This window comes from Apus apus, chromosome 4, assembly GCF_020740795.1.
Source record: "Apus apus isolate bApuApu2 chromosome 4, bApuApu2.pri.cur, whole genome shotgun sequence".
Lineage (NCBI taxonomy): Eukaryota > Metazoa > Chordata > Aves > Apodiformes > Apodidae > Apus > Apus apus.
Genome location: NC_067285.1, coordinates 111048161 through 112201593, shown reverse-complemented (window position 1 = coordinate 112201593; position 1153433 = coordinate 111048161). Strand labels below are relative to the sequence as shown.

Sequence of the window (1153433 nt, the reverse complement as noted above, 5' to 3'; positions counted from 1 at the left end):
CCCTCTGGGGGAACTGAGAAGAGTAACTGGAGAACTTGTATGTCCTGAATCCAAATGAATGTGGGAATGGGGTGCATGCTAGAGGTGGAGGGCATCTCAAACTGTGCCTCCTCTGACCCTCCCTGGCCGTCAGTAGGCAAGGAGAAGTCAAAATGGTCCTTGCAGTCTCTTTTTGATCCCCCCCTCAGGCACTATGAGCTGCAGCATCACTCCAGGCTAATAGTTCAGCATGGTTTCTAGAGATGAGCTGACTCATGCTGGGGTCTCTTAGCTTGATAGACATTCTGATCTCAGTTGTGGGGTTAAATGTAGATGCAGTGGGCTTGTCAGGTGTCTGCCCTGCAGAATGTGAGAGAGAAACCCAGCCATGAGCTGCAAACGTTCGTAGCTTGTCTCAGGAAGCCTCTCCCAGGGGTCCAGATTGTCTGGGCAGGCGTTTAAAAGCAATTTAAATAGGACTTGAGTGACTCACTAAGGGGAAGAAGCAAGGACTGGGATACAGGGAAGGTCACGTTGAAATTCAAAAAGGCCTTGAAGGGAGATTGGGAGATCTGCAGGTCACTCCTCCTTCCATGTGTCCAGGGGAAATTAGGTGGAAATGCCATTTCAAAGGAGGATAATGAAGGTTCAGGGGGATAGTTCATGACAGGAGAGCATGGACCCAGCAGCTTGTGGAGAAGAATGGTCTCACAGAGGGATGGAGACTCAATGACTGTGTCAGGAAAATGCTGGTTGAAGGAGACTTGGTGGACATGGTACATTTGGATTCCCAGAAGGTCTTTAACAAGGTCAGACTAAAGAGCCTTCTGAGGGAGCTCAGGGGCCACGGGATGAGTAAGAAATAAGGAGGAAGCAAAGAGGAGGATCAAATGGTCAATTATGGCAGAAGGTCACAGCTCAGTGCTTAGTCCCAGGCGTGCTGTGCTGGTTAATGTGCTGATACATGGCTTGGAAACAGAGGAGATACGAACCCTCTGAAGATGCAGAACTAATTTAGGGAGTCAAAAGCAAGGAGGAACTTCAAACCCACCTAAACAAGCCAAGGGAGTCAGCATCACCATAGCAGAGGAAATGAAGCCCTGACAAAATGCAAGCTAACACAGAAGAGAGGAGAAATGAAGCAAATCCTGAGCAGGACAGGGTTCTCAGGTAACCTGTGGCTGGTTGAGAGCGACACCTCTGTACAGGGACAGACGGTTCAATACAAACCTCTTTTCACTCTGTAATTGCAGTCAAGAAAGCAGAGCAAACTGTTTTATAAAAACTCAGGTGCCAGCCGACGCTGATGGCGTCTTCGCGTAGGAATCAATGTGCAGTCCTCAGAAAAGTAAGGGCAAAGTCACCCAGATGGTGGCAGCTGGGACCCAGGACCTCGAGACACCTGAGCCACTGGGAGAGACTAAATCCCCTTTGTGTTATTTACAACACAAGTGAAGGGCTTCTTCTGTGAAAGTGGATGAGGTAATAGAGCCTGTTTGATGTGACAGGGTGTAGAAGACCACAGGTGTTCTGGGACTCGCTCTCCTGCAGACTCCAAATGAAAGCAGCTCCTGGGATGAGGTGCCCTGGCCAGCTCTCCTTCCAGAGGAGACCAAGAAGCATGGTGGTGGGGCTGCTGTGCCTTCCTGCAACACCTCACTGGGCCATGGCAGGGCAGGTCCTGCTCCCACTGCCAGAGAGAGGTGAGTATTTTTATCTCACATCCCTTCTCCTCAGTGCCTGTCCTCTGCAGGTGCCAGATGAGCACTGAACAGGCCTTGTGAGGAGAGGCTGAGGGAGCTGGGGCTGTTCAGCCTGGAGAAGAGGAGGCTGAGGAGAGACCTTATCACCCTCTACAACTACCTGAGAGGAGGTTGTGGTGAGGTGGGTGTTGGGCTCTTCTCCCCAGTGACCAGCGATAGGACTAGAGGAGATGGGTCAAGTTGCACCAGGGGAGGTTCAGACTGGATATTAGGAACAATTTCTTCACGGGAGTGGTGAGGTCTTGGAACAGGCTGCTCACAGAGGTGGTGGTGGAGGAACCATCCCTGGAAGTGTTAAAAAAACAGGTGGATGTGGTGTTTCAGGAGATGGTTTAGTGGTCACGGGGTTGTAGGGCGGATGGTTGGACTTTATGGTCTTGAAGGTCTTTTCAAACCTTGATGATTTCATGGTTCTATGATGGTGGCAACCCCTGTGGAACCCAGTGTGTCCCTGGTACAGGCTGTTAGCTTCTGAGAGCTGCACAGTGCTGCTGCTCTGACCAAATCCAGTTTTTAGGTGCTTGACCATAAGCTCTGGCCCTCTTCCAGACAGTCGAAACCTCTGGTAGGAACAGCCATCTGACAAATTTGACAGCTTCTCTGCATATTTTGAGCCAGCCATGGAGGGACAAAGATGAGCTTTTCTGGCTCTGGTTTTCTGATGTAGGCACTTAGTGGTGGATCTGGTCTCAATTTTGTCCCTTTAACTTTCTTCACTGGTGGGTTTGGGCAGGGAGTTGAGTGTGATGATCCTTATGGGTCCTTTCCAACTTGAGATACTCTATGATTCTATGTGGGTGCAAGCAAATGTTGAAATCCCTGTCATGTACTTGTCAGGGAACTCAGCCCATGTGGGTGTCTCTTAGCTTGTTGGACTTTTGTGATGTTTGATTAGGTCTTCAGCAGCTGCCCTTCACTCTGCTCTGGTGAGGACCCCCCTGCAGTACTGTGACCACTTCTGGAGCCCCCATTACAGGAAGGACATGGAGCTGTTGGAAAAGGTCCAGAGGAGGCCACAAAAATGGTCCGAAGGGAATTCTGAGAGTTGGGCTCCAAGGAGACCTTAGAGCACCTTCCAGTACCTGAAGGGTCTTCAGGAAAGCTGGGGAGGGACTTGGGACAAGGGCAGGGAGTGATGGGATGAGGTGAGGACGAGGAGTTTTCAGCTGGAAGAGCAGAGTTTTATATCAGTTATTAGGCAGAAGTTCTTTACAGTTAAGTGCTGCATGTTGGACCTTTATTGAACTACAGCTATTTTAGGTCAGAGCAACAGCCTTTCAGTAATTGCAACAATTTTCCTCTTCTTAGGTTTAGAGTCATTAAGGAGAATCATAGAATCATGGAACAGTTTGGGTTGGAAGGGACTTTAAAGACCATCTAGTTCCAACCCCCCTGCATGGGCAGGGACACCTCCCACCAGCCCCGGTTGCTCCAAGCCCCATCCAACCTGCCCTTCAACACTGCCAGGGATGGGGCAGCCACAGCTTCCCTGGGCAGCCTGGGCCAGGCTCTCACCACCCTCACAGGGAAGAACTTTTTCCTAATGTCCAACCTGAATCTCCTCTCTTTAAGCTTCAAACCATTGCCCCTTGTCCTCTCACTACACACCCATGTAAGAAGCCCTACTCCAGGATAAAGAGAAGGAGAAGGCCAGGAGAAATGAAGTTGTGCACCTCAGCAATGAGAGGCAATTGGTGTCACTCCAGCCACAGGTGACCAGGGACAAAGAATCACAGGATTATTTTGGTTGGAAAAGACCTTTCAGACCAAGTCCAGCCATTAACCCAGCTCTACCAAGTCCTCCACTAAACCATGTCCCCAAGCACCACATCTACACAGATTTTAGAGAAAATGGAGGTGTGTACCTATGTGAAACAAGATTTATATAGCTGAGCAGGTATCTCTGCTTGCTTTGCTAGAAAACAACACTTCCCAAAGAGAAAGGAATGGAGAGAAGTTATGGAAAACAAAAATGAGAGAGAAAAATAAGTTTTTCTGAATAGCTGTCTACATATGTAGGGAATTTGAAAGTGCTTTTATCATAAAGTTCAATTACAATAAATAGACCATTTTACGTATTCACTGGGGAGGTCTGATGAAGATGTATTAGCATAAAAGTGTCTCAGTCTCTCTAGGTCTAGATGCTTATGAGTGCACCCCATTTATTTTCCACTTTTAATGACAAATTTCATGTTCAGTCCTCAGTCGTTTTTTTCTAGCTGATGACATTTACATGCCTCTTCTTTTGGAGTTGAGAAAAATCCAAACAAGGCTGCTGGTTGTGGCTGAATTTCTCCATTCTCTGTGCCCCCAAATGGTGGTGGGTCCTGGTTCCCAGGCCATGCTGAGCTCAGGGACATGGGCTCTGGGAGGTGTTGACTGACACCCATGTGGGGTGTCCTGGAGAAACGAGTCAGAGCCAGCTCCTGCCATGCACCTCTGGTTCCTCTCCTACCTCCTGGTACCCCCCTTGTAAACACTGGGATACCAGGGTGGGAAGGTCTTTCCCTTGGACGTTCATCACTTGACCTTGGTGTCCTTTTTGTCACCATTTCCTTCTGATGACAGGACGGATGCAAGGAAGAGCTGCAACCACTCAGAACAAAGTTGGGTGATGAAAACTTAGGTCATGAATGATTTACAAGCAATGTTGGGGGGCAGGGTGTGCTGAGCTCAGGAGCACATCTGAAATGAAACAGCAGGGCCTGTGTTTTCCCCTTGATACAAACAAATCAAAACCAGCAGGGAGGAAGAGTAATTTCTCTATAACTTTTTTTTAAATTTTGTTTTTAATATTCTGGACAGTGGCCAGTGTATCTCAGTAGAGGGAATTTAAAAAATGTGCCCAGCCATCCCAGAGGCTGTTGAGGGTTGCACATGTGGCTGCTCTGCAGCTTGGTAAGAGCAGTTTCTTCTAAGGCTGTTCAGAGCCTCCTACCCTGCCCTCCTGGTGCTTTTCTCCAGAACATCCGCTAATGGCCTTTGAGAATTCCTCTCTGGAGATATCATCTATCCCTCTTCATCTTCTCTTTCACTTCTAACCAATATTGCCTTCTTTTATGAAGGATCCGTAGTATTTACAGTCTTCTATGTTGAGAGTGTTGGGTGATGAGAAGCTCAACATGAGCTGGCATTGTGCTATGGCAGCCCAGAAACCGTGTCCTGGGCTGCATCACCAGCAGCGTGACCAGCAGGGCTGGAGAGGGGATTGTCCCCCTTTGCTCTGGTGGGACCCCCCTGCAGTGCTGGGTTCAGCTCTGGAGCCCCCAGGGGAAGAAGGACATGGAGCTCCTGGAGGGAGTCCAGAGGAAGCCATAAAGATGCTCAGAGGGCTGGAGCAGCTCTGCTCTGCAGACAGGCTGGGAGAGTTGGGCTGTTCAGCCTGGAGAAGAGAAGGCTCCAGGGAGACCTTAGAGCACCTTCCAGTGCCTGAAGGGGCTCCAGGAAAGCTGGGGAGGGGCTTGGGACAAGGGCAGGGAGGGATGGGAAAGCACAAACAGTTTCAAACTGGAAGAGGAGAGATTTAGATGAGATCTTAGGAAGAAATTCTTTGCTGTGAGGGTGGTGAGACCCTGGCCCAGGTTGCCCAGAGAAGCTGTGGCTGCCCCATCCCTGGAAGTGTTGAAGGGCAGGTTGGATGGGGCTTGGAGCAACCTGGGCTGGTGGGAGGTGTCCCTGCCCATGCAGGGGGGTTGGAACTAGGTGATCTTGAAGGTCCCTTCCAACCCTGTCCTGGTGTGAGCCAAACCAGTCTGTGATTCTATGATTCTATGAATATTCAGTGGTCCATGCTGAAAAACTTCCTGTCTCTCTAACCAGTCATAGGAAAAGGTAAAAGGTTTTTTGGTCTAACAACAGGTGGAATAAACAGAGAAGAAGGGAAAAAAATGTTACTATAAAGAGTAATTTCTCACAGGGGAGGAAGTTCATTAGATATTACCTTAAGGTAATGCTGGATCCCATAATAGTCACTGTATTCCAACAAAATCTGGGAAAAGGTGTTCATGGGCCAGTGACAGTTTGCTGACAGTTAATCAGGGCAGTCAAAATTCGTGTTAAATATGAATATTTGTGGAAGAGATGCCATGATGTTGGATTAGCAGGTGGTGAATTTGATACTGATGAATGCAAAATGATGTAGATGGGGGAGAAAAGTCTGCAGGGGGTTTCTGAGCTCGAAAGGGGTCCTTAGCATTCAGGAAAGAGATAATGGATTGTTGTGAACAGCTGAAAGAGGAACCTCAGATTCGTGGTGGAGAAATAGGCCAATAAAATGTTAGGAGTTACTAGGAAAAGAATTGGGAATGAGGAAAAATATCCTTATGCCATGTGTAGGAGGATGTTGTGCCCTTGGTATTCCTGGTGGAACTGCCATGGAAATAGTCAGGTTAACTTTGGCCACAGAGTCTCAGAAAGGATTTAATAGAACTGGAAAAGGTCAAGGGAAGGAGAGAATTAAGAGGTCTGGGAAAGCTCAGTATTTAGGTAGGATAGGGCTCCTCCAGGAGCAAAAAGATGGTGAGGGTGGACATGATGGTCTGTAAACTGTGAATTAGTTACACCCAGAGACAAGTAGCAGGTAGGGAATAGTCATTCATCTCATGTCAGAGCTCAAAATGGGGAAGCACTGGGCAGCCCATCCACAAGGGCCAGAAGTTGTTGCCACGGGGCCACTCGAAGGCTGAAAGTAAAGGTCAGATAAAAACAGATTAGAAAAATCCACCAATATGGGACCCCTTGGTGACCACTTCTTTACATGCCCTGAGTGTCACAATCCAAATCACAGAATCACAGAATCAGTCGTCATGGCAATGGATTCAAACTCGAGCGCAGGAAGTTCCACCTCAACATGAGGAAGAACTTCTTTCCTGTGAGGGTGACAGAGCCCTGGGACAGGCTGCCCAGAGAGGTTGTGGAGTTTCCTTTGCTGGAGATTTTCAAGACCTGTCTGGATGCCTCTCTGAGTGATCTGCCCCAGATTTAGTCCTGCTTTGGCAGGGGGGTTGGACTCGATGACCTCCGGAGGTCCCTTCCAACCCTGACATCCTGTGATTCTGTGATTCTGTCAAGGTTGGAAGGGACCTCTGAGATCACTGGGTGCAACCATCAACACAAAAAACCCCAAACGAACATCGACAACCACACACATTCCACCAAAACCCCCCACAACCTCAGCCACTAGAGCATGCTCTGAAGTGCCGCATCTACACATTTCTTGAATACTTCCAAGGATGGTGCCTCCACCACCTCCCTGGGCAGCTGTTCCAGTGCCTGACCAGTCTTTAGTGGAAGAAATTCTTCCTAAGATCCGATCTAAACCTCCCCTGCTGCAACTTCAGGCCATTTCCTCTGGTCCTGCCATTATTCACTTGGGAGAAGAGCCCAACTCCCACCTCCCTACAACCTCCTTTCAGGCAGTTGCAGAGAGCAACGAGGTCTCCCCTCAGCCTCCTTTTCTTCAGACTGAACAACCCCAGTTCCTCAGTTGCTTCTCCTCTAGCCCCTTTCCCAGCTTGGTGGCTCTTTTCTGGCCCTTCTCCAGCAACTCAACATCCTTCTTGCAGTGAGGGGCCCAGAACTGCACCCAGTGCTCAAGGTGAGGTCTCACCAGTGCTGTGTACAGGGGCACAATCACTTCCCTACTGCTGCTGGTCACACTATTCCTGATGCAGGCCAGGATGCCACTGGCCTTCTTGGCCACCTGGGCACACTGCTGGCTCATGTTCATCCAGCTGTCCACCAGCACCTCCAGGTCCTTCTCTGCTGGGCAGCTCTCCAGTCACTCTTCCCCAAGCATTGCCTGGGGTTGTTGTGACCAGATTGCAGGACCCTTGGCCTTATTGAACCTCATTCAATTGGCCTTGACCTATCAATCCAGCCTGCCCAGGTCCTTCCTTGGCTTAAAGAGAGGACAGTGTGAGAGAAAGATCTCTCAGGCTGCCTGTCAGGCTCCTTTCTCTGCTAATAAATCCCTCCAAAATAAATACCTAGATGAAAAGAGTAAAAAAATAACTTTTCTGGCCAATTTCCATTTGCTAGAAATAGCTGCAGGGGCCTGTGATAGAAAAATGTAATGCAAAGAAAATGGATGCTAAAAATAAAGTAAGAAACAAACAAATGAGTCAGAAGAGAGAGGAGAGGAGAGGAGAGGAGAGGAGAGGAGAGGAGAGGAGAGGAGAGGAGAGGAGAGGAGAGGAGAGGAGAGGAGAGGAGAGGAGAGGAGAGGAGAGGATCTTTCCATCCAGGTTCCTTTGGGTGAGTGGCAGATGCCTCAGTGTGGTGTCTTTCCTCCTTTCAGCAAAACAGGTGTTGTCTTTGGGCAGCATTTTAAACTCAGCAAGACTTGCCAAGCCAGGCAGAAAAGCATTTCATTTTAAGGGCAGACAGCATATTTTGATAATTTAGCTTGACCTCCTGTATAAACAGGCCAGGAAAGCAAATTTTTATATTAAGCTCATTACTCCTTCCTGAGCCAGAGTGTGCATGATAACATAATTTCTCCTTCTCTTCTCTCCCAAGTTTTGCCTTTCAGGAACCCCTCACATCTTTTAGAAAAAATTGTTAATCAGTCTCCATGTTCAGTTTGCTTTTAATTTTAATTTCCCTAACCTCAGCTTCCTGCCAGTGGATTTACTAGCCCTTTGGCTGCCCAATGAAATCATCCTGCTTGCCCAAGTCCCAAGATGCTGTAGATGTGGTGTTCAGAGAGAGGAACCTTGTTGAAGCCTGGATGACTCTCAGGAAAGCACTTGGACCAGAGGAAAGGTGATAATTCAGAGGCTAACAGGAGAAAGCAGTGACTGGAAAGAAAAGCTAAACCATGTCTACTAGTAAATTAATTAACAGGGAAATATTTATTCCTTTTTTAGAGGCAATTTCTTAGCACAGATGTTCACAGAGTGGTTGGACACTGGAACAGGCTGCCCAGGGAGGTGGTGGAGTCACCATCCCTGGAGGTATTTAAAAGAAATGTGCATATAGTGCTTAGTGACATGATTTAAGCACTGAATGGGTAAATCAGGTTAAAGGCAGGGGTTTAGGTGATGGTTGGACTTGAAGGTCTTTAAGGTCCCTTGCAATCAGGATGATTCTATGATTCTGTGATTCTATGATCCTTGTTCAGTTTGGAAAGCTGGAGGTGGGGTGAATACCTAGAGTGCAGCCTGGAATAGATGACAGATTCACAACACTTGAAAAAGCCTCCATTTTTAATTCCTCAGGGGTAGGTTAAGGAGAAGAACATATAGAACAACACAGAATGAAGAATGAAATGACTCATAGGAACCTCAGAAGGCTTAAATTGCCCCACCATCTGCAGCAGGGTCTGTCCTGTCTAAAATGCCACCAAAGATTTGCCTGAACTCCAGTGATGGAGAATCCAAATCCTTCCTGGGGAACTGATTTCAGCAATGGGATATCAGGAAACTCATGAAGGATTTCTGCATCACCCACACGGTGATTCAGCAGCTGCACTGCCCATCCTGACTTGTTGGGTAGTAGCTTCTGGCTTGGGAGGACACTGGAGACAGTCTGGGTATGAAGTTAGGCAGAGATAGAAAAGTTCTTTTGGCAAGAGAGCACAAAGAAGTCTTTGAAAGCTAAATCTGTGCATCTTAATACGTGTATCTCTTTATATCTATGTAGACATCTCTGTTTTTTCACATATATGAATAAATACCTCTATAAAATCACACTTCTACACTGTCAAAACCCTCATTCCCAAAAGCTTTGAGAAGCAACATTTAAACTCAATGTGGTTAGAAATGAAAACACTGCAGCAATCAGAGTTAAATTGGATTTGGGGCTGTGAATCATCTGTTGAAGACTGTGGTAATAAACATGCAGAAAACAATGGCAATTTCCTTCCAGATTAACATTGGAGCTGTCAAGGTAGAAAACCTTTTCAAGCCATAAAACTATCTGGCTGTGATAAAAACAAGGTTACCTAAGGGCATTCCTGTTTTGTTTTGTTTCCCCAATAATTTGTTGAGAAATTCCAATCTCTGTCAAGGTAGCTTAGAAATGACAAAGAGCTTTTGGGATAGCTCCATGTAGCTGTAGGTTTGCCTTGCATGTTCAGATCAGACTGTGCTGGGCTTTGGGCTGGTTTGGGTCTCTTTTATTTTTGTGACTTGCCAGGTTTTTGTATTTGAAACAGCTTCTGTGAAACTCTGGAAATGGAAACTCTCCATTTTTCAAGGAGAAAAGGCCTGGGAATGGTATTCATCTTCTGGCTGTGCCACCTGAAGCCTGCTGGCCATGGGCTTTGGGGGTCTTCTCTTTCCAAAAACACCTTCCTGCCATAACAGAACTCAAACTTCTGACCCAGGTGTTACTGTGTCAGGCTTTAGATCAACTACAGATCTGCAGGAGACAGCAGTGGGGTTTGGACAGACAGTGCTGTGTCTCTGAGCAGTGGTGCTGCTACTTCATTATGGTCAAATTTCAAGGATATTTCAGAACCAGCTACAGCCCTTGGGTAGTATTTTATTTTTCAATCCAGAAGAAAGCAGCTGTGGATGAAAAAATAGTGAAAAATTCATCATGGGAGCTGGAAGAGACTTGATTTATTTTTTAAATATTTTTTAATTTTGTGAAATAGCCAAATGCTTTCTTGAAGATCTAGGTAGGACTTTTGGCATTGGTCAGATGGACCTATTAAGGGCAGAGACTCTGTCTTGCTTCAGTCTTTCTGAAGGTAAAGGAGGGAACTGCAGCAAGTCCAGCAATTTCCAAACCATGTGAAATGTCCTGCTTGAGGCTGTGTTGTGAAAATGAAATTGGAGAGCTGGGGATAATAAATGGTAGATCATGTTTCCAGAAAATGCATAAAAATTATTTTTGATGCCTCCAAGTCCCAAGGCATCTATTATCCACCAGCACTGCTCACAGGAAACCTTTAAACTTAGATCAGTTTTGTTTATTGAACTTGACAGAACGGAACATTTTGCTCTAAACCCTTTTTTTTCTGGCCTCATGGGATTTCAAGGCAGGTTACCAACTCTGACTTGTCCTTCCCACCCTCTTGGCAGGGCTCAGTCTTCAGGATGCCATAGGGACAGGGTGGTGTTGCCCATCCACAGGGAAAAAAATCTTTGCTGTGAGGGTGGTGAGACCCTGGCCCAGGTTGCCCAGAGAAGCTGTGGCTGCCCCATCCCTGGCAGTGTTGAAGGGCAGGTTGGATGGGGCTTGGAGCAGCCTGGGCTGGTGGGAGGTGTTCCTGCCCATGCAGGGGGGTTGGAACTGGATGATCTTTAAGGTCCCTTTCAACCCAAACCATTCTGTGAAATATCCCTTAAATATTTCTCCCAGCTGACAATAACTGCTGCCTCAGGGACTTCTCAGTTCTAAGATTACAGAAGTATTTCCATCAGCCCTTGATGGGCTTCTCCATCATGAGGGCCCATAATTGCTGTTCTAACCCCTGTAGACTTTTGGCAGATGCAACATCTTGTGGTGATGAGTTCCACCATTTAAATATGCACCATGTGAAGAATTACCTTGTTTTGTTCATTTTGCTAATGGGTTTGATGTCATGTAGTTCTTGCATTATGAGAAAACCACAGACCGTCCCCTATTCATCTTCTCCCTGACACTCCTCATTTTATAGACCTCCACTGTGTTCTTCTCAGTCATTTCTGTTTTCCAGGAAAGTGCCCTTTGATTTAATTATTCTTTGGATGGAAACTATTCCATATCTTTGAACATCTTTGTCAGCCTTTTCTGAACCCTTTCTGTGACCATTCTATCCTTTCTGAGCTGGGCTGCTCAGAAGAGCACAGTCAAATTACAGGGACATCCCAGATTTATTCAGAAGTGCAAAGATATTTTTAAGGTTATCCTCCATCTCTTCCATTCTCCATCTCTTCCATCCTCCATCTCTTCCATCCTCCATCTCTTCCATTCTCCATCTCTTCCATCCTCCATCTCTTCCATCCTCCATCTCTTCCATTCTCCATCTCTTCCATCCTCCATCTCTTCCATTCTCCATCTCTTCTCCAGAATTCCCAAACAAGCAGTTTTCACCTGTGACTTCCATCGAATATTGATCCATATTGTTTTCATATTATATTCCCTTTTGATTTTCCCTTTGCCTTCGTGGCATTCAGGATGTATAGTGCTTGTCTCAAGCAATCCAAGAGATAAGTGATGGACTAAAGAGATGTCTCAGCAACCCACCCAACCTTTTGTTTCCCCCCCTGCGATGTGTACCTGAGAACTGGGGAGTTTAGTGTGGGACATGCTGAGACAGGAGACAAAGGAGCTCTACAGCTGGTGCTGGGAGCAGAATATCCAGGGATAACCAGGCCTTGATATCTCATGAAAACCATCGACTTAGCAAGAAAAGATAAAGAGTGCCAGTCTCAAGCTGCCTCCTAGGACTGAACCTCCTCTCCAATAAACTAATCCTGTGGTGCCAGTTGTCTCAACCTCCTCTTTGCAATGGCTGATCTCATCAATTAGCCAAACAAAGACTATCTGCAGGACATAGCCCTGGAGCCATACCTACCCCCTCCTATCTCGGAGGAGCACGGAGAAGATAGAAGGATTTTTTTCCAGTTATTCAGGGAGAAAAGTGGGGGTGCAGTGGGCAAGAACTGTGTAAAAATCTGGGACACTATGGGTGCAGGGAAGAGCTTCCCCGCCAGGAACCACTTTCCCACCGACGACATCGCTGGACCGTGGTGGTAGCTGTTCTCTCGCTTGCTGTCCTCTGTGTCTCTGCTTCTCCTTGCTTCTCTGTCTCTGTTTTCCTCCCTGTCCTATCTGCTCTAGGGACTTTGTTGTGTTACTCTATTAAAAGTTTGTTGTGTGTGTGACATCTGAGCTCGTTTGTGTCTTCATTTCACCCTTTGGGATCACCTTTAAACTTCTTCTCAGGCCCTGCCGGGCAACAAAGGGAGCAGCTGCTGTGTGGCTCATCCCAGGGGAGGGAAGGCAGAGTCCAGCCTCACCAGCCTCCCCGTGAGGTGAGGAGGGTTAGCAAGCAAGGAGGTTCTGCCCCACCTCTCGTAAGACCGCACGCCAGCCCCGGTGCCTCTTTGTGCACCCGAGGTTGTGTTCTCTTTGTTTTGTCCTGGCGAGATGGTAAAAAATTGCCGCGTATCCAAAGACCAGATGGTGACAGCCTTTTCATATCTCAGATATATCTCATATACATTTGTATGTGTGCATGTCTCCTGTATCCCAACAGGTGATCCTCCACAAAGCCTCTGCAGCGTTTTTGTTAAGCTCTTGCAAGTTCTCTGCTGTCCCTGGCAGGATTTCCTGCTGAGGTTCCCACCTTGTGATGTACAGGAAATGCACATCATCGATTGGAGAAGGACCCTGTGGGCTCGGGCAACCCTGAGGTAAAGCTTCCTAGATGGGGTCAGAGGAACAAAGCTGTGGGACTTAAGTAGGCAAAAATAGTCCCTGGAGATGAACTTTTACAAGGGCATGTAGTGGTAGGATGAGGGGGAACAGTTTAAACCTGAAGGAGGGGAGATTTAGATTAGAGATCAGGAAGAAATCCTTCCCTGTGAGGGTGGTGAGACCCTGGCCCAGGTTGCCCAGGGAAGCTGTGGCTGCCCCATCCCTGGCAGTGTTGAAGGGCAGGTTGGATGGGGCTTGGAGCAACCTGGGCTGGTGGGAGGTGTCCCTGCCCATGCAGGGGGGTTGGAACTGGATGAGCTTTGAAGTCCTTCCAACCTAAACCAGTCTGGGATTCTATGTTTCTACGAAAACAGGAGGCAGAAGAAACAGAGCAAGACTTTGTAGAGAGATGACCTGTTGAGTGTGAGACCAGCCAGGTCCAAAGAAATCTACTGGAGGAAACAAAGAGAGACCAAGAGGAGATGAGAAAGCTTCCTAGGGGTGTCCAGACAACCCCCCAGATGGGAATGCAGAATGGATCCAGGTGCTACCAATGTCCTTTGCTTTCTGAAGAAGTGACTGGCTTTTTGCAGTGTGTCTGGGCTGTCTTCTTGGATGTGTCACTGGTAGGGCAATCTACAGGCTGCTCATTAGACTGGAGGGGGGTCTGGAACAGAGCAGACTTAACTTCTTGGGCAGCCAGGTGGCCAGTTGGACTTAATGATCTGAAAGGTCTTTTCCAACCAAAAATCTTTCCATGATTCTATTAAATATTTCTGGGATACTTGTCACTGGATTTTTTTCTGAGCTCTGTTTCTCCCCTCCCTACATTTCAGACTCTGCTGTATGACATTGCTCTAGTGTCCTTGAGATGAGGCAGGTGTTTTGTCTTCTTTTGGCATTCTCCCCTGAGCACTTTCCAGCCCTGAGTCCCTCCTGTGATACCCAGACCTGAGACATCACTGTCCAGCGTGTAGTGGTGCCACCAGGCTGCATTTTGTGAGGTAGAGCACCTGGAGTGAGATGGGAGCACAAGAAATTCTGTTGCCATTTCACCTGGGGTCATGGTTTTGTGAGTGATGCTGGAACTTTAACTTCAGAAAAAAAAAAAAAAGAAAACTTCCCAGAGAAATCTTCCATGAGCTGAAATTTCAGTTCACACCAACCTTCCCTCCTCCTGCCCTCCTGCCCTGTCGTGGGTCGTGGCTGCATCCAGATTCCTCTTGCTCCAGGGACCATCTTGGAGAAGAAATGGCTGCTATGACTCCTTCACCCCTGCAGGGCACAAATCTGAGAGTCTTCTCTTCTGGCTTGTTCTTATCATCAATTCTTGCCTGTGGAAGAAGCTGGAGGTTGGACTAGATGACCTTTCATGGTCCCTCCCAACCCAAACCACTCTGTGATTCTATGAGATATCCTTGTGAAATTACAAATCCTTGAGAAAAAAAACAAAACAGGGGCAGATAATTTGCAAGTTTTTCTTCCTCCCTGTAGCCCCCGTTTTAAAAATCAGACACAGCAACATTTTAGACAGGTTTGTGCATGTATTTGGTACAAACAGACAAAAATAGGTGCATTCTGTTTCATAGAGCTTACAGCAACCTGACAGAACTCGAGTCACAAAACAGAAATACTCTGGCTAATAAATACATCTGGGGATGAAAAATAAAAATCTAGACATAAAAATTTCCAATGTCTGCTAAAGAAAATGTACACTTATATACACACTGTAAACAATAATAATGCAACCCAACTGCAGGCCAGCTCAGGCTGACAGGGACCTTCTTTCCCCCTTAAATGTGACTCCTGAGAGTCTACAGGCATAAAAGCTGCTCTTCACCATCCCGCACGCTTGGTTTGTAGAAGCAGCAAGGTCTGATGATGCAAAGGTGACACAAAGGCAGAGCCATGAGGTGAGAGGTGCTGGATAACCAAGGTACGGGTGCTTTGGGAAATGGGCTCCTTGGTACATGTGGAGAACTGGGGCCACACCCTCAGGTGGTCGCACCCGTGCGGATCCTGAGCAGTCAGGGGGATCAGACCAAATTGACCTCCTGAGGTCTGAGCCCATTTCCCCAAACTTGGCAGAGCTTGGAGATTAAGGGAATCAGAGGGAAATGCACCATTTTAGACACTCAGGTCATGTTTCCCACAATATTGTCCTTCCTCCCCTGCCAGCAAGGGCAGCACCACCTGCTCTAAATGAAGCTCTAACAAACAGCCTCAGAATCCAGTCCTGGAGCTGCTTCCTCTGGTGCAAGGTGGGAAATGCAAGGGGGATCCAGGCTAAGGTGAGAAACAAGTATTTTGCCTGAATGCAGCTCGGAAGAGCTTGAGACTTCCCCACAGCACCTTCTAGGCTACCTCTCAGGGCCTGATCAAAAGCAGTAAGTAAATGAGCCAGAGCTTGGGCATTTCTGTGTGTGTGCAGGTGTGTGCTTAAATAGACTTTATCCTCCTTTTCTTCCCCACAGGTCTGCAAAGAATTGGGATGGTGAGGCATTAAACCTGCAGACTGACTTTTCTTTCCCTTCTGGATGCTTTCCAGGGGCTGAAGGCTGTAGATGCAAGTATTTCAAATATGGAAAAAAAAAAGGAAAGAATTCTATTTAAAAGGGAGAACTGTAAGTAAACATTTCAAGTCATTCTTGGGAATGAGCTTCTTGCCAGCAACTCCTAAAAGCGCCTGCAAAGTCTCCATTTCTAGGAGGATGTCTGCCATTTTGGAGAAGACTTTTATGGATATAACTGCAGCAAAGTGTGTGTACATCTGTATGGTCATGGATGCTCAAGTTACTATGTGCTGTGAGTGTCTGGCTGTGGAGAGGCACCTGATAAATCTGCTCCTGAGCACCAGAGAACATTTAATGGCAAATATCCACCTTTCTCCTTGATTAGACTTTGACTTCTTGATGAAATATATCTCAGCTCACCCTAAGCTGTGCCCCCAGATTGTCTACATTATGCAAAGCAGTGTCACCAGAACAGGGGCCAAAATTCAGATCTGGGTGGATTTACTCCCTCTGAGAATGGCAAGTGTGCACATGCATCCTGGAAGGGAAGGAGTCATGATTTCACCTTGACCTCCCAGGCATTTTTGCTCTTCAGTGACTGCCTTCTCCCTGATGCCATCTCTGTTACATCCCAGTGCCAGCAACGTGCTCTCCCACCAGAATCCCCAAAACACCCAGGAAACCAGTGGCAGCTGCAAAATGACTTTCTGTGTCACCCCATCATCACTGTAGGGTCTCACTTCCCTTGAAGGCCCAAGAAATGGGGGAAAAAACAGATGCATTTCCCCACAGAGGTTCCCATGAGCTAGCAGGCTCTTGCTTTGGTAGGGTTGAACCTCTCCAGCTGGTAGCCTCTTGCTGATTTTGCAGACACTTGTCACCTGCTAAAATACAGGCAGTAACGAGTCTGGGTTCAGTGTGAGTGCAATGGTGCCCACGTGCTTTGGTGGGATTTGCTGCTGGGAGGAAAACAGGTGGACAAAATCTGCAAGACTTTGTGCAGTAATTCATCCAGTTGGGAGTCTTGCATTGAGAAAAAAAGGGTGTTGAGATAGGCCCAACTGCAGATATCATGTCTCAGGGTGCACTGAGTAAAAAAATACAAGCAAGTCCAACTTTTCCTCTGTATTTCTTTTAAAGCAAATGGTCAGCAGAAAGAAAGGTGAAAATGTCTTTGCTGCATCTAAGAGCCTTTAATCTCCTTTGATAGTCACTCTTAAGAGGATGTGCTAGATGTGCTGGAGGCACATTCATGAAAGACTCTTGCTGGGTTTGGGGAACAGTGCTGATGTGGATGAGTTTCCACCCAGGACGTGTTCAGTGTCATGTCTCCATCCCTTGACTTCATGTTCCTGTCCTTTACTCACCTGGCTTGAGACACTGCACCTCATATCCAGACCTCACCTCCATTGCCTACATGTCTCCTAGCTCTGGCCACAGCTTAATCTAATGTCTCTCCATGGCTCGCTGCCTGTCTGAAAGTGAATAAAACCAGTGCCTGCAACACATGGTCAGGTGGAGTTTGGGCAACCACTTTTCTGAGTCACAAAGCACAGTTTGTGTGAGCCTGAGATAGCTCCAGCCTCCCTGTGGTCCTCAGAAGAAGCCCCTCCTGAGGGGAGCTCACACTCTGGGACTGTGAGTGAGAAGGACAAAACCCCCCTTATTCACATAGGTTTTCACCATGGTAGCAGGCATAGCCAAGGACAATTGTTGGTAGCCACCAAAGGCTGGCTGGTATGTGAGAAGCCACTTGGTAGAAGAGTCATGGGCATGATCCTGACTGGGGAGAAGATCCATTTACGTGAAGGAGCTCCAAGTGCCTGTCAGCATTACTTCAGCTTTGCCTCTATGGGTCCCAAACTCAGCCATCCCACCTTTCCTGAGCCATGGCACAGGTTGACTATGGACCTGAGCAAAGCCTTGGGATGCATCTTTATTCCATGTTGTTTGAGAGAGACAACAAGAAGAGCAAGAAGGGGACAGAAAAGCCTGGGGATGACCAAGACCAAAAGGAGGTCCTTTCTCTCTCTGTATCACAGAGAGATGTACTCTACAGGAAGGTGGGTTTCAAGTGTTCCACTGAAAAGTGAATTGAGAGATGGATGACAGGTTGGAACTAGAGAAGAGACACCTGCACACCCATTGACATCAGCATATCCATCTAGACTGCTCCTCTGGCCTAAAACCAGGTTATGTGGAAAGGGCAGAGCTGTGGTCACTGCAGACATGGTGCCTGAGAGCCAAAATCCCCCCACCCAGCTTGGAACACCACAGTCTGCTCAGTCTCCAAAGCCAAGGCCTTGGCTGGAGGTCCTGCCCAGCCCTGTAGACCTACAAGCTACTAACCCATTACCTAAAGGATCATCTGCCAGCTACTGCTTGTCAGTGTCCATTCTGGATGCTGCCTCTGGATGGACACATGATCACATCTACTAAGGCAGGGTTGGCATCTTTTGGGGTTTGAGCTTTCTGCTAGATTTTGTGATGGTGTTTTTAAGGCAAAGGAGACATCCTGGTTTCCCTTCACTGCACAGCTGCTTCCAACATCAGTGAGAACCATCTACTGGAGGGAACAGCTCTTGCCCTAAGGCCATATCCACCCCACATCTTCCCCTCCTGCTGAGGCTCATTAAAATGGAATATGCCACTGGCTCTTACTTGAGGAACCCATAATCCCAGAGAAGGGCTTGGCCTCTGCATGGGGGATACTTGGATAACCTTTGGGCAACTGCATTTTATACCTGATTGCTGCTTCCAGCCTGCCTGACAGACCCACAGATGGTGTCCCTTCACCTTTCTGCTAGATATTTCTAAAGAAACCACCCACAGCTGTCCCAGTGGCTTCAAATATCTGTCTCTCTCAGCCTGCAGCAGTCTGTTAAGTCATAGGTTTGGTAGTCAATGGTTTCCACGAAGTCATGAGGGATCCCAATGGAGACAGACTCCACCTCTGTTTTGTAGGTGGCTGTCACCCCTCCTTTGCTGGAACCACCCCGGATTTTGTTGGAAAGGCTGTTCATCTTCTCCTTCAGCTGGGTGGATGCTGGTTTCTGGAAAGGACTGAGCATTTTCCAGCCCTTGAAGCTGAGCGTTCGCCTCTTGTTGGCTCTCTCCTGGGAGGAGGGGTGAAATATGAAGGAGCTGTTCAGGGTGTTAATCCTGGGCCTCAGGTCTGCCTCGGAGTCTTGCACTGAGCTGTTCATGGAGGCCCCTCGCCAGTGGTGGTCGTAGACGCGCCAGATGGGCCTTCTTCTCCGGTGGCATTGGCATTTGAGCAGCCTGATGAAAGCTCTCTTGAACTCTTTGCTGGAGCAGGGGTAGATGATGGGGTTCACGCAGCTGTTGAAGTATCCCAGCCAGAAGATGATCTTGAAGACCATTTCGGAGGGCTTCAGAGATGGGAAGAAAGAACCTTGGGAGAGATTAAGAGAAATACGATTAGAGGAAGTGGGAGGGTTAGGGGGAGGGTGGCAAGGGGGGTGGTCAACCCAGTCTAGAAGACACGAGACCTGCAGAAAGGGCTGGAGGTGTGAATCTGCTATTGTCCTTGTCTAGCAATGCCATTGCCACCAGAGTGAAGATCTGGCCACTGCAGGACAGCAAGGCACTGACCCTCAAGTGATAATGATGGATAATACCATGACTTTGCACTTACTGCAAAAGGGCTCCTGGCAATGGACCCAGCACCTTCAAATGCAGCTGTGAACCACCATGGCAAGCCCACACAGCTTGAAGAGAGGCTGTTAATTGTTGCAGCAGGCACATGAGCTTGAGGGTTATATGTGGAGTGGTGGATTTTTCTCACCATTCTTTCCTGACCACCACTGAGCTAACCCCCTAGTCCAGCATGCACTATGACTTGAACAGGATTCGCTCCAGAGGATGGGCTGAAAGTCCTCCTGCAGGACTCAACAGGCCTATGGCCAAACTGGTTTCCCTCACTGTGGGTTGAGCCACCCTGCTCTGAACTGATGCAGGATGTTTGCACTCAAGAAGTATCTTCCACATCTGGGGGCTGGGGCCAAATAACAGGAGCTGAAGGCATAATTTTGGGGAACAGGTTCAGTGATCCCCAAGTTTCCTTGCTCCAAGTTTCTACCTGCTACTTGAAAACTCTTTTGTCCACCCTAACCTCTATTTATGATTTTGTGCTGGAAGTTCTTGGTGTTTTCCTCAGTGAAAAAGCCAGAGTATTTATTTTTCTTGCAGCCAGAAGATGTCAGTGTTGCTCTCACATGGTCCCATCGCAGCGTTCCCCGCCCAGATCTGAAATATCCTTCTGACTCAGCCTTAATTTCTTTTAATTTTAGCTCTGGATGACAAATCGTGCCATCATGTGACCCAGTGTTAATTTGTATTTTAGTAAATAACATTAGCTCTGGATATTATAATTATTTTCCCTGTGCTCAAAATCCTGATGTCAAAACAGGTGCCAGAAGCCAGAAAATTGGGACTGACACTGCATGAAAACTCCCCAAGCTGTTGGCTGGAGGAAAACCACCCTCCAGAAAACCCAGCACACTGGTTCCAGCAAAGATTTCTTCCTCCTGTCCCTGAAAAAGTGCAGGAATTACAGCCAGACTCAGCAACAGGTTCGTGGGCTGCTTGACGTGGGTGACTAAAGCCAGAGCTCAGCATTTTCTGGTGGTTTCTGGTGGCAGGGAAAGCACAGACACAGCTCAAACTGAAGGGCAGCCCAGGTGGCAGTCAGAGTACAGGAGGTGGCTTTGAACATGCCCAGGAAGCAGGACTGGTCCCTCAGTTCTGGAAAGACCTGGGACCTTCATGGAGGTAACAGCATTTGCAGGTGGATGAGCAGCCAGTGGTGGTGCAGGCTCAGGGGTTCACAGAGGCAATGACCCCACCTTGGCTGTTTTGATGGACTTGATGATCTTCAAGGTATTTTCCCAGCAAAACCATTCTATGATTGAAGGGTGAGCTGTATAGGTTGGTACTAGGCTTCTTGAAACACCCAGTTTGAAACACCACCCCTAAGTGTTTACAGAATCACAGAATATTAGGGGTTGGAAGGGACCTCCGAAGATCATCAAGTCCAACCCCCCCTGCCAGAGCAGGAATAAAAAAACACTAGGTCAGATCACTCAGAAAGGCATCCAGACAGGTCTTGAAAGTCTCCAGAGAAGGAGACTCCACAACCTCTCTGGGCAGCCTGTCCCAGGGCTCTGTCACCCTCACAGGAAAGTTGTTCTTCCTCATGTTGAGGTGGAACTTCCCGTGCTCCAGTTTGACTCCATTGCCCCTTGTCCTATCACAGGGCACAAGTGACAAGAGCTTGTCCCTGCCTTCTTGATGCCCTCATGTATTTATAGACATGAATTAGATCCCCCCTCAGTCTTCCCCTCTCTAGACTGAAAAGCCCCAGGTCTCTCAGCCTTACCTCGTAGTTTAGCCCGGTACTTCTTAACATCTCAGTGGTGCTGAGGTCAATCCCTCTTTGCATTGCATGTAGCATCTCCTGCCTTCTCTGCTTGACCGCAGCTTTGAGCCTTCCCCTTTTCTCCCACTGCACCCCACCCACCACCCTGGACCTGCAGGCACCATCCGATGCTTTGGGCAAGGTGGATCAGTGGTGGGTTTCCAAGCCCAGCATTAATTCCCCTCCTCTCAGGTTTAACAATATTGGATGTGTCTGTTTTCCAACCCAGGTTCTGAGCCCTAAGAGTTGCCTCAACTTGACCTTGCCATATCTCAACGTGAGCATTTGGGTCTAACGCAGCTCATTAAGCATCTAATCCTGCTCATACTACTGCTGGGGAGAGGTTCCATGCCTCAGTTTCCCCACTGGAGAGTGGGGCTAATTACCCTGTTGGCATCACCCCTGTGTTCTCAGAGCTGCAGATTCAGGCAGCATTTTTTGAATGTTAAGAGAGAGGAAAAGAAAACAAAAAGCGGGGGTAACAAAGCAAACAAAAGAAGGGTCTCTTTAGAAATGAGACCAGCAATTACTGCTCGAGCCAGGCTACTTCAGAGACTGGTGCTTGCTCTAGTAGCCTGATGGTTCCTGAAATAATCATTTCTGTGTAGTGTTCAGTGGTTCATTGCACTGTGCAGTTTCTGTACCGCGTGTTTTGTCATTGGCATCCAGATTAAAAAAAAGACAAATTGAAAAGGAACAAAAAGAAAAAAAAAATGTCAAAGGAAAGAATTCCCAGAGTTTCAACTTTGGCCGATTTTCACCCTCTAGAACCTTGTGTACATCTGAAGACAAGGGCCTCACTACCATCCTCATTACCATGCTACTAACTGTGCCCCTTGGAAGAGACGTGTCCTGAGTGCATCCACGGTTTCTTCATTTGATCACCCTGGGATGAAGAGAACAAGACAAGGAATCTCCAGAACAGGTCCTTGGCTTGTAACTTCAGATGCTGGAGCATCAGGTTCTCTTGATAAGCACTGGGAGGCTGCATGTAAAGAAGAGCTGTGGGGGTTTTTTAGGGATTGATTTAATAAAACAGAAGAAATAAGCTCTTGTTTTCATGCACACGATATGCAACAATATTTTGGAAGAGGAAAGGCTTTGGGACTGGGCTTTGCAACAGTTACTAAATAGGACCATTGATGTTAAGATGTGTGGAAGATAGTACATGAGTAATGGAGATCTGAGGAAACACAGCTGGATTCTTCCAGGGTCCAGAAATAGAAAATGAGAGTGAAACATCAGGCACAGCATCAGAGAGTGATGTGCCAGCACTTTAGCCTGATGTGTCAGTCTAAGAGCACTTTTGGATGAGCTGGCCCCAAAGCATCAAAACCAGAACAAGGGCAATAGCAAAGAACAAGAAACCCAAACATTGTAGGACTTGTGTCACAGTGCAAGTTTGTGAAACCTGGTCTCGTTTCAAAGAAGAGCTGTTGCTACTCACTCCAAATCAGCCCTCTGGACATCTCTCTTGGGCAGCCAGCTCAACACTTCGTGGCAAAGCTTGGTGCAGTTTCCATCCACAGGGTGGTCTTGGTGTGGTGAGCAGTGCAGTGTGTGTGCTGGGGTCCAACAACCTCTGCCATGCTGGAGCATCTGAGACTCCAGGGTCCTCACAGGGAGAGGACATTAGAGACGTGACTTGCCCTGCTTGAACAGGACTTCTGCATTTGGGGGTAGGAAGCTCAGCAGGGAAGTCTCCACCCAACCTAACCAAATCCACTTGTGAAACACAGAGACAGTCTGTGCAATAGTGACAGACCCCTGAGGTGTCCATCTTCCACCCTGACAGCCTACTCAGTGATGCTCTCTCTCCTGGGGGGGTGGAGGATCCTGGTTGTATCTCAGTGTAGGATGATCCCATGCAGGGTGGGATGCAGCTGCCTTGTGGAGAAGACCCTCTGTTCACCTATGGAGATCCTGCTGAAGACTTTGTCTTCTCTTAATAGATCTAAATTTTATAGTAATATTGCTGGGGGGCTTGAAAGTCTGTTTGGAGCCTTAGTGCCTTTTGTCATTTTATAGAATGTCCTTCCACATCTCGCAGAGTCTAAATCCTAATGATAGAGCTGAGTCTGAGCAAGGACTGCAGGTCCTGTTGTAACCCTAGATAATTATCTTCAGGATCATTCAGAAATTAAGAAAGCTGCAAATGAGCTCAGGCAACACCTGCCCCCACCATGCTAAGTGACCAAAGTTGCAGACTGAACATGGTCTGAAGATTGAATTTCATTTTTGTGGTGGTGCCAAAGCCAATCAGATGTGTGTTCTGAAGTGAAAGCAAATGAGCAATTCATCTGGTGTCCTTACAGTGCAGAGAACCACAGAATCCCAGACTGGTTTGGATTGAAAGGGACATTTTAAGATCATCTAATTCCAATCCCCCTGCATGGGAAGGGACACCTCCCACCAGCCCAGGTTGCTCCAAGCCCCATCCAACCTGCCCTTCAACACTGCCAGGGATGGGGCAGCCACAGCTTCTCTGGGCAACCTGGGCCAGTTACACATTTTTCCTCTCCTCATGTCACCCTGCTCATATGTGGGAAAAAATCCCAGCAAGCTGCAAATCTCTGAAGCCATGGGTATGGTCCCCAAAGCTGTGGTACCCTGGGTTGGCTGGCTAGTGGGTGCAATCTCCCCTCCTCACATCCAAACACATACCCTGTTTTTTTTTTTTAGGCTGGTTGTGTGAGCAGAATCTGCTGATCTGTCCTTGCCTGCACTTCTCCACCCTGCCCTCCCCATGACTCACTTGAAGGTGATATCACTGGGTTGTTTGGAGAGTTGCTGGTCCCAGTCTGCAGCACTTCAAAAAATGAAGCAAAACAAGAAAAGAAAAGAAAAAAAAAAAGACAAATGCACAAAGGAAAATGGACCCAGTCCAATCTAAATTCTGGCTCTGGCTCCCAGGACGGAGCCAGAATCTGGGAGCAGGCTTGTTTTCTGCTGCAGTTGGCAGGGACATCTTTGTTTTAAAAGGTTCCTGCTTTACAGCATGACCTGAATAGTCCATGGCACTAAAGTGCTGCAGATGTGACAGCAGGTGAGAAAAACACAGTGACAAAGTCATGCCCCAGTGCTGTCACACCATGAATGGGAGATGCAGGGACCAGCAGGATGGTTCACACCCACCAGGAGCCTGGCTGCTGCTTGGTGTGGGCTTGGCATGGAGAATGGTCCTAGACAAAAACAGCTCATGGAGAGCTGGACCTTGCAGGTGTTGGTGGAATGGCATGGAGAAGGTCAATAGGGAGCTCTTATTGACTGTCTTTTCCACTACGAGCAGGTGATGGAGACTGATTGGTGGCAGGTTAAAAGCAGAGGAGAGGAGACAGATCTTCTCACAGCATGTTGCTCAGCTGTGGGTGTCCCTGCAGCAGGAGGCTGTGGATGCTAACAAATGATTGGCCAAACTAGTGGAAGAGAAAAGCTCTCCCAAGGTGCAAACCACTCTGCAATTGAGTTAGGAAGCTCCAGAAATTCATATATAGGATCAGGCCCGTGGTGGGGACACGTGTCATGTCACCCAAACTTCTCCTGAATGTGACCTCAGAAGTTATGAGGGGTCTGAGGACTCACTCAGGATGTGTCAGAGCAGCAAGAGAATTGCAGCTGATATAGGAAAACCCCTGATGCTGGAGGCACCATAGCTGCTGAAGCTCACTGTGGGCTTTCCTGGCCACTGAAAGAGTCAGTCTCTTCCTTCTTTCTGGCTCTCACAAACTAGATTAACTAAATCTGGTCCAAAGCAACCATGAGTTGCCACTTTCTGTCATGTCTCAGCTTGCATTCCTCCTTGCCATCTTCTTCCTGGGTCCCCATGACGGGCAACCTCCCTGATGCAGCTGCCAAGCTATGGAAGAAAGGGCTGGATACCAACAAGGCTTTCTGCCTATGTGTGGGACTGGGAGTCTCAGCTTCTGACCAGTCTTTCCCACCCTTCACCTCTACCTGCTGCTGCTGACCACCTCTACTGGGCACCTCGAGGTGTTTCAGGATCCCCAGAGGGTTAACACCTTGCAGCTGGTGGCGTGTCTTGGAGTGATGGGGAGTTCACTGCCCTCCTAGGACAGCTCCAAGGGATGCTTGACGCAGGGAGGAGGACAGCATGTCCACAGTGCCTCTGGTGTTTTCCCTGGAGGACGATGGCGCTGGGATATCAAATGGAATTCCTCAGGCCTGTGAGCCTTCCAGCTGACTCCACAAACAGTGTCACAGATAAGCGACGGGTTCCGTCACGCCAACAAAACCCCCACCAAGCTCCCTGTGGGCCTCCCTGCACACAGGCATGGCTGCTGGCTCCAGCTCCTGCACCCTGATCCAACCAGGAAGAAGCATCATGGAATGATGGGATTGTCAGAGTTGGAAGGGACCTCTAGGCATCATCTGGTCCAACTCCCCTGCTGAAGCAGGGAGAAGGCAGTGCTTTCCCTGCCTGCTACAGAATCACACAGTCATGGTTGGAAAAGACCTTTAAGATGATCAAGTCCAACCATCAGCCTGTTTCTACTGAGTCCACCACTAAACCATGTCCCTCAGCACCACAGCTACACGGCTTTTAAACACCTCCAGGGATGGTGATTCAACCACCTCCTGGACAGCCTGTTGCAGTGTTTAATAACCCTTTCAGTGAAGAATTTTCTTCCAATATTTGGTCTAAACCTCCCCTGACACAACTTGAGGCCATTCCCTCTTGTTCTGTTGCTTGTTCCTTGGGAGAAGAGACCAACACCTCCTTTCAGGCAGCCGTAGAGAGTGAGAAGGTCTCCCCTCAGCCTCCTTTCCTCCAGGCTAAACAACCCTCATCTTAAGACTTGTTCTCCAGACCCTGACCTTCTCAGCAGTGTTCCGTTGTCCCAAGATGTTGGTTGGAGAGGCCATTCTGGAGAACCCCTGGCAATGCCAAAGCCCATGGTGAAGTGTGTGGGATCCTCATGGGGAGGGAGGGCAGCCTGTGGGTGGTTTAGTCTGGGCATGTTGGGGAGGTTGGAAAGGCAGGAGAGGCCAGCCTGGGAGGGGATTAAGGCTTGGGAAACCACCAACACTCTAAAGAAAGATCTAAAATTTGGGGACTGAGTGTGGTTTGCCTGTCAGCAGGAGAAGGATAATGTAGCAGAGTCTTCTGATAATTTACTGGTCTAACTCACAGTGCCCAGATCTTCACCCTAATCTCTAGGCAATATGGTCCTAGTGATATCTCTAAAGCTTTCCTCTAAATTGCAGCATATCAGTAGGACTTTGGCTGAAATTGTCCTTCATCCCCCTCAGAGCTCACCCTGGAGCTTTTCTCGAAGCAATTCCACCAATTTGAACCACTAATGACCAAAGTCATTGCCATGAGGATGCTTCCAAGGCACCAAATATCCTGAAAATTGTGGGTACCTTCTGTGAGTCACCTGATTTAATTTAGGTATCTGGGCAAGTCCTCCTCCTCCTCCTCCTCTTACAGTCAGTGGTTTAGTCAGTAGACTCTGTGGGGAGCAGGCAATGTTATGTCTCATCCTAAAGCATGAACCCCTACTGGGTATGTGGATAATAAAAGGTCACTGACTCCTGGCTCATGGGCATCCACACCATGGGCATCAAATGTTACTTCTGATGGATTTCACCCTTAATGTCATTGGCATCTGGTGGTCTTCTCTCTTGAGAGGGTCTCAAAAACCTGCCATGGATCAGTACCTCTCCTGTGCACTGTAGGACTTTCTTCACTGAAAGAATTTCACCAGGGAACCCTCCCATGGTGGTGAAGGGTGGCAAGACCCAGACAGGTACCTCTGCAGTTACCTAATAGCTAATGAGTAATCTCAAGTCCTGGATAGTGCACAGTGCTAAATTGCTTAGCATGGTCCAGCTAGAATTTTCCACATTTGCTCTGGGAAACAGTTCACTCCAGAAGCAATTCCCAAAAGGCCATATAGATTTGACTATACAGTCCCCTAACATTGTCCCAGCAGGCTCTGTACCCTTAATTACCACCATATGCCCTCATGCCACATCACAGGGCATGCAATGCAACTCATCTGCTTCAGGCTGAAGTTCCACTCTGGTGGGCTGCCATCCAACACCCCCTGCTCTTCCAGACATCCACTACCCCCCAAGAGAGTAACTACACCATAGGACCACTGGGGCACTGCATGGGGCCCATGAAAGCCTTTGGTCCAGGTGCTACAAAGTACTTAGCCTGCTCTAGCCTGCTCTACAGCCCTTGTCTTTGGGGTTTGTGACCATAATCTGGCACTTTTTTTCCCCCCCCTTCTATGTATTTATTTTTTATCAGCATAGAAGACCTTTAGTTGTTAGCTTAGTTCCTGAGAAAGCTGCAGCTAAACTTGTGACTTGCTAGATACCACTGGGAACATGCTTCTGTGATACTATGGACAGGCAAGGGGGGGCCAAAGAAGGTTCAATATGCCAAGTTTCTTGGGAGGACACTGACCCTTCATCTGGGGACACGCAGCAGCAAATCTCCAGAAAGTCATCACATTAATTGCCTTCTCCTTCCAAGGACCCAGATGTCCCATGCTAGCACCATGCACAAAGTTTCATTGCCCTGAACTAAAGAGGTGGCTTTCCATCTTTCATCAGGGGTCTAGGAAGAAGAAAGTCATGCTCAAGATGATAAAGGAATAATTAATTTATCCCTAGGGATTGTGACCTGCCACGGCACAGAGGCTGATCTAAAGATGTTTAGAGCCCTGGGTCTATAGAAAGACCAAGAAGGGATTCCCTTGTTTTCCAACTCTGCAGCCCTGTGGCATGATGATAAAATGATCCTTTTAAAATATATATGTCAGCAGGATGAGGGTTGAGAGTTTTTCCCTGTTTCTTGATTTTTACCAGGAGCTTTGTGGCCCCTACTGGGGCAGGACCAGACAGAATAAAGGGAGAGAAATTTTGAAACCCCACCTGGGCTTGGATACTGCAAAACAAGTTTAATCTATCAAAAAAGCTTTTAAAATTATTAAGGCAATGCTTGCATGAGGGAATGAAGAGCAGGACCAAGTAACTCCTTTGCACATTGTGGAAGGCACTGTAGGTCCATCAGCTTTCTCATGCCTTTGATGAAGCCAGGACTTGGGCTCTGTCTGAGAACTGCTGCTGACCAATAATCCTGGGCCACCTGATGAGCTCATCATCATGAATTCTCTCCTTGCTCAAAGGGCATGGCTGGTTCAGTGTTGAAAGGGGACTGCACAGAGGGCCTGGTAGCCCCAAGCTTGGTATTAGACATTGTCTTCTCCATGCCCTCAAGCCAAACTGTCCATGAACTCACCTCAACATTGCCCTGCCCAGGATCAACCTTGCTGCTTGGTTCATCCTCAAAGGAGAAGGGCTGGGGCAGCAGACTCAGGGCCACAAACAGTGCTGAACACAGCATGATCAGCAGGCTTTGAAAATGAGTTACAAAATTAAAAAGAAGACCAAGGTGTGGGCTTTTTTTCACCTGGCTTCTAGGACAGGCTCCCTTAAAGGTAATATCTTTGCAGTGTTTCTCATGCTTGGGAAAAATATCCGTGTATCCAACTGCCTGTTCCTTAACAGGTCACAGCTAACAGCCTGACTCCAGCCCTGAAGGGGACTTTAAAACAAATCTTAAAATCATGAGACTCAGCAAAGGGACATAAATAAAATCAGGAAAAAAAAAAAAAATCTGGAAGTTTGGCCAATCTGGTAAATCCGAAGGGAGATATGAGGAAGGTTCTTATTTGCCAGATGTAAATGAAGGCATAAAAATAATATGTCTCATGAGAGAAGGAAAAAGTCAGGGCAACTGAGCTGCTTGTCAAGAGCTCTTGTCTTGCTGTCTAAGCAGGAAGAAGGCTGGAATCCACGTGATGGTGTTGGAGTGAGCAGGGCAGAGACCACACTGAGAATTTTGCCTGGATGGTTGAAAGGAGGAAACGCACTTGGGGAGGCCTTTGAAAAGAAAATTTCCATCTGGCTCAGGATCTGAATGAACACAATGGCCTTGTGGGGTTGCTAGGCTCTCTCCAGGGCAGTGCAAAACTCGGCATGTCATTCAAGAGAGGAGCACTCCTGTGGGGCACTGTTCTGCAAAGGCAGGAGTATCCTGAGCATGGAGGTCTTGCTCCATCTGAACCTCAGAGCCTCCTCTCTGTATGGTGGCACCTCGGGCACACGTCTGGGTAACATAGCCAGTACAACCAGACATCAGGGAAGGGAAGTAGTTATAGACAGGGAAGGGAAGCATTTTACATGCGACTTCTGAGATCCCACCTGGAGTACTGTGTCCAGTTGTGGAGCCCTCAACAGAAGAAGGACATGGAGCTCATGGAGAAAGTCGAGAGGAGGGACGCAAAGATGCTCAGAGGGCTGGAGCAGCTCTGCTCTGGAGACAGGCTGAGAGAGTTGGGGTGTTCAGCCTGGAGAAGAGAAGGCTCCAGGAAGACCTTAAAGCACCTTCCAGGAAAGCTGGGGAGGGGCTTGGGACAAGGGCAGGGAGTGAATGAAGGGGTAATGGTTTCAAACTGGGAGAGGGGAGATTTAGATTAGACATTAGGAGGAAATTATTTGCAGTCAGGGTGGTGAGATCCTGGCCCAGGTTGCCCAGAGAAGCTGTGGCTGCCCCATCCCTGGAAGTGTTGAAGGGCAGGTTGGATGGGGCTTGGAGCAACTTGGTCTGGTGGGAGGTGTCTCTGCCCATGCAGGGGGGTTGGATCTAGATGATCTTGAAAGTCTCTTCCAACTCAAACCATCCTATGATTCTATGACAAGCTGACCAGCTGCCATCTGCAGCAGAAATAAATCATAACTAGAAGGTCTTATGGGCAAAAATCCAACCACAGGCATAGGTTACAAATGATAAGGGTTGGTGCTGTTTATTCAAGTCCTGTGTGAACTTACCAGTAGCTTGAACTGTGTAAGTTCTTGGCATCAACTAACTTTGTCCTTAACTGCTGGGTTGCATAATGCTCTCTTTTGGTGGACCATAGCTCTTTGCAGTAGGAGGCTACTTCCTCAGCTTCCTGATGCTTGCATTGCTGTCTCCCTGGTTGCTTAAACATAGGAGGCTAGAGCCATTTTAGAAACCCCTAGTGTATCTTGGTCTACTGCTGATGTTTCAAAAGGGTCTCTAAATTGTCTCATATCAGCCAGGTCTGTGCAGGAGCCTGAGAGATGCTGGGGTGGTTCAGATGACACTAGAGACTGGAGTTTAGGCTTTTAATCTAGCACAAATCTAGCTCAACAAAGTGAAGCTCATGTGAATGGTGACAAAAAGGACTCTGGGCTTTGACCCACCCATCTCCCACGTAAACCTGTGCTGTGCCAAGTCCGTGTCAGCACCACAAAGGCCTTCAATCCAGCACTTTCATGCACAAAGCATCAAGGGAGATTGGCTCCTATTCACTCTTTGCTTTGGAGTCGTGTGGCAGCTGGTTTGGGGGTGCAGCAGGTCACCTCCACCACAAGCAAAATTCTTTCTCTCCTCACTCCATGACATGAAGAATTGCCTCAACTCATCCCTTTTTAGGAGACAGAAGCAGAAGGCACCCAGCAACAGAGAACATGACTGCCATTGGTGTCTTCTGCTGGTTTCTATTCCCTTCATGATAGGCTGCAGGATTAGTCAGGAAAGTAAATTCTCACATGGGATTTCTCAGGAGTGGAGGCAAAATTCATCATGGGATTGGTTAGGAATATGGCCTTCACATTGCTGTCTGTCCAAAGCTCCAAACCCCCTGTAAAAGGAGGTGGGTGGGTTATGGGAGAATTGCTACTTCTTTGAGGTCCCAACCAGCAGAGAACTTATTTAAATGTACATTGAACTAAGAATAATCCCCAATAACCAAGGAGGAGAGGTGTCAGAAAGGACTCTGGAAGGTTAGTGGAAGATTCACCACAGTGATTTACTTGAGGGCATGGTGGTTTTTTTCTGGGTTGATGTTTGGACGCAGTGATCTAAGAGGTCTTTTCCAACCATGATTCTACATGATTCTGTGATTCTGTATAGTGATGAGAGAAGCAATGATGAACTTCCCAGCAGGGTGGGGTAGTTGGTGGAGGCACTGCTGTCACTTAGCCCTATGGTAACTCCTTTGACACATGTATTTGATGGAATGTCCTCTAAGCTTTTGGGTTTTTTTTGCAAGAAGATAGCAAAAATGTTTCTTCAGCCCTCGCCATGAAGAGCTCTCTGGTTCTGTATCTATAAACAGTGAATGGACATAGCACAAAGCTTTAGACCAGTGGTTCTCCAACTTTTCCCTACCAAAACCTGTTAATCCTCGTAATTTTTTGCAAAGTTCTCTTATGCTCTGGTTTTCCATGAACTGTTTGCAAACCTTCATGACCACCAAGATCTGGAGACCACAGGTTGGGAATTGCTGTTCTAAACTACTGGTTCTTGCACGTTTTGGCAGGCACACTTAATGGTGAGCACTCCAACTGGCTTCTTCTGTGCAATTCCTTTTAATAGCTTCCTTAAAAGTCCCTTTGCAAGTCGCTGCTGCACCTCTGTGGCTCCTGCAGACAGAATCTAAAAGGCTTCCAAGATAAAACGTCCCTCCCTATCAAGCTGTCTCCTCCACTCTGGTCAGAAACATTGAGGACGTGTATTTTTTTCCAACTAAAGAGCAAACTTGGGAAAACCTTTAGAAAAGGAGTGGAGGGGAATGATTCTCAAGCAAGTCATCTGAGTCTTGGAAAAACCACTGCATTTGCTGGGTCGAACCCAAGACTACTCCTTGTTTTTCCAACTCAGAGGTTCTTTTCTCTGCACTTGGTTTTCTAAGAATGTGAACTCACCCGCCCTGTCCTGTTTACGAGCTCGTAAATATGTAGATCAGATTTGGCTGCGGGGTAGGTCTTGGAAGGGCTGAATCCTGCTGGGAACACATGGCATTTCTGTACAGAGAGGCCAGATCCGAGCGGCACAAAGGAAAAAGGCAATTTCTCATTGGGCCCAACCCGGGAAAAAATCCCCCCCTCTGATCGAAAGGCGAGAGTCCTGACTTCTCATTTACGACACTGGGTGAGCAGGACTCACCTTGGATAGGTGAGCATTACTAGCACCCAAACACAGAGAAGACTTGATGATCTTAAAGGTCGTTCCCAACCAAAATGATGATTCTGTGATCTTCCAGTGGAAGATTTCCTGAAGCTGATTGGTGGCCATGCTGGTCGCTCCAGGCCTGGAGAACTTGCCAGTGGCGGGACGCCAACGTTTGGCAAAGGCGCTATCAAGGGGAGGTGTGGGAGCTTCCTCAGGGTGTTTCCACCCCACCAGTCCTAAGGACATTCTGTTTGTATCAGAACTGGGCAGACAGCACGTCACCAGCCTTGGAGCTTGGCACAGCAGCACGCCCAGCCTGTGTCCCCCTCCTGGCGTCACCGGCTGTGAGGGATGCGGAGCAGCATCCTCTAGAGAGCCCCGGCCGCTGTGACGTTGTGGAGGAAAGGGTGGAGAAGAAAGGCTGGGGGAGGTTGATATTTTCAGCTCTGATGAAAAACTGGGACCGGCTTTGCAGGCTCCAGAGGGGTTATACAAGACCAGCCAGCCAACTTCTTGTTTCTTTTCAGGCTTGGAGGGGAAAATCCAATGCCTGCCTTGTTTCCGCACCCAGCTCCAAGGCACAGCCCTTCTGGTGGTAACTTGTATGGAAAAACCTGCAGTTTCTCATTTCTTTCTTTCTTTCTTTCTGTATTGGGTTTTTTTTTCGGCTGTTTGTTTGCTTTTTTGTTTTGGTTTTGGAATTTTTTGTTTGGTTTTGTTTGGGGTTTTTTGTTGGTTTTTGTTTTGGGTTTGTTTGTTTGTTTGTTTTTCAATCAGAAGGGAACCTTAAAAAGAATTAATTATATTTCCTTCTTCTCCCCCAACCTGGAACTACTCAGGGGACACAGGAAGGCATTGCTGTGTCTCTCCCCAGCCCTGAAAGCCAGCTCTCAGCTGATACCAAGCTTTAAAAACCTTGCACTTCAAAAAGAGACATTTCCCCCCCCTCTCAGAAAACAATGGGTCAGTGTAACAGGGCTCCAAAAATACAACAGGAATGGTGAGATAACCACATCCTCATCACTCCTGACAGTTCCTGAAGCCATTAACTGGAAGAGATAAGGTCTCCTGTTTAATATCACATCAGTTGTCTGCAAAGGATTGCTCTTACTTGATCCTTTCCCCTTCTCCATGGGGAAGGTCATGTCATCCGTCTGGTGTGACCGGCTGCACGTTTCTAATCTGGTTACTCCACAGTGATGCTCTTCAGCCATATCTCTGCTGATACAGTGAACAGGGACAGGATAAGGAGCCAGATTTTGACTGCAGGGCACCCAGGCTGTGAGCAGGGCTCTTGGCATGGCTGTAGGCAGGACACGGTGCAGTGGGCAGCAGAACCTGCAGATCCCTTCTTGGGAGGGTTTAGCTGAGGCAGTGCCAGGCACATGGCTGACAACTTGACCCTGATCCCTCTTATTTGCTGTCATTTATGTAATGGGGAGACCACACGTTGTTCTTGGTGCTGCACAAACACAGAGTGATGGGAAAAAACAGCCCTGAAGGGGCTGATTGCTCCCTAATGCTGAGCAGGGCTGTCCTGCACGCCCACAGCACACACAGGGTTGGTACTCCAGGATTTGTGACCCACAGCAACAATTCAGGCAGTGTGGATGGGAGGGACTGAATGGTCTGTGCCATATTAGGACAGGGAACTGCTTGAAAGAGCCCAGCACAGAGCCACAAAGATGATGAAGGGAGTGAAACATCTCCCTGATGAGGAAAGGCTGAGGGAGCTGGGTCTCTTAAGCTTGGAGAAGAGGAGAATGAGGGGTGACCTCATCAGTGTTTACAAATATGTAAAGGGTGAGTGTCAGGAGAACAGAGCCAGGCTTTGTTCAGTGATGTCCAGTGACAGGACAAGGAGCAATAGGTGCAAACTGGAACATAGGAGATTCCACGTAAACATCAGGAAGAACTTCTTTCCTGTGAGAGTGACAGAGCCCTGGGACAGGCTGCCCAGAGAGGCTGCGGAGTCTCCTTCACTGGAGACATTCCAAACCCGCCTGGACACGTTCCTGTGTGATGTGCTCTGGGTGACCCTGCTCTGGCAGGGGGGTTGGACTAGATGGTCTTTCCAGGTCCCTTCCAACCCCTAAGATTCTGTGATTCTGTGATATTAGGAGAGGACAGAGCTTGGGAGGTCTGGACTAGAGCAGTGCCCAGCAGATCATGATGTAACCATGCACAGGTGTGTCAGTAGAAAAGGGTGAAAGACCCAGAAAACCCAGACTACTAATATTTTTTGTTACCTGAGCAATCCACCTGGAATACCAGGGCTGAGTAGAAAGTAAAATGACACAAGAGACTTCCTGGTTGTCTTAGCCACAGAACTGAGCCCACGACAAGCATGAAGACAATGCTGGGAAGGACCAAGAAAGGCAGCAGCAAACCAACCATCGTGTTATGGACATTTTGCTTAAGCTTCATAGCTCCATTAGTCAAATAGAGTTTTAAGGAGACATTTCAGGAGAGAGAATGAAAGAAAGTTGCTGTGTTGCCCAGTTTAAATGTCTGCACAGGGCAGTGGGGTCTCTGCTGTGAAGAGATGAGTGTCTCAAAGTGCCTCATTATGGTGATGAAGCTCATTCACACTGACGTGCCTCCTGCTCCATTGCTGCCCTCTCTCTATTTCTTTTTAAATCTTTGGTTCTGAAGGGAAAGGATGGAAATTTGTATTCAGCTTTCATGGCAATTTGAGTACCTCCCATGAGATACCTGTCTGCCTCTCTCTCGCTTTATTGTTAGATAAACAAACCTTTTTGCCTTCACTCACTGCTTAGAAGTAATAGATGTGGGATCTAAGCTGCATTTCCTGTCTTAATGTGGCTTTGACTCCGAATTAACTTTTGGATATGCTGATCTTACATATTCACTTCTTGTTCCAGGGAAGAGACCCTACGTGGACTTTCCAGTCCTCAGGAAAGTTGCTGCTTTTGTGGACAGCCCCAGTCAAGACTGGTGTCATCACAGGTAATTATTATTTCCTCTTCTTCCACCATCACCATCTAGTTTCTGACTTGCTACTTTCCTCTTAAGAAGCTTCGGTGGGTCTTCATGTCAAGGCAAGAAAAAAAAAACATGCCATGTAAAACTTTCTTGGCTTGTGCAATTCCAGCAGCAGGGTTGTCTAAACGTGGGGAGTCTTGGGGGTCCAACAAAGGAGTCTCTTCCCTACAATGCAGGTCACCTACAAATTACCTCCAGATATTCAAAATGCTAAAAAGAGCAATTTCTCTGGCAACTGAAGCCATCTGTCTCAGACAACACCAGAAACATGTTTCTATCCTCTTGTTTGTACCTAGACAAAAATATCTTGTAACACTTGATGAAGCTGAGCCATGTGAGCGTCCCTGATATAAATGTCATTGTGCTGATTTTAAAGGCAGCTACACGGGGAACTCTCCTTAATCTCATGGATATTAAGCATGACAATATCTCCTGAACATGAGGCTTCCCAGTATCAACCCTGGTATTGCATACATCAGCAATGCTGCCAGTTCTGGATCAGTATTCGTGGGAACATTTTGGTGAAATGGTTCTTCAGGGGAATCAGAGAATCATAGAATCATTTAGGCTGCAAAAGACCCTTGAGATTATCAAGTCCAGCCTTTAACCCAACATTGCCAAGGCCACCACTAAACCAAGTTTCTCAGCACCACAACTACAAGGCTTTTAAATACCTCCAGGGACATCTTTCCTCCCAGGAAGAGCTGATGACTTGCTCTTAGAGCTACCTCCCTCACAGAAAGGCTGTCAAGGCTGTTGGCAAAAAAGACATGTGTGATCCACATAGAATTAACATTTCACAGAGCGTTAGTAATAATAACACGAGCTCAGATCATAAAAAAGCCAACAACAGGAACAGATGAACCAGATCGTGAAAGACTGAAAAATGGAGATTGCTCATATGGAAAATCATGTCCCATTTTGGTGCTCACAGTGCAGAAAAGAAGCCAAGGAGACAGAAAATGCTCTGAGGAGCTCTACAAAATAATGCAAAGTCTGGAAAACTTGACTTAGAGCATGAGATTAAAGGATCTGTATCTCTTGGCATTATCTAAGAGAAATTGAAGTGACTTGCTCATGCAATGCAGTGGAATATAGGGGAAGCTGTTTCTGATAGCAAATCTATCTTTAATTTAGTCAAGAATGGTAGAAAAATTTAATGGCTTGACATTATAGCTAGAGAAATTTACCCTGGAAAGAAAGCAGTCATTTTTAACAGCAAGGATATAAAACAACCAGAAAAATCATAACTAGAGATAGGGGTTCTCCATTATTTGCAGTCCTGAGTTAATGCTGTGTATCTTTCTAAAGAGAAAACTCTTTTTGAGTAATGAAGGAGTTGAAGAAATTATTAAATGAGGTGCTTAGGGTTGCAGTCATCTGTAAATCACAGCAGGCAGGCAGAGTGGCCCCTTCTTGCCTTGCAAACGAGGATCAGGAAACTATTCCAAAATGTGGTAGGTCCTGAATAGAGAAGAGTTGTAAAAAATCATGTCACAGAGGGTCTGCAGACACGATGAGTGCAAACACTGTTTGGGAAGCAGTTGATCTGTTCCAGAAACTGTTTTAATTGGGAATAGCAGTGGACTTTTATTCCTCACTGCAAGATCTTTCCCTGGCTTTGACACACATATGCTGTGATGTCTACATCTCCATGCATTTGCTCTCAATTAGAGGGACTGACAATGAGTCAAGCATTTGTGTCAAGGGGTTTAATTGAGTATAATGGAGGTTTTGATGGTTGAGGATCATGTCAACATTTAATTAATTACAATGAGCTACAATGTTGGTAATTGAGACCAGTTAGTCTCTCCGCACGCTCACATCCAGAGCTAATATCCTTTGGTGTGTTAGTATTTACCCAGAGCAAACAAAGCTGGGGAGAAATAAGCACCACAGAGTGTTTCTTGTGTCCTTCCTCTCCAAGCAAGCTGCTGCCTCTTGCTGACACCGATGGCAAGGTCTGCATGGACCTGTGGTTGCCATGAGCAGGGACCTGAGCCAGCTTTGGACAGTTGTTCAGGTCTCAGCAGCATTAAAGTTCATTTTTTTTGTGCTACTGAAGAGATCCTTGTGTGGTGTGTCAGTATGGCTTTGTAGCACTGGGGACGGATGGTGGAAGCAGCCTGGAGGGTCCTTGTGCTGTTTGGTGCCTGACCACCTGCCCTGCCTTGTTTTTGGGGGGCTGACAGCCCACCTAGGAGTGGTGCTAAGGACCCCAGGGGAGCTGGAAGAGCAGATGTATTGATGTAAAGCTCCATGGAAGAGAGCTTTGCTAACAACACCCCTTTCTCCTGTGAGCTTTCCTCTCTCAGTCCAGCAGAAAACATATAATCCAGATCAAGAGAAGGAAAAATCCTCAACCGACCAGAATGGCTCATTAAAACAAGATATCTCCCTTCTCCTTCCTACACCTTTCTCTGTGGAGATTGTCCTAAGGCCCCCATCAAAATATTCCCTGTTCCCTGTCAGGACAAGCAAATGGTCTCTACCCATGACTCTCTCCTGTGCCTTCCTCTCTGTGCTTGTGTCTCACAGGGACAGGTGCCAGACGACACAGGCTCATTCCTGGCCATGCCCAAAACCAAAGGCAAATCAAACCCAAGGTGGCCCTGCCTACAAGCACGTGGCCAGCTCTGCTGGTGGCACAGTGGTGCTGGAGTCCTGCACAGCACCAGTCCTGGGACTCAGGAGGCTTTGAGCTCCAACACTCCCATCACCCTGCATTGCTTCTCCTCTTGGTGGTGAGTAGGTGACTGCCTTGTTTCTCCACTCCCTCTAGCTGATTCTTCCCCATAAGGTGTTTCCAGCTTATTTCCTTGGCTTTCTGCCAAGGTTTCCACCTTATTTCCTTGGTTCTCCTGCTCAGTGCTGGCTACCTGTAGCTTTTTCTTTTGTCACATCCCTGACACCCATTAGAAGTGAGGGAGACATCTGCTAAGAACCTCAGAAATTGAGAAATTGAGCCAGAATCCAGCCTGACTCCTCAAGGTAAGCCACAGGGACAAAAGCAAGTGATGGGATGGCATCCCAACTGCTGTCCTGTTTTCCCAGGAATATATTTGTTTCCCTCAAAGAGGATGTCTCAGACCCATGAAGGTAGGTCAGGGAGGAAGCAAACAAGCTGTCCTCCAATGTCTCTCAGGGTGAGTGCATTTGTCCCTTGCATTTGTGACTACATAGATCCACACAAAAGGAGGTTGTTACTGTGACATTTTTCATCTTAGCTGAGTCCACTGACTCCAAGTGTCAAACACCTTGTAAGAGATACAGACTTTCCCATAAAAGATCTCAAATCCCATGACAGTAGAACAGAGCATCTGGAATTTTATTTTCTCCTCTGCAGCTGTCTTTACTAATCACCACCTTGGTTCTGTACTTGAGAGGTTCCTTTACCTCCTGCTGGCCCAGAGAAGATGGGGCTGCTCTCCTCACTTGGGTTGAATGTCACCTGAACCTCTCGTTGAAAATGTACAGGGAAATCCTTGACAGATGGTACTTTCAAAACCTAACTGCTCTTCTGGGCCACATGGGGCAGCCAGAGCTTTGCAAAATGAAATTAATATTAAGAAAAGAATAAAACAGTTTCTCTGATGAGTTGGACAGGATGCTTCTTAAGTTATAGAAGAGACAGCTGAACACCTGGATGTGAATGCGGAAGCGCAGTGGCTGGGACCTGGGGTTGTTATGTCCCTGGGAAGCATGTCAGCATGAGAGAAGAGGATGGATCTTTGTCAGTAAATATCTTGAAAGGCACTGCAGGCCAACACAGAACCACTGCAGGCCATGAAGATGCTCAGAGGGCTGGAGCACCTCATCTGTGAAGACAAGCTGAGAGCGCTGGGGATGTTCAGCCTGGAGAAGAGAAGACTCCAGGGAGACCTTAGAGCACCTTCCAGTGCCTGAAGGGGCTCCAGGAAAGCTGGGGAGGGGCTTGGGACAAGGGCAGGAGGGAGAGTGGTTTTAACTGGAAGAGGGGAGATTTATGTTAGATATTCGGAATAAATTCTTTGCTGTGAGGGTGGTGAGACCCTAGCCCAGGTTGCCCAGAGAAGCTGGGCCTGGCAGTGTTGAAGGGCAGGTTGGATGGGGCTTGGAGCAACCTGGTCTGATGGGAGGTGTCCCTGCCCATGCAGCGGGGTTGGGACTAAATGATCTTGAAGGTCCCTTCCAACTCAAACCAGTCTGGGATTCTATGATTCTATGAAGCACATTTTCCTGGGTGCTAGATCTCCAGCTGGAACTGCTGCAATGCTGGACTTGTCCCAGATGCCTGGAAAGGGGGGAGCATGAGGCTTTGAAAAATCACACCTGTGCCTCAACATTCTTCCTCTCTAGCAGTCAGCTCTCTAAGTCTGCCCAGCACTTCCCTCTCACTGCTGTGCTCCATTTTTGGGAGGAGCAAACTGTTACGCTGAGGATCCAGTGGCAGGTTTAAGAAGCTTTGCACAGTTACCCCAGAGCCTGGCCTGGCCTTGTGCCTCCAGTGCCTGCCAAGAAGTCACTGTTGATGAGAGCCTCAACAAATATCCTTTATTCCAAGTGTACCTTGGATGCTGAGCTCTGTGTTGGGCTGAGCCCGATGACACACGGAGTGACCTCCTGGCACTTGCCTCAAGAGGAGAAGAGGTAAATCCCCTGATCCCAGCTCTTCCAACACTGTATATACCAATGGATGTACCTCCCAGTGAGGCATCAGGCCATGTAGTATCATTGGAATACTCTGGTCTTTTCAGGATATGCCCCTGACTTCCAGAGTATGTGACCCAAGGGAGCAGGGAGTGGGGCAGGAATTGCTGTTTGCAGCCAGAAAACTCCTTTGCTATTAAAAAAAAAATTGCTTTTCTAACTGAACCAAGCTCTGACTTAAAATCTCGATGTGTGTGTGTGTTTGTGTGTGTGTTGGGGTGTGTGCATGAAGAAAAAGGTGTCTGGGCTGCAAGTCCTGTGTATGGGGCCTGAAATACAGAGAGTATATGAAGCTTAGCCCTTCTGCTTTCAACCTTGGGTATCTGGAGGCAAGATCTTCCTTAGCACCCCTGAGCATGTTTATGTTCTCCCATTGCACTTGGAAGGCCCGAATCACTTCACAGATGAATTTTTATGTGAAATTAGGGCTTATTTGGTTCCAAAACTGCATACAACCACATGCTTGCTTAATGTCTAATGTCTTTTCAGGTGTTGTTTTTTTTTTACTGTCCTCCAAGCTTGAAAGTTCAGATGAGCTCATCTGTGCTTGTCCTGGTCTGGTAACCTCTTTAATACCTCTTAGAAGTAACTACAAAACATCAATACACTGCCATTACTAATAGCATTAAGCCCATGTCTGAGCAGAAGAGAAGGAGCTCCTTGCCAGGCTTGGAGCTGAGCCTGGACTGATCCTGGATCCAAGCAAACCCCCTTTAGATGTGCTGACAGGTCTCTGAGCACAACATCTTGTTTCAGATGCTACATTGATGCAGGAATAGATAAACAGGACTGACCTGAAGTGCATCAGTAGTAGAACTAGAAGTAGTAGAACAGCAAAGAACATTAGGTTGCAGAAAGTGAGTTAGAGGCTCCCATGGACCTCCATAAATCCCTTGGAAGAGAAAAGATCAGCTTGTAAGAGGCATTTCAAGCTGTTATGTTGCTCAGGTTGCTTCTGAAAAAGTACAGCCCACAAAGCTTTGTTGTTCCTCCAAACTCCTTCTCCTATGAAGCTCTCTCACAAACCTGAACAGCAGCTCAGAGCAACCACAAGTTCCATTGCAGGCTCCCTGAGCAGTAGGAAGGTTGTCCCACTAGGGCAGTCAGATTGTCCCCCCAGCTCTTGTTTGCAGGGGAGTCCTAGGATAAAGAAAGCCAGTTACAAGAGACTGGGGCAATGGAGCTACTGGAAAAGAGGGAGCAAGCTTTGCAGAGGCTGAAGTTGTTAATCAGGAGTTGGATTTAGGGTCAGTTTATGTCCCACAGTTTTCACTTGAGCTGCTGTTGGGTGGTGGAGCTTTTCCTTAGTGATAACCCACACAAAATAGACTCGTGGAGATACAGATGTATCTGTGTATGTGTGTGTACATATATATATGTATAATTATATACAGATATTGCTGCCTGGACTACATGGAGCAGCAAAGGCAGACCTGCAGACTGGAACCAGTTTCACAGCCCCAGGGCAACCAGAAACTCCCATGTCATGGGAATACTCTCCTACATAATCATTATATAGGTCAGATCCTTTTTCTCTGACCTGAGGTCCAGGGAGGGACCAGATAATCTCTGAAGACAATTTCCAGCCCAAATCATTTATATTTCTACAAAGCCAGTGGAACAAATCCTCATTATTTTAATGGGACAAGATGGAATTGTTAAGGCTCAGTTTTTGCAGAGTGTGTGAATCCATGCCCAGGAGCAGAGCTATCTGAAAATCCAGATGATTGGTTTGTGGGAAAGTTCAGTATTTGATATTGGTTCTCTTTCAATAAACAGAAAGCAATAAAAAAAAAATAATGAAAATTTCCAATGAACTATAAACTAAAAAAAAAAAAAAGGTTACTAAGAACTTCCAGCACACACTGTTATCTAAAAGGGATGCATTTGTGGGAACCTGACAACTACCAGCTGACATGGAAACACGTGTTAATCCATGGAGACACCCATGCCAATGGTCAACCACCACTAGATGGGTCTCCACTGTGGGCAGTCTCTCCCTCTCCTTCTTCTCAAGCCTTCCCTGTCACAGGGTACAGAAGGTGCAAGATCCTGGGCCAGTTACATTCCTTGGGCTTTCCCTGGGCTGAGCAACGTGGGAGATCAGGAAATGGAAGTCCTGCAGTCCGTGGAATTCATGAATGTGGGAATCTGGAGTGTCTTAAAGTCTCCCAAATTAACAAACTTGTAGAGGGAAGCCTTGAAAAATGAGAAAACTCCTTCTGGAGCCAGAGTGCTCAGGGCTTCCAGGTTGCTTGTGCCGGATCCAGGAGTGAACCCGGGTTAGTGCAGAGCTGCCAAGGATTTCACTCTGCTGGTTGTGTGGTAAGAAAGCTGTGGAAACTTGGCCTGAACAGCCTGTCCTGGAGCTACGTGAGGTGGTTGAAGTAGAAGTTATTAAACCTGGGACATTTCTGCTCGGTTTTCCAACTGGCATTTGCCAACTAAATCCTCCTTTGCTGGCCAGCACCCAGACTTGCTACTTGGGAATCTTGTGAGTTCAGTATCTGCTTAAAGAGTTGACTTGCTCTGGGCCACTGCACCCAGGAGAGGGGCAAGTGCTTTGCAGGATGGGCAGGAGGCTGAATCCATGCCCCAAATGTTACAATGAGAAGGTGAAACACCACCAGTTTGCATTTGCTGCTGACTCTGGATTGACCCTGGAGAGCACAGGACCTTCTGGCATGACCGTGTGAATGAAGGAGAAGGGGGGGGGAGGTTGCACAGATGGATCTTTTATCCATCCCCACTTTAACCTCTGCCTAATTATTTTCTTGTTTCTCACTCCTCCTTTGTCACTTATTTCACACCATTTCCCAGCAATTTCATGCAAAATAAGCAACCAATCCTCTGCAGGCTGTTAAACTGCCTTTTTTGTGTCTGGAATAGACACGTTCAGGTTTGCAAAGGCAAATGCATGCAGGTCTGCATGGCAATGTTTGCCCATTGCAGCAGCATGGACACCATCAGCTCTGGAGCCCCCAGTACAAGAAGGACATGGAGTTCTTGGAGTGAGTCCAGAGGAGGCCACGAAGATGCTCAGAGCAGAGCTGCAGCTCTGCTCTGGAGACAGGCTGGGAGAGTTGGGGTGTTCAGCCTGGAGAAGAGAAGGCTCCAGGGAGACCTGAGAGCACCTTCCAGTGCCTGAAGGGGCTCCAGGAAAGCTGGGGAGGGGCTTGGGACAAGGGCAGGGATGATAGGATGAGGGAGAGTGGTTTTAGCTGGATGAGGGGAGATTTAGGTAAGACATTAAGATTAAATTCTTAATTCTTCAACTCCATGTCTTACATGTGCTGAGGATCCCAGAAACAGATCCAGCACTGCAGGGGGGTCTCACCAGAGCGGAGAAGAAGGGGACAATCCCCTCCCTTGACCTGCTGGTCATGCAGCCCAGGACATGGGTGGTTTCTGGGCTGTGAGTGCATGTCACTGGTTCATGCTGAGCTTCTCGTCCATCAACACCCCCAAGTCTTTCTCCACAGGGCTGCTCTCCATCCTTTCATCCTACAGTCTGCACTGTGATCCTATCTTGCCCTAGCACTGGTGTGCTCGTTTGGGCTGGGGCAGATTTAATTCTCTTCACAGCAGCTAGGATGTGGCTACGTTTTGGAGTTGTACTGAAAACAGTGTTGGTAACACAGGGATGTTTGAGCTGTTGCTGAGCAGTGCTGACACATAGCCAAGGCCTTTTCTGCTCCTCACCCACCTGGCATGTAGGCTGGGGGTGCACAAGGAGCTGGGAGGGGACACAGCTGGGGCAGGTGACTCCAGCTGACCAAAGGGATATTCCATACCATATGACATCATGCTGAGCAAGAGAACCAGGGGGGAGGTTCATTTTGGGGTGGGAGGGCAGAGCTTGGGGACTGGCTGGGCATCAGCCAGCTGCTGGTGGGCAGTTATTTTCATTTAGCATCAGCTGTCTTTCTGGGGTTTTATTTCTCTCCCTTTGTTATTTTCCTTTTCATTTCAACTTTACGGTTATTATTATTGTTGTTATTTTCTTCTAATTATTAAACTGTTCTTCTGCCAATCCTTGAGGTTTCTCACCTCTACCCTTGCAGTTCTCTTCCCTCCCTCCTGCTGGGGGTTGGAGTGAGGGAGCAACTGTGTGGTGCTTGGTTGTTGGCTGGGATCAAACCATGCAAACTAGTCTATTCAGTTCAGAAGAGGAAGAAGTTGGGTGACAGGAGATATTTCCCTGGGTGCCGGGGGATAAATCAGTCCAGATTCCACTGATGGACTCTGTCCTCAGAGAGGGAGATGGGTATTGGACCAGCTGGGATATTGCTCTCCAGGGGAGACCCCAGGGTGAAGGTGGTCTCTGCCCTCCTCACACTCCAGGACATGCATGATCCTTTGTTCATTCTACTTGACCTCCTTGGCTTGGTTCCCTCAGAGACCTCCCTGAGGAACAGAGTCCTGGTATCAATTAGCTGCATGAGACAGCTGGCTGCAGTCTCCTCTTTGATGTTCTGGTATGGAGAAATCCCTGGATACTCCTTTTGAGAGAGAGGAAACAGTCCAATTTATGGGCTGGCTCTGCAGACTGTCAGGACTCTCTTGGTTCTTAGCCTGGGAACCTCCATGGTCACAAATCTGCCCTTGTTCCTCATCTCCTGCTCCACAGGTGTCCCAGCTACGGCCCATATGAGGAGGTGTGGGTGATACCATCTATGCCCAGAGCTCCAAAGTGGGATTTTGGACTTACACTGGGAAGAAATTGGTTCCATGGCTGAGCCTGACCTGGTGCCTGCCCCTCAATGCTGCTCCCACAGCCAAGTGCACTGACAACTTGCAGGCCAACAATGTCAAACTGACCCACCCTGCCTGGATTTTGGGATAGCTCAAGGGCAATTATTTTTTTAAGGGATGGATGACATCCTTCCTCATTCTCTGCCACTGCTAACAGTCCATGACTTTCCTTTGAAAGAGGCCACTGGCTCCCCTAAAATGACTTTTGGGATACACGGAGCAAGAAGGGTTCAGTCTGGGGCTCGTTCTGCAAAGGGAAACCAAAAAAATGGGTACAGCCAAGAAATGTCATGGTTGTTCATAGCAATAACATTTGTCTGCTGTACTATCAGACCTTCTTAATCATCTTATAGACAGAGATTCCCAAGAGCTTTCCAGGCTGCACCAGGATATGTCCCCTGACACCATTCTCATGCAGCCTGCCAGAAAAAAAAAAGGACATCTGATTATATCAGGGCCAAAATACACTGGGTGCCTCTTTCATTCACTGAAAAGGAAGAGCCCAAAGCAAAATTTTCATGTAGGGCAAACTCATCAAATTATTTTGGCCAAAGGAGATGAGAGGGAAAGAGGGTATATGAAAAACGATATGAAAATATACAGGGTATATGAGAAACAAATGCAAAGGTTCAATATTAAAACTTCTCTCAGCAAAAATTTTTCTTTTGAGGGAGGGAGGAACAGGCATGACAAAGTACTGGGCATGAACATTTGCTAACATTTGAGTTTAAAAACCAAACCTAATCAAAACACAAAAGGAAATACGACACTAGGGCTCAAATTGAAAAACAGAGCTCAGTTTTCTTTTGTTGACCCAACAATTATCTCTCTTCCTTCACTAGCTCCTAAACTTGATGATAAAGAATCATTACCATCCTCCTGGATCTCCCTTGGGTAGAATCATAGCATCATAGAATCATCCAGGTTGGAAAAGACCTTCAAGATCATCAAGTCCAACTGTCCACCCTACAACCCCCAACCACTGAACCATCTCCCAAAGCACCAGGTCCACCTGTTTTTTTAACACCTCCAGGGATTGTGCCTCCACCACCTCCCTGGGCAGCCTGTTCCAATGCCTCACCACTCTTTCTGTGACAAAATTGTTCCTAATATCCAATCTGAACCTGCCCTGGCACAACTTGACTCCATCTCCTCTTGTCCTATTGCTGGTCACTATGGAGAAGTGCCCATCACCCACCTCACCACAACCTCCTTTCAGGCGTTGTAGAGACCTGAAACAAGGTCTCCCCTCAGCTTCCTCTTCTCCAGGCTGAACAGCCCCAGCTCCCTCAGCCTCTCCTCATCAGACCTGTTCTCCAGATCCCTCATCAGCCTGGTTGCCCTTCTCTGCACCCTCTCCAGCACCTCCATGTCCTTCCTATCCTACAGTGCCCAGAACTGCACCCAGTGCTCGAGGGGCAGCCTCACCAAGGCTGAGTAGAGGGGCAGGATCACCTCCCTGGTCCTGCTGGTCACACTGCTCCTGATGCAGGCCAGGATGGTGTTGGTGTTCTTGGCCTCCTGGGCACACTGCTGGCTCATGTTCAGCTGCTGTCACTCAGCACCCCCAGGTCCCTCTCTGCTGGGCAGCTCTCCAGCCACTCCTCCCCCAGCCTGTAGAGCTGCCAGGGGCTGTTGTGGCCCAAGTGCAGGAACCTACACTGGGCCTTACTGAAACTCAAGCCATTGGCCTCGACCCATTGATCCAGCCTGTCCAGATCCCTCTGCAGAGCCTCCCTGCCCTCAAGGAGATCCACACTCCCACCCAGCTGAGTGTCATCTGCAAGCTTGCTGAGGGTGATTCAACAATCTCATGACCCAGCTTTGTGCTGAAAACATCCCCATTTTAATGCCTGATATTCTTCTGTGCACCTGCTGTGGACCACTTGTGCTAGCCCCCCAACCTAGTGGTGGTCAGAGGTCAACAACTTGCACAGTTAAGCTCCCCAAACCAAGGCAATAAAGTCTTTGGAGTGAGGAATTCCCTTTTTGCTATGGGTATTCCAGCTCCTATGTGAATGCTCCTGGGTGTAACTGCAGCACAAATAGATTTTAGCAGCAGGAAATGAAACAATGAATCGTTCCCAAATGATCACATTCTTGTGTCCTCTGCTGCCTGTGTTTGTTTTTTTGTTTTGTGGTTTTGGTGTTGGGTTTTGTTGTTTTTTTTTTTCCATTCTTTCTGTTTGCTAAGGGCACTAAACTGCTCAGTTTCCTTCTGACCTGCATGGTTTTGGAGGCATTCCTGAATTTCATGGAAATCCCTGTCTGCTGGGATGCTTTTTGCTCCTTACCAGGGGGAACAGAGGCACAGCTACTGCTCAGCACTGAAGTCAGCCTCGGTGGTTTCTGCCAAAGTCTGCAGGAATCAAGCTCCAGTTCACCTGTTAAAACCTGCAATGACATTTGTGTTTTGTCTAGGGAATGAAAGGGAGGAACATGAAATATTGAAAACCTGCGAGAGGATGAAATCAAGGGAAAACTTTCCAGTGCTGAAACTCCCCTGAGCGAGCAGCCCAGCACCAGCAGGGTTGGTTAAAAGGTGCATTCAGAGTGGGGTGGAGACCCACAGCCACTAAATGAAGAAGGATTCAGCCTTGTGAAGGAAGGAAACAAGCTCTTGCTACAAGGATCTGTGCAGGTATCAGAGTGATAACAGCAGTGACAAAAGTGGTGACCACAACGCAGACACCTGAATTTATGGTAGCCCAGGCTAGCTTCCAGTAACTGTCCACCTGAGAACCTTAGTGATGGGAGTACTTGATGGAAAAAGAGTGGGGAAACCAGGTCATGATACCATCTCTGGCTGGCCCAGCCCCTGTGGCTCTCTCTTCACAAGCAAAGTGAACTCTCATGGACTGTGACACCCTTTTCAAACGCAAGTGGTGGAATCGCCTCCTTGATGGCTGCAGTTTGGATTGAAATAAACACTCCTTGGTCCCCTGGAAACTGTTTAATCCTCAAAGCGCAGGTCACTCCTGAGATGGAGAAGGAGAAGGTTGACAAGCAGCCATTTGGAAGTGACAAGAAATAAACAGGGAGAAAGAAAAATGGACTTTCCCAGATAATTCTTCTGAGGTGCTTGACCCAGTCACCATGGTGACCATAAGCAAGTGTTCAAGAGGCAGGATGACTCATACCTGGCACTGGAGCAGCATTTTCTAAGCCACGTTTCAGCACTGGCTGCTGGGGACCTTGTGGCTTGGAGGTGTGCCCCCTCCAGTGACCCGAGGAGCTGTTACCAGCTGAGTTTGGAAGGAGAGTCCTTTGGAGAGTCCCTTGCAGAGTGAAATGGCAGAGGACAAGACCAGCTGATGAAATAAACCCTTTGGTACAACCCTGAGCACACACTTGGGCTTGTTAGGTGGCATCCATTTTCAGTTTTAGACACTCTTCTTTGGACATCTTTGTGGCATGACCCAGAAGAGCCCAAACTCAATGTTGACTGAACAATCAGAGCACCAAGCTGCGTAGGTTGCACAGTGGCAATCACAGAGGACATCTACCAATGCAGTGCAGGTGATTGGATGCAAACTGGAGCAGTGGGTGCAAACTGGAACATAGGAGGTTCCATGTAAATATCAGAAAAAACCTACTTTCCTGTGGGAGTGACAGAGCCCTGGGACAGGCTGCCCAGAGAGGCTGTGGAGTCTCCTTCTCTGGAGACATTCCAAACCCACCTGGACACGTTCCTGTGTGATGTGCTCTGGGTGACCCTGCTCTGGCAGGGGGGTTGGACTGGATGATCTTTCCAGGTCCCTTCCAACCCCTAGGATTCTGTGATTCTGTGATTCTGTGATTGTCTTCTCCAACTCCTTTCCAGGTGGGAGATGTGATCTACCACTACCGTTGCTAACAGGGGTATCAGGATTACCATGAAGGGCTGCTTGTCCAGGCACCAACTTGTCCCCTGCACCTTCAAGAGTTTGAGAGTAAAGCACAACATTGGTCTCTCAAAGCATCCAAACCATCAGTGGTCATCTCCTAAAGGGGGGTAAGTCCAGATGGACCAGTGGAGGAATATGGATGGTAAAGGCAAAAGGGAATTCATTAAGTGGGATGAAATTTCACGTGCTCAATGCAGCAAAAAGAGGCTATGGAAGAAGAAGACCTCTGACCACCTGTCTGCCAGGAGGGTGAAAGCCAAGGAAAGAATGTAACTACTTAAGGAAGAAGATGATCTGGCCACAAAAGTAAATGATTGCAAATGGGGCATGGATATGTTCCCACTGCAAACAAGCAAGTTTCTGAGAGCTGGATGCAGTAATATCCAGAATGGCCTCTCCAAAAGCACAGACAGCAGAAGGTCAGGGATAGACACACATGAAGCCTGAGTGATTGAACAGGATCATGCAACATGGTGACCTGTGGTGGCAGCTGTTCCCTTCTCATGATGGTGAGGATGCCCGTGGTGTTTGCACAGCAGAGCCACAGAGGGGGATAGGTAGGAGGAGGGACAGGGAGAGGAAGATGAGGAGCTACAGAAGAAGATGGTGCTTGCAGGGCTGCCAGTGCACTTGGTGGGATAGCAGACGTGATCACATTTCTGGCTGTGTTGCTCCCCACTGGCTTGGCTGAATTCTGCTGTGAGTCACCCAGCTCCGTTTTGAGGGAAAAATGCCTGTTTTGGGAACAAATTATTTTTGTTCCATACATTAGGCTGCTAATTTAATCACCCATGGTTTCTCCAAGTGCATACTGATTGGTGTGCAGCTAGAGTACACAGAGAGAAGGAGCAGACCTTTTCCAGCTGAATGTGTGGAACAAATCCCCATGGACTGAAGGCCACATTCAATGTAAACAACCTCCACTGAGCCCACTACCCTCGCTGCCTTTGACTCAAACAGCCTCAGACACTGGGAAAGTTTTGTTTTGAATGTAAATACTTTCCCTTGCCTGGTCATAGGAGCAGGAAAATGAAACCGCCCACATCCTGATTCCCCTGACCTCTGGGGGAAGTTCATGGATCCATTCTGTAGGACAGGAGTAGCCATGCTGCCCACTGGGATTATCAAGGGATGCTAATGAAGCCCAGGAAAGACCTGCACATCATGTGTGTCTTTCTGTGGGTTCTCATGTCTCAGCATTAGCAGGTGGGCTAAGACCTAAAGCTGTGATGGGAGAAGTTTTGTGGGCACCACCACCCTGTCCAACAGCTTTGCTGTTGCTACGTGTCCTAAAGAGAGAGGCCAATCACATCACTGGCACGTCACTCCATGTCTTCCATCTATATGGCCAGATCCTACCTGCCCAGATACACACACCAAGTGATGGAACCTTCAGTAGGAACAGTCACATGAGATCAGTGAAGTCATTTAGATGGTATTTCTTCTCTGTCTCTGCCCAGCAGCAAAGATTAAGCCCTTTCTTCAAATACTTTTCTACATATTTTCTAGTACTCCTGCCCTGAAGAATTAGGTGTGTTTTTAAATGCTTGACAGGGATGTAAAGGAAGCCAGACTGACTCCTCACAGGCCACCTCAGAGAGCATCAGTGACCCTTGTATTTTTATTTTCAGGACACAGCTTCAGAATTAGCCTGGGGATGGATGCATCTGAGGGGAAGATGTGGACAGACCAAGACACCAAACTTCAGGGCACAACCTGCACTCCAGTTTCTGGGATAGAGAAAGAAATATTTGTGTAGGCAGGTCACCAGGAGCATTTTCCATGAAAAAGCCTATGTTTTGTTTTTTCTTTTAAATTTCTCAGGAAAGAAAGCCAGGGTGCAATCCAGGTCATCCCAAAGTAGACACTGAGGCTGCCTACTTATCTTGTACCAGTGGAGATAAATGTCCTGGGATGTCCCTTCTGGTTTCTGGATGTCCCTCTAGAAGAGTGCAGGGCTTCCTTAGGCCCTTTCTTGCAACCAAAACCCCAATGTTGTCTCATCGACAGCTACTCCTGATGTTGTCTCATTAGGGGGTCTTGGCAAGCATTGGGCATCTCTTGGGGAAGTAAATTTCACTCCAAATCAGAATAGCAATCCAGCTTTCTAGTCATGGACAATAATGGGAGCTGAGACATCCAGCTCACATGCAGCTCACACCTACCCACAGACAAAATACACAGAAATCTTCATCTGTGACTCTGGTCCTACTCCCCATCTCTTTGCAAACCAGAAATAATGACATGTTGTCCTCTTCCCTGAACACCAGTGCTTCCCTTCCATGCCTGGGGACTCGGAGAGGGAGGATGGTGGCCAAGGAGGTGACGAGAAGCAATGGGAACCAGGCCTTTCTCCCTTGTTGCCTTCTGAGCACAGCAGAACCTGCCTGCCAGTACTTGTACCCCTATTTCCCACCCCTTGGTCTGGTTGCCATCAAAACTGCAGTCTGCCTGCACACAGATACCACGGGGTGCCCTCCTGCCCTGCATCCATCTGGATCCACTACATGGAGCTCCTCTGGGCTAGAAACAGCATTTCTGTTTGTACTGCACCTGACACCAGAGGGGCTGAAGCCCAGTGCTAAGGGGCTTGTGTATTGTCAAGGATCTCAGCTGGACCAGCCTGCAGAGAGCTGAGTGAAGCCACTCTGTTCTGTTTCCCCAAATCCCCAGCTTCAGAGCCACGTTGAGGGAGGCAGACAAGCCCATGGCTGGCTGCCAGCTCGACTTCACAACACATCCTCACAGCTTTCCAGATAATTCCTATGGAAGGAACCATGGGAACAGAAATAGCCTACAGCTGAAAAACTGTGCTGGTGCAGTTTGACAAGTTTCTCCAAGAGAACTTGGCTTTAGAGGCAGAGGTTCAAGAGCTGGCAGCTGCTCTGAACCCAAGCCTTCTGTTCCCTCTGCTCAGTGACCAGGTTGCAGAGCAGCTGATGGTGTCTTCTGTGGTGTGTTGTGCAGCTACAGGTGAGTGATGCCCCTCTAAATTGTGATTTTGAAATCACATGTGGGGTGGGAATACACATGTCAGGGACTCAGATGAGAAGGTCCTCACCTAGGACAAGAAATAGCACCATTGCCAGCCTCACCTGGTCACCTCAGGGCTCAAAAGCCTCTCCATTTCAGGCTCAGTGCCCTCCACGTTTGCTATCATTACCCATGGGCTGATTCTCAGTGACCTGTGAGGCTGGTTCAAGGAAATCTGCAGCTGGAAAACAGCCAGGGATGAGATGTGGCACCAGCCCCCTGTGCTGGTTACCTCCTCCCCTTGGCCTGTCCTGGGGTAGCAATGGCTTGCTCCAGACCAAACCCCTGCAGCAGGGAGGGTTCCTGTCCCTTTTTGGTTCACATTGCCCTCATCCCCTCTTGGCTCATCACCACAAGACAAGAGCACCATGCCATGAAGACATCCCATTCCTCACTCTCTCTGTACTAGAAATAAGCTGCTTCTGGTTAAGATATAATTTTCCACCTAAACAAGTTTCTTTGTTAGCTTTCCCCCATCCAAATGCTTTCACAAAGGTCTTGTCAGTGGCAGACGACTTGGACCCAGCTCCAGTACAGCCCCAGCAAAGATTGGGACAGCTTTCATGGCCAGGGCTGCCCCTGTTCAGTGTTTGCACAAGTGATCCTGGCACAGGAGATCTCTTGCAGGGCTTCCTTATGTATTTCCCCCCCCCTCTTTGACATCCTTTGGAGGATTTGCAGCCTGGCTCTTGCTGCTGCTTTCTCAGCACATGCAGTCTTGCAGGGGAATGCAGCCAGAAATTTTGGGGTCTGGTTCAAGGCTCTGAATCCAAGTGGCACCAACCATCACTTCTTGGGCAGATTTGTGTTGGAGAGAGCAGGGAAGGGAGATCTTGGGGTATTGGACTGGGGCCAGTCCAGTACTGGCTGTCTCCCACTGCTCCCATTTCACTGTGGGCCATCAATGTACCCACTGTGAGCAATGGGAAAGGGGGCTTGGACTTGTCTGGGGCAGGGATTCTTCCCAGCAGAATCCCTTTCAAATGGGTAAAGGAGTAAAAAGAAGGAGTAAAAAAGAAAAGTTGCATTTCAAGGGCTTTAATGACTGAGTTGTGAATTGCCTCTGGTTGGACACTTCCCGGGAGGTGGAAAAGCCCTCTCTTTAGTGAGTTGGCACTTGGGTTTCTGCCACTGGACCTGGTGGTTTTCTGGCTTGGCTCCAAATGCATTAGCTAAGGAGCCCTCACAGAGAAAGGCTATTCATTAGGAGTAGCTAAAAAGCCATAGCCTGTTCCAGCCACTCCAATAAATACAGCCTTGGGTTAATGGCACCTATAAATTATGGTGCAAGGAGAAGGACAGTTTTCTGTTTGCATGTGACAGTTTTACACTGAAACAGAGAAAGCTACAAAACGACCACAGGTGTGCAGGTGTTGCCTCAGTTTCCCTAGCCACAAATCACAGAATTATAGAATGGTTCTAGAGAGGGATCTTTAAAGCTTTGAAAGCTTTAAAGCTCATCTAGTCCACCCCCCTGCAGTGAGCAGGGACATCTTCAACTAGATCAGGTTGCTCAGATCCCCATCCAACCTGGCCTTGAGTGTTTCCAGGGATGGGACATCTACCACCTCTCTGGGAAAACTGTGCCACTGGTTCACCACCTCCATTGTAAAAAATTTCTTCCTTATATCTAATCTGAATCTCCCCTCTTTCTGTTTAAAACCATCACCCCTTGTCCTGTAGCTGCAGGCCCTGCATAATTGTGAGGTGACTGCTCTCCTGTACTCCACAGAGAAGACCTTTCCCAAAGGGAGTTACCACCCAACATGGTAACCTGATGGGAGAGAGGGTTGGGTGGGTCCCATATGTAAGGTCCTCCTGATAGATAGGGCTCTTGGATTACCTAAATCCTTCTTTGATGGGTTGCCAACAACCAGGATGTTATTGTAGACCCTTTTTGCTTTAAAAATGCCTCAAGATAGTAATCAAGTCTTAGAGCCACTGAGATACTTAGTGAAATTCAGAGGTGTACAAGCCTCCTCCACAGAGAAGCAGCCCTGAGTTAGGTGGGTGTGGGTCACTCTGCACTGTTTTGCTGGGGAAAGTGCAGGGTTTGCTTCCTGGAAAAGGTGCATTTATCTAATGGATATAGCCATAGTGATAGTTCTGATGTAGCACCTGCTGTGAAGAACCAAAAACCAACGCCCTGGACTTCACAGTATCCATCCTCCCCAGGGCCTGGACCATCAGTAACAGTCACTCATGCCTGCACCACCTTTTATCAGCCAATGCACAGAAGAATAACTCACTGGCTATCCTGAGAAGAGCTCTTTTGGGTTGATGCATGCAACAGATCTGCCTTGATGGCAACCCAGGAGAAAGCAAATGACAGCCTCAGGGTTATGAGACCACACTGAGTCTTGCCTCATTATCACATGTCAAGGAAAGGAGGTAATTACTTCACACTGTAGAGTGGAAAACCACATTTACAAAGTGTAGTTAGTACCAGGCTTTCCTGGGAAAAGGTCTGCACAGAGAACAAAGATGATTCATAACCTTCAGAGAACCTACTCAACACAAGAAAGGTCAAGTTAAACTGTAAGTAATGATGGACAAAAAACCCCACATTGAACTCTCAAAGCTAGACACCCTGGGAGGACTTTGAAATTTTGTGTGCAAAAAGACGAAAGAGGTGGAAAAACTTTGGCTGGTCAAAAAAAGTCTAAATATCTGCCAGCTGGCAAACTGAATTTCCACTATTTGCATTTCATGCCAGAAGTTTTTCCAGCCTTGTTTTGCCCAAACACCAAGCAAACCAACCCAGAAATGTCTTCTATTTTCAGTGACAATGTCATTCTTCTGAGACTTGCAGTTCAGATCCTTTCCAGTTAGTAGTTGTTTGAAGGATGGTGTAACCCATGATGCAACACAGGCTTGCACTTGTACCTTGGCTAAGTGGGAGACAGTGGGGAATGCAGGAAATTCCTACTAGGAAATGTAGACTGATTAGGATGATCATCATGTAATGGACAGTAAGGATAAGAGGGCAAAGATAGATCAGATAGATCCAACGGTGCCATGCACCACACAGAAATATCCAGGGCTAGAACTGTCTTCTCCTGGATTGAATTTATGTGGAAAGAGAAATTGTGAAGAAAAATCTGGGTTTTCACTGGAATTGAGGAGTTTATATGACAAAGAAGATGTTGCTGAAGGCATCACTCCAAACCCCACCAGCCTCCATGGAAAGGTGACTGCTGAAAATGTGGTGTCTAAACCACAGCCTTTGCAGCTGCTGATTCTGGGCTTCAGCTGGTGTAAGGGTATATACAGAGAACAAGTATTTTAAGAGGTTTTGACATTATTTGCTTTGCAATTGGGTTGTGCTCCAAATTGCAGTGTTTAACTCCACCACTGTGGTGAATGCTGGTTTCCACTGAGCACACAAACAGCAGCTTCCAGGGAAGATATGCTGTATCCTAGATAATAACACTTCTAAATTAATACTAAGGAGGTTGCAAAGTTAAGGACTCAAGAGTTGGACAAGGTTAAATACAAATTATCTTTGCAAAGCTTTGATTTCTTACCCTTAAAGAGTTTAATTTCAGGTTCAGGCTCTTCTGTCTCTGCAGTCTCCCTGTTGTACCAGTTGCAAGGACAGGTAGGGGCTCAATTAAGTAATTACTCTGATGAGCTACTCCATTATTTCCTCACTGGTCAGTATGTGGCTCCACACTTGACAAACTCACCCTGCTCAGCTCCAGTCTGATGACAGAACTGTGTTTCCTCATGGATATCTTACAGTTTGAAACCATTACCCCTTCATCTTCTCACTCCCTGCCCTTGTCCCAAGTACCTCCCCAACTTTCCTGTAGCCCCTTCAGGCACTGGAAGGTGCTCTAAGGTCTCCCTGGAGCCTTCTCTTCTCCAGGCTGAACACCCCAACTCTCCCAGCCTGTCTCCAGAGCAGAGCTGCTCCAGCCCTCTGAGCATCTCCTCTGTACTTGCTCCAACAGCTCCATGTCCTTCTTGTGTCAGGGGCCCCAGAACTGGACCCAGCCCTGCAGGGGGGCCTGCTTTGTCTAATTCTTGCCCTGTCCTGACAGAAAACACCCCCCAACCCTGAGGAAGTAAAATGCCCTGTTGCTGCTTTGACATGTGGTACTGCCAGAGCTTTTTAGACCCCAGGCTGTCCTCATGATACTTCTTTACAGGAACTTAACTCTTTGGTGGTTTTTTTTTCCATCATCTTTTTCAGATATGACTCAAATTTTGCCTCACATGTGGCAGAACAAATTCAGCCTGTTGCAAAGACATGGAATGGAAAACTTCACCTGGTAGGTACCAGAAACTGGGACTTTATTCCGGAAGAGTCCCATGGTGCTTATAGGTACTATCAGCCCTGGCATACAGCACAGTAATCACATCAAGAGAAAGCCCTGATTGATCAGTCAGAAGGTATTTCAGGTTGCTTTCCCAAACAAATACACTCATTTTCTGAAGAGCCTTGAGCAAAAGTGCAGCACATTCTCACTGAAGTGAACACACTTCTAATTAAACCCCCTCGAGGTAGCACAAAGCTTTTACATTGCTGCTTGCTGAGATGACACCACTTCTAGTACCTAGTTCATGATGTTTGTTGTGGTAAAACCAATTAAAAACAAGCTGGTACCCAGAGATTAAACAACCACTTTGCATGATCATACTATTGAGCATCCCCACCCTTCCACTCCATCTCCATTACATCTCATTAACCAGATCATCAGAATTAATGAGCAAATATTTATCCAAATATAAATTAATGAAGATAGATCAGGCTAATTAAAAGCTCTTTCCTAGAATACCCAGGACAAAATTTTGTGTGTGCAAACACGATAAAACAAGCAGACCCAGATTATTATAGATACATTTAACATTATGTGGTGTATTTTGGTACTGGTTCCAAAACACTCATTGAGAGATTTTATAACATTTTGCCCACTGAATCAGAGTAGTTTTAAATTTTTCAAGACCTATTTCTTCCCCTGTTTGTGGTACATCCATTACAGCAACTGCCCCCAGATGCATCAAGATCCTGTAACATAAAAACAGACTTCTGGCTTTAAATAGTTTTATTTGGTGGTGTGGTGGGTGGATTGGAAGCAGAGTAATCCCACATGTAGGTCATGGGAGATCTGGGTCTTATTGCCAGTCATTACACTGAATCACTGCAAGGTTTGGCCAGGCAGAGGCAAAGCCTGTGTTCTTGGGTGCCCAAACCATGATTTGAGGTCCAGAATGCTACATTTCTTCTAACAAGGCAGACAGCAGAAACTGTCCTAAACCCTCCATCTGGCCTTTGGCACAGGGGAATGGGTAAGAAGGAAACCACACAGACACATTGTAGTGATGGGACAAGGTTTTAAGCTCAAAGAGGGGAGATTCAGATGAGATCTTAGGAAGAAATTCTTTGCTGTGAGGGTGGTGAGACCCTGGCCCAGGTTGCCCAGAGAAGCTGTGGCTGCCCCATCCCTGGCAGTGTTGAAGGGCAGGTTGGATGGGGCTTGGAGCAACCTAGGCTGGTGGGAGGTGTCCCTGCCCATGACATGGGACTTTGAACTAGATGAAGGTCCCTTCCAACCCAAACCATTTTAGGATTTTACTACTGGGGCTCCAAGTAATGACTTTTTGCTGGGTATTTCTAAAGAGATGTGGACCGTTTGTCTGCATCTCTGCACTCTGATGGCTTCTGCACCAAGATACAAAGAGGGAATCAGCACAATTTACACTCACAATTGCTACACAATTTACTTGCAGTCTCATTATCCATGTTCCTACTTGTCATTCTCTCCTGTGCCCTTTTGCAGGATGGCAACATGTTTTCCCTGGAGACAAACCCAGCTCACGGGTTGCTTTTCCACCCTGTTAGCTTAGACAGGCACAATCAATGCAGATGACTCCCTGTGCCTGGACTTTTCCTCCAGTGTTATCCCAGTAGGATGTCCACCCCCATGAGTCCCTGTGCCATGCCCACCACATACATCCCTGCTATCATCCCTAGGAATGTTGTTCTGCTAGGCTGCAGCACAGCCCAGAGAGGTGGTGGAGTCATCATCCCTGGATGTGTTTAAAAGTTATCTAGATGTGGTGCTTGGGGATAAGACTTAGGGATTAACATGGTAGAGAAGGGTTAAAGGCTGGACTTCATGATCTTGAGGGTCTTTTCCAACTTAAATTATTCTAGTTTTCTATGATTCTAATGCTACTGCAGGCACTCTGAACTGGAAAAAGAGCAGCAGAAGTCCCACACTTGAGGGCTGCTTAAGCAACAGCATCATTTGCCTGAGACAGCAATGGATTTGCCTTCACTGCAATGCTTTAAGCATAGCCTTGAAAAACAGATCAGGAGTTGTCTGGGAGCATGGGATCCTTCCCTGAGAAAGTTGGGCTGGAAGGCAAAAGGGAGATGAGAAGGATCTTGCCTCTTGCCTGGATGATGTCTGATAAGTCAAACTGGTGCCTGGTATCTAGCAGCTTTTGAGATTCTGTGTCCGTGTTGTCACTGGCATTTTTAATGATTGATCTTGATCCAGTGGACCAAGATCAATGAGGGACGTGTGGCAGATGGAGTAGTTCATTGGATTGCTCTTTTTCCAGTTTGCTTTGGTGCTCTGGGCTGTAGCTGATTATTCCAAAGCAGTTGCCCATTCCTTTTTCCATGCCAATTCCACAAGTTCCACCACGACTCAGAAAATGTCAGGAGATAAAAGAGACTGCCCTGACAATGAAAGCAGTTGAATGGTTTGCCTTTCACCCTCCTCCTTTCAAATCACACTTCCCATCAGGTCCTCCTGTGCACAACGAAACTAAAGAAGTTTGATTTTCCGTTGAACTGTGTCTCGTGGTGGATTTTTAGTGAATATTTTCTGATGTCTGAGCTCACTCTGCAGTCCTCAGTCCCTGAGGGAGGGTACGAAAGCCCCCAGCCCTTTACCCATCTACCCATTTTTATAGGAACTTGATATATTGAGGACTTTTAGCCCTTTGGGATTGAAACTGATGAAAGAGTTCATCAGGTGGTGGGGAAAGGCTTCCACGAGCACAGGCAGAGAGTGATGACCTAAGTCCTTTTTTCTTAGGACTTCATGTTAAATGCTCTTATACCAGGATAGAATTAGATTCTCCTCTTCTACCAGAACAGACTTGGCCTCATCTGAAATGTGCTTTTACCTGCATTTGTTTTACAAGTGACCAAACCCTGAGAACTACTATGCCCTTGTGAGCTCATCTTCTACAAAATGTTTTGCATCAGGACCTCTGCCCTGTGAAAAACAACACCTACACAAATATATTTATTTTGGCTTCAAGGAGATCTTTCTGAGCCTGGTTTGTGCAACAGCTGCTTTTCCTTCAGGATGCAGGTTAAAAAGCCAATACACTGTGGTTTTTGAATCATACCTGGAAATGAGTACCAGCTTCCACTGCACAGACAGGCAAGTCACCATCCCAAGGCAAACATGAGACCCTGAATATGAGGGTTTTGGTCATGCTGAGGGATCTCTCAAGTCATTCCTTGTCTGGATAACCTGCTGTTGTGGGGGGAACAGAGTAAAAGGAGCCTTGGGTTCTGGTCTTTGCTCTTGTGTGGCACTAGCTATGGGTGCTGCTGTGCCTTTCTCACACTGAACTTGATTTCATAGAATCACAGAAGCATTCAGGTTGGAAAAGACCTTTGAGATCATCAAGTCCACCTGTTAACCCAGCACTGCCTAGGCCACCACTAACCCATGTCCCTCAGCACCACATCTACAGGGCTTTGAAATCCCTCCAGGGATGGGGACTCCCCCCCTGCCCTGGGCAGCCTGGGCCAGGGCCTGACAGCCCTTGCCAGCAAGAAATTGTTCCCAAAATCCAATCTAAACTGCCCCTGGCATAACTTGAGGCCATTTCCTTTCACCCCATCACTTGTTACTTGGGAGAAGAGACCAACCTCCCCTGGCTCTAACCTCCTCTCAGGCAGTTGCAGAGCCAGAAGGTCTCCTCTCAGGCTGGACACCCCCAGCTCCCTCAGCTGCTCCTCATCAGACTTGTGCTCCAGCCCCTTCCCCAGCTTTCTAGACCAGCCTTGATTTCTAACAAATCCCAAAGAATAACTAACATGGGAGCCCACCACCTGGACTAAACTAAACTAAGCCATTGAGGGGTGTAAATCACCATCCTGGGTACTGGGTAGTGCATCCTTGATCCCAAGGGATGGTTGTTTCCTCTTGGATACTTTGGGGTAGTGGTGAAGAAGGTCTTTGCCTCCACTGCTGAGATGGTCCCATTTGGGCTCCCACTTTGTCTTTGCATGCTCCCCAGCCACTGAAGAGTGGATGGGGAGCAGGGCTCCATCTTTCCACCTGTTCTTACAGGATCAGGTTTGAGAAAGCAGGTGACTATCTATCTATAGGTGTTACATCACAGAATCTTAGGGAGTTCTGGTTCCTTGACCCACTGCACAGATGTCCTGGTGCGAGGACAAATCCAGCACCTAACTTTCAGCAGGGTTTTCCATCAGCAGAAGAGCCAATGAAGCCTCTGTGGATGTGTTACTAGAGTTTCTCTGTCTGTTCTCTTCCTCTAGTAAAGGTTGGTCTGACACAGGACTGAGCTTTCTCTCACCTAGGCATCTTGCTCCCATTAGACTTAAAAAAAATTAAGACTAAGTTACATCCCACCTCTGCTAATACCTGCAGTGCAGACACCATCAACTGGTTAAATTCCTCTGGCTGCAGTTGTAGCCAAGGGAGAGGAAGAGGCAACTTGACACCACAATTTGTCTCATCCTAAGCAGGGTGTCCAGAATAGGTCAAATGAGTCACACCTTTACGAACTGTCCTTGGAATGATGAAGGGAGGTTGGGGTGAATGTGACTGACTGATCAGCTATGTGTGTGAAGTTGCTCAGAGAGACAGCTGGAACTTCAGAGGTCCCTTCCAACAGGCTTCTCCATGATGCTATGACTAGCTAAGATGAAGGCACAGACATCTGAGACAACCAAAGGGACATTAATCCTTGTCCCCCATCTCTGAGGAGCCTCCAGCAATGTTCTCTGGGCAGGTCTTTGCTAAGGGAAGGGTCACCCTTCCATAAAACACACAGTGACCCCCCAGGATCCCCAGGTAAAGTAGCTCAGTTGAGCTCTACTGCACACCCAGCAGAAGACACAACCCACACAAGAAATGTGTGGGTGGTTAGGGTTTCATCTCTTGTTGAACAACCAGCTGCTTAAAGAGACTCATTAGCCATTGAAACTGTTAATTGTGTTAAAACCCCAGGTGATGGCATCCTGTGCTTGTAGATGTGTACCACAAACCCAAGAGTGAGCTAAATTATTTAGCTGATAAATAGACTGTGAAAGTATTGGGGAGTTTAACTGATTTAAAGAACAATCTTTGCAGATTATTCAAGCATGGAGAAACAGCTGACACCATTTGGCACAGACATAGGTCCTGTTATTTAACAGTGTTGGTTATTTCAGCTTCAGGACACTGATGGGATAAATGTTACTCATTGTTAACTAACATGGAAACTACCCTGCAGAAAGATGCAAAGGTGTGTGGACTCACACAGAAACCAGCAACAGCTGATACAAAAGTTTCTGATTGCTAAGCCCATACTAAGCAAAGCTGGGAGTCTTTTTTTCAGTCTTTTTTTCAGTCGAGAAATTCACTTATCCCTTAAAAGTACAATCAGCCAACAGTGTAAGCAGCTCAACTGCAACACCTTGCAAATCCATGTCAAATAGGAAAGAAAAAAAAAGAGTCAAAACATTTCAGTATTTTCAGAAGAAAATAGATCACTTATTTCATTTTATCATGCCAGTTAGTTTTGAAATATATTTAAGTGCTCATTTTAAAAAATAAAACTCCATTCACTCTCTTCTTAAATTGAAACATGTTTCACTTCAATTGAAAGTGCTTTCAGTTCCCCACCAGTGTTTAGTTTCCACTTAAAATGTGCATCAATTACACTTCCAGTTGCCCCCAAATTCTGATTTGTCTAATGAGTGAATCAAAAAGCCTTTCTGTTCAACCATTTCCAATCTTCTTTTCGAGGAGAATTTGCCCCAGAATGCTTCAGTCTGTGGATTTACAGTGAAGTTTGCTGGTTTCTCTGGGTTTCAGACCTCTCTCCTGAGCTGCAAAATCAGAGATTAGACCTTGCAGAAGTTTCTCTTCCCCTTCTAGTTAGCATTGAATGATTCTCAGATTTGAATAGGGCAATTAATAAAAGGAGGGGGAAATCAGAGGCAGCATATTTTGTAATCATAAAATAAATGAACTTTCACTGTGTTTATATTATGTGTATAATACAGCAGGAAGTAAAGATCAAAGCCATGTTTGTAAAGAACTTGGCAAGTTCTGTGCTTGGAGGAAGCAAATGGGTTCACTGGAGGTAGCTAAAGAAAAAAATTTGGATTTTTAGCTGTTGTAAATCAGTGTCTCTCTTGACTTGAGTGCAAGGGTGATGATTTACATCAGTGAGAAGTTGGGTCAAGAGTTTCAGAGGAGGATAAATATGGCAAAACAAGATAAAATATTTTTTTCTGCTGAGAAGTATCTGCCTGATGTTTATTCCTAAGTGCTGGGAATAACTCAGACGAACAGGATCCCAATTCCCAGCTTCATTGGCTGCAGGGTGTAAAGACAGGAATGAGGTTTGAAGCTGGTTCCTGCCCTTCTGATTAGCCAAGGAGGCAAGTGTCAGAGTGGGGCTGCCCAGAGAGTTCAGCTTTCCAATACTGGCATCTCCATGAGCCCCACAATTCCCCAAAATACTTATTTGCAGGCTACAAAAATCCCCCACTGCATCTGATGGGTGAAAGAGAAACTGAGGCATGGTAAGACAGGATAATTCATCTTGGTACTTGTTGGAGAAGTTGACAGCATCCTTACTGCTCCCTGCCTGAGTGATACCACAAACCCTCATGCACACAACAGGGTTAAAACTCTTCACAGCAGCAATTTCACCCCTAAACCCAGCAAAGTCCACCCTCACCCAGGGAGAAAAACCGAAACAGAGAGAGACAAGGTACAAGAGGAACAAGAGGTTTCCCTTGCTGCAGGGTTAGTTGGACCCAAGTCCCCAGTGAGCTGTGGGACACCAGAGTCCCACCCAGCAGATGGAGGGACAGATCTCTCTGCTTTGCTGAGCTCTGCTCAAAGGCAATTGTCAATATTCAGAAATTAATCTCCTTTTCCCCCCCTCAGTTCAGCTACATCACTCCAGAGGGTTACTCAGGTCGCCTGGGTTGGGTGCCTGTTGTTGGATGAGGTGGTGATGGAGAGCACTGGCCCTCCTGCACTGTAGGGGCTGCAGGTAGCCCTGCTGTTGGAAGGGGACAGTGCCTTGGACATCATGCTCTCCTGTGAGCTCTGTGCCTGCTCAGCCTCCTCTGCACCAGGGGGCAAACAACTTGCCAAAACTTTAGAGCACAACCTACCAGACAACCCCAAATGAGCCCCCCGTGACATGGGCACCATGGCAGGGAACCAAATGAGCCCCCAGTGACATGGGCACCATGGCAGGGAGCTGAAGGCACGACTCCTGGAGGAGGTGGATTGGTCCTGGGAAATCACCTAGGACTATCATCCTTGCAGATGAACCTGGTCCTGCTCCAGGTCCCTGCACAACGTCAGCGGGACTTGGGCTTCAGACACTGACACCCTCCTTGAGGGGATCAAACCTCACTTATCTCCAACATCTTCACCAGCTCACAACAGAGGTGGGAGCCCTGGGCCCACAGAGGTGGATCCAGGTGCCCTCATCCAGAATGGGGGGAAGAGAGACTGGGGACAGGGATGGCAGAGCTGTCTGGAACCCACTGTACCACAGCTACAGCCTGCTGGAAACAGAGCTGCTTCCTCCTTTGCCTGAGCTTCGTTAATCAAGCTGCTGAACGCAGAATGAATTAATGAAACCAATTATTATGCTGCTTTTTTATTCATGTGCTGTTTACTTTGATTGATGCTATGAGCCTGATTAACAAACACTGAATATGCGTTAACTAATTGAATTAATTCATCACTGGTTTATCTGCTGATCAGTTACCTATCCCTCTCCTCTGGGCCTGAGTTGTGTCCTGAAAGTTTACCCCAAGGAGCAGGTTCCCAGGGGCTCAGGCACAGGCAGCAGGGCTGGGATGGGGGACAGGGTCACTTACCGAAAGGCAGGACAAAGAAGAAGGGGAACCAGCAGAGGATGAAAACCCCCACGACGATGGCGAGAGTTTTGGCTGCTTTCTTCTCACGGGAGAACTTGAGGAGCCGCACAGAAAGGGAGCTCCTGAAGTTGTGCCCCTTGCTCCTGGTGCTGGAGAGAGGCTCCTCCAGCACGCTGCGACAGTGGATGCGCAGTACCACCTCCATGGATTTGTTCCTCTCCTTCTTGACCCCTGCCTCCAAGCTCCGGGTGGTCCGCCTGGCCACCACGTAGATCCTGAAGTACATCACCAGGATGACCATGAGGGGCAGGTAGAAAGAGAAGAGGGAGGAGAACAGGGCATAGCCTGGCTCCTCCGTGATGCTACAGATGCTCTCATCTGGCGGTGGCGGCTCCTTCCATCCCAGCAGGGGCCCGATGGAGATGACCATGGAGGAGAGCCAGACCACCACGAGGATAACCCCCGCCTTCTTCTCGGTCATGATCGTGGGGTACTTGAGGGAGTACTTAACACCAATGTACCTGTCCACCGAGATGATGCACAAGCTCATGATGGAGGCAGAGCAGCACAGCACGTCCACAGCTGCCCAGATGTTGCAGAAGATGCGCCCAAACACCCAGAAGCCCAGCACCTCCAAGGTGGCCGAGAAGGGCAGCACGGTGGTGCTGAGCAGCAGGTCGGCGATGGCCAGGTTGACGATGAAGTAGTTGGTGACTGTTTGCAGGTGCCGGTTACAAGCCACCGAGAGGATCACCAGGATGTTGCCCACGATGGCTGAGAGGATGAAGACAGCCAGGAAGACCCCCACGCCCACCGCTTGCACGTCCAAGGCGAAAGTCAGGGTGGCGGTGCCGTTGCCCTCGGGGGTCTCCTCGCCTTGCAGCCCCCAGGACCGGTTGGCACCGCTCGGGCTGCCCTGGCCCGTCCTGTTCCCACTCAAGCTGCCATTACTCAGCTCAGGGAAAGTCATTGTAGAAAAAGCCCGGGCTCCATGGAGGGCGAGGAGAAAGCGATGCCGAGGCTCAGCCCCCCCGGCATGATCCCCGCTAGCCCGCCTCCAAAACTCGCTCAGCACCCCGCTCCCCCTTCCCGCCGGCAAGGCTGGCTGCCCGCAGCCGGGATGGAGGGACGGAGGGCAAGCAGGGTGCTCTGCTCCTCGCCCCCCTCCCCACCACCCGCTCCGGCCGCCGCTCGGCCCCGCCGCCGGCCCTCCCGGGGGGGCAGCGAGGTGGGTGCCCCCCGCTGCCCTGGCATGCTCCGGGGGGGCTGCGCTGGGCAGCGGCCGGCAGCGCTGCCGGCTCCTTTCGCCTTCCCGCTCCTACGGGAGAGCTCCGGGAGGGGCGAAAGGAGGGAGGGAGGGAGGAGGGGTGGGCCGAGCCGGGGCGGGGGTGGTGTCGGGAGCCCCGAGCTTCAGGTACCGCTGGAGGAGGAGGAGGAGGAGGAGGAGGCAGCAGCGCTGCTTGGCGGGACCAGGCGAGCCCGGGGCAGGGTGAAGCCGGGAGCTTGAAGACCCAGCAGAGGACGGGGAGAGCTGATGGAGGAGATGGGGGGAAAGGGGGGATAGGCACGCACTTGGGGGGCAGAGACGCCGTGCCGGGGGCCGGGCAGGCACCCCTGGGGCACCCGGGGAACAGACGGAAGGGGCAGGCACCCAGTTTTGGGAGGAGGTACCGCCGGCACCTCCTGGTGAGGGGGAGAGCGGCTGTCAGGACTGGGGTGCAGACACCCCGTGGGGGTGCAGACAGCACAGGGGGGTGGGAGGGTCAGGTAGCCGGGGGGTGCAGGTAGCCGGGGGGGTGCAGGTACCCCCGCTGCTGCCGTCCCGTCCCGCCGCGCCGCCCGCCCCCGGCAGGGGGCAGCAGAGCGCAGGGTTTGACTGCCCCGCTTCCCAGCCCGGGGGTCCCGGGGCTGCGAGGCAGGGGGGGCTGCACCTCCTGACGGGACCCCCCCCCTCCCCCCCGCACCCCACCTCGGACAGGCTGGCCGGCCCTCCCGCACCCAGAAGAGCACCAGGAGGGAAGGTCTGAAAGGCTGAAGGTCCCCCCAGACCCGGCAGCCCACCAGGAGGGGTGCTCTGTGAGACTGGCAGGACGCTTCAATCCCTGCAACCCACCAGGAGGGATGCTCTGCAAGGATGTCAGACCCCCCCCACCCCCCCCACATGTCCCCCAATTCCCGCATCCCACCACCAGGAGGATGCACTGCAAGGCTGTCAGGTCCCCAGCCCCAGCATCCCACCAGGAGGTTGCCCTGCAAGACTGGCAGGTCTCCTTTCTCTCCTCCCATCCTGCCACTCCAGCTCAGACGTCCTGCCCGGGCTGTGAGCACGGGCTGCCCCTTACTAATTCCCTGTAAAAGCAGAAAGGACAATCAGCATCTTGCATTCAAGGACAGCCTGTGGTCGGCAGCTCGACATCTGTGACTTAACCCTGGCTGCAAGGCTTGGAAACAGCAGCTTGTGATTAAAACATATAGGCACATATTTATAGCTAACTTAAACAGGGTTAGGGTTCTTTTTTTTTTTTTCCCCACTGATAAAAGCAGATCCTGTTTATACTCGTTTCCTCCCAGTGACCCTGCTCTCCTGCCTCCATACATTGTGGTGGGGACTGACCCCAGCGTGGAACAGGGGCTCTCCCTCGGCTCCTTTCTACTGTACACAGGAAATATTTCCTTGGAGTGTGTTTATCCATGATTTTTCAGCTTCTCTTTCTTAAAAAAACAACTTTAAAGGGCAGTCCAAGTGGACATTGTTGCTCTGTCAGAGCATGGGAGATCTGTAGCTCCACTGGATATGACAGTGGGTAACAAAATGTAATAGTACATTTATTCCTTTATTTTCCTTGACAAACGTTGCAGGAAGTGACACATTTTTTATTTTGTTTATTTCTTTCATGCACTTCTCTTTTCCATTAGATTTCACCCTCCTTCCTAAAGCTGGGGTTTTGACCTGGCTTGGAACAAGCAAAGTCAAGCAACGGAGAAGCCCAAGTAAACAGGAACAAATACTGCATTACAGAACCACAGAATGGTCAGAGTTGGAAGGGACCTCTGGAGATCATTGAGTCCAACCCCCCTGCCAGGGCAGGATCACCTGGGGCAGGTCTCACAGAAACACATCCAGACGGGTCTTGCAAGTCTCCAGAGAAGGAGACTCCACAACCTCTCTGGGCAGCCTGTCCCAGGGCTCTGTCACCCTCACAGGAAAGAAGTTCTTCCTCATGTTGAGGTGGAACTTCCTGTGCTCGAGTTTGAATCCATTGCTCCTCGTCCCATCACAGGGCACAGCTGAAATGAGATTGACCCCTCCTTCTTGAAACCCACCCTTCAGATATTTATAGACCTGAATTAGATCCCCCTCTCAGTCTTCTCTTCTCCAGACTAAACAGCCTCAGGTCTCTCAGCCTTTCCTCATCAAGCAGCTGTTCCAGCCCCTTCATCATCCTCGTAGCCTCTGTTGGACTCTCTTGAGTAAACCCCTGTCCCTCTTGAACTGGGGAGCCCAGAACTGGACACAATTCTCCAGGTGGGGTCTCACTAGGGTAGAGTAGAGGGGGAGGAGAACCTCCCTTCACCTGCTGGAACCCACTCCTCTTAGTGCACCCCATGATACCATTGGCCTTCTTGGCCACAAGGGCACATTGCTGCCCCATGGGTAACTTCTTGTCCACCAGGACCCCAAGGTCCTTCTCCACGGAGCTGCCTTCTAGCAGGTCAGCTCCTAGCCTGTACTGGTGCATTTTGTTGTTCCTACCCAGGTGCAGGACTCTACACTTACTCTTGTTGAACCTCATTAGGTTCCTCTTTGCCCAGCTCTCCAGCCTGTCCAAATCTTGCTGAATAGCTGCACAGCCTTCAGGTGAATCAACCAGTCCTCCCAGTTTGGGACCATCAGCAAATTTGCTGAGGATACACTTTGTCCCCTCATCCAGGCCCTTGATATGCAAAGAAAATGTTCAAAAAAGAAATGTTTTACTTAAAAAGAAAACAAACAAAAACCAAACCCGTCCTACAGACATTTTGATTTTTTTCTTAATGTGAATTAAAAAAAAAAAGCCCAGACACCCAACACTTGAGGTCAAATTACTCCCGTGCCTCATGTTTTGATGAAAACATGTCAACCACCAAAATGAAGAATCATTTCTTACTGGGATGCTAAACTCAGCAATGGGATGATCTCAGCCCATGGAATTTTGTAGCTGTATCTTTGCAGCTCTACAGATTGCTGTCTAGATAAATATATCTCATCTAATCTATCCAGTGACATGGGAAGATAAAGAAAACATGTGCTTTTCTCCAAAGCTAAGGCTGGACTGAGTTTCTCTTGTTCAGTGAGATTTTACCCACCTTTTTGGTCAGAAAAGAAAGATTTTTCCTGAATGATATGATAGGAAATGCCATGAGGGTGAAGATCGTGTCTGCCCAGCCTCTTGCCCTCCCTGGGTGAGCATTCCTGCTCTCCTGACCTCTCCGAAGACAACTTGCCCTGATTGCTGGAGCTGTCTTGGACCACAGGGAGCGAAGGGGACACAGGGATGGGATAGCTGAGCTGAAGGGGCATCCTTTGGTAGGGTTAGGGCCACCTGGTCTGCTGCTGAGCACTGATGGACCTGCCCCAACCATGCATAAAACCTTCGAGGTTGCACTGATGCCTTTCCCCTCCCAACCAGGGCAGGGAGAGAGCACACCCTCTGCTGTCACCATAACTCAGCTAGCAAATATCAGCTCATTAAGGTCCAGTTACCTCCTTGCTTTCCATCTGTCTCCTTGTTTCAGTCTAAAGCAGGGCTATTACGATTAATTTAAACTAATGAGGAACAGGTTTATACTAATGCACTTAATCCCAAATAAAAATGTTTTGGGTAGGTCTGCATGGAGGAACTGAAGAGCTTGAAGTAAACACACATGGAGATCTGTGAGCACCTGGGACCTTGCCAATCTGTTGAGCCTGAGCTGGAAGGAGGTACAGCTCCTTCTCCTCTTGATGTGTTACGTCTCTTTCTTCCCTCTTTTTTACCTTCTTTTACCCTTTTGAGGCAGAGTTTATCCTTTTTTAGGACTTGGGCAGTGTAATAAAGTGCTGTGAATAGGGCTTTTAAAATAAAAAGACACATCCACCTGATGGGCAGTGATTGTCACACTGTAATACACATCACACCTGAGTCTTGAGAAGGAAAGGGAAGTTTTTGGTGCAGAGGACCACAGCTTTATGGATTTTGATCCATATTTGGATGCACTACAGGCTTCTAGGAGGCACAGCAAGGAGGGTCAAGCCCTGGGTACATCCCTGCTTTGCATGCTGCAGCTGCCTGCAGCATCTCCTGGGTCCAGAACTGGAAGAGATGAATCCTGCCCACGTTCGCTGCAGGACAGTGCTGAAATGATAATGTTTAATGGATTATAATGGTGGGCTTGCCTTGCTTTGGGCAGGACATCCAAAAATCTTCTGGGAAGCTGGGATCGGTCTTCACTGCACGTCCCTCTGAGACCATATCCAGCTGGAGGAGGCACTGATTACTGTGTCCAGCTGACCCCAGGTCTTCAAGCTTATTAAAAAATGGGCCAGAAGTGATTGAGGGGAATAGTTCAAGCCTGCACTGCTGTTCCTTGTGCTGCCCAACTTGGGGCTCTTGGTAAATTCAAGATACAGGCAGTAACTGGGAGAGGTAGCAGGCAAAACATGGGCTGGACATGGGCCAGAGAACATTAGAATAATGGAGATTTTTTCTCTTTTACTTGTGGTTCAAGGCTGAGGGGTGGAGTGCATGAGAATTGTCCACCTTTGTTGATGTTGTGATGGTGTTGTTTTAACTTTTGATGTGGGCAACTCTTTGTGTCGAGGTAACTGAGCTTTGTGAAGTTTGTGTGATGAATGCATGTTTTAATGGCAGGGCTGTATTGCTGCAATTTGATTTGTAGTCTAGGAAAAATCAGGCTACACCTGGAATGTTTATGTCTTAGTTAAGGAGACGAGAAGGATAAGGAGAGGAAATAGCTTATATTACCTGATTGATAAAGGTAGGGGGAAAGAAAATCAGACAATCCTCTTATGACGTCTACCTAAAATTGCCCAGACATGGATTATACTTTCCCTTTCCTCCTGCCTTCCACATCCCCTGTAGTATCCCAGCTACTATCACAGCAACACCATTGCTACATTTGCTGCCTCTGTCAGTTCTTTCTGTTGCATGTGAACGTGTGTGCTTGGGGTTTGCTTGGGTTTGTCTTTTAACTGTTTGCCACCCTAATGCAGTTCTGGTGACCATCAGTGGTCCCCAAGCCACAGATGGGAAGGAGAGTGGTGATCTGGCCCAAGCCCCTTTCCTGAAGATGAATTTGGCTCTTCCAAACCCAGCTTTCATGGTAGCTTTCTCCTCCTGCAGTGGACTCCTTGTCCTCTTGGTGAGGAACTCTCTTCTGATCTAGCCTCAATTTTCTCTGCTATTTGCTATGGCTTGTTGCCAACTGATGTAGAGAATTGTTTACTACCTTCCTCTCACAGGTTTTCATTTAATTGTGGAGTGACTGAATAGAAAATGGCAAAATAAAGGGAAAAAGACAACAACAAAGGAAAGGAAAAGAGTTATCAAGCACATTAACTTGTTGTTTTGTTGTTTTTGGTTTTTTTTTGTTTGTTTGTTTGTTTTTTTCCTGAACACTCTCTTTGTGCAGTGAAGGTGCTTTTTCAGACTCTGGCTGTGCTAAACAGTGAAGACTCTCAGAAGCAGGAGTTATTTTGGTTTATTTTGGCTGACACAGTGAGTGGGGCAGTGAGGCTGAAGCCAAGAGGAGCCCCTCGAAACTCAGCGTGAGAGGTGGCATAGACCGAGGTGGCAAAGCATCTTTGAGGCCATCAGTAATCAGTGCCTCTCAACACCCGTGGGCTCTGGGCATCTCAGGAGGAACAAGCCTCCTCCCCCTCCAGATCTCAGGCACAACCTGATACAGTGGACAGGAGCCAAAGAAAGAGGCCAGAGTTTTTGTGTGCAAGGAGAACAGCTCTGAGAGCCGTGGTGATATCTGGGCCACCAAGGCAGGTGGGGTGGGTAGATAGAACAAGAAGATAAGTGTGGTTTATAGGGCTGGTTGAACATGTTTGTTATTTCAGTGGGAATGTTGATGTGTCCAAAATGAAGCATTCCTCAGGGCTGCTCTTGCTTTGTCTTTTGTTTCATTAAGAGCCATATAAAAATACTTCAATACCAAGCAGAACATTCTAGATCCACATTTCAGAACACTTCTCTTGTTCAGGGAGGAATGTGCAAAAAAATTAGGCAAATTGCTTCAGAAATGGCTAACAGAATTAGCAATTAGCAGATCACTTGTTAATGACAGTGTAAAAAGAGCAGTCACTGATATATAGAATCAAATAAATGATGGCATGAAAGATAAATCACAGCAGGACTAAATATATAAATAAAAATGCTACAAAAGGTCAAAATTGCAACGAAGGGTTTCTTTGTTATCACAGAAAAACATTTCTCTTGGCAGTTTTGTTTCTTGGATAACTTCCCCCAAATGTCAGCATTTATTTTTACCATTACTGTATTTTTTCCTACCACTTAGAAATTCAAACCACCAGCCACCTCAAATGGCAGGTAGGGTTAGAGCCCTGGACCAAACCCATTCTGATTCACTAAGGTCTGCTTCTCATGGATCACTCTTTTACTCATAAATAACAGTCCTGAGAAGCAGTTTTTGGAAATATCAACCTAGGATTTGGTCCACAAAGAAGTCACCATGATGTCATTCCATCCTGGCAACCATAAAATAACCATAAAACTTGAGAAAGTCATTGTCCCATCAGGTGCTTTTTAGATGAACAGGGAATATAGGAGTTGGATAGAGAAATGGAGATGCCAGGACCACTAGGAGGAGTGGAGGGTTAACAAAGAGGATCCTGAGAGTTGGACTTGAAGACTTCCCTTTGGCAATCAAGAGCAGAGGACATTTGTAGGGCATGAGGGTCTTTGGTCTTGGAGACCACATAGTGTCTGGCATGGTGCACGCATGTGAAGCCACCTCCCAGCTTGGTCCTGCTATAGACTTGTCCATGTGTCATCCTGGATATGAGGACATGGATGTGGACAAAGGGGATGGTGGGGAAGGAGGAGCTGGAAAGCGGTGTGGCCACCAGGAGAGAAGAACATAGTGCAGAGCACGACATTCAGTGGCCATGGGGTTGCTCTGTTGGCAGAGGTGGGGAAAAAGAGTGAATTGACCCATGTGTGTCAGTCCAGGTGACGAGTGGGCTTTAGGAGCAAGGTCATTACCTTGATTCCAACAAAACCCAACAGCCTGAAAAAGCTTGGTAATTCAGTGTGCAAGACACGTAAATATAAATACATTTATATTATTTCTGGAAATCCAAATGACAATGTAATTTCTCTCAGTAGCTTGTTTACTTTCTTAAGTAAAACTACAGACCTCTCAGGCTTCCACCCTCTAATTAAGCACAAATAAGCACAAAATAATATAAATACATGGCATGAGAATGAGTAGCTTAAACTCAGACTGAAATTAAACTCTGCAAACTTGGTGCTGTTCTTCAAATTTTCCTTCAGTTAGAAATAAGCAAAGATACTTTAGCAGCTTCCTCATGACTTGGTACATCTGAATTCAATATGTGTGAGGTTTTGGGGTTTTTTTATAAGCCACCTAAAATATTCATAGAATCATAGAATCACAGGCTGGTTTGGGTTGGAAGGGACCTTAAAGATCATCCAGTTCCAACCCCCCTGCATGGGCAGGGACACCTCCCACCAGCCCAGGTTGCTCCAAGCCCCATCCAACCTGCCCTTCAACACTGCCAGGGATGGGGCAGCCACAGCTTCCCTGGGCAACCTGGGTCAGGGTCTCACCACTTTCACAGAAATACGAATCTCCTCTCTTTCTTTCTGAAACCATTTCCCCTCATCCTATCACTCCCTGCCCTTGTAAAAAGCCCCTCCTCAGCTTTCCTGTAGCCCCTCCAGGTGCTTCAAGGTGCTGTAAGTTCTTCCTGGAACCTTTGTTTCTCCAGGCTGAGCTATTAAGCATGAGTCATAAATATCAGACCCATATATTTCCATGGCACCTCAGCAGGTTTCCTGACTGGCTTCCTCACCTCATGTCCTTCTCAAGGTAGGAGTCAATCAAGTGTGTGCTTGAAGGTGGGTGTCTGTGTGCAAGGCCACATGGTGAAGGTACAACAGGACTTGAGGGTGACTCTGTGAAAATCCTCACCTGAAAGAAAATCTCTCTCTTACATTACAACCTTCAATTGCCAGTGTTGTGTCCTATTTGCTGGTGGTTTGTTGGTTTTTTTTTTTCCCCCTATTTCCTTTTCAATGCAATGCTCTGCATTTTACAAATGCCATATTTTAAAGACTGGAAGTTGAGCTTGTGCTTCGATAAAAGCACGAGTGTCTTGTCTCCATGAAATATTTGCAAAGCAGAAGGGAACTTTGGGAAAATAACCCAAATAAATCATTATTTTTCTTGTTTTTCATGCCACCAGTGAGTGGAAATTCTAAGGGAGATTGGTTCCTGCAGTCTCAGTACAAATAAGGGCATTTACAAGATCTCTGGGAACAAATTCTGACACTTTTTCCCCCACAGAAATAAGGCACCATCTTGTTTTACAGCTTCTGTGAAATTTGGCCCAATACATGAAGATACTGTCCAGCTGGCTTTCTTCTTCATCCTGCTCAAGCAAAATCCTTCCTGGCAGAGGTTTATCTTGCCACTTCTGGTGACATACAGCACCAGCCAGCCTGGGCTGTGCTTGCTTACCCAGGGCTAATGCTCCAAATGTGGCTGTTTCAGGATCTCACAGGCTGCCTGGGGGTGTGCAAGGGCTGGAGTGAGCTTGGCCACCTCTGTGCTTCAAAATCTTAAGGACGTTTTTGGGTCTATAGCATCAGTGATTAGGGACTGAGAGGGTTACATCTCTTCTGTATTGCCTGTTTTTTTTTTTTCCTTCTGTTAAAATGAGATCCATCACAAAGTGGGAGCCTGTGGTAGCACTGAGAGCAGGAGGAGCACACGTCCTGATCCCATTATATGAGGACAAGAGGAAATGGCCTCAAGTTGTGCCAGGGGAGGTTTAGACTGGGTATGAGGAGTAATTTCTTCACAGAAAGGGTTGTCAGGCCCTGGCCCAGGCTGCCCAGGCTAGTGATGGAGTCCCCATCCCTGGAGGGATTTCAAAGCCCTGTAGATGTGGTGCTGAGGGATGTGGGGCAGGGGTGGCCTTGGCAGAGCTGGGTTAATGGTTGGACTCAATGATCTTAAGGGTCTTTTCCAACCAAGACGGCTCTATGATCCTATGATTGCACGATTCTATTCCTGTTTTAACACCTTGTTGATGATCTCAGCCTTCCCTGGCCTCCCCACGGAAGTCCAGAAATGCATCTACAGGCCTTTTTGCTTGAACCCTCACGTAATTTGGCTCAGCTCCTGCCAGTTCCCCTGTAAACCCACGAAGAGTGTCCTCATGAGTGATACAAATCTGACAGTTTCCTAATCTCAGAATATTATTTCCAATAAGGTGGTCACAGGTACAAATATCCAAAGTCACTAGAAGTAGAGGACAATAATATCTCTAGCTGCTGGTCCAAATGTTGCAGCCTGATGCAACCTACAGGGTGAAAAGTGAAAATTAATTTAGCAACAGATGTAGCAATGGGCAATGTAAAAGCATTAGCCAGATGTTTGCTTTTAGCATGACACATGTAGGATAAGCTCATTCTCTCCTCCCTGGCTCTAAAGTGACTCTGTGACTGCATTCTGATTTAGAGGCCAGAAGGGGAACACCAGCTTCATCTTGGCTGGTAAAAGTGAGAAAACATTGCTGATAGCTCCCTAGTTTGGAGGTGAGCTAGGTCAGAGTAGCCCCATTAAGACAGGTTTTGCTGAAGGAATGACCTTACTGCAGTGGCTGGGCACGTTGGAAGGCAGCACTGGCTTCTTATTAGTTGTTGCCAAGTGATTCTGTGCTGCTTTGTCATTGCAGTCAGTGGACTTGACCTTCCAGGGCAGAACTTTCTGTTAGCAGGCAAGGGAGAAGAATAGGCAGTCATAGGAAAACATATGCCTGGACTCCAGGACTTGAAATAACAGCTGCTTTGGGAGCCAGACACCACATGCAGATGTATTTTCCAGGTGAATGGCCATCCCAGGATACAACAGATATGTAAGCCCTTCTAAATGAGATGCCTTGAATCATTGTTCCCTGGTGTTTAAGGATGTCTCTCCAGATGAGTAGTGGCATGGAGCTGAAGTTCCCAGGTTTCTGCACTGGTGGCTTTGTGTCTGGATATGAGTCCTGTTTCTGCCAATGGACATCCATGGGGTGGAAGTCTTCCATGTGGTTCCCAAGCTCCATGGATGTTCAGCAACCTTACTGGTGGCTGTGACACCTGGCTGCTGTAGAGAGGGGGAGGTAGTAATCTCATCTTCTCCTCCTCTGTGCTGCTCCAAGGTGCTTTAGACAACACTGTCACGTGAAATCACCTGGTAATTTAGGCATATGCCCTATTTTCTGATCTCCCAGGGAGAAGGGTGGGAGATCCAAACCCCAAATGTGGGATCAGATCTCTGTTCCAACTGGTAAAGAGCTAGCCTCATTTACTGCGGGTGACTTTCAAATTTGTCATCCTGACTGGAAGGAAAGCTTTAGAGATACAGTTCAAAAATATTTTACATATTATTCCCCAGTTAAAGACAAAGAAACAAAGGTATTAACCAGGATCTTTCAGGGAAAGGATCCAAATTTTCTTCCTCCACTGCTGGTTTTCCTGGATCACCATGGTCCCTGGTGAACTGGCCTCATGTGCCCCCCAAGGCTGCAGGTTACAAAGGTTGGGAGAGATGGAATTCAGTCTGAAGATATCTTGGCCATGTTCAACGTGCAAACAGGCATCATCTCACGGGGGCTGTTTTTTTGCTTGGGGTTTTCTCACATGCATTCTGCACTTCTTCCTTTTTGGACATTTGCCTTGCTGTGGGGACACTAGCAGAGGGTGGCTGTCACACAACCTGCCAGCAACACACTAGGTGTTAAAATAAATATCTCAGGGCACTTAGTAGGGTCTTCCTTTCTTCTGGTGATAAATCCTTTGGCTCTTTGTGCATTTCTACCTCTCAGGAGAAATCCAGCTCTGACATGCAAGTCAGGAGCAAACTCCCAGAAGGTACTATCCAAATCAGTCATTAGGCATCCTTAAATTTAATAAGTCAATCAGACAGAAGACATGACTCCCAAAGACTGATGGAAATTACTTTGGAGAAGACAATGAATAATCTTCTTGCGTCATCTAGCCAAAGCGCTAAATCAGGTCAAGGAAGATCAGTCATTATTAAAACTATCATCATTATTTTTAGTAGGGACTAGAATATAAATATACAGAGAAGAAAAGAAAAAAGACACTTCCAGAAAAGTGTGTGTTATGAGCAGTTTAACAGCCTGTGTGTCACAGATTAAAGGCAACACTCTGGAAATTAGTAAAATTAAGAAATGGTAGGAACCCAATGCAGGTTTTTTTCCTGCTCTGATCCAGGAAGGAAACAAGATTTACTGTTTGCTGTGCAGTGTTGGGAAAAAGAAGCATCTATAAAATCCAGAGAGATGTCTTTGCTGTAAAAGATGCATTGCAATTCTCTTAGACCGGGGCAGCCTTGAATGGTTTTGAAGTCTACAGAGGCTTCCAGCTTCTGGTTCGGGGCAGTGGCTGATCACGGGCCATGATGCAGGAGCAAAAGGGAAGTGCAGTAATCTAATTCAGATGTTTCTGCAGGGATTGAATCCTTGGTTTTGACAGCAGTTCTCTGGCATTCAGGAAATTACTGTGGTTGGAGATGAATGCTTTCTACTGCTCTGCTTTCCTTCCAGGATGAGGGAAATTGAAGCATGAAAAATGAATGCGGAAGTCATGGAAAGCTGAGGGGATGTCTTAGAGTTTGTTTTTCCCCCTCTGTTTTTTAAAGCCATATTTTCTGGGAAAAGTGTGAGAAGTAAATGTTTGCCTTAGATTATATTTGTTTATGAAGAACATAACAGCTAGAGCCAAGAAAGACCAGAACTCAGGTCCTCACCATCCAGAGTTGCCTCTTAAATCCAAATAATTCCATGTAATGGGAGTTCTTCAGCAATTCAGTGAAAGCTCAATAGAATAAAACAAAAAGCAACACAAAATTTAGCCATGGAAATGAAAATCAGAGCATTATGACATGATGTACAAATTCTAAATATTTGGGTTTTCCCACATCTTGAATACTATGTGAGTTTGGCACCCTTATCTCAAAGGAGATGCAGGAGAACAACAGAGGAGGGACAACAAATCCGTGCAGCTTTTAGCAACAGTTTTTCTGTGAAGTCTGATGAAGTGGGTTAAGACTCCTCAGTCTGGGAAAGAGATGCTTAAAGGTGAGGTTCAAAACTCCAGGGTAATGGAGGTGGTAGAGAAGAACCAACTATTCCTGGTCTCTCCCAGAGTAAGAACTGGGGGCCATTGTATGACACTGGTAGATGGCAGATTCAAAAAGGACAAGAGGAGGTGGCCATCTATGCAACAGGCTTCTATGTCAGAGGATCTTGTAGTAGAGGAAGTTTATATGGTTCCTGGGAGAGTCTGAACAAGTCGTTGAAGAAAGAAACTACAAAATGAGAAAACTGCATCAGATTGAGGAAATCTTCTGAGCTGGAAGTCACTGTAGACAGGGGGAATGTACAAGGGAAGTGCCATGGCTTTGTGCCATATTCTCACTCTCTCTGACACTGTACAAGGCTGACAGAGAAATGTGGGCTACTGTGACAATTCTAATGCTATTTCCAGGAACATGACCAACAGAGGATCCTTCCCAACCACAGGCCCACTTTTGATGCCTCTCTGTCACATTGGAGACATGTTGTTACTCTCAGCAGTGCCCTGTTAGGGCGGATGTGCCTTGCTAACCTGTGCTGCCCCATCCATGCCCTGGTTGACCCCAAAGAATACTGTAGGACAAGAGTGATGGGCACAGTGCTCTGAGGCTGTGGGCACCAGGAGGAATGGAGGTGGACCTGCCATCCTACCGGCACCACTCATGGCCCCACGACAGGCTCAGTGAGCGCTCATCTCTAAATGCCAAGCTGAAGGAGGTTGGATAATGGAACACCCTGCTGGGAAGTGGCCTTCAAGATCTGTCATGGGACTAAGACACAGGGTCCAAAGCACTTGTCTGAATTCTGCCTTGGTGACCTTCTCTTTTCTGGCAGTAAGAGTTGTATTTTTCCCTGACGACTGGTTCAGGATCACCAGACTGGCTCATGAACTGGAACAATTTCATAAGCGTTGAACCCCACCTGGAATTCAGCCAAGAAACATAAATGGTTCAACTACCTGATTAAGAGATGAGCTGAAGCCAATTTGCAAGCAAAAACAAGGTCTGTGGGATTTAAGTCAACTCTTATCACCGTCATCATCTCAGGACATGAAACGTAAGAGAGATGAATCTCCATGTGGTTGGCAAAGATGAGAAAATGTGTTGTTTCCTTCCCATATGATACTCTTAATTCCTAAGTATTCTGCTGGACAGCTTGAGTGGATTCTTTGCAGTGCTGAGTTTCCCAGAGCCATGCTACATCCTTCAAAACAATACACTGAAAGCAACATGTTCCTACTGAGAAAAATCTACACAGCTGAGATCTTTGCCTAATTGGAACTTCCCTCCAGAAGCTAAGTCAGCTCCACTGTCATGGTCTTCTAACTGAGTTGTGTAGCCAAAGCAGAGCATGCCAGGCAAGGCCTCCACAGGGTGTGATAGGTATTCAGGCTTCTGGGACATTTGTCCAAATGAGGTTGAACAAGATGACCAGCCCAATACTTGCTGATCTCTTTGGTACATTTGCATCGTGTGCTCACCTTGAACTCTTGGAACCACAAGCATGAATCGTTATAGACACTTAAACTACTTTTTTTCATCAAGATGCATTCAAATCCAGAAGAGACCAGCATGGCTCATCTGGCCAACTCATAAGTTGCACGATCTCCTGGTCTCAAAACTGACAAGACATGGATTTGACAGATGGACCACTTGGTGGATAAGAAATTGGCTGGGTGGCCGCACCCAGAGAGTTGTGGTCAGTGGTTCAGTGTCTCAGTGGAGGCAAGTGATGAGTGATGTTCCTCAGGGATTAATACTGGGACCAGTGCTGTTTAACATCTTTGCTGGAGACATGGACAGGGGGATTGAGTGTATCCTCATCAAGTTTGTTGACCACACCAAGTTGTGTGGAGTAGTTGACGCCCTAGATGGGTTCCATCCAGAAGGACCTTGACAGGCTGGAGAATCCTAACTTTTTAAACATCAACATATAAGTCTAGTACCAATGGTGTATTTAGGAAACAAGTTTAAGAAAACAACAGGCAAAGGTTCCATGCACCCAGGAGAAGGGGAAGGATGAAAACAGTAATGACCATGTAAATTATGTGTGTGTTATTCTCATAGCTCACTGCATTACCAAGAAGGGCTCAGACACAATGGTGGTGTGCATGGTATAGATGAGCATACAGAACAGAAGGAGCCAGAGTAGCATTCACCTTTTAAACCTATCAAAACAGCAGGATCCAGCTAATTTTCCTTTTATTGTTTCTGTATCCGTCGAATGCAGCACCTTAAATTGGAATTAAAAAAGTGTGAGAAAGCTTCAAATTAAAGCATTACAAGAAATTTCCTAGAGGATATTGAAATACCCAAGAATCAGCTTCTAGAGGAAATACAATGCAAAGAGATTCAAGCACTAATTAAGCAGACAAATAAACCACAAGGAATATAAACAATCCAGGCAGCAAACTGGGAAAAAGCTCTTCCCCGTGGAGCTTGGCCACAGTCTGTGCAAAGCTGTGTAGCCAAGAACCACAAGGAGATTTGGTGCCTGCAGATGGAACAGGCTTTGGGTTTCCTCTAAAGCCAGGATGAGAATGACCAGCCATGGCTCAGTGCTGTGGAAAGCAGCTCTTCCTGCTGTGTACCACTTGGCTTTATTTGAGGTTTGAGTTGGTTTTAGTGTTTTTGAGAGATGCCAGAATGGATCTGTTTGTAGAAAGGTCTCTTGTGTAGTAACAATTCCCTTCTTTGCTAAACAGTGATTATATCTTGGTTGTGGGCCACAATCACCATTCAGCTCTCAGTGTGAACAATTCCCGTTACAGCTTTGAATCAATTTCTGTGAAATTAACAGAATTAGTCACAGCAATATCTACTGGTAGCAACCAGGGGATGTGAGAAAGGAATTCCTTGCCCTGGATGAGTCTGGATAAAAGGGTAGAGCGGTGTATGTAAGGAACCCAGAAAACTCTAGATGTTAATAAGCATCAATTTTTGATGCCCCCTCCCTGGGGGTGTTCAAGGGCAGGTTGGACAAGGCTTTGTGCAGCCTGGTCTAGTAGGAGGTGTCCCTGCCCTTGCAGGGGGGGTTGGAACAAGGTGGTCTTCTAGGTCCCTTCCGACCCAAACCATTTTATGATTCTATGATGAACAACACACCCAACAAAGAGAAAAGGAGATGTTATGACTTTTAATAGAATAGGCAGGAACAGATGGAGAACATGAAGGCAGAGGAGAGATTAGATGAGATTGAAACAGTATGGATGGGTCTTAGGAAAAGGAGAATGGATATGGAAAATGGTCTTCAGAAAAATGCATTTCCTCAAATGGAAGCAGTAAAGACCCAAGAGGGAACTCTTTTAAGGGGAAAAATTGTATAGAACTGTCAATGCCTTAAGAAATTTCTGTTAAAGGAAGACATACAGGCTATCCCAACCTGAAAAACAGCTTTAAAAAGTTGTAAGAAACTTACTTGGCCAAACAGACCTTTAGAGATCTCACAGACAGCTAGAAAACATACAGGATGGAGAAACTTCATTGAAGCACTATGGACAAGTTGGTTAGATAAGCACAAATACATAGGGACAAAAATCAGAGGGACAAAGAGGAACAAAAGAAATCTGGTGAGTATATGAAAAATGAGAAGAATGTCCATGTCACAGATGTTCCTCATGTCAAGGGAAAGGAAGATGTCAAGCAAAGACATTAAAAAAAAGGGATTAGTTCCTTGGCACAATTAGCAGTACAAAAAATAAATGAGAAGTGAGGCTATAATGGGTGATAAAAGGTTATATAGCAGGTAGGTGATACAAACAGTCTGGATTTAAGTACATTCAATGGTGTGTATTCTGGGAGACAGATGGGAAAAAACCACAGAAATGCTGCAGTAACCTTTGAGAACAGGGAGTGGGGGATGAGGTGGGAAAAGACTAACCCAGTGCCAGACTTCAGAAAGAAAGATAGGTGGATATGGGGAGTTAGCATAATTTCAGTTTTCAGAATAATATTTTAAAAATACTCAGTGTGTAAGTGTGAAGAAGACAATAGAGGGATGAACAGGAGCCAAAATATTTTTTTTTAAAGGATAACCTGTGTTGAAGAATTTTTTCCTGACAGAGTTATCATAGAATCATAGAATCATAGAATGGTTTGGGTTGGAAGGGACCTTAAATATCATCAGGTTCCAACTCCCCTGCATGGGCAGGGACACCTCCCACCAGACCAGGTTGCTCCAAGCCTCATCCAACCTGCCCTTCAACACCTCCAGAGAAGGAGCATCCACAACCTTCCTGGGCAACCTACTCCAGCCCCTTACTACCATCATGTCGAAGAACTTCTTCCTGATGTCTAACCTAAATCTCCCCTCTTTCAGTTTAAAACCATTACCCCTTGTCCTGTCACTGCCCTCTCTGGTGAAAAGCCCCTCCCCAGCTTTCCTGGAGCCCCTTCAGGCACTGGAAGGTGCTCTAAGGTCTTCCTGGAGCCTTCTCTTCTCTAGGCTGAACATGCCAACTGTCCTAGCCTGTCTTCACAGCAGAGCTGCTCCAGCCCTTGGATCATCTTCATGGCCTCCTCCAGACCCTCTCCAACAGCTCCATTTCTTTCCTATGCAGAGGGCCCCAGAGCTGTGCACAGCACTCCAGGTGGGGTCTCACCAGAGCAGAGTAGAGGGGCAGAATCCCCTCCCTGGCCCTGCTGGCCACACTTCTTTTGATGCAGCCCAGGACACAACTGGCTCTCTGGGCTCCAGCACACACTGGAGCTCATGGAGCCTCTCATCTCCTCCCACCCCCAAGTCCTTCTCCTCAGGACTGCTCTCTACCCTTCAGCCTGGATTTGCACCTGGGGTTGCACTGACTGGAGGATAGGAAGCAAACAACAGATGTCAAATATTGTGACTTAATGTCTTAATATTTTTTCACTATGGAGTCTGGTAAGTAATTTTGGGAAACAATAATTAGATAATGCTACTATTTATTATACTGGCATTTCACTTGAAAATAACAAAGTGTTAATAACTATTCACTCAGAAACATCAGAGCAGTGCATTAAGAAACAAAAGCATAAATCTGACACAAGACAGGTACCAGGTAAATTGTTTTGGTAATGACTTTGAGATGGTAAAGATTGATGGCATTTCCAACCATGGCAACAAACAGGAGGACAAGACTGAAATCCTAAATTGTCTTGTCAGGTTGGAAAAATTGTCTGGAAAAAAGAAAAAGTGCAATTCAAAGAAGGCCTCAGAAGGGATAATCAGGTGTGTGATACAGGAGAATGGACAAGGGGCAGCAGCCATGGGAGGAGAACTGAGGCCATGGCAGGCACCAAGGAAAGATTTGTCTGGAATTCACACTGCAGAGCTGGGAATGCACCAGGTTTGAAGCAGGTAAAAATGAATCAATATGAGAGCAACTCTTTTTCTGTCTGAAACAATTCTAACACAATACTTAAAGTGCATGGAAACATGGGGGTTGGACTAGATGATCTTTCAAGGTCCCTTCCAACCCCTATGATTCTATGATTCTATGATACTGCTGTAAATGTGTTGGAAATTAACCTAATTTTTCACTTTCAGGATTTGGGATATTTTTGTTACCTCTTATTACACTTTTACTTTAGATACTAACTGAAAAAGAATCCAAGAGAGATAATGGGAAGGTTTTTAATTGGTATGGTCGTGGCTAAGACTGATTTTGGCACAGAAATACTGGGAACTTTGGTCTACAGAAAGTTCATGGTTTGTGCTGAGCTCAACTATTAATTCAGATAGCAGATGGCATAGGACTGCTGGTAATGGGTGACATGGGCTTTCTTTAACTCAGTAATGTGGGCTGGTCAGCTGGTGTCCCAAATTCTGGGTAGTGCCACACTCCTATGAATGGGGCCACATATAGCTGAAGGAGAACAAGGTTTTAAAAGTGAGGCAGCATGTCACACTCATAGGACCAGATTCCTCAGGTCCCAGTCACTACTGGGAATAAAGATGTCTGGCCAGTATGTGGATACTGTCCATCCAGGGAAATGTAGTTTAGCTGGAATTTTATGGAATTGCAGCATCAAATTTTGGGTTGGAAGGGGCCAACTCCCTGCTCAAAACAGGTTTCACTAGGTCAGGTTGCTCAGGGTCATGTCCTTTTGACTCTGGAGCACCTCCAAGGGCAGAATATTTGTTTTATCACCTGTACTTTTGTTTTTCCAGTGATTATTAGAGGGACTGAAGGGGTGAAAGTGAAGGTAGTTTCAATACCATGGTGATTGTGAAAGCCAAAATTCAAGGGCTACAGGCTGAAATACCAAAAAGAATGAATTGCAAGTGTAAAATAATTTAAGCAAAGAATGAAAAAGGATGGGAGGCAAGGGGAAAGAGTTAATTCCTCTTTTTGTATGGATTGCAATACATACAGACAAAGAGATAATGGGGTGCTGATGTCCCAACTTCTTTCATATTTTGACTGGTATGAGCAAAGTAAATAAGTCAGATATAGTTAGAGCTTGTTCCTACATGTCCAGACAGCTCTGTAAAAATGTAGAAATTTAAGGAAGGTTGAATCCTGCCAGCACTTCCCCAGACATGTTAAGCTGCTGAGTTCAACACCACCACTTTGGTGAAGAAAAATGTCCAAGCCAGTGTGCCAGGCATGTCCCTCAAACAGATGAGTCAGTGATCCTTGGTCAACACTCTTTCGAAAGCACATCCGATTCCCAGGCCCTTTGGAAACCTTACCTGGCATTAATTCCATGTGTGTTTACAGATGCTGTAAATTATAGGTGCCACATGGACTGATATGTGCAAAAAAGGCTGTTATTTTTCAGACTCTACCATCAGGAAGAACAAGACTCAGTACGGGCCAGAAAGTATGATTTCCCATTTGGAAGAATTTAAAGAATTAATTATTTGGCAGAACAAATGTACTTGTAAAATTAAGCATCAGAACACATTTTGCCCTTTGATTCCCCCTGTAATTCTCAGATAAACCAGCTTACCCAGATACACAAATCATATACATCAGCTGTCTAGCAGGGAAAAAGGAATGCTGGGCACAAATGAGTGAGAACTCTCTGGATTCTTAAAGCAAGAAAGTAGCCTGAGTTGCCTGAAATCTTTCTTGAGCCACAAACAATTTAAAAATGTTTGAAAAGCATATTTTTCTGTTCTTTTTTTTTGTACATGTTTTTCTGTGGTTATCAAAAGCTTTGTGTCTGGAGTATGTGAGAGCTGTTCAGAGGCTGTGAAGTACATGCAGCCCCTTCTAATCCAGGAATCCAGAAAATATCTCAAGAACTTGTTAGAACTTGAATTCAGTAAGAGTTATTCCTGCTCCCCATCACTGTGTTGAGAATCCCAGCAAAGCAAATAAGGATTTATATACATACCTGCACATACTCATGTGTGTACACATTTAAAAAGAGAATGATTTTTTGCTTTGGATCGATTGACCATAGATTACATCAAGCAAAATGTTGGTTTTAGGTTTTTTTGGTGAAACTGGGACAAAAAGGCAGAAGACAAACTGGAGTTCACAGAGGCCAAGAACTGTGGCATCCACTCTGTCTTTTGGAAAACCTAAAGATCCCCAAGGTTCCTCCCAAACAACAACAGTGATAAAAATCTTTGACCCGTGATACATTTTGTGGTACATCTCTAACCTGGCTGGTGCTGCAGGACTTGACCTTTTTCTTTTACTGTCAAAGTAATTGTTTGGACCGGGTAGCCTCAATATTGTGCTGTCAAAAATAGGACTATATTTAGATGTAGATCAATGCATCTGTACCCAGAGGGTTTTTTTCACAGCTCATACTAATCAGCCTGGTTAATTAGGTAGTGATCGATGAATAAGGTGCTAATAGTGTTTGCACTGTGATTACAATTTGGTAATTATGGGTTATATTTGCATAATCACCCAGTGCAAGCCACACTGAGCTGACGTTGACAGAACTTGCAATAGGACCAGGAGGAATAAATAACCAACTGATCGAGTTACTGCAGCAAAACTCTTCTATTGGGTAAAAAGCCTTCCAGACGTGGGTCACACCACAAGGTTTTACAGCATTAAAGTCACAAAAAGAGAAGAAAGTGAAGCACAACTTCCCTGGAGGGCTTTGTGCTTTACCCCACAGCTGGCCACAGGGGGTATTTTTGGTCACAAAAGATACTGTCTTTGTAGCCTGCTGAAAACAAAGTGGGGTGGTGGTGGAGAAGGTGAAGTCCAGGGACAAAATAAAAGGTGACAGTCTGCTCTTTGAGGCTTTTAAGAACATGAGGAATGAAAAAAATGCACTCTGAAAGAATGAAGAAATCTTAACACCAACTCATAGTCTGGATAGAGGGGTCAGGGAAAGGCAGAGGGCACGAAAACAAGCACAGGAGAACTTAATCCTGGGGTTGCATTGATACAGCTACAGAGATGGGAGGAGGGAAGAAAATGTGAGGGCAGTCACTCTGTCTCTCTGCTACCTGGCGTCCCATTTTTGTACAATTTAGGATACTTTCTGTGAGGAAAAAATAAAATGCCTTTGGACATGTAAAAGCAGATATAGTGGAGGTTTTGTTTTCTTTTATAAAGAAGCTACAATATGCACTCAGAAAATACAATTGTGGGCAGATAACAGTCTGGAAAATTCAAAAGAAGCTGCAATATCACGTTTGATCCTGTACAAAATAAAAGGATGGAGAATAAATGTGAGAACAATCTTCATTTGTTGTCATTTGTCTTACATTGTTGGGTCCCTTATAATCTAGAAATAAAATTATCGTCTTTGTAGATATGATTGTGTGTGCCTGGAAACCAAGAGAGATGGTCGTGGTGCATCATTGGAATCATTCCTTACAGCTGCAGGGATGGGACCTGAGATGATCGGGATGGAGACATGCCAGAGGTGGTATTTAGGAACATGAACACCATGAACTGCAAGTCTGTACCTAGCAGAAGTTTCTAGGAACTGCCAACGCACCAGGTTATGTTCACAGATCCCTTTCAGTTCATCATCTGGGGTCAGTAACAGCACAGTGTAAGCTGAGGCACAGGTTGTTGCAAAGGCTTTTGCTCAGAATCAGATCTCTGGTTATTTCTTCAATGGCCACCAACTAAATTTGGTTGCCACTGTCTGTGACAGGTGGGAGAGGAGAGGAGAGGGGAAGAGAGGAGAGGAAAGGTAAAAGGGAGGAAAAGGGAAGAAAAGGGAGGAAAAGGGAGGAAAAGGAAAGAAAAGGGAAGAAAAAGGAGGAAAAGGGAAAAAAAGGGAAGAAAAAGGAGGAAAAGGGAAGAAAAGGGAAGAAAAGGGAGGAAAAGGGAGGAAAAGGAGGAAAAAGAAAAGAAGGGGAAAGCAAAAATAAAGGTGAAGGAACAGAGAAGGAGAATAAATAAGAAGAAAGAGAAGAGAAGAGAAGAGAAGAGAAGAGAAGAGAAGAGAAGAGAAGAGAAGAGAAGAGAAGAGAAGAGAAGAGAAGAGAAGAGAAGAGGAGAGGAGAGGAGAGGAGAGGAGAGGAGAGGAGAGGAGAGGAGAGGAGAGGAGAGGAGAGGAGAGGAGAGGAGAGGAGAGGAGAGGAGAGGAGAGGAGAGGAGAGGAGAGGAGAGGAGAGGAGAGGAGAGGAGAGGAGAGAAGAGAAGAGAAGAGAAGAGAAGAGAAGAGAAGAGAAGAGAAGAGAAGAGAAGAGAAGAGAAGAGAAGAGAAGAGAAGAGAAGAGAAGAGAAGAGAAGAGAAGAGAAGAGAAGAGAATTATCATTAATAAATAAATGCTAAAAATGAAATCCTAAATTTCTTTAGCTTTTTGTTTTGTTTTGTTTTTTGTGTCTTTTTTTTAGAAGAGTAGCACTGCAGAGGACATCTGGATCTACCAGAGGTGGTGAGGTTTCAACCAGCTTCTTGCCAGAGAGATTAATTCCTGTACCAATGTGATGGCTTTGGCATGGATCAACATTAAGAGTGTCAACACCACTTACCTGATAAACCTCTCCTAGATTATATGACCTGGAGGGAGAACAGGTAGCAGATAGAAGAAAGTCACTGAGATTTTATACATCCATCTCCCCTGCAAAGAAGTTCTCCTGTGGTTCTGTTTTTACTCCATGGGCACATAGTTGAATTTGCCAAACTGTAATCATGCCAATATTAATTATCCATAATGAACCAGTCAGGCAAATGGAAACCTGACCACCAGGGAGATATTAGAGGTGATGTACATATTTTTTTTATGTGCATTTCAATCAGCTAACTTTAAAGAACATCGTTAGACTGTAAAGACACTCATTATTAAGATCAGGCTGAAACTTATAAGGCAGAAAAGATGCTGGATGATCTCATGAGGCAACAGTGATTTACAAGTATTCATTATGAAAAACAGAGAGGGGTTGTGTTTCAAGACTTTAATGATTCTGTAAACAGCATCTGATTAACTTGTATTAATCTTGTGTTTGCTTGTTTTCTTGACCTGTGTGAGTGGCACAGGATCTTATTAGCATTTGTCATTTATATCCATTTAGTAAATGTGTCAAGGGGATAGAGTAACTGAGATTGCAGGGCTGGGAAGGGAAGATATGACAGCCAGTGTCTACTTAGCAGAGTGTACTCAAGCTACACAAGTGACTGACTCAGCCATGGGATGATTTTTCAATTATGTTAAACTTGTCTGCAAAAGCAGCACTTCTCAGTCTTCAGTGTGACATCAAGTGGGTTTCTCTGCTAGTACTGAAAACAGGTTTGTTATGTTAATAGGTAATTAAATAATCAATATATTTGTGGAGTTTGAGAAATGTAAACGTTCCCCCAAAGACAAATAAGATAAGGGTATAATCTGAAGTGTTTCAGGAATCTTGTGGCAAAGTGCTTAGATTAGGCCAAAGGGATAATCATGCTCCCTTTTGGAGCATCCTTTCCTGAGCAGATCTGAGATAACCCCTAGGACTCTGCTCTCCAAGGAGTTATGTCTAGTCCATTGCAAAACTCTCTGTGCCTTTTACTGAAAATCTAACAGACCAAGCCCAGCTCTGAAATTTCAAGTGTAATTCATATTGAAGCATGTATTTATGGTTATTAACATAATATAAAATAATGCCAGTTCACAGTGGCTGATGAGGTGGAGAGTGGAGGGTGTCTAGCAGAGAACAACAGAGGAATTATAAGAGCACCTCAGTGTACAACCAATAACTATTAAATAGCCAAATGTATGGGAGAAATTTGCAGAAAAAAACCAACCAAACAAACAAGCAAACACCTTGTATATAATAATGAGTCTCAGCACACAGGAGATGGAGCTGCAGGTAGTTGTGGAAGTGTTAGGTAGCAGACCACTTGGAGGTCCCAGCGTCAAAGATGAGATGCAGCCTCTCTGAAGAGCTCTAACAGTGAAGAGAGAGCTAAATGGAAAATGGAAGTCCTCTCAAATCATTGCAGAGTGGGCAGGGAGAAGATGGGCTCTTGCTGGGCTTCCAGCTGGGAAGTCACACGGAAGGTGTCTCGTATGCTCCATACAGTGGAAATCATGGAAGAGAGCACCGTGACTAAGACTTGCTTTCCTCTGTTCATAAGTTGTCTTCTTGTTGCTAATAAGCCTAGCAACCACTTTAATTAACAGACATGAAGATGAGCTTTGAGTAAATCAGTTTCTGGTCTCTGTGAGACTCAACAGTCAACATTGCAACATCTTGACTTTGGACAAGAAGGCTGTTTCATGGATGAATGGGTGGAGGGATTAAAATATCAGTTCACAAATCCAGTTTAATTTATAAATATGAACATCTTTCTGACTGTTAACCACTCCTCCAAAACCTTTGTCATGTATCCGAAGCTCTCTGTCCCTTCCCTCAGCCATCCAACCTAGCAGTCACCACTGTCCCTTCAGCAGCTGGACCTTTCACAACAAAACAGAAATGGTTGGGCACCAAAAAATGCCCCCCAGATGGTGCCTTGGGGGTTGGTCTCTTCTCCTAAGGGACAAGCAACAGGAAAAGAGAAAACAGCCTCAGGTTGTGCCAGGGGAGGTGTAGATTGGATATGAGGAACAATTTCTCCATGGAAAGGGTTGTCAGGTCCTGGCACAGGCTGCCCAGGACAGGGGTGGGGTCCCCATCCCTGGAGGGATTTCAAAGCCACCCCAAAGCTGTGGTGCTGAGGGACATGGTTTAGTGGTGCCCTGGCAGTGCTGGCTGAACAGTTGGTCTTGATGATCTGAAAGCTCTTTTCCAACCAAAGTGATCCTGTGATTCTATGATTTTACCATTCTGCATTATAAAATCTGCCTAGGCTAAGTCAGCTGAGCATGTTGTGGAGCTTGCTGGGTTGACTACAGGGTCTAAAGGATGTGGTGGGGTGTGAGAGCTGGGGCAAGACTGCACAACCCCAAAGCTTCCTTCCTGCCCAGAGTTCCTATGAGAACATCCTGACCTCCTTCTCCCTCTTCTCTACCATCCCCTTCCCCCCCCCATCACAGTCTGCCCAAAATTCAGCCCAGCCTGGGTCTACTGTCACTTGAGCATGCAGCAACGGGTCCCACCAAGGCTCTTGCTGGGCTGTGCTTCAACTCCTGCCTCCAGCACATCTCTTGTTCAGTAGAAAAGCAGAGACCCATCACTCCTCACATATTTTTTTTCTCAATCCTCCCCGAAAGTCTTATGTTTTCTTTTCTGCTCCTAGTTTCAAATAAAAAGATCTGTTAGTGGCCAAAGTCAAACCTTGGGAGTTTTCAGTGGGAAAAACAGAAATTTAGGGGACACTTGAGTAAGGAAAGCAGGGTAAAAAGCTAGAGGTGGCATTTATGTGTTGTTTAAAGCTGTCACTGCCTCTGTGGCTCTTTCTTTCTGCCTCTGAGGAACAGCCATGGGCAAAATGCTTGAAAGTATCTTGCTTTAGTAATGCAGATTTTTTTTATTTTGATCTCATTTTTTGCTTTTTTTCTTAATCAGCGTAACTCAAAACATTTCTTTAAGTATGGAAGATAAGATTCCTTGTCTCATTTAACAGTAGGTGAAGCCAGTTGTCCCCAGTCCTGTATTTTATGCCATTTTCAGAGCTGGAAATAGAACTGAATCTCCTGGGCAGTGCACTGCCCACCCTCCTCCACTGTCTGAAAAGGCAAAAAATATCCTTTAATTCCCCTGAATACTTTATAAATAAATGTTCCATAACACATTGGCATGAAAATGGTCATTTGTCTCCTGGCATTTGGTGATTAGCAGGCTCATAGTCACATCCAAAATGCCTTTGTGTCCTCAGTGCCCCATGATGCAACAATCTCCATATCCTGCCAGGTTCTGCCCATGAGGACTCATCACAGGAGCTGCAGAACTGGAAACAACAGTAGAATTTGGGCAAGGTAGCTTGAAAATTATCTCACTTTTGCACATGTGCACAAACCCTGGGGGAGATCACCACTGGCCCAGAGTGGTCACAATGAATATTTCATGGACCATAGAGATTATAAGGGGCCATTGCCCATTTCTCCCACAAGTTCCTTTCCAACCCAGGGCAAAGGCTAATTTTGGCAACTGAATTCTAACTACTTTCTGGCTGCATGGCATAGTGGTAGAGTTGCCTACTTTATTTTCCTTTTAGCCTACTACTGACAGATACCTGAGGGGGGGCTTTTCTGCTTCATTTCACACACTTGCACAACTTAGCTGGCCATGAGGGATGAAGTAAAGAAAACTGAACCAAAATTTGGCACAGAAGGTCACGTTGCTTCACTTCAGAGAAGCATTCAGTGGCAGTTGAAGCAGAGCATGGGGAACAACCCTTCTCCATCTTAAATACACTTCTGTTTACTTTAAAACTCTGGTTGTCACTTCTGTGCCTTCCATTTAATCTGCCTCCAACTCCCCAGCACTGCAAACAGTTACAACTAGAGCAGGGCAGCTCGAATGGAGCAACATTTTCAATGCTTCCAGTTTTCTGTCAACAGCCTCTTACAAATGCAACAGAATTTTGTCCCAGAAGAGACATTGGGTTTACTGGTGATTTGCATTATTTCCCCCTCTCTTGTACATGATGAGAAAATAAGGACAGTCTGTGGTTTTAATTTGCTTTTCTCTCCCTTATTTCAGTAGTCTCCAGAGGCAGGAACGAGGTGTATAAAATTCCCAGGGCAAGTTCTGCTCTCTGCCAGAGTATCATCAGTCCTAAATGACAAATCCTGCCTTTCTGTTTTAGGGTTGGCTGCCTTTTTATGGCAGAGATCTTGAGGCCAAAGCTGGAGTTAATTAAAAGCTCCTCAAAGGCTCTATCACCAGCAGAGGCTGAAGGCTGCTGTGCGTCGCTGTGGGCAGCCAGGACTTGTTTCAGACCCCAGGACAAGGCTTCTCCATGTCCACACATCCCTGCACTGTACAAAGAGGTGGTTTAGGAATGATGTCATGCACTGGTGGACTCTATGTATTTGAGTCCCTAAAAAGTCCCAGGGTGCAGCCTCCTGTCCTGGCTCACCATCTTGTACACCTGGGTGTGATCTTACCTGTGTTGGTGTTCTCCTAGAGAGGAGAGCCAAGGGCAGTCCCAAAAGGCAGGACAGACAAAGATAATCCTGTTTGGGGAAAAAAAAAACATGTGTGAACACAATGTAGGCCTTGCAGCCAGAAAGCAGAGTCCAGCTCCTTTTACTCTCCACCATATGTGTTGAAAAGATAGAAATAATGTGTGAAACTTGTGTTTGTGCTTTCTCTGCTGCTGCTGACAGCAAAAAGAGCACCTGAGGGCAACAGGGTGCTCAGCACCTGGCTGAGCATGGTCTGGCTGGGAGTTAATTTGACTGCACATCTCCTTGGCAGACACCTCCCAGTCCAGCCTCCAAGCAGAGGTGTTCAGGACAGAGCACAGCAAGGGCAGGAAGCCTTGAAGTTCAGCTCTGAAAAAAGGTAGATCATCCATTAGAGCACTGCAACTACATTTCCTGCTTCTGCAATATTAGCATATTAATTATTTTATTTTATTTTTTTAAATGAGGGTGGTGAAACCCTGGCCCAGGTTGTCCAAAGAGGTGGGAGATGCCCCATCCCTGGAAACATTCAAGGCCAGGTTGGACAGGGCTCTGAGCAACCTGGTCTAGTTGAAGATGTCCCTGCTCACTGCAGGGGGGCTGGACTAGATGAGCTTTAAAGGTCCCTTCCCACCCAAACCATGCAATAATTCTGTGATTCTGTGGTTCTGCAGTAAATTCACAGACTGCCTCTACACCTCCATTTATCCAGGAGCAAAGCAGAGACAATCTCAGGCTGTTAGGACTGTGCATGCTGACCTGGCCATTAGCAGGATGGTTCTGCTTTGGAGATTCTCCAAAACGGTATTATTGATTTTCTGCATCATGCAGCAAATGTTTAGCACAGCTCTTGAATGTTTGAAGTCCTTTCATGCTTGGAAGAAAGCATGACTGTGGGAGTCCCATCCACAGCAGAACAGAAAAGGGCTTGAAAACCATTTACAACAAAAAAGGGAACTTTTGGAAATGAAAGCTTTTATTTTACCTCCTTATGTTTTTAATTTGCCAGACAAGTGGGAGAGAAGTGCTGAGAAAGACAACAGCATGAATAATAAGGCAAAGATAAAAGCCACACTCTCCTCTTGCTTATGCTTTAATTTTCCTTAGCCTTTGGCTCCCATCAGAGCATTGTAGCACTTTGCCATTCTGGGCTAAAAATGATCAGCAGAAAATAAAAGCTCTTTATTATTTATTTTTTTCCCCCTTAAAGAGCAACAGTGACCAGGTGGTTAGAGAGCATCTTGCTCAGATGGAACAGGGACACAAAGAGGAAGTCCAGATAGTGTCCAGCTCTTTCTGAATGGAAAAGTTGATATGAAACAAGTTACAGACTCTCTCACTCACCCCACAGAGGCACTGGGGAGAATTTCCACCTGGTGTTTTAATGACCTTTCTATCTTCAGTGTGACAATGTCTTTCGGACCTTACCCTGATTGTCCAATTGGGTTAACACTGTAAAAAAGGGATAAAACTGTTTTAGAACTGGCATAGGAAGACAGAGAACATACACAGTCAGACTGTGCAGCCTTATTTCCTTAGGAAAGTAGCCTAAAAAACTAGAGACCTGGCTCAGGATATTTTATTACTCAGCTTCTCTACTCTGCAGGGATGCTATAAGATATCCTTCCTTTTTTAGACCAGTGAACAGAAATTCCTTGGCTACTGCAAATCAATACCACCAAAACTGACTTAATGTAGTTTGTTCCTTTGGCAAATGAGTAAGGTACCCTCACTGGAGCTCTTCTGATACATATGTCTGCAACATATTGTTATAATTGCCAAACATCTGGCCTTGCACAGGTCTGGGGACTTCACAGAGCACTGCAAAAGTTTTGACACAACGTCTGAGGCTCCAAGAAACCACTTCAAGCATGCAGTTCCTCCACCCTTCAGTGCTGCATATCAGCAATACTTTTAATTCATCTTCCCAGGACAACATTTTCCAGTGTCTCACCACCCTCACAGGAAAGAATTTGTTCCTAAAATCTCATTTAAATCTCCCCACTTCCAGTTTGAAACCATTCCCCCTCATCTGATCACTCCATACTCTTGTAAAAAGCCTCTCCCCAGCTTTCCTGGAGCCCCTTCAGGCACTGGAAGGTGCTCTAAACTCTCCCTGGAACCTTCTCTTCTCCAGGCTGAACAACTCCAAGTCTCTCAGCCTGTCTCCATAACGTTCAGAGCTGGGTGATGGACCAGAAAGCAGGGATGGGGAGAGAAAAAAAAACAAACCCTAGTCTTAAGAACAGGGAGAAATTGAAGATGATGTTTTACAGTGGTAATCCAGCTGGAGGGAAGACACTGAACTCAGCCCCTGGGAAGATGCCAACCTGCATATCTCTGCTTGCAGACAGGGAAAATCTGCTCAAACAATGGATGATGGATGCTGCCCACAGGCCAGCTGGCTGCCTTTTGTGTGACTGGGTCATAACTGGGGCTCTAGCTGTCTTGTCTGACTGCTTCATCTAAGCAAAACAAAGGAAAGCAGGAGAGGTCTAACCTCATCCCAGCCCAAAGGAGACAGGTACCAGCCTGAAACTGGCCCAAAATAGCCCTTGTCATGGCACATCAATAGGAGTTGAACTGGTGGTTGTGCAGCAGGGAGGTGGAGGTCACTTCAGATGCTGGAATTCTGGAGCTATATGGGTGTATCTACCCTAAGTCTGTGGGGACTTAGGTCCCTCACAGCAGCCCATGCCAAACTGTTTTGAGTCCTTCCTCATGTTGTGGAAGGGACAGGCCCAGGAAGCAGTTTGACCTCAAGTTTTGTCCTTAAGAGATGCATACAGGAAAGGAGAAAATCACATGCTTTTGAAGAGATGAATGGATCAAAGAGCTGGTTGATGGAGCAAGAAAGATCAGAGAGGAGGCAAGATGCCTGCAGAGAGGCAGCTGAGGCAGGGATGGGTTGTGTTGGGTTTGGAGAACCACAGCTGCAAGGGGAACAGGGCCTGGAGACCAGCACGCCCAGGAGATGCACATAACTCTGCAGCCCAGTCTACAGGAGTTTTAAACTGGTGCTGGTGAAACCCTGGTGTTTCACAAAGAAAACTTGACATTGCATCTTACCCCTCTACCTCAAACCAATTCAGTGGAAAAAAAGCCCAAAACAAATTAAAAAAAAAAACAAAACACAACAATAACATAATTTTTTTTCTTTTTCCTAATATCTCTTTTCTTTCTGAAGTGGTAGAAAATGTTCTGATTTTATACTTTTCCCTAAAAAAGACAATGAACCCTCCTCTCCCCTTGTAAAAAAACAAGAGGAATGCAAAATGTGAGTAGAAATGACACATGCTTGAACATTTTATGTGTAGTTCACGGAGCAAAAAAGAGAGAAAAGGAAATTTGGGGCTATTTTCTCTCATTTTCATGCCCAGTTTTTGCTCTGAGAAAACAAATAAGTCCCTCTGATCAACAAGGCATGTTCAGAATGAAAATGTAGGGATCTGATTCTCTCCTCAGTAACATTCATCTGGAGAAACTGGGAGCTTGAAGGGTATGTCTGTGCTGGTAAATAAAAGAGGACCCAGGAGCCTGAGCCTTGAGGTCATATCATGCAACTTTGCCTCATCTCTGCACTTCTTCATCTTAGTCCTGTCTTGAACAGACCATCTCCACACCACAGTCCTTGAGTGCATTCTTAATGAATAAAATTACTGGTTGACATTAATAAAAGCAAGATTAATAAAGTAATATTTTAGTAATATTAATAAACCAATGTGTAAACCTAACATTTATATCAATTAGTGCCAAGTACAGGATCTGCTTTTCAGGCCCTCCTGCTATGGGAAGTTCCCCAGGGATATGTAAGGATGCAAAGCCAAGCAGTAGTGTTGGAAAACTCTACAGAGGGAGGAAGATGGATCTCAAATCCAGTCTCACTTATGTTGCCTGCTGGGAGAGGTCCTGGCAGGGACCTGCTCACCAAACCTGGTTTGGCTTTGTAGAGAGCTGGAGTGATCCAAACCAGAGCCAGGGATAAAAACTAAGGATGCTCTGGTGTGGGCAGCTGGGGAACAGATCTCAAGTTCTCTCTTTGGCAGAATTTATTCAGCAATGTTGATAAAACTTATCACACTGGGGCTGCCAAAATTGATGGAGAATCACACGCTAGAGGAACGTCACACCTTGCAGGGGAAATGTATGAAATAGAAAGAGAAAACTTAGTATTGGGATAAAATGTGGGTTATATTTATTGTGCAATTCAGTGATTTCCCATCTACCAAGGAAGTAAATGAATCCATCTGCAGCTGTTGGTGTCTGCACACTGGATGAGCATGGACCAGCTGGGAAAAGCTGCATCATTTCATTGAATGGAGCAGCAAGAGTGACATGTGGAGGTTTGATTATATCAGTTACACTGCAGGAAACTCACAGAGGCAGAAAAGGTGCTTGGGGCTGCACAGCATATTTGAGAGGAAACAGGGAATGCTTTTCCCAAGCCATTTTGGGAAAGATCAACAGGAAAGCTAAGGTGACAGTATGAAAACCTGGACATCCTCTGAATGCAACCAGGGTTGCAGGAGAGGTGAGGACCAAGCAGGCTGCAAGGTGGGAGCAGACAGATGGTCTGTCCATTTGGGGTGCCTGCCCCACTCCTGCAACTCACCAGGACTTGGGGGCTTCCTTCCCAGCTCCTTTGCTGAGACATTTACCGTCAGGAAGATTGTCTCCATCTCTAACCAAAATCTCCTTTTCTGCAAAGGAAACTGATTACTTCGTGTCCTGCCCCAAAAAGTATTTCCTGGGCACAAAGAGCAATGATCACGGGCTTTTTCTATGCAGTATTTTTTTCAGATGAGCAGAACATTGTGTCCTCCCTTCAGACTTCTTATTTCTAGGCTGAGAAAATCTCATTGCTTTCCCTGGTTCATTCAGATCACTTTTCAACATACCTGACACTTTACTGAACCCTGGACTCCCTCCAATTAATTTCTGACTTTCTTAAAGAGAAGTCCCCTGGGCTAGATGTGGGATTGAAGGTGAATCTTCACACCTTTCTCAGCATGGAGAATTCATTTATTCTCATCTCTAACACACAGACATTTTCTAAAAGCTCAAAAAGAGATTTTTTTTAAAAATATTTGTATTTTTGTTTTTGCAACAGTGTGGAAAGAAACAGAAAGGAGGCAGAGAAGAGGAGAACCCTTTTCACAAGTCATCCTGCCACCTGCAGCACCCCTCAGTGCAAAATGTTGCAGAGGCTCAACTTGTTGACCTGGCTTCAGAAAGCAAATGGATGGAATTATGGAAGAAAAGAAACAGTTGAAGAAATTTCCACCCAAGCTTATCAAAGTATGAGACCCATCCTGCCTGAGGGGGGTGTATCCACAAATGCTTGATCCATTCACAGTCAGGCCCCTTCCTCAACTGACTGAGAAACTGTGAGCCCGTGTTTGAGAGGTAAATTCAAAGGTCCATCACCAACCATTGCCTTGTTGAGGGACATTGTCTTGGTGCAGAAGTATTCCAGGCATCCCAATGCCTTACTGGGAGACGTCTGACTATTTCCAGGTCAGTGATGCTGGGCAGGTAAAAGGGGTAGAATGAAAAGCAGAACGAATGAGTGTAGTGCCTGCAGCCCCTGACCTGTGCCTGCAGCCCACTTCTTTCATTACTTCAGGAATTTTCTTGCACGCAGAGGTGAGCTGTAACTATTAGTTTTCAAAATTTCTCCCACCACAGGAATTCAGGTGTTGGTGATTGGACTCTTATTCTCCTCTATTTCCTGTTCCCATGAAGGCACAGCCAGCTGGATTTGTCATTTGAGTACACTCAGTTTTTGTTCTTATTACAAATATCTCACTTTAGTGTCCTCAGATGCTTCCTTGTCTGGTGTATAGAATCATAGAAGCATAGAAAGGTTTGGGTTGGAAGGGAACATCAAGATCATCCAGTTCCAACCCCCTGCATGGGCAGGGACAACTCCCACTAGCCCAGGTTGCTCCAAGCCCCATCCAACCTGCCCTTCAACACTGCCAGGGGTGGGGCAACCACAGCTTCTCTGGACCACCTCTTAAAGTGCTGCGAAACAAGCAAAGGGCAACCAGGCAGGCAGCATTTTCCTTGTTCTTAGTGTGAAACACTCATTTACATTTTGAAAGCTGGGGCTGTCTTGTTCACCCTCCCACCCTGACTGTGCTGGGTAGTGGTGTCTCCTCTGCAGCTCTGATTAAAATGTTTTCTACCAACATTTTATGGATGTTTTACTATCTTACAGAAAACCTATGTCTACAAGAGTAAAAGCAACTTATGGGAGGAGGAAGAGGAGGGAAATCCACCTCCACAAGGGAATGGAATATCTCCCTGATGAGGAAAGGCTGAGGGAGCTGGGTCTCTTTAGCTTGGAGAAGAGGAGACTGAGGGGCGACCTCATCTGTGTTTACCAATATGTTAAGGGCAGTGTCAGGAGGATGGAGCCAGGCTTTGTTCAGTGATGACCAGTGATAGGACAATGGGCAATGGGTGCAAGCTGGAACATAAGAGGTTCCACGTAAACATCAGAAAAAACTTCTTTCCTGTGAGAGTGACAGAGCCCTGGGACAGGCTGCCCAGAGAGGCTGTGGAGTCTCCTTCTCTGGAGACATTCCCAACCCCCCTGGACACGTTCCTGTGTGATGTGCTCTGGGTGACCCTGCTCTGGCAGGGGGTTTGGACTGGATGATCTTTCCAGGTCCTTTCCAACCCCTAAGATTTTGTGATTCTGTGACTCTGTGAAATACAGTGTTCCAGCAGCAAACTCGCTGATCCACAAGGGAGCAAGAAAACTTCTGCCTCAAAGGAGCTGACATTTCATTTACAAGGTACAAATGAACCTGCAACAGGGAGACCAGGGAGCAAACACAAACATAACCCACGAAAATCAGTGCAGGCTGTAAATGACATCAAAAAATACTCAACAGTAACAGTCATTCAAATCCAAGAGCTATCATTTCTGCTGGGAAATTTTCACACCATCAAGGTAAAAACAAAGTGCTGGGTGTGTTTTGCAGAACATCACAGCAGGTAAAACCTGAGCTCATCCATCGATGGCAAGGGTTGCAGAAGTGCAGCCATCCTGCAGGGCTTGCAGTGCTCTAGGAGGAAGAAATTAAATATTCTGGTTATTTGAAGGTATTAAAATTAACAGCTCAACGGAAGGTAATGCTGATTTCTGTAATTTCTGCACTGGCCCTGGTGCAGAAGTTCCCAACACTGTTTTGGTTTGCAGGTATCTTGGCGTTTTCTGCTGAGTGGTGGATCCCTGAATAGCAAACCTGAGCTTGTTGACAAAAGTTTTGATTTCTTAATTGCTTTTCATGGGCTCAGAGACAGTCCAGAGACCACGTTTCCCCTAGGATTTGTAGACAACAGTCGGAAGGCAACTGACAAGTTTATTAAAAGTATCTGCTATTACTCTGAAGCTCTGGAGTTCCTATTAATAGCCTAATGATACTGCATATGTGCTTAGGGGGAGGAATTTGCCCTCCCTCTCATCTTCTACTCTTGAGTAAAGCTGGTGGGGTCTGATGCTGTTCATGACTCTGTGGAGGATGGGGCATTGCAGTCTGAGCAGCTTTTCATGCTAGTACAGCTGATCAGCTTTGGGAAGGTTGGGAGCTCCTGCCTCAGCAGCCTGGCAAGACCAAGCATCTGACTGTTTACACCAAACACACAGGCAACTTTGCAGCATTTAGTCAAATCAGACAAGATGGTGTTTAGCTTAACCTTTAGTTATAACAGGAGAGAAAGGGCTTCCTCTCTTGACTTTGGAACTGAGTCCAGTCATCTGTTTTCTTAAGCAAGTACTTTCAGCCACGTCATTCAGGCACATTAGTGAGACTCCAGGACTGGAGGGGCCAACTGCCACAGTCCTTCAAGATTGTCTTTAACCCTCTGCTCTAGCAAAGGGGGTTGGACTAGATGATCTCCAGAGGTCCCTTCCAACCCCCACAATTCTGGGGATTCTGTGTCGAATGGTTGCTAGAGTTATATTCTAGTTGGGCTCAATGATCTTAAAAGCCTTTTCCAACCAGAGTAATTCTGTGACTCCGTGATTTTCAGAAAGTTGAAGGACAGAGTCAGTGTCTTCTCTCTACTAAGGGATGTGAAGGAACCCATCAAATGTTCTTGTTTAGATCTTCGTTAGACTATGAAGTAGTTTCAGATCCAGGGGGTGAATTACTCAGAGCCTGCAATGAAGCCAGTAATTTGCCTTATTACAAAGGAGATCTGTTCTCTCAGGAGCACCTGGTGCTTGCGTCTTCTCCTCCACTTTGCTTTTCATGCTTTCAGCATAAATCAGCACCAACCTCAGCTGGTCAAAGTAATGAGAAACACGCATGGAGGAAGGAAGGGAACCTGTGTCCCTGGCTCTGCCCTTTAGGTCTGATTCTCCTGGAGCAAATCCCAGTTTCACTTACACCAATGTGTTTGTGGGGCCGACATTACTCTGCCCTTTTCCCAGTGAGGCTGTGAACAGAAGCTGGCAAGGGCCTTGAGATGGAGCAGCATTCCACCCTTTTCTGGCACAAGCACTTTCCTGGCAACAGCTGCACAAGGTATGTCAAGTAGCCAGGCCCAGTGAGACTGGCTCCTAGAATTTCTATGATCTGTGCTTATTGGGAAGATCTTCAGCCAACCTCACTAATTGCAAAACAATATATTAACTTGAGGATTTCTGCCCCAATTAAGTTTCATGGCAGAATTTAATAAATTAAGGGTACAGACTTTTGTTGAAAGGAGGTCAGATTATTAAGTCCTAAATAAAGAATCTTATTTCCTCAGGCTGTGGCTCATGTAAGAGATAACATCTTACCCCAGCCTCAGCTAGTACTGGAAGGTTTAATGAGAAAGATGCTTTCAGGCCCTGGAAAATGGACTGTTAGCCACAAGCATGGTTTGGGATTATGGTGTTTTTCAGGGGTTTTTTGTATCTTTCTTTCTTTTTCAGTTGCACTACCTGACATAATAAGAAACATTGCCAACATTCACAGACTGTGCCTTTTGTATGTCCTGTGGCCATTGCATGCACTTCTACCACCACTTTGCCAGACAGACCACTGCCACCATCCTGTGGTGGACCACCAAGCAGTGCCTAGCATTATGAATCCCACAGTTTGGTCTCTGCAAGTGACTGCAAGGTGGAAAACAACTGCCCATCCTTGTGATATTTCAGCCTGTGCTTGTTAGAAGCTTTTAGCCCAAGAACCAGGATGTTGTTTCTTCTCTTTCTCTTACTGCATTGATTGAAAGTATGAGCCTTTGTCTAACATGGGAGTGGATTCTGGAAAAGGTGATGCTGAGGGCAATTTTGCAGTGCTGGGGTGAATACCAGTATGAGATCATCTCCTTCCTCTCTATATATTCTATTATTCAGCATCACAGGCTTGATTTTTCTAAAGCTCTCAACCAAATGCTCACTTGCTCATCACCTACCATCAAAGCAAGATTTTGAAAAGAGTTCATCTGCCATTTAGACTCTGAAACAAATGCCCAGAAAAACTCCTATTTCCCTCCCCACTTCTAAGCCAACCCCTCTGAAAACCAGCATCGTGCTGAGGCAAGACTATTCCAAGAGTCTTCTGGAAGCCGAGGCTGGAAGAAAAATTGGGTATGTATCAGAAAAAGTGCAGGGATGGATTTTCAGTGAGATGTCTTACCCCTTTCCTGCAGCTGGAGTGTCAGCATTTCTGTTTCATCCTCCCTTCTCCTCCAAGAGTTTTCACATCCATCGGTGCTTGCGGTGACAGTTGTGAGGAGAGGTGGGTTTCAATTTGTGGTGAGCAACTCTCAGGTGTCCCAATAGTGTAGGAGTCCTGAGGACTCTCTCTATTACCCAAAACCTTCCTCTCTCACCTCAGAATAAATTTTTACTTGTAAGATTTCCAACTGAAAAGGAAAACCAGTCGATTGTCCATGGAGCAGGAGCACCAGTCCTTGGTTTTTAAGGGAGGTGACACAGTAGAAAATATTGCTGGAGCATACATAAGTCCACATCTGTTGGCAGCTAATAGGTCCTAAACCACACCATAATCACCAGTAAAAAAACAAAAAAAACCCCACCAGTCCCCAAACCCTGCTGCAATTACAGGCAGACATAGTGAACTAACTTCAAAACTGATTTGTTCACAGCTTGTGTCATCCTCCAGGTTGAGTAGGAGATACCATTTCTTGTATATTCTTCAATAAATATGTAGCAATCCCCAAAACAGGAACAGTGTAATTATTCTGGGTAATTTTTTGAGCTGTACCTGGGATGAAATATCACCCAAAATACACCCACCCCCACCCTCATGCCTTGGATCTGCTCTTCTTGGATTCAGGCTGCAGAGGAAGATCATGGCAAGAATGTCAACTTCCTGGTGCTTCCAGTTTCCAAAGAAATCCTTAATCACCCTTGGTGATCTGAATTTGGCCTGGATCCTTTGAACTCTGAGCATTAAAATTCAAGGCAGCTTTTATTTTTCAAAGGCAAGTGCTTGTGGATGGGCTAAAATAGTTGCCATTTTCCTTGTTCTCCTATTGCTGTGTGTTTTCTGCCTATGCCAAATGGAAATGAGGAGCTGAGGATCATCCTGAGGTTTCTTGTTTCTGAGATAATACAGTCTCAGAATGATCATAAATAAACAATAATAATAAAAAAAATTGTGAATGTTAGTGAATAGTGAATAACTTTGTTTTGGTGGTTTCCACACTTTACTGTGTCCTCCTACCCTGCTCTGGTTCCTCCCAGGAGCTCTACTCAGGTAGCTCTTGTCACAATTCCTTGATGTTTTCTGGCCCTCACAATCAGCCTGCATCTCCCAGGGTGTCCTACAGCTTCAAGGGCAGAGAGTCTTCTCTTTTGGTAAGGGGAGGCAAGGAAGGAGGGATGTTTTGGAAAGCAAAGCATCATCAGATGTCCTTACCTATAGAGAAAAAAAATATAAGAGGTGTTTAGATGCAAGTCTGAGGTGTGCCAAGTGTTCCAAAGTAAAAGAAAATGTTACTTCCTGCTAAAACTTGTTAGATTTTACAGACAGAATATCTATCCTTTGTGTGATCATTCAGAACTGGTCCAACCTAGAGTTGAAATCAAGCTTATAAACAACCTGGTGTTTCCCTAACAGTGTATCTGGTCACCAAAACATGTCCGTTCTCTTGGCTGAAAGACTTTTTTCATCTGCTGTTTCCCTTTCCCTAAGCCAGAAGGGTTCCTGTTGCAATCCTCTCCTAAAAGAGGGGTCACAGTGAACCCTGCTCTTCTGAGGCAAACCTGATGATGGCAGCTGTCATTATTTGAGCAAAGGAAGCTTTATCCTCCCTCACTTTTGGTTTTCTTTTGAAGTGTTTTCCTGGTCACCACTTCCATTTGTGCTGCTGATTATATCCCACAACCACATCAATCACATGTTCTATGCATTCCTTGTGTTGTTGGTGCAGGTTTGGTTTTCAGATGGAGGAAAAAAAGAACAGCAAAACCCACAAGCAAGCAACTTAGCAATTAAATGCCAAAGCCATCTGGATTTAAAGGCAAAGGCCAGACCAGCCTTAATACCTGCAGCGACTGTCCCATGGGGATAGGGAATAGTTCTGGTTTCCCCTCCACCCTTCCAAAGCCAGTCAGAAAACTCCCCCTAAATAATGGGCACATGGAAAATAGGGGAGACATGAAGAACAACCCTCCCATCAAGTCAGTTCTCTCCCCAGCAATGCTTACTCTGCCTTCTGGCCCCAGCATGTACAGCTCCTGTCAGCCACAGTCTGGCCAACCACCTGGAGCACGAGGGTGGGAGCTGGTTAGTGGAGATACTCCTCTGACCAGGATGGTGGGGCTACACAGGCAGAGTGGGACCCAACGAGCCAGTGGGAGGGACGGGTCAAAGGCTTCATGAATCAATGTTGAGGGGCATTGCCCATTTCTGCAGAGAGCATGTCAGGCTGAAGGGATGATGTGAAGCTTTAAGCTATACTGATGGGTTTTGATGGGGGTTGGACTAGATGATCTTTCGAGGTCCCTTCCAACCCCTATAATTCTATGATTCATATGATTCTATGATTCTTGCTGTTAACGTTGGTTTCAGAAAGAGAAATGGGGACTGCTGCATGTCTGACAAAGGCAGAGCAGCTGACTGTGTACAGGATGGTATCTCTACCACAAGCAACACCTTCCTGAGGATCTTCAGACCGTGGGGATTAACAGCAATGCTGCAAGGCAATGTGAATGCTGTTGAAGGTATCCTAGGGTCTGGGTTCAAATTATGTGAGTCATGGGAGTGGGAGAGAATACAAGCTGCCACAATCCATCTGAGCCCAAGCTCTGCACACACCCTGTGACAGATGAGAAACTTCCATGGAGCATGCTCGACCTATTATAAATGACCTACAAATATCCCTACAAGTAGGTTTTCTTTTGATTTTAAGTATCTCTCTTTTTTCCACTTGTACCCACACATATTTCTTGTCAGTATAATAAAGGTATTTGCTCTATCATAGCTTTGTTGTTATTGTCCTGAAGGCTTGGAAACCTTTTTCTCTTCTCCTTTTCTTCTTCTTCTCTTTTTCTTCTTCTTCTCTTTTTTTTTTCTTCTTCTCTTCTTCTTCTCTTTTTTTTTCTTCTTCTCCTCCTCTTCTTCTTCTCTTTTTCTCTTTTTCTCTTCTTCTCTTCTTCTCTTTTTCTCTTCTTCTCTTCTTCTCTTCTCTTCTCTTCTCTTCTCTTCTCTTCTCTTCTCTTCTCTTCTCTTCTCTTCTCTTCTCTTCTCTTCTCTTCTCTTCTCTTCTTTTTTCTCTTCTTCTCGCTCTTCTCTACTCTTCCTTTCCACCTCAGATATTATAGTTGAAAACCTCTAAAGAAATTCTTAGAAAAGGTACAGAAAATAAGAACATAAAGCTCCATCCCTGCCTATCAAGGTTGTGAGACCTTGTTTTCTTAAACAAGAAAATACACAAGGATGGTATTGTTAAGAATTGTATGTAGGAGATTCCTCATCACCTGACTTGCCATGCAGATTTATGTTTATAAATAGACTGCAAACAAAATCAATATATAAATTTGTCAGTTTAATGATGTCTGACCATTTCACATTCCCTCTTAAAAAGAGGAAATTCTTTCAAGTGGAATGTTCAGCAAGAGCACCCAAAATAGGACTTTTTTTCCCCTCTAACCAGCCTTGGCTTCGAGCTTCAGACTCCTCCCAAGCATATTTCATGCAAGGCTCCAGGCCGTCTCGTCCCAGTAACTGGGCACTGGATGGCTTGGCTTGTTTGGAAAGACAACAGGTAGTCAGACAGGCTGAGGATTGAGGTCCAGGGCCCCTTCCAAAAATCCAAGGGAGCTTTTTCCTCGGCCAATGCGCGGTCTAGTGACATTAATGAATTGCGTTATATGCAGTGAAATGAAAACTCATTTTGTTTGGGCAATGGTATGAAGAGATTAGCTCGTGGGGTGCCTGAGAGTCCTGAGCATGAGTCACCAAGGTCTCACACAGTCCTTTGCTTTATGACTACATAACTAGAAGCTCAGGCTCATATGTGCTGGAATAAATAGTTGCACCGAGGCCAACTTATCGGGTACAACTTCTTCTCTGACCCTGTTTATGAAGCCATCTTTGTTGGACACAATTTTTGCCAGTCCCCTCAGAGGCTGAATAAAATATTTGTGCAATTTCTTCTGCCTGAAGCCATGGGAAAGCTCTGCAGTTCTGGAGGGAATGGAGCATCAGGTGCAAAAAACAGCACCTCAGAACCAAAGATGAAAAGCTCCCAAACCCATGGAAAGGACAGATGTGGAAAAAGTCTAGAGAAGAAACATTTGTACCACCTGCAAATATGGAGAGGATAATTTCTAGGTTTAACACCTCTACCCCTTTTTATGTGGGGATAGAGTGGAAATATTACAGAACAAGAAAACTAAGACTGGGTATGCCAGGTTCACATCCATCAGCATGAAAGCTGTTAGCTCAGGTAGCCCTACTTGGATAAAAAAAAAAAAACAACTCAAAAAAGCAGCCCCAAACCAAGGCCTGTGTCCTGAATGCACTTGAGAAAAAGGAGGGCTGAAAGGGGACTGCACAGTTGTATTTTCACATCCACGTTGGAAAAGAGCATCCTCTGTTGTGAGAAGGCCATAGGTCTTCATCTGTGTGACATTATGCACTCCTCTTGCACAAAGACCTCCTGCAGCTGGTGGAAAAATCAACTCTGTTTGGCTCATGGGACTGAAGAACTGGGGGAAGTCATATAATTTCACTACAAATCTGTATGTGCAAATAACAAAAATGCTGCTTTTACAGGATGTGTTAGGATGTGAGGAGGATATGTGAGAAGGACTGTGTATCAGTTGTATGCACCAACCTGAAGGATTTCCCAGGAGAAGGGGAAGGATGAACACAGCACCCTGGTAAATCTGTATCTGACAACCTGTTGAATTCTCTGTAAGGTCTGTAAAAGTCATCCCACATTGTGGGTGATGGCAGAGGAGAGCTATGACTTTATAAAGATATTACCCATCTTCAGAGAAGCCCTAAGCCACTGCATGGAATCACAGAATTGTCAGAGTTGAAGGGACCTCTAGAGATCATCTAGGCCAGCTCCCTTGCTAAAGCAGGATCTCCTAGAGCACATTACCCAGGGCTACATCCAGACAGGTCTTGAACATCGCCAGAGAAGGAGGCTCCACACCCTCCCTGGGCAGCCTGGCCCAGGGCAATGTCATCCTCACCCTAAAGAAGATTTTCCTCATACTTCAATGGTACTTCCTGTGTTTCAGCTTGTGTATCATTCCTATGTTCCAGTCTTGTTTTCCTGGATTTCAGGGTGTGTCGCAAAGCCCAATCAGGACATAAACTTGGTGACTTAGAATCATCAAATAATTTTGGCTGGAAACGACCTTTTAAGGTCGTCGAGTCCAACCATTAACCCTGCACTGAACCATGTCCCTCAGCACCACAACTACACCTCTTCTAAATCCCTCCAGGGATGGTGACTTGACCACAAAAGGTGTTTCAGCTTGCTGGCTTACAGAGATTTTTCAACAGATAATTCTTCGGGTAGGAGGTTACACAGAAGAGAAAGTTCAGTACAAGTGCTTTGCAATGTGTCCTTTGAACAAAGAAAAGCTGAGGCCGTGCCTTGAACGTGGATGCATGACAAAAGTAAATGAGTGTTATCAAAAAGGGACACACTGACTGTAGTCATCTTGGATGGCAGAGGTGGGTTGTCCCCACCATCTGACACAAGGAATGCAGCAAGGTCCTCTTCTCTTCTGGATGGCAATATTTTGTCTGTCTGTTCTCAGATTAGGAGCAGACTTTCATTGGTCCTAAAGATATCAAGGCCCCAGTCCCTGGTGGGATCTCAGAACACTGCTGGACTCCTGATGAACGAGGATCATTCCCTTGTTGTTCTCTATAAACAAACCTAATCTCTCATCATGAAGGAAGGAATCATTCGGAAATTTCCATCTCTTACTGTCTCCTCTGGTAATTTCTGTATATTTTGTCTCCAGTGAGCAACCCAAGCATCTGACAGCAGTTGAGATGTGAGCTCTGAAAAAAAAAATGTGCCTTGGGATTTCAATCTTCCTTGGGACACTCGCTTGCAAACATCTGCCTGTTTGTGCAATCTGGCTCCTTGCAGCAGAAAATTTGTGCTTCAGACGACATTTTGGTGAACTCTGGGACTCTGGCATGGGTGGTTTGTCTGTCCCCAGAGCAAGGGGAGGGGTGGGAAAGGGGGGTAACTCTGGCAGATGCAGGGAAACTAGTTCTGACGTTCCCATCATTTCAGGGTGGGATGTGAGCAGAGGGTTTCCCTTGGGCTTCATCTGCAGCATCCCTGCCTCCCCGCACCAGCAACGGCGTAAACAAGAATGGCTCCAAAGTCAGAAAACTTGCAGCTGCATCCTCCAAGGGAACATGTCAGTGAAGTCACCTTGCAGGCTGTTGTGGGTAGAAGGCAGCTGAAGCAGAGCATGTTTGGCCAAGAGCAGGGCTGCCTCCTGGTCCCACTGGAACCTGACTCATCTTCAGCGGGTCCTGCCGGCTGCACTTGCTGCTCCAATTCCCACACAAAGTGCACCAAACACACCAAATACACTGATCTCTAGTTGAGGAGAAGAAACCCCTGGCAGAAGTGGGAGTGGTTGAGCAGACTGATGGGGTTCTGCTGGCGGTGAGGGAAGCAAGGAGTCCAGAATCAATGTGATTGATAAAGCAAGCTTCGATTTATTGAATACACAGTGTTACTTTTATACCCTTTTCCAAACCTACTTGTAGTGAATTCATTGGATAGTAACTACTTGTAGTGATTTCACTGGATAGTAACTACTTGCAGTGATTTTACTGGATAGTAACACACACACCGAGTTCCAGGGTTCTTCCTTGTTTTCTATCATTCTACTTCTCTACCTTGTCCTTGAGTTAGTTTAAGCTAACAGAGAGATTGTTTATACTTGTGTTAGGCTAAAAAAGAGATTGCTTGTACAGCTGCTATTTGTGTTAAACTCTCAAGGCCTCTCAAGGAGATAGCAAGGACCCATGGCCTTGCTGCTCAAGCCATTTTGCAACAGGGTTCTCCTCCACAAGTTCAAGAGCAGAGGGATGATGCTCCACCAAGGGTAAAGTGAATGCTAAGTGATCTCCTAAATCAGAGTCGTTATTAAAGGCAGACTTGAAGACCCCTTCAAGACAGGTTCCAGGGCTCATGGCAGCAGAGGGAGGGACTGGACAGAGAAGATCTGCTCTTCAAATTCCCCACCACCTCCCACCACCTACCTGACAATAATTTCCATCCCTCCAGGCTGGCTCCCAACAATGAACCTCAGCATGGCTGCACAGCAGTTCCTGCTCTCCTGGCCAAGCACTCCTGCTCACTGCAGACCTGAGTGTCTTGTTTTGCAAATCTTCTGATGAGACCAAATCCATGAACAAAGATTTATCTGATTTTATTAAAGCTGAGGTGACATGTATTATTATAAGTAATATAGCTTTCTTCCATGAAGCTTTCTTCAAACATTCACTGCTGACGCTTCCCTGAGTTGCACAGAATCATTATTCTAATGTTACAGATATGGGACCAAGGAGAGTTTACATGGGGGTATTCATCTCCCTTAACTCTTAGAAATCTAAAATGAGTTGTCTTGCTCTAAGCCAGTTACTGTGACCTTCCATTAGAGTGAAAAATGAGACACTGGCACCTCCAGGGGAGAATTCATCTGACAAACTAATGATAATCCAGTTTAAGACGAGATGCATCACCCTCTGCTACGTCTATATAGCTTTTCATGGATGCTACAGGGATCTGGGGGTGACTAACTTGCACCATGCAAATGATGATGCTCACTTAGACTCCCCTGCTCAGTCTGGAACAGACTTCAGAGCCTCCAAAGCCCCATCTTTATTTTCCAGAACTACACAACTTCATCTCAGCACTCAGCAACATGCCTGAGGATTTGAGACAGGCATCCAGGCTCTGCTCCCAGCTGACTCAAATCACTCTCTGTCTTTTATCTTCTTAACAGAAATGAAACTGAATCTAATAGGGCTAATATTGAGAATAAGGGTTTGTGTGGTCTGAAGTGTGATGTCAAACTGCAAAAAAACAAGAAAAGACCTGTTATTGCATGGCTGAGCAGTCATACTCTTTGTCAGTGCAGGATTCTGTGCTCTGGTGTTGATTTCTTTACTGGTGCTATGCTGGGGTTATTCTGCTTTACTTTGATTGACATCTGACACAGCCTCTTGTGTCAGGTTTTCTGGACACCCAACTCAAAACCCAGGAGCCATTAGCTTTGGCAAAATACTCACTTGGCTTGCTGCAGAGAAGCACTGACTTGCTCACTGTGGAAGAAGAAACTGGGTGAACATTATTCCCTGTTTGTATTTTCTGCCTTCTGCTTAGTGGGATGTGTTGGCCTGGCAGATTCAGACATGGAAGGTTTTCCTCCTTCTTCCATTCTAGGATACAGTTGTACCTGTGCCTGGGCCCCTTGGATGTCTACATCACCCCTGTGACCTCCAGGGGTGTCTTACAAGAGCATGAAAAATCTGAAAAAGACCAAGACAGGCAGATGTAGCAAAATGAGAGACAGATTCTGTCTGATTTGGTCATAAAAATCACAGCCAGTTCCTAAATAGCCTCACTGTTTACAACCTGCCTCCAGCTTCTGGTCTGTTTTTCTGAAGTTGCTGTTGATTCTTACCAGATCCTTCTCTTCCACTATCTTGAACTTCACACAAGAAGTCTTGGACTCCCTCTGTGTCCATACACAGAGATGGGAGATGCCCTTACTGCTGTGCCAGCTTGCTTCCTACCCTGGAACTCAGCCCTGGGTCACCTGGCACCAAAACCACAATTTAATCCTTAATATGAACATCTTGCACCTTCTTTCCAGTCAGCACAGCTCAAGAGAACAGACAGAGTGAATGAAAAGGCAGAGATTACACAGATAAATGGGCAATGGTTGCATGGTCCAAAGATGACAAATCCTGTGAAAATCTGAATAGCTAACATCTGCTCCTCCTCAGTGTTCCTGCTCATTCCATCTTCATCTAACTGAAGTCCACTGGGAGTCATTGCAAAGAGGAGCTTGAGGACAATTTCAAAACACAAGGCAGTGTCCTTAAAGGTTGAGTCAGGTCTGGGACACCAGCAATACTAACAGAATCATTTTTATTTGCCAGACAGGGTTCAGTGACAACGAGTAGAAGTGAAAGAAATGCTGAAATCCAAGCAGGGTGATGGACACCCTGGCTGAGTGGTTGAGTAGTGTGCCTGGAAAAGTGAACCAATGTGCAACTTTTCCCACTACATTCCCAGCTGGAGGAGTGCTTTGTAGCTCTGCTCTACTTTTGCAAGTTTGCAATGCTGAAAACATCAAAACACAGATTAACCTGGAGAGCCTTGGAATTAAACTTTAGATTGTTGTGAAGATCTCTTTTGAGGTTAAATTTCACTTTCAGTCAGGTTTCTGCTTTTAGACTGGTTTGTTCTAGTACTTCCAAAAACTCAACCATTAGTGTGTTTTTTTTTTTAATTTGTTACATATTTGGGAGAAAAGGAATGTTTATAATTTACAAATCTGAGTTACAGTTATCCAAGTTCAAGAGGACTCATTAATCTTTTCAACAGATATGGACAAAACATGCACTTTCAGAAGATGGAGAATTATTTTTCATGTCCTGCAGAAAACTTCTAGCCTACATCAGGGCATGCAAACCCTGCTCTTACATAAAGACTCAGCAAGGTAGAATTATACTTAGTACACAGACTCTATCTTGATTAACAATAATTAAAGTTGAGTGAAGATTCAGCATTGCTATGCAGACACCAACCTGGATGAAAATCAAAGACTCAGACTATTCCTCTTATAACTGGTTCCCACCAGCTGAGGATGAGTTGTCCCACCCTGACAAGAGAAGCTCACCTTTAACAATTGATCTCCCTGCATCAGTCTGGGAGGAAAACATCACACTTGTTCTGCTGTCTTGCTGTTTGCCCAGGCTTCCCTGCTCTCTTCTGTCCAAGTAGACTTCAAGGTCTTTAGAGCATAGTCCTTCCTGCCAATTTTTTTTCTGGGAGCCCGTGGGATGAGACCTTGATAGAGTCTTGGTCATTTTCTGGTAGTGTTGTGCCATTGATATGGCTTCAGGAAAGAACCAAAGCACCATAAGAAGCTGGAGGAGGATTGTGTGACAATGAAGAACTTCTCAGAGCTGGAAGAAGAAGGGGCTGGGATGGGATAAAAATTTTGCCCAGTCCCACCTTTATGCCCCTTTCTCCTGGTTTCCCCTTGCATCAGAGCTGCCTGACTTGGTATCATGTTCTTCACAAGCCATTTCCTTCCCAGGATGACTGTCCCTGAGCTTTCTGTGTTGCAAATCTAGCACATCTTTTGCCCTAGAAGACTGCAGCATTGTTTACAGTGCAAGATCTTTTTGGAGGTATGTGGCCATGCACACTAGCCCTAAAGCATGTGGAAAAGGGGATTTGAAAGTCAACTGGTATTGGGATGATGCATCCTGAACTAAAGTGGATGTTGGTGCAGGCACTGACCCACCAGCTATGCCCTCACCCACCATACAGTGGGTAAGGTGAGAATTACTCAGCCAATATGCAACCCACTTGGGATGCAACTTTCTCTCTCCTCAGTAACCTGTGTTTTGACCTTTTTTTTAATTATTATTTTGGCATTGTTTCATATTTTAGAAGGTGAAGCGAGTTGGACACAAGGCTGGAGATCACCTTTTGTTTTGTGCCACTTTCTGTGGGTCTCTTCATGCTAGGTTCAAAATTAGGAGACTAGCTTCCAGTGGAGGAGCGTTAAAGAGCTGCAGTTGCTGATTCGGGGTAGATGAATCAGATTTAATGCCCCCAAATTCCCATTCTGAGGAACAATTTTCTTCCACAAACAATATAGAATCAGAGAATCACAGACTGGTTTGAGTTGGAAGGGACCTTCAAGATCATCCAGTTCCAACCCCCCTGCATGGGCAGGGACACTTCCCACCAGACCAGGTTGCTCTAAGCTCCATCCAACCTGCCCTTCAACACTGCCAGGGATGGGGCAGCCACAGCTTCTCTGGGCAACCTGGGCCAGTGTCTCACCACCCTCACAGGAAAGAATTTCTTCTTAATGTCTCACCTAACTGTCCCCTCTTCCAGCTTAAAACATTACCCCTGGTCCTATCACTACAAGCCCTTGTAAAAGGTCCCTCTGCACAGAACATGGAATCCACTATTAGCATTTGTTAACTGCCTACAGAGGACTCTGTAGAATATCCCCAAAAAGGGGGTTTCTTCACCAGAAATAAACTTCCTGGGGTAAAATAAAATTCTAGCAAACAAAAATAATCACTAATATACATGCTTTCTATTAAACAAGCCCCTGTGGCAGAGGCAAGGATGCAACGTGTTGGAGGCACCATGGTCTGGATCAGAACAAGGTTGCTCCTTTGTTCAATCTGTGCTTCTGGGCAGCCTGAGGAAGAAATCTGCCACCACCTTCCAGCCTCCCTCTCTCCCTCACAAACATTTTGTCCAAAATCAAAGCAGAGCACAAATCTGGCTTTGTGCCACGTTTGTTTGCACTCAGGCCTTTGGCTACATGAATAGTGAAATGTTCACAAAGCTGTGGACTTTGTGGGTACTGTAAGAACCAAGCCTGCCAACCTGATGGCCTGATCTATCAACCATGGCTTGAGCAACATTGACCTTAGATGCACTGCAGCTCTGCAGCAGAGTCTTGTCTGCCTGGCAGATGTGGCTCCTTGATTAAATATGTTGTGTTGAACAGCCCTGAGTACAAAGGCACATGATGAGATCTTTCCTGATACAGCCAAGGAGAGAGGGCCAAGTCTGCTGATGTTACAATGGAGTACTATCAGCTTGCATCAGCTGAGCATCTGGACCTTGTGATTTCCAACTTTCTCCAGCTTGCACAGCTGTAAAATTACATTAGTGGAGCTAGAGGCATCTGTGTTATGAATTTCACCAGACTGACAATAGGTACGGACCTTTCCCACACCCACCAGAGAGGTCCATGAACTCCAGCTGAAAACAACTGACAAGCCAAGACCAATGGTTCTCTACTTCCACTGACACTAATATTAATTAAAAAAAAAAAAAATATGGAAAACTTCCAGTTTCACCTTGAGTAAACAAAGGGAGACACCAAACCCCATTATTTTTTATGGCTCTTTGTTCACACAGTGGTTTTTAGTCCAGCTGATGGTCTTTTGATGTATCCAGAATGTTTAATTAAACACATTCATCAAAGTGAATATCCCAAGGAAATTTCTGTAGGCACTCCTCCATCTAGCTTGTCAGCTCCTTGCAATGACCACTTTACATATCACTCTGGGAATCCAGGCATGGCCTTTGCTTAGTTTCTTTTTATTATTACTAGTATTTATTTATTTTTAAATCATTTGTAACTAAAAGAGTCATCACACTCCTCTCTCGTTTCTGGAATCAAAGCTCTTCCAACTTGGGTCACTACAGCTCTTCCCATCCATGATCACTGGGGAAACATGCAGGAGAAACAAAGAGAGGAGCCACAATATCTGCTTAACAATGATCATAGAACAGCAAGATGGAAGGGACCTCAAGGATCAACTAGTCCAAGTTTCTTGGCAACACCAGGATGCGTTTATGACGCACGAGGTACTTGGTGTGTTACCTGGTGCTTTCTAGACTGTGTTTCAATCCCAGACATGCTTCTTCTATTATCCAGGCTCCTATCAGTTTTCTAAAGTGAAGATATGTAGGATACAGAGATGATCATATTTCATGGTGTCCCTCAAATGTCAGAGTCCTGTTAACCTACAGGGGCAAAAAGTGTCTACCCGGGTCTGCAGCAGAGGGGATGCACAGAAACACAGCAGGAATGTCTGGAGGAACATCAGAAGAAGCAATGTGCTGAAGTATGCTTCATCTTCTGCAGTAAATCTACACCTAAGTGTTCACAAAGAAATGAAGGACAGACAATATGGATGTGAGCACAACCACAGCTGATGTCTGAGTTGGAGCTTGTAGCACCACCCCCTGTCCCAGACTGGTGTTTCCACAGCCACGTAATCCATTTAAGGTGAACCTGCTTGCAAATTCACCGGACCAGATGTGGAAGGTGCTTCATATCAGACATGGAGGGAGTTTCCACCGTGGTCTGACTTCATCACACCCCAGAATGGAAGGCAAGAACCACCCTCTGAGGCAGTGGCATTGGCCATATATTGTTGTCACTGGTGTTGCCAGGTTCAAGCTGGGATACTGGATAAAACAAGAGGACTATGTTCAGAGGGCTTGAATTCCACCTAGACCATCTCGCTGCCATTCATGGGCTTTCACCTAACTGGCCTGGGGTTTTTACATCCCCAAATAGCCCATGACTTTCTTTCAGCTTTAAAAGACCTCTTTTCTCGTCTTGCAATCATTTGTAAATGCATTTTTAAAGCTCTAAATCATGAAGACCCATCTCATTCCTTGAGACTGTGCAGCTTCTGAAGCAGTGGCATATGGACTGTGGCAGGGGGAGGGAGTGAAAGATTTAAACACGACCTTGCTGACTCCACCACAACCATGGAACACTGCAGACTAAATCCTCCCTCCTCTTTCCCCCATTTCAGCCCCCAAGGAAGCCAGAAAGCCAGGTAACAGCACTAGTGTTCTTTTGTTTGAGCACAAGCACAGGATTTACTCTCTCCTGAGCTTAACCTCCAGGCTGTTAGGAGCTCTGGAATCGCAGCCTGGCAAAAGGCCAGCTCTAAATAATAGGTCTTCACTTCAGCTCGTTTCCAAAGAGAAAAAAAAAAACCACCCCAAAAGAAACAAAACAAGAAAGCTCCACCCATCCTCTCTGTAATTCCAGGCATTGAAATTTTCAGGGCAGGCTTCTTCTCCAGACTTTCTAGAAGACATTAGAATATGGCAGATACACACAGAGGGGACACAGATGCTATTTGCTCTTCCATGCTTCCTAGGAATTTATGTTGAAGTTTTTTTGGGCTCTTGCTTCTTTTTGCCTTTGGTAGGTGGATAATAAAAACACAACACCACACCCAGGTTTTTTTCAGCTTCTAAACCTGGTATCTCCTAGGATGTGTCTGGAAGGGAAAGAGACCTTTTGCTTCTGTATACTGGAGCATCTCAATCAGAAGGTTAAAACTCTCCTGAGCTCCTCATCTCCCTGGCTCTTGCAGAGCTCCAGACCATCAACTGGAAGCAGGTGCTCATACAGACCTGCACCAGAGTCCACCACAAATAAGGGGCTTCAGCTACCAGGGTGACAGACCATTAGGTGGCCCCATGGCATGGTCAAGCGAACCTACCTCTGTGCTTCCATGTTTAACCCTGAAGCTCTACCACTGGGTTAGCACTGTCTTTTCATGAACAACACCTTATTGTACACTGGTGAGCATGACAGGAAGGGCATTGAGACACAGGGAGGATTAAGTAGGTGGACATCATGTTTTTCACCCTGAAGGAGCCAGAAGTATTTTGTAAGCTATAAACAGTGCAGAAATACAGCTGCCCCAGGGCTGGGAACCTCAGAGAAGAAAACCACAGAAACCCTATCCAGTTAAATCCTGAAGTCTAGGGTGGAAGAACAAAATATCACATAGTACAGCAGGTTTTATTTTCATTGCAGACTGAGGTTGCTAGCAGAAGTGGGTGTTGAATGGGTCTGCTAGGGGTTTGCTGATGCAACTGTCTGCATGTACTTCAAAGCTGTAAATGACTCTGCAAATCACAGGCCATCTGCAAAAGAGGAGGAAAGATGGCTCATTTATCCCTGTTGCAACCTTTAAAAGTGCATATTTGTGGGAAGCACCAACTGTTTTGTCATGAAAGTTTCCTCCATATGAGAAAACATCAGTATTTCTTGTGGAAGTGTCCTTAGATGGGATGCAAAATATCATCCAGTTTTCCTCGTGTTCTCTCACAAATTTTCACTTCAGAAATGAGGCAATTGACTGAAATCAGGTACTTCCTGTAAACAGTTTTGATTGCACAAAATTGATGTACTCCTGAAAAGAAAACCGAAATAGCCTCACTTCTACCCAGTGGGATTGTTGTCTTTGGCAATGTTTGATCAACTGAAATGTGGGATAAAGGATCCAAAAAAACCCCAGAGAGTTTTGTGTAGAACAAAATGCTGCTTCGGCAGTAGGTGACCAATCTGAATCATATGTACAACGTTCTCATTCAGCAATTATGCCCCTAAAATTGGTAGTCACTTGAGGTCATCACGATGTCACATTATTTTGGAGGAGCATGGTTCTTCCCCTGTAGATGTGTAATGAACCAGTTTCACCTGGAATAAGGAGGCTCCTCAGATTTAGAGCAACTTTTTCTCCTTATCTTGATGGATTTACAACACCATCCAGACATACTTTTCTCCCATGGCTTTGTGGTGAAATTTAGGTATTCTTCTTTTGCAGAGGCCTTTTACTAGGTTGTGTTTTGAGGTGAACTGGGTTATCTTCTGGAACCCAGGGAGTAGTTTGTGAGATGCAGGTTGGCAGAGGTTGTGGAAGAGGAATGGTCTATTCAAAGACATGGGTGGGACAGGAAGGATCACAAGGAGCTTGAGGAAATTGCTTTGGTGTACCAGGCTCCACCTGGTGTCCTTCCCACTTCAGCCATTCTGTGATTCCATGGTTTATTTGTCAACCCCAAAGTCCACACTTTCACACTTGCAGAGCACACAAATGAAATGGTGAGACATAAACACAGAAGACATCTGGCTTCTTCTGATCTCAGTTCCATTGGCACAACTCTGGAGCTGTACTGCTGAAATCTGGACTGCAAATAACCAAGGTGAGAACCCAAATCTTGCCCATTGGTCTGATGTCCACCTTGTACTAAAAAGGTGCAATGTGATTTTTTTTTTCCTTTCAAATCTGAATGCTATTTCACTTTATTTTTTTTTTCCTTGTCCTTCCTTCCCCACCACCCCTTGAATTTCTGAAGTAGGGCTGAGATAGTTCAGAGAAGCAGCTGTGGGATGTAGGAGGTGGTGTGGGTGTGATACCTCCAAACCACGTAGGCAACAAGGTGCATTAAAAGCAGTATAAATAAGACACTGACAAACTCCTTTTGTAGCCTCCCTGATCATCACGTCTTACAACCTGGTGAGATTGTTTCCCCCACAGAATGTTTGACATCAGTTTGATACACGTTGCTACCATGGCAACAGGTCTTGCTCACACTTTGTTTTGGTTTGGTTGTTTCTTGAAATATCTTACCCTTCTTCAAGAACTAACATTGGCTCAGGGGTGCTTATCCCCCTCCTCCATCTTTTCAAAGGAATGAAGATGATGAGTGAAAACTTCTTAGCTTAAATGCATTTGAATTCTCTCATCAGCTTCCAGTGTTCTTCTGGTTTTAATTGACAATATGAGGTAAAAAGAAAAAAAATAAGCCCAACTTAGGGCAAAAAAAGCCCCTTAATCTTAGTGCATTAAGGGGAAGAGCTCATGGAGCTCTACGTGAAGAGACAATGTGGTGTGTTGAGCTATGGACTGGGACTTGTCCTACACCCTGTCTGCCCTGATGGGAAGCAGAGGAAATGCCACCAAGATTCTGGATGTCAGTCCCTTGATCAGAGCAGGTACTTCACTCCTCTGTTTATCATGTTCTGACCATGTAAACATTTCTCTTACTCTATATCCCTTGATACCACCCTTTCATGCTTCATCCCCTCATCTAAATATAAACTCTGCTCTTCACCATGAGTGCAGACTTCATGGAATGGCAGAGTATGGATGAAGAAGTTTATTTCATGACCTCTAACATCTTTTGGTAACCTATAGGCTCAGTCTGCCTTCCTTCTCTGCCTCTGATGGTGATGGCAACAGGACTCTAATGTTTCTGTGAGGAGACCAATATACACCTCAGAAATACAAATGTGGTGGTAGGGCATGTGATTGCATCCACCAGCAGGAACCTTCATCACAGCACCAGCACTAAGGAAAAGCTTGTTTGCTTAGTGACCTACAGGAAAGCTGGGGAGGGGCTTTTCACCAGAGAGGACAGTGACAGGACAAGGGGTAATGGTTTTAAACTGAAAGAGGGGAGATTTAGGTCAGACATCAGGAGGAAATTCTTCACCATGAAGGTATAGGTTGCCCAGGGAGGTTTTGGAAACCCCATCCCTGGCAGTGTTGAAGGGCAGGTTGGATGGGGCTTGGAGCAACCTGGTCTGGTGGGAGGTGTCCCTGCCCATGCAGGGGGGTTGGAACCTGATGATCTTGAAGGTCCCTTCCAACCCAAACCAGTCTGGGATTCCATGATGGTTCCAAAACTGCAAATGACATCAAGATGTCACCAAGTGGCCAGGCCTGAAGATCCTAAGGATCTATTCAGAGAGTGTGAAAGGGGCAGATACCAGAGGGAAAGGAAATGATGAGGATGTCCCTCTGGGGACAAACACACAGTGTGTAAGGAAATGTTTCATAGCAGTGAAAGCTATTTGGCTGCAGAGCTGGCTCCCAGAGGAAGTCCTCTTGGAGGGTCTCCAAACTATCGCATGGGGCTGCACAAACTTCACAGGAACACACTTTGGTCAATATTATTATTGATCATGTTTTCCATGATGGCACTAAAGAAATTAAAACAGCACCCAGTGCAGAAAAGACCCTGTATGAATGCAAGGGCTACAAAGAGCCATGGTGAGGGTGGACAGAAAGGAGCTGTGCAGCACCACAACCCTCCTCGTCTCATGCTTTGCCAGACTTGTGAATCTAGGACATCCTCCCCAAACAGATGAAGCCACAGACAAAGCAGGTCACAAAGCCTGATCACAAAGAGATCAAGTCACAAGCCCACCCAAAAAAAAGCAGGTTAAAGAATTCTGGTGATGTTTGGAGAGCCTTCTCCTGCCCTTCAGATGCAGCCTTGAGAACCTGCCATCAGGATCCAGGTTTGCAGGGTGGGATGGCTGGGTCCCTCTGGGCAGTGATGTTGTGGGAACTTGGTGGAATAATTAGGAAGAAAAAAACAAACAAAAAAAAGATGGAAAAGAACAAAAGTGTTTGAAAGGTGGGAGCAATCGCCTTGCTGCAGTAACTGTCCTCTCAGGCAGCTGGAAACCTCTTTAGGAAATGTTCTAAGACACCATCTTCTCTGTGTGCTGTGCAGCTCTCCTTGCTGGTGATGGATTGCTCTTCCCCAAACCCCTCAGCTCATGGGCAGAGGTGCTTTGTTCCTCAAATCTAGCTAGAAGTTCCCTTGCTCTCACTGAGCAGTTGTTATACAGGTACGGATGAGAGGCTGTAAAGAAGGGCTTGGTGGCAAAAGACCCTAAAAATATAGAACTCCTGAGCATTGTAAGTTTTGTGCTTTTGCAGGCTCATTATTCTCCTACTCTCCCTGTTATTTGTGGGAAGAGATAAAATCAGCTGCTTCATTCCACCTCAGAATGATTTCTGCACAATTTTTTAAAGCTCACAGAACAGTCATGAGACAAGGGAAAAAAAAAAAACAACAACACAAAAGATCTCACACTGGTGTCAAGCAAAAAATTGTCTTTCCAGTTGCAACAGGTTTATGAGGAACTTTAGTCTGGACAAGGTTTGACTGCTGGGCACCCAGTAAAGTGCCTCCCCTGCACACACACAATGCACAAAACCAGGTCCTGCCAGTCTCTGTCACTTAGTGGGGTCTTCCTGGCCCTGTCCCACCCTGAAGCTTTCATCTGAAGAGGGGGAAATGTCCATTTTTGTGGAATAACTTTGTGCAGCAAGTGAGGCACAAGCAGAAAAGCGAAAGTGTGATGGGACAGGAGTTCTGGATTCAACAATTTGCCTTTTTTATCCTCTTCTCCAGCTTTAGGCCTTTTCATTATGTATTGCAAACAAAGGCTCAGAGCTTCCTATATTATCTGCTACTTTTTTCCCCATGTAAATGAGAAAGACAGACTTTGGGGACTGAAACTAACTGGATATGAACCTTTCAGTATGGTTGCTTAAACACATTAAGTTGAATCATTTTCATGGCTTTTCTTAACACAGGAACTAAAATTGGTGTCCTTGTGCCTTCCCAAAATGGAGAGTTTGTGAAAAGAGAAGCTTAACAACAGACACGCTCTGTGCAAGTTGTCCTTTCATGTCCCCAGGCCTTCCTTCAAAAGCCATTCACCCATTCTTGGTCCTGAGAGGTTCTTCTTAACAATGGGCACACCCAGCACTCAAACATCCTTTGCCCTTGCAACACTCCTGTAAGGTAGAGCAGAGCAACAGTTGCAGCAGAGGTATCACTGAGCACTGCAGAAAGCAAGGACAAAGCCAAAGGCACATGTCTAAATTCTGCTTTTGCATTTTTAAGCAATTAAGAAGCCGTGAAGAGCTTTATTTTTTATTTTTTTTTATTTATTTTTTTTTTCCCCTCAGAAAGTCTTTGACAATTTAAATTCTGCTTCTCAGCCTGGCTGGAGACGTGACGAAGTAACTCCACAAACTATATCGAGCCTAAATACTCCTGTGATTGGCAGAGTAGTTCTTTCTGCCCAGGTTGCCCCATGAGTGTGATCATACCACGTTTACAGACTGATGGCACTGAGTGGAGCAAAGAGCAGGAGCCACAATCCCTCTCCTTCAAGCCATATCCAAGAGCAAAGGAACTGGTTCCTTTTTTGGAAGCAGTGGTTTGGGTGTTTGAGCTCTTCCTTGTCTGGAATGTCCTCCTTAACCTGAAGCTTTGAATCTCCATCTCCAAAAACAGTGTCCAGGACAGTGAACAGTAATAGGCTGGAACACAGCTGTGATTCTTTCTGCCCAGTCAAGTGGGCCACCAGCCATGGGACACTGAGGAGGAAAGAAATAAAAGCTGCAGGAGCAACAGCTCTTGCTGGCCTACCAGCCCTGAGAACCTTTGACAGAGCTAGCAGCAAAAAATTACTGTATTTCCATCACTTCATTGACAACTGCACATTGTCACAGACTGCTCAACAGCTGGTTCTGGTGAGGATGGTGGGATCAGGGCACTTCAGGAGAAGAAACGGGAGAGGAAAAAACCAAACAAGCACTCACCTTGTTAATGTAGTCAGGATTTATGAGCAGAGAATGCTGAGCAGGAGCTCCTTTCAGTCTGTTTCTACCTGTAAGCTGTCAGCTGTCAGTTTTATAGCAACAAGGACAGCAGGTGTCTTGCAGCTCCTACAGATGATGTCTGCCACAGTTCATGGCATCACAGAATCTTTAGGGGAGGGATGACACCCTGTGCAAACATTTTCTGTGTAATTGAATGGAAACAGCTTCTGGATCAAGCAAACTGATCCAAGTCAGCAGCTCAATGTGAATACCATCAGCAAGTCCATCTTAGAGATAATGATTTGTCCTGGCACCCTCTCTTCCCTAATTTCTGTGCACAGATACATCATTAAACTTACCAAAAGCATCCTGTGCCACGGGGAAATAGTTGAGCATTTGCTCTTCCCAGGCCCTCTAGGGCTGATCAGCATTTTGAAGGGGTTGGCACAGAAGGGTTAGAGGTGCTGCTATTGCAAGATGTTAGAAAAGAGAACAGCTTTAGCAACTGCCCCCTCAAAAAGCATGAGCCTTTTCTCAGGACAAAGAATATTAACAGTTTACTAAAACTTGTGCAACCTGGGCTTTTGCTAACCCATCACATGGGTGTGAAAATAAACTCATCCCATGATACAGGACATTACAAGTGGGTGTGAGACATTGTAGGGTTTCATCTGCTTTTGAAGCAGACAGCACTGATCAGAGTGCCACAACAGTGGTAGGAGTCTGGAGAAGAGGAAAGAGGGGGATTTCTGAGAGCTCCACAGACTAATTATGCTGAGAACAGATGATCTTGCATGCACTGGAGGTGCTGTGTGCCTTTAAGCCCCCTCCTGTTAGTGGACCATCTGTCTTTGCTTGGAAATTCCTCATTTGCAGCCACCTTGATAGGTCCATACTAAGATGGCTCAGGTTTACAGATCAGAGAAAGCAATGCCTGTGCCATTTATGACTTGACTTCTACCAAAATGAGCTTATTTGTCCAAATTAGGTGCTATAGCCAAGTATAAATAGATCCTGTCTAGACAGACAATGTAATAGAGAAGTGAAATGAAAGGTTTTAACTGTACCAGGCTCCTCACTTAGGATCCTGATCCAGAGGTGCTTCCTGACTGAACTAGGCTACCAAGAAGGAAAAGTGGAAATGCTTCACTATGCATTCACCTCTTAGGTTTCTGTTGCTTGAATTAAAACACTCTGGGAGATAAGACTCAAAATAAAGGGGACTCCTCACAACTAGTGTGATAGCCAAGGGAAACGAGATGATTGGTTATGTGCCCAAATCCCAAGCATGTCAGCGTAGAACCTAGAGCCCAAGAAAGAAATAGCACTGCAATGTCTCTGCTGATTTAATTTAAAGCACTCCAGATTTTAGGCTGAAGTGAGATGAATTGTCAAGAGGCTGATGGGTGTAGGAATGTAGGAATCCTGCCTACATTCCCATATAGGTGGGACTTTTTGTAGCCAGGCCAGATCACCTTTCCAGGCAGTTTCAGGGCAGGAACTTTCCCATAACTAACCAAGGAAAGGCATGAACAGTAACACCATCAACAACCTTGGTGTCATTGAACCCTTAAACACAGCCAGAGTTCATAGACAGTAGGATTAAGCTCACACCTTCTTTCAATTTATCTTCCACCCATTCCCAAGTAGAACTCATACTTTCTGCATTTGTGACTTTATTCCAACTCTGTGGGAAACAATTTTACAATTAACAAGGGGCAAAACCACCAGCATTTTTCTGCATCTGCCTGCTTGTGTGAACCATTTCCCTCTAGGGATTTAGAAGTTCAGCACTAAATTGGTCCATAACATCTACTGAGGGTGACATCTAGGCCATGGTGGGAAAGCAGAGGAGCATGGAGCTGTTTGCATACATGGCCAATGCTATGTTTTGACCTGCTGATGGCTGATTAGCAGGTAGGTTATTTTGTCTTGAAAGCAGCCTTAATTGGACAATTACAGACATATTTAATCAAGCCTGATACGTATATTTCAGTGAGAATACTGAAAAAAACTGTAAAGGACCTTTTTTAATGCATCAACAAATGTTCTTTACATTTCAAGTTTAATCAAGAGATTTGAAAGTGTTCTCTCTTCAGCTTCACCATGAGAGTTAGGAGGTGACTTGGTCTTGTTTCTGCAAGTATCTCTACAGAATTACCATTCTTGAGGGAATACAGCTCTTTAGTCCAGGAGAAAAGGACATTGTGATGAGTGGAGGCCAGGCTAGAGTGAACTGCTGGAGAAATTCAGAATAGCAATAAAGAAGTGAGATTTTAATAGTAAGGGCAATTAACCATGGGAACAACTTCCCTAGACTTCATGATTCTCCATCTGCTGCTTTTTAAAAATCATTAGGGATTTTTTTTCCCCAAAAAAAGTATCCATTCACTCAAAGGGAAACTGTAGGCATTTTGTCACCTGCTTATATTAGCTGAGATGGGTCAGGTAGTGTTGGCTGGAATAAAGAAACAGCTTTTTAAAATAGAGGGGTTTGTATAAGTCAGAAATTGCACTGGGAGCTCCAGGAGTGGTCATGAGTGAAGTAGCAAAGATGTTAGCAAGGGTCTTGTCTGATCTCAGGAGTGCTTTGCTCATTGGTACATGGCCTTGAGTGCCTGTGGGTCCTGGCTTTGACTTTGCTTGCATAGATAAGAATATGAAACCAAGATTTCAGTGCCTTTCAAATATGTAAAGACAGCTTTTAGTTTTTGAGGCAGGAAACACTGATTACCAGAATAAATTAGAGCCGTAGTTCTAGGGCAAGAAGAAGCAAAAGAGCCACAGAGGGGAAAAAAAAAAAAAAGGTGTTTTTTTTTCCTGGCAGTTTTAAAGTGCAAATCAAAATCAGCAATTGAAAAAATAATAATAAATTAAAAAATTGTATTGGAATTTCATAACACACAAAAAGTAAAAAAGTCTCATTTTTTCTGCTTCAGCTTTTAGCCTGGGCAGCCTGGAGCAGTAAAATCACTTTCTGATGTAACCACACTCTCTAGATTGCCTGGTATTGTGCAGATAAGGTGGCAGGCAGGGTGACTCACTCATCAGCCAGTGCGTAGGATCCTGCATGCACAAACAAGAGATAGTCCCAGAAGACATCCCTGAGATGAAGATTTCAAAGTCAGTTTATTTCCATTTAAACTATTCCCAACCAGATAGTAAAAATAGTTCTATACCTGGTCTCACTGGAGCTGTTCAGAAACCCAAGTAGGTTAATGAACATCGTCTAAAAGTGATTTAGGTCCCTACCAACCCAAGCCATTCTATGATTCTGTGATGTATTCAGAAAGTTGTTATCCTGTTAGCAATATTGCTTTGAAGATGTAAAGTAATTAGGAGATGTGGGGTTGATTCCCCACCACAGTAAGCACTGCTTCATTTGGTTGTTGAAATGGTCTTTGAAATAGAGCAACGAGTTTCCTGGGACACATTTTCATATCCCTGATTGTCCCAGCATTGTAAGAGATCAACAAGTGGTTACCATGGGGGAAAAGCTGATTCTGATCAAGAAAAATGAAGCCTGCTTTTAAATACCTCTGGAATCTTGGCTATGGGAATGGATCTGAGCAAAACCAACTGTCATTATTATTCTGCTCAGCACGATGACAACTTACCAGTCAAATAACAGAAGCTTCCAAAAATCAGCTGGAATAGTTTCTCCAAGGAATATGGAAGAGTTTTATAACTGATTTCACAATCACTTCCTGAAATCAATTCAGGTAGTTTAGCTGATGGATGGAAATGGCTGAGGATAGACTCAGTGTCCTGCAAGGCTGTTTCCCAGAGCAGTTGTGGCAGTTTGTGGTGTGATTTGGAGTGGGGAAAGAGTCTGATATTTGAAGGTATTTAATCTCTCTTCCTAAGCCCATAAGTACTTTTCAGCCCATGTGTCAATAACTGTTGTCCCAGTGCTGGGACTGTGATTGCAATTAGCAACCCTGAAGATGTCAGAGGAAGGCTGAAAGCCTCAATCAAGTTAGGAATAACCATGACTGTACCAGCATTGAAGGAATTATGTGGATTTAACCCAGCTGAGCATCTGAAAAAGCTTGTTATCTGTGCTTGTTTTGAAGGAGCTGGTTTCTTTCTTTGTTATTACAAAACAAAATTATTTGTTGTTACAGTACCTTTTATTTAAAGGTTGGAGATGAAACAGAAAGGACAGGATGATGGATGAAATTCTGAAGGTTTAGAAATCCTTCAGAAATTGTCTTCCATGGAGACAGGATTTTGCCTCTCATATGCTAGGCAAAAAAAAAGGGATTGTATAACAAAAAAACCCACTAGACAACACTTGACAAAACAAATTATATATATCCCCTTTCAAGTCTGATTTAGAGGCACTGTTTTAATCAAAAAAGATGTGTCTTCCATCTGAAATCTCAAGCACAGAGGTCTTCAGGTTTATTCCTCCTTCCCCCATAAACTTGATGATTCACCAAGCTGGGCCTTTTAGAGATGGCAGGGCTGAGTTGTGAGACTTGCCACTTCAAGCAAATACTTCTCTTCCTCTGTTTAGAGGGAGGAACATTTTCCCTTTCTTCTGTTTGGCTGTAGGAAATTAAAATTTATTTTGTATTCATGTCTCGTCAGTGGTAACTATTGAAGTGTGGCAGCACATTTTTGGAAGGCTGAATGGTTAATTTTAGAATTCTTAGTCTAAAAATACCCTCATGCATTTGAAACACTGCAAAGTCTTGGCAGATTCATTAATAGAACATTTAACCATTGAGATCCCTTTCCAAACAGGAACCATTGAAAGAATGGTTCTTTCCATTCACAGCTGCCCTGGCTGTGAAGTATTGATGAGTGAAAAATGGGATAAACACAGAAGCTAGGTGTCCCAGACCAGGCCTTGAGCTTGAGATAAACCAAGAAGAGCCCAAGTTTGGCCTCTTTTGTTCTGTGATGTCCTTGTTATTGTCTTGAAACAATATTCTATAAAATCTAAATTTCACATGAGCTTTAAATGTCTGTGGTTAATGGCCCAAGTTCCACTGTGGTCTGGAGGAGAAGATTGATTGCCATTCAGAACATTATACTTAAAGCTGCTTCTACACGATGCTTTGCACATTTCATGAGCTCAGAGTGTTTTCAGTCATTCTTTGTCCACATGCAAGCTTTAATGTCTGAGGTTAAGACCTAAACTCTGGTCTTCTGAGGATGTCTTGGGGCAATAAAGGCTTCACATAAATCCCAGAGTTTTCTCCATTGCTTTGTGCTGGCTTGAAGCTCTTGCTGGGCTGGATATGCAGGATTTGAGATTGTCAGAGGAACTTACACCAAGAGATACAGATGAAACTTGGCCATCACTGCTGGGAGTGCACCAAGATGTTATTTTATTTGCTGCACCTGAAGATGAAGCCTTGCAGTGTATGCTTACCATGCTTGTTCCACCAGAAAGCCCTGAAAGGCTTTAGGGTTTCTGCAACCCTCTGAAATGCTTGATGTGTTATATAGAGACAGGTGTTAAATGTGTCTTTCTATTTCCACAGGCTGGCAGTGCTTTAATGACTTTCCTCCCCTTCTGCAGCATCCTTGTGTCTATCTGGATCACTCTTCTTCCCCTGCCTGAGAACGTGTTTTGTTGGATTTGGAAGTGAGTCATCATAGAATGGTTGGGTTTGGAAGGGAACTTCAAGATCATCAGGTTCCAAGCCCCCTGCATGGGCAGGGACACCTCCCACCAGACCAGGTTGCTCCAAGCCCCATCCAACCTGCCCTTCAACACTGCCAGGGATGGGGCAGCCACAGCTTCTCTGGGCAACCTGGGCCAGGGTCTCCTCACTTTCACAGAAGAGAATTTCCTCAGTTGATCTTTCGAGGTCCCTTCCAACCCCTATGATTCTATGATTCTATGATTCTATGATTCTATGATTCTATGATGTTTAACCTACATCTCCCCTCTTCCAGTTTTAATCCCTTCCCCCTTGTCCTCTCACTACAAGCCCTTGTAAAAAGCCCCTCCCCAGCTTTCCTGTAGCCCCTTCAGGCACTGGAAGGCCTCAAAAATATCTCCCCAGAAGCTTCTCTTCCCCAGGCTGAAGAACCCCCACTCTCTTTGAGAGCTGCTGGAGTTCCACCTGAGGCTCCTTTCCTGAAGCTTTCAGTGTCTTGTGTCCAGAAGGGCTGCTCTTCTGGAAAAGCCATTTTTATACCCTCACAATATTTTTTGGTTCCTCTTGTTTAGGGGAACCATGAATTGTAGACTCCTTTGTAGCCCTGGCTACAGTCCAGGCAACTGCTTGATGAGCTCCTGTCTCTTTGGTGCTTTCTGGTTTCCTCAGGAGTTCATGGTTTTGTGCCATCACAGGATGCTCTTGCATCCAGGCAGTTTTGCTTTGGCTAAACACTGTGTTTGGAGGAAATCAGGGAGTTTCTGGGACAGAGATAATCTGCTTTTCCTTCCCTGAGGAGGTTTCTCTCCCCTTCTGAGACTATGAGGTTCCTTCTCTGATCTCTTTTACTTTTAAGAGACTATTAGGAAAATTTTCCAACAAGTCACTGTGGAGAAAGAAGGGAGACATTTACTGGTGGCTTAGCATGCAACAAACTCCAGAATACTTCTTGGTGCTTGATCTCAGGCTTGCAGATGAAATATTCAAAGGCAGGTACACATAGGGAAGGAAGGAGTGAACCCATTTTAACCATTTTTACCATTTACTTTGGAAATCTGGTGATCTCACCTGCTTCCTGGAAGTAGTGATAAAAACCCATGAGAAGGGAACTTTGTTCACATTCGTGAGGCCATTTTAACTCAGCTAGAAACAACCTGCCAAAAGGAGACTGGGCATGAGGGAGAGCTCGTGGATATGATACTCCATACAGAGCAGTGATTATCACATCTCTTTGACAGAAAGTTTAAAAAAGTCATTCAGAATATCCATGGATGAAGGATTCCTTGTTATTTTTCAGAAGTGCAGTAATTGATCACCAATCATGTAATTATTTTAATTGGAGAAAATTACATGCCTGGCCCCTCTTGACATTACACCTGCCACGAGCTGTTAAGAGTCCTGTGGTCTGATTCCAAGTCTGCTTCATCTAAATCATGAGTGTTCAAAAACTTCACTGCATCATGTCAAACCCTTATAATTCTTTTTAGTTTTGACTCCTTCTCTGCTGTTCTGTGCTCCTGAAAGAGACTCAGCCTCTTATTCTCCTCTCCAGCCAGCAAATAAAATGTTATTAGAAGAAAAGAACTAAGACGTGTAGTGAAGCCTCTAGGGCAGTTCATGAGCAAAGGAGCAATGGAGACAAGTGATAGGTGGATTTTTGTGAGCACTTGGGTGGGCTCTTCCTTCTGAGAGGACATTAAATGGAATCTCTTCTGTCTACTCACATATTTACAAAGTGTAAGAAGTCAGATATCAGTAAGAAATTCTTTACCATGAGGTTAGGAAGGCACTGGAACAGGTTGCCCAGGGAAGCTGTGGCTGCCCCCTCCCTGGAGGTGTTCAAGGCCAGGTTGGATGAGGCTTGTGCAGCCTGGTCTAGTGGGAGGTGTCCCTGCCCATGGCAGGGAGGTTGGAACTAGATGATCTTTAAGGTCTCTTCCAACCTTCACCATTCTAGGATTCTAAGTTGTAATATATCTGAGACTTCTATCCATCTATAATATGTTATTGAAGTTGGCTGGTAGGTTCAAGAGCTGGAGGGTAGGGGGAACATCTGTCAGTAATAGTTTCACACACACATTTGGACTTCCACATTTTTTTGTTGTGTTTTTTTTTTTTTTTTTCCATATCCAAGACAAGCTTGAAGAAAGATGGTCAACTATCAACAGCTCTGAGGCATTTATTCCAGAGACTTGCTCTCCCAAATAACAGCTACACCTTCATCTTAGTTTGGTATCTCATTGAGTAAGATATAAAAGAATAAGAAACGGATGATTTCTTGATGTTCATAAGTTTCATGCCACTGTTACATTTCTGAGGTAGATAAACTAAGAAACAACACATTTTTATCCCCAGACAGCTCCACTGAAAGGTTTTTAAGATATTCCCATGATTGTTGCATGTTTTTCAGAGCATGTTTTTCCTGCTGTGGGGAGTTCTTTTTACACCTGAACAGGGGCAGAGCTGGATCTGGACATGGCAACATCCCCACTGCTCAGGTATTTCTCTGTCTATCTGGAGAACGTTGTGAAAAACCCTCTGTGGTGCAAAACCATCTGGTTGTAGTGTCACCCAAAGACTTGGACAGTGTGAGAACATCATTGTTCCTGGGTAAATGCCAGAACTGTAAAAATGTACCATCAGTCTGGTGAAGAAAGAGAAAAGAATAAAATAAAACAATAAAAAAGTGTTGGCTGTGAAGCACAGCAGGAGAAAAGCACCCTGAAAGACTTACCATGTAATTATAGACTCAAAAAGAATTTAAATGAGGAAGGGGTGGGGAGGAGGCATATAGGTCTATTTATGTGTGAATAGAGAAACTCTGTGAAAAACACTTTTGACTATAAATGAAGAGCTATCAGTGGACCTGCAGATATAAATTTCCCTCATTTCTTCAAGGATAATGGTACCAAGGGATGATAAAGGTACAAGGGACAGAGGGTTCACATGTGGGTAAAACAGTGCTGAAAGGAGGGGTAGGGGAAGTGAAGGTTCAGGAAAGAAAAGGTGCTGGGAGAAGCCAGGGTATCTTCTCTTGAGCTTTCAGCTTTGCTTTCACCTCTGCATTTTCTCTGTCTTCATAGAATCCCGGACTGGTTTGAGTTGGAAGGGAACTTAAAGACCATCTAGTTCCAACCTCCCTGCATGGGCAGGGACACCTCCCACCAGACCAGGCTGCTCCAAGCCCCATCCAACCTGCCCTTCAACACCTCCAGGGATGGGGCAGCGACAGCTTCTCTGGGCAAACTGGGCCAGGGTCTCACCACCCTCACAGTGAAGAATTTCCTCCTAACATCTAACTTAAATTTCCCTCTTCTTCTTTAAAAACATCACCCCTTGTCCTCTCACTCCCTACCCTTGTAAAAAGCCCCTCCCCAGCTTTTCTGGAGCCCCTTCAGGCACTGGACTCTAAGGTCATCCCAGAGCCTTCTCTTCTCCAGGCTGAACACCCCAACTCTCCCAGCCTGTCTCCAGAGCAGAGCTGCTCCAGCCCTTTGATCATCTCCGTAGCCTCCTCTGGACTCTCTCCAACAGTTCCGTGTCCTTCTTATGTTGGGAGATACAGAACTGGACACAGTACTGCAGGGGGAGGTCACACAAGAATGGAGTAGAGGGGGAGAAGTGCAGTAGAGGGGGGAAAATGCCACCATACCGTGTTCATTTTTTGTATCTCCCCAAGAGCTGGGAGGAACAGATCTCATCTGTGCAGGCATGACAGTGCAGTGCTAAAGGGCACCCACCACCCTCTGCTCTGAAACACCCCCCGGACATGGGTGCTTGCAAGAAACGGCCTGTGTGTTCCAGCATCTCTTTATGTCTTCACAATATAGTTATCATGGAAAAACGTAGCCATGTGTCTGCAGGGTTTGAGATGGGAAGCCCTTCTCTTGAGCTTGTTTGAACACTGTAAGCATCCAAGAGACTCTGTCCACAACCACAGGGAAAGCTCCTGTCTGGCAAAGCAAGGATTGTTCCTGTGATAACCTTGGAAAGCTCATCGATAGAATTGTAGAATGCCAAGTTGGAAGGGTTCTCAAGGATCATCTGGTCCAGATGAAACACAGCTTAGATGAGCTGGCCAAGCCCCTTCTCCAACTGAGTCTTAAAAGCGTCCAGTGTTGGGGAATCCACCACTTCCCTGAAGAGATTATTCTGATGTCCAGCTGTTCCCACGGTGAAAAATTTTCTTCTGATGGTCAATCAAGATCTCTCCAAGAGTAGCTGCCAGCTGTTTCCACCTGTGGACATAGTGTGTCCTGTCTGTGAGGTGCCTACACTGCCTGCAAGGACAGAGATGGAAGGTGAGGCAGTTGCCTCCAGGACCAGTGCTCCCCTTCCTGCATGGAGAGTTGTTTCCTTCCAGTTTTGAGGCAGGCCAATAGCTGACTTTTTGGTAGGGCTGACCATAGAGAATTAAGTATGTGCTTCTGTGGACATCAGACTCATTATCTCAGTTCTTGAATTCTTCGATCATTTGAACAATGAGACTCTTGATGCTTCAGTAGAAAAATACTTTCTTTGTGAGGACATCATGAGAGAGAAAATCATCCCAATGGGTAATAGTGCTAAGCTGAAGAGTAAAAATCCAAACACTGTTTTCAGAAGAAAAGGAGAAGTCTATTTTTATTATTTCTTAGAGATCCTGTCTTGCAACATACGTTTTAAAAGAAAACAATCAATACATGCAATAAAATTCTCTTTAAACAAGGCAGAAAGATCGTTTCATCTGTGAACAGATTGATGTGCAGAGAAGTAGTCATCCAAGCAAGTGACTACTGAATAGGGGTTTTCAACAAATATATGTGTGAGCTTTAAATATCAATCTCTTTAACATTCAAAGATGTTTATGTTCAAAGTCAGAAGTCCCCTGGACTGACTGCCCTATTCAGGACCAAAGCAGTAGGGGAAATTTCATCGAGTTTTAAAAGAAGTAAATGGTTGAGCTGTGTCATGTTATTTTAGAAAACTAACCTCTCTTGATGTAAAGACTTAAGAAGAAGTGACTTTGTTATGTCCCATGGAAAGCTAACATAATGTTTACTTACTTTGGAAGGCAAAAATGAGAATCTTGGTCTTCCATCTGAATTTGCTCAGTTTTCCTGGCAGACACTCAATCTTGTGAAACTTTTTGATAAATGAAAGTGTGCAGTCATATCAGAAATCTTTACATGGCTTGGCCAAAGATATGGTATTAGAAGGGCTTCTAGCTTTCTGCAGGATAAATTAAATTTACATCTATACTCTCTCACAGCCACAAACGTCAATGACACTTCAGTGTTTAGAGGAACGAAGAGAAAAACACACAAGAATTAGTATTGCAGCACCTTAAAGTTCATCCAGACCATGATTTTCACCATGATTGCTTTCCTAAAATTGTTTTTTCCCATTCTTTCTATATTATCCTAAGCATCTGACAGTGATCTGCCCCTGTTTTGTCACTGTTAGTGGCAGTTTTAGATAGACCACAGGCAGAAAGGGGTCATATCTCCAAGTCAGGCATGAAAACCCCTTGAAAGGAGACACACACTCAGTCCCTAGGAGGCTGTGGAGAGCCTCAGCAATCTGCTCAGCAGTGTTGCTATCATCACACTCAAGAGCAGGAAAATCAAGAGATAAATACCAACCTATTTTCTCAGTCCTTGCACTGAGATGTGATTGCCTCCTGTCTCTATCTTTAGAAACTTAAAACCTAGTCTCTCAAGCCCTCACAGATCAAGGACACTCAAGATGTCCCCTGCCTTGTCCTTCAATGCCACGGACTTGTACTTGGAAATATCCCCCAGTTCCATATCCACTGGTACAACAGTCTCATCCTCTTTGCAGAGGAGTCATTTTTCACCAGTGACTTCAGCACCAATGACCTTAAGGCCACTAGGGAGAGTGTTGCCACGCAGAGCTGCTGGCATAACCATGGCTGTGTTTAGGGCAAGGAGCAATCTGGCAATCCACAGTACAACTGAAATCCTAACATCGGATTTATTAATATTACTGCTGTACAAACAACAAATTCATATTGAAATCCACCCCCAGCCCCCATACTCTTCAAAATAGCAGAACAGCAGGAGGAGGAACAGCTGGTGTAGTACTTCTTTTTTTAGGTCATACTGGGGAATACAAATTCTGAACTCACCTGACTGTTTTCAAGGCAGGATCATGCCAGTGCTTTTTGTTTTCCAAATTGATTCCTGTGATCTTTCTGGAATGGAAGATGCAGAAAATGATGATGCATTTTTTCAGGAGTTCCAATTTGAAGGAGCTGGTACAGTTGAAGTCAGAGGGAATCCCACTCCTTTCTGGTGAATGCAAATGAAACCTCATAATGGTGTGCAAAGTGTAAATAAATGCCAAATCTCATAATTCTGGATTTGGTTTTTGTGTCTCTGTTCTAGCATGGAATCGAGGTATAAAAAAGTAAATCTATTATTTTTTGATAAAACTATTTTCAGGAAAGACTGTGAGTTAGTCACAGATCAGATTCCTGCCATCAGCATTTTTAAAGATGTTTGACACTCTTTCAGTCACTGCAGCTGTGGGCACAGGGAACTGGGAATTTTCACTCTTGAACATGTTTTGGAGGGAGGCACCTGAGCCCCAATCCCTCTGTTAAAATTTGTGTCAGTAAAGAATGGAAATGACTCGAAAGCTTTTCAGTCCTGTTAGACTGAAATTGCCATTTTTTCCACAGAATTTGCCTTCTGCCTTCCCTTGCCAGCTTGCTTCAGCATCCCATCTTGGGAATATCAGCTAAGATAAGCACAGCAGAAGACATGGTGAGTTATCAGCAAGGTTCTTTGTCATAGATTTATCCATGAATATTTTCTTACAAGGTGGATATCTGTGCTTCAGAACTCGGAGCAAGGTAAAATTATTTCCAAAGTATGACACATGTCCTGGATAAGGGTCATTGCTAATTAATCTTCTGTACTAGTTTGCAAAGCCATGCATTTCACTGAGGAGTGTAAATGAATTTAAATCCATTACTCTCCTCAGCTGCAGAAGAAAACTCCTGTGAAACCAGTTGGTCTGATTGCTTATAAAGCAATAGTCACTGATCCTTCTGTTCTCTCTAATGACTTCTTTTCCAGGAAAACACAGGCTACCAATTCAGGGACTCTCATGTGAAGGGAAATGTAACAGCATTTGGTGGGTATTTGTGCTAGTGGTGAAGTGTGATTAGGAAAAATCCCAACTCTATCATAGCACATGAGAGTTCCACTGGTTCAGCTTCCAGCTCATTACCCTTTGCAGAAGAGCAGATTAGCAGCAAACTGGAGCTTGATTCACATCTGTGTACTAGTGAGATCCAGAGCCAGCAAATCCTAGCACCCCCATGATAGAAGGGGATTAATATTTATTTTCCAGCCTCAAGTCACCTGACCTTGGTCAGAGCTACAAAAGTTGACTTACTCTGTCACATACATCACTTGACGATGTCATTACTTTTCCCCCTCCAAAAACTTTGAGAGGGAACACCATCTCCTTCATGTTTTTCTTCTGATAAAACACTAATGAACTACAAGTGGATAATCTTCAGCTGTCAGTGAACGGTATATTTATTTGGACAGGTCTCACTTCTTGAAATGTCTGTGAGAAGCTTCCAAGGAAAATGCCTGGCTTTTTTTCATGTTTTCATCTTCTGGTCCTCTTTGAAATACAAAGCAGAAATCTCTGGCAAGGATCAAGACACCAGTAAACTAGATGTTGAACCTGAAATCACTGAAACAAACACAAAAGTCATGTGTAAATTTAGTTTCTATGCATAAGGTCTTTGCTACTAGGATGTGTCTCGTCCTAGGATGAACTGATCACAGAATCAGAGAATGATTAAGGCTGGGAAAGACCTCTGAGATCATCAAGTCCAACCTATGACCAGCACCACCACGTCAGCTAGACCATGGCACTAAGTGCCACATCCAGCCTTTCCTTGAACACCCACCTGACTGCAACGTCCCTTCAGGTAATTGTAGAGAGTGAGAAGGTCCCAAGTCTCCTCTTCTCCAGGCTAAACAACCCCAGCTCCCTCAGCCTCTCTTCATAAGACCTTCACTCTGGTCCCTTCACCAGCCTTGCTGCTCTCCTTGGGACCTGCTCCAGCACCTCAAGATCTTTTTTGAAGTGAAGGGCCCAGAGCTGGACACAGGACTAGAGGTGAGGTCTCACCAGTGCTGAGTATGGGGGAAATACAACTACTTCATGGAGGGCAAGGCATCCATCAGAGTGACCTACGCTCAATAGTTGGAGGACTTTGGTAGACCTGGAGTCTTGATGTTTTCTTCTCCCCTCCCCAACAATCTTTAAAGATATTTATCTCAAAGTGATTCTTTTTTTTTTTTTTTTTTTTTTAAATCATTGCTCTTCCAGCAACCCCAAGAGCATTGAGCAATGTGGAAATGGCAAGCAATGAATCACATGGCACGTTTAGCCAAGATGCCTTGCAAGCTCCATGGCTTCCCCAGAAGGTCTTTCCATTATCCGGGGACTGTTCTCACGCTATCCAGGCGGTAAACTTGAAGTCACATCTGCTTTGCTGACCTTGCCTGGAGACTGAACATTGTTTGCATGTCCTCTGAGCTGGAACACGCTGTGTAGCTCCTGAAGTGGGAAGGAAACATTTTTCTCTATTTCCTGTGTCCTGTGTGAACTTTTCCATTGTAAAATATGTGCTGTGTTTTATTAAAAAAAAACACAACTTACATAAATTGACTGGAAATCAATATTTTCCAGCTGATACACACATTTAAAATTCACCCACGGGAACTCTGTGGTTTTCAGTTGGTACAAGAACTTTAATAAAAAAGCAAATCAACACATAATGGACAGGGAGGAGACTTGGGACCAGCCATAATCATCGTTCATTGGATAACATATAATTTGTGTTATTAAAGTGCCTGCTGCAAAAGCCTGTGGATGTATCACTCTTGACACAAACTGAAGGCTATAGGGCAGTGAAAAGCAAATTGTCTTTCTTTAAAAACAAAATGGGTTTGAAGTGAAAAATGCACATCTCCAGCCTGTCCCATTTCTAAGATACAGATGCTGATGTGCCGGCAAGTTTGACACACACTTACTAAAAGACTACTCTGCCATGGGAAAAAAGCCATCTAAATAGAGAAAAGAGATGAAAATCTGGGTGAGTTCAGTCATTTCTTCTGTTTTTATAGAAGCCTCACTCAACAAGCTAAAGGGTTAAATCCAGAAGAAAATAGGTGCTCTCAGTAAGATTTCTCTCACGTAAGTAAAACTTCTTGACATAAGATGCTGGGTCTGATATAGTCTTTGTGAGGCTGGAAAGGGACAGAGAGAAAGGGAAAACCTCTAGATTTCATCTAACTTGGGATACAATCAGTCATGCCCTGGAAGGGCATCTTTCTACACAAACCTTAAGTTAGATAATGGTCTTTGATAAAGGGCCTACTTTAAAAGGAGATTAAGAGGTGAAATGCAACTCAAATAGTTACAACATCTAACTTGGAGCTTCTTGTCTCCTGAGCTGGTCCACTCAGCCTCAGAGTCCTAATATGCTCAGGAAAAAGAGATATTCAATGTCAGACAGACTGAGGGTGGTAGACATCAGAATAACCTCTGAAATGTCTTAAACTCTTCCCTTTCCCAAAGTTTGTTGTGTGGCTTTTACACACAAGGAGAGCCTGACAAACTAGGCCAACTCTTCCAGCACTGTTGTACACATTTTTGCTTTTAAAAGAATGAAACAGGCTCTTTCTGCTCCCTTTTGGTGCTGCAAAAGCAGCAGATAATTGCTGCCCCTTGTCAAGTGTCTTCTGAGAAATGGAAAACCTTCCAGCCCCTGTCATCTGTGGAGGTTCAAACTCTCCCACGAGGCTCCACTGATGACTTTGTCAGCAGACAGCCTACGTGTTGGGGAGGCAGGGAAGAGCATTCTTTGCCTGTCTTGCTAAAACCAAACCTTTATGCAGCAGGTCTGGGATAAAATCTCCTGCAGATCGAAGAGGGGTAGCAGGAAGGCCATCTGCAATCAGGCCATCACCCGTGATGGGGAGGCCAGTTTCCAGTTCCTGTTCCAAGGGCTATATATACCTTTTTATCTAGTAACTTTGAAAGGATTGATTATGATTACGTGATGTCCTTCCTATGCTCCACAAATAGGTCGGAAAGCCTGGAGTTCGGATATCAGCCAGTCCGTGTTGGAGAGGCAAACTTGGAGTCAGCCTGGAGATCACACACCAGTGCTGTCTCCATCTGACTGGAATGATGTGATAGAGGGGCAGGAAATCTCTCACTCTTGGATTTTCAATCTAGTGACATTTGCTGGAATAAAGCCAAGTTGCATTTAGAAGCTGGAAAAGATCACATGGGCACAAGCTGCAGGAACAAATTTCTTTCCAAAGTAAACCCTTATGGAATGAAACTTGGGTTTCTGGTCATGGGAATTTCTTATACAGTGAAGTCTTATAGACTGGGAGACATGGTGAGGTTGGGATGACACCTCCCATGCTTTTCTGACATGGATCTGAAGTCTAAAGGCTGTCAAATAAACCACTTTCTTGTTAAGTTAAAGATCATTCTGTTTCTCCTTCCTTTATCACTTGAATCAAAGTTAGATACTTGTCAACCAGGTTTATCAGAGCAACACTGAACAAAGCAACTGCTGATCAAATCTTGCTTTCAGTGAACTCAGCTTGAAGACACCTAAAGATCTTAAGCAAAGTTGAACTAAAAAATTACACATGAACGAAATAAAAACTATGGACACTGCTCCACTTCTGGGACTCTGCTTGTTGGGAAAAAGCAAACCAAACCAAGAGAACTTCTACAAAGTTTTATTAACAGTTTCCCATGTAGAAAGTGTTTGCCACACATGGCCACGAGTACGTTTCCTACAAGAGTTCAGTGAGTAACAAGCTCAAAGCCAGGCTTTAAAACGCATTAATTACTGACCTTTTTCTGATTTCAGATTACAGGGTCTTGCCTGAGCTCCTTGGAAACTTCCGCAGAAGATCAGCAGCATGGAAGGAAGGCAGCTCTACTGAGCTGTTTTGCACAGACACCTTTGAGAGACTGGGAAAAGGTCTCAGAGCCACATGGAAAAAACTGGAAAAGTAAATTCTTTCCCTTTCAACTTGGGGAGGGGAATGGCTGGGCACTGTGGAGGAAAACTGAGGTGGAAGAAATGCTTCAACCCCACTCAGTGTGATGCTTGAAGAGTGAGGAACTGGCCAGGCTGTGTTGAAGCTTGAGGGCTGGGACCTGAGCACACCCTGTCAAAAGCAATTTTGGTAACAAAAGTAGCTGGTTTGGAGTCAGAAAGGTAGGTGCAGGAGAACAGTAGTTATCATTCAGCAGGACATTTAAAGGCAAAAAAAAATCTGAATTTCTTTACTGAATACTTCATACAGAATAGTGCAGTGCGGAGATGCTGGAGAGCAAGCTGAAATTATGCTTCCAGCAGAACTGTAGGCAATATCAGGATTGTACTTAGGATTCATGTCTCTTTTGAGCACCTAAAGATTATTTTTATCTCGCATCTATTGTGGGATTAATGCTGGCTCTATGAAACACAGCTTCTAAGGGACTGTTAGCTGTATATGTGGAGAGTATAGTTCATCTTCAAATCCTAGTTCTGTCTGTTCCTGAAGTTGTAAAGTGCATCATGTCCATCCCTAGAACTAATAAAACAAGCTTGCATAAACAGATTTATATTAATAGAGCCCATTTAACAGCAATTGTTAAAGTTTATTCACAAATCAGAATGATTTGTTCCTGTAAAAACTTTTTCAATTCACTTTAGGAAATAAAAGATGTCTTTGAAGGTATGAGAGCTGCTAAGTGCCACTTTCAATAGTGCATGCAATTTTTTTATAACTGAAATGAATGTGAAAGCAGTAAAAAGGTACGTTATTAGAATGATTTCCCTTACTTTCACACAGGTGTGAGCATGCACAGAAAAACAGTTTTATTTTTCTCTCACCCTATAGAGATGATGACTGCACATGGAGGATGCAGGAACTCGTTCAGATGGAAGAGCCAGAAATCACAGGGGGAAAAAAAGAAAAAAGCTGGCAGGAAGCCATAGAGATTGCTTACTCTGTCCCCCTTAGAGAGGTGTGACAAGCTTGTCCCCTTTCCAAGGGATTCCTCTCCCTTCTGGTGCTGTGACTCCCTGTAGACACAGCTTTACCCAGAAGGGTTTATTTGAGCCTCAGGGCAAATGAATTCTTAGGCTCAGGGTTTTGTTCATGTTTTGCTATGTGACATGCTCTCTCCAGTGACAGGAGCATAGTTTTACCAATTAAAGTAATCTATGGAAGTCAGGAAGTGGGGAGGACTCCTTGTCCCATGGCTCTCCTTGTTCCTGCTGAGGTTTCATAATGTCAAACACAACTGTGGGGCCGTGGCTCCCGCAGGGTGGCTATTTAAACAGCTGCAGACTCCTGGGAAAGGCCATCCATTCAACTTATCCTTCTCCATCTGACCAGAAATATTTGGAACTGGCTGCCCAGAGTCCATATCAATTAAGATGGACCCTGACTGTCCTGATCAGATAAGATGTGCTCCCCAACAAGGGCTGCTCTCTGCGTGACAGGTCTAGTCTCTCATCATGGAGACTATGGATGCACCATCACCCATACCACTTCCACACTGCAGATCACACTTGAGTTGAAAAAATAGATTTTATCATCATTTCAAGTCTATAAAGTCATCTTTTTTTTTTTTTTGCAGACCTTTAGTCACTTGATGTGACCCTGCCCTGGTCAATCATGCCTAGTACTTTGCTGCATGTCCTGGGTGCACACTGTGCAGGGTGCCCTAATAAGCTTCTCTAAGCATGGGAGCTGTTAGGAAGAGAGCTTGGTTTGGACTGGTGAATTATTATATTCCTATTTTCTTCTTCTCAGTTAAACAGCTTTCACACAGTGGTGGTAATTTGTAGTTTATTGGCTGGCTTACAAATATAATAATAATAATAAATAATAATAATAATAAAAAAATAACCTAATACAAGTTGGCAGTTTCTAAATTCAGTCTCAAAGGCTTTTATGTTTTATCTTCAACTTGTCTAAAGACAATAAACACTCACTGCAAATAAATAATTAGGTTGTGCTTTGCAGCAGAAGCCCATAAAAAAGGACATATTTTCAAGTGAAAACTGATCTTCTGAAATCTGAAGTCGCCCTCTCACTTATTCCAGGCAGAAGATGAGACACGATAGGACATCTTTATTAATGTTCTTTCTGTCAGGTAAGTCCAATCAACTGGCAATGACAATTGTTCTGCCATTAGCCTCATGCATGTGCTGGTTTTGCTAAAATTGATCACAATCACTTTTCATCTCAGAACACATAGAGCAATATTCTGTTTAAAAATAATTGAAGGTATATAAGCTTTGCTCTTTGCTCTGTATCATAGTCAATCCTTCTCCACAGGGTGTGAGTGCTCAGATATTGTAATGGACAGGTCAGGGCAGTGTCTAGATACACCTTTAGACAGCTCAAGCTGTGCTTCATACATTTTACAAAGTCTGAGTCTTTCTGTGTCTATCGAGTGTCCTCACTTATTCCCACTATTTCTAAAGGTTGGAGCACAGGAGCCCATCCTGCTGGGCAAGATAACAACAAAGGTTGACTTTTGCTCAGGTAATATGAGGTGATCATCTCATGGGCCACACCAAGAGAACCAGAATCCTGAGGCAGATATCCTCCAGCTGGGATAGTTTAGAGAGAAGAAGGCAGAGAAGTTTACCCATCCCAGTGTTTTTCCAAGTCTACAAAGACAAGAAGGAACCAAACTCCAAGAAACATCAGAGGATAAGTTGTAATAGCACCAAAGTATCCAGCAGACCCTTTCCACATTTCATTTAGTCCATGCTGAGCCAAAATCCAATATTCTTTGTCTGCCTAAGTAGTTTATTACACCAAGAGCTAAAAACTCCTCACAATATATAACTTAGGGCTAATATTTCAAAACAATTCTTGGAGACTTGAGAACAAGGAATCTGAAGCAAAATGCCATTCCCTCTTTCCCTTCTCTTTTATTCAGTGAAAATGTAAATAATTTACTAAAGTGTGTTCACCAGTAACCACAAAGAACCAGCATGTCCCACGGCCCAGAGTTTTTAATCACTTCTTCTAGCAGAAGTTTGATAATTCAATTCAGAACTTCGTGTTAGGAAATTATTCAAAACACCTGAAATCTTTTTTGATCCCTCCCACTACCTTGTGCTCATCACAAAAATCTTGACTCATCTGTTTTACAGTCAAAGAACCAGAGAGATACTTGATAACTGTGACTTGTCACAGACACAAGAATCAGGGTGAGCACAAGAACTAAAGTGCAAAAGCTTCTGCCTCCAAAAAATGGTTTCAGTCTTTGTGGCTACCTTAAAATAATCATCTCTTGCAAAGGACATTTTGGGTTTTGCTCATGAGAGTCCTGTATGATGCAACTTCTTTCCTGGTCACAAGAGTCAAAGGTAACTAAGGCCACTCCAATTGCTGAGACACTGGCCAGCTGTGGCTGGTGCTTGTGGTGATGGAGTGGAAAAAATTCCTGTAGAGCTGTGCTTGTATCTTAGGGGAAAAGCATCAAGAAGAACCTGAAACTCAGGTTAGCAAGGCCTGCTCCACCTGTAGCTTCATGCCTTGTCTTCTCCTTGGTTCTGTGCCTCCTGTGGCAGAAGTATCCCCTCAGTCAGATAACCAAGCTCAAAGCTGTCTCTGGCACATGGAAATGCAAAGCTTGAGTGGTCTTACTGGGTGGTGTAGTTAGAATAAACCATAACAGGAGGAACATTTGAGGATCTATTTACTCAAAATATTAAAACTAACCTACAAATCCTGTATAATTTGACTTTCTCACCAATAGGTGGTGCCAATCATTTATGCATTCATGTCTTCTGCTGGGCAAATGTCAAAAATAGATACTTTAGCTGCACTGACTGTGAGCACACCAGCTGTAAGGAAGACTTTTGACCCAGTAATCTACTAGGAAAATGGATTTATTGAAGTAGCCACAGCATAAAGGTGGAAAGCAGAGAGGAGAAAACCCTTATGTTTCAGGGCAAGAGTAATACGGTTAAATTAGAATCTGCTTCCTTTGCAAGATTTAGAAAAAAATAATTAAAATACCTCCATGGCAAGGCACAAATCATTGTGTGCATTAATCAGCACAGGGCTTTCAGAAATGCAAGTCAGCTTTAGCCCTTTGCACTAAGTCAATAGTAGCACGTCAGAGAAGGCAAGAAAGAGGTCATTCAATGAAAGGAAAAGCACTAAAAAATCTCTTTGACAAAGCTTTTCACATTAAAAACCCACAGCTGGCATTTCTGTTGGGGGACACATCCATTTTAACTGGACAGCAAAATGCTGAGGCTTTCTTCTGTAGGGTGGATATGAAATTCCTTACTTAAATTAATTGACATTATTGCATTTTTGGTTATTTGAGGTTGTGTTGGTTTTTTTCTGCACGCTTTTGGGTTAAACCTGTTCTTAACCCTTTCCCATCATAAATTTGTGACCTTTGATCAATGATATACTGTAATGAAATGTCACTAATTACATAAAAGGTAAATTATATTTAAGTAGCTTATATATGTGTGTATATATATATATATATATATATATTTCCACCCAACATATCCAGTATTTGATGGGAGAAGGAAGGACTAGATAATGCCAGGAGAAATTTAAGAGTGCCAGAAAGCAGATTGTAGAAGCTAAATCCTTAACTTCAAAATTAAGTCTAGTTGGCTTTGAGAAGTCTTCACTATTAGAGATGACTGAGTCTAAATTGAATGAGGTATACATGGGAATTTGCAGAAAGGATACCATTCCCTGGCAGGAAGAGGCATTAGACAAACTCTCAGCAGTAATTTGTATCACAAATGAAAGGTACTGTGAGTTTTGCCCTCCCAAAATGAGTAAGGAGGAAAGCCTCTCCTCCATAAACTCCTGAATTTTTTTTTTTACTATTATTATTATTTTTTTTAACTTTGGAAACCTTGTTTCTTTGCTTCCCTCTCATAGAAAGATTCCCATTATGTCTTTAGTGCCATTAATTAAAAATCAGTGCCCTAGCTCCTGTGTTGAGTGTTGGGGGCAGGAGAAACTATGATCCTATGTCTTGGCCAAATTCTGTTTTCTGGCCTAGTGCCTTGATTGGCAAACCTGGAAAACACAGCACTTTTGTTGTTGTCAATTCACTTCTAAAATAAGCTTTCCCAGTGCCTGTGGTTGACTCACAGTGTACCAGGCAGATTTTGCCAGCTATTTTTATGACAAACTCCCAGCAGATAGACTTTTTGAAATGAAATTGTACATTCACACTGGGAGAGAGGCTGTAGGGAGACAGGGCATGAGCTCATAGCCTCCAATGCAAAAGTGTTTTTACCATTCAGGCAACAAGTCTAAGTGTTAGACAACCCACAACCAGGTTGAGGCATGAGTGGAATCACAAGAGGTCTTGCAGTGATGATGAATCAGCACATCCATTTGTTTCTGCCACAGAAACTTGTGGGTTACTGGTTCATATCTGAAATATTTATGACCCATTTCTAGACATATCAAAGAAGGAGGAACAGATCTTTAGAGGATGTGTCACATCTCAGTCTCTATCATTAGCTGGTTTCTCCAGTCCTTTTCTTTGTACTCACTAAAGACAATCCAGGCACAAACATCTGTGACTCCCTGCATTCTGATGGCACAGAAAATCTGGGTATCCAACAAGTGTCAAGAATTTTTACTTCCCCCTGTTCCAGTTCCTGACCCCAACTCTAATAAAGAAAAATATTTCTCTACTCACAGTTGAACTCCAGAGAATTTTCATGCTATAACCTCACCCAGCTTCCAAAACGAAGGCAATCTGATGTCCATGGCTGTAGCAGCAACCTTCATAGATGTGCTCTTAATTAAAAAGGATTTAATTGAAATGGAGCTTTTGAGCATGGAACTTAATGGAGTTTTCCTTTAACACAGGTATAAGTCTGGCCCAGTGACCATGGCTGTATTTAATTTTGGCTGCAGAGTACTTGCTAACATGGGATATGTTTTACAGATTACTTCTTAATTTTTAACCTGTGTTTGAAAGCATTAATAGCTCTTTACCTTTTTTAATGTCCATTTGTGTCAACCAAGTGTGAATATTGTCTGAGTTAGTATTGAATTATTTCTTTTGGCTAGACTTGATGATGTTACAGATACCTCACATTTCCTTCAAATATTGATCTCTGCAGCTCCCAGGGGAGCTGTCTAGAGAAAATCAATGAGCTTCAAATAAAGAAAGGAAGAGGAGTCTGAAGAGGCAGTGTTTTCATATACGTAAATCACCACCTTTATTCATCAGAAGGAATCAAAGCAAAAGGTAAAATTAAAGGCTATAGGAGCCTACTTTCTTAAATCAAATGAATCTCCTGTAACAAATAATAAATAATACATAACAGATTATGAAAAAAGGAGGGGAGTCATTCTAAATGCAATTGAAGTCACTCTTCCACAGAAAAACACTGATCATAAACTTTCTGTTCTAAGTGTATAATGAAAGTAATAAAACACATGCACAATAAATATCTTAAGTGAGTAATCTTTTGCATCTCTAAATATAGTAGCTCAGTACCTTTGGAAAGCCTCAGTCAACCCAGTCCCTGGCCTGAGCAGCCCTGCAGGTCCTGCCTTTAGTGGCTGCCTCGTGACTTCCAGCTGTCCTTGTGGTTCTGTCTGAAGATATCCAGTAACATTGGCTGGGTTGCTCTTACAAATGTGACATCTATGTAGTAAAGGCCTCTTTCAAACCTAGGTTAGTGCAGTTGTTGTTAGCATGTCCTATCTTCTTTAACCTGCTGGGCTGAATCCACTTCTTTTAACAGTAGTAGAAGTTAGGAGGAGTTATAGGAAGAAATAATAATTTGTCTGCTGACTTTGCCTGGAATACCCCAGACCATCATTGTGTTGTACCAAGCTATTCATTTTCTTCCACAGGTAAATGTATTTTATTCAGTTAGAGTTGTTGCTGAGAGCTACAGACCAAAACACCGTTTAAGATATGATCCTGCAACCGGGATTAGAGGTGTGTGAGCACATCTAGGAAATATCATTGCTTCCCTTTTCCAAAACCTTACAAGCTCCCAGCTCTGCTTTATCATCGTGAACAGGAGTGTGAATACTTTGCATTCTGCCACTTATCGTGAGGAGCAGGAGCATGAATCCCTGTCTCCCATCAAGCAGTCACTTTCTACTCCTTGTCTTTCTGAGCTAAGCTGTTAGAAAACATATACACGTTGGCTCGGAGCTTTTTGATTCGTCATCCAGTGGCATGAGGACTGAATTTGCACCTGCAGCATAGCAGTGCTCAGCATTGTGTTGTGACCCTCTCTCAGCTGACATCTACATGGCTCCCAGGCATGGCTGGATTTGCTGAATAAGGTCCCTGTGACCATGCTATCCATTTTAAGTCCATCCCTATTCAGTCTAATACAGGTCACTCAGGAAACCTTGCATCGATTTCCAGCTTAGGTAAAATGTCTCATTTTAAATAAAGTTACTATCCCCGTCGCTGAAATGTGTGACCCTGTTGCTTCTCCCACATCCCAGCTACTGGATCTTGTTGTGGTAGTTTAAATGGAAGAAGAAATAACTGAGCAGAAATCTCCCCTGTGCTCTGTGTGCCAAGGAAGAACAACTACATCAGCTTGGAAGTGGTTAAGGTCGAGCAGGTTTTTCAAATCCTTTGCCATAGGGAGCTTGTTCAGGAGCTTGACAAAGGTTATAAAAGCTTCCTTCTGTTACCAAGCTCCCAGCTCTGGCACATTCCTTTAGTATCCACAACACGATCAGGATGGAGATCAGGTTGCCCAGGAAGGCTGTGGATGTCCCGTCCCTGGAAGTATTCATGGCCAGGTTGGATGGGGCTTGGAGCAACCTGGTCTAGTGGGACGTGTCCCTGCTCATAGCATGGAGGTTGGAACTAGATGATCTTTAAGGTCCCTTCCAACACAAACCAGTCTATGACTCTACGAGACGGGACAGTGAGCATAGACTTACTCACTGCTCTTCCTCAGAACCTCAGGTTGACCATAAGGTGACTTTCTTTCATTTCTCTATCCAGACCTTGGACAGAAAAGCTACTCTGTGCTATTACTACTTCTTCGCAGTCTCCTGGCAGGATTGAACAGTCCTCAGAGAAGGAAAGAGCCACCCAGATCATTCTTTTCCTTCTCATTGAATCTCCTCCATTTATGGTGTCAGCTTTTTGGGCCAGGAGCTTAGCTACTCTATTGTTTGCTGTGTGTATCATAACTGGGATGAATTAGACTGGATACAAGCCCTCTTCTCCACTCTTAGCATGAACCCAAATACTCACAGAATTGTAACCTTTGATTTAGTCTTTCCTGCTAGCAACTGCTGATGCAACCTTAGAATAATACAGTGATTAAGTCTTGCAAAAACTCCACAGAATATTTTGTTATGAATCAGGTCAAAAGATTTTTGTGACATTTCAGGAACACAATCAATGCTCCTATTCCTTTCATTTGCTTTATTAAAAAAACAAAACACCAAAAAAACACACAAGCAAGCAAACAAATATTCCAAGTGAAAGACTTGTGTTAAGTTATGAGAGGTACAATGAATGGCTATTTTAGGACCTCTGAGAATAGCAGTGTTTTTAAGGGTGAGCAAAACTATCCTGTTGGTTCCTCAAAGAACAACATCTCTCATTGAAGGTAAAGACAACTGCTGTGGGAGTTGTCCCCTAGAAAGCAGAAATGTGCAGGAGAATGAACCAGATAAGAAATCCTAGAAGGCAATGCTGGTCTTGTGCTGGTTTGGTACACTCTGTTCTTAGCTTATGAAAGCAAAATGAGACCTCATTAAAAGGTCAGCTTGGAAAGAGAGGAAACAGGCCAGTTCTCAGGAGGCATTTTTGTCAAACTTCCAAGAATCCAAAGGCAGTTTTGTCTGAGAAAGGGCCCTGTTCAATATCATAAACTTCTAGAAAGGAACAGGCTGGTGAGAACTATGTCACTATGTGTTTTTGTCACCTCTGAAAGATGCATCATGGTTGTTCTACCAGAGTTCCCTCCCTCCGCACCTCAGTGCATCTCTCCCAGCTATTTATATTCATCATCCAACCCCCCACATTCTCCTAATTGTTTTTTTCTTCTATCTTTCTGCCATTCAAACGTTACCACCCGTTTAGGAGAGCTACCACTCCCCAGTCTTTCAAAGATGAACAATTTTTACGCTGAAGAGTTCACAGAATCACAGACCGGTTTGATTTAAAGGGGACCTTCAAGATCATCTAATTCCAACCCCCCTGCCATAGGCATAGACACCTCCCACTAGACCAGTTTGCTCCAAGCTCCATCCAACCTGCCCTTGAACACCTCCATGGATGGGGCAACCACAGCTTCTCTGGGCAACCTGGGCCAGGGTCTCACCATCCTCCATGGAAAGAATTTCTTCCTCATGCTTAATCTAAATCTTCTCTCTTTCAGTTTGAATGTGTTCCCTCTAGTCCTAATGCTACATTGTCTTGTAAAAAGTCCCTCTCCAGCACTTCAGACTGTTCTTTCATGGACAGTGTCTAAGGAGGAGAAGGAAGAGAGCTGACTCCATCTCTGGTTCCTCTCCACTGTCTCCTGGATTGGCTGAGGAGCTAAGTGCTATTACTTTGGAGGGAACATTTAGCAATCAACCAACCATCTCCTCTTACTGGGTATTCTACGACTTCAAGAAAGACTGATGACTGGGGGGAGGGAAGAGCTGAGAAGTTCCACCAGCTAGAGATGTGGTCTTAATCTCTATCTACTGTGGACAAGAAGGGAAAGAAAACTGCTAGCAACTTCCTACCATCTTTTGGATTGTGTCCAACTGGCAAAGGATCTTCTTTAAAGACCTTGATGTGCAACATCAGTGTTAGCCTTCTGGCACCAAAGAAAGCAGTTGCAGAGAACTATACGTGAATAGATGATGTCTTCAACTTCTTTTAAAGACATTAGTAAGCACAAGTATCCAGGTTAGTAGGTCCAAGTGCAACTGTATTGAAATCTATGACATGCTACCACTTACAACCATTGGGGATCACCATCTGATCCCTGATGTTTTCTGAAATATTGAAGTGAGGTACAAGCAGTGAGATCTTGGCTCTATTGAAGTAAAGGAGAACCAGTAGGTGTCCAGATTCATACAGGAGGACTCTGGAGGCTCTGAACTGCCCTAGCCCAAACCCTGATGAATCCCACTCACCTTTACAAGGAAATAGAAGAGAGGAGTTTAGATTTTGAGCCTAGTTGCTAAAGAGAACTTACTGTTTTAGGAGCTAACCCAAGTTTCACTTCCATGAGTGTGAATCAGGAGGAATACTGCAATGGTCAATGGCTAAGTTTGAAGTCTGAGTCAAATCAAAGAAAAAAATAGGGACTGCAAATTGCTACAATCAAGTTAAAGTGCAATAATTTAGCATGTGACACATGCTAGCAAAGATCAGGTTTTCTGAAGTGCTTATGCATCTAGAAATGCAAATAGAAATGTCTTTCAAAAGTAACCAAGCTTCTTAATAATGTAGTACTACTCGAGGAGGAGGTCACATACCATTAGAGTCTAAGTATCACAAAAACTCATGGAGCTGGAAAACACGAGCATTTCCATGTTCCTGAGAGCATTCCTTATGTCTCATCTTTACTACTTTACAATAAGCTGTGAGCCAAGAGTGGAAAATGAGGGAATATTATGGCCTGAGATCAGTACAGAGCCCATGGACTCAGGGTTTTGGTTTGGTTTGGTTTGGTTTTTTTTTCTGTGGTAGTAAGAGAGTGATGATTTATATAAACTGGACTGACAAAGGTGCTGAAATAAGGAATGAGACAGATCAGTGAGAAACCCAAGCAGGAACAATCTGTTGAGGCCTCAGCAAAGAACACCAGCTGAGCCAGGAATAGGGCTCAGTGACATAGACCTTTTCAACCATCAGTATCTTTGATCAGAGACCTGAATTGGTTTTAAAGTGCCAGTTTTCTAGTAGCAACTTCAAATTACAAAGCAGAAACAGAGTCCACGGCAAGACAAAGCTCCGTTTAAAGGTTAAGGGAAGGAAGTGACAAGGCTCATTCTTCTCATTCCCTGTTAAAAAGTATTCTGCTGAAGGTGAAAAGCAGGTGTGAAATGTTAGCTCTCTTCTCTTGCTTGCAAGGTGGAGACATTCAACAGGAATCTGAAACGTCAAGGCCTGGTAAAATGCAACCTCAGGATACAATAATGTCTTGTGCTTCCCCAAAGCTTTTCACCCACAGAACTTCCAGTACATCCATGGGGCTCCCTGAAGCTCTCTGGAGAGGCAAGCAGAGCACGGGGAGAAGTCTGAATTTTAGCAGACCATCATCTGTTAGTGGGGCTGCATGAGGTCAGTTTGCAATTAGATATCACTGTTAAAGCTCATATTAAAAAAAAAAAAAAAAAAGCCAACAGTCAAGAATGCCAGGCTGCCCACACCCTGGAAGTGTTCAAGGCCAGGTTGGATGGGGTTTTCAGCAACCTGGTCTGGTGGGAGGTGTCCCTGTCTATCTGGAGCTTGATTACCTTGAAGGTCTTTTCCAACCCAAACCGTTCTATGATTCTATGAACACTGAAACTTTGTCACATATTCTTTTGCAAACTGTTTCTAGAACTGATTTTGAACTGAGATTGGGAAAATAGATGAGGCAGAATCTTAGGGAGGGTAAACTGTGCAGAGCTCTCTCTACAGCATCTGTCTCCAGGTGGTAATCAGCTCCAGATTATTTTAAAAAACCTCCTAGCTCTAATGTGACTATGAAGCTTTTGCAAGAAAGTGAGGCATGGTGCTTTCATGCTCCTTTACTGAAGGCTACCACCCTGGAAAACTGTCCTTGTGGTTGTTCAGAGCATAGTCGCTGCTGTTTACAGAAACCTGAACAGAGTTTCAAAGAATCACACAATCGTTTGGGTTGGAAGGGACCTTCAAGATCACCAGGTTCCAACCCCCCTGCATGGGGAAGGACACTTTCCACTAGACCAGGTTGCTCCAAGTCCCATCCAACCTGCCTTTCAACACTGCCAGGGATGGGGCAGCCACAGATTCTCTGGGCAGCCTGTTTCAGTGTCTCACCACCTTCACACTAAAGAATTTCTTCCCAATATCTACCCTAAGTCTTCCCTCTTACAGTTAAAAAAAACATTTCCCCTTGTCCTATCACCACATGAAAAAAGGAGGAAAGAAGGACTGAATCCTCTCCTTTACCTGCTGGACATGGTGGTGGTGATGCAGCCCAGGACATGGTTGGTTTCTGGCTGCAAGTGCATGTTGCCAGCTCTTGTGTGTTTTTTTCACCCACCAGCACTGCCAAGTCCTTCTCCACAGGGGCTGCTTTCAATTCCTCATTCCCCAGCCTCTATTGATAACCATGGGTGACTTCAACCCATGTGCAGGAACTTGCACTTGGCCTTACTGTGTTTATATATATACTTGAGAAAGTCCGTTACAACTTAAATTTTACTCTAAAAGTTCTGAAATACTTTAAAATTCTCCTAAAATATTCTCCAAAATATCCCTTCCAGAGATACTGATACTCAGGTTTTGGACTGGACACCTTACTTGAGGTTGGTTTAGAGCAGAGCAGCAGAGTTTTGTGGAACAACTGAGACTGGGAGACTGCCCAGAAACATTCTCCTCCCAAGTTCTTACACATCCGTGTGGCAGCACATCCAGAAAACACTTTTCTCTCTGCTCATGATGGTTCTAAACCTCTGCAACAGAACTTCATCAACATTCTCCACACTGAAGCTGTGCTGTTGTTATTACAGAGAGATATTCCAAGAAAATGGTCAGATACACTTGGAAGCTAAAGGTCAAAATAAAAAGGAAAAAAAGAAATCAAAACAACAAAACCACTTTACCATGTACATGAGACTGCTGGAAACTTTTGCCTGGTTCCAAGTAGAAGTTTCCAGCTACCTTGTTGACCTTTAGGAAGATTCTGTAGAAGGAGAAAAAGGAAAAATGGCAAAGTTACAATTGGAAAAGGCTAAATCTCAAACCATATTTATTTATGCCTTCTTTAAGATTATAGAATCACAGAATGGTGAAGGTTGAAAGGGACTTTAAAGACCATCAGGTTCCAACCCCCCTGCATGGGCAGGGACACCTCCCACCAGACCAGGCTGCACAAGCCTCATCCAACCTGCCCTTGAACAGCTCCAGGGATGGGGCAGCCACAGCCTCCATGGGCAACCTGTTCTAGTGCCTTCCTACCCTCATGGTGAAGAATTTATTCCTGATATCTGATTAAATCTCCCCTCTTTCAGTTTAAAACCATTACCCCTTCTCCTATCATTGCCCTCTCTGGTGAAAAGCCCCTCCCCAGCTTTCATATAGGTACCATTTTGTCCTTCTCCCTAAGTATGAGACCTAATAGCCTTGAAGAGGAAACACAGGATGATGGTGTCACCATCTCCTCTTCATCTTCATGGAAGTCATGAGTGCAGCCTGGGATGTGTGCTTGCTCAGAAACCTAATAGAGCTATTGAAAGCTACCCAAACAAGCACAAAACACACTTGTTCTTCAAGTGCTGGAGTGAGGCCAGAGGGAGGAAGAAGACAGAAGAGAGGAGAAGAATGGCTGTTTGCAGGAAAAAAGTAAAAATAATTGTACTCTTCCCAGGACTGAGAGGCAGTTTCCATCTGGAGAATGAGGTGACATTAACTCACTGCCAAAGGGGGACGTGAGCTGCTCTCCCAGGTGCAGCTCTGCTGCTAAACTGGAGAAGACCTGCCCTCTGCCTTTAGTCCTGCCACTCTTCAAAGAAATGCAGCCAAGCATGTTTGCAGAAAGGATTTTGGCAGGAGAGGGCTGGTATGGCAGCATGTGTGCTCTAAGGATATATTCTTGAAGGGACATGCTCCTTTCTTGCAAAGGTGAAAGAAAAGGAAAAAGGTGTGATTCATCTTCTATCATTGGCTAGAAGACAGATTGGACATTAGGAAAGACTTCTTCACTGAAAAGGTTGTCAGGTCCTGGCCCAGGCTGCCCAGGGCAGGGGGGGAGTCCCCATCCCTGGAGGGGTTTCCAAGCCCTGTAGATGTGGTGCTGAGGGACATGGGGCAGTGGTGGCCTTGGCAGGGCTGGGTGAAGGGTTGGACTTGGTGATCTTACAGGTCTTTTGCAACACAAGCAATGCTGTGATCCTATGATTTTAGATGTCTAGAACTTCAACATCTAGCCTAAGTGTATCATCCAGGATCTCTCTGTAAAAAGGGGAAAGGACAGGGCTCTCAATGAGTTGGCTCCAACTCTCTTTCTTTAAGGCTGATATTTCAGACTTAGTTTTCTTTTCTAGAGGGCTCCTTTTCTCCCCATTGGTTTTCAAGGTCTCTGATATTAGATACATCAGAGCTTTTTTAGGCTGAAAATTTGGTAGGGTTGCTCCTATATGTAGGGCTTGATTTAAAATGTGTCATTGTTAGCCAGTCTGCAGTGGATGCCTAGTTTAACATTCACCCCATCAATTTCAGAGGCATCTGGCATATCACAATGTTTGATAGGTCCTGACCTGAAATGATCAGTGCTCTCTTCAACTGAGACATCATAGTATTTACAGAGACAAAGCTGGGCAAGCAATAAGGATTCTGCTCACCTCACAGAAACAATATAAACTGGTTTATTGATCCTGAAAATAAAGCTGCATCCAGCCTCTTTAGTAGCCATCCTAGAGTTGTAGATGAGCAGGGTCCATTCCACATGAAACAAACACCAATACCAAAGTGACCAGTAAGCATTGCAATGATAATAGGTTTCTTTTTTTATGGTTGGTAAGGTTTTTTTTATGGGTGGTATTTTTTTTGCTCATTTGTTCATTTGTTTTTATATTTTCCTTTTATTTATTGAAATGGAACACTAATCAAGGGAATCAAGGGATTAAAATCATCTGCTCTGGCTCACTCAACCTGATTTGATGTTAGAGTTTGAATCTCATGTTTAGAATACAAAGAGTTTTCTGAGCAAGGATGTTTTGCAGTGTGTATTAAAGACCTCCAGAACCTGTGCCTCAGTTCCCTACTCCACCTTTCTTCTCCATGCCACCCCTCTTCTCTCATTCTCCATGTTACTTCTCTTTTGCTGGTTTAAATCCCACAAGAAGTGAAAGAAAAAAACAAAAGGTGTGAGATGAAAAAATGTTAATAATACTGAGAGAATTAAAAAAATAATCACACTTTTTAAGGAAAGCAAGCCAAACCTCACCTGAGCTAACCTTAAGTGGCTTGCCTGCCCTCTCACATTTAAAAGACCTCACTCCCAAGCCACAGTTGGCTCTGCTACAAGCCATGGCTACAAACCCACTCCAAACTCAAGCACTGCTTCTCTTCTCCCTGTGCCAGTGCAGGCAGCAGGTTCAAGAGGAGGAGAATGAGCAGGTTCAGTTATGGATTAGACAAGAGCACTCAAATCACATTTCCTACTCCCTAGAGAGCTGATTCAAGAAGAGGGAACTCTTTTGACTGTTCTTTCCGACCGAGGGTATGAAAACTGCTGCTACTTGTTGGCTGGCCAGGGGAAAATGTCAAATGCTCATGTCACTGTCTCCATATTTTGTGCTGACCCCCAAACTCATTCCCCATTTTGTTGTTCATTTTCTTGTTAGGTTTTGGCAGCCTTACTGGCTACAAATTTTCCTGTATATCCACTGATTCTGGTGCTTGGCATGACATACTTGAGGGACTCTCCTACCATTAGTTGTCCTTCCAGAAGAAGGTTTATTCTCCTCCATGTAGGCTGAGATCTGATCTTCAGTGCCTCCAGGTGTTCAGATAAAAGCCATCATATCCTGTAGATATGCACGCAGGTATGACTCAACCTCTGTGCTTTTAGACCTTTTTGTTTGTCAAGGATTAGTGAAAAACTATCCAACCAAGCACGTATGTTTATGTAGGTTGTCAGGAGAATCTCCTGCTAGACCAGCAAAGATGAGAATATGCAATATCTAAATGTCTAACACACCATTAATTAGGTGTATTACTAGTGTAGAATTAGCAGCCCCAAGATCAAACATTCCCAGACTTTCCTCAGATGAGCAGAGTATAAGAAATAGAAGAAATAAGAATATAAGAAATGTCCTTCTAGTACTATTACATACATGTGCCTTAAAAAATCCTGAATCATAATTTAATGGAGAATTTCAGTAACAAGTTGGATACTCATTTCCCAATTTGAAATAGTTCTAATTAATGCACTTGAGATTTCTGCTTTTGTAGTCACTGGGTTCAAGCTGTTTCTCCCTTCCTTCCCACTATAACTTTATGACCTTGTGTCAATCTTGCAATGCAAAGATATATTCTTGTGTACACAAGCAGTAAAATAACCATGGAAATACATTTAAGTTGCTTAAATGAATTAAAAGAAAAAAAAAGACAATAAACCCCAATGGGGCGTTCAATCTCAGATAGGTTGAAAGAGCATTCCAGGAGAACAATGGGGACTGTTGTACAGGAGAGGTCTAGGAGCAAGTTTCAAAACTGACTGGAGTTTCAAGCCCTAATTTTTTGAAAAACAAATCTACTATTTAATAAACACTAATAAAACAAAAGCTAAAATAGTTATGTGAGATAATCTGCCTTGCACTTGCATGAATGTGAGCACACTGCCATATACTATAGATCAGCTGCTATGCAATAAATTTAGGTCCTCCTGGGGACCTAGAAGCTCTCAAGAGATACGTGAGCCACAAAAGAAAGGTTGAAAGGAGACAAATCTTGAGTCAGCTGATTCATGTCTTCATGGAAGGAGTGACTCTCTGAGCTGATTTAATAACTGACAATAGATGTCTTCTCCCTTAAGTCTGAATATTTATCATCCAAGACACCCTTTGGTGAGGAGTTCCCAGGTCTACTGCATAGGGTAGGAGAACTCTCTTTCCTCCCATAGCATCAGCTACATTGGTCCTTGAATTGCATGAGAAAACAGAAGTCATTCCCTAGTCCTCTTTGTCATGACACCCACAATTCTGTAGACTTCTGTCAAGTCACTGAATTAATCTTTTTTTTTTTCCAGGATGACAAGACTCAGTCAATGCAATTGCACCTTGTGTGAAAGCCACTCCATGTCTTGAATTGCCCTCATTGCCCTTCTCAGCAGCTGTTCTGTTTATAATATCTCACTTTTGCACACTGAGAGTCAGAATGGCTCAAGGCACTCAGAGTCTGGGAGAATCACAAATTTATACAGTGGCATAATGATCTCTTTTGCTTTCTGTTTCTTTCCTAATGATTCTTAGCATTTGATTTAGCATTTTTTGATTACTGTTGAGCTCTGAGCTGATGTTTTCATGGAGCTGTTGCCATAACATTGAGCTCTCACTTGAGTTGTAATGGTTTGATGAGAGCCCATCCAATTTGTTTTCAGGCATCCACCCTCACATTCATCTCCTCCTTCACTTCACATTTAGCCACAGTGAATTTATTCTCGGGTTTTATTTCTCACTCAATCTTGTAAAGTGTTTTTCCAGTTCTTCACAGTGGGTTGTTGTCCTTATTGCTCTATAATAGCTTTATATCAGCAGCAAATTTAGTCAGCCTCACTGTTAGTACTTCTTCTAGGTCACTAATGAATGTGTTCAACAGCAGAGTTTCCTGCAGAATCCTTTTTGTTACCTCCCTCCATTATGAAAGTCACTAATTTACTCCTAATATTCAGTTCTGCTCTTTTAACCATATCTGGACCATCCTTCCTTACATTCTTGCACAGTTCTTTTCAGGTATAATAGGAGAACTATCCTCAAAATCATCTGAAGTGGCTCCTGCTGCCTTTTAGAGCAGCTCATTAGGTTGTTTATTCTGGCAGGTAGATAAAGGGTTCTTATCCCTGCTCAACTTGCTGAAATCCTCAGGAAATCTGTAACTAACCAAATCCCTTGTGGTTTTTGGAAGTTTTTGGTTTAGAAGTGAATTTTTGCCACATTCTCCTCCTGCCTCACTCTGTGTATTGCAAGTTTCTCACTCTGATAGCTGGAGAAATCCTCACCAACACAACAATGTCCCTCCAGCTACACTGTCAAAGCATCTCCAGGCCCAGATTCATATTGGATCAAGTTATTTTATATTTTAACTTTCATATTTCTAAGCTCTCCTGTGGTCTGCAGCAAAAGGAGGTTCTTTACCCTTCCACCTATTTTGGGACAAAAGAGGTATCTTAAAAGGTGCTTATCCTCTATTGATTTCAGGGATAATTTTGGCAGCTGGCTTAACTGACAGAGCTAGTGTCCCATAAATGTGGCTGTGATTAACCCAGCAAAAATCACACTATGTAGGGCTTTAGTGAAGTGAACCTTTCTGATAATAGCACAGCTTTGCTGAAGTAGTTTTACACTTCACAAAGTGTCTTCTGCTGTCAAAACTTCTCCAATAGTGAGTTATATTGTGTCTTGCCTAACACACAGAGTTGTGCTGGCAGGAGGTACAAGTAAACTAAAAGTCTGTTTACAGCAACTTTTAAGAATTGCAAAACCAGTGTAATTTATTTCAAGAACATTTCAGAGTGCCTCACTGGCTCTGGAAGAAAGGTCTTATACAGGAAAAGCATCATTGTTCTATTACAGAGCTTGCTGACAAACAACTGTTGCAGAAAAGTTTTATGCAACCCTTCTGGTTTCCTCAGTGGGAGGAAATCAGCCTGTTACAAAAGGAGATCTGAATCTGTCCCCTCAGAGTAGTAATTTGAAAGTCAATAGGAACTCATTATGTAGCACATATCACAAGGAGTCTTTGATGCAATTATATTTACAAAAGGAGTGAGGTTTTATTCTTGGCTGTGAGGGTGGTGAGACCCTGGCCCAGGTTGCCCAGGGAAGCTGTGGCTGCCCCATCCCTGGCAGTGTTGAAGGGCAGGTTGGATGGGGCTTGGAGCAACCTGGGCTGCTGGGAGGTGTCCCTGCCCACGCAGGGGGTTGGAACTAGGTGATCTTGAAGGTCCCTTCCAACCCAAACCATTCTATGATTCTGTAAGTCTGGCTTTCGGTTTTGGAAGTCTGCAGAAATCTGGCAATAAATTTATTGCTGTTCTTTTTTAAGGTCTTGCTCTAGTTTGCTTCAAATGATAGAGTGATTGCTCTTTGAGAGTTTCTGTGAAGAGTCATAAATACGCAGAATGAAAACTAGTTCTAGCCATACTTAGACCTGAAGCAAATCCTGTGTGATGAGATGATAGTTCTGGCATGAGTATTGAGATTTCAGGAGCTTAAGCTGTATCAGCTGGGTTCCCCTCCAAGCCTTGCTCGAGATAGGAGAAACCCTCTCTACTAGGCATCTTCTTCAAGACCTCATCATTGATGTTCTGTTAAGCTACAGTTAAGTTTCTGCTGTGGAGCTGCAACTCCAAGTACAATGGCTCAATGGTGAGGCACAGACTGACAAAATCTCTGCCAGGAGATACAAAGTCGTGAAAACAATACACTAGCTCCAGTTCCAAACAGGGGCAGGAAGGCTGACAAAGTATTGGGGAACATCTTACATTTGTTACCATCTTTAACTTGAAAGGATGTAACTCTTTATAAATGGAAGTGGTCCAAATAATGGGATCAGAAGATGTTAAACATGAAAACCCAGATGGGGTCAGGACAGCTGGCTGGGGTTAGAGGGGGCAGCTAGGAGGGGCAGTGTAGCTAGGAGATTTCTATATTTCAATGTCCCCTGACTGCTTCAGGGAGTGTGGGGGAGCTCTCAACAGATGCTGTCCAGGTCCAGTCCCTTGCAACAGAAAAGGCTTTCTTAGATCCCAATTTCTTACTTGTGCTGGAGGAAATTCAGTCCTGAATCTCCACGTGAGGATGAAGTGCCATAACTGTGCCAGGATGCAGACCTTTTCACCTTACATGGCAACTCATGGAGTCTGCCCTCTTTCTGTTAAAGATAACAGAGAACATCCTTGTTATTGCTCCATGCAAATCCTGAGTTTGTAGTCAGATCTGTTTGCTTTTTCTCTCTGTGGAGATTTCTGAGCTTGCCAAGCAGACTGGACTCTCCACAAAAAAGCTGCCAAAGCCTCGTGCAGTCTGTCCTTTAATAAAGAGATAAGTAGCATGTCTGATCCATAATCCACTCCTGCTGGTTATTCTCTGGCAGAGGTGTATAAAATGAATATCACAATAAGCTTCTGAAGGTTTGGGAGTATCTCCATCAACTGGCTCTGGGCCTGATACTCCAGCTCATTGTCACTATGAGCAGCTGGAGTGAGCACAGAGAGCACTGAGTGAGAGGGAGCACCATCATTCCCAAAACACTTCCCAACAGCCCAGTGACTCTCTGAAACTGTACTTACTTGTGAGAGATGTTAGAAGATCTGAATATTGCCATACAGCACCCAGAGGGCAGCAATTATCAAGGGAGGAATGGGTTGCCACAGACAACATGTTCTTCTGAAATTAAAAGCATTTCATAAAAGTTGGTGAACAGATGGGATGGGATGAAACCACGGGACTGCAATGAGCAGTGAAGATTTCACAGGTATTACATCTACATGAAACAGAGCTGAGCAGTGAAGAGATTTTACCCACCTTTGTGAAGCAGCCAGTGCTCAGGAGAATAGAGCATCTGTGCCAGATTACAAAGAAATGCTACATTCTGTTGCTGGTTACAAATCAATAAATAATATCAACTGAAGTACTAAGAAGGATATTTAGAGAATATCTAGAGCATTTTTGTGTTATCTGACTGAGATTTGGCACTACACTATGTTTAAGACTCAAATGATATAATTAGCCTTGACTCATTTAGGTGGCATGGGTCACAGAATCACAGAATCAGAGAATACTAGAGGTTGGAAGGGACCTTCAAAAATCATCGAGTCCAACCCCCCTGATAGAACAGGACAAAACCAAACCAAAACAAGCAAACAAACAAAAAAAACCCAACAAGGGCAGGTCACTCAGAAAGGCATCCAGACAGGCCTTGAAAGCCTCCAGAGAAGGAGACTCCACAGCCTCTCTGGGCAGCCTGTCCGAGGGCTCTGTCACTCTCACAGTAAAGAAGTTCTTCCTCATGTTGAGGTGGAACTTCCTGTGCTCGAGTTTGGATCCATTGTCCCTCATTCTATCACAGGGCACAAGTGAAAAGAGGTTGTTCCTGCCTTCTTGATGCCCTCATATATTTATAAACATTAATTAGATCCCCTCTCAGTCTTCTCCTTTCTAGAGTGAAAAGCCCCAGGTCTCTCCAGGTCTCCCAGCCTTTCCTTGTAAGGCAGGTGTTCTGGTCCCTTTATCATCCTTGTAGCTCTCTGTTGGACTCTCTCAAGTAGATCCCTGTCTCTCTTGAACTGAGGAGCCCAGAACTGGAGTCAGGTGATCAAATGGCTATGGGTTTTTCTAAGCACAAAGTCATTCCACAACTTCCATATTCATCTTATTTAATAACAGTTGCAGAAATGCTGGTTGAAAGGGAACTCTGGGGAGCTGAAATTAGTCTTTACAAAACCCATCTGTTCACAATGCAGATATTTCAGTGTCCTGACAATAAATTAAATGCACATTTCTTAGCCAGGTACAGAATGCAAGTTAGCATTCATAAGTTCAGCTTTCATTTCCATAGAAATAGAAGACTGTTCTAAGGAGAATCAGCCTTGGACTGTTATAGAAATCCTCATCAATAATGCATCTTCAGACACTCCCAGTTTCAAGGAAAGAGCACTGTGTGCTCTTGGCTCAACCTAAAACTTGTTATACATCACAGGAGTGTCAAAACTTTGGTCGTAATTACAAAAGTTAATCAGGACATAGTCATTAGAGGAGGTACAAACCTCCTCAGAAATTGACAGTGTGAATTCCCATTTCAGGATGCTTTGTGTGGGTTCAGGAGCTGCCAGGGTCATTAAGCACAGCCAGCAAATTAGCACACACCCACAGAAATAAAGACAGTCTAGCTCCAACATGGGCAACTAGCAGCTTTGGAAATCAAAAGGATTCAGCTCCCTCCTCTTGGCATTCAACCAACATCAATGGAGCTGTTCCAATTAATACTGGCTGGTCCAAAGCTTCCATCCACTGACCATATGCAGCATAAATCCATAGAAATTGTAGGGGCCATCATTTTAGTGGCTTATCAATCTTCCTGAACTGTGAGATGGAAATATAAAAGTAGGTATCTGTGGAGAATTACCAAAGCATCCTACCATAAAAAACTTTGTCTTTTAGGGCAGGGTCTGTCTTTTCCCTACAGAACCTGAAGGAATGTCTTGTAGCACCACAGAATCACAGAATATTAGGGGCTAGAAGGGACCTCCAAAGATCATCGAGTCCAACCCCCCTGCCAGAGCAGAGTACCTCTTGTATTTGCAGGAACTTCAGACCAAAGTCTTTCAGAAAACAAAAGCAGCCATAGGAGACCAGTTTTGATGACCCTACTGTGTTGCAGTGTGAGAAAGTCTCCAGTCTGGAACAACCATGGTGGAGGTGCTGCAGACACAGTAACGAGGATGAAGCTGAAGAACAGAACATTAATAACACAGGACCATGATATTGTGGAGCCATATGTTAAAGCCAAAACATGATAGAGAAATCTATCCAGACAAGACAGTCCAACTGTTCCCTGGGTGTTATCTGGAGTTTAAATCCCTCTTGTTTCTTTTGATCTCTATCAGAAGGGATAGAAGGAACAAGGCTTGAATCATAGAATCATTTAGGTTGGAAAAAAACCTTTAAGATCATCAAGTCCAACCTCTAACCCTGCTCTGCCAAGTTCACCCCTAAACCACATCATCAAGCATCACATCTAGATGACTTTTAAACACATCTAGGGCTGGTGACTCTACCACCTCTCTGGGCAGCCTGTTCCAATGTCTGACAACCCTTTCAAATGAAAAAAAGAATTCCTAATGTCTGACCTAAATCTCTCCTGGTGCAGCTTTAGGCCATTAGAAAACTGAATTTGTGTCACTTTTGGAAGAAGCAAGAGAAGAAAATGTCTTCCAAAATGTTTTCCTGTTTTGTTTTGGTTTGTTGTTTTTTCCCCCCCCTGTGTAATTCTAAAACCCAGAAAGATTTGTAAGGTGGCAGTGTAAATAGAAGGGGAGTGAAAGGAATATATGTACAGACACCAACAACTCCAAGGATATATTGGACAACAATGACCCTCTGCAAGACCATTTCTGTAGTGCAAAACTGAAGCCACTTCCAATAATAATACTAGAAAAATATAATGAAAAAGATATCACCAGCCCCAATGAATTGGTAATGCAGGCAGGAGACTGAGAGTCAGAAAAAAAAGTAATGTTGTTAATTGCAGAATTTCTTGGACATTTCACAAAAAAATAGAGGTGTTAATTGCAGAAGACAATAATATCACTATGTATAGTGATCATTACTTTAATATACTCTTCATGGAGGTTGTTTCTACTCCCTCTGAGAAACTACCATCACTTGGATTCTGTTATCTTGGTCCACTAGTCTAATAAACATTCATATTTCCCACTTCTTTCCTCCAATCCGGAATGCTGTTTTCTCTGGTGTAATTCCTTTTAGCAAAAAGCTGGTTGCAGAAGCATTCCTCAAAGCTGCTGTTTTTATTGCCCCATTCATCTTTGATGTCTTTCCTTTGCAGCTGTTGATTTGAGCAAAAAGTCTTTCCCACTTCCTCAGCTCACTCGTTCTGCAATTTGTTGTAATTCTTAATTGTATTACCCCTTCTAAAGAATTTTCTCTAACACCATAAAGATTCTTGAGTAATTTTGCATCACAGACAGCATTACAGATACTGCAGTTACTCATCTGGAAATCTCCAATATGATTCCTAGGGTAAATATTGATTTTTGTACATTATAACCTTCTGTGTTTCCAGGATTACTGCTCTTTGATATCACTTGGACTAACGTTTCCACAGGATGAATGCAAGAGGCACATGTCTTTTCCCTCTCATGTCTTAGCACCCAAAACTTCAACTCACTGCAGTCACAGTTTGCTCTACATTCACCAGGTAGATTTCCAGAGAAATAAATGAGCTGTGCATGAATATCAGGTAAAAGTTTTAAAACACAGGAAAAGCTTGTGTGGACTAGGATGAATGGCAAGCTCACTTTGGGGGATATATTTGTTAACAAGGGGGAAGAAACTCTCTTGCTGCATGGGATTGTCTACCTGAATTGAACATTGTGAAGAAGGAGATGAAAGAAAGAATCATAGAATGGTTTGGGTTGGAAGGGACCTTCAAGATCATCCAGTTCCAACCCCCCTGCATGGGCAGGGACACCTCCCACCAGCCAAGGTTGCTCCAAGCCCCATCCAACCTCCCCTTGAACACTTCCAGGGATGGGGCAGCCACAGCTTCCCTGGGCGACCTGTTCCAGTGTCTCACCACCCTCACAGCAAATAATTTCTTACTAAGATCTAACCTAAATCTCCCCTCTTTCCTTTCCTCTTGTATTTGAAAGCTTTGAAAAGCTTAAGGGAGTGCTAACAGCCACTGGAGACTCAGACTCACCCTTGGCTGTACCTACATTTCAGAAAAGAAAAAAAAAGAGAGAGGCTTAGACATGCTGAGTTTCATGAGTGAAGGACTTTCCAGAGACCTTTCTGGTCTGTCCTGTGACTTTAAAGTTTCTGCACAATGCTTAATTGTCAGCAGCATTCATGACTTTACCCATGCCCAGGCTGTCCAGGTGTCATAAGCAAGCACCTAAGCCTACAGTAAGAATCCAGGTACTTGCAGCAGTGCAGCTTTTGGGAGCTGTTGCCTCCCTACATCTTTGGAACACCTTGGGAATGTGCCACGTGCATTCTTTCAGTGCCACCTTCTCTGCCCTAAGTGAATGATCTAGGGGAAAGGGCAGAAAGCAGAGTAAGCATTCATGAACCAGCCTATATCCATGTGTCTGGACTGTCAGCTTCAGTATTCAGGTGCAGTTCTAAAGAGCTGATGGATTTTAGGAACGTGACCAAGTCTGTGAAACACTAATAATGTACCAAATTTGATGGGACCAGTCAAAACACACAAAAAACCAACGAAACATCAAGGATCCTTGGAATCCTGTTCTGCAATCAATGAGCAGTTGTTTCCATTCATTACACGTATCCTGTGGAGCTTTTTATTTCTCTGGCAAAAGCACTGCTGCCATCAGAAAAGGCAGATCAACCCCCTGAAGCCAATTGCTCTCCCTCCTCCCCACAACGGTCCCATTGCTACAGAATAAAGACCAGAAGGTGAAATAACTGTGGGTGTCCGTCTAATTTCCCCAACCCTTTTTCTTATTGTGCCTTTAAAATGGGGTGACTATTAGTGTTCATGAAAAAAAAGTGGATCTGCAGCCTTTACTGGGAAAAGCTTCCTCTTGTTCCAAAAATAATGATGAAAAAGGCCAAGGCTATTATTTAATGATGAAATTCATTCAGTCTTGTGGTACAGCCTTTCAGCAGCAGAGGAAACTCTCTTATCAGGCACCTGGAATATATTGTCCCCGAGGACTCTGAGATAAGAAAGCACATTCTCAGCTTCACATTCAGCCATCCTGTGATTTGAAAGGTGATAACATTTCTTCAGCTGGCTGTGAGAATCATTCTTTTATTATTCAGCCCTATCTCCAAGGCCCCTCAATCAAGGGTCTTTTTCCTCTCTGTCAGCCAGCTGTTGTGTTACATGCTCCTGAATTTTTTACATCTCTGTCTTGAGAACTGTTATCTCTTCCTTAGACTATCCCAGTGTTCAGACACAGGGTCCTTATTTTACCTTTGGAAGAAGAGACAGGGTGAAAAGCTATTATGCAATGGGTGTTCAGTGTGTTTCTGGGAGCAGTGTTGCTCATTTCAGGTTTGGACTTACTATTTACTAGAATGTAAAAAAAAGCAAGAAAACAAGCCAAAAAGGAAGCTGCTATTTTCCAACACTTCCTGGAAAACCCTCCACCCTTTTCCCTGACTCTGCAGCATAGTTGTTAATGATGTTTCTAACTGCTAATTGCTCTCATCAGTTTCATCCCCCCAAATCCCACTTGAAGCTCCTTCTGTGATTGGAGAAAAATGAAGCAGTTTATTAGTGCCAGGGTGAGAGTGGAGTGAGTTGTCACTTCAAAAGCCTTTTGTGACATTTCAAACGTGTTTACAAAGAGTAAATATCACTCTAATGTATTTTAATAGAAAAATGGATTTATCCTGATGGCAGATTTTATTCCTGCTAGAAAGAAGTGAAACTCAGATTCTCTTTTTCCTGAAGTTTCCTTCTGAGGCCACTCTCTGACATCTGCAAGGGTCTCAAAGCCTTCATAACCCTCCAAGAACCACTCAGCTACAGAAAAGGAGTCAGACAGCTTGCAGGAGATGCAGGTTGAGGTAATTATATGCTTGACTAATCAGTCTCGGCAGATGATGTTGAGTTGTCCTCGTAAGCTGGACTGAAGTTCACATTTAAGTGCATTTGGAGGTAGCAAATGAAATACCTACATCAACCTGTCAAAGAAAATACCTCTCACACCCTGCAAACCATGAGGGTATTTATGTGCAGTGTTGCTAAGGTTTGATTTCAGAAGGAAGAACATTGAGGTGGGTTGGTTATTTTCCCATGTTCAAGAAAAATCATGGAATCACAGCGTGGTTGAGGTTGGAAGGGACTTCTGGAGGTCATCTGGCCCAAACCCCTGCTGCAGCAGAGCCACCTAGAGCTGTTTGCCCAAGACTGTGCCTAGATGGCTTTTGAATATCTTCAAGGACAGAGACTCCACAACCTCCCTGGGCAATCTGTGCCAGTGCTTGGTCACCCTCACAGTAAAAGTGTGTCTCCATATGTTCAGATGGAACCTCCAGAATATCAGTTTGTGCCCATTGCCAGTGGAGGACGATGTGTTCATTGCCAATGGAGATGGACAAACCTACCACCAAAGCTTAAGGCAGGACTGATTTCACATAAGTTCTCAAAAAATGGTTTTGAACATAGATGTGCACTCTTCAGTGTGCTAATCTGCCACCAGTTTTCTTTGCCTGAGTCTGCACACTCTGGACAGTGGATACTATTTAGGCTTACAGAAAGACAAAATAAAAAATACTGAAGTTTTAAGAAATTTGTGCTTACAACTATTCTCTTTAACAGAACTTTGCTTTATCATGAGACTTCATTTATCATCAACTCTGTAGAATCACCAAATCACAGAATATTAGGGGTTGGAAGGAACCTCTGAAGATCATCGAGTCCAACCCCCCTGCCAGAGCAGGACCAAAACCAAAAGTAAACAACAAAAAAACCAACACCAACTAGGGCAGGTCACACAGAAAGGCATCCAGACAGGTCTTGAAAGTCTCCAGAGAAGGAGACTCCACAACCTCTCTGGGCAGCCTGTCCCAGGGCTCTGTCACCCTCACAGTTAAGAAGCTCTTCCTCATGTTGAGGTGGAACTTCCTGTGCTCGAGTTTGAATCCATTGCCCCTCATCCTGTCACAGGGCACAAATGAAAAGAGCTTGTCCCTGCCTTCTTGATGTCCTCATGTATTTATAGACATTAATTAGATCTCCCTTCAGTCTTCCCCTCTCTAGACTGAAAAGCCCCAGGTCTCTTGGCTTTTCTTCATAAGGCAGATTGTTCCACTCCTTTAATCAGAAGCAAAAGAACAATTTACATTTTATGTTTTCTCGTTCCGTATCATTGTCACCTTATTAGAAGACAGTATTTATTTATAATGTCTAGTTTTACATTTGCATACTGTTCAGTGCATGCTGCTACCCATGGTAAAAGATCTTTGGGTCAAACGGGGCCCTCAAACACTCTTTGTTTAAGGATATGCTGGCAAGAACAATCCAACAACCTCATTTAGAGGACAGTGAAGTATTGCTGGATACATATCCTGACATATTGTTGTTCTGACTATAGACTCATAGAATCATAGAATGGTTTGGGTTGCAAGGGACTTTATAGATCAATTCCAAACTCCCTGCACTGTCAGGGACACCTCCCACTAGACCAGGTTGCTCCAAGCCCCATCCAACCTGCCCTTCAACACTTCCAGGGATGGGGCAGCCACAGCTTCCCTGGGCAACCTGAGCCAGTGTCTCACCACCCTTACACTATGGAATTTCTTCCTAATGTCTAACCCCAATCTCCCCTCTTGCAGTTTTAATCCATTCCCCCTTGTCCTCTCACTAGAAGCCCTTGTAAAAAGTCCCTCCCCATAAGGCTTGTCACCTACATAGATTAAATGTGTCATACAAGGACTTATCTTTAAGCCAGCTGGTGCAAAGCCATTTGGTTGAAGCTGCATGGAGGTCATCCTAAGGAGCTAGTTTTCCCCAGGTTTGCAAGGCTGATCATTTCTGCACTTCCAGTTCCTGCCCTCTGCCACAGTTTCCACATCACCGCATCAGCCCTTTTCTCACCAATCCCATGCATGTAGTCATGATTGCTTCTACTGGCCTTAAAGCCTTCTCTAAGTCATTGATTTCCAAGTGAGACCCACCAGTCTGAAGCTAGAGTCCACATTTTAGCCTCTGAGAAACCTCTGGTACACTCAGAATCTGCCTTAGAGAACAACGACCTGGTGAAAAATGGAACAGAGATGCACAAGGTCCAAATGATGATGGACGGATGTTAATGACAGATTTCCTGTCCACACTTAATCATGCTTCCACCACAAGATGGTCTATTTCATTTAAAGCATACAAAAAAACGTTCTCAAAAGCCCTTCTTCCAGAAAGGCTGAGAAGAGTGTGTAAGAATCACATTTCCTGTTTGTTGTTATCAGTGTATTGAACCACGTAGTTTCCCTCCAGAGTTGGATCCAAGGCCACCAAGGAAGATGCCTGATTGCACAAACAGTTTTGCTCACAGTTCACAAACCAACCCTACTGGAGAGATCCCAAACGCCCTCAGAAAAATCTACTTCCAGTTTCCTATCATTTTATTTAAAGCATCCTGCTTGGGACTGTGCTGTCAGTTTAAAAAAAGCTCCTGCAATGACCCACAGTCGTGATCAACACATGGCGGGTGATTGGCCTCAAATCAACTCGGTTTTGCCTTGGTCATTTGTCAGTGGCTCAGTTAACTGCAGATTCCACTCTTGCTGGCCTACAGCAGGAAAAATTGAGTGAGAATATTGAATTGTCATGGGATCTCAGAGATGACTCCCTCTCAGTGAAAGCATTTTGTATTTCCAGCTTCTCTAACATGATTGTTTACCTGCAGAGAGAATTTTGGCTCCCTTTGGTGCCTGTATTCCCTCTTTCCTCCCCAGATCCTTGCCTCACTCCCTCCCTTGCCACAGTGAACATAATTCTGGGCATCAGCCATGCCACTCTACTTGTACTCAGTAGCTGTAGTCATTGGATAGCATGAAGAAGAGTTTTGCTTCTTGATTACACTATTATAAAAGCAAGATGGCAAAAGAAATTGGAAAAGTTATTACTTTAAAAGTTAAATCCTCATGTACTGGTTAGCAATGAGCAGATTACAGCTTCATATATGCCTTTAATGCATGGAATCACATAAATATTAGTGTGAAGAAGCTTCTGGAGCTCTCTAGTCCCAAAATTTCTCAGGGGGTAAAAATACTCAGTGGTAGCAGAAGGAGGTTGGTAGGGTTTTGTCTTGCTGCTACGTTAGGACTATTTACAGCAAAACTGAATCAAGATAGTGAGGGTTTTCTTTACTGAGACAAGAAACAGGATCTGTGCTGGGTGAGATAGCTGCATGCCCATTACAGGGAACTGCAGGCAACAGGAGGTGTTGAGCTTGTTGCTGTCCCTGACAGCCAGATCTTCTCTGTTGTTTATTTTTTCATTCTCCAGCAATGATACCTAGCACAAGATTTGCACTGCTTCCAGTTCCCTCCTGATATGGACTTTTCCTGGGGACTCAAATGTCAGCTCATTGGGTGTTTGGGTCTCACTACAGCCAGTGTGCCATGACATTTGTACCAAGCTGAGAGCTTGGCCTCTAAGCCCTGCGGGTGTGTGAAGGCAGGGGCATTATCCAGGCCTGAAGGATTTTATCAGTGATAATGAAGCAAGGGTTCCATAGGGTATTCAGGGCCCATCACAGAGCAGGAAGGACATGGCCACTGTATAAAGTCTTCCATGCACTAGGATGAACTGTGTTTAAATTCAGATCAGCCCAAGTCACCCAAAATAAATTCACTGGAGAACTGAGTTACTTCAGCACTAACTGCCTCAAGGTATCAATCTAGTCCTGTCTTTCCACGTAGGCAGATCAAAACTGTCCAAAAAGGACAATGAGTCTCTGAGGATCTTTGTGGTACTTTGAGGTTGGAATGAGCTTGAAAATGAGCAAAGAAATATGACTTTTAGAAGTGATCTTGGCATAAATATCAGGAAAAGGTTTTTCACTCAGAGGGTGGTTGAGCACTGGAACAAGCTCCCCAAGGCAGTGGTCACAGCACCAAGGCTGCCTGAGCTCAAGAAACATTTGGATGCTCTCAGGCACATGATGTGATTCTTGGGGTGCCCTACACAGGGACAGGAATTGGACTTGATGATCGTGATGAGTCCCTTCCCATTCAGCATAGTCTATGAGTCTATATTCTGTGATAAATGACCCACTACTCTCTCAGTAGCCTGCAGGCCAAAGCAAAACTGTCTAATTTCATCTTTCCAAGCCACCATACTGCCATACCTTCAAATGGCTTGCCAACTCTGCCCTTAATTGTCTGGCTTGTAATGTAATTGGGAACCTGTCTGGGAAAGTTATAATGGATTGTACCTCAAAGCTGGATGTAATCCAGCTGCTAGATGGTAAATTAATAGCTCTGGGGCTCCTTTTTGATTCTGTAATTCTCAGTATTGAAATGAAAATCCTCCAATCCAACTGCTGCTTCCAGGCTCCAAAGTGATGCTGAAAAAGACTGCAAAATATTCAGTCAAAAGGGAATTTAGGGTGTTCCAGTTCCTTCTTTTCAACATGAGAATCAAGTGTGCAAAGTGCACAGCAATTTGAAGAAAACAGTTTATGGGCTCAAACATCCCCTAAATCAATTGCATTTTCTTCTCCCAGTCTTGGTCAAAAAAGCATTGTGCTGAATTCTACATGTTATTCTACACATTCTACATACTTAATTCTACACATTATCTAATTGTTTGTTTTTTTTCCTCTAGACACAAAAGAGATAAAGGATGCATTTCATATCTCTTGCTGTGCTACATGACATGCTGTCATTGCATCTTCAGGCATTAATAACACAAATATCCTTGTGAAATCTTTGTATCCTCACTTTTTTTTTTTTTTTCCCACCAGTCAAACCTCCCTGCACACGTAGAGACCCTTTGCTCTGCTCCCAAAGTAAGGAAGTGCCTTCCAAATAAGGGTGATATTCTCTCCACATTATTTAGGTTCATAGCAAGTGCAGCAGAAAGAAGGACATAGAGGTGTGATGTATCTCTGATTCACTTGAATTTTTGGTAACACACTCTTGAAAATGGTAAATTCCACTGAATATGATCCAATGAATCAACAAAAAGAACTAGATTGTCATCTAGGAAAGCTTTAACAATTAGAAGCATCATATTCTACCTGAAGTTTCAGATTCTAACAGCCTTAAGATGTTACTTCAAACTGATACTCATGCATTTGAGATTGTAACCTGGCCCAATATTTTCATACACTACCTCCTCAAATTTATTTTTCTTCTGTTCTAGCCCCTCTGAGCAGCTCTCTGCAAGCTTATCTCCATTCCTTCTGGGCACAATTTAGTTCTTGATAAAAATAAAGCCTTTTAGACATCTACACAGCAGCTCCCATTTTTCTGTTTGACTAATCCTGAAGGTAACTCATAATATTTTGAACATTAAAGTGCTCATTTTTAGAAACAGTCACAGGAAAAAACCTTTTCTTCCAGAAACCAAGAATGAACAGAAATAAAATCAAGTAGGGTGATTTTATTCTTAGTGGCAAAGTTACACCTTTGGAAAAATGCTCAGAACAAAGTTATTCTCTTTTAACACAGGGAAAAGGTGGATAATAACTACAAGTCTTCCAGCAAGGTGTCCTTCTTTGCTTGTTCTGTGAACAGCAGATATATAAAAATGATTTTTGTACATGTAAAGGGAAGTTACAGTAGGGGCAGAGAAACCAGATATAGGGAAATTTCCACTCCTAGTCTTAGTTAAACTTTGACCTCAAATAATTGCCGAATTGCTGTGCAGTGACTTTGAAACTTGTTAAAATGCTGAGCAAAAACACCTTTTAAAAAACTTGCATGTGGCTGAGTTACGTGAATGGTCCCTCCTCAGCCATCACAAGAGCAGTTTTCTGGAAGGAAACCATCCTTTGACATCCCTGTCAGCCTGAAGAAGTGGGTTTATTTTGCTAGACCTGTGGACAATTAGAGCATCTCACTGGCAACCTTTTGGCTTTCAGCCATGCCTTAGAGACCATTCACCTAAGAACACCACACATAAACCAGCAGGAGCTACAAACAGGTTACTCTTTCTACCAGGTTAACATGCATATGTTTAGACATGCTCTGAGGAACAGAGAACTGCTTTGCTTTTTCTGTATGTCTAAAACCAAATACTGTTGTCTATTGTCATAGAATTATCTCCATACTAAAACTGTGAAATACTGTGTGTAATTTTGACCACCTCACCTGAAAAATGTTGTGTAAAAATGTAATCAAGAAGAGTAACCCGGAATTGAAGAAACTCCCCAAAAAGGGAATCCTTCCCTGTAACTGATCTGAATAAATGGAAATAAAGCAGAAGTGAAGGGCTGACCTTGTCAGATCACACGCTTTCTGGGAAGGTCTTTTTGCTCCTGAATCACAAAACCACAACAAAATAATAAGAAAACCAGCAATAATTTTTCCAATGAACAAGAGGAAACACATTTCTCCCTGCAATGCTACAAGCAGTAGTAAGATCCTCAGCATGTTAAATATCTATTGGTATATGCACCTGCTCTTGGAATAAGTCCCACCATTGGGTGATGACTCCTCCATTCCCATGTCTGTACTGGGCTGGAAAAAGTGCTGAAGAGCAGGTTGAAGTAGGAAAGCAGTTAAGGCAAATTATAATGGTTGTTTGTTTTTTTTACTATTTTACTAAATTAATCTCAGCCATAGTCCTTATTTAAACATAGACCTAGAATAAACACTGTGTTTATTTTTATCACACGACATTCAAATATAGTATTTGTGACAGATACACTGGAATCATTCCACACTGCATCTAAGTGGTTGAACTCATTTAAGTGATGCAAATGGCCTTTAGTCAGAACAACTAAGTTAATCACATGCAATGACAGCAGTGAGACTGATTAGGAAGAGTATTCTTCTTCTCCTCAAGATGCATGAGCTACTGAAGTCATGTTGACCCATCAGTACCACACGATGTCCACCATCCCAGGTGGTAGTGCAGAGACATGTCATCTGGCTTTGTTGAATGAACACAAGAACCCTTACAGGAGAAGCAAACCAGCCTGTTCTCAAGCAAATACATTTCTAAGACAGTTGCTTGCAGAGTGGTTCTGTCGCCTAAGGGATTTTGGCCAGGCAGGAACATCAGCTGTGAGAACTGGCCTTGGAAAAGCTGTTGGAAGAAGTCATGTGAGAAAGCTTGCACTTGGGCATGCAAGAGCACAGTGGTATGGAAGGAATCAGGGGTAGGGGACAGTGGAGCACAAGGTCAGGGAATGGATATCCTGTGCCACTGGAATATGGCTCCGATTCCACACAAGTCCCCATTTCCTGTTAGTTAACTTCAAAAATGTCTGGCTAATAGAGAAAATCAGACTTGGGGATTTTAGGCCATGTGAAAATAGATACATGTGATAAGATCATGGTTTTCCCCTTAGTGCTAGCTGTGTCCCAAATGGTTCGGCTGCTCTCACTGGCCAAGGAACCAGCAGAAAGCACAGGGAGAAGTGTGAAGGGTTAGAAGAGCAGGACTGAGCTTGTGTTTGAGGATCTGGTGGGAAGTTGCCAGCTCCATCTGTAGGTACCACAGTTACCCTCAGTGCCTAAACAGCAGGAATTAGAAAGAGGACAGAGTGTTTTGGGGATAGCTGTACAGTGTCTGGTTCTTGGTAAAGAAGCAAGAAGGAACTAACTCAGGCCTGAACACTGTGCCTGGAGATTGGCACAGGAGACAGAAAGGCTTGTGGAGAACAGAAGGCAAAGGGTATGAAGGGCTGCACCCAGCAGCATTGACTCCAGATCCTCACCTTACATTTCCAACACTACCTTTGAGCCCTGGCTCTTGTCCAGCTCCTAGGATGTCATTGCAAAGGGACCAGCTATAAACTGTGGCTCAAGTACCCAAGAGTGAAGTTGTTTTCTGTACTGTTGTCCTGTGCTGTGCTTAATTTGTGGCTTTTGGTCTTTCATTAAGGACTTTCTGACTGTCTACACAGTACTGCAGTGTATTTCCATAGCTGAAGACATTTATGAGCTATATTCTGAGCTGCAGTTTTGTCACCAGCAGCCAAACCTCTCAGACAGTGCTTTGTTATGTGCTTGCTTTCCACATCCTCCTCTACTTATCTTCCCCCATTGTAAAATTAGAGAAGTTATTTTGGTTTATTGAAGGTCATGACTTGGCCCATGTTTGGCAGAATTTCTTCTCAGATCTCTTGAAGCAAGGCTCTACTACTACCTATGCTTTTGGCTATGGGAAGTGTCTGCATTGAGCTTTGCCCCCCTTACTACAGAAGGAGAATACATGTTCACACTGGTACTTGGCTACTTCACCCCACATTGTAGTCCTTCTTGTGGATCATTTACTGTTGGCTGGGCATGAAACAGCTTGCATGCACTTTATTTCCTCAGTTTGTTCTCATTGTTGACAGCTGCTGGTGTAGGCTGCATTTGGAAGCCTTCTGGTCCTTAAAATGGAAGCTGTGAACAGGGGTTCCCATCCACTTGTCCAATCCCAGAGGATGAGACACAACCTCTCCTACCAACTATTACAAGACCGAAAATTCTGCCATGCCCTTTCTCAACAAAGAGACTGCTCTGCTTGTTATGAAGACTCTTTTTATAATCCCGTCTGATACTATTCACCATGAATGCATCTTCCCACTTCAGTGTTCCAAATTGCACCAGCTGGGTGTGCAGGGAGAAGGACACTCTTTAAATATTGAAATTATCCCTGGAGCAGCTACCAGCAAGTCCTCAATCCCAGAGGGTCAAGAAGGGCTCAGATGCCTTTTGGTAAACCAAATTTCCTACACATTCCAGCTGTCAAAACAGCCATTGGCCTCTTGAACCAGCTCTTGACTGAATATTTGTAATCATTCCCCTGAGCCCTTTTCAATGGCAGTTAACTTGTCCCAGGAAGGTTCAGTTTCACTCTTTACAGAGGAAATTACTATCAGGCTTGTTAGCTGCTTGTGGTGTGTGTGGGAACAGTTTACAAAGACAGCTTGAGGTACTTTTCCTTTGGGAGCCACTGGAAAAAAGGAAAGTTTAGAAAATTCATTTGCAAAATGAGTGTTTTGGATCCCTGATCAGCAGACATTTGGTTTTACTGCAGGATATTTTTGTTACTTCAGATAATTGAATAAACACACTGCTCACACCACTTCTTATCCATCTCTTTGGAGGAGAGTGTAACATGAGTGTTGCTGCTTCCTTCCAGAGTAGCTCATCCCAGCCCTGACTCAGCAGCACGTGGCTCAAAGACAACCCATGTACATCATCAGGCCACTCATGTGGGGATGCAGGTCATGATTTTCCCAAAGCCTGGGATGCTTTCTGCAACCAGCCTCATGCATCCGTGCTGTCCCCAAGGGCAGCCAGACTGCAAGTTACACCAGGCACCCAGAAGGGTGAGGACTTTTTACAAGGGCTTGTAGCAAGAGGACAAGGGGGAATGGATTAAAATTGGAAGAGGGGAGATTTAGGTTTGACATCAGGAAAAAGTTCTTCACTATGAGGGTGGTGAGACCCTGGCCCAGGTTGCCCAGGGAAGCTGTGGCTGCCCCATTCCTGGCAGTGTTGAAGGGCAGGTTGGATGGGGCTTGGAGCAACCTTATCTAATGGGAGGTGTCCCTGCCCATGCAGGGGGGTTGGAACTAGATGATCTTGAAGGTCGTTTCCAATCCAAACCATTCTATGATTCTATGATCCATGAAGAAATGTCCCAGTGTTGTGGTTTCTTGTCTCCCCCAGAGGCACAGGGGGATGGGGATGGGGTTTAGAGTCAGGTCACAGGCTGGTGGTTCCTGCTGCTCCTTCCTCCTCAGGAAGAAGGATTCCTCACAGTCCTGCCCTGCTTCCCCACGGGGTCCCTCCCATGGCAGAGAGTCCTCCACCAGCCTCTCCTCCATGAGTCCTTCCCACCAGGCCCGGAGCTGCTCCAGCCTGGGCTTCCCACAGAGTCACGGCTGCTTCGGGAACAGGCACCTCCCCTGGCCCGGGGGCTTCCATGGCTGCATCATCCCAGGCCACTAGCACCAAATCCAAGTTCACCCCTCCTGGTGCCTTCAGGGAATGTTCCACCACGTTCCTCCACGAGTGCAGGGGCACAGCTGCCTTCTCGCCACGGGCTGCAGGGAAACTTCTGCTTGGGCACCTTCTTCCCCATCAACCACCAGCACTGCTCTTCTCCCTTAAGTCCTTGTCTGCTCAGGTGTTGTATCAGTTCTTTCCTATGTTAACGGCAGAGGCATCTATTGTTCTTCTGATGGCTCCTTGGCTGGGTTTGGAGCAGAGAGAGTTTCTCAGCTTCTTACTGGAGCCACTCCTGTGGCCATTCCCCTGCTACCAAAAACCCCACCAAACCAGAACACCCAGGATTGGCAAACTCCTACCAAATCTCCCCTCATGGTGTTGTTGGTCACATGAGACAGGATGCTAGGTCCATGGGCAGGACAAGTGCCTTGAAGTTATTACAAGAGCAGAAAGAGACCAACTATTCCCTTCTAAAAGCACATGCAAGTCACTTAACTCTTTGACCATACACTTCTGACCAATGTATAATTTGACCTAGGAGCAGCCTCAGGGCCACTCTGACCCAAAAGCACAGGAAGGGTTTATTTGTACAAGATTTCTCACATGCTCAGATATCCACGTACTAGTTGACATCTCTTGCTCAAGGGACTGTGAGCCCATGGGCTCCAATTTAGAAAAAAAATATAATCATCCCCTAAAGCTGCCTTAGGTATGCTCACACTGTATGTGCTCTTGATGTCTCTTCCACCATTTTATTTCTGTGTAGCAGAAACAAATAATGAGCTTGGAAAAAATATTTTTTTCCCCACTGGAGGTGTCAGTTATTAATACCCTCCAGGATCCACCACCACAGCAGGGACAGCTACATGATGACAGTAGAATACATCTCAATAGGAAGAGATGAGTCAGGTTGTTTCTGTGAAAATAAATTTACCTATAAGCTCATTTTCAATAATCATTTATTTATTCAATGGTGGAAAACCCAGCTTCTTTCCCACTGAAATTAGGTTTATGTTATCAGTACTACAGCATCACATCTTGAAAGCTCTCCCCATCCTTCCAATAACTGCTTGATTTCCTCCTAACCATGCAACTGGTGACTGTGCATTCACTTTTGGAGCCACTTAAACAAAAAATATAGTAACAGTTGTAAAAGAAGCCCAGATTGCTGTTTTCAAACTGCTTTTTCTTCTTCCTTACATCTACTCCAAAGGAGATGTAAGTGTAGAGTTGAGATACACAGTAGGAAGGAGAAAAGACCAATGTCAATAAACTGAAAAAGCTGAAGAATATTTATTTGTATATATATATATATATATATTATTTTTTTTTTCCTGTTGAGTAGGATGCACTACTTTTATTTAGGTTTTCTGAATACTCATCAAGTGACTTACAGTGCAGCTCTCAGTCTTAAAAAATAAATCCACGGACAAGTCCCTCATGGCCCACCTGCCAGTTTTCTAATCCTTGCTATTCTACAGCCTATTGAAATCACATTTGGAAAGGAAAAAACTGCAGAGGAATATTTCAATGATGGATACTGGCTCAGTCTAGACTCCAGGTCCAGGAGTCTGATGTTAATACAAGCAAATCAGTCTACCTGATTAAGTCTATGTGGAATTTTGGCTCATGTATCACAATGAACAGAATAAGATATAACTGCATCTGGAAAAAAACCCACTTTTCCAAAGCAACAGCAAAGAATGGGAAAAACACTTTTTTTTTTAACTTACTTAGGTATTTTCTTCTTTCTGTTTGCCTTATACAAAAGAGCTTTCATAACTGGAAATCAAAACCCACAGCGAGGAAGAAGCATTTTCCATTCTATATCTGACTGCTCCCAGCTGAGGAACTTGTCAGACACAATATAGCTCTGCAATTACACAAGCCTTTAAAAGATGCTGGCAGATGTTTTGAGAGGCTGGCATTCTCTATCAACAAGCAAACAAACCCATGACAGTTTCCCATCAAGTCAGAACAATACAAGAACAGGACAGGATATTTTTAGCATAGCTACCTTCTGTACTACACACCTTAGCTTACTGCTAAATAATTTTCTCTTTTACTTTGCTGAGTTTTCCACTAGAATATTTACCAACTTATCATCAGATTTAGTTGGAATTCATCAAGATCTTTCTCCTGTGGATTATGTAAAAGACTTAGGGCTCTAGTAATATAATTTTTTCCTGCATTGCCAAGGAGAATGAAATAAAAAACATTAGCTATTAAGGGTCCTACCCTCAAGGACATAGGAGAAACCCAGGGCCACCCAGTGTGGCATCTCCATAGCTCCTGGCATGTCAAGGTCTTCTGAAACTACTGGTGCCATTTTAAGTTCTTGCCAAGAAGATTAAACTAACAGTCAGCACCGTGTCTGGAAACTGGATGAAGATAACAAAGAGGAAGAACTTGGTCTCCAGTGAGAATTTCCTACAATAAATTAACTCTTTCCCCATTAGGATCCTGGTTAGAGCAATTGTTGGGTTCAGAGGGGAATCACCCATGACTGTGATCTGTTTTCCTACATATAGTTTTATACTTTTATAGTCATATACATCTGGGTATATGAGATTCACCTAAAGCTATATCTTTGCTCTTGAGGATATGTCTCTAATCAGCCTTTGCATTTTCCCAATATTTTTACCTTGACGAGCTCCAGTTTTTCAAATACAGCTTCTTGTGTTGTTCACATACACTTATTCTCTTGTTTTGCTTAGAAATGGTTCAGGGGTGGCAGCAACAAAAACTAGCTTTCGAGTCAGTAAGTTTATGATATGTTCATATTTTGAGAAGCAGAATATATCTTCAGCAAAATACAAACAGCTTTGGCACTCCAGAGGTTGTTATTCCTGTTTTTCTCAAGGCAGAGTGTGGCTAGAAGTTTAAGCTAGAGAAGCAATGACTTGAATTCAGAGAAACAACATGAAGCTGAAAAACACACAGAGATTCTGAAGAAGCTACTGATTTCACTAGGCTGGAGGAGATGCTAACAAGTTGCCTGGAATAAGAGCATGGTTAATTCATGGAATTGTAGAATTTAAGTTGGAGAAAGACCTCTCAGATCATCAAGTCCACTTGTTAACCTATCACACCACCAAGGCCACCACTAAGCCAAGTCCCTCGGCATCACATCTATGCAGCTTTTAACCCTTTCCAGAGTTGGGGACTTCACCACTGCCATGAGGAGCCTGTGCCAGGGCCTGACATCCCTTTCAGTGCATAAATTGGTCCTGACATCCCAGGGTATTAGGCCAACATCTAGCAGTTAGAACACTGACAGGAAGAATCAAGGAATGTCGTCACCCCTTCCCAGCAAGGCCATTTTACCACTGCAATTCTGAGAAAAGAAAAGATTTAGCTAGTCTCCTCAGAACAATTTCCCAGAATTTTATGGAAAATAAATCACACGTGGGGGAATAGTCCAGATGTTAGCTGTGTATTTTTAAAAAACCCGTGGGTGAAAAAATAACGTATCTTGCCTGTGTTTACTGAAAACTAAGGGGGTTCTGTACTTCTAAGGTTTTATTCCACATCATTCCCTCTGTTTTTAACCTGAGCACATTCAGCCTTCCACTGGGTCACACACTGTTTATGTGATCAACTATAATTTTTCCCAACATTTTTCACATTTCCTGGTACTATTCACTGCCTTTCTCCTCTCTGGTGTGTGAGTTGGCCGTTGCTCACACCCTGAGGACAATTCTTCAAGGGCATCGCATTCCTGAGCTGCACCCTCTTATCAACAGGATAGTGATCCCCAAATTCTTGTAATGCACAAGAGAGGAAAAGAAAAGCAGGCAACTCATCTCTCAGATGCAACTTTTGCTGACACATTCCTTTTGTATCAGAATGAGAGCTGACCTATTCTGCTTAGCAGCAATATCTATTCCTATTTACTGCTGTGCTCAATTGCATCAAGAATTCAATACACTTGAACACAAACTGGAATTTATTCACTGTAAATACCTGTCTCAACAGAGAAGCTGAGAGTTGTCACCAGCTGAAGCTCTAGTTTTTGTACAACCAGTTATTTACTTAAGAGAATCTACTGATTCCTGTCATTAGAAAGTACAGTCCAGTGAGCAACTTCATTTTTTTTAAACACTGTTGATGATCAATACAAAAGCCTCACCCAAACCCCTGATATGTTATATAAGTATAAACCTCATATACACCTCATATACACCTTGTATCTTTGCACTTAAGTCAGCATCTTGATTTTTGGCACCTTTCTTGTAAGGGGAGAATAATTCTCAAGAGCATTTGTAGTTTGCACTGACTTCTGCTTTGAGTAATGGTGGAAGAAAGCAGAACTGTCTTCCTCCAAATGAAAAAGATTGTTTCCTTATAAAAGTACTACTCTAATGTTATTAAGAAACACACATGAAAATGTCCTCTAGTTCTGAGTACCTGCCTGTTCTTGTTTGGGTTTTTTTTGAGGGGAGGGCTAGGGGTGGTGGGTGAGAGGGAGTGCTTCTGGGTTTGAGGGTTATTTTTGGGTTTTGGAAGAACCAGAAAGAACAACAGCTTTGTGGAAACCTTTGCTCTTGCAACTGCTTTGCTTAGGGTTGCCTGGAGGTTCCATGCTCAGGAGAGTTGCAGTGGTGGGACAACATTTTTTTAGGTAGTCAGCAGTCATCACCAAATTGTGGGTGTGGAAGGAGGCAGTGATAGCTACCTGTGGTGAAACAGTTCCCACACCTTAGTGCTGTTGGATGACCTACAATTGGAAGTGCTTATTGCCTGGGAATCCTCACAACCTACTCAAGAGGCTAACCAGTGGGACAAGGACAGCTATGTACATGGCAAAGTCATCATCAAGGTCTTCAAGGTCTTTCTCTGAAGTTCCTTCACATAATGGGGACTTCTTACAGGGGTTTGTAGTGAGAGGACAAGGGATAATGGATTAAAACTAGAAGAGGGGAGATTTAGATTAGATATTAAGGAGAAAGTTCTTCACTGTGAGGGTGGTGAGACCCTGGCCCAGGTTGCCCAAAGAAGCTGTGGCTGCCCCATCCCTGGAAGTGTTGAAGGGCAGTTGGATGCGGCTTGGAGCAACCTGGGCTGGTGGGAGGTGTCCCACTTTAAAGTCCATTCCAAACCCAGCCATTCTGTGATCTGTGAGTTTATGATGATGCACGGGGAGGTCTTGAAGCATATCCAAGCCCTTGCTTTCTGTGCATTCCCAAGCCATCATGGGCTGTGTGCGTAGTGGGATCCAGTGTGGAATTCTGAGCTTTAAAAATAAAGTTTTAGATTCTCAGCAGCCCCTACAGCTATAATGGGAAGGGGGAACACTGAAAATGCTTTCCCTTTGAGCCTGCAGGGCCCCACGTGTAGGTATTATTTAGAGGAACTTCACAGCTGCTCTAGCTTAGTGAGAGTTTCCTGTGGGGAAGCTCCTCACCATTGAGCATCTGAACATCTCTCTGTGTTAGAAGTAGCACAAGAAGGCACACAACTCTTAAAAAGAGCTACTGCAAGTGCAGTCTAAGAGGTGAAGAACTGGTGCACATTTCTGACCAATCACACCACTGCAGAAATAGGAATTAGTAGAAATATCCCCAGAAAAGCAGGGCTCTTGCAGGACCATGATGAAACCTGAAATACTGAGCAGCATTTGGTGTTTTCTACATTCAGGAGAGTATTTGCTGTCTGAGATTAGGCAGCCCAAGGAGTTTCATTTGTTAAGGACAATGGTTCTCTTTATTTGCCTTTCTGTTTACATCTAAGTTGAGGCTATCTGGGCAACATAAGCTTCTTCTGTCCCCAGCAAGGCCAAGTTCACATGAGGATACTTTCAGAGAGCAATTAATCTCACCTGACTTAAAAAACACTCTACAAATTAGATCCGAGTCTCTAAAATTTACATACTGAGTGAGAGACAAAAAGTCCTACCATTATTTTAAGTACATGACATGATGCTGGCTGTAAAATCTGCAGTGACCAACTAAATATCAGGAATAAAGAAACACAGTTAAGGGCAAAGATGGTACAAGAGTAGATAAAATAAACTTGATCTGAATGAGCTGGCCCGGAAATTAAAAGCTTTTGTGCCAGTTGAATGAGCAAAACTCCCATTTTTGGAATTGAACTGTTGGGACACACCTTGCTTGACAGAGAAAGAACAAGTTAGCTGGACTTATGGACATGGTCATATGCCATGGTTTCATCACAGGAATAACTGACAAGGCTGAATAACCTGGGAGGGATTTTTCAGCTTTATATCAAACCACTGTGTTTCCTGCCCTCTGTAAAAAGCAGGTTAGAGAAAGTGACCTTGTAATATAAACATGTGAAACAAAATACCTAGAAGAAATGACAGTGATGACTAAGCCTAACTGTTATGCAACATCCTGTAAACATATGCAAAAAAACTCAATTAAAAAAAAAAAATCCCTTTGAGGATATTGAACAAGCTCCTCAGTTCATTCAAAAATAATTAATGTATGACAATAATTAGCCTTTTTAGAATTACACTGTAACTGTACTTAATGAATCTTCTGTCACCTAATCAAGGAACTCATACCAACATTTTACAATATAGTTAAAACTTCCTACACAAGGTCATCTGTCTGAGGAGCTTTCTACTTACAAACCTCATTGGAGCTAAAATTAAATTAGTGACTAAGTCCATATAATTTTTTCTAAAACGCAAGAATATATTCTTGTTCCCCCACTATTAGTATTGAATATTTATGCACTAGTTCAGACATCACCCGTCACTTCTTGCTGAGAAAACATTTACTTTTGATTCAAGCAGTTTCACATGGAAGTGTTAGCAGAAGAGAAATAAATTTAATAAAACTCTGCTGAGTAAAAACAATACATTATCTTTTTTAAGAATCAGGAGTTAATTCCATTATACATTTGATGAATAAACCTTTTAGAAGGAAAATAGCAACCATTTATATTTCTCATTATCATTTCCTCAGTGGTTTAAAACTTGATGGCATCGAAACACTTGTGTGACCTTATGGATTTTTAAAATATGCTAATAAAGGTTAATAATGTCCATTATATGGTACTTGAAATCGTTAACTAAACCAAAAGATGTTGTTTCTCAGAAGTGTCTCATAGTCTCCATCCTTGGAGACTTTCAAGACCAGATAAAGGTCTTGAACAGCCCAGATAACAGCCTGGTCTAAGCTCAGCATTGCACCTGTTTTCAGCAGGAGGTTGGATTAGTGACATCTCAAGATCCCTCCAACTTGAATTATTCTCTGGTCCCTGCTTTAGATATCAGGGCCAGCCAAGTAATGTTTCTTCAGAAGAAGGTAAAACTACTATCTACCCTAATGTTTCCACAATCAGCTCAAAATAACAGAAGCTCTGTTCCAAGGGAAGGAGGCAGGGCAGCGCACATCTGTGCTGACAGGTTAAGTGCTCTGATTAACACAGCTGGAAGCTAAAGGTTAGAGTTGGCGTGTTCAGCCTGGAGAAGAGAAGGCTCCAGGGAGACCTTAGAGCACCTTCCAGTGCCTGAAGGGGCTGCAGGAAAGCTGGGGAGGGACTTTTGACAACAGCTTGTAATGAGAGGACAAGGAGTAATGGTTTTAATTGAAAGAAGGGAGATTTAGGTGAGACATCAGGAAGAAATTCTTTGTTGTGAGGGTGGTGAGACCCTGGCCCAGGTTGCCCAGAGAAGCTGTGGCTGCCCCATCCCTGGCAGTGTTGAAGGGCAGGTTGGATGGGGCTTGGAGCAACCTGGGCTGGTGGAAAGTGTCCCTGCCCATGCAGGGGGTTGGAACTAGATGATCTTTAAGGTCCTTTCCAACCCAAACTGGTCTGGGATTCTATGATTCTATGACTGCTCCAGTTCCACTTGCTCAACTATATATAGTTAAAATTTAAAACCCTGAAAATTTAGGCATATTTCTAACTATCAGAAGGTCTCACAAATAAATATTGGTGAAAAGGATCCAACATATGAAGTCTAAAAAGTTTTTTTGTGCTCAATTATGTGCCCCAGAGTCCTTCCTAACACTTAATGCAGTGAATATCACGTTATTAAAAAGATTATCACTGCTGAGAGCTCCTTGGATGCAGAATATTGACACTTTCACAGGAGGACTAGAAAAATTGACTACAACAATTTGAGCAAAACTAGGAAAACAAGTCTGAAAATATGAAAAGCTGAAAGGTGTTGTGCCTGGTCAAATGGAACACAGTTGTTGTTGGGTTTTTTTTAAACTATTTAAAGTTTTATTGATTCTTTGGCTTGTTGAAAAACCTACATGCTTTCTGGCCACTGGGAAAAAGGTTATGGGGGATTTTTTAAGGGTTTTTTTGTTGATTGTTTAGGGTTGTTTCCTTCCCCCCCTTTTTTTTCTTTTGACAAACAGGTTGTGGGAAATTGTTTTTGTGCAACAAGACATGAAGAGAGGGCTGTGTAAAGTGACACATGGAGCATCTGCCAGGAGTCAGTCAAGGCTGTCATCATTTCTTCATAGTAAAATCTTACAGATATTTTTTCTCCATCTTTTGCCCATTTCTCTCACAATATTCCTGCCAGTTCACCGAGGCAGTCCTGTATGCAACAAGAATGACTTTCTTTTCTCTCTTAGAATTAAATTCTATTGCTGAAACTTCAGGAAAAACTAGTGTGGCATTATAATATAATTCTGCTTTTAGGATTTTGGCATGTATCTGATTATTCACTTCTGAAAAGTAATGCCTTTGAATATCTCCCATTCAACAGGCTTTCAGCTTCCTTCCTGCTTCAAGAAACACCAACCCTTTCCTCCCTGAGAGTTAACTAAAGCTCTTGAAATAAGGAAAGATGGCCTGTATTTATGAAACAGGGGAAAAATATAAATAAGGAGCCCTCGATGACATGCTAATGTGTTTGAGCATCAGGAGGAAACTTTCCTGTACAATGGGGGTTATAGAAAGAAATGCCAATAATAAGCAACATTAAGATTTGTCCAGAAAGCCTTTATTCCACCCTCCTCCTCATACACATCAGGAAATTGGTTTTTAACATGTTTACGACGTTTACTCCGAGCAAGTGTGTCCTTTAATGAAGGGCTATTTATTCACAGACTATTCTGGGGGCTGAGTGGAGGCAAGTCAAACTAAACAAAGACCCTGCAAGGATCAGAGGCAGGGTGCTTGGTGGATGCACCCACCAACGTGGGGAAGAACAGACTCTGTCAGATTGGTGACTCCCACCAGCACTGAGGGAGAGCCATTAGGCCATTGTCCTCCTTGTGAATCCCACCACAGTCAACCAAAGAAACTCCCTCCAGAGTGCTGCACAAGCTACCAGGTGTTGTTGCCCAGAGGAGTATAGGGTTAATTATGGAATACAGGGAAAAACAGAATTTGAATCACAGAATTGTTCTGGTTGGAAAAAAACTCTTTAAGATCATTGAGTCTAACCATGACTTCACTCTACCAAGTCCAGTGCTTAAACTGTGTTCCATCCAGACATCTTTTAAACATCTCCAGGGATGGTGATTCAATCACCTCTCTGGGCAGCCTATTCCAGTGTCTAATTAAGCATTCAGTGAAGAAGTTTCTTCTAATATCTAATCAAAACCTCCCCTGGCACAACTTGAGACCATTTCCTCTTGTCTTTTTGCTTGTTACATGGGAGAGGAGATAATTTGTCATCACTCCTGGTGTGGTTTGAGATGGTTTCATAGCTGCTGAGAAGAACTCAAGGCCAAATAGATCTGGTCTGGCAGGTTGATGAACAGAAGCCTGCATGCAGAGTTCCTGGGAGTAACCAGGCAGCAATTGCTGACTAAGAAATTCATTTGGGCACCTGAACTGCTTGGCTGCAGAAAAATCCGGGCTGGGTTACAAAATACTTCTGAATAGCAGATTAAGTTAAGCCCTACCAAACTCTGTGTTGTAAAGGCAAAGCTGACAACCCCCATGAGCTTTACCCAGCTCTAACTCAATGGGACAGAATCTAGTCTGTGACTAGTGGAGTCCCTCAGGGGTCGGTACTGGGACCGGTGTTGTTCAACATCTTCATCAACGACCTGGATGAGGGAACAGAGTGTGCCCTCAGCAAGTTTGCTGATGACACTAAGCTGGGAGGAGTGGCTGACACACCAGAAGGCTGTGCTGCCATTCAGAGAGACTTAGACAGGCTGGAGAGTTGGGCACAGAGAAACTCAATGAAATTTAACAAGGGCAAGCGTAGAGTCTTGCATCTGGGGAAGAACAACCCCATGTACCAGTACAGGTTGGGGGCTGACCTGCTGGAGAGCAGTGTAGGAGAAAGGGACCTGGGGGTCCTGGTGGACAGGAGGATGACCATGAGCCAGCAATGTGCCCTTGTGGCCAAGAAGGCCAATGGATCCTGGGGTACATTAGAAAGGGTGTGGTTAGTAGGTCAAGAGAGGTTCTCCTCCCCCTCTATTCTGCCTTGGTGAGGCCACATCTGGAGTATTGTGTCCAGTTCTGGGCCCCTCAGTTCAAGAAGGACAGGGAAGTGCTTGAAAGAGTCCAGCACAGAGCCACAGAGATGATTAAGGGAGTGGAACATCTCCCTGATGAGGAAAGGCTGAGGGAGCTGGGTCTCTTGAGCTTGGAGAAAAGGAGACTGACAGACGACCTCATCTGTCTTTACAAATATGTTAAGGGCAGTGTCAGGAAGATGGAGCCAGGCTTTGTTCAGTGATGTCCAGTGATAGGACAAGGGGCAATGGGTGCAGACTGGAGCATAGGAGGTTCCATGTGAATATCAGGAAGAACTTCTTTCCTGTGAGAGTGACAGAGCCCTGGAACAGGCTGCCCAGAGAGGTTGTGGAGTCTCCTTCTCTGGAGACATTCCAAACCCACCTGGACACGTTCCTGTGTGATGTGCTCTGGGTGACCCTGCTCTGGCAGGGGGGTTGGACTAGATGATCTTTCGAGGTCCCTTCCAACCCCTAGGATCCTGTGATTCTGTGTGATTTTCTATCAGTACTTGCAGCTGATCATATATATAAAGTTTAAGTGCTGTATGATGTGCAGAGTCACTACAGTCTGCCCCATCCATAAAGTAAAAACACCAAAACTTCACATAAAAGGTGTATATAATAATTCATTGTGAAGGTATTGGCAGAGTAACTGAAAGCCAAGATTCACAGCCAGCAAACTATACATGGCATCCATGTCAGTGTTTAAAACTGCAAATGAATTAAATTCCTTTCCAAAGCAATGGAAAAAAATATCCCACTGGAGTCAGAAAAAATCCAGCTTTTTTTTCATAAGATTGATCTCTAGCTGAAGAGGCTAGATAGATACATCTTGCTTGCATTTTAGGGCCTTTTTGTGATTCACAGGCTTCCCAAATAGTTTCTAAAGGAGATGGGGCCATAGGGAATTTAAACCTGTGGATGTAGTTTTCCTTTTCTCTCTCCTTGACCTCAGCTGTAGTTCAAAAGCTCCCTGGAGCAAGACTGTAGGTAGGATAGCAGCAATCTGATAACATCAGCTGTATCAGAAAAACATCTTGCTGAGCTGCCAGTCACCACTGATCATAATTCTCCTTAGAGCCCTGGGGGGTGCAAGTTAAAAACCAGAACAGTTCTTCACATTTGGGGACAGAAATCTCAAAATCCATGTGAGGGAAGATTCAGGACAAAGGGCAGGTTAAGCTACTGCCAGTCCTTTCTTACTGAAAACAAGCACTATTTTAAAAAGTGTGTCAACTTTATTAGCAGGATACTGAGAGATAAAAATGTGGGATTCTTTTTACTTGTCCTCTGACTCTAAGGCCCTTATTTTACCTTTTCTTATTCCACAAGACTTCAATTGTGGGCTACTAATTGTAGGCTATGGAATTTTGGAACCACTCCACATTTCAACTGGGGTCACATCAGCCAGGACTTGCACCCCAGATGTCATGACACTTACAAATATCACAAACACAAACACATTTCTAGAATTATTTGCAATCCAGACAAGAGGAGAGGAAATAATTAATAACACACTTAGATTTCACACTTGCTTCAAGTATTTTAGGGCAAAGATTGAAATCTTCATGGTTTTCACACCCAGGATTTAACTACTGTAAGAGCATTTTGTTCTATCAGAGAAACTGCAGCTCCCATGAAATCCTGCTATTTAGTGGGATACAGCTGGAAGTCTGACAAACAATCAGATACTTCTTTACAAGCCTGATTCAATCACAAATTTAATTTTTCTTCTAAAAAAGTAAATTTCAGGTGCCATTCCTAGATTCTGTATAAACAAATAAGCCAAAAAAATCAATGTGGCTCATGGGAAAAAATAGCAAATATTAGTGAAAACTTGTTATTTTAAGTGAATTCAGGAATTCAGCTATTTTCTACCTTTGCAAGAGCTAGCCCAGCAAGTTTTCTTTCCATAGGTCATGCTGGGTTTATGTAGCTGATGGTTTGGGTTCCTCAGTGTTACTGAACTGCCTGGCATGTGGCCTTGGAGTAAATAACCAGAGCTCAAAGCCCTGGTCTGTATTTCACTTCTCCAGGCTGTTTGACAAGTGTTTACATTGCAGCCACTGTGCATCTGGTCTACATTCTTTCTGGCATCTCTCCTCTGTGGTTTCTACAGGAGGAGGAAGGGAGAGAAAGCTCTGCAGATGGTGTGAAAGGAGACCTCTGCTCGTGAGAAGAGATTTCTTTTTCAAGGCATTAACTTCTCAGACATTTATAAAGCATCACATGCTGTGACAGGAACTTTTGCCTCCATCAGCAAACCCTCATCTCGTGGGAAAGCAGCTTGCTCTTCACCTCTCAGAAGACGACAGTTGATGCTCAGATGGGGTTATGACCAGGAGAATGTGTCTCTCCCTCGGAAAACAATACCCTGCCAATTAGGCACCCCAAGTTGTTTTTTTGAGAATTGGATCACACTGATAATCTCTCTGGGGCCAGGCAAAATGAAGCCATTCCCACCACAAAGACACCTTAACCCAGAGTTCCCATGAGGATAAACTGCAAGCTAATGTGTCCCATGTGTCACCCACACAGCCACTCTGTCCCTATGACAGGGAAGAAGGAGCCCTTACAGGTACCTGGGGCACCCAGAGCTGAACAAAGCTATGGAGAATCACAGAATCACCTGGAAAAGACCTTTGAGATCATCAAGTCCAGCCTACAACCCAACACCACCACATCAGCCAGACCATGGCACTATGTGCCATATCCAGTCTTGCCTTGAACACCTCCAGGGATGGTGACTCCACCACTTCCCTGGGTAGTGAGAAGGGCTGCAGGATCTTTGAAATCACACAAGTTTGGTTTTTTTACTGCCAAGAATAGCTTTTTTTCCCAAATAAAAGAGCTTTACCTCCACCAGAAGTGAGAAAGGTGAGTCACCTTTCTGGAAGTACCTCAAAGGATCTGTGCAAAAATCTCATTTCCATTGCCTACTTAACCATAGCATATGCATGTTGACAGCTTGGCAGGGCCCCAAGAGCACCTGTAGGCTTGAATTCCTGGAGTAGTCTCCCCTGAGGCTCCCATCTAATCCTCTGCCTGTGGGTTCCAGAACCCCTTACAAACCCAGGTTCAGACACCTGCTCATCATTGCTCAACTGGTCCCTGGGATTGCTGCTCCACCTGTGCTGGGAGATCATCTAGAAAAGGAGTATTTCAGGTCTACTCACTAATTCCAAACAGTGACACCTTCTTTCTACAAATCATCCATTCCCCCACTGTCAGTCCTCATTGAAAAACATGTAGTCAACTGAATCTTGTTCTGGGAGAGGAACTGACCCACAAACAAAGTTTCTAACCATCACTGAGAGGCAGCAATTAGTGAGGCCAATTGTGTCTGCAACCTGATCATTAACATCACATGCAGGTTCCCTTGAAGGTCTTAAGGTGCTTTGAGCAAACTGGTCCTGATGCTTGTAGGTTACCAAGTCAGTAATCCACAGGGAATACACCACTTTGTATGTTCAGATGAATCAGTGACCAATTCAAACCTTAGGAAGAAATAACACTACTCTAACCCTTATTCAGTTCTCAAGATAGTTTTAAACAGAACAAACATGAACAAAAAAACCCAACACACTCTGGACTATAAGTTGCCTGTTTAAGCTGAAACTAGACCACCTGTTTTCCCAGTTATTAAGGGAAAAAAAACACCCATCAGGGACTTGGAAGTAACTGCTGAAGTGGGACCCAGGCATCTGAATTTCACATAAAATTGAAAATTTCAATCCCATGTTACCTACCCACTTGCCTTTAACTTCATGGACTCAAGGCTGTGCTACTTCCATGTATCACCAAACACCAGAGTAGTGTTTCTCTCCTATCTCCAGTCAAACTTGCTAAGAGAATGTGTTCAGACCCCATGTTTTGCTTAACTCTGCAGGCTCAGGCCCCTCTAACACACATTTGTATTTAATCTTATTCAAGAGGCAGGACACTATCAAGTTCATCACTTAGACCCAGTAAGAAGAACACTTATTTTTCATTTTCCTTCACTGTCTAACATTGCCTAAAAAACTTATACCACTTGAAGACTGCAATTAACTACATCTTTCACAAGTTATCTGGTCTGTTTATCTTTTTCAATCAGCCAAGGGTAGAATGTGAAGTACCCAGTTAAATTATAAGATGATTACTTAAATTGCTACAAGTGTGTTTAATGCTGTTCAACTGAACCTTAAAAAAAAAAAAATCTACATTTTTTCAAAGTCTCCTCAATTTGCTCCCCAGTCTGATGCTTGAGGGAATTTCTTTAAGCTCTAGAATAAAAGGTAGACAATGCAAGGCACATGCAAATTTATACAAGAGTCTTAAACTGTTTTGGGAGATGGCTTGAATAGAAGTTTAACTATAGAGTTAATTGGCTTTCATTTCCAAAAAGTGAACCAGAAATGGTTAGTCTGAGCAGCTTTTCCTATTTCCCATTTCCTAAGAAAGGAGAGGATACCTATGCTGGAGGAAAACTGGCATTTCAAAGCAAGAGGCATCTGTCTAACGTGACTTTAGGTGCAACCTGAGAGAAGGTGTTCAAGAATGGAACACACTTAAAATCTTTGCTGGAGACACTTGTAGAAAGTCAACTGGATTAAACCCAACCTTTTTGATTTAACTCTAGCTGAAACAACTAATGCCTACAAGGGAATGAGATTAGTTAGATTTTTGCCAGCCTGTCTCTACCTTACCTGTAAGAACAGGGTTTTGCTGTTGATCTCCAAGGTGCCATGCAACAAAACAAAGGTGTGTGAACAGCCTTTTCTGTTGTCTGTGCCTCCTTCTCCACAGGAGGAAAGCACAGTCCACTTGATGAGAAAATACTGTCTTTATGAGTAGAAACACAGGTTTTCACTGGTCTAATTGCAATGGGTTTGACACAGAACTTGGCTGAATCTGTTTCTTGTTGCAGACTTCTTCCACAAAGAAAGGGGACACCCAGGGTGGTTGTGGAAACATTCAAGGGCAGGTTGGAGGGGGTTCTAAGCAACCTGGTCTGGTGGAAGGTGTCCCTGCCTATGGAGGGGGGTTGGATCTAGATGATCTAGAAGGTCCCTTCCAACCCAAACCAATCTGATTCTATGAAAGTTATTTTACAGGTTGTCTTCCACCTTACTATCAGGAGACAAAAAAAGATCTAGCAAGGTATTTCCTTCCCAGCTGAAAAGCATTGTTTCTAGACAAGGATCCTGTGATATTAACACAGTCATTTCTCTACTACAATAACATAACCAAACTGGCCAGAAAAAAAAAGCTGTTGACTCAAAGGTGAGAAAAGAAACCTATTTTCTCCTTACTTTGGCTCCCCATTTATAAAAATTAAAAACCTGGAAGTCCCTAAGAAATTTTAACAGCAACTAGAAAAGTCTGACACAAGCATCATGTCCTTCATACATTGCAGGTCACCAGAGAAAACCTGTCATGCCTGGAGGTTCAAGACTGAGGAAACAAATACCCAAGTACTGAAGCACTCAGCTAAGGGATGTTACTTGTGAAAGAAAAGAATAAAATACTTTAATTCTGCATAGGTTAGTGTAAAATTAACTAGAGACTGGAATAAATTCATGTAGCCTAGAGAATATTTTGGCAGTTAAAAGAAGATATAATTGACCAATAAAATAAAAGGAGGAGTGGTATACCAACAGAAAAGCAACAGTTATTAACCATCCTAACTTATGTCTATCATAGATACCTTCTGATTTCCTCAGTTAGTACAAAAGAAAAACCTAAGAGCAAGTCCTGAAAAATCCCAACAAAGTCACATTATAGATAAAATAAAACCACTTGGATTCTTAGGAACACATGTTTTGTTCTAAGAAAGCTTGGAACAAAGCTCCCGCTTTTCTACTTACCCTCCAAGACTTTCACAGGCAGCTGAAAGGTCCTCCACCAAAAATTGCAGGCAACTGTAGCTATTCTCTCTATATATACTGACTGACTTAATTGTCAATTAGTGAAGCTCCTCCCAATGGGGCTTTATTTTATGAATGTGTTCTTCTGTCTCTGTAACATATTTTAGTTTGTTGCATGTAATCAAGGTAGGCTGCAAATGGGTTGTAGTGGAAGCAAGCAAGAAAAGAGAAGCTGCAGTTGAGTTTCTTCTTTCTTATCATATTTTCAATTAGTTTTTATATTAGATTTTGCTAAGCACTTTTTATTTAAGATTGGAATTTTAAAATTGCTTTTTTAAAAATATAAAAATGTATGGTTCTTTTAGGTAGAGATTTTAGTAGGTGAGCTAAGATCTTTCGTTACTTCTAAGTTTGGGTGCAAGAGTAAAGGAAAACAACTTATATTACATGAAAAACTAAAACCAGCTTTTATTTTGGCTAATAAATTTATTTTGAGCATTATTAAGATAAGATTAAGGACTTAGTGCAGGTAATGGTCAATCACTGTTGAAATAGTTGTGGCAAAGTTGTTGAAATATTTTGAGTTCCAGGTTGCAGGTAGGATTTCCAACTTACTGAGACACAATTTGCCTTAAAATAGAAATTGGTTTTACTTGTTTAATTGTGAAGAACTATTGTGTACATGTAAACACATCTTGTTTATTTGGCATTATTTTCTAACCTGTTAGAAATTTAGTTTTAAGTGTCTCAATATTAAATAATAACATATTAAGATAATTTATTTTCTTAGTTTAGATCTAAAGTCCTTTATCAAATATTAATACAGCTAGGTCCCTGATTACAAATAGTTTTGAACAGGTAGTCAATTAAGAAGAGGTACTTATAAGAACTTATTATCCTGCATTACTGTGGAGTTGTTCTAGAACTGGTGTTCAGATTAGAGACAATTAGAGACAATTAGATGATCATGATGTAGCCTGTTGGCTACAACTTCCCTGGAATTATTTCAAACCAGAATTATTTCATCTGACCTGAGAACTGAGGAAGAGCAGATGCTCCTGTTTTAGGGCTTGAGTTCTAGACCCATAGCATCTTGGTTGAAGGTGCCACTACAGGAGGTTTTACATCCCAGGTACAGGGAGAATGGGAGGGGGGAAAAAAAACATCTCCAATATTTCACATACTTAAAAGTAAATAGGGTATATAAGGTATTCAAAACCAGTCTATGAGTATTAAATTAAATTCAAAAACTTGGTTCCAGATCTGCTAGATGGTTTTCCATCAAGCTAGGACTGGAGGGCATTGCAAAAATCTGCATTATTAAAAGAAAACACAAAGCCCTGCAGATTTGCTCATTCCTGGAAATCAGTCCCTTGAAACTACAGGCAACTGCAGACAAATAGTTGCTACATTGTTGGACAAAACATTTAGTATTTACACTTGTGTCTCCCTAATTATATTTGCATAATGCAATTAGTATAATTAGACATCATGTACATTGCCAATCTCTTTTTTTCTCACAATACAGCTTCTTCCTTTTGGTTTCTTGGGGGGTTTTCTTGCTATTAAACAAGTTCAGTTCTAAGTGTGCTGGTGTGCATGCTCTTGTGAAAATTCCAATCCCCCTTCATTTCTAAGACATGAATCCTCTGTAATGTTTGATGCTCTTTCATGGTGAGCATGTAGTGACTGTGTAAGCCTGCTCTTCTCAGAAAGTAAAATCCAAGGGGGTGGGACTGACCAAAGTAAACCCATGGAGAAGCTCAGTGTGAAGATGTAAAGCAAGCTTTGCAGCTGGAGGAGCTCAGATCACCCCTCATGACTGTACCTGCCCTTCAGGTGTTTGAATAACAAAATTATACAAAAAGATGTAGTGAGGGTCTGGCTAACCTCAGGCTGTATTAAAAAAAGGAAATAATCAAGGAATGGTCCTGGCACAAATGCAGCAGTAAGATTTCTAATGCTGAAGGTCAGAGTAAACAGGGCTTTAAAATCTGGGTTTCAGACTGAATTTTTATTAGTGTTGCACTTACTGAAACCCCGGGGTCAATAAAGCCCAATGCAGAATGTCTAGCTCAAGTTTTCAGATGCCCAGACTTTATTATTAAAAATTCATCAAGCTTTTGTCATAGACATACTTGTTATTCTACATTCTTCTTCACATTTCAAAATACTGCTTCATGTACGTATTGCTGTGAGGACTGAAGTTCAAAGCCAAATATCACAATATAAGCCTTGCAGTAAAGCTGTGAATGGTGACAACAGTGACCAGAGGTACATTAACTAAAGCTGACCTTCAGGAGAGTTATTTTAACACAGCTTTAGATTTTCAGCACCTGAATCTTTTCTGCTGTGGCATTAGATGTTATTTACACTCTGGCCAGCTACCCAAAATTCTCAATTTATGTTCTGCCAGTTCTTAAAGGAGAACTTTCTCTCATGATTCATCTCGTGTGTTTGAAGAGCTGCAGATTTCCTGCTGTGAAGTAGCTTCTCAAGGTGAAATGACAACTGGACTTCTGAAGTATTTCTTGTTCTGAAGTAGTTCTTACTCTTTCCTAGAGATTTACTGAAATCGGTGGCAAAGGATAAAAATTCCAGATCAAAGTGAAAACCACTGCCAATCTGAGAAAACTGATTCTTAAAGAAAATTCTATTTACAGACTGGATTTGTGTTCTTAGAAGTCCCATTGCAGCCTTAGTTGTACTTCGATGGTTTTGTAACTGGATCTTCTGCTAAAAATATTCTTAACACTTAAGTGCTGTAAAATTATCGACTCGTTTGTCATTAATTCCCAAATTAATGTTTCTAGACATTCCTCTACAAGCCTTCCTGAGTATTACATTCCTTCAGCTAGTGAATAATGTTATTAATTATTCCATAATCTTATAGATGAGTGCAATTTCATCAGTGTAATATAAATCCCTACAGAGAGCTTCAGGGCTTGGTTCCACTCCATCATTTTATAATTAGAACACTTGTTGTTCTTGCCTAATGCCTGCCTTGTTCAAACAAGGATGCCAAGGCTAAACCTGGCACCTCAGGATCTCATTTGGGTGACAGCCTGCTTGGATGCTGGTGTTCAGATACAAAAACAATGTTCCTCTTTTTTGAAATACATTTCATTTTAGAAATACAGCTGCTGTTCACTTCCCATGACCATTCTGTTTCTTGGGCACCTGACAGATATCTCTGTTTCCTTGTATCACAATGGAAAAGTCTTCCTTTTTTTTTTGCTTATGTGCCCAAACTTCTTGACATGAATATGACCTCTTGTCTCATCAGAATCCCTCTCCCAACCTCATTACTCACTGGTGCTTGTTCTGATGCTCATATTTTTGCAGCAGTGGTACCAGAGGGGCACTCACATTTCTAATGAGTTTTACTTAACAACTTTCCAAGGGAAACAGGCTGCTGTTGAAGAAAAGGAAAAATGACTTCTGTTCATTGCTTGATACCTTCCCCTGCTGACTGAGTGAAGTTTACAAAATAACATAAAATAAACATGACCAGCAGGTCGAGGGAGATGATTCTCCCTTTCTGCTCTGGTGAGAGCCTCCATGCAGTGCTGGGTCCAGCTCTAGTTACCCCAACACAAGAAAGACATGGGGCTGTTGGAGAGAGTCCAGAGGAGGCCATGAAGACCCTCAGAGGGCTGGAGCAGCTCTGCTCTGGAGACAGGCTGGGAGAGTTGGGGTGTTCAGCCTGGAGAAGAGAAGGCTCCAGGGAGACCTTAGAGCACCTTCCAGTGCCTGAAGGGGCTCCAGGAAAGCTGGGGAGGGGCTTTGGACAAGGGCAGGGAGGGATGGGACAAGGGGTAATGGATTAAAACTGGAAGAGGGGAGAGTTAGGTGAGACATCAGGAAGAAATTCTTTGCCATGAGGGTAGTAAGGGGCTTGAATAGGTTGCTCAGGAAGGTTGTGGATGCTCCCTCTCTGGAGGTGTTCAAGGGCAGGTTGGATGAAGCTTGTGCAGCCTGGGCTGGTGGGAGGTGTCCCTGCTCATGCAGGTGGGTTGGAACCTGATGATCTTTAAGGTCCTTTCCAACCCAAACCATTCCATGATTCTATGATAGGAATACCCATACTTTGGATGTCAAAGTAACCTGAACCAAAGCCATGTATCACCATTATCTTTGCTATTGTGAACATACTTACTTGGAAAGTTAAGCAACTACTGGCACTGCTATTATCAGTGCATCTGATTCCAGTTTATACTTACCTAATCTCAACAATCTAAATACGAGACAAATGGGGGATGTAAGGCACTGGGACCCTTTTATAGTGCATGGGAGAAACAGGCAGCTTAGGAAGGTTGTTCATCCCACAAATTATTATTTTCTGGCTGATTATTTTCATTCCCTTTGGTTTAGGATACCTAAACAAATTTTACCTGGTTGCTTATTCTTGAAGTTTGATCAGAAGAAGAACATGAGTTGATGAAAAAAATATCATTTTCCTACCCTGTGAGAGTCCTGCAGGCACAAAAAAGTGTAACTAAGTAAAATATTGCTTTGAGTGGCAGACAGGTTAGTATTCCAGATCATGTCTAGCTGTGTTGAACTTGGCCGGGATTGTTTCAGGCAGTGGTGGCATCAGAGGGGAAAAGAAGAAAACAAACTACATTTTAATTTCTCCACAGTGCTGGACTGCTCACAGATAGTCATCATGATTTGTATGCAGGGATACCTGTGAAATCCACTGTTCCTGGGAACAAGTGTGTGCTGCATTTCAAGTGTTCTTAGGCAGAGATGCAAAATTAAGCTTATCTCTTTCAAAACCAATACTTCTTAGATGTAAACCAGAAAAAGAATTACTCTGCCTAGCATGAATATAGCTTGCAGATGTTTAATATTTATTTTCAGATATCCTCAATATCTCAGTTTGACAGTTCCATAACTGGTTTACGTCTTTCAAGAAGCAGCATTTTCATTAATTATATTTATTATCTGGGGAATCTTCTGGAAATTTCTCCTCGAGTTTTTGTGCATGGCAAAATGAAGAATAAGAAGCTCTTCCTCTAAGTTCTCAAAATTTAATATATTTTCATCATAACTCCCTGAACTCATCTCCTCTGTAAACAGTCATACAATCTTTCCATCTCTTTTTATGAAATTTTTATTCCAGGATCCCGATCATTTTCATAACCAGTTTCTGAACCCCTTGTGATTCTATGATATACTTCAGGAAGCTCTTTTGTATTTTTTTATGAGAAGTAGGATAACAGCATCTTTAACTGCTGTTTATATTTAATCTACTTTCCAGCCACAAAGTATTTTCACTGTTCACTACCTACTCGTGACATTTTACTCTTGCTTTGTCCTGCACATGCTCTTCTCTATTTCTAAACAGAAGATAGGATTTGTGTCAGCTGTTGCTAATATCTTTAAGTTAAACATCTCCATTTAATTTGCTGGTAGAGTCAGAGCAGGTTATATAAATTTGCCATTTGGAATTGCCTGAAATGTTTACTTTAAGGTGAAAAATATTTAGTGCATGTATGATCAGGAAAGCTGAATGGAGAATAAGAGCAGTTAGTGTTTAGCTATTGATAGGTAGGAGCAGGAGAAAACCATTTTAGAGAATTCAATATAGCCTGATTTAATGTTAACATTCTTGAATATTTCTTATATCTAGTTTCAAGAATTGACACCCAGAGCCTGAACTTAACAGTACCCATAAGAGACCATCTAACCTCTTTCCTACTCCAAGGTGTGATCACCTCTATTTAAATCCGTTTCTAGCAGATGACTTTCTAGATGTTTGTTATTAAGCACTTCTAATTATGAACACACAATTTGTTCCTTTTAGCTGCCTAACTACTTTCACTTGGAAGCTTTTACCTGTTGTCTGACCAAATCTCCCATTCTCCATCTTTTACATTCCCTCTTGCAATGTCCTCAATAGCTACAAACAGCTTCTGTTTTGAAAGCAATCTTTCAAAAATTAAAGACATTGGATTGCTTCATATGTCACCTTCACTTGAACCCATTACAGAAAGAAATTAGCCTTGACATTCCTTTCACCAAACAGAATTCCTTAATTTCTTATGTTTATCTTGTCAATGTTTTGAAACAATTTGGTGTGGGGTTTTCTTCTCTAGTATTTTACTGGGAATGGAAGTTAAAAAGCTCAATCTGTGATTCTAATTCCTTCTTTTCTCTGTTTTTAAAGTAAGCAAATGTTGGGTTCTTTCCCAGACTTCAAATTCCCCCTCACCTTCCCTGCATTCCTAAGAAAGCCGATAGAAAGAACTTTGGTTGTTCTGCTAAATCTGAAATCTTGGAATTACTTTCTTCAAATGCAGCATAACTGAAAATATCAGATGTGACCACGTGTTCCCTGCCCCTTCTCACTTACATCTTACACTGTGTTCCTTTGATGGTGCTAGCTATATGAAAAATTGTCTACTTCTTCCACTTGATCTTGTATATGCAATTGTAATTGCAAGCCTTTAGAAACCTGTCTGCTTGTAGATCTCATCATGTGTGCTTTTATTACACCAGAGAAATTTGAGGTGTTGAAAGTGCAAAAAATGAATTTATGACTGTGGGGAGGAGCATGCCCATGTACATTTTCAAATTTAGGTAATAAAAGAACAGGGCTGAGACAGGACAGGGCAGCCAGTCTGACTATATTACAAGTCCAGTGTGAATTTGTATAACTAAAAGATTAAGAATGCAGGAAAGCATGGTCGTGTAGATGTCTTTGATCCCTGTGGCCAGTGGAACATCAACACTTGGTGACATCAAGTTTTTCCTCTGCAAAGCTCGATGGTCAAACACAAAGTGGGAAGGATCATTTTTGTTACTTTGTTAGTGGGAAAACTGACCGAGAGGGAAGTAACTCACACAATATCATTTCATTTATCACTCTCACAAATAATGAGATTTCGTGGCACATTTCTAAACAATCTGCAGGTCATATGGGTAAATCTCAAAAACCTCAAATATTTTAGCTTCAGTGAACTGACCCTTTTGAATCTGCCAACTTTCTGGAGCGTAAAGACAGCACGATGGAATCAGAACTGAGCTACTCCCCAGGTCTTTTAACCTAGGAAATTATGATAGAGAGCCCAGGGTTTCCCTTGGAGCTTTATTTCCAGTACTGGGATCAGCAGATGCTTTTGCCAGCCACAAAATCTCACAGAGAATATATATTGATGCTTTCCATCCCTTAACCTTTGTGTTCCAGGAGTTAATCCCTGTAAGCAGTTCCTCACTCAACCAATATCTTTATCTTACAGATGGATTTTTTTTCATGCTTGCACATGTCCAGATACCTGGGACAAGACCAGAGTGGAGTCTCCACAGTATTTAAAATGTGACTGAAGACAATGGTGTCCCAGAGGGAGATAGTTGAAAGTCTATTTGTTCAGGTAACAGCAGCAACAGAAATATAGTGGTATGGAAAGCGACTCTAAAAATCTCAGGACTAAAATTTCTTCCAGATCCATGTCTCTCACATCTTCCTACATGAAAAAAGTACTCCAACTCTGAATCTATCTTGGAGAAGATAATTTCAGAATTATCAGAAGGATTAAATTCAGTTCTGCTCAGTGGACTAAAGTGAAGAGAGACACCAAGTAGAGGAGCTGCTGAGGAACTAGGGTTGTCCAGCCTGGAGCAAAGGAGGCTGAGGGGAGACCTGCTGGCTCTGCAGCTGCCTGAGAGGAGGTTGGAGCCAGGGGGGTCGGGGGTCGGTCCCCAGGAACAAGGGATGGGACAAGAGGAAACGGCCTCAAGTTGTGCCAGGGGAGGTTTAGATTGGATCTTGGGAACAATTCCTTCCTGGAAAGGGTTGTCAGGCCCTGGCCCAGGCTGCCCAGGGCAGGGGTGGAGTCCCCGTCCCTGGAGGGATTTCAAAGCCCTGTAGATGTGGTGCTGAGGGACATGGGTTAGTGGTGGCCTTGGCAGGGCTGGGTTAACAGTTGGACTTGTTGATCTGAAAGGTCTTTTCCAACCAAAACTACTTCATATTTCTAAGTTGGTTAGTGTGTGCATGACAGAGAGTACAAAAATCTCTGCAATTACAACATCAGAAAAGAATTTTGAACACAAAGGGGAACCCCATCATTATGTTGGTTGGGTCTTTAGACATGTCTACACACAGCCTTTGTAAAAACCATTTCCCTTTAATATTCACTGATTGTCCTTAAACACATTGTCCTGGGATTATTCTGCAGCCTCTCAAGTACTTCTGTTCTTTACTATTCTTTACTTCTATTTCTTTACACCATTTTAAACACATCATGGGATCTTGACTGATAGTCCAGGTGTAAAGGCATCCAGAAATGACTGAGCCTAAAGAATAAGGTTCCCACAGAAACAGAGCTAAGGTTCAAGTTCAAGGTCATAGGGAATTGATGCATACTATAAAGATGAACATTTCTTCTTAAAATACATTTAAGGGTTGGAGTAATGGTTATTATTTCATTGGTCATGTATTAGTTCAGATTCTTCCAGCTTTCTCCTCCTATTCTTCTATTCACAGCAATTTTAAAAGGAAAGCAAGAGAAAAGTGTGGCAGAAAATTTCTAAGCAGATTAGCTTTGGGATTTAAGTGTGGGGCAGCTGCAGAAAAGAACTAATTGGGAATGGTGTTAATGATGAATCAACACATTTCTATGTGATAGAGGAGGAAAAAGGAAAAAAAAAAAGAGAGAAATATTTATTATCTGACAAATGATGCAAGGTTTCCTGTTTCTTGATTGGTACTGGAAAATAAAATGAATCAGTTATTCTGCTGATGTCTGTTGGTATGAGTCTGATCTCAATGGCAGACAATGATTTTATATTAACTTGAGGCTTTGGCACAGTGGATTCATTGTATCCCAATGAAAAGGTCTGTCCCAGAATGATTGTTCTAACAAGGAGGTGTTTACAGCAGCAATGAGCTGCTAAAATAAATTAATTATTGATCTGATTACACTTCAGCTTACTTCTTGCCCTGAATGGATGAAAACTATATAAGGAAGCAGTGTCCCAGCCTTTGCTGAATGGGTCTGGTGACAGAAAACAGATGCAGAAAATTATTTTGAGATGATTTTTAGAATTTCTTTTGTGAGCTCAAGAAAGAACTAGTTGCTGATGAATTTGTATCCAGTGGCATCATCTGCATTGTTAAGACATCAACAGTACAAGAAGTTTTTCTGGCAGCTGTTCTGGCTGTGCTTTGCATCTTAATCAGGCATGAGTTTCCAGAAAGTGGTCAAATAGTCAGCAGCTGAAAAAAGGAGGAGGAGGAGAGATGTGCTCCTTTCATATTGGAAAAGCTTTGTATAATACAAGTTTTTAGTGTTGATCTCCATCTTCTCATTGCCCTTGGTACATTTCAGTTTATTCTTCTGGTTGAGTTTTGTAATCTTCTTTATAATCCCTTAGATCTGTGCTGTCTGAAGTGTGTAAGATGGGCCTTGATCTCTTTGGATGTGGGAAAACATCGTTACTAGACATGTCTCCATTAAACATACTCACGTTGGGTTTTCTATTTTGTGATCTCCTCTAAAGATGACCAGTCATTTCTTACTACTAGCCATTTCAGTTTTCATCATTGAACCTTTTTTTATGTCCCTTTTCATTTTAGTCTCATGACATTCACCTGTTCCTTCCTAGAACCCCAGTTACTAACGACCTTTTGATTCGCCTCTTTCTTTCATCTTCCTCTGTTCAAGTCATATTTCAAAGTTAAATATGGTATAGAAGATGATGTGGCAGCAAATAAATGAGTCATCTGCTGGAACAAGGACTGTTGTTTTTTTCTATCCTGCAGAGGGAATTTCCTTGAATTAAAAGAAAAGGTCAGAATTCAGTGAAGAACAGGCAAAAAGAATGCAGTGAGTAATGAATCTTGGTGCACGGTGAAAGTGCGTGTGACTGGGATTTAAAGAGGGGGAAAGTTTGGAAAATATTTCTTCTTTTCTTTTCTTTTTTCTTTTTTTGCAGACTTAAGTGACTAAGAACTAACATCCTGAGCCTGCTGTTAGCTGTATGTATTGTCCTTTTATTCACACACAAGTTCTCCCCTTGCTTCCAAATGTTTTTTTGGAGTCACTAGCTTTGTCCTCCTTCAATCTCTTCTATCTGATGTTCTTGTCTCTCCATGGCAGAGCCTTTGCTTACAGATGTTTCCCAGTTGATGGTCTTTGGCTTTTGTAAATGGTGGCAGAAGGAACTATTCTGGGTAAATATGTAAAACACACATGCATTTGCTTTTGAAGAGTAGCCTGTCTTTCTTTGCATTCCTTGTTCCAGATAAAACCAGCTTCGAATAAAATGGACATTGGAATGAGGAAGAACAAGACAAAAGCAGTAATGAAGCCCAGTAGCCTCACTTAGCACAAGAAACGCCAGGCTGATGAAGAGTTTTTACTCAGTATTTTAATTACAGAGTTAGAACAACAACAGGACATGGGGATGTGCTGAGAGCAAGGAAGAATTGGGAGGGTGAAAACGTGCAACAGCTTCTCTAGCATGAAGGTGCTCAGAGCCCTGAAACTGACCTAGCTCAGCTCCAATCCTCCCAAGAATCATAGAATCATAGAATTTTTTTGGTTGGAAAAGAGCTTTAAGGTCATCAAGTCCAACCAGTAACCCAACACTGCCAAGGCCACCACTAACTCATGTCCCTCAGCACCACATCTACAGGGCTTTAAAACCCCTCCAGGGATGGGGACTCCACCCCTGCCCTGAGCAGCCTGGGCCAGGGCCTGACAACCCTTTCAGTAAAGAAAAAAAAAAAAAGGAAAAAGACCCCTACTTGTTCTTCATGTCATTCCAGAGCTTGTGTCCACTTTGAGCCACAGGCACTCACCACAGGCTCTTTGAATGCCTGTCAATCCTTTGCCTGTCAGGCAGTAACAGATCATGATAGCTCTTCATGGCTCTAGCCAAAGGGTTAGGTAACCTGTACTGTGTCTTCTAAAGCAATAAAACAAATTAAATTAACGAGAGGCTTTTAAAATGCATGTTTATAATAATGAGGTGAGCCTTTTAAATCAGGTCTGGCCCAAACACCAGTTATTTTAGCACATGGATCATGGCCAGCAAACTCTTTCTTGGGCAGAAAAGTCCTCTTTCCTCCTCCAGTGCTTCAAAACACCTTCAGAGACAAACTTGGAAATGGCAACTTGCAACTAGAAGTTTCACTAATAAATCAAAAGAATGAAAAACAAAGAGAAAGTATTTGAATATCTAATTTAAAGGGAAATGACAAGGTTAAATGTCTTGCTGGCATTTGGATATTGTGCTGGGTGCATTAGAAATGCAGATGGATTGCTGGGGTGTTGAGAAGGCAGCAATCCTAGGAAGTAATTTATAACCTGTCATATTAGAAATTATTTAAAGGAAGAGGAAACATGTCTGGAAATCTCAGTAATGTATATAGAAAAAACATCAAGAAGCAGTGAAATTTAGTAAAAAAATGGAAGTCTTTCGATTTAAAGTAAAAATTCAAGTTCCATTTAAATATCCATGAGAATTTTTAAAAAACAATTTGCGTGACTTACAAAACCTAAAGAACTAACAAATATAAAGATAATAAAGGTACAAGAGATGAATAATTCCCTGAGCAGCAAAAAATATGGTATGATGTGTACTTTAAGAAAGCTGGTGACAGTAGAGCGATAGAGGTATTAGCATTGTTCAGAACAACACTGACCAAATACACAAACAGGAGTGGAAAAAACATAAATTACTGTAGGTTGCACAAGCTTTAACTCACCTCTCTTTGGAATTGAACTCTGGTTACATTAAAGTTTGAAAGATAACTTTTAGGTGGAACCACTTTTCAGTGGTGCCCAGTGACAGGACAAGAGGCAACGGACACAAACTGAAGCACAGGTGGGTCCCTCTGAACATCAGGAGGCACTTTCTGCCTGTGATGGTGGCTGAGACTGTTAAGTCTCCATCCTTGGAGATGTTAAAAAATCTGCCTGGACACAGTCCTGGGTAACTGGGTCTAGGTTGGACTGCTTGAGCAGGGTGGTTGGACCAGACGATGTCCAGAGGTTCTGTCTAATCTCAGCCATTCTGTGATTATTCTTTTGAACCAGAGTTTAAATTATTGTTGGCAAAACCTTCACATTTGTGGCCTAAATATAAATAGAAAGAGAACAATAAGACTCTATAATAAAAAAAAAAAATATAAAAATGATTCTATGAAAAATATTGAAACTTTACTTTTCATTATTTCCTCTGGAAAAGGTTTTCTTGTTCTTCCTTGCAAAATTCTGGATTGCAATGAAATTTTATGAGCATAATTACAGATATTCAAGTTGGTTTTTTTAATGGAATTGTTTGGGTCTTGGAGCAAATATTCCACAAGCAGATACAGAATGAGAAGTCAGGATTAGTCTGGTAGCCAAAAGATATATAGCTGCAGATACATTGCAGAGCCTCTTATCAAGAGGAGAAAGATCTTAGTCTAGGCTGAGGACTGTTTACACCACTTCTGGTTGGTTCAGAGCACTGTCAGACTGATCCCTCAAAAGACCACTTAGATAAACCCTTGGAAACATCTGTTTAGGAATATATTTTATTAACATGAGAATTATCTGCCCAGAGAGCAGCCCAGCTTGTATCTCAAATGTGGCTCCAGCCTTTGGAGAAATGATATTTTGCCAAAGTTTGTTCATTAAATTTTTCTTATTCCTTGTGTGGCATGTTTGAACAGCTCAAGACTTTCTTTAGGTGTTGTTCCTCTGCAAAATATATTGCAAATACAACCTCTGGGGTTTTGGATCAACAGCAGAACATCCTTACTTGGTGAGCAGAGTTGCTGTTCCCCTCTGCAAACCTTGTTTGAATTTGGATTTTCTGTGTAGGCTGCATGGCTCTTGCATGGTGTTCTGGAGCTTTTCCACTGTGTGTGCATAGCTGAAGAGGTGATGGGAACACCAACAGCTTTTTGTCTCCTGAAATGCCTACACAGACTCAAGGGATGGCTGTGTTTGAGAGCCATTCCCCTTTTCCAGGTGGCATGAAGTACTGGCAGGTCACTTGCAGTTGAAACAAAAAGGAGCTTGTGCTACTGCAAAATGAGGAAATGTTTGCCCTTTGGAGGAGCTACAGATGTTTAAGGGAAGTCCCACTATCAGACGTGCCAGGAAGGCTTGAGCTGCTCTAAATGAGGCCCCAGTGCAGTGGATTTTTTTCAAGTACACACCAGTAAAAAGCATATGTGTAACTGCAGAGCCCATGCTGGAAAAAAAAATAAAAATAAAAAATGGGTGAATCTCCAGAGCTCTCAAGAACTCTTAAAGAAATCACAGAATCAGAGCATCAGAGAATCACAGAATATTAGGGGTTGGAAGGGACCTCCAAAGATCTTTGAATCCAACCCCCCTGCCAGAGCAGGACCAAAAAACCACACACTACTAGCACGGATCACTCAGAAAGACATCCAGAGAGGTCTTGAAAGTGTCCAGAGAAGGAGACTCCACAACCTCTCTGGGCAGCCTGTCCCAGGGCTCTGTCACCCTCACAGGAAAGAAGTTCTTCCTCATGTTGAGGTGGAACTTCCTGTGCTCGAGTTTGAATCCGTTGCCCCTTGTCCTATCACAGGGCATGACTGAAAAGAGGTTTTCCCTGTCTGCTTGATGCCCAGCCCTCGTGTATTTATAGACATGAATTAGATCCCCCTTCAGTCTTCTCCTCTCTAGACTGAAAAGCCCCAGGTCTCTCAGCCTTTCCTTGTAAGGAAATCTACCTATGGCATTAACTATTTCTGTGGGACAGAAGAATAATGGCAAAATGCTTCCTAATAATTGCATTTATGTAAGTTGACCAGTACAAAGAAATATGCTGTGGCTTTCCATCCCCTTCCCCCAGCCCCTGGCAAAATGTGACAACAGAACAGTTCTTTGGCAAGAAGAACTCATATTTCTTCATAACAGACTCCTCTGAGTATGTTGAAATGGCAAAATCAGAGAAAATGTTCCTGTTATTGAAAAAGAAACTCCAAGCAATTCAAAACTCAAGGGCATTATGATTGACAGGATGCTGAAGAGTCACTGACACTAAAGGATTTGACAGCCTTTCAAACACATGTTTCAGATGATAGTTTTCTTTCCAAATGAGAAATTTGCTGGTAGAAATCCAAAAGGGTCAGGAGATACTGCATTTCAGAGTTTAGATGCTTCTCACTTCTCATCAGTTTGTCTTGAACACTGAGTTTTGGTGCAGCATCTCCTCTTTGCTCCTGCTGAATCTTAAGCAGATGTCTTAACTCCCACCCTGCAACATCCACCTCCATCAAAGTCTGTTGTACTTTTCTGAACTCTGCATTAGAAAATCATAGAATTATAGAATGGTTTGAGTTGGACCTTCAAGATCATCTAGTCCCAACCCCCCTGCACGGGCAGGGACACCTCCTACCAGCCCAGGTTGCTCCAAGCCCCATCCAACCTGCCCTTCAACACTGCCAGGGATGGGGCAGCCACAGCTTCCCTGGCCAACCTGGGCCAGGGTCTCACCACCCTCATAGTGAAGAACTTTTATTGGCAAGATTCTTCTGAGCCTTGTCTTCATTTATGGTGGGAGGGACTTTGTCTCCCTGAGCTCTGTCCTGTGGGCCATCAACTTAAGCTTTCAACCTGCTCATGGCTATTCTTTAGGGACAACATCTCCACCCTTCTTCTTCCTCTCCTGTCCCTTCTGAACAGCTTGTAGCCATCAATAGCCACACTCCAGTCACAGGACCATCCCACCAACTTTCAGTAACTGCCACTATGTCATAGCTTTCCTATATCACAGGAGCTTCCAGCTCCTCCTGTTTGTTGCCCAGGCTGTGTGCATTGCTGCAGAGGCACTTCAGCTGGGCTGCTGGCCCTGTCACCTTCTTAGAGGGACACTCCTTTATTCCCCCAAGGCATTTTGTGGATGTTACCCTGCTGTCACCAATTACCTCAGGAGCCTCATTTTGCCTTGGAAGGTAATTTTTTATCTGCTTGCACTGTAGATGACCGAGCATTTGTGGATTTTTTCACTCCCTCCTTTGTGCAGAGGCCCAGAGCAGAGCTTGATGACTCAGGAGAGGGACATGCTATACCCTCCCACATCTTCATGACTGAAACGTTAGAGAAAGGAAAGTCACCTGGACCCACACTCCTCAAAGCAACAAAGGTCTGTGGTGTGTAGGACCCTACAGCTGACTTTGGCATCCAGATCTGCAGTATCTTGGTCCTAGAGCATAGAACAGGATGTGCTCTTTTCTAAGGCATTGATAAATGGAGAGCTTGACCACCTGCTAACAATTCAGAACTGCCTTTCAGGAAAAGTCGACTCCAGAATAAAAGAAACTTCTGAATGTTTTCAGCTCAATGGATTATTGCTTGTACTGTGCCCTGAGGTCCCACAGAGCTCTCTGGTACCATCATTCTCTCTGGTGACCAATGGTAGGAACCAAAGCAGTGATAGGAAGATGGGCAGAGGGAGGTCTAGGTTGGACATTAGGAAGAGATTCTTCACCCAGAGGGTGGTGGAGCACTGGAATAGGCTCACCAGGGAAACAGTAATGGCACAGAACCTGGCAATAGTCAAGAAACTTTTGGACAACACCCTCAGGGACATAGTGTGAACTTTGGGGTTGTCCTTTTCTGGGGCAGGAGTTGGACTGGGTGATCCAGGCTGTCCAAGAAGGTGGTTGAGTCACCATCTCTGGAGACATCTAAGAAGACAGATGTGGTGCCAGGGGACAGGGTTTAGTGGTGGACACTGCAGAGTTAGGGTAGTGGTTGGACTTGATGATCTTGAAAGTCTTTTCCAACTGTGATACTGTGTGATAATGTGATACCAATGAGTACATGACATGCTGGATGAGGACAGTCAGTATCTGTTATTCAGTATTCTGTTATTCTCCCATGCCCCTTTTTTCCCAAACACACATGAAAGGCTTAAAGAAACACTGGGTGGTAATCTAGGCCTTCTGTCCCCTCGAGGCAGAAACAAGAAGAGCTGGATCTGTTTCTGACATGTTTGACAAGTCTGGATGAAACTCTCCCATAAAGGAGGAACTTTGGCCACCCCAAGGCTATTGGACTTACTTTGCTACTGTTGTAGTTTGGGGTTTCTTGTTATTTTTACCACCTCAGCCTTTGCTGATTAGACTGATTTATCCTCACTCTGTTTCTCTTTGGGAATGCTGAGGATTCACATAATAATACCACACATACACAAAACCTGAAACTTTCCTCTTAATCCTCTCCTTTCTAGACTAGACCAAAGGAGTTCCTCCAAACCTCACTCCATAAGCCATTCTCTTAAACCACTTCTGATTTTCAGGACACTTCTCTGAACTCTCTCAAGTATGAATCAATTTGCAATTGCAGTTCCCAAATCTGAAGGCAGCATTCCAGCTGAGACTGTACAAATAGAGAGTAATAATTACCTTATACTAACATAGTCCAGGCTGGAATTCGACTTTCCCAGCAGGAACCATGTTGATTCTATTTCGTCTGTGTTCAACCCCAATCTGCTGGGGAGGGGACACTCTAAACCCCCCCTTTTTTTTTTAGTGTGATTCCCCTTGCTTCACTTTCATACCAGTTTGTATGGTTTTTAATTGCATGTCACCATGAAGATACTTGAATTTGTGACAAATTTACTAAGGTGACTTAAAATTCTGGTTCTGTTTTCCAGAGTATTTTAGGTTTTGGTTTGTTTTGTGGGTTTTTTTCTAACTTGTCAGCAACAAAGGCAATCAGATGACTTTGTATCTCCATAGTCAAGCCATGAATAAAACTATTAAATTAAACCAGGTTCAGAGCAGACTCTATAGGACATCCACATGAAACATCCTCCCACATTCAGAAAGCCAAAAGGATGTCCTTTTCTTCTCCCTCAGGTTTTTAGGCAGTGATTTTCTGATTTCTGTGTCAAACACAGGCCAGATTACCTAAGTTGTTTGAGAACTTCATCCCAGAGCAATATGAAAAACTTTTAAGACTAGTTGCCCCTTCTTCTTTCTCTCCATTTCAGCAGGCTAAATTACCAGAGAGGGAAATGAGGTTGCTTTAACAGAATTTATTCTTAACTCTTCCACTTTGACCATATTTTTATCACCTTACTATGACGAAAGTGCTTATGAAATATTAAATTAAATTAATTTAATTAATTTAATTAAATTTAATTAATTAATTAATTAATTAATTAATTAAATTTAAAATTAAATTTAATTAATTAATTTAAATTAAATTAAATTAATAATTTAATTCCACTGTTTCCAGAAACTGAAGCTTAAAGTGTTTGAGGTACTTCTGATCCCTTTTTAAATACATACCACTATGTTTTCTGTTCTCTTGGATCTGCTCCCCTCTCCCTCGAACCATGAAAGGTGATTAATTTTGTTAGGAACACTCTTCAGTACCACCTCAGTCTTCATTCCCAAATCTCAAGCTCTTGAGCTGAAACTGAACTCTTTTTTAAAATGAAAGGGATTTTTTTATTATTTCTTTTCAATGTAGGGAGTTTTTTTGTCATCTAGAATTTCCTCGTGCAATTTAATAGTGCAAAAAAAATCCTCATTAAAAACAAAACTTAAGTACAGAAATGTGGTTAGTAAAGTACCCTTCTAAGGAGACTGCCATGAGTTAGTATGCAAGGGGAGTCTGGATAAATCTAACACTTTATTTCTTATAGTCTGCAGGCATATGAACTTCTTCTCTTTATTTTAAATAACACTAAAGTGTATATTTATGAGACCCACCCACTCCATCCCTGGAGAAATTCAAGATCAGACTTGATGGGGCTCTGAGCAATCTGTCCTAGTGTGAGATGTTCCTGCTTGTTGTAGGGAGGTTGGACTAGAAGACCTTTAGAGGTCCCTTCCAAACTAAGACATTCTATGTTTCTATGAAATATGTTTGAAAACCCTCTAAAGCCTGCAGCAAGGAAAATATTTTAGACCCAAGAACTGAAGATTCTAAAAGAAATACACTTAACATCTTTTTCAGTGTTCCATGAACAATTCCCTCTTATAAAAACCAACAAAACCAAACCAAAACAAAGTAAAAGAAAACAAGAGACCTGAAATACAAGGAAAGAAAAAAACTTGTAGTGCCAAATAAGCAAATGAAAAGGTGAGGTATAACCAGCTGCTTGGATCCTAACCACTCTTTTTTTTTTTTTTGTGAGAGGGGAAGTGCATGAAAAGTGTCTCCTGAACTGAGTTGGTATTTCTCTTTCTTTTCCACATAATCACAAAATCACATAGTCACAGAATTGCTGGGGTTGGAAGGGAGCTCTAGAGATCATCCAGTCCAACCCCCCTGCCAAAGCAGGATCCCCTAGAGCCCATTACCCAGGGCTGCATCCAGGGGGGTCTTGAACATCTCCAGAGAAGGAGACTCCACACCCTCCCTGGGCAGCCTGGCCCAGGGCTCTGTCACCCTCACACTAAAGAAGTTTTTCCTCATATTTAAACAGAACTTCCATGGAACAGAACTGGAACAGAAATCAGGGCAGACATTCCTGAGAAGCCCTGGGGTGAATGCACACAACTAAATGTTGTTCTGGCAGGAGAAGAGTTTGACCAGAACCAGTGACAGAAAGTTCATAGTTCATTCCAGCCAATTCCTAAGTTAGAAAGCAAAAAACTGATGAGGGATTTTCTCTGGGTTTGGGTTTTTTTTTTCCCCTCTACGGTGGATTTTGGAAAATAGACTTTTACTGAAAACTTTTACTTTTCCAGCCAAAATTTCCCAGTTCTAAATTGAATGCTAAAGCTGCACATTTCAGGTCAATATGACTGACACTGAAATATTTCAGTTTGAAATGATGAACTGATTTTTGCTGCAAGGCAGCTGAGGTCCCATCAGTGATCTCTTGGGAATCGTTGCCCTTCAGGAGCTTCAGGAGCTGCTTTCCAGGAGCACTATGTTCTTTTCTTTCCTAGTCCTCTGCTGTTCTCTTTCCTTCACTGCATATGGGACATGACAGTTCACTGCTGGTGGGCTGTCTACAGTTGTACCTTGGGTGCTGAAAAGTGAAGACAGGCTGAGGGAGTTGGGGCTGTTCAGCCTGGAGAAGAGAAGGCTCCAGGGAGACCTTAGAGCACCTTCCAGTGCCTGAAGGGGCTCCAGGAAAGATGGGGAGGGGCTTTGCACCAGAGAGGGCTGTGACAGGACAGGGGGTAATGGTTTTAAACTGAAGAGGGGAGATTTAGGTTAGACATTAGGAAGAAACTCTTCACCATGAGGTTAGGAAGGCACTGGCCCAGGTTGCCTAGGGAGGCTGTGGCTGCCCCGTCCCTGGAGGTGTTCAAGGGCAGGTTGGATGAGGCTTGTGCAGCCTGGTCTGGTGGGAGGTGTCCCTGCCCATGCAGTGGGGTTGGAACTGGATGATCTTGAAGGTCCCTTCCAACCCAAATCACTCTGTGACTCTATGATTCTATGAAATGTATTGCAAAATGTCATAGACCTGAAAAAGAACCTAAAAGATGCAGCAATGGACTCATCATTGTTAGAAAAATTAACCTGCAGCTTTTAAGACTGCAGAGTCTGTAATGCTTACCCTTTTCCAATTCCAATTCTAATTTTGGAAATACCAAGTGCTTTAAAATGTGCTCAGTCCTGCAGTGAAGAGAATTCTGGTTTTCTGCTCCAAAACCAACTTCAGGCTTTTGAACGTCAAATGTTGAATGATTATTGGAAAAAAACCCACTGAAGCAACCTCTGGTGGATTCTGATGGACTGCCTCTGTAATGAAGATTTCAAGACTTAACTCTCCATCTGGAAATAGTCAAATAGAAGGAACTGCACTTTTTGTGCAAAGATGAACTTTTCTGGTTGTATTTTGTAGATCTTGCAATGCCATGTTAAGGTAACTTCTGGCCTTAGCATGATCCTCCCTCATGGATATCTGCTCCTTATGGCTCAGCTGCCTAATCTTTGCTCTGAATGGAAAGGCACCTTTGCCAGCCTCAAATGTAGCTGGGATGGACTCTTCTCATCCACCTTCTTAAGCTCTGACAATATTTTTACAGGCAAGCAAAGACTCTTTCAAAGAAATGGAAAAAACAGAGAAAAAAAAAACAACAAAAGGAAAGCAAATAGACAATCCTGAACCTTTTTTTTTTTTCCTTTTTTCTTTTGAGCATCTTGACCTAAGTCCTGAATGTTTTGCAGAAGCACCAAAAATATGCTTGATCTCTAATGGTGCAAGTGTTCTGGATGCCCACAAAAAAGCTGTTTTGCACTTTGCTGTAGGTGGAATGTGAAGTTTTAATAAGCTGTACCATTCTAAGTCATTCTAATCCTATTACCTATCAATCCTCTTGGGATTCTGTACACATAATTACAGAATCACAGAATAATTCTGGTTGGAAAAGACCTTTAAGATCATAGATTCCAACCATAACCTAATTCTACCAACTGTTGCCTTCAATCTACCAGGTCCATGTTCTCAGATGTTGGACTGATGTTTGATTATTTTCCATTCAAAATCACCTCTGTTGCTTTCACACTAGCAAAGAAACGTAGTGAAGTCCCAGTGTTCTGCTCTCCCTAATGCTAACTGTGACACAAATTCCTGAGCTTTGGATCTGGGCAGAACTACCCCTGAGGCAGCCACATCTCCTGCCAGCACAGCTGGGGTGATGCTCACATTGTGAGGACAAAGTGGTGACTGGAGAAGGCTCAAAATATGTTATCATCTGCCCATGAGGTGATCTCATTCTTCTTCTGTTTTACTCTAATACTTGACTATTTTTTTTCCCCAGTGACCTACTTGCTTGACAAATCAAAACAGAAAGAGTAACAGTGAAAAGATCCACATATTTAATGTTGCATACTGAAAGATAACACCTCTTGCTGTTATGTTTCTGACTTCAAATGTGCTCCTATTATCAGTGATTAACTTTCAAGCTTTTCCATTGTCAGAAAATTATATGTTAACAACAGCATATTTTTCTATGGGGCCAGTTTAGGGCTATTTCAGTGTATAATTCCCCTCCTAAGGTACCATAATCTTTCTGGTTGAATAAGTCTATGTCCTTGTACACTTGAATATCATGATAATGAAACAGAAATGATAATGAAATAGACTGGAATGTCTAAATGGAAAAGCTGAATGAGGCATTACACTACCAATAAACATTTATAACACCCTCAAGTGGCAGGTTTGCAATTAGCATGGGAACTTGGAGATCAATTACACATGGAGTTCTCACTTTGTGGTCATTAATCATCATGCTACTGAACTTCTTAAGTATATTACATGATATTATTAATTAGAAATGACAGAGAAAATTGGATAACTGCTTATTACTGTGTAGAAATGTCTACAGAAGCTCCAGGGCTGCATCTATTTGTAGATAAGCTTGAGAAAGAGGGAAATAATTTTTTTGTGTGTTTTGTTGCAAAATCAATACCAAGCCACATTTCATGAATGATGGTTGTCCTGCTTCTATCAGCTGTTCCTTTTATGATATGGATGAAGTTTGATACATTAATCCATATATGACTCCTTCAGTCCCTTGCATCATGAACACAATCTAAAATGTATGCCCACCACATGTACAGTTTTATTAAGAAATATTTCTCTTTTATTTATTTATTTACTTAGATTTTCTAAATAATAATTTGGCACAAGTCCCAGATAAATTGATAACAACAGGATGCCTAACTTAATAATAAGATAAAAAAAGACTAATCAAGTTTTTCAGACCTTCAGCGACTACATTTACTTGAAACAATGTTCTGTTTCCTAAAAAGAAACTGCAGTGAGTTCCTCTGTTATTTTTTTAGAAGCTCTATTTTTTTAAGATATCAATCATTCCTATTTCCTTTTTTAAGACTTTGAATCATCCACATAATACTCTGTGATTCCCTGCAATGAACTCCATCCTATTAACTTCAGAACGTATTGTTAATTTGCTCAGATCATTTTGGATGTTATCCCTGTCTCCCTCAGTTCTTGTAGGATCTGAGAGACTTAACTAGTTTATTATCTTTTGCAAACTAATTGGGATGCTCTTGCAAGTCCTAAAGGGATGCTGTTCCAGAAATTCATTGCTGTGAAATGGCAAAACCTTTCTAATTTCCAGCTCAAACATATTACTGGTCATGTCTGTTCTTGTTCCTACCCTGTGTTAATTGCACAAGTGATTTCAAATCTAGCCCAATATGTTTATGCATATCAGATCTTCCATTCAGCTTCTCACTGTCATAGATTCAATAAAGAAAAACTTTTTGATTTCTTCTGGTGGGGTTTCCATTCCATCTCCCAGAACTTCTGAAAACCTCCTGCAGTTTGACTCAAGTTTTCCTGACCTTGTGAGAACAATTGCTGAAATCCAGCAGCTTGTTCCTGTATTTTCAGTTGCAGCCAACATTTACACATAACTTATTACACACACATTCATTCTAGAACTAAAAAAAAAAATAATAGGTTATTTTTAAATTAAAAAACCCCTCACCTCAACTATTCTGGATCACATGGAGCTGATTCTGGCAGTTCTCTATGTTCACTTTGCAGATTAAGTGAATCATTACATAATACTTTGAAGTCCATATAGAGTCCTCTTGAGTCAGGAAAGGTATTTTTTGACATAGAAGCACAGACCATAATAGAAACGTACAGATCTTCAATGCCTGTTCTACTAACTTTGGCAAACACTTGGCATAGTCCCCTGAACAGGCTTTCAGAGATCAACAGGATGGATGTTTTTTGATGGGAAGACTCCTCTGAAGACATAAGTCCCTGCTCTGTTCTTAGAGAAAAGCATGGGCAGTAACTGTAGGTTTTCTTAATTTCTGGCATCATGAGGAGCTGGGCTGAGCAGGGAGCATTCAAAGGCTACATGAGAGAAAGACTTTCTGGTCCTCACTCGATCTGTGAAGCTTCCAAGATTTGCAAGTCCTTCCTCTCATTTCAGATATATCTCAATTTCTTCATCACTGTTGAGTCTGTTCTATCTACTTCCTATGGCCAACCATGACCCTCAGCAGCTGTTTTTGGTGAATTGGATTGTTTAGCTAAACTCAGACCTCTAACACTGTTCAGTCCTCATAAATGTGGACTTAGAGACTTCAGCAATTGAAAGAAATAAGAAGCAATCCCAGAGCAATACTCCAACAGGTCAGAACTACTATGGCTTTCATGGATATTGATTTAAACAAGTTCCCTCTGGGTTGTCTGAAGTCAAAGTAGCAGAGAAGAAATATTGATGATTTCAAGGCCTCTCTGAGCAGCCATCCAGTCCCAGTGGATTGATTTATTGATCTTTCTAATTGTTCCCAGGTAAACCATCTTTGGGGCTTGCATTTTAAATGAGAGGCAGAAATGGAATGAAGTTGGATGATGGATCTAATCTGTGGAGATAAATGGATTGTGTTTCCATCTCTGGTAACTTCTCTTGTTGGAATATTGGGGAGGGACTTTTTACCAGGGTGTGTAGTGATAGGATGAGGGGTAATGGTTTTAAACTGGAAGAGGGGAGATTTAGGAGGAAATTCTCTGCTCTTAGGGTAGTGAGGCACTTGAACAAGTTGCCCAGAGAAGCTGTGGCTGCCCCATCCCTGGAAGCATTCAAGGGCAGGTTGGATGGGGCTTGGAGCAGCCTGGTCTGGTGGGAGGTGTCCCTGCCCATGCAGGGGAGTGGGACTGGATGATCTTGAAGGTCCCTTCCAACCCAAACCAGTCTGGGATTCTATGATTTAAAGGATCCCCTTCACTTCTTCTCTGCTATTTTTGAACACACATCCTGGGTTCTCTTTTCCTTCTTGGTGTAGCTCTTGTTCAAAGGAAATGAAGCTGTAAAATTCAGTCTCAGACTGCAGCTGCTTTAGATGGATACTATGGAAATGTATGAGAAGTTCTAACATCTGGGCCTTGCCTTTCTGGGAATAGTCTTGGGGGAGAGAAGAGCCACTTCGTATACAGGAGATCTGTAGAAAAGTTGGAAAGGTAAAACAGAATGACACAAACCCCTCCTGAGTGGGAGGGAACCATCAGCTGCAAAAATGTTTTGCTTTATGCTTGGTCCTTTACTGTTGTTTTTATAAAAACAAAAGAAGTTTTGTTTTCTACCAAAAATGTGTCAGCAGCATCCAAACCCTGCTTGAACTTCCCTTCAGTTGTGACAAGATTCCTGGGAATCCTTCTTCATAGTTATGTTGTAGCTGTGTTGGACATCAATAAATGGTGTATAATGATCTAATCTTTTCTACCTCGAAACCTAAAACAAGATTAAGTCACTAAATTTCATTAACTCTCAAAGAAAGCAAAATAAAGATGCCACTAAGGCTGAAAGTATAATCAACAATTAGAAAAACAGTAAGAAGAGAATCAGGATGTGTTAACTTCCAAAATTAAGCAGAATTAAACTGGAAAGTGGAGTTAAAAATGTGCTTAGAAATACAAGATAAGAAGAAAAAAACAGACTTAAAAAATCTTGAATGTGAATCACAGTGGAATCAGGTAATTACAATGTAATTAAAAGTACTAAAACCAGACTTTTTTTAGAGAAAATTAATTTTAGCTTCATTCATTGTATATATTCCCTTGTCATGACATCACATTTTGCAGATAGAATTTAAAAAAAAGCTCAGAAAGAACCTCTGGATGTCCCTAGTCAAACCTCCTTTCTTGCTCAGCTAGGCTGACAAAGACATGCCCCATTAACTTTTGACAAAGAGGGCTCCTATTGCTCTCCAGCTGCTCAGAAAATAAAGATCTTGCAGCTCACCATGCAACCTGCCAAATTAAAACCAAAACCTATCACTTGTGCTGACTTTGACTTATTAAGGTCCGAATGTTTCTCCTGCCTGTTAGAAGGGAAAGCTTTTGACCAACACATAATCATTGTAGTTCAAAAGGTCCCTCAAACTCTTGTCACTGTTCTAGAATACAACTATTTGCAGCACTGTCTGTTTAGTGGTGGTTGCCCTCTCGTGCTTAATATACTTTTTTCCACCATGAGGACAGCCAATCATTGGAATAGTCTCCCAAGGGAAGTGGCAGATTCCCCCACATTGGACAGTGTTAAGTCTCAGCTTGACAGGGGGCTGAGCCACCTCATATCAACTAGAGCAGTACCTAGAAGGGTTGGAGCAGGTGATCCTTGAGGTCCCTTCCAACCTGGCATTCTTTGATTTTATGATATTTTGTTTTTTCAGCTCCCTTTGTCTTGGGGATTAGCACCCTTTAATGCTCTCAAGAGTGATGACTGTGATCAACATACATTGAATAAATGTGCTAACACTGCCTTTAGGGTCCTCTTAACATAATTTTTTTTAAGATGGCTCTGCCTAGAATTTTTACCCATTTCACCCATAATTTGCTGTAATTATACATTTGATTCCTGAGTTGTCAACTACACTGCCACTTGACAAACATTATTATTGCTTTCTCTGAATTTTAATTCTGTTTCATAAGTTTATTTATCTGATATGGAAGAAACACCTTTCAGAGATGATGGCATTTATTGTATATCTTCTAATTTCTCTTTTTTTTTTTTTTTTTAGTATGTGCCTTCTCATTTGTTTTTTGTTTTAATCTCAACAAGTCAAATTTTGATTTTTTCCCCCCAACTCTATTCAGAGTAACTTCTTGCAGGAAATCAGATCATATGTCAATAGATGCATTTATGATTAAGGGCTTAGTTGGTGGATATCAGAGAAGGTGTTTGCCAACAATCCTGTGTTTAGGGAGGTTTTATCAGTTATCCCACATAAAAGACATCAAAAAATACCTCCCTGATACCATCAGGGAGTGAGTGGCCAAGGCAGAGTTTGTGGAGTCTCACCATATTAGATGAGATGGATTATTATTGGAGAACATCACCAAGGGAATCTTTGGTCTCCTTGGTGGGGATGCAGCAGTAGTATGATTGGAGATGGAGATATGGCCACTTATTTCTGGTATGAAGAACCTGTTTTCTGTATTTCTGTGCAAGTCATCTGACTTAAAGACAGTGCTAATATGTTTCATCAAACTAGATGAGGGTTTATGACCAAGAAGTTTATCTGATCCTTCAGCTGAAAGGATCTCCATCTCTATCAATAGTTTATGTATCTATTTAAGATAGTACTGGCAAAGATGTTCAGTTTTAAAGTCAGAAGCATATTTAAGGAGAAACAGTCTTATCTGAAGACACTGTGCAAAGTGCTTATTTGTCTCAGTGACCCAACTGTCTTTTTTCCAATCTGACTGCCCACTGCTGAGGACACTGGCAAAGCCTTCTTTCTTGGAGTCTGTGTAGACGATTTTTGAACCAACGATGTTCTTTTGAACCATTATTTGAATTCAGAATTCTTTGCTCAATTCCAAACAGCTGCTAAGGCCACTGTCAGGGGAAGGATGGTTATTTTTCATCTACTGCAAGATCTGACACAGCTCCTATATATAATCCAGATTTCATTAAAGTATATACTTTCTACATATGCTTACAGCTTAACAGTAACATGCTAATCTGGTGCTTTGCCTGGTGTTATTTATGTCTAAGATGGATGTTAGGCACTGTCTTGCTGGGCAACATACACATTTGCATATATATTACTGTCCTTCTCCCAGAAAGATCACACAAGACAAAGCAGAATATATTGTTGAATAATCAGTATGAAAAAAATTACACTTCTGCTGTAATAAAACACAACTTTTGCACTGCAGCAATGGACTCACCCCTTTGAGTTTGTTTCCTTCTTCACTAGGCATTTTGAGAGCTGGATTTAGAGGACAGCAAGGTGACTGTGTGGGTATTTACTGCATTCTTCCTACTCTTGAAGGCAGCGTGGGAGAAAGCATGACAACTGCTGGGAATTTTGAAGAGCAGGTCTGTGAGAGGGCAGCCAGCACTTAGAAGTCAATCCCACCTATGACTAATCAGCTGCGACTCGTCAGAGGCTTTGGTTTCTTTTATTAAGGCTTTTCAAAGCATTCTGCATCCTAGGAAACACACGGGCAGCACACAGGTACCATTAAGCCAGAGCAATCCACAGGCCTACAGGTTATTACAATAGATAACATCCATAATTCTCCTAAGTCCTTGTGTGCAGAAATAGCAAAGGAAGATTAATAACTTCAGGAGCTGTCAGCCCCAGGTATGATGGCATCGTGTCACCTCAAAAAAGCCCTGGTATCCTAGCAGCAAACTTCCTTTCTTCCCAGTGGAGACTCTGTTCTGGAGACTCCTAGGTTGCACAGTGCTTGTTGTTGGCATCACTGTTCAGAAACCATTCACCAGATCTGAAGGTGAGGGCTGAAGGAAGCACAGACTTGTGACTCCAGAGTGTCTGTTCTTACCCAACAAGTCTGACCAGTAGCTGCTTTTTTTTCTACCTTCTTTCAACAAAATCACTTTTGAAAGTCTACCTAATACTTTTTATAGTTTGTCTGATTTCCAAAGCTTTAGACTGTCTCACGCTGTCATTCCAGACTTCTGCTTCTTCAGCGCATAGAATAAGATCTATTTGATTAGAAAATAACAGCTTCTCCTTCAACCCTGTCCACACACAGCTCTCCTCAGACAAATTCAGCATTACTTTACAACTCAGACCAGTGATGGAAAGTTAGAGATGTTCAGAGCAGACTAACTAGGAACCTGTGTTTTCTAGAAGGTGTGTGATGCTTGCCTACTTCTACAGTTTCCTACAACTTGACACCTCCAGTGCCTTTTCCTACCTGAAGCTATTTTCCCTGACTTCCAGCATTTTGAGCTAACACAGCAGGTCATGTAGTCAAGGAAAGGTCAGCTCATGCTCCTCATTTCATTAGGCTATTTGGTTTTTGAAGGCTGAGACTCATCCTTGGAACACTCCCATTAGTGTCCAAGCAGAAATTGAGGGGGTTTTGCATGTCCTTTGGAGCTGTGACCATAACTGAAATGCTGAAATCAAAGCCACGTAGAACAGAACTAAAAAAGGTCTGCTACTGCTGCCTTGAAGTTGCTACTGATCTTCGGATATGAGAAGATGCTGAGCACACCTGCTGGGACTGGATCTCCATATCCACACCAGAGACAACCCATACAAGGCTTAACAGGTGTCAGGAAGAGGGGTCCAGTCTCTTTTCAGTGGTGCCCTGTGACAGGACGAGGGGCAAAGGACAAAAACTGAAACACTGGTTAATGGGCATTCTCCTTCCCCTCAGCTCTCTGAAACATGTTATATACCTCGTGATCACAGGAAAATTTCAGGACTGGAAGGCTGGCCTGCCTCTGGTCTTGATGATCAAACAGTCCTTTTGAAACTCACTGTGTAAATTTGTTACTGTCAAATGCACACATCTCAGCTGAAATCATAGAATCATAGAATGCCAGGTTGGAAGGGACCTCGAGAATCATCTGGTCCAACCTTTCTAGGTACTACTATAGTTTATATGAGGTGGCTGAGCACCCCGTCAAGCTGAGACCTAAAACTGGCCAATGAGGGGGAATCTACCACTTCTCTTGGGTGATTATTCCAATGTTTGACTGTCTTGATAGTGAAAAATTTACCTCTTGTGTCCAGTCAGCTAATAATTATTTTGACCAGGGAAAGGAATTGTTGTCCTCAATACATTCCTAACTCATTTTACTCTTCTATATTCTTTTTTTCTTTCAATAAAAAGTGATGAAATGCAAAGCAATGCTAGTAAACTAATTTCCTTGGAATTTAAACATCTGCTTAGGTTTTAATCAGATTATGGGATATCATATGTCTGGAAAATACAGGTGTGTCTAAGCCTTCTAGCTTATTATGGATGAGCAGATATGCAGGCAGGACACGTGTTTAAGCTGCTGAATGCTCTTGGGACTTCCATGAAGAAAGCTCAGAAAGGAGACAATAACACATTAAAGGAAAACCTCTGGTTACTGAAATGTTAGCAATGCATTAAAGTTCCCCAAAGATACACAGACACCTCTCACCTATGGACACATGATACTTGGTGCACTCTAGGGAGGACTACACTGCCACTTCTGACACTGTGTCTGCAGTCGGATGGAAAATACCTTCAATGGACAGAAAGAAGTTTGTTGCTTGTTGTTGGTTTGTTTGTGGGTTTTTTTGTGGCTTTTTTTCCTTTCTTTATTTCTTTTTCTAAAGATGAAAGGTGGCTCCATGTCTCTGGGTTGGGTTCACTTAATCCATGTAGACAGTCTCCACGGTACAACAGTGTACTGGGAACAGTGCAAAAGTTGTTACTGACCTTTTCCAGCCTTTCTCTTCCCCATCTTTTAATCTCAAGGTCCAAACATCTTCCCATTCCTCCCCTTTTCCCCTTTAGATACAGACATTCTCCTGTATTTGGCTACTACAGAGAATCTTTTTCAATCTTCTTTTGCCTAGAACAAAACGCTTCAGTTCTTTCAGGCTTTCCTCATCAGACATGTTTTTAGGACCTACTGTATATCTCACAAAAGTAATTTCCTCAAAGGTTTTTAATGTGTTGGGTTTTTTTTTCTCTGTAGACCTAAAGAGAAACACAGAGCATAAACTGTTAAGCTTTCAGAATTGGTTCTGTGTAATTAGTGGTTCACCAGAGAGATTCCTTGGCCAGATATTCAAGGAAAAATCACTTATGATTGCTACAGCATGAAATCCCAGGAAGCCACAAGAGCAAAGAAAATTTCCTGGCTGATACTGTTTTCTCATGAGACCAAACTTATTTCTATGCTCTGAAACCACTGAAAAGGCATTAAATTAAGCCCTGAAAACCGAAAGGAGTGTGTGTCTGGAAGTGACTGGAGGAAACAAGGAAGATGTAGTGCCAATGGGCTGGTCGAAGGAAGATTTTATGAAGAGTTGCCACCTCTTCAATCTCATTATGTGCTCTCCTCATTTTAGTTTCACAGTTCTACAAGTGTGCTGGTATTGGTCATCTTTACACACAGCTGGAAACTGAACATTATTTTGGTGATCCTGACATGGCTCTATGGGATTCAATTTCCAAAGCGGTTTCATGACCTGTGGAAATGTATGAAAGACCCCAGAAGGGCAACAAGAATGTTTCTTAACTTAATCTCCAGTTTTGCTTACCAGTTTTCCCCTGTTTTCATTTTCCAACTGCAAAGAGACTAAGAAGTCTGCCTTTTTTATATGTATTCTTTGCACTCACTTAAGAAAGACAAGAATGTCAGCTACAATTTATTAGCTGCCCACTTCTCAGGCTCATTCTTATTTCTTACCTAATTAACCTTTAACCTTGAGATTAAAGGCCTTGTTGATTTATTTCCCTTTGTTTTTGGTTTTGTTTTTTTTTTTTTCCCTGAACCTGTTTTTTTAATCTATGGGTTAAAAAAAGAGAGATTAGCATTAGCATCTCTATACAAATCATGATCTTCACAATGAAAAAGCCTTTCTCTGCAGTGGAAAAGTGTTAGACTGCTGACCCATCCAGAGCCCTGCCAGTGAGTCACACTGTCTCAAGGGGCACAAGTGGCATTGATTGGCTTTAGGAAGGATGCACAATGCATTAGTAAGAGTTATTAACATGCATTGCTCCTGGACAGCACATCCCTTATTGCAGCCAGTGCTCATGTAACCTTAGATTCTGCTGTTTCACAGCCTGAGGGCAGTTTAAACCGGTATGTTCTCCCTCCCATTTGCAGCAGTGCTAAGAACATGGCCACAAGTGTTTGCTGTGACCCAGAGGAGGGCAAGTGATCCATTAAACTGAAGCAATTTGAATGCTTATGGCCATAAATCCATGAAGTTAGGTTGGAGGAAAAGCAACAATTTTGATTTTTTTTTTGTATGCAGCACAAACACACTCTGGCTTGACAAAGTGGAGTTAGATGGTTACTGGGGTGTTCATACAGATATTTCACTCTTTTTTGCACTCATTTCAGGCAGAGAGCCTGAAACTCTCATGTTACTCCACTTTGTGAAGGCAGAGCAAGTTTCTTCAATGAAGAAAACTGTAACAACAGGAGTCAGAGTCCACTACTGCAGCTCTGGTTTATGTAGATGAGTTTATTCACCTTAAGCTTCCCAGTACAACCACTGGAGGAAGTCAGGCACCTCCAGAGACTTAGATCTCACAAGGGTTAAATCAATCACCTGCCAGAGGGTACTCAATAGAGAGAGGAAAAACAAACAAACAACAAAAAACAAAAGAAAGGAGACTGGTGTCCAGATTTAGGCATCTGGATTTGGATTTTGAAAATATGAAGGTGGAAAATGTATCTCCTTCCTTGTTGGTTTGCCAGAGTAACTCATCATTCTGCAATGAGTTCCATAAATCCCAGCAGAGAGCTGAGTAGTTAGAGCTGAGGGCAGCAGCAAGAACAAAAAAGTCTGGGTGCTGGGAATGAAAGCGAACAGATTACTCAAAGCAAGGTATGAATGAATCCATTCAGGTCTTAATTGCCTTACGCTGAGGAGTGTCATTTGTGAAGGCAGCAAGAATCTCCTCACTTCACAATAACCTTCTAGTTGGCCTGACTTTCCCTGATTTTCCCCCAAATGGGAGCAGAAGTAATGGAACAGAGCTCTCAAAGACAAAGTGTAGCTACAGGACACAACATTCTGTCTCATCAGCAGTTCTCCAGCACACAGTGTCAGAGTTGCAATGTCACTGGTTAGGGAAGTCTGACAGTCCTGCAATTAAAACTCCTGGTAACTGGGTAAGTAATACAACAGAGACAATGGTTTACACAAAAGTAAATGAGGAAGTACAATTGGCTTGAACAGGATTTATTAAAAGACCTGTTTGTTTTCATCTTTGGGCCAAATTCCTCACTGGCTCCAGTAGTAAACTCAAAGTCTCATGTTTATATGTAAAGCATATTTATTTTAGTATCACTAGAGAGACTTCAAGGAGACAGAGACCCTGCAACTCAGGCCCACATCTCAGACACTTTGTATTTATCATCACAAATACTTCATTTCCTTCTTTCAAATCTGTCCCCAACACTATTGCAGTGGAAGTGTTAATGTTCCACATTCCTGCTCAGAAAACTAGATTAAAAGACTACAGCTTTCAGACCAACAAGAAACCTTTTCAACCTATATGTAGTACATAATACATGAAAATTAAGACATAAAGTCTTGTCGATTTTTGACAGTACAGAGTTTATGTGCTAGAAGATTTCCTTGAGTTTTCAAGTGATTTTGGTAGCCTGCAGCCTGCTCCAAATGCTCATTGGTGAAGGCTGGGCTTTAAACAAGACCTAAAAAGTAATGAAATGATAACATTAAATTTATGTTGTGCCATACTAAGGAAAAACCTAACTTCAAACAGTGCTGCTGATTTAGCCCACAGTATCAGCAAAAATAAGTGAAAATTAGTTGCTTACTTCTAGCTCACAGTAGCAACAAAAATAAGTGAAAATTAGTTCAACAGATTTTGAAATCATTAATTTATTTTGGAATAGGAATTTTATGACTCGTTTTCTTAAACCAAAATTTGTAAGTTGTTTGACTTTACAAGTTGTTACTTCTGGGTTTTTTTCAACCATGTGAGGCACTTGTGCAGAAGAGGCTGCACAGGATGTAAAAGAGAAGGACAGATCTTTGCCTAAAAATGAACCTCTTTATTCCCAAGGAAAAGCAAGCATAGTATCACATTTGCAAGAAACAGATGGACTAGATGAGGGCAGAGTTTTTAATTCCTTGTGCACAAACAGTATGATTTTGGTCCAGTGTCTCCACGGGCTGGTACAAGAGCTTTCAACAAGATAAGTTTAAGTGAGGGCAGCAGCAAAGTCACTGATCCCAACCACAGGTTACAGAAAAGAAGCAGAGTTGAATTCTGCTCCTTCCCACTTAATGAGTAAGAAATTTCCACAGCTACCCTCATGATCATCCAGAAGCTTCCCTGAATGAAGACACGATTTCTTTAAGGTCCCTTCCAATTGAAACCATTCTTTGATCCTGTGAAACCAGTTGCCCTATCCAACCTGGCCTGCTATGTCATGTCCCAGAGTGACACATCTACACATTTTTTGAACACTTCCAGGGATGGTGACTCCACCACTGCCCTGGGCAGCCTGTTCCAATGCTTGACCACTCTTTCAGTAAAGAAATTGTTCCTAATTTCCAATCTAAACCTCCCCTGGTACAACTTGAGGCCATTTCCTCTTCTCCTATTGTTTGTTCCTTGGGAGAAGAGACCAAGCCCCCTCCCTCCAACCTCCTTTCAGGGAGTTTTAGAGAGTGAGAAGGTCTTCCCACAGCCAGACTTCTCCAGACTAAACAACCCCAGTTCCCTCACCTGCTCCTTGTAAGACAGTTCACACCTGAAGAAAAATAATTGATTTTTGCAACCATGAACGCAGGGTTTAAATCTCAGATGACACAACCCTGCAATAGTGTGATGATGGGATCCTGAAAGACCCCACACTTCTTCCCAGGGTTCTTTAGAACCTCTTAAAAAAGCTGTAAAACCTCTGTTTTAATAACTTGACATTGGTGGTTTGGTTGCAGGTGGGATAACTTGTGACTGGTCTGGTCCGGTACTGGTAGGAGTTGCCACACTTAATGGTTTTGTTTGTCATAAACCTGAAAACATCTTTACAGGACTGTTAATTATGCCTGATTTAACCAAGTGGAACTGCACTTCATGGCACTTAAAGACCAAATCTAAGCCTTGCTCAGTATAAAAGCTGCATCAGTATCTATTTCATCAAGTGTTTTTTTTTACCTACCTTTCACAGAGGTCACCACATTTCTAAGTATAAAACACCAACTCCATGACTATCAAGACATGGATTGATGCAGCTCTGTAAAGGTTTACATTTTCTAAAACATTCCCTGAAACTAACTGGTCTCAGAACTTCCACTGCAGTTTATAATTGCATGATTTTATGTATCAGTATAAAAACATTAAAAACAAGTTTAAAACAATCTGATCAAAGAGGGCAGAAGAAGCACCTGGGTTGGGGCAATCCTAGACACAAATACAGGCTGGGTGGAGAATGGGTTGAAAACAGCCCTGAGGAGAAGGACTTGGGGGTGATGGGTGAGGAGAAGCTCAACATCACCTGGCACCGTGTGCTGGAGCCCAGAAACCAACTGTGTCCTGGGCTGTGTCACCAGCAGTGTGACCAGCAGGGCCAGGGAGGGGATTCTCTCTGGAGACCTCATAGCAGCCATTCAATATCTCAAAGGGCTACAGGAAAACTGTAGGGGGACTTCTTACAAGGGCTTTTAGTGAGACGATGAGGGGTAATGGATCAAAACTGGAAGAGGGGAGATTGAGGTGAGACATCAGGAAGAAATTATTTAGTGTGAGGGTGGTGAGACCCTGGCCCAGGTTGCCCAGGGAAGCTGTGGCTGCCCCATCCCTGGCAGTGTTGAAGGGCAGGTTGGATGGGGCTTGGAGCAGCCTGGGCTGGTGGGAGGTGTCCCTGCCCATGCAGGGGGGTTGGAACTACTTGGTATGTAAGGTCCCTTCCAACTCAAACCATTCTAGGATTCTATGAAGGAGCTTTCCTGGACAGCTCTTAGCTGTGAAACTTTGTGACTTGCAAAAAATAAGTTAACTGCTTATTTTAAGGGGCTGGGTAACCTGGGATTTTTCATGAGTGAATAGTACAAAGACCTCTGCCAACTGACACTCCCTGTAAAATTTAGACCGTCCTTTCTTGGTAGAGACATCTATATTTGGTTCACCCAAATTTGTGCAAAGAGTTTTTTGAGCTTATAAACCCTGGCTATTGCTGAGCCAATCTGCCAAAGGAAGAGAGGCACTTTCCTTCAGTGTCAAAAGCAAATTCAAACCATAATGCAGCAGCAAGCCAATGAATGGAATGTAACATAAACTCATCTGAAGATTTTCCTTCAAAAGAATGGTATTCATTTTAAAATCCTTTGTTGAAAAGACCTCAGATTAGATTTTTGGTTAAGGTTTTCAGTACTGAAGTAGATTGATAGGGGCTTCAAACAAGCACTCAGCAGAAAAAGATTTAGAATGAAAATATCCAGGTTTCAATCCATTGTCTTCCAGAACTCATTTCAGCAAGAGAGAAACTGCCAGTTTGAAATATTTTGTCAAAAAGCAGTTGTCCAGATTTAGGCCTGTTAGTATCTCACTGGCTTTACTGGTTCATTTTTCAGCCCTTAAATACTTAGAAACCCAAGTGCAGAGAACCTGAAACAGGTGCTAAAGCAAACTGTTATGGAGAATAAAGGTAAAGCTCCATGAAATACTTCAATTTTTAAAACTACACAAGTCCAAAATCTACAGAAGTCTCCAGTGATATACAAGCAGAACTTGGAATGAGTATTTTTAGTGATGAGAAAACGTATTTTCTTTTTTTTAATTCATGTAAATGTATATATTTTTTTTTTGTTATAAACCCATAATACCAATTAAAGTAAATCTGTTAAGTCTTAAACTGAGTATTCTGAAAGTCTGTGATCAAGAATGATTTTTCATTGTATTTTCCAGGCTCTTGATCTGTAAAACTGGATGTGTCTAACAAGGAAAGGATGTAAGTAAAACAAGGTTAAAAAAATTTGATTTGCAAGAGGGTAAAAGTTGGGGGCAAATACTATGAAAATTCAATACCTTGTGATCACATTTTGATCTGGAAGTCAGAAATAAATCAATTCAGAAGCCTTGATAAAAACAGCTTTGAAATCTAAGTGAAGAAACTTTCTGTTTCTGAGATGGATCAGGGTCCACATCAATTAACCCTGTCTCCTTCAAAGACTGGCACATTGTCCTTATCATTTTCTCTCACAGTTTTGAGTGAATCTGATGCTCAGGAAGAGTGAGAATAGGTGTGAGACACTGAGACTCTTTGTGTAAAACGTGGTAATTTCTAGTCACAGACCAAGCACTGGCAAAACAACAAGTACTGCTATTCCCCCATATCAGCAATAAACTTTATCTGAATCCCTGAAGGTGGCAAATGTTACTGCCTAATGTGACTAATTACAAAAACACTTACTTCAGTATCATCCTTTTTTCATATTGTAAATAATCAAGACTGCAAAATGTAGTCCTGAACACAGTGAGAGGAACAAAAAGTATTTTGTTTCACATATTTAAGACAGGCCTTACTTGAGGAGTCATATCTCAAGTCCTCCTTGCCCTTCTGTTTCCTGATAAAGACAAAACGTCAAGCTTTTCTCTAGTGTCATTTTATATTTTTCTTTTCTTTTAAGAATGAACCAAGCAATCTGTTTTGGAGCTCATAGTATGTTGCTCTCTAATTGCATGAGTCTATTGATTTTGAACAGTTCTCAGTCTCTCATAGGCTGATGATTTTAAGTGTAATGCTACAACCACTGAGAAATGCTAAGGTCTTCTAGATGTTTTTCTAGACAGTTGATTTACTTTTGCCTGAGGAGATGAAGCATTTCTGACCTTAAGTGCAGAATTGAGTTGCTTAACGGATTTTATCATAACTGTTTCATACCAAGCCATAGGTAGTTATGAAAATGTCTTACTGAAGTATAGAATCCCAATACCTGGATCTGGACATATTTCAAATGATCAAAATGTCAACTTCTTTTTAATTCTCATTTGCACCTTGAAGCACAGCTGCCAGGCTTATGGAGACAAACATTTCCCTTTGGTTTTGCATATCTCTTTTTCAGGCACTGATCCATAATAGCTAATTAAACTATGAAGGTTTTCACAACTACTACTAACAAGCATGTGGAGGAGGAGATATTTGCATGACAATTTGCTTTGAGAACTGCAAAAAGGAATTACAGCTTCTTTACTTTTACTTTAGTTATTTTTTTTCTCCATTGTAGCCTCCCAGCTAGGAGCTCCATGCAGGATTTTTAGGAAGGTGAATGCTGCCTGACCTGATGTTGTCCTGTCATCACATGAAAGGGTCATAAAATGATTTGGGTTGAAATGTTGCCCAGAGAGGTTGTGAAGGCTGCATGCCTTGAGACATTCAAAACCCACCTGGACACCATCTTATGCAACCTACTCTAAGTGAAGCTGCTTGGGCAGAGGGATTGGACTAGATGATACCCAGAGGTCCTCTCTTAACCATCAACATTCTGTGATTCTGTGATTATGTGGAAAGGACCTTAAAGATCATTTAGTTCAAACCCCTTGAGGGACACATCCCACTAGACCAGGTTGCTCCAAGCCCCATGCAACCTGCCCTTGAACTCTTCCAGGGATGGGGCAGCCACAGCTTCTCTGGGCAACCTGGGCCAGGGTCTCACCTCCCTCACAGCAAAGAATTTCTTCCTTGTGTCTAATCTAAATCTCCCCTCTTCCAGTTTTGATCCATTTCCCCTCTTCCTCTCACTACAAGCCCTTGTCCAAAGTCCCTCCCCAGTTTTTCTGGAGCCCCTTCAGGCACTAGAAGGTGCTCTAAGGTCTCCCTGGAGCCTTCTCTTCTCCAGCCTGAACACTCCAACTCTCTCAGCCTGTCTCCAGAGCAGAGCTGCTCCTGCCACCTGATCACCTCCATGGCCTCCTCTGGACTCCCTCCAACAGCTTCATGTCCTTCTTGTATTGAGGACCCCAGAACTAGACCCAGCACTGTAGAGGGATTCTCAGAAGAGCAGAGTAGAGAGGAAGAATCCTCTCCCTCGACCTGCTGGTCATGCTGCTTTTGATGCAACCCTCTACTCGCTATCATAGGTAGAGTTGACAGTCCCAGCCACTATTAAGGTATGCACTGCACACAATAGGCCAACATCAGGTGTATCATCTTAAAGGGACATAAGTTTGGAACTCGTGATCAAAATCCTACTAGTTCTGCTTAACCACAGCTTCCAGTTCATTCTTTGGGCATATGAGGGAAAACATCTCAGCAGGGGTTGGGTTATTGATGTTCTGAGGGTCAAGGGCAGAGTAACCACACTCATTGTGGTAGTTCCTAGGGAACAAATAGATCCAAAGTATCACACTAGCAGGCACAAGCCTTGCAAAGAGATGATATCTAAGTAAAGCTGACACAGAGAAAAGAGAAAGGATAGACATTTCAAATAGAATGAACTGTGCAATGACAGCGAACGTGGCAGCAGCTGGATGAGTCTGTTTAGGAAGTGAGAAGACACTGAAGGCAAGGATGTGCTCAGACAGAGGTGAGGGCAGAGCCCAGCTCTGTAAGCACACCATTGCCTGTACTGATTTTCCAATCAAGGGTTCAGTTTTCTGTGCTGAAGGATATCTTACACTGAGAAGCTGAGACAACGAGGGCTTTGACAGAAGCCAGGGGTGGATCTGACTGGAGATGGCAAGCAACTGTCCAAAGCTATGTTCATATTGGTCTGACCTGTAAGATCTGAATTGCTTTGTCAGCCGTCATACCAATTTACACTTACAAGGTAGGTTTGTAGCTTAGGGACTTCATTTTCAATTGGTTTAATGTCAGCTTGGATCATCCTTTCTCATTATGTTCTTTTTCCCTGTGCCAGCACTAACTGCTGGTGTCAGCCAGAGATAATTGATCTCTCCTGTTCAAACTCCAGCTAGGTTGCTCCTCTTGGCAGTGATAAAATCTTGCAAACTCTATGTTAACTTAGAGAGCTGGGAAGAAGGGTTTAGAGGAGGCAGTGCCACGTCATGAAAATGGCAAGACACTGGCTGCTGCAAACATGTCTGGAGGTTTCTGCAGCAGGTTGCATATTTCTTTGGATCCTGAAAAACTGGGTTCAGAGCCTAGATTTAGAAACCAAGTCCCTTGTTGGGAGCGCTTAGAGAATCACTGACTCATACATACAGGTAGACACAAGCTCAAAAGACAAGCCTAGTGCTTCTAAATCTTGCTGAAAAGCTGCAACATGAAAAAGACTCTGTTCCTAGTATTTCTGACAGAACCCCAGGGACCAGTATCTATGGAAAATTGGGTTGCAACCCTTTGATCAGAATTTGCAATACAGACCAGTCAGTGCTATATACCAGAGCAGCTTAAAGCAGGAAAGGCAGCACAGCAAATCACTGCATCACAGAATCACCAAGGCTGGAAAAGACCTTTAAGATCATCAAGTCCAGCCTACGACTAACACCACTACATCTCCAGACCATGGCACTAAGTGCCACATCCAGCCTTTCCTTGAACACCTCCAGGGATGGTAACTTCACCACTTCCCTGGGCAGTCCATTCCAATGTCTGATCACCCTCTCCGTGAGGAAGTGCTTCCTGATATCCAACCTAAACCTCCCCTGGTGCAACTTCAGGCTATCCCCTCTTGTCCTGTCCCTGGCTGCCTGGGAGAAGAGCCCAGTCCCCACCTGACTGCAGCCTCCCTTCAGGTGGTTGTAGAGAGTGAGAAGGTCCCCCCTGAGTCTCCTCTTCTCCAGGCTAAACAGCCCCAGCTCCCTCAGCCTCTCCTCATAAGACTTTCCCTCTAGTCCCTTCACCAGCCTCGTTGCTCTCCTCTGGACCTGCTCCAGCACCTCAAGATCATTCTTGCAGTGAGGGGCCCAGACCTGCAGACAGGACTCCAGGTGAGGTCTCACCAGTGCTGTGTACAGGGAGAGACTCACATCCCTACTCCTGCTGGCCACACTATTTCTGATACAAGCCAGGATGCCATTGGCCTTCCAGGCCACCTGGGCACTCTGCTTTCTCATGTTTAACTGGTTGTCAACCAGCACTGCCAGGTCTCTCTCTGCTGGGCTGCTCTCCAGCCACTCTTCCCCCAGATATTCTTCAGAAGAGCATTCACAGGCTGCTCTGTGCTCACAGGCAATTGCCAGTTTATACTGCCTCACTATCAGAAATCCCCGTGGTGATAATTGCTGGTTTTCAAGATCTGAGAATAACAAACATGTCCTTAATTTTCCCACTGCTTGCATCCTATAATTACATTAATAGAAAAGTCTGGTTGTTTGATGTCGTAATGATGACCTGCAGGCTACAGTGGCAGGTTTCTTCTGAAATGGAAGATGCATGGGATGGTTTCATGTAAAAAAAAAAAAAAAAAAAAAGGATTTTGGAGAAGTCTAGAATATAAGCAGTGCAGACAGTTGACCCCTCTTCCTGCCCAGCAACAGCAATGAAGTATTCCTTTGTGTGAATGTAATTTACCAAAAGTGCCAGAGATTATAATGTTTTTTATTTACAAACTTTTTTTTTCCTTTTCCAAATTTATTTTTGCCTCTGTTAACTGAATGGTACTTTGACAATGTGTTTGTGTCTAACTTGTTATCATACAATGATCACTGGGAAGTTACTGAAGGCAGAGAAGCAGCTCGACATCACAAGTATCTGCTTAAATAATGAGGGGAAAGTCTCCAGATGGAAGAGGGCCATGAAAATGATCTGAGGTCTGGGGCACCTCTCTTATGAAGACAGGCTTAAGGAGTTGGGGTTGTTCAGCCTGAAGAAGAGAAGACTCTGAGGTGACCTTATAGAAACCCTCCAATACCTGAAAAGGGCCTATGAGAAGGCTGGGGAAGAGCTGTTCAGCAGGGCATGTAACAGGACAAAGGGTGATGGTACACAACCTAGAGGAAGGTAGATTTAGGTTGGACATTAGGAAAAAGTTCCTTAATATAAGGGGGTGGATCACTGGAACAGGTTGCTTAGAGAGGTGGGGCCCCATCCCTGGAGACATTCAAGGTCAGGCTTGATTTAGCTCTGAGCAACCTGATCTAGCTTGAGGTGTCCGTGCTTATTGTAGGGGGTTGTACTGGATGACCTTTAAAGGTCCCTTCTAACCCAAGACATTCTATGATTTAATGATTTTATTATTTTTGTCTTTCAGATAGGGCATGAGTGAGTTACTCAAGGCTCTCTTAAGAATTAAAGCAGAGAATAAGCCAATTTTAAATAATGAATCATCAGATCTACTTCAAACACCTGCATCATGAGCTGACTCATCCGGCCAGATGCAGTTTTGAACCATTTCCACCATCCTATCACTCGATTCCTGGGAGAAGAGGTCAGCACCCCCTTCTCCACTTGCCTTTCTCAGGGAGCTGGGGAGATCCATGAGGTTGTCCCTCAGCCTCCCTTTCTCCAAGCTAGACAAACACAGAGTCCTAAGGTGCTCCTCATATGGTATTTCTTCCAGCCTGTCACCAGCTTTGTTGTCTTCCTCTGGATGCCTTCAAGTACCTAAACCCCTCTGTGATGAATCCCACCAGGCCTCATGGACTTATGAACATTCAACTAATACAGCTGGCCCCTTACCAATTCTGTGTCCACAAAAGGAAAGTCACTGTTCCTCCAGTCGTGGGTCCTCCAACTTGGAGGACTCAACAGCCCAAGGTCTATCATAGGTATGAAAGACTAAGGTAAAATAAAGCATTAAATGCCTCTCTTTTTTCTGCATCCCTGTTTACCAGGGGACCATCTTCATTAATCCAATGTTGTCTTTGGATGTTCTCTTGCTATGAACATACTTTTGAAATCCTTTCTTGTTTTCTGGCACAACAACAGCTAGTTGTAGCTCCAGTTGAGCTTTGGCCTTTTGTGTCTTCTCCTTGCATGTGCAAACCACACACTCTTCCTGCCAAGCCTGGCCTTGCAGATTCTAGAGCTCATTCAAACTCTTTTCCCTCCTGAGTTAAAGGAGAAGTTCCCTGTTCAGCCAAGCAGGTCTTCTGCCCCCCCTTGCTCGGCTTGCAACACCAGGGGATTGCCTGCTCCTGGGCTTTTGAAGAGTGGTTCTTCAAAACTGGCTAGTGGTTGTGGACCCCATGAGCCCTTAACAGATGATTCCCAGGGGATGCTGCTAAAGATCCCTGCACAGCCCTGCCCTGGTGCTGGGGAGTGGGAAGCTGGGAAAGCTCAAGCGATGCTTTGCATGTTGCAGCATTTGGATGAAAGGAAATGGTGCACTCAGAGAAGTTCTCCCTTTGGCTGAGACAACCTGATAACAGGCTCTCCCCTGACCCAGCTTTGAAGAGTTTCTACACGTCCTTTCACTGGATACTGGGGAGAAAATATCAGCACCCCTTTCTGCACTGTGCCTCCTCACAGAGCTGTTGAGAACAGTGCCTGCCTGCCAGCCAGATGTAATTGCCATTCGCTACAACCCGTCAGCCAGTTCTTCACTCAGAGCACCATGAATCTTCTCATCCCACAGCTGGATAACTGTCTCTAAGGATGCTGTGAGGAACAGTATTAATTTTTGTATTTAAAGTCCTAAATCCAGGCCAATTGTTCTGGCTTGAAGGAGAGATGTTGTGACACAGACTTTTGTATTCTTAAACACAGGTCCTGTGATGACATATCAACCTGTCAGTCTAATTTTTCAACTGTGGTGAGGATGATGGGTTTTGAAATACTTTTTTTCATCCCACAAGTGGGGCTGAGCTGATCAATGTTCATATATTGAGCAGGGCTGGTACTTGGGCTGGTGCTGTTTAACATCTCTGTCGGCGACCTGGACAGTGGCACTGAGTGCACCCTCAGCAAGTTTGGAGATGAAAACGAAGTGTGTGGTGAGGTCAACATGCTGTGGGGAAGGAAGGCCATCTAGGGGGACCTTGACAGGCTGGAGAGGTGGGCTCATGCAAACTGCATGAAGTTCAACCAGACCTAGTATAAGATCCTGCACCTGGGTCAGGGCAATCCCAAGCACAAATACAGAGAATGGATTGAAAGCAGTTTGGAGGAAAAAGACTTAGAGGTGATGGTGAATGAGAAGCTCAACATGAGTCAGCAATGTGTGCTTGCAGCCCAGAAAGCCAACCATGTCCTGGGCTTCATCAAAAGAGGAGTAGGAGATGATTTTTCCCCCTTTACTTGGCTCTTGTGAGACCCCACCTGGAGTACTACATCCAATTCTGGAGCCTCCAAAGTAAGAAAGACATGAAGCTCATAGAGAAAGTCCAGAGAAAGGCCATGAAGTTCACTGGGCTGGAGCATGAGAACAGGCTGAGAGAGATGGGGCTGTTCAGCCTGGAGAAGAGAAGGCTCTCTGGAAACCTTGTAGAGTATCCCAGTACCTGAAGGGGCTCCAGGAAAGCTGGGGAGGGACTTTTTACAGGGGCTTTTAGTGAGAATACAAGACATAATGGATCAAAACTGGAAGAGGGGAGATTTAGGTTAGACATTAGGAGGAAATTCTTTAGTGTGAAGGTGGTGAGACACTGGCCCAGGTTGCCCAGAGAAGCTGTGGCTGCCCCATCCCTGGCAGTGTTGAAGGGCAGGTTGGATGGGGCTTGGAGCAACCTGGTCTGGTGGGAGGTGTCCTTGCCCATGCAGGGGGTTGGAACTAGATGATCACTTCTGATTCAGAAACCATTCTATGATTCTATGAACTCTGAGCACTTGGAAGATACTGGAAACTGAGCATAATGGTAATAAAATAGCTTTGACCTTGGCTTTAAATTTTGCTAAGGTGACAGAGAAGTGCATGAACCAATTAAAAATCATACCTAGATAAGGTACAATGGCTGCAGTTGGGTAAAGTTTAGAAAATGTAGAACCAAACATTTCTAGCAATCACAAGGAACCAGCTGCTTTTTCTAGGACATTTTGATTAAAAAAAAAAAAAAAAAAAAAAGGAAGATGTGCAAGATAAGAGTCATTGAATAATCCCTCTGCAGGTGTCCAAAATTTGCTGACATCAACTGCTCTTGAGAAACCACTGCTTTTGGGATTCAAGACAAGGCACCACAGATGAGAGGGAATGGGGGCAGGATAAGGACTTGCTTTCTCAGAGGGAAATTCCTGATGGTTTTTGTGGTTTTTTTACAGAGCTTCTTCCTTGTTTTCAGAGCTGTTGTCATTCCCATCTGGCAGATCTGCACCCCAATCACTTCCTGCAAGAAGAGCAAGTAGAAAGCACAGCAAGTAGAAAGCACGTGGGACTTCTGTTGCTCACCATAAAAAATGCAGAGGCAGACAAGAAGGTGCCACCATTGTAGTGACAATGACAAAACAATGTCTTTTTCTGAGGTATTTTTTGCATGTTAATATAAAGCTTTCAAAACAAAGCTCTGTAAGGCCTCCTGGAATACAAACACAAGTGGTTTATAACCTCTTCAGTCCTTTGAAAGTGATTCTTGCTATTTAAAATATGACTGTGCTTAATGTTGCATATTTTCAGATCCCTCATCATGACTTGCTTTAAATGGATGCTGCATTTAGACTCTTGTTACACAGAGGACAATGTATTCAATTTATTAACTCTCATAGGCTCTCATAGGGATATTAATATAGCATTGCAAAGGGTGCTTGATGCTACATACAGCTCTGCAGAGCCCTGGCCCAGGCCCTGAAGAGACCGAGTTTAATGGGATTCTAGAGGTGACATTAACAACAAGCTTGGGGCAACAAAGCACAGAGATGACAAGGTGCTTGGATAAAATGTGTTTGATTAATGTGTTTTGGCTCTGTGTGCTCTCCTGCAGCAGAGTCTTTTCCTACCACACTCCCATGCCTGGAGGGGAACTGTAAGAGTGAGCAGGAGATGACAACAGTCCTGCCCCACAGCATTCAGGAAGGCTTTGCTGACACCCGGGCTGTGCATGTCCATCACTCTCTGCTTTCTGTTCTGCTGCCACCAGGAACAGCCACTCACCAGCTCCTCAGGCACTTTAAGGTCCTTCTCCAAGGGAAGCTGGCAACAGGTTTGGCTTGAAGGTCACCTGTGCTGGTGAAGGGTCTGGAGCACGAGTCTCATGAGGAGTGGCTGAGGGAACTGGGGGAGTTTAGTCTGGAGAAAGGAAGGCTGAGGGGAGACCTCACTCTGTAGTTGCCTGAAAGGAGGTTGGAGTGAAGGGGCGTTGCAGTGGATGGATGCATTGCTTAGAAGAGGGAAGTGAAGGACTGAGTTCTTTGTGTTATCAAATCACGGAATCATAAAATCACACAATGGTCAAGGTTGGAAGGGATATTCAAGATCATCATGTTCCAACCTCTCTGCTATGAGCAGGGACACCTCCCACTAGACTAGGCTGCACAAGCCTCATCCAAGCTGGCCTTGAACACCTCAGGGAGGCGGTATCAACCTCCCTGGGCAACCTAGTCCTATGTCTCACCAACCTCATAGTGAAAAAATTCTCCCTAGTATGTAACCTAAATCTCGCCTCTCTTAGTTTAAAACCATTACCCCTTGTCCTGTCACTGCCCTCTCTGGTGAAATCTCTCCCCAGTTTTCCTGCAGCCCTTTCAGGCACTGGAAGGTTCTCCAAGGTCTCCCTGGAGCCTTCTTTTCTCCAGGCTGAACACCCCAACTCTCCCAGCCTGTCTCCAGAGCAGAGCTGCCCAGCCCTTGGATCATCTTGGTGGCCTCCTCTGGACCCTCTCCAACAGTTCCATGTCTCTCCTGTGCTGAGGACTCCAGAGCTGTTACTGTGGGCTCCACAGTGTTCCTGTGTTACATGAAATCACAATTAAGAGGTCTGTACAATTCCATGGTGTTTGTCTAAAAAGTTCCCTCCTCCTTAATAGGACACATTGTGCCAAATATGCCAACATTTATACTCATTTTAGATAAAAAATAATAAAAAATATAGCTTAATTTTCTATAAGCAATTAACTTCTTTTGAAGACTTAATCTAACTTCCCTGAATCTTCTCCTTCTAGACTAAGCAGTCTCAAATCTTTTCTACTTCTGAATTGTGATTTCTTGGAGCAAAAGTACCCATCACATCAAAGGTGACTTCAGGGGATATTGAAGAAATCCCAGTTGATTTTGTATTGGACATCAAGACAGTCAGAAAAAACTTTCTGGTTAATAAAAGGATTTGACAAGAACTTGCTAGAAAATTGTCATTTTCTGATAAACAGGAGAACCTGGTTTTGAAGCACACTTGAGAAAAAAGACCTATAGGCCTTTTTGTTTGCTTTGCATTGATTGCATCTGACTTGTCATTGAAAGTAAAGGAGATGAGAATAAATTAATACTACCTCTCCTTTTAGTTCTGTCTACAGAAAGGATAAACACACTTTTTGGACTAAACATTTTTTGAATGTCTGAGGAACTACGATAAATCTCAGATAAATCTCAGGGACAAGTGTTATGATGACTTTTTGGTTTTATAGCAGAATTTTTAGAGTGAACCCTGACTGAGCCAGTATATTTATTATGAATTGTTCTCCTGCAGTTGTTCAGCTACCCTCATAGTTAGCATATTTGTCTGAAGTCACTGTAAGGAATATCTATTACAAAAGCACCATGCAACTTTAAAAACATTTATCATTGGCAACAGCTGTTGAAGAGAGAAAGAGTGTTGTTTTACTCTGTTGGTTTCAAGAGAGCAATAAGGCTGGTGTTGGGTAACTTGTCAGATCTTTTACAGGAACATAGTGGTTGAGCAGTGAATTAAATGCAGGATTCCCATGTCCTGGGTTAACATCCTAAGGTCAAGAACATTTTCCTCTGTGTATCAGTGTGTCTCTCCAGTGTGTCCATGTGAGCTCATGAGGATGAAGACCTAAAACCTGCTGCTGTGGGGCACAGAAATGACAGGAAATCAAAGTACCTTTCTTTTTGTGTTCATTAAAGAACTGATTGCATAGTCTGATGCGTGTTTGCAGGAGCACTCCTTCCTGCAATCTGGAAAATCAAGCTGGAATCTCTGCATTTCATCTACCAACATATATACCCAGCATATATCTAAGTAGCATATATATATATTCATCTTTACATCCTGTCTGTATCTTCTCTTGTGAAATGTGCATTTCACTTCCATGGTAGCTATTGATCACTTTTTCTTTTCAGTTATTTCATTAGCTCATGGATTTTAAGGGGTTTTTTATATTTCCAAAGAGTGAGATGGTGTTGGTAACTGACTGATCTGAGGTGGTGCAAGGATGTGCCCTCAGATGCTGAATGTTTAGTGGATTTAAAGCTGTACCAAGTTCTGTGGTGACTAAGGAGACAATTAAATCCAGCATTTCCTTTGGAGTTAATTGTCACTTACTCAGATTTATTTATATTTTTTCTTCACAGTGAAGGATATTATTTGAAAATTAGTCAGAAATACACTAAATAAACTTTATAGCTATTGCAACTAGTCTGACATAAGTGCTTTGAATACACAAACACATCCAATGGTTTTTGCTCCTGAGATAGCCCACCTAGGCATTAAATACCAAATCTTTAGCCTAGAAGGAGGTATCAATTTATGCATATCCATGATGCATAAATTAAAGGAACAAAGGCACATGGTCTTAGCAACCCACTCCCAGTTTAGTAAGGTGTTCCACTTGGGCAAGGGAAGAGACCTGGAGGAAAATCAAAGTCCTTGGAGATACTGCCTCTACTCCTTATTTTCTGCTGAAATCCCAAGGGGTAGAACTGAGAGATCACCAGAACCACCACCTGAGACCTTCTGTGGTGTCCCAGAGATTAGGCAAAAGGAGTAGGACACTATTATTGTCAGCAAACACTAATTCACTACTAGGTTGAAGTGTTTAGGCACCACAGAAGTGCCCACAGGAACAGACTTTGTTTCTCTTGCAGCATTAGTGAATTGTTCAAACTAACTGAAATTCAACAGAAATAGTTACTTGGGATATTTTGACCTCTATTGTGTAAATCATTGTCATAGTAGTAAAATCTAATACTCATTATAACAAGGTTACTGATGTTGGTCTAAATAAAAGTTGATCTGTATCATTAACATAACCTGTAACATGTGTTTAATGCAAATCATAAACTTGTGTTCCCTGATTTTGGTCTTTATGACTCAGAATCTGCGCAGGTCTTTCTATGCACAGGAATGAGATGCAGAAACAGACCTGAAAATCACAAGAGGATTGAGAAGGATACAGTTCTAGAAAAGTCAGTAATGCTTAGAACCACAAGAGCTGAAAAAAGGGGAAGAAACCCAGTCAAAAAACAGTCTTTGTGTAATAACACATGCCCACAATACCCTCCTCCTCTTACTTTTCAAACAACACCTTCCCAGGTGCAAATTTACAAATGGAAAAAGGCAAAGGAAGGAGCTCCTGGTCATCTAATTCCAGTTCCATTTTGTATTTTGAAACTAGAGAATCCCATCTTTCTTTTCTTTTTCTTGCAGGAGCTCTGCCTCACTCCTGGCCTCAACTGGACGACATTTCCTAAAACAGAATCTACTCATTATTTATCTTTCCTCTCACCTCCCCACCATGAGTGAAGCTAATGCCTTATGGACCACAAATGGTTCAAACCCATCAGTTTTCTCCTGCTTTTTACTGGGAGTCTCACTGATACATACTCTGTATTTAATTTTCACAGTGCCTAGCACCGGCTCCCTTATTACCAGGCTTATCTGGCAGATGAGAAATTTAAATGCAAGAAGATGAAGGTCAAATGTATGTACTGGCTTTGCATCATAATTTTAGGACTTGTAATATAAAGGAGGTCAGAATAAATGTCATGGTCTCCCCTGGCCTTGAGCTTTATGAAAAGATTGGTTATTAAATCCTATCTGGATGTCTTTTTGTATAGAATCATAGACTTTTTTGGCTTGGAAGGGATCTTAAGGATCATCTAGTTCCAACCCTTCTGCACGGGCAGGGACACCTCCCACTAGACCAGGTTGCTCAGAGCCCTATCCAGCTTCAGGCAGATGCAAAGTCACTTCTGACTCAGCAGGACAGAAGCCAGCTCCACACCAGACTGTGTACCAATGTACTTAGGCTATGATAATTTGAGTACAGAAGCCATGTATTTTTGGGATTGAGGCCTGCTCATGCCCAGCTGGTCTGAAAGAAAACAAGTTTGCTTCTGCCTACCATGTGCCATGATTTTAGCTTCCTATGAGTCCAGTTACTGTGGAATGAGATGCTTTTTGATTCTCAAAGGGCTTCTCCAGTGTGCTGTGGGCAGGGGGAAAACCAGGGCTGCTGCTGGAAAGAGCAGGTGGGAGATGCCTGCAGGATCTGAGCAAAGAAAGAAGGTACAAAAGGTGGATGGCAACAATCCTTGTGATTCCTCCCTGAATCCCAGCCTGACACATGCTGCGAACACAGATGTGAGTAAAGCCTCTGAGAAGGTTTGTTGTCTGTCTGCTGGGCTGTACACAGACCTGAGCTGTTCCCTGCTCTGCCTCCAGCTGCAGGCAGTGAAACCAAGCCAAAACAAATCACAGACACGCAAATATGTCTGCCCAGTTTTGTACCAGGGGAAATTTAAATCCTGATCAACTCACCCAGGAGACACAAAATTCTGAAACATGAATATTCATTATTATCATTATCTTAAAGTTCAGCAGAAACTACCCTGAGCATTTTGAGGGCAATGCAGGAGATTTTGTTCCATCTCCAGTTCAAGTAATTTAACTTATAGAAAAGATTAGTTTAAAAATACAGATTGAAGTAATTTTTGTCTTCAATTAAATTATATTGACTGGGCAGTGTTAAGCTTAAACTGAGATGTTTGTTAGAAGAGTCAAAACCACCATGTAAAACAATTACTTTGTGACCTTTTACCCTAACTCAATTTCAGTTTGAAGATCCCAAATAAATGGGGTGAATTAATTCAGTGGTTAGCTAATTTCCTACAAAGACTTGCATGTTGGTGTCACATTCAGTTTTCCTGGTTCTAACTCCAGATTCTCAGCCTTGTGATGCTGCTGTGTGTCTCCTTAGAAGCCTTCTAGTGTCAGGTACCTTGTCCCTCCTTAAAGGGAATTATTTCTCCTCCTAACATCTCCATCAACTGAACTACTGGATTAACACCTTCTCAGTGTCAGGCTCACTTTCCTCACATTAAATTCTTGCCACTGCTCTCCTGAATGTTAAAATAGGGATGCCTGACTGGATGCACCATTCTAACCATGGCAATCTGTTCCTCAAAGTTAATAGCACGTTTTTGGTATTAATTAGTATTCTTTGTTACCAATACAGATTTCTATCTGTGCTTCCTTCCATAAAACATGTGCCTCTACCTTAATCACAGTGAAGACCTGAAAAAAGAAATGTGTGGGTAGCACAGGTTGTTTATCTGCTTTTTTGTTAACAGATTGACCTGTTAATTACCTGCTCTTATTCAGTTTGTCTGTGAAGAACAATTGGTTTCCCATTGTCTTCCAGTGCAAAATGGGGCTGTCTTTAATATCTGCTGCATTATTTTCCTGTCTACTCCTGAATTACACCTTAGTGAGCAGAAATGCTGGCAGACTTAATGTGCAATGTGGGTTGAACTGGGAAGATGGGAGTGAACACTGAGATGAGGGCAGAGACTCTCACTGCTGGGACTCGTGCAGAAAGGCAAAGATGGGGCTCAGTGATGTTGTGGAGATGCTCCAGTTGTTGGGCAACTGAAGGAAGGAAGCAGGGAGGATTGGATTCCTCTACTGAGGTCTGGTGGGGCTGTAGGAAAAGGATTTTATGAAGCTGAATCTGAAGAGAGGGCTAGTGTGTGCCTGTACTAGCTTTGTCATGCCTATCCAGGTGTGGTTTTGTCCACCTGGACATCCAGCTGGCTCATTCCAGATTTGAGCCCAACAGTAAATACACAAACAGTGCAAAGGATTAGAGAGCTCAGCCTCACATCTGTGAATTCTAGATGATCATTCGAGGTCCCTTCCAACCCCTATGATTCTGTGATTCTGTGAATTCAAATGCTTACCTGACAGTGAAGCTGCAACTTCATCCTCATTAATGTAGTAACGGACACCTCTACCTACACTAGCTTTCACATTCCTTGTTGGAGATCTAGTGGCACAGCAGATAGGGCAACAAGCAGCTTGCTTCAGGCTATAAAAGTTCAACATAAGTCTGTATAAATGCCTGGAGAGACCAATGAAAGAAAGCAGCAACCTCCACAGCAAGAATGATGAGGCTGTCCTAGCTCTCTCAATCTATATTACACCTGAATCATTGCAGGATCAGATGTGCTCCTAAGGTAATTTTAAAACCATTGAGAGGTGAGATGTGAATTTTCTGAGGCCTTCAGGAGACGGTCTATAAAGATCCACCTCTGATGTGTCTATATCTCAAATGCTTCAGGTCTTGCCAACTCACTGGAACAGAGCTAAGAGGTCTGAGGGACACTCTGGAGCCCAGGTTCCTCTTTTACAAGGGACCACTCTGCTTCTAAGTCTGGATTGTTATTTCCACCAAAGAAACAAACAGACAACATGTTTGCACAAACCTTGCACAATCGTCCAAGCTTCCCCATTTAATAGTGGCATTTGCTGGAAAAAGATATTTCCTAGTTTTAAAAACCTTAACTTTGGGGTCAATGAGGAAACTCTTACCTAAATAAAGAGTTTTAAGAGCAAATGTGCCATGTTATGGTTGTGTCTCTGTCCTTAAAATAATAATAATAAAAAAAGTATAAAGAGCCACTAAACAATTTATTCTTGGTGATGACTAAAACAATTAAAGATTACTATTTATAGCATAAATATCTTAGAGTGAATAATGTTTAGTTTTCTTTTCAGTTCTGTCCCCAGCATTTGCATTTGCCTGCTCTACTGGTATGTTTTGGCTCTTTCTTTTTGTCAGAGAAAATAGTTATTTCTGACAACATTTCAGTCTCCTCAGGGTAGAATGCTAGCAGCTAAGCAGCTGGTCCTCTCATGAGATTTTCTAAGTCCATATCAAGTTTCCTTGCTGTTAACCAAACATGTTATGGATGCAGGGCCATTGGAAGGAACCCACTGGTAGAGTTCCCTTTAAGAACAAAGCCATTTCATGCTGTGTATTGTGTAATGCACAATTACCTCTATATTTATAGATTTCTGTGTGTCCAGAATTGGGTATCTTAGTACACACTCCTGCTTCTTTCAAAAATTATTAGTTTTTATATTAACCAGAGACATCACGGCCAAGTTTCTTTGCATCAGTCCACAAACAAAGGAAAATTATGTCTCCTGTACCTTCATGTTTTTCTGAAGGTAGGGAAAATCTCATTAATCTCTGGAGTAATCTGAAACATGACTGAAGGGAAAGCACTGAGCAAAGCTCTGCCTGAACTCCTGATTGTAGCATGAATTTGTCACCTTACATCTCCAGTGCATGCCCTTAAAAACTGCTTGATGAGGTTGTCTAGATTTCTGAGGTTTGAACCTCTTTTTTCTTTGGAGGTTCCCTCTTCCTGATACCCTCTAGAAAGCAAGGCAGAATTCTAGTGAGCCAGGTGGTCTCAGGCATAATTTTTCTTTTGGAGAATCTCTACAGTCCTGGATATCAATAGTCTGAGATATCAGGCCAAGACATCCTTCTGATGTCCACCTTGGCCACGAATCAGAATGGTTGTGAAAGTTTCTAAAGCAACTTGTTTACTTTTTGCCCTGCAATGTTATTGGAACAATGCTGATGATTACCTAGCAGAATTTGCAAGGGGCACCCACAGTTGATTCCTGCCCTTGTGTTCACACTTAGAAATGACTTCTTAACCATTGTCTGGAAAAATGGTTCAACTTTCCGTCAGTAAAACCACAAAACAGAGTTTTGCTCCAGGGATAATCACTACCTGCTGATTCGTGGCAAGGGGTGCCTCTGCTCATAGAAAGCTTCTCCAAAAAGTATCTGCAGATCCAACTCTGTCTCAGTTAAAGGTTTTATTTCTACCTGACTCTCGCAACTTTGTCTTTTCTCCACAGAAATGCTCCAAACTTGTTAATTCCTTTCACACAGAGAAGAAAGAACAAACCCTATTATTATTTTCCAAGGTAAGGCCTTAACCCTACTAAATACCAGGCATTAACAACCTCCTTACTTCTTGACAGCACCAGGTGAACTGTAGTTTTTTTCTTTAAATGGGTCTATTTCTTTAGTCTTGCTGTTTTTCCATTCCTGAGATGAATCACTCTTCATGGTAAATGTAAATACAACTGAGACCTTGAAACAGCCTTTTCTTTGTCTGCAGTTCCCCAATTTGTGTACATGATTGTAGCAATTATTTGGGCAAATCAAGAGAATGGGTCTGAAAAAAGGTTCAGTGAAGATATTGACTGGGAAGGGCTTTATTTCTCATTTGAAGGTGTTGATGCCAAGAGATATCAAACTCCCTCAACTTTACTTAACCCCAAGGAGAATCAATGTAAGGTGGCACTTTGCTGCAGTGCTCCCACCCAGGCAGGCAGCATTGATTCATGTTCATTGGCACCTTGATATTCATGGGAGGACTGAGAAGAGCAAGGGTGGAAGGACTTGGGGGTTGATTGCTCCTTTGAACTCCAGTCAATTTTTCACTCCAGATAAATTTGCCAATTACCACTTGGATCTCGTAATGTTTTCTCTCAGCTCAAGGCAATCAGTGGACAGAACAGAGAGAAAGAAGTCTGAACAGAACATTTATTTTGATAACATTCAGTGTGCCAGACTTCAAGTTATAAAAAATGTCTTTCCAATTGCTTTAATGCCTTTTAATTTGTTTCAGCAAAGCAAGCAGAGTTAATACTTATGACACTGCATAAGCCAGGATACAACAGTGCGTTCCCAGTTCTTGAATATTTTACATCTATTTAGTGACTCTTCAACACTGGAATTGAGGATGTATGACCTATTATGGCATCATGTAGATCGGTAGATAATATTTTATCTGGACTAGTTTGTCTTATATTCTGCTGCCAATCAAATAATTTTATTAGTTTATTTTAAATTGTCCTCACATCGGTTGATGTTCACATCACAGAGCTCTTCATCTTCCACCAGTAGCTTTTTTCAATTGCTGTTTCTACTGGTAATAACTAAATGGAATTAGTTTTTCTTTTCCCTTTTGTCTCTGGGAAGCTTATGCATCCTGGTTTTCCTATTTGGAATGACAGATCCCAGCACTGTCAAACGGACTGATCTTGGTTTCATCATCCCTCAACTGCAGACATTGGGCCTCTTGCCTCCTGCTGTGGATGTCTCTGATAGAATCATAGTATCATAGAATGGTTGAGGTTGGAAGGGCCCTTAAAGATCATCAGGTTCCAACATCCCTGCATGGGCAGGGACACCTCCCACCACACCAGGCTGCACAAGCCTCATCCAACCTGCCCTTCAACACCTCCAGGGAGAGGGCTTCCACACCCTCCCTGGGCAAGTTCTTCCAGCACCTTCTTACCCTCATGGTGAAGAATTTCTTCCTGATGTCTAATTAACCTGTGATGTCAGAATATTGTAAGATACCTATTAATAAATCTCCTGGACCATAACTCCTGGGGTTACAGAGTTAAGGGACTTTAGGTGTTAAGAAACTTAAAAGATCTAGGGTCTGTTTGCAAAAGACATTTTGTAATTACTTAAGTAGTAAATATTTACTAAGTTAATAAATATTAATAATTAACATTATCAGCAACAATATAAAGAGTACTTAATAATATAATATCAACACAATCTAAAAGTAAAATAAATAATATTAATAACATTTGAAGTAGTAAATATTCATTGATGTAGTAGTACAAAGAGATAAATTAGGTGAGTGTTGCTGTAGGGACTTATCTTCCTGATCTTTGGAGTGTGACTCATCTCATCAAATTCTTCATGTCAGTGATGTATATGTATGTGTCTGGGGTTAGATTGTCCTCACACACTGTGGGAAATGGACACTTCCAGGGCACAATTCATTTCCTCTCAAAGTAGAGTTCTCCAATATAAGAGTCTTTCTTAGTGGTTAGAAAGGAAAAATCGCTGCTGCATCTGTTCATCTTCAGGGACTCTGGCAAAAAAATTAAATCTGTGCTGAATTAATGTCTCTGAGCTAAGCAGCACAGCAATGAGGAAGCCTGACTGTTGCAGAAAAGGCTAACGAGCTTTGGTCACAAAATTTGCACAAGGAAAATACATTTCAGAGGGCAAAGGCTTAAGATGAGAACATACTGGAAATAGTTCAGCATTGACCTGGTGGCATGCTCCATTGTGTCTTCACACTGTCATCCCTCAGAGTGTGGTAGGAAAATGAGTGACTGAGGTTAAACAGCTGTCTAGGTACTACAATGAGACCTAACAATTCATGAAATATTCTTATTTCATACTTATCCTGTCAATCCACAGCAGATCCACATTGTTAAATGCTGCTGAAGATCCATCCTTATAAACATTAAATGTTTCTTGTCACAGTTCTTAAAATGCCATATGTCGTGTTCCTTCCTCACACAGAGTGTAAGCAGGATAATCCTTTTTTGCTTTTTAAAATAAAAAAAAAATAGAAAAAATATAAAGTACTGCAGCAATCTGGGTATACAGTTCTCATATTCTCCTCTGAATGGTTTGCTGTTGATAGGCCTTGCTTGACTAGCCTGCCACGTTACAACCCAATAGGTGGTGGCATTTGCAGGGAGGAATTAAAAAACATCAAGACTTCCTCCCCTCCAGTGCTGCAGTCCCCATTGCTGTGTCCACCACGGTAAATCTGGTGTTGAGTCCACACTAACAAGTGTAGTGAATTAGGGGCTGACAACCAATAGCCCCAGCAGCTCAGATGTCTCTGTGCTGGATGCAGCCCAGTATGCTCCTTTCCTGGGAGCTCAGACCTGGGAGGGCTGAAGGCTTCATGGTGTGAGACATGTGAAAGCCTCCAGACATGAGCTGTCTCAGGGTTTAGAGAACAAGTCCTAGGAGGAGAGGCTGATGGAACTGGGATTCTGGATGGAATCTGGAGAAGAGGAGGCTGAGGGGAGACCTCGTGGTTCTCTACAACTACCTGAAAGGAGGTTGTAGGGAGGAAGACAGTCGGCCTCTTCTCCCAAGTGAGTAACAATAGGACTAGGGGAAATGGCCTGAAGCTGCACCAGGGGAGGTTGAGATAGGAAATTAGGAACAATTTCTTTACTGAAAGAGTGGTCATGCACTGAACAGCCTGCCCAAGGAGGTGATGGAGTCACCATCCTTGGAGTTATTCAAGAAATGTGTAGATATGACACTTCAGGGCATGCTGTAGCTGACATAGTGAGGTTTTTGTGGGTTGTGTGGTGTTGTTGGCTTTGTAGGGTGTGAGTTTTGTTTTTATTTGGGTTGGGTTAGGGTTTTTTATGTTGTTTGCTTGTTTGTTTTTTTTTCCCCCAGGGTGGATGGCTGGACTGGGTGGTCTTAGAGGCCTTTTCCAACTGTGACAATTCTGTGATTCTGTGAATCTCTGGCTGTGGGTGAAAGGCTGCTGTGTTTGCATAACACTGTCTGAGCAGTGGCACAGACAGTCCACTCTACAGACCACAGACCTGGCTGTACCTAATAAAAGAACACAGTGTTAATTACCCAAGTGTAATGAGGGGACTGTGAGGCAACACAGCTATGAACGTGGAAACATGTTATTGAAGAACATGTTCTACACATTGAACTTCCCCAATACTTGTAACTGTTCACCTTCAACATGCTGGAGCTCTGTCATAAAGGCTGCATGTATAATTAACATGACAAGTGATTGCAGCCACCTCATGTAATGAAAAAAGTTGTTCCCCTGGCTTTGCTACAGGGAGTTCTCAGGCAGCAAACATATTTTGGCCGATCCACCATGCCAAGAGTCAGCAAAGGTGGCAGAGCTCCAGAGAGGTGACTTGTGACTTTCCATGGAAGTTTTAAACTCCTCTTGCCTCCCTGTGAAGGTTTCCTAGAGGTAGTGGGTGTTACAAGGAATGGAGACCCTCAATCCTGCTCCAGGAATCCCAGCTCCTGGCAGGCTCCTGATATCTGTCTGCTGGGTAGGAAATGGATCATAGTGACTTGGAAAGCAGTTCTTAAAATAGACCATGTGTTTGTCAGCTTCTATTTGCATTCCATAAATCTTCAGCTCAATCCTTGATATTTCTTTCTGTGTACTGTGGAGCTGGGATTTCTCCCTCCATCTATTTCATTGTGCATATACTTAAGTCTGACACTGAAACGTCTCATTTTGGCTCCTACCTCTGTAAAAATAAGACATGTTTCTTGTATTATCCCTTGGGAAGGCTGATTGATATCAGAAGGGTCATATTTCTTACTTCATTGCTATTTTCCATAAATCTTACAGGTGATATTAATGTAAGAATGTTAAACAGGCAGTGAATTGACTTTGCCTTGAAAAATACTAATTCTGAGGTCATAACCAAAAATAGCTGTGTTTTTAGAACAAGCTCATAACACCCATGTTTTTCTTTTATCATGGTACATAATCCTCTTACATTAAACAAATAATCCAAATGAAAAAAAATTCTTAAAAATAGAAGGTACAAGACATAATTATTGACTCGATTTGGCCTGAAGGAACAGAATTCTGTTTCAGCCAAACAAGATAGCATCAAATTTTTATTCCTTGCATTTCGTTACTTATGACTCATCTCTGGCCAATCCAATTATCCTTCTAAATATTGCAACTCTTTTCAAAACTTATTTCACATCATTTTAGGCAACTTCCCCTGTACTATGTACCAAAATCAAACAAGTTGTAAGTTAAAGTAAGATGCACTACCAATGCATTAAGACTGTTTGAATTGTGAAGTAGTTTGCCCAGAAAAACATGGAAAATCTGAAATAAAGGAGAAGGTCCTGGAGTCTGAGTTAAAAAACAGGTGACAGCAACAGCCACAGGAATACTTAGAATATACTTCTTTTTCCTGCACAGAAGGCTATTGAGAACATGTTGTTTCTCTTTAGGAAGAAGGAAATGAAAATATAATAGAAAAGATAAAGAGTGATTTCAGTAACATGTCATGAGATTTTAAGTTTGGGCAACTTTTGAAAAAGTTATTGTTTTGGCTTGGTTTGAGGTACTTTAGTTTGTAGTAGCTGTGAAGCTGCAACTGTGAAGCTGTCTTTGCAGTTTTGAAAGTCTTTCACTCTATGAGCAAGAGTGAAGGTGACAGCACTTGGAAGCAAGAGCTTGGGCAGCCATGTTCCTGAGCTCCTTGTCATCTCAGTAAGTAGCCTAATCTTTCACTTCATGCAGATCCTTAAAGCTGATGCAACCGTTTTCCAGCTCGCTGTGTAGGAAGGGAAGGATGTTTGGGCTGCTGGCAACCAACCCCCATTACCCCAGCATCTCTGCGCTGGACTGCTTGGAGTGAAACCTGTGACTCGTGTCAGGACTGCTCCTTCTGCTTCTTATAGCTCTTTTCTAGAGAAACTCATCAGGAGATTCTTCAAACAGGAACATACTAAACATATGGTTATAATTTAGCCTGCTTCTGTGCTATCTATTTGGGCTTCCTTTTCTTTTTCAGCTCCTAATCTTTGTTATCCAGCACCACTCAGAGTTGGAACTATAAAATATTTCCATCTTTCCTGGCTGTATGAAGATTTAGTGGGCTTTCTTTTTGATTTTGCCTAAGACACAAACCTTCTCTTTTCCCACAGCAGAAGAACACAGAAGTTAGCCACCATGAATATATAGAAGAAGATATGAAAACAGGGTTCTGGTTCATTGTTGTGCATCCTCCAAATTCAGCAACAAGCCTAAGTACTCAGAAGGAATGACATCCTCATGCAACAAAGCAGTACAGAGCATCTGGTGATCATATCATTCAAGCTGTTGTTTAGTCCTAGAAGCTTATAGGGACCTAACCAAATTGTCAATAGAAAGTTGTAACTTGGAAGCAGTTTTGAAGCCTTTTGAAGGGTGCTGTAGACAGGTTGAGTCAGATCTGGACTTTCCAAGAACACAGGCAGGACTTGCAGTATCATCTTGATAAATCTAGATTTTTTTCCACAAAATAAGCTCTGTAGGGTGTGGATTTACAGCTCTTAACTCCCTTCATTTTTCTAGTCCTTAGGCCAACTCAAACCAATTTTTTTCTGGTCCTGGAGAGCCTGGTAACCTACCCCAAATTATGGGACACTTTTTGTTTTTTCTTTTTAAAATTAAAAACTATGCATGAGAACAGATATTGTAAGATAATTAACAGGGAGAAAATTCATACTTAATCGTTTTACAGTCACTTGTTTCAGTGGCTTGACCTCATCTCCTGATACTTACTTGAAATAGTATCTTGTGTAGGTACTGACTGAGAGCTGAAAACACTACATGACTTTTGCACCCTTGCTGTGAAATGGGGAACATTTTAGGCATTGCAGACAGAACAAAAATCCTTAGAGGGTCTCACTCTGACACACTGAGAGTTTTATAATAATTAACTGACTAGATGTGCTCATAAATATAACAAATAAGTGTGCCAAATGTGACAATGGTTTCAATTTCCCCTGGGAGCATTACCTGATTAACATTGATTTACTATCCAGGTCCCTGTCTGATTAAATATAGTTCTCCCAGACAGATCATATTTCCAGCAACTGTAGTAAACCCCCTAAAAAAAGAGAAAGAAAAAAAAATAGCCATGAGTCATGCCTTTTATTAATTACCCTGAAAAGTTACGATCCAGGATTCTCATAAAGCCAAATGACATTTTGAGAGGAGAGATGTACCAGAAAATACAATAGAAATCTTTTCCAGGGAGCTGTTTGGGTAGCTATGACTGCTACCCCACACCGACCTGCTGCTCCACTTGGCACCACAAAGACAATTAAATATATTGTTTACCCAACTTCTGCGAGACAATATTTCTGCAGAAAGAGCTGGAAAGGGACAAATAACATTTTTAGCAACACCAAACTGGCAAAGAGTGAAATCTATTTCTTTACATAAGTAGATGGCCTTTTCAATGACTCTGATCTCCATGGCAAGTGCATTTCACAGTTGAAGCAAAGCAATAGCAGATATCATGGTTTGAAAAAATAGTCTTTCAATTGCTGTAGAAGTTGGAAACTTCTTGGGAAGGACTGTAAAGGTTAATAAATACATTATCTGTGATAACAACTTTAAGTGCTTTCACTTGGCAATGACCAAAGATAATTAAATCCCGCTGAGAATGAAGTCTAAATCAGACCAAACAGGAAGATTACATTGGGAAGATGACACAGCAAGGCCAGCCACAGCCCTCAGCCCCTGATGCATCTCCTTGCCTTCATTTTTTGGAAGACTAGGGCTGGAAAGTAAGCGGTTGTTAGGAGCAAACTTCTCCATATTTGCACCAATCTCCTCCTAATCAGAGTCTGTGATCAAAGTAAATCACGTAGTCTCTTGCAGAACAGTGATCAGTGGCCCCTGTTACCTCATCTCTTCTGAAATACTTCTCTTTTGAATGTAGCTGGGTTTTATTTCCTGCACTTTCTGAAAATACAAGACATCAAGGTTGTATTGTGAGCTCTAAGAACCCCTCTAAAGAACTGATTACTGACAGCTGACCCACAAACAGATAAGCAAACAATCTGCTGCTCAGCTAATTAAATATCTGAAAATATTCAAATTTGGTCTTTCTGATCAGCTGGTTGTTAACAGGTTAGTGATACGCTCCTGCCTCTGAAATTAGAAAGAGGCAGCTCCATGATATAACGTTGGATGGTTATTTAAACCAAATTATTCACAAAGTAAAAATTTTACAAAGTAAAATATTTTTGAGCTAACAGACCCTGGATCTTTTAAGTTTCTTAACACCTGAATTTTCTTAACTCCATAACAGCAGGAGTTATAGTCCAGGAGATTTATTAGTAGGTATATTACAATATTCTGGGATCACAGGTTAATTAGACATCAGGAAGAACTTCTTCACCTTGAGGGTAGGAAGGCACTGGAATAGGTTGCCCAGGAAGGCTGTGGCTGCCCCCTCCTTGCAGGTGGTCAAGGGCAGGTTGGATGAGGCTTGTGCAGCCTGGTCTGGTGGGAGGTGTCCCTGCCCATGCAGGAGGTTGGAACCTGATGATCTTGAGGTTCCCTTCCAACCTCAACCATTCTATGATTCCAGGATTTTGAAAGAAATCTGCACCCAGAGTGTTCAATTTGGGTGACTCGTGGTAGCTACCAATATATTTGTACTTTATGTTGGCTTTAATAACCAATAGCCTCTGTCTAGCATTCAAATTAAATTCATACATTTTTTAGGATAAAGGCCCTTTTGTACTATGCTAAGTTAAAAATCAAATTTCCATAATGCTTAAATACATGTACTAAGAGGCTTAGCTGAAGTTTATATAACCTTTAGATTGCCACAGGGTCTTAAAAATCTGTTAAAGGGAGATTTTTTTATTATCAGTTGATTACAAAGTGGAGGTTTTTGGTGGTTTGGGTTTGCTTTTTTCTTATTTTAAAATAATGGATGTGGATAAAAGCAGAATATTAGTTTCTTAAGTCTTGCTTTAAAATAAAGAGAGGGCATTTGCTTAATTCTGTGAAACCATTTGCTGCAAACAAGTACAGAGCAAAATGTTAAACTCATTAGTTTCTTAGTTACTGTGGAACCTCAGCTGGCTAAAACCCCACTTTTTCATTAGCTATGGATGTTTACAGGAACAAGTAGTAAAGCACTTAAATTGTATTTAGACTTTTGGGCTTCAGTGATGATCAGGTAACTGTAATCACTGGAATGACATTTCTGCCCTTTCACTGTCAGGCTGCAATGCCAGCAGATAACATATTAGGAAAAGGTTATTGAATCATAATATCATTTTTGTGGGAAAAGACCTTTAAGAGCATTGATTCCAACCCTTCCCCCAGCCCTGCCCAGGCCACCACTGCCCCATGTCCCTCAGCACCACATCTTCAGAACTTTGAAATCCCTCCAGGGATGGGGACTCCACCACTGCCCTGGGCAGCCTGGGCCAGGGCCTGACAACCCTTTTGGGGAACAAAATTTGTCCTAATATTCTGTCTAAACCTCTTCTGGCACAACTTGAGGCTTTTTTCTCTTGTATCACTTGTTACATGGAAGAATAGACCAATAAACACCTCGTTAGAACTGTCTTGACCATTGCATGTAGAAAAGACACTCATAAAGAATTCAGTTGCCTTTTCTACACACTGAAAATATATATAGGAGGTTTTTTTGCATGCATTTTAAGATAATCAATAACAATGAATAGTGCATGAGGGGACTGGACACACAGGATCCTCACCCATCTGTATGTAAGACCTGAGCAAAGATCCCAAGGCAAAGACACCCTGTGCAATGATCTCAATAAAATACAAGTGGATTTTCAACAGACAGAACCTGTGCAACAAACTGAATAATTATTATTAACCTAATAACATTACATTCAGTTAATCTGCTTTGAGGGAAACAGGGTAAAGCTGGGAGGAAAAAAAATATAAATAATAAATAATAATAATAAAATAATTAAAAATATAATAAAAAATAAAATACTCTTATTTTCCCCACTTTTGTATTGCTGCTTAGGAACTCCATATAAACATCACCCTCAGCAGTGAGGGAAACAAAGCATATGTAACCCTTTTTCTTAGGAGTCTTCAAAACAATTAGCAGACTTGGAATAGGCTGTTTTAAAGCAGGGAATTGTTCCTCTGTGTTAAAAAATATTGGTTACAATAACCAAAGCATCCAAAATAGAGATAGACTTTGTTCAATCTGAGTCTCATGCTGCTCACTCCTTGGTGTGAAATGACCCCCACATGACCTATTCTCATTGTCTATCTATTGCAAAGCATTTATGCTGCAATAAACTATTTTTTTTTCCTTCTTCTTTTCCTTCTTTTTTTTTTTTTAATTTTACTTGCTTATTTTCTTCATTTTCTTTTTTTTTTTTTTTTTTTTCTAATGTGATGGTTAAGTTAGCAATAATGTCAGACTAGCCCAGCCTGTGACATAAGCTTAACAGCATGAACTAAACCAGACCAAAGCCTGTCCATGTAGCACCTACAAATATCCATTAACAAGGAAGAGTGTCACCTGCAAGTCGAAGGAGGTTCTCCTCCCCCTCTGCTCTGCCCTGGGGAGGCCTCACCTGGAGCACTGGGCAGTTCTGGGCTCCCCAGTTCAGGAGGAACAAGGAACTACTGGAGAGAGTCCAGCACAGGGCACTGAGGTGATGAAGGGGCTGGAGCATCTGCCTGTGAGGAAAGGCTGGGAGAGCTGGGGCTGTTCAGCTGAGAGAGAAGGAGGCTGAGGGGGGATCTCATCAGTGCTGATCAATATCTCCAGGGGGTGTCAGGAGGATGGGGCCAGACTCTTCCCAGGGGTGTCCTGGGACAGGACAAGGGGCAATGGGCACAAACTGGAGCACAGGAGGTTGAACGTGGAGATGAGAAAATCCTTCTTTACTCTGTGGGTAGTAGAGCCCTGGGACAGGCTGCCCAGGGAGGTTGTGGAGTCTCCATCCCTGGAGACATTCCAAAGCCACCTGGATGTGTTCCTGTGGGATCTGCTCTAGGGGATCCTGCTCTAGCAGGGAATTTGGACTAGATGATCTCCAGAGCTGCCTTCCAACCCTGACTATTCTGTGATTCTGTGATTCCATAAAGTCATCTACCTGTTGGAACAATGTAACTTTACATTAACAAGTGAAAAGTTTGTCCAGACAAAGACTGTAAGTTTTGCAAGAGATTGTAATTTTTACCAGAGTAATATTTATGTCCCCAGGATCAGCACAAAACAAATCTGATGCTCTTACATGGGGCTCAGGTGAGAGGAAATCTAGTTGTGAAAGCATGAAAAATTCTCCACTAGCAGGTCTGTGTGAGCAAGAAATGAGTCATCATCTTGCAAGTACTTTGTGCCTTCCCTTCATTGTAGGATTTTAATTGGCAAAGTACTTCAGTGCTTAACGACTGCAGATGCTGGGTGTTATTTCTGTTTCCCCACCTCCTGAGCTAAACATATCATCACAATCTTAATTATTTCCCATCCAAGCAGTATTTGACATTTATCACTACGATTTAAAACTTTTCTACCTGCATCTACCTGCTAATTCTTGTTGTCAAATAAATCACAGTGGAGCAGGAATATGCCAACCCACGGCGAGGAAAGGGAGATGAGAGTGTTTTGACTACTGTGTTTAAAAGTCATTAGGTAAAAAGTATCTAATATCTAATATCTCATCTAAATCTCCCCTCCTCCAGTTTAAAGCTGTTCCCCCTCATCATCCCACTACAAGCCCTTATAAAAAGTCCTTCCCCAGCTTTTCTGGAGCCCCTTCAGGCACTGGCAAGTGCTCTAAGGTCTCCCTGGAGCCTTCTTTTCAAGCTAAACACCCCAACTGTCTCAGCCTGTCTCCAGAGCAGAGCTGCTCCAGCCCTCTGTGCACCTTTATGGCTTCCTCTGGACTTGCCCCAACAGCTCCATGTCCTTCTTGTGTTGGGCACCCCAGAACTGGACCCAGCCCTGCAGGGGGGTCTCACCAGGTTGGCACAGAGGGGAAAAATCTCCTCCCTGGCCCTGCTGGCCACACTACTGGTGACACAACCCAGGACACGGTTGGTTTCTGGGCTCCATGGTGCCAGCTTATGTCTTTGTCTTGCAACAGCATACTGGCCTGTAGTAGAAGTAATATGGCCAGGAGGACCAGGGGTGTGATTATCCCTCTGTACTCAGCACTGGTGAGGCCACACCTCGAATTCTGTGTCCAGTTTTGGGCACCTCAAGACAAGAAAGACATGGAGGTGCTGGAGCATGTCTGGGGAAGAATGACCAAGCTGGTGAAGGGCCTTGAGCACAAGTCTTATGAAGAGCAGCTGAGGCAACTGGGGCTGTTCAGTCTGAAGAAAAGGAGGCTGAGGGGAGACCCCATCACCCGTTACAACTGCTTCATAGGATGTTGTAAAGAGGCAGACACTGGTCACTTCTCCCAAGTAACTGGTGATAGAACAAGAGGAAATGGCCTCAAGCTGCACCAGGGGAGGTTTAGACTAGACATTAGAAGGAACTTTCTCACTAAAGGATTGTCAGACATTGGAACAGGCTGCCCAGGGAGGTTGTTGAGTCACCACCCCTGGATGTGGTTAAAAGTCGTCTGGATGTGGTACTTGAGAATATGGCTTAGTGCTGGACTTGAGAGAGCAGGGCTAATGGTTGAACTGGATGATCTTGAAGGTCTTTTCCAACCCAAATGATTCTATGATTTTTAAATAATATCTGATTGCTTCTTATTCAAGCTGTGATATAATAGAGAAATTAATTAAACCAAATGTCACTGTAGCCATATCTGTAATGAATCTCAGTGTCCTAAATCACTGCAAAAATTGACACAAGAGCACAAGAATTGTATTAAAAAGCTATGACATTTAGTTAGTACTTGATAAAGGATGATGATGTAAGTCACAACAGCAGTTTTAGGTACTCAAAATAATTTATGCATAGTGTGGGGGCCCTGGCTGGGACTGTGATCCACTGTATCATGTGCTGTGCAGACACAGGATAGGATGGCTAATCTCTCACATTGTTCCCAGTACAAATAAGCCAGACACCAGGCTAAGTGTTGGTGTACAAAGTTCTTGACTTCAGAAATTGCTGCTAAAATCCTCAGCTGGCCACCAGCACCTACCTGCAAGGGCAAGAGTGATGCTAGCAGCTGCTCAGAAATGGGAGCTGATGGCAACCCTTGAGGAGTCCCCCTCTCCACTGTGGGTGAAGGGATGCACAGGGTGACTTGGAAGTCCATGATGGCTCATTTTCCTGGGTACCCATACCCCCTTGAAGGGGAAAAATGATAGGGAAGCAGCTGGGTCATTAGCTCCACTCCCTGATGGGTACTGACCACAAGGTAACAGACATTAGGCCCAGCACCATCCCTAAATTGATGTGATTGCCACAGCCCACAAAACATTTCTCAGGACATGACTAGTGTGAAGCTTGCAAAATTCTCTGATCATTGAAGAGATAGTAGAGGGTCAAAAAGCAAAGAATTTGTAGAAATAGCTTTGCATTCTTCATCCCTGAGAAACCCAGTTTTCATTCACTTCTCACCTGCAGAACAAGTATTTGCTGTTGCCTTGTAAACTGATGTGGACAGAACTGCAGTAGACATGACAGCCCATTTTTAGCCCTCCTACCACCACTTCTCTGCTGTCCCTGGGATCTCTATTTTTCACCTCTTCAACAACATATCTGTGTCTACACAGGTATGTGTGTGACCACACAACAAGCAGCAAGTATGAAGCAGCCTGGGTAGCTTTGTTGTGTTCCTTCCACTCTTCAGCAGGCAGTGATACAACTATGCCTTGGGAAGCTTTCCTCTCTTCTGGCAGTTGAGCAAAAAAAATGGAGCAAGCTTAGCACTCTCTTTCACACACTCTGGCTCAAACCCACTTGTTTACCAAGCACAGCTCTACAGAACTCAGCAAAACTCCATCTGCCTATTTAAAAAGCACCAAAATAACTAACAGACACAAATTATCATAACTGGTTTCCATATGGCAACTGTAAAAACAGAAATGGGAAAAGTTCAAGGCAAAAAAACTCATTTAAAAAAAAAATCACCAAAAAACTTAAGAAATCTTTTGCACAAGTTCTTAAAAAATATAACTAATCTCCTTGACACAAAGTTGCCTAAAAACTTAGTTTTGCATGAGACAGGAAAATCTTTTACCTTTATAAACTACCCTTGTTAAATATAAACATATGTATAGATATTTAAAGACTTCAAAATATCTTTAAAATACATCTCAATGGCTATTTTTTTTACTTGGCTCTCATGAAACCCCACCTGGAGCACTGCGGCCAGTTCTGGAGCCCCCAACATGAGAAGAACGTGGAGCTCAAAGTCCAGAGACGGGCCATAAAGATAATTCAAGAGCTGGAGCAGCTCTGCTCTGGAGACAGGCTGGGAGAGCTGGGGTGTTCAGGCTGGAGAAGGGTCCAGGGAGACCTTAGAGCACCTTCCAGTGCCTGAAGGGGCTACAGGAAAGCTGGGGAGGGGCTTGGGACAAGGGTAGGGAGGGAGAGGATGAAGGGGAGCAATGTCAAGCTGAAAGAGGGGAGATTTAGATGAATGTTAGAAATTCTTTGCTGTGAGGTTGGTGAGACACTGGAACAGGTTGCTCAGAGAAGCTGTGGCTGCCCCATCCCTGGCAGTGTTGAAGGGCAGGTTGGATGGGGCTTGGAGCAACCTGGTCTAGTGGGAGGTGTCCCTGCCCATGCAGGGGGGTTGGATCTAGATGATCTTGAAGGTCCCTTCCAACTCAAACCATTCTGTGATTTTATGATTCTATACTAACAGAAAACAACATATGTTATATGGAACCAGCAGAAATTCTTCTCTTTTCCAGCTTAAAGATATTTCAGGTTGGTTTATATCCATCTTCATTTTCTGTCAAAATTATCCTTGAATTATCAGGATGTGCACAGACTTTTGGAGTCAGGGCACTGGAGCTGCACTCATGGCTGGAAATGTAAGTTAGAGTCAACATGAGAAGAGAGGAAGTCAGAGTATGAGTTGGAATGGAAATGTCAAACGAAAAAGGTGGATCACATTTTTCCTTTCAAATTACTCAACCTGGAGAGTGACAAGCAAAGTTTTACACTTGAAAGACCTGAAAGTTTTTTAGCATCTAAGAGTCCTGGGTTCTACTGGAAACTCTCTTGCTTCTTTCAGCTATGCTGTAATTTTCACAAGAGGCAGACAGCTTAACAATAATGTTTACCATGTCATGCAGTTTTTCCAAGTCTTGCACAAATAGTAAGGAACCACCTGGAAGATTAAGAAGAAAGACATAGTTAAACACACCTGCATCTTAGTTAATATTTGTAAATGTATGTATTTGCAAGAGTCATGTAATTAAAACTAGGAGGAGGGAATTCTCCTCTCCCTATGGAGTACAGTTGTCAGTCAAACCATTTTTTTAGACCTTGGTCTGAGGCTGTGTCTATGTATATTACTTGAGATTGACAGGCAAGTTCCATCTTTGTGGATGCAGGGACCTATTTCTGTATAATCATGTGGGTTTTGATTGGCAACTCAACAATGGCAGAATTCAGCCTTCCATGTACCCTTTTTCTACCCTGGTTATCTGCTGCTGCACCACTCTGCTGTAGCACACACCCAAACTGTCAATAAAAATGGGTCTAGTGCTCAACTGTACCCAACCAGCACAGACCAGAGGGTCTGAACATCAAAATAAGAATATTAAGAAACAGTAAAACAGAATAAAATAACATGAAAAATTAATATTCTGCCCTCTGTGACTGTTTTGCTGCATCCTGAGCAGTATGATTGATGCTTGGTGTACTTTACAAAGTATGTCTTTGGCAGTACAACCCCAGCAGTGATTTTAATGTCAAGGATCACAGAAAAGAAGCCCAGAGAGAGATGGAAGTGAGTTTCAAATGTTTGGTAAAGGCCCAATTCGATATGTCTTACTACTCACATCACATCTGTACGCTGAATGCAACCTGTTGCATGGCTACAGTGCAAGGTTCTGCACCCGGGTCAGTGCAACCCCAGGCAAAAACACAGGCTGGGGGGAGAATGGAAATGGACTTGGGGGTGGGAGGAGATGAGAAGTTCCATGTGCCACCAGTGTGTGTTGGAGCTCAGAGGGGCAATTTTGTCCTGGGTGGCATCAAAAGAAGTGTGGCCAGCAGGGCCATGGAGGGGATTCTGCCCCTTTGCTCTGGTGAAACCCCACCTGGAATATTGTGTACAGTTCTGGGGCCCTCAGCACAGGAGAGACATGAAGCTGTTGGAGAGGCTCCAGAGAAGGGCCATGAAGATGATCCGAGGGCTGGAGCAGATCTGCAATGAAGATAGACTGGGAGAGTTGGGGCTGTTCAGCCTGGAGAAGAGAAGGTGCCAGGGAGACCTTAGAGCATCTTCCAGTGCCTGAAGGGGCTACAAGAAAGGTGAGGAGAGGCTTTTCACCAGAGGGGACAGTGATAGGACAAGTAGCAATGGTTTTAAACTGAAAGAGGGGAGATTTAGGTTAGACATCAGGAAGAAATTCTTCACCATGAGGGTAGGAAGGTGCTGGAACAGGTTGCCCAGGGAAGCTGTGGCTGCCCCCTCCCTGGAGGTGTTCAAGGCCAGGTTGGATGAGGCTTGTGCAGCCTGGTCTAGTGGGAGGTGTCCCCCATAGCAGAGAGGTTGGAACTAGATGTTCTTGAGGGTCCCTTCCAAGTTTAACCATTCTATGATTCTATGACTCTATGATTCTATGATTCTACGATTCTATGATTCTGTGATTCTACAGCAAACCCAAACCTCTGATCTTCACTGCTCAGTTTTGTCACAGCAAAATCATTATTTCATTTACTAGGAACTTTCTTCTCAGGTTTTGTAAAGTTTAGAGAAGTCAAGCTTGTGGTGTCATGTTGTTCTACTGTGGACAGAACATCATCTTTCTTGGTTTAACAGATCTTGGCTTGAGTTCTGGTACTAGAGATGTTGGCATGCTGAGCCATGCCATGCATTTTGAAAAGCACTTTTGTAAAATATTAATCTTTATATCTTTGCCAGGTAGTAATGTTTATGAAAAATCTCAAGTTTGTGTCTTTTCAGAGGATGTAGATTAAAAAATTGGTTTGTTTTGTGTTAGGATTTTACTGCCTTGTAGGAAAGATGATGCTGTGGCCAAAGAAGACACATAATTTTGCACATTCCTAAATGTCAGAGGGAATATTTCCACATGACTTAAATCACATGGTGTCTTACAAAGTTGAGTTCTACCACAGATGGTGGAAAAAACCTCCACTGTTTTTTCTAGAAAGTGTTCAGCTTGAAAAAATATTTTTTTTTCAAAAATTCATTGCTTGATTTTTTTCTTCTGGGTTAAATATTGACTTATGTTTTCCAGGAAGGCTGCAAACTCCTCTGAAATATGCAGAAAACATTTTGAGACCTTGAGTGATTACAAACTGTAGTTATAAAAATAAAGATAAAACGTGTTGGAATAAAGTGCTTGTACACTTATCTTCAAAATTTCAATACTTTCAAGCAAAAAGGTTTTCTTTTATTCTTTTTAATTAATGTCTTGACTACGAATGACTGATTTGTATCTTGCTAACACAAGTTTAAATTGAGAAAAGATAATGCAGAAAACATAATTAAACCTGACAAATGTTAAGGAACTCAAAATTGCAGTGGGATATAGTTACATTTGGTGATATTCCCTCAATACATTCAGAATTTAGAGTGATAAATGGTTTTTTTTTGCTAAATACTGCCAGAGTTTATGTAGAAGAAAAAGCATTGCAGCAAGCAGACTCACAGTTCAGTGACTGTGTTTTGTACTTACATAAAAACCTGTTATTTCTTTTCATTTCCTTGAACAGCTCAGATTAGGAAATGAAAATAAAATAATCTAATCACATTGAGTTTGAATTATGATGGACTTACAGGTTTATAGAATGTACCAGGGCTTGTACTCATCTACCACAGTGAACTAAATATTGCTAAAAGTGAATGGAGAGATTAAGAATTTTCACAACAAATAATGAAAGTGACTATTTTTACTTGATAAATATAGCTGATAAATAATGTAAACTCTGGCAAGCAATTGGTCTACATACAGATTAAAGATGTAACATTTCTGACGTTAAGGAATGAATGTAAACTCAAACAGTAGAAGTCTTGAATTACAAGGTCTTATCCCTCTGTATAATCCATCTCTTATGAAGCACAAAGGCTTTTTCTCCATACAATGCTATTTGAATTAAACTGGTTACAAAAACAAAAATTAAATACATCTGTAAGACTGTTGGATTTTTTTTTGCAGTGATGTTCTGGTTCCAGTCAAAATGGTGAGGCTTCTGGGGAAATCAGAGTAGATGACTATGAATCTTCCTTTGCCCATGAGATTGAAGACTGACAAATTGGTATATTGAAAATTAGGTGAAAATCACTATGGAAATTTGAAAGGTTTTGTAGTAGGAAGAATCATAAATATAGAAACATTTCTTTCAGGATCAGGTTGGCAGTTTTCAGGTAGTGATGGAGATGATCTTGTGAATCTCTCCCAGAACTATTTTCTACTATTTCTGTAGTTAAAATTATATCAGACTTAATAATCTTTGTTTAACATGTTGCTTCAGTATTTCTTTGATCTTTGAAAAGATAGGTAGCACATTCCTCCAGAATCTGATGTGTTTTTATGACCCCAAACATTGGAACTAGATGGTCTTCGACGTCCTTTCCAGCCAAAACCATTTTGCCATTCTATGATCTCTTCTTACATACTTTGAATTTGTATCCAAATGCTTTCTTGGCCAGGATCCCTAAAACTTTTGGCTTTGATTACACACCAAATCCATTTCCCTTTATTTCCCCAGAAGCCCCTACTTTGATTTTTCAAGCTGCTCCAATGGAATATCTCCTATCTATTCTCTTCCCTGCTTCTTATATTTAAGTCACCTGTTGTGACCACACTTAACTGATTTCTCTTCACTCAGATTTACTCAAGAGTTTTTGAACTGAAACCGTGAATGTCAGAAAGATTTCTGCTGAGAAGACAGACTTTCATTTTCATTTGTTTGCAAGCAGAGTTATGGTTACAGAGGAGCTGAGGTTTCTATTCAACTTGCTGTGTTCTGTGAAAACTCTACACTTCATTATCTTCACCTTGTTTGGATTTTACATCAAGTCCTATAACTCAGAAACTTGAGTGAGACTGTTTTATTTTCCCTAATGAAGATCTTGGTGATGGAAATATGGTGGAAAAAATGTAGTCAACAAGGTTTCCTTAAAAGTCTGCTCTCATTCTTTGTGTTGATATAGGCAACAGTGCTTGCAAAAGTTTTAGCTGCTCAGGGTTGGATTCTTCATCATGCAGAGTGGTGGGAGTATATTATTCATTCGACCTTTCAACTACACCTGCAGCTACGCAAGGGTGTTCTTGTAGTTATGTTGCAGGAATTATGTGAGAGCTGGTACCCTTATCCAAGACATGATCACAGAATCATAGAATCAAAAAATCAAGGTTGGAAAAGACCTTCAAGATCATCAAGTCCAACCGTCAGCCCTTCACCACCATGACCACTCCCAAACCATCTCCCAAAGCACCACGTCTACCCATATTTTTAACACCTCCAGGGATGGTGCCTCCATCACCTCCCTGGGCAGCCTGTGCCAATGCCTCACCACTCTTTCTGTGAAGAAATTGTTCCCAATATCCAATCAGAACCTCTTCTGGCACAACTTAACCCCATTTCCTCTTGTCCTATCGCTGGTCACTGGGGACCCAACACTCACTTCAACGCACATCCTTTCAGGCAGCTGTAGAGAGCAATGGGGTCTCCCTTCAGCCTCCTCTTCTCCAGGCCGACCAGCCCCAGCTCCCTCAGCCTCTCCTCATCAGACCTGTTCTCCAGACCACTCATCAGCCTTGTTGCCCTTCTCTGCACCCTCTCCAGCACCTCCATGTCCTTCCTATACTGGGCACTGCACCCAGTGTTGAGGTGCAGCTTCACCAAGGCTGAATAGAGGGGCAGGATCAGCTCCCTGGCCCACTAAGGTAAAACACCAAGATGCTGAGTCAGAGGAAGGGGTATGAAAGCAAAAGGTTTGTAAAGATCTCCTCCTCAAGGATGGCTTATTGTCCTCCATGATGTGCAAAGCACTAGCCAGTCCTTTCACCACATCTCTCTGCATTGCTCATATGTGAGTTTTTAGATTTAACAGAGGCTCCAGAGATGGGAATGGAGATTGCAGGTCATATATTTACACTAAATGAGTAACTGTTGCTTGTCTGTAAGTGATGGTCTTACTTGGAGCAGGCTTCTTTCTGAGTGTCACCACGGGCTGCATTTTTGATTTGGCAGCTTGGTTTTTCCAGCTTTGGGAAGTCTCTGTGTGCCTGTCTGCAACTTACCTAAGCACAGGAAGATCCTGGCACTGCCTGAAGTCTCTGAGTATCTTCTAAGTCGTATCTTCTGAGTTTTGAACCTTTTCAGAGAGCATTACATTTAAGCTCTATTTTTCTCTTCTGTATTCCTGGCTTCTGAAGTCTGTAGTACTCTCATTGGTTTGACTATTCAGTCCTGTGAATAATGGCTCTCAAATGACACTCAAGTTGACCACATTTTTGTCTCTTGCAGTGGCTGTGTACAGGCACAAACCTTGGGGAAGGAAGAGGTAATAATGCCATGACTGTGCAAGCTTGTGTATTTTCAAAAGCTGGTTCCAAAAGATGTTGTGGGCTAATTCTCACATTGAACTAAGTCTTCCATGCTCCCTAATTCACACCTTATTTGAAGAGACTGTAAAGTTTTATGGATATCATTATCCCTTTTTCATTTAAAAGCCTGTAGGTCTGAATATGACCACATTGTGAATTCCCAGCTCATATATTCAAATTTATCTGTTTCTGTGCACACCTATAAATAGTGTGTCTGGTCTCAGGATCTAGGAACCACCAGACAGGACAGAATAAGAGACAATGCCCTGCATTACCCAGGGTCTGAAAGTAACATGGAACTATACAGAACACCCCATTAATCTTTGTTGCACTGAAACTGCTAAGAAGTTTCTGAGGTAAGGTAATTTAGGATGATGAGATTTGATGGTAACTAACTCTGCAGAATGGATTATCTAACCTTTAAGAGCTCCTCTAAGACCTTTCCCCCCCTCACAGTTTTCTGCTTGCAGTGTGTGTATGAGTCTCTAATCCTTCATGGAGTTCTCTAAGATCTTCGGAGCTAAAGATACTGTGAACTAAGCCTTCTAAGGAAACATTTCCATTCATTTGTTCTCTTCTGATTCCTGCACTTTCCTTCCTTCTCCTTGTTGTAAGAAAGGAGGCATGTAAAGGATGTTTTGCCTTCATTTGCTAAAGAATTTATTAGTTTGTGTGCCTTTTTCTTGAGCCCCAGCCCTCTCAAAACCAAATACTGTCCATGCAAACCCAGATAATGACAGCACTCCAGGATTTGAAAGTTCCTCTCATTTCTCTTGCCCTCCAAGATTAGCCTTATCACTTTCTAATCCATCCCTTTTTTGCTGCCTATGATTTAGTTATCCAAGTCCAATTGCATTTATTTCCACTTCATCAGTTATTTTATGGTCCAACCCCAGACTGTCACTTACGAGAGCTGATTTTTCAAAGTGGTTTAAATCATTTTAATTAATTCCCATGTAATCCCTCCGAGAAACTTTGGGGATGCTACTTCCTACACCAATTAGCCTGTCAAATTACTGGCATGTGCTTGTTAAGAAATTTGCTCTTATCTTTCATTTCCTATGCAAATAGCTCTTGAGTTCATGACCCTTTTGATAGTGGAGTAAACTTGCAAATTGTGGCCCATGGGCTGCTGCTCTGCCTTTCTGTTAATCAGACAGATAGATTAATGGATACTATTTTGATACTCCATGTGTTAATTTGTGTGTGTTTATATTTCTATATCTATAAATACATATTAAATTAGTATTTATTATCCTACGTATATAAAATATGTCTAAATAAAGGGATATACAATCATCTTCCCTTATTATTTGCAACACTGTCACCTACCTTCTGTAACTAGAAGGTTTTAAGCTTTGCATCTCTGTCAGTTTATGATCTTCTATTGATTTAGACTTATTTTGGATTCTCAGCTAATCTGACTGACCAGATGACTCCACTAGCACCCCAGTGTATTATTATGATTACTTTAGGCAGAAAGAGGAGCTAACTACAGCACAGAAGAGTGAGAACAAGGCAGACTTGTTCCAGCCAGGCTAGAATCCTACCTGGAGATGGAAAACAGAGGAAAAAAGAGAACTATACACTGAATGTGGGAGAAGCAACCGTGCAGCAGACCAGAGATCATGGTGATACGTCAGTGTGATGAGTCAGTGTTGGTTTTATGCACCTTGAATGATTCTGTGTGATTAAATATGAATTGTGTTTAACCCACTGCTTGAAGGAATTATTTCCCTTTGGTATTAGAGGCCTGTAGCAGGAAAAGGACAGACACTCCCCCTAGTGTGCTACTATTTAAAGCAGAATAAAGTTCAATATCTTCTTTTTTGGACATTGGCTCTCATCTTCCCTGATTTCTCACTTGCATGCTGATTCCAGCCTGCCTCTTGAAATCTTTCCCACCCTGATTGCTCCAAACTGATTGCAATGAAATGAAAGAAGAACATCCCTGCAAAAGTCTCCTCTGAATCAGGAAAGGAACTAGTGGTAACAGTTGTCTGTTGTGTTGTAGGACTTGGGCAGCCTACTCAGATGCCAGGATGGCCAGCACCCTAAAAACCTGGAACAAAAAAAAACTGACCCTGCTAGAAGGAACTTATATTTGATAAGCAAAGAGGAAGGGAAATTTCACAGAGTCAAAGGGAAGTGAACCAGTGTTTGACTGCACACTCATACTGGGATCTGAAATGCTCCAGGCTGGCCAATAAACACAGATTGATGGGGTTCAGCCTGCTAAGGAGAACTGAGGTGTCTTCCTGTCTGCATTAGTACCAGATGCTTTACACCCTGCACAGTGCCCTAGCTCAGGAAAGAGCTATTTTTCACTGTGCACTGGGATTTTGGTTTGCTTTTAGCACTGTCTACTTCTATGAAAAAGCTAAGCAAATCCCTGGGCCATGAATTCCACCTCCATGTCACTGGAAATGTTTCTCTTTGACACAAGATCTGGGATAAAAAGGAGACTTTTGCATGCTTTGGTTAAAAATATCCAAAATTAACAATCCCCCAGTTCTTAACAGCTGCTCAGGTCAAACTTGCTTGTTCTCAGTATTCTGTTGCTGTAGTTCTTTGTGTAGGTACATTTTTGTTTAAGTCAGGGGGTTAAGGAACCATTGTTTTTCCTAAAAACAGTCTTGTTCAGCTGTGGAGGGATTGATTTATCTGGAAGCAAGAGAAGTCTTTGTCTGTTACTGACTATTCATCATGTTTTAATGTAGAAGTCCAGGGAATAGAAGCATAGCATAAGGTGACTAACACCCCATTCTACAGGCAAGAGTGGTAAAATTCTGTAGCTGAGCAATTTATACAATTGGATATTTCTGCCTTTGTTTCTCTCTGAGTGGGTGAGAAAGTAGGAGAATTGTAGAGAGTAGGAAAGTCCTGAACAAATAGCTTAGGGACACCAGCCTACAACTTCAAAAATTATAGGATAACTCTCAGAGGAATAAAAGAGAAATAACTACAGACATTGTCACATAAATGTCACCTAACTAGCCCTTTTCTCTGAGGTGTTTGCAGAACCCAATTGAAAGTTGCAAAATTATAACATGAAATAGTGAAAGTTTAACAGTCTCCAAAGTGTTTAAAAAACAGCAACTTTGCAGCTTTCAGATCACTTTTGTGTCAGGGCTTGTTTCCTTACTTCAGTGAGGATGGACACACCTTTCTTCTTCCAGTAATACTTTACTCGCATGGCCTGACATTCATATACAGTCAAACTGGTTCCCTCTCCTGCATGCTCTGGGAAGTGGATGAGCTTTTTCATTCCCTCTCATCTTTTGCTCATCTGATTATCCCTGTAGGGAAGAGGGACACAATAATTTTCAAAGCAGTCTCTCGATGTCACTGGGCACCAGCAGAGATGGAGATACCAGTCTTCAGAAGTGGCTCTCAAGTAGCAGCAGCTCTCTGGCCCTTTGCAAAGGTCTGGTCATGTCTCCAGACACAGAGGACCTGGAAGTGGTCCATCTGGCAGTGCTGTCATGGTGTTTGGTCACCCAGCTCACAAGCTGCTATGGCAACTGGCTGAGCACAGTGTCACAAAGAACACAAGTTGGGTGGGAGTGCTGATGTGCTTGAGGGTAGGAAGACTCTGCAAAGGGACCTGGACAGACTGGATCAATGTGCCAAGGCCAATTGTAAAAAGATTCAAAAGGCCAAGTGTTGGGTCCTGCACTTGGGTCACAACAACCCCAGGAAATGCTCCAGGCTTGGGGCAGAGTGGCTGGAAAGTGCCCAATGGGAAAGGATTTGGGGGGGGTTGGTTGACAGTGGCTGATATGAGCCAGTGTGTGCTCAGGTGGACAAGAAGGCCACCAGCATCCTGGCTTGTGTCAGCTTTGAAGACAAGCAGGCATGGAGAGGCAGGACAGTTGTATTGCCATGGAGCTTTCATCATCCAGTTTTGCTGGCCTTCATTTGTTGTTGTTTTCCTCTCATCTGGCTGTAGCTATTTCTCAGTGCTTTATGTGCAGCCCTTCTGGATGAAATCCTACAGTGAGAGCACACTCTGGCACTGGAGTCATAATAACCATGTCATTTACTTATCCAAATTTATTCAGAACTAAGACAGTTTTGCTTCACAGATATCTACTGCTGCAAACTAGTTGAAATCCATGTCACACAGAGGCCCAGCAGTGTGTTATTTTTAAAGGCAACAATTAACCATTCTGATTTTTCAGTTTAAATTTGCACTATCCCTCTTCCTTCCCTGTGCTTCCCCAGAGGTGACTCTTTGGCCATGTTGCCCCTTGGGAGTTTTTGTCATTCAGGTACAGCAGAGACTTTCCAGCCCAGGCAACAACCTCACGTACTCCCCTTTGTGTAATGTGTTTAACCTCTATTTTAGAAGTATCCAAGGCTTTCAGTTTTATAATTTGGAGTTGTATTTAAACTGACACAAACTGCCACCTATTTTTTTCCTCACAAGTCACTGATCTGCAAAATGCTTATTTCAGTCCTGGATACTTCTTCATTTGGATCACCTACTCAAACACTCCCAGTTGTGAACAAGTAGCATCACCCACATGTCTGGTTCATCATCCCACACCTCCATATATCTCTTCCCACCTGTGCTGGTGTAACAGCAGAGGATTATCTTTTCCTATAATTTACCTTTTTCATCAGAAGCTTTGAGAAACACCCCAGGGAGAGGCAGTTTTCAACCCTGACACAGGTTTAGCCAATAACCAGGTGACAGATGCTCACTGTTACTCCCCCACCACCCTCCAAGGGGAAGATAAGAAGGGAAGAAGGGAGAGAGATTCAAGTTGGAAGAAAAACCTAGAATAGGTTTAATGAAGTAGTAATAATAATAGTGATGGTGAATGACAAATACATACAAATATGTAAATATGGAACCCATGCTCCTCTGTTGGTAATTACTTCCCAAACAGAAAAGTCCCAAAGTGGCCTCTGCAGCAGATGGGGGAGTCTGAGTCCAGGGTCCCAGTGACAGCCCAGAACAGACTTGGAGTGGCCGAGCTGGTTCTGCTCAGGGGGGCAGGAGAAAGTGACTTGTCTTGGTGAACTGAGTTCTTCTCTGAGGAGGGAATGAGACTCAGAAACAGAAGCAGGAAGACAGGGAGCCGTTACCAACAGCACCAACCCAGCAGCAGCCCAGCCAGAGAGGCCAGAGAACAGCTCCCTGAGGTGCCATTTTCTAGTGAGCCCCTCAGGCCCTGCTGCCACCATCACTGCCACAGACGTAGCCTGGCAGCATGGGAGTTGGTCCTAATTTTTCTCCAAAAGGGATTAATGCTTAGACCTCCTCCTTGTTAGGTATCATAGTACTTCGATGGACAAGAAGAGCCAGGGGTGCACACGGGGACACTGCACCTGCAACATGCCAAAGCCCCTGGGTGTCAGCTTGGGAAAAGCTGCTGCTCCCAAGAAATAATGAGTCTGGTCCTCGCTGATGTCTGCAGCATCCTTGTCTCCAGTGAGCCCTTCCCCAACACGTCTTCCTTTGCTAATAATCTCCTGCTCTCTGGAGCAGCAGTGGGGACATGGTGAGAGAGGCAGCACTATCTCTGGCAGCATCTCCTGGCCCTGAGACCCTGGTCCCTGAGCATCTCCTCTGCCACATGCCTTGGTGCCTCTCAGGTCAGCCTGCCAAAAAATGAGTGGTTGCCCTAGTGGAAATAATCCCATGCACAAAATAAGTCTCCAGGAAATGGGTTTTCTAACCTGCAGGCTTAATACTTCAGAAATTACTGTGTGTGACTAAACTGCCTGTTAGCACTGGGTACCTGTATCTCTCTCAAATTATCAGTTGTCTCTCCCCAACCCCTAAAAGTAGAGATGTGTGCCCTCTGGAATGGGAAGACAGTAATTTTTCAGCAAAGTTTCTCTGAAGTCCCGTCACTCTGAGAGGTCTTTGGATCTTTAAATATTTACAGTCTCCCACTGGCACAATCTCAAGGGTGACACTTTTCTCCTGCACCCTGCCCGCTTGCTTATTTTTGAAGCCACTAGCTGGGGTGGCTGTGTGCCACAGTGTTGCTTATGGCAATAAGTTAGTTGTTGTTGATGATTTTCTGTTAATTATTGCTCCCTCCCCCTTCTGTTTCCTTTGCCCTCTGTTGATTTTATGTCCCTTCTTCTGGTTTTCCCATTGCAGTTGCATTTTGCTGTGAGGCTTTATTAGTGTAAAGATAGTTTTGTTGCTAGATACTCATTCCTTGCTTCTATTAGCCATCACAGTAGGACCCTGGGAAAGCTGGGAAAGGGATGCATAACACTGAGGATCTAGAGACAGTCTGTGCACAAATCTGAAATAATTAAAAATAAATATATATACATGAGTGGGAGAAAGGAAATACTGTTATCCCCATTTTATAAGCAGCAAATGAAAGCCCAGTGAACCATTCAAGAAAGCTGGTAGCTGAGTTGGGAGCTCAGGTTGGTGCTTGTGGGTCCTGGGGTGTTGCCTTGTAAAGACCAAGTTACTTCATGCCAGCTGAGCCGTGGGAACTGGCCACATGCAGCCATCGTTTTACAGCTTGGAGACAGTTTTATGAGGGGGAGAGAAGCTCTGAGCAACTCATAGAATCATAGAATACTTTGGGTTGGAAGGGACCTTTTAAGGTCATCTAGTCAGACCGCTGTGCAGTGAGCAGGGCCATCTTCAACTCGATCAGCTTGGTCAGAGCACTAGTATTACACAAAAGTATGGATATTTGTTTATCAGATAACTTTACGGATGGTTTTCCTATGCACAGTGGGATATGGGGCTACGGGATGGCATGAGCTACCTTGTGACTTGAGCTGCTTTCTCCCCTGAGCTCAAGGCTTGCTGGGCACAGCAAGGCACTCAATCACAGTTTGACCCTTCTGCTCTTCTTGACCAGGAAGATCAACTTCCAATACAGTGAGAACTGTGTCTAGCTTTGGAGTCCCTGACGTAAGGACATGGAGCTGTTGGGGCAAATCCAGAGGAGGCCACAGAGATGATCCGAGGGCTGGAGCAGCTCTGCTCTGGAGACAGGCTGGGAGAGTTGGGGTGTTCAGCCTGGAGAAGAGAAGGCTCCAGGGAGACCTGAGAGCCCTTCCAGTGCCTGAAGGGGCTCCAGGAAAGCTGGGGAGGGGCTTGGGACAAGGGCAGGGAGTGATGGGACAAGGGGTAATGGATTTAAAATGCAAAAGGGAATATTTAGGTTAGACATTAGGAAGAAATGCTTTCCTGTGAGGCTGCTGAGACAGTGGCACAGGTTGTGCAGGGAAGTTATGGCTGCCCCATCCCTGGAAGTGTTTAAGGCCAGGTTGGATGGATCAGGTGCAGTCTGTCCCTGCCCATGGCAAGGGGTTGGAATTAGGTGATTTTGAATGTCCCTTCCAATCCAAACCATTCTATGATTCTGTGATTCTATAATTCTATGATGCAGGTATCAGGCTCAGCTTGTCAGTTGGCTATTAGGATGGCATTCAGCTATTTCTAAGTCAAAGTCCACCCTGTCTCCTCATTGTTCCTCAGTCTTATTGTGATTCCATCCCACATCAGGGGATAATTTCAAGCAAAAGTTTGGGCCCGGACAAAATTCCTGGCAGACAAAATCATCGATCCAGGGTACATTTCATTTACACACTGTCATTCTCCCTCCTCTCTTCTCATTGCCATCTGTACTGCAAGAGCAGCAGCTCAACATTTAGATGTATCTTGTGAACTGAACTATGAAAAACAAGTGACTGAGAGTGATTAAAATGCTCTGGGAATCAATAGTGTTTACGAAGGTGGAAGTTTTCAGGATAGCTATATAACTGTTAGAGCAGGGGGAAAAAAAACAGTCTGCATTTCTCAAAAGCCAACAAATTGTCTTTATTTTGCATCATATAGGGGGGAAAGAGGGCTCACAAATCAGCCTCATTCAGCTGGAAATTTTGCCTTAGTTTCTGTATTCCTGTCTTGTTGGGTTTTTTGGTCCAGAGATCAAAATTATTAGGCCAACACTTTAAAGATTTTCTAGCTAATCTTCCTAGATTTACTGTGCCAGGAGAGGATTTTTCTACAGTTTTTGTTACAATCTGGCAGCACCACAGTTTGTTAACATTTTAGATACGGCGAAGACATATGAGTCAAGTTTTTATTAGGAGAATTATGATGGATTTATTGTAGGCTAACAGAAAACAGAGTTGAGATCATTTATTTCTAAACTGGGGTTTCACTCAAAATGCCCCAAGGCATTTTGTAATATTCATAAGGCTCCTTCTAGGGGCCCTAGGCAATCCCCAGAGAGACTCTCATTTTGATTTATTTTGAATGTAAAGTCTTCAGGGCAGGTGGCAGATCTTAATCTGTGGCCTCTTGAGATAAATCCACATTTTCCACTTTGAACTATGGTTCAAACTTCAGTTTGAAGCCAACTCGCAGCCTGAAGGTCCTTTCTTTTTTGCTTTATCATTTCACTTTGGCTTTTGATTCCATTAGCTGTTGGGTGCCATATCCTCTGTAGTTTGTTATTTCTTCACATGTCTAATTTGTCTGCTTCATTAAAATATAAAAATGAATGGCAACCTCTCTTGCAGCTTAGGGCACAGCAAGTTTCTTATATTATCATGATTATCCATTTTCTGTTTTCACCTGGAACCTCATGAGTGCCAGCAAAATCAAAAACCTTTCCCAGAAATATGACTCTTTTCAGTAAGAGGACTTTTTTATTGTATTTACAGAACTCTATCTTGTAGATTCTCCTTTAAAAAACAACTTGGAGCTTTCTTAATTTGGGTCTAAACACTAAACTGATTCTCTAACTGCTACTGCCTTTGACAGTTCTGTGATATGTGGCTTTCCTGCATCAGAAAGTCTTGGAAAAACCTATGGGAGATTATTCAGAAAAGAATCACAAAAATGTTTGTAAAGATCTCACAGTGAGAGGGGGGGAAAAAGGTCAGACCTTTAAGTTTATCAGAGAAGGTGGAGACTTGCATAGGTTAAAGTATGCAAGTACCTACACAAAGACAGAACACAAGGGAATAAAATATTTTTCAACTAACCAGAGAAAATCTGCACAGAGCAAACTATAGCCTGATTCAGAAGGGAATTACAGCATCTATTGTAGCAGTAACTGGAAGTGTCTACCCAGGAAAACAGAAGCTTTATCAACTTCAGGGGAAATCTATCTCAGTTTCTACAAGATAAATATTAATCAGGAGCAATACAGAAGAAGGAATCATGGGATCTTTTCTGGCAGATCTGTCCAAGTGGTACCTCACAATGGTTTAATGAGATTTCCAAATGGTTTCCAGCAGTGCCAGGACTATGTAGGTTGATGTTGACAGGTGGCTTTTGGTTAATTACTTTCTGAGGAAGTAAATTCAGGAGGAGCTCCCAGGACCATGTCAATCCAACCCCACTGATTAATGGGCACTCTCCTTTCCCTCAACTCTCTGTTATAGAAGTCTCGTGGTCACAGGAAAATTTCAGTACTGATCTTGATGATCACATGGTCTTTTTGAAACTCACTGTGTAATTTCGTTAATCTTAAATGCACATGTCTCAGCTGAAATCATAGAATCATAGAATGCCAGGTTGGCAGGGACCTCAAGGATCCCCTGCTCCAAACTTTCTAGGTACTACTCTAGTTGATATGAGATGGCTCAGCCCCCTGTCAAGCTGGGACTTGAAACTGTCCAATGTGTGGGAATTTACCACTTCCCTTGGGAGACTGTTCCAATGATTGACTGTCCTCATGGTGAAAAACTTACCTCTTGTGTCCAGTCGGAATCTCCCCAGGATCAACTTGTGCCCATCACCCCTTGTCTTTTTCATGTGACTCCTTGTAAATAAGGAGTCTCCATCTTCTTGGTAACCCCTCTTTAACTACTGGAATGTGGTCATAAAGTCTCCTCTAAGCCTTCTCAAGGCTGAACAAACCCAGTTTTCTCAGCCTTACCTCATATGCAGGTCCTCCAGTCCTCTGATCATCCCTGTGGCCCTTCTCTGGACCCTCTCCAGCCTGGCCCATCCTTTTTATAGATCAGGGACCAAAACTGAACACAATACTCCAGATGTGGTCTGACAAGCTCTAAGTAGAGCAGAATGATGACTTCTTGATCTCTGCTGCTGATGCCCTTGTTGATGCAGTCCAGCATCCTGTTGGCTTTCTTTGCCCTGCAGCACTCTGTTCACTCATGTCAAGCCTGTTTTCCAGCAAGACCCCCAGGTCCCTTTCCCCAGGGCAGTTCTCCACCCGGGTGGATCCCAGTCTGAACTCCACTCCTAGGTTATGTGTTCCCAGGTGCAAGACGTTACATTTCTCTCTTGAACTTCATAAGGTTCCTGCTGGTCCATTCCTCCAGCCTGTCTGGGTCTTCCCGGAGAGTGGCTCTCCCTTCTGGAGTGTTGCTCTGGTTTGGTTTGGTGGGTTGAGGAGTTGAGTGAACAGCCATGGGGCTGTTCCTTTGTTGTTGTGTTGAGCCCCAAACCATGACAAATGTCAACCTTCCACTCATCTTGGTGTCATCAGAAAACCATCAGGGTGCTCTTGATCCCAACATCCAGGTCACTTATGAAGATGTTAAACAACATTGGTCCCATTATCAATCCCTGGGTGACCCCGCTTGTGACTGGTTGCCATTTTGAGGAGGAACTATTTACTATCACTCTCTGGGTAGGGTCTGTCAGCCAGTTCCCCACCCACCACAGAGATGACATGTCAAGGCCATAAGGAGTCAGTTTCTCCAGGAGGAGGCTGTGGGGACAGTATCAAAAGCCTTGGAGAACTCCAGGTAGACATTGTCCACCACTCATCCTGCATCAACTGAGGGGATTCCTCTGTTGTAGGAGATGATCAGGTTTGTCAAACACGATTTCCTCCTGGTAAATCCATGTTGGCTTTTCCCAATCATGTGCTTCGATTATCTTGTGATAGTCCCCAGCAGGATTTGCTCTATGACCTTTCCAGGGACTGAAGTGAGACTAATGGGCCTGTAATTACCTGGGTCCTCCTTTGAACCTTCTTACAGATGGGGGTGACATTAGCTTTCCTCCAGTCTTCAGAGACACTTCCCGATCTCCACGACTTCTCAAAAATTATGGAGAGCAGATTTGTAATGACATCTGCAACTCTCTCAACACCCTAGGGTGGATGGCATCCAGGCCCATCAATTTGTATGGGTCAAGCTGCTGTAACAGTTAACACACCAACTATTCCTTCACTGATGGACGGTCAGTGTCTGCACCAACCTGGATTTTTGTTCCTGTGACCTGGGACCCAACAGCACCAGTAAAGATAGAGGTGAAGGTGTTGAGCATCTCTGCCTTTTCAGCATTGTTGGTGACTAGTTCACCTCTCCTGTTTAACAGTGGGCCAATATTATTCCTCTGTTTCTGCTTGTTAATGTATCTGAAGAACCAATTCTTGAAGTTTTTTGGTCAACGTCAGCTCAAGCTCCTAACTGCATCTCTGCATGCCTTGGTAATGCCTTTGTAATTTTCAATAGGTAGTCCCTCATGTTTGGCCACCTTCAGGACATTATTTCCATCAATAAAGATTCTCTTTTCTGATTTGATTCAGAGCCACCAAACAAAGAGTCTTTGTTTGGATGAAATACCTCTCTGGTCATGCTATTTTACAGTGGCTTGGTTGTACTAAACCAGAATTTCATTGCAATTCTTACTTTATTATGTTTGTAGTTTGGTCCTAAGTGAGTTCCTACTGAAAATCTAGCTGAAGAGCAGTGCCAGTTGACGAAAATGCTGCCATTATTTCCTAACCCTAAACAGTACATGGATCTGTCTCCTGAGATGAGTGAGTTAATTGCTGCTGTCCTCAGGTTCCCAGTGTGAAAACTGTGTTTTGTGGTAATTTGTTGTCTTCCTGGACTGGAAGTTGTCTCTGGGATAAGTTTAGGACTGCTATTCAGCTGAAAAAAGGGAGAGATGAAAAAAATCCATCATCTCCTTCCCAAAGCAGAGGTGGAATTTCCTTTGTATTTACAGTGCATCCAGAACATCCATTGGATCTACATCCAACAGAAAAGTAGAATTGGATCTTCAAAGCTGCTTTGTTACTGTGCTTTCAGGATCTTTTGCCTCATACATGCACACACACAAATCCATCACCTAAAATCCTAACCTTGATTAAGCCTATATCCTGGATTATTTTAAGCAGATTTAAAGCAGCAACTTTATCCCCATTTTATTTAATTTTTCTGGTCCAGTCAACTTCAAATCTTCAGAAATCATGACCAGCTGGGTTGGATCAATGCTATCATTCTGACTTGTACTGACATTTGCAGAATCGTGTTTTCAGTTTTTATTGTCAAGACCTTCTACAGCTGAATATTTCTATTTCTTAAATGATATCAGGAATCTTTTGAGTTAGGGCATGGTTTATAACACTAAGAAATCTCTAATCAAATTTGGAGAGCAGGCAGTTCTGCCACTCCACTTATTTTCAATGCACTGTAAATGGCAAAATAGCCTATGATCCCTAAACTGATCTAAAACCAGGGAATATTGTAACTGTTGCTTTCTTCTCCCAAGTATTGATCTAAACCACTTGCTTGAAAGTACATCTTTAGTTTGGATTTACAACATGTCTTGTATCCCTGATATAGAAACACTTCAACCCTTGTGAAGTAAGCAGTATTCATTCACATCTTTAGCCTGAATTTTCAAGGTTCACAATTAAGACAAAGAAATATGATTTACTTACATATAGGCCTTATTGAAAGACAGGAATCATCAAGCCTTTTTTATTTTTTGTAATTGTACTTTTTATAAAGATGCTCTTCAAACAAATATCTATTTTTCTATTTCCTGAGCCACCTGTTCTAAATGTGAGAAGCAAATAAAGAAACAGAAGCACTGAAGATCCAGGTGCTCTCTCTTTTCCAGTTCCTAGATCAGCTGGTTGCAGTACCTGTCTCTGAAATCCTGTTTTGGATTATTTGATAAAGAAATAAAGTCTCATTCCAATGCTATATGTTTCTAAGAATCACTGGTGAATTGCTTACAATGCACAAAAGCAAGCACAGGAAGATAAATTAATATTATTTTGAAGAGACAAAGATATAAAAGATATAAAAAGATATAAAAAAGTCACTCTACAGGTTAATAGTCAGCACCAACTGTTTGAATTGCAGGTGGAGATAAACTCTGCAATCTTAATATAGAAAAAGACCAAGAATAACTGGGCAAAAAATACTGCTGGGAAAGATACATGAAATGTTTTGTTTCAATAGTCAACTAAAAATTATCTGTTTGCACAAGAAATGGAAACTGGGCTAGAAAAACTCAGGATGAGGGAGTTGGTACATGAGTTATTCCTAATGAAACACAGCAGGTGTTCCTCCAGATGTTTACACAGCAAATAGTGTTTCTGTACTGGTTTGGTATGATGAAAGAACATACGTAATGTGTCCTGATCATTAATTTTTCAATCTGAGAATGCATTTTCAAGAGGCCATTCTTTACTCTTCAAAGCAAGTGACAGTAAGCATTAAGGAAAATAGACCTGTCGGGAAAAACACACTTCCATGTTGTGTTCCTTGAGAGGCAGTTATTTCAGCTATTATTGTACAGCACATTAAGTTTCCAGTCTTGCAAAAATACAGGCACAGGTGGTCCCCTTGCATTTATCTGTAAAGAGAAGCACAGGCTGATGTCCCCAGAACCCAAATGCATTTTTGAAGTGGATCTTTAAATATTTTAAAAATCATGTAATAAAGACGATAAGGGGATTTTTAGCTCTGTGTTATCTAAAAAAGAAAAAAACTATAATCATTTGTCTGTACTCTGATAAGAGATAGAAAATATCCAGGGAAATAAAGAAGCTTACAGCAAAAGTAAGCATCTATGGAAATTATCACAATAGAGGCTGAAAAATTATATGCAGGAGGGAGAATCTGAGCATCTCTTTAGGATAAAAGGTGGTGATCTTCTCTGGAGAATATGAATGGGCCAGACAGCATCATAATAGTGCAATCATTGCAACTGCCTGGCCATATACCAGTGGCAACACTCAGGGACTTTCTGTTCTTTAAGTGACTTTTTCTTTAAAATTGACTATATAATCTGCACTGTTTTAACTGGTAAAATAGGAAGAATTGATAGATTCGTAGTCCTCGGCTGAAATAATCCCAAAAAGTAACTTCTCAATCCTGCTCTGTGAAATAAAAGATCTTAGCTTTATTATCTCCCTTAAAAAAATCCATCAATTATCCAGAAGCTGACTGGATTGACTTTGAACATGCTAATATCTATAAATATTTTGGCTCCAGAAGTCACTGTGGTGTCAGTGAAGCTGTTCTGAACAGTGCTACACCTGAGCTCATGATGCTTTCACTGAATGCAGCTCCTTTTAAATAAACCCTAGACTGTATTTCTCTAAGTCTGGTTCAGTTTGGATGGGGTCATCTTTAGTCTTTCAGTTTTAATTTTTTTCAGTCACTTGACTTTGATCCTCTGGTGAACTTGTCAATTTGAAAGAAAAAAAAAAAAAAGGAGTTTGAAAAGGAAAGAGTGTATAAGAAGCTTCAAGCTGAACCAGATGTTATTCAGTGGACATTGAAACAGCTGAATTGAGCAGAATCTAAAGAAATATGTCTCAGTTATAGAAAGAAAAGATGTGTATCTCTAGGAGCTCTCCTGCTCTTGGCTATATTCTGTACACGAAAAATACTTTAACATTAATTGCATAATATACATGAGATATACTATATGCAAGGTTATATATTATAACATGAAAACAGCTGTAGCCAAAGGTCCAGCTCATCCTTTCTTCTGTTTTGTAATGTGTCCAATATAATATGCCTAGAGATATGTATTGATAAATGGTGATACTAGCTCCATCTTCCAGATTTTAGCTGTCTGCTTTTGTTTCCTTGTTCTCTGCACCTGATGGGTGATCTCTGTGATGCTCAACTTGCTTCCAAGCTCTGAAGCTGAGGATGAATCAATTGCTTAGTACAGTTGCTGGAGCAGCTGTGATAAGTAATCATTTTCCTCCCTGTGAATATTACACATAGATCAAGAAATCTTTTCTCTTCACAGATGACAAGAGATGTTCCATTTTATTTGCAGGCATTGCAGGGCATGCCCTTCTTCAGTGTTTCATAAATGAACAGAGAATTTCTGGGCTTAAATTTGGACTGTCCTGGCATCCCATCTGACCTTTACCTGGTGCAATTTGTGCTCCAGCTATCTTTGTGTTCTTTTTGCCTTTGGACTTTATTCTCTTCTACCCACTGAAAGTGAACAAACTGGTCTCATTATATTCTTTTCTGATTAGGAAGTATCTTTCACTAGCAAAAAGTCAAACCCCATGTTAGCTGAAGCCCTGAAGGCCAACAGATCTATTCAAAGAGGACAAATTAAATAGTAATTAGAGATGAAAGCTTTGTGATGCTTATGTAACCCATAATAGCACAGTTTTCCCATGACTTGCTGCTTACAAGATAGCTGACCTTCTAACAGTTAGCCACTTCTTCACAAAGCTGCACAATGTGCTTTTAATTAAAACTTGCCTTTGAAACTAGGTCCAAATGAGTTACCCTTCAAAACAAAACAATGAAACGGGACCCATCTTTCTAGTTTTATTCTAAACCAGATCCTACATAATCTATCCCCACCACAAACATTCCTCTCGGTGTCATCCTGCTAAAACAAAGCTGTAAACTGAAAGTCGGTCTCATCTGTAATAACAGTGACAAGAAAGGGTTTTTGCTTTGTTAAAACCAGTTAGCAACCATGCAAGGCCCTCTAATGATGGAGAGAAAGAAGGAAGCAGGATAGTGTTTGGTGTAGGTTGTGGGGTTCTTTTACTTTCCCAACTTGCCTCTAAAGAATTTGATTTTTCCAATTGCTGATTGTCAGGGATACGGGCATGGGAACAGGACTTTGAGCTCATCAAATAAGGAAATCATGATGGAAAAACAGGAGATGAAGTTTAAGAAGAGCATTCTGGAAACTTTTGGTAAGAACATATTGCACTTTTCAGAGGTACTTGCAACAATGAGTGACATCTTAAAGAACAGGTGACCAGAGATCCAAGTAGCTCCAGGAAAACAGAGGAGAAGCAAAGGATGCAAAGTAACGTGAGTGAACAGCTGTCAAAGTGCATTATTTCTACAAGCTTCTCTCTAATTGAAAAGAAAAAGCATCTAGTTCAGCTTTTCCTTTCTTCTAACAGGTTCTATGTCTTTAAAAGTAATAATGAGAGGGCACTTACATAGTCCAAGTGTGAATCTCTAATATTTTTCCCAAATGCCCAGTCCTCTGGAAAACACCAAGTTTTGTTCCTTGTCATCAGTGTAACTTCAAGGTCACATCACAAAGCACATTAAAAACCTACAGTGACACTTTTCACTGAAACAGAGAAGAAGAGGCAGGAGTCAGAGCTGGCTGGAGTGGCATTATAAGGAGCAATGAGCCGTGTCTGCAGATATTTAAGACAATAAACCTAAAGGGAACTCAGTTAAGTTAATTGAAAAACAGTATTTTAGGAACAAAATCCAACTGGAAGTTTAGACTGTGGAACCACTCACTGCCTCTGTTCAGCAGCACCCAGGAGCAGAGCATGAGTGAAGTAAAATATAGGGTTTGTTCTAGTGGCTAAGAGGGCATATTTAGCCAATATTTTGTTTATGTATATGTTGATTTGTGGTATAAACATCTGAACTTCTTTGGCAGTTTAGAGGAAATCCTGATCAGGGAGGATGGATCGGGGTGAGACACGTAGGAACTCATTAGCACAGGTAAGAAAAATGGGTCTTCTCATCATGCCATACTCTAAGAGGGTAAGAGAAAAGTTCTGGAAGTGCCCTTTTTTTCCATGTTATTATCTGCCAAAACAGCAATCATTTTTTCATTGCTCTGCAGATTCAGGGATAAGCATTTAGCCAGGAATTCCTAAAAAGATATAACAGTACTTTGCTCAGAGACCCCCTCCTGTGTTCTTGTGCAAGAGATGAAAACTACAGTTGAATCCCACATGGCAGTTGTTACAAAACCATTTTTTCCTCTCTTTTCTATTCATATACTGTTCCAAAACTTCACCAGTCTTACTGCATGAAATCAGATCAAAGGTACTCATAACAGTTAAATCCAGTTGTTGTTGTTCCAAGATTGTTCTTTAGATTAAAAAGATCTTTTCTTTCCCTGGAATTCATTCCACTGGAGTACTGAAAGAGGACAATCAAATCCCTTCTTGGCCTTCCTTTTACTTGACATACCAAGGCTGGTTTTCCCTCACCCCTTCATCCCACAAGAGGGTTCTCAGTCCCCTTGGCATGTCTTCAAGGCTCAGTCTTTCTTGACAATGAATGGCCAGATTTGAACATTTCCTTTCACACGGCATGTCCTCCTTTCCTGATACCAGGGCATTAATTTTTCTGGAGTCTATTAGAAATAGTTCTTGGCTATTGCATTCAGCTTCCTCGTTGCTGACAACACACCAGCACTTCATGGTCATCCTGTTGTCAGCTGCACTACACCAGTGTTTCTCACTCATTTCCAACAGGTAAGCTCAGAGCTTGCAACAGAAATGCCCACGGTCAGTCTTTGAGTATGCAATCTTACATTTTATCCTATTAAATCCCTTTGAGCTTTCTTTTAATTCCAGTTTTAAAGGTCATCCAACTTTTATGACTTATATAAAGTCATGATTTTTCTGTTAGTAGAAGATGCCTTCAATTAAATTCAATGGGAAATGGAATTAACAAAGTCTCACTTTCTGCCAGCTCACAAAAACCATGAAGTGAAATGAGGCCTGAGTCTTTTTTCTTGGGCAACTTTGTCAGCGGGGGGACTACAGGAAAGCTGTAGAGGGACTTCTTACAAGTGCATGTATTCATAGGACAAATGGGAATGATTTTAAGCTTAAAGAGGGTAAATTTAGATTGGAACCATGTTTAGGAAGAAACTCCTTACTGTGAAGATGGTGAGACATTAGAACAGGCTGACCACAGATGTTGTGGCTGCCTCCTTCCTGGAAGTGTTCAAGGCCAGCTTGGATGAGGTTTCCTCTAACCTAGTCTAGTGAAAAGTGTCCCTTTCCTTGGCAGGGCTGTTGGAACTAGAGGATCTTTAAAGTCCCTTCCAGTCCAAACCAGTTTATGATTTCTTTACCTGCTGCCCGTTGCTGTCTCCCCTTTGTCTGGTGTCTCCTCACCCCAGAGTTCTGGTCGTTTCTCCATGGCATTGCATCAGATGATATACCCACACTCAGCTGGATTAAATGTGTAAACCTTTTCCCCGAAAATCTCTTCTGTTTCCAGAGAAAAGCGTCAAGTTATTCTGGCATTATCTACCCACAGTAAATTCAGTTTGTATTTATTTTATTTTTCATTTGTTCCTATCTCTTTGCATACAGTGCTCCAAAGACTCCAGAGTTTCACACAGTCTAAAAGTCAGCTTCTCTAGCATGATAAAACAGTTTAGGGAAAACTCAGAATCAGACATATTATCAATGACAAATTTAGTGCAAAACCTCCCTCATGGACCTTTGGGTATTTTTCAGAAGGCTGGAATGGAGATTATTTGAATCTTCAACTTGACATGAGCTTTTCTTACCCTTGGGGTGCTGTTTTTTCTCCTTTTGTCTGGATCTTTCTGTATTTTCCAAGGTGCACACTAAACACTTCAAAAAGGTTTGTCACTTAGCTCATGACATACAGTGGGTTGGAAAATGATAGTTCTTCACTGATTATGAGGTACTTAGAGATACAATAAAAAAGAGCTTTAGACGTGGAAATTGTCCTGTTCATTGATGAATCATAGACTTTCAAGTCTGGATGAAGTCAATATTAGATGGATCTGCAGCATATTTGGTTTTAAATTTGCACTGTGCTCCATCTTTATTGATCAGACAAGCAAGTATTTTATGAAACAGCTTTGTATTATTGTGGTCCATACAGTGAAAAATTTAATAATACTTTTTAAAAAGCTTGCCTGTGGATATCCAAATTGAGTTTCTAAGTGAAAATAACAAATACGTATCGAGGCAAGTAAAAGAAAAAGTATCATTCTTTCAGAAGACCTGCATCATTCCCACAACATGACAGTACCAATTGTTTTACAAGATTAGGAGCAGATCTCTGCTTTTCATCAGGGAACAGCAGCAGTGTGTGTTTCTGGGAGGAGATACCAGATAGAAATCTCATATCCAGGTATGTGCAAGGACTCCAACCCGTTCAGGGGGTGTGTCTGCTGCCACAGCATCTGCAGAGAAGAAACTCGTTATTTTCTTCATTTTTGCTTGTTTGTTTGTTTTAATATTTTTTGGTTGTCCTTTTGGGAGGCCCCAGTTCACTTTGGGAGGCTCTGAGGACCAGATGCACTGAGGCAGCATAGATGGCAGTCACCTTCCTTAGCTACTGCAAACACTAAAGGTCAAATACTTTGTTTACTACCTGTTTACTGCTCCATCTGAGCTGCAACAAGGGACACAACAACAAAAACTACAGATACTAGTTTACTCAAATATGAAAGTAGCTTTCTGCCAAAATTGTTTGCTAGTGCAAAACCTTTCTTTAGGGTTTGGGAAGTGGAGGGCTGCCTGGAAATACAGACATTATCCTACATGCATTGATGTTCTCTCCAGTTTTAGGGTGGCTTTTACCATCTTTGAAAGCTCAGTCATCATCCATAAGCAGACAGAAATAACTTGCAATGTCTCTTTTACCATCTTTGAAAGCTCAGTCATCATCCATAAGCAGACAGAAATAACTTGCAATGTCTCTTAGTTCTGTAAGTGTCCTAGAGTGAAGTTAATTTAGCCCAAGCCATTTGAAGACATTTAATGCACAAAAGAACAGCCGAGTCTATTTCTTCCTTATCAGAGTCTGCATCTTTCCTGTGTGTTACAGTGCTCCACTACAAGAAAATGCTGTTTAATGGCAAATGTTTCTGGAAGTTTTCTCAGAACATTTTGTCCCACAACTTTAAAAAAATATTTAAAACTTTCAACAAAGTTTGAAATATGTGAATTTCCTACATGCCTCAATCTCCACAAGCCAACAGCCAAACCAGCATGAATGGGTAAATAACAGTAAGTCACCAACACTGATTCTCCAAGAAGCAAAATGACCTTTTGGGATGATGGGTTGACCCTGGCTGGTTGCCAGGGGCCCACCAAAGCTGCTCAGTTCAGGAAGACCCTCAGTTCAAGGACAGGGAACTGCTTGAAAGAGCCCAGCACAGAGTCACAAAGATGATGAAGGGAGTGGAACATCTCCCTGATGAGGAAAGGCTGAGGGTCTCTTGAGCTTGGAGAAGAGGAGACTAAGGAGCGACCTCATCCATGTTTACAAATATGTTAAGGGCAGTGTCAGGAGGACAGAGCCAGGCTTTGTTCAGTGATGTCCAGTGATAGGACAAGGGGCAATGGGTGCAAACTGGAACATAGGAGGTTCCATGTAAATATCAGAAAAAACTTCTTTCCTGTGAGGGTGACAGAGCCCTGGGACAGGCTGCCCAGAGAGGCTGTGGAGTCTCCTTCTCTGGAGACATTCAAGACCCACTTGGACACGTTCCTGTGTGATGTGCTCTGGGTGATCCTGCTCTGGCAGGGGGGTTGGACTGGGTGATCTTTCCAGGTCCCTTCCAACCCCTAAGATTATGTGAATCTGTGATTGATGATTTTAGAAGCTGTTCAACTCTGTGTTATGCTGAACATGACTAACAGACATCCATGCATTTTCCTGGTTGAAGAGAGTGTGAAAAACATAAAGACATGAAGAAGATCAGGAGCATAGCCCTGAAAAATCAGTGTCAATTGGTCATTGTACACAAGTCTTTCTTCTCAGTCACTTCCAACCAAGATCTGGTATTGCATCAAACATCACCATTATTGTAAATTCAAAGCCTTAATTTATTACTGTTACATTTTGTCCTGCTGAGTATGCTATGATCAGGTTAACTTTACTTCCCTTCAACCCATAGAAGTGAGATTGAAAAGAGAACACAAATCATTGTAACATTGTAGCTTTGAATGTGTTTGAATGAAAACTTTGACTTGACCACTCTTTAGAGCAGTGTGAGAAACACTGCCCTTTCAGAGCTGGGGGAAAATGCTTGTGTTTAGTTCTTTTAAATTCTGAATTTAAATTAGTACTTAATTATATACAGGTGATTTTAAACTCACAGTGACAACAAGTTATAAAAGAATTTTTTTTAAAAGACTGAAATTTATTTAAAAAAAATGTGATCCATATGCCTGAAGATGAATTCTCAAAATCTGAAACCACAAAGGTTTTGTTTTGAACTGGTTTGCTCTTCCTTTTCATCTTACATTGTAAAATATAATTTCTACATTCTGCAAGGAAGAATAGAAAAGAAAAAAGAAAGCCTCTTGATTGACCCTCTGGAATAAGATAAGAATCATGTAAAGCAGCTCTGAAATGGGAAGATTTCTTTAAATATACTGATGCAGGTAGGGAGAAAATGTAGCAAACTCACTTCAGCAGAAAAAAACCCAACAAACCATCCAGACACTATTGTGGATATATTGCATATATTCTATTCTTTTTCAAGGAATGAGCTAAATTTATATGCTGCAAATACATCTTATCGTTCCCTGTCTTTTAGGGAGAAGCTGTGCTCCATACCAGAGTATTCTGGAATGTGTTAATTTTACAAAAGAAATAAATAGTCACCAGATCATACCTCTCCTTCCTTCCTTCCTTCCTAGTTGAATTCTGCAACATAAAAACACTGCAGCACGGTTGAATTACCCCTTTCTCAGCTCCTTACTTGGGACTCAGTTGGAAAGACTTCAACACGGGGAAAAATTATATGGAAACCTGAAAAAGGAAAAAGCAAATCCTACATCCTGACAGGCACATTCCAGAGTGAAAGTCAGATGACAAACAGGATGTACAGACAGTAGAAAACACAAACATAACCAAAAAGCAGGTTTGCAGTTGGCTGCAGGTCACTGGTCCTATCTCTACCGTGCCCAAAAATGCAAATAAACTCTCTGAATTATGGGGAAAAATATAAGTGAAGCAGTGTTTTCTGTGCTTGCTGGGCTTCCACATGAAACAACTTGTCACTTTGACTAAATCAGTAAGACAGAAGAACTGGATTTCATCTGTGATGAAGTAACAGCAAAGGGTCTCTCAGCAATCACAAATACACCCCAAAGTGTTAGGTAGCAACCTAGGATAAACCAAATCCAGGTATGATAAATAAACAAAAAAAGGTGACAAGGATCTTGGAAGTGCCACTGCAGTCCTTAAAGGAAATAAAAACCAGAATTCAGTTTAAGAATAAAATAAATCAGCTTTAAAAAAAGATATTTACTTCCTACTTACATCTATAAACAAATACAACAAACCATTGATAAGCTACTCAGGGCTCCTGATCAGAGAGTATGTTAGACCATTTGTTCAGCAAGTTAGGAGGAGAGATAAAACATGTATGGGGTTTGTGTAGCAAGGTTTTGGTAGCAGGGGGCTACAGAGGTGGCTTCTGTGAGAAGTTTTCCCCAGGTTGGATAAACCCAATGCCAGCCAGCTCCCAGATGGACTCACTACTGGTCAAGGCTGAAGGCATCAATGCTGGTGGTAGAGACTCTGGGGTAACATAGTTAAGAAGGGAAAAAAAAACAACCCTGGGCAACTGTAGCTAAAGAGAAAAGTGACATCATGCGAGAGGAACAACTCTGCAGACCCAAGGTCAGTGAAGAAGGAGAGGGAGGATAAGCTCCAGGCACCAGAGAAGAAATTGCCCTGAAACCTGTGATAAGTCCATGGTGAGGCAGGCTGCCTCCTGCAGCATGTGAGGGTCCACAGTGGAGCAGATAACCACCTGCAGCCCATGGAAGAACCTACACTGGAGCAGGTGGATGCCCAAAGCTGTGATCCTGTAGGAAGCCCATTCTGGAGCAGGTTTCTGGCAGGACTTGTGACCTCGTGAAGAGAGAAACCCACACAGGAGCAGTCTGCTCCTGAAGGACTCACCTGCACCTGTGGAAGCGACCCACACTGGGTCTGTGAAGAGCCGCAGCTCATGGGAAGGACTGACTTTGGAGAAGTTTGTGAAGGAATGTCTCCCATGGGAGGTACCCCATGCTGGAGCAGAGGAAGTGTGTGAGGAGTCCTTCACCTGAGGGGGAAGATGCGATGGAAACAACATGTGATGAACTGACTGTAACCTCCACCCCCCTGCACCACTGCTGGGGAGGAGGTGGAGACACAGGGAGAGAGGTTGTGCCTGGGAAGAAGGAAGGGGTGGGGGGGAAGTTGTTTTGAGATTTGATTTTCTTTCTCATTACCCATCTCTGATTTGATTGGTAATAAATAAAATTCAGGTTATTTATTCCCCAGCTCAAGTCTGTTGAAGCCCAGCATGGCAACTGCTGAGACATCTCCCTGTCCTTATCTCCACCCACAAGACTTTGTTATATTTTCTCTCCCCTGCCCAGATGAGGAGGGGTGTGACAGAGCAGCTTTGGTGAGCCCCTGGCATCCAGCCAAGGTCAACCCATCATCCCAAAAGGCCATTTTGCATCTTGGAGAATCAGAGTGTTGGTGACTTACTCTTATTTACCCATCCATGTTGTTTTGGCTGTTGGTTTGTGGAGATTGAGGCACGTAGTCATCCATGTTTACGCTGCATAATCTTCAGACACTGAGATGTAATTATCTCGAACATAATCAGAGCTTTTGTGCAAATTCTACTCTTCCCTGGAAAAAAAAAACAACAACACAAAAAATCAGCAACCACCACCATTGATTAAACATCAGCAAAGGCACGTGCAGCAAAGGAAGCATGAAGCTTGTAATTAAATCTGACAGGAAGTAAAACTAAGTGCTATTTATACATCATTAACAAGGAGCTGCTTAAATGAACATAGTCAGGTGTCGTGAGAAGTTAAGTGATGCAATAAATGAGAAAAACATCTCTAAAGGTGGGAGAGAAATTCTGCAGTTCTCCAGAACAAGGAAAAGACCTAAGGGACTTTTCCCATTTATTCCAGAAGGATCTGGATCAGACATGCAGGAGTTCAGAAACTCATCTTCTACCTTCAGAAATGATATGAAAACCAAGTAACCAATGTCATTATGGTCATTTCTGTGCAAAAGCAGGTCTGAAGCTTACACAAATAACCAAAATATCTGCACTGAATTAATTCATATTGAATCCCAAGCCACAGGGTTGGAGGACAGGGAAGCTATGAGGATCCATTGGCTTCTACCCTCCTAGTGAGTATCAATTTCCAGCAATAGCCCATATTTTAAAAAGTTACCCAATACTTTTTTGCATTATGATGCATGAGCCAGTGACCAGAAAAATCTCTCAGGTTCTGGTCAAACTTGAATTATACAATTGTACAAATAAAGTGCTGGAAAAGGAAATATTTCATTATATTGCCTGTTTGCACAGAATTTCCTGAGACCAAACATGGCACCAAAATTATAGCCCTCTGCTACACTCAACTATTCACAAGGATGTTTGATGAGTTTAGTACTGCTATAAGGAATCCTGGTTGATAAATTAAGATTGGTGAGTCTTTCTGATAAGAAATGCAAAGGGAGGGTTTTTTTCTAATGACTCAGTGGAAAATATATCTGTCCTCTCCTGAAATTAAAAAAAGGGAAAAGAAGAAAGAGGCTACTAGTTTTGCCATGTCAGTAAGTATTAAATATTAATTCAATTAGTTAGGCCAAAGTTAAAGATAGTAGAAGTTTGTGACACAGAAGACTAGTTAGTGTATGTCCACTGCAGAGTGTACATTGTCTTAGAAAAGTTATTTTTTTTTACAAGCAACCTCACTAAAATACCACTTATTTCACTAATTCCTTTTTTAATTCTCCAAAATTAAGAATATCACAGTACGTTCTACTGTATCTTCTCAAAATTTCCCTGGACTTGTCACTTTCTAAGTCTTTAGCTGACCTAAAGTTCTGTTATTGTCATGGTTTGACTCCAGATCAGCAATTAAACCAGTGACAACAAAGCTCTTGATCCCCTCCCACCTGGGCAGGGAAAGGAGAGAGAGAATGAGGAGAGAGACTTTCTGGATTGAAAACTGAACTAGACAGCTTGAATTAAACACTAATGATAAAGGAAATAGTTACAAATATATAGAAATGTGTTCAGGAATGTGCAAAACCCCTGTTGCCTCCCCGTGCCCCCAGCAACTCCCCCAGGATCTCCTGAGCTGTGAGCAGACCCAAAATGTTCTGGACCACTTCAGAGATAGGGACAGAGCAGACAGGAGCTGAGGGGAGAGTGATGAGAGGCAGGAATTCATGGGCCTGGGGATCAACAGGGATGGATGGATGGAGTCCTCCCTGGATGCTGGCCATGGATGGAAGAGAAGGGAAGAAGAAGCAGGAAAGAAGTTGTCTTCTGTGATCTCTGGCCTTACACCAAGCTTATGTAGATACATGGAATGGAGTATCTCTGGCCAATGTTGCTGTCCATCTAGTCCACTCCTCCCTACAGGAAGGCTGTTGATATGACTCTTCTGGTGACCTTGCAGTCCCAGCAGTAACTTGAACATTCCAGTGCCATTAGTTCACTGACTGGAGAACTTTCTGCTAGTTAAAAGAGAGCTCACTGAAGGAAAAAAGTCAGAAAAAGAAAATTGGCTTCATCCTGGCTCAAACCAGGACAATTATACATCCTGTAAATATGAGGTTAATTGGCCTTGGGAACAGCTAACACCAAAAAAAATGTATCCCCTGATTTCTATCTCATTTTTACACACTTAATTTTACATCCTAGACACCCTGGAGCATCATCTGGCTGTGTGAGTCACCCACTCTCCTGTGCCCATGTCTGATGCAGCCTGGTGCATCTCTAATGGTTCTGCACGTCTATGTTTACACAACCAGGCTGTTCCTTACATTGTTTTTCTAGGTGAACTGGGGCATATCTCTCAGGGGATGCTTAGACATGTTGCTCAGCAGGCAATGGGATAAAGATCTATGACATGGCTGGTGTGTGTCAACTTTAAGTGCTCAGAAGAGTTCCCTTTGGCCTTGGGTGATCTCCAGATGTGTAAACCCCCTGATGTTTCAAAGGTATAAGTGTATTCAGTGCAGGTTCAGTTTGTTTTCTTGTCTTGGCAAGCTAGTAAGAAACTGTTCCACTCAGAGAATGGGGATGTTTCCTTAGGCAAAGGATTTCTCTAAATCACAGATGAGCTGCTAGAGAACAGAGCTCTGCCAAACAGTGTGGGACATCCTACTATCTTCTGACAGCCTGAACTAGCAGTCCTGTTCTCCTGTGATCCTTGAAGGTTTTAGTGTTTTTCTCTAACCAGTTTGAACACACTGTGCTCATGCACACCTGGTTCCACTGCACAGGATCTTCACTCGTAATATTTTTGGCTATAGAGATGATTCAGTCATGCCCAGATCATCTGTGCACAAGGACAGAGAAGAGGGTGGCCTTTGCAAAAAGGAAAAGACATTTCCAGAATGAAAGCTCATTCATAATGAATAATGAATTGTAATAACTGTAATTGTCCAAATAATGAATTGTACACAAAAAGTTATCTAAAAGAATGCCATGATGTCCTCTTCAAGAGACACAATATTGACACATGTACTACTAAGAAAAGCCAGCAGCACTGCATTCAGAATGTCACGATGATGACTTGTTTACCATCACGTACCTTGACTGGTTTCCCAGGATTTATCCTGACTCAAATCAGGCAAAATCCCCATTGACCTCAATAACTTCTTCCTAGCAAGGATCTGAAAAATCCCTGAGGAGATGTAATTTGTTCTCTTTCCATCAAGAATATTTATTGCATGCAATGAACAAAACTGTGGACTGTATTGAGGTTTTCCGTTTACATTTTTTGAAGGTGAATTGATTTAATTTGATTTATACCAATATTCAATTGAGGGAAGTCTGTTAATTCAATGAGCTGGTACCAATCATTTAATCTATGATTGATATTTATTAGAATTGATGAAGGTTCAAAATCTTTGTGATTTCACTTTCACTAGCCTCACGCAACGAAAAACTGATTGGTATAGAAGCAAGACATTCTTCACTTGATTTAACTCAAAATTCATGGGCTTTAGTTAAGCAGTCAAGGCAAATTTCTTATCTGGAAGGTGAGTAAGTAACTGTCTTTAACACTGTACTCTAGGAGTCAATTTTCTTCTCAGTCAAGCCTTGGTCTTTTCTGTCATAAGTTTCACGCAGGCAGAATTCAAGGATTTCTTAAGAAAAGACTCAAAGAGCAGGGATAACAACAGTCACAATTACTCATTTTTCCTCCTGTCCTTATTTTAGCTCTCGTAATTGTTAAGGTCATTCTCAGTTTTAAACCCTGGTCTCCCTCGTTGTGTTCTCTGCTCTCCTCTCACAGAGGGGAACCACCACTTCAACAGCACTTACCCTTGACAACAGGATGGAGCTTTGAAATGCTGCATACTTAGGAACTAAAAGCATGCATTTTCATTAAAGCTTCTGTATCTCAGTGATGAAGAACAATTATACCATGACTCAGCCTGCATAACTGTTATCAAATGGCAGGAAAGAACCTCATTCATAGAATTCCCCCAACCTCGTATTTTTTTCCGAATTAAGACACAATGTTTCGTGCTAACACATCTTCCTATAGCAACAACAATATCAAAAACTGGAGTGAATAGAACTGTGTTAGGAAAAGCACAGGAATGCTTGCTGAATCCTGATGACTGGTGTGGCCAGATAAAGAGTCCATTTCAGCACTGCTCACTCAGACAGCTTCAGCATGACAAATCATGCAAAAATGTCATCTAGCAGCCATGCTCGTTGGTTATTTATGGAGGGTGCAGCTCCTGTCCTCCCAGGAATCTGCTGTGTCCTATCTCTGTGTTGAAATCCTTTCTGTTGTCTCCATGATCCGTCTACTTCTGATCAAGAGGAGGCTCCAGATGGAGATACAATTTCCAGCATGCTCCTGTCTCCTGCATTCCAGAATTTTCTTCTTTGCACCTCAGAAGGACTCCAAAGACCATCACATTATTCCAACCTATGCACCTCTAGACTTCAGCTTCATGTTCAAATCTACCAATTCTGACTTTACAAGCTATGATGTTATTTTTAACCTGGTTCCCATAACCAACTTAAACATGGTTCTCATAACCACTGGTTTGTCACATGGTTCTCATAACACTAGTGTGGTCATTCTCTTTGGGAGCCATGAGTGTCACTGGTTTGCTTTTTTCTTTGCAGAAAATTGCCCACTGTTGAGTTATGTTCAGCCCCCTTGCCCTTTTGTTCTATCTTTCTTCTAATTGGTAGCCAAAAGGATCTCCTGATCAGAGGAGTCTGACTTTCTTGATGGTATTTTGTATTGGAGCTCAGATTTATTTATTCTCTCTGCTCCTGGACAGAAAATAATCAGACTCAAAGTCAGTGCATGGATCTCCTGGCTACACTGAATGAAGGAAATTGCTCATAAAGGACCACCACATAAAGGTACTTAAGTGCCAAAATAGCAACAGATCTACCATGGAATGGCCAAAGCTTTTAAGAAGATGTCTACCTGCAACTTTAAAAATGAAAGGGTAAAACTAATTAAATAGGAAAAATCCAAGGAGATGTCTTCTTAGAGTTTTCTCTGTGAAAGAGTAAAGTCCACCTCATTATATTTTCCAAGATTCAGTTTCCACATAAGACTTTCATTTCCATACTTGATGTGTGTACTGGAGACTGTAAGATCACCAGAGCCCATGCTGACATGGTGTAGGAGCCCATGTCTAGATTTGAACTGCCTTCCACCCTCCTTTCCCTCCTTTCTAGAGATGTTCCTCATGCTTTTCCTAACAAGTTAAAGAAGGATGTAACACTATGATTTGTGAAGACAGGCTGAGACAGTTGGGGGTGTTCAGCCTGGAGAAGAGAAGGCTCCAGGGAGACCTTAGAGCACCTTCCAGTGCCTGAAGGTGTTACAGGAAAGCTGGGGAGGGGCTTTTCACCAGAGAAGATAGTGATAGGACAAGGGGTGATGGTTTTAAACTGGAAGAGGGGAGATTTTGTTTAGACATCAGGAAGAAATTATTCACCACGAGGGTAGGAAGGTGCTGGAAGAACTTGCCCAGGGAGGCTGTGGCTGCCCCCTCCCTGGAGGTGTTCAGGACCAGGTTGGATGAGGCTTGTGCAGCCTGGTCTGGTGGGACGTGTCTCTGCTCATGGCAGGGAGCTTGGAACCTGATGATCTTTGAAGTCCCTTCTGGCCTTAACCATTCTGTGATCCTATGATCTCTTCTGGGAGATCTAGTCTATCTCTTCCATATCTGTAGAGGCAGCCATTAGAAAATGCTAGTCACTTCCCTCCAGCCATCATCCAGCCCACAGAGACTTCTGAGATAACACCTTAAAGAACCAGTTCCTTTTTGTATCCTAATGATGATGCCACTTCCATCCTTTGTGCATAATTACACAGTGGTCCATGGACATACCTAGGTCATGGGACAACTAGCCTCTTAGCCACTCCTCTAACCCAGGAACATTCATTTCCCACCTGATGGTGGGTGTTAGAAGGGTAGTCACTGTTCACCCCTGCTGACACAACAGCCTCTTTCACAGCTAGGAAAACTGAAGGGTGCTGTGCATGTTGTATTTTAATAGATCTGTTATGTTTAATCTGTTCTGGATTTAAAAAAAACACATGTAAACACTTCCGGACACAGGGACCAAACCACTGAGTTTTGGTGCTATTAGATGAGTGACATAAGCTGAAAGCAAGATCTCCCCTGACATCCCCACAACCATGCAAAGGAGATGACTGACTGGCTTTCTTTGAGTCCTGGGTGCTACTTTCAGAATGAAACTCCATCTCACTGAAACCAAACTCTGCAGCTACACTGGATAAAGGAGCTTTTCAGGATTTCTTGTTTCATCACAACATTCTCATGTTGTGACTGGTTTCCAGAGCTGAATTGAAAACTCAAGGTGAAAGCAGATTTCCAAAACTTTGTGATTTTTGCAGGAAAGAGGGGTTGTTTTTATCTTAGCCTGTATGGACGACTTCAGAAAAGCTTAAACTTCCTTAAAAGGAGGGAAGCCTCATTTGTTTGCATCAAAAATCAGGGCTGACTGTGCCTCGTGCTGGTGTTACCAACCAGGCTGTGACAGGAGCTTTACTCCACCGTGGTTTATTTTACAATGACTCTAACATGTAAATGTGTGTCTTTAATTGTGCAAATGTTTAGTGCATTTTGACAATATCCTGCCATCTGCATCTCCAACTTGTAAATGGTTCACAACCTTTTTTCTCCCACCTGTTTCCTGAGGAACATGAAGGTGGGCAGACAGCACCCTCTGCAGTGAACAACAAGAAATGGGAGTTTGATGTTTGCCAGGGACATTTTTTTTTAATGTTGTGTTGGATCTGCCTGCTCAGAGCCCTCATCCACACACTGCTTTAAGTGGACAAACAATGGAGTTTGGATCTGGTGTGAAAGCTAAGACAGGCAGAGGTATCCCAGGATATCTTGAAGCACGTGTGATGTTCAAGGAAGGGCGATGGTGCCTAAATTGATTTCAAAATATACAACATTTTACGGCACGTGCAGTTTCAGATGCTATTTTCTCCTTTCTCCTTAGGAGTTGTCTTTCTGTTTTACAAATACAATCCTGTCTTCTGCTACAACTGTGAAATTTAATACTTCTTTTTTTTTTTAAGCTACAGCTCTTTTACATGCCATGTATTAAAGGAATCACAAAAGAGATGTCTCTCATTTGCAGAATGAGAATCTGATCCAGACTCCAGGCAGACCTGTATTGCCCCAACTGTGGGCAACCCCGTGGTTTTGTCATCTTTCCTACTAAAAAGGGCAACAAGAGCTGCAGACACACTGACAGCAAAAATTTCAGAGTAGTTTTTACCCGACCTCAAAATAGCAAGATGATTTTCTCCCAATGAGAGTGGCAGCAATGGCCCCATCTACTTCCATGTTAAAACAATCATGTTAAAATGACCTTTCCAACAAGGAAAACAGCCTTTTACCTGGACCAAAAGTTTAATACCATCTTCCAAACCTTCTTTTCTTAGAGTATTATCAGCTGATTTCCAACAAACCCTGGTCCAGCTCCCAAACCTACAGCCTTCTTCCACTCCAGCTCCCAATTAAAACAGGTTGGAAGCAGGTGTAGACCTCCAAAATTGGACCATTTTGAGAAAATACAGATATTTGATGAAAACAAGAGGTGGTAATTTCAGGTATCATGAGGACTAACTGATAGTGTTTCAAGTTACTTCAAGGTCAGAAGAGTCCTGAATATAAACCTGAGCCTTGCACACAAGTGCGTTCTAATGGGAAGCAGCTCATTTTTTTATTGTGGATTATTTTGGGGGAGGTTTGCCCAGATGTTTAGAGCAACCATTTACCATGTTGCAGTCAACAAATGAGAAAAATCATAGAATCTTAGAATGTCTTGGGTTGGAAGGGATCTCCAAAGGTCTAGTCCAACCCCCTACCACAAGCAGGGACATCTCACACTAGGACAGATTGCTCAGAGCCCCATCAAACCTGACCTTGAGTGTCTCCAGAGATGGGGCCCCCACCACCTCTCTAGGCAACCAGTGATCCACTCCCCTCATATCAAAGAACTTTTTCCTAATGTCCAACCTAAATCTATCCTTCTCTAGCTTGAAACCATCACCCCTTGTCATATCATTATGCCCCAATGAACATCTCTTCCCCAGCCTTCTTAAAAGCCCCTTTCAGGTATTGAAGAGAGTGGGGTTTTGTTTGATTTTTTTTTGTTTGTTTTTTCTTTGGAGTTCTTTTTTTTTTTTTTTTGGTTGAACAAAACAGGAGTGATTGTTCCACACATACAGCAAATTATTTTTCTCAGCACTTGAAAAGACTAAGGGCTGTTGATGTGCACTTCAAGATACTCATAAAACACATTTTTACAAAGACTGTAAATGCAGCCAATTACATTGCAGTGAGAATCAAAGTTTTAGTTGGCTAAAAATATTCCAGTGATGGAGGCAATTAGTGGATTTAATCATGGTGTAATTTTTTTAAATGACAGGCACCATTGTCTTAGGGTGATCACATTCAGGCAGATTCCTAGGTAAACCAGCCATGGGCAGAAGGCTGTTACAAGGTCAAGGATGGATCCTGAGTTACCTGGAAACAATTCAGGATGGACAACATTGTACCATTCTATATCTGGAAGGAAAAAGCCTCCACAGAAAGGTTGTTTTTCCTGGTTTTGCTCTGATGAGTCACTGTAAAGACAAATAAATGTCATTTGCAAAGTAAAAAGGGGGAAAAGTCACCTGAAACAGTTTTGCAAACTGCTTAGAATTGCAAATACTGTTGATGGACAAAAGAAGAAAATATCTCAAGGCAATTCCAAGAGCAGGCTACTGAGAGATTTCTGCTTAACATCCTCTTTCAGGTGATTTTTAGAATCTAAAATGGTGATAATGGTGTGAAACTCCTGTGTAAAGTGCTTCGCAATTTTCTGATGACAAGGAAAGTATGAGCTACATTATTATTACTATTACTATTATTATTATTGTTATTATTTATTATTGTCATTATTGTCATTATTATTACTACTACTATTAATATTCTTATTCTATATCTACTGTGTACATCAAATGGCTACTAAATACATCCTATTTCTATATAGTATGTACATAGTTTTCTATTAACAAACCAAGAACTTTTCCCTTTTGAACTTTTCTGTCATTTTTCCCTTGTTTTATGACTGGACAAGATCATAAGAAAGCAATCAAGGTCCTAGCCTCTCAGAGCCTACTAATAACTTGTGAAAGATGTAATACTATTATTCTCTCTCTCCAAAGTCCTTTTATAATGTTGATTTTAGGTAATTCAGTGCAGTCACTTAGGAGGCAGCCATGTCTGTCACTCCCCTGTCATTGTCAATACTTCTCTCTTCTTGCTCCTATGTGAGTATTTATATTTTTCCCAAGGTTTGGAGCAGCCTTACGCACATCAGCCTTGTTCTTTGGGGCAGCTGCTAAGGGACCTTCAATGATGACAACAAGCTGGGCACATAAAACCTTCCAGTACAGAGAGGTCCAAGAGATTAGATTGCAGATACATCTAAAGTGATGATTCCCCTGTCATGGATTTCAGTAACTAAAACAGCAAAACAAGCATCTGTATACCCTTAAGGATTCCTATCCCTGGCCTTCTAGGATGCTTTGATTTCTGCCAACTTCTCTTTTACTTTCTTTCCTTTTAGCTCACTCATTCTTCTTCTCCTAGAAGACTGTTCCACTGCTAAATTCATCAGCTTCTCCTGACACTTGGAACTGGCAGGACAGCTCATCCCAAAATCCATGATGCAGTGTCTGGGTGAATTACAAATGAGAATTCCTTTATTAATATAGTTATATGTGTTCTTGACTAGAGCTCATAATGGGGGACAGAGAGACACAGTCCCTCATGAAATATATCAGCTCCCAGAACCTTGTGCAAATAACCCAACAAAGCAATTTTTTACTGTCCTAAAATCTTCCTCATGGGGTTTTTTCAATAAAAACCCAAATAAATCCCAAACTATAACTGGACTGCATGAGCATAACAGTACCACTTGGTAACATGAAACACTATCTGGATAGCCCAGACAAACAGATACAGATCCACGACCTAAAGCTGTGCTCTAGCACCCCAAAAAAGACTTGAGGATGCTGTTTGTCCCAAGCTTTATAAATTATTTATGACACAAATGTTCTGTCAATCTTTTGTCCAGGATTTTATCTCCTTCTTGCAGCCTATGAAATCAGCCCATCAGGATAGCAAGTATGTAGGAAAGGGATGCTACTCAAAGTAGAAATCAACTGCCCACCATCCAGAAGAGAAGAAAAGACTGGATCTGTCATCTGAGGTCCATTTTGGGAATGACCTTCTTATTTATCTCATGTCCTTTGTAAGGGTAAGATAAACATTTCCATACATGGAGTATTTGGGTACTTAGGTTCCACTACATAGAAATGTAAAAATGAGACTCAAAACTTTGAAAAGACACAGATTTATACTAGGACTAAGGACTATGATTCTTTACTTGGACACTTTCTGCTACTTTTGAAGGAAGTTTGGAGCTATACAGCTCAAGCAAACATTTGTAAGAATTCCTTCACTGTAAGGTTCTCCTTGTGAAACACAGGCCAGTTCAAATACAAGTGAATTAGGCTGTAAAATCCTGTATAACTTAAGTTCTCCCCTCTGCCCCAAGCTAAGTGAAGCAGGCAGGATCACACTTTTTCTTCTCTATGCATTTTAATATTGATTTTTATTACTTTCTTTGAATTCCTTGATGCAGCAGGATACCTGATGCCCACTTTGGGTGTTGTTCCCCAGCCTGCCAACATTGATGATCTCTTCTTTGCTCCTCCATTTACTTTGCCTATCAATTAGGCTGTTATTGCTCTGTAAGTTACAGTAATTGGCAAGTTTTGCAGGCACAACCAACAGTCACTGCCTGAAAGGTGGGGGAGTATGAATACATTTTAATACATATGCATATTGAAAATGAGTGCCTAACAACATTAAATATAGACAGCCTTAAAATAACTTCTACAATACACACCAGTCAAGGAGAATAATCCAAAGCAGTCCACTGACTGCAGTCTGAGAAGATCAGAAGGAGACAAGAGAAGTATCCAGCAGCCATGGATGTAGGAAAATGTTGGGGCATTTGGTTTCTTGTATCCAATACATTTCATCTGATTCTTTGCTAGGCATTTCTTCTTTCATTTTCTTCTACTGTTATTTTTGGAAGGATGTAAGCAAGGTTGGGCACTCATGTTGATTTGGGTGCCTTAGTGCCTCTCTCTGAAGTGGGAGCAATACTGCAATGCTGGTTGCTATGAACTATCCCCTTTGCAAAGTCAGCTGTGGAAACGGGCCTCGCTGTGCTGGGGGACATTCAAACAGCCAACAGGAACATAGTCTAAAGAGTTTATGGTCAGGATATGTGCATAGAGGTTATGAAATGCATGGATAGTGCAGCAAGAACAACTGTGAAGTGTCTTAGCTGCACGTACCACACATTTCTCAAGGCATTTCAGCATTGCCTGCTGTGGCATTCTTCCTATAGGGTCATCTAATCTGAATTACTAGGGAGTACAAAACCCTGATGTTCCTACCAGACCTACTTTGCTCTTCAGTAAAACTCTCACTGAACAGAAGAGCCAATGCAACTGGTTTATATCTCTCACCAAATAATAGGAAGTGGACAGCAATTAAACCCCAGTACTGAATGACATTCTATCCAGACTTTGATGGAACTATGATATTAAGTTGCTGAGCCTTCAGGTGGGCATGATGCCTGCTGTGGCTTGTACATCAGAATTGCAGAAGGTGGAAACCTGCTTTATGGATGCAATAAAACCCAAACAAACCAGAGCAGTCTGGTTTTACTCAGAACTGTCTGTGATTGCAAGAGCTAGATTTAGAGGCAATGAAAACATACAGAAATTCCATCAGCCTAGGAAAAAGATGAAAGATGCTAAAGCTAGAGAGGAAAGAAAAAAGCAACAACACAGAAACAAATGAAAAAATTGGGGTAGGGGCTTGACTGATTTAAATCTTTTAAACTGGGAAATACCTTGTATCTATTCATTTATCCTGTATATTGAGGATTTCTCTTGGACAGGTTTGGCCATCTACTTGTTTTTAACCTTTACAGGTTTTATGGTAAAGTTGGTAACATTCCTTCCTCAGGTGGCTTTGAGCTGACCTGACAGGAGAGTCAAAAAAGGAACTTAAAGAAATAAGTTCAAAAGTGAGTCCTACAAAGCTGCTTTTGAAGATGAACAATTTCCTGCCTCCTTGGGTGCTCCTGCTCCTACAGACTCAAGGGAACAGAATCATTTGTTGAGCTACAGCTGCAGCTGGGATTCATAATAATGGTTCTGGGGACTGTATAATATTTCTTGTCTTTATAATTCTGATTCCAGGGATTGCTAATACTTCATGTCTGCACATTTTGAAAGTTTCATGCATTTGACCTTGCCTGGTTGGAGCTGGAGTTTTGAGAAACAGAACTGGGATCCCAAAGTTTCACAGAACAGAAGCCCAGGTTTATATTTCCTAGTTTAATTTAATTTCTAATGTAGACTGTTGCTATATGCTCACATGTTGACATGAGAAATTCCTAAAAGTTGTTACAAAAAGATAAATGATGAGGGTAGTTGGGATTTTCCTGCATCACTTCTGTACATACTGGCACAGCATAACAAATTCAAAGGAAGCTGCAAAACTGGGGGACCTCTATGTCTTGTTCTCTCCCCTAAAAATGTTTGTCTTTTCTCAGAAATGAGAAATGGAAAATCTTACCAATCAAACAGTAACATAAGTAACAAGTCAGAAAAAAATGGACCAAAATTATGTAAGAGAAAAATAACTGCTTTGCAGAGAGAAATAAAATAATATTTTCTGAGAATCTGTGTGTAAAGACAATAGCCAAAACACTGCACTGCACTGTCAGTATTTGTTTGCATGAAATCCCCTAATAATACCAAAGCTCTCTAGATGGCAATGTCAACATGTATTTCAGGATATCATGCAGGTGTGTCCCTCTATCCATTACTTACCATTTCAGGCTAGAGAAATTGCCTGTCCTAGATTTAAAATTGCTAAAATAAGGTGGATCCCACAAACAGAAGGTAATATAAATGTAGATGCTGATTCAGAACAAGGCTCAATGTCTGCACTCCTGTTTCATCATGTCATTATCACAGAGTCACAAATCACAGAAGGGTATTGGTTGGAAAAGATCCTTAAGATCATCAAGTCCAACCATTAACTAAGCACTGCCAAGGCCACCAGTGCCCCATGTCCCTCATCACCACATCTACAGGGCTTTGAAAACCCTCCAGGGATGGGGACTCCACCGCTGCCCTGGGCAGCCTGGGCCAGGGCCTGACAGCCCTTTGGAGGAAGAAATTTTTCCTAAAGTATAATCTAAATCTCCCCTGGTGCAAACTGAAGCCATATCCTATCGTCCTATCATTTGTTCTTCAGAAGAGCCCAACCCCCCTGGCTCCAACCTCCTCTCAGGCAGCTGCAGAGCCAGCAGGTCTCCCCTCAGCCTCCTTTGCTCCAGGCTGGACACCCCCAGCTCCCTCAGCTGCTCCTGCTCAGACTGGTGCTCCAGCCCCTTCCCCAGCTCCCTTGCCCTTCTCTGGACATGCTCCAGCACCTCAATTCAGGTGTTTGTGCCATACTGATCAATATTTATGCCATATTGACTCCATGTACACCTAGACCTGAGCTTCAGTACCCAGCCAAAGGAGAAAACTCCTTCACAAGAATCAAAACGTTGGGTCAGAGGGAATTAATGAAAAGTGAGTTAGTCCAGAGTGGTTTTTGTATGTTTGCTTGCTTTGTGTGGTTTTGCAATGATCAGCAGTTTAATGGGAGTTAAAGCAAAGAGGTGAAAATCCAGTGTGACCTTTTGTAAGAAGGAACTACAAATGTTCTCTTCTTGTTTGAATGGGATTCATCATAGGTTTAAATACTTGGGTGATAAAAATGTATGTTGAATATTTGATGAGGTATTTTTTGATTTTTTTTGGGCCAAAGAAGGAATGGTGATCTCTGAACATTGTTATTATTAAGCACAGCTGCAGTGAAAACAGTGGGTTATTTCCTTAAAGGAAATTGTATTAAAATCTCAATAATGCATGAACTTTGGTATGAATTTTTAGCACAGTGAAATAGTAAGTTCACACTCGACTTCCGTTTTCTTCTTTTTCCTTCCCCAGAGGGAAATGTCCTCAACATTTGCTTAATATCAGATAAAATTGCTTCTGCATGGACACGGAGAGACCAGGCTCTGGTGGTGTCCCAGGGAAGATGTTACCATGGGAAAATGTCAGCCAGTTGCAGGCAATGATCACAAAACCCAAACCAAACCAACAAAACCCTCAGAATTAACCAAAGAAGATAGGGTAGTCAATTTGGACACCAGTAATCCTTCTGATGGAAGTGAGAAAAACAAAAAAAATCTCCAACAACTCTTTCCAGAAACTCATGCCAAGACTCATATTCTGCTGTTTCCCTTTTATGCTTAATTTTTACTCTGAAAGTAATAAAGAGAGGGGACAATTGCCCTCCTGAGGGCTCATAGGAACATGGTGGTCCTTTGAGCCCTCGGGTGAAGTGTGGGACAGAAAATATTATAGACAAGCAAAGTAATATGAACTAGAGGGTAGAAACCAGATGAAACTGGAATTGGCTACTGGACAAGCCCCATATTCTGTTGACATGAGTCAATCACAACACCCTGGCACAGAGTGGCCAATCCCATTCAGAGTGAAGTCTCTCCCAGTCCTTAGATTTTAGACATCTATTCCTGACAGGTGTCATACAGTCCCTTACATTTTTTTTTTAATCACAAAGTTCCTCAAAAATTGTCTCTAGGTGCCAGCTTTTCAAAGATTTCAAGTCTTACCCATAAATACAGTGCTTTTTTGGTTATTTTTCTTTTTGGTGATGGATATATTCCCAATTATATTTCTGTGTTTGAAAAATTGACCTCATTGACAACATCCAAAGTGTCCGAGATCTTTAGCATCTGATGTATGGGGTTTTTTTTTTGTTCCTCTGCATGTTGAAGATTTATAATATCACTACTTGGAAGGCTGTTACCTGAAGAGTTCTTAGGACTTCAGCATAAAGCAGATAAAATTGCCATGTTAATATTAGTAAATCCTTTTCCTCTGATACAGCTGCCTGGAGGGAGGTTGTAGCAAGGTGGGTTGGTCTCTTCTCCAAGTAACAAGCAATAAGACAAGAGGAAATGGCCCCAAGTTGTGCCAGGGGAGGTTTAGATTGGATCTTGGGAACAATTTGTTCCTCAAAGGGCTGTAAGGTCCTGGTCCAGGCTGCCCAGGGCAGGGGGGGAGTCCCCATCCCTGGAGGGGTTTCAAAGCCCTGTAGATGTGGTGCTGAGGGACATGGGGCAGTGGTGGCCTTGGCAGGGCTGGGTTAAGGGTTGGGCTTGGTGATCTTAAATGTCTTTTCCCACAAAAATTATTCTATGATTCTACTGATCAATATGAACTGCTCTCAGCTTGTTGCAGTATTTGCATTTTTAAAGTCCTGAACATAAGGGACTGGCTGATTGCATCTAGAAATCAAAACTGGTGTGTGCTCTGAATCCACCAGTTCACACCTGCTCACTCTCAATGCCCACGCAATTTTGGTTTTTAATCAGAAGGTGCAACTGTCAATGATTATCTCAAAGAAACAGACTTATTCTGCAGCAAATCTTTCATTATGCCTTCATTTTTATTGCAAGGTTTAACAACCTCATCATCTTAAGTAATAGCCTGGGAAGATGCAGATAAATCAGAAGAGTGGGAAAGTGTGTACACACACACACACAGAAATGCCAGAAATCTCTTTTCAGTGTTATGATTTTTGAGGATTGCATGAGCCAAGATCACTGTCCATTTACCCCTTACTGAAGATACTGCCTTTTTTGTAATTCTTTTGCACACATCACAGTTCAAACTGAAGCTCAACAAGAGGTTTGAATTTGTGCTCATCAAATCATGTACCATTTTATGCTCAAAGGCTTCTAGTTGACCATCCTTGATGAGGAGCCTGAAGTCACCTTAAAATTCTCACCCCCCTCCTAGACTTTTCTACTCACAGGATAAACCTGTGCCTGCTAAACAAACAATAAATTGAGGGGACATTGCAGAGTGTAAGATGTCACTTTTACAACAGTGTCAAAGGAGAAGCATTTACATCCTTTCAGAGTGACATAGGAAGAGGCTGTAATGAAGTGGTCACAGGGGAATGTTACCATGCATGTTTGGAGCAAATGAAGGATAGTAATGAATATACTTTGAGTAGTTTGCATCCCTTCATAAATCCCACCTGCTAACAAAAATAATGTTTAAAAAGCAAACAACAACAAAAAAAACACCCCCAAAAGACCCAAACCCACACAAAAAAGCCCAAACCAACAGGATTTATTGTGTTCTGCCAGCATGCTGTGACACAGACAAAAGCTGCTGGGGGTGAGAGTTTATTATGTAGATCAACATATTCTGGGGAAAGGAACAGGGAACAAGGAAAGAAGAAGCAGGGGTACCCTAAAAATGATCCTAAAGACTAAGAAATCCTAACCCTAACTGTGAGAACTTGTAACAGCACAGAAAATGGACAAACCATAGCTCTGTGTGGTTTGGAAGGCTTACTTCTCATGCAGTCATTTGTTGATTAGCATATTCACCCAGTGATTAATGTTATAATTACATTGTGCATTATTAGAGTGCTCATTACATAGCCTGTCAAATAAGGCAAACAAACATTGAAAAAAGTGCATTTTAAACTGCAGAGAGAGATTTGCTTGATTGAATGAGTCAGGTAACAAACAAATAGAGTTACAGCAGCAAAAAGAATCCCTCTATTGCCCAGGATTTAAAGCAACTTCATATACTGTGGCTAGGAAAAGGCTTTCTCAGGAGATGGTTTATTCTGCATCTTCTCGTGCAGAAGTCCATCCAGTTTGTTTTCTCGTGCACTTCTCTGTTCTCAAAGCTACAGCACAAAATGAGTAAGTAGCCTGGTCCACCTTGCAATCCTGTTTATGGTGCTACATCAGGAAATCACAGAATTGTCAGAATTGGAAGGGACCTCTAGAGATCATCTCGTCCAACCCCCCACTAAAGCAGGATCCCCTAGAGCCCATTACCCAGGGCTGCATCCAGGGGGGTCTTGAACTTCTCCAGAGAAGGAGACTCCACACCCTCCCTGGGCAGCCTGGCCCAGGGCTCTGTCACCCTCACCCTAAAGAAGTTTTTCCTCATATTCCAGTGGAACTTCCCATGTTCCAGCTTGTGCCCATTGCCCCTCGTCCTGTCCCTGGGAATTACTGAAGAGTGTGTCTCCATCCTCCCTGCACCCACCTTTTAGATACTTGTAGGCATCAAGGCTTCAGTTTATAAAGATTTCCAACCAAGCCACTAACACTGAGCTTGGGAGTGTGGCTAAGCCATGTTACTCATGAACTTGAAAGCAGGCATGAGGAATCCTTGGTGCCAAGTGATTCTTTGGTCCTTTTCTGAGCAACTAATGAGCTGGGACACAGTAATAAGATTTCTAGTAATAACCTATCAGTGCATGTAAGCAAGTTTCCTCCAAAAGCTTTGCAGATAAGCATTTGCATGTACCCATGAGCTTGCCTCTGAGGACAGGGAAATCTCTCTTCTCCATGATCATTTGTCTTTAATAGTAGCTTGCAATTATGAATCTAGTTCAAATCCCATTACAATCAACAGGAATCTTTTCATAGACTTGGGTGAACATTAGATCCAATATTTGGGTGTGCTGGATGGATGGATGGACCAATCTTTTTGAAGGTATTTTGGACTTGCAGTGATATATTTTTCTACCTTGATCTTATTAGGATTCATATAATCATAGAATAGTTTGGGCTAGAAGGGACCTTTAAAGCTCATATAGTCCAATAGTCATTGTTAATTGAAGTATCTTTACGTATCTTACACAATTTGATTTTGTTAACCAGTGGGAGATTAAAAATTAAATGAATATATAAGGAAATGATAACAACTCTAATAACCTGTTTGGCAGCAGAAGGAGTACACTCTACTTCAGGTTCTCCCTCATGATGTTGTCTTGGTCTTGGAACTTCAATTTATAATTTTTACTTCAGTATAGACACCGAAGGTGTTGGGGACCATGGTGGCACACCAAGGAAAAGAAGAAGGTAAAAGAATGGGACAATTCTCTAACCTATTTTAAAGGAATTCACTGAAATTATTTTCTTGGTGAAACCCAGACTTCAGAAATAATTATGGGAAAATGGAAGGGGAATAATAGATTTATTTTTTTTCTATCATCTTAAGATTGATTTTTTTTTTTTTCCAAGGCAACAGATACTTTTGGTCTATTTTTAGGGGGTTTTTTTAGCTGGTTTTAAAGCCATTGTTCTTGAGGAAAGTTCTCTCAAATCTGATTTAATCACAAGGTTTCTTGGGTCTGATGGGGTTGTTTTTTTTTTTTTCCCCTCTAGATCTTGATGAGGAAAGCTAAAAGGCAAGTGTGACATTAAGGACTTCTGACAAATAATATTAATGAGGAGTTTTCTGTTTCATTCCTCTGAGAACCAGCTGCCCATTTTGAACTGCAGCTGATGCTGGAGGAAGAGCAGATGAACCCTGCTACACCAGGATACTGTCCCATCTCCAGTGGACTCCACCTTGTGCTACAGGGGAATTGAGATGGACCAGAGGAAGAAACAACCAAATTCTCCATCTGGTAGAAACAGCAGCAGGCAAAGCAAAGACTCAGAGGAAAAATAAGATTTCAAAAGTGATTAGCTAAGGTCATCCCTCTTCCCAACAACTCAATGGGTGTGGGGTGACATTGGGAAGAACACTAGCCAAGCCACACACCCTTTGGAAACACCAAGGACTGGATTGATGCCATCTAACTTTACATATCCACCTGAGGCCCCTGTGTCAGGCAGGGTGTAGTCCCTCTGGAGCTGGTCCTTTGTCAATGGATACAGAAAAATAGGTCTGAAGGAAGGATATCTTTAGCTTCCATCTCCATCCATTACCTAAAGCAAATATAAGGCAACAGGGTCTCTAAAGAAGGTGCCTTGCTGAAATGACTGATTTAGTTGGAATCTATCTGGATTGAGACCTCTGGATCCAGGGAGCAATTGAAATTTTCCACTCTTTTTTCCCCCCAATTATTCCTTTGATTCCTTAGTCCTTCCCTCTCTTAACAGTTCTCTACCTTCCCTTTTTTTCTACCTGATTCCTTACCCTCTTTCTGTTCCTCACTGTCTGCTTGTCCACACATGGTAAAAAATCCTTTTCCTCTAAAAATGACAGGCAGGAATGAGAGAAGGTTGGCTGCTCTCATGCTCTGTTTGTGTATTATAACCCCTTTTCCCCCTGGCTGTGACATTTCTGCTTAAATCATAAGCTGCTCAGAAGCACTGTCTGCTCTTCTTAGTGGAATGCCAAGCACAACAGGGACCTCTAAGTCCTTAAGTACAAACACAACAAAAGCAGTAATAGCAATAAGTGAGTGAGGAGGTCAGCCAGCTTCCCTTTTCCTTTTACCTTTGGGAGCTGGAAGGTTCACACCAGCACAAACAGGAGCACAGATGAATGAGAGCTCAACTTCCACTTGGCCAAATGTCTACAGAGAAACTGCAGAGCAGGTGTTCAGAGGAATGAAATGATTCAGAGTAATTTACAGTGTCAGGAGCATCAATTTGAGAATTGCTAAAATGTGGGTACAGAAACATCATGTTTTATTACATTTTCAACTAGTAAATGTCAGCTGCTTTATTGGCTTTAACTGAATATCAGGTGCATCCATAAATTTACAAAACATACCATTTGGATTTCCAATAAGCATGGACAACTAACCTCAGATGCCATTAATTCTGCTTCATTTGTGAGTGCCATGAAGTTAGAGATGTATTTCAGCTGTGATTTATTATCATCCTAATCAGTTCCATAGCAATTCATAATACAATTTCAATGTGTTTGGAACAAAGTGTTACTGGTAAATAGGTCACAGTGCTTGTTCTGGTTTAGGTTTTGTTCTATCTTATCACTCAGATGTAGAAAAATAATAAAGCTGATTTGCAAGCTAAACAACTTGGCTTTCAAAGTTAGATAATAGAACAGGCACTCCCTAAAAAAAAAAAAAAAAAAAAAAAAAAAAAAAAAAAAAAAAAAGGCTTGGCATTAAAATAATGAACTGGTTAAGCAGTCAATTAAAGCCTTGATAAATGCCAAAATCAATTATAACAGCATATTGCAGAGTCTGATCTTCATCAAACAAAAAGAGAATGTTTCCTATTGCTAAAAAGGATGGGAAAAAATATCAACAAGAGCATGGAAAGGCTTTCATTTAATGCAAAGTAAAAATTCATGAGGTGCTTGGAATCAGATTTTGATGCCTAAAGACAAGACATCAAACCAAGGTCACTGGGACGATTTTGATGCTCAGTGAACATGACACTGACCCTCTCTGCTGGCACCACACATTGCACTACAGTTCAGGGCTCTCTCCCATCACTGGAGCCCTTTTCAGTCATGCCAAATTATTCTGCCAAATTATGTAATATCGTTATGCATTGACTGAGTCTCTCACCTTGGAGATATTCCAGAGAACACTCTATACCATAGAATCAAAGAATGGTTAAGGTTGGAGATCATCAAGTTCCAGCCTCCCTGCTCTGAACAGGGACACCTCCCACCAGACCACGTTGCTCCAACCCCATCCAACCTGGCCTTGAACACCTCCAGGGATGGGGCAGCCACAGCTTCCCTGGGCAACCTGTGCTAGGGTCTCACCACCCTCATGGTGAAGAATTTCTTCCTGCTGCCTAAACTGTGTAACCTTATCTATGTAACACTCAGCCGAGGAATTACTTTAAGCAAGAGTGACTTGAAGGTGTCTTCAGAAGGAGGAACACACTCACCTTTTGCATGTTACAGCCTCACTGTGAGTCATGTGTGAGCTGGAAGGGGGAATGGTTTGGATTGCTATTTCAGGGGAAGTTCATGGGGGTGAAGTGTTGATGGTGAGTCTACATAGCAACTAATATGAAAACTTGCCAATTACAACACTGGACAGAATCTTTTTACTCCTTGTTACGCTTGCTCGAGAGAATGTATTGAACTCAGCACTATCCAAGCTGTTACTTCTCTTCCTAACGCGAAGGCAGGGTGCCACCTAATGAGCACTAGCAGTAATTCCAGCCTTACTGCAAGTTTTCCTGCCTCAGACAGTTTGCTTCTACCTGTAGGTTCAGCAGCTCAGCTGCTGATGATCATGACCCTAAAGTAGGTATTGGTATAAGGAGCTGACTCCTGATGAGGCACATGGGGATAAAGGTGCTGCCTATGAGCTACTAAGTATCATCTGTGTCTTTTTTTTTTTTTCCTTCTTGCAGCTCAGTGGGTGTTGTGAGAGTGTTTTTGTTGTCTTCTTTATGTCACCTTTAGCCAGCCTGACATACAAACATACTCACAAGGATCTTACTGCAACAAAGAAAACCACTGTAACCACCCTGAGGAACTTCTACAGATATCAGCTCCTTGCAATTTCCACCTAGTGCTGAACAATGTAATTATCAACACGGGTGGGATTTTGTGTGTGTGTGTAAATAACCTTAGTGAAAAAGCTTAGAGCCTTCTAAGAGTGAGGAAAGCATAAAAAATTATGGTGTCCAGGCTGAGCTCTCCACTACTAGTGGACCAGCAGAGTCTCTTATATGAGCCACTTGCTTTTGTGAGGACATCAGGAGCTCCCTTCAATGTGTAGCAAAGAAAAGATGATCCCCAGCTGGTATCTCCTTGTCAGGCATCACTCAGCAGGCTCTGTTGTGTGCCCTGAATTTTCACATATGGAAAGTGTTCTAGTAAAGCGAAGTCAGAAATCTGGTTCCATGTTTGTTGTATACAGAAAAACAAAACAAAACCAAAAAACCCCACAACTGGGAAGCTTAAACTGCACCCCCACCAATATTAATAAGAACTTTCTAAAGGTAGGGATAGTCAAGTGTTATAATAAAATATCTGGGACACTGCTCAGTCTCTAGCATTGGGATCCTTTGAAAGCAGGTTGGCAAAACACCCCATAGGGTTGGAAATCATCCTTGGTCCTACCTTGGAGCAGACAGACCAACTCATCTCTGGAGGCCACACATATTATATGTATGATCCTGGCCTCAAGTGGATCAGTAATGGAAAAGAGGCAAGACGGAGGGATTTTATGGACATCTTTCAGATTCTTTAAAAAGAAAGAATAAATTAAGTTCAAAATGAATCTAACTTATCCCACGTACTTGCGAAAATGTGGCTGCTTTATTGCCAGGGCTTAACGCTCCTTTTTTTATCCAAGAGAGTAAACATCACTGACCTTCAAAATATTTCCCACCTCATGGCCATGCTCTGAAGCATCCAAAGCTCCCAGATCAAAGGCACACAGCTGTGTAAACGGGTCATCACGGGCAGTGTAGTGCCAAGCTGCCATGTTTAGGCAGCAGCTTGCAGCTCTGGCTGAGGTAGTTCCCTCTCCTTTCTTCAATCGATCAAAATGAAACTCTCTGCAAGATCAATTTAGGAAGTTATTTTCATTTCAGCAGGGCTGTGATCAAGTGACCTCTAAGGGTCCATGTTAATATTCACAGGTGCTGCCACCACCTTTCTCATATATTATTTTTTTTTCCTGAAAACAATACTGAAATTGCTGCCATTCTTTTGGGGACCATGATACCAAGGTACTTGACTAATGCCAGCTTGTACAAAGGACTCCCTCTGGAAAAAAGAAGTAGCTTTTAATCCAGCTCATAACACAGGAAGGCTCTTGCGTTTTGTTTAAAAGGAGAGATTCTTCAGCCTTTTCACTCAGCAGGGACCAGGGCAGTCCCTAGACTGACAGATTTATTTTTCTTCCTTTGTGGTGTCCTCAGAAAGTGATCTCAGGCCCTTTTTAGCCAGCCCTTGCTGTCCATGGGTGCCTGCCTCAGGCAATGAGCTTTAAATAACTTCCTAACCTTCACCACTCTGTTCCAACAAATATTTTTCCCAAGCTGGAGCTTTTCTGCAGTTAAGGGTGAGCAAACTCATCAACCTTCAGCAGAAACATCAACCCAGAAGAACACTGTGCAGAGGAAGCAGCACTCTACAGTGGATACAAGAATGATAAAGCTGACAAACTCCTATACATACTGCACTAAAAAAGCCTAAGAATCAGGAACAGCAAAGTGGTTCTGTCACCACTGAGTGAAGGCTGGTAACCCTGGTCTCACTTGGCATAAAATGCAGCTACAATTTTTTCACCCACAGTCTGAAACATATCTTTACTTTTTGTTTCTTTTACACCCAGGCATTCTTACTCTAAACTGATTTTTCAGCAATAAACTGATCAGATTAATTGGTTGACAAGTCCGTGTAATCCACGAGAGGTCTGAAAACTCCTTTTGGGAATCACGGTGTTATTTACTGGACAGATGGATGTTGAACTAGTGAGTGATGGTGCTGCCAGATTTCAAATGATGCCTGGTTCTTTCTTCCCACAGCTGCACTGTAAAATATCTGAATTTATTCCTGCAAAGGTTGAATCTCCACACTTGGCAGCTGAACCAGGACAGTTGTAATCCACATAGAAAACACAGCAAGCCCACGTGCCTGGCCAAATGGTACAGCTACACATGCCACTCAGCATCAATATTGTGGCTGAAAATTTCTCATCCCCTTTTAGTAAGCAATGCTGAAGACACATTATTAGTTAAGCCAAAGCACTATCAAGTAAGGCCAGAAAAACTGCAATTTTACTTCAGAGTGCAGGAGAGGTCCAAATGGATGAGGAAAGACAGCCTGGCATTTTCTTGCAAGCCCATCTCTCAAAGGTTTGGACTTAGAGGTCTTCAGAAGAAAGTGGTGGGGCCCAGCAAAACAGTGGAGCTCCCAGGAGCTGAGCCCACAGGAACAATGACCTCTATCTAATGTGCTTTTCAGTTTTCTGCCTGTCTTTTTATGGCAGTGAAGGCAGCAGGAGTTGCCATTGCCTGTAGGATGGAATATTCCCCAGAGATGATAGCCCAAGGTCAGCTTCCCAACTAGCATAGAGCAGAGATCCAGGAGACAAGACCTTCTGCATCTATCAATCAAGGTGGAGTAAGCATTACCTCTGTCCTGTCAGTTATTGCAAATCACATCTTAAATTATACATTCCTGTGGCTTGAGAAGGTGATGGAATAATCAGAACCAAAATTAGGTAAAGATACCAACTATAATAAGAGAGAGAAGAAGATACAATGAGAGAGAGAGAGAGCAAGATAAATGACACGTCAGTTGTGGGTATCAAAAGTTCCAACTGACAGACCAGCAAGTAGGACTTTCTGCCTAAAGCTACAGGGCAAAAAGTGGCAGTCAGAAAACATAAGGTTCTTTAGGGTTCTCCCATGAGATAGGATTCAGTGGGAATTAATGATGGCTTGGCAAAGCGTGATGACAGTGTTCCCAAAAGGGCTCTGACATGAGGTATGACTGCAGCACGGGTTGATATGGACAGGAAACAACAAAAAAGACACAAAGTGTGGGCATCAAGGGCTGTATTTTCTGATCTCTGTGAAAGTGGTGAACAGGGAGGGAAACTTGAAGGCATTATTCTGTACCTGTGCTGCCAGCCCATGTGGACTTCACAAGTTACATCCATCTGAGAAGTGCAAGGAGAAACACAATACCTGTTCTAGGAGATGAGTCAGTCAGCTTTGGATCCTTCACCAAAGCACCCTCTAGGGATGTCAAAGCAAATATTTTACTATAGTTCTGTAAACTATTAGCAAAATGGAGTTACAGAAATAAGAGCACTTCAAAATAATAGCAAAGGGACTGCAGCATCAGCCAGGGACATGGTTTGATGGCAGATTGTGCCCGTGGCATTCCATGTAGTGCTGGATTTTGAAGTTCAGAGTACTTAGGTCAAATCCAAATCTTCTAGCAAATGCATATGCCAAGCCCACTGTTGTCTGTCTCTGGCCATCCAGGATATCTGATTTGTCCCCTTGTTGTTCAGGCTGACAGCAGTGTTATTCAGAGGAGGAGCTGAGCACTATCCCAGTTGGCCATACTAAGACACAAGCTTCTGCTTCCTCCCCAAAAGGAAGGTATCTGGGGGAAGTGCTTAAATGTTAGAGGTGCCTGAGAGTGGCCCACCCTTGTAGCATCAACTTCAGCTATAGATATGGCAGGAGGAAAAAGAAGGTGTGCTGCTGTAGACCTGGTAAAAATGTCACAATTCTTTAATATGTGAACTTAACTATTACATCACTCAATTGTAAACCAGTCCATGAATCAAAGACTGGCCACAGAAAGGGTCAAGATCCAGCATCTTCCCCATCCTATCTGAGTTCCCAAATGATGGGGAATGTCTCCTTCTGAATCACCTTCTCTCTGTGGTTAGGTGGCTCCCAAAATGGCAACAGCCCCAATCCCAGGAAGAAATTCTTCACCATGAGGGTAGAAAGGGGCTGGAGCAGGTTGTTCAGGGAGGCTGTGAAAACCCCCTCCTTGGCTATGTTCAAGGCCAGGTTGGATGAGGCTTGTGCAGCCTGGACTAGCGGGAGGTGTCCTTGCTCATGGCAGGGAGGTTGGAACCTGATGGTCTTTAAGGTCCCTTCCAACCTTCACCATTTTATGATTTTAAAATTGTTGTTCTGAGTGGGAAGGAAAGACATTGCTCTTTAAAAATGTTAACACAAAACAAAATTATTAAAGACATATGTATAATAGACATAAAGCATGTGCATATATATTTATTAAAAATACATCTGCATCTGTTTAGCTAAAACAGTTAGAATAGAAAATAACTTTTTTATATAATAACATTCTGAAATGAGTCAGTGTAAAACAATGAGATGTTTATTTCCTGCATAGTCAAAATGTTCCATTTCAATTGCATGAAAATTTAGGCATTTAGGCACTTTTTCAGAATGAGAAGTGAGACTATAATCAACTCATTTTCATACCAAAGTATATTCCACAGAAAGCTTTTAGCTAGGACTAATTTTAAATTCTGATTTTGTTCAGGGAATATCAGCTCCTCTGGAACTACATATTTACTGGGTGTAATGTTCAAGGAGAAGCTTTCTCTTCCCCTTGCTGTGACATCTCACTCCTGGCTTGCAATCTCTGTTTTACCTGAGATCTGAGCAGCTTTTGAAACCTATCACACTGGCTTCTGCTTTGTCATCAGTTAAAATCTGATGAGGTGCCTCTGAAATCTGGCAGCAGATACCTACTAACACAGCTCAACTAACCAGGAGGACTTGGTGCTGAAATTTGAAAGGATCCTCCAAATAAATTGGGATTTTTTTTTTGAAAAATTTGCTCCAAAAACTGAGTTTATCCTGAGACTCAGAAAGGTTGATGCTCAGTGCAGCAGTGTTAAGCTTTTCTGCACTGTTCTTGGAGTGATTAAAGGGCTCTAAAGTGTGTAAAAGTGTCTTCTGACACTCACATACATGACTCGCTTCTCCCCCTCTAGCAAAAAAGCTGCAGCCTTGCCAGGCTGCAATGGGTTGGTGTCTTCTTGGCCATCAGCCTCTGGCTGGAGATGACTTAAGATTATTGAAGTAGAAGCTCAGGTGAGCCCGGAGAAAGGATGGATACTTCTACCTTCTATTATAGAAGGTACTTTCTGCAAGGCAGCATTTTTGCTAGCAGGGCTTTGCTCCAGGATATTTGAAGAGACATGTCCTACAGAACTGATCTGGGGCACAATACACAAGCATGGGAGTGCACTGGGCTTTCTTGGGTGGATGAGCCTGGGGCTTCCAGGCAGAATTGTTGGTGTGGGGGCAACCCAAAGGGCATGCTGGTGGGCTGTGTGACAACCAGGTTGTGTAATCCTCCAGCTCAAATGGTGGTGACATGGGCTAACAAAACCACACATATTTATGAGCTGAATAAGGTGGTGGGAACACGGTAGATCTGGACTTTAGAATGGCCCAGGGATGTTGCTACTGCAGTGTCAGTGTGGCTTTTGGACTGACTCCATAATGAGCTGGAAAAATATATGTGTGTGTGTGTGTATACATATATATATGCGGGGATGAGAGGGATGACTTGGGAGACAGTTGCTGAATGGCTTTTTTTTCTGCCCTACACCTCTGTCTGATATCTACTTTAAAAAAATTACTATGCCAAAGCTGTGTTATTAAATCCTCAGAACATGACTGTGCAGGTTTGCCAAGCAAATAAGCTCTAAGTGCAAATACAGTTTGTTCTTCTCTGTTATTTCTGTCATCTTCAGTTGCACTGTTACATCTTTAACAGACCAAAAAAAAACAGGAAACTGGGCAGGGTATCCCTTCTACTCCTCTCTGTATTTTATATTTGTTAGCTGCGTGTCTCCAAAGTATCTGAGAAACAAATGGTCCATTTCACTAAAATACTCCTTTTTTTTTTTTCATTAAATGTTAGCACTGATCCAACAAGCCTTATAGCAGAGAAATGCTGCATGTCAGGTAGCAAGGACTGAGCAGTCACTCCTTTTCACTTACATTTCTGTTCCACCTTTCTTCCTGTGACAGTCAAAGCAATTTATTGGAACAAAGCAAGTCCTTTGGGACACATCAAAGGCCTCCAACGTTGTCTTTGAGAAGCGAGCAAGATACCATCATTACACATTGTCTTTATTGATACATCAAGGTCTGGAGTGGTGTGAAGCTTCATCCACCTCAGGGTAAAGCTACCTTCTGGTGCAGCTTGGGCAGAAGAGGTGAATGACACAGGGTGTCTCCAGCTGAGGGGGACATGGTGGACCCATGGCACACACACTGCTGAGGGTTACACAGCACAGGCTGTGCCTATCAGGAAGACTGAGGAGGTAGCTGAGATGAGAAAAGCCAAATGTTTCATTTTTGTTGTGTAAGTGAGGGAACATTTCCAACTTGCTGTCCCAGATGTCTTTTTCAGAGCTTAAATTCTGGCAATTCGAGCTTTCCTGTTGGTTGATCCTCTGAAAACACAGGTTTCTCCTGCTACTGCACATTGCTGGGCTGCCTCTTCACCTATGCCAGTGGTACTTTAACCAGTATATACCTGGAAGGATTTCTCTCTTAAACCAGATCCAGAAACTCCCTGGGAAAATGTTCTCAGGCCTCCAGGAGACTCACTTTGCCTTGACTGGCAAAAGAAGTGAATGATGATTTGCCTGTAGCCCCATTTTCTCTAGATCTGTTCCTTCTTCAAAAGCCATGTCCTCACCTTCTGATACTGGGGCATGCTGAAAACATGACTTACAGGAGAAATGGAACTAAAAAAGATCTACATTTAGTAGAACAAAATTGGAAGAAGTGCATGAGAAATAAGAAAGTACAGACTCAGGGTGTGCATGATTCAGTTTTGCATTCCCAGATGTTGCTGAGTTCACTTCATGAGGTGTATCCGAGACCCAAGACATGGCCCATAAAAATGCTTCTATTCAAACTGTGGGTTTGGATTTCAATCTAAAGCTCTTTTCCTCTCAACCTTTCTAAGTGATAATGATGATAAATGATATTTCAAAGGATCTATTTTTTTTTTTTTAATAATATACCTTTATTAATTTAGAAGAGCTTTTTGCACAGTGTCCTTGTTTTCAGCTACTTGGCATGAAAGTGAAGGGTTCCTCCTCGTATTTGATAATGAATCATTTGTTGAGATGTGATCAACTCTGTATTACATTTTTTTTTCCCTACTCCCATCCCCCATTTACCTTCTTTCAGGAAATCTAACATACTGCATTTGTGACAAAGGTATCTTTTATATTTTCAAAATCATTGTTGTAACCATTTCATGACCTTCTGTAGTTAGTTTTCATAAAGACCAGATGGAATATTCCCACCCAACTGTATTCAGGGACAATGTCACTGGAATATAGTTCTTCTAGAGCAACCCAGGGGAAGACCTACTTGAATTAGACAGCACCAGTTAATAAGATCATTGGTTTTTATTTTTTTAATGTTCATAAAATGAAACTAATGTTCTGTGATCTATTGTCGGAAAAATTATATAGGAGGAAGATCTTTGAATTGTGACAGAGTAGGATGAGAAATAGAATTATTTGGCCTGATTGACCTCCTGACAGCACGATCAGCAGAGATGAGCAGAGGTTTACAGGGCTTAAACCTTCACATCAGGGATGACTGATGACAGAGGAAGTTAATAAATGACAGAAGGAGTTAATTGGTGCTCTTGGTTTCAGCAGCTGCCATGTCACAGGTATTTGCAGGAATTTCCAGCCTTGCCCTTGCAGTCTGCTCTGCTGTTTTACATCTAATTATGGGGAATTTCAGCAGGTTCAGAATCACTTGTTGTTTTTTTTATTTTATTTTTTGAGTTTCAGAGGGGGGTAGGGTTAGTGGCTTTAGATGAGAGAAATGGCAGTTTCTGTGAATTTTAACAGATTTCTGACACAGCAATTAGGGGGCTGTGGAAAAGCACAGCTTTAAAGACACAGAGATACCTGTTCAGTTTTATGCTCTATACTACCATGAATATATTTTTTCCACAGTCTGGCTTTTGGTTTTCTCTGAGGCTAAAAAGGAAAGGAGAAGTCATTTTGGCAAATTTTCTGCGTTGGTTTATTAGACCAACTAATTCCATTATATTTTAATTCTTTAATGACATGTTTCTCAGATCATAAAATTAGATCATCCCATCTGACATTTAAATAACAGAAACGATAGTATTTTCTCCTATGTGTCCCCTCAACAAGCCCACATCATGTGATTTACTTGGAGCCAGAACCTGCAGTTAAAGACTTCACATGACAATGAATTTCACACAGTCTTTACTAAAATGTTCCCACAGTTAATTGAAACAGCTGTAAGAAATATTCAGGCTTATTTACAGGTCTGAATTTTCCTAGATTTCGTTTCCAGTCTTTAAATCTGAGTATGTCTTCATCTGCTAGATAGAAGGATGACCTACTTGATGTTTTTTACCTCCAATTTTGAGGCCTTTGCTGATGTTAAATCAGACTGGCAGCATGTTTAGCCCACTAAACTCAGCATCTAAAATCAGTGGATGTTATTTGGGGAAAAGAATTTAGCTAGACTGTGCTGTAGAAATGCAAAATATTTCTTGGCTTATATTTTTAAATTACACTACATGAATTATTCAATGCTAACAAAATTGCTTGTTGAAGCCCTGTGGGAGGTAGCAGCCTGGGTGGCACAAGCCTGTCTGAGGACAAGTGCTACTTTGAATAGCAGGTGGAAGAGTCTTGATGAATAATATAATCTGATCTTGCACTGGCCCTTGGAAGTTACTTGAGGACAGCAAAATACCTAATTCTATCAACTGCCACCTCCAAAAACTTAGCAGCCAAGAAACAGGTAACACCCTAACATAGCAGGCATCTCTCGGACCATAATCAAAGCTCAGAAATGTATATTTCATTAGATAATGTCACCAATATTTTCATACCTTTTGAAGGTGGACGAGTAATGTATCTTGAACAGCTAAGCACTAGAACTGAAGCAACACTTGTTTTTTGGGTTGTTGGTTTTTTTTTTTTTCAGACGTGGAGTTTAAATTTGAAGCCTGAAACCACCAGGGTTTTTAATGACACAAATTGCCACAAAATCGATTTTCTAACTTTTAAGATCCTTTTTCTCATAAACTTAATGCAGAAACTGGCAGGATCTGCAATTAGCTTAGCAGGACAGAAAGCAAACACTTTTCCAAAGCACTGAGAGAAATTCTCAACTTTCTCTGTGTTTGCCTTTTGCCTCCAAGCTCCTCCATTCCTTGATTGCAATTAGGTGTTAATCTCAGGGAAGTTTTCAAAGAGCCAGCAACATTTAGCCAGAGGAGGGAAGTAACAGAGGACCTACCATACACAGAAAAATGTCTTTGAAAGCAGGATAAGCAGTTTTAGATGACAAACCAAAACAACCACCCCACCAGGTAGAAGGTCTGTTAAACGCTCTGTGGTTACCAGCTACATGAGAGCTGTGTTGTCACAGTGTTCCTTGCAGTTGGGAAGGAGCAACAAAATGCACCAGTACAGGCTAGGAGCTGACCTGCTAGAAGGCAGCTCTGTGGAGAAGGACCTTGGGGTCCTGGTGGATAACAAGTTACCCATGGGGCAGTAATGTGCCCTTGTGGCCAAGAAGGTCAATGGTATCTTGGGGTGCATTAGGAAGACTGTGTCCAGCAGATTGAGAGAGGTTGTCCTCCCTCTCTACTCTGCCCTAGTGAGACCTCAGCTAGAGTATTGCATCCAGTTGTGGGCTCCCCAGTTCAAGAGGGACAGGGATTTACTTGAGAGAGTCCAGTGGAGGCTACGAGGATGATTAAGGGACTGGAACACCTGCCTTATGAGGAAAGGCTGAGAGACCTGGGGCTGTTTAGCTTGGAGAGGACTAAGAGGGGATCTAATGAATGTCTACAAATACATGAGAGCTGGGCATGTCTGGAGAATCTCCATCCCTGGAGATATTCAAAACTCCCTTGGATACAGTCCAGTGTAAAGTGCTCTGGATTATCCTACTTCATTGGGAGAGCTGGACTAGATGATCTCTGGAAAACCCCTCCAACTCTAACAATTCTGTGATCAAGAAGGAAGGGACAACCTCTTTTCACTTGTGCCCTGTGATAGGACGAGATGCAATGGATCCAAACTCGAGCACAGGAAGTTTCACCTCAACATGAGGAAGAACTTCTTTACTGTGAGGGTAACAAGAGCCCTGGGACAGGCTGCCCAGAGAGGTTGTGGAATTTCCTTCTCTGGAGACTTTCAAGACCTGTCTGGATGCCTTTCTAGGTGACCTGCCCTAGCTGTTTTTTGGGTTTTTTTGGTCCTGCTTTGGCAGGGGGGTTGGATGTGATGATCTTTGGAGGTCCCTAACACTTTTCTGTGATTCTGTTGACAAGTCCAAAGCAATTCAGCCCCCTTAACATGTGGCAGTACTTCTGGCACTTCTCTCCACTGACTATTGGAGAAACCCAGAGCACCTAGACCCCAATTTGGCAATATCTGTCTATATATTTAGGCATATTTGCCTAAAATTAGATGAGATGAAGCTGTGCTGAGTGCTCATGACCTTAATATATATAAAATAAGGAGGGCAATCCAGATGTCAAGCATAGCTCCGTGAGGATCATGGTTAAGTGAAAACTGTCATTTCTTCATGATAAATATGTTAAATATAGACAACAGGTGCATCTATCTAAAGATCTTATTCTGACCATCAATATTTCAGATTCTGTGGATGCCATCTTAACCAAAGGTTGTCTTATCTTCCTCAAGCCACATCAAAACACTGCTTCATAAAACTACATAAGCTTTAAAAGCCAGCAGAAAGGGAGGCTCTGGAAGATAATCTGCTGCATTTTCTATCTGTAAGGCAGATAGTTCTAACCAAACCATTTCTGAACTCAGAAAAAGCAATACCTTTTTTTTTATTTCTGCTTGTTTTCTACACTTTTGGTGAGCATTTCACTTCTGCTTGAACATCTCCCAGCCAAGTTTCAATTCTGGTAGAAAATCAGATGTCATCTGCCTTTCTGGGTAAATATAGATTTAATGTCTCCATGTTTATTTTTCAGTGAGCATATACACTCTGAAGAAAGCCAGTCACACAGAAAAAAGAGAATTGTCATTGAGTAATAAATGTGATATTTACCTCATTTTGTTTTCCATCTGGAAAGAGCTTTCCTTGATACACAGGCAGGAAAGAGTGGGTGTAAAGGAGCACATAAAGGCAACCTACTTCTTAACTCAATTGGAGTGGAAGTTTAATTTAATGCAAAGAAAAAGAAGGGCTTTCTTTTTTTCCTAACAAGTGCATAAAGAAGCTGAATTTATCCTTCATTTCAGCTGTGAAAATCAATGAACCAAATGCTTAAAACAAATTTCCTTTAGCTTAATTAATTGTACCAGTCCTCAGACAAGTGCACTCCAGTGCTATGCACATGGAATAAAATGCTGTATCATTTCAGATGCAGCTCTCTGAGGATCACTTTGTAAGTGCTGCCAAAAGGAAAGGTCAAACAATGCCTTGATAAAGCATAGAGTAGAGCTGGTGTAATAGAAATGAAGTTCTAGACTCTTTTCTTTCTTGTCATTACTTGAAATTTTGGTGTAAGTTCTCAGGAAGTCCCTCTAGTAGTTGTGCTAACTCTGTTCCTACCCCTAAGCCTGGTTTCCACGTGACTTAGGAGCCTTCAGCAAAGAACCTACAGGCTTCCACACGATGATGAATGATTAGCAGAATAATAAACCAGTTATTTATGTCATTCCAAAGAGCTTAGACGACACAAGCAGTATTAAAAATGACACATTTGCACATGAGCTCTGCAGACAAGCAGGAAAACAAAGCCATTTGCTGCTGCAAAGATTTTCAGGGCATTGAACAGATGATAAAGATTATGCAGATGGTGATTATTGCCACTGCCTCAGTCTGGCAAAATTCATAGATTCAAGTCAGAGGGGAAGCAGAAAGAAACCAATTAATCACCCTGCTTGACCTCGGGGATAACATCACCCAGATAATCTCATCCATTCTTTTATGCTTTGCTTCTGGATGAAGTTTACCCTCAAGTAAGGCACCTTCACATGGGAAATTCACTGCTCTTGTCATGCTTTATTTCAGCATATACCTTCTTTCTCATTTGCATTTGTCCTGTCTTACCTTCCAATAGGTGGGCAAAAACCAAAGTTGTATCCCAAGGAGATTTTGCTGTTCTGCAAGGGAGAGAAATGTTACTTAAAATCATAAGGTGGGAATAAGACTTTGTACTTAAAAGAAGACTGAGGCTGCAGTACATGGTGGGTAGATGTAAGACAGAGAAAGGGCACAAGTTACAATATTTTTTGTGCTCATTTAACCACCAGTTCATGTTTTTCTTATAGATGCTTGGTTTGACTTTCAACAGCAGAAGGCTGAGTTGAAAGCTGAACTGTTGAAGAAACTCAGAAAGTATATTACATTTTAATTAACCTCATAAGTTCCTGGTTAATGAGAAAACCTGGTGCTTTCTTTTTTTTCCCCTCAAAGCACTTTTCAACACTCCTGACTTATTTATTAAAAGAAATAGGTACTTTGCAACCACTTGCCCTGCAGGAAAATTACAGTAATCATATGGAAGCATTCAGATATAGGCTGGTTACCACTTACAGCATGACTGAATGAGACACTTAAAGAATTGAAGATGAAGAATACAACATTTTAGATCTGAAGTGGAAATGGTGGATCTGTGAAAAATAGGTAATATATAGAGGAGGGGCAAACCATTCCTAAAATAAATATTATTTAACTTTAGAAAATGACATAACAAGTGTATCTGGATTAGCACTGACATATTAATTGGACAATACTAGATTATACAGATTTTACTTGGCTTGTTGTTACCTTTTCAGAAAACTGCATATATTCTTAATCAATTTCTTGTTGTCACTAGGCTGTGAGTCCTTGAAGATCCTTTTCAACCCTTAGGAAGCAGAGGGATTTTCAGCAAGCACTCAAGCTTTTTATAACAACACCTGAGCTAGAAAATTTTCCTGTTTCTTTCCATTCCTCCCAGAATCTCTTTAATAAACAGGCAAAGTTGCTGGGGTTCTAAAATGGAACATCAAATGTTTCTCTGAGACCTGGCAAAGTTCCTAGAGACATGATAAAGAAAATGACCAACACACAAGGGATAACATTCTGCATTGACTCAAAACCTGTTTTACTCTGGCAAGGCATTAAACTTATACAAAGGATGACAAACTTGGTCTTTTATGGATTAAAAATGAGAAAGCTAAAAAACCCGGCAACATACAAACAATGTTACACATAGATACAAATGCTAGGGAAAATGGGAAATTCTGACTTCTGATGGGGAAATGAAAGAATAAATACTTCTGCAACTTGTGTGTCTCTCTGAGATATTGAACTGGTATGAAGCCCATGACTGGTGACTATGTGATCATGGCATAAAAATTGATTTCACAGAACCATAGAATGTCAGGTTGGAAGGGACCTCAAGGATCACCTGGTCCAACCTTTCTAGGTACTACTCTAGTTGATGGGAGGTGGCTCAGCACCCTGTCAAGCTGAGACCTAAAACTGTCCAGTGTGGGGGGATCTGCCACTTCCCCTGGGAAACTGTTCCAATGTGTGACTGTCCTCATGGTGAAAAATTTGTCTCTTCGTCCAATTGGAATCTCCCCAGGAGCAACTTGTGTCCATCACCCCTTGTCTTTTCCATGTGACTCCTTATAAATAGGGAGTCTCCATCTTCTTGGTAGCCCCCCGTTAACTACTGGAACGTGGTTATAAAGTCTCCTTGAAGCCTTCTCTTCTCAAGGCTGAACAAACCCAGTTTTCTCAGCCTCTCCTCATATGGCAGGTCCTCCAGTCCTCTAATTTATTTACCTAGGACTCTGTAAAAGGGAAAAGATATGGTCCTAATATATATGCATAGGATCCTAGAGCCACAAGGAATGGATCAGCTGTGATTTATCCTCCATTATTTTACAAGCTGAAACCCAGAATAGCAAAGACTGAAAAACAGGGAGAAGAAGGGAAATATGGGATTCAAGAATCTATACTTCTTGGAAGGAAAGTAATGATTTCCATGTAAATAACCAACCCTATTTCTCAGGAAATGTGTGGTTGTGGGACATCATAGTAAAAGGCCAGAAATTATCTGATCTTTGTTAATATTTTCATGAAATTGCATGTATTCCCAAAGCAGCTACAGGAGCCTACAGGAAAGCTGGGGAGGGGTTTTTCACCAGAGAGGGCAGTGATAGGACAAGGGGTAAGGACAAGGGGAGATTTAGGTTAGACATCAGGAAAAAAATTCTTCACCATGAGGGTAGGAAGGTGCTGGAACAGGTTGCCCAAGGAGGTTTTGGAACCCCTCCCTGGAGGTGTTCAAGGCCAGGTTGGATGAGGCTTGTGCAGCCTGGTCTGGTGGGAGGTGTCCCTGTTCATGGCAGGTGGGTTGGAACCTGATGGTCTTTAAGGTCCCTTCTAAACTTCAGCATTCTGTGATTCTATGATTCTATGAGTTTAAAATGCCTAAACACCAGGATCCTGTTCCACTGGAGAAGAAATCCCACACCTGAGGCAATTTACCTGATCAAATTAAACTGAGATTGCAGTACTCACCCTTCTAAATTGATCTGGCTTTGGGGAGAACAATGTTTAACAAAAGTCAGAATGTTACTAAAGATGGTCAGGCTGCAAAGGTCAGTAGTTATCTTGTTTTTGAGACTGGCCAGGGGTGTTATCTGCACTTTGGTGGAGGACAGATTACCACTGAGTTAAGGTAAAAGGTGGAGACACACTGGAAAATCAATTTTATAAAAATCTTGGAATGAAATCCATGTTTATCCTCTGGTCACAATCTTATCAACAGTGGTCTGGAAACATCTGTGATAGAAATATGTATATATATTTGGGATGAAAAACTAGGTAGTTCTGTGCAGAATACAGAAAGAAAATCAACTAGTTTGACCAAAGCTCTGCAAAACCTCTAGAGGTGGAGCTGGGATGTTGTTCCAAGCTGTTATGGTGGGAGCTGTGAAAACAGTGTTGGTGGTAAAAGAACCTGTCATTCTCAGAGAGGTTTGAAAGAATACTGATCCAAAAAAAGATTTTCAGCTCAGGATGAGGATCTTTTGTTCTTGTTAGAAGCATTCTCAATCAGTGTTATTCATGCAGGCAGTTTCCTGATTGACTATGGGATGTCTCGTTCAGCTTCTGGGGGACTCTATTCATGTAACAGGAGAGCAGATGACTGATTGGTTGGACACGTGTAATCTACCTGGTAGCACAAACTGTATCAAGCAATTAGCATAATAAATGGTCTTGTTCTTTTGAACAAAGAAGAGGAACACCTTCTGCTTGGGTAGGCTTGTGATTCAGTCTTGGCCCCCAAGAACATTTAAATCCAAAGCAATCTTGTAATCTCCACTTCACACGCAACTCCTTTTGGAATTTTAAGAAGTGTGAGTGTTTGTGTATAAACCACACACACCTGTATCTAAGTGTACATATACAAGTAGGTAAGTTTGAGCACTTTAATTCTTCACGTGTATATTTCAGGCCAGATGTCCTGGGTAGAGATAACACAGAGCAAAAAAAGATCCAGGTTGTCCAGTTCTCAGAATATGGCTGAATCATCCCAAAACTTTCTCATATGCACATGGCCAAAAGAAAAGAGGTTCTTACACCTTATCCCTTTTGCTGAAGTTGACTACCTTTGGCTGTAGCCAGAGCCTAATAAAAAAGAAATTGTGTCTGCTCTGAAACAGAATTAAAAGGTCTACAGCCACACTTTGGAGGAATGAATGTCTTCACCTTGAGATGCAGCAATTAAATATCTGTGAGCTTTTCTAGTCCAAGAATATCCATTGGACTTTGCAGCACACTGGGAGCAAGGCTGCACAAAGGTTTCCCTGGGAAGTCTCAACTCATGTGAGCAAGTAATTGATTTGTAGGAGGGTCTGAGGTATTGATTGTCCCTCAAGAGCTCGTGTTCTGGCCTTTCAGGCTATGAATGGTACTAAGTTAAATATTTGTGCTGTGCCAGAAAAGGTGTTTAACTGTGTGATTTCTGGACAAGTCCTATAATTCAATGAGCTCTTGGCTTCTTGGAATAACATTAAAAAGACCCTGGAATAGTCCTCTGAGCAATGACTTCCATTATTCAGTTTTAGCTGAAGGGACTTCTATTGCTTGCCCAGTAATATATATATACACATATATATATTTATATATATATATATTTATATATATACATATATATATAAAAGGACTCTGATTCCTCATAATTGCACAGAATTCATGCCTGTAGGATGTAAGTTGGAAGTGTGACCACTTAAAAATATCCTGCTGAATATGAAGTCTCTCTGTGCCTTGATAACAAAGCCATGTAGGCTCCATGCTTTAAGCTGTTTGTAAACTGCAGTGATCTGTGTCCTCCTACAGCCTTGGAATAATGTTTGTAAGTTAAAAATAAATGATCATGGCAAAGAAAGACATTCATAGAAACTCGGGCCAGCAGGAATTTTCCTTATTCTCTGGTTCCTTCTCTCCAGAATGACTTTCAGTAGTACAGATGGGGCTTGTTTGATATGTTGTTAACATCAAACTCCAGCTTTTGAGGGGCTAGCATGTTAAAAATCAGTGACAGCATAAGAAATACTCTCTCAGAGAATACACTGAAAGGCTTTCAAGATATGAAGCTGCTTGAAGGAGACTGTAAGGATAATATTAAAAAGTCAATCTGGTTTTCAAATTTGGTCAAATGACCCCTGATGGTTTTCTGAAAATTACAATCCCTCCACTAGTGAATGTGTGGAAGGGAATTGTTGGCCATGGTTCAGTCTCAGGTTGTCAGAGCACTGAGCACCTCTGTGACCTTCAAAACACACTGAATCCCTTAAAGAGAACTTTCTGGAGAAGCAGGTGTCTGTGATGGATGCCTGCAGGGTATGAACTTGGAAAAGGAAGAAGGAAGAATCAGGAAATTATTATATTCTGAAAAAACAATAAGTTGTCTTGTTCCCAATAATAACAGCCTCAAATTTGCAGAAGGGGAAATGAAATTATTGCAATTAATATGAAATTTCCAGAGAGGGTTGTGGCAGCCAGATCTTGGCTCACGTACTACAGAGAAACACTAAACTGAGTCTCTGCCCTCAGCAGCTGTAGAAATGAAGATATTCTTGGATGTTCCCAAATAGTGGATTGCTGGAAAATGGCAGGAGACAGCCAGGAAACAGTTGGTTGTATTTTTCACTTTCTTACACATTTTTTATATAGTTGTTAATTATCTGCCCCAAACAAGAAACTGGGTTGAGCTTTGGAATTTTTTATGAGAAAAATGAATCAACAACTTCCATTTCCTGTCTTTTTAGAAGGATGGAGAAACTCTTCAGGTCCAAAAGCTCACGTTTGGATTCATTTTCTTTCCCCAGCAACCAGAAAATACTGTTCATTAAAACAGGTCCCCAAAGGCAAGGATTGTTGTGTTAAAAGCGGGGAAGGGGAGGGAAAGAACCTGAATAGTTTTAAAATTCATTTTCATCGAGTGCTTTGAAATCTGATTACTTGTTCCCAGAAAACGCCATCATTGGGGCCAAATATTCAGGTGGTGTTGATCAGTGTGGCTCACACTGCAGGCACGGAGGCTGCTGGAATTCACTCAAGCTCCGTGTGCCGCCTCTGGCCGTGCTGGAACTGTGAATTAAAGTAAGTACCATGAAAAAACATGGCACCAAACTGGAGACTGACAGGCATCCCGGACTCAATAACTTGTTTTTCATTCTTGTTGGCCAAAGTCACTTCTGATTCATTTAATATGTGTTTCCTATCTCCACTCCCAGGAGTGAACTGTTGTTTTATAACCCCTTCTTGTTACTGCACGTTTCCTGGTTCTTTCCCGCTCTTATCCTTGTTGCTCCATGCAATGAAATAAAAAAAATGAGCATAAAATACAGATTTATTTAACTGTGTGATTTCTGGACAAGTCCTATGATGCAATGAGCTTTCGACTTCTTGGAATAATGTGAAAAAACCCTGGTAGTCTGCTCAGCAATGGCTTTATTATTCAGTTTTAGCTGAAGGAAATTCAGCTGCTTGTACAGCATGAAAAAAAAGAACCCACAACAAAACAACAACAAAAATCAAAACAAAATAAACCAACCAACCAACCACCAAAAAAAAAGAGCAGGACTCTAACCCTTCACAGTTGCACAGAATTCATGCCTGTAGGGTGTAAATTAGAAGTGTGACCATTTAAAAATATCCTGCTGAATGTGACTTCTCTCTGCCTCCATAACACAGCCATGTTTGCTCCATGCTTTAAGGTGTTTATAAACTGCAGTGATCTGTTTCCTCCTGCAGCCTTGGAATGATGTTTGGAAGTGAAAAAGATATGATCATGGCAAATACAGACATTCATAGAATTAACACACAAAGGAAAAGGAGTTGCTTGAAAGGAGAAGGCCAGACAGTGACAGGACCATTGGAGAAGGCACTGATCTGAGGTCTTTGCTAAGGAGGTTTCTTATCAAACACAGCATTTCTGTAATGCTGTCCCAGGTAAAATGACAAGGCTTTCTGTGGATTTTGGTATGGGAAAAAGTCAGTCTCTCCCTAGCCTGTTTATTAGCTTTTATTTTATTAACCTTTACCAGCAAATTTCCTTCTCTTTTTGGAGAGAATCAGAGTATGATTGCATGTTCTTTCCTATCCCAGCTGTTACTTCAGATGAAACCCTTATGTTTCATAGGAATGCTCTCTTTAATGGGAATTCTGGTTAAATGTTGTGATATACCCCAGTGGATATCACAGTAAGATTCAACTCACTGGCTTCCAGCAGCAGCATTTTGTTTTGGTTCAGCTAACTTTGAGGTGGCAATAGCTCATTCCTCCTCATTCTTTCTGTGTGATGCTGTTTTCTTTAATGGCAGGAAATAGCCACAGAGGAGGAAAGTTCTCCTCTTAGCTGGTGCTAGTACTATAAAACTTCTGATACCTGTGAATAATAACTGAGGTTGAACATTTCAAAAGACAAAAAGATTATGAGTATTTTACTCCAGGCCCTAAAGTATAAGGCAGCTCTTATTTTAAAGAACGTGTCATATTTCTGAAAAAAAAATTATAAAAATTGTATTAATCCAGTAAAATAGTTTTATTGCTTTATTTTACACTTTTGCTCCATTTTAGTACACTGATACCCAAACAAATTTATCTGCAATGCTTGCAAGATATTAGTAACATGTTTTCTGATCAGCCAATAGGGTCGAATCAAAGAAATACACCTGGCATTAATACTTCCCTTTTTTGATAAAACAAATAAACTAATCCTGAATAATAATGTGGGACTTTCTGGCTTGTCTGCAAAGGGCTTCTTGCCATTCTTTTCTTTTTTTTTTTTTAAATAAAAAAAAGAGCAGAATTTCCATCTGAGATGCCAGGAGTGCTCTCTTGATTTTGTTCTCATATATAATTAGAATGTCAGGAAAAGCACAAGCTTGCAACTAATTCAATGCTGAGACCAGGGTTTTCTCTTTTGGAGGAGCAGAACACAACATCTTCATTAAGATTAAAAACATTAGTGCACAAATGCTCACTTGAAAATCCTTCATGTCAAGTGTTCTTAATGGCACAGAACTGTTTCCCTAATCAAAGCACTTTGAAGTTCAAGGGTTTAATTGCAGACGTAGCCAGTAGATATGGAAAAATTAGGCAGCAGATTAAAATCTGCTAAGAGAATGTTATTGATTAGGTAGATATGATTAATGGGATCTAACCTTGACCCCATAGGTGAAAAGGAATGGGTGTGTGAAATAATATTTGTAGTTGAAAGGTATGTTTGTGAGGGAGATAAAAGTTGAGAAGTACCTGACTGGGACACAGTAAGTTTTACTGGGGTGTCAGAGGTGGTGCACCAAACCTGAATTCTTCCTCACCCTCCTTGTAGGTCCCACTTTGCCATTTTCTCCTTTGCTAATCTTGGCAACTATTACTACTTGGTAAACCACATTTTAGCCCATAAATCTATCACCATTTTTAGGCTCCATCTTCACTGCAAAAGTTCTGCCAACACGTTGTTATTGCAATGGTTGGACGCAAGCCAGCAAAACACAGTCACTGTGTGGCTCTGGAATGAAGCCCCCTGCTCGAATGAGAAAGATCTTTGACTGAACCACAGCTCCTGGCAACATTTTGGAGCAACTGTGCCCTGGTGAAGTGCATCTTCCTATAAAACTGAGATCCTTTCCATGGAATGATACACAATCCACTGACACACTGACATTTACAGCCTTGAGGAGAAGGACCTGGGGATGTTGGTTGATGAAAAGCTCAACATGAACCAACAATGTTCACTTGCAGTCCAGAAACCAACCCTGTCCTGGGCTGCATCAAAAGAAGTGTGGCCAGCAGGGCCAGGGAGGGGATTCTGCCCCTCTGCTCTGCTCTGGTCAGAGCATACCTGGAGAACTGTGTCCAGCTCTGGAGCACTCAGCACAGGAAAGACATGGAGCTGTTGGAGAGGGTCTGGAAGAGGACACAAAGATGCTCGGAGGGCTGGAGCAGGTCTGCTCTGGAGACAGGCTGAGAGAGTTGGGATGTTCAGCCTGGAGAAGAGAAGGCTCCAGGGAGACCTTAGAGCACCTTCCAGTGCTTGAAGGGGCTCCAGGAAAGCTGGGGAGGGGCTTTGAACAAGAGCAGAAAGGGATGGGATGAAGGGTGATAGCTTTAAACTGAAGGAGGTGAGATTTAGATGAGATATTATGAAAAATTCTTTGCTGTGAGGGTGGTGAGACCCTGGCCCAGGTTGCCCAGGGAAGCTGTGGCTGCCCCATCCCTGGCAGTGTTGAAGGGCAGGTTGGATGGGGCTTGGAGCAACCTGGTCTGATGGGAGTTGTCCCTGCCTGGGGGTTGGGACTAGATGAGCTTTAAGGTCCCTTCCTACCCAAAGGAGTCTGGGATTCTATGACACAACCCCTTGCAACGAGGACACGCTGAACTCCAAGTCACAGCAGCTGTTATGGTGGCTCTAAAATAGGCTGGCTGTAAGACTGTCTACTAAACACATGGTCCATGCAGACAAACAAAATTTCTGTCGTTAGAGCTGGAGTCATACAACTTTGGTAGGTCAAAAAGTCTAAAAAGGTTGACTTAACTGCTGTGCTCTGGAGAATGTAATGCCTAATATACACACCATGTGCCATTTTTGAAAGTCTGCAGCCCTCATGGCATTTTATCACAGAACTTATACTTGTATTTGCCTTTTTTAGCATCATCCCAATGAAGGCATCTTCCAATTCTCAGTTATTTTTAGAATTCTCCCAGAGGCCTCCAACAACTGAAGCTCATCCACAGATATTTAACGCTTTGTTATGTAATTGTCAACAGATTCACCAAACATGTTCTAAAGTCCTGGTCACTGTTTCACAAAATTATCTCTTGATAATAAAGAAGAGGAAAGGGAAAAGCACTCTAAACCCCCAAAAGCTTCCTAACTATATTTCAAACTGAGAAATGTTGCACTAAATCTCTTGCCAATATGGGTATGTAAGTATAAATATATACCCACAGTAGCAGCAGGTGTTTTCGAGGCAGAAAATTTACAGCCTGAATGAAAAGGCTCTGCACTGCTACTCCAGTCCTTTCTTTTCTGTGAACAGTCTGTTTCTGAGTCGGGAGAGCCCTCTAGGGTTTGTTCCTGCAGTCAATGTTTCTCTAGTGACACCTCAGAGAATCACAAGGAGCAGCACAGGAACTCTCTCACCTCACAGCTGGCAGGACACGGGCACTTTGGCCCCCAGATACAATATCTGAGCAATCTGCTGCTGTAAAGGACACATCCCTGTGCTCCTAAATCCACAACTTAAAGCAATTTAGTCTTAAAGCCATCATTCCCCTTTCCTAACAAGGTGAGACCCATTTCTGATACTGCTACAGTTATTTGCCCCCCTGCATTTTCTAAGTTCTAATCTTGCTACCAAATTTTAATGGGGTTGTAACATTTCTAATCTTGCTGCAGTTTTTTCTTTCCTATTTTTTTGAAAGTTTCTAATCCCGTTACCAACTTTCATCCGGGCTGCAGGAAAGAGGAATCTCTCTTGGTGGGAGAGATGGGAAGTTGAGCAAGTGGCACTGATTTTTAGGAGCTACACTTAGGAATTTGTGGCTCATATTTTGTCAGTTTTAAGATGAGAATAGTTTTCCCCTATTTATCCTGATTTTTATTTTTTTTTTCAATTCTAAAATATCAATAATGGCATACAAAATTTCCTAGTTCAGGAAATATGAGGTTGGACTGTAGTTCCTGGCAAACACAGGTCCTTGCAGGACTCTTCCATGCAAAGACAGAAAATCTGACAGGCAATTCAAACCACAACAGCCTCAGAACAGGCTCCTTTCCAGCCTTTAGAAGTCTTGTTTTTATTTCCTGCTTAAATCATCAGCAAGGATGCCCACAATTCAGAAAATCAAAAGCAGTAACAAGCAGCACAGCAAAAACAAGTCCAGCTTTTCAGTTATATAGATACACAGCAGTTTGTCACGTACCATTACAAGCAAAAAGTCCCAAATACCTCTGGTTTTACTGAAAATGTGGGTTACAAGCCCATGTCTTTCATAGGCAGCCATCTCAAAATGTAGACAAACCATTTCCCTGGTGGTTTGTCTTTTTGTGTCTCAGAGCTTATGCTCCCTACTAGCATCATTTTGGGGGAGTTTATTGCCAAATTCCCTTCTAAATGTCACAGATCTGTAAACCAGGTGTTGGGAAGAGGAAGCCAATCCAAATGAGTGAGCTTGTTCCTCACAGCTTCATGTCTAACTTCAAAACACACAGAAACTTTAGTACTGTGGGGCACAGAAGTCTGATGTTGCTTTTTTTGTAAATCCAGATGTTAACAGCTGTAACCTTCACATTTTTTAATTTTTTATTTTTTTTAAAGGAAATAAAACTACTTAGAAGTTTGCTTGTGAAAGAAAGGCTCAGAAAGACAAAGGTAAAGAGAAAGAATCCTAAATGTGCTCTTTGCATCAAAATCTCTAGAGGACACTCACATTCCCATCTTATTTTACTGGCAGAATGACTTATAACAGAATTTTTTTAAAGTGCAGAGAAGTCTTTGTGGTTATTTTACTGGTTGGTAACTTAGTAACTAAGTTGTAGAGTTTCTGAGCCCTTGGCAAGCATGTACAATGTACAAGTTAGCCAGAGCTGAGCATTGACATTAGGACATCCAGGATTGTGACCTCTATATGTTTCTCCATTCATATTTCTGAATCTCCTTCATCCTTTTATATCCCCTCTGTGTGTATCAAGGAGATATCTGCTGTTTCTCAAAGTTTCAAACCCGTGCAGAAAAAATGGGAGGAGGGTGGAAGAGATAAACTGAACATGCCCACTGCTGTGTGCTCCTTGCTGGTACTTCCAGACAGGTGGTGGAAAATAGTTTCTGGACACGTTCACTTCATCAGTGGACATCTCCACTTCACCCACGGAGGTGTCCATATCACCACTGTCCCACTCACCCCCTGGCAGCAGCTGTGATGATGTGCTGCAACACATCCCAGATACAGTGTGCTCCTTCAAGCTGAGCCAGAAGAGGGAGACCAAGGATGCACTAAGCCAGATGCCAGCTTCTTTCCCTGCTGGCCGTGCCTCGGCTCACTTTCCCATTCAGGAAAACCTGATTGCAATTTTTGGAACTGCATGAACTCTAATTTCTGGAATGTTATGAGTCTAGAAACTTTAGTGATGAAGTTGTGCAACAATACTAACTTTAAAAGAACTTGACAGGGTCTAACAGCATTTTCAAATGCTCGAGAATGCCAAGGTACAAAAAATGCCTGGATAATCTGCTGGAAATACAGCAAAATTCCCCTAATAAATATTTATTTTTAAAGATGGGAAACTTAAATGCTGGTACAAGAAACCTGTTTGGTCTTAAAAGGAAGTTTTGAGGTGTTTGTGAATAAGATGACATTGTCCTACTGCCTGCACTGTTAGAAACAAGACCACAGCAAGTCAGAATATTCTTGTCATTTATTTGTTCTTAATATTTGGGCTTCTCTGGGTCTGCTTTAACAGCTTTCTGTCTGTTTGAACAGGATTTCATATGCATCCTCATTCTTTTCCTCATTATATTGTCATCTTTTTATATTCCTAACGGTTCTGGTTCAGTGAAGCCTAGAAGCCACAAAAATGGATCAAAGCCCCTCTGTAGTGGCTGGCATGGAAATACAGAATAAAAAGAAAGTTCCTGCCACTTAAATCCTGCACTCTAAGCAGATTTATAACAAGAGTGGACAGAAAGATGGATGTTCAGAAGGGTTGTAAGTGCCAGCAAAGATCCTGTGATTCTGTAGCAGGGTGTTCAGATATTCTCCTAGCACATCAGCTGCTCAAGGCACATTTAGGGTTACATGTGGGAGTACCTGAAGGTATCTTACTGGAAAGAGCAAACATGGTTTCCTAGCCCATTATGCAGGATCTCAGAGCAGCACAGTGCAGAAATGCAGCTCTATTGTAGCTTGAAAAAGACTACAGTGTTAAAATAGAACCAATCTCCACCATAAGAGATGCAGTTTTGCATCCCCTCCTCATAACAAAAGAGAAAGTGCAGTATTCTCAGAGGAATGAAGAGGAAGCAGCAAACAATCCAGGTCCCCATAGTGCTGCTCCAGACTTCAGCCAAGATTTATGGGAACGTTTCTTAGAAGAAAGAACTCCTTGAAAACTTGGGGCAACATTGGGAAACCTTTTGGGACCTCATTGAAGGATAGGTTTGCAACAAGACGTGTTTCTAAGTGTCAAAATAAGCCCCTTACAGCAGTTCCAGCTGTGACATTCATGAGTAGAATTTCTGTGCAATGACATTCGTTGCAGATGCTTGGATTATTTATTTGCACCTTAAAATTCTTATCCAAAGTCCACTGATAGCTATTCAAATGTCTCCTATTGGTGGATTTTGAATCTGGTCAGTTCTAGACTGTATTTCCAAAAGGGCAATTTAGTTCATTCATGTAGCCATGAACATGCTAAAGAGAATGGTTCCAGGTTCTTCTGACTGTAACCTGGAAAATGCTTCCAAAGATTGAGCTCTCCCAGATTTTTTCTCTCTCTAGCCTGTCCCAAGAAAGTTAGATGCCTTGCACAATGCTGGTAAACAGCCTTGAAAGACCAAGGCATAAAATCATCTCTTTTGTTTTTATCCTGGTGTAATTTTTGTTTCAAGTAAGGCTATGCTTGAAATCTAGTGCCTGAAAGAGCTACAGGAAAGCTGGAGAGGGACTTCTTACAAGGACATGGGATGAGGGGGCAAACTGAAAAGGGGTGATTTAGATGAGTTATGAGGAAGAAATTCTTTCCTGTGAGGGTGGTGAGACACTGGCCCATGTTGCTCAGGGAAGCTGTGGCTGCCCCATCCCTGGCAGTGTTGAAGGGCAGGTTGGATGGGGCTTGGAGCAACCTGATCTGGTGGGAGGTGTCCCTGCCCATGCAGGGGGGTTGGAACTAGATGATCTCTAAGTCATCAGCCCAAAACATAGATGAATATTGTAATTGTAGAGGTGTAGGGTTGGCATATGAGGAGACAGAACTAACTAGAAATGACCCACAAGCAAATAAAGGACAGAGCAAAAGGCACTAGACAGGCAGAAAATATTTCCATAAGGACCAGTGGAGAAGGTTTATTGGAAGAGTGCTGGGATGTAATCTTCAGGATCTGAGGAAAGCCAAGATAATCTCTCCTGAGCAGAGAGTCTGTGTGTGCACTTGCTGTAAATCAGCAGCCTTGCAACAAAAGCAAAGTCCGAGGCAACGTCAGGTCCTCCTGGTAATGGGAACAGCAAGACTGACTATTGACAAACTAAGTGTTCAGATAAAATGCAGAGAATTGTCATTTGGGTCACCAGGCCTGGAGTCACAAACCAACTGGTGTCAAATCAGTGCACGACATCATGTGTGGATTCAAGCAGCACAAAAATCTTTACCTGATCTGCATGGGTGTAGCAAAGGGAAAGAGCTACCTTACAGCTATCTTAGATGCTGAAGCCTGATCTTTAGGTGCAGCCAAGATTTCCAAATCCCACTTCTTTTCCCAGGTGATTTATGTTCCTGTAATATCTAATCTTCTGTCAACAGTCTTTTCCAGGTCCTACTGTCTGCCAGTGGGCACGTCCTCCATCATCCAATTGCTCATGCTGCACTAAGACTTTGATGGCACCCCAGCAGCTCTGGAAGATCTTATCTTCTAGGAATTCCAAACATATTGCTGAGACATCACTGTACATAGAGAGAAATCTGGGATAAGCCCTTTCAAGAGGGACCTGATTTGATTTTGACCCACTGTTCAGGAGTTAGAGGACTCATCTGGGATTTGCAAAACCTGTTTTTGTTTCCCTTTGCCGCTTGATTTGAAGCAGAGAAACTCACTGGAGGTTTCCTGCTGTCCAAGAAGTTACTGTAATGGCTGGTGGGCCAGTTTGGTTAAAATAATCCTACTGCAGTTTCCCTGGTTACTATAAATAATTTGATATTCAAAGCACCTAAGAGTGAACAAACCAAAAAATGAAATTAGTGTCTGGTTATTAGAGTACTGTCCAGAGATCTGGAGAGAGGAGGCAAGGCCAGACAAACATTCCAGTGAATATTTACACAGAAAGGAATAGCTCCAGGCAGAGGTTTTAAGAGATGTCTTTATACAAAGGACCAAGACTCACAGTTCTTTTCTGGGATTTAAGAAAGCATCTTTCCAAGTTGAGATTTGAGAGCATGTCTTCAAGTGGTGTCTCTTCTGTTCCTTATCCCTCTGCCTTCTTATCTTTTTGCAGGGTTAAAGGCTTCTTTGGCTTCAGCATTAAACACCAGCTGAGAGTTTGCAGATGAAAATCTGAATCAAGGCTAAGTTCTAGATACACACTGGTTTGATTTCACTGATTATCAATTGCCTAAATGCCTTTAAATCTGCACCTAAAACTGTAAGGATCAATAACTAAAACATCATGTAAAGGCTGAATAACGTTTCTAAATGTCTTTAAGGTATTTATCACTCTTGGTTACGTAGTACAGCATTAATTTCTTTTCAGTCTCACCTCTTACTGCAACATTAAACACTTTTTTGTTGTTGTTGTTTTTTTTTCCTGAGAAAATGATGGAAAAATTAATGAAGGGGTTGCACAACCTAACAAGGCAAGGAACCATTTCACCAAACAGAGAAAAACACAATGCTAATGGAAGAAATTATAGCAAAAAGGGGCAGTTACAGACTGCATTAAACACACATCAGGAAGCAATTTAACAACTGAATAAACCGAGTCACATTATTCAGACTGGATCCCCACAGAAATGAAATATTTTACTCTGCTGACACCTGGTGCACAAATACACTTACTCAGGAAGCCACAGCACCCCACTATGCCCTCTTAAAGCAGCTTTCCCATGCAGAGGGGTTAGTCCTAAGTCTTGGTAATCATCTGATGTTTGCAAAGCACTTAAGAGACAAGCAAAGCTGCCTGGGACTGATGTCTTCCTGAACAATTCAGCACAATTAATTTTCATCTGTTTACAAGACCCATCCTGCTACATTCAAGACGTGATCAGAGGTTTGGGAGGAGTTTTTTTCTAAGACATAAGTGGCGGTGGAAGGGCTTGATTGAGGAATATGCTTTGAAGTTGATTGACTTTGCTGCTTCTTGTTTAATTTAGAGGTTTTGAATGTCAGAGGCTGATGGGGCAGATCCTTAAGTCCTGTCTGGCCCAGGTTGCTCCCTGGGGTTAAAGCCAGACACATGTCTTGGCCATCCCCTGTTGTGCCCCATCAAGCACCCAGCACTAGTTTTCAGGCAGGAACCAGCCTTCTCCATAAACATGGCCCACATCATTCTCTGAATGACCCAGCCCTTTTCCTCTCTGTGGGCTGTGTTTTCACATGCTGCACAACCAAGCGGCACCTCATTTAAGGGGCTCAGGCACTTCTGTGATAACTCATCATAACAAACACAACTTCCTGAGGAGCATTTCTTAACCCAAGTGATGTTCCTACAATCTCCCTCTCACTGCCACTGCTACCAGAGATCCACATGCAGTTCTCTCTCTTTTGGCACTGCTTTGAGCCTTTCATATAAACACTATCTTCCTTTTTTTAAACATCATAAACCCTGTTGGATTTCCTTACTGGTACTTTAGATACTTGTATTCAGGGACTGCAAAACTTCATGTAGGTGAAAGAGAGGCCCACCAGAAAGCCTGTAGACTTTCCATGTGGAGATTATGCCTCTTTTTTCAGCTAAAATACCTAATCAATTCAAATAATACATTATAAATATTGCATTTGCCAACCTTCCTTCTGGTTAGTCTGGCTGCAAAATGGACACTTGATCACTGAGTTTGGGAAGAACAGATTCACCTGGACGTAATGCTTTTCTGTGCTGTGGGAGGAAGCTACTCTGTAACCAGATGAAACACATGGCCTTGATTCTCATGTCTGGATGTCCTTATTCTACGTTCATCTCTTTAAAACCCCACACCCTTCACCAGCCTTTTGCTCTTCCAAGTTCCAGGATGGAGTGGTGAGAAGCTGTGGCAGTCTCTGTCAGATGTATCCTGCAAATGAGAACAGTTCACTGTAATTACCTATGCAGTCATGGTGACCTAAAAGGTACCTTACACCAAGAAAACAATTTCCAACAGCATACAGTGTGCTTGTTTACTTCCCTGGAAGCTTGTTAGGCTTAATTTTCTTCTTTTTTTTTTCTTCTTTTTTTTTCCTCTTTTGGCAAGTTGATTTATAACATCAGTTTCAAAACTGAAGCTCCTTCTTTTCGTTTTTTGAATACTCCACATTGCAGAGTGCTCTTTGCTCTGTTTTTAAGGTAAGGTTCAGTTGGCACATGGAGAAGAAAAATAGCTGCTTGTTAAGAGTGTAATGTACCTCATTTGATATGGAATTGAGAAGCAGCCAATATATTTCAAGAGCCTCATTTAATTACCTCTTACCTGTGGCTTTCTTAGGGTATGTGTAATGATTAGTTGACGCTAAACATGTTTAACACAAAATGACTAATATTCCCCTTGGAACCCTTCAGTCCTTTTTTTTTCCTTAATCCCTTGGAAACTTCCACTCATTCCCTGGGGTCATCGCTGCAGTGCAGAGCTGACAACAAGCAGAGTTTTAGACATAGCCAAAGCACCTTTCAATGAGATGGCTCAGCTACCTGCAGCAGTCAAACTGGATAAAGGGTGGGAAAAGCCCTGGGGGTTATTCTGTGATGAGCCTTGTGCTGCACTGACTCTTTTACAGCTCTTTCTCACTGCGTGTGAATGTTGCAAATAGAGTAAAAGTTGATAAATCGTGGGCTTTTATCTGTGGATTTTGGTGTCAACCAGGGTCATCTCTGAAACTTGCTGGTGCTTTCAGTGTGATATCTCTAAATCACTTTGTCATCACCACAGGAGAGCTAAAGCTCTAGTGGTTTCATGTCTTGAAGATTAAGAAGTGAAAAGGTTGTCACATCTGCACAGTTTTCCCCTCCCATACTTTGCTGGACTTGGGGCAAGACCATCTGAGCATGTCACTTCTTATTTGTGCCTAGTCCCTTTTACTGTAACGTAAAAAAGCCATTTGTCTCCCCTTACATGCTGAGCAACAGCCTCACAGTCTTTTCTCCTTCTTAACCTCCTATTGTTTATTGCCATGGAGTTAGATGGAAAAAAAACCCAGGTAATCTTTGTACTCTGTATACGAATAGCTCAGCACAGTGGGACAACACTCAGAACCAGAAGGTGCAAAGATGCAAAATAACCCAAGTCAAAGACATGGATATTTTAGTGTGTTGCTGCAGCATTTTACTCCTGTGGCAGCAGAATTTTAGCTATGCCACGCAAATTGTGGATGTTTGGTTCAGGGTATTAAACCATCTGTACAAGCTGTTGCTAAAGCAGATGCTGGAAAGGGGCCAGTGGGTGTATTTACATGCACCCAACTGTCTTCACTAAGGACTTAGTCTGCTCCGTGTGGAGCAGCGTGGTTACCAGCTCTGGTCCAAGCCTGAAGGTGTGTCAGGAAGAGCTCTGCGTGTCCCCTGCCCACTGCATGCTTCTCTTGGAAGGGAAGCAGGGCAGAGAAGTGGCTGGAGAATTGCAAGGTGGGTGATGGTTCGACATGGTGCACGTGTGTTGCAGTTCAGGAAAGATATGTTAATGCCCATTAGTGGCTAAGTTTTGTCAGCATCAAGAGTTGAGACTTCAGGGTTTTCTTGCAGGGATCAGAGGAGACACACTTTCCCTCTCCATCCCAGCAGGGAAAACGCTCACTCCTGCCTCACACCATGTGCTGCTATTTGCCTGGCTGCTGTGTGGACCCCAACTGAGTCTCAGCTGCTTTCCTCCCCATTCAGCAGCACAAACCATTTGTACAACCCTGTCCTTATTAAGTGTTTTTTCCCACTGCTCTGAGATATTTAAAGGAGATGCTCAATACAACAGCTTTTAAGCTGCATATAGTGCTGACTCCAGTTTTGCAGACATTGATGAAAGGTAACAGAGGGAATGATGGTTTTGCCTCATTTGTAAATGGATAGACCCAGCAGAAGTTAAGTTTCTGCCTGTTAATCTATTGACCAGACACAATTTGCCTCCAAATCATGAGCTGCTCCACTAAAACAAAGGTTGATCCCCACCCTCTGTGCACCTGCCCATGCACACATATTTCTTGTACTGATTTGAGCACACTGCAGAGAAGTTAATATCAGAAGCAGAGCCCAAGGTTATTCTCTAATCAGGCTGGCATTCTGGGAAAAAGGATTGTGAGAGCAAGTCATGTGTGAAATAAATTAAATACACAAACTACCTCTGGGTCACAGATGGGGCCAAGTGGGCAGCTAATTAACATCCCACTGTCACCTTGTCCCTGCCTGACTCTGCCCTCTCCCATGTTACTGAAAACACTGAACATTTCAGAGACTTGATCCTGTAGTTTCATACTTTGCAATCTGAGCAAAGAAAAGCAATAGATTTTAAAGATGGGAAAAGGGACCTTAAGCTGTTTACTTTTTCTTCCCTGAGCTGCCAGTAACCTAAGTTGTTCTTGCAGGAAATAGCAGCCTACGTGGACATTCCAGCATTTCAAGACCCTCAGAGAAGCTAATGTTTATTCAGTGAGCAGGTGACATCCATCTCTGTGTACAGGGATAAAGGATGTGCATCTATTGAAGTCACCACTCCTGAGATCCCATCCTTCACACAAGAATGGTCTGAGATCAGTAATAATCACAGCTAAAGCTGGTGTGTAAATGCAGGTCAAGAGATGGTCCATACGATATTTGTAGAAAGGTTGACTATAGCTTCACCCTGATGCTCATGGTTTCAGTATTTTCTAGGTCAACATTTCCCCTCCACCAGCACAGCTCACAGATATCTGCAGTGGGAAGAGCCAAATCTGAATTCTTGAATGGGATTTACATTTCTGCAATTAATAAATCCTCAGCAAGAGATGTCATAAGCTCTCTGGAGCTTTCTTCTTGGATGCTTCAAGATCTGAGATCAGCGGGGGAAACTGGTGACTTCTGCCCTTTGCCCCTTTTGAAATCACTGGGGAGTGGACTCAGCACCCCATTAAAATAAACAGTGAGAACTGGCAGTGCTTTCCTCATTGCCAGGAGCTTCAGAATCGAGCTCTGGGGGAAAATACAGTTAACCAGGTCACAAGAGTGTGGGCAGCCACATTTCAGTACATGGTAAGTGTCCAATACTGCTGTGGAAAGAGCTAAAATGGGACATCTTCTGACAGTGAGTGCAACGAGCTGCAGGACTTCAGGCATTGTCCCTGAATGGCAAGCTCAGTCCTCACCTTCTACCTCCAGCTTTCATACTGTTGTGGTATAACTTACAAGCAAACAAATAAAAACATGTCAAAATGCTAAAGAACCAACCTAATCCTATGTTCAGTGTGGTCAGTCCATGTACGACCTTCTGGAGGATTTGGGCTAGCTGGGGCCACGATAAGCTATGATTTATTTGTATTTTATGTCAATTTATGAGATGAGTTTTGGGCTATTTCACTCCAAGTTGGGTAGTTATGGCTATTGACATATCTGCTGCCTAGGAAGCTGATGGGGACCATATCTGGTAAGACACCTAGTGTACAGGATGTTGCCTGGTGTAGGACAATTTATCTGGTCTCACGTCATCACAAAATCACAGAATCACAGAATTGTAGGTGTTGGAAGGGACCTCTGAAGATCATCAAGTCCAGCATTATTGCCAGAACAGGACCAAATCTAGGGCAGGTCACAGAGAAATGCACCCAGATGGGTCTTGAAAGTCTCCAGAGAAAAAAACTCCACAACCTCTCTGGGCAACCTGTCCCAGGGCTCTGTAACCCTCACAGTAAAGAAGTTCTTTTCTCTCAACTTCCTATGCTCTAGCTTGAATCCATTGCCCCTTGTGGTATCACAGGCCAGGTTGTGCCCTCCTTCTTGACACTGAGCTCTCACATGTTTATACCCATTAATTAAATCCCCTCTCAGTCTTCACCTCTCCAGACTAAACAGCCCCAGTTCTCAGCCTTTCCTCATAAGGCAGGTGTTCCAGCAAATCTGGCTTTCTGGTCCACATCAGGTTAGCTCATAAAAAGCAGCATAAATGTTGCTAGAAATGTCAGTGTAGAAAAGAATGCCAATGCTGAAATCTCATTAAGTTTGACTAATACATGGTGCAAATTAATTTACATTATTATTTCTGAGTCTCCATTTAGGTATTTCTGGTTTTGAACAGAGCTAGAAAATGTACTGATGTTTTGCAAGTACACAGAAACCTTCCCTTGCAAAACTAGATAAAAATCCCAAACCATGCTTCTGAAGTGCTGTACTTTTTTTACCTTAAATTTATCAACAAAGACTTGGGGGTGAAGCTCAACATGAGCTGGTACTATGCAATAGAGCTCTAAAACCAGTCATGTCCTGAGCTCCATCAAAATACGAGGGGCCAGCAGGTAAAAGGAAATTATCATCCCCCTTTACTTGGCTCTCATGAGACCCCACCTGGAGAACTGTGTCCAGTTCTAGAGCCCCCAACATAAGAAGGACATGGAGCTGTTGGAGAGTCCAGAGGAGGCCACGAAGATGCTCAGAGGGCTGGAGCAGCTCTGCTCTGGAGACAGGCTGAGAGAGTTGGGGTGTTCAGCCTGGAGAAGAGAAGGCTCCAGGGAGACCTTAGAGCAGCTTCCAGTGCCTGAAGGGGCTCAAGGAAAGCCGGAGAGGAACTTGGGACAAAGGCAGGGAGTGAGAGGATAAGAAGTAATGGATCCAAACTGGAAGAGGGGAGATTTAGGTCAGACAGCAGGAAGAAGTTATTTAGTGTGAGGGTGGTGAGACCCTGGCCCAGGTTGCTCAGGGAAGCTGTGGCTGCCCCATCCCTGGCAGTGTTGAAGGGCAGGTTGGATGGGGCTTGGAGCAACCTGGGCTGGTGGGAGGTGTCCCTGCCCATGCAGGGGGGTTGGAAGTGGGTGATCTTGAAGGTCCCTTCCAACTCAAACCATTCTATGATTCTGTGATTTTTATTTTCCCCACTCTGCAAGCTACAATCAGAAACCTGTAATTAATTCTTCAGAATATTACAATTCTGCGGTAGAGGTACCCTGTGAATTGACCAGGATTGTTTGGATATCAGGCTTGGTTGGAATGGGTTTCAAAATCTCTTTGAGATTGGGGTTTTTCTTGTGAGCATCTCTTTTGAAAAGCCATTTGATAGCAAAAGGTTTCCTCAATATATCTTCATACATCTCACTATAAATATATATCATTGTAACTCATTCCTACTTCCCATCTAGAAAGATTGTGTTCCAAAACTTATTTGCTTTATAAAAGTGGTTCAGTTGTCTGTTCTTCACCAATAATTTAATGCATTGATCTTACATTTTCCCTTAAACCTTGCCTGGGGTTCTGCTTTTGCCCATCTTGTGCAGGGCTGTCCCACAGCTGGTGCAGTGGTGCTTGGGTGCACAACTCTTCAGCTTTCACAGCCAAAGGGAGAGTTGAAGTGAAGGGAGATAAATCTCATTGAACACATCCAGCTGGTCTATGTTCAGGTGTCTCCAGGAAACTTTTTAACAGTTCCCAATTGTACAAACAACACCGACGTTGAAAGAAATAATAATATTTGCCAGAATAATCAAAATTCATATCACTGAGCCTGGATCCTCTACTGCAGGCCTTCCAACCTCTCATTTTGACTGTCTTCAATTTTATGCTCCATTAAGCAGTGACTGTGTCTTTCTCTGTTGTGCAGATCAGAACATCATGTGATATCAATTAATAATAAAATGAGATCTGCAAGCAAATGAACCCCTATTGAAGGGAGAAGAGTGATGGGGGCTATATTATGGTGAGTGCTGCACTATATATGTGTGTATAGATACATATATATATAAAATTTCCACACACTAAACCCTCTGCAGAAACAAGTCCATTGAAAGATAAATACTGAGTACTGAGCCAGAAAACACCTTTCCTTTCCTTATGTTTTACTGAGGTCAGTGGTTACCTTGCATCAGCACTTCCAGGGTGAGCTGCCCCTGTTCCTCAGGGTCTCTGAGATACTCCATCTCTGGTGACTGAGCCCTGTCACTGCTCTTCTATCAGGCCCAAATCCAAAAATTTCTGGGTCTTATGGCATGTTGTTAAGATGTTTTACTCAAATTTATAGGATGTGTTTTTCAAGCAGTTCCAGCAGGTTTTGGAGCCTATAAAAACCTTTTCCTTTGGCAGTTGTGACCCAAAGGAAGATGTACTGACTCAGAGCAGCCTCTTTGAAATATAGCACTATTTTTATATACTGAAAGGAACATAACATTCCAGAAAGAAAGGTGAAAGCACCAGAGGGCTTACAAAGGTTTGGTTTTCCAGAGGCTCACCTCAAAAATGAGGTGCACCTAGGCTCTCTCACATGCCACTGCTTCCTGGGTACAGAGTTTCACCTGCTCCTCTATATTTTGCATCCCATCATTTGCTTGATTCTGCTTTTTGACCACCTAATTTTCCCATTCCTTGCCCTGGGGTTCCAGACTCAATTTGGTCAGTTTATGAAGTCCAAAAAGTGACTTCTAGTGGTGCCTGTCATGGAAAGCCACAGCTTGCTTTCCTACCTGAACTAACTTTGTTGCACAAAATAGCAAAGAGTATAATAACTCTCATAGAGACATCCTGCTCTTGAAAACAACATAAATCACAACCATCATTTTCTCTGACTTATTCTAGTGAGGCAGGGTCATGTGTAGTCTATTATCTTGTCTTTCAAGCAGAAAACTATGAGCTATATTAAGGAACACACAACAGGAAGTCCCGAAAGGAAGAACAATTCTTCTCTGTGAGGTGTTTGCTGCATTTAAAGTAATTTTGCCAATCATGCCTTCTCAGGGAAAGTGGTCTATTTGTTTCTCAGGAAGTTTTATTCTATTTAATTTCTACCTGTTTCTTTCTGAATATCCTACTGGATCCCTCAGGAAGTGTGTCTGGATACCAGCAGTATCATTATAAGAAAAAAAATGTCCTATAAATAGATAGAATTAAAAATATATAATATGTATTTCTGTTAATCTGCTGAGGTTCAGCTAAAGAAAGGAAGAAAGGAAGAAAGGAAGAAAGGAAGAAAGGAAGAAAGGAAAAAGGAAGAAAGAAAGAAAGGAAAGAAAGGAAGAAAGGAAGGAAGAAAGGAAGGAAGAAAGGAAGAAAGAAAGGAAGGAAGGAAGGAAGGAAGGAAGGAAGGAAGGAAGGAAGGAAGGAAGGAAGGAAGGAAGGAAGGAAGGAAGGAAGGAAGGAAGGAAGGAAGGAAGGAAGGAAGGAAGGAAGGAAGGAAGGAAGGAAGGAAGGAAGGAAGGAAGAAAAAGAAAGAAAGAAAGAAAGAAAGAAAGAAAGAAAGAAAGAAAGAAAGAAAGAAAGAAAGAAAGAAAGAAAGAAAGAAAGAAAGAAAGAAAGAAAGAAAGAAAGAAAGAAAGAAAGAAAGAAAGAAAGAAAGAAAGAAAGAAAGAAAGAAAGAGAAAATTCAGATTTTCTAATTTCAAAAATAAATACAAAATTACCATTAAAAATAAGTTTAAATTGAATTTTTTAATTTTACAGTTTTAATTTCTTCCCCTTTCTTTACCTGTCTTATCACACAAAGAAAGGGTCAGACTTCACACTCACACTCGTTTGACTTTGAATCCCTTCCCAGCAGCTTCAGAACAGAGAGAGAAATTTGTCATGTATGGATTTGGACTGACCTTTCCATCAAGACCTCATTCTGCTTGTTATTACCAAAAAGTCTCACAGCCAGTTGCATGCACTGATTTTGTTTGCAAAAGGATTTAGAGGGTAATAATTGGAAAAGAGATTGATGCTGACAGAAAGGATCTGTGCTGCAGATGAAACCAGCTCTTTGAGGGTTTTTTTTAATGTGACCTGGAAAGTAGAATTCCATTGCATCAATAAATTCGAATCAAAAATTGCATTAATAAAAATTGTCTTCAATGGAGGAAGAAAGAAAGAAAAAAAAAGTAAATTTTAATATTAAGAATTAGAGTAGATTTGCCATAATTTACCTCAGTCCTAAACATCCTCCTTCTCTTCTCTTCTTCCTTTTGAGGGAAAACATCTCTGCATCCTCCTCAGGTAAAAGCACAGAGCTTTTGGAGAAATAAACCTGTTTATTCTCCATTTTACAACCACCCCCCACTTTTGTTTTATGTTTTTTTTTTGTGGAAAAGATTAATCATTCTCCCATCAGCTCTGCACTGACACTTAATTATGTCTCTGCAGCAGTGTCCCTTCTAGAACAGAAAGCTGTCACTCCAGCTCCTCATGGGCAAGCAAACAGAACATATTCTCAAGGTAGAATTTTTTATTCAGTTTTAGTCTTTTGATGAACTGCAAACATGCCATAAGTGACAGACATTCCTTTCTCACTTTGCCAAGGCAAGTGGTCTGCTATGAACACAGGCTGGGGCTGTTCAGCCTGGAGAAGAGAAGGCTCCAGGGAGACCTTAGAGCACCTTCCAGTGCCTGAAGGGGCTCCAGGAAAGCTGGCGAAGGGCTTTTCCTCAGAGAGTGCAGTGACAGGACAAGGGGTAATGGTTTTAAACTGAAAGAGGGGAGATTTAGATGAGACATCAGGAGGAAATTCTTCACCATGAGGGTAGGAAGGTGCTGGAACAGGTTGCCCAGAGAAGCTGTGGCTGCCCCATCCCTGGCAGTGTTGAAGGGCAGGTTGGATGGGGCTTGGAGCAACCTGGGCTGGTGGGAGGTGTCCCTGGTCACAGCAGGGATGTTGGAACCTGATGATCTTTCAGGTCCTTTCCAACCTGAACCATTCTGTGTTTCTATGATTCTATGATTTCTGTTCCTCCTGTAATAACAAATGCACATCACCCTTCAGCAAAGAGTTAGAGATAATTGGAAGAGAGAGAAAACCCACAAAAATCACAAACATTGTTTGGAATCTCCAGCCTCTTTACAACAGGAAAAAGTGACCTCTGGAGCAACACCCCCCTACAGGGTTTCATTAACTCAGTCAATGGTCATAGTAGCAGTTAAGGATAATTTTTTTTTATAGATTAAAAAAAAATAGGTGCTAGAATAAAAAATTTGGAATGAGTGGGCTGGTGGAAGCTATATTTGTGAGACAGAACATGGAGAACATTGTGGGACTGGCCTGACATCCTTCTTGGTTCCATTCCTTCAGTCTCCTCTACTGAACCATGTTTGCACAGCACTGGGTGACTTCAGGAGTTTGATCCCCATGTCCAGGCTCCTTTGAAACCCTGTGTCACATACTATAGGAGATGGTCTTTCAGGGAAGTCTCAGAGTTGTCCCTCATTCCTAGCCCAAAAGCTGCCTCTGGAATAAGCCTGGCTTTGAAGAGCCATTTGAATCTCAAAGCCCAGTGTTGAGGTGTGCAGCAAAAGCCAGAATTGGCCCAAGGAGTGTGTGAAGTGCATAAACATCTACACTGGAGGACACATAAGTGTTCTAACAAAACTGCTCTAGTGAACACACTAAGACAGAATCAGAAATGAACTGAATTCCCAAATGGGGCTTTGACAGTAGGACTGCTTTTGTCCAATAAGTGTACTGGCTTGTCCTCATTAACCAGCTAGTTTCTTAAAAGATACTTAACAAAGACACTTTGAACACATAAAATACAAAAGCTGGCTCAGTTGCCTTTGCCTCACCAGGGATTTCAGCCATGCAGAAGGACAATTTCATCTATGTAGGCATTAAATGAACCTATTGAATGAACCTTGGGAGAACTTTGTAGAGTAGGGATGATGGTTGGACTTGGTGATCCCAAGGGTCTTTTCCAACCTGAATAGTTCTATGATTCTATGATAAGCCATGAAGTAGCATTTGTTGGGATTCCTATTTTGCTTTAAATCACCTTTTTTCTTTGTTTCCAAGTCTTTCAACTGCAATATAAAATGCTTCTGACATTAAAAACAAAATAAAGAAAAAAATCATGGTAGGAACCAAAAATGTGCAAAAAAAATATGAATAGGACAGTTCTGGGTAAACAATTTCTGCTTAATTCTTGTGGGTGAGCAATCCTCTAAGTTTCAAAGATGACTAAGCCTCCAAAGGCAACATTTTCCCCAGATTTATAGAAAAAGTCTACAAAATACACATTTTCCACTGTTCTTGCTGAAAGGGGTTGTGAAATGGTGAGCTGAGCATGGCATGAGGATGGGGTGCAGCCTGTAACAAGCTGCAGAGGCAGGGAATTCTTTTGGGCAGGGGCTTGATGCCAAAAGCCTTCATTTGGTCTCATGCAGACACATGATACAATGTCATGTGTATGAAAGTGGCTTAGGGCAAGTAGTGCTTGGAGTCATGGGTGCTTCTGAGTGCTGCTAGGGTAAAATGGGTTAGAAAACATGAGCACAAATAAGGTAGAGACAGGGGAAAGGAGTATGTAAAGTTGGCATTGAGAACACTACAGGAAGGGTATTGAGTTGCTGGAACATTTCCGGAGAAGAGCTACCAAGCTGGTGAAAGGTCTGGAGAAAAAGCCCTATGAGGAGAGGCTGAGGGAACTGGGATTGTTTAGTTGAAGAAGAGGCTGAGGGGAGACCTTCTTGCTCTCTACAACTGCCTGAAAGGAGGTTGTAGGGAGGTGGGAGTTGAGCTTTTCTCCCAAGTGAATAATGACGAGAGGAAACGGCCTGAAGCTGCACCAGGGGAGGTTTAGACTGGATATTAGGAAGAATTTCTTTACTGAAAGAGTGGATGGACATTGGAACAGGCTGCCCAGGGAGCTGGTGGAGTCACCATCCCTGGAACTGTTTAACAGAAATATAGATGTAGTGCTTAGTGACATAATTTAAGCACTGAATGGGTAGATTAGGTTACAGTAGGGGGATTTATGTTAAGGTTGGACTTGATGATCTTCAAGTTCCCTTCCAAGCAGGATGATTCCATGATTCTATGGTCACATTCTCACTGGAACAAGCAACTGCTGCCACTGAGTTCCGGGTGCAGTGAATTCAGGTGTGCACAATGACTTCTGAAATTCTTGTTCTAAAATGTCTCCATAACAAACCCATGTTGAATCAATCACACTTTGAAAAAGGAAGACATGATGGATTTTTCTTCTTTATTGCCATATAATACAGGTGATTTTTATTAAGGAAAAGTAGTACAATGCAACCTGAAATGCTATATAAATAGTTGGGGGTTTTCTGATACAAATAATAACATTTTGTCTCTGACTGATGTGTGCATATCATAAATACCCACTTTCTCTATGGTCAAACTCTTACGAGAAGTTTTTGGAGTTTTGATTTAAATAATAATAATTTTAAAATCCCATTTATGTCAATATTTAATTGACAATTAAATTGGCTTATTTCATCACTCTTAATGAAATGTATTTCTAAAAATGTATGTGATAATACTATAGATAGGTACATCAGCAAGACAGCTCATGTAAAATTGTTGAGACTTTATTATAAACGTTCATAGGAGCATGTGCCTGCTCAAAAAAAAAATCTCAAGGAAGCTTAAATACCTACAGTGTGCATTTCTGTGTCACCCAGCTGCTCTGATTCATGAGACCCCTCTGTGTTTCTTCCAGCATCAGAAATTAGTGGCTTGAAGGAGCAACATTCCCAAACAGGGGTCACCCGAGGGCTGCTGGGTTGCCCCTGGGAGAATGATTTGGGATAAAAAGGAGAAAACAGAGTTCACATCCCCTTGAATTGGTAGCAATTGTGCAGAATGAAACAAACTCCTGTGTCAGGACCAGTTGAATAAGGCAGGACTTTTCTGACTAAAGGGGCACCAAGGAGGAGTGTGATATGGATCAATAAAGTCATGACCAGCATAAAGTTGATAGACAGGGAGTGAGCATCTCTAATGAAACTATTTCAAAGAAGGGTTTTTTTCTGCCCTACATGCAGTGAAGATGTGGAACAGTGATACAAAATGTTTACAAGGAGACACAGAAAGACTGGAAAAAGTAGTGGAGAATTAAATTCCATTAAAGTTCCATTATAATTGCAATTCATTTTTATATTTTTATGGACCTTAAATAAATTCTGCAGAGAGAAGCAATGTCTAGCTGAGGAAGTCTGGAGGCTGAAAGAGATACATCTTGGCAGAAACACCACTTCTGGTTGGTTTTCTAGTCTTCCAGAGAAAGGTGCCTTTAGGTGTTATTGAAGTCAGACTACCTTTGGTCTCACCTAGTGTGGTTGCTCCTCTATCTTTATTGTTTCCAATAAAATATTAGTTAAGATTATTCTCACAAGCCTAGTCAACTAAGAGTCATCTGCATGCTAGAACCTAATTGTGAAGATTTGCTTTATGACTAGGGAGAGAGACGTGCACCAGAAAATGATTTATTCTCCTTATTTTAGGAAGGGATGAATCATCAAGTCAAGATGTCTGTGCGTCTCTGTTAACCAAGATCAAAATTCTCACAAAAACTGAACACATGGACATAATGTCACCATCACACATGCATAAAATAACATTTTGAGATTTGCTTTCTGACAGATTGCAATCTCTGCTTTATTTTACAGATGATCTGTTGATTTTAATCCCCCTGAAACTTTTGGTTTGGTTTAGAAAGTTGTTATCTGAGACCATGAGTGCCTCATTTGAGGTGCTAAGATCTAACTTAATAAGGGTAATCACTTTGGGATGTAGTAAACTTTACAAAGTTTAGGATCCCTCTAGAAAGCTTGTGAATTGGTAGTTAATGACCAGCAACACCAGCCAGTTTCTCCATAAGAAATGGGATGGTTTGCCATTCCTATAAATCATTTATGTAGAATGGATTATGTAGCAAAATGAAGAAAGGGCATGAATCTCTTCTCTAAGTCTTCCAGACAGGATGCTCAGGTGCCAAACTAACCAACTGCAGATGAGAGACTTCATATCATGAGCCCAATCTACAGAATGATGAGGCAAGGATGAGAGTCCCAGGTTTGGCCAACCCTCTTTCACTCAATAATATTCTGCAGTTACAAGCTACCCATAGAGCACTGGTCACACACAGAATGCCAGAGCATTGGAGATAGTCACAAGGCCTAACAAGCTCCTGGGGATCTTATGGGCACTAAGGTTCAATGAGTCAATTCAAATCCTGACATGTCAGCATATATTCAAAAAGAAACCTGAAAAAACACGGGATACAGGAGACCAAATATCTCTTCCCAAATTTGTGAACCCAAAAACGTAGCATGTAAGTCCAGCTGAGTTACCCTGATTCCTTTTCTAATTACTGGGGTGAGAAATGGATTTCTAAGAGTAAATGGCCTGTCTTAGGTACCTGTCTTAACATCACTTACCTTGGAATTTCTTTATTCTTCCCATGAATTTTGAGGAAGATAAGGCTTAGAAGTCACCTTAGATTCTGGCTTGTAAGAGGTGGATGTCTCAACTAGGAGCTGGGAGGAAAATCACTTGAAGAAAACAGTGAGCTGGCCATTTCAATAACTTGTAACTTCAATAACCTTGACTTTGTCCCCAAAATCATTTTCTATAGATAATCTGCCTCTCTCTTATTATCCTGTTCATTTTTTCCCCCCCTACAGACAGTTACCAAGCCTGTGGGTATTGCTTTTTCTGATCCTCCCATGACTGTCACCTTTTTGGCATGCACTCACACTGCTTGAAAGAGAAGTGTCTTCTTCAGTCAGGAGACAAGAGGACTTGATGAACCCTGTGAGAAAATTGCAGAGCAAAGAATCAGATTCCGATTGCCTAATTTTCACAAAATACAGGCAGATAAAATGCATTTTTATAAAATGTTACCCATAATTGTTATACAAGCCCTGAGAGATCAGAAGAGGCCAAGAAAGAAGCTCTGTGGGACATGGATGGTTAGGCTGTCAATCCCATTCATACCCAGGGAGTATTTAAACTCTGGTGTGATTATGCACAAAAGGTAACAGGACTCAGTCTCTACCATCAGGATGACTGTGAGTTACAGTTTGCCTCTTACAATGAGAACTGTGATTGCAGTGTCAGAATTCAGCTGTAAATCAGAAAGTACAGCCCCAGTTAAACAGCTTCTTATCCTTGAGGAAGGTGATGTGATCAGTACATACAAGCTGAACAGCCAAGGTCTAAGGTCAAGGCAGGGGTTTAAATCAGAACTGATTTTCTTCAGAATAATTACCCGATACAACGTCAGAAATGAATTGGAAATGAGTAAATGCATCCCATTCCATCTTTAAATTGCAAGTTGTCTTGAAATAATGCAGTAGTTTATTTAATTTTATCGAGCTTTTGAATGCCAGACCTATAACATTTAACCACATGAAATCAGAGCTGAGATCATAAAATGTGCGATGTAACTGTCACCGTTTGACTCAGGTCCGACAACAAGGCTCTCTATCCCCTCCCCCTCCCACCCAGGTAGGGAAGGAGAGAGAGAAAAAGAGAGAGACTTGGCTGGATTGAAAACTAAACTACACAGTTTGAATTAAACACTAATGATATAAGAAAATATATACAATTATATACAAATACGTGCAGGTATGTGCAAGAGCCTCTCGCCTCCCCCCACCCCCAGCAACTCCCACAGCATCTCCTGAGCTGGAGCAGTCCCAAGAAATCCTGGAGCTGCTGGAGAAAGCACAGAGTGATGAGGGTCAGGAGAGCTTGAGCCTGGGGGGCGACGATGCTGGATGGATGGAGTCCTCCCCAGACGCCGGCCATGGACGGGAGAGAAGGGAAGAAGGAAGGAAGGAAGGAAGGAAGGAAGGAAGGAAGGAAGGAAGGAAGGAAGGAAGGAAGGAAGGAAGGAAGGAAGGAAGGAAGGAAGGAAGGAAGGAAGGAAGGAAGGAAGGAAGGAAGGAAGGAAGGAAGGAAGGAAGGAAGGAAGGAAGGAAGGAAGGAAGGAAGGAAGGAAGGAAGGAAGGAAGGAAGGAAGGAAGTTGGCTTCTGTGATCTCTGACCTTCCTCTGAGCTTACATAGCTATATGGGATGGAATATCTCTGGCCAGTTTTGCTGTCTGTCTAACCCAGCCTCCTACGGGGGGGTCACAGATCTCCCTGTAGTGTCTGAGCCGGCAGAGTGAAGGTGCCACCTTGAAGCCCCAGCAGCTACAAAAACATTCCTCTGTCTTATCAGCTCTAGCTAGAGCACACTGTTGCTAGTTAAAAGAAAGCTTACTGAAGAAAAAAAAAATCAGCAAAAAGAAAATTGGCTTCATCCTGGCTCAAACCAGGACAGTAACAATCATTGTAACACTTAGTATGCAAAAAGATCATCCTTGTGTCTTAGGACATGAAGGATAATGAAGAAACCCTTCCAGCAAGGAGCTGGAATTTGTCAACATTCATCTAATACATCTGAGGCATTACTGGGCTGCTCTCCATGTTATGCAGAGTCTCCTGGGACAATTCTGGAGAAATAAAGAAGTGAGCAGCAAGAAGCTTTGGAGGGCTGTGAGAAATGCCATCCACTGATAGACTCTCTTATCAAAAAAGAAATCTGAGAAAGATTATCAGTATTACTTAGTTTGGTGGGGAAAAAACCAACCCAAATACAAAAAAATCATTTAACTCAGGAAGGAAAATATTTGTGAGAAACAAGAGCTGGAAAAAAACCCCACAACCAACCAACCAAAACTAGAGGTATTCAAATTGCCAGCAGGACTTACACTTTGAACAGTGAAACAGGCTCCCAAAGGAGGCAACAGATTTTCCATCTCTGGGTATCCACAGATCAAGACCAAAAGTATTTCTGGAAGTGGTGCAGAACAAGTGGGTGAATTCTCATGAGCTTTGTTTTGCAAGATGTCAGACTGATTGATTTGTTGGTCCCTTCTGGCCATTAACTTGAGGTGTATTAATCATACAGAAATTTCTCAATTCCCAGAGCCCTGCTCCAGCAGTCTGCAGAGTTCCATTAAAAATCTGTGCTGGATTATCTGGGATCACTCTCCTTCTGTGATTAGTCTAGCTCTGTGGGCCAAAAAGCAATACATGTTCACAGCTCACCCTTCTCTAAACACTAGAACATTATTTCAATGTGAAGTTTCATGTTGACCTGTTTATTAACCTCATTGTTTTTTTTTTATATTGATTTTTGTTTTTCCATTTCTTATCATGAAGGTCTTTTAAGAGTTATTTGTAATTGGATTACAGATGAACTTTTCCCCTAATAATCAGATTTATTTATTTATTTTTCCCAGAATTACTAGCATTTAAATGAAGTGTTTCTCTTCATATGGAAAAAAAGAAAATAAATAAAAGGTTGAGGAGGAGCCCCAAAAAAATCTTGTGCAGTGACAAGTGTAATGGAAAATTTAGGAATGTTTTTAGACCTTCTCTATTGAAATCAGATATTTATTAACAGTGGGCAGCAGATGGATAATTCCTTTCTGGTTGGACACCTACCACTTTCTCCATCAGTAACCACATTTTTCAGTCAGATTGTACCCCAGAGTGGAAAAGGTTCCCTGTGCAACTGCTGCCAGAAATTGAAGTTTGCTAAAGAATTGCAAACTGCCAGTGGACACAGTATTTTCTATCAGCAGCTTCCCTCTCTAGCAGGTAACATCTACTTCCCCAGCAGCTGCACATCTGTGCTGAAGTCCTGGGAAAGGTCTCCTGATGCCTCTGCATTCTTTCTTCAAACCAGCTTAATTATTTTCTTGAAGAGATGCTGGAAATTAATTCACTGCCCTTGTGGTCACCGTGATCAGAGGAAGAAAATTAAACTGGGGCAGTCAGCTAACCAAAATTCTCTTCTCCTTGGAACTTCTCTCTTTCCACTGAATTAGCCATGCTTATCTTTATTTTATTTTATATTTTAATTTATATTTTAATTTTTATTTTATTTTATTTTATTTTAAATGTCACTGGATGAAAACAGTAGAACTTTTGGTTACGGAATTTAGTAGATGCAGCTGGGAAAGTATGAAATTCTTCAGCTTCCTCTATGCTTTTTTACTAATTTCAGGATGTGTCTCCAAGCAGATGCCTTCAAAGATTTAGGTTTTTTTTTTAACTTATATAAAGATGGAAAAGCCCATGGTGTTATTTCTGAACAAGACTTTCTTCTAGTTCCTTCCTGATAATGACTCTGGAAATGAAAGTAACTCAGGCTGACAGGTCCTCACTGCTTGTACAGCATGCAGAGAAATAGCAGAAGACTCCTTAAATGCAAAGTGATGAAAGCCATGACTGCTTCAGAACCACACACAGCAGAGGAACATGACTGGTACTTGAAGAAGAACATATTTCTTGAAAGAATCTGGCTCCAGGTGGATTAAAGTTTGTGTCATTCCTGTTGCATAATTTCACTGTAGCGTGTGTGAGACTCCTGAAAGTTTTACTCCTGCAAAGCTCTTCTGTGACTGAAAGACTGGAGAGAGGGGGATTAAAGAAATATCCCAGATACTCTGAGCAGCATAGAGTTCACATGACATTTCAGAGATTAAAACAGAGCACAGAAATGTATTTATTTTTTGAATAAGCTCATTGATCAAAGCAGTTTAGCAACAGGCAGGAGGGAACTGCCTTAAGGATAAACAGAAGACATTGAAACCAGTTGCTCTACCCCTGCAATGCATTTCATAGACTGTAGAAATAATATAGATAAACCAAATTACATGTGAAGCAGAAGAACTATGAAATAAAATCTGGATATCTCAGGCTACACCCTGCAGTCTTTACTTTGGAAAAAAAGAGAGGAAATACGTGGCTGATCGAAATAATGGTTTCATTTGAAGGAAAAGTGCCAGGTTGATTGTCAGATTTTCTTTCTGTACTTGTTTTCTTTGCTGAAATAATTTCTAAAGCTTTCCTTGCTGTGGTAGGGAGTGTGGTCCATACTCACATGGTCCATTTTATTCTCCAGGTGAAGAGCACAGCAATACTTTGGTCTTGGCCCATAGCTCTGGGCAGTGGGCAGTGACCGTGCTCCTGAAATGTACTGGAGGTGTTTAGGAGGTATATAGATGTGGTGCTTAGGAACATGGTTTCAGCACTGGACTTGGTAGAGTTGGGTTAATGATTGGTGAAGTTAGGTTAGGGTTGAACTCAACGATCTTAAAGGTCTTTTCCAACCAGATGAAAGAACTTCCACGGCATTCTTATCCCCACTCAACCTTGACAAGGCATTGGGAGAACATGTAGAGATTGTGTGCAGTTGTCACAACGAATCATAAAATGTGTCTCAATGAAGCTTATCAATTTTGCTTCTGATCCAGTGGAGACAGAAAAAGGTAGTTATGTGAACTTAAAATCTTCTGCAATGATTTATACAATAGTTTTTTAATCCGATTTCTTAGTTGTTTCTTTCCAGTCCTGGGAGGCTGGTTGCTGAGAAAACATTTATTGAAGGGATTATTCTTTCATCTTGTGTAGATGGCTATCAAATCTCAGCACTCATAAGTGTGGGAGAAAGTTCCACATATAATCTAGTACATACAGTTTATAGACAGGATAATGAGAGCAGAACTATTTGCAACCATGGAAGATTTTTTCTTTGATCTGTTTTTTTGGGGTTTTTTTTACCACTTTCCCCAGAGATTTAGTTACTCCTCTCAAGCAGAATCCAGGTCTGTAAAGATAATTGACACATGGAAGGATCTTCCATAAGGTTCTGCAATGTCTGGGAAAATAATAAAGTAGCCCAAACTGCTCCCATATGTGATGCCCTTTTCTGGAGCTTTTCTTGACCTGACTAATATCTTACCCTCCAGGTGACAGACATTCTTGTGAGAAAAGCTACCTCTCCCCAGGAAAAAGTGTGTAAGTATTGTACCCATGAAAACTGTTGAAGCAAAACATATTTTAATACAATGGCTGAACAATTGGCTGACAGTAATTAATTTCCTTCCCTTCTTCCAGGGCATTTTATAGAAATCCCATAGGGATTTTGCATTTACTTATTTGGTTGCAGATGATTTTGCCACATTTAAAAAGGCCTTCAAGACATTTTTAGAGAGCTATTACTCAATGTCAGGCTTGCAAAGATGTTATAGACAATGAGTGTTCAGCACCCACAATGAAGATTGTGGCAAATTGGGCTGAACTATTAGGAGATGCAAAGGAAAAGCATTAGTAGTGGGAAAGCAGCCAAGCTTCTTAGAGGAGCAGAGGTAATTATTTCATCACTGTCATTGCTGGTTCCCAAGTCAGGTTGTGTTTATTGGAAACAGGGGAGTTGATTTATAAGGAAGCCAGAAGGTATTTTGCTGTGCAGTCTCAGAACTTAGACTTGTAAGATACAACTAACCTGCAGGACCATGGCAATTAGCATATTGGGGTTATTTCACCTTTGTCTTCTTGCAAAACAAGGCCCTTCCAGTACTTACTCTTTCTCTCTCTCTAATGCTAGCTCATCTCTTTGAATCTAGCAGAGAGCACAAACAATGGAAAGACTGTTATTTTCCCCCAAAAAAAATAATTCACTCCAAGTGTTGTTCATTCAGTGCTGAATCAGCTTGGTAGGAAAATCTTACAAGGAGGCTGAGGGAACTGGGGGTGTTCAGCCTGGAGATAAGGAGGCTGAAAAGAGACCTTCTTGCTCGCTGCAACCCTGAAAGGAGGGTGTAGCAAGGTGGGTGTTGTTTTTTTTTCCCAAGTGACAAGAGGAAATGGCCTCAAGTTGTGCCAGAGGAGGTTTAGACTGGATATGAGGAACAATTTCCTCCCAAAAGGGCTGTCATGCCCTGGCCCAGGCTGCCCAGAGCAGGGGTGGAGTTCCCATCCCTGGAGGGGTTTCAAAGCCCTGTAGGTGTGGGGCTGAGAGACATGGATCAGTGGTGGCCTTGGCAGTGCTGGGTTAATGGTTGGACCTGATGATCTTAAAGGTCTTTTCCAACCAAAACCGTTCTATGAATCTACAAACCTCTGCACAACACAAATGGGTTCAAATTGGCTCTTTGGAGGTCTTCCTGGGGTTCATGTCCCACTAAGAGGACTCACTCAGTCTCCCTCTTTGGAGAGTTGAAGGCTGCTGTCTTCTTGAGGCTTCTTTCCTGCCAGCAGTTCAGAATGTATGGAAAATTGTGAAATAACAGCAGTGTGTTGTAGCATTGAGTTATGAATCAAGAGAGAGAACACCTGTCAGGAAGTGAGAACGTTAGAAGAAAAAATGGGTACACAACATATCTGGGACTCCGAGTACTTTCTCATTACTGGGCTCCATCAGCAATAAAATTGCATCAAGTCTAGAACATTTTTACTTGGAATCACAGAATCATTGAGTTGTGTCAGAACTGCCCCACTGGCAGAAGCAGTTGCACATGAAAAATGGGAGACATTAAGCTACATGTAAATGTAATTTTGGTGGGGTTTTTTTTAAGATTCAGGAGTGATTACTTTTATTAAGTCCAAAGATTGGACTGAGAACCACATGGCAGTTAATGGGGCTGCTCTTCAGGTTTCAATACCAGTCAAGCCAAACTCACATCAGGGGGAAGAAATTCATACCAGCCCACTCCCTAAGTCTGGTCACAGTGTTTGTAATGCTCTATATTTTGATGAGCAGACTCCCACATTTTCCAGATTCACTTTCATGGTCACTGCAGATTCTGTGTTGTTTGCTTTGAACTAATCGAGCTTCTTGCTTTTGCTGGACAAAATGGGGTGTGACCATTTCCAAGTAGCTCTGCAGGATATTTATTTGGGTAAAAAAGGGATGTGGCTTTGCTGAGATACTGGCCCTGCTACTGTTAGTTTCCACTCTTTCTCTGTAGCACAGCAGCCACCATGCTGAGATAAGGGAGATGAGGTCCAATCCCATTTGTGATTCTGACTGCAAACTTTCAAACAAGCTCTGGTGCAATCCAATTAGGAGAGGGGGGAACCAGAGCAAGAAACTTGATTAGCATTTACATGCATTAACATTTACAGTAGACCAGACACAGTAATAAGCTCTTCCCAAAATAAGCAGATGATGTGCATGGCACATGTAAAACAGTGCAGATGATTCAGATCTTGCAGCTTCATTGCCAGTGTCTACATGTTAAAAGTCACCTCCCAAATTGTCCTCCTCCATCCTCATTAATACCATGGTATTTCACATTCTCCCTGCATGCAACAAGGAGATCTGTAATAATTCTTTAGTGACACCCTCACAGATTTCAGTGTAGTTGGAGCACTTCATAAAAAGCTGGATTATGACGAGTTTGTCTGTGGTTTCTATTATTATTGTGCATACTATGAGCATAGGACTGATCTAAGCAAGTCCTATGCCTGGTATGGGAAAACTTCATAAAAAGCTTTAGGAGGGACAAGGAGATAGGATTTTAGTTTTTAGATAGGTAATTATACTTTCACATATGCCTGAAACTGACCCATGCCCAAGATAACAGGATGGAAAGTCTGCACTCTGCAGTGGACCTTCTGCAGGTCCCTAGATCTGTCAAGTTCTGTTGGACTGGGCTTGCTTTTAAGTGAATTGTTCTTAATCTAGGCACTTGTTTCCCACTAGTTCTCACAAAGACATTTCTACCCAATATACTTGTTGCTACTAAATGTCAGCCAAGGATTCTGCAGCTGTTTATTCTGCTCAGGACACATTGTCCTCTGTGTTCAGTCTAGATGGGACAAGATGTCTTACATACCAGCTGAGGAAAAAGCCCTTCAAGGAGATTTACTCCTCAGGCTTTGATATACCATTGTTATTCTTAGAGTAACATCCCTTGGGAAGAAAAATAAACCTCTATCCTGAGGCAAACTTTACAGCTCAGAGTGATACCAGCCTAAAATGTCTTCTTGGAGCTTGCTCAGAAAGGAAAGTCAACCCAGACCAAATTCATGCAGGCTTGGGCTGTACTAGTTATGAAACTCCCAAATATCTCTAGCCTAACACTTTCTCCTATAGTCATTTGAAGACTTTTAATTTTGTTTAGATGCTGCAACAGCAGAGACTGTTCAGATTTTCTCTTTTGGCTCAAACATAACACCAGTTGTGCTCCTGAGAAAGGGGAAGATACAGGGTCACTATTGCATTGCTCCCACTTGACAGGAACCAAATACATTTAAACAAATCAATTTCCAGAATCTTTGCCCATTTCTATGATTGCAGAAAATGTAATGGTTCAGGGCAACTTCTTGTGTGTCTACAAGAAGCAGCTGACATTTGATTCTCATGGCCAAGAATGGGATTCTGACACAGTTTCTCCAGTCTTGTGGGTTTGCATGTCATTATTTTTGAAACTGAAACCTGCATATTCCTTGTTGAAAACTTAGAGGAACACAATCTAAACCTTCTTCTTGACAAACTCTTTGGAATATGAAATCTCTAGATGTATTTTGCAAGCTCAATCTTTCCATCCATGTTTCTCATCTCGGTGGTTCTAGGGTTTGTGTGGGTTTTTTGGTTGATTGGTTCTGTTTGTGGTTTGTCTGTTTGTTGTTTTATTTCTCTTGTTGTTTTGTTTTTTAATCTCTTCAGTAAGAGCAGACCCATAAATTCAAAATTCCTGGCAAAATTCCATCCTTGCATCCTTGCAATTCCACCCTATGCCATCTCTGGCATATTCTGAAAAAAAAATAATCTCAAAGAATTTAGAATTTAGCTTTTGCCATTGATTTGCCTCACACATATGACTTTTGAGGGACTAAAATTCAGCTATGATCCAAACAGTAAATTTGCAAACAGTAAATATTACTTCTATTTTTCTTGATCTAAAGGACTTAATAATGAGAAATAACAAAAGAATTCTGTTGCAGTGTTCAGTGGAAAGTACTTGTCCTTTTTCTTTTCTAAACAAGTTGCTTAGAAAAGTGATTCTGTCTCTGTGTGGTCCCTTTGTGTTTACAGAAGGGATAGCAACATATTTAGGCACTCCAGGCTGCTACTGTGTTTCTCAAAAGCCCCTCCTTCAGGCAGCTTTTCTGTGGTGTGGACATGGATTAAATGTCAAACCCAAGCATAAGGATCAGGAAGGAACATAAAAACTGATTAATACTTCCCAAGAGGCAAGAGCTCCTTTATAAAGTATCTCTTTTTAAGGATGTGGTGAAGACAGTCAGATAGTAAATGTTAAATAATGATTACTCATTGGTTTTGTGTTGTTTTGGGGTCTGTGTTGTTCTTGGGTTTTTTGTTTTTGTTTTTTTTGGGGGGTATATGAAATGCTGACTTTCACATCTGCAAAGTGCTGGCCCAAAATGACCATCTTATCCAACCAAAGGTTTTTTTTCTAGAATCCCACCACTTGATTTCTTATTGGGATGCATTTGGCAGCTCACAAAAAAAAAAGTGTTTGCACCATGTTTTTCTTCTAGAGAAACTAGAAAAATGATCACTAATTCACCTCTGGTGGGACCCTCTAAACTCAAGGCCATGTCTGCTGGGAAGGGCAGGGGACCCTTGGCCACTGTGAGTCACTTCACTTTATGTTGATTCTGAAAAAGATGTTCTATTTGCAAAGGAGACTGAAACCATTCCTGCCATCCTCAAGTTGAGGAATCATATTCAAGCTCTGAGTATCTGCAGTTTCCATGTTGTTCTTGTTATCAGATACCCATTTATATTTACCAGTGTGAAAATAAGAACTTGAGTGAAATGAGCACTAAAAACCACTATAAAGGAGAAGACTCAGAGTTAGGTTGAAATATCTAGGACATTATTTTCAATTCAGCTTTAGCTTCCTGTTTTCTTTTATTCCTGGGAAAAAGTCTTGTAAAATAGCTTATATTTACTCTTGAAGGTAATTGAATATACTGGTCATGTAGCTGGGCCAGTTTGTTTTGTGGAAGAAGAATTTATTTACTGAGAAATCGAGCAATTAATTGCTTTATTGTGAAGTTCCATCACATGTTCTGCTGACCAGGTTGTAATCTCACTTCAACATGCTGTATTTTTCCTCTGCCTCTGAGTCATTTGTAAGAGTTACAAAATCACAGCTTCCTGCTACTAGTCGTGAAAATGTTTTCTGAACAACGAAATGAAAAACTTCTAAACCTCAGCTGTTTATTTTCCAACTTTCCCTCTGTATTCTTGCCCTTCAAAATTGAATACAGCAACTGAAGCTCAACATTTCTGTGTACTCCAAAGCACACGTGTACTTACAGTATTGAGTTCAATCATAAGGTTTTGGCAAGAAAATTCAAATACTAATCTTACTCATCTGACTTATTGTCTGTGCCCCTGGGACCTTTCACCAGGTTCTGACCTTTGGCATGTTTAGCAAATCAGCTTCTTAAAGTACCTGTAGAAACAGCTTATGGACACTAGAGACTTTCACCACCAAAGCACTGGAGTGGTTTTGCAAACCTCTTTTGTCCTGTTACAGGAAAGATTGCACTTCCCACCATCCACTCCTCTTGTCTCCCAGCTTGCTTGTTTCCAGCTCCAGGTTGTTGCTTCTGTGTGTCACAGGTTACCCTGTTGTGGAGGGAGAAAATAATTCATCCAGGACATCCAGGATCTTGGAAAAATGATGCTTCTGTACTTATATCTTAAATAAAACACATGGAATCATAGAATCCTAGAATGGCTAGAGTTGGAAGGGACCTTAAAGGTCACTTAGATCCTTAATGTGCTTACTTGTTCTGGAGCCTCCATCTTTTGCTGTATGTACTCATCAATATTCTGTGCACACTTGTGGTTAGAAAAAAAATAATCAGTATAAACCAGTGGGTATCACCCCTTGTTTGTTTTTTTTCTAGTCTTATGTATGGCTCCTGTGTGTGTGTAGTATCCTCATATGTCATAACAGCACCACCTTTGTGTCTTTCCTACTGGGAATATAAAATCTTGGAAGCAGGATGCTTATTTCACATCTCTATGGGTGTCAGGCTGTGACCCCAAGACCTATTCTAAGGTTACTGTATTCACCAGAATACTCAGGTTAGTGGGTGAAGGGGTCTTAGGAAAGAAGTGGCAGAAAGGAAGCAGAAAGGAAGAATCTTAGAGTATTTTTTTGTTGTTGTTTAAGAAAACTTGCAGACTTGTCTTCATTGCTACAAGTAACAAGAACTGAGCTCTCCCAAGGGAAAAGCCTCTGAGAACAAGCACTTACTGAAAGATGTAAAAAAAAAACAACCTCCAACTCATCATTGCCTGTGAGGCCTCCAGTTCTCTCATAGATTCAACAAATCTGAGTGAAGTGCCTGAGCTTCCCACACAGAACTGGGGGAGAAGGTGGCAGGTGTCAAACTGTTCCAAAGGAGTTGTATTAAAAAGTTAGTACAATTTCCCAAGTTGTCATCTTGCTAGATATGGTTGCAGAGGCAGCACTTCAAATCAAAAACCTGGTGCAGAACTAGGTTCAATTTTAAGTCCTGTAGCTGAATTTAAAAAAAAAAACAAAACAGTGCAAACTTGTGCTGATGTTTCCTACCTGCTGGGTCTGTGCCTGAGCCCTGTGAGCTGCATGTTATTGTGAAAATAGCATCTTTTTTCTCTTCCAGCTAGAAGTAATTAAATAATTATTGGCAAAGGGACTCGTGCTGAAATCTCCTGCTGCCTAGGAGAAACAGCTGAAGCTGAGCTGCAGAGGAAGCAGCCCACATTTGGCCTAGTAAATACTTAATATTATTAGGGATATATGAAACACCTGGGAGCATGTTATTGCTTCAAGCCAAACTGGGGTTCCTGCATTGAAGACAAATTTACTGCTTAGTTCAGTCGAAGGAAAAAGTGCACAACTCCATCTGACTGCTGAGCTGTGAGGCTGGACTGAACCCCGCAGGAGCTGGAGGCTGGGGACAATGCAGAGCTGTGGTCCAGCCCCATGGCCATGCAAGGTTAAGCAGGTTATGTGGCAGAGATGTAAATACGTTTCTTTGCACACCCCTGCATAATGTCATGTGAAATCAAGAGCCTGAAGGTCTCCATCAGAGCTCCAGTTCTTTGGAGATATCTGAAGTGAGAGGACAGTCATGACAGAAGAGTCTCAGCAAAGCCAGTCCTGTTTCTGTCATCCCCTCTGTGCCAAGCCACTGGTGATGGACAATATTTCTGAAGATTGGGATGCTGGCAAATCCCTGGCAGTGCTGGCAGTGCAGTCGCTGTGCCCTGACCCTTTCCTCCTACCTTACTGATATTCAGGATTTTTTTTTCTGTGATCACTAAGGTGTTGGGTTTTTTCTTATCTGTCCACTGGGCTTCACTTAATGTTATGCTACAGTAGGATACTGCAACACACAGCAGACCAGGGGTTTGCTGTTTGTATGCTGCAGTAGTTCACTGACCATCCTCCTGCCTCTTAAAAAACCCTACATTTCTTGCCTACTCACCCCCAAGTGTCTGAGCACAAAAGTTTTGTACAGCACCACAGCTCACAATTCCCCCCTGTCAATTCGAACCTTCATGTCCTTGCAAGCCTCTCTGTAAAGAAAGGGGATAGCTGCAAAATGGGAAAGCAGAGATTCCAGTAATGATTCCTTAAAACTTCACCTTCAGCTTCCAATAGTTTTCTATAGCTTCCTCTAGAGCGTCAGCAAAATCTGGACAAGTAATACATTACAAATCATTGAATTGTGCTCAACTTCTCTTGCTATATTTTACAAACCCAAGGGACTTCATGAGATGGGATCAAGTGACAAAGTTCTGCCACCTCAAATCTTTGTTTCATGCATTTAGTTCTTCATTCCAGGTCTAGTGATCAAAATATAGAGCAGTCCCTGAAAGATCTCTTTCCTGTGGCCAAAACAAAAGACAGCAGAACAATTCCATCTATAAAAACTGTATCAAGGATTCTTTGGTTTCAGCTAAATTAACTGTTCCTCTTGACTCATATTCATCTTGTGGGATATAATTAATTTCTTTTATTATCAATTTTTCTTGAAATGCCATTCATTCATTTACTCTCAGATGATGCAAATAGCTTAGGGGTGTGTGTTTTTTAAATGGAAGTGGTGGTGATTTAATTTGCTTCCATTCTTGTCATGGTGATTACATTAGGCAATATTTGCCACATAATGACATTTTTTTTTTACACAGTTATTGTAAAATTAATTTTTTCCTGTAATTGAGACTCTTCTGAAGTTAGACATTGCTCTTGTTTATAATTTCAGGAGCCTTCATTGTGAATGCACAGCTGGTTATTCAAACCTATATACATTCTAGAATTTCTTTTGATCTTTGGCTTTAAAAAGTGGCTGCTTTCTAATTCTTTGATGTTTATCAAATTCCTAGTCTAATTGTAAATATCACTGCTGGTTTCTTCTCTAATTTGAGCATTAGAAATGAATGCCACCAGCCCTCTATAGAAGAAACAGAGAGAACAAGTTACCCCTTAGCAGCAGGGTGCAGAAGGAGCTTGCAGTATTAAATTGTATTGTGTATAACAGGCAGTGAACATTTGGGTGAGCAATTGAAAAACAAATGCTATCTGCAAAGATATGTCACAAAACACGATGGCAGATTTCCTGAGGAGCCTGGTGGAAATATCACACCAGCATGAAAGTGCCAGATTTCTAAATGCCTTGGCCCATGGGAGTGAGCATTCTGAATTGCAAGTGAAGCCCCTGCAATCTGCTTTCCATATTGCAAGGAATAAAATGGCCATTATTTATGCTGGATGAAGCCCATGGAATGAAAGCTGTTGGTTTTGTAACTGCCCTGGGTTTTGTGCTGTTTTACCAGTGCATCCCAGTGTCAATTTGCTATCATTTATGGATTTATTGCAAGCCGTGGGGAAATCCATCACAACTCAACAAGGAGGCAAGTGAAAGAATTTCCAAAGCAACTGATTAATATGTCTGAAAGTGGTAGTAAAATAATTGCCTGCACATTTGAAAGCAGTGATGTGGACTCCCAAAAGAAGAGTACAGTGCTGCAATGTTCCTTCTAGGTTGCACCTTCCCAAGTTTTCTGTCCCCAGTGAGCCCCAAACCTTCAAAACAAGAAAAAGAATATATGTGTTGAACCCCATCCATCCACCCCAAAAACATTTTCTGTCATCTTTTACAAAAGAGAAATTGAAATGAAATTGAAATTAAATATGGAAAGAGATTTTAAGTGATAATTTAGTATACCTCTTACACTCAATTATCTGCTTAGTTGAAAATTATTATTCTTGAGAGCTCTTGTCTTATCTCCGTGTATGTTTAAAACAATATGTTCCCTTTGCAGTTTTCTCTGATGTGTCTGAAGATCCTCATCATGGTCTCACCTACTGTTTTCCCAGGCTCTGTCACTCCAGTTCCTTCCATTTTTCCTTTTGGTGTGTATGTGCAAAACTTCTGATCTTTCTCTTTGTTCTGTGGACACAGAGAGAAAAGACAGATCTTTACTGAGGTGTGGCATTCAAATCAAGGTCAGAATATTCCAGAGCAGACTTTATAAATGGCAAACAGGATAATTTATTTTGTTTTATAAATGATACTCATGTTAATATAATCCAGTATAAAGCCTGTCCTTCTCCAGAATACACTTTTTTTTACTGTGGGTTTACTTTAATGGTTGTCAAGTTGAAGTTCAGCAAATTCTCATTTCAGTGGATTTGCTGTCTAACTGTTTTTCCTTAGTCTGCGTTTAGAAAGAGGATTATCACTGTCTAAATGTAGAAACTTGCATTTATTTGTAATGAATAGTACCATTTTCCCCCTGTTTATCAAGAACAGTCAGAATTCTGCTTATCCCCTCCAGTATGCTGACAGTCTGCCTTTGCTACAAAATTTTAGAGTGCCTACAAAATTAAAATAGAATTTTTTTATTAGTCAAGGTTACTGAATAGCTGTAATAGCACCAAACCCAAGAGACTTTCCAGTGCCACGAGGCTCTGTCTGAACTGGCAGTCAACCTTTGCTAATCAGAGAGCAGGTTTTTTTCAGCTCATTTTGTAGCATCCATAGAGTAGTTAGACATTTTGCACAGCCAGCTCATGCTTTTGTGTCTTACCTCTGAGGATGTTATAAGGATGACACAAAAAACCTTGTTAAAGATACAAAATCAACTGCTTTTTTTCTGAGGAACACACTTGTATATTGACAGGAAAACAGATGGGTTTGAAACATTTTTTTATTCTGGACAGATTCATGTCAGCTTTTGAAGTCCCTGATTTTCTAGGTATCTGCCAATTGTTTATCCTTTGCTAGCTTTTCTTTTCTTTTAGCACCTGGAGATTAAGGTGGGTGATGATAATTCCTTAGCATTGTGCTTAGCTCTTTTAAAAAGGTAATCAATATGGTTTTTAGTTGTTGTTTTTTTTCCTCCTTTCCAGTTATTGAGACTTCAGGTATTCATTCTCTGGAAGAATCTCCAGCTGATTTAATATTTCAACCAGTTTTCTTTCTGAAGGCAACGAAGCAATTTAAAGTTAGATGAGATCTTTTAGTATCTCCTACCACTGTTTACCTGTTTTCAATTTCTAATCTTAGTAACCTCTTACATTAACTGGGTTGACCTTTCTGCTCTGTGCAACTTGGCCAGTGATTCCGGCCAAAGTTAATTATTTAGTGAAGGCTGAAGCAAGAAAGACACAAAGCACCATGACCTCTTGGCATTAGCTGTTGACAACTCCCACTTTCTGTTGAGCAGGATGAAAATTTTCCTTGTTTTTTTCACTTGCTACTAATGATCTTACAGTTGCCAAGATCATATTTTTGTGACTCTTGATACTTTTTCTCCATGATGTATAATCACCTTTTTGATTTTCCTTTTCTGTCTTAGCTTTCCTTGTCAAATCATAGAAACAAAAAGCTTTGGTCTAGCACATATATTAATTAATTTTTAGGTACAATAAATCTAATTAAGACTGTTTAAGTGGTTTTGGAAAAGAAATATTTGAAGGATTGCAAAACAGATTGTGGTGCCCTCTTGGGACATCTTCAACATACAAGCTGAGACAAGGGGACCTATGACTTTTGAACCTGCTCTCTTTAAGAAGGAGACAGCATATCCTAGTTGGTTGTTTTGAGTGGCTAAGAGTCTGAGCTTGCCTGTAACCATTATTTTCTGCCTAAAGCATTCAATAAAAACTTCTCTAACTGAATTAGTATGAAAGGTAGCATCATGGAAATTCATCTCTTCCTCTTCTAATCCCAAATTACAACATGGTGCTTTCAAGCTCTGCATTAAGATTTCTTCACCACCTGCTCTTCTCCTTCCCAATCCCTTCTTTAATGAGATTTCATTTTTTAAAAAAAGAACAGAAAAGAAATAAAAGTAAAATGACATGTGAAAATGTTGGTTTGTTCCATGAACTTCACAGAGATAAGGCCTATCCTGATGGAAAGAGAATCATGTGGATACCAATATTTACAGTGCACAGACAGGCCCATTGCATTGCAATGAAGTGGTTATTTGTTCCTCCTTGATGATATTGAATATTAATTACTGGTTGTTGTATGGGTCATGACATTCATGGGGTTTTATTCCCTGATCTGCTACTAGTCTGCAGATTATACATTTTATACATCACTTTTTACATTAGGAAAATGGGAATCAAACACAGCTATTAGGGGGATATTGTAAAGTTTTGGGGAAATCATAACTGGAATGGTGCTTTAAAACTGTGTTGTACAGAGCAGTTTTTCAGAGAAACTATGAGATCATTGATTAAATGTAAAACACATAAATTAAAAATTTGTTTAGCCTTAGAGCACAGGAAAAGTTTCCAGTCACTTCCATAGTCCCAAGCCTTGAATAAAGGAAACTTCATTTCCTTCACTATATTTTTCACACAGAAGATCAGATATTTGCTTAATGCTGGATTTTTTTGGTGTAAATCAAATGTCTGGCTGGGTCCTTCTTGCACTGACTGTGATGTAAAACTCTCCCTTCCCTTTTTTCCACATGCACACACAGACACACTCAAATCTGCTCACCAGAAACCCTTGGCAAGCTCAAGCAGGCACCTAGAATATGTCATCTGAAATAAATTCCTGTAGTGACTTGCACTAAGCTTGCTTAAATTGTGAAGGCCTTGAGGCAGAACAGAAGGGAATAAAGTCAGAAAGGAAGAACACGGAAAAAGGATGGAGGGGAAAGGAAAGAAACTTGGGGGACTGAAAGGATTTTAGCATCTTGGTGATCTTGCTACCACACACCCCAAAATTAGGCTCTTCTTCTTTGGAGGCACAATTAAGACAAAAGTGGTCTCAGAGCATACCAATATCCTGGCAGAACCCAGAATTTCTTTAGATATAAAGGTATTTTATCTTTCTTTTGAAACATGTTCACCCTAATTACAGAAAACATCTGATTACCACATTCACCCTGACTAGGGCTCAGTTTCCTCTGTGTCCTTCTGGGACTTCAACTCAGATTGCTCATTTGACAGGCAGCTCAAACATTGAGTGTGGGTCCAAACACCAGCTCCTTGGAAAGCTGTCAGAGAAAGGACATCCCCTTTGCATTGTTTGATGGCCTCTGCACTTCAGATAACAACTAATTATCCATCACTTTGTTCAGGTCTTGGTACTATAGGTGTAGCCACAAACTTTTGCATCTCAAGGCTCAAGGAGGACATCCCCAAGTGAACAGAGATACCTCCTGGAGGCCCTCATGCAATTGCTTGAGGGATCTGAGACATCTTCATCTTGCTCATACGCTGTTTCTACTTTAAGCTTCCCTGAACTGCTGAAGTTGTTTGTTTGGGGCCTCATTCTGAAAGATTTAACTTTCCCCCTCTGCTGCAGGAACTGGATGTGCCTAACACCCCTCACTTCTGGGATCTGTTTTACAAACCATGCTTCTGAAATGTATATGTAGCAGCATCAAAATTGCAGCATCTAAGATTTTTTTTTACTGAACAATTTCTTAATTTCTCCATTTCAGCCCCCTGACAGTAAAAGACTGGGATAACAACTCTTCCTGTTGAAATATTGATGTCCCAGGATAGGGATGGTTCTTCAGAAGGCAGCACAACAGGATCCTTACAACAGAATGGTAAAAAAGTATATCATGAAGACAACTGATTTGAATTAAGAGCACAGCCTTGCCTGTACAGAAATATCTCCCCAAAATTTCAATTTTGCCAAATAATCTGCTTATAAATTAACAAGTAATAACATTTTTTGTTTTGCCACTGTTTAAAAGAAAGCATCCACTGTAGAATAGCCAAGTCAAAATATACATTTCAAAATATTTATAATCTTACTTAAATAAGAACTGTGTCAATGTCGCAATTCAAAATGACCTTGTGCTTTGCTCTAAAGAGTTTTTATAAAGTCCAAACTGAAAACTAGGTATTTGATTTTAAGAATTGAGAACCTACATAATTCTAATAGGACTGAATTAATTTTCAGCATTGCTAGCAAGCCTGAGGAATCCCCGAGGCACCTACACATTGTAAATCCAACTGCAACACAAAAAAAACCCCAAACCCTCACACAACTATTCATGACATATTGGAAGTGAAAAAATAGACTAGGAATGTGAGGCCTATTTTGAGTCCATGTGTTTTTCTCCCATTTCAGAGTGAAATCTCCCTGGCAATAGCAGCTGCAGTCATGCAGGACGTGTTAGGGATGGAGAGCTGTGATAGCTGCAGTTGGAAACAGATCCATGAAGTCAGGGCACATTGTGACAAAGAATATAGGACATTGTGAATGGGTTTGGATAAAACCCAGCCCCAGTTCTGCTGGATAAAATGTGAGAAAACATACATCCTCCAACTCCAGACTAACCAAAGTTTGATTTTGCACAGCTCATGCTGCCATGGGAGAGAATGATATTAATGATGTGGAAAAAGACCAGCCTGTCATTTCTGCTGCAAATGATAAGAGAAAACAATTCCTGGAACAGTTGAAAAAACACTGCTGGAGCAACTTGAGGAAAAAGAAGATTAAATACTGGTTTCTCAGTCTGGTGTCCTCCACTGCTGGGACTGATAATTTATAGCAGTACTCCATTGCTATGTGAGAAGTAATGTCAGCTCAAATCCCATTCAGCTTGGTGAAGGCTTTTTGCTCTTAAGAGATCAGGGTTAAACCATGAGTTATTGTTTCACAAGGCTGGTTCTAGTTGTAATCAAAGTTAACAGCTCTGTAATGGGAGAATGTGTCTCTTGGTCTTGGATACTCCAGTGTCTTGGAGTACTGGTTGCTGATGCCATTGATGGGGAATCATGGCACAGTTTGGGTTGGAAGGGACCTGCAAGATCATCTAGTTCCAACCCTCCTGCAATGAGCAGGGACACCTTCAACTAGATCAGGTTGCTCAGAGCCCCATCCAACCTGACCTAAAATGTTTCCAGGAATGGGCCATCTACCAGCTCTCTGGGAAACCCCTGCCACAGTTTCACCATGCTCATTGTAGAAGATTTCTTCCTTTTGCTAACTCTAAATCTCCCCTTTTTTAGTTTAAAGCCATCACCCCTTGTCCTGTCACAACAGTCCCTGCTAAAAAGTTTGACCTCCAGGGTATATGGGGAACAAGCTACTTTGGATGAATGGCCCCTACAGAAATTAACATCCACATTTTCTAGGACTCTCCCATCTTTTACAACTTTATCCATCTTTTTCCTGGCTGTTAGCAAGAACTGTCCTGAGAACACCAATATTCAGCATTACAGTGCTAAGAAACTTACGTTGTTATGTAGGTCTGAAGATGAGCAGGATAACATTTGAGGTGCCTCTCAGATGATTACTACAATGAGGTTTTCATAGACTAGTTTCTTATAGAAAGGCCCATTTAATAGGCTGTGAGTATTAAAAAAGAAACATTTCCACTGTGATTCAGGACAAAAAAAAAATAAATAAAATGAACACCTTTAAGAAGTGAAATAAGGAGAAAACCAGGTTGACTTTTCGGAAGAAGTAACATGGAGCCCAATTATTTCCAAACACAATCAGGCTTTTTATTGAGGACATTTCAAGGAAGAGTTCATCAAACATGACAGGAACTCAGCAGAAGTCTCGATGGGGTCAAGCTATGGCATTTTTCAGCTACCACATATTCAAGCACATACTCTAAAGCATTCTGACAAAAACTCAGAGCAGTCAGGAATGCTTCAAAAGTTCATCTTTCAACTCTATTAAATAAGAGGTTGTTATCCTCCTCTCTCTTCTCTGTCTCCCCTCCCATACCCCCATATCTTTGCACAAGGTGGCTTTCATTCTGTTCCTCCCTTCACTCAGAACCATCAAATCTCAATCCAAGGTCTGTTGAAATCAATGGGAAAAAAAATTGACTTCAGGATCTTAATCAACACTGTTTGGATCAAAACAACCAGCTGTATCAGTCCTTAAGAGTGGAGACAATTGCAGTAAATTGGTAGCATACGGTGCTTGTGCAGAACTTGGCAGAGAAGTGCCTGAACTTCTGGAAGCAGTTTGTCACTGAGAAATCACAGATGATCCAGCTCAAAACAGGCTCCTAGAATTTAGAAATGCTTTTTCTTCTCCTTAAGGCTGTACCTTACTGTCATTATCCTTCTGCAGGAGAAGTGAAAAAGGGGGATTTGTGTGAGGGTTGATCTGAAGGATGTGCTGAAAGACTGTGTTAGCCCAGTCTGGAACTCAAAATAGGACCCAGATGAATCTGAAAAGCTTCGGTCTTGGGAGTGAAGTCAAATGTGATACAATGTGTACAGCTCCCAAACCTCATTACTTCCTCCATATGTTTTCCTTAGATGTCCCAGCTACCTACTTGAAACCCCTGCAAGCCTTTGTCTGGAGATTCATTTGGGTAACAAAAGGCTGAGAAAAGAAATATGAGGGCTTCTTTAACACTGAGAAAACACATGAGGGGGGTTTAGGTAATGAACTGATCCCTTTATCAAATAGTGTTTCAGCTGAGGTTGCTAAGACAGAAGAGGTGGAAATGTTGTGCCAGAAATCAGACTAACTTTCTGATCAAACACAAGGATTTAATGAAAACTGAGTAATACGACTTATATGGAGACCTGGCACAAGTGACTGAGCTGCAAGAACTGGACAAGGAAAATATTACCCAGTAGCATAAAAATGAAAAAAAAAAAAGTTAAAAAAAATATTAATATGTAAAGAAAAAGAGCTTCACAATTAACAAGATGACTTAAAAACACTATAGAATCACTAGTAGCTTCATGTAGGAAAACTCAGGAAACTACCACATTAATGACAACAGCTGCATTTAAATGAAATGTTGTCTGTTCAAGGTCTTTTTCTGTCTCCATGGTTATCTTTTCCTTCCATAATCCCTTTGGGAAGAGATTGTCATCTTAGATAATTAGATAGTAACTGGCACTTGAGCATAAAAGGTATTTCATGACATTTTATGAGACATATCTCAGATTTCCAGAGGAATTTAATACTCAAGTACTTTAAACTGAACTGCAATAAAAAGCAATGTGCATGTTGTGTCTATAACTGGTTATTAAACTTGAGGTCAAGCTCACCTGGCAGTTTTGCAGGTGGGGAATGAAAAAGAAAACCAGCATATGAAAGCTCAGCTGCAGGATGGACTTTTTGCCATAAAGAAGGTGCACCTGCCCATTTTAATGTGAAAGATCTTGCTGGTTATTTGACTAAAATTTGAGGACCACTAGAGCCTAAACTACTAGAAATCAAAAGCAGGCTCCTGTGGCTGAATCTGTATATTACACTGAGTCTAAAACTCCAGAACAGGTTGCAACTGCAGAAAGAGTCAGTTTCTGTGCCCAGGCCATAGATGATGGAATCTGTCACCTTTCAGGTCAACACAGTTTAATGCTCTTACCCCAAATTATCACTCCTTTATCTTACGCAATGGCCTCTAACTACTGAAGGAGCAATTCTGGGAAACATCCATACTGATGGTGAGGCTTCCATGTGTACACATAATCTGAAAACATCCCATTTTTCCCCAGCAGGCTTATTTATAGACAGGCAGTGTTTTAACTGTCTTTTCTAACAGCCTCTGAGGGTCAGACTTTTCAGAAAGATCATATTTTCTGTTTACTCATCTCAAAAAAGAAAACAAAAGCAGGTTTGTGGACCTCAGTGAATCAGAAATCAGTGTATTGTAGATTCCTGGATTTAGTTATCTCAGGTAGCTTAGAGGGGGAGTGAAATGAAGGAATCTAAGCTCTGCAGTGCTTGAATGCTGGACACTCATTCACAAATACTCAACTGAAGCACATTTTTGCTCATTTCCACAAAGTCTTTGAGACTCTCCAAGCATGATTATTTCAGACATGATCTCTACTATATTCAGACAGTAGTAAATAAGTGTGAAGAAGAAAGATGGCTTTTTACTGTTTCTCTTGGGAAAATCCACCAGACTAGTGTTTTTACCAGTGTACAGGGAATTCCACATTCATAGCTCACAGAACTTCCCCTCCACAAAATTGAAGAAATTAATCTATACATCTTTACATTGATTATAGCTTGCAGTTAGAGAGAGGAAAAAGTAGAGCATTGTTATAATAACTGTATCAGAACTTCCCCTGGCGGATAGGACTTAACTCTAACATTTTAATATATACTAGACTGAGGTGTTCTTTGTAGGACAGCTGATGTCCTAGAATTGTTTTACATTGAGTAATGTAGCATGTCACTATATTTATAGAGGTAGTTGTTGCAGGTACTGCTAATGAAAGGGGACCCTGTTCTTCCCTTCTTGGTAATTCTTGCTGAAGGTGTTTGGAATTAGGACCATATGTCAGACCTATAGTATTAAGTTGTCCATTTTGTACTTAATCAGATTTTTGCATAGACTGTTCTTGAGTCAAAGGCTACCTAAGGATCTTCCTGATCTTTTCAGCCAGCTCTGCATAAACTCTACAATCCATTTCTGAGTGGATTCAACAGTGAATATGTCAGATATGCTAATCCAGAGTGAGCACCTTATAAAATCTCAACATCCCATTTAATACGTTAATGTGGCTTGATTAAAAATTACCACCCCTGGTTGGATGTGACACCTTTTTGAGGGGCATTTTAAAAATCAACTCTGTTAAAAAGTAGTGATGGATCATAAACATTGAGGATGGAAGAGCCCTCTTATATCATAGTTTGTTTCTGTGCCCATGATAGGAGACACTGGTAGTACAATCTCAAAACAGGCAAAAGCCCAAGAAAAGTATACAGATCTCAGCAGGCACTGACATGCTCACTAGTGGAGGACAAATGTACCATGTTCAAAGTGCAGGGTCCCTAAAGAGTAGCTGCTCAGACACAAGAAACAGTCTCTGCCTTAGCTTGAGATCTGACCTGCTCAGGAGATGCCTTAAAGAGCAGATCAAACACATACAAAGTGAAACCTTTCTGCTCCTGAACACAATGAAGCAAAAACTCTACACCTAGAAAAAAAAAAAAAAAAACACAACAAGGAGATGTGGGGTTAAAACTCTGGCTAGGGGATCCTACCCAGCAGAAAAGATTGGGCTCCTGTTTTGAGGATGGATGTCCATATACTTAATCCACAGACTGCTTAATCTTCCAATGAGATTTCCATGAACCAAAAGGTCCAGATGACCTTTTAGGTTTTTTTTTTTTCCTGTTTCATTCTAATGGAGTTGGCACCTGTTTTACAGCTGGTGACATTTTCAGGGGCATTTTAGAAATGCAAATTATCCATTTGGGGTAGAATTTTTTCTTCTGTTTTTCAGAGGAAATCACATGCCACATCCCTTGGGGAGGAATGGGATCAGTGTTTCAAAATTGTAGGAGGAAGAACACCAGCAGGAAAGACTCTGTCTTTCTTTTATGTTGCAACAAATTAAAAATTAAGCCTATCTTTTAAGAAAATATTTAAAAATACAATAGCTATTGTGATGAAAAAACACGAGTGGTTTATTTCTGCCATCACGTGTTAGTTCCTTCTCTGTGATCTGCCTTCTCATGGGCTGAATTACCCATCTCTTTTTTTTTTTCCCACCTGCAGATCTTTTCTCCTGCAGTCTGCTGGGGCCTCCTGGCATTAGAAGGGCTTCAAAGAGGCAGCTGCTTGTTAGCAGTTTTTCTGCTCCCCTTAGTATTTAGACATTAAGGAAGGCAGTGGCTGTAAGAAGCCACAGCTGAGTTTATTTTATCTTAATGATGCAGCCTGAAGCCTCAGCCCCGTAGAGCATGTACCCCTGAGGCTGATGGTAAACACTGCTCAGAAGCCTATTGCTTGTTGAATGTATCCATCAAAAGATTATTGTGCTTGGCCAAGTTGCTTCACTTTCTCTTTGCTGAATGTGTAAGTCCAGGAATCCTCGGCTCCACTGGTTGGATTCAATAGAAAAGGCATTTTTTGTTTGGTTAAACAAACATTTGTGTAATTGCAGGATTAGTTCTGGAGGGAGATGTTGCTCAGATGGATGAGCAACGCTCTGGAGTAGTGGCATTTGTTACCAGACATGTTTCCACTGCTGGTATTTTATTTTCTTTTATTTTTTGAGTAGTCATTAGACACTTTTCTGCTCGGACTCCACAGCCTGATGGAAAATACAGGCCATCCAAGGAGAGGTCAGAGCCACTGTGCTGGGTAACCTAGTACAGCTCATACTTGGGTCACACTGTGCTGAGAACACAAATCAATACCTTAACCACTTGACCTGCAGCAGAACAGAGAGAGATTTCATTTTCCTATCCACTGTTCTCTAGAGCTCCTTACTGATCCGAATTCTCAATGACCCAGCTGATTTACCTGGTTTCTCTTAAGGACATTTTTCACTGACTTTGGTGTGATAAACTGATTTGCTTCTCCTGCTCAAGTTTAAATAGGAAGATTGACTTAGGTACTTCTGTATCCACTGCTCTCAAACTAAGGGGCAAGAAGGAAGCTGTACCCTGGCACAGAAATTCCCTACTTTTATTTTTCCGCTTCTCTTTTCTTGTCTCTTACTCTCTCACTCATGCACCCAAAGGCCTCTCTGGAGTGTCACTGCTAGTCACTGAGTTTAATGCTGGAACACACTTTCCAAAGAGGGAGGACAGGCCATTTGATGGGGCTGGTATTCCTTTTATGGCTTGACCCACCCTTCCCCTAATTGTAGAATCATAGAATGGTTTGAGTTGGAAAGAACCTTAAAGATGATCTAGTTCCAACCCCCTGCATGGGCAGGGACACCTCCCACCAGCCCAGGTTGCTCCAAGCCCCATCCAACCTGGCCTTGAACACTTCCAGGGATGGGGCAGCCACAGCTTCCCTGAGTAACCTGGGCCAGTGTCTTAATCTGAACAATAATTTGGTGAGTAGAATCGAGGTGGACTTGATGAACTGCAGTGTTTGCAGCAGGTCCATTTTCACTTCCAGCAGCTTTTGAAGAGTGGGGCAGGACAGGGGGAAGCAGTTCCTCTGGGGGTTTTAGCAGAGGTGTGCAGGGTTGGAGGTGAGGAATGGAAGGCTGATGAAATGTGGAGATGAGGCTGCTGGGGCTAGAAAGGACCAGACATGCAGAACAAGTGGTGGTGCTTGGAGTTGCTCTGCAAACCAGAGACTGAGCTGTTACATTTGGCCAAGTCAGCTTGAATATTTTAAAAATAGCATAGTCCCAGCGATACAAGTACATAGCCTTGCTGCTTTGGTTAACTCCCCAAATTCCAGAGTCCTGGTGCTCAGTCATCAAATATGAGGTGGAAGAAGACCCCAGAAGCATGCCAATATAGAGACAGGTTCACTTCAAACCTGTAGCTGTGGAAACTGAGAAATACAAAGTGTTGGTTTACTGCCATGGGTAAAGCTGGAGTTGTATGACAAAGTGTAGCTGATCTCCTATTTAATGCAGATAAACCCAGACATTATTTTTTTTTTCCTGTGGTGAACAAAATCCCAGAATCACAGAGCAGGTTGGACTTAGTGAAACCTCTGAGGGTCAGGTGGCCCACCCCCTACTGCTCTTTTTAAAGCCAGACAAATGACAGTCACTCTGCCTCTCCTTGTGTTTTTTATTCTCCACCACCTTCACTTACCCCAATAGCCCCCTCTGGTCTCACTCTGGTATGACACGTCTGGTGCTGGAGAGCCCCAAACTGGGCACAGCACTCCAGGTGCAGTCCCACGAGCACCAAACAGAGGGCAATCACCACAAGGAAAAAAAAAAACAACACAACATTGACTTAGAATTATATGGGAACAAGACAAGAAAGAATTTGCTTTGTTGACATTCATTATATCCTCTGTCTAAACCAGTGTCTCAATAGATCAATGCCATCAGGGCTATTAATGAATTTAAAACTGTCATGGCCAATATTGTGGAGCTCTTGTTTAATGAATAAATGAGAAACAGCAGCTTGCAATGGTGATCCATCACCCAAAGGATGCAGTTAACATGAAGAACAGCACCAACACAACACATCTTCTGCTCAAGAAAACAAACACTCCAGCCCAAAATACGTACAATAGGGAAAGAAAACATGTCCTGGTGGTGGATTTGCATAGTTGGCCTTGATAAATGAGGGACTGATTATATGAAATCAGTCTCACAGGTAACAGATGCAGAGTCTCTGAGCAGATTTTGGATCCAAAATTGTCACAAAAAGCTGAGAAAATGATTCTACATTTCTATGAAAACACCTGAGCTGGCCTCCCTGGAGCTCTGGTTACTGGTGCTTAGCCTAGTACCTTAATCCAGCACACACCAGTAACACCAGGAATTTCTAACAAGTAAAAAATATCTTCTGTCAGGATGTATATTCAATACAGAAATCATTCCTGCAACCCACAGGTGGACACCAGTGGGATACGGATTAATGTGGAGGTATCTTTATGAAATCACACAAGTTTTGTCTTCAGTTTTGAGCCTATGATCACAAGCCCTGGATGACTCTGCGGATGTTCACAACCCAGTCAAACCAAGGAACAGCAGGAATCTGTTCTCAGCCTCTCGTGCAAAGTCATTTACACCAAGAAATCACATTAAAAATTCTTTATTTTCCAAGAAATACACAACTGTGCTTGATATAATCAAGTAGGAAAGTGCAGGATGTGGTCTGACTGTTTCACAAAGACTATGGAATACTTTGATTTCTCTCAGGAGATCCCCAAACCCCTTAAACTATTGATAAATTAATTTTCCAATGGGTAAGTCAGAAACATTGTGTTCATTTTATAGCCAGAGACACTAAAGCACAAAAGCATTAAATATCAGCTAAGGTTTAGGTACAAGATGAAATTAGGTGACAAATGCCCCTACACCCAGATCATCTATCCCAACAAAAATTTCTGGATGCCTTTATCTACAAAATTGTACAATAGCTTCTTTTGATCACAAAATCTATTCAATGAAATGCTTGCAAGTACATATTGAAGGTTTTTTTATTGACTTCTCAGGCAAGGCTTTTAAAACATGTTTTTAACTTAGATCTGCACACTTGTATTCCCTTATTCAGTACCTAAAATGCTTGTGAGTTATTCAGTGGAAAGTTTTGTTCTTGATCAGCCATTCCTGGGATGGGGTTTTCTAGATTTTTAGCTAATGCTTTTGAAATGAAATGAAGGAAATGGGCTAATGAAGTCCACATTGAAGCAGAGAGTTTAGTATTAGATTTTGAAAATATTGGCTTTAGGTGCTGTATAAACCAGCTGCCAAGCTTCCAATTTATAGATGTCCTTCCCACTCAGACTATCTTTGGTTATCAGGGACTGAGAGTAAAAGATCTGCTGTAAAATGTCTTTCAAATTTCCAATATTTTCTTTTTTCCCTTTGAATGCTGTGGAAGCTCCAAACACCTTGTAAACATTGCACTCAAAACAGTCATCAAGATCCACATGTAAAAAAGTATATACTGTTGTGTGTTTTTTTCTGAAGTAGTTAGTGGATATTAATAAATCATTGATTCATCAACTTAATCAAAAGACGTATTAATGATCATCTGTGGTGTTTATTACTCTGTATTAGGTTTGTGTGGCAAGGTTTTGACAGCGAGAGGCTACAAGGGTGACTTGTGTGAGAAGCTGCTAGAAGCTTCCACCACGTTGGATAGAACCTACACCAGCCAGCTCCCAGGCAGACCCACTGCTGGCCAAGGCTGAGTCCATCCTCGATGGTGGTGGCACCTCTAGGATAATATACTTCAGAAAAAAAGGAAAAAAACTGCTGTGGAACAGTATCCAGGAGAGAAGAGTGAGAATATAGGAGAGGAACAACTCTGCAGGCTCCAAGGTCAGTGAAGAAGGAGGGGAAATAAGTGCTCCAGGTGCTGGAGCAGAGATCCCTCTACAGCTTGTTGTGAAGACCATGGTGAGGCAGGCTGTCCCCCCGCAGCCCATGGAGGTCCACAGTGAAGCATATATCCATGTACAACCCATGGAGGACCACATGCCAGAGCAGCTGGATGCCCAAAGGAGGCTGTGACCTTATGGGAAGCTAAAGCTGGAGCTGGGGCAAACACCTTCTGATTTTTCTTTCTTTAGTTGGTAGTAGTATTGTAGTTACACAGAAATAGAGGCTCTCTCTAGCTGCTGGAAAGGAGTAAGCATCTTTGGGATGCTTTGGGATGAGACAACCCTCTCCTTTAAAAAAAAAACAACAACAAATAAAAAACAAAACCAGAAGTGTCTGTATCCATGATCTTGTACCAGCACCAGGGAAATGCTTAGCAGAGCTCCTGGTTAGCAAGGGGTAGCTGAGTCCCATGTACTCATCTTCATTGCTCAACAGTGACAGTACAAGTCTCTCTAGACCTAAATCAGGGATGTCACCACACTGAGCCTGCTCTTGGCTTTCTGCTTCAGCTTTCCACAGATTATTGAGCCAGCCTGAGGGTGCCAGCACTTCAGTGGCTCAGGTGATTGGAAATATCCTCCACACTCCAAGATGAGCACAGTGATTAAAAATGTTGTTGTGTTTTTTTTTTCCCCTCTGGAAATGAAGCTTGCTCCAAAAGAAAGCACAGTCTTTTGTGCAGTGGACTGAGGTCTGAAAAATGAAAAAAAATGGCATAAGAACATGAATTCAGTGAAATGAGAATGTGGATGCAGACTTATTGCTGCTTTCAAGTTAAGGTGAATTGCACTGAATGCCCATCATGTCTCTGTGCTGCCATAATATACAGTTCAATTAAAAATTCCCTCTCTATTTTGGCATTTAAAGTGCCTCCTTAGTGCTACAGTGGTGGTAATTAAAGTAATTACTTTAGCACACAGCCAGGACTGAATGGCTTGCATTGCAAAATCCAAATCTCAGTTCCAGAGGATTTACCTCAGTTGATTTGCCAATATTCCATTGATTTCTCATTGAGTCTTACGCGTGGGAAGTAGATGAAGCCATGGAGAGTGGCAGTGTTGATACTTGTCCTGCTGCTGCAGAACTTCCCCTGAGAAATCCCAGTCTCAAACTGATGTAGATCTGGGTTTCTGAATATGTTATTTAATCTGCCTTGGATGTTCAGGTTGAAGTGGACAGAAAGGACCTAGAGGAGCAATCTGAGTTCACGGAGGAACATAATGGAGAAATTAGAAATACCTGTGCTGGGCCCTATTGATTGGATGAATGTCCAAATAACAAACCCTAATGTCCATGCTCAGCCTCTCTGCAATCAGAGATTTTACTTGTGTGAGTTACACTGCATTGTAAGTCACAGCACAAATTTAATTAAATCCTGATAAAATCGATTTGCAGTTCTGCTGTTGTTTAAGTCAAGAACAGGAAACTCCTGAGCCAGGCACCCAGCTGGGGAAAGTTCTCAGGTAGAAAATTGCAGCTGTATTTTTAAATGTTCATCTTATTTCATGTGCAGGAGAGTTCAGCTGCCAGTGGTGGGACTGTGTTCACTCAGGCCAGCTGAGGTCCACCCTGCCCCCATGTGGATAAAAGCAAAATTGGTGGGTTTGGGAAATCAGCACTGGCTACAGACTTGAGCCATGGCACTGGACCTCTGCCTTGTCTGTTATATAAAAGTTCCATCCAATTTGATGACTCAGTGTTGTTCCTGTCTCCAGTGGCAACATGATGCCCTTTGGGACATACAAGAATTATTTTGCTGACATAAGAGACCCACCACTTACACCACAGGAAAAGTCTTTTGACCACCACTGGGATTTCAAAGGACGATATTAAAGACCTGATGATTTCAAGACAAATCACACAATATTTCAAAATCTGGCTCCAAGGCTCTCAACGCAGCTGGGACATAGCAGACCTTAATAATAAGCAAGTTCTCCCTGGTTTCTAGAGCAGAAGCTATCACTTGAGAGATACAGCTATAATAGCAGCTGACTGGGGGACCTGGGACACTTGAATTCTTGGTCTAGGTCTAGTCTGGCTTCAAGAAGGGATAAATGAACATCAGGGAGCAAAAAGGGTTGGTTTTGTCAGCTTTAATGACATAAAGCACCCTGGTTGTCATTTTGTGATAGGTGAGAATCCTAGGGAGCATCTTTGCTAACTAGTCCATAACTGGAATTGGGCAGCCCTCACCCTAAGGAAGACAGAGAGTTTCTGAACATGACCTGTCCCCTCTGAAATAACTTGCCTGGGATTCTTTGTCTTTTTATTCATTAGCATGCTGTTTGGCTTATTCTTTCTGCTCTGACTCGGACTGAGCATTGTCCTGCCTTTACAGAGCAAGACTACTTTGCATGTACTTTGCGAATCCAGATGCACGGTCCCTCATCTTCTACCTGGAATGCTGATGGAGAACTCAGCAGTGCCTCTAATGCAGCTTCCCTGTAAATAACAGATGCAAATCAATGGATAGATTTTAGAGCTGCAGTCCCTGAGCTTCAAGTGTTTCCATGACAGCTAAAGTGTTTCTGGACATGCTTATTGCACCCTCTTGTGTTTGTTCACTATAAATGCATGATTTATTTATTCAAATCTACCCGTTTTGAAGATGTGTCTGTTGGTCTCTAACACCAACCTGGCCCCTGTGCATCGCTAGTAGAGAACAAAGGACTGGAGAAGTGAATAAGCATTTTGGGGGATGGGGATTCTCAGTCATGTTTTACCAGCTAGAGGTCTGATCAGTAAGATGATCAAATCAGCATGGTTTTGTTGTTTTGTTGTGTTTATTTTTTATTTCTGTAGCACCCATTAAGATGATGGGCCTTGATACAATTGATAGAAGGCACAAAAAATGTATCTCGCCTAGGAAGGAACTCTGCAAGCAATAAAAGTAATTCTTTAACATCACTCTGTAGCTTATGCACAAGGAATTGAATTTACAGCCACTTTGCCTGTCACTTAACTGAAAGGCTCTCTGAGAGGTGATGGATGGCATGTGGGATCTAAAGAGCTTTTCCAGGTCTTCTCACTTCTTCTGTGGTGGGCAGGCTGCCCAAGTCCCTCTCTTCCTTTGCTTTGTACTTTCCCTGGGCAAGGAAGAAATCCTTCAAATAATTATTGATTCTGATGCATAATTTCTTCTAATTGATTTTTCCTTCTAGGCTTCAAGATTCTTGCAGATTGAGGCTTTCTAGGGCCACCCAACAGACTGACAGCTTTGAAAGAGCAAAGGCAACATAATCTTCTCTTCTCTGCCATATTACATGGAATTTTAAGCTCACCTTTACAAGGCTTTACAAAGGATAGTAGATTTTATTTTTTTCCCCTGCTTTGCCTGCGATGAAAGCTCCAGTCCTATAAAATGACCAGAAAGACAACCAGTCTGTGCTTTGCTGTGGATGTGGATGGCAGATGGTGAAATTACAAGGGGGGGACAGAGGACAAGAAAAGGTCTTGTACGTATTTTTAAAGCAGATTGTTGAAATCCACACTTTCCAGGCACTGATATAATGGTGATGTTATAATGATGAAGCCTTTGAATTCCAGTTACAAATCAGGGTTAATATCAGGACCCTGCTGGAATGGCTCCATTTTTAAATTTTCCAGGGGAAAGCAAGTGAATGCTTTGAGAAAACGGAGGCAAAAAAATGTCCTTATTTTCAACCTGTGTTGCTTACACGGCCTTGATGACATATAAATGATTTTCCACCTCCTCAGCCCTATGCTCCTGCTCAAAGTGCTCTGGGATGTGAGGAACAAGGTGTGCACCTGAAGGAAACTGGAGGTTCAGCAGGAAAAAGCCTGGTCTATTTTGCCTGTAGAGAACTAAGGAAACTGCTGGCTGGGTCCAGATCAAAAAGTAAGTCCCAGGATAAAAACATGGCTTTGAGCATTGTTATTATGAGTATTTTGTTATTGTCTTATTAGCTTGTCAGCTAAGCAGGTTATTTTCAGCCAGGTGGGAGCTTGGTGCAGAACTGTGAGTTTTGTACACATACATATACAGGTATGTAAGTAAAAAGTAAGGTGCTGAAATTCAGATAAAATGAATATCACATGGCATAGCTGTTGCCACTGTTGCTGTGGCAACCAAGCATGACAATGTGTCAGACAAGTTAATTTTAGACAAAATAAACTGTTGCTTGTAGCTGCTGGAGAAACAGATGTGTTTTTTTTCTTAAAATGGACTCTTGGACATGTGCTTTTTGAAAGGACTTAGAGGCAGACCAAATAAATACACATTCACCTCATAATAGCTTGCTCAAATAAAAGGGCTGTCCAGATGCTTTTGGACCATCTTTATTACCTTACTTGCTGAAGTGTTTCCCTGTACCTTCCCAAATGGATGTGTGAGCCACCTGAGAAGACGATTTGATTCCTCTTTGCTGTATTTCTGCTGGGTTGCTTGGCCTACATCCTCAGCACCCTCACCAAGATCATTGAAAGTCTCCATTTTCCACACTTATTTTTCTGTGTGAAGTGTAGATTTAACTATATACTGAGATTCTTCCTAGTGTCTTTACCCTTGCTTTTAGTTTAACATCCTCCAAGCTGCTTCCATCAGCCTAGGCTTAATTTTCAATCATGAAACAGTACAGAGAATGCAACTCTATTTGGGACCTGGGTATGATGACTAAAAGGGAATTAATCACTGGACTAGCTGAAGATGGTTGCTAAGGCACCAGAGGTCATGACCTGATTATGTGCAGGATAAATAAAGGACAGTCCTAAGCAGTAATATTTTCACTTAGTAATTTAAAAGGGCCATTTCCCAATGCTGAGGTAAAGAAGGTAGGAATCAAAATAGGGAGAGAAAAATCAGTTTCTTTTAACGAAGAGGTTCAAACTGAAAAACAAACAAAACAATAACACCAAGATCAAATAAAAAAACCTAAACTGGTTAGCAAGATGAACAATGGCATCTCAATAAAAAAAAGAAAAGCATAAATTGAAAAAAAAAGGGTCTAACCAAAACAAATATGAACAAAACCTGAAGCTAGAAGAAATGTAAACAAGTGGCAGTTGCTACCATCAAGAATTTAGGAAATTAAGATAGCTGATAAGAAAAGCTGATGACATAAGGGGCAAAAACTGCTGGAGACAGTTATGGAAAATTTGAAATATCTTAAGACCAAAAGAATTCTTAAGAGGAATATAATGGTTACCTCTCTGATTTTACAAGGGAGAGGGGTAATCATAAATAATATTGCACAACATCAAGAAATTCTTCCTGAACAATTCCATCTTGAAAAATGACAAGAAGATTTTGTCTATTTTTGGTGCTGACAGCTCTGTTTGTGTTTTAGTAAATCAAGGAATAAATAGCCAGTTAGCAAAACCCACCCCTTTTCATGATCGGCCAGTTCAGACAATTTTCAGAAGAGTCTGATAGAGTTAGCAGAAGAGATGGTTGATATGCTGCTGTGAATGTTAATAAATCTTTTCATTCCACCAAAATTCCAAAAGATGGAAAGACTATATAAGAGATGATATTGTGTAAGGCACACAAGAAGATGGAGACTTGACATCTATCACTCCCAAGGAAAAGAATGGAAAAGCTTCTAAGAGATTCACTTGGTAGAGACTGTGAATACAATTAATGCCAATCAAAACTGTCTCTGGAAAATGGGTCTTGTCAAACAAACCCAATTTCATTCTTTAAGGAGATCACTATTTTTGTTGGAAAATGGGTTGATAATTGTAGCAGACTTTCCTAAAGAGCTTGCCTTCAGATTGCACAACTTCCTGACTAAAAATACAGCACTACAAAAATACCATTACACCCCCTCAACCTAATGGGCACCATGAGAAGTCACACAGCAGGGAAACAAATATAAAATAATTGCTACAAAACACAGATTGCTCTGCTGATTACAGGAGTAAAACACAAAGGACCACAAGGTGTGGAGGTCAGAGTATATGGTTTAATTACAGTCTGACCTACGGTCCCTCTGCACCCTTCCTAAACTTACTCTCACCAAGTAGAGATATTCTCCAAAACCCAGCAGAGAACTCCAGAAATTCTGCCTGACTTGTTACAGCAAAGATCCAGCAAAAAAAGGAAATTATAGCCCTTCATAGCAGCCCAACTGCTACCCCATGGAGTGGTACATGATGGCCACAAAAAGCGAGATGCTTCTGGATTAGCTTCTCCATTTTTGGACAGTATGAGAATGAATCCTAGTGTCTGATGGACTGAAGAATATTTCCAAGCAGTTATGACTACTACCATTTTGAACTGTACTCAAAAGACATTTAATAGTGCCCCAATGGTCCTGGAGTCTCCCAGGGGATGGTGTAATGAGACTGAGCATCTCACAAGCAACACTCAGCATCTTGCAGGATCAAGTCTCTATTTCTCAGTAGGAGAAAAGCTAGTCCTACTGTTGAAGCCTACATTCTCTATCACTTAATTTCTTCCAATTATTCTTAATTGTGCCCCCAGGAGTAGAGCTCTGTGAATAATTGATTTTATTTCTTTTTTTTTGTTTAGTTTCGTTGCCAAACTGGGAAGAGGGAAATTATTCAAGGTTGACTGAAAATGAAAAAACTGTGATTTTTCTCACCATAAAAAAGCCCCCCTTCCCTGGCACTTTTCAGGTCAAATAAAATAGTTCTCTTAATGGAATCCAAGGTATTTAGGTTTCTTTTCTTTTTCTAATTGTTGTAAATCAAGAAATGTAAGTGTATGCAACCTTAAGGCAGCATTCAAAATGTGAAAAAGTAAAAAAAAAGAAAAAGCATTTAAAACACTGATCTGCAATGTTTCACATATAAAGAGCTTGAAGCAAGGAGTCTGGTATAGATCAGATTCAATCAAAATTAGTGGAAATATTCATTTCCTCTCTCAGTATGCACTTCCAGTGACTGAATTGTTTCCTCCCATTCTTCCTCCCAGATCACCCAATTTTGCAATGATCCTACTTAAACAATCCCACCTTGGAGACTGATTTGGTATTCAGCTTAAAGACGTAGGTAGGTTTACAACCCTTTCCTGGGCATCCTTTTAACTGAGCTCTACCTAATTCGTTCTTCAGATCTTCTCTGAGAGGCAGTCCCTTCCTCCTACTAATCATTTTCCTTCTTGGATTTGCCTTTATCAACATGTGCCTGGACAGGAGCTGCTAAGAAGTGGATGCTGTGTTAAATTGCAACCCAATGACAATGACTACCTTTCACAGATAGCTGTGTTTTGCTGTTTTTTCCTGCAATTACCATTTTTGGCTCATGTTTCTTTGCTTTACCAATCTCCTTGAAACACATTTCAAGCTGGCAAAGGTCTGTCTAGTCCTTTTTTTGTTGTTGCTTGTTGCTTTTTTTTCCTAGAAAAATTGGAAGTAACTCATTTGTAGGCATGGATTGGCAAAGCACGCATCCTGGATGCTCCAGCACCTTTTCATAGTTCATAGTTTCTGAATCTCTTACATTCCTGTGTTCAATAAAGTGCCTATTCATGCCCAACTCAAATATTCATCAAATTTGCCTAAGGCAAAAACTTAATACACATACTTGGTACCTCCAAACATGACTTAGGAACATCTGCGTGCGTAGATGCCTGAGGCTGTAATAAAGCCAAACCTGTCTAAGTTAAATATTGCAAAGAAAAACACTGCAGGGTCACCAAATTAGAAAAAGGGAAGAGAAAGAAAAAAACTACCAGCATTTTCCAGCACATTCAAATGTCAGCTGTGCTCTAAAACCCTCCCTCACCCACAATCTCAAAGCAAATTTATTTGGTAAATAGTGAGGGACGGGTAAGGATTGAGTGCTGGGGAGAACCAGGCATGGGAAGAGTTATGAGAAACCTGTGCACGTTTTCATAATTCATCTGAGCAGAGCATTATTTACTGTCCCTCTAGGTGAACCAACACCGTGTCCTTCTGCCAGGATTTAGTCTTTTCAAAAACACATGAAGGCTGGTGATGAAAGTGCTAAACCTGCCAGTATTTTTTCTGCCTTTTTCATTAAGAAATGTGTCATCCATGCTCACGTGTTTGTTCACCACACATGCTTCATTGATTTATATTGTATAAACCTACCTTAGCTGTGTCTTTAAAACCTCATTAATGTCTGCTGAATATTCATTTAAATCTGAATTTTATTCATCAATGCAAATTTACACACATTCTTAATTGTGCGTCATGCATCAGTGTGATTACAACCCCATTTCCTCTGTTTTGACACAATGTGGATTTAATATTTTGCAAAACCACCAGCCTGGATAATGCATAATGACTTACCATTTATGCAGATGCAAAGGTTTCCTATAAGTTGTATAAATGGTCAATCCCTACTGAGAAAAAAGACATTCTGCAATTAGCAAGACTGAACTAACAACAACCTCTGTTGTAGTCCTGTTTAAAAGCAGCACAAAGTTTACTTTCTAATAGGAATCAGAATATATTCCTTTATTTAGGAAAAATGCAATAGTGAACATGTATGCTTTGCATTGTCTACAAGGAACTGATTCCTCAAAGCTTTGACATTGTTAGATAATATTAAATAGAAAGTAAATGAGTAAGAGCCAGTTAAGAGTAAAAATATAACGTTGAGATTAGTGTGATGTTGTGTTTCTGGTCTTCATTTTAACCTCCTCTGTCATTTCATCTCCCCTGTTCCTCCCATGTTCTACTTTTCTCCCTTGATTCTATAATTCTGAAAATTTACTGTCACCAGTCTTCACCTTAGAGTGGTCCTGGCTCTAGCTGGGTGGTGGGCATGAAGAAACACCAAAAAAATAAACTTCCACCCCACATACTCTTCTCCCTGGTGACATGGACCTGAGGGAATGGATGCAAGCTGCACCAGGGGGAGGTTTAGGTTAGATATCAGGAAGCATTTTTTCACTGCAAGGGTTGTCAAGCATTGGAATCATTTATCCAGGGCAGTGGTCAAGTCACCATCTCTGGAAGCATTTAAACAGCATGTGGACCTGGTGCTTGGGGACATGGTTTAGTGCTGAGCTTGTGGTGTTAGGTCTAAGGCTGGACTGGATGATCTTGGAGGCCTCTTCTGGCCAAAGACATCCTCTGATTCTGTGATTGTGAGATCAGAGTGAAGTATCCCAACCTGCTGGCTCTGAGAGTAAAGGTCTGACTGCTACAAATCCTGTCAAATCACTTTTTCCAGTGTTACAATGACTATTTGCACTGATCCTCCTGCTCTGTTACTGCTTCATCTGTGAATCAGAGCCTGGACCTGACATGAGGTTGTGCAGTTACAATCCAAATTATATTTTAATTTCTCAAAAACTGGGCAGGCAGCAGGAAATAAGTACAAGCACTGGCTGGTTTGTCTTATTGAAACTGCTGGTCTGCTTTGTGAATTCTGTATTTAAAGCTGCCCACCTTCTTTGATGACATGATGGCACTGAAAAGAAAGTGCTTTACCTTCCACAAACATCTAGATGTTTTATTCTATTGGGAAAGCAGCTGGTGATTTTAATTGCTATTGATTTTGGTACCTTAATATTTAATATAACTTAATAATTTAATATAATTTAATATAATTTAATAATTTGTTTTTCTGCTTCCCTTTTTTTTGGCCAGCGGGTTTTCTGAAGCTGTGCCTTTCTTGGTAGCCTTTTTAGAGCAGGTCTGTCTCACCAGGATCAACAGTGTTGCTTGCTTCATAACCATTTAGGACTGAAGATAAAGGACTGATTCAGCTGTGAGAGTCAAGTGAGACAATCAGCTTCAAAACACCCTATTACACAATGTTTTCCCTGTGATAAAATTTTTGTAGCACCCCTGCAATCTTCATATTGCACTTCCCTCAAATTGTCTAATTTTAATTGCAAGATGGTCCTTGTCAGGAATACATCCTTTCTTTTTTGGCACTTTTGAGTTACTTCTTTTTTGTCTTTGTAGGCAGGATGATGGACACTTCCCCTGTCATTCAAAGCCTACACAGTGAAAAGCAGCTAGAAAAACTGAATTAGCAGCTCCAAATTCACAGGTAATCATCTTCCTTGCTTCATGATTGTTGGAACTTTCTTCCTTTTTCTTTAAAATATATACTTATTCTTCTATTGAAAGAGACTTTTGCTGCTACTGCTACATGCAAGCTTCTCATTTCCATTGATTCCATACCACCTGCAGGCTGCCTATCAGAGGGCTGGAGCAGCTCTGCTATGAGGACAGGCTGAGACAGTTGGGGTTGCTCAGCCTGGAGAAGAGAAGGCTCCTTGGAGACCTTTTGCAGCATTTCAGTACTTAAAATGGGCCTACAAGAAGATGGGGACAGGGGGTAACATCTAAACTGAAAGAGGTTGGCTTTAGGCTAGACATTAGAGACCATTTTTTTTCCAGTGATGGGGCTGAAACACTGGCACAGGTTGCCCCATCCCTGGAGCCATTCAAGGTCAGGATGACCTTCAAAGCTCCCTTCAACCCAAATTATTCTGTGATTCTATGATTCCACATTCCCCAGCCCCATTGTGAGTTGTGTCGAGTAAGGTGCAGGTTCATACTGAGCATCACTCAAGAAGTTGTGCCCAGAAACAAGGCTTCAAGGAGCTCCTTGTCTACAGATAACTGAAGGACACTGGAGAAATGCCAGCTAGTTGTAAGGTGGAGAGGGGACATCCATCATGTTTTTTGTGAGAGATAGAAAAGATGGCAGAAACTTGCTAGTGATGCTGAGCTATTTCCTGTACTACAAAACGATTCACCTGTGACTGAAGGGCTCAAATTTAAAGGAGACTCCCATCATCAAAAAGTTAAGAGTATTCCAAGTGTTAATTATTAAATAGAAACATACACAATATTTCTCAGAAATCACCTTCTGGATACAAAGTTTGGCTTTGTCCCTCTTTCCATACTGTGGAACACTCACTTGTCACCCATATTCGAGGTATAAACTTGCTGCTTTCTTAACTCAGACTGTCTAAGTGAGTTTTGACAATGTATTGGCTCTTCTTTAGTTATACTCTTTATCAGATTTTTCTCTGGTAGCTCCTTTCCAAACCTTTTTCAGCTTGTCTCCATGCTTTGCAAACAGTGGCCATCTAAATTTAACATACTCCTTTAAGCCTGTGCTCCAGACAGAACATGGAGGTGCAGAAGAAATGTGCAAGGTAATTTCTGTTTTTCAACAGATTTGCTATGAAATAGTCTGGGGGGGGGGGAAAGAAATGAAATAAAAAGGATTCACTTAGTCCTCAGAAAAGGCAGTTGAGCCTGATAGCCTTGCATGTGATTGTGGCTTCAGAAGGACAGCTGAACTGTTTCTCTTCTTATTTTCTCTGATAATTACTTCTTTTGCAGATTTATAGCACAGAATCACAGAATCATAGAACTATTCAGGTTGGAAAAGCCCCTTGGGATCACCGAGTCCAACCATCATCCCTACTCTACAAAGTTTTCCTCTAAATCATATCCACCAACACCACATCCAAATGACCTGTAAACACATCCAGGGATGGTGACTCAACCACCTCCCTGGGCAGCCTGTTCCAGTGTCTGACCACTCTTGCTGTCATTTTTTTTTTTTCCCAGTATAGACAGTAGATAGTGTGTATCTTGCTGTTATGAACCTGTGGAGATTTGAAAGTAATTAATCATGCTGAAGAGTCTTGCTGCTAGGGAAGAAAGAATTTACAGTTCTGCAGGCTGTCAGTCAATAAAGAGGGACTTTTGAGGCATTCTTAATTGACTACCATTTGTCACCAATTTAAACACAGCAAACTTCCATTAAGGATACCCTTACAGGGTAGATTGGCAAATCAGAATAAAATAGAACTTGCAACACCCACCAAGTAAGATTTCTGTTCTCATTTCCTCCATCCACTTCCCCTTTTGTCAGTGGGTTTTTTGATGTGGGAATTTATAAAGAAAATACCTGTAGGAGATACGAGCACTTGTAAATCTCTAGCAGGCTAAGAAGTATGTAAGAAACCTTCAAGGAAAAGTGCCAGAGAATAGGTGGGAGACCTATAAATATCTCCAGCTAGTCTGAAAAAGTGTTGACTCAATAACTGTGAAATTCCCTGTTGCACAGATAAACCTGTTTAGTCTCTGTCAGGAGTAGAACATGAACATTTATCCTGGGAACAGTTGTTCTCATGATGAAAAGGTCTGTGCAGACTTTCACAAGTGATGGGATGAAATTAGAGAAGAAGAAAGTAGGTATCAAGAAAGATGTTCCAACACAGTGAGATCTGTAAGACTGCAAAATAATCTCATAAGGAAACTGATAGAAATCCCATTGCTCAACATATTTAAAATGAGACTAGCTGCAGCAGGTGTTATGTATCTCTGCTTCTGCAATAAAAAATAATACAAAGATATCACCGTGGCACAGCCTGGGACATAAATAATTGTTTAACTCACAAACAGCTTAAAAGGCTACCAGTGTATGTATTCCAAAAAATGTACCACAGTATGGATCCAGTGGAATGCATTGCAGGGGCAAATCTTGGAGGGAGATGGACTCTATACTCTGGTAAGTGCTCTCTCTTTGGATGCCTGCTAGCGAAGGTGGATCTTTTCTTCGGATTTGCACTTTGTTCCATAACTCCATATATATGTGTTTCTAATGCCTATATTTCCACATTTCTGCCCACTTGCATAGAGTAACTAAGTGTAATGGTTTGGTCCTGCATTCCTTTACATTCCCAACTTCTAAGCCTTTGGAAATGATATTGCTCTCCCAGTACCCTCTTTCTTGTCACTTGTGAGCTTCACAATGAAAATCTTTCCTCTTTTCCTCCCAAATTTCTCTGTTGCTACATATCTCAAAAGACCACAAACTCTCAAAACCAGTGATGTTAAGGCTCTAATTTGTCAGAATACTCACCCATGAGCAACTGAGAAAGGGAACCTGCCAGTTCTTGGGGAAAATGTGAGAACACAGAATTAGCCACAGTTACTTCTGTTTCCATTATGGTGCCCATGGAAAACCTGGTAAGATGGACCCAGTATGTTACATCCTGAAACAGTGAAAGCATTTTGAGAAAGTCTCTGTGTCAACAACCTGATCAGAGTTTCATAGGCAAGCTAGCCACAGTGTGGCCATGATGTTTTTCTTTAGTAAGGCTTACAGAATCACAGAATCTTAGAGGTTGGAAGGGACTTGGGAAGACCATCTAGTCCAACCCCCCTGCCAGAGCAGGATCACCCAGAGCACACCACACAGAAACATGTCCAGGAAGGTTCTGAATGTCTCCAGAGAAGGAGACTCCACAGCCTCTCTGGGCAGCCTGTCCCAGGGCTCTGTCACTCTCACAGGAAAGAAGTTCTTCCTGATGTTCACATGGAACCTCCTATGCTCCAGTTTGCACCCATTGCCCCTTGTCCTATCCCTGGACATCACTGAACAAAGCCTGGCTCTGTCCTCCTGACACTCACCCTTAACATATTTATAAACACTGATGAGGTCACCCCTCAGTCTCCTCTTCTCCAAGCTCAAGAGACCCAGCTCCCTCAGCCTTTCATCACCAGGGAGATGTTCCACTCCCTTCATCATCTTTGTGGCTCTGCAATGGACTCTTAGCCCAGTTGGCTTAGCCCAGCTAGCTTCTGCTGGGATAGACACCTTTATCATTGCTCTTTCTCTGTAAATAATAATAATAATAATAATAATAATAATAATAATAATAATAATAATAATAATAATAATAATAAATAAAATAGAAGGGAGAAATTGTGAATTGGCTGCATGTGTGAAACTAACACCTTCTGCAGTTGTTCAGCAGATAGGGAGGGTTTGCCAGGCTTGTGCAAAACATCTCAGCAGCTCTGTTAATCTTCCTGCCCTTCTGTTGGGTGCATGGTAAGTTATGTAAGTGAAGATGATGCTGTCTTGTTGCAATGGAGAAGTATTTTTTTTTGTTTTAATATTGAAAAGAGGAATCCTTCAAGTTAAAAACCTGCAGCACAAGATTGTTGTCAAGGCAGAGCAAGCTCTGTAGGTAGTAGGAACAACCTTCCTTTAGCTTCACACACACACAAAACCATATTTAACATAATGATCCAGAAAGGAGACTTTGGAAGCAATTGAGTATATGGTTGTTTAGTTCTCTTAGGAAAGATAACCTGCAGAAATCTGCAGTAAGAAATGTCTGACACAGAGGTTAGAGTACAGCAAAATTAATGCATGGGGGATGCAGGCAGAGGTGGAGCTGTAGGTCCATTGCAAGACACAGTATATTTCTGATTCAATGTTGTTTATCTATTCTGGTTTGTGTTTTTTTTTTTAAACAAACATCATTCTCCTGTGCAAATGTAGGTAACTCCTGAGCACTGTTACTGCAGCAAGTAGGAGGGAAATGGGTCATGCAAACACAGCTCATTGCAGCCCTTCCACCAGCCTGGCAGACCAACCGCTTCTGCAGCTTCCAGCCCCACAGTGGCTCAGCTCTGGAGCCTCACTCAGCCAGAAACCCTCCCACCCCTGTGAATTATGCAGTCTGCCCAGTTGCCCAAGGCTGTTGGAATGGGGTGGGTACACAGAGCACAGCTGGCTTTGTGAGACTCCATGCAGCAGGCAATGAAGGTGATGAAGGGTCTGGAGAACAAGTCTTATGAGGAGCAGCTGGGATTGTTTAGTCTGGATAATAGGAGGCCAAGGAGAGACCTTCTCACTCTCTACAACTGCCTGAAAGGAGGCTGGAGCCAGGTGGGTGTTAATCTTTTCTCCCAAGTGACTAGCAATAGGATGAGAGGAAATAGCCTCAAGCTGTGCCAGGGAAGGTTTAGATTGGATATTAAGAACAATTTATTTACTGAAAGAGTGGTCAAGCATTGGAACAGGCTGCCCAGGGCAGTAGTGGAGTCACCATCCCTGGAGGTGTTCTTGAATAAAAGTTTGGGGTCTCTGACTCTATCCTGAACCCAAACCTGCTCCTAGGGAGGATCCTAATGGCTTCACAGCACAATTATCTGCTTTTTGCACTTTTTCTGGACAATAAACACTTCATATCTGTACAATGGAAACTTTCAGCAAAATTAATGGGAAGTTGTTCATTTACCTTGCAGCATATGCCTTGAACATCAGATACATGGGTCTGAGCCCAACTGATGGGAAGAGACTGGCACTCTGATCTGCTCTGTTTCTCCCAAGTGCTCTGATAGCAGAACTTTTTTGAAAATATGTAGTGGAAACAACCTGCTGTGCAGTCAAATACTGCAATAACACTACCAAGTTCCGCCAAGGAAGGACCTCAGTTCCTACTTTCAGAAGAAGGGTTACCATCTATCAGTCCTAAATAAGAAGGACTCCCCTGCAAATTAAGTACCTCAAGAGATGGGGGTTATTAAGGTCAATTCTTGCCCTCTGCCTTTCTCTCCCTGCAGAGCACTCTGAATCTGACAGCTTTCGTCTCACAATGCTGCTTTTTAAGAATCCCTTTCTGAAACACCTTGCTCTGGCACGTGTTACATAGAGCAAACCACATGGCTGGTTTCTCAAAGCCTTGGATGCTGCTCTGTCAGGTCAGGTGCTGGTCTCCTGCAGAGCATCTTGCTGTGCATCCCTGTTATTTTACTACAACAGTTGTTTACAGGCACTCTTTTGGTCTTTTCTGTTTTCTTTTGATTTCTTTTCTGTTTAATAGCTCCTTTGATCACAAAGTAAACAGATCAAGCATTTTCAATTGCTTCTTGGCTTTCAAATATACATATTCCCCACTCATTTGTGATTTTCACCTCAAAGTCTTCTAAAATATGTAACAGATCTCTACTCTTATATAGCAGTTCTAACTAGGAAGCAAGATTTCTGGCCTTCCTTTTCACTGATGTGTTTAACTATGGCCTGTTAAACCTCACATTTTGAGAGAAAGCTGAGTTCTACAAAACCTCTGGATAGCTCCAGGGGGACAAGTTTCAGCTACCTCAACTAAACGCCAAGGAGAGTGAGCCAAGGTCCATCAGACTCAATGAGAGTCTTATTTTCATTGACTTCAATGGTCTTTAGATGCGGAATTGAGCTCATTTGCTAGAAGCAGTAGTAAATTGTCAAATCCCTTCTGCAAACCTACCACAGGGGAGGAACCAAGTCCCAGAGCACTTTAATGAGAACTGTGTGGACTTAAAAAAGCTGTTTATATTGGACACTGCTGCCTTCAGACTTCTACTTTCTGCAAGACTTTTCCTTTTATTTCCATTGTTGGCTGCAGCCAGATGTAATATTTGAGGCCCTTTTGCCCCTTGATCCATTTGTTTTGTTCCCATTTGAAAGACAAACTCTACCTGCACTTTTCATTAATTAAAGTTTTTAACTCTGGCCTGTAAATTCCATCTGGTTAAAAGCAGTTCTTCGTTAAGGTCAGGATGGGGAAATAACAAGTTTGGTGATTCAGTTACCACTTCCAGTACATCTGTGGGTCTTTCACAAATTTTAGTCAGCAACACAGACATCTATAAGACAAAAGAGGGAGGAAAATGAAATTGAGAACTGTATGATTCAGGGAGGTAGAATCAAACTCCTATTCATCTGCTGTCACAAACTAGTGCACTTCAAATCCACAGAAATTTATGTTTTTTTCATCTGAAAATGTTCAAAATATCCAAGTCTCTGCATGTGTTTGTAAGTGTATTGTTTTTGCTCAAGTGGAAGAGCATGGTTGCCAGTACTTATTTCACATCTAATCCTCATATGCATCTCCAGATTACTTACCAGCATTCTTCTGACATTGCCTGGGGGCCTCAGTCATTTACACAAACACCCAGGAGTGCAATCAGGAGTGAGTCTGGATCTGGAAGTTCTCCTTCTGGAGAAGGAAACCGGAGACCAATCTAGTGGGCTGATGGTGTCAATGGGAGATCAAAGCACTGGAGCAAAAAGAAGAACCTTACAAATCAACCCACTGAGCACAAAACTGAATTGTTAAAGCACTTCTCCAGGTTTAATTTTGTTCTCTGCTTGAAGGGATTTGAACCTTCATCTCCTGTGAGGTGAGAATACTCAAGCAAACCACTTGGTTGTAAGTGGAGAAACACAGCAGAGTAAAAATGGACATAATTATAAGTCTTCTCATTCAGCCTTGCCTTCATGGTGTAAATAGTCAAAAATTATGAGAGTGGAATTTTCTAAGGGATTCAGATTTTGGTGCTGAACAGTTCTGTGGTGCAACAAAAACTCTCCTCTCACAAAATAATTTAAGACATGGATGGAAGATGATGATATCACAAGGATGCAGTGAAGACTTCAATGGCCCTGTCCAGCACCTGTCTCCAATATCTATCTCAGCACAACAGACATGAGATTCATCAAGACAATTTTCTGCTGAACTTCAGCAATACAAAAGACATGAGAAGAAATTGAATGAAAGTCAACAGCTGAGTGATGTGATTCCTTACTGATGAACGCTTTGTGTACTTAATTGTAATTGAGACTAGCAATGGCAGCCTTTCTCTGTACCTACTTTCAAGCCATAATATGAAATTTAAGCATGTAGAGGAGGCTTCTGAGGAGTGGGAAAGGATGTGATGCAATGACCAGTGCTTGAAGGGAGACTGTGAGCAAACCCATGTGCTTGAAGGCAGCATAAAGCCATTGGGGTGCACCATAGAGGGAAAGGATGTAGAGGAAAGTCAGGTCTGAGATCAGAAATAAGGATATTTTGGCATGGAGGTTAGTATAAATAATCCAAAAGAGTGACATGTCAACTGAGGTCCATTTTTCACCTTCCATTTCCCAGCCTTGTCTAGCTAATAACATTACAAATAAATGACAGCTAAGTTGTTGTCCAAGGTGCAAACAGAGGCTGAGTGATGAAAATAGAAGAATCATTTTCATTGCCATTATAATCATAGAATCATAGAATCATAGAATCCTAGGGGTTGGAAGGGACCTCGAAAGATCATCTAGTCCAACCCCCCTGCCAGAGCAGGGTCACCCAGAGCACATCACACAGGAAGGCGTCCAGGCGGGTTTGAATGTCTCCAGAGAAGGAGACTCCACAACCTCTCTGGGCAGCCTGTTCCAGTGCTCTGTCACACTCACAGTAAAAAAGTTTTTTCTGATATTCACCTTAAACCTCCTATGCTCCAATTTGTATCCATTACTCCTTGTCCTATCACTGGTCATCACTGAAAAAAGCTTAACTCCATCTTCTTGACACTCACCCTTTACGTACTTGTAGACATTGATGAGGTCAACCCTCAGCCTCCTTTTCTCCAAACTAAAGAGACCCAGCTCCCTCAGCCTTTCCTCATAAGGGAGATGTTCCACTCCCTTAATCATCTTTGTGGCTCTGTGCTGGACTCTTCCCAGCAGTTCCCTGTCCTTCTTGAACTGAGGGGCCCAGAACTGGACACAATATTCCAGATGTGGCCTCACCAAGGCAGAATAGAGGGGGAGGAGAACCTCTCTTGACCTACTAACCACACCCTTTCTAATGCACCCCAGGATCCATTGGCCTTCTTAGCCACAAGGGCACACTGCTGGCTCATGGTCATCCTCCTGTCTATCAGGACCCCCAGGTCCCTTTCTCCTACACTGCTCTCCAGCAGGTCAGCCCCCAACCTGTACTGGTACATGGTGTTTTTCTTCCCCAGATGCAAAACTCTACACTTGCCCTTGTTGAACTTCATCAGGTTTTTCCCCGTCCAGATCTCCAGCCTGTCTAGGTCTCTCTGAATGGCAGCACAGCCTTCTGGTGTGTCAGCCACTCCTCCCAGCTTGGTGTCATCAGCAAACTTGCTGAGGGTACATTCTGTGCCCTCATCCAGGTCGTTGATGAAGATGTTGAACAACACCGGTCCCAGTACTGACCCCTGAGGGACTCCACTAGTCACAGGCCTCCAACTAGATTCTGCCCCATTGACTAGAACTCTCTGACTTCTTCCTTTCAACCAGTTCTTGATCCACCTCACTGCCTGATCATCAAACCCATACTTGATCAACTCATCTACAAGGATGCTGTGGGAGACAGTGTCAAATGCTTTACTGAAATCAAGATAGACCACATCCACCACTCTACCATCATCTATCCACCTAGTAATTTCCTCATAGAAGGCTATGAGGTTAGTCAAACATGACTTACCCTTGGTAAAACCATGTTGACTGCTCTTGATGACCCCCATCTCCTTGATATGTCTAGAGATAGTGCCAAGGACAAGTTGTTCCATCACCTTTCCAGGGATGGAGGTGAGGCTGACTGGTCTATAGTTACCTGGGTCCTCCTTCTGGCCTTTCTTGTAGACTGGAGTGACATTTGCTATCCTCCAGTCCTCAGGCACCTCTCCTGTTACCCATGACTTACCGAAGATGATGGAGAGTGGCCTAGCAATGACCTCCGCCAGCTCCCTCAGCACCCTTGGATGCATTTCATCCGGACCCATCGATTTATGGATGTCCGGATTACTCAACTGATCCCTAACCCAATCCTCATCTACCTGGGCAAACTCCTCCTTTATCTTGACTTCTTCTGGGGCTATATGAATCTGGGGCTCATGGGGAAAGCCTGCAAGAGTAAAGACAGAGGCAAAGAAGGCGTTCAGCACCTCTGCCTTCTTTAAATCCTCTGTCACCAGGGCACCCACCTCATTCAGCAGTGGGTCTATATTGCCTCTGGTGTTAGATTTGTTAGCTATGTATTTCAAAAAGCCCTTTCTATTGTCCTTAACCCAACTTGCAAGGTTAAGTTCCAAGGAGGCCTTAGCTTTCCTAGTTGCCTCCCTACATTCTCTGACAACAGTCCTATATTCCTCCCAAGTAACCAGCCCCTCCTTCCATGATCTATAGATTTTCCCTTTCCATTTGAGTTTGCCCAGCAGTTCCTTTTTTAACCACGCTGGTCTCCTAGCTCCCTGACTAGATTTTCTACCCATTGGGACACACTGATCCTGTGCTCGCAAGAAGTGGTCCTTGAATGTTGACCAGCTATCTTGAGCCCCTTTACCTTCTAGCACTCTGTCCCATGGGACTTCTTTTAACAATTGATTGAGGAGGCCGAAGTTTGCTCTGTGGAAGTCCAGGGTTCTGGTCCTGCTGGGTATTCTGTTCCTCCCACACAGGATCCTGAACGCCACCATCTCGTGGTCACTGCAGCCAAGGCTACCATTGACCACCACTGCTTCAACAAGGCCCTCCTTGTTGGTGAGCACAAGATCCAGCAGCTCTCCTCTTCTAGTCAGCTTGTCCACCATTTGCATTAAGAAGTTGTCATCAATGCACTGGAGGAACCTCCTAGACTGTGCAAGGCTGGCTGTGTAAGTCTTCCAGCAGATATCGGGGTAGTTAAAATCTCCCATGAGGACCAAGGACTGTAATTGTGAGGCTACTTTCAGCTGCCTGTAGAAAGCCTCATAAGGGCAAAAACAATGTAGCATGAAAAAGGGCTTGTGGGAAAACACTAAGACTTTTCAACCAACATGCACTTCTCCATGGAAAAGTTTTCCAGCATCTTGAAAACACAAGCAACAATTCCAGCACACTTCCAAACATATCTCTTACTAGTAGTTTAATAAAATATTTCCCCGACTCTTACTCTTATTGGAGTTGGGGTCAGGCCTGAGGGGCAATTTTTTTACTGACACTAAATTTAAAGCTCCTTAACACAGATGAAGCAGTAGATATGAGCTCAGGCTGAGTGTGAATCAAAGAATCACAGAATGTTAGAGGTTGGAAGGAACCTCTGGAGATCATCAAGTCCAGCCCCCTTGCCAGAGCAGAAGCACCAAAGAATCTAGGGCAGGTCAGACAGAAAGACATCCAGATGGGTCTTGAAAATCTCCAGAGACGTAGACTCCACTATCTCTCTGACCCTGTCCCAGGGCTCTGTAACCTTCACAGTAAAGATGTTCTTTCTCACGTTGAGGTAGAACTTCCTGTGCCCTAGCTTGAATCCATTGCCCCTCATCTTATCACAGGACACAAGGGAAAAGAGGTTGTCCCTTCCTGCTTGACACCCAGCCCTCATATATTTATACACACTAATTAAATCTCCTCTCAATCTTCTCTCCAGACTAAACAGCCCCAGGTCTCTCAGACTTTCCTCAGGTGTTCCAGTCCCTTAATCATCATTTTAGACCTTTGCTGGACTCTCAAGTAAATCCCTGTCCCTCTTGAACTGGGGAGCCCAGAACTGGAGACAACACTCCAGGTGAGGTCTCACTAGGGCAGAGTAGAGGGGGAGGAGAACCTCCCTTGACCTGCTGGACACAGAAAAAAAGAAGAGTTTTTCTGCAGAAGTTCCCTAACCCTGTGAGGCTCCACCCTGTCTTGAGCTGCAACTAAAAGACCTGGCTGCTCCAGAACCTTCAGGCCAGAGGGTGAAGCAAAAAGCTGTAAACAGGTCTAAAATATTGATCAACTAGCAAATTTTAGCCTTGAAAATAAATGTAATCTATGTAAGGCCATCTCTGTGTGGGTTGGCAAGGGCCAGGAAGATGATCCAAGGGCTGGAGCAGCTCTGCTATGAAGACAGGCTGAGGTAGTTGGGGTGTTCAGCCTGGAGAAGAGAAGGCTCCAGGGAGACCTTAGAGCACCTTCCAGTGCCTGAAAGGGCTCCAGGAAAGCTGGGGAGGGGCTTTTCCTCAGAGAGTGCAGTGACAGGACAAGGCGTAATGGTTTTAAACTGAGAGAGGGGAGATTTAGGTTAGACATCAGGAAGAAATTTTTCACCATGAGGATAGGAAGGTGTTGGAACAGGTTGTCTAGGGAGGTTGTGGAAGCCCCCTCCCTGGAGGTGTTCAAGGCCAGGTTGGATGAAGCTTGTGCAGCCTGGTCTGGTGGGAGGTGTCTCTGCTCATAGCAGGGGGGTTGGAACCTGTTATCTTCTAGGTCCTTTCCAACCTGAACCATTCTGTGATTCTATGATTATTAGGTGAAGAAGAAATAATACCCTATGCTATCTCACAATGCTGTGGTTCCAACACAAAACCTATTAAAGTATATGTAAATGTTTACATTATATTCATGTCCTCCCTGCTGATGCCTGAGCACATTTGATTATAAGTTTGCAAAAAATAACTATTCCCCTTCTCAAAGTGAGATCAGTTGTAACCAGCACTGAGCAGGGTAGTGGGAAAAGTACCCTGTCACCTTGAATGTACAGCTGTGTATTAGATGGAAAAATCACATGCAAAACATCATAGTTCAATGTCTGTCAGCCTGAAAGTAGAAAACAGAACCTGTCTGGTTATTTATGTCATCTGAGTCTGCCTTCTTTGAACCCATTAATTGGGAAAGCAGAATCCCAAGGCTGGAGTAACCCAGGGGTTGAATGGTTCTGACTGTGCTATGCTGGCAAATGAGCTCTACACCACAACTTAGAACATAGTCTGTGCAGATGAAGGTAAAAAATCATTACCTGTTGACGAATAACTATTAGATCTGCATGAAAATGAGCTCACGGGTCTCAGTGCACCTCCTATTTCATAAGCTACTAATAATGCTTACACCTTCTTGGTCTCCAAGCACCTTCTAATCTTTATAGTGTGTTTATCTGCATAACACTTTTGTGAGACAGTGATGTGCTATTTCATCCTGCTTTACAGATGGAGAAGATAGGTCATGTAAATAGGCCCCCACAGGTCTAGGGACAACTCTGTAAAGGGTTTTTGCATTCAACCATGCAACATCTCACTTGTGCCTAGTTTTCTTGTACAGGAGAGATAAATTCTGGCACAGTAATTGATGGTTCCTTGTAATACAAAAGTAGGAAATGTGTAGGAGGTAAGTGGGGTTTAGATATCCCTTAAGTACCATTACAGCTTCTTCCTTGGGTTTTGTCATCTGTCAAGTGGTGTGGAGCTCACCAGTAGTCACCAAGGATATCAACAACTTTCTTAAAAAAAACCTCTCAGGTACTGAAAACTGATTTTCCAGCCAGAGACATGGTGACCACAACCTGTGTCCTGATGACTCTGCTCAGTGCTTGCTCAGCTGTCAATCTGATATTTCTCATAATTCCAAAATTGATTTAAAATGAACCAGGAATAAGGAAAGATCCCTCTGCCACATGCCCAGAGTGTATCAACTGGCTGAAATGAGCCTGCTGAAAATGCATTGTGCATTTTGTGGAATCACAGAATCATAGAACCATAGAATCCTAGAATCCTAGAATCATAGAATCATAGAATGGTTTGAGTTGGAAGGGACCTTAAAGATCATCTAGATCCAACCCCCCTGCATGGGTTGAAGGCTGAGCCATAACCAATATGCCAGGAGTGTCTGAAAGCACATGAAAACCCTTCTTGGCTGCAGTGGGATGATTTCTTGTATCAACTATGGGCCCATCTATTTTGCTTTCAATAAGAGGGCATTTGGTGACCTTGTGGTTTAGGCAAACTCCAGGGTCTTCATTTAGCAAAGGATCATTTCTAGTCTTGTGGAATCAGCAGCTCTCCTCTCAGCATCATTTTATTGACAACTGGTCTGATCAAGGGTGGTCATTTTGGGATCTTTCCTATTTTTTATGTAGCACTACTGTCAAATCCTGACTTGCTTGTAAGCAAATGGGAAGTGACAGTATTCTATGTTATTTATATTACTTCTTCCTTCTCTCAGCTCTACTCACTTGTCCGTTTCTTTTCCTTCATCCCAAGCCTTTCTAGTCTCTCTTTTGCTTCGTCTTATACCTGTTATTTTTGGTTAAGTCCATCCTCTATGTAACTGCTTCTGAAAGGCTTAAGGTAAACACAGAAGAGCAGTCTGATAAACAATTGCTGCAAGAAAGCCAAGAATAATAAAAGATAGCAGCAGGGAGCAATATTTAGGAGTAGGATGTAATTTTAAAGGTCAATAATGCACCAAGGTAATTTTGCCTGAGGCACAGCTCACCTTGAACACAGAGAGTTGGTATCTTTGGATTCTTGTTCTGCTAAATAAGTTTAATAGGCTGCCTCTGAGTTTATCTTTCTATCTTCCCCTGCTGCAGGCTTCCCCCCCCCCCCCCCTCTTCTTCCCGTGCCCAAATCCCTTCGTTCCCGGTTTCTCTCCCTCCTTCCCCCCAGCGGCACAGGGGGATGGGGATGGGGTTTAGAGTCAGGTCACAGGCTGGTGCTTCCTGCTGCTCCTTCCTCCTCAGGAAGAAGGATTCCTCACAGTCCTGCCCTGCTTCCCCACGGGGTCCCTCCCATGGCAGAGAGTCCTCCACCAACCTCTCCTCCATGAGTCCTTCCCACCAGGCCCGGAGCTGCTCCAGCCTGGGCTTCCCACAGAGTCACGGCTGCTTCGGGAACAGGCACCTCCCCTGGCCCGGGGGCTTCCATGGCTGCATCATCCCAGGCCACTGGCAGCAAATCCAAGTTCACCCCTCCTGGTGCCTTCAGGGAATGTTCCACCACGTTCCTCCACGAGTGCAGGGGCACAGCTGCCATCTCGCCGTGGGCTGCAGGGAAACTTGTGCTTGGGCACCTTCTTCCCCTTCTTCCTCACCAACCACAAGCACTTCTCTCCTTCCCCAGCACTGCTCTTCTCCCTTAAGTCCTTCTCTCCTCACGTGTTGTATCAGTTCTTTCCTATGTTAATGGCAGAGGCATCTGTTGTCCCTCTGATGGCTCCTTGGCTGGGTTTGGAGCAGGAGGAGTTTCTCAGCTTCTTGCTGGAGCCACCCTGGGACCCTTACACCACTACCAAAAAACCCACCAAACCAAACAAAAACATAAGTGCACTTCAAAAACCTTGAAACACATCTCCTTAATATTTTTTTAAATTATTTTTCCTGTCAGGCCTTCTGCAGGAAATGTTTGGTGTATTTGTATTCAACAAATAGCAGGTTTTTAATTTCCAGGTAGTGCTGCCTGTTGGATAAGTATCTGTATTATCACAGTTCAATTTTCTGTGTCTCCGTTTGTGTGATCTGAGAACAAACTGCTTGGACTTTTTGTGTTTGTTTCCATCCCTTGTCCATTTTAGCAGTTTCACACAGAATCACAGAATCATGGAATTTTTTTAGTTGGAAGGGACCTTCAAGATCATAGAGTTCCAACTGCCCTGCATGGGCAGGGACACCTTCCACTAGACCAGGTTGCTCAGAGCCTCATCCAGCCTTTCCTTGAGCACCTTCAGGGATGGAGCACCCACAACATCTCTGGGCAGCCTGTTCCAGTGTCTCACCACCCTCACACTGAAGAATTTCCACTTGATCTCCAACCTAAATCTCTCTTCTTTCAGCTTAAAACCATTACCCCTTGTCTTCTCACTGCAAGCCCCTGTAAAAAAACCCTCCCCAACTTTCCTGTAGTCCCTTCAGATACTGGAAGGTGCTCTAAGGTCTCCCCAGAGTCTTCTTTTTTCCAGGCTGAACAACTTCAACTCCCTCAACCTGTCCTCATAAGACAGATGCTCCAGCCCTCAGATCATTTTCATGGCCCTTTTCTGGACACATTCCAACAGGTCCACATCTTTCTTGTGCTGTAAATAAAACATAAAATAAAATTTTTGAAAAAGGTAGTAAATAGATTTCAGTTTTTATAAGCCCAAAGTTTACATTTGCAGACTGCTTGCTGCCCTGCAGTTCTCTGTCTGTCAGCATGGACAGATTCCCTCTTTGGCAAGTGCAAGTAAAAGATGGATGAGAAGAGCAGGGTCTGCCTCTCCTCCTTGTGTGATTGAAGACTTTGAAGGGGTTTTTGCAGAGTGTCCTCTTTGGTCCCATATGAAACCCATTCAGGACTTCATCAGTGTATCCATAAATGACAGCACATATTGCTAGGTGGTGAGGAACTTCAGTAAGTACCTGTGCAATGTTCCTCATGCTTATGCAATGCTTCCCTGGTGTCCTGTGCAGGCCAGGATAGAGTGCCTGCAATTAGGACTTCTCAGGCAGGTCCTTGGCAGGCTCTGTGTTTACAGGATCCATGATAAATCATGATGGTTTTTCTTGCCCAGGTTGTAAAAGAGATAACAGAAAATGATTGCACCAGGATTTTCTGGCTTCTGTATTTATAGAGTCCTGAGCTATAACAACATGTATTTCAGAGACACAAACCACAGCCCCATAACAGGCTTGATGCTATGGGCTGAGCTTACAGCATTAAATTGCAAGTGCTGGAGAATGTGCCATCAAATCCAGCCACATCTGGGGCTGAATACGGGGTTTTTTGCTCCCCTCTCAGCTTCTGTAAAGGCCAGACTTAACAACATTCCCACAGCAAAACATGCTGATATTCTGATACATGTGAAACGAGTGCTGCCCATCCCTGATGCTTTATTATCTCTAAGACAAAATCAGAAGCATCTACAGCTCCATGGGGAGAATTAGGAATGGGGGGGAGGGAAATGTCTTTTTAATAAAGACTTAAGGCAGAATTCTGATCCAATTAAAAAATATCCCTCCATAAAATATTAAACTAGACCCGGTTATTATTACAAAGTTTGAACACGAATACTAAAAGTCTCCTTGGGGAGATTTTTGAGACTTTTCTCTCACAAAGAGCTGGTGTGTCTCTGAACCTCCACTCCTCAGCCTTCCCCAACCTTATTTCTGAAAATGAAGATCAGAAAGAGATCACATTTGCCATGTCATTCTTGCCACATTTGACATGCCACCACAAAAGGCAATTAGTATCATCAGCTACAATTAACAGTGCTGAAAGAACAATGTCCAGGAGGAAGCCACATATGGATATCAACACAGGCTGCTGATTTTAATAAAGAAGGACTATTTTCTGGCATTAACTAATTATGTGTCGCTCTAGGTATTTTCTCTCTTTTCTTGCAAGTAACTTGTACCATGAGGAGGAAGGAAGCCTTTCTTTTTCCCAGTCTAGAGCTCTAGTATCAAAGCCCGACCACTGCAAAGAGGATAATGTTAAACTTTGCCAGTTTGCAGTTAACCATGAGCCAGCAGTGTGCCCTGGTGCCGAGAGGGCCAATGGAATCCTGGGGTGCATAAGGAAGAGTGTGGCCAGCAGGTCGAGGGAGGTCATTCTCTCCCTCTGTTCTGCCCTGGTGAGGCCACAGCTGGAGAACTGGGACCAGTTCTGGGCTCCTCAGTTCAAGAGAGACAGGAACTGATGAAGAGGTTTCAGGGAGGACAACAAAGCTGACTGGGGGGTTGGAGCATCTCCCTGATGAGGAAAGGCTGAGAGAGCTGGGACTGTTCAGCCTGGAGAAGAGAAGGCTGAGGGGAGATCTTATCAATGCCTACAAGTATCTAGGGGTGGGTGCAGGGAGGATGGAGCCAGACTCTGCTCAGCAGTGCCCAGGGACAGGACAAGGGGCAATGGGCACGAGCTGGAACGTGGGAAGTGCCATGGAAATATGAGGAGAAACTTCTTTAGGGTGAGGGTGACAGAGCCCTGGGCCAGGCTGCCCAAGGAGGGTGTGGAGTCTCCTTCTCTGGAGATGTTCAAGACCCCCCTGGATGCAGCCCTGGGTAATGGGCTCTAGGGGATCCTGTGTATAAATCTAGTTGCTTGTTCAACCTCCATAGTTCCTGTCATATGTGTCACACATCCATAAACCCTCTGGCTTTATTCGCATAGTTTTTCCCTCTGTTAGTTCCCAAATAATAGGAATGTGGACCATAACTGAAGGGAGTGAGTTATTGCTCGTTGGCACATCCCTGACAACCTCCAGTTGGGTTCTCAGTCCATCTCAGTTGCAAGATAAAACACACTGGCTTGAACTGCTTTTCTAGTGGTTTTACGACATAATTCCATTGGGCTAAGAGTATTCCAACTATTATTATGAGGCTGTGAATTAAACCAGCACATTGTGCTGTTCAGGATGACCTTGTAAGATATAACCTTCTGAAAGAACTGTACGACTTCATTTCTCTAAGATATCGTGAGGCAAAACCACAGCTGATCAATCCAAACAATGTCAGTCCCCCACACTTCCCACTTCAGCATACCATTTATATGCATATTTTATAAGCATATATGCAATGGTGAGGACCTCAAACACTATCCCTATATATGGGTGATTAAATATGGGGTTCAAACCAGAATTAAATTCTGACTCATTATAGATGTGATCTGCAAGGCAGAACCCTAGCATCATATGTCTCCAGTGCAGGAGAAACTCTAAAACAACCTTCCTTACACCACTCTAGGTTCATCTTTTCCTTCTTTTAAAATCAGTCCCTTCACCTTAATCAATAATTTCTCGTGCTTGTTTCTGGGTGTCATTTGTTCTACCTCTTCCCAGCATCCCGGCATCCTGAACTAAGACAGGACCATTCATCTTCCTGCTTTGTGGTTCTGAATAAGTGAACCTAACAGCTTGAATATTTATTGGCAGTTTAGAAACATCTAAACACAGTCACATCCCTAAAAAGTAGCCAGATACTGCTTTTCCATGGCCCTTCAAGTGTTTCTTATCTCCCTGAAGTATTTAGGGCTCAGCTGAAACAACCAGGTGTTTTGCTGTGGAGTCCAAGAGGCCTTTAGTTTAGCTGTCACTCCCTTGATAAAAGGAACATTACATTCTCAGAATGTAATGACATAAACATGCATTTATCACCTGCTTATCATCCTTCTCTCCGCTCCAATTACTTTTTGTGTAACAGACTCTACACCAGAACCCAAACCTAAAGGAAGACCAACTGAGCTGGAGTTAAACCAACATGAAGAGCTACTTCCCACACAGTGGCACTCCAAGGGTGATGCAGGACTTGCAGCTCTTGCACAGATGGCTTCCAGTGGTGCAAACAGAGATTTCTTGTCTCTTTGCTTTGTTTTAGTCAGGCTTCCACTACCCAGGTTTGCTGCCTTTTGGCCAGGAATCTGCCCAAAAATGCTTTTTGTCCCCCTGTGCCAGGGCCCCTTTTACACCTCAAAGACTCCTTTCTCTTTTTCTAACTGACCTTCATTTCTCCCTGTCCAGCTGAATGAAAACTCTAACATTTACTGGCTATATTTACAGTGTCATAGAAGAGATCTTGCAGAGAGATATGTGTTCCCTGGTATGATTCCATTTAGGGTAATGGCAATCCCTTGTGCAAGAAAATAACCCCCTGATTTTCTTCTTGTGCCCTCGTCTTTCATGTGTCCCACAGTCTTTTAATTAAGCAATAATTTGGAAGCTCTGTAAGACAGGGATATATCTGTCCTTGGTCCCATAAAGTACTTTATAGCATGTTATAAAGACAGGCAGAAATTTTGCTAATCAATCTGTTGGCATGACACCAATATACTGGAATTGAGTTAACAGTGAGCTCAGGAAATGCATAGCCCTGTGAAATCTAGTTTGTTTTCCTGAGATTTGTTAATATCTCTTAAACCCAGTGTGCTCAGTTTGTGTCTATCCAAAGGACTTCCTAGGGCAGAGGTGGGTAGACTCTGAAAACATTCCTTTCTTATTAATGCCACCCGTGGCATCATATTATTCTCAAAGGCAACTATGATTTGGTTTATCCCACGCTGATCCTGAAAGAGGAACCCAGACCTTAAAAATGAACCAATTTTCTCTTGAGATTATCAGGAAAGGATTAAGGTTGGAATAAGGCAGCTCAAGAGAAGGAGAACTACAGAAAGGGATATTTGTGACCCAAGGAAAAGATTTAGGAAATGTCTAAGAGTACATGAGAATAGTGATCTACTGGAAAAAATACAAAGGCAAAAAAATGCCAATCTAAATTAGGAATTTAATTTAGACTAATGACTTTTAAATGACATTTAACATGCCAGTTAATAAATCCAACATGCAATTTTTGCATTGTCCCATCTGCTGTCAAGGGAAAATTGTGGGAACTGAGCTTATGACAATCCAAGGGTTTAACAAATCCAGCCAACAATGGCTCTAATGAACTTAACCTGCTGGATAGGGGGAAAATGTACCTCACCTTTCTTCTGTTTGAATTATTTGATTTCCACTGAGACACACTCAGCACAAGCTGTGTGACATTTTGCTTTGGAAAAGTAAAAGAGAAAATAAAGGAGGCAGGGAAGATATGTGCATAATCATTCCTGCATTGGCCATTTATCACCTAGGATATGATTGCATGAAAGCCACCATGCTTCACTTTGAGCCTACATGCTCTGAGTGTAGACTAAAACCTCTTGTGCTACACCTCATCATTCCAGATCCATTTGGGTGCAGTGGTCATAGATAAGCAGGGCCCCTTGGTGACCAGGATAAACTTGCAGAGACAAAGAGAAGACCCAAGCTCATTAGGCAGTAGGCTGCTAGAAAAGGGAAGGGAAAGTAGATTTTCTGGTCATATTTGGCTCTGTGGTATGAATAGTTTCCTTACCCCATTGACCAGAACTGTCTCATTGAAGTTCTTCTGTACTATTAGTCTGCAAATATCTACACATTATCAATTATCTTCATGTTAACTCACAATTTATCAATAAAAGAACACTTCTTGGTCTTTCCTGAATGACATTTAGCACAGGGAGCACATTTGGCCCTCATTTGTATAGTAGTGTAGAAATAACTTGCATTTTTTGACATGACCCTCACCTCTGTGTCCTCTCTGTATTTGGGATCTTCTCTTTCCTTTCAAAAACTATGTGCCCCGTTGGGTGCTACTGTATAATCACAGCTATTATAAAATGTTCTAATAAGTGTGCTAGAAGGAGTATTAAGGTAGTTAGAGGGAGTCAGAGGCAATGGGAGTCTGGACAAGAGGGAGGTGAAATTCAGCGTGGAGAACAAGAGATCACAGTAATTAAAAGGGAGAGGAGAGCAGAAAGAAATTAACTCAATCTCCAGTGAAAGGGAGGGAGGGACATCTTTAAAATCTGTTAGCAGTTTACAAGTGCCTCCAACCTCTCTGGTAATGTTAATCATGGGTACCAGTTTCCTCAGCATGTGCATGTTCTGGGGAGCAACACATTAATTAATACTAAGTACCTAATCCATGGCCTGCCTCAGCTTTCAAGGCACATTATAAATATTGGCAAGAAAGATCATTAAAAGCAACACAGATCGAATGTTCAGCTTGATTTGTAGAAATTGCCTAGCAGCAAAGGTGCTGTGAAGATGGATGAGTTTGTTAAAAGGGAAAGAAGATTTCAAATATCATTTTGTAAGGAAATGAATAGCTCCTTCCTACCTCTGCAGTCTGGCCACAAACACAGGCATCCAGAGTGAAGGGGAAAAAAAAGGAAGGAAGGTTTTCTCATTCTTATGGGCAGCTCACAGACTGCTGAAAAATAACATTTGGTGCTGCCTCTTGACAGGAATTTTTTAAGGACTGGACCACAGTTACCAGCGATTTCTTGGGCTACTCTATCATCTTTTTTTGCCTGCTGCTTTCTGCTCCACCACACGCTGAGCTGTTTCTATCTCTTACCCCCAACACTGATGGGCAGGGTGAAATCCATCAGTGAGACTCTGGAAACCTGCAGATTTCCAGCCCTGGGACAATGTATGATTCAAAGCCTTTTGGTTTAGGATATTTAAATGATAAAGCATTTGAAACATTTAAAAGGGAATTTTCAGACCACCTGGTAGACTTAGAAGAACAAGTTCTTTTAACAGCCGGGAGGGCATCTGTAAAGCCAGATGTTTTTACATCTCTGATCTTACTGCAAGGATCTTCAGTTTCCCAAACTTCAAATGTACTTAGAATCACAGAATTACTGCCTCCACTTCCATGTCTGTTCATCCAACCCACACTTCATCACCTGCTTTGTGAGATCCTATGGGAAAAAGTGTCAAAAGCCTTACTGTCTAGGTAGACAATGTCTAGGTAGACAGTGTCCACCACCTTCCCCTCATTCATCAAGTCTGTCATTTCACTGTAGAAGATCACCAGGTTTGTCAAGTATGACTTCTTCTTTGTGAATTCCTGCTGACTATTCCCAATGCCTTCATGTGCCTTGATGTGCTTGAGTACTCCTGAGGTCCTTCAAGGATCTGGAAATGTTCTCCAGGATTATCTGCTCCATTATATTCCTGGGGATCAAGGTGAGGTTGGCTGACCAGCTGGTAGTTGCCCGGGTCCTCCTTCCTGTCCTTTTTGTAGATAGGAGTGTCATTTACCTGCCTCCAGTCCTCATGCACTTCATCCAGTCACCCCAATCATCCAAAGGTTATTGGCAATGGCCTTGCAGTGACATCAGCCAGCTCAGCACCCACAGGTACATCTCAACAGAACACATGGACTTCTACATGTCCAATTGCCTTAAGTATTCTCTAACCTGATCATCTTCCACTACATGCGTGTCTTTCTTCCTCCAAACTTTATCCCTGGTTTCAAGCCCCTCAGATTTCTAAAGGCCAGTCTGATTAGTAGAGGCTGAGGCAAAGAGAGCATTCAATGTCTCAGTACCACGAGGAAAACCTTCCCTAGAATTCAATTAACTTCCTATCCACAGTCAAATTCTCCCAAGATCATGTTTCTACTGAACCTCCTGACCTTTTGAGAGGACACTTGTGGAGTATTTCTAGAAGTCAGGATTTTTATCTATAAGGATTTTTTTCCTTGAGGTTGCACTATCTTTTCCTGCCAAAGGTATTTTTTGTTTTTCTCCTCAACTACAACTTCTGCCCTAAAAGTCTGGGAGTAACCAACCCCTCTTATAAAAAAAGATTTTTCTCCTCTGGGATCTTCTTTACACACATAGAAAAGCTTATTCATCAGAGAACGTGACCTTCAAACTTGATTTCATGCCCCCAAACTCAGTAATACAGTTGTAATTGACTTAAACAGCAGCCCTCCTCAGGAAATCCTGGTGCTGTAATCCTGGTGCAGAGAGAGGGACCAGGAAGATTTAACCAACACCAAGATTTGTTAAGAAATCTCTAATGCTCATGTGATCACTTGGAACATGCTTTTCAGTTTCACAGAAAAAAACTGATACATCATAAACTGTATAGAATTGTTATTATTCTTATTATTGTTGTTGTTGCTGTTACTGTTATGATTATTCCAGAGAGTGCACATAACAGGCTCTCTAACATCCTATAAGATAAAACTGTCAAAAAAATTTAAGGATACTTAGACTCCTTGTTTTAAAAAGAAAAAACCCCCACTCATTCTTTTTGTTTATGTGTCATTCCTTGCACCCTTCCACTCTTTTTTCTCCATCAAGTCTCCCTTCCTGTCTTCCCAATGGGTTATCTGAAATTGCTGTAATATATAAAATAAGGATTTTAGTGCCATTTGGATAATATTTCCCTTCTTCTCCAATTATGGGACAGATATTTTCCCCAGACAATGTAAAATAACACAAATCTTCAGATGACAGCCTGGCAATAGCTCAAAATCTGGGAAGGGAAGGCAGTGAATCCTCTGGGGAAACTGATGGAAATGTCAAGGATACAGAAGGAAACAGATAATGTCTCCATTGCTGGAACATGCTCACCCACTGCTGGATTACAATTTACTGTGGATAGAAATGATTGCATAGATGTTGCAGGTCACACAGAAAATGGATGTGCCCTCTCTGGAATCTCACTGCTTTTAAAATACAGTTGGAGCTTTATCACAAACCTATCCATGATTTTGACACCAGTGCTAAATGTGCTGCCACAAACCCCAAAATCAATAGGCTGGAAGGAGACCCAATACTTCAAACCACCCCTTGGCTGTCATAGTCACTGCTGTGTGACCACGTCCTCATGGCTACAGCTGCCAATGATGCATGCAGGAAACTTGCCTGTCAGAAACATTGAGGAGTTCTGTATGGGTTCAGGGGACAGAACAGAGTCAATTATTTGCCTTGCAACAAGATATTTCAGGCTTTGAAACCTGGAGAACCAAAAGTGGTGAACAGGGCTGTCCTGAATATCCAACACACCTTAACTTTTAAAAAGTGCTTGGAGGTCTCTTAAGTGCTGAGTAACTGTTAAGTGCAATTACATCTAAATATTTAAGAAGCATCATACTACTAATACTATTTTTATCTTCCAAAAAGGGTTGCAGAATCAACCCTTTCATTGTCTGTAATCACTTAAGATTCTGAGTTACTTTTGCTCAAGAGGGAATGATATCTTTGGTGTCTGGGCTAAGATCCAAATGAGTAATTACATTCTGCAAGCCTACATTCATCCTCAAGTTTTATATTAGATAAAGTTCTTTTCACTTAGCAATGTTTCTTTTTAAAGACTGACATCTTCCGAGCTACAGGCATCTGCATTTCACTGATGAGTGAAATAATTCCTATATAAACATAATTTGAATAAATCAAGTCCTTTGTGGTTTCAAAACCCACTGTCCGCTCCAATTCATGTTTTCCATTTGTTATATGCACAGAATAAAAACCTGTAATGCCAACAAAACAAAAATCCATCAAATCTTTGATTTCAGGGAACAGCCTAAGCACAGGCAGTGGGGGAAAATGCTTTGGGCAATTCAAGTTTGCTTTCAAGTGTTTTGCTCATAAACAGCTTTTAATGAAATGCTTTTTAAACTGAGTATGATGCATGTAAAAATAAAGCACCTATTCACCTGCTGAAATTCCCATTAACAAAATTCCAAATAAGATTAACTGAAATTAACAAATCTGTGAACTTCCTTGAGATACTTTTTAGAAGTCTCAGGCTCAGTAAATAATTAATTGGTATGAGTTTTTGCATCTGTTCAGAAATACAAACCCAGCAGCACAGATTAAATGTGCTTTACTTGCTAATGATTCTCAGTGCATCACAGCTGAGCAGTAGGAAGGCAGATGAACTGAAATGAGTAAGTTAAAGGCAAAAATGATATTGCCAGGCTACATCAAGTTGTTTGCAAATCAGATCTTGAACCTAAAATACAATTTTGTTCACAATCTTCGGTTCAGAAGAACTTGCTATTGGTGACCTGTGGAACATTACTCAGTGCTATGTTGTTATATCTGATGTTTTATTTCAGATGAGTAGTCATGACTGAAGATAGAGTGAGTAGTTTCCTCTGGAAGTTTTTCCCATGAATGATCCTCTTACAAAGAAGAAAGGGAAAGCTGGTCACACAGCTCTGCTAGGGACAGGGAATTCCCTCATTATTTTTTAGGATGAGATCTATACACAGATCCCACATGGAATGAAAAAAACAAAAAACAAACAAACAAACAAACAAAAAACACAAAAAAGATGGGAAACTCCTTTCTAAGGTGGTGTTGTCTGCACCAGGCTTTTTTCTGTGATGAGGGTGGTCTTGGTTTATTCCTGCTCACCTTGGATGTGCTGTCACCCCACTCATTCCCATCCAACCTCCATCCAGGCCAGGAGAATGTAGTTTTCTTGTGGGACCACCCAAATGACTGTGCCCACTAGCTCTCCTCTGTCATACTGCTTTGCTGAAAGACATAGGTTTGTTGGACTAAAAACTTAGAGGTTAAACAGAATAAATCATAAACAATCATATTCTTACCAGGCTAAACCTTGTTATTGCAAGTTATTGATTAGACCGGTCAAATCTCTTATAGCTTAAAGGATTTTACATCATTTACAGTAATTGCAGTGTCTTCCTAACAGGTAAATCTGTCTCTGAACTCCCTGAAGGACATCCTAGCTGGGCAGGAGTGAGCAATAACTTCCCAGTTATTTTTGTGAAGCCGGGATTTTGCCCGCTTAAGGAAGTGGAGAGGATTTTCTATTTGCATCTATGTTTCTGTGGGTTCTACTATCCCAAACCAGCTCAGTGCCTGGGGGAGCAGCAGCCTGGGCCATGGCATCACAGTTACCACACTGTATAACCTGGCACATGCCTGTTCTCCAGCTGCAGGGAAATCCCACACGTGGTTTTGGTCACATTCAGTCTGAAGCTGAAAAGGTGAAGACACTTCACGTTCCCTCAGTTCCCTCAGACTGAGATAAAACCACTGCAGCTTTTTTCTGCTCTGCCTAAGCTAGAATTTCATTCTGGAAGTTTACCTTCCCAAAGGCTGTTGTGTCCTGCTGTGACTGGGATCATGCACACCATTTAAATTAAGGTACATTAAGGTACCTTTCCACTCAGGAACTGAGCTCATTTTCCCCAGATGAACAGGTGGTTTTCATGTTCATTTTAGACACAAGTCTAACTGTGTAATCATTGTAAAATAATTATACTTTTCTTACAAAGCAATCACAGGCTAGCACTCTGGTAGTAAATAAATTTATCAAGGCAGCAGGCTCAGTGAGTTATTTTCATTTGTCTAAATGACAGGCATTGACACTAGAATATTCCTTGGGACATCTTTTCACTCTTAGTAAAGCAACTGAGTGAAAAGTGCCTTTCGACTATGGATTTTGTTCCCAGCTCATTGACACCTCATGATGGTGTTAATTGGTACGTGTTGGTACCTGCAAGACTGGGTTAATATTTAGTGAAAGGTCTCCACTGGTATCTCTGAGATAGGATCAGGTCCTCTAGCTGTAGCACCTCAAATTCTTCTCAGTGAGTACCTTCTGACATGTGGATTCTTTTGTGAGGGTGTATTGAGGAGCATTGTGACTCTTCAGGATAGTAAAAATGTACAATATTCCAAATAACAGGAAAATAAATTTCAATTTTAAACACTTTTCTTCATCTGGTTCTATGATCTGAATCAAGTAAATAACTACAGCGAGTCTGGAGCAAGGACACCTGAAATCTTCTCCTAGCCCTGGCAGGGATTTGTCTTATGACCTTGGGCAAGGTGAAGTTCAGATTTTCTGTACCTCAGCTTCCCCATTTGCAGAATGGTAATAATAATTCTTACTTCACAAGAAGACCCGTGGGGCTTAATTGCCATCCGTAAAGCACCTTGAAATCCTTAGATAAAAGGTTCTGTAAAAGGGCAAATGTAATTACTGTTATTATAGTGGTGCAGCTATAAAATATTCATGGTATAATGGCAAGTCTGGTGAGCAGTCAGAAGCTTGTAAGATCAATTGCTGTGCATGAATGCACAAGCACATTAGCAGGTTGTACACGATGCAGGGCAATATCCTGCCAGCTACTGGGGTCCTGTCCTGCAGAGCCTCAGTTTCCCACTGAACTCAAGGGGAAGCCCTGGCAAATGTGAGTTCAAATACGTTGCAGGATCAAAAGTTTACCGAAAGCAGTAGAAATTTTCAGAATGGTTGTTTTCCTATTGATCAGAAACATTCTAGGAAACTAGAGTGAACTGTTGTGCTGGCACCCAGCACCAGGGAATGGAGAGCTGGATCCACAACTGGTAGAAATCATGGCAGCTTTTCTAAAGTCAGTGCAGCTCCATTGGTTTGTGGCAGTGAACTACTTAAAAACACAAAGCATTCTGGAGGGGTTTTTTAAGACACAAATGAGGACTATTACACCAAATTAAACTTGCTTTGAGTTGATAAAATAAATAAATAAATAGATACATGTTTTTTTTCAAGATTCAGTTGCTACATAAACAGAGAAAAGTGTCGAGATTATCTCTGAAATATATAGGAAAAAAATAATTCCTTAGGATAGGACTTTCATAGGCTGGACTTGATGATTTTAAAGGTCTTTTCCAGTCTTGGTGATTTGATGATTCTGTGATTTAGATTAGCAAAGGGATACACTGTGGATTTAAATTATTACTATTCCCCCTGTTCTTGCATTTGTTGTTGCTTCGAGGTTCACAGAACCAGGTGTTTTGCTTTGAAGCAAGTTGTCAGTAATGAACTTCCAACCAATGAGAAGACACAATTAGTAACTGACAGTGCTTTTGTGCAATGCAGGTAGTTAAGGACTTCTAGCTCAAGGACAATGCTAAAAGTCATAAGAAGACTAACCAGTGCTGGCACATTGGCTGGCTGCACTTTCAAAGATAATCTAGCCTTGGACACTTTGTAACACTGGCATCATATCCCACCTTTTCTTTCCACCACACCTGAGCTCATGTCCACTGTTTTCAGCAGACATAAAAATTCATACTGTCTTCAGTGTCCATCTGAGCCTTCTCCATCTGTGCTTTGGCACCTTCCTTAAAATTCTTTCCTTCCAATATTCATTTGGCATGTCCTCAGATTTGAATTGATGACAACATAAGATTTTTTAAAATATGAGTCCCAGTGCTGCAAAGGTAATATCAAAATGAGAATTTTCTCCAGTAAGATGTTACAGGAATTTAATTTTTGAGAGGGACAGAACGTTTCTCTTCAGCCCTGTGCATGTATCTCAGTAACCTATGCAAAGGAAATTTCCCAGTGCAAAAGAATGCAGCTGAAGCAGTCAACATTTGCCTTGCATCCCTTGTAAGCCCAGTGTAAAGGCTGGGACTTGGGATATCCCCCTGAAGCTCTGGGGACACTCTGTGAAACTACGGTTAGGAGTTCTCTGAGCAAATGTTTCTCCATTAGAAGTTATGGAGCTGAAACTTCAATTAGAGGATCTATTTTCAGTGAAGACCAGGAAAATTGTGCCTACAAACTGATAGTGAACTTTGGCTCTTTGACTGCCTGAAAGATTTTTCAAGAAGCTCTGAGTGTGAATGACTTAGAATCAGATGTTTCCAAGCTTTCCATGAGGTCTCATTTAGCCTCTTTTCTTAGAGGAGGTACATCAGAACTTCAAGTCCTTTGAGTAAAAATCAAATTTCCCAGCCCACCAGGCATTTGGCAGCAAACCTGGGTAGTTTCCAAGCTCCCAGTTCCTTGACAGTCTCTCTAACTGGTTTCCCCAGATGAGAGAGTGTGTGCAGATTCTCTTTCTCCAATCCATCCCCACAAAAAGGCAGGGAGAGTTGAAAGCACACTTTGATTTTGGGGAAACAGGAACAATCTTGGTGTGATCAGACTGCCTTGGCGGATTTGGAATTAAATGCTGGAACATTTAGGTTCTGCAGAACAATAGTACTGTGAGGAAAAATAGAGCAATGCATTCTCCTTTTTGCCATTGATTTAAGAATTAATTTTTTCCAAGATGCCAGTATAATCTATGGAAGGTAAATTTTCTTTTCCAGGCAGCTCTTCCCTATGGTATGACACACAGGTGACCTTAACAAAGCTGTCTTGGAGTACAGAGCCCAAAACATTGCTTTAATTTATGGTAGATGTCCTGAATTTCTGTTCATAGGTTGTCCAGCATCAGTGGTTCTTCCATCCTTCCAGTACATGAAGGGGGTCTACAGCAAAACTGGAGAGGGGCTGTTTACCAGGGTGAGTAGCAATAGGATGAGGGGCCATGGTCTTAAAGTAGAGCAGGGGAGATTTAGATTTGACATTAGGAAGTTCTTTACAATGAGAGTGGTGAGACAGTGGAACAGGTTGCCCAGAGGGGTGGTGGAGGCTCCATCTCTGGAAAAATTCAAGGTCAGGCTCAACTAGGCTCTGCTCAACCTGATTTAGTTGAACATGTCCCTGCTCACTGCAGGGGGGCTGGACTAGATGACCTTTAAAGGTCCCTTCCAACCCCACACATTCTGTGATTCTGTGATCTTGGTGTTTCTTCAAATCACGTTACATAAATAGGCAAATATGAAATTAAACCCGTGGGAGGACTGAGGCAGAAAAGATGCACAAAATGAGGAATTAAAGTATTTAACTACGTAGTGAGAAAATATTAATGATATGGGGATATTCAAAACAAGAAAATGGACAAAGGAGTCTGTGCTGTGTACATCAGTACCTAGTAAAAACTGTGACTTGTGAGAAAGACCTTCCAAAATTCCAAAATACTCAGCATCCTCAGCTTTTTAAATTAATTACATGACCTCAGAAAACATTTTTCCTAGGAATTTTTTATACAGAGTTTGATTGATTTCTTCCTTTCCTTTACAAGGATATTTAGAGAATATATTTGTCCTTTTTTAGCATAAGGCTGCTTATCTCTGTATGAATAAGAGTGGAAAGTCAGAATCCTCAAATCCATTAAAAGTGCTACAACATCTAGAAACTGCAAAATCTAAGGTTTAAAATATATATATTTTTAACACCTAAGGCAAGCACTTCACAGCTGGTGAGGAGAATTACCTATAATCCTTGCCCCAGAGAAGTCCAGCCCATGCAATGATTTAGACCAATTCTTTGGTCCTGCTAGTATCAGTCATAATCAGTGGGACTACTGGCAATATTCAGATTAGCTGGGCATAAATCTTTGCAGAATGTCAGATCTGACCAAATGAACAAGCTCAACAAGTGGCAGGAGGGAGGCAGGGGGAGGGAGAAGGGATGTCAGGATCTCTGCACTTAAGCAGATGGGATAATCCATCTAGTTCACCAGGCTGGTACCTGCAGTTCTTCCCTGCAAGAAGCAGCTGGGAAGGAGAGTCATGCTCTACCATTCAGCAGCATAATCCTCACCTCCAAATACCATGTGTTTTGCTTGAAAATTTTGCACATTGCACTTTCAAAATGTTCCCATCCTACATGTATGTCTTTTGGTCTGTTCCTCATACACTCAAGAAATTTCATCTTGTGGTAATGAATTCACTGAGTGAGTGTTTGAACAATCAGACCTTGTGAACAATAAGTTTATGCATATGCATTAGCTGTTCCAAAAAGTTCTGTTTAATGAATAATCATACAGATAATGTAACTGATTTCCTGATTCAGGAAGAGTGTCATTTTAGGTTACGGGCTTAAAAGATGTGAAAAATTAGGACGTTCCAGGCATGAGAATAGCACCCAAAGTGATGACAATGGAAATATCAAGTCTGAAATGAGTGATAGGATAGATGAGATCACTGAGGAAATTTAAGGAGGGCAAGAAAGAATAGGAAAGAGGAAACTTGTAATGGATTTGATGCTTAAGATAAAATATAAGAATACTAGATTGGATACAGAGTGGAAAAAGCAGCTTACATCAGAAAGATGAAGGATGAAGATAGTCAGCTAAAAGCACCATTTCCAGAGTCAGGCTTTAGAAGGATCACTTAAAGCAGAAGAGAATAATTTGGGAGCTGCAGTTTATCAGAAGCAGAAGTGAGGATGGATGGTGCTACACTGGCATGCAGAATTGGCTGGGTAGGTCAGTGACAAGAGGTTTAGTTTGTCTGCAGAAGCCTGGCTCCTTGAGATGTGATGGATACAGAGCCAAGAAGTCTTGCAGCTAGCCTGGATGTCAGAGGATGATAACAAATGACAGCTGCCCAGTTGACAGAGTATATCTTGCAGGAAGGGGGATGGTGATGGAGGAAAGAAAGGAAGAAACCAACAAGCTTAAAATGGGAAAATGAGGAGTTAAGAATAGGCCATTATAAAGCCATCCAGAAGAGCTGTCACAGTCTGATACATGAAGGTAAGGTTGAGGGAGATATATCACAGGCTGAGAGTTGTGAGGTTTCAGAAAGATGTTCATAGCTCTCCATCTTTCATGTAGGCTGGACATGGACTGAAGTTCCCTGAGCAAAATTTGTACTCTACAGTGTGAATTTCATCCCCCATTGAGATGCTTACACCTCTCTGGTGGGTTGGCCCATTTCATCTCTCCTACTAACACTAACACATAGCTTTGGAAGAGTAAGCAGAGAGTCATTTCCCCTCCTTGAAGCTATTAAAGTAATTTATGTGAGGAAAATGTAATTATACAAACTGAAATGCAGCCAGCAGACTGGTTTTACATTTCTTTTGAAGCAAAGCCACCAGAAAAAGGCAGGATTCCTCCTAGCATGAAGCTGGAGTATGGCTTCAATCCTGACTCAAGTGGAACAAGACAATCCTGAAGCACTTTCCTTGAAAGGTGCTGAGTTAACTCTGCCCTCCCTTTGTCCAGCATGACAAGGGTGCTCATCACCTTTTGTCATGCCCTGATGCAGTATCAGGGCAATTTGAAAAGCTGACCTCTGTGAAGACAAAGGGAGATTTGCTTGCCTCTTCTGTGGGTACAGGATTTGGCCCAAGAACACATTCCTTTCTGCTGCCAAAAAATGTCATGTGTGGATCGATCCTGACCCTGCAAAGGAATCGGATTTAACAAAATCATAGTCCCAAATGGTATAGCTGGAAGATGGCCAGGGCATAATTCAGGGTGGAAAATCTATAGGATTCACAGACTGTGCTTGGACCCCTTACCACAGGTGGTGATGAGAAATGCTGTAATCAAGCCAAAAATTTCCCAGACAAGAATTCCTTGGGAGGTTTGCATGCCAGGCCCCAAGGCAGGGGACCTTTGCTGCAACCTGGCCAGATGGGTGAGTGGGTGGAAACTGGAGCAGACGTGCTGGGGGCTGGGATACTTCATGTGGTTATCCCCTGCCATAGCAACCCTCCCCTGGCACATCTTTGCTGAGCATAAGGCACAGTCTTGCCTTTGTAGATAGAGATAAAATGGGAGTCTCAGAAGCAAGTCTCCTGAGCATCTGTGTCACTGTGTATTTTACTGTTTCATTTGTTCTCTGCAGTGTCCCACGGAAATAAGTGATTTCTCCTTAATATTTTACATCACCTGTAGGATTATGGTTTTTTTACAACATGCCTTATCTATCATGTCACAGTTGTTCCTCCTTTTAATGGATGGTACCAATGAGTCCCTCTGTGGAATTACTCCATGAAAACAGTCCATTACAAAAAATGAAGAAATTCAATATTTACTGACATATCTGTATAACTATTCTTTCCCTCTCCCTGCTCCAGAGTGTTATCACAATTAACTAGTTCTGAAAATACAATGTGTTACATAGCTGGAATTCACCTGTACAATTCTTGTTGTTCATAGTATCATAGAATCATAGAATGGTTTGGATTGGAAAGGACTTTAAAGATCATCTAGTTCCAACCCCCCTGCATGGGCAGGGACACCTCCCACCAGACCAGGTTGCTCAGAGCCACATCCAGCTTGGCCTTGAACACTTCCAGGAATGGGGCAGTCACAACTTCCCTGGACAAAAGTTGGTTTCTGGGTTGCCAGCACACATTGCTGGCTCATGTTGAGCTTCTCACCTTTTCTCATGCAGCCACACATCACTAACCTCTCAACTGGACAGTCACAAAACACTTGTTCATGTCTATGCTTTGAAGTCGTTGCTGTTGCAGATCGTGTAGATCCTGCCTTGCTTACTGAACTTGGATAAAAAAGCATCAGTCCCTCAAAAGTAATTCAGAAGCCTTCTATATGCTGGTTGTCCATCCTCATCTGCAAGGCTGCCTTGAATTTCTGAGGCAACTTTTCTTAATCCAGTTCAATGTAAAAAAAAACAACAAAACAAACCTAAACCAAAAGCAAAACTGTTTAAAGTTTATTCCTAACTCAGTTCTTGTGTCTGGCTGGAAAGAGTGTTTTATGGACTGCCCTTCCTTCTGCAATTAGTGTCTTTGGTAAAACCTTACCTGTTTCTCTTCTGGGCAATGTGATGAGGGACCAACTACATGGTGTTGTAAGTGTGATGAAGGATGGTGCTTTCTTCCAACTTTAACATGTTCACTCCTGATTTTATCCCAGATGTTTCACTTGGAGCTCCAGCTCATTAGAACAGATTCTTTGACTGCAGTCTCAGCTTTGCTTTAAAACACAGATTGGCTGCTCCACAGATGGTGATGGGAGGCCTCTCTCTTTCTGCATTAGCAACACATAGCTCCTGGCATCTTAGTAATAGCCAGAACAAACCTATGTGAAATTCAGAATGCAGAATTCTGTGTATTTTCAGAGCTGAAGGAAACTTTTTTATGGTCAGGCAAGGAAGCTACGGTCTTAGGTAGGACACAAGAATTCTTTCAAGCACATGGTACCTACTGGATTTCCTCTTGCTTTGCAAAATTACCTACATTGTTTCTACAGAAGCTTCTACCTGTGCAGTCAATACTTCAAGCCATACAAGATATTAACCTCTGAGTGAGATGTTCAGCCTTGGTCAGAAGTCTGATCCTGAGAAATACATTGGTTTTAAAAGGACTCTATAACACAGACTATTTTAACACATTTTCGCAGCTGAATTAATGAGGTTGTCTGTAGATAAAATGAGAAGATTTAAAGCTTTTTAGAGTCTTCTAGGGAATCTGTTTCCTTAGGGATTTTTCCATGTGTCTTAAAATAGTCTAAGTTCTCTTCTGAGGGTATTGACTGCTCTAATTTTGCATTCGGGGATTGTCGTATTCCCAAGATAACACAACGCTCTGATGGTTTCCCTGGCTGGGCCAATCAATCCAAGTTCTTTATTTGCCACTGCTGAAGAGCAGCTGAAGCATGACAGATACCACCAGGTAATACCTGTCATCAGTATCTCATTACAACCACTCCCCTAATATATATGTTTTCTTCTTTCTTTGCCTGAAACTAGGTTCTCCATTTCTCCAGACCCCCTAGACAGCCACTGCATCCTCCCTGGGACAGATTCTAATCCTTTGTCTTTTTAGCAGCATTTCTCTACCCTACACACAACCTGCTTAATTTCATGGAGCAGTGATCTCTGTCTCATTGAGTTTCTAATCTAAAAAACAAATTACGCCTGGGTTTCATTTTATGTGTACATGTACTGAGAAACAGAATTAAAGGCAGTTTTTCTTTCTGAATGGTACAATGCTTAGAGGTTTCAAAAGATGGTGCAGAAAGACAACTTGCTGGAAACAACTGGAAGATTTTTGCTGTGATTTTGCAGTTCTGGCACTGTTTGCATTCTCAGTTGTTTGAAATTGATTCCTTCCCTTTCCCTTCCCTTCCCTTCCCTTCCCTTCCCTTCCCTTCCCTTCCCTTCCCTTCCCTTCCCTTCCCTTCCCTTCCCTTCCCTTCCCTTCCCTTCCCTTCCCTTCCCTTCCCTTCCCTTCCCTTCCCTTCCCTTTCCCTTTCCCTTTCCCTTTCCCTTTCCCTTTCCCTTTCCCTTTCCCTTTCCCTTTCCCTTCCTTTCCCTTCCTTTCCTTTCCTTTCCTTTCCTTTCCTTTCCTTTCCTTTCCTTTCCTTTCCTTTCCTTTCCTTTCCTTTCCTTTCCTTTCCTTTCCTTTCCTTTCCTTTCCTTTCCTTTCCTTTCCTTTCCTTTCCTTTCCTTTCCTTTCCTTTCCTTTCCTTTCCTTTCCTTTTTCAGTTCACAGCAAAATCCAAATAACAGATGTCTGAAATACTGTTGGACTAATTTTCAATATTTAATTGGAAACCCTTTTTCTTCCTTTTTTTTGGGTCATAATAACATTGGGTTTTTAACATAATTTCTTTCAAAGAAAGAAATTTCTTCCTTTTCTACTTGATTTCATTTTCAATTCAGAAGGCCAGAAACTTTTGAGAAAAAAATGGAAAATGAAAAAAAAAAAAAAAGAGATTTTGACAACTTTTAAAGAAAACTGCTGATTTTTCACTTCTTTTTCCAAAAGGAAACTTTTTTCTTGGGCAAAAATTCAACCAGCTGTACAGACAAACCTAACAAAGCAGCACAGGCTTTTGTAAATTCATCGTTTAAATGCAAGATCCAGCAGGGTGAAATGTGGCAAGTGTTTAATAATGCACAGCAGCACTGTACAGTAATTTCAGAAGAAAAGACAAGAAGAATGACACACGGAATTGGAAATGCAGCCCGAGTGTTGGGAGGCAAAATGTAATCATCTGAATCTGAATTTTGCCACGGCAACAGAGTAGGCATCCCTGCACTTACAGATATTGCCATGAAATCTTTAATGACAACTTGTCAAGGTGGTTTTTAATGTCTCCTTTTTAAGAAATGACATCCAAAAACACCTTGACCCTAACTTCCCATTTGAGTATTGGTTCACAAGTCAGAGAAAAGAGCTGCCCGTGGTGAATCATTAGGACCGTTTCTTTTTGATAGTGGTTGTATTTTTGGAGCTGGCTCTGACTGGATGGCATAAACACTGTTTAGATCTTGGAGCACCTAAGCAGGTCAAAAATGCATCACAATTCCATTTTAATGTGGGAGGGTAGGGACGAAAAGTCACATTTTCACAGTTCTTCAAATGTGTTTTGTATTTTTTTAAATTTGAATTGTTTCCTCCCTCCTCTGTTCCTCTAATGGTTTCCTGTCAAGCCTCATTGGTTTCTCCAGATGTGGATGAGTTTATCTTGCTGCTGGAGTGCCAGTTCAAAGCCACAAGGGATGGATGACCTGGTGCAGTTTTTAATTCCTTCCTTTTCATTTATTGTCTGTAGAAAAGAAAATGAAAGTCCCTTTGTCCAGCAAAGAAAATATGATTGGGGGATAGAACTATATTTCATCTCATTGGGTCTGAATGCAAAATGCAGCATATTTTAGGCTAAAATAAGTAAAAAAGAAGCACCAGCTGAAGGACCAAAACTTATAATAATGTATTAATATTGAACAGAAACATTATCCAAGGATTAGTGATCTATTCCTATATTTTTAGTAACAACATTGAGATACTTAATAATATTCTCTGAAGAAAACATCTTCCAGTTGCAATTGTTTAATGGGGAATCAAAACATGGCTTCTTTCTTCCATAATGTTTGATGGATTTTGTTAAAAATAAATAAATCAGAGGCTGAATTTTTTTAGAGGAGCAGCATGCAAAGTCTCTAGGCACCTTGGATGCAGAAAGACATTACCAGGACATTTGGAAGTGCCCAAGAACTTGCTGCCAAATTAGGGGCAGCCATTAGAACTTTGGAAAAACCTCAGGAAGTGCCTCTCTGATCTTGGCTGGGCTTTAGACAATAACAGATCTGGAAAAAAACAGCCCAGAATTAATGATCTTTGGAATGGAAATACAGTTGTTTGGAGGATGCTGGACCTCAAAAAGCACTTCATTAGAAGGATATATTAGAGTCCAAGTCAGATATAGAGCTTGCTATTAGAAATCTATAATATCATGCCTGAGGTGGTTTTCTCTTTTCTGTCTTATTCTTCTCTCTCCTCTCCTCTTCTCTCCTCTCCTATCCTCTTCTCCTCTTTTCTCTTCTCCAGCTCCAGTAGCCAAGATTTAAGCTATGAAGTCTGGTGAGCTTTGTACTTGGAGCCTGTATTTCCACAAGCAGACAAGTGTATTGTAGATACCTACACTCCCTTCATAGTTGATGAAGACAAAAAGGCATTTCAAAGCAGTCGTTCACCTCTTCCAAGGGATATGTATAGAAGGAGTAACCCCCTCAAGGAGCCTGTTTCTCTCTCATAAATAAGCACTAAGCCTTGGAGGGCCTGGCTCATATGTAGATGTCTATAATACACTGAGGTAGAGCCTGCTGTGTCTGAATAAGTGCAGTGGGTGATAAAGCCATGAAATAAGCCTTGGGAAGGAAACTAATGAGTGGGGCTGAGGGTCATTCCTTCACACTTCTTCATCAGGCATCATTGCTTCTCTCTTTGCTTTCTGAGATAAGTCATTCTCAAGAGTAAAAATGAGAACCCTCCAGTTTGTGAGTCATTTGAGGGCATAATACTGCTTGCAATGAGGGTTGGTTGAGAGGCCTGAGGCAAGGCTTTTGATCAGCTCTGCTGGGACTGGGGAGTGAGGAAGCTGGTGAATGGAGGAACTGGCTGGGAGTCAGACACGGAATTAGTCATCTGTTGTGATGAGGAGTAGGAACTAAGCAGGTACGTTATGGCATCAGCCTTCAGTTTGCCAGACTCCCATTTCCATTTCCTCATGAAAAATGAACAAGCAAGCAACTAAAACTTCCAAAAACTTTAAAAGGCCAAACAAAATCTGACAGAATAAAAAAAAAATCTACAGCACTTCAGAAAGTACTGGATATCTAAGCAGATGGTCTGTTTGCTTTCCTGAAGAATAAAAGTTAAATTGATGTTTCTAAAGTAGCATCCAAGCCTTTAAAGAGAATAAACAGACACAATTTCACTTTCACTGATGTGTAGGAAACTCTGGTAACAAACTGTGGGAGCAAACTGGGTCCAGTCCACCTCCTATGAACCAAGAGATGTCCAGTCTTATAGGTACAGATGGCACAGGCGTGTTTCTATATCTCTTTAATTTAGTAAATACTACACTTAATGGTCTGCCATTAAATGCTGAACATAGCAAGTTTATTCTGCATTTAAGTAGTAAAACTTCAAGGAAGTTCATAATTGCATATCTACTTACCAAATGACAACCCATATGCCAGAAAATTTCAAGCCCCTAATTAAACAAAACATTCCCAAATGTGTTTTTTAACAAATACTGTACATTGTTATTTAAATTCAGGGCCAATCCTGTTCTGAGCACTACAAATAGCTAAAATGGTGTTTTAATAAAGCACACCATCTGCATTTCAAATTGCTGCCACCCACTTTTCAATCTCTTGAATAATCCCACTGAACAGTTAGTGGGAAAAAAAAAGAAGGGATTCATGGCTCTTTCTGTGGATCCTATACCACCGCTCTGGGCAATTCTTGTTTGGTTATTAAACTCAGTAGTGTAAAACTGCCAAAGTGCTAACTGCCAGCTTCCAGATTACACTAATTGAGGAGTGTACACACCAAATTGAACTGCCCTTTAAGAGCTCTGAAAATGGAGTAATTGGACATAAATCAAAAGAAATGTGAGGTTGTTTCTCTCTCTCCCCCCTTCCTCCCTCCCCCCCCTTCATATTTGCTACTCAAGCTGCTCACTAAGCCTGGTAACATATGGAACCCTACAGATTGTATAATCTCCAGATAACTGCCAGGGTCATCCCTTAATCATCTGAGATGCAGCACAGTGGAAGGGAATGCACAGAATAAACCTCAAAAGGGGAAACGATGGCATTCGGACATATAGACATTTTTCCACCTCTCTCCCCTCACCCCTCCTCAAGAGAATGAGCATGAAATGCATCAGCTGTTTGGTTTAGCATCCAAACAAACCACAGTGGGTTTGCAGGTGTTCAGAGTCCAAAGCACATTGCTTTATATATGCCAAGACAGCTGGTGTAAAGTCATGGGCTAATTGTTACAATTCTTCTACCCAAGGAACTAGGGGGGATAGTTACCACAATTAACATGGCAGAAAGGGAGCCAGGGAAGGGAGGGACTTCAGCAAATACATCTGCTGGGAAAATAAAGTCAGTACATCCCTTTTCTAATTTTGTTTTGCTTTGTTTTCTGTTTTTTGTGTTGTTGTTTTTTTTCCTGCTCCACAGCTGATGTTTTCTTGTGGACAATTACACTCTCTCTCAGATTATTTATCAGTATGCTGTGAAAACTACTTCCAGCAAAAGCTATGGGATTGTCTTAAAACCTCTGAGAGCTTGGAAATATAGCCAAGGCTTCTGTTCTACCTGGTTGGGTCAGAAATATATTGAACTACACCCAGAAGATTAAGCCAGAGCTGGCCCTGACTCTATAAATAGCAAAGCAAAGAAGCAGCTCAAGGCTTCTGTCTTTCAGTATTAACTGAATTTATTTTTTGTGATTTAGAAGGGTGGCATAAAGATGAAATGTATCATTTATATCTGTGGTAGGAAGGGCTCTAAAATTTCTGTGCAGAGCCCCATTAAACTGCCTCTCCTACAGCCTCTGCAGTGGCAAAGGCACCGTATGTTCTCACAGGCATTTGGCCCGTTAAGGACACACCTGCCAGGACAGTTGCTTTATTTTATGCTTTCTTCACAACCTGATCTCTTGGGAATGAGTCCTCTGTAACACACTGTGTCTTCCACAATGGTAAAGATAAACCAAATGCACCTCTATAGCAGAAAGCACAGCTTGGCTCAAAATGTTGAACCACCAGCCCTGATGCTTTGAATCCCAGTGAATTTTATGAGTTTTTAAGATCTTGGTTGAACCATCTTTTCTGATGCTGCAATGTAGTTCATCTCTCTCAGCTCTGTACAGGACCCATCTGTGGTGTTTAGTCCATCCATGCTTTCTGGTTTTAACTTTGGATTTTCAGAGGCCAGAGGTCAGGAAGCTATTACTGCCCTTAGAGGATTTTGTCAATTGTAAATAATAAATCCATTAAAACTTTCTAAATCCACACTTGCAGTATTTATTTGCTTCATTTCAGCTTCCAGACACAGTACTTGTTGTCTCCCAGTTTCCTTATATACACTCTTAATGCCTTTTTCTGCTATCCAATCTGAATTTCTGAACCCAACAGCAACACCTCAAGAGAATCCTTTGAAGTCCACAAAACCTATCCAGGGTGTAGATTTTAAAGAGCTCAAGCCAAAAAAGAAATAAATGGAATTGAATGGAAACCACAATTTTAAACACCTGGCAATGCTCTGAAAATCATCCCTTGATGACAACACTCCCTTTGGGAAGGATTTTCAGAAATGCTCAGTGATGCTCTACTCTGTTCTTAATGGGTTCTGGGGGAGTTTTACCACTGTCTTCAGTCAAAGCAGAGTTCAACCAACATTGGCTACTTCTGAAAATCTCATCCTTCTTATATCAATGTATCAATTTTTAATTAAGTACAACGAAGGCTATAGTCCATATTATGGATTAATGGTCTGGAAGATTTCATTTAAATTTACATAAGCCAAAGAACTGATAATAAAAGCAATAAATCTAACAGTACTGGTACATTTTGTTTTCTGTCTTTATTCCCATTGTTCCCTTTTCTTGCATTTACATTCCTTGAGAAGCAGCCAAATAGACATTCTTCATTTTCTTTTTTAAAAAAATGAATTGCTGAGTTCAGCATGGAGTCCATATTGGCTGCTAAGTTATGAACCCAGGGTTAATTCTAACAAGATTTTAAATGGAAATATCAAAAACCTTTTAAGCTTTATGGTGGTGCAAGCCAATATCCGTGGCTAAGAAAGAAAAAGAATGAATTCTCTGCAGTAAATAGAAATAGTTTAAAAAGCAGAAGGGAAGAAGGTTAGCACACAAAAACTAGTTAACTTAATCAGCTCATACAGCACTATTTGCTTTCATCATCTACTTGGAGACTTCAGTTATGATGATACACACCTGACTCTACCAAATCTTTAACAAATCACTTCTTAAAATCCTTCTTTTCTGTTGCATTTCTTAGAAATCAAATAAATACGGCTAACCTTGGTCTATCTCCTTCCCAACAAGCTGACCTGTCTATCCTGGAACTTCCCTGCCTTCTTCAGTGTGCTCTGCAGCAAGGTCTGCCACCAGCTCTCTGCAGGTACCACATTTCTGCTCCATCCCTGGGCTCCGAGTCATTGTGGAAAAGTAAAAAACAGCTACAGTGATCTCCATAAATAGCTGTAGACAACTACAACCACAGGGATAGAGCTCTGGTGAGAAGGCACCATTCAAAAGGGTTGCAGATATTGCTCTATGAACCCATCACAGACAGGACTTTATCCTGAAAATTATTGCCATTTCCAAATCTTTTCCAGTAACCTTTCCCATTCAGACTGGTTTTGTGGGTGAGCTGCCTGCTGGAACCCAGGCTGCTGTATGAAACTGTTCTACATAGAAAGCCATGTACAGAGGCACGTGGTGCCCTTTGGTGTTCAATGTGGTCCTCAGTGGTCCTTAGCAACCCTTATTAGCTCAGGAAAGCACATTTTGCATAGCCTGTGCACATAGGGACTAGTCAAGCTCAACTTATATATGAATTTAGTAGGTGCAGTCAGGGAGACCAAGCAGCCTGGAATGCAGAACAGAGAATAATGGAATCATTTTGGTTGAAAAAGACCTTTAAGATCATCAAGTCCAACTGTTCCCCCAGCCCTGCCCAGGCCACCACTGATCCATGTCCCTCAGCACCACATCTCCAGGGTTTTGAAATCCCTCCAGGGACTGAGACTCCACCACTGCCCTGGGCAGCCTGGGCCAGAGCCTGACAACCCTTTTGGGGAAGAAATTATTCCTAATATCCAGTCTAAACCTCTCCTGGAGCAACCTGAAGCCCTTTCCTCTCGTCCTATCCCTTGTTACTGGGGGGAGAAGAAACACTCCCACCTCACGCCAGCCTCCCTTCAGGTGCTTGTAGAGAGCAAGAACAGACAAAGAACAACCGCCTCTGCTGCTCCCTGCACAAAGTGCTGCCCCTGGCAATCCCAAATTGTGTGCCTCACCACGCTCACCAGCACCCTGCCTACTGCTAGGACAGAGACCAACCTGCACCACAGCCTCAAAGGCAGGGCCTTGCAGGGATTGCAAAACGGGCCTTGAAACTTATCATCAGGAACAAAAAACTCCCCCACTCGTATCCAGTTGAAACAGGCAGGGTCAGGATCATACACAAGAGCCTTGCTTGAGCTGGATTTTCCTATGCAATATCTGCCAGCACACACTCACATTCAGCCACTTGTCCATGACATGATGTATTGTTCTGTAATTACTTTTTTATGCCATGCTCCAGCCACAGCCTGAATGTCACACTTTTTAATTAGCTACAAGCCCATTAAAATGACGCCTTTTCAATCCCTGTGCCCTGGGAAGGTTGGGCTGTTTTAAAGGAGGGACTGAAGCTTGTAAACACAAGCAATATGACAAAATTAACTGCACTCATTGTTTGTGAAAAAGCACAACTAACAATCTGTGAATAATTATTTTCTTCCAACAAATGGTACCCCAGGATATTCTTCTGACAAGACCCTCTCCAGAAATTGGTCTGCATTTCAGTATGTTATGGTGTGGCTCTTTTTAGGTAGTGTGACATTCTTTTAATAAGTCATCAAGTTACACCTCATGGCTTCCCTGTTTAAAGATGAAATGGACCCCTGACACCTCCAATAAATCATACCAATTACACGCAAACATCTAGAGAATCACTAAGCTTCAGATCTTAATCTAATTTCTCTTCAAGTTTAGGAGAATGCAAAATGCTAGATTCTTCCTTGTTTTCCCAGGGCTGGATTTTTAGACTGACCTTGAAAAAGGCTGAGGAAGGGAGGAAGGGAGAAAGAGAATCAGAAGGAAGAAAGAAGGAAGCACTGTGGGCTGGTTGCAGGAACACATGAGGCATAACTGAAATTTTCAGGGGACAAGGATGTTGCACAGAAGAAATGGGTTGGATTTGTTCAGCTATGCCTTGTATATCATAGGATCATAGAACCATGGAATGGTTTGGGTTGGAAGGGACCTCAGAGATCATCTAGATCCAAACCCCCTGCATGGGCAGGGACACCTCCTGCTAGATCAGGTTGCTCAGAGCCCCATCCAACCTGCCCTTCAACACTGCCAGGGATGGGGCAGCCCCAGCTTCTCTGGGCAACCTGGGCCAGGGTCTCACCTCCCTCACAGGAAATAATTTCTTCCTACTGTCTCACCTAAATCTCCCCTCTTTGAGTTTAAAACCACTGCCCCTCGTCCTATCATAACACACCCTTGTAAAATCTCCTCCCCAGCATGGCTTCATTTAGTAGGATAATGGAGTTTTTTTTGCTCTTAAACAAACAAACAATAGTTTGTCACATATGGAAATTAAAGATTTAAGATGGAAATTTATTTAGATTTAGAGTTTTGTTTTGTTTTTAACAGACACTGTGAACTCCCTGCAGAAAGGAAATACTTTTCATTTTTAAAGTATGTTTAGTTGATGATTCAGTTTTCTATCACATGGATCTCTGGGGAAATTTCTAATGTGGTCTCAAGGGACAGAATTGCTGCCACCACCATGAGTCACAAAGCAAAGTTACAGTGGGGGTGAAGGGAAAAGAAACCAGGATGCCAGGTGAGTGCTGACAACTGTCTGCCTGTCATGGATCCCAGCAGATAACACTGACTGATAAAAGCCCTGTTAACATCAAAAAGGATGGCAAAACAGGCCTTCAACCTGAGGGATCAACACTCTTGGGTTTTTGCACTGGCATGGTAAGAACAAATCTTAATTGAAAATAACTGCTTATCGAACCGACCTGAGGAGAAAGTAATAAATTCTTTCTTTCTTTCTTTCTTTCTTTCTTTCTTTCTTTCTTTCTTTCTTTCTTTCTTTCTTTCTTTCTTTCTTTCTTCTTCTTTCTTTCTTTCTTTCTTTCTTTCTTTCTTTCTTTCTTTCTTTCTTTCTTTCTTTCTTTCTTTCTTTCTCTCTTTCTCTCTTTCTCTCTTTCTCTCTTTCTCTCTTTCTCTCTTTCTTTCTTTCTTTCTTTCTTTCTTTCTTTCTTTCTTTCTTTCTTTCTTTCTTTCTTTCTTTCTTTCTTTCTTTCTTTCTTTCTTTCTTTCTTTCTCTCTTTCTCTCTTTCTCTCTTTCTTTCTCTCTTTCTCTCTTTCTCTCTTTCTCTCTTTCTCTCTCTCTTTCTCTCTCTCTCTCTCTCTTTCTCTCTTTCCTTTTTTCTTTATTCTGTTTTTTCTTTTTCATTTTTCATTGTAATTGTTTTTCTTTCTGATCCTTTCTTTCTGCTTTTTTATCTTTACCTTTTTCTTTTTTTTTTTTTTTCATAAGCTGCTTTTTAATGGCAAACAATTATTATTACTGAACCCCAGACTATGCCTCCTTCTGCCTGCCTCCCTTTCAGACCCCATGTTCCTGGTCGTCAGCAGTGAATGTATAATCTTATCTAACTGTTCAGCTCCAGCAAAGTACATTGTTAGTATTTTAAATATTAAGGGAAAATTGATTTTCCTGCTTAAAGAACTGTATTTCTGTGTGGTGGTGATTAGGTGTGAATATTCCATTACCCTTTCCCAGATTAAGAGAGCCTCTTGGGAGTGCTTCAGGGGGAAGTATTGTGCTGTAATGATTATTAGATGAGTTCCACCTCCTCAATATGGAAGTGAGCAGTCTGCAGTGATGCAGTTCATTTACTAAGTAGTTGTTTAAATAAATAAATAAATATTTTAACAATAACGTGGATGTTTCCACCATGGAAGAAACATGACAATTGGGTAAGAAATGGAAGGGCAAGAAGTTAATTTGCCAGCAGAAAGCATCATAGAAGTTTTCCCCAAAACTCTTCAGGATTTTAAATAACTCACTGTGCAGCTGCAGCCAAATAGAAAACAATGAGGAGAAAGAGGAGAAATAGTTGCAAAATAGCCACAGCAGGAGATGTTAACCAGCAGTCCAGGGCTTATGGCATCAGCCCACAGATGAAAACCTAAATCCAAATCCATCTTCTCCTTGAAGAGGTTTCAACCCCCCTGTCCCTGAGGGGTGTCCATGGGGCTGTAACGTGGCATATTCCTATAAGGGAGAGGGAACATTCCGTGCCTCCTGTTGAGGCAGTTCCGTCTGGTATTGCTAATTAAACTCTCACCTGACATAAGTTTTGATTATTAATTGTCCTGATTGCCAAGCTCTTTCCTCTTCCCTGCCTTAGTGAGAATGAAATAGTGAGGTGGTGGTCCCCAGCTCAGACTTGTCTGCACCTCCATGGACTCAGCAGTATTCCCTGGAGGCTGGAGTCTTTGCTTTACATCGACATGCTGCTTGTTTCAGAGGCTGCAGCCTCGGGTGAGTGCTGTAGAGCTATTTTCTCCTTCAAATTCTCCTGTCACAGGGGTTCCCTTTTCTGTTCAATATCCCCTGAGCCCAAGAGTAAGCAGGGGCACACACACAGGAGGAGAGATACCTGTCTCCTAAAACCTGCTCCTAGAACGTGCTAGTAAATTGGAAAAGTATTAACCGAAGGAATTATGCCCCAGATACCTGACAGCAGAAGGATGAAAGGATACAGAGATGTGACTTTTCCACACACCAAAGCAAAAGCAAAAGAAGTGAAATCTATGCCTCCTGCAGCCAGGGTCAGTGCTTTGGCAACAGGGGCAAGGAAAGATCCCCTTTTCTCCAGTTAGGAAATATGGTCTTTCATCTCCTATTTTCTCTTACTCCTGGTGATTCAAATTACAATTATTTATTTATTTATTTATTTATTTTTCAGCAAGAGGATTGACACCAAGTGAACCTGTTCCTGTTGCCTCATTTATTTCATTTCTCATCAAATTGATTGATTTCTTTCCCAGATCATTATCACTTTTCTCTCCACTCTGGTAGCTGAATCTCAGATCCCTTTGTGTGTGGTCCTATGCCCTCAGAAGCCATTCAGTCTTGAACTAGAAGGTAGCCTTTCTTAAAATTCAGCCATAATCAGCAATAACCCTTGCCTTGGATGCATTGTCGGAGCAGCATGGAAACCTTGCCCGGGATCTGCCACAGTCTCCTAAATATGTTCAGCATGTCATTTCACCTTAGTCATGTTGGTGGTCTGGCAAAGACAAGCAAGACACGTTACCACCACATCCTCCAGGAGAGGAAAGGCTTGTTTTGGGTTTGTTCCATAGTGATTTCTGTTTTCCCACCGAGCAAACAAGATAGCACTAAATAGCTGGTATTCCACAAATATGTCCCCCAGGAGATGCAGCTGCCAGTGACTGTCACACATGCAGACAGACACAGTCTTGCACAGTTTCTGAATATACAAAGAGGCAGAGCTTCAGCTGCCTGAGGCTGTACAAAGCACCCCATGAAGGTCTCTGTACCTCCAACAGCTTCTTCTAGAAAAGGAGCCCAGTCTGTAATGATACATCTTGCTTTAGAAGCCATGTAGTTCAGAGCTTTTTGTGCAAAGCATGGTTTAACAGTGTTTGAAGAGGTCCTTCCTCCCTGCCTTAGCAGGAGTTACCTGCTCACAAGAGGTCTGTGGGCACAACCCCAGCTGTGTTGACCCCTTTATGGAGCTCCAACAACTTCACTCTTAGCAGTGTTATGGCTGTTCTTTGGGGTCCCATGGTGGTGGCAGAGTAGGGCCAGTATCCCTTGTGTTGGTGAGAGCTGTGTGAGTTTTGTGCCACTACAGTCAAGGCAGACCCAAGCCCTATTATGGAGTTAGAAGCAGACTCTAGAGTTGGAGGCAGATGTTCTGACTTCATGTCTCTGAAGACTTAAACCTTCTGTGCAGCCTGAGGCACTTTGGTCAGAATCCCTCACACCAGCTTGGTTATGTCTTTTTCTATTCACCAAGACAAGTGTGAACATTTGACTGAGTCAAATTCAACTTGAGCAAAGAAATTTTCCTCCTGTTGGCTGCAGGAAGAATTTGCCATTCCTTTAAAAGCACCTTCAGATTAAAATTCAGCTTTAACGTTGTTGTTCTTTTAGGACTAAATTGACCTTCTCAGAAAGGATTCAAGACTGAAGGATATGGCAGGTGCATGAAGATGCAGACAGTGAGAGTTTAGCAAGGACCTGGAAGGCTACAGGTCAAGGCTGGCAGGCTGCTGAAGAGAACAGATTTTGTTGAAGCCCAGAAAACCACTGAGCTGACTGAAATAAAAAGGAGAAACAAGGACACAGTGTCTTGTTAAAAAAAATTTCCTGTCCTTCCTCTGCTTTACCTAATTGCTTTGAGTTGTCCTAATTAAAAAGGTAATTAGTCTAGTCTGTGTACAACTCAGCTTTTTGAGTTTAAAGTGCAATGTGGTCTTCATGGGGATATCACTAAATTTTCCAGACACAACCTTCTGAAAACTTGTGCTTGGTTTATGGTCTCATCACAGTTGTGAAGCAAACCCCACAGCAAAGCTTTTCAAGCTGACTTAGAGTGCTGAGGCCACAGGTAGAAATCAACCTTGTTAATGCTGGCTCTGGGCAAGCCATTTTTTTTTTTCTCTCAGCTTTTCTCACACATAACTGTGAGGTTTAACAAGAGGAATTTTGAAGAACAGCAGATGCATAGTGACAGGTCGTTGTCTCCTCGTTCATGAACTGGATGGTTGCTCCTGTTAACTGTAGCCTGAAACATGCAAGTGTTCCCCCAAAGGAACACCCTTCTGTGTGAGCTCAAGGGCTCACTGTGTCCATGGTCCAAATAAGACCACAACAGATGAGAGTGGCATTAGCTTGAGGAGCTACTGCACCTTCTGCCTTTCTTCAGTCTTCCCCTTCTGGGAAATGACAGCCAGCAAACAAGTGAGGTGGCCAAGGTGGCAATCAGGGTGATGTGGACTTTGTAATCAAAAGTATAGGATTGAAGGAGGCCCACTTCAAGCCTATGGAGATAAACACCAGTAGACCTCTTCTACCAAGGTTACTGGTGGAATGAGATCAGGTTAAAGAATACTTAAGAAAATTGGACATGAGGAAGTCCATGAGCCCGGAGCTGGTTGAAGAAACTGCAAGGCCACTCTCAATAATCTTTGGACTATTGGGTGAAGTGCATGAGGACTGGAGGAAACCAAATGTCTCTCCTATCTACAAAAAGGGCAGGAAGGAACATTCGAGGAACTACAAGCTTCTCAGCCAGCCTCACCTTGATCCCTGGAAACATGATGGAGCAGCTAATCCTGGAAAATATTTCCAGGCACATGAAAGACCCCAGGAGTAGTCAGGCACTTGAAGGCACACAAAGGCTTCAGGAGTAGTTAGCATGGATCAACAAAGGGGAAGTCATACTTGACTCAATGAACTTCTACAATGAAATATCTGACTTGATGGATGAGAGAAGAGCAGTGAATATTATCTATGTAGATAGACTTCAGCAAGATATTTGACTCTGTTTCACTTTATAGAGCAGCTGATGAAGTGTGGGCTGGATGAGCAGACACTGAGGTGGACTGAATACTGACTGAACTTCTGGGTCTGGATATGCTGTTGTCCAGAGGGACCTTGCCAGGCTGGAGAAGTGGGCTGACAGGAACCTCATGAAGTTCAGCAAGGGGAAGTACAAAGTCCTACACTTGGGGAGAAATAACCCCATGAGCCAGTATGTGCCAGGGATTGACCAAATAAAAGCAGCTTTGCAGAAAAAGAGTTGGAGATTCTAGTGGACACCAAGCTGGCCATAAGCCAACAACAACAACAAAAGCCAACATCCTGGGCTGCATTAGCAAGATTGCTAGCAGGTCAAGGGAGGTGATCTTTCTCCTCTACTCTTCACTGGTGAGATACATGTGGAGTGTTGGGGCCAGTTTCAGTTTCCCAAGTACAAAAGAGGCTTGGATGTAGGTCCAAGCACATCTATTAAAAGGTCACAAAGATGGCTTAAGGGATTGGAACATCTCTTAGTGAAGAAAGGCTGAGAGAGATGAGGCTGTTTCAATTTGAAACATCTTTCTTATAGAGGATCTTCTCAATGTGTATAAATACCTGATGGGGGGGTAAAGAAGCCAGACCCTTCTCAGTGGTGCCCAGTAGCAGGACAAAAGACAACAGTCAAAAAATGAAATACAAGAAATCATTCAAATATAAGAAAAAAACAGTTTTACTGTGAGGGTGACTGAACTGGAACAAGTTGCCTAGGGAGGCTGCGGAGTCTTCATCCTTAGAGATTTTCAAACCCAGCTGCACACTTTCCTGGGTGAGTTGCTGTAGCTGGTGTTTTTCTGATCACAGATGAGGTCCTTTCTGAGCTAAACTCTGTGACCCTGTGCTCAGCCCCTCTACGTACCAACAACCAGGACCTCAGGTGCAGTGCATTTTCCTAATTACACCAAACCCTCCCCCCCCCCCCCAATAAAAGGAAAAGAGGGAGGTTATGTGTAACCTCCTGTGTAATTGCAATTACTTCCTTAATGGCAGTAACCATGATGCTAAACCAGGAAGGCTTGCCCTCTTTTTCCACTGATAAGGGTATTACGGAGCTAGGGATCATTTTTTTTCTGTCTGACATCCCACTCTCCTTTTTCCCTTCATGCTTATGGGAAGAAGATTAATCTTTCCATCTGTGAATTACCCAATATAAATTATTCATGGAGCACTTTTATCAACCCTATTAGCTGCACACGAATCTAGGTAAATGTCAAGTCATCTTCGTTAAGCCTTCACTCAGGCTGTTGGACGCGTTACGGCACCGAGCGGTAATGCCTTTGACCTCCTGGAGTCTTCACTTGGCCAGAGAGGCACATTTTGATGAGAAACTCGAAGTAGTTCTCTGTGGCAGAGCCTGGATACTATCTTTTCTGAACCATCGGGTAGTTGGAGGTGGCCCTGATGTTTGCGTTTTTTCTTCTGGATCATGTATTTCAAATGGAGGGGAGAAGGACCTATTATCTGATGTCCATTTGTGTAATGCCTCCCCTGGTGCCAGTGTCCTGCTGTCTAACAAATGTGAAGAGCTGCACTGCTTTGCACTTCTCCTCTGCCTTAGGAGATGGCTTACTGTCTTAAATCTGGAAGATTTTCCCAGTAAGAATACATCCAGTGGAACTTAGTCTTTTCACTCTAACCCTCAAACAGCTTCCCTGACTTCAGCAGGCCCACTGCAGTGGATTTAAAATCATAGGATCACAGGCTGGTTTTGGTTGGAAACGACCTTAAAGATCCTTATTTCCAAAGCCCCTGCCATGGGCAGGGACACCTCCCACCAGCCCAGGTTGCTCAGAGCCCCATCCAACCTGCCCTTGAACACTGCCAGGGATGGGGCAGCCACAGCTTCCCTGGGAAACATGGGCCAGTGTCTCACCACCCTCACAGCAAAGAATTTCTTCCGAATGTCTCACCTAAATCTCCCCTCTTCCAGTTTAAAACATTCCCCCTTGTCCTATTGCTACATGCCCTTGTAAAAAGTTCCCATCCCCCCAGCTTTCCTGTAGCCCCTCCAGGTACTGGAAAGTGCTCCAAGGTTTCACCAGAGATTTCTCTTCTGCAGACTGAGCAACCTCAGCTCTCTCAGCCCATCTCCATAGCAGAGCTGCTCCAGCTGTCACTTGCTGTTATCCAACACAACAGCTTTCCTTCCACAAAGACATGAATTCCCTGGAAAGAGACTTCAGCCTAAACCTGCAGCAACTGGCAAGCAGCTCTCCAAGTGCTTATGTTCCAAGGACTTCACAGATGTTAAGGTGCAAAATATATATATATACTAAGGTACCTAAATTGGAACATCAGTGGGATATTTTTTTTAGTGTATACTAGCCTCCATAGCCCATCAATCCATAGATGTACTTTGCAGTGTGTTTAGACACAGTGGATTTTTAGTTACTTCCTGGGTGCCGACATGTTTTCCAGAGGTGGGGTGGAACATTCCAGTAGTGAGGACACTGGCTGCATATGTGGGACACATGGAGACAGTGATACCAGGGCTGGGCCACGGGATGAGGTGCATGTAAGTGTTCCATCCTGCACAAAGTTGGGCTTGTTATTTTTAAATCGTGCCTCCAAACAAACAGCTGTCATGACTGCGTTTGATGGATATCTAAGTCCCCCTGGTCTGTGTTAGGTACAGGTTGAGAAGACAAACTTTTGAACTTTGGGGTTGTCCTGTTCTGGGGTGGGAGTTGGACTTGATGATCCAGGCTGTCTGAGGTCATTGAGCCACCATCCTTGAAGACATCTAACAAGACACATGTGGTGCCAGGGGACAGGGCTTAGTGGTGGATGTGGCAGAGGTCGGGTAGTGGTTGGACTCCATGATCTTGAAGGTCTTTTCCAACCAGAATGATATTGTGATACTCTGAAGTCTTAAGGGAATGATTCCTTACATGAGAGTTAGAGATGGTTTCTGCACCAGCCAGGCTTGGGCATGGAATGGGTGTCATGTCCCTCAGCCCAAACAGGGTAGATGTATCTGGGGAAAAATGCAGAACTGGAACTTTTGAATGCCTAAGGAATTTTTAAGTTAAAAACTGCAATATCTTTAGAATTTAGGAGTCCGAAGAACAGAATTTTTTGTGAGCATAGCTTAGGATTTAGGAACCTGCTTTCCCTGCTTACTTTCTTTCTGGTATTTTTTGTGCCTTGCACTGAAGTCTGGCTTGGAAACATCCCTGATTCTGCCATCTTAACTAGATGCAGCCAACTTTGAGAAGTCTACACCAGCTTTCCCTCTGACCATCTCTATGTTCCTTTATGTTCTGTATGGAGGTGTCACAACTCACCTGGTTGTCCCTCTTGCAGTGTTTCTTTGCTTGGTGTGGTCACACCTTATTGCTTCAGATCTGGCCCAAGGCTACACGGAGAGTCTGTGGCAGAGCAGAAGCACAAACGCTGGCTGGTGCCCAAACCATTAATCCATCCTTCCTGTGTGTACTGTAGCTGTCCTGCAGGCTGGCACTACACTCAAAAGAATGAAACCAGCCAGACAAGATGCTTTTTACTTCCAGGCTTCCCTGGTCTCTCTTTTTGCATCTCCCTTGTTGATCCCACATGTAAAACATAGAGTAAATAGCCACTGATGCCAGCTGGAGTGTTGCCTCAGTACAGACGTGAATTGATGCTTCCCCTTGGTATCCTTCTTTTCCATAATCCTTTCCTAATCTGCTGGCAAGGAAGGAAAGACCACATTGGAGCTGCAGCTGCCCCTCTCGGGTGGATATAAATACACAACTTTGCACATACGTTGCTCTGTTTCTGCTAACTCCACAACAACAACAACTTTTACTATTTAAAATAAGAGTGGTGGAAGCAAAGCCCTGGGGCAGGGGGAATAGATGACTTTGCAAAAACTTGTAGATATACAATGGGCAGCAAAAGTGTCTGAAATGGGCTTGAACCTTTCCTATCAAATAAGTTGTGAGGCGTGCAATTAATTCCAGTATTATACATCAAACCTGTTCCTTTCACACAGTTGTCAGCAGGCATTTCAAACTCAGCAGCTTCTCCTTCCTGGCTGCAGGAACCCAGATTATCACACAGAATCACACAGAATCATAGAATGTTAGAGGTTGGAAGGGACCTCTGGAGATCATCGAGTCCAACCCCCCTGCCAGAGCAGGACCAAATCTAGGGCAGGTCACTCAGAAAGGCATCCAGACAGGTCTTGAAAGTCTCCAGAGGAGGAGACTCCATAACCTCTCTGGGAAGCCTGTTCCAGGGCTCTGTCACCCTCACAGTAAAGAAGTTCTTCATGTTGAGGTGGAACTTCCTACGCTCGTGTTTGAACCCATTGCCCCTCCTTCTATCACAGGGCACAAGTGAAAAGAGGTTGTTGTTATCTTCCCTGCAAAGCAGTATGGCTTTCTCAACATCAAACAAAGTACGTCTTCTTCATCCATCCATCTTTTCTGCACAGCAGAAAACCTCTCCCATGTGTCTGACTAAGCATTTCAGGAGTATTTTCGAACTGCCTATCCTGAGTGGACGTAGGTGGGCCCATATTTACACTGATGAATTAAAAAAAAGATTCCTAGGAAAAAAAATGTCCTACATTGAAGCTAGTTAAATATGAAAACATTTAGCACAGCTCTAAGCCACAAGCTGATAGAGATTGAACAAGTCCTCTGTGGAAGCAGGACGATATACACGCCTGCTCCTCCCGGACATCCAGAGGTGATTACTATCTGAAACAGGAGGATTTTTAGTCTGACCCAGGATGGTCATTCTCAGTCTCCCAGTAATGGCAAACTGTGCAGAAATAGCCAGTCAGAGAGCTGAGAAACCATTGTGCCAAGTTTGCATTTGAGCAGCTGTAGGAAAAAGCCATAGAGTATCAAGACCAGATCCTTAGGACTTCGCTGCATCTCTGAGCAAGTCAGAGATGTGTCCTGGTCCTGGGCTGTGCCAGCTGGTGTGAAGGGAGCTCTGACTCAGAACTAGGTTGTACATATGGTGGAAACTAAAAGCACTATTAAAACTCTCACTTGGAGAGCCTGAAGGCTCTGGCAGGTGAAAGTTAGTGCTACCTTCTCCTTTAAAAGAGTATTTGCCAGGTGAGGCGCGTTTTTTATGAGCTGTGTGAACACTGAGAGCCCCCAGATGAAACAACCAGCACTGGGGCCTCCTTCTCTTCTCTGCCTGGAAAGGAGCTGAACATTTCTTCTGGCTTCTCTCCTCTGTACTGCACTTGTATTTCTTTTGCTAGTTTAATTCCCCTTCACATCTATCAACAATTTATATCTTCAGCTAGACCAAGAAGAAAGCATTACAAGCACTCTCTTGCCTTGACTGGGCCATCAGGAGTGTCAGTGCTACCGTGGCTTGTGTTTAGATGTCATGATTATGTTAGGGCTTTCAATCTACCACTATACACAGTCCTATCTTATTATCCATACTTCATGGATAGGGAAATGAGCATGTTGAAAACCAAGATGCCTAAAACCCTGTAGAGAGGGGAGAAGGCAAGAAGCCAAGTCTTCCTTCCAAGTAGAAAAAAAGAACCCCAGAAATAAGCAAATTAAACTGGCTGATAGGATATACAGACCACATTCCAAATGATATGCATATACAAGTTTTAGCTCTGCAACTATCTCGATAAGTTTATCTGGTAGTGGCAGCTGATCCAGTGACATGTGCAAAGCTCAAATCCACCAAATATGAGAGTACACTTTACATTTACAAAGCGTCTTTCCCTGAGGATAACATACCATTTTGCAACTATTAAATATTAACTTGATATCACACTAGCCTACTGCATGGGTAATGTGTCAGGGACCAGTAAATGTATTTTTTATGAGACATCCAAAAGCAAGGACAGAGAGACCCACAATTGTGGATTATGCTTCCTGCACCTGTCCATTGTAAATGCTAGAGACTATCAAATCTACTTATAATTTGACACAAGTGTCAGAACGTGCCTGGGGTGGAAGAGTCTGAATAATCCCAAATGGAAAGCTGCAGAAAAGAGACTGGGAAAAGACAAATGTGTCTCCCACTTCTGACTCTATATCCCCATGTTATTCAGGGAAGATTGCTCAGCCTCTCCATGCCTGTTTTCCATCCCTGAAACTGGTATATAAGTCTACCTAGTCACAGTGCAGTCCCCCAGGATGGAAAGTGGTTATTACTTTGAGTTTGCAAAGCCCAGAGCATGGAAGGGCTCTAGGCTTCAAATTATACACTAGTGCAGGCAATAATAAAAGTCAGTTGTTTCCTTCTCAATGCACTGAACTGGCCACAATGGGGGAAATAATGGCTGGTTTGCTAGTTCTAACAGGTGGAAAATTCTCACTTCTTTCCCAAAGGATTTTATCAGTAACCAGGAAATGAATCTCTCCTTCTGGAAGACCAGCTTGTGTATCTGGTGGAAAGACACAACTACATTTCATCCTGAAGCCAAACTACCAACACCTGATAGATGAGTCTTTGTCTCTCAGGTGTGAGGGGCTCCAGGAACTCATGCCCATTGAGTGGCCAAGCGATCATCCCAGGACAGCAAATTACAGGAAATGTTTGTTGCAGGCTAGTGCTTCAGAGAGATCACAAGTGCTTCCTGCCTCCAGATTGGGAAGGCTGCAACCTGCTCCACAGAGAACAAAAAGACCATCTTTTAGCCTGTCAGCAGTGAGGAGACAGATGGTCTTTTGTGCACTAGGGTTTCTCCACACCCCTAGAAAATCAAGGGATTTTGTCAGTCAGGAATTAAATGGCCAAACTCACTTAAAAGAAAGTATAACAAAATGATTTGGGTCATTATGGATTAGGCAAGCTTCCCACTTCTCTGGGAAACTAAAGAGCTCTTGAAAAGAGCTGTGTTAGACACAATCCTCTTTGATACACCCTGTCCCGTGTTGGCATCTCAAAAGGGACTGTACAGAGAGAGTGCCTGGTTCTCCTCCCTCTCACACCAGTGATGATCAGGGGGAATGTTGTTATTGGGAATACATGTGGGCATTGGGTTCAGAGTGTCTGATGGGACTGATCTTTGGGTGGAAGTGGTGGCACTGAGCAAATATTACTCAAGGGGTGCTTATCATACAAGAATCTAACAGCAGCCTCCAATTTTCTCCTTTTTTTCTCTCCCCTTCCCTGTTGTGGTCTAAAAGGTGTTGGAAATTGAGTCTCCAGAGACAGAAAGTTGAAGCACAAATGTGCTTTAGCCACCTTGTCTTATTTGCTTCTCCCAGGAGCTCCCTATTGTAAAAATTTCATTCATCACGTTTGAAATCCCTTCACTGTCAATCCCATCCAGGAAAGGAAATCCTTAGAGCTGAGAAAATGATTTCATGATAACTGACTTATTCAGTGAATTTACTGTACTTCACAGTTGCCTCTTCTGAAATGTGATGCCACAGGCTGATCAGGAGCATTGAAGTCTAACTCATATTGCTGATGGCTGTAGAAGCCACGTTGCCTTGATGCAGCACCTGGATAACCATGACCAGCCAAACATCAATTTCTACCATCCACCAGCACAGATCGTTTGGGAATTCACTTTATAATCACTTTTGATCTGTATATTTTTTCATAACTTCACAGGATTTCAAGCCAGAGGGATTCCAGAAGTTGCCTAATTTAAGTTTCCCAAGTGTCACCTGGTTTCCCCTGAGTAAGTTCCATAGCTTCTCTTTGATGAAAATGGGTATGATTTCTGGTCCAGTAACAAAGAGAGGTGGCAAGAAGTTCGATGAGCAGAGGAGCAAACAGAACCACCTTCTTTACAGCTTTGTGCCTTCACGGCACTAACTCCAGCTCTCCCTCTGAGACTCTCAGTGTCTTGCTGCATGAGAAGCACCGTGTGTTGTGCCCATTTCAAAGCCACTTGTGCCAGACACTGGGCCAGTACCTGAGTGGCTGGCCAGCTGCCACCTCAGAAATTGGTTAATGTGAGTTATTCTAGTCTTTTCAATTTAAAGGGTGCTAATTCTTTTCTCTTTCCTTCACCCAACAACAGATTTCACCACCCTTTTGGACACTGACTTCTCTCTGAATCTCCTAGCTCTTCTTCAAGTTTGACTGGATTGATTAATGAGTTTCAAAAGTCAGGAGGGAGGAGCAGGAAGAGAGCTGGCTTTTGTAGACATAAGATCACATAGCTGTGCCTTCCTAGGAAATTAATAATGAACGCAAAGATGACTGAAGAAGGAATTAATTAAATTAATAGAAGAATGTTCATTTTTATTCTTCAAGCTCTGGAGAAAAAAAAAAAATCACAGAAAGGAAAAAAGCCCATCTCTATTACATTACCTTCTGTTCTCCAGCAACTGGACTTTGGCACTGACCCTCAGCCAGGGTAGCTGGCCCTACCCATACTCAATTTATGGATATATCTCAATATGATAAAATGAAGAGCAAATCCTTGCTGAACAGCAGATCAAAAAGGCAGTAGGCAGATTTATTTATTTATTTATCTTCTCTACCGATTATTTATTTATTTTTCTTTCTAGATATGTATTTGGGAAGACTGGTTGCTCTATTTTTAAGCTGCTAATACATTTCTTTAGCTTTATGTATTTTTGAGATCTCTACACTGGATGCACCAACCACTGCAATGCTCCAGGGATTCCTATGAGCCCCCCTTTAAGAACTCAACATTTGCCATGAATTCATTCCCCTCTCCTGCCCTTCCCACACTCTGGTTTCACAAGCCCTGCAGTAGCATTGTCAGAAGCACTAACTTTTCACTCAGATGGAGGAAAGACCACACAATTATGTTTACCAACAAAATCACAGGCAGAAGGAAATCAGCTAGAGGCAAAGTTATTTTGCTACAATCCCAAAGTCAAAGTCAGAGCAAGCCTTGCAGAACTGTCTGGGAGGAGGCTGGAAGGAGACATGATAGTGAGTCCATATGCAAGCATGGAAAAAAAAACTCCAACACCTCTATAAAAGGTTCTCTCTGGAAAAGGACACTTGGTTTCACAAGTTTGATGTTGTCTGACAGTAATGCCCAATGCCTATGTGAGAAACGGAGAAAATTGGGGCAGACTTTTACTGCAATAGTGGCACTGAGCTTGGACCTGTTGGGGGGCTGCTCAGTGACCCAGCACACTCAGTAGCACAGCACTGGTGAGATGCCTGTTGGTTTAAGAAACCAGAAATTTTATCAGCTTTATTTTTGGCAGCTCCTCTTCTGAGATGCTCCAAGAAGAGTTAAACTCTAATAAGCACTGACTATAACATAGGACACAAAAACCCCCATGTGATTTTATAACATCACTTTCTCCAAGGAACAAAGACTTCTAGAGGTAAAGAGCTTTTTTTCTGCCTTAGGTTTCTGGCATTGATGTTCCTGCATTGCATCCATCATCGTGTTCCATCAGCATTGCACAAACATAAACCCATATTATAGAGATGTGCTGCAGTAGTGAGAACAGGATTTCACTTGAGTGTCCTCTGGTGTTTCCCTCTGACAGCCCAGAGTAATGAGGGCTTGGACTGAAACAGTCACATGGGTCTAGCTGAAATTTTGATTTAATGCTACATTTTCAGTTGTCCATAATTCAGATCTCTGAAGAACCAAGGGAAACTAAAATCAAATGTGTAAAGCTGAACTGCATTTGTAGCAGTCCCACTAGTGACAGCCCCAGATCACTTCAACAAAAAGGCAGGAAATTCCTTTGGCATATGATCATAGAATCATAGACTGGTTTGGATTGGAAGGGACCTTAAAGATTGTCTAGATCTAATCACCCTGCTATGAGCAAGGACACCTCCCACTAGATCAGGTTGCTCCAAGCCCCATCCAACCTGCCCTTGAACACTTCTAGGGATGGAGCAGCCACAGCTTCCCTGGGCAACCTGTTCCCATTGTCTCACAGCTCTCATAGTGAAGAATTTCCCCTTAACGTTTAATCTAAATTTCCCTTCCTCAGGTGCTAATTTATTACTCCCCTCTCATTCCCTGCCCTTGTCCAAAGTCCCTCCCCAGCTTTCCTGGAGCCCCTTCAGGCACTGGAAGGTGTTCTAAAGTCTCCCTGGAGCCTTCTATTCTCCAGGATGAACACAACAACTCTCCCAGCCTGTCTCCAGAGCAGAGCTGCTCCAGCCCTCTGAGCATCTTTGTGGCCTTCTCAGGACTCGCCTCAACAGCTCCATGTCCTTCTTATGCTGGGGACTCCAGAACAGGACACAGCCCTGCAGGGGAGGTCTCACGAGAGCAGAGTAGAGAAGGAGAATCACCTATGATGGGCTGCAATAGCAGCAGCAGATCACTGCATAGAGCAATTTCATGTACTTACCAAGCTGAAACAATCTTTGTATATTATATTAACATTTGTTGGAAGTAAGCCAACGATGAAACATATGATTTAGATAATATGGCACCAGTTCAAATTATTGATTTCCTTTTCAAATGAGTGAGAACTTACAAAGGAGTTCTGAGCTGAGAATTGGATTTCTAATAAATAAATAAATAAATAATACCTCCTGCTTTCAGTTCTCAAATGGTGCAGGATTTTTCAAGTAGGCATGCAGCAAAATCAGAATTAGCAGCAGATGCTGCATTGCATGATGTGAGTCAAGGGGAAAAGCCTAGAGACAGAAACTTGCTTTATGCCTTATTTATAAAAAGGAGAAACTATGGAATCATATTATTTTTCAATGTAAAGTGCTGCAGAATTTGAAGTAATATGCCTTGAGTGCTATGTTACATTTGATCTGAAAGGGTACTGCTTAAAACTGAGGGTACTGTGGGAGAATTTCTCCTGTCTTCAAGGGAAGAAAATCAGGAGAGAATCTGGCCCAGAATCTGCCTGCCTAACTGACTGTCACCTGGACTATTAATTTAAATATTGTTCTGCCTTACTACAGCTGAGATTTCTTTTGTACCTTCAAATTGTCCTAGAAACTTTAATCATTGCACAGATTACAATAACCATTTCAAATTAATACTAGAAGTCAGTGCATACAGGTTTTCAGAAAACATGATAACTCCTGCAGAAATGAAAACTGCACAGCCCTAAGTGTAATGTTGCTATCATTTAGCTTTAATTAACTGCTGAAGATCTGACTTACATTTACAAAGACATAGGTCAAGTTAATGGTCTTGTTGCTTAGCAAAGGAGAAGGAGAACTCAATAGGGTTACTGAAGCAGCAGCTACCTATGGTTAATAAAGATTTTGAAATACTGTTTTCTTGAGACTAGTACAGCTTCAAAAATATGATCTCCCAGAGCCTGCAGAGTTCCTGGAACAATTAATTATTTCCAAAACATCTGTAGATGAACAACGAAGTCGCTGCAATTATGTCCAAAAGGTGTGGAAAAGAGCAACACAAAAAAATTCAGTAGGCTGAAGATTCACAGACTGGACCTCCTGTGTTTACTCAGAACAGCATGCACAAAGACCAGACGAGCTTTATTTAAACATAAATAAATAAATGTACCCACCTATTTTAAATTATCAGCTTATTTTCCAAAGGGAACAAAGAGCCAGTCTCCAGATGAAGTATTATGAGTGAGACACCCAGGATTTGGCTGCTAAGTCCTGTTGAAATGGCTGTTTTACTGCTTACACTAGTTTAGCTGTATCTCAATAAGGGAGTGGGGGTTTAATACTTTTTTTTTAGGTTAGACAAATCCTTTTTCCACTCAGGCAGGAACCAGGATGTCAATGTCACTGTCCTGGTCTGAATTCACAGAGCTGACTTGAAGGGTTTAATTGCCCTTTGTCAGCAAGTCCATGGGACTTTGGAGTTTAAATCCCTGTGTCAGTGGAATTTAGGTTGCTTGAAGACAGGTATTTAAAAGTAGGAACCTGCCTATGTCTGTGGGCAAATACCTGAGCTTCAAAAACACGTTTACTAATCGATGTGAGTAAGGATGTCTATAAAAATCTGCAATTTGTTAATCCTGCAAAAGTGTTGTATAGAGGAAAAATATTAGAGACAGGCTAATTAATACCCTGGTTTTGTACTGACCATCATTGCTTATGCAGAGCAGATGAGTTTACTTCCATACATATAAAGAAGCCAACTAAAGCTGTAAAATGCATAACCCTACCAACCAAGCTATTTCTCCAATAGAATGGAGAAGAAAAAGAAAGAAGGATCTTGCTGTTATTTCAGCCTTGAAAGCTGCAGAGGTAGCTGAGGATCCAGGGGCAAGACAGAAGTCTGGAAGCAGCTAGGTACTGGTGTCCTACAGAGCTACAAGTGGGTTTTGGGCCCACCACCATCTTCTTCATGGAAAGGAATATTTAAATTATGTGTAAACTAAAGCTGGAAGAAAACAGGCTAGACATGAGAGGAACAGTGTTAGCTGGATCTGTTTTTCTGAAGAAAAATTATCTACCTATCACAGACATCTGCTTTAGGATAAGAAGCAAATCCTCCAGAGGTTTTCATTTCTCTACGTCAGCCATTGAGAGTTTAGATAACCACCTTGCAAGGTGCCACATTTTTGGAGAGCTGCAACCACTCAAGAGCAGATCTGATCCCCTGAGCCTCCCTGCCCTACCCTTTCATCTTCACTGTCCTTTGTAGCCCTTGGCATGGTCATATAGACTGAATAATCCTCTTACTTGGAGGGACCCCATAAATTCAGGAGGATTCTTTTGCTGTGCTTTCCTTCTCCTGTTTGTAGTTTTCATAAAGTTTCTGGAATACACACTGGTGATGTGGTTTTATATTCCTTCACCCTACCAGAAGCTGGCTGCAAAGAGATTTATCTCACTGTAGTATAACCAAATAAATTAGCATCCAAAAGAACTTTCTATCAAAGCCTGCAAGCCTGGAGGCCCAGGAAAATGTTATTACTGCAGAAGACAATTATTTGGTTTAAGACGGATAAAGATCCTGCAGGGATTTGATACTAGCTTAAAATGTGCAAGGGTGTTACAGCTATAAATCAAGAGGAAAGTAAAAAGGCTCAGATGGTCCAATTTGATGGCAATTTTTCCTCCACGTTTATTTTTTTAAATATATCTAATAACAAACGAGGTTTGTTACTGTTGGATTTGTTTGTTCTGTGATAGCAGCTGAAATACTGCTGGAAGCTTTCCAAATTCAGTGTCAGTTTCTGTGCCACTCTGCAAAGTGTACCTTACATCTCCTTCATGCATCTCAGAAGTCTTGCACGAGAAAGAAACCTCATTAAAGGACCAGGTACTGCTGTCCTGACTTTGAGCAAATACTGGGATGTGGATCCTAGTCCAGGTTTTGGAAAAGCAATTAATTATTGCAGGTGCTTCAGGTATTAGGTGCTCAGCTAGAGACACCTTGAAAAAGGCTGAACTTCAGAATGTGCTATGCTCTGAATATAATGAGGGGCTTACAAAAAAATCTTGGCTTTCCTGGTGCTCTCTGAGGACTGAGTCTTAAATTTCCATGGATGGATTTATTATATCAGCTGTTTGGCTTTTATGTATTTGTTGGTCTGCTATAATTTGGGCTAAGTTTTTATAGACACCAGGACTGAAGGGTCATTCCTAGAAGGCCCTATTCTATGTTCCATGTTAAGCATTTATCCTAGTGAATAGTAATATTTTCAATACCCAAACATGGATCATTTTGGTTAAAAGGAGAGCTGAATTGCAAATGTCTCTCTGACCCCTTGTCACTGTTTGACTCAGGTCTGACAACAATGCTCTCGATCCCCTCCCCCTCCCACCCAGGTAGGGAAGGAGAGAGAGAAAAAGAGAGAGACTTGGCTGGATTGAAAACTAAACTACACAGCTTGAATTAAACACTAATGATATAAGAAAATATATACAATTATATACAAATATGTGCAGGTATGAGCAAAAGCCTCTCGCCTCCTCCCACCTCCAGCAACTCCCACAGCATCTCCTGAGCTGGAGAATTCCCAAACAATTCCGGAGCTGCTGGAGAAAGCACAGAGTGATGAGGGTCAGGAGAGCTCGAGCCTGGGGGTGGACGGTGCTGGATGGACGGAGTCCTCCCCAAATGCCGGCCAGGGATGGAAGAGAAGGGCAGAAGAAGCAGGAAGGAAGTTGTCTTCTGTGATCTCTGACCTTCCTCTGAGCTTACGTAGATATATGGGATGGAATATCTCTGGCCAGTTTTGCTGTCTGTCTAACTCAGCCTCCTACGGGGGGGTCACAGATCTCCCCGTAGTGTCTGAGCTGGCAGAGTGAAGGTGCCACCTTGAAGCCCCAGCAGTTAGAGAAACATTCCTCTCTTATCAGCCTTAGTTAGAACTCACTGTGACTAGTTAAAAGAAAGCTTGCTGAAGACAAAAAACAAATCAGTAAAAGGAAAATTGGCTTCATCCTGGCTCAAACCAGGACACCCTTTGATAGTAGTTATAGTGCTTTCTCTTTCCCTTTAAATGGTTCATTTTCCAGTAAAATAAAACAACAACAAACCCATCTCTGACAGTTTTGTGATCTGTTCCAGCAGGGCAGATCTGTATAATTCTCATGTTGGCATCATGTTGTATTTCTGCTATAGAATTAACTACTCAATCATCAGATAATACCCTGCTAAACAATACTTTTTTTTTTTTTACTACTGACATTTTTTACTTTTTTTATTTCAGAGAAGCCTAATTACACTCTTCTGTACCCTCTTAAGACACACAGTACAATTTTGTTCTTGTAAGCACCGTGCTCAGAAAAAAGTCTTACCCAAGATTTATGAAAACCTCAAGATAATTTCAAAAGACTTATCACTGCCTACATTTTGTCCTGATACTAAGCTTACCTTCTTGTATCATTTATCATAATTTCCTGGCAGTAAGACAAAGGAAGCCACTTGGGGATTTATATAAAATGAACTTGGATTTTTAAGTTTAAAATTAACTTCTCTATGTCCCTTACACCCTTCAAACTGAATGCACATGAAGATGTAATATCATGACATAACATTGTCAATTTATGGAACTGTTACATGTATGACAAAAACAAGGGGGAAATTATGAGCCCACCTATTTCTCAGGCTCTTTCCAAATGATCTTTTACTGCAGAACATCACTCCTCTTGGTTTCAGTGCATGTCCTAGCTGCCACTGGTGTGTCTTACATCGTGTTAGCCAGAAACAGTACAGACCTTCAGGAAAAAATTATTTTCTCCCTTCATTTGCTCTGTTGCAATGTTCCTATCAGCAGGACGTAGAGCATGGAGTGGTTGTTGCAAAATGTCATAACTGGAAACAGTGGAATATCAAAGCTCTCTCCAAGCACACAGTGGATGTCATGGGGACTTAGGGTGGGAAGTGCAGACTCCTTTATGATTGCACTCGTTTAAATGTCTTCTCTTGGTGCTCTTGAAGGAATTGTGCTTTTTTTCTGCTTTAGTACTGCCGACATAACCATCAGAGGTTTCCTTAAGGATCTCAGGTAATCTGAGGTTGTTGGGCCACTTTACAGCTCTTTAGTGACTTATTTTCAAAAAACGTTGCTTGAAACTCATCTAGCATGGTAGACACCGTGGACCTTCAGCTGGGAGCGTGTTGGAGAAGGCAAGTTCTGCCAGAGACTTTCTGGCTTGTTTCCAAGCCTAGGTTTTTGTGAGACTGTTAACTCTGTCCATGCTGTGACCAGCAGTAAAAATCCACCTTGTGTGGATACAGACGTCTCCCTTGAGTAGCAGTGTAGCCATGGTAACATGGAGCTCAAGGTCTGCTGCCCACCCAGCACCTCTCTGTCTTCTCTTTTTAGCTCCCTTGAGGTGAGATCAGTTAAAAGGTAAAAAGTCCCTTTGTCTGTGTTCTTTATTTAGATTATTTGACTTCACAGCAAGCATCTCCAACACTGCTTGCCTGGATTTTATCTGTGTGTCTGTGCCTCTGTAGTAGCAATGACCTGGCCATGTGCAACAGGACGGCACACAGAGCTGCTCCCACCCAACTTTGTGTGACAGCTCATTCTGAAGACCATTCTGAAGGCAAGACAGACACCTCCAGCACAGAGCAACCTCTTCAGTTCTGAATCACCAGCCAAATGTGCCTCTTCCTCCCAGCTGAAAAGATATTAAACTCTGTATTAGATTGTCCTTGTTTTATACTTGCTAGTTGGAATGAGTCTCCTAGTCATTGCAGGCTAAGAGTATTCCTCCTCCTCTCACCAAAGAGATGATTGTCACGTTCTAGTAGCTACTTGTGACATTTTAGTCCTCAGTACACAAGCTGGTAACGAGAAAAGTGACCTCAACCCTGCCTTGAAAGCCTCTGAATCCCTTCAGGTTGACTCAGTATTAACCACTACCCGTATTCAAAAAGTCATGATCTGTGCCTCAAAAATCAGTGCTGAACTCTGCCACATGAATACATCTCTGTCCTCAGACCAGCAAAGGAAGAGAAATGTATCTTCTTCTGTAAGTATCTCCATGTTATTCAGGTTGTGACCCAGACAAAGGTCCCATGCAGACATAGTGCTGTTGTTCACACTGGAGGTCAGCAGAGACACCAACTGCGTGAGGTGCCAGCAGATAAGTGACTAGCTCAGTATGGTTGCAGAGCTGAAGGAGGAGGTGGAAAGGCTCAGGAGTATCAGGGAGTGTCAGAGGGAGATAGACCATTGGTGTCACAACTTAGCCTCCCAACAGTCAGGCAGGGCACTCCCTGACCTCTCTTTGCCTGGCCGAGCATGATGACCTACAGGACAGGGAGCACTGGTGACACGTTCCTGCACAGCACAAACGGTGAGGTAGGTCTGTTCCCCAGGTAACAGTTCCAGCTCCCGAGGTAACCTTGCAACATAGATGTGAAATGTGTTCACCTGATTCGTGTTAAAATGGAACAATGTTAGAGTCACAGGGTGAAGAATAATTCTTTGTGGAACAATGTTAGAGTCATAGAATGAAGAATAATTCTTTGTGGATAGTATGGCATATTTTTGTACACAGTAAAATCTGTATCTTTGCTTGTGCTGCCTGTTTTTGTATGGTGTAACAAAATTTTGTATCTTTTGTTTGCATGTTGCTCTTTTATTGTGGATCTTCTGCTTGCATTGCATGTGATTTTTGTATTGTGCAGCACACATTGGGCAAACATCTTAAAGATATTTTTTTAGCATAGACCGGCTTTGTTGCTAACTGCGAGAATGTTACAAAGCAGATTCTTGGAAATAATTAACATAAGCCAACCCTTTTCTTGAAATAATAATGCAGATGTATTAGTCAAAAAGATAAAAACTGAGAGATGGAACTGTTTGGTGCCTGTCTTGGTGGAGTGGAGACTCCTGGCGTGCCCAGCGCTGTTTGCTGGCTTCCGTTCACTTAATAAATTTGTAATTTGAATAAAGATCCCATGCAAGGGATTCCCATGCAAGGGGAAACCCAATAGTGATGTGGATGATGGTTCATCAGACTTGGAGGTGCCACCAAGGCAGTCAGAACAGACCTTACATCAAAACCACCTCGGTTAAGAAAAAAAGGCAGGTACTTGTCATAGGTGACTCCGTTCTAAAGGGAGCAGAAGGCCCTATATCCAGGCCAGACCCCCTTCTTAGGGAGATCAGCTGCCTCTGTGGGGCCAGGATTAAGGATATATGCGGAAACCTCCCTACCCTAGTTCAGCCCTCTGATTGCTACCCATTACTGATATTTCAGGTAGGCAGTGATGAGGTAGCTTACAGGAGTCTCCTTCTCTGGAGATACTCAAGACCTACCTGGATGCAGTCCTGAGTAATGTGCTCTGGGGGACCCTGCTTTAGCAGGGGCGTTGGACGAGATGGTTTCTAGAGGTATCTTCCAACTCTGACAATTTCGTGATTTTGTGAAAAGGTCACTCCTCACCTCAGGCTTTCCCTAGTTCTTCATTTCATCTGTTCTTCCTACTCTTTACTCTGGCTTTTCCTGCTCTTTATCTTTCCTGTATTCCCCTTTGTGGTTTTTTTCCCTCTGTTTGTTGCAGTCGGAGAAAGGCCCTTGTGATGACACAGTCAAAGAGCTTTGACACTCCAATACATAAAGGGCAAGGTCTGGGAAGTGGTGCAGCACAGATTCTGGATGTCAGATAATATTATCAAAGAGTAAAGTTGAAGATAATTCTTAGCATGTGTTCTACCTTTCAAAACAACTTTTGCCCTAGACTCCATTCTGTGCTTCAGATAATGATCAACCAGATGTATTTGTGCTCTCAGTGTTTGGAGTTAATAAATCTTTTTTGCTTTCTCTTTCCATTCCACTCTAGCTTCCACTCTGTTATCACCTTCCAGTCTCAGGAATTAGAGAAAACTGACAGTTTACACTTGGGAGCTGTTGGTCTTTTCCCCTTGTTTGTAATTAGACTTAAATATTAACTCCTACCTTCATTAAGATTAGGATTTTAAAATATGCAAACATAATTGCACCTCTTTTCATAGTTACAGGTCCAAGTCAGTGCATTTTAGAAATGATGAGACTTTGTAAGTTTACATCAAGTCATTATCTTTGTCATTAAAACCCATTGTTTTGCATAGTTTTAATCTTGCTTTGCATTTTGCATAAGCCATTATGACCTGAGGACAAATTTTTCCACAGCCATGCACAAAGCTAGGCACCCTCTCCTACATTTAACACACAGTTCAAATTATCTAGTTTTCAAAGGTGTTGAACACCCTTAGATTTTTGTGCTGTTTCTGGGGTCTCCATATGCTCATTTCAACCAAAACTCGTGCAATGTTTAGATAAATGGATTAAGGTATCTCATTTCTGCTGCCTAAATCCATACCTAACCACTGCATCTAAATAATTACTCTTTAATTTTGTAATACTTTGCTAGTGCATAGTGAGTACATTGAGGAAAACCAATACTTCTTTTCAATGACACTCTTTCACTACACTCAGTTTATTCAGGCCTATGAGTAATTGCCAACACTTTATTCCTCTGCTGCAGATGTGTTCCCAAATATATTTAATGGATTGTTGGAGTGCATTCCCAAAATATCCACTGAGGATGTCCAGTCTTACTTAAGGAATGAATGAAATCTTTCCACTGAGTCATGGTTATATTTGACAGGAAGGTATATATTTGTCAAGATGTCCTGGTTTTGGAGCTTTTGGGTCATCCAAGTCAAGGTGGTTTATCCCATTCCAACCTGCTTTTGACATCTTGATAACAGCTAAACCACAGAGGAAGGAAATTACAACGTTCACAACTGCTTAGGCCTTGTTAATGCTCTTGAGTATAGTTCTTATTGCAAAGAATACACTCCTGAAATATTTAAAACATAAAAAATAAAAAATTACACCAAATCCCATCTCTGCTGCCATGATGTTCAAGACAGGCACAGCACAGTGTATTTACTTGCCCTTTTTGCTTCAGCACCGTTACGGTTTAAGGGGACAGAAACTAATTTCATGGCATTGACGTGATGATCTCTGATGGCCAAGGCCAAGAGAGACAAAAAGTGTTACTGAGGACCCTGAGGATGTCCAGAGAACAGAACAGAGAAGGGTCACAACACCTCAGTATTCCCTCTCATTGTCTGCCACACGATATCAGACTCCAGAAGGGCGAGAAAGTTGGGCCTTGGCTCTTTTCTCTCTTCCAAAGTACATGTGGGAAGGAGGGTCCTGGCTCCCTACCTTCAGCTCACCACGTGCCCTGCAGAATCCAGCTCCAACCAGTTGCTGAGAAGAGTCCTGGCCCTTTTTCTCATGTCAGCTCTGCCTCGAGGGACCTTCAGACTCTTACAGTAGCTGCCATTAACATTGGGTTTGTACACATCTTATGTATATGTATTTTTCATTCCATTCCTACTTGTTACTATTCCTTCCACATTCTGATTTCCAGTCTTGGAATCTCTCTTCCTTACTTCCCTTTTTATCTTCCCTTGGGAGTAGAGGTTGCAGTAATAAGAGGTATTTGGTTTTCTGTGTTTTAATCCACCCTGAACACTAAACCGAGACAAGCACTCCAAAAAAAATTTCCACTTGTGCATTTTGATTTCAATTGTGTTAAGATTTCTTTGCTACAAATTGCAAATATGTCAAAGGCACTTCCACTTTTCTGATGTCTTTATGCTCCTAGGGACTTACACAACCCAGTATCTGTACATTTGTTGTTAGCTGTAGTCAAAGTATCGTTAGTAGAGCTCGTAAGAGTAGATACCAGCCACAATAAATATGCTTTGATACTTTATTTGATGGGAGGTCATGAGGACTCTTTGCAAGCATGTGAACCTTCAGCAGGTTGGTCTCTACCAGCCCAGTGTATTAAAAGCCCAGTCTTCAATCATAGGATGTAAACTTGTTCATATCAAAGCCTTCATGTGCCAGGTTTTGTTCTGACAGCGCTTATGTTTGTGGCTTTTGTAAATGGTTTTTCTCCCTGGAGACAACTGAACTATACCAGCTAGCAAAGGTCCTTGAGGAACCATTCATTTATCCAGGGAGCTCTGCTTGTCATCTTCTTATCTCACACGGCTTCATGTGTCTTTCTGCCACATCTAGCAGTTGAAGGAGATACATCATCCAATTATGCCAGCTCACCACTGGTAGGACTTGGATGTCAGATGGACATGTATGGCTCATATCCAGGATATCTGCAATGCAACCTCAGTGCAAAGGGATCACACTGGAGGAAGAATCAGGCTATCATTATTGGTTAAAATGAGCTGTAGATATTAGGTCAGTTTGTTCATCAGCATTGAGCCCTTGGTTTCAGTGACAGGTTTTGATCTGTTATCTTTAGATCCCAGCTGGATTTTCAAAGCTAATTGTTGACAGCATATTAACTTCATTATGCTTTTCAAGCCCTGCAAAAGGTCAACAAGGAGAATTTTTGGGGTTTAGTACAACATTTTTTCCATTGTTACACTCACCTTTATTCTATTATCAGCTCTAAAGAAAGGCTACTTCCATTCACAGCAGTGGAAAGCAGGTTGGCAGACCTAAGAGAGGATCACAGTAAACAGAAAACAGAAATGTACTGGCTGGGTCACAGATGTGATTTGTGCAGATTTGAACCAGGTTTGAATATACAGTAAAAACATTTTATCCACCATTCTAACCAACCAGACTGCAAAAATACTTCCTTCTTCGCTCAGGAGCCTGAAAAGGATCTGTCTGCTTCTGAAATTAAGTGCTCAAGAGCTTTCTCACAACCATCTAAGGCAGTGGATAAGACCTCTCTTTACTTCAGTGTGACCCCAAATTAGTTTTTTTCTGTGATGATCTTGCATGCTTTGTGTTTTAGACATGACAAGGGGAACCGTGGCAGTAGCACAGCTCTGCTGACAGTTTAGGCACTACTCCAGGTAAGTGTGAAAGAGCCAGAAGTTAAATCCAAATCATAATTCACATTTTCTTATTGCAATCCTAACTTAAATTTTGACCCCCAGTGCAGAAAAAATAAGGTGTTATTCTTGCTCCTGCTAAAGATATCCATGAGTTTCTCAGTTAACATTATATACTCTGGTCATTTCAGCAGCCAGTGTGATTTAAGAATGACCTAGAGCAAATCATTACTTGGAAATGATGCCTCTGGTAACAGGGATGTACATCCATGCTGCAGCTTGACAATTTTTTATCTCCACCGCAGGGAAGAGTTTAACTTTGCATCACTCCCACATGACATGACTGGACAAACACATTCTACTAAATGTTCTTGAACTTCTCTACTAAGATCCTCCCTACTGCAGCTAAAAGGACAAAAAGCAAAGAGGACATTTACAGCCCCTCCTGCTCCAGGAATGCACAAAACAAATCCCATCATCACTTTCTGTCTGTAAAGCAGCACGTGGCTCAATTCCCAGACTATCCTGCTGATTGCACAGGAGGAAGGGAAAGCTCTCCTTTGACTAGAGAAAGCAATAGAAAGCCTTGAGAATTTACATAAAAGACCACCCATTTATGTAGATGCATCTACAATTTCAGTCCCTGATCTAAGGCTGTTGTCTGGGTCCTCTCATTAGTCAATGGAAAAGGATTTTGGTACCTCTGGATGTATGATTCATCCCATGTTAGATATTGGTTTCAAATAGTCATGGTGTTGAGTTTCTTGCTGCCTGTAGGTGATATGTGTTATGCAAAAAACTACAATAATGCTATTTCAGTAAAAATATTTCTGTATCTATGCAGTACCTTCATAGATAAGAGGTCATCTGTTGGCCTAGCAGAGCAGTCCTGTATGGTCTGCCAAGGTGGATTAAAAGAAAAGGCTGAAATTCTTTTCACCTACTGAATAAACCCCTGGTGGCTTTGAGTCAGGCCTTCAGTTAGATACATTGAAATATTCCCATTTGCTAAAAAAACCACCATCTGACACGTCATCCAATCAGCAAAGATGGGAGAATATACATAGAAGGAAACAGCAGCAACAAGTCTTCAGCAATTATGTTTGCCACAAGACTGAAGGGTAGAGTGAGCTGTGAAAAAGGAGTCACAATATTTCTCCTGCTTGTATGAATCTTGAGGTGACGATGGTCAAGCTTTGTGGGAGGTGTTTCATTTTTGTACAGTTTTAATCTCATTTGATTCAATTTTGCTTAGCTCTTCCATTTCAGCATGAGATGCCAGCTTGTTGATTGAAGGTACCAAAGCTTTGGCAGCAGCTTCCTAAGGAAAACACACCAAAATTCATAGAACTGTGACTCAGAATTGCCCTGCACCTGGCAAGGTGATGCAGCCCAAGAGGTAGCTTTGTGATACCTGCATTTCCCTTTGCACACTTGTACCTTCACTCCTGCTAAGAATTATTAGCTCAGCAATACCTTTAGGGGGCATACTCCTTTGCCACCATATATTTTGCTGGTAAGGCTGGTGCATGCTCCATATCCACAGTTTCTCCTAAAACCCAGCTTAGATCATAGTATTTGTTTTTCTTTGTCACTTCTGTTTGTCTCTCCTTGCACCATCCTGCATCTTGCCTTGAGGTGAAGTGAGATGTGATGTTTGCTTCCTCGTGCAATTTCATCATGCTCTTGGGTACCCCAAAGGGTTCAAATGTGATACTTCTATCCAAGGTCTTTCCTGCCCTCACTTGCAGAGACAATTCTTCCTTCAATAATAGGTGTCAAGAAGAGTGGCTCATCTTCATCTCCAAGCATGGTAACTCAGAGATATCATGGCACTTGTGGGGTTGCAGAAAGAGTTTATAATAGACATAGGACCACCATCAGGAGCTGTAGACTCCTTTTTTGGTCAGCTTTATCCAAGGAGGTCGTCTCAGGCTGTGTTCATAAACCCACAGGATCTTCACAGACCTTTCCATGGAGGTGCCAAAAGCCTGAAGATGGAACATCATTCATACCTTCCAGGTTGCACCTCATCAGTCTATTCTCTATGGCACATAAAAACTGTATTACTTGTCTGAGAAAGGGCAGGCAAATGGTGAAGGATTAAAAAAAACAAAGGGAAGGAAGAGCAACAATCTCAAATTTCTGCTGAAGTTGTGCATTCTATTGTGAAGAAGGCTCAATACAGATGGTTTCATTAAGAGTGTGCTCCAAAACTGTTTGAAGACAATAGAAGAATTTCCCTTGATCTCGATGAACATTTTATTGGCTTTGGAACCTGTGAATCACAGTGTGAGTCACAGAGTTGGCAGGGCTGGAAGGCAACTCTGAAGATCATCTAGTCCGACCCCCCTGCTAAAGCAGGATCACCTACAGTAGATCCCACATGAACACATCCAGATGGGTTTTGAATGTCTCCAGAGAAGGAAAGTCCACAAGTTTCCAGGAAGCCTGTCCCACTGCTCTGTTACTCTCACAGCAAAGCAGTTCTTCCTCATGTTTAACTTGCACTGGTGTGGATCACCAGTATGATCAAACATTTGGGGAAATGAGAGGCTTTTGTAGATCCAGATCAGTCAACATATTCCATAATCCTAAACTTTCAGATTAAACACAGATTGAGCTGAGGGAGCTTATAAAGGTTTGTAAATAACTCCTCTGATGTGTGATTGTGACCACAGCATGCGTGGCATCTCCGAGCAGGAGGGCAGCTCTTCTCATCCACTGGTGTTTGAATAATTGGAAAATCACTCACCCATTATTATTTTACTGCCTCAGCCACAACCCTCCCCTGAGCTGACACCCCAGCTGGGGCTGCTTCGTTTCCATTTAATAGGATGGAAACCATGTGGCTGTGAATCATCTGCTTCTGTCTTTGCCACCCTAACACAAGCACGTTCCCTGTGTTCAATCAACTGTGCTAGAGTTTAAATTGATGGCAGGGCTCACACCTCATTTCCACACACAGGGGCTGTGAACTTTCTGAGGCTGTGAACATTCCCCTTGCCAAACTCCTCAGTTTTAGAGGCCTCATTTTAATTTATTTTTGTTTTCTAACCACTACTGTGTGCCAGATCCTTTGCAGACAGCCCAGGTACCATCATTTGCTAGACCTTTTGTTAACAGTACTTTTTCTTTCTGTCCAAGATTTTCCACCACGTTTATTATCACCAGTGTGTGTGTGCATTAAGATGCCCATAAATCACTGTGCAATCCTAACCACTCTCTACCAGTACAATTCCATGGTGCTTTAGCTCATCTAAGCCAGAGCAAGGGGTTTCCTCTCCTTCACTCCCAGCCTCGTGTTCTTACCTTCATCTTTGAGCTGGTACTAGGAGGTTTCTTATAAAGGTTAATATTTTGTGCAATACCATGCAACGAGCTGGCTCAGGGAGCTGGTGCAGTTAGAAATCAGTCAGGACAGTTTTTGATCCCTTTTCCTGAGCTATGTCATTATCCTGTACTGATAAAACAAGTCAGGGGATGATACCTCATAGGAAAGGATGGGACTGAGGATAGTATGACAGCAAACCCAATTCAGAGTGGCTTGAAGTTCCCCAGTGAGTCTCCTCTGCAGACGTGTTTGTGGCTGTTTAGTTCTAGGTACACAGGAACAAAATTCTGTGGAGCAAGTGTTCCTAGACTGTCACACAGAGCACTGGGGGGATAAAACCCTTGAGGAAAAGTTTGAAAGATCCCATTAGGAGGCTTTTCCAGGAGCTGTAAGGTGACACTTGCCACAAAGGCAGGCAGCAGTCCAGTACTAATCCTGACCTCCCTGGAGGGGCCTTTGGGTGAACACCTCAACACTTTAGTCAGTCAGTCAGTGATTAGCACTGCTCAACTGATGAGGAGTAATGAGCTGTAACTACTACAGCTTCACAGTCCATTCTATTACTGATGGGATGGACATAATTGGAGCCAGCACAGGTGTTTCATTCTGAGGATGCAGGGACAGGGTCTAGGACAAGTGCCTGAAGTGGTGATGATGAGGCTAGGCTGTGTTTTTTGGAGCTGGAGGAGAAAACTAGGATAATGGAGGGATTAGACTTCGGGTGACAAGCAGAGGGGAAGATAAAAGATGTGCAACAGAGATCTTGGTGTGAAATGGCGGAAAGATGTGCCACATAAATGTGCTGGATAAGCATACTAGATAGACATAGACAGTGGCCTTCCAGTACTTGAAAGGGGCTACAGGAAAGTTGGGGAGGGGCTTTTCATCAGAGAAGATAGTGATAGGACAAGGAGTGATGGTTTTAAACTGAGAGAGGGGAGATTTAGGTTAGGAAGAAATTCTTCACTCTAAGGGTGGTGAGAAACTGGCATGGGTTGCCCATGGAGGTTGTTGATGCCCCATCCCTGGAGGTTTTTAAGGCCAGGTTGGATGAGGTTTAGTGCAGACTGATCTAGTGGTAGGGGTCCCTGCTCTTGGCAGGGGCATTGGAACTTGGTGATCTTTAAGGTCCCTTCCAATCTTAATGATTCTATGATTCCATGATTGATTCTATGACATGTTCAGCATGGTTAGCGTCCTAGTCTGCAAGGGCAGGAGACAATGAATAGAGATGTTCATTTCTGTTTACACTTTTCTAAATCCAGCTCTGGGAATTGCTAACAGAGACTGCAGTTCTGCCACTTCTGCTGGGATTGCTCAGACACTCCATGGTTGACAGCAGCCAAGTAGCAGGTGGCTGGGTTATGTGGCTGTAGGCTACAAGTACACAGGGCCTTGCAGCTGATGTGGTGGAAACTGGGATACCACTGTACCAGGTCTGGGTGCATCCAGCCTTCGTGGTGCTGTAGGAGACACAAGGCCTGACACCTCTTTTCCTGCTATGGGGAAAGTGAAGGCAAACCACCTCCTTCCACCTGGTCACAGTAGTAGTAATTCCTTGAAGAGAAAAACAGCAGTTTGATGACCTTACCAGGTAGTTCCTTCTCACTCATTTCTTTTCCTTTCTGTTGTCTGTATTGGTCGTGATTTATTTATTTCTAATATTTTCCACAACAGTAAAATTCTATTCCTCTGCAAACATCTGCTAATATTGATTCAGCCTTTATAACAAATGCATTAGTTGTGTTACTATTGGCGTTATTTAAACTCTTACTCCTGCTTCATGACCCACAGCTAAATGAACATTTCATCCTCTCTCTGCATAAGATATTCACTCACTTTTACAGCATTAATGCTACACCTCCCATGTAATACAAAGTCTCTTTCCTTTGCATTTTTTAAGGTTAGCAGTGGTTGTGGATGTCAAAAACAACTTGTATTCCCTGCTTCTGAAAGCCATTAAGTTTTGCTTCATGAGTTGGTAGTTTTTATTCCAAATTTTGAGATCAATATTTTGTAACTCATTTTGATTAATGCTTGGAAATAGTAATCATTGATGAAATAAGGGGGGAAAAAAGCCATTGTTTTTATATGATTGTATTATATTTTCATTAAATACAACAAACATGCAAAATCTGTGACAGAAAAGGCTCTTCTGGAAAGGTGAGTTTTAACTTCCTAGACAATGAATTAATCTTCCTTTCTTCTTCTTTCTTTCTTCTGTGATCCCTCTGGGCTATCTTCATTCTCTATAGCCATACTTGTGCTCATCTATGAATTCAAACAGCATTTTCTGCTTGTGTCGTCCTTCAGGCAAGGAATTTTGGTTGGGAGTTGGAAGGACTGATCCTAACATACCTTAAAATAAAAACAAACAAAAAGTCCCATCCTTTCCTGCTTGAGTTCAAGGCAAAATTCTCATTCAAATTCCCATCACTTGGGACTCATCTTCTCAAGCTTCCACAGGTTATGTTTTCCTACTCTTCAGACAGACAGGTAGACAGGCTGCTGTCAGGATAATGTGATGGTGAGTGTATTCCCAAATGTGCTTCTTTCCTCTGGGAATTCAGAGGAGATGGTCCCCTGTCACACTGAAGTGTACTATCCCTTTCTCTCCCTCTAGTTCCCAGGGTAATGGTGCTCATTTCTCTTTGGTCTCTTTTTGCACTGAAGTTTTCTAGGGAAAATCTGCCTTTTCATTGGGTGTTTCCCCAGTACCTAACACAGGAGAATCCTGCTCTGGTACCACAGCTACTTGCTACTATGATAAGATAAATAAATAATAATAAATTAGGTGTAGGAATAGGATCAAGCACATATAAGTCCATGTAAGAAACTTTCCTTAAAAAGTAATTGACCTCAATGTGCAGCCAAGGATTGACCTGACATATGACTCCTTCCTGTCACTCCTTTTTCTTTCAACCCTCTTTCAACTATCAGAGATTATTATTTTTTTTTCATCCTAAGAAAAAACTGTGGCAATATTTTTTTCTTTTGGAATTAGAATCTGTTTTAATCTACACAACATTTAGCTATAATAGATTATAAAAAGACTTATTAAGCAACATTCTTACATTGACCATCATCCCATACTGACATATTTAGCTACTGGAATAATTTTTTCCATCCTTTTCCTTATGTCTGATTCAGTTGCTCCTTTGACTGAACTGGCCTCTAATAAATGATTGCAGTTTGTTTTGAAGACCTTGAAATATGTTTGACATATTTCAGTACAACTTCACATGGACTCCTTTGTCTAACCAGACTGTCAGTGAGAAAGCTGAATCTCTCAGCATCTGTCAAATAGATTTGCATCCAGAATTTGCTGACATTTGAATGTTCCTGAAATTGTTGAGCAAAGGCCACTCTCAATATCAAGACTGTAGACTGCATGCAGAAATATAAAATGGTCTCCTCACAGTTCGTACCATGGTTTTCTATACGGCCAAGATTTCATCATTAATCTTTGATTAATATGTGATTATTCTCCCTCATTGAAAAGAAAAATGAAAGAAAAAGAAAAAATAAAGAAAAAGAAAAAGAAAAAGAAAAAGAAAAAGAAAAAGAAAAAGAAAAAGAAAAAGAAAAAGAAAAAGAAAAAGAAAAAGAAAAAGAAAAAGAAAAAGAAAAAGAAAAAGAAAAAGAAAAAGAAAAAGAAAAAGGAAGAAGGAAGAAGGAAAAAGGAAAAAAGGAAAAGGGAAAAAGGAAAGGAAAGAAGGAAAGGAAAGGAAAGGAAAGGAAAGGAAAGGAAAGGAAAGGAAAGGAAAGGAAAGGAAAGGAAAGGAAAGGAAAGGAAAGGAAAGGAAAGGAAAGGAAAGGAAAGGAAAGGAAAGGAAAGGAAAGGAAAGGAAAGGAAAGGAAAGGAAAGGAAAGGAAAAGGAAAGGAAAAGGAAAGGAAAAGGAAAGGAAAGGAAAAAAGGAAAGGGAAGGAAAGGGGAAAGGAAAGGAAAGGAGAGGAGAGGAGAGGAGGAGGAGAGGAGAGGAGAGGAGAGGAGAGGAGAGGAGAGGAGAGGAGAGGAGAGGAGAGGAGAGGAGAGGAGAGGAGAGGAAAAGAAAAGAAAAGAAAAGAAAAGAAAAGAAAAGAAAAGAAAAGAAAAGAAAAGAAAAGAAAAGAAAAGAAAAGAAAAGAAAAGAAAAGAAAAGAAAAGAAAAGAAAAGAAAAGAAAAGAAAAGAAAAGAAAAGAAAAGAAAAGAAAAAAAGAAAAGAAAAGAAAAGAAAAGAAAAGAAAAGAAAAGAAAAGAAAAGAAAAGAAAAGAAAAGAAAAGAAAAGAAAAGAAAAGAAAAGAAAAGAAAAGAAAAGAAAAGAAAAGAAAAGAAAAGAAAAGAAAAGAAAGAAAAGACCCAAGCCTGAAGTTAAGAGATATTGGAAAATATTGTCAAATTGGGACCTGCATCATCTTTGTGCAAGGGCAAATCTAGTGCTTTCACACCAAGTGTCCAACGAACAAAGAGCAATTTCCGTGCTGCAACTCCACGCCCCCAAAATTTCTCTTTCTTTATGATGCATTTTACAATTCACTTCATTTCCAACACTATTCATTATTCATCCTTGAGTGAACCTGGCTGGTGGTGTTTTAAGAAACAAATGTTTGACCCTTCTATGCGAGTACTTGGCCATGCTGGTTTAGACTTACAGAGAGGTAATAATTACCCTTATTGAAAGGAAATATCAGTCAAGAGTTGAAAGAGCAGCTCAAATACCTCAAAAGAAGGAATTAAACTAAGTATGCTACCATGCCCTTTCAACCACTCACACAAATGTTTGAAAGAGAAAGGGCTGTAGTTGCTGATTCAGTGCATGTTCACTTTACAGCATAAATTATCTTTATTCACCCATAGTTAATTAATTTATAAGAGCTGACATTACTTACATGCCACAAATAACTTCTCACCCCCCAAAAAGCAAAGAATACTTTAAATAAAAGCTTTCTTTTCTGAAGGTCATGAGTCTTTGTTTAAGTATACAAGCACACACTTAACATTAATTTCCTTTGATGGGATTCCAAGTTAAGCATATGATTAAATGCTTTGTGATGGAAGTAGAAATTAAATAGATTCTTATATGTCCTGAGGAACTGAGCCTGATTCTTAGGTTATTGGACTGACCAGAAATATTCCTGCCCCTTTTGGAACCACACAGTGGCATGCTGGCACTAGGAAAACCTAACAAGGAAAAAGGTGTTGTGTTTGTAATGAGATCAATGCAGACAGATCCTGAAGTTTTTGAAGAAAGTTGGGGAGTGCTAGAGCTGAAAGCTGAAAGGATCAGAATAGGGGTCAGAATTTTCATTGAGGTTTTTCTGCATTAATAGATTCCCTGCTTTTGGGCACCAGTTTGGTGGTGGCTGACACAAGGCTGAGACATGTTTGTGGTATGGCTGGCTTGTTTGAGACCAGGGGCAGCCCTGATGAATTCTTTGTTCAGTCTTCGTATATTTTACATTCCCCTGCTTCAATGTGCATCAGATACAGAACCTAATGCAGAAAACAGAAACATGTTGATCACTTTGAGACAATTGTAAACACCTCAGGTAATGACAGGACAGCTGTGAAATGTGGATTGATGGAGACGAAGCTGAAAAGAAGGAGGGGGATTTAGAAGCAGGCAAACTTTGATTGCCTCTATATGAAAGTAAACACTCAATTGAGCAGCCTAGCACTGAAAGGTGCTTCCACAGGCTCTTTAACAGCAGAAAAAATAAGACCTTGCTTATTTACACACACACACAGAAGAGTGGAGGCAATTAGATGACATTCAAGCCATGCCTGTATTTGAGTCTGGGTTCATCTAGCAGTAAATGTTAAGGTCATTCCCAATTTCAAAGATTAGTGCAAGACTAATCATAAACTGAACTCCAGGCAACTGATAAAGTTCAACATAAATGTGCTTCGCTGACACTGAAAGAAATTCAGGCAGGGAATTGGCAGACTTGAATCTATGCCCTTATTAAAGTCTGTTTCTCCCACATGGCTTCAAAAGTTCAACTTTTTAAATTTTTATTTACCAATCATAAAAGGTGGTTTGAGGTACAGGTTCTTTCACCTTGGTGACATCGTTGTCTGCAAAGGGGTATCTTTTCATCTTCATAAATAAAAACATAACATTAAAAAAGGAAATAGAAAAAGCCTGGTATTAAATGGATACAGACCTCTGCTATGAAGACAACCTAAGACAGTTGGGGCTGTTCAGCCTAGAGAAGAGAAGGCTCCAGGGAGACCTTAGAGCACCTTCCAGTACTTGAAAAGGGGCTACAGGAAAGTTGGGGAGGGAACTTTTCATCAGAGAAGATAGTGACAGGACAAGGGGTAATGGTTTTAAACTGAGAGAGGGGAGATTTAGGTTAGATATTAGGAAGAGATTCTTCACTGTCAGGGTGATGAGGAACTGGAATGGGCTGCCCAGGGGTGTTGTTGATGCCCCATCCCTGGAGGTTTTTCAGGCCAGGTTGGATGAGGTTTTGTGCAACCTGGTCTAGGGGTTCCCTTCTCATGGCAGGGGGGTTGGAACTTGATGATCTTTAAGGTGCCTTCCAACCTTAATGATTCTATGATACTATAAGATAGTCAAGGAGCACATATTTTTCTGGGACTGCTGGGAACGGAAAAGAGATGTAAGGGTATCTTTAACCTGAACTTTCTTACTACCTTCTGAAAGCAGGTAATGAAGAAGAAAGGCAACCCAAGCTCCCTTCCTGCCTTGGTCTCTATGGTGTTTTAACATCTTAATCCAGTATTTACCTGTATGTGGTGCATTGACCCTGGCTGGATGCCAGATGCCCACCAAAGCTGCTCTATCACACCCCTCCTCAGCTGGACAGGAGAGGGAAAGTATAACAAAATCTTGTGGCTGGAGATAAAGACAGGGAGATATCTCAGCAATTACCATCATGGGCAAAACTGACTTGACCTGGGGAATTACCACACAAGTCAGAGAAGAGTAATGAGAAATGAAACGAAACGATAAAAAACTTTCCCCACACCCCTCCCTTCTTCCCTGGCTCAACTTCATTCCTAATTTCTCCACCTCCTCCCTCTCAGTAGTCAAAGGGGACAGGGACCTTCCCAACATAAAAAATAAAATAAAATATGAATGCAGTGTTGCAATAGGTGTAGAAGTCCTACTTTTGAGCTGAACTGTGATGTAGCCATTTATCTTCCAGTTCACTAGAGAGACCAACTTCTGGGAGGTCAAGGAGACACGTACTCTGCTCCAATGTGCAATATGAGCATACTCTAAGAAACTAAAGAGCTATAAGAAAACAAGAAATTAAAAATGACAGGTCCAAATGCAACATTGAATGAAAAAGAAATGTCTATTGAATATTGTATCTATAAGGGATGAAGATTCAACATGTCCCCACCAGAGAAGACACCTGTTCAAGATTCACCATATCCTTGTCGGGATGATAATTAGAAAGATGACTTTTATGACTGGGATGCTAATGAGCAAAGTCACACATTTTGCTGCAAAGTGTTCCCAGATTAGCCTGGATAACAAGTGAGCTGAACTGTTACTTGTCACTATAGGAATCAGAGTCCAAAGTCACAAGAAACAAAAACTGTGAACACTAAATATACAGGTGTTTTCTTTATCTGGAAGAGCAAAAAAATGTTTGGAGCACTCTGAGCAAAGTCTGGGGTCTGAGTGCTTCATTCTACACATCTGAACTGATTATTTGTGACTGTTTTATTACTTAGAAAAAAAGCACAAATCTAATAATCTTAGTCTGTTAACAGGGCATTCTTGCTCACTTATAAAATAAAATCCTTCACAGATGAGAGCTGAGTGTGATTCACACAGGATAATAGAATCATAGAATGTTAGGGATTGGAAGGGACATCTGGAGATCATCTAGTCCAACCCCCTTGCCAAAGCAGGATCACCTAGGGTAAGTCACACAGGAGCATCTCCAGACAGGTCTTGAAAGTCTCCAGAGAGACATAGGAATGTCTCCAGAGAAGGAGACTTCACAGTCTCTCTGGGCAGCCTGTCTCAGGGCTCTGTCACTCTCACAGTAAAGAAGTTCTTCCTCATGTTGGGGTGAAACTTCCTTTGATCTAGCTTATACCCATGGTTCCTTGTCCTATTACTGAGCACCACCAAAAAGAGACTGGCCTCTTCCTCTTGTCACCCACCCCTCAAATATTTATAGACATTAAAAAGATCCCCTCTCAGTCTTGTCAAAGCTAAACAACCCTAGTTCTCTCAGTCTTTCTTCATAGGAGAGATGTTCAAGGCCCTTAACCATCCTTGTAGCTCTCTGTTGGACTCTCTCCAGTAGATCCCTGTCTCTCTTCAATTGGGGACCCTGAAACTGAACATGATACTCCAGGTGTGATCTCACCACGGCAGAGTAGAGGGGGAAGAGAATTTCCCTTGACCTGCTGGACACACTTTTTCTTAATGAACCCAAGGATATCATTGGCTTTCTTGGCCACAAGGGCACATTGCTGACCCATGGATAACTTACTCACCACTAGGACTTCAAAGTCCTTCTCCAGAGAGATGCTTTCCAGCAGGAGAACCCCTAATCTGTACTGGTGCCTGGTGTTATTCAATCTGGTGAATCTTCAATCAAAACTCCAGACACTTTCCTAGATAGTACAATCAGAGCCAGGGGCTGAGACTGTCTTCATGTACATGAAAAGTTCACAAAACCTCGGTCAGAAAGGAGGTCATGTTAGATGGGGCATGACAACCACATTTAATAGACCGTGTCAGAAATATTGTAAAATCTCAATGGCTGATCTTGCCCTACATTCATCATAGACAAATTCCCAACAGTTTCTTTTATCAGATTGCCTCTTTCAACACTTTCATGAGCATTGTTTCAGACACAAGTTTTCTTGTGAAATTCTTTGCAGTCCTTAGATAGAAGATGCAAACAAAACTATGCTTGTGCTTTATTATTACATACACTTAGATTTTATGGTGAAGCTAGAATCTAGTCGATTGTTTTAAAGTAATTGAATGCTACTATTAGAGAGAGTGAAAGGCTTTCACTGCCTGTGGTTGTTGAGAAGAGCTGATATAAAATCAGAATTAACCACGAAACTATCATTTAAGTATTCCCAGTTCTGTAGTAGAGGCCACCTGGCAAGACCTGAAACATTCCCTGCCATACCTTGTGAAGAAGAAGAAAGCAGTCTTGTGTGAAATGCTCATGTGAGGTGATGAAAGAGAAATGACCTTCTGAAAATAAATTTGGATGCAAGATTTGCCCTGACAGATGGGTATGAACCTTTGGCTTCAGTAATTCTGATTTTAAATTGATACAGTATTTCTCAGCCTGGGTCCCACAGAGCCCTGTGTAGGTTTACACCGTTGAGGTGTTGACACTTGTGATAGTGGGACACCAGCCAGCTCAACTGAGGCCTGTGAAGTGTGGCATTGAGGAAAAGAGAAGAAACTGTGATGAGAATGAGAGCTTGCAAATGTAACCCAAATGCAACTGCAGGGCTGGGAAGAAGGGCCACAGATCCTACCTAACGTGTTATTGGTATGTTACATGATCAGAAAAAAGGTATTCTCAGCTCTGCACTTCTATTCAGATAAAGGATAGAAATGGGCATCTTCTGGTGGCAGCTCCAATTTTGGATGAGTTTGTGTTCCTAACCTCACCTCCTGGTTTAAGCACCAAGAGGTCAATGTGTTCAGGTACCTGCAGGTGGCCTACAAGAAAGCCGGGGAGCGACTTTTTATAAGGGCATATAATGAGAGGACAAGGGGTGATGGTTTTAAACTGGAAAAGGAGATCTTTAGGTTGGACATTAGGAATATGAGGGTGGCGAGACACCGGAACCGGTTGCCCAGGAAAGCTGTGGAATCCCCATCTCTGGAAGTGTGTAAGGACAGGTTGGACAGGACATTGAGCAACCTGGTCTGGTGGGAGGTGTTCTTCCCCATGCAGGAGGTTTGGAACTAGATGGTTTCAAGGTCCCTTTGAACCAAAACTATTCTATGATTCTATGATGAGACCCAGCCTCACTGGGTGCCTTTTTCCTTACCAGAGGCTCAGAGGGACATAGGAACAATGTTGAAAGACTGATGATCATTTATTTACCCACTGATTGTGTTTTATCTGTCTATCAAGAGGTACTTGAACAGTGTGGACCAATCCAACCAGAGAACCTTAAATTTCCTTTCCAAGAGAATGTGTCTAAAGATCTAAATTTGTTATAATACGCTAATAAATAACCACGAGAGAAGAACTTGTGTGAGTCAAATGAAACTTGAGATCGTTTTGAACCTGAAAAGGCAGATGTCAAATTTAAAACTCTTGTCTGCAATGTGGAGCATCCTGCAGGACTAAGATCCTGGAATAATTTTGCTAGCAACCCATACTGTAGCAAATTTTATTTCCATTGCTTTTGCTATCAATAAGCAGATGTTTAGAAAGGCACCAATTCTAAAAAAAAAAAAGCAGCCTGATTTCCTTCTACATTTCAGGATTTACTTTTATTCACCTTAGCTTACAACAGAAAAAAAAACAATCAACAAGAAACTCTCTGAGGGATGTATTTTGAATTCCCACAAAGGGTGATCTCCAGCATTCTCTTCTAGATGGTACTTAATGACAAAAGGACTTGCTCTTTAAAACAGCAAGAACAACAACAAAACAATCAAACATGCTACACTTTCATAGGCATTTTGAGGGTAAGGAGCAGAGAGTTTGGGAATATGCAGAAGAAACATTTATATTTTAACTTTGCTAGGAGAAAATGTGCTCTAATGAGATGGCAGCAGGCTTGCAATATCCACCCAGCCTTACTTGAATTATTAATATTTTAAGCTAACTGGGACCCATCATTCATTCCCTTTTTGTGCTTCACAGGTTACAGACAGGTCTTCACTTTCCATCTGTATAAGAAAAAATCAAGGTCATTACCAAACATTTTACAAAGAAAAATGGGAATTATTTTATTTTTTTGCCATAGAAAGGGAAGGATTATTGTTTACCCACTGCTGGGACATTTACTTATACTGTGAATTATAGAAAATTGCCTTGAAAATTGCTTCAAATTATATGTATACAGAAATACTAAATTTGTGTGTGTGTAGAGGAGGGTGGCTGCAATACATCTATTTTGCAGCTATTTTTATATGCATTCTGCTATCCACAGGTTTAGTTTGGAAGGTCAGAGAGTATCATTCCTCATTTTAAATTCAAAGGGGTAAAATTACCCAGCTACCTATGGCCTACAATTTCAGGAGTGCTTGCCCAGCTTTCCTTCATCTGATGCTTCAAGATGGCATTTTAAAATGGATTTTAGCATTTTGCCAAGCACCTGCTCATGTAGGGTCACCACTAAACTGAACTCCACCATGAAAATGCATTTTCTGCATAGATGTAACTGTTTGGATTTCCTTTGGAAAGGAATGGACCGAGAACCTGGTTTCATTAGTTCAGTGAATGAACATTATGCACACATGAGCCTTCCCTGGAATTCTAATAAAAATGGTGTTTTTTCTTTAGAGACTGACACATGTAGGGTTTGAAAGGGTAATGAAACCTACAACTGAAGTGGTCAGTTTTTGGCTAGGGAAAAGCTTAACATCCAAAAGTTTCTTCTCACCTTGCAGTAGTAAACTACTTGCTCATGGTTTTCAAGTGTGAGCATTAATAGAGATTTTTAAACATACTTTCCACAGAGGATGCAAAGCCAGGATTTCCCTGGTTTACTTCTGACACTGAGATACACTGGGAAACTTAATGAAGTGGAAGTGTGTCAGAGCTTTTGGTTTCTAAAAGCTTGTCCTGACAGCCTTGTTGGGCTGTAGGAGGCAGGTGGGTACCAACAGACCCTTGATGGATAGAAGTTAGTGGTGAGGGATGTTCACTTACCCCAAATTCTTGCCCTGTAAGTAAAAGAAGGCTGCAGGGAGAGAAGCAGGGACAAAATTTTGCTGGGAAAGAGGGCTGTCGATTAAAATCACAGAGCAGATATGTAACAAAACAGCTGAGGCTTTTATTCCAAGTGCTTCCATCCAGCTTGAAGGAAGCAGATATCTGTCTCTTTCAAATATTATTCTGCTGGGCAAAGTTCTTAGTCTACAAAGGCTTTTCCTTTTCTGCTAATTCCTGCTCACTTTTCTCTTTCCTATGATTGTTTTCTGTTGACTTATTATTCCCTCCATCTCTGTCTATCTGTTCCTCCCCTTTACTACTTCAGGAGAAAATCATGTTGGACTTCTGTTGGAGTAGTTTTTTCTAGTATTAAAGTGCATTTGCCTTTCATCTGCTCTCTCCTTTAGAGGGAAGTTTTCTTTCAAATTTGGTCTTTCTTCAGCTTCCTACTTATCCTTTGCATTTTTTTCCTTTGTAGGTAATATTTTGCTCAGATTTCTTTTGACTGTTGCACAGTTAAATTGCTGCTGCTCTGTTAGGCCTCTGACCTTGTAAACATCCATTTTCTTTAGCCATCAAAAAGATCAGAGAAAAAAAGGAAGAAAAGGGAAACTCACTAAGAGGGATAAAAATCGATACATGATATGCATGACATTCATTTGTGGGAGCTGAGGTGATTCTGCTGTATCTGTATTATTGTAGCATCTATGAACTTTACTGGGATCAAGGTCCCTTTGTGCTTCATGAAAGACCATGCTTGCCTTAAGGAATTTGTACTCTAAGCAAACAAGATGTGCAAACAGTAGAAGAAAGGCAGGACAGCTATCTGTCTCATCCAGATGGAGGATTGAGATTAAATAAAAAAGCTTTCCAAAGAACTCAGATACCATTTAGGAAGCTAAATAAGTCTAAATTATGCTGAATGATGCCTTTGTCTTCATCCCTCAGCCTGATACGTCCTTTGGGCTGGCTTGGGTCCTTCATAGACCACTAATATATGGACTTGAGTGAAAGTCATGCAAGAAGAATGACTTTAAAGGACAGATTTCCTGGGGACATTGGATAGGAGGCAGTGAACTAAGCTAGAAAATCTGATCATAAATGTCAGAGAAGAACCGAGCAGTTCTGAATTTGTGGCTTCCTGCCTGCAGAGCAAAGCAGAAGAGAAGTCCCAGTGACTGGCTGGGGGGTATCATGGGGGTCTCATCTTTCTGAAACTTGGTCGACTAGAAAGGTTGTGATTACTTGGGGAAGTATCTTGAGCAGGATTTGTGTTTGTGCTGGTTTGTTGTGAGAAGTGTTTGTTCCTCATGTATTTATAGGATTTGAACAAGAGGAGAGGGGAGGAGAGGAGAGGAGGCTCAAATAAGCCTTCTAAATCTTCATTGCAAAAGAAGATTCATATCAAAAGAAATTTAAACAAGTCTCATATGAAGACTTCTTCCCTTCCTACTTTTCCATGACCCCATGATGGCATTCCTAACTGTCAATCATGTAAGAGAAATTAAGGAAAATTATAAGGAACAGATTTTGTTCAAGAAAAACATGGAGTATTTTTGTTCCTTTTGTTGCTTGGGTTTTGTTTGTGTTTTTGTTTGTTGTTGTTTTTTGGAGGTTTTTTTTAGGTAAAAAACAAAACCCCCAGGACTTTCAATGAAAGTAGTTTTTAAATAATTCTTTCCACAAGTAATGTTATAGAAGCTTCAGGCTCATTGGGTAGACTTTGAAGAAAATCCAGAGTTTGACTGACAAGATTCCTTGAAAAAAATTGTTTTCTGTTGTCTCTGTTCAAATAATGAAAGGACTTCAATTGGGGGGGGGGGGAAAGAAAAAAAAGAAGAAGAAGAAGAAAAAAAAAGCAGCCAATTTAACACTCAGGATTTTGCAGTGAATCACAATGTGCCTCTGATTCAGTGTATTTATCACCATGTTTCACTTGAGTAAACATGCTGCTGATTAGAATCCAGGCCAAATGATCAGGCAGCTTGATGTCTGTTTTCATGTTGAATTCACACCGTATTTTATTTAAGGACAAAAACAATATTATGGGATTTACCAGCATCCTTCCCTTGTTGCAGGAGCAGCCCAAGCTTTAGCATCCCTGCAACACATACATGCTGAGTAGGTTACTACAAGCTGCTGAAGCTGGTGAGTTGTTTGGCAAAGCCAGTCTTTAACAAACAAGCTTTCTATATTTGTTACTGGAGTTCACAAATCTGTGTCTTTGAATCACTCCAGTCCAAAAGCAGTTTGTAAGGCTGCAGTGCAGCTTCCAAACATATCTGGAGAAAAACCTCTCTTCCTACCACATTATATGTCATCAGTGTAAGGGGTGAACATGACAGCAGGAAAGTTCATGTAATAAGGTTAAAACACCAGGCAGCATTTTTAAATGACCTTAGGAACAGGTTGTCATAGATCTCCAAGCTTCTACAGATGCTAACAGACACATTCTGGGATTTTCTGAGCATGCCCATGCCTACACATGTTAGGTGTCTGAAGTACTGTCAGAAAAAATAAGTTATAATTGGGCCATTAATAATTTTCTAACACACATAGAAGATGATTTGCAAGTAATGACGTCTGTGAGGGAGGAGAAGTGGTCCGATTTTTATATGTCTTCTCTATGTGAATATTCTTGGTGATGTGTTAGTTTAGTCTGTCTTTTCAAACTGTTCACTTTGGTAGGATTTATCCAACAATCAGACTCCTCCCCTCCTCCCCCTCATACTTTCAGATAATATAATTGCACTCACAACTATTAGTCTGGGTATAACTTCAATTAGATTAGAAATACCTTATAACACTTGATTTCTGAGTGTCAGCCAACCAGAGGACCAACAAAGGACTGACAGATTCTTCTGTTACATTCAAGAACAAACAAAAAAAACATTAAGGGGGCTGTACATTTATATTGCTTATTTTTGCACTCTTATATTTGATGACTGCAAATACTTTATACAGAGGTGTCTAAAAAATAAATATTACATCAGTACATCCCAATTCATTTTTCCTTGAACATCATAATAGACAAAAAAACCCTTTTCCTCATAATTATCATAAAGAATGCACTGCTGTCATTCTTAGAAGGTCAAGCAGAAATGGGAGCCTCATTTTGTGAACTACTCTACCAACTTGGAGACCCCATCTCCTCAAAATCTGAGACAAGAGAAGAAATGTAAGCAATCTATTTCCTTTTGAAACCAATTAATTGGTTGTAAGGAAGATGTCAGTTGGGTTGTGGACATTAAAAAGTTTAAGTAGGTCCTAGTATGTGTGAAGAAGTGGATGATGTAACAAGTTTGTAGAAAAACCATCTATTTCAGACAGGAATTGGATTACACACAAGAGAAGAACACTCTTCCCTCCTTGGTCCTGACTAAGTCAGAATATAAAATCTTCAGTAAGTCAGTTCAGAATGAAATCTTATTCAAGAACTACTAAGAGTTTTGGGGTGTTTTTGTTGTAGTTTGTGGTTTTTTCCTTTTTTTTTTTTACATTAATATACACAAAGTGCTTCAAGAGCTTGATGAATATTTATAAATAGGATCTCTAATCTTCTGTGTCCTCCATATTGACATAACTGGCCTTGATTTTGATTTCTTATCTTGACCTAAGACTTGAGGAGCTGGTCTCTCAGATTAAACACTTGCTCAGTACTTTGCATTTGATTGTGCAGCTGGCATTAAATGCAGCTTGAGGGTATGTGTTTATAGATAGGAAGTCACTAAATCTAATTTTTTTTCCCCTGTAATTGCATTTTGTGCCATCAGCTGTGAGAATGTGACCCACAGAATCTTAGTGCTCCTGCCTGCATTACCTCACCTCCCATGTGGCCCTGCTTGCTGCCTCCTTGTCAAATCCAATTATAAACTCCAACTTGTGAGAAGAGTCTGCTGCCATTCCTTTTTTTCCCCAGTTAAACTTACCAGGAGTTTGGTTGTAACTTTCCAGATTACCAATAGTGAGAGGCAGCACATATTTCTAGAAGAGGTGGTTTGGCAGCAGAGCCCTGAGCATCCTTTTCATCTCTGTCAAATCAGGATTTGAGATGTAGGTTGATTATGCGGTTAAGTTGATGGGTTTGGATGAGCAGGTTACAATTATCTGTGACTTCAGGTAACTCACTCATGTTGGCTTTCAGCTGTCCAAAGGCATGTCTAGTGGGAGGTGTCCCTGCCCATGCAGGGGCATTGGAACTAGATGATCTTTAAGGTCCCTTCCAACCCAAACCTTTTTTGATTCTATCAATCTGCAATGCAACTGTCCAGTAGGACTTTGGACACCCCAAAGAGAGGTACTTGTCTTCCAGCTGTCTGTAAGACACTGTGACATATCTGCCAGTCCTACTTGGTATCTCACAGACTCAGGGTCATCTCAGATAGTGTTGGCTTCACCCTTAATTCCATTCTTTCTTTGTAAAATTACTGAAGTAGTAGTTTGTGCTGGTGTCACTGTTGTTACCAGAGATGTGTTACAAAGGGGCACAGGCATGACATAACCTTGGCAAGCAGTGGTACCACCCTGGATATTTTTTATTTAAGCATCAAATGCAGAAAACAGTCAGTTTTCTGACAGCGACTGCAAAGGAAGGAGAAGAGTCTTTAGATATGTACCTATGTAGGCCAGATGTACCCTGGAGATGTTTGGGACATAGAGCCATGATGCAGGAGTAGGTAACTCTCCCCTCACAGCAGAATCACACACATCAGAACCACCACTGACTTGGCTGATGAAGAAGAACCTGTCAGTCCCCAGGCAGCAACTTACAACTACCATGAATTAAATAGGGAGGGGGAAAAAAAAAGTCTGCCTACAATTTTTACCATTATAATGAACAGGTCAGAAAAGACACAGTGTGACCATTCCTTTCAATGACTGCAAAACAATAAGTGAGTGTTTGCTGCATTCATTTTGATGCTTTCTTGAAGCTCTTGCTTTGCATCAAAATGAATGCAGCAAACATTCACTTATTGTTGTTATTTATGGTATGAAGATGGATTTGTCACTTGTGCCCTGTGATAGAAGGAGGGGCAATGGATTCAAACTTGGGTGCAGGAAGTTCCACCTCAACATGAGGAAGAACTTCTTTACTGTGAGGGTGACAGAGCCCTGGGACAGGCTGCCCTGAAATGTTGTGGAGTCTCCTTCTCTGGAGACATTCCTGTGTGATGTGCTCTGGGTGATCCTGCTGTGGCAGGGGGGTTGGACTTGGTGATCTTTTGAGGTCCCTTCCAACCCCTAAGATTCTGTGATTCTGTGATTCTATTTAATATTGCTGAAAATGTGTCATAGACATGCAGGGTAGGTCGAGTGCATCATCAAATACCCTTGACAGAGGGTATTGCAGAGGCAAGTGCTTATCCAGGTGGGAAAGGGCTCCCTGAGGGCAGAGTTGTATCAGATTTACAGGAACACTGAACATTTACTGTAGACAGTGAGTGCCATCCTTGTTTTGCTCACCCGGGAAGGAGAAACTTTGCCCATGGCCATTTCAGAGCTATCATAGCCAACATTTCAACTCCACTGCCACTGAAGGGTGGGATGGTAGGCAGGGAAACACCTTCCATCCAAGAGACACTGGCCTTGTTAGGGCTTTTTGACATTACACCTCCTGCCCAGCTACTCTGATGTCTATGCCAGCTTGAAGCACACTTGCTGAAGCCACCAGTGCTGGACACGGCTGCTTTGTGGGAAAGGGCCTGGAAAAGTCACACTTTTTTTCCTCTGTAGCCACAGCAACCTGCTGTGCTCTGAGGGTCCTGAGCCTGGCACATGCCACCTGCATCAGAGGATGTACCCCCAGCCCCTGGGCTGGCTGCTCCTCATTGATACCACCCTGTGCTGCTTCTCCAGAAAGGCTTGAATTTGAAGTGGTAACCTGGGCAAAGGTGCCCAACTGCCTTCTCTGTGACAGGGTTTTACCTCCAAGTAATGATGTCAAGTTAATTCAAGTTAAGAACAAGTCTTTATTTGTGTTTTCTTCTCTTTCCCAAGTGAAAAGGAAAGCCAGATCACAAAGATGACTTCTAAAGCAGCATTGTTTTCAAAGCAAGCTTGAAGTTTATCAGCCAGACTTCTCTGTGCTGTGCAGTAACTTCCCATTTCAACTTCATTCTGTGTTTATCCCTGAAATTTGTACATCTCAGGCAGGCAGGCAGGCAGGCAGGCAGGCAGGCAGGCAGGCAGGCAAGGAAGGAGGGAAGGAAGGAAGGAAGGAAGGAAGGAAGGAAGGAAGGAAGGAAGGAAGGAAGGAAGGAAGGAAGGAAGGAAGGAAGGAAGGAAGGAAGGAAGGAAGGAAGGAAGGAAGGAAGGAAGGAAGGAAGGAAGGAAGGAAGGAAGGAAGGAAGGAAGGAAGGAAGGAAGGAAGGAAGGAAGGAAGGAAGGAAGGAAGGAAGGAAGGAAGGAAGGAAGGAAGGAAGGGATACAAAGCCACAACAAAAACCTAGAAGTGGTGTCTGGACTTATCTGGAATATCAATTTGTCCACAACAAAGGCTCTTTGTGAGTTTGCCCAATCTGCACTGCCAGTGCTCTTCATTCTGCAAACTCTTCACAACTTCTTGTTTTCTGTGCTAAACCATGGTTCTATATATATATTAAAAAAAACACAAAAAAACCAAAAAACAACAAGAAATTAATTATCTGCCTTGTGCCTGAAAACTGATCCGCTGAGATGCAGAGATGATGGCTCTTTTATAGCTGTGCAGCATTTACATACACAAGCTGTAGGAATCCCTGGCATGTTGTTCAAGAATTAAATGACATGGATTCATCAGACAATGGTCGACTCTTGTACAGTAAGAGAATATTCAATCAGCTGAAACAGATGCTTGGAGGGAATCTCATTCTTGAGGCAACATTATGTTACTGACAGGTGCATAAAAGAGTCTTAACTGCACAGACCAAAGATTCAAAATCAAATGTAAAATCCTTTATACTCTTTTATTTTCCTTCTTTTTCATTTTTCTTTTTAGTAGAGATTAGTAACCATCACTTTTCATGGGAAGCCATGGCCATTTTGCAGCTGATGTGTTTTAGTTGCTTCAATATTTGATCCAAAATCTCAGCCATGAGAAGAGCAGTGCTGGGAAACCTCTCTCATCCTATGAAGCGAGGAGTTCCCAGTCTTGGTGTGTCTTATACCCAGCCAAGTGTTAAAAGGGGCTCTCAGAAGTAACTATATGGGAGGAATAATTAAAAAGAGAAGAAAAATTCCAGTATGCTACTCCATACCATTCCTCACGTAAGAAAAGAGCTGTTGTGCTTTCCATATGTGGCTGATTCACTAAGTGCTGTAGAGGAAAGGTTAAAATCTACCTGTATTGTATACGAGAGGAGAATGGATTTTAGAGATAGGGATGTCACCTTCATGATAGCTTTGGGAGGCAGGGAACAACAGCTGATGGCTGAAGCGTGTATTGGGCAAGGGGATTACTTGGATTTGAACTCACTCCTGAATTTTCATAGAATCATAGAATGTCTTGGATTGGAAGGGACCTCTAAAGATCATCTAGCCCAACCCCCCTACAATAAGCAGGGACACCTCACACTAGAACAGGTTGCCCAGAGCCCCATCAAGCCTGAGCTTGAGTGTCTCCAGGGATGGGGCCCCCACCTCTAGGCAACGTGTTCCAGTGATCCACCTCCTTCATATTAAAGAACTTTCTCCTAATGTCCAACCTAAATCTCCCCTTCTCTAGCTTGAAACCATCACTCCTTGTCCTATTGTTACATGCCCTGGCGAGCAGCCTTCTTGTAGGCCCCTTTCAGGCACTGGAAGGTGCTATAAGGTCCCCCTGCAGTCTTCTCTGCTCCAGGCTGAACAACCCCAACTCCCTCAGCCTGTCTTCATCAGAGAGGTGCTCTAGCTAAGTAACAACTACCTGAAGCAACTGAGGCAAGTCCCTTACTGTTTTCTGCTGTTGCTTTTAACAGATGGCTACAGGTCTTCTGCATGCCTTGGCACTCCCACCCAAGCATCACACATTTCTAGGCCCCTTTCACAGCTGAACAACTAATCTGGGTGTTACCTGTATGGTAAAACTCTGGACATGAAGAAATACGAAGAAATCAGATCATGCATCAGAAAGGAGACAAGAAGGAGACAAGATACTTCCAGAAAAATAATTAATTTTGGGCAAAACAGCATTTTCAAAGAGGAAAGCATTCTTTCAGAAAAGATCAGACCAATTTTACACAGCAACTGCATAAATTAATACCAACATTTTGCCAAGGGGCAGGGAATGTGAGAAGCCTGTTAGTGAAGTTCACTCGTTTTCAATTTTTTTCTTCTTTTTTTCTAATTCCCTCCAGAATATCAAAGACTTTTTTTCCAGGGCATGAGAAAAGAAAAATTCACACTTGTGTCTTCTCTGATTGCAAGAACTCTCAGTTGCAGGGAGTCGACTTTAGTGTCTGTCTTCAGAGGGCTCCTTCTGCTTCAGAACTGCAGGGTTTGGGCTGGGGGAGGTTGGTCTCTTTTTTTTTTTTCTTTTCTTTTCTTCTCTCCTCTCACTTTTTTTTTTTTTTTTTTTCCCCCTTTCACGCTGTGTTTTACATTTTAAGAATTTCTTGGGGATAGTCAGAAATGCCTGCTGGTGCTTTCAGTGGCTCTCAGTGTCTCCAGCAACAATTATCCCAGACCTACTCCATTCCAGAGTATCATAAAAATATGCTTTGAGATACAGTCTCTTTCTCACACAACTGTCATTCTCTATCAATTATTTTCTGTGGGAAATTAACTTAGTGCAGGAGACAGGGCAAGTCTCATTGAAGTCATTTGTGCTGAATGGTTTCTTGGGGTGGGATTTTTTTGGTTCTTTTTGGGAGCAGATTCAACAGATCAGTGGCCAAGACTGTATTGTCTTAATTTTTGCATGCCATTGGTGAACTTAACATTGTGCACTGGTACTTAGAGATATGTGCCTTTTATAAACATGGGCTAGGGATGGTGATGCAGATGTCTTTCCATCTGAACAGCTCAAAATGCTTTTCAAGCTCTCATTGACATGCAATGCAGCTTTCACCACTATTCTGGCACAGTTTTGCTTGGAGCTGGGTGATGCTTGCACCAAATGTAAATCACGACACTGACCAGCTCCACAGGCCTCATTCTCAGCTGTGCTGTAGCTGTTTTGCAACTTCTTGCCAGTACAAAATAGCCCCAAGGTCACTGGCATCACAGGAGGACGATGGCAGATTTCTAAAAATCTGCATGGCCAGAATAATGGTGTTATGGTTTTATCCTGAGCAGGACGAGGGATGTGGCTGAGGACAAAGGGCTGTTGCTGAAAATGCACACGTCCAGATTTGGCTTGTTGGTGTCCAGCTGCCAGAACAGATTTTGGGGGAGTTGGCTTAAATTAAAAGCAGGAAAAAAAAAAACAAAAAAAAAAAGCAGAAGGTTGTTTTCATTCTCTCCACTAAACTGGGCTATTGTCCACACTTTTAAACCTATTTTGCTGTTATTCTCAGTATTACACATTTGAAATCTCCATGCTGAAAGATATTTAATTGCAATGGAGGAAAAGAAGAGACTCATTTGCGTACAGGAGCTGAGGATTTGATCTTGCAGGACAAAATCTTTCAAATCATTCCTTGTCCAAAGGACAGCTGAGTAGCCATGGATGACTGCATTTTGTATGGTGCTCCATAAATGCTCACATTTAAGCAAATATTTAAGCACTAAAAAAAATGTTCTGCTGGATAAGAGCTTTATCTTACTCCAAAATAAAATTTTACTCTTTGAGATGGATCAGTCCTGAACTCCAGGGTGTCTTGGAACATGATCATGGCTTCTGGGTGCTTCAAAAGGGAAATTATAATCACCAGTCCTCTGAGCTAAACATACTCTTGGGACTGGCAGCTTGTTCTCTCTGCAAGCTTGTGCTGGTCAGCAGGGCCAAAGCTTCAGAGATCTTTGTATAGTCACTAAGTGCTGAGACCAGAGTGCTGTCAGGAAGCTGCAGTGGGATGCTCTCAGCTGGGTGAAAGCATTCAGTCTTTCTTTTATCCCTGTACAGCACAGCTTTGTGCATGTTGTCTCCAATGCTTTCAGTCTGTTAACTGAAAGGATTCTCCAAGTAGTTCAAAGGGACACAGAAATTCTTTTCTTTTTCCTTTCCCCTCCCCCCCATGTTCCTGATGGGACAGCAATGCTCTGAGCCCCCTATGGTTTGGGTGGGAATAGCATCTAAACACATGGTCAGGACACGGAGGCTGAGTCCTGCAAAAATTGCTACTTTGCTCTTTGGAAAATGCCACTGACCTTATGAAAAACAACCTTCTGACACAGGCTAAAGGAGCAAATTAAAGTACAAAGTTCATGTCTGATACTAGTAGTAGTATATAAACCAAATGACAGAGTGGCAAGGTTGGCCTCTCTTCTCACCAGCCCCCTATCAGCCCAATGTAGCATCGTGGGGTGCAGCCTTCTCCTGTTGATTCACTGTCACGGTGAGGGTGCCTGCAGAATGGGTAACCCCAGCAGCAAACAGCAAGTTGGATTTTAGCACTGCCTCTGCCATCAGAAATGATGGTGATGGGGGCCATACAACCACCTGCCTCCATACATCCCAGCAAATATCCTCCCTGCTACAAGGGCTCAATTCACCTGCCAAGACACAGTGCCCTTGTGCTGTGCTGGCAGCCGAGCACACGTGGTGATGAGGATAAATGCCTCCAAGTGATTTTTATTCTTTTCATCAATGAGTTGCTCCTTTTCTTCCTTCTGTCTTTGTTGACTCTGTTCCTGATGCTTCTTTGGTGACTGTGTCTGCCTTATCTCCCTCCTTGTACTAGTGCCATAACCACAAAATCCTCTCTCAGCCTTCTGGGCATTAACTGCTGTTGTCACCAGCTACTTCTTGTCAACATTACTCGATGTTCTTTGTGCTTCACCCTGTCTTGATTCATTCTACCTGAAATTAATCAGTATATGCAGGGACCAAGATATGAGGAGAAAGAATTCTGCCTTCCCATCCTTCTTTATTTGGAAAAAAAATTTCTGCCTACATGCACAGCAGAAAGAGGAATTGATTTATGTAGCTGTAACTCCACTGATTCTACCTGAAGTTTCCCTAATTTCCACTGGTGTAAGGGAGATTAAAATCCATCTCAGAGTACAGTACCTCACTGCTGCACAATTGCTTTTGACTGGGTGAGAGATAGGAGACATATTTCCTCCCTGCAATACATTCTTGTCATTATCTCGTGCACAGGGCTCTAGGAAAGAATGTTATTGGAGCTCCCTACAAATCACCTGCATTAGTGATAATCCTTCAGCAGCAACAAAATGCTGTATGGCACTGGGAGCAACTTTTATGCATGTCTTGGATGCAGTGGAAGCACAAAAACTGGCTTCCAGATGCACACCCAGCACAGGAGCGTCCAGGAGTTTCTCCAGCTCAGAGAAGGGCAGAATTCAGACTCAAAGGGGCAACCCTGCCATGTGATTATCACTGAATTGCAGCCACAGTCTGGCTCTGGGTTACCTACTTAAGATTAAGGCTAGGAACATGTTTGCAAAGTATAATGTAGTGACCCCACTTGCTGTGCCACAGATGCTCCATATATCTTGGCATCTGTTTTCTGTGCTCTCCCACTGACTCATCCAATAACCGTGCAGATCCGTTACTATTTCCAGACCTTGGCAGGAGCAACAATGCTTTTTTTTCTCAATCACCTAACCCGAAAGAGAGATAGGAAGAGGGCAATAGGTCCAATCCCTGATTCACTGTTCCCTTTAGCTATCAGTTTGCACCAGATGAAAGCACAGACCGTATCTTATTGGTTTCCTAGAATATTCATTTATACTTCCTTCATCACAGATTCTCCAGCATTTCTCTCCAAAAGGAAAAAGTTCTAGTTCAGGCAAAGTTGTCCATCTGTTTCTCTGCCTTACCAGGAGTCTCTCCACTCCTTTCTTCTCACCCATCAACGGCCAAACAGGTCACACCACCCTGAGCCTTCACCCTACCTGGAACCAGCAGGTTTTCTTCTCCACCTCATCCCTTTGCTCACTGTTGTTACATCAGCTGACCACGGGTGAAGCAGCCACTTCTTTGCTGTTTTTTGCTTCCAATAAGGCAAAAGAAAAAAAAAAAATGTAGTCACATTCACATTGCAAAATAAATGTGTGACATCCTTATAAGTGTGAGGGTTGGTTTGGAATAAAGACAGCAGGATGCCTCAAGGGATATGGCTGTGCAGGAGTAATCACACCTCTTGGGTGGCTGAATTGATTTTATTCATGGTTCCAGACATGCTGAAGGCATGCAGTCCCCTTTAGATAATGTGTTGTCCCAGCTTCTGAGAAGTATGAGAAGAAGTGAACTTCTGGAGAGTGTGATTCCTTGCTAGGAGAGAAATGAGTCAGCAAAGAGTCTGGGTATTGTTTAATTGATCTCAGTACTTATGCCAATAAGAGCAGGAAGGTGAATTCCAGGCGTCATTCCCACTCCTGAGCTGAAGTTCTTTGGGCTCTAACGGACATGGTGATGGGAATTAACACTAATAATCAACCCAAATAGGGTTATGTAAGGCCCAGACTCCAGACTGGTGTCTGATTGTAGTTTGTGGCTGTAAGTCATTATCTATCAAAAGTAATGTGTTAATGTACAGTTCTCACATTCAGACATTGCTAGGGGGTTATACTTTTTATGCTGTAAATATATCAGTGTTAAATGGGCTCACCAAACACCACAGACACCCCCAAGAGCAGCAGTAGATAGTCTTGGCTAGCAGTATGCAGGTAGAAATGTAGTTCTTGGATTCATTTTGTTAGTCTCTGTTATTTCTGTCACTTTCTGCAATACACACGCATTTTTCGATCGGTTCAGTGACTCATTATAAACCATAAAAGCTGCAGTTCAGTAAGTGAGAACTCAGTGCTGAAAAGGACACTCTTGTACCTTTCCTCATCATTGGTGTGAAGCCTCAAACTGGGAAGAGTTTTCTTTACTCTCAGAAGAATTGTCTTTACATTTTTTCTTTACTTAGCAGCATAAGAGAGCCAGAGGATTATTGCACTGGGTACTGTGCAAATATCTGACCAAGAGGGAGTTACTGACACAGAGGTTGGACATGAGACTGTGTAGAAGGTAGGAGAACCATCAAACAATCTGATCAGCCTGAATCTACTCTGTGAGTAGATTGTGGAGTGGGTTTTACCTACAGAATTACAGAAAATAGGATTGGTATGGAGTTGGGGAGATCATCTAGTCTGCTTGCCCTTCTCTAGTTAAGAAACTGAGGAGAAGAAATGAAGAAAAGAAGTAGCAAATATATTTAAGAGTTAGTAATGAAGTTTGTAGACTCTGCCAAGGTGGCAATGCTTCAGTAGGTGAAGGAGACCAGCAGCAGGCGTGGGAGGTTTAAATACTGGTAAGGCTGATTCATTCCCTTTTGCTCAACTATTTTAAAGGACAGACTGCCAGTTACTGAAACACTGACCCTAATATTTATTTTTTCAGCAAGTGAGACTCCCATTCCCTTAGAAACTCTGCCTGATCTTCTTTGGTTTGAAAATGCTATGAGAGTAAATTATGCCAGTGACTTGCAGAATTCTGAAGCACAGAAAATATATAAGCCCATAACCTACTGTTTACAAACACATTTACAACTCTTTCAATCTGGTAATGTGAGGGAACGAGCAAACAGGATCAGCAGGCACTTACCTGATTTCCCTAGCATATTTAAGAGATTCAGTTTATGCCAAAAAAGCTATAGAGGATAAGATAAAAGAAGCAGCTCATCCTGGTTCTAATTTCAAAATATATTAAATGCAAACACTTCACTTGTATGAAAAAGTTTAACATTTAACTCTGTGAATATGAATCTTTGGTAGCAGCTCAGATAAAGATGATCATCTTTCAGTCTCATCACTTCTGTCACATCTATTAGGTAAGGTCCTTTTCTGTCATCCTTCCATCCAGCTCAGGATATGAGATGAAATTAGCACAGGGCTATAAATTCTCCCTTCTCTCTGATTCTCTCTTCAGCAAATGTATTTTGCTTCCTCAATTCCATCTCCTATTTTGTTGCTGCATTATATTTCAGAAATAACTTGCAGCTTTTTTTTTCTTGGGTTTGTTTGGGTTTTTTTGGTTGCTCTTCAAACAATTACCATCCTACAGCTAAAAAAACTGCCATTTGCCTTCATGTAAGAAGCTTTCTTCCTAAGTGCCACCACGTAACACTGTAATATGCTGCAAATCCTTCATTTCTGTTTAGCTTTGGAGTGTGCCTATTAGTTTCTAGGGAATAAATCATGACTGTCTGATGACTGAAATGACCTTCAGTCTCTATATTCCCTTACAATGAAGCTGAGTTGATTCTCATTTAAAAATAACACCTGTAATTTTGCTAAGCATTTCTGTTAGTTATCTTCTTTGTTGATACTGGATATCATTTCCAACCCTTTTCTGCAGCTAATAATCAAACTGTATTTAGTTTTACATCTGAGTGATGCTGCTGTGCATATTTAGAAACTGCAGCTACAGTAGTAAAATATGTTCTCCTCAAAGAACTTAGAATTTTCTGGGAACTGAATTTGACCTTGAATCACATGATCTGTTTTATGAGCTTTACCTTAAAACCTCTTTCTCCAGAGTTTTGTGTGGGAAATTTCTCAAAACTCTCTATGTACCATTACCTGGTATCATTGCTTATGGTATTTAACCTCTCACTGCTTTCCAGACAACACATACATTGACTATATTACTGATGCTGATTTCCTGTCATCAATGATCATTTAAGCTACTTTAAGCACCTTCAGCAGTAAGACACCTGAAATCCCCACACTGCAGAAATTTTATGGTTTGAGAGCCAAGTTTTTTTATAACTCCTAAGTGCACTTTCACTTTCTTTATTGCACCAAGTATGAAGTTAAATTTACCAAGTAGCATAAATCTCTTTCACCTGTGCACACCACGGGAAAGAAATTATTAAAGGGGCATCATCAAATCGTACATTAAATGTGGTGAAAGGAAGAATGAAGATTGAAATAAAATCTTCACGGGTTGGTGTATGGATTTTAATATCCAGGACAAGATGTATCTCCTCAAATTTCAGGCATCTGTGGTGTTGACACTCATCCTACACTCCTTTTAGAGGTATGGACAGAAATACGCCCTTGTAGGGGAAGATTCTTGTGAGCAGCTTTAGACAACTGCTTAAGGATGAGATGATTCATTCCCTATCATGCCTCTTCTCTCCATTGACTGAAGGGGAAATGGACAACCAAGTCAAGCAGAAATATCCACATTGTTTATCTGAAGTTGGGCAAGGTGAATTCTACAGTTACAACTGTATTTAAAAATATGACATTGAACCCAACCTAACAGATAATCAAGTCTAAATGTATCCCATCTTGCCTTTCTAGGTTTGTGTGATCAAAGTCTTCAAACTGCCTGTTCTTTAGAAGATCTGAGTGCTCCTGGATCCCATCAAAACAAACACAGGGACATACAGTCTCCTTGAAAAACAATGTCTTGGCTCTTGGAATCCATCTAGTTCTGCCTCCCCTCAGGCCAGTTCTAAAATATTGTTTTAGGAGAAAAATTTTCCTATCTCCAAGCTTTAAATAGTCACTTTGGCATGCTTCCCTAAATCCATATTTTTAGGCATCAGCCTTAAAATGTACCCACTTTCAAAAGCTCTGCTGGCATTAGCCAGAAACCTTTGTAACAACTACCTTTGGTTGTGATGATTATGCTGCTGCTTCTAACTTTTTCGTTACTTTTCTCATTTTTCTCTGTTTAACAAAATTTAATAAATGTGCCTCAATTATGAGCCTTGCTGAATTACCAGGCTTGTGGGCTGTTTTGGGATTCTAATACTGCAAAGAATGTTTAAAGTAACAAGAAAATAATGAAAACAGATGTAAGCATAATAAATTGGCAAAACTTAATTCTTTTATTTTTTTTTTCTCACTTTTCTTTTTTAGGCTCTGCTTTGGTGACCTACCTACTTGGCAAAGTTCTTCTAATAGTGAAGTCGTTTTATCCTCAGAGGAGTTTTTAATTTAAACACAACTCCATACATTTTGGGAAAAAATGAGCCTGTGAAATTAACACTATTTTGGACAGCAGCAAAAAAAACCCCTGGAATCGTCATCTAAAGGCATTTGCAAGAGTTCCAGGAACATTATTACATATATATTTTTAGTCTCTCTACTGGCAGCAAGAGCAGTGTAAGACAAATTTGCATTTCAAGGCTGGAACCAACTGCATTTCACATGGATCTGATAAAAACATCAGAGGAACAAGGAGATACTTTGGCACACGTATGCATTGCCTAAAATGACAGGAAAAATGAGAATTTCAAGGATGCATTTCTACACCTCCCACTTCAAAGTTTTGCTACTTAATCTCCCTTAAATAAGCTGCAAATATGTCTGACCTCTTAGGAAAACTCATTCATTTATGTGGGTTTTTTCCATGTAAACCCCACAAAAAGGACTGTCTCCGTGTGTTTACAGCTACTCAGGAAGAGTGCAGACACCTTTACATTTCTATTGATCCAACACCAGTTTTCACAACTGTAACAAATGAGACTTTTTCATGAAATCTGTCCATACTGGAGCCCCACAATACCTGCTTCTCAAAACTGGTCACAGCACCTGATCCCTCCCTGGCTCCCTACAGTAAAGGCTGATCAAGAACATACCCCATGGCTTGCAGACTCAGCTCCTAAGGTTGTTCCAGTGTAGACTTAATAAGCACTAATGGAAAAGCTTTCTGTGCAATCCAGAGGATGCAGAGGGCTCTAGATCAAAATATACCATTTGAATCTTTCAGCAGTGCTCTCTGGAAATAATAGTAAGGTGAAGATAGAAAAGAAGTTATTTGCATAATGTGCCTCACAGCTCAGAAAACTTCCTTTGCTTTTTATTGCACTTTCTGATTTTGGAAAACCTCAACCTGCATGTGATGGAAGAAGACATTTAGTTTTCCAAACTGTTTGTACAGAAGAGATGTGAACAGATAATAACTTGTCTCTTGGAGACATTTTGTCCTTGAACATAGGGTTTTTTTGATCCCAAGTAAGTGATGTTGGGTTGAAAGTACACGCTCTCTACTGCCTTCAAACAGCATATGCTCTTTTAGTGTTGCAAGCTGAAAAAAGAGTATCAGACAGAAAACATCTTTATTTTTCAGAGAAAAGCTCAGAGAAAATAAAAAGCTTATCTAAATATAAAGTAAATACCCATGACTATTGGAGAATATAACTCTTTCACTTAGGAAGGTACTAGTAAGCCTCACTTGACACATGCTCTTTCCAGCATCAAAAATACATTAGCAAACTTTATTAATATAGCTACTTAGCAGCTTTTTCAAGTTCTCAGATGTCAAATTTGGGCTTCAAGCCTGGCTTTCCCCCAGCAAACCTACTGATCCACCTCCTCTGCACTCAGTCAGGCATGGCTCTGCATCTCTCACCATGCCTCTCCAGCTGGCTTCAAAGCCAGGCAGGGGGCAAGTGAAGAGCTGTCCTCATCAGTGGCATATTTCTGGCTCCCCATCCAGCCAGTGCTGGAAACGGTCACCAAATCTTTTGCTATATCCCAGCTCTGGTGGTTTTCTGGTACCAGTCTCCTTAGAAACTATTCCAGGATGAAAACTGAACTGCAGCCTAAAGCAAATTATTAGAAAACCCTTTACTGAAAAGGTTGTCAGGCCCTCGCCCAGGCTGCCCAGGGCAGGGCAGTGGTGGAGTCCCCATCCCTGGAGGGATTTCAAAGCCCTGTAGATGTGGTGCTGAGGGACATGGGTGAGTGGTGGCCTTGGCAGGGCTGGATGAAGGGTTGGACTGGATGGTCTTAAAGGTTTTTTCCAACCAAAACAATTTTATGGTTCTGTGCTTCTGTATTTCTCTAGGGACAACCAGGACTCTTATCCTAATTTCTTTTGATCTGATAAGCTATGTATCTATTTCTCTTTTGAACATCTTGCTCAGTTTCAAGCAGAGAAGTCTCCAAGCTGTCAAGATCCAGCAGCCTTTTGGAAAGGAAAAAGAGAGGGAAGATTTTGTCAACATGTTCATCTCATCCCTTTAGGAAATACTTATAAACTATTATTATTCTTCTAATGGAAACTGTGGGCTTAAGATAAATATTCATCCTGGTGAGACAGCCTATTCATCTGTGATCTCCTGAGATTCATTTTTATATCAGCAAGAGATTTGAGTAACAGTCTGAATGGCTTCATAGCTCTTTTTTTTTTTTAAACTAATCTCCTTGCCCAAGGTTGTCCAGAGAAGCTGTGGTTCCCCATCCCTGGAGGTGTCCCTGCCAATGCAGGGGGGGTTGAGATCTAGATTATCTAGAATGTCCCTTTCAGCCCAGACCATTCTATGATATTATATGATATGGTCTTTAACCAGAATCCCTAAAATCCCACTCACAAAGCAGCACCTATAGCAATGCAATGTCCATCCTAACTTCCAGGCTAAGATTAAATATATCTTTTCTCACTTTCTTCTCCAAACTCACTTGATATTTACAATGGAGGGGTCTGCAGAGCCCATGTTGTTCAGAAGTGATGCAAGGCCTGATCAGAGTTGCATCCACAATTCACACAGAGGAAATGTTATATTAGCTGCATGCAGAGGAGCAGCCTGTGCCAGCAGCTGCTCAGTTCCCCAGCATCTGACAGCTGCAGACCAAAACCAAACCAGTGTCTGGAATTGACTTGTCAAGAGTTTCATTCATTTCCAGTATAAAATCACAGAACCATTTAGGTTGGAGAAGACATTTAAGATCCCTTAACCCAGCCCTGCCAAGGCCACCACTCACCCATGTCCCTCAGCCCCACATCTACAGGGCTTTGAAATCCCTCCAGGGATGGGGACTCCACCCCTGCCCTGGGCAGCCTGGGCCAATGCTTGATAACTGATAAACTGAACTCAGGTGCAGCTTCACCAATCCTGAGGACAGGGGGACAATCCCTGCCCTAGTCCTGCTGGCCACAGTATTTCTGATACAACATATGCACTATCAAAGAACACAGCTGGTCATTTTTCTTTTAAAGTTACTATCCAGGAGACCCAAAAAACTTGAAGAATGCATTGGTTGTTAGTCTATGTAATATAATGTTAAATTTAGCAACAACTGTGCGTATATTTTGGGGGTATTTACCTAAGTTAATGAGGAATGTGATCAGTATTAATGGGGAAAGTGCTCTGTTTTCATATGTGGATGCAAATGTAAGTAATTAGCATGTGCAAACGAGGAGCAGGTGTCCAGAGGAAGGTTGTTGTTTGCTTTCCATCACTTGTGTGTGTTAATTATCCAAATAAGATTAGCAAATGGTCCTATATTTTTTTATTCCAAGGTTAATAATACAATTCAGTGAGTTTTAAAAGGCAAGGCTTGCATTACAACTTTGGAAAGTTTCCCAAAATGTTATAAAAACTCAGAAGCTTTCATGATTTAGGACCTTTACATTCTTCACTTGACAAGAAACTGTCCTTTTTCAAGACATGGGCAACTGATCTGGACATGTGTGAATCTTACATGGATAGTACTATCACAGAATCATAGAATGCCAGGTTGGAAGGGACCTCAAGGATCATCTGGTCCAACCTTTCCAGGTACTATTATCTGTACCACTATAAGGTTTGTCAAGCACAATTTGCCCCTGACAAATCCATGTTGGCTTTTCCCAATCACATGCTTCAATTGACTTGTGACAGTCCCAGGAGGATTTGCTCCATGACCTTTCCAGGGACTGAAGTGAGACTAATGGGTCTGTAATTACCCGGGTCCTCCTTTGAACCTTCTTACAGATGGGGGTGACCTTAGTTTTCCTCCAGTCTTCGGAGACATTTCCCGATCTCCACGACTTCAAATTTAAACCCAGGTTTGAATTTAATGTTTAAGTAAAACCAACCCCAGTTTTCTAACAAAGGATTTAATTATGGACAACTTATTCATATTTATATGCCTGATACTGACTGCCCACCAGTGGGTAATTTGTGAGGGGTTTCTAGAGCATTTCTAGAAATACAGCCCTGAGACATCTCATTGTTCTTGGAATCAAGGACATCTCAAATGCTTGCACACAATTGCCTAACTTGAAGCTCCCAGATTAGAAACTCGTGATCATGTCAAGTTAAGAAGTTTTATCTGGGAAAAAGCTTTTGACTCCTATGAACCACTTTGATTGCATCAGCCATGAGCACAGCTCTCCTATAAAGAAATTGAGACTATCAGACATGATTCAGCTCTGAGCCTGCTCGACCTGCCAGCCTGCTAGGTAAGTGTGTGTCACAAAGAGGCTATGTTTCAAATATTCCAGGAAAATTAAAGGAAAACCCCACAAAAGGCTATTAACTTCTCTCTAAACCCCTGCTTTTTGGTTTTAAATCATGACTACCTGTAGTATTTATTTTTGAGCAAGTCAGACTGAGTCCTGGCCAGAGCTCATGATTATGAAAGTTTACTACTGTGAATGACAATTAAGCAATCAAGTTAAAAAAGAGCTGAGGATAGAGAAACATTTGTAAACCTCTGTCAGGCTGCTGTCAACCAGCTGCCAGGAATTCATTCAAACCAAATCCTGTAACAGCTCCTAAAGTTACCAGTACAAGTACAACCTTACGATGTCCTGGCATGAAGAGCCCACATCTGAGTGGCAGCCTCACACTTCATACCTCAGCATGTTAAAGCTCCTTGCATCAAGGGGGCGTAACACACCCTTGTACCTACCAGAGACTAGAAGGTAGAGATGGAGCCAGGTTTGCAGTGAATAAGGGAGTCCAGTCTGATTTGTACTAGGTTAAGCGACCCCTCTACCACAGAATCAGAGATTGGTTTGGGTTGGAAGGGACCTTCAAGATCATCCAGTCCCAAGCCCCCTGCATGAGCAGGGACACCTCCCACCAGACCAGGTTGCTCCAAGCCCCATCCAACCTGCCTTTCAACACTTCCAGGGATGGGGCAGCCACAACCTCCTTGGACAACCTGTGTTAGTGTTTCATCACCCTCACAGTAAAGAATTTCCTCCTAATGTCTAACTTAAATCTCCCCTCTTTCAGTTTAAAACCATCACCCCTTGTCCTGTCACTGCTCTCTCTAGTGAAAAGCCCCTCTCCAGCTTTTCTGCAGCCCCTTCAGGCACTGGAAGGTGCTCTAAGGTCTCCCTGGAGCCTTCTCTTCTCCAGGCTGAACACCCCAACTCTCTCAGCCTGTCTCCAGGGCAGAGCTGCTCCAGCCCTGGGATCATCTTTGTGGCCCTTCTCTGGACTCGCTCCACGAGCTCCATGTCTTTCCCATGCTGAGGGCTCCAGAACAGGACACAGTCCTGGACATCCATATTCCTTGAAAACTTCAAAACCTTAAGACACAAATTTTCCTTTCTCCACAGAAAAGTTTTGCACACGTGCATCTTGCTGTATCCAAAGCAAAGTTTGTCTGTTGGCTGGAGCCCCAGGACTGGTGAAGGATTTAGGAATGTGAAAGGCACTTGCAGAGGCAAACACCTTATGGGAGGCATAAACAGGCCTTGCTGCTCCACTGAACACCATGTCCAGTTATGGATATCATTACTGAAGAAAAATATGGTCCAGCTGCAGGTAATTCAGACAGGAGAACTGAGAGTGATCAGGTTGCTAATTTAGTTGTTAAGCTGAAGGAAAAAGAGGCTGAGAGTGACCAAGAGTGACCACAGGACACCTGAGGCATTTAGAGAGACAGTGAAGCTGCCACTACAGGATAATTTTTTAGAACAAGGGGGGTCAAATATTTCAGAAACAGTACAGAAAGAGTCATCCTGATCAGGGAAAGGGCCCTTGTATTTCACATAACCATAGAAAGTCCCTCTCTTTATTTGTTCCTGTGGCATCCTATAGTCTGATGAGCATCTATCTTATATGATAGTCAAGGAGAGAATGAGGGAATTGGGTTTGCTCGTTTTTCAGAAGAGAAGTCTTAGGGTGGATGTTAGATGTCCTGAATTACATAGTGGGAAGATTTAGGAAGAGACAGAGCCAAATGTTTCTTAAGGGTGCACGGTGTGAGGACAAGTTATCCAATGAGACAGAAACTTTCACGACCATGAAGACTGACAAGAATCAGCACAGGGATCCAGAGAGGTGGAGTCATTTCCTTGAAGATATGCAAAATTCAACTGGCCAAGGCCCTGAGGAACATGACCTAATTTGGCCACACCTACACAAGATGTCATCAGCTGCACCATGGGAACAAATCAGATGCCATGGGAACAAATCAATACCTTCCCCTGTTAGAGGCCAGACACTGAATGAGAAGAGGATTTTGGGACTGTAACCATCAGCACTGGGTATGGTTTGAAGTTTGGTAACCATCTCAGGAACTAAAGGTCACACAACAGAGCAAAGCACTTCTGCAGCTACACGAGCTCTGGGGGAGCACTAACATCCTGATTGAGAGGCTTGGCCTTGACACAAAAAAAACCAAGAAGAAATATCAACAGGAGGGGTTTTGCCAGCATTTCAACCTGTCTCTTGCATGGCTGAGGCCACGTCTCCAAGGGCTGCAGCTGCAGAGCTGTGCATTATTATAATTTAGACCTAAAGAGCAGGAAACCATTTCAAGTTGCTTAAGTCAGTATTTTCTCCAACTGATTGCATGCTTTGCCTTATATAATTATTTGTTAAAGAAGCAGAAAGGAAAATGAGGAGGTCATACCAACCTGCTTTCTTTACCCCTACCTAAATGTCCTAACCAGCAGGCTACAAAGTCACAGCTCCTGCTCATGGGAATCAAGCAAGCCTTGCTGGCTGCAGGGGTCTCTAGTTGAGTACACTTATCAGTAAGGTCATCTCAGCAAAAAGTGCACATCAGCAGCCTCCCAACAGCAGCAATGTTTAGATCAATAGCCCAGGAGACAGCTAACATCACTTTAATTTCCATCTCAGTCCAAGGAAATAAGAGGCTGTGTCTTTCCACAGCTGGGCTTTAACCACCCCTTGATTGGATATTTTGCAAGGAGGCAAGTTCTCCCTTCCTCTTAGTGTTGATGTCTCAAGGATGAAGGGAGACCCTTTAATCTAAAGAAAAGCCTTTTCTTTTCCTACTGCAAAGGACAGGTGGAAGAAGGGAGGAAGCTGTCTGAATTACTCAACTCTGGTGAAGCAGAAATGTATCCTAGAGGCCAAACAGGAACATATGATATTTTAAAAACACAGGTCGCCCTTTCTGGCTCAATATTAAAAGTGAGTCAATGCACTGCAGTGCATGTTTTCCAGGGGCTCAGGCCTCAGGTCATATTTCTGTGTCCCTCAACTCCTGCTTAATCAGTTAGGGTAAGTAAGCCCTGTGAAACAGGAGCTTAACCTACCTGTCATCATTAAGAATTTAGCCACATTGCTCAAGTATACAGTTTGCACTTTATACTTATGCAGACAGATCCTTGAGAGGTGACCCAAACAATCTGCAAAACAGGGATCACATCCCAGGAAAGTGATTTTCAGGCAAAGACACTTTAGCCAAGCTTCATTGCTATTGCCAGATGTTTTTCCTCTTGTAGTGAGCGGGTTATTGCCATAATAATATAGAGATACAAGCAAAAGCCTCATCCCAGGCTGCTGGAATTAAAAATGCAGCAAGACTCAAATCAGCAGAAGGATGGCCTTGGAAGAAAGCATTACATGTTAAAAATGTGCTTGTCTATCTGGACTGTCCTTTAAAATGCTATGTTGGAAACATACTGTAAATCCATAGGAACAAATTTACATTTTTCTGAATGGCTTTAAAGGAAGATACAGTTGGTGTCCCTGGTCGTGTCCTGCTCACGTCACCTCATTCGTGCAACAACATGGATTAGGTAAATAGCACTCAAGATTATGTAAGACAAACTGTCTTTACCTCAAAAGAAAAGTTTTACTAAAACCAGACCTTGTTCACCTACTCTGTGTCATGGAGTAGGTGGGGTTTTCTCAAAGAACCTTAGTTCTGTGGGTTTTAATTTTCCAAACATATCTTGATTTTCTTCAAGTTGGTAGTTTCTGATTTAAACCAGACCTGTCATTGCAGATGCCCACATCATCAGCATGGAAGTCCAGGAGCTCCAGGGTGCTGCCATATATCCACAAATCTTAACTCTGAAGCAGTTCTGAAGGTGTGCCCATGTATATATTCTCGAGTTTTCCCTAAAATTTCTCCCAGGCAAATCCTCAGCAGCCTGGAAAAGAATTTTTGGGACTGTTAAAAGTTAAAAGATTCTAGCTATATTTAAAAGGCTTCCCATGCTGACCAACTTTTTTTTCCCCTAGGGAGATTTCAAGGACACACACAAAATATATAGTCATAAAGTAAGCTTAACATTTAATTCTTAAGGTTTTTATCATCTCATTCATAAATCAGTCAAGTTTGGAAGCCAATTAGGATTCATGCTGCCATCCTTTTTCTGGGAAAGCTCTGACACACAGTCACCGTCTTCTCGCAGTTAGAAATTGTGTTAGGATTTCCACCCTAAATTTATTCAGGTTTGAATAATTAATTGTGATTTTTCAGCCCATGCAAGGGCAGTAGGTAGTCTACAGAGAGTTTCTAGAGGTCTCTCAGCCAGCACAGAATCAATAGATATGCATTAACTTAGCAGGATTCACAGCTCCTCTGGGAAGCCTTTAGGTGCCCACCAATGGCACACAGAATGAAAACTGGGTTTGTTCGAGTTTTTTTTTATGTTAATCTCATAAATGAAAAAAAATGTCTATAAATATCTAAAGGGTGGGTGTCAGGAGGATGGGTCCAGTCCCTTTTCCACAGTGTCCAATGACAGGTCAAGGAGCAATGGGCACAAGCTGGAGCAGAGGAGGTTCAAGTTAAACATAAGGAGGAACTTCTTTACTGTGAGGGTAACAGCACTGGGACAGGCTGCCCAGAGAGGTGGTGGAGTCTCCTTCTCTGGAGACATTAAAAGACCATCTGGAGGTGTTCCTGTGGGATGTTCTGTGGGTGATCCTTCTCTAGCAGGGGGATTGGACTAGATGATCTTCAGAGGTCCCTTCCAACCCCACTGACTGTGACTCTCTGACTCCTGTGTCAGGCATTAAGTGTGTTACAGCTCAAACAGCTGTTCCCACTCCCTGCTGTTGAGCTGTGAAGTAGCAGAGCGTGGTGCAATGGTACTGGGGATAAGAAGCCCTTTTACCTTCCTGTTATACCACATTTCGTTCACCCAGTTGTACTCTTAGTCACTCTCTGCAGTTGCAGAATAATTTTGAGGTGTCAAGGCTTTACACCATATAGAGAGAGTGTTTTATCCTGCCTAGGTGTGATCAATAGTGCTGCTAACCATTTGACAACATCACTTACTGCAGTGTCTGAGTTTTCCTTGGGGAACACTCTCACACAAGTATTACTCAGGCTCAGCACTTCAACCCTTGGGAATATGGTTTATAAAACACAAGCTGCAGGAGCTGTAGCAGATCCTAATGAAGCATTTCAGGTCATATTGATATTTGACTACATCTTTTAATAATTATTGGTCGGGTGCACAGCAACTATTAAACCATACAGCCAGATATTTTTTTTTTCTCCTCTGCAATAACAAAAGGCCATAAAACGCTCATGTCTATTAATTCATTCCCTTGACTTTGCTATGGTTAAGGGCAAAAAAGCCCAGTAGTATTTAGAAGAAAACCAAGTAGACTTAAAAGAGTGTTGTCACCAGCATGTAAAACCTCTTCTCTATGATCTGGCTAAATGTAACCAGCACAATACCTGGCAATGCCTACCTAAAACTCTCACAGAGAGATTTAGGAAATCCTGATGTGTTGGAGGGTTCTTCTTTTTTTTTTTTTTTTTCTCAAAACCAACATCAGTTTGTGCCTTAAATAAGAAACCAAGTCCATAGTAACAAGCTTGTACAAGTGTTCATCTTCAACAACATGATTTGTAGAACTGGTCTAAACCAATTTTCAACTAATGAGAATTTCTGATGAAAAATAGGTTTCTTGAGCTTTATTTACATACACTCTCTGGATTTTTATCAGAATATATATATATTATAAATTATAGATATTATATATATTTATTACATATCAATTCTATATCATGACTATATATATAATATATATATTTTCTAAGAAGAACAAAGCATTTCAGATGAGCTAAACATCTTTTTTCCTTTCAAGATTGTATTTAACTGCTGATTTGGATTAAGGTGGACAGTTTCAAAATATGGTACTTTCTTCTCAAAGGGAAACAAAATATTATTAAAACAAAACGAAACAACGAAACAATTCTTAGCAGGAAATTAATGTTCTTGCAGACAATTCTTCATTTTAAGAAGAGGCAGAATCTTTAGTATGAAACTGTATAATGTCTGACAATTAACTTCATTAATTCTGCTATTAGTGCATTAAGTTAAGCAGGTGCTCACCCCTCACAGATAAAGTCTTGAATTGATGTAAAACATCTACTTTGGTCTCAAGCGTGATAGGTGGTGGTAAAGGGGCATTTTAACAAAGTCAGACCTTCTGAATCTCATGAAGGATTTTGATGTTCCCTTATTTGACCCCACACTTCATCCAAATCTTTAGAATTTGTTGTTATACAGTTAATAACTATTACAAGTTTTTTAAAACATAAATGAGGAATGGTTGTTCAGAAAGATAAATTTTCTAAAGGATCACAAACCCAACATCAGGCTCCTACAGAATTAAATATCTAGAACAGAGAAGTTCAATATACTTTTTATCTATTTTCTCAGCATTCCTGTTATTGCAAGGTTGTCTCTTCAGGCTTTTCTTCATTTATTATGAGAACAGCAGGTTTTATTTTTTTCTAGGAAAAAGCAGAGATTTTCTCATACTTCATTACATTCCAAAATTGGATGCTTTAAGAAACACCAGTAACCTGATGTTAATCATGTGATGAGACTGAAGAAATAACTCATAACCTCAACTCATTGAGGGTTTTGCTTCAGTAAAGAAGGGTTGCCCAGAGAAGAGTGGCTGCCCCATCCCTGGCAGTGTTGAAGGGCAGGTTGGATGGGGCTTGGAGCAACCTGGGCTGGTGGGAGGTGTCCCTGCCCATGCAGGGTGTTGGAACTGGATGATCTTTAAGGTCCCTTCCAACCCAAATCATTCTATGATGATTCTGTGATGATTCTATGATTAAGAAATTCTTGAGAAACCCACGATATGGGACAAGAATCCTGTGTCAACCCTTTGTGAAAACCAGGCAAACTACCACAAACAACTTTCTTTACCTCTCACCTTTTCAGCTTTGAGTTGACTCAAGTTAATGTGTAGTCACAGAGCACTAATAAGCTGTGTAGTCACAGCTATCAAACTTACAGAACTCCCAGCACTTCTGAGCTTCTCCTTTTACAGGGACTTTTTCCTGAGAGGCCTTCCCAAAGATCATCATGGATGTCTGATAAAACTAAACAGCTTCAACCCTTTAAAATAAAGACTTAGGTTTAGTTGTGTGTCTTGTTATTTTACCTCATGATTTCAAGTATATTTTCTGGCTGATATTTAGTAACTTTTTTTGCCCTTTTTTTTTTTTTTTTTTTAAATCAGCTGAAGTTTAAGATAGTCTTTCTCTCTGCTATCTCCAACTTTAGAGAAGTCAAGGTCTAGTTGAAATCTATCTCAGTCACTGCATAGAAAGAAAGCACCTCCAACAGCCTCACAAGGTAGACCCTGTAGGGATTCACTGACTCCATGATTTCATTGGCTACTGGGGAAACCCAGACTAAGCACCCCATCTCTAGCTGTTCAGCAATAGGTAGGAGGATTCTCATCCTTACATTTCTTAAGTGCAAACTGTGATTCCTCCATAATGACATGACTTTTGGAGATGTGGCATTAAGAATGACAACATCTCTAGAGCTGGCTAAACCAGTTTAGTACCTTCTCATAGCTGGTAAATAAACTGGTTATGCTTTTCAGGTGCAATAATTTGTTATGATATGTGCAACCTTTGGTCCCACCCTGCTTTCAAAGTTCACATAAACATATTTCTTTCCTTTGTAACAGGAAAAGCTGTTCACATTCATTACTCTGACCATCCAAGGATGGCTGCAGATTTCAGAGTGGATGTAGAAGCTGCCAGCAAAGATGCAGAATGAGGGCTAAGTGCATGAATAACTGGATGCATCCAATTACAATTATTGCTCAAAATTGACCCTTCCCAGCTCTTTAGTCTCTCCAAGCTGAACATTCCTTGGTAGATTCATGTGTGTTTTAAAGCTTTTTGGAATAGACTTCCTTTCCCACAGGCTATAAATCTTAATTAATCAAACACATTTTTCCAGTGCTGGAATTTATAAACCCAAAATTAAAATAGAAAAAGAACTTCAAAACAGCTGTATAGAGCCAAATACAAAACTCATTGAGGCCATTTCTTTAGCTCTATTACTGGTCAGTGGCACAACCTTAGGGAAAGTGTGTAACTAAGAAGACATTTATAGTGAAATCTTTCCTCTGGCAACTCCTTCATTCCTGGCAGTCAGTGGTATAAGGACTTGCCACTGCACTTAATAGCTCCTAACTGATATAGTGTAATTGAAAGAGTCTAGTCCATTTTTAAGCACATTCATTCAAATTTCCACAACTTTCTAGAGCAATTTAATCATGCTCCATATGAAAAAGTAGTTAACCTTTTCTGTTTTGAACCGGTTGCCTGGTAATTGAATTGTGTGTCACCTATTCTGTGTATTTCAACAAAAGAAGAATAATGATTCTCTGCTCACTTTTTCAAAGTAATTAATTGTTTCCCACATCTCTTATCATGTCCGTCCCAGACATTCACAACCTAAAGAGACTATATTATAGATCTCTTACTTATGCTGATTTACGTATTTCTGGCCATCTCTGACATCTTTGTGTGGTTTTTTTTCCCTTCTACTTCTGAGGGGAACTATCCATTATGAGATAACATCATTCTCAGGAGACACTACATGTATAGATTTATACAGAGTTGTGGTGGTGGTTCAGATTTGCATTCCCGTCCTAACTATCCCTGTGATCTCTTCTGCCTCTAAACATTTTCTAAGTGCTGTACCACTCTGGGACATCTCCAAGATCCCTGCTTTGAGTGGCAATACCTAACACAGAGCCTTTCCCTGAGAATGGATATTTATAGTTGCTTCTTTCCACTTGGGTTACTTTACGTTTAGCAGTGCTTAATTTCATCCACCATTCCTTCTTCCAGCCACCCTTCTCATATTTTAAATTTTAAAAAAAAACCTAAAGGAGTCACACTTGTTCTTACACCGCTTCTCCCATTGTCCACTGAGGTCAGCAGAGAAAATTAGATGGGCTTTCAGCTGGACCCAGATGGTATTAACTTGCCAAAGTATTTTGACAGTATTTTTGAAGTGGAAAACCACTTCTGAAACAGAAATGTTTTCCAACCATGTTCAGCAGCTGAGCTGCACATTCTGGAGATTAGAAAGGGGCTGTCTTGCCCGCAGAAAGACTGGATGGCAACACCACAAAAAAAAAAAAGAAAGTGGTGCCACAACACAGTTATTCACATGCACTTTAATTCAAATTGGATGGGACTGCAGGGGAGGAAATGCTGAAAGCCACAGAAATAGAATTTTTCCTCCCTTGCTTCAGCTTAATTTAAAACATCAAACCATTTTTAATGAGTTTTAGTGAAACCAAGTCTTGGCTGTGACCTTCTATGCCAAAATTTAGCCTGGAGAAATTTTTCAAAGCTGATTTATATATCCTATAAAACCAGGAGGTTGATGGTGGAAACAATGAGCTGAGGACACCAACAAGTTATACTGTTACTGCCTTATTTTTAACTTCTAACCTGCAGAGAGGCTCTTTAAGGAGTATTTACCTTGTGTTTCAGTGCTGAAACTGCATGAAACTTTGTCCTTACAAAACTATGACTTTGATATTTCGGACTTGTAGCAGACGGTGCCCTCTCCTAAAAACGACACGGCTCACAAGGCAGTGAGGGAGCACAAAATGGCTGCCCATGAGCTGTATGGGGACTGTGCCTGTCTCCCCTCTCCTCCCCGCCACAAACTGCAGACTAGACTCCAAGGAGACAGAGAATCCTGTGGCGGGAATCCACCAGAAACCTTGTTGTGAAGTGCAGCCCAGAGACCACTGCCAACCCCTCGGTGATTGGATTATAGCCCCGGGAAGAAGGAGAAGCCCAATCCAGCACGGGGAAATACCTTGGGACAACTTATAAAAAGGACTCCAGACTCTGCAGGCCCTTTTGGTGTGCAGCGGAGGTGCTGCTGGTCAGTGTAGAGAGAGGTCTGCTGGCTCTCTGGAGAGACTAAGGGAGATATGGTCAGTTAGCTTAAAGGAGTGAAATCCTGCTGTTCCCTGGGAGTGCTGGAGAAGGTCTTCCAGTTCCTGTGAGCTCCTGGGAAACGCTGCGTGCCTGTGAGGAGGACGACGAGTGGCTGTCCACCTGGATGGCAGACCATCAAAAAGGACTCTTCTGTCACTGCTCTTCCTGCCCTCACGACACAGTTAAACCTGTCCACCAGTGAGGCAGGGAGACTCTGAAAAGCTGTTAAACAGCTGACCATCTTGGGACTTGGGTAAAACCAAGTATCTCCTTGCCCTTGATTCTTCCTTACCCATTTACCCAGCCCCCATCCATATTCCCTCCACGATCCCTTTAACCATCTGTTAGGCACACCCTCCACCTCCTCCTTTCTTATTCCTTTCCTTTCTCCTTATTGTTATTGCTATTGCTTAAATCAATGGGGTGTTGTTGCTGTTGTTGTTAATTGAAATTACCTTGACATAGTATTACTGTGGTTTTCCACTATTCTTCATTATTATTATGGCTACTGTCGTTTCCTGGTTACCCTCTTTGAACCTCCTGTCCCAAATTGGTTTATTTATCCCATTAATAAACCGTATATTGGTAAATTCCAGTTGGGAATCATCTGTTTTTATTAGAAGCATTAGTGAGTATCACACAAGTGTCTCACCCAAAAAGTCAGTGCTGAAGTTCACTTCTCCTCTGTGTGAGGCAAGTGCCCCTTGCAGACCCCTCGACAGATCCTGATAAATTAAAATCTCTCCAAAAAGGGAGATAAGCAAGTCGCAGATCGCAACAGCACTTTTTTAGATTCAAGGAAAAAACCATGTTAGCAAAATAAAACATAAAGAAGCATGTTCCATCAAGCTCTTCAGAAGAAGGACCTCGTTTAAAGTAATAAACAGCAAAATGGCAACTAAGCTGCTTGTGTGGAAGGGCAGCTTCTAGTCTTCTGTTGGTCATCTGGGTTTTGCACCCATTTTTCATTCTAGTTATAGGGCTGAACAAGGTCTTCAAGGTACAGGCTTCTTCACCATCAACATGGACTAGGCTTTTCCCTGCGAACACTGTAGGATCTCAAGGAGATAGCTGACATGCAGATAATTAGGAATGACTAAGTTACATTGGTCATTTTTAACTTGAGAGTTACTAATAATAAGAGTTTGCATTTATCAGCTCTGCTGTGCAATGTTGTCTTATTGATTTCCTTGTCAACAGTTAACACAACCCTTGGGAACTTTTGTGTCAAAATGTAATTTGAGTTAAAGGTAAGGTCCATTACCTCATAGCCTCTGGCACTCTGCCTTGTAGAGGTCAAGGGTACAGGTACATCGTATCACACCACCCATGGATTACCCGTCTGATCTACTTAGTATTCTGCACTGTTTCCTACCAACTTTCCCAGCCCCTTCATGTGCCTTTGGTGGTGTGGTCTCCTATGAGCTACCTACCTACACATGCTTTATTTTCTCACCTAAGTGATTCTCCAGTTTTACTGTAGTCCTCTTGGTCCCGAAATTTAACACCTCTTGCAGATTATAGCAGGTCTCCAGAGCTTATCATTGCTTGGGAAATTTCAGTCACTCCCTTTCCAGCACATTCTCCTCAGTCTTTGCTTTCTTGTAATGATTTCTCCATCCAAATCTAAAGACATCTATAGAATGCACATAAACTCAAGCAAAATAAAGTATTTATAACAAGCCAAGAAATACAGTTGAGGAAAAAAAGCTGTGCAGATAAAGGAATTTTGGTTGGGATTCTCTTTCCTTGTAAATTTTTACTTTAGATAGTGCTTGTGTCCACATCTGAGTTGGTAATTTAAATGACTTTCACAGGAGGTCACGCTATAGACCATGACAGTATGGATTTTAAGAATCTACTGGTGGTGAGATAAGCTTCATGCTGTAGGAGCACTTCTCTCTCTGTATTGACTGCAAAGGGATGTTCAACAGCTTGCCCAGAGGTGAACTACCTGCCTTGTCAATGCCTCAAGTCAGATGAGCTGTCTCTGTCCTTCATTTCCTTTCCCCACGAACACGACACGATGCTGTGACTTTATCTTGCTCTGACCCTGTTGAAGGCAGTTTGATTGATTAAAAACTGAAGTCTTGTCTACTTAGTTAATAACAAGCTGTATTTATCAACTGTCTTTATAAGAATTTCAAGCAAATGCTGTATGCACAAACCTGGTAAAGCACAGATTTTATAGCCCTTCAAATCCAGTTTAAAGGAACAACCAGTGTGATTACACTGAGTGAAGCAGAGAGAGAAGTTGAGCAAAGCTGATGATGAGCAGCACTCCAGGGAACAATATGAACAAAATATTTTTATTCTTCACAGAGTAGGACTAGTGAAAGCTGCTCCAACTTCTAAAGAAAGCGTGTACTTTGCTGAACATATTGGTGCTGGAGGTGGGGGGGGGGGCAGGAATATTTTATGATTCTATTGTTTTCTTTGTGTACTTTCTACTTTTGTGCTTTGTTTCCAAAATAAGTGGATGGGAGCCTGGAGACATGGTGAATATTCTTAGCTCCCTTGCTGACTTGCTGCAGTAAATGAAGAGGTTTCTTAACCTCCCTGTACATCAAATATCCCATTTGGGAAAACAAGGCTTGCCCTTTTACCTCTGTAAAGCACTTTGGGACTTAGGAGGACCACTAACACTGTGCCCAGCACAAAGCCAACAGCTCAAACCAAACAGTGCTGATACTGGTCCTCACACCAGCTGTGAGGATTGTCCCTACCCAGAGATCAGGCTGTGAAAAAATCTCGGCTGTTTAAATATACTATCTGGTTTTCCTGTCCGCCCAAGAAAAAAAAAGAGGGAGGGAGAGGAAAAAATAAGCACTTCAAAGGGCTGGTCCCCTTGCCCAGAGCACTGAGATCTTAAAGCACACTGTACAACACGGCTACAGCTCCCAAGCTAGAGAGAGATCAAAACTGCAGCTTCACCAGCTCTTTTTTACAATAAAGCTAATCACATTAGCTACTTCACAAGAATAAATCTTTCATTTCCCTTTCACTTTGATTTTCCCTTCTCATTTTTATCTTCAATGGGCAATGGTTTGAGCCAAAATTTTTAGGTACAGGGAGGACAAGCTGGTTGCAGAAGGCATGTCTGAGATGAGACTAAAAGGTGGAGGCTCTGGGGAGGTCACCACCCATTCTAGTTTGTGCCTAACATGACAAAAAAGAACCAGCCATGTCTCTGCTCACTCAACTCCCCCTCTCACTCACACACTGGGATGAGGAGGACAAACCCAGCTAGAAGCTTGTGGATTGAAACAAGGACAAGTGCAAGCAGGAAAATACTTCATTTTTCACTGCTATGAGTTTTATCTTTGCAGAGAAGGAAGAAGTCTGACCTGGTATTGCCTGAATCACCCAATAAAAGCCAGCGACAGTGTGCCGAGGAAGAAACAAACCAAATAAACTAAAGGTGCCATCCTACCCTTAACACTTCAACTCAGCTGTTGATTCTGTACCAGTTTGTACACTGAGACCTTTAATGAAGGAGTCTAGATATCCCCAAAGGAGGATCATCTACTGACTGAGTCTCATATTTAGTCCTTGCCACCTAATTTGCAATGTTTTACATAAGTGTGTGCTGGTTTCTTCTACAGAGGCAGGCCTCTGATTTTTGGTAGACTAACTGTGAAGAAACAGGTTAAATAAATGCAAATATACAGTTATGTGCTTGGCATTTAAGACAAGTTTTTCTTCTCTACATTAAAAAAAAATATATTAAAATGTTTCTGCATTAATTACTTCAGCAGGTAGCTTCACAGTTTCCAAACCCTTCTGCTGGCTTGTTTTCCTGACAAGAGGTGGGGTGAGGAAGGAAATAAAGAATTACTCTAGAAAAAGCAGCAAATGAATTCCCAAGCTCCACAAATCTTTTCAGCTTCTGGTATGCACAGTACATCATCCCAGTTTGTTTTCCCCTGAAGGAAGCTATTTATTCATTGCAATATCAATCATTTTTTTTCCCATTGTTTTCTCACCCCGTCGCTTTCAAAATCATTCTTTCCCTACCTCCTGCATTTTAAAGGCATTAAACAAAATTTAACCTAAATAGTCAAATTATACCATCAGTTTCTTATTGCAGTGTCATGCAAATGAGTACCTGAGAAAATTGTGCTCAGTTTAAGAGGACTCACATGCTATAATCTTTTAGCTTGATTAGAGGTCCACAAGCCTGCATGAAAAAGACAATGGTGTGTTGCTGTGTTGTTGTTGTTGTCGTCTCAATTGTTTCTACATCTACAAGTGCAGTGCAGGGCCAGAAACTTGTTCATGAAAAAACAGAATGTGCAGCTTGTTGTCAAAGGAGCTGAAGTTTGCAGAGAGATGTGAAGATCTCGGGTTCTGTGATTTGGGGGGGTGTGTGCCCAGAGTTTTTTCTGTCCTCGTGATGAATACAAAGGTTTAAGGAGGTGCTGTTGTCTGGGTCCCTGGTACAAAGGCAGGGGGACTTGTAAAGCTCTTGTCACTGCCAGCAGTCAAGAGGTGATTTCAATGAGGACTACTAGGCTAGAAAAAAAATCAGCTACCATCAGATACTTCAGGCAGGTGATGGCAGGAGGGGTTTCCAGGTAGACCTAGTCTACACTGATCAAGGAAATTAGAAATGGGTCTGGCTGAAGTCAAGTGCAAAATTATTGGTATAGGAGTGTGCTTTTTTCAGGGTGCTGTGCCCTTCCTAAGCTGGGGAGGGAAGGATACAGGCTCTTCACTGCTCCTCTCAGATATTTGGTCAGGGTTGGAGTTAAGCAAGTCTCCTATCCTATATTAATAGAAATGTGGGCATACCTTTCATATAGGCCACACGTCCAAGCCAGTATCAACATTGGTTCTACTTTGGAAACGAGGAAACTGAGGCACAAAGCAGCCAAGTGATATGGTCTGATTCTCATCATGGGACAGGAACAGGATTCTGCTCCATTTCCACTTCTATTTCATAGCAGAAAAAAAATAGAGAAAGAAAACATTAACTGTTATTTAAAAGAAAGAGGAACCCATTATGGTATTTTTTCAAAAAGCATAATTTTTCTGTCTTTTATAATTTAAAGAATTAATAATATAAGAAAAAAACAAACATTTATGTGTTTTATGTATCTGAAAATTACTGGGTGGCATTAATATGAACAGTTGAAATGGGTTTACAGTCCATTCAGAGGAACTCAACATGGAAATAGCTCTAAAATTATATAAAGTACAGGCTACTCAAACTCCTAAACATACTAGAGCAACAATGTGCTATACAGTGTTTGAAAATGTAAGGATAATGACAGGTCTCTGCCTGGAGAAATGTAGTATGACTCCAGCATCAAAGGTTCACAGATATGTTATGATAGAGCTGTCACTTTTTAATATGTGATGCCAAAAAAAAAAAAAAAAAAAAAAAAGAGAGAGAAAAAGATTCACAGCTCCCTTCTCAATTTTTATTTGACTGGGGGTGGAGGAGGTTGGCTGTGGAGGTGGAGCCACCATATGCTGGTGAGATCTGAACATACACAGACAAATACAATAAAACATTGCTATTTCCGTGTCTATGTCTATTTGCTGCCCTTTTTCCAGTACACATTTAACAAGAAGGTCAGTGGGGAAAAAAATAAAACAAAAACACAACACTGCAAGCAGAATCTCTATGTCTAGTCTGGACCAGCTGTCTTGACTCAAAATCTTGGACAATTACCCAATATGTGTATGATTTTTAAGGAAGAGGTCCCTGCTCCTGCAAATTCAGACAGGTTTGTTTAGCCTCCCACATACAAATAATTTAATTTATTTCAGGGGGGCTGCTTTCACTGCAAGCATTGAACATCTGCTTCATGCTTGGAGGAGCAGCACCCTAATTTTCTTTTCCAAATAAACTTTGTGACGCATAAAGTAATAACTGACAGGCAATAACTGTGTAAAATTAATTTGCTCCATATGTGTTTACAAGGCAAAGAAAGAAAACTAATCGAGAGAGAAATGGAGTGTTCAAAAATCTAGGAGAGGTAGTTCCACTAGAGATTCATAAACCATCTTACGAGCATTCTGAGTTGTTTTGTCAGGGCATTTGTACCGTGCTCATCCCTGGGGTAATCCTAGTGTTTGAGGTAGGAATTAAGAAGGAAAAGATTGTGGGAAACTTAGCAGAATGATCCCATATCTGTGACAGCAAATACCTCTTGTAGCCTTGGGAGTTCCTTTTCTATAGACTGTAGGAGCAGCATTCAGTTACTGGAACTCTGGATGCCTCACAGCAGCTCCAGCCCCCAGAAATCCCATGGAAAACACTGCTCTTTTCAACGGGACCTGTGGAAGGATGAAAAGATTTCTACTGCCACCTTCCACTTAATTTTAAACAGAGCTTTCTCACACAAGGGCTAAAATAATGTTAAAATCAGCAATACCCTTGGGTCTCCTAATTTCACTGTAAAATTTTTGCAAGGCATATTTTAGCCTTACCTTTGTTTTTTGGTTTATTCATTTCTTTTGTTTTATATTATTTTTTCAAGAAGGGCAGGAGTTGAGGACAAGTGTGACAGCAGGCTTGAAGACTCCAAGTGAAAATAAGCAGACTGTGGAGGTGGAGATTTTTGGAAATGTGATACTTTTTAGTGGTGGCACAAAGAAGGAAATGGAAAGGGCATAATTGCAACATGTGCCTTTGGAAAACAACATCAACTAACTGCAACCCAGGGCACAGCCACAAGAGAGTCAAGGTCAAGTTGCATGAACAGCCTTCACTCTGGCATTTCCTGAGTTTCATTTATTTGACTTTACAGGCTGAGCTTTTTGTTCTTCTAGTTATTTTCTATTACATATATGAAACACATTCAACCTGCCCATTAGTCATTAGTAGCTGGTGTTTAAAGGAAATGGAATAAAACCATGTGGGCCTTACATGTTTGTGTGGCAAAAAAAAAAATATCACAAGGGGAATCTTGGTAATATTTCTTTAGCCTTTTGTTTTGAGGAACCACAGAGTGAAATACTGCATTCAGGACAGGAAAAAATAAAAAAGCTGCCTCAGTGTTACAGGAAGAAATTCCAGCCTTTAGCTGCAGGCATTGCATAAGCCTCTGTCCCTAGGCAATGTTTTCCCAGGTTTTCCCTCCCTCACTATTTATAGGCTGAGAGACAGTGCAGTGTGGTATGTTATACACACGTGGTGGTTTGGTTTGTGTGTCTGTGAGGAACATGGGGCTTGTTTCTAACAATTCAGGCAGCTTGATTTTATGTTGTGTGAATATGGACTTGCAGAAGGCTTTTTCATAACCACTCTAGACGGAGTGGTAAAAAAGAAGTTTCTCATATCAAATCATTCTGGGGAAAAAAAAAAAAAAAAGAAGAAGAAAAACCCAACAAACCACCAAACAACCCCCCCAAAAAAAACCAGCAGAAAATATTTAGAAAGCTTTCCTTTTACATTCTCAGTCCTGGAAGTAAAAAAACCACATCCATCCAAGAAAAAGTCAGTTGAGGCACCCTAGTGAAGGTTTACATGGATGTAAGTGTGATTCAAAATCAGACAGCTTGTGAAATACCTGGTACAGTGGGCTATGCTAAGGAGGGACTCGTTTGACCAACATTAACCATGTGAAGTCACAGCTAATCTAAGAGGGGGTCTTTCAAGTTTCCCCCATGGAGTTAGTGAAGAGTGACTGACAACTCAACCCAACTGAGAATGTATACCTAGCAAGCTTTGTCTTTGGAGAAATGTCTTTCTGTCAGTGATGTGGGTAACCTGGAGCCTAGGTATATTGCTTCTGGACAGATGAAATAAAGCAAGATGTGGGTTCACAGGATCATAGGAAAGCTGAGGTTGGAAGGACCATCATGAGTCTCTGTTTAAAGCAAGATCTACTCTGATCAAGCCAAGTTACTCAGGGAATTGTCCAGCCTGAAGAAAGGCTGGAGATTGTGCAGCCCATCTGGAAAGCTTGATCTTATGGCTAAGCAGTAGAGCCTTCTTTCTTTCCTTGTCTCTCAAGACTGATTTTTTATCACATAAACAGTTCATTTTGAAGGGGACTTCAGGGATTTATGTAGTCAAAACTTGTTCTCAGAGCATATGTCATCTTTCCAAGGGGACACAGCACTGTATGGCACATGTCATCAGCTACAGACCTTGATATCACAAAGGGAAAAGCATTTTCTCCTTTATCACTGATATGGAAAGAGTTCTTTTCTGTCACATATATTCATCTTCTGGAAACTGCTGATTTAGATGTTAGATTAACTCATTTAAATATAGTTAATTTTTTTAGTAAGATGTTCCAAAGCAAGTATTTAGTTGGGTGGAAGAACAAGGGAAGAGCAGTAGTTACAAGGTTAGTAAGAGGATGAGAGGTAATTTGAGGATGTCAGTGGACTGGGCTGAAGGAGAAGAGGCTTTCTGAGCAGATTTTCGAGTATTGGGTGCTGGCAAGGATCTTGTTTAAAGCTTTCACTAATAAACTTGACAAAATTAAGACTATACTAATTAAACTGATTACAAATACTGGGAGACATCATTGACACAGAGGAGGGCGAACTACTGAAATAATTGAATGGGAACTGGAATAACAGAAATGGGATTAGATTTAATACTTTGAAGTTAAAAGGTCACACACTTGGAGACAAGGAACAATTCATTTAGTAAAGCCTCAAACTGTACAGTACAAACAGCTGAGAGGAAAATACATGGTATATTAATCAATCAGAGCGTGGCTGTGAGCCACTGACACATTGTGGCCAGGGAAAAGACAAATGTGAATCTAAGGAGTATCAGGATGAATATTTAAAATAGATACAAGGAGATATTAATTGCCCTTTCCAAAGCAATAGGCTTTTCTCATCTGGAGCTGTGCATACAGTTCTGGCCACTCCTGATCAAGAAAGATGTTCAACATTTGACATTACATTCTTGTTTGGTAGAAGAAGTAAATTAAAATGAGATGCAAGAGAGCATGGCTCATGATATAGTATGAGACCCAAGAAGATTTGGACTAGGGAGAAGAAGACAGCCAGGCTTTAAATTTTTTATCTATTAGAGCAGCTAAGAAAGCATGATCTAAAATTGCACTTCATTGGCCCTTCCTTAACATTGCTATAAATGGCATGTATGCAACCAATATTCCAGTGGGGAAAAAAACACCCAACTTTGTTTTCTTAGAATAAAATGTGTGGGTTTTTTTCTTTAAGTTCATCTGATTTAAGAGAGCTCAGGTCAGTATGACAAGCGTGGACACACAGAATTTATTACTCAGCAACAATAGGTTCAAATGAAACCATTTCACCACCAAAATCATGGGGTTTGAAAGCTGGGACACGCTGGAGATGCAGGGAGCTGGAGCCTGGAAAAGTCGGACAGTGAACAGAGAATAATCTCTCCTGATAGGGTGTCAAGTAATGTACAATTTACCAAAACATCTTGGTGGGCTAAAAGAGACACATCCCACAATGCCAACTAGCTTCTGAGGCTTCTGTCTTATTCCTCAGTTAACCCAAGTTACACATTTTTTCTTAAGAAGGCAATATAGTCTTTGAAATCCTAGAAATTAGTTTCTTTTCCATTTTTTTTTTTTTAGTGTTTTCTGTCTTTTATGGGGAAATGATAACTGAGAAAAAAAAGAAAAAGACCTAGGTTGCTGGTGGTCTCACTGTGCTCAAGATGAGGGTTGAACTGGTGGAATAGGTGATAAAAGTGGTAAAATCCTTGTGGCTGGAATTGCATAATTTTTAAATCAAGTTTTATACACAGAAGAGTCCAGTTAGATAATGAGAAAGCTGGAGATTAAGGCAGGGACTGAATGCAAATAAGTGACTAAAACTTGCCAGATGGGATTTTGATAAATTAAAGAAGAACTTACCTGGCCATTCTGGGTTTTATTAGATTGTGTTTAAACAGTCATGGCCAGTGAAAGGATAAAGTAACTATCCAAGTAAAAAACCAACAAAATAAACCCAAACCAAAACCAAAACCAAGCAGGTCTGGCATAGGTGTAGATGGAAATAATACTTTTAATTTGCTTGGAGGGAGGTGAGGGAAGGTAAGTTTCTACTTATTGTTGCAATAATGATAGATATAAGGTCAAGAATACCTTCCCAGCAGGAGCAGTCTGGGCTGATATGCTGTGCTTTTTACAACTCAGGTCTTTTTCTTGAGCATTTTAAAGGTTTCACACTCTAAATTTTTGCCTTTTTATAAACAGCTCATTGCAATGGTAGGACAACAGCTCATTTACCAAAAAGCCTTTTTGAAAACAAAACAAAACAACACAACAAACCTACATTGTCCATTGTGCACATTTTCAGACGTATACCATGAACATACTGGCAGATATCTGCCAAAGAGCACTCAAGTGTATTTTCTTGAGAGAACATCCAGAGAGGAACCTAGGAAGAAGAGCCAGGGTTGAAGATCTGCAGTTCTGTCCTCACTGTAGTCTTACATTGGGGCCATCCCACTAAATTCAGGATCCTGACTCCAGGCCCAAAGAAAAGCAAGGCCTGAACAGTGCTGTAATGTTGGTGTGAATTCTGGAGGAAAGGAAAAGGAAAAGAAAAAATAAGTTCAGACATATTGAAGGTTACATTTTGGGTGGAGAATGACAAGGACTCGCTGCTAAAGTGTATGTTCAGTCCATACTAATTTTTCTTTCTGTTAAATTTTGAATATGTTGCACAAAGAGATGATGACATTGCAAATTATCTGGAGAGAAAAGCAATATTCCTCCCTCTCTCTTGAGGAGCAAAGCCTGTGTACAGTCCACACAGGAGAGTAAGAGCAAATGCACAGACCTCAGAAAAGGGACAGAGACCAAAATCCCCAGCCCAGACTTCACTGCATGTCACAAAGTATTTCACTGAAATGAGAACTAAGAGGAACTGAATGCTCTCAACAGCCATCTTAGGCAAGGAGGAGAACAGCAGGGGAAAATAAAAAGATATTAACAGGCAGAAAAACAGACAAATTGAGGATAACAGCACCCGATGCTGTAATCAGAGCACCTTGAAAGGTCACATGTATTTGGATCCCACATGGGTCCCAGATGCATTTATTTGCACGAAAAGCCAGATGGCAGGACCAACCCCCTCCATTCACACCCACTCCCATCTCCAGCCATGCTTGGAGTTCCCAAGGGCTCTGTCACCCTTGGGTTGCCCCAGACCTCCTGGGAGAATCTCACTATCAGCTACAGCACATGCAGCCTTCCCTGTGGTGCTGTGCCTCCACGTACTGCCCTGCCTTCTCTAGGCAGTGGCTTAAACATCCAATTGGGCCTCAAATGCAGATTTTTGTTTGTTTGTTTGTTTGTTTTTTAAGGCAGCCACTAGGCTAGGATTTATTGATGAGCGCTTTGCAACCAACTGATGGAACAGGTTTGATGTGGATTGCTGGTGGACACATTAAACAGAAATGCAGCATTAACTGAACTATGCTGTGGTCTGAGATAGATCACTGCATCCAAAAAAGCACAGACCTGGTGGGGATCATCTTGTTAGAACTAGAGGATCTATAAGGTCTCTTCCAACCCAAACCCTTCTATGATTTTATGAGTTCTTACTTATCTCAATGTGTAAAAGGAGCTGCAGGTTTTGCACAGCAGTTGCCCCTGTGAATGCTGCTTCATCACTTCTGCATTCACAGCAGAAGCTCAGCACAAATAAAAATGAGCTTAGTGACAGGAGAAAAGAAGTGATGGGAAATGATTGGCCACTCTGTTCTCCTCTTAATTTTTTAATTAGTTTTCTTTTTAATTTTAATGATCAGTGCTTTACTAAATGTTAATGGCAAAAAAAGTCTGAATTAAGTGGCACATCAGAGCCTCACATCATGTCTGTGTCCAGTAGCTAATGTTACCAGTGTCTGCCAAAGTCTAAAGCTCAAAGTCACTTAAGAGATACTTGTTAGGTGTTTAGTGAAAGCCAAGTACCTGTGCTCCTTCTCTTTTCAAATGAGAGCATTAGGAAATTCCAGAGGTGAATTTATTTTGTCCTTAAAACCAGATTTCCATCCAGGACAACCACTCACCCATGGACAAGTGGGTCACCTGAGAAGAGGTTGTGACACAAATTCAGAGCACCATTTGATTTTGCACCTCTGAAATGTTTTTTAACTGGTTTGTTGCTATGCCCTCACGATAACTAAAATATGGAAAATATTAATTTAACATGAAAATGCACCTTTCTAGGCACCTTTATTATCCTGGAATTAAGATAATTCTGATGATAGTGAGTCGTTCTTTCCATTTGCATTTGGTCTCCAACCAAAAGATCCTCAAATGAGCTCGGAATACCCCAAAAATTGTATGTTCAGAGAACATGAACCGAGGCAACAGGTATCTCACTGTCAGTGGCTGGGAGAGAGGATTAAATACAGGGGCTCAGACTTTTTCAGCAGCTTTTTGGAAAGCACAAATTAACTGAAGAAAGCTTTACTGTATCCGTATGCACCAAGACCTGATTTTCTGCCATTGTGCTCCCATCCAGAAGTTGAATAACCACATTATCATGCTAGTACTTCTGGAAAAGCCCAACTGTGTCAGAGTTGTGAGCTTTATGGTTCCCTGACAGGAGCTGGCTCATACCCAGCCAGCTAAGGGCTTGGGCAGTGGAGGCTGGGACAGTCTGTGCTTTCCATGAAGGCACGACCTTGGTTACACTTAAGTTTGCAATGAAGCATCTGAGCCCTTTTAAAGAGAGACAATACACAGTCCTGTTGTTTGGCCGTGTTGTCGTAGCAACTGTAATTTAGCTCATAAAGGGAATGAATCCAATTTGCCAAGTTCTTGCTGTCCAGCAAACAGTAAAATCCCTGTCTGGGTTTTAAGCACCAGCTCTGAGCAGTGAGAGCAGCCGAAATGGCAAGTTGTGCATCTAGGCATGGGTAAATGCAGGTGGACAGATATGAAATTAGTGTCAATTAAAAGTAGGATATATTAAAGTTAATAATAATCATAAAGCAAAATGCAGAGAGGATCTACGTTTTTCCAGACTGGACATCTACCAGAGCAAGTCATAGGCATGAAGAGAATGGGGGAATCACCTGGGGCAGGGAATGAAGTTCGTTAGTATTAATTGCAGTCGAGGGCATTTTCAAAAGCACCAACAGTGTGTTTGATGCTCAGCCCCACTGTCTTTGAAGCAGTCAGTCCCTCAGAAATCCCCACTTTGTTCCTTTATAAAGCAGTTTATACCTATGATGCTGAACACATTTTGCAAAGGGAGGCATTACTCTCTGCACACGCTTCGGGGAATCAAGGCACAGGCAGGAGAAATCCTCGGTGACAGAATTAGAAATCAAATAGGACTTTTAGCCTTGTCTCATCCACTTGTCCTTACCTTGCTGCCAATTCAGATACCAAACCCAGACTGTCACACCTGCTACAACACGCAGTGAAGCCTCCCCTGTGGCCTATATGATCATTTTCTATCTGTGAGCTGTACACTTTTCTGTGACATTAATTACACTTCAGAATTTTCTTCTGCCTCTTATTGGTTCTGCTGGTCTGTCCTTATAAGACACAGCCCTATTTTTCAAAATTATGACTATGATATCAAAGTGGTCCCTTCTGGCTTGAAAAAAATGTAAGCTCATGGGTGTTTCAGACTGGAAGAAATGCTGTCACTGAATATAAGCCAAAGTTTCTTTCCTCTTCCTTTCTTTTTCAATTTTTGGTTTCACTAGATGCAGGAAAAGCTTGGTCTCTCAAGCTACAGCAGCCAGGCCCAGCAATGAGACTGCATTTCTGCTTGGGGGATGGTGATGTTTTTCATTTCCAACCACGTGCACTCGCTGTCAAATTCCATGTCATTTTTATTTAATCTAATTCTCTATCAGGCTGATCCTCTGTCTCCCAAGCCTTCCTGTCTTCCAGCTGGGCTTTTTTTTTTTTTTTAAAGCAGCAATTTGCAAAACATTAAAGAAGGCACATAAATAAATTACTGTCTGGAGAGTGAGTCATCATTATTTAGTAGGAGACTGCATCATAAGTGGTGGCTCCTGGTTGGCAAAGCAGGCTTGTGCTGCCCCCAGTTTTCTCTTGCTGTTCTCTGCTGCTCTCCAGCTTTCAGAGGGCTTGTTCCCTTTTATCACAGCCCATGATATTTTGCCTCCTGGTAAATGAGGTTCTTGCTCCAGACGCCTGGGGTTACAGGAGCTAAGGGGAGGACAGCAAAGGCCCACGAAGGCACAAAAACTACCTTGCTGTAATGTGGGTTCAGAGGGGACACTTTATGCCTAGGGCCCCATTAACAACTCATTGCTGGTGAGCTGAAGGGCATCCAGAGCACATGGGTGAGAGCCTCTGTGCCCAACAACCTGTACGGGCTTCCCCAAAAGAAATTATGGCCTGTGACACATCCCTACTCATGAAACATTCACTGGCCTTGGGAACAGGCTGGGACCATCTTAACTAAGGGCTCCAGTCTGGCTGAAAATCACAGTTGCATCTTCATTTCTATGACGTTGGGACCTAAATTAATGGGATTTATCCTAAGAAAGATCTGATGTGCTTTCACAGCATGCAAATAGAGCCACAAAGATGCTTAAGGGAATGGAACATCTCCCTGATGAGGAAAGGCTGAGGGAGCTGGGTCTCTTTAGTTTGGAGAAAAGGAGACTGAGGGGTGACCTCATCAATGTTTACAAATATGTAAGGGGTGAGTGTCAAGAAGATGGAGTTAAGCTTTTTACAGTGATGACCAGTGATAGGACAAGGAGTAATGGATACAAATTGGAGCATAGGAGGTTTAAGGCGAATATCCGAAAATTTTTTTTTACTGTGAGAGTGACAGAGCCCTGGGACAGGCTGCCCAGAGAGGTTGTGGAGTCTCCTTCTCTGGAGACATTCAAAACCCACCTGGACGCCTTCCTGTGTGATGTACTCTGGGTGACCCTGCTCTGGCAGGGGGGTTGAACTAGATGATCTTTTGAAGTCCCTTCCAACCCCTAGGATTCTATGATTCTATTCTATGACTCAAAAGAGGTGAGTAGTGCAACAGGGATCAGTTTGTACAGAGACAGAAATTCCTCTCTCTTCTGCTAGCCCCACTCAGGTCTCCCAATATCTCTACAGAGACTGAGCTTATTTCTTCATGTCCAAAATTCTGCTACAGAAGCAAGCAGGGAGGATACAATTAAAATAAACCTCAATCACTAGTCTTCCTGCTTCTGTCCCACTTTATGCTTGCTGTAGCCTAGTTCCCAATTATATGTGTTTAAACTCCACACAGGAGTTGTACAATGATCCCATCTGCAGCTTCACTTCAACTTCTCCTTTCTCCCCATTACAAACTTGAACTTCTGGCTCCCAGTCCCTCAGCACTGCTGGCTCCCAGTCCCCATCTTACCAGAGGGAAAGTTCCAGTCAACTAGAGGAGCTGCACATTACTACCTTTAAAAATAATGCAGCAAAACCTCCCAAAAACTCACATCGTGCAGCCAAAATACATCCATTCTTCATTTCAAGGTCTTCATTCATGACTCTTCTGTAAGAGCCTGGGTTACCTAAACCCATGATAATATCTCATATATGGGGGAGGGTTTGACTGTTGATGCTATGCTGACAGGCAGAGTTACCCCTGGGAACCACCACAGGGCTAACAAATCCCTTTTTATTCACACTGCCTTGAAGATTCCACCCCATCCTTTCTGTGTGTGGAACAGATGTGACTTCAGTGCATCTTTTTTAGAGCCTCAGTAGCATTTGATGAGGTATGAGATACTTCCTAATGAGAATGCTAGCTAGAAAAAGGATCACATCTAAATCTGGTGTCAGCCTCTGTGATTCCTGTGAAGTAAAAACCCAAGAACCATTAAAAGCCATAGTAATTTCCAGCATCTGAGGACCTGATCTAAGTGTCTGCGCATTTGCATAGGGCCTAATACATCTAAAAAACCACCATAATATGAACCAACAAGTGCTGATTAATAATTTCCTATTTTTTTGGATGGTGATTTTATTTTACTTTTCTACTTAGACAGTTTTCTTCTAGAGGTCACAGAGCAGGATTTGCATAGGTTTTCTGATCAGCTGTACTCCTGTTTTCCCTACAATGACTTGTAAAGAGAAGCCATGGGGGTTAGAAAGAGGACAGTGTGAAGATCCAAGAAAAGGTTTTGTCAGAAACTAGGAATGCCATTTCAGGTTTCTCCACCTCTGTTTCTTTTCTGGGTGAACAAGGCCAAGTTCTTGCTGTGTGTTTATACCACACTTAGCTGAGCAAGACCCTGATCTTAAATGAGATTTTTTGACAGGCTCTTATAAAAGAGAAATTTACTCCCCTTTAACTTATGTACTAATGTGTAAGTTTATGGCTCATGGGGGCTCCAAGGAGCAGAGCATCTAAGCCAAGTATATGCCTCTCTCCATCACTTACATGTAGAATGAAGATTAAACACTTAATTCCTAAATGAAGCATCTAATAGTGAAAGTGCCTTTCTCCATAAAAAAGTGACCAAGAAGCAACAGGAGGCAACCTATGAACCCTGAGTTACGGTGCTTTGAGCAACAAAAGGAAATTGGGAGAAATTCCAACATACAGGACATTAAATCAAATTTGGCTCGGAAAGGAATCCAGTTCTTAGCAATGAGAGTCAACTGACAGCAATGGTGATATTGGATATGTATGGCCAGGTATGGCAATCCTTGTACCTTGGTTATGACCATTTCTCCTACTTGGGGAATGCAGAACAAAGAGATAGATAACAATTATGCCTTTACGCTCAAGAAGGCTACAGATTGATCACCAAGGTTTTCTCTCCTTTTACCCTCCAGCTTTTTCTTCTCTTTGGCTAAAAGCCAGGATTGAAAATGCATTTAGTCTCAGCATAAGGAAAAAGGCTTGTTAAAGTAAGCAGAAAAGAAGAAATAATTAGTGGCCCTCGCAAAAAAAATTAATTTGGGCTAAATCATTTTTGACTAGTAAAGATAATGATCTTAATAGGTAATTTTTATTTGGTTGTGGTTTATCTGAAGATGAGAATCATTAAAATGCCGTGACAATAGAACAGCCAAAGCTACTAACAAGGTGTAATTATAACATAAGATATATATAATTAAACATTATAAATTGGTAAGTCCTTGACAGCCTGTAGTGAGCTAATCTCATGGTATTGCTCACAAGTGTTAAGAGTATTCAGTGCCCTTTCTGAGCTAAATGCACATTTGGATAATACATTTTCCTTTCCCAAGCTCTTCCTGAAACTAGATAGCACATTCTTCACTTCCTGGCAGTATTTACAATGGAATTTTAAAAGACCCATTGAAACCTATTTGTCCTATAGCTCATGGTAATGACCCTTACTGCAAAATGAGTATATATATTTGATATACTGAGAAATGACAGTATCTTGTATCCTAATGCACTTGCATCCAGTGCTAAACTACTGTGAAGGCTGATGATGTTTAGCTGGAAAGGCTGGGGAATATGTGCATGTCTCATTTTAAAACCCACCTGGTGTTGATATTCATGTAAACTTCATAAGCAGGTGATAAACTGGATTTTTATGCCGTGCTCACCTGCACTCTACCCTTTAGTCTGTGTCTTTCCCTGAGTTCCTTCCAAGTCTAAAATTTCTTAATGGCTTCAAGCAGCCATTAGATGAGTTTAAACATAATCCTGAATGTGGAATTGTTCTTGCCTGTGATTAGGGTGCTCTCACTTGCATGCAGGATGAACAATAGTATCTCTGTGCAAGTTGAAAATCAGGTATCTTAGGACACACTGAGTCTGTGAGCAAATAGAGGAATTTTGTCATTGCTTATTGAAGATCACCAGCTCCATAACAGAATTTACCACTAGATCCCAAACTATAATGCATAATGTATGTTGTCCTCCAATTACAGAAAACTGTTTTAGCTTATTTCACATTAAAGTGTTTTCAAACAACAGGTTAGATTTCTGCTGTCTCTTCATCCCTGCTAGCTGGACTAACAGTAACCAAAGCACGTGACTGCACATATGGAATGAAAAAGGAGTCACCAGAGGCTCTGAGCTGTATTTAATCTGTTTTCCCTAATCACAAATGACCCAGTACTACAATTGTGGACAGCCCTATTTCCCTCTTGTGTGTGTTACAGAATTGTCCAAAAGTTAAGAGCTTCTGCAAGTAGCAACATAGAGCATTTAATTTGTCCTAGTCATAAATAGTTTATAAAGGGCTTTCTAGCTTTCAAGTTACTCTTATGGCTTCCTATGAATGCTGGTTTCCTACTCACTGGCAGGAAAACATCTGTGGTCAGAACCTCAGCTGGTGCAAATAGGTAGGTAATAGAGACTGGATGCTTTTTTGCCAACTGATGATCTGAAATAGGATATTTCAGCCTTGAAAATCTTCCCTTTTTGTTTAGACAGAGAAGAGCAACACTGCATGATGTGAAGACCAGCTCTTGAAAGTATTATTTTGAAGTTAAAATGGGGCAAAAATCTTATTTGTGTTTCACAAGCAGACTTGAAATCTCAGGAGTAGATCAGAATCACTTTTCTTCTGTTTTGGAGTCTTTTATTTAGGTGCTGAGATCACCTGCAGAACATATGAACACATTCCAATACCACACTGAGCAGGATAATATCTTTTGTCATGTTTGTCTCCTGTTTCTGTAGCAAGACAAGCAGGTGCAGTGAAGTGCCACCCTTTTCAAAGGGTTCTGGCCTTGGTTTTGGTTTCATTTTTTAGTATGTCTTTTTGAAATTAGAGTACATGGAGGCTGGGTGTCTTTTAGTAAATGGATTTATTTTAATGGAGGAGTGAAAAAATAGGGAGAAAAAAAAGCAAGTTCCTGACACATTGACATGAATATGATAAGATTTATAAGGCTACTGTCCTGGCCTCAGTGAATTTACTGTACATCTGACCTTTTACTATATTGAAGAAAGTCATAGTGTGGCAAAGAATTGATCTTTTTGGCCATGATATTTACTCTGGAGGTTTACATGGTCTATTAGGTATTCTGAGCCTCCTTCTTAAGTCTTGAAGATGACAAGTGAGTTCATGAGCAGAAAACAATATGTCTTATTTTTTTGTTTAAACAAAAGAGAAAATGTCTGATTAATCTATTGTAGTCAAAAAGCACAGTTCCTTTTAAAAGAGAAAAAGTGTAGCTTTCTTAATGGTGAAAATGAGGAAAAAATGAAAACTTTCATATGTCCTTACTTTGAAAATCCTACTCAAAGAAATCAGGAGGAGAAGCAAAAATGTCTGCAGAAAAACAAAATCATAAAACGATATTTACATCATAAGAGAGAAAGGTGGAAAGAGAGGAGAGAGAGATATGAAAGCTGAGTATCAGATCCAGAAACTGTATGAGAGCCCCTGGGCCAGTTTTTCATTCAGGAGTTGGTCCCCTCAGAGCATGTCCCAATGTGTAAATGCTTTGCTCCCTCCAGTCCCTGAGGAGGGGAGGAACAATTATGTTGCCCAGTATTTTCTAATGGAAAAATGCCTGGATTTTGCCCTTGGGATGAGAGCACTGAACGCACCATGGCTGACTGATTCACTCTGTGGTTCTTGCACTGCTCTTCTGTGGTCATTCTGAGGAAATCCTTGCAGAAAGCCAGGCTTTGGCTGATACCAAGAGAGGACAACAGATGGAGCAGTCACCTGAGAGCCCTTTTAAACCTCTGGTTCTTTGATCGTCACTCACGGCTTCCTCATGAGGCTTCTCTAAATCATGAAACTTTACTGTTTGACCTGAAGATCCTTTGGCAGCACTGTGGGACCAGCCAGGATTCGTCCTGTGGGCTTCTAGAAAAGGAACAAAACAATTGGACAAAGATTATAATGTAAAGGAAGAAAAGGAGGTCCAAGAACTTCTTTTTTCATATACAGCTCCATTGCATCAGAAGTAGTTGCATTTTTTAGAGCTTGGGAGAAGGGGACAGAGAATCCTCTTGAAAGAGAGGAAGGGGGTGGATCGATCCAGACCAGCTCATTTTCAATCCACTCTTTCAGCATGAGCTGATAGAACTCACAATGACAACTATGGGACCAAAGGAGCACAAGCCACGTTAAGCCCAGTCAGTAAAAAATAAACTATGCTACTATTTTGTTTCTGTGCATTGATTCATGTCACCTTTTTTATTTTCTTTTTCTTCTTTTTTTAGTTGTCTGTATTTTAGGAAGAGAAACAAAAGCTGTATTTATAGCAGAAATGTTTTTTTGCTTGTACGTGTGGGTGGCAATTCCTACACCAGTAAATCCTAATAGCAGTGTCTATTAATTTCATTTTACCAATTTGGTTTGTATATATAGCCAATTCAAGCTATTGTACAGGAGACAAAAATATGCTGAGCATTCCCTAATTTACAAAAACAGTGAATAAACTCAGTCAGGATTCAATAAAGTCTGCAGAGGTTAATTAAATTTTTATAGCTTTATTCTTCATTCGGTGCTGTAAAAGGCTCTCCTCTTTGGCTATCCTTGCCAAGTTGGTGATGGGGGAAGTTGAGAACTCTGATCCACATCAATCTTCTGTTTGGCCAGACACTGAAATAATTTGTAGAATATTGGGGAAAGAAGGAATAAACAGAACTACACCTGAAAGCCATTTGGGTGATCTGTGGGCTATTGTGAATGTTAGACCTCAGCAAGCACAGGTGACATATTGAAACCTTCTCTCCCTGGGAATCAGCTGCAGAAGAATGAACACTTTTCATGTTGCTTTCAGGCAAAATGGACAGATGCTTCTCCATGAGGAGTGGAATTTGGCAATCTCAGTTCCATGAAGATTCTACAGCAGTAATTAAAGACACAGGTGGGTTCTCTACCTTTCCAAATTACTGGAAAGAATGGTAGCTATGCAGTTACTAGCATACAGATACAGCATGAAGTTCTGGGTATCCACAACATCTTATCTAGAAAACCCAAGTGTGCCAAGGTGTTTTCTTGAACTAGGTGGCAGGCGGACAGGTAGCAAAGGAGTCCATGTCCCAGCAGGATTACAAGCAATGTGCTGCATGCACAGCAGGTGGCTGTGATGAAAACAAAATAAGACAAAAAGGTCATTGAATCATAGAATCATAGAATGCTTTGGAAGGGACCTTAAAGATCATCTAGATCCAACCCCCCTGTATGGACAGGGACACCTCCCACTAGACCAGGTTGTTCCAAGCCTCATCCAACCTGCCCTTGAACACTTCCAGGGATGGGGCAGCCACAGCTTCTAGGAGCAGCCTGGGCCAGTGTCTCAGCACCCTCACAGAAAATAATTTCTTCCTAATGTCTCACTTAAATCTCCCCTCTTCCAGTTTTAATCCATCACCCCTTATCCTAGCACTGTCTTCTCTGATTGAAAGTCCCTCCCCAGCTTTTCTGGAGCCCCTTCAGGCACTGGAAAGTGCTCTAAGATCTCCCCAGAGCCTTCTCTTCTCCAGGCTGAACAACCAAAGGTGGAGGCTAAGAGAGTAAGACAACAATATAGATAATACTTCAAACATGAAAGTCTCTGCTCAGCTTCTGCTTAATCTGCTCAGTAAGTCACCTGCTCAGCAAAGTTGGAAACATGCTGAAGTTCAGCTCTCTTCAGCAAAGCACTGCAGCATGTGTTGGGTTTCAGCTTGGGATAAAATGATCTGCTGAATACAGACTGACTGCAGAATCTGAGCCTGAGGTTGTTAAAATCGTGGTTAGAGGAGATAAAGTTTACATTCTTTATTAAAAAGCTTTTAACAGCATTCCTTATAAAAAGCTGCTTAAGAAACTTATCTGTCATGAGGTAAAGTTCTGCCTGGGGTTAAACACTGGTAAAAAGATAAAATAGGGTCAGAAATTATAGTCACATTTCATCACAGAAAAACAATTGTCACAGGAGGCCACAACAGGATTGAAACTCTGAAATGTTGCCTACAGGGATACTAACTATGTACACTGAGTACCCTGAAGTATATCTGGGAACACTTGGGTTTTTTTCCCAAAAGTTATTAAAAATTATAACTTACCTTTTTATGTTTTTTTATTTTTTTGAACAAGTTGTATGTAATGATCATCCTGAACATTCCAGTGATGTTATGAATCCCTTGTCTCAAGACTGTGTCTAAGAGCTGTCCTTCAAGGATAACTTTCTGTTTGACTAGGAAACCATCTTGCATAGTCTGGGCAGTATCTGAGACAGATACCAATAAAAATTATTAATAATCTGGAAGAAAGCCTTGAGCAGCAAAACATTTTATTTTTTTTTTTCCCCCAGGAAAAGTGTATTTTGTGTGATATAATTTAGATCAGCCAAGACTAAATAAGACTTTGGAGAATTCTAGATGGCCAGACTAAACTCTCTGCACTGCCTTCATGATGGATGAAAATCACTGCAGATAAATTCAAGGTGATACATGTTGGAAAGGACAACTCAACTGCTCATATGCATAGCTGAGTTATAAATTAACTGTAATAACTCAAGAAAAAGATCTTGCTGTCACTGTAGACAGCTCCATGAAAACATCTGCACAACAGTGATCAAGAAGCAAACAAAATGTCAAGATGAATTAGGAGAGGGTTAGGGATGAGGCTGGAAGCATTATAATGCCCTGGTCTAAGTCAATGGTGTGCAGCCACTTTGTGACCAACTGTGTTCACCCCCCTTCAGAAGTCATTTACTGGAAACTGAAAGGATTTGGAAAGAAATGGCACCATCTTTAAATTAGAGCTTAAGAACCATTAAATTAGAGCCTAGGGTAACATTAAAATAAGCAACATAAACATATGAAGCTGTTTCTTCTCTCCTTCAGCACAGTTAGGGGGTTAACCACTGAAAGTCAAAGTGACAGAAGCACCTTTTTGAGATTTTTTTTTAGAATTAACATGTGCAACCTGTTCCTAAAAAAACCTCAGTTCAAGAGCTTAACCACTTTCAAAAATAACTGTCAATAGCATTCAAACTGAGAGGCAGGTATCACTAAGAAGGGCCACAACTCTCCAGAAGGATGCCAGCCAAATGGCAGATAAGGATGTTTGGAGGAAGCATCCCCCCTGGCCAGTTCATTGAATTTAATTCATATTCATTAAGACCAATCTGTTTTTTTACCCTGCAGGTTTTCCAGTTTCCCCATCATATCCTTGAGAATTTCACACCATTTGCAAGGGATGTATCACAGGTGCAGGTGTATTTAGCTAGCACAGGTGAAGGTGCAGAGCATGCTGACTAATCCTTTTGCACTATTAGCTATTATATACAATTACTATATCCCATTACTTTAAGGTTTTTGGCCTACTGCCAAGATTCTTTAGTGTGCTATGTTCTGGTTTTGTGCTGGATTATTTTAGAATAACCTACCTGATTGGTGAATTAGCATTGCTCTATACAAACATCTTGTGAGAGAATGCAGCATGCCAAAATATTAAAATAAAGATGTCAAAATAAGGGTTAAAATAAGGCAAAATCAGAATATAGAAGGACGGGTAAAATCAAGACCAAAAGACTTGATAAATTAGATGAAAGTTCATATTCCTCAGCATGCAAGAAGTGTAAGAAAAAAGTTAAGTGAAGGAAAAGAAAGATTAGCCAAACACAGCCATGGGAATTATTTCCCAACAAAAACATTTTAAGGATCTGAAGCACAAAAATCTATTTTCTGCTTCCCTGTGCAGTTGATCATGTGTTCCTTCAGGCAGGCAAATCCTATTGACTAAACAAGATCTATGTACAGAGAGCAACAATGGGATCAGAACTGAGCTACCAGCCAGTTAATAGAGAGCAGAGCAAGAGACAGTTTTTCTGTCTATGCAAAAATGTGATTTGAGGAATGGCACCTCTGTGTATAGAGATGAACTCCAAAACAACTTTAACTGTGAAAAATTAGAGAGAAAGAGAAAGATTTCTTTCCCAGGGAAGTCAGCTGGTTTGCAGGCTGGAAAGGAACAGACAGCTATGTCCCAATATGTTCTAACAAACATTCACTCAGTTTCATGGAAAGTGAAATCCAAGAGATTTCCAAAATATTTCATGATATCAACACCTGAGTGGTTCTGACATGATCTCAAGGGGAAATGGCAGGAGCCTACCAAAAAAAAAAAGGTAGAGGAAACCAAGTGGTGTCACAGGTTGCTGCTTTATAACACCCAGACCACTCCAAGTTACCTGCATCTTATGGATGCAAGACACGGTGCCTGGTAACTCTTTTCCATTGAACTAATGACTCTTTGGAATAGCTGATGGTGTATCTGTCCCTTATCCTTGCTCCTTTTCAGTTTGACTTGAAATTCTGCCAGCACCTTAATGCCTTTGCTGAGAAAACAGATATCTAGTTTGCTTCAAGGAAAAAGAAAATAAAATTGAAATTACATTTCATCAAAGAGAAGGCAATTTTTTAGAAGTGTCCCAGACAGCTCTGGGCAATACTTTGTTTTCTTTCTTTAAAGAAACCTGCCTCACCTTAAAAATATACACACAGTCAGAATACCCTGCTGACCAGCTCTTCTTTCAGATATGTAATCTCTCCATGTCCACTTGCAGCTACTCCTGTACATAGATATAAGTGGTGGAGCTCTATTTTGGTGTGTTCGACATTTATGAGATCACCTCCCTGCAAAAAGGGACTGCTGTCACCAATATAACCTAGTTTGTACTAAATATGTAGTGTTAAAAATTAAAGCTGCTGTACTGCAACTGTACTGGAAGTAAGAAGGAACTCAATTTATGAAGGCTACTGTATAAGAACCCGATTCTAGCCCATAGGATGCTTGGTTATTTACTTCAATTACTGTAGTGCTCATTTTCCTTTTTTTCCAGTAGCATCTTGAGGCTGTAAGCTGAGTCAACAGTCTCTTCAGTTAAATATTGTCTGTAGAGGTGGGTCCTTCCAGAAATATTGAAGCATTCATGTTACTGTGGTTACTGCAGTGCCATTTACCACCTAAACTACACTCACTGCTCTTTTGCTTACTCTTATCCCATTGCAAATACAAGGTAAAACAAGTTAACTTAAGCCACCTCACTTTAAATTAACACATTTTATTTCATAGGTGCAACATATAAAGGTCTTGAACAGAGGCATACACTGTCCTTGAAGAGCTGAACAGACAAAGCCTTGAGGAATCTGGTCTGATCTCACATCTGACCTTGCTCTGAGCAGGAGGTTGGACTAGAGATCTGAGGCATCATCCAACCAGGGTGTTTTAAATGCAGTAACTATTGTTGAAAGAATAGCCTATAACTCATTGCAAAGCAGCTGCAGGTGGTTGTTTACCCATACCCTGAGTTTGACTAGAAGGGGGGGAGTGAGTTTATTACACATCACTGAAAACTAATACAAATTGACTGTCTCAAGATTGAACATTTGCCCGGACAGTTCAAGAAGTTGACTAATTAAAATAAACTTAGTCCATTCCCCACACTTCCCAAGAAGCTTAGTAAGACACAGTTCACCCCATGGCATTGGGTTTGGTACTCATCTCAGCATATGATTTCGAGAACTCAGCACTTTGCAGTTGGTGGTTTCTAAAACTAGAAAAAAAAGATGTGTTTTTCTGATTTTACTTCCTCTGAAATTTTGCATATTTCTCTTGTCATACTTCTATCCAACCTTTCTGTCATTTTTCATCTCAAAGTCAGGGTGAGAGTGATGCAGTCACCACGAGGCCATCCTGCACCCCAAGCCAGCAGCAGCTACTGTGAGCAGTGGTGACCTCATCCCTGCACACAACAGGTCCCTACGAGGACATAAATAATGTATTGAAGAGCATCATTAAAGAGGAAGCAGAAGCTTTGGTCTGAAAGGACAGTTTCCAAGTTAGAAAATTCCTTCATGGGGGATGACTGGAAAACTGATGTCCCACTACTTTGATAACATATGAGCCAAACAACATGGGGATGATACTTTATTAACCTTTGTACTCTTTCTCCTCCTCATCTCTCATATCCTGCAGATGTTTCTCTGTCCTCTGGTTAGTATGACACAACAGACAACTGCCATTAATTATGCATTTAGCACATCTTACTGCTGGTTTAGGGGGATTCATTTTCCATTGCCTCTTGCCATAAAAAAGGGAGAGGAAGGAAAGAAACAAGGGAATAAAAGAGGATGCTAATCAGTTTATACATTTTTTATTTTTTTTTCAAAATCATTATGAATCATTAATATTACTGTAGGTACTTAAATAAAATAAGAGGTAAGTTTGGATTATAGCCCCATGTACTTCCCTATCAGGCTGTGATTCCTGTGGGTGAAGGCAATGATTTGGTTTTATTCAATAATCACTATTCACGATGCAACAGTCCTGCTAGCTTAGAATCATAGAATCATAGAATGGTTTGGGTTGGAAGATCAAGATCATCTAGTTCTAACCCCCTTACATGGGCAGGGACACCGCCCACCAAACCAGGTTGCTCCAAGCCCCATCCAACCTGGCCTTGAACACTTCCAGGGATGGGGCAGCCACATCTTCTCTGGGCAACCTGTGCCAGGGTCTCACCCCCCTCATACTAATCAAAAAGGAATCATGTCACACTGTCTTGGTTCAGCTTGAAAGCCATGCTCCCATTCAGTCCCTTCAGAATCCCCTTACATCTCCTACAGGTTGAAATCCCATTTGGAAAACACTATATGTATCTTGTTATAGAATCCAGTCACAGAGGGAAAACCATTGTGTTGAGGAAAAACTGAATGTGTTTTAACAAAGTCTGGTTTAACCACTTATTTTAAGTATATAGTGATGATGAATCCATGTTCTTCCCTGCTCTGACACCAAACTATCTCTAGTAGGAAGACTTTTCTACTTCTGGACCAATCTTCTTGAGGAGAACATAGCAGATTACCCATGGCCCATCTGTGTAGGATATATCACCATCCTTGTATGGCATATTTCTAAGATAAATTAAAAAAACCTTCTTCCTTTTTTATCCCCTCCAGATTTCCAGATAAGTTATGAATCAGCTGTTTATTGCAAACTGAATGAAACTTTGAAGGTTCTCAGCCTTTAGCATACGTGACTGATCCTGTGTGATTATTCCCAGAATACAACTCTATTTCCCTCTGTTCCCCCTTTGACCACCCCGTGATGCAGCCAGGGAGCAACTTCTGTCTGTCCCAAAATCATTTTCACTGACCCACAAAATCTAATCACATGCAAGGATGAGATGTGGCCACAACATGATATAATCCACTAGCAAAGTGGATTATACCTCTCTTTGAAAAGAGAGCTTTCCAAAATGTTTATGAGAGCAGTCCCATTGAGACCATTCTGGCACGCTCACAGGATCTGGGAAGCTTTTGTTTTCTGCCCACATTGTGCTAAAGATCAGTGCATCCACCTGAACATTCTTGAACAAAACCGAGCTACAGATATCTCAGCAACCAACTGGTCAGCCTTTTCTTTCCATTAATGGTCAAAATAGTTTCCCCCTGTTTGTCCCACACTGTTGCAAAATGCTACCATTCATTATGCTCATATCAAAGGGCTCCAATGAAACTGCTTCAGAAAAAAAAAAAATCTGGTCATTGGCTTCATTTATTCTGTGTATTTCTTGGAGGCATTTTTTCTGGGGCAAAAATCTGATTTGTCACCTTGTAGTTCTGAATGGAGAATTATTTGTATACGTTTTTTCAGAGCTGTGTTAAGTTGGCCTTTTTGAGGCCAACTGTTATAGTTGGAAAATATTGCAAAAATGGGAGCATCTGCCCCTTGGAAGACAGAACATGATTGAGCAGTTTAGTATTATATTATAATCTGATCTAATAATGCCTCACCACTGACCTGGAGAACCTGCCACAGAACTGCATCTAATACAAAATTACTTTCTTTCAGCATAAGAAAAGTGAAACATATGGACACACTGAGAGCCAGCAAAATGGTACCAACTCCTTCAGTGTGGCAATTGGGCAGAGTAATTATGCTGCACACACTGCACAGAGAAATAACAAAAAATAAATTAAAAAAAAAAAATACACATGCCCTGGAAAATAATTTGGTAGTTAGTCCACCAGTATCAAACCAGAATTAAACTTGCCAAAATTAAATTTGAATACTCTTCAATAAAGAGTATCTTTGACAAAAATGACCAGTGGACCAGGCAACTCTCTCCTAGGGATAGCATATTCAACAGAACTCTCCTACAGTCCTTAAAACTCTGGAAAGCTCTGGTTCCCACCTGGAAGATTTTCATCAGAGCCAATGCAAAACCATGTTAGAGGTGTTACATACACTGTAGGAGGTAGAAAAGGTGTTGAACAGTTGATGTAGCAGTAGAGGTGCCCAAGCTTGGGTGTCCGTGCTCCAGCTGCTGCTATTCAGCAACACCAAGGATCCCAAAGGTCACCCTCTGACTCTTGCAAACCCTGTTTTCTAGCATCTGGCACTTTTTTGGTCTTGCAAGTCACCTCAGCCTTCTGCAAGTTCCCAGCATTTTAGGGGAAGGGACAGCCACAGAGAGATGATGAGGCAGCAGATCAGAAGAGGAGTGATGGTTTTAAGGGATAGGATGAGGAGGGGTAATGGTCTCAAACTGAAAGAGAGGAGGTTTAGATTGGAAATTAGGAAGAAATTATTTCCTGTGAGGGTGGTGAGACCCTGGCCCAGGTTGCCCAGAGAAGCTGTGGCTGCCCCATCCCTGGAATTGTTCAAGGCCAGGTGGGATGGGGCTTGGAGCAACCTGGTCTTGTGGGAGGTGTCCCTGCACATGGCAGGACAGTTGGAACTAGATAATCTTTAAGGTCCCTTCCAACCCAAACCATTCAATGATTCTATGATCCTATGACTGTGCCCATCAATCCAGTTATTTGGCAGCACTAAGCTTAATGCATTACTTTTCTGCCTTCAAAGCTGCTTCATGGATGATGAACTAGTCTGTGGTTTCTATATTTTAAATGTGAATTTGATTGTCTCTAAAACATATTCCACTGGGCCTTTCAGTGTCTTCTTCATATTCTGAAATCTCTGACCAATTCAGCCTCAGGCAGTCAGTACTATTCATCTGGCATGGTGCCTCAGACTTAAAATAATAGATTGCCTTTCAGATCATTGAGTCCAACCCTTCACCCAGCCCTGCCAAGGCCACCACTAAACCATGTCCCTCTGCACCACATCTACATGGCTTTGAAATCCCTCCAGGGATGAGGACTCCACCCCTGCCCTGGGCAGCCTGGGCCAGGGCTTGACAACCCTTTGGGGAAGACATTGTTCCCAAAGTCCAATCTAAACCTCACCTGGTGCAACTTGAGGCCATTACCTCTTGTCCTATCTTGTAAGGAGACAGAGCAAACCTGTTGCTGTGGAGGATTACTCCCTGTATAAATGCCAGAGCTAGATGAATATGGCAGGTTCTTGCATTCAGAATGCACAAATATTTAACCTGTCCTTGCACAAAAGGATTCTGCTGCAATAACTTCCCCCACTTTGAAAAATATGACCAGAGTTCACTGCTGCCTTTTAAAACTGCTGAGGCTCACCTTCCAAGTTGTTTGGTGATGGCTGAAGAATTCAGCATGAAAGCAGGAGATTAGTTCACTGCTGCTTTCATTCACAAAGGGTTCCAGCCCATATCCTTCACCTCACACAAAAGAAGTTTAATCGTTTTCAACTCTGGGTACTTTGTACTTGTTAATGCTGCTACTCAGTACATGTGTATAGGAGAGAAAAATGGCACAAACAAGTCTCCAGCCTGGTGATTCCTTTCACATGGGAAGGTCTGGTTTGGTGTTTCTTCCTGGGACAGTTTCTGTAATTTAGCAGTCATCATATAACATCCTTAAACTGTTCAGCTAAGATGAAGAGAATCAGGAATTAGCTTTCTCTTTTTTATGTGATTACCTTTCCTGTCCCCCTAACTTGTGCACTCTTGGCTCCAAACAGTAGCAGCTTCAAAATAGCATGATGGCAAATACCTCACCTGCAAGGTTCCAGTGTAATCCCATATATGATTAATATATCTCTGCTCTTGATTATTGCCATCTTGTGCAAGGCACATCAGATGAACTGTCAGGCCAAGGACGGATTTTAGTTCAGGACCTCTTGGATGAATGTACTAGTCACTGAGTTACTATATTTTAAGGCAGAGATCACAATCACATTAGGCCTTGGGTATCATGTGAACGTGTTTTTTAGTTGGGGGTCCTCAATATTCCTTAACTGTATTCCAGCTTAAGTTTGAGACAGATGTTAAAATTCTTGTCACAGGACAGGTGGATCTGTTTGAGGCCATGCATGTTTGAGATGTTTTTAGGCAGAGTTAAAAACAGAGATAGGGATTGTAGGGATATGTGCTGGTTTGGTTTTGTTGATGGGATTTTTGGTAGTGCCGGAGGGTCCCAGAGGTGGCTCCGGTCAGAAGCTGAGAGGCTGCCCCTGCTCCAAACCCAGGCAAGGAGCCATCAGAGGGACAATAGATGCCTCTGGCATTGACATACAAAAGAACTGAGGTAAGAGCTGAGCAGTTAGGAAGAGCTGAGCTGGAGAGGTGAAAGGCAGTGCTGGGTGAAGATCCCTAGGTTGGTGAGGAAGAAGAGGAAGAAGGTGCCCAAGCAGAAGTTTCCCTGCAGCCCAAGGCGAGAAGGCAGCTGTGCCCCTGCACTCATGGAGGAACGTGGTGGAACATTCCCTGAAGGCACCAGGAGGGGTGAACTTGGATTTGCTGCCAGTAGCCTGGGATGATGCAGCCATGGAAGCCCCCGGGCCAGGGGAGGTGCCTGTTCCCGAAGCAGCCGTGACTCTGTGGGAAGCCCAGGCTGGAGCAGCTCCGGGCCTGGTGGGAAGGACTCATGGAGGAGAGGTTGGTGGAGGACTCTCTGCCATGAGAGGGACCCCGTGGGGAAGCAGGGCAGGACTGTGAGGAATCCTTCTTCCTGAGGAGGAAGGAGCAGCAGGAACCACCAGCCTGTGACCTGACTCTAAACCCCATCCCCATCCCCCTGTGCCGCTGGGGGGAAGGAGGGAGAGAAACCGGGAGCGAAGGGATTTGGGCGGGAAGAAGGGAGGGGTGGGGGTCACGTGTGTGAGCCCTGCTCTGTGTGTGTCTGTGTCCTGTGGGCATTGGATTCCTGTTAGATTACATTATTCTTTGCCTCAAGTTCAGTCTGTTTTGCCCGGGACCTTAATCGGTGAAGAACCCTCCTTTTCCTTTGTCTCGACCCAGGAGCTTTGTCCTCCCCATCCCCGAGTGTGTGTGGAGGGGGAGCTGAGTGAGCGGCCACAGGGCTGGTGTTTTGTTGTCCTGTCAGGCCCAAACCACGACAGGATCATAATTTGTGAGCTATGTTCTCTAACTGCACACGAGTTCTCTGAATTTCTGTCCCGTATTGGGCCCTGCCCTCCATCATCCACACCAGGAGTCACCCTCACCAGGGTGTCCCAGCTCTTGTGCCAGTGCTGCATATCGGATGTGGGGTTTGCCAAAAGGCAGCAGTCACCCAGTAGTTGAAAAGCCTGAAGTGGAAATTGCTTCAATAACATCCCTGTGGCATATCTGTGATTTTTTTTATATTTTTTTTTTTTAAATCCTGTGTACATCTGTTCATATTTAAAACTTGCAGATTTTCTTTTTATCTTCACATCACATCAAGCTCCAATTCATGCTTCTGACTTTAAGTACCTGCAAGAGTATTTTCTTTTGCTTTTCGTATCTTTTCAGCTACATTAGGGGGTTTATTATTTCTTCTTGAATACACTGGTTCTCCTACCAAGAATATCCCAGGACTACTAAAAATTAGCAATTCAAAAATGTTGGTTTTACTTGAACAATCTTAATATCACAGAAGGACCAGATTTTGCCTGACCTCAATTGCTCCCATTGCTGCCTTACATAACCTGGCAGCTCAGGCTTCTGATTAGGCTTTTTTTTTTTCTCTCTTTTTTTCTTTTTTTTTGACATCTCTAAGTGTAACAAGTAAGACCACAGAGACATTATTTGCCTGAAAATTTAAGTGTTTTCCATTTTTTGTTGAGTAGAATCAACACATACTTTTCTTTTTTCCTTCTCACATCCTTATGTGTTTGCAGTGCTGTGTACTTTGCTGTAGTAGATTAACCTTGTATTTGCACTAAAAATATTTGCACATAAAAATATGGGCCACATTGCAAAAGTCAGTAATTTCAAAAGACATTTTATTTTTTTCTCAGAAGAGGTTTGTTGTTTTTTTTAAACCAGCCAGTTTTCAACAAGGATGTTGTATTCACAAAGAAATACAAAAGAATACAAACTAAATCTGGTTTAAAGCTTTTGGAATATCTAAGCTTCTCTTGCATTACAATGATGGAACATCACTTTTTGGAAGGGAAAGTCAGTCTGGGAAGAGTCAGTCTGAGGTTTTTTGGTTAGTGGTTTTTTTTTGGGGGGAGTTGGTGCTTTGTTTTGTTTTGTTTTCCTTTTATGCTTTATTTCTTCTAGTTTTAGTCTTTTCAGAGAGGGCTTATCATGCTGGGGAGCTGTGATAACAGGCTGATGGATGCTGGGCAGGCTCAGGGGAACCTGAGAAAAGGGGCAATTCTTAACGTGTGAGGTTATGCTCTGGCATCTTTTTTCTTCTTCATTTTTTTTTTTTGTGTGGAGAAGAGCTTTCACATAAATAAAAAAACAAACTAGCAACGATCCAGGAACATGTAGCTGTATCCCTCTGGAAACTGAGACCTGCTGATGGCTACAAATCTGTTTAAGGCTGGAAAATCTGCAGCTGGCAGAGGCAGCGCTGGGGCTGGCAGGGCTGCCCCTGAGGCTCTCCAGCTACTGATGGAACCATGCAAAGGTTGGGTGAGCGAGGACTTTCAGGTGTCATTCAGCCCTTCTTCCTCTCAACAAGTATTGCTTTCTGCTGGAAATCCATCCCTTGAAATCAGCCACAAAACATGGATCATGGTGGGAAGGAGGGCAGCTTAATCTGACCTGAAGAGAAGTGACAAAAAAAACTGTTGCGCCTGAAGGAAGCTTGACACAATGTGAAGGCAACCTGCAAATAAATCAAAGTAAACTCAAATTCATTTGCACAACTACATGAAACCCCATTTCTCATTATGTGAATTATCACTTGCCATTTTCCGCCTCTCCAAACGCACGAAGGTTAAGTAGGTGTAGCAGGATTCTTCATCTCTCAATATGCCTGCCTTAGTTTCCCTCTATGATTCAACTGCTTTTCATCTCTCATTTTTGCAGGCCCAGGCCTGGAGTGGAAAGATTCCCACGAGAATGGAGAAGGCCTAGCAAGCTCTGAGCTATTAACAACCCTGAAAGGTACAAACAGAGGCCAAGTAGGTGTTGGTAACACCAGCTGCTCTCCAGTGTTGAAGAGCACAGAGCCCAGCCCAGCCACAACCAGGCCTGAAATGGAGATCAAGTAAGAACGAGCAGATAAACAGAGTTTGCTTGGTGAGAACAGGGCCTTCATGGTTTTTCTACTGTTTTCCTTTTATTCTCCAATGAGAGATCTTGGAGTTATGGCTAAATAGTTAAATGACAGCAGTCAATCCACCTCATTCTATAAAGCCTGCTCCCAGCTTTGATCAGGAGGACTGCTACACACTTTCCCTGGAGGTTGCTGGACCTTGTCTCCAACAGGGATGTCTGCCAGAGAGATTGATTCTCAAGAATAAGACCCTCCCAGGGACACCCAGCTGCAGCCAGGTAAGGGTAAGAGACACTAACTCTTTTCTTGTCTTTATTAGCAAACTTAATGTTAAGTAATTTTCATCATTAAGTTTTAAGATTATAGAATCCTTTAAAATTGACAATTAATGTTCTAGGCCTAGTATAAAACTTGGTAATAAATATGTTGCTTGCATTTAAATGGTTAACCTTTATTGCTTGTTCTAACTACAAGCAGTAAATTTTAGTGTTAAGATATCTTTTGCATTCAAACTTGTGCTTGTGCCTTCTACTTTAAGGAGTCAAGACCCTGGTGTCATATGCAATAGATCTTGATCTGTGCTCGTCTGCAATCACATCCTGCTCTGGATAGTAGGGCTGAGATTTTGATGGAGATGAACAGTTTTCAGCTGCTGGTGGGTGACTTGCAGACAAGCTTGCCCATAGCCCCCCACGAGGAGGTGATATAAGGCTAAATTGAAGAGTGGGTACTGCAAGAAATGTGACAGGATGCTCATGTGAGCTGCTGCCACCATCAGTGCTCAGGGCTGTGCCCACTGCTGAGGCCTCATTACTCATGACTCCAAAACTTAGCTGAGAAAAAGCACTTGGTTTAAATTACTGCACTTGCTCTGAGTGCAAAATGCTTTGAGTTGAAATGAATCAAAGGTGAGGAATACCACTTATCTTAGGCATGGATATTTCAGTCCTTCAGAGATGAAAAAGCACTAATACTTAATGACAGTGTGCACTTGAGTAATTACTAAAGAATAAAGCCTGATAACAGTTTAAGAGGAAATTCAGGTTATGTAAAACTTACATTAAATGCAGGGAGTTTTGGGGGAAGAAGGATGTACATTCATGGTTTCTTTTTCATTTGCAAAGTTTTATTACTGGTAATGGAAATATGCTGTCTTTCCTTTAAATAAAACAGAAAATGTGCCATTTCCCTAGAAATACTTCAGAAAAACACTTTTCTCAGTTTAAATCAGGGAGCTTGGACTCTGGATTCTTTTCCCGCTTTATAATAACATCACTTCTATATTTCCTTGACAGAATCATTAAAACTGTAAAAATCTAGAAAAAAACCCTCTTGGTTCTGGATGCCATGAAACACTGAAAAGGCTGCCAGTTTCCAAAGCTACTCAATGCCAACAAATTTGGTTGGAACCTGTGAAGCCTGCAGATATTCACAACCCAGTGAAGGCAACGGGTGTACAAAAATTGAAGCAGTTATAATTAGTGGGGTTATGTGAAAATGGATCCCCACACATGCAATGCAGTGTTGAGTAGAAGTACAAAGGGGAAAGGACTGAATCAGAAGAGCTACCCCAACAGATGCTGACAATTTCATCAGATGAATTCACTATCCCCCCAAAATGTTAGTAATATCCAATTTATTTTTCCATTACTCCAAATATTTGGAACTCTTCCAAGCACCTTTCGAGCAGTAATTAATTCTTTTTGCATCCCTTTGATCTGAGGTCCATCTCCACCTTCTGTGTGGAGAATCAAGGTTGTAAAAGGTGAGACCACAAGCCAGAAATAGATTTGGGCTGTTTGCCAGCTCCTGCTTTCCTCCTGGGACTGGAACAACAGATTGGCATCAGAGAGGGATTCCTTGCTGGTTCTGTATTTGTGCTTCCATGAGGGTTTTCTGTCTTCCCATCACTCAGTAGTGTTCAGGCATAAATTCCTTGCTCTGTCATTGCCAAGAGAGAAGCCTCTTGATGTTCTCAGGCATGAAGGTGATGAGTGCTGTTTATTTGAGGGCATGGCAGGATGCCAGGCAGGTGGGTGGATGCGTGGGCTGGAGGCAGAAGCTGCCAAACACACAGGAGAAGGTACCTCAGGAAGGAAATCTCCAAATCTTTCCTGTGTCAGGCTGACCCTCTCCTTTGAAGATTAAATTAAAAACAATGCTCTCTCACCCCTAACACACACAGATCCATAAAGAAATTGACAGCTTTGAATTCTACTTGCAATTTTGGGCACCACAATGTAAAAAGGACATCAAGATACTGGATAGTGCCCAAAGGAGAGCAACGAGGATGGGGAAGGGTCTGGAAGGGATGACTTATGAGGAGCAGCTGAGGTCACTTGGATTATTCAGCTTGGAAAAGTGGAGGCTGAGAGGTGACCTCATTGCAGTCTATGGCTTCCTCAGGAGGGGAAGAGATGGGCAGGTCCTGATCTCTTCACTCCTGTGACCAGTGACAGGACTCAGGGAAAGGGCAGGAAGCTGAATCAGGGCAGGTTTAGGTTGGATATCAGGACAAGGTTTTTCACCCAGAGGGTGGCTGAGCACTGGAACAAGCTCCCCAGGGCAGTGGTCCCAGCACCAAGCCTGCCTGGCTTCAAGAAGCCTTTGGATGATGCTCTCAGGCACGTGGTATGACTCTTGGGGTGCCCTACACAGGGACAGGAGTTGGACTCGATGATCCTGGTGGGTCCATTCCAACTCAGCATATTCTATGATTCTATGATAAACTTTTTTCACTACTTTTTGTTACAGGAAAGAGAAGTGCTATAGCAGGATAGTTTCATTCTATCTCTGAATTCCTTTGGCATTTAGATCTTTTTATTTCCTTAGGACACCAGGGATGCTTTTTTTTGGAGATGCCCATGACAGATTTTAGAGATTCTATTATTATTTTCCCTTCATTTTCACTTTGTGAGAAACAGTAGCAAAAGAGCCTAAAAATGCCATAAAATCTCAGTGTTTTGATTTTTTTTTAATGTAAAAAAAAACATTACATTGTAAAAAAAACCCAGTACATTACATTACTTTAATGTAATGAAATATGTAATACAATGTAATATAAGGGGGTGCGGGGGAGGAAAAATTTTAAAAGGCAGAAAGCAGGTCTCCTGAGTGAGTAAAAAATCAGAAATGCCAAAAAGTGAGAGGGGAAAATGCCTCACTCGGAGGTCACACAACAGCTTGTGAGCAACAGAGGTGAAAAAGAATGTGAAAATCCCAGTTCGTTGCCCTAGAGAGAGGACCCCCATCCTTCCTGGGCATCTCTGGAAAGTGGTTGGGGAATAAAAGCATTTCTCCCTGCCTGTTTCCTTGGAGATGGCTGAGCAATGTCTGCAGCAAGCGTGACGGGAAGTTGCTTTCTGGCAAAAGGAGCCAGGTATCGTCTGGCCCTTGGCTGGGTTGGATCCACGTGGGCAAAAGACTCCCAAAAAAATAAGTGTACAAAAAGGAGCTTTTTCAAGTCAATGTGTAGGACATGGTAATAGGGGGTGAGGTTATTTCTGAGCAGGATGTAGAAAATCCAAACTTAAAGCTAAATCTCCCCCCAAAGCCTGTATTTTCAAGATGCTAAGAGCAAGGTACATTGAATATGCAGGAGACTGGGAAAGGAAGGAGTTTGCCAAGTTATGTAATTCAGTTGGATGTTCTCACTCTTAACTACTGACCTGGCTCAAATCTGCTGCCAACTTACTTGTATAGAAGCCAGCAGCTGGTTGTAGTTCTGGCCTGGGTCATGTTACTGTGTTCATTGCATGCATTTTCCAATGGGAAACTTAGGAGAGACATCAGAGAATAATATATTCTTTTACAGATTGTATTTATGGATAGATATATATGTATAGCTATACATTAGAGCTAAGAGGATTTATTTTTATGTGCCTCCGTACAGTTTTGTGGCTTTTGGCATTTTGTGCAAGTCTGTGTGTTTGTTACAGGGTGTTTCATGGAGGAGTTTGTGTCTTGTGATGTGCGGGAGTGACAGGAAGGGATGTGAGACTTTGCTGGGCTCAGGAACCTGCTGCCAAACCGCCCACGCCAGGGGCCTGGGCTCCCAGCACAGTCTGTTCCAGGACCACCTTCTGAAGAGCTTTTCTCCTTAGCTCCAGTGTGCTGTGGCCACACATTCAGAAAAGATGCAGCTCTGACAGATTTATAATATGTGTTGGTATCACACTGGCTTTTTCCAGGCAGCACCATTTAGCTCCTTGGTTCAATTTCTTTTTCCCTTTATTTTCTATTAATTTTCATTTACATGACCAGATGTTTGTGTAGACTGCAGTCACTATTCTGGCTGGCTGCCCTATACCTAAATCTTCTCTGGTGTGAAATAATCATGCTTTGAAACTTCTCCATCCTTCCACTACCACCACCACTTGGTTTCGCTCAGTCACCTCAGCTGTAACAGCAACACTGCCCTAACATCTTTGCATTGAAGTCAAACTCATTACTCATACTTGAAGGCAGTGGTAACAATTCCAAAGAATCATTGTTGCAGATAAAAGGGCAAATGAATTTATGACAGCAAGTTAAAGCACAATTAATAATTAAATGGCTATGTGAATTCCTAACATGAAAGGTGGTTTTTCTAGAAAGAAAACTGGCATTTGACTGTGGAGTCTGTGGCTAATTGTTAAATAACATAGCACACCAGAGGAGTGGTGTCACTCCACCAAAGTTAATGAAATAGTACAGTGGAGTCTGGCCCATATTGCTCAGCTTCCAAATAAAGTATAGAGATTTTAAAAGAATACATTGGAATAGAAAATAAGTAGCACATTTAGGGAGTGTTTTTAGTCCTGTCTTTAACAGAGATGTCTCTGTTGAACCTCTGTTGGATTAAGGTTTGGCACAGGCTTGCAAAATAGTCACAAATGAAACAAAGAAAGAAAGAAAGAAAGAAAGGCAAAAAAAAACCCCACCCCTGCATTATCAGTATACTTTCCTTCCTCAAGCATTTAACTTAGGAAGGCAGATCTACAGACAAGACAGAAGGTTGCAGATGAGGTTTTGGCTACCACAGGAGTATGGAGGAAGGAGATACACTGAGGATTATAAAGCACTGCCTCCAGGAACCAAAGCTCATGTTGCCCAGAAGAGAACTACAGACACATCTGTGGATATCGTTGAGTCTCTGGACACCAAGGAGTGTAGAAGACATGAATAAGAGATTTTATTAATGTCCTTTTCCTGAACTTTTCTTATGGTAGGGAAACATCTACCAGTGACATGGTTGTTCACTCTCCCCAAAGCTTCACATTTCAGAGGTGCTACTGTTAGGTTGTTATTCCCCTCTGTTCTTCTGCTCCCTGTTTATTTTTTAACAGCTTCCCCTTCAAAATTTTAAAATAATTGTATCCTTGCATGCAACCAGTATGAAAGCATCATCTCCTACATCAACCCATGTGGTTAGGAGCCCTTAGTTAAAATGCGTTCTCTCCCCCTGCCTCCTTCCTGTACAAAAACAACCCAAACAAACAAAGGAGACTTTCTTGGGAAGCTGACAACAGTTTTCTGAGCTCCCACTGTTATTTCTTCTTTAAGATCTTCAACTTTCTAAAGTGCTCATATCTTTAGGCCTTCCTCATTTTATTGCTGAAAACCATGAGAGCTGTTATTTGTTCCAGAAAGCTGATTTATTATTTCTTCTCTACCTCAACTATGACTTTCCTTCAATCATAAGTAAAAAACCCAATTTTCTCTTCCAATATGTACTTCAACTCCTGTGACTTAGAGCCCCAAGCTGTGAAACAGCAAATCTTTGGTGGGTTGTTGCACTTGAAAATCAAGAGTGGAATGCATTCTGTAACATTTAGGTGAATCATGCCACAGAGAGATGCAGTCTCATCAGTTCCAGAGGATGGCCTAATGATGTGAGTCAATATGCCATAATATAGGATTTTTAAAAAGGGTAAATACGTGTTATGCATTACCTGAAATCATACCTTGTCAGAACAGAGCTAGCTGAGAAATTTGCAGATAATAACAATTATGTGGTAGATCCTTGAAATTTTAGTGAGGTTTCTGAAGCTCAGAAGCACATCTCACAAAGGCCAAGGGGCTGTAGTTGTTAAGGAGCCTTGCTGGGAAGTGTGTGAGTGGTTTGCTCCACTGCTGCCTCTGTCCATAGAAGAATGTGCCACTGTGCCAGAAGAAGCCTGAAGTGATACCTCGGGATAGCAAAGAACAGCAGGCATGCACAGAGGGGAAGAGAACAGAGGCACCTTCACACACACATGCATACAGGACTTGAAATCATTTGTCCCAATGAAAACTTTCCCAAGGAGTGCATTTACTGCAGAGAAAAAATGACCCCACCCCAATGCAAATTTTCTTAATATGCCACTAGAAAAACGCCCATTATGGAATCATAGGATGGTCTGTGTTGGAAGGGACTTTAAATTTAATCTAGTTCAAATCCCCTGCTGTGGGCAGGGACACTTCCCCCTAGGCCAGGTTTCTCCAAGCCCCATCCAACCTGGTAAGACACTTGCATTGAAAATTAAGAACAGAATCATCCAGGAGACTGTGAAAAGGTGAATGCCCAGGACCACTATTTTCTATCCCATTTGAGCAGAGAAGAAATTTGAATCCAGTCACCTGACAACTCAGAGTAGGGCTCAGGACACCAGACTGTCAGTGTATTCTAAGGAAGGCAAGGGGTTGTTTTGCACATGGAACTGAAAACACATTTGCAAAGCCTCAGTTCTGTTCTGCATCAGAGTGGAAAATGTATTTTGAAACCTGCATTTTCCACTAACCACAATTCTGCACTTTTTGCCATTCTGCTTCAGAGGCCAGCATGTAAAACTGTACAATGGTCTTTTGATTACCTACAGAATTGGTTCATCTGTATATGTAAAAAGGTAATTCAAGTCGTTCAGTCGTAAATAGAAAGATGATTTCTGGCAGGCACTGAAATGCATGTGGGAATTTATTTATTTTCTACACTGAACAGAGTTCTTCATGCTAACCTTTCCTACCTAAAATGCAGTCACAGCTAGTGGCAGCCCAGCAGTCACCATGCTATTCTTTTGAGATACAGAAGCATCATGGCAAAGAATACAAAAAAGAATTAGGATAAGAAAGCCTGGGTAAAAAATGGGTTCTCTGCTGATTGCATGTAAAGATTTTCAAAGTTAAAGTGCTCAGGATGAAAGAAATTCTGCTTTTAATGAAATCTGAGTTGTGCACAACCACTTTGACAAGAATAAGCATAAAGCCAACAAGCTGAAATGTTTAAGGGTCCTGATGAGTACATAATAGTACTACAGGTTGCAAAATCAAAATGTTGGAAGTTAAAGTGGCTTCTTATATTCTTCATGACTTTTCTTTTCTCTGTGAAGAAGTGTTTTAAAATAAAAACTCACCTTAAAGCAACAAGGCCCTTTTCCCCAAATGTTGGTTCTGGGGCAGCCTTGGGATTGTTACAATTTTGCAAGGTCTCAGTAATGCTGAGACCCCTCCTATGGCAAGAGGGAATCCATAGGAGAGTGAAACAGGTAGAAAACAAGAGATGGTCAAATCAGGTACCTTTGCAGGGGTGGCTCAGGGAGCCATCCTGCTTTCCTAACATTTTATCCACACATTGCACAACAATAAATTAATGTATAGTTCAAGAAAATGAGGAGTGTGGGCTACTGCCTCTACAAGTGTACGTGTGGAGGTGTCTTTGGGGATTTTCCTTCCATCATTTTGCATCCACTGACTTTCCTGTGGGAGAATTCTTGTGTTCTGATGAGTCACCTGAGCAGACCAGGATTTCTTCCTGTAACGGTATATTTTCTGCAGTCTTGTGTTTCCCATTCTGTTTCTCTTCTTAATTCTTCTGTCTCATGTCATTGGCTGCTTAGGAAATGCTACAGATTCCCTGGACATTAACTGATACTGCTGTTTAAACTCATCTGGGGAAAAAATGCCTTTTGACCAGGTAGGTACATACATGGCTGATCTACCAGCAGTTCTGAGGTTTGTCTGACAACAGTAAGAGGTCCTGTCTCCCCCTCACACAGTGGTGACAGAGCTTAACACCTGAGGACCAGATATGACACTTGCAAAATTATGGCTTCTCTGAAGTCAGCAGAGATCTAGTAACTAAAGACCACAGCTTCATTTTCTGGAATCATTCTGAGGAAGCACTTTGAAGTCAAGCTGAAAAGACAGGAATGCAACCAAAGGATAAGCAAAATGTGTAATAAAAAATTGTGAAGGACATATATTCTCCCTTGCTGTGTGTCTTTTGCAGTTGTTACCTTGAAAGGTGTTCAGAGGAGAAGGAACCTCAGGTAAATTTGAAGGATGTTGTCCTCCTTTCCACAAGGGTAGTTGAGGGCTATCTACAAAGCTAAAGCCTGAGCTGAAATTCATCTCCTCTCTCACTCGCTTACACAAATACATGGACACACTTTCATCAAGCTCATTTACAAGAAGAGACCCTAAATGTTTCTAAGTGCTACAGTTATGTTTATTGCAACACAAAACCACTAAACTAGAACAAGAGAACTCTCTGCAGAGGGAAATCTCAAGTCTGCTATGTGAAACAGATGACACTAAAGACTGTAAAATTGCTTGCTCCTTATGTCCTTGCAGGATAGGTCACTTCCCCCAGTACTGATTTCCAGCTTTGCTTTTTTACCTGCTTTGAAAAACTTTTCTTGGGAGTCTTCCTTCTCCCATCATCTGCAAAGGCTAACTTGGGGTCTCTTCCAACAGGATCTCCACACTTCCTGGAGGTCTTTCAGTCTGCCCATAAACCACAGTTAAGTCTCTCTCTGTCACAGATCCATCGTGTTTCTCCAGCCTGGACATGTTCAGCTGCCCTGAGAAAGGAACACCAGCCTTCTTTTCCACCCCCATCCTCACAGTGTTTAAACAGACTGTAAAATGTCTATGTGCTAATAGAGTAAATCGTACAAGGACAAATCAAACATCTTTACCATCTGTCACAGATGTAGATAACTGGACATGAGGCAGTTGGAACTACAACAAAGATGAGAAAAAAATAGAAGAAAGTGATTCAGTCCAACTCATGACTCCAGACTCATCGGGATCTTCCTTATAAATAACCAACTATGATGTTGTTTTCATTTCTTTTTCTGGAGCTTGTCAGTACTCCCACAGGCCTGTAAATGTATTCCCCACAGAGTCTCAGAGGAAAAAAAGTCTGATTTTAATGGGAAGAAACTGTTCGAGCAGTCCCAGCTACAATCAGATCAAACTACCCGGAGAGGAGACACTGTCTTGTTTCCTTGCAAGAAATGGGATGTAGCCATTGCCATCAAGGTGAGGATGGATACCTGGGTAGGGGCTGGATGCAGTGAGGAGGAGGAGGATCTGTGTCCTCCCCTTTCCTTTGCCTATGCAATTTCACCAGAAAGATAATAATAATAAAAAAATCTTATTAAACTGCTGTATATTTGCCCTGTCTACCCCCAAATCACTAGTGAGGAAGGGTCTGATTTCTGTCACGTAGTTGCTGTTAAAAATGTGTATATGAGTCTGCTATTTCAGCTTCTCTCCCTCAGCATTTTGAGCACTGAGTCTGAGGAAACTAGGATCATACGTTTGAAAATATCAGCAGCAGCCATTGATTTTTCTTCCTTTAAGAGTTGTCTGAAGCCTCCTAACATGCCATATGAAACAAGCAAATAAAGTTTCAACCAAGCCTGTCTGAGGCAGCCATCCAATATCATCTTCTGAGTGCATCCCTATCTAAAAAGTAAATAGAGCGGTGTTAAGTCTGGGGGAATGGAAGAAGAGCTTAAGTTAAGAAGGATTTTAAAGTTGTTTCTTCTTTGAAGTGGTTCTATTGCAAATCATCTTACGGTGTAAAACTCAGCATTAAAACTTGTATCTTCTCAGATCACCCATGTGGAATTCACCCACACTTTACAGAACCAAAAAGCACACTTTTTACACCATTTAAGTATTGCCATGTGACTAGATGTTTCCTAATCCATGGATGGTATCTGCTTATCCTCTCAGATCAGGCCCAAAGAGGCTGTGTGTCCAGTTTGGATAATCACTTGATTTGGAGCTGAACTTTCTCCACTTAGTACATGGTAGTGCATGTCATGGGCTGACTTTGGAGCAGCTGCTGCACATTATGTTTGGAAGACTGACATTACTCCAGCATGAAAACAACTGAAATTTATACAGCGTGGACACTCCCAGGTGCTAATATTTCACCCTAGAGATCTGTTGTTATAGTATCACATTACTTGGCAGTGCAGAAATGGCCACAGAACATCCCAGAAAGCCCCAGATGGAGAGGAACCGTGGTCTTTTTCATTAGTAAAATCAGTTCTAGAGGGATGGCAGCAGTGCTAGGACCTGAGCACTGAAATGCCATTGCCTATTCTGAAGGAATACAATGCATCCTCACTACTTCTTTTTAAAAAACTGGAACACTAATTGAATTTCTCCGCTCATTCTTAGTGGGATCATGGTTTGCAATTGTGCTCTAGTTGCATGGCTGACTGCAATTTTCCTTTCCCTCACAGACTGTGATTATGAAAACCGGCTGCATGGTGTACAGTGAATCATGCTGTGATTTACTTTGAAGAGGTCAGCCTAAAAAAATTCCTGAGAGGAATCTGATTAGATGCAAACAGCACCATGACGGAATGAAAATGCAGCCTAAGTCTTCCTACGTCCATTTCATCAATACCAGTACAATTCTCTCTCTGTTTCACCATTACAAACTGCTTGGAGGTGTTTGGGTTTTTTTCTTTAAAGTGGATGGGTCAAAAAGAAATTTTCTACAAACACAAGGTCAATTGTGTTGCACTGAAAATGATAATGAACAGCTCCAAAGCCTCAGTTACGCTCTGTGGTAAATGAACAAGATGGACAGAGAGTGTAATGGAAGGGCAGATGTGGGAAGTATCATTTAGGAGTCACTCAGCCCAGAGCTCTGCAAGCATCTTTACCAGCTGGCATGAAATTATGGAAGCCACTGTATGGTGGAACAACCATTTCTCTCTTCCATTTGAGCCAGACCCTCTTAAAACACAAATCTGGGCATATTTGGATAAATTTCTTTCCTGTCAGAGTGGACCGTTGGAACAGGATGCCCAGGTCAGTGGTGGAGTCACCATCCGTGGAGGTGTTCAAAAAACAAGTTGATGTGGCAGTTGAGGACATGTTTTAGTGGGCATGGTGGTGTTGGATTGATGGTTGGACTTGATGATCTTAGAGATCTTTTCCAACCTTAATGATTCTATGTCTCTCCCAGGGACATGGAATGAATCAGAAGTATTAATGTAACACACAGTAAAATTTAGCTGTCTGTGCTCCGTGAAGCAATGGCTGTTGCACCTGGTTTCATCAACCAGCTTCCACTTGAAGAGAAGACCTTCACCCAGAATTTTTTTATCAATCCTGTAATGTCTGTGTGAGACATTGCAGATTAATATCTGTCTTTCATTCAAAAGTAGTAAAGGAAACCCTGTCTCATGTCTAGAGTAGCCAGCAAAGTCCATCATCTTCCCATGGTAGCTGATAAATAAGGTGTAAATAGATGATACCAAAACCAGTGCAGGATGAGTTTTTGGTTTGTCAGTACATCTGTTGTTCTGTACCAGGACTGGATGCCTTTTGCCAATCTACACATGCTCTTATTGAATTTTTTTTTAATCATTATTGTTACTGAGGATACTGCAGAGCTATTAAATAACATAAACTCCTCTGCAGCTGTGGCTGAACTGCTGCCTTTAATCATGTCACTCCAAAATGGTTTATGTAAGTCAAAACCTGACTTGAAGCATCCGTTCATCTCTACTAGTTGAGATTGAGATGGAGAGGGGAAATGCAGTATTTCCTGGCATGACATATCATCCTGGCAACGTGCCTGTAGACCTGGCAGCAAGTGGATGAAGACACCTGGCAGAGGGAGAGAATGAGGAGGTATTTTTAGGAGGTATTTATGATGCCTTTTTTTTTGCTTTAAATGTAGCAGCGGTGGTACAGTATGAAACATGGAAATGCTTCTGTACACACATGCATTTTGACATGCCCTAATTCTATACATGCCACCAAGATGCAGAAAATACTTAGTTACTAAAATGACAATTCAGATTATTTTCTGAATTCTACATATTTCTGTTTCTTGAATTTTCCATGTTCTGATTTCTTTGGAAAACTTTATGTGTATCTGTAGCTGAATATTTTCTGTGGCTCATTAGTCAACATTTGATTGTAATAATTCTGTATTCAAAGACTCAGTGATGCTCAAAGACTTAATTTTCTATGCTTAAGATCAGTTTTTGGATGACTGTAAATCATAGCAATAGGTTTCTAATGAGGCTGTTACTAATTTCTAAGATTATTTCCAAAATTCTGCTTCTACAGTTGCCAGTGAGAATGGAAATTATTGTAAAGAAAATACAATAGTGATTTAAAAAGCACTTACAACTAAAATATTCATGCAATCTTCCCCTGATACTTGCCCAACACAGATTTAAGAGGCCCCAGCTTTCAATTTCTTTCATTCACAAAGCCTAAGGTATTTCAAGGTGTATGATTAATTGATTTTAGCTTTGTTAATGCCTGTACTAAACCAGACCTTTCTCTCAGAATGGCAACATTAAAAGTCAGGGAAATACTGTTATTTGTCTAAAGATGTGGTTGTATATCATCTGCATATAATTAGAAGCAGGTGCACTCTCAGGCAACAAACTGGTAACACTACAAATTCAGTCAAAGACAAGTATGAGATGCAGGTAGAACTTACAGAAGATAATTAATCAGCCCAGGCAACCATAAAAACAAATTAAATGGGGTATCTGAGTGTGTTTGGAAAGTTCATTTGTAAATTTTCCTGAATGACTTAAATAACAACTGTGAAAGTGCCAAGAAGGAAGGCCTAATTCTTTTCATTTTACATTTCATTACTTCCTTTCTTGACCCAAAGTTCATTCACATCAATGGGGATTTTTCCACTGACATTCAATGGGTATTGGATCATACCCTCATTTCTTGAATTCCCAAGAAAGTAAGGTTAGAGCTGTTTAACTGCTGTAAACTCTGCAGTCATAAACACCCATTTAGGCTCAGACTGGCTGTTCAATTCAGCCAAGCCTCTATCCTTTCTTCTTACTCAAAACTGAATAATCAGGTATTTGCCCAACAAACAGCTCTTCTGCATCTATATTCTTATTCTATTATTGTTACTTGCCATTTATTTTCCACCTATGAAACATGACTGATTGTTTGTCTTTTTTTACAAAAAAAAGTCCTACTTTTTCCTTAGCCCAGCATTTTGCAGTCATTGTTTTTTCAATTAGAAAAACAAGACACACCAGGATTTTAGCTCTTATCTTCTTTATTTTTCCCTATCTTTCTTTTCCCCATGATTTTTAAGAGGTAACAGGGAAGGACAATGAAAACCCAAGTACATTTTGTCTGGTCAATAAACACAACAAGATGAGCATTCCAAATGAATTACTCTCATTTCTGTTTGAATCATCCCCACTTTGAAACTTTCAAAGGAAGAAGTGTAGCATGTCAGAAACAGCAAAAAACCCTTTAAAATCTAAATAAATAGTGCATGAACAAGACATCATGAGCCAAAATGTGTTTGGGTAGATGAGTCATTGAACAACTACAAACAAGAAATAACTATGCAAGAAAATCAGTGTGATTTGCAAATTATTTGTGAGCAGAAAGAGAGCAGCCAAATACACTGGGTAACTGATTAATTGTAATTACAATGTGGGCCCTTGATCATGTATAGCAAATTTGCCCCTGATCTGATCTCAATGAAAACAGGTTTTGGTCCACACTAATGAATTCTTTCCTCAAATCAATTTATTTCAGTTCTCCTAAGTATTTGGTTCACTTCAGCAATAAAAACTATCCTCATTACCTAAAAAGTTTCATTAGCATTATCTGTTATTTCAGTAAGAAATTGTAACATAGAGAAGTGAGAAAAAAAAAGGTGGTTCTACTAGGACCTGGTGATGTGTGTCTGACAAATGTACTGGGATCTCTGGTAGCACAACACAGGTGGGCATGACAGCATCAAATGCCCCAAAGAAGTGCATATTGATGGATTTATTTTATTTGCACAAATGTTTTGCATCAAAATATTCAGAGATGTCTTTCTCCATTAGTCCAACAGTCCTGCAGCAGCATTTGATTTGATCGAGAACTGGGTACAGTTTTGGACACATCAGTATAGGGCAGACATTGAGGTGCTGGAGAGGGTGCAGAGAAGGGCAGCTAGGCTGATGAGTGGTCTGGAGAACAGGTCTTATGAGGAGAGGCTGAGGGAGCTGGGGCCTGGAGAAGAGGAGGCTGAGGGGAGACCTCATTGCTCTGTACAATACCTGAGAGGAGGTTGTGATGAGGTAGGTGTTGGTCTCTTCTCCCTAGTGACCAGTGATAAAAGGAGATGGGGTCAAGACAAGTTGCAGCAGGGGAGGTTCAGATTGGATATTAGGAACAATTTCTTCACAGAAAGAGTGGTGAGGCATTGGATCAGGCTGCCCAGGGAGCTGGTGGAGGCACCATCCCTAGTGGTGTTGAAAAAACATGTAGACGTGTAGCTTCAGAAGATGGTTTAGTGGTTAGGGCTTGTAGGGCTGATGATTGGACTTGATGATCTTGAAGGTCTTTTCCAACCTTGATGATTCTATGATTTGTCTAGAAAATCACAGAATCACAGACCGGTTTGGGTTGGATGGGACCTTAAAGACCATCAGGTTCCAACCTCCCTGCTATGAGCAGGGACACCTCCCACCAGACCAGGCTGCACAAGCCTCATCCTGGCCTTGAACACCTCCAGGGATGGGGCATCCACAGCCTCCCTGGGCAACCTATTCCAGCACCTTCCTACCCTCATGGTGAAGAATTTCTTCCTGATGTCTGACCTAAATCTACACGTGGCTTGATAGAATCAGCATTTTTTGTCCAGAATACTGGACTCCTGGTCCTGTTCCAGCTGAAGCTGTCAAAGAGTTTTGCTCGTGACATCTTTGAGAGCAAGAACAAAGGCCTACATTCCTTACAAATAATGGATCTATGAGTTCCTTGAAGCCCAGAGCCATTGGCAGTTTGCACAAACATGACAGTCTGGCAGAGCAGTGCACTTGGCAGGTGCCTGTCCTCCCTCTGCTGAAGAGCATCCGGATGGGTTAGCAAACTGCCAGGGTAGGTGATCTGCGGTGTAGTAATTGCAAAGTAATGAAGAGAAACTAACCTGAATGCACCAAAATTGCTCCAAAATTCAGATGTTTCCCTTCAAACAAGTTGATTCAGTTACATTTCCATCTTTCTTACATCACTGCTCAGTCTCTGAAGAATCACATGAAGGTTTGGGCATTAATTTTGGGGAGCGCATGGGCAAATGAGACTCACACTTGCAGGTCTGAGAGGAGCAACATTGGAAATCACTACTGTTAAATCTGAGGTTAAAATTACTTTTGCTTCCTACTGTGTGTAAATGTAGATTAAACAAGCAGAAAAAAAGGAAATGCTGCCCAGTTGGAAGCAGCAAGTTCCTAATATTCCAGCCCTAAAGATGAAAGACTTCGTATAAGGACTTAGAGGTGGAATATGTCCACAATTCTGATTCAAGGAATTAACAGCCTGAAGATGTATTAATCACTCAAGTGTTATCACAGAATTCCTGAAGCACAGAAGTCATCCAGGGAATGATTAGTCCAGTAATTGAGCCTGATTCCAGTTTAACCATGAAGTAACAGCAATGGTTTGCAGACGCATCGAGGCAGCACCTGGCACTGGGAGACCCACTGGAGTTCTCACAAGGAGCACAAAAGGGAAAAGTGCATTTAAAAAACCACAATCACTCAAGTAGTTGTGGAGAAGAAAAAGGTTGTGTGAAATAAAATGAAGTGCACTGAAGCAATGCACTGCAAAGCACAATATTGCAGAGCTCTGACGAGCATCAGAGATAGTCAGACTTGTAGTAAATAAATGTTATTACGCTGCCACAATTACAGCATCTTTCCTGTTTCCAGCCTGGTTGAGCCATCTGGCGTGGGCATCCAGATAAAAGTTATGAAATTATTAAAACAAGCTAAATTAAATTAATTTAAATTAATCACAGTGTACGGAAATAACCGGCCAGCAGCATCAAATGATAGTTGTTTTGAACATGATGACCTATTTTTCTGTTTTGTTTTGTTGGGTTTTTTTTGCTGGGCTTTTTCTAATTATGAGCTAACATGCTGTCTTTGAAACCAGTGGCAAAAGTCCAGTTGAGAGAAAAGAGAGATTTATGCAGGGCACTGCTTCCCTGCTACACTAGCAGTGACAAGCTTCATTAAACAACATGCACAAAGAGCACCTAATGAAGGATACAGATAGTTTTTCATTACTGCACTTTGGCCTGTCATGTAGGCTGTGAAGTTACTACATTACATCAAAATGTTTCCCAGGCTATTTTGGGAAGGTCTCAAAGACTTTTTCATTCCTTTCAATGTTATCAAAAATTTGTGTCCTTCAAGTGATTCGCAAATAGGTTTGGTTTTTTTTTATTTTTTTAGTTAAATGTTTCCAAAGGGATTGTCTAAATGCTTTATTTGCTGCAAATGAAAGTTTGCTGGTATAAATTCAGCCAATCTTTTGGTGACAACGTGTTTAAAAAACAGTGTGAAAAATGACTAGCTGAAAATGGCTCGATTTAAAGTGCTGAGGAAAACGGGAAGGCATTCAAATAACAGCCTCCCAGAGCTGCTAGGAATAAGAGCAGTTGAGAAGGAGAATCCCAAGGAGAATCCTGAAGCCTTTATTTCTATATTTACCAAATCTGCTTGCCAGTAAATGGAGGGTAAAGGCAACATCTTGCCTACTGCTTGGTCAGAGGCAGCCTGGCTCCAGGTTTAGGAAGATTTTTGTGTCCTTCTGATTTAACAGGACATGTTTTCCATACGCAAGGCTCCTGATGTTTGCCTGAATCCCAACAGCAGGTGCACTGAGGACAGAAATATTGGAGCTTCCACAGCTCAAGTTGTGAGGACCCCCAGATTTAGCTGCAGCTCCCTAAAATTCTTCCCTGCATTGTAATAACCCATTTAAAGACACCCAGCAAGGATGCACATATCTTACACATATCCCTCTCTTTTGCCATTTTTTTGCCAATTCTATTGCCTTTAGGTAAACCCTTTTATAAAAGATCTTCAGAAGTGTAACTGAATGGAGTAAAGAGCCATTCCCAAGGAAATAAGAACAGGACCAGAGGAAATGGCCTGAAGTTGTGGCAGGGGAGGTTTAGATTGGATATTAGGAAGAATTTCTAAACTGAAAGAGTGGTCAGGCACTGGAACAGGCTGCCCAGGGAGGTGGTGGAGTCACCATCCTTGGAGGTGTTCAAGAAATGTGTAGATGTGACACCCTGGGGCATGCTGTAGTGGCTGAGGTTGTGGAGGTTTTTTTTTATGGGTGTTTTCTGGTGGGGCGTGTGTAGTTGTTCATGTTTGTTGGGGCTGGGTTTTTTTTGTGCTGATGGTTGGACTCTGTGAAGTCAGAGGTTCTTTCCAACCATGATGACTCTGTGATACAATGAGCTTAATGCATTGGATTGGAATCTGAGTAACAGATAAAACATGCTGTTTATTTGTCTTTCTGCTCCTGGTGTGATGTCCCCCATTGGGCAGAACCACATGTCACATACTGAAGGGAATTTTGAGGGATGCAGGGAAAATCTTTACTAGATATTGACAAGTATTTTATTTTCAGAAATGTTTAGGGAGGAGGTGGAAGCTGTTTTAAAACAAATCATTTTTCCTAAGTAAGGTACCTGCTTCTCAGAACAAAGCATAGGCAGGGATATTTATCACTGGCTTTTTTTCTTTCTGAAATAGGAAATGGTAAAACTGCATTCACTGCAGGGTTCTGTTTAAACACCTATCTTAGACTTGCTGTTCATCATTTAGCTCCTAAATTAAAATGCAGAGGAGCCAATAGTTGTAGAGAAATCCAAGTGTGGCATATGTGGCTTGAGCCAATTGAAAGAAAATGTTAGGCAGAGGACTTTGTCTAACTGGAATTAGGTTTTAAGCTTAAGTAGCTGCAATTTTACAAATGCCTCCCCCTTCCAAATTATGAAGAAACTCTTTTGAGTAAAGCTAACAACCTGCATACTTTCAGTCTAAGCAAAATAAAATTAATAAATTATTCACCAAAAATTACACAGGCATTTACAATAGGAGTCTTATCTCTAATAGCATTGTTATTACCCTTATAATTGTTACAATAATTTTGTTTTTAAAATCTCATCAGTCTGTTTCTTGTACGGGCATTTGATTCAGATTCCCTTTCAAGTTAATATTGTGCTTATTATGCTTAGGCTTCAGTAGACTTGCCTGAAATCTTCCTTCATAAGCTCTCACCTGAGAATGTTCTTGATTCTCAGAGGTAACATGGTTATCTAACTGGGAGAGGGATTAGGAGCCTGGAGATGTAGTCCTAGTTTTGGTCCTCACACTTATGATTTGTGAACTACAGAAAAACACCTTTAAAAAAAAAAACAAAAACAAAAACAAACAAAACAAAAGCTGAAAGTCCACAGAAGTGCACTTTTTTTTTATTCCAGCATCTGCGTAGAAATGATCTCACTGGACAACCAAATACTGCAACAACCTTTTCTATTTCCTCATGTGGTTAGTTCCAGTAGGATTACAGTTATTTTAGAATATTTTAAAATATATCTGAAACACAGCAGTTATTAGCAAAAGCCTTGGAGGTTTGTATTGACAGTGAGGATCAGAGGGTTAAAGGCAGCTATTTGGAAAAGTCTGGATATAAAAACACCCACCAGACACATCAAATACTGGGGTGTGCATACAACAGAGCATCATGTCAGCTGCCTGCATTTGTAAGCAAATAAAACCCATGCCCAGCTATCTGCTTTATATGCGTGCCTTGGGGTTTACACACATAAAACATGGCAAGGACAAAAAGATAAACAATTGCATTTGCCTGGCTTTGAAAATCTGCCCATTAGGATCCATCTGTGTGTTTTGAGAAACAACTCACCTTCCTCCTGAGGGAGGTAGCGACCAAGTTAGCTTGGAAGCACAGTGAAAACAGGTGAAGAAGGGGGCAAGACAGAGGATTTCCCATCGTAGGATCAATCAGACAAATGAGGCTTTGAAGAGAGCTCTTTGCATGGAGCTGAGTTTTCTAAAATATTATTAAGTAATTGCATTATGAAAATAATCAGCTGCTCTGCATTCTGATCATTAGAAGCTGATGATGTAATTGTGTTATAATGAAAAGCAATCTGGTGATTACTCCATAGAGAACTTCTTTGCAGATAATATTCAAATTTACTTTATTTTGGCATCATTTCAAAGAAGCTGAAAATCCAATGTAAACAGCTGGACTGTGAGGTAATGTTATTATAACTTCTGAAGTATGTCCCTTTTTAAAAACTATTATCTTGGAAAAGTTCTTCGAGTTTATCTGCATAATGCCAGCTGAACTGTTTTCTGTTTTATAGTGGCTCATTAAATAACTTTGTTCTACATTTCCAACAGGAACCAGCAGTTTTCTTCTTCTTCTTTTTCTGAATAATTAATCAGAAACCATCCCAAAGCCATAAAGACTCAATAATACTGTAATTGTCTCATATCCTGAGTGATGTTTTATCAGATATTCTTTTCTACTGTTACCTTATGACAAATCTTCACAGCAGGTACTACTGGTGACTCTCATTTTGGGCATTTTGCAGGGTATAACACAAGTCAGATCTTCCTCCACTGTTAACTTCACTATTGTCTCAAAATAAGCATGCTGGTTTTTCTCAAGTTAATCAGCAATCTCCAAACTAGGCATCTGGTACATAAACCTCTTGTTTAGGTGAATGAGGATCACCTGCCCAGAACAGTTCAATCCATTGAGTTTTGATGGGACAAACAACCCTATGGAAGAATTTGCTTTCCTATTGAATTTCTGACAACCTGGGCCTGTGGGGAAATTAATCTCCCAGTCAAATAAGAAAACTAAGTTATTCTGCTGCCTTGTTAAAAGCTGAGTGTTTTTCTGCTATTTCTACAGTATTTTAATGTACCTTGAACAGTAAATATCATTTTCTGCTCTGCTGACTATATTGCTTGCAGGGAAATGCCTGGGCTACAACATCAGCTAATCTTTGACTTGTAACAAGTACTTTGTTTTCATCTCACAGTTTTTTCATTATTCTTCCCCAAGATAAACATGGAACTGCAGTCCTATTTGATGGGTAAGGGCAGTGAGAAAGCAGAGGTGAACACTGTACTGCTCATGAAGACCCATTAGTTTCCCTTTGCTAGAAACATTTCCCATCTCTGAATTTCCCAGCTGATTTAAATCCCCTTCCTGCCTTTTTATCCATCACACACTTGGCTGTTTTTTGAATTTTGTTCTTCAGTGCAACAACAAATTGCCAATTTGGTTTGGCTGAGGGAAGAAAGGGAAACACTGAGTGTTCAACAGGGAATACTGAGATTTCAGTCTCAAATGCCATTCCGTATGGAAAATGTCACAATAATTACAAAGTTGTTGCTAATTGCAATGGCCTTGCATTATTATAAATAATAATGCACATGTGGGCTGAGGGTATCTTGAGTCCTTTAAGGATTCTGTTTGTAGTTATGGTCTTGCTTAGCTGACCTTGCTCTGTTTAGGAGGTCAGTGTGCTCTCTGGGTCAGCATGTGCTTGTTCTGCCTCTACTTGCTGTAAAACCAGAGCCACCAAAGGGTTGTAACACCCTCTTCCTGCACTAGATCAGCTTGCTCTGACTGTCTCGTTCACAGGTCTTTGGAAAGTGCATTCCCATCTTCACCACCCTGCACCTGTGATGTGCTGAATCAGGAGAGAAGGCTGGAATAAAATGCCTTGTTTAATTTGATCATGTTTTTACAGGGGAAGTAAAAGCCTCTACCTCTCATTGACTCTAATTAGAACAGCACTTAATTGGCAGTGCCAGAAATAAAGCCACTAACACAGATGTTTCTTGTTGTCTTAGAAATTTAAAAGAAGGGGGGGAAAAAAACCACCCCAAACAACACAGTACCAGAGCTTGAATAGTATCTGTAGGCTTCTGAAAGGTATTTAGTTGCCTTATTCCAAATAGTTTTAGTAAGATTTAAGCAACTAAATACACTTGAAGCTGTATGGATCTATTTGCTTCTAATTACAAGAGAAGGTAATAACTAAATCTTAGCTCCTTTAAAGCCAGAACTCCATTTCCTGCTTTGCCTGTGAAGTGCCATTGCCAGATGAAAAGAGGTAGAAAAAGCCAACAGGACAGAAAACTGTTCTCCTAAAGCCTCTGTAGTTCAGCCAACAAAGAGAGCTTCTGCAGACGCCAACTGAACTAAAGCTGGAGTTGATGTATCTTAGGGAAGTTGATTGCTGACTTGCCCTTTCTTACTTTCATGCTGCAAGGGTCTCAAAATGGCATTGGTATAACAAAGTGCTGTAACAAGGGCTAACAACTGTGACTCCCTGGTTATTATGCTGGTTTTTTGGGTTGTTTTTTTTGTTTTTTTTTTTTGCAAGGAGCTGAATTTTTCATGTAACTGCAATGTAAGTTTTAGAGATGCTGCTTTTTCAGAGCTTTTTATTTTACTGCAGTAATCAAAGAGAAAAATCATTTCTTTGACGTGTTATGTGAATCCAACAGAGAAATGCTGGAGGGAGGCTTTGGGAATTGCTAGCTGCATATTCTACTAGCAACAGATAGGAAGGACTGGGATAATTCTCTGGATATTGCTGAATCATTGAGGCCATGGAACTTCCACATGGAACTTGTAAAAAAAGCTGGGGACAAGGAGCATTTCTGTCTAAAATTTGCCAGATTGAATCACGATGATTTTTAAGCTCCCTTCCAACCTTAATGATTCTATGTATTGGATTAACTTTTTTGTTTCCTTTTTAAAATGCCTTGGAGAAGATACCCAAGGTATTTTCTCACCCCCACCCCCCAACATATCTAGAGACATAAATGGAAGCTCTGGATATGTGGTCCTTCTAGAAAAAAATAAAATATATATATATATATTGCAACTTTACATTGATTTAGAAATGTATTTACCAAACAGCATAAAGTAAAAGTAGTTTTTGCTTCTTATAGGGTATCTACATCTCCCCCTTGACATCTTTATATGGAACAACAGAAGTAGATCTGTGAAGGTCCAAGTGAGATAGTAAGAGGAGCCATGGTCAAAAGCCAGGGTGTGGGAGACATTGGTGCTGCTTGTAGAAGACACAGGGTGTAATAATATAGAGAACTTATACCTCTGTCATCAGCTACATCTATGAGCAGTGTCCTCAGAAGAACTATGGCAGAACATTCCTATTTTAAAACCAGATCTCTGCCATGGCTATGCTTGATTATATTATTATTGCAACTACTGCTGTGGCACCTGATGCTGGTAGTAGTAAAACACACAGCTCATCAGCCAAGCCAGCTCCTCATTCTTCCATGTGCCAGCCAAATGACAGATATGGTTAAAAAACAAACCCTCATCATTCTTACTCCTAAACCACCCAGTCTAAACATAATGCATAGCAGGGGTTTAGCAACAGATGGACTGTTACAGTGTATACCATGAATACCTACTGACTACATTTTGTATCAATGTTGTGGTTAGGAAATAACAGTTTCTGTGGAGAGTTATTCCTGTGAGTAAGCCATATGATTTGGTGGTTTTAACTGGGGGGTGGTGAGGAATAACAAAAGCAATCCCTCCATGTAATGGAATCACTACCTGCAACAGCTCTGTTCACACAGGCAGTCAATTCTAAGTAGCACACGAAGTAAATTAAAGGAAATATTAAAGGTTCACAGATTAAAACTTTGCAGAAGAAATTCTTAGTGCACAGGGAACTTTTGCACTGTATCTAAAAAAGGTGTTCATGGAAGTTTTGAAAGACCCATAGTTAAGACAGTTTAAGAGAAGCCTTTGCAATTCATACTAATTTCTAAAAGCATCATGCAGATCCTCAGTATCTGCCATAATGGTAATTATAACTAACTTCTGTGTGAGTCTCCATATCTATAAAGCTTAATGTTTCACATCCCATATCATGCTCCCCTAGTAGCAGCAGCTTGCTGCTACTGTTGGCTCTGCTCTGTGGCCCACCATTACCGACCATGCTCTGTAATTGCCCATTTCCTTCTTTCCCTATCCCTAATTTAAAAGCAACCGTTTTTTAACGGTTGTAATGTGCATGTCAATCAGAGCTGAAACATTTTGCTTAGGGCCAAGTTCTGGCCTTCATTGACGGGAAAACCCCCGTTCACATCACTGAAGCCAGAACTTGTCTGCAGCTGTTGATAGCTCATTTCATTTTGAAAAGCGGGCTAGGTTTGTGCTTGGTGGCTTGGGTATGTCCTTCCAAGAAGCTGATAACCTTTCTACAAATGTCCTTCCTTAAAGGAAACAATCAGCAGATTGGGAATTAAAATCAGTCGAAGCAGAAAATGAATCAACCAGGAGGCAGTAATGGATTAACTCATTTCCAGGCAGTGTCCATTCCCAGCACCCTTCCACCTCTTCAAGGACAGGGTGAACACGAAAACTGTCCCCTAACCTGGACATCTGCTAGCTTAGCTGGTCAGAAAGCATGCCCGTTTTCTAAACAAATGATCATTTAATCTCCCATCAATCAGGACATTTAGGCAAGTGCTGAACTGACCCCCAGGACTTCTTTCTCTGACTCCTGCAACCAAGTGCTGAGAAGACTTAGATACTTTGGGCTGTGCAGTTGATCTCATAACTCAAGTTTTATTATTCTTGCTGCATTAAAATCAAAGGTGGCCACATGACAATGTTGTATAATAGAATATCTGACTCACCATTATAAATATCTTTAAGAGATTTGCAAGCCCCAGGACTTCTAATGTTTAAATCAGCAAGACCAAAAAAAAATAAAAAATAAAAAATCAGTTCTAGCACTCAATTTTTTAAGGAACTCGGTGAAAAAGAAAACTGGTAAAAATGCTTCCCACTCTTAAATCCTGTGCTGTGTCACAAACTGAATAATTCTAAATTCCCATGAACTCTATTTGTTTCTGAAGGAGATCATCTATCAGCTTGTTGTATTGTGCTTGCAGGTTAAATAGTCACTAATGGTTTATTAGCACATATATTGTAGATGATCAACTTTGATTAATGCCCAAGTACCACAGTTTCTCATATTTAATAAATATTTTCAGTGCACCCTTATTGCTTTATCAACATACATTACAATAACTCTAATAATTGTAAATCAATATGAGCTCTGCAGTAAATCATTCTGAAGCAGACAGCTGTTAGAAAGTGAAATGCCAATCCAAACTTCTCTTTCACTGTCTTTTTAGACTTTGCTGAGTATTTTTTCTTTCTGAACTCTCAGCAACACTAGGATACTATTGGTTGAATCACCTCACTTGGACACAGTTTTTCTTCTTGTCTGAATTCATTCAGATTAGGATAGTGTTCTTATTTTTGAAATAGGCTGAAGAGGCCAGCGTGATTCTTGAGGTTGTGTGGTTAACTTAATTTAACTTTGCCTCTGGCTCTCCCTTGCTCTCTCTTCTATTTTGTTATTTTAATTGAAACTTATACATGCACAGAAACCAACACACCCTTGTATGTCTACCTTGAACAGACAGACCCACAGATCCTTGGCTTCAGCACACAGTGGGCCTTAAGAAGAGACTTGTCTAGACTTAGGTTGGCAGATGTAGCTTTCCAGTGGCTGCTTCCCTGGGTGTTCTCCACCAGCAATGGAGAGAGGGAAGTCTTCTTATTGAGCAGTTCCTAAACTTGCTATCTAAAGCAGACAGGATACATCTTCCTCCACATGTGACAAAAAAAGGGATGACAAATTTTGATTCATTGGGATGGCTAAAGTTAAGGAGGATGAATCATGCTGTCAGTATACGGGTCTTCCTCCACTTCATAGAACAAGAATTCTGTTGTTTCTGTCTTTATGTAGTCCTTGTCCCAAAAGGTCTACTAGTTTTATGATCTTCCAAAGCCACATTTTACAGGATCATGCTATGCAGTTGAAATCACAGCCTGAATTCTAGGCATGTGGAGACCCAAATTCACTGGATTTAACTACAGGATACGTTATCTGGTGAACAGGCTTTCAATACATTTCAGTATGGTTATTTGCCCAGAATTGGCCAATCTGTTTAATGCTTCCTGCTCTTTCAAAGTGGGCCATAATGTCTGGGATGACTTCAGGTAGTCAGGATCTTAATGTGACTGAAAGTACTTCTAACAACAAAGCCTTTACTGTGCCGGAGTGAGTCAGTCACTGCCAGAACTGTTTCTTAAAATTACTACCAGTTCCTACATTATTCGTTAAAAAGCACTATTCACAATTCTATTTATGAGCACTGCTGTTCCCTCTCTGAAGATTTCTGCTGCCAGACCTCTGCTTAGTAAAATCTTGCAATGCTTGATAAGTAGAACTTAATTTAAGATACCTTCCACACACCCCTTCTGTCTGATTATCAACACTTGCTTTGCTGTATGGAAACAGCAGATTCTTATTTATTTATTTATTTATGTATTACTGAACTAAATTATTAAAAACCACTGATATTAGCCAAACCTGTTAAATTCTTGCCTGCTGCTCAATAAACTGACCTGACTGTCAATCTGTTTCTTCTTAGCAACATCCTATAATATTGTCACACAGATTGTTCCTGACTGGGACTTTTAAAACCACATCCACAACTTTAGCTGCAGGCAATAGATGCAGAGACAACCCAGCATATCATGGAAATGAAGTTTATCAGAGACAACAACCAAAAAAAAGAGAAAAATTAGGTGCATGGGAGAATGAAGGACATAAGATATTAATTCTTAGAGCCAGCAAGCCATAGTGTACAAAATGAAGCCCAGGAACATATGCCACATGTTCACAAAGTGCTGAATGCCACCAGCTCTCCTTTTCACCAGGTACAAACAAGCCAGGTAGATTAGAAAATGGTATTAAATAAAAAGGAAAAGAAAACAATAGAATTATCTACTTCATTTTTCCCCAAAGGACAATGCAACCTATCACAGAAGGAGGGCCTAATATTGAAGATGTATAAACACAGAGCACACCATAATTTGCCCTGACTCCGACCTTTGGTACTGTTCATAACATGCACTTTCAGTGAGCCCATCTTCCATCAAGGCTGTAACTTCTGGCAGTGTCAGGACTCTTTTCCTAGGAAAACAACCCAACAGAAAGACTTAAAATGATGGGGAATCAATAATATGCTTTAGTAATTTGTTACACAGAACTCCCATCGTTTAAAAATGTGTGGTTTATTTCCAAAATTATTTAAATTATTTTGTCCTTTGGCTTTTGCTATGTTTCTGTCAACTAGATTAAAGAGCTTTCCATTATCAGAAGTCTTCCCTCCATGTTCCTACTTATAGATCAGGTGACTTAATCATAATCTTTTCCCAGATAAACTAAACATATAAATCTTGTTTAGTCTTTGATTGTAAAGGCTTTCCAGACCTCTATAAATCCAAACCCTCTTTTAGATTCTCTGCTTTGAAAGATACATTCTCTTATCTGAAATATCTGACATTTTCTGCTTCTATTTGTATGACTTTTCCTGCTTTTACTGAAATCTCTGTAGCTTAAATCAGGCCACCTCATCAAATTATCCAGAATGCTCTGTGAAATCAGCCTTTCATTGCAATTATTTGTTATAACTCAACGTTCTCATGGATAATTAGTGTAGGGATGATGTCTGATTACTTGCCCCAGATCTACAGTGCAGGACAGTTATGATACAGATTTTGTTTAGGTTTTAGAGATTTAAGATGGACTATGTACACATTACATTTGCAAAGATTCCTCTCAGAAAAAAAAAAAATAAATTCTTCCTTGTATTTATTTTTATCACAGTTCCACATACTAGTTCAGCTTTTCACTTCTGGATGGCCTCTTCATAGGCAACTTCTGATGGCAAAGCAGGGAAAACACTATGACTTGATTTACTTCTCTATTTGCTTTTTGATTAAACAGGCTTGGTGGACTTGTCTAGTTTCAATGACCAAATACCTTCCATTAAAATGTACCAAAATAGCTGGTAGAGAGTTTACATACTGATTGGTCAAAGGATGCAAATACCACAGACTACTTGCTTCACTTGCACACAGGAGAGGTGCAAACATAATTTGTGGCAGCACATGGGCTAGTTTCACATATTTCCAAGCTACATCAAATGGTGGAGTAGTCAGATATTTTGACTTTGCTACTCTATCATGTGCTGGTTTGGTTTGGCGGGATTTTTGGTAGTGCCGGAGGGTCCCAGAGGTGGCTCCGGTCAGAAGCTGAGAAGCTCCCCCTGCTCCAAACCCAGCCAAGGAGCCATCAGAGGGACAATAGATGCCTCTGGCATTGACATACGAAAGAACTGAGCTAAGAGCTGAGTAGAGAGCAAGTAGTTAGAGAGAAAGAAGAGCTGAGCTGGAGAGGTGAAATGCAGTGCTGGGGTGAAGATCCCTAGGTTGGTGAGGAAGAAGGGGAAGAAGGTGCCCAAGAAGAAGTTTCCCTGCAGCCCACGGCGAGATGGCAGCTGTGCCTCTGCACTTGTGGAGGAACATGGTGGAACATTCCCTGAAGGCACCAGGAGGGGTGAACTTGGATTTGCTGCCAGTGGCCTGGGATGATGCAGCCATGGAAGCCCCCGGGCCAGGGGAGGTGCCTGTTCCCGAAGCAGCCGTGACTCTGTGGGAAGCCCAGGCTGGAGCAGCTCCGGGCCTGGTGGGAAGGACTCATGGAGGAGAGGCTGGTGGAGGACTCTGCCATGGGAGGGACCCTGTGGGGAAGCAGGGCAGGACTGTGAGGAATCCTTCTTCCTGAGGAGGAAGGAGCAGCAGGAACCACCAGCCTGTGACCTGACTCTAAACCCCATCCCCATCCCCCTGTGCTGCTGGGGGGAAGGAGGGAGAGAAACCGGGAACGAAGGGATTTGGGCGGGAAGAAGGGAGGGGTGGGGGTCACGTGTGTGAGCCCTGCTCTGTGTGTGTCTGTGTCCTGGGTGCGTTTGATTAGTGTGAAAATTTCATTTTCCCCAAGTTGAGTCAGTTTTGTTCATGACCACAGCTGGTGAGCAAATTCTCTTGACCCACAAGTTTCTGGTTGGGTTTGTCCTCCCCCCCCAAGTTGTGTGTGGGGGGGGGTGGAGCGAGGGGCGACATGGCTGGTTCTTTGTTGTCGGGCTAAGCACAAACCACGGCACGTGTATATGAGGAAAGGCTTTTGTAGCTCTTAAGCCTAAACGAAACAATTTAGGGAAGAATCTTGCTATATTGCCAAATTATTATTTTATTTTTTTAAAACCTTCCTTCTCATTTACATGTGTTTCAACAGTCTTACAGAAGGTGGTAGCAGCTACCCTAAAGAAAGCTTTGTGCCTCTTCCATCCTTTTATAGGAAATACATGGGGTTTTTTACAGTTGGTGACCACTTTGCTCTTTAATCATACACAGTTTTTATATAGGAAGCAGTTGAAGTAATTCTTCTCAAGTGAAAATATGTTAAGGAATAGCAACATTTCATGTGTTGTTCATGTGTTTACGGCCAAGAAGGCAAATTTAAATCAGAATCTCAGCACCACAATCTTTTAGCAAATGCTACCAGCTGTTCAGTTCCACACTTTATTCCTTCTAAAAGCAAGTAAGAAAGTGAAAATCCATCATAGCAGTCAGCTAGTGGTTCCTAGTACCCTTACCTTGACAGGTGATACATCAGAGTGCCTGTCTTTCAGGAAATTTTCGTTTTAATGGTCTGGGACCCATCTTCCTGCAAATACTAAACTAAAAATATGCATCAAGTCATTTATATGTGACTTGAGCCTACCTATATAAGCTCACTTTTTATCTGTTCTTCTGAGAAGTAGCACTTAATTTTCCTTCTACACCTATTATTATGTCTGAATAATTGACTTTTTTTTCTTTGAAAGGGCCAATGAAAGTGTCATGGATGCTCTAGTATTTTGATATCCTTCCCAGTGCTAAGAAGTGTGAGTGTTAAAAAAAAACAATACAAAAAATGTCGAGATGTATAATATTTTAAAAAATTCTGAGAAATTTGCCAAAAAAATCATTTAAGGGGATAAAAAAACCCTGACGAAAGTATTTTCTAAGTGTCACAGTGAATGGGATTCCAGATAAAAAACTCCTTCTTTGTGCCTATTTCTGGATGATATATAATTCTAAAATATATGTATATAATAATATAAAAAATACTGTTCCAAATGTGCCTAGTCTGCATTCTCCTGTCATAGCTATGCAGAGTAGAATGATAGAGTACTGATGCTAAGCATAATGTTAGATGCTACTGTAGTAAAGATCAATATATAAATTTCCTATAATAAAGACAAATAAATTATCTGGGGGTGAACATGGATTTTAAGCACTATAATGTTTGCCCACACAAAAGCAAAACTGTGTTCAACTCTGAACAGCTAAAAGACATGAGGTAAAATAGCCTCTGTTCTAGGCTTTTTGCCAGATAGGTGTGACCTTGGTAGCAATGGGAAACAGATCACTCTGTACATTTCTGGTACCATAGAAACAGTCCTGGAAATAGTATTTTTGAAATTTTTTCTCCCCTTTGGCAAGTAAGAACTACTTGGAAAAGCCAGTTGAAACTGGACACCCAACCTGGGTAGCCTAATGCCACTGGGGTTTTTTGACAGCAGAACTGGAGTGAGGAAAACAAATGGGACATATTTTGTACTTTGATTTCTTACATGCAGGGGTTTGCCAGATATTAGAATCAGGCAGACGAAAGCTTACGTTTCACATCTATATCACTTAATAGCTTCTTGGCTTTAAAGTCAAGCCCCTTTGCCATGCAGCTCCAGCCTGTTTGACCCATTAACCTGTTAGGACACTGACCTTTCCCAGTACTCTTAGAATTTACTGTCCACCATCAACTTATTCTGCATATCCAGACTTTCCCTTGTGTTACTCTTCAAACACAGAAAAAGCTCCATAGAATCACATAATGGTTTGAGTTGGGAAGGGACCTTCAAGATCATCCAGTCCCAACCGCCCTGCATGGGCAGGGACACCTCCCACCAGACCAGGTTGCTCCAAGCCCCATCCAACCTGCCCTTCAACACTGCCAGGGATGGGGCAGCCACAGCTTCTCTGGGCAACCTGGGCCAGTGTCTCACCTCCTTCACAGCAAAGAATTTCTTCCTAACATCCAACCTAAATCTCCCCTCTTCCAATTTAAAACACTTTCCCCTTGTCTTATCATTACACACCCTGGTGAAAAGCCCCTTCCCAGCTTTCCTGTAGCCCCTTCAGGCACTGGAAAGCCACTATGAGGTCTCCTGAGAACCTTCTCTTCTCCAGGCTGATTTGTTACCTTCTCGTTTTTCAAATCCTGATTTACAGCTCATCTCTCTCATGTAACATGCCCATATCTTCCTTTTTTGCTGCTTATTTACTTCCAACCTTTACCCTTGCATTAGCAACAACAAAAATGCTAGAAATGCATGAATACCTGATGTGATTTTTGTTATTGCCTGCTGACTGAAATGAAAGAAAAAATCAATTTTTTATTTTGAAAATTAATTTTATTTTCATTTCTAGTCAGTCTAGCAAAAATGAAAAGAAAGATGAAATTATTTTGAAATGAAAAAGTATTTGCTTGACCCTAAACATTAGAATTGTTTCTTAAGCTCCATTTTTTATTATAAAGGAATTGATTTTTTTAACATTATTTTTACTTTTAATATATTTTTTCCAGCTCTTTCATTTTTTATTATTTTTTTTTTCAAAAGGTATGCACATATTTTGGTTGACATGATTCAGCTTCTTTTTATTTCCATCAAGAAGCTTTGACAGGAAAGAATTCACATACTCAGAAATGAAATGAAACAGAAAACATTGTAATACTGCTTTGCTGGGTTAATTTATGTGCAAATTCAAGTCCTATTTCATATGTTTGTGCCTCAGTCTGTGATGTTTGCTGGGCAATGATGCCTCCATTTAATGTTTGTGCAACTCTTGCCACAAAAACGGTTTGGACCTTGGTGTGGACCAAACCAAACGCCAGTAAGGGATGGAAATCACCCACCTTTCCTGCCCTTCCCAGATTTAAACTTTGATCAGGCATCCCACAACAAATATACTGAATAGAAAAATTAATGTGAATAAAATAATAGTATTTATATAGCCAAGTGGAAGCACCTAAGGGTTGTTTAATGTACAAGTACAAAACTATTGACCAGAACATAAATTTTGACAAGAATGTTGGCAAGAGATTATGCATTCCTTAAAGGATTTAACTAGACCCATCAGTTTAAATCCTTAGCAAGACAACATCAGAAAATTTAGTTAAGGTGTCAGCTTAAGGTCTGAAAAAGGCTGGAGAAGCTTTGGACAGGAAAATCCACCTTCTGGTAGGTTTAAATGGTTTCAAAACCAAAACCCTCTTGGGCACAAGTATGCAAGTACTTGAGGAGTATTGAACTGATTGCACATGGCTGCCGTTGGAAGATGAAACAAAACATCTAACCAAGGAGCAACTCACTATCTATCCAAGGATCTAATGCAACCAGATACAAAGTGGGTAGAATATATCTCTGTATCTGTATATATAGATATCTTTTTGAATTGGCATTTGGAAAGACAACACTCCCATTGAGTCAGGATTTGCTCTCACATGTCTATCCAAATCTGTTGGTGCTCTGCACCCACTCCTGGGCTGCACATGGAAACCAGAGACTATGAAGTCATTGTAGGCCTCTGGAATGATGGCTAGCTTCTTCATGCCATCATAGCCAGATGGACTATTTAAGAACTAATAGATAACGGCACAGTATCAAATTTATCACCTATGCTCCCCAGCTGAAGCATATGACATGTTCAGCAGACTCAGGACTTCATAGCTCTATGGGAATGTCCCATTCAGTGGCAGAAATGCTGGTGGGGAGCCATGGTCTCAAATTTCTGGTCTATTTTCAATTAGGATCTGCAGTGTCCTTTCCTGATACCACACAGAGGACAAGGAGTTTCAGTATATCCGCAGGATATCACAGAAAACAACTGCACTAATTATTCCTAGCTGAATTATGGAATGAAGTGATCCTTTTAAAATATATTTTTCCCCTTCCCACTCTGATCCTCCTCTGATCCTGCAGCACTTTGCAGGTTTGGGACTATGATCAGCAATTCTGTGTGAAAACTTATCATCTGATTATGCACTGTTGGTTCAAACTGATAGGAAGGATTGCCTAAAAATAAGGAATCAATTCTGAGCCAAGTGTTGTAATTTTCAAACCACTACTTAAAAAGTATACGGTAATGTAATTAGTAAGGGATGTAATTAGAATAATTTCAATGATGGCTTGAGTGAATGACATTTCTTGCTTAGCTGTGCATTTTGGAAATGTTACAAACAGAATCATAGAATTATTGACTCGTTTTGGTTGGCAAAGACCTTTAAGATCAAGTCCAGCCATTAACCCAGCACTGCCAAGGCCAGCACTGCCCCATGTCCCTCAGCACCACATCTACATGGCTTTGAAATCCCTCCAGATGTGGGGACTCCACCACTGCCCTGAGCAGCCTGGGCCAGGGCCTGAAAACTGTGAGGAAATTGTTCCTAATATCCAATCTTAATCTCCCCTGGCAGAACTTCAGCCCATTTCCTCTTGTTTTATCACTTGTTACTTGGAAGAACAGAGTGACCCCACCTCGCTCCAACCTCCTCTCAGGCAATTCATTGTAGAGAGTGAGAAGGTCTCCCCTCAGCCTCCTTTTCTGCAGACTAAACATCTCCATTTCCCTCAGCTGCTCCTGGTAAGACTTGTGTTCCAAACCCTTCCCCAGATCCATTGCCCTTCTCTGGACACACTCCAGCCCCTCAGTGTCCTCGTTGTGAGGAGCCTAGAATGGAGCAACCCAATTTGAGTTCTCAAAGTAACTGTTGTCAGGAACTTTGTTCGCTGTAGGAGTAGAAAAAATAAGTGGCAATTCCTTTGACTCTCCCTCAAAATGCCTCTACTACAACATTGCTCTTGTATCATAGCTTTTATTCAGAACAAAAAGCAATTTCAAGTAACTCAGCTTTATGTCACATTGAGCAAAGACTACTCAGACGTTCAATCTTGAAGATGCTCTTCAGGGAAGTGTGTTACACAGACACACTCAGCATGGTCTGCTCATTAGCTTCCCATTTCTCAGCCATGGAGTAAAGCTTCATGGTGAAGTAACCATCCACTTAACATGTAATCAGGCATGACAGAATTGTGGTTTATTGTCCCTGTGAGCATCCATAGCAAATGCAAGTTAATTTGACTTAAGCCATCCTAGGATGAAAGAGAATCAAACTTATCTGCACTGCTTTCCTTCTTTCACAGGGCAGGGGCACACACATGAAGAAACATCACACTGTAACTTGTAAGGCTCAGACCCCTTGGATCTGAACACTACATTACAGATTGGACCAAGGAAAGCAATACTTGGCCTAGGACTACTAATGTTCAAGGATTTGGCTGTGGGATAACTTAACATCCAAGATCATTGCTATTTTGTGACTGAGACTTGAAAGCTTACAAAATTAGGTGGTACCTTGTAGTTGCCTGCTGTAGTGGAGGTTCTGCTGCCAGTCAGAACCTAATTGCTTTGCTGGAATATTAATGAAGAAAGATTCTTTCTGAAAAGGAATTAATTAAAAAAAACCCAAAAGTTAATAAACATGAACAGAGCAACATGAAAGGGATGAGGATAGAAAAGACTTCACTAAGGATCAGAGTAATGGATGGTTCTGCATGAACATTAGGAAAGAAAAAAATAGCTTGGGATAGATGTTTGGACAACAACTGCTTTATCTTTAAAAATACGTTTTTAAATAAAACAAATTTCCTTGGTATATTAGAAACCTGTTCATTCTAGGAGAAAACAACTGATATTTTAAATGGCTGCCTGCTCAGAAACAGCCTAGTACACAAAAAACTTAGATGTAATCTTGCTTCTGTGTACACAAAAGAAAAATAGGGTATTTTGAAGGTTGTATAACCTGTTCCTTTTTTTTTTCCTCTCTGTAAAAGCTGGAAGGATAGACCTCTGTCTAATTTTCCAAATCGAATGTTCTTTCACATAGTCAGTGATGGATGGAATGTACAGATGTTTCATCATAATTTAATATTGAGTAAACATCTCTCCAGAGTTTCTGTGGATCTCCTTACATTATATACTACCCTGTTTAAAGCTGTGACTGATTTTTGCTACACTAAATCCTTTCCACAGAGTGACTATCCTTAAGAGTATGTCACAGATTATTTATCCTCTGGCATTCTGTTTTCAGTTTTTTTGTGTCTGGTCTTCAGGTTTTGTGTTTTGGTTTGTTTTTTTTTTTGTATTTGGATGGGTTTTTGGGTATGACAAGTTATTTTGGGATGAACCTGTCTTTCACTGGAAGGTGGTATCAGTTAAAAACCCTTCTATCTGTTGTGGAATTAGTATTTATTGTGACTCAGCTGAGCACAGGAAAGTGTTAAACAGCTGCATGAAAGCAACTGTTTGGCACAGAGCAGTGAGTCCACAACTCAGATGACACTGGGAGAGAGGGACAGTAACAGCAGCCTGATTAAATCTCAGTGTTTGGGAGGAAAGCTTTGCCTTGCAACCCATGACTTTTGTCTTGCTTGTGCCACCTTGCAGATTTTTGTTTAAAATGTGCATAATTTTGTAGATACAGTACTAACAGACTTTAATCAGCAGTCAAGATAAAACAGTATTGCTTTTGTTCCCCTGCTAAGGTGCTTTTCCTGGAGCATCACTAGCTGCTCAACAGCCACATTTATTCTGAATGTCTTGTACAGCCCATCCAGTCCATGGGAGCAAGACTGTTCCTCATGCTTTTTTTCCTACAACAAACATTTTTAACACATTCTCTAACCCAGGTTTATGAACCACAATTAATCCTGCAGTAACATCTGTCCCAGCTTATCCTGCACCTGTGCATGACCCCCCTAAATGTCAGAGCACAACTCCCTACTATTCCATAATCCTCTCACTTTCCTGATGGTCCTGATTTGGATAAAAACTCCAATGAGGGAATGGTGGAGGAGGAGGTCAAATTGATCCCTAACAAGACAGTCCAGACAAAATCACACATGAGGATTTCTTTTCCTTTCAAACCTGCAGTCTATGGCTTCTTCAGGAGGGGAGGAGATGGGGCAGGTCCTGATCTCTCCACTCCTGTGACCAGTGACAGGACTCAGGGAAAGGGCAGGAAGCTGAATCAGAGGAGGTTTAGGTTGGATATAAGGAAAAGGTTTTTCACCCAGAGGGTGGTTGAGCACTGGAACAAGGTCCCCAGGGCACTAGTCCCAGCACCAAGCCTGCCTGAGTTCAAGAAGCCTTTGGATGATGCTCTAAGGCACATGGTGTGATTCTTGGGGTGCCCTACACAGGGACAGGAGTTGGACTCGATGATCCTGATGGGTCCCTTCCAACTCAGCATAGTCTATGATTCTGTGATTCTATGATTCTATGGTTCTATATATGCAGAAGAGAACTAACAAGTGGCAGATATAAATCTGGTACAAACTGATGTTTTTTTGAGCTGAATGGAGTCCCACAGCTTTCTCCCATCTGATGATGTGGCCCTTCATTACTTATTAACATGAAGAAAATACTTTAAAATAGAGGGGAAAAAACCCAACAACAATAGCTCTGAAGACTATTCATCAGTTCTTGTGTAACACCACTTGGATTAAGTTAGGAAAACTTAATTAAAACAAACAAACAAAAATATTTTCTCATGAGAAATTAAGTGCACTACCTTCTCTATATATATGTGCCTGACCCTCTCATTATTGTTTACTTTCTGCAGTATTGGAAATTATCTGAACAAAACTGAATCAGTGGGCTATAGTTATATGATGCTGTTTACAGATAAGTAGTTTTGTGCTGTCCTCATGGTAGAGGGACAGGCAAGAACCTGACATTTACCTCTGCTGCTTGCCAACAGCCAGCTGGTCCAACAGCATCTGTGCATTAGAACGACAGCTGGCATAGGTAAAGCTTTATGTAGCCTGTGACATTTCTTGCAATGAGAGGGCCAAAAAGCTGGACACAATAAAAACTGAGGATCCTTTTAAGATTTAGAGTAGCATGTATAGAAAACACAGGACAGAAATCCACAGATATGTAAGTCTGTATTATTTATGGAAGAGGTTATGGCACTTTATACATAAATAACTGAATCTTGTCCTTTAAACGTGAGCTTTCCTGGAAAAGCTCCACTGCCTTGACTGTCTTAGGGTCTCTCCTCATTAAATAATTTTGAGGTCATTTTTATAAATGCAGAAAAGTCTATGGCTGAAACCTTTTTCTTCCTCGTATTTAAATTTGCAGCACAAAAAAAATGATGTTTCCCATTCTCATTAGTAGAGGTTTTTGTCTGGGGATGGGTGTTTGCCTCTACAGCCCCATGAAGAATTTGGCAAGAGGGGATAAAGAATTTGGGTGAATTAAATGTTTACTTGATTGTAAGACCCAATTCCTAAAGGATAGTTCTATCTAGCCAAACTGTTTTGGTTCCTAAGAAGCTAGAAGTACGTACATCCTCCCCCCACAGAACTTACTTGACCACCTAAATTTCTCCTCAACTGCTCAAAGCATGATCATCTCGATCACATCAGTGGCTATTTGCAGCCCAAAGCTACATGCAATTTAGAAACATACCTTTGAATCACTGGAGGAACCTGAGCTGATGGATGTGTTCCAGCACAGGATGGGTAGGACAAACAGCAGCAATCAGTCACAGCCAGTTTCCCTGGTAAGCCCAGTAAAGGGACAGAGCCAAGCCAACCTGCTGTTTAAAAGCCTGGGAAGGAGATCTGGATTGGAGGCCAGTCTGTCTGAAGGATTTCAAACTCACAATCTGAAAGGACTTCAAGGAGTTCCCACTTGAAGGAGTGGGCACAAAGCTGGAAGTGCTGTCATAACTGTTGGAACTGCTTGTCCTGCTGTAGCTGAACCTAGGCACATCACACAGAAATGCATAATTTTGGGACTTTCACAGACCAAAAAAAGAAAAAAAAAAAAAAAAGGCAGAAACCTATTTTTGTAGCATTTGCTAGAGCCTTCTTGTTCACTGAGTAGACTGCAGGAGGTGAGGGGAAGGGGAGCAGTCCTTAGTCCTGCTTTTTGGCATGAGAAGTGAAGAACTCGGAATCTATTTATTGCCTGAAACCATAGTCTACTGGTCTGCAGCCCACTTTTCCTTTAGCATTGCAAAGCTGGTATTTCTAATTTCCATTTTACTGACACTAAAATGGTTCTGGGAAGAAATGTAAAGGCACAGGAGTCTCAGAAGGTGCATATGAGCCAACACACGGGAGGTCTGCATAACAGCCAGACACTGCTCCTCCTCTCCTGTGCTGCAGCCCCAGGGCTGAGCACTCTGTTGCTGTTGCACTGCTTCAGAATGATGGAGTCAGTTTTACTTCAGCTTACACTTTGGTTCAGATAGCTAACACTGATTTTTAATTTCCTGTCCTATCATGACATAATTTTCCAAGTGTACATCATTATGGTCATTTACTTCAGTCATTTGAATTGACTCAGTAAATCGTTTCCTTTCCATCTGTACAGACCAATCCTATTTAAAGGCTCTATTACTTAACATGCACCTACCAGGACTACTCTGAATGTTCTTGAAGGGCAGTTTAGTTCTGTTCCAACACATTTATCTAAGCATCTAAGTCTCATTTTTTCAATTACTATTCTGGTCACTTTTTGAGTTTCATTATAAATTATAGTGACACAGTTTTCAGGGTGAATCCAGAGATAAAACAGAGAGATGAGGCAATTTTTCAAGAGATAACCACTCTCACCCTATAAAGAAAGACTGTTATATAATAGAAGTCCTTAAGGTATTAGAATGTATTGGAATACTTAAATGTTTGTTTACTAAGAAAACACTCCTGAAACATACTGTTTGGAAACAACATTACAAAAAACCCTGGGAGGAAGAGGTGAGATGCATAACGTGACAATATTAGAGCTTATTTACTCAATATCTTAACATTTCAGCTTAGATCTGACAGAGCTATAACTCATCAGACTATCCTGCAATTTACATCTTTGTAATTCCCTGCAAATAATAAAAGGTACAGCAATTAAGGTCTTAACAGCTGGAGGATCTTTGCTCACTCCTTCCTTTTTGACTAGTTATTAGCATTAGGTGCTTCATTATGTTGAATCCAGATCATGCTACTCCTTTGTTCTTACACAATCTTGCATTGTGGGCAGTAACCTGGCAGCTTCCCACATATCATCAGAGGCTCCCTTGTCGTTCTTGTATATGGGAGAGTGAATTTCATCTGGAGGATGATAGAGGAGCCACTGTCATCATCATCACCATCATGCTCCTGCAGCACTGAAGACAAAAAGGGTTGAAGACAATTTGTCATTTATATCTATACTAGACCCCATGCTGTGGCTATTGCTTCAGGCTTAGGTAAATCACAGACAAAGGAGATCTCACTTAGGATGTACAAGACTTTGAACCCTTTGTTGTGTTAGCTCCTTCTGTAGGATTGGGTTTTACTTTTTTAAGAGGAACCCATGTCATAAATGCAAGCTCTACAAGCCTTGACCCACTTTTGGGGGAGAGATGTTGTTACACACTAACTATAAGGAGCTTTAAATATTTTTGCCCACTCAATAAATAATTAAAATGTATATTGACTACTTTACTGCAGCCTAGTTAATATTCTAAACAGGTCAAGGCACCTGTTTATTTTTAAATAATGCTCACCTTTTCTGATTGTTTGCAAGTTTTTTTCTTAAATCAATTGTAGAATGTTTGAAACATTCATAGAGTCAAATGTATCACAGATTTGAACTACTTGACAGCTTTTTACTTTAGCTAAGTTGAAAAAGTATCAATAACATGCAGCTTGAGCACCCTTCATGGGACAGCCTGAACTGGCCATCTACTTTTGGAAACTGAATTATAAACTTTCCTATTTTTTTTGCCTTTCCACATCCTCCTGAATATCTTAATTTTTCATTTGCTCTTATGATGGGTATATTTCTATGATTGTGCTCCCTCAAACATGTTCATAGCAAGTGTACCAAATACAGATATTATTAGGTTTTATGTCCATTTTACCACATAAATTGACACCTGTTGAGTCTTTAAGCAGTTTAAATTGTGTTATTCACCTTAACTCCCAGTTTTACACCATTTCTCCATGTCTAGATCATGAGTGAATGCAGAGAAATATAGAATCACACCATGGTCTGGGTTGTTAGGGACCTTCACAGGTGATCTAGTGCAACCCCCTTGCAGTGAGCAGGGGTATCTTCATCTTCAACTAGATCAGGTTACTCAGAGCCCCATCTAACCTGACCTTGAATGTTTCCAAGGATGAGGCACCTCTCTGGCCCTCCTGCCAGTGTTTCACCACCCTTGTTGTAATTTTTTTTTTCCTTGTATCTAGCCTAAATCTCCCCTCTTTTAGTTAAAAACCATTTACCCCTTGTGTTCTGTTGCTATGGGCTCTGCTAAAAAGTCCCTGTTTTTCTCATAGATTCTCTTTAAATATTGAAAGGCTTCAATATGTCCTTCCTGGAACCTTCTGTTCTCCAGGCTGAACAGTCCCAAGTCTCCCAGCCTGTCTCCAGAGCAGAGCTGCTCCAGCCCTCGGATCATTTTTGTGGCCACCTCTGGACCCAGTCCACCAGCTCCATGTCTTTCCTGTGCTGAGGATCCCAGAGCTGGACACAGCACTGCAGAGGGGTCTCACCAGAGGGGCAGAATCATCCTCCCTCCCCATCACCTAGTGCACGATGGCTCTGATTGATAGCAGAAGTCTGTCCAGTGTGCTGAAAAGCATAGCAAAATCCATAATAGAAAGCATCTGATACATGGTGGGTTTCTGTGCACAGTGCAGAACAGTGTAATCACAGACACACCTAAATGAGTGTGCTGACAAGTATGTTGTCCTCCAGCCAAACGTCCTTTAACAGTCAGAGCCCTCACATAAAGCACTTGTTTTCTCATCAGCTTTATACAAATAACCAATTTCCCAGGAGCAATTTCCTCTTTCCTTCCTATTACTCCAAGCTCTCCCAAACCATACGAATGTATAACCTACTAACAGGACAAAAACACTGAAGCATTCAAATAAAAGCATAAAATAAATACATCTTGCTCCTTGCAAGTCAACTACAAAAGTCCTATTAATGGCAGGGGGAAGGGAAGAGAGAAGTGAGCTGGGTTGAATATAAAGAAAAAACAAGCTGGAGTTTCTCTGTCATTTCATGATAAGGGTAATTTTTCATAGGACTGCATAACATTTCATATAGCTCTATGCATAATTTTTCTCTTCCATTCCCAACTGCTTAACATTTCTGAGACTACTCCACAGTTTGGGAGAAGAAGGAGCAAAAGAAAATTCTGTATGTGTCCTGGTTTGAGCCACTGTGAAGCCAATTTTCCTTTTACTGATTGTTCTTCCTTCAGCGAACTCATTTTTAAGCAGCAACTTGCTCAAACTAGCAGCAAGTTTTCCAGCTAGTGGACTGATAACGCCCAAATGTTTATGTTTTCTGCTGAGAGACCAAAGTCACTTTGCTCTGCTTGTTGAATCTGCTGCTTTGGACACTAAAGGAGCAGAAGGGCCACATCTACAGCCCTCCTGTGGGGAGGAGGGAATGAAGTGGAGGGCAAAATTGGTGAAATAAATTATTCCATCTATATATTTATGTGGCTTTCGGTATAAATTCAGGGATTATGGGAGTCAAGCCAGCCATTCTTCTTCCTTATTCCACCCATGGCTGGTGTCTGGGGACGACTCCATCCATCCATCCATCCATCCATCCATCCATCCATCCATCCATCCATCCATTCCCATCGATCCCCAGGCCTGTGCATCCCTGCCCCTCCTCACTCTCCCTTCAGCTCCTGTCTGCTCTGCCCTCTGTCCAGCAGATCTGGGACATTTTGGATCTGCTCACAGCTCAGGAGATCCTGGGGGAGCTGCTGGGGGTGGGAGGAGGTTATGGGGGTTTTGCACATTCCTGCAACTACTTGTACATATTTGTACAATTTTCTTTTATCATTAGTATTTAATTCAAGCTGTCTAGTTTAGTTTTCAATCCAGAAAGTCTCTCTCCTTATTCTCTCTCTCTTCCCTACCTGGGTGGGAGGGGGAGGGGATACAGAGCATTGTTGTCACTGGTTTAATGGCCAATCCGGAGTCAAACCAGACCAGTTCTAACCCTTCAAGCACAATGCGATTCAACATGTGCTGAAAAAAGTGCAGGTGACACTGGCTCCTGCAGTTCCTCAGCTCATCGACCTTAAATAATCTCTTTTCTACCTGCTTTTTCAGAATATCGTACCCTCTGCCTGCCTCTCCCTCCTTTTTCAATATGCTTTCCAGTTATCTTCTTCCTTGCTTTGGGACATTCCCTTTTCCTTCTTTCTTGGCAGCCTCAGAGAAAGAAATAAGCTGACATTAATCAAATTATTGCTAATTTCTTGACAGAACTCAGCCATATATTGCTGCTATGTAGCAGTGCTCGGATCACATTTTAGAAGCTGTGGCATAAACCAGCACAGATGTCAGCCACTCTAAGGAGATACAATCAATCTATAACCAAGAAACTCCTTTTAACATGCTTGACTGACCCACAGGACACATCTGAGTTAATTTCAAGGAGGCATATCCATGAATTTTAATTAAATATATTTAACAGTAACTTATAAACTTTATTGTCCCACATTATGGTTGGCAGCTCCTTCTCCAATGTTCTGAGGTTATAAAAATCTAAAACCTGAAAGTACATCCTCTCTACACATTTGTATGTGAGGACTCAGCTCCCAATGGGGTAAATAACATCCCCCTTAAAGAACTTGGAATTAACTTGATCCTGTTGTAAATACACTGAGCCAGAAAGCCACTTCTTTTGGGTGGGTTTTTTTGTGTTTGGTTGTTGTTTTTTTTAAACTTGCAGTATTGCCTAACACTTTCAGTGGTCCACTGGCACCAATATTAAATTAGTTCCTTCTGTAAGATCTCATCAATGAAGTCTGTATGATAAATCTGTTCTGGTTTTATGTCTGTACCTTTGGGAGTTCACCTGTTTCTTATTTACAAAGGACTAGATGCAATTCCCTGTATCCACTTAGATTTCACTTGGCATTGTGCTACTGGAACAAAAAGCAGAACCATTAATGTTTTCTGGCAATGACTTGTATCTCCACCATTGACTTGCATTTCAGAGACCACTAGAAACCATGTAGCCAATGTTAAGTGTCATTTATTTTTCAGTCACTTGTTACACAGAGCAGCAAACAAAGTCAATTAAACTAACAATACAGTATCTAATGACATTACTCATTTAGAAGACTAAAACCATGTTCTCAGGGGTTTATGATTATGCAGATGTAAGTTGGAGCATTTAAAATTAGCCTTCATCTTGACTTTGACAAATACTGAAAATTAGGGAATTGAAAAAAATGCCTGGAAAATTCTCCCAACAGGAAGAATTTCTATTTTGGCAGAAATGGCTTCATCTTGACATATTTATAATACAAAACAAAGCTAAAATAGAACCATTTGTAGGAACTGTCATAGCGACCTGTTTTGATTTAATTTGCCAAAATCATGTTACAGAAATTAATTAGGTTTTACAAAGTATTTTATGTAGTTTACATGAAATGGAATGGACTCTGACAGAGTAGTTTCCAAAACAGAATAGTGGTAGGTTTTTTTTCACCCCACAACACATTATTGCAAGTCCTATGATTATTATAGTTTGCTAGGTGTTCTTCAATAGTTCTGAGCAGGCTCATTAATTTAAGGAAAAAATATTCCCTGTTTCCTTTCTGTCTTTTTCTTAAGGGATGGTTTATTCAGCTGTCATTCAAACATGAAGAATGCTTTGAAAATTTAAATATTCCCACATTGGTGTTCCCATTTGAGGTATGCATTATGTAAGGCATGTAAGGCCTTACATAGCTCTTGACCTGCTTGATCAAGAGGTGCCACCATTTTCAGAAGTAGTAAAGTGCAAAATTCAATTTGAAAGTGCATAGTATTTGATACTGAAATCAAGATTTTTATTCACACTGGCTGTGACAAACAGTAAAGCATTTGACACTGTCTCCCACAGCATCTTCATAGAGAAACTGAGGAAGTGTGTTTGTGATGGTCAGGTAGTGAGATGGATCATGAACTGGTTGAAAGGAAGAAGTCAGAAAGTTGTGGTCAGTGGGGCAGAATCTAGTTGGAGGCCTGTGACTAGTGGAGTCCCTCAGGGGTCGGTACTGGGACCGGTGCTGTTCAGTATGTTCATCAACGACCTGGATGAGGGAACAGAGTGTGCCCTCAGCAAGATTGCTGATGACACTAAGCTCGGAGGAGTGGCTGACACACCAGAAGGCTGTGCTGCCATTCAGAGAGACCTGGGCAGGCTGGAGAGTTGGGCACAGAGAAACTTGATGAAATTCAACAAGGACAAGTGCAGAGTCTTGCATCTGGGGAAGAACAATCCCATGCACCGGTACAGGTTGGGGGCTGACCTGCTGGAGAGCAGTGTAGGAGAAAGGGACCTGGGGGTCCTGGTGCACAGGAGGATGACCATGAGCCAGCAATGTGCCCTGGTGGCCAAGAAGGCCAATGGCATCCTGGGGTGTATTAGAAAGGGTGTGGTTAGTAGGTCAAGAGAGGTTCTCCTCCCCCTCTATTCTGCCTTGGTGAGGCCACATCTGGAGTATTGTGTCCAGTTCTGAGCCCCTCAGTTCCAGAAGGACAGGGAACTGCTTGAAAAGAGTCCAGGGCAGAGCCACAAAGATGATGAAGGGAGTGGAACATCTCCCTGATGAGGAAAGGCTGAGGGAGCTGGGTCTCTTGAGCTTGGAGAAGAGGAGACTGAGGGGCAACCTCATCAGTGTTTACAAATATGTTAAGGGTGAGTGTCAGGAGGATGGAGCCAGGCTTTGTTCAGTGATAGGACAAGGGGCAATGGGTGCAAACTGGAACACAGGAGGTTCCACGTAAACATCAGAAAAAACTTCTTTCCTGTGAGTGTGACAGAGCCCTGGGACAGGCTGCCCAGAGAGGTTGTGGAGTCTCCTTCACTGGAGACATTCCAAACCCGCCTGGACACGTTCCTGTGTGATGTGCTCTGGGTGATCCTGCTCTGGCAGGGGGGTTGGACTAGATGATTTTTCTAGGTCCCTTCCAACCCCTAGAATTCTGTGAAACAGACAAACAAACAGGAATTCTTTACATCATTCTTTTAACTGTCAATGAGAAGTGAGGACAAGGCAAAGGGGTGTGAAATACTCCAGGGTTATTGCTCATGATTTATTAAATTGTTCATAATCAAAAGTGCTGAATTTCATGGTGCTATATTGCTACTGCAGATGGTAAAAGACTTCTTCGTTGAAGTACATGATCTTTAGCAGAAAAAAAGGTCTGTTTCTACAAAAATTAATTAACAAGAAAGACTCATCAGGTCAAAAAGTCTAGTAACATGCAACAAAATTTCAGCTTGCAACCAACTGCTCACAATCAGTAGCAGTTGTGTCACTGGCTTTCCTTTATTTATTTTTTCCATAATTTTTCTCCTCTTTTTTACTTACAGCTGATGCTCCTTTAGAAAAATCAGCTTTCTGTCATTTTCATGATTCATCAAGGCCTGAAGGAAAAGACCAGGATCATCCACAGTCTTTTAATTAGTGACGCAGACTACTAATGACCTCATTAACTTTCTTCAGGCTATGTTTTAGTCAGAAATCTTCTGTGCATTTCTGCAGATGTTAATGGAAAGATGCACTGTCTTGGGCTTCTGTCAATAGAAAAAAATAAATAAATTAGCAATTTTACATACTTCCAGATGTGAGAGACAATTTCTGTAAACATGATTGTATCTAAACCAAATCTTGATTCTATCTCACCACTGCTCTGTGCTCACAGGATACAAAATATATTTAAATCACTGCATTTCTTCTAACAAAAAAAATGTACAACAAATAATAAATCACAAGTCTCTATTTTAAAACTTAATTAAGTACAGAGAATCTTTAATGTAGTGCAAACCAGATATTATAAAGAAAAGTGAAGGTTAATCAAATGAAAAACAAAATATATTTTTCTTGTAGACCAGAAATTCTGGTCCTAGAATGACCTCTAGATGCAACATCAGATACCGATATTCCTTGCCATGTTTTGTCTACTAAAAGTGTCATAAAGACAACTGGAGTTTGTATATCAAGACCTGAGAAAGGATCAACATTTAGCCCAGTACTCTTAAAGGACACTGCAGAGAAGTACAATGATTCAGGAGGAATCCAGCAATTTTCAGGTGGATGAGCAGGTACCAGACATCATTCCATTCCACCTCATATGTATAGGAAGCACAACAGGATGTTAAAATGGAAAAAAAGAGAAGGTTAAGGACAGTAATTTCCATCAAGTGGATCAAATCCATTGGCTGTTTCCTTCAACAGAGGAATATTTAATGAACTGCATTGGAAGCCATGGCAGCACAGAAAACCCTTCTGTTCCTTAGACGGAAAATTTTGAAGAGAGTTGTTCTTAGCCTGGGACAGCTCTTAGGATCCGGATATGAATCCTTCTCCCTGAGCTTTTCTTTGGCTAGGAAAAGGAAGGAATTCCAGCGACAGAGCAGTTTCAGAAGACAACTTCAACTAGTCCTGCAAAGGCACAAGCCAAAAATACTTACTGCAGTTTTCAATCTGTGCACCTTCTGCCTAGCTCCTCTGCCACCTCCTGTCCCCTCTCACACTCTCAGCCCAGCTCCCTCCTTTGATCTCTCTCTCACCTCTCTTGTTCCCCCCAAAGACAAGACCACATGAACATGAACTCTGTGTCCATATGAACCACATTCCCTTACATTTTGCAACATAACTGTTTTAAGTTTCATTAATTGAGATTCCTAGCAAGAAAAAAAACCCACAACCCTTTATTCTGGCATTACATAGGATTCACAGTCATGGACAGATTTCCTGTTGTTTGATGCAGTCTCAAACATAAGGAAATAGAGCTTGTTTTCCAAGGAGCTACAACATCAGCAGCACAAGACATGAAGTGTTTACAAACAACAGATGGGAAACAGCTAGAAGGTGGTGGTGAACATGAAAAGCAGTGCTCTCTGCTTAAGAGCCGCTTACCTGATCAAGGCTTTTGTAGGAGGGAAGAGCTTTAAAGAAAGATTTTCTCATATCTGTATAATTAAGACAACTTAGGTGCAGAGAAAAAAAAGGTAGCTTTAAAGAAGTCAAGTCAGTTATTCAAGGTTTGAGGAAGCGCTGAGAAAAGAAGTTACATATTCCTGAGACCCCTTCTTTTTCCCTAGCTGCTACCCCTGTCCAGATAGAAGAGATGAATAATTTTATAAATGTGATTTTACAGCATTTGAATTGAATATTCAGAAGTTTATAGCACATCCTCTCAATATATGCAAGATTTCTAAACCTTTCTTTCTCCACCCCCACTTCAAAATATGGAGGTGCAATAAACCTAGAGCACATTGCCCTTCCTGCAATGACAGGATGAGAAATGACCTTGACAAACACACACCCTTGCCTTGCAAATAGTTGGCATCAAAAGTTTAAAATAAAATTTGGACAAAATTTAAAATCTATTCCTGTGGTTTCGAGAAGTAATCATTTCAGGAAAAGCCCTTTCAACAGTCTGCTATGGTGGTCATTAATCTAGTCAACATTACTCCAACAACTAGAAAGAGCAGATGTGTTTTTTTGTGTTTTCTTTTAAATCTTTAAAGTCAGCTTTCTGACAGAACTGAAGGCAGCTGCCCCTTTTTCTCCAGGATAAAAAATGGACAGATGTACCCCCCGTGTTTTTTTCAATACAAACTGCATCTGCTGCTTGCCTTCTGGTTACTTCAGAGATAGAACTCAGGTTAAATCCCTGGATGCTCTGACTGGCAGATTCTTTTGAGCCAGAGAAAAGAGTCAGAAGGGGTGGCAGAGGGCATGGCAGGCAGGAGACTCTTAGTGTCAGAACCCATCTTGCATATGACTCTTTATATAATATCCAATTTAAATGACCTGCAGGTTGTGAAAGCTTTACTGTTGCTCACTGTGCTGCTCATGCTAATGTCTAGCACAGACTGTAGAGCAGAAGCAAGAAATATTTGCCAACTAGTACTCAGGCAAATGTGCCCAAAATGACAGACCTAAATCAAAATACAGGTCTCTAAAATACCTAAATGAGAAGTACACAAATGTGCTCAGGGAGCGTGAATGGTTGTAGTCAATCCCTGGATATTTATGTGCACTCAAACAATCACAGAATCATAGAGTATCTTGGGTTGGAAGGGACCTCTAAAACTCATCTAGTCCAACCCCCCCTACAGTAAGCAGGGACATCTCACACTAGAACAGGTTGCTCAGAGTCCCATCAAGCCTGACCTTGAGTGTCTCCAGGGATGGGGGCCCCATCACCTCTCTAGGCAACCTGTTCCAGTGATCCAGCCCCCTCATATTAAAGAACTTTTTCCTAATGTGCAACCTTAATCTACCCTTCTCTAGCTTAAAACCATCACCCCTTGTCCTATTGTTACATGCCCTGGTGAACAGCTCTTCCCCAGCCTTCTTATAGGCCCCTTTCAGGTACTGGAAGATCACTATAAGGTCTCCCTGGAGCCTTCTCTTTTCCAGATTGAACAACTCCAACTCTCTCAGCCTGTCTTCATAAGAGAGCTGCTGCAGCCCTCAGATCATTTTCATGGCCCTTCTCTGGACACACTCCAACTAGGTCCACACCCTTCTTGTGCTGGGGGCACTAGAGCTGGATGCAGTACTCCAGGTGAGGTCTCACCAGGGCAGAGGAAATCAAGTCCAAAAGGTAATGTCTTATTAATCCAAGGCATTGTAATATCTTTCAGAGCTGCTGACAATCTCCCTTCAGCACAGGCAGGCAACTATCTACTTTACAGAAACAACCTATTATTAGATGGTTTGTCTTTAAAGATAACTGAGCCTAAAAGAAGCTTAAAGCTTTCTAAGCTCCACCTGCAGCTTTCAAAGTCTCATCAAGCTGCCTAAGAAATACAGATCCTCCTCAATATCTCACTCAGATATTAGCTAACTGATTCATTGCAGTAAAAACCCTGCTAGTTTTAGCTCTCCTGTTCTCAGAAATTCTTTTCCAATAAAGCAAAAATGTTGTCCAAATAGGAACAGGGGTTCTGGAGTAGCTGGTGAAAGAAACAGAGCCCATCTAGACACAAAGAGATACTGAGATATTAACAGAGGAAATAACTCAAAAAAATTGAGGTTCTTTATGCAAAAAATCAAGATAATTTTTAGCAATAATCTCTCTTCATGTAGAACAAGTTCTACAAGAGAAGATGAGCAAAAGGTATGGAAGAGACAATGCTGAGACTTTAAGCTGGGCTAAGGGAAATAATTCCTGCTGTGGCATTTCATGAGAGCTAGATGTAAAGATAAAAAACATACTTTGTAATAGTTCAGGAAGTAGACTAACTGGAAAAGTGTCAAATATTAGGTCTTACTGAGGAAGTTCATATTGTACAGTATCTGGATGCTAGAAAAATAAAAGAAAATAGAGAAAAAGGGCTAAATGAAATGACACATATATTACAGTGAAAGCTAAATGCCCAGTAGTTAAGAAAAACATGGGGGAAAAATAAGATCAACTGATTGTTACATAAAAATAAATAAATAAATTCACACCTCCCCCCCCAGTTAGCATGAAGACATACTATTGTATTTATAAATATGCTCAGATTAATTTTATGTCTGCTATCAGTAAAAATTCCTTTTGTACTCTGGAGAACATAAAAATTGTAGATTATTAGCCCCACTATCCCAAAAAAACTTTGTTAGAGAACATGTGTCATTTTATGGAGAAAACCTGTATCTGCTGGATATAAAGTGACAGCTGTGGTAGTAAGAGGTAACAGACTATGGCTTGATTGCTTCAGATTTGAATGGTATGCAGAAGAAAATTAATTCCAGTACATGGTGTCAAGGTACCTGCCATCTAACGTTGTCATTTAAAGAAAAATATTGAAAAGATTATTTAAAGAGTCAAGTTCAGATCTGCTTGGGTATCAGTAAACTTTAGGTCAGTATTTGAAAACCAGGACTGCTCTGTGCTATGAGAGGCTCTTGGAACCACAAATGCTAACAAATAGCTCTCTAAGCAGAGAAATTTACAAACCCCATCATTTTCGTCACTTTTTATCCCAGGGATCACAGTCCTTTTCTTCAAAAGCAGCCAAGAGCACTGCACTTACAGAACCCCAGGGCTCCTTCTGCCACAAAGTTTCAACATACACTGCAAATTGTCTGCAGAGGCCACAAGACACCATGGTTTCTCCTGCACATCTACCCTCTGGTCGATGACACCAACTCTACAGATCCAGGTCCTGCATTAATGACTTTGAACAATGATCTCACTCATTTCCTGATGGCCTTTTTATAAAGACTCCTACACCCATGTGAGGTGACTGGTCACAGAGAGTTCATCTGGCACACGGTAGGCTGAGTCTGTGAGATGCTGCTCCAAGTACACCAGCTCTCCCAGGACCTTTTACCCAGGTGTATTTTTGTGTCTCTGAGTGTGTGTTCTCCCCAGAATTATGTCTCCCTTTTACTTCCATCAGCTGCTCCCAGCAAAAGCTACAGTCAATGCAACTTGTATCTGACTAGTTACTCCTTCAAGTAACTATGCCTTGCAGAACTCAACATGAAAATCTTAAGTAAAGGTGAAGATCACTCAGCCAACAGGGACCAGGCTCATTGCTTAAAGTGAAGTATACCAGTTTTTTCTCTAGTTCTTCTTCTAATCATTCTTATTTTCCACGTACATGCTTAATATTTGGGTTCTGTGCTGTGACAGACAGTTCCACAACTAAAAAAAACCCAACACATAATTACAAAAATCATCCATGCCTGTTTCACTTAAGCAGAAGAGCCTTTCTGTCTGTCTAGTTAATCGAAGTGCCCAATATTTCTGATGCTTTGGTGATGCCCCTTTTCCATACGTGGCTGAATGTTGGCAGTGGAAATCCCACGGCAGTGCAAGCATTTGAGGAGCTGTCAGTTGGCTTCTCTTGGCTGGTTAGAGATACATTCATTTATAGAGCAGCTTAGCAGCTTATCTCAGTTTTTAGTAAACAGTGCTAACAAATTCAGATTTCTTCCCTTCCTTTGAGACAGTTAACAGTGACAAAAAATAAGCGTAGTTTCAAAAATCGGTTAATAACCAAAAGACATGAAAGAAATGTCTAAGCAGTGGACAGAACCCTCTTTCAGGACCCTGAAAAGAATAAGTTCATACAGCTCTTCCAAATTTCTTTATCACATTCTGGCAGACCTCTTAGCAACAGTCCAGCAATCCATGTCTTCTGTTTTAGATAAAAGTAATCTGGACTAGTTAAGTAATCTGATTGGTTTATTAAATTGATACACTTTAAACAGAAACATGCACTGATAGCTGAATGAGTCCTTTGGTTTGAATTTACAAGGGATATATTTGCAACTTAGTTACTGGTGAATGGAAGAATTTATGTAATTTTTCATAATCATGCTTCTTTACTATTTGTGGTTCTTATACGTACACTACAGCTCATGCTTATTTTAGTTAAATGCCTGAAGAAAGATTTAGCTGACATTCAATTAGTGATGTAATGCAGTGTGATAAAGGAGTAGGTAATTTACTGTGTTCTATTTGGAAATCTTGCTTGTTTGCATTAACATTCTCAATAGATTAGCCAGTTACAACAAAGTAAGGCACTGCCCCCACCTCAAAGAACTGGCAATCCAAAAGATAATGAGTACAGAAAAGAAGGCAGAAACAGACAGTCTGTACATTAAGGTTTCTTAACATCACAGTGCTCCATTCAGTAGGATGGGAAAGACAACACCAGTACCTAGAGAAGTGATTTAACACAACCTGAAAGCCTGTCAAAGACACACACTAAATGCCTAGGTTTGCCTCACAGCAATAATTTACACATCATCATAAATGGGAGGTCAGCCCTGGATAATCTCTGTTTACACATGCAGAATAGGTCATGTTTCAGTCCTAAATGATATGGCAAGGTTACAGTAACTCAGAGTATTTCTGCACACTACTGAGAGTGACTGCTTAGATCTGTTACATGGCTGTATCAAGTATGTGCCATGATGTGCCATGACACTTAAATTCATATTTAAATTATTTCTTCCCTAAGAATGTTTCTTCCCTGCTTCATACTCTCCCTGGACTCTGTTTTGCCTTCACAAAGGGAATTAAGGTTCCAATTCAGCTACCTTCCTCATTTACTGGTTGTAAAAATTCATATAGATCCTGACTACATTTTTCTCAGGGTGGGGAACAGAGAAGAAAAAGACTGACAACTACTGCCTCTACTTGAGGCCTGATACATACCTGCACTACTAACATCATTCCCTTACAGGCTGAGGCAGGGAAACTGTTTTGGCAAGTTCCCTCTGAGCCTAAAACAGGCAAGAAAAGGCAAAAAGAGTGGCAGGAGTCACCCCCCTCTCCCCCCCTTGCTGCCTGTGAGTTTAGGTGGAAGCTGGGGAAGCAGATGGATGCCACGAGAAGTGCAAAGGATGGGTGGAACAACAGCCTGCCGGTGGGATTCACGACTCCACAGGGATCCTCCACCACGGGGGTTTTACGGGACTTCAGGCTGAGCGGCTGTGCGAGCGGGACGCTGGCAGCACGTTCCACCCGAAGGCAGAAGCAAGGTGCTGCAGAGCACCGAAAGAACAGCCTGGCACAGATTAGCAGTACCAGCAACAGGGACAAGAAAAGCGCAGGGCTTTGCGGAGGGAAACAAAGCCTGACGTTTGGGAATGCAGGGCTGCAAAGCGCCCAGGAGAGCCGTGAGCAAAGTTTGAGAGAACAGCAGAACCCAAGTTCCCGCGGCCGGCCCGGACGGCGGACTCGCACAGCCACTATCATCCCCCCCCGCCCCTCGCGTAGCATCTGAAGCGGCACAGGAGATCGTTACCCGCACCAACCCACCTACACTCCCTCTCAGCTCTTTGTTCCCCTCCTGTCGCAGCTGCCAGCGCTGTCCCTCGGCGACCGGGCTGCGCTTAAGGAGCCCCCCCATTACCACGGGGCAGCCCCTCCGCAGCTGCCCCCCCCCCCCCCCCCCCCCGGCCTCCCCAGCCTTGCCACCCCCGCAGGACGGACACCGCCCCCCCCCCCCCCCCCCCCCCCCGCCGTGTCGGGACGCGCCGTTCCCTCCCGCTGCCCCCCCATCCCGAAGCCGCCGGGCCACGCTCAGCACATCGTCCGCACCGGGGCCCAGGGCCGGCCGAGGAGCCCTCCCCGCAGCTCCGCACCTGCTCCCGCGCCGCACGGAGCCTCCCCAGGAGCCCTCTCCCGTGTGCCCACCCCCCCCAGCACCCACCGCCTTCTCCCCTCGGGCACCTCCCGCCGGCCCCGCTCCCCTCACCCCCCCAGCCCCACGCCGCCTCCTCCGCCGCCCCCCCCTCTCCCCTCTCCCTGCCTGCCTCCCTCGCCCGGTAACGCCGCTCCCCGCACTCACAGCAACTGCGCACTGAGGCGGGCCTGGGGACCCGCTGGGAGCCGGGACCGGCAGCCAGGCCTTCCCCCCCCCCAACCCCGTCAGCCCCGCGGCGGGCAGCTCCCCCGCGGCCGGAGGCGCAGGCGCGGTGCCTCCTCCTCCCCTAGTGGCTGCCGCGGGGAGGCCGGCGGCCGCGGCGGCAGCGCCCGGGTCCCCTCAGAGCCGAGCGAGCGCGGCTCGGGCCGGCAGCGGGAGGGAGGGCGGGCGGGGAGGCGGGGGCCGGGCGCTGTGTGAGGAGCCGCGCCGCGCAGCCAGCCCGGCAGTCGCCGTCGCTGCTGGGGAGGAGGAGGAGGAGGAGGTGGAGGAGGCGGCGGCGGCGGCGGCGAGAGATTCTCCCACCCCCACCCACCGAGCTGAGGTGAGGCCAGGGCAAAGCATCCTCCTTTCTTCCCCTCATCCCTTCCTCTCTTTCATCCCCCCCCTCCCCCCTTCCCGAGCTCCTTCCTTTCATCCTTCTTTCCTTATCCTCCTTCCCCCTTATCTCGCCTTCCCCTCATCCTTCCCTGCGCTTCCTGGTCCTCCTTTCCTTTCTTCTCTCCTTAGCCACCTTTCTCCACTCCTCCCCATCCCCCAGACTCCTTCTCCCCGTGCCCACATTTCGCACCCACCAGAAATAATACATGTGCCCCCCTTTCTCCCCCCCCCCTTTCCTTTTTTTAAGTGCAATTAATTCTCGCCCAGTGGAAGAGGGAGAAAGAGACAGAGTCGGTCACAGACAGAGATAATCCTCCTTTAAAAAGAATGGATTTGAATTAATGGTCATTTTGTGGTGTGTCTGTGATGGAAAGAGGGGGATTATATTTAGGGAAGAAAAGAAAGGGTCAAAGGTGTGTTGTTTCACTTATTCCTCTATTTACCTAGCATCGCTTCGGGGTGAAACGTAGCTCCGTGTTAAGTCATTAAAAAAAAAAAAAAAAAGATAAAAAATTTATTCTCTTTTCTTCAGGCACCAGAGGTTTCTGCCTCCCTTTTATCCATCCACTCTGCGTCTCTGTAATTTACAGGCGCTGCTGCTGCTGCTCTGATTGTCTGAGCCGGCGGGGAAGGGGCGCAGGGAGCGGTGCCGGGTGGTGGGGAGGGGGCGAGGGCAGAAAAGCAGCTTCCTCCAGCCCTTCCCTCTAGGCCTCTTCCAAGGTCTGAGACCTTTCAAACCACCCTCTTCACCTCTCATCCGGAATCCGGCCCAAAACCAGGTATCAGCTCCCGTCAAAGGATTTGCTCCGATTGGCAAAGAGTGAAAGTTGAAAACGTGGCTTTGTCTTTTCGTGGAGCGCGGTGGGGATGGAGAAGAGCTCTGTTGACGTTGGCTGGAAGGTGACGGCCAAAAGTGTCTCGTTGCGTGGCTTCTGGAGTGGCAGAAGTTTTGCTTAGAGGTGGCGGTGGTTGTTGGTGGGGAGCGGCGGTGTTGCTGCCAGACTTCCCTGGCTGCCTCGCCCGTTTGGGAGTTGGCGTCAGGGATGCGTGAGCTTGTCCATCCGCCAAGGGCTCGGGAAAGTAACTTTTGCATATTGATGGCGGGGTGTAGCGTGAGGAGTTGGTAGCACGCACCTGCCTCTCCCTGGGTTGGAGGGTGAACGTGCTCCCTCGTGTCTCGCCATTTCTGTGTGATGATGTTTTCTTCTTAAGGTGACGCTCCCTCAGTTGAAGCGATCACTCGGTGGTTGTGTTTCTCTCTCCATCGGTTGTGTGGTGGCAGAGCATTTATTTGGGTGTTAGCATGCTTCAGACAATTTCAGCCTTTTTCAGCTTCCATTTGCTGAAGTAGAAGTTTGTTGATACTTCATCAGGATAGATATGTTTCAAAACCCCTGTGATTTTAGGAGTCAATGGATACCACAGCTGCTGATACTATAGCAGGAGTCTGTCAGCCTGAATAATGTAAACGCATACATAATGTGATACACTATCTTGGCATGTATTCCCTAAAAAGTGTTGATTCTGTTCACTTGTCAAGATTACAGTGAATGCTGTGTGGAGTACAAGGGAGATAAGTAGCATAAATAGGGGTGGTCTTAAATGATGTTGCTGATGCGAGCAGCAGATCTTGCTGGCTTTGTGGCTGTTACAATGCTGCTGTTTTTTCTTTTTACCTGTAGTGTCTGTGATTGATATTATGTATTGTATCCGGCTTTTTGCACTCCAGATCAAGCAGAATCCTTTCTAGAGGAGAAAAAGTACTGACTTGAAGGATGAACTTTTGCACTCAATTGTGTAAATAATTGTTTACAGAAATACCACCTCAGCTGTGTCCAATAAGATAGCTGTAATTCCAGTAACGTGCTCTGTTGGTGACAAAGGACTCAAGAAGAAGGCTCCAGTGTCACTGGAGCCCTTACATGGAAATGTAACTGTAATTTATGCAGATTTGTTAAAGCTTGTTTTTTAATATTAATGTTGAGCGTGTGTGGTACTAGTGAAATGCCTCGGAGTGACTGAAAACCAAGGGCATTCATAGACTGAGACATAAAAGTCAAAGGAAGCAATTAGATCTTCTGCTCTGACCTGGTGTCTATTATAATGAGTTGGATTTTATCCAGTTACTTTGGAGTGCAATAACTTGTATTTGGCTAAAACATATTTTCCAGAAAAATGGGAATTTTGATCAGAAGACAGTAAGATGTGGAAAACCTGCTGTTTATTAAGTCATTTGCCTTCAGTTTCCAGTCACTGATTGCTGATGTGCCTTTCTCCACTATGCTAAAGAACTCAAAGTATTTTCTTATGTTGGAGGTATTTAGCTGCTGTAACCTAGTCATCCCTCTCCCCTCTATTTGAAAAAACAAGTGGACTGAAACACTTTACATTTGTCCCTGCACGCATCTTCCTCACAACTCAGTTTCTGTGGCTTTTTTTTTCCAAGTCCACTTTTTCAGCATTTTTGTGAAAATGGGAGCTGGATGCAGCATGCAAATGTCTCAGGAGTGTTTCATGAGTTTAAATATTACCTCTCTAGTGTTCCTTTTCTCATCACATTTACGTATTAACCCTTCATCTGCAGCACTGCAGTTTGATCTCTTTTTGGCTGGATGCACTCACTGTGGCAAACCCTTTGCAGGACTGTTTCTTTCCACAAGAGTTCATCGTTCTGTAGATTAGCACATGTTTCTTGAAGTGTAGTTTCATAGCTTTGTACATGGCTTTTTTAAACAATGTTTTATTTCTATCATAGGTTGACTCTTCCAAACCCTCCTGATTGCATTTTGTAACTGATTTATCTCAGTTATGTGGCGGTTTATAACTTCTGCAAATTTTGCCATGATTGATGGTGTAGACTTGTAAACAATTGAGCAAAGTGTTTCATGATAGTGGCTTTGCCTTTGGGAAGTCCATGCTAATTTGCATTATGTAGTGGTTTGTTCCATTGTTTTTGAGATGTCATTTAACCGGTTCTTGACCTGTTTAATGGGTGCTATTTTGTTGTCAGGCTGTCATAGAATACTACACCAAATGCCACAGAAGTTTAGACATGTGTACAGATACTTCTACCAGTTGGAAGTGTCAGTTGCATCAGATAATAAAACCAGAGTCATTTAAGAAGATCTATTTTCATTAACTTCTGATTATTGGTTATGTAGCTCTGATCCATCTGAGTTATTTTTTTGCTCAGACTGCCATTGTTCTAACCTCCTATAGCTGTAAACACTGTCTCACTGGCTCTCTTAAAGTATTGTTCATTCAGACTTCTGCAATTTTCCTGGTGTCTTCACAATTGCTTAAAATTCAGATTGATGGGATAGAAATCTCCTTGGATACTTCTGAGAGAACCCTCTTCCATGGTGATCTCTGTTCCTGCTGACCAAAAATGTTTATTCCAAAGTAATATTTTTTCAACGTTGCTCTTGTAATGGACTGAAGAAATAACTCATCATTATCACAAGGTACCAGCAAATCATCTTACTTTGCAAACGCTGAATGACATGCTGAATGTGTCTGCCCTTTTACACTACTAGTGTAGATCAGAGTCCCTCTTTAGTAGCACATCTGTGTGAGGGCTAAGATTTCTTTTGTTCTTACAAATTCCAATCCCCCCAGTGTTTTTTTCCTGTTGCCAGGGTATGTCTTCATCTTCACCTCTCATTTTTTTTACACTTACTGATTCAAAACCTGTGTAATTTGTTATCCCTTAGTACTTTTTTTTCCCCTCGTTATGTATGGCTTCCTACTTCTAATAGCAGTATTTACTGAAAGCTGTTTTCTTGCCAAATTGTGGTAGTTATGACAATGCCTTCTAGGTATTACATGCTGTCTGAACATGAGAGTATGAGATTTATTATTTTTTTTTCTGTGCACAGTGACAGAACCATACACTTATTATGCTTTGGAGCAGAGTAGGCTTTTGCTTTTAATACAGGATCTTTCAAGGCTTGGCTAAAGACAACTAAGTTCTTTACTTATATTCTCCATACTTTTTTCAAAGGCAGTACAAAGCGTAGACATACTTTACTTTTACATATAATACCAAATGGTAGTGGAAATATGAGGGGCAAGTATTCAGGAGTAAATATTTCCAACAAATAGGAAATAGGAAGGACATACAAGTTTAACCTCATAGTAATTACAGTAGTGTACTTAGGTCATAACTTGATTGGAGTTTTTGTGGCTCAGGTCTGTAGAAATTATTCCCCTAAAGCTACTAAGAGGTCAGATGCAAGAAGGTATAAAAGGAACACAATTGGAGAGGAAGATGAAAGTGACAAAAAGAAGCTTGTATTTTATAGGTTAGCTAAGAGCTGCTTCCTGACTAAAATAAACTTGTTTATTTCATATAAACATGACATTTGTTAAGATAAACTTTCTGGAGGAATTAGATAAACAATGAAGTGTGTGGGTTGACTAGGGAGAACTTTCCCAAGGCACAGCTTCCAACACAGCAGGTGTCTGCAGGAAGCCCGAGTGGCTGAGGCTCTGGTTCCTCTCTGGAGCTCCACTAGTGGTGGGTGAAGTCCTCCAGCTGTATCAACAACACCATGAACCTGGCGGGGACCAAACTGCTTCCAAGCCTAGCATGCCTTAAGCATTGTTAGAAACTTAAGAGACGAAACTGTTTAAGACTGCTGTGACAAAGTGGAAGAGATGACAACAAAGAACAAAACCCAGGCTTGGGCCTGTTAAAAAAGAAGTGGTTAATAAGCTTCTTAATGTCTTATGGGAGTTCATAATACACCTAAATATATCTCCAAGTGTGATAACTGAAGGCATTGAGACCCTTGTCTTGGGTTTCTGGATAACAGCTGTACAGTTTGCTAAATTATTTCCTCAACATCCTCTGTGAGCTACTGAGAGAGCCCTGAGATGCCAGGTTCCAAACACTGGTTGTGTACAAGAAGGCATTCTTGAAAGTTTTCAAACAACAAGGCAGGTTGAACTCATTTTTACATAATAAACCATCAGCTGCTCTAGGAAATGAACTTGTTGTGAGCATCACTTACCAGTACAGTTGGTTGAAAATCAGGATTATGGCATTATTGAAAATCCTTGTCTTTGGGAATAGTGTTTTATTTTGGATTGCAGCAAGGCAGTGAAGTTTAAAATTTCCAGCAAAAGGAAAACTATTTCTCCAAGTAGGAATATCTCCACTTCCCAGCAATCCCTGGTTTCAAATTTCATACCCTGTCATCAGACAAAGCATTCTGACTTTATGGGGAGAAGGAGAAAAGCTTTTCAATAGTTCCTGACTGGGTGTGTTGACAAAGCACACCTTTCTTTGAAGTACTTTTACTCTGCTGAATGAGCATTTCCAACAGCAAGTGTTTTTTTTTTTCTTTTTCCCTTTGGAATATTTTTTGGCTAGCTGCACTTTTCAGTCACATCACCCCTTGCATTAGTATTCTGGTATTGAGAGCAGTAGAGAAACATTTTCAATATTGCTGCAGAGACTGCCCAAGTTTTTAGGCTTCTTAAGTAATGAGAATTATTCGGTTAAGTGAAGCTGAATTTTGTAGCAGAAAGAACTTCTCACAGGGTTTTAATTTGAGAGGTAAGAAAAGGAATAGATTTTGCAGTCATCCAAAAGAATATCTGTATTTATTTTAAAGCTATTTTTATAGATATTCCTATCTGTTGTTATTACTGGTGTTATAATAAGTATAAGGTGACATTTTTCTCTCCTATGTATTTGTCCTTTCCTTTGAAGCCAAGTATTTTAAAAACAAGCATATGTTACATTCTGCTTAAAGTAGACAAGGATATTAGACCAGAACACAATTTGAATGTAAGTGGAACTGAAATTCTGAATACACTTTTAGAAGCAGAGTATGGAAGTGGTTTAGGTCAGGCTAGGCTACTGGTTGCCCAGGTGACCTGCAAATGGAGCTTAAGCTTGTAAGTTACTTAAGGCTTCTTGTAAATGGATTAATCAGTTTTTCCTTTTCTACAACTAATCAACTTTACTTTTTAGTACTCTCTTATTTACTAGCAAAAGCCACGCCTCTATATTCCATTGCATCTGCCCTTATGGAAGTTGTCCAGTAAAGCTTGTTCAGCACAGAAGGAGCAGCCAAATCTCTCAGTTCTCAGAGTGTTACTTATGAGAAATGGATCAATGGGAAACATTTTATGCCTTATATTTTAAATGCAGAAATTGTCCATCCTGTGCGGAACAGAGAAAACTACATGTATGAGTTCTCTAAATCTTTTCAAACATCAAAAGAAACTCCAGAAAACCTCTTCCTAAGGATTTAACTTTCACTTTAGATTATGGAGTAGAAATACTGTTGCAAACTATTAGTGAGCACTCTTTTTATTTCCATTGTAGCATCGTATTGTTAGTAGCAATAGTTGTGTCCTTTCCAAAGAAACCATGCTACCAAACCTGAATAAAACCTATTGAAAAGTGGTGTAGAAATAGTTGCAGTTTTTACTTCCTCCAATAATCCGAGGCAGACAAATTTAGCTGATGGGATTTATTTTCTTTTTGCTGTCTTTGGAAAAACATCTTGTTTTTTACAGCTTGGTCTAGTAACGTGTCCTCTTTTAAGTTGCTTTGTAACTTGTGTGTCAATTTAGAGATTCCTGTAAATAAATAATAGAGTTTAGTAAATGAGTGAATATAAACAGAGAATAAGTGTGATGTTTGCTGTCAGTATATGTTGCCTTCCTTGAACAATCACCGAATGGTCTCTCTGATTAAAACATGATCAGCTGTGATAAGTTGCACATGGTTAATTCTTCACATGAGTTCATACCTGAAGAGTTACCTGTCCCCCACTGGTTCCAATATTGCATCTGTAAGCAAGATGGGGTAATGCACAGAGGTGAAATTTGGTGTATGACAACTTCTGATTATTTTGTTAGAGAAAAGAGCCATAATACATACTTCCTATCAAGATTCCTAGATCTCATGCTGAAACTCCTGGAAGCAAAAGCTGCAATTCCTGTAACATACACCACTCTCTTTATTGAGAAACTTTGAATATAGAACCAATGACTTTTTCTTCTTTTTTTCCCACCTGGATCTCTGTGAAAAAAATAACATGATTAAAACGGCCATTTCAGTTTTTACTAAAATAGTAAAAGGTTGGTTTATAACTTTTCTTGTTATTGTCCTGGAACAATTAAGTAAAATAAATTGTCATCTGTGCTTGATAATGTATCATAACACTTAATAAACGGTTACCTGATGGTTACAAATATTGACTGTTTGGATAAAAATGAACTGTTAAGCCTTTCAAGGAAAGATATAATATAGATAGCAAGTAAACTTTGAAGTCAGAAAAATCCAGAGAAAGGAGAATAGTTCTTTCATTTGTTAACTATAGAAAAGCCTGTTAGTTTAATTCTTGCAGTTAAAATGCACAGGTGAATCCTTAAAATGAAGTTACAGAATTGCAAAGAAGCAACTCCCATTTGTAACTAGTTAGAAAGAAACAACTGTCATTTTTTTACCCAAGTGTGTTGTTGTGGGTTTTTAGCTTGCCTCTTTTTTTTTTTTTTCCTTTTTTTTTTTTTCCCTCTCATTTTTAAAAATTTATTTATTGGGGTCAAAGTGAGATAAATTCATGTATTTTTATTGCAGCATATGAATTCATTTCTAGTTCTTATACAAATAGTCTTGAGTGCTTACTATAATCAAGTCAGAAATGCAAATTCAGAATTACAGCTGCTTAGTCTAATTTTAAACATAGCTATTATCTCTGTAATCTACATTTCCAGGGCTTAGATGCTACACAGAAATACTTCTAAGAAAAATAAATTGTCAGGAAGTCCATGAATGAAGGAGGATGAGGCTGTGTAGGGGTAGAATAGGAATAAATAGATGGAAACAAATCTTCTAGTTGACAGTGAGAAGTAGTTGGAGGCCTCAGCAGGATGCAAGGCTGTCACTTGTACTTGGTAGGGCTGGCCATGCCTCCTGTCAAATTCAAACCTATTTTAGTCTGCTGTCAAAATGTTTTGGACTTTCGGACTTGCTAAATATTGTTTCTGGGTCACATCTGATGTCTAGCAAGAACATTTGCTATCTTATGATTTAATTTTTCTTGCACGACTTGGGTAGAGTTCAGTGCATGGCTATGACAGCCACAGTGCTAAATCCCTGGATGCTTCAGTCTGCTCTTGCACACCATAAAGTGTTTAGGTGACTTACAACCTTAAACAAAGTTTTTTCTTTTAAACTCAAATTCCAACCCTTGCATTCAGGCCTAAGCCCAGGGAATACTGAGTCAGTGCAATGCAGAGTAGTGGAACTGCACCCACACTTTCTAGGTGCTAAAGAGCAGTTGGGATGCAAGTCCTGAGCAGGATTGTCTTCTACTTATGCTCTGTTTGTGTGAAAACAAGCATCAAACCTTATATAAATTGTATCACTTCCCTGCATGTTTCCTCATCTTCTAAATAACTGAAGTTGATTTGTAGAGCATTTTCTACAGCCTTACAAATACTTTTTTGCTTGCCTTGTTCTAATTTTGTATTTACTGCCAACAGTATTTTTCTTTACAAATTCAACCTAAGAACCTGAGTAAATATATGAGGAATTTATGTTCAATATTTACCTTCAATTGGCATGGCAAGAAATACCAATTTATTATTAGGTTTTATTATATTTAATATATGTACTGATAATTTTCTTAATGTGACCAGAGAAACTATCACCTTGCTTCTTGTGGAGTCTTCTCAAAATGCCAGCCCAAAGGTATTGTATGGTCCCAGGTGGTCTCAAATGCTGCAGCACAACCTCATCTAGGTGACAGAGTAATGTGGAAGCATATATTTTGTGCAAACAGAGCCAAAAAGCATTCAGAATGAATGTGGTGAAGTACTTGAGAAAGCTGAGTGACTGTAATAGCCGTGATGACTTTTTAAAGTAGAAACATCACCAGTTACAAACCTTTGTGTGAGCCTTAAGCTGGGTATCTGCTTAGTAAACTACAAATTTGGTGGCAGCAGAAGAAAAATCATAGGTGTGTGGACAAATTCAACACATGAAAAACAGAGGGTTTTGGATGCAAAAAAGGCAGGCTTGCAAACAAAATTAGGTTGAGAGTTGTAATGATGACACAAATGCTCTTTTGAGGCTTCACAGTCCATGTTCTTGTTTGCTACTAGTCTTAGAACTGTTTTGGCTTGACAGGTGCTGAAGTTGTATCCTCTGGCTCAGATGCTTTCATAAGCTGACTTTGGACTGACAGATCCTCCCAAACTTGATTGCATCCTAAGGATGGAGTCAGTTTAACATTATTTTAATTGTTTTATGGCTTTTGGGCTCACTAGAGTGATGCTGAGATGCTGAAAACATGAGTGTGTTCAGGTCTCCTGTCAGCTTAATGAATTTCTTTTTGCTGGGTGGCTGACAGTCAGCCAAAAGAAATAAAAATACACAGCTCAAGAACAGCTTCTTGGCCAGCTTTCCATAAAAAGATCAGTCAGGAGGAAGGAAAAACACTAGTGGTGACTATTTAATTTGTTGATTTTTTTTTTTTAAGATCAGTTTTCCATAATGATGTAAAATTTAGAATATCTTATTTTTTGCTTTCTCTGCACCATAATGATGTTGGAGATGGTTTGGGGTCCTTTCTGTTGCCAGGAAATCCAGAGGAGAGATTTCTGGTACATGTAAGGGTGTAGCAGGACTTGTCAACCCTTGGGAAATAATCCTCAATAATTAAGTATTTCTTGAAACAGAGTGTGAGCAAGATGGACTCTGTAATGATTAGGACCTGGGTGAATCAGAGCAGTTAGTATTTGGTTACACAAAAGGAACAGCTTCCAAGAAAGGAGAGAAAGCTGTGCTTCCCAAAGGAACAGGATCACAGAATCACAGAATAATCAGGGTTGGAAAGGACTTCTGAGATCACTGAGTCCACCCATATAAGATGTTGGAGTTTAAATACTTCAGGTGTGCTTGAAATTAGTGGTGTGCATTGGGCAGTTTGTACCTGCATCTCCAAGATTCCAAGCGATCTTGTCCGCTCATTTCGTGGCTACGCTGCTTTAGATGTTTCTCCTGCATTGCTGTTCTTCCTTTAGAAGTTTCTTCCTTGGGGTGAAACCAGGATGATCTGAGGAATGAATTTTGAAATCTCTTTTTCTAAGATGCATTTTTAATAATTTCCAGCCAGGTTTTGTTAGAAATTACTAAAAAATGCTTAGAATTGAAGTGACCTCTTGTCCGTTATAACTAGGGAATAGGAAGTGCAGGCAAGGCATGGATGCTGTGGGAAAGGTGTGTTGCAAGAAGACTTTGAACAGCTTCAAGTACTTGAAATAAGAGAAAAGTACATAAATACAAAACCCCCACAACACTGTGTCTTGAGTAGATAAACTTCCTCTATTCACTAAACAAAAAAAAGGCATAATGAGTCTTAGATCTGGTGTTCACGTAGACTCCTTTTGCAGTAACATAAGTGCCTCAAATCTGACGTTTTCACGATCTCAAGAAATGTGCAAAACATGAGAGAAACTTCACAGTGACCACACAGAAAGAATTATTTTACTGGGGAGCCTCTTCCAGTGTTGTAGATGGATTTCTGGGTGTCTTAGCTGTGGAACTAGTTTGGGTATTCCGATTATGCAAGATTAAATCCTTCATCCTTTAAAGTTGAGAGTTTTAGGTAACGTTGCAAAGTTCTTGCCCAACACTTCTGGAGCTGGCTCTGTCTTTGGCTGTAAATTGTCTCTGTATCTTCTAAGTATAGCTGGAGCCAGTCCTGTGTGGTACTATAACAATACATAGCAAGTTGCTTAAATCTCTGGGAAATTTAATTGCTTGTCTGTGTTATCTTACAGAGCTGCTGTGAGTAGTAATTTTATCTGTTACAGCTCCTCTCAGTGACAAAAAAAAACCCTTCAAATGTATCAGATCATTGAGTTACTTGATGAGTTTCATTGTATTTCTCTCAAATGGTTCTGATGTTGGTGAAAGAGTGCCATGGGAGGAGCCACAGTTCTTGGTTAGACTTTGGTGTGGCAAGGTACATGAAATAATTATGAAATTTGGTGAGGGTACTGATGTTTCAGAGATCCCTCAGAAAAGTGGAAATAGGGAGCATTGTGAATGTTGTATTAAAATTATATATATTATCACAGAATCACAGAATTATTGAGGCTGGAAAAGACCTTTTAAGATCATCAAGTCCAGCCTATGACCCAACACTACCACATCAGCCAGACCATGGCACTAAGTGCCACATCCGTTCTTTCCTAAAGTATCTCCAGGGATTGTGACTCCACCACTTCCCTGGGTAGTCTATTCCAGTGTCTGATCACCCTTTCCATGAGGAAGTGCTTCTTGATATCCAACCTAAACCTCTCCTGGTGCAGCTTCAGGCCAGGCCCTCTCATCCTGTGACTGGTTGCCTGGGAGAAGAGCCCAGTCCCCACCTGACTGCAACCTCCCTTCAGGTGGTTGTAGAGAGTGAGAAGGTCCCCCCTGAGTCTCCTCTTCTCCAGGCTAAACAACCCCAGCTCCCTCAGCCTCTCCCTATAAGACTTTCCCTCTAGTCCCTTCACCAGCCTCGTTGCTCTCTTCTGGACCTGCTCCAGCACCTCAAGATCCTTCTTGCAGTGAGGGGCCCAGACCTGCAGACAGGACTCCAGGTGAGGTCTCACCAGTGCTGTGTACAGGGAGAGAATCACATCCCTACTCCTGCTGGCCACACTATTCCTCACTTTGTGAGGAAGATTTAATGATTTGGTTCTCCAAGGATATTTTGGAATGTGAAGAACAACTATTGCATTTTCATTTTTCAAACCCACTAAATAATATTGATTAATTTGATGGTTTGTAATCACTTAGATTCCTGTCACAATAGTGATACCACCATGTGCAGTCCTTACACTAAAGAGTGTGTTGGTTTTTAGCCATATTTATTGAGGTCCTCTCATCTGAAAGTGTAAAACAAAACAGAGAACCCACCACATGCTACTTCTGTTAAAGAAAGTATTTGTCTATTATCAATCCTGAACTTTGGTCCAGAACATGTGTATCTATATAGTTCTAAATAATTTAATGAAAATTATGTGTTGCTGGTAATTTTGAAGTAAAAAAAAAAAAAAAAAATAGAATGTGTAAACATTTGATTTTGTAGAATGCTGTGAAAAAGACAAAAACTAGACAACCTTTTTTAAAAATATATATATAAATTATGTGTACTTTGGGTGATTTCTGGGTATCTTGCATGTTAACATAATGAACAGTTCCACTGCTGGACTATTTTATGCTAAGTTATGTTCTTCTGCCAAAATAAGTAGTTTTTAAGAGCTGTATTTGTGTGAAAACTGTTAATGAATGCTTCTCATTGCAGTGAAGCCTCAGTAATGGGTAATTTCTTATTCCTTGTGTTTTATTTGAAGACAACTGAATGTGAGGAGATGCTTTTTTTGCTACACATTTGCTCACAGTTGCTACAGTCCAATATTTGCTGTTCTGTCACACTTTTTGTTGCTGCTTTTTGTGATGAAGGCTTGTGATTTCATTAACAGCTATTTTAAAACCTGACAAACCTGACAGAGGGCTAAATAGAAAAGAATTCTGTTTTCCATATAGACAAGCAGAGAAATACATGAATAAAAATCAGGTCGGCCTCTCCTCCATGCTTCAGAAGCCTCCTGAGTGGCTTTGTGAACCTTGGGGAAATGAGCCACATTATCTTTAGTTTTGTAAATAATTAAAGTTCTCTGTGTGATTATTTTTATTAAAAGCATACTTTGAGATTCATTTGTGGATAAATAATAGTTGTAGTTCTTAAGAGGCTTTTCTTTTTTGTTGTTGTTTTTTTTTGTCTGTGTTTCTGGGGTGGGAGAGTAGGTTCTTCTGCTACTAGCCAGCTTCCTTCTGTGGGAAGCCATGCATTGAATGAAGGAGTTAAACAATTTTTACAGGCTTTGAACTTGGCTTACATTGTGATAACCCCTGAAACCCAAACATGTATCTTACATGTTAACTCCACCTGTGGCTTCCACAAGTCATCTTAAGAGAACTTCTTTGTCACACCCAGTGTCAGAACACAGGGTCGTGTTTGTCCTTTCAATTAAGCACCAGTGATTAAATTACATATGCTGTTGTGATCCTTGTTTTTCCTGCCTAAAGAATGGTATGGGGACCTCATGATGCCACTACAGAGAACGTGTGCTTTGTTAACTGCATTTGAGGTCTGCCCCTGAAGTTTGAACCAGAGGCACTGGTTCTGAAATGCCACCTTTGGTTTTTGGGGCAATCACTGTCACTTCTGGACCTCTGCTACCTTAGGTGCTGTGTGGTGGGAGTTACTCTCCTCGTATGCTTTTCATGGGATTTGCTTGATATAAGAAAACAAGCCCCTACTACATTTATTTTTAAGTGAAGAGAAAAAAAATTACTTTCTCTGGAATGATGACAATAAGCTGTTTATTACCACAAGCTGTGCATTTTATTTTCTTTTAGTTAGAAAGCAGTGATTTGTCTGAATTTTTTGGAGTGCTTTTTAAGTGAATAATGATATAAGAGCCTTCTTACTTGAGGCTTGTTATAAATGTAGTTATTTATATGAGGAAAAACTGTTCAAGCATGGATAATTTATGCAGGGGAGAAAACTGGCTCTGGATTGGTATAATTTTTCTTTCCCATCTTCTCTGAATGAAGGCAAACTTTTTTTCCCTCATAGTCTCAGAGACGTGTGTTATGGTCTTTCTCGTTTTATTCGTAGCAGTTTGGGTTTCATCACACCTTTTAAAAGTAGAACTGAATTTTTTCCTGGTCCAGTGGTTTTACCGTGTTCTTTTCTTAATATCTGGGGGGTTTCCCTCCTCCCTCCCCTCAACAACTGAGATACGGATGAAAAGATTAACTGCACTTTTGCCCCCCACTCTTTTAATTTCTCTTTTGATACAAGTCCTCTCCTAAGATAGTTCAGTCTATGCCTGAAGCTCCCCAGGTGACCTGTGCTGTGAATCCACTCGATTGAGCCACTGAGTTATTTCAAAATTGGTAATTCTGCCATTGGGAATGTGCAATCATTGGTAAAACGAGCATCCAAACAGCTTTCCTAAAGCATTGTTAACTCTAGACAGTAAACAAAGAGCAGATATGGAGGATTTTATATCAATAAAGATTTCTCCTACCTAGAGCCAAGAATGACCTATTTTTATTTTATTTTTTTTTAGATACACCAGCAGGATCTGTCACTAAACAGTTTCTAAGCAACAGCTGCCTGTCCTCTAGAAAGAATTTCACTTTTTATCCATGCCTCCTGGGTGTTATAGCCCTCCTGTCCAAACTGGTGCCCCAGATTAGGGGGAGGTTGGAGCAGTCTTGTCAGCAATGACGGTTCTCCTTTTTTCTAGTAGCAACCCCATATACTTTTCTGGGGTATGTTTGAAATTAAATCACTGTCTCCTTTATTGTTGTTTTCCAACAGCTTTGCTGTTGCACTCCAGCACTGTGAATTATTTCTGTGCAGTTTCATAAACATTCTCTAGTGATCAAAGAACCCATATTTCTACTTCCGTTTAAGTACAAGAGGTGAAGAAACAGAAAAAGCTAAGTAGTATTTTTTTTATTTTTTTTTAATTATTATATGGTTTGAACTGGTTTAAGGCAAAAACCTGAGTTTTCCCCAAGCACTGTAGGTCTCTTTCTTCATCAGGAGTTGTGTGCCATCTGTCTCAAGGGCTGGGGTAAGGGAGAGAATAATGAAAGCCCTTTGGTTTGGAATTTCATTACCCAGGAGCCTGCAGCTCAAGTGACCAGTTCTCTCAGACTTAGCTGCATTAAGCACTGGAAAATAATTTGCATCTTGAGGTCGGGCAGTAGCAGCTACCCAAGGAGGAGAGCTAACCTTCTCCATGGTAATCAAGTGGTAAATGGGGAAAAAAAAGGAAGAGAGAGTCATCTTGCTGGGCTTAGTAAGCTCCTGTGATTGATTTTAAACATATGTTGTTTTAAAATAGCAATCATTTTCTCTTAGCCAAAGATCCATATAAGAGGGAAGTACAGAAAAACAATTAGGAGCTGACCAGATAGAAAGCAGCTCCATGGAGAAGGACCTTGGGGTCCTGGTGGACAACAAGTTACCCATGGGGCAGCAATGTGCCCTCGTGGCGATGAAGGCCAATGGTATCAGGGTGCGATAAGAAGAGTGTGTCCAGCAGGTTGGGGAAGGTTCTCCTCCCTCTCTACTCTGCCCTATGAGACCCCACCTGGAGTATTGTGTTCAGTTCTGGGCTCCCTAGTTCAAGAGGGACAGAGGTTTACTTGAGAGAGTCCAATGGAGGCTACGAGGATGATTAAGGAACTGGAACAGCTGCTTGATGAGGAAAGGCTGAGAGACCTGGGGCTGTTTAGTCTAGAGAGGAGAAGACTGAGAGGGGATCTTATTAATGTCTATAAATATCTGAAGGGCGGTGTCAAGAAGGAGGAGGCAATGTGATAGAATGAGGGTCAGTGGGTGTAAACTAGAGCACAGGAAGTTCCACCTCAACATGTGGAAAAACTTCTTTACTGTGAGGGTGACAGAGCCCTGGGCCAGGTTGCCCAGAGAGGTTGTGGAGTCTCCTCTGGAGACTTTGAAGACCCGTCTGGATGCTTTTCTTTGTGACCTGCCCTAGATTCTCTGATGGTCCTGCTCTGGCAGGGGAGTTGGACTTGATGATCTCCAGAGGTCCCTTCCATCACCAAACATTCTGTGATTGTGTAATTTTTTTGAGGGGTTTTGGTTTTATTTGGTTTGCTACCAGAATCTTTTACAGATTCTGGTAAATCTGTGGAGATCAAGTAAATGGTTCAGGCTATTAGGACTTAGAATAGTCATAAATGTCCAGTTCCCTGTCTTGCATCTACCACGTCTTGCCGTAGCTGAGGTGGCTTTTGATGTGGGGAAACACAGATCTTGTAGAAAAAAAATTTTGCACCAGTAGACATTGGAATGGAATATGGTGATAAACACTTTTAGTAAGAGCTGGGGAAGAGTCAGCTGGAATCTGTTTCCCTCTGTATTCCAAGTAGCTCTAGAAAACCAGCCCACAAGAAAATATGGTGGAGGTTACCTAGAGAAAAAGCTTGTAATTCATATATCATAGTGTGATTAGAGTTGGATGGACCTTAAAGATCATCTAATTCCAACCCCCCTGCATGGGTAGGGACACCTCCCACTAGACCAGGCTGCTCAGAGCCCCATCCAACTTGGCCTTGAACACTTCCAGGGATGGGGCAGCCACAGCTTCTGTGGGCAACCTGGGCCAGGGTCTCAGCACCCTCACAGGAAAGAATTTCCTCCTAATGTCTAACTTAAATCTCCCCTTTTCCAGCTTTGATCCATTAGCTCTTGTCCTCTCACTCCAAGCCCTTGTATAAAGCCGCTCCCCAGCTTCCCTGTAGCCCCTTCAGGCACTGGAAGGCTGCTATGAGATCTCCTGGGAGCCTTCTCCTCTCCAGGCTAAACAGCCCCAATTCTCTCAGCCTGTCCTCTTAGGGTAGGTACTCCAGCTCTCTGATAATTTTCATGGCCCTTCTCTTGATATTCTCCATGAGCTCCATGTCCTTCTTCAGGGTGGGTCGCATGAAAGCCAAGTAAAGGAGGATGATCATTTCCCTTGACCTACTGGCTACTCTTCTTTTGATGCAGCCCAGGACACAGTTGGTTTGTGGGCTCCAGCGCACGGTGCCGGCTCATGTTAACTCATCCACCATCAGCCCCAAGTCATTTCGCTCAAGGCTGTTTTCATTCTCCACACAGCCTGTATTTGTGCTTGGGATTGCACCAACCCAGGTGCAGGATCTTGCAGTTGGTCTTGTCGAACTTCATGCAGTTTGCACGAGCCCACCTCTCAAGCCTGTCAAGGCCCTTTTTGATTGGCATCGCTTCCCTTCAGCATGTTGACCTCACCACACACTTTGTTGTCCTCAGCAAACTTGCTGAGATTGCACTCAGTGCCACTATCCATGTTGCTGACAAAGATGTTGCATAGCACCAATCCAAGTACCAGCCCTTGGGGAACACCACTCATCACAGATCTCCACCGGGACATTGAGCTGTTGCTGTCCCCTCTTTTGGTGCAACCACCCAGCCAGTTCCATGGTCCCAGTTATGAGTTGGTTTTGCCAACTCTATGAGCCAGCAGATCACAAAGACACTCAAATCAGGATTTGAGAAGTCATTTTCTTCAGATTGTGGAAGCACAAGTAAACTTTCAGTTTGTTAAAGATCTGAGAGAAACAAGAGTAGCCTCATCAGTTATCACAGGATAGTAGGACCTACAAAGGTGTTTGGTTCATTTTACTTATTTATTTTTAATTTGCTCTTTCTTATCTGCTACTGTTAGACTCAAGTAGTATTTCAGTTTGAAAAATGGTCTCACTGCTTTTAGTAGGAGTGTCTGAAGAGAAGGCTTGTGGATGTTGGAAACAGATAGTTTTGAGTAACAGTTGTGCTTGGAATTATAGGCTGTAGCCCATGGCCTGATTTAAGGGAACTTTGGAGTTTATTTCTTCCCCAGAGGAGGTAAAATCATAGGGCTTTGTCTGAGTACTTTTGAGAAAAACAGAGATCTCTAGATAAGTTTCTTCTGTTACTGTGAGAAGCTGCCTTGTTTCTTACAATTGTCTTCATTTCCTTTGTTTGATTTGAAATTCAGAGGTTTCTGCCATGTACAGCACAGGGAGTCAAAAAGTAATTGAGGTGTTTTTCTGACCTGCATTAAGAAATAAAAATGAACAGAAGGAATTCTGACTGATGGAAGAGGTGAGATGCTATTGTATGCGACTGGGAAACACAACATGAAAGGCAGTTTAAAATACCTGTCTGTTTTAAAAAGCTAACATTAAAGGGAGAAAATGTTGAGTAAGAAGACATATGAAACATGAGCTTTTGAAGAATTTTCTGTGAAAAGGACAGTAAAACTAATATTTGTGACATTCTTAGTATTTAGGGGCTGCTAGGATGGCTTCCTGTCAAATAACAAAAATAGACTGTGACTGAGCCTGAGAATAAATTCTGGGTTTTGCTGTTTCCAGTGTTATCACCTTCTCCATTACATTTTGGCCAAGAGTAGTTTATTGTTACAAAATTCAGACTAAAAATGGCTTCTTTATTTCTGTTTGTTTCTTAGATAAATGAAACAGTAATTCCAGCCAATCTCTATCAAGAATTGTTTGATATTTCCCTCTTGATTTGGGCCAAACTTGCTTGATAATTTCTCTTTCATAAAGAAATACATTTGCATTATTATTTTTTCTCTGTTATTCTGTGACACATGGATAAATCCCAATGAGAGTATCTTTGTTACTAAATATTCTACTGCATACTAAATGCTCTTTTCTGCACAAGTAGAAATCTCCCATCTTTTGCAAGCTTTCAGCCTATAAAAAACCCTCCCTTTTTATAAGCAAACTATTGTAGCTCTGTGTTTCCTGCATATATTAACAAATTGTTTGAAGATTGAAGGGAGTGAACATGCAGTGAGTCATCTTCTGTTGAGAATAAAACCTGATACGTTTGTGAATGAAATCCAGCTTTGTCAAGCAGAGCATGGAGCTTGTTGTTATTGTGTTTTGGGTTTTTTTTATTTTCTCTGCATATTTTTCCTTTCAACAGATGTACAAGTTAGGAAAGTTTTAATTAGAATTGTGAAGTGCAGTTTTACAGATTTTTTAATCTCTGAATATTGGGATTAATTTGATTTAGTAGAACTTCACTATGAGTAGGAATATCTGCCCAATGTGTTTTGAATAATTTTTGGGGATGCTTACATTGACTTCAATTTAGGAGCTTTGGCTACTAAACCTACCCACAAACACTAGGATGTCTGAAAAGTTGGAAAGTAAACTGAGTGCCAAAACCTTCATAAAGCTCCTTGACTGTTGTGTTAGAACAAGTATATAATTGTCTTCACTAGGAAGAAATTCTTCACTATGAGAGTGGTGAGACATTGGCCCAGGTTGCCCAGAGAAGCTGTGGCTGCCCCATCCCTGGCAGTGTTGAAGGGCAGGTTGGATGGGGCTTGGAGCAGCCTGGGCTGGTGGGAGGTGTCCCTACCCATGCAGGGGTGTTGGGACTAGACGATCTTTGAGATTCCTTTCAACCCAAACCATTCTGTGATCTTGTGATTGTAGCAAAAAAGTGAGTTGATCTAATGACATATATGAAATGCCAAAGTCTGAATAAGTCCAAGTGTACACTGTACAAATATTTTTGCAACTCAGAAAACATTAAACATGATGATTGCAAAGTTAATGAATTCTGGTATCTTTTTGTAACGGTAGTTGAAAACAAAGAGGGAATTTATGAGTTGATTCATCCCTGGTTATTCCATCCTAGCCTGTAAGAGGCTGTTGGTGGAGTTCCTGAATGTCAGGGCAGCAACTGGACAATAGATTTTAGTTGAGGACAGATGCGTTATTGTTTTGTAACTTTGCTCATTAGTGTTCCCTTTATTTCTGAAACATCCTGCTGCAGTTGGTCCCATGAACCTGAGCGAAGAAGAACTGCCTCAAGACTTAGAAACCCAATGGCCAAAGACTTGAGTTCTTGTATCATAAAAAGTATTGTGAGATCTATGAGTTTTACTTGTATTTCTTCTCTGTGATTTATATTGAAAACTGAAGATTGAAGTGTGTTCAGACTCTCTTTGTATGGAAAGCATTCAGTGCTTCTGATCATGGAGACCTCCTAGATACATTTTATAGTTCCACCAGACCTGTTTGGAGGTGGAAGGGCATGTGGCACTGAAGATGTAGATATGTAATAGATCTGTAGAGTGGCATACATGTATTCCTCTTTGCCACCCACTCTTCTTTTCCTGAACAAAGCTGTGCAGAACTGCTGGTTTTTAGAGGGCTTCCAACTGTGACTCCAGGAGCAGCTGCTGACTTCAACCCAACCATTTTATATGTAAAGCAAGGTTGCTTTTCCCCATGTATTCTCCATGCTGTTCCCATAGTTTGCAGAGGTGGAAAACACATTTTAACCTGTCATCAATGCCTGTGGTCACTGAGCTTGATAAGATCTGCAGTTCTGTGTAGTGAGATTTATACTGGTGTGTTTTGCTTTTAATTTGTTTGTTTTTTGTTTTTGTTTTTTTCAGTAAGAAATGGTCACCATGCTTCACCCCCTTTTTTTCCAAGTGGTGGCAGGAATTAAGTCTGTGGGCTAGTGACACTGTGCAAGTTATACAGGGGATGTCAGGTTGTGCTTTACTGTCCAGAAAACTTAGAATTCAGTTAGATAAACAAGTTAGCTCTTTTAATAGGTGATATATTTATATTATTGTGGACTGAAGTTCTGCAGTTGAGTAGGAAATGCTCAATGGTGGGATCACAGATGAGTAAGACCCTTGGTTTTGAATGAGCATAGGACTAGAATCATTACTATTGAAAACATCTGATCATAGAAAATTTGGTTCAAAGTTTTGTAGGAGGTGGGGAAAATAGCCTGATTTGCTCTAATAGTGTTTAGTCTCCTAAAGGAACTGCACATAAAGACAGCCATGCTTAGAAGACAATTAAAAAGAACACTAAAAAATATTAATTTATTTTGTATTTTTGTTCTTCAGATATATCAAGGCAGTAAGAAAAAGGAATAATATTAATTAAACCAGAAAATGAAGACAATGTGGAATCAGGAGAGTAGAAAAAGCTATTTTTAGATAAGAAAATGTATTTTTTTTTTTAGATGTATACTGCATGAGTGTCCAATGCCCGAAATATTATGAGAGGGGCCAAAAATAATTCTGCAAAAATGGTCAAGATGTGAAAGCCATATAATTAATCTCTCTCACATTCTTTGGAAAAAAGAAGTGTTCCAGCAAGTTGGCAGCCAGTAGACAAGGGAGGCAGAGAAGGTAGATGCAGAAAGCATGAGGTCCAGCAGAAAAACCAGGGAGATGCTGTGCATCCTTGTTAGCCCTTAATGAAGGATTTTCACAGAGGTGCTTACAGAAAAGGCGTCTCAGGCTGAAGTGTTAATTAAAGGTGTTTTAGAAGAAATAGATACAATGAATCAGATCACTAAAACTGAAGTTTTTGTTTAGGTCACCGTGTATTCTTTTTTTTAATGATGGTTCTCAAGCCCTTGCTGTGCTTTCTGTCTATGATACCATGACTGGCTGAAGTGCTAGATTTCATACCACAGTGAGCATTGACTAGTTTCATATTTTTTTCATTCCTGGATTAGTATTGTCTATTTCTTGCTAATTTTATGTATTATTTTGTTTGAAAAGGTACGTAAGTTCAAAGTTTCACCATGGGGTCTTGTTTAGATTCTAAACCACTTCACTTTCCCTTGTAATCCTATTTGAAACCTATTTGTATTCTATTCAGGTGCCTGTAGTAGTTTATTTACCTGATGACCTCATTGATATTTTCAAGTTTATCTGGGTTCCTTTGTTCTCTTAATCTTCACAGAGATCATTTTTTTCAGACACACTGATCAAAGATTCACTATCAAAATGGAAACTGTGTATAAAAAGAAAAGTTCTGTGGAAAAATTAATCTGATGTTGGGTAATTTTTTTTTTTTTAAGAACAAGCACTTCATTGTCACCTGTTTACTTCTTGCATTTCTTTTAGCCTGCAAATACTAGTAAATTGTTAATTAATTTCATAATAATTTGCAGTTTTTTCTGTATTTATGCAAGATGTTACTTCTTGTTTTAGTGTTGGTAAAGAATCATAGAATCATTAAGGTTGCAAGGGACCTTAAAGATCATCAAGTTCTAACCCCCTTGCCTTGAACAGGGAACCCCACCACTAGATCAGGCTGCACAAAACCTCATCCAACCTGGTCTTAAAAACCTCCAGGCATGGGGCATCAACAACCTCCCTGGGCAACCCATTCCAGTTCCTCACCATGCTTAGAGTGAAGAATTTCTTCCTAAAATCTAACCTAAATCTCCCCTCTCTGTTTAAAACCATTACACTTGTCCTATTACTGCCCTCTCTGATGAAAAGCCCCTCCCCAGCTTTCCTGGAGCCCCTTCAGGCACTGGAAGGTGCTCTAACGTCTCCCTGGAGCCTTCTCTTCTCCAGGCTGAACACCCCAACTCTCTCAGCCTGTCTTCATAGCAGAGCTGCTCCAGCCCTTGGATCACCTTGGTGGCCCTTCTCTGGACCCTCTCCAACAAGTCTGTATCTTTCTTGTGCTGAGGGCTCCAGAGCTGTACACAGTATTCCAGGTTGGGTCTCACCAGAGCAGAGCAGAGGGGCAGAATCCCCTCCCTGGCCCTGCTGGCCACACTTTTTTGGATGCAGCCCAGGACACAACTGGCTCTCTGGACTCCAGCACACACTGGTGGCTCATGTCCAGCTTCTCATCAACTACCACCCCCAAGTCCTTCTCCTCAGGACTGCTCTCCAGCCATTCTTCCCCCAGCCTGGATTTGTGCCTGGGGTTCTGCTGACCCTGACCACAGAGGAAATCAACAAGTCTAACCTGTTTCTTTGTCAGTCTTCAAAAAACCTTTCCAGTCTCACTAGGGAAACTGAAAATCCCAAGTTGAAGAGAAAGAAAAAATATGCATTTTTTTGGTTCCTGGAATGCAAGGATGATAACTTTCTTTTCCAAGTACTCGAGGAACCAGCAAGGAGAGGTGCTGTGCTGGATCTTGTCCTCACCAATGAGGAAGGGCTGGTGGGAGATGTTAAGCTCAAGGGCAGCCTAGGTTGTAGTGACCACGAAATAGTGGAGTTCAAGATCCTTAGGGCAGCAAGGAGGGCTCACAGCAAGCTTGCTGCCCTTGACTTTGAAAGGGCAAATTTCAGCCTCTTCAGGGATCTGCTCAAGAGAGTGTCTTGGGATAACATCCTGGAGGGTAGAGGGGCCCATGGAAGCTGGCTGATATTTAAGGATCACCTTCTCCAGGCCCAAGAGCGTTACATCCCAACTAAGAGGAAGTCAAGTAGAAACTCTAAGAGGCCTGCATGGATGAGTAAGCAGCTCCTAGGAAAGCTCAAACTGAAGAAGGAAGCATACAGGGAGTGGAAGCTAGGGAAGGTGTCCTGGGAGGACTAAAAAGAGGTTGTCTGAGCAGCTAGGAATCAGGTTAGGAGAGCCAAATCCCTGCTAGAATTAAATCTTACCAGGGATGTTAAGAACAATAAGAAAAGCTTCTTTAGGTATGTTGGGGAGAAAAGGAAATGCAAGGAGAGTGTAGGCCCTCTCCTGAAGGAAATGGGCAAGGTAGCAACACAGGATATTGAGAAGGCTTTGAAGTCCTCAATGACTTCTTTGCTTCGGTCTTCTCTGGCATGTGCTCCGATCTCAACACAAAGGCCACAGAAGGTGAAAGCAAGGACTGAGAGAATGAATTAACGCCCACTGTAGATGTAGAGCAGTTTCATGATCATCTAAAGAACCTAAAGGTGCATAAATCTATGGGACCTGATAGGATTCACCCACGAGTCCTAAGGGAGCTGGCAGCAGGATGAGGCCTGTGCAACCTGATCTTGTGGGAGGTGTCCCTGCTCATAGCAGGGAGGTTGGAACCTGATGGTCTTTAAGGTCACTTCCAACCTTTACTATTCTGTGATTGTATAAGGTGATGGTAATTGCCTGGACAGTTGGCAAACAATTCAAAATCCAACCCTGCAGCTCCTGTACCTTTTTGTTCTGGATGTGAAGGCATGGAAAGTACTTATTGCTGTTAAGCAGCTGTACCTCTCTCTCTCTATTTATATATATATATATTTATTCCTGAGCTGACATTATTCCCTTCTGTGTTGCTTCTCCAGATTCTTCTCAGATCCATTAATGGTGAAATCAGTTTCCTTCTGAGAACAGCACCATTGCATCAGTGAACAAATGCTTTGAATTTTTTAAGATGTCCTTACACAGAACCCCATGTAATAAAGTCTGCATTTTTTATGTTTGACATTCCAATATCTTTGATAATTTTGGGGGTTTTAAAATTTTTGCAATGGCTACTTCAGAACTTGGTAGTGCAGAACCAAAGCATCTCAAGATTTAAGTAATCTGACCATATGGATATGGCTGTTACTTTTCCAGATGGATGAATTTTAAGGATTCTCAGTTATACATTTGACAATATCTGTCTCCCTCTCTGGAACTGTAAAGTCTGTATCCATGTGTGTTTGTGTGTGTCTGCCTGCTTGTTCAAAAAGTACAATTGTGGAGTGAGGGATGTTTTAAGGATAAGCACTGCTCTTCAGACCTCTTTATGTAAGAGATGGAGAAAGATCCCATATTTAAATGCTACTTGTTTGCTGGCATATGGATTTTTCTGAATTTTCAAGAAGGTCAGCTAGTGTGTTTTTTTCCCCTCAGTGTGGTTAGGAGAAAACAAAGGAAGTTTAGTAACTTCTCTATATTTGTCTGATAACCCTTTGCTCTGTCCTTCTCATGAGCAGAGATTTATAGCTGGAATCACAGAATGGTTTGAGTTGGAAGGGACCTACAAGATCATCTAATCCCAACCCCCCTGCATGGGCAGGGACACCTCCCACCAGACCAGGTTGCTCTAAGCCCCATCCAACCTGCCCTTCAACACCTCCAGCATCCACAACCTTCCTGGGCAACCTGTTCCAGTGTCTCACCAAAAAGCCAAGAACATTCTCCTATTTCAAAGTGTGCTTTCCCAAATCAAGTGCTGTCCTGCTGCTGGTACAAAGGGATGCAATCACAGCAGATTCTAAACCGTGATGATTGCAGATTTCTTTGAAGTCAGTGGGTGTCCTGGGCATTCTACAGGCTCAGCAGAGGGGATGTTTGAACAGCTTTCTAAGTTCAACAGGATTCCCACTAGCTCCTCCAAACTTGTACTTATCTGTTTAAAATTCATGTGCTCCTGCATTCCTAAGACTGCTTTTTTTATTTTAGTTCTCTCTCTGTGCTTCTGATTCTTTCACTTTCAGTCAATAATAGGAAATCCTGTGTGAACTGAAAAGCCTGTAGTAGCCAGATGTTAGCTGGCAGTCACTATGCTAAGACTGTTCCTTCAAGTCTGTTATTTTCAAAGAAGAAGAAAATTGTTTGTTATATATATATTTAATAAAATTACACCTTTTTTTGCTGGTTTGCCGGGGGGTGTGAATAAAAACATGATCAACTTGAATGTGGCATCACTTTTTTCAGCATTACTGTAAAAAGCATATTAAGCTTTTCATTACAGTCTTTCCATTTTCAGAGTTTTATATCACCTGCTCTTGTAGTCATTATAAGAACATTATGTGGAAGGTCCATGTTGAACCAATCAAATTTTATTTGCAGAAAAATGCTCTCCAAACAGCCTTTCCACCTGTTCAGGAAGATTTGTAGTTTGCAAAAAATTGTACTAAAAAATCCAGACTCCTTTTGTTCAGAGAGAAGGAAATAGCAGGTTAGTGTTCTCTGTGTGATGAGGAAAAAAGTAGTTTAGCTTATGGACTTAAAAATATTTCTACCGTAATGATTTTTCTCTTAATTGAATTCACATGCTTAAGGAGGGCAAAAGTAGAAGCATTAATTTCAAAGTTTAGTATATGATTATATAGATATATTTCTTCATGATTTTTTTAAAGTTCAATCTAAGTTAAATAACATCTATTTAGTAATCCCTGAAAAGATTCTTTTTTGTTATTGTCCACATAATGATTTTGCTTCCTATATCTGTGTCCCTATAGAAAGAACTTATCCATAATGCAGAACTTTATGCCAGTGCTTCCAGATGTAATTCCTATTTTAAAACCATGAGGTATGGGGAAGCAAGAGAACTTCACCCTGAAGTTGATATACATGAGGGTAGTGATGATTTTTATGATTCTTTGAGGCTGGTTTTCCTCTATTTTAGTGCCTTTGATTTTGAGTCTTGGACAAAGATCCCATTCCATTTGTGCTGTGTGAACACCTGGGAAAAACAGACTCAGCCTCTGTTCAAAATGAAAGGAAACAGCTGGATTAGATGGAGTGCAAACACAGACTAAGTGAGTCCTGATTAGCAGGGTAAGATTTGGTGACATCAGCCCATCCCACCCCAAGCACTGCTGAGTTTCTTGGTGTGGTGCAGCCAAGGAATGTCCTAGGAGGAGGCTGAAAGATAGCAGTGAGGGGACAGGTCTTTGGAAGAGCTTCTTTGCAGGTGTAAAGCACCCTTTTAAAGAGGGTGGAAAGTTACCTGTTTAACAGTTGAGTCAGCCAGTTTATGGGATGTTTATAGCTAAAATCGACTGCCTCTTGCAGAAGGTTTATTTTCAGCAATTCTTTAGCTCCAGGGCTAACTTAAACAGCTGCTGGTGATTATTCTTGTTCTGTGCCCCCTCCTGAGCTGTGCTGCAATATTTGGGCACAGCTGATCTGTGCTAAATTAACTTTCTTTTCAAAAAATACTTATTTAAAACTTGGAATGTTTTTCTTGGTTTCATCTGGCTCATTATGCACCTGAACAAGTGCTTCCATGAGCAGAACACGGGAAGAGGAATAAGCTGTGAGGAAGAGGTGGATGCTGCTGAGACCATCACTGCTGCAGAAGGAAAGGCTCATTAAACTACAGCCCAGTAGGTGTCTGGAGTAAAGTTTTGAAAAGATTTAAAAGTCAAGGTGAGCAATATGATGCAGAAAGGTGATTCAGTTAGTGGAAGAAGTCTGAGAAAGCACTGACTTTCCAAAAAACTCCAGTATTTTTGGAATAGTTTCCTGAGTGCGTGTGATGGCAGAAGATTGTCGTTAATAGGAAGTGAGGTGTAGGATGGTGTTGTCAAGAAGAGGAGGGCTGGAAGTTTATCTTCAGATATATGGATGAATCACAGTCATATAAATAGGTTATAAGATGATAATATCTTCAAGATTTAGGTGCAGCTTGGATTGGACAACATAAAAGGAAATAAAAAAATAGTACCTGTGTAACAGGACAGGGAGGAATTCTGTTTTTGACTGTGGATGTGATTATCCAGACACAAGATATAGAAGGCACTCAACTTCCTTCCAGACCTCCCTAGTTTCTTGGTAACTGCTCTCAAATCTGAATATCATGACTGAATGCTGGATGACAGTTCTGTTGCTTTCCATATGACCTTAAAAACCTTTCAGTCATTGATTTTCACACTAATCCCACTCTCTTCTGAAGGAGTCAGTTTTTAGTTTTCTTGAACAATCCCATTTTAGCAAATCACTCTGATTTTGTGGCTGAACTATTTTCATGGTTGTCTGTTTATCTTTGCAGTGTTTGTATTTTTTATCACCTCACCTGTTTTGTGCTATTTTCTCCTTCTTTAATTCTTCTTTTCTGTAGAAAATATAGAATTTTCTTCTGCCTGAGAAATGGTACCAACACCTAAACTGATTCTCTTGAGGCAAGTAGTTGAATTGATTATGGCAGGAAGACATGCCAGAAAAGATGTGTAACAGGTAGTTAAAGCATTTGGTTTGATCAATGCATATTAATCATTGTAAAAGGAAGGTAAAGCAGAAAAGTATCCTTTTGAGGGGTTCTTTTTATTGGTCACCTGAATATTTTCAGGTGCTCTTTTGCCAGTTGCTCCATGCTGAACTTTGATGTGCAGAGATATATTCTTAAATAACACTTTGGGTTTTTTTTGTAGCAGTGAAGATATTTTTATTGATTTTTTTTCTGGAGGAGGAAGGATGGGAGGGGGCAAATATTGGATTAATGTAGAGGATACACTGGAACAAGTGAAAATTGCATTACTTTTCATAAAGTTACCTCCAAGGCTAAACATGCTTTCTGCATAGATTAAGGGTGGAAATCAGAATTAAGTCAGAATTTCAGTGCAGATGTATGTAAACAGTAACCAATAATTTCAATAATTTACATCAGTTGTTGCTTTTTGCTGCATTCATAGTAGTAGTGGAAACCTGAGGAAAAGTATGGATACATCACCAGATATATTATTTTTTCATACAATCATAGAATCTGCTGAGTTGGAAGGGACCCATCACAGTCATCAAGTCCAACTCCTGTCCCTGTGTAGGGCACCCCAAGAATCACACCATGTGCCTGAGAGCATCATCCAAATGCTTCTTGAACCCAGGCAGGCTTGGTGCTGGGACCAGTGCCCTGGGAAGCTTGTTCCAGTGCTCAACCACCCTCTGGGTGTGAAACCTTTTCCTGATATCCAACCTAAACCTGCCCTGATTCAGCTTCCTGCCCTTTCCCTGAGTCCTGTCACTGGTCACAGGAGTGAAGAGATCAGGACCTGCCCCATCTCTTCCCCTCCTGAGGAAGCCACAGACTGCAGTGAGGTCACCCCTCAGACTCTTCTTCTCCAAGCTGAAGAGGAACTTTAAATTATACTCGTAAATTGCACAAAAAATCCTCAGGTAGAAGAGATTCTATTAATGAAGCACTCCAGTCCCTCCCTCCCACATCTGGGATACTGTAGTATAGTTTTATGAAAGATTTCATGCAAGAGATGCCTGTGTGATGTGTTTCTTTAAGAGACTGACAGAACTTACAATCATTTCTGAAATTTTAAGAAGTTAGTAGCATTTAAATGTTATCTTAAATGGAGCTGAAAATGCCTCAGTAGTAAAAGTTTGCCTTTAAAAAAAAATAATCAGATTTGAGTACCATTGTATAAATTAGCAAGCTTCTGCGAGTTAATTTTCCATTGATAAGGTAATATAAATATAGCTTTTCCATGGTGAAATTGTGGTATGAAGACCTGTTCTCATATACTTTTAAAGTCGTCATTGTCATAATCATAGAATGGTTTGGGTTGGAAGGGACCTTAAAGATCATCGAGTTTCAACCCCCCTGCATGGGCAGGGACACCTCCCACCAGCCCAGGTTGCTCCAAGCCCCATCCAGCCTGCCTTTCAACACTGCCAGGGATGGGGCAGCCACAGCTTCTGTGGGCAACCCGGGCCAGGGTCTCACCACCCTCAAATGAAAGAATTTCATTCCTCATTTCTCACCTAAATCTCCCCTCCTCCAGTCTGAATACATTACCCCTTGGCCTCTCACGCCCTGCCCTTGTCCCTCCCCAGCTTTTCCTGGAGCCCCTTCAGGCACTGGAAGATGCTCTAAGATCTCCCCGAGTCTTCTCCAGGCTGAACAGCCCCAACTCTCTCAGCCTGTCCTTGTAGGAGAGCTGCTCCAGCCCTCAAATCATCTTTGTGGCCTTCTCTGGGCTTTCTCCGTGAGCTCCATGTCCTCAGCATAGTGTACTTCTAAGTTAGAAAAAATAAGCAAAGAAAAAAAACCCTAGAGAGACAATTTGTGTAATATTTTTTTTTAACTCCTTTCGCTATATGAATTCGCTTATGGAATTGAAAAGAGCCCTTAATGTGCCTAAATACTCAGTTTCCTATCTGCACAGTACCCTTTTTTATGTAGCATGAAGTCTTAAGTAATTAAGAAATCTCATCTGGGACCTGCAAAGGCAAAGCTGGAATGAAAAGACAGTTGCTCTGTCTTTTTAGGGCAGGATTTCTTGATTCCCTTTATGGTGAATAAGAACTTTGAGATTCACAAAGAAAAATCCTGGGTCTATTATTAGTTACAAGAAATAATTGTATGTGGGGTATTCACTTTTAAAAAAAAAATATTTGAATTTAATGTTTAAAATATTGTGTTGTTGTTTTTTGTTTTTGTTCCCCCCCCCCACTTTCTAATTATAATGTGTCTCTCTAACTATTTAGAGTAATAGCACTATAGTACTGTAGTAGCAATCTTGCCAGTGGTATGAAGTTGCAGGCCTCACAGTTGAAGAAATAATCTAGGTTTTATGAGCAGTCTCTACCAGAAAAGTTATATATCCAGTTTCTAATTGTAGCCAGTACAATTGTGAGCAGGTACATTCATTAGATAAGTCCCAGTTTGGTGGCATCTGAAATTTCCCTTCCGCCACCAGTTTGGGGTTGACTCAGGTTAGTAACAGTTTAGTTTGTGCACACCAGAAAGCTGAAAATAAAAAATTGGAAGTTGCAATGTGCAATTTCAGCTCTTGAGTCCCTGTATTTTACTGCTGTGATTCAGGCAACATTTGTGGATCATGTGCAGTTGTCATTTGTGGATCATGTGCAGTTGTCATTTGTGGATCATGTGCAGTTGTCCATGGTAGACATGGTGGGCTGGGAGCACTGTCAGGCCACCCCTAGCAGTAGCCACCTGCTCCTCTGGTGTGCAAGAGCAGGAAATAAAGACCCTCCCTAGTTAAACCTCTTCCCATTGTCACCTACAAAACAACATAATACTTTTTTGGGGCTTTTTTTTTACTCAGAGGCAGAAAATTGGGATGTCCAAGGAGCTCAGCATCACAGTGCAAAATGTTGGTGGGTCGTATGGTGAAAGAACTGAGATGGGATGAAAAGTGGGTAGAGAAGAAAGACAGGGCAGCTTCTGCACCATGATGTTGCTCTGGCAGCCCTACCATGTGCTAACAGTGCTGAACTGGTTCTTGCTGTGATGTCAGTGTGTAGTTAACTCAAACTATCAATTAAAATTATTGAAAAAGTGACTTTTAGAGGTGTATTTATATTTCTAAGCAGAACATTAAGGTAGTTCTACCTCAGGAAAAGTAAATGGCTTCTAGTGTTTGGGTTTTTTTTGCTGGGATTAAGTTTAGGTCTACAGCAATTTTTTAACTTTTTGTTGTTGTTGTGTTAAGTCTTGTTTTTTCACTATGGATGTGAAGCTGCTGGTTTTGGGAAGTGTAGGTCAGAAATCTAAATGATGTCACAAATAATTTTTTCTAAGAGAAATGGACAATAATCACATCTATTAAAAAATAAGGGATATTACCATTTCCTGCCTAAAACAGCTAAAAATTAAAAATATGTGATTTCATGAGGTAGCTTTTATAAGTAATATTAAATTTATTGCCTATAATCCCCTCATTTTCTGTGTGTAATTATTGTCACATCATTGCCAACATTATTTCATTGCTGAAATTGTCTGTATTAAAATGAAAAGCCTTGGTTTTCTGCCAGGCTTTTTGACCACTTTCTCCTCTTGACATTTTTTCTTCATTTGGTCTGTTTACTGAGAAGATCAGCAGCTCTGTAGAATATGGGGTTTATAGATGCACGTTTTTTCATGCATTAAGGAAAAAATGGCCATCACTTTTTTTTAGTTCTGATTAGTCCTGTTTTATTCCAGAGTTTCAGAAATGGAAATTTGTTTATTGAATTCAGTTTCAATACTGTGACTCCTTGACCCCTGAGTGTCTGAAATTGCTGTGGAAATATATTTTAAAAGGTAGAACAAATAAAAATAAAAGAAAAATAAAAACCCAGTGATGTGGGTCTAATAAAGATCGAGAGGAAAAGTAAAAAAACAGCTGATTAATTTTGGTCTTTATGCAGGTCAGGCAGCACCAGCAGTGTTAGGATCCTTTGTACAGAGCTACACCTCTTGAGGCCAGAAAAAAAACAGCAAAGAGCCAGTGTTTAGGTTGTTGCACCTCTTGCTGCACCATCCTCCCTGGACACATTGGGCACAATTTCCATTGTTTGTGTTGCTGTTTGGTAGGTGGTTGTTGTGTTTAGATGCCCTGGAGTGCAGCCTGGCACTGCAGAAGAAGGTGCTCCAGAAATACTATTTTCAAACATATGTGTGTTTACATGGATCTGTCATTTCTGCTGTGCAGAGGTGCAGCTTTGGGACCTGTTTTATTAAATACAGAGGTATGGAAAATGGGAGTGAGGATTTTGAGAGGTCATATGTACCTTTTGGTTTAGGAAGAGCTGCCAAGTTTGCCATCCTTAGTCCAGTAAATCAAAGAGTTTGAATAGGCTGAGAGTTGGTAGGAGAACCTTTCTTTGAAGCAAAGCTAGAAATTACATTTGAACCTCATGGGAAGCTCAGTTTTCAGATCCCAGAGTATTACTTACACCCCAACTGAATCTACTGGCCTGTGAAAAATCTACTCAAAGGACATCTTCCCCACCCCTAACATTTTTGGACATACGGATTTTCCTGTCTCAGCCTTTGGAGTTATTGAATATCTTATTATTGGAAATTAGATTGGTAGGTCTCTTTCTCCTTCCCCCGGGTTCTGCTTTAAGAATTCATGGAATCATTCGTATTAAAAATCTGTTAAAGGCTGAGGGAGCTGGGGCTGAGAGAGAAGGAGGCTGAGGGGGGATCTCATCAGTGCTGATCAATATCTCCAGGGGCTGTCAGGAGGATGGGGCCAGACTCTTCCCAGGGGTGTCCTGGGACAGGACAAGGGGCAATGGGCACAAACTAGAGCACAGGAGGTTGAATCTGAATATGAGAAAATCCTTCTTTGCTCTGAGGGTAACAGAGCCCTGGAACAAGCTGCCCAGGGAGGTTGTGGAATCTCCATCCCTGGAGACATTCCAAACCCACCTGGACATGTTCCTGTGGGATCTGCTCTAGGGGATCCTGCTCTAGCAGGGGGCTGGACTAGATGATCTCCAGAGGTCCCTTCCAACCCCCACCACTCTGGTATTCTGTGATCTGTCTCCTTAGTTTCTGAAATAGCAATGCAAACCAACCACATTCAAGGCAAAGAGCTAACTTCGTTCCAAATGGTCAAACTTTGATTTATAAGGACCTGAAATTGAAGGCCAACAGTGAGGTATTTTATTCCACCTTTGCTTTGGAGGCACTATGGGAAACATACTTCACAGCTTAGTTTGAATTTATCTCTCAACTTCGTCTCAACAATGTTTTTCCAAGGAGTTCTATTACACTTAAACTTATTTAAATCCAGAATGGCTGCAAATGATTGCTTTAAAAATACATTTCCAATTTTGTAAAACTTTTCTTTTAAAGAAAAATCCTAAACCACTAATCTGGACTGTAGAAGAATGTTTGGAAATATATCCTGAACACAGCTCTTTTACTGGAAAATCTCAGTGTTTCATTTAGTAGAGATATTCTTAGGAAGGCACTTAAAGAATAATAAAGTCTTGCCCTACATGAAAATGGTTCTAGCACCATTGCTCTTTTGCTGTATATATTTCTCTCTCTACAGACATTTCTATGTAGAGCATGTAGAGTGGATGAAGTGCTGTAATTTCATTTTGTTTCAATCAGTTCTTAACAATTATAGAGGAGTTGTTCCATATTTGATATGGAACACGATGGCATGACTGTATGGAAACCTGAGTATGTAGTAGTTATATATGTGCTTTTGTTTTAAATTATTGGATAGTTTAGAGGGGCACAAGAAGGCTACAAGTCAATCTGTGTAATGTCAGCACATGCTGCTGGCAGACACCATTTATATTTGAAAGGAGATCGTCTCTCTACTGGTATTTTATTGCTGACGTTTTAGGCAGCAGAGCCATGTCTTAAATACTTCTTGCTCTGTTTTGCTTTGGGGTAATGTGTGATCTGCAAATCCTGAAATCCAAGAAAGTAGAGTGGGAAAAGACCTATCAAGTTTGTAGAGATTATTTTCTTGACAATGCTGGATTTTTTCCCCTTAAACAAAGTTTTCAAAGATGTGTGCCTGTTGTAATTACAAATGCTCTTTCCAAAAGTCTGTTCCACAGTTTCCAAATAGAGATCACCATTGGAAAGACATCAGGTACCTTCAGTTCTGTGGTGTCCTTGTCTTCTCATAATTTGTGTTAAAGAACTGTGATTTGAAATAATAATTTGAGGCATGTTCCCTTTTTCTCCTTATGAGTTCCTTTTCTAAGACGCAAATCATTCTTTTTGATCGGTGGCTTTTAAAACTAATTGATTTGCAGTTAAATACAATCCATCTTAATAAAAGCCAGGAAAGCTTCACAATATTCACATTTCACCATTATTTCTCTCAATCACTTGAAAATCAATTTATACTAAACACTATAGCTATGAAAAATACTACTATTAAAATAGAAATCAGAAGTAAAAACTCAACAAACTGTCCTAATGTAGTTACCTTCTGAATTTCCTTTGTGGTCTTTCATTTTGGTGCTCTGCTTGGAAGCTTTTAAAATTGCTTTTCTGATTTATTTATTTTTTTTAATTATTTTTCAATAATTGACATTTAAAGAGTGCTGCATCATGTTGTTTGATAGACTGATATTTTCGTTGAACTTTTGAATGGAAATTTTAATTAAAATGCAGAAAATCGGTATTTAAATGGTTCTTATTTTATTGAAATACATTTGCAGGAGGAATACATTCTTTTTATTTCTGTAAATTCAGTATAACAAATGTTATCTGTAGCTGTGAAAGATTTATGTTCAAAATATCCTTTCAATTTTAGAGATGATAGATTTCTGGTAGATTTCAGGTTATTATATTGTTTTATTTTTTTCCTGGTCTTTTCTGTAAAGGGTCAAATGAACAGAACAAACAAAACTTTCCAGCATTTTCAAATACCAGTTAGCTCCTGAACTTTGAGTGAAAAAGGTGTGGAATTGGACTTAACTGATAAAATAAAACCAGTTTTCTCACTGCGCCTTCTGGAAAGGTTGGCCTCAAAAGCAGATGTTTCTTCCAGCTATTTAGGTAGTGGATTCCTTCCCTTCAACAGTTTGGTTTTCACTAGGATGGTTGCAGTGACAGCCTTATATTTAGGTATTAATTTGTTTGCATTCTGGCACTCCTTTGTGATGAATTTTTTTTTTTTTTTTTTCCTTTTCATAGTATTCTTTAAATAATTTCCCAGTTTTATAATACTGGTTTGTGTGGTGTGTGTGTATTATATATGTGAAGTATCTTCTAAAGTAGGAACATGAAAATAACTGTGATTTAGAACATAGGCATAGCACTAAAAAATACAACCAGAACTACAGTCTGACCTTGGTAAATCCTGTGGAGAGAGTAAAGGGCAGTTTTATACTCTCTCCATCTCTTTCTTTTGCATGGAGATAATAAGTATACTGAGGGTGGGTTTAAAATTTAATACTGTGTTTGTGACAAAAATCCCCAATAAAGTCTGATTTTGGAAAGTATTCCTGGATAAAATAAGGAATTTTTTTTTTTTTAATATAGTTTTCATGAAATAATTCATCTGAATCTATGTTTTTTCTCCCAGTCTTTGATTTCAGTAGTCTGAAAAGTTTCTGTCCCTTTACCAAACTATTGATTGTATTTTTAGAGTGAAGTGTTGTCTTACTTTCTCTAGCTAAGCTGTACAAGATAGTCATGATAAATCATCTGAAAGCTGAATTTTAGGTTGCACTTAAAAGAAAAAAAGTTTTTAACCTCAGCTTCATTATAAAATGATCAACTTGTAAATTTAAATTAGTTTTGCTCATTAGTTTTCATCTTGGTGAGCCAGAAGTGTGTTGTAGTGATCAAAAGTTCTAAAAGTCGTGTAATTAAAAACCTGTGATCAATTGATGTTGATCTCTGATGTGATCTCTGCTTCAAAATACAATAGAATCTTGTTAATTTGCTCAGATGGATGAAATTTATGCAGATTTCATAATTGTGTTATAGAATAGATACCAAGGGCAGTGAGTGACACATCTCATCTTACTAATTTTAATTTTTGAGGCACAATGGTGAGACCTCACCTAGAGAACTGCATCCAGCTCTGGAACCCCCAGCACAAGAAGGATGTGGACCTGTTGGAACGTGTCCAGAGAAGGGCCACGAAAATGATCCGAAGGCTGGAGCATCTGTCTTATGAGGACAGGCTGAGGGAGTTGGGGCTGTTCAGTCTGAAGAAGAGAAGGCTCCAGGGAGATCTTATAGCAACTTTCCAAAGCCTGAAAGGGGCTTACAGGAAGGCTGGGGAATAGCTGTTCACCAGGGCATGTAACGATAGGACAAGGGTTAATGCTTTCAAGATAGAGAAGGGTGGATTGAGGTTGCACATTAGGAAAAAGTTCTTTAATATGACGGTGGGGGATCACTGGTTGCCTAGAGAGGTGGTGGGGGCCCCATTCCTGGAGACAGAATCACAGCATCACAGAATCACAGAATTTTTTGAATTGGAAGGGACCTTAAAGATCATCAAATCCCAACTCCCCTGCATGGGGAGAGACACCTCCCAGTAGACTAGGTGGGGCAGCCACAGCTTCCCTGGGCAACCTGTTCCTGTGTCTCAGCGTCCTCATAGTGAAGAATTTCTTCATAATATCTAGTCTAAATTTCCCCTCTTCCAGTTGAAAGCCATCCCCCCTCATCCTGTCACTCCCTGCCCTTGTAAAAAGTCCCTCCCCAGCTTTCCTGTAGCCCCCTCAAGCACTGGAAGGTGGTCTTAGGTCTTCCCAGAGCCTTCTCTTCTCCAGGCTGAACAACCCCAAGTCCCCCAACTTGTCCTCACAGAAGAGCTGCTCTAGCCCTGTTATCATTTTCATAGCCCTCCTCTGGATTTGCTCCAACAGCTCCATGTCCTTTTCATGTTGGAGGCTCCAAAACTGGACACTCCTCTCTGCTGACAAGAAACCATCTGCTTGGTTCCTTCCATTGCATCTCGCTGTAGCAGGTTCTGGGAAAACCTTTTCCAAACCTTCTCTTCCTTGAAAAAAGAACATGGCAGAATGCAAGATACAGAAACACGATTAAAAGGTGGTAATTCAGACCATCCACAATGCATATATACCTGGATTCTGAAGCATATAAATGACCCTAAAAGGTTAAAGTCTGCATCCCTGTGTTGAAAACATGCTGGGAAGCTGGAAGAGCAGCAAGTTTTAAAAAACATTTTTTTTGGTAATGTTGGAAAAGTTTTTGTTTGGTCCTGCCTCTCCTCCCCACTCCTTTAATGAGTCAATGTTTATTTCTATTTTGTTTTATTTTTAAGTGACCCTTAACTCTAGAGTAATCAAGTGAGTGCTTGATTAAAATGAGATGTTTTACATAATCAAATGAGCTTTTTGGATTTTCTTGCTTTAATTTTTGCTTTTTGTGGAGACCTCAGTGTGGCTGCTGATGGTCCATGTATTTTCCATTTATGAGCTAGTAGGATTTTGTTTCACTTTGACATGCATTCATGCATTCTTGGAACTGATTCCTTTTTGAGAGGTTGATGTGATTAAAGAGAATACAAATTGTGCTTTCTATAATTAGACTTTTCATGTTTTAAATTTCCTTTTCCTAATTTTTTTGTCTTTGCTTTATGTCCTAGTTATTTAGAGACTTTTTAGTGGGAATAATTTGCAGTTCAAAGCCTTTGGACTCTAATTCCTTGGGATATATTTGGATTTCCTGGTTCTGTGACTTTTTGAAAATCAGTGGGTCAAGTGGCAGATGGACACCTTGGAGCATCCTCTTCTTAAGTTCCCTGGTAGTTCTCTCTGTTCTTTGTAAACCTTCTGTACTTCTTCAATCTATAATTTCCTTTTTTCTATGAAGTTGTGATCTTTCTCAGGTAGACATGTTGCAAAATCTCCTCATCTCTTTTCCACCCTGCTTTTTTCACTTGATCTTTTTCTTGGAGTTCACATATATTTCTGTCATGTATAACACATCCCTTTTAAATGCAGTAAAACTATTTTGTAATCACCAGGCAGCCTAAAGCAAAGGTTGAGACACCTGTAGTCACTTCTTTATCCCTACCAGTACTGAATTTAATTACCAGTGAGTGTTATTTGTGAAACTGTGAACATGTTTATCTATGATCTTTTAATAAAACACTTGGAAGTTTCTGTGGTCATTCAGTTCTAAGAATCCTCTCTCTTGGTTTTGTTTGAAGACTTGTCTGTCAGCATTAACTGCTTCTTCAGATGTTGCTGGAACATGAGCTACTTTGATATCTTTGTATTTAGGTGTCATCTATGAAGGAACATAATACAAATCCCACCACATTCTTTTAGTTGAAGTTTAATTTTTAATATTGTGTTAATATGAAACTATTCATGACTGATGTTATTTCTACTTGAACACAGATAAAGAAATCCATCGAGATAAAGCAAAGCATTGGTCAAAATACATAACATTTTGTATATCAATTGCTGAACTGTATTCCTTGGAATAGTTGCTATGAAAATATTGAGTTTTTTGGCTAGGTTTTTGTTGTGTATACAAGGAGGCATTTAATCAGAGAATCAGATAATCATAGGGGTTGGAAGCGACTTCTGAAGATCAGTCCAACCCCCCTGCCAGAGCAGAAATTCCAAGGGCAGGTCACACAGGAACACATCCAGATGGGTCTTGAAAGTCTCCAGAGAAGGAGACTCCACAACCTCTCTGGGCAGCCTGTTCCAGTGCTCTGTCACTCTCACAGTAAAGAAGTTCTTCCTGATACTCACATGGAACCTCTTATGCTCCAGTTTGCATCCATCGCCCCTTGAACCCCAATTCTCTCAGCCTGTCTCCATAGCAGAGCTGCTCCAGGCCTTCTTTGGACCCACTCCAACAGCTCCATGTCCTTCCTGTGCTCCTTTAGTGGGTGTACTCAGAATAATCATCCAATTCTAGGTTGCTTAGCACTGTCCCATTCCTTTTTCCTTTATCCTGTTAAAAAATTGACTACATATTTCAGTGGTAGTGGTATAACAGGTTATTTTCCAGGCAAGTTTATCTAGACAGAAAAAAAACAGGCCATATTAGATATTAGTGTTGTAGAGAGTGTTTTTGTATCTGCCTCTCCAAAGTTAGGAAGAGTAAAATCTGTTACTGACCCAAAACAAGGAGTAGGCTTTGAGGCCCAGGTTTCCCCTCAAGCTCAGTAGTGCAGCAGTTGCTTCCCTGGCCTGGAAAATGAATGGATCTAGGTCAAGTGTCCTCAGTGATGTGTATTTCCTTATAAGCAACTTGTTTTCTTTCCCTGAATCAGATCTTAAAACATTGAGAGCTTTCTAAACCAAAGTTAGTAAACAAAGATCTGACACTGTAATTTAACAGTAATTATTGTTCATAGTTCAAACATGTGATGTTGTAACTAGGGAGAAATTTCTTCTGATTATTGAGAAGAATTATGTGCAATCCATAATTCAGTTCTGCTAAGTGTATCACACACCATCAGCTTTAGACTACAAAATGGGACAAGAATAAATCAAAACCTTTTTTTTTTTTTTTAGTATGTATAGAATCAGCTTCATTTTCAAACACTTAAATGTCCTGTGTTCAGTGTATACTTGGCTTTAAAACAAAGAAAGGTAAATACAGTGTTGATAATCAGAAGCTGTCAACAGAAGGTAACTTACATCTTTTAAATACTGTATTGATGACAAAAGGTGGTTTTAGAAAAGCTTTTGAAAGCCACTGAAAGAAGAAAGAATTGGGGCAAGTCATGTTAAAACCCAAATTTAGAAATATTCTCCAAAGGTTATTAATAAAGCAGTGGAATGTGCATGTAACAGAAAGGGACTGGAGAATGGAGAAAAAAAAAAAACACAGAAGAAAAAAAAAAGAAAAAAGAAAAACAAACAACCCCTCCCCCAATTTTATTCAAAAAGACTGAGGCGTAAAACACACCTGACAATTTTTGGTTCTTTAGTCACCATCAATCTTACACAATAGGAACTCGAACAGCTCTGGAGCTCTCAGCACATGGAGCTAGAGGAGAGAGTCCAGAGAAGGGCTGTGAAGATAATCAAAGGCCTGAAGCAGCTCTGCTATGAAGACAGGCTGGGAGAGTTGGGGCTGTTCAGCCTGGAGAAGAGAAGGCTCCAGGGAGACCTTAAAGCACCTTCCAGTGCCTGAAGGGGCTCCAGGAAAGCTGGGGAGGGGCTTGGGACAAGGGCACGGAGTGATGGGATGAGGGGGTATAGTTTCAAACTGAAAGAGGGGACATTTTGGTTAGACATCAGGAAGAAATTCTTCACCATGAGGGTAGTAAGGTGCTGGAACAGGTTGCCCAGGGAGGTTGTGGCTGCCCCATCCCTGGAGGTGTTCAAGGCCAGGTTGGATGAGGCTTGTGCAGCCTGGTCTGGTGGGAGGTGTCCCTGCTCATAGCAGGGAGGTTGGAACCTGATGATCTTTAAGGTCCCTTCCAACCTTCACCATTCTATGAATTTATGATTCTATGAATCTTTTTCCCACTGAAGGCAACAGAACAAATTGCTAATGGTTTCAATAAAGCAGGATTGGAACCCATGTCATGGTCTGTAAGGGAAGAAAAACATCTCCGCTCTTCTAAAATCTCTTTTTGTCTGATACACTCTTTTGTATTGCCAAACTACAGCTGAAAGCTATCATAACCTGCAGCATTCAAAGTCATAATTATAAATTCAATGTGGGGCATTGTCTGTAGGATCAGAAAGTATAGCTTGAAAAGAAAGGTAAAGTTATTTCAAATAATCTGAAGAACAATAAGATATTATTTGAGACTTGAGTCTCAGGTTTGTCATTAGACTCATGATAAAAAGTCTGAAAAAAATCCAACCTAAGTCTGGTTAGTATTGAAAATTTGTATACTCTAGGTGGTCAATTTTTTACATTTTATTTTGCCAAGGTTTTTTATTAATCTACTAAGATGATGTAGCTCAGTATATAATAAATTGTATGCATTGTTTCAGTCATTGCCAGTAATTTTTTTAAAAATTTGATACTTTTAAAAGAATAAGAGGGTGTCCCAGGACAAACAAAGTTTCCAATTTTCTGATATCTTTGTATTGATTTTACTAGTGGAATGTAATCAGACAAGTGCTCTAAGGTCTCCCTGGAGCCCTCTCTTCTCCAGGCTGAACAGCCCCAGCTCTCTCAGCCTGTCTTTGTAGGAGAGCTGCTCCAGCCCATGGATCATCTTCGTGGCATAAATGTCCTTGACATAGAGCTCTTCGAGCAAGACTACAGGAGGACCATAAAGCTAGAACAGGGTAAATTTAGGTTAGACATTAGGAGGAAATTCTTCAGTGTGAAGGTGGTGAGACACAGGAACAGGTTGCCTAGGGGGGTTGTGGAAGTCCCATCCCTCGAAGTTTTAAAGGGCAGGTTGGGTGGAGCTTGGAGCAACTTGCTCAACTGGGAGGAGTTCCTGCCCATGTCGGGGGGTTGGAACTAGATGATCTTGAAGGTCCCTTTCCAACCCAAACCATGCTATGATTCTGTGATTCTAATGCAGCCACCTCCTGCCAGTAGGGTAAACTAATATTCTTCTTGGCTGAAAAGTTTGGGCACCATTGAACTGAACAGTCATAGAGAAGTGGAGTTATTTTCTTGGACGCGTTCCCTACCATTATTGCAAGATTCTGTGTTAATGAACACAATTTAGTGAATTGCATCACTAGCATCTTAAACTGTCACTTTCTTTAGACAGCCAGGCTCATTGGTGTAATCTGTAGGAGAGATACTTTACAAGTCATGGTCCCAGAAGGATTTTGTAATGAGCTGCTGCTTCACTGGGAGGTGATACCTGTGACTGGCTTTAGTGGTGTAATTGCAAGTTACGTGTTAGTGGAGAGGTTCTGCAGTGAAATAAATGTTCCTGAAAGGTCAAACTGAATGTATGCAGTAAGGTCTGGCCCTATTCCCAGATTTCATGAATGAAAACATAATATTGGGCTTGTAAAATCATATCATTTCTCCTTTAGTGGAAAGTAGCCCTTTTAGCATACTTCCTTTAGAATTTGTAACTGCTTGTGTAATCTGGTGTGAAAAATGAGATGCTTTGCTGTTCTGTTTCCTTGGGTACAAGATTGTCTTCTGTGTGGTCCTTATTTCAGATGATTGCTTCTTTTGTGTTACACAGTGAATGCCATTCTAACATTTTGGCATGACTAAGTATCTGCGTATCCATGGCTGATACTGGAATTCCTTCCATTAAAAGCCTTACTCAGATGTTTCCTTGATACCTACCTAAGCCTAAGACTTGGATAGTTAGCAAAGGAGAGCAGAAAAACCAGCAGATAATTCACGTGTTTTGCTGTAGTACAAGAAAATGGCTCAGTAGTTTCTGTAGGAGTTACACAGCATAAGGCAAAGCAGGAGTGGTTTATAATACTGGACTCCTAAGTGAATCACAGAATCACAGAATTTTTTGAGTTGGAAGGGATCTTAAAAATCGAGTTTCAACCCCCCTGCATGGGCAGGGACAACTCCCATTAGAACAGGTTGCTCCAAGCCCCATCCAACCTGCCCTTCAACACTGCCAGGGATGAGGCAGCCACAGCCTCCCTGGGCAACCTGTGCTAGGGTCTCACCACCCTCACAGGAAAGAATTTCCTCCTAATGTCTAACTTAAATCTCCCCTCCAGTTTTGATCCATTACCCTTTGTCCTCTCACTACAAGGCCTTGGAAAATGTCCCTTCCCAGCTTTTCTTCAGGCACTGGCAGGCCACTCTAAGTTCTCCCTGGAGCCTTCTCTTCTCCAGGCTGAACAGCACCAACTCTCAGCTTCTCTCTGTAGGAGAGATGCTCCAGCCCTCTGATTATCTTCGTAAGAGTTCAGTAAACAGAGAATTATTAGAGGTGGAAGAATGCTATGCTTTTTGCTTTGTTATAGTGAAACTGGAAGTGCCCTCCAGCCTTATCTGGAAATTCCATCCAGTGCTCTCAGATTCAGATTTGTGGATTTTTTTTTTTGGTGGAGTGTGTGCAGGTGGTTGTGTGAGTTTGGGGTTTTTTTGTGTTGATGGTTGGTCTTGGTGATCTCAGAGGTCCTTTCTAGCCATGACGATTCTGTGATTCATGAATTTTAGTATTGCATTGATCAGAAATAATTTTATATGTAGAACAGCTTTATTGTGCCCTTCAGTTACTATATGTGACCCTAGGACTAATTATGTCATTTTTCAGCTGAAAAAAATAAAACCTGAGTGATGCAAAGGATGACAATTCAATGTCATCATGTACAAAGGATGACAAGGTTCTCAAGTTGTGCCAGGGGAGGTTTAGATTAGATATGAAAAGAAACTTCTTCACTGAAAGGGTAATTAAACTGTGGAGAAGGCTGCTCAGGGAGGTGGTTGAATCACCATCCCTGGAGATGTTTGAAAGATGTATATATATGCTCCTTGGGAATATGGTTTAAACACTGGACTTGGTAGAATTAGGTTATAGTTAGACTTGATGATCTTAAAGGTCTTTTCCAACCAGAACAGTTCTGTGATTCTGTGAAATATGTGGTTAAATATCAGGAAGCATTTATCTCTTCAAGGAACTAACAAAGTCCTCCAAAACGTGCATGCTGCTGTCTGGAGGAGGATTTGCAGACCAGAAGATATGAAATATTAGATTTAAAGGTAATTTGTATAAACTTATGATCTAACATTGCTAATAACTGGAATTTATGTATGTGCTGGCATATGGGAAAAACTAGTTTACCACTCGTGCCTGATAGTTCATAACAGGAAATGGTACCTTCTAGGCAAATGCCTGGAGAACTCACAGAATCACAGACTATTAGGGGTTGGAAGGGACCATTGAAGATCATCAAGTCCAACCCCCCTGCCAAAGCAGGACCAAAAAAACTAAGGCTGATCACTCAGAAAGACATCCAGACAGGTCTTGAAAGTCTCCACAGCCTCTCTGGGCAGCCTGTTCCAGTGCTCTGGAACCCGCACAGTAAAGAAGTTCTTCCTCATGTTGAATTGTCTCGGTTATTTTAAACTACACCTAATTTTTGCTTTGTTTGTTTTATATTGTGGGGGTGATAGGAGTGTTAGTACAAATAAAGAGTTAGGGGAAGGAATTCCTAAAAGAATAGCAATCTTTCAGTCTTAGAAATATAGTAATATTATCTCACAAGAACGTAAATGAAATATTTAGTATAGAACTAGATTTCCTTTTTTTTATAGTTGTAATTTTAACCTGTGGTTTACAACAGGAGTAGGAAATTATACTGTGTTCCTTTGAGACAGTATCATTTATGGCAGTTGATAAGGATGAGCTATGAAAAGGAAGACTCATAGCCATAGGGAATTGAAGTGGCAAAGGAGACAATTTATATGATTCAAGCAGGATGGTGTACAAGGTTTTTTTTCAGAGAGCAAGGTCAGCTGTGTACAAAGTGTATTCTGAAAATGTTACATTTAAATTAATTAGGTTTATCTTAATGGAATGAGAAGTGGCTGGGTGCTTACAGGGGATGGCTTTTATCTGGCCAGGAGAAGCTGAGCTCCTTTTCATTCCTCTGTTCCTTCCTGGTAAAATGAAACATTTAATCTTAGGGCATTCTAAGGGAATGGGGATATGGATGATGGATAGATAATTCTGAATGAATGTAAGACACAAAAGTGGTGATCGGGACATTGATTGTATCAAGAATATTTAAGAAATTGTCATTTGTTCCCTCTGAGGCACTTGTCTCAGTGATGACAGGATCAAAATTTCACAAAATAATCTCTTTTGACTTTGTGCTGTCTTCTCTGGCATGAATACTGTGCTTCTAAACAAAATACGTAGCATCAAAAATATGAATGAAAAGAGATAAATGTCTGGCTCCCCATCTGAAGAGAATTGTATAGAAAGTGCAAAAGGTGCCACTGTGGCTATAAAAGTGAAGATGGATACTGCAGGTCTGTTCCCTTCAGGTCATCATCTTCTCAGAGGCAGTGCTCCTTTTGTCCTGAGATGAGTACAAATGAGAGGAACGATGAGGACGTGTCATAAACGATGCCAACCTTTCCATAGAAGTCTTATCAAGATGTCTGATGATGTGAGAGATATGTACCATAATGGCATGATTTGAACTTCTTAAACTCAGGCTTGGACTGTGATATTTCAGTGGTAATAGCAATACATTGTTAAGCTTTTCCCTATGGTTATTTTTACCTTTTATTGTTATTTTTTGGAAGAAAAGAGAATAATTAAGTTGAAATCCTACCAACACAATTTAAAGTAATGTAGATGTATGTATATCTGTGATAGTCCTGGCAAAAGCCTCTGGCCCATAAATTTCCAGTTTTTTAATTTTTAGCAAATACTACCTTGAATTGCCCCATGTGGTTGTAGATTTCAAACCTGTCTTTCCACAAGCAAGTAGGCAAAATGATAGATTTCTGGGATTAGCTTTTTGTGTGATTCAGTAATACACTGAATGTGTAGATTATACACATAATTGTATTGTTAATGGCTTGATTTTTCCATATGTAAATAGCATAGATTAATTTGTGGATTTGATTTAATGTGCATTTTATTCTGAAGTATAGCAAAGGATTATCATCAGTTAATATTTTAATCTACTTGCTTGCAATAAACTAGTGAAATTATGTAGAACTAATTTTTTTTTTCCCAAATTACACCAGTGGTTGACGGTACTTGCTCAGGAGTTTGCTTATGATGCTGTGTGGTGGTGTCCCAGATTCATATCTAGCTCTCACACAACAAGAAATTTCGAAGTTCTGGAAGGTTTAAGATTTCAAATTCATGATGAATTTCTAGGGGAAGCTGAAGAAGTGGTTCTCATGGAGCAATGTAAAGAACAAAATGAGTTAGGAGCCAGAAAATATCTGATGCTGTTGCTCTTGGAAATGTTTCATGTCTTGGATGCTGTCACTGGAGATAACTTTAGGGAGAGACATGAAAAGAGAGAAATCAGAAGATGTGTATTGATAGGGGTAATGGTTTTAAGCTGAAAGAGGGGAGATGTAGGTTAGACATGAGGAAGAAATTCTTTGCTGTGAGGGTGGTGAGACCCTGGCCCAGGTTGCCCAGAGAAACTGTGGCTGCTGCATCCCTGGAAGTGTTGAAGGGCAGGTTGGATGGGGCTTGGACCTGGTCTGGTGGGAGGTGTCCCTGCCCATGCAGGGGGTTTGGATCTAGATGGTCTTTAAGGTCCCTTCCAACCCAAACCAGTCTATGATTCTATGATATAAAGTTTTCTCTTGTTGGAATTTTTCTGGTGTTTATATTACAGTCATTTTTGTGACAAATCTGGAGTTGCTGAGTTATGTGGGCATTGCCAAGCTATTTTTCTTAACAGCAGTTAGACATGTAAGCACTTTAACAGAATAAAAGAAAAATAGAAACAGGAAAGCTGGGGACAATTTGATAGGTTTTCATAATATGACCTCATGGGTTATTAATTTTTCTCCCTCTGTGAGAGTTTAAGAATGTTTGAGCTTGTTGTTTTTTTCTATTTTTCCGTGCCAGAAAAATTAGAACAGTGTTAGTTTAGTGACATGTTTTTGATTATATTGTATTTTATCTGTTGGTAGTTTTTTAGAGTTATTGTAGGAAAAAATGGGATATACTTTTGAAACAGTATATTAAAGCAAAATCAGGGTTGGATTAATTTGGTAATATTTTTTTTTATTATTATTTGGAGAGAAGCAGTGTCTTTTGCACTAACATTAGAGTAGATGTCAAATGAAAGGCAATGGCAAGAGTCATCCAGAAATGAAGTGAGATATTTATTACTAAGGCATCTATTTCATTTGACAGGTTATATTATTTTCAGATATTCTAGTATGATTACTTCTCAACCCGTGACACAAATGGAGAAAAAACTTTCAAAGGAGAAAGTGTTCTCTTAGTAATATCCAGTTTCAGAAGAGTTTGCCCTTATTACTTTAAAAAAGAAATTAATTGCTGATACCATGTTTGAATTCCTTTCTGTAATCTAAGGAAGTAATTAAATGCTGTTAAATAGAATCCTGTTTCTTGAAATAAGCTCACTTTCTTTTGAATTATGTCTCACCATTGAGTAAATGTGCAAGATCTTCATGGATTAAAGGTAGTCTAGATTATTTCATCCTGTATGTCTTCCTTTGAGAATGTGTGAACTCTTGAGGGTCCTTTAAAAGCTGTGACTGGAGAAGGGAAGAAGTGCAGCAAATAATGTGAATATTTGATTTGAATATGCCATTTTTTTTTTTTTTGGTCAAACTAAAATGATAGTAAGCAGCTGATCAACCCAAAATGGACTAACAAAAGGCCTTTATGTTCTGTTACTGAGAAGCAGCACAGGGGAGAGAAGGGCACATGCATTTCCTCTATGGACAAGAGAAAGAAAAGGGTCTTTGTCTTGACAAATACAGAGGTCATGTATACATCTACATGGTCTAAATATTTGTTGACTCGGATGTGTTTTCTGTCTCTTTTGGCACCAACAGCCCATGGAGGGTTGTCTGAACCTCCCTCTGGGCTTCTCATCGTGGGAGGCATGGAAAGCATTCCCAGTGTTTCGTGTGTAACTTATCACTCTAAGTGTCACCACCAGTTCAACACTCAAGCTATTTTTGGTCCCAGCACTGATTCCTCACTTCCAGGAGCATCGTTGCTCTATGAGATGAAGTCATTTTCTTGAGTGCCCGTGTGCTAAACTGAATGGTTCCTCTTGTAGTCAGTGAAGCTGCTCATGCTTGAAAGGCAAATTGGAGCTGTCATCTCTGTGTTTTCCCTCCCAGTCTGCTGGGTTGCTTGATTCCTGATCTGCCCTGTCAGGACAAAGCTATTCCTGCTGCACTAGCTTGGTACTGTGTGCCCTGTTTATTTTGTCACACAACAGTAGGAAAGGGAGTAGATTTTTCTCACTCCAAAAAGTTGGCGGGATCTTTTATTCCCTTGAAGTTTCCTGATCTTCTTGGGTATTGACTCCAAGTGGTTTGCCTTTCTCTTTTTACCAGGGTAGACTGTAGGCCAGAGTATCAGCAGGTTTAGGCTCCATTTAATGAGAAGTGGTTGATTCCTCAGAGTACAAGTGTAGAGAAGCCACTTGGTGATACTTTGCTGGCCTACTAGTCCATGCTGCAGACTGTCTGCAGCTCTCCAGTCAGTCTGTCAGGGTTTTTCTGGGGTTGTTTTTTTTGGTTGATTTTTATTTTAGTTCCCCCTGCCCCCCCTTCCTTGCCCTTCTATGAATGTATCGAGTTAGTTTATGACCTGATGTAAACTTCTAGCATCTGCACCCTACAACAAGGATTTTCAAAACCTTTACTGGTAACCATGTAGGGTTTTTGTTTGACACATTGTTTCTTTCTCTCCTCTCTTTCTTGCTCTTTCCCTTCCTTCCTTCCTTCCTTCCTTCCTTCCTTCCTTCCTTCCTTCCTTCCTTCCTTCCTTCCTTCCTTCCTTCCTTCCTTCCTTCCTTCCTTCCTTCCTTCCTTCCTTCCTTCCTTCCTTCCTTCCTTCCTTCCTTCCTTCCTTCCTTCCTTCCTTCCTTCCTTCCTTCCTTCCTTCCTTCCTCTCTTCCTCTCTTCCTCTCTTCCTCTCTTCCTCTCTTCCTCTCTTCCTCTCTTCCTCTCTTCCTCTCTTCCTCTCTTCCTCTCTTCCTTCCTCTCTTCCTCTCTTCCTTCTCTTCCTCTCTCTCTTTCTCTCACTCTGTCTCTCTCTCTTTCTCTCACTCTGTCTCTCTCTCTTTCTCTCACTCTGTCTCTCTGTTTTTCTTTCTTTCTTTCTTTTTCTTTCTTTCTTTCTTTCTTTCTTTCTTTCTTTCTTTCTTTCTTTCTTTCTTTCTTTCTTTCTTTCTTTCTTTCTTTCTTTCTTTCTTTCTTTCTTTCTTTCTTTCTTTCTTTCTTTCTTTCTTTCTTTCTTTCTTTCTTTCTTTCTTTCTTTCTTTCTTTCTTTCTTTCTTTCTTTCTTTCTTTCTTTCTTTCTTTCTTTCTTTCTTTCTTTCTTTCCTCTCTCCCTTTCCCTTTCTCTTTCTCTTTCTCTTTCTCTTTCTCTTTCTCTTTCTCTTTCTCTTTCTCTTTCTCTTTCTCTTTCTCTTTCTCTTTCCTTTTCTCCTTCCTTCTCTCTCTTTCCTTCTCTCTCTTTCATTCCCTCTTCTCTCTCTCTTTTTTTTTTCTTTTTTTTTTTCCTTTTTCTTTTTTTTGCATTGAGAAAGACAAAAGTGACAGATTGTTTCACTTTATCCATGATACTTCAGGTTCCATTGACTGGATTTTATTCCCCCTCAGTTTTTTAATAATAAAGATTTTTAATCTATTTAGTTGTTCCTTGAAGTCCTGGATCCATCCTTGTTGCCACTGTGTATTTCTCAGTTCTGCAATATTATTTGTGGACAATTGATGGCCAAATAGTGTTCATGGATTTATAATGGCATAATGGTGTTTTCTGTTTTGTTCTCTTTCAGAATAATTCCTCACTTTATTTTTGGTTCCTACTCTGTGTTAAGCTGGCATTTACATAAAGCTATTAGAATTCAGACATTGCATTCCGGGGTATTAATAACCAATTTCAGAGTCCATCATTTTGTATGTAATCAGGTTCCTAGTCCTTTTTCCTTTGCATTTATCAAAGTTAAATTTCATCTATCTTTTTCATAGCCAGTTTAAGATCTTCAGAGCAATTCTGTTCCATGGTGCTTGTTTGGTTGGAAGGAAGAAAGAAGGGAGAAACAGCTACATGATTTGGTTATGTGGGTTGGCATTTTGCACATCAGTAGATGTTGTATTTAGTCAGTTAATTTATGGAGGAAAGGACATAAAAGTAAAAGAAAATACTGCAACCTCGGTCATCTATAGTTTGTTGGAATTGTAAGTGTATTGTGGATCAGGGAGGCAGCGAGTCTGGAATCTGTAGCATTTCCAGAAACCTGATTCCTTCTTAAAAAGTAATGAATAGACACCCAAGAAGATGTGTTATAACCGTGCTGGGAACGAACTTTTTCAGGATATCAAAGACATAATAAAATGTTTTGCTACCCAAAAACATCCACAAAGATGCTTAGACCTGAGAGCAAGAACAAAGGAAAAGATCTACCCTGGAAGGAAAAGGTATAAAGGAGACAGAATTGTTCATAAATACCTTACATTTTGATTCTGTATTTCTGAATTTTCTTCATTAAAAGGAGCAGGCTGTGTTCTAATAAAATGTAGTTTTACTAATTCAAAGCCCTTGTATTTTTGGTTCTCTTAATTGAAAGAAAAGCTGCAAGTAGATCCAGCTCAAAGCTGTGGTTGATGTAGGGCCCAATTACAGTCACAGTGATGAATCTGAGAAATTCTCCCAATCTGTTAGCAACTGCAGCTGTAGTCTAGACTGGCCACAAATTTTATTGGAACTGTCCTGTGTTCACTTGTGGGCATATCATGCATATCAGCAGCTAATTTTGAAAATGATATTTCTGCAGATTTCTAGAACAGTGACTATAATTCTAGGTGCTATAAATAACATGTGCATATGCATGAGAGGTGAGTGACAAAAACTAGAAAATAAAAAAATTGGTTTGCCTCTTTTTTTTTTAATATCCTTTCCTGTCCCCCCCGCAATATTTCAAGTGTTTCTTAATAACACAAGTCTTACAAAATTGTTGTGTTTAAAAATATTATTTGGGGGCCTTTAAAAAACACAGTATTCTTGAAAAGCCATTTAAGTTCTGCAGGTGTTACAGGTATTGTTGGCTTGGGCTGAGGTCCAAATTAATTCTAAGGGGACATCACAGTTACATCTCAGACAAAAAGGAATGAATAAGTCATGAAATGTCTGAGTGGGGAAATCATAGAAGTAGTAGACTCTAATTTGTCCTTGGGGTGGTGGTTTCCTTCCTCCTACAGTTCCTTCATGGATGAGGTGGAGAAAAGGAATGTTTAGCTGTGAGTACTATGCAGAAAGCAAAACTATGGACTGATAATAATGCACTAGATAACATGTTGCAAAGTGGAGTGTGAACAGAATTGCTGTGGAGTAGAAGCAGCCACATCTAGTCTGCTCTCAGACGTTAGAAAGCTGGAGCTGCAGTGATAAGAAGATTTAAATATATATATATATATAGTGGCACAGTGGAATTATGTGAAGACAAATAGAGAATTTAATGAGTGAGATGTAAACATGTTGTAAAAGCCAATTGAACAACAACAAAATAGCTGCAAGGGACAAGCCTAGAATGCTCTGTACATGGCAGCAGGACAAGTGATAGGAGGCTGTGAATACAGGATAAAAAACCAAAAGCTCTTCAGGCTTAAGGAATGAAGATGCCACGATTAGGATGCTGTTGGGTACTTGCCACGCCTGTGCAACGAGAGGAAACGATGATGACACTCCTTGCTATTGAATTGTATTGAATTGTCTTCTTGGTTTTCTTTAATTCTGCTGTGAGGACCCTGGTGGAACCCAGGAACATTCATGACTCATTGTGATGGGTAGCAACATACCCTGAAGTTCTTAAAGACATGGATGTGAGCCAAATTTTATTTTTTTAAAAAAAGCTATCTTGAAAACTGACTTTCTTCATAGTAAGATATAAAGGAGGAAACTTTAAAATAGTGTTATGGTAAGAAAATTCCTACAATGGTAATAACTTTTTATGCTGCTGCTCTGTATGTATAATGTAAATATCAGCTGTCACTAGATTGCTATCTTTCCATATCTTGATTCTGTAAGCAATCCCTTTAGCTAAAGCTGGAGAAACACTGCTTAAAACAAACAGATCCAACATGTTCATTCTTCACATCAAATACTTCTCTGTATTTTATGGGTAGTTGTAAAGAAATAGTGGATAGTACCAGTCAGTGCCAGTGGCTTTCCATCCATATGAATTATGTTGCCATGGAGCATAAGACTCTAGATGTCTCTGGCCTGTCTGACCCATAGCTGGCACATTTGTAATTAGTGGGAGCTCTTAGATCTATATACTTCTTATCTTAATGTGAAAGTAGTGTTGTAGATTGTATACAGTATTCACTGCTAGAGTTCAAGGGTTCTGGAATTCAGTTTGATAAAAGCTGAATTTAGTTGTTGCTGGAGCGTGTGAATCAGCTTCTCTGGAAACCTTGTTCTTTGTTGGGTACCATAAAATGATCTTCAAAGTGTTTATGTGCCTGTACAGAATTTTCTGAAATTAAACCAGATCCCATCCTCTGCTTTTGTTTTGCTGAGTTTTTTAACATCTTGTGATGCATTTGAGGGGAAGTAGCAAGATTCACCAGGTGCAGTGCGGTGATAGTTTAATACTTGGATAGACCCAAGCATCCCCTCTACAAGTGAAGCAGTGTGTTTCAGGCATTGACAGAAAGGCATGCAGGACTGAAGAGCTGTGATCAGTGTAATCACCTGCATAATATGCACCAGATCTTTTAAAGAAGGCAGTGATTCAGAGGTAATCCTTTCCTCTGAGGCAGTGAAGTTCTGCATTCCAAATGATCAGTGGTGGAAAATCCATCTCAGGTCCTTGTAAATTGTTCCCCATAAATATTGACCCTCTTTTAAAAATATTTTAAAAATTAATTTATTTCTGTTAAGAACTTGTTCAATTTCAGCTTTGACTCACTGCATTTTGGCAGACCTTAGCCTGGGTTGAGGAGTCTGGTCTGTTGTTTTTTTCTTTCTATAATTTTTAAAGTTTTAAAGTTGATCTCTCTCTTTACATTACATTTTTCCAAAGCTGTGTGTAGGTTTTGGGAGAAACAGCCATTTTTTTATTTTTTTAAAGTTATTTTCATTAGTCATGGCACTTGGACAGTCATGGCTCTTTGGATGTTCACTTTTTATGTTAGAAATGGTTTGTGTCCTCTGGGTGTCTGCTTTACTTCTTTTTGAGTACACGACTGTTCCGAATAGGAAACATGGACTTTATTATCTTTAATTAGATTAATTCATTTGAGAATATAAGGGTGCACAAATACAGGCTGGTTGGAGAATGGATTGAAAACATTTTGGATGAGAAGGACTTGGGGCTGATGGTGGATGAAAAGCTCAACATGAGCTGGCACCGTGTGCTGGAGCCCAGAAACGAACCATGTCCTAGGCTGCATCAAAAGAAGAGAGGTGATTCTCCTCCTTTACTCAGCTCTTGTGAGACCCCACTGTGTCCAGTTCTGGAGCCCTCAATGTAAGAAGGACATGGAGCTCATGGAGAAAGTCCAGAGAAGGACCATTATCCAAGAGCTGGAGTACCACGGCTATGAGGACAGGCTGAGAGAGTTGGGGTGTTCAGCCTGGAGAAGAGAAGGCTCCAGGGAGACCTCAGAGCACCTTCCAGTACCTGAAGGGGCTCCAGGAAAGCTGGGGAGGGACTTTTGAAAAGGGCTTGTAGTGAGAGGACAAGGGGTAATGGATCAAAACTGGAAGAGGGCAGATTTAGTTTAGACATTAGGTGGAAGTTCTTTCCTGTGAGGGTAGTGAGACCCTGGCCCAGGTTGCCCAGAGAAGCTGTGGCTGCCCCATCCCTGGCAGTGTTGAAGGGCAGGTTGGATGGGGCTTGGAGCAGCCTGGTCTGGTGGGAGGTGTCCCTGCCCATGCAGGGGGGTTGGAATTAGATGATCTTGAAGGTCCCTTCCAACCCAAACCAGTCTGTGATTCTATGATCTTAAGCCACATTTTATTTCAGTATTTCTGAACTACTGAAACAAAAGCAAAACCCGCAAACACGCAGCTGGGAAGACAAAAGTTTTTTAATATGATCCTGGATGTCCATCTATGCCTTGTGATTTATTTAAAACATCCATCAGCATCAGAGTCATATCAGGAAAAGTTTCAGTAATGAGAGATCAGGCGGAATTAAGTAATTTAGTTTGTATTCTTGAAATTTATGTCCATCGCTACAGATTTTTACTTTGCTCTTTTTTTTTCTTTTTTGGATGAGTGGAATGGTGGTAAATAATTATGCAATGGCACATGTGGCTTTTATTTGAACATGAGGCCTAATCTGAATAAGTTGACTGGGGATAGAGCAACTTTCTTTAACATGTTTAAAGAAAGAGCAGTTTTAATGAATGCAAGGTTAGATGATAAATTTTCCTGACATTTTTTAGGAGTTTCTCAGAGGCAATTGATGAACTTATTGACAAATTCAGATACCAGCAACGAGACAAGGTGTGCATCTAGAAGTTGGTGGGAATGTTCAGAAGGATTTTTAATAGCCATTAATATTAATTCCTGAGGAAGATGTTAACTGTGTGCTTTGTTTGAAAACGATCATGTTGAATGTGTTCATTAGGGAGTTGCAAAACGGAACAGCTTCTTCTCCATAGTATGGAAGCTTGTAGGCTTCACAAGGGCAAGGGGAGACTGTTCTCATCCAGTGTCTCGCAGTGAAATTCTACAAGATTTAGACTGGTTGTATCTGTAGTTCAGGTAATGAAAATATTCTGTTTGCAGGAAAACCAAGCTCCATCTGTAGGAACAAGAGCAGAAAACTCTTAATTAAAAAAATGAAGAGTTTGATGAAAGATGTGTAGAGTTGATAGTAGCACTGTTGAGATACTAGCAGTGAAATAGTCTCTTTAAATGCCAACCAAACCAGAAAAGTGCAAAAACTTGAAAATTTGACTCTCCATGGGAAAAAATGTGAATCGTGCTGTCTGAAGGCAGCAACAGTTGTTTTTGTGGAATAAGATCAACTACATGAAATCTTGTGGAATAAGATCTGTTCCAGAAAAATGAAGAAAAGGAGCAGGGACATTCAGAGGTAAAGTTTATTGTAGTTTCCAACTATGAGGAACTAAAAATAAGACACTTTCAGTGAAAGGATGACCCCTACATGCAGAAGCAGAAGCTTGCAAAGTCACAGAGCCAAGTTTAAGAACTTTTTTTTTAAGAACTTTTGGAATGTGGGATATAAATTCTCTGTTGCAAGAGAAGCAAACCTACTTATTTAAACCCAAGATGCTTCATGCTTCTCTGCTCTTGTAAAACGTAACCTGGTGTTACTAATGCCAGTTTTATATAAGAACAAAAGAAGAACAAGAAGGCAAATAGATTTAGTAAATGAAAGTGGTTTTGTTGTTGTTGTTGTTGTTTTTTTGTTTTCTTTTTAATTTGATTTTTTTTATAATTTTCTGGGATGAATATTTGTCTTAAGAAGGAACAGATCTTGAAAGTTTTAAAAAGTTATGACTTTATTAGTAAAAAGGAGGGTGACTTATGTAAATTGATCATACCTACGCTAATCTGAGTATAAATGTGCCGTAAGTAGGAATTTGCAGTGATTTTTGGAGAAATATGATGGAAGAGAGAACACAGAGAATAGAATCTGCACCAAGGACCTGATTTAAAATAAATTGGTTTTCCTGGGCTTGCAGCTGAACCAGCATCCCATCAGCAGTGAGCTGAGAGGCTTTGATCACGTCCAGAACTCTGTGAGAAGACTTAGATTGGGAGGCACCGAAGCGCTGTGTGACTACAGAGCCATTTGTGGAAAAATCATCAGTTGTACAGAAGTGACTTGGCCAGCAGGGCCAGGGAGGTGATTCTCCCCCTCTTCTCTGCTCTGATTTGACCCCCTCTGGAGCACTGTGTACAGCTCTGGAGCCCACAGCATAGGAAGGACATGGAGCTGTTGGAGTGGGTCCAAAGAAGGCCTGGAGCTGCTCTGCTCTGGAGACAGGCTGAGAGAATTGGGGTTCAAGGGGCAATGGATGCAAACTGGAGCATAGGAGGTTCCATGTGAATATCAGGAAGAACTTCTTTACTGTGAGAGTGACAGAGCACTGGAACAGGCTGCCCAGAGAGGTTGTGGAGTCCCCTTCTCTGGAGACATTCAAACCCGCCTGGACACGTTCCTGTGTGATGTGCTCTGGGTGACCCTGCTCTGGCAGGGGGGTTGGACTTTATGATCTTTCGAGGTCCCTTCCAACCCCTAGGATTCTGTGATTCTGTGATTCTGTGATTCTTCAGCCTGGAGAAGAGAAGGCTCCAGGGAGACCTTAGAGCACCTTCTAGTGAGGGAGGGGCTTTTGACAAGGTCTTGAAGTGACAAGAAAAGGGGTAATGATTTTAAACTAAAGAGGAGAGATTTAGGTTAGACATCTGGAAGAAATTCTTTACCATGAGCGTAGGAAGGGGCTGGAATAGATTGCCCAGGGAGGTTGTGGAAGCCCCCTTCCTGCAGGTGGTCAAGGCCAGGTTGGATGAGGTTTTGTGCAGCCTGGTCTGGTGGGAGGTGTCCCTGTCCATGCAGAGGGGTTAGATTTAGATGTTTAAGATCCGTTCATACCCAAGCCATTCCATTATATTATTTTGAAATGTATTTTCACGGTTTTTAGTTAAAGCAGAAGCAGCAGCAGGTCATGTAGGTGGAACCTTTCTGTTACACTGATCCTTACACTACAGTTTGTACCTGTGAGTTCTTTGTGGCCTCTTTGATTTTTGAAGGCAGTTTGCCCTGCCATCAGGTCTTGGTGTAGGCAGTTTCCTCCAAGATGAGCTAGTTCATGTGACTGAAAGTGTGAATGACTCAGCTACTGCCTTTTCATAGCTTTCCTATTTCTGTGTCAGGGCTCTCCATGGTCACCATCCCACTGGCTTTGTTACCAGGATAATCCTTCTCTTGTGAAGGCCTTTTGCCTACTTACTCAATGGTTCATTCTCTAGAAGGTTGGTTCCATTTAACAACTTTGCTTTGTTGAGGCCAGACCAGAATCTCAACCCAACATGGAGGTGGAGGGTTAGCAAAAGGAGAGAGGGCTGCAGATCCAGAAGGAAACTGAAAGCTTAGAGAAGCTCAAATAAAAACTCTCTGCATGGTTAAGCTTGGGAGTGGGGCCTAAAGTTTTAATTTGCCTTGCTGTTTCCTGCCTAAGTTTTAGAAAAGGTATGTGTCACATTTATGAAACAAAATAAACAAGACATATCTCCAAGCCATTCTGCTTTTTTAATTTATTTATTTTTTTAATGTTTTCTTTCTTTTTCTTTCTTCTTCCTTTCTTTAAAGAACAAAACATTGGGAACTGCCCATATCAACTCTGATGGTTTCAGCCAGATCTGCTGGAGGCTGTACTGGGCTGTTACTAACTAATGGTTGGTGCTTTTATCTGTAGAAAAGGATGTTTTCTATTCCTTTTTCCATTGCTCTTTTACTCCTCATTGTTAGTCTCTATTCTCTTAGCATTTTCCCTTTATTTCCCTTTGCAGTTTTTATGCCCTGATTCTTCTCTGGATCCTTCTGTCTCTACTTCTGTTCTTGTCTGAGTAAAGAACGGGCACAAGGATGGAGAATGGTGTTGGATACCAAGCTGCCTTCAGTGTCTGAGCTCTGCCCAGCTCAGGTCATTGTGTACATCTGCATTGCTCAGTGCTGCAGAATCTCACCTGAATGTACCACCAGGTATCACTGCTGTCCCCTGAGCAGTCAAGAGATGCGTTTTTGGGACTGTGGGCATTCCTAGTTATTTCTGATGTCTGATCTAGTATGTCCTGTGCTCCAGCTTGTTGTATTAAGGGACCAAGTAATTTGACAGAAAATAACCCCCCTTGTGTGTTTAGATTTCTGGCTCTCACTGAAGCACATAAATACATCTGTGAAGTCAGATTTTTCTGTCTCTTTCTCAAAAGATTGTGTATCCTGCTGTAAGGAATTCCATATTCTTCGCATAAGCCCGGCTCTGTGTAGAGAGGTGTTTGTTTTGACATGGCTCTCAACTGAAGGATGCAAACCAAGGAAGCACAGACTGTCACTCAGTTTCTCAGGCGTCTTCAGCCAGTCTGTGTCTTTACTGCTGCTGAGAACACAGTCCTGTCCTCCCCTGCACCTCCACTGCCGTATTCAGAGCTTTGCTTCTTGCTGGTGCTGTCATTCACGAGGCTCTGAAGTCAGGCAGGGAACTGAAAACTAGTTTCTCTTCTGTAGGATTAGTCAGTGTTCAACCAGGTGATGTTGTTGATGGACCTTAGGGTGCTGTTACTAAGGGCCAAGGAGAGAAACGTGCAGAAGGAGCTGAACTGGCCACTCAGCTGTGCAAGTGTAGATGGTTTAAAGCATGTGTGGAAGTGCCCTGTTAGTCTGCACATGTGGACTGAAAGCCAAGATGGTAATTAATGGGGGAGAATAATTTGTAAAACATACTTTTTTTTAATAGTCCAAATAAATCTCTTGAAGTATTAAGGCTATTATAAAGGCAGTGTTTTGAAATGAGGGATAAATTATTATTATTTTGCCTTCTGCTTCCACTCATCTTACTTTCCACCTTGCTGAACATTTATTTTTCTCACCTATGAAGTCTGTTTTTTGTCTTCCCGTAGCAAACATACAGTGTGAAGTAGAGAACAGTTCTGCCAGTGTTGCCCATTTAGTACTGCCACCAGATTAATGAATCAGGGTACAATTGTATTTTCTTTATTCAGGATGAAATCTTTAGCATCTGTCTTTCATATCTGGAGCATTCTGCATTGCAGATGTGAACTGGACTAACAGTTGAAGGCCTGTTCTTGGCTGACAGTACTTTCATTTCTATAAAAATTACCTATTTCAGGAAGTGTTGCTTTTGCTCATGTGGAGTTGAAATATTTTTGCTGTTACATTTAAGTTGCATCACAGAAGGGGGACTGTTGTGGAGGAAACCTCTGCTACAGTGTGATAGACAAACTAGTCATTTCACATGTAGAATATTTTGATTTGTAGAAACAGTAAAATTCTGCTGTTTGGAAAGGCTGGTGATAAGGTTGGTTATGGGGTTAGATTTTTGGTGACTGTTACATTAATGCAGAATTCCAATGATGTAGATAGATTTTTGGCTATAAATAGTGGAAACCACTCAAATTGTTGACTAAAGCTAATATTTATTTTCTTTGAAGATAGGCTTTGAAGACAGACTGCCTAAACAAATGCTCACATTGGACAATTTTTACCAAACTGGATAGAGTAATTTCTGTTTTGGAGTATTTAGGAAAATCTGAAAGCTTAAAACAAGAGATGGACATATTCTGGCACACGTTCTAGAAAGAAAAAGTGCAGTTAGGCAATAGAATTCACTAAATATACTCTTGAAATAATGCACAGATAGTTTCAGGATAATAATTTGTTTACTTCTTTAGAAGTACTGTTAATGCTACCCACTTACTTTCCTTATTTGATTGTATCAAATTTCAAACTTAATAGTCACATGTTGCCAGTTGATAATATATGTGAACAGAAGAGAATAAGTTATACTGAAACTTTCTGCTAAGAATGTTTTCTTAGCTCTGCAATCACAGAAATACCATGTGGATTTCTATTCTGTGAGAGCTACCTCACAGAAAAGCCAGTACATGTTTCTAAACTACAGAGGCTGGAACTCAGACAAGAAACCTAATTTCACATAGAATCATAGAATGATTTAGGTTGGAAGGGACCTTGAAGATCACCCAGTTCCAACCCCCCTGCATGGGCAGGGACACCTCCCACCAGCCCAGGTTGCTCCAAGCCCCATCCAACCTGCCCTTCAACACTTCCAGGGATGGGGCAGTCACAGCTTCTCTGGGCAGCCTGGGCCAGGGTCTCACCACCCTCACAGGAAAGAGTTTCTTCCTAATGTCTAACCTAGATCTATCCTCTTCCAGTTTAAAGTCATTCCTTATCATCCCACACACCCTTCTCAAAAGCCCCTCCCCAGCTTTCCTGGAGCCCCTTCAGGCACTGGAAGGTGCTCTGAGGTCTCCCTGGAACCTTCTCTTCTCCAGGCTGAACAGCCCCAATTCTCTCAGCCTGTCTCCAGAGCAGAGCTGCTCCAGTGTTCTGAGCACCTTTGTGGCCTCCTCTGGACTTGCTCCAAGAACTCCATGTCCTTCCTATGCTGAGGCTCCAGAGCTGTACAAAGTACTCCAGGTGGGGTCTCACAAGTGCAGAGCAGAGGGGCAGAATCACCTCCATCTTCCTGGCCCTACTGGCCACACTTCTGTAGATGCAGCCTAAGACATGGTTGGCTTTCTGGGCTGCAAGTGAACGTTTTGAAGAAGGAATGGATTATTTGTTGAAGTATGTTGCTGAGAATTTTTTAAAAAATGGAATACATTGAAAACTGCAGGGAAAAGGAAGAAAAATTAAGCTGCTTAAGAACATAGTGGGTATCAGTCTAGTCTAGAAGGCAACAGGAAAGGAGACCTTTCTTTCCTGTGGCTGCTGTTTTCTCCTATCCTGGAACACTTGTATCTTTATATGAAAAATATTGTGGGATGCCTTTATCCTCTGCTCACATGAGTTGTCTTCCTCACAGGTACTGCACAACCCTAAGCCAGGTGCAAGCTGTGAAGGAATTTATGATTTCAATGAAGTACTTAAAGCTGATTTTTTTGGGAATATTTGGTTAAATAGTCATAAGATACAGTTAGCATCCTTTCCTTTACCCATGGCAGCAGTCCCCAGTCACCTCTTCAGTCTAGGAAAGTTCTTGTAGAAATGGCTAGAAAGATATATTCCATCTTTGTGTACACTTGCACTTGGACAGATGACACCTTTTTTAGTCTTTTGTCATTAAAAAAGTCTATTGTGATAGCAGCTGGAGCAATGCATCAATTTGACTTTTAAAATCTACTAATTTGTTTTTCTGGGGTAGATTTTACTGCCAATTAAAAACTTCCTTCTAGGTTTTTAATGAGGCTTCTTCTTGTATGTGTCTTTTTTATAGTTGAAAGCTTTGTTCCTCCTTTGATACTGAATTTTGAAGGATCTTTTTTTCTATTTCTTAGTCAAGGTTGAAACTGAAGCATCTTCTGATTGAAACAACTGATCATCGAGGTTATCTTTTGTGTCACCTGTACAATTGCCCTCCCCTGAAATGAGTTTGCTTTGATTGGCTTTGGACCATATTAGAACTTTGAATATATTTGTGTATAATGAGAGGTGTACGTTTGAGGAGCCATGTTAATGACTAGTGAGGGAAAGTATGCTTGTTAAAAGGGAAGAAACTATTTGACAGATTTATAAGTATCATGAATTACTGACTAGAATAATTATATACTTAAAACTCATCTTTTGAATACAGAGGCCAACAGGAGTAGCAACTGTCTTTACATAAAAAAGAAACAGGTTCTGAAAGAATTAAAGATTATTGGAAAAATGAGGACAGCTCCCACATTAACTGTGTGCATAGCAGCTAGAAACTGTCTCATAGTTTTCTTTAATCACATGCATGGGTGTTTTGAGCACTGTAAAACATGGAGCCTGATGATTTTTTGCAGAGTGGAAACTGAGTAGCAGCAATTTTAGCACACATGAGATATTATCAGATAATTCTGCCACCAAATGTTTGCAAAGGAGAGTAGACTGGGGGATGTTTTTATATGTGGTTTATAAATACATTGATTAGGGAGTCCTGATACGCCTCTCTTTGAGCAAGTATGTGAAGTTCTCTGCTGGTGACACAATGAAAAGCATTTGAAAACTGTGAAAGAATTTTGCATAGACCTACTAGCCTGGTAATTTTGAGTGACAGTCATCAGTCAAGACATTCTCCTGAATAAACCAGTAATACTTGTTTTGTGTTTGCTAAGTACCTTGAAGAATTAAGCTTTATGAAGTGGTTTGTTATTCAAGGAGCAGAATCATAGACTCAGGGAATGACAGAATGGTTTAGGTTGGAAGGGACCTTGAAGATCATCTAGGTCCAACCTCCCTGCATGGGCAGGGACACCTTCCACCAGACCAGGCTGCTCCAAGCCCCATCCAACCTGCCCTTCAACACTGCCAGGGATGGGGCAGCCACAGCTTCTCTGGGCAACCTGGGCCAGGGTCTCACCACCCTTACAGTAGTTTCCTCCTAATTTCTAACCTAAATCTCCCCTCTTCCAGTTTTGATCCGTTTCCCCTTGTCCTCTCACTACAAGTCCTTGTAAACTATAAACCTGCTCCTGCGTGTGCTCTCCATGGGATGCAGCTCTTTCAGGACGTACCCATCTGCTGGGTTCTCCCTGGCCTGCAGTAGTATCAGCTCTGATGTGGTCCTCCATGTGTTGTGGGAAGACACCTGCTTCAGCATGATCTGCTCCTCAGGCTGCAGGGGAATCTCTGCTCCTGTCCCTGGAGCACCTCCTTCCCATTCTGCTCCAGCTTTGGGGTTGCAGGATTGTTTCTCACACTTTCTTTACCTCACTTCTCATGCTGTCTGGCAGATTTTTTTCCTTTCTTACCTGTGGTTTCTCAGAGGTGTCACCATTATTGCTCACCTGTGTCTTGTGATGGATCCTTGCTGCATCCAGCGTGGGACAGGCCCCTGGCCTCTTCTCACAGATCCCACCTGACACCCCCACCAAAACCTTGCCACATATATCCCATACAACATAAATACAGCATAAAGGGGTATCTATTCTTACGGGGCACAGGAGAGAAGCCTTTTTTAAAATATAATTGTTTAAGCACTCAGTGGATGTGGCATTGGTGCACCTGGGAGTTCTTGGGAGTAGAGTAACATGAGCAGATTGTGGAGAAACATTTATTATGTGAATGGCAACAGCATATATGCTAATCTCTAAATAAATTATGTGCGATATTTGGATATTGCACTACTGATTTTCATGGATGTTATCTAATTTTGTCTGTTGCAGGGAGTATGACTTCTGCAACGTCACCCATCATTTTGAAATGGGACCCCAAAAGTTTGGAAATCAGGACTCTCACAGTGGAGAGGCTGTTGGAGCCACTTGTTACCCAGGCAAGTATCTTGGATTTGTTTCGCTTCTTTCTTTATCCTCATGCTATATTTACTTTTTGTACCTTATTATATTAATAATCTTTGATAATAAAAACTTGAACGGTTTTTATTTGTGACCTCTGGTGGAAAACTCTGTTCAGTTTGAAGTTCTTGTTCTAAGTAATGAATAGGCTCAAAGTATGAGCAGAAATGAGTAGCAACAACTATTTACTTTATGTTTGTCTTTTCAAAGCAGTTGAGAAATTTATTAAACAGTTAATTTAAGACAAATATCTGATGTGAATGCATACTCTTGATTTGTTATACCATGGAAGATAGGGGCACATTAAAAATAAACACAACCAACCAGATCAAAGGAACTATTAAAACAGAGGCAGCAGCTTCTGTGGTCCAGAGAAGTGTGAGAGCAGACATCAAACTTCTGTCAGTGTGGGTGCAATTTGCTGAGTCCATGGCCTGGTGCCTTTCTATTCCTGAGTTGCCATTAATTTTGGGAAGCTGGTTACCTAATTTTTTCAAGTAAGCTTCAAGATAGGTAGCTCCATTATTTAAAATACACAGAAGTAATTTTTCTTCTAGGAATGCGCATTATGTTAGAAATCAATGCCAGAAACCCCACCCCTCCATCCACCTGGTACTGCCCATTTTTTTATGGACATTGTGGATCTTGAGGTTGGTCTGCTGGAGAGAAATGTAGGCCTTCTTCTGGGTGTGAGATCAAATGGGATGGTTCTGTTTTCAGAATAAAACAGAGAAAAATATAAATAGCTACTTCTTTAATTCCCAAAAAATGATATCTCTGTGTGGTATCTGTGCTCATTGCAGTGAGTCTTTTTCCAAAGAAATTAAACCTCTACTTCTTCCTTTGTTTTTTAAAAAAACTTATGTTGTCTTTTTACAAGTTGTTCTTGACATGGAAGTCTAACAAAGTGAACAGCTTTACAGACTGAAAGGCAAAGAGATATAGGTTTCATTTCACATCTTGATAACATGTAATTAACTTCCATTATAAACCTTGATTTCTTTGTTGTTGATATTGAAGATGGGCTAAAATCCTGAATTCTTTTTGATACCAACTGGAAATAAGGTTACAAGTTCTCTGTTAATCTGATTCTGGTGTTGGCATAGGAAGTGGAGCTGCTCTGAACCATGGTCTGTTGTGAAAAGAACAAATTACTGAGTCTTCTGTGAGTGAATTTCCTGTTTTCCTTTCACTGTTTTATTTTCTAACACCTCCCCCAGAAAAGAGGATGTATCAGCCAAGAAGTGAAAGTACCTTTGTAGTTTTCTTGTTTCTCAGGTTGCTTGGGTTAACTTTTGGTTTAGCTAGATTTCTGTTTGATAGCAAGCATCAGCAGATGTAAATAAAGAAATGACAAGTTGAACTATATTAATTTCTTCAATGGTGGTAAGGCTGCCCAAGTTCCTTACCTTTGTGTTTTGATGAGGAACAATGCATTTCTATTTTAGCAGCAGGTCAGGATGTCAAGGGAAAATAAAATGCAGTCAAGACTGGGTAGAAGAGTGTTGGATTAGTGTTTTATTCAACACTTATGAACACTTCTGATTGCTTCATTTCATAGGTTTCTAGTTAGTATGGACATGTAGAAAAGCCTGCTTGAACATGTAATTTATTTTCTTGTGTAAGAGACATAAGTAGCTTTACTTGTTTACTTTCAATCCAATAAAGTATGTTTGACTAAAGCATGTTTTTGTGAGCTGCACGAACATAATCATGAAAGCTTCGAGTGATGAGAAATGTGCTACCTTCAGATTGTGTTTATCTGTTGCATTTTTCCCTTAAGTCAAAGCAGCTTAAGGAAGCTGCTCGTTCTGGTTTTCCCTGATAAGTTAACAATCATCCCAGTTTAAAGACTTTTCTTTTTTTCTGCTTAAAATCACATACACAGTCTGGTCAAGTCAAGAATAGTATCTTCTTTACCTCTGTTTGGGTTCCAGATTGCAATCTGCCTGTGCAGGGACAACCTCCACAAGATGCCATGTGCACATTCCACATGCATTTGGATCTCCTTAAAAAGTTTCAAAGCTCTTTCCTTCCTAAAGAGAACCATATAACTTGAATATTCCTCTTGGCAAGTAAATAAATAGACAAATGTTTAATCCTTGTTTGATTTGAGCAGTGAAGCCCCCTCTAGTTTTGTATGAACTGTTTAACACTGAAATCATAGTGGTGTGAAGTTCTTCCCTAAGTTATAAAAACAGGTCACTGGATAGAAGAGAGAGATTCAGTGGCTACAAAATGCAGCAGAACTGTGCTGCACAAGTTCAGGAGCAACCTGAGCTGACTTTGAAGGCAGTCCTGCTTAGACCAGCAGTTTGGAGTAGAGAACATCTTGAGGTAAAGCCAGAATCTCTCTGATTCTGTGATTTCTAGCACCACCAGGACAAATCTGCCTTCTGCCTTTTATTTTGGCATTCACAGTTGAATATTTAGAATACCCTCTTGTTATCCAAGCTGTGTATGATTTTGGAGACTGCTTGAAAAACCAGAAATGCTTCTACATGAGTCTTTGGGCTCCAGCAATGCTAATCAAACCTTTTGTGTCTACTTATATGTGTGTGTGTGGGGGGGGGGGGAATTGAGGTTCTGATCTCAGTCTGTCCATAGGCACATGAGTGACAAATTTTCAAATAGTTGCAGATCCCCTGATTCCTAATGCTGTTTTGGGGAGTAATACAGAAGTGTGGTGTGGATTTGAAAAGAACACGTCAGTAAGTCAGGAGAATGGTGCATTAAAACTGAATTTTAGACAACCTCATTAGTGTTCCAGATGAGAAAATATGGATAACATATGAATTGATTTAGAAGAAATTATAAGAGAAGAAGATTGTCTGAGCTGGAGGCAAAAAGAATATAAAACCATTAACTGATCATGAGAACACATTAGAAATGTCAGAATTGCATTTCTTCTAGGAAGCCCCGAACTAGCAAACTAATTAAAACTTTACCTGGCTGTCAGAGATGGAAGAACATTGGAGCTTGCTGGGTTACCTTATTTCCCAGTGCTTGTTGTCATGTTTAAAGAGTAACAGATATAACCTGCCCCGTGTTCTAGAGATGTAGTAAGAAAAGTGTGATTGAGAAATGTATTAAAACTTCTGTTCTCAACAGTATCGAGTTTAATGATTGAAATGTCTTTTTTTTTCTCTGGCTTCACTGTCACAGTTGGCTGAAAGTCAAAAGTAATTGTATTTATTACTGGTTTCTGAGAGTTTAAACCAGTTAATCTTTTTTACCTTAACGTTTAAAATTTTTAATTCAATGAAATTTTTATAGGGGAATGTATAATTAAAATCCCTCAAGGGGATAAGAGGATCCTCAAGGGACTTCCTCTTCTTCTCACCTTCATGCAGAGTAACCAAAATGAATTCCAATTCTGATTGTCAGACTGTGGGTGGTTTTCATCAGAAAAAAAAGAATTCAGTTTTTAGGAAGGGTTTAACTGCCATTACCTGATCTTTGATACACAGCTGTAATACAGTCCTTCTGGAGGTTGCCCAGAAGAACTCAGGGGATAATTTTTTGCTTTCTGGTGGTTTTGCAGAATGAAATACAACTATTAATAGAAATTATGTATGTTCAGGAGAGAGAGAAAAAAAAAACAAACAACCCTCAACAAAAAACCCAACGATAAGCCAGCAATATTAATGCAATTTGGAAAAAAACACCAGACATACCCAACTGTGAACACATGTACAAAAAGATGAAGGACTTGTGTATAATTTTTGTGGATAAGATTTGCTATTTTTATGAGATTTCAGATGACTAGTGCATTTTTGTCAGTAGTTTTTCCCAGGTATTTTAAATAGCAATGTGGCTGTTTTACAAATTGCTTTTATTACCAGAGCCATGCAGCAGATGGGCTTTTTAGAATATTTAAATTGTTGGACTGTTATGTATTTTAACAGAATTGTAACAATAACATAAGCAGTAGTGACTGTTGCTGTTGCAGATTTTCATGACTGATTATGTTTTCCTCAGTATGACACATTTTTGTCCTTCTGGAGGACCTGCTGTGAAGGGAGAATTGCCTGCATGTTTTGTTTTGTTTTTCCCAGGAAATTTAAGGTGCCTGTTGTAGCAGGTTACAATGAAGGCCAACAAAAATAACTGAATAATGATTTTACTTTTTTTTTTTTTTTGTATGTACTATGTAGTAAGATTAAATGGCCTGTATCTAAAAAAATAAGTCGTGAGATAAAATTCCAAATAGCTTTAATTAGTGCCATATATTTAGAAAATCATAATGATGGCTGATGTGATACTCCACAATTTCTTCTCAAAGAAGAAACCTTGTTGCTATGAGAAATATAAATATATTTCCGACCATGTCAGTTAATCAGGTGTTATTTCTCAGTGAACCTTGTATTTCTGCACGGGCACCCTCAATCTGGTGTACTAACTATTGTCCAGGGGAAAGATATTATTGACTATTATTGTCAAGAAGCTGCACCTGAACCATTCACCCACGTACACACCAGTTCCTCACCACCCTTAGAGTGAAGAATTTATTCCTGATGTCTAACCTAAATCTCCCCTCTTTCAGTTTAAAACCATTACCCCTTGTCCTATCACTGCCCTCTCTGGTGAAAAGCCCCTCCCCAGCTTTCCTGGAGCCCCTTCAGGCACTGGAAGCTGCTCTAAGGTCTCCCTGGAGCCTTCTCTTCTCCAGGCTGAACACCCCAACTCTCTCAGCCTGTCTCCAGAGCAGAGCTTCTCCAGCCCTATGATCATCTTGGTGGCCCTTCTCTGGGCCCTCTCCAACAGCTCCATGTCCTTCTTCATAATTGGACACAATTTTTTTTCCATCATTTGCAAATTATTAGTGGTTCAGGGTCATAGAATCATAGAATTATTAGTAGTAGTTCAGGATTACGAACAAGTTGTGGGTTTTTTTTACTTTATGTGGTATGGGCAAAATCTTTTTCAGCCCAGTTTCAGTTAAAAAAAATAAAAAAATAATAATAAAAAAAGGATTTACTGCTTTTCAGTCTTGACTGAAAGAAATATAATACATACACAACAAGGAAAGCTGAATATCAAGCTTCAGTAAACATTGAGATGTTTTTTTGCTGTCTCCAGTTGTGGTTCCATTGCAGAAATGAATGAACTGCAGTGGAGAGAGATTGGGGCAGGAGGGAGCTGGATGAATTTTCCCTATGAAAATCCTTCCTGCATTCAGCAGGGAAGAATTAGTACCAGCAATGGCACAGCTGAAGCCTGGGGAAGCCTCTGATGCTGCTTTCATCCTGTCTACTGCAATAGTACAGTTTGGAAGCTTGCCTAGCCTTTTTCCTAACTGTGTTCTTTTCCTGCATTTAATTTTCTTGCAACTGTTTCGTGGAAGAGGTTTCAGAAAACTGAGGTTTTGCCCAGCTCTAAGCAAGCAGATCAAACTAAGATGTATAATTATTGTAATATCTTTCTTCTACTTGTGTCCTTGAAGATGTATAGGAAGATGCAGTGAAGCAAGAGCTGAGCCTTTTTCTGTCCTCAAACATCCAACTCAGCAGGTTCTTAACAATCCTGTTAATTTAATCAGGGTCATCACTGTAGAAGGGGAACATCTAAAGGTTTTGAGGGAAAATTGGCTTTGGTTGCATTTTTCAGTTAATTCTTTTCACTTTGCTTGAAAAGCATTTATATGCTTTCTTTTTCCCAGAATATCTTGTGGGCTACCTGGTGCTTCCAAAAATTCTCACAGTCAACAAAAGTGTTAGCAAACTACAGTCTTTCATGTAAAAAATGCTAATTAAAGCAGGAGAGGGGGCATCAGATTCTGTTTTAAAAGGTGCTTGCACAGTTAATAGCTGATGCCTTGCCATAAAAGAAGGAATGGATTTTCATTCTGGCTGATAGGTAGATTATTGTTGATATAATAAACTTCTACATACCAAAAGTATTTAACACACTTTTTCCAGTGGTTGAAATAAAAGACTTCAAAATTATGGCAGCAGATATCAATGCTAATATAATAATTTATATGATGACAGCAGTTCTAATTCTAGGATATCTTTATCATGGAACTGAGTGTTTAACAGGGGGTTAATTTGAAAAAAAAAAGGGGGTTTTATTATCACCAAATGTGAATTAAATGTATTAAAAATGAAGTGTCAGCCACATACTGTACAAGCAGGGAGTTAGTTTACCTTGTTAAGCAGCAGCTTCAAAATAGCTGCTGTAATATCCAGTTGAATGTGAGCTCATAGTAGGGAAAGATAATATCCTGAAGTGGAGCAGCTGAATTTATTTAACTTTATTTATAAAGTAAGTTCAGTGAAGCGGTGTTATTGTTATAACACAGTGTTAATGAGAGGATTATTGGAAGGATTCCCTATTCTCAAAAGAGATGTTGACAAATTAGAAGGAGATGAGAGAAGAATTCTGTGAATGAGTTGACTTTTTTCTTTTAATGGCAGACTAAAGACTTTGGATGTATTTAATGTATTATGCAGATTTATCAATAAAAATAAATTGTCTTCAATTAACTGCCAGTATAGATTTTTAAGACTATTTTTGGTAGCACTGATAGTATAGATAATATTCTAGGATTAATTTAAAGTCAATATGGGATTCACACTCTGTAACTTTAAAGATCCAATCATTAAAATTATATTCAGTAAGAATTTTGAAAGAAGTACTTAGAGGAGTTGGCTGTAGTAAGTTAAGAGGTATGATCATCTCAACTAACATATATTTCTGTATGAGTAAAACGTTTTATTCCAGTGAATATTTTTTTATCTTAAAAAATCCCCTGGCTGGAAACTGAAACTATAAATAAATGTAAACTATAAATAACATAGTTATAGTTCTCCTGGAATGGTGGGCCACTCAGTGCTACCAGAATCTTTGATTAAAAAGTAGATTAAAGGACATGCTTTGAATGATTTATGAAATGCAGTAGTATGGGACTAGAGCTATCTGAGCTTTTGGTGTGTTTTAAAGAAGATGTTGATTTTTAGCCAGAGAAACTGAGAAATGTGTTGCACTTTTGCCTTAAGCACATGGTCTAAATTACCATCTTTAGGTTCCTGTTTGGTAAATTATTTTTTAGTATCTCTTTCCACAGCCTCCTAAGTGGTTGATGTTCTTGAATATTATGTCTGAGCAGCAAATGCTCAGATTGTGGAAAAACGTCCTCTTCTACTTTTCTCTTCCAATTGAGTGATTAATATGCTCCCATTGCTGTATTGAAGTTTTTTTCTGATTTAGAGTATTTCTGTGCACTCCTCTAGTCATTCAGTACTCATTGATGAGACTTCTCAAACCTTTTACTCCTGTTTCATGGGGGGTCTGACCATATGTAACTCAGGCTTAGTGTGTTCAACAGAGATGTGGTCAATATTGTGCTGATGACCTTTGCAGAATACACAAGCAATATTGCTCTGCTGAGTAGGAATTTTCCTTTTTGTAGATATCTGATTTTTCGTATAAGTCTTTTTAAAATCCTAATTGAAGTCAGTGCTAGAATTTTTATTGCCATTAGTTTGCTGGGTCAGTCTGGAGCAAGGGACTAGTTGCTCAGATTTTCACTCTTGAATCTTCATTCATTCTGTCTTCATTCTGTCTTCTTTCATCCAAGAAGACAGTGATAGGACAAGGGGTGATGGTTTTAAACGGAGAGAGGGGAGATTTAGGTTAGATAGTAGGAAGAAATTCTTCCCTCTAAGGGTGGTGAAGAACTGGGATGGGTTGCCCAGGGAGGTTGTTGATGCCCCATCCCTGGAGGTGTTCAAGGCCAGGTTGGATGAGGTTTTGTGCAACCTGGTCTAGTGGTGGGGTTCCCTGCTTATGGCAGGGAGGTTGGAGGTTGATGATCTTTAAGGGCCCTTCCAACCTTTATGATTCTATGATTCTGTTCTGTGATCTCACCCAGCTTTTATGTAACCTGACTCCTTTGGCCACTTCTCTTACCCTGAATAACATGATCTGACATTTGAAGATTTTCCAACCTTTTGCCCCACCCTGATGACTTTTGACAAATACGGCACATTCAGCCCATGTTTCATTTTTCTATTTGACTGCTTTTTGCCCAAAAACTTTATCTTGCCTATCAGCATGGATTTGGGCTGGACGGTGTGGGGAACAGATGAATCCTTGACTTACCTTCCTGACAGACCTAGTCATCTACTTTCTAGGGAGCACTTGTTGCACCAAGTCCAGATCCAGTGTAATTCCCTTCTCAAAGCAGCAATCAGACTGGGATCAGTCAACCTTTCCATGTTAGTTCACAGTTCTTAGGGTGTACAACAATATACTGATCTTTCAAATGGTGACAGCACAAGCTAGCCCTGTGCTGGTGAGCATCATCTCCTTAGACATGTACACTTCCTTGTTCTAAAACCTTATCTGCTTGTACAAATGTAAGTTTTCAGAGCAGGATTTTGGAGAAATGAGATTTGCCACAGGAATTAGTTTTCCTGATGAATTTCATTTTGCTCTACAGCAATGAAAACTCATTGTGTCTGCTCATGCTAATACTAAGTTCTTTTATAAGAGGTTATTCATATAGAAGCAGAATGAACCCAGTGCACTGAATTCCTGCTGAATATGGTGTTGTTTCCAGGGGATATATATTAACCTATTCAATTTTTCCCAGTGAATTACATGTATCTGAGCTTTGTAGTGCAGAATGATTAAGTTTTTATTACTCTGCCTGAAATACTTGAGTTGCCAGGTAGTTTTTTCCTTTCCTGAAAATGCAATTGGCTCAAGAAACATGGGGAAAAAAAAAAATAAAAAAAAGAAAAAAATAATAAAAAAAGAAGGCATAAGGCTGTGTAATATAAATATTTTTTATTTATTTTTAAACTGAGGGTCTTGGGGCTTTCACACATGTGATATGTGATATTGTTGACTATTCCAATGTGACAGTAAAAAAGTGTGGTGGTGTTTTTTTGGTCCTTTATAGGAAAGAAAATGGGCTTTATTTTAGAAGTTCCTGTCTGACATAACAGAGCTAGTTGTTAGAGTAACTGATAACATGCAGGTGTGTGTTTGGGGTAGTACTGCTTATGAGCAGTTAGGTTGTTTTATAATGTGGTCCATACCCTGCAAAATGTGCTTTTCTTTATCAGCCACTTACGTGGAGAATAAATTCACTGCCAAGTAATTCTCTTTATGTAAGAGTTTCTCAGTTTAACAGAGTTCTACCTTGTTTGTTCAAGACGCATCTGGGTTACATAATTTATTTCCAACCAGAAAGGATTGCTCCTTTACAGACATGCCTTCTCACCCGAGCATATTTTTAATTGCATTTTTGCAAGTATTAAGGAATCAGGAAATACAGAATCACAGACTGGTTTTGATTGGGAGGGACCTTCAAGATCATCTAATTCCAACCCCCCTGCATGGGCAGGGACACCTCCCACCAGCCCAGGCTGCTCCAAGCCCCATCCAACCTGCCCTTCAACACTGCCAGGGATGGGGCAGCCACAGCTTCTCTGGGCAGCCTGGGCCAGTGTCTCACCAGCCTCACACTAAAGAATTTCTTCCTAATGTCTCACCTAAATCTCCCCTCTTTCAGTTTAAAGCCATTGCCTCTTGTGTTGTCACTCCATGCTCTTGTGAAAAGTCCCTTCCCAGCTTTCCTGTAGGCCACCTTCAGGTACTGGAAGGTGCTTCAAGGTCTCCAATTATAATTTGATTGTGTGTGTGTTTGGACACAGAACAAGAAAGTCTGGGCTGAGAACTGCATCTGGCTGCTTCCCCCTGCTGCAGACATATCTGGACAGAGAACATTGCTGGCTTGCTTGGACAATTAAGAAGAGTTAGGGATGTAATTTCCTATTTTCATATGCTGGCTGCTATCTGGTTGCTAGAGGCTTTAGGTCTCTTTGTTAGGGACTTGTATGCCCAGCTTTGTTGTCTGTTTGTCAGGTTTTCTTGAGTTCATCACCTGCAGTAAAGCTCAGCAGGAAGCTGTGATGCCATATCATGGAGAGTGAAAACTTGATCTCTTCTAAATCAAGGCAAAGTTTAGGAGCCTCAGCACTTTACCCAATGTACTTTATCATCCTTTCTCACCCATTTTTGGTTTGGACCATGACTTGAAACTGAGGAGGCCAGACCTGGTTTTGAAGCAAGCACAGCTGCTAACTTGGAGGGCCACATATTCTTGTTATTAATAAACCCTCCTACACAAATATAAATATTTTGGGCAGAATAATTTAAGTTGTACATACTCCCATTAATGCCTGTCAGCTTTGCCAATAGGTACATACCAGCAATATCATATACAGAGTGGACTGATGCAGCTCAAAGTTCTTTCTTTCTCTCTCTCTCAAAAGACATATTATGAGAGCTTCTATTTATGTATTTGTTGGTTTTTAATATTATGTAGAAAGTAGTGATATTTTTTTGTTGAAGAAAAAGGGGATATGGGCAGTTTATGACAGTAACAAAACTGCAGATGTTGTATTGATCTTTAGGGTCTTTAGTCTATAAAAAATTTACTTCTTGCAGTAGATGAACTGCAAGCATGGAAATTATTATTGCAGTCATCATCCTAGAACTTCTGTGGGTGTTAAAATTCTGAATGAAAGTTACTAAGCACTTTGAAACTGAAGACTGAAATTTTGAGCTCAGTGTAGTAGTCACTGCATAACGTCATACACATCTTTAATGCACTTAGTAATGTTTGTGTTCTTCACCCTTCTCAGCCTTTTTCATTGAACTAAAAATATTCAAGAGTAAAATTTTTACAATCAAGGTACTCAAAGGTACACAAAGTACCTTGATTTCAAATGACTGGCCTTGCAGTTTTCTATTTAGACTTAGAAGAGTATACTCAATATGAGGGATTTTGCCTTTTCTGGCAACCTTATGGGTTTTGTGGGTTTTTGTTCTGTTTTGGTTTGATTTGGTTCATTCCTTGTGCTCCTGTGAACTCCTATTAAGTAGCCAATAATTTGGCTCTTGACTTTTTTTGAAATGGGATCATTGGTCATGTGAGGAACCAGAGTTTGAGTTGCTATGGATGGCATGGCCCTGGGTGCTGGTCTTGTGCATCTAAAAATCAGCAGTTGAAAAAGGTACATGCAAATGTGCTGTTCACATGTATTTGTTCATCCATTGCTCCATTAATTCCTTATTCATTACAATCCCTTTGCTACTTGAGACCAAGGTCTTCACTGACTGCAGCACTTGCACTTTTATCTGGAGTACCATTCTCTGGTGCTCGACCTATTTTTCTGTTCTAAAATCTTGCATGGTGTTGAGTGACTTATTGGTAGGAACATACCCCAGTCACATCCAACTGGACATAGTTGTGGACCTCTTGGCCAGTAAAAAGCGATACAAAGATAGGCCACTAGAATACCCAGTGGCCATAGCCACACTATGTTTTTTTGGCATCTTTAGAGAAAGTCAGACAAAACCCAAACTCTTTCATTTTTGGATAATGGTTTCTTCTTAAATCTGAAGTCTGAGGAAGCATTTGGCTTGCTATAGTGCATTAAAAAAGCAAAAAACCTTAGTGCCTCTCAGGAGTCTGAGCTCTGGTAGCAGAGAAGTAACTTTACAGTAAGTGTTCCTCCATCACATATTAGAATCAGGTGTAACTGCAGACCTGCCATGAAGAACAAAACCTTGAGCTGAAATGATTATCTGCTACTGCTTCTGCTGACCTACAGTTTATGGCTTCCCCTGGACTTGGTACCAAATGTTTAAGCATGACAGGAAAGCCAAGGGATCTTTACGTTTACGTAATGTGCTCCTCTCATCTCCTTGTTCTCTTGGCCTCACCTCCAATCCTTTGCTTTTGCCAAGTACTTGGTTTTGTCCCCAGGCACCATTCTGTGCCAAAATACCAATAACACTTATGAATTTCATGTCAAGAAAGCACAGTTAAATACTTTTGAACTAGAGGGGAAACTACTGAAAATATTTAAGCTCTCGTTCTTTTGGGAGTGGAAATATGGTAAAAAGAAGGGGTTTTAGAACTTTGGAGGTGATGGGTTCAGAAATTTAATTTCCATTTTTACCTCCTGTAGTGATTTTCTGCAGGGTTGTGTTACTGCTACCATTTGCCCAGACCATTTCTGTCCACTCCCTCAAATACTTCCTTTGGCCAAAGAATTTCTAGTTAGTACATCAGCAGTCTATTATATGGTGGTAATTACTTCTCTTTTTCTTCCTTCCTACTCTTACTGCTCAGAACGTTTAGGTACTCCAGATTCTTTAAAAATCATTGCAATAAAAAAATAGCTGCTCCTTTTTACCTGGAAATTCCTGGGCCTTTCTTCAGGCCACACTCTGTGGTGGTCCATGTTTTTCTCTGCCAAACTCTCAGTAGGTCCTTGCTTACAGTAGGTATGTCACTAGGTCCTTTAGGTCCCATGGTAACATCTGGTTTCTGGGTACTTCATTATTCTTCTCTCTGCCACAGCTTTTGGTCTAGTGTGTTTTTATTACAGAAATAGGCAGAGATCAGCAAGGTTGTTTTGTTTTGTTTTGTTTTCTTAGAATTTCCTGTTTTAGAGAAAATTCTTTTAGGTTACCAGGCTGTTGGGCCTGAATTCATCAGTTGGTTATATATTGAGTTTCATAAGTCTCATTTAAAGGAAATTTCACTCCTTCATTGGCAAACCAGTCATGTAGCAAATGTACTGTATACTTGGCAGTCTGAACTACAAATTTAATTACAAATTTTCCATTGAACTGCTGGCAAATACTTAGGTAATGTATCCTTTTTATGAGTCAATTTGGTTGCAGTGAGTCAGCTGCTCTTCCAGGGTTTATGTCTTTAAGGGATGTGGCCATCAGAAAGCTGAGGCTTCAAAGGCCACATATTAAGAAGATTTATATTAAAAAGTAATATATCCTTTTTTTATGATACTCTTTTCCTCTACTGCACTACACAATAGGGTATAGAACTTTATCTTCATTATTTCCTTCTCAGTGGTTGCTGTAAGCTTATGTGATGTATACTTTGAGGTTATATGGTTTGTTATGTAGGTATGTGTTGCTGTCACTGTGCACCCTCTACATGAGATGATGTATTTGTCACCGTGGTGTCTGAGCACTCTGCAAGAAGCTTATTTTGCCAGAAAATGAGTACGTGTAATCAGCATCTAATTTCCCAAAAGTCCAACATGGAAGTTTATGTTGGGCTCCTGCATTTCCATGTATCATAGAATGACAGAATTGTTTGGGTTGGAAGGGTTCCAACCCCCTGCGTGGGCAGGGACACCTCCCACCAGAACAGGCTGCTCCAAACCCCATCCAACCTGGCCTTGAACTCTTCCAGGGATGGGGCAGCCACAGCTTCCCTGGACAACGTGTTCCAGGTGGAACTATCCAAAACCAAATTCTTTCATCAAAATGTGCCTTATGCTGGATTAATCAAGTTCCACTTCTGTCCACTGAGAGTGTGTGGGCAACTTGATATTCATAAAGCCTTTATTAACATTTATAATTACATTTTCTACAAGTGCATAACTCAGCTTTACTTTTCAAGATATTTTTATGATGATGCTTGTCCCTGTAAATCAATTTACTGCTTTCCTTACTTAGTAAATATCATAGAAGACACTGAAGAACTTTACATAAATAACATGATCAGGGCCTTTTTTTTAATTGACTTTTATTCTTGTTTAACACATTTTCATTTTAAGTAACTAAATCTACATATTTCAAAGGTTACTGAGACTCATTAGATATCTAGGTTAAACAGATTCTGAGTTTGGTAAAGATTCTGTCTTGATATAAGGTGCATATATGGAAAAATACTAGCATTTTAGACTACATTTTCATATTGATCAAGTAAACATGTTTCATTGACCATATTGATCAATCCTGATTAAGCACCTTAGTCCTGATTATTCCATTAATTTTATGGCAAAAGTCACACATAACTCAAAGATTTTTCCTTTTATAGGAGGCTTTTTAGAGGGATGTACTCTGATGTCTAGAAAAAAAAAGAAAAATAGTAATAATAATAGTTTCACTTAATCAGATTATTTTGGTTCTGGTCCTGAATTAATTTGGAAAATACCTTTTGTGTATTTTTTTCCCCTTTGTAAGACTCTATATCCTATTTTATTCCTCAGCACAGTTTAAAAATTCTCATTTTGGGTCTACTTAGAGATGCAGTACATAGGATAGTTAAATATTTATCAGGTATTTCTGTTTGCTACATCATCTTTATTCAATTATCATACACTTGATTTTTGCAAGTCATTCCACACAGGGAAACATCAGCCAAGTGATCCATTCCCATGGAAGTGGCAGTGAGCCAGCCAGCCCATCCACAGCTGGAGAGATGAAGGTTGGGTGGACTGGGAAGCAAGTGATGGGCACTGGAAAAACACAACACTTTAGAGTCTAAGATGCTCATAGCACAGGTACTCACAGAACAATCTTGTCTTACTTATTCTGAGCACTTCATCCAAAACAAAGTGACTAATTTCAGACTTCTTTTGCTAAGAATTTGAATGACCACAATGTTCTCCCTGAGTCTCTTACCAGACTGGTATGAGATTAGCATACTCTGCTAATAATGAATATCTGGCTGCTTTTGTCTGTTTTCCTAAATGGCTGAAGGGAAAAAAACCCACAACATTCCTAGATGAGACAGATAAGCAGTCATCTTATTTCTTGAAAGAGTTTTTTAACTCTTTAACTAACAAACACCTAAGTGTTTGGAGGATTCTGTAGGCAACTTGAAATTTTTAGAGCTCAGAAGAGAGATTGCTGTCTGAGAGGTGTGGTTTGAGGGGCTGTAGTACTGCCATGGTGATACACCAATGCACTTGGAAACAAATTTTCCATAAAACACTAGTGTTCCATAGACTTTTACTTGTATTTGATGTGGGGGTTATATAATGGTTGCCCAGCTCTGAGATACAATTCTAGTACATTCACAGACTCATTGGATGGTTTGGGTTGGAAGGGACCTTAAAGAAGATCTAGTCCCAACCCCCCTGCCATGAGCAGGGACATCTCCCACCAGACCAGGCTGCACAAAACCTCATCCAACCTGGCTTTAAAAACCTCCAGGGATGGGGCATCAACAACCTCCCTGGGCAACCCATTCCAGTTCCTCACCACCCTCATAGTGAAGAATTTCCTCCTAATGTCCAATCTAAATCTCTCCTTTTCCAGCTTTAATCTATTCCCCCTTGTCCTCTTACTTCAAGCCCTTGCCCAAAGCTCCTCCCCAGATTTCCTGGAACCCCTTCAGGCACTGGAAGGTGCTCTAAGTTCTCCCTGGAGCCTTCTCTTCTCCAGGCTGAACATCCCCAACTCTCTCAGCCTGTCTTTGTAGGAGAGCTGCTCCAGCCCCCTGATCATCTTTGTGGCCCTCCTCTGGACTCCAAGAAGTCTTTCCATCCAAAGTTTATTAACTAATCCAAATTGAGATTACTTTGCAAGCCTCACATTTTTACTACTGAGTTATGCAAAAGATGCTGACTTAAGATCTGCATTACTTAATGATTCCTTATAGTCTGATATAGGAGAGTGAAATTATTATTTTATAAGTATGGGTGAAAATCTAAGAAGTTAGAAGAATGGTCTTGTGAGCTTCTGGATTGTTCCTGCTTATTGTTCATGTTGAGATTTCCATGGTAGAGAGGAGTGGAGATAATTTGGCCATGTTTTGGAAAATTTTGGGAGTGGCAGTAAAATCAAAGCCAGCCATCCCCATGTTGTTGTGGAGCCTTTTCTTCCTCTTGTGCCTTCATAACTTGCATGTCTGCAATGCTAGGGTTGGAGACACTGGGTCTCCTCAACAAAAGTCAGTAGGGTATTGGCACAATAATGCATTTTGAGTAATTTTGGTCTGGAAATGGTAAAAGTGTCTCTGATGATCCTCTTCACCAAAATGTACTGTAGTATGTACATCCAGAGTGGGAAAGTAGAGCCAGCAGGAACAGAGAATTCCATGCAAATTCATAAATACATGAAAACAGAGTTGTTAGTAGTAGATTATCTCAAGCCTCAGACTCATTAGCTATTTGTTTATGAGCTGAGAGCAATTCATATTTCTACTTTCTAGTCCTTATGAGTCTGTAGTGTTAGAAAGACTGTGACTAAGATCTACTTTTCTCATTTACAACACAATTCTGTTGGATGACTCTGGATTCATTGAGAGCAACTGTGCTGGTTCATTCTTATTCATTTGATTTATGAAAACAATTGAAACTCCTGCTGATTCTCCTATAAGTACCTGTTTAATGTTAAGTACCTACTTAAGTTCTATCCTGACTACAGGTATTTCCTTGAGATGGCCTTGTGGTGAGAACTGTAATTGCCAGTCCCCTGTTTCTTTTTAACTCTTACTTCTTACATACAAGTGCCAGGTAAAAAGAAGAAAAAGGAAAATGAAACAAAGAGGAAAAGAAAGGCAGGATCCAATTTCTGTGAGCCTGTGACAGTGGAAATCAAGAGAGGTGTCTTGGCTTGATTTTTGTAAATAAATAGATATTTTCTTATGTAATATAGTCATAATTCTTTTTATAGTTGCATGGCAACATTTGATATATTTACAGTAACTTTCTTGCAAACATGTGACAGTAAATTGCCTAGAAAATAATAATAAAAACCCAACTTTCTAGGACTGGTAAAAGTATTAACTTTTAGATTCTACATGTTTCCCTAGATTTACATTGAAACACAAATGCTTTTAGACATTGATTGCTACAGGTAGATGCAAAACCAAGTTATTCAAAGACTGACTAAATGTGTTTTTTTGTTGTGAAGGAATTTTATAGATGGAAGGGTTTCCTTTATTATTATTCTCTATTTTGCTAAGAAAGAAATTCAAGTTTTAAGATTCCATTTCTGTAGGTGTTAGAATAAGAAAAATAATAATACAGAACACCCATAACTATGCAGAGACTACAAAAAGGTAATTAAAAATGATGCTGCAGAAGGGGTTTGTTGCCATTCCCTGCCACTGCACAATTGAGTAATGTTTTACATTACTCATTCAGCTACTTTGAACTGTCTTTGCTTTCATCAATATCAAATGCAGTTGACTTGGGTAGATTTATTACCATTTTTTACCATATCAGTGGAGTTGAGTAACCCCGTTGCTAAGAAATTTTTAAGAGATTTTTCAAGTGGGATGGAAAAGAATTTTTTGTTTTAGTTCTCCCTTAGCCAAGAAAGAATTTTTTGGTTGCAAGAAAAAAAATCCTTTATCCTATTGGCATTTCCTTCAAACCCTCTAACAGTGTAACACACTGACACAGGAATGATCAGTGCTGTGAGGTAGCTGCCGTGTCCAGGCAGCCCCTATCTGAGGCCAAGTCCTCTTAAAAACCACCAAAAAACTCCTCAAGGACAGATGCTTTGATAAACACCTGATGCTTCTAAGGGCTGTCAGGCTGAGTTCTGGTTTGCCATGTCTCCTGTCTTCCCTGGTGTCCAAGAGCAGATAGTTAGGGGAGATAGTGAAGCTCACTAAATGTGCAGAGATTTCTGTCTCTGAACCACCGATTAGCAGGAGCCAAGAATTCCTGAGCCTCAGGCTGGGGAGCAGAGACAAAGGAGAACACAAAGTATAGGAGACCTCCTTGCTCTCTACAACTTCCTGAAGTGAGGTTGCAGCAAGGTGTGAGTTGATCTCTTCTCCCAGTTAGCAAGCAATAGGACAAGAGCAAATGCTCTCACATTGAGCCAGGGGAGGTTTAGATTAGATATTAGAAGACATTTCTTCACCAAAAGGTTAATTAAGCACTGGAACAGGCTGCCCAGGGAGGTGGTTGAATCGCCATCCCTGGAGGCATTTAAGAAATGTATAGATGTGGTGCTGAGGGACATGGTTTAAGCACTGGACTTGGTAGAATTAGGTTAATAGTTGGAAGCGTTAGGCTATGGTTGAACTCGATGATCTAAAATGTCTTTTCCAACCAGAACAATTCCATGATTCTCTATCAGGAGGGCTGAGTACAGGGAGGAAGATTCGCTCTCTCTGGTCTCTCTTCGTCCTCAGTTTTTTTGTTCCAGTTCCACTCTATCCTTTTTGAGGGAGTGATTTGGACCTCAACTAGCAGTCAGCAACACTTCTGTTCAGTCTGTACAAAATACAGGACACATGGACTGTTGCAATTACCTCCTGTAATGACTAGGCTTGACTGAGGAAGGAGAATTTGGTGCCATGTATCTTGACACCATTTTGACTTTTTAATACTACCTGAAATGCCAATGTGAGGAACAAGCCATGGTTTAGATGTCACCAGGTTTCACTGTCAATATAGGTGAGTCCAGATCTTAGTATTTTAACTGATGGTCCAGATGATGGAATGCAGAGATACCTACTACATGTGCAGAGAACATGAAGCTAGAGCTGGGACTGTAGGCTTGCTGGTAGACAGAATTAGGACTCAACATAACCTTGGCAAGTTGCAGGTGGTAATCTGAAAACAGAGAAGATAATTGAGTACAGGCAATTAGAGAGCTCTGCACTTGGTTGGGCCTAATTAACTGCATAAATATACGTCAGTGATCTGCCATAGTAGAGGAGGCAAGGAAAGGCAGTGGATCATAGCTCATAGCTGAACATGTCAAGAGTGTACTGATTTACTAAACAGGTAAGCACTAAATTCAGCTGCAGAACAGAAATACATCTTCCTGAAAAATACTCCTCGCATAGTTTTCAGCACTGGCAAGGGCTGAGCTGGGCTAGTAAGACACAATATGATGTCCAGTTCAAGCACCACACTTCAGGAAAGATTTGAACAGTTACAAGGAGTCCAGATAAGAGCAATAACAGAGATCAGAAATCTAGGAAACAGGACATTCTGTGAAATATTGGACAATTGGAGGTGATATTCTAAGGAAAGGAGACTGAAGTGGAATGTAAATCTCTCAAGTACCTGAAGAGGGGATGGGATCTTTTGCTCTCCATGCCCACCATAGTCTGTAGGATAGGAAATAATGCACTTAAATTGCAAAGGGAAGATTCTAGACACATATCAGAGAAAACTTGCTCATAATAAGACTAATGAAATATGGAAATGGAAGTCATACAATGGGCAGCATTCAAGGTCTTTAAAACTGGAATGGATAACTGGAAGGGATATTCTGCCATATCCCTCTTGGAAAGGGCAGAGGTAGAGCTGATTCTGTTTTGAGGTGAGATAGCCTAGATATTTTTTTGAGGTCCTTTCCATGCAGAAAGAATGTCAGATTGTTTTGTTTGGGGCAGGTTGTTGTTCATCCCTCCCCCCTCACTTCCTGAATTCCTTTCCTGTGAAGTCTTTGCCTTTTTGACCACCAGTGCGAAGAGTCATTCACAGCATCTCTTTTTGCTCTTCTGAATAGTGATAACTTTGTACCTTTCCTTGTTTTTTCCTCATGGTGCATACCTTTATATTTTCAATATTGAAGCTTATCTGCTATTCTGGTACGAAATGCAGCATCACCTGTGCTTCCTTTTGGTCAGCTTTGATTTTTATTCATGTCATTAATATGATCCTGGTTTTTATGTATACTGTGTCATCTCTTTCCTTTCCATTTATTCATATATCAGACACTAGGAGCATTCTTAAATTCTTCAGCATCTTTCCTATGTCCTTTGCTAAATTTGAAGGCTGAAGTATTTCAGTTTATGATCTCTCTGGCAGGCCCAAGAGGAAGTAAGAAAACTGATGGAGACCTTTGGTGATCAAAAGTACTCTGCATGTAAGATGGTGGAGCAGGGGCACTTAGCTGTTACATTTTAATTGCTTTTATTACTGAGTTAGATTATTCTGGGTTTTGTGAAGGTTATGGCTACAATCTGAGCAATTTCCTTAAAAGAGGAATGTGAACAAACACAAGGCACTATACTAAGATTTCTGTTACAGAGGACGCAGGAAAGATCAAAATGCCTTTTTCGACCTTTTCTCATTTCAGTTCTCAAGACTATTTAATTAAAGAAGAGAAAGATTGGCAAATTTCAGTTTTCTAAGAAAGCTGAAAGGTTTTCAAGTGTTGGGATTGGGATCAAGGACTGTGTCAAGATTAAACAACCACAGAGTTTGTCCTCGCTCAGAGGCTGATAATCAGAAATAACCAGCAATCAAATTGTAACTGAATATTGTGGGAGTTTTCACATTTCTTTGCCATTTTCTGTGAAAATTCTCTGCTGTCTTGAAAAAGAAATTCTTTTCTCTCTGTTGAAAACAAATGTGCTCCTGGAATGTGTGTGTATGTGTAGGTTTTCATGTTTATTATAAGAGACTGCATAGTTTCAGGTCAGCACTGAGGCTTCTTATTCTGGTAACAAATTATTCCCTTCCACTTAGGCTGGAAGAGCTTAATATTCTTGGTAAGGAAGTTGTGGCTTCTCCCCTCCCAGCTGGTGCTCAACTTTGAGACTAATAAGTGACCTAAAGCCTTCTTCAAAATGGGGGAATTTATCAGCTGGAGATAAATCAGCAGACATTCTTCCTGTGGTAACAGGATTTTAAATGAGGGCTTTATCTTTGAGCTCAAGCTGTGCCCCCCAGTCAGAGTGACCTGAAGTTGTGATTCATTACAAAATGCTCACAAATTAACCATCATACCCTTAATAGATGCCACATGTTTGGGCTTCAGAATCTTCTAGCTCAGTTGTGCCACATGCCTTACAAACCCACAACAAAATGACTGTTCATACTTCCAAGAAGTTTTTGATCACTTAGTCTATCCTGATTTCCTGTTTTCTTAGTTCTTTGTACATCTCTCTTTTAAATTTGGCATAGGGAATTTTTAGAAAGCTGGTTAAGAGTGGATTGTCCTGCCCCATCCCTGGAAGTGTTGAAGGGCAGGTTGGATGGGGCCTGGAGCAACCTGGGCTGGTGGGAGGTGTCCCTGCCCATGCAAGGGGGTGGAACTAGATGATCTTAAGGTCCCTTCCAATCTTAACCATTTTATTATTCTATGATTGCTTGAAACAAAAGGCAAGGCTGCTGCTGAAGCCACACACTTTTAAAAAGACATTGAAATAGAGGGGAAGAAACATCCTTCAGAGCATCTGTGGTTAATCAGAAGTATTTTTATTTTGAAAAGGTAATAAGTGTGAAGTCTTGCCTATTGTGCAATCAAACGTTAACATTAATCCATTATCCTTTCATAATTGATTATATTCAAGAGATCATAAATACCTAACTACCTGAATTCATATTGTGGCCAAAAATACTTAGCAAATGTAAAGTAGATTTCAGTGGTAATTTTCTAAGGTTGTCTAACTTGATGTCCTTTCTTTGACTTCAGCTTCATTTGTGAGATAAAAGTGAATGTTTAAGCATCTTGTATACCTTGTTCCCACCTGCATTTGCATTTGTGGGAAACCATGAGGTTGTTTACATATAGGCTTCAAGTTTAATTGCTGGTACCAGCTGCTGGAAATATTAAAGATCTGTGTGTGAATTTGGTTGGTAAAAATAATTTAATTAATAATAAATAATAATAATAAAACCAATAATAACAATAATAATAAAAAATCTGTCATTTAGAGGCAACTCCTGCCTCAGTTGGAGGCAAGGTTTGTTTTCTGCCACTTGATTTCATGCTTACTAGAACTCTTTGTCTGTCTAAAGCTGGAGGATATCTCTGGATGTGTGTTTGGGTTGATTTAGCTACTTAAGAATGGAACCTTTCCTGCTGATTTTATTTTAATTAATCATTTTCCACACTGTATTCACAGTCATGGGGGAAATTTTTGTCCAAATTATTCAGACAAACAATAACAACAAACCTTGACTATACAGAGGAGTATTAGTTAAGAGAGAATGACACCCAGGAGATGTAAATCTTCCTAATTATTCCTCCATGGCATACTGAGCTATTAATCTTCCTGAAAAGAAACATTTCCTGACAGTCAATGTGTATAATCCCTTTCTTAATTTCATATATATGTTTCCAAGAAAGGTGTTTGTTCTCTTTAAACTCATCCTTCTTAATTGCTTATGTTGTCAAGATGTTTGTTAAGATGTTTTACAAAGTTTCTTGTTAACTAACGACAGTTGAAACAAACTTTCCTACTCTTTCCTCACAAATTAATAACTGTGATGATTCTGTTAATAAATTTCTGAACGTAGTCACTCTGTTGCAGACCTATGTGAACATCTGCTGGGATGAGTGCACTGAGATTCTTCTACCAATTTCACTTGAAATTGTGGAGTAGCTCTCAAAAATTCAGCATAAATTAATCTTATTGTTTAAGGTGTTGAAGGCCAGGTTGGATGAGGCTTTGTCCCTGGTCTAGTGGGAGGTGTCCCTGCTCATGGCAGGGAGGTTGGAACCTGATGATCTTTAAGGTCCCTTCCAACCTTCACCATTCTGTGATTCTTTTTGTTTCTGGAAATTGTGCTTTGGGAACAGTCTGACCAAACAGCTGAAAAAATTGACTTGAAACAGTTTGCACTGAAAAGCAGATTCCTTGTTTTCATGGCAAAGAACAGAGATTTCAGGAATCTTGTAATTTCTGGGCTTTCAGAGTGCCAGATTTGGCTGAAATCCATGCACTGAGCAGCCCCTTTCTGCTTCCTTGGGAGTTGTAATTTGAGATAAGGTGAAACTGAGAATTCAAATGATTTTCTGTCAAATCTAGTCTAATGACCCAATTAAGTCTAACCTGCCTTTAGCCATCAAAGGAATACAAGAAATGGCACTATGTAATGTAGAGCTGATGAAATTTGTCAAAAGGGTATTCCACTTTTTCTTCTAGTTCAGATATTAAAAACAAGAAAACAAACCCAAAACCTCAGCAACATGAGGTAGGCATGTGCTTTTGTATATCATACTCACACATCTACTTCTAAAACCTCTTTCCACCATTCTGACAGCTTGTCAGCACAGTAAATCACATTTATTTGGCCTAAAGTTTAATGGAAAACTAGTTCACTTAACAAACCTCTCCAGACTTGAAAATAGGGGGGTTTAGTACTAAATGTTTTACTTAATAAATGATAGCAAATAAGTATAATTAGTAAATTCGACATTTAATCTTCAATTCTTAATGCTGGTATTCAGGAAAAACCTTCTAGTTAATGCTGTATCATGAAAACTTATGTGTATGGAAAAGGTTTGCACATTTTTTTCTTAGACAACTTGAGGCCAAAAGTAGTAAAACAAACAAAGTAAAAAATTGGAATAAAAGAGCAAAATCAGCTTAGAATAGAATCTTGCTTGAACTTTTAAGTGTAGAGTTATAATAGATAACAGTAAAATCTGAATGTGTCACCCTGCATTAATTTAAGAAAGTTCATTTGCTCCTTCTACCATTATTGTATTTGAAATGTCAAACTGACCACAGAAAATGGCCTTGAAGGATTCCAGGATTTACATATTGCATGGGAAAAACTGCAAGATCATAATTTTTGATAGCTAAGTCCTGAGCAGGACATTGAAGTTCTGCACTAGTTTAACTCAACCAGTTTGTGAATAAGACGATTTGAGCCAAGCTAGAATCCAATGTCGTCGTGGTCTGTTGGTGTGGCAGGATCAGCAGCTGCAAGTCACCAACTCTTATTCATTATGAGCCCTTGCCTAAAAAGAAAACTTCCTGTAGAGGCTGCAAAGCTGCTGTGCTTGTGGAAGAGGAGATTCTGCATCAGCAACAGTTCTGCCAGTGAATCTTTCTCGTACAGACCTGGCCTCAAGTACAGTTTTAGAACAATCCAAAAGAAACAAGAATTTGTTTACTCAAGGCTCTAAGATCCCTTTTATTCCTTCTTTTTCAAGAACCTCTGGTGACATCTCCAAAACTCTATACATTAGCAATAAAGAAATGTTTTGGTTTCAATAGAAGGCTGAACACATCAGTCTGTCATCCTTGAGGATAATTCTCATTCATTTATATAATTTATAGATAAAACTTAGTAAATCATAGAATCATGGAATGGTTTGGTTTGGAAGGGACCTAAAAGATCATCCAGTCCCAACCCCCCTGCATGGGCAGGGACACCTCCCAGCAGCCCAGGTTGCTCCAAGCCCCATCCAACCTGGCCTTCAACAGTTCCAGGGATGGGGCAGCCACGGCTTCCCTGGGCAACCTGGGCCAGGGTCTCACCACCCTCACACTAAAAAATTTCTTCTTAATGTCTCACCTACATCTCCCCTCTTCCAGAAACATGTTCACTGAAGTATAATTATGTTGCATAGTGATTCAACAGCAAAACCACCTTAGTTTGATCCCTCCAGGATGTACCTAGGTTAATCTATATATTCCACTATAGAAAAGCAATTCCCTTTACATTTGTCCAAGATTGTTTATTGTAACAACTCAGGAACTCTTTGTTCCTTCCTTGATAAAAGTGTTCATATAATATACAGTAAGTGACAAAAATGAGATGTTATCTAGAAATGGTGCAGGAGATGCATTCATATTCAAATATAATTTCAATCAATTAACGTGATTAATAATAGTAAAAATTAATTCTGTTTCATTGTATCTAAGATAAAAGTACACAAACAATACCCAGCCCAAGTATAAAAATGGTCCTTGAAAACAGCAGAGTAGTACTTGGCCTGATGCAGTCTTTCAAGTGGCAGAGTGAAAGAGTTGTTCTCTTTAGTCTGACTAAATGATTGTACTTTTAATCCTTTGCTCTACTTTAATTGTGGTGCTTAACAGATATTTCCACTGATAGATGCTAATCCTAATATTTCTGTTCCCTATCTCTACAGTCTCCTAGGTTATACTACAGAGTGTCATGCTTAGAAGCTGTTCCACACTCCCTGTGATAACTGCCTGAAACTTTCCATATTGTCCATTCAGATGTATTTATTTACCAATTTTTTGTCTTTTGTGAGTCAATCCTTTATTTTTTTTTCTAGTAAGAGGTGTACAAATTTCTGCTGACTCTGTGCATGGCTCTGAAGACAAAGAAATCAAGCTGCATCCTCAAGGGCTCAGTTGGGTGGTTTTCAACATGTCTAGGAGTGTTTGTCAAGAACTACCCTTCTTTTCTTGAGTAGGAGTTAGTGGCAGAAGAAAGTTATGTCACAGAACAGCTATATTCTCTTCTGTAATAGTTGTGTTAGAGAACTTTGGCACAGGCTTTTCTTCCCATAATTAAAGAAAACAGTTAAAAGGTGCTTTGTAGGAAGCTTACTGAGGGAAAAAAAAATGGACTGTTTTAAAATTTTTAGCAGTAATGGTCTACTGAGATAATTGCTGGGAAATTTGATATGGAATTATACATTGTTAAGGATGACATCCTTATTAAATAAAAAATAGAGCCTGAAGTCTCTGTAATTTAATATTAATTCATACATTTATTATTTAATAAAGAGGTGATTTTGTGTGCCTTTGCTTGTGTTGGAATGAGTTGAAAACCAGCTTCATGTCACTTTCTGTGTTTCAGACATGACACCTTCTTTCTGGTACCTGCTGTTCTGTTCTGCCAATTGCCCCTTACTGAGAACATACAAAAATCAAATTCTTTTAATTTTAATCCCTAAGTCTTTTGTTGGCTGTCACTGCCAGTTGGGGTAATTCCCCATCAAATTGTTAATGTTGTTCTTTCCTTCTCCATACGGTTAAGTTTAATCCAAAGTTATTGTTACTGTTTTACTAGTCAGAAAATTGATGCTGATAGTGACAATGGTAAGAGACAGTGAGTTAGGAAGTACAATTTAATTTGCAGCAGGAGGGGAAAATAATCTGATCTCTTTGCCACAGGGAGAAAAAAACAAACCAAATTCAGTTATCAGGTGGGCAGACAAATGCCTAGTACTGGTAATTAGAAAGGTACCATATGCAGTGGGATAATTAGAAGTATTAGTCATGGTTTTGTTGAAACAAACAATGAAAAAAAAGATTTATCTGTGGAATGTGTGGGACAGAAGTAGCTGTTAGATCTGTGTGAATGAAGATCAGCAGAAGTGATACAGAAATGGTTTCTGTTCCTGGCAAATCCTGGGAGAAAGCCAGTACTTGCTTCTAGTGTCACCAAAGGTGGTTTCTGGAAAGGTTTTCCTTTGCCATGTGCAGAATTCTGTTTCTGAATAGACTATTTGCATCAGCAAGCTGTGCTGCTGTGGTTTGCAGTGATGAAATAGTAAAATAAAATGTGTTTGTGTGCCAGCACAGCATAGCACCCTTTTAATGCATGGATTATACTCTACTGAAGAGGAATATCCCTCCAGGCCCAAATGGATGAGATGGCTGTTCTCTCGTGGCAGATACCCCATGTATCTGGCCATAAAAAGACAGCATCACATCTCATTTTAGTTGAGTTAAATGTTTAGTAAAAAGTTGAAAAATCAGTCAGTTGGTATTAAAAACAAACTTAACAAATCAACCTTTCAGCAACCTCCTTCAAGTCTCTCACCCAATTTGTCTGTAATAACACAAGAGTGTTCTGTATTTTAGGATAGCTTTCTTTCCTGTATTGCTGTGCAAAAGGTGAGATACAGGCTTTTCCTTCCCACCATCTGCACAATATATAAAGGACAGATGGACTTCAAAGCACGTCAAAAACTGGCTGGACTTCTGGACTTCAAAAATAGTGGTCAAAGAGTGATGGCCAACAAGTGACAGGGTGTTCTACTGGGCTTGCTGTCAAGCTGATATTGTTTCATGTCCTGTCATTGGTTTGGGCAACAGGCTGAAGTGCACCCTCAATAGATTTCCAGAGAATACCAATTTGGAAGGAAGGTCAGTGTGCTGGAAGGTGGGGCTGCCATGAGGCAGTATGTCACCAGGCTGAGAAAATGGGTTGGCAGAAACCTGATAAAGCTCAATAGAAGTCAATGCAAAGTCCTGGGGTGGGATGGAGTAATCTGATGTAATCTTGGTGGGGCTCTGAGTAACCTGATCCAGTTAAAGAGGTCCCTGCTCCCTGCAGGAGGGTTGGACTAGATGACCTTTACAGGTCCCTTCCTTCTAGGATGTCATGATATGGGCTGGGGATGGGCTTTGATGAGGGGTTAGACTGAAGACCTCCAGAGGATCCTTCCAGCCACGATTAACCAACAATCTAGGAACACATTTTGAATTCTAAGGTGGTGAAGGAGATTTCACACAGTGTGTGCAAAATGAACAGCCTAAAAAAAGCACCATTCAGGGAAAAGTGTCTTTTTTTGAGTGAGAATATTTACAATCTGTGCAGTGTTTTCTTTGCTGCTGGTGGTGTAAGCAGGACTGCAGCGGAATGGTGGAGCTGTGGCTGTTGGTGCCTTTTTGTGATGCTTTCAAAACTGCATTTCAAGTTATTTCAGAACTCAAACAACTGGCAAACTTAAATGGAAAGACTGATAGAGTTATTTCCTTCTGCCTGTGTACTTGCACTGTTCTGGAGGTTGTCATCACCATGAAACAGGTGGCTGAAGGTAAAATGTGCCAGCATCTGAAAAAAAAATGTTATTTTGTTCAAACTCTGTAGTTCCAAGTCATACTTTCTCCAAACTAGATACCTGAGTATGAGCTTATTGCTTCATTAAGGGTAAGAAATGGTGGGTAAAGAAAATAAAAACAATAGTCTGGTCTCATCTTGTCTGTCTCAGGTCGTACTATCTTGTAGAGTTATGTTTTCATTTACATAAATCTGTTTTGGAGAAGGATACAAATAACACGGTAATAATGTTGACTTTAACCTGTCTAAATTTTGCCTTAAAGAATTTTGTACAGTCTTCTTGGAAAAAAATATTCTCTTCATTTTCTTGCTAGTAATTTTAAATAATTTTCTGCATTTCCCTCAGTTCTTTGTTATTGAAAAACAAACAACAACAAAAAAAACAACCCTTGAAGAAGGAGTTAATTTCATTATTCTTCATAATAGAACTCCCAGAAAAAAATATTATTACCCATTTGGGGGGATTTGGATTTAATCTGTTGTATAAATAGAATGGAAGATTGTTTGCTTCTGTTTTCTGCTGTTCTTTATAGGAAAGGTTTTCATTAAAAAAAGAGGTATTACATGTTAGAGAGAAACCAGAGTACTAAGTCACTGCATGTGTCTGAAGTATTTCACTTCCTTCACTTCCAGTGTTTTACATTAACTGAAACTCCTGGAAATCTTTTTCCTGAGGATTGTAGTGCTGTCTAAGATTGTTTTAAATGCTATTTAGAAGAGTTCACAAACAATAACGTTTCCCTAGGGGAGCTGTGTTTGAGGCTCAGGCAGTAGCTAATGGAGGGGCTCCCAGGAGTGCCAGCTTCTCCTCGCTGCCTGGTGGAAGCCTGAGGAGACCAGCCTGCCTATGATAAACATAGTGCTACCTGCCTTTATAGCTGCCTGCTATTTTGGTTTACTAGCCAGTTAAGGATTATTGAAATCCTCTTATGTTATTTCCTCTAATACAATGTCTTAGTCGGTGAAAAAAAAGCCCAAAAAACAAAGGTAGATAATAATAAAACTTATATTCCAGATGCATGTATTTTTGCCCTTTCAACATAAATAGCCCCAGAATTAGTTAGAAAAAACTGTAGGACCTTACTAAGGAAGTTGCCATCTCTCTTTTTTCCTTTCTCCTAGCCAATACAACTGTTGCGTGCATGTGGTTGAGTTCTTTTGAGAACTAAATCTTAAAAAAAGCTACCATTAAGATTGTTAACAGATTTTGAAAATAAATAAATTAAAAAAAAAAAAATAGAAGTGTAAAGAAAATGGTACATTAAATATCATAGAATCACAGACTCATAGAATGTTAGGGGTTGGAAGGGACCTCAGAAAGGCATCCAGACAGGTCTTGAAAGTCTCCAGAGAAGGAGACTCCACAACCTCTCTGGGCAGCCTGTTCCAGGGCTCTGGAACCCTCACAGTAAAGCAGATTCTCCTCATGTTGAGGTAGAACTTCCAATGTTCTAGCTTATACCTATTGTTCATTGTCCTATCACTAGGCATCACCAAAAAGAGACTGGCCCCTTCCTCTTGACACCCACCCCTCAGATATTTATAGACATTATTAAGATCCCCGCTCAGCCTTCTTTTCTCGAGAATAAACAGCCCCAGTTCTCTCAGCCTTCCCTCATAGGAGAGATGCTCAAGTCCCTTAATCATCCTTGTAGCTCTCTGTTGGACTATCAACTAAGAATTTCACTTGGTAAAGCTTGTGCTGTTTATAGTGACAAGTCCCAGACAGATCCAGTAATACAGCACAAAGTACACTTAAATCCAGGGATTTCACAAGTCGCCTTTCCCACTATTATTCTAGCTTGGTGTGCCCTCGTGTGGCTGAATGAAACATCTGCCTTGAATGAGTCAGAATTAATTGTCTATTCTTCTAAAGAACCGGGAGAAATAAAGACCCTTAGCTAAATGGGCAATACTTTGAGGCTAAGTAGAATTTTTGTTTGGTTTTTTTTGTGTTGTTGTACAGCTCTCAAGCGATTTGGTACTTGGAGATGAGTACAAGTCTGCTACCTTTTGGTTCTGTTTCAAAAATAATGTGTGTGTTCTGCTTGACTTCTTTGAGATTTTGAGGACCAGTTTACCAGTATTTAGGACAAAGTGGCTTCATTTCTTATTGGTTAATGCTGATAATTCTAAGTACCACAAGGCTTAATTTTGTTATTATAATCCTAAATCACAGAATCACAGAATTCTTACAGTTGGAAAAGATCTCTAGGATCACTGTGTCCAACCATCAATGAAAATAATAATAATAAAAAAGCCCACTAGAGCATGCCCTGAAGTGCCTCATCTACATGTCTTTTAAATATCTCCAGGCATGGTGACTCCACCACCTCCCTGGGCAGGCTGTTCCAGTGCCTGACCACTCTTTCAGTACAGAAATTCTTCTTAATACCAATCTGAACCTCCCCTGCTGCAACTTCAGGACATTTCCTCTGGTCCTGTCCATATTTACTTGGGAGAAGAGATGAACACCCACCTCCCTACAACCTCCTTTCAGGTATTTGTAGAGGGCGATGAGGTCTTGCTCTGCCTCCTCTTTTCCAAACTAAACAATCCCTGTTCCCTCAGCCTCTCCTCATAGAACTTGTTCTCCAGCCCCTTCACCAGCTTTGTTGCCCTTCTCTGGACATGCTGCAGTACCTCAATGTCCTTCCTGTAGTGAGGAGCCCAGAACTGAACATAGTGATGGACTTGAGGCCTCACCAGGACACAGGGGTATGATCACCTCCCTACTCCTGTTGGCCACATTATTCCTGATACAGGCCAGGATGCTATTGCCTTCCTGGCTACCAGGGCACACTTCTGGCTCATGTTCAGCTGCATGTTAAACAGCACCCCAGGTCCTTTTCCACCAGTCAGCTTTCTAGCCACTGTTCCCCAAGCCTGTAGTGTTGCTGGGTGTTGTTGTGACCAAAAACCAGGGTCTCTGCACTTGGCCTTGTTGAACTTCATGCAATTGGCCTCAGCCCATCGATTCAACCTGTCCAGGTCCCTCTCTAAAGCTTTCCTACCCTCAGGCAGATCAACACTCCCAGCAAACTTGGTGTTGCAAACTTGCTGAGAAAGCCCTCAATCCACTCCTCTAGATCATTGATGAAGATACTGAACAAGACCGGCCCCAAAACGGAGCCCTGGAGGCACCACTAGTGACCAGCCACCAACTGGATAGCCAGCTTCTCTACATATCTCACATCATGCATGTTATGTCTTTGTAAGCTTGACTCTTAGTTCCGTGTTCCGTTTTGAATGGAATTAGAGTTAATGAGGTGTTATGTTGTTATTTGTTTTTTACTTCTCATGATTCACATAAAGTGGCAGCAGGTTTTCTTGGGGGCTTTAGATCCTCGCAGCAAAATGCATCTGATAATCACTTTCCTTGGACTTAGGAAAGTAGTGTGACAAAGTTTTGCCCCAGATGAAAAACTGGTAAAATTGGAGAAAAATAGGAAACTGCCCTTAATGGCATCAGTGACATTTACTGTTGTAATTAATAAGGAAAACAACAGATGCCAGTGGGGATTTTCACTAGTAATGCCTCATTGACTGTGAGAAGTCTGAGGGAGCTGGGTCTCTTCAGCTTGGAGGAGACTGAGGGGCAACCTCATCAGTGTTTACAAATATGTGAAGGGGGAGTGTCAGGAGAACAGACCCAGGCTTTGTTCATTGCAGTCTGGTGATAGACAAGGGGCAATGGGTTCAAACTGGAACATAGGAGGTTCCGTGTGAATATCAGAAACAACTTCTTTCCTGTGAGAGTGACAGAGCCCTGGGACAGGCTGCCCAGAGAGGTTGTGGAGTCTCCTTCTCTGGAGACATTCAAACCCGCCTGGACACGTTCCTGTGTGATGTGCTCTGGGTGATCCTGCTCTGGCAGGGGGGTTGGACTGGATGATCTTTCCAGGTCCCTTCCAACCCCTAAGATGCTGTGGTTCTGTGATTCTGTGAAATTAAAGTTGTTAAATGCAGAAAATGACTTTATCCTCAATTACTGCTCATTTGTTGTTAAGACCATGGAACATAGCACTAAAAGTTATCATTTCTGTCTGTTTTGGGGTCACTGCCACTAAATGTGTATTTACTGATTAGCAGGTAGACTTTAGGTTTCTGATTTTGACTGAGGGAAGATAAACCTCATGTTTTGCTGTTTAAGGGAATGTTTTCTGAATTGTAACCTGTTCACCACTGGTGAGTTGCACTGAGAGATAATTTGGAGCTAACTAATTTGTCTTTACCGGCTTCAACATTTTAAGTTCCCACATGGATGGTAAAGAGAAGTAGGAAGATGGTCACAAGATCATAAGCAGAAAGCACTATTATCTACAAATGATGCTCCAACTTAAATTCATTTGCTATATGAAACCCATAAGTATCCTTGGATTCAGAGCTTTGGAAAACTCAAAAGTGAGGTGATACCAAGTCCTTTTAGGCACCTAGCTCCTGCAATGTAATACATAAGCTGAAGTTGCATGATCAGGCTCCCTGTTCAACACATGGAGGAGAGATGCTTAGGAGTGACATTTATAAGGTGACAAGTGGGAGAGATGTCAAAGAAAGTGGACTTTTTAGAATTCTGTCCCTTTCTGGAACTTAAATGCTCAACTCTGAGCCTTCTTGGGGGAGCTTATGTCATATGGTGATTAACAGACAGCAAGTTTGCTTGAGTTAATCTAAGTCCTCCTTAGGAAAAAAGGAATAGATGGCTCATGTTCTCTTTTAAAACCCAACCACTCTAGTGTCAAAGCCCACCTGATACAATATTCTAGACGTTATGGTGTTCACCCATGAAGGAAGAAGACTTGATTCACTTCTCTCCTAAGCCTGAGGTGTACTTGAAACACACGTTTCTTACCCCCTCAAGAGTGTGCTGTACCCACCAGTTCATAGCCTGGTCCCTAAGCTATGTAAGGCAGTCATCCTGCTAAAATTATGCCACTGTGTGAGGAAGAAGTCTTGTTCATCTCTCCATCTTAGTATAGTCATCAGCTATTCTTATCCATAATGAAGAAACTGATGACAGAAAGTGCATGTTTGACACTAATAGAAAACTGAATTTTGAATGGTGCAGCCTGAGTTGCTTGGTGTAGCCTGAAAAACTGAGCTAGTGGGGATTTGTGCATTTTGTGCTGTCTCGGGCAGTTGCATGTGACTGGGGGCAATTGTGGATTTTGTGCAGTTGAGAATTTTGTGCAAATAAAAGAACTACAGCTTATTAGAATTAGAAATAGAGAAGAACATCTTAAAATTTGGCCTTTATATTTTTCTTACATTAAAGGCATTGGAGCAGATTTTTTAGGAGTCAGATTAAGCTGATGGTTTTGTTGAAAACTGTTTTCTCAAATGCAATGGTAACTGATTATGTAATTGCTCCAATTAAGCACCTGCTTGACCTTTTCTAGCTTGCCTAAAGCTGGAATTCCCAAAGTTCCTGGCAAGATACTGGAAACTTGTATTCAGGAGGGGGATTTATTTAGTTCTTAAGAGAGAGGTGTTGCAATCCTAAAAGCATAGAGACAGAGAGGGTGTCTTTTAATTAATGATGCTGTTTGTACTGCCAGTTCCATGAGATCACAGAATCCCAGAATGGTGAGGGTTGGAAGGCACCTCTGGAGATCATCTTGTCCAGCCCCCCTGCTAGAGCAGGATCCCTTAGAGCAGATCCCACAGGAACACATCCAGGTGGGTTTGGAATGTCTCCAGGGATGGAGACTCCACAACCTCCCTGGGCAGCCTGTCCCAGGCCTCTGTTATCCTCAGAGTAAAGAAGGATTTTCTCGCATTCAGGTTCAACCTCCTGTTTGTGCCCATTGCCCCTTGTCCTGTCACTGGACTGTAGAGGGCCTTTTAGCGAGCAATGGACATGTGAGCAATCCAGCCTTTACTGAAGACATCTGGGCCCCCGAGCAAGGACATTTCCAAGGATACCAACTGAGAAAGTGAGCAGTGAAGTAAACAAACTCCCAGATGTGCCAAAGCAGGAAGTGGGGGCGGAGCATCATGACTGCGCGTGCAAGTGCCACAAGGCTAGGAACCAGTCACTGTTTAGGTCGTGGCAGGGCTTTATGACAGCTGACCAATGACAAGAATGGTTGGGGCTCGTGCGCACAGCAAGGGGCTGTATCAGAAAGGTTGGCGCGTAAAATAAATGGCATTCACCTGATCAGATTGATCCCTGTGTGTCTGTCCGTGATGATCTCCCGCACTGGACACCACTGGGAAGAGTCTGGCCCCATCCTCCTGACACCCCCTGGAGATATTGATCAGCACTGATGAGATCCCCCCTCAGCCTCCTTCTCTCTCAGCTGAACAGCCCCAGCTCTCCCAGCCTTTCCTCACAGGCAGATGCTCCAGCCCCTTCATCACCTCAGTGCCCTGTGCTGGACTCTCTCCAGTAGTTCTTTGTCCCTCTTGAACTGGGGAGCCCAGAACCGCCCAGTGCTCCAAGTGAGGCCTCCCCAGGGCAGAGCAGAGGGTGAGGAGAACCTCCCAGACCTGCTGGCCACAATCTTCTTAATGTCCCCATGCAAGATGGTCTTGGTCCTAGTGGCATGGCCCGGTGACAGGTGTCCACACCACAGTGCAGCACTGCTGTTAGTGACACTAACTGCACTAACTGCAACCTCCTTGTCAGGTTTGGCACGGAGGCTGAATGAGCTGTAGCAACTGAACAACTATTTTTGCATCTCTAGGGCTTTTCCTGGGGCACAGTCAAGGCAAGTAAGTGGTCTGGGGAACCTCAAGTCATGTACATGAGCAAATGAATCCATAGGAAACTTGAGGAGTATAAATCTGTTCTCTTTCATGATTGGAATATTAACATAATCTCCTTTTTCCTGTCTACCAGGTAACTCCTTCTGTGATGGAGTTATAAGAAAGGAAGCTGGAGTTCTTACTAGCCTTCTAAGTAACATCACAGTGGTTTAGTGCCAACTAACAGTGGAACTTTGTCACAAAAAGAGAATTTAACATTTTTTGCTCCTAATTTATTGCAAATTAGAGGCAAAATGCATTAGGGGAGATATTTTATTAGCTTAATGTATGTTCTTGTTTCAATTGTGGGAGAGTCAGTAAAAACATATTGCAGGTTTGTGTATCTGTTGTATAAAAGAAAACTGCAGGAAGTTTTGTAGGATGAAAATAAGCATGATGGGGTTTTTATTATTGGTCTGGTTTTGTGGGTTTTTTTCTTCTTTGGGTTAACAGAAGAAGTGGTAGGAAATTCCAAAGATAATTAATACTTGCTGATGAACTTTAAAATGCTTGTTGAGGAACTTTAAAAGTGCCTTAATACTAATTCATGGTGGCTGTGATGTAAACCTCTTTCCATGGTTTGAACACTGATAAGAAGAATGTAAATCATCAGTAAGGGTGCTGCTGTATCTAAATTACATCCTAAAGGTACATCAAGTAGACAGAATGGAAATATGCAAATTAGTTCAGGAATTTGTATCTGGTAGCAGAAACGTGAATCGGAGCAGCTTTCTGTCCTCAAGATAGATGGGATTAAAATATACTGGCTCTAATCAGGGCTGCCTGATTTATCCATGTACTTTGCATCCAAAAGGTAAGTGTGTCACTGGCATCTTTAACATCTTAGCTAATAATTTATACATTAGAGAGAATAGCCTGCTTATTTATCCATTCTTCTAACCAGCAGGTGTTGGCAAACACTGAAGGGAGCTGGAAGGAGTACAAAAAGAGTGGGTTAACACACTGGAATTCCGTGTGGGTAGTGGAAGTTATCTTTGAAAATATGTATCTGTATAATAGAAAAATAATTTCAGTTTTATGAATTAGGTGCACAGCTGGTGCCAATTGTGCAGAGATAATTACAAGAGTTAATTATGTACGCTGTTATGATTTATGGGCTGAGGACAGTGGCAAATTAATTAAGTTGATAGAGAAATTTGAAGAATGATTATTATGAAAAAAAAAGGAGTTATATTAAGGACTGAATCATGCCTAGCAGAACATCTGTGTTCACAATTACATTGGTGTAATAAGGGAAAAGCCATTTTTTATGTACTACTAAAGAATAAGCACAAATATGGGAAAAAAACCCAAGCTAGCTGCTTCTCTGTTCTGCATGGGAAGGGAGAAGAAAGTGTTGTTGAAAGTGTTTTCTACTGTATTTTGCTCAATAATTGTAGCTGGATTAGGATTACCTAATGAGCTACTTGCTGCTGAGAGCCATATTGTAAAGTCAGTTCATGATGTGCTGAGTCAGGAGTATATAAAGGAAAGTCCCATTTGGTTTTGCTGTGGTTCTGGGTCGTCCATGTGAAGAAGGTCACAGAGTGTTCAGGTCTGTTCTCCATTTTGAGCAAGGACCTGAATCTGATCTTCCTCCAGCCACACCAGTCCTTTAACCCATAACACAACCAGTGTCTCTCCCAATTAAAGGTCTGTTTCATCCTGCTCCTAAAGGAAACACACGAAAAAAGAAAACCCAACCCTGAGAACATTTGGAAAATGAAGTTCTTGCTTTCCAAGTAGTTGTAGTGATTACGTTTTTGGTGAAACAAACTTCTTTTGGGAACAGGAGGGTTTTCAAAAACAATGCTCAGGGGAATACCATTAGTATAACCAGTCAGGCAGTGAGATAGTGCATTCGAGTGGAAGGGGAGCTTGATACCTAGAAGCAAAAGGGCCTTTACACTAAAATGTCAGGGCTGTCTTTTTTCAGGTCATTGAGTGTTTCCAGTGGCTTGGTGCTGTATGAGTGTATCAGCAGACAGGAATAACTTGTAGCTGCTCGGATTCAAGAAATGCCACTGGAAAGAACAAGTAGTATTTACTTGAAATAGAAAGGACATAAGGGAGAGTAGTATTTTTTTTTTTTTTCCAAATAATTAATGATCTGTCAGAGAAACCCTTTTACCTTGATTTCATTTGTCACAACCACAGCAAAGTATTTGTGTGACTGATGTTCATAATGTGTATGTTTGCAAAGCCATAATTGCTTGGTTTATTAAAAAAGAAAAAAGCAACGACAAATAAAGAGATTGGTGCTGTCCATGTTCTGTAAAGCTCCAACAGCCTCTGTCATTGATATTTAAAAATCATAGAATCGTAGAATGGTTTGTGTTGGAAGCGACCTTAAAGATCACCTAGTTCCAACCCCCCTGCATGGGCAGGGACACCTCCCACTAGACCATGTGTGGTCTAGTGAGTTCCATCTAGTTTCATCAAAGTTCCATCTAGTCTCTCTATGCTGCTCCCCCAGGGATGGAGCAGCCGCAACTTCCCTGGGCAACCTGTTCCTGTGTCTCACCACCCTCATAGTACAGAATTTCTTCCTAATGTTTAACCTAAATCTCCTCTCCTCCAGTTTTAATCCCTTACCCCTTGTCTTCTTGCTACAAGTGCTTGTAAAAAGTCCCTCCCCAGCTTTCCTGTAGCCCCTTCAGGTACTGGAAGGTGCTCTACGGTCTCCCCAGAACCTTCTCTTTTTGCAGGCTGAAGACCCCCAGTTCTCTCAGCCTGTCTCCATAGGACAGGTGCTGGAATGATTTGGGTTAGAAGGGACTTTGAAAAATCACTTAGTCTAGTCCCACTGCCATGCACAGGAACATCTTCCAGTAGGATCAGGTTGCTTAGAGCTCCATCCAACCTGATATTGAATACCTCCAGTAATGGGGCATCCACAGCTTCTCTGGTCAATGCATTCCAGTGTCTCCAGACCTGCTTGCTTCACTTTTGATGCAGTCCCAGATACAATTGATTTTCTAGCTTGTAAGGCCACATTGCTGGCTCACAGCTAATTTTTCAGTTACCAGTATCTCCATGTCCTTTTCCAAAGAGCTATTGCCAATCCTTTCATCACCCAGGCTGCACTGAAAAGAGAACAACAAGGCGTCAGTCCTCAGTGAGTGATCAGTGACAAACCACAAGGATTAGTAGTAAAACAAACAAAAAATGTCAATATAAATATATTTTGTAATGTGGGGTTTACAACTGTTAGACTTTTGACCCATGCATTTTAGAAATCTGTAGGGAAGACAGTTTAATTCACAGAATTGGGAATGTTTTTCTCGGAGCTGTAGCTGCTGACTGAGGATTAATTTGATGAGTATGTGATCTAGCTCTGTCCCCTTTCACTTCTGGCATCCCTGCCCACACGTGACCTTTCTTTTGTGCTGCCAAAGCTGTGTAAGGAAGACTTAATTCAGGATGGGACTGAACTATTAATTAGTGAAGTTCTGTTTTCCCAACAGAAATCTGAGCTAGAAGTATGTGAAGCTTCTTTAATAAAATAAGAGAGCAAGGTTCCCTTGTGTGATCACAAAGCCAGGATCATTATAGGATTGCTGAATGAGCTTATGATAATTATCAAGTGATGTATTGGATAATTGTGCAGAATTTTGGGTGAGGTCTGCACAAATTAGTAATAGAAGCTGATAGAGACATTATTTTCTTTGTACCAGCATAGGCAGGATAAGATATTTCAAATAAACCAGTTAGCTTTAAAGCCCTGCCAGAAACCTGAGATATGTTCTTGTCTTGTCTTTTTCCTTTTTCTTTTTAACACAAATGCAGTTAAAATCTTTTGGGTAGACACTGCTGAAAAACTCAAGTACAGTTTTAATATGATTACAGGTTTTGTTTTTATTTTTTATTTCCATTGCTGGCACCAAGTCACCTCTGTCCCTAGCAGAGAGATTAAGTCATCTCAAAATAAGTTCAAAGGAACCCAAAACATACTCGCTATAAAATTCTTTCAGTAGTACAATAAGCCCATGACAGTTTATTCTGACTCAATGCATGAGGAAGGTGTCCATGAATATTCATCAGATGAGGTTCTCAGCTTTCTGGGCATAGCAGGAACAATTACAGCAGGGATTTCTAGCTCGTGGTACAAGACTAGGACATTTTATCATGTTCTTTGAAAGTATTTACATTTTAGAAAGATTGTGTTCACTCTTTGTGTCTGCCCTCAATGCTTTCTTTATGTCACTTCAAGGCCCAGAGGATTTCTCATTCACTCAGAAATTGAACTGCAGATGCAGTTTCTGACACTTGAAAATTGGAAACTTTTTGTTATGCATATAAATTGACATTATCTAGTTTTGCTATGCTGATTACTTTTTGAAACTGCATGTTGGAAATAGTCCATCTTGGGTCATATTATTATCTTTATTTCTGTACTTGCAGTCATGGATAAATGCAGAATGTGGAGGTTTTTTGGCAGGACATGCATTTATATGTGCCACATCCAGCCTTTCCTTGAGCACACACACGGATGGTGCCTCCACCACTTCCCTGGGCAGTCCATCCCAATGTCTGGTCACAGTGCTTCCTAAAATTAAAATAATTTCAGATCAAAGGAAAGGCTGATATAGATTAATGAAAAAGTATTTCATAATAAAAACTACAGAGAAAAAAGCAATAGAATCTTCAGTGAGCACCACTGGAACTTCTTAACATCTGCTGCAACGTGTCCTGTGGATGAGGACAGCAAAGTCCAAACAAAAAGCAGGTCCCAAGGAGAGCAATGAGGCTGGTGAAGAGACTAGAGGGAAAGTGTTACAGGGAGAGGCTGAGGGAGCTGGGGTTGTTTAGCCTGGAGAAGAGGAGACTCAGGGGGGACCTTCTCACTCTCCACAACTCCCTGAAGGGAGGTTGCAGTCAGGTGGGGACTGGGTTCTTCTCCCAGACAACCAGGGACAGGACGAGAGGCCTGAAGCTGCACCAGAGGAAGTTTAGATTGGATATTTGGAAGAATTTCTGTACTGAGAGAGTGGTCAGGCACTGGAACAGGCTGCCCAGGGAGGTGGTGGGGTCCCCATCCTTGGAGGTATCTAAGAAACATGTGGATGTGGAACTTCAGGGCATGCTCTAGTGACTGAGACTGTAGGCTTGTTCATTTTTTTTTTTTTTTAAATGCAAACCAGTGACAGAAATGGTGCTTTAGCACCAGTGCCCTTCCATACCTCTTTCTCATCTTTTCCTCCTTCACTGATGACTATAATTTGCTTAGCTCAAATTAAATCTAGGTTAAAAGGAAAAACCTTTTTTGAGGTAGGTCCTGCCATTTTTGGGATTTTAAACTTTACATTTTATTGACTCAGGATGTGTGACCGTTGCATCATTTCAAGGGTAAAGAAAATAGTGGGGACATTGAATTAAGTGGCCATCAGTTGGTTATTTAAAGTTGAAGAATCATTCAAACTGACAAAACTTTATTTTTCTTCCCCACAGGTAACAACGCTTGTTAACACGAGCAATAAGGGACCATCAGGCAAAAAGAAAGGGCGCTCTAAGAAGGCTCATGTGTTGGCTGCTTCAGTGGAGCAGGCCACCCAAAACTTCTTGGAAAAAGGAGATCAAATTGCTAAAGAGAGCCAGGATCTTAAGGAGGAATTGGTTGCTGCTGTAGAGGATGTACGCAAGCAAGGTATGAGGAAGAAAATGCTTCCCTGGGTAACTGTTAACAAGTGTATCAGCTGCTCTGACAATGTCATTAAAACTATGTCCCTGTGAACGCAAATGTAGAATTAGGATTATGGGGCAAACGTTTTGGAAAAATCCTAACAAGTGTCAACCAGCAGCACAGCAATATAGAATTACTTGTGGTTTGAAGTATATTGAAATATAGACAAAGAATACCAAAGTCTGAAAATGTACAGGTAATAGCAATATTAATTTTATATATTTTTTCCTGGGTACTGATGATAAGATAAATGTTAACATTAGTTTGCATACTGCAGAGGTTAAAATGCAAGTTTCAAGATACACAACAATACAAAAAATGACTTAGCTGGGCATAGGACTCAGTCTTGGGATAATAACATTATCTTTACTGGCAGAAATAGTCCTGGCTTTGCACAATTAAATATTTGAAGTTTAAATTGGTATGATAGGAAAACCGCTGGCAAATAAGGCTTTCAAATTTTAAAAATACCATGGATATCCTTGATATCATGGATATAATCTGACCATTTTCCTGCAAAAGGAAATGTGTATCACATGTTTTCAAATTTACATGTGTGGTAGGGGAAAAATATCTTTTCAATATTTGTCATAACATAACTTCTTTTTTGTTGGTTCTGAGTGTACTGATCTTTATTACAGCAGGATTAAGTACCTTTCAGGGTTTTTCCATTGCAAATCCCATGATCTAAGGATACCACCTGCCAGTATCATCACTCCTGGGTTTCAGGACAAGGCTGGTGGATCTCCAACTGAGATTTCAAAAGGAGTCTAAAAGACTTTAGTATAAAATACTGATTTTCAGTGAGTTAGTCTCTCAGTTCTCATATGATATTTTTTTTCAGTCTGTGGAAATTGGACTCAACTGACTTGATCATGTGAGCAGGCAGGTTTTAAATCTTGTGTACACAAACAGTGATTAGTGAATATTCCAGTCTGGTCTATCCGGAGGCTAATTTTTAACTCCTAACCACTGTATGTGTATTTGGTTTCACTGTTTTGCTGTTCCTGTGTGTTTTGGGCTTTGGAAATAGTTATCAGTCCCTCAACAGAAGTGGAGTATTTGCTGTCTGCTCTGTGTACAGTGTTATGCCAGTATTCAGGGGTTGTTGGGTGATGGTGTTGGTTTTCAGGATTTTTTTGTTTAGATTTCTGATGCTGATGCCTGGTTGTCCTGGCATCCAGCTTCTTTTGTCAACTGCTTCAGCTTCCCTTTGCTTACATGACTTACTTTGTGTTATGTCACATTCTAACAGAGCGTTTTCAGCACTGACACAAGTGCCCTTGTTCCCTCTGAATTTATTACTCTCTCCCTTTTGAGCTCTGATGCTGACTCAGTTTTCCTACTCTTGCCCAAGGGGCCTTCTCCTGAGTTGGAGTCATCCACCTGAACTGTTGCCTACTCCCTGATCTAGGCAAATAAACCTCTTTCCTTAGCATGTATCAAAGCTTCTTATTATCTTCTTTTTTACCATTATAGCTTTGTGTTAGTTAGCAGTGATTTCTTTGTAGATTTGTGCTTTCTAAAGCTAAAGGCGTCTTGAGATGATTTACTGTGGAAAGTTTTTCATCGTCATCATCGCTGAATGGTTTGAGTTGGAAGGGACCTTCAAGATCATCAAGTTCCAACATCCCCTGCATGGACAGGGACACCTCCCACCAGACCAGGTTGCTCCAAGCCCCATCCAACCTGCCCTTGAACACTTTCAGGGATGGGGCAACCTGGGCCAGTGTCTCACCACCCTCATAGTGAAGAATTCCTTCCTGATGTTTCACCTAAATCTCCCCTCTTCCAATTTTGATCCAGTACCCCTTGTCCTCTCTCTCCCTGCCCTTGTCTAAAGTCCCTCCCCATCTTTCCTGCAGCCCCTTCAGGCATTGGAAGGTGCTCTAAGGTGTCCCTGGAGCCTTTTCTTCTCCAGGTTGAACAGCCCCAATTCTAAGCCTATCTCCAGGGCGGAGCTGCTCCAGCCCTCAGATCATCTCTGTGGCCTCCTTTGGACTTTCTCCATGAGCTCCATGACCTTCTTATGTTCAGAGCTCCAGAACTGGACACGTTACTCCATGTCGGGTCTCACAAGAGTAGAGTATTTCTTCTAGATTGAATTTCTGACTGGCTGTGCTGCCATTCAGAGAGACTTAGACAGGCTGGAGACTTGGGCGGGGAAAAACCTGATGAAGTTTAACAAGAGCAAGTGTAGTTTTGCATTTGGGGAAGAAAAACACCATGCACCAGTACAGGTTGGGGGCTGACCTGCTGGAGAGCAGTGTAGGTGAAAGGGACCTGGGGGTCATGGTAGACAGGAGGATGACCATGAGCCAGCAATGTGCCCTTGTGGCCAAGAAGGCCAATGGATCCTGGGATGTATTAGAAAGGGTGGTTAGTAGGTCAAGAGAGGTTCTCCTCCCCCTCTATTCTGCATTGGTGAGGCCACATCTGGAATATTGTGTCCAGTTCTGGGCCCCTCAGTTCCAGAAGGACAGGGAAGTGCTTGAAAGAGTCCAGCGCAGAGTCACAAGGATGATGAAGGGAGTGGAACATCTCCCTTATGAGGAAAGGCTGAGGGAGCTGGGTCTCTTTAGTTTGGAGAAAAGGAGACTGAGGGGGGACCTCATCAATGTTTACAAATATGTAAAGGGTGAGTGTCAAGACGATGGAGTTAAGCTTTTTTCAGTGAAGACCAGTGATAGGACAAGGAGTAATGGATACAAGTTGGAGCATAGGAGGTTTAAGAGGAATATCAGGAAAAATTTTTTTACTGTAAGAGTGACAGAGCACTGGAACAGGCTGCCCAGAGAGGTTGTGGAGTCTCCTTCGCTGGAGACATTCAAAACCCGCCTGGACGCCTTCCTGTGTGATGTACTCTAGGTGACCCTGCTCTGGCAGGGGGGTTGGACTAGATGATCTTTCAAGGTCCCTTCCAACCCCTAGGATTCTATGATTCTATGATTCTATGAAAAAGCCTTTTATTCTTGTTTTTAATCTGTATTTTAAAAGGCAAAACTATGCAGGAAGCAGAGAAGAAAAACAAATAAATCTTAGTATTACACAGAATGGTAGAGGCATTCATCTTTTGTCAACACTGCAGGCTAGGAAAAAGTCTGTCAGAAAAGTGGAGCAGCTTTTTTGGGTCTGTACAACATGAGTCCATCATTAGGAGAACAGGAGACACCAAGCACCATTACTGGCACACATGAGCCGTGGAAACTAGACCAGCCTTGGTGCAATGTGAAATGATATGTTTAGCTCAGTGACATAAAGAGCTGGGTTAATCAACTGAGGCTGTGTTTTGCCAGAGTGTTGCTAGTTGATTTTCTGGCAAAATGCCAGCTTGGATAATGACACCATCAACCTAAAAATGTCTCCTGCCGTTACAGCTGGTTCTGGTGTGCTCCTCATTTCCTGCCCTGTGCTGCTGTTTGCTGTTATATGGCACTAGAGACTGTTGTTGCAATTCATCCCTGAGAGAGCTGCTGTCCACTGATAGTATGAAATGAATGTGCTGTACCATTGGAAAAATACTTTGGACTGAACATGGATGCAAAGAACATAGAGCTTTTAGGTGCTTGTTACTTTAATAATGTGGGAGGGCAAAATATATTTGGGTAGCTGAATGAAACTCTGGTGATCGACAGTTTTGATTTACAAAGTTGAGTTCTAAAAGACAACTAAAAGCAATAAGATAGATTTTTAATGTGGTTTTCTTTTATTTCACTTAATTTTATGAAAAGGAGTAAATATTTTATGCATAAAGCTCATAACTGTGTATGTGTGTATTCCCTAATCATTCCGTGTTAGGCCTCATAGGGCTTAAAAATACCAAAACAGTGAAAATAAGTTTTCAGTTAAAAACTATCTAAGTGAAATTATCCAATTGCTATGCCTCTGAATACTTTGCTGTATGGGTATTTATTGCAATGTTGCCAGAAGTGTGTAAAAAATCTCCCAGATGAGGGATAAGTAAGACCTAGGAAACAGCTGATGTTTGTTCGTGTCATCTTATATTAGAGGTGAGGGAAAGCAGTTGGTCTTCTGATACTCAAGTTTTGGGAGAAGTGGGAATTTTGTGTGTATTTTCTTGTTGTAGTAACCTTAAGGAAACTACAAAGCCTGACAAGTGCAGGGTAGTGAAGAAGAAATAGTAAAAATAAGAAATACAGTTTGGGGAGGGGAACAGATGGGCACGTTCTCATAGCATGGGTGACTAAACACAGCTAGTCCTTGCTGAACAGTAAAGAAGAAGGAAGTTCCCTGTGGAGGAGACACTGAGGTTGTGATTCACATGACAATTTACAAAAAACTGCTGGTCCATTTGGCTCAGGTCTGTTTGAATTTATTAAGGAACAGGCTAGGGTGTGAAGGAAAGCAAGATAAGGAAACAGTTTATATTTATATGTATATATTTATATTTATAGAATGTACTATCTTGTAGGTATGAGCTAGTGGCTGCCTGCTTTTATTTTAATTTTCCTAGGAGTTTTCTGGCCTATAGCTAAAGCTTCCACTGAAAGTGGAAAGTGGTGTAGCAGCAGGTTGTTGTATTTCAAGTTTTTGCTTTTCAGGCAAAGTAGACAAACTTTACAACATAATCTGAAATCTATACTTCAATCAAGGGACAGAAGGCAGCTGTTGATATTTTTTTGTGTTTGAAGACAGTGTAAACTTGAGGTAGACTGAATTTTTTGTTCATGCAGATTTGTGCGTGTTGCATAAAAAGAACATGATCCATGTAGTCCAGGACTGCCAGTGAGCACGGAAGTGTGTATCAATATCTGACATACAAAATTGACTTGAACTTTCCTGGTAATGTTGTCTTGTCTGTGGTGAAACATACTAAAAAGTATTATTTTTAATGTTTTACCTTCATGCTTTTAACTGCCTAATTTTAAAAACTTTTAAAATGAAGATGTGAAACTGATCCCAGTGAAAGGTCAACTTCCTTTCTGCCCCCTCATTCAGTTACCTTGGGAGGAAAGCAGGGAATGTGCATATCTCAGGTGGTGGGAGCAAACTCCAGATCCACAGAACATACACGAGATGCCAGTTGTTTTCATAATAATTTATTATGCTCTTTAAGCTCTTCTGAGCTCAGTGACAGCAGTGTCACCTGGAGAGAGACAGATTCTGTCTTGCTAGCTCTAATATCACGCACTGTCACTTAAAACCATCTCAGGTTTGTGTTCCCAGAGACAGAATTACAGAATGACAGAATCCTAGGGGTTGGAAGGGACCTCGAAAGATCATCTAGTCCAACCCCCCTGCCAGAGCAGGGTCACCTAGAGTACATCACACAGGAACGCATCCAGCCAAACTCTTAGCCAAACCCTTGCACAGTATCCTTTGAGTCTGCTTAAAACAGTGCCCCGGTTCAGCTGGCAATTTGTATTTTAGGAGCCCTTTCCTAATTGTACTTTATTCTTTCAGTTAGACCTTGTTAAACTGATAGTTCCTTCCTAAAACCCAGTTTTAGGGTTGTTATCCCAAGTCTTTAAGACTTCCTGCCTGAAGGCCCTGCCTTTCCCAACTGAAGTAGAAATTCCCTGCTTAGATTTTGCCGTCCTTAAAACTTTTCCACTTTAGATTTTTTTTTGCCTGCTCTCTAATCCAATCAGTTTTCTTTTTCATCTGCCTTAAAGAGAACTCTTAACAGCATCTCTTATTCCCAAGGAGACAGTGCTGCCCTCCTCCATTTCCCTCCCTTTTTCTTTGCTACCTTCATGTGATCATGCACTAGTTTAGTCTTCCTTGCAATTCAGGGCTTGAAATTTCCCCAGTCTCTTGCTCTCTTTAGATCTCCCATTCCCTGTTAGCCCTGTTTACTCCCACCCTTTTCTCATACCCTCCCCCCAGTTCTATATTCACATAAGATCCTTTTCCTTGTCTCTCACATTCAGTCGTGGTTCTATAATGCAAAGTATAAAAAAAGTAAAAAGTCTTTTATATGTTCTCTTTTTTCCCCCTTTACTTTACAAACTTAACATGCCTTGTTTCTTACCCTTGTTCTCTATCAGTAGATGTCAGTCCTCTGAATCCTTCTCTGAGCCTGGATCCCTGCTTCACTCTGTTCTGTTGGCCCATCCCTCTGATCGAACTTATTTTTATCCATTCTGGCCCTTCTCCCACTGAATTTCCTTCCTTTCTCACCCTGAAATAATTCCAAGTAAGCCTCTCTTACTTACGTTTAAATCCAGGATATAAACAGCTTTTTACACAGCACATTACACTGGTGTCTCAAATGTACTGGCTTAGCAGAGTCACCTGCAACATACTTTCCAGGAACCCTGCTTTACCCAAACTACTCTCTCTGCTGTGCTGATTTAAAAAAAAACAACAAACAAACAAACAAAAAAACCCAAGCCAAAATAACCAGACCAAACAAAAACCCTCAAACAACCAAAAAAACCAAACAACAAGAAAACCTGCCAAAACCCAAATCAAAACAAAAAAGCCAAACAAACAAACAAATAGAAGGATAAGAAAAAAACACAACAGGAAAAAAAAAATATATCTTTGTACCCTTTAGTTTCTAAAGACTTTCCTGGAATATTTTGGGTTTAATGCTTAGTTACATTCAAAATATATTAAAAAATAAAAAGCTAAATACTTTACACCTTGGTTCATTTTGTTAATAAGAATTCAGCTGATGGATGTAGGCTCTTGCTCTCTGTCTCTCTGCTAGTTCTTCAGCATTGTTCCTGGTTTATAAAATATGTGGAAGTGGAATTACTTCCTAAAGGTGTTTCTATAGAAGCCTCTAAAAGACTTGTCACAATGTAACAGTTGATGTGGGGAGAGGAGGAAATTATTTTTATAGAGAAAGCAAATGAAGTATTGTCTGATTTCTGCACTTGTTTTCAACTCTGAGCCCCAGCAACAGAATTGGAAATGAAGGCTTGAGCTGCAAGTGAAGATATTTAAAAGCATCTCTTGCTGCAACAACTAAGCACTGATTACTTCAGGGCTTTGGGGGCATTTTTCTGAGTCTTTCTGGCAGCTTCTAATTCCCAAAGTCCGAGTTGAATGAACGAACTGTAGGGTATTGGGTTTGAATCTGCTAAGTATGAAGGAGGAGTAATGGATTCTTAAAAACAAAAACAACAAGACAACGAAGCAAAATACAAATATTTTATCATTTTGAATTTGTCTGTCATAAGCTGAGCTATTATTTCTTGCGTGGCTGAGAGGCTAAAGAAAAATAATTATCTGGTCTTTTCACTGAAACCTGTGTTCTCCCTACTGGAGAGAGTCCAGCACAGGGCACTGAGGTGATGAAGGGGCTGGAGCATCTGCCTGTGAGGAAAGGCTGGGAGAGCTGGGGCTGTTCAGCTGAGAGAGAAGGAGGCTGAGGGGGGATCTCATCAGTGCTGATCAATATCTTCAGGGGGTGTCAAGAGGATGGGGCCAGACTCTTCCCAGGGGTGTCCTGGGACAGGACAAGGGGCAATGGGCACAAACTGGAGCACAGGAGGTTGAACCTGAATATGAGAAAATCCTTCTTTACTCTGAGGGTAACAGAGCCCTGGAACAAGCTGCCCAGGGAGGTTGTGGAGTCTCCATCCCTGGAGACATTCCAAACCCACCTGGACATGTTCCTGTGGGATCTACTCTAGGGCAGGGGGATTGGACTAGATGATCTCCAGAGGTCGTTTCCAGACCTTTCAAGGATTCTGTGATTCTGTGCATAATGAGCATATTCTCTGTTTTGCCAGTAGCATCTCTGCTGTTGGCAACATGCTTTTCTCAGTCTCTCTGATGCTTCACTCCAGTTCACCAGGAAGCTTTGAGTATGAAGGTCTGAAGTCTTGTATTCAGCAAGTCACTGAAGCTATGGTCTGAAACTCTTATCTTGATATTCAACAATATTCATCATCTATTCTGAATTGCTTGTTGCATTTGAAAGTGGCTTCAGATGTTATTTGTGTTTGCAGTGCTCATCCTAGAAATTACAGCATGCTAACTGTCGTTCCATGCAAGTACACTAATGCTAGCTCTTCCACACCCTTTTCAAATCCATTAATTATCTTTCAGCTCTCACAGAATTTAGCTTCTGAAAGACATTAATGCTGCTTTTCCGGAATGATTTAAAACACTTCCAATGAAAGCACAGACATTGTATGGAATCTCAAAGAATTGTTAACCAGATTAAGCAGTGTCAAGGGTTCCCAAATCCAGGCATGAGGCTGCTGCAGCTCCGTGGCCCCAGGTCCAAGCAGAAGCAAGGCTGAGCATATATTCCCAGTAGGGACATGCACAGAAACACACAAGTACAGGTCTATACATGTACATGTCATATACACATATGGACATGTGTCAGACACTTGGCTCTCCCTATTATATGAAACAACAACCTAGGTTGCCCAGAGAGGTGGTAGATGCCCCTGGAAACATTCAAGGTCAGGTTGGACAGGGCTCTGAGCAACCTGATCTAGTTGAAGATGTCGCTGCTCACTTTAGGGGGCCTGGACTAGATGAGCTTTATAGGTCCCTTCCAACTCAAACCATTCAGTGATTCTATGAAAAAAAAACACAGCAGCACCAAGTGTCTTATCCTAATCCTCTCTCTGGCTGATTAGGATTGAAGGTCTCTCAGTGGAAAATAGCAATATTTGTGTCTATAATGTAGATCCCTTCAGTAGCTGCATTTAGCTTCTCAGCCTGACCCATCACTGGGTCTGGGTTCCTGGTCTCCGCGGTGGCCCCACTCCCAAGGACACAGACACAAACACATGGAAGCAAATGTCTCAGTGGAGCTCCAGACTTTCTAGCAGCTGGAAATCAGAAAATCTGGGCCAAGGGGTGGCCAGACAAGTGCATTCACCAGCAATTTGTTTACCTCTGATTAGCCCCTGTTGTCCTTTTTTCCCTTCATTTTCCCATACTTGTTTCTCCCAAAAATCATCTTCATCCCTCCTTTTCCCCACCTTCATTTCCTCCCCTAAACATCTAATTTACAAGTCTCGTGCAGTCCTAAAATGTTTCTTTTCCCCTGCATCCCAGGATGAGTCCTGCATCCTTGAGCAGGAAGCTAAAAAGAGATAAAAATGCCACATATACAAGAGATTTTCTGTACATTTCCTTAATGGTTCAGTCACTTGGGAAGGTCTTGAACTGATGATGATGGTTATTGTCAAAGCCCATTGTCTAAGTGCCTGTACTTCTTCTCTGCACCATTTTCTAAAGATTTATTTCTCAAACATCCTTGGCTGGACCTTTTCTAGTGTTCATTTCACTTTTCAGTGCCTTCTTTAAGCTTCTGTTAGTTTGACTTTATGAAAGCAACTTACATTTCCCCGATATGTTTGTTACAAAAGGTAGTTCTGTCTGAAATATCACCCAAATATGACAGTCTGAGAGAGATTTTACAGAATCACAAAGATATATGTTTGAAAGATAATATAAATGAATGTGTTAGGTGACTTTTCCTTTTTCCTACTATATTGATATTGTCTTTCTTGAAGATTTTACTACTATCACGACTTCATAGCAGGGAAGAATGAAACCACATTAGAATGTCAGCTTCTGACAATTGTCAAAAATTAAATTATACTCACAAAGTTACAGAAATAGTGTTTCTTCCAGAAATTGAATTCTAAAATCAGATCCTAAGATTACTACTTGCTTCTTTAGAAGCAATATTCCTGTTAAGAAGCATTTTATTTGAGAAAGGATTGCAGGAATACACCACAATTGAAAAAGGAAAAAAGAATCTTTTCAAGGGATTGTAACTAGGGCATGTTCTGCAGTAAATATTTTACTCCACCACCCATGACAGTGGAGTATTAGTATGCATGAGATTTCTGAATTCAGGTCAAATTGAGAAAATAGTTTCACTAGGATCGAAAGAAAAAAAACCAAAAATCACAAAGTAAAGTCCTGCAAATTAGAAGGGGTGCCACAGGCAGCTTCTCTTGCCCTGCTCAGGCCTCCAGCAGTAATTGTAAAGCTGGGTGAGGCTTAGTCCACAGCCACAAATCCCCTGCAGTATTAACTGTACAGCCTTTTCAATTAAGTTTGGAGATAACTGCAACCAATGTTCTGCAAGAAGATTTTCTGGCATGCATGAAATCTGTATTTAAGTCCCCTCTGTGCATAATTCAATACAGAGATTTGAATTGAAGCCTCTGACCCCTCAGAAGAGCAGTGTTACCAGAATCTGTAGAGCACCGTGGGGTGAGCATCTCAGCCTCTGTGTTTGAAGCTGTTCTAATTGATGTGGTAGTAAAGCATCACCTGGATCACAGCTCTGTGCTTGAAATCACTGTTGGCTCATTGGGCAGAAATTCTGAACTAAATTTCTTTTTGTTCAACCCAACATTATAAAAAATAAAAAAAAAGAGAAAAGTTTGATTCACCCTTTGAACTGGAAAAGCAGTTCTTTTAGTTTGTCAGATCAAAAGTATTTGGAAGGAGATTTCTTTCAGGTTGGCAATGGAGTGACCTCAGATGACTCTGTGTAGGTGCCTTCTTAAACTTCCATCACCAGTGGTGGAAGCTTTTAACAGAGCAAAGGTAATATGAGTTCCCCAGCTCTCCAATGCAGCAATGAGCAGGGTTAGGGACACTGGGCGGGAGGGTGTGCTGGAGTGGTGCAGAGATGTTGTCTTGGAGATGTAATTCGGAAAGCAGTCCATCCAAGGGAGAAAGTCAAAGAGATAAGCTTGAGGTTTGGTCATTCTGCTTCAGTCACATTGCTTCAAATGAAGAGCTGGTGGATAATATGGGAAGGAGTGGACAAGCCAAACTTGACCCAAAGTGAATCATAGAATCCCAGGCTGGTTTAGGTTGGAAGGGACCTTCAAGATCATCTAGTTCCAACCCCCCAGCATGGGCAGGGACACCTCCCACCAGACCAGGCTGCTCCAAGCCCCATCCAACCTGCCCTTCAACACTGCCAGGGATGGGGCAGCCACAGCTTCTCTGGGCAACCTGGGCCACAGTCTCACCAACCTTACAAGACAAGTTTCCTTCTGCACAGCCGCCGTATCCTGTCCTGTTGCCTCCACCCCTCCAGTCCTTTCCCTCTCACTGCACTGAATGACAAAACCAGAATTTTCAGTCTTCCAAAAACCGTGGTGGAAAATGTCAAGTGTTATTTAGTAATGATTACATGGAAAAAAGTTGACTAACAAATGAATAAAAGTGTTTTTTGTTCTGTTGAGGAACTCTTGTAAGTGAGGTGGTAAAATACATTCGCAGTTTATAAAAGCAAGGTTTTGTTGTTGGATTTTTGTTGTTGTTGTTATTCTTTTTCAGAATGTAATTATAAATACTTCTGTAACAAGTGAGAACGTTGGGTTCTTATCCGTGTTACCAGGATTATTTCTGCTACTTACCCTGTCAAATTTAATGAGAAAGATATAAGCAGTCCTTGGAGCAATATATTTTATCTGGGATATACCCTCCTCGGCTCTCCTCCTTGCCTGAAGTCTGTTTCCTTCTGTGTTCTTCATTTTTGACTGCATTTTCCATGGCACTCATCCAGCTTTAAAAGCAGTTGTGAAGAAGCTTCATTCTCCCATCCAGATTATTCTTTAATTTTGGAGATGGTTTCAGAAATTGGTAGTTGATGGGAGAAGTAATAAAAATGACAGCGTGAAAATTTGGAAAACACCTTATAATGTCTGAGTCCTAAAAGGTGCTTTTGTCAATATATAAAAGACTCTAATTTATTGGCTGTTAATTTACCATTTTGAGCATGTCTTTGGAGTAAATTTTTCACACTATTGTGAGTAATACTTCAGAGTGTGAGGGAATATAAAATGTTGTGATCAAATAACACGAGTGCTTTCCTCTGAGAACTGTCAAATTTTAGTATTCTGATTGCTAGCAGGCTCATTTTCTCTCAGTTCTAGCCTCTTGATCAGAAACATATGCTTTCTAAACTAAGCCTGCAAGGTCTTATGTCTGCTGTTTTTATATGAAAACTGGAAAAGGAGACTATTCTGTAGTGCCTATGCAATTTAGATTTTTTTTTGTAACTACTGAAAATAAAAGTCTTGACTCTGCACTGATTTTGATTTGTGATGTTTGCAAATCTCATTCATCCATAATTGTTTCAAATTTGACTTTCAGAACTCTGCTTGGATTTTTTCTGTGTTTACTTTAATTGCAGATAATTCAGTTTATATCCTCTGTTGATATTCTTATGTGTTTTCTACGGTATCTGATGAAACATATGTTGTGTTTCTTCATAGAAATGTGTCAACTCCATCTTCCTTTCACCTGTTTCTTCTGGACCTTATGGTCTTAAGTTATTCTTTAATTTATTACTTGCATCATGCTATTATTTTATAGCTAACTTGCTAGATATGATTGTCCACAAACATGTGCCTGAATTAAGATACTGTGCAGTTAATATATATCCTACTGGCTGAAGCAGTTTCCATTTTCTCCTCTAATTTGTTTTTCATTGTGCTCCTTCCCTATTGCTTCTACATCTAAGAATTCTTTTTGTGCAGAAAAACCCTCTTTCTATTTGTCAGAGTCAGTATAGTTTGTAGAAAAAAATACTGTCAAGCATTAGGACTGTTCCTTATGGACATGGGCATCCAAGAATTATGTTGAGTTTATAGTATAAGATTGAAACAAAAAGAAGTAGGTAAAATTTTTTCATTAATACTGTATTCTGGGAAATTAAGAGAAAGTTTCAAAGTCAGAAGAATGAGATTCTGGAATAACCAAGACAGCAGTAACAGAGGCAGAAGGTGGTGGAGGAGTTGTGGGATAAATCTGTCTCTTGATGAGTATTGGAGGACTGTGTGCTATGATTGCAGGTGGTAGCAGGTAGTTAGACATGATCATCTAGGAATCTTCCAGTCCTGTGTTCCTGTCCTGGATGTAACATCATCTAGTTCAATGTAAGGGTTATACGTGGTGGCTACAAAGTCTCAGGTATCTCTTTCTCTCTCTGCACAGAAGCTCTTGTAGCTTTGAAAAATCCATGCATCAAGTGTAGTTCTATAAGGGGCTATGTTATATTAGCACCTGTGTGATGTATTTCTGACTGAAACTGGCAATGAAGTGTGAGGGTATTAAAATATTACTAAGTCAAGTTTGGATGAAAGATCATTGTAGTCTGTGAAAATTATTTTTTCATGTCATTCCCAAGTTTTGAAATATAGGCTTAGTTTTCATCTAGATTGATGCTTTGGGTGTGATTTCAGAAATCCTTGACAAGTTCCTTTATGGTATAAAAAATACTGTGTTGAGTCTCAAATATCAGTTACCATAAATTCTCTGTGTAGATTATGCGAACAGATAGTAGAGATGAAATAACATAATTATTTAAAGTGCTGTTGTACCTTCTGTCTTTTGCTCTTTGTAAACCTGCAAGTGCTCTTCTTTTTATTGTCTTTTATCTTTTCTTATTGTAGGCCTATACCACAGGCTTTCCCTGTGCTGGTGATCCTCCTTGGTCTGTTTTTCACCTTTCTCATACTATCTCATACTGGAGGATCTTTTGTAATTTTTGTATTTAAATTTTCCCTGTTCATTTTCTCTCTTGCTCACAAAACCCTGGATTGTCCAACATTAACATGCCTGTTCTCTTCCTCACAGTCAGGGTGTTGTGGGAAGGCTTTTTTACTTGCAGCAGTGTTTGTTTCCAACATTTTTAAGAATTCTGTTAGGAATATGCTCTGTGCCTCTGTGGTTTTCATAATCTGCCCATTTCCTTTATCTCAGGCTGATCAGAAGTCTGGGTGATCTCCAGGCAGTAATACCTCCTGGTGTATTAGTCTCCAGGGTATGGAGTGCCTGGAAGCGTGCTCTGTTCAGAGCCAAGTGGTTCCTGCATCTGCTGTTTCTGTCAAGTCATGCACAATTAGACACTGAGTGTAGGAAACATCATAAATTAGCAAGAGTATAAAGCAAGGCAATACTGACCCCTTAAAACAATCAATCTCACTGTCAGTCACAGAATTTTCACGGTTGGAAAAGATCTTTGAGATCACCAAGTCCAACCCTCAACCCAGAAAAAAGCCACCATGCCCACTAGACCATGTCCTGAAGTGCCACCTCACACTGCTTCTCATGAGTTGACATTAGTTACTTGCTGCTTCTTCTCTTTTCAGAGCTTGTTGGGAATTTTTTATACTTTTTTTTTTTTTTAAGAAAATGTGGCTTGCTGGTAAAGATCAACCCTTTGAAACTGAAGCTAATCTCAAAAAATATCAATTTCAACAAAACTTCATTTGGGATTTTTTTTTTAATGTGATAATAGAGAATGATAGAGCTGATTCTAATTAGGATTTTGAACTTAGCTCACAGTTAGTCACTAGGGCAGAGATATAATCTACCCACTGCCTTGCTTGGCTAGGAAGTGTTTATGGGCCTCTTCAAGCATCAGAATAAAAGTAATATCCCAAATCATTAACTCTGCCTCATGGCAAATGCCACAGTAGTTTTCTGGGCATTTCCTTTTCTTTCCCTGTTAGAAAGTTGTGCTTTCCATGTGTTGTTCCTTTCTATACTTGATACATTTCACTCAAATCTATTAATCTCAATTCTTATTACTGTTCATAAATTGTTATGCAAAACTCGACAAAATTATTAAATTCCAGACTTTAATTGCAAGGACATATGGGAATAGATTTTTCTTTGTCAGTTACATTTATTTTTGTCCCATTTTACAATATTAATTTTAATAATTTTACTGTGCACAGTTCACCAAAAAAGATGGCAACTTCTACCAATTGCCAGTGTAGTTATTTGAAAAGTTTTGTCTTGTTAATGTGACGAAATATTCTACTCATTTTGAATGTGCCTCTTGTCATACTTCTGCAGCTATCTGGTAAAGAAGAAAATGCTTCTTATGTAGAAGTCTCAAATTTTTTGAACATAGAATTTGTGGAAAAACTAGTAGTTGGGCATAGAAACAACAGGCTTTCTGCAGGGCTGAGTCACACACCTGACACAGTTTTAGCCAATAACCAAGTGACAGATGCTCTGTTATTTCCTCACTACCTAACTCAGGGGAAGATAAAAGGGAATAAGGGAGATACACTTTAAGGCTGAAAAAAACCCAAAACCTTAGGTTGGGTTTGGACTTGATGATCTTCAAGGTCCCTTCCAACCAGGATGATTTGATTTGATCTGATTCAATTTGGTTTGATTCGATTCTATTCTATGAATGATCTGCTCAGTTGAGTGGCAGAACTGGAGGAGAAAACGGAAAGGTGGAGAAGTATCAGGGAGTGTGAGAAGGAGATAGACTGATGGAGCCACACTCTGGGGCAAAGCCAGCCCCAGAGGGTCCTCAAGAAGCTGAGGATCCCCTCCCCTCCTGCCACGAGGAGGTGGAGGTGTTGAGTTGCTGGAGCATTTCCAGAGGAGAGCAACAAGGCTGGTGAAAGGTCTGGAGAATAAGTCCTATGAGGAGAGCCTGAGGGAACATCTATTGTTTAGTTTGAAGAAGAGGAGACAGATGGTAGACCTCATTGCTCTCTACAACTGCCGGAAAGGAGGTTGCAGGGAGGTGGGAGTTGGGCTGTTCTTCCAAGTAACAAGATAAGAGGAAATGGCCTGAAGCTGCACTAGGGGAGGTTTAGACTAGATGTTAGAAAGAATGTCTTTACTGAAAGAGTGGTTGGACAGTGGAACAGGCTGCCCAGGGAGCTGGTGGAGTCACCATCCCTGGAAGTATTTAAAAGAAATGCAGATACGGCGCTTAGTGACATGATTCAAGCACTGAACGGCTAGATGAGGTTGTGGTCGGGGGATTTAGGTTATGGTTGGACTCGATGATCTTCAAGGACCCTTCCAACCAGAATGGTTCTGTGATTCCCTCAGGCACCATTTTACACGGCGCCATTGGGGCCGCCTGACCCAGCTCCCCCCACAGGCCCCGCTGCCGCAGCCACGGGGCTTGGGGGGCTCAGGGCAGGGCGGCCAGAGACGGGTTTTGTCCTGGGCCTCTCACACCAGGGCAGCAGACCCGGGTCTTGCTGCATGGCAGAAATCTGTTCGGCTTCATCCTGACTGATGAAAGACAGTCCTGCCACTTGCTGTATCTGAACTACCCGAACAAGCACACCCGGATTTCCTTGGAAAAGTTGCTGTTGATTTCCCTCCTGGCTGGAGTGTGAGAGAAAACTAGCTTGTGTATGGCCTTGGACAATCCGGTTTATCAAGCCAGTGGACTGAAGCAAGGAGAGACCCAATTTAGCAAGACAGATGCTACTTAAAAAGAAACCTTTTTCTGGTCTTCTGTAGAACACTGAAGCTCAACTGCGTGACTTTTGCTGGGATACAAAGTAAGCTTCATTGTAATTCAGCTGAGCTTGAATTTTTACATTTCCTTCTGTGTTTCTTGCCATCTTAAGAGGTCCAGTCAGCACAAACCATAGTCTTAAACATCTAAAATGTTGATGTTCATTAGCTCTCCAGTTCAGTGAAGACTAATCAGTTCTTCAGTTGATCCCTGAAGGATGTTAAGCTGTGGAGTAGCTGAGAGCTGCAGACCAAGGGGGAGTAGAAATCACAGAATTTTTTGAGTTGGAAGCGACCTTAAAGATCATTGAGTTCCAACCCCCCTGCATGGGCAGGGACACCTCCCACTAGAACAGGCTGCTCAGAGCCCCATGCAACCTGCCCTTCAACACTTCCAGGGATGGGGCAGCCACAGCTTCTCTGGGCAACGTGGGACAGTGTCTCACCACCCTTACACTGAAGAATTTATGCCTTATCTCTAACCTAAATCTCTCTTCTTTCAGTTTACAACTGTTACCCCTTGTCCTCTCACTACAAGCCTCTGTAAAAAGTCCCTCCCCAGCTTTCCTGTAGCCCTTTCAGGTACTGGAAGGTAGCTATGAGTTCCCCCTGGAGCCTTCTCTTCTTCAGACTGAACAACCCCAACTCCCTCAGCCTGTCCTCATAACACAGATGCTCCAGCCCTCAGATCATTTTCGTGGCCCTTCTCTGGACACGTTCCAACAGGTCCACATCTTTCTTGTGCTGGGGGCACCAGAGCTGGACACAGTGTTCTAGGTGAGGTCTCACCAGGGCAGAGCAGAGGGGTAGAATCACCTCTCTCCATCTGCTGGCCACACTTCTTTTGATACAGCCCAGGATGCAGTTGGCCTTCTGGGCTGCAACAGCACATTGGTGCCTCACGTCCAGCTTTTGACCCACTGGTACCCCCAGGTCCTTTTCCACAGGGCTGCTCTCAAGTGTGACCTCCCCCAGCCTGTATTCATATCTTGGGTTACCTCGGCCCAGGTGCAGGACCCTGCACTTGGCCTTGTTGAACCTCATGAGGTTCACCTGGGTCCACTTCTCTAGCTTATCCAGGTCCCCCTGGATGGCATCCAATCCCTCTGGCATGTCAACCTCACCACCCAGCTTGGTGTCATCAGCAAACTTGCTGAAAGTGTTCTTAATAAGTAATATATTGTAATGTATGTCATGTATAAGAAAAGGTAATGTATTCCCACATCCAAAACAATTTACTTTTGAATTGAAATATAATTAATGTTTTATTGTACTTAAGTGTATCTGTGATGTTTCAAACACACTATTAATCTGACTATTAATTAGAAAAGTTCTTTCTAAAATGTAACATTTCTGAAACAACAGTTTTAGATCGCCATAGGTATGTGACTAAATACCTTAAATTTCTGTGTGCATGGTATTTTACTGTCCCTTTGGAAAGAAGCAGTTGGGTTAATTAAAAGTGTACTGTTTAATGGGCTATGAACTGAATGAGATGGTCTCTTGGATCTAAATGCAAATATTGAATCTAAAATACATACTAACTCTAAGGATATCAATTGTGCTTTAAAATACATAATGATTCATCTTCCATCACTTTATCTAAAGTGAGTTGAATTTAAATGAACTAGGTTGTCTGTATATACAATCAATTCCAGAGAGATGCAGCTCTAATAGCTGGAATGTAATGGGAAAAGATCAGGCTAGATCATATATGGCCTTTTCTGGCCTTGATATCTGTTAATATGATGAGACAGTGGTCATTATTCCACAGGCAGAGAATAAAAATCCCAACTGCAAGTGAAGGGGAAAATTACTTTAGAGGACATAGTAGCAGAGAATTAAAATAAAAAATTAAAAAATAATACAAAAAAAGTATTAGGGAAGGGGAGGTGAAGATCTAATAGCCATTTGTGTGAAGGTTTGAGAATTCTGAATAGCATTTTTAATGCATATTTATATTAAGTAAGCACACATCATTCTTCAGTATGAAAAGACTGCAAATTGCTTCCCAAATTTTAACAATTATTTATAAAATGTCCAAGTAGAGTTTACTACTGACATGAACTCATTTCAGTTATGGAGAATGGATTTTAAAGAACTGTAGGCACAATTTTAAGATAAGGGATAAATCATCAATGTTATTATTAAAATAAGAGGAATATAGACAGTGAGAAACCAACTGTCAAAGATCAGACTTGGTCCATCATTCCTGAATCAGAAGCTTAACTGTTGGCAAGCATCCTGGAAAGGACAGTATGTGGTTCTATTCTGTTTGGTGAGTTTAGACAAGTCCAGAGGGGAGAACATTGCAGATCTTTGAATCCTGAAGGGTTTGGTTTTGTTTATTTTAATAACACAACAGCATCTGTGAGGAAAATATAACAATCCTGCTTACATATTTTAACATAGCCTATTAGGAATTATGGGTTATTCAAATTTAGCATTTTAACATAATAGTATCATGAACACTGTTCTGTTTGGAATCTGTAACTCAGTTTGGGTCTATACGTTATTTGATTTTAGAACAGCTTCATAATAATGCTTTTGCTCTAATTACAAAGAGAGCACTCTAAAATTGTTTAATTAGGTCATGGTTCAGTTGTCACATCTTTCTAATCTTGGATATGTAGAACAAAGGACAAAAATCTAGAAAAGATGGATTAATTAGACCACAGCTTGCTTAATTTCTTCCATTTGAGATCTGCTTGATGGTACATACAATCAAGCTGTCATTGCTTCCTTAATTCTTTCCAGGTTCACAGAGTCTTGCCAGCAACCCCTCCTGATCAGACATGTTCTCTAGGTTGCTGCTTTGTGCCCATCATCTCACATATCTCAATAAACACTGTGAGGCTTTGGAAAAATGGCATTTCTTCAGTGTATTAACTGTTAGTACTGTAGGTGTGAACCTTCTCAAGCTGATGAGATTCTACAACCTAAATAATAACTTTGGACACATCTTCTAGGCATTGCTTGAGTACAGTAAAGTGGCTTGTTGTGTGGCTCGTATCAGAGTCACAGAGTCACAGAATGTCTGAGGTTGGAAGGGACCTCTGGAGGTCATCTGGTCTAATCATCCTGCTCAAGCAGGGTGACCTAGAGCTGGCTGCCTAGGACCATATCCAGATGGCTTTTGAATATCTCCGAGAATGGAGAGTCCACAGACTCTAAGGACATCTTGTGCCAGTGCTTAGTCGACCTCACACTCAAAAAGTGTCTCCTGATGTTCAGAGGGGCCCTCCTGTGTCTCAGTTTGTGCCCATTGCCCGCTGTCCTGTCACTGGGCACCACTGGGAAGAGCCTGGCTCTGTCCTCTTTGCACCCTCCTTCAGGTGTTTACAGACACTGATGAGACCCCCCTGAGCCTTGTCTTCTCCAGGCTGAGCAGTCCCAGCTCTCTCAGCCTTTCCTCAGAGCAGACGTGTCCCAGTCCCTTCATCATCTCCATGGCCCTTTGCTGGACTCTCTCCAGCATGTCCTTGTCTCTCTTGTACTGGGGAGCCCAGCATGGACACAGTGCTCCAGGTGTGGCCTCACCAGAGCTGAGCAGAGGGCAGGATCACCTCCCTCCACCTGCTGGCAATACTGCAAAGAATGCCAGTGGTGTCCTAAGTTGCATTAGGCAAAAAGATAAGAATTCTAAAAGGAATAAAAACCTTTCAGCCTCCTCCAAAATGGATCTAAGCACATGAAATGTTGTCCAGCTAGGAGTCCTAATTTCACATAAGCAGCAGTCCCACCAGTAATCAGTAGAATGCAGGAATTAAGCTGGATTTCAATTTTGAGGAGGTTTTTTGTGGATGAGTGGGGGTTAGTTGTTTTTTTTTTTTGTTGTTGTTGTTGTTTGGGTTGGGTTTTTTCTTTTATTTTCTTTTTATGAGAAGCATTTCCTAATATGACTAAGAGGTGATTTGTCCACTGAATGTTCTAGGTTTGTAGATCACTTTCTAACCCAACTAAGACTCCTCACTTACAAAAGGTAAATCCAATGCACACTTTTAATTTTTTTCTGAAGTGAGGTGCCAGAGAATTTAGTGTGTGGGTCTTAATGAGAAAATGACTGACAATCCTTGTCTAATGAAAAAGGTGCATGAATGGTGCAAGGGATCAGGTGAAGAGTTCCTCAGAGCTGCTAATGAGACCTCCTAGAAAACTGCAGGTCTTATCACAAGTGTTCCAGACACCTAATTGTTTCATAAAACTGCTGAAATGATTATAGGAATGGGTATGCTATGCAAAAAAGGGAGACTGAAGTACTGCCTTTAATCTGCCATGGCTCATTGCAAAAATGCACGAAGCAAAAAAGGGACAATAGGAAACAGACTGGAAGAAGAATAGTTGCTTAAATTGAAGGGTAAACGAGGCATGAGAAGAAATGGATATAAATTATCTATAAACATGGTCAGTATAGAATTAAAGTGCCTGTAATGAAAAAAAACCTGTCAGATTCTGGAGTTCAGGTTGGAATGAGTTTCCTACTTCCAATAGGATTAATTGGGGTTAAATGTCTGAGCTGTTTCTAAGATGGAAGCTTGATGAGTTTGTGAGTGCAATTATTACCATGTTCAGATTATTAATAATTATATTATGACATTCCTGTCTGCAGTGGCAAGGAAGCAGACCTGATGACTCAAGATGTCTGTGTTTCCTGCATTGACCTAATTTTCACTGGAAGCAATTAATATAGATTACAAAATAACTTGAAATTCATTTGGAAAGAAATGGATAACTGAAAGTAGGGTTGTTCTTTTTCCAGATAAAAAGCTATCTCTGAAAAATAATTTGACTAGCTGTAGCTCCAGCATTACCTTTGGCCTAAGAGTGGTTTGATACCATTGCTGTACAAGGATAAAAATGTTAATTGGCACCAAGATAGACAATCCTTCCTCCCTAGTAACAGCTGGAATTCTGGGTTATTAGGCTTTAAATTGTGAACTACTAGTTCTTTATACATTCTCAACAACCTTGGACTTCTATATATTACTACTTTTTTTTTTTTTTAATGTTCTTATTTTTTTATGTCTTGTTTAATACCTCTGCTTAATTATTTTAAAGAGGATTTATTTCACGTAACTTTAGCTTTTGACTGCAAAATAATTAATTAAAACTTTTTACATTGTTGTTTTTAACCTCCAAATATTATCCCCCTGCCCACCAGATTTCATTTTCAAATATATTTGCTAGTCATATCTCACTGGATACTCCTAGAATCATAGAACCATAGAATGATTTGGGTTGGAAGGGACCTCCCTGCATGGGCAGGGACACCTCCCACCAGACCAGGCTGCACAAGCCTCATCCAACCTGCCCTTGAACACCTCCAGGGATGGGGCAGCCACAACCTCCCTGGGCAGCCTGTTCCAGCACCTTCCTACCCTCACGTTGAAGAAGATAATTTTCCTGTTTACTTCCCTAGTGCCACTTGCCAATTACCAACTATTATTTTGGGTTTTTTTCATAGTTTAACATTTGTTTGAAGCTACAGACTGGTAATTTGGCAAAAAAACAGTAAAATCTTTTCAGCACCAAAATGTAAATGTCACAATTTGTAGGCATCTGATTGCAAAATCCAAACCCTGCTTTGGCTGCCATTTGATATAGCTGAAGTTCAGTACTTTCACATAGAAAAGTTGTGTTTCTGGATCCACAGAATCCTAGAATAGTTTGGGTTGGAAGGGACCTTTAAAGCTCATCTAAGTCCAGCCCACCTGCTGAGTAGGGACATCTTCAACTAGATCAGGCTGCTGATGCCCTGTGCAACCTGACCTGGAATGTTTCCATGGATGGATGCTCAGAATCATTTCCATCTCCTCTGTGTCTTAAGGTAGAGCTTAAATACCAGGCAGCCTTGCTGGGCTTTTCATGCCACTACACGTATCCCCTTGGGCTCCATCAGCTACATTTGCTCTAGGAGTGCACACTGGATCAAAGTTTCTGCAAAAAAGATGTGACAGTTGGTTTCCTTTAATAAATAACTGAAGGGAAGGTGATGACTTCCCAGTGAGATGTATCTACTTACCTGTATTTTGGATTGAATTCCCAGATTAGAACATTTTAATCTAACCCTTGCCTGTGGTGCTAGACTACAAGATGTTCTGTGGTCGCTCTAAGCCTCTCCTCTTACAGGGAATAGTTTGAGTCACTGACATCATCACCATCATCATCAATTAGAGGAAATTTCATTTCCAGTTTTAGCACACTCTGTGCCAAGCGTTGTTGATAAATGTTTCCAGTAACTGTTTGATTTAAGTGATGTGTCAGAAAAAAACTTCGTGGCCTCAGAGTTCCTTGCTCCTAGTTACAGTGATTTTTGGCACGTGGGCAGAATCCGTGGCAACACAAACATACAGCAAACCATGGTCCTCTTTTGCAGAAAGCTTGCTGTTTCTCTGTAGAGAACTGTGACTCCGTGATGGTGAGCAAGAGGACATTTAAGCATGTTTAGAACTTTGTTTTGTTGTCTCCTTATTTGCCAATAATTGTTTGTTCCTTGTCTCTTAAGAAATCTTTTGAGAGCTTGAGCAACCCTGTGGAAATCTAAGAAAAGTATGCAGCCTTAGAAATGAGCCATTTAAATTTTTCTACTGAAATTGGGTATTATCAGCTTATCAGCCAAGATATAATGCACACAAATTACAATAAGAACACACAGCCCTAGTGGTAATATAAGGAAAAGAATTCTGGTGGGAATTATTCACTTATGTCTTAAGTGTCTGCTCCACTATTTACATTGTCTTGTGGGAAGTCATGCCATCTGGGATTTTTTTTTTAATGTTGTTATAATGGTCTTAAAAGCAATGTACATATGCTTTGATTTCACATTAGAAGTACTTTCTTTCTGAGTGTCTACACTGGAGACAAACAGGTTTTTTATTTTTTAATAATATCCAAGTTGGGGTTAATATAAAATCTCATTTGAAATGCTGTTTATTTCTCTTTCAGCCTGATTTCCTAGGGAAAGGAGACTTGCATAATTATTCATCTGTTGTTGTCCAGTTTCAACCTATGTGAAAAAAGTAAACATAAATTAAATAGTGTTAAAAATCAGCAACTGGAAAGGGAACAAAACATTATATTCTCCTTCCCTTCTATCCTGCCCTCATAAGACCACATCTGGAGTATTGTGTCCAGTTCTTGGTTTCCCAGTTCAAGAGAGACAGGGATATACTGGAAAGAGTCCAACAGAGGCTACATGGATGATTAAGGGACTGGAACATCTGTCATATGAGGAAAGGCTGAGAGACCTGGGGCTCTTTAGACCTGAGAAAAGAAGACTAAGAAGGGATCTTATTAATGTCTATAAATATCTGAAGGGTAGATGTCAAGAAGGAGGGGACAATCTCTTTTCAGGGGTGCTTGTGACAGGACGAGGGGAAATGGCACCAAGCTACAACACAGGAAGTTCCACCTCAACATGAGGAGAATCTTCTTTACTGTGAGGGTGACAGAGCCCTGGGACAGGCTGCCCAGAGAGGTTATGGAGTCTCCTTCTCTGGAGACTTTCAAGACCCATCTGTACTTGTTCCTGTGTGATCTGCCCAGGTGTTCCTGGTTCAGCAGGGGGGTTGGACTCGATGATCTTCAGAGGTCCCTTCCAGCTCCTATGATTCTATGATTCTATGATATTCAGACTTTTTGTTCACACTAAAAGCTGGGCAAGTGCAATTCAACCTTGTCTTTGCCATTGACTGGCTGGTGGGGCAACACATGTGTAGAGTCCTGACAACTCAGAGCACATTCCAAATGGAAAGTGTCATGGAGAAAATACGATGGAGTGGGTTTTCAGGCATTATAGTAGCAAGATAGGTGAAAATTAGGTAGTTAAAAAGAAACGTATTAATTCAGCTGCACAGATGTTCTTTTTTATTGTATGAATAAATAAAATTGTGATTTATAACAAACTTACATATAGAAACTACTGAAAGTTTATGATGCATTTAGAGAATGCTAAGTATTAAAAAAGAGAAACTTACATGCAGAGGTTTCTTTGAGCAAAGGATAACAGCATAAAGAAAGATACTTCAGTAGCTTGTCTTAAGAAATGACTTTTTGCTTGGCATAGTCACAGCATTATTCCAGGTAATATGTCAATGGGATTATATTCCACAGCTGGACTGGTTTATTAGAAATGCTTGTAACAAGTCTACCCAGCAAAACACATGACATTTTGGAGATACCCAAGCTGGTCTGAAGTTAGTAAAGCTGCATAAGAGCAGGGCAGCCCTGTGCAGTTGCAGCAGCTTGGGTCTGGAGTGGTCAGCATGGTGCAGTCTAACCCAATTAGAGCTCTGAGCAAGACTCATCAGCTGGTACATGACAGTGTGCAGACACAGCTACATTGCTTCTGCCCATGGGAACTCAGCTTTAGCTGTTTCTGCAGTGCCTGTTTTCCATAGCCTTTTCAAGTCCTTGAAAACACACAAGTGTTTTTCTCCTGGATTGGATTAAGCATCATCTCTGAATTTCTTTTCTTTTTTTTTTTTTCTTTTATTTTTTTTCTTCTTAATGCTTAATTTTTCTCCCATTTCTTGAATTTGAAGGGAGATTATGCATTTTCACTTCATTATTTTTCAGTAGACAACGTTAAGAAGTTAGGTGGTGTAATCACCCATTTCCTACAAGGATGAAGGTGATAGCAAGTGATGCATCTTTTTCCTGTTGCTTAGAATAACATTCTGTTACTTCACAGCAATTTTTAAGATTGTGGTGTACTCAAAAACATTCCAATAACCATTTTGAATCACCCAGTTTTTCTGGGGGCCTCAGTATTTTATATAAAGTTTGCTTCTAGATTCTAGTTGATTCATTCTTGATATTCTTATCAAAATTAGGATTCACTTCTGATGTTCTAATAATGCTTGCAGTGTAGTTATTAGGATAAATATTTAGATTTTAGTTTTAATGACAGGTCCAGGTTCTTCTTCCTCCATCTAGAACCATATTATTTTGCAAGTAACTTTTGAAATACAAATACATTATTGTCTTTTCCTAGTGATCAGTGAAAAGACTATTTTTGTTTGTGTCTGGGATTGTTTCAGAAAATTATGGGCTGATATATATTCTACATTTCTGTGTGATCCATGTGCTGTATTATTACTTTTCTGGTGGCTACAGAAAAAGACATCATCTATGGCAGATGTTGTACGTGAGTCATATATGAAAGGAAAATACACGTGCCATTTTTTTATCAATTACCACTGCATTAAACCATGAGTTTATTTGACTTCCAGTTGTGTGCTGTTCATTCTTCATTCACTGAGTCCTTCTTAAATATCAGAATTTACCTGATCTCATCATGACGTTAGCCACATTTCTGTGTAACTTAATGTAATGTTTACCTTTTTGGTCGAGTTCCATGTTCTGTATTGGCTTAAATTAGATTATCAAGTCTCTGAAAGATGGTTATGATTTTTAACAAAACCTTTTATGCCCAGTTATGTGACTTGTTCTGTGCTGTAAATAAGGGGGCGAAAAATTTCCAACTTTCTGATTTCAAGGCTTTGCCACTGACATCTTGCCTGCTTCTCTGAATGCCTTGCACTGGCCTTGGATCATGCTTCTTTCCAATCACATATTTTCTTCAGCTTCTTCTCCTCCCTTTCTGACTGTATTCCAACCTAGTCTCAATCTTACTCCTTCAAAAGCACTATTTTCTTTATTGGCTGAAAACTGTTCGATCTCAGCTTTACAGGAAGAGCTCAGGCCCTTTCAGTGCTGGGAGAATTAAGTACTGTTTATTCTTTCTGAATGCTTCCATCTGCTAAAAATGTAGTAAAGTTCATCCTTAAGAATCTTGAGCTAGTTACCAAGTACCATGTTAAATAAGACACTTGTTGCTGGAATTAAACAGGAATAATGTGTCCAGGCACCTGCATGTGTAATTTCTTACACAAAAGAGTGTTTTGCTTTTGCCACCAAGAGGCAGCAATAGGGATGGATATCCAGGCAGTGTAGAATGGTGAATAAGTAGGGCAAGTAGAGGAGACTGGGCAGTAAAATCATAGCAGTGACGGTCAGAAAGGGAATCGTGAGGTTCAACAAGGCCAAGTGCTGGGTCCTGCAGTTGGGTCACAACAACCCCAGGCAACACTCCAGGCTTCAGGCAGAGTGGCTGGAAAGTGCCCAGAGGAAAAGGACCTGGGGATGTTAGTTGACAGCAGCCAAATATGAGCCAGTGTGTGCCCAGGTGGCCAAGAAGGCGACCAACATTCTGGGTTGTGTCAGCAATAGTTCGTCCATCAGGACCGGGGAAGTGATCTTAGACCTGTGCTCAGCACTGGTGAGGCTGCACCTTAAATCCTGGGGTCAGTTTTGGGCTCCTCACTGAAAGAAGGACATTGAGGGGCTGGAATGTGTCCAGAGAAGGACAATGAAGCTGGGGAAGAATCAGGAGCATAAGTCTTATGAGGAATGTTTGAGAGAAGTGGGGGTGTTCAGCCTGGAGAAAAGGAAGCTGAGGGGAGACCTTCTCGCTCTGCAACTGCCTGAAAGGAGGTTGGAGTGAGGGGAGGTTTGGTCTCTTCTCCCCAGTAGCAAGTATATAGGACACGAGGAAATGGGCTCAGGTTGTACCAGGGGAGGTTTAGATTGGATATGAGGAACAACTTCACCAAAAATTTTGTCAGGTCCTGGCACAGGCTGCCCAGAGCAGTGGTGGAGTCCCCATCACTGAAGGGATTTAAAATACTTTTAGATATGGCACTTAGGGACATGGTTTAGTTTACAGTATTAGATGAGTACCTCTACTCTGTGATCCTTGAAGGTCTTTTCCAATATAGGTGATTATACAATTGGGGGGAAAAAAATATTTTAAAAAATCTTTCATAATATTGATAGCTCTTCTAGGTGGAGGAACCTGAGCAAGAAGGTGAGCAGGAGTGAAGGAGAAGGATGTATCATAGAATCATAGAATCTGATGAAGTTGGAAGGGACCCATCAGGATCATCGAGTCCAACTCCTGTCCCTGTGTAGGGCACCCCAAGAATCACACCATGTGCCTGAGAGCATCATCCAAACGCTTCTTGAACCCAGGCAGGCTTGGTGCTGGGACCACTGCCCTGGGGAGCTGGTTCCAGTGCTCGACCACCCTCTGGGTGAAAAACCTTTTCCTGATATCCAACCTAAACCTCCCCCGATTCAGCTTCCTGCCCTTTCCCTGAGTCCTGTCACTGGTCACAGGAGTGAAGAGATCAGGACCTGCCCCATCTCTTCCCCTTTCTTGGCTTGAGCCCTGGTCACCCAAAAGGCAGCATCTTCTAGGCAGAGACAGTAGAGAAATTCCCTTGTAAATGAATTCTTTGTCTTGCTATAGAGAAATTCCCCTTTAAAGACTGTCAGTTCTGTAGATGGAAGGCAGAATTGTGGAGAGATGTGTTTGGGTTTATATGGTGGGGTGCTCTGTCCTGTCCTCCTACCAGTGCAGGGAAGTTGTGTATTTCTCTAACACACACTGCTGTTTTTCTTATGTTGTGCTGGTTGCTGCTTAGTGTTTTGGTTTCCTTTTGCATTTTTCCAAGTGGCTGCTCTAGAAGAACAGGTTGGGAATAAAGAAGAAAAGGCAGAGAGAGAGTGTTGAGGCAGTTCCTGTATGTCTTAAAAAATATTTTCCTCAGGCAATTCATCATTAAATAACTAAGCCATTATTTTTTTATTTTTTTTTTTCCTCACAGCGGTTGGTTTATTTAGTGAGTTGTTTATACTTTGTGGAAGAAGTGTAAAACCTGTCTTTAATGCCATTTGTTGTTACAATTCTAGGAGAAACCATGCGAATCGCCTCTTCCGAGTTCGCTGACGACCCCTGCTCCTCGGTGAAACGGGGCACCATGGTGCGGGCTGCTCGGGCCCTGCTTTCTGCTGTCACCCGCCTGCTCATCCTGGCTGATATGGCTGATGTCATGAGGCTTCTGTCACACCTGAAAATTGTATGCATTTTAACTTGGTGTATTGGTTTTGCATCTATCGTGTGTAGAAAACTAGGGAACAAATCAGTAATGGTTGTCGCTGTTCACGTTTCTTGCTGTTTCACTCAGTGCTGATAAAGAGGCAGGAGATAACACATTTCTACAGTAGCCTCATTCATGTTCTGATTTTGCAGAAATTAGGCTTTGGAGACTTAAAGTAAAAATTCTCAAACGTCTTCAGTGACTTGGACTAGTGCTGTTGTTAATCGTTTCCTCAGCTCACCTTGCATCTTATGCCAGCGGTTTGCCAACTCAGTACTTGTAAAGTATTGCTATCTTGTGGCAGAGTTTAGGTACTGCAGTGTTTTTCTCTGCGTTTTTCTCAGCAGATTGAATCTTTAGTTTGGAGTGAGACAGTAGTAAAAGTGTCTAATCAATCATCAAAGAGGAATAACAGAATAAAGAGGAATTAAAAATTGCCATTTTGGTATCGATTCATTTTGGCTGCCATCATTCATGTTTTTTATGCAAGAATATTAAAAGACTTTGCAGTCGAAACTAGGAAATTTAATTTTTATTTTTGCTAGCTATTGGAATATTTCTCTTTTATTGCATAAACAAAATGAAGCAAAATAAATTTTTGCAGAAACTCGTATACAGAATATATAAAGCCTGCAAAGTCCCTGTGTGAGTTTAGCTGTCAAAAACATATCACATCTTTTCTTTTTAATTTTCTTTCTCTTTTTTTAATTTGTCTTTTTAACAGTGTACCTATACAACAATACTATGCTCTGGACAAACAATTAGAACCTTTCAGCTTGCAAACTGTGCAGAGAAGCTAAATAGTTTGAAAGCAGTTTTCATCATGGAAAAGGCAGAATTTTCTGTGCAGCTTCTAGTGAGATCTGCTGTCATGAGCAGAGAGCTGCTCTCGTAGTTGTCAGCATGTGGCTCTGATTATCTGTGGTGTAGGCATTGTCTATCTTGAATATGCTTTTAAATTTTCCCTTCTATAATACTCCATGCCACTGTAAGTCAAGTAATCCTTTGATTGGGAGACTTAACACTTTAATATTATAAACAATAGATTTTTCTAAACATTATGATTAAAATTCAGATTCAAGCTCTTTCGTAGATGGTGAGAAATACTGTTCTCACATCTGAGAGCTCTTCCTTCCATTAGAGCAGTGTACTGTGGTACAGACTTCCAACACTGTTTTGGAAGTGGGTGTATTTACTTGCCCTTGATTTGCAAGGGCAATGTGTGGCAACATGGTTTGTAATCTCAGCATTTGTGAGATGCTATTATGAATCTTGTTATGAAGCCAGACATCCCTGGTTGCTTTTAGCAAAATTCAACTTAAGTACTTTAAATTTGATATTTTTTATTTTAAGGTTAAAAAGGGTAATTTATCACTGCACGATATTTATCTTACCATTTTATACAGCACCTAGTTTTAGATTAATAAAAATTCAATTACTAGGAAAAAAAAAAAAAAGTGTTTATATTTTACAAAACTGGTGAAAGAACAGCTCTTGTAAGACTCAGAGGTAACGTTCAAAGACTGGTGTAAGTTAACCATAAAATTAATAAACTGAAATCACTCTGTGTGTTAAAGTTACCAAGCTTGATTTATACTGAAATGTACTGTAATCAGTCTTCAGTGAAAGCATGTCAAAGGAGTGAGTTATGCTTTAGACTTTAGAGTGCATTTTAATTAATGTTTTAGAGCAAATATATGCAGATTCTTTCTGGAAGGACACTTGGTCATTTCTTTCAGGATATCTTCTGCATTACTTAAATTAGTAGTAATGCTTATTGCAGTGAACCTTGTGTAACACTCATAAAATAGCATATACTAATACAGTATGTGATCATGCATATGCAGAGTTATGGGTCTATTTTTATTAATTGCATTATAGTTAATTAGAGGAACACATCTGTACGATTGAGTCAGATCTTGTTCTGTTGAGGATGGGGAACTTGCTTCAACATGAATTTGTGAAAGAAATTACAATTTAAAAAAGGGTTTGTGCTCATGTTCTCTCTAATATTTTCCATGACCACTTTCTTAATTTTGGAATTTCACAGGCTTGTGATCAGCATCATTTGAAATCTGATTATCAGAGTGGAATCTGTAACAATTTCTCCAGCAATGTTATTTAATAGGGAGCTGCAGGCCTTACAGAAATGTGGATCAGTTTGTCATGCCTGTGCTTCTCATTGTAAACACCTTGAAGTTTCAGGTAGTTTAGTATAAGCACTTCTTGATCTGAAAGAAAGATATTCATATTTTGCTGGGAAACCTGCAAGAATAACTTAGTTAATATAATGATGCTTTTATGATTTGTGCATGTTGGTTAAAAAAGGTCAGTTTAAGAGTAAATGGAAAGGTAATTTCTAGAATAAGGTGAAGCTTGTGACTCTCAGTATGTAATTTCCAACATAATAGCTATGGATTTATGTCCTTGAATCATACATTTTCCTTTAAAAATGTAATTTGTAATGTAGAACTACCATGTGTGGATATTCTTCCATCCGCAGTAAGTAAGTAAAAACTCACAATAAAAATATCCTCTCTTGCTGGTAGGAAGGTAAAGTTAGAGTAGCACAGATATTAAAAAGGCAGGTTCTGCACAAAATTGTGCCTTTCCAAATTCATTGGTCTCCAGCTACTGCTGGATTCCCAGTGCTGGTTGGAGAGTGAGCTGCCAGGCTCTGCTCTTGCGCAGGGACACGTCCCCATTGGAATCGGCTGTTTCTCTTCAAGGGGAAAATTGGTCTGTTGTAGGAAGCTTCTGCACATTCCTGTGAATTGAAGCAATAGCTTTTAGAAAGAGGGATGAATAGAAGCTTTTCAGTTCTCAATCTGTCTGCTTGATACTGGGTTTTCATGTGGTGAGGGAGAGAAATACAATTTTGATTTTTTTACCAGGTCAGAGGAAACTTTCCTTTGCTTATTGTATGAAAGAAGTATTTTATTCCTTTGGATATTTTTCTTGCTATATTAGAGGTAAAATTTCACAATAGATTTGGTAGATTAACTTGTTGGTATTACTGGGTTTTTATATCTTGGCCTGATAGCTACAGCAGGCCAAGTAACTGCAGGAATATTTTCTAAGGTAGATTCTTTTCCCAATTTTAATGTACCTGAAAAAGGAAAGCTGAGAGCTGAGGAAAAAGAAATAGTAATATATTCTGGGTTGAATCTGTTGCTGCTTCATTTATTTCACAAAGATTCAGTATTTTGTATATGTTGGGATAAATTTAAAATGTAACATCAGGAAAAACTTCTTTCCTGTGAGAGTGACAGAGCCCTGGGACAGGCTGCCCAGAGAGGCTGTGGAGTCTCCTTCTCTGGAGATATTCAAAACCCACCTGGACACGTTCCTGTGTGATGTGCTCTGGGTCATCCTGCTCTGGCGGGGGGGTTGGACCAGATGATCTTTCCAGGTCCTTTCCAACCCCTAAGATTCTGTGATTCTGTAATTATAGGTTTGAGTTTTAACAGATATGTCTTGTCCAGAATTAATAACTTCCATTTGTTTTCCCATAAAGCCTGTACCACAGGCCTGTACCATTCTGATCACGGAATCACAGAATGGTTGGGGTTGGAAAGAACCTCGAAAGATCATCTAGTCCAACCCCCCCTACCAGAGCAGGATGTCCTAGGGCAGGTCACACAGGAACGCATCCAGGCGGGTTTTGAATGTCTCCAGAGGAGACTCCATAACCTCTCTGGGCAGCTTGTTCCACTGTTCTGTCCCCCTCACAGTGAAAAAGGTTTTCCTCATGTTTACGTGGAACCTCCTGTGTTCCAGTTTGCATCCATTGCCCCTTGTCCTATCACTGGACATCATTGAACAAAGTCTGGCTCTGTCCTCCTGACACTTACCCTTAAGGTATTTGTAAACACTGATGAGGTCACCCCTCAGTCTCCTCTTCTCCAAGCTAAAGAGACCCAGCTCCCTCATCTTTCCTTAAGAATATGTTAATCTATTTTGTTTTAGACCCCACAGATTTTAAACTTTTCATCTGATAAGTGTGAGTGGGGAAATGAATGCCTTTTATATTAGTTTTACATGATACCAAAGTACAGTAAATAGACAGTAATGCAGAATGACAGTCAGGCAGATTCTCCATTAAGAAACCTAATTAAAGTTTGTGGGACCATCATAGGCCCCTGTACAGTGATGGACGTTAAAGCCAAATTGTGTCTATATAACAGAGAGTATTGGGTAGATTATTTATAGGCTTTATCAAAGAGTGCACCCAGATTGAAATTCTAACACAACTGATATGTTCTCTTCTAGGTAGAGGAAGCACTAGAAGCAGTGAAGAATGCAACAAATGAGCAAGATTTAGCAAATCGCTTTAAAGAATTTGGAAAGGAGATGGTCAAACTGAACTATGTCGCTGCTCGGCGGCAGCAGGTGAGTGCGTTTGGAAGCAGTGGTTGAGAAAGTAAGTATTGGTTCTAAAGATCTGGTATTTTATGTTCAATTCTGGTTCAAAATGTACTGTAAGTAAGTGCTGTGTCGTGGCCTATAATTTAATCACATTGATTTTTTTTTTTTTGAATGGGATGAAGTTTTTTTAAAAAAATGCAATTTCTTTAAGAATATGTTCCAAGTGGCTTCAGTTAATAACAGAATGAAGAGTGAAAAGGCAAGTGATTCAGGAAGTTGAGTTTTCATTTGATGATTATTCCCATTTAATTCTAACCTAAGCTGATTTGAGGTCACTCTGAGAGCTGCTAAAGCAGGAGCTCTTTGGTAGTCTGGTATAATTCAAATTCAGGAGCAACAGAAATCTACTTTGTGCTTGAAAACTCTCATTATTAATTTTCACATACTTAAAAAAAAGAAAGTACTTCATTCATTCATTACTAAGGCCCATGGAAAAAAGACCAGAAAGTCACTATAACATTTATTCAATGCCTGCAATTATACAACTTTACAATAGAAGTAAACTTCCTGCTTTCTAATTGTTTTGTTTTAAGAGTCCAGACAGTGCTTTCACAGTGGAGTTGTATAAGATTTCTGCACAATCCATTGTACTGGAATACCACCAATCATTCAGGGGTGTAGTCTTTGTATAGCACAGCACACCAGATTTAGAAAGCTGGCTTTCCATATTTGTCCTTCTGTTTCTTTATTTTTTTGCATTACAGTCATCACCATTTACTTCAGTGTCACTATTGTATTTCTTAATGAAATATAACATTTTCAGAGTTATACTGGAATTAAATACATTTAAATTATGAAATCCAGTCACTGTATTCTGTATGTTCAGACACTTCCCTTGTGGAAGTATAATTATAAATGTGGGGAAAAGAGAAAAAGCTAATGAAGATGTATGTCTCTTAAAGTCTTGTTGGAGGAGTGGAAAGATAGCAGAAAATCTTAGCATAGGCCTTTTAAAATTTTCTTCTCAAGGGTCATTTTTATAATGCCAGTGAAGTGTTCCATATCATTGCAGAAAATCTTGACAGCATTAAAAGGCACTGCTTAGATGTTCATAGGTTTTCTTTGAATCTCTTCTGTGTTGTAGCCTGATAAAGCTTTTAGGAACATAATTATCTCTGAAAACTTTTATCTGTCAGTCACATGTGGTTGAAATTGGTCAGTGGACAAACCCTCTAAATCCAGAATATCGGGTTGCTTTTTTAATTTTTTTGCCACAGATTCTATGTATAAATGAACTGTTCAGCTCACTAAACTTATTTGTTCATAGTTCTAAAACAGAAGCAACTAGGGCTACCTTATCTAATGTTCAAAGGACTTTAATGGACAGGGTGATATATCCTGTAAATAAATAAATGGTTTAGTTACATAGTAATAATCCAGTGTCATCTGATTTTGGTAACATATTGCACAGTATCTGATGCTTATTTTCAGGGGACCAAAAGAAAGTAGATGTCACTGAAGCAAATACCTAATGATATGAGTAATAGATCAAAATGGGAAGGGAAGGCTAAAAATAATGAGTGGTATATTAATTAGGTCTTTAAGGACTAAAAACATATTCATCAATATGCTATTTTAATTTAGATTTATTTTTTTAAAGGGCTATGTTATGATGATTTTATACAGCACATAGGTGTAGTGCTTAGAAAAAAATATGGCTCTTACTGGAACAGGATTGTTGCACTCCCATTGCCCATATGGAATCAGCAGGCTGAATCCAGTCAATTAGGAAGAGTAATTTTGAATGGTTTATATAAATTCTCTGCAGGTCTTTGAATAAGAACTGTAGTTACAGGGAAGGAATGGACTTTTTTGGGCAAGAGGGGCATTCCTTGCTGTCATTTTTGGTAGATTCTGTCATTGACGCTGTCTCTGCAAAATCATTGCATGATGTTGACACTTAAGCTGGGTAGGCAATACAATCTAACAGGAAAACTTTCATTTACATCTGTAAAAATGGTGTGTTTTTTTTGTAGGAACTGAAGGATCCTCACTGCAGGGATGAGATGGCTGCAGCTCGAGGTGCTCTGAAGAAGAATGCCACCATGCTGTACACTGCATCCCAGGCGTTTCTCCGTCACCCTGACGTTGCAGCCACGAGGGCCAACAGAGACTATGTCTTCAAGCAAGTACAAGAAGCAATTGCTGGTATCTCCAATGCTGCCCAGGCCACCTCACCCACTGATGAGAACAAGGGGCACACTGGCATAGGAGAGCTGGCAGCTGCATTAAATGAATTCGATGTAAGTATCAGAAGTGTATGAAAAATGGAATGTTTCTCCATGCAATCTACAGTGCTTTTGACTAAGTGGTCATTGATCAGGACTGAAATTTCCCCTTTCATTCAGGTCCCTTCCCTCAGACTGCAGAAAAGTCCAGACATTGATTTGTATTACTTTTAATGAGGAATAGATGGTGTCTGCTAATGGACTTGAATGATGAGGAGTTATTTGTGCTCATATGCAGTGGGTATTACAGAGAGAAAGAAGTCCTCCTGTGCCCTAGTGTCCTTGAAAAATTTTGCTGCTTAATTCTAAATAATGCAAAGTTTGATTAATCTGGCAATTTAGTTCTGTGACCAAGATCTGTGGTTGATTGAGTGGTAACATCATGTTTGTCTGTCAAGTCAGGAAGTCAAGACAATAAATATGGTGGAGGAGCTGAGCAACCTGGAAACATTAACATTCAACTAGATTCATGAGTTAGGTTAATCAAAGATATGGAAAAAACATCTTTCAAACACAGCTGATACCAGTCTCTCCAGCTGCAGGCAAAGTGCTGCAGCCTCTAATCCAGCAATAGGTACAGTTTTGCTTAAGTAACTTTCTTAACAGCTGTCTAAGTCTTATATCTTGTTATACATATATTTCCTTGCCAGTCCCATTTAATGATTTTTCAGTATCACACATGTAAGGGCTGTTCTTTAGAAAGTGGAAAAATAGCTTAATGTCAGACAGTGTCTGAAAATATCTTCCTCTTTCATTCTGATTTCAGGCAAGTGTTAAAATTATTATTATTAGGGTCTGGTGTCCTTTTCACTTTGATTAATACACAAGGTTGCAATACAAGCATCTGTCACACACCAGCAGGAGCTTCTCAGTCCTGCTGTATTTAGGGCTGACAGTAGAGGTGTAGTGCAGGTTGTTCATCTCATGTCGTGTTGGACTGGGCTTGTCTTCTGCATCTGTGGTTTACTGTCATTGAGTCTGCTTTGGAGACCCTAGTAGAAAGGCTGGATATTATGATAGGATCAAGGGAAGCTTCAGGATAGAGGAAAATGCTGAAGAAAAGGCAGAGAATGAGTATACAAATAATAGCAAAATGGAATGTGGTTAGAGGTGGAGACATGACAGCAGAAAATGTGTGGATAGGTGTAGGAAGAGACAACCAAAGAGGGTAAAACCATTCAGAACTGCAGTTGAACATGAAACAGTACTACCTGCAATGGCTCTATGAATTTTTAAAAAATATCTGTATCTCTAGATCTATAGTTTTTTCTTGTAAAATTATTGTGGTTCAAGATTTAAGGAATTCCACATGGTTTTCAGGACCTTCTCAGCTCACAGGTCTTATCTTATTGATAGGATCCTGTGAATAATACCTGTTTGGTCTTTTTTTACTCTGGCTTTTGTGGGGGAATTTGCACGTTGTGGACAGCAGAGGTTTGACAAACAGGAACAAAACATGTGACTTCTCAGTCCCAATCTGATGATGCTGCTGCTCTGGAAAAGGGTGCAGTTCAATGCAAAGAGAGTTGTTGTGCTTAGTTGTCCTGCTTTGGGTGACATTAGTGAAAGTAAATTTAGAGAAGGCTATGTGAGACATCTGATATTGTCCCCTGCCTCTTTGTGAGAATATTTGTTCATCGTTTTCCTCCTCAGGTAAAGTCTGTTCCTATTTATGTGAAGTTGCAGGCATCCATAGGATTGTGTTCTGTTCACAGTGACATGTAGAAAACCAGCCTGGCTTTTTTGAGAATCTTCTCTTTCCAATTAAAAAAAAAAACAACAAAAAACTAGATGAAAACATAATGAGGATGCAAAGATTGAAACTATTGTTTTGTCAGCTTTCTAACCATATTTTCTGTTTTGCCTCACTGCTTAGCTGTTTGGTGAGATTTATTCACACCTCGTTTTGCAGCAGAGACAATATTCCTTCACTCCAGGGAAAGCCAAAATTTATAAGTGGTGGGATGATTGGGAATTTACTCTTATGTTTTACAAGCAAGAAAGCAAGAAGAATTACTAGACTAGTGAAACTATGTCATGGGTAAAAATATGGTGGAAAAGTAAGTTAGATTTTTGTGCTGGCACTGTATTATTCAGCAGGGGAAAGGAAGTTTATATTTTCTACTGAACATAATGTTACTGTATATTTATTTTACAGTATGAGTCACCTTGATTGAGATCAATTTGTATTTGGTGTGAGTGCATACTAAGCCTTATATTATATGACAAGACAATTCTTCTTGATTAAAAATAGGTTTGCAGGTTTTTCTATAATAATAATTCACACCTCTCAGGCTTCATTATTTCAAATTTCAGGATCAGCATTCTGTGCCTTCCTGCTTCAAATGCAGTGTAAATCATCTGAATGCTTTATCAGTCAAAATATCATCACGTGTAATATGAGTAATTATTCTACCTATTTTAAGCACTTTGACTATGGTAGTTAAATAGGTTTCGTGCTGATTGCCAGACTCTACACAATGGTGACTTGTGGTATAAAGTCACCTGTGAGTTATTAGCAGCACCATTTTGGAAAGAGTTATCATTTATTGATTGTTAAAGAGAATCTAGGTAGAAATGAAGAGAGTTCAGTAATCTGTTTCTTATCAGATTTTCTACTTTGAAGTACTGTTTGAAGTTGATTGATTACAAAAATACATGTTTAATGCCTTGGGTTTTGTCCTTTAACTGTAATGCTCCTGCTTTAATTTCAGATCAATTAATTCCAGATATTCATGGGCTTATTACTAAAACTTGGCATATATTTTATTCTCATTAAATATTTCTGAGTTCTTACTGCAACTAAAGATGCAACTTTTACCTCTTCTCATGACATTTCCCCAAGTTTACTCAGGGAAGTTTGTTAAGAACTTATGGTGTATTCTGGAATTATTCTGTTTTCACTCAGGCAATGGTAGGTTTGTTCTGGGAAGGTCTCAGCCATTCTGATTGTCAAGGGACTGCTGAGTTGTCATGTGTTGAGTGTTGTGGGACTGATTCATCTGGTGCCCTCCGGGTAAAAGTATATGTGGGATGTGGATATAAAAATATATGTATATGTGGGTATGAAGTGATAGGATCAGTAGATGGAGAATCTCTGCCTCAGCCAGGGCTGCAATAGATAGGTGGGGGACATGTTCTGCATGATGGAATGGAGAGGGGGCAGTGACAGGCAGAAATAGTCTGTATTGGGCACTGGGGGTCTCTGAGGAGTAGGAGAGTGCCTCCTTTCAGAGGGTGGACTGAGACTGTGATTTCTTAGTTTCTAGAAATGTAGCTGTGTGGGTGGGGTGTGCTGACAAAACTTGCAAAGTGCTAATCACTGTGGAATTTCAAATTCTAGGGGTTTCAAACAGAGCGCCCTAAAACTCTTAATGTTTTAAACAATTAAAAGTATTTTGTGTTAGCTTTTGATATGAAAAATGAGGTAATCATTCTTGTACTTTACTACAAGGATAGGTGTAGCAGTTTTGTAAATATAAAAATATTTACAATGCATGCAGTACAGACCCATAAAAAGGAGCATCTCTGTGTTTGGAGCAAGGCTGGGATTGTCTAAAATACATTGTGAGTCAGAAAGAGCTCACCAGAACTGATGAACCTCCTGAGTTGACTTTCTGCTTTTGTTTTGTATTTGTATGTATATAACACATTGGCAAGTTCTGTGTCTATCAATAGGATACAAAGATACTGTATTTGTTAAAATGTATATATGTATAAATGCCTTTGCTTTTCAAGACATGTAAATCCAAACGGACAAACCCTGTATTTGATGTTATTTTGATACTACAGTGATTTATTCTTTCTGTGTATCATGTCTTTACTGTCCTTCTTCAAAATTGCGTGGAATCTTGAATGAATATGAAAATAATTTGGTGTATGAAGGAACTGATCTGGTTGAGAACTGAAAGAGGTGGTTAAATGCGTTTTTGGTACATGAGGTATTTTTATACTTGCTATAGATCCAGAGGTACTGAAAATATTCTGATTCTTGTTATGAGAAGGATTTGAACAGAAAAATTCCAGGCAGAGTAACTCAAGCTCTAATAATTTCTCAAATAATGCAAGTCTATAATTTGGGAGATTAATATTTTTTATGAGAAAAAAAGTGTCTGATGACACTGGTCATTGTCCTCCAGGCTTTAAAATTAATGTCATGCTTAATAAATGGACTATCATTGCATATTTCTCAAAGATATTAATAAACCTTTGGCAATATTTTGCCAGGCTAGTGAATTCAGAGCTCCCTCTATGGAATGAAAGATCTGACAGGTGTGTAATGAAAAAGAGCCCAGAGAAACTGAAAAGGCAAAAGACTTGGGTACAACAATAACAAAGGATGCTTTTTTGTAATAAAATCAGGAGCAGTCAAACTATGACATAAAGGTAATGGAGAGAAGAGATGCTGTATCATTAAGTGACTACCTTTAAAATGTTGCTTTTTGGGTAAATAACTGTCTAAAATGTTCAGCCTGAGAATGGATTTTGCAGAATATTTATGGGACCTCAGTTTACTTGGAAATATGTTCTTCACACAAGTGGTTTGTGATGCTGGGGACAAAAGGACAAGGTGTGATCTTCAGAATAAGAGGTTTTCTTTCATTATCAAAATAATAAGAAACAATAGCAAAAATATTACTACAGGTCCCACGTGGCAATTTGAAGGCAGAGTTGTTGAGCTGTGGTGTCTGTGGAATGGTTATTTCTGCATAGCAGCAGTTATATATTGAATTGAAATAGAGACACCCACGTGAATGTGCACTGGAGAAAGTGTGATGCAGATTAAGATAACCTCATATATGACTTTGAATGACATACAGGGCTTCTTCCTTGTGGAGTTGAATTGGCTTTTAAACCAGAATGGTGTCGAGTCCATCATTTCACCTGTGAAGCAGCAGGATGCATCACCATGCTTCAAAAGCTCCTACCCAGTAATGAGGTCCTTTGGCACTTCATGCATTCCTCAGATCTCCCCTGAGTGGGGAAAAATCACAGACTGGTCGTCCCTCACATGTGAAGAAAATACTGAACAACAGCACTAAAAACTTACCTATTTGCAAGCAGATGAGTTTGAGGATGCTGAACTTGTCAAGGGACAAATAAGCAGAGTACACTTTCAGGGTCCAAATGTTGCTAAGGGGCTGAACAAACTTTTTATTCTGTGTCTTTGCTGCACTTCCCTGCCCACTACGACCCCTTCTGTGCTAGTTTTTGGTTTGGTTTGTTTTTTTCCCTCAGAATTTCCATGCAGAACAGGAGTGGTTTAGCAGCAAAAAACTCAAACTGAGATTAGATTGAGGGGAGATTCAGACTAGATATAAGGAGGAAATTGTTTGCAGTGAGGATGGTGAAATCCTGGCCCAGGCTGCCCAGAGAGGTGGGAGATGCCCCAACCCTGGAAACATTTCAGGTCAGGTTGGATGGGGCTCTGAGCAATTTGATCTAGTTGAAGATGTCCCTGCTCACTGCAGGGGGGGTGGACTGGATGGCCATTAAAGGTCCCTTCCAACCCAAACCATGCCATGTATCTATGATTCTAAATTCTTTCAATCACCTGTTTCAGAAATTCCTTCTACTTTTACTCTCACTGCTTGGCTTTATGACCTATTATGACAATATTTTATCTGTGCTTGTGTATGTGTGGGAGTGTATTGTAAAAATGTCAGCTCCAGACTTCAAGGGGCAGCACAGAAAATGTCAGGATTTTGGAATCAATTAACAGCAAAATTTGACCTCTGCAAAAAAAAGTACCCTTCCTTACTAGCAGCTAGGAGCGTGTTAAGCAATGAGAACGGTGCTGCTGATCTGTATTTTCTGTGTACGAGCACCATCTAGTGGGTTTCTTGATTTATTTTATTTTCCATTGAAATGCTCCTGTGTAGTAAATTAGAACTGTAAAAAGATTTAGCAATCAAAAATACTGTGTGCAAGTTTAACCATACCACATTGCTACCACTTGTTTTGATGGTAGAAAACGTAGGATGGCAACACACCAGGTGCTCTAAGTGTTGTCCTGTTGAATACATTTAACCTGCTGTACTTGGACAGTAACCAGTTTATTTGCAAAGGAGTTTTTGTAGTCAACCCTCACCCAGACACATTTCTTAGACACAGCAGAAACACACAAAGAAAATTCTCCTTAAAAAAACCTAATTGATATTACTATAGAGAAATGTTTTCTGCAGCAATACCATTATTCTATTATTATTCCATGTATTACACATTGTTTATTTCATTGTTAATAATAAGTAGGAATATTTGGACTGTTAGATTAAAATTATATTAAAATTTTGTCAGGTTCCATGTAGTAGCTCAAAAATCTAACTTAGTGGAATTTCCCAATTAGACTGCACTTGGGGTTATTTGGAATAACTTTAGTCAGCACCTCTGAGATGCTTATGTGACTCATGTATGTGATAAGTGAACAGCACCAATATTGCAGGGAAGCAATATTTCCATTTACATTTAGAGAAGGGAGTCAGGAGAGGATGGCTCAGGGCTCCCCAGGGCATTGCACTGTCACACTCTTCATATTTCTTCAAATTACAACTGTGTGACAGGTCCTGAAATGCAGCATCATGACAGATAGAAACATTTGATTTATCACTGAAGAGGAACTAAAAATAGCATTGTGAGCACTTTGGGGGATGCTGACATCCATAGGGAACCCAACCCTGTGAGCACACTGCCTTTGTTTTCACATAGTGCAGGCACTTGGGACAAAGAAATAAAATCAATACTCTTATTTATACAGTCTTGAATCCCAGATTGTTCTGAAAAACTCTGTATCTCGATATATTATGTGCTCCTTTTTACACCAAAACAAATTTTCAGAATGCCTGGTGGCTGTGACATTGTTTATCTAAGGTATCTATCCATTTGAGTTTTTAATGGCATTTGTCACTGAGATTTTGTTGCCTCTCTTGACATGCTTTCATTTTACAGTGGCATTTGCCTTAAAAAAAAAATGTATTTTCTTTGTGCTAAATCACTGAGGACCACGTTAGGACATGGTCCCAGCCCTGAAGGTTTTACATGCTAAATAGATGAATTAATAGCTTTTCATATTACTTTCACAACTGCATTATTTTTCCCTCAAATATGCCTTTCCTGTCTTTAAGAATCTGAAAAATCAATTCAACTTGCCTCCCACAGCCCTGTAGAAGAGAATGAAGGGTCTGTTAGTTTTTTGCCTGGGGTTTTGTGTGTGTGTGTGGTTTTTCAACTGTTGCTTTTTAAAGTGTTCCTTTTCTTGTTAGTTGGTTAAGAGAGAACAACCTGATATTGGACTTCTTTTATATGATTTGATAGTTGCTTTTAAAATGCACTGCTACTCCATTAGAGGAGGAAATATCTTTTGTTTAAATGATGGCTTTGTGTGTTTTAAAGAACAGAGCACAGTACATTGTTTAAAGGGACCAATAACGGCCATTGTTACTTTGTCATCCTTTTACACAGTAGAAGCACAAGGAAATATTGAATTCCTTCTTGTTCTCTCAATCAGTGGCTGAATGGGAGGTAACTGAGTGGGAATTCTAGGAAGTATCTGTAATGAAGGTAGGAATCTGACCTTCCCTGTTACACACGTAACAAACAACTGTATAAACAGGAAAATTGTGTCGCTATTTTTGTTGGTAGGTTTTGTTGTTCGTTTGTTTTTTCCAAAAATAGTTATTTAAGTTTTTTCCTCTCTGAATTTTCATCACAACTGAGAGCAGAGCTATAATTTCAGAATCTCTGTGTTACCAGCTCTAAGGTGGTTAGACTAGTAGTGGTTTCATTAAAGCTTTTTTCCCAGCTTGTCAAAACGCTGAGCACTATCAAAGTGTTTATGTTGATTTAGGAATGAATTTGGATACATTTAATGTTGGCTGATTTTCAGCTTTTTCAGAACTGGAACTTCTTCCCTCCAAATCATCAACATTACTTGTGTTTTTAAAAAGTAAAGCAAGCTGTGGTTCCCAATAAGCTGCTGAAATTTCCTTCATGGAATCATGGAATTGTCAGAGTTGGAAGGGACCTCTAGACATCATCTAGCTCAACCCCCCTGCTAAAGCAGGATCCCCTAGAGCACATTACCCAGGGCTGCATCCAGGGGGGTCTTGAATATCTCCAGAGAAGGAGACTCCACACCCTCCCTGGGCAGCCTGTCCCAGGACTCTGCCACCTTCACAGTAAAGAAGATACCCTCATATTTCCATGGTGCTTCCCGTGTTCCAGCTTGTACCCATTGTCCCTCATCCTGTCACTGGGAACTACTGAGCAGAGTCTCCATCCTCCCTGCACCCACCTTGAGATACTTTTAGGCATTGATAAGGTCTCCCCTCAGCCTTCTCTTCTCCAGGCTGAACAGTCCCAATAATCTCAGCCTTTCCTCATCAGGGAGATGCTCCAATACCCCAGTCATTTTGGTGTCTTCCACTGGACTCTCTCCAGTAGTTCTCTGACTCTCTTGAACTGGGGAGCCCAGAACTGGTCCCAGTTCTCCAGCTGTGGCCTCACCAAGGCAGAGGAGAGGGGGAGAATGACCTCCCTCAACCTGCTGGCCCAGGATTATGCACCCCAGGGTTCCATTGGCCCTCATGAACAGTAAAGCAATGTACATAAGGTTTTGCAACAACACCTGCTTAATTTGGAAAACGCAGATAATGATGAAGAAATCACAGGTTTTTTTGAGTTGTAAAATTATTTTTAAAGATTAATTTAATTTAATGTTTTGGTTTGCTTTATATTTCTAATTAAAACTGATTTTTTAACATTTTTAAAAAATATATTCATATCCAGATAAACTTCACCAAGTTTCAATGCATGTAGGGAGGATATTTGGCTATTTTCAATATTTTTAATTGAAGCGTGAATAATTTATGTGATATTTTAGATTTTGGAAGTGCTGCCCTATAGTGTTAGTGTTTGTGATAGTTTCTTCCTGTTTAAGCAAGATAAAGATGACTTACAGCACTAATGACAGCACTAATTAGATGAGGTCTATTTTCTGAAAGTTTTTGTTCTTTATGAAAACATTGCAGCTACTCTAGAAACACACCTTTACATAATTAAAAAAAAGGAAATAGTTCACTACAACATGCTTGAAGAAGATATTAGCCCAAATTTAACAGTTTTCAAATAAGTCTGCAATCATATTTAAATTCATTTTCTTGGCTTTTGTTTCAGCAACTGAAGCCAAAAATGCTGTATGTTCATAGCAAAGATACAATTTACACTCATCTGTCTACAGTTGTAAAGAGGCTTGAAACACTTCATTATAAGGCCTGAATTATGGTGTTAGTCATTCAGTTCTGGCTCTAACACCTAAAGTGTTCTGTGATTCTGAATGTTCATTAAGAGAATATCCCAAACTACTATTTAACTGAATTCTTAAGCATAAAAATTCATTACGAACAAAAATTTTTTGTGGGGTATGAATGAAAAATTACTGAGTGCAATTCAGTGGCTTTTGTTCTCTCTATTTAGAAAAGAAATACACTAATGTGTTCCTTTTCTGTGTTTTACAGTGGCTTAAATTAGTTATATGCTCTCAATGATACACACTTTTATTTAAAAGTGACACATGTAATGAGTACAGAACTTGCTAAATATATTCATGGAGTATGAGATAATGCTTATGAAAATAGTGAGTTGGGTTGCAGTGATCAGAGGTGCTGGAGATACTTGATTTGCAGATTGTCCATCCTCAAAACTCCAAAAGGATGGAAGTACTTCAGAAATACAATCTTGGTAGGTCCTTGGGTTTGATAGAAGGCTTTGGATTGCAGTGTCTTCAAAAGCCTCTAAGAAGAAAAATGTGATTTCTGACTTGCTGAGGGGTGTAAGATCTGCTGTGTGAAATTTTCTGTGTAGGTGGAGACCCTTACACCTATGGCTGTAAGGAAGAGGAGAGGTGAGACATCTATAGAAGAACAGATTATGTTGCCTTAACTGAAACAGGAAAACTGCCATATTTCTGTGCATCTAATACCCTGCTGTTTTGATCGAGTTTATGGACTGAGAAAAGAGGTTTGCTACAAGTAGAACATTTGTGGGCTATTGGTAATCTTCTACTCTCTAGTAAAGTGTACTTTCTGTCTTTGTTCAGGACCATTTTAGTGGTTATTGTAAAACAACAAAAAAACCCACCCCAAAACCAGCACTATAACCAATAACACTGTCATTTATTTAAAAAGCAAGCAAACAACAACAACAAACAAAGCACACAAAAACCAAAACCTCCCACAAAAAACACCAGACTTGACTAAGGAAACACTGAAAATAACCTGAAATATGCACTTAATTATTTTTTTAACTTTTTGCTTATGACATAATTTGCTAAGACACTTAATTTGATGCAAGCAGGGCCACAAAAATTATCAGAGAGCTGCAGCACCTCTCCTACAAAGACAGGCTGAGAGAGTTGGGGTTGTTCAGCCTGGAGAGGAGAAGGCTCTGGCAGGACCTCATGGTGACCTTCCAGTACCTGAAGGGCTATAGAAAAGCTCAGGAGGGACTTTTGACAAGAGTGTGTAGAGACAGAATGAGGGGTAATGGCCTTAAACTAGAGCAGGGTAGATTCAAATTGGATATCAGGAAGAATCTGTTTCCAATGAGGGTGCTGAAGCACTGGAACAGGTTGCCCAGAGATGTGGTGGAGGCCCCATCCCTGGAGACATTCAAGGTCAGGCTCAACCAGGCTCTGAGCAACCTGATCTAGGACCTTCAAATGTCCCTTCCAACCCCCCACATTCTATGATTCCATAATTCTGTGAATTAAATATGCTGTTGTGAAGATGAATTTATAGTTGATTTCTGAAAATCCCAATGCTTATGAACGTAAGTGTGGTGGTGGACTCTGGTCCATCGAGTATGATCGTTGTACTGAAAAGCACAGCTGCCTCTGCACAGGCCTAACTCTCACTGAAGTCATTTCTAGTTTAGATGCTTGTAAAACTGCTCTGCTTACTGCTGTGAAACACAGACCCTAGAGGATACATGTGAAACGTTATTTCACATTCTGGGTAGTGCTGCATTTCTTTCTGCTGAATCAGCAGTTCCTGGAGCAGGAACAATACATGATCTAGTAAAAAAATATTCTATTTTTCTTTTTTATTAAATAATCTTTCTGCCTTTCCTGACCTCCTTGTGTTCGTCACTGTTTAACTGCTGCCCTTTCCCTTAAGTTACAGATTTTTCAGTTCTTAATCCTCTTTATCTGTAGAGTAATGAGAGTCATGGGTTTTCTGTGTGGAGTTAATTGGAAGCTTTCATGAGAAACAAGCAAATATTTTGCAAAAGCCTCATCACTCTGAATTAAACAAAATTTATTCACTTGGGACCAGAATTTAGCCTAGAATAGGTTATTTCAGCACATTCTGATTTGTACTAAGCTGGTACAGTCTTCAATGTTAGAGGCAGATGGACCTTCTATATCATGTCCCTAAATCCCAATTTACATTTTAGTACATATAGGTGTATTTTTTCAAATTGCCTGTGCCATTTGGCTTGTGCTTGTTAATTGCTTGTGGGTGTTTAAGGAAACAGACTAATCATAAAGTTATCAAATTGTTGTGAAAATTAAAATAGCTCATTAACAAACACCCAATGTGCTTTAAAATGATGTGATTATTAGAAAACTGAATGCTTGTAACTTTTTCAGATCTGCTTCTTCTATTCCTGTTTCCTGATTTATTTTCTTTTAGAGCTCAAATAAGAAGTGCATGGCTTACTGAGCACTTTTAGACAATATGCAATTACAAAACTTCTTTGCATGATTGCATCAAAAGGTTACTGAATTACACAGTGTTGATAATGTGCCTGTAAGTGGGAACAGGAGATTATTTCTTTTGTCTTTGTTACCTTGAACTACAAAGGGCAAAAAGTAAATCAGAATATAATCTAGTGGTGACTCAGAATTCAGAGTGTTACATGAAGTTCTGCATTAATAGAGGTAGAATCTATGTGGTTTAGCACTATTTGATGTTTGGTTTGATACATAAAGTGCACAATTGTTTAGCAGTGATCATAATTTAAGAATTTAAATGTCTTTAAGAGAAAACAAGTCTTTGAAAATAAATTCATTTTTTTTTTCTAGTGAGGTCAGTGTATTTTGGTAACCAGTAGACTATTGGACAAATTAAAGACATTTTTAGGCTGTCATCCTGCAGTGCTCTCGTTTGAGTTCAGTAATCCAGGACTTTTTCCTGGTAGGAAAACAAACAAACAAAAAGATTGCAAAAGCCTTTAGAAAAAGGCTTTTAAAAGATGGGCTAAAGAATGGGATTCAGATATTTCACATTTTTATCTAAGGGTATTTATGTGATAATGGAGGTTTTTGCAGTGTTAGTGACAATTCCCTCATTTGTTTTTCATTCAATACTGGGGTTATCTAGTAGCATTTGAGCAGTTTAGTCTGCTAATAAAAATAATCAAAATTAAGGAATTAGTTAATTCAGAGAATATTCTGTTTTCTCTTCACTCATAAGGAACTTGCATAATTACAACAATTTGAATATTTGCACCTTCATATTAATTTCCTGAGTATCCAAGAAATTCTTAGAAGATTCAGAAAAGTGTAATAATTTACTTCAAGATGAAATATATACATATAATATAGAGAGATATTGCCTGCATAGTACAGTACTTTGTGTTGATTTGTTCTACACCGTGTGCTTTCCACCTACTTACTTGAACCAGTTGTGTTGCTCTTGACAATAGTATTTTTATAACTCTAGGTTGGGAATTATTTGTATATAGAATGACAGACTGGTTTGGGTTGGAAGGGACCTTCAAGATCATCCAGGTCCAACCTTTCTGCCATGGACAGGGACACCTCCCACCAGACCAGGTTGCTCCAAGCCTCATCCAGCCTGCCCTTCAACACTGCCAGGGAGGGAGCATCTACAACCTCCCTGGGCAATGTTTACCCTGGGCAATTTTATTGATATATTGGGATTGCAGGGCTGTAAGATATTGTCACGATTTGACTCAGGTCTGACAACAAGGCTCTCTATCCCCTCCCCCTCCCACCCAGGTAAGGAAAGAGAGAGAGAAAAAGAGAGAGACTTGGCTGGATTGAAAACTAAACTACACAGCTTGAATTAAACACTAATGATATAAGAAAATATATATAATTATAGACAAATAAGTTTAGGTATGTGCAAAAGCCTCTCGCCTCCCTCCACCCCCAGCAACTCCCACAGCATCTCCTGAGCTGGGAACAGTCCCAAAGAATTCCGGAGCTGTTGCTGGAGAAAGCAGAGAGTGATGAGGGTCAGGAGAGCTGGAGCCTGGGGGTTGATGGTGCTGGATGGACGGAGTCCTCCCCGGACGCCGGCCATGGATGGGAGAGAAGGGCAGAAGAAGCAGGAAGGAAGTTGTCTTCTGTGATCTCTGACCTTCCTCTGAGCTTACATAGATATATGGGATGGAATATCTCTGGCCAGTTTTGCTGTCTAACTCAGCCTCGTACGGGGGGTAATAGATCTCCCCATAGGGTCTGTTAGTTAGAAGACACTGGTGCTAGTTAAAAGAAAGCTTACTGAATGAAAACAAACAAACAAACAACAACAACAAAAAAAAACAGTAAAAGGAAAATTGGCTTCATCCTGGCTCAAACCAAGGGAGATATTTATGTAATTTTTCAGGATTTTTGTAGACAATCTATTGCTATGAAAGCCTAAGAACCCTGTGAGGTGCCTGAGAAAAAAAAGATGTCTAAGGAATCCTGAGGACCCATGCACGCTCCTGATTTTCCCGCTCATGTTTTGTTTTTTAGAACAAGATCATTTTGGACCCCATGACTTTCAGTGAGGCCCGCTTCAGACCATCTCTGGAGGAGAGGCTGGAGAGCATAATCAGTGGAGCAGCACTGATGGCAGACTCTTCCTGCACGAGGGACGACCGTCGGGAGCGGATCGTAGCCGAGTGCAACGCGGTGCGACAGGCCCTGCAGGACCTGCTCAGCGAGTACATGAACAATGTAAGTGCTGCTCTTTTATCACTGGCTTCTTTTATAAGTAGGTGATTAAACCTCTCTGAGGTTGGGACTTTAACATTGAACAAAAATAGTAATGCGTCTGTATAGCAGGACCAGAGGTAATGCTGTTTGAATTATTTAACTTTTTAATACAATGCCAATGTTTGACAGGAGTTTGGTACAATCAGAAGCTCATGGGGATGGTTTTTTAACTTCAAAGGAACTCCGTGCTCCCCAAAACTTTAGGGTTAAGGTTTCTTCTTATGTAATAAATAGCCAACAAGTTTTCCTTTTGAGGTAAAAAAAAAAAATTAAGACTAATGACAAGTGACAGACATGAATGGCCTTAGAAATATTTTCTTAACAGAAGTAAGTAGAGTTAATTTTCAATGTGATTTCCACTGTGTGATGGTGGTCGTAGTATTTGTTTATTATGGTGTCACCTGTAGATACTCATGTGAGGTTGGCTGTTTGCTGCGTGGGTGAAATTACTCAAGTTCTCTTGCTGCTGGAGCTGTTAAATATTTGGTTGCCATGAAAGTAATGAGTTTAGCCCTAGTGCTGTTCACATAAAGACATGCATCTGCAGTGTTTTAAATGCAGCTGTGTAGGTTTCAAGAGGTGTCAGATTGTTAAAGATGGTGCTAGCCTGCCGTGCATAACCTTTGTTCTGTGTAACTGGTCCCAGAAAACTCTCGTGTTTTATACAGATTATTACTGCATCCTTTGCAGGATGTGTGAAAAAGTCCTAAGTAACAGCAACAACCTGTTTTAAAATGGAAATGTTTGCAGACAGGTATCAATCTGAGCATCCTATTGTTAGCTGTTACTTGTCTGTCATTGCTACCAGACTATAAGGTGATACATTTTGATCCTGTTTTGCTAGAATCTTGACAATAACATTGAAGAGACTGTTCAAGGATGAACCTTTGCCATTGTTACTTTCCTTGGTACTGTTACAGTTGGTAGAGTGATACAATGATATCAATATAGCAAACTTCAGTCCTTCCGTAATTTTATTGTACAGTTCAAAATTAAGTATGGTGTTTTTCTAGTTATTATTCCATGTTATAGAGTCAGCTCAAGAAAATAGCTGTTCTGACAGTGCAGAATTTAAAAGCATGTATTACTTGGTTTTTTTTGGTTTTTTTTATGAAGTGATAGTTGAGAGGTTCTTATACTGTGAATGAGAGCAAATTCTATATGGTTGTGTTATGGGGTTGAAATTAGAGAGAGAGCATTAAATAAGAGGTGATAAGGCTGTGGTGGAAGAGGACTTGCTGGATTGCTTCCTACAGAATCTTGCTTTATAGAACTATTACTGTTAGGTGTAAATTTTAAAGGTCTTTCAAAATAACTTTGAGAACTAATGGATTGTGGCTTCTTATTTTATTGTGGTGTCTCTTTTTAAGTACACAGGTTTTGATAAAGATGCAATTTGCCCTTGGACTAGAAACATTCGTCTTTTATTTCTGGCCATGCTTACAGAAGAAGGAGAGATTTTTAAATGTCTGTAGGCATTTATGAACACCCTGAGGGTGGCTAATATAGTTCCTTCATTTTTACTTAAACACATATTGGTGTGAGCATCTGTTTTTATGGATAATGCAATATGTTTTTTTTAAATTGTCTTCCTCCTTTTTTCCTTTTTTCCTTTTATTTTTTTTTTTTTTACAGCTATTAACAACTGTAAGCAGTGTGAGAACTGAATATGCACTTGAGTTACATAAAGTCAAGTGCTTCCAATTTAAACACATGTGGGATGGTAGGATTTGAGAAGGATACTGCATTAAATGTTGTCTTCCAAGCTGATCTTAGCAGATACCAGGCATGGGATTCAGTTTACAGATTAAGACACTAAATGTAGATTTCTGTCCAGAGCTGCAGGCAGGCAACCCAGGGGTCTTCATTCAGTTATTTAAAGAAGGATGTGCCATTTTCAACTACCCATTCAATCCCCATTAACCAGGGTGGGAGATGAGCTACCTACCTCGTAGGCAGCTCCTGTTTGGAATCATCTATCCAGAGACTGAATTTCACTCGTTTGTCTAACCTGGCAGAATTTGCTTTAGTATTTCAACTTTTGCTTGAAACTGGGGATAGTCATTTTGGGGATTCACAATAATCCTAAGCGTGTTCATTATGACAATCAAAAGATTTCACTTGGACAATATATTAAAACTTGGAAGAGTTTCAGAAGGGCACAGACCAAACATGACACAGCTCCAAGTCTAAGCAAGAGGTGGGTAGGCTTTCAGAGCATGTCAGCTTTGAGATGATTTGACAGAGATTGACATCTTTAACATCTTCTGCCCCCTCAAACCAATGCAGTCCTGCTCGTGTTTTAAAGCTTGAGAAATTAATTGGACATTAACGTTTTGGTTTTGTTGCTGTTTGATGATATCTGGAAAATGACAGGTCATTTTTTGATGATTGTTGATCAAATGTGCATACTGCTTTTGGTGCTTGCCATGAGCTACAAAGAACATAAACAAAATTAAATATTTTGTGGTCATATTTAAAGGATACAGACAGTGAAGAGCAGGGTGCTGGCAATGTGCTGGACAGTCAATATTAGTTCAAACCTCCTCTGGCTTAAAATTGTTACTTCCAAGTTATCTACTTCTATGCCTTGGGTTCAGAGGGGTGGGGTTTTTTTGGTTTCTTTTTTGTACAGAAGAACATTTCTACTTTTTGATTGTTAAGTAGATTCTATATTCCCTTTTATCCGTTGTATTTTTACACTGCAAGGTCCCATACAAATTGATTTGTGGTTTATGTTCTGAGTTATATTAAATTTTCATAGAAACTAAGTAAAATATTGAGTGCAGAGGAACATGCACAGAATGGAGATGGTGTTCTTGAAGCTTCACTGATCCTTTGCTTTTGCACCAGTGGATGGTGTTGCAGGCATGAACTGGAAACTGGAAGGATTCCAGGCAGCTGTATGAAATACAAGGTTGAGTATGTGAGGATTCAGGTTTTCTAGCATCTCAAATGATGAATGCTGATGGCAAGGCAAGGAGAAAAAAGGGTTTTTCCAGGTTTTGTATGCAAGAAAAGGAAATAGCTTCCAACTGAGCAATGTAGGAACTTCTGCCTTTTAAGTAGTATGAGGTATATAAGCATTCCTCCTCCACCTGCAGAACATTCCCCTGTGCCCACCTCTTTCTTAGAAGGAAAGTTTCCAATCCAGAGGCATGACCCCTGTGGGGCTTTTAAGCACATCCATCGTGTCTCCAGGTCTATTCCCTCCACCTGTGATCTGTTCTGTCACTTGTTGCTTTACCAGACTTGAGTGCATCAATATGCTCTGCTACACATCCAGGAAAATATAACACACATATCAGTGTTGTTTCCCCATTTGTCTGCCCAGTTTTTATGGATCCATCCCAGACTAACAGGTAGATAATGATGTTCTTACAATCATTTCTGTGTTGGGGGTGAAATCTCTCTGTGCATTATTCAATGTTTTTCTGAAGTGAGTTGAAGCTGTTTGGCAATTCAGCAAACTGGGTGGACAGGTGTCACAGATAAACTTACCATTTGGTGAGGGGGACACAAGTCTGGTGAAACAAAACTTCAAGATGCACAATGATGTGAGTTAAAGAAAGCTGCACATACCCACTTTAAAAATGTTTGCAATCAAATTAAAACATTAATAGTAATTCTGTAAAGAGGAGGGAAGGGCAGATGAGTAAAAAGAAGGCTGGTTTTGCAGTTGGATTATTTTCTGTTATAAAGGTGCTAGGAAGAGTGACAGAAGTTTATTTAGAGAACTGTGAAAAGACATGGTTGGAGAGGTGCATTTTAGGTCCTCCTTCCTTCTCTTCAAATAAATGTTGAGTTGTTCCATTTCCTATGAGTCAAATAAGATTTTATTTTTTTTTTTCCAAGCTGTTTTCACAAGCATTCAGATGTTCTGGTCCCAATTCAGAGGCTGTTTAAGCAATTATTATTGTGAGAGGCTTTTGAATTATTATTGCTGCAGGAAAATTAGTCCCTAGGACCTTTACCACTTCTCTGAATAATTATACATTTGTACAGTATATTGCATTGACTGGAGTCTCACAGTGCATAATCCCTGTGCAAGAAGTTCTATGGAGAAGAGATATAAACTGTTTCATTATTATTTGTGTATGTAGTAATATGTATTATTTTCATTTGTCTTCTTGGTAACTGTCAAAATATTTTCCCAGTATGGGATCTATTATTTCTATGCTGAACTCAGCTGAACTTGAAAATCTTTTATTTCTGGCAAGCAGAGGCAGGAAGAATCTCACTGTGCTGTGTCATATGACTTTTTTTCCTACCTCTCACAGAAAAATGGAAAGGTTTGTTGTTGTTGTTTTCAGGTTCTTATGTATGTGAGGTAAATCCCATCGTTTATTTCAAAGTAAAATGACACCTCTAGACTTCTGTCCTACAGAGAACTAAAGGCAGCTCCACAGAAGCTCTTAATACAATTGTTTTTCATTTGTCTAAATGAACAAATTATTTAACGGGTGGTTAGTTCTGATTGTGCTCTAGTTTCCTGCTCGTTTACTCTCCTGGATCCTTGAGGATTTGCATTGCAGGCTGTCAGGGAGTAAAGATCCTAGAAAGTTTCAGCTCTTAAACTCAGACTCCTGGGTTAGAAGTACACTGCCAAACTCCTGCCACCCAGTGCTGGGCACCCTTTTTAGCAACCATCAAGGTGCTGCTGTGTTGATGTCTGGGTACGATAAGAAAGGAAGAAAATTATAAATTTAGAAAAATATGCTTAGAAAAAGGATCCTTTGAATTCCCTCTGATGTCATGGGTTTCTGTGCCAAGCAGAGACAGACTGAATTTAGGGTGGCTGGGGTGTATCAAAGAGAAATTTGGAAAGCAGTTGACAAGTGAGTAGGCCTGACTGTTAAAGACCACTGTAATCACTTGAATACTGGCTTGGCATTAATTCAAGTCTGTATTTGAAAAGGCTTTTCCTATCTGGTTCAAATTCTTTTCAGCCCGGGCTCCTGCTCCCAGGCACTGCCAACATCTCAGAAGAGCTTGGGGTTTGTTTGTATTGTAATTGGGTTTTGGGACAGAGAATATTTCTAGGTCTCCAAGTGGCATAAACAGTCATTTATCAAGGCCTTGTATTACTACTGAGGATTTAACACAGACACAAGAACCAGACTTTTTTTTTAATTGCTATTTTACTGGCATTACTATAGGAAAAATGTTGCTTAGTGTTTGCTCTTTATAATCTTGTTCTCTGAAGTTACTACCCATTTCTGATGTCTTTTCACTATAACCAAGATACTATAGTCTCCAATTCCTACTTTCTACAGAGAAGAAAAATCCTGTCTTGAAAATGCAAGATATAAGAACAACTGAGAACACACAAGTCTACAAGAAGTTTTTCTTCACAAATGCATGAGTAAAAAATGTGAATTACTCTAAGTAAAATTGGAGTGCTGCAGTGTACAGAAATGAAATGTCCTTAAAGGACAGCTGAAGTTATTGTGCTTGATTGGAGAACAAAAAACATGATAGCAAACGAAAATCTATAAACTCTCAGCTACCATATTTAACAGCTCCATCTAAATCCATATTTAAGTGAAAAGTAGCAATTCTTTTGTACATTTCAGTTCTGATCCTGACTTGCAGAAGGTTAATCTGGGTGACTGTGAGCAGTAAATTAGAGTTATGAGACAGAGAAATGTCTGTAGCTGTCCTGAGATAAGTAATCAGGGATGACTGACAAAAGATTGACTGCTGGGTCCTCAGGATCAGCTGATTTAGGCATGACTGGCTCAGCAGGACAATTTTCCCATCTGTGCTGTTGTTGAGTTCCTACTTTTCTAAATAATTGTTGGAAGACGATGGCTTGTTTAAAGCTCCCTACTCTATTTCAAGCTGTAGATAAGCTATTTTACTCTTCAGTTTCCTCTTTTAGAGGCTACATAAGCAATTTTGTCTTTCCTCACTTGGAAGAAACGAGTAGAAAGGCAGTAGTTATTATTGGAGGAACAGGATGTGTTCCCACATGGGCAAATACTTGATGTTGTGTTACAGCACTGCCTCTCAGTCCCTGTAGGTTTAGTGAAATTCATATGTCCCCTCCTGAATGCCTCAACTTCTCATAACTGTACATAAATCACTGCCTAAATATGCTACCTCCAGTGCAACTTGAGCCACCTTTTAAGGAACCTTCTGAGTCTTTTATTACAAAAAAAAAAAAGGGCATTGTGGGGGATGCCCAATATTTTTTTATAATAGTTTTACAGAAACTCTGCACCACTTACAATCACATAAGTGAGTTTTGATTTATTTGATCATTCCTGTATTTTCTAGTTTTCCAGGTCCCTGTTCAGTGTTTGTTTTGCTTTTCCTGGCAGATCCAGAGAACCACATTGATGTTTTCCACCAGAAACAAACAGAAAAGTCCTGTGAGAATGTGAGACTTTATGGCTTGGAAATGACATATGTGCTAACAATTTATCTTGACATTAGGTTGTGGTGGTTGGAAATTTATACAGCCCTGTGGTGCTTTATCTGTTTGGGCCAGTAGATTTTTGAATTTCCAAAATTAATATTTTGGGGAAGAAATGCTTTTTCTGTACAGCAGTGCTGACAGCTTTTCCCTGGTGGTGTCACTGGAGAACATTTTATAGGTGCCTCATTTAACCTCTTTGTCTTTAAAGACAGAACACTATGTGTCATGAGAAAAGCTTTGTGTTTCTTGTTAAGATGTAAATAAATCACATGAGGTTTTTGGAAGGCTGAATTGCTATATTAGGCTGAGTGATGTTTCTGACAAGATATTTGCCTCCAACTTAGATTGGAAATTTTCTAGACTACCAGTAAATCCAACCAAGTGCTTGCATGTGAGGGCTTGTTTTCTCACTTTTCTTTCATGTCTCCATATAGTTAAAGAAGCCCAGTGTTTGACCTGAAAGGTTGGGAAAAAAAAGGTCTAAATTAGGTTACATTCCAGTGCCTCTTTCTTATTACCACTTTATTGTTATTTCGTTATTATAAAAACTGCACTTTTAAGGCTCTGTTTAAATCTAGGCATGCTGATTATTCAAACCCATGCATTTTGTATTTGCATAACTGAGGAATGAAGGTGAACTGGGGTTGCAAACACTGCAGCAGGCTAATGCATGTAGACTTTTCCAATGCTTTTCCTGTCCAGACTTCTCTGTAGGTGGTGGGTCATGAAGGTAACTGGCTTTCTAACTTAGCTCTCCAATTCACCTTAGATGAAGGGTGTGGGGGTGGCAGGTATTTTATTTCTTTTATATGGATAAAATACTCTATAGACCTTGGCGTCTCAGAATAGTTTCTGAGTCTAATTTTACAAAGCAAAGCATCTTGTGTAGATCTGATATGAGGGGGCTCCTTCTTACTTCCATTTCTCTCCTATCTATTCCACCTAATTTTCTTGTTGGTATTACTTCAGATACAGTAATTGAGACTGTTGCCTAAACCTAAACCTAGACCTAAACCTAAACCTAAACCTAAACCACTACTGGTTCTCAGTAGTTGATAATTTAGAATAATAGAATCACGGAAAGGTGAAGGCTGGAAGGGACCTTAAAAATCACCAGGTTCCAACTCAGCTATGAGCAGGGACACCTCCCACCAGACCAGGCTGCACCAGCCTCACCCAATCTGCCCTTGAACACTTCCAGGGAGGGGGCATCCACAGCTTCCCTGGGCAACCTGTTCCAGCACCTTCCTACCCTCATGGTAAAGAATTTCTTCCTGATGTCTGACCTAAATCTCCCGTCTTTCAGTTTAAAATCATCACCCCTTGTCCTGTCACTGCCCTCTCTGGTGAAAAGCCCCTCCCCAGCTTTTCTGGAGCCCCTTCAGGTGCTGGAAGGTGCTTTAAGGTCTCCCTGGCACCTTCTCTTCTCCAGGCTGAACAGCCCCAACTCTCCCAGTCTGTCTTCATAGCAGAGCTGCTCCAGCCTTCTGAGCATCTTGATGCCCCTTCTCTGGACCCTCTCCAACAGCTTCATGTCTCTCCTGTGCTGAGGGCCCCAGAGCTGTACACAGTATTCCAGGTGGGGTCTCACCAGAGCAGAGTAGAGGGGCAGAATCCCCTCCCTGGCCCTGCTGGCCACACTTCTTTTGATGCAGCCCAGGACACAATTGGCTCTCTGGGCTCCAGCACACACTGGAGGCTCATGTCCAGCTTCTCATCAACTACCACCCCCAAGTCCTTCTCCTCAGGTCGACTCTCTAGACATTTTTTTTTAGTATTTTTTTTCAGAATTTTCTGTCTTCTGTATCCTACAACTACTTTTCTTATTGGAAGTAGTAGAGAAGCCAAGCAGAAAGCAAGCCAGGGAACAGTATGGTTTTTCAGCAGCTGTATACTCTGTCCACAGGAATCGAGCTTTAAAAAGTCTTTTATCTTTTCTTAAAGGTCTTTTCTAGTCTAAGTTACTCTACGATTCTGTATTGTGCAGAATTCTAAAATACCTCTTCTAAATCAGGTAATATTACAGGAATATATTGCCCAAGAATAATGTCATCTGTGTCACTAGATGTTTTCAAAGAGCAGGTAGGAGGAATCATAGAAGTTCATCTCATACCATTTTGGAGAAGCAGGTTAAATATAAGTGACAAAAGCTCTATCTGTATTTTATTTTTTTTACTTATTTCAAATCTAAGTTGCACACACACAGAGCTGGTTCAAGAGAAAGAACTGTTGACCTTTTCAAAGGTATTCTCACTCTTTTGTTTGTTCTCTGAAAAACCCTCCAAGAGCATTTTTTTGGGCTTGTTTCTGACCAACAACACAAACTGCTTTCCTATAAAATGTGATACTAATTTCCTGCATGCCATAGTTAGGTGTAACTGATTTATTAAGTGTACCCCAAGTTCATCAATATTTTGCCTCTAGAAAACTTCCTTTTTTTGACAAATACATTTATTGTTCCTCCTTGTTCTACCTCATGTATATGTCTGCATACAGAATGTCTCGCCGTATTTCTGATACCTTATCAGAGCATGTGCTCATTTTAAACTCAGTGGATTCAGGTAATTACTTTTTTTAACAAATGAATTTGCATTCTCTTCTGGTGATTTTCATGGTTTAACTCATTTAATTGTGCATTAATTAGTTTTGTTGTTTCTAATGTGTGTTCTGACACAAGTAATGACTTCTGCGTCAGTGCTTTGAATATTCTGGGAAGCATTCCTTCAATGACTGTAAGATGTAGGCTATCTGAAAATAGTGCTCTAAAGCTATTTGTTCACCTGTAGAGAAGTCCTTTATCAATCCTGTGATTCATAATTTATATAATTTTTCTTTGCACTGGAGTTAGCATTTATGGATCATTAATTTGCTGCTTGCAAGTCAATATCAGTATGAGATAAGTTTTTAATGCATTTTATACTATACTAATAGTAATATGATTATCAGCTCAATGTATACCTGCTTTTGATGTATGGGTCTTTTAATATTTGCACAGCCTAGATCAACATTGTTCTGCATTGTATTCTTTTGGATGCCAAGAAAAATATTCCCAATGCTTATAGAGTTATTTGGAATACATCAAAACAAAAGCCTGAATCTACAGAAATTAGTCAGCTTTCTGAAAACAACATAAAAAACCTGTGTCTCCTGGAGGCTACACAGTGTTTTCTGTTCACTTGTGATTTGGTCTGGGTTTTTTTGTAATGCAGGATGTCACAGAATCAGAGTCAGAGTCACAGAAACACAGAAGGTTAGGGGTTGGAAGGGACCTCTGAAGATCAGAGTCTAACCCCCCTGCCAGAGCAGGACAAAAAAAAGACAATACAAACCCAAAAAACTAGGGCAGATCATTCAGAAATGCATCCAGAGAGGTCTTGAAAGTCTCCAGAGAAGGAGACTCCACAACCTCTCTGGGCAGCCTGTCCCAGGGCTCTGTAACCCTCACAGGAAAGAAGTTCTTCCTCATTTTGAGGTGGAACTTCCGGTGCTCAAGTTTGAATCCATTGACACTGTGTCCAAATTCTGGTAATCATGGGGAAGACCTGAAGTCAGCAATAGAAACATGAAGAGTAAATGAGGTCTGAGCACTTATTTTTTGAGAAGTCACTATTCTTCAGGTGAGCAGGGGAGGGAGTAGCTGGGAACAGTCCTGGGCACCATAAGGGTGCAAGTGCCTGTCAGTCAGCGATGTGTAGTTGAGTGCAAGTTGGCCCTTATTTGAGAAATGGCAATATTGACTTACTTTTCTTGAACACTGTCAAAATCTGACATAGCCAACTGTGTTAACATCATAATGGATGCTAAATCAGCTCTGAGCCCTTTGTAGTAGTCTTTCTTCATTCTCATGATCAGAGGGCTGGATCAGCTCTGCTTTGGGGACAGGCTGAGAGAGTTGGGTTTTTTCAGCCTGGAGAAGAGAAGGCTCCAGGGAGACCTCACAGGGGCCTTCCTGTACTCACAGAGGGACTGCAAGAGAGATGGGGACAGACATTTTTGGGAGAGCTTGTTGCAATAGGACAAGGTGTGATGGGAGAGAGGGATTCAGTCTAGATATGGAAAGAATGGTTTTATAATGAGGTTGGTGAGACACTGGTCCAGGATGCCCAGAGAGGCTGTAGATGCCCCATCCCTGAAAGTGTTCAAGGTTAGGTTGGATGGGGCTCTGAGCACCCTGGCCATGGCCCTGTCTGTGCAGGGCAGTTGGAGTAGGTGATCTTTAAAGGTCCCTTCCAACCCAAAATTTTCCAGGATTCTATGGTTCATTAAAAGCTGGTAGGAAGTCACATCAAAATAGGGGAAAGACAGAGGATTCAATGTGAAATTTCATCCCATTTAGTACAGTAGGTCATGAACCAGGATACACTTTTTCACAGGCAAAGGTCAAAATTCTTTCTATATTAGTAATGTCATGGCAGTACTAGTATTTACAGTTCAAATAGCTACAAAACTAACATATTGCATTAGTTTGTCTAAACCTTCAGTTTCTGTATCCTGCATTCCTTTTGTATAACTCATTTGTTGTTTCCACGAGGGGTGTTTTTACAATTGAGAACAAGGCCCTGTAAGTTAGTGATGGAAAAGCTGAAATTAAGGAATCAGCATCTGAAATGATGGTGTGAGATGTCCAGAAGAGGGCACGCTTGCACACCAGAAATGTTTTCTACAACCCTAAGGGTCTGCACGCAGCTGCTGTGGTATCATTGTAATAAAAAACAAATGTCATAATATAGAAAAAATAAGAGGTTGCCTTGTGAGCAGTTATGGGGTCTTGGGGAAAAAAAAAAATAGATGCCGAAGTTTATTTGAGGAAAAAGTATAAATCAAATTAATAGTAAGTGCATGAACTATCAAATAGAAATGGAGTGCTCTACTTGCATTTTTGGAAGGCAGTCAGGTTTTGATTTCAATAAGGAGTTTGGCAGGTGAGGGGTAAAAGCCTCTGCTGCCCTTTGGAGATTATTCCTGATGCCCGTGTACGACGCTGAGCTGCAGAACCCAGGCACTGGAACACAGGCTGCTTTACAAGTTGCTTTCTGCAGCAGTCAAAATACAAGATAAATGAGATATATCAGTTTTCAGTGGGATTTGGTATTTGACACAGGAAATTTTGTTCCCAAATGCACTAGAACTGCAATGATAAAATGTCTTGTGACACTTTTTTTTTGGTCATTTTTCCGAGAATAATGTATTAGGCAGACACTGGGAGCATGAGTGGTTTATTTTTATATTTTTACTTGAGAAATAAATGACAAAAAAAGCATCTCTACTGTAATTAGTTTCCTGAAACTTCCTTAGTGAAATAGTAGGAGGAAAAGAGGATTGTTTCATTTCTTTTCAGATGACTGAACTGGAGAAATAAGCACTTTCCTCTTCTTTTTTCTTTGTGGAATTTTAAATATTGATCCAATTTTCATAACGTTTTATAGCATTTGGAAACTTAGAACCCTTCCTTTTAACAGATGTTGCAACTGTTTTAAAACATTTTAGCAGGCATTTGGCTTCAGCAGAAGGATATGAAACATTTTGTGAAATTCATTTATCTGTGATAAAGCTTTAGTCTTACTTGCTTTATAAAGTAAGCTATGATTAAGTTTAGGGTAACATATTAACCACGCATTTTCACAATACATATGTTAAGTAGGTTTTTTTTATATGCTTGTCAGATTATATGTTTGTCAGATTACTTAACTGCTTCCTTGACCAGTTCCTTTGTTTGTTAAGCAATTATTTAAAAAGATAAAGCACAACAACTCTAGGAGACTGACAACCCAGATAGATGTATTATAACTGTAATTATGCATTAGCACTGCAATGAAATTTAGACATTGAAGTATAAAATCCAAGATCCCCAAAATAAAAGACTGTAGCTTTAAGTGGTCGATGACTGAGCTCTTTCTGAGTGATCTAAAATACCCTGGGGCATGTTGTGTAGTAATGTGGTTACTATAAGGCTGTCTCATGCATTGCCAGATAGTATTTGAAACCTGGGATCAGATAAATTAGATTTTAATTGGGTTTTGAGGGTAAGCTGAATAAGTAGATAAGGTAGAATTAACCAGAGACATATTAATGTAATGAAACCTCTGGTTCTCTTAGAGCTGTTGCAGTAAACACTCTACAATCTCTTGTTGAAAAGAGATGTCATGGTGAAGTGGAGCTTGACAGTGATGGCCAAGACAAACAGTGGTATCTCAAGTAATCACATAAGCACATAAGAACATAACCACATTATCTGGAGCACCAGAAACACAAGAAACTGGAGAAAATTGCATTACTTGTATTTTATTATAGCATTTTGAAGGGAAGGAAAACAAAGCAGCAAGAAGTCCAAAAGTGAGTTTTCCCAAGCTGGTGGGATCATTCACCCAGGGAATTCACTGGGCCCATCGAATGGTAGAGTTTTTGTTTCTTCTAGAGCAGAACAGAAGCTGCTGTGATGTAAAATGGCCAGAACTTCTCACTTGTGTATTTCTTTTCTCTATGAACAACCTCATTTTTGTTTTTTTTCTCAGTGGAATTTTTATTTTTATTGGATTTCTGACACTGTCTTGCAGCTCCCTCTTGTCTTCCATATAGGCACATTCAGATGATAAAAATTCCTAAGAAGTTGGAAAATTCAAGCACTTTAGCTCATTTGTCACTTGTAAGTTTATTTTCAAACACATTTTTTATCATCCAAAGCAGAACAGTATATTTAATGACTAAAAGTATTTTCGTGCAAACTTTAATGTGAATAATTTATTAGGGAAATAAAATCAGGGGTCTATGTCATGCATGACTCCATAATTGCAGTATTAATCCAGAAACAGGAAGGTTTAATTATTATTATATTTAATTTTCTAATATAAATAAGATTTTTTTAAAAAGAAAAGAAACATTAACAAGAAAGTAAAAGGAGGAATTTTTTGTTGTTGATGCCATTTATAAATACATTAGTTCATGAGAAAATACATGTCTTATTCTTCTGGGTGGGGAGGTGAGCACAAGCCCTTATGCCTCAAGCAATACTTTTGATTTCTGCATAACTTCTGAGGAACATAGAGCCACATCCCCTGGATGTCAATGAAAACTCATTTATCCTTACACAAATGTGTAAGGGATTCAGTCAGGAATATAAAACACCCGACTTCCAGTATATAGATATCCCCAGGAAAATCAGTAAGGCTAATTCTGAAGACTTAAAACTGAATTATAGACATTGTTCTATTTGGGTCTTGGGTTTTATGGGAGCTGGTTCATCCTGATGTGTTTTACATGGAGACCATCATATAATTAGTCCAAATATCCATTTGTAAGCATTTTGTCAATATGAATTTAAATGAAGTTCTGAAATCAGTTGTTTCAAAAACAAAGCATAAAAAAGTTAACATTTTGCAATTTTCTGTTATGGTTGAACTACTGAAATATATTTTGAAGCAGAAATAAAGGTGCTTTTTCTTGTTGTTTTGTTTTGTTTTTCTTTGTTTTGTGTTGTGTTTTTTCCTTCTCCCAGAAGCTATCAAGGACTTTGGTGTAAAGAAATCTGTCCACACCTTTAATGAACATTTTTTTTTTTTCCCCAATTCAAGTGATTTTCTCTTCTTTCACTATTAATAAACAACTACGTGAATTAATAAATAAAAGGTATGCCTGATAGCAAGTCTGTAAGAGGAGGATTACAAAGTAGATCCACATCCAACCATTTGTTTGTACCAAACAATAAAACTTGAAGGCTCATTAGCTTGGAATGGCCCGACTGTGTTTTATGCATAGGGGTCATTTCTTTACTAATGAGCCACTAAGCCAGATGGCTAACCCCATAGTAGTCTGGCTGCATTAGTGGGATTTAGATTTTTAGACAAATTGCTTTTCTTTCTTCTTTTTTAGTATTTTTTTTTCCCTACAAACAGAAGCTAGAGCAATAGCTTCTTCTAGAATTGTGTAATACAATGTGTTTTGCCTTAAAAGATAAATGGCTCAAGTGACTCAGTATTTCTTAGGGGGTATATTTCAATTTCTGTAATTTCCTGGTTTGCAGTGATCCCTGAAAACTGTTTTGGGTAGAGAGTCATTCTGAGTGTCTTTATCCATATTGGTTTTTGTTTCAATAGATAATTAATCAAACCCTTATATCAGAGTGCATATGAAAATATGTACAGAATGCAAAAGTAGAATGTTTCTGCACAGCTGACAGTGCAAGAATATTATTACTTTTATTGTATGACTTTTGATGGAATTTTCTTGTTTTTATGAATGTGAGATGTTTCAAGTGGCTAGGATGAGGAACAGGTTGACCAGGGAAGCTGTGGCTGCCCCCTCCCTGGAAGTGTTCAAGGGCAGGTTGGATGAGGCTTGTGCAGCCTGGTCTGGTGGGAGGTGTCCCTGCTCATAGCAGGGGGGTTGGAACCTGATGATCTTTAAGGTCCCTTCCAACCTTCACCATCTTATGATTTTGGCCCAGATCTACATTGCTCTAAAAAACTTCTGCAGATGTGTGAGGAATCCCAGGTCATGGTGCATTCCCCCCAGGCAGCTAAAGATGGATACCTTCAAAACACATTGTATTTTCGGTGACCTGGCTTCTTTTCTGGGGATGCTTTTCTCTTGCTATTGACTGAATCATACAGAGGGCGAGTTTGGAAAGGACATAAACATCTACATAGAAAACAGGCCTAAAAAGAAAAGTACTTAAAGGAGGGAAGTTTTGAAGGAAAAACATCAGCAACGTGGTTTTGAAGTGTCTTTCAAACACATTGTGCAAATGAACACCCATGGTCCTTTCAGCAATCCCACAACTGAATGAAATTGTGATGGAGCAAATTCTTAGTGTCTGTTACTGTGGAAAAACTTCATGTGGTGATTTGCTTCTGTCATACGGGGGTTTGTTGCAATTATGTTAGATAATTGTATATAGATTCTTAGAGCTGAATATTTGTCTTATCTTCAAAGAAAGTGGCTACATTTGGGGAAATAAGGACATAAAATGGATCAGAATAAAGCTTTACCTGGCCTAGTATCTTATTTCTGATAATGGTCATGAGGGATGACTAAAGGAGAGTGTAAGAACCTGACAAACATGCTTTGATAGTTATTCTTTGCAAAATTGATAATCTTAGCCTTCAGCAGTTTATGGTTTAGGGATTCCCTGAACCAAAAGTGATAATTATTGTTAAAAAATGAATAAGCCACCATCCTTACTTGCACAGCCTGTAGAGCATTAAGATTTTAAGGAACTGACACGAGTCTCTAGAATAGCTATTTTGCATCATTTTGACCTCTTTTATTTTTAAGCCTTTTTTTTCCCTCTTGACTTTTGCACGATATTTAGTCCAGGGTGAAATAGAAAGGGTAGAAACTGAGTTAGTAGTAGAGGACAGACATAAACACTATGACATTTTGGTAGTTACTTTGGTAGATACTTCTAAACATTTTGAACCCCATTTTTGTAGACACAATCAACTGAGGTGCAGTCATTTCCATTTTGAATACTGAAAGAAAAGTGAACATGCTGCGTGATGTCTTTTAAATGCATCAAGCCTAATAGATTGGGATTTTTTTGCTCAGTTTCCACCTTCTACTGTTTTCCTGCTGTACTTGCCTCTCGCTAACACCAGGGACTTCCAAAGCAGTTTGATTTCCTACTGTGGGAAATCTGCCTAAAATTAGCTGTGAAAATATGGAGTGGGAGATGAGCAGGAACCCCACAGTCTTACTATTTGTGTTTTCTAAACAAGCTGTGTTAAAATAAATAATGACAGAAAGTACAGCATCTTCAGGGGATCAAAATGAAGACATGGCCAGTGCACTCTCCTCTGTCAGAAAATATTATAAAATATTTAGTAAAGCTTTGTTCAGTAGAAGGGCTCTCCTCTAAGCAGTCAGAATCTGAATCAGGGCCAAACCTGTACAAGACAACTTTCTCCAGAGAAGAGGAATCAAGACAGTGTCAAAACATAAGAAAAATAAATTCATTTTAGATGTGAAGGTGCAAGAACATCTTAACACTGCTGTGATTTCCCAGTGCCCACAGATGTTCCATCTACAAGAGCTAGGACACAGGTCATTTTGTGATGGTAATATTAATCACTGTAAAAAAAAAAAAATAAAAGAAGATGTGTTTTTCTGTTTTATCCTGATTTGGGCTCCTATTTCTATGAGTTCACATTTTGCAGTGTACTGGGGGGAGCTGTATATGTGTCTCACATTTTTAGCATTTGTCTCAACAAAAGACCAATGAAGTCTCTCACTGAATATTTAGTGTTAGGAAGGAAGTCATGTTCAAGCCCATTGCTACTTTTTCATTTGTGAGGATTTGTTTGTGAAGATCAAATTTATAATTGAGAATGTGGATCTGGTCTCCAAATCATACCTGATTTGTAGGCTCTGAAGGGGCTCCAGGAAAGCTGGGGAGGGACTTTTCACCAGAGAGGGCAGTGATAGGACAAGGGGTAATGGTTTTAAACTGGAAGAGATTTAGGTTAGACATCAAGACATCAGGAAGAAATTCTTCACCATGAGGGTAGGAAGGTGCGGTAATAGGTTGCCCAGGGAGGCTGTGGAAGCCCCATCCCTGGAGGTGTTCAAGGCCAGGTTGGATGAGGCTTGTGCAGCCTAGTCTGGTGGGAGGTGTCCCTGCTCGTAGGAGGGAGGTTGGAACCTGATGATCTTCAAGGTCCTTTCCAACCTTCACCAGTCTATGATTCTATGATACCTAAATTTGTAGTCTGGGAAATGTAAGTGGTCTTTTTTTCTCTTTGCTAAGTGTTGCCAGACTAACAAAATGATAATAATTTAACAGGGTTTTGTCAAATCATATAACTAAATGACTCTGAAAATTAAAGAGCATTCAGTTCACTGAAGAGTGGTTACACTTTTACTGCCGTGTAAGCAAATTTGTAATAACAAACTGATAGTGTCATATGCTATGCACATTTTTATTTGTTAATAACACATTTAAAATGATAAATCCTTTTCCTTCTGTAAAATTCTTACTGAATCTCTTGAGAATTCCGTAGCACTGCAAATGTAATTTGCAGTTCTTTACAATGATGGTTTAAACAGACCAAGCCTAAAAGGACTCTGCCTATTTGATTTCCAAATTTGCATCATTTAAAATCCAATCAGACTTTGTTCAGATTTTTATTAGATATAAAATACAAAAATGGGTTCAAGGCTACACTATGTGTAGCAAATACACACCTTGTTTTGCAGCATGGATTAGCTAACTTGTTACTTAGCATGTGGTTCGACCTTCAGCCCTCCAAGACTGTTTCCTGACTTCTTGAATTGTTGCTATATTAAATCCTTTGATTTTCAGTAACTGGTGTTTTACAGGCCAGCAGACTGCATTTGATTTTGTGCATTTGCTGGAACATGTTGAGTTGAACGGATTTATGCAGGAATGTAAAACAAAAATAATCCAGCAGGCACTCAGAATTTGAGAACACAAGAGCATTGGGCTTGCAGGTGGCTATTATGGAGAATGACATTGGATAATTTAGTGTGGAAGGTAACCTGGTTTGGACAGAAGACATTACAATTTAGCCAGTGCTTACAGGTGTTTGGGTAGTGATCTGCATGGCCTGATGGAAGGGAGACCAGAGGGACTGTGAAGTGCAGCATCAGGCTCTCACTCACTATGCTTAAAGGAGAAGAATCTGTTCCCAAGGTGTTAAAACACATTTAGAAGAGCCTCAGTACTGCAGGCTTGAAAATAATTTTGCACTGTGTGGTGTCATTCCTTTATTCATGGGAGAAAAAGACAAATGTTTATTTAAAGCTTTGATTATAATTGTGTGCTCATTACAGGGTGCATCTAAGAAAACAAGGAGGAAGAAAACACAGCAATTAAAATAAGAGGTTTCTCTCTCGTTCATGTCTATTATGTCAAAACATGCCTCTACCTTTTCCATAAGAAATCATAAAAGGACTCTCCAATCATTTTACCATGGCAGCATCTTTAAAACATAGCAGACACAATCTTAAACTTGATATTTGAGAGTTAAAGAGAAGCAATCAGACTAATGACCTGCAACTAGTGTTCAGACAAGCTGGCAGGAGCTCTTTGGGTTGCATTTGCTTGCTGTACATGCAATGACAATTTGTGTCATATTTTTGTAGTTATCTCTCCCTGACACACGTGCACAAACACACAGAACCATATTTGTTTTATTTCAGGCTGAAGTCAGTTTGTCGATCACCATTATTTTTGTTAAAACTGGTACATCTGGAAGAGAGTAACCAATTCTCCCCAATTCTTCAGTGAAATACATCTCTCTAAAATCCATAATAATTAAGGTACAAATATGTATACTTTAAGGAGTTTTCTTGACGATGTTGGATAATGAGTATGTGGCTTGGGTAATGTACATCATCTTGATCACATTTAAACTTGTGTATCTTTTTCAGGCAAATCCTGAATATTTCTTTCCTTAGCAGGAAAGACCCTGCCAGTTTGAATACTGGAGAGGTTAAGGAGCAAAACAGTTTCGCTGTCCCTGTGTATTAAATGGGAACCTTTCTGGTGCCCAGTGGCAGCACTTGAGCCATGTGCCATCCCTTGCAAACCATGAATGTGTCCCTGCCTGTGCTGTGTGACCAGCAGCAGAGCTGAGCTGAGCCAAATTCCCAGCTTTTGGCAGAAAGAAGGCACAGGGAGCTTGCTGATGGAGACATTAAACTTTTAATTCAGATCATAAAATCACAGAATGGTTTGGGTTGAAAGGGATTTATAAAGCTCATCCAGCCAACCCCCCTGCAGTGAGCAGGGACATCTTCAACTAGACCAGGTTGCTCAGAGCCCCATCCAACCTGACCTGGAATGTTTCCAGGGATGGGGCATCTACCAACTCTCTGGGCAACCTGGGCCAGTGTCTCATCACCCTCATTGCAAAAAACTTCCTTACATCCAGTTTGAATCTCCCCTCTTAGTTTAAAACCATCATCCCTTGTCCTGTCACAACAGGCCCTGGTAAAAAGTTTAAAAACATCTTTCTTACAAGCCCTTTTTAAGTACTGGAAGGTGCTCTAAGGTCTCCCTGGAGCCTTCTCTTCTCCAGGCTGAACACCCCAACTGTCTCAGCCTGTCTCCAGAGCAGAGCTGCTCCAGCCTTCTGAGCATCTTCTGGCCTCTGGATGTACTTCAACAGCCCCATGTCCTTCTTGTTTTGGGGTCCCTAGAGCTGAACCCAGCCCTGCAGAGGGGTCTCACGAGAGCAGAACAGAGGGGGAGAATTCCCTCCCTTGCCCTGCTGGTCACCCTGCTGGTGACACAGCCCAGGATACAGTTGGATTTGTGAGCTGTAAACACACATTGCCTGCTCATGTCTGGTTTTGCATCCACATCCAGGTTCCATTTAAGTATTTGGAAGTGTCCTTGGTACTTTATTACAAGATGAACCAGTAGTAGGACCATGTTTTCAGATCCCCATGCACATTTCAGCTTGCTTATAAGTAAGTCCCCATAAGGATGATGAGAGAATAACTTGAAAGGGGTTTGGAGCTTGGAAGATGGGGAAATAGAAAGGAACATACAAATACATTTTAGCTGAGAAATAACATTAGTGAGAGCTGGAAATTTGGCACAATAGTATTGTTTTTAATAGCATGAAAGATTTCCAGAAGTTGTGAAGCTGATTAGCAATGAAGCCTGAGAAGAGCAGTGTCATTTGTTCATTGGCTTGAGGGCATTGTTTTTTTAAATGATAAACTTAAAAAAATCACAACAAAACAAAACAACAAACCCAGACACACACACAAAAAAATAATCAACTAACCAACCAAAAACCCAAATAAATAAACCCCCACCTGCATTTAATTTGCAGCCCTCCTCTAAACCAAGGAGCTTGTGCTCTTGTCAGGGAGAGCTGTTTCCCCATTGTAACTGTCATGACTGTAGAAGATGCAAATATTAGAGAGTTATAAAAGAAGTGTGACAACTTTTTGAAGGTTCAAACTTCAGGCAGCAGCTTGACATTAACATACAAACATATATTGCCCAAGGAGGTGGTGGAGTCACCATCCCTGGAAGTATTTAAAAGAAATATAGATCTAGTGCTTAAGGACATGGTTTAAGCACTGAATGGGTAGATGAGGTGATGGTAGGGGGATTTGGTTATGGTTGGATTGATGATCTTCAGGGTCCCTTCCAACCAGGATCATTCTATGATTATATATAAATATATATATATGTGTGTGTGTGTGTGTGTGTGTGTGTGTGTGTGTGGTGTGTATGTGTTTTACCTGATTCAGAGCCTGGACAGACAAAGAGTGCACAGAGACAGAGGTACTAGATGAAGCCTCTGAAAGCATTAGGCTTAAGTACCTGTTTTTTGGTACTTGCTCAGGCTTTTATGACTTGCTTTATGATATAAGACTGAAATGAGCTCCTATTTTAATGTGAATTATACAATGCCCCAACATTGTATAATAAAACTCCCAGTAATAGCAACAAGAGCTTTGACCTAGAGGTATTTCTTTTTTTATTTGTTGTCTTTCAAATTATTTAAAATTTAAATTAAAAATTACTCTCTTTGCTTGGATCCTTCATCACTCTTCTTTAAACACAATATTTAGCCTTGACCAACAGCCTGATCTTCCAGGTCACCAGCATGGGGAGAAGAACCCATATTGGCTTCTTTATTGACCTTTTATCACAATCCCAGGTGAAAGAAGTTTGTTATTTGATTGTGAACATCCAAATCATCACTTGAGATGCAAATTTTGCTTTCACTGTTTTGCTAGATACTAGAGGCTTTTGCAAAGGTATTTCCTGTGACTTTTCCAATTCATGGCATTCTGCTAAGGTTGCTATAATTAGATTTTGTGAACCCAAATAAGGGGGAAACCTGCAACCTTTGAGGGGCTGAAATAGCCTAATGCAAAAAGTACTACTGGAATACTGAAGGATTTGACTCCCCAACTAGTATATGGATGGTTAGAGTGCCCAGTTCTTCAGTTCATGTTCTCAGCATTTCTTTGCACAGCTTTCTGTGAAGTGCAGAGCTTTATCAAGAGAGAGGCAAGGCAGTATAGCTTTCCTTTTGTGTATGTTACTGCATGAGAAATTACACCCTGTATGCACATGGTGCCCTATTATGGCACATGATGCAAAAGGGTATATTTTATATAATTCAATAAGTTTTGGGAAAATGAAGTACTAAAATTTGTCTTTTACAGTTAATTCAGTTCTCCTTTGTGGAAGAAGGACCTAAACTCAGAGTTGCTGAATGACCTTTTCAAAGAGTTATTAAGAATTCGGAACAATTCTTACCATTTCCATCTCGATCTTGATGTCTGTATTACTCTTAGTAAAGTCATTTTCATTTCCCTGTCTCCTTTCCAAATTTCCTGACACGTAACTGACAAGATCTACCTGGAGCATAATGTGTGAAGACCCCAGCTGAAAGGGAGCAGAAGGAGCCTGACACTGGGATATGAAATGTAACTTTTGCCTGTCACTTTATGATATTAAAGTGTGCCTGGCACCTGTGATCATTCTTTTATATTTTTTTCCTGAGGGGATGGTAAAAAATGTATTTGAGATAAGTTAAAAACTGTTCTGATTTTGCCTTATAATGATCTTAATTCCCCATATAGTTTTGAGGTACCTCTTTTTGATTTTCCTCTAGGTTGTAGAAATAATATTTTTTCCTATCCTATATATATATATTTATTTTTTAAATAAGGACAGAAGTAGTTGATGATTATTGAGAAAACCTGATTTCTTCCTCTCCTTTTTAATATTTAGAAACATTTTCAATGAGTTCTTTTAAAATACTGTTCTACAGATAGACAGGCATTGTGAGGTTATTGTGGAAATCAGTATCTGATTTTCATAATTATTGTTCTTGTACCAGGACTGCTAAGGGACATATGGGTGAGTTTACTTGCCCCTAAACCTTGTGTGCTTGGTTGGCCTGGTGCAAGGATCTTTGGTAGCCAAGTGTCTTGGATTTAATGAATTAAATGGAAGAAGGAGAAACAGAACAGTCCCTAAGCAAGTCTACATCTTTGAGAAGGGTTAATCTTCTGGTAGGTGGTTTCCTTACTGAGTCACCAGCTGGCACCTGCAACTTCCAACAAAGAGCTCTCAGCAGGGAACTCTAAGGAAACAGCAAACTTCCCTAAAGTGAAAGAATTTGGCATTTAACAAGAGTTTTCCACCAAGTGCATAGTCAAGCATTGGAACAGGTTGCCCAGAAAGGTTATTCAAGCTCCATTCATGGAGCTTTTCAGGACCAGACTGGATAAAGCTCTGAGCAACCTGAGTTTGGCCTCATAGCTGACTCTACTTGGAGCAGGACGTTGGAGAAGATGACCTCTGAAGTCCCTTCTGGATCAAGTTATTTTAAGATGCTACAGTAGTTAAGAGAGTTGAGGCACAGTGACAGCCTGGGTGACATTCAGAGTTCCTGCACATTCCCACCTGAAGCAGTTTGTGTTTCTGGCATTTTGCAGTGTGGTAGAACTGGCATTCTGTTAGTTGATGAATATTAATTAAAAAAGGACAACAATATCTTGTAGAAGGATGGTACAAAGGTGCACTTAACTCCCAGTTGATTCCCCATATCCCTCTGCCAATTTTTAAGCTAAAAGCAGACACTGGGTATATTTTCTGACACATGCTTCTGTTTTGCTGATTAATATAATAAAGGAAGATCAGGGTGCCTGTCTCCTGCTTTTTTTTTTTTCTCAAATTAGGGGGAAAAAAAGGTCTTTACTACACTTTTTGATATTTTTTACTTGAAATCACTTTGCCAAATTGAATTATTTTTTTCTATATATATTGTGTATATATTTTAAATTGTGTGACGGCGTAATTTTATCAAAGAGAGACTTGAGACTTTTTGTAAGTTACCAATATTCGAATCTACTGTTGAGAAATCTTAGAATCATAGAATGGTGAAGGTTGGAAGGGAACTTAAAGATCATCAGGCTCCAACCTCCCTGCTATGAGCAGGGACACCTCCCACCAGACCAGGCTGCACAAGCCTCATCCAACCTGGCCTTGAACACCTCCAGGGATGGGGCAGCCACAATCTTCCTGGGCAACCTGTTCCAACACCTTCCTACCCTCATGGTGAAGAATTTCTTCCTTATGTCTAACCTAAATCTCCCCTCTTTCAGTTTAAAACCATTATGCCTTCTCCTATCACTGCCCTCTCTGGTGAAAAGCCCCTCTCCAGCTTTCCTGGAGCCCCTTCAGGCACTGGAAGGTGCTCTAAGGTCTCTCTGGAGCCTTCTCTTCTCCAGGCTGAACACCCCAACTCTCCCAGCCTGTCTCCAGGGCAGAGCTGCTCCAGCCCTTTGGTCATCTTTGTGTTTATTACAAAGTTTATTCAAGTTTTATTCAAAGTTAACATAATTTACATTGGGACTTAATGGTTTTACATTCATATACATGATTCATAATCCACCAGGGCATTTTTTTGTCTATTCTTATGTATAGGTGCAAGGATGAGAAGAATTAACACATTTTAACCTGCATTCAAAGATGTGAAATAGAAATAATACAGGTGTGACTGCATTGTCCCATAGGACAAGACACACTGATAAGATTTGACTGGAGCCATGGTGTTGAATAGAACATTTGGTTTTCAAACAATGGTCAGGAAAAAATAACTTTCTGTGTTCAGAAATTTTGTTTTTATCGAGTTTGGGGTTTTTTTAGTCATTTGATTGTTTGGTTGTTTAGTTGGGGTTTGTTTTTTGGTTTTTTGGTGTTATTTTTTTTGTTTGTTTGGTTTTTTTTGCCAGCCCAGGCTCTAAGCAGAGGCTTCTTCTGTGCCTTTATTCCTTTATTTTTTCTTTTTCATGAGGGAGATGATGTGACCGATGCTTAGTGATACCATTTATTGCTCCTCTCTGCTTCCTCACCACATGTGGCTGGGAGGGGGAAAAGTTAGTTACACTCAACTTGCAGAGGATCTGAATCCCTCCCTTACCACCATTATGGTAGGAGAGATCACAAATTCTTTGTTCATGTCTGATTTTCTTGGGCTTTGTGGAAAAACAAGTTTTCTTGTGTAGATCTCAACTTGCTTACAATATTTTTCACTCTACTCTAAGACAATAATTGTTATCTAATCTTCTAAAGCAGGCACTACAGGTAAGCATTTAAGGCAAGGACTGTGGTATTCAGTGGGTAAACTGAAATGTGGAGAAGGTAGAGGAACTGTTCTTTTGTTCTCTGCTTTCACCAAGGTGAAGGTAAGTGACATTCAGCAGAATGGGACTGATCTGTTGTTCACAGTCTTGTCTTTATACACTATGAGTTTGAAAAAAATCTGCCCGGCCATGATAAATGTAGTGAGACACCAAGATTCTGCTTGTCTTTAATGAGCTACTAACTCAATTTCTAGATGTGTAACTGATTTTCCTTTCAGAAATTATAGATCAGTGCAGAGACTAAAATAGATACAAGCATTGGAGATATATATATATTTATTTTTTTTCATTCAGGACTATAGCATGGAAATGTAATCACCCTTGAAGAGATCTGGGCTTTCAAAAATGAGGTCACCTTGGTAACAAAGTCTTCTATTATTGTCTGAAAGAAGCTCATCCATGGCTTGCCAGAGAAAGAGAATGCTAAAAGGGATCTCTGAGACATTTCCTTTCTTTTTGGTCTTCTTCTGCTGTACAAGATGGTGGTATAGGTGCTTGTATCAGAAGCTGGAGGGAGGCTCCTGCATTTCTTCAGTGTGTACAGACTCTTGGAGCACCAAAGGGAATTGGTGAACCCCCAAGAGATGCAGGAGGTAGTCAGCTTCTCTACTGCTCTGCAACAGGTTGGGTTTTATTCAATGACTGGAAGTGATCATGTGTTCAGAGTGAGGTAAAACCTTTATGTATATTTCACAGAATCACAGAACCACAGAATTATTGAGGCTGGAAAGGACCTCTGAGATCATCAAGTCCAGCCTATGACCCAACCCCACCACATCAGCCAGACCATGGCACTAAGTGCCACATCCAGCCTTTCCTTGAACACCTCTAGGGATGGTGACTCCACCACTGCCCTGGGCAGTCCATTCCAATGTCTGGTCACCCTTTCCATGAGGAAGTGCTTCCTGATATCCAACCTAACCCTCCCCTAGTGCAGCTTCAGGCCAGGCCCTCTCATCCTGTCACTGGTTGCCTGGGAGAAGAGCCCAGTCCCCACCTGACTGCAACCTCCCTTCAGGTAGTTGTAGAGAGTGAGAAGGTGGGCAGGGAAACTTTCTATGCTTGCTTTAGTTGCTTTTCCTTTTCTCTGGCATCCTTCTGCCAGCATCGCTTTCACATCTCTCTGCTAATTAGTTCTCTGCCATTTCAGTGGTCTGTGCCTCTTTAATTTTCTTCCTGGGTGTGCTTTGTTTGATTGGGAGGACTTAAAATATTTAACCCAAATGAATCATTCTTCACATACTGCATTTGGATGAAATGTAGTCATGTGAGTTATACAAGGTATCAGACTATATGACCTAATGTTCCTCTTAGGCTTTACTTTCTATTGATCCCTGGATCAATAACAAACCAGTATGTATTTTCTTGTCAGAGTATTAACCTGTTTCCTCACCCAGAAAACAATTTCTGCCATTGTCAATAGGGCTTTCCAGTCTGCAGTGAACTCTGTAGTGCTGGGGGGGGAAGTTATAGAGGGGTATCAGGCTCAGTCTTGCCACACACTGCCTTAGAAAAGAAATACTTGAGTCAAATCAGGTAGAGGAGTTACCATGCAAACATTTGCTGTAGAACCTCTGGAATGAAATTCAGTGCCAAAAGAGGAATTTTAGAGTACAGAACTTTTGTCAGTGTTGGAGCTGGTTTGTTGGATTCTCAGCCACTTTGGTGAAAGTGTCTGTGATTAGAAAAGGCCACTAGAGCCTCTGGAAATGACCTGGTCTTTTTCTTGATAGACTGGACAGCATGTTGAGGTGTTAGACACCAAAATCATTAGTTCTTGGAGAAACTAGTTAAGAAATCAGCAGGAAGAGAGAGAACAATTTATCTGGTCATTCTTGGGGACCAGACCTAGTACAAGTTATTGTGACAGAACAGTTGATTTGTAATGGTTGCCAAAATATATTAAAAGGGGTGAAAAGTGACCCCCTTCCCAAAGGCAAAACTTTCATAAAAAAAACCAAAACAAACACAAAAAACAAACAAACAAAAAAGAAGATCAGTGGTTAGTTACAAGAACAGTCAATTAGAAAACATGTTTATAAATGGATGGTATGGAGAACTTTTAAATATACATACTGAGAGCCAGGCAGCTGAGTGCAAATCAGAAAACTCCCAAGAAACACTCTTAATCTACACACACGTGGTGGTTCCATGGCAAAAAAAAAAAAGGTACCCCATAAAGAAATGACATTTCTTTAAAAAGCTGAAATCCAGATCATTAGGAAAACTGGGGTTTGAAAGGGAAATTGGATACAAAAGCACAAAAAGAGATAGACCAAAGTAATATTTGAGAAGTGTGTTTCTGAGGGCCAGTTGATTTCAAATGTACCAGAAGAAGAGAATCTCTCTGAGGCTGTAAATGAATTACAATACAAAAGAAGTCCTGAGTACATTTAAACTGATTTCTAATGTTACTTATGTAGGAGCTCAGAGAGGTTCCCATACATTAGCTCTACTTGGCAGTGGATAAACTGATGAAAGTGCCTCAAGTTGAAGTGTCAGTAGAAGAGACTGTAAAACAAATTAAATGTCTTGAGCCACAATGCACCAAGGGAAGCTGTCAGCACGAAAATGTTTAAAGGGAGTCTGCCTGTGAAACTGTTACATTACTAACGGTCATTTTTTTACCTCTTGCCTAATTTGACATTGGTGTTAGGGGAGGGGGAGATGCCAAATAAATATGACTCAGCTTTTAAGAGAAACCTAAGGAGTAGATGGCAGAACCTCTCTGACAGGCTAAATGTGGATTTATAAATTATTTAGAAAAGGTTTAAGTAATAAAGTGAGGGAATTTGCAGGTGGTACAGCATTGCTTAGAACACCTGGGATGGTGTCCTGCAGAGAGGTTCAACAGCAGGGAATTGAGTGTAACTCAGTGGTGGTAAATTCAGTGTTACAGATATAAGATTAAAGAGAAAATTACCAAAGAACCATTTGCAATCCCAAACTCTACATTAGCTGTTATCACTTGGGCCAAGGTAGCACAGAGGAAGTGGAGAAGACTTGGGGATGCTTCTGTGAAAACATCTGCTCAGTGACCTCAGAAGGCAAATGGAGTACAAATTCTTGGTGAAGGAAGAGACAGCAACATGTAAAATGCCTTGTTGGATAAATTCATTCTGTACCTGTATTTTGAATAATAAAAGTAGTTCTATTGATTTATTAAGTAGAACAGAGAAGGTTCAAAGAAGATTGACAATAATGACTAGAAATATCATGGTGCTTGTGAAAAGGAAAGAGAAATTAGTCTTAACCTTCCTTAAGGGAGGATTGAAGGCAGACATTGCAGGAAACCTGATAAACCAAAGAATGTTCTGGCAAAAGTAAATTGGGAATCAGATTTAAAAGCAACAAGACAAGCTTTTTTTGCATGTAATATTTGTAGAATTCTTTGCCTTTAGATGTAGAATGAAGGCTAAGGAGCAATTACACCGTTTCCCCAATAGTACATTTCTTCCATGTTTGTATCCAATGGTCATCAGCTGAATTTCATGATTATTCTGAGCCACTGATAAAATCAATGTACTGTCATTGTTTTAAAGTCCGTGCATGTGTGGTGTATGTTTCTTATACCATTTTCTAAGGGAGCTGGAAAGGGGGTTACATCCTGTTTTGCTTCTCTGTAGTTCTGACCCTGACACACCCTTAAATTGAAAAAAGAACACAAATAACAACAAAAAATAATGTAGGGAAGATATTATTTGCATGAGTCCTGTCCTAAATAAGATATCTTGTTTCTACTAGAAATATATTTATTTTGAATTAATATTTTTATTACATATCTCTGAGAAGTGCCTTGTCTGTTACTCCCCATCTTAACCTGCAGTTTTTTAGAACTGAGCTGTGGGTAAAATCTTTGCCCTACACAATCAGTAATAAAAAACCTTTGGAGTTCACTGATACTGAGTCTAGCCACAGAAAAGGCAAGCAGTCTATTTTGGGTACTGTTGCATGCTGATAAGGATTTCCCACTGCTAGGCATAGATAAAAGTAATAAATAATCAAACATTTGCATGTTGTCATGAAAAGCAAATGAAGTAAAAGCCTCATTTCCTTACACTTGCTTTAGTGTCCCTGTAAGTATCAGTAGTAACTAAGAAATAAAGCTGACACTGTGGATTGAAAGAGCAACTCTCAGCATGAAGTGGGCATGTAATTTATTCCCCATTTTGTTAGTTATTCACAATTCCTTACTGCTTTAATCTTTTTTCATCTTCAAAACATTGTATACACATTTTTGGGCTGTCTTCTGAACTTTTTACATTCCGTGCATTAGTTTTACATCCTTAGTAAAATCTGCAGCTGAAGTAGCTTGGTTAGGAGACAACAACAGGGAGATTCTGAGATATTTGATTTGTCATTTACTGGTGTCAAAATGATATATTTTATATTTGCACATATTTTGCAGGGGGAGCACTTTGCAAAAGAAATTATACAACCAAGGAAACACAGTAGTATAGAAAGCCTGTTTTAGAGCACAAGATGTAAAATGCTGATTTCTGTGTACCTATTTTAAAAAGTCTGATAGTTCGTGTAAATTGTGTTTCATGATAATATTCACTGAGTCCTACAAAACAATAAACAGTGTCATGGCTTTAAATGCCAACAGACATCGTTATTAAGATATACACAAGTTAATTGTTCATAGTTATTAAATAACAAAACCAAATATAAATCAGATCTGGTAAAGCACTGCTTAAACAGCAAAGGATTTGAGATTAGAGAGGATTTGGGGCAAAAAAAGAGCACAGGACAGCGTGGCAGGTGAAAAGGGAGGAAAATTCAAAGCTTTCTGGAGCATTGGAGAAGGCACAAAACTTACTACACTAGCAGAACACTAATTCAGCACTTACTTCAAAGTCTTATTTTTATTTATTTTAATAAGGGACACAAACTGCAACATTGTTAATGAAGAATGTCTGTAGTTTAATTTTATAGCTTTCATTATAAATGTTTAGTGTATTCTTTATATTTGAAATATATGGAAAGTTGATCAAAATAGCTTCTTGTTAAGTCCTGAACTGTTGAATACAGGATAAGGAAAAGTTGTTCTTAGCAAGTTCAGCAGAAAAAATAACCTGCAAACTGAACTTGCAAATCCCTAAAATTAGCAACAAGTGAAGTTTGGTCTAATTTTCAAATTCTTGGCGTTTTGTCTTTAATGAAATACACTTTCTTGGTCTCTAAGAATTTGAGTTTTCATTTAGAGTGTTTAGTGAATGCAGCTCAACTTGTCAGGCAGGGTCCGCGCGGCGCGGGCACAGGTGCCCCCCTTTTTCGCTTCTCCGGGCAGCGGTCGCGGGGCAGCCCCCCCTTCCCTCTCAGCTCCTCCGTGGCATCCCAGAGGCTTCTGCTGCTGCAGCAGGGTCTCCTCCGGGGCAGGCAGAGAGCAAAGCCTGCAGATCTTGCCCTCTTTTATAGATCAGAAATCAGTGTTCAAGAAAGTACCACTGTTCAAATTAGCCAATTAGGACTGGCCAGGTACATGCTCTGTCAGAGGCATCTTTTACCTGTTGTCCATTTTTTGCCAGTTATCATAACCCTTATACTGTTTTTCTTGCTGTGGAGTTATCTGGTAGAGCAAGAGGTCTGTTCCAGTCTCCTTGGCTAAATCAGCAAGAAGACGCCGCTCTTGCTTTGCTGGCTTGAAAGGCATTTTGTTTAATCTTATGTGGGGAGGGAGAAGACGGACCTTTCCCCACATTTCACCCCATGGCTTTTAAGGCAGCAATAATTTGGTGTCCTCACTGTCCATCAGTATATGTGTCAACCAGGCTCTTGTCCAAACCCTTTCCTCACAGTAGATCCTTCCCCTCCTCAGGTGTAAAAACAAATGTAAATGTAAAAATACAGATAAAACATAATCATCCATAACAACAAACAAGGGAACAATTCCCAAACATAATATACAATGATATGTCTAACAATCTAATATATCTTTAAAAGTTTCATGGCTACTAATGATTACTATTTTTAACAAATAGGTAATACACAGCTTTAGTAAAACATTGAAAACATCCAAATTTACAAATAACTTAATCTAAATTAAACTCTTACTAACATATTAAACTCTCACTACTTCTAACAATCATTAGACTACTCAATTGCTATTCTTAAACCCGGATGAGAGCATTTGCACTATCATTTACCCCTGGATCTTGATGTACTTGTTCTAGTGGGAGTCTTTGGTGAAGTCGTCCTACTCGAGGGCAGTTCATCTATGAAGGACATACACTAGCTACACACAGATACAAGATTAGGAATAGAATAACTGCAGTTATTATAACATTTTCAATTCTGTCAAAAAAAAAAAAAAAAAGAAAGAAAGAAAAAAAAGAAGAAAAGAAAGCAGGCCATTTAGGAAATTCCCAAATTTGAACCAAGTTCTTGTCACTTCAGTGAGTTCTGTAACAATATTCTTCATTATTCCCATTCAATACAATATATTGCAAGCAACAACTCAAAGCCAGTATAGAAGGAGACAATGTTAGAGAGCACCTTGTTTAGGCCATGGGGTGATCAGTCCCACAACAGTCACAAAGTAGCTCCTCCAGAGTCCAGTAACAGGTTGATCAGGCCTGGTACTGTCACCGGGATGTCTCTGGCTCTTTAAGCTGTCAGACCTTCAATATATTAACTAACATCACTAGACACAGGTACACAGAAATGACTGATTTTTTCCCAAAAGAAAACACTGATTTACTCAACATGAATTATCCGTTTTGTACTGATTTTATGTTGTTAGTCATTTAAATCAGATGCAATCCATGTATTTGAATTCACCGGTGTTTGTACGGTGAGCTTGACCTTACCAACATTTGACAAGTTTACCAAAACAGTCTGTCCAGGGTGGAGAGGAGTTTTGGATTTGTTGTAAAGTCTTCTGTGTGTGTGTTGGCCATTATCCTGAGTAGGTGATGTAGGGAAAAAGGCATTTAAGCGAGGGCACCTGTTCACCCCCCACCTGTTGTTTATAGTAGTAACTGCATATCTCAACCTCTCATCCCATCTGGAATCCTGTGGATGAATGAGACTTTTAATTAACCCATTAGTACGTTCTACTATCCCGTTAGCTTGTGGGTAGTATGGGACATGAAATGTCCATTTGATACCTTCTGTTTTAGCCCATTGCTGTACCAGGTGTGAGGTGAAATGAGTTCCGTTGTCAGATTGAATATTTGTGGGTTTGGGCAGAACCCCAAATACTTTCCCCAGAAAATGAACTGTGTTTTCCCCATTTGCTTTAGAAACAGCTTCAGCACAGGTCAATCCTGATACCACCTCCACAATCACAATGATGTATTGTTTGTTTCCTGATTTGTGGAAGGCACCGATGTAGGCCGCCTGCCATGTGGACCACAAGGGTTTTCCTTCCCTGATATGCAAATGATCAGATGTTAGTGGATGTTCCCCGAGTCTGATTTTGCAAAGATCACATGAAGAGATGACTGTTTTGCACTGCTCATGCATGACAGGCCACCCACGGGCTTGTGCCTCTTTCTATAAATCAAAGATTCCTGAATGGCCTCTTTTACAGTGGAGCCATTCGAGCAATCTTTTCCATTCCTGATTTTCTCCTTCTATGATAGCTGATTGGATTTCCACCACATTGATTTTAGCTAGTTCATCAACATAGTTATTCCACTTACTAGCTTCATTTTTCAAATTAGTCTGGTGAGAAGGAATCCACCCTACATGAAAATTAGGGTTCTCTTTAGCAATTTTCAGTATTTGCTGCCATTTCTCCTTATGCCAAACTGGCACCTCGTTAATTTCCCAATTATTCTGTTCCCAGAAAGTTATCCACTCCACACAGCCCTTGAAGACTGCAAAGGAATCTGTGTAAATGTACACAACGTCCTTGGAGGCTTTTTCTTTTACAAAAACATTAAGAACAGCATGCAGCTTCCCCACTTGGGCACTGCCCTTATCAGGATTTATTATTTGTTTGCCTGTGGAGGGTTTAATTGCAGCAGATTTAAACAACCAGGTTTTCCCTTCTCTTCAAGATGAAGCATCTGTAAACTAAGCATTAACCCTTTCACTCTTGTATTCCGGGGCCTCTTTAATAGGACTGGGAGTTTTCATTATTAAATCCTTCTCATCTGTAGATCCAATTTGTTCCTGAGTTTTTAATTATTTATCTGGGCCTTCTTCAAGCTTGAAAAGGCTGGAATAGCACTCAGTTTGGCTGTACCACTTCCTGATTTCCCTTTTTGGGATATTCCAGCTGGAGGGGCCTTTCCAGACAGTACTTGGTTAACTACCTTGAAAGGGCCTTGAAGAATTACCCTTTGTTTTTTAATGATTTTGGTGACTTCTTTCAGTGCTGTACACACTGTTAACAATCCCTTCCCCAGAATGGAATTTCTCTTTTCTGAATCCTTAAATGATTGAGAGTAGAAGCCAATTGGTCAAGTCCTCCCCTTAGGCCCCTGCTGCCAAAAGTGATAGGATAAGGCACTGGCTGAGAACCCCCATTCTATTATTATTGGATCTTCTGGGTGGAGAGGTCCCAGAGTTTGGAAGGTCGGTGCCTCCAATAATAATAATTCAAGGGCCTCATCATGAAATTTATCCCATTCCCAGTGACGATTCTTTTTCAATAAATCAAAAAGAGGACATGCTTTGATAGATAAATCTGGGATGTGCTTCCTCCAGTACTGAAGGGTTCCTAGTATTTCCTGCAATTCTTTTTTATTAGAGAGTACTTTTATCTCCTTCAGGTGGGACAAAGGATCAGAAGGAATATTCCAGGTTCCCCCTTTCCACTGTATTCCCAGAAATTTTGCCTCTTGGGAAGGTGATTGACTCTTTTCCTCAGGGATTTCTACATGCATGTCAGTTAGATGCTTGATGATAGCATCATAAACTGCTTTTACCTCCTTCTCACTCTGACCCCCTATCAGAATATAGTCTATGTACTGGTAGACTTTAACAATGGGGTTATTCTTGATTTCTGGAAAGTTTTCCAGCTCACATGTAAGCGTGTGGTGGGCCAGTGTGGGTGAATGTTTATATCCCTGGGGCAACCTTGTGAAAGAGTGCTGTACCCAATCCCAAGTGAATCCAAAATATTTTTGGTCCTCAGGATCAATAGGGATTTGGAAAAACATATCCTTTACATCCAATGAGGCCAGCACTGGGTGTGCTGCTTCCTGGATTTCCAGCACCAGATCAGCAATGTTAGGTACAGCAGCTGTGAGTGTATCTGTATTGGCATTCAGTTTCCTGTAATCAACAGTCATTCTCTGTTTACCATTTGGTTTTCTTACAGGCCAAATTGGGGAGTTAAATGGTGAATGACAGGGCACAATAATGCCCTTTTGTTTAAAATCAGAAATTACTTCTTTAATGCCTTCCTTTGCAGCAATTCGGATGGAATATTGTCTCACATTTGTTACTCTGCTTTGTGGCAAGAGCAGAGCACACTGTAACAATCATATCTTTGGTGTGGGTGTGCCAAAATTCCAGCAATGGCCTTCTTCATCTCTCCATGCTGGGCCCGTGAGAACATCCATTCCTAACAAATTGTGAGGAATGTCACTCACAGTCATTTCAGTCCGAATTGTTTTTTCCTCTCCTGGTAGTTTTAAAGTGACTTTAGCTGTTTTCTGTAAAGCAGAGTTACCAAATGCTCTGCTTACATGTATTGGCTTTAGAGCTGGTTTAATACCAGATTGTTTAGCTGCATCAGCTTTCAGCATGGAAATTTGTGCTCCCGTGCCTACCACAAATGTTACAGGATAACGTCTTGGCCCAATGGCACAGGTAAGTTCCAAGTCCCCATCTTTATTTTGAACTAACCTTAACACATTTTGCCAATCTTTTGGAGGACTGGAAGTTTTAGGGCCTGATTGATTACTGTTTGTTTGCCAAACATTTTTAGTTTCTGTCCTGGAATCTTGTCCTTTTCCCCTCCTCCACTGTATTTTAGACTTTCTTTTCTTTGCAGGAGGAGGGTTATTTAGTTTTCCAAACTATTGGATCTTTCTCTCGATCTCTCTCTTGAATTAGACCTTGAATTAGGCCTTTTAGGCCAATCTTCTATTAGGTCTTTCAGGTGCTGATAAGAATAATTCTGAGACAAAAGCCTTGGTGGGATACTTATACACCTGGCTTTCTCCTTAAGCTTAGTGTATGGCCCCTTGTTATCTTGTGATGAAGCACATGGATTTTTGGGGTGTTGGTCTCTGTGTGCTGTTTGGTTTTCTGTTTTGTATACCTCTATTCATGACTGTCCAGTCACCCTGTGATTTCTCTTGCTGCTTAGTAGGAGGGGGGTTCTGGGGTGGCTTAGCAGCCACATCAACATATGAAGGTTGAGTGACTTGTCTGACTGCAGAAAGTTTGTGAGAATATTCAGAAACAGATACACCATACTCCTTGTTGTAAGTTATCAATTCTTTGGCCAAATTGAACCATGTAAATCCTCGCATATTTCCATTTTGGAGTTTATCCTTAATTTGGGTGGGTACACCTTTAATTGATCCAGGGAGTCCCCTGATTAGAATATTCAGTCTTTCTGATTTCACCCGAAGATTCATAGGACTACCCTGACCCGGTATTAACTCATGGTCATAAATAATTTGAATTGCAGCAGCCTTTTGTATATTGGCCATAAGATTAGAGTAGTCCCCTTCCAGAGCCCACGGCTCTCCTCTGGAAAGGGGATCATGTGAGCCAACACAAAAAGCTGCTCGCTGAGTTAGGGTCCAGGGGTGTGACTTATCTTCAGTCGTTAAAATAATTCCAGGTCCCCAGTACCCTCCAGCTTCTTGTTCACTTAACATGATATGGTCTCCTCCTGTGAGGGACACTCTCATTACATATTCAGCTTCTGTCTCAGATGGAAGCCTGCTGTATTGTTTTCTGATCTTTGCCAGTTCCATTGGAGTGTAAGGTATTTCTTTAGTTACCACATCTCTTGTCTTGCCAGTACCCTCTTTGTGAGAAAAAGAAGTTCTCACAACCGGGCGCAGGTGTTCAATTTGCACTCCCTCCTCCTTCTCATCCTCAGAACTATAGGAAGAAGATGAGTGGATTGAAATGCCTTCCTCCCTAAAGGAAGGTTGGTTGGCTTTCTTGTCTAGGTTGTTCATTTTTTTAACAAGGAACTTACACAGCTCCTTTATCTCAGCTGCTGAGCTCTCCAGCTTGCTATCGGCCGGAGAGGGGAGAGGGAGGGGCTGCGCGGGGGCTGCTGCTTTAGTCGCTGCCATTTTGATTTCAAAAGGGAAGGACTGAGTTTTGCTGTTTTGTCATTAAAAGACACATGCTTCTTAACCGACTGATCAGGGAAGGGCACCTGTGGCGAACTTACAGGCTTGCATTTTTTTGTTGTCTTAAGGCAGTCCTGGAGATCATAGTCCATGCTATCCAAGTCTAAGGAATTTGAGGAGTCCAAGGAATCCTCAAAGTCCTCCCTCAGAGGGGGAGCATCTTTTTGTTTTAACTGTTCTCACAGCTTTTCAGTCTCTTGTTGAAACCCTTTATATTCTTGTACCTTTCTGCACTCTAGCTGCAGCTCTTACTCACCTGTTGTAACCCTTCGTTCTCTTGTTGCAACCTATTACATTTTTGTTGCAACCCTTTCTTTTCTTGTTGCAACTTTGTATTTAAAATCTTTGGGTTTTAGCTTTCTTGGGGTATCGCAAAGTAGAATGACCTGTCGTAATATTGAGAGTTAAGTCCCTGACACTGTGCAAGGGAACTGCTTTCATCTGTTGATTCAGCCCTTTTGTTCTAACAAGGAGTCTTCTCCTTAGATGAATTCACAAGTCTGAAACCTGAATATAACCCCTTAAGTGTCTTATCTTCAGGTCTACTCAAGCACTATTGATATTTAATTTTGTCTCCTGTCTTCTGTTTCTTTCTGTGGACACTTTAGATGTGACACAAGAGCTACCCTGAACAAAAGACTATTAAAAACCCAAAAAAAGTAATATGGGCAGGCAGGAGATTGGCAGGACACTGACACAGGCCTTTGCTATATCTGAGCCCCACTTATTAAATCAGTTATAACATGTTACATTAAATGTTGGAATCCATAAAAAAGCACAAGAATGGTATAAAATGTTATCTGTTCAAAGCAGGAAATTAATTATTATCTGCACACAGATAGCAAGTCCTCTTATTTTGCCCATCTTTTGGGTTCAGTGCTGTAAATAGTTATCTCTTGACTTATTTGGAAAGAAAACCATTAGTTCATTACGATGCTAATTCTTGTCTATGCTGTTTCCTCAGACTTGTTCTAACCATGACAGAGCTCTTACTCTTGAAAAAGACACACTCAATAGTGGGGACTTGAGAGACTGAGGGTCAGAGAAAAGGCTGAACATTGCAATTCAGCAATTAAAATATTTTAGGTCTGAATTTTCAATCTGACTTGCAAAAGATGAATTTTTTTTCCAGCTTTGAAAAATTAGAGGTTATAAAAATAGCAAAAGGGTGTTTAAATGGTGCCTTTAGGGTTAAATAATAAGGTCTTTTTAACAACAAACAAAAAATCCTGACTTGAAAGAATGTGTTACTAAAACATTGAAAATATTCTTATTAAAATATGATTGGGCCAATTTTTTTTTTTTGGTAGTAGAATTGCCAGATGAACAGATTGCAAGTCAGTCTTACAGAATTTGAGTTTCAGTAAGTCTGTTTTAGTTTTAGTTATTGCCTGGCAATAGCACAAGTCAATGCTGCAACATGGAAAGTCACATTAATTTGATAAAATGTATCTTGTGAAAAGCCCCTCCCCAGCTTTTCTGGAGCCCCTTCAGGCACTGACTGGAAGGTGCTCTAAGGTCTCCCTGGAGCCTTCTCTTCTCCAGGCTGAACACCCCAACTCTCTGAGCCTGTCTTCATAGCAGAGCTGCTCCAGCCCTCTAAGCATCCTCATGCCCTCCCCTGGACCCTCTCCAGGAGCTTAATGTCCTTCTTGTGTTGAGGGCTCCAGAACTGGACCCAGTACTCGAGGTGAGGGTCTCACAAGAGCTGAGTAGAGGGGGAGAAAAATCACAAAATGTAAAATGGGGAAGGGGGAAGCAAAGAAGATAACTACACAGGATGAAAAGTCTCACCTTATCTGAATAGCAGGAGCTAGTTTGTTGAAAATCCCAGAGGATTTGGTGTTGGGAGAGAGGATACTGATCTCTTTAAGTCAAAATAAAAGTTTCATGTTACTCAGTGAGGTAAAGATTCCCACTTCTATAACTGGTTTACGTGTAACTACACACAACCACTTCATCATGTCCAATCTGCAGTTTGTGACACCCTATGTTGTGGCAGTGCATACACTGAAGTGATAATGTGGATTTATTATAATTAAAGGAAATGCTGCTATGATCTTCATAGGTAGACCTCTGACATCTATTATTACACTTGAATATTTCCTTGAAATTATATAACTGGAACTCTAGACCGTACTGAGGGCTGTCTTCTTTCTTTTTTTTTTTATAAATAGCTTGAATTTCATCTTTATGGCAGTGACTACAGAGCATGAAATGGAAACAAAAGATCACTTTTGCAAGTAAATCTAAAATTTCTATGATTTTTATCAGACTTTCTTAAGAAGATAATTTTCCTTCATGTAGGAATAATTCTCTCTTGAAGGTGAAAAGAAAGCAAGGCCTTCTCTAGTTAGTTTAAAAGAAATGGAATTTACTTATAAGTATTTCCATGAAATACAAACAACTCTGATTCACTTTTTCAAGACTGAGATAATGAATCAAATTACTCACTATAGAGTGTTATAAGAAACAGAAATAATTTTCTATTATTTTTTTATTCTGACCTGTTGATATTCTCCAATGAATTTCTGAAAAAATACTCATAGCTTTGAGACTTATTTCTTTAAGTATTGTTATTCAGACAAAATAGCTTTTATAGCACACATGTGCTCAGCTTGCTTGCTTCTCCCCTCTCCCCCCAGCCTTATCTTGCACAATCTAGACAAAAGACAATATGAGATTATCTACATCTCTTTTTATCTGTGTTGCAAAACTGTAGGGCTTAAACATTTTTCATAAAAAAAGATGCAAAATCTGCTTCACTGAGTCATAGAATCATAGAATGGTTTGGGTTGGAAGGGACCTTCAAGATCATCTAATTCCAAACCCCCTCCATGGGCAGGGACACCTCCCACCAGACCAGGTTGCTCCAAGCCCCATCCAACCTGGTCTTGAACACTTCCAAGGATGGGGCAGCCACAGCTTCTGTGGGCAGCCTGAGTGAGTGTCTCACAAACCTCATAGTGACGGATTTCTTCCTCATATCTCATCTAAATCTCCCTTCTTTCAGTTAACCCACACCCTCTCTGGTGAAAAGCCCCTCTTCCACAGCTTCTCTGGGCAACCTGTTCCAGGGCCTCACTGCTCTCACACTAAAGAATTTCCTCCTAATATCTAATCTAAATCTCTCCTCTTCCAGTTTTGAACCATCACCCATTGTCCTCTCAGTACAAGCCCTTGTTAGAAGTCCCTCCCCAGCTTTCCTGGAATCCCCTTCAGACATTGAAAGTTGGTCTAAGTTCTTCCCGGAGCCTTCTCTTCTCCAGGCTGAACAGTTCCAACTCTCTCAGCCTGTCCTTGTAGGAGAGCTGCTCCAGCCCTTGGTTCATCTTTGTGGCCCTTCTCTGGGCTTTCTCCATGAGCTACATATCCTTCTTATGTTGGGAGCTTCAGAATGCAAGTCAAAATGACTTGAAAGGTTTACTAGAGGAGATGTTGGAATTTTTTTGTTGGCTACCATCTGATGTTCAGACTAATATGATGGAAGCACAGTAAACATGTCCTGAATTCTTTACTGTGGTTGTTTAATAATAAACAGTTTGTTTTCTAAATATGGAAAACGAAACATTTTGGGGACTCTTGTGTTAAGAGCTGGTAATGCTCATTTAAAAACAGACAGACAGATATATGACTTCTAAAATATATACTGTATCCATCATAATCATATGCTGATCTATGAAGTTATGGAAGAGATATCCATGAAATGAAGAGAACAGAACAACAGGATCCAAAATGTTCATGGATGTCTTTCAAAATTAAACAAGAAAAAACAAACAAACATGAAATTGATGTTGCAATAATGTGGAATTTCATTCCGTGGTAGAATGCAGAGAGAGGAAGGGACTGCTGCCCACCTGTGCATACTGGAATCAAAGTGAAATATTATTCTAAAATGTATGTAGAAACAGAAGGCAAAATCAGTAGATGCTAGATGTTATTCTTCAATCACTAAGCTGTTTTACCAGCTGTCTCCAGGGGCAAGTGTACAATTCACTAGTGAATACTGTTCCAGATTGAAACTTGTATCCATGCTTCACTCACCTAAATGTAATTTTACTGAACTGTTTCAGGAGGGCAGTAATTAATGGGTAGTTATACCTATCCCTTTGTAAATGGATCCTGGATAAAGCCTCCAAGAACTTATTATGGTTTTATTAATCCTTTCCAATAATATTGAAGAAATGATTTTGTTCTGTGAAGAACATTTAATGAGATACTGCTGCAGCTAGCAGATTAAAGAGCAGCAGTTAGATCCTAGCACTTGTTTGTTAAGGAGGAAACTGCTTCTCTCTGGTAGACATTATATTGGGTCTGTAATAGTTAACTAACACCTTCAGTGAACACTAAATTCTTAATTGAATATGATTGTGCAGAAAGAGCTCTTACCATGCTTTTGTCTGATTACATCACTTGCTACATTAAGTTCATTAGAAAATTAAGCTGTGAATAAAGGCCAAGGGAGATGAATCACTTTTAATGAATGATGGATGTTACTGAGACCATTTATTGATTGAGGAGGAATAATAGTTACAAAGAATCTTCTACTAAAATGTATACATTCATCCAGGATTTTTTTTATTTTTGTTTTTCAATTAATTCATTAAATGTCTTAGGAAAAAAGATAAGCAGAGCTCAACATCATCTAATATTTTATAGTCATTTCCTTTAAAATTCTCATGATGGTAAACACCTAGGTGAGCACTTCTGTGACAGAAATGTCATGAGAGAAGATGATTGCTTCTAAATATACTTGTATCAGCCTACTCTGAATGAAGTATCTTTAGAGAAAACCTTAGAGAAGAGGGAGAACATGGGGCTATGCAGCAAGGGCAGAGACTAGCTTTGGAAACCAAGCATTCTTCAGAAAAATCAGTCCTAGCATCTTCCTTTCATGTATAGGGAAGGAATCCACCAAGAATGCCCAAGCAGATGCCAACAATGTCATCTGGACAGCATAAAGGTGGAGGATATCTACTGTAACCTGGTTTCCAACAACTTTTGACTCTATATGTTCTTATCAGCATTCTCAGTTCCAAGTAACTCATTTTGGACCTCAGTGTAGCCTATGCCAACTACAAAAAGAAAACCCAAACCATCAAAGTTAGCATGTCCAGAGAAGACCAGTGGAGCTGGTGAAGGGTCTGGAGCACAAGTCTTATGAAGAGCAGCTGAGGGAACTGGGGATGTTCAGCTTGGAGAAAAGGAGGCTGAGGGGAGACCTGGCTCTCTTTAACTGCCAGAAAGGAAGTTGGAGTGAGGTGGGGATTGGTCTCTTCTCCCAAGTAACAAGCAATAGGACAAGAGGAACTGGCCTCAAGTTGTGCCAGGGAAGGTTTAGGTTGGATATTAGGAACAATTCCTTCCCCAAAAGGTTTGTCAGGCCCTGGAACAGGCTGCCCAGGGCAGGGGTGGAGTCCGAATCCCTGGAGGTGTTTCAAAATCTTGTAGATGTCGTACTGAGATCATGGTGGACTGGGCAGTGCTGGGTTAGTGGTTGGACTTGATGGTCTTAAAGATCTTTTCCAACCAAAGCAATTCTATCCTATCCTATCCTATCCTATCCTATCCTATCCTATCCTATCCTATCCTATCCTATCCTATCCTGTCCTGTCCTGTCCTGTCCTGTTCTTTCATTCTGAACTGATGTCACAGAATTGTTGAGGTTGGAAGGTGCCTTTGGAGATCCTCTAGTTCAACCCCTCTGCTCAGAGCAGTACCAACTAGTTGAGGTTTCCCAGGTCTATGGATGGTAGGGTTTTGAATATCTCCAGTATCTCCCCAGTATCTCCCAATATCTAAATGCACTGTTGATCAGTCCTGCTGCTAGTTATTACAATTGGTTATTTCTCTGTGAGATGAGGTTAACACTGCCTGGTTATTTACAGTCTTTTATTCCCCTTCTGATCGACTCTCAGTCTTTTATAGAGTTGTTTTGTCCTGCCTTTTTACTTCATCATCATTTCTGTGCCCTACTTTGGCAATCATTTTCCTGCATATTGACAGTAATTTCAGTTGATACTAGAGTTTGTGAATCTCTTTCCTTAGGCAAAATCAGGTAGGAAATGAGAGCATGCTAAGTAGAAGGAATAAATCATGTTTGCAGAAGCTCCTGCTGGCTGTAAGACTGCGAGAGCTTTGACATTTACTGTTCCTGAGCTTGATATTTACTATTGCTGAAACAGATTTTTTGTAACTGTATTTATTAAATAATATTTTATGAAATAGTTTCCTTGTTGTTCCTCAGGAACACAGCCAAGCCTACATCTGAGGGATGGGATTGCATTTTTAAAAGCATATGAGGAAAAACAGAAACCTGATCAATGGTTTCTGGAACATTTTATCTTGCCTGGTATGTTTTGACTCCTCTCTAACCAGACTTTTACCTGTGTAAGCAGATGTAAGGATTTTTTTTCAGATTACTACCCTTTTTAACCCTGTTACATGAAGATGCTGCTAAAATTCTAGCATTGCTAAAAGCCATTTAAATGAAATAAATGATCCTTCCTTAAATATACAGTTATAAACTTTCCTAGTTATGGAAGTGCCACATTGAAATCAGTTGGGATTTTGTTGCTCCCAAAGTTCATGTTGCTTGTGTACTGAATACTTAATGTTTCCTCTGTTAACTCTACTGGGGAATTTTCACCCCAGCATTAACACTCAGCTTCAGCCAAGCTTTTGTAAAGTCCCAGTAGGTGCAAAATAATTGACGAAATGTATTTGATGTACTTTCATTTCTGCAAGTCATTGAGGAAAAACTTGCCCCACAACAAATTTATGGCATTTCAGTCTTTTAATGTTTATGTACAGCTTGTATGACTCAATACTGGGAAATTCAGAAAATATATCTGCATAGTTAAGAAGAAGGAATTTCAGTGACTTATTACTTGTATTTTCATTTCAAATTATTGGAGTGGAGAATGTGCAAGAAAAATCCATCCAGAATTATTCTGATTTTTATAATTATTGTATTGGGCTGTGGTGCTCACTTTTCTTTATATGTTTGATTACATAAAAAGATTTTCCAGTTGTTACAGGATTACATGCAGATTAAAATACTCCAGGAACTGAACAAAGGTGTTGGACAAGGAGATCTATGGACTTATAGAGGGATTTTCACGTTTCTGTGCTGTCATCTTCAGTGTTTGCAGAATGAGGCACAGTAGCCCTTTCTGAGGGGATTTCTGAAGGCAAACAGCTGAAAGTGCTTGAGGTGATCAAGACAAGAATCTCAAAGTAGCAGGAAAACTCAAAACTCAAATTAAGGGGAGAAAAAAGAAAAATAAAACACAGTCTTTGAGGTTTTTCTGGTTACCTTGTGTTGCCCCATTAGCAATGAAACAATTTTAGTTCTTTTAAGAAACTTTCTCTACTCTTACCTGATTTTAAGGGTACAAGTACTATTGATTTATGCCTTCAGATACCCTCATTACCTTCATGTGCAGAGCATTTTGATGATTTTATGCTCCAACTATTACAAATTTTGATCTTGATCACTAGGTACATCTACCAATCAAATGTTCTTTGTTTTCAGGATGAGAGAAGTTTTAAAAAAATGCTTAACAAATTGTACCTTTTTTTTTTTTTTCCCCCCATCCTAAAGCCCCCAGAGCCTTCTATTAAAGACTGGTTTGTAGTTGTACGACTCCATTCCTTGTCTCCTCTCTTTGGCTGTCAGCTTTCTGTCCCCTTGAAGGTGCCAGTGCCAAACTGATTACAGGCAAATACATCAAATGGCTTGTCAAATCATGCTGATTCCCTTTCTAATCTCAGTGCAAACTTGCACCTCATCAGAGGTCCAGGAAGGTTATGAAATGACATTCCACAGTTAAAGGAAACTTCTTGCAAATAGAGAGAAGAGCCTGTGCTTCACAGCCTGTTTATTTTCTCTGCATGCTGCAGGATTTACCCATTATCTCAAGGGGAGTGGAATCAAAATATTATGTGGTATCCAATAATGAAACATAATTGTTTTCTACTTTCATACAAATGCAGTTGCTTCCTAAGAGTAAAATATAAAAGCTCTATTTAAAAATGCATAAATGACACCCCGTTTCTTGTCTAAAATGTTTGATATTTTCAAGAAAAACTAAGGCATCTCTTGACTAAATAATTCTGTTTTCTGACATAAATTCAGGCTAGGGAAGGTACTGACCTGCTAATTATCAAATCTGATACTTTCTTCATTTTTTTTCTTCCTTTACTTTTCTCATCTTTCGCATTCAGTTTAAACTAGTACTGCCACCTAATTAGAAATACAAGAATATTAGTTTAGTTACTTTCCACTACAGGTGTGGAAATAAATGAGCAGTTATATCCATTACACCAAATGATGCAACATTACATTTCTGACTCTGCTTCCTCACAGACAGAGCTGCTCAATTGCAAGAGCATCTTAGTGTAGTTGAGTAGTTCTAATTATTGCTTGCTGTGAATGCTGTATTGTGAACTTTGAGCCCTGGACTGTGTTGTCCACAACTAAGAAATAACAAGTGCCTTCATCAAAACCCAATGAATTCTCTGACATTTTTAAATACCTGCTAGAACCAGCTGGAGGATAGAAAATAATTGCTGTTCAAATATATAAGTTTTTTGGGGGGGTTTCTTCACCAGTCTCCTGTGCAGTGAAGTTTAGTGAGGTTCCTAAACTATAAGAAGGCACAAACATTTGGGAGGAAGTCAATTATGTTTGATTAGGTCCTTGTTGCAGGTAATATCCTCAGAAATTTGCTTCCCTGGATCCAGATGGAGAAGGTTTATTTAAGACAGTAGGTTTTTTTGTTAGAGAAAGGTAAATTCTCAAAACATACCAACCTGTGTATCTTAGATCCTCCATCTCCCACGGAGTGTATTGGAAATGGGAGAAAGAGGAGGTGTCTTACTGGCTTTGGGTAGTGTCAACCTAGACCTCTTCTGAGGACAGGTGCCCTGACATTCATGAGAACCCTCTGTATAAATTCTGCCTGTGCTTTTCAAAATTGAGGGTTCTGTATTATATCTAAGTCTGTTAACCACTGTTTGGTTTAAAGCTGGGGAACAGAAAAGGGCAGAAGATGTAATATTTCATCACAATGAGAAAAAAATGCATTTGTTGCCTTCAAAATACATATCTTAGAAGTTAAGATGTGATGCTTTATATCCTAGCAGTCTGGGAAATGGACTCCACTGCAAGAGGAAAATGTTCCTTTAGATGTCTGGAGTTGGGAAAATGAGGTTGCTGGAGAGAAAAAGGACACAGTCATAGCGACAAGGAAGCTGAAAATAAGTTGGCTTTCCATCTTCAGCAGGACAGGATGGGCAGTGTATTGCCTGTGTGGGGAACGACATCTGTAGGGGCTTGAAGTGTCCAGAAAGTTTAACCAGATGAGGTTACTCTGAGCCCTGTCAGGATTACATGAGATTATTCTATCCCACCCAGGACTTTGCACTGACTTCTGTTGAGCTTCATGAGGTTTCTGTCAGCCCAATTGCTCAGCCTGTTGAGATACTCCTCATGGCAGCCCCACCTTCCAGCATATTGGCCTTCCTCCCAAATTGGTGTTCTCTGGAAATGTACTGAGAAACCTTATAGCAATTGAAGTAGGTTTCATGATTCAAGTTTGGTTAACTCAAAGGAAGAGATGCCAACTTAAAAAAATATGTTTCTTTTCAAAGTATTTGTCAGAGATTGTGCTGCATCCTGGTATTAGTCTGCCACTGAAATAATGTATTCCAGAAACCAATCTGTTCTTGACTGGTTGATGACATTCTCTGATCTCTTCTTTCCTCTACATTAATATTTATGCTACACTTAGACATGGAGGTGGGGGAGGTGGCAGGGGGGGAGGGAACCAGGGGCCCATCCAGCAGCAGAAACAGTTGCTATTGGTAAAGGCAGAAGTTGTGAAGAGAAGTGAAGTTTGGGTCTGTTCCTGCACTGTGGATCAAGAAAGATGGAACAGAGACAAGATTTTCATTATCTATATGCCAAGGGTGGCTGGGGGATGAAGGCTCTGCAGGGGGGTTAAGGAAGAGCAGCAGCTGCAGTGGTCTGCAGAGACTCAGAGCTGAAAATAATGAAATCCTTAAAATATGATACTGAGAGACGTGATGCAATACAGCTAGGTATTACCCTCCTTTTGCAGCTCACCTAGGATATCAGGAGGAGAAATGTAATATAGCTCCTTAATTGGATCCAGTCTTTGTTTCTTTATTCCACATGAGCTGTAGAGCTTGTGGAATCTAAAGGAACTTTACTGTAAAAAGTGCTTTAAATCATCTCTGTATATGCAGTGAGAGCAAGCAAGAGACAGCCCAGGATGTGTATCCAGCTTTTAGCTGCCTATGCATGGCCCCAAGGAATATCCTTCTGGGTCATTACTAAGACTTTTCATTTTTGTTGTTTTGTTGTTTTTTTTTTCTCCCATATAAACTTTCGTCCTCTGGAAACTTGGTAGAAAGGTAATTATGAAGTTGCTCTGAGGTATTATGCCCTCCACTGATTCCTGTTGCAAAAATGAAAACCTTTGAAGACAATCTGTGCTAGTCACTTCTAAGACTACAGCTCACTAGATTTTTTTTCTTCTTTTTGGACACAACCAGAGAAAAAGAAGGCATTGTGTGGTGCACTTGCATCTCATTATGACTGAGTAACAAGATCAGAAGCAGATGCTACATTTTTTTAATGAAAAAGCAGGACAAGTAAACTGCCTTTTTAAGGTCATGCTATTATACAAATAAATGCAAATTACTGTAGAAATTAATCGAGAATGTAATTTAGAGAATCTCAGGTAATCTACTTCATCCATGTTTTTTTGAGGCCCTCAATTATGAGAAGACTATTTCTGGCAACTGGATTTTCTAGTGTGTAGAAAAACAGTCACATAAGGAGTTGTGAGTTTAAATTCAGAGGGGTAGAAGCTAAGACCTTAACTTTAACACATATAAATATACTATAAAGTAGTTATTTCCTTTTTCTCTTCATTCTGGTAGGTTTCAAGATATATAGAAACAGGGTATAACCTACTGTTCAAGAACATACTCCTCTGGAATATCAAAAGGTGAAATAGACAATGTAGGTATATTAATAGAAGGATTTCTTTTACAACCCAATATAGCCTTTCAATTTCTTTTGTCTAAGATTGTTTCCACATTTATGTTTTATCTATTTGACTTTGAAAGAGAATCAGCAAGGAAATCTATATTTAAGCTTTTAGAATATCTGTACATTTTAATAAGGCTTAAATATAACATTCTGCTAAACACTGTGGGGAAAAGGCCAACTGAAATCACTAATTGCCAGCCACTTTTTTTAGAAAGGCAGAATTATTTTTGCCTGTAATAATCCTCAGCAGTTTGCTTCGCTATTGTTGGAACATGTTTGACTACCAGTTGTTAAATGAGCTTGTATCATTTAAGAGTGGGAGAAGAAATTTGAAAAAGGAATTGGAGTATATTTATTTTAAATAGGCAAATTGAGCTGTCACAAATACCATTAAGAAAAATTCCTAATAGACAACCTTCACATGGTTTTTTAAATCAGCAGTTAAACCTTCCTTATGTGTTGGTTTTCTTTATAAATTCCTTTTAGAGTGATATGGACTTTTCTCAATGTTGGTTTTCCCTGCTTTCCTTGGTATGTAGTTTATTGTTATATATTCCCAATGCTGATTTTTAATATTTTTTTTTTCTTTTTTAATCTCAATTAAATGTAAGAGTAAGACAATGTAGAGTTCTGGACAATGAATTTGCAAGTGCAAACACTTTTATTGCAAGAGGTTATTTCCCTGTTTGAAAAAGGAAAATCATTCAGACTCCTCTAATACCCTAACAACATAATGGACCAAATTGATACTTTCCACTCCCAGAGAGTTTTGTCTTACCAGTTTCTCAGCCATTCTGGGCTAAAATAATCCAACATGGTTACCTTTCCTGGTGGACACATCCATCCTCATCACTGATACCACCATGATGGCATTATAAGGTGTCAGATAGGAATCATACCCCATAAAGCTGCTTGTGCTCTGCTCCTGGGGTTCTAGGGCTGAGCCATCCTGTTCTTGCTGTTGGTACCTACTTGGCCTTCTCCTGCTTCTAGCTGTTTACTTCTTTTCTCACAGGAGTAAGAGTTTCTTTAGCCTCTAGCTTATTTGAGAAATGATCCTAACAGGTACCTAACACTGCTGGAGTCAGTGTTCCCAGCCCTGACAGATGTGTGTGCTATTTGTTTCTTTAGAAATCTGTACAATCATGTGTTGACAGGTGAGGAATAGTATTACATTGTGTTGGAAAATACTGTTTTAAAATTCATGTTTAAATACATGAGCAGAGAAGTGCTGGACCTGCATAAGTGAAAGCCTGAATGCCAAGGGGATAGAAGGAAGGAATGTAAAAATTTACTGAGTAACCAGAAGCATGAGGGAATGGGCTTGAGATTGTTCTGATTCCAGAATAAGTATTTCTTCCAATTTTTTACATCTATAAAGCTTCAGATCTGTCAGTGCAAGAAGGTCTGTGTGCTGTCCTGTCTGGAAAAGACAAACCAACCAGCAGAGACCAGCCCCCTGCATGTGTGAACACCTTTGTGTCATTGTTTCATTAATCTTCTCTCCCTGTGTTACATCAAATCAAAATGGATAAAAATCAAAATAGTGATTTAGACAAGCAAACACTTAAAGCTAAGTTGCTCAAGTAATTAGTTATAATGAAGATAAGGCTGAGAGAGTTGGGGCTGTTCAGCCTAGAGAAGAGAAGGCTCCAGGGAGACCTTAGAGCACTTTCCAGTGCCTGAAGGGGCTCCAGGAAAGCTGGGGAGGGGCTTTTCACCAGAGAGGGCAGTGATAGGAGAAGGTGTAATGGTTTTAAACTGAGAGAGGGGAGATTTAGGTTAGACATCAGGAAGAAATTTTTCACCATGAGGGTAGGAAGGTGCTGGAATAGGTTACCCAGGGAGGTTGTGGCAGCCCCATCATTGGAGGTGTTCAAGGGCAGGTTGGATGAGGCTTGTGCAGCCTGGTCTGGTGGAAGGTGTCCCTGCTCATGGCAGGGAGGTTGGAACCTGGTGGTCTTTAAAGTCCCTTCCAACATTCACCATTCAATATTTTGAAGATACTCAGCAGTTCAGGTGACAGCACTGGAGAAGTGGCAAAGCAAGCAGTCAAGAAAACCCCCTGGGCAGTGAAGGGATGCATCCTGCAAATAAGGGATGGGGGCCAGAGACAGGACTGTGAACTGCCTGAGCAGAGGGACACACAAATCAATGCAAAAATAGGGAGGGGATCTATGTAACACAAGACTCCTGGGTGCAAGAAAGAGATTTTTGGAACCAAGCTGAGTTATCCTTAGAGAAGATAAATTAATAAACAGCGAAGGCAATATGTATGAAAGAAAGAAAGAAAGAAAGAAAGAAAGAAAGAAAGAAAGAAAGAAAGAAAGAAAGAAAGAAAGAAAGAAAGAAAGAAAGAAAGAAAGAAAGAAAGAAAGAAAGAAAGAAAGAAAGAAAGAAAGAAAGAAAGAAAGAAAGAAAGAAAGAAAGAAAGAAAGAAAGAAAGAAAGAAAGAAAGAAAGAAAGAAAGAAAGAAAGTCATCTTCTCAAGTGGTGTGCTTGCCTTGCAATTAAATTCTGCTTTATTTTTGGAAAGAATTGCTTCTGGGAGAGAACAGTTTTGTTTAGTGGAAATTTATGCTGTCACTGGTTTCTAGAGGAAAAGAGTTTACAGGCTTCAATCCAAACTCCTCAATGTGCCTTGGAACTGTGAAGATTTCCAAGGAAGAATGATAGGACATGTTCCATCTACTGCAAACTTGCATCAGGGGGCAAGGAGGCCTGAAAGGTTTCAAAATTCAGCTTGGTCCATAAATTGCAATAACCTTTGCAAACAGTGAGGAAAAAAAAGCCCACCAAACCTGCAAAGGAACACAAATGTACTTTGCTGATTAAGAAAAGAACATGATCTTGTATATTACATTCTGATATATCATTTGGGATATACTCATATATATATATACACACATATATATATATATATAAAATTTTTTTTTTTTTCATGTAAAGGTAACTTGTAACTTGGCTGGGTGTTTACTGGGGGAAAACACTGCAATTAGTCACAGAAAAGTCTATAAAGATGGATTGCTGAAATTAAAAGAACTCTACTGTGAACATTTAATAGCTGGTTAGATATGCAATAACAAGCCAGAATGCTTATTTTTCTGGAGACAAATCAAGTAATAGATCATATTAGCTTTTAATCTTCTTGGCACACATGTTCCAGATTTCTTATTAATAAGAAATCTTCATATCAATAGGTTAATTGTGGAAGTAGTTGCAGACATGGGATGGCAATAAGTCACAAGTCATGTCCACTTTTCTGATATTTATCATTTTCTTATAAAGGGCTGCCTTAAATGTGTCACCAGCACTTTAATATTGGAAAGCTTGGATTTTTGTGGTTACTTGTATGAACTCCTTGTGGTTCAAAGATGTTCTAAGAGTTAATCAAGGTTCTGCATTGTATTTGAAGACCAAACTATGTACAAGCATGATGTTAATTTTGTGGGAATTTTGAAAAACTCAAAAAATTCACCCCAAATCTGTTTGGTCAGTATAATTTGCAAAAGCAAAACACTGGAGCATTTGACATTGATTAAGTGGTAGTGGATCTTTTATGGACTAGAGGTAGGAAAAATAGCTTGAAAGACACCTGAACCTTTCCAGATGAGAAGTATCCTTGCATAAGCAGGAAACAACTAATTTTCCTTATAATTTCATACCCATCTGATATTTGAAAGATGGTATTTATTCTTGTTATTTACAATATCTATGTGATTAGATTAAGATTATGGATCAGTTTCCTACTATTTTATCTTGAACAATACTTAAGGGATTTATTTCATGTAAATAATGGAACTGAAATTTCTAGGGTTTACAGCCTTGTATGTGGGTACTTCTATATGGTACCTGAACTCACTGAGAAATATTAATATTTTTTTCCACTGAAAATAGACCAGTTCTCTAAATATCAGGGTACCAGCATTACCAAAGTTTGAACACTGAAGCAAGAACTGAAAAGAAAAATTTAGGCAAATTCTTCTGCCTAAAAAAGGGACTAAATTACTTTAAAGTGAATAGCTAGAAGAAAACTTTAGGAAGAGGTGAATTAGCTTCAGCCTGAAGCATTTTGAGATTAAATTAGGTTGGCTTCCACAGAATCATGGAATTGTCTGAGTTGGAAGGGACCTATAAAGATCATCCAGTCCAACCCCCCTGCTAAAGCAGGATCCCCTAGAGCACAGTACTCAGGGCTGCATCCAGGGGGGTCTTGAACCTCTCCAGAGAAGGAGACTCCACACCCTCCTTGGGCAGCCTGTCCCAGGGCTCTGCCACCCTCACCCTAAAGAAGATTTTCCTCATATTTCAGTGGCACTTCCCATGTTCCAACTTGTGCCCATTGCCCCTCATCCTGTCACTGGAAATGACTGAAAAGCCACATCTGTATGTATTTTTAAGAGGTGTATGAAATACATATAGTGTCTTTTGGCTGACATGAAAGAATTGGGAATATCTGCTATTGATCCACGGGTGCTTCAGAACTAGGTGTTAAAAAAATAGAATTAAGTAGTTGTTTTTAAATTCTGAATTATCTGTAACATGAACAGCCTCAGTTACCTTTTTAGTGCATCTGCCAGGAGGTGTGGTGATTGCAGCCTGGTTGCAGAATTCTCTTGCAAATTAATGAGCTAACAGAGGAGAACTCTGTGCTTTGACAAGGGCTGGATAAGCTCTTCCAAGTGAATTTCTTGATTTTTAACTTCATATGCAAAACTCCATTTATTCTTAACTGTAGATCTGCAGCTTTTTGCCATAATGTGAAGACTTCAATGAAAAAAAATATAGAAAGCAGTTTGTACATTACCAAGAAGGTATACAATAAGCTCTAATACCAATGAGCTGTGGCTAAATAGTTTAACTTTTGCTCTTCATTCTTATTTTCTCTCCCTCTTTTTTTTTTTAACATGATATCTTTAGAACTGCTACTCTCAGTTTAAATGTTTATGAAGATGAGCTTACAAATAGCTGTTAGCTATTAAATCTTTGTGATTGCAATGACTTATTGTCCTGACTCCTGCATCATTCTCTGAGGGAGATGTGATTTTTATTTTTTTTTTCTTCATCATCTTTCAAAATTTTATGTAAAAAAGAAAGAAATGCACAAAGGATATTTAACCTTTTCTGTTGCTGTCATTGCCATGGAAACATGAAAAGCAAGAGGAACTGTAGGAAGAAGATGAGAAGGTAGAGAAAAAGGAGGAGATAGAAGAGTAAAGAAGATAGGAAGGCATGTGCATTAGTTTATAAGATAATAAATTGATTATCAATGGATAATCAATAAATAGATACAGTTTTGGGTTCAGAAATTATGTCACATTTGGAAAAGATATAATTTTCTGACCTGTACTGCAGGTTAGTTTGATATTTTTTTTAAAAGGAGGGGTTTTTTTTCCATTTAGTAAAAGTACTGAAAACCCACTTCATGGCTTTTCTGATGCTTTCATAGTATTATAACTCTGATAATGGTAGAGAACTATGGCTGAGCTGCACGGCACTAGGATGAGTGCTTCTGGGCTAGGATCTGCATTCTCTTTGCTCTTATGTCTTTATTACATGTCTTGGAATACTGCCCAAACCCTTTGGAAAAAAAAGACCTTCCTGATAAGCATAGAGAAGTCACTGAAGTCTGGATCTTGAAGTCTAATTTAGTCTGAAGGACTTAGTGTATCATTGTTCTTTTCTCAGATGTGTGACTCTAATCCAATTTTATCTGGATGCACTTGCTATAAATATCACAATTTCCCTTGCAACCAGCCACTCCCTCTTCTTTTTCTCCATCCAACAGCCACTGATTTATCAGTCCCGTCTTTGTACATTACCAAGTTCCAGCAGGTGGCAGCCCTGCAGCGTTGGTTCTGGCTTTCCTAGGCTGAATTAAACTCCGCGTTGCAAATGGCTTCTGTTGCAAACCTCTTTGCAGTCATTCTGAAGTTCTCACCCCTTCCATGCCTCTGATTTACCTCTTAGGAGAGAATAAGGTTCCCAAATCTCCACTGTCAATATATTTAATCCTATGATGATGTCTGCTGTTATCTTCCATAGTAAAATATGTATCTGTTCACTTTTTTGGTTGCTGCTGGAATATGCTCTTCAGTCCCACGTTGGGGCTTCACTCGGCAGGATGTGCAGCAGTTCCATTGCAGTGAACTGATAAAGACACACTGTGTGCAAAGACTCTGCTTGGTTTTTTAATAAATGGATGCTACATGATTTGCTGACTCCACTTTGGTTTTGGCCCTTGATATCTTGTTTGCCTAGTCCAGTTCTACCAGGGAATGAAGCTGGCTGTTGTGAGAAGCTAGGCTGGCCTGAACATGTCTGTGTCACCTCTCTAGCCCCCTCTTCAGAACCTGATACAGGAACAGGAGTCCCACTGCATTTATTTTTCCTAATTATTTCCATCTTTTAAGCATACCTTCCCTTTATCCATTTTTAAAGGTGTTCTGGGTTTTCATAACCACAGGGCAGGACCTGATAATGTAGTAATTTCTCCTACCAAAGGAGCAACTACAAATTTAGTGATAACTCTTTTATAAGAACTATTTTCTTAAGCATTTTAAAGCCAGAAGTGCGTGGTCTGTGCGATGTTATTTTAGTCTTCTACATCCAGATCCCAAAAATGTTATGTGGCTTCTGGAAAGATAACCTGCTCCTTCAAGAGAGGAGAGACACATGAGAGAAGATCATCCTAGCTTTCTGGATTAAGGACTGGTATAACTGTAGTGAAGCTGTTATTTTCTGGACCTACTCATACATGTGTAATTGTCACAGCCTTTTAAATAGTCTTGGTGTTGCTAAGCAATATTCAAATCATTTAAAGATATTTTGAAAGCAGTGAATACCTGTTCACAGTCCTTCAGGCTAAACTAGTTCATTTACTACTGAACTGTATTAATGCATTTTTCTCTGGTTTCCCCCTTTTTTATTTATTTTTTTAATTTTATTTTACTCCAAGAATTTAACCTTTAAAAGTACAAAACCTGCAAGAGTTGTATGGAGTTGGAGGAGAGAACCTATGAGGGGCATTGGGGAGGATGGTACACAAACAGGAATACTCTGCTCATTAATGCACATTTCCTACTTATCTGCTCCTTGAATTTGAGAAATTTAGGAAGCAGAGATAAGAACTGCCAGACAGTTTGTCGTTGCCTGGCAGCCTGTGGAAATCAAACCTTGCTACACGTGGCTTCCTGACCTAAGTGAAATAGATATTTTTGCCCCTTTCTTCCTCCTGTTAATTCTTGTAAGAGCTGTTGGGGCACTGCCTGGTTATATTACTAAAAATTTCTTCAGTGAAGGAACATATATAGCTGCCTGTATATTTTTAGAGGTGATGCAATTCATATTTTAGTTAAGGTAGTATATTTTTACATTCTTGGTGGGGAATACAAGATGTTCTCATAAAGGAAGGCTTTCTTGCAATTTCTGATGGTAGTGTAGGCTGCTACTAATTGTGAATAATATAAGTAACCTATGGATATTTTAGCTGTGTTGCACAGATTATATTTCTCTGTAGAACAAAGCTTTTGTATTAGTACTTTGGCTTTTATTTCAAAGGTACTGTAGTCCTTTTGCTTTAAATGCATTAATCTTTGCAGTAAGTCATCCTCTTTAAATCTTTAGGGGTTGGGGTTTTTTTCTGAGTTTTAAAATCAAACTCACACTAATGGCAAAACAGAGAAATTCTTCCTTCATTATGCTGCATATGAATCCCCTGCATGTCAGTGTTGCTTGTTAAAACAAGATTTAAAAGAGATATCTTGTTGGCTAGATGTGAGTTCCTCTTCATATTAACTAATTCTATTAAAGTGAGGAAAACAGCAGTGAATTTTAAATTTGTGGAACCCATTTAGTAACTTAGTGAACCTGTATCTGTTTGCTGGGTTTTTTTTTTCTTTCTAATTGGATCTTGAAGAAATCATTTCCTAAAGAGATGACAGTTTTAAAACCTGGTGTTTTACCAGTGTGTTGTAAAATGTCTACACTGAGTGGCTGGTACAAGTAATGATGATGGCAGCAGAGTTTATCACAGAAGGAAGCAGGTACCAGCACCATAGTTCAGAGCTCTGCTGTGGTCTGTGCCACACATACTAATTGGCCTAATGTTTTTAGGAGGTAATTAATGAGTTTTCTGAGACAGTCTCCAAATACTGTAACTCTTTAATGAACAATAAGTGAACAAACATTAGGGGAAACAGCTTGTGAGGAAAAGATTTGAAAGTCTAAGGTATATATTAAATATATATCTTCTCAAACAAAATATATTTGTATTGTTCCTTGTTATGTTTCAGAGCAGTTTGCCTTAAAGAGCAGCTCTCTTATGCTTTCTTATGCTTCTTTCTTCTACCTAAAGAGAAATGTGTTGAGTGATAAGCTATTATGTTCTTCATGAGTGTCTATCTGACTTACTTCTGTGTGTTTTAAAGTCAAAGATGCTTTATAGTCAAAGCAGCTCAAGATAACAAGTTTGGATGGTGCTCATTTCTTTCCACTGCTGATCTCTGGTTCACTCTCTTCTCAGGTCAATTTTTTAATGATCTGGAATCTTGTAATGCACCTGCTCATTTGCAGATGGTCTTGTGTTTCCAGAGGCTTTGATTTATGTAATCCTTTATTAAACTACTTTTCCTCTTTCAGTTTTCTTCTGATATCTACCAAAAATTCTGACACTTCTGGTTTTAACTTTGCCAAGTATGTGGTCAGATGCCCTGTTCCTAAGCTCCTCATTCACTATGTTTCAAGAGACAACATTTTGAGATGCAGTGTCACCTGGGGATTCAGTCATGCCAAATGATAAATTTGGAAATTCCAAATAACTGAATTGAAATGGCTGACCTTTTGGCACAAAATTATTATGCTGCCTTGAGGGAATTTATTTGAATGCACATTCTTTCATATGCAATTGAGCTCATTAAATATGTTTGGCTGATATATTACATCAATGCTTTTGTAATTTTCTAACAAGCATGCCTCAGGTAACATCTTCAGCAAATGTGGTAGAAATGTTGTTTCTTGGAATTAAGAATAGAAGTTCTGAATCAATATCTAATTCTTCCCAGCATACACATTCCGCTTTGGAGCATGGATCTATAATGGGATTTTGTTTGGTTTTTTTAGGGCTTTGAGGCATGATGAATTTGTCTGCTTAAGGATATAGAATCATAGAATAGAATCATAGATTGGCAGGGACCTTAAAGATCATCAAGTTCCAACCCCCCTGCCATGAGCAGGGAACCCCACCACTAGACCAGGTTGCACAAAACCTCATCCAACCTGGCCTTGAACACCTCCAGGGATGGGGCATCAACAACCTCCCTGGGCAACCCATTCCAGTTACTTACCACCCTTGTAGTGAAGTATTTCTTCCTACTACCTAACCCAAATCTCCCCTCTCTCAGTTTAAAATCATCACTCCTTGTCCTGTCACTATCTTCTCTGATGAAAAGCCCCTCCCCAGCTTTCCTGTAGCCCCTTTCAAGTACTGGAAGGTGCTCTAGCTCTTTGATCATCTTGGTGGCCCTTCTCTGGACTCTTTCCAACAGGTCTGTATCTTTCTTGTGCTGAGGGCCCCAGAGCTGTACACAGTATTCCAGGTGGGGTCGCACCTGAGCAGAGCAGAGGGGCAGAAGGCCCTCCCTGGCCCTGCTGGCCACACTTCTTTGGATGCAGCCCAGGACACACCTGGCTCTCTGGGCTCCAGCACACACTGGTGGCTCATGTCCAGCTTCTCATCTCCTACCACCCCCAAGTCCTTCTCCTCAGGACTGCTCTCCATATTTAAATGTTCATATTTAAATGGACATTTCTAACCTCTGATCCATTTTCTAGTAAAATTTGCCAGTGTCCAACTGGTAAGTAACAAGGAGGCTATGTTTCTTCTGGCATTGACAAAACCCCAAAAAACTTACCTATCAGCAGGGTCTGATATCACTAGCTACCCTAGTACTGCATTATTGTCCTCTCCAAAGCTTGCTGTTGCATTGTCATTTGTTTGAGCAAATTCTAATTGCTAAAAAAAAAATAATAATAAAAATGATTATTTTCAATATCCTGCTTTAAAGTTCTTCTGACTCTGATTTTAACAGTTCTTCTCTACTCAACTCAGGATATCATGAGCATTATAAAACCTTGTGTTTGTCTCAGTTTCTCCTGTTGCTTTTACACTATTTACTAATGTAGGCACAGTGAGCAGTGCACACAGATGACCAGAAAAACTATCTCCCTCATGAAAAACATGAATCTAATACCTGATGGAGAAACTGGGTCTGAATTGGCAAGAATTCCCATATTTACATATCCATTCCCATATGTAAAAAAAAACCCAAAACCAAACAACAAACAACCCAGAAAATATTTTTTTTTTAAATCAATTGTGTATTGAGATAAATTCACATCATGAATCAGGGCCATCAGAGAGAAATTCAGCTGTCTTTGTAATTAGGAAACTAATAACAAATAAGATAATTTTATAAAGACAAGAGTTTAACTGTGCTGAGAAGATAAATGCTGCTCCTGCCACCTGGAGCTTTGCTTTTTCTATATTCAGGTGCTGGTACCCCAATATTTGTCCCAAATTCAGACCTATGATTTTCCAAAGTGTGTCACTTCACAGCATAATGCAGCTGGGGAAAGTATTTAAAAATCTTTTTCAATGACTGAGTCCCTGTCTTTCATGTCAGGATCGTCAATGAATCCCATTCCTGCCTTTGAAATGCTAAAATTACTCATCACTAGGTGTTCAAAGGAGCTTGCTGATCTTATCCTATTGTGAACATTCCAGTGCTTATGTCACCCCACTTTTTGAGTCCTCCTGCCAGACGTGTATTATTTCATGGTCACTGAGGGGGCAGTTAATTTCACAATTCTGCCAGATATTCTAAGTGTATCACAGGTGATGAAGCTTTTCTTTTTATAACCTTGCAATAGTGCAAGAATCCTGACTCCTGACACTATTTTGGGATAAAAGAGGAGGATGTTTTCTTCTTCCACAGAACTGTTTCACTCAAGCAAAAACATATTGCAGTATTGGTGACTATCAGTGACAAGGAAACTTTGGTTTGTATCTGCATCATGGATATTAATGAGCCATAGAACACAGCACATTTGTTACTAACTTCGAGGTAATTGATCATTTTCATTGTATATGGATAATTATTTCCCTAAATAGAATTCCTTGTATCATGACAACTAGTGCAGCCCCCTCAAACTGATTCACTCATGTGACAGCTTCTTGCTGTATTGTATGGCCAAAACTGTCTGATTAGTAAAAAAAAAATAATTTATTTAAACAAACTCAATGTACTTTACAAGGCAACTTAAATCATAGAATGGTGAAGGTTGGAAGGGAACTTGAAGATCATCAGGTTCCAACCTCCCTGCTATGAGCAGGGACACCTCCCACCAGACCAGGCTGCACAAGCCTCATCCAACCTGGCCTTGAACACCTCCAGGGAGAGGGCTTTCACAACCTCCCTGGGCAACCTATTTCAGTGCCTTCCTACCCTCATAATGAAGAATTTCTTCTTGATTTCTGACCTAAATCTTCCCTCTCTAAGTTTTAAACCATTACCCCTTGTCCTATCACTGCCTTCCCCAGCTTTCCTGTAGCCCCTTCAGGTACTGGAAGATGCTCTAATTCAGCTCTTCTCCAGGCTGAACAGCCCCAACTCCCTCAGCCTGTCTTCATAGCAGAGCTGCTCCAGCCCTTGGATCATCTTGGTGGCCCTTCTCTGGACCCTCTCCAACAGGTCTATATCTTTCTTGTGCTGAGGGCCCCAGAGCTGTACACAGTATTCCAGGTGGGGTCTCACCAGAGCAGAGTAGAGGGGCAGAATCCCCTCCCTGGCCCTGCTGGCCACGCTTCTTTTGATGCAGCCCAGGACACAACTGGCTCTCTGGACTCCAACACACACTGGTGGCTCATGTCCAGCTTCTCATCAACTACCACCCCCAAGTCCTTCTCCTCAGGACTGCTCTCCAGCCATTCTGCCCCCAGCCTGTATTTGTGCCTGGGGTTGTGCTGACCCAGATGCAGGATCCTGCACATGGCCTTGTTGAACTTCATGAGGTTGGCACTGGCCCACCTCTCCAGCCTGTCAAGGTCCCTCTGGATGGCCTCCCTTCCCTTTTGAGTGTCAACCACACCACACACCTTGGGATCCTCAGCAAACTGACTGAGGATACACTCAATCTCACTGTCCATGTCTCCAACAAAGACCCCTGGGGCCCTGACCCCGCTACCAAAACGTAACCAAACCAAACCAGCACACCTGGACATCAGTCAAACACTGTCTAAGTTGAAAGGATGGGTTTAGCTACTGGAGGTTTGCCCAGATTGTGAGGAGGTTCTTGGCTCTCCATGTGCTTCAAAAGTTTTGGTACCGTCCGCTCCAGGGGCGCGTCCCTCATCTGCAATGGAAATCTGTGGAAAATAACTTTGCTGCATTAATTTTCCATGAAATGATTTTTTTTTTCCTTTTTATGAAAAAATATTTAAAGTGTATATTTCCATTTATTTTTTTCTCCCTAAGGTAGTAGTAAAGAGAGACTAAAATATTTGTACGTGAACTGAAAGAGGCATTTTGCCTTAAGGTTGAACTAAGGGATGTATAAATAGCAGCCCCTGCTATTCCATGCTGTAGTTCAGGCTGGACTGACTGTGGGTTAGCAATAGTAAACTGATAATACATTTGATTGCCATAATTAAAGGCATTTCATTACATCAGCATGGACCATTTTCTATAATATGATTAAAATTGCACTGGGACACGCTCAGCATTTTTACACTTCAATACTATACAATACGGGATGAAAACCTGGCAGCAGACTGATGAATTCAATGTTGCATGCAGGAATACAGAGTAAGCACAATTACAGTGTTTCAGAAGTAGTGGACAAGTAATGCATTTCAACACGTTTTGCTTTTGTCTTTGCTTAGTCTTCAAAATGAAGCTTCAGATTTCACAAGTGCAACTCGTTCAAGGTTGTTTTAATAGTTATTTTTGAAACTGTTCAGAGATCAGGATACATGCTTTCTAATTGTGTGTACTTCACATTTTAAATGAAATGCTTAGCTGGTTTCTTTTCCTCACTGAAACATCTTGTTTTTTCTGCTTCCTGCTTCTTTTCTTTCCTCTCTTGTTTTCAAAACCTGATGTATATTACTTTTTTGCTTTGGCTTGTTTTCCCCTTTTTTCTTCTAAATCTCCCATTATTCATCTCTTCCACTGGAACTCTTTCATTCTGTGGTTTCCCTCACTTTTCTCCTGTATGGAAAGTATCCATGCTGATGTCACTGAGGGTATATTCTTTGAAAGTGCCTTTCTTCTAAGTTAAAGGTGGAAGGGAGACTTTCCTCTCTTTATTCAGTTTGGTTCCTCTGCTTCCTTCGGTGCTAGCAAGTTGTCTGTTTTCCTTTATTATGTCTAAATACCCCAGAATTGTAGAAAGAATCAACAGAAAAGGATGTTGAACTGAACCTTAAGGCTAATAAAAAATTGAGACATCATGGAAAGGAAATTATAAACTGAGCTGTCAGCAAGCAAGCAGTAGAATGGGGCAGAACTTCCACAACAGTCATATAATGTATTTTTTGTGTCTCTATTACTTTATTTGTCTGTCTCCATTTTCTAATAGTGTAAGATTCTTGAAGCAGTGTGTATGTTTTGTGGGTACTAAGCAGCATACAATTATTTGTTGAGCCTTGGGGAAACAATTCAACATATTGTTAACACATGGTTAATCTGCTGCTCATATTTTTTCGATTTTCAACAGCCAAATTATTATATATAGAATGAGAGTTAGCTTCTCTGTGTAGTTTTACTAGTATAAATCAACTGCAGCCTTAGTGAAAATATAAGATCTCAAAGTGCTGTCTTCCTATTCTTAAGATTTAGTCTGAAGAAATCACAGATAAGGTGTCAAAACCAAAGAATTTCCTTGTGCCTTTGAAGCGACCAACTGACAGTACCAAATAATACGACAGAACAGGCTTCCCTTGGCAACAGTTTTACCTTACCTGACTGCAAAATAAAAATCATGTTATTCTAGGGAAAAGTGAGACCCTGGTGACAGAGCTGAGAAAAACTTGGTGGGAAGTTGTGAGTAACCTGTAGAAAAAGGACTGCATCTGTAGGACAAGGAGCTGGTGCTGAGGACCTGATAGCTGCATCATACCCATTTCAGAAAGGTTTGTGATGACCTAGTCTGGACTCATGCCATGAACACCTACCTGCCTGTGGCTGGAGCTCCAGAATCACACCACCTGGTTTAGTTTTATCTGGAGTCCAGTCCATATATCTGAAGACCACACCATGCTGTGAAACAAAGTGCAGTAAATGGGAACCAACAGAGGAACAATCCAAAAATGCAGATATAAAACACTCTTGGTTCCCAGTTTGTTCCTCTATGGAGTTTTATCTAGAAACTGACATCTGAGTGAATGAATCTCACCTCATCCCACCTTTGGAGTCAAGTATCAAAACTCTGTTCTTCATTTTTCTCTGCACTGTCATGTTATGACTAGTGATTTCCATTTGGTGCCCGTGACTCAAATAACTCTTTTTTCAAAAGAATTAGCAAATAGGATGAAATTCTAAGTGCCAGGTCTCATTTCTTAACTGTTCAAATAACACAATTACATTTTAAAAAGGTATCACTACAAAACAAAGCTAAACAATGAAAATAATAACAACAACAACAACAACAACAATAATAATAATAACAATAATAATAATAATGATGTCAGTGTTATTGCTCCTAATTTGATTTCCTGTATTTTATATCCCTTTTCTGGTAGGTGGTAATCTTCTCCAAAATTAAATGAAATACTCTACTCTGTGATGGTATTATGCATGCAGAAAAAAAAAACATAAAACATTTTCCTGGGATTTATGGATAATTATTTTTCCATCTTAATCAGAGAATTTATTCACACTAACAGAGTATTGAAATGTTAAAAATTTACTCATAGTGCTTTGCATTTTGATTGTTTTATTCTCTTAGGAAAAAAAAAATATAAAACAAATGGTTAGGTCATATTATCATTTAATCATTAAATGAATGTGATTTTGTGAGAACTTTCAGCAGCATCACCAGCAGGTGTTCTCTGTATCAGTACAAACATGCAAAAAGAAATTGCCATCTCACATATCATCAAGATGTTGTTTTGCCATTCTTGTTTACTGCAAGGTTTAATGAAACTGGAGTGAATTTTTGGGTTCACTTCCAACTATAGGCTCTCCCACATACAATATATAAATAAAAATCAGTTGGGGTGTAACTGAATGATGGAATTCTCTCACACATAATGAAAAGTCATTATTAATACTTACATTTCGTACATCAATGTTTATTTATGGGCTGAAATGGTGGTGGTGATTTCTTTAACATATTCTTATAACTTGGTCAGTGATATGCTACTACACCCTGGAAGTCAAAGTGAAAGAAATTGTTCAGATTTACTGTGAACTTAATATCAAAGTTGGTAAAATATAAACATAGCTTTGCAAAGAAGAGTTGGAGTGGAAAATGCCAGTGGGATTTTTGGGATTAGATTTAGTTTTCACTGCTATGCATGGGAGAAATGTGCAACAAGCCCATCTCACCCCCAAGAAATACTTTCTTGGTAACTCTGTGTGTCTGTGACCTTTACTGTTGGCTCCTATTTAAAGGTGTATCCACATGTCAAGTTAAGCAGAAAATATTTGCTCATCAGCTAGGTAGAAAAAAGGTCAAGAAAAACAAAAAAAACCCACAACAGACAAGGAGTTTTTTGGTGTTGTTTTTTTTTTTTTTGTAAGAGAGATAACCATACAAAGTATTTTTTTTCATTTTTTTGCTAGATATTATAAAAGGGCTCAATATATACATATATTTATATATATATTTAAGGAAAAAATAAACAATAAATAAAAAGTTACAAAGAGGCAAATGAGATGCGGGGGGGAGTGGGGGGAAGGAAACATAAGGCCAAGACACAACTCTCAGAGAGAGTCAGACTGGTAGGACTCTAGCTTGCTGGCTTGGTGTTGATACTTGCCAGTAGGAGATGCCCTAGCAAAGAGTGTAAGGAGCAAGGAAAGCTTGGGTTGAGCTATTCCCTGCTGTACCCTCCAAGCTTCCACACAGCTGTGATTTAGTATCTTCCTGAGCTGAAATAAGCCTCTGAATCACTGTTTTAATAGCCACCAATGGACCTATAATCTACTCATTTTGCTAAAGACTTAGTGAACCCACGCCTATGCTTGAACTTCCATGCAACAATGAGTTTCTGAAATTAATTAGATATTGTATGAAATAGTAATTATTGTTGTTAATTTTAAATGTCATACCTATTACCGTATTTAAAATCTCTAATTTATTGTTTAGTAGCCAAGTTACAAAATAATGGTCTCTCCCTTTTTCTTCCTTAGCTGACTTAATAACCACTTGCTTTGTTTAGAACCTGAACTGCTGCATCTGCTACTCTCTCAAGAGATGCTGAGCCCTCACATACATATTTTACTTTGACATTTCATTCTTAAAGAAGGAATACCCTGGTCTTACAATGCACACATGATTATCTTTTTAACCTGTCCATTTTCTTACCATGTTTAGTGACTTGGTGCTATTGGTTTTAAATATGTGGCAGCAGGTCTCATCCAACTGAAGGGTATCTTTGAAGAAAGATGTTGTGAAGTGTCATGCAGTACAACTTATTAACCTTAGGAGGACAGTTAAAGAATTGTTTTGCATTGTCACAGAACTGAAAAGAATGAGGTCAGATCCAGATCTAGTCAGAACTTGTTAAGAAAATGGTCCTGGTCTGGAGTGGTGAGTATCCAGAGAGGGTCTGCTTCATGGCCACCAACAGCAGCACTGAAACACAAATTGTCAAGTTTATGCTGATGTTACATAGTTTATTATCTCAGAGTGACCTTTGGCTGACAGCTGAATAATACTGACAAATAAGGCTGGATCCATTTAATTTATTTTTAATACAATTTGCTAATTACTCTTGAAATTAGGTTTTTGGGAGGTTTCATTCTAATGTTGGAAAAAGTTATCGAGGAAGGAATTGAAAACTTGCAGCAATAAGCACAATGCCTTAATTTTAGGCTGTTTCTGTAAAACATTACTGCCATTTTAACAGCAAAGAAGGGATCCAAAGCTGAAGTGGGAAAAAAAAAAAAAAAATGAAAATGAGAGAGAGTAATAAAGTTACAGCTAGCTGGTTAATGGGATGTGATGATGGGGAAAATAAGTTTGCAGATTTGACATGCATTCTCTCCCTTTTGCCTAGATTCATTTGCAGTGTTTGGCATATTCCTTAGATTTCCTTTATCCATGTGTACTTTTTTTTAGAGGAAAAAAGCTTAATGCAGGCCATCATACGTTGATTTGTAATGTATTAAAGTAATTTGCTTTTGCTAGCATTATAGAAATAATTATAGTAGTGTAAAATGAGTTGCTGGTCTTCTCAAATTAATTGAAGAATACTGAGATTAATCATGAGTAGGAGGGAGTCCAGCAGAATTTTAATATGGAAAAGTGAGATTATTTGGAACATACCATCTTTTTTTGCCCTTAAGTTTAAAAAAGGGGAATACTCCATCCTGTGAGTTGTCACTGGTGTTTGAACTTGGGCACATGGGTATAGATCCATAGATTTGCCACTGTTTTTTACTGCACTGAGAAGTATTCAGGTTTTCTCTACTTACAGCAAATTAATGTGATGGAAAAATACATGGTGATTTAATGATTTTGGAGACTTCACTTTGTTTCAAATAATCAAACAGGCTGCCTAGATTGCTGAATTTCACAGGAACATTTTGTCTCATAAAGGTCTTGGACAACAAGAGATTTGCTGAAATGAGCAGAGCTTTTCTTGCTGAATATTGTCAAACTATGAGATACCACATCATACCGTATATTAAGAGACACTTGTCCAATCACAGACATTTTGCCTTTTTAAGTTATGCAAATAGAAATGTGAAAATCTAGAAATTAATTAGAAAAGCAAGAGATAAAGCAAGGAAAATGGAAAGTTTGCCTTTCCAGTTAGTCAAACTTTTCTTATTAATGCGGTAAGTTAAAACCTGGGAAAAAAGCTGTCATGGTCTGTTTCTGCTGGAATGGGGTCTGTGTACAACAGACAGCATCCTGGGCTTTTCCTTCAACTGCTTTTTAAGTTTTTTTAATTATCATTTTCTTCCAGTACACTTTCTCAAGAGTCTGACAGCAACATGCAGCATGGTATGAAAGCCTAATGAGTGACCAAGTGCCATTTTGTACTTTGAGGCTGTGCTTTGATAAAAAAAAAATAAAAACATCGGCAGCTTTGGACAAATAAATTGGATTTTTGTGAGAGTGGAGATAACACAAAGTACTTGGACATTTAAATCGTAGTTACTTAGTTATTTTGGCTTTGATTGGTGTGTAGAGATGTCAGGTAGCTCAAGAAATATCACTATAGTTCTGAAGTCCTCAGTTAATGATCTGCTTTAAAAAGATCTTTTGAAGCTATGAGAAAGAAGTTAGACCCATGCAAGAGACATGAATGTTACCAGAAGAAGCTTCCCTTGGGAGCACTTTTCAATGTTCATCAAGACATCAACACTAGTTCAGGTTGTGTTGCATCAAGTGGTGGCCTACTGAGATTTGCAGAGGTGAGTTGCAGGCTGTTAGGTTTCCTTTAATAAGTAAGTTTTAGAGTACTCTAAGGAAGCCTCAGAAATCAAATTGGGTAGTTCCTAAATTGTCAAAGGATGTCAGGGCTCTGGCAGTGTTATTTTTAGTAAGCCTGTACTGGCCTGTCTCTTGCCTGAGCTTGTTTATGAAGAATTCCCAAGGTGGTTTGCATTTGCCAAGAATATAGGTCTTATGTTCTGGACACTTCCAGAACTTCCACTTCTCTTATCCCCACTCATATTGTCTCAAAACTTTATTCCACAAATCATGCTTGTTCCAGATACTGGGCACCCTGAATTCCCCCTTTTGGAAGACATTTGACCTTTAGTCCTTTCAGGTGTTCTTGAGTCTCTTCTGCAGGTCCCTCTTCTTATTCCACCTCAGAAAAATTAGGAAGTGTGGGCTTGTGTAGCCCATGAAATGAGTGAGGAGGCAGAGCACTCGTGCCCCCACACTCCATCAGGTGCTGGGGGCTGGTATGTTATCTGTTGGGCTCTCTGGAGCAGGCAGAAGGGCCCCTGATGGGCCGGGCATTGTGCCACCACCTTTGCTAGGTCACTGAGGCCACCCCCGGTCTCCCCGCGGGGCTGCGGAACCCCCCGCAGACCGGGCGGCTCCTGGTTTGGGCGGGAAGCTGGGGCTGCCGGGGCGGGACCCTCTGGCAAGGAGCGGGGCCCCCCCCAACAGGGGTCTCGGCCCGGGGGGGTGAAGGAATGAACGACCACAGGTCAGAGCTGGCTCAGTCCGTAAAAACAGAGTCCCCGGCAGGAGCTGCTGGTTGGGTTTCCCTGGGAGCAGCGGGTCTGTGAGGAAGCCGGACCCTCGGGTCGGGACGGCACCTGAGGAGACCTGGAGATGGAGAGACCTCATCTCTGGTGAGTGATGCGTTTCTTCTAGATACATCTCTGAGTGAGCCTTGTCCCTGTGGGGCAAGTGCTGCCATGTGCCTGAGGGAGGGAGGCCTTTCCTTTGGCTGAGCGAGTCTGCGCAGGGGGGGTTCATGTTGGTGTTCTCCATGTTAAGATTATCTATGTTAAGACTAGTCAAAAAAGCTTAGGAATTCTTAAAGTAGTTGTGCTGTAGTGTATTAATCTTCCTGTCTAACTTCTGAATCTGTGGTATTATTTTTGATTTATCAGAGGGCTAAATAGTGTTGCTTGGAATAAATATTCATTCCTAGGAAGCTCCTGTCTGGTTTTGGGTGCCTCCTTTACAGTTGTCCTTGTGTATGAAAACTGTTGACGACAGAAGAGCAGAAGTTCCCTGTGATTGTTTTCCCCATAGAATCATTTCCCAGAAATAGTGGCAAATTCTTCCTGAAAATCACTGACTATTCAAGAACCTCAGCAGGAGGGATGTGGACGTTGCTGGGGCTCTGCGCGCTGCCCAACAGCCGCTCACACGAACGCTGGGGTTTGTGCTTTGATGTCATTTGTTTCCTTCTTTCCCTTCTTCTGTACTACAAACAGCCCATCTGTTAAAGAGAGTAGACAGCATTTTAACTTCTGGTATGTGAGGTGTTTTTTGATGTTTTCTGTGGGAACACAAGGCCCTCATAAATCTGCAATGTACTGATTCTCTGCAGTGAAGGGTATTTATTTTCTTTTTTCCACGTGTGAGAACAGGAAAAAATGTATCAATATAAATAATGATAAAGAGAATGAATAGCAGCTATTTGCTTATATATGATCTTCCCCTTTTTCGAAAAATATTGCAAAACCCCTGACAAGAATTATCATAAACCATCTGCTATTGCCAGGTGATCCTGATCTTTTTCACTTTGAGTTCTTTTTAATGAGCGTGGCAGATAAATTGGATTTTTCTTCTTGTCTGACTGTCTGCATTATGGTCTCACCTTAGATAGCTGATACTTGCATAACAGAGTTACAATTCGGTATTAAAAGGAAAAAAACATATAACTACTGTTTAATAATGAGGGTACTTGTTATATTATACTACTATATACAATTATACTGTTAAATTTTACCATAATAATTTAAAATGACAGCAATGTGAGTGATCATAATTTTTTTTTTTACAAGGATTAGGGTTTGTTTATGTGTTTGTTTTGTTTTTTTTTTTTAATTAACCACAAGTATGCTGGTTCATAAGCAAAATTTGTATTGAGTCTTTGGTGTAGAGAGAGCTTTCAGTGGGAGTAAATGTCAATGTATGTAGGACATTTCAGGCTGAATTAAATGGTGGCTTTTGAATGGTTCATCCAATTTGCAGTGGCTTGGTTGCAAGCCAGGTTACACGTTTGCTTGGTCTTGTTGAGAATCTTGGTTCTTTAGATTGCTGGGAATGCAGCTTTCAGGAAAGCACTGAGAATAGGGGCTGGACACATTTGGAGGCTTGAACAGATGCTTCATACCCCCAATCCCTTCCTCTGTACTGCTAAAGTAAGATAAGATTTTGTAAAGCCCTAATGCCAATATAACTCCCAAATATTTGGGTTTCTTCTGATTTCTCAGAAATCTCTTTATTTTTCAATCAAAACTCAAACTATCCCACAAGTTAACAGTTTGTTGTAGGTGCCTGGGCTTGGTCAGTTGGCCATCCACCAGATGATAAACAAGGGGAGGATGAATAGTTGTATTCCTTTTTTTGACACAGCAGTAGAATGGAATATCTGATACTAAGTCAGTCTTCTTCATGGCTATTTTCTTTATGAAGCCTTTAACAGTATATTTCTGAGGGTTTTATTATTTTCAGATAAGACTATATTCTTTTTGGTTTTGTTGACTCCCTCTAAAAAATGCCACATAAGAGAAAGGAGCTTTTAAAATGTGGTTATTTCACATAACCAGCATAGATTTGTTACAACATCATGTCACTGTTCTTAATTGTACTTTTCTGCTAAATATTTTCAAGTTTCTTGGTACTTCATTGTGTCAAGATAATAGTTAAATCTATAGTGTTAACATTTCCCCACATACAATGCTGTTATTGTTAAATCTTCCTTTAACGCTGCCACATTTATTAATTTTTGCTGGCTGTTCTTTCCATCCTTACTTTTGTCATTACAGTGACAGGCAGAACATTTTTGTTATAAATTAAACCCAATTGTAAACTACTTGGAATATTTAATGTAGGATAATACATGTGTTGTTTTTTGTTGGTTTTTTTTTTCAATTATTATTCTTTAGTTACCAAAGAGAATTTAGATGATGAACCTTGGAAAGTACAAGAAAATGCACAATGAAAATCTGATTTTTATATTTTTCATTTAATCAGAGGCACTCAATGCCGACCCATGAATGGGTCTCCTTTGTATCCTTAAGGAGTTGTACTGACTGTGAGATTGTCAAGCTCCTGTATGAAGGTCACAGCCCTGAAGTAACTGTGAGACTAAAATTCACAGCACTTTATAGTATTTTAAAGGTGGTTGGTTCTCTTTCCAGTGTGAGTAAAAGACTGAATTGTCAAGCATCCAATCGTGGTGACTTTTTCCTAGGCAGCTCTACGTGAAGCCATCTTGTAGAGTTCTTAGTTTATTAGAATATCAATCTACATGATAGGCTAACTTTTTATATTATTATTATTATTTTTTAAACTTCAAGCTCGTTCCTCCTACAATAAGAGTTTAAATGTATTAACATATTTTTCCTTTTTCCTCTGTAATTGTTTTTGAACTAGAAATCTCTTACTGCTTTCATTTGGCTGTTGACAATTCTTGGCAAGGTTGGTTTAGCAGATTTGCAGTCCATTAGAGTTATGGTGGGAAATGAAACCTCTAGATCTAACAGTATTGATTGGAATATGAAAACTTGGAATCTGCAAAACATTGAAGAATGCCTCACAAATAATTACAAAGAAATGCAAGAAAATTTTGATTGTGTGAAAGCAGCTTGGTGGTATTGTTAAATATTAGAATGCTCGTCATTATTACAGGAAGCCCTATACATGCCTTTTTTATTAGTTTTACACACATTGATATATGTAAATTACCCCAACCATTATAACACTTTTTTCTTTTTTAATATATTGTCATCTGCTTGGCTGTAGATGTCAACTCCTGTCAATGAGTGCTGCTTGCTGCTGTTCTTTTCCTGTTTGTATCTAGAGAGCCCTTGTAGTTCATTGACACTGAGTTTACACATTTGCAGTAAGGAACAGAATTACAGAGCTATACCCAGTTTTTTATTATTTAGTCCACAAATTTTTCAGTTACAAGTTTGCAAGCTCTTTGGTAGTGATACTCCAATAATTCTGTCCAGAAGACTCATCCTGCTTTTCCACACAATAACAAAAGGAAACCAAAGAAAGTGAAGAGAGTTCATTTATAGAGGCTTGAAGAAAAAATGTCTAGATATAACCATAAATTTTCTAAATTTATGTTTTGCTGTAAAACCTAACTGTGATTTAGAAATATGCAGTTGCTACCATTAGGTATTTGAACTGATACATTTCAGAAGTTGGCTGTGGAAAACATAAAGATGTAGTTAACTAAAAAATAATTAGGATAAATATGTAAGCCGTGTAATGCTGGTATGTGCTGTGTGGCATATTTTACATGGATATTGCTACTTGGAAAACAGAGCATGGAAGCAATAAAAATGGTATATTGCTACTTTAGAACTTAGAAGTAGCAGAGGCTTAAGAGTTAGAATCTTGTCAAAATCATATTCCTAATTATATGACCCACAACAGACTTCAAATTATTTTTTATTTAGCAATTTGGTTTTGATATTTGCAGGAGAGGTGTTTCCTGTTGCATTTGATTCTGTCAGTAAGGATTGGGGAATAAATGTATCAGTTTGTAGCATCTCAGAAGCTAATGGTGTTAAACTTTGATTTCAGGGAACTAAAAATGCTGGAAACTGTGATGTTTTTTAAATATTATTATGTTTTTGCTTCTCTTTGAAAAGTTTTCATTATGGTGCCTTGCTATAAGACACGGGAAAACTTTGAAAAGTCAAATGATTACAATATATTCTTTTGGTTTTTGTACTTTTATTCTTCTCGATATTCACATTTTATGTCAAAAATAGTTTTCATATATTCAGGAGGGTTATTGCCACAAAATGCGTATGATAAAAGAGAAAACACTAAAGCATGTTCTTTTTTCCCAGTGAAGTTATATAGAGAGAGCTTTTTGGAATTGAAACGATTTAAAAATGTCCTTTAGAAGATACAAGATTTACTGATGGATTTCAATCTAAAAATGGGATTCCAATACCAAACTGAAACTCACTTAGTACAACAGGCTAAAGTTCATTTAAAGCTTAAAGAAAATATAAAGTCACTCTTTTCTGAATCTTTTACAACTGCAAATGTCTATAGAAGAACCTTTACTAAATTATTTCCTTACTCTGTCAAAGGAGACTTACTGCATGTTGTGTGTTCAGGATGTTGCCTAGAGTTGCCTCTTCTACAGCTTCAAGGTGCTCAAATGCTAGAGAATCTTTCAGTTCAGCTGCTTAGTTTAAATTATATAATGGGAATTTCATTTTTCATTGGGAGACTCATAATGGTTTGTCAGAATCCTGTGCAAAGGAAATTAAGACATTGTTTCCGTTTCTAATATGGATGGTCAAAGATAGGCTGAACATGATGATAGAGAATAACACGTTTAGAGTCACCAGGGAAAGCCAATACCAAGTGGGATGAGACTCAATGTAAGGAAGAAATGTTTTACAGTGAGGGTGGTGAAACCCTGGCCTGGGTTGCCCAGAGAAATGGTAGATGCCTGTCTCTGGAAACCTTCAAGGTCAGGTTAAACAGGGCTCTGAGTTGAAGGTGTCTCTGTTCATTGCAGGGGACTTGGACTAGATGAGCTTTAAAGGTCCATTCCAACCTAAACCATTCTGTGATTCTGTGAACTTTCTAAAGAAAATTCCTTGTAAAAAAGTAGTTGACCAATGCTTGAAGTTAATGAGCATCACCAAGAGTGTATGAAACAAATGGTACCTAATAGCATTTCATGACTGCTTCTCTTTTGATGTTTGCAAGTAAAATATTTTGGAAATTTTGGGGATTTTTTAGTTTCCCCCAACTCATGAGGCAGTGTGTCTGCAATGAAACCCTTTGACCGTGGCTAAATAGAATTAGATGCCTCTGAATATTTGCAGTTTCTGGGATGTGCTGCCTTTGTGATAGTTCTGGGAAGCATGACTAGGAAGGCCTTTTAAATTTATAAATATCAATCTTACAAAATGAAAAATGCTGACTTTGGTAGGGTTGTGTTTCACTCACTGTCACTGCTGATTTGAAGTTTTTAGTACAGGATAACAAAAGAGATTTATTTTTCCTCCTCTAATCACTGTTTCTGACAAATTCAGAACTGATGGAATATGCCATTAAGAAGGAAAGAAAATGAAAAAGAACAAGCAGAACTACTGCTTTGTACCATTAAGGATTATTTTTTTTTTTTTAGTTGGATGACATTTTGGGGATAGGCTACAATTATTTGTTATATATTGTGTTTTTGAGTTGAAGGAGGAAGAGAAGTTCTCTCATTTTCTCCTTTTCTCCATATGCTGATGATAATGTTTAGTACATCTTCTTTCATTTCCCGCTTATAACTCATTATTTGTATACTGCTACATCCCTGTTAAGACCCTAGATTAGATGAACTAATTAATTGCTTCTAAATTTACCTCTTTAATCTACTGTTTCCCTGTTTCCAGGCTACACTTTGCCATTTTCCACTTCCTTGTTTTTGGAAATATTTTGTTTCTCCTGATCCACATAAACAGCTTCTCTGCCATTTCCTATGATGAAACCAAGACAATGTAGCCTATAGATATTTATCTGTATCTTTCTATGTCTATGGGACTTTTAAAATTACGTAAAACTGTATGAATCTCTCTGCAAAAACATGCAAAATAAATCTTACCCAGTTAACTTTCCCAACCCGTTAGCCATGTGCAATGAAGTACTTATGTTGTAGAGATGGAAATACTAGGAAATATATATTATATTAGACTATGAAATACATTAATTTCTGCCATAAGGTCTTTTTACCGTTTGTTTTTACGAACTATGCAGACATTTAATAAACCTAAGGAAGAAAAGAAGGAAAAGTGCTGTTCACTTCCCCAGTGTGTTAGTTGTCTGTGAGATGATGGGACTTACCCAATGCAATGCACGTGCCTGCACTACTCTATAGGTGCTATACATAACAAGAGAAAAGAGAGAAGAAATAGTAGAGAGAGGAGTGTGAAACTACTCTTTCTCTTCTCTCAGTGCTTTATCCAAAACAGATTAAAATCCAATTAAATCACTGAAGTACGATGTGCACATTTAAGAATAGGAAGGGTGATTGGAAATCGGCGAGATCAGCAAAGCTGCTTGAAACTCTGTTGCGTTCCTCCATCAGACTGCTAACGTGTCAAGCTGCTTGTGTCCACACAAACAGCCACTTCGATTGGCAGATAACGTCAAAGTCAAGCTCATGGTTAGGGAGGAAATTCATGGTGCTTTGCCTTGCTTAAATCACTGAACCAAACTTTTCTCCCAAGGATTTCAGGAAGCAGGCCCGACCCAAAACTTTCAGCAATAATTTATCATGATAAAGATAAATATTGTGTAACTGAATGCTCAAATTACTAGTATTATATATACAAGGAAGCAAGAGTGCTGGGCAGAGTATATGACACTCCTTTAATCCTTCCTCCAGCAAATCCATACACCTTGCTATAGCATTTTTGTTCACCTTTGTGCTCCCTGCTATTTTACTTCTCTGCTTGCAATTATTTGTACATGTTATGAACGATAACAGAATTGTTTAATTTTATGATAATGCTTATGTATTCAAATTTGTACTGGAGTTTCTGTGAGAACTGATACACTTGTAGCAGTAGGAGATTATGGAAATATTTCTGAAAGAACAGGGCAAAACTATTGTTATGGTTTTTTATAACATTTAACAAGTTGGGTTTTTTCCTCCTCTTCTGCCCTTGAACTGGGTGGCTGCAGTGGAATGGCAGAAAGATATAAATTAATCTAAAAGAGCATGCTATGTTGAAAGTAACTTCAAAGCTATGATTAAATGTACTTACAATAATTAGTTCAAAGCTTTCCAGTTCCTAGCAGTGTTTGAAGAATTCAGCATCTAATGAAGGAAAATAAATTACACACCACTTTGTTCATTGAATAACCAATTTTCTTCTCCTAACCACCATTTATCAGCTAGAAAACTTCTCTCCTTTAAATATACTCAGCCCCCCATACACACAATGAGCTCGATTATAACACTCATTGGATTATAATGGACAAAAACTAATAGTTCGCTTAAGAGGTGAATCAAAAAAAAAGGAAGTGTTCAGTGAAGGCTCTGTAATGCTTTGCTTTAAAGACCTCCTGTTAGTAGTGATGAAAGAGGAAAAATTACATTTCCAAAATTATATTTTCTGATTTTCTTAAGTAATACTAAATGAGATGCTCCACATGCTGTATAATTTGGGCTGTAATTTCTTGTGGAGAAAACATGAAACTGAATTTCTCATTGTTCATTCACACCAAGTCAATAGGTTATTATTTTGGATGACTGAAGCAAAAAGTACAGTATCTCTATATCCACAAGTCAGCTTCCTGACATTAGTGAAAATCTTTATCTCACCTTTTGACCAGAGGATGTGAAGTATTGTGTGATTTCCCTTCCAGCAACACATTTTAGCAGCAACAAAAATATTTAGATGAGAAATTGGAAGAAATGGAGAAGTTTTCATGTAAGAGGAAGAACACATGGAAAAGGGACTAACTAGTGATCACCTAGCTTGTCTTTCTTCCTTGTTATGGATTTCAGGTCGAATGAGAAAGCAGGTGTATTTGAAATAGTGTTGCAGTATAAGTGATGCAGCAGCTCTTCTGGCTGTTATTGCTTTGGAAATCATAGAACCATAGAATCATTTTGGTTGGAAAAAACCTTTAAGATCACCAAGTCCAACTGTTCATCCAGCCCTGCCAAGGCCACCACTAAATCATAATCATGTCCCTCAGCACCACATCTACACAGCTTTGAAATCCCTCCAGGAATGGGGACTCCACCACTGCCCTGGGCAGCCTTGGCCAGGGCCTGACAACCCTTTTGGGGAAGAAAATTGTCCTCATATCCAATCTAAGCCTCTTCTGGCACAACTTGAGCATATTTCCTCCTTTTCTGTTGCAAAAGAGTGAGCTGAAATTGGAGACTTCGTAGGACAGGGAGAATCCAGCACATAGGAAATCCTAGATGCTGTTGGGGCATTGAAAAGTGCACCAGAAGGAATAAAAAACGGAAAAGACATCAAGCTGGTCCTAGCAAGTCTGAAGTTATCAATTTCCTGCAATGGGACTGAAGTCCTTATTCTCTTTTGAGTTCATACCGAATCATTTTGCCTAGAGTAGGAATACTGAAGCATCAGACTTTCTAAGTGCCCATCCAGCAATTTAACCAGAATACCCTTGTGTTCATTAGTCTTCTTGTCTGTGAAATCAAAATAATGTATTAGTTTATTCTACGAGGGTTTCCAGCATCTCTTGATGATCTGAACAGCTTTTTCCTACTCCATGCTGTATTTTTTTCTTACTAGGAAAATTGGATCAGGCATTTTCTATTTCATTCACTATTTATTTATTTGGTTGTTGTAGTTTTTTTTTTCTTATTATTTGTATATGTATAATTAAGTCAGTTCATCTTGGGCCTGTCTAAATTCAAAGTTTACAACTATCCATACACATTCTCATGACCCGTATGGCTAACCATTACTAGACCTATTCACTTGTATAACAGAATTTGAAAGTATTATTTTATTAGGCTGATACAGTTTGAGTGTTTACTGGAGTATTTAGAGATACTACAGTAATATTCAAAATGACAAAAGCATCAGATTAGTAGTAATTTTGAGCAACAGTAGGACTTAATTATTGCTAAGGACTGTAACATATTAAAATGAGCTTGCTTGCACTTTAAAAATGTTAATCTTGAGCCCCTGGGAAACTGTGGACAATTTTAAAATAAGTTTCCTCATTAATTTTCCATTTCTATATGAGTATTGTGCAGGAACATGTAAAACCCCTTGGGAACAGTTTGTTAGAGATTAGCCTCTTTGTGACGTAATATTTCATTTAGGTAAAGTAATGAATAGGCAGACATTTTATATATATACATATATCATCATCTAAATGCAGATATCTTGGTAATTACAGTTTTATTACCAGTTACAAGCAGGAAAGATCAATAGAGGTAACAGAGCAATTATGACACAAAGCAATGAAGGAAATGCTCTGTCTGTGCTCTGGATCACGTGCTATCATTCTCCATTCATTATTTATTAAAGAAATCCCAGCAATAAAATACATCATTTACACTCTCTTCACTGTGGGCAGGAAAGACTAGAGCTGCATTTCTTATAAAATTGTAGCGGATGGTCTTACCTGTTTACTTGTGGCGCTGTTATTATCACACTGTATGAGTATAAAATGTGATGTTGAATGTAAAAGAAGAAAAGTACTGTGTTAAAGTTGTTATTATTCTGCTTTGAAAGCTTTGCTGTCTCTTGGTTACTCTGCAGACATTTTAGGACTGTACTTGGTTATTCCTTGACCATACTGAGCACATTTTACTTTTGTTTTGATTTTTGACTTCCTGTATAGAAAATAACTTCTGTTCAGCTTGTGCTGATTTATCAAACCTAAATATATATATATATATATATATATATATATATATATATCAGCCTTTGCACATGGAAGCTGTTGCATCTGTATTCCTAGCTCTGAAAGAAACTTGTAGGACTAGACTCTTGCATTTGCTTTTTTTAATTATTTCTGTGTGTAAATCAATATAACAAATGAATGACATAGCCTTTTTGGGAACCATTTTTTTAAAAGATTCCTGTGACTTTTTGAAAACCTAGAAGAGCATAAGCAACAGGAAGAGGTGCCTAGGAAAAAAATATATCCATAGAACAAGTGTGGAATGATGGATCCTCAGAATCTGCAAAATCACAGCTTGTAAAATCACTGTAAAGTAAGATGAGACTGCAAATGAGAATAAGTTTGTTAAAATGTTAATGGAAAATGTTTTTTGTTTTGTTTTGTTTCTTTCCCCAGTACATCCTTGCGCAGATATTGAAAATGTGTATATAATGTACATGGCTCTGAGCTGTTGTGGTTGAATTGGCCACTGTTACTCTCTCTCTCTTTTTTTTTTTTTTTTTTTTCTATGTAAATAAATCCAAATTTGTAACAGGATGTCCAGAACGCTCCTTACCTGGATCCTAATACCAGTTTAGAGGGAGCTTGGCAGCAGGGGTTTAGGTGGCAGTGCCTCCTCCTCCTCATAACCCCCAGGGTTAAGGGCTTCCCTCAGGGCAGGGCAATCATTGAAAATTTTTTACCTAATCAAAAGCTGAGGAGGGACTTTTTCCGAGGTGTTGTAGTGAGAGGACAAGGCTTTAAACTGGAAGAGGGGAGATTTAAGTTAAACATTAGGAAGAAATTCTTTGCTGTGAGTGTGGTGAGACGCTGGCCCAGGTTGCCCAGGGAAGCTGTGGCTGCCCCATCCCTGGCAGTGTTGAAGGGCAGGTTGGATGGGGCTTGGAGCAACCTGGGCTGGTGGGAGGTGTCCCTGCTCATGCAGGGGGTTGGAACTAGATAATCTTGAAAGTCCCTTCCAACTCAAATAATTCTGTGATTCTCTGATTCTAGGCCAGTTTTAATTGTGTCCACAGCAAAAAATGCAGGGCTTCCCATCAGTTTATTGATTTATGTCAAATATTCTATATTTTCTAGATTAATTTTGAAAACTGCATTTTAAGCAAAAAAATGTTAACATTGCCTGCATCACCTCTCAGAAAACTGGAAGCAGGTGAATTCCACCAGTTGCTGCAGTCTGGAAGCTCTGGGCTTCCTGATATCTTGTTAGATAATTTTCCCCCAAGATCAGGAAAAAAAGAGCTAAGATATCAGCCATGTTAACACAATCTCACAGGCTATTTAAATCTATTTAAATTAGCACTTTCAACAGCAAATTGTGCACAAGCCGTAGACAAATTATATTTTTTCTTGAGAGTATTAATGGGCCCATACTGCATGAAATGAGCCCTTAAATTTTTTCTGCTCAAGATATATATTTTTTCATATAAATGCTTTTGCTTAGTAAATATGCAGAGTTTTGGGCTCCTACCTCTACAATTTCCTACTTCTCCTCCAATACCATCCTTCTGGTTTTGGTTTCTTGGTTGTTTTTTTTTCCCCCAAAGGGACAGTATTTGTGGCCATATATATATTATGTAGCCTTGACAGAAGTTTGAAAAAATTGTGGGCACTGCTACAACAGTACTTTGAACAGTACCTTGAACTTCCCTGGCTATCAGTCATCCTGAGAACCTCCACAAACACATTTCAAATCTGGCTGCTCCTTCAGCTCAGCTGCTTCAATCTACAGCTATTTCACCCTCTCCAGATCCACTTACAGGCTCTGACTGTTCCTTTTGAAGATCATCAGATGATGAGATGATGGTGGTGAGGCTCAGAGCACTGGCCTTCACATGTGGCTGCTTTTATGGGCCTGGGGTCCTTTATACTAAGATTGGAGATGAATTTAGTTTTGGATGTGTAGCTGGGAAGTGTCAGCTAGAGGGAAGGGGTTTGTTGGAAGACCTGCTTTAGTTTTGTTTTCAAAAGAGTGTCCAATAGGTAACAATTCAAGGACAGACAAACAGAAACTCTTTTTTAGTGTTTTATTCATCTAATTCTCTTCTTGTACAGAGAAAAGAAGTGAACATCCTTGACTCTCTCAGTAATGTTACCAAAGAAATCATTGTTTTGGCATGCATAGAAATAAAAGAGAGGTGTTGGCTGGATGAGTGGGGCTAGTTTTTATGGGATTTTCTTTTTTTTCCTTTTTTACTTCAAAGGCAAATCCTGCATGTCACTCTGCTGTTGAATTTTGCAGAAAGGAGATCAGCTTTTGCAGATCAGATTAAAATCTAACAGCACTGGAGGTGTGGAAGGCAAACTTACGAAAATTAATAACCTATGAAGGTTACAGGCCTGCTTGTTACTTAAAATCAAATTGTTAACCTGTATGCCTGATTTTTACTGTAGATCACAGAAACTTAAATAAAATTACTTTCAGAGGCCATCTTATCCTAATGGAAGAGCAAATAAAATAATGCATATGTATACACATGAAAAATATATTCTGTAAAGTATAAGCATATAAAGTCTCAAAGCTGACTGTCTTCTCTATACGATAGCTTTACCCTCAGGTTGTTATTCAGCTTAACCTTGGACTTTGCTATAATCACCAGGACTCAAATGTACAGACACTTCTGCCTAATGTCTTTGTCTGGAATATTATGTTATGACTCCTGTAACTCTTTGAACAGGTAAGGTGAAAGATGTGGAAAATCTGAAAAACAATGGGCCATAAATGATAGAGAGACATGAATAATTAAATGCATTACAGTTTAAAAAAAAAAAAAAAAGAAAAGAAAAAAAACCTACAACAACGTAATAATATCTTCCATGGACCATATAAGTCATTGAATTTCAGGTTCAACCATTTGTGCTAAACAAGGTTAAAATGGCTAAAAGACTGACTATATTTTAATGTGCTATAAAGGAATTAAAAGCCTCCAGCAGTCCATAAAATATCATCCTTCAATTCTGAATGCAATGCCCATTACCACAGAAAGATTTAGTCAATCACAGGGCAATAACTAACTCTTTAGGGCTGCTGTAATTGCTAATGTAATTGTACAACTTGAGGTTTGCCCACTTTTAAATCCCCTATTGCCTATTTCTTTAGTAAGAAATAAAGTTTCTTCATTCTTTAAAGAGGTACTATATTTTATTCGATTATATTTACTTCATTCATTTAATATACAGCTGAATTGTCTAATTACTGGTGATGTGCTATCCAGTATTTAGTTTATTGAAAGGAAAATGCCACATTAATTTACTTTGCTTAGCTACACATTTGCAAATAATTGACAGTAAAATGTTATTACTTTTATGTATTTCCTTCCAGTAATGCAGTTAACCCCTTGACTGTCAGGATTCTGCTGATACAGCATGTGTGGTATTTTCACTGTGTTGCACTGTTTCATCTCTCTCACCAATGTATTTATTGTTAATAGTTCCTCCCTAAAGTGGCAACTGGTCACAAGGGGGGTCCTCCAGGGGTGGATATTGGGCCCGATGCTGTTTAACATCTTCATAAGTGACCTGGATGTTGGGATCAAGAGCACCCTGATGAAGTTTGCTGACAATACCAAGATGAGTGGAGAATTTGACACTCCAGAAGGGAGAGCCACCCTCCAGGATGACCCAGACAGGCTGGAGGATGGGACCAGCAAGAACCTTATGAAGTTCAGTGGGCAGAAGTGCGAGGTCTTGCACCTGGGAACACATAACCCAGGAGTGCAGTTCAGACTGGGATCCACCTGGGTGGAGAGTGGCCCTGTGAAAAGGGACCTGGGGGTCTTGGTAGATAACAGGCTCAACAGGAGTGGACAGTGTGCTGCAGGGCAAAGAAAGCCAACAGGATGCTGGACTGCATCAACAAGGGCATCACCAGCAAAGATCAAGAAGTCATCGTCCTGCTCTACTCAGTGCTTGTCAGACCAAGTAATGCATTCAGTTTTGGTCCCCACTCTACAAAAAGGATGGGACAGGCTGGAGAGGATACAGAGAAGGGTCACAAGGATGATCAGAGGACTAGGGGACATGCCATATGAGGAGAGACTGAGAAAACTGGGTTTGCTCAGCCTTGAGAAGAGAAGGCTTAGGGGACAACTTATGACCACATTCCAGTACTTAAAGGGTGGCTTCCAAGAAGATGGAGACTCTGTATTTACAGGGAGTCCCACGGAAAAATCAATGAGCACAAGTTTCTCCTGGGGAGATTCCAATTGGGCACAAGAGGTAAATTTTTCACCATGAGGACAGTCAAACATTGGAATAGTCTCCCAGGGGAAGTGGTAGATTCCTACACATTGGACAGTTTTAAGTCCCAGCTTGACAGGGTGCTGAGCCATCTCATATCAACTAGAGTAGTACCTAGAAAGGTTGGAGCAGGTGATCCTTCAGGTCCCTGCCAACCTGGCATTCTATGATCTGTCCTCCCAACTAATATAATCAGGTAAAACCCATCAGCAGCAATATAGCCCAAGTATTTGATTACTTCTATGCTGAAATAATTTTCTTGTTGTTGAAATAAATGCTTTTAGAATTGGATTTTGGGGAGACCTTACAGCGGCCTTTCAATACCTGCAGGCACAGTGGGGAGAAACTTTTCACCAATGTAGTGATAGGACCTGGAGTAATGGTTTTAAACTGAAAGAGGGGAGATTTAGGTTGGACATCAGGAAGCAATTCTTCATCATGAGGGTAGTACAGTGCTGGAATAGTTTGCCCAGAGAAGGTGTGGATACCCCTTCCCTGGCAGTGTTCAAGGTTATATGGGGCTTGGAGCAACATGGTCTAGTGGGAGGTGTCCCTGCCCATGCAGGGGGGTTGGAACTAGATGATCTTTCAGTTCCCTTTGGACCTAAAGCATTCTATGATTCTATGATTTTAAGTCTTCGATTCAGATAAGTTACCGTTTTCTGGGTGGGGCAGATTGTGTTATCAGAGAGAGATCTTCTGTTTGGTGTCACCGCCATTATATCCTTCTTGGGTAAAAGAGGTGACTGCAGTGCCCAATATGGAGGTTGCACAAATGTGTTTGCACCCTTCAGCTCAGGGGTTCCTGCTCACTGCCTGCAGCTGAAGAGCTGTGTATGGGCCTATGGGATCCTGCTGGTGACAGTCCAGAAGGAATTAAAACATTGCAATAGCCATATGAATATAAAGGTGGAACCCAATGATCCACCATCCGTGCCCTTCCTCTCCTCTCATCCCATTTTTTCCTCTCTTTTCCATTGTGCAGGACACCCTACTTGCTTTGATAAAGAGGAATGCTTTTCAAGTCCATCTCTTTCTAATTGTCTCTTTTTATCATGACAAACTGGCATACTAGGCAAGCAGAAAAGAAAGGAGTTTGCTGGGAAGTTTGTTAGGAGCAACAGCCAGTGGGGAGGAGGCAGTCTGAAAAAGTGAGAAAAGTTGCTTTTGTGGTTCAATTTTATTTCTTTTTTTAAATTTCACTGTGCCTGCTTGGTGTCTCATTCTGAGCAGCAGCAGAGGCACTGCAGCTGTCAGGCTTAGGAGACAGCTATGGCGTTGATATTCTTGCTTTCATGTTATCTTTGCAACTATAAATGACAGAACCTCTTTTGAAAATAATTTAAAAGAAAAGCTAGAATTCTGAAGACATTGATGGAAACTATGTGGGAAGTATTGCTGCAAAATACGGCTTTGTTAAGCTTAGGATAAGAGATGCATGAGATTTTGAACAGAAAATAGGAGGTTTGTTTCCTTTTCTATTATTAATTAATGGGATTTGATAAACATATGGTCAGTTTTGGAATGGCAGGTCTTCTGCTTCTGATACTGTAGGCTTTTTACATAATGAAGTTTCACATCAAGAGTAAAGAAGAAAATCAGAGAATCATAGAATAGTTTTGGCTGGAAGGGACTTTTAAAGGCCATCTAGTCCAACCCCCCTGCAGTGAGCAGGGACATCTTGAACTAGATCAAGTTGCTCAGAACCCCATCCAGCCTGGCCTGGAATGTTTCCAGGGATGGGGCATCTATCACCTCTCTGGGTGACCTGGGCCAGGATTTCACCACCCTCATGGTAATAAAAATTGATTCCTTTTATCTAGTCTGAAGATAAAAATCATGTATGCTAAAGAGGAAAGTGTCATCTCTTGAGGTTAGAACCTGTGGATGATAAATAGGGTGCACAGCACACACGTTACTTTCAGCACGATGAGGACTGATGTTGTGCCTTGGAACAGAGAAAAGGTGGATAGCAATTCTTGCTGTACCAAAAATAGGAAGGCAGGAGAAAGAATTTTTCCAAGTGATACTACATTGAGAGATAATGACCATAATGACATTTTAAAACAGAGAGGTACAAAGAAAAAAGGAAACTACACATTTTAGAATCATGGATAAACAGAAGGACTTTGTGAAAGTAGTTACCATTTAATAGTCAAATACAGGAATAATGAATGAAATGGTTGTTTATTAGATGCAGAATGTATGTCTGTGTCTATGGAGTAAGAAATGGGGAAGAATAAATTACAAATAAATGGAATCTAAACCATATTTTTTCATAATGTGAATACATCCTAAAACTAAGAGCAGAAGGAGAGTGGGAACAGAAGAACATGATTAATCTTTAACAGTAAACTTTTCTCTTGTCACTCTGAATCAAAGGCAACCATGCATCAGATGTTGAGTTGGAACTAAACAAATGGTAAAAATGCATGATTTGTTGAAGTCAGTGAAAATTACAGATGACTGATATCTGGTCACACAAAAAGTGTCTCTTCGCTCATCTTTAACATTGCCGTGCTCATCCCTCCTGATTCTCTTAGCTAACTTTTGAAAAGGCCAGAAACATGCTGGCCTTTCTGATCTCATTCAAGGAGTGAATTGGGGTGCTATAATTTCCCACACGGAGCACTGCATCCAGCTTTGGAGTCCTCAGTATAGGACAGATATGGATCTTTTGGAGCAGGTCCAGAGGAGGCCACAAAAATGATCAGAGGGCTGGAGCACTTCTGCTGTGAAGAAAGGCTGAATGAGTTGAAGTTGTTCAGCCTGTAGAAGGCTCCAGGGAGACCTTACTGTGGCCTTCCAATACTTCACGGGGACTTAGCAATAGAGCAAGGGGTAAATGGTCTTAATACAAAAGAGTGGAGATTCAGACTAGATATAAGGAAGACATTTTTTTTTACCATGAGAGTGGTGAAGCCCTGGCCCACGTTGCCCGGAGAGGTGGCAAATGCCCGTTCCTGGAAACATTCAAGACCAGCTTGGACGGGGGTCTGAGCAACCTGATCTATTTGAATATGTCCCTGCTCACTGCAGAGAGGTTGGTCTAGATGACCTTTGGAGGTCTCTTCCAGCCCAAACTATTCTATGATTCTGTGAACAGGAGGAAAAGCTCTCTGAGACAGAAGTGCACATTTCTAAAGAAGTGCCTGAAACATGAAAATTTTACCTTGGCTTCTCTATATCCTGCAAGCCATGTTGAATGTTCAGCTTGCAACTTTATCTCATGCAACCATATGTTAAGGTTCATAAACAAAAGCAGCATTATATGTTTATGTGATAAAGCTTTGTTTGGGTGAAAAAATCTTATTGCTGTCTCTCACAATGACCTCTGTCTCCCTGTGAGCCAAGAGAAATATGAAGAAGAAAGGACAAAAGCACCCACCAACAAAACCCTTCTGGCACAGTCTGTGTAACAAAAGTGAAACATAATTATACGTGTGAATTGAAAGAAAATGAACTTTGTGCTGCATGCAAAGGGCTGGAGCCCAACTATGGTGCTAGAATAAATAATTATAGCCTTGTCTCTTTTCTTCTTCCTGCAATATTGAGTACTTCAGAAAGTCAGTGCTGAAAGCTGGGTCAGCCCAATAAATTTGTTGTGTGTTTCAAAGCCAACACAAAACTATATTGCCTGTTTCTTGTCTGCAAATTCATGGAGATATACTTAGAAATACTGTTTTGCCCAAGAGGTTAAGTGAATGCTGTGAAAATCCATACTCTTGCTGAAGTTGCCAGAAATTTGTTTTGTAAGAGGAAAATGTGCTGCAGCACATGCTCTTAGTTTTCTGTCTCAGTGTGAAGAGAGATGAAAGGCAGGATAAATCCTCTGCCTTGCTTATAAAATGCATTGTACAAGAAAAATGTAAAACTGTGGATAAAGCATGTTTCATCTACTGGAGGAGAGAGCTTGACTGTGGTGTTCCTGCAACACTGAGAGATAACAGTGGGTGATTGTTGTGTAGGACTTGAAGCAGCAGTGTTTTGATCTATCATGACTTTTAAAAAGCCATCTCTGATCCCCAGTTTCTGACCTGTGAAAATAAATAGCAGTGTTTTTCTTATTAATTGGAGGCTTCTTTTCCTTCCATACCATAAGCTGACTCCCTCGCTGTGGAAATTTTTCCGATTGCTTCAACATTGTAAGAATGGTGTCAAACATGGCAGCACCATCATAACTGACTAAGAAACTTAAAATCCTTTTGTGAGAAGAGGAGAAATGAGACATTTTCTCCATCATAAGTTAAAGAAAATGCAGTAATGTCAAAATCAAAAGCTGTGATATTAGTGTGGTGTCAGCGATGCGACGGCTCTGCCTTCAGCACTAGGGAAGCTGCTGCCAGGAAAGAGAAATTATCTTCCTCACAGACAGCCTTAGTATAAAGGATATGGATGATTTCCTTCAGCTGATGTTCTCTAGACTGTGATTATTCATTTTTTTCAGACAGACTCCTAGGTCACAAGTGGTGGTGTGGTGCTTACTGAATCAGCTTGTGAAGTGATAGGTTTGGGTGTAATGTTTCTGCTTTTTAGCACAGAGTTGTATGTAGGAAAAAAATATTTGTTAGGAGGGGCATTAGAATTCAGAAGTATAACCCCACTCCAAAATAATTATGTGTGTATATAGAATGTGTGAATAGGAAAGTAGAAGGAGGATGATAAATACCTCTAGTTTATGCTTTGGTGTTTAATTTAGCATCTATATTTAGCACACTTATTCTGGTAACTATTAAAGTTTCCATATATTTATCAGTGGATGAGGGTTTTTTTAGTTTTTCTTTTAACTATAGGTTAGGGATGAAATTGGGGAAAAAAAAAAAATCACACCGAAATTGAATTATCTGGAAATATAAGAAGGCAAAATGAGCCACTGTTAACTCTATGTTCCATGTGTGTATTTCCCTTTTTTTTTGTTTTTCATAAACAAGATAATTTTTGTATTCTCTCTATTGTCTTCCTTTTTTTTCCTCCCGAACAAGACTGAAAAAAAGCACAACACAAAACAACAGAACTGTCAAATTTTTCTTTTCATCTGCTTTTCAGTGTCTTTCAGCCAGCTTTCTTACACTTGGTGTACCTTCCCCACCCTTGATCTTTTATAAACCAGTTGGTCATTAGTGATAATTGGAGGATGAACATAGCTGTGCAGTGGAAGTGAGACATGAGCTGTTGCTGCAGTGGAGAGTGCTAGGGAAACCGAGGCAAGGATGTGAATTTATTTAAGCAATGAATAATCCAGGAATTTGGACACATACACAAAGTTATTTAAACACTGAGACAGGTAGAAGTAGATAACTAAGGATTAGGTATACTGAAATTATTTGGTGCATCTGGTTTCTTGTTCAGGTCAGCAGGGTTTTGCTAGAAGACATGAAGACTAGTGTCGGTATAGTTTCATTTACTATTAATTTTTGCAGTTAAAATGTGTTCACACATTTATGTTATCATTCTTCATCACACTATGTGTGTTCCTGTTTTTTGTCTTTCAGGTTGTAAGCACTTTATAATATAACCATGGTACTGTCCTTTTCTACATGGGCATTTAATAGTAGTAGTTCCTAGTGATAGAACAAGGGGCAACAGGCACCAGCTGGAACACATGAAGTTCTCTTTAAATATGAGGAAAAACTTCTTTAGGGTGAGGGTGGCAGAGCCCTGGGACAGGCTGCCCAAGGAGGTTGTGGAGTCTCCTTCTCTGGATGTGTTCAAGACCCCCCTGGATGCAGCCCTGAGTAATGTGCTCTAGGGGATCCTGCCTTAGCAGGGGAGTTGAGCTAGATGATCTCTAGAGGTCCCTTCCAACTCTGACAGTTCTGTGATCCTGTGAAATATGAACCCATTGGGAGACAGCTCTGTATTTTGGGAGATACGGGTTGTCTATTCCACATCTTTGTGCTGTGTGTCAGAGCTGCTTGTTCTTAAGGCTGTTACTGCTAAACCGGTACTGTCAGCCATCGAGGCACAAGTGTAACCATGCGTTGTGATGCCATAATAAATATATTTATCTGAGAGATGCCCATGTGCCATTTGCAATCAGTTGGAGGAAGAGCTGGAATGTGGTTAGTGCACAGCAGGAGGAATGTCAAGTTGTTACCAGCATTTTGCCCCAGGAGCAGCAGAACAGGTGACTCATGGCTGAACTAAACCTGGAGAAAAAAAGAAAATGTCAATATAAGTTGAATTTTCAGACAGGGAGTGTCAAAGCTCTAGATCGTGAAATGAAGGATTGTGGGGAAAATCTGACAACATTTAAATCTTCCCTCTGCATTATATTTTCCTGCACTATTTTGGTCCACAATCATAAATTCATCTTGTAGGGTCTTTTGTTTATTTACTTGTTTTGGAAATTTGAGGTTTTCTTTTGCAACGTTAATTCTTCCAAAAGAGGATCTTCAGTTCTGTGACTCACAGTGTTTTTATTCTTGGTGTATGAACCATTATTCATTTTAAAAACATGACATTTCTGTTTCTTTTCTAAAGTGTAGTTATTTTCTTTCTCTCTTATCTTGTTTTCTCATTCTCTCCACGTTCTTGATAAACCGACCGTGGGATTTGGCCCCTCCATCTGGTCAGTGCAAGCACCTACCTTGTAGGTGAAAGGAGATTGCTAGAGAAAGTGAGAGTAGTTGGCTAGAGAAAGTAAAGGCAGGGAGAAGGAAAGCAGGGTGGATATATAGAAGAAATTTAGGTGATGCACTTAAAGTAATTTAGAAAAAAGGAAGTGAGAAAGGAGAATATAAAGAGGAGGGAAAGGTGAGAAGAACACAATGCACATTGTTTGTAAATCTTAAACTCTGACAGCTTTTTGTTTCAAGAATGGGGAAAAAAAATCAATACACAAAAATTGCTTGAAACTAAGCTTGTTAGCAAGCAAAGCAAGCCCTGTTTTTCCACAATGAGAGTGCTTAAAGTATTTTAGAATGCTTGATATAATACAATATCCGTATGTAACACAAAGCTGCACTGAGAACTGCACAAAACAGCCCTAAAACCAGTAGTGCCGCAGGTACCTTGGGTGTGAAAAAGTCTTCAAGACAGTACCAGCTCCATTTTACTATGAAGAAATATTTACAGTTAACTTCTAAAATAAATATATTTTGAGTGTGTTTGGGGAGTGGGCATGCAGCAGAAGTTAGGAGTCTGCATTGTCTTGTGCACAAGTTTGATGGACGCCATTAAGATACTGTGCATCTTATCAGATAGGGCAACATATATGATGTCTACAATGGGGTTATTTTTATATGTTTCTGTATATCTTTCACTTGTGTTATTTATATACCATATACCACTGCATATTGCATTAAGTTTAAGTTTGCTTTATCCTTTGCTTTTTCAACAGTAAAGGATTTCTGAACAGTTTCAAACTATTTTTCCAAACGTCGGCTAGTTTTACTGTAATTGGCACTGAATAACAGTAAATGCATCATAGCTTTTGCATAATATGTTTCTTCAAGAACAATGTTACTTTACTACCATTGGTATAGACTGCAGATTTTAATTCCTTTGACCTTAGTTAAGTATCTTTCCCTGTATCTTCCTTCAGAAGCACATAAATACAGTTTCTAGCAAAAAACATAGATTTACAGGTGGTGAATCAAGGAAGGATCATTTTGATCATCTGTTCTGACCTCTGTGTACCACAGAGCTAAGAATTTCCCTCATTAAATTCCTATTCAAAGTAGAGAATATCTTTCAGAAATAAATTATTTTTTTGTTTTAAAGTGGCCCATTTTGCAGAATTGAGCATTTTTCTAATGATTAATTATTCTCATTGTTTTAAAAGTATATGCAGTTCTTGTCTGATAGTTTTGACATCCAGTAATTGTTTATTCTCATATCTTTGCCTTTTAGCTCACTTCCCTCCTCTGGGGGCAGAAGTAGAGCAGGAGTCTAGGGAAGCAGGTAGCTGAAGTGACTGGTAACTCTCAATGGCTGCAGATGATTTTGGAGCCTTTTGGAGGGGCTCTATAGATGAGGAGAGAAACCAGTGGACTTCCAGGCACTCCTTTTTCAACTTGCAGGTTGGAGAGCTGAGTAAACAAAATCCTTCTTTCTTTATATTTTTATTTTACCTGTCATTTTTAGGAGCAGGAAGAGGTATAATCTGTCTAAAGGTTCCTATGTGTCTGGCAGATTTTGAACACTTTGTAATAACTCACCAGTGCTCAGCCAGCTTTCATCTCTTTTTGGTTCAAGTAGCTTGGAGGATGATTCGAAGCTCATTATCTGTTGTGCTTGACAAGGTGATGCTGCACTCACACTTTGTCAAAATTTTTCTATTTCCCTGTACTCTTGATAGAGGTTGTTGTGGAGTTTCTCTGTTACTGCATCTCCAGCCAAGCCGTTCTGAGTGCACTTGCAGCAGAGCAGGAAGTCACAAGAGAAGATACATTGGCAAGAAGAAAGCAACACAGTGGCTATGGGGTGCCTACTGCTTTCGGAGCAGGAAAAACTAAGGCTAGTTACACCAAATGGAAAAGATCATCTTTGGTGATGTGGCTTCTTCGTGTAGAAATTCAGGTTTCTCTTTCTGGACTGATTGGTACAGCCTTCATTCTGCTCTTTAGCATTTTGTGTCTCTGTGCATAAAATTCTGAGAAGGGCAAAGAGGAATTAAGCTGTCCCCTCACCTGGCAGAACGCAGGGGATTTGGAAGCAGCAACACGAAGGGCCAGGACAGGTGTGAGCACTGGGAAGGCTGTAGAGATGAGAGAGGGAAAAACACAAGAACACTCGGTCAAAATGCAGCTTTAGGATAAGACAAGACATTCCCATAAGTAGAGAAGATTTCTGTACTCCTTGAAGACTATTCCAGTACCTAGAACTGGCCTAGAGCAGACACAAATAGATCAGTGTTGGGGGACTTTAGGAGAATCACTTATTTTGTTTCTGTGAAGTGGAAGTTGACAGTCCTGACCTTTTCTAAGAGCATCAGCAGAACCTAATTGCCCACTGAGGCTTGTCTTGCCTTGTTTTGTGTTTTGTTTCTTTTAAAAATGGCACTTTGACACAATCTAGTTACTATTTCTATGGAACAAACAAACCATGAAAGGCGTTAATGTTCTGTGGATCAATAATGAGGGATTTCAAGCCTAAAAGTACAAAGTTCTGGTTTTCTTTCAAGTTCTCAAATGGTATGGAAAGGGAGGTTGACATGTTCAGTGACAGTCTCCATCACAAGGACCGGCTAGGGCTCCCCCATATGTAGAAGTTTTATAAGGAGCTAGATGCAGATGATCTGAAATCATGTTTGTGCAATTAAATTGAAAGAAAGAAAATGTGGTTTGAGGTTGGTAGGTTATTAATTTTACTAATAAATTTAACTCTAGGTTATTATATGGCTTATTTTCATTAGGAATATAGAAACAGCCACTTTCGATTAGAGTTGTAATAGTCTTTCAGTTCCTCTGTGCTCTTGAAATTTGCATTGCCTACACCTTTTTGTGGTTTTTTGTTGTTTTGTTTTTTTTTAATAAATATGCTTTTCTCCATATTTAAATCTGTGATTTTTAGAAATTATCTGTGAAAATGATGGTTGCCTCAAGGTCACTTTTCAGTATTTTAATTAGTGGTTTTTTGGGATCTAAAAGAAGAAACATTCCCTAAAATCTCATTGATTTTAACAAGTCCTGTAAAGCTGAAGGTTAAAAAATAACCAGATGATGCTTCAAAACCTGTATGTGCTCGTGTCTAAATTGATCAGACAGCTAGATGGAAGAACATGTAATTTATCTAATGTATTTGTCAATCTGCAAAAACATTAAAATTAATTAGTCTGGTGGCTTAGTAGACGAACTGTTTCCGAATCTCACAGAGCTGAAAGTAAAAGGACTGTGGGGTTGCTGAAAGTCACCTGAAAGCAAAATCAAAGTTAAAAGCCTGAGAGGGAGTTTAGAAAACTGTTGGACTGATTTATTTTGTTAAGGAAGAGATTCTCAACTATTACTGCTAATATCCAATTCTAGAAGTAGTTTTTCGGGCTGCAAAGAACACATTCAAAACTAAAAGGAGACAAATTTATGTCCATACACAGGGTCTTCAAAGTTTAAATAATCATTATGTGGGGAATCAGGGCCCTTGGACCATGTTCCTGCCATAATTTAGAGATTCATTTACTTAGACGAGGCACTTAATCTCACTGGGTCTGTTTCCCAATAGTAAAACAGAAATAATAAACCTTAGCATTCTAATTATGGGTGTCTTGTTAGGCTTAATTAATTTGTAGGGAATGTTAATATCCCCCTATGAAAACTGATGTGTGGTGTGAAGTGCGTGTGTGTGTGTAATTATATTTAATTCAGACACACACACACAGGTTGTTAAAAGAGCACTGTTAGGTTGCAAGACCAAGCAGTCAGAAGGAAGGCAAGTTTTGCGTATGAGCACTCCCTTGTGACTGCTCATTATGGTAAGTATTTAATTATACTATCATATTCTGTCATGCCAGCAGAAAGCCTGTCTCATGCACTTCACATCAGCTGCAAATTTCCACCTCCCATAGCCAGCCCTCTCTGGCACCACTCAGTTTTGCCATCCAGTTGTCCTTTTACTCTTTTCTGATCCTTCTTCCAGGTTCCTCCTCCAACTCTCTAATGTCCTTGGGAAGTTCCTGCAGAGTAGTTCTGCCAAGATGTTTTTTCTTGGCACCTCAAGGACATTTCCTTGGTGTTCAACAGACTGATGCCTGTGACAAAAGAGTGACACTGTCTTCCTGATTATAGACACATTTCATGAACCCATTTCTAGCTTGACTTGCAGAAATCCAGGACTGATGTTGACAGGCAGTTTAGCTCAGCTGGGATGGGGGTTGGTGCAGTTCAGCTTCCAGTACCTTAACTTGAATAGTGTGGATATTGAACAGATGCATGTTGATTTTGGAAAAGGTCATAAAATCACCCATTTTGTGTAGGTCAAAGAATAATAAGACTCCCATTTGTTACAACAATTTCTATCAAATTTCAGATCTATGAACTGGGAATTTGGTCACAGTGGTCATTGCTTTTTTATGGATACTTCTAAGAGAGAATAACTCTGTCTAGTACATGGGGGATTTTGGGATCCCTATTTCATGTTCCTAGAAAGACTTTTCTATTCAAGAGACTGTCAAGTGAGACAGTTGTTTCCTAAAATCAGAGATGAGGAAATCCATGGAAGAATCAGCGAAGGCAATAAAATAGAATTACAGGATATATTATTGCAGACCTTACACTGCATTTCCCCAAGCTATATGGGTTCGCTGACTCTTTTGAAATATTCTTTCTAAAGGCTAATATTCTTTTAAAGAACATTTGCAGTTGGGGAGTGCTAATGTAGTTGATCTGTTCTCTACTGCAGCTAGTGAAAATATATGTGTTTGCTCTGTTAGGATACACTGTACCATGCTGTTGCAGTAGTGTTACCATAAAGTGCTCAAGTGCTTGAATTCTTTGAAATTCATCAATAAAGCTTATTTCACTCAGCTGGGAGGAAGGGTTATGGAATTAGCAGAAGTGCCATAATTAATACCTATTTTTCTTCTGCTTCAATAGAAGATAACCATGCTCATTGCTGTTCAGAAAATAGAGGTGTTTTTCCAGTGCAGAAATTACAACTTTCTTTTTTCTCTTGTATAGAACTATTCATTATTTTGAACGTAGCAAGGAAAATACAGTAGGACAAAATTTGTATTTCCCATATAATCAAACTTCTCTGAGAGGCAGAATTTCTAAAGAGGAAGAGAGTTGTTACATTACATTGAAAATATTGATAGTTTTACATTGTGGTGGAGACCAGCTCTTACAGGCTTTTAAAATTGTATTTCTTACTCTAATAGTAGCTTATTGTTAAGATACACACTGTGTTTTAATGGTGTTCAAGGTGCACCTGGGACTTCAGTGGAGCAATAATACGTGACAGAAAAGTCACCTAAGACTTAGATACATCTAAACAGAAGGACACAGGAGTGTTTCCAGCCCCTAGATCCACTTGTGCTGTGCATTAATGGTGTGTTGTTTCTGGCTTTGAGCATGTTCTGCCCTGGCTTTGTGTGACCACTTGAATGAGCTCAGTCCTGTGGTGCAGACTGGGCTGTAAAACCATTGTCCCAGCCGAGAGCATCTGGGATCTGGAGCATGCTATGAACTTAGGGGGTCTAGTGATGCTGTGGAGTTTAAAGGGTGCTGTCATACTCAGTTACAGTGGCTCTGTGCTGGTAATTGAAATGTATGTCACTCCCTTGGTTTGGAGAAGGATCACCATTACTTCCTGCACTCTTCATTTGACTTATACATGTCCAGTAAGAAAAACAAACACACTGATATATCAGCCCTAGGTTTCTGTTTCTGAAATTGCTGCATTCAAAGCTATGTAATTGGACTGTCATGGAGATCACATGGGCAGTAATGCTGGACTGCATTCTTAAGGCTTTAATCCTCACATGAAAAAAGTACTATAGAATCAGTTCTTTAGAAAAAATATTTTAAAAATCCTCAAAAAAAAACACAACAAAAGAGACAGCATTTAATGAGCTAGCTGGTATCTCAGCTTATTGTTTGATTTTGCTGCTGGAGATAGTAACTTTAAAGGCATTGCAGCCAAGAACATTGCTGCTAACTTTGCAATGTTAATGGAAGCTGTAGAAGTATCTTTGAATTATGTGAAAGGTGAATTTCAGGGTGCCTACTGTTTAGTTATCCAACTGCATGGCCTGTTTTTTCTGGGCAAATAGCTCTAGGACTTATGTTTTCAAAGAACTGCAAAAAAAAAAAGCCAAAATCACTTTAGAACTGACCCTTAAAAGGTGTTTCTGTACACTTTGTGCCCAGATTGTTTTGAATAATATGTGTATGACTTGATGATCTTCAGAGGTCCCTTCCAACCCCTATAATTCTGTGATTCTATAACAAGAAGGCAGGCCCTGTGTTAATTCAGTGATCAACAGACACTAATCTTGAGTTAAAATTTTAAAATACCTGAAAACCTGTGACATTTATATGCTAACAATTTATGAGTATTTTAAAAGTGTAGTTCTCCCAGGTACTGAATCATTGCAAAGTAATATTAATGTATTTCTCTGACTCAGTGGAGTCTCTCTCTCTCTCACTAATGCTGTGAAGTAATTGTGGGTGCACGGGATGTGGTTTGGCTGATGGGAGAGATTTGTCAGAACCACTGAGCTGGAGGCTCATAGGCTGCAAGGTCCACTAGGGATCATGTCTAATCTTGACTGTACAGATGGTGAGGATTAGGTGTGAAAAGATGTAAAAACCAAGTGCAGCTGGGGACAATGAGGTTCATTATCAAGCTATTGAAGATTTTGAACTGCTAGGTGAGAGCTGCTTAAAACATGCAGCAAGTGATGGCATTTTATTGATTCAGTATATGTATTATTATTAAAAAAAAAAAAAAAAAAAGTTCCTTAAAAGCAAAGAACTATTTGATGAGCCTCTGCAACACCATAAAGCTTTATAGAATTTGTTAAAGTTAAACCATGTTTACCATGTTGCCATTCCTTGGGTTTCCTGGATCTTGAAGCTTGAGTATACAACTTAAAGGCTCAGTGAGAAAGACTATAACTCAACAAACTATCAAACCTGTTTAATTCCCTCCTACTCCAGCAACAAACTTAGAATGAAGAGTGGGATGAAAGTAAATTAGAAAATCAGAGGAGTCAACGATAAAAAAATAATAAAAAATAGTATCTCATTTAAGCTGTAAACTGCAAATTAGTTTATAAAATACTGAATATTAATAACTCAACTTTAAATGAAATCATAGGATCATAGAGAAGAAAGCAGAAGGACAGAAAGGTGGTACAACTTGTATAATTCAGAAGCAAATGGCAAGACTGGGAATAGGGTCCCTGTACCTGGAGTTGCACTCCCGTTGATGTTGCATGGGATAATGTGGTGTAACTGATCTGCTGTGGTAGGGATGCACCAGTGTAGAACATCCCTTTTACTGGTCAACTCAGTGGCAACTGAGATGGAGAAGGGAGAAAATGGAGCAGGTGGATGGAGGAGAGAGAAGAAACCAGGGCTGGTGGACAGGGTACATGGAAACTGAAGAGAAGAGACAATAGACACAGTTTCTTTGCTAAATGGGCTTTTCTCCAGCAAAAAGAATTTCTGTTGGTTTAAGAGTTTGGTTTTGTAGGGTCTGGATTTTCAGCATTTCAGGGACACTGCTTGACAAACAGTGAAGAGCCTTTATGAATGCAGTTACTAGGCACCAAGGGAAAGCATCAACCCAGGTTTCCTGTCCAGCAGTTTACAGAGAATTTCTGTTGAATAAACTCCATGCAGCCTCTCATGCACTCCTAGGAAGGTGGAAGGGTATGTCAAAATAAATGTTTTGAAGTGTCATAGATGTTTAAGAAGTGCCATTGATGTCTCTTTTGTCAGTACACTTGCAGCTCAGATCAGCACTGTTATGGCTAATCCTGATTGTTTACAAGTTTATATGATATCTATAAACCATATCTCTAAAATAAAACTTGTTATAAAGTCCTGACAAAAGAATTTTATTTTTTTTTTCCTCCTACTAACTAAATCAAGTTGGTCCAGGGGTGAAAATCAGAGATTCTTGCAACTACTTTAAATTATTAAATAATATCACTTTTTACAGCGTTTCAAAATAATGCAAATACTTTGGTTTTGGCTAATAAGCTCTCTTTTTTTTTTTTTTTTAAGCAATGCATTGGTCACTGAAGATGCCAAATAGACAGTCCTGCTGTCTAGACAACCTCCTTTCTCAGATGAAAGCAGTAGATGCAATGGATCGTGATGCTAATTTCCATATTTTGGGCTTTAAAGTCACTCAGGACACACTATTTAAGCACAGAAAAGTTCCTCAGACAGTGCTGATGCTATGCAATTTTGCTTGAAATGGCAGGTTAAAAATTGGTTCTCCTGGCTAATTTCTCTTGCTAGATGCAATTCTGCTGAGGGTTCATGCTGGGATTCTCATACATTATCTAAAGACATTTCTTATTCTTCTTTCTGCAATTTTATGTATTTTTATGTATAACTATTGACTTTAATGGAGCTGCTTCTAGTCTTCCCTGCATGTCTGGCATTTATTTGGTTTTTGCTTTTGCATAGGAAGTGTTGTGAATTGAGAATAAAGCAACCAGTTTGTCCTTTGGAATTATCCACCATTATTGCTATTTATTAGAGGCCTTATGAAAACTAAGAGCTAAATGCAGACTGTGTGAGGAGAATCATAATCTTACTGATTCATGCAATGCAGGCATTTGAGAAAAGGGACTTCTCACCCTGGGGATCAGGGTATATCTCTTATTTATAAATATAGAAGATTATTTAGTTATTCTCCTTTTAGTATGTCAATAATCTATATTGTTGTGGATAGAATGGACTTTTTTTGTTGTTGTTCTTTTGAAGACTCAAGGCTAAATTATGAACTTTTGATCTCCTCTAATTTGTGAAAGAAAGCCAAGACAGGGAAACAGAAGAATGTGAATTAAGACCTATTCCAGATCTTTCCTTTTTCAAAGCAGAGTGGTTTTACATGTATAAATGTTATACATAAAGAAGAGCTGTATAAAACTTAAGAATGCATGCTTAAAATAACAGGGAAGTGCCTGAATTGTTTCTTACATATAGGCACTGCTCATCCTTTGTGTCAGAGATATAATAAGCAGTTAATGTTTTTTTAGTTGATCTCAATCATAAACCATGTGGACACCCTGAAAAATGTTGAAGTCCCAGAGCCTGTTCTTCAGGAGATCAACAGAGAACCACCAGAAATGAACTTGGCAGCACAAAAGTGTGGCATCACTCAGACATATCCCAGCTGCTATTTTAATTGAATGAGACCGTTAATGAGCAAAGTGAGGTTAATGTACAGTCCCAGCTTTACAGCCAATTAGATTGACAGTGTTTCATTTTACTGTCAGAGTTATCAAAATGTGTTTTTTTCTTCCCTGTGATATTCCCCTATTGCAAGTTTTGCAGTAGTAGGGGAATGCAATTGATATGCAGTCAAATTATTCCTGACAAGGAGACTTTAAAAGCTTTTAGAGTGGATGTAAAGGAGGAAATTTTGTCTTTGCAGAGTCTGCTTAGCCCATCAATCTGCATTAAGCCTCGAACGGTTGCATTGAACAGAAATGACATCTTAAAGACAACTAAGTGCTCCTTAACTTTTTAATGTCATTCTTGGGAGATCTGAAGTTGAATTTTTTTTTTTTTTTACCCCCCCCGGTTGCAGTATCACTCCATTGTAGTGCTATATCAAAAATAAAACAGTACTTGTGTTCTTAACAGCAGACTTACTATTATTCCTTTTGTACCGTGGAGATAGGGTTTCGTGTCTCAGCGTAAGGAGTGAAAGCACCACACAGACACATGCCTGGGCACAGGTTGGTGAGAGAGGAAATACAAGCCAAAAAGAAGCCTCTTACATTTCTTATGACCAATCCCTCCTGTTGCAGACATGTCTTTTAATTCTGCTGGTGAATCCCTGAAGGTTCTTATGAAAATTAAAGGTTATTTTTGCCCAAACACTCCCTGAACAGCTCTTTCAGAACTTCTTAGCTTTTTCCAACAATAGTATCTTAGCCCATCCTCCCAACTCCTCATTTCTCATTTGCTCATTTAAATTTCTCTCTCTTGAATGTAAATGATTGCAAATGCACAGTGTTCCAGGTGAAAATTCAACACTGCCTTATGCAATACAATTAATATTTCCCATCTCTGCTCACTCAACACTCCTAATATTGCATTTGCTGTATTCACAGGCACATTAAACTACTAGATTATACTTATTTAGAGTAATAGGTCTCCATCCATTACCATTTGCTCCTGGTGATTATCTGACTTAAAACAAATTCTTACCAATTGTGTGAGAACTTCAGCTTCAAACTCTTCATTTCTAACCTACATCTTGTATATAAACCTCATGATTATCCAGTTCTTCACAGTGATAGTCATTCAAATCTGTATTGAAGGTTCCTTCAATTTTTTATGCATCATCAAATTTCTTGACTGCCAGCATGCATATTGGCTTCTATTATGCAAAAATATATATTTTTTTTCTCCATAGCTATTTAGTTAAATGGAAATTAGAAATACTGTCAAGCATCTTTTTTACAACAAACAGGCAAGAACCAACACCTGTTGGTTCCTATTCCTCCTAATCCTGCCTCTAGTATTTTTTGCTCAGACTGCGCATTTCTGCCTTATTTCTGACGCTGTCACCTTCAGATGAGCAAAGTGAAGATGTGCTCCCTCATAGGCTCCTTTGCATAGAACTGCAGTGCCAGTGCAATATGCTTTTCTTCTTCTCTAATTCCTGTCCTTGGTGTTTAGGCCAACAGTGAACAAATGCATGGGACGAGCTGGAGGATGCCCTGAGAAGACAGATCTGATTTCTGAGCCTCATAGCTTGACCCTTCTTGGAGCAGGAGGCTGGACTCCTGAGGGCTCTTCCAACCTGAATTTTATGTGTTCCAGGTGCTGCTTATTTTGAAGAATCCAAAATCCCTCCTTTTGTCTTCTCCCTTTTTTATTATTCTTTCTTTCTAAAGTGTTCCATCTCAGAAGCCATTTTAAACCAAACTTCTGCTTGGACTCAGGGTAGTTCAATATGTGGATAACCTTCCTGAACACTTTTCTTTAATGAAATAATCCCAACATGGAACATTCCTTAAAATGTTTAATTGTATTTAATATTACCTACCAAAGCTTCATCTAAATTGACATTTCTACCACTGAGTTACACTTGCAAGAAGCACAAAAAAGTTCTGTGATCACTTAATGTGCAATAGATACCACAGCTTAGTATAGTCCAAGGAAGTTTTACTTTGGAGAAAGATTTATTTGAGGGAAAAATTACTTAGCTGTTCACATGAGCTAGGTCATATAAGTATAAAATTTATTTTCAACATTGTATCAAATTCAAGGTTAAAAGCTCATTCAACCCTTTTATATTAAAGGTAATATTTATAATATTGGTTACACTGGGTTATGCTGCTCGAGACATTTTAATATTAACAATGTAAATGCTACAACAACGGTACCTCTGAGAAATATGTAATATATGTATGTGCTGCTAATACTATTCTTATTACCATTATCTACTTTATCTCTTTTCCATTAAAGTGATGGATATTAAGCAATATGAAGTAGAAGTGGCCATTTTCTCTTATTTTCTGCTTTGCTGGCTGGCAGTATGTAACTAATGAACACTCATTTTATCAAGCACATTTTATATTCCAAAACTGGACTGTGTTGGGTGAATAGAAGAAGAAATACTGACAATGAGTTTCGTCATTAGGATATAGAGACATTTTTGAGGTGTGCTAAGGATAGTCAGTTACTTGCTTGAGAAACATGACATTTATTTTAGCTGTGCATAATTTAAATACTTTTTTTGCTATTTGTCATGTAACAAATATATGGGAAACTGTGGTTTATGTATCCTAGAAATGAAAGTTGCTTAACTTTCTGTAGAATTTAAAAACCCAGAAGAACTAGTTTAAGGCTTCTTTCAGTTTCAGATTTGCCTTTTCATCTTCTTTTTGAAGAATCATAGAATTGCCTACAAGACATCTAAAGAAATCAACCTGTCGCTCCTTCTGATTTAATGGAAGGATAAATAGAGTTCCTCACCAAAAGATGTTCTTTTTACCGGCAAAGGTCCTCCTGAGATTGACATAACTCACACTGTACTGGACTAATGTGAAATGATCTGGGGTTTTTTGGGGGTTTTTTTTGTGTCCTCTTAGGAGTAAACAAATAATCTCTCTTTCTTGCATCTCTTCACTGGGATTACAGTTTCTCTTTGTATGTTCTCCAAGAAGTTGGCAGTTAATATGATTCTTTAAATGGTCTCAGTGCTTTATCTGAGGATCTCTTCCCCACCTGCTGTCACCTTTCCTTTGTCATTGTCTGTCTTTATTGTTGACTCTTCTAAATCCTGTAAATTCTCCAATCTTGGAAATGATCCGTATTTCCCAACAGTACTCCCTTCAAACCTGTGGTGCATGGGTGTATAGACATCTGACTCTTAAAAGCAAGGAAACAATGATTCTTTTAGAATTTGTAACTACTTTTTTTCCCAGTAGTCACTAAAGAAGAATGCTGCCATTTATGTAATTACCATGTTGCACAGAAAATTTGTAGGAAAATAATAATATGAGCCATTGCTATGCAAAACCATCACTCAGTACAGTAAAAAGAATTGATGGGGTTGTGATTACATTCAACACAGTTAATTGACTCCCACTTCTTCATTACTTAAAAACTGTGAATAAAATTTGAGAAGGGCACACACACACACATTTATTTTACTGATCAGTAACCTTATTTTGAATTGCAATTAAACCCTAAAATAAACAGATCCAGGAAGGAAAAAATGTAGCTGGGTCTTCATCTTTCTTTTGCTGTCACCAGCATAGCAAAAACTTTGGATGGCCAAGAGCCCTAAAAACCACCCCACACACTTTTTGAAGCTGAGACAAACAACTATTTTTTCACTTATCTGAAAAATTCTTAACACCTTTTTTTTGAGTCAGTTGGTTGTGATGTTTCTTTGCTGATAGATAATGCAAAGGAATGAGAGGAATTAGAAGCCCAGGATGCCCAACTTTGCTTAGCATAAAGCCTTATGTAATTCAAAATTGTAATTGACTTCACATAATTATATTCCTAATTTTCAGAAGATTTGTATGTTAATCCATAGCCAGAATTTGAAATCCACTCTTCCAGGTTATTTGCTTGATGTAAAGACAGAATATTAAAAGACATGTTATTCTGTTGCCTGATTGTGTACTACAGAGATGAAACTGTACAAATATAATGTGTGGGGACAATTCAACCCTGAGTACAGCAGCCACCCTGTCATTGAAATGCTGGATAGCTGCCAAACAAAAATAATTTGTTTCATATTGCATTATTTTGGATATTTTGACACAATCAGGAAAAGCATCAAGACATTAATTATATGGCTCTGCCAAACTCTACAACTTTTAGCAAAGTGTTTGAACTCTCCTTTGCAAGACTGCTTGGTATTGAAGTGATGCCAAAATCTGTGTGCACCTTGCAGGTGCAGGTCCGTCCTATCAATCTGGAAACTACCTCAGGATCAGCAGTGACACACACACACAAATAAAAATATTTTACTTATTTATTAGTCCCACTGTGGTACAGTCCTGTCATGTTCTAAGCTTTGGTAAAGACTCATTTGGACAAATGCACTGAAGGCTAAACTGAAGAACAATGAACAGAAAATAATTTGCCTACATGAATTCTTCCTCAGCTTCTCCCTCTCTGTCCTAATTCAGGTTATCTTCTGGAAACTGATTTTAAAAAAGATCCTTTACAGTAGTTGCTTTGTGTCTTCTTTGTTGTTTATCCTGAATACTTAGAACTAAAACCCACTTTTTCTTTTTTGTTTTTTTTTTTCCTACTTTTTAAAAAAAAATTTAACCTTTTCTTTTTACCTTTTAAGTTTAGTTGTTGCACAGATGTTAATGAAGAATTTCCTTGCACTGTATTTTAGCAAAATCTGGGCTAAAATAGGGAGAGTCTGGTTCTTTGAAAAAAATAATTATGTGTTTCCCCAGTTAATGAAGAGGTTATTCTAGGAAAGCTGTCAAATTCCATGAAGGGCTTTAAATACTACTTCACTCTGTTGCTGTGGCTTATGGCCAAGTTGTGCTTAAGAGTTTCTGTGATGAGATGGGCAGTACAGGTGTGTTTCTAAATCCAGAGTCTAATTTAGTGAGAGGAAAGCCCTTCACCTGTGAAGTACTCCTCCACAAAGATCGGAAAGTGATGTTAGGAACCCTAAAATGGTGTTTATACAACTCAGTTCCCAGGAGGACAGATTTCAGAGCAGATCCCATTGTCTGAACTTACCTGCTTCCCATTCGTCTTGCTCAGCTGCCCTGCTCTGCCAGTCTGGCTGCCAGGCAGGCAGCAGTGAGGCCAGCCTTGGGCTGAGTTTCAGACAATAAAAACACTTTGTCTGGTTTTATGGTTGTTGTCATTTCTGCTGGCTATTTGGTTTGAGGCAAACAAGGATGGGAAACGTGCATCTAGGCTGGCCTGAGACCATGTGTTTGCTGCCTTGTTTCAAGGGTCTTCTGCAGTCTTGGAGATGGAAGAAATAGGGAGGTGGAGACTCTGTTTAATAAGAAGTTCACAGAAAAGACAAGGGGTAATGGGTACAAGTTACTGGTGAGGAGATCCAGATGGGACACAAGAGGACAATTTTTCACAATGAGAACAATCAGTCAGTGGAATGCTTTCCCCAGGGAAGTGATGGCTTCCCCACCAGTCGATTCTGTCAAGATTCAGCTGGACAGGATGCTTGGGCCATCTTGTCTAGACCATGCTTTTGCCAAGAAAGGTTGGACTTGATGACCCTTGAGATCCCTTCCAACCTGGTATTCTATAATTCTATGATGTTGTCAGCATCAGCTGGCTTCAGGATGTTTAAGACTTTGGGTCATGGTCTCCTTAGGGTTACAGTAGAATCAGAGGGCAGGGTGAAACCCTTACTCCACCCCAGTTTGGTGTCAGTTCAGCTCTTTGATGCAAGAGATTAAGAATGGGTGTACTATTCCCATGCATGTATAGGAAACCTCAGCAGCTCAGCTGAAGCTGAGCTACTATTAATGGTAGTAAATGGACCACTCATCCTTTAATTTTTTTTTAAAAAAGGGACATTAAAAAAAGCTAGCCGTGTGGTGTCTTAGTGTGGTGTGTGGGAGTCTCTGAGACTGACGTGCCTTTGCTTTCTGTGCTGGTGATTTGCAAAACCTCCTGGAGATTCAGGTGCCTGCAGGGAGCCTGACAGCTGTGATGAGCTCCAAGCTCTCACTGCTGCCAAGCGCTTCTTCCAGGCAGCTCACATCCACCAGCCATGGGAAGAGGAGAGTCTTAAATGAAGTAAGGGAATCCCATTCAAAATGCTGAATAAATGCTGTGGTTTTGTTCATTCAGATCAGCAGAAAGTGTTACTGTGCAGTTCCAAAATGGCTGGGGAAAAGTGATGGATACCATGGTTGGGTCACTGAAAAAGGAGGGGAGGGGGTCACAAAGGGAACCTCTAGAAATAACAGCTCCCTGAAGTCAAGTAAGTTGTTTTGTTTTTTTCTTTTTCTTTCAGTGGCTTAGAGCCACTGTTAGACATCTGGGGCCAATCTTTGTAAGAAATTCACTTAAACAAGGTATTAACTGAATCCTCTGAGTGTAGCAGCTCATCCTGCCGCAATTTTTATATACATTGATATCCATTTTACTACCCAAATTTAACCTTAAAATCTACTGTCAACAATTCTAGGTTTGGGGGAGTTCCTTTTAATTTCCATTTGAGTATAGTCCTGCTATAGGATGAGCTTATTAATGAGAGAATGGAGGAGGAGGAGGGATGAGTTGGTCTCATTCTGGGTCAAGGAATCCAGAATTTCCTTCTAAAACCCAGGAGAATTTAGAAGGAAACACAATCCAGTGTTTTATTTCCCACCTCTGTTTTTTTCTGAGTTCTGCATCATGGAAATTTTGTCTCACTAAGAAGGGAACAGGAAGAAGAGATCCAGAGGGGGCAAATTTGGGGGCCTTATCACTGCCTTATCACCCTTGGCTGTGATGTTAGCAGAAAAACAAGACAGTACCACTGAGTCTCCTACCTGGGTGTGCAGAGCAATTACTAAAAGCCTCTTGGGTATCAAGGCATAATTTGAAACAGGAAACAAAATCTGACATTTAAGGAAAAGGAAATTCCTAGATAGTTAATAGAAATGAGTGGGATTGTAATCGCCCTGAGACACGTTAATTAAAATAACAGAACAAATGGTGCCTCGGTGCAGAGTTTGACATGCACTGTGGCTTTAAGTTGTTTTTAATAAACATAGCAGACAGTAATATCAATTTAGGAAAAAAGATAAGCAAGAATAAAATTCAAATTTAAATGCAAAGGTTAGAGTAGAGCAGATGACTCATGCTTTATCTATATTGAAGTAATTATACAGTGAGAACTCAGAACACTGGCTTTGGACTTAGAAAGAGCAAATCACCCTAGTGAGATTTATCTTCTAGCTAATTTTATGGGCAATGGAAAAGTTTCTGAAAACTGCTACTTAAAGGATGGGATGAAAGGTCATTGCTTCTTCATTTCCCCCTTTTTTCCACTTAACAATCATTCATGTTTACCAAATCACTTCACTTTTTCCTGAAGTTTCCTATCGAGGCTGTTGATTGCTTTTTCTGTGCATCTCAAAACTTTCCAAATTACATTCATGTCTTTGTATATGATCTGCTAGAAGTGGTTGCCAATACGTTTGTAGTGTTAGAGTCTGCAGGCATGGTGATAAACAACGCATTCTCCAAGGAGATTTGCTAGATTACTGTGCTTTTTATTGTGCTTTAACTCACCTGTGAGAATCTTGAATGCTTGCTGGGACTGCTGGCTGTGTTTTCAGAAATGTTTGATCATAAAACAGAACTAAGGCATTTTGGTTATGAGGATTATAGAGATCTTGATTGAAGCATTTTTAAAGTCTGATGCCAGCTGATGTCAACCTGCAGTGCATTAGGAAGTCAGATTAGTGGGAGGCTCTAAGGTGGTTTGCAGATGGCTGAAATGCTGTACCAAAACATTAGGAGAGCTGATTTGTAGTGTTTATTTTCCCCTCAATCTCAATTTCTCATTTTAAATGCATTTCTGTTTCCCCCCCTCAAAATCAAGGTTAAAAAAATAATTGGTGTTCTTCTGTTGTCTTTCTGCATTTGAGGAAACCAAATTATTATATGTCGTAGTTAAATGCTTTGCAGATCTGATTCTGCCTCCTGTGACAAAAAGAAGAAAAAAAAAAAGATTCATTGATTCAGCTGTATGGAATAAGCTTTCAGAGTTCTAGAGAAACAATTGAGGAATACAGGTGGGAAGATGAGTTGTGGGGAGATGCTAAAGAGACCATCCTCTGGCCTTGTGGGGTTTTTTCCCCTTCTTGTCTACATGCAGTTGCAGCTCTGGATGAAGTGCAATGAAACTCAGTCATGGCTGGTAAGAACAGAAGCACTTAACACTTATCTGGAGAATTGGAGTGAGGTTTGTCTTCAATATCTGTGTGCTGTAGAAAAAAGTGCTATGAAAATACTTGAAGTAGTTATAAGCCAAATACATGCATCTAACCTAATACCTTGAGTCATGTGTAGTGGTTTGGAAACAATTGATTCCTTCGAACAGGATTAAGCATTTATCTAATGCTGTCCATCCTCAGATTCCTAAGAAACATTTGTCAGTCTTTTAATCTACTGACCAGCGTATTTCCTCCCTCTAGCCACTCAAGAAATTCTATCAGTTTTCATGGTAAATTGCCTTTCATGTTAGATTTTCAGTTCACTTTTCTGTTCTGTATAAAGCTTAACAGATCTTGTTTTTCCCAGTGGTATGCTATGGTGTTGCTCATAAACAATTCCCATTTTCATTTGACCTGAGAGTCCATTTAGCATGTTGTGGGAGAAATATGTGGGCAGCCTCCCTTTTCGAGTGTGCTGGCAATCCATCTTCAGCTCTGCTTGCAACATGTGGAGTAAAGCAGCAGCAAATGGAGTACAAGCAGGAAGGTGAAACCATGTTTTAGTGAGGTGACTCTGTATGCATGGATGTGTGGAGGAAATCAGTTGATTTCTTCACTTCTTTTGCTGTTAAATTCCAGTTCTTCCTAGTGTTTCTGTAGGGTTTGGTTTTGTTTGTTGGTGTTTTTTTTTTTTGCGATTACAGGAGGAATGGATGGGATAATTTTAAAATGTTGTTTGGACACCTGAATTAATGCTTTTGTAATTATGTATGGGGCTGTGTGTATGGGTACATTCAGACACATGCACTATAGCTGTAACATTTTCCCATTTCCCCCTGTACTGATAAGTAAGTCACACTGTAATACAGAGTGCCCTGGTGATTTAATGCAAGAGTGATACTAGTTCCTCTTACATTGCAAAAGGTTTGTTTGGCTTTTTCTCATTGATGCTCCTATCTATGTACCTTGGGATTGTGCAGATGGACCTTACCAAAGGGTTTTTGCTGAGTGGGAGTCAGTCAGTTGAAAGGAACAGGACTTGTCCACCCTAGCAGAAAAACATGCACCCATGTGTCATACTGTATTTCACTGTCTAAATGTTCCAGCTTTGTTCCTTGCTAGCTCAGACATTGCTGTACTGTGCTTTTAATCATTACAGATACAAGGTATGTGATATTTTACCTTATGCTGAGGTGTCATAACCAACAGGGTGAAGAAGTTTCTGTAAATAATTTGGCTAGTATATTAGGCAAAGTCCTTCTTGTCCAGATATTGGATAAAAGCAAGAAAACCAAGTCTCCTGTGACTCATAGTCTAGTGTGGTCAGAAAAAGGCACTGGATAGAGGTAGCTCTTGATTTATTGTATATCAATTAATAAATCATGCAATGAGGAGCCACTGAAAAAGATGCTAAGATACTTTTAAAGGATATCTGGTTTAGCTTTTGTACTTCTCAGGGAAGAATTGCAGTGCTAAACATCTTTATTAAAAATTAAAAACGTTAAAAAACCAAACATACAGGTGAAAGCAGAAGTAGGATAGATTTATTTTTCTGCACAATGGTGTTTTGTCAGCTAATCAGTTAAGAAAAGAAACTCTAGGCCATAAATCTGTAAAACCTGAAGAATAATAACCCTCAGAGAGCAAGTGTTTCCAAGACTAGTGTGAAGTGATGCTGGAGCCCCAGAGTGATTAAATGCCTATAATTGAAGGTGCTTTGCAGTGTATGAAATAACCTTTGAGTTCTAAGGGAGAAAGATAAATACATAGAAAAAGAAACAAACAAAACCCGAAGTCTCCTATCGTATCAGAAGATTCTGGCAGGTAGTGGTTAACAGCATGTTTAAACATGATGATTAGTTGCATTTTACAGGAGTCACCTATTGTTTGAATCAATATAAAAATCTTTAGACATTTTAGATCTTCTTTTCCACCTTCCTTATGACTTTGCCCAAACAGTCAACGTATCTATTAAATATATATCTATAATAAAATTGCTACATGATACAACTTTTTAGTTTCTCTAAAGAGTCACTAATGTAATTTTAGACAGAGTTGTGACAGATGGGTTCTGAGGCAGAGCGGGCTGGCTGTTTAGGTAGTTGCGATGACATCATGAGCCCTGAAATGTTGGTGGGAGGATGATTTTGGAGACAATACTTGGCATGAGTAAGCTCTCACCTGTACTGTGCCATGAATAGTCTTTTGGGAGATCTGACAGCAAAACTCTCACTTGGAAAAGATACACATTGGTTTTATAAAAGTACTCCACCAAACATGAAAATGTTGTAAATGGCAGGAAGAGTATTCTAAATATAATCTCTCTGCCAATGTGTTTCTGGGCTTCCTGTCTTAAACAAGGAAAGAAGGAAGGATGCAGATATACAAAACTTTTCAAAGTAAATTAGTCCTAAGCTTGAGGGAACGAGTAGAGAGGAACCCTCTTCCTTTCCCCTGTCTTAAAGGTCACTTTTGAAAGGTTGCTGCTCCATCCCTTCACCTTCCCCTCTCACAAAATTTCAAGAAATCTTGAAAAGGAGATTGTGTTGTGATATCATGTTAAACCTTTATCTCCTGTAACTTTGTTTTCCATTTCTGGAATCAAAAATTCAATCTCTCCTCATGGTTTTAATGAATGAACATTTTTTTATTTTGAAAAGATGTGAAAGGAACATGGCTGATATAAGACACAATTTCCAAGAGAGCAAGGACTTCAAGCAGATCAATGCATGCAGATAAATCTATTAATTATGCAAAATACTTGAAAACTTTTGGAGCCTTAGCACTGTGGGGTGCTTCTCTCATGTCAGTGGAAGGACAGTTTCAATGAGGTCGCCATGTGGGGTGTTAAACTCTGCAGTTCAGTGAGAGGTAAACAGGAGAAAGCCAGCTTGAAATGAGACCGTGTCCACCCTCCATGTGTCCCTTCTCCGAAGGTTATTGATCCTTCAGGAGATTCAACAGGGAAAACACTTGAAGATGCATTTCCATCAATATGTGCCAGCGTCAGCTACGGTGGCCAGGGTTTGAGCATGGGCTCAATTTTTCCAAATTTCTAGGGACAGAAATATCTGGCAGAGGGATGGAGTGAGCAGCTGGAGAACAGGAACATCTTAAATTGCTGCAGCTGTTTGCTTCTGTGCAGCTGAGCCAGAACTTCAGTCAATTCCCCATTAACTTGAACTGTAACAAGATAAATTGAAATAAAGCTAAGTTGCATTCAACTAAATCAAATTGTAAATGGTTAAATTGGAACAGTGTCCTCCTGTAGATGAATGCTGTGACACACAAGAAAGATAATTTAAAATAGAGTTAACTGCAGGAGGGCTTCATTTAGGAGTCTGGGTTAAGAACAACAACAAAAATAATCTCTTTTTGAATGAGATTTTATTATAATGAATGATGAAAGGGTATGGTTTGGAAAACAGCTTCATCATAATTTAAACAACTCCTACGGAAAACCGTGAAACACAAGTCTGGTCCTTTACTCCCAGTCAGCAATGTTGAACCTGCCAGCATAAAATAAATGCTTGATAGCCAGGTAGAATAAGCTATTTGCTTCAGTAAAGTCAGTCCAAAATCTGGCTTAGGGGTTGGTGTAAAAGGTGGACATGTGTGTCATAGAGATTGGAAGAGCAGCAGCCTTCCCTGATGCACAGCTATACCATTGAAGTTCTGGATGCAGGTGGAAAGGCTGAGAGAGAAAACCAGCCCAAAGGACAGTGAGATAGGAAGATCCAGCAGGTTCACAGCTCGGCTTACACCTCAAGTCAGCCACTGATTTATTTTTTCCAGTAAATTGTTTTTCATAAATAGTAAAATTCAAGTGATGGCAGGGAGGTGAATTGACTGTTGGGAGGAGTCAATGCTTCATTCTGCTTGTTCTGATTTGCTCTCGCCAGATTCATGTTCTTCTTTTGTTTTGTTTTCATGTTTGTAGATTGAGTTTTATTTATCATGTAATGCATGGCAAAGACCTATTTTATCCAACCACTTTCTTTTACTTTTAGCACTTGTAATACCTTGTTGAAAATCAGGTGGGTTTCTTGGGTTTGGGGGATTTTGGGGTGTTTTTTTTCCAAATGAAAACTCTTTATACCTCTGTTGCATTTGAGGATTTTGCAACTCGTATCCTAATGAATACAGTTTTGTGTGTGTGTTTAAATTGCATGTGTGCAGTCAAATTTCAAATATCAGTTATTTTTAAAAGGTCTAGCTGTTGAAATCCCTACATTTTCTTGCTGTCATGCTTATTGGTTGCTTCTCCCTCCATCTCACTGCCATTATAGTGGAGTATTTTCCAGTAATGTCTATTTAGTGATTTGTCAAACGGCTGCTATGAACAATTTATCTTTCCTCTATCCTTTTCAGAGTGAAAATAATTTTGTCTGTAAGATAGGCATTGCATTATTAATGCTTAATTTTCTTGACACTCTTCTGCAGTTCTGCTTCCTCATCTTCCTGTATCTAGAGCTTTATTTTTGTCTCTATGTATTTATATATTCTTTAGTCTTTATATTTTCATTCAACATGGACATCTGTGGGTTTTTTTGCCTGTAGTTTCAAGCTGGGCAATAAAAAGTTGTCTCCTGCAGTGTAGAGTTTTACCTTTATCAAAGGAGTGAAGGACAGTTTTGCTGTTCTTTCCTCAGCCTGTGTGGCTGAGAAATCAGTGCTTTTCACTACACCCTTCTCTTCTAGTTCCAGCTTCCAGTAGAATGAGGGCTTCTTGGCCAGCAGGAGGGGAGAAACTTGGTTACAGGCTTTACAAAGGAAAAATAACGTCTGTGTTCCTTAACTAATATCTATCCATTAGTTTTAGGCTGTATAACTCAGTGGAAAATTAATTCTATTTAAATTTAATTAGGTAGACTTTTTTGTTATTGCTTTAAGATGCTTGTCCTGATTCAATTACAATTTTAGGTGATAGTTGAAAGTCAGACGTTGTCGCCTAATGGGGAAAAGCCGAGAACAGTTTGAGGTGTTTCAGTTGGTTAGCATGGGCACAGGGCTGAATGACACATTACTTTGTTTTATTTTGACCTCTAAAAGTGTTATTCTGGTAGAGGATCATTGATTGCACCTGGAAGAAGGCCAGTCCGTAGTCACTGTGGACAATTTGCCATTGTTGGATGAGTCTCAGTGGGAAGTTGTAAACATGATTAATTGTGAAGTAAAGCATGTGTGTTGAGTTTCATAATCAGATGATGGAAATGAACTGAGGGAGGTGATTTTTGTGAACCAAATATCTGTTTTAAACTGTAATACTATATTATTACTGACTTTCACTGGCACACAAACATTTATTTGAAAGCATGTATATGTAGCATCTTTTGTTGTGTAAGAGAAGGTTTCTCTCATGGAACAAGAACAGCTTAAAAAGTAAAGTTACTGTAATTTTTTTTTCTTATTGTTTTTTTTCTTCCCTCTCCCTTAACTGAGTACAAAGTATCTGGTTGACATTTGAGAGGATTTGAGGCAGTTAATCCCACCTTCAGGTGAATTATTAAAATTTCCAAACAATCTCTGCAGTCATGGACGAGGTCACTTTTTGACCCTTTTAGAATCAAGGGAAGATCAGCCTAGGGGAGAAGAGAGACTAATTAAAATGAAGTCTCCAGGCCCAATCATCTTTCTGTGGCAGGCAGCTGCAGAACTTGAAAAATGACTTTCTGCTGCCCTGCCAAATTCTGGTTATTTGCTTGGCTGGATGATAAAACCATTCATGACCTTCAGGAATGTAGAAGACTACAAATCTTTTGCGGTGCAGAAAAAGCCAGAAGCAGTAGGAGGACATTACAATTTCTGAAGTAGAAACTCTCTAATCCCTTTTTTTACTTACGTAAAAGGGTTGTTGAAGTGTAGTCTGTAGGGAGAGAAAAGGCCATGGAAATGTCCAAGACAACTTGCTGTCTAAAGCATAATGTAAAATAGTTTTATTTCAATAAGCTTAACATTTTGGGGGTGTAATATTAAGATTTATGTAGATACGTAGCCTTTTACCTGTTGAAGATGTCCAGCAGTATATTAGGAAAAGGAAAACAGGCAATGCTGCAAAAAACTACCCAGATAATTGGCCAAATGCAGATAATGTGGAACACCAGGCAATTAAAAGATATTAAAACAACCTATAAAAGTGCAAAGTTCTTGACTTTTAGTAGTACTGGCTAGGTTTGCTAGTGCTGTGATTCAACTTTTTTATCTGTTCAAACTAGCTAATGGGCAGATAATGCTTTCCAGGGCAAGTGATGTCACAACCTCTTTCTGAACTTTATATGGAGTTGTGCCAATTCCTGCTTATTGTGTTAGTCAACAGAAAGATTCCACTGTAGGGACTTGCACTGTTTTCCCTTGGCAACAGTCTTTGTTTTGTGTTCTAGTGTAGTATAGCTAACTATGAGTAGTGAAAGTACATCTACTTTTTCTTATGAAAAGACCTCCCAGTCTCTCACGAGCATGTAGACAACTTTCTGATGATGCTGGTGATTCTGGTGAAGAACCAGGGCTCATAAATTTACTCTATTTGAGTCCTACTGCCATTAGTGGCAGCAGCAGTATTGCCTAGCTATACGAAAGGCTGGGACAACTTTGTAGCAGGGCCTGTAGCAATAGGACAAGGGGTGCTGGTTTTAAACTAAAAGAGGAGGGATTTAGACTAAGATGCAGCAATACTTTTTTTTACTATGAGGGTGGTGAAATAACTGGCAGAGAGAGTCGATTGATGTCTTATCCCTGGAAACCTTCAAGGTCGGGTTGGATGGGGCTCTGGGCAACCTGATCTAGTTGAAGATGTCGCTGCTCATTGCACAGGGGTTGGACATAGATGAGCTTTAAAGGTCCCTTCCTGCAGAAATTATTTTATCATTCTATAATTGGTTCAATCTTTAAGTTCAAGCAGGCCCATGAGAAGATCTAAAATGAGTCAGCAGTGCTGTTCTTGCAGCCAAAAAGGTCAACCCATGTCTTGGGCTGCATCAGCAAGGGAGCAACCAGGCGACCAAGGTACTCGTTGCTCTGTACTCAGTGCTTGTTAGGCCACACCTGAAATCATATGCAAAGAACATTTCTGCATATGCACGTAATATTGCATATCATTGTGTTACATATATGTAAAGACATGTCTGCAATATTGGTACCTGGCATTTATTACCTATATCAAGGGATGTCATCATTTAGCCCCTTACAGTTGATTGGTTGCCACTCCTTAGAGTTAGTACCTGTGAGACTAGTTACCCCACAGCTCTGGGGTTTGGCTGGTTACTGCTACTGGCTTGGCAGTCGTATAGATAAAAACAGGAGAATGACCTTTCCAGGGCTTTCCTGGCTCCTCTGCGAAGATGGACAGGGAAGGGACAAGGAAGTCAGGACCGTCACACAGTGGTAACTGTGCAGTTTTTCAACTCTAGCATCAATTGCTTTAACCTCCCATGGCAGCACAGCCCCCAGGGAGCAGCAAAAGGCATGATGAGTTACATGTCCCCTGGCTGGGCACTGGGAGGGTCACACACACACTCCTGCTGCACTTACACCCTGAGTTGTCACCTTCTTTGTCCTTGTATCACTGACTTGACTGTACCAAGCAAACAAAGGCATCAATAAGCTCCTTTCAGCCTAAAATATCTTCAACTCAGCCATTTTAATACAAAATAATCTGTATTGTTTCCTGTAGCCCTTTGTCATCAGCAGAATGCAGATATATGGTAGAAAATGTGATGAGAATATGAATGTTGAATTAATTTTAAATCCATTTGTTGCAATGTAGAGATGTCTGTATAGGAGGTAAAAATATTGTAGAGAAGAAAGCAACATATTCTCTGGCTGCAGAACAAATATTGGTTTTAGCCAGATTAGCAATATTAAAATGTCTTTTTAATTTTTAGTAGCTGAAATATATAGAGAGAACTATTTATATCAGCTTTTCTACTCAAAAGGAAAGACAACTGGAAGCATGGATAATTATATATATTTGTAAATGAGTGGGAAACTATGGTTTATTTATAAAGGAACTATTGCACTTAGTATTTAGGGTTTATATCCAAATAGTTCATTTGAACACTTTTTGTCATTTTTATTTGGCTGAAGTGGGTTGATACTAAAGAGTGAGGGACTTCAGAGAGGTGCCTAAGTAGCTACCTACATGCAGATGAACTCATTAAGATTTTAAAAGGTTGATGAGAAGTCATAATGCTATACATGAAAAGAGAAAAATGGGATGTGTTTCTGTGTGTAGTTGTTTTTGGTTTTACTTAAGTAAAAACATAATGCAGAGGAGGCCATCAAGATGGTCAGAGGGCTGGAGCACCTCTGCTGTGAGGACAGGCTGAGAGAGTTGGGGGTGTTCAGCCTGGAGAAGAGAAGGCTCCAGGGAGACGTCATAGTAGCATTTCAGTAATTAAAGGGGGTGTATAAGAAAGATGGGGACAGATATTTTTTTTTAGCAGGGCCTGTAGTGGTAGGACAAGGGGTGATGGTTTTAAACTGAAAGAAGGAAGATTCAGTCTAGATATAAGGAAGAAAGATGAGGGTGTTGAAACCCTAGCCTAGGTTGCCCAGAGAGATGGTCAATGCCCCATTTCTGAAAACACTCCAAGTCAGGTTGGACGGGGCTCTGAGCAACCTGATCTGGTTGAGGATGTCCCTGCTCACTGCAGGGGGGTTGGACTGGATGACCTGTAGAGGTCCCTTCAAATCCAAACTAATCTCTCATCCTATGATCCTGATTTTCTGTTTATAGCTTCTCAGCTAACTGCAGCTGTGTAAAAGTTATGCTCCTAAAGTAAGATAATAATCTGTAGTCAGTGGAGAGATACACAGAGGGGAAAAAAAAAATCACAGACTATTAAGACACCTATTTGTGATGGGATGATTTATCCCTTAGAACTGTCAAGTGTAATGATCTTTTATTCTTTCTTTTTCTAAAATAATATCACTTAGCATAATATAAAGTTGGATTTTGAAACTCCCTATAACTAACTCTTCATTTTTTTAGAAAAAAAGTCATAGAAAGTTTTGTGAAGATAATTACTTTCATCACAAATAAAGAGTTTAATATTACTTATCTGCCTTTTAGCCTTTTATCTGGGGATGTCAAAATACCTGACAAAGGATAAGAAGTATCACTATTGAATTTTACAGATAGGGAAACTAAGTACTGTCAGTTACTTTACTCAAACTCACGGAAGACTATAGTAATATCCCAAGTTATTTTCCCATGTCCAAAGTCCTGTCCATTGGAACATGCTGCTTCCAAAGAGTTTTCAACCCAAACTGGATTTCCATTACCACTCATACTTGTAGGTTGAACTACGTATAAAATCTGTAGCACTCTTTCAAAAAAGTAATAAACTCTAAATGGCTTTCTCAGTCACAGGGCAACATTCAAATAGGTGCTTTTCAAAATTACCTTTTCTCACTTTTTTACATGAAAAGAAAGTAAGAATCAGCTTTTAGTACCTCTCCTCTTGCCAAGAATGCTTGGGCTGTTGCTGATCCTAGGAGAAGGTTTTATTCATATTTCTTTAATAAGTGAAATTGATTTTGGAACTTCATTGCTACTAAAGGTGCTTTGTGTGATGGCTGTAGGGTTTTACTCTTTTTATCTTTAAGCAAATATATTTTATATTTAAACATTTCTCATAACTCTTATTCTTTCTTTTGTTACTTTCCAAGTAAAGGGCAAATACTGCATTAAGCAGAACTTCCTAGAAAATATTTTACAAAGGCATTGTGATATTAAAATGAGAAGAGACTTCTAAAAGAGAAAAAAATTGGAAAGATGCTTTTTAAATCATATTAGTGGTTAGTATTTGTTGCAGTCCTCATAGCATTTCTTTGTTTTGATACTTATCACAGACACAATTATACGTTCACCTCAGTCAGTACTTTTTTTTTTTCCCAAAAAAAACATTCCACATTTCACATTAGAAACTTTAATGAGCCCACAACAGACTCTTAAACATTTTTTATGATTCTTACAAAATTTAGTATTAAATCTTCTCACAACATAAGAGGGTTGGACTAGATGACCTTTGGAGGTCCCTTCCAACCCAAGACAAAGACATTCTATGATGGCTGTGTACTGGTATGTGTCACTTCATTGCCATGAAGTTATAGTGTCTTTTATCTTGTGGAACAAGCCTTATGCATCAGGAGTTTTCATGGTCCCCAGTCACAGCAGTTGTCCAGCACTTTGTGAATTGGTAGGAACTGTGACCCATCCATGGAATCCAAACTCCTAAAACCTTTAAGAGTCTTAAAAGATCAATAGTTACAGTTGGGGGGGGTGGGGGGGGGAGTAAATAAATTTAAAAGTTTCTCCAGTTGCTAGCAAAAATAACAGTTTTTCTAGGCTAACAGGCTCATAGGTTAGATGTCACAAGTCACCCCTCATAGTTACAGTGAAAACTGGATCAGAGCTGCATCTGAAAAGGATCACCTGAAATACGTGTCACTATCTTTCATTTTGCATAATTAACAGCAGAACGAGGTGGTAGTCTGAAAATTTGGAGCCCAGATCAAACTGTTTGAAGCACTGTATGAAAAGGTTTCCAGTCCATAGACTTATAGAAGTAGTGACATAGTGCCAAAAATGAAGATAATTTAATATTAAAAAAAAATATATATTTTCCAAAGTGTCTGCATTTTATAATGAGACCAAACAAACATTTAAAAATTGGGTTGCTGTCTTTCAAGAGGTACTTAAACACAGGTGCATCTTAAGGTGTGTGTGTCCATGTGAGGAAATGTATAGCTTCTAGAAATATATATACATAAAGTATAAATATATATATATAATAGAAAACAGGGTGGTTAGCGGCAAAGCTGAATATTTACTGCTTAAGGTACTTCTCAGCATTATCAGAAAGCAGTGTAAATATTGCAGAATAACAGAAAGGATGAACTTAGTAACCTGGCATAGATTCCTCATAAGATAAATCAATGCAAGACTATGGTATCCCATTTTCACTTTTTAATACTGTATTTTATACAACATGTTTTTGCCTTTGACCTAAAATAATGATGTGTATTTTGTATTTTAGGTGAGGTAAGTAGTTACCTGGCAGCTGTTTTCCTTGTCTTTACAGTTTCTACAATTGCATTTAATTTTATTCTCTTGAAAACTGCCTAGTAAAGCTTTAAAAATATATACTAAATAGGATAAGCTAAAGGTCTTTGATTTTCAATAGTGAATTGGTTCTGCTTTTATGATTTCAAACCATTGCTTTGGTTTTTTTAGCATTATTTTGTTAAATAGATAACATTAAGAAATTCAACCAACATCAAATATAAGCTTGAAAGATCTCGGGATCTCACTCAAATACAAAGACTTGGGTGTCAAAAATGCATATGGGAAAAGATGACGTGGTAGGAAGGGACCCCAGAAATTGAACCCAGAGAAATCTTGCAGTGAGTGGCTGAATATAATGGGTGAGTTTCAGCTCCCTGTTAAATGGCAGGAATTGTTCTCAGCACAACTTGTCCTTTAGTTAAACTTAAATATTGAAGCCTTTAACCATAACCACTGATCAGTGATTTATGTTTTGAGAGAAACCAATGCTATATAATGAATGAGGCTGCTTCTGTAGGCTCCTCACTTCATTAACTGGGTGAGTTGAATAGTTGGAAACTGGAATAGTCAGCAGAAAGTCAAAAGAAAGCAATAAGAAAACTTGTGGGTAAACCTCAGGGTCCTGCCTTCAGTTTTGATGCCAAATGATTGCTTATTTGTGTGTGTGTGGTACTTGTCAAAGTGTGAAGCCTTTTCTTAGTGCCCAGGCTGAGCTTCTTTACTCCTGTTCACTGCTTTGAAAGTGTTGTTATATGTGAATGGGAGTTACCTGTGATGTTGATGTGTGATCCAAAGGAAACAACTTCTGGCTCTGACTGCCCTTTGATTTGCAGTGTGGCCGAGCTCTCTGAAAAGAGCATAAGCCAAGCTGACTGGAGATGTCCCAGTACGACATCTTTTCCATAGAATACATTGAGATCAGAAGTATAAGTTTTGGCTAAATTCTAGTTATGTCACCTGTCCAAACTCCCTATTCGCGTTTTCAACGCTTACTTATGGTGGGGCTACTCCAGATTGCTCTAAGGGACTGAAAATATTTGATAATTGAATGGCAGCTTGAGTTTTCCCAAAACTGGCATTTCCATATGATGAGAAATGTGGTATTTGTTAAAAAATATCATTGCAATTCCAGGGTTTTTTTTTCTGAAATGGGAATTCCAGTTACCATACAACTAGAGCATCCCTGGGCTCCATAGAATCATAGAATGTTTTGGGTTGGAAAGGACCTTGAAGATCATCAGGTTCCAACCACCCTGCTATGAGCAGGGACACCTCCCACCCGCCCAGATTGCTCAGAGCCCCATCCAACCTGCCCTTCAACACTTCTAGAGGATGGGCAGCCACAGCTTCTCTGGGCAACCTGGGACAGGGTCTCACCACCCTCACAGTAAATAATTTCTTTCAATGAGATACTTATACGTTTAGATTTCTAATTTGTGGAGTGTGGGGAGATTGGTCCGCCAAGAAGTATTTTGACAAACAAATGCTAATCGAATCAAGTTAGTAGAAAAGTATGGACTTTATCATAAACTTGAAAGGTTTTAGCAGCCTTTGGCAAACTCTTACAGCGAATAATGATTTTCTGAAACTAGTTGGCCAAGTACAAGGAGGCTAGCTTGAGGACATCTCCTTGATGGCTTCTAACTCTTGGATAAATTTCAAAGTACCATTGCAAATTATAAAAGTATTAGGGCTATTAAGAAAACAGCTGGGGACATGAATATCATGAGGATTGTTAAATGACCTTAATAAAGGGTTTGATACTGTTTCCTCATATCTCCTGATAAGTCTCAGGAGGACTTGGGAAAGAAATTAAAGTCATCATGCAAAACAGAGGTTGGAGTATTAAGTTGTGTGGATATATATTCCAAAACAAGAGAAGCCTAAGATTTTTATTATTATAATTATTATTTTAAGAAAAGGAGAAAAAAGAATCTGGGAGGAGGTAGTCTGGCAAGAAGTGAGTGAAGATTATATTGCTTTTACAAGTGATGTTTGGAGATTCATGTATTTTCCTTCCACTTTCAGTCGCCTTCATGATATTTCATTTAACTTTCTCTTTCTCTTTGTTATTGTCTTCTCCTTCCCCCTTGTTTTTTGTGTCTTTCCCTCTCTCTTTTATTCTTAGGTTTAAAACAACAGCAGAAGAATATCTCCATGTGCCTCCAAAGACAAACTTTTTCTTTTAATAATGATGAGTTGTATGCATCCCTTTTCCCTTCAAAGCATACAAAATGTCACTCATTATTTTAACTATTACCAAAATGCAGCCATCCTTTAAAAGGTTGTTGTAGCAGTTTAAAAAAATATATATGTATATAGCAGCATTTGAAAAATGTGGCAGTATTACAGCTAGAGAAAAAGTAATTAAGCAAATTAGAATATTGTGAAAATAGGATTTTTATTGGCGTTACTGTAAATGTTTTGGAGGCCCATGGCAGTAGATGTCGCAGCATCCTAAAGAAAGAATTTTACTCTAAAGAACACATATTCTAAGTTGGCAATGAATAAAGGTTACTTTCTCAGTCTAAATTTAATTATCATAGAATCACAGACTGGTTTGGGTAGTTCCAACCCCCCGCCACAAGCAGGGACACTTCCCACTAGACCAGGTTGCTCCAAGCCCCATCCAACCTGCCCTTCAACACTGCCAGGGATGGGGCAGCCACAGCTTCTCTGGGCAGCCTGGGCCAGGGTCTCACCACCCTCACAGCAAAGAATTTCTTCCTGATATCTAACCTATATCTCCCCTCTTCCAGCTCAAAACCATTCCCCCTTGTCCTCTCACTCCATGCCCTTGTAAAAAAACCCAAAAAAAAAAAAATTAAAAAAAAAAAAGTCCCTCTTAAGTTTTCCTGTAGCCCCTTGAGGTACTGGAAAGGTGCTATAAGGTCTTCCTGGAGCCTTCTCTTCTCCAGGCTGACCAGCCCCAACTCAGTTATGAAGAGCTAGGCTACAGGAAAGAAGACTTTTGGTGATAGTCATCTTAAGTAACTTCTTCCCACACAAGTATTCCCATCAGGTAGAGTAACAGGTAACTTGAAAAGCACTATCTTTGTCTCCAAAATCTAATGATTTATCTCAAGTCATGCAAGACATCTGTTTGTCAGCAAAGTGTCTGAATTACAACACCATGACTTCTGCCTTTCTTTCTTCCAACACTTGCTTTGCCATCCTCACTGACCCCAAGCTCTTCAGATTCTATTTGGTTTTGTGTCCTTTGCCATTAGTACACATAGCAGCTCGCCACTGTCTCAGGTGGTGCTTTAGCCTTTAGTTTCCCACTGACATGGAGAGAAGGGGGCCAGCTGCCATCTCGTGTCAACGCCACCACTTCCTGCAACACCCTTGATTGGTCTTGGAGGCTTTCTGTGTAAGTACTGACCACTGCTAGGCTGCTCCATGCATGCACAAAGCTCCACTGGAACCATTGCTCTAGGCAGTAGTTGAAGGCATGGTGATGAGTATGTCCCTCCTGAGAAGTGCCGTTCTCTGCTGATTGAGAATACCTGGATGTGCTTGGATTTAATATTGCTCACTTCTCTTACTGCAGCAAAGAGCTCAGCTCAGGCAAAGTTCCTGAGGGCTACAGCAATCTGGAAAACCACACAAATACTGTGTCCAGTTTTAGGCACCTAAAGAAAGACATGGAGGTGCTGGGGCGGGTGCAGAGAAGGGCAATGAAGCTGGTGAAGGGCCTTGAGCACAAGTCTTATGAGGACCAGCTGAGGCAACTGGGGCTGTTCAGTCTGAAGAAAAGGAGGTTGAGGGGAGATCCCATTGCCCTCTACAACTGCCTGAAAGGATGTTGTAGAGAGGTCGATGCTGGTCTCTTCTCACAAGTGAACACAATAGAACATGAGGGAATGGCCTCAAGCTGCACCAGGGGAGGTTTAGACTAGACATTAGGAAGAACTTTTTCACTGAAAGGGTTGTTAGAAATTGGAACAGGCTGCCCAGGGAGGTGGTTGAGTCACCATCCCCGGATGTGTTTAAAAGTTGTCTAGATGTGGTTCTTGGGGACATGGATTAGTGCTGGACTTGGTAGAGTAGGGTTAATGGAATAGAGATGCAGCCATTACCAAGATGGTTCCTGTCTTCAGTAAGCATTGCAGGTGGTGATGAATTTGCTCATAACAATATTTAAGCTGGTTTACTCCCAGGAGAAGAGAAGACACGTGAGTCTAGCATGCAGAAGAGAAGAAGGATCAGAAGAAATTCTCACCATAGGGACAAAATGCATATAAAGATAAATAGGAATTGAAAATAGAAAAGCCATAGGGCATTATGGTCTGGTGTTTAGAAAAATGAGTATAGATGGGTGGGGAAAACAAGATGATCTCAGGACAGTCAAAGTTCAGGGTATAACAGGGAAAATATATAATATTTTCATGGACAATTTCACTGAAATGGAGGCACTTAAGTGGGGTAGTAGATGACATAGTGTAAAGATGAGAGGTACAGATGTGGTAGGGAGACATCTGGTCTATCTCATGTCTCTCAGTAGGACTAGTTTACTCAAGAAAACTCCAGTGGTAGGCAAGCTTGGGAAGCCACAGAAGGAGTTGGTAAAATAAAATATAAAGGAAAGAATGTTTATGTTAGTTTAAGAGACCAAGGGAAAAGAAAAAGAAAGGCTGCCAGGAGACTGAGCTTGGAGAAAAGAAGAAAAGAAAAAGTAAAAATTAAAAAAAAAGGTTTTTTTAAAGGCAGAATAGTGCTAGAAGGGAGGGGTAAAATAGAAGTTTTCTCCTGTAGCCCCAGGGAACCATGTGTTTTTCAGCTACTATGAAGGCTGGGTTTGATGCAGGCTTTTTCCTTGAGCAGGAAAGGAATCAAAGTACATGTAATGGGATTTTTTTACTCGTCTTTCTTCAAGTTTTCCTTTACTGTCCTGAGAGTATCCCTTAACTTTTCAGCATCCTAGTATATGTGTCATATAATTAAAAAGATATTGCAGAAGTGAAAGAGAAGTTAGAATCCTTTTGTTTTGTTTTGTCTTGAGCCCAACCTATCTCTGCTTCTCCCCAGTAACTTGCCAACCTGGCCATTATGATTTCTGTGTTGTTACTATAATGTGTCCTTCTTTAGAGCTGCATGATAGTGGATGAAATTCCATAAGTTAATATAATCAAAATCAACTTTTAACTTTTTAAACTTTTTCTCTGCATCACAAGACCTTCTTGAAAGATTCATCTGTAATTCCAATTACACATCTACTGATACATGGTACTTTATTGCATGCCATGAGAATGATGTTTAGCTCTTCAGATGAAATCATGGACCTTCTGAAACAACTAGCACCTTTGTTCTTACGAAGCATACTTCTCAAAGTACTTTTATTAAAAAGCTATAACATAACATACAATTTTGGGTTTCTTTAGTCAGTGGATATGTGAGACCTCTATGTTCATGTTTAGTGAGGAGGAAGTTCTCAAACTATAATTTAGCACAGACATAGATTGACTAGGATAGGGTCTGTGGAAGGAGGAATGTGTGTGTAGTGAGTTCCTATAAAAAAGAAAACAATTAAAAATTACATTGCATTTTTCTGCTGTTCTGATCTTGTTGTTGAGGATCCCACTGCGTTCATCAGACTTGTCTCCAGAAGGGGATTCCTCCTAATCTAGAACTGTTGCACGTGGTGTCTGGGCTATATCATCTGAAGAAGCCTTCCTCTCTTCCATCTTTCTAAAGACAGCCTGGGTAACCAATTTAGGCTGGATGCCTCAATTTTACATGTTTATGGTTAGATGAAACCCTTAATCTCTCTTTGGGTTTTTCCTGTGCAAATAAGTGTCTCAATGTTTCATTTGCATCTTTTTCCCATAGAAACAATAGTTACCTATGACAGAGAGCTGGTTCTGTTGCAACAAGCAAGTACCCAGCTCTTCAGGAGTCATACAGAAGAGAAACAGGATAGGAGATTAGTGGCCCAGAAGGAAAAACTGATATCTGTAATCTTATTTTTCATTTTACTCCTCAGAAATCATAATGACCAAAAGTACTTAATATAGGCTCCCTCTTTTCCTGAAAGAAAGTAATAACCCTATTCAGTATTGTAATTTTTTTTTTTTCCAAGGAAATGGAAGATTTTCAGATTTTTGTTTGGTTTTTACATTTCCTCCTCCACTGTTTTGTTAGTCTTCTTTCTAGCAGCTCCCAGCTGCCTCATACGTTAAAATTACTGTAGATGTTGCTAGTACAGAAGGTCAGTTTGAAAGACTCTGTTTTGAATTAAGTACTTTATTATGATACTTTATGCCTATTAATTAGATGAGTCATATACTTAATTCCCCACAGGGTTTATCTTTACAAATAGTCATGACAGAATTACTCAAAGACTGCAAGTTAGATCTCTAAAGGGAAGCAGTCATCTAAGTACACAATGCTAAATGGTAGGAATTATTAAAGAAAAACAGCACAAAAAAACCCCACAAAAAACCCCCAACCAATTCACAATTCAGAAACAATCAAGAAAGAATAGACTTTAGAAATGTATGCTGACTGTGGAAACTTTCTTGTATCAAATTTCCACAGATGCCAGGATAAATCATCTGTTATGAAGTAGCTGTAAACAGATTACATTAGTCTTATGTCAGTTTTAAACAAAATTCATAATATCTGTCAAAATGCCTTTCAAAAAGTTACTTTTAAAATTAATTGAATCATTATTAAAAGTGGAGAAATATAAAGGCACCTGCATTAACAAATCATATTGTGCAGCTATGCTGAGTTAAGAAACTGTTAACATTTACTTAGCACATATCATTGGAGATCGTAATATTAGTAGGAAAATTAATGAATAATTATTAAAAATGGATGTTTTAGTGGGGGGAAAAAGGTAGCAAAGACTGTTAATAAGTGAACATTATACTGGAAAAATGTGAGTTTGCTTTTACCAATCTGCATCTACCCAGAGAGAAGAGATTCTTTAAAAAAAGCAAGTGCTGTAAGTTGATTGATTCTTGTGGATAGAACCTGGCTCCTGCTGGGAAGGGAGACATAAATGGATTTATTATTACTTTTTAAGGAAGGAGGTGGGTTGTAATTGAGGAAGGGATAAGTCTACCTCAATATTTGTGTACATTTGGAGAAGGGGATTTCATTGGTTAAACCTCCAACCACTTTTAACATCAAGGTACAGAAAGGAACAGGATTATTATTTTTTTTACAGACCTTGATTTGTTTATCTTGGGACATTTTATCACAACATGAAATATACTTGGTATTTTTTTTTAATGACTTGTGAGAACAAAATGCTTCAGAACTGGTGGCCATGTTGTGTAAGAGGTGGCAACTTCAAGGCCAGCTCTGGGGTTGCAGGCAGCAGTAAGGCTGTCTGAGCCAGGTGGGATAAGATGTTTTATTCCATGTAACTCAGACGACAAACTAGGTCTGTTTTCTTACATCTGCTCAGCATCAACACATCCTGCTGATTCAAAAAGCATGTTTGTAAGGAACATGGTGTGAGAGCTGCGATCCCTGAAAGCTCCTCTTTTGTCCTTGACCTTTAGATTTCAGCACTTCCACAGTCTGCTGGAGCCTGTTGTTAAATGCCAGCCGGGAGTTATGAAGGCATGAGAGATTATCAATTATAAAAATAATTACCTTTCAATTGAGGATCAATACAAATGCCCATACTGAGACAAGCAGAGCTATACACAAAAGCATTCAAATGTGGGAATGCAGGGAAGTGTGTGTATTCTGACAGCATGAGCAAGGGCAGGGTGAGGACTACTTCCCACTGTGTGTGTCTGCATGAGGAACATGGAGACCTGTTGGGAGTCAGGTCACAGAAAGGCAGACACCTAACAGAATACTTGTAGTTTCTATCTGTGCTAACAGAAAAGGGTTGCTGGGATATGATGATGACTTAAGCCATCTTTTGAGGATTTTATGCCACTATCAGTGAAGTTTATCTATCAGGGGTTACTGGACATAGAGTAGCATGCTTGACCCCAAAGTAGATGCTGGTTCATATAGTCTTCCAAAAAGCCACAACCATCAGTCCTTTGCAAGAGCAGAGAGAGTCATCTCACTGTACTTTCACCTTTTACAGTGTGGAAGCCAACATCTAAGCTGGTTATAATGCCAGCAGATAGTGGAAAAAACAGGAAATTTTAGCAGGTGATTCAGCTGGTGTGTTTTACACAACTGTCTGAAGATGAGTTTATGGTGCCCTAGAAGTACCCTGGGCCTATTCGCTCTGTAGGGACTTCAGACATTTACCAGAGGAGAGATCTATTTATAAACATATTTCTATGCTCAGATTAAAATGCTTTTTTCTTTTGTTAACAATTGCTCCATTTCCCCACTGTTTTATATTAATGTAGCACTCCTAGTTCATTGCTCTTTAAGCTGATATTTAGTGTGAAAATTTATCTCAGTAAGAGCCATACAAGTCAGTTGTGAATCTGTAGAAAAAAGAGAGCTCAAGTGATGGTAGCCTGCACACCCCTTAAAACTTTTAATATACCATCTGTACTTAAGCTCTTTGCTGTTGAAAATAGTATTTTGCACTGCCTGCAGCCCTTATCCAATTTCCACTGGAAAGAAAGGTGCTTGGAGATTTTGGGGGTATAGAAAATACTCCCAAAGTTCTTTGAAGTAACATAAGTAATAATAAATATTACTTCAGAGTGCTAAGGGTTTAGGAGATTTGGAAAAGAACTTTAAAAAGTCATGAGATATGTTCACAAAGATACTGAATTTTCTGGTGAAAAGCTGCATTTTAATATATTACAAGATTTTAACCTGTTCAGAAGTATCTCTCTCAAATGGTGTTGGTTTGTTTGGGTTTTTGTTTTTGTTTTAGAGACTTTACATTGTGCCAGTCAGGATCCTCCTTCTTCCCCAAGTAGCTGCAAACCAAGTTGGATTGCAAATATGTGGCAGGGTGTAGGAGCCCTTGCTAATTGCATATATTCAATATATTCTCTCGTGTTGATTAAAAAGAAAAAAATATATGTTTTCAGAGAAAATCTCATGTTCTGGGGACAGACATATGCAAATACAATGAAAGCACAATTTCTGTTGGTGAATCTTCTAATTAAGCTTGTCAGCATAAACTTTGAATAGACACAAAATGTCACATTAGCTGCTATTTAGCATCTGATGGCTAAGTAATATTTTAAAATTATTTTCACAAAGCTTTTTGAATGCTTTACCATGCTTACAAGAAAATTATATGTTCCAGGATAGACTTTCCATAGGTCAAGAGTGTGAAATTTCATCTAGTTCAACTCTTTGACCTTCTATTCATGGAAGATATTCCATGTTTGAAATGTTCAACAAAAATCAGAAGACTGTTTCAAATAAATTACCTGATATTTCTATTCTGACCTGCCAATTACTGCACGATAAAAAATATGGCAATGGAACAAAACATCTGAGGGAACTTTTAATTATCTTTAAAACCTTCAGAAATAAAGGTTTCTATTAGATGGCTGTCTGGTATTAATTTTTTAAGCACTCTGGAAAATTGCATCTGAGATGAGTTAAATGCAGCTGCACATTTAAATTAAGCTTATCCTTAGGCTAGTAATGTCATTTACTGTTCAGCAATTTAAATTCAAGTCACAATAGTACAATTAGTGTCATCATTCTGCTGGTATTTCTTATTGCTTTGTGGCTGTATTTACTGTTGTTAAAGACAAGACAACTCATATAAAATATAAGTCAAGAGAATACATTACTAAAGGGAGAATACATCAGCAAGTATTGCTGGTGCAGCCTGATGGACTTCACTTCAGCCATCAATTCTGCATTAGCTCTAAGGAGAAAGTCTCATTAAAACACTTGACAAACTTAATGAATTTCCTTTTTAACATGGAGATAAATTAATTTCAAATTATATTCTGAAAAGTGTGTTAGTGTTTTTTCATCTTCTTTTAATTGCTGGGTTAAAATTATAGGTGTTTTGAATATTTATACAATGGGCATTAACATTTTAAGAACCATTTTCCATATGATAGATTGTATCCCTCCTGATAAGAATGGATTTTGCTGTTACCTGGCTGGGCTGTGTTTAGGAAGGTATTGGTTGAGTTGCATGAATATAGCAATGTCAGCTATTTCAGGAAAACCAAATGGACAGGAGCTCTGACCATACTTTGTCTTCCCATCTAGCATAGATTGGAGGGCCTTTTATTAGTAGTATTCTTGATTTTCTATGTCTACATTAGCAGGTCCCAGAGGAAGCTGGATTTCCATGGGTGGGTGATTTTCTTCAAGCCTGCAGCATTAATTACATTTCTGAATTTGGAATCCTAGCAGTCTAATTGTATTCCTTTTCTTTTTAAAGAAAAATGTTGTTTTTATGAGTGATTCAGTATATGATCTAGCAAGGTCTGATGCTTCCACTTGCTTTCAGTAGCGGTGGTTTCCCTGAGCCCCACTCACTAATGTTTCCTTTGCAAAGAACTTGTAAGTTGCTGCAAGAAGCCTGTTCCAGAAAGAGTAAAGGAGGACTGGTTTGTCCTGGGGATGCTTCCCTGAATATATTGCTGCTCTATTCAATAATTTCCTGATGGCAAAGATGAGATCTCCCCACTGTAAAATCTGCTAAGTCAGGTAGAGTGCAAGCTTGAGGGAGTTTTTTACAAAGAAAAGAAGAGACATGAGAAAATTGATCAAGGGCACAGGAAGAAAACTTGAAACGAAAGTAGGAGACATTAGGCTACATTTTAATTGCACGTTCCGTGCATAGTTGAGTGTCAGACTTCTAAATGTACATGTCATTTAAAAATATGTAGAGAGATGGAGGAGCATGACTGCATGTATCATTGTGTGCTAGGCAATGTAAGCTGTGCCAGAGGGATGTTGTGCCAGAAGCATTTTTAGTTTCTTACCATAAAGGTGTTTAATGTATACCTGTCCTTAAGCTTGTGAGTAATGGGATTTGTTTGAGTGGACTGTTTCTTCCTGTCCACCTCACTGCTTCAGCAAACACAGGCATATGGTGCTATTAAGACCCTGAAGTGCACTCAGAAATAGGTGATTGTGTGTGATATGAACACATGTATCTCTGTCTGTGTATCTATAGATGTTTTCAGAATCAAGGAAAGTATTATGAAAACACCTGTTCTTATGTTGATTCTCCTCTATGTCCATTTGTGACCCATCCCTGCATAAGATGACTTTTACCCTGACTAATAAATATGCTTTTCAAGAGCTGATCCTTTTCTAATTTGCGTTTTCTTCTTTTTGGAATAGGAAGTATTGTGTTTCATTGAGGTTATTTGGGGAAAAACGAGGGAATGGTGAAGACAAAATTCCATACAGCATGGAGCATGCTACTATAGCAGAGTCACTCATGCTTCCTTTCTCTGTGAAGTGTTGAGTCTGTTTTGTACCAGTTCTAAGATAATACTCTGGTATCTCAAATCTGATAATTCTGTTCTTCAGTAGCAGGTAAAAATGTTGGAAACTGGCAAAATTTGTCAGATTGAGCAGAAAATCAAAGATAAACCAGTTCTTTATTGTCTAGCTAGGGAGGTTCAAGCAGAAATTTTTGACCAGGATCACCTGTCAGGGTTTGGTTTTTTATTGTAATATAATTCATTGGTTTACTGCTAATTACCCTGACTGTCAAGCAACATGAATTTTGGACTTGTTCTTTGCATAACTGAATGATCTGAACAATAACCCTTTGACAGTGAAAAGCACCAGCAGAACATGAGGTGACTAAAGACTGATTTAAAATGTGCCCAAGAAACTGTGTACCAGCCAAAGTCATCTCAGAAAACGGACCCCAAATAAATTGTTGCATTTATTTAAGTTTCTCCACTCTAAAAAATTATTCAGGTAAAAGCAGCAGTTGCCAGAGCCTTTCAGAGCTGTGAGCAGGGTCAAGTTCTGACAAGTCCTGAAAAACTGGTAAGAGAGATTACAGAATCCATTGAAGGTATTTTGGTATTAACATGTTTATTCTTTTGGTATTTAACTACTTTTTGTAATATCTGTAGTGACAAAGTACAAGAGGAAAAGAAGTTACTGAAAATGAGGTGGTTAGTGCAGAGCCAATGCAGTGAGATGTGATTCATCATAAAGAAACCTAAAATGCAAGATTTCACTTGATGTTAATGGGATTTGGACCAAACCCAGTACTGAAAGCTCATTTTTGCAGGTGACTGTTAACATCATTGGACAGGCAAGATTTCATCCCCACCATCATTATCATTTTCCATCCCCAAATGGAAAATTCATTAGCTAAGTTGAATTTAAAAGATTGTTGCCATCTCAACTTCAATATATTCGAACATAGGTTGTCTTGTCTTAAATCTAGTCTATGCTGAAGGAAAAAAAAGCCCACTTGTGGGGGTAACTGAACTACTGAAGTTGTCTCTTAGGGGTGTGGAGCTTGTGGTTGTGTTCCCTGGTGAAAAGTACTGGTTGAGTTTACATTACAGCCTTTTCATAAGGGGGAGAACAAATAGGATGTCTCTGCTCTACCCACCTGAGTATGTATTTGCAGAAGTTGGGTATCTTCAGAGCTGCTGTCACCCTTTTATCAAGTTAAAACAAAGCTGAGAGGAGGGTTCATATGTTCGTTTAGAGAGCTCTTCCTGGAGAAGAAAATGTTCCAGGGAGACCTTACTGCAGGCTTTCAATAACTAAAGGGGGCTTATAAGGCAGTTTTGCAGTGCCTGTAGCAATAGCACAAGGGGTGAAGGTTTTAGACTGAAAGAGAAGAGATTCAGACTAGATTTAAGAAGGAAATGTACAACATTTGAGGGTAATGAGACCCTGGCCCAGGTCACCCAGAGAGGTGGTAGATGCCCCATCCCTGGAAACATTCCAAGTCAGGTTGGATGGGGCTCTGAGCAACGTGATCTAGTTCAAGATGTCCCTGCTCACTTCAGGGGGGTTGAACTAGATGACCTTTAAAGGTCCCTGCCAACTAAAACGTTTCTATTATTCTGTGATTATATTTAAGTTCATGTACACATGTGAAAGCCTGCAAAGGGGTCCCAGTGGCACACACGAGTGCACAATCCTCAGTTCATAGAATCATGGAGTCCTAGAATGGTTTGGGCTAGAAAGGACTTTAAAGCGTCTTGTTTATGTTTATCAGCCAGGTTTGGATCCCATGATGCTAAATGCTGTATACTGAAAGAAAATAACACTTCCTGCCCTAAACAGAATATTGGATGCAATTTTCAGCTGATGGATTTTTTATTTTTTAATCAAATGTGGGTGTTAATTTAACAGCTATTTATGCAGTAGAGTTATTTGAATTATAGAAAGTTATAAGATAGCTAAGACTGTGGCTTTAAGTTCCTTGTGCTGTGGCAGTGATTGCATGTGTAGGCAATGGGAAACTATTTATTAGTAGCCACTTAAAAAATTATGGTGCCTGTGGCAGGCACAGTGCACATAAAAATGTTAACTCCAGTCATAGCCCCTGAAATTTCCAGCTTTTCTCAGAACATGTTGTTTGTATTCCATTTCTCTGGAAACAGGCAGTTATGGTAGGAAAAAGCTGAATAAACACTAAATAAATTCTGTTTATTTTTTTCACTCCTGTTTGTCAGTGAATTGTAGGGGATTTGCAGAGTAAGGTGTTGCAACTGGCTGTATCACTTCCAAGGGATGGGATTGGAGACATTTATAGGCATTAACAGGGGGTCTGCCCTGTGGGTTATCACTGCAGACTTCACTACTTTGATATTTATTAGTTTTTCAGGAGCTATATACTCTATTTTTAGGCTGTCCCAAGCTATGTGGGCTCACTGATAGTTCAATATGCATAAGTTTGCATGTCATAGAAAATTCCTTAAGAAATAAAAGATAATAAAAGACAGGAAAAAATATATATATTTGGCACCACCCCTCTTGGTCATCTGGAAAATATCTCTGTGAGTTCTTAGAATGTGCAAATTAGTACGACTTCATACCTGACTACCACACTGTGGTTCACCCAGGTTGTGGTCTCTTTGTACTATGTAAAAATAATAAACCTAGATAATATCATGCTGTGGTCATGATTTGGAAAAGAACTGATTGGTTCAGCTTGAAGGAATTGTTCTCATCTGGAATGATTTCCCTTTTTGATGACTGTTGTCCTTGCAGGTTTCCTTTCAGTGGTTTTCTAGTTGGGCATGGAATGCACTGGTCTTTTATATTCACTTCTATCTGTTAAACCGTATTTGCAAAGACTATGATAACACCTGGACTTTGCTTGTACAACAGTAGTACAGTATTTTTTGCTGGTACATTAGTCTGGTTTTGACAAACACAGACAGTAGTGAAAAGCATCAGTTAGGTAAATATATATTCCTTAATTGCTTCCCATACCTAGGGTGCAGTTAATGTAATTGAAATATTTTTTTCTTTTAACAGACTGAAACAGTCACAAATAAATGCCAAGTGATCACCTGAGATTTTTCATAATTCAGTTAACATGATGCTTAGACCAACTTCCAAAGTGTGATGATGAAGTTCATCAGTTCATACCGTATCCAGTTAGGAAAACCTGCCAGGCTTCTTTTATTTCTTTACTGTAATGCAAGATCAAAAGAATAACAACCACGTATGTTTGGGGCAAACTTGGGTATTTCACCCTGAAAAAGGAGCAGCCTGCAGTTTTGCTATTACAGAAGCTAGGTAGGGATGAAATTTATCTGTGTTGTTCTTGATATGCATGAGGAAAATTAATCAAAATAGCGCTTATGGACCATGCTGCTTAATTTCCACCCAGTGCTGATTCAGCTGGGCTGGTGCAGATACACAGCCAGGGCCCTGTGCTTTCTGCACTTCCCCCATTCTTGAGGCAGTTAAAATTAAGCATCTCTGTGTTTTCCATATGTCAGCAAAAGGAGGCAAGAGGATAATTTTATCCGTTGCCTTAGGTGCTTGTCTTAGAATGGGAGGAATCAGGCTCTGAATATGCGTTTCTCTTTCCTGTCTGATGTAGTTTATAGGCAGGATTTTAGGGTGGCTCACATTGGTAAGACACAGTTTGTGTCCTTTCCTCTCTCTTCCCATGTTGAAACTGGGTGTCCAGCATTTGGTTCTCCCTTTTGTAGGAATGTCCATCCCAAATTGATATGAGAATTCCTTATTCTTATTCACTCTTACTCCTAGGGGAGCATTACTGATCTGGGCAAGAATTTTGCTCTATCTTTTGCCTAATGTTTTCACAGGATGAATGAAATGCCATTTTAGGTAATCCCATTTTCCTGCAAAATCTGGATTTCTCTCCTACTGAGGTGATTTAAAGCTTGCCAATTAAAGATCTTCTACCTCTTATCCTGGGAGTATATTCCACCTCCAAATAAATATCACTTGGCAGAGCTTGGAAAGTTTTAGGCTTCTTATTTAATGGGCTTCAGCCCGTATTATGGTTATAATAATAACTGTTATTGTAGAATTATAGTTACCTATGGAACATTGTAAATTGTATATCTTAAGAGGGAATATAATATTATTCATTGGCGTTTACATTTTACTATTATCTTCAGTATAGTTGCAGTTTTTTTCTTACAAAGTGTAGGTTTACTTGTGATGATGAATTTCATATTCCACCCTGTGCATATGGTTTTATAATTTTATTTTTAATTATATAACGTAGTTATATAAAATATGTTCAGAGATCTTGTCTTACAAGTAATACAATTAAAAATAGTAAATTATTTCTATCAGGGTTATGCAAGTTATATCAATGTAGCTGTATGAAATAGTTGTGGCTGATATTTATTCATTAATATTTATAGACAAATGAAATTTGCAATGGAAATTTGCTTGCAAATTCTCCATTATGATAGAAAGCTGACTTCTAGGGAATGTTTAATCAGCCTCACATATTGGCTTCTGGTCTTTCATTCTTTACATTTTCTCTCTGCTTCATTATAAACCAAACTTTTTATAATAGAATTCTGTTTAAGGGAAATTTCTCTAACAATAATTTAATATTCCAGAAATCATTGGGCCAAAAATTGCCAGTGTTAGACGTGGGAGGAGCCCAGTGTTGCAAATGATCTGCCTTTAAACTTCTCTAGAACTTCTTGTTCAATATTTACCTGGCAATAATGTCAGGTTAATTTTTTTTTCTGTAAACTTGTTGATTTACCAGTCACACTCTTTTGTGCCCATAAGTAAATAAACATATGAAATTAAGTGATTCATAGAATTACTTGGTAATTTCCACTCATGTATTATAGAAGGGGAATAAATTTTACATAACTTGCACTATAATTCTGTCACTAAGTTAAGCACCCCTATATTTTAATGCCTGCCACCTAAGGAATAATTAAAGCACCATGCTAAGTTCAGTGATGGAAAAACCAAGTGGGTTTGGCATCTGAGGCAGGCACGACTGTCTGAAAAACCTCCAAAACCTCCATGTGGGTGGAGACAGAGTAGCTCTGTTTTTAAGATTGCTTCCAGCTCTCACATTGACACAGCTTGGGACCAATGTCAGTCTTAAAAAGAGGCATCAACACACCACAAACTCATTGAATTTAAAAGCTTCAGTATGTATTATTTCATTATTATTGTTTTCTGTTTTATAGAATCAGGTACTTTGCCAAAACCTGCAAGATTTATTTTTTTTTTTTGTTAGATTTGACAGTTTACATTGCTACTGTACTTTCAGATATCTATTGGTCAGACTTCTTCTCTCAAGGAGTGGGTGTTCTTTGGCCACTGGAACAATGTGAACAGTCTTCAAGAGGTATCATAATCCTAGACTGCTCTAAAAAACTTAAAAGGAAGTAATTTTATATAGAATCACAGAATCAGTGAATGGTTTGGGTTGGAGGGGACCTTCAAAGCTCATCTAGTCCAGCCCACCTGCAGTGAGCAGGAAGGTATTCAACCAGATCAGGTTGCTCAGACCCCAGCCAGCCTGACCTGGGGTGTTTCCAGGGATGGGCAATCTACTGACTCTCTGGGCAAATTGGATCAGTGCTTCACAACCCTAGTTGTGCAAGATTTCTTCCTTCTATTTAGCCTGAATCTCCTCTCTCCTAGTTTAAAACCATACCTTCTTGTCCCATCACTCCATACCTGTGTAAAAAGCCCCTCCCCAGCTTTCCTGGAGCCCCTTCAGGCACTGGAAGGTGCTCTAAGGTCTCCCTGGAGTCTTCTCTTCTCCAGGCTGAACAGCCCCAACTCTCTCAGCCTGTCTTCATAGCAGAGCTGCTCCAGGCCTTGGATCATCTTTATGGCCTCCTCTGGACATGCTCCAACAGCTCCATGTCTTTCCTCTGATGTGAACTCCAGAGCTGGATCTAGTGCTCTACATGAGGTTGCACATCTCCTGTGCAACCTTGTGCTGATGGTAGCACAAAGTCACTTTTGAATAATGACCATTCTTTCTTCCATTTACATATCTGGAAGTTTGATTTTGATGTGACAAAGCATGTAACATTCCAGGCCAAGAATGTCTGTGATGTTCTCAGGCTATGAGCAAAAATCAGGTGCTTTATTAGAACTGGGCCTAAAATGCACACCTTGATAGGAACTTGATTGCTTCTGCTTTCTATAGAGATTTACAGCATTTCTTATTTCTGCTGTGCCTTGTTTTCTGTGGATTATAATAGCAGAGCTAATAAAAAACTGCAATAAATACTGATATCAGTGACATCAGATAAGCAAAGGTTATTAATATTCATTGCAGAAAAATTCTGCAAGATAAATTATAGGAGGAAGGATAGGCATTTAGATGATTTTATTGAGACACCAGAAATTAAAATACATTGCAATTTTGACATTAAAGTATGCTCCCCTATATTTGATTTGTTCAGGAATACAACCAGTAATTTTTCAGTAAATTTTCACACTTAGACTGTAATAGCTTTGGTCAAGTTAAAAACCAAAACAGGCCCCCTTCCAAAACCAGCCCAAGGGGCTTAAATCCTTATTTACAAATCCTGTTCCACTGAAGTGTTTCTAGTTCTGTCTTTCAATTAAATATTCCAGAATCTGGCATGCTGACAGGAGTGATGATGTTATGAGTTGCCCTCAGAATGCTGTGACCCCTCGAGTCATTCCTCAGGACTCAGTCTGCTGCGTTGACCAGCCAAGGTGCAGATCCTACTGTGCTCTGCAGCTGTGCATTAGCTCACCAGCTGAAAAATGTGTAACCTACTTCTTCAGAAACTTAATATTAAGCCTGGGGGGAATTAGTAGATTTTGGGAAAGGCAGAAAATGTATTCTGTTTACATTGGAGGGAAGAGTAGGTGCTTGGGGAAAGGCACATGCCTTGGTTTTCCTTCAGGCTGCTATCTGGACCTTCCCAACATTTCTTCTTCCAGGAGCCCATGTTCAAGAGGGGATCCATCATCGAGGGGGTTCTCTTGGGCTATTGCAGTTTTCTGCATATTTTATGCTGGAAGGAGGGGGCATTCTCTCTAGGAGACAGGGAAATGAAGCAAATCTCATTTAGCAAAGCTGTGCTAGTGCCTAATTTCTATGTTCTTAAATCACAAAGATAAATTCTTGATAACTGTGCAGTTTTATATAATTAGCACCATTTTTCACCAAGCAAGGTGGGGAAGGAGGGAAGTGCTGTTTACACTGAAGACCATACAGTGATGGTGCAGGAATATATGGCTAAGGTTCCGGTCCTCTAGAAGTACAAATATTGATGAGTTCACAACCTTTTGCCCTTAATCTTTTATTCCTGCAGTCTTTCATCCCTCAGACCACATTCCACTCTTTAATTCATGATGGCCAGCATTGGATCAGAAACCAACTCCTGCATCCCAATTCCAGCAGCTGCATCTGAAATGCTGCAAGAGAAAACCATGCTCAGATTCAAGATTTATGATCCTAGCTGACCTGACATTTGTGAGGGAATGCGATTTCATGGCTGTTTCTTCTCTGATTAAAATTTCTCATGTTTTCTAGCTCTCAAGTTTTAATCAAGTATTGTAAAGACGTTCACCAGTTCTTCCCTGGTACTTCTTAAAAGCACAGAATATGAAATCACTAATAATCTCTAGAGGAACATACTTCATATTTGGGATTAGCTTTTTAGCTTGGTGATAGTTTGTGTTTGCAGGTAAATGTTTCCACCGTGAAGCTCATCTACTTTGATCAGAATGTTTTTCTTCCCTGCAGTAAGAAACTGCCTCAAAGAGTTTCAGTACCATTGCTTTGGTTGCCTTTCAGCCTGAGTTAAGCAGTGGCATCTGAAAAACTGGATTATCCTCTAAAGAAAAAAACACATGTTCTCAAGTATGTTCTGTTGAGAAGCTGAGAGCTCCATTGATAGATTATTTCTCAGATCACTGCAAGGAATAAACAGTCTTGCAAATCTAATCAAACGGGGATCAGCAGTGGTATAAAGCTCTTTAAATGTTTAGAGGTAGTGAAAGGAGATAGGGGAGTTAAAAAAGAGGAGGAGAGGAGATGAAATTGTTATTTCTCTTCAGAAACTGCTAGTTAAGTATGTTTAGGGAGTGCATTTGGTCTCATGTATTGAAAAGGAGACAGAATTATGAGAATATTTTTACACCTACTAGGACTTTTATGTTGTTATAGACAGCAATAGAAGAGCAGAATTGATGCTCCACGTGTAGGAAGCACATCCATTTCAAAATTTCCCTGGATTTAGCAGTGTAACCTATTCTTTCCCCTTTAACATTTTGAAACTTTATTTTTGTTGGAAGTCATTTCAGTGCCAGTATAAAATTACATTAAGCTACAATACAACCCTTGTGCTCGATCCAGGTGTGCCAATGTCAGTAGGAGTCTTCCTGGTAACTTTGGATGAGACTTGTGATCATGCTACCAGCAATTATTTAGGCCTTCTGAAAGACAAACATTTTTAACAGGAAAGTCTAACTCACCTACAGCCTTGTTGTGCAGTTCTCAAGGTTGATTTTTTAAAAATTTATTATTGATTATTTTAAAATTTATTTTTCCTTTCTAAAATACGATGCAAAAGTACAGACACCATTGAATCTGAGTGTACTTTTTTTTTAAAAAAAAGCTGACAGGAAGGAAATAATTTTCTATTATATCCATGTTTAGACATTTGAATAAATTGCCTGATTGTTAAAGATACTAAGCATTCACACTTCAGAAGAGCGTTTTGTACTGGTAAATGATGCAGGATGTTTTCTCCTCCCCTCACACAGAGCACTGAAAAAAGAAAATGTTAAGAAGATCATTCACCATAAGCTGTTAAGCCTGGAAACAAACTATACCTGTCTTCCTCTCTATGACCTCCTTTTTGGCTTCTAGAGTCATGTCATTTTTTCATAACAACTTTCTGCCTGAGGCTTTTGGTTGGCTTTTGATCTTTGTAAGAGCAATTGCAAGGGCTTTACTTCTCCAGGGATAACGAAACTTGTTGGAGAACAATTTGGGGCTGTTTCCAACAGAGTGGAAAGGCTGTCTGGGTTAAAGGACGTGAGGAGAGAGCATGGGAAGAGCTCAGGGTTCTATGGAAAGGTTTGGGATGGATGAGCTCCATCACAGGCTGAGAAGATTAGGTGGAAAGAGATGTTGTGAAGAGAGGAGATTTGGGGACAGAATGGAATGATGGGGTCTTTCTGGAGAGAAATTTGATATCATAGAATCTACGCATGGTTTGGGTTGGAAGGGACTTTCAAGATCATCTAGATTGAAACGCCCTGCATGGGCAGGGACACTTCCCACTAACTCAGGTTGCTCCAAACCTCATCCAACCTGGCCTTGAATAATTCCAGGGCTGGGACTTCCACAGCTTCCCTGTGCAATGTGTTCAGTGTCTCACAACCCTCATAATGAAGAATGTCTTCCTAATGTGTAGCCTAAATCTCCCCTCTTCCAGTTTTAATCCATTATTGCTTGTCCTCTCACTCCCTGCCCTTGTGAAAAGTCTGTGTTGAGAATTCTGAGTAAGGAATGTTGCCATGGAGGGAAGTTAGGGTTCTTGCAACAGTCTAAGAAAGAAGTTATATCTGCAGTGGTAGACAAACCAAAGATCTCTAGATTTAACCTGTTTCTGTGAGTAGCTATTAACCGCTGCTTAAGTAAATAATAAAGGACAAGTGCTGAGTGATCTTTCTCCTTTGAATCAAGGAATTTTTTATATAAAAGTTGTGTTTGCGACATCTCGTGTAATAATTCTTGACTTTGTTTTACAGCTTCTTGAGTGACTTTATGTATGGCTCCAAGGTATCTATGACAAATGTTTGAATGTGAGGAAGTATTTGTTTCCTTCTGTCTAATCATTCAGTGCAGTTATCCCCAAGGTCTTGTGTAACGAGAACAATGAATAATTATCATCTATTTGCCTTTTCCGTTAAGTTTATAAATCCATAGGTCTGCCTTTTTTTTTTTTTTCCCCTTTTTCCACAGAGCTCATTTTAAATGGAAGAATTTTTATACCTTTATTACTTTTGTCTCTATTTTCTGTGGTCTTGGTTCACCTCTGGCACAGACACACGCCACATCTGCACGGTTTCATGGTGATGGTCTCTGTGTTGTTTTTAACCCTTTCAAAAGTGTTCCTTCTGCTTGTGTTCCTCATTATCCAAGAACATTATAGCTGTGCTTTCAGAGGACAACCCAAACTGGCACCAGCTTTCCTTCCAGGCTGAATTGCTGAAGTTGAAAATATTGTTGTAAATATACTGCTGTAGTGCTGCAAGCACCTGAATATGAATTTCATCTGTTTCTTTTTGTTTCTGAGTTTCCTTTCAACTTTTCACACTGTCAGTTAGTTTTGACTGTGCTGAATATTTTGGTATCTTAAGCAGATTTCACAGTCTCACCCACTCTAGATTGATTATGGTCATAAAGATGAGCCAAGGCCCAAAGCAGATCCCTGTGAGATTCTGCTACTATTTTCTCCACATTAGGAAAACAGTCTTTGATCTTTTCACAGGATAAAAATCTGTAAGGGAATTTTGCCTTGTACTGAATAGTTTCTTGTAGAGCTTTGGTTACAGAATCAATCACAAAATCCTACTATGTGGTGGTGCTGTTCAACCACCTTAAAAACTGAATTGTGACTTGCTCATCTACCCTTGCTGGGTGAGGCATTTGTGTGCAGGAGATGAACATTAGCATCTCTAACTCGATGCACTAAAAATGGATATCAACAGACTAAAAAACTTATTTGAACAATTGAGTAAGAAGATTTTGCTAGTAAGTGGAAGAAAAACAAGACCCAAATCTTCCAAAGTTTAATAAAAATGTGAAGATGACTATGAAGAGCTACTTTATTTACCCATTTTCCTAGCAATTATTATGTTGATAAGAATAAGAAGACCTTTCTTATTTCCAGAGAACATTTCCCTTGAAAATCCAGCCTTTTTATATGCCCAGGATTTGGAGTGTATTTGTATTATATTCATCTCATAATCCAAGGCTTTTCATGATCAATAAGACTTCTCTTCCTACTTTGGTTTCATAATTTCTCTTTTTGGCTGGCTGTGAGCTACTGGAGAATCTCACCTAGAAATGTGTCACAGGCAGGGAGCTCCTACTGGGATTAAGTTCTTCAATTTCAGGATGTTAGTCACCAGATATGGGGGCAGTAAGACATTTTTCTCTCTTACAACAAATTAATAGGGATTTTGGGGATGCAGTTGACTGGTCTATTTTTTGGAACCGCCTTGTTCTGTGGAATCCATCTGGGTAAAAGGAGCCAGCACAAAGGTGATGGTTGTAAGGTGACATGTTCTCTTTTTGCTGTCAGGTTTGCTTGTAACTTTTACATTCCAAATTTAGGCTTTAGCTTAATTGTAGGGGTTTTATAGTCCCTGAGTTGACTGTTGCAGGCTGTCTAGTGGCTAAGTTCAATTCTAAGTGATTAATTTTTTCTGAGAGTCCAAATTGTTTTTGTAGTAATTTCGTAATAGTCTTCAGGTAACTAAATTACTGAGAAATGAAATTAAGTTAACGATAAGTTAGAGAGAATTGCAGCTCTAAGATCTGGCTTCTGCTGTCCACTGAACATCTCTACCTTTCACAGCCATGCTAAATAATAGTTTCTCTTGGGGCTTATTATTCTGTTTCCTTTATGTCATGTATTAATAAAAATGTCAGTATATGACTGAAGTCCATCATTCTGTTTTGTCAATGGAGAAATCCTGCCATTTAAAAAAGAAATAATAGCAATAGAGTCTGTTTGCTTGTTCTGACTGGGGAAAATAATCACATTTATATACAAATCATGCAGATGTCAAAATATGAAGGGTTTATAGTTCACATTTTAAGAAAAATATGTTCTCAGATTCTATTGTGATGTATCTGTTCACCAGTCAATCCCAGTTCTGTACAGTTACATCTCGTTCCTGCTTATTTAGGTGCATGTATCTGGCAAATCCCAGTGAAAACATCCAAACTGAATGGAGTAAATTATTACAACACTGTCAGGCAATCTTTATTTTTAAAAGGTGTAAATCTGAGGTTATTCAGCTTTCCTCACACACACTCAACTGAGTTATTACATTTATTAAAGTGCTTGTTTGCATTATTTCCAGACAGAAGTCAAAAAACAATATTCCACGCAGATAAAATATATTGGTTTGTTGGAAATCGAAGAATTTTATATCACCTGTCTCTTGAGACATTATTAATACTTATTGGGTTAAAAAAAAGCCAGTTTTTAAAAGATGTCAGCAAGAATGGAATAGCTTAGGATAAATGTCTCTGATGCAAGGTACAGACCATGTTCTCATCTTTACGTACCTGAGAAACGTTGTTCAGCTTTTGTCAATGTCATCAGAGCCATTAGCAGATCGCTTGAAAAAGTTCAGTCATTTAAAAAATGAACTGAGCTGTTCTTTATGGACATCCATTATTAAAAAGAAATACAACAGAGTTGTCATGAATGACTTTCATCTTGCATCAGTTCCCCATGCATGTAACTGCATTGCCTCCGAGGGAGCTGTTCCTAATCTATAAGTATTATAGATTTTAAAGTCAAAAGGGCCATTTTGATTATGTGCAATCTGACCTTTGGCACAACATATGACATAAATTTCCACCTGCATTAGGTCTGATGATTAAACCTGTGCTTCACTGAAAGGTGATGAATAATGTATCTCACCTAACTTTATCTCTCAAAAAAAAAATAGTCATATAGTCCCAGCTTTCTTAAGTAAGTGGGGGGGGGGGGGGGAAAGGCACCTTTTAAGAGAAATTCATCCCATGTGTTCAGTTACTTAAAATGTAATAAATTGGGCTGCCCACTGTGGATCTTGCCTATCCCCAGTGCCTGTACTCTGGTTTGGACTGACCCTGTACTTCAGTAGCTCAAATTATTTAATATGAACCCTTCCCATGCAGCTTTCATCTTAAAATTTCACTGAGCTCTGATCAGTTTTCCTCTGGGTTCGTTACTCTTGCTTAAGAAGTTTATGGGTATTCTGAATTTCTTTAGCTCCAACAGGCAAGTATTGAATCTTGTAAATAGATCTTTATAGAATTGCAGAGTGTGTGGGGTTGGAAGGGACCTTTAAAGGTCATCTAATCCAGGCCCTGCTGCACTGCACAGGGACCTTTTTACTAGATCAGGTTGCTCAGAGCCTGGTTGTGCCTGACCTTGAATGTTTCCAGGAATGAGGCCTCCACCACATCTCTGGGCAACCTGTTCCAGTGCTTCACCACACTTACAGTAAAGAACTTCCTAATGTTCAACCTAACTCTACCCTTCTCTAATTTAAGACCATTGCCCCTTGTCCTGTCACTCCATGCCCTTGTCAAAAGCCCCTCCCCAGCTTTCCTGCAAGCCCCTTCAAGCACTGGAAAGCTGCTATGAGGTCTCCCCAGAGCCTTCTCTTCTCCAAGCTGACCAACCCCAGCTCTCTCAGCCTATCTTCATAGGAGAGGTGCTCCAGCCCTCTGATCAATATGGTGGCCCTTCTCTGGACTCATTCCACCAGGTCCATGTTCCTCTTGTGTTGAGAGCTCCAGAACTGGACACAGTACTGCAGGTGGGGTCTCAAGAGTAGAGTAAATGGGCAGAATCACCTGCCTTGACTTGCTGGCTGCGCTTAGCAATCACAGGTCGAGTCAGGATCTATTCCCTGTGTAGAGAGGGGTAAAACTGAAGATGGAACTGGATCAGAAGGACACACTATTTGCACTGTATCTGAAGCTTGCAAGGTATCTGGGTTGAGTCTGTCTGTATGCAGGCTTTTTCTTTTGAATCAATGTGTCAAAATAAATATCAAAAATATTCCACCTGAAGATTATAAAATATCTCAGGGAAAGCAGTTGGGTTATCAGTGCCTCAATTCTACTTACAGCTATTCAGTGAAGCATTTTTTTGGTCTACCTCTGGATGTATGAACCCTACTAGTGTTGTCCTGCCTCCCTCTAGGGATTAATTACCAAATGATAACACATCCAAGAAAAATGCTACGGATTTATTGTTCTTTCTCGAGGCATTACACTTTGGTTTAGAATTGTTGTTTTTTTTCCAAATCATGTTATATTGATGTTGACAGCAGCAGGACAGCAAATTTTGGCAGCCAGCAGTCATAAGTGCAGTTGTCCTACAGAAACAGTATGCTGAAAACGTTCTCAGAGCAGCTATTATGACTAGGGATGAGAAATTTATCTTAGTTACTTTTTGCTGCTCATAGAAGAATGGATCCTTCTATATCAAGGCATTTTTCATCAATTAATCTGAAAAAGTATTTTTAAATTTCTATGCTTCTGTTTGTTTTTTTTCTCCTGGTGTATGTTGTTGTTAGATTTTCTGTAGTGCATGGCATTTACTCCAACTGGGCTCAAATGAAAAAGTTCAGGCATCTTCCTTATGATAATGGCTAACTCCCAGCCTGGTCAATGGAAAGGATTGTTATTTTCCTTTATTATCTTGAATAGCTCTGATAAGGGATAATGAATTCACTGAAGATGCCTGTTAGAAAAACAAGGTGTGAACTGCAGAAAATGGTGTTTTTGAGATCTCTCCTATTTCTAGTCTGTCTGTAGAAGCAGGCCACATACTAGGTGACCCCCCCATGTTCCTTTGCTCTCCAGGATTTCAGAGTGTATGATCTGGATGCTGAAGGCAGCCAGCTGACCTGGTGACCCCAGCTACCCATCGATTCCTGGGAAGTTTGCAGAGCAGTGCAGGTCTATAAAAGCTGACAAGACCAGGCAGAACAGAAATGCCTTGATACACAGGATCTCACTGTGTCTGTTGTCCATCAGATGATGATTGAAACAAAAAACAACCCTTACCAAAGGACAGTCTGGCAGCCTTCCTTAGAGAGCTTTTCAAAATACAGCTCTGGATGAAAAAAGCTACAGAAGTGCCACAGCTTGTTTATTCCATTGATTATGTTATACAAGTGCTTTTATTTATGAACTGGGAGTGAAATTCTGTGGTTAACTGCATGTATATGATTTCTGTGACTGCAAGAGTTTTGTGTGGAGGGTAAATTAAACCCTAGATTGTTTTTATTATTTTCATCAGTAGCAGTCAAGAGAAAGCTTTCCTTTTACAAATACTGCCCAAAATGATGTTGCTTGTTTTGAATGAGAAATATTCGGGAAGCAGGTACCTGATGTGCTTCTGAAAGGTAGTAGAGACAGATCCCATCTCCTATGGAATGAGAATTACTGAATAGTTTTTGAGCTGCAGTATGTTTCTACAAAAAAGCTCCATAAAGTGCCTGATTAACAGACATCAGCCCTGGGAAGTCCAACAGAATCATTACATGGTATAATTTAATCAGGTGTGTGAATATATAACAGAGTTTTCTAGTTGCTGTTTCCAGTTCCCCAGTATAAACACTAAAATGAGTAAAGCAGGTCTAAGCCAGAATTTTTTTAAGATGTGCCTAGTGGTAGGCAATTAATCTTACCTTTAGGCCTTTTCAGTGCTGTCACCAGATATCTCAAAGTCTGTTCTTTGCTCTGTTATCCCCTTTTGGGCACAGCTTGGCTTGCTGTGTACATCCAGCCATTGGGCTCTGGCCAGAGCAGTTGGGGCTTCAGCCACCTCTCAGCCCTCCCACACCTTCCTGCTCTATCCTTTGAACTGCCTCCATTCAGCCAGTGTGAGTTTATCTTGTTAATGAGGCCAGGCAAGTAGTGATGACCTTATAACTGGATATTCATGCTGTATAATGTCCTTATCAAATAACATAGACAGTGGTTGGTCTCTCAAGGGACTGGATCACAGCTTTATTAATGTCCTTCTGCACGTCCATCACTTCAGCGCTGCGTTGTGCAATCATTTTGCTAAGAGCACTCTGTATTGTGCAGTATTGGTAAAGGAACAAAGTCTTTTGGGAAGGTGGAAAGAGAATGGGGTGTCTTCAGGTGTTCAGTGCTCTGGGAAGCTCTTTAATGTAGCAGTGTTTTAATACTCTGCTTTGTGTGCTCTCAGACCATGGCCAGGCAACGCTGCCTACAGGTCATTTGTTAATTGAAGTTTCCAAGCGTTCAGCTGATGTATGTTCCCTGACAGCAGGTGGATTGGAAAGGATGTATTTTATTTGGGAGACGTAGGTGAAACTTGAGAGTCACGTGGGTATAGTTCTGCTGCTCTCCTTCACAGCGAGGCAGCAGTCTGTGCTGAGAGGGGAATAATGCAGGATAAAGAAAGCTACAAGAGAAAATTTCTTCATTTGAACTTTAATAAGAAAATTCTGTGTACTCAAAAAGCTGGTCCCAACGACTTTGTATCTTTTAATGAGGAATTATATTTAATCAACATCACCCCTGACTTCAAATGTGAGAGGTTGTACATAAGGCTTTCAGTTCTTCTCTAGGAGATGTTAGTCCTTTTCATAGTAGATGAGAAAGAACTCCTAATGACACCAATTAAGAGATGTGAAGGCCTTGTTCAGCTCTTTATGGTCTGATAGGTCAGTTAAAATGAGACAACAAAACAGGCGGCGCAGACAGGAGCAATTTGGGCTCTTTGTGGGAAGATGAATGTTCATGACTTAACTAGCAGAAGGAAGAATGAGCTTGCACAGCTCACCCAATTACAGTCTTTCTCTCCCAGGAAAATGAAATAATTTGGAAACTTTGAAAATGTTGTTGTGCGTTCATGTACAAAGATAAAACGGGCATTTTCGTGGGAGTGTGGAGGTCTGCAGACACTTAATTTAGCTCACAGCCTTCCCTGGACCAGATCTGCTATTATCAAGCTATCGTTATACAGACTAAACCCCAGAAGTAACACCTCTTTCAGCTATTTATGTGACTGAAGCTGGCAGGACTTTGAGAAGAACAGTTACAATGCTGACACAGTGGTCTCTTCAGTGCAAGGCCAATGTCGTGCAATTTTGCCCCTGCTGTTGGATATGGAAAGTGTTAATGAAAAATCAGAAGCTCCATCAGCCTCTCCACCCCCACCCCATAATTACACACCTGGGATTTAGCCTTTTTTTTTCTGCATACTTCTTAAATACAAAAACAACTGTTACTCTTATTTTTCTTTTTTTTGTTAGCCTGCTGCTCTAGGTGTCTGCTCTAGTCTCATCCTTATCAATGAAAGATTTGGGTTCAAAGAGGGAGAAGGTGTAAATAATTCTTACACTTGATAATTAAAATGGGAGGCAGTGTGCAAAATGTCCAGAAAAATCAACCACAAGCAGGTATTCACCATCCATGATTAATGTCTCGCCCTGATACAATATTCTGTTCTGGTAAAGCTCCATCTTCTATGTTTTGTGTTAGAAAAACCCACCACCCAGTTTGTTGCTTGTTAAAATATCACAGAATCTGGTTCACATGAGGGTTTGAGGAAACATGTTTTTCATTAAAACTATTTTTTAAGTTGTACCTTGTCTTCCATTTTCCCACCAGTCCATAGTATTTAGTGCTAGACATGTTTTTTCTGGATGTACAACTTTGTCCCGAAAATAGACAATCTCAGTCATGGATATGATATAATTCCTTCCATACGTGAAGGACAGGGCAGGAAAAGCCAAGCTGCAAACAGAAGTCTTTCCTTCTGTTTTCATCTGGGGGCATTAGAGTTATCTTGTAATCTTAATTTTCATCATTACAGTTTCCTGTGTGGTCTTGCAGTCTCTTTGGAGACTGTCTGTGGTCTTCACACCTCAAATTTCCAAACGTCTCTCAAAATCAGACTTGTATTTTGTGGGTTTTGCCTGGGAAATGGCAAGATATTTAGTAATTCGGTTTGTCTCAGGTTAATGTCAATAGGTGATTGAATGGGAAAAGGTACAAGAAGTACCTTGTCAAGACCAGCTGTTAATTAGGATGTGGTTTCCTCATCCAGATGGATTTGTGCAGGGCTATTGTGAGGAAAAAAATGAAATGTTGCTTTTACGAGTGCCAAAGCTGTTCCTCCTGAACTCATGGGTAACAGTCATTTTGCTTAGAGGAAAGGGCTTTCCACGTCCCAACTACTGCATCTTCTGCAAAGCAAAAAGAACACAAATAAATGTACATGGAAAGTGAGGGGGAAAAGCTTTCCATAATGCTGGAATTTGAGCTGGTTTGGGTACTTAGGTATCCATGGGCTATATAAAGCTTTTCACTAAGTGGCTATTGAGAAAAGCCACTTTTGGCTTCATTTATGGATTTAGCATATGAAATTAGAAGTACAAATAAATGGTGTGACACTGGTTTATTTGTTCAGCACACCAATATTTTACAGGCATTCTTAATGCAAAGGCTGAAATGGAAGGAATTGTTGCTAGAAAAAAACTAAAGAGAAACTATAGGAATAGAGCTACAATAGAGACCTGTATACAAAGTGACCCAGGCAGCATCATCTTTGTTAATAATAAAGGAAACATTTTCCTCTTACTTAAACATTGTCTCATTTCGTGGATGAAGTTACACAAAAATAGGAAATGAAATCTGTACAGTGATAACTTTTCTTTTTCTTTCTTTTTTTACCCGTTACTTTGAGTTAATTTGCCAAATATGATTCCCAAAAGTCACCTTGAAGTTGGGAACTTCGGAAAAGTTTCTAGTTTGGCTCTTTTATGAGGCATCACAGAAAAATACAGCTGCAGATGATGTGGTCGTAGTAAATTATTCTGATCTAAGACTGCAACAACAGATGCACTTGCTTCCCAGCAGCTGAGAAGGGCCTTGCCTTCTCCTGCCTGCACCGATGTGATCCTGTGGGGAGCGTGTGCCTTGAGGCACCTGCTGGGATAGTATTTGGAGTGACACCATTTCCCATTGACACGACTGGTCCATCTCATCCAGTGGCAGGGAAAACTCTGCTGAATTTCATTCTTTAGCAATGAAGAATGTCTTTACTCACATTTCACTCTCAAGGTTTCATGTTTACATTTTGCCCATCATACTTTGCATTTTTTATTTTATTTCCTTTACTATTCCTTTCTCTCTTTAAGGGCTTACCCCCCCTGTAAAGCACAAATCAAGACACCTCCTAGTTGAATCATACAGTGTGTGCCAAGCATTAGGGCAATATGTAGGTTAGAGGAATACATTAATCATGAAAGAAGTATATTGACCTTTAAGTCCTGCAAATCCAGTGTCCATGAAGTCTGTGCAAAAGAAGATAAATATTAATTTCACAGTAATTAACATAATAATTTTAAAAACTGTAGCCTAGGAGTATAAACCTGTTATGATATTGCTATAACATGTATTTAGCAACATAGTAAACTTAAATATAAGTTATAATGTAGTGTTGTATATACAAATATATACAGAAATTCATTAAAATGTACTAGAACCCTGCTGGTAGCTGCTCACACGTCACTTCTTAACAAATAATGCAATAAGAAGGAATGAAAATTATTTCTGACTAGTACCATCTGGTTTCTTATCTCAGATAAATTATTACCACATTATAGTGTGTTGTTTCACTGAGGTTGAAAATGCATGAAATGTTTTGAGATAAAAGTGTTTAAAGTAAACTGAAAAATAAGATCAAATTAAATTTGTGATATAAATTCATTTTCATGGCCTATGTCAACAACATGAATAAGAAAAATAGTATTAGCTCTGTTGCTTCAGAAAACTTCTTTTTTTCCCCTAACCTCTTCCAGCAGCAACTGTCTCATCTAACTTTGACAAATGAACAAATGTCCACCTTAAAAATAGTTGGCCAGCTACTACTCCCTACTGAGAAGTCATTGCAGAAACCTTAAGGCTTTAATGATTATTTATCTTTCCTGAATTATCCTACATTAATATTATCATATCTAGTCATTCTTGGACCAGAATTGTCCTCTATCTTCTATCAGTCTTTGTTGCTCCTTTCTTCTAGAGGTATTGAATGTTCATAATACTGTGTCCTTCTGGTTTTAAATACTTCTAAACACAGTGAGTTCCTCAGGGCTCCAGTCCTTGCCTAGACAGCCCTGTGCTTCTGAGCACTCTGCAGTTTTCTTCCAGTACTTATATTTGGGTTTTATAGGTCTTAAACAGGAGTGTTAGAATTTTTTAATCATATTTTAGTATCTAAACCTCATACAGCAGTAATGACATCTTCCTATACTGGCTGATAGATGAACACCATCATACATCTCAAACTGTATTTATCTTGCTATTTGCTGGTTTCCAATCTCAGAAGAACATTTTATTTGCATTAATAATGGCTGGAAGTAGATGCAAATTATATGGGGGTAGGAAGGAGGGTTAAAGATTGTCTTAACCTATAGAAATTGAGAACACTAAAGGTGAATAGTTTAGTGTGTCTGGACTGATGTGGGTTTTGCACTTGCTAGCTTGCTCCAGCTACTTATCCAATGAATATCAGCCTCTCAGCAAAGCAGTTTTGATGATGCTGTCAAGACATGCAGAAATATACATTGAATTATAAGCTCTTACCACCATCCAGGGTGGTACTATTGCAGGACTGAAATAATTTCTATCTGTATCTCAGAGACAGGGTGTTTATCCAGATGTAGCACAGCTCAGGCATAAGGGATGCCATATAAAAAGGCATGGAGCACATTTGTTTTCCTTTGGAGTTAGTTTGGATGCTTTCTCTAAGAACTTGACAGCTTTCAGAAGCTCCGTTTTCTTACAAAATAAGCTTAATTAAGAGTGGCAACGGTGATTGTAATAAGATATGTGCATAAGTTATATATAGAATAGAAGTTTATAGATACATCCCGGTAACTTAAGGCAAGGAATAAGTATATATATAGAAAAATTAAAGTGAGACGTCTTGGGTGCCAGGTTTTTCCCGTTCCCTGTACAAATACAGTGGTAATGACACCTAGTGGAGTCTGGCTTCAACTACAGCAATGGACGTGAGCCTGCAAAACTGGTCATGATTGGAGTTGAAAGGAAAAAAAGTATTTCTGGAGTTACTGAATCCAACTGTTCCTCTTGTTCCAGTTACAGATATGAGAATTTTGTGTCATTGCCAAATTATTCTTTCTGTTAAAAAATGATGGTCACGATGGGACTCTCACAAGAGGGAGCAAAAAGCCTTTTCCAGCCTCTACAATTTTCCACTCAAAAATTTATTTTGTATTTCTTGAGGCTGCAGGATTTAGATTTATAAATACACTATTTTTAGCTACTTGTAGTGCTAAAAAATAAGTTGAACCTGAGAATTATTATAGCAAATTATACTATGGAAAAAAATATACAACCATTTTCATCCTGATAAAGAACAGAGTATCTGTTCTATTTGGCTGTTATCATAGTCTTTCTTCAGGCATAGTGTCACTAAATAAAACAATACCAAATTAATTATTTTGGGCTTCACCTTACTGAAAACCTCAGTTATTCTTCACTCCAAGGAGATGTTTTTTAGCGGTTCCTTTGAGTCATGGATTTATTTGGAACCTTAAGCATTGTTTTTTCACCTAAAAAGAAAAATACGAATTGTTTTTCTTATTTCTGTAGGTAGGTCAGGGTAAGGAAACACGTCTCACAGTCAAGCATGGTTCACTAATAAAAAATACCATTCAGTTCTTAATCTTACTGGAGAAAAATGAAAATAATAAATTACTAGAACCACCGTTTGCAGTGTTAGATGCTCGCTAGCATGTGTATGCTTGGCCTGCAGCTTAGCAGATGCTTCATGATTTATCACAGAATGGTTAAGGTTGGAAGGGACCTTAGACATCATCAGGTTCCAACCTCCCTGCTATGAGCAGGGACACCTCCCACTAGACCAGGCTGCACAAGCCTCATCCAACCTGGCCTTGAACACCTGCAGGGATGGAGTTTCCGCAACCTCCTGGGGAACCTATTCCAGTGCCTTCCTGCCTTCATGGTGAAGAATTTCTTCCTGATGTCTAACCTAAATCTCCCCCCTGTCAGTTTAAAACCATTACCCCTTGTCCTATCACTGCCCTCTCTGGTGAAAAGCCCCTCCCCAGCTTTCCTGTAGGTGTCACTTGTTACCTGCCTCCATTTGGACACTGAGCCATTGACCACAACTCTCTGGGTGTGGCCATCCAGCCAATTTCTTATCCACCAAGTGGTCCATCTGTCAAATCCATGTCTTGTCATTTTGCAGACCAGGATGTCATGTGGGACAGTGTCAAACGCCTTGCACAAATCCAGGTAGATGACATCAGTTGCTCTGCCACTGTCCACCCTCTCTGTAGCCTTGTCATAGAAGGCCACCAAATTGGTCAGGCACGTTTTGCCCTTAGTGAAGCCATGTTGGCTGTCGCCTATCACCTCCTTGTTTTCCATGTGCCTCCATATTTTCCATGACTTGGGTTCATGTTGGAAGTATTACTCTTTTGGGATATTATTCCGATTTTTTCGTATGGAGTATGGGTCTAACATGTCTCTTGTACTCACTTGTTTATGGGCTACATTGAAGAATTTGTCAAGATCTCATGTTTTGGGTCTGATCATGAAGTGAGCAGATAAGTCCCAGAAAGTTTTGAGCAGTCACGTGGTAGAAAGTTTTGTGTTGCTTTAGTTGTGTCTCTACTTCCTAACAGGATAGACAAGGGAGCACAGTCACCTCAGTGAACATATGAAGTTATAAAACATCCAAGGACGTTTGTGGGGTTGGTGGATCAGCAAGATTTGTCCCTATGAAAGGCAGCTAGCACATTGCTGTGTCTGATATCTTTATATCTCTGGAGAGACTTCATTTAATAACTCTTCTCCCCTGAGAGCACCGGTGGTTGATGTTCCTCCATGGCAGATGTGGTAAATTGGCCAGAGTCCATTTTAATCTCTCATTTACTAGTTCTGATAATGAAGTCTTGACTTCCCAGCAGATGGGACTTGTGAAGCAGTTCTGCTTACTAACAGGATCTGTGCACCAGTCTGTGCCTGAGCATGTGGCTTTTATATCCAGTGGAGTGGCATATTGGGTCATGGACTGCAGGGTGCTCAAGTCAGAATAACTCTTGGAATTATTAAATAAGCACAAACATTTGCAATGCAGCAAAATGCTGACAACAGTAGCCTCTGCTTGGCTACAGTTTCATCATGAATCCTCCTAGATATTACCTTTAATATAACCATGAACTTCCAAAACTGCTTAAAACCATTTAGATGAGCAATCCAAGTTGCCATGCTTTGTCTACTGACTGTGGGGTGATTATGGGTGTGCTGCAATTTTTATATAATGAATTCTAACAGGAATATTGGATCACTTTTCAAAAAGTAAATGTGGCAGTTGGAAGGTTGTGGTGTTTGGTACATCTGTATGTTCTGCTGAAGTTTCTTGAAAGGGTTGATTTAAAATGCGTGCTTAGAAAAAAATAATTCTCCTGCAGTAGAAAGGAAGGAATTTATTAGGTCCATTGATTTGCATTCATTATAGTGTACTTAACTTATTCAGTAGGAACTTCCATCATTTAATCAAAATGCAAACCAGAAATTGCTACATAGCCAAGAGTTAGCCCCATTGAACGTCCAGGTGGAGTGTACTGAGGCAGCTGTAGTGACCAGAGCCACCACCACTGGCTTGTATTTACTCTCCTGCTGTGCAACGCTGTCGAGACCATATGTGATGTCCATCCCTGAGGAAGGTGTGTGGCTGTCCTGGAGGTACTTAAGAGTCGTGTAGAGATAGTAATAGGGTTATGGTTTAGTTAAGGGCTCTTCAGTGTTAAGTTAATGTTGGACTCAACTTTAGGGTCTTTTCCAACCAAGGTATTTCTGTGATCCAGGTTTGTAATCAGTTCGGATCAGTGACACATGGCCACATCATAGATGGAATTTCTTCAGACTTCAAATTAACGTAGTGCCAGGTGTGAACGCAGAGCAGATGGGCTGCTTTGGGATAATCACACACTTGGACACCCTCCATATTATGTTCAGCACCTAACTTAGAAAGGCTTAGAGCACCTGTGGCAGACAATAATTTGATTTCTGCTCTGAATGGCCTTCTCACAAGTATCACCTACCTTTCTCCATCAGCTCTGTGAGGAACCCAAGCAAAGTTAAATGCCTGAAGTTAGTTGTCAAATACCCATTTGTATGTTCCCTGTGAGGGTTTGGTAGTACCAATCATATGTAGTTAGCACTGATAAAAAATAACACCAGTTTCAAAGCCCTCCTGTTGAATAATATCTGGAACTGTTTGCTTACCCCATCTCTCCTGAAAAAGAGGCAGCCATGTGTGTTCTCTTCCTTACACTGAGGCCAACTAGGAAGTTGCCAAATACTTAAAGCAGTGGCATAAACTGCACTGGCACACAAATGTCTTGATTGGGGGGCGTGTGTGTGTGTGTGCCATGGACCCAGCTGAATTGGGAGTGCTTGACATCAGATGGAGAAGGCAGCCTTGTTGTCCCTGTTGCGGAGTCCATAAGGCAAAATCTAAAATCATAGAATCAGAGACTGGTTTGGGTTGGAAGGAACCTTCAAGATCATCCAGTTCCAACCCCCTGCATGGGCAGGGACACCTCCCACTAGACCAGGTTGCTCAGAGCCCCATCCAACCTGCCCTTGAACACTTCCAGGGACGGGGCAGTTACAGCTTCTCTGGGTAACCTGGGCCAGTGTCTCACCACCCTCACATTAAAGAATTTCATCCTAATATCCAATCTAAATCTCACCTCTTCCAGTTTAAAGCCATTACCCCTTCATCCTATCATTCTATGCCCTTGTCCCAAGCCCCTCTCCAGCTTTCCTGTAGCCCTATCAGGTACTGGAAGGTTCTGTAAGGTCTCACCAGAGCGTCCTCTTCTCCAGGCTGAACACCCCCAACTCTCTCAGTCTGTCTTTGTAGAGGTTTGCATTCAATCCTCACAAGTCTTCCGAACTTCGGTAACAATTAGGGTCATACTTGTGAGTTTTCTTGTGCAGTGTGAATGTCACATTACCCAGTAAGAGACACTGCTGTCAGAGTTTCTGAGCCATGGCTCTGCAAACCTGTTTGCAGACCATCTCCTGGCTGGGCACAGAGGCAGGCAAGGTCACTCTGCTGGCCCTAAAACCCCAACAGCTTCTATTCCAAATTCACCCATCTCGCTGATTCAGCTGTCACCACCACAAGTAAATCTGAGCCCAGTGGTGAGATCCCCATTTATTTAGTGTGTGCTAAGGACAGGCTTTCCTTGAGTCAGCGCTTCAGGGCTCACTGCAGAGTGAACGTCCACAGAAGCAAAAGAGAAAAGTTCTGCCATGTCCACCAGATCACAAAAGCCTCAATATTAAAAGCCTCAAGATTAGAATAATGTGAGAACAAGTTTCCTGTGATGGTGCTGACCATGATGCTTAGAGGTAAAACAAATTAAAGGCCTTTTTACACTGCGAATCTTTGAAAATTTAATCTTACAACAGCCCATATAGCCCTGAGATATTAAACACTCTATTGATCAAATTGGTGTTCAGAGTCTGTTGCAAAAACTAGGAAGGGCTTGCATCAATTTAACTTTGCCATGTCATGCCCTTTCAGACAGAAATCTTTAGGCTGGGCAATAGTATTAAGCTGCTAATCTGCATTTACTTTTGTCTGATATAAGTGGGATAAAAACCCATTTTCAATAAGAGAGAAACCTGGTTGCCAGGCTGTAAAATCCAGATGAGTCCAGAAGTGCAACACTTGCTACAAGTGGCATTTCTGGCCCTGCTGCACGCTTTTCAAAATCAAATGTGGTCTTGAGAGTTAAACCCAGCCAGGTAATCAGCTGTGGTCTTTGCAAACTGGCCATGATCAATGGGCAGGCTGGTTTCTCTGCTCTTCATCTCTTTTCCAGCGTGATGCAGTGGTTGCAGCACTTCCTGCAGGAATTCTCACTAGTTGGGGCAGGGTAGTAAGTAGCAGTGCTGAATATGTGGGCAAAACCCCATTGCTATCTGCCAGGGAAAAGAGAGGTGAGAATGGAATGAGAGGCAGAAGAATGAAGAACAGTATATATGAAGAAGCAAAAATAATAATGCAGAAAAATTAAGCCCCAAATGTATTTTTTTTTTCAGTCTGTATTTTCCTGCATTTCTGATTTTTCCATCTCTCATCATAACTGGAAATAAAAAATATTTTTTTTTAATAGATAAAATTATATTTTTGTCTTGGGACTCTTAATTTAAGCTGAAGTATCCTCAGGAATGCATTTAAGACAGGAGTGTTTGGCAATTGTAGTTTTCGTTGTTTAAGTAGGGAAGATTTAAATTCACTTGTCTACTCCAGAAATACTCTTCCTGAACTACTTTGCCTTCTTCATTACTCTGATTTTTTGCTTTATTTTTTTGTTGATGCAAGGAAAACTAGGGTGTTCAGTTGTGAATTTTCCATTGCTGCTGTTAAATATTGTTGAAAAGAAATATTATTTCACTTGCTATTTGTAGCATGAACCATTAATGTAAAGTTACAACTTGATAGATACTGAAAGTAGCCAACTCTGTCACAGAGTTCACCTTCTTGAACATTTTTTAGTACTAGGAAAACATCAGGAGAAAAAAAATTCTGATGCAGTCAATCAAGTTTACTGCTGAGTGATCTCTATGAAATTGAAGTGGGATAAATCAGCAGAAAGTTGTAGCTGAATTTTTGATTCAATGGAGGATTTCAAGACATGGTTTTAACTTTCTACATGCAGAACAATGTTGTGTATTGTCCTCCAGCAATAAAGTAATTACTATTACAATAAGAAATAGACCAAATCCTATAAAAATCAGGAAGACTCTTCTCAGACATAGGTGGAGATTTGATCAGACCAAAAGGTTCTGAGATCACATCCTTTTTAGCATCACACTAATGCCATAAATTTCAGGAGAGTTCTGGGTTGTTCTAAACTTCTGCAGCTGCAGATACAGGTTTTAATAAAAAAGCAGCTGGGCCCATGCTGGTAATCCACTCTGGTTTACAAAGCAATTTTTTCTGGGGGGAAGAGCTTACTCTTTCTCTGGTATATATAAAAAAAAAGTGATTCAAGAATTTGAGTTATCCTCGGTTGCTCATTTTCACTGTCATGCTATGCAAAGCTATCCTACAGTTGCACTTCTCAGTGAAATTATTTATGGGGCTGCATTAAAAGCTCAATCAAAGAAGACAGCCAAATTGAAAAAATAAGGGGCTTCCCTGAAAGAAATATTTTTTTCTTAATCCAGATATTCTAGAGCTGAATGTATTTGTGACTTTCTGCTCCCCAGCATTCCCTGTGCAAACTTTTAATATCTTTTAAATTATGTATTTATAATGGTCTGTCTTAAAGCTGGAGAAATGGTCAGGTGTAGGAAGTAAAGGTTTGGAGGAGACAAAGGACAGTCAGTCTTCAGTTGCAGAAGCTCTGCCAGTGCCTCTGTATGAAGGAGGAGATTAATTGTCTTGGTGCAGAGTCTCTTAAATGCTAAACCAAGAGATCTGTGTCTGTCTGGTGAACCCCAAAATATGGAAGGAAGTGTGATTAACAAGTAAACAAATACCTCAGGTATTGCTACCAGGGTCACTGGTCATGCCACCAACATAAAAGCACTGAATGTGTAGAGGCTACAAAAATGACAAGTTCAGAATGAAGAATTTTCCACCCTATTTTGGGGAGAAAATAGGATGAGAAATTATACGGGCACTAAGGTAAGGAATTGTATGTGTTTTGATAACTCTTTCCCTCAATTGTTTGGGATCGTTGTTCGTGAGCTCTCTACATTCTATCTTGCATGGAATAAAAAAGGGAAAGAGTAGACACTGCAGTGGTAGAAGTGTTATATCTGGGAATAGCCTTGAAAATGTTAACAAATCCCTAATTAGAAGCAGGAGTGTTCATGGGAATTGTGAATCATTTGCTGAGAAAAGCAGATCTGAGCAAATGAAATGCCTCCAAATAGCAAGGACAGGGAGCTAAACATGGAATTTGAGTACAGGATGACTTCATCTCAATATCCACAAAGTAACAAAAGGCGTTGTTGGTGACAAAGGAAAAAAGTAAGCAGGGTTTCAACACCAAAGAAAGCATGTGAAGAAAATACAGAGCAAAGTTGAGAAGGGCTGTACAGATTTCAGGGATAATACCCATCATTGAGGCAGACTGGAGACATTCTTCTTCCTGTTCAATTGTCCATTGCATAGTGAGATGTGCAATCACAGAGTAATTAGGTTGGAAGGCACCCATGAAGGTCTGTGGTCATCAATTAGTTTGCTCAAGGTCTTATCTAGGCAAGTTTTTAATATCCTCAAGAATGGGAATTCCAGAGTAACAGAGAAAGAGCAATGTTAGAATAACAGAAATAGAATCATGGAGTCATAGAAGTATTTGGGTTGGAAGGGACCTTCAAGATCGTCCAGCCCCAACCCCTGCATGGGCAGGGACACCTCCCACCAGCCCAGGTTGCTCCAAGCCCCATCCAACCTGCCCTTCAACAATGCCAGGGATGGGGCAGCCACAGCTTCCCTGGGCAACCTGGGCCAGGGTCTCACCACCCTCACAGGAAATAATTTCTTCCTAATGTCTAACCTAAATCTCCCCTCTTCCAGTTTTGATCCATTACCCCTTGTCCTCCCGCTACAAGTCCTTGTCAAAAGCCCCTCCCCAGCTTCCCTGTAGCCCCTTCAGGTACTGGAAGACTCCCCAGAGCCTTCTCTTCTGCAGGCTGAACATAGAAAACAGAAGTAGTAAAAAGGAGACAGAAGCTACTAAGAGATAATGAAGTTGTGTTTACAGCCTAATACAGCAAGGAGGACAATAAACTGAAATAGATAAGCTGTTGGTCAAACCCTCAAAAAGTCACATACACTGGGAAGGATGGCAGCTGAGCCAGAAATCATATGCAGCAACTATAGACCTAGGACAGCAGGGCAGATTGTAAATATAGTAAAGAAATGTACAAGTTTAGTAGTGTGGCAGTAAAAGAGGAGGCAATGTTAGAGCCAGGCAGGTAGATTTCAAGTTTGTGCAAGAAAGTCATATAAAAGTAGACATAAGCAATTCAAAGACTTTTTAGGCCTCTGACTGGTGGAGAGTAATCATGAATGTGAAGTCAAGTCTCATCTAACCATGAAAATATAAACCAGAATTAATTGTTATTTGAGAACCACTTGAGTGCATTTGAAAGTAAATAAATTAAAATCTGATGGCAGTCAATACCATGTCTTTGTGCTGAGCTCAGTGCCAATAACCCTGTGCCCTGCAGGTCAGGAAATGTGTGTGTGAGAGGAATATTAACAGTGCAAATGGAGAAAATACAGTGCAGTGGCATGCACAGGGCTAAGGGGAGGGAACATGGGTTGCAAGTGATTAGGGTATGAAAATGAGACAAGAAAAAAGATAGTGTATACCCTGGGATGTGCATGCAGCATTTCAGTATATACTGCTTTATATCTTACAGCATGTATGTCAGTATTTATGTCAGTAATGGATCAGTCTAGTGGTACAATCAAGAAATTACACAGTGCAAGGTGTATAGAGCTTGAATTATCAACAATGCATATTTTAGGGTAGAGTTGGAAAGAAGGAATTTGCAGTTTATTGGTATAAAATATAAATTTCTCTTCTGTCCACTGAAGCTGTTACTTGCTTGCTGTGAAATGGCAGAAATTCCTACAATGTGTTGAAGCAACCTAGAGCATGGCCAGAAGGACTGAACGTTTTCACTGCCTTTTTAAAATTATTAGTATTGTCTTTCCCTCTTTTTTTTTTTTTTTCTTATTTTTTAATTTTCTTTTAAGTTTAACTTCTCAGATGGCTTCAGGCAAGGCACTTGGGACTGTGGAGGTGCTCTGTGTTCCTAGAAATCAGAGGCAGCATACCTTAAACTTTACAAGCAGCCTTTGAAGCATTTTGGTATTCATCTATTCCTTTGGGCCTATGTGAGCTTGGGCAGAGGAGTCAGCAGGAGGATGTGGAGTTCCTGCCTGTCAATTTGCTCCTCTGGGATTTTACTGAAAGGAGAATTCAGTCAGTGAGAGGAGTCTCACTGTATCCTGCAATTTAGGTGCCTGGCAGTTCAAACATACTCCAGCTCCTGTGAAAATACATGAGAAGCACTGAGGAAGAAAGAAACCAGATCATATCACCAGGACATAGCCAATCTATTTTCTGTTTGGCATGTGTTTGGGTAGATTACAAGTTTTTCTTTCCCTCCTTCCCCCCCCTCGCCTCGCCTTTGTTTTAATAGGCCTAAAACAAGTGAAAAATTAAAATCCAAACAAAAGATATTCTGCACCACTGCAAAATATTTTCCTTCCTGACTTTCTGTTGTGAATTCATTATCTGAGAAGATTGTTTAGGTTCCAGAAGCTGTCATGCTCGATACAAAGAATAGCTTACGTTGCCTCTTGCTGTGAATGTTCTGCACAAGATAGCTGACACAGAGTTATGATATTATCAGCATCATTTAACTTCTTGCACCTAATTTACCTCATTAACATTTTTATTGCATTTTGTTACTGTTGCATATGGAGAAAACATAGTCATGGAGCCATTCTGTTCAGGCCAAGCACCTGGGTATAGCTCAGGGATGTTGGTGTGCTTTCAGTGTCATGTGAAACTAGATTGAATAGTTAAGCTTTCCAGATGCTGTGGTACCTACCCAGTTGACAAAGGTGTGGGATAATCTATGACTCAGGGTTTTCCAGTTTTCAAGATCACATTCACTACAGTCTGACCAAATGATATGCTAGAAAGAATAATGGTGTGTTGACCATGGGACCGGTATTTGATTTCAAGCCTTGATGCACCAATACTTCAGTAGGAAGTGATGTTGAGAGGATGACAGTTTGCAATCTATCTTCAGACAGCATGAAGTTTGTAAATTCCCTTACCTAGTGTTGACCACTGTTTCTTACTAATAATAGGTGGAAACTTTTCTGTGTGTTTGATATTTCATTGATTGTGTTACTGAAGGTCATGGATTGTAAAAAGTTGGAGTTTTTCTGTAGCTCTGTTGCAGATTTTAATGAATTTTTTAAAAAGCATATTGGTTTAATATATGTATTTCTGATAAGCATTATTATCAAAAAATGTCCGAGTTACAAGTATTTAGAGGATCAAATTCTTGGAGTTCTTGTAATTGCTTTCAGTAAGTAATTTTTTGTAATGTTAATGCTCTCTGGGTACAAGGAGCATGCAGTTTCTCTTAGCCTTCTGTTCAGTGAAGAAATGAAGGTCATGTCATTTGTTTCAAAATCTCTTTTCCTTTTGATTTTCAGAACGGTCTTTATAGTTTGTGGACTGAATGTCATGATGTTTTAATGATGATAGAAATTAGATTGGATATCAGAAAAATACAATTTTCATAGAGTTCCTAATAGTTTGTAACTTTACATTAGGAAGCTGAATTTAGCCTTTAAAACTGAGTTTATTTGGCATAAGGGGTAAACCAACCAGTTTCTTGGATTAGTAACCTTGGGGTATTTAACATACAGTTTCCTCTAAGTAAAAATTAAATAAATCCTATTCACTTTGGATACCTAATTATTAACTGAAAAGACAGAATTTAACCCTGTTATGAGGCTTCTGAAATGAAACAATATATCAAACTTCTTTTAGAAAAACTGTGCTGCTTTGCAGAGGTTCTACTAATTAATTTTCTTTTTGATTCTTCTGACTGGGAGGTATTAACTCTCTTTTTAATTCAATTACATCCTTCTCCATTCAATCAATACTAATAGGTTAATTTACTTCCAGCTATTATTATTACTTATTTGCTAATGAAACAAAAGCAGTAGGAGACAGTGTGAGATGAAGTTTCATTTTACAGCAGTAGACAGAGCCAGGGTATGCAACAGCCTCTGCCATGAAGCCTTCAACAGTGACAATGGGTCAGAAAAATTGTCTTTCTTGCAGCTAAAGTGGCTAAAATTAGTGTTTCAACTGGTTAGCTTGCTTGATTTTCATATTTGAACATTTGGCACATTTGAAGCCACCTCTGGAAAATATTTAGATGGAGTTAAGGGGTGAGAAAAGAGCCACTAAAGATTCAGGGGGAGTGAGAATGGGAGAGAGAACCTGAGTGCAGGTGGGGCAGGATGAAATCAAGTCCCTGTGCATCAGCACTCCATCCTTATCTGAACCTTCTGGGATGGTCTCTGGTATCCACGAGGCACCTATTGGAATGTGGTTGTCAGACCATACACTTTATATTGAATTTTCTATCCCGGTAATTGATTATTGTGCTGTTTAGTCTTAACACGGCTACTAGTGTCTCTGTTTTTTTTAGGATTTGCATTAGGAATAATTTGGAAAACCTTCTGAGTATGGACAGAGCACTTCCATCTGTAACCTTCAATACAATCCTTAGATTTTTACAATTCCTCTTAAGAATGACATCAATATCACTGATGTATCGGTTCCACGGCTGGGCATCTTTCTCAGCAGCCTTCAGAATGAGCATCCAGGTTTAATTTTCCCTAAATCACTGTTTATTCATTCAGAGGATACATATTTCACTGAGGATTGTATCCACATCTGTTTATCACTGTTATGTTTAGAATTAGGCTTTTGCTCATGCTAAATCAATTACTTCTAAGAGATGCAAAACCATCATCCCTTTGGTACCTGGCACTAAGCTGAGTTAAATGGGAGAGAGATGTGTAGGTTGGAGGACTGCTAAGAGTCTTGTAAGTCAATGAAATCAGATTCTGTTTTGGTTACACATAATCACAGCTCAGGTAACCATCTGAAAGCTAAAAAATTAAAGCTAAAGCTTTAAAGGTTTGTTTTTAACATTAAATATCTAGATTGCAAAATGCATGCACATTACAGAAAAAAAGTATAAAGCAAGAGTTAATCATTCCTGTGTAGTGTTGTATTAGCTCTCTACTCTGCTTTTCTCAGAATTTTTTTCCACTGGAGGAAGTACCAGTGACAGAACAAGGGGTAATGGTCACAAACTGGTCCTTCTTTACTCTGAGGGTGACAGAGCCCTGGAACAGGCTGCCCAGGGAGGTTGTGAAGTCTCCATCCCTGGAGACATTCCAAGCCCACCTGGACGTGTTCCTGTGGGATCTGCTCCAGGGGATCCTGTTCTAGCCAGGGGGTTAGACTATACGATCTCCAGAGGTCCCTTCCAACCCCCACCATTCTGTGATTCTGTGTGATGCTGTGAAATCAGCTCATCTCCCCATCTTCCAAAAATGCATGTTTTCAGCCTTGAGGAAAGAATATTGGAGAAGAAAAACCCAACTCTGTGCATGATTTGCTGTCCTGACATCTCAGCCAGGGGAGATCTCAGCCTTGATAGTCTGGATCCAAGAAGAGCTTGCTGCTTGATTAATGTAATAACTAGTCATTGAAGTTCTTTTGGCCTAAATTAATATTAATGGAGTGTTACTTCTAATAATGGAAATCATCTTTTTTAATCAAATCATCATTTCAAATGTTGCTCTTTGTGGTTTTCAGTTATGCCTTTCATTTGCATGGTGCCTTTTATTATTTTATATATACATGTGTGGTGTTTATGTGCTCTGTACCAAAACAAATGGCTAAAAATGAGGGTAAGAAGCCATTTCTATGCCATAAATCTTTTTTGTGGAATGCAAAAAGTATTTTGAAACACTCTTTTACCACAGAGTAACTGAGGTACATTGGAAACGCAGACTTTGCGTTTCCAGAATTGATAGAGGAATTTGAGCCTGGCATTCAGAACAATTACCAGGACCATAAGAGTGTGGAATTGGTGTCTTCCATTGCAACTTTCAGTTTGCGTACACAATTAAAGATTTATTGGTCTACACAGAGAGGAATTATTTATTCTGCCCTTTGTCAGTTTCAACGATTTTATGTCTGTCTTCCTCCTTCCAGAGAGAGCGCTCAGGAGAGGGAGGAAAAGTCTTGACAAAATGGTCAAATACTGATGAATCAGGATTCTCTAATTGAAAATAAAAATCCTAAACGTTGACTTTAGGCTATCTATGGTGTTTATTATTCTGTTTGCAAATCAATTACGGAGACAAAGAGCTTCCTTTTTCTGTTACGGAAGATCACGGCATCTTTTAAGATAACCATCGAAAAATATGCAGGTGGAAAAGTTGCTGAGTTGTGTGATTTATGGAGTTCTCGGTGCTGTTGTTTATGTGTCTTTTTGAGGGAGAAGATTAGCATGGAAAAATGTGTCTGTAGATTGATTTATCTTCCTCTATTGTCACCTGTTTGCTTGAGAGAAGGAGTATCATGGATGGGGCTAGAAAAAGTAAATAATGATGCTTGTGAGTAAGCTGAGAAGAATGGTTTTATGCCATAGCAGTCTTGGCTATTTTCATGAGTGAATTAAAGTAATTTGTTTATTTGTACTTCTGATGGATATTCCCTGCACATGACTTTTCAGGGCTAACTCTGAAATTAGCTCAGGGAAGCTTTGAATCTACGGGATAATTCATAGCACTGCAAAAATGTGACAGAGCCACCTTTATTTTTTTAATCACAGTTGTGATTTCAGTTGATCTTCAAAGCAAAGGCTGTTACACTGAGAGGACTTTGGAGGTGTGTTCCTGCAGGTTCTCACATGCAGGCTGGTTTCAGCTATGAACGCTGAGCTATGATGCTTCTTTTTGGGATTTGTTTTCATTTTATTTTGTCACCATTTTTTTGTTCTTCTTGGAACTATTCATTCCATACAAAGAAGTGGAAATATCATCTCGGCAAAAATGAGGATCAGGAAGGTTTGCAGAAGTTAGGAGCTTAGGGAAATAGGAATGCATACTGTTCCACAGTCTAATATGCTGTTATATGCTTGTATAAAATACTCCTCTTGAACCTATTATTAAACACTAGGATTAGGAAATAGAGAGCTCCTGATTCCCATAAACTTGTCCCAGTCTTACATCAGCTGCCAACTTACATTGATCCTTTACTAAATAGACCAGGCTTCATCTTAAATATCCTATATTCCAATCCATGCTAGGAATATGTTTTTTTTTTTTCATTTGTTATGCCCACTTGTTGATATGTACTATTAACTGAAATATTTTCATATATATTGAAAAAACCTTTCCTTAATAGAAAAAACTTCCTTGTCTTCTAGCAAGAAAAACAGGGTAAAATACAATGTTTTTGAAAGATCTGGAGGACTTCATAACTAGAGGATGGTAAGACTGAGGCTTATGTTTGTGTAAATTTGGCAGGAGTTAATTGAGAATATTTCTGATTAATTCTGTCCCTTTCTGTACTGCTACTGGCAAAGGCTGGCTGGATGAATTACCTGAGAAATTCCAGTGAAATTCTAAGCTGTTCCTTTAGCACTGATTTTTCTGTCTTTATTTTGAAGTCAAAGATCCACAGATAGAAAAAACTTCAGGCTTTTGGTTATCAACAATGACCTTTTGATCTTAGAGTCACCCTCAGAGCCAAAAACAAATTTATCTTCGTAAAATGTGAAAAGAGACATCTAAGGCCTCTGAAAGGCAACGAGAATAAGTAGCAGTATGTAGAAATCTCACTAAGAGCCAAAGAGAAGATGTGAGCAGAAGAGTTACCTGTGTGCAGCTGTACAATAGTGCTTTATGTCTGCTGTACTTTTGTCAGATTTAAATAGGTTTTGTCAGTTTGATATGCTTTTACAAAAAAAAAAAAAAAAAGAGGGGGGAGGGACACAAATAACTAACTAGCATTAGACTTCTCTATGAAAGTCAGTAAAATCAGGCTATGGCAGGTCATTTAGGAACCAAGATATTCCTTTTACTTCTCCTGCTGATAATTTTTCTTCCTGGTTTTAATCTATCCTAACCAAAAAAAAAAGGAAAGCTGCAACCAAAACCATTGTCTCTTGTCTGAGTTCAAAACTACCCACAGGAGGAGAATTCACAGGCCACCTACTCAAAGAAGTGGTTTTGAACACGCTTTAAGAAATTTCAGTTCATTAGGGAAAGACCATAAAGCTACAAGTACAATGGACTATGAAAAATTGACCCTGGGTCCTTGCAGTAAGGGGACATTAGTTGAAACCAATGCCCAAATAAGCAGGGAGAGCAGACCTGCTGATCCATCTTTAAATAAAGGAATATAAAGTAACCTGCAGGACTGTTTCTTCACAGTAGTAGCCAGGTACTTGTGCTGTGCTCTTTCCATTTGAATGAATAATCAGCCTCCCTTCCAGACTCTGATTGTTCCCCAAGCCTAGTGCTGTGGTCCATGCAGGGATGTTTGTAATTCTTTTAAAGGTTTCAGCACAAAATGGAAGATAAAATTGCATTCATAAAATAAAATTGAATTGCTAGGCTGTAGAAATACAGGAAGTACTTTTCAAGCTGCTGCAAAATCTTGACAATGACTGAGGGTTTTTTTTCCAGAATGGTGTGATTTGGGGATTATCCTTGCAGTGACACAACAGGGGTCACCAGCTTTATCACTAGTAAAATCATTAAGAAAATTTAGCCCTGGCAAGATGAGAAAAAACCCACTTGGCTGCCTAGGTTTCCTATCTGCACCATATCTGTTTGGGCATTTTTTGCTGTGTACAGGGAGACTCTGCAAGCAGTAAACACACAATTTAAGGTGCAGAACAAATAGTTATTGATTCCTACACACAACAGGTTTCTAAGCTAAATACTGCTCAGCTAAGCATTAGTGCTGTCATTGCCCTTGTACCATACCCAGTCCTGGCTTGGAAGTTTTTAGCCAGGTCTGGAAAGGAGTCTCCTTCTTGGAACAGGCTTCCAACTCCTTGTTGTTGTGATTTCTCTTTTCCTTGGGATTTTAGCTGCCTTTTCACAGCAATGTTTTTACTGCCAGAACCTTTGAGCTGTGTCATTGGTTGCAAAAGGGGAGATGAAATCTTGAAAGAGTGATGGGGAGAGGAGCAGGCAGGGAGACTGAAGGGCAGAACCAATGGATGTGGGCTTAACAGCAGCAAAAATGGAAGCTGAAAGACAAGACTAGTTCACATGGAGCTAAATATTTGAAGGCTAGATGAGAGCTAATAAAAAGGCAAAAAAAAATAATCAAAACAAACCACACACACACAAAGAGGCAATTCAAATAAGTGTTTTTCCCCACTCCCCCAGTAAATTGGAGAGTGAGCACAATGATTGTCACACATGCCATCAGGATGCAGATCAAAGCAAAACTAAGATCAAACCCCTCCTCAATACTGTTTTTATAAAATATTGGTTTATGGGAGTTGGGTCATTAACAGTTTTCAGTTCTGTGTCAGGCCTCTGTATTCCCGTGGTGGGAATGATCACAGCTCCTCAGAAGTTAACGGAATGCAGCAGCTCACACCAAGTGTGAATTTGGCCCTCTAGATATGATCTGCATATGGCTTGACACCAACATCCTTCTGTGGACTTCAGTGGTGTTAATCCAACCCCGTGCTTATAAGCCTTTAATTCAAAAGAAAGTATTTCTGAAAACATTAACTTAGCTTGTAGCACTGGTCACTCACCTCCTGATTTTAATAATTGCTTAAATTGCTTTCCAAAATGGTCTAATTTTAAAACTCTGGCACCTTTTTGTAAATACTCTATATACAAAATTCTTCACCTCTCTGCAGAGCTAACAGTAGCAGTGGATCAGGGAGATGGGGAGTTGGATAATTCTTGGCTCTTTAGTATTTTTAAACTGCTAGTTCATCCTCTGCAGCTGCCTTGCATTTTATAGGTGCACTAAATTTGATGACCGTGAAGGACTGTTAAACAATATACTGTGATAAAAATAGTTCTCTTTGGTGACATTATGTGGGGTTCTTTTCTAAATGAGCTCCATAAATTGCATCAACAAAAACTATTTGCACTTTATTTTTTTCAGAAATTTGGGGTCAGTGAACTAAATTGTCTCTGTAGAACCAAAAGTGAAAAAAGCACATACAAATGAAGGACTTGGTCCTCTGGTGTAATTCATATTAAATATCCCTGTTCTTGCAAGTACAGTTTTTTAAAGACACTGGACTTTTCCACACCACTCTTACTGAACCATATACCCAAAAATCTCTTGCACAATATACTGCTTATAAGTTGTGGGGTTTTTTTAGAGCTTGGCATCTGAATACAATGAAGAATTTATTGTATTTATTTGAGGCTAAATGAAGTAATGTGATGCTTGACAGGTGAGTTGAAAGAATTAGGTGATTTGGGTATTTCTGAAGAAATTTCATATCCTGACAGGTTTATAGGAGCTTGTGTGCATTATATGTAGTATGAAATAAGACTAGTATTAAAATGAGACTTTAAATAGTATCATTTAATAGATAAGCATTCAATTACCTTGATCTAACAGGTCAAAGAGTTAGCACTGAGGGAGATGCAATTTCTATAGAAGAAAAGTAAAGAAGAAGATATATACTCTGGAGTCAAGCAAGACATTACAACAGAGAACAGTATTTAGAGGACAGGCAATGTGGGGAAGCTGATAATAAACTGTATCATAACAGGAAAGGTTATTCGAAGAAACAACAGCTTGATTATTCAGCTAATCAAAGGAATCAGGAGGCACTTTTACTTGCTATCATTTCCCAACTTCATACAAGGACATACACTATCTACTAATAAAAGTATCATAATTACATGTCTACACTCTGTCTTCCAGCTCTTATCCTTCATACTGAAGGTGTGGAGTAAAAAGATTATATAAATTGTAGAAGATAATGGAAGGACAGACAAGAGGAACTGTGTGATGTATTTTATTTTGAGAAGTTTAATACTGGGATTTTGGAAAGTTTGGAACGAAGCTCAGATGGTCAATGAGATTTCACTGCCTAAAAAGTAAAGTTGTAAGAATTCCAGCCTGAAAATAGCTGTCACAGAATTCTTTGTGTTTGGTGTGACAGTTCATTTTATAGAGCCAGTCTTTGTGTACTTATTGCCCTTACATCCCCAAGCATCAACCATCTAGCTCTTTTAAGACCTTAATGCAAATCAGCCAAACATGTTAATTTTCAATCTTCAGCTTCCATTTGAGTTCCCATTTCATGTCTTCCTTGTTACTGTGGAATGTGAAATGTTTCATTCTCAATTGGCATTTTATAAATACAGAAGACAAATATTTATTGGACACTGCTCTTCTTTGGGTTGATATTGGTAATATAGTAGATTAATTATTGCTCATTTTATTACACATATGCTCAGTAGTGGTGTATTAATTTATGACCCAGCCCCTCAGAATCACAGAATTATTGAGGCAGGAAAAGACCTCTGAGATCATCAAGTCCAGCCTATGACCCAACACCACCACATCAGCCAGACCATGACACTAAGTGCCACATCCAGCCTTTCCTCAAACACCTCCAGGGATGGTGCTTCCACCACTTCCCTGGGCAGTCCATTCCAGTGTCTGACCATCCTTTCCATGAGGAAGTGCTTCCTGATATCCAACCTAAACCCCCCCTGGTGCAGCTTCAGGCCTCTTGTCCTGTCCCTGGTTGCCTGGGAGAAGAGCCCAACTCCCACCTGAACTGCAACCTTCCTCATTAATTTTCATACAAAAACTTCAATAGAATAGGATTCCCTCTGCAAACCAACAAGCAAACAAACAAAACCACAAACCCAAACTAAAAACCAAACCCCTGCACATCATGAAAGATTGCATTTTTTGATTCAGATGTACTTTTCATACCCCTTCTTGGTAATCTACATGGTCCTAAGGAAGTTGCTCCTAGTAGGAAGCACTGTAGTCTTTGAGAAAAAAAAAAACAGCAAACAAAGACATTGAGGACATTTGGACTCTCATCATATGGTGGTCTGTTAGTTTTGCTTTGTCATTATCTCCTAGTGTTACAGGACTTGAGCTGAAATGTCCAGACAAAATCTGGTTAATTTCAAAAGCTGCTTGTGGATTTACACCATTTGATAGTGTTTTCTGACATGTTGCCATGTGTTGTGGGAGAGGAAGACTGCCTCAATTGGTGTAAATAATGTGGGAAAGGGGAAGAAGTTGACAAGATGAGTTCATAAATCAATGATGATGATGAGAAATCTGTCATCAGCTCAACTGAATTACAAATTGAAAATCGTAGTTTCACAGTTGTCAAAAGAATAACAATTGTGCCAGATCTCCACCTGTGTGGCCTGACTAGATTCTTAGTTACTATTTTCTGAAGATGAATATATAAAAATGATTTGGTGATATATTACAGCAATTTAAAAAAGAAATCCACTTTATTTTCATTCTTTTGTTTTCCTGCTCCTGCACTGGCATGCATTTATGAAGCATCCACCTTAGCAATGGTTATTAAAGTACATGTAATTCAGAATTTAAATACAATTTGAAGCCTCATATTTATTTTTCAAGAGCCCATGAAAAGTACCTGTGAACTGCACCATCATATGGTTTTCATTATATTTGGGAAGGAAACTAAAATAGACCACATGTTTTTTGTCAAGTGCTTCCTTGCTCGCCTTGGCTTCATAGCCTCTTCTCTTCCAGTGATGAAAATTGAACATAATTTTCATATAAGCCTTTGCTGCAATAGAATATTGCACCCTTTAGAACAAAGAAGCAGAAACAAACCTTACAGAAAAAAAAGAGGTTAAAAAGCTATTTTCAGAAATGTAGGTAAGTGCAGCTGAATCAGTCGTTCCCTACAATCATCTCTCAACACTTTGCAGTGTATTTGTTGGGAAGATGCTTGGATATTACATTTGGCAGTCCTTGACTCTGTTTAAGGCTCAATAATACTTGACACTGACATCCTGTCATGAAGAACTAGTTAAAACATTCGATCTAGAGCAAATAAGGAGGATGTGATATGTATGTAGGTGTTTGAAAAGCATAGATATGGGGCAAAAAAAAAAAAAAAGATAAATTGTTAAAGCTGATTATGTAACTGTTGGTTCCACTGGTGTATAACTTGGTGAGAAGAAATGAGATGAATCCAAGAAGGATTAAGGCCGAAGATCAACAGTGTTTTGATTAAGAAGGTCATGAAAAATACAGAATTACTCCAGGCTTAGTAAACAAAATGAGTAAAAGGCCCTTGACCTGTTTAGCAGGAAGTTATTTTTACCTATAAGTAATGAAATGAATACTTTATGATAAGAATTGTATAAGGAATAGATGACTTTGTAGATAGATCCTGGTTTATATATATATATTTTTTGTGCCTCTGTAAAATTTAACTGCTTTAGTCAAGTCTCCAATACAGAAAGACATCTCTTACCAAGTGAGTCTTGACCAAATCTTTTTCTTTGTCATTTTTTGAATATAAACCTGGTAACTGAAACAAATTCACTTTTTTAAAAAGGCTGAGATTCTGAAGCAAATAAATCCTTGGGCTGGCATAGAGTCTTGAAACAATAACCAAGGAGAAAGGGAGACACTAAACCGTCTCCAAATGTCTCATCTGTGACTATTTTCTGTGACTCTGTCAATACATCAACTCATAAAAGACACTGAAGCTCTGTGCAAATCTGTGGTTGTTCCATGAATCTACCTCTTGAAATTAAAAACCTGGATAATTTGTTTTCCCTGCTGAATTAATGAAATAGTATCTCAGAAATTTAGGCCAATCTTGCCATTGTAGATCAGATTTTTGTGCCATTCTGCAAATATCTGCTTCTTTCCCAAAAACCAATCAAACAAAAAGACAAAAACACTCAGGTGGAATGGGATTCTTTTCCAAACGTTGCAATTGCATCATCACTTTCCTTGGAAGGTAATATGTCTTTGTCTGATCTTGCAGACATAAAAATGAAAACTGTCCTAAAAAACAAGTTGGGATTCCTTTCTGGACAGTTAAGTAGATCATTTGTCACTGAAGTCTTGTTAGTTTGGCTAGTGAGAAGTCAGAAAGACAAATGTTTTAGCATAGCCATATAAAGATCCCAGCAAAGCAGATGCTTGCTTTAGCAGCAGGATTATTGTCTGATAAGGTTGCAAATCTCTTTGGGAATTTTTCCGGATTTTAACTAGTATTCACTGGAAGGTCTTCACTAAGGTTATGGAGTTGGAAAAGGCAAAGCAATAGCATCACTTCAATAAAAATAGATAAGCAATAAGGAATTAAAGGAAATATTGCCTTAGTCTTTGTAATAGAGACTTTTCTCTCTCTCTTTTCTCTCTCTTCACTGCATCTGTATTTTTAGCAGGGTAGGCAGACTCTTGGCTTCACTGGTAAAATTAATTCTAAGAGCTCCAGAGAGAGCTGATAAAATTTAACTCCTTAATAATATTAAATTGTTGTGAATGCAATACAAGTAACTCTGTAAGATTCTCATGACTAATAGTGAATAGCATCGCTGGAACAGAAATACCAGCCAGCAGGAATATATTTATCCATGTCTGTCTCTATATATACAGGATGTATAGGCTGCATCAAAAGAAGTGTGACCAGAAGGTCAAGGGAGGTGATTCTCCCCCTTCACTCTGGTGAGACCCCACCTGGAGAACTGTGTCCAGTTCCATAGCCCCCAACATAGGAAGGACATAGAGCTCATGGAGAAAGTCCAGAGAAGGGCCACAAAGACAGTAAGAGGTCTGGAGCAGCTCTGCCGTGGAGACAGGCTGTGAGAGTTGGGGATATTCAGGCTGGGGAGACCTTAGAGCACCTTTCAGTACCTGGAGGGGCTACAGGAAAACTGCGGAGGGGCTTTTTACAAGGGCTTGTAGTGAGAGGACAAGGGGTAATGGTTTTAAGCTGAAGGGGGGGAGATTTAGGTGAGACATTAGGAAGAAATTCTTTGCTGTGAGGGTGGTGAGACGCTGGAACAGGTTGCCCAGGGAAGCTGTGGCTGCCCCATGCCTGGCAGTGTTGAAGGGCAGGTTGGCTCTGAGCAACCTGGTCAAGTGGGAGGTGTCCCTGCCCGTGGCAGGGGGTTGAAACTAGATGATCTTGAAGGTCCCTCCCAACCCAAACCATTCCATGGTTCTATGATTCTATTTCATGTAGAGAGAGAGGTGGCAGGGAGAGAGTATAGATGATACTCACCCTGCCTCTGTTAAGCCAAATAGTAAAATATCAAGGCCAGGCTGTGGATTCATTAATTCAGCTGCTGATTGCCTTGGAGCTAAGAGATGAACTGCTGCTTTTAAAAGGCTTGGAGTGTCTATGTGAAATATAAGAATGGTTTATACAAATTACACGTGTGACTTCTCAAATAAATTGTTTGGATTCAAACTCTTGGCAATCCTTGCTCTAAAGTCTGAAAATGAGGTAGTTAAAAAATAACATTTATTAAAAATATATATTTAATCTGGAATATACAAGATAAAATTTCTAATGTGTGCTAATCAGCATTTCTGCTTCCACACAGTAATCATTTTTAGGGATAAATGTAATGAAAAAGCAGTAAAACTTAGAAAGTACCAGACTATGGTTACTCATATGCACATATACAAAAAAAGTATATCCAATCAGATAGTTTTTAGCATTAAATTATATACATATAAGTATTTTTGTTCATAATGTGTCCCTAGATTATCTCCCTGGATTGATTTCTGTGATGGAAAACTTCCAGTGTTCACAGATCTAAGTATTAAATCAGGCTGGATTTAGTCAGGGAATTCATTAAATCTAGTCAAATTTTTGCCTGAGCTAAGACTGAATAGAAACCTTTAAAAGGCTGAACTTTTCCAGATACTATCTATGATATAGCTTTAGTGCTAAAGCCCCAGGTGATAACAAAAAAAAACCCTTCATTTAGAAAATAATTTCTGAAATGTTATGTACAGAATGTAAATTACACAAAGTGTGTCCCAAAGAGATTAGGCCTGAAAACATGACATAACTGCTATCCTTAGAAAGCTGGTATATTTGAAAGTCATTCTAGCTTTATATATATAAACATACCCACTGAGTAACAGTGAGCCTTGAGGATGTGAGGTTTTTGCAGGAACTGTATGCAACAGGTTAGCAAAAAGAGATGAAAGAGAAAGAGTTGTAGTAGAGACAAATGAAAAATGGGGATATGGCTGGATTTGAGAAAATCGTCTTAAAAATCAGGTCCACAGCCAAGGGAGGTACATGTGGAGATACAAGGGAGGATGATATATTATTTATTGACCCACATGGGGTCATTTGGAAGTACCTGATGCAGGAAATCAAAAGGGAAGAGTAAATACTGAAATCAAAGGCTTGTGGGACTTTGTTTTGCCAGTGGGACAGTTTTTCTCTGCTTGTGAGGCCATGGTGGAGCCAGCCTCGTGGCTGGTGGCTCTGGTTCTCAAAAGGAAGCTAAACTCCAGTGTCCTCTGTCATTCAAAGAGGAACAAGTGCAGCAGAGAGCAAAACAGGCAGCTTATGTTATTTATTTCTCAAATAATTCCCTTTCCGTTTTTCCCTGTTATTGAGAGCTCATGTGAAGATGTTTTGAGGAAGAGGAAAGAGTTGGGGATAAGAGACAATCAAGGAAGAGATGCTGGTGCCAGGTGGGAAAGCACACCAGAAGGGGTGGGGAAAAAAAAATGAAATTCAAAATTCAGCCAAGAAAAATGTGGTGAAATGAAAGTTGTTTAAATGGGAAGGTGTGTGAGAATTACGAACTGCCTAGAGTCATTAGCCTTGGAAACAGAGAAAAGGGCAGGTCAGTGTGTGCACACAGCTCTTTCAGAGCAGAAGGGAAAACACATGGATAATTTGTGACAAAATCAGAAGCTGGTGTGAGGTACTTTTGTGAGCATTGACTGTTGAAGCTGATCCAGGGCTGGGGTGAAACCTTTTTGCTGGTTTCAGTGGGCTTTGGCTCAGGGCATTAAAGCACTTCAGCACACTCACCTGTTAAACAGGTTTACATCTCTCCAAATGTTCATATTCCCATAAAAACATCAGTCCTGGCGTGTGCTTATTCTGTTTCATTAAAAATGGATGTACAACACAGGTCTGTGCTTAAAATAATGGTGGGGGCATTAATTTAACCCAACCTGTTTTACAAAATACTGAATTGCACAGTGTTGTTTGAGATATTGTGATGATGGCTTTGACTTTTCATAATAATTAATATAGTTCCTCTCAGCTCTGTAATATCTCTCAAATGTCAGCTTGGTTGGGTCACATCCAGAAGAAGCACTGCAGTGCTGTCAGGGGAGCTGCCATTCCCTGGAAGGGATAAGAAAATTAATACCTTGTCTTCATATGGCAAAGAAATTTCGAACTATTTTAAAAAATATTATTATTTAGTTGTGGTTTGTCCAATATATCATTGTCCTGATGACTATTTTCTGAAACAACTTTTTTAAAAATAATTTTTTAAAACTGCTTTCCAGTACAATGTATTTCCAGACTGCAGTTTATGAGTGGAAGGATTTATTATGTTATATTGAATGATTGGTTTATTCCCAGTTTTAGGTCACTGGAAAGTGTATCTCCAGTTAAGGATGTGGTTAAGTGTCTGGCTGAAATAGGCAGATAAATTAAACACCCTGCTTGTGCAAATGTATTTGTGCTTGGTCAGTTTGGGTGAATGGGCTGCTTCATGACAAGAAAAAATAGTCTCTTTAAGGTCCCTTCCAACTCTAACAAAAAATGGTTCCTTTTTTAAAAGAATGCAGTTTGGTGTATATGCAGTGTTGAGGGAACTGAACTTTATGAATGCAACTGAGATATGAATGAAACAATACACAGATTATAGTGAGAAAAAAAAAGATACTTTTAATTACTTGTACGCATGGATATGCATATTTTCAATACATAAGAAAGCAAAATCCTAAATATGTTTCCTTGATCTTCTACTTACCATTCTTAATTACCTTTACATAACAATATATGCATCTTATAAAAAAACCACAGCCAATTCAGGAAGCAGAGATTCTGTAGAAAGGGATGTAGGTGAGTGTACATTTTAATCTGTTCCTAGGCCTGCCATGGAGAGAGTGGATATATTACCTGACTGCATTGGTAAGACCGTAGTTGAAGCTCTGTGTCAATTCGGGGCACAGACTGCAAGAAAGATACAGTCTGAGTGAAAAGGAAAGTAAAAATAATGATCAAAGACCTGGAAAAATATGCCTGATGAGAGAAAATTGAGTCAACTGGTGATCTTTCATCTGGAGGAGTGAAAATTGCTACTGTTTTTCCTCCAGGTCCTGAACTATGTAAAATGCTGCAGCAAAGAGGAATAGAATAAACAGGTTTCATTTTCCTGCTGGACAGGAGGAATAGTTCTGGAGTAGCATTGCAGCAGGGAAGGTTCAGATTAGAACTGAGGAAAATACATTAGGAGTAAAGAGAGTTCAACACAGAGGAATATTTCCTGAGGGTGCTGCAAAATCCTTATCGGGGTTTGATAACAGCCAAACATTTGTGAGGAATGATACGATTGATTTTGCCTTGTTGCAGGCAAATGAGCTAAATAGCTTCTTAAATGCTTTCAATTATTTTTTCTATCATTTTGGCAGCTAAATAATGATATTTAATACACCTGTATACAACATTTATAAAATGAAAGTGTAAAGACATCTTTGAATGTAACCACCCCGTATCGCTGTTGTCAAACCCATCTGGAATTGTTAAAATTCTAGTTCTGTTCTAAATATGAAATATCTGAGTTGGTGATACCCAGTCCTTCTCTGGATAGTCTTTATTCTTTCACTACTGCAAAAGAACAAAAAATTTTGAATGAAAGGCAGATGAAAAACGCAGGGATCAAAACTAGTTTAATTTGTGAACTAGTGGATTAATAAAATAAAACCAGGGATTTCAACCTCTGTCCTGCTCTGCCTTTGTGTTGTGCATAAAATAAGCAAATAGAATAAAGCTCACACCATATGTCATTGTTTCTGTCCCATACTTGCACTTTATTTTTAAAATCACTCAACAGTGATCTGCCTGTGCTGTCAAGTCAACAGGAGTTTCCATTAAACTGAAGGTAAGTAGTGTTAAGCCTATTCTGAATATCTTAAAAAGAAACAGGCTGTATTTGATTAGTGACAATAGGTACATGCACTGACAGTGAAAAGTAGGAGTTTGTGCTTGTATGAGTGCTACCAGCTTGTGCTCCAGGCTTGCTGTAAGATTCTCACTGGAGCTGCCAACCTCCCTGGTTGAAGGTTGATGGCCAATCAGTAATTTCACAGTTCAGCACGGTGCAGATATAGGTGCCCACGTATCTGTGTGGATTTCCAGACACAACCTTCCATATAAAATGAGTTGTTCCTTATCAATCAACTTAATCCATTTTAATAATCTCGTTACATGTCAGTTTGCATGCTCTCAAAAACATGTGAATACACATACATGCACATAGACATTTCTCTTATAAAGGGGTATGGGGAGCTAAGTTTAAATTAAGAAAATTTAAGCTGCCAGTAATTGAAAATGGTTGTAGTTTTGCAAAGATACAAAACATTTGTGTTGTTCCTAAAGAGTAAAATAACATGGACAATTATTTGGAAGAGTCCTAATACAGTTCAGTTGCAATAGAGGATTAAAATGCCACAATTCTTGGCACAGGTAGTTATTTAATCTCTGTGCTGAACTGTATTTACAGTTAGAAAATCTTTCCTCTTACATAACCCAAACTTCTTCTGTTGCAAATTGAGCAGATTTCTTCTTATCTTACCCTGTGTAGACATAGGGGATGACTGAACAGTTTCCCTTACAAAATATTTGAAAACCTTTTGTCTTTTATTTCAGAGCCGCTTTTGTCTCAAATAGAGTTTCTTACCCTCTGAATCTTATCTTTTGCTGTTCTACTGGCTGTTTAGACTAGCCTAAATTGAAAGTGTTCCATTAGCTTCTATTCAGCCACTTGGTATGCCGATGGCAGTACCTTATTACAAGGAATTATTTTTTCTTCTCTGACATTAAGCAAATCTGTATTTTCAAACGACATTACTTAACTACTTGAAGAAATTACTCTAAAGCAGGGTGTGAATTTAGAGTGCAACAATTCCTGAGCCCTGATGGGCAAACTTGTATTACACAGAGATGAAGGACCTTGCTGGAGGTGATTTCAGTTATTTTAGTGGAATTCGCTGATGAAATTATGGCTGCTTCTGGAAGTAGCTGTTCAAAGTCACTTTCAGCAAACTACAGTCCTCTCTGGTGCAATGTGTGCGTCCTTGTGTGGTTTGCACGCTGTTCCTTCTCAGCTCTGAAGTAGGAGTCCATGAATTGTCTATGTAAGGAAATGTGCCCGTAACCCTGACTTCACACTCCCAAGAATCCTTCAGCTCTCTGGGATGAACTGATAACTCCTTTGTCAGCATAATTCTGGAGAAACTTCACCCATCTTTGAAAAATCCGAAGCCAGCCAGCTGAATACACAAATTTAGCAGAAACTTTCAGCAAAACTAAGCCTGTAACATCACTAGAGGAGTGGAAACCTTCTGGATTAACCAGACTACCTGTGATCTGAGAATCAAGCCTTTTAGTTACCATGGCAGAAGTGAAACAGAAAAGAAATTTTATTTTTGTTTCCTTCCTTGATGCCTGATATCTTAATTTAAAATGTCTTTATGCTGCAACCTAAAAAGAATGGTCTGATCATGTTTGTATTTTATTAGCTGTCAAGCACTGCCCAAGAAAGGCAGCCACTGACAGTGAGAACAGACAAGAAGGTTATTTGGGAGCATTGTATTGATAGGTGAGAATGAAAGGCTGGTATGATATTTAGCCAAGCCCTTGATGGAGTGATGTGTCTAAGAAATACAAAATCATTTACTGGATCCATCCAGATGTGCTCCAGTAAAACCTCTGTAACCACAGAGGTTCTGGTTTCTCTGTCATACTGGTGTAATTGTCAATCTTTTCAATTTAACTTGCTGCTAGTTAAAAGACAGCTTACTGAAGGAAAAAAATATCAATAAAAGGAAAATTGGCTTCATCCTGGCTCAAAACAGGACTCTGTGATAAAATCAGACTTTGAAATTAACTGAGCTAAGTTACCAGCTTCTCAGACCAGGTCTAGAAGTAACCTGTTGGGTATGAAATCCTACACCAAATAGGAAGTCTTGCAATTGAGCTCCTGTTCTGCACAATTAGCTTGGCTTCCTACATGACTCCTGTGGTGAGGAGTGTAATCAACTCACCCACAGACATTGCTACTCCAGACATTAATCCCGTAGCATTTCTAGGGCAGCCTTCGTTCCCTGGGAAAACACAGCCCCTTGATCCGTGTCTGGAGAGGGAGATGTCCTACTGTTCACATTAGATAGAAACAGCAGTGCTACTGGGAGCTTCTCATCAGTGACCCTAGGTTTGTGTTATACCAAAAAAATCAGGTCTGAAAGAACAGTGACAGAATCAGCCCACTAATATGATCCATCCAAGCTTTGACATTGTGCATTCAATTCAGGTATAGACCATCAGTGCTTTATGAACCACCAATATTGCACTTAGAATCTTGTGTCTAAAACTGGGACCTTTGCCTGTGAATATTCCTGCTCCTTGGTGAAGCTGGAGAGTCAAGACTGTATGACTTGATATAGGTTTGTGGCAAATGCCAAAGGTGTTTTTGTTTTCATCATCATCATGTCATGTCAGCTGCCTTTTTAACTGAAGAAGTTTTGAGGAGATGAGGCAGATCAACTGCAAAATACTGGAGTATAAATTAAAAAATCATACCAGCAAAGGTATCCTTGTAAAATTAGGTTGAGATAAGATTATTAGAGATTATAAGAAATTAGGAAGAGTGGTGTTTATTTAAAAGAAGGTATATCCTTTGATGTACATTTCTGTTTGTTCACTTACATTAATATGGATTCAGGAAAAGTCACTGAACTTGTATATAAACCTGCATAACAGAGTATTGGGTCTCCCCATTGCTATTACCTTGCTTCTTGATTCAGTCTTGTAGAAAATTGAGTGCTGGAAATTTGATGAGGTTTTCACTGTCTCAAATAGTCTGAAAGTTTTAAATAAAAATTGCTTGACTATTTTACTACTGGGATTTTTACGAGCTTTCCAGTGATCTTGGTGGCTTTTGCTGGTCCTGCTTATAAGTGTGTTCACATATTATTGTCTCCATAGGCCTTTCCAGGGATGACACTTGACCAGGGTACATTTTCTTGTCCCAGATTTCCTAGGAAGCATAACTAAATTGTTAGCTGTTATTATGCCTCCAAGTACACAACTGTCAGTAGCTGTTTTGGATGGGAATTAAATACTTTAGATCTTCTAATATGCAGTTTCCTTAATTTTGTGTTTTTCTTTGACATATCACTTCACACTTAACTATAAATAATAAACTACTTAGCTCATACATATCAATAAGAAAGTCTGTTAGAAGTGAGAGATTGCTTGCTTAATACCAACAAGTACTTTGGAGAACATCAAATCCCCTGACAGATGAGTGTTGCCACAAGGATTTATTTTGTTCAGGCTTTAACTAAAATAGCTTCAGTTGCATTTTGCTATTTAAAGATATTGAAGTGGAAGGTTATAGCAAAATGATTTATAGATAGTAATTGCATTTCCCAGCTTACCTATTTCCATAAATGAAATCACGGATTCAATTTGTACTTGATCTTGAGCACAACAATGTCAATATTTGTATATTCATCAGTTTAACTAGAAAGTAGTTTTTCTTTGTTCCTCCCCAAAATATTTGGAAGTTTTAGAGCACATGCTGGTGTTGATTTGCTTTTTCTGCTCATAAGGGATGCAGAAAAATGTGTTTCTATATTTGGAGTATTTAGATTGTTAATTAAAAGAAGCACCTGAATTTTAAAGTGGTGAGGGACACAGCAAAGGTATTTGTTCTTATACTGTATTTTTATATGCTATATAAACACCATCCTACAACCAGGGAATTAGAAAAAAAAAAAAAAAAAAAATTCAATTCTGCCTCTTTCTGGAAGCTGAATCTTAATTAGCTTATCTTTAGTGGCAGAGGTAACACGCAATCAAATCTGTTGTTTCACTAGTTTGATAAGACAAAATCCTGTTGGACTGAAGACACGAGAACCACCATATTTTGACTATTCACTGTAGACTTAAGTGCTCACAGGGAGTGTCACAGCTCTTTGGTGTGAGTTCAGTGCCTTAGTTCACTTTCTGGAAGTGAAACAACAGGAAAAAGCAGGCAATTCAGGTATGTATTCATTTCCTCATAATACAGGCTGAGAGACCTGGGGCTGTTTGGTCTAGAGAAGAGAAGGCTGAGAGGGGATCTTACTAATGTTTATAAATATCTCAAGGGTGAGTGTCAAAGAGGATGGGACAACCTCTCTTCACTTGTGATAGGATGAGGGGCAATGGATTCAAACTCAAGCACAGGAAGCTCCACCTCAACATGAAGAAGAACTTCTTTCCTGTGAGGGTGACAAAGCCCTGGGACAGGCTGCCCAGAGAGGTGGTGGAGTCTCCTTCCCTGGAGTCTTTCAGGGCCCATCTGGATGCATTTCTGTGTGACCTGCCCTATATTCTGTGGTGGTCCTGCTCTGGCAGGGGGGTGGGGATCGATGATCTCCAGAGGTTCCTCTAACCCCTAACATTCTCTGATTCTGTGCTATGGAAAATCATACAGCCCCAATCCAGGACAGGAAATTGCTGGGAAGCTTCTAAAGCTGAGCATGGAGCTTAGCACTTCAGTGAATCTAAGCAAGTTTCCAATCCTGTGCCAAAAATAGAGGAGTGTGTGTTCCTTAAAATGACAGACTGACTTACTCCACATAAAATGTTTCCTATGAAGAGAAGGGGCAAAGGAAGGTGTTACCAAACAATGCTATTTCCTAAGTGTCTTAAAACCCTCTAAATTATTCTCCAGTGTTCTCCTTGCTGTTGTCACCAGTAAAAGACAGTTTTCCTGAATAACTTTCCTTCCCATTGCTTCAGTGCTCTGTTTCTGCTGTGTGAGTTGTTCCTCTGTTGGCTCCCCAAGTTCTCCATATTTGAAATCACAAGCAGACCAATGGGCCAGGCTGAGACCTGTTACTTCATATGTTTGGTGTCACAGCTATTTAGACACTTAAAATTTCTTTCAATTACCTACTTTTACTGGGATCTGTTACTGTGGTCTGCTAGCCAAAACAAGGGCTTTGCTAAAAAAATAATAAATTGCTGACTAATATTATTTGCATGGTAATTGCTTTGCAGTGCCTATTAAATCAGTGTTTCTGGCACAGCTTTGTGATAGCAGAAGTAGGGATATTAATGTACTATGACAACAAGCTTTTTCTCGTTTTCTTTCTTTTTTTAATTATTATTTTCCCACAGGGGGGCTGGATGGAAAAAGTATCCACTGTTTCCCTCAGCTTGGTGGGATGTTGATGAGGGTCATTGCATGGGCTGGAAGATGAGTGATATCTGCAGATGCTTAGGGTAATGTTTAATGGACCAGGGTCAGCTCTGCTGTAGACTTCTTGTACCTTTGTGGCCCAGCTGACCAGCACAGGAGGAGAAAATCCAGCTAGTTTCCAGCTAGCAAATGACTGATGACATGTGCCATTTATCAATCTGCAATGTCTGCCCTGGATCCTCAGCACAATTAATCTGCATGGATGCTGGAAGTCCAACACCTTCACACTGTGCTGGATTTACTGTCTTAGCCTTCATTGCCAGTTGAGCATGTACACAATCATTTTGACACATCTAGATGAAATGAACTCTCTGACCATACACTGTGTGACACAGGTGTCCATATTTCCATCTGGGATTTGCAGGCAAGAAATACATGAGCCTCAAATAACTCTTAATTCAAGATGTATAAAGCAAGGGATATTTTATTGTTTGATCTCAGTTTGATTTTTCCCTCCAGAGCATTAATAATATTAATATTCTATATTATATATATATGTATTGTATATACATGCATTCATATATATATATATATATATATAGCATATATGTTGTCTGGAAAGATTCTTCTGAACCTGACTGCATTTTTTAGACCAGCTCACAAATCCTAGTTGATTTTAGTGTGCATTTAGTGAAGTGTATGGTTGCAAAAACTAATCTTAAAAGAAACATATATATATATATATATAATGTTACATAACATTTAAACATTTCTTAGAAGCTTCACTCCAGAGCTCTTTGTCTGTAGTGCATCATTGCATACCATTATTTTTAGCAGCCATGATTTAAAAATGTTATTGTAAAGACACGATCACGTTTTCTATATGATTTTTGGCTTTCAGAAGTGCTCACAAGACTCATGGCAATTTGTAGCAAGAGTTTATTTAATTATTAGGCATATGTAACTGTCAATCAATGATTTAGATACTTCTGGCTCACAGTTTTTTGGAATGGAGCTTGGTTTATGGAGAGTGAACAAATATACCATTCCATCTGTTAGCCAAAGCCACCTGGCACAAAATCATTTGGGGCATAATTATGTAATTGGCAGGAGTTTTTAAAAAAATAAAATTAAAAAGAGTCATTTTTAGTGTTTTGATCCCAATTGATGTTTTACTTTGTAGTGATGGAAACCTGACTAATGCATCAAGGACCAGTTCTTATTTTTCACACCTCTGAATAAAATAACTTGTGTGCACCTTGCAAGAAATGCCTAACAGCAACCAATATAGGAACCAAGAGGGAGGAGTGAGATAATCCTAGGAGAATAATCACAGGAATGGGTTTGAAACTCATCTGTTGTTATAGACAGTTGAAAGGAGTCGGGTAGGAGCTGCATCATTGTCGTTTTAATGGAAGAGACTTGGGACAATTTGGGAAATGTAATTTTTTTTCCTTCTTCACGGGAGTGTGAATGTTTTTCTGAACCCTGGGTTTAACAAGGTTCCTACATGAGCAAATCTCTCTTCCTATTCTTTCAGTGACAAAATTTCTCCTTTACTCCTCTGGAATCACATGCAAAATGACATAGCAAATCCTATTTGAAATATGTTGGAACTTTCTCTTTTTAACTAATTGAGGAAGAAAGCAAACTCAAACAAGGTTAGCTGTAGGTTAGATAAAACTTCTGAATTAGGAGCAAATAGATACACAATTTAAAAAGAAAAATAAGTTGCCCCACCTAGGTGTTTCCTGCTGGCTGCAAACAGGCTTCATGTGCACAGTCCAACATCGTGCAGAGGTTGCACAAAAATAGTGCAAACACTTTCTATGGTAAAGCTGCAGCTGGGGTGAGGCTGATTTAATGATGGAAGGTGATTTTAGTGTTTGTAAGGCACACTGGGAGACTTAAGCTGCTAGTTAGCATAAGTCTTTATTTTACTGAAGTCAGTGAGAATATCAAACAGAATCTGAACCTGAGGTTTTACTGTTTCCATTTGTTCAGAGCTTGTAGTCACACCTGAACAACTTGTCATTCTGTGTGTTACAAAAAGTCACAGGTAAAATTTGCAATTGCAAATGCAAATAAATTAAGTTATTAAAGAGAAGTCTCATTTATTGAGAAGAAAGCCTGCTCTGAATAGTTTGCTTTGATAAGGTTTGCTTCCTTGTGTTAAATAAAGGGTGGCTATCAAGAAGATGGAGACTCCCAATTTACAAGGAGTCCCCTGGGAAACACAAGGGGTCATGGGCACAAGTTGCTCCTGGGGAGATTCCGTTTGGACATAAGAGGTGAATTTTTCACCATGAGGACAGTCACACATTGGAATAGTCTCCCAAGGGAAGTGGTAGATTCCCCCACATTGGACAGTTTTAAGACTCAGCCTGACAGGGTGCTGAGCCACCTCATATCAACTGGAGTAGTACCTAGAAAGGTTGGAGCAGGTGATCCTTGAGGTCCTTTCCAACCTGGCATTCTATGAAGTCATTGTCATGCCATACTTCAGTGTCTGGAGAGAGAAAATCCTTAGTTTTAATTCTTTGTGTGGCTGAAGTCATTCAGTTATCATTCAGTCTATTTAAATGGCTTTTTAAATTAAAGGAAAGGTGATCTGTCATTATAAGTATGATTGAATGTTTTATGGTTGTTGCTGTTGTTATTATTGCAGATATTGAGAAGAGCCTTTGAGATAACTTTAGCAATAAAAAACACTTCTGGTAGTCTTTTAAAATTGTTATCTGTAATGAAAAAAAGAATTGCTGATATTGCTAATTAATAAGTGATGAATTAGTCTGGAACCTGACACTTAATTTACTGCAGTAATGCCATTCAGGGGAAATCACAGATTACACCAGGCTGTCATTCCAAAGTCCCTTTTCTTCAGTTTCTAGAAGCTTGCAGCTCTTCAGCTACAAGGCAGGGTTTGCCTGCCTGCTGTGAGTAGGAAAAAAAAAAAAAAAAAAAAGTCATTATTTGACAGAATAAGTTTGATAAGAGCAAGTTCAATGTATGAAAATATGAAACTGAGCCTATTATTGCACTTAAACAATGTAAAGGATTCCCACCTGGTACGAGGTGCTCAGACAGGTACTCCGAGGCACTCGCTTGCCATCACTTCTGTAATCACCAGGAATAGGTACATGTCTCTCTGTGAGTAGTGCTGGGAAAACAGATGTCCTTAGTGGATCAGTCTGGATGTCTGCTTTCCATATTGAGAAAAAAATCAGTTTTCTTTAGATTTCCCTGGAAGTTTTTTCTTCTGCTTGCACACATCCCCATTGGACTCAAATACCTTTTTTTAAAAAAAAAAGTAATGGTCTGTAGAGTTCCCTATATTCTTATTCTTGAAACTATCTTGACAGTAGGCATTATGAATACAAGTGTTGTCTGAAATTGCATCAGTAAAGAATAGACTATCAAACTTGCTCTGCCTGTGGACAGTAATTAATTTTATGCTGGAAGAGCAAAATAGTTTATTATATACAAATCATTTGGATAATCATAGAATGGTTTGGGTTATCTATTTCCTAAATATTTTTAATTAAGTAAAATTATGAAGGCACTTTGGAAATGTGCTCTGTGATTCTTTAGTTTCAGTTGAGCAAATTAATAACACCATCTTAAAATTAACATAAAAGTGCTAGCTCTGAACTCCATCTAAACTAGTATTCAGTCTGCTCCAAAAGCCTTTGTGAGGTACAGCAAGACAGTCTTAGATGTTGAACAGGTATTTTCAGAATAGTCTATGGAAGGGCAGTATCCTTGCTTTCATTATTAAATTACATTAAAAAGTGCATCATGTGTTAAAAAAATAGTCTTGGGCAATTTCTTTGGATATCACTTATAGGAAGGGTTACTCAGTTTGTCTATCTGATACATAAATTTACCTGTATCAAAAAAAGACACTAATAAGGATGGCATTTGAAGCAGAGATTGAGAAAAGTAACGTGATGGAAAGATTTTATAAGACAAAAACTTAGTTCCTTGCTACTTCTCATTGTCCCAATAACAACAGCCTCCTCCTACACCAGAGGACTTAGCTGGCAAGTGCAATGAAAGAATGGTTCACTTCTACTCCAAGCCACCAGTTTTCTGGTTGGTTTGTTGGTTTTGTTGGGTTTTGTTGTTTTGGTTTTGGTTTTTTTTTGAGAGAGAGTGTTTGGTGTTACTTCAGCCAGCAGAACAGCTCCATTCCAGTCCTCAGCAGCACCTTCACTGCATCCTGACAAGCATCTGGGCTCCTTCAGACCACAAAATGTTCTAGGGGTGGGATTGGTAAAAGACAGGAGCAGAAAATGGTCTGTTGTATTGTGTTATGCAGAGAAATTGTTAAAAATGGAGATTGTTCCGATTTTAGCAGTTGTCCTGCAGAAGACGTAAGAGGAGGTAGCTGTGTCTGTGTGTATTTGAAACGTGCAGTTACAAAGGGTTCATCTGGCCTCAGTTGCTCCAAGTGACTGTGGCTATGCAGGTTGGTTGGAAACAACAAAATTCCATGGCTGGTTCATGAACAGGAAATTAAAAGGACCATTTCCACTGTTTGGTGTCCCAGCTGCTGTTCTTAGAAAAGCATCTCTTTTAATCTAAAAAACTGAGGGATATATGTACAAAATTCGTTCAGTGTTCCCATTTCTGTACAGCTGCTCCTTTTTTTACTAATGCCTGGTTTTTGCATCAGTATTGCCTTGTACAACGAAGTGAAAAGTTTACTTTTTAATTTCTCATTATTTCTCATGCTAGAGCGTGCATGGGCTCCTGTCACACCCTGTATCCTCCTCTTGCAGGCTGGGTACAAGCAAATCACACACACCAAAAAATTGTTTGCTGTAAAACAGCTTCTGTGCTAAGTAATGGCGAGAAACAACGCAGGAATCCCGCAGGCAGTTTAAGGAGGGACATCAACTAACAATAATATAAACTGAAGCAACGTAAACTTGTGGGGGGAATGAAAAAGAGCGGGATGCGCTTGTTTTAAACTCAATTGCCAGTGCATCGCCTTCCCCGTTCGTGTTCGGATTTGGTTTTTGCACTAGCCCTGTGTGGACTGGCCACTAGAGGGGGGATGGATACAGGGGAATGGATGTAGGGAAGGGATACAGGGAAGGACACAGGGAGAGGTTACAGTGGGGTGGATACAGGCTTCGCTGTCGTGCTGCAGTTATAGGTCCAGTATCTTTTCCTTTCTCCTTACATCCAAACTTTCATAAATCATTAATTCTTTTGCTTGTCGGTAGTTTCACCTTATCTAGCAGTGACATCCTTTCCTAACTTAACAGAAACGGGGACTGTTTTCTAACTGAAGGCATAGTCGTGATTTGGATCAAACTATTTAAAGCTGTGCTGTATGTACATATTTCATACATTATTCCTCTTTGCTTTTTTCTTCCCTTTTCGTTTCCCTCTGAGCAGAGGTGTCCCGTGCAATATCCAGAAAGATGGTTGTCCACTTGTTTCATATAACTTACATCTCCCAGGCTTGGATAAACTGTTTCCCTTGTATCATATATTTTGCTTTATATTTGACAATTTGTCATTTCATCCCTCAAAGCTTGTATAATTTTTAGCTTTTGGAAGGCTCTTTACACATCCTCATGATTGTCATTACTTTTGTGGTATAAATAATCTGTCATTAGAAAAATGCCACTTGTTTCCTGAGGGTGACTAGGCTGATTCAGCAGCCCTGCTTGGGACCATACTGCCCTCCATTTTTTCACTGTATTGAGTAAAAATCCACTATATGTTTGGGTACCTACCTAGTTTTCTATGACCATAGGGCCCGTTTTATTTATGAGAAACTGAATATCTTTTAAAGGCATTTTGTAAAAAAACTCTTTACAAGCTCAAGTACAAAATTGTGCTTTTTGTATACCACTTGTTAATATTATTGTGGTGGTTCAGGGCTACAGGTTATTGCAGAAGCATGATGTTACTCCACAGACAACCAGTCAATTCACCCCTATTTACAGACCTTAATAAATCTTGAAATGAACTTAACAGCTACTGAGGTTAGACTTACCAGTCCACTATCATGATCTCTAACCAGCTCTAATTTAGGGGAGCTGCAGTATATTTTAATTATTCAGGTTTTGGTACAACAACTACTTTTACTAGAAACCTTTTCTTTTTTAATGCATTTTTGTTTTTATTATTTTTATTTCCTGATAAAACACTAATTGGACCTTCTGATTAGTTGTTTTAAATGCCCTAGTTTACTTCCAACACTCTCACTTTTATTTCCCAATTGCTAACATCTCTATTACCTGGAAACAATAGATCTGAAATAGATTTTAGTGTTTGTTTCCAGTTTGATTTTCAAGGGCTTATTCATCAAATCCTCATTAAGTGTTATCATTAACAGCCATAGCTTGACTCCTTTGCTAATGAAAAATGACAGTTTGGGGCTAGATTATTCTGCATAATAGGAAAACCGAGACAGGGAAAGAAAAGTTTTCAGCTCTGTTTTCTGTGAAAGACACAGACTGTAACTTCATAAAACTACTTAGGGGAACTTTTTGGGAAGATATTCATTCCACCAACTAATCCCTAACAGCTGCTGGAATCAGGGAAATACGTTCACAATCCTAATGTAATAGGGGTTACTTCAATGTAGGAGTGCCACCCATTGAATAAACTACTATTTACCATGTTTCACATAAAGTAAAAGTGCAAGGGCCCAGTTCTGTACATAACAGCAATCAAATATTTGATTATATTAAATGTATTAAATATATTAAGATGCTAATTGTTGCTAAATATTATGTTATTAATATTAAGATGTTTATAAGTATACCAAAAAGCCCATCATGACAGGGCAAAGGTGGACAAAGGAATAAGCTAAGAGTTTAGCTTCATGGGACCTCAGAAATTGCTGCTTCCCCAGCTGCAAATACATCTTTGTATCTACTCTTTTTGATATCACATATCACCATGGTGCTTTGTATTCCTGTGTCGAGTTGGTTAACACCTCGTTCTCCTTCTGATTAACATGCTGTGGGCACTGTCCCCTTTTCAATTCCCCCTTTGATTTTTTAGCAGTGATTTTCTCCAACCCATCTAATTCATCTCTTTGCAGTTGATGCTCCATGCCCTCCACACTCTCCAGCATGAGCTTTGTCCCATCTCACACAGTGGTTTTTGTCTTGTGGGTTTTATTTTCCCCCCTCAGAGAATCTGTCAGATGCATTTCTTTAGGCATTTATTGTCCCCATTGTTTCCTTGTGTTGCAGGCCAAAGGATTCAGATTCAATTTATTAGACTGCAACAATTACATCATAAATTCATTACATCCAGTTGTTGGGGAATTTGATCTGACAGTGACATTGGGTTCTGGGCTGTTTGTAAAGGTAGTTAAGGTGCAAGGGGAAGGTTTGTAAAGATGGAGGCAGCTGCATGTGCCTGCAAAGAAATACAGAATGTCCAATATGGACTGACATTTACATGAAATTAAGGTAAACATTTGACATGCAGTGGCCTCTTTAGCATGGGGATTGCAAAGCTTTTAGCAGCAGCAACAAATTTCTGTTTGCTTTTGAAAATTTGCTTTGGGGAATGATCTGGATCAGAGAAGTACATTTGCTATCAAGATAAACTTTACTAAAGAGCCAAGTTTAAGAAAGAAAAAAAAAATAAAAGGGGGTGGAGGGAATCCCTAGGTAGCTTATCTCATTATTATTAATGTTCTTTCTTATTTACCATGCATTCTTAGCAAGGCAGCCTGTCAGTTGAGGCAATGAACTACAGAGACAGTCACTCTGTTTACTCCTGGGAGCTCACTTTACCTCTCATCCTACAAAGAGGGTGGAGAGCAGATGTGTTTCAAAGGGCTGGCGGTTGTTTAAAGAATCAGAACCTCTGGACTTCAATAGCTGTGGGTTGTTCTTGCAGTTTAGTTTGGGATTTTCAGGATTTTCCTCTTCTTTCCCTCCTTTCCCCTCTTTGCTCTTCTTTCCCCTCGTTCCCCCTCTGTGTGAGCTTCTGAGAATGAAACATGGGGGAGTGGGTAAGAAGGGATAAAAATTAGGAGGAAAGTATGTATTTTAAAAGATACTCAGAAACCTATTTTCAGTTTGAGTCCCTCAGCTGTTAAGAGGAGGATGTTTGCTCATTCTTGTTGTAACCACTAGAGTACAGAGGTGTGCTGCTGCAGGGAGCTCTGGTGTATATAAACTACATTGACTTCATTGGAAAAGCCCTTAAATCAATTTGATATGTCCATGCATATATTTTTTATCTCAGATTTTACTGAAAATACAATTTTTAGTCCTCTCTCTGGTGTCGTGCTCTGGTTTGCTATTACATTTATTACAAAGTTTGTAATAAATGAACGACCAGGCTTAGTGTCTAACCATGTCAGTCAGAGAAATCTGCTGGGCTAATGATGGTAAGTCCATGATGAAGCAGATTTTTATACTTACCTATTACCTTTGAAATCTTGGATTTAGTCTTTGTTAGCTCAGAAATGGAACCGAATCGGTCATGTTACCATAACACACGTGTTGAAAGACATCTTTCTGGTGGTAGCTGCTGTGTCTGGTGAGGATGCAGAGAACATGAGAGCAGCAAAATGGTTTAAAATAAAAACTGCCTTAGCAGAATAGGATGTGCCAAGCGCAGACACACGCAATATTACCCTTTAGCCACTGCCAGTTAGCTCTAAGTGATGTAGATGTTTGGATTTTGGGGGAGAACTGGAGGAAAAGGTGAAAAGCTGATCTTTGCTTCTCTTGTAATGGAGAGCTGGGTACTTTGAACTCCAATTCCTTTCAGTGCAGCCTGTTACATTTGACTGTCTCACCCAACTATCGCACCAGCGAAAGGGGCTGAGAACAGTAATTGGTTTAAAGGCTGAATAATTGTGCCTGAGTGCCAACAAGTGACGTTATCTTTATAACAAAAACAATTGCCCTGTTCTCACGGAACTGTAGATTTCATTGCAAATATGCTCACTTTAAAGCAGACACCCTGCAATAAAATTACAGTGCTCTGCAGCATTCATCTTGGATCTTCACAGCCACCCACCCAATTACAGGCTGTGTCTTGCCAGCACAAGATTGTTGCTTGGTTTCTGTAATATTTTTGTAGCCTTGCTTTCTTCTACATAACTTGAGAGGTAGACTGTGCTTACTCCTTTCCTTTCACTGGCTTTTACTGCTGTAAAAAAAAATATAATTGGCTGGTATGTAAAGTCTTTTGCATGGATCTAAATTTGGTATTTATTTATTTATTTACGTAAAGTATACTCTGAGTAGTTGTTTCTAATACCTTAATAGCTCTGGTTTATGACAGTAATTATATGAAAGGTTAATCTTTAAATCACCAGCATTTCCTAAATTCCTAATCAGCTTCATGCTTGAAAAGGAGCATGTATAAATGCTCAGTTGGTTAAAATTAGACTGGGTTGAGCAGGTCAAGGAAAAAGATAACCTTGGTGCATAATGATAAATTGAACACAGCAAAAATATCTCAGATCTGTTTGTCGTAATAGCTGTGAATGTAAAAGCTGAATATGAGGGAGAATGAGTGTGGGTATAATTAGCAGGAGAATCTGCTATAGATCAAGATCATCCTCTCTCTAAATGTGGGTTTCTTAAGGGATGGGGAAAAAGAAAGAGATTTTGAGTAGAAAGTCTGTGGTGAGCTGTAACTGGGACAGCTGAAAAGTCCAGACAAAAAAAACTAGTGGAAGAGGCACAGTGCTGGAGTTCAGTGAACACAGAGATAGCGGAGGGGGATGTTGTGCTCCCAGGGAGGTGCAGAGTGAATGAGGGGGCTGCGTGCATGTTTGGGAGAGTGTGTGTGTGGCTGTGAGATTGAACAGACAGGGAGAGAAAGGGAGACAGGGAGACATGCTGGGTATCTTAACTATCTGCTGTTGTCCTTGCCATAGTCTTAACACGGGAGTTGAAGGCACTGAAAAACCCCATTTTCCCTGTGTGCCCAGTGGTCCCCTTGCCTTCTCACTGGTTCCTGTCTTCCCTCTCATCCTGTCCCTTCGCCCTTTCCTTTTCTCTATCTTGCTCAATGAAGCTATTTAGTGTTGTAGCCTCCTTGCCAGAAGCTGTTTCATCCCTGCTTGCTCAGTTTTTAAAACTGCTTTCTCCACCCACCTTGAGTCTCAATTTTTCATCTCTGCTAGTCTTTAAGATTTACCATCTTTGAAAGAGAAAAGGCAAAGGGAGCCAGCCTCAACCTGATTCAGCTGTTGTTGCTCTAGTATTTTCTCTCATTTTTTGTCTCTTCTTAATTTCTATTATTGTTATTATTACTGTTCTAAAAATTATAGCACTACAAATAAGCTTCCTAATTAAATACTCGTCCTCACATGCCATTCTGAATGCCATTGGAGAAGCTGGGGGGAAGGGGAGGGGTGTTCAGGGTGTCCTTTTGCTACTAATGCAGAACGAGACACATACAAGACACAAACGTAGTCCAGATGAAAAGCAAATGAGGGATTTTTTTATCAGAACCAAAGAAAAATTATCAGATAAGCTCATTTCAAGTGCCTCTCAATAACTTAGCCATAAAAATATACAGAATATATTAAAGCATACAAAAATATCCTTAGGTATCATGAATGATCTTGTTCTGGCACATGTTTCCAAGGCAGTTGTTGACCAGATGTGGGACGGCATCTTCAGACTGGGACAGAGCATCTACCTAGCTATTGCTGAGCACATGGAAGAACAAGTCATGCCCTTGGTCTAACCCCCTGCAGTACTCAAACAGCATGGAAAATGAGGGAATTTGCAGCTTTAACACAGTATTTCTTTGTTTTTTATATATTCAGGCCAGAAACAGAATGTGGTACATTAGTTTTGATTCTGTGATTACATATCACCTTTTTTTTGTTGTTTGCTTGGTTGAGTATTTTTAAGTAGTGCAGAAAGAAAGGAAAAAAGACAGAAAGGAAAAGAAAATAATCCTTTATATACATTCAAAGTATACACAGCAACAGTTCCTTCATCACTGGGTGCACCGTGAGTGTGTATTGATGTTAACAGCAAGAGGTTGCATATTAGAGATCTATAACACTGGCAGTGTTAACCAGCCTCAAACAAGGTAGTTCTTTTGCTCACTTTTCACCCTGTCTTGTATGTTAAAAGTCACTTAAATATAAAGACAGTAATGTTAATTACCTAGCTATAAAAGGGAGATTAGTCCTATCAAGTGGAACATGAAAGGGGAATGTATAAAATATTTTCATTCCTTCAATAATCCCTAAGCATCTCCTGAACAACAAACTGTCACAAATAACCCTAAAAGCATCTTTCTTTTTTTTTTTCCTTAGCTTTGGGGTGTTTTTTTTGCTTTGGGGGCATTTTTTTGAGCCATTCCATAAAAGGGCACCAAAAGAGAGGGAATGACATATCTCTGGACAGCTGGTGAACACAACATTTGGAAGAAAGAGCTAGGGAAAAGTTGTCCCTGTAGCTGCTATAAATGCAGGATAAATATAATAACTCTCATATATACCCATGCAAGCAGCCTGGAGCAGGACGAGTAAGTGAGTTTGCAATAGCTGGATTGAAATTAAATACTTGCTCCTCTATTTCTTTACAATCCATACATTTTTTTGTCATGTAAACATTCAGACTAGGTGTGGGCACCCTGTGGAGTACTTTCATGCCATGTAATAGTGACACCTTCTATCTACCAGGAGCTATTCAGATGGTATCCAGATCTCCAGATACCTTCTGGGCATCGTTAGGAGTTGTCTCTAGAAGGCATGGCCCTTAGCAAAGCTTTCTGCATGTGGGTTTTGAAATACATCCTTTTCTGAAGTTTAGTAAGTGCTGTGCTGTATGTGGAGGATCCATCCATCATCCTGCTAAGTGTGGCAAGCCATCAGTGGCCATTACCTCTCTCTTCAGGAGAAATGGCAACAGGCAGTACCAAAATCAGCTCTCACTTAGGAAATTACTGCACCTTTAAAGAAAAATGTTCTGTTCAGTTTACTTGAGCTGTCAATGCAAAATGCATGAGGCAAAGAGGTGAATAAATTCCAAAGGTGGAATTGCTCGAATCTTTGCAGACCTAGCTTGAGGTTTGCTAACATCAATAAACAGCAGGAAAAATTCCAGAGGGGTGCAATCACTAGTGTGTTTAATATACAACCCACATCTATGCTAAAAATACATAGAAATACAACCACGGGATGATTGGGTGTCGGTGTGTGTCTTGCATCACATTTCCAATGGCAAAACCATGACTGGACGGATACATTTCCTTATAGCAACAAGGAGTCACTATAGAAATAAAGCTAATTCATATCTTTTTTAGCATATGCAGACAGTATTTTTAACCATCTTGCTTGGTTTGGGAAGCTTCCTGGCAACTAGCTGTAACCAGTCCTTCTGGCTGCAGTGCTGCATGTTGATTTGAGGAACATAGAACATAGTTCAAAGTCAAGAGAGCCAATTTTTCACTGTTCAAAGCCCCTATTGATTTCAGATAAGGGTTTAATGGGGAAAATATATGTAGGTTGGCCCTCAGTTTTCAATATTTTCTCTTAAAATATGATCAGACACCTGAAGAGACAAGGGGCTCCTTCCCTACTCTCTGTCCTCACTGTCAGGTTCATACATTCAGCCCCTCAGGTCTCTTGGGAGTTTCAGGATGGATGAGCTCCTTGTAGGTCTGAGGCATAGAAACAGGAATGTGCATTTATTTAAAGAGGGAAAAGCCTAATATTAACAGTGCTAGCTTGTTTCAAAGTTGTGGGTGAATTTTCAGTGGCTTTAATTAAACAGCTGTTATTTAAATTTAATTTCTTATGAAAAATATCCTCTCCCAATACATAATCCCATTGCTTTCACAGATGACATTATAGTCTCACCAAATAAAAATTTTGGTTAAGAGGCTATCATCATATTTCATATTAAACAGATTGAGCTGTACCAAATAGAAGAAAATGAGATCTGAATCTTTAAAAATAGTGTCAGAAAAAAAATTCACTCTTTATGTTTAAAATTGATGGCTAAAACTTGCTGTGCAGGAAAAAAAAAATGGTTTCTTCTGAGCCTAGTCTCCCTCTGCTTTGTAAGTCTGCTTTAGCCTTTTAAGAGTAGGAGGCACTTTGATGCTATGAAAAGCAAATCAACTGTGTTATATTAAAATATATGTTACATTTCTGAATTTATCCTCTATCAGTGGTTACCTAAGTATCAAGAAATATGTACAGAGCATAGAAATGTTGCCCAATGGTTTATCCGTAACATTTTATTAGCATGTAAAGCTGTATGAAGAAAATGCCAGGATGCTCTGCCTGAGGTTCTAAAGCCTACCTCATCTTCATTAGTGTGAGAGGAGTTGTTGAAAAGATCATTCAGTAGGTTGTGCACATACTGGAATGAAAAATCCAAAATGCAAGGAAAGGAAACCTTTATTTCAGGGCAGTCCAGTAAAACAGCTGTGTGAGTCTACATTATTAAATCACTGCTCATACCCATCAAATTCCATTTCTCAGTCATTATTCAGGAGGGTTAGTATCCCTTCAGCCTTTGCTGAGATCTGAGGGTTGTTTTGTTAGTGAAGGCTGGTGGTGAGAGTGGGGGCCATGGGATAGGCTTTGCTAGCAGCTTCTACAGGTCCCAGAAGTATGTTCTAATATCTCTGTCTTTTCTGACAGTGTCACAGCTGGAAACACTCACAGGTTTCACCACAGAGCACCAAACTGCTCTTCTCCATTCACCACAGTGCCCAAAACCAGGGTTACTTTGCTCTTAGCACATCTCAAAACAAGCATATTAGTGGGAAACACCAATAAAAGCCCTTAAATTTGAGGGGGTTTTTGTCTTTTTTGTTTTAAAGAGAATGATGACGGGCACTTTTTTTGGCAGTGTTTCGTCTTTTTTGGGTGTTGTTCGTTGTTCATTTTGTTTTTAGTGAGACTTTTGCAATAGGATCAGTTTTGATACAAAATACTTTTAGGGGTTATGGTGCAGTTTGTAGGGATCTTACAGCAACTAACAAGTGAAGTGTTCTTAAAAATCCTCAGAAATCCTGTCCCAGGGACGTGGTCAAAACTTTAGGCTCTCTGGGGTGCACTGGCTCCTTGTTAAACTGACATCCAGTTACAGGTAACACATGAACAAAAATTCAATTCCAGTGTCATGCTTCATATTTTCAGTAACATGATGTAAGTGAATGTGTACTAATTACAATGTGAAGCCATCTGGTTAATTTTAAGCTTGCTATTTTATGTGGCTTCTTTGCTCCTAGTCTTTAATTTCAACACTCAGTATGAAGAGAGAAAAAGGTTAAACTGTTGCATTTTGTATACAGGGAGCAATTCATGTAATATACACCAGTCTGTAAAAACTATAAATGCTATTTTTTTTTATTTTAAACAGTTTTCTTAGTTTACAAAAGATCAATAATTGGTACCTTTTTACACTCTCAGATTCCTGAATATTGACAGATCTTCAAAGGGAGTATTAGCATATGAAATCTCAAGATTGACTGTCCTGAAGATTTATTTTTTTTTTTTAAGACACGATAAAGCTAAAATATCAAGTCTTTTTGACAGCCCCTCTGTAACAATTTTGGCAGAGGAGCACGTCAGAAATCACCAGCAAAGCACAGCAAACTCCCACCCCCCCCCACCCCGTGCCACTGTCTGCCTGCACGCTGTTATTTGGTTGCACACTGTTTAAATCCCAGAAGGAAAATCACACCTCGCATTCCCTCGCTGGCTGCTGGTGACAGGAGCAAGATCCATACTCATTAATGATCACCAGGGCTCCCTCAATGTGGTTGGGTTTGTAATCAACGTAATACTCCTGGGCTGACATGGCAGCCATTTGATGCATGGTCTGTTTTTGCTTCTGCTTTCTGCGCTGTGTTACAAAGCACTGTCTTAGTTGCCTTAAGCCGGCTGGAAAGCACTTCCAGGAGACGTACAACACTAAAACCACGATGAGGAAGGAAAAAATCAGTGCCATGGTCCCCGTCACCACCTTGTGAATCTGCACGGCATTCTCCGAGTTCTCGCCAGGCATGGTGACGGTGATGGCGTAGATTGTTGGGTCCCCTTGGCTGTCCTGCACGTCGTAGGTGGCGGTGGCTGAGCCGTAGCTGGACGTTTGGTCGCTGTCGTTGGTTACCGGGGCGAAGGTGTTGGCACTGGTTGGGTCTGGGTCATCTTCACACAAGTGAAAAGCGTACACCGCGTCCAACACGTCCTCGCCCTGGGCGTACTCCGGGGTGGCACAGAGCAGGTTGCTGTCGGAGCGACCCTTGAAGTTGCTCAGCCAGGAGGCCAGGGCGCAAACGTTGCGGCTGCAGTCCCAGGCGTTGGCAGAAAGGCTGATGCTAGTGAGGGACTTCCAGGAGTCGAGGACTCGGGAGTCGATGTAGGTCAGCCGGTTGGAGTCCAGCTGCAGGGACTTGAGGTGAGGTACGCTTTCGAAAACATGAGGTTCGATGTACTCGATTTCGTTGCCGGAGAGATCCATTTTTTCCAGTTGCCATATCCAGTCCAAGGTGTTGACGACGATGGTAACTTTATTCCTTTTCAAGCAGAGAGAGTGCAGGGAGATGAGCCTGGGAAAATGGGCTAAATTCACCTTCACCAAGTCATTGTGCTCGAGGTGCAGCTCAGTGAGTTTGAACAAGCCTGCAAAAGAGTTTCGAGCCAGGCTCTTTAACTGATTGTATCCTATGTCTAGAAACTTCAGGCTGCGACAGTCCTGAAAAATTCTCACCGGCACGAACTTGATGGCGTTCGACCGCATGTGCAAAGTTGTCAGTTTTCTCAGCCCGTGAAACAGGTCGGGCTCCAAAGACTGTAGGTTGTTGTATGATAAATCCACACTGCGCAAGTTTGGCATGGGTCGGAAAGTGGTGTTGGGCAGTTGGGTTATTTTGTTGGAACTCAGGGTGAGCTCTTTAACTCGCCGCAATTTTTGAAAGGCATTCCCCTCCACTGAGCAAATGTGATTGTGATCCAGATAGAGCCACGTGAGCTGCATTAACCCTGTGAACTGTCCATCATGCAGCTCTGAAAGGCTGTTGTACCGCAGAGACAAGCCCATCATGCCCGACAGGTTGCGAGGCATCTCTGTAAGATTCAGTGATTCACAGTACAAAAGCCTGCCCTCACACCGACAGAGCTGTGGACACCCACTATTCACGGCTGGAAGCATTTTAGAAAAGATACCCAGCGTACACAATATCAACCCCGGGGGCTTCCTCAGCAGCCAGTTTAAACAGAGACCAATAAGAAGGAAATCCATTAGCAAGAATATTTCCAAATTTGCTTGAGAATGTCCATTGAATCTTTTCAAATTCTACATCATAGTTTATTTCAGGGAAAAAAAAAATAATAAAAATAGAACCCCAGCAAAACAAAGCCAGAAAACCAAAGCAAAACAGCAAACAGAACAAACACAGAGGCAAATATTTCACTTTACAGCATGCAGGAGCTGTGCAGCATTAAAGTTCACAGACATTCAAAGGTAAAATGATAGTGATTTTGTTCATGTTAAACGCTGCAGCAAAGACAAAAAAAAAATAAATAAAAAAAAATCTTTCTTCATGAAAGAATTTAATTAAAAAGTGTCTTACCCACCCTTTTCCAGAGAGTGACAACCTCCATTCAGTTGCTTCCTTTGTGTTTGGACTAATTATATGCAGAGCTAAAAAAGACCCCTCTGTGCTACAAATTCAGTCCCTTTCAATGTTGTGCAAGGCTGGCAAGCTCACAATGTCTCACTTCGCTTCTGCTCAAAGAGCGAAAGGCTTGTCCAGCTAGCTTTTTAGCTGACTCCTAGGACCTGCAAGTTTCAGAACTATGTGCATGAGCTTGATCTTCTCCTTCTCCCTCTGTCCTTTCCTCTGCAGTTAACACTGTGGCGTGAAAAAAACTCCAAACTCTTTACTAACGACTCCACAGGATTTGTCAATCTGTTTAATGTCCATCATTTGCAACGACCAGTGACCGGCACAACCTTTACTCCAATAGAGAAATTACCATTCATTCACTGACCGGCTAAGGGCAGCTTTATTTCCCATTCTTTGTTCGCTTTGCTTGTGAGGTGATGCTTAGAGCAGAGAGAGACAGCAAGAATCCCTTCCCTTCAGCTGAGCAGTGTGTTGCTAGAGCATGCAGAGGCACCCAGTGTTCACTGAGTGTCGTAAGCTGCTCAGGATTGTACGCCTGCACTGTGCATCGCAGCCATGGGCAGATTGAAAAGGGGTGGGCATAAAACCAACATTGGAGCGAACCAGGAAAGTAATAGATGCTCTTTGATGAAATGGAAAATACTTTAAGCCTATCTCGCCGTTTCTCAAACGGGCACGCACACACAGCAGCACAAATCATCACGAGAGAGGCAGTGCTAAGTAGGAAGCTTGAGAATTAGGGTTTTTTATTAGTATTATTATTATTATTATTTTTGCTTTCGTTTAAACTCTGGATCTATAAACTATTAGCTGAGAGAGGCAGATACTTGATTTCTTGATTGAGATACTTGATTTCTTGGTTTGGGAAGGAATATGTAAACCAGGATCCTTGGATTGCTTTTCCTCCTCTCTAATTCTGATGATGAGATTTGCCTTTTGGAGTCTTGGGAGGGAGGGAGTCGGGGTGGGGGGAGCGGGGGGGGTGGTGGTTTGGAAATGTGGTTTTATTCTGACATTGTGTAAATAGAGCATGATTTGAAATTCTGTGCATTCTTTCTCATAGAAATGCAGCCAGAGCTCTGCAAATAGGAATGTCTGATTTCATATAAGCTTTAATTACATTTGGTCTTTTTCCATCCTGCACATTTTGTGTGTGTTCAGCACATGCCTTCCCTAAAGGCTTTTTTCTTCTTTTTTTTTTTTCTTTTTCTTCTTTTTTTTCTTTTTTTCTTTGCAGTGGGTGCCACAGCACACAAAAGTATAATTCTTGCAGGATAAAGATTGCTGTGCTTTGGGAATAAGATCAACACGTAGGTTGCTCTGCCCATGTCAGCAGCGGGCAAAGAAGGGGTTTAAAACCCTGTCAGTTCCGAAGTTCTGCAGATTGTGTCGGTTTTTGCTCCGTGAACCAAAAGACAATCCTTGCCTGATAATTTGCAGTCCTCACTATTTCTGGGAAGAGCTTCGACAATGAGCTCTCTCTGTCATTTTGACTGACTGAAAAATATACAAGAGTTCTGTCAGGAAAACCCTGGCCATCTTTTCCTATTATGAAATAGAGTCGAAAGCCCTTGTGCTGGTGAGTGCGATCAGAGCTGACAGCTCACCGTTCTGCATCAGTCCTCTACGAAGAAGTTTCACATGGAAATGCAAGTACTGCAGAAGATGGTGCTAATTTTAAGGCAACATCAGTTGTGAAATGCTGGAGGCAGGGCAAAAACATTATATTTTGCTTTCCTTTTCACAACTGAATTAATAATTTATTTTTAAAAAAGTCTTTTTGAAGTGTCTGTTGCAGAGCGATGAAATCCTGGAGCTGTTGGTTTGGTTTGAGTGTGGCTGGGTGCTCTGTGTGTGTGTGTGTGCTGGTAGAGATCAAGCAATGCAGTCATTTCATGCAGTAAAACTTGTTTTACAGAAGTCCTGGAAAACTTAAACTCTCGTGCATAAAAATGTGGGAAGGAGATTCATTACAAATGGATTTGCCAGAAAAAGGTCTTAAATAAATGACAAATCTAAACCACTTGAACTGTGGTTTCAGACCTGGGAATCAATGTGCTTTTTATGCTCCTGATTCAGTTTATTCACATTTTTTCTGCTATTCACAGCCCTTGACTTTTAGTGGTCTGAAAGCAAAAAAAACGTGATGCTTTACTAGTATATGAACCTCTTGTATGTTTTGGTATTCAGGCAGGAAAGCTGCATGTGGTTTTACTCTCCCAGGATCAAGCTGTTTTATTCAAAGCAGGCTGTTTATGCAAGTGTCCACTGGTTGCAGTACACCTTAATTCTGTTTCTCAGTACCCAAAAGCAGGAGGGAAAGCAATGACAGAACTAAGAGAAAGAGCACTGAAGCGGGAAATAAAAGACTGGAAAAAAAAAGTCTTGGCCAAGAATATAGTCCAAATTGCATTTCTGAATATTTTGATGCAATTAGCAGGAAAGAAATAAATTGAAAATATAACTTGAACTTTACAGGCTCAAAGCAATAAGGTTGTATCCCTTAAAAGGCAGCCACCCTATAAGTTTTCATGGGGTAGGGCTTAATTTCCTCTCCCATACAACAATCTGGGGAGAGATCTACAACAGTAGCCTTAAAAATTTCAATTATGTCTTCAAGGACAGCTGACAATTTCTGCAAATCAGATGATGATAATGATCACTTAGGTACCATCTAAATTCTATGTATAAAGTGAATAATTCCTCTAGCAGAGATGAAGCTCCCTGATACATCACTGTGAAGAGCTGAGTAATTTTTTTTTCACTCCTGCTTCTTCCCACCACCTGGGATACAGCCTGGATCCTAACCAATCTGCCTATTCCCTCCCTGGCATATAATCTATTATCATTTGCTTTCCAGAGGTAGAAATTAGAGCAGACAGCACCAAACCTATATAGCATCAGCTGGAAGACTGACAACTAGAATTAGGAACCCAGAATTAATGGCCCTAAGCACGTTACCTCGCAGATCTGTCAGAGCTCTGTTGCAGAAGAGACCCTGCTCTTATTTGTCCAAAATTTGTTTGTAAAATAGAATCCAGGTAGTCTTCAAATGCGATAGCTAGGCATGTATTTGGGGCTGTGATGTTGAGGCAGTGGGGACCAAATTCTAGCATGGTGGCACAGAGATCTGAAAAGACAAACTTGGTTCAATGTATGTCTGAAATATCTTTTGTAAATTTGCTTGGTTTGGCTTTTTTTTTCCCATATTTTTGAAATGTACTTTTTCCCCCTCAATAAAACTAGGAATCCACTTCAAACATGATTGTAATGCAAAGGGCTTAATTTCCACTCTCTGAGCTGTTATCACAGGCAAACTGTTAAGTTTACACATTTTCTGAAGTTTCAAAGCCTCTGGCAAATCTCTATGAATTAGCAGATTTAAATTAGCTTTATTAAATGTGCTGTTACAAAACAGTTTGAGAGTGTAAACTAAGTTTATATGTGTTTAAAGGAGATAGATTACATCAATGTAAAGTAGGTTACAGAAGAACAATACAAGTAAAGTTTTGGAAAATTTAGCTGGGAAGGTATTTCTTGGAGTCATGATGAGTGCAATTCCCTGGCAGCACCCTACAGAGATTTCCAAAACTGGTCAGATTGAAAAAGAAAAACATTTTTAAATTTATTTAGTCTACACATTTTTACTATTGTGTTCAGATTTATGTCACATATCATTTAACTAGCCTCAGAATCATTTCATACTAAAGCCTTGTCTTGCAGGGCATTACTGTTAGTACCTAGACATTTAACCTGCCTGAGTTTGAAATCCAGGGGTTAGGACAGAGTCAATAAGATCAGAATCTGGCCACTAATGTCTAACTGTTCATACGTACATGTTTTAATATATTAACTAACAAAATAAGACAAAACAGTATATTAAATACTGAATATATTCTTCCTTCTGGTATTTTCTGCATGGTTTCTGTCAGTATAATAAAAAGTGGAACTTTTAGTGGTGATTTTAATTTCCTTTCATGAATGGACAGACTCAAACCTTGATCTTACATGGTAGTCTTTAATTTTCAAGTGCACTGAACCATGGCATTTTGTATAAAGGACATATTTAAAAACAGAAAAGGGAAGAAAAAGACATAACTTCAAGTAAAGCAAATTAAACCTGTTATTTATCTAGTGTTTATATCTCAGGCAACCCTGGCATTTGGCTGCCTGTCCCTTTTATATAGAATTCAGGGTTTCAGCTGATAAGAAATTAATCACCTATATAACATGCCTCTTTTAGCAAATATAAAAATGCACTATATTACCCTAGCTTGTGAACAAAGTACTCCTGATGATTCAAGATGTCAAAGTAATAATGATAACTACCATTAAATTATTGCAGGGCAAAACGGACACATTGGATTTGTTGCTACCTTTAGATAACAGATATTTGTATGTAAATAGTCTTACTGTTTTTGGCAGTGTGATAAACACTTTTCTCTCTCATTAGAGACACTCCATTCTCATCATCAGCCATAGTCAATAGCAGGTAGTCATGCACCCCTCTATAAGTGTGCAGAACTGTCAATGCAGTGCAGAAATGTCAATTTTTAGGAAAATATATCAGTGGGAAGAAGAAGTGTCTCTCTCCTCCATTCATTACTGCTAGACTACTTGAATAAACTGAAGAGTTACTGACTCTCTTAAGTAGCTGTGAAATTGCCTATGGATTTCTGGATGTGCTGTCAAGCTCTAGACAGAGCTATTGGTTGTCAATGTCCAGGTATAATGGAGAAACAGCAACAAGTTAAAACTATCCTTTTGTGATTAATCAGCACATTGCTGAAGATCGTGCAGCAGTCTGGTTAAGCAAAGACTGCTGTGTTACAGTCAAGTTACCTGGTTGTTGGAGCTCCTGGTTTATAGGCAATGTGGAAATTTAAACCTCAGTTTTCAATTAACTCTTGCTAATTTATATCTCTAAAAGCGTCTTCGGAAGTCTTGGAGGAAGCATGTGTAGAGTGCAATGATTAGCAATTGTGAAAGTTTTAGGTAGTCATATTTAATTGGAAATTGATTAGTTCCACCTTCAGAAGTGCTTAAGCCAGACACTCCAGAAAGGTTCACCTGAAGACCTTCCAAAGCATTTTTTGGAGGTGCCAGCAAATGAGCTGTAATTGATTTCCAGTTAGCTTAAGAGCAAGAGGGCCACAGCTTATCCATACACTTGAATACACCTGCTTTTCCCTCTTCCACTGTTAATAGTTGATCTGGAAGGATTATTTCTGAATAGACTATAATGCAAAATGGTCTTTTATTTGAGTTTCGAGGTTCTCTTTTACTGAAAGGACTTTGTTCTCACATGGATGTAGCTAAACCAAGATGGCTATTGATGCCATTGCAGCTGATGGAATGGCTGGATGGTTAGTTGGTTGATTTTGGTGTACTTCCTCTGATTCATCAAGCCTGTAAGAGGCTGGATGATGATATCACCATGAATGAATACATCACAAAGTGACAGAATAGCCGGGTTGGACAGCACTGTGAAAAGTCTTCCCTGTGGCCAAATTGGTTATGGTCCTAAGCCCATCATGTGTCCATCACGTACTGGCATTTTGTGTGCTTCTCTGAGAATAAGTCCCACCCGGGGATACAGGCATAGCCATGCCAACAAACTCCTGCTGTGGAGAAGGCATTTGTGTTCATGTGGGATGGCCTTCCTGATGCCAAGCAGTGCACCCTATTTATCAACAACACGACTTCAGTGGCAGTAAACACTTTACAGACTTTCAAAGTGAAGTAGAGGGAATTGAGAGGAATTTATGAAATCAATTATTAAAAGCCAGGATGAACAAGTTAAAAGCTCTTCCTGGCAGTCTCCTGGAAAGTCTTTTAATAAATGGATGAACTGCTCTTGGAAAATTTTCCCAGAGCAGAAAATCTGTTCTTCTCGGTATTAAACAATCAATTGTTCTTAATCTGTTTCTTTTGCTGCTTTCCAAATGCATTTTAAAGCACAATCAGAAAAGATAACAGACCTTATGCTGGCCTTTGTAGATAAATGATCACAAGAAATATAGGTGGGTGATAAAGTTAGCACTAAACTAGTATTTTGGAATCAAATAAAGCCTTTTATTGAATTCTCCATCATAGAGGACACCATTTGAATTGACTCTGAAAGGAGTTTTACAGGGAGTCTCTGCTTTTGGAGAACTTTACCTGTTCTTAGATTTGAGGCCTGGATTTACTGAAGGCCTGAACAATATGAGGTAGATAATGCAGTCATGGAACGTGCCTGCATTGGACAGTAGCAAAGAGCCTATAGCAAACAGGCAATCAGATCACTGGCAGACTGTATTATTCTCAGTTACATGTGCTTCTTGGTATATTTTGGCAGATGGAGAAGGCAGGATTTTTATTTCCATCCTTCTGCTCTGATGTTATCCATAATCTGAAGGGCAAATGCAGGATACAATTTGTTGAAATCCTGGTTGCTTGTGCATTGCATTTTATTGGGACATTAGAGGGAATCTGAATCATTAGCTCATACATAGAAGTAATAATGCAGAAACCAGGTTGAAGACTCATATTTAAGATAGAAGTCATTGTGGTTTTGCAAACTTACAAAAGATGGTTTGTTGACTACCTGAAATATTTATGGCTTCATTACGTATTTTTTGCAACTGATGTAATGTCTAAGAGCAATAATCACAGGTCAGGAGTCTCAAAAGGACATATTTAAAGGCATAACAAAAGATAGTCATCTCTTCTAAAAAAGAAAGAAAGAAAGAAATAATAACTTGACTTTTTTAGTATTTTTTTTTTCCAAACAACTTAGAAATCCTGAGGCAATACTGAACAGTTTCAGAGGGTGGGGGTGGTTTGTGGTGTATGTGTAATCTTAGAAACTCAGCTTTGTTCAACAGCTAATTCAATTTTGTGAGATCCAATGGTAGTCTTTGAAATGGGCCTTCCTGACTCTTTCTTGGTTCTATTTCAATGTATTTATGTGTCTGTGCTAAAGACTGTTTATGTCTTGTAAGGAAGAAATGTACAATGTAATCAAAACTTTGCCTTGCTCCTTTATCTCAATAAACATATAGAAAGGTATGGTAAATTCTAATAACATATCCAAAGATCCTAGATTTACCTCCAAAGCTAGAGAAAGCATCTGCAAATCACGTTCTCAGCATACATGCAATATTATGTATGTAAATTACCCTCACGCTAGATATATTTTTAAAGGTGGGCAGCAGATTTGGTGGGCAAATAGTAACAAAGTTGTAGGGTCTACTTCAGGTATGTTTCAGAGTAGTATTTTCTCTCCTGCTGCTGTAATTTTGAATCATTAATATTCATGTGAAATGACCTTATTGTTTCTTAAAACTCAATTTATATTTTAAATGAGTGGAAAGATGCGTAATCAACTTGAAAAGACAGGAAGAGATCAGCCTGTTTTTCAAGATATAGGACATTTTACTGTGTTTTGAATTCTAGAGACCATTTTTAAAAAACACTTGGCTTACTTCTGCTCTTTTTTTGTAGTGCAAATTAATTATAATTTGACAAGAGTGTGCTTGATTTTCTTCTTCAGCTTTGGTGTAGAGCCAAGCTTTATTAGTTAGAGACTCTAAATCAAAATCAAAGGTCAGTATCTGAAATGCCTGTGGCTCAAGATACATTGTAGTTCTTTCCCCATTACTCAGAGATTTTTCTCTGTAGAAATGTAAGTGGATGCTGTAGGTTGCACACTTGGCTATGGACAATAACCATTTTTCATGATTATGTCCTAAAGATGTGGGAAATCACTGGGGGGAAACTCCTAAAGATGCAGCTCTTTGGTGTGGCCTAGGAATGCTGGCTGAGGGTGCATGTCCCACAGCCTGTTGTACCCAGTGATTCCCCTTCTCCCCCCAGCCCTGGGGATAATGGGCAGAGAAGCTGCTCCCAAATCTCCTTCATCATTATGCTTTAGCCCCCAGAACATGTCCTGGCATTGGCAGGTACGTCGCTCAGTAGGGGCCCAGTTGGGGAATCCGCAGGTGATTATCCAGGCTATGACAGTGGCTGCCAAATACACCACCAGAAATCAGAAGTGGAGTGAGAGTGGCAAACTGGCATCATTTCTGCACTTAAAAACCTGGAACAAGCTGTGTCTGACCAGAGAGGCATTAAAGATACCAAGCTTCAAACAAGATACTTAGTCCTGGAAGCAGTACCACATGTCCGGATCCTCTCTTTGCTTCTTCTGATTGTACATAGTTGTGGGTTTTTTTGCTTGTTCTATGCCCTTTTCTTCCTAAATTTAGAAGTTTTTTCCTGTTTCCAGCTCTTAATTTCAGGGATTGTCTCTTCCTGTGCCCCTGCACAATGCCCAGCATGGACTGTCTTTTGCTGTGTCCTAATGAATATGATAATAATCAACACAGCTTGAGTTTTCAAGGCAGTAATTGTTAGACAAGAATTAGTGTATTACAGTGCTCCCAGATAGGTAATCTATGCAACTGAGGTTTGGTCACGTTGTCTTTCTGCACCCTGTTTTGATAGATGAACTTGGACCTGACATGAGGTCAGCAGAAGTCACTTCTAGCTGTGGTCATGCCACGAGGGCCATCGAGGCAATGAGTATTAGAAGACACTGAAAATGTAGTGGGAAGAATCTTCCCTGGTGCCAGAGCCATGAAGTCAGAAGGTGTTTGCTTCTCTACCTTCTGCCCAAAGAAAATCCTATTGGAAGCAGTTCTAAAAACATGTATTGGGAAAAAAAAAACAACAAACAAACAAACAGCAACAACAAAAAAAACACCACCCTTTGATACATGCTGCTTTTTCTTGGTCCTCAGTCTGCTGGACCGTGAAGCTTGTTGGATGCATCTGCAGCACTGCAAAGTAATGTTGACCTTGGGATACTTCCCTGAAACACATTCAGCTCTGAGTCTTTCTGGATTTGCTGGCACCGTTGTATCCATTAAATACTGATTAGATTTAAGAAATCCAAGAGACTAAATAATGTTATCATCTGTTCCCTAATTATCTTAATAATATTGCCAGTAATATTCCAGTGCTGGGATATTCTATACTTAACCTGATGCATGAAAAACAGGAACAGTGTGCTTTTTTGTTTCAGAGGCAGAACAAAACCATTTTGTTTATTGACTAGATTTTGCTATATTCCCTAGAGATGAGGGTAAGAAGAGAATTAGCTGCTTTCAAGGACTGTTAGAGAAATACATCATTTTTCATAATGTTTGATGAATTGCTTACAGTACTTGTTTTACTTAAAACTGCAATTAAAGATTGCCCTCTAGTTAAAAGAAAAATGTGATAAAAACGTGACTTGAAACTGGGCAGAAGATTTTTCTGAAGCCCTTTGGGATTAATTCCAGTAATTATTCAATCTGACATTTTCCAGAGAAATAACCCTTTATTTTTGAACTCCATTAATCATAATAAGATAGTTCACATGTCAGATACTTCTGTCCAGTCACTTCATAGTCTGCGTTTAGTAAGAGACCAATAAACATCTTCAGTAAATGTGAGAAGACATGAAACTGCTTTCAAGAGATCCCAGTGCATGTGGATAGTTTTTAACTAGTTTTTGGTCTGGTGAGGTGAGATCTGTTCTGCTCATGTCTACAAATGCACTGCCTTTCCAGGCTGGAGCTGTCATCAATATCATGTCTCCTGTTAATTTGGTGTATTTTCATTCATAGCATTTTAAGGACTTTTTTCCTCTCTTTTCTCCTCGGAACTGCCCTGGAGGGCTCTGGTTTGTCTGTCTGTCCAGTTGTAAACACTGATTTTATTAATTTACTTATTTAAAGAAAAGGACTTTTGCAAGACATATTTGGGAAATAAAATATCTACTTTAAGTCATCTACAAATGAGTGAATACTTCTTTTTTCACACATATCAACTTATTGCATATTATTGGAACTGCACAGTGAATATTGAGTAACTGTCCTTAATGATGAGCAACTCTAAGAAGATTTTTATGTTTCTCAGTGTTTCATCAACTGAAGATATTCCATAATATAGTCTTGTGTTAAAAAGGGGTGGTTTAAAAATGCAGCGGCGATTAGATGCTAGTATTTGAAGATATTGCTGTTGTCTCCCTTTCAGATTTGACATTTGTGCTTTTGAGGCTGGAAAGTGGAATTGTCTGTGTTCTGATGAGTAGTGATAAACAGGATCTTTTGCAGAATATGGGTAACAAATGTAGGAAAATGAGATTGTTTTATCTTCCTACTTCTCAGCAGCTGAGAGTGGAGGATAATTCTTTGTCTTTGGAGTTTTCCTCTATAGTTTGGTGGGGTTTGGATTTATTTTTTTTTTTCTTTTAAAATTCTGGATCACTATTCAATGAGTCTAGACTGTTCCTGTCTAACGCTTTCAGTTCAGGATTTTTGCAGAGCAGTTGTCATTCTGCGCACACTCCAGTAGATGGCAACTCCAGTCTTCTTGACGTTTTATCTCCATTCAGGCTAGAAATATTTTCTTGCCCCCCCCTCCCCGCCTCCGCATCTCGTCTCTGTAAATGCCTACGAGTTTCACAGGAACGTGATTCCATTTTACTTTTCTTGAAATCACCACATAGCATCTGATTTGAACTTCAACAGTACCAAAAAGAAAAAAAAAAATAAAAATCCCTAAAATAATAATTAAAAAAAAAAAGCCTGCAAGCACCAGTTCATCTGGCTCATAAAGCACACACTGATTCCCCCATAACTTCAAAAATATTTTAGGTTTTTTCATAAAAAGGATTAGCTCCCAAAAGTTTTTTAATGTGAAATAAATTAATAGGTTTGCTGCAAATACAGCATTCTGGCTGCAAGTTTGATGGTTTGGCTGTAAAGCATATCGTCCGTGCCTCCACATCCTGAATGTTAAAGTGTTTATTTTCCCTAAGCACAGTAAATACTGCATCAGGCTTTCAAAGGTGCAAATTATATTTCTTTGTGAATTTGATCATGGCACCTAGATGTGGCTTGTCTTGGTTGAGGGCAAGAATAGGACCCCGGGGCTTTACTGCGTTGTATCAGACATGAGAATATTCTCCAATTCCCCACTTGCTCAAAGCCTTGCTTTATTCATCCCTTCTTCTTTCTGCTTTTATTCCACCTCATCAATTGTATTACCCAAGCATCAATGCAGAGGAGCCCATTTCTCTGTTTTCCTCCACTGACTTTCACAACTTAAATACTTGCCTGTAGAACTTGAAGCCGTAAAACAAAGCCTCTCTCTGTGAATGAATGCCAGACATCAACAACAGGCACAAAAGATTGTGATTGCTCTGCCTGGGATAGAGACTAATGTTCATAACAGTCACACAAAGGAGCCTTTCTCTATCTCTCTGTATCAAGACTGTACTTTAATTTTCAAATCACTTCCCCTGTGTCTAGCAAGGTTTTATTTTGCAGTTGATGGTTAAGAAGAGGCAGAGTGAGAGATAGTTCATTTATTTGTTTATTTATTTAAGATCTAACTTGAGAAGAATACATGCCACTTGCTACATTTTGTTGTTGTTTACCTCCTTCATCCATAGAGAGTTTTCAATAGTTGCCTAAGAAGCTTTCAAACTGCCACATCCAGCCACATCACTGATGCTGATACCAGCTCTTATGGTCACAGACTCACAGCACAAACATTTATTGTTTAAAAAAAACTGCAAAAAGTTCTAAGGCAGAGCAATGTTTAAGGCCAGATTTAGATGTTCACACTTTTATTGGTTTAGTAAAAACCTTGGTTTTCGACCCAGATTAGTCTGTGGACGTTTTTGCTTCACAGAAACAGTATTAAAATAAATTCTGCATGGATAGGACATGCAGAATATTGGTCCATTTAAGCCTGACTGGATTTTATGTAACAAATTAGTGGGCAAGGCAATTAAATCTCTTTTAGATGCCTGTTTCATTGCTGGAAAGAATCCCAAGAACCTCAGAAAACTGACTTTTGGGTTATATACAGGTCCTGGGTCTATTGCAGCTAAGTGGCTTGTTTCTTATTATCCCATTTAGTGCTACAGAAGCTACTCCACCAGAGTCTTTATTAAAACTTGCTTAAGGCTAGCATTTTCCCTTGGGTCAATAATGACTTTAGAGGAATGGCTGTAGAAGCTAGATTTGTTCTAGCTACTGGAATGAATTATGTCTCACTGGGGGCCCCAGACTAGTATTTCAAATTCGCCACCAGGCACTTCATCAAAAATTCTATCCCAGTATTGAAAAGACCTTGTGCTCCTAGTAGTAAATGCAGAGAATACGTTTGAAGATCTCCCCCACCCCCCAAACTGTACGACTGTATGTTTTTTCTCCACTAAGAACCCGTGGAATTGCCACACACATCAGTGAATAATGCAGTTTAGAAGTGTATCCTGAAGATCTCATGCATCAGGTTGCCAGTTGTTTCCAACTGAGATATGAAGTAAAAACAAAGCATAAAGCTAACTTTTGTGGTGCTCCTATTAGGGAAAGAAATCAATCCAACAAACAAACAAACCAAACCCAAACAAACAAAAAAAATCCCACAGCTCCTTTTCCTGCTGTGAACACGATGTTTATGAGAAGGGTAGTTTGGAAATACCATTTCCTCCTGCAAATCCTTGCTCATATATAATCCAATGAAGTTCAGCATTGCTTCTCCTGTGACCATAGCTTAAGATCATAGAAAGTTTTGGGTGGGAAGGAACCTTTAAAGTCATCTAGTCCAACCCCCCTCCAGTGAGCAGGGACATCAACTACATCAGGTTGCTCAGCACTCCATCCAACCTGACCTGGAATGGTTCCAGGAATGGTGCATCAACCACCTCTCTGGGCAGACTGCATTAGGGTTTCACCACCCTCATCATATGAGCAAGTGTTTCTGAAACATGCAGTTCCTCAAGAAGAAAAAACAACTGGTTGTTTGGTTTGTGGTTTTTTTCTAGTTTGCAAAATCTGCTTGTGTTGATGGTAAGATAAAATATTGACTTAGAAAAACCTTTGGATTTATGATCCCAAAACCAAATTGCTAACTTTCCCATTTCCAGTCTGGTTTTAAAAAACGATTGTGTGAAGTTTATAAAATATGATAGTATAGAAGCAATAGTTCTCTTTCAGTGTTTTTACAGACAGAAGTGCCTGTTAAAATGCAGAGGTGTTTGATATTAAAAAGAGATTGGTAATGGATAATAGACAGACAGGTGTTTGGTGTTTGTTTGTGCCTGTCATGGACAAAGTCTTCCAGCACCTTACTGGGGTAGCTCACAAGCACTTTCACATTCTTATTTTTTTCTCTGCTGACTGGGTTTTCCTTGAGTGCTACGTTCAGATATTTCAAATGCAACATTACCCAAGAGTTGCCATTAAAGTCTGAAACAAATGGTGAATGTTACAATGAATATTGCACTTTAACTGCTATGTCTGTAGCCCAGTATTAAATATACATAATTTTATATAGATATATATATACAGTGAAATTTTCCATATAACTATTTCCACAGTTTATTTCTAGCCTAACAACTGGAGAATTGAAAAAAAAAATTCTTCTCCTTTTGCTATGTATCATACACTACAGTCCTTACTTTTCATTTGAAAGTAGATTTTCCAGATGTTTCTCTACAAAACAAAATAGAGCAGTTTTGCAAATACAGCAGACTGTAAAAATATATTTGCTTTCTTGCAATATGCTTTTTCTGTATTGGATTTTTATTGGAATTTTTGAGAATTTTAGAGACTACCAGTTTAGACAACATCATGGCAAGGCCAACTGAATAAATTCTGTCCATGGGTAAGTTTTTCATGACCATTTCTAAGGCTGAAACAACCTTTCACATAGTAGGATGAAAGAACCATCTTCATATAGAATTTGCAATCTGGTCAGTTTAATCAAAATACCCAGAAATAGAAAAGTGTATAGATGAAGCATATATAGAAGCATAAAATGATTTAGGTTGGAAAAGACCTTTAAGATCATTGAGTCCAACCATAATCCTAACACTGCCAAATCCACCACTAAAACATGTCCCTGGGATCCATTTCTCTTACATTGCATTTAATCCCTAGGATGAAAGTGCCATTTTGGTCAAGATATGAGATATCACATTTTGCATAAATTTTCTCCATTTAGTTTCCACTTGAAACAGTAATGGTCCAATACAATAGTGGAGCTTAGTTTAGGTACTTATTTTATTTTTATCTTTTAAAAATATTTTTACTTTAAATGTAGAATAAGTTAGGTTTCAGTCTTGGTTGTTTTTTAGATTATGGAGAATTGACAGAATGTAAAAACATGTGTTCTGATCTTCTAAAGATCCTCTGGAGCTGAAATGGATCCTCACCAAAATCATGGAATGTGGATATCTGAAGTACCTTAAAAGCTTTGAGTTTCAGACCCAGTAGTATTTTGGAGCTTCCTTATAAATAATCTTTTACTTGGAGGTCCCCATCTAATTGAATCTTCTTAAAGAAATAGAAACCACTATGAACAAGAGGTAAAAATCCTCTCTGCTCTTTTTAATGTGATTCTTTCTATTGGCTGTAGCTGAGTGAGGCATCATGACATAAATCTTCTAATTTCGTAGAAGTCCAATCACCCAGTCCATCGTTTTGCTCTAAAGCTGCATTAGTCTTGTCATTCCTCACACATCAGCCCCTTCTGTAAACTCCAGAATTGAAGACTTCTTAAGGAAATCTATCCCAGTGCTCCACTTTTCAAATTCCAAGAGTTTAACAACACTGATGACTCCTGTTGAGTCTGTGAGTCACAAAAGCCCCTGGAACCTTTCCTGCAGACTTTCTACACAGCTATTACTCATGCTGTTTGGTAGCTGGTTATTCCTGACAGAATGAACACCTTGCATAGGGCCCTGTTGGAGAGCATCTACTTTTTCTTTTTCTTTTCTTTTTTTTTTTTCTTTTTGCACATAAGTGCAATTTGTCAGAATAATTTGGAATTTTTATCCTGCCCTCTGGAGAACTTTCAGTGCTTCTCAGCTTGGTGTTACCTCCAAATTTAATAAGCGTATTCCATGTGCTATCACCTAAGTCATTAATGACAATATGAAACATTGATGGACCCAGAAAAAACCTTTTGGTGTCACTTCTAAGTGAGTCAAAGAATTGCTTTTAGGTAGCAAGCTCATTATATGGCATGTATAATTATATTAATGAAACTGTGTAGCAGAAGGAAGTATCCACATCTAACAGCGGTGATGGATGAAGTCACCTACACCAAGATTTCCTACTTTTCTCTCATTTTTTTTGCCTGAGCTGAAGTTATCCAGCTTTGCTTCGTTACCATCTAAGGCTCACAGGCAGGAAACAGGAAGGACAAAACAGATTTTCTCCTTCTCACTCTAGGGCTGAACTCTAGGGCATTTAGAGTCCTGTAATGAGAAGGGAAGTTTAGATAACATTAATGAGCAATGTGAGACATGCTTCGTTCCTCTGCTTGCCCAGAAAGTCTGTAAAGTACAAATAAACTCTGTGATTTCAATAAGGAAGTCTGCAAGCAGTTACAATTGGAGGGATTTTCTTCCTCTTTGCTCAGATGCAATGGATGCCTCCACAGCTGTAGCCCCATCTTTGTCATTTCAATTGTGCAACAGCTTTTCCCATCGAGCTCGATGATGCAAAGCATTCCCTTAATGCACAAATCCCTTTGTGCTCAATTATGTATTTTCTTACCTTTTATTTTAATGTGAAATAGCATTCTAAAAAAAAATATCATCAACATTCTACTATGGAAATATAGACATCTGCTCATTTCTAGCTGTAAAGGTTCTGTGAGAAGACAAACTACTTTCATATATCCTGTCTCTATGAGCTCAACATCTGAAGTCAAAGACAATAGAAAGGGCTTCTTCAAATCCGTTGCAGACAGAACTAACACTAGAGGCAATACAGACCCACTGCTGAATGAGGTGGGTGCCCTGGTGACAGAGGATAGAAAGAAGGCAGAGGCACTGATGCCTTCTTTGCCTCTGTCTTTACTGCTGCAGACTCTCCCCAGGAGCCCCAGATCCCTAAAGCCCCAGAAGGAGTCAGGATGAAGGAGGTGTTTGCTTTGGTAGATGAGGATTGGGTGGGTTAGGGATCAGTTAAGCAGTCTGGACATCCATAAATCCACGGGTCCGGATGGAATACACCCGTGGGTGCTGAGGGAGCTGGTGGAGGTCACTGCTAGGCCACTCTCCATCATCTTTGTTAAGTCATGGGCAACAGGAGAGGTGCCTGAGGACTGGAGGAAAGCAAATGTCACTCCAGTCTACAAGAAGGGCAAGAAGGAGGACCCGGGTAACTATAGACCAGTCAGCCTCACCACCATCCCTGGAAAGGTGATGGAACAACTTGTTCTTGGCACTATCTCTAGGCATATCAAGGATGAGGGGGTCATTAAGAGCAGTCAACATGGGTTTACCAAGGGGAAGTCATGTTTGACCAGCCTTATAACCTTCTATGAGGAAGTAACTAGGTGGAGAGATGATGGTAGGGCAGTAGATGTGGTTTATCTTGATTTCAGTAAAGCATTTGACACTGTCTCCCACAGCATCTTCATAGAGAAACTGAGGAAGTGTGCTCTTGATGGTCAGGTAGTGAGGGGGATCATGAACTGGTTGAAAGGAAGAAGTCAGAGAGTTGTGGTCAATAGGACAGAATCTAGTTGGAGGTCTGTGACTAGTCGAGTCCCTCAGGGGTTGGTACTGGGACTGGTGCTGTTCAGTATTTTCATCAATGACCTGGATAAGTGTTTGCTGATGACACCAAACTGGGAGGAGTGGCTGACACACCAGAAGGCTGTGCTGCCATTCAGAGAGACCTGGACAGGCTGGAGAGTTGGGCGGGGAGAAACTTCCTGAAATTCAACAAGGGCAAGTGCAGAGTCTTGCATCTGGGGAAGAACAACCCCATGTACCAGTACAGGTTGGGGGCTGAGCTGCTGGAGAGCAGGGTAGGAGAAAGGGACCTGGGGGTCCTGGTGCACAGGATGACCATGGGCCAGCAATGTGCCCTTGTGGCCAAGAAGGTCAATGGCATCCTGGGGTGCATTAGAAAGGGTGTGGTTAGTAGGTCAAGGGAGGTTCTCCTCCCCCTCTATTCTGCCTTGGTGAGGCCACATCTGGAGTATTGTGTCCAGTTCTGGGCCCTTCAGTTCCAGAAGGACAGGGAAGTGCTTGAAAGAGTCCAGGGCAGAGCCACAAAGATGATGAAGGGAGTGGAACATCTCCCTGATGAGGAAAAGCTGAGGGAGCTGGGTCTCTTGAGCTTGGAGAAGAGGAGACTGAGGGGCAACCTCATCAGTGTTTACAAATATGTTCAGGGCAGTGTCAGGAGGATGGAGCCAGGCTTTGTTCAGTGATGTCCAGTGACAGGACAAGGGGCAGTGGGTGCAAACTGGAACATAGGAGGTTCCATGTAAATATCAGAAAAAACTTATTTGCTGTGAGAGTGACAGAGCCCTGGGACAGGCTGCCCAGAGAGGTTGTGGAGTCTCCTTCTCTGGAGACATTCCAAACCCACCTGGACACGTTCCTGTGTGATGTGCTCTGGGTGATCCTGCTCTGGCAGGGGGGTTGGGCTGGGTAATCTTTTGAGGTCCTTTCCAACCCCTAAGATTCTGTGATTCTGTGACATGACATCTGAATTACTGATTACCAACATTATGTGTAAAAATTCTTGGAGCTGGACAGCTATGCCCCCGAGGGCTATCAAAGGCATTAACTGTTTCAGTGATTCCTGGAATATATTATGTTACATTATATTAATAATATTATATCCATTAAGTTGCATCTCTGTTTGCCTGCCTTATACTGAAACACTTCAGTGTCATCCCAGTTAGTGAGTTACCATCATATATGCAGAATATATTTGACTAGGAGACTCTTTTACAGCTTTGGTTTCCTGAGTTGAAATAAAGCTGCTGTAGTTTTCTTTAGTAGTATTATTCTTCTGGGAATATCCTCACAGAGTTTTGTTTTGGTTTGTGGGGATGGTTATTCACAGACCCACACGCAGTAAATGACAAACTTATATGATTTTTTGTTATCTGAACTGCATTTCCATGAAACTTTGGCTCATGGGGAATAATATATTGTGTTATTACTTTCAGTTCATTTGACACCTGTCCAATACTCTAGACACTTCCAGCTATCTATAGGATTTCTGTAGCTTCCAGTGCAATAGTATTTTTGCACTTCCAATATTTTTCTTTGCCTCGTTTATCTTCAAAATATCTGTATGAAATATTCCTGCTTATAAATAGATAGAGAATTTAGACAGGCTAAACTAACATGACAAACACCACACAGGAATCCTGTGCTGAAGCAAAGAATTTGTGTTTCAGAAAGCATAAACTGGCACCCTGTGCTTCCAACCCTTTTCTTCTGTAGCTTGTTGCCTAAGACTCATTGTGCTCAGCTCATCCCCACATAGTGATTTGGTTTTCATGCCTATGAGATCTCAATACTTTAATGAGGCATCTAAAGAAAGGAGAACAGCTTGTCCAGACCTGCTTATTCTTTTGTATTTCTCATTCTTTTCTTTTTATCTCAGGTTTTGTCTCACTGTAACCTGTCACACAGAGGCTACTTTGCTGACGTGCCAACACACAGGCACTCACACACCCCATCCTGTGAGCCCTTGGTAGACCAGATAAGTCCTGCTGTCTTCTAGACATACTTTTACAGCATGGGATCTGTAAAGGGCTGGCATCAGGTGGACTCTGAGATAATCTGCTCAATACTTTTAATATCAGAAGCTTAAAATGTCTCTAGAAGTATTTCACTGAATCATGTTACAGTTTTTAAATGGTCTCTACAATAAAAAATATCCCTCAGAGCAGCTTCAATTCTTATGTACCTTATTAAACATTTAGGGGTTGTTTTTTTATATATTTTTATGTTATTTTCAAAATCTATCATCTATCTTAATAATTGTGATTTTCTTCTCTTTTAATCTTGCTGCTACTCCCTCCTTTAGGGCATGATCCCATCCTACTGCTTTGCTTTGGGGGTTGCAGCAGGAGGTGGCCACATGCTGGTGGCCACGCAGGTTTGAGATGGTACTTTTTCTGCACCTGAGCATCATCCCTGCAGAAGCAGCTGCAGGAGCAGATCCATAGGCAGATCCCAGAGGCAGTTCCAAGAAGGAGGTAATGTGGTGTGTGTTTCATGTTGCACCATGTCTTGCTTGACTGGCCTAAGAAAGGGAGGTAGAGCAGCTCCTGGATGGCAGTTGAGTATTTATTATATTTATTATTATATCACTTCTTCTGCTCACAGTCATTGAAGGACTGAAGATAAAGGAGCAAATCTCTGCATTGTATTTTGTTTGCTTGGACCTACCTGTGTCACAGACGTGAGGAAAGCTTTGCTACCACCACCTCCAAAAGGAGCATTTTACCCTGCAGGTTAATGTATATTTTGGGCATGAACTCCCTCCCTTATGGCTCACATGTTCCTCTCTCAATACTTTCTCTAAGCTCCCTTTTCTGTGCCCCATATTTTTGTTCCCAGATCAGACAGCCCCAGAGATGCTGCTGTTTCTGCCCAAAATGGAATCTGGGATCTGGAACTGGACCGTGTCCAGTTCTGGAGTCCCCAGCATAAGAAGGACATGGAGCTCCTGGAGAGAGTCCAGAGGAGGCCACAAAGATGATCCGATAGCTGCAGCAGCTCTGTCTGGAAACAGGCTGGGAGAGATGGGGCTGTTCAGCATGGAGGAGAGAAAGCTCCAGGGAGACCTTAGAGCACCTTCCAGTGCCTCAAGGGGCTCCAGGAAAGCTGGGAAGGGACTTGGGACAAGGGCTGGTAGCAAGAGGACAAGGGGCAAAGGCTTAAAACTCGAGGAGAGATTTAGATTGGACATGAAGAGGAAATTTCTTCCTGTGTGGGTGGTGAGACATTGGGCCAGGAATGTTGTGGAATCCCCATCCCTGGAAGTGTTCAAGGCCAGGCTGGATGGGGCTCTGAGCAACCTAGTCTAGTGGGAGGTGTCCCTGCCCATGCAGGGGGTTGGAACTGGATAATCTTTAAGGTCCCTTCCAACTCAAACCACTCTATAATTCAATGAAAACACCTGTAAATCAGCAAGGTAAAGGCAGGAATCACTGGCAGTTCTTGTAACCCTTTCTCCTCTCCTGTGTATCTCAGACTTACATATGGCCTGAATGAGCCCAAGCTGGTCAAAGCTCCTTGGATTTTTGGGAGGAGCTGGGTTCAAGCACAGCTTATAAATGGAGAGTCAGAAATTACAGCTGGCTGTAAAGGCAGGATAATAGGGGCTGCCAATTTGTGAGATCCAGATTGTGAGTAATGAGAGGAGAGAGAAAACAGAGGCAGAATTGATTCAGAAGGATTTAAAGCAGAAAGTTATTGATATGGAGAAATGCAATATTGAACAAAGGCAGGAAAAGCCCCATAAATTTACAGGCATTGATACCGTGAGAAAGTTGCAGAAATTTGTTAGAACTGGGAGAAGCAGTTTAATTTTGGAGGCAAAAGTTGTATGGATGTACATCTGTAGTGATTGAATGTTTGTAACCTTAGGAGAAAAATGTGCCCAATGTGGCTGATATATGAACAGGTGCAGATACCTCAAGGTCTGCTGAAACAATTCTGGGGAGGGACCCTCTACAAGGGCTTGTAGTGAGAGGACAAGGGGAATGGATCAAAACTGGAGGAGGGGAAATTTAGGTGAGACATTAGGAAGAAATTCTTTGCTGTGAGGGTGGTGAGACACTGGCCCAGGCTGCCCAGAGAAGCTGTGGCTGCCCCATCCCTGGCAGTGTTGAAGGGCAGGTTGGATGGGGCTTGGAGCAACCTGGTCTGGTGGGAGGTGTCCCTGCCCATGTAGGGGGTTGGGTCTAAATTATCTTTAAGGTCCCTTCCAACCCAAACCATTCTCTGATTCTATGAATTCCACTCTCTCTTACAGAGATACAAAGACTGTATTAATTGAGTTTACTCACAACAGAGAGGAATACAGCATATGGGTGATACAGTTTGACCTGCTTAGCATATGTAGAAAACAAAATGCCAATTTGCTGCTACTTTGTTATGTTGCTTAATAATTTGGAGCATAAAGATACTCGGAAGCTTTGGAATAAGCAAAGGGAAAAAAAAAAAAAAAGGACAGTAATAGTGAAGAAGTCTAATAGTGGAAATGAAAAATGACATTTAAATTCTTGCCTCTGTTTGTAAATGTGACAGTGTTTAATGCAGTTTTGATCAGTGCAATATGCTGTCCTTATATCAGCAGAGAAATGGAATTTGTTCCTGGTGCAGTCAGCATCAGGCTCTCGTGGGTGGTGGGGGATGTCCCTTTGTAGACAAGCACTCCATCTAAGTGGGACAAATGAGTTAAACATGGGGCTGTGTCTGTGGACACAGCAAGCCAGGCTAAAAGCCCAATTCTGTTCCTTATGGAAAAGCTTCATAGAGCTGATTCAGGGCTTCTTTGTCAGAGCTCCGGAGCCTGGGAGAAATTCATACAAGCGGAAAAGGTCACAGAATGCCCCAAAGAAACTGCTCTAAACTGTGTAATCCATAGGGGAAATCAGCAAGATACAGGTTTGGGAGGTTTTTTTCTTTTTTTTTCCCTCTCTAGAAATTTACCCTACATTTCTGCTTTGAACAGATGTCTTAAAGAAGTGTGTGGGAAATTTCCAGGAAAGTCCCATACGCTTGAATTTGATTATGTTTCTCAAGTGTGATAATGGTTTCTCAGATATCTGATGCTATTATTTTGTTTCGTTTGCAACCTTTTGTGCTTCAGTTATTTCTGTTATGTTTACACAAATGCAAGTAGCTGGAATATTAATCGCTAAAAAAAATAGAATATATAGAATTTTTAAGTAATATTTTCCTAGGTTTGGAAGGTGTTCCCATCTATTTTTTGCTCCCTTCCCAGATTTATTTGATGTTCCTCTCTGTCAGTGAGGGCAGTCATAGCAGTCGCTGAACAACATTCAAACTCACCGTTCAAAATAAGCCATTGTCTTTACCCAGTGCAAGCAGGAGAGGCTGAAGAGTCAGTTGGTCCAAAAAATGTGAGGCAGCACTGAAGGAAAGAAATGGAAGCAATGAGGCAGAGGAGAGGTTTTAACTGAGGTATTTTGAGGAACTGCATTTATGGCAGTGGGGCTCAACAAACCAGGAGCTGTCTCCATCGAAGCCTTCTGAGCTCTTTACGTGTTGGCACGTCTCAAGTCCAGAAACTATTTTATGGGTGAAAGAGAATGACTTGGGTGAGTGAGGAGGCATAAGAAAGCATAGTGAGCCATGTTAGCATCTCCTCTCAGGGAACAGAAGCACACTGTTGTGGAACTGAGGCAGGTTCTTAAGCACATGTAGGCATTCTACAGAATATTGTCTCACAGACAAAACCCAGCTTAGTGCAAATATGGAAAGGGGAAAATGAACTTATGAAAAGGACCATGAAGAGAATTTTAATTCTTTTGTAAGACAAATTACTCATAGCACTGGTTAGGCAGTCAATTTGGGATTGTTTCTGTGGAGAGAAATTAAACAATAAACAATTGAAATGGCACTAACAGGAGAAAGCCTTGAATCATAGTTTTGATGTGGGCAAGCAAAAGTAGAACAGACATAAGAATCTAGGAACTGAAGAGACAAATGACTAAACCATCAAGCTATCATGCCTGAAACTAGCTTCTATGACAATATTATTATTCCTGATCTGCCTTCACCCTGCCCTTTCCCACTCACTGTAATGGACATCTCAATTAGGCTCTTTGGGATGGGAGCTGAGAGTCTATGGATAATGACCTTGCTGGAAGGATTTGAGGTTTATTCTGGAGCTGTGTCTGTGTGCTTATACATATGGATAAGCATTTGCATATGTTTGTGTAACAGAAAATAAGTGTTCGATAGCATTTGCAGGCTTCACTGGAGTAATTTAGAGGGTGTAGGTGGTTACTGCCCTAGAACATTGGAAGGGGTCTGATGATATCAGAGAGTAGGAGGATAATTAAGATTGCAAATATTATTTATGTTTTGTTGTTACTGTAGCTAACTCTTCTGTTTCTGTATCTCCAAATATTTAAGTTTTCTCTAAATTCCCTTGTCTTCGTTTCATGCCAATTTCTCTTAACCTTCTTCTAATAAAAGAGAGTTCTAATTGATGGACATGCATAGAAATATTTGAAACAGTTGCTTAAGACATAAAGCCAAAAGACAAAGAATCGTAACACCAATAAAAGGTTGGGGTTTTTTTAAGCTTGTATGTTTTATGCAGCACTCTTGGTTTTACAGTCTGTATTACTGTTTTTAACTCTCCAAACTGTCCTTATTATGTATAGGGATCATATCTTCCACAGAATCTTAGGGGTTGGAAGGGACCTGGAAAGATCATCTAGTCCAACTCCCCTGCCAGAGCAGGATCCCACAGAGCAAATCATACAGGAATGTGTCCAGGTGGGTTTGGAATGTCTCCAGAGAAGGAGACTCCACAACCTCTCAGTGCAGCCTGTTCCAGGGCTCTGTCACTCTCACAGGAAAGAAGTTTTTTCTGATGTTTACATGGAACCTTTATGATATCTTTATGATAATGCTATCTGTAAGGGCTATAAAGAGGGGAGCCACTGCACAAGGGTACTCAGAAAATAATTTTGGAAGTATATTAAATATCAAAATTTAATTAATTTTTCCTGGTCTATTTATAATGTGTGTTCTAGGAATCAGTAGAGGAGCTTAATCCCTTTCCACTGGCTTGCAAGTCCTACAAGTGGATCAGATGGAAAATATTCTATAGATACTCTGTTGTGGTCATAGAACATTTATCATAGTGAGCTGTTTCAAGCATCATTTAGCTGCATGAATGCTCTCTGATGCTATAGTAATTGATATTTTAAAAAAGACTTGGGTAGAAGAATGTTTAGGTTATTGGCTTTTTAAAATAAATATTTGCAGATTATATTTAGAAAACAGAGTATTTCACCCTCTGTTTATGAAGCAGTAAACAGCTCTGCTCATTTTCAGTGCATTCTTTTAAAAAGATTATTGTGTCTAAAGACTGATTTTAGAGTGTTCAATTAAATACAAAGCCTGACTTTAAAAACTGGTAACTTTTACGGTGTGTATCTGCACAGGAATCACAAAGTGACAGTTTATGTGGAGAGATACCTCTTGTTTACTGGTGAGAGACATAATAGGTGCCCAAACTCTCATTTCAGTTCATTGAACTACTCAATTCATTGATCCTACTTCTGTTGGGCAGCATTTCCCAGCAGAGCACAACCAGGATCTTGCAGAGCTCGACACTCTCATCACAGCCACTAAACAAATACTCCTTGTAGCATGGAAGAACACAGAGAAGAAACCTGGGACCTTTTTAGAAATCCACATTTTGTTCCTTAGACTAGTGGGTTAGTTCTCATTCCAGTATGACAGAGCAGAACTTGATTAATTGTAATTATTTTTATTAGGAAAAAACAAACCAATCAACAAACAAAAAACCTGTCACAAAAGTACATACCAAAAGCCTCATGAATTAGAGAAGTTTGTGTGAGAAGGGGCCTTTAAAGGTCATCTGGTCCAACCCCCCTGCATAGGCAGGGACACCTCTCACTGGATCAGGTAGCTCAAACTCCATCCAACCTGGACACTTCCAGGGATGGGGCAGCCAACTTCAAAATCTGAACCTTGAAATTCCTAAAATACTTGTGGGGTAAAAAAATCTCCAATTGCTCTGAGTGTCTGTATTGATTTCAATGTGTCACCTGGGAAATAATATAGCCTATAAAATCCATGTGGTGCAGAGCAACTCAAAAGGCAACAGGAGCATTTGTCTGTTATTCTTGCTACTGTATATTTATTTTATTTTATTGTTACTGATAACTGTGCTTTATACAATAGTTTGTGATCTCATTCAGTGACCTCTGAAGTCAGTGAGCTTTTCCACTCACCGTCAAACTTACTGTCAGGCACAGCAGATTAGATGTGATCATGAATTCTAGTCCAAAAAAACTGAAAATCAGTCTATATTCATAAACATGCTGAATTATAGGTTGATATAAATCCATTTAGGTTATTAGGATTTATTTCTGAAGGGAAGTATAACGGTCACATTTGAAGCACTAGATTGAAGGTTTACAAAAGTAGCCAAGTATAATAATGTTTGTCTTTTCTTATAAGAAAAAAATAGCAGAAGTGACATCAAAAGCAATTAAGTTTATATGATTCAAAAGTCAATTTAACTCACGTCATGAGGATACCAAAGCAAAACCTTCTGTCATATTCTGTATTCAGAAGAACATATTTTTTCATACTAGTTTCTGCTTTTCCACAGCATTTCTCTGCAGACACTTAGACCTAATACTGAATTGATTTCATAATTTAATGAGTTTTAAATACTTTCCTGATATCATTCACTCCCATGTCAGGACAGCTCAGCTCCCTCCCCATCATTCCTTGGGAGCTTCCTTATGTTCTGAAGTACAGACAGGTCTGAGCAGACGTGATCACTGCACATTCCTTGGAAATCCTGTGTTCATGCCAACTTGAACAATATAATTTTGCTGATAGGAACACTCTCTCTGAAATTCAACAGAAAAAGTTGTTCTCCTGTGCCTACCCTCTTAAATACTATGTAAATAGTATTTTCTCACAGCTAAATTGTGGTTTCAGTTTTAATATAATAAATTGTTGAAATACCCAGCAACATTTTCAGACTACTACATTCATCCTTGTTAATTTGGCAAACAACATATTTTAGCAATATAAACAGCTGAGCAACAAATGAGGCTCATCTATCCTGTGCACATTAGCAGAGTTCCTGTGGAAAAATTAAGATCTGATCATATAATTGAGGATTGTACAATACCATGCATGGATAAAACTGGGGAATTCTAGCTGAGCAAGCAGCTGTAATGCTAATATATTTTTCTGAATTGTGTGGTTCTGCAATTTGAGCCAATTTGGACATAAAAAAAACAAGTGGCAGCTGAAATAAGGTATTTAACATAATGCCTAATTGGGGGCATTTTCCTTCTTAGTATTGAAAATATTAAACATGCCAGTCAAGAAATCATGGTTATTTTGCATTTTTTTTAATTTATTTTGATTGTAAAAAGGTAAAATATAGTGGATTTGAATGATACAAACATTACACACACAAATGCACAAATAAGTATTGTACAGCTTTCTTTTTGTCTTGACAAAATTTGAAGGTGTGTGGATTACTGGCAATAGATTTCTGAGTCAACAGCTCATTCCCTTTGCATGTTGTTGCAGTTTGTTTCTGATGACAAAAAATATGTTTTTGGAGAACAGACTGATAGAAGCAGAGAATTTTACGAGGAGATGCTATTTGTTGTAGTAACTGCTCTGGAGTTCATCAGTCAAAGTGAGCACTGGCACAGGCAGTCGTTCTGCTACCTGTATTATTATTCTTTTTAAAAGCACTCTTACCCCAAATCCCTGCTATTTAGCTATATTAGGTGATAGATGGAAAGTATCTAAGAAATCAATTTTCATCCTTGAATATACAAATATCTGTCAATGTGTGTACACAGTTGAGCATTTAAGGCAATTTAGAAATAATTAAAAAATATTCTCTAAAGAGAAGCCCATGAAGTATTAGTTTGATAAACAGAGTTCTTTTTGGTTTGCAGTAATATATGGTATTAGTAAAGGAGGCTCACCAGAAATGTTTATAAGTACCTCATCTGACATGGTCATGGGTTTGAGGTTGTCCACCCACTGTCTTCTCCATGCACATCAGGGCTACAACCATCACTGGTTGTAACACGAGGGCCAGAATGATCACCCTGCTGTAGTAGTGTTGACTTTGCCTAATTTTCGTACATGATGGGGGAGCTTCCAAAGATCACTTGGCACTGGCCATTGCTTACCTCTGAGTGCACACCAACCCCACCTTACAGTTATGGCATTTGAAAGCATACAACTTTGTGAAATAAAGTTTAGAACATTAAATTATTGCATGATTAAATTCAATGGATGCTAAAGTATTAAAAACGTGAAAGTATAAAACATCATTTCAAAGCCCTGAGTTGAAATTATTGTGGTCTATCCTTTCTTCCTCCTGGAAGGAACAAGCCATTAACACACATATTTCAGCAGAGAGGAGCTCGCTTGATATATTTAGAGGCTTGTTCTGCGTCGTTACAGAGTGCTTTGCAACACTGACTTGTTAAATGCTTTCCTGTGGCCAAACCCAGTCAACCCATCTGTGTTATGTGAAGTTCTTCTGAAGGTTAAACCTCACAGATAGTTTCAGGACAGAAGCCAAAATGAGTTTACACTTTGTAGAGACACTTTTGCTCTTTCTCCTGTGCGGGTCACTGCATGGCTCTGTGTGTGTTCAGAAGTCATGCCCCTGCAGAGTGTAATTCTGATATCCATGTGATATTTAATCTGTCAAAATAACCCTTTCTGATCTTTTGAGAATTAATCTTTTACATACATGAACAAAGGACAACAAAAGCCTGTATTGCATTTTGTTGAAAGGGGTTGTTAAGGAAAATATCCTCTTTAAATCGTGCTTGTCAGATTTTAAACCCAGACTAGTAACTCTCTTACTTTATCTTTGCTACCTCTTGTTTTTGATCTAGGACTGAATTTCACACGAACTCTGCATAAATATTTTAATGTATGTGTAATGAGCCCTTAAATGGGCAGCAGTATTTTAGCCAACTAGTATACACAATTCATTACTGCCAATTTCTGTCACCTTTTGTCTTAAAGAAAGCTCTTTTTTGAGTCTTGTGAGATTTTCCTCTTTCTTCTCCTCAATCCCTGCAACTTTTAATAACAGTTGCCAGAAAATAAAATCTAAAAATAATAATAAAAAAGTAAAAAAAAAAAAAGATCCTGTTCCTGTTGAAATAGCCAGTTATGCATCTAGGTACTAATTAATTGCAAGAATCCCCTCTGTTCTCCTAAGAGCATCATAAGGGTGTTTTCCTAACCCATGCTGTGATCATAACTTTTCTACATAAGTGCCTTCTTTTACTGCTGCTTTTCAAGACTGAGGAACAGAATGGGTGTGTGTTGTGACATACTTGCAAGTCATATTTAAAGGCAAGCTATGTTCCTTATTGTTTCACAAATCAGACCTTATCTGGGGTGCATCCTTAACACTCCCAAAAATGCTGGTCTTTAATGTAGGAGATCACTTCTCCATCATGCTTTCTTTAAATGAGGACCATTATATATATATGCTTTATACATAGATTTATATCTAAAATGTATGTATTATATTAAATATATTTCTAATTTACTGGGGATTTTCTGAGAGCTCCTGAAATTCTAGAAGATGCTTCCAGAAACAGGAGTGTGGTACAAATAGCAGAGCCCAGCTTAGTTTCACAGGTTGAGTCTTTACACTTTTTCTCCCACATAAAAGATCATTAGAAAGTTTTCATTCCTGTGTTTTCTCCTGCAAGATAAAGGGGGGGGGGAAAAAGCAAAAGCAAAAAAAAAAAAGTGTTCACGTTATACGAGAGAGGTAATATGCATCATGGCACTACTTTAAGATGAGATACTTCCTACCCGTTTCACACTTCAGAAGTAATTACTTAACACAGTGCAGCCCATTTTATTCTCAGTAACTTTTTCTTGGTAATTTACTTAGTCGTTTTGAAGTGAAAAGCATCATGTGGTGTGGAAAGCTGCAGGGCTTCTCCTGCCGGGCTTTGGTTTAGTTTTTAAAAATTTCTTTAGGCATTTCATCATCATGGAATTGACTCACCCTGAAAGCTAATTGCCATGCTAAAGAAAACTTCACTAAATATGGTCTATTAGAGCCAGAAGTGGACAGGGAATTGGAAGTAGAGTCTAGTTCCCGTAGGCTGTGGATTCAGTTGCCATTTTGTTGATATACGTCGTCACCATGTGTGACATACACAATCTCTACAGGTTTTCCTGATTTATTGAAATCACCACTTTTTAGAGGATTTTTTAAATTAAATTATAATTTTGTAGGTAATACCAATGAAATTATGTTGCATATGAGTAATAAATAGGAAGTGTGGAATGCCATGTCATGTTACTACTGAAATTGTTATTGAAGTCCCTGCCGAGCCAAGTAAGTGAATTATTAGAATAACACTATTAAAAATAGTCAATATCCTTAGATATTAAAAACAGGATTAATATGGAGTATCAAAGTTTAAGTTATTTAGGAGGTAAGAAGAATAACAGATGTTGAGGTCAGTGGCACTTTTACCACTTCCAATTAGTTTCTATATCCATATGTCATGTAAAGGTATTCTAAGCAGCTGCAGATGTCTGTGAATAACTTTTGATAGTGCATCATTTGTACCAAGACTTGGAGACTACACATTTGTCTTGGTAGAAAATATGAAAATCTCCTGCAGTGAATAACTCAGTACAACTCCAGATCAGTAGTTTACCTCCAAAGCCAATGCTAGTTGATAACACAGGCATATCCAGAATAGTTTGGGAGTTTAAATTCCACAGACTCTCAACCCTTTTTTGGAAACGTGCACACTTGTCTCGTTGAAGGAATTTTCAAAAGCATCTAAATAATTTAGTGGGATATAAATAACTTGGGAGCTGACATACCAAATCCAAGCACATTTTAATGTTCTTAGGACAGCCAGTCTCCCTTTGGCACCTTTGAAGGCTTGTTCAGTTACATTTATGAACGCTAGAATGAAGGTGGTGCCAATTAGCATGTTTCAAATTTATTTCAGGTCTTGCACTGGAACCACAGGTTTCAGTCTGCTATGATTTCGTTTAACATCCTTTAATTTTTTTTACACTTCATTTGCTACAAGGAGTCTTTGTGGCAATCTACCAAAAGAACTATCTTGCTTTTAACCCCTTTTTCAATATTTTGGGAATTTTACTTGTGACAGAAGATGGTGTATTAAGGAAATATGAAAGTTAGGATTAGCTTTCTCTCTTCTTTTAAAAGGCTGTGGGTTTTATGTTGCATATTCATATACTTTCTTCCATTGCCATTAGGTGTGAAAATATCCAGTGGCACCTTCCTTACCAGTTTCAATGCCATAATTAGCAACATAGCAGAGTTAACTTGTTATATTTCCCATACATAGTCATAACTCTTTGGGAGGCATTTATGTGGATCTGCACAGCTATTCATTCAATTACCCTGTGGAGCAGGCAGGGATGGTCAAATTAATTACTGTCTCATGAATATAGAAGATAAAGGGCCAAATCCAATTAAAGACCTCAGAGTCTATGAGCTTGGAATTACAACGTGGACATTTTAAGAGATTTTTTTTTTACCACAGGGGTACCAGGACCTGGGCTGCACATTGGGAATACTGAAGAAAGTGAAGTCACCTCAATCCAGGGTGTTAATGGGCTGAGTACAGCCTGAGCCCCCATGTCTTCTAGGTCTTAAAAAGCAAGTTAGAGCTGGAAGAAGGTGGCTTTTTCCAGCTCATGCTCTGTCCTTGAAGCATGTATTGATAATTATTTTTTTTAAAAGACTAAGTGAGGTTCCTCTGTATCTAAATCACATAGAGGTTATTCTCCTTTTGTGTTTTTTTTTAACTAGTGAGTACCCAGGAAATGAGAGGCCTCAGATTCCCTGTTGTGAGGGTTCATGACTGCTTATTTCCTTTATACCTCTGAACTAGGTGTGGATTTATACCTGTCCCACTGAAACTGAGCTGCAGTTCAGCTTGGGGTGAAAGGGCAGAGGGACTCCAGGCAGCAGAGCCCACCCCAGGAAGTCCTTTTGAATCCACCAGTCTTGGATCCCTGCCTTCAGGGGGAGAAAGAGGAGGCCCTTCCTTTCCCTGCTCCCATTTCATCCACTTAATCCAAGCCATCTCTTTGATGATTCCAAAAATACAACTTCTATTCAGTGGAAATTCAGAGTATCCGTGAAAAGGGAATGTTCCAGTCACTCAGTGGAAATAACGGTAAAACTCCTGCTGACTTGAGAGGAAGCACAGGAAGGCTTTGTGAGTGCACCAGTTATCATTTCAGTTAAGGTCTTTATGCATTTAATTTTAGTCTATGAACAGAACAAAAGCCAAAAGAAATTCTGATATCTGCAAGGAGAAATAAGGACTCCAATCAGTTTATAGATTTAAAGCACTATTTTATGCCTAATTAGTTTGTAATGGCATTTACAAAGGAAATTTTTTTTTTTTTTCTGTCAAAAGACTGTTGATGAGAATGTCACAGAGTAATTTTCAACATCCTTTTGCTTTAGATATCCCACGTGGACGATCTGTTATTTTGTGCTGGCTTTTACACTAATGCCCTGTAATTGTGTTTCACTGCCTCTGATTAAACTGACAAGTCATTTGAATGGCTATCACTTAGCACATTGATCTGAGGTGCTGGCAGGAATAGACTGTGGCTTTGCTCTGTAAAAAAAAGAAGGAGCTGTTCCTTTGCTTTTTCATTCTTTTGAATGTCTGGTTGGAGTTTAAATAGTTATTTTGTTTTGTGGTGGCTTTTTTTGGTTGGTTGGGGTTTGATTTGGTTTATTTTTTAAATTAATCACTAACACCTCATGATTATGTTGTCCTTCAAAGGAACATGAGGGCACAAAAAGGGAGTACTTGAAATGACCAATTAATTATTGTAAAAAGGACTGAGTTATTTTCCTTCCCAGGCTTTCCTTTATCTCCATTTAATTAAAAATGGTAGCTAAAGGTACAGTGTGTGTCCAATTAAACCCGAGGCACATTGTTTGCTTGCAGGTGGGGTTTTCACTGGAGATGCACCAGGCTGAACTGCCTTGTTGCCAGACACGCATCACTGTCCTTGGAAAGTTTCACACATGAACTGATCTTGTGTGGGCTGCACAGGACACTGCCAAGTAGGGCATCAGAGCTGGAAAGCAGCAGTGGTTTCGCTGCCTGCAAGGAACAACAACCAAAAATATTTCAAATATTGTGTCATGGTAGACTGTGTTCAGAAGTGTCCAGAACAGGTTGTAGGGTAAAAAGAAAGCCAGAAACACCAAAGAAAACCACCTGGGTGGTCTGGGGAGTATTGGCAAGATAAATAAATACTTAGGCATAAGTATGCTGAGTTTCTTTTCACTTTGCATTGGCTTTCAGCTGATGAAGGCATTTTTGATAGGAAATAAATTGGGCCTCAGTGCCTTGTGGATCATGCAAGGAATATAAGTGTGATGTAATTAAAAGAAACACATGCAGATGTAATACTAGGTACACATCTTGTAAAGATGTATTAGATAGTGACAGATGCAACCAACTATTTGGAATCCTATTTTTCAGTGATATTTGGTAATCAAAGAACTACAAGCACAGTCAAGACAATTCTGTGCTTCTTGCAGACAGGAGAGATTTGGAGGTTTTGAACTCTAAGGCTGTATAATACCTGTTTCTATGCCATTAACAACAAGCACATCACCTGTGAAGACAGGCTGAGAGAGTTGGGGCTGTTCAGCCTGGAGAAGAGGAGGCTCTGGGGAGACCTTATAGTGGCCTTCCAGTGCCTGAAGGGGCTCCAGGAAAGCTGGGGAGGGATTTTTACAAGACTTGTGGTGAGAGGACAAGGGGTAATGGCTTTAAACTGGAAGCGATTTAGATTAGATATTAGATTAGATGTTAGGAAGAACTCATTTATTGTGAGGGTGGTGAGACACTGGCCCAGTTTGCCCAGAGAAGCTGTGGCTGCCCCATCCCTGGAAGTGTTAAAGGGCAGGTTACAAGGGGCTCTGAGCAACTGGGTCTAGTGGGAGGTGTCCATGCCCATGGCAGGGGGGTTGGATCTAGATGATCTTGAAGGTCCCTTCCAACCCAAACCAGTCTCTGATTCTATGATTTTAGATTTAGCCTTATGGACCCAGCAACAGGGACAACAAGGCTGCCTTCTCCATCTGATGTCAAGCACTCCCAATTCAGCTGGGTCCATGGCACACACACACACACACACACACACCCCAATCAAGACATTTGTGTGCCAGTGCAGTTTATGCCACTGCTTTAAGTATTTGGCAACTTCCTATTTGGCCTGAGTGTAAGGAAGAGAACACACATGGCTGCCTCTTTTTCAGGAGAGATGGGGTAAGCAAACAGTTCCAGATATTATTCAACAGGAGGGCTTTGAAACTGGTGTTATTTTTTATCAGTGCTAACTACATATGACTGGTACTAACAAACCCTCACGGGGAACATACAAATGGGTACTACAATAGAACTCCATGGTTTTTAATGTCCCTTCCAACCCAAACCATTCTATGATTGAATGATCTAAATAGAATGGCATAGTCAGAACTCCCGTATGTTCATTAGAAATGTGCATTTACTACCTGTAAATGTTGTGAGCTCTTTGATGCACTTCCAGTGGTCACTTCATGTGTCTTTGTTTAAAATGCTCTTTTGCTTTAAAAAGATGCAAAAGGTCCATACTACAGAAGCCAAGGTTGTAGTCCAATACTGTCATCAAATTTAGCCTTTTCCTTAAATATATAAACAAACAAAAAAAGGTCTTTGCATGCAATTATGTGGTTCTTCAATTTTCCAAGAGAAACTCCTGAAAAACACTAAGAAGATGTTTTCAAGGCATGATGAGATGTCTCAGGAAGTTCTGCATTTAGTTCAGTAAGTCATCCCTGTAACTCATAATACAACCGTTAATCTAAAACTCAACTGGGTAGAAGTGCTTTCTAGTGAATCAAACATAAAACTGAGGCCAGTGATCATACCTGACATCAGTATCACTTCCCTTAAGAATTCTAACAAGTATTTCCACTAATCTGTTACAGAAATGTGACAAATATTTACTTAATAGATTTTCTGAGTTTAGATGCATGTGGTATTGTTCATTTCATGATATAAGATGCCCTGGACTTGTCTGCTGCTCCTCTTATCTTAGTTGCCTGGTATAAACTTGTTATTAGATTAAATTTGAAGAGAAAACATGACAGAATGTTTTATCAATAACTATTTAATTACATAGTAACAATTATTATGCTTATGATAATAGATTTTTTTTTCTAGAGCTTGTATTAAATAAGGTAAATTTTAGCACCTTTTATTTACATAGTCCTTCACTATGGGCTTCCATATCTGAAGGGGAAAAATGTGTAGTATCTCCTCTTCCTCCAGTTATTTTAGATTAAGAGAAGCAATTTAAAAGCAGATTGCAATTTACAGCTGGAGAGCAGTTGGTTGTTAAAAGAGGAGTTTGTAGTGGACCCTTTGCAAGTGGATGTCTATGAAGAAATTAGAATAATTTCAAATTCTGGAGTAAACATTTCTGACCTCCTAAATGGAGGCATCTGCAAGATTTCACTTAACTGATGAGTGGGAGGATTCTCAGCTGGTGTAAATTAGTGTGAATCAGTGAAGCTGATGGTTTTATAACAGCTTACACCATCTACATTTCTGTCCTCTAGGATTCCATTTTTTATGTGCATTTAAGTGTAACAGCCTCAATTTGTGTACTGACATCTGCTGAATAGAAATAGGCAGTTTATTCTTTGAAAACCCTGGTGTTTCCCTCTTTGAGTCCTCTCAGTAAGTGTTGTAAAGGAAAAGAGGCTCTTTAACTAAAAGAAGTATTCACAAATCAGTATTCAAATACCTGTTGTTACTGCATCCTCTCCCCAAAACCAGAGAGGAATGAGGGGAAGCTTCAGAGACATCAGATCTCAAAGACATTAGTCAGACCCCTGCAGCAGAAGCACGCTTACATACTAACGCTGGTATCACCTGGATTTGCAGGGATACAGATCACAGTACACATGAACTGGAGAGATTTCTTGAAGGTGTAGCAGAAATCCTCTCTCTCTTGGGGCAGAGTGGCTAGAAAGCTGCCAGGTGGAAAAGGACCTGGGGGTGCTGGTGGACAGCCAGATGAACATGAGCCAGCAGTGTGCCCAGGTGGCCCACAGCATCCTGGCCTGCATCAGGAATAATGTGACCAGCAGGAGTAGGGAGGTGATTGTGCCCCTGTTCTCAGCACTGGTGAGGTCAGACCTCAAGTACTGTGTGCAGTTCTGGACCCCTCACTATAAGAAGGACATTGACGTGCTGGAAAAGAGCCACCAAGCTGGTGAAGGGTCTAGAGAACAAGTCCTGTTAGGAGCAGCCGAGGCATTTGGGACTCTTTAGTTTGGAGGAGGCTGAGAGGAGACTTTACTGCCCTCTACAACTACCTGAAAGGAGATTGTAGGCTGGTGGGTGTTGGCCTCTTCCCCCCAGTGGATAGTGACAGAACCAGAGGAATTGACCTGAAGCTGCATCAGGGGAGGCTCAGCTTGGATATTAGGAAGAATTTCTTGACTGAAGAAGTGGTCAGTCACTGAAAAGCCTGCCCAAGATGGTGGTGGGATCACCAACTAGATTTGATTCAGTGTTTCTAGATGGTAAAATGAAATTACATGGTCCTGCTGTGAAAACTATTAGTGCTTTCTTGAATGGCACTGCGTGCCACATTATGATCTGAATTTCATCAAACGGCACAGCACACCCCTTAATTTAAAATGAATCATAGAATGAATCACAGAACGGTTATGGTTGGAAAGGACCTTAAAGATCATCAGGCTCCAACACCCCTGCCATGAGCAGGGACACCTCCCACCAGACCAGGCTGCACAAGCCTCATCCAACCTGCCCTTGAACACCTCCAGAGATGGGGCTTCTACAGCTTCCAGGGGCAACCTATTCCAGCACCTTCCTACCCTCATGGTGAAGAATTTCTTCCTGATGTCTAACCTAAATCTCCCCTCTTTCAGTTTAAAGCCATTGCCCCTTGCCCTGTCTCTACCTTCTCTGGTGAAAAGCCCCTCCCCAGCTTTCCTGTAGACCCCCTAATTTACCAGTTCCCCACTTGAAGGCATTCAGATACTGTGGTGATGTGGACTGCATAAACACATACATAAAGTAGAGAATTATCTTCAACCATTTACATATTCAGTTTGCATACTTCTTTTATTTCATTGCACATTTAGTTTTAATTATGTACAGATCTAGATAAAACTTGCTTGGATCCAGGCCAAACACAAGATTTTCATACCTCAGGTACTGAAATTGTGTCCAGCCCATGGTTCATTTAGATTTTATTGACTTTATTTACTATCTGGGATTGCAAAGAGGAGGCTTACCCAGTTTTCTGCATAGTTGTGATTATTTATGCTGCACTGGAACCAATTACACTCTCTGTGATCTGGTCACAATTTTGTAAGGTAATTAGAGGCTGCTGAAAGCAATTACTTTGTTGAGAAGAACTTCTTGTCCATAACATATGTTTGTGAGCAGGTTATTTAGTGAATGGCAATCTAGAGCTGAGTAGTATTGTGGAATTGCCACAAAGAAAGCCTGTAATTCAGGGTTTTATTGCAAAGTGGCAAAACAGTATGGGATCTTTCTGCCTTGTCCTTGCTCTGTGACTGAACCTTCCTCCTTGGCAACTGCATAAACAAAGGACAGAAGACCTGAGTAGAAAAAGGATATCTAAGCAACATTCTCCCATTTATGCAAAATTCTCTCCCTTTTTTTTTTCTTCTTTTTTTTTTTCTTTTTTTCCTCAAGGAAAAAAGGAATTATTAAGAGGAAAAGGGACTGTACAAATTTTCATTCCTTGAAAGGTGATTCTGTAGCAAAATTTGAGATGGAAAACAGGTGATTGCAGAATCTAATTACTTAGAATTAATGCTAAAAACCTAAAATAATTTATAGGAAAAAACATAAAGAATGGATGAAATCTGAGCTGAACAGAACAGTAATCCCATTCCCACCATGTCCCTAAGACACTACTCACCATTCCATTTTTTAAAACGTGTATTTCTTCTAAGACATCTTCTTCAGCTCATCCAGGGATGGACCATACAGATTTTCTAAAATATGTGTCCCCGACCCATCTCCCTGGCTAACAGCAAGAATCTTCAACTTCCAGTGAAATTTAGTCTCTACTCACTTCTGCTAGAATATATAGGTTAGCCTTTTCCTGACCCAAAATTAGTCTTCTTAGCCTGTCAGGAGGAGACTATGTATTGGTACGTTTAAACCTAGCTTTCTGCTTAAAAACACTGATGCAGCTTATTTTTGGTGTTCAAAATGTTTTTCTTCTTAGTACTAAGCTTCCCTTAATCACACTTAAAAGGGCCATTGAACAAGAGCATAGTTTTTAAAGAGTGATGTTGTTCAACATTTAAAATAAAATATTAGGACAGATATATTTTTGAGCAGCAATTTACGCCTTAATAAAACATTGTGATGTTGAAGTTCTGAATAAACTGTAAATAATGGAACCATCTACCTAGAGGATTATGAAAATATAGAAGTATATCAAGGTTTGGTAGCTTTTGGATCAATAGATAATCTTTCCACCTGTCTCCTGGAGGCTCAAACACTCGATTAATGGCACTGAGGAATTCTTGGACATACAACATGTAGTTTGTTAGGGGACTGAGTTTTCCCAGGTGTTTTGGCTTATATCTAAAGCAGCGGAGAAGACAGAGGAATGTGTCAATACAGTGGTTCCAAATTTTTTCCCTAGTTTTAACCTAGTAGTTGTAGTACTAGTAGTACTACAGTAGTACAGTAGTACTAGTAGTTACTAGTAGTAAATTGAAACACTAACTTTCTCAATTATACAATTTAAAGCAGAAGGACAACAGTTCTCTTTAACATTTCCCATCTAGCAGATGCTGAAATATCTAACCATCCTTAAGTGCTTTTTGTTATTATATGCTTTCTCTTCTTAACTAAATCAAGTTCCCTGTCTAACTAAGTGCTTACCTTAGTATTATGCAGTTTTAACTGTGAAGATTTTCAGACTTTGCTTAATATAAGGAAAGCAACTATTCTCTATTTGTTTTATTGTTTAAGTAATATTGTTGACAGTGGTTGTGACTGTAGGCATTTGGAGTAATAGAACAATACCTAGATTCCTTCCACTAAATGGACATGAATGTGTTGAAAAACTACTCAACTTCTCATGCCAGGTGGCAAATCAGTCTTAAAAAGGCTTGAAAAGTATATTCAGGGAGCTGGATCTTATGTTGCATGATCCAGGAAGGGAGATGGTAGCTCTGGGGTAGAAATGCAGTACAACAATTCCTGCCCTGGGGAATTCCTCAGACAGCACAGCCCCTGGTTGAGAGCCTGTGGAAATTAGCTCATCATGATCAACAAAGAATAAATTAAACAGGCAAGGAAGAGTTCTAAGGAAATTAGGATGGGTGTAACACAGATTGAGGGAATCATTTGAAAATATCTTGGGTAAAACCATTATGCAAATGCTGCTAATGGTCACTAGGCATCAGAGACCTGATTAATGTATTCATATATGTAGGAAAGCTCTCCTTAGTGCACCAGGAATAGATGTAATTCTAACCACAGAAACTCTGGCTACCAGTATTTGGCATTCAAGGAATTCCATCCATTCCTCCTCCTTCTCCTTTTAAACCAATGCCAGCAGCAATTTTTCCTTGCTTTTTATCCCATCCCCAAAGTATCTTTCTTCCCTTTGCAGAAAAAGATTAACAGAGAAATGCTATGATGCTCAATACCAAGCTTTATGGTTGTTTTTTTTTTCAGGAAACACAGAAACCACTAAAATCCTTTTTATCCCTTCTAGGAATGAAGGCAAAAAAATTATCACAGAGCAACATTAATATAAGAGTATTTAAGGACTTAAATAAATAAACTTTAATAAACTTTTATTTTCAACACAGAGCAGATGGTGTTTGACAAACCTGCCTGAAGCTATGTAGCATCACATGCCATGCTATTTATTTTTCAACAATATGATTTACTAAACAAATTTCTCCTTCATTGAAATCATAGAGTGAAGAAGGGGTCTTGTATCCAAAGACTGATAGATTGAAAGGCAGTAGCTTAACAGGTGAAAGACACTTAAAAAGCCTGGATAAGTGAAAATTGTGCAGAACATAGGAAGTGTCTCTATGACCTCATCCATATTCATATGTGTTAATAAAATATTGCCATTGGAAGAGCTCAGCTGGATCTCTGTCCACATGGTCTGGTAGCCACAGACTGGTTCAGGCCATTTAGGGTCTCAGAGGATGCAAGGGCACGATTTGGGCAATTGCAGAAAGCAGGGACTTTTTCAGTAAACAAGAGAGTTGAGGCTTGTCTCTAGTTTGGAGGGAGAAGGAGCTGGCCAGATGGATATTGCCAGTTTGTGTTGTGTGGCCTAAGGGTCACAGAAGGGTTCCCAGTTGTGTTGTGTTTCACAATAGGTTGTACCTTAAGGGCCACTCTTTATGTAATGTAAAACTAAACTAAAGAAGTTACAGGGTAAATTTGAGGAGAGGATTAGGAGAGGTGCTAGTTGTAAGCTGCCATGGGCCTACTCTCAGTGATAGTTTCCTCCTCTGAGCAATACAACACACTCCACTTGGAACCTAAATTACAAATTTTCAAGTCAACCTCAAAATTTCTGCTTTTTTTTTTTTTTTTTTTTCTCCAATGACCATTTAGGGAATGTCAGGAGCCTTTGCTCCTCAACAGTGCAGTTTATCAGATGGCTAATTCCTTCAGTGCCATTGAGTCCTGTAGCTGACTACCCTGGAAGAAGTCTCAAGTTCCTATTCAGGACGGTTTTCTCACCCCCTCAATGCGTGCAAGCATTAAGTCCTAGATCTTGCCTGTTGATGGTGGTCAGAAGACACATCTGCCCTGCATGAGATCAGTGAAGAAGAACTATTCATTAATAGTTGTTTTGTTTCAGAGCTATAAAATGCCATCCCAGTGTAGCCTTTAAGTGTAGCAGTGTTTGCTTCTTTGGTTATTCATATTGTGTCAATATTTACTGCAATTTACAGTGTTTAGCAAAATATTCCTTTAATGAAAAATGAAAAAGGTTGTCTTTGCCCCAGCAAAAAATGTCTTACAATACTTTGTGTAGTTATCTGTCTTTTTAAATCAATGGATTAAAGCTTAAACAATGAGAAGGAAGCGAAGAATTTAAACAGAAATTACTGAAACTTAATTATTTGACTGGTGAAAATAAAGCATCCCAGAACACTAATGTCACCAGGGATGCTTAGTTCGTCTAGTACACAGCACACAGCTGGAGTAATTGAAAATTTTCTTAGAATATAGCTTTGTAGTCTAATGAGCTAGGAATCTGGCTGAGGGTAGCTCATCTGACAGTCCCTCTTGTACCATTTTAACAGTTAGAAGAGTCTTCCCATATCAAACTTCTCTACCTCTTTTTTGTTGTGAGATTTCAACCTGAAAAACTATAGATTATTTGGACATATGACAGCTGCTGTCTTGGGCAAAATACCAGGGACTGAATTCAGGATGTCTAAAACTAAAAACTTGTGCTGACGATGTTTAGGCTAAAGAGCCATAGTTCTTTAGCTGAGGACCAGAAGAACTCAGTCAAAGGATGAACAGAAGAAAAGTGAGATAAAAATATCACTGGGTTACACAGATGCCTCCTCTTGTATCACAGCAAATGATTTCTATCTCTATTTTCTGGTGTCAATTTGTATTATTAACTGCAGAATTTGTAGTGGATTCTTTTTAAACGCTTAAGAGGTAAATGTATGTTTTATATTGAATTTATATTGACTTTTCATGGTTGAATTTCTAAATAAATACCAAAAACTAGGCTGGGTTTTGCATATATCTAAATGATCATAAATGCATTGGCCTGATATCATAATTAGAATTACAATAATAGAAAGCAGGCGTTCCCTCAAATGAATGCTTCAAGCAGAGGACTGGAACACAGGCCACTTGCCAGTGGAGAGCTGGAAGCAGTGCTGTTCATTTGAGAGATCATTATGGGAAGGTTTCATCCCCATCCCACCCCAAAAGTGACTTCTCACTAGGTCCCAGAAACGTATGCTATTAGGCTCAGCTGGAAATAGAAAATCGCTCTTAATCATATGCAAGTTCTAAATAGGACTATTTGAAAACAGCACTGGGGAGGAAGGAGTAGTGCCAGGGAATGGAAGATCATTTTGATTCTTGATGAAAAGCTATCAAACAGAGTTCAACGTGGTAAGAGATGTGACAAATCCTTAGAGAAGAAGTTTTCTCTTCATTCGTTATGAGCCACAAAAAGCTTTTCTGCCCCTTTTTTAATCATTGTGAGGATTTTTGCTTTGAGACTTCCTGCAGGAAAGTGTTTTAAGTGGAAGTCTTCTTTATAGTGCATCTAATGTCTGCCAATATGATTCCTGTTACAGGCATAGGGACCATTTTCCTTCTGTCCTCAAGCTGTGTTGCTGCTTATTAGCGTGTTTAACATTCCCAGTGCCTGGCAGGATGGAGATTAGAAACTCTTAATATTCATTTTTATAGTGAAAGGTCTTGCCAGATTTTTGGAGCATAGGCTATAATATATGCACATAATTTATTGGTGGAAAAGTTCTGAACTCTCTTGTGAGTCACCTTAATCTTTCTTCTTATCATTTTAGGATTGTTTTAAAATAATCTGCTATACCCCCCCGCACATAAACATGTTAAAAGCTTTACATTGGAAATAACAACTTGATGGAAGCAAACAGAGTGGCATAGATTTACTTTGATAAATCTGTACTAATTTTTGTGAAAGTGTGTATTTTCTGAAGTGTTAATCTCTAACTGAAAAATTTCATTTTTAACAGACTGGAAGGAAGGAGAAGGGGGACCCACTAAACATTGCTATTGACAAGATGACCAAGAAAACACGAGACCTTCGAAGACAGGTAATCTATGCTTTTTATACTGCTTATTTTAATTTATATTTCTGTTTTATACTTACATTTATATTGCTTATATTTACATTTTATTTTATACTTCTTCTCTTCTTCCAAAGATGTAATTGCTTTTCCACTTCAGACTGGTTTTGCCACCTGTAGAGGTATAAAGAATTTGTGTCCTTATTTAGATGTGGCACTAGATGACACTTGACATTAAGCAAAGGCCCAGATTTTCCTGAGCCAAAAAGAAAGGGAGACTGAACATGTTCCTGTTGTTAACCCCCAACGGTCTTAATATTTGGTCTTAATATGTGGGAGGGTAGGCAGATTGGACAGACCTTCTCTGCCTTTGCAGCCCAGCAAACCCAGTCATAAAAACATGGCCATATGTGCTTATTTGTATTTATTTGAACACTCTCATTGAAGTAACAGGAATGATGGGCAGAATGTGAACACGTTTGTATGAGCAGAATATTTTCAAAGAAAACTTACAAGATAGGGTATTAAATATAAATCCTATGAAGATATGGAGAAGGCTAGTAAATGACAGGTCCCCCAGAGAGATGGCCGATGCCCCATCCTGGAAACATTCCAGGTCAGATTGGACAGGGCTCTGAGCAACCTGATCTAGTTGAAGATGTCCCTGTTCACAGCAGGGAAGGTGGAATAGATAACCTTTAAAGGTCCCTTCCAACCCAAATTACTCTATGATTCTACAAATACGTGTAAAGCATTGTTTAAACCATAAAGGCTGGCTATCTTATCTTCTTTTTATCCTTGTGTTTGGTAATAAGGCTGAAAGATTTCTTCAAAAAGCTTGAGCTGGAAAATAATAGCAAGGAGATTGGCAAACAAGAGGGAGAAACTCTGTAGGTTTCTCTTTAGAGTCAAGGCAAGTGGGATTGCCTCTCTTTACCTCTTTGTTTTTTCTCCTTTTGAAATGATCCCAATTCTGCATTTCCTGTAAAAATAATAACAATTAAAAAAGACTACTTGGCCAAACATAGGTTGTCTCTCTGAAAATGATCCAAAATCCACATATCTGCAGGACTAAGTAAAGACATACTGTATCTTCAGACACCTATTTGCAACACAAGAGCTTCAGAAAGAGTGGCTCCCATAGGCATCCTGAAGTCAGTGCTCTGCACTGCTAAAACTCAGCTCATTAAATCTTTTCCTTAACTCAAAGCAAATGCGTTTGAGGGTAATATTCTCAGAGCTTATTTATCCAAATAATAAAAAAATTGCAATGGACTTGGAGACAACATGAATCGTTGACTCTCCTGTATAAAGCCTAGCACCACATCTGTTGCTCAGCTTATCACAGGAGAAAGATCTCCACTGTTCTGACCTCCAAATTCATGGGATCCTAGGTTCTGCAGCGGAGCTTGTAGCATGTGTTGCCTCCCACCTCTGTTCTTACTGCTTGAAGGAAGTAGCAGACTAACATGAGTTGCTGTTCTGTGTGAGGCTCTCAGCGGTTGCCTGAATTACTCATCTCTCAAGCCAAATTTACTCCTAAACGTGATATAAAAATGGCACCTTTCTTAATAAGCTGTCTGCTCTTCATGTATATTCAGCCCCATGGGTGTTGAATTCTGTCTCAGAAAGGTTGGAGCTCTACATGTGGGTAAAGTGAAGCACATACATAAATATTTTCCTGCTTGGAAATCAAGCTGATATTTACAAAGTTAATCACGTAGGTATAACGTTTATTAAATTTTGGCCGTTAAGAGTAAACTAATCAAAATTAGGTCATAATTGTGCTAGCTTTTGCACAAGCATAGAGGGAGATGGAGTCTCTGCTTTCAACAATATGTACTCCAAGTATAAATCATTATGCTTTAAAAGTATAATCAATCTTCTTCTTTATCATGTCTAATCAACAGTATACATGTGTGTGTCTACCCAGACCTGTCCATACACCCCCAGCTGAAGTTCAGAAAACGAGGAGGTGTCTCTGAGGGCTTGGTTTGATGGCTTAGGAGTGAGGCTTGAAGGTTAAGAAGAAATGAGCCACAGCTGAGAGTGCAGTGTCCTACTGTTTCAGTGTTTCTGTTTTGGGCTAAATCATGGGAGACACAACCACCTTTGAATACCATAATGTGTCTTGTTTTTAATGAATCAAAACCTTTTGAAGCAGCCTTCTTTGTCAGAGTTACGAAGCTTAATGTTACCACCATAAAACTGGTCAATCTACAAAATATATTTTGGTAATGAAGAAGGTACATATATTTCATTTGCTAGTCAGGCTTTCTTGCAAGGCTTCAGTAGTCAACCATGTAAGACTGATTTTTCTTTCTCTCCCCAGGTTACCTAGCTCTTTATTTCTGAGATTTTATTTGATTATCTAAAGAACATGCAGACATGTGGAATTATTGTGGTTGAGCTGCAGGGGGCTAAAATTCCACCTCACAATTTACAGTCATGTCAATACTTCCTGTTCTGATGGAATTACATCTTTTATACTCAGCATTTAAACTCTCCTGGGCATTAGAAAACAATTATGGAAATCTAATTGTAAGTCTTAATGTAAACTGCCAGTAAGAACATCAACCCATGTCAGACAGAACGAGTTCTTGGAAGCAGACAAGTCTCCCCAGCTCATAGCTTACTGCTGCCATTTCTTACTTTACTTGGAACAATTTGGAAAAAGCACAGAGTTCTGTGTCTGATAACAAGTTGTGCCAGTTGGCAGGATTTGGGTTCCTTTTCCCCCTGGTATGCAAGTCTGTTATAAAAAAACAAACCAAACCAAACCAAAAACACAACAACAAACAACAAACCACACACACACAAGAAAAAGCTAAACAAAAACTTTTTTCACTGGGAGGTACAGCAAGCTAGACCAGCAGCAGGGTACTTGTTGATGCCAGTTATTTTGCCTCTTTGTTTTACCTCCCTAGAGAAAAAAAACCTCCTCAAGTTTGGCTACCCCAGCAAATGATCAAGCAGCACGCACAGACGGTGTTTCAAGGGTTGCAGCTCTGCCGTGACATTGAAACAAAGATAAGCAGGAAGGACACACCAAAGAGTTTGGCTAACACAGAAGCTGATGCCTAGCGAGGCCCAACACAGTCTATAGATCATTTGGAGTTGCATGAGCAAGGCACCAGCTGTTCTGCTGTCACCACCACTGGTGTCCCACCTGTCAGTGCCGCTGCCTCCTGTCCTGCTGCCATCGGCTCTTTGCCTTGTGTCCTGTTCCAGTTGAGCAGTTGAGCTTGTTCAGGCATTATTAGCCCCTCGTTTTTCCCACAAGGAATAATGGCCAAAGCCATTAGTTTTCTCTTAAAAAGCAGATATCTGTGCTGCTATTAATTTTAACAGAGCAGCCTGTCAGCAGTATCCTCTGCAGAGGATTGAAATAAAATAATTCTTCATTTTTGTCTATTCAAGCCAGACTCATACTTCAGATGCCTCCAAGTGGAAGGAACTGTAAAGAAATAGGAAGATTGTTTTATCAGTGATCCTCAGTTTATACTGGAAACCATGCCCTCCTACCTAGGTTGCCCAGAGAGGTTGTGGAAGCCCCATCCCTGGAGGTGTTCAAGGGCAGGTTGGATGGGGCTCTGAGCAACCTGATCTAGTGGGAGGTGTCCCTTACCATGCAAGGGGGTTGGATCTAGATGATCTTTGAGGTCCCTCCCAACCTTCACCATTCCATGATACTGCAGTTCTATGATACAACTGTTAAGAACTATTCTTCCACCTCCTACAGAACTAGGTTTATGTCATTGCTACAGCTGGTTAGAACTACTTCAGGAGAAAAATACTCAACAGAAAATTTTCACTTTCTTTAAAATTAAAAAAAAAATCAGAAATTGTCTAGCAATACAGTTTTTCAAAATAAATAAAGAAAGCCTGACACTTGACAGCATTGAAAAGTCACATTTGGATTTTTTCAGCAGTTTCAAATTTTCATTGAAAAAATGGTTGGGTTTTTTTAGCTTATCATTGCAAATGTAAATATATGTGTACAAATATATATTGAAAATCAAAAACGTTTTTCAGAATTGTTAAAGTTTTCGATTGCTTTAAGGCATTTTGATAAATTTGAATTTTTCAGGTTTTCTTCCAAAGTAAAATAAACCAAAAAATTCTAAAGTACCGTAGTTTTCTTAAAGTCGGATTTCTGGTTGTCCCTGCAGGTTTAGGCAATAGAAGCTTATTATAAACAATATTTATTCAAAAAATATAAAATATGTTGGAAGGAATTGCAAAGTTGAAAATCCAGAAATAACTACATTCTATGTTGCATTTCAGTGAAAGTATTTTGTGCTATGAATGTTTAGACTGAGGTCCTGGGCTTTTGTTTGAATGGAGTGGATGTCTAATAAAAAGTTAATGTTATTGTTAGATATCTCTCTCTGTGTGCAGTACCTAAAGGTACTTTTTTGCCATCTGATTACTATTTAGTGACCTGAGACTGTGATTTTGAGTGCAGTCCAGTTCAACCTCTTGGGAAGGTAACAAAAAACCCCCCACAAAATAACATCAACATCCTATTATATAAGAAATTTCCCTCCATAAGGCTCTAATTCAAGTCACCATTCCCCTACCCAGACATTTTTTCATCCCACTTCAGCCATTTAGCATCATCAAGACCTTTTCTGTCTCTCAGGTGCCTTTTCATTGGCCAACAGGTTAAAATGTGTTTGAAGAAATGGGCAGAATTACTGTGATGAGCCTCATTTCCTCAGAAAACCAGTCTAGAACCAAAAAAAGCTTTTATGGCCAAGACTGTGGTCCTTTTATGGTTGACTCTGTTATCTGCAACAACAATCCAGATTTTCCAAGGTATATTTAGTTGTAGGACCTCCTACTGTTCTGCTTGTTATTATCCATAAATAACCCCTTCAGTGTGATTTCTACAGTGACCTGTAGCTTGTTTTATCATATGATTTTCCAAGAAGGGTTTTCACATGTGGCTGTGGTCCTCTACAACTACCTGAGAGGAGGTTGTGGTGAGGTGGGTGTTGGCCACTTCCCCCCAGTGACCAGCAATAGGACAAGAGGAGATGGGGTCAAGTTGCACCAGAGGAAGTTCAGATTGGATACTAGGAACAATTTCTTCACAGGAGTGGTGAGGCATTGGAACAGGCTGTCCAGGGAGGTGGTGGAGGCACCATCCCTGGAGGTGTTCAAAAAACTGGTGGACATGGTGCTTCAGGAGATGGTTTAGTCATTAGGGCTTGTAGGGGGGACAGTTGGGCTTGATGATCTTGAAGGCCTTTTCCAACCTTGATGATTCTATGATGGGCTACAGACATGGTATTCATTAGTCTCCTGTCAGCCATATTCTCTAGCATACCTCCCTTCCATTGCACAGCTGCAATTTTTACACTCCTTATCTCTTAGTCCTTTAAAGTACTTGGTTTTTTGTTTGTTTATCCTTTCTCCTTTCTAAAATGCTCTCTAAAGGCAAGGAAGAGTCGCTGTCCTGTTTTAGAAAAAACTGAAACACAGAAAGTAAAGTTGCTTCTGAAGGCGAAGCTGCCTCAACGGAGGTATTCAGTGTTGTACCAGCTGGAAGAGGTGCATAGCATCTGGACATAAAGATATAAGCCCAAGGAAAGTAGGAGTGCTCAGAAGGCAAAACAAAACTAAGAGCTTCAGAATAAAGCAATTAATCCAATTCTAATTACATCTAATTAATTAGGTTGGATAAGGCTTTTTGCAGTCTGGTTGAGTGGAAGGTGTCCCTGCTTACAGCAGGGAGGTTGGACCCTGGTGATCTTTAAGGTCCCTTCTAACCTTCACCGTTCTATGGTTTGTGATTCTATAATAGGTAACCAATTCCCTTGAGCTCCTTTGAGAAGTTGAACCCAAACCCCCTCATATTAAGGGAGAGGGAGGAAAAGAAAAAGAGAACCCTGAGAATTCACACCAGCTGATATTAATTATGGAAATCGGGTGATAATATAAGGAAGCTGGTTTACCTTTTGTCTCCTCTGTAGTCCATAGAGTGTTCACCTTCAGAGGGTGGTTTGGGGTTTTCAGGACATATTTTGTGAAAGATCATATTTCTTCATATATAGGGAGTCATGAGGGAGCTGCTTCCTAATTTAGGCACCCAGAAGGTAGGAGCCTAAAGGTAGGTTTGTGTGAATAAGGCTTTTGCTTTCGAGCTATAGAGCCAGTAACACTGCAGCAATAGGTGCACTTCTTGGAGGGCTGGGGAAACAAGCTCTGCCTTTCTTTACTATAAATGTTAAGTTCTGAAGTGCCCTTTGTTGCAAATAAGGGGGCACCAGATAAGTTTATAAATCCTGAAGGTTTGTTTTTTGGTTTTGTTTTTTTTTTACTCAAGGTCTGTATAATATAAGGAGGGCTAAAAATGCATGAAGAGGGAAGGTTGTGGACCCTACCTAGCTCGCAAAACACTGAGAATTTGTGAGAGTTGATACAGCATTTTAATGATACAAAGTTTCATGCAAGTGTTAAGTAGTAGAAGAATATCCAAGAAGGTTATAATTTCAAAATTTAGCCTTGTGTGAATGTTTATTAAAGATTTATTTTGTGAAGGCAAAGTTGAAGCAAGGTCAGACTTAAATAGATGATCCACAGCAGTCTTGTTAAGGCTGTGTTATATTACCAAAGATGAGGTATGGATTGTTCCCAAGAGAAAGCACAGTGTGATTGGTGATACTGCCTTATTCTGTTGCATGAAAATACTTCTTGACAAGATGTTGGCATTTTTTAAAGGGAGCCAGCCATGAGTCAACCTAAGTGCCTTTGAACCTAAGGCCACCTTCTGCATCAGCCCTTGCTCATTAGAAACTTATCACCTTTTCCTTGTTGCTTAATAGCTTCTGTTTTCACCTGCAGTGACTCTAGTGCTGTTGATTATGAAAATCTGGAAGGTGGCTTTCTGAAAGCAGCTCATAAAATGTTGACATAGATTTATTTCTGTGCCAGCAATACGTATATTTCCTGTGTGCATTTAATGTGGGTGTGCAGCACTATGTGCACATCAGTGCTGCTTGCTGGGTTTCACCAGCAGCTTGTACAAAGGTACCAGTAGGCTGAGGGAGCTGGGGTTGTTTAGCCTGGAGAAGAGGAGACTCGGGGGGACCTTCTCACTCTCTACAACTACCTGAAGGGAGGTTGCAGTCAGGTGGGGACTGGGCTCTTGTCCCAGACAACCAGTGACAGGACGAGAGGGCCTGGCATGAAGCTGCACCAGGGGAGGTTTAGGTTGGATATGAGGAAGCACTTCCTCATGGAAAGGTTGATCAGACATTGGAATGGACTGCCCAGGGAAGTGGTGGAGACACCATCCCTGGAGGTGTTCAAGGAAAGGCTGGATGTGGCACTTAGTGCCATGGTCTGGGGATGTGGTGCTGTTAGATTGTAGCTTGGACTTGATGATCTTAAAGGTCTTTTCCAGCCTTGGTGATTCTGTGATTCTATTAGACAAGAGGATTGTGATACTGGGTTATAAAGCAGAGATAGTCATGCTGCACTTTGGCAAGTCCTGTGCTCTTCCAGCTTGCACTGAATTTCTACTCCTTCCTCCAAGCAACAGAAGTAGGCATGCTCTGAACAGCACCACCTTGGATTGCAAGCCATGAAAGCCCCTGCCATGTTGTTCAAAAACTGCATCTACTTCTTGTCTGCTCCCATTTGATAGCCTAACTGGTGTATTTACTTCAGGAAAGGAGCTTTACAAAAATGTCTGAAAATCTGGTCTAAAAAGATCAAGTCCATGAACTGTTAATTAAATTGCATTTCATCGTGATTTTTACTTCAACTTCTTTGAACACGTGTCTTTGTCTCCCTCAAAAGGCACAATTTCTAGATGTTCTTCACTGTGACATTGAGGTTTTTATGGTGCTCTGAAGTGTTTCAGAGGAAATGGAGAGTGTTTTAATACTGCTGATTTACTCTTTCAGGTCTGTAGTAATTTCCTTACTGCCTAATTATACGGCTCAGTTTAATTTATTCTACACATAATGTTTACTGGTGCACATATGGTGCCATATTTCAGGAAACTACACCCATATCAGGTAGTTTTGTGTAAGGATACACTGTGTAATATTTTCATCAAATAAAGAAAACTTTGATCTGCAACATAACACACTGAATTATTTTTGTCTGGCAAAATCTAGAGTGCAGTAGCTAGAGCTGCTTTTGCTTTTTTGAAATAGGGACTTGATTTTTAAAACTGTTTTTAACTGAATGAAGTTTTGAGGATTGGCCTTTCAAGGTGGCTTGTGAGGAATTATGAGGCAAAACTCAGTGACAGCTATATTGAGTTAGAGTAGGTTACTGCATAGAGTTTGTCTATTATTCCTCAAATAATGAGTCTTCGTAAGAGCTCACATATTTCAATAAATCTTTGTACTTACTCCGGGAACTTAGAAAGATGCCTGGCTCTGCAGAGAAACAACTACAGAGTTTTAAAAACTCGTTTTAATGAGAGACACTGCAAGGGTGGGAGAGATCAAGAGAAGTGTGTAATGTTGCTACTCAAAAAGAACCTCAGAAAACAAACCAAGGCAATAAACCCCCAAACAACTGAAAAACTATTCCACGAAATTTCTATTGAAAATAGTTTTATACAAAAAAAACTTTCAGTATTCAGCCAGAAAATGACCTGCAGTCACATCAGCTTAAGAAACTTATAGAAGCTTGGATTCATAAAGATTGCTTCAAGTTTTGGTTCATGCAGTAGCATGAGGCAGGGAGCACTATAAATGTAAAGGAACCATAGTCCTTTTTCAAAGACTTGTATAATTCTGTCCTCCAAGGGGATTTTTGAGCAATGGCCACGTATGTAGAATTTAATTTCCAAATGAGATTTCAACACTGAATTTGTTTTGTAATTGACATTTATTTTGTTCAATAGCACTATTTCTAACGTATTATAAAATGTCTTTAATGGTACTTGTTATCAAGCAACCAGAAATAGAAAAAGTGTTGTTTTCAGTTTTTCCTTTGCAGAAACCACTGGAAAGGAGAAGAAAACAAAACATAACACAAAACAATAATAAACCCAACTAAACAAAACAAACCCAAGAAAAAAAACCCAGGCTATGATCTCACTGCAGTAAAGACATTCTTGAAAGGCATGGGTTATGATTTATTATATCAGGTATTGGCCATCTCTCTCCAGGATCTGTTTGTAACTTTCACTAACTCTTGGAAAGGATGAAGAGAAATCCCATTTTTGTAGAACATAATCAATTTTTAATCTTGTTTCAGCCACTGTCTTGAACTCCAGTAGATTGGTTTACCAAAGGTATCTGTCATCAGCTTTCTATTGGGGCTAAATCTCTAGGTATTGGAGAAGCTGATGATAATATTAAGAACATCAGCATGTTCATGGAGTTGGGGTAGGTGGGAAACTGTGACACATGTAGCACTTACTCTGTTAACCCTTTAAAGCTTATCAGATCTATCTGCCTGAAAGTGAAGTGACTATCCACGCTTATTATAGTGAAAGGTTTTCATAGATTACTTTCCCTTTTGTCACTAAATAGTTAGTTAACTTCCCGAAAATAGTTTTGTCACCAATTATTTTTCTATTTACAGCATTTGTAAAAGAAACACCAAAGCCACTCTACTTGATTTAAATAACATGTCAATAGAGCCTGGCATGCACGTGAGGAAACACAATGTGTTGCAGTTCTTGATTTAATCCATTATTTTTATTCTTCCTCATTACCCTCCTCTTTATCAGACCGTCTGGGCTTGCAGTCTTGGTGACATTTTTGATACTTCACAACCCTCCTCAGTTTTCATACAGATATTCTTAAAAGTCCCATCCCTTTTGTTCTCTACTGGGCTAACATCCTACAGTCTTTGTTTTTCCTACATGTAATGCCCTGTTCTGCAAATTCATCTTTCCATATTCTCCTTGTCACCACCAAAGGCTTGTCAGGTGCTGGCCCAGGCTGCCCAGGGCAGTGGTGGAGTCCCCATCCCTGGAGGGATTTCAAAGCCAGGTAGATGTGGTGCTGAGAGACATAGTGGTGGCCTTGGTGGTGCTGGGTTAAGGGTTGGGCTTGATGGTCTTAAAGGTTTGATCGAACTAAAATTATTCTATTAGTCTATTCTTTATTGGTAGATATAATACATCGTTGATACTATCCCGGCAGTCCAGTCAATGCTGGGATTTTGTTTCTCTGTCCAGGCATGAAACAAAGCAGAGTTCTTACCCTGACAATAGTCATATGCTTGGGAGGTACATGGATGTCTGTCCCCAAAGCTTATACATATTTTTCTGCTTTTATGTAACTCCACCAGTGTTGTTAGCAAGCCTGAGGCTTGGTCTTGCTGAAAAACAAATGCTTTTTGAAAGTGCAGTATAAAATTCCTAAGTCACAAAAATTTATAACAACCCACTCACCCTCCACCCTCAAAAAAAAAAAAAAAAAAAAAAATCAATGTGGATTAATTTCCTAAGCACTTGGTAACCAGCTTTTTCTGTGCTTCTAACCGAATACAGTTTTGAGAAATCCTTTGTAGTGACCTACAATTAGAAGGAAGGGGGTGTTTGTGTGTCTTACTCTCTTTCAAAGTTCTGATCAAAGCTTGTTACTTCAAGGTGCTTTCTATTAGTAAATTCATCCCCAGACTTTTCCTGATTTCTCCTTTTTATGGAGAAAAAAGCTCTCACACAGGAAAGAAGAAAAAAAAAAAAAAAGGAGAAGACATATGCTAGGTCTTTGTGATGCAATGTTTTCCTGAGTTTTTGCTTAGGCTCAAGTCTGAAATATTTTTATGTAGTTATTCCAGAAATCTGTAGTTTCATTGTCCAAGTGGGATGGATGCTTTAAACGCAGTCTTTTTGTTGTCTAATATATCAAGACTTAATTAACAGCATTAGGGGGTTTGTTAGGCTGGGGTTGTTCAGTCTGGAGAGGAAAGGCTCAGGGGAGACTTTACAGTGGCCTTCCAGTACCTGAAGGGGCTGCAGGAAACCTGTGGAGGGACTTGGGACAAGGGCAGGGAGTGAGAGGACAAGGGGAATGGATTAAAACTGGAAGAGGGGAGATTGAGGTGAGACATTAGGAAGAAATCCTTTACTGTGAGGGTGGTGAGACCCTGGCCCAGGTTGCCCAGGGAAGCTGTGGCTGCCCCATCCCTGGCAGTGTTGAAGGCCAGGCTGGATGGGGCTTGGAGCAACCTGGTCTGGTGGGAGGTGTCCCTGCCCATGGCAGGGGATTTGGAACTAGATGATCTTTAAGGTCCCTTCCAACCCAAACCACTCTCAGGTATGTTTCTCATCCCGCAGTCTAACATTTTTTGGTCATGTCTTCATGGGTTGTCATGTGCAGAATCGACTGAGACTCTTTAATGCTTCATTCCAGTAGCTTCTAATGGTCACTGTCTTATTCTCCAGAACTCAATTTCATAATATATTGGATGTGACACACTTTAAATGCAATGGGCAGAGCTTTATTTTAATCTCTTCCAATTAAATTGATTCCTGTTTGGGAAGTCTCTGCAGCTGCAAACTGGAGCTGGGTTCAGGAAATGGTGAAGAAGGTAATCCCTGGTAAACTTTTGTTAAAGAGAGCTTTATAGTGGCAGTCTTTGTAAAGTTTAACAATCTGTTAGAGTCATTACTCTCCTGCTGGGACTTTACCTTCCAGTGTCATGATTAGACATTTAGTTCTCTACTAGACTGTAAGTAGCACTGAGCCATTTTGGTTCTAAAATTATTATAGAGGCATGGAAAACATCGTTTCAGTGGGCAGTTTAACCTCTTTGAGCTCTATTACAGCTGTGAATCAACAATGATAAACCAGCCCTAAATAGTGCTTAGAGCAGTAGAACATGATGCTATGAAAAACAGCAACTCACTCTGCACCATAAACTGACTAAATTGACTGAACTGGAAAGGTACAAAAATCTGCCTTGTGGTAAACCATACTTTTCAGACTGTTTGCAGGTCTTGATGTTTTCCTTCCAAATCTTTCTGCTGGTCTGATAAACTTATTATTCTTTTAGCTATATATTAATTGATAGAGCTTTCTCTATGACAAAATGGATTAAACTGGTCCTTTGCTTAGTGTGCTTTCTCCTCTAACAAATGGAGTTTCACGTAGTGGAAACTACTCACTTTGACATCACCTCTCACTTAAAAATTCAGTGGGGGGAAAAAAATCCTGAAGCATTGTGTGAGTACTTGTGTCATAATACTTACATCAGAATGCTGGGTACATTAAGGCATTGCAAAGACATTTGTCAGTGTATGTACAAGCATAAGATCTCATCCTGGTTTGAGAATAAAACTTGACGTGTCTTTGCCGCACGTTTTACGAGCATTTAAATTCAAGTCATGGATTTCTCTCATTCCCTTCTGAACTGGTGTTGGTCGTATGAAACAGTAACATCTCTGGATGCAAAAGCCATCACTTTGGCTGGAGTTTGTTGCAGTACACGGAGGAACATACAAGATTAGTTTCCCAGTAGTTACTTACCTTGATGAATAGCCCCGATTGTATCAAATAGACTGGTAATGCTGAGCTAATACTTTTAAATGTCTTGTCTTGTGTAATTCATATCACCTTGTCATGTATCCATTTGAGCTGCTGGATGAATGTCTTATGTTCATACTCCTGTCACACGTAACAAATGATTTTGTCAAGTCATTCTTTACAGCTTGTGGTGATGGATGGCAAAATTTGTGGCCTCCTGCGTATATAAAAACCATTCACTATACCTTTCAACTTCAGTGCAAGGGCGTCCTAAACCTCAGAGAACCAATTTCTGAAGGAATTAGGGTGCATGTTTATATGAGGGATCAGAAATGTGCTACTGACATCCATGATTATCACATCCCAGGAAAACAGAATTTGTTAATTTTATATTTATCAAACCTGTGACAGTCAGAATTTGGATTATTTTTTTTCAGCTGCTGCAGTTCTGGGCTGCAGAAAGCAACATACAGTTGCCATTAGAAACAAGATATCCATTTTATTCATTCATTTTTATTATATATATCTCTGCTGTATATTTACAATGGTAATCTCCAAACTGATGGTGAGCTGATGTTCTTACTGTCCTTTTTATTGATTTCAGGTATGTGGTTGTAGACTAAAGATATTTAATATAAATGAAAATATGTTTGTACTTAAACATCCTGAGATTTTTCTTACAGTTCCATGGGGGATATTTTTACAATTCTATCTATAATACTACCTTAACCTTGATTAAAACTTGAATTTCTTGTTCATTGAACACACCACTTTGAGATGTCCTTATGGAGTGATATAAACAGAAAATGCCAGTGTTCCTTTAACACTTGAAGTTATTTCTTTGCACTGAAGAGTAGCTTTTAAAGATACTCATCTTAAACTTGAGCAAGGGGATTTTTTAAAAAGATTTTTTTCCCTGAAAGTGAGATGGAAGCCATGTGGGATTTTTAAAACCTATGTGTGCTGCTTTGGAAATATTACCATTTGGCCTGTTTCAGTAGCATGGATTCCAAAAAGTCTAATTATTGTTGTAATGTGAAGCATCTACCATGGGAGCAGTTCCTCAGCAACTGCTGGGAGATGGACATCTGTGAAGGGTGATTAAGCAAACACGAGATGAACCCTTTCTGGCAATATCTCTCCCTTAGTGCTGACTATAGATGAAACCCTTCAGGGAAGGATGGATATGCACAGTGATTGGAAATCTATCAGCTGGATAAAGCAGAGTGCCATGTTGATGCACTATTCTCTAGAACATCCCATCTCAGGGTATTTTTTTTTTTTTTTTTTTTTCATTTTTTCCAATGCTTTAATACATTTGGAGCAACATCACTGCTTATCTTTTTATTGATATGGTCTCTAGGAAAACTAGTCTTGGATCAGGATGGCATTGTATTAAATGCTGTGCAAACAGACCCAAAGGATGGTCTGAAAGAGCTTCCAATATAAGAATAAAAGACAACAAGTGGATATCAGCAGGTTGATGAGAGAAAAAAAGAAAGAGTACAAGGTGACAATGTTGATAGGTAGTAGCTACCACACACCAGCTTCCTAAGTGTTGGCAGGTCTCTGATCTATTCTTCTATATTTTTGTCTTTTTTTCCCCATTTGTGGGTATTACTGTGTTAGCTTTTCTGAGTGCCTTAATCATTCTGGAAGTGGAAAAATAGTTTGCAGGTAGAATTTGGGTAGAATGATTTTCTTTTTTTTCTTTATTTTTTTTCTAAGAGGAAATAAGAATTGCTGTTCTTAATAGTTTGGCTGCTTTAGTTGTAATAAAAATAAAAGGAATACTGCATGCAAATGCCCGTATGCTGCTTTGCTTTTACTGCACCACTCAGGGACTGGCTTGAAATATTCAAAGTTAGCTTTCTCCCTGCTTAAACAGAGCTGATAATTGCTGCTGCCAAACAGCAAATTCATCTTGGTTAGTGTATTTCTAATGCCTAACACTATACCAGCTTTCAGTATGATTAGGTGTTTTGATGACACCTTGAATAGCTAGAGCTTTCTTGTTCTGGACTGCAGAACAGAGAAAATTACCTTTCCTGATATTTCACCTGACTAAAAATGTATGATTTAAGGATACTAATGGCTAGCCAGACCTGCAGGCTGAATAGCTCCCAGCTTGTGTCTGAGTCCACAGTTTTTCATTCTTAACAACCAAAAAGCTCGGGAGAACATGCTAAAAATGTTTCTGATCCATACTCCTGTAGAGCATTTAAGCTTCCAGGAAGAATTACTTAAGATTTCAGCCATCTTTCTGACTGTCTTTCAAATTCTAGGGAAGTTTGATTTTCATTAGTGGTTATTATAAAGGTTAGAAGAAGTTTGTGATGTGATTCTGTTGATAATATTGTTTCAAACAAATGTGGCTTTATGAAATAACAGGTGTTTGATCTTCAGTATCTTGTAGGGTGCTTTTTTTTTTTTCTCCTTTGAAAAAACTTGTAGTATGTTTTCTAATCCACCTGGAAAACTGTTAGAAAGGCTTCCTGTTTATACCTGCTGGAGGTATTTGAAAGACAATATGAAGCACAAGACGTTTGCTAAATGAAATCCTCATTATTGCATAGAATACCGTTCAGTACAGGAATTAGAAGAGGCTTAGAATTATTCAGGGTAGTTTTCTTAATGTTTGCTAGAAGTTAAGATCCTTAATCCGTATTTGGCTTTTAAGGGAGCTGGACTGTTTTGTACAGAAATGTGTGCAGCTTTCAGTTCTCATCAATTTGCAATGTGTTCCGTAGGTAATCCTTTCAGTCCGGTAGGATTCGATGTATGTCAGAAAGCATCTCAGGAGGGTTTTGCAGAGCCTAGACCCTTAAGTGTTTGGTATTTGTAGACTTGTTGCACATGTATAACTTGGAGGAAAGAGAGAATAAAACACCCACTCCCATTCAGTGCTGTGAGGTGCAGCACAGCAATGCTTGAATGCAAGTAACCAATGAATGCAGTGAGAGTGTATGTTGATGATAATTTTTTTATTTACTGGTTTGCTTTCTTTTTTCACAGCTAAGGAAGGCAGTAATGGATCATATATCAGATTCATTCCTGGAGACCAACGTCCCATTACTGGTTCTCATCGAGGCAGCAAAAAGTGGTAATGAGAAGGAAGTGAAGGAGTACGCTCAGGTCTTCCGTGAACACGCAAACAAGTTAGTTGAGGTAAGTGACCTGATTAACACAGCTAGATTTCCACCTTGCCTCTCGAGTACAGGCAAGGAAAATTAGATATTGGCTGAAATGTTAGAGGTGGCATTTCTGTAATACCGATTTCAAGAGTTTAACTTTATCCTGGTGATGGCACAGCAGATGTCTGGATGACTGGCAGAACGGAGCATGTTCTGTATTGTAGTTTCTCGTTAAAGCAATTAAGCATGTTAAAAATTGTGTTTCCATTATTTCGTCAAAAGTCATGAGCATGAAGAAATGAATTTCAGTTCAGCTTTTCTAACAGCGTGATAGATCTTGATCTTAATCTCTGTTAAGTAAAGAGTTGAATAGGTGCATCACAGCAGGGTATCTGGTACTGGCTGCTCTAGACTTAAGAGCTTGTCGGTCTGAAAGTAAATAGGGAAAAGGACATAAGGGAGAAGTCATAGCTTTAAGGCCATATTAAGGCCATAGCGATAGAATGAGGGGTAATGGATCAAAACTGGAAGAAGGGAGATTGAGGTTGGACATTAGGAAGAAATTATTTATTGTGAGGGTGGTGAGACACTGGGACAGGTTGCCCAGAGAAGCTGTGGCTGCCCCAGCCCTGGAAGTATTCAAGGGCAGGTTGGATGGGGCTTGGAGCAACCTGGTCTGGTGGGAGGTGTCCCTGCCCATGGCAGGGGGGTTGGATCTATATGATCTTGAAGGTCCCTTCCAACCCAAAGCATTCTATGACTCTATAATTCCATTCATTATTATTGTCTCTTTCTGAAGAGATGTACGGTGTAAAGTCAACAATGATAATTTCAGATCTTCAGGGATGATTTTTAAATAGTTTTATTCTACCATGAGTAGTATAAAGCATAAATTATTGAAATCTGCATTCTCATTAAATGGACTTTTAATAAAATAAAGGTAATGGTCATCTCAGTTCGTCCTTTAACAGGTCAAGAACTATGAAAAAAATACTTGCATTTATTGAAGACAAGTGAGTGGTTTGCTTAATATTATTATGTGGCATTATTGACTTCACTGTACTAGCATTGTTTTGAACAATATGTAGCCCCTTTGCAACATTTCTTTCTAGCCATCCATGGCTTCTTTAGCAGAGGAAAATGCTATTAGGGAGCTACTGATTTGACAAGTATTGAACTATACCTTTGAACAGCTTGTGTTCTGAAAAGAGGCATTGTCCTATTTCTCTAGTACCTGAGGGAAGCAAGGAGTAAGAGTTTCTCCATTACTATTAACTAAAGCTAGGCTTTAGTGTGTGTGTGCGGGGGGGTATTTTTAGTGGGAATAAGGGTCTGTGAGTCAGGTGTTTGTACTTAAACCCCTCCACAATATTCATAGCTATATTGTAGTGGCAGCCAGGGTTGTAATCTTATACATAATTTGCAATGAACATAGTGGTGAGTATTATAGCACTCCCCTCCTCCACAGCTTTGCAACAAAGTGCTGCAATTACAGGTCTAATAACATCAGTAAGAAGCTAAATTATAGCTAAGTAGATCTTTTTAGGAAGATAATAAGTGGTAGTGACATAAAAGGAGGGCACAAAGTATCAAGGTTTTAGTTAAAAAAAAAAAATATAAAAAATTAAACACAGCCCCCCAACCAAAAAAACCAAACCACATTCAACTGGAAGAAACCCAACAAAAGTGTTCATAGTTGTCTAGCTTTGGTTTTACAAGCCTGACATTATATTAGACTTGTACTTGGTCACTGTTTTGGGGCATTTTGTGGTCATCTTTAGGTACCCCCCCAAAAAAATAATTTATGATAGTAACAGTAGATGACTTGTCCCTAACATCTAATATTTTTATTCCATTGAGGTCATTTTCAGGCTATTAGAAGCAGCTCTTTAATTGGTTCTTGTATGTCTCTCATATCTGCTACTAGCCTATGGGTCCATCCTTGCTCTTCTCCAAGGATGGGTTATTTTAGGTGAATCTTAGTCTTTTATTTGTAAGGATTCTTTCTGATTTGGATAATAGAATTGCTCGAATAAATTGATTTCTAGTGCAAGTGGAATTTTGAAACCAGGTTTCAGGTTTATCAGACTGCACAAGAAAATAAATATATTTGGAATAAATGTACATCCTCATACACTAGATTTTGGACTTAAAATGGTTTCTGCATGTTACTTAACAATGCACAGTGATATCTTAGCAGATGGGCTTTAATGCATTTGTGGGTCAAGTAGTTTGCAAATAGTAAAATGTGGTTTAAAGATAATCAAGTGACTGTGGAATATAAGATCCTTTCCCAGGCACAGGGCCAGAATTGCCTGGTAATATATGCAAGATATGGAGTTGCACTTGCTTATGTTGGAGGAATTTTGAACCGAAGCTCCAATACCATAAAAACTCTACAGAATTCATCATTAGTTTTAAAATCAGAATCTGAATTTCTTGGATATCTTACCAAGTTCAACAGAAAGTCTATCAAAAGGCCAGGAAAAATACCCTGTGTTTTAATACTTTTTAATGTAAAAGCTACATTTTAACATTTCAAGGAAGAAAAATGTATTTCTTGGTATTTGATGAACACAAATGGCAAAATTTTCTTTGCATAGACATACATTTTAAAAAATACATGCTGTTAGAGTGAGGCTTATGGAAGTGAACTTTCATTTATCATCCACATTGCACAAGAGCTGCTTTCATGGCTTAAGTGTTTTGCCTTCACCTCTTATCACAACGTTTTGTATTTTGCTTTTCACTTGACCCCCTCTGATATGCCTCATTTGAGAATAATAACCACAAAGATGAATTCTCATTTTTTTCCAGACCTTTCCTGGCATCTGGTTTTGTCAATAGGTTTTCCTGGAAACCTAGTGTAAGGTGTCAGCCCATTAAACTTGAGGCACTTTATCTGTGTATGTTTGGAAGCCTTCTTCTCTTGGGCTCCCTGCAGACTACAAGGAGTCAGAGCACCTTAGGAATGAGACCCACTTAACAATTATGTGAATAATCCAAAATTACTCCAATTTTCATACAGATAGCTGGGTTAAAAAAAACAACACAATATAGAATTTAGATGGTACCATTCCAAGCTTGGATGGCAGACTCCTTTTCTTCAAATCATATTTCAAGAGTCATCTCTCAAATTCCCTGCCTTCTGAAACTGTGTTTAGAGAATCAGTGGTGCCTTTTCAGGTTATGATCTTTACCTCCTGAATCCATTTAATGTTTTTTTTTAAAAAATTACCTCTAATGATTGAAAGGCAGTAAATGTCTGAGTTGTCTTCCCAGCTTCAGATGTGACCTTGGGAAGTCATTTAACTTCTATATTTAGGTGCTTTCATTTTGTAGCATAAGGTTAATGACAGATAATACCTACCACAAAGGCACTTGACTGATAAATCAGCTCAGATTTATTCAATGCATCTATCAGAGCATAATATGGCAGCTAATTAATTAATTTTTATTATTCTGTTTAGTAAAGCTTCCTTGGTTTAACTGGTAGTCTTCTGGACAGTTTCTTGCAATATTAAATTATTAAATTGAAGCAGTTTTCCCATAAGATGGAATTCTGCATCCCATGAACTCCTAAGAGCCATCATTGCAAGCTGTTTAGTTGCTCTCCATAGGAAGCAACATGTTTGAAGTTTAATTAAGACTTGTGAAGATTCGTATTATAGGGCCTTCTAGTTAAATTAGTGGATTGGATCAGGCTTTCCACCCTCACGGGGTTGGAGAAAACTCCAAGAGAATTCTACTAATGATTGAAGTTTGGGGTTTTTTAATATTTTTATGGAGGCACGTCCTGATTTGATGATCAGTGAACATTTACAAGACTTAAATCCAGTTGCATTATTATTCCTTGAAACTTATTTCCAGGAAAACTGGAACAAAGTGAGTTTTTTGTTCTTCAGCATGAACTGATGCAGCACCTAATTTGAAACAGCTAAAACTAATACTTAGGAAAGACAGTGTCTTACCAACTTGGCTTGAATTAATTGTTATGAAACATTTTGTGGAGCCTACACGTATTGATCAGTTTCATCCTATATAAACTTTAAAATTTCTGTAGACAGCCAAAATAATCAAAGTTATCATCTAAGAGGACTTGGATAGTGGAAGGACTGTGTTAGGTTCTGGCATATGTGATTAAAATTCGATATAGTGCAAGCAAATCGATAGTATCACAAGGTTGGACAGTAATGTGTAGAAGGTGAAACCTAGCAGCAGCATTTCTGTTTTATAGTCTTTTTGTCCATTAAGCTTGCAGGAATCTTTATTAACTTTCTCCTGACTGTGTAATTGCCACTTTGAAGAGGATACTGGGGTTACTTTGGGGAATTTAGGAGGTTTTTCTTTCTGGTACAATGTCAAGGGGGGCATTTGGTGTTTGAACTTCTTTATAAGACATGATGCAGGCTACTCTTCATTTTCCAATAACTGTTTGTAGCTCCCCAATTCAGACTGTATGTTTTCCCATCATAAATGTGGAAGCAGGCCTGCACACTGAAGACAAGAGGAGGAAAAAAACAAAGCTAGTGTACAGAGCACACAAAAAAAGCAATTGAACCTTCTCAGTGACCCTGCTGGCTTGGTTTGGTAATAAGAGGAAAAAACATGAAAGAAAATATTATGATGGTTGACACTGAATTTAATCTAGGTTTACATCAGCAGTAAGAGAACCAGCATCCAACCCAGCATTTTTTCACTCCAGAAATACCTCTCAGAGAGTGTTGGGTCACTGAGCAACACAAAGCTTGACTTTCTCTTAAGGACTGAAGCTCTTTTGTGTGAGTCCGTGATGAGCTTGAGATGGATGGAGCTCTGAGAGCTTACAGTGCTGCACCCGAGGTCACTTTCAGGAAGTACTCATGATCTTCATAAGGAGCATAAAACAATGATTTGCTTGTGCTTCTTTATATGTTGTACAAGCTCATGAACTGAGTTGAATTTTCATTTAAGATAGATAAAACCCAGAGTAACAAGCCTAAGAGGATAAAAATTTGCTCATTTATTTCTGCAGGTTTTAAGGAACCAAGTGTGTTCCTACTGATACATTTCACAAATAGTGTCCATATTGAAAAGTTCTATTCTTTTTATTCAACTGCATTGTCAGAGGATGTAACTAGCTGTTTGCTTCTGGTAATGAAGAAAAAGCATCAATATTCTTTCATAGCTTCTGTATCCAACTTCTGTCATGAACAATTTGTGCATATCTGGGTTTCCTCTTACAGATTGATTAGCTTTTGTTCTTGTATTTTTCTTTTAGTTGACATTAAGCTAGTTAAGAAATAATATGTAGAAGACAGTAATCCTTGGTTCTAATCAAGGAGTGTTAAGAAAGTCATGGATTAATGTAATTCAAGCCCTTCAAGTTGAGAGATTTTATTTTAAATTAAAGCTCTGGGCTACCTCTGTGTCCTAATGTTTCATCTGCTCATTTTAGTTTTAATTTCCATCTCAGGCCTTTCTTCCCTGCATGGGCAACAGATGTTCTGAATTCCTAAACATCATGAGCTTATTGATAATAACTAAAACTATGAGTCCAATTTTGACAATCACAAAACCATGAGTCTCTCTGCAATGAGAGCTGAAAAGCTTGAATTTTTTGCATTTATTTCTTCTGAGTCTCTAATGTAGCTGGATCTAGTTAGTCCATCTCTTCACCTGGCAAATATCTAATGTTTTTGAACTCCAAGTTCATAAACAAATGGTGTATCATTGGTGAACTCTCCACACTGGCTTTTTTGCTTGCATTAACCACTGGATATTGGTATTCTATTGAGATCTATGCCAGTTTCATCTTCTGGTTTCTAGATTAACACTGAAATGAAATCAAATTGCCTTACAGAAAATGTGAGACAGAAATAAGTGGTGCTTTGTGACTTTTTGAGCCTCTTGTGTAGCTGTCCCTGAAAAAGATGGGTTATTATAGGAATGAAATAATCGATGTCTACATTTTCAAGATTGCTTCCATCCCAAAGCCATCCCTGCCTTCTGGAAATATGGGTCCAGCTCTGAGGGTTACAAAGTCAGCTGCAGGAGGAAGCAGTTGCAGAACTTGCCTGTGATCTTCAGGCTGCATCATTAACATAGAAACATGGCTGAAATTAAACAATATGGCAGTAGAGAACTTCTCTAATTTGGCTATCTGATGAAACCCAGCAATCCAGAGTGGCTGAAAGGGCTGATGTCTTCTCTAGCAATACAGTCTTGTTTCCAAAATTTCTTCCCACTAATAAACATCCTGGTGAATAAGCATGTGAGCATCTGTGAGACTGTTAGCTTTAGCCTGAGTGATTTCAGTAATTTTTTATTCATTTGTCCCTTCCGTTTATTTTTACAATGCTAAACTTCTAGATCTCATACAATACCAAAAGAGTTGAAGGATAATTTTCTTTGTTCACGTGTCTTTCTGTAATGTACATAATTAGCAAATGCTACATGAAGTTAGCAACCTCTGGATAATGATGGTTCTTTTTTTCCTTCCCAGGAGAGATTTTAAAAAATACATAAAGTGACTGGTAAGTTGCTGCAGAATTTCCATGTCAACTTGAATACATCTCTAGCTTTAGAACGGTAGACACAAAGCCAGTGCTGTGCTGGTTCTCTTCTTTAGTTTCATATAGGATATAATTCATTAGCAAATGGCTGTACTGTGTGGTTTTACTCATTTGAACAAAAAATAATACTGGAGGATTTTCTACAAATGAAAATACACGTTGGCCACTTATGATTCTTTGCAACTATTTAACATATCTTTTCTTTATATGCTCTATTAATTCTTTTCATGAGAAATATCTGGTTTTCTTCTTGCAGAAAAAGATATTCCTCATAATTTCCCAATGTTTTCCAGTTAGCTGTTTTGTTTTTTTTAAAGATAATTAACTTTTAGCTGAGCTTATTTATGGCCCCTATAAGAGAGATGGATTCCAATTACTCCCTTTTTAATCACTGGGTGGTTTTTAAAAATATTTTTTCTAGTGAATAACACTTTTTTAGCTAGGGCCTCACTTCTTGAGCCTGATCATGCTGCTGCAATGTGAGTCTTGTGGTACCTTCTCCCAAAGTAAAATGACTCCTACAAACTCTAGTACCCATTTATGCCTACTACCTCATACAGTCCAATCACATAGCACTCTGACTGGTTTTAAACTTATTAATACTACAACCAAGAGCTCTCAGTAGCATTTTAATTGGTAACATGAATTTAGCTCCTCCTAACCAGTTGTTTGAATTTGTAACCTTGCTATACTAAGATGCCATAGAATGTCTAGGCTGGAAACCATCCCCTAATTCCACAGGAAGGGCTGCTTTGAAGGGACTGAATATGTAAACCTGTTAGTGGAAGTGGCCCTCTGGAACCTCAATGTCTTCTTTACTTTCAGCTTAAACATATCTAATAGACATGATTTTTATTTACAGACATGTCACCCCTTCCATCAGGGAAGAGATGAAAGCATGTGGAAGGCCCTGAAAGAGATACAAGCTCTCCTTAATTACTCCTTCATTAATGAGAGAAGTAAAATTGGTTGTTATCAGAGGTGTTGCTCTCAAATTGTCAGGATGAATCCAGGGCATCTGTGTGATTACACAGTGTAAAATTCCCAGCTGCAGGACTGCTCAGCCCACTGTGTTTAGCAGCTAGCAATAAATATTGGCAGGTATGTGTTTTACCTACCTTCAGATTATTTTAGGTTTGGGTGGTTATTTTATAATTCTTTTCATTAGGCAGCAAATACAAAAGCCTCTTTGTCTAGCAGATGAAATTTTTGCTAGCCTTTTGCATTGACCAACCTGTTATTTTTTTGGCAACATGGAAGAAGTGATCTTTTACCCCCCAAAATGAATTGCTCTTGGAAGTGTGAAGTTCATTAAGTGGTATTAACCTCTGAGATAATTTATTAAAAGAAGTTGGTACCTGCCTGTCCCTCTGATAGTCATATGTCTTGACTTGCTTTATTCATCTGTCAGCAGGGCATCACTTATGAGACTGCTCTTTCATAGAATCATTTTGGTTGGAAAAGACTTTTAAGGTGATCAAGTTCAACTGCTAACCTAGCACTGCCAAGCCCACCACTAAGCCATGTCCCTTTCCTCTCCCTTTGACTGTCCTTTTAGCAACTGGAAGAAGCTAGTCCCACCTCACTACCCGCAGTCTTTTTTCTACTCTGAAACCCTGTTTTATGAAGTTTTTTTTTTTGTGTCTCTGGCAACAAACTCTAACCATAACTGATGCTTTTCTGAGTGTTTCTCTGAAAAGGGTACTTTGATCTATCCTGTGGTAGCTTTAAGTTTGGATTCACTTCCGCTGCTTAAGACAGGTTAACATTTTACTACTATGTAAAAAGTTTATCGTCTTGTCTTTTGTTCTGTGATGCATTAGCATGGTGATATTTCAATCATTGAGTATTACAAACTGTGCTTTTACATATACATCCTAGGGTTCACTGTGAGAAGGAAGAGTTTAATCAAATAACCTGTCTTAGAGCATGAAATTTAAGAGTAATTTAAGGGGAATGATCACAGAATCACAGAATTGCTAGAGCTGGAAGGGACCTCTAGAGATCATCGAGCCCAACTCCCCCACTAAAGTAGGGTAACATAGAGCACATTATCTAGAACTGCATCCAGGTGGGTCTTGAATATCTCCAGAGAAGGGAACTCCACAACCTCCCTGGGCAGCCTGGCCCAGGACTCTGTCACCCTCACCCTAAAGAAGTTTTTCCTCATATTTAAATGGAACTTCCCATGTTCCAGCTTATGCCCATTGCCCCTTGTTCTGACACTGGGAACTACTGAGAAGAGCCTGTCTCCATCTTCCTTGCACTCACCTTTAGATACTTGTATATATTGATAAGGTCTCCCCTCAGCCTTTCCTTCTCCAGGCTGAACAGTCCCAGCTCTCTCAGCCTTTCCTCATCAGGGAGATGCTCCAAATACCCCAGTCATCTTTGTCACCCTGCTCTGGACACTCTCTAGCAGTTCTCCTGTCTCCTTTGAACTGGGGAGCCCAGAACTGGACCCAGTTCTCCAGCTGTGGCCTCAGCCTCCAAAATCCTTCTCCTCCAAACTACTTTTGAGCAGGTCTGCTCCTAACCTATATTGGTGCTTGGGGTTCTTTCTTCCCAGGTGTATGACCCTAGATTTGCTGTTACTGAACCTCGTGAGGCTCTTCTCTGCCCAACTCTCCATCCTGTCCAGGTCACACTGAATAGCAGCACAGGCCTCTGGAGTGTCAGCCACCCCTCCCAGTTTTGTATCACCAGCAAACGTGCTGAGGATACACTTCATCCCCTCATCCAGGTCATTGAAGAACACATTGAACAAGACTGGAATAAAAGAAAGGATGAAACAGAAGAAGCTATGCTGGCATTCCAAACTTATGACAAAGTAAAAGATAAAGTGAACAGCTTATACTATAGAGAAAAGGAATTTGTCGTCTATTACTGAGCCATTTCCAACATTCAGGAAAGAGACAGAGGGGCTAGAACTATTTAAGAAGCCGAAAAATTCAGTACAAGCACTAAGTACTTCTGAGGAGACTGAAAAGAGCATTGACAAGGAAATAATGAGTCAGAAATAAAGGACATGCAGACAAAATCAGCAGAAGATGCACAAGAGAAAGCCGTGTCAAAGACTTGCAGGCAGAAGGGCATGGTTAATTATGGAGTTTTGAAGTGATGTAAAAGAAGTTGTAATCAAAAAATCTCATTATTTTTGAACAAAAGTCATAGTGACTTTGATTTTTAAAAAGATTGCAGTTGAGATATATACAGCAAAATTCCAAGGAGAGATAATGAAGTTTATTAATCCAGAAAAAATATGCAAATGCAAAAAGCATCTCCAAATACCAGGACTGTAGGTACACTGGCGTGGTACAGGGAATGTCTGTGCAGCTTAGGCAACGAGTGGCTCATAGTGTACTCTGTCTTGCTTTTTTTCCTGCATCCTATTAGCTAGATTCTAACAAGAGCAGTGGTTATGATGATGGTGCCAAGACTGGAGCTGTGGGAATGCCAAAATAAACCTTATTGCCTAAGTGTTCCTGAGCACCCATGCTGGCTGTCTTGGCTTTTCAGAGCTCCTGTGGCAGAGATGTGTACTGGGAGCTTTGAAATTAACTGTTTGACTGTTTGTACTGGCACCCACACCCATGTCCCTTGATATATTGACAATAATCTGGTGTGTTTATTATTTAGGAAGACCAAAACTCCTCCATCCCAAGTTTTGATTAGAAACCTCTCGCTGGTACCTGATCCACAATCAATTACTCTGAGTAAATTCAACAGTGAATTCCCCTCAGTACTAAAGTTTGTTAATTTATCTGTAATCTAAAGATGGGAATTTCATATTTTTTAGCCATTACAGTTCATTCCACATCCTCTCTGCAGCTTTGTTAAGGACTTTTCTTATAACCAATGTTTTCCAGATGGATACTTGCAAATTTTGAACCAATTTACTCCCAAAATTTAAACTGTTAAAGGATGTCCTTTGGTCTCTTACTGGAAGCCATATTTTTTTCCCCAAAGTTTAGTTACTTGTGTTACTTGTTTTTTCAGCAATCTCACTATTGTGTCTACATACAATCATAAAATATCTTGCTTCTTCTTAGCATTTACTAAGTGGAATTAATACCTGTAGGCATAATGCTCTGTAGCTTTATTTCATCAAATCACAGACAGGTTTGGATTGGGAGGGACCTTCAAGATCATCTAGTTCCAACCCCTCTGCATGGGCAGGGACACCTCCCACCAGACCAGGTTGTTCCAAGCCCCATCCAACCTGTCCTTGAACACTTCCAGGGATGGGGCTTCCACAGCCTCCCTGGGCAACCTGTTCCAGTGTGTCACCACCCTCACAGCAAATAATTTCTTCCTAATGTCAAAACTAAATCTCTCCTCTTCCAGTTTAAGGCCATTCTTCCTTGTCCTAACACTCAAAGCACCTGTAAAAACCCCTCCCCAGCTTTAGCCCCTTCAGGCACTGGAAAGGGCTAGACGAAAGATGGAGCCTTCTCTTCTCCAGGCTGAACAAGCTCAGCTCTCTTAGCCTGTCTTAATAGGAGAGGTGCTGCTTGAATGAAAGAATCATGTCATGTGAATATATTTTTTGTCTTTTCCTGGAATTCCAGATGTTTTCAGTAACGAAATGCACCTTCTGTCATTTTCAACAAGTTCAGTAACTGTTACTGTGTTTTGACACCTATAGTCCAAGTCTTGAATGGCCTGTGTGGCTTTGAAATATTTTTCTGTCAAAATATATCCTCAAGATTACCAGCCAAGTCAGATAAACCATATCTTTGTTTCCCCTGGGATAACTGCTGTTTGGACAAAATTTTCATCTTTTGCTGCAAGCTTTAGCTGCAGAATTGCATGAGGGAGTTGGCAACAGAAATCAGAGTGATGTTGTGACAAATAAGCTATGAGGCTGTGAGAAATAAGACTCTGGGAGGGCAACTGGGGGAAGAGCAGGTTTTAGGGTGAATTTTCAGGGAAGTTATTTACATGTGCTTGTAACGCTGCTGCTGAATGTCAAGTACGTCTGGGAATAAAAGTTTTACATTTTTTAAAAGATTTGGTTCATGATTTTTTTTAACTTATTGACAACCCGTGTTTTCAACAAGAAGATTCAGTGTCTTGTGAAGATCCAGATAACAAGTACTCTTGGTCATAGTCTTCCTGGGTAAAATGAAGGAAAAGAGACATTAGAAGGGTTGCAGCACTGTAAGTTTTCCATACTTCCTTAGTTAAATATAATACTAAACTTATTCAGCAACTAAGTAGATATTACTACTAACATACTATAATTTTAATACCAAGTTTTCTTAGTGTTTGAAAATGTTTTTTATACCTCAATTTGGAGATAAGTTTCCAAACAAAAAAACCAACCACCTCACTACTCTGTTTGAATAACATAATAACCATGTGGATCACGTTTCAGTAAAAAATCCTTTGAGATATTGATGATAATAAATGAAGGCTGATTTCATGGCTTAGCATGAAAAGTCATTGGTTTTATTGGTTTATTTCCAAGTTGAGAGTTCTGAAAATCAAATAAACTAATTAAGTAGATTTTCTTTAAAGTTCAGGGAAGTTTCTCTTATGGCTTCAGACCAAGTAAGAAGAACATCAGCCTGAGGACAACTTCTGAAAAAAGCTTGTAAGTAGCCAAGAAAAGGATTTTAGCATGAAAGTGTAATCTCAACAGTAAGTTTAGTTTCACAGTACACAGGTTATAAAACTCCAGGTAAAATAGAGTTTTGATGATCCTCAATTGGTTCCAAGACTTCAAAAGTTCAGGAAAAGAGGCCTGTATGAATTAATCTCCTTACAATATGCTATGCTTGAAAGCACAAGATAGAGAAGGGAGAAAAAGTAAAGATGTAATCAATGCCCATACTTCTTGGAGTCTAAAGGATGGTGCAATAGAGGTCCTGCTTCTAAAAAAGGAGTGACTTACAGGCTAGTGATTTTATCTTAATGTCTGGGTTATTACGCCTGAGTGAAGAAGTGAAGTCATTGTTTTATAATAAGTAAGAGCTGCTGTTTGTGACATGACTGAAAAATCCAATGGATGTGTTTGTGTTGGAAAAAAAATGCTACTGCCATAAAGTCAGAAGGAAGGTGAAAGCTCTTAGGAATAGATATTAACAAAAAAAGAAGGAAATGAACATACAGAATTTTTTAGATAGGTGAGGAGAAATGAGGAGAAGCAAGAATGATACTTTATTTGGCTCAGAGTGTAACTTCCTTAGCAGAATAATTATTCTTGCTGGGATGTCAGTATAGCTGAGTGGAGATAATGTAGGAAAGGAAAAGAGCTGAGGCTTTTTGTTATCCATCTCAGATAACAATATCAAAGAACAACCCTTTTAACAAAAGAATGTTCGGTAACTTTGTTAGATTTTTAAAAATTGAAGTGTGTAATAACTGAAATGATAGCAGCTACTGCTACTGGCCACTGTAATTACAATACTACTATTTAAATCTCCAATTGTACAGAGTATTGAAACCAATCACTGAGTTACCTTGACATTCACTGGTTTAAGGAAAGTCAAACAGTTAAAAACTGTAAAACATTTCACAGTCTTAATAAGAAAAAGCAAGGGGAGATCAAATTCTATATCTTGTGTTGCACATCAATAACTCAGTGTTACTGTAATATTTGCCTATTTCATTGAATAATGGTAAATCTAGACAGCAGATCCCTGACAACCTTATACAAAAGTTTCTACATCGGTGCAAAATATCAATTATCCTAATTTGTGACACATGGTTTTCAAAAGCCTAACAGATAAAAGCATTAAGGCCATAAATCATTCATTTGATCTGATTCTTTTCAATCTGTCTTCTATTTACTGTCTGCTGAATTTAAAAACTGAGGTTAATGAATCTTTCAAATGCCATATAATAGTCTAGAATTCATTATTGATACACACACCCCCCTCCAGGTAAAACTCTATCTTTTTTCTCCTCTCTGTCTCTTTTTGGATTATTGAGGAACTTCTGAGTCACACTGTATATTTTCATTTCTGAATGTCGCTGATAGCAATTTTTCCATCTGAAATGATGTACAGAGAATGAGATGGCAAAAAGCCAGGAAGCAGTAGGAGCTCTGGAGAGCAATGTGCAAATAGTTTTACCTTAAGTCTTACCTCTTTCTGTCTTTGCAGTTTTCTACAGAAGTTGTCTTCTTTCTCATCCATGTCATGGCCAAAAATAATCTTTTAGTGTAGTTTTATTTTTAGTAGAACTCAGAATTCTGCTGGAAAACTTGAGTCTCCATTTTTTAATTCACTGGTTTGCAAATGAATGAGGTGTTGTCTGAGCATGCCCAAATTTGGTAGTAATCTTTAAATGATTCATCATTTTTGTGTCTTAGATATACAAACCCAAAATCATCTTGCCTAGTATTTTTGCAGAGTACAATCCCATTCCTTGTCTTTTTTGCTTTCATGAAAACTTTTCTCTTTTAGAGGTGAATTATTTCCCACATCTTCAGAGCAGCAGAACAGCAACTTTTATTCCTTCTCATTTTGTACTGTTTAACACAAAGGTGTTAGGCAGTTTGCAAGCTGCAAGTAAACATGTAACACCAGATGCTCAGCTGGAGTAAAAATCATAAATCATCCTCTGTCTTTACAGGCTCAATGTCAGTCTCCAATAACCAGGTGTAAATGCAAGGCTTCTAACTTGAAGGAACTTAGAACTACAATATCTCAAGTCATCTTTGGATTTGGGTGATGCTTCTTGCAAGGGCAGCAAAAGTCTGTCTTACACTAGATTTTTTTGTTGTTGACCTCAAAATACTTGTTTGAACTTAATCATTAATATTATCTGTGCTTTGTAGGTGACATCCTAGAATGTGAAATTATTTGCCCAGAGTGTATTAGTGAACCTGTAGGAGATCTAGAAAAATAATCTGATCCATGTTGTTTCCATCAGTGGCTTAGCACAAAGGCTTTCACAGTGTTCCACCTTCTAGATGTTAGCCACAGTATCTTTTGAATTTTGGTTGACTAGTTTTATACATATCACTTAGAAGAGTAAACTAGATACAAGTGAACAAAAAGCTTCAAGTATTCAGAACCCATTAGATAGACCCTACACTTTACTATATATAAGCCAGTAAAAGTAAACATAGTGTACTTCCAAGATTAATTTTAAATGCCTAGAACCTTTCTAGCACATAACATTTAACTAATTTTGCCTAACATTTGCTTCAGACTGATTCTGCAGCCTTTTAGATTGCTATTGTCTACACCCTCTGGGTCATCACTGTAGAGAGATGTACTTCTGAAAGGTGTTTCTTACTATCCCAAACTTGGGCTAGCAGTCAAAACACATAGGATGCATTAGCCCTGAAGATGACTTCCTCTCTTGTACAATTTTGTAGGGATCCCACATAATTAGATAGCAATAAATGCCTTAGAAGTACACCACAGCTAACGTTATGTGTGGTGAACCTCTAGCAGTAAAGACAAGTCATGTCTGCAGAAGTCAGTGCTATTGCCTGTGGTATGCTTCTAATTCTGCCCTCAGCTACTTGCAGTGAGGATGCCATGTTCTTGTAACTACCTGCTCATGAAAGCCCAGAATTCTTCATGTGCATCCAATTCCTTGTCTGTAATAACACTGTAATATCAAGTCTTTCTGAAAGTAAGACATCCAGTGATGTCCCTCAGTGAGTCTGAGGGGAGCATCAACATTTCTCACCTCATGCAAGCTGAAGGTATGTTTCTGTAGTGTTTTCTTTTAAGCTTCAGCAAAAAAAATATATAACAGAAAGACTACTGCAGCCACTGCCTGTGGTCGGTTCAGTCTTAACCTGTTTGAGCTCTCTGAGCTTATTTTAGTCAGCAGTGTCTGTCAAAGCTGCTCCTGTTTCCATCTTACGTGCATTGAAAGCTATCTTGGCATGCAACTTTAACACAACAGATGGGACACAGTGCAGCTTGGCTGACCTCTACTTCCAGCATTTAAATAGATAAACTGATTTCATTACCATAGAATAAACTTCCAAGAACTTCCTACTCTGTAGACCAAGCTGAATAGCTAACAAGTGCCAGTTGCAGTCCTGTAATTGCAATAGATGAAGAGGTCAGTTTTCTTAACTGTTTCATGGGATTGAAGGATATTTCCATTGACTTTAATGAGAACCACAGGGATGATATGCCTAGAAAATGTTTTCTTTTGACTAAGATAAGGAAGCCAAAATAATATCAGTAGTAGTGCACAGACTTCCTCAGTGTCTATTTCCAAAGTCATATGCTTGTTTCTCAGTATCATCCTAAAGAGATTGGGAACAAATAGGGCTTGCAACATTGGGAACTGAAAAACTGTGCTAAAAGTGCTCAACACACTTCATCTCAAGTCTGCAGCTTTCTTCAGCAGGTTTTCTTTTTAATATCATTCTTCTGTTGTTTTCAGTTCCTGATCCCCCCCTTTTTACCATTATTTACCCTCCTTTTAGGCTGGATTGCAAAACTATTGGGTCCCAGGTCTAAACCTTTAGCAGGCTAGGTTTTCTTTTCTGCCAGAGGCTTCCTGGACAAACTCAAGAATACCATGCCCTCAAGACAAATAAACACTGTAATTTTATATATCTATTACAATGTGAAGATCAGAAGCCAGTAGTTATTAAAAAGCAGTTAAAAAGGACACTTGTCCCATATACCTTGGATTCTTACAGAAGGGATAATGGTCTCATTGCCTTTTTTTACCCTTTGTAAAAAAATTCTATCTTTAGAGCTGGTTATTATTACACTTTCTCATGTATGGGATTAATTTTTGATGCATGAACTTAGGTTCTATCCTTTCAGCTCCTATCCTATTCATCAGGCTGAAGTGCAGATGCCTTCGTATCAACTCACACTTTGGCAAACACTGATTTGGGTTTCAAATATTACTAAAAAAAATGCCATAATTCAATCAATGGGAATATATTCAAAAAGTCTGACACGTTCTTTACAAATATGCAATATTTATGGAATATTAGTGTTTAAAAAAAATTACTGAAATAACAGCAACATACTTGAGTACTTGCTTCCTCAGGGCACGTGAATAAATCACTGAACCGTACTATGAGCGAGTGACATGGACATAGTAAAACTAATCTTCCTTTAACAAATGTGAGCATGCTGTTTAAGTCTAGTTCTACATGGCTCTTTTTTTTTCTTTTTCCCCAGTGGTTTCAAAGAAAAAAGACAAAACAACTTTATGCAATTAAATAATAAAGGTGTCTTTCAACAGCAGTAATTATACTAGGGAGGCAGAAGTACATATTTTTACTGATCCTGTTCTCAGCAGCTTTTTCTGCACAGGATTTTGTACTTGTTTTCATTCTTTCTGCTTGTCTTGTTCTTCAGTAATATAATAAATAAAAACAAGCTGTTGTGTGTTTTTCTTTATATCCTATACTGTAATTATGGTGTCTCTGTTGTAATATTGATTTGGGGAAAAAAGAGGTCGTCTGTATTTCTGTGCATAAATGAATCAAAATCTGAATCTTACAAGAGAGAGTTATTTAATCTTTACTGAGATGATTTGTAGAAGGCTTGCAGGAGAGAAATAATGGAAGAGTATTGTGATTTGGAACTCTACTTTTATAAGAAACTTTATTACAAAGTTGGGAATATATATGTATATTATATAATCACCTCCAAGAAGTTCTTGTGATCAAATTAAATTTCATGTTTATACCTCATTCTACAACTCTGTCATACTTAGGTGCTGATTATCATTATTATTTTTTCATCTTGATGGTTGTTTAAGAGAGCCTTTCATCGTGTTAGAAGACATTTAGGGCAGAAGTTTCTTGAGTTCTTCTCATAGGATGTATGAGTTCCTACACTTGCCAGAAGAGGAGAATATTTTAGTCAGTAATTGCTGTGAAGGTGCAGGAGGCTGCCTGTAAAATCAAACAGAGCTGCTGCTTCCCCATTCCCCCCTTCCCCAACCCTTTAAAAATAAATGCTTTAACAGGTGGAGTGGAAAGCCATGCTTATATACTGATTGCTGTAGAAAAGAAGTGCAGGAATGGTAATCACAAAGTCAAATTCTCATCACTATTCCATAATCTAATTTCTAATTCCAGTCCAATTTCTAACCTGTACATTCCAGAAACTGTGTCAAAGAGCTGTTTGGGAGGTGATTTCAGGATTTCCTTCACATAGTGATCACAAATCTCTTAAATTTCCTTTTTAAACTCTTACCAGAATATGAAGCTCTGTTTATTTTTCTTTCCAAGCACTTTCCTCAAAAATATTTGTAAGATGCCATTGTAGCTTTCCTGTCATGTCCTGTTTCCCCAGTAATCCTAGAGACTCCTTGTACTGGTGTTGTTCACACTGTTCTCTTTATGTGACTGTTCTAAGTGAAGTTTTGCAATGGTTTGTACTAATAATTGAATATATTTTCTTAAATTGTTGCTATTATTTTTTTTTCAACTTCTTTATCTGCTCCTGTGTCCTGTGCTTTATTTCTGATCTGATATGTTTAGTCTCTCAAATTGATTACACAACCGTGACTCTTACGTTAGATGATCATCTGTGCTTGTAGCCTCTCAGAGTTGTTGTAATTCCTTCTGATTGATCAGGCAATATAATTTCTATTTCAGCTTAATCTTTTCTGTGCTCTGCAGTCCCTTAGTCTGATGGACATTCAGATAATCCACGTTCCTTTGGCAGTTCCTCAGAGATTGAAGTTCAAGTCTTTTGGCCTTGTACATACATTTATAATTCTCCATATAAGAGGCTCAAGTTGCTAATGCACAAGCTGACATCATTAAGTGGAATTCTCTTATTTAACCATAACATAACCTCTCTTTCTTAAAGCAATTCTTTACGTCCCTTGTTATACGGATGAATTACATTTTAAGACAAGAAGGATCTATCAGGAACACGTGTATAATCTTAGGGGACAGAGAGACAACACTTAATCATTTGTGGAAATTACTTTTTGCCTGGAGACTTTTCTGAGACTGTCCTTCTTGAAAAGAAAGGCTCCTTCCCTGAATAGTATTTGTTGAAGTCCCTAAAGGCAGGTTGATAATATGTGCAGCAGGCAGTAGAACTTAATCTGAACTATTTTTTTTTCCCCCACCTCTTCTTTTGGCTCTGCATTTTCAACTCTTTTACAACACACTGACATGAATTTTGTCATGTCAGTACCCTGACAAATTTGGGAATTCATGAAATGTCTGTCAAGCTCAAACACGCAGGTAATTGATGATAATTGATAAATATACTTGCATCTACAGCATATGACTATATAAGGCTGAAAAATAGCAGGATGGTGGACCCAGATGTCAGTTCTGGGAAAAAAATCAGTAGAAATTTTCAATGAAAAGTGCTCTCAGTTGAAAAATAAGGCAGCTCATGAAATTTTGTTGGCAATGTCAGACGCTAATCTAAGTGCTAAGAGAATAGCCTTGATAATGAAGGGTAAAGCTTGTAGGTGGCAGGTAAAAGTAGCAGGTTTTACTTGTATGATAGCAGGTGGAGCCATTCTGAAGCTGATGCAGTGAATCCATACAGCTGAATGCAAAGTCTTCTGAGCTCTCCACATAAATGCACATGGAGAATGTTAAATCCAGAAATACACACAGTATAATTATAGTTTGAGATCATAGAATATGCTGAGTTGGAAGGGACCCTTCAAGATCATCAAGTCCAACTACTGTCCCTGAGTAGGGCACCCCTAGTTATTCTGGGAAAACCTAGAACTGGAGAGAAGCTCTCTCATACTTCTCATAGGAATACTTTTGCAGTAGGAAATGCAGATCTAGATCAGCACAAACTATTTGTGAAAGTTTGCTGCTTTTAGCCAATACAAGTAAACTTGGTGTTAACCTGTGCCTTTATTTTGCTGATTGTTTTTCATTGCAGCCACTGAACATACACAAAAAATATTATTTAAACAGCTCTATTTTTTGGCACACATTTCACATACAGATAGCCTGTCTGGCACAGTTTCTGTATTTAACTCTTGTTATAAAGAATTTTCCTGAATTATCACATATTTATACTAAAGTTCAACCCTCACCCATGTATATATTCTACTGAACTCACAATAATGATCCAGAGGAGAGATACACAGATAAATGAATACATTCATAATATCTTTTGAAATAGTGTGGGAATTCTTACATATTGTAGGGACTTGGTCACATTTCCTGCAGTAGTGTGTAGCATACAATCCAGCATAATGCCCTGACTAATTACTCTTGGAACTATTTTACTCAATTCCCCTCATTTTTGTTTAGTTGATATGTCCTTCATTTCCTCCCTGAAGCTGAAATGTGAAACTGCCAAGGGTTTTTGTAAGCAGCTGATAGAATCCATTATAAAATCCACCAGACTTTTCTAGAAAAATAAAAAATTATTAGCTGTGTGATGAAGAATAGCACATAGCTATTAAAGAAAATAAAATCCATCTTTGCATACATTAGGGGGGAAATTACTGTGGCAGAATTATATGCTCTTGGTTATTTCATCATATAACTTTATTTTTTTAAGGTATTTAGTCAGACGGAGTTGGCTGGGAGCAAAGAAACCATTACAAGGAAACAATTTATAACGTTGCATTTCCTGTGTTTGACTTTTTCTAGATGTCATTGGACTGAGATAAATTATCTATAATTTGAGATAGAAGGGAAATCCTGTAAAGATGTCTTTTACTTAGGTTGAAAGAATGGATAACTTTTCTTTTTAAAAAATAAGCTATTGTTATAGTGATTAGAAAAAGAATGTATGTTAGTATTTCTAAACCCTGGCGTTGCTTAATTCAGGGTCGTATAGTTTAGACATGAAGTATTATGTGTAATTACTATAATTAATTAAACTCAGTTTCACTAGCTATTAGAGAAATACTCCCATAAAGAACTGCTGATATTTTTACTCTCTGAGGCATAAGTGAATGGGTAGAATTCCTTCAGTTTTCAAGAACTAGAATTTCCTTGCATTAGCACTTTTTAACTGCTTTAGCCTGAGTTTTACCCAAGGATGACTGTGTTCTATTTCAAACTCAATTTGAAGGAAGTTCTGAGTTCTGTGTAAGTGACTGTATTTGTTTCAGAACAAAACTTTCAGTTTTCACTGAATCTTGAAGCTTTTTCTGGATAGAGTTAAAATTTTGGTATGAAGGCAGCAAGTGCTTGGTAGCATGGTAGTTTGGGCATTGTCTACAGAGGTTAAAGCTGTGGGTCTGAGCACCTTCTAGGATTTCCATTCTTTGCCTGATGTCTAACAATTAAGCTCTTGAAGAAAGGTGGGAATATATTAACTCTTCTTTCCAACATATTTCAAAATCATGGAAGTACTGCTGCTGTTAGAGAGAGGAAATGGGAGAGGACGTGCATTCTTTGACCTGCTTTGTCCTTCTTTGAACTTCTTTGCCTTTCCTTGCCCCTCTTTGCCCTTCATGACCCTTCCTTGCCCGTCTTTGCTCTTAGACATTAGGAAGAAATTCTTCACCACGAGATTGGGTGAGACACTGGCCCAGGTTGCCCAGAGAAGCTGTGGCTGCCCCAGCCCTGGAAGTGTTCAGGGGCAGGTTGGATGGGGCTTGGAGCAACCTGGGCTGGTGGGAGGTGTCCCTGCCCATGCAGGGGGTTGAAACTAAATGATCTTTAGTGTCCCTTCCAACCCAAACCAGTCTGTGATTCTATGATTCTCATCTCCTGCAAAATGGTATCATCTGCGAGTCTTTGGTACAGAGCTTTCTTTTGCCTTGGTTCAGTCATCTGTGCTATAGGAGCAAAACCAGCTTGAGTTTGTGTGAAGTAGGTTTCTTAGAAATAGCTCTGAGAGCTTCAAACTCCTTTTCACCACTTAAATGCTGAATGAAAAACCTAAGTGCTCATTTGGCTGCAGAAAACAATAGTGGTCTAGCTAAGATCTTAGAGTCTGAGTGCAAATTATTTACTAGGTTTTGTTAAATAAACTGAAAACGTTGGAGAAAAAATACTACCCTTTGTGTACACTATTTTTCAATCAGCTTTAGCAACCCACTTTCAAATATGTAGCACTATAGAGAGGTGCTGAGCTCTCCCTGCTCCTTCCAAAGTCCATAGCCCTTCATAACATGTTGAAGTAAATTGGAGAAAATAACATAGCAGCAAAAAAACTATGATACTTATTGTCTCTGGGTCATCTTTGTCAGTACTTTCTTAATTACAGACGAAAGAGAAATTGCCTGTAAAGCAGAGTTGAGACATTGCTGGTGAGTTTAAATGCTCTCTAAATTTAGACCAATTAATTATACATTATCTACCTCTTTACAGTGGACTTGAGCTTTTGCTTGTTAAAGAAAACTGCTTGATAGCAACACCTGTGCTATCAATGAATATTAAGGAAGTTTATAACCTTAGTTAATTTGAAAATAGCCTGCGTGCCAGCAAGCTAGAGAAGAAACCTTTAGTTCCACAAATCCTCACAAATTGTTCTCAAATTTATTAGAATACTGATTTGGGTTGGGTAGGTTTCCTTTTTCAATTGACATTCACTCTATAAAGAGTTTCCCTCAGAATTAGAGTGGAGAAAATAAGAGTTTGTGTAGTTATTTAACAAATAAAGAGCTTCAGTTCTGCCAGGTAAATACCAGACAGCTTATGGAAGTCAGACTTTCAGGGACCCGCTTGAGATTTGTGGTATCACTATTTGTTCTTCACCCACATTTAGGGAGCTTTATGGGAAGCCTATGGTCTGATATACTAGCATTTATCTGGAAAGCAAGCTCATGTCTCTGTATGCTCATTAGGTTGGTTTTGTGAGTAAATAGCTTTGTTTTTCTCTACTTTGTTACCAGCATGGCAGGGACTAACTGCTCCTCTCACTGACCTAGACATCCAAGGAACCATAAAGATCTTATGGTGGTGGGAGCACAGAAGAGCAAGGAAGGATAGTCAACTTTTACCATTTTTTGGTCAGGTTGCATATATTGAGAGGAATATATAGAGAACTGTAAAGCAGAGACTGCTAACCTTTGAAAAATGGACATTTATTAACAAGAAAGGAGAAGCAGTACTTCTCTGTAGGCCATTTGGGAATGTAAGAGTGCAGCTTAAATGTGAAGAACAGCTCACTAAAGCCAGTGAGTGATTCTGAAAATGGATCAAAATGCTTCAAAATACTTTGGAATCTTTCATGATAATGCTGAAAGCTTGCACTGGCATATTTGGGCATGTCTCCTTCATTCCAATTTGAACGATGTTTCTGAGGAGAAAGAACAGTCACTTGAGCGCTCTCAGTGGCGTATTTGGCATTTGTGTGAAGACTGAAGGGTAGGCTTCAATTACACTCCCTACATCCAAAATAAGAACATGAAGCCAGTCCAGTATGTCTAATTATACCAGTATAGATGAAGGCACTATCTGCCCTATTTTATATTTAGGATTTTTCAAAAGAGGATTTATTCTTAGCTGAAATGTTAGTTTGAATGTCAGTGTCGAATGTCAGCTGGAGTTTTAAATGTTAGTTTGAGTGTCTGTTGTTTGAATTTGGGTTCCTTTAGTCCATGTAGATGAAACCAGCTTTTCTCAGCCTGTTGAAACAGTGTGGGTTTTTTCCCCCTCCCATAAATCATGTGAACTCAAGTAGAACATTAAGACTTTCAACTTGACTGTGTTTGCGTTTAAACCATTCTCTTGAAATGAGATCGAGATATTCAGTGTAAATCACCTCTGTGCTCCCTTCTCAGATTGAATGCTTGCCTAAACTAGGAATAACACAACATGGAAATCAGCTGTCTGTGAGCTTCTAAAATGAGTAAAGCTGATTTTCAGTATACCAGTCTTTTCTCAACAAATATTCTGTTCAAATATTCTCAGCAAAGGTCCATTTACCATTGTTTATATTGGGTTTTGACAGCTAGGAAAAGAAAATTTAGGAATTTTGATTTTAATTGGTAAATAGAATTATTATTTTTTTCATAATCAAAGAATGCTAAACAGCTGCATGAGCATCTGTGTCTGTGTGCAGGGAATTTTTTGTAATTTTTGTAGCATTAACCAAAGAGGTGAACATACAACCTGATTGTAATGGCACTCGTGTTACTACACAGCTCTGTATGAATTTACGTTGTTTCTTGATGTGTTTAAGACCAGAACGTGGCATTAGTATAATGGTAACAGGTCCTAGCTTGCAGACTGTTGACTGTCATTCTTTCAGAGAAGGTGGTTACTCAGGATCTGCCTAGAGTAGCTTGTCTTTCCATCAACTCAGGAAAGGAATTGGTCTCCTTGTGTTTATGCAAATAAACACTTCCAACAGCTGTTATCTTTGAACTACTGATCTCATTTCTCCTGTCACTCACACTGGTGTAAATCAGGATTAATTCTACTGAAGCTATGACCATATAATGCTAAATATATAGAAAGAAGAGAATCAATTATTTGCTAGGAAGCTAATTTTTTAAGAAAGAGCAAAACATAGTATTAAAAGCTCTTAGCACTGAAGAGTTGCAACATGTGCTGCTATTTGGGAATGGCTTTCTCTGGGATGAAACCCTGTCATGCTCTTGGTTCAGCCACACACTGTCAGACTTCTCCCCTTCCCCTACCCTTTAGGTTGGCAGGAGGCTGTCATCACAGCAGCTGTCAAGGGGTTTAAAGAGCTTTTAAAAAAAAAAAAAAAGCGCTATAACAGAAAGAAAGTAAGAATTTTTTTTAAAAATAATAATAAAAAGAAAGCATCAGCTTCCTGACAGTGGAAAAAAAGTACGTGTCTGTAACAGCTGAAGCAAGAAGTACTCACCTGACTCTTTGGCTTATTGTTATTCTGTCTTCATTCTAATGCAGTTTTTTCCTGTTCAATATCAGTTTATAAAACTGTGTTACATGTTCAGTGACCCCCAATAACTAAACAAATCCCAGTGCGCAACTAGATGAATAAATTCCAGTTTGTCGTAATGCAAATATATGCTGATGGTTGTTCTGTGAATTCTGAACAAATTAACCACTGGAAAGATGCAGGTTAGAAGAATAAAAGGGTATAGGTACAATGTATTTTTGTGGTAAATTGCTCATAGTTTCTAGTAGCAATACATTTTTTATATAGACTGCAACACTTTCTTTGGTCAGACAGTCATTCCTTTTTCATGCCAATGAAAAGTGTTCACAATCAAATGCCACACTTAGAAAAATCCTATTTTATTTACTTCTTTCCATACATTGACTGGCACTACAGAGACACTTCGACATAGAGTCCCACAAACATTTCTCGCTTGCCTTTGTGCATATAGAGAAGTGAAAACACAGCAACATGTACTACCATTTGTGTATCATCAGTGGATTGATCGTGGAATTAATTTCTACCTTGGTTTGTCAAAGCTACAATTTATTGACCAAAGAGTGTGTTGTTTGAGCCAAGGCTGGTATAAATCACTGAAGCTTTGCTGAAGTGGAACAAAGCTCCTGAACATCAGTTGGGGATCTTCAGCTTTGTCTCACTGGATGGATTGAACGAATTGGCTTGCTCATATTTTTTTAGAGTTGGTGAGTTTTGTATTTCTACTTTAGAATTATGTCACTGAGTGAAATGTTGAATGTGATCTACAGTTTGTTACTGTGCAAGTGCTTAATGTTTTTTGTTTATAACTGCACTTGAATCCTGTCTCTTACTCTCCCACACACAGTTTAAATAATTTATATTTAAAATTTGCTGGAATGTTTTAATGTGTCCAGGGCTTCTGTTGTGGTTTCTCATTGTGAGAGGAAGGTTTGGTTTTCAAATAAATAGAATTGAGATGACCATGGTATATTTTAAATAACATGACATAAGAAGTGATCAAAAATGTTATCATTATATGTGCATTATTTGAGGAGTCGAAGATATAACAGATATATGAGGAAAGAGAGCAATGACAGTGCATTAAACAGATCAGGGGAGCCAGCATGTCACCTGTTCTGAAGATAAATTGTCAGAGAAAGAAAAATCCTTCAAAGATATTTTTATAATAATTTTCTCCTTTAGTCTTTCAAGTGTTTAAAGATACCGTAAGAGCCTGGGTAATATGTGGAAATTTAATCTACAAAATGAATTGTTCAGACTCAACCAATAATCCTTTTTTGTGGTGTTTCAAGCACAGAAATTCACATGCAAAGACAGTACAAAGGGATGTCAACATTTCTTTTAGCTACAAATGTCACCTACACTGATGTATGAAGCTTCTCAGTAAATCTCATTAGGGTTTTTTGGTTTGTATTTTTTTAAGGTACTAAAGTTCTGTGAATTTATTGCAAGCATGTAAAGATATTCCTTATGGATGCAAATAGCCCCACTGCTGTGTGATAGATAAATGTTTTATTCCTTTTTCTCTTCACTCACAAAAATCCAATAACTCAGATCTAGATTTTAGGTAACAGTGAGTCTGCAAATGAGAAATATGCAAAGAAAAATAGATTTTTGCGGGTTTGTTTGTTGTTGGTTTTTTTTTATTCATGCAGTCATTACTCAATCTCTCAATATGTATTTGAGTAGGCCCTGAGCACAAATTAGTGCACACACACTGCAGTTGGTCTAGTAAATCTGACCTCAATACACACTGTTGCTATTTGTTTTCCCTAATTAAATGTTTCATGTACAGGAATAGAAACCCATACAATTGGCATCAATGCAGACTTGTGAGACTAAGTGAAACAAACATCTGCCAGAAATTGTTTAGGTGCAGCTGATCCTGCCTTCAGACAGGAGCATCATCTGTCAAGTTTCCTTTCAGCTCCAATTTTCCATGACTCTCAGTAATATTATATTAATATTGGTTTAGTGAAACTGATGTTCCTGTGGTATCTAGTCTCCTGATGAAACTAATTAAACGTAGTCAGAATGTTCCCAGCATGAAAAGAAACTTGATTTACCTCCTCCTGAAGAAGAACATAGGGAGATGTTATTCCCCACCTGCTCCACAGATAGGCAACTTAAGGATTAAAAAACCAAAAGTCCTATGAGAGTCCATCACCTTTTCTAGACATATTTAAGGGTGCAATTACTGCTTCTCAAAACAGCCTGAAATGGGTCTGAGAGGAAACTCAATAGTGCTCCATATTTTTTTGCGTGTCCTTGCATTTCCTAGGTGGTTTTTTTTTGTTTGGTTTGTTTAGGGTTTTTTGGGTTTTTTCCCTGTTCCAGAGTGATAGCTGAGGAATCATTTAATGTAGGGACAGATCTTGGAAAACTAGAAGTTGAGTTATAATTTGATGAAGGATAGCTTCCTAATCAACACAGGGAAAAAAAACTACTCTTGTAATTAATTCATTTAGCTGTGTCTAATTTTAAAGGTGATTTACTGGAAGGTTCTTACCAAAACAACAACAAAAAAGTGGCAGCAACTCCTTGGCCCAACCTAGGTTTGCTTTTACGTGTCCAGAGTGATATCAACAGTATTGGCTTAAACACAGCATGAAAGTCAGGCGTCCTATAAAAGCATGATAAAACATCTTACTCCAAAGCTGTCCTATCATAACCTACATGTAACCCCATGGAAACACAGTAACTCTCCTGCTTCCTAGTTGAAGTTTTTTCAGATGTGCAACTGTCAAGACGTAGGTGGCACAACCCAGGGAGATTCAGATCGGACCCCCTTGCTTTCTAACCTCCTTCTCAGAGAGGAGCCCAGGTCTGGTTGGATCCAACCTTCGTCTCAGACCTGGCCCTTCCAAGGAGAGTGATTCAAATGTTACACTTAAAGAGGCACTTGACTGTCCCCTGGATCGGATTGAGGTGAAACGACACTCAAGGTCTGTATTTTAATATTAGGTTTAATTAAAACTATGTAAGGAATACTGATACTTCAATTATTTTCTCGGGCTGTGCAGTCATAAAGGCTGGCTATATAGATGTCGAGAGTCACAATACATACGTGTTCAAGCTGCAAAACCTGACAAAAAATCGTGGTTAGGCCGTGCATTACTTAATTATTCTAGGAAGGAAAGAGAGATGGGGGGCAGGGAGGGGGGTGTGAGCTGGAATAGAAGAAAAGTTATAGAGATAGATAACAGAAAACTACCAGTTCTGGATCCAATGTTGGGCCAGCCAATAGGAGAGAGCTGGTGTCAGTGGGGCTCTCCAAGCTGCCATCACAGCTTCTCCTTTTAGAGGCCTGTTTCACTTATTTGTTTCTCAGTGATGAGTAAACATGGTTGAGACATCACCACTGGGCAACTGGAGTGGACCTTGGCCCCTTCTGTCCTCCATTGTGATCTCAGTGGTATATGCAGGCCATAAACCATCTGCAGGCCATCCTCATTGTCTCCATCCTCTCAGGCAATCCTTTTGGAATGCAAATGAGGCTTTGTTTGAGGGCTTAAAATGGTGATTATGCACCCGTTCCAGTAAGTGCAGGTCCTGAGGCCTGGTCCCTTCCAGCAACTCTTGCTGTAATTTTGTAGGAAGAAGTAACATCTTTCATTAGACAACCAGTTCTGTAGACACTAGACCTTATGAATCCTGGTTTCTTAGAGATTTGTATTTTGTGCTCAGATCCAGCTAAAGCTTTTCCCACAGAATTTATGAGATCTCTCACCTACTTGGATTCCTTAGTGTGATCTACCAGGTAAAGTCATTCTTGTGTGGGGCATTAAGAGGCTAATAAGGTTTGTGTCCTGAAAATAGTTGTCTGTTCTCATATAAGTTCTAGGAATTTAATTTTCATTGAGACACTGAGACTTACTTGTTGCTTTGAATTAATTTAATCAAAAGCTTGAAGAAATTATTAAGATGGACAGGTGGAGAGTGTCTCTGCAGTTTTATCATGGACTCACTGCTCACAGACTTTGAAGGAGCAGTTTGCAGAGGAGCCCAAAAACGTACTGATATTGCCATTAAGTCTAATAGCACAGACAATGCCAAGAGGCCCATAAATCGGAGCACAGTGAATTAAAGACCTCTGTCTGCAGTCCTGTTTAGAATTTTGATGTCAGCTTTGGATTCTTAGGTATCCATTTGTTCCCATTATATGCTTAATGCTGAACACTCATGAAGAGCTCTTGATATAAAACTTTATTATTAAAAACTATTTGTGTGTGAGCTGCTTCCAACTCACATCAGTTATTTATTTATTATTTTGAGGGGTCAAAGTAAAAGCTAGAAACAGCACTCTGATCCATGAGAAATAATCCTGGCTTTGTTAAAATGGTTTTGGGTATTTATGAGCTAATGATGATCCTTTGAAAAGGTTTTCATGCATAGAACTGCAAATGTGAGGGAACTGGGATAAAATGTAAGACTGTCAGAAAGGAACAGTTTTTACTGAAATAAAACCATATAATTTAGTTTACAACTAAGATGAAAAATTCACATTTTTATTAAGATTATAATATAAAATTCTAAAGAAAAAAAAACAAACAACAACCTTGAAGAATGCAGTCTTAAACTACAAGAAAATATAATTTTGAAGACATGAATTCCAGCACTTTGAGTAATTAATATTGCTGCTTTTTAGTTTCTTTTTTTTTTTTATGTATTCCCCTCTCAGGAGAGGAGTGAGAACAAAATCTAAATGCAGATTTTCTCACCTCATTATCCTTTACTCACCGATGAGAATAGATTGAGATGTCTGGTTTCTTAGTGCTGACTCTTTTGCCCACATCTTTTTAATAGATGTAAGAGAGACTGTGTGTTATATACATGAAGTAGTTTAAGCTAAAACTCTGCTAAGGGTTATGTTTGCAGTTGCAAAAGGTGAATGAGTGTAAGTGCTCAGGTCAGTGTCTTGGCTGTGGTTAACTTTTACTGGTGTAAATACAGCTGCTGTCTTTTAAACAACTGTACATAAGTTATCTCTCTGTTTCTGATAAAACAAAATTTTGGCTATAGCAGTAATAGGACAAAAATGGAGGAGTAATTGAGTAGTTATTATTTAGAATACAGAAATGGAAAAAATAGCTTTTAAATTCACATATTGTTTTGCTGTAAAATACTCAGAGTCTTTGTTTCTTGGTGTCAGACATGAATGTTGCAAAAATCATCATAAATATGACTTTTCCAAGACCAAAGGTGATTTATAAGCAGAAAAAAGGGGCTGCTAAGCAGATGAGTAAAATAACTGATGTTTCAAGCCAGTATGAGCTCTCAGCATCCCAGGGTCAAAGCATACTGAGAGGAGGAATAGAAAAGGGAACACCTGATTCTCTTGCCTTGTCTACACATTCTGGTTTTGGGCAGATGACATAATTTTGTATTAGTGTTGAACCATTACTAAACTAGTGTAAAAACATTTTATAGGCTATTATTGCACAAAAATTGGATACATATACAATAAATCTTTCTCTGAATGTGACTTTTTAAGCCTTTAATAAAATATTACTTTAAATAAAAATCTCTTCACTCATCCCTATGAAGGCAATCATAGTATTTTACAAGGTTTTGTCTGTGATGAAGGGAACTAGTAAGTCTTTATTTCTTAAAAAAAAAAATCATTGCCTTCTAGATACCATTTACCATTATAATAATTTCTTTCACACTAGCAATCTTCCTTCTTATGCAATACCAACAGTTTTTTCCACAGTCCTTATGATAGTGTGTCTCCATTTCTACCCATGTTCTTTCATCCCCACTAATTTCATCATTTTTATCTTCAAAACCACCTTCCATCTTTCCTCTCCATGTTTCCTCTGATGGCTGTAAAAATGCAGCATGAGCTGTGGCTGCACAAATGATTGTGCTGACCAGTCTGACCAGGCTGCCAAGTGGGCAAAATAAACCAAAAAGGCTGGATTCTCTCTCAGCGGGACACTCATAGAATCACAGAATGGTTTAGGTTGGAAGGGACCTTCAAGATCATCTAGTTCCAACCCCCCTGCATGGGCAGGACACCTCCCACCAGACCAGGTTTCTCAGAGCCTCATCCAACCTGGACTTGGACTTCCAGGGCTGGGGCAGCCACAGCTTCTTTGGGCAACCTGGGCCAGGGTCTCACCACCCTCACAGCAAAGAATTTCTTTGTGATCTCTGACTTGAATCTCCCCTCTTTCAGTTTAAAACCATTACGCCTTCTCCTATCACTGCCCTCTCTGGTGAAAAGCCCCTCCCCAGCTTTCCTGTAGCCCCTTCAGGCACTGGAAGGTGCTCTAAGGTCTCCCTGAAGCCTTCTCTTCTCCAGGCTGAACACCCCAACTCCTTCAGCCTGTCTCCAGAGCAGAGCTGCTCTGATCATCTTTGCGGCATCCTCTGGACTAGTTCCAAAAGCTCCCCCTTCTTGTGCTGGGGGCTCCAGAACTGGACCCAGCCCTGCAGGGGGGTCTCACCAGAGGAGAGAGGCACAATCCCCTCTCTGGCCCTGCTGGTCACCCTGCTGGTGACACAGCCCAGGACACAGTTGGTTCTTGGGCTGCAAGCACACATTGCCAGCTCATTTTGTGTTTCTCATCAACCAGCACCCCTGCCTCATCTTGACACAAATTTGTGCTTTTATGTACTTTAGGGGACGATCAGCACACTGGTCACACAAATCAGCCTTGCCTCAAAGGCAGAGTTATGGATGAAGCACAAGCTCTAGAGGTTAATTTCCCCAATTATAATTAAGTAATACGTAGATCGCAATGCAGAGTAGCAGAGTGACTAGTTCTGCATAGCCAATGTGCTGGTTTTCATATGAACAAGTTGCTATTGTTGTAGCCTTTTATGGAATTTAAAGATGTCCCCACCTGTGCTATCAGTCACTAGCAGCTGTAATAGATGGCTACACAATTCTTTCTTTATCTGCTCAACTTCAGCCCTAAAACTGGTTCTAACTTGCAAGTTATGTTTCTTTGGGGATCAGTAATTATAATTTGTGATTTGTTTATACCCTAGGGTGTCTGATATCACACTGTGTTAATCTCTTCAAAGCTTCTGTTGCTACTTGGAACTTTTCTGAGTTCCTACTGCAGTCCCCTGTTTTTCCTCAGCAGCTGTCAAAATGCAGCTTCCTGACAATGTACCTACCTTTTAATTATCACAGCCTAGTCAGGCATGCATCCCTGTTCTGGGGTCACTGGAAAGTTTGCCAAAACAGGGGACTGTTATAAGATAGATGGATTGCTTTGGTAACTACTTGCTATTCATATCTATTAATTATAACCCTGCCAGGGGTATCTTGTCAAAATTGCTTTATGGGATCAACTCCTACACATTGCAGCCATGTAAATCTTGGACACCAACTGCCCTCCTGCCCCTGGAGTATTTCAGTGTTTATTGTTCATAATTCATCCTGAGTTTTAATAGCAATGGCCTTGACTGCACATTGACCAGAAGGGATTAATACACAAACACCCTACATTTCTTATTTGTTGGTATACCAAAATAGAAAATTGTTTGGGCCTTTTTGTATGCTTTGGAGTGTAAAAGTTGCTGTTGGTTAAAGGTTCTGTTGTCTGACATTTCAGAGATGTTGCCATAGTTTCTGGTGTCCCTCTATATACGTTGTTCACTACTATTTTGGTATGAATAGCCCAGGTATAGAAAAATGCTTTAAGAAAGCATCTGCCTATTGTCAAATTAAATAGAAAAGTTACCTGATCCTGCTAACAGAGGTAAAAGAGCACTGAGGTGGATCACTGGCCTCCAACCTACGCAGCAGGAATTACTCGAGTTGGACATTTTAAGTTTGCTTTCTGTGAAAGGAAGAAAATAAGTGTGTAGCATTGCAATGCAAAATGCATTTACACCTGTAGCTCAGAAAATCAGTCAAATAATTGATTCTAGCTATACTACCTAGACTCAGTAGTCGTGTTAGCTCTGTGGTCTAGGACAGGATATCTGCTTCATGGCCTGCCTGATGTAGATGCAGGAGAGAACAGATTCCCTACAGCTTTATAAGCTGCTTTCTTGTAGGAGAAAGACTTGCTATCGATTGCTCAAGCCCAGTTAAAATTAAAGCAGGAATCTGGTCCTAACTGCATTCTTGAAACTGAGCCCTGCTCTTGGTTTACTACCACTGTTTGCTGTTTATTTCTTCAGCAGTGCACAGGTATGCAGAGAAAATTCAGAAATTGCATCAGTATAGTGAGAAAGTCATTGGAGGGAGAGATTCCATCTGTCTGAAGCTGACTTCCCAACTCCTGAGGGAATGAACCTCAGGAGAGAAGCCTTTTTCTGCTGTCCTCATCATGCCCCTTGCTGGCCAGCCAGGAGGTGTATGGGTTCCCCATTACTACCAGCTATCAATTAATTGCATTCCAGTTGAATGCCTCAGAAACACACTCTTAATAAAATTAAGGAGGATCATCAGTAATTCATTCCTAAGGGAGTTTTCTGTCAAAGCAGAAAACATTTCTATTTATTTCAGCTCTGGGAATTAACATCCATACACCCTTTTCTGAAATCCTTGAATTTCAAGCTATTTAGAGATATGGTGGAACACAGAGCCCCTAACAGATGTATGCCTAGACTTTAATGGTGGGATCAGCTCTTCAGGTATGGTAACAGGAGCAGCTCTGAGCCTGTTTGTTCTAGCTGAGGATGGAGGTTGATAGCTCTGGGCAGTGCTCCACTCTTAAGTGCCCAGCAGCATTGCCTGAATAATTTTACAAACGAAACCTCAGAGGTTTCCAGAGTTATTTTTCTCATGTGTAAATGGGTAAAAATGCTCTGAAATAATAACCTGCTTTTCTACAATCAATTTGCTCTCCCTTTCCCCCCCCCCCCCCCCCCCCCCCCCAAATGATTCTTGGGCTGACCCTGCTGAAACATTGCTAAGACCTAGAAAGTAGATGTAGAGGGTTTCTTGTGTTGCAGTCAGGCATATTTGTCATGGGGCTTACCAGTATGGTGTAGAAACTTGACCTGTTTCAGGAAGAAAGAGTTGTATGGTCAAATTCTATCTGAAAAAAAGGAAAGGAAAACCAAGAGTCCGTATTTACTCCTAGTTAATATCTTATTTCTTAATATTTTAAAAGCATTATCATTGTCTTTAACTAAAAGTAAGGTATTAGACAACATTATGCCCTTTTCTTGTATTCTTTACTGGCAGCTCTATGATTAAACAGGAATTTATTTATTTATTTCCAGTTATGAAAATAAAAAAGTAGAATGATTTTTCAAGGTGCTTAATTTTTGATCTTGCTTCTGTTCCATCACGTAGGCAATAATCGTGGGATGTGCTGGGATGGCCCTAGAAAATGGAGGAGATTCAGATTGCATTGACAACACTTCATTTAAATGGTCCAAAGCTAGGATTTTTGCATTTTGAGTTGAGCTTTCAGCACACATGAGGCTTCTAACACTCTTGAGTTTCTTTCAAAACTCTCAATCCAAGCCCCACTGAATGTGCTCATGTCAGAGTTACTTCAACCTTTATCAAAAGCAGAAATCTCTTAAAGCTCTTTCAGCTAAATCTGATATGGAGGAAGCCTGAGAGGAGTTTGAGTGAGTGGAGAAGCCTTATTCCTGTAGTAAGTATGAGTGAATATGCTGTTGACCTTTTGAGAAGTGAAGAGTGTCTCATAGGTTCAGTGGGCAGCATATGAGACATTAAATAAAACATTCAACTGTTGTGCTTAAAATTCTCTATAGCTTTCCAACATCCTGCTATTACTGTCTGAGCAGTTTATATTATGTGCAGAGTTTGATATTAAAAAAAAAAAATCAGAACAAACATGAAACTCAGTAAATTAGATGATTAGCAATTTGCAAAAGAAATGCCTTTTGTACTGCTATGCATAGTTAGGTTTTTTAATATATGAATGTAAGTACATATGAACAACTTAAAAATATACCTCTTATTTAGATAAGACTATGTGACTGGTTAATACAAATGAGGGACAGTTTGCAGTGTGAGGTTTCCCTGATGCCATATGGAATAGGAACTGAGAAAGCCACCACAGTCTAATATTTTCATGGTAGTAAAAACTGGCACAGCACTGCATGAAGAGGAAGAGAAATCTGCTGCAATATGTACTCTCAGTGACATTTTGATTTTTGGCACTTGTTTGTGTATGTGCAAAAACATCCTGTCTAGTGATAAATAGAGTTGTGCTCATAATATAATGCTTGAGTGAATAAAGTGAGGATAATAAGTTGAAGATCTTGGGTAGCAGCTTCAACTCTGTGCTCTCCTTTGGAACAAAATCCCTTAGTTGTGACTCCGTGAATATCACTGGGCTGCCTACAGCAGTACCAACATTAATATTGTCAAGATTTTGAAGAATTCACAGACTGTACTAATATCTGGATATATTACTCTGTGGATGGATAAACAATTACAAAGAGTCAAGATATCACAGTTCAGCAAGTTACCACTCATCAGCTGAAACACTGTAGCTGATTATTTGCTTGGCTTTAGTCCACTGTGAATGTTACAGGAGACTCTTACATGAACCACCTTCAACTCAAGGTGAATAACTCAGAAAGTTTCATTTCTCAAATGTGTGGTGTAGGCATCAAGTTTGGTGCCTTGAGTTAAGGTTATTCTGTATTTTCCTAAAAAAGACATAATAACGTGCTGTACGTTTTCTTCTTCCTGATACTTCCATCAGTCGGTTACAGTGAAAAAAGAAATGGCATAAATAGGAAGTGCATGTATAAAAAAAAGTAAAAATAAATAATATAAAGATATATAAAGAATATACTAAAATATTAATCCATTGCATTCTCTACTTTAGAATGGTTAAATGGATGAGGAAGTTGAATAGGGCTTTTTTGTATCATTTATTCTAAACAATCTGTGGTGGGACAAAAGGAATAAAAGAAAGAAAAAATAGTATACATACATTAGCTGCAATTTTCTGCAGCCTTTCTTGATATTTCTCCTTTGTTATAGCAGGCACTGGTCCCTTTTTTTACATTTTTGCTGTAAGCAATGGATTTCTTTTTTTGGACCTTTTCACATACATTCTATTCAAAGTGGCCATGTTAAATCTTTGAATTTGAACCAGAGGAGAGTGCCTTTTTAGAGTTATAATTACCTTTAATGATATAAAGCACTCAAGTCAAAATTGGAAATAGTCTAGCTTCATAACACAATGAAAGAAATCCACACCTAATTTCAATTTGTTTATAAATACAGTTAATTGGTATGAAAGATCCTTGTATGCTTTTGTAAATTGGAGTGCAATCTTAGTGCTACTCCATGCTTCAGTTGCTTGCTAGGAAAAAACCAGTGTAGGTGTTGCCTATCCATCCAGTGCTTACACTTCCAGCTGCCATATATCTTTAGAACAAATCCTGTCCTTGGTATGTTCTTTCAGCAATAGCAACAAAAACTTGCATTAGAAACAAACTCCTTCCCAACCCCCATCTGCTGCACAGCAGAAAGCTGCTTGAGGCTGAAATGCAACCAAATGCATGCAAATGCATTTTGTTGGGCCTGATCCTGCATATCTTTTGAATAATTGGAACTAATGGAACTATTTGCTAAAGATAGATCCCTAGCCAGGTGCAGAATTGCATCTTGGGCTGTCAGTGCCAGTGACAGGGAATTGATATGAAGGAGCTGGTGTGCACTTTTTCACCTTCCCAATTCTAGGATTGCTTCAGTGGCTTTGGTGATTGCAGGAAAATACAGCATCACTGGAGCTGGAGTGTTGATTTTCTTGCTCGTTACTTTTGTGTGCTGTTGAAGGACAGGCTTGTGTTTAGCAGTTGTTTTGATGGAGTAAGAGTAGCTTAGCAGACCTGAAATTCTGGACAGTAATGTTTATCTACACAGCAGTTCCACTGTTATTAAGTTCTCCATGCATTTTGAGGATGATTAACAGTTCATTGATTTCAGTATTTAAAACATATCCATCTATATAAATACTCTTCAGACAGTTCACATTGATCTTAATACAAACTTAAGTTCTCTTGAGGCCATCAGTAAATTCCCTATGCTCAAGGAACTTAAACGGGGGGGGAAATAATTTTAAAAAATTAATTAGCTGGTAACTTCCCCAGCCTCTCATGAAATCTCTTCAGTGCTTTGGTGGAGACAGAGTACTGTAAACATAAAGGTAAAGCTGTCAAATCAAAATTTTGGCCAATTGGCAGATACAATAACATACAGCCTTTTTCTTTTGCTTCCCAAGCTATCCAGCTCAGGAGAGCTGTATTAAACTAATTCCCGACTTTGAAGAGTTTGGATTCTTCACAAAACATGTTGTATTAAATATGCACATGAAAAACAAGTTACAATGACCTTTTTTGTTTTTGTAATAGCTCCCTCATCAACCGTCAGGGCTGGCTTTAATCTAAGTTTAAATAATAAACTAGACACATCTAGAGGATGAGATAGTCAACTAAAGACCTGAAACAGTCTCTGAGAGTGCCTTTCTCCTTTTGTTCATTATCCTCAAAGGTCAGTTTGGCACCTAACCAAAGTGCCTCAGCTAAGTGGGGTGGAATTGGTTCAAAGCTTTTTTGATCATGGTTTGAGGCAGGAAAAATATCTGAAGTTGCTGAGTTTACAGTAGGCTGAAGCATGTTGAATTACCTCATGGTTTACTAGCCACTAAGAGCACACATGTGGACCTTGCTGTGCCAGGAGTCTTAATTGATGATAACTTGATTGTGTATTTGACAACAAAGTCAATAAAAATAATTAAATCATGTCTTATCTGGTGATTGGGCACTTAAAACTTGTATGGTTTCACAGATCCATGCTCACGTGATGGCACTGAAATGAAGGCTTTAGCAAGTAATGTCTATTTCTTGCCATGCATTAAAAATAAGTTTTGAGTAAAGTCACAGTATTTCTGATTTGTGGTGCTAAACTCTATTTTATCCGGATTGCATCCAGCTTTGTCAGATTTGCTTATCTCTCTGCTTATTTGACATAATCAGCTCTTCCCATGGTACAGGCTGGCATGCTCCCTGCTGAGTTGTGAAAGCAGCATTGCTTTCTGGCTGCTGCTGAGACAGGCCTATATTTATGCAAGACTTGAAATACACCACCAAAGCTATTTAGATTAGGATTATACATGATATGTATCATTTTATTTTTTTTTAACAGATAACTGTCATGCTCCTTTGATACAAATGGAATGTAGCATTGGTTTACATTTTTACTCAGTCTGTATTGATAGTAACATCCAAAACAAGGGACTGAACTCTGAATTCTTTTTACCAAAAAGAAAAGGAGAAAAAGTTTTCTCTGCTTAATAGCTTGATTGCCATTTCATGGCACTCAGGCCCTTTCAGTCACACATCTCACTGATGTCTGAGAAAAAGTAAGATATGTGGCACATCAGCCTTAGGACAGATTTTCATCATGATAATCACAAAATGAAAGGGCAATTTGGAAAACCACTTATTTAAAATAGAGGAAGATGGCTTTTGCTGAACTTAATGCCATTTGCTAGTTTTTAAGGTCTGTAATTTTCACTCATGTTAATGTATTCTAATTATGATCCTGCTTAGCTTTTGTTTCTGATGAAGATTAAAGTGGTCTGTTTGATGTGTGCAAAGAAGTGACTGCAGAAAATAGTGTATTAATTGGAGGATGTCAGCTCAGGAGAACATTTTTGACACGAGCACCGTAAGGCTGTTAACAAACAGACTAACTCATTTGTCTCACCATGAAAGGGAAGTAAAAATCACAACATTATGATAAAATCTTGACTAGGAAATGCCTGCAAGACTCTTTGAAGCCTTAGGTTCTTTTCTTCCCTGGGCTTTGGCACCCTGATATATGCAAACCACGTTGCAGATAACTGTGAAGTGAAATAGGTTCCATGCAGAACAGATGGACCAGGGCTAATGTGGTGATGTGCACTGGAAACAAGAACAGATTAATACCACAAGGGGAGACTGGAGGAAAATTGGAAAGATGGGGGTATTTGAACTAATTCATGAATCATTTCCAACTGATAGTTATGCCTTCAGGCACAGTGAGTAATATCAAGAAAGCATATTTAAAATTTTATAAGTTTGTTTAATGTAGATTAGAATGGAGAGACATACTTTGGGATGGTTTAAAAAAAAATAAAATTGTAGTCCCTCCTCCCAGAATGTACCTTTGTGCTTTAAGTATCTCTCATGAGCTTAATTATGTGCACTGTGACATTAATTGCTGTTTGAAAAACCCATGGCAGATTCATGGCCTTGGACAAAGCTTTTGGGAGTGGAATTTTTGCAAGAAGCACTGGATGAGCTGGGGGAACATGCACTGCCACTTGCTCCCAAGCCACAGAGTTGCAGCTCTGTGGTGTCTGCTAGATCTTATTTAGATGTCTCTCTAAGTCTCCGCTGTCTTCATCTGATCCAAACAGCCTTCAGTCTTGTGACATTCAGGCCTCCCAAAGCTGTGCCAGAGCAAGCACAGGTGCTTACCACTATCTTTGAATGAGATCTTCAGGTATACAGTACAGAATGAGGCTTTTGCACATTACCTAGTTATGATACTTTTGCTAATGGGAATTTTACTCTATTTATAGAAATAAGTAGTTCCACCTGAAAATTAAAAAAAAAGAAAAAGTTAACATGTGCAAAACCATCAGGATCTGAAACAATGAAGATGCTTGAGAAATATGTAACTTCCTACTATCAGGAAAGGTATCCGAATTTTGTTTAGCACAATTTCATATCTTAGGATATCAAAGATTCTTCATTGTTCAAAGCTTGGAGGATATGAATGAGCCTGATTGCTATTATTCATAATGGGCATGGTTAATAAAAGGAGAAAGAAATTGTGAGGAAAGGAAATATAGAGATAATTGTTTGGATGCTCTACATTCTCCGTATAGTGTCTATATGGAGATCATTTTCAAGCTGTAGAGGAGAATACAAAACACTTGACAATGAGGGAAGTTTTTGAGAAATATCTAATGAAGATTATTAGTTCAGTTTGCTCGTAAGGAAATAATCTACATGGGTTTCTGGTCACCAGCACAGAAGATGCTGTTTCACTCCTCTTGTATACAATCCTTTCATTCTAGGCAAGGCTCAAGAAGAAAAGAGAAAGGTAGAAAATGGCCTGTTTGCCTGAAACTTGTCATTCTGCTGATTTCCTTGCAGGTTGCAAACCTGGCCTGTTCCATCTCGAATAATGAAGAAGGTGTGAAGTTAGTCCGTATGGCAGCAACACAGATTGATAGTCTGTGCCCACAGGTAAGTAAGATGCCTGTGAAAAAGTACCTGAGAACTCTTTTGGCATTAAAAAGCATCAATCAGATGAGGCAGAGAAAACAGCCTAGGTGAAGGGTTGGAGCCTCACCTTTCTCATTGTGTTGTTGCTTGCTTTCCACTGGCTGTGAAAAATATATTTGTATCTTGAGACCTAGATATTGAATGGGGGGTAATCCTGGATTTGTAACACAGCCTGTAATCTACTTGTTCTTGTGCAAAAATGTTGCCACTCCTCCTAACAAATCATTTGGAATAACAGGTGATCAATGCTGCACTCACGTTGGCTGCCAGACCCCAGAGCAAAGTAGCACAGGACAACATGGATGTCTTTAAAGATCAGTGGGAGAAGCAAGTGCGAGTCCTCACTGAAGCTGTTGATGACATTACTTCAGTGGATGATTTCCTCTCCGTTTCAGGTACTGGGTTCAAGGCACTCTTCTAAAAATATCTTGCTACCTTAAAGTAATAGGTCAGAGCAGAGAAAAGCTATAATTACTAAAGCATCATTAGTACATTAGTCTGTCCTTATTAGAATGCTGATCTTTTACACTCAGTAGGAGCAACTAAGCCACACCAATTAATCCCTGGTAGCAAGGGTGAGCTTTTCGTCCCCTAGAAAATAGCATCTTATTTGTGTTCTATTTCTAGAGAAGTTTTGTTTCAACTCAAGCACAAAGTGGGATTTAGTACCGAACTGTGACAAGCTGACAGGATTTGCAAAAATTGTTGAGTCCTCATGGAGCTGTGGGCAAGAGGAGGAAAGATGAGCTTTCCTTACTTTATTTTGTAGCTTTTGCTAAGATCAGCTGTGTCTAAACAGAGGGGCAGATGTACTGTACAGTCCTGGCCCCTGGTTGTCCATGTCAGGTTACCAGGCCCTGAAGAGGGATAGGAAGAAGGGAAATATGCAAATAGTGCCTGTGAGTTCCACCTGTGAGTTCCATCTAGGTCTTTTGTCAGAACATAACCAGTGTGTACATTTCTGGAGAGCTGAGAAGCACTTCTGGGTTCCAGAGGTATCAGTGGAGCAATGCAGCTAAATGGAGAGAAGTAATAAAGTAGTATGAGAAACTGCAAATCTTTGCACCTCTTGGACCTCACTAGAAAGGATTGCAATGCAAAGCAAACTCTTTTAGGAAAACAGACAAAGTGTCTTAGTCTGTACATAAAGAAGGGATGGAGAGGAGAAGGACATTGACTCACTGAGTCACAGTTTTTCCTCCATGCTCCTTGTAAAGTGCTACCACTTGTGGTGGAGTTTATTGTTATACTATAGTCCTGCACAATGAGTACCATAATTGCAAAGTGCTGCATGTCTTGGGTTAATTGTCTGCTGCAGAAAACTCATTTTCTGATGCTGGTTTGAAAGAGGTGAATGTCATTGTTGTGAAGAAGGACACAGTGTGTGCCAAGTGTGCTGAGCTTGTTCTAATGTCACAGAAGAGCCAGACTTCAGGAGATGGCTTTACTTTTATATTTCATTCTACATTCTTTTCCTTGATGTTTCCTAAACTTCCTAACAAAGGTTTAAGATATTTGGGGAGGGGGGGACTGTTCTAAAAAATGCTTCCCCCCCTATTTATTTTGTTTGCTTGTAACCTACTATTATTAGTAACACAGGAAGGGGCTGTTTTAGTGTATTTATGCTCCGCTGTTCAGCAGCACTGCTGGAGTGTTTACCAGAAGCCATGACAAGAAAATAAACTCTCAGAATCAAAGGGTACTTCAGAATCGGGTAGGACATAGGTTTTTATTTGAGTCTTGAAGCTGGCAAACACTTCTCAATAAACCTCGTTCTACAATCAAAGGGCAGGCCAAGCTGTAAAGTGCAGGCACAGTTCACAAGCCAAAGAGATGGCAAACTTGCTTAAATGCCTGGTTATTTGTTTGAAGACTTTGTTCACACCAAGCACTTGCATCCATAAAACCAGAAGGTATTTGAACAGATTACTTTTTTTTTTTCCTCAGGTCATATTTTCTTCTTACTCTTGACTCAGATCCAAACTTTCCAAGGCAGCTATGAGACACTATTTCTGTTGGTTTTTAGATGTTTTTCTGATACTGTCCATAGATATCTTTATTAAAACTGAGAAAACATGTATCCAGAAAGCCTGTTTCTGCTAGCTGTAAGCTTGGAAGCTTCAGCTTGTACAGGGTAGTTTTACTTTTGAATGTTAAATCAGTGGAGCATTCAAAATGGGCCAGTGTCTGGTAAAATGTACCTCATGAAATGACACCTCCTCCTCTTCATGTTGTGTGTCACACTTGATGGCATGTTACATTAATATGGTGGCTACCAAAAGAGGTCTGGCCATAATTTAGTCAGTTACTTCATATTCCAAATGGACTGCCTGTTCAAATCCATGTAGCACATCTTGTTGGGCAAAATTTGGCTGTGCCATGGTAAAAAAAACTATGATGGTGAGGAGGAAATAGTGAAGAAGTGTTTTAGCAAAGCAACATTTTTTTAAATGTGGCTAGAGAGCTTTTTCAACAAAAAAATGTTGTCTCTGACAGCTGAGGGCACTTTCATTTTTCAGTCAGAGTTGCTACAATTTAAAATTTGACATCATGTAAAACATTTCTGAAACCCTCAAATGATCCAACCTTAGGATTTTTCACAGTGCAAATTAGTGCATCATTCTATTTTTGTGGCCAAGGATAATTATCAAAAAGCAGCTGGTGAACTGATTGATTCTGTTTTATTTATTACTGCTACAAAGAACAGCATTTCCTTTTCAGTTTAGATGTGTTTGCGGCAGAAAAGGAATGCTGTTTAGAGTCACTGAGTTTCTCAGAGTGAGTTGGCTCAACTATGAAATTCAGTTGTAGTTTCATTATTGAAATGATTTTTAACTCTACTGGTACAAAATATCTGATCTAGTCAAAATCTGCTCAGCCTTTCTGATGATCTATATGTGAGAATGCTACACTAACTATGGTGCTGCAGCACGAGAGGAGGTGGCCTGATTCTGAGCTGAGGAAAAACAATATGCTTATTCATGTATGATTATACTGTGTGTCATGAAAAATTCACAATTTAATCTCTGGCATAGAGGTGAACTGCTTGTGCACAGGCTCTCTACTATCCACAAAGGCAATTTGCTCTTTTCTTTTCAAAATTGTTTATCTTCTTTCCTAGCTTCTTTAGGCACAAATGAACCAAACATATTAAAGGTTTAAGGGAATGTGTAAATTCATCCTCAGAAGACTGCTCAGCTGTTGGTTAGAGCATCTGCATTATATTTGACCTCCTTCCTCTTTGCATTGATTTTTATCAAACTTTCATTATAAGAAAATTCAGTGAGATGTGGGAAATTAATGTGACTGTTTGCTGAAGAATTTCAGGTTGGTACTCACAGTATAGGTGAGAGGTCATAGCCAAGTCCCTTTTAAAGATAAATATCCCACTTGGGATTTTTGCTGTTGTGTGGCATAATATCACAGAATAGAATTTGTTTTGCAGACCTGGAGAAGGACACATATAAATTTTTTACCCTAGTGACATTTTCCATTTACCCAAATCTGTAAGCTTTTCTATGAGGATGAATCCAGTGAAATGAGCCTTATTTTTTTTTTTCCTATGTTCCAGAAAACCATATTCTGGAAGATGTGAATAAGTGTGTGATTGCTCTCCAAGAGGGGGATGTCGATACGCTGGACAGAACTGCAGGTGCCATCCGTGGCCGTGCAGCCAGAGTTATTCACATCATTAATGCAGAGATGGAAAACTATGAAACTGGAGTCTATACTGAGAAAGTACTGGAAGCTACCAAACTGCTCTCTGAAACAGGTAAGTTTATTTGAAATGCTGTTCAATATGAAGTCGCTTGAAACTTTCAGTCAGTTCTCTGAAATCTGAAACTCAGAGGGGAACCTGTGCTGGAAAACAAGATATAAACAAACAAATTAATGCTATTGTAAAGTCATATTGACAGGAGCCATATAAAACATTCAGTAACTCATCAAGGCTAGTCTAATTTGTCAAAGTTCCAGTTATTTAAGTAAATTATACACAGCCTTTTCTTCAAGTTCTGTCTGAGTTTGTTGATTATGTATTATGTGTCTCTAGAAAATTATGACAAACATTACTCTCTGGTCTGTGCAGGGGAATGTACTTGGTGGTGACTGAAGTTCTGTTTCTAAACAAAACAAACTTTCATTGAAAATACATTTGAAAAAATATCAAATTCTGCTAGACTATGTAAAATATTTAGCTTATATAAAATTGTGAAGGTTTAAGGCTGGGACAGCAATTAAATAAATGGCAGATGCTCTCTATTAATCCCTCTCCCTTCCCAGAAAAGAAAGAGAAAAAGGGAGAGAGACATATGGGTTGGAAACTAAACTATAGAGTTTAAATGAAACAATAATGAAGAAAAAGAAAATCATGAAATATGTACAAACATATACAAACCCAGTCTCACACCTCCCCCAAATAACGATCATGTCACCACCGAGGCTGCAGGGCAGCCCCAGAGTGGGCTCCTGGAGTCAAGGGCAGACAGGAACTGAATTCAGGAACACAGATTGGGATCAAAGGCAGAAGGACGGACAGAGCCCTCCCAGGACACCAGCCACGGAGGAAGAGAGCTTAAGCCTCATGGTCCCTCAGTTTTATACCAAACAAGACACATACTGGAAGGAGTATTTTGGTCAATTTTGATCACTGTCTGGTCTGCTCCTCCCCACAGAAGGGTCTCAGGTGTGACCCCTTTTCTCCGTTTTGTTTCAAGCACATAAGATGTTTAGCAGAGCCAAGCAGTGACCTTGGTTCTTCAGGCCATTCTCCAGCAATAACTGTAAACATGGAGATTTATCAGTCCTAGGAGCAGACACTGACTGACAAACATGCTGCTAATTTCATCAAGTGCAGTCACTTAGAAGAGACTTAACTGAAAAGTAATATTACTAAACCAAAGTTGGTTCAGTTCTGGGTCAAACCAAGACAAAAATAAGTAGATTATATAAAACTAGAAAAGTCTACTAGATGGAGAGACTGGGGGAAAAGATTTTTTTTTATTATTTTTTTTCAAACCTGTTTTTGACTTCACAGAGCAGGGATTGGATTCATTGAAGTGTAGATGGTTAGGTCTAAGAGGGTCATTTTAGAGTCCTCCATACCCAGCCTTATCTGTTGCTGTGTGGACAGAATGGTTTGGTGCAGGCAGTGCTGTCCTGTGCTCTCCTCTCAAAGCTGTGGTCTGCTTTGGTTCTGATTGATCATGCTTTGAATTTCATTGACTTTATGGACTAGGTCTCCACTTACTGGCCAAGGGACCAGCTATGATGTGTAGATGTCTGAAAATGTCTGAGCTGATGCTTCCCTATTCGGCTGCACTCGCTCATCTGGGCTTTAAAATAATCTTAACTATTTTGGAAGTGAATGAGAGGGAACCAGTTCAGGACAGAGCAAATATAACATTCAGGAAAAACAACCAGGCACCTCTCTATGAGACAGAAAAGCAAAAACTGCTGTAGCTCTGGCAGCCTCTGTGTTAGCTTTCAGAACAGAAATCAGAAAAATAAACTCAAAGATATTTGGGATGATCTAATATGACTTGTTGTGTTACTGTTGTAACGAGCTTATTATCTTTTAGCCCTAAAATGGACCCCAAGCCCCAACTGCACAGATAAATCCCAAAGACCAAAATCATTTCATTATAGTCTATTGGAAATGATAGCTAAAGTGTGGATGGTTGTGGTATGACTAGAAAGGTGTGCCTTGAACTTCCAAAATGTTTGTAGATTCACACCAATGATTCAGAACTGGTAGGAATTAACTCTCATGGGCTCTTTCCTGTGAGCTGCAGAGACACATTTTTAGGGAAGGGTTAAAAAACAGCACCATGTGGTACATGCTCCATTTGACTCTACACAGTGATCCTGTGCAATGTGGCTGATCCCAGAGGGATGGATTTTGGCCCTGTACTTGAAGAGAATGCAATAAGGTTTTCTTCTTTCTCCCCTTGTAGTTTAGTGATGTATTTGTATCACAGTTTTTAGGTGAAAGAAACAAAAGGGAGCCAAAAATTATTTGGTTTAGTCCCCCTATTTTTTTTAATACCCAACCAGAGATCAACAGAATGAATGCTGTAAATTTAACTTAAGTGACAAATGTTTATGAACTGGTATTATGAACTCACAAAAAGAGAATAATCTGTTCAGGTTGATATATTTATATATTTTGTTGCACTGTCGTGTTAAAGTCTCCTTTTGCTAAAGGAGAGATTTTGAAGAATTCTTTCTATTAATAAGATTTCTTTATTAAGCACAACAAAGCATATTTTCATACTTTTTATTCAGATAAAATTTCTGTCCTAGTGTTCTATAATTATTTTTTTTATTAATAATTTTTCAACAGAGTAACTGTTGAAATACACAGTTATATAGACCAATAATAGGCACAGTAAATATATTCCATATCTAATGCACTTTTTGCATCATATTATTTGTATCATAACTAAGTGCTAGAATCTCTGGACCAAGTGCATCTTGACAACATCAAGCTGTTAATGCTGGGATTCAACACTTAGGACTGAGTCCCTGCTCCTCACAGTCAAGGTTGTTATTTACTTTGTATTTTGTAAAATGGAAGTAAAACTTGTGAGTTATAAAAACAATTTTTTTTAAAAAAAATGTATTTTAAATATTAAGAGCTGTACATCATGTACAAATTGTGCAACAGAAGTTCAGAAGACAGAGTGAGCCCAAATTCAATGGAGCCAATGGAGCTAAAATGTTTTATGCCAGACACGAATGTGGATCATTAATATTACAGCCCAATTTCTGTCTGCAGCTTTTCAGGCCATTTACAGAAGCACTAATTATTATTTCTCTATGATTGCTGATTTAGAAAAAAAAAAAAAAAAAAGGTAGAATTTACTAACTGATTTTGTAACTCTAGAATGAAGTGGTTAAAATGGTAGTTAGACCATTTCTGTGCCATTCTGTGCCCAGCCTGTTTGTACCCTTTCCTCTCTCCAGAACAAGTCTCTGTAAACACAGCTCCATCTGTGTAGTTAAGAATATAGAGGTATGGGTATCTATGAATACATATCTATATTTATATATTCTTTCTTGTTCATCACCTTGAGATCCTGCACAGATTTTATCAAACACTCAGGAATGAGGAGAGTGATTTATTTGGAGTCAAACTCCACCTACAGATGCAAGTATCAAAATCTCAGTGAGAAACACAATGATGAACACATTATTGCTTTAATCTTTTTCATTTATTTTTTAAATTGACCTTTATTTTTAAATTAAGTGCTTTTGAAAGATGGGTAAAAATAAGTTAAATTACATTGAAAGGGAAAGAAGCACATTACCTTGATCTTATTATTTACTTTTAACTGTCACCTCAGTAAAGGAAAGCCACTGTTAAGCCTCTTTTTCCAGGGATTTCATATTGTTATGTGAGCCCTGGCTTTGAAGCATAGTGCAGAAATACAGGTACAGTGTTCTGGAAAGAGAAACACTTTGCTAATGTTTTTTTAGAAGGGAAAAAAAATAATCTTTAATGAAAGCAGTATTGGTAGGTTTTAAGAAATTGAAACTATGCAAACCTCACTTTAATAACTGGTTTCACCTTAAAGTTGTATTTGTTGTTTTAACTTACAACCTTTGGAATATATGGAGTGAGGGTTTTTTATAGTGTTTTAGTACTTTTTGGCTGTGTTTGGCTTGGCATTTACAGCCAAGTACTAGGGAGAGGCTAGACTCTTATCTCTGACAGCAGTATTAGGTAGTGACAGATTGGTTAATGTCTTTTTAAAATTGGGTACTCTTATTTTCCTTTAAAACCAAAATAAAAACTTTACTCTCACTGACTTTCTAATAAAATCAAGATGAAAAATAGACAACTACAGAATTTACAGGGCTTGCTGGGAACAAACAGAAAAAAATCTTAGATTTTAGTGGGTGTTAATTGTGTGCAAGAGTAAACCAGAGCTTCAGGGTTTAATTTATTTTATTTGCTTTTTTGGGGCATTTTGAGGTTTTACTAATATCTTTAGCTTCGTTTCCTAAAGAGCAAAAGTCAGTGGCTCCCTGGGGGAAGCCCCAGCCCGGGCATCAGGGGACAGGGATGGCCTGAGGCCATGTGGGATGTCCCACAGGTGGGAGTCAGGATCAGACCCACTGAGGGGACCCAGGGTCAGACACAGCCCAGGATCCGTGGGCACGACCATGCTGAAGACTCTTCTTAAATCTTATCTTGGTATGTGTAGAGAAGGATGAGATTATCCTGGTAGAGTTGGTCCATGAAAAAAAAGGAGGGAGAGAACTGCAGAAAGGAAGAGAGAGGAGAAAGAAAAGGCAGAGAAAATATGAAAAGGAAGAGAAAGGAATAAGAGAAAACAGAAAACACAATTTTTATCTGAACACTGAGATCTTTCATGCTGCTCAGCACCCTGTCATAGCAGTAACCAAAGCTAGCTTGATCCTTTGAGAATAGCCTCTTGACTTTAATAAGGAGGAATCATAGAAGATTGAAGGAGAATCAAGGAGATTGAAGTCTTGAAGTCTAATTGCTTGAGAAGCTGTAACAGCTGAAGGACCATGGGCAGGTAAAAAGAACTGCCCGTAGAAAGAAATCAAGCAACAGGCAACAAGATTGAATTTTATGTTTCAAGATGCAGGGAGGAGAAAAAGCTGTGACCTTCTTTAAGGTCAGAGGGCTGAATTTAAATTAGAAGCTAGAGTAGACTTTTCAGAGTTGTAATGAAGGGGACTAAATGGGAAATGAAGGAGAAAAGGCAGAACAAATGGGACCAGAACTGGCTGGGAAGGGCTATATAAACTTTAGAGTTTTTTCATTTCTCCTTCAGTTTGCACTGGGATGTCTGGAAACCATCCTGGAAGAGCCAGTATCCTTGTTCTTCCTCCTGCGAAGGACACTGGAAATTTGAAATTGTCTGATTCAGACCAGAAATTAGTGTTTCAGCTTTTGCATGTTTTAAAATATCCCAGTAACTTTGTAACTAGCTGTATTTTAAAGTAGGTCACTCTCTGACTTCTGTTTTGACTCATTTTTTTTATTTTGTCTTTATCAGAATGGACTAAATTTCAAAACCAGCATTACTGGCAGTTCAGCAATAAACCTGTGAGAGTTTTATCAGTGTGAATAGGACAAACTCTAAAGATATTTATCACTAGGAAAAGGCAGCTCAAAGATATTATCAAAGCTAATACTAAAATGTGGTAAAGATGAATTTTTCAGCAGTGTTATGAAGGGAAACAAAATGTAGAAGCAAGAAGATGAATATAAGCATAGTTATTATTAAAAAAAAAGCATACTGAATCTGAGGGGCAGTTAAAAATTGAGCCTGTTTAAAAATTAAATTAGGTTAAATTCATGTTTTATGGGAATATGAAGTATTTATAGTGCAACTTCTGGGTACCATCATCTTGAGAACATGATAGTTTATCCAGGGGGATTGATGGAATTACAGTTTATTCTGCAAAGCATGGTAGCATTTTCTTTTAGAGATTTGCTAAACTGAAATCCAAAGGTCAAGATTATCACCAAAGAAAAAGCATTTAATGCATTATTAATAAAAAAGGCATTTTAAAAAAGGACCAGAATAATCACCCAGTATTCCTGTGTGCCACCAGTGCTTGGTTTGAGCCAAAGAATTTTTAATCAGAGAGACTGTGTTCAATATTCAGAGGAATACAGTAAGAAACCATATAAAATGCAATATAAAACAATTCAATGCGACACATAAAAGATGAATAAATCACCATGGTGTCCTAAATCTTAGATACTATTTATTTTTCTCTTCACTTCCAGAGCTTCAAAATAGAATGCAGTACTAACAGAGAATGTAATGTAATTGATTTAGATTTTCAAAGGCTTTACATGAAGTCCTGCACACACAGCTCTTTGGAAAATGGGTAACCATGGAGTGAGTGGTAAGGCCTTTGTTGGATTAAGAACTGGTTACAAGGCAGAAGCAAAGCATAAATGACCATTTCCCAGCAGGTAAAAAGAGAAATCCTGCTTCAGGGGTCAGTGCTGTGGTTGGTATTAATACAATGTTTTCATTAACAGGTGAATAGACAGAAGCAAAATCTACCAAAATGAAAATGCTGGTTGGGGTGATGGAAGTAGGGGAGCTTCCTTATCAGAAAGGCAACACTAAAAGATAATTTAATTTAATTTTTTCTAGCTAAATTGAACCATTTGAATTATATTATCTACACTGACAGGAAGGCTCTGAGCTAATTCATCCCCTCAGAAGAAAATATGGCATCATTATGGGCAACTGAGCAAAGACATCCACACACAACAGCCCTTGCATCAGTGTTTAAGATCTTACCCTGTAATTTAAGAAGGATATTCACTAAAAGCCCCGAATAGTTGTCTCAGTGTTGATCTCCACAACCTAAAGATCTTCCAGAAAGGGAAGAAGGTCAAGACAAGATGACAAAGTTAAAAAAATCTGGGAATTTGAAGGCAAATTAATTCCAGAAGAATTAAAAAATACTAGCATTATCTATTTTGCTGTGCCAGACACTTTAGATAATGAGTGGGAGGTGTTAGTATAATGGAAATATCCAATTTCATAAACCATAATTACTTAGTTGTTGTTCACATCTCTTCTGAAAAACGTCTTGTGTTCTTAAGAGCCATCTTTTAAAGCAAGGAGGATGGTTGTGGAGGTAGGAAGAAAAAATAATACCAAGTGTAGAAAATATAGGCAGAAAAATGTGGTGAATATTGACTAGCTCCAACAGATTGTTTTGTGACTCTAAGTGTGAATTGTACAATAATCTTTTAAAATGAAAACACTGGCATTCCTTGCATCCCCTTGCCTACACACACCTACATACAGATATACACAAACCTATCACTAAAGCCAGAAATTATAAAGCTTTGCTGGTGTTACATAAGTCATTTTGTGCCCAACAGCATGCAACTGTTTTCTTGAGGGGATATATATTTTTTTTTTAAGAGCTGCAGCTAGCTTCTATTTGAAATATTAACCTGAAGGGAGTTCCATTTAGTAGTAATAATATTTTGGGGGTGCTCACTGTATGTAATCTTTATTTGCACAAGTAGGTAGGAGAAATGAGTGAGACACCTGAAATTAGTGAGACATGTCCCTGCAGCCATCACTTGTTATTCTTTTTGTGATGTACCCTTTCATTCCATGAGTGCCTACGGTGCTGGCCAGGAGGCACCTGCCTGCAGACACTGTTTATCTTGATCCTCCCCTGACATTTTATCTTTCTGTGGATGATGATTCAATCAGGACAGAGTTTGGAGGTTTGGTTGTGGCTCTTTTACATGGATCCATATCTCACAATACTTAGTAATGTAACTCCAGACATCCCATTAATTTGTCTGATGTGCAGCTCACCCGGACCGCACGGGAGCAAATCCAGCATTTCCTGAAAGTGTTGCATTCCCATGTCTGTGTTGCACAGTTGATTATATCCATGGATAAAACAGGAGCCTTCTGTGGAGCACCAGAAGATTTAACACAGATGGCCCAAAGGTCACTTTGGCATAAATTCAAGGCACCCTGAGAACGTTTGTTTTACAGCCTGTGGCTGAACCAGTGGTGCAGTGCGTCGTCAGCAAAGGCTGATTCTTCTTAAAAAGTCTTGTGTTTACTGCAAAATGCATATTTGTCATTTTACATCTATCCTTTAACCATTTCATCACAGGCAGGGCTAATCTGTAAATAGCAAGAAAGCCCATTCCAGGGATGTAAATACAGACATAGATATATATGGACATTTCTTAATCCATGACAACTGAAATGTTATTAACATCTGTATGTGTACGCATATCATGTCTGTGCACAGTGTGCACTACAAAGATACATGGATGGGAACATGCATTAGTCCAAGCAACAAAATGTTTAAACCAAATCTGCTTCTTGGAAAACCAAGTTGGTCTAATTAGACCAGTTGGTCTAATACTGTTATTTATTGTATGCTGTTTCAGTAGAGCTTTATAAAGCTTTTTCTTTTTAATTAGCAGTATAATGATCAAGACTGAAATGCTGTAAACTATTATATTGTATGAGACCAGAGTTCAATTAATCTGTTATGAAATATTTAGTATCTTCTGATAAGGAATTTCCAGTTCTTCTAGAAAGAGAGTTTGGCAAACACTTCAAGCTAAGCAAGGTGTCATGTCCAATTCCTTATTCATACTTCAAACTGAATTGAGAAACTGTGCTTTCCTCAGCAGAGTATGCCAGATATCCCATAGGAATTTATTTTTTAAATACCTATTTAAAATACTTAAACTTCCCAGTAGTAGACTGTCTTGTTTCCTGAACTAAGTAAAATACTAAATAATGAAAATACTAAAACCCAAACAAAACCTAGAAGAAATTTCATTCAAAGCTCCAACATTTTAGGTTATAGGTTTGTTAACTTCCTGTACTAAAACCTCTTAAATCTGGATAATGGTTCAGCTTTTTTTCCTGACAGAGCATCTTTTTTTTTAATGTAGTGGGTCATTCATGGATTTTTTCTGTAATGGTCTCCTCAGTAACCCCTGCCTTACAATACCACCAGTGATCCTGGATAATTTTGTTGATTTCTGTGACATACACAACTGGGATATTTAGTAGAAGCACAGATTCTCTGCATGAGATTTTCAAGGATCCTTCCTTCAACTTTTAGCAGTGAGTGGTCCAAACCTTTAGATGTGTCATTCCTGAATAATCTTATCCAAAACGTACCAGATTTTTACAGCCACTTAAGGGCTATTTTGACCTAGTCTCTATAGATGTGTCATTAAGAAAATAAAATTTCCAAAGGACAACTACAAATGCTTAAATGAATGCAGGGCTACCAAGAGCCAGCCAGAGGGTAAAGCTGAGCATACTGGGGTATGTGAGATCAGGGATTTCTCTGGAGCGCAAAAGTCCCATTTGTCTGAGGACAGTCTGGTTCCAGAGAGCAATCTCTAGTCTTTGAGAAGGGTGATTCCCTTGGATCCAAAGCCCTGGATACCAGAAAGAGTTGAGTAGGTGCTTGTCTCTTTAAAATTAAGCTCTAAGAATGTAGACATTAGGAAGAAGTTCCTTAGTGTGAGGCTGGTGAGACCCTGCCCAGGGAAGCTGTGGCTGCCCCATCCCTGGCAGTGTTGAAGGGCAGGTTGGATGGGGCTTGGAGCAACCTGGTCTGGTGGGAGGTGTCCCTGCCCATGCAGGGGAGTTGGATCTAGATGATCATCTTTAATGTCCTTTCAAAACCAATCCATTCTATGAATAGTCATGATTTCTATGGAAAGTGGGCACTTCTTGCTCAGCCAGTGCACCCTCATGGGCACCCTGCTGTTTTAAAGCCAATAGTGTTCCAGGATTTGGTGCAAGAATGTGCTTTATTTATGCCTAAAGTTTGTTATCCAAAGTAAACATCTGGTCTCAGCCAGTCATCTGTCCTCCCTCTCAACTCAGTGGGCAGAGGAATATAAGAATTTGATTTAGCTGAACTTGAATTGCTTTCTTAAAGTAGGTATGATTAGGTGTCTAATAGAAACATCTGTTGCTCTGCGTTTGCTACAGGGAAATACAGGTTTCTTGCTTTTCAATGGAGGAAGTGGGATGAAACCAGGCCAAGGTTCCTAACTCCCATTGATAGCACCAAGAATTAGAAACCTGTGCACCTGGAAGAACCTTGAACTATATTGCTTTTTTCTGTCTTAATTATCCTTTTCTAAATTACTGAACATTTACATCTACTTAAGATTGTAAGGAATTTGAGTTCCTAAATTATAAGGCCATTAAAGTGCATAAAATTAGCCAGGCATTAATTTAATCTTGTATGTAATGAAACTTAATATTCTAATGCTATGAACAATAAAGTCCAAACATTAATTTTTAAAAAATCTCAATAATGTTATTATATAACTTAACTTTTCACTGTCTATCAGTGACCTTTTTGTTCCTACATTACTATTCAGAATTTTTTGCTATGTTTTTAAGTAAAAACATTGCAGTAAAAACTGGTTACCACAGGAGAAAATGTCAATAGAGAATATATATTTATGAAATCAATACTTACTTGATAATTTGAATGTGTAGAAGATATGGTGGGGGAGGGTGGAAAAGAAGAAAAGCTTTAGAAACAGTATTTTCCATGAGGAGCAGAATGGTTCACAAGAAAATGCAGGTTGTTATCAAGATATTAATTTACCCATGGTGATATACTATTTTTCTACTAAGCTGAGAGTAAAAAAACATTAAAAGTATACAAACATAATCAATAGATGAAACGAAAGTAATTTTAACTTTGTTTTTTCCCAGTTCTTCTCCAGCAGCAGTTCAGCTTAGGTCTTGTTGGCCCTGATCTTACTTTCAATGCCATTGAAAAGCTTTAAAATCTGTATTTGTTAGAATTACAAAGTCAGTAAATCAGAAGTGTTGGTATTAACTTGAGACCTTATTCTGTCAGTATTTATGCAGGTCCTAATTAATTCATGTATTTATATTGGGAGATGTTATGGATGTATTTTCAGTCTAGGTGTATGCATGACTGTTTTCAAGACCCCCAACTCAAACTAAGAAAACAATATTTAATTTTTCCCCCAAAGTATTTATTTGCTTCTGAATCTGAAAAGTGTAGCCAATCTCTCTGTACGTAATAAACAAATCAGCCTCTGTCTGATACATGTACATGTTTCACTGCCAGATACAGATTTGATGCCTTTGCTTGTAGCTCTTTCGCTGTCTGTGTAAGAATCATGGAATCACAGACTGGTTTGTGTTGGAAGGGACATTAAAAAACATCCAGTTCCAACCCCCTGCATGGGCAGGAGCACCTCCCAGTAGACCAGGTTGCTCCAAGCCCCATCCAGCCTGGCCTTGAACACTTCCAGGGATGGGGCAGCCACAGCTTCACTGGGCAACCTGGGCCGGGGTCTCACCACCCTCACACTAAAGGATTTCTTCCTAACGTCCAACCTGAATCTCCCCTCTTCCAGTTTTGATCCATTACCCCGTGTAAATGTAGCCCTTGTAAAAAGCCCCTCCCCAACTTTCCTGGAGCCCCTTCAGATACTAGAAGGCCGCTATGAAGTGTCCCTGGAGCCTTCTCTTCCCAAAGCTGAACAAACCCAACTTTCTCAGACTTCTTTGTACAGTAACTGAGAGATAGGAAAGATTAGAGGTTTTGTGGGTGCAACTCAGGTATTTCCCCATACACCACTGTCATGGAGCTCCTAAAGTGTGGCCCAATATCTGTAACTGGAGAATAATATTGTTCTGAACTCAGTTTCCAAAAACTTTACTGCATTAAATGAGAAGATGCTTAGAGAAACTATAAGCAAGTAATAGCATCTTATTAGTTTAAGACGTTTTTTCTTGCTTGTCTAATCAAAAATGAGATGCAATTGGCAAGCAGGCAGTTCATAATCTAGTTTGATAGCTATTTCCAGTTTGAAATAGCAGATAATATATACATGTAATAATGTAAATTAAGGACTAAACTATAGCCAGCTCTGCAGCCTCAAAGTTGTTGAAAGAAGTTTTCACACCCACTGGGCAGTTCCCATGGAAATACAGTTGGTCAAGAATGAGTACCTCATTGTCACCAAAATGAGCAAAATTTTCCATCTCCTCCCCACGACCTGATGCTTTTGAATCTGCTGCTGCTGGAATGAACAAATGGTGTCATGACTGTTGGCATCTTTCCAGTGGCATAGTGAAAAAAATTACCTCCTGTGGGGCTTCAGGCCTGAACATTATTGTTGTCAATCTTCACTGATTGATCTAAAGGACTTGAAAATTTAAGTAGGAGGTGAAAAAATCCCATACAGAGAGAATATGGGAAAATATGGAAGAACTAGTCATTCTTTGACACTTGAGCTCTGCTTTGACCTGTATCTATTTGTTCCTCTTGTACATCCATTTCAAGCAAAGTATGGTCATAAATCCAATAGAATTTTATTAGTAAAGTCATGAATAACTAAAACATCTCTCAGATGTGAACATTCATATTTCTAGTGAGAAGTGTTTCTTATTGTAGCACATTTTGCAGGATCTGGTGCTGAAGACACTATAAACTGCCTGTTAAATACTTTAACAACCATTTCCATGATACTAGGGGGAGTTCTGATTTGGCAAGTGAACAATCTCTTAAAATATTTCGCTTCTGTATCTCCCTTGTAGATCTCTGTGCCCAAGATGACAAATTTAGAGGGTCTGCTTCTGACTTGACTAGCAGAAACAATACAGCACAAATCACTGCCCTCTTTTTCTGTGTGCTTCCCTATTCATTGGTCAAGTAAAAAAAGTTTGGAAAACAACTATAGCCCAAATAAATGTAAATTACAATATATATTGCAAGAAGACAAATGAGGTTCTCCTCCCCCTCTATTCTGCCTTGGTGAGGCCACATCTGGAATATTGTTTCCAGTTCTGGGCCCCTCAGTTCCAGAAGGACAGGGAACTGCTTGAAAGAGTCCAGGGCAGAGCCACAAAGATGATGAAGGGAGTGGAACATCTCCCTGATGAAGAAAGGCCGAGGGAGCTGGGTCTCTTGAGCTTGGAGAAGAGGAAACTGAGGGGCGACCTCATCAACGTTTACAAATATGTTTAGGGCGAGTGTCAGGAGGATGGAGCCAGGCTTTGTTCAGTGATGTCCAGTGATAGAACAAGGGGCAATGGGTGCAAACTGGAGCATAGGAGGTTCTAAACCTAGAAATATATGTCTGGATACAACCACATAATAAGGGATTTTTTTGGAAAACATTCTCATGTCATTCCTTCTTGTTCACGTGCTGCAGAAATCTCATTTGAGCACTCAGGAAAGAGTCAGAGTACTCCAACTAGGGCCTCACTCTGCAGTTGCACAGTATCTTCTCTCAAGTCTTTTTTTATATAGTGTAATAATTCTAGATTGACATTTGCCATTTTATACAATAGCATTGAATTATTAGACATATTGCAAAAATCCATTTGAGTTCTCATTCTGGTTTAATAACACACCACAGGTAATTCTTCCTTTAGCTGCTTTCCCTTCTAAGAATGTCATGCGTGGCCATGTAAAAAATCCCACCGAGGTCAAGCTGCATCATATCTCCTGCTTCTCCCAACCCACCAGTTTGCTGCCCTATCAAGTAAAATATTGTAATAACTTGATGCAACCTATTTTGACAAATCTGTGGCCTGCCCAACATCTGCTCATTATTTACAAGATTATTAAATATTAATTGCTTTACAACATGTTTCATTTTCTTTCTGGGTACAGAAATTAGGCTCAATGTGCTGTAATTCTTCCCTCTTTTCTCCTCTACCTTTATGTAGAGATGTGCTTTTTCTGTTTTTAAATCCCTGGAACTTTCACTGTTACAGTTTTTCTTGAGTTTTCAAAGATGATTCAGGAGTTGCTCTGATTATTTATCTTTCAGTAAGCTAAAACTACTCAAATACATGAGTTTACTCAACTCTTTTAGTCTTTCCCCAAGCTTTGGATTTTACTTTTTAAAAATGAAAAGCATTGGTTTTAAAAATAGTTTACTTTATTTTTCCTCTCAAGGTCTAAACTTGTCTTCAAGTACTTCTTGAAAGGGTAAGCCATAAGTAAGTTTGTAGTTTAACCCAAAATGAAATTAATAGTGATCTAGAAGCACAAAGGAAAACTTTTTTTAAAAAAAAATAGTTTAGTTATTGACACCTTTCTCGAAAGTATCAGAAAGCAAATGCATTATTCTGACACTACCAGTGTTTTCTTGAGACTCCTTCATAAATATAATGACCTTATGAGCTTGGGTGCTAAGACAGTTGGAAGTTACTTATTCCCATATCTTACTTCAAAACTTTTGTAGCTGGGTAAAATCTGCATAAGTCATCACACAACTTCCATCTGCTTACATGAACAAACATATATGTATCTATTTCTATACAGAGGCAGAATAGACAACATTTGAATAGATGTGTTCCTTTAAAGGGTTTCCCTTTAATATCCAGTCAGGAATAAATGACAGGACAGTTGAGCTCATGGTTGCTGCTAATTGCTCTTCAAAATGTAAACTAGTCTTGAATATTTTTTTTCTTGTGTTTTTACTTTGAATCAGACAGTAAATAAGATGCATACAACAGATTTTTTTTTTTTTTTTAAGAGTAAAATATATTTAAGGGCACTCAGTGAAGTAGAAAGCATGGTTTCCTGACACAGTGCAAGTTGCCTTCCTGTGAAGGATTGTCACTGCTCTTGATCAAAACGACACTGGAAATCCCCCTTTGTATTCATCAGCTCAGATCAGCCCTCCCCAAAAGTGTATTAGAAATAGGGTCTAGGGAAAAAATTATAAAGAAAGATAATATTGCAACAAAAAAGGCAGCTGAGTTAGAAATCAAGATAATGAAGCCGTTTGTATATGATTTAGATACCTAGATGCTAGAAGAAGGCAAAAAATAAAAATATGAATATAGTGAAAAGAAGGCTTTCTTTAAGTCTTATCCTTGAGACAAGTTCCTTAAATTTGTAAGAATTAGTCCCAGTGGATTTTGTATCAATGTTTCTAATGAAACATTGATTCTATTCATCCTGTACTGTTTGAAAGCAGAGTTGTCCAAGAATTATGTTAAAATATTGAAGAAGAGGAGTAATTAAGTACAGGAGTATAAGTGCATTATAGTCAGTGGGACCTGGTGTTCATGTTCCTGTTTGTAGGATTTGGGTTTAAGTTGTTAGATGTCTGATTCAGGGAACATTTCTACATATGCAGAAAGTGATTATACCTTCAAAGGAATCCTGTATAAAATTTGAAGATAAGCCTCTGGTAACTTTAAGGAATGCCTTCAAACTATTTACATAAGTAAACAGTTTCTTTCAGATATGTTTTCAAAAAGCTCATACCACAGTTTATAATACTGTTAGCTAAAATCTATGGCTGTTTTTCCTTTCATATACATGAAGATAGTGAGGTAACAGGATGTTAATTTACGTGCTTTCACAAAAGTAATCTGCTAGATTTTGCATTTTATCCCTTATATGTTTCTTATTATTCGTTATGAGCTAGACTGTAGTTAGTTATTTAAACTAGTAGGCATAATGGCTACATTTTGCTTTGATCGTTTGGTATAAATACATGCTGTGTTCATTCCAATTTGCAAAGGTTTTAAATGTCCTTTCCTGTCAGCTCAGATAGCTTGCAGGCTTAAAAAAGTTAGTAAGTCACACTTCTTTTAAAAGGAATTTGACGTTCGTTGTTGTGCAATTGGAGGAGAGAATATGAAGATCAATATTTTCATGCTGTCAGAAAATTTGCTGGAGCTCTGCATGTGAACAGCCAGTACAGACTCACCCCGTGAGCCTTCCTGAGTCTTGAAATTGTAACAAGAATATGTACCACATCTACTGGAAAGTATTTCTGCCCAAAGGCAGGGAGAAAATGTTCCGTAAAGAAGGTGTCTAATCTTACTGCTTTTATTTTATTTTTAAATCTAGTTATGCCACGTTTTGCTGAACAAGTTGAGGTTGCCATTGAAGCTTTGAGTGCGAATGTCCCACAGCCCTTTGAAGAGAATGAGTTCATAGATGCCTCCCGTTTGGTTTATGATGGAGTTCGGGACATCAGGAAAGCTGTTCTCATGATAAGGGTATGTAAGGCACCTGGGGAATAAAAGCTGGGACTTACAAGAATGTATCACATGGGATGAGAGGAACATAAAAGGCCCTTGGAATCAACTTTGTTCCATAATAAGCCAGGAAAGCTTGATGTTGAAACAAGCGTGAAACAAAAGGAGGTGCAGCAAAATAAGAATTTGGAAGTAAATAGATGAGGGTATTTTAGGAGGTGAACCACAATTGATTTGCTAATCACCTAGGAGAAGACTTGATCACAACTGCCAACAAACTTCTTGTAGCAGTGTTAATTTGCAAAGATCTTCAGAGTTTGTGTCGATTATTGTGGGTTTTTTTTCCTCATGCACTGCCTAGGATATGAGGTAAGTCTGGTTAAAATCTAAATTAATAAAGAAATTGCTGCTCCAGTGAGCTCTGCAGGGATGGTTTAGAGTGTTTACTGAGGTAAAGAATGTGTCTCTCAGTGCTGACTAACCAGTAGATTTTGTTTGCTTAAGCATCTCTAAACAAACAAATAAATTACAACCACAGAACAACAAAATTATTGTGAGAGAGATGTGTGTCTTGCTTTTCAGGGTAGTCTAGAGTCAAAGATTTAAAAAAACGACCAAACAACAACACAAAAAAAACCCGAAACAAAAGCAAACCCCAACAAACCGAACCTGTCTTGGATGTTTCTTCAGCAATTGTAACTCTTATTTGAAACACAAACTGCCTGGAATCTGCCCCAGTGAAAGCCACATACAAATAGAGCTACACAGAGAAAACACGTGAACAAATAACCGTGCTAAAACAACAACCCATCCCTTTGAGCAAACAGGTGACATACACTTGTGGTTATGGGTATATTGTGGCTCTGATGAAAGACTTCAGGCAGTTGGAGCACACTGGAATAGCTTCATTTCAGTCATCTGTCATTATATATTAACATATACAGTGTAAGATTTTGACAAGCTTAATTTTATAGCTGCAGAACAAAAATGCCATGCCCGTACCCAGTGCTAGTCTCAGGTAGCCTGAATTACTGTCATGACTGATGATGGGAGAAATCCTGTCCTGTTTCTGGGTGTTCAGCATCAGGGTATTTGGAACTCTTCTGGACTGGGATGGAAATGAAAGATCTGCACAGTAAAGGATTTAATTTTTTCCTTTGATTATCCAGTTCTTTAGTCTGTAACAGCCGTTTCCAAACTTCTGTTAGGATAAGAACCACTTCTGTGGACATGTTAATCTTTTCTAGTATCTCATGAGACATTTTCAGTGGCCTCATGAGACACAATCATCAGGTGGTGTCTGCTGTAGACCCACGCTTCCCCATCCCCTCTGCAGAGGAATTCCAGCACCTCCCTGTACAACAGAGTTGTCCAAGAGAAGTTGCCATGAGACTGTCCACTCTGAGTGAGATGTTTCTACTAAGCACAAAGCACCATTTTAAATTCTGGAGGCACTTTCCTTTATTTCATTGCTGTCTTCCTGTTATGTTTCCTAGTTTGGAAAGCTGATCAGCATGCAGGCTTCGCGGTCACCTCAGAAATAGCCCAGGTTACTTCTGCAATTGTATCACTACCACTTTCCTCTTCTTGTGTGATATGAGTTAATGAATTCTGCTTATCCAGATTAGGAAGATGTATTTTGCATTCAGAAAATTGACTTATTTAGGGAGCTAAATGTAGTGCTCCTTACCCAGACAGATTCCTAAAGGACATAAATGGACTTATTATACTTGTGAGTTGACTGGGAAAATCCACATATACACAATTGCAGAGACCAGAGTTTGCTGAATCAGAACCTTATTTTCTGCAGAAAACAAAATTAGTTTGAGATGTTCTTTAGCATTCCCATCTGGACATCTCACATTGAAATGCAATGTATAATTAAGGGGTGAGCATTAAGCTGTAAAAGACAGTCTTTACAATACTTTTATCTAATAATAAATTAAATCTCATGCAGCTCTTTAATTCAGGCTGTAAAGCTTCTTGCAGAATTAGAAAAAGAAAAGAAACCTTGCAAACTTTTTAGAGCATCTGACACAAACAATTTCCAGGCAGTAATTGTTCATGAGCATGCCATGAAAGACTGAATTTATCTGAGACGACTCCCTCATTCCATGGAGGAAATAAAGCCACTTTTAAAATTAATTTCTGTTAGTATTATTACTTTTAGCAAGCTGAAGGAAAGGGGGATAATCTCTGTTCTTCTTTTCCCTTGAAAAGGGGGAGATTTTATTGTCCCTTTGGAAGATAAAGGAGACTCATTTTTTGCATTGGGGACTATAATTATGATCTATATGGAAGAAAAAATCTTTCACAACTTAAGAAGTCATGTAAATAAATGTCTTAGTATAATCATAGAACCTAAAAATAAGATAGAAAATAATAACTTAGTTCCAACCTTTTTTATATTACTGCATAGGGATCAAATTCACTTTGTTTTTTTCAGAGCTACTTATGAAATGTTCTCAGTTATTAGACAGAAACTCAACAGTTAAGAGGAATCATACTGTCACTTTTTCTCTTTCTGATGTATCTCCCAGGCCAGTCTGCTCTTTTCACACGTGGTCTTTGCTATTGTCCACCTTGCTGTTTAATTGCATCTTGGTTAGCATCAGTGTTCCATGTGTTGGGATCAGGAGTGCACTTTTGGAACTGTGGTGGCTTACGCCCAGCTGGCAACAGAGCACCATGTGGCTTCGCACTTCAAGAAAATGGTGGGATGCAGAAAATCTAACAAACAGCTCATGGGATGACACAAGGACAGGGAGGGTTCACTCACCAGTTAAGATAAGGTCACAGGCAAAACAGACTCAGCTTGGGGAAAAAATCAATTTAATTTGTCACTGATCAAATCAGAGCAGGACAATGAGAAATAAATCCAGAACTTAAAAATGTCATATCCTCCACCCCTTCCTTCTTCTAGGGCCCAAATTAATTTAAACTGACAGAGGGTAGATTTAGGTTAGACATTAGGAAGGAGTTCTCCATGGAGGGTGGTGAGACACTGGCACAGGTACCCAGGAAAGCTGTTCCTGGAATTGTTCAAGCCCAGGCTGGATGGGGCTTGGAGCAACCTGGTCTGGTGGGAGGTGTCCCTACCCATGCAGGGGGTTGGAACTGGGTGATCTTTGAGGCTCCTTCCAACCCCAACTATTCTGTGATTGTAAGTTGATTTTACTGTAAAACATCTAGTAGCTGAAGACCTGCTGTGAGAGAAATCCTCTGTCTTTGCTACTCAGACGTTGCTTGCCGCACCTGAGTCACTCAGGCTGCAACTGCCTTTGTACAAAAACAAGTGTAGAAAACAGTGTGAAGCTGAATAGAAAAGCATGTTCTGAAGGCTTGCTTTTTTTTTTTTTTGCCTTTTTTTTTTTTTGCCTTTTTTTTTTTTTTTAAATCCTTAGCTTGTAGAGTTAGAGGGTATTTTCATGGTAAAAAATGCAGGAATATATTTTGAGCCTTCCTTTCCCCTCCATACAAGGTGAGATTGACTTGGTTACTCTGCTGAAGTTCTTGTAACTGCATCTAACAATTTTTAAGTGCATACAACACTATAGCATAGTGGGGTTTCTGACTTCATCAAGCATATTTGAATTGGTGAAGTGTTAAACAAATAGCATTTATACATCTGTATATATTTTCCATTTGACGACTTATATGTGCATAATTCACCTTTTTATACTGCAGTTAAAAAGGATGAAGTGAAATTATATTGATGAAAGATATTTTGTTCACAGCAAGATCTTCAGACTAGCAGCCAGAGAGAGATATTAAAAAAAAAAAAACAAACACAAATGTTTCAAATGACTGGAAGTTGAAAGTCAATAAATTAATATTAAACATAAAGCATACTTCTTAAAAGAGAAAGTATATATTTACTGGGTGATTTATCTGGGGTTGTGAAAGAGTCTTCTTCACTGGGAGAATTAATGTGAATTAGCTGAACGAAGAGAAGATGCTCTATGTGTAGTAGAGATACTATATTTAGTCCTGGGAAGTGTTATGACCTGTGCTACAAAGCAGATGGACTAAAAATTATAAAAAATAGTCTGTTTTTTTGATAAAATCACTGACTCCATAAAATCTATTTGTTTTAAAATTACTCTAGCTCTTCCTGCCACTGGTGATTGTCTGAGTTTTGTTTGGAAGCTGTCTCCAATCTGAAATCCAGGTTTCTTACGTCTGTGTGACCATAGGTTCAGGTGTCTGCAGGGCTGATTCAGTCCTTCTGTCTTCCAACTCAGATAAATTTAATTCCAGGCTTTGTTGTCTTGGAAACAAGGTTTTAAATATCAAGGTCCTGTTAGTTGTGCACAAAATCTAGAGTTGTTATGTTTAGAAGGCCCTGCTGGGAGTAAAAATCTGTAAGTCATGGTGCTTCGATATAATATTTTGGTTTTTTCTCCTCTGTGTCTAAACAAATAGGAGAGCATTTTATAGATGGGTTCATCTTCAAGAGATCAACCTAAACAAAGCAACATTGCACAAGTGAAAAGCATGCAGTGTGTTTGAACTGGCAGCAGATGGATAACAGCTCACTGCTGTTCTTCATCTTATTGAAAAATGCAGTTATTTTTCAAAGAAAATGAGGGTGTTAAATTCTCCACACTTGAAAAACCTTAAGAGAGGGAATCTGAAAGTTAGTTTTGCATTAGATCTCACTTGTACAGAGAGGAAGTGCAGGTTTTTTAATGGTTGCATTAACTTGTCCTTTTGGTTTGCACTACATTTTCTCCACGTTCAGCATCTGTAATCTATTAAATTTCAGTCTTGTAAAGACCATAAACTTCAAGATTATGAATGTCAGGCAGTAACAGCTGTATGTTTCTTTCTGAATGTTTCTTTTAGAATAAATCCCTGAAACACAGCATTTTCAGAATATTTTAGGTCTTTTTAAGAGGCATTCTCATGTCCTTACTGGTTACAGTGTTGAGATTTAATATTTTGAATATTACACTCTTACTTTACTGCAACTCCTGACTATGAAAGCCTGGGAAAGGGCTGCATATTATCTTTTATAGTCTTAGATATAAAAAGTGGCAACAGAAGTAAGAAGATTATACTTGGGTGGGGAAGGGGTGCTGTTTTTATAATGACCAGTGCGACTGGCTGGTTGAATGGACTTGGAGGATGAATAGGGAAGAGCCAGGGGTTGAAACTCTCCATCCTGCTCCTGTTACTCACAGTAAACCCTATGCAGATAAAAAGCTGAGCCCTATGACAGGAAATACTCTCTTTTGCTCAGGCTGTTGTGTGATTCTCTTAGTAGCTGGTTTCCTCATGACAGATTTTAAAGTATCCTGCCCTCAGGCAGCTGAGTAGAGTGGAGTGATTAAAGGCAATTGGAAAGCAAAAGCCATTGGCCATGATAATGATGTGTACCAATCTTTTTCTTTTTTCCAGTGGCAATGATTATAAATTCATTTTTTCACCTAAACTTCACCTCCTGTCTATCCTGTTCCATACACTGTTTGTACAGGCATCTCTTTAGAGTTGCCTGAGTTTCCTTACCATACTGTCATACTTTGTTATTGCTTCTTCCACTGCTCAGCATCAAAACATGTATCCTCTTTCAGCCCAATGAAGATGTCTGAGTTTTACTCCCCCCATCATGTGCACTTCACCACGAAACCAGCAAAGCAGCTGATTTCCCGTTACAAGCATGTTGGAAACCAGGCTGTAGTATAAATGTCACTAAAAGGCTTCTCTACATTCTGTTAGAGGGTTTGGACCAGTTCTTAGTGACTGAGCATCTTCAAGAGAGAGCTGTAGTGACAACTGGCAATGATTAGCACCTCTGCTACCAAACTTGACATTGTCTCCAAGCATGAAATGCCAGCATGGATGATTTCTTCTGTAATGGTTGGCCCTCTAGGTTGACATAGAGGCATATGGGTATCCAGGAAGGTGAGGATTTCCCTGCACAGTTACTATGATCCTTTCTCTATTACCACCATCATGTATTGTACCTACAGAAGGTACTTGTGGCCAGATCATTGTGCTAGATGCTGTTCAAGCACAAAATTGAATATAGTCTTCCTCCTAAAGTCTATATCTGGTTTTGCACCATTTATATTAAGTAAAATACTAAAGAGTGAGTTAAAGTAGACTGCATATAACATAAGGAAAATTTTTGCTTCTAATTTTTTGGTAGAAGGTGAAAAAAAAACAAATGAACAGATCGATCAGTTATCTTTTTTTCTCCCTCCTTCCAAAATTTTAAACAACCTGAAGCCAGCATATACATAACTAGGTTTAATCAGTCTGCCCACAGACCCTCACACATTTGTAGCACCAGCAATGGAGATAACGTGGTTTCAGTTTAGGGGATGAGGCAAATTCCAAAGCTGTGTATCTGAAAAGAACCATGTGAAGTAACAAGATAAAGCAGTTTACATTTGTTTCAAACTGTTTGACGTAATTTACATTTTCTTTCAAGGGGAAATTTCTTACTTTCTTTGATAATTTTTTCTTCTAGGATGTTAGTTACTCATGCCAGGTATTTACTTTTTGCCTTTGAAGATTATGTGGAGATTCCAGTAATGGAATTGTATTAGTGTCCATTTATATATGAAATAACATTACTTTGAAATACTGCATTCCACTTGTTTGTGTGTCCAAAGGACATGTGTTCCTGGAACTGCATTCATCATGTTAACAGAGTGAAGAAGAATTACAGCAAGGTAATGATAAATGCCATTTGTAGAGAAAAATAGAATGGAAACAACTTAATTTTTAAGACAATTCAATTTTCACTTGACTGCTTGGGCCGACAAGTTAATTCAGAAGGGAAGAGAAACAGCATTTCCTGGGTGGGTAGTCAATGAAATAAAGAGCTTACTGTACATAGGACTTTGTATCCTTTATAAGCTGGTCATCTCCACTCTCTTGCTTTCTCCCCCTGTCTCTCTCTCTAGACCCCTGAAGAACTAGAAGATGACTCAGACTTTGAGCAGGAAGATTATGACGTTCGCAGCCGAACAAGTGTCCAGACTGAAGATGACCAGCTTATTGCTGGCCAGAGTGCAAGGGTGAGTGCAAAAGCCCTGTACTGCATTGTCTGTAAAGCTGCAAATGGAAAGCTGTGCCTTGGAGAGCCAAGGCAGTGATTTCAGATCTTCAGGGTCCTTTAGGAAAGGACAGGGGGTAAAGGGATAAGGTAACCCAGGTGTTGAAAGGTGGTTTTTTTATGTCTCACCTATTTGAAAAGCACTGACTTTATTGAATCTTCCTGAGGCTTATGGGATGCCTTGTATCAACCATGTGCTGTGGGAGAAGGCCTTGCAGGTTTGGAATGTGATGAAATTGTGGGAGTAGTCAGCAAATTATTAAAAAAGAAGAAAGAATCCCATCAGGGCACCATGTGCTGTATCTAGAGAAATCTTACATTAGTCATCTTTCCCAGTGTGCAAACGTGTCAAGAAGATCTGCTTAAACTACTGAGTAGTCCCTATAATTTAATTGTAATTGAAGACATTTGTTACTGAGTCAGTGTAATTTTACCAAGGTAATTACATCATGATGAACTCCAGTCACTGTGATTTGTGACCTTGGCTGGTGCATGGGGATTGCAAATTAAACTGATGAGTGCTTCAGGGGTCACAGGTGCTGGAGAAGTGAAGTTTGTTAACATTCAAGATTATGCCACCCTCTGATGAATGTTTACCTTTTACTAAATAGGCTGCTAGGCTCAGTTTATTAACAAAAATATCATCAGAATATAATTTGGGGGGCAAACAACATCAGGAAAATATGTTTGACTGCAAAGAGAGTTTAAAAAAAAAAAAAAAAAAGCTTAAACATTTTCCATCAGAGAACCCGTAGGAACTGGGGATTCCCTGAATTACTTTCATGGTTGTTTTGCACAGGTTTGCAGGTTTCTTCTGGTGAGTGCTAAAAGTGAGGTAATGGACCAAATTAAAAACATCCTTCACACACACACACTCAAAGGCTGTAGCAAAAGCTGGTAAATGGAGCAGTGACTTCTTACCTTGAGTTCTGGAAGAGGATTTGTAGGGCTGAGAACCTAAAGACCAAAAGGCAACAAAGCTTTGAAAGATCAATTCAGAGGACCATGAACAAGGAGTTTTTAGCTGCTGTAGGAAGACCCACAGTTTGTTAGGGCTTGACACAAACAATTTACAACCTGAAAGGAAAAAATACAACAATGAAAACCTTTATGAAACTTACTCAGAGGTATTAGAGGAGTGCAAGACAGGTACAGTGGAATGGGCTGTGGTTTCTTTTTTTATCTTAACTTCATTTTCTTGAATATTGAATACATGGTAAATATTGATGGTAGATATTGATGGTAAATAAACAATATCATGTGTCAGAAAAGTTAGTTTTCTGTCAATGCATCCCAAATACAAACAATTTTGTCCTTGTTTATCAGGGATATACCGTATATGTCATTATCATCCAGATGAAGACCAGGTAGGTTGTAGATCCCACCTCAGAGAGCTAGGTGACCAGCAGAATGATGCAGGGGTAGCTTACCCTGAGCACTATATCAGAACTATGTTCTGGATGCAGATGACTGTCTTTTGGGGATTTTTAAAGACCATAAAGTCCTTTTCGATATATTCAAAAAGATGACTACCAAAGTAAGTCTCAGATACACAAATCTTGAGGTACAAGACAGTTATTCAACAGTCTTATTATTTTTTTTTGTTAGATCTAGGATTGGGTAGCAAATTATCCTTTTTTGAGCTGAAAACCAAATGAAGACTGCAGTAGTATTTTTACCAAGAACCTAGTTCATCTAGGGACTTGGGAGTCTTAAATTCTGTTACATTTATTGCGGTTATTATTACTGCTGCACTTAAAACCTTCTGTTTTGATCAGCTACACACTGTGTAAACATAATATATTATAAAGACAGTCCTATTCCAGAATAATGTAAAATGCAATCTGTCACAAGAAGCAACAAACAATGAAAACCTAAAATGAAAACCTGCTAAGCAGAAGCTGCCCAGTCCGCAGCCCTGTGACTAGTTGAAATGAGTCTGCTAAGCAAACTAGTATCTGATTTGAACCTTTTCTGTAGAAAAGCTAGATTATTTTTTTTTTGTGGAATTTAATGGCTTCTTTTCAATGCTTATTCCTTAAAGCTATTAATACTTCAGTAGAAAGACTCGTATTGGTCTTCAGTAGAAATAAAAATTGAATATACAAGCTGCATTGGCTATAGGATATAAATTTGAAAATGCATCAACAGCTGGAATAGAAATGTTAAAAACCTGTGTAGAAGTTTAAAGGGAGTGCAGGTGAAGCTGCTCACAGAGAGAAACCCATGCAAGACATTGGTTGGCTTTCCAAATTTTACTGTTCCTATCATGTACTCTTAATTTCCATTAATTCATCTGTTCTTAGTGTTTTATATGTATTTTATGTATTTATTTATTAGCTTGACTTACCCTACATTTTCCTTTGGAAAGGCTATTATGCTACCATTTGAAACTGCTGAGTTACATTGATAAGGCCTAATTAAAACCCATGCGTTGAATTCTAATTTGATTAACTTGCAAATTTCTAATTTTCTGATCTACTGTTTATAACCTTTTTAATTTCTGTTTTGGAAAAGGTCAATTAGGAATTTTTAAAAGCCAAGAGCACTTTAAGAATATGGAGAGAGAGACTTCAGCTGATTGAAAGTGACATAAACAAGAAAAAAATGTAATGACACTTAAATATGTGTCACACCCCATTAAATGCATAGTGTGGTCTTCAGAACCCCTAAAGCCAATCAGTAGCTCAACTTGGAAATCATTCGTGGAAGTGTCCATTTGATCTTTAGAAGTATTTATGAAAATTTTGTAGGGGTTTCTTTTTTTGTTGTTTTTTGGGGGGCAGGGAACTCTCTGCTTTGTTGATAATGTCAAGGCAGATTAGTATCAACCTGGGTAGTGCCTCTTTGCAGATCTTCCAAGAGACAATTACACCACTAAATATAATTGAAAGGTACATTCATTGCAAATGAATCACTTCAAATGTATTAGCTTGCATGTCATTGCTTATTTTAGTGTTGGGTTAAGCAGAAAACTTTATTTCTGACACAGAATGGGACCAGAGGAAATACTGGAAATTCAATCTGCCTTTTTCCATAAATGTCATTCATTTTTTCTCCCTAAAAAGTTAGGATTGAACAGAAATTTCATTTTATTTTCCTGTATTGAATGGTGAATAATCTGTATATCATAGAATATCATGGCATCACACATATATATATATTTTTATTTTTTTTTTAATTATTGAAGGTATAAGAAGAGTTTGGTTTTGCCTGTCCTAACAGAATCCTACTGGATTTTGCTTGGCATCTTCAATTGGAAACATTCAAGATCAGATCTGACCAGGCTCTGAGCAACCTGGTCTAGTCAAAAAGGTCCCTGTGCACTGCGGGGGGCGGGGGCTGGAATAGATGATCTTTAAAAGTCTCTTTCAACCCCCATTCTATTATTCTTTGAACTCCTTTAGACAGTAGAAGTTGGGCACACTGTATGGACTACTGGAAATGTATCGTTTCTAGCTTCCTTTTTCATGCCCAGCTTCTCCCATTTTTTCTGCAGGCTATCATGGCTCAGCTTCCTCAGGAGGAGAAGGCTAAGATTGCTGAGCAGGTAGAGATATTCCACCAAGAAAAGAGCAAACTAGATGCAGAGGTGGCCAAATGGGATGACAGTGGTAATGACATCATTGTGTTGGCAAAGCAGATGTGCATGATCATGATGGAAATGACAGACTTCACTAGGTAAGGACAAAATAACCTCAGCTGAGGACTTTTTGTTTGTCTTAGAGAAAAGCAGGCTGAGGGGGAGTCTCATCAGTGCTGATCAATATCTACAGGGGGTGTCAGGAGGATGGGGCCAGACTCTTCCCAGTGGTGTCCTGGGACAGGACAAGGGGCAATGGGCACAAACTGGAGCACAGGAGGTTGAACCTGAATATGAGAAAATCCTTCTTTACTCTGTGGGTAGTAGAGCCCTGGGACAGGCTGCCCAGGGAGGTTGTGGAGTCTCCCCCATCCCTGGAGACATTCCAAACCTGCCTGGACATGTTCCTGTGGGATCTGCTCTAGGGGATCCTGCTCTAGCAGGGGGCTGGACTAGATGATCTCCAGAGGTCCCTTCCAAACCCCACCACTCTGTGGTTCTGTGATTCTGAGTGTGACTTCTTCAGACATCCCACATCTCTCCTTTTTGTTACAATTCATAGCCTATTCAGATGATGCTCTGTGTTTTGGGGGATGCAAAGCCAGGTAACAAACACCAGATGTAGCAGGATGGGTTTTGCTGGTCTCTACATGTGCTCCAGATATTTCTCCATATGGGATTAATCACGTGAAGTTTTTATCCTATTTGCAAATGCATTTTATTTGCAGATCATCTTGAAATTCAGAGGGAAACGTAGTCTGTAACCTTACAGACACTCAACTGACATTTTGTTTAGTACCATCTAAATGCATGTGCCTCTCTGAACTTTCAACATTTTGTTAGAATTTGTGTCCATCAAAAATAATGGCAAAACTACTTATATGATTCTGAACACTGAACTTCTTTCCAAAAAAAATCCAAATGAAATTAAACTGTCCTGATCTAATACTTTATTGGAGCCTGTCAGTAATGATTTTTTTTTTTTTTGCTTTAATTTAATTTTTCTATTGATGTCTTGTTCTTTCCTAATTGCAGAGCATCAAAAAGGCATTTATTAATGATATCATGGAAACAGAATTATTTTGTTTAAATATAGTTACATTATTAATCATACCAGGGAGAACATTTTTGCAAGATTCTTTGAATTACAGATCACCATAATAAATTAAAGGTTTTTCAGAGTTTATTTTTAATGGGAGGCAAAAAGTTTAAATGGTATTTATCAAAATATGATTAGACAAAACTGGAAAAGAATCATCATGTTTTTCTTGACAATTAACACACAACTTCCATTTATTCATCTCATTCATGTGCTAGAAGAGATTTCTTCATCTCAAGCTTTGTTTCTGGAGCCTTCAAGCCATTTTGGAGGAGACAGTCTCTGCATTGACAATATAGGGTTTACACATACCAGATGGATGGATGGATGGATGGGGGGTGTATGTAAATGTCATTAATTTGCAAATAACTTGAGTATTTCCACTTGCATAGTTAGTTAATTGATAATAGGCAACAGCAAACATTATCTATTTTAAATGTACTTATGCACATAGAAAGTTTGCTTACTTTAATAGATTACTGCTATGCTTCTTTCCAAGTAATTATTCTCTCAGGTTCTTTTTCTCTCTATTTGTCTGTTTGCAACTATTGTCTTTTTAGTAGACTCACCACTCCTGTATATCAAATGACAGTGTAGAACCTCCTGTGAAGAGTGATATTTTAAAGGAATGTTATTTGCTTTTCTGTTTATATTGTCTTTGGGTCTCTGATCCTTCTGCCCAAAAACAGAGTGAGAAAATGTCCTAACAGTGCCATCGTTTCATGGAAGGAAGAAATAAGGGTCTAAAGCAGCACCAAGAATATGAACACTTTCTGCAAGGTGCCAGGCAACCTTTGATACGTTGAACATCAAATAGAAAGTTTTGCAATTACAATTTCTACCATCAAAGTAACAGAACTAATCTGGGAATGAGAGAAAACTGGTCACATTTGAAGTAAATAAAAAAAAATCAATATCAAAGTACTCACCTCTGTTTGCATCAGATTTAATAAAAATCTCTTTAATAAATTCCATTAAAACAGAACAAAGCCTTTCACAGCTTTTGCTTCACTGTAACCTCAGCAGTGTTAAAATAGAATAATTATTCAAATGTGTGGAGTTTGTGCCAGTCTGATCTGCTGATGTAAATAATGTAAAAGGATATGAGGTCACTAGGAAGGATTTCTGCTACAGTTTAAGTTCAACAGAAGAGGCATAGTTGTATTTCAATACCTGTTTAAGGTGGAAATGAAAGTATGGAAAGAAGATAAAAATGGAAACATGTTTCAGTACATTATTCTTGGCATTATAGATGAAAAAAAATGCAAAAAAATTATATTGCACTAAGAAAAAAAATGTTTAGTTTGATCATATTATGACTTTCCATCACTCTTGTCTGACACACTCTTTTGCCACGTATTATTAAAAAAAAGAAAATAAAAGAACAGCTCATTTCCAGCTGAACCATTCTCAGGAGCAGGAGTAAATCTATTATGGTTTGAAGCAGACTCAGAAAAGTCTGCACTCACTTTTTTAAATGTGTCTGTATACACTTCGGTAACTTTAATGACTAAAATCAGAGTTTTATGCATCATCTTAAAAATAGTGAAAGATCAGTCTTTAAGCTAGTTATACATGTTTTAAGTGTAACATAAGGATTATGTTTCCAGTATCATAGTTTTCTGACAAAAATCTACTAAAAAATATTTTCTAAAATACAACATTCTTGCACTAGGCATGAGAGGCTTAACATTTAGCACTGGCTTGAGAATAACATAATTTTGAGATAGTTGTGTATTCCAGCAAGAATGTTGGCTTAATGAGCATTTTAAAGTGCATATACTATTAAGGGTTTGAAGGCACCATCAGACTAAATTGATAAGGCATTTTGTAAGGGAGAGGAACTATAACAGATGACTTTCTTAAGCTCTACCATGAAGTAGTGAAAAGGTGAAGTTGTAAGTCATTAAGAAGTCATTCATGTTACTATTTTAAAATCAAGCACTAAACAAGGTCACTAAAACTGTTGCCTTTCATGATTTCTTCGGCTTGTGCATAATTGTCTTGTATTTCACAGAGGTAAAGGCCCCCTGAAGAACACATCAGATGTCATTAATGCAGCCAAGAAGATTGCAGAGGCAGGTTCACGGATGGACAAATTGGCACGGGCCGTAGCTGATCAGGTAACAACAAAAATGAGCAGAAATATAATTTAACTCTGTCAGTGAGTTGTTTTTTTTTCAGGAAAGGGTTCTCTTTACTTGACAGAAAGTTATCTGTAGAAGATCACTGCCTGGATACTTATCTACCCACTGAATATAAGTTGTTTCTTCTATACCAAATCAAGTTGGGTTTTGCAGTTTGGGAAAGTCATAAATTATTCTCTCTGAGCCTCAGAAATGCCTGAATTGTTGCTCCACAGCCTCACTTCTGGACCCAGATGATTATACTGGAATGAGACTGATATATTTGCTACCATGAAAGCAGTAGAGACTTGGATGCTCTGCTACCCTTGCCATATGCCTTGGAATCCTTACATTCTTCTCAGCTTAATCTTTCAGCAATTTCACTTGATTTTGCACTTTTTGTTTTTTTAAGATTCCTTGAGTCCCTTTCTTCTGCTTTACATCAGTACATTGTACTTGAACCTTCCGGCCCCTGTACCATGTTCTAGGGTCCGTGTCCTCAGTCACATTACCAAATTCATGTCACAACCAGACAGATGGACTTGCCATATTCAGAACCTTTATTTCAGATTGGATCGTCTATCCAGCTGGAAAGCAAGAGGAAGCTTCATATTAAAAATCAAGAGCCAAATTTCAAATCCAGTTTGCAAGTAGCTCATTTTAAATTCAGGCATATTAAAATTGACTAGTTTTTCCCTTATAAACTTCCTATAGTTTCTTACCTTTCATTTTTATGGAATCATAGAGTCATAGAATGTTTGGGTTGGAAGGGACCTTCAAGATCATCCAGTTCCAACGCCCTGCATGGGCAGGGACACGTCCCATTAGATAAGGTTGCTCCAAGCCCCATCCAACCTGCCCTTCAACACTGCCAGGGATGGGGCAGCCACAGCTTCTTTGGGCAACCTGGGCCAGCATCTGACCACACTCACAGGAAATAATTTCTTCCTAAGATCTCATTTAAATCTCCCCACTTTCAGTTTGAAACCATTCTTCCCCCCCAGTCCTATCCCTCCATGCTCTTGTCCAAAGTCCCTCCCCATCTTTCCTGGAGCTCCTTCAGCCACTGGAAGGTGCTCTAAGGTCTCCCTGGAGCCTTCTCTTCTCCAGGCTGAACACTCCAACTCTCTCAGCCTGTTTCCAGAGCAGAGCTGCTCCAGCCCCCTGATCATCTTCGTGGTCTTCTCTGGACTCACTCCAACAACTCCATGTCCTTCTTATGTTGGGAACTCTCAGAACTGGACCCAGCACTGCAGGGGGTGGGGTAGGGAGGTTGGGGGGTGTCTCACCAGAGCCAAGGGAGAGAATTATTCTGCTGGAACTTTTGCTTGAAGTGGGAACTGACAACTTCCTTGCCTCCTTGCCTTTTCTTTTTCTTCAAAATAAGTGTTTCTTCTTCAAGTAAGCAAGTTGTAATCGTGTGTAACACATCCTACCAGGGAATATGAACCAGAGTGGCAAGAAACCTGAAGCTGCCCATTTTCCTATAACCTCAGAAATCTGGGAACTAGGTTTTCTTCATTTGCAGCAAGCATTTTTTCCTGTAGTTAACCCATTCCAGTCCTTCAAAGGCAGCATCTGTTAATTTTAGCATGAGACAGAAATCCATCTGTCAGCTGATGAAATTCCTAGTCTATAATATTTGCAGAGGTGGAGTGCACTGGCCTGAGGCACATTTTACATTTAAGAAGACAGTAAAATCATAGTGAGAATGAAGTGTTTGTTTTGATGCTTGCACTTTAATGATGTTTTACAGAACTTTGGAGACACTCATGCAATATAAACTTCTTACGAACAGTTGCATTTTTAATTACTGTTCCAGTGAGAGAGATCTTACATTTTCATTCACTTCAAAGTACTTGTATTTAAAGCCTTGTCAGCTCTCTAGAAGTAGTGCTTTAAAGTTCATTTCCTTCAGTTCGTAGACTTCAAGAGTAGGGTAAATATTTCTGTGTGAAATTGTCACCAGTAGGGAGGTCTCTTAGGGATTCATGCCTGAAAGCTGTGGCTACTGTCTGAGAAAGGGATGCCCTGCAGCTGCAAGTATAGAGCAGATTAAACCTACCAGCTACACTGAACCTCCAGCTTTGTTTAATGTTAGTTTTAAAGGGAGAGAAAAAAGCAAAGTGACTGCTTTTAGGGTTATAGACAGTATATGCAACTACTTAACCATAAAGACATTCCCTGGCAGATTTAGCTGTTGGGGCTAGAGCAGTCCTCTCCAGTCAGAGGTTTTGATGTTGTTGATTTATGTGTACTTAATTCTATCCAGTTTTGTTCAAGTGCTCCGGCAATATTTTACAAAAATTGAGCATAAACTTTGTGAGATGCTAAAAAGACGTATCTGGAATCTTTTTTTCCCTAAGCTGTACGTTCAGAGAACTTTGTCAGTCAGACTTTGTTGTGTAGTCCCAAAGAGTATTTATTGGAGACATGCTGTTAGCAATGGACCCTATTAGCAGGTTTTCATCAGAGTGAGTTACTGAGGTCTGTTCTCTTGAGGCAAGACTTTGAATATTAACTATGAGAATGTTGTTTATTGTGCTGTTGATGATGTGGGGGATGGTGCATTTTCTATTAAGAGTCCCAAAGGCTATGAATAAATTGTGCTTGGGTCTTTTTCTAGTTCTATTGATTATAAAACCTTTACTGAGTCTACCGCGTTTGACCTAACATAATTTGTACCAAAGCACATGGGAGATGCACTGCATCCAGATTGGTACAGGGCTGTAGATAGTGTTCCTTCTGGTATGGAGAGATATCCCTTAGGCATGCAGAGGGACTAGCTTATCCCATTGTGTTCTGGAGAAGGGCTGCAGTACTGATGTCATCTCCTGAGACACTGGGTATTGCGTCACACATCAGGGGAAATTTCCTTCTGGCATGGATTAAAGTATTTGTGCATTAACAGAAGCTTGCCAAAAAGGGGACAAATTTTTTAGCAGGACCTGTTGTGACAGGACAAGGGCTCATGATTTTAAACTAAAAGGGGGTAGCTGTAGACCAGATTTAAGGAAGAAATTTTTTTACAGAAGCCCTGGCCCAGGCTACCCAGAGAGGTGGTAGATGCTCCATCCCTGGAAATATTAAAGGTCAGGTTGGATGGGGCTCTGAGCAACCTGATCTAGTTGGAGATGTCCCTGCTCACTGCAGGAGGGCTTGGACTAGATGAGCATTAAAAGTCCATTCCAGCCCCAACTATTCTATGATTCTATTCTGTGATTCTGAATCTGTCAATACCAAAGCCAAGCTATCTCACCTCTGCCTCTCAAGACCTTAGTGTGTCAGTAAGGGCCTGGCTTCTGCCAAGCCTGAAGCACAGCTGTGGCCTCTGAAGGTCTGCACAAATGCTGGGGAAGCTGGCAAGACAGTCAAGAGTTGGCATTAGAGTGGATGTAATGAGTCAGAACTTGGATTATCTGGACTTTAACTCGTCCATGTTACAGAATCACATAATAATTCAGTTTGAAAAAGACCTTTAAGATCTTCAAGTCCAACCATAACCTAACTCTACCTATCATTAACCCAACTCTACCGAGTCCAGTGCTTAAACCATGTTCCTAAAGCACCACATCTATGTGTCTTTTCAACACCTCCAGGGATGATGATTCAACCACCTCCCTGGGCAGCCTGTTCCAGTGTTTAATTACCCTTTCAGTGAAGGAGTTTCTTCTAATATCTCGTCTAAACCTCCCGTGGTGCAACTTCAGTCCATTTCCTCTTGTCCTGTCGCTTGTTACCTGGGAGAAGAATCTTGTATCTTGACCTGGACACCCAGCAAAGATTCTTCTGTTCTGTACCAACTGATAATCATAAGTGAACTGCCCCCAGGAACACAGCAATCATATAATTTTCATTGTCTTTCATGAGTGGCTGACAGGGGAGGTTCTTTATACAAGAAGGTCTAGCGCACCTTCAGGTTACAATTCACATGCCTTGAGTTGCGTGAAAGGTAGAGTTTGAATTTTCACATTTCGTCAAGTATCCCACGTACAGATTAAATTAAATGGGTCCACCTCTGATCATGTACATGCAGCTACATCTAATCAAACATTTCTTTTGTCTGTAGTGCCCCGACTCAGCCTGCAAGCAGGATCTGCTGGCCTACCTGCAGCGCATTGCCCTCTACTGCCACCAGCTCAATATCTGCAGCAAAGTGAAGGCAGAAGTTCAGAACCTGGGAGGAGAACTTATTGTATCAGGGGTAAGCTGGTATTTGTATTTAGCTGTTTATGTTTCCCATGTAGCACTTGAAAGGGAGCATCTCTGATGGCAATAATGTACAAAACAAAACCACAGTGATTCATAAGGAAGCTTTTTAAAACATTATCGCCATTACTCCAGACCTTACAATAATCTTGCATAGAGCAATTGGATTTTCCAATTACCCTTTGTTTATACTAACCTCGTAAAATCCTCATTCCTCCAAAAGAAAAGTAATTTCATAGCCTAGAAAGTCATTGCCAAGATGTGAATATTATAATTATTTGGAGCTTTTGTGTATTTGCTCATTATAAATCTTCTTTCCTTTGTTAGTACTGGTAATTTCCTTCCTCTGTGAAGCAGCCAGCTCTGTATGAAGTGCATATTGTTAAGATGGTGATGACTAATGGGATTTTATTCACTCAGGTTCCAATGCATACTAGGTTTAGCAAAAACTCTGGAAGGCCAGCAAAATACTTGAATTTTTGATGCACGTGCTGTTTTCAAATACTATTGGCAAGCATAACAATTATATACTCTAATTCCCAACCCGTTATTTCAGTTATTTTCAATGAACACTGCAAACTTTTTACACACAATCTGTTTTAGAAATAAAGACAGAAATGTGCAGCAGGAGTAATATTATAAACAATGAGTTTTCCACATTTTAAAATTATTTTTTCTTTTCTTCTCCTAATGGTGGACTCTCTGCCTCTGGGAGATCACTAGAACCAAGCAGTAGCAATTGCTGCTCTCTGTGACTTCCTCATTTTGTTCTTTTAACTACTCACCCCAGTATATTAGCCCCATGACACCTTTGTTATCTTCTAACTCAAATACTGACCATAGGCGTGTAAATGTTTAATATGTTTCACTCTCCTGAGTGTCTTTTCAAAATGATGGTGATTTGTGAGACCCAGGATATTAGACAAGGTTATTTTCAAATGTGGTTTTCAAAAAGCACCCCTTTCATTGTTTAAGCCCAATCAAGTACGAAGATTGTTAGGTCAACTAACTTGTGCCCTTCATTTCATCCATAAGATTCCCCAGTGAACTCACTGGCCTTCCTCAAACACATCAGAAGTCAGAACAAATGTTCTCACATAACATTTTGAATTTTTTCAAAGCACTATAGAAGGTCTTAAACTTTTGCTAGCTTTCTTGGATCAAACATTCTGAAGTCATATATGCAATCCTAAAAGGAGCTGCTTAGATGTTCTTGTGCCTGTCCTGCAATTGGTCTTCATTTCTTGACATATGTACATATGTAATTTTAATACCTTGATCTTCCCACAGCAATGAAAAGATCCTCTTCCATTTTCCTGATATTAATGGAGTGATCAGTCCTTGTTTTGCTGACAGCCATGCTGCATAGTAAATGCTATGATCTTTTCTTACCTACTGCCGTCTGGGTCCAGCTTTTCATACCCATTGACTTGTCATATTCATCTCTCTATAACAATTACCTGAACCAGTGCTTCTACCAGCTTGGCTTTTGTGGTTGTGTGTGTTTCTTTTTCAAGTCTCTTTATTCAGTGTATGTGGCTGCTGAATAAGCCATTGTGAATATCTGGCATCTATTTGTTACTGGAACATCCCCATCCATTGTGAAATTTAAGTGGCTGAACCGCTTGACTTCATCATTTCCAGTCTGGCATTGTGAGCATCTGCTGCTTACCAGGCTCCATCACCATTGTGTTTCTGTTTGGTTGGGGTTTTACAGTCAGTTGCAGAAAAAGGCAAAACTAGCTTCAACCACAGACATTATGTGGGTCTGTTCCAAAGACATGCAAAAAATGTTAAGACTGCCCGGCTTGCTTCTTCTGCTGTTGCTCCGAACAGGAGCTGATGCAGAGAGTTGAACTCCTGTGCATCCCATTCTGAGAGCATTATCTTGTTACCTGCTATAACACAGTTAGTTCAGTGCTTTTCCAGGCTGTTTATCTTCAAGGTGCTGGGTACTGTATGCTCCTTCGCTATCTAGAGATCTGGTATCCAAGTGCACATCTACATCTGCTTGTTTACTTGCCGCTTTTGCTTCCATCCTCTTCTTCATTTTCTCTTGGATAGCCAATTACAAATAAACAGTATTTTATTTACTTAAAATGAAATACCATTATTTGGCAATTTGCATACAGTACAATGTTAGAAGTGCAGTAGAAATCCAGAATTCAAGCTTCTCAACCTATGACTACAGAAGTAAGTTTTTGTGAATGCACTATATTTAAGTGTTTAGTTTTAAATACCAAGCAACAGGATGATGATCATAATATTGTCATTTACTACTGTGTTTACAAAGAACCACAATATAATTCAGATTGATCCAAAAGATGAATTACGATTCAAAACTGTTATGGGGAGTAGAATCTTTGGTTGAAATTTTGCATTATTAAGATTATAAATCAATATTTATAAATGGAATTAATGTATGCATCTGTTTGTATGAATCTAAGTGTGGGCGTATGTATATTTCTGTAAAAAGGAAAGAGACATAAAACCAATTAAAACAAAAAAGACAGATGAAAGCCACCCCACAGTTCTTATAATTCTGTTAGAGAAAAATGTGTTGCAACAACTCCAAAAATGTTGTGTACATAACACAGTGTGCTATCTATCTTTTGGTGAAGCTTCTATTTCTTTTTTTTTTTCCCCACAAGATTCAGTAGTTCAGTATGGTTTATCTCTGAAAATAAACACAAAGCTGATCTTATTTGCTTTTTCCTCTCTAGATTGATATAATACTAGCATAGCATATGAAGGGGCTCTTTTTGGCATCATAGACTTTGCTGCAAATAGAAAAACAGATCAAAAAGTAAGAAAATGTCACAGTCCTGAAACTTACATTATTTCAGTAAAGGACCCACTCTTGGTTTTTTTTCCTTTCTTTCTTCCATTCCCTTTCCCCCAGCTGTTTCTTCACTTTGATCTTTCCCATCAAATTCCCTGCATGCAGATAGAAAAATTCTTTTCACCAGCTAAGTAAGACCTGGCAATTGAGAGTTAGCATACATGAGCCTAACCTCAATAATATCAATGAAGCAAAGCCTGTTCAGACTGTTTGTTGACTTGGCCCTTTGTGTTGCAAGTTGAGAATCTTAATTCCTGCTTCTAATTGAATTTACAAAAGTTAAATAAGGAAGAATGTTATCCCTGTTCTCCGATGAGGAGCCTTGTAACCTTGAAGAAAATTACAGGAAAGTAAGTAAAGGGGTGAGGAAGAAGTCTGATAAAAGCAAAAAGGAAGTAATATGTTAAAAGTGCAACAGATTTATAAAATATTTCCCACCTATGTAGATGACATCCTTCTTTTTCAAAGTCCCTTTGACCTTAATCCATAAATGTAATTTTAAATTTGAATATTCAAGGTCTAATTCCCATCTAAGACTAAACAACCTCCTTTAATGAAATCACAGATTAAAGGCACTTCAAAACAATTTGCTTTGTCTCTTACCTTAGTTTATGCAATGTAATGTGTATTTGCTCCATCATGAGTTGCAGTATTGTATTGGAACGAGGTGCTGAGCATATGCTCCTCTCAGTGAAGTAATTACCATTTACATGTACTTAGCTCGTGCTGATAGATGACCTTTTTGTGCTAGCTACTTCTGTTGAACAGAGTTGGTTGTAACCATGATGTTTGTTATTTGGATAAAAATCAGACTCCTAACTCCTGGGCTGCTTTATTTTTATTAGCATTCCTGTCTGACTCTTGTTGGTTAGACCATTATAATAAAGCAGAGTTATATATTCATTTCTTACCCTAGAATAAATAACCACTTGTTCTGTTTACTGCTGCTCTGAAGCTGATCAGCTCATTTACCTACTCTCTATTTAGACTTTCAGCTTGCATTTTTAAAAATTCTTGTTTATGTTAGTAGCCTTGCTAGAGTTTTTCCTGGAGGATCATATTGAAAAGAATCAAAGAAAATCCCTTATCCGAGGCAGCCCCCTATTGTGTTCAGGTTTGATTTAGAATTCTACAGCTATAATCAGCTGGATGATCAGAACATTTGCCCAGAGAGTCTAAAACTTCTGAGCCAGATAGACACATAGTGTCATACAGAGTAACAGCCAAGTACCTTTGAACACTGTCCAAAAATATTAAATTAATAGCCAAAGCACACTGCAAACTTAGACTTTAGCTGGGTCCAATTTCCAATTATTTTCCAAGGCCCATTTATCTTAGCATAATAGACTCAGCTGTGATACTAAGAGCAGGATTCTTACAACATTTTGAAGACACAAGACAGTTTAGTTAAGATTGTGACTTTATCTACGTGTTCTTGCTTGGTGAATTGAAGTGGGGATGTTGGGAGAAAAAGGAAGGTGAAAGGGTTGGAGCCACCCCATTAACTTTGGGTAGGACATTATGAAAATTCCCATAGCACCTGGACTGGGAGGTTGGATACATAAAAGTATTACCAGACATGGGATATACTGCAAAATAACTGTATGTTTATTCTTGATTGGCGATAAGAACCACCTAACTGAAAATAGCTAGTCCTCATCAAATCAGAATGAGCCTCTAATTCTTTTTCAGAGAATAACAGTGTGCACCCAGCAGTTCCTCCAGGTGAGCTGGCAAACAGTTTCCCTATCAATTCTGCCTATGGATCTTGCAGCTTGTAAAACAAGACAGTTTAAAGGTCATACTTTTCTTCCATTTAAGGCTGACTCACCTGAAACTACTTAGTGCTGTAAAAGCAAGTTGGTATGCGTGTGGGCACAGGAGTATCAAGTTGCTACTTATGAATTCTATAGACTCAAAGAAAAGTCAGGTACTTTGAAGTTCACCTGCTATTAACTGTGAGTAAGGCCATCTTTCACTGAATTTAGATTAAAAAGCTATGCATAAGCAGTTGCTTAAAAGCCCCCAATGTGGTATTGCATTTCTCTGCATCAGAAAGCCTTTCTGATTTTTTTTGTTTTGTTTGTTTGATTTCAAGGAGGCAATCAGATCAGAGAGAAGCTTTGCATTTAAAGTGCCTGGGAATATGCAGTATGTTTTGGAGTTTAGTAAAAAAGAAAAAAAAAAAAAAGTAAAAAAAAAGTACTTTAATTCCTCCTGAATTGGGCAAGAATTTAGCATTACCTAAAAGAAAGTTTGCTGAAGGGAGAGTTGGCAAATTGACAAAACTGTTGGGTTCCTTTTCTTCAAGATTCTCAGGAGTGCAAAAAGGTTAATCCTGTTATTTATCTAGCAACAAAACTTGTTTTATAACAGAAATGGCAGAATGCTACATGAAGTATACCCAGAAAACAGTCTAAAAAAAAAGGATCTTTAGATATTTCTGGGCTGGGCTGCTTGGATTGGCAGCTTGTCAGTGTTTTCAGTAGAAAACACCTGAGCTAAGACCAAGCTGTTAATAGATATCACTAACAGAAGTTTTATGGTTTGTCTGGTTTTCTTGGAGCTGAGAATAAGAACAGTTATTCCTCAAAAATTGCTGTGTTCATGTTTGTTGGGCAGTGAGTACTCAAAAAGCTGCACACCACAAAGAAGAGATGTAGCCCTGTGTCTAAACTGACATAATTAAAAAAACTAGGGTTAGGGTTATGGTAATACATGAAAAGTGGATGTAACACAAATGAATTCACTCAAACTGGAAAAGGGAAGTGAAAGATGGACCCAGGACCCTATAGATAATTACTAAATTTCTTACAAATATAAATCACTTTTGTGGTTTTCTTTTTTAATTTAGGTGGGTTTGTGGGGGGTTTTTTGTTGGTTTTTTTGTGGGGTGTTTTTTATTATTCTGCAAGTTGATTTTCATGATTACCCACTGTTTAACCCACAAGATTGTAGTAAGAATTTAGAATGGCCAAAAAGGGAGTTTACAAATATACACAGTGTATCATCTATATCAGTGCTGGTAAAATCATGTAAGGTAGGACTCATGTAAAGATATTTGTTTGGAGTGGGGCTGGTGGAAAGGAGTTCTGTTTTGGGACTTGGAATGAAAGCAGTGGGTAAAGGAAAGGAGTTTGGAAATAATAAGAAAGTAAGTTGAAGAACTTGAAATATGAAATATGAAAGGGTCAGGGGAAGAAAAAGCCAAACCAAAAGCAAAATAGGGATATGAAGTGAAAGAGTTGCAGGAGTGCAAAAGGACTAAGGTAATGTCAGGGCCATTAAGTTTGTTGGACTCTACAATAATCTCTACTCTCCTAATGCTCCAAATAGAACAAACAAGGAGAGAAATTAAAACTTTGAGTCCTTACTGTATCACTGTAAAAAGACAGCTTCCCAGACAGAAAGGATGGAGCTAGGTGGGGAAAGTGAGAGACCTTGATTTGCACTGTACATTCAACTAACTCATGTCTACTGCTTTGGAAGAAACACAATAAATGAAAAATACAGGCAGATGTTTCAGCTTTGCCCTTTGGGATGAAGATATATTTAAGTAACCTCTGCATACGTATTTGAATGTATGCAAATATATCGATATAGGAGAGAGTGAAATAAAGTCGTAGGAAGTGCACTCTGTTCCTCTACATATGGCCATGCGAAGCACATGATACTTATAAATATACAAGTTTTGATAAGTCTGTATTTTGAACAAATTGAGATTTTTCTATTTCTGACTAATTTAGGAGTCTCCTGTTGGCACAGGCTGTGTCCCTCAATGCCCTGTCCAAGAAAGGGACTACCTGATGATGTGGTAACATAAAAAATTTATCATCCTGACACTGAGTCAATTTACTACTCTGAAAGGATAAAGGCATCAGTGAGATATGCAGGTTAATCAAAATGAGTGCTGATAAAATCCCTCATGGGCATATATTCATTATATATAATGTATTTTATGGAAACACTCTCTTAGGGCTTTCTGAAAGTTAAAACAGTGAAGAATTCCTCAGGAGCCTATGAAACACCTCAGAGATTAATAGGAAAAAAACCAAACCCATACATAGATGTATTTGTAGTGGCTTTAAAGCCATTTACAATACCTCTTCCAAATCTGTAACAATAATAAAGATTTAGTTCATTACATTATGCTTACCTATTCATTCCCAATAAAGATAGTGTGGAATAGGAGCTTGGATCCTTGGATCCTGTTTGCATCCTTGGAAGGGTTCAAGCCCTGGGTAGACAGTGCAGCAGCTGAGCAGATCTAATGTTGGTAATAACTCATTTCATATCAAAAGTTGTACAATAGAACAGAGGTCTCTTTCAACTGATATTTCTATGGTCTTTTAGTTCAGCTAAGTGAAAAATCCCATAGGATCTTATTTCTACATCTGGGAGTTCATGTGGCTTTGCCTTTTGAGTGTTGCTGGATTGGACAATAGTATATCATAGAATCCTAGAATGGTTTGGGTTGAAACGGGACCTTAAAGACCATTCAGTTCCAACCCCCCTGCATGGGCAGGGACACCTCCCACCAGACCAGGTTGCTCCAAGCCCCATCCAACCTGCCCTTCAACACTTCCATGGATGGGGCAGCCACAACCTCCTTGGACAACCTGTGTTAGTGTTTCACCACCCTCACAGTAAAGAATTTCCTCCTAATGTCTAACCTAAATCTCCCCTCTTCCAGTTTAAAGCCATTACCCCTTGTCCTGTTGCTACAAGCTCTTGTCCAAAGTCCCTCCCCATCTTTCCTGGAGCCCCTTCAGGCACTGGAATGTGCTCTAAGGTCACCCCAGAGCTTTCTCTTCTCCAGGCTGAACAGCCCCAACTCTCAGCCTGTCTTTATACCAGAGGTGCTCATATACCCTGAGCTTTGGCCATCTGGAGGAACATAAGTATGATCCACATAAAAAATAGTGTAAAAGACTTTGGAAAGATTAATTTATTTTTTATTAGTGTTATGGTTATTTCTTCAAAGCAGCTGAGTGAACGTGGATTGGTAGTGGGCAGAGTTTCCACTGTGTAAGGCAAACCAAATGAATGAAGCTTTAGACAACTAAAAAATTCAACAAGAAAATAAAATATTTTCTATTAAATAATCTCAGTGCTTTTGAAACTGCAGTGTTTTGTTATAAGGCTATTTTCAGTACTAAGAAAATATCTCATTGCATACAAATGCAGATGTAAACACACATACACATAAATATGAGACAATATATCCTGCATAAATGGAAAGCTGTTATCTAGAATTTCATTTGCAAAGCAAAATCACACTGCACTTGTCTCCATTAGAATATATTCATGGAGACAAGAAGCACACACACCATCTATATGTCTACATTTACTAGGTTAAAATTTAGACAGATCAGACGTTTATCCTTATTAAGCATTTTGGCTACAGGGAACAGGCTCATTTGCTTTATCAGGTAACAAATATTAAATTTCTGAAGATTACATTCATTGAAATCTCTCATTACAAGGGTTTTCTGCAAAGAAAAGCATTTCTGATACCAAATAATGTTAAGCCATTTAATTCCATGGGAATAAAACAAAGTGTTATGATTCAAGAGTGAGGCTTGAAACAAATATGATCATAGGAAAATATTAGTTAGGTGAAGGTATATTACATACTGCATTTGTTTTAAAAACAGTAACCACTCTAAAATCCAAAGTTCACCTGCTAGAGCAGTCATGGCTTCAGTCCAGCTTGTTTTCTATGCCAGGCCATGCTGAATGAGATGGGAAGAAACAGAGAATGATATGGCTTTCTAATGCACAAACTGCCTCAGCCCTGCAAGGCCTAGAGACTGTTCTGACATATCCTAAGTTACAGCCCTAAAAGACTATTCCTACAAAAATTACTATAAAGGGAGGACTTCAGTGCTATCTGATGGAATCATGGAATGGTCAGAGCTGGGAGGGACCTCTAGAGATCATCTAGCTCAACTCTCCTGCTAAAGCAGGATCCCCTAGAGCACATTACCCAGGGCTGCATCCAGGGGGGTCTTGAATACCTCCAGAGAAGGAGACTCCACACCCTGCCTGGGCAGCCTGTCCCAGGGCTCTGTCACCCTCACCCTAAAGAAGTTTTTCCTCATATTTCAGTGGCACTTCCCATGTTCCAGCTTGTGCCCTTTTGCCCTCGTCCTGTCACTGGGAACTACTAAGCAGAGTCTGGCTCCATCCTCCCTGCACCCACCCTGAGGCACTTGTAGGCATTGATAAGGTCTCCCCTCAGCCTCTCATGTTCACTTCTTTTCCTGTCTTGCTGCCTCTAAAGGTGGTAGTTTGGGACCAGGCTTCACCATTTTGTATTAAATAAGAATTTCTTTCCCCTGGGGCATTCTCTGGTACATCCCAAGGCTTTAAATAAAAATTAAGTTTGTTCTTGCAGATGGAATTATGGAGAAATGAATTTACATAATGACAGGGTTACTCAGAGGTACATCTTTTGGCTCTTGCAATTATTTAACTTCCTGATTTGGATAGTTGTGAGACTTAATCTCACTTCAAAAAGTACTATCAAATGTGCCTTTTGCAGATATTAAAAGAATAGCAACTTCAATTTAGACCCATATAATTATAGTTTTTGAGAAGCTGATTTGCAGATGAGTAACACACACACAGAATACTCACAGGCAAGAAGACATACCCTCAAGGGAAAACATTACAAGTTTTCCCAGCCTGAGCAGATTCAATTGTAAACACTGAAAAAAAACAGGTCACAACAAGATCTTTAACAAAACTCACAAGAGGAATGTATTTTCATTAAGTGTAGGAGGTCATAATAGCCTTTAGGAGATCAGACTAAGTGAGGAAGTTTAAAAGTTGCCTTATATCTTTTAACCTCTGTAATATTTTCTTCCATGCTTGGACCATATTTTTTATTACCATTATTATTTATGAAGCTCGTAGGAGCAAAGGAAAAATTTGCCTGTTCTCACATCACATCGTTAATCTTTCATAACTAATAAGCAGCTCCATCAACAAAAAGGTTTGTTTTATATAATGTATTCAAGACTCCATTGACATGGAGTGAAAGTAAAAAACTATCCAGTATCAGAAAAAACAGTCCTAGTCTCTTAATGTTAGATATTCTCAAATGCTTCCTTTTAACATCAGTTCTTTTTAATTTTGACTAGCACATCATCAAAATACCTTGTGAACTAAGTTACCAGGTAAGTATTCATATCACTAGAAAGTGAGATTAAACATACAACTGATTTATCCTAAATCTCATCAAAGACCAAATTTGAACTCTATAAAACTGGATGAGAGCATCAATATCCAATCCAAAAGACTGCAGAAACATTTCCATCCTTTTTTATACCTGCAACTAGAATCAACTTCCTCATTTCCAATAAATGAGAGGAGTTACTGCCTTACTCAGTCTCTGATGGGATGTTACTTATTTTATCATTCCTTAGCTATGACAGATAATGAACAAAAAAGATTCTTCCATCCGTCCATCAAGCTGTTCCACAACAGCAACAGGACAGCTTTGGGTCAGAGGTGTGTTTCTGTTAATGTCTCAGACTTTTGTGGTATGATTCAGCTTGGCATTTCTACATGGCCTTTTCAAACTGTTGTTTCGATTTCTTAAAATATATGTATATAACCTATATTCCCATTTTTACCTTCTGTAGTTATCCAGTAGTGCATACAATGTTTCTGCATGGTTGAGACTCCTCAGCTTTGCACAGTCTTGCTGAACTCAAACTTCATAGGCTGCAGCCACTGGTACCTTCGTGGTGCCCACCCATTCCCCATCATCTGTCCATCTTTTTAAGCAAGAAAGAAAGCCCTTTGGTAGTTTTTTCTGACAGATCTTTGACATCAAACTGAACATCAACCCTGTTTTTTAACTTGATTTCTAGTGCCTGGGTGCAAGTGATTAAATGAGTTATTTGATCTGCGTTCACATGGTTTGCTTATCATTCATCCCTTAAGAGAATATTTTAGAGTATTCTTTAGGGTATTGAAGTCCTAATTTACCCTCTCTTTGCATTTCCATGCATTCATTTCATTAATCTTAGTTGTATTCCTTGGAACACTGGAAGATTTCCCTCCTTTCTTGAATGTTTTACATTTTTAATGTGTTTCCAGTTCGGTATATTTCTCTACTTTTGTTCACCATTTAGGCAAGGAACATGTTCCAGTTCATGTTCACAAATCAGTCTAATCTTTTCTGCTCTTGCCTTAATTTTCTCTTTTATCAACTACAGACATCATACTTAGCGGGTCAAAACAAGGTTTCAGATTTAAGCAGTGCTAGCCCAAAATACCACCTGGGGAATTATCTCTACCTAATCTATTGAACTGTTTACATCACATTATCATGATGGAATCGACCATTTTTCTCATCTTGTGCTGTTACTGGAGGATATTCGTGGCCATCCTCAGTCTTCAGGAATTTAATTGTACTACATCCATATGCTTCTGTTCCAATAAAAGACAATTTATTCCTTTTTAGGAGATCTTAGAACTCCTGCTACAATTGCAATATCTCTCATCATTAAGGATATATCCTCTGAACATCCTGCTTTACCAGAATGAGCAAGCTTGCTTAGGCTTCATACGGTCTGATGGTCACAGGATTTCAAATATATTCCTACTTTATTTGGCAAAAACAACGGTGGTGCAATAGTCAAGTCACAGGTTCCCTAAGTTATTAATTAACTGAATTCTACCTGGTACTTTTTACCATAAAAGCCTTTGAAAGTTCAATTTTTCTTTTCTCTTCAGCAGACTACTAGACATTCATGTTAATAAGGAGTAGATGCAATACAAAGAACCAGAGGTGTTTTTTCCCCTCTATCTTCAGACATGCAAATAGCTTGATATAAGGAGAAATCAGACAGATATATGTTTAATTCAATTATGAACTGAAATTCACAGCACTATCATTGCTTTGCATGTCAGATGCAACCTAGTTTTGCATTGTGTTCCTGAAGTTATATATCATCTCTAACAGTCACAATAGCTCTTCATTTAGTCAACTGGACTAGCCAATTTGTTGGGATTTTAAATCTATAAATATACAGGTTTAAAGTAGGAGCTGCAGATTTTGCAGGAGTAGATTATTATAAAAGTTTTGAAGGTTAAGAAGAAAAATACTTGACTCCTGTTGTGAGGTGAAGTGACTGGTACTAGACATTAGTCACACACTTTCTTTTTGCAATAGAAGGAGAGAAAAACAAAGAGCACACAAACAGAGCAGGGAGTACACATTAATCATTACAAAGTCTTAAAAAGTAATCGTTAGATTACAATTTACATGGTCCTCATAGCAACAAGAAGCCTAAGGGAAAATGTCAATATTAATTCTGTGTGCTTATAACACATACTCGTAAAAGACATTTAAGGAGCATTCATTTTTTGTCTTCCAAAAGTCAGGTTCTTATGCTAGCACTCTTTATTGGCACTGAATAGTCCCCCATTCTCTGAGCACTTTTATTTAATGGAATTAGGTTTAGCAGCATATACCTTTTTTTTTTTCAGTTTTAGTATACAGCTAGGTTATTAAGAAAATCCCAGTGGATAATATAAGGAACTATGTTTACTCTTGAACCTGTTTTTCCAGAATTTGGAGGATAAAAGTTCCATTTACAAATTAGAATGAATATCCCATTTTAAGCCCTTCAGTTTCAGTTCTTGGGATTTTTATTTTATTTGTTTTTAATAAAATATGCTGTGGCCTATGAGGTTGTCATTGTTTATAAGTATATGGTCTTTAAAAGCATCACCTCTTTGCAATTTTGTTGCTATTTTCTGGAACTTTAAAGTGTGCTCTGTAAATAAATGTATGCCCAGAGTTTTTATACTTCTCTCACTTGCTCTTTCAACACAGTTTGTTAGTTCTCATTTTCAATGGGTCAGCCTAGAGGGCTGGATTGTGGAATATTTATTCCGCATGGGTGGACTGAAGTGTAATTCCAGTTGCAGTCACCAGAATTTCAGCTGCTTGCATCAATGTTTATGGTTTTGTGCAGTGCAGCTGTTCAAAACCATACACAAAATAATGCTACTTGGAAGTCCATCAAACAAATTCATGCCCCATCTGATGTCAACCAGCTTTTCATGGGGATAGAGCTTTCTCTCCTCTCTGGTTTTTATCAAAAGGTGCCAAAATTTATCCCCTTTCCCAATCGCCAAAGCCTGTAAGGCTTGTGTGCTTAACCTGTGCTATGGGAGCAAGTGAGAGGAACCACCAGACAGCGGGGTTACTCATCGTGGAAGAGTCCCTGTTTCCTTGACCAAGCATAGCTCCTTCAGCACACGTTTTCCTCTCTCCTCACCTCTACTCTGCGGCACAATATTTCTCTTGCTCTCTCTCTCACTATCTCTTTTCTGTATCTCTCGGAAATCAGACTGGAGTTCAGAGCACTTTCACTACCTTTTATGAGGTAGAGTGTGATGTCATAGATGGGGGCAGGGCTAGTCAACTTTCTACCCACCCACCCACCTGTGCTGAGGGAGCTACGCTTGAGACCGGAAGCGGTGACTCCTCGACGGTGAGTAACCTCCTGTCTCATCTATATCTTTGACTCTATAGAAATGGGGGTGGAGGGAAAAGACATGAGGGGGGTGTTCTTGTTAGTTGTGGGGTTTTTTTTAATTCACCACAGGGCTCACAGAATGAATTGCATGTGTTGTTTTAGTCACCTGTGAAACATTATTTCCAAGCTGTTCTGAAGACCTGGAGTTCATGTCACCTGTGAAGCAATCATCACGTTTCTTTACAGAGATGGTCCATTTACTGGTGGTTAAATTGATCCTTCAATGTTTATTTTGCGTTGTGAGGAGGCTGACTCCCTTGAACTCAATCGCTAAACTTCCATTAATTTAATTACAGTAGTGCTGGGCCATCATTTTTCTAAAGTACTTTGTGATTAAAGATAGATGGTGTTATTAACGTATTTATCATTGCTAGCTGGGGATAATGGCTGTTTATGCAGGACAGGATTTTTATTCTCTGTTTTCTCTGTTACTGTTTTTATTTGCTTTATCCAGAATCTTTATGAAGCTATGACAACAGGACAATTATAAGACCTATTTTATAGATGAAATAAAATTCAAAAGCGAATTGTGGAAACTGTAAAATTAAGCAGGAAATCAAATCCCAGGAGATATGATTGAGATTTAACCTTTAAAATTGCAAATCAAAGCATTTGATTTTTCCTGGGATAAGAACTTGAGGTGGTCAGGTATATTATTACCTGAATTTCTTGGTGTTTTTCTTGTGTCACTGCCTATACATTACTATTTTACTTTAAAGCACTGTCTTGTTACCTATTCTTCTTGGCCCCAGGTATGACTGCTTCACTGTTTTAATATCCCTCAGCATTTTAAAAAAGACAAGTTGGGCTATGAAGATGTTCCTTTCTTGTTCTGCCTCTAGGGTATCTTTTAAAGCTGTCAAGATGTCAGAGCTCTCATGCTAAAGGGCAGAAGAAGGATCGTATGAAGATTTTGACCCCTAGGGATACTGCAAATCATGCTGTTCTTGTTCATTTAAAGCTCTTTACCAGCTCCGTGTGGAGTCCTTGTCATATCTCAGTGAAAGGCACTAAAAGGCAGCAATGCCTACCCTATAAATCAAAGGCAAAGAGAGTGCAGTCACAGCCTTTTCAGGAGAGGTGGTCCATAGTCTGATTGATGAAGTACTTCTATTTTCAGGTGACTAGGTGGCTTTGAGGAATCACGTATAAGATGCAGAGCCTTCCATCTTCTGGTCACTGGCATGTATTGGGGATTGGTCAGTAGTGATGGATAGATATTCCTCCCTGATGACTCAGTGATGCTCTTTGTATCAATGCACAGGAGATCTGAATGAAACTCTAGGAGGATGAAAGTCTTGTTTACAAAGCTGCAAAAACTTTCTCTGATGACTGTTTCCCTTCCTGTCAGAGAGAAAAACAAGGACAAAGAACATAAAAATTGGCTCCCAACAGGTGGTAGCTTTTCTAGCTTTGAATATCGTGTGCGAGGAGTTTAGCACTACTGCTTATTCCTTTAGTGCACCAAACATTGAAGTCTCAAAATCTTCCTTTGCAAAGCCAAGAACTTGTCTAGCAAATTTAGCTTCCCTAGCAAAGATTTTGATCTTTTAAGTAGAAAAGGAAAAGCAGGTTAGTCAATCACTAATGTTTCATTGGGAAAACTTTATAGGAATTGCTGCTCTAAAAGATGGTTTGAGGTTTGTTCTTTTCAGAAGCAAATGCTTTGAGGTAAAATTTAATTTAGATCCTAAGCACATCCTCTGCTGATGAGTTTACAAAATTGTTTTTGCACATAGTTACTCTTGCATAATGCAGGAGACTGATTTTTCCACAGAAGACATAAAACATAAGGACCAACTGTTCAGTGCCCCTACTCTCACTTCAGTGATATGAAAGCATTTTGGTGGCATTTGGAGGGAAATTCTTTTTTAAAGTGATAAAAGGATTGGGAACAGGAAATCAGAATTGGTATGATTCAGTAATTAAGGTGAATTAGAGATACTGATCAGCACTGAGGGGGTATTATGGAACAGAGATGTCAGTGGATTGCCTTCAATCCAGAAAAAATTGCTCTTGGCCAGTCAGGAGTGGTGTCCCCAGGGCTCAGTGCTGGGGCCTCTCTGTATGACATCTTTGTTGATGACTTGGATAAGGGATAGAGTGCACCTTCAGTAAGCTTGCAGATGACACTGAGCTGGGTGGAAGTGTGGATCTCCTTGAGGGCAGGGAGGCTCTGCAGAGGGATCTGGACAGGCTGGATCGATGGGTCGAGGCCAATGGCTTGAGTTTCAGTAAGGCCCAGTGTTGGTTCCTGCACTTGGGTCACAACAGCCCCTGGCAGCTCTACAGGCTGGGGGAGGAGTGGCTGGAGAGCTGCCCAGCAGAGAGGGACCTGGGGGTGCTGAGGGACAGCAGCTGAACATGAGCCAGCAGTGTGCCCAGGAGGCCAAGAACACCAACACCATCCTGGCCTGCATCAGGAGCAGTGTGACCAGCAGGACCAGGGAGGTGATCCTGCCCCTCTACTCAGCCTTGGTGAGGCTGCCCCTCGAGCACTGGGTGCAGTTCTGGGCACTGCAGTGTAAGAAGGACATGGAGGTGCTGGAGAGGGTGCAGAGAAGGGCAACCAGGCTGATGAGGGGTCTGGAGAACAGGTCTTATGAGGAGAGGCTGAGGGAGCTGGGGCTGTTCAGCCTGGAGAAGAGGAGGCTGAAGGGAGACCTCGTTGCTTCCTACAACAACCAGAAAGGAGGTTGTGGTGAGGTGAGTGTTGGCCTCTTCTCCATAGTGACCAGCAATAGGACAAGAGGAGATGGGGTCAAGTTGTGCCAGGGCAGGTTCAGATTGGATATTAGGAACAATTTTGTCACAGAAAGAGTGGTGAGGCATTGGAACAGGCTGCCCAGGGAGGTGGTGGAGGCACCACCCCTGGAGGTGTTAAAAAAACAGGTAGACATGTAGCTTCAGAAGATGGTTTAGTGGTTAGGGGTTGTAGGGCTGATGGTTGGACTTACGATCTTGAAGGTCTTTTCCAACCTTGATGATTCTATGAGCAAATCAGCATTTGACTGATTTATGTATGGGGGGAGTTTGTAGAGGGAGTGATATTCAAAATGACAATTAACCTGGAATCTGCCTGTGCCAAATCTAATGCATTTTTGTCCATGCGACCCCAGGATGTGGGTTTGCCTGAGTAACCTAACAGGGGGAGAATAAATAGCCTAATTTTTCATTTACTGAGCTAATTCCCCTGTTAAATTATTTTACTGGCAGCTATGATAAAAAAAAAAAAAAAATTAAAACATCTAAAGTGCAGATTCCTGCATTTTGCAGCTTTGGGTTGAGTGTGTATTCAGTCAATTGTGATGTTTAATTGTATATTATTTACGTGTACATAAATGAAAGTAAAATATAGTAAGGCCTAGATTTTATTTAGTGTGTAATATGAAAACCTTTGAAAGCAAACATCTGAGCAACTCGTTCCAATATATGCTAATTTAAATGAGTTGAATATTCTGAAGTGTTTTGCAAAGTGGATGTTACTTCATGATAGGGCATTCTTAAAAATTGTGTTGGTTTATGTTTGCAAGCACATTATGTTTTACTGACTCAAAGCAAAACCAGTAAGTAGTATTTTTATACCTATATACTTAAGCAGGTCAACATTTAAATTACAGATTTGCTCCTGTGTCATGCTGACAAGGTGTGAATAATACTTCAATGATGCAAGATCATAAATAGGCATCAAACATTTTTTTTCTGTATGATTAAGATATGTAAAATTCCCAAATTTTCTGTATTTGCCAGGCTAGGCTGATTTCTCTTACAAGGTGAATTCAAACTTTGTGGGTTGGTTCTTACCTTCTTCTTTTTCTTTATGAAAAGTGAGGGAGAGCTGTGAAATGCACCATCTGTTTGCAGACCGTGTCAGCTGGCAGAGAGATGCTCATCACCCTGCCCTCTCTTGCTGCAGTTTCAGGCTGATATAACACCATTGACTCAAATTGAATTACTTTCAATTTCATCTTGTTTAAGCAAAAGAAGTCACAAAGCTAGTGCACAGCATTCTAGATGGCTCTTCATGTTGATTTGAATCGCATTCCTTTTAAGCTTCGACCTCAGCTCGTTTGAACTGTCAGCAAAAATGCTCAATTATACTTGGGCTCAGCAGAGTGGCTGGAGGAACTAGGGCTGCCTGAACACCCCAGACTTGCTGTTTCTGGGACTTTTGCATCTCAAATATGTTAAACATTGCTCTGTTCAACCATAATCCTTTGGATTTTTGTCAATCCTGTACCCTTTTAAAACTGAAAGCAGAAGGAAATAGTGCTGAGAGAGCTGGGTCTCTTTAGTTTGGAGAAAAGGAGACTGAGGGGTGACCTCATCAATGTTTACAAATACGTAAAGGGTGAGTGTCAAGAAGATGGAGTTAAGCTTTTCTCAGTGATGACCAGTGATAGGACAAGGAGTAATGGATACAAATTGGAGCATAGGAGGTTTAAGGTGAATATTAGAAAAAATTTTTTTACTGTGAGAGTGACAGAGCACTGGAACAGGCTGCCCAGAGAGGTTGTGGAGTCTCCTTCACTGGAGACATTCAAAACCTGCCTGGACGCCTTCCTGTGTGATGTACTCTAGGTGTCCCTGCTCTGGCGGGGGGGTTGGACTAGATGATCTTTCGAGGTCCCTTCCAACCCCTATGATTCCATGATTCTATGATTCTATGATTCTATTGTTCCCTTTCTGCAAAGAGGAATTCTGTGACACAGGAAAGGCAGAAAAGCTCTATAGAATCACAATGAGTTTCAGACACTACATTCTTCTCCAAGACTCAGATAAATTTCAAGACCCACTTTTCTCCGTTGTCCACTCCATATTCCAGTTTCCACTCTGGATGACCAAATAAAAATTTAAAAAAATATAAACAGGAGGAAGAGATCACTGTAGTTAAGAAGAACAGTTAAAAATAATAGAGTTAGAAAGAAATCTTGCACTACCAGGGAAGGCTGTCCCACTCAAGTTGTGCAAAATATGAGAGTAGGTCTATGGTATAATGAAAATGGAGTGGTTTGTTATTCAGAAAGATTTTGTTTGGAGATTTTTTTACTATTATCTCCATTGCTATGTGGGGAGTGATTCATCTAGCCAAGTGCAAGCATCTGCACCTGAGATGTTCACTCCAGGCTTCCTTTATGATTCGTGGAGATCAATGGCCATTTCTATAGAGCAGATATTGTGGTTTCAGGTAGATGCTGACAACCAGTTAGATTAGTAACACCTTAAATAAATGACAGAAGCATGGGTAGGTGAATTGAGCCATGTATTCAGGCAAGAATAGAGTCAAGACATTGGCCCTGGGGCTCTTTTGAGAGTATATTTATTTATATGTAAGTGATATATACTTTCTGGGAACTTAGCTGCTGGAGAAAGGAAACTGCCTATTTTTTCTGAATAGAAATATTTAAATTGTTTTATAAGGAGCATTTACCTATATAAAGTAGCTCTCTCAGGGTCCCAATCTCATTAGTTTATCTAGGCTGGAGGGATTTATATATTTTGTAACATGTGGTTTTACCCAATTTGACACTTTGGGGATCAAAAGAGAAGAATTAAGGAAAATAATCTCAAAAATGTTCATTAAGTTTGAATTCTTGGACTGTTGAGCAAATCCAAGGACAGTTTTGTAGAGATGTTGAGCATCTATGCCCAAATTCACTGTCCTGTTGTTAGAATTTAATGCAGTTTAGGATGTCTAAATATAATTTAAAAGGTGAGGTAGTCTGGCCCTTCTTCACAGAAAATGAACCTTTGAAAGATCTCAAGTGCTCCATGGTTTCTGGTCTCCTCCACCAAGCATAAGTGGAGTCTGGAAGGCCTTCATCCAGCAAATGGAGTTCATTGGGATGATATTTGTAGAAATGAAAACTATGAAAACCTTGCCTAGGTCACCAAACACATCATCTCAATACTTTTTATGAGCAGCCCCATTTTTCTTGCCTGCATTTCTAGTGAAGTTGGTAAATTACAGATATCTGAAAAAAATGCTTCTTAGGGTTCTAGTGCCACCAGCTCTGAGCAGCTCTTGGATCCTCACTGATATTAAAAGACAGTCACAATTTTCCTGATGCCAAGTAAGTGCAGACAAGTCCACAGGTTATCATGACTAACGTACAATATTTAAGTTAGGTAAGAACTATGTAAGAAAAGAGCCAGTGCAAATGTGTGGTTTTTTTTTCATTTCACCATTCTTCAAAATAACAGCTGAATTTATACCCTTATCTCCTTTACATAAATTCTGGACTAGAGGGAAGAGTTGGAGATGTGATTTAATTAATTTTGTTTTGTGTAGGGAAGCTTGTCCTAAGGTGAAAAGCACAGAAACCATTTGGGTTATGTGAATTATTGAGGCTTTAAGTACCTCTGCATTTGTTGGTCAGGGAAAAAATACTGTACCTCAACATACTACATACTGAACCTCAAAGAGAGACTGATTAAATCAGGATTTCTTAACACAGATGTTTTCTGTAGAGAGTAGTACAGAACTTAACTAACTTGAGTGAGCGATTAAATATTAGTGAGATTTTTTTTTTCCTCTCTCCTACAGTCACTCCCCTTTATTCCCTTTGGATAAAACACTTGCTCTTGTAACAATGAAAATTAAATCACCCACATCTCTATCCACTCTTTTAGATACGTTTGCGTAAGACTAAAGGGAGATTGTTGTCTACAGCTACCTAACTGGAGGATCTAGAAGAGCACTTGTCAGAGGTTCATGTTGACAGGAAAAGGGACAAGTTGAATTTCAACTGTAAGTTGAGATTTCAATTAGATGTAAGGAAAAAAAGTTTTACCTCGAGGGTAGTAATAATAAAATGTGAGTAATGAAGCCAAGCCTTTAGAATTCAGAGCAAGATTTTACTCATTCCAATTCATTCTTAATTTGCTGTCATCTTTGTTCTTTCCTTGTGAACTGCAGCAGCCTTTGTAATTGTTTCTGGTTTGTTCTGGTTTCATTTGTTTTCAGTCTGCAGGAATTCTTACATGTTTTTCTGGTTTTTAGTAACTAATTCAGTGTTAGCTAAAGTTAAACATTTAATGAACAAATGCATTCACAAGTTGTATATTCAGCAATTGGCCAGGAAACAAACCTTCTAGTAAGGAACAATTACTAAATGTTATTTAACCATAGGTTGAGCTGGTAAAAAATTGGAGCAGTTAATTGTGAATATTGTAGTTGGAATAAAATGGTAGAATTTTCTTTAGAAGTGATTTGCGATATAATATGAAGCTTGATCTGTCAGAGCTAGGACTTTTCTGAAAGGCTGAAATGAGGCTCCCTCAAAGACTAACGTGGAGATTTTTTATTTTTTATTTCATTGCTTACTGTTGTAAACTTTTGAAAAGTGCTCAGGGAATCAGAGAAAGGAATGTTTCCACTGGCTGAGCTGAGCAACACTGTAAGGAAAAGCCTTTTATCATGTCAGAAGTGATCAATATCTGGAATGATCAAGCCCTTTGTTTGCTTCTATGACACATAAAATATACGTGAACAACAGAAGGCCAACATTAGGAAGCAAGGAACAATTGTCCTGGCACTATCTTCCATTCTACAGGAGGATTTTGTTTTATTCATTTTAACTCTGTTTGATGTATTGTTTCCAAGTCCTTTCCTGAGAGAAGCCAGCTATGCCTGTAGAGCAGCTCTCTGTGCTGACCTGGGCAAGCCTGACCTTAGAGATATGAAGCTAGCAAGGAGCAAATTTGCCTCAAAATGTGACGGATCCTCACAGCTGAAGACATGGAGATAACTCACAGACAGATACCATTCTGACACTTACAAATTAAAAAAGAAGTTGGGAAAATATCACATTTCTCAGCATTGCAGTCCAAAGCCCTGCATTATGCTGCTTTTCTTTTTGTTTTTCATTGTGACAAAGTCAGGAGGAATAGCAGGAGATAGCACATTTTTATGGAAAGAAGATAGTGTTTCTGTGCTTTATTGATATTTTTTTAATCCAAAGCCCCTGCATTTTATCATTGAGAGTACAAATTCCAGCCAACCAGACGTGATTTGGACTCCCTTCAGGTAAGATTGTAAGGAAGACATGCTTTTCTTGTTATTATACCTGTTCTCCAGGTAAAGAACACAAGGTTTTCTTCTGAAACTCGATTTGAAAGAGCACTTAATTATTATGTGCTTTTAAAAATGATATCTACCTTCAGATTACATATTATTCAAGTCAAGAGGATGGAAGCCAGTAGCATGGACTAGTTCAATATCCTGAATTTCCTCTTTCAAATTTAACTCCAGTTGGCTATGAAAGTGGAAATTTGTATTGAGATGCTTTTAACAGAATCCTGTCTGTGCTTTTCTATCTGCATCATCAGGTTCAGACAGTGTTATATCTTGTGTAGACTTCTGGTGGATGAATCCCTGTGTGAAATGATGTGTACAATCCTGGCAATACATAGACCACTTACATACAGTCTTGTATTAATGACTTTTTTATTAGGACTGATCCTGAACTTCCACAGACTTACTCTAATTTTCTCCAGTAAGACTCCTGGCACTTTTACAAAATCATAGAATTATACTACCCTGTCAAATATAGTTCAGACTTTATCTTTATTGCAGACATTTTGGGTTTGCCTTGAAGTTGAGTAAGGAGCCTGTTTTCAAATCAATCCTATGAAAGTCTGTTTCCTGTTCATCATCCAGGTATTCAGATCAAAACATTCCATAGAACAGAGTGATTTTAAGGTTGTAAACACGGTTGTACTAATTTTTCTGCCATTAGTATTGCAACTGTGATGGCCATTAGAAAATCCTTTCTTTTGTCCATGGAATTCCATCACAGGCATCATCCTCCAGGCTTTAGTTCTAATCAGAATGAGGCAGATCTAGAAGAAGAAAACTTTGAGCCATCATGGCAGGTTAATGTAAAAAGTGTTTCTTCCTCTACACTCAACCTTAGCAAAGAAAACATGTAGTATGCACAACCTGAGGGCTGGCAAAAGAGTGAAATCCTGTTCCCATCTACAAAACTCCTGCACTTCATCGACTGAGGATTTCTTCCCTGGTCTGTGGAATTGTTCTAGATGTTTGGGCATTCAGACTGATGTCAAATACCCTATTTCAGTAACAGACTCTGAAAGTTTTGAGGCAGTGTTGTAGTGTGAAAATGACTGATAAACTTATTTACAAAATTCAGTGCTATATATGATCCTTACAGCATTTCTGTTACATGATATGGATTGTATTGTTTTAGCATCTTTTTCCTGCAGCGCAGTGGCAAATAATGAGCAGAAGAAAAAGAACTGGTTCTGAGATATATTTCATTATGGGTCAAAATATTTTCCTTGATTAAATTCTTAAAGTTCTTAAAAGTCCCTGCAGGACTTCTTGGGACCCTGCTCACTGCACCAGCTATTAAACATTGAGGAAAATAACCCACATTATTATTAGTATCTACAAGAAAAATGGTGAACTGTGTGCTATAGCAGTAATGTCATATTGTATAAATAATGTATTGACCGTAAGTACAGCTGATCAATAGAAAAACTTTAATATTACCAAAAATTCCAAAATATATTTTTCACCTTTGGGAACTCTCAGGCTGGAGAGAAGACAGTAATAATTATATTTCACAAAAAGAATTGGATTACATTAGTTTTTAGTTATTTACAGTTGTCTTATTTTCATGTCACCATTTCAGTTGTTAAAATGAGTTTTCGTGCTAGCTCATTAGAAGGACAAACACTGACAATATGGAATATCAGCCATTGATATGAAAACAACATTTTGATAATGTCTAAATAAGAAGGGCAGTCAGTGATTTCCACATGCACAACAAATCATATGTAAAACTGGATGGACTAAAGGAAGGAAATATGTGTCTGTGTCCTGCCCAGAACTCATACTAGCTGTCTACCAACTTACTAGGCCTGGCTGGACAGCCGAGTTGGAGATGCCCATAGGACACTAGTAGTGTCCTATGCTCTTGGGCCAAAGACAACTGGATTCTTTACCCTATAACCTGTGAGTCAGGCTATTTGCGAGGCTTCTTGTTAAAGATCCATCCACTTGCAGCTATTGATGAGAGGAGAAGAGAGGACAAAGGAAGGAGGAGCAAACAGGCAAGTGGTCATGCATTTGAAGCCCGTGTTTCAGTTGCTCAGCTGAGGAGGCAAAAAGGTAATTTTTTTCTCCTTCAAAAAAAGAAATATTTGTAAGCTTTCTGGCACCCATTATGAAATTTAAGTACAGTCTCTAGTAGCTGAGCATTTCTGAGTTGGAGCATGGCCTGCTGTCCTGCATGCTTATGGAGAAGCAAAAGATATGCAGGGCTCCATGTGGATAGTGGTGCTGAAGACATTTGAGGGCATTTGGGTCATATTCTTTAACCATACAGGGTGAGTAATCTTATTTTATCATAAACTTAGATTTCCTCTTCAAATATCTTCATTTAGTAAATGAAGTATAACGCCCCCCTCCCCACCCCCCCCACCCCCCCATTTGAGTGATATCCAATGTTGAATTGTCTTTTATATTTATATCTATATATTGGTTTTACTTACAAATTAAGTATTCTCCTCAAAGTGGGATATCATTTAAACTTTTATCCTTTTTCTTTTAAAATAGCCTGGGATTAGCAAATCAACTTTATAAGTGCATCTCTACAAATTTTCTGTATTATGTCTGTTTATCTTTTATTGGGAATGCCAGCATTGGGAGTATTTTTATATGCTTAGGCTTTTTCAAACTGTCATAAAGGAGTTGATAACCTGTTGACCTTGTAAATGAAATGTGTTGTTAAATGCTAATGGGCCACTGAAAACTGAAAATACCCATAGATCTCAGTATACTTTTGTGCTTTCTGCTGCCCTAAGAGATGGCAGCCTTTGTTAAACACAGCTAAATGTGCTTGGGAATCCCTCTGGGTTTCTTACCTGCAACTGAAAAAATGCAGATGAGGACAGTTATTCAGTGGATTGGCCACATCTAAAACACAACTACCCCCATGAAATGCATGAAATATTCAATATATATAAAGGAGTAAGTTAATCACAGTCGAACTTGAAAATAAATTGCTAGGAAAAGAGGAGTATTATACCTTTTTCTCTAGATAGCCACAAATCTCTCTTTAACAACATTGTGGTCACAATACATTCCAAGTAATGACTTTTTGTTTGTTATAGAATTTCAAATATATAGGACAGTTTTCTCACAATGGGCTCATATCCAGCCAAAACCTTGTGCATGTTTTCAAGTGACTGACTGAAATACCATTTCAGCCATTCCATAGTAATGCTGATAAATAGCAGATGTCTCCTACCACCAGGAGGAGTGAATCTGAATAGCAAATAGGCCATTCTTACACTGGCTGTCACTAATAGTATCAAGTTTTATGCATAAAATGTGCCACAGAAATGTAAGACATAAGTATTATGAATAAGATCTTTTCCTTACATTGATCTTACATACATATGTAGGACTGGATTTATTATTAAGCACAGCTGAGAGGAAAATGTTCTGTTGCCTAAGAATGTAATCTTGGAAAAGAGAATTTTCACCCTCCAGATTCATAATTGCTCCATGTAACTTCAGTTGCTCTAGAGGCTCTTAATTGACTTTTGGTTTGTGGTAACTGCAATTATACCTGTCCACAAAATATGAATTTGCTTTGAGAAGGAGGAGAAACAAGAAATGCACCCAGAATTCACAGATAGCTTTAAGGGCTTGGCAATGCCTAAATTACTTGCTAAAGGCATAAAAATGAGGTCTTAGCCAAGAGTATTCAAAGGGCTACAGGCTGTTTTTCAAATTGGTAAATAAATTACAATTGCTCTTTCCAATCTGTGCCATGCAAACCAGAATAAGACCTATTTATCAATAACTACTAATTTTTTTACTTTCATACTTCTCAAGGTCAATATGGGCCATAATCTAAGGTGTCTTCTTCTATAACTGATGCATAGGCTCCCTGAATTAAAGTGCATTAAAAATGTCCAATAGTTATGCTTAATCTAGAGTGTACCTGTTAAGAAAACCATCCAACACTGATTTCACAATTTCTAGAGATATAATCACTATCTTTTATAAGTTATTTTGATTAATTAATATCACTGCTAAAAAATTTCAGCTAATTTTGATAACTAAACTAACTATCTTCTTCACCTTTCAGCCAGTAAGTTATGTTGTTCCTTTTATCTAATCTGTTGAACTGGGAATGTTCATCAGCTTTCCCTTACTAGTACTTGTTGATTTTGATCATCTCATCTTTTAATCATGCACTTCATTCATGGAAAAAGACAAAGCTGAGTGTATCTTTTCCATAAAAGATGTTTTTTGTTCTTGAGGTTCTTTAAATTCTTTCCAGTTCCCCAGTGTTGATCTTCCATTGAGGACTCAGTATTCCATAACTGTGGACACAAAACAAACTGAATATGGTCATTTAACCTATTTCATCAGTATCCTCCTCAGTGATTTCCTGGGATCTGCATGGGATAAAGTTCATTATTGTAAAAGTACGTATCATCTGCAATAAAACTGGCCAAACTGAAATCTATATTTCTGATCTTTACCAGCTTATTCTATATCAATCAGTTGCCCTCTCACTGACTTACCACTTTCCCAATTGTTGGGCTATCTGCACATTTCTTCAGTTAAGGGTGTTCCTTCCCAGTTTTTAACAGAAATATTACTATTGTGAAGCTGACAAATGGTGTCTCCAAGAGTCCACTGCAAAAGGCACAGTTTAGCAATGATTTTTTGGTATGTACATACTTTTGGAAGCTTAACTATTGGAGAACTTGGAATCTTTCTGTATGTGCCTTGTTGCTTTTGTATCAGCTGATTTTTTTAATCAAGCTGCCATGTAGTACCAAGCAAAACACTTTTCAAAGGTCCAGTCTTATCATCAGCAGTACTTTAAGCAATGCAAAGTTTGATCACATCAAAGATGATGTTGGTTGCTTTGAAAATATTTTTACCCACAAAACCATTTGGTTACCATTAACTGCATTTCTTTCCTCCCTTTATTTCTGGAGTCTGTCATAGATGTTGCATGATTTGATTTGAAAGTGCTGACAGCTGAACTGGTCTGTAATGTCACAGGTCATTCTGTTGGCCCAGCTAAATATTTCCAGACTGCAGTTTCCTACTACAATTCTTTTGGTGTCTTTTCCCACTTTTCAAGGTTTATTAAAATCAACAATATTAATACAGAACATGCTTAAACAACCAGCTCTTTTAAAACTACCTATACTGTGTAGTTGAACATGAGCCAGCAGTGTGCCCAGGTGGCCTGGAAGGCCAATGGCATCCTGGCTTGTATCAGGAATAGTGTGGCCAGCAGGAGTAGGGATGGAATTTTCCCCTTGTACACAGCACTAGGGAGGCCTCACCTGGAGTCCTGTCTGCAGTTCCGGGCCCCTCACTGCAAGAAGGATCTTGAGGTGCTGGAGCAGGTCCAGAGGAGAGCAACGAGGCTGGTGAAGGGACTAGAGGGAAAGTCTTACAGGGAGAGGCTGAGGGAGCTGGGGCTGTTTAGCCTGGAGAAGAGGAGACTCAGGGGGGACCTTCTCACTCTCCACAACTACCTGAAGGGAGGTTGCGGTCAGGTGGGGACTAGGCTCTTCTCCCAGGCAGCCAGGATGAGAGGGCACAGCCTGAAGCTGCACCAGGGGGGGTTTAGGTTGGATATTAGGAAGCTCTTCCTCATGGAAAGGGTGATCAGACATTGGGAGGGACTGCCCAGGGAAGCGGTGGAGTCACCATCCCTGGAGGTGTTCAGGGAAAGGCTGGATGTGGCACTTAGTGCCATGGTCTGGCTGATGTGGTGGTGTTAGGTCAGAGGCTGGACATGATGGTCTCAGAGGTCTTTTCCAGCCTCAGTAATTCTGTGATTCTGTGATTCTGTTGCTCACTGGAAATACAGATAGTTTTTTTCTCTGTTTCCCTTGTGTAGTATATATATTTTTATTATAAATATGAAGGTATCTCTGGAAGTTAAATTTTCTCCTTTCTAAGGAGAATAATTCCTTTTTCAGGTAAAATTCTTGCCCATTCCAGTGGTGTGAGTGGCTGGGAGAACATCTCTTATGATTTGCTTTACTGTTAAGGAGAAAAAATTCCAGCTTTATTCTCTCCAGCTTCTTCAGCTATTTTGGTGTTGTAGTTGCTAGTTATTTTACTTGATTATGTGTAGATGTATAAGAAGCAAGAAGTCTTGACTGTCACAAGATTCTGGAAAATTCTGTATTTAGTGCAGGAAAAAACACAGATCGAAAGCAGATCAAAAACTCCCCAAAGCCTTATGGGGGTTTTTTTGAGGGAAAAAACACCTGAAATTATCTTCTTGGCAGATGAGAGGCTCTGCTGCTCCAATGTACTGCCCTTGCATTCCCTAATTACAAAGTTAGCTTGTAGCAAAATCTTTTCTTCTGAATGGTTTATGCCTTCCCTGCGTAGATCACAGTTTGAACCTCGGTAAGTGTCTGTCTCCAGTGCAATGATTCTTGGCTTCTTTATGGATTTTTAATTTTTCTTGGAGTTTTATGGGCCAATAGCTGAAATTTATCTCTTATGCTGAAGAGGGCTTTGTCTCCTAAATGGAGGCAAACATATTTGTAAAGAGATCTAAGCAGGAGATAACACTATTACTTGGTGCAGCAAGGGAAGCCCCTGCCTGCTGTTACCACAGAAAGCCATCCTTGCAGTCATCATTCCCCAACCATTGCTAGAGTCAAGTTTGCCTGCTGTACTGTGCAACAACTTCCCACTGGTACTTTTATTTGAAATGCTAACTTCTTATTTTTTTTTAATCATTATCTGGTTGAAAAAGTGCATATGTTTCTGTGCCCAGATTTTCTAAGGAATTAATGCACTAAGGGTTTGATTCACTGCTGCCTGGTTCCAGCTTTATGACACTGTTGCTCTGCTGACTACAAAGCAAAGCTTAAAACTGAAGTAACTGAAGATCTACATGTGAATTGAAATGATGTTCATTCAGTTTAATTCTTCTTTACTGAGCCATAATACAAGCAACTAGCTGAAGGCAATAAGGAAATCACTGGAATTGCTTAGGTGGCCAAATTTGACACGTGGGATGGCTACCAGGAGATTTTGGAGAACACTCACAGCTTAATGCTCTTATGGGGTTTTTATGTCTCTTTTCTGATTCCAAGACTTGAAAGCATTTCACAGTGTGAATGGATATTAAGGGCAAGGATTTAGTATCTGCATGTTAAAATGTGATTAATAGTGGTGAAAATATGGAGCTCTTATCTACTGTAACAACATATTGAAACTAGAAGTAATTAAAATGGCATCAAAATATGTAACACGGTTTTCTAAAAGACAACACCGTAGTCCACAACCAATCTTGCAGAGGTAGATGCTCCTGCACACCTCCATAAAATCATTCATGTGTTTAAAGATGTATGGTTTGAAGCATCCTTATATGGATTTAGGCATCTAATTTAGGTGCCTCCTCATTTCAAAATGCTTCCTTTAGTCATTCTCTTCCTTACCATATGCACCATGTAAAACAGCTGTGAGAACTCCTTACATAAAGAAACACTGGAAAATTTAAACCTATTAGAAACCTTCAATAAATACAGTTTATTCAGGAAGGTGCAATATAGGCTTGATCCAATGAGTTTGTCCCCACTGATGATGAAGTGAATACTATTTGATGGTATCATTTTATATTCAATAACAATCCGCCAGTGTTACTAACAGAATCATTTAACAATGAATAATGCTGGATTGTAGATCTCTGCAATAAATTAGAATATCCTAATTTAATAGAGTATGATCTGTTATTTGCCAACAAACATACAGATTGCCTTTTAAATCATGCAGTACTGTGGTTATAGTATAACACTACACTGAATTATATTTCATTACTGCCTATTGAACAGTCATGTTTCTGCCATATAATGTAATTTTCCATCTTTTAACTTGGTTTCTTTTGCTAGCAGAAAATACAAATTAGTGCTGAGGAAAAATATTTACTGGGGGCAGGCAATTAACTCTGCATTGCAGGGAATGGCACCAAGTATGTGAAAATCATTAAAAAGCTTTTTTGTTTTTCCTCTCACTGTATGTAGCTGTTTATGTGTTTGATGATTCATAATGAGTATAAGGCCACAGATGAGGAAATAAAAATAAATAGGTAAGTCTAGAGATTCATGTGGTTCCAGACACAGGCTTTCTGTCATGTCTGTTCTTGTTCACATCGGTCACTGACACTTCAGAAAGAGGTTTCTCCTAAACCCCTATTTTTAATTATTCAGAATACTTGAGGGGAAGTGTAATACATTTTTTTATTATTCCATGATGATTATTTATCCTGCTTTCCTTGCTTATAATTCATATTAAGGAATCCTATGCTCCCAAAATATGGCACAGGAAAGGTTTGGAGGGAGACAGGCCTTTTTATGCTCATTAAAAATAACTTGGAATTTACTGAGCAAGTGGGGTGGAATTAAAAGAGTTAAAATAACATTAGATCCAAAAAGGGTTCTACAAACTGGGAAAGGCTTGTAAAAACTTAATACAAAGAGTGTATCCCACTTTTTCAGCATTTTGGGAGAGGGATATCTCCTAAATAATAACCTGGGTGGCTACAGTACTTAACAGCATATTTTTAGCACCAGCTAAACTGAGGATGTCCTGCTGGATCTGGCAAGTGCCTAATTCATGTTTTGAAATGTTCAGACATTGTTCTGGAAGTCCAATTTTATGCTTAAATCCTTTCAAAAAGTTTGGCCAGGGATCTGTACTTTATTTCAATGTGTGATGGAAGCTTCTTGACTGGAAGTCCCAATAATATGAAGCTCAACATGTTCTTAAAGCCTCTCAAATCCAGAGGACCCAGGAACTTCAGGCTGACTTGTGCATGGGAGAAACACAAGGGTACATGTACAAAAAGTCTGCTAATCACAAAGTAAGATTCCTTGTGAACATAAGTAGCTCAAATACTACAGTAGCTACAAAAACCTGCACTTAACTGTTTTGTCTTTTTATTTCTTCAGGGGTTTCAAAATCTCCTTTCATCTTTTAAGATGGGATTCTCTAACAAGCTCAGCACTGGCCTCACACTGTTCCTGTAGACACCATTGGGGGTGTTATCCTGGACTTAGCAGGACTTAGAACAAACCTGAACAATTGGGAAAAAATCCCCATTGACCTGTTTTGCAGCCTCTGACATGTAAAAGTAAATCTTTAAAGGTTTAAAGGAGAAGTTACTATTTATTTATTTTTTGGGGGGAAAAAAGAAGAAACTTCACCTGTAGTAATAGAATCAACAACAAAAAAACCAAGCAAGCTTTTCTTTTGAATTATTAAAAATGTAATGTGAGGTAGCACAGTCTTACAGGTTGGTGCCTGTTGTTGCCAGTGCTTGTTACCACAGGCTACCTGATTAATCCTGAGGGAGAGGATTCATTTCATCTTTAATGAGATCTGAGAGTATCCAGACTTCAGTCAGGAAATGGTCCAGTGATCCAGTCGTGGTGTAACCTTGCTGTATTTCATTTTCTTTTCTGTTTGTAGCTGGACAGTGCCACTTCCCTCATCCAGGCAGCTAAAAATCTGATGAATGCTGTGGTCCTTACAGTGAAAGCATCATATGTGGCTTCTACTAAATACCAGAAGGTCTATGGTACTGCTGCAGTGAACTCACCAGTTGTATCTTGGAAAATGAAAGCCCCTGAGAAGAAACCTCTAGTAAAGAGAGAAAAACCAGAAGAGTATCAGACAAGAGTGAGAAGAGGGTCCCAGAAGAAACATATTTCCCCTGTACAGGCCTTAAGTGAATTTAAAGCTATGGATTCCTTCTAAAACACTCAGCTTTACCAGGAGGGTTTTATATTCTTTTTGTATGCATACCTGCTGACTTGTGTGTGTCTGGCATGGGTGGGGGGAAGCAGTGCCCATTTGCATGCTACCTGAGACTCTATTGAAGTAACTCTCTGCAATGCCAAAATTCAGGGCATTCTCCTCTGCTGTTAAATGGACTTATCTCAAGCTTACTTTTTGAACTAAACCATAGCCTTGAATTGGCCAAAGAATTTGCATCACGGGGGTACGTACGAGTTAAATAATAAATTCAAATCTAAACCCAGAAATTTGTATGCATGCAAGAAACATTAGGTTGGCAGGTATATTAAGTGAAGAAAAAAAAAAAAAGAAAAAAAAAAAAAAGGAATTGTAATGGTAGACCATAAAGGCTTGTATTGCTTCTGTTCCAGTGCAAAAATGTACTAGCCAATATGCTTAAATGTGTGGCCCAATAATTAAATGATATAACTTTTAAGTCATCTTCATTATAGTAAGTGAATTTTTAAAAGAGATACAAACTAATTCATCTTACAAATGCTTCTTTTAAACCATATTTTGTTCTTTATATTCTAGTAGTGTTATGATTGCTCACATTTCAGTTAATCCCATTAATATGACCAGAGGTTTACTTTTGCCAATTGAATTCCTTATGGTGGAGTATGAAGCACAATATGGTGATTGACATTGCCTTTTATATTATGATTATTAATTATTATTATAATACTAGTAATAGAAGACCTGGTGGTGGAATGTTTAGAGACACGGAAACTGACAGTGTGAGAATTTAGAGGCAAATATGTAGGTGTAGCTTGGATTACAGGTATCTGACATACCATTGTAACCACTAACTCAATAAACTCATTTAACCTTGGAATCTTCAACATGGCTCATCTCTTCTAATGCACAGGCATCTCCTGCAGCATGGCAGAATTTTTCAGTGAAGGAGAGACAACCTTACATTCACTTTCTCAGTTTTCATAACCAGGATAACCAAACATGGCCAGTGGGTCAAAAAGAGCTTAAATCTGAGACAGATTTAAACCTCAGTATATGTGAGACACACGTGTCAAGTGTGGGATTAAATTATTTGTTTGAATACAACACCTCAGAAACAGCATAAAGGTAATTCAATTGATGAAGCTTATAAGGCTGACATCTCAGAAGCTTGGAAATCATCTGTTGTGCCACACTGTGTAGACCTGTATAAAGACCACTGCAGAAAGAAATGCACTATCTACTTTTATTCCCCTTTAGCCCCAACAGTTGCCCCAACTACTGAGGCTGTGTTATTGTTCTGAAAAGGTCTTGGTGTATATGAAAATAAAACAATAAGGGTGTGTTTATATTTCTTATAATTAAATATTAACAACTGATGAAAACATTCATGATCTCTTAAGGGATTTGAAACACTATGAGAAACAATGAGTTACACCATAAGTGACATTACAGTGTTTTTGAGTGTTGTTTGGCTGCTTGGCTCAGCTACACTGACTATTCCTCAGAACAGCAACAGACCAAGTTTTGTGCTATTGCCCTCCTACACAGTCTTTAGAAAGAAATGTACTCTCAGGGGCCTTTTAGGAAATCACTATTTTTGCTTTGTATAGCTGTACTGTAAAATAAAAAGTCTCCCCAATCCAGACTAGTGACTGTACATGGAATCAAAATACATCAGAAGATGTGGGGAAGTCCATGAAGAGCTTCCCCTTGTAGTCTGACATAAACTGGCACTACTTGTGGTGCCAATAATCTACCTAAAAGTAATCTGGGATCTTTACCAAGGAAATTAGAGAGATGAAATATGGATACTGAGTTTAAAGAAAAAATAGCAAATAACAGACAAATAAAAATGTCCCAGTATGGTGCATGAAAAAAGAAAATAGGCAAGTTGGCCACAAATAAAAGTCATAGTACTTCTTCAGAAGTGTTTTGGTCTAAAACGGATGGATTAACTGCACAGTTGCTTTAAAACTGAATGGTTGCAATAAGAGGCATCTCAAACTTAGAGATGTTGAGAAGAAAGTATAAACAATAAAATCTATGAACACGTGTTGTGGAGTTTTCCCTGATGAAGGCTCCATGGCTAAAGAGGAAGACAGTAATACAAGGAATCCATTATCAGTCACTCTGTAAAGTAGTGATGGTGCCTGCAAAATTACAAGGAGAAGTAGTGTCTGATATTGGGCAACTTAGTTTTCTTGAACTAGAGTCCTAATTAAGGATGGATTATTTGCCTTCTGAAGGAGCCCATCTGTGCTCTAAATATCTTCACGGTGGTGTGATAAAATAAAGTGTTGATAAATGAAAAGTAATACACATGAAAACAAGAACCAAAATCCAACCAGAAAATACCAGTTCAGTGGTGAACTCATGTGGTAAAGCCAGCAGAATGTTACAATTTATAAGAAGAAGTTTAACAGAGAAAGAGGAAAATATGGGGTGATAGTGTACATAAGGGATGTGCCTACATTTGAATGCTTCACACAGTTTTTATCAGCTTCTCTGGAAGAAGAAATGGTGTAGGATGGAAACATATATGGAGAAGGATGGAATTAATTTCATGTAGAGACACTAAATAAGGTAATAATCTCCAGTTTCTTCAAGGTCATCAGTAGTGTCCTGGTCTCACTGGGACACAATCATAGACCAGCCATGGAGGACAGGCCATTAGCAGCCTTGAGTCAGCTGGGAGCTCCAGGCAGGGCAGCTGGCCCAGGCTGACCAGCAGGTGTATCCCACAGCACTCACCTTGTGCTCAGAATAAGAGGAGCTGTGCTGAGTATAGGAAGCTTGGTCTCCTGAAGCTCTACCTTCTTGGCTTTCTGCCAAGCCCTGAGGACTAGGGTGAGTGTAAGTTCATATACTTTAGGTTGGTCTCTGTATTAGTTCGTTATTTCATTACATCTGTTTATATTTCTATGGTATTTCTCTCCACTTTCTGATTCTCCCTCTTGACTGGAGAGGGGTCACTGAGCGAGAGAGCAACTGCTTCAGTTTAGCCCTGGGTGTGAGCCAAATGGAGACCGTGAAGCTATGAGAGGAGTAAATAAGGAGCAAATAATCACTGATCCTTATAACTCAAAAATTAGGGGTGACATGAATTCTTAAACCAAACTTTTGGTTTGAATACACAAATTGTGGAATCCATTTTCACAATGTCACCGTTGCCAAAATCTCAACAATTCAATTGACTACACCAACCAAGAATTCATCCCATGGACTCTCCATCTTGAAATCTTAAGATCTAGAAGACACTTAATTCTAATATCCATGGGACAACAATATGTTCTTGTGGCCAAGAAGACCAATGTTATCATGGGGTGCATTCAAGAGGGTGTGTCCAGCAGTTGAAGGAGGTTCTCCTCCCTCTCTACTCTGCCCTAGTGAGACCCCACCTGGAGTGTTGTGTCCAGTTCTGGGCTCCCCAGTTCAAGAGGGACAGGGGTTTACTTGAGAGAGTCCAACAGAGGCTACAAGGATGATTAAGGGACTGGAACAGCTGCTTGATGAGGAAAGGATGAGAGACCTGGGGCTGTTTAGTCTAGAGCAGAGAAGGCTGAGAGGGGATTTTATTGATGTCTGTAAATATCTGAATGGTGTGTGTCAAGAAGGACAGAACTACCTCTTTTTAAGTCGTGCCCTATGATAGGATAAGGGGCAATGGGTGCAAACTAGAGCACAGGAAGTTCCACCTCAGCATGAGGAAGAACTTCTTTACTGTGGGGGTTACAGAGCACTGGAACAGACTGCCCAGAGAGGTTGTGGAGTCTCCTTCTCTGGAGATGAATTTCAAGACCTGTCTGAATGCCTTTCTGAGTGACCTGCCCTAGATTCTGTGGTGGTCCTGCTCTGACATGGGGGTTGGTCTTGATGATCTCCAGAGGTCCCTTCCTACCCCTAACATGCTATGATTCTGTGTGATTCTGTAAAATCACCATAAAATAGTGTATGTGGATTTTGGAAATGGTCACTACAGCCAGTCCTTCACTGAGGACTTTTAGTTAACTTTCAAAATACTTTTATTTAGATTCTTTATTGGCTCGTTTATTAAATTAAGAATTTGAAAGTGAGGAGAAGAGTTAAAAAAGCTAAATCTATTACAGGTCTATTACCAAGCAAGGCATATTACTACAAAGGAATTGGATGGGACAAATAAATGAAACCTCAGTGTAACAGAATAACCTAGTACATTACTCATACATAGCACTTTCTTATTCCCCAGTGATCTCAATTACATCATAAAACTTATGTATAAACTTAAGTACTTGGCTGCATATTAATTATAGTATTCATATACTTCAAGTTGAACAAGTGCTTTGATAATAAGGAAGCAGGGGATAAAGCCCAGCACAGTTTAATTTTGCTCCAGTATTTTCTTGCTACCGTGTCCTTAGAGTGTGAAATAAAATCAATACTTCAGTTCTTTCACATTTTAGAAAGAGGTGGACAAAGATGTGGAAATCTTGTGGGGAAGCAATCCCACTGAGACAAAAATACTGGGTGGATATTTATATATATATATATCTTGCACACAGTTTTATATCTCCACAGGAAAGCAGGCCAAAACAAGTTTCCTCTATCTCTATGAAACTTGAGTTTAATAAAAAGGATGTATAATTATAGCCTTAAAATTACATTTCTGCATACAAAAATGTAGATTTCAATGGGATTTTAAAGCAAAGCCAAGTGTGGATGGGTTTTTTTAATGGGGTTTTTTGTTTGTTTTTAAATGCCCCGCCCCCCCCCCAGTATGAATCTAAGTTAGTGTCTTATAGTGGAAATCCAGCAATGTCTCTCCCTCAGCTCTGTAAATATGCCTTCAAACAACCCTTCAGATCTGATAAGTGTGTGGAAATGGAAGGAAGATGGAAGAGAGGAAGTCTGTTGGTTTGAACTTCATTGGTAGTTTGTCCAGAAGAGAAAGGTCACAGCTGACGTTGTGTCCAAGGATAGGCAGAGCATCCCATGTCATCTTAACAGTGACTTAAATCATTTACTTGGAAGTTAAGCACATACTGGAGCTTGAACCTGCAGAGATCAGGAATAGTCAAGAATTTTTCTGGTTTCTCACTGAATGACCAAGTGCATCCTCAAGCAAGGGTTCACACATTTCTTCTGCTTTAGATATTTTTCCCTTTATGACTCAGTCAACATCAAGCTATGGAGAACTTGACAGCTTGATAAAAGCTGTAGGAGGTAGAAATGTATTTTTGTGCTCTAGTTATACCTTTAAAGGAATAAATATCTAACTACTTGAACAATGTATCCTTCTTTTGATACTGTTAGGTGAGGTGTCATAGGTGAGTGCTTCTCCCTTTGGGTAAAATTTAAAAATTCCAGTGTTGTTTGGTAATTTCTGCATAGTAATGGACTTGAGAAGTGCCTATGCAGAATGTGCAATGTTTGTATTTACTTGCTTTATCCCAGCTCACTAAAAATGAAATACAAAGAAGAAAGAGAAATGAAGTCATGTTTCCAAAGCCTCCTATAATATTCAAAGGTAATTACTTTGCTAGAAAGATATATTTGAGTTATGATTTTTTTTTTCCTGAAATATTTCATGCAGAAATTATGAAGAAAAGGTTTTTTGGCCTGCATTTCCAGGAGGTCATATTAAATTGTGTTAATGGCTCTGTCTCCTCACTGAAAGATGGATTTGGCTGCTAACAGGATGATAAATGGAGGGGGGAAAAATCCATCTTTTAAAAATCTTAATTTCCCTTAATGAATTTGATGATTTTTCTTTAACCCTGTCTGGTTTCATTTACATGTACTTCATGTGTGCATGCACGCTCAAAAATTCCCAGGCTAAATAGAGATTTAGCTGGCCAAAAACCTACCAAGTAGCAATCCGCTCCCCAGGAAGCAGGTGTTCTCTTTATTTAGCTGGAATGTCACAAAGATGTCACAAGACCCTTCCGTATAGGACATATGAAGTTTTTAAGATCTCTGAAGATCCCAATGCCTGACTTTTCAAATATGTCTTTGTCATGGGACACCACCTGCAGTATTGTGTCCAGTTCTGGAGCCCCACAACACGAGAAGGACATGGAACTGTTGGAGTGAGTCCAGAGGAGGCCACAAAGATGATGAGAGACAGGCTGAGTTAGGGCTGTTCAGCCTGGAGAAGAGAAGGCTCCAGGGAGACCTCAGAGCACCTTCCAGTATCTGAAGGAGCTACAGGAAAGCTGGGGAGGGGCTTTTCACAAGGGTAGGGAGTGATGGGATGAGGGGTAATGGCTTTAAACTGAAAGGGGAGGGGAGATTTAGGTTAGACATTAGGAAGAAATTCTTTCTTGGGAGAGTGGTGAGACACTGTAACAGGCTGCCCAGGAAGCAAGGTTGCCTGTGGCAACCCCAGCCCTGGAAGTGTTGAAGGGCAGGTTGGATGGGGCTTGGAGCAACCTGGTCTGGTGGGAGGTGTCCTTACCCATGCAAGGGGGTTGGGACTAGGTGATCTTTAAGGTCGCTTCCAACCTAAACCATTCTATGATTCTATGTAAAAATATATATCTGTGTACCTGTGTACCCATATAGATGTGTTTGTGTTTGTATATACATATATTTGGCTACACGTTAACCACAGTTAAACCACAGCCTCCAGCTAAAACCACAGGCTCCTTTTACTCCTTAGCTTGCCAGCAGCCTGACTTCCCACCATCAGTCAGCATTACATAGCCCAGTGTTAAGAACCTGCAGGAGCTGACAGAGACCCTGCTAGTTGTCATACACAATTTTCATTATTAATTAGGCCCTGGTCTGCAATGTAAGAAAGATCTGTTATTTGGGCTGTAGTTGTGGAATAAATTAAGATCACTAGACTTTGTCATAGAGCTGTGTGAAGCCTACGTGCCTCACAGTTCCATTTGTTCCCTATGACAGGGTCTTACATCTGCAGTATGTGCAGCTCAGAGCTCGGAGATGCTCAGTGCTATTTCAGGGAGCCATTTATTTGCCTTGTGAAGAAAAGCCCCTCCAGCTTTTCCTAGTGTCCTGCTTTAAGCTGATTTGGGTGCTCAGATGTCTGCTTACTGGGGGGGGCAGGAGGGACATTTATGTTCTCTGTACCTCAAAAATCACAGTAGCTGGATCTCGCACACTATGGGAGGCCCCATTCATTAAGAGCAATTTAAAATACAGATTTTTGCTTGTGGGCATTGGTGGAAGCATTTCTTGCCTGAGCTCTGGGAGAGAGTCCAGTGCAGGGCCAGGAAGATGGTCAGAGGGCTGGAGCACATCTCCTGTGAAGGCAGGCTGAGAGAGTTGGGGCTGTTGAGGCTGGAGAAGAGAAGACTCCAGGGAGACCTTAGAGCACCTTCCAGTGCCTGAAGGGGCTGCAGAAAAGCTGGGGAGGGGCTTTGGACAAGGGCTTATAGCAAGAGGACAAGGGGTAATGGCTTATAACTGGAGGAGGGGAGATTTAGGTTAGACATTAGGAAGAAATTCTTTAGTGTGAGGGTGGTGAGACCCTGGCCCAGGCTGCCCAGGGAAGCTGTGGCTGCCCCATCCCTGGAAGTGTTGAAGGGCAGGTTGGATGGGGCTTGGAGCAACCTGGTCTGGTGGGAGGTGTCCCTGCCCATGCAGGGGGGTGGAACTAGATAACTTGAAAGACCTTCCAACCTAAACCATTCTCTATCTGTCTTCTATCATAGGTTGTTCTATACATATCTTACATATCAGCTCTACTACACATTGAATATCAGTCACAATTGCATAGGAAGAGATTTCAGTGTTATCGGTGTGAGTGTGCATCTTCAAGGGCTTCTATTGCTCATAGAAATCTTTCTTTTTCTTTGAGCTGCAACAGTGACTTGTCAAATGATTAAGTGGGAAGAAAACCCAACTTATGTCTCAGCACTTATTTTGCATGTACACAATATGAAAGAAGCATCTGCAGCAAAGGGAAGAAGTGATAGAAGTTCATAAATCATAGGCATTTTCTTGACTAAAAATAAACTTTATTGGGTAAGATGCTGATTGCTTTTTCTCTTTATTTATTTATAATATTCTCTCCTGCTTTAACTAATCCATTTCTATCTACTCTTTCTCTTATAGAGATAGATTTTCATCACTTCAGCATGAAGATGCTCTAGCACAAGTGTAGATTCAGGTGTTATGGAGAGGAGAGCTGTGAACTGTAGCAAGTCTCATGATTCAAGTGGATTTTGATAACTTTCACCAATTGAAATTGGTGTTAGGACTGGTATTTGACTTTAGTGCAATCAGAGCTATATTCTTTTTCTAATTTCTTTACTTTTAGAAGAGGCATGAAAAGGCTTTTATATTCCACACATGTATGACATCATTTATGTTAAAGCCTTTATAGTTTGTACCTTGAAAACTTGTAAATTACTGTCTTGAGAAGGAGGAGAAAAAAGGTTTTGCTCTATTGTCTCTGAGAAAACACCCTGGAATAAGCCTGAAAAATCAAATCCTGAGATCAAATAGGAAATGGACACAGTAATCTCAAAGCTGTGGCAGGGTCATGTGAATAATGCCTATTTCCATAGAAGTAAGTGAAGGAAAAAGTTAATTAATTTTAAAGAAATATTTATTTGGATGCAGCTTATTTGATGTTAAATTTTAGAGAGAAGTATAGATTTATGGAGACTTTATAATTTAAAATTTAATCAACTTGAAATCAGAAGTAGATAATGAAGACTCTCACTTAACCCCCATAACCCAGCTGATGGTAAGAGAAACACAACTGAATGCAAAATATTAATATTAGTCTACACCCACACAGAGTCACCAGTAATCTGTGTGAATTTGTTCAACACATTTCATCAGTGAAAACAACATTTATTTATTTTTGCACTGTCTTGGGTTGGATTTTTAGACATGCATAGTTACTACATCCTACTTCATCACCATCCATTTCCTCAGCTAATTTTTATTTATCTAGTGTGATTGTTAAGAAGCTTTAATAAAAATTTATTTGTTGTTTGTTGTTTTTTTTCCCCTGTCCAGCACAAGTCAATAAAAAACACTAAAAAAACCAACCAACAACAAAAAAACAAACCAAACCAAAACACTCTGATACCTATTTAATTGTCTCTTGATTCTTGTAGAGATCACATCATCCAGTATTATACTATAAATCAACACACAACACCTGCAACTCATCTCCTTAAAGGCTACACTCTCTGCTCACCATCTTTCAAAGTCAAGGTATTTGAAATTTTCCAGCCATAATATTTTGTGGATTATGGGAATTGTCCAAGTCTAGGTTTGAAATTACATGGTACCTGTAAATTAACTTAATGGATAAAGATTTTCACATTATGAGTTATATTGGCCAGCTGAATCTAGGTGAAAACACAAATCAGATTTAGAAAAAATGGCCTGAGTCACATTCCCACATCAAGTGGTTCTATATAGCTAGATAAAATGATTTTCAAGTTCTTTCCTTCAGATACAGAAAGATGAAGCAGAAAGCTACTTCCAGACTTAAATATAACTGCAAAAGACTGATATTTGTCTCCATTTCAGAAGCTGATGCCTTGGTTTTATGAAGATGTGAAGAAATCCCTTCTTAAGTGACTTTTTTTTTTCCTTAATCCCTTTCTGAAATGCTTTTCAGACTTAAAAAGAAAGTTACTAGGGCAGTTCCAAAGCCTGTTAATTTATGCTGTTCTTACTACCAAAGAAGTCTGACTGAGAATATGGTTTGTTAATTGACCTCATAATTGACCTGCAGATCATCATGTGTTGGGCATACTAAGTTGTCTCAAGATAATGCCCTCCTCATCAAGGCTTATTGCTTTAGTGCAGCTCGTTAGGCAACGAGGACATAAATTAAACTTGAAAAGAGAAATGGAAATGCTGAAGTTGATGTGGGAATGTCTCAGAGTATCTTGTAAGCTGCAGAGGGTAAGTTGGCCTTTCCTTCCTAATGCCTTGGCTAAGAGATGGATTTATTTAGGAGTTATGCCTCCCATTAAAATTAATTGCTTCCCCTGAGGCTCCTGATACAAACCTACTTGTATGAATGAAAAGTGCTTCCCGTGTAAGAATGTGTGGTACAAGAATGGCTGTGGGAACGGGACACTTTGCTATTTATGTTTTTGTTCTGTGGACTTGCTTGCTGCAAAGGTGATGGTAGGGGCTTCGAAGGCTGGTAATTGAATTGTTAGATAGAGCTGAGCTGGGAAGCAGAATAGACCCTCTGTGATACAGAAAAGGCTACTCGTGGTAGGTAACCTGTGTTCAGGAAACAATGAGCTAACAGAACTCATTCAAATCAAAATACATTTATTTTTGATGAACTATTTTAGATTGCAGAGAATTTTCCTTCTTCCTTTCAGGATTGATGTTTCTTATTTGGGAAGCCTTGTCTACATTATTAATTCAATCATGCAGAGCACCTTGCTGCTTCAGATTCCTCTCACTCCTGCTAAAGCCAAGACATTTTAGGTTTGCAGTCATGCTACTGAAAGCTGAGATCTTGCTTAAATAAATACTTGCTTGCTGATGATTTTATGGGTCTCAAGTATAGCCACTATGACTTCTTTTCTGTCCTTTCTTCTCACAAGCATTTTTTTTTTGTTCAGGAGGAAGCATTATTATGTAAGTATATATACATATTATTTATGTATATAATACATATATTAGGTATATATGCGTACTTAATTGGGTGGCCACCACGTAATACCCCCCCCCCATGATAGCACAGATAAGGCTGAGACACCTGGGGCTGTTTAGCCTGAAGAAGAGAAGACAGAGAGGATCATCTTAATGCTTATACATATCTGAAGGGTGGGAACAATCTCTTTTCAGTCATGCCCTGTGATAGGACAAGGGGGGGCAATGGATCCAAACTCGAGCACAGGAAGTTCCACCTCAACATGAGGAAAAACTTCTTTACTGTGAGGGTGACAGAGCCCTGGGACAGGCTGCCCAGAGAGGCTGTGGAGTCTCCTTCTCTGGAGAATTTAAAGACCTGTCTGGATGTGTTCCTGTGTCCTGCCCTACGTGGTCCTTGCTCTAGCAGGGGGGTTGGACACTGTGATCTCCAGAGGTGTCTTCCAACCCCTAACATTCTGTGACTGGATTCAAGAACCTTTTTCAGTAGCCTGGGATGCAGGAAATGGTCTTGCCAAGTGTCTTTCTCCTTTATCACACATTTCTGCAAGGGAATGCTTGAATCAAGTGCCCCTATACCAGAAAGATTTCAATGACACAGGAAATTCTCATGGTTCTTCATCTTGCACCATTCAGATGGGTTCAGGTTCTAGCCAAGTTTCTCTTTATTTTCTCTGTTGTTTTTTAAGTTTGTCTCTCTCTTGTGCCACAGAGCATGACTTGGAGATAACCAAGTTAGTTTTGCCTGAGTTGCATCTGAAACCAGAAGCAGCAGAACTTCATCACAGCCATAGTCTTTGCCAGTAAAACCCTGATAAGCAGCATTATTAGACCCTCTGAAAGAAGCCCAGGTTATTTGGGGTTTCAGCACAGAAATGACATGACTTTTCCCCATAGTATTTTTTCCTACAGAGATCAAAAGGACCATTAAAAGTCCAGACTCATTTGACCATATGCCATAATATTTCTTAACATAAGAAAATGCAAAAATGTCTTGAGCAAACAGGATAGTAATTGGGAAAAAAAAAAAACAAAAACAACAACAAAAAAACCAACGTCATATAAACCACTTTATCTTTCCAACTCCTTGCATTCAGGCTTTGTTTCCATCAGTAACTGGCTTTCTGACTGGCAGCAAATTCAGTCCTCAAATAATCTCCTTTTCCATTTCCTTCAATGCCTACTTCCATCACAGAGATGCCCTTCTCTGAGCAATGTGTTCCCTGAGCCCTTGTCTTTCCTCTTTCTTGTGGTCCCATTCTGGAGTCTGATTTACCCCTTTCTCCAGGGACAGTCTACTTCTCTCCACCACCTTTCCCAGCATTTCTCTGTCAACTCAAAAGTGACTTGATGGTCCCTGCACCATGCCTTGTTTTAGGGTGAAGTGCTGTCACATGTTTGTGAATTATGATTGTTCAAAGCAGCACTATCCCAGACCATCTTCAAAGTGTTCTTTGTCAGAAGCAAAATATTCCTTCTGGATTATACACTCTGTGGTGATTACATTAAGAAAAGGGTTCATCACTGTCTCTGTATTATCCTGTTATAAAGCACTCAGCAGGGACCCTTGTGACCCTCTTTCCTAAACCATTTTGTTGAGTTTGCTGCTTGGATACCTGAGAGTAACTGGGTAGGGATAACCCAGGAAAATACCTTAGAGACTCCCCATTCTTGGGCCAGCAGCATTAAGTCAAAAGAGAGGAGCCTACTATTTCTGTGCAGCAATTTCATACACTTTGGGGCACACTTCATTTCCCAGCTAATTCAAGCTTGAAACTTGGCAGTGTTTTCCCTCACTTCGGCTCTGTTTGTGTGGGGTTTTTTTTTGAGGATTGGGATTTTTTATTATTTTTTTTTTCCACATGGTTTCTGTCCTGCCAAGGTGCAATTTCTTTAGGTAAGCTTTGCTGAGAGAGATTAGTTCCTCTGTTTTATGTAACAGGGTTGTGTAGGTCCTGCTGAACTGAAATTGTGCCTCTCATGGCACAACTCCTGCTGTGCACACCAGCTCCCAACAAGACCTTCCTTTTTCTCTGACTTTTCTTTCTTTTTTTTTTTTTCTGGCCTTTATCTGCTAAGGACAGACAGACCCTGAAGCACTAATACATTTGTTATACTTATTCCCCTCTACTCTGCTCTCATGAGACCCCACCTAAAGTATTGTGTTTAGTTCTCAAGTCCCCAACATAAGAAGGACATAGAGCTCCTAGAGAGAGTCCAGGGGAGGCCACAAAGATGTTCAGAGGGCTGGAGACAGGCTGAGAGAGTTGGGGTTGTTCAGCATGGAGAAGAAAAGGCTCCAAGGGAGACTTTATAGTGGCTTTCCAATGCCTGAAGGGGCTACAGGAAAGCTGGGGAGGGACTTTTCACAAGGGCTTGTAGCAAGAGGACAAGGGGTAATGGCTTAAAACTTGATGGGAGATTTAGGTTAGATATTAGGAGTAAATTCTTTCCTGTGAGGGTGGTGATAACCTGGCCCAGGTTGCCCAGAGAAGCTGTGGCTGTCCCATCCCTAGAAGTGTTGAAGGGCAGGTTGGATGGGGCTTGGAGCAACCTGGTCTGGTGGGAGGTGCCCCTGGCCATGCAGGGGGGGTTGGAACTGGATGATCTTTAAAGTCTTTTCCAACCCAAACCATTCTAGGATTCTCTGATTCTGTGATTTCTAGGCTAGTGCTTTTGTTTGTCAGACTCACAAACTTGTTTGCAGTCTGCAGCATGGGAACATGTATGCAGAATAACAAACTATTTGGTTGTTTTCTGCAAATAGGGCATAAAAGACAGTATTGGGGCATCTAAAATAATTATTTGGGTTAGGCTGGATTTTGAGGTGCAACTAAGCTTTCAGGTGCTTTCCTAAAATGTCAGAGTCCGTTAAAATAAACAGATGTCTGGCAGATGTGGTAATTAGAAAAGAAAGAAAACCAAACCATGATTGAAAAGTAGGGGTAGGAGTTTGTAAGTTTATCTGATCTCTTCAGAATAGTCAGAACTTCTAAATGGAGGTGTTTTGAGTTCCCTTTGGTGATCAGATTTGGTGTTGAAGTTGTTGATGCTGCCTGGTCTGTGTGTTAGAATAAATTAATGAGCTGCACAGGGTTGGAGCTGGCTGAGCAGGTTGGGAGCCAGAAGGAGCCTGTGTGTAACAGGCCCAGTTCTCAGTGAAGGTTTGTTTGACCTGTTTGCCTTGGGTTTATTCTTACTTCTGTCTGCCTGTCTTGTTAACCTGCATGATCTGACTGCCTGTATGAGGTCACCTGAGCACAGAAGCTTTCTGTCTGAGGAAGCCTCAGAAACCAATTTAAATTTGACAGTATGTGATCAAGAAACTGCAAAAGAGCCACTTCTGAAGTCATACATATATATCAAGATTTAAAAAACAAAAAACCTCAAAATTAATAGGAACTTCAGAAATATGCTATGTAAAATCTTCTATCCACAATTGAGTCTATATTAAAATCCATACATTGGCAGATTAGGTGCCAGTGAAGAATGGCTAATAATAAAGCACTGAGTCATACCACCAATGCTGCAGCCCCTTGTGAAGAATTTTATCAAGAGATTATATTAATCTTATTTGAAATTGTGACAAACATCCTCTATTCTAATTATCTTTGCCTGAGGTTCTGTTAAGAAACCATGTATCATTTTGAAATATGAATGTTTCCTAACTGGATTCTTGTTGTGTGCAGTAACATTAAAATGACTTCACATCCTTTGTGTGTACAAATTAAACAGAAGAAAACTCAAAATACTCTCTCTTTAGCATAAATTGCCATAATTATTTTGTTGCAATGACTCTTCAGTCATAAATTAGCTTAACTTATAATATGCTGATACTGTATAAAGATCTTTTTCTTATATATTTTTTCTAGCATTCTCTAGCAATTTTTTGGTTATTTGGCCCAGATTCAAACTTGTACTAGCAAGGACATCTTTTCTCTGAGCGGTGGTTTCTGGGGTCTTTTTCTTTGTTTTATTATTAAAGGGAAATTTTCTTTCTTTACTTTTAAACAATCAATGACAGCTCAGCACCTTTTTGGAATCCTGTTGCATTTAAAATGCTAGCCTAGGTTTTCCTTCAGCATCTTTCACTGGCAGCTCTGGGAATTCTTGGCCACTGGAGCTTGGCTGCTTGCTCTTACTGGGCAGAGAACTATGCTGTGAGTTTAGGCAACCTAATGACTAATCCATATTATGCAGAGAAGCACCAGAGTAAAGAGGTGGGAGGCTGTTGGGTAGGAGTAACTAAAGGACTGTTTTGCACCATGGCAGACATCCCTGGCTTGCAGAGGCATGTTCAAAATGCCTGCCCTGTTTTGAGTTTGTTTGTGGTTTGTTGGTTGGTTGGTTGGTTGTTTTTTTTCTGGCAACTTGTTCAATGACTCTCTTTAAAGAGATCACCAACTCCATGAGTCTCATGTCTTTTGAATTCTCCACATGTAAAACAACTTGAGAAAGTACTTAGAGGAGAGGGGCTCAACAACAGTGCTAACTTCTGATATTTAACTAGACAAATGCAGCGTCAGACCCAGATTAATCTATACAGTTTTGTGTATATTTGTGTACATTTTCTCTTTCCAGTTCGTAAGCTCGTACATCTACACGGATTTGTGATACTTTCCTTGATGCCAGTAGGAGCAGGCTATTTAAGCCTGGGAGTTCAAAAAAGCTTTAAAAAGACCCCAACATAAAACAACTTAAACTTTCTGGTGAATATACAAGGTATGCAAACTGCAGGAAACGATTTAGTTGATGAAGTCTCAACAGAAATTACAAATAGTACGATCCTAATGAACAATCTTATGCAAGCACATCGACAGCATGTCATCAATCATCAATGCCTTCAGGTTTGATTATGTCGTGGTTTGGGCCCAACACGACAACAAAGCACCAGCCCCGTGGCCGCTCACTCAGCTCCCCCCTCACACACCCTGGGATGAGGAAGACAAACCCAAGTAGAAGCTCATGGGTCGAGACAAAGGACAAGGAGGGTTCTTCACTGATTAAGGTCCTGGGCAAAACAGACTCAACTTGGGGAAAGAATAACAAGTTAATTTCACACTAATCCAACGCACCCAGGACACAGACACACACAGAGCAGGGCTCACACACGTGACCCCCACCCCTCCCTTCTTCCCGCCCAAATCCCTTCGTTCCCGGTTTCTCTCCCTCCTTCCCCCCAGCGGCACAGGGGGATGGGGATGGGGTTTAGAGTCAGGTCACAGGCTGGTGGTTCCTGCTGCTCCTTCCTCCTCAGGAAGAAGGATTCCTCACAGTCCTGCCCTGCTTCCCCACGGGGTCCCTCCCATGGCAGAGTCCTCCACCAACCTCTCCTCCATGAGTCCTTCCCACCAGGCCCGGAGCTGCTCCAGCCTGGGCTTCCCACAGAGTCACGGCTGCTTCGGGAACAGGCACCTCCCCTGGCCCGGGGGCTTCCATGGCTGCATCATCCCAGGCCACTGGCAGCAAATCCAAGTTCACCCCTCCTGGTGCCTTCAGGGAATGTTCCACCATGTTCCTCCACAAGTGCAGGGGCACAGCTGCCATCTCACCATGGGCTGCAGGGAAACTTCTGCTCGGGCACCTTCTTCCCCTTCTTCCTCACCAACCTAGGGATCTTCACCCCAGCACTGCCTTTCTCCTCTCCAGCTCAGCTCTTCTTTCTCTCTAACTACTTGCTCTCTACTTAGCTCTTAGCTCAGTTATTTCGTATGTCAATGGCAGAGGCATCTATTGTCCCTCTGATGGCTCCTTGGCTGGGTTTGGAGCAGGGGGAGCTTCTCAGCTTCTTACTGGAGCCACCTCTGGGGCTCTTCCCTCACTACCAGAAATCCCGCCAAACAAACCAGCACAGACTACAGGTGTCTTCTTTTTCTTATTGCACTGTGACTTCACCCAGCTGTCTAGCTTTATTCAAAGAGGCCTTGCTGCAGGCATTTAAGCCTCCTCTCACAAGCATACCACAAGTACAAGGCACAGCCCTGTCTCTCATCACAAAATTAAAAAGGAAATTAGAGAAGCATGTTACTAACAAGTATGTGCCCCTATTAAATTTGAAGTATTTAAGAATAGCTCCTAGAACAAGAGCACCTTAACATCAACAGAGTTAAACGTCAAGTAGGGTAAATGTGCAGATATGTAGAGAATCCAAGTCTGGAAACAATCTGGTTTATATATTTTATAGCATTTTAGTGCAATTTGAGGAGCCTCTTGTGTTTTCCAGGAGAGTTAGAGATGACTTCTGAGGCTTCATGCAAGAAGCAGCCACTGGCACATCTGATCTCCATCTAACAGTATCTGGCCCATACTGGGCAGAGCCTGGTTAATTTTTCTGGAGGAGGACAACAAGTAGGTTACTTACAAATTATGTGCCATATCAACACCTCTGTCACAGAAAGAAAAATAATTTTAGAGTAAGATTCTGAGAGCTACTGGTGAAAGCTTTAGTTTATAGGATATAACCAAGGCTTGAAAGATTTTTGTACTCCATGTCTTCCTACTAGGAAGGCCAGTACTTCAACTGAGACTAAACCTCTTTATGCTGCATCCTTGAGCAAAATTCTCCCTCTCTCCTCTCAGTTCCACCTTAAAATAAATATAAGAAAAAACAAACATTTAAAACATATTATTTGTTTTTAACTGCACCCTTTTCAAGCAGACCTAGCTAGAAACTGTCAGTATTTACTTTGAGGGGAAGAAAATATTTATTTTATTTAATAAATATTTTCTGAGCATTTCATTTAGGAAAAAAAATCCAATAACTTTAGTTTCCCAAAATACCAAATCTATTTCTACTCTCAGCAAGAAAAATCTATACTGAGGCATTGAAGGATTACAGTGAGCAACTGATCTTCCTGCTGTCAAATTTTAAATCAAACAAAGCTTTCTATGAAAAAAAATAGATAACTTTTTGGTGGTGGAAGAGAAATTTAACAATATATTTCCAGCTAGCTCTGTTTTGAAGAGAATTTGAGACTTTTCCACAAAGCAGATCCTCATCTGATTTAAGCCAGAATAGCCAGGCTGACATCAAAAGTTAATCTTTTTAAGGTCTTATAAGTTATTACCTGATAGGATTTTAACAACATGATGGCTTACTGCTTTTTTCACTTACAGTATTATAGGTAGAATTCACCGGGGTCTGCATATTGGAACAGTTTCCCAGTACGTGACTTTAAAAGACCCAGTTTTTGGATGCTGACCATTTTGCCCATGTAAAGCCTTTAGGACTGACATTTTCTTCATTACGTGTTTACAGAATCCCAGAACGGTTGGGGCTGGAAGGCACCTCTGGAGATCATCTAGTCCAGCCCCCTGCTAGAGCAGGATCCCCTAGGGCAGATCCTACAGGAACATGTCCAGGTGGGTTTGGAATGTCTCCAGGGATGGGGGAGACTCCACAACCTCCCTGGGCAGCCTGTTCCAGGGCTCTGTTACCCTCAGAGTAAAGAAGGATTTTCTCATATGCAGGTTCAACCTCCTGTGCTCCAGTTTGTGCCCATTGCCCCTTGTCCTGTCCCAGGACACCCCTGGGAAGAGTCTGGCCCCATCCTCCTGACACCCCCTGGAGATATTGATCAGCACTGATGAGATCCCCCCTCAGCCTCCTTCTCTCTCAGCTGAACAGCCCCAGCTCTCCCAGCCTTTCCTCACAGGTAGATGCTCCAGCCCCTTCATCACCTCAGTGCCCTGTGCTGGACTCTCTCCAGTAGTTCCTTGTCCCTCTTGAACTGGGGAGCCCAGAACTGCCCAGTGCTCCAGGTGAGGCTTCTCCAGGGCAGAGAAGAGGGGGAGAAGAACCTCCCTGACCTGCTGGCCACACTCTTCTTACAAACCAGCTGAAAAACAAACAAAAAAATAACCTGCACCAAATCTGTCCCATAAGAGGACAGGGGAAAAAATGCATATTTGTTTGGTTAAAAACAATGTCTGTCTCCCTGCAGAGTGGGTTTTATCTCCACCATCTGAAGCCAAACTCACCTCCCTGGCTCCTGTGTTGCCTGTGACCAGCAGATATGTCTGAGAGCCACTGCCCAGGGAGAGAAGTGTTCCCTTCACCATGTAAATGCAGGATTGCAATATTGTCATTGGTGTCATGGCTTCTAGGATAAATTCACGTGGCAAAGCTCACATTTTCTAGAGGTGTTCACACTGGCTCTAGGGAAATAAATAATGGTAACAGAAACAAGAGCAGCTTTCTTTTAGGGCTCATCCTTGCAGGCACGATTCTTCACATACTGTTGCGTTTCAGTACACAGGAAGGCTATGGGCTGGCTGGTTTTCAATGTTACGTACTCTTCCTCAGAGTTAGAGATTATTCTGATCTCTTTTTTTTTAACTCAAATGGTGGTTAATCCCATTAAAAAAAAAAAAAAAAAAAAAGAAAAAGAAATGCCCTGTAGAAATCTCAGTATGCAAAACTGACACCATAAACTTTTACAATCAATCAAATGTACAATTTTGTGAAGGCAGGTATAAAATGAGATAGGTAGGATCTCGTTTCTGAGGAAAATGTGAATTATAGTGCCTTCCATTAGGTCTTTATCTGCTATATCCTGTGTCAACTGTTATTTTCCTCAGAACCCATGTCAGGCTGATGTGTCTGTAATTACCTGGTTTATCTAAATACCAACACAATCTCCATTTGAAGAATGTGATGCAGGGCACACAGGATTGCCATGTTTTCAGATTTATTTTTTCCAAGATTGGAATCCACACATATTCATCTGGCCTAATGTGGATGTGCAAATCTTGCAGTCAAAGATGACATAGCAAAGCTGAGGTAAAGCTGAGCTCCAGTTCCTGATGTCCTAACATATAATAATGAAATATGAGAGATTAATTGAGCCCTGGGACGTGCCTGTTTCTCACTATCGGCTATGAAGGCATTTTAGGATTATTTGCTCATAGATGTCCAGACTGTCAACTTCTCAAATTAAATATTGTTCAAAGACAGCAAATAGGACAATGGAAGAAAACCAAAGCCTGTCAGCTGAGCCATGTTTCTTAGGGAAATACAGTGTGTTTAGTGACTGCCAAAGAGGAAATTGCAAAGCACAGGTGTATGGGTATGAAACATATCTAACAACACATCTTTAATGTTGCAAAATTAGGCAAGAACTTGATGTTAAGGTGTATGACAACCTGCTATCTACACACACCAATTCCTGTTCCCTGGCAGGTCTAGATGGTGATAGTCTTTAATTACCTAAGCATGTACAGCTTTTTTTTCTACAAAATCCTGTCTTATTCTACATGTATGCTGGACTTCTGGGGCTATATCATAGCTGCATATGGGAGGAGGCTGACTGCCACTTTCTGCCAGAAGCTGTACTGAGCAAGCCAAAGGATTGCTGAAAGAGGAGACAGCTTCATGGTGAGGTATCTGTGTGCTGCTCTGGGGACTTAATGATATTTCAACCTCTGCCTTCAACTAGTGTGATACCCAGCAAATCAGTTAAACATAACTTTGCACAAATGGTCATTAATTAGGTGCCTCTCTTTTCCTGGTCTCTCTCCTTGGGGCTCTAAGTGATGACTGACAGGAGACTGAGCTCCTGCAGTGGCAACCAAAGTCATTTGTGCTTGCAAAAAACATGATATAGGGATATGTACCCTGGACAAATAACATTCCAAGTGTTTCAGATTGATCACTTCTAATTAGCATGGATATATTTTATTTTAGTTTCTTTGTGCTTCTGCTGACCACTGGTAGAATAGAGATAATGTTGCCTCCCAGCAAGGGTAACTTAATTCATCTTTACTAAGTACTTGGTTTCTATAATGATGAACACTCTAGAATGTTCAGGAAGAAAGTAATAATTATGTTTTTAAAGCTGGAGTTGACTAGGGTGGAGTAAATAAAGGAAGGAGCCAATAAACTATCAGATGAGAATATTAAGTGGCAACTGATTAAGCAAGCATTGTCCTTCCTGCTCCTGTGACTGAGGTGTGAAACAAAACCAGCTTTCTTTCTGTCCCAAGCATGAGATAAATGTAAAATGAGACCACTTTTTCTATGGAATTTAAGCACAAAAGCTTTTTTTAGAACCTTTTGTTACCCTACAAAAATAAATTACTTTTTCTTATTAAAACAATTTTAAGATGATTTGCAATTGCCCTCTTTTTTTTTTTTAAACTTTTTGAACACTGGAAGAAACAGAACATCAATGGAGAGACAGAATTTACATATTACAATCTGTGTGAAGCTGACCACCTGATTATCTGTACCTAAGAAATACAAGTCTGTTTGTTAGGTCGTATTTGTGATGTGGCAAAGAACAAGGCTGGGTCAGCTAGTAATGGAGGCATAAGATTGATAAACCATTGCAAGGATCAGGGATGTTATGAAGGAAGATGTATTTTGGATCCCCAAATGAATACATTTCATGTATTCAGCATGTTTGTGAAAATAATCCTGTCCTGCAACAATTGCAAATAATCATGATTATTTTTTAACCAAGATGCAATTGTACTGAAAACACCTCAAGGGTAAGAACTTTGATTCTCATAGAACACTCCTCATCAGTGGAATTTCATTTCTAAAAAAAAGGGAAAAAAAGATGAGGGGAAAAAATAAGCCCAACCATTGGCACTGTTTTATGGACAGAGAAATTGAGGTCAGTTACAATACAGACAACAGAGCAAAGTATCATAAAATGCCATTTGCACAGTATTGTGCACCATAAAAGTACAACAAAAAAATTAATGTTCATTACTAAATTGAATAAACTAAGAACTGTTAAAATATACAATAGATAAGTCATTCTCCTTGTGCCAGATAACTCATCATTCTACAGTGCAAGCCCTGCAGAGAAAGATTGAATAGCATGCTGTTCTCATACTTTGTAAGGCTGTTTGAAAATATTCCGTTGAACATTCCTTATTTTAAAAAAGTTTGTTTTCAGCAATCTGACAAAAAGGGAGTTTGGGGTGGTTTTGTTTTGTTGGGGTTTTTTTTGGTAGTGAGAATTATCAAGGATGGTTGGTTGTTTTTTCAGCTTTCAAAAGATCTGCATATTGGGAACAGACACATCTAAAGCAGTTAAAGTAGCAAAGCACTAATTTCTTTTCTTCCTTTCCATGAGAATATCTTATTTTTTCAAGTCCCAGTTATAAACAAAAATGTTTGTTTCATCTACCAAAATTTAGATTGAGATACAATTTTCCTGTTGGCCATGGGGATCACTGATTACAAGAGTCATCTTTTTTTTTTTTTTTTTTCATTGATCCAGAGGCTGAGAAAATTATTTTATATGGCACCATGTGGAGGGTAGATTCTACCATCTTTACCCTGAGAAGCACCAGGCATTATGCTTGGCAGGGGCAAAGGTTGAAGCATCTGCTCACTAGCAGAGAAACCCATGAAATGTCGTGACTCATTGGAAAAGCCACTCTGAAATTAGCATTTGCTGAATGGTTTAATAAAATCAGTGTGGTATGAAAAAAAAATAATAAAATAACAGCAATGACTGTGTTACATAACTCCCAGGAAACATCTATCAGACATCACAGCCTAGCTGAAGATGTATCATTTAGCATTCCCCTTCCTCAGAACTGCTTGTTCTTGCTCAAGATGGTCTCTTTCCACCATATCCCCCATCTGCTCCACCCCCGCTTCCTATCCTGTCTGATTGCCTGTACACTCTTTTTTAAAATTATTTTTTATTATTGGTATTCATTTTAAGGAATCAGGATCAGTTCTGAGCTTGGATCTTTCAACTTCTGAAGGCCTTTGCCAGTTAAAAAGGGATTCCAGCTCCTACTAGCTTCAACTCACTGGTTTCAATTTGATCTGCCAGTTTATCTGTCTGGGCTCTGTCTGATATTGCTGCCTACCAGTGTTGGTGGTGTTCAGGTTGCAATTGTGTGCTGGCAGGCAAATTTCACAGGGGAATCCCTTCTCAGTAGTGCTGCTTTTAATTTCTCTTGCACTGTGCTGACTCTTAATTCATTTGTGATCATGAGACTAAAGTGTCACTGTTCAGAAACACTGGAGAATGGCTGTGAGGAGACACAAATGTGATCTCAGATTAAATGCACTTCCATATAGAAAAATCCTGATTTTATTTATTTATTTAAAAATTTGTTTTATTTCTTGGTTTGTGGCAATTTAAATTAGTGGTGTTTATGGTCAGGACCTGGATGTGTTTGGTTCCTGAAGAGAACTTATGAAGACTTCACCATGGCTTTAGTGCTTTGGGTCATCACCAATGTCAAGGACAGCAGAGGGCATTAAGGACCTCCAGGAGACACAGTTCATCCTGGTGGTGTTTCCATGAGGATAAACAGGATAAAACTCTCTCAACCAACAGCATTGCAGTTCCACACATGGGCAGGTAATGCATAGAGAAGGTACAGCAGTCAAACCCCTGGTTCCCAGCAACATGTATCTTTACTCCAATAGCTCTAAGCCCTCTGGCTCCCCTAAATCCTTCAGGCTTTTCTACATCTCTTGACTCCTGCTTCTGGCTTTTGCAGGTCCCATGCAAAGTATCTGAAATCTAATTTCAAGGAATGGTCCCTATAAATATGTATAAATCACCAAGACAGGGCGTGTAAGTTTGAAAATGTGGTAATAGCTTTTCTGACTGGAAGACAGAACAGATCATTTAGATGAGATTTTGATGGAATTGTCTGGTGAATTTAGATACTTTTAGATGTATTCATATTTCTTTCTAACGGCAGCTGACGATCTGTGAGCAGACACAAAACTCCTTACATAGCTTCAGAAGTCTCTGTTACTAACATTTCTAATTTGAAAGCATGTTTCTCCCAGGCCACAAAGCCTCCTCTTTAAATGTCAGCAACTTAACAGCTCCCAGCTCTTGGAGGGAAGAACACCTTTTTACAGTACCTGGATACAGCATGTGATAAACCAGCCAGAAGCTTATAACTGCCTGTTTTTATTTTATTGACGTTTCTGATGTGTGTTAAATTACTGTAATATAAGTGAGTTAACCACAGTCTTTATCTAAGAGAGTGCTAAAACAGTGACTGAAAATGAGTGGCTCTCTAATAATCATAGGCAATTAAATAAAAAGTAAAAGAGTAAGAATCTTCCTTACCGAATAAAGCGGTCACTAGAGAAAAGCTGCTAAGAGGAAAAAAAAAAAAAATCAATGACTGACATGAGTGGAAAAGTAAAAACCACTGAGGACTAAGTTTTCAGACCCACTCTGACAACATCATTTCCCTTGATGGTTTCATCATTGTTTGTGTAATTTTGTGTGACAAAAAAATCTGGTTATGGTGAAAGAAGTATAATGACCTGCCATTACAATTTTAATTTACCATTGAACAGTCATTCTTTGAATTCTCTTGCAATTTGTAGCTCTTACTTTTAATCACAGAAAGACCTTTTATTTGTTGTTTTCTGTTCCCTTTCTACCTACCCATGAGAATCTTACACTTACCACTATCAATGTAACAGGATTCAGCCTTGAGGAAAAGAGGCTGCTCTGCTTTTTGTTGGAGACAAGTAAACACAAAATTCTCTAGGGCAAAAAAAATGAAAGAAAAACCCCATATTCTTACAGGTGGGTTTTTAGACATGAGCCACATGAGGGTTTGCTTTTGTGGAAAGAAATGGAAATAGATTTTAAGCCTTTGTGAAGCCATTTAGTGAAACTACAGCTGTAACAAAGTTGCTGTACAATGAAAAGTAGCAAATAGCATACCTGAAAAAAAACAAGGCTCTGAAGGAAATAGCCTCACTGTGCAGTCAGTGTTCATGAGCAGCACTGTGAAGAAGGTATTGATTTGTCCACTTCTGAAATGTTTTCACTATTCTTGTGTATTGTAGTATGTGGTGGCTGCTATTAGCCTCCCTGGAGGTGTTGGCCAGGTTGGATGAGACTTTGTGCAGCCTGGTCTAGTGGGAGGTGTCCCTGCTCATAGCAAGAAGGTTAGAACATGATGATCTTTAAGGTCTCTTCCAACCTTCACCATTCCATGATTATCTCATGTTCCTTGGGGACAACAAGTGTTGGTATCACTGGGATTGATTCTGCAGAGAGCTTCAGTCTTCCCTCAAAATAAGTCCTGTGGTATTTTGGTAAAAGGAAGCTACTGGTGGATTCAGATTTCTTTTTTTTTTTTTTCTGGTATTACCTGGACATTTAAGTAAAAGTGATTGAAAATATAAGGATTAATTACACAGAATCCACAGTATAGAACCAGCCGATTTGTGTCTAACATATTAAATCTTCATGTCCTCAGAGGAAGCCTAAATGATCAGAGGAGATTAAATGCTTAGAGTTTAACTGGCTAAAAATGCATTGTATGAGTTTGATATCAGGGATAAGATTTGTCTGAGCACAGACAGACCCCTGCAGTGCAGATATTTAAATTACTACAGTGATTCACTGAAGACTCCTTTTATAGTAAAAGAAAAAAAGAAACTTTAGTCTGCTGTTAATTGCATCCTAATGAAGACATCTGCTTTTTGGTCTAAGATAACAGGTTTTCTCCTTTGGCAAAAAAAAAAAAAAAAGGGAACCTGAGGTGACTTGCTTAGGTGTGAAGGTAAAGTTCAGAGATGTGAACCCTAAACTACACACACTAGAAGAGAGAGCATTAGGGAATACATAAGCAGATGAGGGCCTTACACTTTTTTATTAGTGAAAATTGGAAGGTAATTGCAATGCCTTATCTTAAATAAGAAGTAGGAAAATTTTTTAAAAATGTTTATTGTGTTTCTTCCCGACCGTCAAAGTTGTTTCGAGATGAAAATGAACTTTGTATCAACTCTTCCACTGAAGGATAAATTAAGCTTGATGAGCACATAGATGAGTAAACTCTGTTCCATCTTGTGAGAAGAGTTTATCTTTTTCAAGCCTTTCCACAGCTAAGGAGGCCAGGATTAGCACTACTGCAATATTTTTTTGTTGTTGTTTAAATAAGTCCAACATTTTCTAGTGCAATATTGTCTAAAAGATGAGAGGAGTGTGAAAATTAAAAAGAAGAGATCTCTGCCAGCATTTAAAGAGCTGCTTAGTTTATCCCTTGGAAACAACGTATGTTTCCCAGTAAGCTTTGTGGGTTTTTATAGGACAAATATGTCCCAGTCTGCAGACTAAATTAATACAGCTTTTCTCTTCCTGATTGTGTCTATTCTTCTTTAACCTTTAAAGATTAGGAAGATAAATATTTCATGTTACACATAAAAAATATATAGAAAAATATTTTCCTGTTCATCATATTATTCAGTAGTGTAACAGCCTCTCAACCAGAAGTCAGATAATATTGAGATACCATTTGAAGATTGGTTGGTTGCTACGGTTATTGTTACTGGAAGATTATTCTGGTCATATGGAGAAGAGCATATACTTGAAAAATATGCACAATATAGGTAGGCAGACATTCTAAATATTCTGTTTTGTTCATATAGTATGTCTAAAACTGAAATCAGCCATATGTCACAAAAAATACAACAGAGATGTGAGGAATTGTCTGAAGGATTTAAACTAGATATATACATCTTTCCTTGCTCTCTTCATTATTATCTCTATCCACTGCATTCTTCAGGAGGAAGGTAGTGGAGGAACAGTCCACTCATGATGGTATTGGTGTGGGAACAGATCTGGGGTAGATTGAGGCTAAGTCCAACTCCCAAAGCTCAATCCATTATCTGCCTTCTCCCACCAAACATCAAAGCACCCAAGCCTTGCCAGAAGTAAAAAATGAGGAGGAATTGCTCGAAGGCCCTGATGAGGACACCTGGCAACCAGCTCACTTCATATCTCCAGGTCTAAGGAAGTCACAGCAGACACCATTGTCTTCACTAGAGGAGAGGAGATGAGGTAAAGCCCTTGCATATGACTCAGTGCTCAAGGCATCATCTTCATGCTTCCATGACATAAGCAATAGGTTAAAGTCTTCTTGAACCTTTTCAATATTATATACAGAAAACAGTGATTTTTTGAAAGGCAGGGGGTGAAAGTAAGTTAAAAATTCTTCAGTTGCACTATCATTTATAGCTTAGTTTCCTCTTCCTGAAAGTACCTAAATACTAAAGACTGATGGTGTCTTCTCAGTGAAACAGTTACTGAGCAGAAAACACAAATCAGAACTTTCCCAGATGACTTAACCCACCACCAGGCTATGGATTGAAACTCTGTCTCTCCTCATCCAACCTACTGAATCTTTAATTGCACTATATGAAATGAAACAGACCCAAAAGGAAGGGGTCAAGAATTTCCTTTCCACTTTCCCCGCTGGAATAGCTATATGCTGGTGGTTAGTGCATTCTCCTGGAGAAAAATGTGGGTTTGAATTCAGTCAGGGAAAGAGTAAATCAGGCACGAATTCCACATCCTGGCTGAGTGCACTGAGTTCTGAGCTGTTAAAGAAAAGTTCTGGGTAAGAGCAAGAGCTGAAGAATAAACCCAGAATCAAAGACTTAAGTCATGCAGGCTGGAAGGGACCTCTGGAGCCCATCAAGACCTGCTCTGGATTTCTCCAGGGAATAGGATTTCACAACTTCTCTGCACAACTTGTTCCAGTGTTTGAATATCCTCCTGGGGAATATTTTTTTCTCTAATATCTATTTGTTTTTTTCCTAGCTGCAATTTATGATCATTGCCCTCAGCCTGTAGTTTTGAATACACTTACATTATACTTATAAATTAAAAACTGTCCCGTGGATCAGGATAAGATTAGGAACCAAATTTATTCTCCAAACACCTAAAGTCTACCAGAGGTTATGGTCTGATAAGGAGATAACTGGTACATGTCCAAAATGTTTTAAGTTAAACAAAAATACCTTTGCAAAATCTGAAGAAACTTTGAGTAGATAAATATAGCACCTAAAGTATTTAAAACTTTTCTATGCTGAAGAGTTCATCTGTGAAGAATTACTTCACAGTCAATATATTTAACTGGTTTAGGCTGATCTTATAAAGCTAGTGGAAAGGAGTAAATATGTTCTTATAATAAAATTTAGTCACCTGCAACATAATTATTAACATAAGACCAACATAATAAAAGGATCAAAAGAGGGTAAGTAACAGGGCAGAAACTGATTTTATACTGAGCAAGATGGCTATGTTTCAAAAAGAAAAGAAAGAGAGGAAGAAAGAAACAAACAATAAAAAAAATAAAAGAAGAAAAAAGATGCATCACAAATGCTGCTTGGAAAGAAATGCAATAATCTTGTTTAATCCTGAATCGTTGTTGCAATCAATTCAATTTTGTAGGCAAGTTCCCATGACACATCTATTCCAAGAGCTAACGAGAGACAGAGCTAAAATACCAGCAACCCCAACAGGAGACCAAAGTTTCTCTCCTGATGAAAATCGCTGCTTGGAGAATTTTCAGACCTGTGTGATCAGTGTGAAATTGAAATTACTCCAAGTGATTTTGATGAGTGACTGCCTTCACATATGAATTGTTTGATGTTAAATCAACAGAGGTAACAGAGTGATACCAGAGCAAATTAAAGCTTTGGGAGGGGGGAGGAAAGAGAAATTCTGGGTTGTTCTGACTAATCACCATAAATATATGTGATAGAATGAATCAAAAAAACCCCAAATAAATAAAGAAGAAAAAATTAAATAAGACTGGAAAGGTGAGCAGGGTTAGGCAGATATGTTGGGTTTATTCTTTGCACAGCAAAAGAAGAAATGGGCAACAGCAAATTATAATGTTCAACAGCACATTAATAGCTGAAATACGTGTTTATCACCTGAATCCTTCATTTTGAATTGCAGCATTACATTAAAAGAAAAGGGATCTCATGCACATTCTGTAACTTATAATAAAGCTTCTGCCTTTAGTAGGCATGAAGCCTTTGAATCTTATGAGGCATTCATACTGAGAAATAAGGCAGCCCATTTACATTAGCCAACTTGTTCATCCCCTTACTAATTTGCATCACTTGTAGCTCTGACTGAAATTGGGCCATTCTGACTTAAGGAACTGGTGTCATGCAAAGTGACACGTGGTCCTCCTTTCCTCTTGCTGGGGATAATCACAGTTCTTGTGCTGTAATTAACCCTTCAGTCATTTTCTTGAGTCTGACTCCTCACCTGGGAGCTTGACATTTTAGTGCAAAACCTGGTGTATTTGATGTACAGGGAGACCTCAGTCTCACTCTGAATGTAGGCACAAGTATATTTGAAGTATTTTTTTTTTTTAGGATCAGACCTGAGATTTCCTAAGACTGAAGCATTTCAGTTTTCAAAGCTATTATTTACCAACATAGGGCACTGCGTTGTCCCTAGTCACTACAATGGAAGGCCACAGGACATTGGAAACCTGCAGTAAACCTCCTCGTGTTTATGCATGGTTTTCACCTCAATTTGACAGTATAATACATATTCTCTCTCTAAGATGGTAGTGCCTACTGGGTTGTAAAAGTACAAAATGCCTTTAAACACTGCTAATCAAACTATAGGGGTAGCTAATGGAAGTAATTTTAGATCTTACTGAGGGGCTATGCACAGTTTTGCTGCCTAGCAAGCAGAGCTGCATCCAAATTGAGAACTCTGGGAGTTCAAAAACTTGGTCCTTGCTTCATCCTTGCTCTGAAGGACAGGAAACTGTGCTAGCTCTTTCCCTGGAGTGGCTTAGTTCTTCTTACATGCTCACTCAGGTTGGCTTAGCTCCACTAGCTGATGTATTGGCAAGATGGAATCAACACTTTAGATGGTTGTCTTGTTTTTTTAAAAATATTTTTATGTTGCCCACTCTCTGTAAAAAAAATAAAATAAAAAAATAGCCTCCCACTGCTGACACAGATACAAGCAGTACAGGGCTCCCTGATGTTTTTATATCTTCCCTGTATTGCTGGGCAAGTGATTTAGAAAGAAATCCTTACCTGTTCCTACAGGGCCCACAGCAAAATTGCTGTGCAACTTAGTGACATGATAGAAGTGCACTTGAGTTGGTCTAGGACATGGAGTTTTTTGTTGAATATGGGGAAGTAAGAGCTTCACAGCCATTTGTTCTGGGAAATGTAAGGCCAGGAGAAACCTGAGAATATTCTTGCTTGCAAAAAAACCTCCAAGGTCCAATTCTTAAGGTCATGGGTCTTGAATGACTCATTGCAAAACAGTTTATCTTCAACACTGCATGCATTTAATATGGCTTATTATATAATCGTAAAGCAATTGTATCTTCTTTTTTGAAGACAATATTTTTGGTTGTGTTTCCTTTTTTTGTTTGTTTGGGTTTTTTTTTTCTTTCTTTGGGACAGAAAGCAATGCAAAACGTAAGCTGTGCATTGCAGGGGAAGCAGGTCAGCATTGTTCATGCCATGCAGTTCATGCTTTGGTTGGTCTGGGTGAAATAAAAATCATTGAATGAAAGGACCTGAATTGTCTACATGTTTGGGTGCCTGAGGGTGCTAACAGGGATCTAGAGAGATGACCACAAGCAGGTCGGTGTCCATGTTTGTCAGTTAATTATTCCTTCTATCAAGTCATACAGCAAGATGCAGCTACTTCTGAACAATATCTTTGGCTATGTATGTGCCCCATTAGACAGACATCTTCAAAAATCTGGTAGAAATGCCACAGTGAACTTCATGTCTCTCAAAGGCAAGGAAATAAAAGAATTACAGGAATCTTATGATACTAGTGCTTTGGAACAGGAAGCATAAACTGATGGAGAGCTCTGTGAAATACCTTACAATAGGTTTGGTTTTCAGATGTCCTCAGCACATTCAGCTCTTCTCCCCCTTGAAGACACCGTGGTTTCTCTTTGATTTATAGTCTCCTTCTGACATCTGTTGAAGGAATTAATGACATAACTTACTGATATTTCTCTCCTGCAGTAAGGCATGGTAGAGACCATGTACTTTTCCTACATCCCTCTCGTGCCAGGTTCTCTTCAAAATATCTTTCAGGTATTAAAGGAATTTAGAAGAGAGTAAAGCAAAGGGAATATAAGTCCCTTGACAAGGCTGAGCATTTATATTCTAAATCCTTTGCATGCTGGGGCTGAATAATCTAATTCTAGTTCTATTTCGTTTTATTTAATTTTACATATTTTTTAGGAAAAAGCAGATTTATTTATTTTTTAAGACAAAAGTAGATGTCTTCTTTAAAAAGACTTTATATTTATGTGGTTTCTTTAATTCTAATGGGTGCCGAAATGTTTATTAAATTTTCAGTGTACAGAAGTCATTGATACAAAGTTGAAGCCAAGCTGGAGCATCCCAATGTTAAGACTTGAAGCCATCCTTTTGATGTATAGGAAATGTAATATGTTTTTCTCTCTTTTACTACATATGTAAAGAGAACCAGCAATCATCTAGTCTTCCTAAAATGTGTAGTGTAAACCAGGGAATATTTGAATGTGTCTCTTTTAAAAATTACCTTTCAATCCAGACTTAACTGATCTATGTGGATTAACTTTCAGGGCTATATTATCTCCAGGATAGTACCCATAATTACTGGTAGATTTTAGAAGAGGGCTGAATGGCACATGCTGAATGAATCCTTGGTTTCTACTTACCAGTTTCTGCAGTGGTAGTGGAATCGAGAAGTTACTGACATAAATTCCTGAATCAGTATAGACTGAATCAGTGACTGGCTTTTTTACCCGGGGTAAATTGAGTAGCCCTTCTGTTGGCTGCAGATATCAAAGTAAAGTGGTTGGAAAAATGTCACATTACACTTTTTATTCTCTTAGATGTACTTACAGGGCCACCTGGCTTACCTTGTGAGTGGCAATGACAGCCTGGGACATCTTGGCTGCACACACCTCATCAGTATCCATAGGACAATTAGGTTCATCAGAAGAGAATCCTGTTGGTAAAAGCACAATCCAAATCTCTTTGAAATAACTGGAAAAGCTGCCATAGGTTTTGGATCAGACCCCCTACTGCAAGCTGGATGCAAGAAAAGATGATAAATTCAGCTGGTATTCTTTTCATCCAGATAAAAGATAAGCTCTTACTCAAGCTGAGAACTCGCAGGAGGGAAAAAATGAATAGGGGAGTAGTTTAAACACAACAGGCTTGATTGTGCCTGACCCTGTGTGGGTGCTGGGAAAGTGGGAGACAAGAGCAAACAAGCTTTCCCAGCTCCCTCTGGCGAGTTTACTCCAGGCCAGACACGGTTGTTCTCCCTGAGATCAGGGATTCTGTCAGGTAGCACAGAAGAGAATGCCTGGAGCAGGGAAGAGGAAAGGGATGTCAGGATGCAGTCATTTACTCCCGATAGCACATTATGAATCCTTCAAAGTGGGGCAGCTGCTGCACACACTGAGTGAGATGCTGGCATCAATAAATCAGTTCAAACTAACACATGCTTGGAATTGCACAACTGATCTGCTTAAGGAGATTTGTTTCTGTGCCCCCAGGAAAGCTTGCTGGGATGGTACAAGTTGCAACTGTCCTTTCTACACAGGGTTAGCACAAAAAAAGAAAACAAGCAGTTGCATAAAACCAAAACCAACTGATAAAAGTTTCATTACACACTTTTAAACATATATGATCTTACAGCCTACCTATATATATACACTACTGTTCTCTGAAGATTTACTGGCCTCTCCAATGCAAAATGAAGAGGCTCAATTATGTGATCTCCAAATAATAAGGAGGACAATGTACAGTTCATATTTACCACAGCAGCAATTCCCAGTTTATCAGGCTGAGTAGTGAGGCACACCGGGACTGAAGTGCAAATGTGGAAATACAGGTGGCCAATCCAGGCAGGAGAAGGACAGAGATTGTAAAGACTTAAGAGTCAGTCACAGGAAATCTGGACTAGAAGCACTGTGATGGTTGAGGCAGAGAGCAAAATGGTGGGAATTTGGCAGCTCTGGGGCCACTTAAAAAGCCTGGACTCCAGTGTGTGCTCAGCATCCTCCCTCCTGCAGTGCTGTAGGAAAAATCCATGATCTGTCCCCAGAGTCTTGTCAATTCCCTTTGTAAAAAGAGGGGATGACCATTTGTGCCCCATCTGGTGCAAGCAGCAAGAGGCAATCGCAAAAGTACAGAAAGGACCTGGGGAAAATACAGGCAGACAGTGGTACCCCATGCATTTCTGTGCTGATGTATGGAAACAGGTTCTGGATGTTTTATTGATCCAAAATATCAGATTAAGGCTCTCAAATCTGGAATGATATTTGTAGCAAGAGACGAGTCAGCATCGTTAATATATTGTTACATTTATTGGGTAGGTAAAGAGAAGGCAGTTGGGAACCTCACTGTTTTTCTCTGTCCATTTGCTGTATTTTTTTCTTCAGACTTCTGACCTTTATAATCAACAAGAAAAGGTCATCAATTCTGACAGCTACTGAAGGAACATTTCCTTTGGTCACTGAAAGGGAGAAGTCAATGGGCCATTTTTTCTGATCTGGCGGATCTCCACTGACCAATATTTTTCCAGGGATCTCAGGACCTGGGATGATTGATTCACCCATTTAATGACAAAGCAGGCAAGTACTACATAGTAGGAGTAAAAGCTGCTCTGTCCTTCAGGAATAATCTGGAAGGACCGTGATGAGAAGGTCATCATATCATTATTTTAATTTCTTTCTCCCGAGCCTGTTGCTCAGTGATGGCTCAATATGCAACTCATACCTGGAGCTGAGTGGAAAAAAAAAAACTTGGTTCCAGCTCAGTCCCTCAAGAAATCTGGTTTTGTAGCCTCTTTTGAACTGGTTCATGCTGACTGTGAGTGTAGTGGAAAGGAATACTGTTTCAATGTGCAAAATTGAATAAGGTTGTTTGGAGTATATCAAAAGAAAACATTTTTGGCCTTTCTGAAATGTTTTTTTTTTGTTTGTTTTGTTGGGGTTTTTTTTCCCTACTGAAATTATTTGAGAAATGTGATGTAACTTTTCAAGCCTTTAGAGTCAAACATAATCTTAATTCTTTCGGAGATCATGCCATTTGACTCAAAGCTTAGTTAAGATGTATCATTTAAAGTAAGCAGAAAAAATTCAGTGAACTCAAATGTGTTTAAACCTGTATCCTAATAAAATGAACCTTGTTATTGGCTGACCCACTCCCTTCTCTGCCTAATATATAATGTTATGAAGCAGTTGCTGATGGTACCAGGACATCCTGTTTCCCCTAACTTCAAGCCAGGGCTTAGTCAGCAGCCCTAGTAATTTGACTTCAGTCCCAACTTCCAAATGCAAAGGAAGCTTGGCTCTGTTTAAATACTCTGCACGACTTCTGATCCAGCACAGACAGATTTTCACTCTGAAATGTTGGATCTTTATACAAGCAGAAGACTCAGTGGCATTTTGCTGTGTCACTAAATCCATGCAAGCAGAAGGAACTTTTGCCAAAGTGAAGAATGTGAAGCTGTTACACACAGTTAAGCTTCAAGGGTTATGCCAGAACAATTCCTTGAGTCTTTCTAAATCCAGCTGAAGGTGGCATCAAATTTATCTTCCAAGGCCTTATGCAGGAGGATAAGACTCAAATACCAAATCTGCCCCTGAACCAAGTTTCTATTTAGTAACTTCTGCTTGGGCTATCTATAAAAGGTGTTTTATACAAATACATACATGCTTTTGTGTGTGCATATATATATATATATATATATATATATATATATATATAAAAATAAATAAAATATATATCTCCATTGCAGTTAGTGGGAGTTTTGAGGTTTATTTCACCATGAATAGATGGATGATATATCAGAGATTATTGAATAAATGGTTCATCATACAGATTTTATTTCCTACAATAGAATTCATAACTATACATAAAGACCAGATGGTTTAAAACAAACTATTGTAGCTGTATTAGTTCCATCTCCTTGACTAATTTAGGCTACAGTAATACAAGTTAATAACAGGAAGACTGTATTTGCTGGTACTTATTATCTGTTGTCCCAGCTAAGTACTCTTTTAAAGATGGTTTATTTGTCACCCCCTTTTAGAACATTATGGCAGAATAGCATTTAGTTTATTTGGGGAACTCTGCTTATGTGCTGTATGCCCAATAATTTTGCACAAATAGCAAAATTCTTTTGGATTAACTGTATTTCAGAATTTGTTTTCCCAGTTATTGCACTGTTTGTGTAATTTTTGTTGTATCTTTAGAAAACACTTCCATGTTTACCTATATTTAGCTCTCAATATGCATTCATTATGTTCACAGCAAATATAATTGTTCTGTGTGGGAATGGCATAAAAGAGAATGAGTTCACTGGAGCCTTTGAAGAGGAGCACAGTCCACTCTCCCAGACCTTCCCTTCCTCCCTGTCCCTTCTAAGCTCAGTCCTGTGGACAGTACTTGTATGCAGGGTCCTTTAGAAGTAGGATTGCACCTGTGCATTCCTCACTTACAAAATGGGCACTGAGCAACTAAAGCATTTTTGAGTCCAGGTTGAAACTGAGTCATTTAAACCAAAATAAATTTACAAACAACTGTAAGAATCACCAACTATTGGCTTGGCATAGGCATTAAATTAATGTTAATAATTAACAGGTAATTTCACAAGGAAATGTAAAATATGGGAAGTAGGAAAATTAAAATAATTTGTGGTTACATGACCACAAAACAAGTTTATTCCACTTAGTCCCCGAGTCGTTTAGCCACATCACCAGAAAAATGTTTATTTACCTATTCAGAGTAGGTGCTTTTATTTGTGGAGTTCTCTTTTCATTCATAATTAATAGCTGCAGGTCTCAGCCCTGAAATTTCTCTCCATCTTTACACCAAAATAACTTCTACTGTGATTTAAGATTTTTTTTGGAATAGATACACTTTGTCTCAGTACATGTGTTCATATATCTCACAGTAACTGAATTTGGTAAATTACATTATGTTTCTATGTGAGATGTGAAAGCTTTTGTTTAGTTCAGATAGTCAAGGAATCTGGCTGAGGTTGTGAAGATGCCAGTTTTTGACCTATTTTAGTCAAGTACTCCAGAGTTTTAGAAGCAGCACCATATGATGTAAAAATACACTGGCCAGATCTCTGAGGCTTTTTCATCCCTACAATTAATCCTTACTGCTGGGTGGTGATCTCCCTCATCAGATGATTTTAAATGACTCACAGAATCATGGAATGCCAGGTTGGAAGGGACTTCAAGGATCATCTGGTTCAACCTTTCTAAGTACTACTCTAGTTGATATGAGATGGCTCAGCACCCTGTCAAGCTGAGACTTGAAACTGCCCAATGTGGGAGAATCTGGGGGAATCTACCACTTCCCTTGGGAGACTATTCCAATGTATGACTGTCCTCATGGTGAAAAATCTGCCTCTTGTGTCTGATTGGAATCTCCCCAGGAGCAACCTGTGCCCATCACCCCTTGTCTTTTCCATGTGATTCCTTGTAAATAGGGAGTCTCCATCTTCTTGGGAGCCACCCTTTAAGTACTAGAACATGGTAATGAAGTCTCCCTGAAGCCTTCTCTTCTCAAGGCTGAACACAGTCAGGTGCTTCCCATCAAGAAGGAGCAAGTCATGCCTGCTTATACCTCCAGATCACTGAGTTTCTAGCAGTTCAGTTGGGATGTAAATCTAACTCGTCTCCTAACGTCTTACAGAGGTTGTGTGTGAGTTGTACATGTGCCCAAGTAATTAAAAATTGTCACACTCTCTCAGTGGTTTGAAATAGACATTTTCATAAAAATTACACTTGGGATTCTTTTGCTGGGTTTGACTTATCAATTCCTGATACAGATTTGAGAATAAATAAAACATAGCCTGGTACTACTTCGTTTCATTTCATACAACTGGTGAAAGCTAATTTGATGATCTTGTAGAGGGATTTCTGATTTCCCCAAAGAGCCAACAGATGACATCTATCTAATTTGCCAGTTAAAATCTGTACATGCAGCTCATATGAGAAAATTGATTGGAACTCACTTGACTATTGAATAAGATTCACATCAGTAAATATAGTGACTGCATTAGTATTAGCTAAACTTCCAAGCCACAAAATGCATTTTGTCTCATTTTATTTGTGGAAGAATGGCACGATTATTTTATGAATAATCAACTTCTCAATTTAGTCACAATTACATCCCGTTGTAATAATTAAAATTTCGCCCTTCTGGTTAGATTATTTGAATGGAATAATTATTTCTCATATTGAGATTTAACTAGACCTTTCTTTTTCTCTCCCAACCTTCAGAAAACAAGATTATGTTAAAATCATATCTGGGTTCTACAGTTCTGCTTGGCCTTCATCTGGTCTGGCCTGCTATGCCAAAATATGGGTACTTGAATACCTGTTACTGAAATTCAGTAAGTGTATTATTTGGTTTGCACTTTGTGGCAGAGGCCTTGCCTTTAGACTATTCATAGGAAAATAGGAATTGCCATCAGGCCCCAACTGAAGTTTCATTTACTTCAGAATCTTGTGCTTGTTGGTGACTGGCATATAATGCAAAATACTGTACAGTAGGCAGTTATTTTATGCATGGCATCAAGGAAAGCTCCTTAGGAAATGTGGAGGATTTATATACGTTCCCTAATCCTTATATATATATATTCACTATTTAAAACTCTTAATTCTAAAGACTTAAATATTTGCTTTCTCTTCTTAAATGCACTTTGAGCCACTTATGACTTGAGAAACTTAATTGCTGTTTTGGTCCTACATCCTGTATTTCAGTAGCAAATGAAGTCTGTGGAGTATCTGCTGAGCTGCAGGCTTCAGGAGAGATACTGTCCCTGTGTCCTAGCCTGAAGGAGGAGGGTTTTCTCAGTAATCCTTTTGCTTCATCCCTGTTTCCCTGCAGCATTTAAACAGGGCAAAATCAATGCAGTATAAACATATTCTCTTGACTAACCTGATTTATTACAGATTTTAAGCAGAGGATGCTGCACTCAGTTTCCATGTAATATCCAAAACTTAGTCTTTTTAGAGAAGTTATGAACCTCAAGCCTGCAAGGACTCAAGCCTTTGCAGTACTGCCACATAATTCTATGGAATTCCAAGAAATCACATGCTTAGCCTGGGTTTCACTAGACTCTTACCTTTGCATAGTAAAAGAAATTAGATTTTTTGGATGATCATGGCTAGTCTAAATAATTAAAATAATATAGGAACTTACTGCAAACATTTATTGCTGTCTTAAATAATGCCACGAATTCCATTCTTCATTTCCTTTCAAGACTGAACAAGCCTGGAGCTTTTCTTCTAGGACTGTTTTTATTTTCAATCCTGAAGTGCTCCTTTTACAGCTTGTGTATTTTGTTATCTTGTGTTATAATTGCCATTATAAACAGGGCAACTAGTGCTGAATTTTGTGCAAACCCAGAGGCATCAACAAAATATGCACGGAATAATTGTCACCTAATTAAACAAAAAAGGGCAGAGGACACAGTACCTAGCACTTGAATGAATATTCACTTGAGTGAATAATAAAGGGCATGTTAAAGCTCAGTTCATGGTAAACAGTAAAGGCATAAGGTGCAACCATGGCATCTATGCAAGGGGAATAACTTTAAGAAATAGGAAGCAACATGAACTGAGCAGGATCCTATGAGGACGTGGAGTGGCCTCAATGAAAAGGGACTGATAATCAGGCAACTAATCAGTAAATTAGCATGGGAGACAGAAATTTCAGCCAGTACTGTAGATACAACCCTGTAAAGGCATTAAATTTTTGCCTTCTTTTAGCTACTTTTAGCTCATTTTTCTACCAGCTGCAAGCTCTTTTTACTCCTCCTCTTCATGTTTTTGTTGGCCTGTGACAATGAAGGAAGAAAAGATGCCACAGAGGCTCTGCTGTCGATAAGGCATGTGTTCCACACAGTCTGGGCTCTGAGAACTCAGAAAAAGAACTTCCTCTGTATTTCTCTTTTCCCACTGAAACAATATCTATTTTACTGGATTCTGCTTCTTAGATTCCCATCAGCATTTAATTAATCTGCTGTCATGATTACTCAAAACTGTGAGCTTGTTGTTAGCGCTTCGAGAAAACACTGAGGATCTCATCAGCTGCTTCTGCTTCAGTTGCTAAATTCTACCAGGTTGTCTGCACAGACACTGCCTGCCTGACCCAGCTATGTGCTTTATGTGAAGACAAGTGTAAAAGCAGGTGGGATTGCTCTTCAGTGGAAGTTGGTTGATGGGGAAGAGCGTGTCACAGGGATTCGTAGTTTCCATTTTGAATGAGGGCCCATGGGTCGGGTCTGTGTGTTGGGGCTTTGGCAGCAGGACGAGGGGCCAGAGGGGGGCAGCTCCTGTGAGAAGCTGCTGGAAGCTCCCCTGGCTCCAAAGCTGGACCTGCCTCTGGCCAAGGCTGAGCCCATCAGCCACGGTGACAGTGCCTCTGTGACTGACTGATTAAAGAATGGAAACAGCTAAAATACCTGCAGGGGAAAGGAGAGGGGGAGCTGAGAGCACTGACTGAGCAGAGATACCAGGGTATCTTGTGAGGAAGGCGGGGAGGAGGTGCCAGGGCAGAGGTTCCCCTGCAGCCCGTGGTGAGATGGCAGGTGGTCCCCCGGCAGCCCACGCTGGAGCACAGCGGAGCAGATCTGTGGTGGAGCAGATCCGTGGCGGAGCAGATGTGGACCTGCAGCCACGGAGAACCCTGAGCCGGGGGAGGCGGCTGTTCCCAAAGCAGGCTATGACTCTGTGGGCAGCCCGTGCTGGAGGAGGCTGATCCTGAGGAACTGAACCGTGTGGAAGGGACTCAGGTTGGAGGAGTTCGAGAAGGACTGTCTCCTGTGGGAGCGACTTGCCATGGAGCAGGGGAAAACTGTGTAGGCCTTCCCCCTGGAGGAGGAAGGAGTGGCAGAAACAACGTGTGACAAACTGGCCGTAACTCCCACTCCCTGTCCCCCCGTGACTCTGGAGGAGGAGAAGAAGGTAGAGAAACAGGGAGCAAAGTAATTTGGGCCGGGGAAGAAGGCAGGGTGTGGGGGAAAGTGTTTTAAGATCTGGTTTTATTTCTCTTTGTCCTGCTCGCATTTGGCTGGTGACTAGATTTATCCTTGTCTCATCCCACAAGCTTTTCATTATATTTTCTCCTCCTGATCCCACAGTGAGGGTGGGAGGAGGGAGCGAGGAGCTGTGCGTGGCTTTGCTGCCGACTGGACCTGAAACAGGACAGCCTGCTGGAAGCTGGTGTGGTGGTGCCAAAGGGGGTGTTGACCAGGAGCTGGGAAGTCGCTGGAAAGCTCTAGGAAGAAAAATAGCAATTTAAACAGAAAAAAAAGCAAATAACAACAAGCTTTTCCAGTTATTGTAACTGTACTTTCCATCTGGCATCAATATAATTTTGAAATAAATCATGCGAGTGTGCCTGTTAGGATATAGGCCCCAAAGAGCATGGTTATTTGGCTATCATTGTTGCTATAAATAACAAAATTGGGAGTTTGTGATAATTAATCTCTTGCTGTTTCTGAGAGTTTGTTTAATGATACGAACTCAAGGGGACTAATTTGATGAAGTAGTTTGCTGGCTGCCAAATGGCTGGACTTGCGTGACACAAGAATCCAGTTACCTGCAAAGCTTTGCCTGGCTGGACAGAGGCAGCTGAGCACTTTATGCAGAGGCTGCTGGCTTTGTAACTCTCACTCTAGGCTAGAAGCCTGGCTTTCACAGGGGTCTGTTAAAGTCACTGAATTACTTGGTCTAATGCCAGCTGTCTTTAATTCAGCTATGCTGTCAGGAAAGACAAAGTTCCTTAGCCTCTAAAATGCCACCTAGAGAAGCCAAGCTTTAGGCAAAAGCTCATACCCAAAAGCTTCTTTTTAGCTTTGAAGCTCAGTTGGTACAAATTCCCATCCTAACTTAGAGTAGTTGTAACCTAACTGGAAGACAGGTTACTATGAAGCTCATGTAGCTAAATGCCTTGTGAATTAAACTTCTGTCTGTATTGGGCTCTAATTTTTTAAATATCTGGTTTTGAGATATTTTTTTTTTTTCTTTTTTCTCAAAAGACTTTTTGTCTTTGGCCTTTTCCTCCTTTACAGCAACTTGAGCCTATGACCTCCAATTCAAATGGGATAGATTGCTATGACAGGTTGATATTCTGGTGCTGGTATGGTTTGAAATAACCACATTTCTATATCTGGGATTCAGCAATCTGGGAGGGGAAAAAGGCAATCTTCTCCTCCATTTTCATTTGCTGTAGAAGGCATGGTTCTAGTAGTGGGTCCCCATGTTGTGAGTTGAACAAGATGTTCACTTCACTACACAAAGCAGAGACAGAGCCAGAAACTGGCTTAGTCACATGAGGAATGCACTGTAATTCCCTCTTCAAATCTGGTAAGTGCAATGTTTGCACCCAGATGTGTAACCCACTTACCACTCAAGAAATCCCATTTAATAAAAGTGGTATTGTTCTATATATTAGTGACATAATAATATTTTTTCCTGACTCTCACTGTTGTAAAGCTGTGTGTTCAGCTGTTTATAACTTTACAAGATTTAGTCTTTTTTCTTTTAACTGAAGTTTACTGTTCTTGGTGACTTCTCTGTGCTGAATTTTTTAGGGTGGGTTTTGGAGAAGGAAGGACACTCACAGAAGTCTCTATTTTTTTTTTTTCCCCCTACAGTAAATACAAAATGAAAACACACATTTAGAGAAAACTATCTGGTAAAAGCACCTTAATGAGATTATAGCCTGAAGTTTAGGGATCAATAGATTAGGATGAGCATTCTGATTACTGGAGACCAGGCAAGAAAAATAAAAGATCTGGGACTGATTAGTATTAGAATTAGGGACTGACTGGTTGGACAGAGAAGGGAGATTGGTATCTCCTGAGGTGCCCAGGAGGGGCACTTGAAAGCACGAGCTGGGTAGAGAAGGGGAAGATAATCAAGAAAGGTGAAAGATGAAATAAAAGTGGTGAAAATGGGAATAGTTTGATTACTGAACAGGGTATCAGGAAATATTTAAGAAGATTTGAGTAAAGAGAGATAATAGAAGAAGAACCCAAGTCTGGGAACAAACACATTTGTATTCAGGGGTGTAAGGTATCTTGCACCTGGGCTTAGTTTCAAGCCTCATCTGAAGAAGTTCTGTTTCCAGCACATATCTGAGAAAACCACTGTGTCTCTTCTGCTCTTCCACTGATTCCCAGGAAGGATGAACTTTCCCTAGGGTTATCAGTAACTTTGCTAGCTTAGCAGAGAGTCGTGTGACGGAAATGAGTCACCAGGCACACTTGTGAACCATGTGGATGTCAGTATAGGGTTTTTTTTATACTGGGGTTGAATATATTTTTTGTTTACAGTTAACTGTAAACAGTAGAAACTTGCAAATTTTATTTATTATTTTAACATAGTTATCCTGTGTTTTAATTCAAGCACAAAAGTCAGAAGCTGTCAGAACAGTGGTTGTGTCTGCAGCCCTAAACTAGCTTCTATGCATTTTTGCACCACAATTAAAATAAGTGAATATAACACATGGAGACACTCCCCTTTGCACCTTCTTGAGACTGTTATTTTATTAACTGTGTGAGATGTAAAATTAAACCAAAGCTCTTCCTGGATGGATTTACCAAATAAAACATGGTGCTGACCATATTTTTTCATGATTTAAAAAGTTTAGAAACTCCTTGGAGATAGATTGTCCTCAAGAAAATGTTAAGAACTGCCCAGGTAATGCTAAGAGAATTTACTAGCTGCCACCTCTGTGAGTGCTGGTTCAGTTTTGAGACCACCAGTTCTTGGGTACTTGAAGAAAAACTCTGTATCTCATTTGCAAAATTAATAAACTGCAGATGGAGACAGGTGTTCTTTGAAGAGACAAATGCAAATATGTCTAAAACATTATACAGAGGTGTTCTGAGAGGGAGATCCAAAAAGAGCAGTCATAATTGCCCTCTATTTCATTTCCCTTTCAATCAAATAAGGACAATAGTATTTTTCACCAAATCATAGAATGGTTGAAGTTGGAAAGGACCTCTGGAGGTCATCTCGTCCAAGCTCCTTGCTCAAGCATGGCCACCTAGAGCCAGTTGTCCAGGACTGTGTCTAGACAGCTTTAATTCCACAGAGATGTTTTGAAAATTAATTACTGTTTATGGAGCATTTGGTTACTATAGCAATAAGCATCACTGAAGAACTCAGGAGGAAATTGAGCACTATCCACTCTGTGGAAAGCAACAAAAATGAATTAGCACGAGCTGGTGTAATTAGAAAATACATTATAATGCACACTGGAGTTCATTGGCTGATTCTGTGGTTTTGATCGTGTGACCTTAGTAATCCTTTGGTGCAATTTCTATGATTTCATTTTATAAATGCTCTAGTGGCCAAGCTGGCCAGTCAGGACTATAAAATACTTTGTTTATTATGTTCGTGCTTAAGTTATCTTATATTAAAGCTTTGTGAGAATTCCTGGAGTGCTTATGCATAAATAACAGACAATGATATGCTGCTTTCCCTGACATCTGATTTGTTATGTGTGTAGCATGAGTATTGGACAAGTGAATCAATAAACACTGAATGCTTTAGCTGCTGCATGGAGAAACTGAACCTAGTAACTCTTCATGCTGTAATATCTGAGACTTCAGCCACTTTGACTGATTCCCTTTGTCTTTTGGTTGGCACTACATTTCTGTGACAGCCAATTAACTTTGTCCTGAGAATATCATGGGAGAGTGCTTAATTAACATAAAAAATATATGCTGTACCTGCTTCTCTTCAGTTCTCATAGTTTGCATTCATGAAGTGCAAAGAAAAAATGTAAGTTATCTCTCCCATTTTAGCAGGTTTCTGGAAATGAACATAAGGAAAGCAATAACACTTCCTAATCCTCCTTCATGTTAAAATGAGGAATATAAAACTCAGACTTGCAACACCTCTTGCTCGCTGTTTCTGGCTATATTGCTCGATTTTCAGGTATGAATTTTTACATTCCCACCTTCACTTTATCTGTTTAGGAAATAATGATGTGAATTCTGCTTTCTGCCCTTCAACTGAATCCTTACTCAGCCGTAATAGTTCTCTAATTATGAGAGTGTTTTGTGCACTTTATCTTGTACTAGTCGTGTGTTGAGTTTGGTGGGTCATCCTGGTAGACTTGCTTTAAGGTTTAGCATGCAATGGAAAAGCTAAACCAAGTAGGACCATATCCATCTCCATTTTTCCACAAGTTTGTTCCATTTGTCTACATTTGCAGTAGTCTTTGCTGGAATATCTTGACAGATGAGGAGGATGGGATAGAAGAAAAGAGAGAATTTTTTTTCAAATGTGTTTTATGGTGCCTCATGGGAAACTGAGAGGCAAATGTATATGAGAGTCACTGGTATATGAGGAATGACACTTTAATGTGCAAGTCACATGCTTACTTACTGTGTGGGATTGTAATTTTTTTATAGAGCTGGAGTATCACCAGTTTGCACTTGATATTACAGTCTCTGTCATCACATCAGGCTAAGGTACATGACTATATTAAAGGAATGATGCTTTTTCTCCCATTTTAAGTGTAAGAGGGTAATGGTCAGTGCAGGTGGAAGGTCACTTAATGGGAATCCCAAATGAAGCAAAAAATTGGGGGGGTTTGGGTTAATTTACAGCCTTTTTCTGGCCACTGAGGCAATCAGAATAGGAGTTGCAGAGATCTCAAGGTCACATTTTCTTCACGCGGCTCTACACTGTTTAAGGACCAGAATAATAAATCTCTCTGATATTCTGAAAACTCTGGTTCTGGACTCCATTTAGCAGCCATCCATCAAGCAGATGTACAGCCCACATCACCTCAGTATCTGAATGCCTTGCATCCTTAGTGTGTTGATGCACCCAGAATTCCTGAGAGGCAGAAAAATGCTGTTCTCTTTATTTCAGAAGTAAGGACCTGAAGCATGAGAAATAAGGACTTAAAGTCATAGAGAAAGTCTGCTGAGAAGCAAAGAACTTAATCTGTTTTAAAAGTTGTCATGCAAAGCCCAAACCATCCTCCACCTGTCCTGAAGGGACTTAAAACTTCTACCATGGTAAAGATACAGTTGTGCTTTTTAACATTCACTATTCTTCAAGAAGGCTTTAGTTTAGGAAAAAAAGAAAAAGCAGAAAATCTTGCATATTCCCTTGCAGGCATTTGATTTTTGTGTGTGTATATTATTTCAGATCTCCTTCACAAATTAGCTTCCACTGATACAGTTGAAGAGCTCACAGTTTCCAAAGCAGACAAAATCTTGATCATGTAGAATGCAATCAAAACATTTTTAATTTGGTAATCTGTCTTGAAACTGTATTCATTCAAAATAGTATGTCACAGGGTTTGCATTCTTCTAATCTCCCGTTCATTATATCCCATTATTGGGATACCTACGTGAATTACTATCAATTTATTACAGAGATAAGGCAGTCAGTCAGCTGTGTTTGTCTGAGAAGGCTTAAAATGCAGTTCTTCATGTGAGTTGAAGATTATATGGAACTACTACGAGTCTTGCTTTATAAGACAGGCCAACCAAGCTGTGGGAGGGAGCTCCAGTCCATAGGGATTCTAGTTTCATAATAACTGTCGGTTAATTTGGGGATAAAGTTAGAGGAATTTTTAATTGATCAGGAATAACTAATGAATATCAATATTTTCTTCAGATAATTTTTTTTTCTCTGGACTACACAATTAATTTTTTTGCTAGACTTGGACTGGTGCAAATGAGAACTGGATTTACTCTATTGAAATGAAAGATGAAATAAGCTCCAGACTGTGTAGCCCAGTTTTACTTTCAATGCTTAATATTTTGCTACAACAGCTTTCTGCCATTCCCTTTGAACTATTCACTGTTTGTACATATTATATATTTTTTCTTCACAGTCAGATTTGTTCTCAGATATTTGGTAGTGGCATTTTTTCCATTTTGAGTTACAGCTGATTCAGGCTGTGCTGGAGGAAGGAAAACTAGACATTAGGTCCAGCTCTAGCTGTAGTCACTTATGAAGGTATCTCACAGAAATGAGAACAAAACCCAGCATTTCATGGCAAGCCAGGTCTCATCTAGACAATGCATTTATGTCTGCACACTTATAACTTTGAGTAGCCTATTTTATTTTAAAAGAACATAAGATGAACATAAGATGAAAGGTTCTATACCATACGTTTCATTTATAACCAACGGGTATGTCCATACTGTTCAGTGGATCTCTTCAGGGAATCTTGGGGCAAAAACCTTGCAAAACAGCAGTACCAGGTGAACTGTGTTTTTTGGATGCTCAGAACTCCGTTGTAAGACAAGGGGGTCTTTTGAAACCTGCACGGTTGTGTCTGCATGACACAGCACTACTTGACTACAGCAGCAGGATTGAATTACCTTCTGTATTTTTGCATCTCCTCCACCTTTTCCAGGATTAAGATTTCCCAAGGGCAGTCCCAGGAGGGGTGTCAGCCCCATTGGCCGGGATGACACCTGTCATGACAAGTCAGTAGGAGGGGCTTTCCAAATCATCCTACAGACTCAGAAGGCTTACTGCCTAGGTGTTCTGGGACACTGTATGAGAACATTTGAATCTGCACAAGACTTACTATGGGATGTTTAGGGAAAGAAGCAAAGACAGAGAAAGGGATCAAGGTGGTTTTGAGAGGAGCAAGCATGTAGCAGAGTCCAAGAGCCTCTTTTGTAGCCTAGTACCTTTTTTAGCAGTCAGTACATGATCAACAGTCCAAATTCAGTGTGCTTAATTAGAACTCTTAAACTGATGTTCCTAATTAGGAATCTGCTTTCCCAATGTCTCCTCCTTGGACACTGGCTGCTAATTTGGCCATTTATATAATGGTTCTCCATTTCTAAGAAAGCCCTCTGTAACAAGCACATCAATGAAGTTATTCATGTCAGCTCTTGTTCTCGCTATCTCCCTCTCTCGCTGTCCTAAATCACAGGCTCCTAAATTATAAACATATAGTACTATATTAGGATAGGTGGGAAGTATCCAGGCTAAACAGCTTTATATTCCAATCCTTATTCAAAAAGCATTGCTATTCTGGAATACACTCAAGGCTGGTTAACTTCAATGGGACTGGCACCAGATGAAAATCAAACAAATAATATGCCTTATTGAGTTAGGACCATTATCTGCTTTTCCACTAATGCAATTCCACCAAGTTAAACTGATTTCTGAGAATTGAAGTGGGAGAAGAATCAGTGTCAAGGTCCCACATTGCTCTTCCCCAGCTGATCATTTCAGGAGAGTAAGTCCTGACATGAAATCTCCCAATGCTGTTAAGTTCTTTTGAGATCAAAGTTCAAAAGTGAAAAGGGACTTCCCATGGGCAACTAATGCCTATGGCTTATGGAATTAAACCTGGTGACTGTGATAGAGTCTGTTTGTGAGCAGACTTGCATTGTTTGCGCTAAGCTCATATTTGCAGCAGGCTATCCTGGGAAAGATACCGTCAGGCTGTGTGACTTTCCTGTTGTGTTTTCAAGACGACTCATGATAAAGAACTGAGAGGTTAAGCAGTTGTTCCAAACAACAGAGTAAATGCATTCTTTTGTTTTGTGGAAAAGAGACTAAAGCTATTTCTTTCTATCCTATATCTTTGCAGAAGAAGCTATGAAAGGAGTCCCAGGAGGCAAGTAACTAACCACAAAATGGGAGAATAAGTCCTTTTCAGCATATAGAAAGGAGAGCTGGAAGAGCTAAGGAGCATTTCTGAAATAAATTTACATTGATAGGAGGGAAAAAATCAGAAAGTAATAAAGTTTTGAGAAAAGTTCAATTCCAGAAACAAACATAGGAGGGTAGGCTGAAGGTAGAAAGATGGGGCCATAAAAGAAACTCACTAGCAACAATATATTTCCCTGAATATAATAAAACCTTTGATTTAATTGATTCAGCAGAAGAGAAGGTGTTACTAGGATCAGGACTGGCTACAGCCCAATTAATTTTTCCTGTCTTTGGTGTTACTGGTTATCCAAACAGTTCTTCAAATGGTTGATTTTCTCTTCCTTAATTAAGTTGTGAAGACCAAACTTTTTATGCAATTGGATGGATCCTGTCCTGGTTTTGTTGCAAAGCTCAGACAAATGTGGTTGAGATCAAAGCAAAATGTGCCCTATGGCTGGTAGAATATGAACTGAGATCTTAACCTGCTGTTCTTTATATCACAGGATTTCAAAGTCAAGACACTGGTCGTGATATAAATTACTTTAGAAGAACTTTGGAAAAAAATACTTTCTTCCACAGTCATACAAGCTAAAAATGAAAACAAATTTGCAGATTTAGGACTTAAGCATTTCACAAATGTTATAAGATTAGTTTGCATGTTCTTGTCCTGCTGACTGCTTTCAGCCCTTCTAAGTTTGATATATTCCAGCAGTATTAACAAGACCGGTTTTTCTTTTTTCCCTCTACTCTTTTAAACGAGTGCTGGCCCAGGAAAAGAGAGAAAATCACACCTACTTTTATAACATTTACCCTCCCCCCTTATTTCTGAAATTTGAAAGCCATCTGAAACAACTATAAAGTAGCTTAAAACAGCACTAAGGAATAAAGTTTTACAAAAGTATCATCACATTCTTTCTTGCCAATTGAAAATAATTATTTTTAGCAGTGAAATTTCATTACCACTTGAAAATCTTGAGTAGTTCTAAGATCCAGTGTAACCCAGGCATTTTGAGTATTGTGTTTGGGCCTTTACTACTGCTGCACTACTGTTTCATTATATTCTTCTTATTTTCCTTCTTTTCTCAGATTACATGGCACAGACATACATTCTAGTATGTGGGCTGTAAATAAAATTTCATGAGGGATTACATCAAACTTGCTCTGGTAAATTCCAATGGGGATGTGAGATACAAAATAAAAACCCATGACTCTCCCTCTATGTCTTCATTAGTGGAACATAATTTATCCTTCATTCCTTTTTTATTAGTTCAATAACGTTTCACTAATGATTATTTAGAAAAATATAAATAAATTACTCCTAGAGAAGAAAGACTATAATCATCATTTGTAGCACAGAGGGAGAGCAATTCTAGATTTCCCTGTGTTAGGCCCTGAGCAAATCCAAAGCAAAAAGAAGTTGTCTTTGCAGAACTTCAGGATTAAGTATAGGAGCATATAAATTAGAATCTATGGTCCCAGGTGTTTGAATCTCATTAATTTTATGTGAGAGTTGGAGGAGAGCAGTTTCAAGGTAGCTTTTGACAATATCAGCTTAGAAGGCTCCATTGTTTGTTGGGGTTTTTTTGTTTGTTTATATCCTTCTAATAAACGACTAAAAACATTTTATGTGAATTTGTTCTCTGGAGCCTGGTCATTTGTGCTGTCTTTGTTACAGTGACTACAAAGTGTCACACTGAGGTAGGTTTTGATGGAAATATAATAAGTTTTTTAAAAGAACTGTCATAGATGTTATAGAGGAAGAGGCTTGAGACAGATGAGATAAGGACAAAAAGTCACTACAACAACTTCACAGAAAAGGAAAAAGAATCCCAAAGTGTTCTGGGTAGGTTTGCCTTGCTCTAGGAGAGAAGAGGGTTAAGAATGAGTGGGGAGAGTTGGCTTTTTAGGGACACAGATATAAACAAATCACATTCCAACTATTAGGAGGAGATAGGGAATGAAGATACCTACAAAACAGGAAATTGAGAGGATGGTCATCTGCTACAGCTGTAGCATGGCCCTTTGTGAAATAAATGCTCCCATCTCTGATTGAGGACTTCTGGATTCAAGTTAGGAAATGTTTAATTAGGGCAATAAGCTAAAAGTCTTTGCCATCATGAAAAATTCCTTTTCTGCCTCTTTCACAATCACTGGAGAATTTCTGACTCAGCACTCCTGAGGACTTGGTATCCTTCAGTGCTTTCATTTTTGTTCTCTGTCATGAACCTATTACCCATGGAGCTGCCAATTAGCCAACAGGATGGAACATTGGCTCATTTATAACAACAGGTGCAATACATTGCATGTAACTGCAGTATGTAACACCTATGTGGTAGCCAGGAGAAAATAGCTACTCAGCCCATTCTGTCCCCAAATAAAAGAAAGGGGGACAAGGAGGCAAATTGGTGGGTGTTATGCTGAGATAATTCTATGTGAGGAAAGACAGAAGAGAGGTAAGTTTTGTTATTCGACTGTTACAAAGATACAGATAATTAAGCTTTAATAGTTTTGTTTTTCATTCCAGTGCTTATTGAAAATATATTTGATGTTTGTAGTTAAGCTGTAAAATTTGTTCCTGTAACTAAGACTGCAGGTGAAAGGTTGGTCCTCTTAGTTTTCAGAAGATGCTTACAGCTTTATGAAATAAAATCCTGTGCAGTGAAGGGAAAGTCTAATTACAGGGAAGTCTGAGGTCTTCTTTCAAGTTCTTCTGTTCAGGTTACTTCTGCTGACTGGCTGTGTATGCTCCTCTGTGGCTGATTCCCTGTGCAGGTGTTATATCCCTTCCTCTTTATGCATATGTAGATATTAGAAATAATTTCTTTACTGAAAGAGTGGTTGGACACTGGAACAGGCTGCCCAGGGAGGTGGAGGACTCACCATCCCTGGAAGTGTTTAAAAGAAATACAGATGTAGTGCTTAGGGACATGATTTAAGCACTGAACAAGTAGAATAGGTTGTGGTTGGTGGTTTTAGGTTATGGTTGGACTTGGTGAACTTCAGAGTCTTTTCCAACAATGATGATAATTCTGTGATTTATTCTTTGAATAAACCGTTCTCATTATATGAAGGGTATATATAAAATCAAGTGTTCAGTTTCATGCTAAATGTTACATTGGAAAGCTTGTAGGGAATATGATTTTTCAAATGATGGTTGTGGGAGAATTGGTTTTCTTCCCAGTGCTGCTTGGTTTGATTACCCAGACTGACACTGCTATGAGCCCTTTACTTCTCTGCAGTTACTGTCTGAGGTGCAGCCTTTGTAGAACACACAGGGCTTTCTGCTTATGGTGCTGCTCTAATGTTTGTTGCCCCAGTACGGGTAGAAAATGTGCAGTTTGGACACCTTCTCTGAAGGCAACTTCTTATAAGATCTTGAAGGTGTGGTTCCCATCAAGACTCAGCTTATGCTTCATTTATCTTATGTCCCATTAGCCGTCAGACTGGCCCTCAGATCCAGTGAGGGCAAGCAGCTGAATTTCTGAACTTGAACTCTTAGTGGTAATCTTCCTAAAGTAAAGGGATATCCTAGTGACCAAAGACTAGTTTTGAAAAAGTGTAGGCTCTATTTTGTATCAAGAGTAAAGTCAGATCTGGAGCATGGAGTTGGTGGGGTGAGTGAGGAAGATGAAGCATCAATAAATCACTTTACTGCTCATGATAGAGCCACATTTTGAAGGCAGTAAGGAAAGTAATACCTCATGAGCTGACCCTTGAATTTTCTCTTGTGTTATATTGCCTGACCCCCAAAGCTGCTGATGTGTGCTGTCCTGAGATGCTGTTTTCTTCCCCAGTTGACCTGCTTCCCACGAGCAGTTTAAAAGTTGGGGAGTAGTTTAGACTTAATCAGAGCTTGAAATTCAAAGAGAGAAATTTAGAAGCTGGAGATAACAGTAGTATAGTCTATTCCCACTAAGCTGGTTGATGTGGTAACAGTAGAGGTGACAAAGAAAAATGTCATATAAAGCTAACTCAAATAGAGTTATGTTTCAGTCTTTAAATTAGTACTGCAGGTTACAGTTTACAACTCAACCAATAATGCTAAAACTAAATGTAATAACAAATACCAAGATCTGATTATTGGGGGGAAAAAAACGGGGCATTTAAATAAAAAGTAATCACTGTAGTGATATCAAAAGAGGACATATAGGTAAAGGAGAAAAATAATACCAGAAATTATATGGGGGGTTGAAAAACACCATGATACACAGAGAAGGTGGGAATGGCTGCAACAGTAAGAGTCAAGAAGCCACAAACATCAGCACTGCAAAATCAGTCAAGAAGACAGAGTGTCACTCTCTTAAATCTTTCACCTATACTTGTCATTACTACCAGGACTCGAAATGTTAATGAATTTGCCCTCATATAGTAGTCCTGGGAAATGCTGCCGTTACCAAATAAGAGGTGTAGCAAATGAGGCAGAGAGACACAGGTCCTGTTACTTTATACATCTAGCCTAACCTTGTCATCTAGCTTCCATCTAGAGTTCTTGGAGAGACAGCAGCACTTGCAGAGAGCAATTCAATTTTCCTCTGTTGACTTCCTAAAGCCATTGAAAAGCTTGACTATCACTTAGGTTTCAATGAATCCTACTTTAAGAGATGCTTTCAAGGACATGTAAACCTTCTATGGCTATTTGGGGAATTGAATGCAAATTTTTTTCTATGCAACTCAGAAAAGCATATCAGTTTTCATAATAGTGCCATAGATATCAGAAAGTACTAACATCAACTTCTGAAAGCCACTGAGGGTTTTGATGGAAATGAAATAGAGAGATGCAAAGCATCTGACTGTCTGTACATTTTACATAGGCTTTCAAACACTTGCAGTTCAGTATAGGGACCAAAGCAATCCTCATGTGATGAATGAATTTTCCCAAATTGGAAAAAAAAGTTCAGCTTTCTTTTTTTTTTTCAAGAGGGGAGAATCTCTGCATTAAATACGTGTAGTTAATCTGATTTATTTTCACTCCAGTGATGGAACTAAAAGTCTATTATTTGTCTCTTTCATTCAGTTCCACCAATGAAAGTAAACAAATATCTATATATACACACACATTGCTATTCTTCTGCAAGCATGGACTTTTTTATCAACATAAATGCTCATTAGCATCTACAATCCTGCTAGTGACAGCTTGGTCTCTGGTTTATTATGGGACTAAAATCCTGTAAACACTAACTTAAGCTAGTCAGGATCAGTAGCTGCTTTCTGACATAGTCATCTCTCTGCTCAAAACCTTTCTCTGTAGCATAATTAATCAAAGCTTTCAGAAGTCAATGTAATTAAGACCTAGACAGTTCTAATGGACAAACTGTAAGCTATCTGCACTATATCTAAATAAAGCAACCAGTTAGCACAATCATTTCCTTGGCACAACAGAAAGCATCTAACCCTTTTCTTCTCCATCTTGTCTCCAAAAATGTATGTGTCTGTGTGCTCCCACTACTCATTGTTACCCCCTTTTTAATGTTTGGAGAGAAAATGAAATGCTGAAGTGCGAAATCACTAGGGAAAATGACCTTGCTGGAAAGATGAAATCTGAAAGCTTGCCACTTGTGAGTGTAGAGAATAAAACCTGCTATTTGTGAACCTCTCAGGATAAGAAGCACTTCAGCAGGAATGGTTTTAGCAGACTGCAGTGTTTCTTAAGAAGAGAGGGGGGGAAAAAAATCTTTGTTCTGTTTTGATCACTTGTTTTTCTACTGCAGTAATGCATTCAGCCCAGCAGGCAATCTCACATTCATAAATGGCATGCAAGGGAACTTTACTTCTGAACTGTTCTGAAGGTGAGCTGGTAGTTGAAATCTGTATGAGAAGCAGGAACACACACCTAACATACCTTCTTCTAGCTGAAAGCATGTCAGCCATTAACTACCTGATAGATCTCTACTGCAGGGTTTGGGAACAGAAGTGAGGAAAAATGAGACATGAAAGAGAAGGCTAATTAGGTGATAGCTGGTAATTAAACTTCATTGAATTTGGCAGGAAATACTGGCTAACATGTATGCTTCAAGATGGTTCCGTTTAAGATCCTGATGTGTTGTGGTTTTCTGCTTGTTTTTATTAAAATTAGTTTAACTTCTTTAACTCTACCTGAGCTTGCTTGAAGTGACCAGCTATATCCTTGATTACTATGACCTCCTATAAATATCCACGTCCTATCAAGTCTAATCAACCACAGCATTTCATGTTTAAAGGCATGGCCAAGATCCACAGCTGTCAGTCACAGGTAGGATGTGCTGCAGCACAGGGTTCCCCATGCAGTCCCTGACAGTCGAGCTAAAGGGACTGCCTGGAGGATGCTGCTCCATTTACATCCCTGTGTGTTTTC

The 1153433-nt window shown here is 40.7% G+C and overlaps 3 protein-coding genes and 1 long non-coding RNA gene across 10 annotated transcripts; 1 reads left to right on the top strand and 3 right to left on the bottom strand.

Annotated features, from left to right (window-relative positions):
* Positions 1 to 14621: 14621 nt before the first annotated feature.
* On the bottom strand, positions 14622 to 64877 carry ADRA1D (adrenoceptor alpha 1D). Its single transcript, XM_051617350.1, has 2 exons — positions 63565 to 64877; positions 14622 to 19025 (listed from the first exon to the last, which is right to left on the bottom strand). Exons 1-2 carry the CDS (start codon positions 64532 to 64534, stop codon positions 18457 to 18459), a joined length of 1539 nt encoding a protein of 512 aa, XP_051473310.1. The 5' UTR covers positions 64535 to 64877; the 3' UTR covers positions 14622 to 18456.
* Positions 64878 to 577941: 513064 nt separating this feature from the next.
* Positions 577942 to 588319, bottom strand: LOC127383824 (uncharacterized). Of its 5 annotated transcripts, none has more exons than XR_007889311.1 (3): positions 588232 to 588319; positions 587094 to 587161; positions 577942 to 580494 (listed from the first exon to the last, which is right to left on the bottom strand). It is a non-coding gene; the product is annotated as an uncharacterized LOC127383824 (long non-coding RNA). The 5 variants fall into 5 exon arrangements; XR_007889312.1 differs by lacking the exon at positions 588232 to 588319 and adding an exon at positions 587700 to 587765; XR_007889310.1 differs by lacking the exon at positions 587094 to 587161 and having other exon boundaries at positions 588232 to 588307.
* A 109-nt stretch (positions 588320 to 588428) lies between these two features.
* Positions 588429 to 1100955, top strand: CTNNA2 (catenin alpha 2). Of its 3 annotated transcripts, XM_051617315.1 has the most exons (19): positions 588429 to 588628; positions 650494 to 650600; positions 690099 to 690294; positions 718297 to 718463; positions 722757 to 722876; positions 724889 to 725155; positions 738906 to 739109; positions 976078 to 976158; positions 991602 to 991754; positions 1031121 to 1031213; positions 1031491 to 1031647; positions 1034824 to 1035024; positions 1050657 to 1050808; positions 1057705 to 1057818; positions 1061356 to 1061537; positions 1064556 to 1064661; positions 1068734 to 1068868; positions 1082092 to 1082235; positions 1099787 to 1100955. In XM_051617315.1, exons 2-19 carry the CDS (start codon positions 650499 to 650501, stop codon positions 1100072 to 1100074), a joined length of 2862 nt encoding a protein of 953 aa, XP_051473275.1. In that variant the 5' UTR covers positions 588429 to 588628; positions 650494 to 650498; the 3' UTR covers positions 1100075 to 1100955. The 3 variants fall into 3 exon arrangements, with proteins under 3 accessions (XP_051473275.1, XP_051473276.1, XP_051473278.1); XM_051617316.1 differs by lacking the exon at positions 1082092 to 1082235; XM_051617318.1 differs by lacking the exons at positions 588429 to 588628; positions 650494 to 650600; positions 690099 to 690294; ... (2 more) ...; positions 724889 to 725155; positions 738906 to 739109 and adding an exon at positions 933335 to 933366.
* Positions 932292 to 935146, bottom strand: LRRTM1 (leucine rich repeat transmembrane neuronal 1). The gene is made up of 2 exons (XM_051617343.1): positions 934545 to 935146; positions 932292 to 934263 (listed from the first exon to the last, which is right to left on the bottom strand). Exons 1-2 carry the CDS (start codon positions 934569 to 934571, stop codon positions 932644 to 932646), a joined length of 1647 nt encoding a protein of 548 aa, XP_051473303.1. The 5' UTR covers positions 934572 to 935146; the 3' UTR covers positions 932292 to 932643.
* Positions 1100956 to 1153433: the final 52478 nt, after the last annotated feature.

What these genes read in the sequence shown, in the direction of transcription:
- ADRA1D (XM_051617350.1), bottom strand. Translation starts at nt 64,534, where the DNA reads ATGACTTTCCCTGAGCTGAGTAATGGCAGCTTGAGTGGGAACAGGACG. An exon ending in CTTCTTTGTCCTGCCTTTCG is followed by an intron (nt 19,026 to 63,564) that starts GTAAGTGACCCT and finishes ATCTCTCCCAAG; the next exon opens with GTTCTTTCTTCCCATCTCTG.
- CTNNA2 (XM_051617315.1), top strand. Translation starts at nt 650,499, where the DNA reads ATGACTTCTGCAACGTCACCCATCATTTTGAAATGGGACCCCAAAAGT. An exon ending in AAGCTGTTCTCATGATAAGG is followed by an intron (nt 1,050,809 to 1,057,704) that starts GTATGTAAGGCA and finishes CTCTCTCTCTAG; the next exon opens with ACCCCTGAAGAACTAGAAGA. An exon ending in GAAGCGGTGACTCCTCGACG is followed by an intron (nt 1,082,236 to 1,099,786) that starts GTGAGTAACCTC and finishes TTCTGTTTGTAG; the next exon opens with CTGGACAGTGCCACTTCCCT.
- LRRTM1 (XM_051617343.1), bottom strand. Translation starts at nt 934,571, where the DNA reads ATGGAGGTTGTCACTCTCTGGAAAAGG. An exon ending in TTGTCACTCTCTGGAAAAGG is followed by an intron (nt 934,264 to 934,544) that starts GTGGGTAAGACA and finishes ACTATGATGTAG; the next exon opens with AATTTGAAAAGATTCAATGG.